This window comes from Leopardus geoffroyi, chromosome B1 (genome assembly GCF_018350155.1).
Source record: "Leopardus geoffroyi isolate Oge1 chromosome B1, O.geoffroyi_Oge1_pat1.0, whole genome shotgun sequence".
NCBI classification, from domain to species: domain Eukaryota; kingdom Metazoa; phylum Chordata; class Mammalia; order Carnivora; family Felidae; genus Leopardus; species Leopardus geoffroyi.
Window position 1 is genome coordinate 24,167,207 of NC_059327.1, and position 1,153,433 is coordinate 25,320,639.

At 38.9% G+C, this 1,153,433-nt stretch overlaps 5 protein-coding genes and 4 long non-coding RNA genes across 32 annotated transcripts in view; 4 read left to right on the forward strand and 5 right to left on the reverse strand.

The window, feature by feature from the left end:
* The window catches only part of SGCZ (sarcoglycan zeta), a 1,098,717-nt gene extending 1,093,763 nt beyond the window's left edge, over positions 1–4,954 (forward strand). For all 4 annotated transcript variants that reach the window (XM_045455204.1, XM_045455211.1, XM_045455230.1 and 1 more), the window contains exon 8: positions 3,424–4,954. In XM_045455204.1, the coding sequence (XP_045311160.1) occupies positions 3,424–3,618 (195 nt within the window). In that variant the 3' untranslated portion in view covers positions 3,619–4,954. The remainder of the gene's footprint in view (positions 1–3,423) is intronic.
* Positions 4,955–460,701: 455,747 nt separating this feature from the next.
* CB1H8orf48 (chromosome B1 C8orf48 homolog) lies at positions 460,702–463,864 on the reverse strand. The gene has a single exon (XM_045455422.1). It carries the CDS (start codon positions 463,051–463,053, stop codon positions 462,154–462,156), a length of 900 nt encoding a protein of 299 aa, XP_045311378.1. The 5' UTR covers positions 463,054–463,864; the 3' UTR covers positions 460,702–462,153.
* On the forward strand, positions 462,324–946,110 carry DLC1 (DLC1 Rho GTPase activating protein). Of its 15 annotated transcripts, none has more exons than XM_045455342.1 (19): positions 517,667–517,751; positions 521,011–521,269; positions 533,980–535,121; positions 626,197–626,346; positions 644,670–644,810; positions 731,440–731,473; positions 915,613–915,684; positions 921,872–921,953; positions 929,095–929,158; positions 931,477–932,900; positions 933,413–933,589; positions 936,057–936,216; positions 936,338–936,536; positions 938,093–938,306; positions 939,902–940,016; positions 940,589–940,807; positions 941,627–941,844; positions 942,577–942,750; positions 943,504–946,110. In XM_045455342.1, exons 3-19 carry the CDS (start codon positions 534,105–534,107, stop codon positions 943,622–943,624), a joined length of 4,581 nt encoding a protein of 1,526 aa, XP_045311298.1. In that variant the 5' UTR covers positions 517,667–517,751; positions 521,011–521,269; positions 533,980–534,104; the 3' UTR covers positions 943,625–946,110. The 15 variants fall into 15 exon arrangements, with proteins under 15 accessions (XP_045311281.1, XP_045311274.1, XP_045311308.1 ...); XM_045455309.1 differs by lacking the exon at positions 517,667–517,751 and adding an exon at positions 518,038–518,517; XM_045455325.1 differs by lacking the exons at positions 517,667–517,751; positions 521,011–521,269 and adding an exon at positions 462,324–462,385.
* On the reverse strand, positions 541,024–550,817 carry LOC123586362. The gene is made up of 3 exons (XR_006706768.1): positions 550,547–550,817; positions 543,074–543,151; positions 541,024–541,643 (listed from the first exon to the last, which is right to left on the reverse strand). It is a non-coding gene; the product is annotated as an uncharacterized LOC123586362 (long non-coding RNA).
* On the reverse strand, positions 663,511–687,229 carry LOC123586336 (aminoacyl tRNA synthase complex-interacting multifunctional protein 1-like). Of its 2 annotated transcripts, XM_045455408.1 has the most exons (2): positions 682,742–687,229; positions 663,511–664,025 (listed from the first exon to the last, which is right to left on the reverse strand). In XM_045455408.1, exons 1-2 carry the CDS (start codon positions 683,682–683,684, stop codon positions 663,907–663,909), a joined length of 1,062 nt encoding a protein of 353 aa, XP_045311364.1. In that variant the 5' UTR covers positions 683,685–687,229; the 3' UTR covers positions 663,511–663,906. The 2 variants fall into 2 exon arrangements, with proteins under 2 accessions (XP_045311364.1, XP_045311370.1); XM_045455414.1 differs by lacking the exon at positions 663,511–664,025 and having other exon boundaries at positions 682,685–687,229.
* A 7,365-nt stretch (positions 946,111–953,475) lies between the features above and the next one.
* LOC123586364 lies at positions 953,476–957,717 on the reverse strand. The gene is made up of 3 exons (XR_006706769.1): positions 957,594–957,717; positions 957,260–957,308; positions 953,476–953,621 (listed from the first exon to the last, which is right to left on the reverse strand). It is a non-coding gene; the product is annotated as an uncharacterized LOC123586364 (long non-coding RNA).
* A 323-nt stretch (positions 957,718–958,040) lies between these two features.
* On the forward strand, positions 958,041–959,119 carry LOC123586365. The gene is made up of 2 exons (XR_006706770.1): positions 958,041–958,135; positions 958,916–959,119. It is a non-coding gene; the product is annotated as an uncharacterized LOC123586365 (long non-coding RNA).
* A 2,995-nt stretch (positions 959,120–962,114) lies between these two features.
* LOC123586366 lies at positions 962,115–974,977 on the forward strand. Its single transcript, XR_006706771.1, has 4 exons — positions 962,115–962,340; positions 964,446–964,538; positions 970,639–970,704; positions 974,271–974,977. It is a non-coding gene; the product is annotated as an uncharacterized LOC123586366 (long non-coding RNA).
* A 24,435-nt stretch (positions 974,978–999,412) lies between these two features.
* On the reverse strand, positions 999,413–1,072,903 carry TRMT9B (tRNA methyltransferase 9B (putative)). 6 transcript variants are annotated; one of them, XM_045455484.1, is made up of 5 exons: positions 1,072,231–1,072,903; positions 1,028,032–1,028,231; positions 1,015,704–1,015,912; positions 1,009,722–1,009,895; positions 999,413–1,003,372 (listed from the first exon to the last, which is right to left on the reverse strand). In XM_045455484.1, exons 3-5 carry the CDS (start codon positions 1,015,855–1,015,857, stop codon positions 1,002,342–1,002,344), a joined length of 1,359 nt encoding a protein of 452 aa, XP_045311440.1. In that variant the 5' UTR covers positions 1,015,858–1,015,912; positions 1,028,032–1,028,231; positions 1,072,231–1,072,903; the 3' UTR covers positions 999,413–1,002,341. The 6 variants fall into 6 exon arrangements, with proteins under 6 accessions (XP_045311440.1, XP_045311466.1, XP_045311457.1 ...); XM_045455510.1 differs by lacking the exon at positions 1,072,231–1,072,903 and adding an exon at positions 1,071,530–1,072,171 and having other exon boundaries at positions 1,028,063–1,028,231; XM_045455501.1 differs by lacking the exon at positions 1,072,231–1,072,903 and adding an exon at positions 1,071,530–1,072,171 and having other exon boundaries at positions 1,015,704–1,015,858.
* Between the last annotated feature and the right edge of the window lie 80,530 nt (positions 1,072,904–1,153,433).

Genomic DNA, 1,153,433 nt, shown 5'->3' on the forward strand with positions numbered 1-1,153,433 from the left:
GGGTACAGTCTGAATCTCAGAAGTTCACGGAATTAAGTGTTGTCCTCTGACGACAAGCTGTCAAGAGTAGAGATTGGAGAACATGGGGGGCGGGGGGGTTGGTTTGCTGCTCTGCTCACATCAGGCCAAATGGTTGAGGCCTCCACAGCTGTGCTTGTGTCCACAGCTGCCACCTGCACGCCCTGCCTGTACAGAAACCGCCACTCTCCACAGCTGTTCCCTCAGGCTGCACGCAGGGGCAGGGGGATGACCAGTTCCGTAGCTGTAGAAACGAGCGGGGCTCCATAGCTGTAGAAACCGTGTCAGCAAAGCTGCGCCAAACTGCCAGGGCTAACCAGCCACGTGGATTTCTGTGCTTACTAATAAATGAACCACTCACAGTATCTTCCGGTCCCATCCCACAGGAGCCTCTTCAGCCCACGTTCGTTAGCTTTCCATTTCCACCCTCCATCGTCTTGTTTATTTGTCCGTGGTTCTCTGGACGAAATACCAGCTGCTGGTGTTTCCTCGGAGCCAACGCCTCTGCAAACATGCAGACCTAAAACCGGCTGTCCCAGAGCTCGCCCGGTAACATGTTTCTGGCAAAGCTGAAATTTCCGCTTTCTGAGAGCATGCTAGTTTCTAAGACGAAGTGAGGAAAGTGCGAGCCCAGTTCCTCTCTTAAACCCATCCAGTAGAGAAGTCATCCCTCGGTACCTGGGGAGAAGCGAGCTAAAGAGCCCAGACTATGTCAATAGTTGGTGGTACAGCCACTCATGTCGCTCAACAAGGGGACACAGAGCCAGGAGAAAGGAGGCCCAGCCTCTCTACCCCAAAATATGCCTTTTCCTTCTGGAAAAGGAGCTTTTAACTTTCCTATCAGGCAAAAAAAAAAAGTCTCCTTAAAGAAATGAGAACGGGAGCACAGCAGTAATTATGTAACCCTTAAAGAAGTAATTATGGGGTGATAAATTTCAGTATTTGACACCTACAAATGAAAGTTTTAATGACACTTTAACTCGAATGTTGTTGGTGAATTCAGTCATCCCTATGCTTTCCGATCTACTCATTTATTCCACCACCATTTATATATTATGTGGAAACTGTATGTTGCAGAGTCAAATACTGCGAAGTTATAAAAAATTTCAGGTATGATTCTATCTTCAAGGAGGATATAATTTAGTATATAAAGGCAGATATAAATAGGACTGTAAAATAACATCAACTAAGGAACAAAATAAAATATAATAATACGTGTCTATGGGAGAACCAATGAGGAGAACCTTTTCTATGGAGGGTGAAGTGAATGCACTGGGCTTTGCTGGAGGGTGACACTTGTACCCTAGAGGGGAGAGACATGCCTACTGGCGAAGGAAGAACACGATTTCATGCACCAAGCAGTGGCACAATTTTATGCACTGTTCTGCAGCTGTGAACCAAAGACAGCTGTAGATGGACCTTGCAAGTAAGAGAAGCAAACAATGAAGGAATGCACACTTAGTATAATGTTAGGAAGGGACTGGTACTATAGAGAAAAGTAAAGCTGTCAAAGAAAGATTAATGGATTAGTGTTATTTTCATGGAGTGGTTAAAAAAATCCTTTTATAGGTGACCTTTTAGCGGAGATCTGACCACATCTAAAGTAATCTATAATATACATGTCTCTGGTATATGAACTCTTTTTCTGTCTTATTTGCAGCATGCGATAGATTCCTGCGTTTCAATGTTTTAATTAAAAAATAAAACATAAAGGAGTTGGCTATTAAAACATAATAAAAACTAAGCAGAACAAGTCAGTCAGAGAAAGACAAATTATGATTTCACTCCTAGGTGGGGTTTAAGAAACAAAACAAATGAACATAGGGGAAGGGAAGGAAAAACAAGACAAAAACAGTGATAAGATAAATAAGAAAAGTAAGATAAAAACCATAAGAGACTCTTAAATGCAGAGAACTAACTGAGGGTTGCTGGAGGGGAGGTGGGAGGGGATGGGCTAAATGGGTGATGGGCATTAAGGAGGGGACTTATTGGGATGAGCACTGGGTGTTATATGTAAGTGATGAATCTCAATTTAGACTCTTGAAACTAATACTACAGTAGTTGTTAATTAACTTGAACTTAAATACATACATACTTAAAAATAGTAATAAATACCCAAAAAAGGCAAAAAGCAGAAATCACCCTCCTACCCGTTTTCTAACCAGCCCGTGAATAGCTAACCCCACTTGTAAATATCTGGAGCAAAAAAGTATTCCAGGCTGAGGAAATAGGGAGTAAACAAGACCTGAGGCCAGAGTTCTTTTGATATGTTGGAGAAAATGCAAATGCTGGAGCAAAGACAGTGACCAGAAATGGTGTTAGAGAGAGGCCAGATCTTGGAGGGCTCCTGAGTCTTGGGGAGGAATCCATATTCATGATAAATGTGGTGGGAGGCCATCAGGGAATTTTGAGCAGGGGCGGGGGACAAGACCTGATCTGTAGTTTTTAGAAGTTCACTAAGCAAGATGATGTAAAATAGGCTCTAAGAGGACAAGAATGGCAGCTGGCAGGCCAGTTAGGGGGCTATCCTAGGATTTCCGGTGAGAAACAAATAGGACTTGGAGGAGAGCAAATATGTGGGAAATGGAGTAATCTCAGACTCTCCTGTCAATTTAGAGACGCCTGTAGGCAGTAATTAGCTACCTAACAATGGAATGAAGAAATAGCTCCAGAAAGTGGTTTCTTTGCTCATTCAAATTCATGACTCAGCTTTTCTTTCTTTGAAACTTTCCCCCTGCATGTCAAAACCACGTGATCACTGTCCCTCAACGTGGCAAGTCCATGTTTGGAATAAGTGAAGTAATTTTGCAACTTAGAAAATACAGCAAAGGAAGTGTGGCATACAAGTAGTACATTTCATGGAAATTTCAAACCTGATTGTATCTAATAATTGTTGTTAATAGTGTGAATTATCTACTTGGTATATTTCCTTCGGACTCTCTGTCAACACGATTTTATGACTTTTGAAACATCAGGCCAGAGAGTATTTTTTTCTTTAATTATTAACTGTCCATCCTTTCAGTAACGCCCTCTCCATGCACATCCTTATTTCTTTGTATATTCTTTAGACCAGGCACGATTGAGAAGTTGAAAGGGAGAGACTCTGTCAAACTCATTAATTTTCTGTGGTGTTTGAATAAGTGGGTTGGCCCCTTAAGCAGATTGTGCAGTATTGCTTTTCAGATCGAGGGCTTTCTGTCAGAAAGCACCACGTCTCAAAGGAGGAGAGAGCTGCCGAGCTTTTGGGCTGTGCCTTCGGAATGTAATTTGTTTGTTCAACAAAGCGTGGCAGCTAAAACCAATAGCATTGTTTGTTGTTTGGTCTTTCTTATTAGACCCTGTTGTAAAGCTCCGAGGAACGTAGAATGCTAAAATGAATTGAAATGCACTTTCATTTCCCCCTAGATCTTTTTGAACGCAGAGAAAATCCGGCTGGGGAATCTACCGACCGGCTCTTTCTCATCGTCTTCACCCAGCTCCTCGAATTCTCGGCAGGCAGTGTACGAACTGTGTGTCTGCCCCAATGGCAAACTTTACCTTTCTCCAGCGGGACTAGGTTCCACTTGTCAGTCCAGTAGCAGCATCTGCTTGTGGAGCTGAAGTGACTGATTTCTCCTCACACCAGAATAGCCTTTTGTTCCCGTCCGTCTGCTTCACAGTTCTGCTCGGTTTCCCTTGTGATCAGTCCAGAGCTTCTTCGAATGGTCCACAGAGCAACTTGTTCCCATGCAAGCAGGGATTCGCTGCCACCTTCTCTTGTGATTTACTGTACTGCTCAACGCAGAGAGTGTGGGTGACAGAACAGTGGAAAAAAATCACCTTCCGCGGGAAAACTGGATCATAACTTTTGCTCAAAAGGGAGAAAAACATAGGTGCCTTTGCTACGTGAAGTGAAGCACACAGTTTTAGATTTTTGCAGGACCTGGATATGAACTGCACACATACACATTACATAGATGAAATTCTCAGTATCCAATGGCAAGATGAGATGGTTGACCCTGTCAGAAAACTAATTCGACAGTCTGAAAGCACAATTTTCCAATCATCTTTTTGGATATAAACTTTTATCCCCGAATTTTAAAATTTTGAAGCATTGTATAATGCTTGCTTTACTAAAAATTAAATTCGATACATGATTTTTAACAAAACGAAACAAAACAAGACAGAACCCCACCTTGAGTTTTATTTGTTTCTTTGAATTCAGTGTGTTGTTACTCTTTGTCTACTAAGTCTAGAATTTTGTACATTAGGTAATTTTGAAAGCACTCAGCAATATAATCTTTACAGAATTAACAAAATGCCATTATACTGTCATTTGTCAGATCTGAATGGCCTTATATAGTATTTACTTGGCTTTTGCATGTGACGTATTTGCTTTTAACGAAACATCTAATTTATTCCGATATAAGATAGGATTAAGAGAGATCTACTGATGGTATGGAATCCATAGATTTTTATTTTTTTTAATTCACCTGCTATCTTTTACACTAGGTTCTCATAGTACAACTCTTTGTTTTCTCCACTCCCTTTAAATTTGACTCTGACTGCTAAAATTCAACCATATCCTCTAAATCAATTAATACTAATGTGATGCATTATGCCGAGAATGGGTTCACTTTCCATTGGAATATAACCTTCAGAATTATATCTATGTATTCTTTTTTATTGGAGATTAAGATTTAAGGATGGTCGAAAGTAAATTATAACTCCCTGCTTAAACAGTAAAAACTATAAATGTTAACAAATATGTTGAAAATGTGTTTACTCCATTACATTCCTATTTTAAGGAATTTGGTTGTGTTTCCTTTCAGCTCTTAACATTTGGTTACCTTTATTAGACTGTTAAGCTACCCTGGCATCAGAAATCCTAGCTCCTTCCATTCTCCACTGCTTATTTTTGTAAAGTAGCACGAATAAATAACTCCAGAATAATGCAGATTTGTTGCTCACAGCACTCCTTAACTGGAATCCTTGAAACTTACAGAATCCAAGAATGTAAAATTGTATTTAAGTCTTTCCTATTATGGGAAGATGAGTTGATTAAGGTAAGTCCTTAATTTTCACATGTCAATCAATTTCCTTTTCCCCCATGCACCCGATGGCAAGCGTGTGCAAGCTTCATTCGGGGCTCTGTGACTGTAGATCCTTTGAAAGTCAGGCCTCCACGGCAGCAAAGTGGGGATGGGACCCTGTTGAATAATTTAGCAAAAGTAGGAAAAATTAGGTGATGTAAGCAACAAACTGAACCATTTGGCCAGAATACATACATACCCTTGTTTGGATAACCTAACCTACTGAATGCTTGAAAAAGCTCCATTTTACTAAAATGCATTCTGTACTCAGCAAAAAGTCAGAAAGCTAGCGCACTTTTATCACTTTTTACAATAGAACTTGACTTGTGCTTAGAAGTTATTAGAGAAAACTCAATTTCCTATTGAAGTAAGCACTATGCAGTTGCTTACAAAGTCCTATCATAACGTAAGAGTTCAACTTATGTAAATTAAAACATTAGAATTTAATATGAGAAATTCTCATGCTGGGTTAGCCAAGTACACGAAGTATATAACACAAGAAGTTTTGAGAAATTATGGGTGCTAATCACTGTGTTACGGACCTTTTAGGAAAACACTGTGCATTAATTGGACATATTCAAGTTCTAAACATCCCTCAATTAAAACAATTAGAAAGTTTTTTTAGTCAAATGGTAACAATTCTTTTGATTAGTAATTAGCACTGTTTCTAATCTCAGCTCTGTCCTCTACTGATCAGTGAGCTGATTTAGGCAGTCTGGGTATATCTCCAGACTCCAGTTTACTCAACTATACGACAAAAGTACTGAGTCAAATGGTCTCTTGAGATTCCTTCCAGCTCTAACATGTTCTAATTCCAAGAGCAAATATTTTAGGAGGTGGAAGGGCCGCTGAAATGTAAAATTATATGTCATAAGAGGAGAAAAAAGGAAAGAGAATGAGGAGACAAACGGTATAAAATCCAATTCCAGTGACGGGCTGTCCAATTGCACATTCAAATAGGTTCTGAAATGGTATAGACACAATTTGAAATATATGTTAAGAGATTTAGACTAGGTCTGAATGATGTAAAAATATCTGTTTGATTTAGTACAAAAAAATAGTGATACAGATGGCTTTTCCTATCCAACACTGAGTGGTTGGTTTAAATTACTCGGCTGGCTGTTTTAGATTCCTGAAAATCTAAGTATAGACTCAGCCTCAGAGTTTGAGTTTCTATTGAAGGCATAGACGATTGCTCCTAAAAGTCCTTCATTTCCTCATAAATGAAGGCTTGGTTCTTTCCTATTACAGAGTTTCTTTAACTGCAGACTAAACAGATTTATCATATTTCTCCAATAGCATTTTTTATATGACAACACATATAAATATAGTGCAGTTTACTTAGATGCAGGTTTTATCTTTCCTAAATTTAACTCGGAAAAAAATAATTCCTTTAAGGTGTCCCACATAGATAATAAACTCTGTTTATCCTGGAGAAGGCGGGAAGAGAAGAAGGGAGGAAGGCAGGCCCACAGGCAGGGAGCATAAAAGGAAAGAAAGGGATTGACAGTATTCCTAGCATTAAAATTTTTAGCTGGGAATGAATGAACAGCAAGTATTTGAGTTCTGATTCTGGGGAGGTTGAAAGGAGAGAAGCAAAGAAGACACACTATTCCTTGTTCTTTTAGAACATTTAAATGAGACACGCTCAAAAAAATATACTCCCAAATTTCCTGTTTCTTTTGCTCAACCTCTCTAAAATTTCTACCCTGTACTTCTTGGTCCTATCCCCCCCCCCCTTATTTTATTAGGAACCACAAGCTTGATAGTTTGGTACATAATTATTTATTGAAGGATTTAAGATCAATCTATACTTCGAATTTTACACTAATCAGGAAATCTTAGATTTCAGTCCCCCAAATCTCTGAAAACGGAGCCTGGAGTTTGAGTTCTAGTTCTGCCCCTATCTACTCAAGAAAGGTACTTAAGGAATGTGCCTCGTTATCTCAGCCACAGTTTACTTACCTGTGAGAGTGGTACAGCCAACTAGAAGTTTCCTTTGGTTACTTTCATCTCTAAATTTCACTGATTCACTCAAGAAGAGACTCAGCAATCTTGAGTTCAGTAGCATCGTCTAAACTAGCGTTAGTGATCTTCTCTACCTTAACATGTTGGTTGTAAATGTTAAAATGCGGATCTTTCCAGCACCCTGCTCCTTATTCCTTTTTCTATATTCTTTCTTGCTCTTACCTTGTGGACACTAATGTCTCTTTTAGAAATAATGCTTCGTTGACAGGCTTCAGTACTATGATTGACATTAAATATATGAAAAAGAATATATTTGGGTCTCATTAACAATGACTGTTTAGGAAATTCATAGAGATATTTACCAAATATTAATACTCTATTGGTCATTCTGTTCCTACTTATCCCCATCAGACTAAAAATCACTGGTCTTCTGAAGAAAAGGTAATTTGATCACCAAAGTCAGTTGCTGAATTTGTATAACCATTCAAATTTGCTGCATATTCTACCCTCTGAGTTACTCAATTGGACTGTGCCTCATTTCATAAAACTGGCATTGGATGCAATAAAAACTCCTCATGGATTGTGTCACTGCAAGCATGGAATGTCTGTGTGAGGCAGCAGTTGGGACAAGGCTGGAGAGTGTTTAATGCACTTAAGTGCTATATTTTATAACAGTGTCAGTATCCTATTAAATTATTAAAAGAGCTGAAGATATTTAATGGCCAAATTTTCTATACAGCCATCAAAGCCAAATTCACATTTGAGTTACTTAAGAGTAAGGCCTTACCTTATTCTTCCAGCAGCTTTGGTCTAATTCGAATTGTTCATGTGACCATATTTAAAAGATACCTGGAGAACGTATTTTCTCTATGTAGTAGTATATGATAGTAATGTGTATTGCATATATTGCATAATATCATTATCACAAAGTAAAATGATATTGTATTTTTATTCTTTTAAAATAATCATAAACTAATGAATGACCTCATTGAACACTGTTATTCATATTGTTTTATACTGCAGTTCATTAGTTATCTAAATATCAAAGACCAAAGACTGGGATTTCTATTGTATTTAGCTCTGCAACCCTGCTGCTTCTACTAATTTATTCAAATGAATAGGAGGGCTTATAATTATAACATGAGGCAGTAAACATCCTCCGTGCAGGATTCTGAGCTGTAGATCATTAATTACCGTTGTGGTTTTGGAAGGAAAATTTTGTTAGTATAGTCCACTTACCTTTTATACATGCATAATAAGCTCCTTGATACTCATAAGACCAGTATATAAAGACTATATCCTAAAATGGGCACCGGATGGTTTTACTCAGCGGAGTTTCAACTTTCATTGCTTGGTAAAAATTCTTTGGAGGATGTAATTAATTTCAAATACTTTCAGAACCAGAGGGCTATTTTTTAAGTGTTGATTGAAGCGGTTCCACTCTTTGAGAAAGTCAATGAAAAACATGAAAGGAAATGAGGTATAATGAACTGTGATCATTTATGTTTTTGCAGTCTTAATACCTCATTTGTCTGAATATTTATAAATAAGAGCCAAACAGGGTTGAAGATGTGCAAGGACATTCGCTAACAATGGAGATACGTAATTTCAAGTTTGAGTGTCTCGTTATTTATACAATTCTTTAAACCAGGTCCACTACTCATTTATTTTGTTTTGTAATTTTCATGTAAATGTTTTCTTGTATATATAGATATATGAAAAATGGAACTATTTTCTTACACATACTATGCAATATGTTTGTAAAATTGCAATATTACCAAAATACAAAAGCTGTGCTTTTGTACTCTATCTTGCTTTATGTAAAATCAATCTTTTTCTATTTAAATGGACTACCTGTCCCATAAACTGTAGATAACCTATCTATTCAAAAATCAGTCTATTGTATCTTTTGTTTAGTTTGGGGTGGATTGGGTTCTATTTCTTTTGGGAGAAAACGCACCAGTTTGGCAGTTGGAAACTTTGTTTTCCTCAAAAAATGAGACCTTTGAAGCATGCAATGAGCTCATATAATTTAAGATCTCTCCTGTAATACTTGTATTTTGTCCTGATTTTGGTGCTACTGTGTAACCATGATTAAACGTGATAGTCAAAACAAAGAGGATCAAAACTTACATGCTATCATTTATTTAACTGAAAAAAAAAAAGTTTGAAGAGGAGGGATGTGGGTATTGTAGTGATTAGAGACCTTTTTCAATTATGTGTTTTAGATATCAATTCTAGTAAGACCAATGCTTTTCAAATTTTACTTTAATCTGTATATTTATATTTGATAAAGATGCTTCCCTTATGAAAAATTGAACATATTGTTCTTCTTAAACATATGCCCAGTGAAACTAGAGGAATCAAATTGATTTAAAATTCTTGGTCACTACATTTTACCAAACGATTAACTAATAGTTCATCCCTTCTGCAATCTCCATGATATGATTCTGGGGCTAAGATTAAACGAATTGCTATTTGCTCAAATATACATCCCTACACAGACCCATATCATTACACATAAATACATACAAGCGCAATGGCACGTGTATATATATATACACACACATACACATATATATGTGTATATATATGTATGTATTTTTTTCTTTGGTTTCAATAAGAAATATTACTTTCTATGAAAGTGAGATATATGGTAATGAAAAATCTTGCTATTATAGTAATCACTAGTGATTTTAAATATGTTCTTCCAGTTAAAAAGTATTCTAACTCAAAAAAGGAATAACTTGAAATTATTGAAAATATAAATTGCCCCTCTGGTGTTTTGTTATTTAAAGAAATAGCATTGATACTAAAAGGAGAAAGATTGTCTCATAAAGATTTAATTGCACCTTACAAATACATACTATGCTTTTTCTCAGAACTAGCCCAGTCCACTCATTTTTTTGTTTCTCGTGGTGGATATAAATTTTGAAGATAAGATAAATACATTGGCTTGGCACAGAAAGCATGTTATGTTACAATTAAATATTAGAACAAATTACATTTGCAGATTATTTTAACTGATCTAATCAGGTTTTCTAGGTAGTGATCACTTAGTTTCCAATATATCACTTGTTACCAGAAAGAATATCAGATTTCTTATAACATAGAGTCAACACTTAAAACAGAATAAAAATGATGGGGCGCCTGGGTGGCGCAGTCGGTTAAGCGTCCGACTTCAGCCAGGTCATGATCTCGCGGTCTGTGAGTTCGAGCCCCGCGTCAGGCTCTGGGCTGATGGCTCAGAGCCTGGAGCCTGTTTCCGATTCTGTGTCTCCCTCTCTCTCTGCCCCTCCCCCGTTCATGCTCTGTCTCTCTCTGTCCCAAAAATAAATAAACGTTGAAAAAAAAAAATTTAAAAAAAAAAAAAAAAAAAAACAATAAAAATGAAATTAAAGCCACAGAGAAGAATGAAGGAACAAAAAGGTTGATCGTTAAAATAAAACTAGTTAATATGTTGAATGTTAAGCTTATATTTAAGTTTCCTGAAAGTCAATATTTAAAAGGAAATGGTATAGAATATGTCATTAGAGAAAAATAAGTATGTCGCTTCACAATGTATAAACATTTCCTATGTTAACTCTAAAGAATCTTCTGGCCTAGGTATTTATTTATCCATGGGCCAATAAAGAAAACACAATGCTTAAAAGAAATCATTTCATTTAAAAATTTGTCCTCTATTCACTATTAATAGTTATACATGATAATATGCTATAGGATCAGAGTGTTACAAAGCATGAGAATTTCAATTGATTCGTAATTATTATTCATTAAGACCTGAATAAATTACCCAAAATGTATACAAATTATACAAAATGTGTAAGATGTCAAATATAAATGGAATAGATCCAAAGCATGTGAGATCTTGCCAGATATTTTTGAAAATACATAGTTTTTCTTATTATGCAATTGTTATGTGTCATATAGCAGTGTCTATAAATGAGTTTGGTTTATAATGCAGGAAAGTGACAGTTTGAAAAGTATTGTAGATGAAAAGTCTTGGTAAAATTTCATACCATTTGAATTTTATGAATATGGTGAACTCAGTATTTTCTTGATGTTTACAACTTGCCAGAAGATTCTGAATTCATTGGCCACCACACCTAAGGGCTTTTGGACATCTGTAGAAAGTTACCTATTGTTCTTACGATTAATTAAGGAAATATAAAGCCAAAGAAAGACATACCCCAAATTCTATAGATATATAATACTTTGTTTCCTTGGGTCAATCTCACTACCCGATTGGATTTTGCAGATCGTCTTGAATTTATAGCTGACTTAATGGCATTTCCGTATATTATGAATGTATAGCACATTATACTGAAGTCGCTGTTTAAAGGTGATCTAAAAGCCCAGAAAAAAAATAAATTTAATAAGTTATGGCTTTAGAACAGAGCACCATAATATAAAAATTTTAAATTCATTAAATAATAACTGAAATTTCAAAGTAAAATATTAAAATATAAGTTTCCTTTTACATATCATCTTTTGACATCTACAAATGACTTATTTTTACTGTGATCCATTATCCATCTTGAAGCAGTGCAGTCCTTACAAGTAAATGGATTTGATTTTTAAAAAAGGAGCATCAGTAAAGTAGAAGTAAAAAAAAAAAATCAGATTCTAATTCCTGTATTGCTCTGTCATTCAATAATCTGCATACATCTAATCTAAGTAAGAGGTTTAAACTTCATTTGTGATTGCGCATGGATTCACCTTGCATGCCAACTCTGACCAACTCTGAAAGGGGCTATCAGTATGGGACACTGTACTGAGAATGATTCCAGAACAAAGTTGAAGCTCTCCAGGAAGAGTGACATGATCATTTATAATGTCAGGGGTTCTGGAGTGATTGATTAATTGCAGTACATCTGCCCTATTTTAGCAGTGAAATGATTTTCAAGTTCTTTCAACTCGACACTAGGCTTCAGTTTCCTAAATTGTAAAATAAAGACGTTAAATACAAACTACTTTTAAATGCATCAATATCACCTTAATATGCTTTATGGTTTTAAAGGGTTTAATTCTGTGCTATATAAGATTTACTTTTACTCTAATGTGGCAGTATAACCTATAAAGCAATGTACTGAAATGAAACGAATAAGGAATAGAGGTGGCAGCTGTCAAGCATTTGATGAATTATAGTCCATTCTGTAATTCAAAGTCCACAATGGAATTGCCTGAGTTATGTAAATTATCTGGGCTCTGGGTAACAATTTTACGTGACAGTCTACTGTTCAAAGATAGAAGTTAACTAACATGGGTTAAGCTATATTGTTAATTGTACACTGAATTAAGACACTTAGTTAATGTTACTTCTTTAATTATAATCTCACCTCTTTTTTGGATTAAATTTAATTACTCCCAGTTTTATAGACAAGAAAGTTGTATTTCAGAGAAGTTAAGTAAATCAACTATTATACTTTTTATGTTTAGTTGATTTTAATGCATTCATTTGCTCATTTATTTAATAAATGATAACAAGTACCTACATATGTCAGGCACTATTTTACTAGTCTAGGAATTGGTAAACAAATAGTAGCCAACCAACCAGAGATAGAAAAGGCCCTGACTCTTGTGGAGCTTCTGGATTGGCAGGGAAATGTGGACCACAAATAGTACAAAAATAAATAAGATTATCTCATAAAATGAAAAGTTCTAGGAAGAAAATAAGCAAAGAGTGACAGGGTGAGTCTCACTCTTTATAATAAGCACTTGAAGAAAAAGAATAACCTTGTAATTTCAAGTCACAAAGGGCTTTCTTTTTTTTAAAAAAATTTTTTTTTCAACGTTTATTTATTTTTGGGACAGAGAGAGACAGAGCATGAACGGGGGAGGGGCAGAGAGAGAGGGAGACACAGGATCAGAAACAGGCTCCAGGCTCTGAGCCATCAGCCCAGAGCCGGACGCGGGGCTCGAACTCACGGACCGTGAGATCGTGACCTGGCTGAAGTCGGACGCTTAACCGACTGCGCCACCCAGGCGCCCCACAAAGGGCTTTCTTTATAACATTATCTGGTGATCTGGGGTAGAATGTGGCCAACCCAACCACCTGAATACAAGGATGTCAATTAGGAAAATTGTCATAACAGAAGTTAATTAGGAAGTTAGTATCAAGATTTCAGTAGACTGGGTGGCTCAATTGGTTGAGCATTGGACTCAAGATGTAGGCTCAGGTCATGATCCTAGGGTCATGGGATTGATCTCCACATAGGGCTCCACACTGAGAGTGAAGCCTGCTTAAGATTCTCTCCCTCTCCGTCCTCACACACTCTCTCTAAAAAATTCAAGAATAAATATTCACAGCAATTTTTCAATCTATAGTAGAATTCAAAGTCATAAACTGATATCATGGCTTAGGTCATAATTGCATATAAGGTTTCATGTTTTAGCGTCAGACATCCTCTCTTTTAACACAGACCATTATTGTTGTTGATTTTATGTCCTGATTACATGTGGAAAATTATGCTTCTTCCTGTGTGAGTGTGATGCTTTACCCAGTATCAACAAAAATTATTTTACTATGAAATATCTCCCCTTCAAAAAATAAATCTCAGAATACTAATGATAAAAAATAAAATCCTCGATGTACTGAAAAAAAAAATATATTAATTCATAATGTAACCACCTTCTACCGGGAGGCCATATTTACTCTGGATTGTAGCCCTTACAAAACGCTTGAAGCTTCAACGTTGCTCATATTACATCAAATGACTTATTAGTTGTTTTTCCTCTTCATGTGTCTATTAGAAGAAGTCAGCTATAAAATCGATCTGAGTATTATCACAAAATATATCCCAAGCTAAAGCAATTTTGTCTCTCTCTCTGGGACTCATCTATTGAGTCAAGTGACAAGATTCTTACTATTCCTGCAGTTTTAATGATTGAGTAATAGATTATCAGCTTTGTGTCTTGAATTGTCCTAAAGGCATTTGACAAATACTTATCATGGAAAACACTGAATTACAAATATACACCTTGGACATTTGCCCCTAAGGAAAAGTAGAATTATATGAAGAGAGGGGTTTGGGTAAGTTATTCTTTTTACTTAGGCATCCTAAGATTTTGTGTTGTTACAATGTCCCCAGAATAGTCCAATAAACCTTTATGCCAACCATAATGACTGGCCTAAAAGCAATGCGGTATTTGAAAGCTCCAACATTCAATTTTCAAAGTTTTAATACATAATATAGAGAGGTTTGAGCCAGATAATTTTCCAATTCAGAACCTTTAGATTTTATAAAGAGTATACAGCTCAAGTCATTTCTTTAAATATGGCTTGTTATTATGCGGTATGGTTCTCTTAGCATAGTTAGCATAAGAAAATGCATGGTGATAAATACTTGCTAATTAGAACACTTAAAACAAAAACAATCAAATCAGAGGACTAGTATCTAATATTAGCAACTTAGAGTAACCATCATTTGCATTACAATAGCTTTTTTTTTTCTAGGATAAATCATTTCAGTTTGGAGCACACTTACTGTCAATGTTGATACTGAAAATAGATCCGGAGGCTCTGACTGATCCATCAACTTCCCCACACTGCTTAAAAAAAGCCAAAATGACCTACCCTGTTTTCACCACCCCCTAAATGGGTAAAGCCAAATAGACACAAATACCTTATAGACTTGTAAAATCCATACATATTTCTAAAGTTGTCCTTAAGTGTTATTTCATAATCTAGTTTAAGTAAAGGGTTTTTTTTTAATAGTGGCCCAAGGTAATCCCTGGTCCATATTTGTGTCGTGATCAGGAAAATTAAATGATCTTTTATCCTACTAAAGATCAGGAAACGGAATATAAATCTAATTGAGTCTCTTCAGCCTCAACTTTATCTTTCTCTGTTTTTGTTCTGTATTATTTAAAATCAGTATCTTAATCCACATTTAGAAAATGCTTCTATATGATTGTACTCTACTTTCTAAATTCCTAAAAGCTGAAATAAGATTGATCTAGTTGAGTTACCATGATAATGTGATAAATGCAAAAACTGTTAAAATCTTTCATAGCATAAAAGTTACTGGAATAAACTCTACAAGACAACATACAAGATAAGCTTGAGCACGATTTGAACATGGCTACCTTGTATAAAACGTATAGTTTTTTACCTAGTTTGGCCATATACTTTCAAATTTAAGATGCTGCACTGAAAATGTCAAAGAAAATTGTCATTTTATCTGCAACAATGTGTTAAATTGTCCTGCTCTGGTGGGGAAGTATATTTAATCCATTCCGTGTAACGGCAACAGCTTGATATGAATTATCAGGAAATGGTTTTAGTTTCTGTCCTACCATGCCTCTAAATTCTATGATGGTGTGTAAATGGATCCTGAAAGGGAATTCAGATGTCTGTTTAGCCTAAGAGCAGTGATCAGTCATTGCCCATAAAACATAATGTGTTCAGAAGTTGAGTGAATGATAAGAAGTATATTTTGAAAATTAAAGCGAAATTGATATCTAAAAAATAATCAAAGATTAAAGGCAATTATTCTCATTAAAATGCATCATTTGTATTAAACTCAAAGCCATTATTTACAAACATGATTCCCTCCATGATGACTTCAACACACTGAATAGTATATTGAGAAAATAAAAGACACATAATATCCTTCAAGTGATGCAATTTCCACAGGCTTAGCTTCTCAGTCCATGGTGTCTGGATTAGTCTGGTTTTTCATAACCTCAGAAAAGAAGAATCATCTCAAAAAATAAACAGAAGGAAAAGTACATGGCTTAAAGTATTAATTATTCACTGTTTGACTAGGTTAGCATTTCTGAATCTGAAGATGTATTTAAGCTAGTAATAATCTGGTACCTACAAGTTTTCATTTAATTCCCTGCACTTTTCCCCAAATACATTTATCAAATAGATTAAGATATAACTGGGGCGCCTGGGTGGCGCAGTCGGTTAGGCGTCCGACTTCGGCCAGGTCACGATCTCGCGGTCCGTGAGTTCGAGCCCCGCGTCGGGCTCTGGGCTGATGGCTCAGAGCCTGGAGCCTGTTTCCGATTCTGTGTCTCCCTCTCTCTCTGCCCCTCCCCCGTTCATGCTCTGTCTCTCTCTGTCCCCAAAATAAAGAAACGTTGAAAAAAAAACAAAATTAAAAAAAAAAAAAAAAGATATAACTGGGACATTTTTCTTTACCCAAGGAATTCAACAAAATGATCTTAACCTAAACACCCAAATTCACTATTTGCAAACAGGAACATCTGCAACAAAAGAAGCTGCTTTTCAAAATAAAAGACTGGATTTTCCTAATATAAAAGTGTTACTGGGCAAAAATTTTAAGCAGAATTCACTTAGTAATTGCTTGACTATGGAAAATTCAATTAGCTGCATCTCATTTTTATCCTACACTAACAAAGACATGCTCTATTTTTATTTGAAAATTGGGCCACTCGAATAAACTCAATTATGAGACTTTTCATAGAAATGACCTTATGATTATTCAATGTATAGGAAACTCTTCATAATGCAATTATGCTTACCCCAAATTTACGTAATCTAACATGCACACCTTTAGTTTCCTTTGGGTAATTTGGGAGTTGTATGTCAACTCTTCACAAAAATGCATGAAAGTCCTTGTATTTTTTTCCACGATTACTAGCCTTGTTTGCAGAAAAACATGTTCTCTACCTTAAGAGTGTGCTGGAATCACATCTTTTTTTTTCTTGGTTTTGAGGTTTTTGGGTTTATTTTTGCCTCCTGTTTTAAGATCTTACCTATTTTTAAGTATTATGAATTTTTAATTTTTACTCCTATATAGTACATTTCATGCTTTTTAAAAGGCTGAAAGTTTTATACCTAAACAAAAAAATAATCGCCATATATTTCGGATAACAAGAGGAAAGAATGAATTTTGACCACATAACTTCACTTTCTGAGACAATATAATATATATCAGTTTAGCTAATATCCCTATATAATTTTAAGATGTATAAGCATATCTTCCAAAAATGTAATCTTGTACATTTTAATTTTAAAATATAACTTTGGTCAAATTATTTTTATAATAAAATATTTACATTCCAATAAAATTTCTAAATAGTGTATTATATCCTTTTATAAATTAGTTTTATTGGCATTATTTAAAAATACATGCAATATATTGTAAAAATTTTAAATGCATATTCATTGGTTTTTTTAAAGTAAATATAAATAAAAGTATTTAGTACAAATTATAGTCAAATGTGATAAGTGTGTGTCATTAGAACAAAGGCTTTGCCATTATAACAACATCATTTATTTTAGGAAGAAGAGAAGTCTCTGGGAAAATAGTGGTAAATAAATATTATTATAAATATCGAGACCTCTAATAAAGTGAATCTTAGATTAAAATAGTTACTCAGAAGATAAACTGATCCTTTATTTCTTCTATGATAATATGCCTTTTATTTTTCATGAGTAGAGGATATTCTACAAATATGCACTTTCTTCAATTAATTTTTCTGTAAAAAATCAGCCTGTGGAAATAGGCGGTATTCACCTAAAACCAGACTAGGATATAAGTCTCTTAATGCAGACATATCACACTGAATTGGTGTCTTCAAATGTATGTTTCATTACACACCAGTTCCACAAAATACAAGCAAGGGCGTAAAACAAAAAAAGTCACATGGACAAAACAGAAGTGAACAAGAAAAACCATGAGAAAGACTGGAGGGGAAAGTCATACAATTTTTTTTACCTAAAGATTAATACATGTTGAATAACTTCAACGTGGAGACACATTTTGCAATGTCTCCCAGTTAGTGAAGCAGAGAACCTTTTTTAACAGAGAGTAGCATACTGAACCATATCTTTGGAAATGCTGCTCTAGGTTTTTTGGCAAGGAGCTATATTGTTACCTGAGATTTCACTTACATAGATTCTCCATGTCATTGTGTAAAGAAATGCTTTCAAATCACCTGTCTATCGAATATTCAGATAGCAGTATTTTTTAAATAAAAATTTTCTAATTTACCCCAAGAATTTCCCTTTTGTTTTATTTATGCTATCACTTTGAATTCGATTCTCTTACCTTACTGGCTATTAATATTCATGAAAGCTTCTATGCCTGCACATAAATATTTGACACACCTGGTTTTGATGACAAGTAAATAAAATTACATACTACATAAAAATTGCTTTAGACCTAGATCATCATTTTTCCTTTTACAAGAGTTCAGATTGCATGTGAGCTAAGGCTGTAGCATTAGAGACTCTGTGGAGAAGTGTGACATTTTTATATTTAGTAATAACATACAGAACGAGCAGTTCTATAATCCAATTGTTATTTCACAATGCTTTCTTATACATTGTATTTTAAAAGCTCATTTGTTCCCAGAGCACCTTTAATCTTACTTGTTTCAAGTTTAGATCTCCAAACATTTTTGTTAAAGATTTATGAGAATAAAACTACATAGCCTTTGATAAAAACATTATTTTGCTAAAAGGTAAATGAGGATGAACCCAGTTTTGAAAAGACAGAAAGTCAGCAGTTAGATAATGTTATTTACTGATTCGAATTTCTGTATTTTCTTTTTTCATTGTTTGAAAGCGTTAATAACATAATCTTATTACCTCTAGATTTTACCTAATGAATTGGAATGCCCGATGGCTTGCAAAACTATAGACATATCAGTTTTATTTTTAAAAAACTTTCCAATATTTTTGAGAGAGAAAGAGAGCATGTGAACACACACTTGTGCAGCATATGAGCAGGGGAGGGGGAGAGAGAGGAAGAGAGAGAATCTTAACCAGGCTCCAAGCCCAGTGCAAACCCCCCAAACCTAGGGGGGCTTGATCTCACAACCCCAAGATTATGACCTGAGCCTAAATCAAAAGTCAGATGCTTAACCAACTGAGCCACCCAGGGGTGACTCCAATATTTTTAAAAGAACTCATCTACATCATTATTATGAGATCCAAGATGCAGTAAGAAAAGGAGATTTACAAAACTAGGAGAAGTCCACCACAATCATAAAGTGTACATATTAAATAATTTACTCATTCCTACTTTTGTAATTGTAAACTGTTATAAACACTCTGAAATTACAATTAAAAAGGAGGAAAAAAATCAATCCAATAATACAATATAGAGCTAAGGCTCTATCAATATATGTGAACATATTAGCATATATATTGGTAGGAAAACAGAACAAAATTTGTGAGAATGAATTTAAAAATCTATATTACAAATAGTACCAAATCAAAAATATATTATGGATTGATTTAAAGACATCAAAGTTCTTCAAAACAGTTAGGGTAGGATTATTTTACTCTTACTACAGGAAATATTTCAATGGACAAAAACCAGACTGAATCTGTTGTTAAAAATGTTTGCACTAGAGTCAAAAATAAAAAAATAGCGTACCTCTGTAAAAACTATATAATCCAGAATCTTTTAGTGCAGCTTAAGATACACAACAGTGCCCCACTGGAGACTTCTTAATCTAAATTCCCAAAAACAAAAAACAAAAACACTTGTTTTTGTACAGATACTAATTCTTTATTCCTCTCTAGCTACTTCCTCTCCCAATCTTTCCTGCCAAATATCTTGCCAATGTTTTGAGGTGGTTTCAATGGTAGCTGAATGCCCTGAAAACCTCTATCTAAAATATTCTTAAAGACCCAACAATCACTGCTAGGCAGAAAATCCATTTATTAAGAGCAAATAGAAGGATTCCTCTTTTGTATTGTCTTATGGCCAGGTAACCACGAGTCACTACATTGATCACGCTGTTCATGTTTGCAATTTCTCGTCCAGCATGTCTTTCTGACTTTGATGTCTGTAACCCTGAGTTCAAACACCGACACCCAGAAACACAACGAAGCGGTTCCTTCTCTTTCACTTTAATACCATGTAGCCCTTCATCAATAACAGAACCTCATGTGTATGGCTCTTCCTCAGCGGTTCAACCCAGTCAATATCATCTATTTTTAACAATGTTTGAGACCAAGAATCCTGAATAATAATTGTATTGTGAGTGTTTCTCCCTTACGTTTACTTAAATTTTCGTAGTTAGAATTCACTTAAAGAGATCTATCTAAAATCTAAAGTATTTTTAAGTGTTCGCGAAAATTGTAAATACTTTTACTGCAGATTATATAAATATAAAATAATATAATTCATGAATGACGGTGAGGCAATTCATAAACACATTGCAAATAATACAATTCAAATAATGTAATATTAATATGAACTAACTATAATAAGTTGTAAACCACCCGCTCATAAAGCAGACGTGGCATTTAGTGATGGAGATAAAGCACCATATTGGATACCGAAAAACTTACCTTCATGGTTTTGTAGGTTTTTGGAAAAATGTATTTAAGCACTAAATCAGTTCTAAGGAGTCAACAGGTAAGTGAAAAAATAAGAATACAAAATAAGACAGCAAGATTTTAAATACAGATAATCCTAATTTGGGGGGAAATAAAGGATATTAGTAAGATATTTGAAAATGTATATCCTTTACTCAGTCCTAACTGCCTCTCGGACTCACTCTTTACTGAACTCTCTCTCACCAACTTAACATACTTGGTGTTAGTCTAACCGCTCACCCATATGTTAGCTTGTGGTTTGATTTGTCCCCCGAGGTACAATTGAGACTTTTTTTCTGTTTTTTTCTTAAAACAGTTGAATGATGATAAGATCTGATAAATGTATTCAAGGATCGCTGAAATTTCAACAAGAAAAAGAAATGTTATCATAAATAAAACACAGACGTTACCCTAAACTCCCTCAAACATATAAGCTTTTAAGCAGTTTGAATGTCTAACAACACATTCCCTTACGTATTTGTCACACATTGCAATGTCTCCACGACTCCACCAAAGCACAAGTTTTTGTGCTTTCTTTACCACAGAGTGTTATTTTCTCAAATTATCAAATTTTCTTGCATCATGTAAAATCAGAACTTGGTTTTGCTTTCTTCCCCCCAAGTTCCAATTCCTTAATGTTAAGCATGCCATTTGCTAGACGTCCTTCAACTGTAAGAAGTCCAGTTTTAGTGTCTCTATATTCATGGGAAGGGATGATGCCTTTCTCCTGGTTGTGACCAATCATAAGGCAAAACTTCATTCAGATGGGCTTAATGAGTGTATTATGGCATGTATCCTGCATTATGTGAATGTACACACGGGATGTCCTACTGGTCAGGTGTATAAACATGTCAACAATCCTCAGAGTAAAAATTTTCATACTGCTACACTTATACATCATATATCAAACATTGTAGATGCTCCTATAATCAACAACCCATATATATGCAGTAGAAATTCTAGAATGCAACCTTGATCAGAGCGCCACCCATTGCATACCAATATCTCAAAATCTTGCCACATAGGGTGGAGGAAATATTGCCTACTATCTGATCCTTTGAGTTAGTTTCTTTTTTGCCCCAGGACACATGGAATTCATGATTTTCACCAAAATGGCACACACCAAAGTCAAACCCAGGTATATGCTCAATTTCATACATACCAGCTGAACTACCCATTTTCTTTCCACTCCATTAAACATAGCAAAAGGAAAATATTTTAGTCTATTGTAGGTATAATGTTGAATTGCCTCCTGCTCATAAAATATAAGTCGTGCTGATCCCGTGAGAATGGCCAATACATTTTTGGGTACAGCAGATCTGTTGTATGCCTTGATTTTGCTCTTTTAGCCAATGAAAGTAAACTGCATGTCTTGATTCTGGACTGCCTGATGTAACCTCCTGGTGGTCTAATTACATAGAAGAAAACTCCAGCCTGGGGACCACAGAGCTAATTTCCCTGTGGAAGTGTCCAGATGTCACTTGCTATCACTGAAAATAATCAAGCGTTCCCAAAGAAATGGGAAGAACTAGGAGGAACATCTATAGAAAACTGTATCTTACCTCTATTTTCCTACCCCTGGTTACCTTCTCGTAACAAACTACAGCTGAGAAAGGATTGTTAAAGTATGAGAATGAAGAAATATTTGACACTGCCTGAAATAATATTTACAGTGATTTCCCATGGGTTTGGAAAGTAGTTCATTTTAAATTCAGGGCAGCCTCTCAAACACTTTTTTAGAGTCAACTCTATAGTCTTAACTGTGCCAGGAGACTGGGAGAAGGCTGCGGGCAGGAGCGACGCCTCTCTTCCTGAAGCATACGGTATAGTGAAGGGAGAACTGTCAACTACCTGGTTTAATACAAGGTGTCATGTTATGAGAGGAGAAAAGCAAGACGTAATTCTTAATTTGTCGAGTCCTTCTTTTGTTGACTTTAGCGGCGGCCAAAATACGATTTCATCAATGAAATACGAAAGATTTCAGGTAAAGATACATCTTAAATATGTCCTCTTTTTAAAATATTTTAATGTTTATTTTATTTTTGAGAGACAGAGAGAGAGATAGAGCACAAGTGGGGGAGAGGCAGAGAGAGAGGGAGACACAGAGTCGGAAGCAGGCTCCAGGCTCTGGGCCGTCAGCACAAAACCCCACGTTAGGGCTCAAATTCATGAACTATGAGATCATGACCTGAGACGAAGGACCCTGAACCGGCTGAGCCACCCAGGTGCCCCTGTTGTTTCTGTAAAGCTACTTGATGAACATGGGCTTCTGTGTGAAACAAAGTGAGGCATCTTTGATGAATATAATCCAGGAATACTCCATCCTACAAAAGACTCCCTAGAATATCTTCACGGGGTATGATCTTTGGACATTTTAGTTCTAAGACTTTAAAAAAAAAATGATATTTAATTAGTTTAGAAATCTTACTCAGGGGCGTTATCTTCTTCTCATTGTAAACTAAGCGCTTCATGATCAAGATGTTTTTGTTCAGGGGAAAGAATGCTGACACTTATTGCAAGGATAACTATGAGGAAATGTTCCATGAACAAAGAACAGAACGGCCAATGACAGGGACAATGTGTAGGTGTGACACATTCTCAAGAAGCTGAAGATCAAAATGCCATATAAGAATAACAATATGTATGCCAAAGATCTGAGGATAGAAAAGCCTACAGGAAAATAGTCAACACTTTTTCTCTGCATTAAACATGCATGTAGATAATAAAATTACCAGAGAGAGAGAGTGTCCGCCCTACTCTTATCAATAGAGCGTTGACAATAAGGATACCTGTAACATTAATGATGCTCAATTACTGTTTAACCAATGACTACTACAAGTCTGTCACTTCATAATCATTTTCTAGGATACAAACAACATTTCATAACAGATATCAGCATTCCTACTTTTCAAATAGGGAAAAACTAGCCTTAGAACATGAAACAGTACTGTAAACACGGGCTGGTTTTACTGGTTAATCATATTTCAAATGTATTTTAAAAATCGCTTTTGAAGCATAAACAAGAGGCTTATAGGAAGGAAGTTAGAAGTCTAGATATGAGTGTCAAAAGTTTTATCTTTCCTAATTAAAGATTACTTTTTTTCTAATTATATTGAAAATATATGGTAATGGTCACTTGTTATGTTTTCTGGTTACTAAGCACCTTTTCGATACTCCTTATTTTGGAAACTTCTGTGCCTGATAAATCCTGCATGCTGAAAATAGAGACATAAAACTAGGGTGTGGACATGTCACATAGACCGTGTGGCTCAAACACACCCATGTAAAATTGTTTTTGCAAACTTGCTTCCGTGTAGAATCAATTTTCAGGCAAGTATGATGGTGGAGGCACCCATTCTACTACAGAAGTCATGGCGTCAGCAATTCAGTTTCTTCTGTCTTTGCCCGGAAGCAGTGGAGGTGATGTCTTCACCTGAAGCCAAGAGTTATTGAATGTATTTTAATGCTTTCTTTCATGAACTAAAGTGGGCTCTGAGTTTATTTTTCTTATTTGTGTGTTTGTCTGCTTGCTTATTTTTTTTTTAATTCATAGCCTCTACATGCTGAGTTTTTACTGACAGAATTCAAGAAATTCAAGAATATGTAAAATGTTAAAAGGAAAAAAAAGAGGGCAAGAAAATTTCACTACCTAGAGACACCCAGTGGTAATATTTTCTTTTCAAATACCTCTATACGCTTTAAAACGTTATATACATACTCACCTATGTATGTATATAACTCATAGTTGCATGCTGAGTGAGGCAGTTCCTGATATCTGATACCTATGGGGTAAAGTCCCAAGGATGCTGTGAACATAGACAAACAAATGCCTCCACATTAATATTAACACACCACAAGGTGTTAAGTATATTGCCCTAGGATTCATGAGCAGATATACACTCTTCCCCACCCCCACGCCCGCCCCTGACCCCGGACCAGATTCCCACTCAAAGACCAAAACACTCACTCCACTTAATTCTGGGGTATGGTAACCTGGGTGACTCTCCACAACTTGTACTTGGCTAAACAAAGTTGATATTTTCTCCTTCCCAGAGGCAACCCATATCCCATCATAGGCTGATGAAGGTTTAAAAAGGACTGGCCTTCTTGCGTCAAATTCAGACAACTCGAAATGGCCTTCGAAGCTTTGGAACCCTCCAAAGAATCTGTGGAGGGCTTTGCTGTGACTGCATCATAGCTAAACCCCTCTCTATCCCAAATCCTTCTCCCTTCACTCCACCCTACGTGTTGAAAGCACTCCCAAAAACTTTGCATACTATTCTTCTTACCAGAGCCTGCTTCCCAGGGAATGCAGTCTGCAACAATTGCAAACTGATCCTGAAAACCAATCAAAAGGAGGACTAAATAACTGGGGAAGGTGGCAGAGGTGGGGTGATTGTAGGAATTTGTAAGCTATAAACAGTTCTGTAGTGTTCTTGCTTCCCTCTCCATGAGATTTAAAAAAAAAAAAGATAACAGATAAAAGAGCTTGAGAAATTATGCATGTCTTTAAGAAAACCATGAGAATAGTTCCCTCTATGGCCCACACCTGTCTGTAGCTCTTCTGAACTGCAGAATGAGGAGAGAGAGAGAGTAGAAGTTAGCATCACTGTACCTCCACCTTTTAATAAGTCATGGGTGTCTGAGTTCCCATAAACCAGGAGGAAGTTGTCGGATGTGGATAAGTAAGCCATCTAGAAAGGACCTCTCCACCAGGCGGTGGAGCAAGCAGATACTAGGAAAGAAAGGTCATAACACTTTGATAAAGAATATTTAAAGAAACAAAGGTAAAACCGTGGCTTTCATGTAAAATAAACAGGTATCAAAGATTTTAGCACATTTGCTAACGAGGGAATTGGTAAGTGGTCACAACGGGTTTAAAAAAGAATCCAAAGAACAGACAAACATAGAAACCCAACAAAAATGTTGAAATGCATTTGCGTAATAGATGCAAAACTGGCAACAATCCAGAGGGCAGTAATCAATAGCACTTAACCGGACACAATCTGCATTTCTATGAACACGAATCATTTGCTTTACTATCAATTTTCTATAACTTACAGTTTTAAAATAGAGGAAAAGATGACTCAGATGAGTGACCTATATAGAAAGCCACCAGTCTTCTGACATCACTAGAGGACAGAAGCTGAGGGACATCTCAAAACAGCAGCAGGACAGTGCATAGTCCATGTAAAAGATCACAGTTCATGATGTGAAGGTCCCCAACCCAATGATCCCACAAATAGCCCATAAATGAATGATCATTTTGGAGGCTTGCCATGACAGAAAGCTTTTATCAGTCAAGTAAGGACAAGAAAAATATTGAGAAAAAAAATCCTGTTTCTTCTATTCATAACCCCCCACAACCTGCCCGATCCCTGGAGAAGCCAGAGGTAACACCATGGGTGGCGGGGGGGGGGGGGGGGGAGAAAAAAAAAAAAGACTGTCAATGTGATGGCCACTGCTGGCCTCTAGGGGTGGAAAGGAAGTGGCCTTAGGCTAAATGTGTGACTCAAGATTTTCTATAGACTAGACTGGACTTTTAAATTTGAAAATGATACTGTTTTATTGTCTGAAATATACCCAAAAGCGATATTATACTGGTTATTCTAGGTTTGCACTTTCTGATCCATTCTGGTTCTTTCCTTCCCTGTTCCTTGCCCAGTATGGTGACACCAGTACATTGCATCTCTTTGGCCCCCCGTATCCTGTGACTTCTGATTGTGTCCGTCCAGCTAGGGCACCACACCAGCCGGACTTCAGAGAGAGAAAGAAAGAGAATTTAAGCCCTTTTACTTCACTTATACCCTCTACTGGGGATGTCTGGGTAATGTCTGTGTTTTTACCCATGGTGACAACTCTGGCAGAGCCCCATAGCTAAAGTTTGGTTTCCTGCTTCAAGGGCTCAAGTCACAGCTCCCAAATCTCGCCTCTGAAGGCATAACTATTGCTGGTATCGGGGTCCACCACTGGCAGTCGCCAAGGGCTTCATCACTTCCTGGCTTCCTTACTCTTGCCGTTATCTCTGTAGTCCCATCTTATCGAACTCCTTTTTATTTCAATGTTCACTATGACACCTGTTTGCTGATGCAAACTAGAATCATGCATACAAACTCTGTCAAAAATGTTATCCAAAGCCACTGAACAGCTGATAGAATGTGACTGAAACAGTGGTCTGAGAAAAACAAAGTAATTTTCTTTTCTTTGTATGTGTGTGTATTTATTTATTTTGAAGGAGAGAGAAAGCAGGTATGGGTCAGAGAGAGAAGGAGAGAGAGAGAATCCCTAGCAGGCTCTGGCACAGAGCCCAGTGCAGGGCTCAAACCCACAAACCGTGAGATCATGATCTGAGCTGAAACCAAGAGTGGGACGCTTATTCGACTGAGCCACCAAGGTGTCCCAAAGTAGTTTTCTTTTTGCAATTTGTCATGTAAAACTAGTTCAGTTAAGAAGATTATATATATATATATATAGATAGATAGATAGATAGATAGATATAATAGATAAGATTTATTATCTTATATTATTATTATATATATGTATGTATATAATAGATAAGATTGTATATGTATACAGATATATAATAGATAAGATTTTATATATATAATAGATTAGATTATATATATAAAGTTATTATATATAATTTTTATATAAATACATTTATATGTTATGCATTTAATATTATATTACACAAAATTTATATGACTCTATATATATTAATTTTAATATATTTAAATATTTTAAGTGTAATAAACTGTTTCATAAATGGAAGATAATATCCTGCACTCTTTGGTAAGCAGTGTTTGTCTCCAACTCAAAAATGTATCAAGGAGATTTTTGATGTACAGTATCATTTATAACAGCTTCTAGTATCCCAGTTCTTAGATATATAACAATTGAACCACATTCTCTAACCACAACAATTTGAGTTCTTTCCAATTCAGAGCTAGCATAAACACTGGCTTCATGAAAGTCCTTAATACACTCAATCTTGCATACAATTCTAACAACCCATTCTACATTGCAGTCAGAGTATACATATACATATATTTTAATGTGTATTTATTTTTGAGACAGAGCATGAGCAGAGGAGGATAGAGAGAGATTGGGAGACACAGAATCCGAAGCAGGCTCCAGGCTCTGAGTGTCAGCACAGCGCCTGACGCGGGGCTCAAACTCATGAGCTGTGAGATCATGACCTGAGCTGAAGTCGGACACCCAACCGACTGAGCCACCCAGGAGCCCCAAGAGTATATTTTTAAAACATAAATTATACCAATTTACATCTCCAACAGTACTGTATATGGGTACTGTTTTATTCATATCCTCATCTGACATTGTCAATAAATAACTACTGTTAAGTGAACATTTACTGTATGATATAAATTGTATTAAGAGCTTAAAAACCACCTTATTAATTGTCATACCTTATATAATCTCATTAATCCTTATTTTTTCCTAGTCTGGTAAGCAAGATGTTAATACCTCAGTTTTTACGTGCAGTTTCCTGAAGACAGGTTAAGTGAATATCAACAGCTTGTATTTCTTCTTTAATAACAGCTTGCTCTATGCATTATTAATATTTCTGTTGACATTTAAGTATATTCTTTCAGTTTGTAAAGAGTTTTATGTAATGAACATATTAATGCTTTGTATGCCATATCTGTCTCAGAAAATTTATCATCTTTTTCCTTAGTTTTGTTTATTTTGATTTTTATGGTGCTCTGTCACATGAAAGTTTTTTTCATGAATTCAAATCTATCATTTATTTATGATCTCCAAGTTACCTCTAAAATTTGATTAAAAATTTCTGAATTGCAAAGATTATGAAAAAGATATTCACCTATAATTTTCTTCATCATCTTCATAATTGACACTTGACATTTAAAATTTGATTCGTCTGTTACTGATCTTTGGTTTACTGTGGTCTGTCTTATGTTTTCACTGGTAGATAGCTAGATATTTCATTATTATTGATGCAATTGTATTGAACTGAAAATGATCACCATATGTACTATCATGACTGTGAGGCCCGAAAGAGCTCATACGATTTGGATGAGAGATGGGCATGGAGATTGTCTAACCTGACATGGCGATTTATGGGTTGATACGGCCCCTTGGCAGAGACCCAGAATTGTCACACGCTCCAGGCAGCAAGTGATTATGGCAGGTAGTCTACATAATAAGGATAAACTATTAAAAAGATCTGATAAACATGTGCATGCTAAAATTTTAAAACTTCTTTATGGGAAGCAAAAAAGCCCCATTACAAAGAGAAAGACCAGGCAAAATCTGGGCGTATCCATGAACAGACTTATCTTTCACAAGTGTCTTGGAAATGATTCGTTATGGCAATAATATACAATTTCACCTCTGTCAAATGGACCAAAAAAAAAAAGCAATTGGCAAGACAGAAGTTTTGAAAGTGGGAAACTGTAAGCTATTAAACCCTACTGAAGACCGTGTAACCGATACAAACATGGTGAAGAGAAATCTGTAGATTTCATTCCCTGTGACCAAGTGATTTTATTTTTAGATTACCAGAGCCACCAAATTGTGTCTGAGATAAGAGGAGTTAGCCAATGGATAACATGGAAGGGTGAATTTGTCTTCTGCTGTGCACAGCAAGTTATGCACCCTGATGTGGGGGTTCCTGCCTCCAGAATACATGCGTATTAATTTCCACATGGGGTTTCTTGCATCAAAAATACATGTGTATTAGTTTCCACAAATGTGCCTCATGAATTAGCCCTAGTCATGACGTGTCTCTGGAGAAACTGTCACATGTATGAACAAGGAGACAGATACAACATGGCTACCATGCTATTTGACTAATAGCAAAAATGTGTAGGCTACACACTGTCCATCACTGAAGAAAAGGATGATTAAGCTCACCCTGACATTTATATATACATAACATATACAAATAAAATATATTCGTCCATAATAATTTTGTAGAATGTTGAGTTAAAGAAACAAATGCAGAAGAATAAAAACAGTATCATACCACTTAAGGCCATAAAACATACATAAACAGTAATAAATTTACTGGGAAAGTAGATAGAGGGATTAAGAATGCACTTATCATGATGAACCCTCAGTAATTTGTGGAATTCTTGAATCATCATATTGTACACCTGAAACTAATATAACACTGTATATTAATTATACTTGAATAAAATATATAGACAAATATATACATAGCAATAATAAACTTATTTGGATATGTTGTACACAGGAGAAGTACATGACAAAAATATGCATCAACTTCAGGGGAGGGAAGAGATGGGCAAGCAAGGGGATGGCCGGGAGTTCAGCATTATTGATAATATTTCATTTCAGTTTGCAAAAGAAATCTACCCCAAAAAGAAAGGGTAAGAAATAAAAGGAAGGGCAGGGCAGGGCAGGGCAGGGAAGGGAGTGCTTTAGAAAAGATGTGTAAAGAAGTCTTACCCCTTCCCTTCACTGTCACTAAATCTCGCCAGTTGAAATTAACACCGTAATTTATGTTGTTTGTATTTATCCCCTTAAAATACCTCTCTGTGGTCTAGCATTAGGACTTTTTTCCTGACTGCTCTTCGAAGCAATATAATACATTCTGTCTAGGGCTGTCTTGAGCAGAGTGTTTTAGAATCAGCTTAATATTTTGTTTCACAAATTATTAACTAAGTACAGACCTAAGCATTTTTGTGTATTAGAATCAATTGAATTGATACCATATCTATTACTTCGATGACATTTCCTTTCTCTGATAGAAAATGCCTGTTGAATTTATACTGGTTAAAAAGGTGTTGCTACAGGGAAGCATCTAGAAGTTACACATTCATAAGGACAGTTCCTAATAGCACAGGCAAACGGGATCGCTAGTACATAGGGCATTTTTATCGCGATTTTCTGCACCCCAGACAGAAAGAGCTGCCACTTCGAGCTGATATATCATCTAATTGATGATCACCTGTAAGGAGTCAACACGCTCTTTCTGAGCAGCTGACACATAGTGTGGGTTTTTTTGGTGTAGACTACATGTTTAACACATTACTATCTAAATTCATCCCAACTGGGACCTGTATATTTTGTAACTGTAAATGGTTTCTTTAAATACCTCATTAAACTATTCACTATTATCCTGGAAAGAGAAAGGTAGTGCAGGAAAATGCCCCATGTTCAATTGCACTGAACATTTATCTAAAAAATGAAAAATTCTGGCATCTAGTGCTTTTAACCACCTGAAATTGTGGTCTGTAGGCTAAGTCACTTAACTCTATGTGTCCAATTGTCCTAATTAAAAAAAAAAAAAAAAAAAAAACGATGCGGGGGAGCTCATACATATTGAATTCTACGAACATATCTAGAATGAATAAAAGAATACCAAGGATGTGAAAATAAAACAAATCTCGCTATGATGCGAAATTAAAACAAATCTATTAGTTATCCCATTGTTGAACTTCAAAATTCTCCTGAATTTCGAGACAAATACAAATTGTCTAGTTTCCAGCCTATACCTTCAGATTCATTGTTTGCTGTTCAACATATGAAGTCCTAAAAATAGTGCTGCTCTCTGGATCTCCACACATGCTCCTGAGGAAATGACATTCCTCTTCTGGGAAACTCCTACTCACCAGCTCAGTTCATATGACACCTCTTCTGAGAAGTCTTCTTTGATCATAAAATCAACGAGCTTCCTCTACGAGCTTCCATACTCCATGTGCATACCTCTACGATAACACATTAGCATTTTTAGTTATTGAATTTATTTCATTTTGGTTCCTGAGGGCTGAGCTGCCCACATTTGTGTGTTTTTGGTGGCCATTCGATAAATGCATTAAATAAATATGTGGAAATCAGCGAAGTCAGTTCCATTCCCTTCATGCAATTTTTAGTAGTCTTATTTTGAATATAAAGAATTATGTTTCATGGAAGTTCACTAATACTTGCTGTTCATCTTCTATCTTTCTAAGTAGGAGTGTGAAACTTCCAGATAGTAGCTGAGACATTTGTGTATCCTGGTTTTTCTCAATTGGGGCATGTTATAGCATAAAAACAAAAGGACACATAAGGCAAAAACACTTATAAGAGAAATCCTTATCCAAGAATACAAATGATTACATGTATAAAAACATTTTATCAACTATCTGAAAATCAAACACTATTTCTTAACATCACATTTCTCCCATATTCACATAAAAAATATAAATAATAATAAAGCTAAAGCCAATGATGATCAATAGATGAAAATGTAAGGACTGAGTCAAGAAAATGAGAGTCCAGGGTACTACGAACATCGTTCAGGTAATATCAATATTGTAATTTATTCTTCTCAAATATCAAAATCTTTAGTATAATTTATGGTTTTCAAACACCAGTACCCAAGTATAAATTCTGGCAGAAAATATATTATTTTTCATTCAGATGATGAAAGGACATGTTTATGGATATATAAAATTAGGAACATGCTCTTGCTAAAAAGGGATCATTAATGAGGTATGCAAATAGATTCCTCATTTGCTTTTGGAATATTCATAAAAAGCAAGTTATTCATCTATGAAAAATACAGACACCATAAAACACATCAACCACATCTTCAATCTTCTTTACATTTAAGAAGATACAGTACCTTGTGATGTTAGGGAATGCTAATGTGAAATATTTCAGGTAATTTGTGCTGTTTGGTTCATTTTATTTTCAATAGACAAAAAAAAAATGCTTCATTGTAAATGGAAACTTTTCTCCAATAGGTGTTATTACTGAGATTAAAATTTCTAGGTGCCGACGAATCATAAGGTTAAAGCATTTATAATTTAACATACTCCATTCTGTTAGTCTTTTATGCTAGAGAATCATTCTGTGACCAAGTAGGCCTTGCTCTGAAACCCTTCCTCAGGGCTGCAGAATACATAATGTGAAACTGCAGTGGGAGAAAGCCACTTATTTATTCTCCCTTTTGCCTTTTTTGAAGACAGAGGAAAGAGACCTATTTCCAGGAGCTACACCTGCTGGGCCGGGTACTGCTAACACCAGGCATCAGTAGGAGATAACCTCCTTCTGATCCTTGAGGTGACCACAGCCCTCCCTGGTGTCCTTTAACACTTGGAAAAGGATCCTAACACAGAAGGTGCTAATGGTGTCAGTGTTCGTTGTTAGCACAGAGTCCATTACTCTCTTGCTGGACGGTTAGCCATGCAGCCCTGGTGTGGGGCACCTTCCCCTTTTCATACAAACTAGAAGGTCAACAGCAGACAAGTCCAGAACACAGGTAGGGGGATTCTCAGTCATGTCACGTGAAAATTAGTGGATTCATGGGCTATCACCCATTCCAACTGAGCAACAGGAACTTAAGGCCTCTTCTGGGAAAACCCATCTGGCACTTCCTGGGTGTGTGGGGGTAAAGGAAGCAAGCTTCTAGAACAAGTGTCCTGAACCAGGTCCAAAACTTCTGTGGGGTCCTTTCCAATAAGCCTCTTGCTTGGTAGGTTCCCAATTATCCATACTTCCAATTGATCACAGAATGTAATTGATAATAATAGACTGTTAAACCTAAGTAAGCCCTAGTCATTAAAAAGGGGAAAACAAGACAAAAACAAACAAACAAAACTCTGAAAACAGAAGCCTCCCTCTTCAAACTCTTCCTTGAAGTATCTGGGAGTCGGTTTGCCTTCTATGATTATGTTTTCGCTTGTATGTTTACAAAGGTCATGGGGGTTGCCAAGGGTTGAATTTCCGTATAAAACCAGGGTGAGCATCTGAACATTTGTTTCCCTATAATATATAATTGTTTACATCTGTCTATGAGGTTGGCAATTTAATCTTTGTAGCAATCCTATGAGGTAGGTATCTTATTATTAACCCCATTATAATATCACAGTGACTCATGTTTATAGATGAATAAACTGAAGTTCAGCGAGTGGAAGCAACTTGTCCAGGTTCATAGTGTAATAAATGTCAGGTCCTGGATCCAATCAAGCCCTATGTGAATATAAAGTTTCTGTTCTTTACTATTTGGCAGAAAACTTCCTTTTCTATCTCTATAGATTTTCATATTGTTCTAAGGCAGAAGTAGGCATACTGCTTCTGTAAAGGCCTAAAAAGCAAATATATTAATCTTGTGATCAACAGGCAAAATTGAGGCTATTATGTAGGTACTTGACTATCAAGAGGTAAAGTAACTGTGACAAATTGGTATTCATGAATTTCAAAATATAGTAATTGGGAACACTCATAATACAGGTCTACTGGTAAAAAAGAATGGAGTTCATTTGTGGCAGGAGGACAAGATTCCTTTTTAAAAATTTTATTAAGTTTTTTTTAAAATTTCAATCCCAGTATAGGTAACATACAGTGTTATATTAGTTTCAGGTAACTGAAGTTTAAAGTTAGTGTTTCTTACCATCAATCTAGTATAAATGTTCATCTGTAAAAAAAACATTCTCAGACATAGAGAAACAAACAGCCTGAGATTTGGCTCATGGACTGTAGTTTGCTCTAAAAACACTTCCATTCAAAGGAGCTGGTTATCTGTTCATATTTTAATTATGACTGCACAAGAAGGTTTTCCTAACAGTTTTACGCAGGGACAGGATATTTCTTAGTGTAGTAAGGGTATTTCTTAGGCAAACACTTTGCCTGAAATTGACTCCGGCCTGTCATCTCCTTAGCACATAGGGAACTATTCTCTGGAGATCAAATCAATTTCATAGCATTTGCCAGATATATTTTAAAACTTCTGCATTATTGATAAATACAATATTTAATCATATAAGCAAAACTAATGCTATACTCAAAGCTAAGTACTTTTTATTCTTGTGAACTATACCAAAAAATTTAAGGAAATACAAGTGGCTCCAATTATATACAATTATATACTAACTGAAGAAAATCCTGTCAAAGCTGAGAATAACTCAAATATTTCTTGCGCTAGGATCACAGAAGTTATCTAACTTAAAATGATTCTTAATTTCAAAGAATCTTCAAAAAATTCTTAATACGTTCTCCATTGTGAAGATCCAGAAGTTTTGATCCCCAAAAGTGATACATGCTAATAATATTATGGTCTTAAGGTTATAAGCATTCAGATTATTGGGTTCAAAATCCAAATATACTTTATGTTCAGCTCGTAGGTGAAACCGAGTATTCTCAATTTGGGATATATCTTTCAGAGAGGCTTTTCCTTTATTTTAAAAATATATTTCTTATTAGGAAAATGTAATGCTCAAGTTTCTGATTCATTATTCTTAATTTTCTCTGATTGTTTTAAAAAAGCAGTATGATGTCAATGATGCAATTAGAGATTCTTAACAAGCCTTTTAACACTATTTTCTTAACCCCAGGACCTGACTTTGATTTGCTTCTCATGTAGCATGCTGATAGGGGTGGGTTTTCTTTTTGTAACGAATGTTTAATAATTTTAGGTTCACATTACAATAACAAGAGACAAATGAACACAATGGAAAACTGAATGAATAAATGCCCTTGTCATGCTGCTTTTTGTTGAATAATAAGGATTTGCCTTTTCTGAGCTTCTAAAATCTCAAGTGCATCGGTAATCTTCCAACAAAGTGCTAGAGCACATGATAGGAAGATAGAATTTAGCAACTCTCTTCCACTCCTCTTGTAGCATCTGGAATATGCTCTAGGTATTAGGTCTGGCTGTCAAACTCTGTAAGACACTGCTTATTGAGAAATCCAAGGCTCGGGCGCTGAGTCAAAGTACCAATTTTGCTTTCAAGTTAAAACACAAACTGATGATATCCCTAACATTATTTTTAAAACAACCATGAAATGAAGTACTTGCCCTTGACTAGACTCAGAAAGGCAGATCTCATGGAAATCAGTGAGCGGCCTAAAAGGGTGTTCATCAACAATTGGTCTACAACAGGCAAGGAACTCACACATAAATAAGTGATGTTAACGAGCTGCAGAGACAGACTGAAGAAAAGCATAGAAGGAGGCAACAGCTAATTTGTCACAGATTTCTTTCTTCTGAAGTTCAAACTGTCAAAAATCTTTTTCCCCTTGGAAAAGCATGTTACCATACATCACTTGAAAACTGTTGGGAGAATTTAGTGGGACAGTTGAAAAGGCCCTTTTGGATGGTGAAATAGATCTTCTGGAAAGACTGCATCAGGATCAATTACCCCAGGTTTCTCTTGAATGGTGGCAAGGAAACTGAAGGGGAGAATGATTTATAGGACAATTTAACAGGTGTCATGCTGGGTGGGTAGTATCTATGGGATGTGTCCATGGAGGAGAAAATAAAATCAATTCTGTAATGAAATATTTGGTTGTAGTTGGCAAAAGATAAATTTCAGAAATGGAGTTCCCTTGAGATTTAGTAAGCAGGGGCTGAGGGGCGGTGTCATGCATTCTAGATAATGAGGAAAAAGTCAGGTTAGCACTAACATCCTAGATAGCCAGCTAAAGAAACAACTATTAGAATTCACTGTCAATTATTTAAAAGCCAAACAAAATAAAACTAGGAAACTCAAAGCATAGCTTTACTAATCAAACCCCATAAGAAATCTGTTAATTCTCCATTCTGTTCATCTCTCCTTCTCTTTCTGTAGATAGAGCTGTAGAGTTCAAGTTTTTATTTTGAAATATTGCTTATATTTGCTGTATCTGTTGTGTCTTTGTTCATAAAGGAGAGACCGTTTTGTGAATACAATAAAAATGATCGTAATGCTCAGCAGACAAATTTATTGGAAAATTTTAGCTTTACTTAGAATTTATTTTAGATACCGCGAAGGGCTTATTCTGTATGTGCCGAAAAGAACGTTGCTGTTAGAAAAAGCACAGGTGATTTGGGGTAATGAAAATAACAGTGAATTTTAAGTTCTGGGTCCAGCTGACTCCTTCAAGACCAACTAGACAGACATGTTTCAGGTACCAGACGCCAAAAGACCCAACAAAGCAGTCATTTGATTGTGTGTGTGTTAGTTCTCAGTTATAAATCTCCTCTTTCATAAAGCATGCCCTCAATACATGCATAGTAGTAATAACAAAGTTATAATCCTATATATAATTATATATATTATAATCCTATTATATATATTATATATTATATTATATTATATATTATTATTATATATTATATATTATATAATATATATTATAATCCTATTATAATACCTATAATCCAAAGGTATTTATGTGATGTATTTGCAGATTCAAAATTTCACTTAACATAAACTATCCTTTATGATTTTTTCCTCAATACTATACTGCCTTCTGTCCTATTCAAATAATGCCCAGACTGTTCTTTTCAAATGTAATTTAATTGTCTGTTAAGATGATTACTTACTTTCTTTACTCTTACCCTGTTCTCAAAATCTATCTATCTATCTATCTATCTATCATCTATCTAATCTATATTGCTTAAATTTTAAGCATAAATTGTCAGCCTATTGTTGTTGATTTCTTCAAAAGCATCTGGTTTCCTCTTTGGATCCTAAAGCAATTTCTGAAAGTGAATGGAAGGGGAAATCTTGATATTGCATTAAAGGGCATCTGGAAACACAAACGTTGTAAGACTAGGTGTGGGGAGCCTGGGTGGCTCAGTCGGTTAAAAGTCCAGATCAGGGCCTGGAGTCTGCTTCAGATTCTGTTTCTCCCTCTCTCTGCCCCTCCCCACCCCCAACATAAATAAACATTAAAAAATTTTAAAAATAAAAGACTGAAGTGTGGTATTCTCCCCCTTGTGACCAGCAGTTAATCTCCTTTGTTTCTTCTGGGGCCCATGCAGCTCTTAAGTAATCCATTTTCCTATTTGTTCTCACTCTTACAAAAGCAATATCCATCTCTAGGGTTCCAAGAGAGAACATGCTTAAATAATCCAAAAAGTTTGGGTCTCTTTTAACTACTGATATGACTCACTGTCAACTGGAGAAATCTGATCATCCATTAAGATGAGAACAGAAGCCAGTTTTAACATCGTTATAGTCAAAACATCTTCATTTGAGTGTGATCACAATTTCCTCTTTAGACTTCTCTGCTAAGTTGTCAAGGCAGTATATTAACCACTAATCATTTCTTGATGTTATTTTAAAGAAAGTTCACTTCCTTAAACAAAATGTGGGATTATTAGGGAAAAATTTACCCAGTTTAAATCCTATTATACATAAACCTGAGTGAACTAGGATATCTATCCTTTCTTATAAAAAAATCTCATTATTAAAAAATATCAAGACTATAGGAATACAGTGTGTCATATACAAGAAGAAAATGAAAAGGACAGATTTCACTCTCAGAAGGGTATGGCGGAAGATTTTGGAATACTTCCTTGCTGTCTATTGATTCTTAAGCATCGTTACATGAAAATGCTTAGTTCTAGATATAAAATGATATTTTTTATAAAAGCTTGATGAGGGACATTCACAGCATTGTATTATCATAACCAAATAAAAAGTAAAGTTCAAAATATGTCATATGTTTTTCCTTTTCTAGGCAAAGTTCCTTTTTCCCTTTGCTCCTCGCATTGTTTACCCAAGTCACTTCTCTGGTTCATTTTTCTCCTCTTTCAAGTGTAGACATTGCAAAAAACTTAATATGTATCATTGCATAGTTTTCTCACGCACATCTGATCACATACAGATATAATAATATGCATTAACTCATTCACATTTATGAATATTATTTTTCTCCGTTTTACAATTACGACATTGTGTGTACATGTCTGCATTTGGTGCTTTTTATTTCACAATATCTTTTCAGAAAGGATTGAACCTTTTTCATTTTTGCCAATAATGCACCTTGACCCCACATGTGTGCCAACAATGGTGCTACTTTTTTTCTGCATTGCTTGCCATTCTGTTCGATGTAAAGTTATCGATGTTAAGTCAACAGTCCTGCCTTGCTGTTATCTGCATTTGGATTTCTCTGACTACCAATGAATGAGTATGTTTTTTATGTCTGTCAGTGGGATTTGCTCTTCTGACAGTTAATTCATCATGTCTTTATTCACTGCTTTGTTTATCCCATTCTTGTCAATTTTCAAGAAGTCTTTATATGTCATAAACATTAGCCCTCTGTCTACTGTCTGCATTAAAAAATGTTTCCAAATCTCATTTGTCTATTGATTTTGTTTTTGACATCTGTTAGCTATTTATATTTATTTTACCCCACAAGTGTCCCTGTTTCTGAATGTTTAAGATGATGTCTCCAAGGTCTTTTTTATTTTTTCCTAAAAGACTTTTCACAAGCTCTGCGTTGATTTTCTTCTGGTTTACTGATGTTTAGATGATGGAAAATCATTCCCTTCCTGCTATTTACCAACGGCATAGCGTATGAATTGTCCTTGACCCCATTCTGGAGCACTTGAGCTCTGATTTGATACTCTTCACAGTGGCAGTTTATAGGCAGAGATTCTAAAACACACATGGCTCGGCTGGACTTAAATATGATTTCTGGCCCACTATCATTTTTATGAATCTGTATTTTTGGACGAGGCTCATCTGGACTCCATCCAGATGCAGTTGACAACGCTTTATTGCTAAGGATTATATTCCCGGGATGAGACTAGGCACCAGCAGCCCTCCCAGCACAGCACACGTCCACACACACCCACTCTTTCTTCCTGGCCTCTCAGTGTCCTTCCCTCTCTTTTGCTTTTTACCTATGCTTTGGCAAACTGGCTTTGGTAACAGGGTTAGAAAAATATCACTCTGGGCGGCACAAGAATCAGTAGTCATACAGTTTTCATTTTTGGAAGAGTTTGTGTTGCTGAAACAACGGTCAAACAGAAAAAGGTAAGAAAGGATGGTCGGCCTTTGTGAATTCGTGTATGTGCAGGTGGCCTGGCTCTGGGGTTTCAGAGAAGAGTGTGGAGTTCATAAGTGACTCAATCCGCTATTCATGTCAGGTCTCTCAGCCCTTCAGAGAGAGTGGACTCTCTCCCTTGGGTTCAGTCCTAGGTCTAGTTATCAACACTGCTGTGAATTTTCATCTTTTTTATTTTTATTTTTTCATCTTCTGCAGCTCTTTCAGTAGGAAGCTCGGAGAGGTCATAGTAGGAGCTGCTAGAGAAATCCCCTTAAAAAAAAACGATAAAAGCACATATATTGCCAGAACTCAAACCTATTACTCCTCTCTGACCATTTAACTTCATTTGTAAAATATATAACTCACATTTTATTCCAAATATTGTTATGCTTGTGTGAAATCTAAGAAGGGATGAGCCACTTCCATTACAGATAAGTGAGAACAAAAGATGTCAAGCCACTGGGGCCATTTATAAGTTGGTTATTCTGAAAACATATTAAATAAGGGAGAACAGGAAAAGAGGAAGGAAGTGCCCGGGAGTAGACAGTGCATTAGACCAATGATCTCCTAAACCCCTGCCAATACTCATATTCCAAAGTTATAAACAAAAAACACATGCTAGGAATCAATAAAGGCTCACTGTTACTGGTGCTGTGGGAGACAGGATTCTGAATTGGTCCCTAAGATTCCCCCCGGGAAGCACTCCTAGAGTGTGGGCAGGACTTACAAATATGATGTGATTTTATCCCCACGATTAGATTACATTCTGTCTGAAAGATGTAATTAAAGTCTCTAATTGGCTGACTTTTTAGCAAGCCTGACCTAATCTCATAAAGCCTTTAAAGCTGGGTCAGAGGCAAATAAAGTCTGAGACTAAGTGAGAGAGATGGAGACCCTCTCCTGCCGGCCTGGAGGAAAACAGACCGCCGTGTCATTGTGAACCACATACAGAGGGGCCAAGTGGCTGGGACCTTTAGTTGCTGAGATTGATGTCAACTGACAGCCAGCACCAAAAAAAACAAAAAAACAAAACAAAACAAAACAAAACAAAACAAAACACCCCGAACTAACAAACAACACAAAGATACCAGTTCTACAACTGCAGAGAACTAAATTCTGCCAACAGCCTGAATGAACTTGAAAGAACAACCAGAACCTCAGATAAGAACAGCACAGACAATGCCCTAATTGCAGCTTTGAGACCCCGAGCAGAGAACCCAGCTAAACCATGTCCATATCCCTGACCCATGGAAACTGTGAGATAATAAATGCGTGCTGTTTCAAGCTGCTGAGCTTATGATAACATGTTATGCAGCAATGGGAAATGGATATGAGTACTAATATGCTTTGTAATTCAATGAGCTTAGTAAAACCCCTTCGCACAGAGATAGATGGGTGCAGGGAAACTGCTTATTAAATAAATGCTCTGAAATCCAAACAATACCATGTTACCTCCTTTCCCTTCCCAGGAAGTATACAACAAACATGATAAAAGTAATACTCTCTGATACTGACATGAAAAAAAATCCAAATTCTGAAGGGCTTGGCATCGAATGTCCCCAACGCTGTATCACATGGTCTTTGTAACATAGACTGTGGTGCTGTTATAAATTATAGAATCCACTTCATTCCATTTCAAGTCCAAGGAAGAAGGGTCACGTTCATCAACTGAGTGAGGAGGCTGCACGGTAATGCCCAATAATGGCCCTAAACAGATGAATTGGGTTTTCTTTGTTTTTCTGTTTCCTTTTCAGATCTTGGGGTTTGATACTTCCTTCTATAATGCATTAGTTTTGTAGTTGTGCTATAACACATTGCCACAGACTGGATGATCTAAAACAGAAGTTTATATTTTCTCACAGTTCAGGGTCTGGACGTTCAAAATCAAGGTGTTAGAAAGTTATTTCCTTCCAGAGTCTGAGGAAGAAACAGTTCCAAGTCTCTCTCTTAAGTCCTGGTAGTTGCTGGCAATCGTCATTCCTTGGCCGGTAGACATGTCCCTCCCATCTCAGTCTGCACTGCCAACCACATTGCCTTCTTCTCCGTGTGCCTTCATGTCCTTTTTTTTTTCCTTCTGTCTCTCATAAGGATACTCTCAATGGATAGAATTGAATTCAGTGTGATCATATCTTTATCCTTTCCTTGGATACATCTGTAAAGATCCGATTTCCACATAAAGTCATAGTCCGAGGTTCTAGGTAGACATGAATCTGGAGGACACACGATTTAGCCCACTACCTACAGTCACCTGCACAGAGCAAACCACTCTGCTACACATGTATAAGCGGCTTACTGAATATGCAAACAAATTCGTAATTGAATAATGTCAGACATTACATAATTGAGTAATAATTTGTTATATAATTGAAGAGGAAGAAAAGAATTAAAGACTTAAAAAATAGACCGTGATAAGTGGGCCGGTGAGCTTTAAGTCCATTAGCAGATTTAAAATCACTGGCAAATTTCCCAACTCTTTGGGTCTCATTTTTATCATTTATAGATTAAATGGATCATACTTGATGATCTCAAAGTTGCTTTTTGGCTCCGACATTCTGTGATTCTGTTAATTATGTCTGTCAATCATTTAATTAATCTGTAATAGTAACATGGCGTGTACTTGGGCTAGGAGACACTCATGTCAGTGTTTTACACTAGCTTTTCTGTTTATATTAACAGGAAGCCAAAGATGGCTGCCTTTCCCCAACAGCTTGTTCCTGTAAGTTCACACAAAGTAAGCCGAAGGAGTCTTTCACTGTTAACACATTCTAAGAAGGAACTGGAATTTGGATCAGAACCTAGAAGCGAATTAGAAGTCACTAGAATTTCATTCATTTGTATAGATTGAGCACCAATAAAAGTTTGGAAACAGTACAATAGGCTTAAATAAGTCTACAGTGCTCATGATTCTTTTGAGACAGTTATGGAATGCTGTCCTAATTTAAGCATAATGTGCTGATTTACCCTGAATTTTTCAATTAGAACAAAGACTTGATTCAGAGGATGAAAAAGGGACAAAACAACCTTAGCCAGAAACACTTTTCTCCTCCCCTCCCTATACCTCTGTCAATAAATAAATAAATAAATAAATAAATAAATAAAAATAAATCTAACTCTGGTAATTATCACAGGTGTGACTGCTTAGTGACTCTACTTCATTTCTAGCATGTTCTCCCTTTCACTCTCCTAGGTCATTAGCTCTTACTTTCCCTCTCTCCTCAGATCTTTAACAGCCCTCCCCCCCCACCCAGCTTCATCCTCAAATGAACTTTGCTGTTTCACTTAAAGAAGAGTCATGATGAAAAGTCAAGTCCAGAGGAAACGAGGTACAAAATAAATAAATCCTGGGATGTGATGTGCAGCATGGTGACTGTGGTTGCCAACTGCATTAGAGATCTGAAAGTTGCTAAGAGGAAAACATCTTAAAGTTTTCATCACGGCAGGTGTGTGTGTGTGTGTGTGTGTGGCTGTGTGTGTGTGTGTGAATTGTAACTATTTGAGTTGATGGAGGTTAACTAAATTTATGGTGACCATTTTGCAACATATACTTTCATCAAATCATTATGTGGTACACCTTAAACTAATACAAAGTTATGTCAATTGTATCCCAATAAAACTGGGAAGAAAGGGAAGGGAAAGAAAGGGAAGGGAAGGGAAGGGTAGGGTAGGGAAAAAGCACCCACAGGCACTCAACACCATCCCTTTCTCCTGCACCCTTGGCTTCACCTGGCTTCCTTGTCAGGGTGACCAGCTGTCTCAGTAACTGCCCACACCAGCCCTCCAAAGGCACTCGGGTTCTCATTTCAGGCCTTCAAAGATAGGACACCAGCAATTCTCCCCTCTCTCTCCTGAATTATTCATGTTTATTTGTCTGTTTGTCTGTTTTTTAGCATTCAAACATACTATTTCTTCCATTTTAAATTTAAAAAAAAAGCTTCTAAATGACAACTATCTTGACCCCACAAACTCCTGAGTTATTGCCTTGTGTCTCTGCTTCCATTTGCAGCAAAATTTCTTGAAAGTATTGTCCAATACCTCTCGTCTCATTAAGTCTTGAACTAGCTTCAATCACCTTTTCAATCCAAACACTTAACAACAATCTTTGTCCAGGTCACCGTGCCCCGCGTGTTGGCAAATCCAGCGATCAGTTTTCAGTCCTTCTGTGACTTCTCAGCAGCATTTGTGACAGTGTAGAACCCACTCCTTACAACGCTTCCTTCTCTTGGGCTTCCTGGATGCCGCCTTCCTTGACTCTCCTGCCATCGCCTCTCACTCACTCTCCCTCTGCTCCCAGATCCGCCTTATGCCCCTGACTTCAGAGGTCATCTCCTCTGTCCTCACCTCTCTCCTTATTATCTGTGTGTCTCCTCCCTATCTCTCTCTCCTCTTGCTCCATAGGTAAACTTATCCAGTCTCTCAGATCTTAAATTTCTTTTTTTTAAGTTTATTTATTTATTTTGAGAGAGAGAGAGAGACAGACAGACAGACAGCAGGAACAGGAAAGGGGCAGAGAGAGAAGGAGAGTGAAAAAATTACAAGGAGGCTCTGCACTGTCAGCACAGAGCCTGATGCTCTAATGTACTGCTGATCTCCTCTACCACCAATGCCACAACCAAGCAAACCAGAAATATCTCTTGCCCAGATTGTTCTGATAACCACCCAACAGTCTCCCGCAGTCTGCCTCCTCCCTGCCCCCATCTCTTGCACGTGGCAGCCCCAACAAGCCTTGTAAAGAGGGAGTCACATTATTCTCTCTGATCACGAGAGGATAAGCAAGGTCCTGGTAAGCCCCATGAAGCCTCACATGGTCTGGCCCTGGCTATGTCTCCTGTTTCATCCCCTGACATCTCCCCCGTTCACCCCCACTGGCCTCCTTGCTGCCGCTGCTTCTTTTTTAATGTTTCATTCTTTCATTCATTCATTCATTTAGAGACAGAGAGTGTGAGCAAGGGAGGGGCAGAGAGAGAGAGAATCCCAAGCAGACTCCACGCTGCCAGCACAGAGCCTGATGTGGGGCTCAAACTCATGAACCGTGAGATCAGGACCTGAGCTGAAATCAAGAGTCCGGCACTTAACCAACCGACTGAGCCACCCAGGTGCCCCCTCCTTGCTGCTTCTTGACCATAGCGTGCTTTCTTCTGCTTCAGGACCTTTACAGTGTCAGTTCATTCTTCGTGAAATGTTCTCCTCACTCAGTTCCTTCATGTTTCTGCTCTCAACTGGTATTTCATTATAGGAGTCTTTCCTGAAACCTCTAAATAAATATCCCTGACTGGGATCAGGCTCCCAATCCTCACTCTCTTGTTTGTTTTCCTTAACTGTGATGTGTTCTTCTCCACAGCACTGTCCCCTTCTCATCACATCGATTTGTTTTCTTACTAATTGATTTCCCCACCTTAGAACATAAGCTTCACGGAGACACTTGTCTGTTTCTTCCTTGTTGGATCATTGATTCCTAGCTGATACTCTGGCATATTGTAGGTATTCAACAAATGTCATCAAATGTACAAATCACACAATAACAAACAAAAATCATATACTCTGCAATATGATTTCGAAATGTATTTCAGTTTATAATTACTAGTTTTCTACATTTCAGATTGCCTGGCTGGTCCTAATACAGTGGAAGAGATGAAACCCTTGAGAATACTGTTGACAAGAGAGGGGATGTCTATATTTTAGAGCTGAATGGAAACAACCTTTTATTCTTCCCAGTGTTTTGAGAGTGAAGTATATAGCACCTATCTAACGTCTGTTCAATTAGTTTTTTTTTAATATAACCTCTAAATTAAACAAGCCAACATACATGGGAGATAAATCCAAAGGCTTTATCCAGTCGTGAGAAAGTCAACTTGGAAATGCGCAAGTAACAGATGAGTTGTCTGTGGCCCGGATAAAGCAGGTTGACCTGCTGGAAGGAGAATTAGCTTTATGGATTGATTGGGATTCACATCTCAGCTCTGCCACCTACTAAGGGTGGACCTTGAACGAATAATCTTTCTAAGCCCCATAGTCCTTAGATGTATGGATTTTCCCTCATATGTGGGAGGGGCTTAAAGCATATTCTTAATAATATGTAGCTTCAGCACTTCACTTAATCACAAGAAAATATATCTGACCTCTACATGCCCTAGGTGGCTCATTTGAATATATGATCAGAATAAAGTGTCCTGGCATAAAATTATTTTCCTTTTCAAGGAGTTTTTGCACAATCTCTATGCTTAAATGTAGATAATATTGTCCTACTGTGTATAATTCATGTAAATGTTATTACACAGATAGTTCAAAAATTATATAAGGAAATCTTTAATTATAAATTATTAAGAATAAGGTAATTTAAAGGACAGCTAGCCAGTTTTTATGGGTAATGAATGTGCATCAATATATGTCCACTAAAAATGGAAATACCAAGACATTTATTATAATGAAATACTTCCCTAGATAACATACAGCAAGATAATAAATACTACAGATTACTACCAGTATGGAATCATATTGAAATTGTTAATCTTCTTTAAATTTTCCCTAAGGCTTACAGACAGTCTTCACTGTGCATGATACTATATTAAAAGAAATATGTACATATCAGAACGGTGTCTCACTTTGTGCGATTTCCACATGCGGGGAAAATCCATGGACACGATGCTACACAAACTGAGGCAGACTGGAGAGTGCGGTGGTTAAAAGTACAGATTCGGTGGCCAGGTTCTCAATTCCAACACAATTTTCATGGCCCAATGAATGCCCTTAGAGAACTCACTCATTCTTGTTTTCTCCTGGTTCACGGTTCACTCATACAAAATGAGGGTAAAAACAATGCCTCCTCATGTGGTGTTGTGAGATTTAAGTGAATTATAAAATGAAGCTTTTGGAAAAGTGCCCGACACTTTGTGACAATCTATGGTTTCTTTCATTTGTGTTATTAATGGCACCAGTGTCTCTGTCTAGAAGCCTGGGTTGAAATAAAGATTCAATACCAAAAAATATTATAATATTGTTTGACTAAAAACCTAAGACCTGTTCTCAAACAGTAGGATCTGACTTCAGCAGAAAGTAAACTTTCTTAATTACAGGGTTTTCAGGTTACCTCTTAATGTCCACCGAAAAAGCAGATGTGAATAGGGGTGCCTGGGTGGGTTAGTCAGTTGAGCGTCAGACTTCGGCTCAGGTCATGATCTCAGGGTTCCTGAGTTTGAGCCCCACAACTGGCTATCTGGGCTCTCTGCTGTCAGCAAGGAACCTGCTTCAGATCCTCTGTCCTCCCCTCTTTGCTCCTCCCCCACTTGAACTCTCTCTCTCTCTCTCTCAAAAATAAACGTTAAAAAAAAAAGGTGGAAAAAATTAAAAAATAAAAATAAAAAAAAGGGGCGCCTGGGTAGCTTGATCGGTTAAGCGTCCGACTTCGGCTCAGGTCATGATCTCACCATCCATGAGTTCGAGACCCGCGTCGGGCTCCAGCTCAGAGCCTGGAGCCTGCTTCAGATTCTGTGTCTCCTTCTCTCTCTGCCCCTCCCCCGTTCATGCTCTGTCTCTCTCTGTCTCAAAAATAAATAAACGTTAAAAAAAATTAAAAAAAAAAGATGGGAATTGGTTTGTTGGGTCTGTCATTTAACTAGCTTTGCAAGTTATAATCTCTCCAACCCTCAGAATCTTCATTCATAAAATGGAGATAATAACAGAACCAAGCTTAATGTGGTTATCGTGAGCACTTAAAGACATTACTAAGTGTTCAATAAATTGTATCTATTACCTACAAAATACAAAATGAGAAATTTTCTTAAGAGTTACCCATTCAAAATGCTAACATAATCAGTGCAGAAATGTGATGACTGAGTTGTTAGATAGTATAATCTCTTTAATCTTTTCCATTGCTGTGAGCTACTGTGTTTCTTAACAGGTAGACAATCATTCCTATAATTAATATTTTTAAATTAATCTGTATTGAGGTAAATATCTGTAAGATGTACCCACTAATTAATATTTTTAAATTAATCTGTTTTGAGGTAAAATATCTGTAAGATGTACCCACTTTCCGTATAAAACTTTCAAGTTGTACAAATATATATAACCATGTAACCATCATGAAAATCAACGTATAGAGTATTTTCATCATCTTCAGAAATACCATCATGCCCCTTAGAAAATATTCACTTTTCCACTGGTGGCATAGCCCCAGGTGACATCTGATCAGCTGTCCTTTATTATAGATTAGTTTTGCTTGTTTTAAGATTTCAAAGAAATTGAATCATACAAGGTGTAGTCTTTTGCATGTGGCCTCTCATTCAGCGTGGTTTTGAGATGCGTCCATGTCGTTATGGTGTCAGTGGTTCATTCCTTTTCATTGCTGCGTAATTTCCCATTGTGCGAATATACCAAAATATGCCACAACATATTTTTCAAGTAACCTGCTTATGTACTTACGGGCTGTCCCCAGTTTTGGCTTTTCCAGAAAAGCCATTAAGGACTTCCATTAACAAGTCCTTGTACATATATTTGCATTTCCCTTGGATTAATACCTAGGAGTGGAATTACTGCCACGTACAAATTCAGTTTTTTAAGAAACTGCCAAACTACTTCTTGTTTTGAGATACTTGTAATTTGGCTCCAAACAATAACTTTTGATTTCATTTATTGATTATTAATTTGATGAAAAGACAAATTAAGACTAAAAAGGTTTTTTTAAGTTTATTTATTTATTTTGAGAGAGATAGAGCATGAGCAGGGGAGGGGCAGCAAGAGGGGGAGAAAGAGAATCCCAAGGAGGCTCCATACTTTCAATACAGAGCCCGTGACAGGGCTCGATCTCATGAACCGTGAGATCATGACCTGAGCTGAAACCAACAGTCGGATGCTAAACTGACTGAGCCATCCAGGTGTCCCAAGAGTTAAAAGTTTTAATTCTTACTATTATTCAAATGGAATCCCTACAAATCCCAAATTTAAATTCCCTGGTTGTAATATAATATTTTATTTTGATAAAATCAACATGATTCTGTTTCATAATTCACTAAATATGAATAGAACATTGTATTTTCACGCCTTTTTATTCTTTGCTGTCTTGCGATGACATTAGAGATTACATTCACTTTTCATAAAATACTTCCTGGTCTGACCCTCGCTTTTCCCATTGACCGACTCAGGTCTCTTTCTCATATCCTGGGAATCTTGACACAATAGGTAACCACATGCTAATGTGAGTTTTGGGTAAAATAATTGGTATTCCACTCTGTCTCCAATGGCTACTTCTGCAGGACAAATATACTGTTGTTTCTTCCAGTGAAGAATTCATTTTATAAAGGTGGATGATATTATGAAGGCAAGAATACGTTTGTTATAGTATTGACATACTCCAGTGTTGAATGGACCACCACCAACCACATAGCAGATAAGAAACCACTTTCAGAATGTCAAAACACATTTAAAAAATTAATAGTGTTGGGGCGCCTGGGTGGCGCAGTCGGTTAAGCGTCCGACTTCAGCCAGGTCACGATCTCGCGGTCCGTGAGTTCGAGCCCCGCATCAGGCTCTGGGCTGATGGCTCAGAGCCTGGAGCCTGTTTCCGATTCTGTGTCTCCCTCTCTCTCTGCCCCTCCCCCGTTCATGCTCTGTCTCTCTCTGTCCCAAAAATAAATAAACGTTGAAAAAAAAAATTAATAGTGTTGTAATGATAAAAACTGAGGCCAATTATTTTTCACAGTAGAATTATGTTTTGCATAAACTTTCGCAGCCAGATGTTTTCTAGTTATACTATTCAATTATCATGTTTGCTCATCAAATTCATCATCATTAGTCTTATAATTACATAGGATATTCTGCCACAGAGTGTATTCTTCTAGAATAGCCCACTAGCATAATAGCACTTAAAGGCAATAATTATACAAATACAGCCATGAGATTGATAATTAATGGAATGACGTAAAAATTGCTAATGCACACATTTTTACACATTGTTATTTAATTCTTGTATTTATTCTTAAAATACGGATATATGGTAAAAACAAATATATAAAGCAATCTCCATTAGTGTGATTGGCAAGCACAACTTCTCAAAGAAATGTAGGAAATTCAAGAACTATTTAGGAAATCTGAGCTACGTAAAACTGTTCTTATTTTAAAAACTCTCCCACCACCTTCAATAATGGATATTTGCATAAAAATTACCTAGAGAGTGAATAAGTACATGTGGTTTAAAAATTCTAAGTTTTGCATACCTTAAAATGCTTTTTCACATTTATAATTCTCCTAGAAGTAAGTACTAAATCATTAATTTGTTCTTGGTCCCCTTATTGCTTTATATAAAGAGGTAAAGTCTCATCATTTCTTATCCAAAACTTTTAGGTTAGATATGATTCAGACTTCAGCCTTTCTTTCCTTCTTTCCTTCATTTTTTTTTCTTTTTCATAGATTATAGAAAGGTACCGCATTGCATATACTGCATAGCCTAATGGGTTTTTGAGGCAATATCTGTGTTAAATCACACTAAAGTTCCTGCTAAAAAATATACTCACACCAAATGGCATAAATAGATACAATATACATTATTTTCTTCTTTGACTGAGTTATTATTGTTTACCACCAATGTATGATTTTTGGAAACAGTTTTGATTTTCAGAGCTTTTAGGGCTTTGGAATTTCAGATAGATAATTATGAACCTGCATTATCTTCTGTGATCAAAGTTTTCTCATTGAAATAGCTATGCTTTGGGGAAAAAAAAAAAACAGATCTAGTGGTATCATTTTTCTTGTCTCCTTAGGCTTCCGTGTGAAACAGATAATCACACTTTCCCCATCACTGCCAGAATACGCTCTTATCATCCGACCTCTCCCTACCTTTGTATATCTGCTCATAGGGATAATAATTGACGTCAGTCCATGGTTTTATTGAACAGCTACTACACACTCAAAGCCAGACTGGTAGAGGTGCAGCTTTGCATTTGACTTTGAGGGCCTCCCTTCTGTCATTGTTTTCATAGTAATGGCAACATGCACAGAAATGCATCAATAACATAAGTCAGAATATTGTATTACTAAATTGTAATACTTTTGGACTATGAAACGGTGTAGTAATTCAGGGAGGAGAAGAGTTCATGTGAAATGAGATTTTCTTGAAGAAAGAAATACTTCTGTAGATTTTTAGTGCCTATTCATAAAGATGGTTAGGAAGTCGAACGCCTGGGTGGCTCAGTCGGTTGAGCCTCCAACTTCAGCTCAGGTCATGATCTCAGGGTTTGCGGGTTCGAGCCCCCCATGGGGCTCTGTGCTGACAGCTCAGAGCCTGGAGCCTGCTTCGGATTCTTTGTCTCCCTCTCTCTGCCCCTCTGCTGCTCTCTCTCTCTTTCTCAAAAATAAATAAATGTTAATTTCTTTTAAAAAAGATGGTCGGGAAGATCACCAAATAAGTTAATGAAAAGAAGCAAAATAAGAGAAACAATATTTATTGAGCAACTACTGTGTGTCAGACAACATATTAGATTATTAAATGCATTATCACTTTAGAAACAATTTGTGTATAATATAAAGACCGAAAATGTGCTGGTGAAAAAAGCATGTATACGGATTTATAGACAATGAAGAGCATGAAATGAACTAACAGTTTGATTTGTTATAACAAAGACAAAACAAGTGATGTGCCCTTATATTTCATATATAAACAAAAACTGTACAAGCAGGCTGTTACCTCTGGTTTTCATGTGACCTATTTAGCAATACTCTGAAATAAAGTTCCTTGGTGGGTAAAATGGAGTGCAGACTGCTTTTGACAAAGTTAGACTAGCAGGAACTCTCCTTAAACAGGTACAAGCCATAAAAAATCCTCCCTCCCCCAAACATGTCCTACTCCCTAGGACCTGTGAATAGGTTATTTTATATGACAAATGTTAAGGTTACGGACCTGAAAATAGATCACACTGGATTATCCCAGTGGACACAATCTAATCACGACAGTTGCTAGGAGTAAAGAACATTCTCCTGCTGAAGTCAGAGAGGATGGCAGAAGGGTAGATGGGAGAGATTCAAAACAGGAGAACAAGTAAATCTGCTGCGCGTGGCTTTGAAGAGTAGGAAGACCATAAACCAGGGAATGCGGGAAGCCTCTAGAAACGGAGAACAATCCTCAGCCTAAAATCAGACAGGACCTAGGACCCTCAATCCTGGAGCTCTGTGGAAATGAATTCTGTAACGACGAGAATGAACGGATTCTCCCCCCAGGCTGACCAAAACCTTGATTTGAGCCTTTTGAGGCCAAGAACAGGAAACCAGCCAAAGCCCAATGGGAAGTCAACAGCAAGCATGGAAGCTAACAGAACTGTGAGATCCTAACTTGGTATTGTTTCACACATCCCAGAGTCTGATAATTTGTTAAGGCAGTAATAGAAAGCTAATGCATTGTAGGATTGAGTGGATGGACACATTGACATATAATTATATGAATGGATTTATTATAATGAGGTTTTTATGTTCTAAGGTGTTTTTTTTTTCTTTAACATTTTTCAAATTGCTTACAAAGGCATTTTTCCCCATAGATGACATAGTGCTTTTTAGTGTAAAGTGGTTTTAAAAGTCTTAGCAAAATAATAAAAAAAAGGAAAAAAAAAGGAAAAAAGAAATTAAAAAAAGAAAAGTTTAAAATTTTGTCCCCAAGTCACTTAATTTTCTGTTTCACGAGTTAAAAATTAAGGGAGACTGACAAAAAGCTTCATTTATTTTCAAAATCATGTTTCCCTCCTTTTCCCTGGGGCAAAACAGCTTTTGCTTTAATTAGGTAAACCTTCCCCAGATTTTGACATTGGATAATAAGTTCATATATCATAAGCTTACCCACTATGTTTAGATATCATTTTTCATTAACGACGTAATAATGCTCACATCTTCATTAACTCTGTTTAGCAGCACTAATTACGATGGATGCTACAGTCTCTCCCTCTTCATTTTTTTCTCAATGCCATCTCATTAAATCATTAGGACTCTTGGCTAAAATATAATAAATACAGAAGCACATATTTATTTAACGCACATTCTTATGACGAGTATCATGGCCATCATATCTACACAGGTTAAATTTTACTAATTATGCTGACAAGGGCAGAAGTCATAGCTAATTTATCAGTGTCCCTAGTTCCTGGTGGTAGGTCCTAAGCATTAACTCTCATGTTGTAGAACTTAACCATTTACCTACAAATGTCTATTAAAATGTATAATCTTTAACCATTCAGAAAAATAAAAAAAACACATTAATTCAGTGTTGGAAGTGTTGGTTTAATATCTTATTAATGGTAATTAATAAATTCTGTATAAATTCTAGCAGAGCAGTCAGATATATGGAAACCTGTCTTTGTCACTTCTCTCAAACAGGACTAAAAAAGACGTGATAGCATTAAGGACATTATAGTAGAAATTAAGAGATCAGAAGTTTAGTCTTGACTAAACTAACAAATGGTTGTTCCGCCTTAGGAAGTCATTTACTGTTTCCAGGCGGCAGTTTCTCCATCTCTGACAATGAGAATTTAGAGTAGGTTCCTCTAAGACTTTACCATATTTATGCCTCTATCTGAATAAAGCATCTTGTTAAAGTAGCTTTGGAAGCTAGCGTTTGCCTGTTAAGCGTCTGGCCTGCATAGATTGCCAACAAACCTTGACAAATGGTACTGTGCAAAAGCAAATCTTATCCTATTATAAATGTTGTCTTGCTAGTCTCCTCATCATTTTACACGATGACCAGGCTTGGAAAACTTTGGAGGTTGTCAACCCTGCAACAAAAATTCTGATAAAGAATACATCATTGAACGTTTGCACTTTTTGGTTTAAGTTGGACAAACAGTCCAAACGTCTTTTTTTCACTTGATTATTGTATCTATAAATTTATTATGAATGGTTTTTAGTTTTCTGTTAACGTTTTCTTTTTTAAAAAAGGCAATTGAGGGGCGCCTGGGTGGCTTAGTCGGTTAAGCGTCCGACTTCAGCTCAGGTCATGATCTCACAGTCCGTGAGTTCGAGACCCGCGTCAGGCTCTGGGCTGACAGCTCAGAGCCTGGAGCCTGTTTCAGATTCTGTGTCTCCCTCTCTCTGACCTTCCCCCGTTCATGCTCTGTCTCTCTCTGTCTCAAAAATAAATAAACCTTAAAAAAATTTTTAAAAAAAGGCAATTGATAAATTATCCATTTCCATTAGATCAACTGGAGCACAAAAAAAAAAAAAAGAGATAAGTTCTTTCTTTAGGATTCTTGGTGTACATTTTAGCAGAACTCTATATTCCCAAATTTTTATTTGTTTTGACTCTTTATCATTTAGCAATCTCATTGATAATCAGTAGTGATTTGTTTTACTATGAACAGTATTTTTTAATTGTAGAATTTATCATTGAGTCAGTTTTTAAATTTCTATTAAAAGGATGATGACTGGTGAAAAGACATATTTAAAATTTTCAAAGACTTCTCTTGAGGTAGAATTCATAAACTAAAATTGCACGTGTTTAAATTGTATAATGTAGTAAGAACTGATGTATGTGTATACCCATGAAACCATCACACAAATCACAATAATAAGCATATCCAGTACACTTCAAACTTTCCTCACATTCCTTTGTAACTTCCCCTTCCATACTCTCTCTGCATCCCACAAACCTCCCTCCTCATCGACATGTAAACATGAATCTTCTTTATGTCACTGTTTACATTAGTTTATACTGTTTAGATTAGTTTACATTTTCTATAATTTTATATATTAAATAATACAGTGTATATATATTTTTTTCTGGCTTTATTCACCCAGCATAATTACTTTGAGGTTTATTTGTAATTTTGCATGTATCAATAGTTTATTAAAGTATTTTATTCCTGAGTAGTATTTCATTGTATAAACTCAGTACAATTGTCCATTCACTTGCTGTTGTATATTTGTGTCATCTACAGTTTTAAGGTATGCTATGGGTGGAATTATGCCCCCCCCCCCCGCCATTCATATGTTGAATTCCCAATCCTCAGTATCTCAGAATATAAACTTATTTGGAAATAGATTAATTGAAGATCTAACTAGTTAGGTTAAATTGAGGTCATATTGGATTAAGGTTGACCCCTAATCCAGTATGAGTGATGTCCTTATAAAAAGATACACAAGTACAGAGGGAAGATGATGTGAAGACACAGGGAAAACACCATCTACTATCTGAGAAACCCAACATTTAATGCTATCTACAAAGAAAGACTGTTTTATATCTTCCTTTCTGATCTGAATTCCATTTATTTGCATGATTATCTATCTATCCATCCATCTATCTAGTATCAATCTATCCATACATCTATCATCCATCTAACCACCAATTTATTTTTAACTTATTGCAGTAGGTAGAATCTCTTTTTCAATGTTTAACAAACGTGGTGAGAATGCACATCCTTTAGTCTTCCTGATCTCAAGGGGGAAATGCTTAATCTTTTACCATGAAGTATGATACTTACTATAAATTCTTTCATAGCTCTTCATCAGGTTGAGAAACGTTAATAATAATCCTTGTTTGCTGAGGGTGTTCTGTTAGAAGTCAATGTTGAACATTGTCAAAGATTTATCTACGGTTATAGAGATGAGCATATGTTTGTTTCCATTTTAATTTTTAAAAATTTGTTAATGTGGTAAATTCCATTGATTGGCTTAAGGATGTTAATGTTAAGAATGTTTAAGGATGAGTTTTGCATTCCTGGGATAAATGTTATTTGGTCATGATTTATTAGCTTGTTATATATGGTTGAGCTCCATTTGCTAAATTTCTTAATGTTCTTATCTATGTTCATGAAGGGCATTAATCTGTAGCTTTGTTTTTTTCTTGTATGCCTTTGTCTCGTTTCAGTATCAGAGAATACATAATGTCTTCATAGAATGAGTTGTGGTGTATTTCCTCCTCTTCTAAAAGAAGTTGTACAGAGTTGGTTATATTTTTGGTGCTTATATTTTTGATGAAGTTCTAGTAGTAAACAGCTAGAGTTGGATTTTTCTTTGGAAGAAAAATTTAGCCAAAGAAGAGATAAGTTCTTTCTTTAGTCAATGGACATGAGGCTACCAGGTTGTTTGCTTCTTCCTAGGTGAGCTTTGGTACTTTATGTCTTTCAAGAAATTTGTTCTTTGCCTCTAAAGGGTCAGCTATATTAGCCTCATGTGCGTAGTGTTACTTCATTATCCTTTAAATATGTTTGATCTCTAGTGATGTCAACTCTATCGTTCCTGATATTGATAGTTTGTGTCTTTGCTCTCTTTTCTTTTTTGATCTCTATAACTAGAGGTTTATAATTTTTAAAAAATCCTCAAAGAAATAACTTTTAGTTTCAAATCTGTTCTATTGGAACCATTGACTCAAAATCCTGTTTCTCTGCATCTGACAAGACCAATATAGATAATTATTTTAAAATGTTTATTAATTAACTTATTTCTTTACTAGTTTCTTCTTCATGCACATTAACTAAAGCTATAACTAACCTAGAATGTCTTTAGTAATATTGATGAGTATTACACTGCTTTATAAGTCTACAATTAATCTAAAAAGTAATATCTTGATTAGGGAAGGCAAGTAAAAGCCTCAGAATTAAAAACATGTTACAGTTCTAAATCTTTGCCCTCTAGGGCTTTTAAATATATTTTCATTAAATAAAATCATAAGAAAAAGTCAATAGATGGATTGATCAAAGAATACATACGTGTATACATCTTTATATGTATAGACATAAACATATACACATATATATTTAATTAATTAATTTATATGTATCTCCATATTCCTTATATACAATTTATGCTTTTTGTTTACTCTGAGAGTGTTCCATATTTCTTTATGAATATGACAAGACTAGGATCTACTTACTTTTAATATAACAAATCAACATTTGTAAAATATGCAGACTTATTAATGGAGTTTGTTTTATTTATAAGTATACTTTCTGTGTCCTAAAAACCAGTTTACCATAAATAATACCTACTAGTAAGATATTCACTGTTATATGCCACTTTTTACACTATTGAAATGTCATCAGATCAAAATACAATCAAATGCACCTAATTATCATATCATTACAAGGTTAACGCTACACTGACTCGTAGCTTTTATACAACAGATTATTTGTGGTCCTTTAGCAAAGCGAGTGTATGAGTTATGGCTCAGAAATCTTTCAGTTGTCTCTTAACGAATTCCAGACACAGAATAACTATAAAGATTATAATAAATATATTTAGTAAGATAGCAAGCTCTGACAAGAATTTAATTGTCTCAAGTCAATCTCAGTTATAAGCCCTACACACGTTCATATTTATGTGGACTTTAGATAGGAAGATGCCGTGCCCCGCTGATCTCCCCTCACCTTTCATGCCACAGTGTGTGTTTTCTATACTTCCAGTTATTATCTCCTCCATTTCTTTGCTTGAGGGCTTTATTTGGTGCTCAACATTCCTGGCAAACCATTTGAGTGAGGGAATGACTATCAGCTCTTAATCAATAGAAACAATCTAGTTTCCTTAAGCCTTGGCTAACATAACTCGGAAGGGAGAGTTACCCATTTTCCAGAGCTCTCAAGTTGGATGAAGTTTCAGTTTTTGTTTTCATTCATTATATATTTTTAGCACGCCATTTTATAGTTTACCTACAATATAGTTCTTTTATATCTGTTGCCATCTCTCTAGATCCGTATGGTGGTGCCACTGTGAACAAAGGAAAGAATAAATGCACAGAGAAATTCACACAGCTCCTGAGTACTTTGTGACTTAAATCCAGTTGCTTCGGAAGGTGCTCCTATAAAATCTAGGCTTCCTGCGCTTTTAAGAATTCTTTCAAGAGTTTTAGTTTTTAACACAAAATATTCATGAAAAGAAAACTCGAAAACATCTCTATTAAAACTATTTGACTGTTTTTCGTAGTCCCCAGAGAAGTGAGTTATTTAATGTGTTAGATTATTGCCCTGAAGCATTAGTCATTTATAATTATGCCTTGCTTATAGAATTAAGGGATGGAAAGTTGTTTTTTTAATAATCCAGTGATGCAGTAATCTTTTCTTTTTTAATTAAAAATTAATTTGCCTCCTAATGAAGACAAATAAAACATCAAATCTAATTAAGATTGTGTGAAAGGTTGTGTTAGCCTCAGTTAAGAGGCCTAACAGACAACAAACTTCATAAATACCAAAGCTCATCTTGTTCCTTTTCCTAGAAGGTCCTAGGGGTAAAAGCAGCTGCAGCACATTATTCCTCCTTTTGTTTTAATTGCCTTTAATAGATGAGCTAGAAAAAGCATTATAAATAATGCATCATAATGCTTTGCATAAAGGTAAACAGAACAAATGTGCCAGGTGACAAGTTTATGACAGTATATTTTAATAACCAGGCTCTTGCTTGAATTATATTTTCCCTCTCTCTTTGTCGCTCAGCTAGGAGAAAGGGAATTATCAAACAGACAAGGAAAAATGAACAGCAGAAGATTTAAATTGGCACTAATGATAATTGGGAACCAATAACAAAGAGAGCTGAGGTATGCCCAACGGAAGGTAATTTAAATGTCTTAACAATTACATACATTTGGGATTTGTAAAAAATAATAATAATAATAATAATAATAATAACTGTGATAGTGATGCAGTCAGAAGACTTTATTTCCATACAGTTTTATTGAAACGTCCCTAAAGTGTAGACACTAGGTTGGGTTCCAGGATTCTGTGGATTATTAATAGAACCAGCTCTTAAGAATTCACAGTTTAGTAAAAGAAAGGAGAAATGGAAAACAACGATCTATAAAATATCAAAATAAAACTTTGCTCAATGTAATGCTGGAAGCCAGAAGAGGACTGAATAATTCTGTTTTGGGGAGTGAGAAATATTGAATAAATGTGTAAATAAAATCTTAAAGTATAACCGTACCAAGCAAAACATCTGAGGCGGCAGGCACTTTATGAAAAGACTGTACAATGTTTTCGTGGCAGTTGGAACAATATTTGTAAGGGGAGAATGGTAGATGGTGAGGCCTGAAGGTCACATCGATCGCAAAGGGAACACAAATGCCACAAAATAGAGGTTGCAACTATATAACAAGGATAGTTCTTAAATTTTTCAAAGCTACATAATATTAGATTAGATTCAATGATTTATGAGATGTTATCAAAACATTAAAATGTATCCAAAGATGTTTGAGAAATACATGTGGTGGGCTTTTATTCTATGAAAGTGTTCTACAATTTTACCTTCTCTAGTTCTGGTGTACGTCCAGGTTTTTATTTCAAAAGGCAACTGTTGGCATGCCTCACTGTGGAAATAGGCGATGCGTGTGGCCACAGCTGGAGTCTTGCACAGAAACGAGGTTCCAATAATCATAAAAGACTTCAGCAAGTTTTATTTGAATCATATTTTAAAAGCAGTATGAATTTTTGAAATAAGCTAACACACCAGAAAAAAAAAGCACTGTTCTGAAATATTAAAAATATAAAATATATTTAAATCATCTGGTTTTCTCTAAACAAAAGTTATTTACATCCATATGATAACTTCACTGGAGTAAAAGTCAACATTTTGGTGAAAAATTAGGATTACCTAAGGTACCTGGATACCTCAGTTGGTTAAGCCCCAGCTTAAGCCCTCAGCTCGGGTCGTGATCTAGAAGTTCAAGAGTTCTAGCCCTGCGTCGGGCTCTGTGCTGACAGCTCAGAGCCCGGAGCCTGCTTCGGATTCTGTGTCTCCCTCTCTCTCTCTGCCCCTTCCCCACGTGCTCTCTGTCACTCTTTCTCTCAAAAATAAATAAACATTTAAAAACATTTTTTAAAAATTAGGATTGTCTTAGAAATAAGTTACAAAAATGAATTTAAATTAAAATGGACATGATTCTTGCACTCTGTTAACAGTCTTACTTGGGCATGACATGAGAGGAAACCATATGATTGACTCTGTTCAAATTTGGAAGACCTTTAGTATTATAAGCATGAAGGAAGAAGTTAACAAGTAGCTCTAGCCTATGCATTTCTGCATGCTGACGTTCAACTAGCGTATGGGTGGCTGCAGCCATTTTAAAATACAGAAATGCTTCTATGCTGGTTGTTAAATGCCCACCCCTCTGAGGCCCACAAGCTCCCATACCCATGCTACCACAACACCCTGGCCAATCTATCAGACCTTTCAGGCATCCTCACATTTCAGCAGCCAAAGAGTCAATGCATTACATTATAGGAGAGCTCCAGGACCCAACTTGTTGGTAAGAGGTATATGCCCTGTACCAGTAGTTATGTGTTCATATCGACTCTTATTCAACAAACATGTTTAAGCAAGTGATATAAGCCATACACCATACTAGGCGCTTGGTAGCCATCAAATTAGGAAAAACAAAGAAACAGAAAAAGCTCTAGTCTTCATAAAACTCCAATGGGAGACCAAATATTAAGTAAATCACCATAAACGGGTACCTAATTTAAAATAATGATAACTACTAAACAATGAAAGAACAGAATACTATATAAACATAAAAGGTTGATCAAGTTTGTATTTAGGGATAAGATCAGTCATCCGTGGCAAATTAGCCAATCCTGAAAATGAGAAGATATTAGCAAAGCTAAACGTGCATAGGCAGGTCCAGCATGGTCCAATGCTTGAACTATTTTTGTGGTTGTTGTGTCAAGAATGAGTAAATACAGAAAAGGCAAAAGGAAAGAAGTATTAAAGCAATGTAGCTTTGAGGTGCCTGGGTGGCTTAAGGAGTCCCTTAAGTGTCTATCTTCCGCTCAGGTCATGATCTTACCATTGGTGGGTTCAAGCCCCACCTCGAGCTCTGTGCTGACAGCTCAGAGCCTAAAGCCTGCTTCGGATTCTATGTCTCCCTCTCTCTCTGCCCCTCCCCCACTCACATTCTGTCTCTCTCTCTCTCAAAAATAAATAAACATTTAAAAAATTTAAAAAATAAATAAAAAAGCCATGTAGCTTTGATTTTCAAGGATGGGAGCTCCTTGGCTTTGATGACTGGATTTCATTTCTTTTTCTCACTGTATGAACTTAATTATTTTTTTTTTATTCTTCTGGACCACAATTACTTTTTCTGCAAATGGTAAATTACCTTCATCAAGGCAACTAGAATTTAGATCCTATTCATTGCACAGGGCAATAGTTGGTGGCTAATAAATGTCTTCTGCAATTAATAAATCTGCAAAATGAGGATAAAAATAATTTAAAGAGTTATAGTGAGGATCTAATTATTTATGTGTGATAAGTATATGTGTATGTGTTTATATATACATATATATTAATAAATTTATAGTTTTTAAAGAAATGATGTGTGTGTATACACACACACACACACACACACACACACATGTCATGTATATATACGTATACACACATATAAAAATGTAGGGGGGGGCGCCTGGGTGGCGCAGTCGGTTGAGCGTCCGACTTCAGCCAGGTCACGATCTCGCAGTCCGTGAGTTCGAGCCCCGCGTTGAGCTCTGGGCTGATGGCTCAGAGCCTGGAGCCTGTTTCTGATTCTGTGTCTCCCTCTCTCTCTGCCCCTCCCCCGTTCATGCTCTGTCTCTCTCTGTCCCAAAAATAAATAAACATTGAAAAAAAAAATTAAAAAAAAAAATGTAGGGGTAAATATTTGACCACAAAATTGATCAGGCATATATATGTCCATAAGAATATACACATAGATTAGTAGACTGACTGATTCAGAGTAGATACTAATAAATATTAGTTCCTTACCTATCTTAAATAAATATACTTTCAAAGAGAGCCCACTGAATAAATTATCAGAATGTAGAGTGAGAATAAGTTGCAGACTTACTTTCTCAACAAAATTTCCAAGAAATGACAAAATATATAAACATGTTTTAAAGCATAAAGGCATTGGATTTCAATTGGGGGAGGCCGATGGCTGAATAACATCACCATGCCACTTAACCAGAAGACAAAAGATGTGACAATAGTGACATCCTCCATGGTAGCCATTGGCTTTACATATTTGTATGCACAGGCACTAAAAAGCGTCTTTAAAAATCCTAAAATATATCTGATCTGACAGACAAGTTGTCAGTTTATCTGATTGACCTTTGAATTCCAATCATTTTGAGAAGTTTTAGCAGGAAATAGGTACTAAATACAGTATTTTCCTCTACCGTACAAAATACATTGACTTTTCAGAGGCCAATTTTGAGGTCTGTGTTGCTAAACTTGAAAACAAATCTTTGGTTTTTGTTTTTGTTCTTTTAAACCCATCAATTATGCTGCAGAAACATCATGAGCTTGTGTGGCTAATGTGCCATTTTGGAGGAGGAAAGTGGAGGAGGCAACTTTGAAGAACTTTCCAGAGCTTCGGAGGGTTGAGAGGCACAAAGCATTACTAACTTGGCTGCAGACAGAAATCTTCTGATACTTGGACACAATACAGAGTACTTTCAAACGTTACTTTATTTCAGACAACCTTAACGTTGAAACATGGATTCATAATCGTTTTCTTGCTGACAAAGCCATCAATGGCAGAGACCTTGCCGAGTCGGACCTCCCTCACTTCAGGACAAAGTAAATGTTAGCACATAAATTTGACTCAAGATGTATTGAGAATCCTGGTTTTCTTTGACACAAGCCTATCACTACAAAGCAGAGTCAGCAATGGAAGCCCAGATTTCATTTTCTGTGACATGCCTTTGTGAGTCAAAGATTTCAATACTGTATTGCCAACGAAGAACCAACATTGATTGGGTTTCAAAAACAACTTGATTAGTGTCATAACAGAGATCTTGTTACAATTTCAAAATTGTATTCATGCCAAACAATAGCCTTGTTATTAAAATTGCCTTTGTTAGAATTAAAATGTGCCTTCCTGTTTTATTTGCCCAATTAAATCTATTTCTTGTTGTCAGGAGGAACAATTAAATTTTACATGAAAAACAATAAGAATCAGAAAAACATGTTTCAAGTACCTTTTTGTAGGAGATATTTTATATTCAAGACTTATATCTTCCCTTCAATCAAGTATGTCTTATACATACAATGATGTGCCTATGTCATCATAGGTCATTTTCTGAAAAGACTCATAATTCCATCAGATTCTCATGAGGGTCCATGACCCCAACCTATTTAGTATGTCTAAGAAATGATTTTTTGTCATGTATCTACACACTGGTATATATATACTTATTGAAAATAAATATATCTATTTAAAAAGTCTCCTCAAATTTTGAGTTTATTAGGCAAAGTACAACTAAGTAAAACCTATGTGTGTTAGACACATGAGCTATTTAAGTCTGCATGTTCCCAATCTTCCTTAAATCCCTTATACCACCCACTGGTCTGTTCAGTCTGTGAGAAAATTCATTTTTTTTTAAATGTTTATTTTTGAGAGAGAGACAGAGCACGAGTGGGGAGAGGCAGAGAGAGGGAGACACAGAATCCAAAACAGGCTGCAGCCTGCGAGCTGTCAGCACAGAGCCCTACGTGGGACTTGAGCCCACAAACCGTGAGATCATGACCTGAGCTGAAGTTGGAGGCTTAACTAACTGAACCACCCAAGCACCCCAAGAATACAGTTCTTAACAGCCCTGTTTGTGTGGTGTGTGTGTGTGTGTGTGTGTGTGTGATATAGAAGGTGGATGATGTTTAAAAGAAAGAATGGGTAGTGATGAAAAACACCCAGAAAAGCTAAGTCAGGCTACATAAAATTTATAATTTGAGAGAGACTTGGGAAAGAACAGGAGAGAGGAGAAAGAAAGAGAGAGGCAGAGGGACAGAGCTAGTCTTTTCTTGGGTTGAGATGCAAATCATTCAACACACGTAAATCACTTAGAACAATCTATGGCACAGAATAAACACCTAATAAATGTTACTTCATAATACTCATTATTTTCATTGTCCTTGTCATCATCATCATCACTGAGAGGTGGGGACTGAAATGTGAGAGGCTTTAGGAAAGATATAAAATGTCAGAGAACAGTAGATGAGACTGGATAGGGGCTCTCAAAAACTATTTTCTGTAACATACATTTTGGATCTCCTTCAACATTCTTTGAGATGTTTAAAATAAATATCCTATTTATTTTAAATCATTGTTAACTGCAGGTCTAGGATTATTTGGATACATCTCTGAGCTGGTATCAGGCCCTGGAACAACTTGAGTTCTTGTGAAGATTATATTTTGAAAGCTGTTGTACTGGGTTTGGGACCTCTGCTTCACTATATAGCTACACCTCACATTAAAATTGTCAACGTTCACTGAAGCCAAAATTGCATATTAAAGCACAGGAGAGTCAAGCTGATAAGAACCATTATGATTTTCAGAAACCAAGAGCCAAGTGAAAGAAACATCCTGCAGACACACTTAAATAGAGAATTAGATTCTCTCAACCTTGTGAAAGTTTACCAAAATTCCCTCATGACCTTATAACTGGAATTCAAGTTTTCTTTTACCCTCCATCGAATCCAGTTTCTTATAAAATTACTATACTTTCTACATGCACACTTTCTATGCTTTGGAGAATATATCTCTCAGGGATAGAGCTGTTACTGTAGGATTTCAATTAAAAGGCTTTCTAAATGTTGCTAAAGTTATTCCTTCTCAGAAACTAAACCACCATGTCAGTGACAGGGGTAGAATATTTTGAATTGTGGTGACTCAAATAAGTCAAGGATAGAGAGCTTCAGAACCTGAAAAATGCTAAGCATTATAGGATACCAAAGCCACTAATATCTGATTTTTCTGGAGGAGTATCTTCTTGTTCTAGAGCCTATATGGGGTTTAGTAGATGATGTTTGGAATATTTATGTCAAATTTATAACCGTGCCAGCCAATTTCATGACTGTGTTGACTCTGAAAAAACTGCCACATTCCATTCCTTGTTAAGATTGGAACAAAAGTGGAATTCTTGGATCATGTGGTATTTCTATTTTTAATTTTTTGAGGAACCGCCCTACTGTTTTTCACAGTGGCTGTAACCAACTCCTACCAACAGTGCATGATGGTTCCTTCTTCCCCTCACCCTCCCTACAACATGGATGGAGCTAGAATGTATTATGCTAAGTGAGACAAGCCAGACGGAGAAAGACAAACACCATGTGTTTACATTTACAAATGGGATCTTAAAAAAACAAACAAACAAAAAAAACCAGAATCAGATCTATATAGAGACAACAAATTGATGGTTGCCAGAGGGGAGGGAAGTGGGAATCCGGTCAAAATGAAATGGTAGAAAGGGAGAGGAGATACAGACCTCCAGTTATGGGATGAGTAAGTCTTGCGAATAAAAAGCAGAGCATCAGGAACCATGATATTGTAATAACAATGTAATGGGACAGATGGTAGCAACACTTGTGAACATAGCATAATGTATAAACTTGTAAAATCACTGAATGTACACCTGAAACTGATGTAACATTGTGTGTCAACTATACTCAAAACAATTGCAACAGAAGTGATGGATGGATCTGTTTTTGTGTAGATGTGGCTTAGAATAAAGTTTTAGTAAATTTTAGAAGGATGATAGAACCCTCATAGAATCCTCAGTGATGATATAACGATTTACCATGAAAATACACTAGGAAAATTATGGGCTCGGGGAGTTGCAAATGAGGCAAATATTCTTTTCCTTTGACAAGTCTGATGTTTCCAATGAGGGCTTTGTGTGTGTGAACAAATAGGTTGCCCACCACTGATCTCTCCTCCCTAAGGAAACCCAGAGCGGGGGTTGGAAACTACAGCAACTGATTTTTCTGTGGTGGGTTGAGTCACAAATGGAGTCAGCAAACACAGGGGCACATTTGCTTCTAGATTTTCATAGACCTCAGCCAGAATGGGATGAACCAAGTTGTCCTCGGTCAGCCCAAAACTTTGGTGTCTATATACATATTTTAGCAAGAGGAACTACTCTCAGGAAGGAAAGAATCTAGGGCATACCCAATGGTCCTTATTCAGCATTTTAAGAAACTATCAGTAAATAATACCTGATTTCTTATACAAGTTCTAAATCAATTCAGAAATAAGACAAAAGCATAAACATATAGAAGTCAGAATATCACTTTACCTTGTGCTAAAGTAGGTATTAGAGAAGAAAGCTTATGTTTGCAGTACCATAAGCCCAGACCTCGGCAGCCAGCCCTGTATCCACCAAGGCTGGCTACTTTATTCTTCATCCCGCCCAAGAAGCTGAGCCCTGGAAGACTTTAGCTTAATGCATACTCTCCTGACAGCTCACCCTCAGAAAGAAGGGAAGTGAAAAGTACTGGTCAAGTGTGGTTGGGTGTTCCTTTCAAGGTCACCGATTGGAATATGCAAATCTTCCTCTCTAAGAAAGTAGTGAATGAGAGTCAAAGAAGCCAGCAGAGTTACACAATAGAAGAAACACTACAATATTGGACACCCCCCCACTACCTGCCCTTCTGATAGTCCTCACCTAGTAGAGACACAAATCCTGGAAAGGCAGTGGACCAAAATCCAGAACGAGCTTTTCTTGCCCAGGAAATACTGATTTACAAGATTCAAAGTATTTTCCAGGAAGGCTCTTGACAGGCGTGACTGAGTTGAGTTTAGCCGCGTTAAATTAATCAAACAAGGAGGCCATTAGACTGAAGTGGCTCTCATGCCCTGGGGGCTTAAGTAATGAAGTCAAAACCGAAGCCCCAAGGTCACAAATAACAAAACCCTACGGACAACCAATCACAAACGACCAACTAGACTTTAAGTTATCAATAATATTAATAAGCTAATCAACAATTTTCTTACTTTGCGTTTTCTCTATAAAAATCTTTCCCTGAACCCCTGTCTGTGGAGAGCTCCCAACCACTTAATGGCTTGGCACTGGCCCATTTCAATCCACTTTTGCTTAAAACTCAACATTTTTAATATGCCTCAGTTTATCTTTTAACAGCTTCAAAGATCGCTGAGTTGTATTTTTGTGGAGGTGCGCATAATTTAACAATGGGAAAAATGTGGTGGGATCTCTACTTTTTCTTCTACGTTTTTCTTTAAATTCCAGCTAATTATGGGACCCCTGCATGGTTCAAGTTCCTTAAGCATTTGACTCGGTTTTCGGCTCAGGTCATGATCTCGCAGTTGGGTTCATGGGTTCGAGCCTCTCTGTGCTGACAGTGCAGGGCCTGCTTGGGATTCTCTCCCCTCTCTCTCCCTCCATCCCCCTCACTCACACATATTCTCTCTCTAAATAAATAAAAACTTAACATAAAATTTCAGCTAGTTAGCATCCAGGGTAATATTAGTTTCAGGTGTAGAATCAGTGTTTCCTCACTTACATACAACACCCACTGCTCACTACATTTTCACTTGGGAGCATCTCCTGCCTTCCAGTGAGGAAGAACATGCTGTCAACCTGTTTCCAAGTCTCAGGACACAGCAAGGCAAACGCGGATTTGAATACATGTGGCTCTCATTTGCTTGTAATTAATTTTTTTTTTGCGTTAAAGTGATAGATTTATCTATTTGGTTTCATTGTTTTCCCAGCTTGCCAAATCATTCCAAGATACCAGTATGGTAGAACAGGCCATCCAGACCCAGGATCACATATTAATGATTTAAGAACTGATTTGGAAATGGGGAACGAGAAGCAAATTAAATAGTTTGCAGTGACTTTTTGCCAGAGAGCAAGGAAAGGGAATTCTTCGTACCGAAATGAGCAGTAGCCCGGGACTCATATTAAATGGGAAATAGAAATAAGTCTGTCAAAACCTGGGGTGCATCGTTAATACCTCTATTGGAGGATACGATAGACTCACTTGGGCCGTGCCCAAAGAGCGTACCATCTGTCAAACGCACATAACAACACCGATTTCTTTTATTAAAAGATAATAATCTTACCTCTGCTCTTTTAATATTCAACATTCACGTAGCAGCGAGGACAATTTTTCATATGTTTATTTGGGAAAACTTTGACAAAGGCCATCCCATTCCTTCCTCCTTTATTACTCTTGAAATTCTAATTTCCCTTGATGAAAATCAGTTTTTCCAATGACAGAAAGAAGTAATTAAATATGTTCAGCTCATAGCTAACTTATCTCATTGCCAACCATCTAAATAGCTGGATAATTGTGTGAGGAGAACAGCAATAACATAGTGATATGAGTTACAGGAAATTAGGGGCATATGATTTGTCCCTCTGGACGCAGCTTGGTATTGACTTTTATAAGACCAGAATGGGTGTAATGACTCACATTTATTGCCCTGTGAGTTGAGGCCGTTGCTGTCACAGACTGACATGAGCATGACTGAAATCATCTGAAGTGAAGTGTGCGAGAGGGCTTTCTCCATCTGTTTGAACAACAAAAACAGAGACTGTGTTTGGCAAATAAGGCTCCAAATGTGGATTTTGCATTTCGTTTTACAGAGCAAGTTTTATTTTATTCCATTTAAAAAAAGTTTTTTTTTTAATGATTCTTTATTTCCGAGAGAGAGAGAGAGACAGAGCATGAGCGGGGGAGGGGACAGAAAGAGAGGGAGACATGGAATCCGAAGCAGGCTCCGGGCCGACAGCACAGAGCCCGACGCGAGGCTCGAACTCATCAACCACGAGATCATGACCTGAGCTGACGTCGGAGGCTCAACCGACTGAGCCACCCGAGCGCTCCAGATCAGGCTTTATTTTAAACAAAGGTTTGCTATAGAAGGTTTCATTTAAAATAAGACCACTGCTTACTTGGCAATGTAATGAAGAGCTAAAGAAGATAAACGAGAGGGGCACCTGGGTGGTTCAGTTGGTTAAGCGTCTGACTTCAACTCAAGTCACAGCTCATGAGTTGGAGCCCCACGTTGGGCTCTGTGCTGACAGCTCAGAGCCTGGGGCCTTCTTCGGATTCCATGTCTCCCTCTCTCTCTGCCCCTCCCCCACTCATGCTCTGTCTCTGTCTCTCTCTCTCTCAAGAATAAATAAACATTTAAAAATTAAAAAAAAAAATTTTTTTTAATGAAAAAATTTTTTAATGAGAATTCTCATAGTTTGTTACTATTGAAAAAAAACCTGGCTAATTTTACTGGGAGACCCATCAATCATCTAGTTTCACAACTGGATGGAGAATACTCCAAATTTGTAAGTGAAAACCTGTTCTGATATAGATCTCCTTTAAAACGGACTCACACAGAGACTTTGGCACTGTCTTTCACTGGCCGCCAGAAGTGACCTTGAGGTCAACGGGTGCACTTACACATACTGGTTTCCTCCTTATATGGGTTATCACCTCTTGAAAGATCAGGTTAAAACTACATTATTTTCTCTCCTCAAATAATCCAAGGCCTGCATGATCATACCGCCTACGTAAAATTGTATGCCTTTTGCCACACTCTAAGTCCAAAATAAATACATGAACCTTAGCTACTGATAGCTAAATACAAATGTGGGTTTCGAATCTGAATCAGTGAGATGTTTTCTTAGGGTAATTATTCACAAATGTTTATTTGCTTCCTTTTTTAAACATCCCTAACAGGCAACCCGTACAGGCTACAGCATTCAGGTATCTTCTTTCCTAGATGCCTTGGTAATGTAGGGTGACCTTCCTTCTCTGGGAAGCATGCCAGGGTACAGGTGAGTAAGGGTAGTATTGTTTTAAGTATAACAATGTATGTGATTTACCTTTAAGCAGGTGCTTTGACGGTATTAGTGTATGAAATATTATCAAAAGCAATTCCTTGCAGCTTTTCTCACATCTCGTAAAACACGATGATGTTTGCGTAAGGCTCTTGAGGGAACAATTTATCTTCTTGTATGGGAAGTTGTTAGGTTATACTCTCTCTCCTGTTAATTTGGCTTTAATAAATGTAAAAACTAAAAGAAGATTTCCGTTCAATTTATATGGATCGCCCCTACTCTCCAGTTGGAAAAGAATAACACTAATGAGAATCCAAAACTTCACACGGCTTAATCCTTCCTCTACGTTTCCTAACAATTTTTCTGACTGTCCTTTACTTCAAGCCCAACCTCAACAGGTGCAGCAAAAGATGTTAATATATTCAATGTGGGTAACGAGAAGACACCGAGCTGTGAGCAGGGAGAAATTATTCCAAACCAGCCCATATGTGGGACTGAATCAGATGCAATTATACGGGACATGTGGAAAGATCTCAGACGGTCTTGGACCCACTGTGTGCCCTATTAATGTTATCAAAATCCCATGTCTTTAGAGTTAATCTTGCATGGATGACTGTATTGTGTTTCTCTCTTTCATTCTCTGTTCTGCTTTTTCAGGGCCAGATTTCTTCTGGGGGCTGCATCTGTGGGCTCACAACATGTATCAGGGCCCTATCTCTAGCACTGATTTCTGCTTGTTGTGGCCTGGCTTTAGTCCTCAGAGAGACGCAGTTGCTACCAATATGTAATCCTCCCAGGATTTAGGAAGAAAGACAACATCTCTTTTCTCAAAGCCTATGTGACAATCCCTGGAAGGACTAATTGGTCCCAAGTTGGTCACATGCACCTCCCTGAACCAATCAGGGAGGAAGGGGGTTGGGTCTCATTACCAGTGTTGGGAGAGGGCGGGTTACATAATTGATTACCACATGAGGACCATGGAGGAGGCAATTCTGGGCAAGTATGAAATCACAACTATTCACTTTTTTAGGATCACAATAGTAAGTTAGGTAGATGGGATCTAAAATCAGTCTCTGACAATAAAATCTTTGATCTTTTTAACATACCACCCTGTCTGTTCTACACGTAAAGATAATAAATGATGACAAGTTTTAGGCAACACATTTTTTAATAGGTTTCAATTTGTTCTGATTCTAGTGGCCTTATTGATATGGTTTTCCATATGCTCTTTGACAGTGATGTATTGGTTTGTTAAGACACCAGTTTTGTCAGTTTCTTTTTGTCTGTGTTAATAATTGGATGGTGGTCAAATCACAGGATATGATAGCTTTGGCTGACAGTGAGTTCTCCAAGTATAGTCTTTTCCAGGTATGGACTATCAATCAAGACTTTTTTCAGTTTGCTCAATATTAAGGGAAAATAAATCCCTAAAAAGGAAACAAAACAAAAACTCTGGTTGTTGTTGTAGTCACTATTATATCTGGTTCTTCCAACACTAAGTAGCAGCAGACAGGGTCATATTAACTGATTAAATGCCAGGTAAGAGAAAAAAAAAGGAATTAGCTGATTAAATGCCAGGTAAGAGAAAAACAGTGATTATGTCTAAAGTTTAGCAGTAATTAAAATTGGATTAATAGACAACTTGTTTTGAGTTTTTAACCTAATTCATGGATCTAATTCATGTGCTAAACTCAAGTCCAATATTATATTTAATTTCACAACCATATATTAGCCACATTTCATAATGAAGAAACAAGAGAAATTAAGAAACTCACCCAATGTTACACATCTGAAAGTGTCAAAGGCAAGATTCAAACCCACAACTTTCTGACCAAAGAGCCAAGGACTTGTATTCCCGTTCCATCAACACCACAGGGTCTACTTGCTCTACCAAAGGTCCAAGCCGTTCAGGGTAAGACAGGTAGACCTTGTCATGGTTATATCCGAATGTTCATCCCTGTTCTCCCATGACCATCTTATGGGGAAGCCTTGTGTGTTTATCTCTACCTGCCTACCTCAAATAAATGATTTACAGAATAACTTAAAAAAAAAAAAAAAAGTGTTCTGCCGGCCTGTATTCTCACATGTATTGCCTGGAATGGATGTTTTTGTAACATAGATTTTAAAAATACCCTAAGATTAACAGTTAAAACCAGAAATAGGAATGACTGCTTAACTCAGCCTCTAACGAAAACCCATCACTCTTATTTCTTTCTGGAGGCACCGATGAAGATGTTTTGCAATGACTAGAACATTCCGATCTCAAGACCAGAAAAACATCGATAAGCAACAGAAGGTCTAGAAGACCATATCCCCTTCCCTGACCATGATCAGGAGATGAACACATACCGACCCCCATCCATGATCATGTGCTCCCTGCTTGCTCTCTCACATATGCCCTGCACTGTCAACCTCTCCTTATAACACTCTAGGTGTCCACCTGATGGGAGAAGAGGTCGGTTGTTCAGGCCTCAGCCTGCCGCCTGCCCTGGCTGCTGGCACCAGAAATAAAATTCTCCCTCACTCTTTTCCAACAACAACAACAACAACAACAACAGATACCCTAACATTAACTTATAAATAGCAGATATCAACTTGAATTTTTATTCTTAATTTTTTTAATGTTAATTTATTTTTGAGAGTGAGATAGAGAGTATGAGTGGGAGAGGGGCAGAGAGAGCGGGGGACAAGATTCAAAGCAGGCTCCACACTGAGAGCTAGAAGCCCGATGCAGGGCTCGAACTCATGAACCGTGAGATCATGATGTGAGCCGAAGTTGACCACTTAACCAACTGAACCACTAAGGTTTCCCTTTATTTTCAAATTTGTAGTTCAAGAGTAAAATTTAGTTATGATTTTCATCAAATTTAAAATAGAAATAGTCCAGCCTATAGATTGTTTCATTATATAATCATTTTTGTTAAAAGCAAGAAACATCATGTACATGCATCACAATATTTCAAACTGATAATCCTTTAAGCATCAGCAATCCTTGGGTCCGCTTGAATAAGCTCAGAAATTAACTATAGAGACTGAGAAAAGACACCACTTCCATTGGAAACATAACTAAGGACTCAGTACAGTATGAGAGAGAAAGATAGATACCTGCCCTCCTTTTTATCTACTTAGCTCTCCATTATTTTTGAAGTAGAATAACCGGACTATGGGTTCATTCTACTGCAAGGTTCAACACACTTTGTCTGCAAAGGAGCAAATACCAACTTACTTTGGTCTTTGTCAGCCATTATGGGCTTGTCACAACTCCCCACTTCTCCCATTTGGAGCCCCAAAGCAGCCACAGACAATACGTCAATGAATTCGTGTGCCTGTGTTTCAATAAAACTTTAATTACAAAAAAAAAAAAAAAAAAAAAAAGTGGTGGGCTGGATTTGGTTTGCAGGACGTGGCTAGCCAAAATAGCAAAATAGGAGATTGATTTGGGGACTTTTGCATTTCCCTTTCTACTCTTTGCTTGTTTTTTCATTTTTCATTTTTTTTTTTTTAATTTATTTCTGAGAGAGAGAAAGAGAGGATGAACAAGGGAGGAGCAGAGAGAGAGGGAGACATATGCGGGGCTTGAAACCGTGAACCTTGAGATCAGGACCTGAGCTGAAGTCGGTCGCTTAGCTTAACAGATTTAGCCACCCGGGCTCCCCTCCCTTCCTAGTGTTAGTGCAGGTCCTTTCTTAGGTGCCAGAATAACTAGACCTTAAGTGGTCCCTTCTACCCCTGTTCGCACCCTGACACCTCACACAGGTGAGGTGCCTTCCTTGCATACTGGTTACCTTTTCCTCAGACTCTCCATACGCTGTATACCCTCTTCTGAAGGTTATTTATATCTTAAAAAAAAAGACTCCTGGAGATATGGTGCCATGCCCAACATAATTCATCTCAGGTAAAAGGAATTTCTAACCCAATGGCCAAAGTACTTTGAGACCTTCTGGCAATGTCCTTTATGAAACACAAGACAGAGTATTTTTTTTTCTGCTGACTTTGGAAAACAATCACTGCCATTCATGTTTCATATGAAATTAAATACGTGTTTAGGCCTCTACTACCTCTTTTACCCATTAAGTGGATCTGGTTGGAGGACTTATTTTGAAAGGCCATTTTATCCATTTGTGCAATACCTTTAGAACTTAATGTTGATGAGCCGCTTCCCGTATGTGTGCTTAGAAATACTCCATAGAATCAGCAAGCAGCACCGTCTGTCCATTCTCTTCCCATGCCTTAGCTCTAAATTAAAGAGCGGTACTGGCCATGTATGTATCTACATTGCCCAGTGAATATTCACACAGCTAGCAACACCTCACTGGGAACACATGCTAGAAAGTTTTACTATCTTTTCCTAAGATAGTTCATTATCAGCAATATGTCATAAGCTCTGCTAATATAAAGGTAGACATCAATTTCAAATATGTTAAAATTCAACACATAACATTTCAAGTCTTGGATGATTATTAATTTATCTGTATGACATATAATATGCTAGACATGTCCTACCTGTTTCTACATTTAATTGCTGTAATTACATCATTTAAGTTACTCAAGCTCTGAACACTATAATAAAAACTTCAGTTTCCACGGTGATTTTAATATTTCCTGCTCCTTTTTAAAATGTAAACTTAAGGGAAGAAATCAACAATTGCTTTTTAGGGAGATTTTGGGTGATGTTACCCATTCCTTTCTTTGAAATGATCACGATGTAATTGAAATATTTGCTAGCAGGAAGCCATCAACTTGAAAGAGGCTTTCAATAGTCAGTTTCTATTTTAGTGGTAGCCGGATTCTAGTTCTGAAATCAGTGAGGACCCTTCTCTAGTGTCTAGATCTTTACTATGTAAGCTGTTTTTGTCTGTTTTGTTTTTGGAGTTTCTTGTTTGTTTTTTAGGTTTGTTTTTTGTTTTTTGTTTTGTTTGTTTGTTTGTTTGTTTCAGAAGTATGAGACCACTGTCTATCCCCTGGAAAGCTTGGTTTGCTTTTTGGTTTTACTCACTGCAAATTTGGAGCAGCAAAGTTTCATTATCAGAATATCTCTCCCATTGAATCAAAAGCATTCCTCGGTTGTTATCAAGTCTAGTTTATGAAAAAAACAAACAGATTTTGAATTACTTAGGTACATGAAAATATTTAATAAACCGTAAAGCCCTTTATAAATGTCATTAATTATTATAATTCTTAAGTTTCTTCTTAACACATTGACACCTAGATGTCATTTATAATTTAAGTGAATACTAAGCTATTATTTCATTTTCTTGTTCAAAATGAGATACTGAGAGGTGCCTGGCTGGGTCAGTTGGAAAAGCATGTGACTCTTGATCTCAGGGTCATGCATTTGAGTCCCATGCTGGGAATGGAGATTACTTAAATAAATAAATAAATAAATAAATAAACGAATAAACAAACTTCAAAATGAGATATTAAATAATATTGAACTTATTTTGTTTAACTGTGTCATATAAAGATGGGAAATAAGAAAAAAATTTAGAAAAATATCTATTATACTTATTCCATTAAATTATAATTATTTCAAATACATACAATTATGGAATATCATAATTATTCCATAATATGTTCATTTTAGCAATGATTTGAAATATAACTGAAGGTATCTAAATAATACTGCAGTGGCTTTCTAGAATGCATCTTGAAGATTATGACTTTGAAATATTCAAAAAACAAACATTTACTTCTCTAAACACCCAGTATTCGTGCCAGGCATTGTAAAAAGGAACACAGACTCGATGACATGCCATGAAAGAACACGCTTCTTAAGAAGACAGGACAAACAAGAAATAGCTTGTAAATGACACATGGGAATATACACCAGATTGTGTTATCTTCATATCAGTTAAGGCTGTGTCAGAAAGCACTTAGCAGACAACCGATGGTTTTGCAAGAGAAGTGAATATTTCCAGATGAAGGATTTTTTTTTTTTTTTTTTTTTTTTTTTTTGAGAGGAGAGAGTGTGAGCAGGAGAGGGGCAGAGATAGGAAGAGAGAGAATCCCAAGCAGGCTTCACCTGTTCATCATAGAGTCCTTCAGGGCTCGAACTCACAAACGGTGAGATCATGACCTGAGCTGAAGTCAACAGTTGGGCGCTTAACTGACTAAGCCACCCAGACACCCCCAGAGGAAGGGTATTTTGATCAGGGAAGGAGGATACATCAGAAGTTTCATCTCTCCTGTTGCAAAGACTACTGCCTAAGGGTAATACTCATTTCAGAATAAACATTTCTTGTGTTTACAGCACAGTGTAAGCCAAAGGGATCCTTTACTGAAGAGAAGATTCTCATTGGATAATTATCTTCATTTACTAGTCCCTGAGATTTTTGCCCTGTAAGCTAATTTAGTGTAGTCATTGTGAAAATGGTTTATAGTTAACACTTTTTTTGTGTTTCTAGTAACTGAATGTCTGTAATAGAAAATGGAAATTATGATCACAGGTATTCTAACTTTATACTATGTATTTTTCAATAAATTTCAAGTTATTTAGTATTGTATTTTAAATATAAAGACAGAGTTAAGAACTTATAGAAATTAGCTGGCAAATTCATAAAGAACCTTTTAATATTAGATCATTTATTTCTGAGGTGAAGACAATTGAATCAATAATGAGTCAATAATGGAAATTTAAGGCAATAAATTTATCTTCCCTGATGTAGCTAAAGAATATACACATAGGTCTGTAGACTATTGAGAGAGAGAGGGATGGAGGGAGCCAGGAATGAAGAAAGGGAGAGAAACAACACAAATAAAAAAGATTTGACTTAAAATAGATTTGATTTATTGTTACAATGAAAGAACTACTGTTTTTATCATAATACTTTGAAATTTTCAAAAAGCCTTTGATATAGATCATAATTATTCTACTATGCATCCGAGTACAAAGATTTCAATTACGTTTATTCCTGACAATGTACCACTTTAATGATTATAAGGAAAGTTCTAGTATTGCTACTTCTGTCATGCATTTCAATTTTCAAGTTCACTATTAATGTGATGGTAAATGATGATAAATATAAACCACAAACTGTAAATTGGTCTACTCACTGACTGGTGTTAGATCCTTCATATTAGTTTAAAGATTTAGTAAGAAACAATCTGACAAACACTGTTAACACCCACTGTCATGTTTTCTGAGGAGATACATTTTAATCAACTGAAATTTAGTAAAAATTTCCTACTATATCACAATCTCTGTAAAAAGAGAGAAGAGTGGTGGCTGTTTCTTGAAGCTCTTAGAACATAGTAACTGCTAGATTCTTATTTTGTGGATTAGTTAGTTGATTGAATGATTAGCCAGAGTTGATATAAGCAACAGCACCTCCAGCCTCTTTCAGATTTTTCACTACATGGGGACTGGAAAAGCATGATGTGGAGATATGTAATCATTGTTAATTTCTTTTCATCGAAAGACACAGATTGGGCTCCTTTTTTGTTTAATCCCATCCTAATCCCATCTGCTGTCGCTCTTCAGGACCAGATTGAACTACCCAATCCCACATCTCTCGCTCCCATTGTTTCTCTTTCTCTACTGAACTCATTCCCTACCCGAAGGACATGTCCCTCCTGTGCCGCAGTCTTCCCTTCCCTGTAACCCCCATCTCTCCTTTTCCATTCAACCTTCTAGAGGTGCCTACTTTGTGGTGGTTTATTTCCTCACTGCCCCTTCCTTATTCAAAAGTTGCAGTCAGGGTTTTAGTTTCACCACCCATCTCAAGATGTTCTTCCCAAATCATCCCTACAATTGCCAAGTTTCAAAATGAATGGATGTCTTCTTGGTCCCTATATCATTGCTACATGCTAACAGTAAAACACTCATTGCATTCTTAAAACTCCTCATTCCCTGTCACTACCACATTCTCTTCCAGTTCTCCTGCCAGTTTTTCTCTACTTATGGGCTTTCACCATTCACGTGTAAATTATTTGAGCACTCTTCCTGCTCCAAGCTACATGATCTGACTCCAGTATCGACATAGAAGGGAAAGGGCAGTATGTAAGTTCTGTTAATATTCTGTGGCTAGAATTACATCACATGGCCACACGTTTTTTCAAAGGAGCTCTGAATGTGTAGTTCTTGGCTGAGAAGCCATTAGTCAGCAAGAACACTACCCAAAGGAAGGCGAGAGTCACGTTGTTGCCCATGGCTGTTTCTGCTGGAATTATATTGTCCTCATTTTAAAGAGTCAATGCTTGGGATGTGCATGCATCCAAATTTCTTAGTCTTTGAGAAAGCCAGGTATGTGAGATTTTACTTTAATAAGGCTTGTTCTTTTTTTAAAACTCAGGTTAGTCCACAGGAAGCTTCAATAAAACATCTTTAGTAAAAATCTCTTGTAATGAATGTAGCCCAGAAACTCTATTTTAAGTATGATTCATCATGCTTTCTTGCCATTCTTTCTTTCCTTTTGCTCTTGAAAATGTAAAAACTGAACGAATTCTATTCTATTTTTCTATTTTTCCAAAATAGAGTTCTATTTTTCCAAAAGTAGTGTGCCTATTCTATAAAATGGATTTGGTCCGTATTTTATATTTGCTCCAACTGTTACACTTTAAGGCCATCTTAAGGAAGTTTGAAAATATCTCCTGTTCCTTTTTGGCTCAATGCTGAGAATAGAGTTGGTTTCCTTGTCAGGTGTCAGCCATTCTCATCACGTTTGACCCAACGAACTTGAAAGATGTTTTTCACAGAAACTTGACAGGAAGGAAGAAATTCAACATCATTTTAAGTGTGCTACTGCAGCCTTAAGGGTTCTGATGAGACAAATATTTGAGAACTGTGACATTAGTGATGAAATTAAGCTTGATATTGGATCCAAAATTACAATTCAGTTGTAACTCCCTTCTGAACACACAGAGCCACAACCTGGGTGACACAAGAGACTTCTAAAACGCTGGAAAACCTATCAATGCTCTCCGTGAACACTTTTTAATGAAGTAAAGGGATGGTCATTCTAAAATTGACTTTCAATTTTAAACAAAAATATTTGTATATATTGTCAGCAATTATCTAAAAAAAATAGGGGTACCTGGGTGGCTCAGTCGGTTAAGTGTCCAACTCTTGATTTGGGCTCAGGTCATGATCTCACGGTTCGTGGGTTCAGGCCCCATGTCAGGAGCCTGCTTGGGATTCCCTCTTTCTCTCCTCTCTCTCTCTGCCCCTCGCCCACTCGTGCTTTGTCTCTCTCCAAATAAATAAACTTGAAAAAGTAACCTTTAGTCTCTCCTTTGAGGCTGCAAATGAGGAAATAATTTCATACACTATAGAACAAGCTCTGCCATCCTTTTGCATCTCCATCCCCACTCTCTTGGTGAATCTAGAAACTCTACACAGCTTTCCTAAAAGTTTACTCCTGGATGTCACCTTTCACCCACAATTGAGCCACAATATAACTTCTAAGAACTGGACATCTCTGCTCATGCTGTCATCATAGGTGATTACCTTTCTGCACCTGCGTGTGCAAATATATTCCCCCAAATCCGATGCTGCTCACCTACTCTTCTTCCCATGGCCCTTCTTCCTTTCAATATCTGGCTTTCATTACTGAGAGCACTTTGCCCCATACATAACCCTAGGACAACTTCCCTTTTTATGACGCAATCATGTTTGGATCTTCTCCAACATTTGGAAGGCAGTATGACCTTTCTAAGCAGTATCTAAATATTCTGTTCTCATGAAAAATGGAAGATGTTGGTATGACAATTTTTATTCCAACTCCTCCCATCATAGGAATTATTAATATGCAATGCCACTCATTTCCATACTCTCAGTTCTGTACTTGGCCGTTTCTCTACAATGAATGTAAAAGCCCAAACTGTTGAATGTTGTGGCTCCTTTCAGTACATATGCGAATGTCCAGTCAGAGACAGAGTAAGCACATCCCTAAATTCCCACCCTCCTTTAATCGTTTGTTTCCTTCTTACACACGAATGTTCTACAATTGGAATGTTCTGCTCTGAGCCAAATTTGTAGCAATTGTACTTACCTTATCTCATAAAGGCACAGATTCCAGTGTGAACAGTCTGACTAGACGTTAGTTCTGATGCAGGTAGGGTAAAATATGACTCATTCCTAGATTAACATTCGATTACACTTAGTATGAGCTGCAGACATTTGACTCTATTGTATGGCTATGTGGGACACAAACTTGGTCATGAAAGACCAAGCTCATTTGTATACAGTGCTTTCTCATCAAGCCAAATAGTACTGTGACTACCAAATGTCTCTAAGAATTCTAAATGCACAAGAAAAAAGTACAATATTTATTGATATATAGATTTCTGAACTATAGCTAAGATTGGATGGACTTCTGGACTAGAGTTAACCATGTAGTTTGCTGATATTAAATAGAAAGGAGAAGATCTGACACACACTTTTCAAGAACAGGTTGGGTAATGGTCACTTTATTAAACATCAAACTGGAATAGAGTTTGAATTTTATATTGTTGTGAAACCAACCTTTCTTTTTCTCCCAAATTATGAACAAAATGATTTTGTCTCACTAATAACTCCGTGCTCAATATTCTCTTTCACACACTTACTGTGATTTTGAATATTTGTCGATGCTTTTGAATTCCTTAAATATAAGTCTATGGGGACAAAAGTATTATAGAGTTTACACTCAGTGTAAAGTTATAAATTGTGTGCTGTTTGTCAAAAAAAAATCGTATGTTTTTTTTTTTTAAAGTAGAGTGTAATGTGGCTTTTTTAGGATAATAACAATACCATGGTGAACAGCCTGATTCAAGTCAAGTTTACCTCCAAAACTGAGGAACCAGAATAACGCATTTAAGATAACACTGTTTACTTTAACACATCTCTAGGGAAAACAACTGTGCAATAAACTTAAATAATGTATTTTTATAAGAGTCAGAAAGAGTGAAAAACTAGACTTGTAATTTTCTTTCCAATTTTCTCCAAAGGGCTAGAGGATATCAATTTCTTCAGGTATTTGGCACAAATAAAGGGAATTCTCTCTTTCTCTCTGAGAAATTAAATTCTTCACTCACATCCTACAAACTATGCTATGCCACTTCATCACTATTCTGACCTTTCACTTTGACAATTTATTTTTTTTTTAGTTTGATATTTTGGTCCACTTATATTGAGGCTTTTTATAAAGCATACCCTGTCAAAATCATTATCTTTCCATTATTAGTTTTTATTATAAACATTCGTAGAATAGTAACTTGCAGTTTTATTTATTTCATTGTTTATAGTTTTTAGATCTGACATTTGATTTGGTCTAGGAGGAAAAATAAAGCTGTCCTAAGGAAGGAAAGCAGACATTATAATCCTCATATTAGATCTGAGGGAAATGCTAAATACTTAGTGAATGCATATTTTCACACAGCTAATTAGAAGTCAAGTCTCCTAATTCTGTACTTAACAGAACTTTTCAAATCAATTTATGTCTTTTCAGAGCTGTGCTTTTTAAGCTTATTTCTAGAGGCATCCTTTTTCATTTTTAATGAAACTCCTCTTTAAAAAAATGTATTCTTCCAAATCCAGAGCAATTCTCAATTTTTAATCATTTTCCTGCTGGATTTGCTAAAAAAAACAATTAATACAGCTGGGCACTCTCTTCCTTACATTTCCATTCTCCTTTGTTTCTGAAACACCTGCTTTCTGGATCATGTGTGACCCAGAATTTACTGTCTGCTCACCCTCTGCTCAGCCCTAAGTGTTCCTACACCTATAAGTTCCTTGGATTTCTCTCGCTCTTTCTTTTTACTTTTTCATTATCAACCTCATTCATCTCTATACCTTACAATGAAGAGGTAATGAAGGGTTTAGATGCAGCCAGAGAGCAGGATGATTTATTTTCATTCAACACCTATTTATTGACAACCTACCATGGAAGGGGCACTATTCTAAAGATGGAAATCTTGCCCCAGTGTGGCTATTCTTGTAGTGGGAAAAGACAAACAATAAACACAGATGAAAATAAAACAGTGAAGGAGGACAGAGTGTGCTAGTGGTGTGTAGAATAAATGAGTATTAAAGTTCTCCAGAGAAGCAGAACCAGTAGGATGTGTATGCATAGGAGCAGAGATTTTAGAGGCTGGCAAGTTAGAAGTTTGCAAGGCAGGCTGGAAATTCCAATAAAAGCTGATGTTGCAGTCTTGGTTCCCAAGACAGTCTAGAGGCAAAATTTCTTCCTCTTCAGGGAACTCCAGTCTTTTCAGGTCTTCAACTGATTAGATGAGACCCACACACATTATGGACGATAGCTTGCTTTCCTTAGAGTTTACAGGTTCTCGGAAGAACCCTTCACGGCAGCATCTAAACTGATGTTTAATCAAGCAACTGGGCATGAGAGCCTAGCTGTGTTGACAATGAAATTAACCATCACAAATTGTAAAGAAGAAAATATGCAAAGACCCTAATGAGATGGGGACAGTGGGTTTCTAGGGGAAGGGCAATCAAGCCAAAGGAAGAAAGACTAAACGTCCTTGGGTGGGAACAGATTAGGGGAGTTGGGTTCAGAAAGGGGCTGCTCCTGCGGGTCTTTGCACCACGGTAAACTTTTGACTTTTCTCTTAGTGAGATAGGAACTCTTGGGCACATGGTCTGACTTAGTTTTAATTTTTTAATTTTACTTTTTAATTTTTTAATTAAAATGTTGATTTTAATTTTTTTAATGTGTATTTATTTTTGAAGGGAGAGAGACGGACACAGAGTGTGAGCAGGGGAGGGGCAGAGAGAGAGAGGGAAACACAGAATCCAAAGTAGGTTCAAGGCTCTGACTTGTCAGCATAGAGTCCAACGCAGGGCTCAAATTCATGAACCCGAGATTTAGACCTGAGCTGAAGTAGGACGCTTAACTGACTGAGCCACCCAGGCACCCCAGTCTTACTTGGTTTTAAAACGATCCCTCTGGCTCCTGTAGTAATTACAGACTGTAGGGAAATGAGGGCAGGCATAGGGAGCAATCTGAGAAAATAATATAATCCAGGCAGGAGTTCTTGGTGCTTGAAACAGGTTGGTAGGTCTGTGAGTGGTGAGAAGAGATAAAGACAAGGGGAAAATGATGGTGGGGTAAGGACGTTGGGCTGCCAGACAAGACCTAGACTGTTGACGCTGGTATTCTTATTACCTGAGGGTTTTTATAGCTTGCAGTCAAATGCCTTCTCGGACGGCAGAGAGTGGAGTGACTCAGCTTATCAATGTACCATTACTGCAGAACCTCTCAAGTGACATGCCACAGCACACTGGCGTTTTGTGATGTACAGATCCCTTCAGCCTCAGAGCATCTAGAAGAGGCTTAGAGTGTCTGGAACCCCTAGCCTGGGGGTTATACAAGCAGTATCATTTGTGTGTGTGTGTGTGTGTGTGTGCACACCTGAAGACACTTTGATGGGAAAATGGTAGGGACTCACTGTACTATTTTATTCTTTTTGTTTTTTTTAAGTTTACTTATTTATTTTGAGAGGGAGAGGGAGAGAGGGGAGAGACAGAGAGAGAGAGAGAGAGAGAGAGAGAGAGAGAGTATGAGTGTGTGCACGAGCAGGGGAGGGATGGACAGAGAGGGAAAGAGAGAATCCCAAGCAGGCTCCACCCTGTCAGAGCAGAGACTAATGTGGGGCTCAGTCTCATGAACTGTTAAGATCATGACCTAAGCTGAAATCAAGAGCCGGATGCTCAACCAGCTGAGCCACCCAGGTGCCCCTCACTGTACTATTTTAGAGTGAGTCTCCCCTCCCGGAACTCTTGAGCCGTATTACCTACCAGTGTTATCTAAAGGTAGCATTTCTGTACTTACTAGTGGGTCACATTTATAGAATGCTTGTCCTATACCATGCACTGTTCCAAGCATCTTACATGTATTATCATGTATAATTAAAAAGATGATCACATTCAGTGTATACAAGAGAAGTGACCTTCCCAAGATGTTCATTAATGGAGTGTTGACATGAAGATAATTCTTTACTTCTCAGAGGCCACAATTGATCTTGAGTCAATCACTCCTTTCTGGCTCTGTTTTGTGGTATGTTTGATCTATTCTCCATGTTGCCACCCTCTTTCTAAATCCTGTTTGTCTCCCAAGTTATTCTCCCGGCGGTGATTCTTATCTAGGATAATGTCTAGGATTCTGCTCAGCTTTTGTGGAAAGCTTGTCTCCTGATAGGCAGGTTAAACAGGCTCCTGCCCAATCAGAGCCCCTTCTGGGTGGTGAGCTGGCCAACCACATTGCACCTGCGATAACATTTGAGCCTCTGCTCCTCTGGGTCATATTAATCCCTGCTGAGTGCTAAGACTCCAGAAGGACAGGCATCATTTAGTAGGGAATTCTCTTTATTCTGTTTGCCTGGAGTCGTCATAACACTCACAGATCCTAAATTCGCATTCTCTTTAGAATTTTCAAAACTATGGGTGGGCTTTTATACTACAAACCATCCATTTGTGCCTGATACTGATCACCTATCACCATCAGGAGTGTGGCCGCTATGCCAGGCACAGGCTGTGCTAATCAAGCAGTCCAGACATAGGAGTTACAGCATTGTGTGTGTGTGTGTATTTTTTTTTTAATTTTTAAAATTTTTTAATGTTTATTTATTTTTGAGAGAGAGAGCGTGTAAGCAGGGGAGAGACAGAAACACAGGGAGACACAGAATCCGAAGCAGGCTCCAGGCTCTGAGCTGTCAGCACAGACCCCAAACGGGGGTTCGAACCTGTGAACCGCGAGATCATGACCTGAGCTGATGTTGGACACTTAACTGACTGAGCTACCCAGGCATCCTGATTTTTTTAATTGTTTAAAGTTTTTATTTCAATCCCTGTTAAAATACAGTTATATTAGTTTTAATGTACAATGTAGTGTACAATGTAGTTATTCAAGAATTGCATACATCACGTGGTGCTCATCACAGCAAGTACATTCCCTAACCCCCATCACCTGTTTCACTCATCCCCCCCTCCCCCCACACACACACCTACCTCCCATCTGGTAACTGTCAGTTTGTTTTCTGTAATTAAGAGTCTTTTTCTTGGTTTGTCTGTCTCTCTTTTTTTCCCCTTTGCTCATTCATTTCGTTTCTTCAGTTCCACATAGAAGTGAAATCATATGGAATTATATCATTTTTATTAGATGAGCATGCCAATCTGTACCATGTGAGCTCTATGTTGTTGTTTGTTCTACATGAATAGGTTTGCAGATTTGTAGAAATAATCAACGAAAGATCACTTAAGAAGTTGGGTCTCAGGCTATAGATAATGTACTTTGAAGTACATATACCAACTATTCAAACAAGTAATTTACCTTATATGTGTGTGATGAACTGCCTATATATATATATATATATATATATGTAGTTAAATAATGAACAAAAGTTGAGAAGCAAATAAGTAACAGAACCGAATAAAGTGAAAAGTGACTGCAAGGAAGCAACAAGGATAAAGATAAAGGTCATTTCATAGTTTTGTCAAAACAGGTAAAAATACAGACTTCAAAGAGTGGACAAATATATGTAGGTTCAGAATAAAGTGACTTTGTACAGAAAAATAAAAAACTTGGTTTGAGCACTGCAACTTCAAAAAAATTTTTTTTTAATCTTTATTTATTTTTGAGAGAGAGAGAGCACGAGCAGGGGAGGGAGACACAGAATTCAAGGCAGGCTTCAGGCTCTGAGCTGTCAGCACAGAGCCGGAGGCGGGGCTCGAACTCATGAACCTTGAGATCATGACCTGAGCCAAAGTCAGAGGCTCAACCGACTCAGCCACCCAGGTGCCCGATGCACTGCGCCTTTTAGATGAGCATATTGTGTTCCATGAGGAATTTGCAGCAGCCACTTCCTTAGGTTCAAGATCCCGCCTCCCCCGTACAATTCTGCGGTGAGGAGCACATCCAGGCACAATGCACCTGGGAGCTATCACAGGTCAAGGGCGTCTTCCTTGGCAGCTTCTAGCCAATGACTGAGCACAGTGGATTGGCTGAAGTCTGGCCACTTCTGCCCAGTCTTTGTGCTGAATCTCACCCGCAGGCAGTCCAAGACCTTCTCAGGGCTACATCTCCCATCCCGGTCTCTTTGATTCAGCCCTCCTCCTTCCCCCTTCTCCTTCCACTTGTGTCAGACCTGCATCAGTGACTTAAAGTTCTTGACGACTCTACTCCCCTTCCCTTTGTCTTTCACAGACATTCTCCGCAGTAAGCATGTACTTCTGACTCCTTGGCATCTTATTCCTGGAGGACCCAAATTAACAGGTTTCAAAGAGGCCTTCTCCACAAAATATCTCCTCTGACAAACCAGAATATTCACCCAAGCCACGGAAGTCCCTAATAATATGCAGGTGTGTTTTGAAGTGAATTAGCAGCCCTTTTCCTCTCAGAAAAAGCCAGTTTAGTAATTAAAGTGGTATATAAGTCAGTTGAGTGGCCCTTAAGGGAAGTTAGTGTGACCGGAAGTTGGTGACCGGTGAGGCGTGGTGTGGATAAGGTACGAGTGAGTCGTAACACTGGCTTGAACTGAGTGGGTTCACTGATCAGAAGTTAACTTAAGGTGACAGTGGACGTGGTTTTGATAGGAGAGGCTTTGTCCCACAGCAGATATCGCAATAGAGAACTTTTGAAGACTACTTTTCCAGCCTCACAGTTTGCCTGAAGTGCTTCTGGGCGGTAATTTAGACAAAACAAACAAAAAAAAATGGTTTGAATTTCTGATAGTAACGACGGTGTGGAGAACCCTTGAAAGAAAGCCACAGTAAAAAGTCAGGTTCTGACCTCAACTGTGATGGACAGTGACTGGTATGTTGAAAACGTTTTCATAAGAGCTAAAGAATTTGATCTGTAGTGGAAAAAAGCTATGTGGAGAATTTTAAGTTGGGAACACTAGCATGAATATCAGTGACTATTTTTCTTGAAACAGTATTCTGTTTTTATTTAATGTTAATCTCTTTGCTCTACTTTAATATGCTAAAAGGAAATTCCATTTGCCTACTAATATCTGTATATTCATGTCATTAGAAATATATTCAATATTTAAGTCATATTCATATCAGTTGATAGTTTTGGAGTGCCCTTAAGAATTAAATGGTATCATGTGCTCTTTCAAAAATTCTATCTTCAAAGAAAAATGTTAAATCAATTTTACTGAGTTGAAATGTTTTTAAAAATGTTTCCTTTTTTATTTTTATTTCTTGTTTATTTTTGAGAGAAAGCGAGCATGAGTTGGGGGAGGGGCAGAGAGGGAAACACAGAATCAGAAGCAGGTGTCAGTCTTTGAAGCCGACATGGGGTTCAAACTCACAACCATGAGATCATGACCTGAGCCGAAGCTGGTAGCTTAAGTAACTGAGCCACCCAGGCACCCCTTAAAAATGTTTCTAATTAACATGAGCTAACATTGTATTAATTCAGCCACTTTTAGGATCTTGTAAAACAAAGTTTATTTCTCAAGTTAAAAACATTTTCTATAAATCTCAAATAACTATGACAAAGCCATGACAGCAGCACCATTTTTAGGTGACTCTGAAGAAGTAGGCTCAGAAAATTATTGACCAAACTTAGAGTAATCATCATAATGATTTTTGCCTTTGCAGGGTTTTTTTTTTTTTTTTGACAGTCACAAGTAGAAGTAAACTGACAGCCCTTAAAGCATCAAATTAAATAAAATGTTGACTTTCATATATTGTAATGAGACATTTATGATAACTTTCCCATGCTGCTAAAGAATGATGGATGCTACGATAATTATAAATGTCAAGATAGTGAAGATAGTATTTGACGCAAGAATTACTATGTCTTTGTTCATGATGAACGTGGTTGTTTGCTTTTGCTCGTATTAACTCCCAAGTTTCTTCTAGTATAGAGGCTATTGAGCATTGCTGCAACTTTCTAGCAGATTCTGTGTTTCCAAGGAAATTCCTGCTAGCTTGCCTCTGATTAACTAGATATTAACATGTGAAAAAGAACCAGAAAAGACAGAAATAGAAATCGGGATATAGTGAAAGAGATACCAATTCAAACATCAAGGAAGAACCTAAATAAATCTAAATGTAATCAAGGGATCTCAGGAAAACTTAACCCTCATGATAAATATACCTGCAAATACCTATATATGTCATATTAGGGTATGCATTAATGTCTCAGAGCCTATGAATTGCCATTTTCTATAGCTTACAGCAAAAGGTGACCATTGTTGAACAGGAGTTTGGCAACAGAGAGCTGTGAGAGTATGACTAGATCTGTTGTGAAATGTAAAAATCAAATTTAAATGTGCTCACATTTAATGAATTTCAATCTAAGAAATTATCTTGAACAAAAGGGCATTTTAATCAATGCCCCTCTTCTGACGTTTGCATGGGTGATAATAACCTATTACATATCTATGCAAAATAAATCTACACAAGAATAAGAAAAATATTTAAAGAGTAAAAATAAACCTATTAAAACAACAAATTTGAATGTAGCCAGAAAAGGCATCCTTCTATTTGGTATGAACTTTTGAATTACATTGGTTTCATAGAATCAGAGCAATGTATAAGAAAAAAGCTAATTCCCGCCCCTGACAGGAAGAACATAGAAAATGCATGTATCACGGGGCACCTGGGTGGCGCAGTCGGTTAAGCGTCCGACCTCGGATCAGGTCATGATCTCATGGTTTGTTGAGTTGGAGCCCCGAATCGGCCTCTGTGCTGCCAGCCCAGAGCCTGGAGCCTGCGTCAGATTCAGATTCTGTGTTTCCGTCTCTCTCTTCCCCTCCCCTGCTCACTCACTTGCGTGTGCTCTCTCTCGCTCGCGCTCTCTCGCTCTCAAAAATAAACATTAAAAAAATTTTTTAAAATATCACATTTAATTTGTTTTTACAGCAAGTCCCAGGCAATCTGAGCATGCGAAAGATAAAACAATGACGTATTTCCTTACTCACATGTGAATTCCATCCTTGTCCATTCTGAAAACTAGTTTCACCTGCTTACTTGTGCCAAGAATATACAAGAAGAGTTAATCACCCTTCTGCCAGATGCAAGCTTTTATGAGAGACTCTAAACTCTGTTCCTATGTTTTCTTCCAAACACCCACATTGCTGGTTGACCCATCCACCACTATGCTCAGTCTGAGCTAGTTCAAAAATAGCTTCAAACCGCTAGAGCCACAAATAATCCTCCTACCTCGATCTCTAGTCATTGGTTCAGTACTGGTTCACAGCACTGGTTTTCTGAGAGAAATATTTAAATTGCATTTCTTGCTTGGCTTTTTATACTTTGAATTCACACATGCTTGTAAGAGAAATTTTGGAATATTCTGAATATCTTGAAGTGTGTATAAGCGAGAAAAAGACCCCTAAACAAATTCTAATGCCCAGAAATTGTCATCCTAATTCTTTTGGATTCTATCTTTCTATTTTTTTTCCTTCTATTACATGTTGCTGAATGTTTTCTAATTCCGTTGAGTTTACGTGGCGAATAAATGGAAATACAAAGGACCAACAAAAGTCACTGTACTTTATTAGAAAACTCCTCCATATGCTTCTGGTTTTAGAAATAAAACTGTATCTAGCCTTTCCATTGTTAGGTCAAACTTTGCTGTATCTTATTTTTGGTTTAGTTTGGTTTAGGTTTTTTTAGCATCTTGGGGAACTAGATATTCATTCTTAAATAGGCATATTTTAAAATATCGTGAGAATTCTTATTACTAATGTAGCCTTCTAGACTACTAGTAGAAAAAATACATATTCAAGACACAGCAGGTAGTTCTGGGACTTAAAAAGAAATCTGCAGAACTTGAGTTCAAAGATGAAAGCAAAGTATTTGTTATGTGGTGCTATTTATCCTGGCAAAAGAAAGGCAAACTATAAATAAAATTTTTGATGGCGTGGTTTTATATATCCTATCAAAAGTTGGTAAAACATGGCCCAGCTTCAAAATTTCATTGCAAAAATTAAAGCAGATTCAGCGTTGTGGCTTTACTTTGAGTGAGGAAGATAGACTCTTATGCCTTCTTTCTGGTATATAAATGTTAAGTCCTTGGGAAAGAAACAATGTTGCCTAATTTGTGTTTTATACGATATAAAATATCGCATAAATAACTTCAGGTGAATAAGTAAAGAAAAAGTGCCCTTTTTATCTATTCCTGCCTCCACCAGTATTATGCGTATAACTTCCTTCTTCATTGTTCACTGGTAGTTTCTACAAACATGGTTGCTGGGGGAACAAAAAGATCACTACTTGGATACCTCAAAAACCAGGTTATACAGGTTGAAGGAATACCTTTCCAATTTTCTGTCCACTTGAGTTCTTGAGGCATGAGATAGATTCAGTACCTGTCTTTTGTGTTCCTTTATTTTTTTCTGGTGGCTTCTCTTTTCACGAAGGACATCTGGATGTCCTGAGGGACAACTACATTGATTTCCTTCAATTGAACATTGTTTGCTAAGTAATTACTTGAGCGCTCTCTCCCAACCCCTCCCCAGATTTTTGTGCCCTAGTTTTGTATTGTGTTAGTTTTCATCTTAGGTAGTTGGGAGACGGTGTGTCAAGTGCTCTTATCCGGATGCCATTCAAAAGCAGATACTAAAAAGATTTTAGCTGCAGAATGTTTAAGCCACGTGGGTTTAGAATTTCAACTGACCTCACGTTAAATGGACAATCATTAGCCAAATAAGGAAACTTAATCACACAATTTTGTTTTTTGCTCTAGAATTACAGTAGACAGAAAATGAAACTGCAGGGTTTAAAAATCTTGTATTAGAAACACAATAAATGGGTAAGGAGTAACTATACAAGAATCAAATATTCAGGGAATAGCCCGAGGTTTCTATAGAAGGGCAGAGGAAACAGATCGGGGGACATTCAAGCTTAATATACAGAATCCTTTGGCACAAGATGAGCCTTAAACTGTTTGATTTTTCTCTGCACAAGGTTTTTCCTACCTGGTAGTAGCAGTTTAATCCGAACGGTAGAAAATTTACTGCGCTTCTATAGACTTGTACAACAATTCTCTTCATCTTCTAGAAAGTAAGGAAAATGCTGCACAGTGGGGAGGGGGCCTGTATTGCACCATGACAGAAAATAACTGAACATTTTTAGGTCTATTACTGTTGTATGTTTTATAATCCCTCAGACCAGTTGGAGTAAGAAATGGTTTGGGGGCTACCTCAGATAATTATGCCCAGTGATCAGTCTGCCCACCATTTCCATGACCATTAAAGGAATGATTCCTTCCATTCAAGGTTCCAGAATTTTTCCAAGTGCCCTTGAGAATCAAAATCAACAAAAAAAAAAAACCCACATTTGTCTTCTTTGTAGGTTTTTAACAGAAATAATTTGAATTTAAATCCTCTGAGACAATAAATAGTCATGAATGTTTAATGCGGATGTATAAATGCAAGAGAAGTAACAGGGTGTAAGTTCTGATCTACATACAGTTTGACAATCTTATTATATATGTTGGCAGTTGAGAGATGTAGGCCAATTATGTATTCTTCAGGTATGATACTTGTGAATTTAACAGAATGAAAAATGTTTACATATATTTATCTGCTGTGTTTAATTTTTAATACAGAATCTTGTTTGAATACACTCTAATCAATGATCGAATATGATCTGTTACTCTTTAAATCAGCTGTCTAAAGTATTACAAACAGTAAATAATGAAATAGTTTTTAGAATTGGCACTAGATTATACAACATTCTATTGATCCATATAAATGGCATAATGGCTAAATGTTCTCACAAAACTTAGACGTACTATTTCTAATAGCAAAGACTACTATACAAGAAAGTCCTCTATTTAGAGTAAATATACTATTCTAAAATTAGATCAACCACTGTCCATAGCATTTCAAAATAATGCTCGAAGGGATTTGCCTACTTAAATACGGAGGAAAAGTTAAACATCAAGCACCAATGCCTTCTAATGTTACTGATCTCTGAGCTCTCCTGGCATTCATAAACCATGATAGAAAATTCATTTCATGCTTGTCTACTCTGATAAAACTCATGACTGAATTGTTTAAAAATGCTGAAAACAGGGAATGATTTCAGGAATGTCCCAAAGTACAGGACACATTAGAATAAAACTAAGGCCTCTGAACAGCTATAATATTGGCCTGCCTTCATAGGTCAACCTAGCTAGGATATTGTTAAACATGAATATAGCAGATAATTTGACCAAGCAAATTAGGGATAAAACATGAAAATTAAACCATTACTAAAATAACATTGTACCTATGTAAAGGACATTTATAAAATCATCAAATGTTAGACTTCACCGATCCTGATTTTCCTGTATGTTCCCAGATAATAGAATTCTTCTCTAGGATTTATATCCTGTCTGTGCATGAATTTAAGGCTGAAAGAGTTTTCTCAGTTTGGTTATTGCACTTCTAGATGTATCTCTCTTTAAGCACTGCTATCTTTCATTTTGGGGCTCTTAAAGGTAAATAAAACTTATAGTGTTGAGAGTAACAGGCTCTCAGAAAGAATTAACTTCCATTTTATTCTTTCCTGATTTTTCTTCAATAAGTCTCTAAATACATGTTAACATTCTCTGGCTTAAGGTCTTCTTCCACTGTGCTTTACATGTGAGTTTTCCTCATTGTTCTATACCTGAACTTGGATTATTCTTATTCAGTACTTATATCCTTTTCGTTTGAGAGCTATACATTGGTAACTCCATATTTTCTGTCTGGGACGTATTTTTCTTAAGCTACATATTGTGAACTCTTGGGCATTCTCACCCTTAACCGCAAAGTATTGAAGTTAAATTCAATTCATTGTTTTTTATTCTACCCTGAGACGTACTTTTTTTCTTTATTTTTAATTATACTAGGTAAAAGCTACCATTGTCCTAGTCATCCAAGCCAAAATATGTAGAAGTTTAAATTAAAAAAATAAATTGTCCCTAATAACTAGGATCAAGTTAGTCATGAAGATTAGTCCTTTCTCAAAATGGATGGTATTATTCAACAATTGTCTTATCACCATTGATAGTGTCACAGTTGATAATTACACCATTTACACCAGAACTTCTGTGGCATACCAATATACTTCTCCACTACTAAGCATTGCCTTCCTGACTCCAATCTTAAAATTGTAACCCAAATGGACTTTGAGTCAAAATTTGATTAAATCATCCCTCTGTTTAAAGGCTTCAATTGTTCTCCAGTTGTTTTGGGAATGAACATCAAACATAGTAAGACCATATCTAATATGCTCTGGAATCTGGTTCTAATTTTTCTTCCAAGAATCACCACCCATTGATCCTCCTTTTTTTCCTTCTTTCCTTGTTACCAATTTTACTACTTTCTTTATTCCCACAGGATAAACATGAAAGGAAAGTTTCTTGCTTATTGAACTTGTATGCTTCGTATACAATATTGAAAGTGTAAATTTTCACAACTGTTATCATTGAAATCAAAATCGTGAGAGTGGGATTGCTGATCTTTGAATCCCTAGCTCTTACTGCAATGCCTGGGGAAGTACACGCTCTCGATAAATGTCTGTTATGTCAATTATTTAGGAAAATAAAGATATCCTATCCAGTAATGTAGGCACTTGAGGAAAAGTCCTTTAATTAGAGGGTTTACTACTGTTTCAGTTTTGGATATCTCATGATACAACAGTTCTGACTTGGAATTGACTGCTTCGTTGTTATTTCTCCCCTTGACTACTTAGTATTTTACTGGCACATCCATGAAAATAGACACCTCTAATCACTCAAAGAATAGATTTGTAATCTCGAAAATTATAGTAGTGAAAAGAACCTAAGATTCTTAGAAAAAATGAGAGATTTTAATTTCATGACAGTAGTTAAATCAAAAGATACAAATAAATTAACATTATGAACTAAAATTTGCTCAGTTATAAGCAGGTACCATGGAAGAACTAAATTTGAAGCATTTTGTGGCCTTCACTTAATTTTCCCCAAACAGGTGAGATAATAAATGCCTTCATTTATCCCCAGTCTTGTGCCAGTAAGCATATTCCTATTTTTCCTGCATGTTATACTCTCTGATCCCTGATTCAGTTGGAGTTAATAATCATCATTGTCTTTTAGTTTCTAGGTCTAGGCTTGTGATAAGGAAACATATTGCCTATAATTAGAATTATTGAAAAAAGTTAAAATACTCAAGAAATCCAATTGACAATTTTGGTCTTTGAGTAGTTTAGGTCCATGACCTTTAAAATATTTGTTACTCATCGTACAAAGTACTTTCATTTGTCACAAGCTGGAATATACAGAAATATTCACATATATAAAATTCACAAGATTAAAAAGCATACTTAATCATTTTCTATGAGAATTTAAGAAAATACCGATAAACAATGACATTTATTTTATGAGCAAATAATGAGTTGTACTTTGCAATGCGTAAAAATAACCTTTTATAAGCCGATTGACAGTGGTAGAGGCCAAAGGTTTATTTTATCACCATTTTCTATAGGGAAAGTCAGTAAAATTATAAAGCTCTACTAAAATACATAGTGTCCTATTGCCAGTTACATATAATGTTTTATTCTAATAACTAAGCTGCCCTGATGCTTTTAAATCTGTCCCTTTGACAGTAGGGTTGGACAAAGCCACCAGATAGATGGTCTCAAAACATTTGCTCATTATGATAAACACACTTACCTGACACTGGTCTAAAGAAAATTGACCATTTCATTTTATGTATATATTCCTGACATCCTCTCTAGTAACTTTTGCCTAGCAAGTATCCTTTCTTTGGAGTTAGGTTTTAGGACGATGGTGGCCTAAAAAAAAAAAAAAAATAGGAATAAGCTTAATTTATCCTGTAATGGTTAGGCGAGAATATGTACTTGGTTATAACATGCATGCTCACATGTGATCTAGTTTAAAATCCTGGTAGTTCATTTCCATTGTAATAATGTTCTGCTTACATTTTCCATCCCTGTGTTTCTCCAAATAGGCAAAAACAGCCACTGTCTTTTAAAATGTTCTAGGTATGGGTTACAACAGAAAGTGAAGCTTCCAAACTTCCAGAGGGACTTATATATACCTTTTGTGTTACCCCTTAAAAACTTTCTGGCTTTGGATAGAGGTGAGGGAGAAGAATTTCCTCCCCACGCTGTTGGAGGATATGTTGAGAAAATGCCACAGCACTCCAACAGCATTCTTCATTACGCTTTATTTCTTAATTTCTGAACTGCATGGCTGACTTCTGAACCTTTAATTCTATTGTGTAAGGATGGCTGATAAGTGTCATAAATTGATTTTTAGAACTTCCACTCTAGCATTTATAATGCTATAGCCCCTCATTTTGAAATTTGGGAGAGTTGACACCTATTGTCTTAAATCCTTTACTGCAAAGGACAACAAGGAGATCCATTATAAGGGTGGTTCGCATTGACCTAAGCCACGTGTTTGATGCTTTTAAGTCTAAGTGAAAGGCCTAAACTCCCCTTTACTTATGGCCAAATATAGCCAGTAAGAGCAAAAGACCATAAGGGGCTGAAGGTGGAGCTCGGTGTTCCCATGGAAGTGGAATAATTTGAGACAAAAGATTGAAAAGTGAAGAACGTTCAATGTTTTGGTATTTGGTCAATGAAATGTTCACTTATTCACATGCTAATAATTTTGTAATATTTTCTATGGAGTTAGAGTATCTGTCTTGCATTCAGTATGGCTGATGTAAATCTGTTGACCCTTGAGATACCTAATGTGTACAATACTGTTTGTAGTACAGCTACAGATTTGTGTCCTACAAATACAAGGATTCTTGGAAATTCCTATTTTTAGGGAATATTTTTAATTGTATATGCTGAATTTTTCTAGTATGTGCTATTGGGAGATAACGTCAGTTTTGATTAGGTGACAATGACAACCAAATTCTCCATGTGTGATTATACCTTGTGATGATTAGAAGAATTTTCCACAGGCTAGTGTTCAGCTCCATATAGTTCAGTCCTTATTTCTCCTTCAATACCCAAATAGTTCTGGTAATTCATACATTATGACACATCTAAGTCACAAAATAAGGTATGATCCTGCCCCTACTTGTCATAATGTTAGATGAGTTATCACGGTGGGAGACCGTGGATTTTCTGGTAGCCATTCCTACAGTGCAAACAGCTAAAAGTAACTTAACAGAGTATCATGGTACTTGTCACGCATATCAATATATCCCCCTGAATCCAAACTAAATCCTTAACTTTTCTCCTATCAGAAAGTATCCATGGCCACTCCAACGGCATCAGAAGGAAAGTGTGTTGCAGGGAGTTGCATGGATGAAAGCAGTGACATTTATTAACTACAATAAATTATCTAATTTTTCAAATTTTCTGGAACATATCACCTTAGGAACACTTGTAGGCCACTACCAATTTGGAAGTGGGTCTGTGAATGTGAGAGCTCCTAAAACTAATGGTTAATTCGTTTTATGGAAAATTTGTCATTAAAATGTAATAAAAACATCAAAACAAGATTTTAGATTTCTTCACTTAGAATATAGTTGATTGATGCCAGCTTATGAGCAGAAGAGTGAGAAAATCACCTGATTCCTCGAGCCCACAGATTCGTATCTGTTTGGGCAAAGCTGGATATGTTGCAAAGAGCACACAGATCCAGGTTATAAATCTTGATCATTTCGTTACCCTTTATTAGTTTTTTGCCAAAATGATTTGTCTATACAAAGCTATTTTAGTGTAATTTTTTTTATGGTTTAAAATTTAAAAGTTAAGGGGTGCCTGGGTGGCTTAGTTGGCTGAGTGTCCAACTTCGGCTCAGGTCATGATCTCGTGGTTCTTGAGTTTGAGCCTCACACTGGGCTCTGTGCTGACAGCTCAGAGCCTGGAGCCTGCTTTAGATTCTGTGTCTCCCTGTCTCTGACCCTCCCCCTCCCTCCCTCCCTCCCTCCCTCTCGCAAAAATAAGCATTAAAATTTAAAAAAATAAAATAAAATTTTAAAAGTTAAAATCCTTTTATAATTTTTGTTCACAAATTATGTATTTGTAGGAAAAAGAACCATATTTTGCTATTACCAAATCACTTATTCAGGATAAGTCTGTTTTGTAAAGGACCTTCTATTCAGGGACCGTTTCTTCTATTTTATATTCTAGGCCCTGTGAAGACATTGAGGAGGAAAGATAGTCAATAAACTCTGGAACACTAGCAAGCCACTCTAGGACAAAGTAAAGGTATGGCCATGTCATCTACAAAACTCTTCTCTCTATCAAGCATAAAGGTTTAACAGCTACCAGCAAATCTAAGGTCTTAGGTGAAATGAAGCACAGTATATTATAGAGTTTATGGGCAACGTCCAGAGTGATTTTATTCTTAAGGAAACCTCCCAGATCTTGGTGAACAACGTTTGAAATTTGAAGTCAAAGCCTAAGCTGTAACAAAAGTCTCAGCACTGGGCTTTCCTAAGTTCTCATGAAATCTATAAAATATATTGCATGATCTATGGAATGCTAAGGGAAATTTCCTCTTTCAATTTTTATGCCATAATTCTGTGGGATCTCCATAATCCTCTCACCTGTATTAAGATGACTCCAAGCAGGTTGCTGTGAGTGTTTAGATAGTGTAATAATTTTTAATAAAATGTGTGTTATAATTTACTATAAAGTTTGAAGTATTCAGCACCTAAGGTATAATTATTTTAGGTTTATTTCCTCCAGGGGAATTAATATCAAGGTTGCAAACATCAACAGTGAAATCATAGAGTCCTTGAAAGAAATCTTGGCCTCACTATTGATGAAATTTTAGCAAACACTTCAGTTCATTGAAAAGGGTAATAGTCATACACACATGAAGGTCTCAGATATTAACAGTAAGAAAGTAGAAATAGGGACACCTAGGTGGCTCAGTCAATTAAGTGTCCCCACCCTTGGTTTTGGCTCAGGTCATGATCTCACAGTTCATGAATTCGAGCTCCACATCGGGCTCTGTGCTGACAGTGTGGAGCCTGCTTAGGATTCTCTTCCTCTTTCTCTGCCTCTCCCCTGCTCTCTCACTCTCTCTCAAAAAAGAGTAAGCTTAAAAAAAAAAAATCATTATAAACAAAATAAAAAATTAAAAAAAAAAAAAAAAGGAAAGAAAATACAGAAATAAGGTCATGCCCTAAAAGAGATTTATGTTTTCCATGAGCCTGGGTGGCTCACTTGGTTCAGTGTCTGACTTCGGCTCAGGTCATGATCTCCCAGCTCCTGAGTTGGAGCCTTTGTCGGGCTCTGTGCTGACTGCTCGGAGCCTGGAGCCTGCTTTGGATTCTGTGTCTCCCTCTCTCTCTGCCCCTTCCCCTCTCATGCTCTGTCTCTCTCTCAAAAAGTAAACAAACGTTTTTAAAAAATTAAAAAAATGTTTTCACATGAATTTCACATGAATAAGTCACATGAATAAGGCAAACATAGTTTTTTTTTTTCTTTTTACGTGTCTAAGTTTTTACATGAGTAAGTTTGAACTATTTCTGAAGCATTTAAACTTGCTCCAAGGGAAGGAAAATGTACTCTCAATACGTTTTGTGTCATCTATAGCTATTCTGACACATAGTCTTCTGGGGAAAAGTTTAATTTTCAATGTTGAAATTTACAAATGTTTGTAAGAAATGGAAATAATTTGGAAGAAGTATACATTTCTGATTCACTGGGGAACCATCTTATTTGGTCTATTTTATATACATTGTTAGCATAGATATGTAATATACATATACATGCACAAGTATATTTACCAAAAGAAAGGATAATATACATACTGTTTTATGCCTTGAGTCTCCCATGAAAATATGTGCTCTACACATATTCATATCAGTATGCACAAATCTACCTCATTTTTAAAAATAGCTATGATTTTTAAAATTAATTTACTTACCTATTTCTTTATTGATACTTATAACTACTGTTAGAAGGGTTCATTGAATATCTTGTACATTTGAAATGTCGTCAAGCATGCTAGTAACTTCTTTGGATCTTTGTGGATATATTCACAGGTAAAGGCAAGCATAGTTTTTTTTTTTTTTTTCTTATGTATCTAGGTTTTTATTATTTATGTTAGCCAAGTGAAATAAATTCAATATCCTCTATTTCTAATCTCTAGAACAGTTTCTAAATATAAATCAGATAATTTTTTTGAGATTTTCTAAAATTCACACCCAAACCATTTTGCACTGGTTACTTATGGAGGGAAGGGGGTTCAGGTGCTGTGGGGGGGCTGGGTAGCTATTTCTAGTTCCTACTGTTTTCATTATATTTAATTTAAATTGTATTAATACATTGTTTTATACTGCCCAGGATTTCCTTTTATATCTTTTGTAGCCCAGAGAAAGGAAAATTTCAGTTTCTTTTTGTAAACCTACCAATGACTGTCTTCAGATTTCTAATTAAAATGAATAATATGTGTGCATACTGAGGTAGTTTGTCTTCCAGTAATCTCTCTCCAAAATAGAACACTCTTATGCTTTAATTTGTTTCAAAAGCTTCCTTCTCAGTTTTTGTATATTAATCCGTAATTCTTTTATCAGATTATTTTATAAGCTTACGCTTTACAATAGTTCCCTCCACTCCTTATCTGTGGTTTTGCTTTCTGTGGTTTCAGTTACCTGTGGTCAACTGCAATGGAGAAGGGGATGATCACCTTTTAACCTATGGTCGGAAGGTCACTAGTAGTCCAACACGAGTCAGAATGCCTAGTCATACACGTCACTGCATCTCATCACGTAGACATTTTATCTTCTCACTTCATTGCAAGATGAGTGAGTGCAGTACAAGAGGGTCAGTAGATCAACAGCCACGATGGGAATCTTGAATATGGTATGCTGGAGGATAAAGACTTAAGCAACACTTAATAAACATTGAAGACATGAAATATGTTCATGTTTTCTACAAGCACTTAGGAAATGATTAAAAGACAAAACTAATTGACTTGTAAATTTCTGCCTTTTTAGATGTCTAAACAGATTTTGCTGTCACACTTGAATATAGATTGGTTGATTTAAAACTAGATTTTAAATTTTTTTTTTTCAACGTTTATTTTTGGGACAGAGAGAGACAGAGCATGAACGGGGGAGGGGCAGAGAGAGAGGGAGACACAGAATCGGAAACAGGCTCCAGGCTCTGAGCCATCAGCCCAGAGCCCGACGCGGGCCTCGAACTCACGGACCGCGAGATCGTGACCTGGCTGAAGTCGGACGCTTAACCGACTGCGCCACCCAGGCGCCCCTAAAACCAGATTTTAAAGGAATTTTTTCTCAGGATTTTTTTTTTTTTTTACTTCCCACTTTACCACCACCATATTAGTCTGGGTCCTCCAGAGAAACAGAACCAATAGGATATAGATAATATAGATATAGATATATCCTACCACACTTGTATGGTGTGTGTGGGGGGGGGGGGTCAGCAAGCTGGGTAACCAGAAGAGCCAATTGTATGATTTTTGTCTGCATTTAATGGCTGAGAATTAAGAGAGCTGGTAGTATAGATTGCATTCTGAATCTGAGTCTAAAGGCAAAATAGCAATGTTCCAATTCAAAGACAGGCAGAAATTGTCTCTTAGCTTTTTTCTTCTATTCATGTTCTACGTGGATTGGATGAGGTCAACGCACATTAGGGACAGCAATCTGCTTTACTTAGTCTAATGATTGAATTGTTAATCTCACTGAGAAATTCCCCCAGAGACATACCCAGAATAGCCCTTTTGGAGACAAAAGCTTAATATGAGTTTGATATCCACTCTTTTTTTTTTTTTTTTTTTTGAGGTATTGTAATTGACATAAAAATAACACAGTATTCTATTTTCAGATGTACAATATGAGTTAACCATTCTATACATTAGAATTATATAAAATACTAATTGTATATTCTATACATTAGTGCTCATCACCATAAATATACTTTTAATCCCTTTATCTATTTACCCATCTCCTTACCTACTTCCTCTCTGGCAATTGCCAGTTTGTTCTCTGTATCTGAGTCTATTTGGGGGAATATAACTCGACATAATAGAGGACATCTATGAAAAACCCACAGCTAACCTTACCCTTAATGGGGGAAAAACTGATACGGCTGCTTCCATATCTTGACTATTATAAATAATGCTACAATAAACATGAGAGTGTATATATTTTTTTAAATTGGTGTTTATTTTTTCTTTGGGTAAATGCCCAGTAGGGGAATTACTGGATTGTATATAACTCTGTTTTTAATTTCTTGAGGAGCCTCCATACTCTTCTCTACAGCAGCTACACCAGTTTGCATTCCCACCAACAGTGCATAAGTTTCTCATTTCTCCACATCCTCGCCAACACCTGTTTTTTCTTGTGTTGTTGATTTTAGCCATTCTGACTGGTGTGAGCGAGGTGACATCTCATTGTAGTTTTGACTTGTCTTTCCCTGATGATGAATCATGTTGAGTGTCTTGTGTGTCTGTTAGACATCTGTATGCATTTTTAAGGAAAATGTCTCTTCAGGCTTTCTACCCATATTTTTATTTCCATTCTCATGAGCTATCTTCTTTTTTATCACTTTTCTCATATTACCAAGCCATGGTCAAGTACAGGCTTATTTAAGTTTTCCTGTAGGGCAACTGGTAGATAATTTTTTGGCTATTGATTCAAATCTTGCTTCAACTCTGGAAAATGTTCTTCCTGGAAGTTTTTCCCTCCTCTCTTTCTCAGTCTCTCTTTGGAAGCTCCAATTAGGCTGTTGGGGTTATTCAGAATATATCTCAACAAACTTTAACTCTGTGCCCATTAACATTGTCTTCTTTTAGTCTAAATCCTAAGAATTTCTTCCAGCTCGTTATTTAGTCTATTTTCATACACCTTCTGTTATTCAGTTTTTCTACTACATTCTGCTATTTTGAAATTATCATTTCTTCATATTACATTGTTTGCTTTTTTTCAAGCAATGAGGTGTTTTTAGTTTGTGGGATCTTTTTATTCCTCTGAGGATTCTGTTTATATTAAAGTTTGCTGCTTTTTCAGTTCTTGGTATTTTTGATTGTCTTTCATGATACTGGATATATTCAAATAAGCAGTGATTTTTTGCTTACTGCATAATTTTCATGAAACAAAACAAATCGCAAAATAGCAGAAGTGTTTCCTAAGCACTGTTTTCTGACAATAAATAGAAATTTTCCATATGAGGTAGAGGCTTTACTGACCAAACTGAATTGGGAAGCCAGTGCTTAGGGGTTGGCATTTGGACATGTGAAAAGATTAGCTTGTCTTTAAATAAATGGGAAACGTGAATGCATATGTCCTGTCCTTTGAAATAGGAAGCTAGGACTCGCTTTGCTTCTTTGCCCAACAATAATACCCATTCTGTAAATCCCTATGGCAGATAGTTAGGGTATTTTATAAATTATCATTGTGCCTTTATGTTGAGGCCAAGTGGGAGATGAACCAGCTATGATACCAAGATAATGGCACCACTTTCCCAAAGTCTGAAATTAATTGATTTGAAGACTGTCCCCTATTATACCCTGCTGTCTCTGATTGTGTGGTTGTTCAAGGTTTTGGGAGGAAGCCTTGCTTTCCAGGAGTGCTATGCTTTGCCTTTCTTGTATTACTGTTCTACAACTGTAGTACTTTTCTCCATCAGTATGATTTCATGTGATTTCTTTCTTCATCAGTTTGATCCTAGATGCTTTGGATGCTACCAAGCATCCTCTAATGCCCATCACCTGATGAATTTGTTACACCATTTCAAGCTTTCTTGACTTCAGTGAGTGATTCTTGTTTTTATATTTCTGTATCCCATCAGTTAGATTTCAAAAAGAAAAAGAAAAAACCTTTTTGTTAATCAAACACCTTAATACATAGAAATTTTTTAAAGTTTATATTTACCTGAGATATAGATAATTGAAGTGCTCATATTCCTCATCTTATGCCACACTATTCTAATAGTCATTGAAAGCACCCTTCTTACTGGTCTCTCCTGAGTTTAATACATATTCCTCCCAAACACATTTGCCTCAGTAGTCTGATGTGCAATGCTAGGGTTTTCAGATCTACTAACTGCTGGAGGATATTTTATATATGCATGAACACTATGATAGGATATTTACTTGTACTTTCTTACCATAAGTGATGCTGACATGAGCATCTTCATAATACCCCGTGCCTTAGAAATATAGTTTCTCCGGAAAATGTACCCAAGAGTGAGGATGTTGGGTGATATTATGCATTGTGAATTTTACCAACTATGGCAGAATGGTTCTTTAAAACATCTGCAATACATTTTACTCAAATGAATAACGTGTAAAAATAGTTTTCCCTTTCAGCCATTGGTAATATCTTCCTTAGTTTTTCCAGATAGTAGATATAAAGTAGTATCGCACCATTGTTTATATTTGATATTTTCTAATTCTTAGTAATATTGAGCATCTTTTTCTACATCTGTGACGCATTTTGTTGTCACCTTGTATAAACTGCCTAGTAATATCATTTATTTACTATTTTTAACCTGGATTTTTTTTCCTTCTAATGCTAATTTGAATTAATTCATTGCATGATTATTCTTACAATAGCTAAAAATCTTTTCATGAAAGCATGTATGGAAAATAGTCTATTGAGATAACATCTTTATTTTATACCTAATTCCCTTATATATTAAGTGTTCTGTCTGGAGTTTCTAATTCAATGTATTAGTCTATTTGACCATGTGTCTTCTCATGCTGCTTTGTTTTCATTAATGAGGTTTTGTGGACTATCTGAATTTAATAGAGCTATCATATATCTTTTTCTTATTTTTCAGAATTTTCCAGGCTCTTTTGCTTCTTCAAATTTATGACTGATTTTAAGAATCAATTGGTGTAGGATTAGGAGGAAAAATTGGTGGATATATTCATATTGGATCGTATTTATTTTATAGTTTACCAGAGAATAACACTAACATTTTTCTTTTGGATCTTCTCTTCCAAGAATATCATAGACTGTCCATTTGTCCAGGTGCATTTTAAGGATTATTTCAGTGTTCCTCATATGATAGAGGTTTTGCAATTTTTTTGTATTAAACTGTTTGGAGATTGTTTTTAAATTACTATAAGTGGAAGCTTTACTTCCATTCTTCTAATGTGGAATGGTTTATACGTATGAATGATACTTATTTTTGTATGTTAATTTTATATCCCATAACTTATTTTCTTATGGTCATTTTTTAGTTCATTTCTTAGGTTTTTCTAAGTATACTTGCTAATTTACAAGTAGAAAAATTTTATATGATCTTTTTCAGCTTCTACACTAATTTCTTTTGCTAAGTGCAAAAGTTAGTATGTGTTTAGAACTGTGTTGCTTAATTTCTAAATATTTGAGGCTTTTCCAGTTATATTTCTGTAACTGACTTCTTACTTCATTATGGCCAGAGAACACTCTTTGCATGATTTCATTTTTAAAAATGTGTGTGAATTGTCATATGGCCTGTTATATGGTCTGCCTTGGTGAATTTTCCAAATAAACATAACATGCATTCTCCATTTGTTAGAAGAATTAATTCTGCATGTTTTTATAATAAAAATGTATTGAGTTCTATCATTTTTTTTCTTTAGCTATTGAAATATTCGTGGGTTTTTTTCATTCTATTAATATGTCAAACTATGCTGTTTCCTGACATTGTTAAATTCATCCAATACTTCTAGGATGAACCGAAATTTCCTTTTTAGCTAGCTAGCCAACTATTTCTCATGCTTAAACTAACACTAAAAAAAGTTTCCTTTGTTCTTAATTGAAAATAAGCAAAGTATTTACCTACATTACAATTTCTAATGGAAAACTGTATTTAGTAGCATAAATATTAGAAAATTTTTCACTTATACTTAAAAGCAGACCTTAATTATAAATTTAAATCCTTGGAATTGGCAAATAGATTTATGTGCAAATAATTCATTGTACACTTCAGATTCAGAAAAACTGATTTCAGTTCATGTTCTAGTTTTTTTTTAAGAATCCTATGACATGTTTTCTAACTCTCAAAACCTATTTGAAATTCATTTTGGATTGTGTTTTAGATGTATGACACTTTCTAATTTGTTTTGTTTTTGTGGCTTGGTGTACGTGTTTTTGCATTAAGCTTGTGGCCATCGAGAGAAACAGAACTTCTGTTAAGTTCTGGGTGTATAGCCACAAAGAGTGTGAAGGGGGGTGGGTACTACTGCATCTGGTTAAAACTTCTTTGTATAGTCCTGCGGGACCCATAAAATCAAGCCCGTTGATGATCAGAACTATGTGATTTGGGGTCATCCCTCAGGTGACATCTGTAAACTTTGGGGTGTTAGATGTGTTGATAAGCTCCTTCTGGGAAGATACTGGTGATTTGGTTTTATTGTTGGAAAGAGCTGGAGGGAGGGGAGAGGGTGGGGGAAGTGCACACTGGCTCCTTCCAGCTCAGGGAGAGATTGCAGTCAGGACCAAGTTGTATTCTAATTAGATGTCCCATCCTCCGGCATCATCTTGGAAAGGCACAAACCCCTTCCAGGGAAGGACTTGAAGATTAGGCATTTTTACCTGTTGCCTCTGCACTAGACTCTGGAGAGACCCATTAGGAACCTCTTCTTTCTTTGCTCTAGTCCCCTGGCACTTTTGCACTCAATTACCATTGGCTTTCAGAGCTAGGTATTTGGGAGCTCATCTTTTACATGGGAGTCTTAAAAGTTGTGGTGCTGCATGTGTGAGCTAAACCCTCAGTTCCCAAGAGAGAGGCTTGGAGTTGGGGGCTATCTCCTGTTTGTATGGAACTTTGCTGGGTTTGGGGTTTATAGTGATAGTGTGTCTCAGCCTTTCCTACTCATTTTGATGTGGGCGATTTTCATTCATCCAGTGTCCAGGAGCCAGCAGCTAGATTCTGAAATTCTCTGCAGCAAATTACTCCATGTGTAGTTGTGCATTTGCTACAGGCTTGGGAGGAGGGAAGTCCAAGAGTTTCCTATGTCACCATCTTGGTCCCTCTCTCCAAATGTCAAGACAGACTTTGATTCTAACAACATGCCTTCGAGTAAAGACACTAATGCTTCCCATAGACACAGCCCATAAAAGGGCATGGTTAATATTAGATGGAACAAAATCTGAATATAACACTGACTTGAGAATTCCTTTTTAGACACTTAAACAAAAAGTACAGTGGATTAATTAGGTCTTCAGGGAACCTCAGGACTTGTGTATGAATTTTTGGTCCTTTGTATTCGTGTTGCCCTGTTGTCTTTTTAAAGTCATCATCCCATTGCAGAACTCTGAGATCAAATCCCAAACCCATATTTCTCAAAAGTGCTTCCTTAGCTTAACAATGGCACTTCTGTTACTTCTTGGCCTTTTGACACATCACTAGATTTTTTTTTTTTTTTTTTTTTTTTGGTAATGGTTCAACATGTTTTTATCTAAAATATTTACATGTCAAAAGGGAATTCTGACTCTTTTAACAGTCAAGTGTGACTGATGAGACGTATCAATGATACTAAACATTAAGGTAAATGGATGGTATGGATATTATGCAGGCAGAATATTCATTCATTCCTTCTAAAGTCAGATTCTGTGAGTACTGGATGGTATCTTAATTCTTTTTTTTTATGTTTTATTACTTTTTTATTTTTTAGTTTTTTAAATATGCAATTTATTGTCAAATTGTTTTCCATACAACACCCAGTGCTCATCCCAACAGGTGCCCTCCTCAATGCCCATCACCCACTTTGCCCTCCCTCCTACCCTCCCCCTGCCCCCATCAACCCTCAGTTTATTCTCAGTTTTTAAGAATCTCTTATGGTTTGGCTCCCTCTCTCTTTTTTTTTTCTTCCCTTCCCCTCCCCCATGGTCTTCTGTTAAGTTTCTCAGGATCCACATAAGAGTGAAAACATATGGTATCTGTCTTTCTCTGTATGATTTATTTCACTTAGGTATCTTAATTCTATCTGAATCCATGTCCTTTATAGACATGAAATAAATATCAAAATAGTACCTGATTATTTCACGTCAAATTAGTTATCTTAAATCATTAAAGTTATAATTTGATTCACTATATCTGTGTTGTCCTAAAAGATCATGATTATGTGACTTTTTATTCTTTCATAGTCACATAGTTAAAAAGTGGCTCATATTAATAGTCATTTACAGTTTCAGGCTCAAATGTGACCCCATTTTTAATCCTTGACCCTATTTACATGAGTATTTGGGTGTGTTAGCAATAGGATTCCTTTATTAAACATGTTTATGGACTATTTTAATTTCAGAGAAATTTTCAGAATTCTCTGCCACGTTAATTTAGTATTTATGATAGGTTTTTTTTTTTTTTTTTAACTTCAAGTATGTAGTAATTAAGCTTCTTCCACCTCTGCATTACAGATAGTATTGCTTTTGGGGCGCCTGGGTGGCTCAGTCACGTAGACGTCCGACTTTGGCTCAGGTCATGATCTCAGGGTTCGTGTGTTAGAGCCCCACATTAGACTCTGCTGAAAGCTCAGAGCCTGGAGCCCGCTTCAGATTCTGTATGTCTCTCTCTTTCCATCTCTCACCCATTCACGTTCTGTCTCTCAAAATAAATGTTTAAAGAAAAAGATAGTATTGCTTTTTAATCCAGACCCTTGAGATGGTCTGATAGTAGAGAATTAATTTGAATTAATAAATCTCAAGATGTTAAATATTTACACAAACATCTTTTGATTTTTCTGACCTAATTCATTTTGAAAGGTTTTTTTTTTTTTTTTAATATTTATTTTTGAGAGAAAGAAAGCACAGGCCTGGGAGGGGCAGAGAGAGAATCCCAAGCAGTCTCCACACTGTCAGCATGGAGACCAAAGTGGGACTCAATCTCAAGAAATGTGAGATCATGACCTGAGCTTCTGAAATCAAGAGTCAGAGGCTTAACCAACTGAGTCACCCAGGCATCCCTGACCTAATGCATTTTAAATGCAGTCTGTTTCCATTTCCTTTCCATCTTCTGTATCCCATTTTTATTTATTGCTCTAGCATTTAACCCATGTGTTCTCACTTAAATATCAGCATCATTACAATTCAAACTTGCTGTTTGACAACTTCTATGGACGTGGTATCACAATTGTCCATAATCGTTACTTTTGAACTTCACTATCCCTGTTACTATTATGATATATGGCATATTTTTGGAATCATGTATTTCTTTGATCAGCATGTTTTGTAATGATCCATCCATCTTAAATATATGCAAATGCAGAAAATAGATTATAAATTATTATATAGTGATAATTTATTTAAAATTTTTTAATGTTTATCTTTGAGAGAAAGAGACAGGGCACAAGTGGGGGGGAGGGCAGAAAGAGAGAGAGACAGACACAGAATCTGAAAACAGATCCAGGCTCTGAGCTGTCAGCACAGAGCCTGAGGTGGGTCTTAAACCCATGAGCCATGAGATCATGACCTAAGCCAAAGTCAGACACTTAACCAACTGACCACCCAAGCTCCCATATGCTGATAGTTTATAATAATTTTGATCAGAATAGATTGTTTACTAAAATAAAAGCAACTGTTTATCTCAATAGTTTACTATCTGACAAGCACAGACTCTAAGGATAGATCATCAAACGATTTTAGAAATCTAAGCAATGTCCTAAATAATTCAGGAGACAGAAGCTAGCATTTTTACTCAGGATCTTAGATATCCTTACAACAGTTTTTCTATGTTTTAGTTGGTATTGTGTGTTTATAGATGTGTATTTGAAATGATGAAATCAGCTGTGAAAACAAGCAATGTGTATCATTGAGAATCTCTCCTGCTTGTTTTTATTTTCCCCCAAAAGAGTTAAACTTCATTTTGCATTAAACTCTTGCAATCCAGGTATCTTAATCATTCATCTTTGGACAAATAAAATTGACTCATAAAATGACAGGACAGTTTGTTTCACAGTGAGCAGATGTGGGCATACATTACATGGTATCCCATCTGTGACCATCGTCTATCTCCGTGTCCCATAAGACATAATTCTCCTAAAGAATTATTCATCATTTAAACATTCTGAATCAGGAATCCAGGTCTGAGCTGTCAGATCACTCTCTTGGAACACAATGCCAGGGCTCCCTTTAAGGCCCTGTGGTGTAGCATGGAAAGAGCAGTGAGTGCTTCTTGCTGGATGTACTGGGTTCAATGGGCCACCATGGACCTCTCACAAGTATGCAGAAATACATTTATATATAATTAAGGTAAACGCTGTCAGATGGAAATTTGAGAAGAACGTCGTAAAATAAAATACAGAGTAAAACTAGAAGAATAAAAGGCTAACGAGAGGGGCGCTTGGGTGGCTCAGTCGGTTGAGCGGTCGACTTCGGCTCAGGTCATGATCTCGCGGTCCGTGAGTTCGAGCCCCGCGTCGGGCTCTGTGCTGACAGCTCAGAGCCTGGAGCCTGTTTCGGATTCTGTGTCTCCCTCTCTCTGACCCTCCCCCATTCATGCTCTGTCTCTCCCTGTGTAAAAAAAAAAAATAAACATTAAAAAAAATTAAAAAATAAAAAAATAAAAAAAGGTTAACAAGAGGGAAATGTAATGTCGCACCAAGAGCAAAGGGGAAAAAATACACGAGTTTACGAGCACCTGCAAAACATTATGTCATGAGTGGGCTAGTCACCTGCTCAGAAAAACGATCTGTGGTGTTCAAAAAGAATAGTGCTGAAGGATAATCAAATGAGTAGTATGAAAAGTATTAAAATATTTTAAAAATCCAATACTTGTGTCATTGATTGTTTTAAGTTTATTTATTTTGGGAGAGGAAGGGAGAGCAAGAATCTGGAGCAGGCTCCCTGCTCAGTGCAGAGCCCGATGCGGGGCTTGATTTCCCAAACCTGAGATTATGACCTGAGTGGATACAAGAGTCAGACGTTTAACCAACCGAGCCACTCAGGTGCCCCTGATACTTGTTTCATTTAAATGAGTCTTCATGGTTACTGAAAACAAACAAACAAACAAAAAACTAGTTTTTAAAAATGTCACTTTTGCTATTGTGCAGACACCTCTACAATGGCCTCACACGATCCCAACCTCCAGGTATCTGCTGAGTATGTAATTCCTTCCCATTGACTAACTTGTTTCTCACCAGCAGAAGAGTGTTGAAAAAAGAATGCAAAGCAGAGTTAGAATTCAACTTATCCTTGGCAGAATAGCTATAAAATGATCTGACCTCTTTAGAAGAGATAAATTCCTATTTGTATAATGTGTATTACTTATCTATTGTTGCATTAAAAATTACCTTAAAATTTAGTGTCTTAAAGCATCACACATTTGTTATGTTAGTTTCTGTGGATCAAAATTCCATGCACAACTTAGGTGGATTTCTCACTATATAGTGAATATTCTCTCATGAGGCCATGACTGAGGCTGAAGGCTCATCTGAGGCCCATCTGAGGAAGGATGTGTCTCCAACCACACAAGATTGGAAATGCAATTTAATTTTTCCAGGTTTATTTCACTGTGTATAACCTCACTTATGCACTGTCTGTATTTGGAGACTGTTTTCAGTTTCTTGACGCCTAGTCTTTTCCAACATGCCAGCTTACTTCACCAAAGCCAAAGAAAAAGAAAGCGAGAAGGAGAACAAGAAAGAAACAGTCTACCAGAAAAGAGTGTAATCTTTTGTGACCTAATCGTAGAAACGACATCTCTTCAACGTTATCATATTCAACTGACCAGAAGCAGGTTACTCAATGGAAAGGAATTATGTAAGGCAGGGAATACAAAGAGTTGGGATCAAGTGAAGCCATCCTGGAGGCTTCCTGCAATAATTCCAAAAGTCCTATTTATAGGTAACCAAGGACTGTTTGTTCAGTGTTGTGTTTCTATATTTCTTGCCTCCTTTGTTTTCCTCCTGACTTTCTTTTGCCCAAGCCTCTGTTCATTGCTAGTTTACCTTAATTTGGGGGGCACTGGAAGATAAAATTCAAATCAGTCCATGGTTAGCCCTGGTAGAATGCCTCAGGATAAAGTTGAGTTTTACTTAGATAAGAGAAAACTTGTTAAGGGCAAGAATTATGACTTCCATATATCTTTCTGTCCTATTCGGTAATTTATAGTAATGTCTGTAGTTAGCATTATGCAGCTCATTGAATGGCCCGAGATTTGGATATTACAAGTTGATTTGATTTTTCCTTTTAATCCTTTTTCCCCCACAAATGCATTAGAAATAATTAGAATCAAATGTAATGTTATATTATGGTGATATGTTTCTATTTTCATTCTTAGAGTGGTAAGAGTAGCAAAGAAGTTGTCATTTTGTATCGGGGAGTTTAATTATAGATTCAGTCTCATTTTATCCTCAAATTTAGAGAACATTGGTACTGAACCATGCAAGGACTTACTGATGCCTGATCTGCCTTCCTCTGCAAGATAACTGTGTTGTTGAATTTTTTGACAATATCATTTCCTCCTAAAGCTATGGTAACTTTTTAAATACAGTGATCTAAATTCTTAATATGCAAACTAAAACACCTTATTATGCTGTAGAGAGGACTCAGGGTTCTGCAGACTTGTATCACAGCTGGCATAAGAGAAGTATCTCAAGAGTAAAATGAATATAAATTATTTCTTTATCCAACACCAGTCCATGAGCTCCCAAGAAAGCTGTTGTATCAGGAGATGTTTTCAGGTCTACCAAATGTCTCATTGTGCCTCCATTTGTGTCCTCTTTCTGTTCAAGTTCTTTTATGCCATATCTTTTTTAATCTTAAAATATTAAAGTTCTGTAAAAGAGTTGACCTATTGATTTAAATATACTAATATTCATTTGTATCAAAAGATTGCTGGAGAACAGTTATAGATAGATATATAGATAGGTAGGTAGATATAGAGATATATAGCTCTATAAGATATATGTCTATAGATATATAGTAAGATATATCTTATATTTTCCACATCTTATCTATATGAGTATATATAGTATGAGTATATATATAGTATGAGTATATATATAGTATGAGTATATATATAGTATGAGTATATATATAGTATGAGTATATATATAGTATGAGTATATATATAGTATGAGTATATATATAGTATGAGTATATATATAGTATGAGTATATATATAGTATGAGTATATATATAGTATGAGTATATATATAGTATGAGTATATATATAGTATGAGTATATATATAGTATGAGTATATATATAGTATGAGTATATATATAGTATGAGTATATATATAGTATGAGTATATATATAGTATGAGTATATATATAGTATGAGTATATATATAGTATGAGTATATATATAGTATGAGTATATATATAGTATGAGTATATATAGATAGATGTGGAAGAAAGAGAAGATTGACCTTATGAATCCTAAGTGATTGAAAAAGATGGGGTGAGGGGAGGGAAGGAAGGAAAGGAGCAGAAAATTCTCCCCAAGTCCAAGTGCAGCTTGCGTGCATCTGATTGGCCAAGTTTGAGCATCTTTGCCAGATGTTTTCCTAAATGTTTGATACAACAGTGGGCAAGATAAACCTAGTTCCTATTAGCTCAGACCTCACATACTAGTTAATAGAGCATTGGCTACAAATACTATAATTTCTATAAATGCTAATTGATATAAAGAATGTAAAACAGGGTGCTGTGATAGAGCATGAGGGTCTGGGGCAGAGGGAATGTGAAGACATTGGGGAGGAGAATTTTCCATGAGCAAACAGCAAAACAAAGTATCTGAAGGACGAATAAACTTGGGTGTGTCCACAGGGCACGATTATCAAAATATCAAGAACTAATGTGAGGAGATCAAGTCTTGAACTATAGGCATTGGGCACATTAAATTGGGCTATTGTAAAGGTTTTGGATTTTATATTACTGCACTGAAAAAACATAGGAGATTTTTAAAATTTTTTTTTTCAACGTTTATTTTTGGGACAGAGAGAGACAGAGCATGAACGGGGGAGGGGCAGAGAGAGAGGGAGACACAGAATCGGAAACAGGCTCCAGGCTCTGAGCCGTCAGCCCAGAGCCTGACGCGGGGCTCGAACTCACGGACCGCGAGATCGTGACCTGGCTGAAGTCGGATGCTTAACCGACTGCGCCACCCAGGTGCCCCAGGAGATTTTTAACCAAAAGAGTTGCCTAATCAAATTTACAACTTGAAAGGACAAGAATCTGGAATTTGGGGACAGGAAAGAGAATGACTTTGGGGATTGCAGGAGGAAACTTTGCAATTAGTCATCATAGGATGTCTATAGCAAAAGCTGATAATGCCAAACTTGTGTTATTGATAAGGGAATTGTTGAAATTGGGGAATATTTTGAAAGTAGAATGACATAACCTGCTGATTGATTAGATATCTATGTGAAAGGGAAAGAAATCTCAGACGGCCCCAATGTCTTTAGCCTCGAGCTAGGGCAACCATATTGATTGAGGCACCGTTTTATCTACTAAGAAATAAAAATGAGGGAGGATCAGTTTTGGTAAATGCGAATCGAATCTATAATTCTGTTCTACGCAGTTAAGTTGGAGAATCTTATGTGGCAACAATTGTAAACTATCACAGAGAAATTGCATCCTACTGAGGAATTAGAAATGAAGTCAGCAAGCTAAAGATCAGATACTATTTTTGAGAATCTCATAGTAATGCAAACCTTGGCACATAAAAGATTTTTCTTCATCAAGTTCAACACCGTTCTTTTCATAATACTGTAAGAATTTATTTTGGTGGGGGGGGGGACTCCGAATAAAATATTTGCCCTTCATTTTTATACTTTGCACATAAAAATGTGTAACTTTTAACCCTGGGATCATAATAGGGTACAACTCTCACATTTGGAACAGCACACAGGAACTAACAACTGGGGACAGTTGTTTGATGTCCTCTATTCATCTGGGTTATGTATTCATTGAGTTCATCCTCAACTCATTCTGGGTTATGTATTCATTGAGTAAAAATATTGGCACAGGTACACCCTGTGCTATTGAAAATCTGTGTGTGTGTCTCATCTATTTCTCTCTATTTCCGTATCTCTCCTCTCTCTTTTTCAAACACATAATTGGATTCATGAGAGTTGAAGGCATTCATGACACATTTGTATTCACTGCATTTAAAAAATAGATACCAGCAGCCCCTTTCTCATTGGATCCTCCTCTGTGCTGGCCACTCAGCTTGATTTTACTGAGGGATAAGAAGAAATTTAAGAAAGATCCTATCAAACATCTTTATGGAGATTAATGATATAAAAGTAGCTACCAATAACAAAAACAAAAAAAAACCACAAACTAGAACATTCACAAATATATTTCTGAACAACAGATGGATTGAAGGAGAAATTTAAAACAAATCTTGAAAAAAATGAAAATGGAAACACAGCATACCAAAACTTAGAGAACATAGGAAAAAGCAGGCCTAAGAAAGATGTTTGTAGTGCTAGATGCTTGCATTAAGAAAAGAGTTCTCAACCTAACTTTACAGCTAAAGGGTCTAAAACCTAAAAAAGTAAGCCCTAAGTTAGAAGAAAATAACAAAGATCAGAGCAGAAATAAACGGAGGCTAAAAGTTAATCAAATAGATAAATACAATTAACACCTAGTTTTGCAAAGATAGACAAAATGGATAAACATTTAAATGAGTTAAAGTAAGACTGAGAGTAGCCCCAAATAATAAAACCAGAAATGAAAGAAGAGACACTATAAGTCATAACAAGAAACACTAAAATCAGAAGAAACAACTCTGAACAATTATATACCAACAAACTAGTGTAGAAGAAATGGATACATTCCTAGAAACGCAATCTACCAAGACTTAACCATGCAGAAATAGAAAACCTGAATAATTACTTAGTAAGGGTGTTGAATCATTAATTAAAAATCCCAGGACCAGTTGGCTTCACTGGTGAATTCTAACAAACATTTAAAAAGAAATACAGTCCTTCTCAAACTCTCCCCAAAAAAACAGAAGACGAAGGAATACTCCTAGTCATTTGACAAGGCCAGTGTTATTTTAACACTAAAGCCAACCAAAGACCCTACAAGAAAATTACCAATATACCTGTTGAACATGCAAAAATCTTCAACAAAATACTAGCAAATATAACTTCATATTACATTAAAAGAATCATGTACAAGGATCAAGTAAGGTTCGATATATGCAAATCTATCAGTGGGATGCATCTCATTAACAAATGAAGGATAAAAATCATATGATCATCTTAATAGATGCCGAGAAAGCATTTGACAAAATTCATTCTTTCCTGATAAAAACTCTCAACTGAGTATAGAAGGAGGGTACTTCAACATAATAAAGGCCATATGTGACCAGTCCATAGCTAACATCATGGTCAACAGTGAAAAACTGAAAGCTTTTCCTTTAAGATCAGCTGTTTTATTCAACATCGTTCTGAAGTCCTAGGCAGAACAACTAGGCAAGAAAAAAGAATAAGAAATTAAAAGAAAAACCTCTAAATCAGCAAACTGTTTATATTTGCAGATAAAATTATATATAGAAAACCCTGAAGACTCCACTGGAAAATTGTTCTCCCCTGGAGAACTAATAAACAAGTTCAGTAAAGTTCCAGATTATAAAATCAATATACAAAAGTCAGTTATGTTTCTGTACACTAATAACAAATCATCAGAATGACAAATTAAGAAAGCAGTCCTCTTTATAATAGCATCCAAAAAAATTATTTTGTTTAAATTTAGTCAAGGAAGTGAAAGATCTATACACCGAAAACAAAATCATTAAAGAAGTTAGAGACGCAACTAAATAAAAAGATATTCCATATTCATGGGTTAGAGGAATTAATATTGTTTAAATATCCATGCTGCCCAATGTCATCTACAGATTGAATGCAATCCCTGTGAAAATTTCCATGGCAATTTTTTTTTTAATTTTTTTTAACGTTTATTTTTGAGACAGAGTATGAACAGGGGAGGGGCAGAGAGAGAGGGAGACACAGAATCTGAAACAGGCTCCAGGCTCTGAGCTGTCAGCACAGAGCCCTACGCGGGGCTCGAACTCACAGACTGTGAGATCATGACCTGAGCCGAAGTCGGCCGCTTAACCGACCGAGCCACCCAGGCGCCCCATCCATGGCAATTTTAAACAGAAACAGAAAGCAATCTCAAAATGTGCATGGAATCACAGAAGACCCCAACCAACAAAAACTATCTTGGGAGGGAAAAACAAAGCTGGAGATAATTGTACTTTTTGATTTCCAACTATGTTACAAAGTTCTTGGGATCAAATAATATGATATTGGCCTTAAAAAAAAGGAGACATACATCAATGGAATAAAACAGAGAATCCAGAAATAAATCCATGCATCAATGGTCAACTAATTCTTTATTTGTTATTAAATTTTTCTTTAAGTTCATTTCTGAGAGAGAGAGAACGCAAGCGACAGAGAGCACACAAGCCGGGGAGGGGTAGAGAGAAGGACAGACAGAATCCCCAGCAGGGTCCATGCCATCAGCACAGAGTCCCATGTGGGACTCAAACTCACAAACTGTGACATCATGAGGTTGTATATCGTGGTATATGTCCATAAGAAATAACATCTTTATCTCGAAGAATTTTTCTACTCATGTTCATTATAGCATTATTCACAACAGCCTTGTTCGGAAAACAAACTGTCTATTGAGGGATGGATGGATAAAGAAAGTGTCGCATATATACACAATGGAATATTATTCAGCCTTAAAATCTTGCCATCTGCAACGATATACCTGAACCTGGACATTAAGCCAGCTAGGGAAAGATAAATGCTGTATGGTTAGCACTTCTATTAAAGGGTACAATTTGTTATAAAATGAATAAGATCTGAAGATCTAATTACAACTTGGTGACTACCATTGATAAATACTGCGTTGATCTGGGTATTCCTGTCGCAGTATGCACATCAAATCACGACATGATACACTCTAAATATTTTACAGTTTGTCAATTATACATCGTTAAGGCTAAAAAGTTATAGAATAAAAAATATTGTTGAATTAAATAACCTATAAGAGCTGGTACAATAAAAGTCCTAGATTAATTTTAAAGAGAGCAAATGCTATAAAAAATTTCAAGAGTAAAAAATATGCTAGAGTCAGTCTTGGGAAGGATAACTTGGGTAAAAAAAAAAAATATCTTCATGAAGCAAAATTTCTTCAACTAAATAAAATCTAGAGCAGAGAATAAACTGGAAATCTGCCAGGACTTTTATTCAGCTGGAGTCAGGATGCATGAAGCAGTATATTGTAGGGAACATTCTGACTTGCTTAACAATGAGACCAGACAGTCCAAGGAGGTTGTATGTAGGAGAACCAGAGAAAGGAAGAAGGCAGCGAGACCCTAGGGAAAACATAGGCCCTGCAGAATCTTGAAAGTAATTAGTTAAAAATATCACAAAAGGTGCCGCTGAAGTTGACACATTTAATCACGGAATAGTTACAGGTGTAACAAAGGGTAAGGCTAGGCAGCGTGTTTGAATGAACTAGAAAAGTCACGAGGAAGGAAGGCTATTTTTCACTGTATTTTTGCTGCTGTACCTGCATATCACTCCTTGAGCGGTGAAGGAAGCATTTAAAAAAGGTTTTTGAAAGTATAAAATTGGGAAAAGATTGTCCTTTTGGCATCATCTTTACACGATGATAAACCTTTTCTAGTCTTATGTAAAATTCTACCTGCAAATTTGAGATGAACTCAGAATGTCTTGAAAAGGCAAATGTCTTGAGCAAAACTACGGAAAGGATATAGTTTCGTAACCTATATCCAGCAGATGACGAGGCTGTCATTTCTGCAGGAGCACGTGTCAGAAGAGATTAGCTTCACATAACCAGAGAAGAAAGGCAGAGCTGTGGCATTAGAAACACTCCAAGTTTCCCAGAGTTTCTGATCTTTAATTCTAATTCTTCAATTCCATTGGAATTGTGGATAATTCCCTCTATATCTCTATGTCTCACTTTCTTTTTCTTGAAAGAAAAGGTAATTTTTAAACTGTATGACTACCAATCTTTGTAAACCCATAGTTTACATCATCCAAGAAAAATAAAGTTTTCTTTTCTTCCTAAATTTTAAGGTTTTCATCTAAATTCAGGTAACATAAAATGAGAGGTGAGTGTTGGATACAGCCCATGATATCTGGTGATCTGTTCCTCAAGCTTGAATGTTTGTAAACCTTAGGGATATACAGAGATGGGCTGGGCGGTCCTGTGAGCCATAGAATAAAGATGGTGCCTATGAAGTATCAATTCACATAAGTATTGTGGAGAAAATATATTAATACTGGAACAAGCAAGGATTTCTTTTTAAATAGAGTCTGAATCCGATAAAACACAACAAAACAAAAACATTAAAAGGCATTGAAATCCTATGGATTTCAAATATCTTGGGATCTACCAGATTTCCAAGGATGTCAGTTCCATGTCCTTCATTGTTAGGGAACATTAGTCTGAAATTATGAGAAATAGTAATATAACACATTATTTTAGGAAAGCAGATATATTGCCCAAAACCCATGTATCAAAATATATAAGAAAAAAAAATAAAGGGATTACAATCTTAGAAGATAGACAATGCTGGCTTAATTACTTTAAATTGACGATTTAGTTAAAGCAAAGGGCTTCAAGATTTAGAAATAATCTGTAGTAAGAACAGATAAAAAATTTTAAATTAGAAATTGAGCTATTGAAATGTAGCACTTTGTGATTAAAGAGTTCTAACCAAACACTAATATATCCTTATTTTCCTTAGACTGCTTGTAGTTAGTAACCACCAAATGCAAATGACCTTAGGAGCTCACTTGGTCTCTGAAACCCACCTACTCGTTTTAAAGTATTCTTTTTTTTTTTTTTTTTAATTTTTTTTTCAACGTTTATTTATTTTTGGGACAGAGAGAGACAGAGCATGAACGGGGGAGGGGCAGAGAGAGAGGGAGACACAGAATCGGAAACAGGCTCCAGGCTCTGAGCCATCAGCCCAGAGCCCGACGCGGGGCTCGAACTCACGGACCGCGAGATCGTGACCTGGCTGAAGTCAGACGCTTAACCGACTGCGCCACCCAGGCGCCCCTAAAGTATTCTTAATATTGGTGTAAGAAAAACACAATCACACAAATTGCACAAATCCATATCTATAGTGAAACTATTTTAACTGAAAGGCGAGGCTTCATTCCTAGGACCGGTTTTTGGTGGGAGGAAAACGTGATATTCCTTAAAATGAATTTAAATTTCATTTTTGCTGGCAGTAAAATATAATTACTTGCACTGTTACACATGTATTTATGGCTGCCCACACAAAGAATAAACTATGAAACTTAATAGCAAATAGAAGTGTATTTTTCAGCTTCAGACATTTGTGTGGACAGGTTTCCATGTAGTCATAGCAAACTCATTGCCATTCTTGAAGAAAACAATAAAATTAGAAATAAATATATATTTAAAATTTTCATTTAAAAGAGTAACCCTAAATTTACTTAGGAGTTAAGGATTTTAGTAGTAATTGTTTTCACCATTTATTTTTCCAAATCAGTGTGTCGAAACTCTCAGTAATTTTTATTTTGGGGGGTTAAACTGTACTTTCTTTTAGATAATGATCCAGGATTTTCTTCTCTTTTGCAGTTCAACTAACTTTTCAAGTTTGTATAGCATGAGATAAATAGCACCACGTAGAAAAGAAAGACAATAGATATTCAATAGATAAATATTAAACAAGAAAAGTTCCCTAAAGTGGAAAACAGGAAAACTTTTAATACTGTGAGGTTTTGAAAGAGCTAATATAGCTTCTCAATATGTTTTGTTTTTTTCTGAGGAAGAGGTAATATGGGTAGTATAAAAATTCTTCTCAGTCTATCATTATCATTAATAGAGTCTGCTTAACAAATTCATTTGTGTGAGTTAGACAATTTTGTTTCATCCTAGAAGTGTTTAAGAAATCTACCCTATCAGTCATAGCAACAGTCAAGACTTCCCTTACATATGGACCTTTTTATGGTACTGGTGTTTCTCATAAGATAGGATATTTTTGACATAATTCCTCAATTAGTTGGGCATAAATGATTATCATTTATAGGGATAAATCTATTGCCAAGTGGTAAAGTAACATATATAAGATTGAATAAGCCTGAGTTTCGAAAAACATACTTCTATCAGATACTTTTCTTTTTGTGGTTAACTAGTGGGGAGCATGATGACTGAAAAAGAGTGCCTGCCAGAGGCTAACCATCATTGTCTAATGGGAGAGAGTATTTTTATTCTTCCTGTTTTGGGAAACCAATTCTAAACCAATGACAGCACATGTACCATGGTTAGCTGGGTGAACAGGGTTCACTGAACTGTGATTCATCTACATTATTGCACAAGCTACCAGATGTCTGATTTTGTAGTGATAGTAACTCTTGGACCGAAAGCTTCCTGGGATTTTTGGGTATACAAGTTATCATATGTGGAATTTAAGGAACAAAAGACAATCAAAGGGAAAGAGAGAGAGAGAGACAAAGTCAAGAAACAGACTCTGAACTATGGAGAACAAACCAATGGTTACAAGAAGGGAGGTGGGTAGGGTGGATCAGTGTAATTGGTGATGGGATTAAGGAGTGCATTTGTTGTGATGAGCACAGGGTATTGTATAGAGGTGTTAAATCACTAAGTTGTACTCCTGAACCTAATATTACGTTGTGAGTTAACTAACTAGAATTTAAATAAAAACTGATAAAAAAAAAATGATAGAGACATTCTCTATATACAAGGCATATGATGCTTAAAGCAAGTGATGTACTAAGTAGGTTTTTCTGTATCTATTTATTTTTTATTTTTTTTATTATTTTTTTTTTCAACGTTTATTTATTTTTGGGACAGAGAGAGACAGAGCATGAACGGGGGAGGGGCAGAGAGAGAGGGAGACACAGAATCGGAAACAGGCTCCAGGCTCTGAGCCATCAGCCCAGAGCCTGACGCGGGGCTCGAACTCGGACCGCGAGATCGTGACCTGGCTGAATTCGGACGCTTAACCGACTGCGCCACCCAGGCGCCCCTTCTGTATCTATTTAATGGTTGTAATACGTTTGCGCTTATAAATTCACTGATGAATTGTTTCTGCTATCACTTTGCAGAGCTTTAAACCCTAAAAGCTAAATACAAAGATAATGAATCACTTTATGCCAATAAATATGAACATTTGGGTAAAGTGAGAAACTTCATAGAAAAATATTACTTATGAAAACTTAGAGACAAACAAACAAAAAACTTAAGAGGTTCAAAAATCATGACAGAAATTGAACCAGTAATCAAAAATACATGCCATTAAAAATTTTTAAAGATGATCGCTTTCCTGGTGAATCTATCAACATTTAGGAAACAAGTCACTTCAGCGTTATTAAAACTCTTATAAAGGAAAGAAAATAATAAAATATTCACCAACTCATTTTATGACCTCACCACCCTCTTCTGTTAAGTTTTTATTTTAGTTCTGGTTTAATCAACAGGCAGTGTTATATTAGTTTCAGATGTACAGTACAGTGATTCAACACTTCCATACGTCACCCGGTGTTTACCACAACAAGTGCCCTCCTGAATCCCCACCATCTATTTCACCCATCCCCCACCCGCTTGTGGTGGCCATCTGTTTGCTCTCTCTAGTTCAGTGTCTCCTTGTTGGTTTGTCTCTCTCTTTTTCACCCTTTGCTCGTTTGTTTTGTTTCTTCTTTTTAAATGTTTGTTTATTTTTGGGAAAGTGCAAGCAGGGGAGGGGCAGAGAGAGAGGGTCAGAGGATCCAAAGTGGGCTCTGTGCTGACAGCAGCGAGCCCGATGTAGGGCTTGAACTCACAAACCGCGAGGTCATGACCTGAACTGAAGTCAGTCGCTCAACTGACTGAGCCACCCAGGTGCCCATTTTGCTTTTTAAAGTCCACTTGGGTAAAATCGTACAGTATTTGCCTTTGTCTGACTGACTTATTTTGCTTACCATTATATTGATTAGCTCACTGCAAATAGATTTCATTTTTTCTGGCTGAATAATATTCCTCTGTGTGTGTGTGTGTGTGTGTGTGTGTGTGTGTGTGTGTGTGTACACAAATGTATATACGTAAATACAACATTTTCTTCATCTATAGATGGACACTTGGGCTGCTTCCATAATTTGCCTATTGTAAATAATGCTATAAATGGGTGTATTTATCACTTTGGATTAGTGTTTTTGTATACGTAAATACAACATTTTCTTCATCTATAGATGGACACTTGGGCTGCTTCCATCATTTGCCTATTGTAAATAATGCTATAAATGGGTGTATTTATCACTTTGGATTAGTATTTTTGTATTTTGGGGGTAAATACCCAGTAGTGTGATGACTGGGTTGTAGGGTAGTTCTGTTTTTAACTTTCTGAGGAACCTCCATGCTGTTTTCCACAGTGGCTGCATTAGTACCACCTTAATACAAAAAACTAAGGACCCTGCAAGAGAGGAAAATTCCAGGCTAACCTCCCTCATGAAAATTGACAGAAATACTTGGCCCTCAGATCTCAGTAAGGGTACTGAAGACTGAAACACTATCAACTATTACTTAATTGGCATACACATTCCAAGTGCAAATGAAATATCTCCTCAGAAGTATAGCTCATGGCCAGAAGCCTACGTGTGATTTTTCAGGACAGCTACAGGCAAGCCCCTGGATTTACCTGGCAGGCATCACGGGAAATGCCATTCTCCTCACAACCAGGCCCCATGCATGGTTAGTGCATTGCAGCCTGAGAGGTAAGCCCTGGCAGGCCGTCCTCTTGAAGCATGTCTGCCTTCCTAGTTCAGAAGCCTTCATTCCGAAGTCTCTCTATCTGGGGCCTTCTGTGGGAGTCTTCTTCAGGTCTTCTTACTGGGGCAGAAGAGAATAGCTTTGAGGAGGACACTTTTTCCCCACTCTCAGGGCTCAGCGTTTTCCCACCCCTAACTCCCTTTCCACCTCCCCTATAACCCCTTAGAGCTATAAAACTACTGGAGTCTTTCATTTGAGCTCCCTTGACAGAGGAACAATTTCCATGTCTGTGCTGGTCAAATTTATCCTGAGAATACGGAATTGACTTAACACTCAAAAATCAATCGATGTAACTCACCGTATTAACACTGTAAGAAAGAAAGAGAAAAAAAAAAAACATATCATCTCAATAGATACAGCAAGAATGTTTGACAAACTGTCACAATTATTCCTAAAGAGGGAAAAATAAACTTAGCAAACTAGGAATAGAAGGAACATTTCTCACCTGGCAAAGGGCATCTATGCTAACATCATACTCAATTGATGAAAGACTCAGTGTCTTTTCCCTAAGCAAGTGGAACAAGACGAAGACATCAACTCTCATCATTTCTACTCCGTATTGTACTGGCAGTATTAGCCAGGGAAATAAACTAACAGTAAGAGATAAAAGGCAACCGGGCTGAAATAAAGTCAGTCTCTCCTTATTCACAGATGATGTTTGTCAATATGGAAAAACCTTCAGAAAATGTAAGAAGCTACTTGAACAAATAATGAAGAATAATTACAGAACACACATGATGAATATAGGAAAGTCAATTCTGTTTCCACACAGTAGCAAAGAAAGATCAGTAACTGACATGGATTGTAAGAAAACATCAACTGATAGGAAATGCAGATAGGTTTCTGAGAAATGACTTGCAAATCATTTGCATGGAAACTATGACACATTGCTGAGAGAAGCTGAAGATCTATGTGAATGGAGAGACACATGGTGTGATTTATCACAAAATCAGTTTCATTAAGATGCCAATTCTCCCCAAATTTATCTATAGCTTTCCTGCAATCCTAATCAAAATTTCTTCAGACTTTTTTGCAAAATTTGATGACATGATTAGAAATATTGTACATTATGAAGGACATGTAAAAGTTAAAACAATTTTAGAAAATACTAATATTTTTGGAAATTGAAATTACCTAACTTCAAGACTGGTTAAAAAAAAAAGGGGGGGAGGATACATCAGTTAAGCATCTGACTCTTTTTTTTCTTAATTTTTTTTCAATGTTTATTTTTGAGAGACAGAGCACGAGCGGGTGAAGGGCAGAGACAGAGACACAGAATTTGAAGCAGGCTTCAGTCTCTGAGCTGTCAGAATAGAGCCTGATGCGAGGCTCAAATGCATGAACCATGAGATCATGACCTGACCTGAAGTTGGATGCTTAACAGACTGAGTCACCCAGGCACCCCAAGCATCGGACTCTTGATTTCAGTTCAGGTCATGACCTCACAATTAGTGGGTTCAAGCCCCTCATCAGGTTCTGCACTGACAGAGCCCCTCTCTTCCTCTTTCTCTGCCTCCCCCCATCTCTCTCTCTCTCAAATAAACTTAAAAAAAAAAGACTTGTTATAATGCAGTAATCAAGGAAATGTGGTATTTTCATAAATATGGACAAATAACTTCTATAAAAGAGATGAAGGATCCCAGAATTAGACTCTCATATATAAGGGTAAGTGATTTTGACAGGGATGGAGAGGAATTTGGTGTAAATAGATACTTTTTCAACAAACTGTGCTAAAATATTTGAGTATCCATATGCAAAGAAATGAACCATATAAAATTTATCTCACCATATGAAAATTTATTAGAATGTATTATTGACCTAAATGTTAACCCTAAAGCTAAATAACTCTTCTAGAAGTAAATATAGAGAAATGTTTTGTTTGGCCATAGATTGTACAAAGATGTAATAGATATTACATTAAAGGCATATTCCATGAAAAATAAAAATTATTTAATTTTATCAAAATTAAGACTATTTGCTCTCTGAAACACATAAGAGAATAAAAAGATAATTCACATACTGGGAAAATATTTTATATATATGCATATGTATACATGTATATATGCATATATTATATATATGCATATGTATATGTATGCATATGTATATATCCACAATATTAAGATAACTCTTAATGCATATGTATATATCCATATATATATGGATATTATATATATGAATTATATAGTTATGTATGCATAAGAGTTAAGATAACTCTTAATGCATATATCCATATATATATCCATATATATGTATATATGTATGCATATGTATATATCCAGAATATTAAGATAACTCTTAAAAGCCAATTTAAAGAAACACTTTACCAAAGAAGATATATAGATGGAAAATAAGCACATAAAATGATGCTCAATACCATTAGTCATTTGAGGAGTGCAAAGTAAAACCACACTCTAAGAGTATTACAAACCTACTGCCATGTGTAAATAAAAGGTATGACATAACAAGTTTTGGCAACCATTTGTAGCAACTAGGCTCTTAGCTTGCTGCTAATGGGAATATAAACTATTGCAACCATTCTGGAAAAGATGTTTGCGTTTTTTTAATGAATTAAACATACAGGTATCATTTGTTCTAGACACTCAATTCTTAGATATTTAACCAAGAGAAATAGAAACGTTATGTCGTACGAAGAATTTTACATAGAAGCTTTCTGTGTCATCGCCAAATACCATAAACAAACCAAACCTTCATCAGGAGGTAAATGGGTAAACAAATTGTGGTATATCTGTATAATGGAACACTACTCAACAGTCAAAAGCAATGAATCTTGATATGCACGACATGGATAGATCCTAAAATAAATATACTAAGTAAAGGAAACCAGAAAAAAATGGAACATATATTGAGATTCCACTACTATAGCATTATAGAAATGCCAACCAATCTACATGACAGAAAGCAGATCAGAGGTTTCCTGCTGATAGGACATGTGTATGTGTGTGTGTGTATGTGTGTGTGTATATGTATATATATACATATACATATACACACACACACGTATATATATATACATGTGTGTGTATATATATATATATATATATATTATGCATAATGTGTAAGTATGTCAAATCTCATTGAATTGTATACTATAAATACATTCAGTTGTTGCATCAGTAACACAATTGATAAAATTTATCAAAGATAGAATGACCAAAACAAATTTTCTTCATAATTGAAGATTTAAAATTCAGGTTTAAAATGCTGCATGCAGTGTAACTTTTGTGATGCTTGGAAATAAGCAAAACTCAACAATATAGGGCTTATATATACTTATAAACTTGACTAATTTTTATGTGTGTGTGTGTGTATATATTTTAAACAAGGGTGTGATAAAATCTGGATTGGTTGTTCCTGGCAAGAGCACAGTGAAGCAGAGAGATGATTCCTGTACTATATACAGGAATATGACTATTCATAATATTTAGTTATTGCATTGAACATTAGGTTATGTATAAAAGTGTAAATAATGGCCACCAAAAAAGTGTCATGGTCCAAGAATTGTAATTAATTCAGTTCTGTACACCTGAGGTATCATCAACATACATTTAAAGTTGTCACATCAACTTGCAACAGAAAATCAGGATGGCACAAAAGAATCATAGTATGCTTCCACTTGTACAGGTTCAATAATAGGCAGTACTAAGCTATATTATTTAGGAGGACATACAACAGTAAAAATACACGGATAAAACAAGTATGCAGTTCTTGCTTGTAACGTTAGGATCTATTTGCTCTACGAGGTGGGGAATGTGTTTGTGGAGGGATAAATGGGAAATGGTGGTATATTTTATTTCTTAGCCTGTGGCCTTTGGGTGATCACTTTGTAATTATTTAAGCTGTACATATGTGATTATATACATTATATATATACATAACGTGTGTATGTATGTGTATAATATGCATGTATATATATATATACATGCACACATATACATACATACACATACACACACGTATATATCACAACACAATTTAAAATGAAAAATGCTATTTGTATTTTTTTCCTTAGATGTCTGATAAATAACATGTCTAAAGTGAGTTCAAAATTTCTGTATGTCTGTCAACCTTTGTTTGCTTGACTTGTTAATAGGACCTTCCATAGAAATATGCCCACCATAATGAAGGACTGGTCAGTTTTCCCCTGTAGTTCTTTCCATTCTTGCTTTTTATAGTCCAAGGTTATAGAACTAGGTGCATACCTTTATGCATCTAATGACCTTCCTGGTGAATCAGACCTTTTGTCACTAGATATACAGTTTATCCCTAATAAAGTCAATTTTTTTTATGGTATATTGGCTCACCAGCTGCCTTTAGGTTAGTATTTCCCTACTAGGTATTTTAACATCCTTTTCCTTTCAAACTTTCTGTAAAGAGAAGGTTTGAGGTGCCTGTATTAGTGTTTTCAAGCTTCCCTAACAAAATACCGCTGGGTGGGTAACTTAAACAATGGAAATTTATTTTCTTACCATGCTGGAAGCTGGAAGTCCAAGATCGAGGTGCCAGCATGGTTGATCTCTGGAAACCTGGCCACTAGATGGCACCTTCTTGCAACCCTCACTGGTCTTTTCTCTGTGCCTCTTCCCACAGAGAGAGATCTCTGGTGTCTCTACCTCTTCTCACAAGGATCCCAGACCTGTCAGATCAGGTCACCACCCTCATCACCTTACTTAATTAACTCCTTAAATCCTTTATCTTCAAATACAGTCACATTGAGGGGCAAGGTTTCATATAAAGCCCTAAAATAAGCATTTTAGAGAGACATAATGATTCCTTCTTATAAATCCCATTAGGAGTGATTTTACTTTGCATAAAATCACATGATCTCAATTTTTAACTGATGAGTATAGTGAATTTACATTTATTGTGATTATATATTTTACCTTGTTTCTGTTAACATTTTTCTACTCATCTGCTTTTAAAATATTTGCATTATGGATTCACTGATTTATTTTTTATTTGTGCATTCTTTTCTTTACTGGATTGCTAGTTATTCACTCTGCTTTTATTCTTTTGGCATTTAGCTTTGAATGTTTACAACGCTTACTTAGCATACAAACATGTAAAATTAAAAATATATCTTTGGTACCCTATAAATAGGATAATATCAAATATATGTTTAAATCGAAACATTTTATTTAAAATGGCAATCACAAAATCTCTACTATGGGGGGTTAACAAAAGAGGTCATGACTGAAGTTAATTTCAAATGCAGTACCAAAACCAGACCACCTCTTGCTGCATTCAAATCCTGGCTTTGCTGCCAATGACTACGTGAGCATGGGCAAAGTACATTAATGGTCTGTGCCTCAGTTTCTCAATTTGTAAAATGGAGACAATTCACTGCCTATCTCATGGCATGGGGGAGTAAATAAATAATGCATGTAAATTGTTTAAGATGGTGCTCAGAACAGAGTCGATTTTTACTTATTATAAATCTGGATTTGCTGCTCCATGAGAGCTTTGCTCTCTTTGGAGGATCAGCAAAGAATGAATGCTGACTTTCAATCTGTTTTTAAAGAATGACTTCCTCCCTGGAATCTGAACTCAAAGTAGGTGCCCTGTTGAGCATACAGAAGCCATAATGACATATCGTGAGCTAGGGCAGGCGCAGCCCAGGATAGCATTTCCTGCTGAAACTAGAAAATGAACATGGTTATTACTTATGAAGAGGTTACCATAGTCAATAAGTTTTCACAATTACACACTTCTTTAATAAAGGAATTCTCAGAGACATTTGATTGTACATCGAACTTGAATATCTAAAATATAATCCTTATATCTTGTGGTTTCCAAACTTCTTTAATCAGAGGATGCCCTTTTCATGAAATATTTATTAACAACTGAAGGAATATTCCAATGTTTCTCTGACATGCTTTGAGAAATGCTTATCCAGGACATCAATCAAGCAGATATTTACTGTGTACTTAATTTGAGCCAGGGCATAAGGTCTACATACTTGGGATGCAATAGTGAACAAAACAGACCAAAAAAAATTACAACTCTAAAGTTTTCAGGGGCGCCTGGGTGGCTCATTCAGTTAAGTGTCTGACTTTGGCTTAGGTCATGATCTCACGGTTCATGAGTTTGAGCCCCACGTGGGGTTCTGTGCAGACAGCTCAGAGCCTGGAGCCTGCTTTGGATTGCGTGTGTCCCTCTCTCTCTGCCCCTCCCCCACTCACACTCTGTCTTTCTCAAATATAAACAAACATTAAAATAAAGTTTTCATGCTTGTAGGGACAATATTGTTTAAATATCGAAGACTTTTAACTACTTGATCCCTAATACTATGTATTGTATCCACTTCTGAAGTTTGGTAATTGAAGTGCAGAATAATGAATTTTACTTTGAGATTTTTTTTTAGTGCCATCATACATTTCTTAAGAAAAATATAACAACACTGGTACCATCATAATTCCAGGTCTGACATTTGAAGGTGTGATCTTTTATTTTTTAAACTGTCAGTCTTAGAAGAAAAAAAAGTTACCTTTTCATGTTTCAATGTATTCAATGTATCCTATATCAAATTATGACTCCAATTAGCCCACACTCAGATCTTCCCCTCATGTTAATATCTAACATAATTTTAAAGTAAAAGTAATGATAAGTAACATAAACTAACAAAATAAATGGACGTCATTCCTGTGCCCTCCTGTGTTTCTTCCCTCATCTCCTCGTTTTAATTTTTTTCTTTTCATTTATAAATTGAAACATTTTCTATTAATATGAGTCCTACTATCTTTGATGATATTTGATACTGTTGAGGACCCTTCTCAGTATTTTAAGCATTTCTTTTAAATACATTTTCTAAGGTTCAACGTTAAACCGAGTAGCTGTTGCCTTTTTAGAGAAAGATACTTGATGTAGGTGAGGGAATTGACGAAATAGATCCACAGCCTTAAAAATCTCAGGTAGCTCTCAAAATGTACAATTTGCTAACAAGCATAAAAATGAAGGATATGCTAAAAGGTCAGTTCCACTCTCCACTTTTATCTGTTCAAAGAACAGCCCTGTGGGAACGTGGGGTATCTTAAAAGACAATAATATTTTGATGATTCCCTGAGTTAGACTGGAAAGGCAAAAAACCCTAGAGAACCCTGCAATGACATTGAATTCACATGAAGTTGCCTTAGAGACAGCTATCTGCCTCAGAACCAATGCAGTGTCCTTAAAATAAGAAGATACAAGTTTATTATGACACTAGAGGCTGGTATTTTCCAGTGTGCGGAAAGAAAGTCAATTTGGAGTCACGTTAAAGTGATAAACCCGTTCCCAACTTACTGTATTTCAAATCTATTTGATCAAAAAATGATTTTGCCCTAGACTCACTGAAGAGGGTGTGTGAGTGCATGCATTCACATGTGCATGCATGTTTAAGCCAGTTTGTTTTTATGTTGGAATGTCTTCAGTTGACACTATTTAAGCCAGGGCATGGAGGAGACATAAAAAGCAGTGGAACTATCCAAAAGCAGTGATACTCGTTCTTTGTATTTTCCTTATAATCTCATTCTCCCAGTAAATGGAAATGAGAATGTAGCCGTGTGGATAGAGAAAACTTAGATGGAAACATACCAAGTTACCTTCCCTTAAGTTGTATGTTGAAGTTATTTGTGTTCGGTTACTGCCCTCTATTCAGAATCAGCCTTTTATCAGATTTCTATTCAGTGATTTATTCAAATCATTGAATTGTCATGCTAAAGCTTTCTTTTTGTATCAGAAATAGCATGGGGGAGGGAGAAGTACTCTCTCCCAGTGCAAAAACACCCACTGTGCAGAAGGAAATTCCACCATGGATTAGTCATGATTTTCCATTTAACATTTCCCTGCACTCTTCTTTTAAAAACCTACATATCCCCTAGATAGAGTTACTCATGCAGACTATAAAATCTTAGAGTGGATGAATTTATGGAATCTAAGTGGGGCAGCATGAGAACACAGAACCAAAGCATGTGGGAACAAGTGACAAAAACAGAAAAAAATGTCAGAGAACTAGAAAAGTAGACGAGGATTTTGTGATTCTTAATTCTCGGTCTCATTTCTATCATTAACCATTGTGCAAATCCATGGAGGTTCACATTTTCTTCACCTCCAAAATGAAAAGGCACTCTTTAAGCCCAAAGATCATTTTCAGCCAATAATGTTATGAAATCAGTTTACTTTCTTATGCCACCTGGTTTTAATTCTGCTCGGCTCTAATTCCCTCTAGATGAATTCAGGATGGATGGTCAGGTATATACTCAGGTGCTGCCCTGAAGACAGAGCCTGGAACAGACAGCCCATCTGAGAAGAAAGGTATAGAAATTGCTCATATGAGCAGTTATCTCTAACACTGGATAACTTCAATTCTGTTATTTTGCCAAGAAAAAAGAAGTGTACCATTTAGAGTCGACTAGTAGCAAGATATACTTTATCCCTCGTGTCCTGAAAAAGTTACTGCACAGTCTAAAGGCAGTTTTGATACAAGGATATAATTTACACACAAGAAGATCTTGACTCAGCGTTTTGCAAAAGGCTGACCAATGTATTTACACAGATTGCACAAGTGCAGACCAGTAAATGATAGCTTTTGTCAGTTTTATTGAAACAATTTCTTCAGATTTTTCCTTATCATCGCCAATTAGCAAAAAAGTTTCTCTTGGGAGGAAACAGAATTAAAAAAAAAAAAAACTTGTTCATCTCTCTGAAAAATATACTTTGATATTATTAGGGCAAGTTATGTTTGAGCAGGGGAGCGAGAGCTTTTGTGTCAAAGCAAAACTTGAACTAGACAAATTTCAACCGGTAAGGAAGATTTTATTCAAGGCTATTATAACAGGGGAGACCAGCCAAAACTCAGTCTGAGCTTAAAGGACTGCAGAGTTTTTAAGACATGAGGTGGGGAAAATTGTAGGCCATCTATGTTTGCTAATTGATCTTACCCAAATGAAAAGCAATCTGCTCATATTTTCATGACAAGAAATAGTTTTGCCACTTACAGCGAGGTGCTCTGTGGGTTAGAATTCTACCTAGACACAGAAGCGGGGAGAAAGGGTTAGGACCTTCCTTGATAATTACATCTCAGAGAGGTGGTTCCTTGAGAAAGACCATCCTGTTTTAAAACTAGCAAGAGACTTTTATGTTTATTTAGTTTTTAATTTGTATTTTAGAAAGAGAGTGGGGGAGAGGGACAGAGGGAGAGAGAGAGAATAACTTTTTAAAATTTTTTTTCATGTTTGTTTATTTTGAGAGAGAAAAAGCGTGAGCAGGGGGAGGGGCAGAGAGAGGGCAAGAGAGAGAATCCTAAGCAGTGTCCACAGTCAGTGCAGAGCCTGATGAAGGGCTCGATCTCACTGAACTTAGTGAACTTTGAGAAATGACCCCAGCTGAAATCAAGAGCCTGATACTCAACCAACTGAGACACCCAGGTGCCCTGGGGCAAGAAGCTTTTAAATAAATTTCCATCTCAAAGGGGTAGAGAAAGAATTTGCAATTATTACTTTTCTAAAATAAATGGTCTGAGGAAACAGATCAGGGTTTAGCCTCAGGAAAAAACATCCTAAAGATGAGTGGAGCTGAGGAGAATGGGAACATACCTCAAACTCTAATTTTTTTTTTCCAAAAATGTCTTTTTTTTTTTTTTTTTTCAAAATCGGAGAGTTCTAATCATCACTACCAATAGAGACAAACCCAGAGAGTTTAGTAAATGCTAGATGCTTCTCTACATGTTGGATTTGAACACGTATAAAATACAGTGGCTGTTCTCCTAGAGGCTATTAGTCTAGAGCAGCAGGGCAAAATTAAGAGATAATGATCAATAAAACGTAAGTTGGTATATTTTAAATACCTAACAAGAACATTGTCAACTTTACTGAAATTAAAAAAGTTTGTTAAAGGAGAAAAGAAGTACGAACAGGAAAGGCTCTGGGAACTCAGCGAGGAAGAGAGGACTCAGGCATGGAAGGAAGCTTGCATATGTGTGGGGTTCTACTGAATTAACCTTTTAAAAATTATTTATGATGTCACAGGCTCTTTGACTACAGGTGTATTCAAACAACAACAACAAAAATGGGTCAGAAGATTCGGGATGTGAGTCTGACTGACTTGATCATGGTTTTCAAACTGAGTTCCTGGAACCCTAGGTTTCCATGGAGTAACCAGGGCATCACAGAGGAATTCAGATGGAAAACACATCATGGAGTTTCAGTGCTCCTCCCTCACAACATAGAGGCTCTATGTTCATGTCTCAGTGAGGTGTAGAGTTATAGGTAAAGGTTTAAAAAAATGGAGTTGGGTTGTTTATCAATTGACATTTATCTTACACTCATATTTTACCGAGATGCCCAGGGCAAGCAAATTTTGAACATGGGAAGAATTTAGGGAAGAAAAAAAAAAGAACAATTTTGATGCACTGAGCATCTCTGATGAGAAACTTTACACTTACTCCGAAACCAGAGGGTTCTCTCAGGGTTCAGGAGAAAAGGGATCAGCCAGTGGCTAGGAAAGAAGTTAACCTACTGGAAACATTTCCTTAGGCAGACATGTGACTAGTGTGGGTTTGAATAATAACCCAAACAAACAAAAAAAATCCATCAGGATAAAATGAACTCAGACTAGTTTTGTTTATTAAGTTCCTTTTTTTCTGTTTTCTTATTTTCTGACTAATACATAGTTTCTCAAAAAAGAGGCAAAAAGTGAAGCCCTGCCTATTGGGAACAAAGAGTTCTGGTTAACCTCCTTTCTCTTCATCTTCTCTCCCTTCTCCCCAAACTCCTCCACATTACCTCCTTTTTGGGGGGGGGAGGTCAAATACTCCTCAAACAAGCTCTGGGCTAGAGTTTCGGCTGTCTTCATTTAAATACTAAGGCTTCTGAAGGAGCAGGCACCCCAGGAAGTTTTGCATTTCGCATCTTTTGCTACCAAATAGAATTCAAAGTAGTGACTGATTTCTAAGGCCTCAGAAGGGCTGAATCTTTTCAAACTTATGTGTGGCATCTTTACTGATGCAGCCTTACAAACTTTGAACTGATTGCTAAAAGAGTTAGCATCTCTTGATTAGAAAACTTGAAACTACTGGGCAAACTACTCTTTATCAACTCAACTGCCCAGAGCCCAGGATCCCCTTCATTCAGAGGAAGCTTTCAGACAAGTCTTTTGTAAACAATCTATTTTATAAGTGATTTCAATACTGTTTGATGTTGCTGGTTTTGTCTCGTGTATCCTTTTTAACCAGTAGTCTTTGGTATTTGGTGCCCTGCATGAATTTCCTAATGAAGGTTGCCATTCAAGAAAAATCCAATGAATAATTAACTGGCTGAAATGCAGTTGAGACCTCATTATCTGTATGTATTTCAATGGTGCCAGAATTTAGCTGCTGTACTGTGTTCGCTCTCAGCAATGCCTTTAAAGGACCCAAGATGCTTTTCATTTTGGAGTAATCGTAAATGAAGGGCAGAGTTTCTCCCCCTCTGGTTTTCTGAAGCCTGGAGTAGATAGTACTTGATGTGAGGAAGTAAAATTCTATCTGTCCAGAAAGCAGGATCTTCTTCAACACAAAAGACATCACGGAAGGAAAAATCACCCTCCACAGCCTTTATTTTGGGGAATGGATCATGTGGTTTGAGCTCTCAATTACTGCCACTATGACTGAAACAATTTAAGGAGCCCCTGTTTGTAGTGAAAAAAGTGCTAAGGGTTGTTTGGGGTAGTCCCAAGAGGTGCCTTTCCTTCTCTGCCCTGTCCTCACCTCATCAGACGTCAGTCTGTGCACAGGTAATGTCCTGCTTAGACTGAATTTGTGGTAGGAGAACTAGAACAAGGAGATGGAGTTCTAATTCTTCCATTTCTAAAAAGAAAGTCTTGGCTAATGCCTGCTGCTATTTTCGGTCCCTCACCATTTCTTCAGCTTTCCCTTACTTCTTAGGTAAGTTTATGTTACCTGAGTTTAAGGTTGTGAGAGTATCCTACACAGCAAAAAGGGACATAGAGGAAATAGATATTAGTAGTGTTTTTATGTTTTATTTTATTTATGTTCTATTTTAAATTATCTGGTGTATACTTCTAACACCCCTGGACCACGTTAACATTACTGAAAGGATGCATACAAATGCAAACTAACAGGCTTACTTCTCCCCTTTTGAAAACAAGGGAAGAGATTTCCTTCCCCTCCTTATTCTTAGAACATTTACTTTAGGAAAATACATAAATCTTTTTGAAAACTAGATAGGGCTTTTGTCAGCTTCATGACCTCAGAAGGTCTTTCTCAAGGGCCTGTGAGTCATCTCTTTGAAATATAAATACCAAAGAGATAGCTGTACTATCTCCCACTTTGAGTGGGAGGGAAGGAGGCTAAACCTCAGTAAACACCTTGCTCCAAGTTATAAAACTACCCACTGTCAAAAGGTATGAGAAGTCTGTTTTTCCTCTGGATGAAGCCAATCAGCCAATACAGACAGTCCCTTCAATGACCAGATGAATTTAGAATAAACCCTGCTTGACAAATGGTGCTGTCAACTTGATTCACTAGAGGACTAGTTACTGTTTATCTTGACAATATGTACATAATAGGTTGTATCTGCTTGGTTGTAGTAAAAGACGAGATACCTTTCTGTCTTTGCAATGTTTTAGTGGATGTCTTATGACATACGTCTCATTCTGATTTAATGTTTATTCTGTATTAGGACTTTCTTTTTCTACTCCCTTCTGGAGAAGTTTTCTGACTTGGGTGAAGATTTTATTTTTAGTTATATTTCCCCAGCAATGTCAACCATAGCTTGTCAGTGTGAAGAGAACTAAAGGAGAAATCATTTGTTTCCCATTGACTAGAGAGGGCAGATACTTGGAATCTACGAGCCTTCTTACCTCTCAGGATATTTTCTCATATTTAATTACTTCCTGACATACTTAGGTTAAAATGTCTCTTTTTATGCATATGTTGAAGTTCATCAAACTATGTGTAGACATTTTCTTGGTCAACTGAAGTTGGGTTGGTAATTTTCTTCTGTGACACATTGACATTTAGGTCCTAGCTGAAACATAAATCTAACACTAGAGATAAACACCATTCTTTTAATCACTACTATTTAACTCTACTCTGTCATTTTCTGCTAAAGATGAATTACTGAATGTATATCTCACATTCCAATTAATTATGTGACTAATTGTCATTGTGACTCTGGATAAATAATGGTTCTACAGTAAATAGTTATGTGTTACCAAATTAAAAGACACCGTTGGAAATGGAGAGGTCAAAAACTAGGCAGAAATTAGAAATTATGAAGTATTTCATGACTATCACAGTACACAGCTGTTTTATTTACCTAAATTGTTAGGGAGTTAATCATAATTAACATTAGTTGGGTGTCCGTGGTATATAGGTTTGCACTGCTTTCTCTTATGTTTTCAGTATATTTGTAATATTAGTGATACTTTAAAAAGTCAGTGTTATTTTTTTTCAAAGTTGTCACTTGGGGTGTATATACATTTGTCCCAAAACATGCTGCCATCACTTGGAAGAGTTTTAGAATTCCATAGAATCGATCACAAATTCTTATCTGGTATTATTTTTTTAACTGCTGATGCTCTGAAATCAAATGTTCATTTGTTGAAGGTAAGTTAGTCTTTGGGAAACACAAACTCAATAAGGAGTTTGTCCCACATCTGACATATCAGGGAAAGCAAGATATGGAATATTACTTTTCATTTAAAACTCTTTCAAGTGTTTCTAAATAATACTTCCTTCTCCTCTGACTCTTTGACTCAGAAACTGGTAATTTCAATTGAAGACACATAATAGCTATAAGTTAGGCTCCCCAGAGTTAAGTTGCAGCTTCTTTTTGTCATTGGAATAAAGAAATGAATAAAAGTAAAATTTTCAAGAGCTATAAAACTGGCAGGGAATTTAGATCTTTATATTCAGACATTTGGAAAACATACACACATTTGTACAAAATCATACTTGAGAATTCTAGTTCTAGATCTAGCATGTAAAGACCTTGCAAGAAGGCATTCCATTCTAACAATAAAAATCTAAATGGAAAAAAAAATCAACAACCAGTCTTAGAACTGTCAGAGAAGTGTCAACCACTGCTTGCGAAATTGGAGAGACAAACAGATTCAGGAAATTATAATTTGGTGGAGCAGAATCCCATAAGCACAAACAACTATGGGAATGAGTACCAGGGTAGGAAAATCCAAACTGTACCAGAGGAATCACTGGAAGCTCAGTATGGACAAGTTGAGAGGTAAACAACTCCAGGGAGGGTCCAGTTATGTCAGGATGCCCAGGTTTGTGAGTACTCCTTCTAGAAAGCTCTACCAAGTTATATTAAATATTGGGGGGAAAATCCCCCTGGGCTTCCAGAAGAAGGAAGGGGAAAAGTAACCATTTTGAAGTATGCTAGAACATTCTTAACAAGGCTCGCCTTCGAGAAAAACTATTGTACCAAAGCCTAACTTTGGGGGGTTTTATCAGAGCCTAACCTTGGAGAAGGGAAATACCTAACTTTATTCCACTTTTACCATCCCATCCCACATGGAAGGTTTAGGGGAAGGCACAGGGGAGTATGTGTGAAGTGCACAGTCCTGAAGAAAATCTTACTGAGCGACTTAGACCTGATCATGGAATTATAAATGTGTCGCCTCCCCCCACACCTTACAATCACATTGCTAAAGACCAATTTACTGGAGTTTGTTTCCCCAGTACATCATGCCTGGCTTTCAATACATATTACAAGGCATACTTAAAGGCAAAGAATACAGTTGCTAGACACGGAGCAAGCATTAAAATCAGACTGATATGTGGCCGCAAAGTTGGAATTATCAGACTGAAAATTTAAAACAATATGAGTGACATGCTAAGGGCTCTAAAACAAAAAGTAGACACTATACCAGAACCGACTGGTAATGTTAGCAAAGAGAGAGAAATTCTAAGAAAGAAAAAGAAATGCTGAAGATCAAAAACATTCTAACCGAAATATGGAAGTATTTTGATGGGCTCATTGGTACAAAATACAACTGAGGAAGGAATCTCTGAACTTGGGGAAATGTCAAAAAACTTCCAAAGCTGAAAATCAAAGAGAAAAAAAAAATGAAAACAACAACTAACTAAAAAGGAACAGAACATCCAAGCACTGTGCAACAACTACAAAAGGGATAACATATGCATAATGGGGATGCTAGAAGGAGTCTGGGTGGCTCAGTCAGTTAAGTGTCTGATTCCACTCAGGTCATGATCTCGTGGTTTGTGAGTTCGAGCCCCACATCGGGCTCTGTGCTGACAGCTCAGAGCCTGGAGCCTGCTTTGGATTCTGTGTCTCCCTCTCTCTCTGTCCCTGCCCTATTCACACTCTGTCTCTTTCTCCCAAAAATAAATAAACTTAAAAAAAATAGAAAAGAAAAAGGAAGAGAAATATTTGAAATAATAACTGAGAATTTTCCAAATTAATGTCAGACACCAACCACGGATCCAAAAATCCTAGAAAAACACCAAGTGTGTGTGTGTGTGTGTGTGTATTCAAATTTGTATAAAAATTCAAATTTGTAGAAAATTACAAAGATAAATCTCAAGTCAAGGAAAAAATACATCATATAGAGGAGCAAAGATGATAATCACATCTGACTTTTCTTTGCAAACTATGCAAGTAAGAAGGGAGTGGGGTGAAGTTTTTAAAGTATTGAGAAAAAAAAAAAAAAACCCACCAACCTAGAATTCTGTATCCTATGAAGTTATCCTTCAAAAAGTAGTGGAGAATAGAGGCTTTCTCAGAAAAACAAAACTTGAGAGAATTTGTTCTTCAAAAAAATATTAGTCCCTTGCAAGAAACATTATGAACTTTAACATTTTAATGAAACCCCCTTGAAAAAATATAAAGTTTTTTTTGAGAGGGGGAAAATGATATAGGTCAGAAACTCAGATATACTTAAAGAAAAACCATTAGAGAAGATGTAAATGAAACTAAAAACTTTTATTTTTCCTATTCTTAATATAACAGATAACACTTTATTTAAAATGAGATCAACAATCTGATGGCTTTCACTTATATATAAATGAAATGAGCTACAGCAATGATACAAAGGGTGGCAGAGAGGATTTCAGAATACTTTGTTTTATGAGCTACGTGTACTACCTGTGAAGTAACATAGTATTATTTGAATTTGGACTGGAATTAGTTATAAATGTATACTGCAATCTCTAGGGCAGCTAATAAAACTTAAGTATAATTTATATGCTAAGAAAGAAAAAATAAGTCTTATAAAATACTCCGTTAAAACCACAAAAGGCAGACAAAGAGTGTGGAAAATGACAATAGGAATAAAAAAGATCAGTGAACAGAAAACAGTAGAAAATGTGATAAAGAGTAATCCAATTATGTCAGTAATTACCTTAAACATCAATAACCAAAGACACCCATTAAAAGACAGAGACTTGGGGCGCCTGGGTGGCGCAGTCGGTTAAGCATCCGACTTCAGCCAGGTCACGATCTCGCGGTCCGTGAGTTCGAGCCCGGCGTCGGGCTCTGGGCTGATGGCTCAGAGCCTGGAGCCTGTTTCCGATTCTGTGTCTCCCTCTCTCTCTGCCCCTCCCCCGTTCATGCTCTGTCTCTCTCTGTCCCAAAAATAAAAAATAAACGTTGAAAAAAAAAATTAAAAAAAAAAAAAGAGACTGTCAGTAAATCAAAAAATAAGTCCCAACTCTGTTGTCCACAAGAAATCTACTTTAAATATAAAAGCACACACAGGTGAAAAGTAAAGGGTTATAGAAATACATACCATGCTGACATTAAACCAAAGAAAGGAAGGGCAGATATATTAATTGCAGACACAGCAGATGTTAGAGCAAGAAAAACTATCAGGAATAAAGAGTGACATTAAATAATAAAGAGGTCAAATCAGAAGATAACAATCTTTAATGTGTATGAGCCCAATAATCGGACATCACAATAGCTGAGACAGCTAACAGAACTGCCAAATGAAATGAATGAGTCCGCTATTATAGCTGAAGACCACTGCTCTGTAAGAAACAGATTCAACAGGCAGAAAATTAGTAAGGGCATAGATGAACGCAACACCACCATCAGTCAGTCAACTGATCAAATTGACATCCATAGACTACTTCATCTAAGGAGAGCAGAATAAATTCTTCTCAAAGTCACATAGAACATTCACTAAGAACACATAAAACACACCTTAACGTATTTAAAAGAATAATCATATGATGTATGTTTCAGACTAAAATGGAATTAAACTAGAAATAACAGAAAGGTCACTAGGAAATCCCCCGATACTTGGAGATTAGATAACACATAGCTCAAATAAAAAAATTCTCAAGGAAATTAAAAACCATTTTCAAGTAAAAAATGAAAATATAATAAAGTTTGGGGGGTGCAGTGAAAGGGCTTGGAGGGAGATTTATAGCATTGAATGCATATCAGAAAAGAAGATTTTGTCAATAGGGGTCCACCTTAAGAAACTAGAAAAAATAAGAAATTAAATCCAAAATAAGAAATTAAATCCAAAATAAGAAATTAAATCCAAAGTAAGAAGAAATTAGTACAGAAATCAATGAAATTGAAAAAAAAAAAAAAAAAGCAAAATTCAGCAAGATGAAAAGCTAGTTCTTTGAAAGGACCAGTAAAATTGATAAGCATGTATCCAGGCTAATTAGAAAAAGAGACAATATCAGAAATTAAAGAGGAGACATCACAGATTCCAGGGACGTTACAAGGGTGATAAAAAAATAAACAACTCTATGCCCACAAATGGGATAACCTAGTTGAAATGAATCAATTCCTTGAAAGGCACTGTCTCTAAAAATTCACATGAAAAGAAATAGATAATTTGGGCACACTGGGTGGCTCAGTAGGCTAAGCGTTAGATTTCGGCTCAGGTCACGATCTCGTGGTTTGTGGGTTTGAGCCCAGCATCAGGTTCTCTGCGGTGAGTATGAGTCGAGTCATCTTTGAATCCTCTGTCCCTTTCTCTCTCTGCCCCTCCCCTACTCGTGTTTTCTCCCTCCCTCTCTCTCTTTCAAAAAAAAAAATTTTTAAAGAAATAATCTGAATAGCCCTTAAATGTATTAAATAAATTGAATTGCTAAATAGTAAGTTTCTAAAACAGAAAGTACCAAGCCCAGCTGGGTTCACTGATGAATTCTACCAAATTTCAGAAGAAAAATGCTGAGGGTATATTTTCTGACTATTTCTATGAGGCCAGCATTACTCTCATACCGAAACCAGGCAAAAAACATTCCAAAAAAAAAAAAAGAAACCTATGGGCCAATACAGCTCATGAAGACCAATGCAAAAATCATCAACAAAATATAAGCAAATTGAGTCCAACAATATATAAAAAGAATTATACACCACAACCAAGTGAAATTTAGCCCAGGCATGCAAAGTTTGTTCAATTTGAAAGTTGGTTAAAACAATTCCTCACATAACAGGCTAAAGAAGACAAAAAATCACATGATCATATCAGGAAATTAGGAGTATTTGACAAATTTTAATGCTTATTCATGATAAAAATTCTTAGTAAAGTAAGAATGGAGAACTTATTAAACCTGATGAACATCTTACAAAAAACCTATAGCTAATGTCATAGTTAATGGTGAGAAACAAGGTTTTCTCATTAAGATCAGGTACAAGGTAAGAGTATTCCCTCTCACTTGTTTTTCTCAACATAATACTAGCGGTCATAGTTAATGCAATAAGACAGGAACTGGAAATAAAAGATAAACGGATTGGGAAGGAATAAAAAAAAAGTTAGTAGATAACATGATCATCTGTATAGAAAGTCTGAAATAAAATATGAAAGAATCAGTAAGGCTCCTGGAGCTAATAAATGATTATAGGAAGGCTGCAGAATACAAAGTTAATATACACAATATCATTTGTATTAGCACCCCCCAAAATGAAATGCTTAGGTAAAAATGTAAAAAAATATGTACAAGGCTTATGAGAAAAACCTCAAACTCTAATAAATGAAATCAAGGAAGAATTAAATGGAGAGTTATTCCACATGCATAAAGAAGACACACTATTGTCAAAATATGGGTTCTTCCCAACTTGACTTATAGATTCAACGCAATCTCAAAATTCTAGACAGTGTGGTATTGATACAAAGAGCAAATGTATCAAAGGAACAGAATAGAAAGCTCAGAAATACACCCACACAAATATAGTCAACTGATTTTTGACAAAGGAACAAAGATAATACAGTGAAGCAAAGGTAGTTTTTTCAACAAATGGTGCTGGAACCACCAGATATCCAAATGCAAATAAACAAAAAGAAAACAATCTAGAACTGGTCTTTCACCCTTCATAAAAATTAGCGGAAAGAGGATAACAGGCCTAAATATAAAATGCAAAACTCTAAAACTCTTAGAAGGTAACATAGGAGAAAACCTAGATGACCTTGAGTATGGGTATGACTTTTTTTAAAAAATTTTTTTAATGTTTCTTTTTGAGACAGAGAGCATGAACGGGGGAGGGTCAGAGAGAGGGAAACACAGAATCTGAAGCAGACTCCGGGCTCTGTGCTGTCAGCACAGAGCCTGACGTGGGGCTCGAACTCACAGACCGTGAGATCACGACCTGAGCCGAAGTCGGACACTTAACCGACTGAACCACCCAGGCGCCCCAACCATGACTTTTTAGATACAACACCGAAGCAGATCTGTATAAGAAGTAATTGTATAATTATTGCATAATCAGCTCAGCTTCATGAAAATTAAACACTTCTGCTTTGAGAAAATGGAGGCAACCGGGATATTCTTCAGTGGGGAATGAATGCACAGACTGTGGTGTGTATAGACAATGGAGGGTTGTTCGACAAAAGGGAGAGGTGGGCTATCAAGTCATGGCGGAACTTTCCGTGCACATTGCTAGGTGGAAAAGACCAGGCTGAGAGAGCAGCACACTATGTGATTCCAACTGTGTGACATCCCGAAGAGGACAAGGCTATGAGGACGGTGAGGATTGGTTGTCAGGGCTCACAGGGAAGGGATGAATAGGCTAAGCACAGAAGATTTGGGAACGGTGAAGCTCTTCTGTACGATTCTCTTAGGGTAGATGCACATCGTTATGTATTTGTACATATATATATATATATATCCCAATGTATAGCATTGAGATTGAACTACAGTGTGAACTAAGGACTCCAGGTGATGATGATGTGTCGTTTCAGTTTAGCAACTGTAATAAATGCACCTCTCTACTGTGGGAATTTGAAGGTAGGCGGCTGCATATTTGTGGAGGTAGAGGTTATAAGGAAAATCTCTGTGCCTTCTGTTCCATTTTGATAAGCCAGAACTGCTCTAAAAATAGTATATTTAATATTAAAAATCATATTTAGATATACATGGCTTTCTGAAAGTTCAACTTTCTCCAGAATAAAAGAAACCATGCTTTACCCAAGGAGTACGTATTGCCATATGCATATATGTGTATATACGTATTTATTTATATATAAAATTTATGTATATATAATTTGTATATAATTTATATATATGTATGTATATATAAAACATTGCTTAAAGTCACTAAGACAATGTTTGAAAATAATAAATTAACTGGAAAAGTAAATATGTGCACCATTGCGTGTGCCTTATTAATTACTATCATTTCAGACCAAAAAAATCACAAGTATTTTTAATATTATGACTTTTTATTGAACCATTAAAATTAGAACCTAAATTTATTGCCAGTATGCAGAGATTATTCTAAATAAGTATACACTTTCTGAAATGTTTCAACAGAAGTTGCTTAAAGGATTTGATTTTCAGTCATGCTGCCGGATAAAATCTCTGACTTTTAAAATGGAATATTAGCAGTCTTTGATCCTCAGAGAATAGACTTTAATCAGATTGAAGCAAGATAACTATGATGGACAGTTATGTATTTAAGAGCAATATGACTTTTCAGTTTTGATAAGCAGAGTTCTCTCTTTTAATATTAAGGCTGACAGCTGAAGTGAACCTACTTTTAAGTTCAGAAGGCAAGATAAGGCATTTTTAGAGAACCCTCAAAAAGTTTTCATGTTTCATACTGGGGGGGGGAAAAAAAGTAGCTAGACCGCTTGGATACCAAGAAGAGCCTATCACAGAGTTGTTTTCCGGGAGTTTTAAAACCACTCATTGAGCACCCTGAGGTCCACCCACCAAGTTGATCCCTCTTTGGGTTTCTCAGTGCCTCACACAATACCTGGTTCACAGGATACAGTCAACAAATAATTGTTAACAGAAAACAAATGGAACAAACAAGCAAAGTTACAGAGGAACTGTAGGACGTGCCATTCCATAGGGATGCACTTTTGTCACTAGAGATGATAATGAAGCCACACTTAGGATTCAAAAAAAGTCTGAAAGCTAATACAAATAATAGGTATATTACCTTTTGAATAAAGCTAGGAAGTAAAAAACTATGGAGAAACAATAAATTATATACTTTTAGGCTTTCTTACGACTGTCACTAAAGACTGCTTCTTGTCAGGTTTCTGTCTCTCAACTAATAAACATAGTTGTGCTGATAGATTCCCCACAAAAGGACCAACTGATAGTTTTTTTCTAGCCTAGCCGTGGTAACAAAGGTAGTCGATGGTGATAGTTTGCAACAGTTTCCTGCCACGTCCCCCAAAAGGGGTGTGTGGAAAGATATGTATAAGCTTGAGATGGAGAGAATATTGTGACCCTAGCTGGAAGTGAAAGGTAAGCATCTCTCTTGTCTTCTTGGGCTTTACTGCCACATGTGTGGTGGAGCTTTTAAAGATGACTTATGAGAGCCGCTTTTGTAAATTCTGTGGTGTGATCACCCCTGAATATTGGCGAAATGTCGGTAAATGAAGGATGAGACCCCAAGCTGAAGAGAGTATTGCGTCCAAACGTGCATACATAAGGCTGCGTGGTCAAGTGGGATTCATTCTAGGCATGTGCTTTTCCATCCTGAAAAATTCTATATCCACTTTGGGAGAGCTGTCACGATTGATTCTACCAATTAGACTTTCGAGTGATACTCCTTCCTCTGAAACTCATATCCCTGCAAAGTGTAGAAATTAGGCCGTTGAAAGTTAAGATTGATAGATTTATAGGCCAGAGTTCTTTTCCACCTCAGATGTATGAGAACTGCACAGAACATGGCATCAGATACCTTCTGATTATGTTCTTTTATATGAGGTAAGTCATTTACTTCCTCCAGTCACATGCCTTCACCAGTGAAAGGCAGCTGGCGGTCTGTATTCGCTCTACGGTTTAGGTGTTCACGTTACATGCTTTTCTCTTAGCTTCTTATTATAACCCCTTTTCAACCACCATCCGCACCTTTCTCCAAAGTGAGTACATGTCAGAGGCAATAGCAACCAGAATCTCTAAGGAAAAAATACACTAGAGTTTCATGTGCTTAGGCTTAACTCCTGCCTCAGTGTTCACACTTACGAAGCTCTTCTGTCTGTAAGAGTCAGAAATGTAATAAATGTAAAGCATAGTTAATTTTGCATAGGATGATAAGGTTCTTTAGCAATTTTAAAGAGAGTATCAAGAGACTTGAAGATTAAATCATCTGAACTATATTAGCAGCATTTGAATATATTTGTCTTCATAAATATATTGAAATGTATTGATTTGGTTTTTCCCCTTTACGATTTCCCTTCAACAAAAATTCAACAGCCCTTAGTCTTATTTCAAAAGCTTTGTACTTCTTAGAAAAGACATATTTATGATTGCTCCCAGATAGTTTTACAGTATTTCATATTGTGGCTAATGTATATGCAATTAGAACATACTACACTATCTTGCTGTCATCTTGCTGAGCAGAGTTTGGATTCAGACAGTTGTCTTATGTCAGCTCTAAAATTTTCACTAACATATTATCGCTAAATATCATAGTTTACTAGAGAGTTAATAGTGACTTCAGAAAGAAGAACATAAGTCTGTTTCATGAGCACTTTCTTTCAAAATTGAAAAAAAATTACACGACCTCTTGCAGCCTCACCTTGGCATCTCTAAACAAAGCCAATGACACCGGGCTGCTTTATTTGCTAGTGACATTCCCAGAAGAATAAGTACTGGCAAGGCAATTGAGTTCTTCAAGTAAATACAGATTCTAGAGATCAATGCATATATTCCCTGCAAAGTAAATCGCTTTTTAAAATGAAGGCGGTTTTAAATTTATGCATATTTAAATATTGTTTATGAATGACATTTGGAGTCAAATAAACTTTGCATGCATTGTTGTAAGACTGCTCGTGTCTCGGGGTGCCTGGGTGGCTCAGTCGGTTAGGCATCTGACTTTGGCTCAGATCACGATCTCGCGGTCTGTGGGTTCGAGCCCCGCATCAGACTCTGTGCTGACAGCTCAGAGCCTGAAGCCTGCTTCCGATTCTGTCTCCCTCTTTCTCTGCCCCTCCCCTGCTCATGCTCTGTCTCTCTCTCCGTCAAAAATAAACATTAAAAAAAAAAAGACTGCTCATGTCTCCTTTGACCCCCCACATACACGTAGTCTCTCCTAATATCAACATCCCCTGCCAGAATGATACTCTGTTACATTGATTATTCCTACCTATGCTAATTCATCATAATCACCCAAAGCCCATAGTTTCTGTTACAGTTTATCTTAATGTTGTGCACTCTGTGTATCTGGACAAATATACAATGGTATGTGTTTATCATAGTGGCATCATACAGTGTATATATACTTCCCTAAAAATCCTGTGCTCAACCATTCATCCCTCCTCTGCTACTCCAACCCCCTCACGACCACTGATCTTTTTACTGTCTTCAAAGTTTTGCCTTTTCCAGAATGTAATATAGTGGGAAACATAGTATGTAACCTTTTCTGATTGGTTTCTTTCACTTTATGCATTTAAGATTCTTCTATGTCTCTTATGGCTTGATCATTTCATTTTAGTGTGCAATAATACCCCATTGTCTGGGTGCACCTCTCTTTACCTACTTGATTGCTTCCAATTTTTGGCAATCGTGAATAAAGCTACTATACCATTTAGGTGCATGTTTGTGTGTGAGCACAAGCTATCACCTCCTTTGGGTAATTCTCAAGGAGCATGGTTGCTAGATCACATGGTAAAAATACATTTACTTTTGTAAGAGATTGCCAAACTATTTTCCAAAGGGGCTGTACCATTTTGCATTCCCACCAGCAAAGAATGAAAGGTTCCTGTTTCTCCATATCCTCACCGTTATTCGGTATTATCAGTGCTCTTGATTTTGGTAATTCCTATAGATGTGTACGCGTATATCACTGTGGTTTTCCTTTGTGTTATGCTGATGACTTATGGTGGAGAGCATTTTGTTATTTGCTTATTAGCCTCTGTATACCTACTTAAGTGAGGCGTGGATAAGGTCTCTGAGCTGTTTTGTAATCTGGCTGTTTGTTTCCGTATTGTTGAGTTTTAAGACTTCTTTGGATATCTTAGCAGTGCTTTATCAAATGTGTCTCTTGAAAATATTTTTTTCCCAGTCTGTCACTTGTCTCTTAATTCTCTTGACATTATCTTTTGCAGAGCAGAAAATTTTAATTTCAATGAGGTCTAGCTAATCAATTATTTCTTATATGGATTGTGCTTTGGTGTTGTATGTAAAAATTCATCACCATACCCAAGATCATCTATTTCTGAACTCACTATTCCATTGATCCATTGTTTATTTTTTCACCAATGCTGCTTTATTGCAGTATTATTATAGCTTTATTGCAAATCTTGAATTTAGTTTGCGTCTGTTCTCTGATTTTATTCTTCTTTAATATTGTTTTGGCTATCCTGGGTCTTTTGGATGTCTATATAAACTTTAGAATGAGTTTTATTGATATCCACAAAATAACTTACTGGGATTTTGATTGTGACTGTATTGAATATATAGATCAAGTTGGGAAGAATAGACATCTTGACGATTTGAGTCCTTTTATCCATTAGCATAGAATATCTCTCTCCATTTGTTTACTTCTTTGATTTCTTTCATTAGACTTTTGTGATTTTCCTTATACATATTTTGTTAGACTTCTACCTAACCATTTTATTTTGGGAGTCATTAATACAAATGGTATTGCGTTTTTAACTTCAATTCCACTGATTCATTGCCAGTATATAGGAAAATCGCTGACTATTTTATATTAGCCTTTTGTCTGGCAACCTTGTCATATTGCTTCTTGGTTCCAGGTGGTTTTTGGTCAGTTCTTTCAGGTTTTCAGTATAGACAATCATGTCATCTATGAACAATGACAGATTTATTTTTCCTTCCCAGTCTGTATGCATGTACCTTAATATCTTTTTGTGATTTTATAGTAAAGAGAACATTTTAATTCACGGGTAAGTTATTTTACGTGGCAATGGGCTTTTAAATAGTTGCCTGAAAATCTCAGTGCTTTATTCTTAGTTCTGTAAAAGGCTAGAATATATAGAATCCCTGAAGTGTTTTGGCTAAATTAAACATTTAATTGGAGGTTACAAATTGTAAAAGGATTCTTATTGAGATACACCAGGTGAATGAAATTGATATTGATATATATATATATATATATATATATATATATATTTTTTTTTTTTTTTTTTTACAAATTCTAGTTCAAGTTTTACTTTGTTAATAAAAATAGCCTTATTAGTATATTTTCTCTAGGGTAGCTACAAAATATTGAGGTAATTGTCTACTGGGTTGAATACTAGATCGATTTTCCCAGGTTTCTCAATGAAGGTTTGAAACTTTTGAAAAAGTATGAGACTTGAAATAAAACCTAATACTTTAAACTTGAAGAAATAAACAGATAACAAAAGTATAAATTACATGTTTATTTGGACTAAATCCTAAAGAGTGAAAAAATACAAAATAAAAACTTTCTGAATGCTTAAAGCTTTCAAGCTTGAGAAATTTGAGAATAACTGAATTGTCTGTGACAGAATTGTTAAAAGATATTTATAAGTTCTAGTGAAGGTGTTTTACAGCTCAAATTTTTACATTTTATAACAAAAATGCTCTAAAGTATCTCTTTGTATAATTTTTAAAGGTATTCTTTTTTTTTTCCTATTGGAGAATTTATTTGTTCTCTTGTGGGCTCTGTGATTCAAATTGTGAAGCAAAAATCGACATGTACACCAATATTGATTGTATTGCATCCTGTGATTCAGACACTACTGTAACTTCTAGAACTTTCTGAGAGGAGCGGAAAACATGAATTTTCTTAGCAAGGAACAATCCATTATAGTCATTTCACATACTTAGTGTCTTCTTACATTTCTCTGCAAAAATCTATTTTTATTCCTTTTTAAATTATTGCTTAATCTAGATAACAAGTTTGTATGGTGTAAGAGGCCAGAGGATATGCGGAAGACAGTAGCATGAAGTCCCATTCCTTCCAATTCTGATTCTTGTCCTCCAATACTCATTTACTTGCATGAGCTAGATAACAGGCTTACTCTGATTTTTTTTTTAATTTTTGGTTTTAGGTATCATTTATTCATTTTCTGATAAAATGAGGATTTAGCTATCTTAAATAACCATAATTCTCCTCTTACAAATTATCTGGATATAATTTTGGTTAAGTCAATAATATGATTTTTACATTGACTATTATTCAGCCAAAATTGATGTCGTATGTGCTATAATTACATTTTATTTCTTTTACTCCCACTCCCACTTATTGTAGACAGTAATTACATTGTGTTCACTTGATTTTTTGTGTACCTATTTCTAGTTCCCCAAATTCTTCATCAGAAATTTAAGTTTACTCCCTATAGAAGTATACTATATCTCTATCAATTCCTTTCTTGTTCTTTAAGTCTGTAGGTCAGCTGTTGCCTTGGGAACTGTCTTCATCTAGAAAAAAAATTCCCTTTTCTTCTCTTCGTACTAGAGTCTATTTCTTAGATACATGTATTAGTCTTCTTTAGTTTATTCTTTGGTGTGGTCGAAGACATAGTCCAGTCTGCGCCTGCGTGGCTCAGTTGGTTAAGCATTCAACTTCAGCTCAGGTCATGATTTCAGGGTTCCTGGGTTCGAACTCCATGTTGGGCTCTGTGCTGAGAGCTTGGAGCCTTCTTCAGATTTTGTGTCTTCTCTTTCTGTCCCTTCCCGATTAACACTCTGTCTCTCTTTGCCTCTCAAAAATGAGTAAATGTTAAAAAAAAAAATAAAAATATTTTTTTAAAAAAAGCAAATATTATTTGGTTGATAAAGAAATGATACTTAACCAAGAGTTACTTACAAGAGATAATCCTTACATTTTTTGGGTATGCTGAAAGACTGTGTCTTAGCAGCTAAGCTGCCATAATAGAATACCATTGACTGGGTGGTCTAAACAACAGAATATTATTTTCTCATAGTTCTAGAGACTAAAAACCTGAAACTTGGGCGCCGCATGGTTGGATTCCAGTGAGGATTCTCTTCCGGGCTTGTAAACAACTAGATCCTCCCATGGCAGAGAGTGTAAGCTCTCTGGCTCCTCTTCTTATTAGGACATCAACCTTCATGACCTCATCTAAACCTAATTATCTCCCAAAGACCCCAGCTCCTAATACCATCACATTGTCAAGTAGGGCTTCAATATATAAATTGAGGGTAGTGGCGTATTATTCAGTCCATAGCAAGTTGGAAGTAAAATGATAAAAAATATACAATATATACCCAGAATAGAGCTTGTATACCTACCATAATAATAAATAAACACTTTAAAAAATATATTTTATAATGATAGGATGTTCATTCTATTGGGAAGATACAATTATTGTAATTTGAACATGGTTAAATACATAATAGCTTCAATATGTAAAAAGTACAAAATGGTGGACCTACAAGTAGACAAATTCACAATTGGAGATAAAGTGGGTATATTGAACAAGTACTTTTTTATGAGGCTAGAATAATCTAAGTGATAAATAATATTATAAAAAGGAAAATTACAAGGTTATTTCTTTCATAAGCACCAAACTTCTAAATATATTAACTGGATCTACCATAATAAAAAATACATATTTATGACCAAGGGTATTGTTTCCTGGTATGTAAGGGTGGTATTTCACTTAGAAAATCAATCAATGTAGGGGCACCTGGGTGACTCAGTTGGTTGAGTGACCAACTTCGTCTCATGTCGTGATCTCACAGTTCGTGGGTTTGGGCCCTGCATCAAACTCTGTGAGGAACACTTGCTCCTAGTCTGGAGCCTGCTTCAGATTCTGTGTCTCCTTATCTCTCTGCCTCTCCCCTGCTTGTGCTGTGTCTCCCTCTGTCTCTAAAAAATAAATGTAAAAAAAATTATTTTAGAAAATCAGTCAATGTAATTCCTTGTAATAACAGGATAAAGGAAGAAATCTTATTATCATATCAAATAGATGTAGAGAAAGGTAAGAGATAAAATTTACCCATCACTCATAAAAAAAATCTCAAAAAACTAGAAATTGAAGAAAACTTCTTCATACTGATTTAAAAAAAAAAACCTTCTATGCTAAATCTATAGAAAATATTATACCTAACAGAAATTTTTTTCCCTGAGATATAGAACAGAAAATAATGTCTGCTATAACCACTATTATAAACACTGCACTACCATAGGTAAGGATAACATGTTAAAGATTGAAATGGAGACGTAAAGCTGTCCTTAGTTGAAGACAATATTATGCATGTAGAAAATCTAAAAGCTAGGGGCGCCTGGGTGACTCAGTCGGTTGAGCGGCCGGCTTCGGCTCAGGTCATGATCTCACAGTCCGTGAGTTCGAGCCCCACGTCGGGCTCTGTGCTGACCGCTCAGAGCCTGGAGCCTGTTTCAGATTCTGTGTCTCCCTCTCTCTGCCCTTCCCCCGTTCATGGTCTGTCTCTCTCTGTCTCAAAAATAAATAAACGTTAAAAAAAAAAGAAAATCTAAAAGCTAAAGATTATATTAGAATGAATAAGAACATTTAGCAATGATCTATAATGTGTGTGTATGCAGATACATCTATATATGTATATAGATAAATATACATATATATGTAAGCAAAATTTAAAAATAAGCATTTTAAATTCCATTTATAACAGGAAAACAACCCTAAAATACTTTGGAATTAATTTAATGATGTGCAAGACTGCTACACAGAAAACTATAAATCATTATGGAGATAAATTATTAAATATCTAAATCTTTTTTTTTTTTCTAAGAAAGAGAAAGAAGAGGAGGAAGCATTAAAATTCATGGATTGAAGAAAATATTGAAACGTTGAGAGTGCTCCCAAAATTTATTTTAAATTTATTGCAATCCTAATCAAATTCTAATTTATTTTGTGGTGATCAAGCCAATTTCAAAATTGCAATACAATAAAGTGCCTAAACAATCTTGAATAAAGAGAACAAAAATGGAGTCAGGATGATACAAGAGGAACAGAACACTGGCTTAAAAAATTTATAGTCCATTACCTTGTTAAATAATAATTTAAAATATCAACCATTGCATAAAATCACAGATGTTCCTGTAATAAGATGATGTGACAGAAATGAACAAAGTCAAAGCATGCTAAGGTGTTTACCTGGTGAAGAAAAGTAGGTTTATGTTTATTTCATATAGACCAGACAGGTTCTACTGGTTATTTATGCCTGGTATCTGTCATTTCTGACTTTTCTATGCCCAGGTATACCAATGTATAAGCATTCAAAGAAGATAGATAGATAAAATATAATTTTAAGTTTAGGTGTTAAAAATACGAAGGTCACCACTAAAACAACTGAAACAGGTTGAATTTCAAGAGGAACAAGAGAAAAAAATGAAACAAACTCAATCCAACCAAAGGCAAGAAAAGTGCAGAAATCAACGCGAAAGCATGGTTTAATTCTAATATGATGGCATGAGTAAATCTATGCATATCAGTTATTATAATAACTGAATGTTACATTAATCCTGAGAGTTGGAGAGAGAAAGAGAGAGATTCAAAATAGAGGCCTGTACAGGCAGAGGAACAAAGGCTTTTTTCTTAACCAGGCTTAGCCCCAAAAGGCAATGAGTATCTCAACACTGACAGACCAATAACACAACATTTTTTTCGGGGTTACCAAAAAGTCATAGTTGACAAAACATTGTTTACAAAAGAATTTTAGTTTGTGAATGTAGAGTTAATGGCAGGATTATAAAGCCATGATTTTTAATCTATGAAATGATTAAGGATGTGTTGAACAAGTGACTCTCTAAAAAGAAAAGCTCTGATTTGTAGGATTTGCTGATTTTTGTGTAAATACTCACATCACGGTCAATTTCAAGCCATCAACATGAAGTCTTTGAACATGGAGTTGCTAAGAAATGTGCATAATTGGCGCTTATGAGATAATGGATGTTAGCTCCAGCACACCACTAGAAATAATTGATTTAGGCAAATTTTTATCAGTGGATGAAACCATCAGAAGACATTAATGGGAATTTTTTGATGAAGGGCTAGGATTTCACCACCTGCAACCACTGATCTGTGTCAACATCACTAAGAATGCTACTGCCAGATATTGAGTACCTTAATATGTACGTATGTCTGTTACATGTATGAAGTACACAGGACCTCCTTCCTATTGAGTATTCTTGCAAAAAATTTTGAATGGAATCTAAAACCTTTAGAAATCATTTGAAGATTATAAGACAGAGAAAAGAGGAATACAAAAAATAGCACTAGGAGGTGAATACATCCAAACTGTGGACCGTCCTATAGGACAGTTGGCCTGGTTTCTTCAACAAATAAAAAAATATGAATTAGAAAAATTAAGTTGTGAGCACTATTCAGAGTAAAGGAAGATAAAGTGACATAATTCTCTCATCCAAAGGATTGATCTTGTTTGGATCTTGATTCACACAACAGATAATAACATTTTTTAAATTACTGAGGAAATCTGAATATTTAGGGAATAAATGATATCAGTTATTTTAGGTGTGGCTAATTTTTTGATGTGATGATAGCATTTTGGTTATATAAAAATGCATATTTTTAGAGATGGCACAATATTTGGAAATTTCTGTAAAACAATTCAGAGAAAGGAAAACAGCCATATGATTTTGACAAATGAGTGGCAGACAGATAGAGGTTAGTTACGTTTTTTTTTTTTTTTTTTTTTTTTTTAAATTTTTTTTTTTTTTTCGACGTTTATTTATTTTTGGGACAGAGAGAGACAGAGCATGAACGGGGGAGGGTCAGAGAGAGAGGGAGACACAGAATCGGAAACAGGCTCCAGGCTCTGAGCCATCAGCCCAGAGCCCGACGCGGGGCTCGAACTCACGGACCGCGAGATCGTGACCTGGCTGAAGTCGGACGCTTAACCGACTGCGCCACCCAGGCGCCCCTAGTTACGTTTTTTCAGTCTTCTTTTGTGCTTGTTTGAAATGTTTCATAATTAAACTTTATTGCAACTGAGCAAAAATAATATAAGCCTCAAATGTAAATAGTTAGGAATAAATCTGAGAAATTTGTAACACTTCTACAATGACGATAGCATTTGTAAATTTTTAAAAATTGTATTTAATTCCATTATAGTAAGGACATGGTGTTAGTTTCAGGGATACACTATAATGATACAACAATTTATTTTTTATTAATTTTTTTTACATTTATTTATTTTTGAGACAGAGACAGAGCATGATCAGGGGAGGGGCAGAGAGAGGGGGGAGACACAGAATGGGAAGCAGGCTCCAGGCTCTGAGCCATCAGCCCAGAGCCTGACGCGGGGCTCGACCTCACGGACCGCGAGATTGTGACCTGAGCTGAAGTCGGACGCTTAACCGACTGAGCCACCCAGGCGCCCCATGATTCAACAATTTAATATATTATTTAGTGCTCATCACCAGTGTACTCTTAATCCCCTTCACTTATTTCACCCATCTCCCACCCACCTCTCCTCTGGTAAGCATCTGTCCTCTTATATAGTTAAGAATCTGTTTTTTGGTTTGTCTCTTTTCTTTGTTCCTTTGTTTTGTTTCTTAAATTCCACTCAAGAGTGAAATAATATAGTATTTGTCTTTCTCTGACTGGCTTATTTTGCTTAGAATTATACTCTGTAGATCCATTCATATTGTTGCAAATCAGAAAATTTCAGTCTTTTTCATGGCCAAATATATATGGATCCAAAATATATATATCACATCTTCTTTAGCCATTCATCTATCAACGGACACTTGGTCTGTTTCTGTTGTTTCTCTATTGTATGTAATGCTGCAATAAACATAGGGATGCATATATCCCTTCAAATTAATGTTTTTATATTCTTAGGATAAATATCCAGTAGTATGATTACTGGATCATAAAGTAGTTCTATTTTTTAATTTTTTGAGGAACCTCCATACTGTCTTCCACAATGGCTACACCAATTTTTGTTTTCATCAACAATACATGAGAGTTCTTTTTTCTTCTCCACATCCTCAATAGCACTTGTCTTGAGTTTTGATTTTAGCCATTCTGACAGGTGTGAGGTGATAACACTAAAAAAAAAAAAAAAAAAAAAAAAAAAAAACAACACTTAAGGTAAAACAAATAGTTAGCAAGAAATACTATGTCTTCTTATGGGCATGGTCAATTGTAGTTTATTCCAGGAAACAGGAGACGGAGTTTAGGGAATATAACACAGAGAAAATAAAATCAAATATATGTGTGCATTACTGAGGTTGCTGCTTTGGGAAATAGAGACATTACTGGGGATTAATGAATCGCATCCTGACAATACCTTGCAACAGGATCCTCACTATTAACTTCCTTAGCCTTCTAAAAAATTATTTCTATGACATACTCTGGAGATGAGTAGTAAGCATGAGGGTCCCATAATTGATTGCTCACTATATATGTCTTAAATAGGTGATCTGGCAGCTATTTTAATACTCTCTGCTCAAACTCCAATAAAGCAAGAAAAGGCACTTATCTTATTCTGTTGTATGTCTAGTAATTCATATCAAAATACTAATAGCAGATTGTTAAGTTGACCTCTATGAAATCTATTTCTTATGGAAAGTTTCAATTGCAACAAATTTTCTCTACTGAGTTTTAACTTGATGGCCCACTGACTTTTCCCATTACTAATTAAAAATTCAGGAAACTGGAAAATATTATGTATGTTAGGCTCAAGTAATCCCAAATCATTATAAAATACAGTAGGACATCCAAACAGTGCTGTAATATCTCAGTCAACTGTGCAATCCTAAAAGAATTTGACACTTATAGTTTTACATAGTAAATTGAAGTTACTTTTAAGTGTCTGCAGCAACGTGTAGGATATGCAAAATATGCAAATAAGCCAATTATTTATAAGTCTCTTCATTCTGTTTATTCCACTATTGAGTTCACCTTCAGTTAAGGAGTCTCTAACTGCACTCCCCAACAATGCTAGGCAAATAGGTGTTTTGTTTTAACTTAGTAATAACTTCTATGCAAGTTCTTTTGTTCCATACTCTTCTGTCCTAAGTGATGGAAATGAAATCTAGAATAAATCTCCCTTTGATATGGCCTGCTTTATAACTATATCAGTATAGGCTAGACTTTATCAGGCTGTAGAGAAAAGAACATCACAATGCGTATACTTTAGATTATTTTATCTACCTCTCTGCAGGCCCATTTAGATTGTGCCTTTTCTACCTTAAATGATTGAGGCATTACTGACTTTTCAATTGCTCCCTAACATGAAACACATAATCCGCTCAAACTGTTTTGGAGTGCTTTTGTCAACTGCCAAACTGCTGAGGAGGCTTGAGTGCAGGTTTTAATTAACGTGCTTTATTGAAGTCATTCAGAGCAATCAACTTTCCTGCGGTTATTTGACATAGGTCCCTTGTTGTTTCAAATATCTTTCTCATTTCAGAGCTCTGTAGTGTGTGAATAGGTCCTGTAATTCAAATTCAGTGATACGTAATGCCAAATTATAATTCATTTTTCATTTTGAGGTAATGGATTTCCCTCCTAAGTTTTCACTTTTAAAGAGATAAAAAGACGTAGCATGAATGTGGGTTAAATAAGATGTTTGAAATAGTTTTTCTTTTACAGAAATATTTAGTACTGTTAGGTACTGAAATTTCAATTAAATATGTTGCTGTAAGGTTTAATTTGAATGATGATGCGATCTCAGGAGGTAAACGAGAAGGAAAATTAAGCTTAATCATACGAGGGATTCTAATGAGAAAACATTGGAGGAAATTAAAAGGAAATGTAGCATAATCATAAACTAAGCTTTGTGAAAGTTAGATGGTTATGTTGCCATTCATGCTCTCCAATGGCATAAGACCCATAATTAGGGACTTTTAAAATGCTAGTTAATGGAAGAACACAATATAAGACAGTACCTGAAAAGTCATGGTGGGGAACTCATTGCTGCTATTACCTCTTAAATTCATGTACAGCCTTTTCCTAGATTTTTGAGGATAAGGCTGAGTGGGGAATAAAGTCAATGAAACTGTACTCTTGTCTGTGGAGTGCAGGTGAACGAGTGGAGTAACAGTAGCTCCTATTTAATGATCACTTATTAAGAGCAAAACACTGTCTTGAATGCTTTGCGTGCCTCATCATTTAATCCTTACAACAAGTTGGTACCTTAGGATCTATCAATTTCCCCCATGGAATGATGAGGGCAATGGAGCGGGGGAAATGGGGATGGTAACCCAGGTAACCTCCGTAGTAGCACAGGACTTAAGTTAACCAGTCTCACGTAGATCAAAGCAGTAGTTAGTAAAACAGTCCAGTATCGCTGTAAAATCTATCCATGTACAACCTCAAACCAACATATAATTCAGAAAATTTCACTTATTCCCCTTGGATGTGATTCAAGAGCTTGCCAAGGAGATTGCAAGTTGGCAGGCAAATGAATGCTTTCCCAGAAGCACACATCAAGACCACCACCCTCACCCTTCTAGCCGTTACTTCTTGATCTCTTTTACAAAGTGAGTCTCTAAAAACAATTCTAATACACATATCTGAGGAAACATGTTTGATGATTGTTAAAGTCACTCTATAGACAGGGATTATCTCAGCAGAAAATAAAAGGCACACTCAGGATCACTAAGAGAATTTAATAAAAGGAGTGGGAAAGTTTAAAGTAACCAAGCAGAGATGTTACTGAACCCAGGAACTGGCAACAGCATGAAGCTATCACCACCACTAGGCTTCTGGGAGTCAGCTGGATAGTGGAAGAGGGGATGCTCAACAGATCCTATAGTTATAAAGGCAGTCACTACCAGGACTGTGACTTCTGTGGCACCCACTACCAGAACTGAGGAAGGATGTGGAGAAGTACACTTAGTTCCATTTTCTACAATCTTTTGCTGCTGACCTCAATTGGTTGAATCCAACATGAAGCCAGCAGGCAAGAAAACCCGGGTAACGCAGTCCACACGATTCTATGCCTTAAAACACAGAATTAGACAAAAGAACAGCAGAAAATAGGTCTGTGGGGAAGGGGGAAGTGACAGATGGAGATGAGCCAATACATCACACATTTTGCAACTTAGCATCCATTTTTGACCACTAGAAAATCACATAACCCCATCTATCACCATAACACCAGAGGCTGATGTCCACTTGATCAAATCTTCCATGGATCCTAAGTTATAGCATTAGCCTTATAAAGTTTTCAAAAGTGAGAAAAAATGAATCATTTGACATAAGAGATAACTGCTGTAGTCCCTATCTTTTTAGCTAGTTATAAGATCAAGGTCAGTAGTCAATTCCCTTCCTCCTCTATTGAATTCCTGATTCCCTTTCCCCACTATCTTGGTCGGTTTGGGTTCTGTACTTGGTTGGCCAATGCCAAAATTTACTTCTATAGAACACATGTCCATATTGGTCCTGACCTTATTTAGTTGCCCTGGTTTCTCACGGACATTATCATTAGACATGGCAATACAAAGAAGTTTCTTAGGAAGCCCCCAGGTCCAAGAATAGTCCTCCTTCTCTGCTTTTTTAAAGATAATCCAGTTTTCCCTTGATATGACAAATTACTACAGCTTAAATATTAATCCTCTCATTTGCTTATCAATTCTGTAGAAGAAGAGTTCAAAATGGCCAAGTGGCAGTCTTAACTTCCAGTTTAATGGAATCATGGTTCTGATCCTTGGCTTAGACATCTCTCTATGGATACTAAGATTGCCAATTCAACTGAATGCAGATTTGTGTGGATAGGAAGAAAAATATTGTGAATGGATTGTTAGGTATTATAGTGAGAGGGCCCTTTTCTCTCCACTGTAGCATGATCTCTGGCACCCTTTGTAAGTGTTAAAATGAATTTCTTAATTAGAATCAATGTTGTATTGACTAAGTGGCAAGGAATAGGCATTCTATAAGTATATGAACTGTAGCACTGGAAGAAATACGGTAGGAAGCAATGGTCAGTCTGTATCTAGAATAATTCTCTATGTGAGAACAAGCTATTCCTTTCACAAAAGACAACATTTTGTGTAATCTGTCTTCAGTTGAGTGGCTGGTTAGTCCACTGGAAAATGGTGCCACACTGGCTCAGCATTATCCTTTTTTTATTGGTCCTATGGGCACAAAATTGGTTAGCTCTGATGAGGAAAAGTCCATGTTATTCAGTTTATGCCTAGTCCCCATCCTTGCCAACATAGCCACTTGGTATGTGGGTTGACTGAGCAAAAGGCAGGCATCTGAAAATAGATTCACAAGTACACAAAGGACAAGACCACAGATAGGTCTTCTGGTCTACCTGATCATTGTGATCCTCGTCTGTAACAGATGCTCTTTAGGGAATTTGCATATGATGAAACTATCTGCACTTTGTTCCTATTTTGATAGGTCAATCCACATAATTCCCACCACCCCCAATTTCCCTGCCAGCAGTCTACCAACTTATGGCTCAAATCACTGCCAACTGGAAAGATTTCTGTCTGACAGGATTATCCCTGCATGAAGCTAAAATGCAACCTTCTACTTCCTATGTGTGATTGCTGCACACCATACAGACCCATTGGCTAACCAGGCCTCCATGAATTCCTCATCTGTTAATTGGTTGATTGTGTCCTCTTCTGTATTTGAAAACAGATCATGATTCCATAGGTAGGAGGTTGGAGGAGTGACAGTTAAGCAGTGGAAGGAAATAGAGTAAATGGACCACATGCTATGCTATTTACCTGTGTCTTCTGCACCTGCTGAGTCCTGATCTTGTACACAGAATTCCCATTAACAATGGAATGCTGCTGCATACAATAGCATTATGATTCGATGGATTGAAAAATTACTGGATTATTTGGCAAGCTGTGGTTGCCAAGTGACTTGGTGTACCATGGTGAGGGGCCCAGTAGCAAGCCAGGAGTGTCTTTTTGAATAGAGAATAGTTGTAGGCAGAAGAGATTATCATAGCTTGTTTCAAACTCTCAAGGGTCTGCATTGCAATTTCCCTATAGGGGTTCCATACTGACCCCCATCTGCCACAGATACTTCAAAAGGCACTTGATGTTCAACCATAAGACCCAGACCTTAAGGCAGCTTACACCACACATGACCTTATGTTAAGTCCCCTCTTCTCCTGTGTCCCACAAAAAACTGGGGGCCTCCTAAGTTCTCCAGTATATGGGTTAGATCAGCACACCCAGATTGTGTATATGTTGTCTTCAAAATCGAAATAGTTACGCAAAGCATATTGCCTCGTTCTTCATGGTAGTTGTTGAAAACTACAGCTAATGTTTCTAACTTTAGAGAATATATACCCACATATATGAGATCACTGATGATAGCAACTTCTTTATAGGACAGCTTTATCTCATAGGGTTTTTCTTCTACCCTCTAGCACACTTATATCTTATTGAATCATCCAGGGTTCCTATTCCATTTCCATCAGCAGATCAGATGAACAAAATATCATTAATGTAATGGACCTGTGGCAACATTCTGTGGGACATATGTTTAAAGACCCTCAGCATTAGAATGTAGGAGAGCACCTTATAGCCATAAAATAAGGTATTGAAGGTCTCTTTTGCCACATGAAGGTGAAACACTTCTGAATATATAGATTCAGAATACACACACACATACACATATACATATATATGTATATATATTTAGAGATATGGATACATAGACATATATATATTTATTACACATTAATTATACTAATATATTCTTATATAATATATATTATATTACACAATAATATATAATATATATATAATATATAATATTATATATATATTTATTTATTTATTTATTTAGTACCAGGGAATATAGCTTATTTACTCCAGCATTTCCAAGAACCACCTGGTTTTTGCACAAGCCAAATAGGTGAGTTAATCAACAATATGATATAAACCACTCATCTTTATCTCTCAAGCCTCTGATGGTGGCTCTAATTTCTGCATGGGATTAAATTCTCCTCTTGGATTATTATTTGAGGATGACAGTTATACAGATTCCCATGTGATGCTTCCTATCAATAGTCTTGGATTCTATATGTCAGGAGACCACTCTGTGGATTCAACCAATTGCTAAGTTCATTTATTACAAGTATGCATTCAGGAACTGGGGAATAACCACAATTTTTAATTCGAGCTGTGAAACAGACTGGACCATATTTCCACTTATCACCAGATTTCCATAGCCTCCTATCCTTCAAATCTAACCTCAAGACAGTGGTGGAGTTGTGGGCCTCCAGGATTTAGTGTCAATCTTTAGCCAGTATCTAATAAGCTCTCGAATGCCTACATATTCTCCTTTCTTCAGGATACCTTCAACTCACTAAATGAAAGCAGGTTTCCTGGGAAAGGTTTAAAGGAAACTGTATAGTATACAATATGGTCAATTTTCAAGTTTCTTCTTCATGAGGATCTTACCCTTCCTCAATAAAGGGGTAACAGGTCTGTGAATGGACTAAGCTGAGAACTAGATAAATAGTCATGAATAACTACTATGTTAACAAGAATCAGTTTTCCGACCTCTGGAAAAATAAGTTCTCTATATTGATGAAGCAGTTATTGCATACACTATCTATTCATTAGGGGTGGAAGCCTATTAATCAACTAGCTGTGACAATAGGTCCCTGTAGATCAAAACATATCATTTTATACAACTCCGCCCCATGCCATTATAGTAATTGCACCCACTCTGTCTCTGAAGATCAAGCACCACTATTCCAGGATCCAATTATTCTATTGAAATCATTAGCTTAATTCCATGGTAATATCTCTTAGAGCTTTTCTATGATGTTAGTGCTCCCTTTACTAACATGTGTCTTCATTCCTTAGTAAAAAGAATGCCCTCAAAGAGGGCCCTCTTGAAGTCTATGATTAGCATATGGCTAATAGGTTGCACATAGTAGCTGAACTTGAACATTCTCATATTTCTGAGACTTTGGACTCCTTCTGCTGTAGTGTGGCATGGAAGTCCCAACATCTCAACTTCATTGAATGAAAAAGAACTGTGAATCTGAGCTTTAATCATCAGCTTTGCAGAATATTAATATTTTTCCAAGGATCTAAACCAATATATTACAACAAATTATGATTAAGTTCATCCAAACTGATGAAATCAGCCAGACCAGCTTTATCTTTAGCCCTTTGGTCTAAAACATTAGAATACATTCGACAGTTGTGGTTTTTTGGTTTTTGGTTTTTTGGTTTTTTTGGGTTTTGTTTTTTTTTTGCCACTTGGTGATCAACTTTGGCAGGATTTTTCAAACTCAGTGGTTATACCCTTTCTTTTCTAAGAAGGAACTTTACAATTCTCTTTCTGATCCATGGAGAATAACTAAAAAAAAAATAGGTAAGAAAATAACTGGTAAAACGACTGGATTCCTTGTAATGATCACATTGAGTTAGGTAACCTCAAGAGATTCAGCAGAGAAATTGACAACCGGTTAATCTAACAGATGACTCATGACTCACATATTTTGCTCTGAGAGGATATCCTCAACTGATCCAATTGATTATAACACTCTATTCCTTCTTTTTTCTGGGAATTGTATGACATAGGCTCATGCCCTAATCACTGTTTGACATATGCCATCCATCAAGCATAACTCATAATTTTTGCCATTGCTATGTACAACGGCAGTAGTATTTAAGAAATGTTTTTCTTTAAATCCACTCTTACTTTTAACAGACACACACATTCCAGCCTCATCCTAAACATTCACATCTTTGAATCATGGCTTTGTTCGCTAACTATATTTTTTCTAACAAATGAAAGTAAAAACAAAGTTAATTCATTTTCAAATTAACCCATTTTGTACTGAAATTTGTATCAGGCATAATTCAGTGAGAATACAGTACGCTTAGATGCCTCATATGGAAAAGTGTCGTAAGTGCTAAAGAAATAAATTATACACAAAAGAGCATTACTATAGATTGTTTATTTTCCTACAAAATTCATATGTTGAAAACCTAATGCCCAGTGTGATAATATTAGCAGGTGAAACCTTTGGGAGGTGATTAGCTCATGAGAGCCCTCATGAAAGGAAAGAGTGCCCTCATAAAAGAGCTCTGAGGGAACTCCCTTGCCCCTTGACCTAAGTTGAGGCCATAGAGAAAAGACAGCTAGCTCGGAAGCAAGCTTCCTCACAGACACCAATCTTCCAATACCATAAGGTTGAACTTTCCAGCCTCCAGAAGCATGAGCAATAAATGTCTGTTGTCTCTAGACTACCCAATTTATGCTATTTTGTTTATAGCAGCCCAAACAGAGTAAAAAAAGCATGTGCTGCAAGACTGCATCTTATGGATTAGCATGTATATAGAAAACAAAAACACACAAAACCAATCTAAGTTTGTAGAAGTTGGGTTATTGTCTATCTTTGGTGGGGAGAGTCTTGTATCAACAAGGGCAATAAAGATTACTTTTTCTTAATCTGGGTGATGGTTTCCCCAAGTGTATTCAGTTTATGAAAAATCGTCAAGTTGTATACTTAAGATCCATGTACTCAATGTTCCCATTGCCTTTTCCTTTGTTTCTAAAGTTGCTGATTTTCTCCCTAATTTTTCTGCATTTCAAATGTACAACGGTCTTATTCCCCTGTGCATTGTCCCTTTATGTTATCTGGTAATATGCTAAGTACTCATCGCCTTCAGTTTTTATAGCATGTTACAAAGGCAACAAAGCAAGGGTGCCTTGTACTTTCAACATAGGGCTTTTAAAGTTTTACAAAGATTTTAGAGAAAAAAAGTCTTTATTTGGACCGTCTAACTTCCACCTATCTCTAAAATTCTCACATACGATCTTGGTTAAGACACAAACACAACTCCATTCTTTTCTCTTTCTTCTTCTGGTCCAGGTTACTTGGACCATAAATACGTGTCTTGACATTGTCTCTGCTTTCTCTCTGAACTCTTTCTCAGGACTCTTGTTCCTTTATCTCATTGATTTCCATACGCATCTAAATACTAAAGCAAAAGAGTTATATTCTCAAATAAGAAATTCCACTCCTTCCACTACACATGTAATTTGGATGAATTTAATGACTACCTAAGCTATATCCCAATTCTAAGAGTCTATGAAGTACCATTAATATAGTTAAGAGATTATTAACTAAGTATTACCTATTTGATCAAAGCTTTGCTGACTCTTAGCTCTTTTGTCAAAAGCAGAGTAAGCTCTCTGCAAGTATTTGATAAATAATTACTCAAGTGACATCACTTGAGTAATTTTAAAGGCTCCTTTGAAGAGTTGCAATGGTGGCAATTTTATACTCATTGCTGACTATTTATTTTTAAGCACCATTTAAGTAAATTGTGCAAATCAAATTGGTCCTGCGTGTGTGTATTAACACAGTTGAGAAATTGAGGAATTAATCATAGTTAATTCAATGATGACAAGGCCACAATGATTATTAGAATAAAATCTACATGCTAATTTGGATCTTATGGACCCCACTGACTTTTGCATTCTGTTTTATTATAAAGAAAATTGTGAAGAAATGAATAAGTTTTGCACATGGAGTTTACATCTACCTTAGAAAGTTTAGGAACCCTTAGGACACAATACAGTGTCCTGAGTTGGCTCAACTATGTGATTAATCTGATAAATATACAGAAGAGAACTTTGAAAACTGAATGAAAAAAAAAATTCAAAGACAGTTATTGATGAGCCTAGGCTTCCAATGGATATAAAATTAATGTTAACAACAGTATACATAATATTTTCACTAGAGATCTTCCAGATACTTTCCTAGTTAAGGTTTTGAGACTAGTGTTGATTCTCAAACAACAGACATAATTGGCTTTTTTTTTTTAATTTTTTTAGCACAGCCATGGTTTTGTCCATTTGAGCCATCTGAGAGAATAGATACATTAATTTTGTGGCATTTTGAACTTTGTTATGTTTCAAGGGATATTTTTGGACACTGGTATGTCAACCACTTGATGACAGGATCTATTTCTCATTCAATTCTGAAAAATAGACCTAGTCAATTATAAATGCACAGTAAGTGTTTAATAGCTGGCCTCTAGTATGTGGGAATTTACATAATGATTATTAAGGTCTGATGAAGTTCTGATGTAATGTGCCGACACGAGTTTTGTGACTTTTTCTAGGATAATTTGCTTGTTAACTTTTACCAAAGTTCTCAAGTTTTCTGCATAACAGGATTCCATGTTTAAGGTTTTTGGCAAAGTGACATAAATAAGAAAGTTAAATTGAAAAAGGCTCAGCCTCTCCCTTTTAAATGAAGGAGCTGACAATTTTGTGATTTATAAGTATTTAAACTGTCACTGGCCACCCAGCGTCTTGCTAATGATTTTTCCCCTTTAGATGACAAATCCAACTGATTAACTATCCTAATTGCTACTGTGCATATCCTTCCTTAGCAGGAGTCTGAGTCATTTGGAAGATATTTTTTGACTAGAAATTTGCTCAAAACTTTAAAATATAAACATCAAATTTCTTTATAAATATAGTCATAATACTTAAATATACTATATGGACAAGTAAACTTAGATGTGTTCATTGATTGAATAGTAAGGCTGTGTTAAACTTTCAGAGGAAATGTCTATAATATGGTAGAATACATTTAAAACAAACATTTTTGAAGAATGATTATAGATATAACCAAAAGAAAAATTAACTTAGACTCATTTCAAAATTAGTCTTAGAGGATTTAAATTCTATGTAGGGTATCCCTAACATATGTTAGTTTATACAACACACTGCAGAAATTACATTGATTACTTAAAGGGTTGTACATAACAAAACAAACAAAAAAAAAGACGACTGAAATGTCTATGCTTTGTACCATCTTTATAACAAAATTAAATATTAGATAATTCTATTCCACTATCATTCCCTATTAAAAAATGTTCCAATATGTAATTGGTTTAGTATAATTTTAGTAAATATGGTAACCTTTACTACTGGATTATTTAAAAGCGGTATTTATGGGACACCTGGGTGGCTCAGTTGGTTAAGTATCCAACTTCAGCTCAGGTCATGATCTCATGGTTCGTGGATTCAAGCCCCATATTGGGCTCTGTGCTGACAGCTCAGAGCCTGGAGCCTGTTTTGGATTCTGTGTCTCTCTCTCCCTCTGCCCCTCCACCACTCGTTCTCTGTCTCTCTCTCTCAAAAAAAAAAAAAAAAAAAAAAAACATAAAAAACAAAAGTGGCACTTAGTGAGTCTACAGATAATAAAATAGATAAATTTGGTTCCAGTAAATAAAGTTTTCTAATCATAAATATATTTTTCCAAGTGTGTGATTCTAATATTATTTGAAGATGGTTGCTGTTTAGAAACAGAGGGCTCTAGGAGGTGAAGAACAAAAACAGAAAGCCCAATGATATGACTATTATTATATGTTATAAGTATCTAGGTACAATGGTGGATGAAGTAGAAGAGTGGGGAGATGTTTTTGAAGTAATTTAGTGCTCCCTTCAATGCCTTACTAGTGAAATAGCTACAATTATATCTGTTCATAAGATTAAGATCACACAGTGTCTTTAAATTAGCACAGTGCTTGAATGAAAATGAAGAAAAAAATTCATGGGGTATAAAGACATCCTGTGATTATTGATTGGAAGAAGTAATGTTAACATGTTCACACTATCCAAAGCAATCTACAGGTTCCATGCAATGTCTTTAAAAATACTGGTGGTATTTTTACAAAAATAGAAAAAACAATAGCAAAATTCATATAGAACCAGAAAAGAATTAGAATAGTCAAAGCAATTTTGAGTAAGAATAACAAAGGTGGAGGCATCATACCTCCTGATTTCAAAATATGTTACAAAGCTACAAGAATCAAAGCAGTATGGTATAGACCAATGAAACACAATACAGAGCCCAAAAATAAGCCCATGCATATACAGTCAACTGATCTTCAACAAGGGTGCCAAGAATACACAAGGGATAAATTATAGTCTTTTTAATAAATGGTTTCAGGAAAAGTGGATATCCACATACAAAAGAATTAAATTGGACCCTTATTTTACACCATATCCAGAAATCAACTCAAAATGAATTAAACTGAATTAAACAACTGAAATGTAAGACCTGAAACTATAAGTCTCCTAGATGAAAGCAGGGGGAATATATGCACTAGCATATATAAGGATTTCCGACATCCCACCAGCAAAAAAGTAATAACTTGATTAAAAAGTGAGCAAAGGAATTGAATAGACGTTTTCCAAAGAAGACATATAAGTTTCCAAGTATATTAAAAGGTTCTCAACATCACTAATCTTCAGCAAAACCCAAATAAAAACCACAACGAGATACCACCTCCCTTCTGTTGGGATGGCTGTTATCCAAGCAAAACAAAACAAAAAAAAGATAACAGTGTTAGCAAAAACGTGGAGAAAAGGGAAGACTTGTGCACTGTTTGTGGGAATGTAAAGTTATCAGCCACTATGGAAAACAGTATAGAGATTTCTCAAAAAATTAAAAAATAACTACCTTACAATCCAGCAAATTTCACATATAGGTATCTTTCTGAAGGAAAAGAAATCTAGAGTTTAAAGAGATACCTGCACTCTCACATTCATTGCAACATTATTCACAATAGCCAAGATATGAAAGCAACCAAGCATCCACTGAGAGGTTAAGGGATAAATAAAATTAGGTATATATTAATTATATATTTGAATATTATTCAGCCTTTAAAAAGAAGGCCATCCTATCATTTGTGACAACATGGATGAGACTGAAGGACATTGTGTTAAATGATATCAGCCAGACAGAGAAAGATGAATACTGCGTGATCTCATTTATATGAGAATCTGAAAAAGTCAACCTTATAGAACCAGAGAGTAGACTGGTGGTTGCCAGGGGCTGGGTGGTGGGAAAATGACAAGGTGTTGGCGAAAGGGTGCAAAGGTTCAGTTCGCAGAATGAAGAAGTTCTAGAGATCTAATATACAGCATGGTAACTGTAGTTGATAATACTGTATGTACTTGAATTTTGCTAAAAGAGTATATCTTAAGTTCTCTCTCTCTCTCTCTCTCTCTCTCTCTCACACACACACACATACACACACACACAATGGTAACTATGTGAGGTGATGGATTTATTAATTAGTTTGATTATCATAATTATTTCACAATGTATACATAAGTCAAAATGTCATGTTGTATACTTTAAATATATATAATTTTTGGTTATCAATTATATTTCAGTAAAGCTGGAAAAAGAATAGAAGGCAAGAAAAGACAGGATGAGACCGGATGGGACAGGAAGGGCATGTAAGGGAAGGAGTTTCCTTCCGTGTGTTAAATGGCAGTGGCCCATCAGTATGTTTTTACTCTGTACTCCTTATCTCTAGCAGTTACATTTTCAAGGTCATGTCCTGGAAGCCTTTTCCTGCCACTATAAATGACTAGGGCAAAAAAAAAAAAAAAAAAAAAAGACTCATAGAGAAAACTAGTTACATGTTTTGTATGCCAGAATTCATGAGTCACTAGAAGGTTTATCTAAATTACTCTAATTTATTCCAATTTATTTATTATATCTAATTTATTACATCTAATTTACTCTAATAAATGTTGTCTCTGTTGATATCCTAAGACCTCACCCAAACTCTGACTTGCACTTCAAAACAGCTTAGTTTATATATCTGTAAGCTGGTGTTACTCCCAGCTTGACTCGCAGTGTTATTTTTATTTTAACATCTCCTCTGCTGAAGACCCAAACTGACTTATTCCATATAAATTCTCTTACAGTAGGTCTTCTCTATCTCTGGAAATAGGTCTAGAAATTTTACCCTTGCCTCAAGGAGCTGTTAAATAATTGTCCATTTTGTCACAGAGAACACAGTTTGTTAAATTGAGAACACGATACAGAAATGATTGCAATAAACATTGGGATACAAGTGTCCCTATGCATCAGCACTCCTGTATCCCTTGGGTAAATTCCTAGCAGTGCTATTGCTGGGTCATAGGGTAGGTCTATTTTTAATTTTTTGAGGAACCTCCACATTGTTTTCCAGAGTGGCTGCACCAGTTTGCATTCCCACCAACAGTGCAAGAGGGTTCCTGTTTCTCCACATCCTCTCCAGCATCTGGTCTCCTGATTTGTTCATTTTAGCCTCTGACTGGCGTGAGGTGGTATCTCAGTGTGGTTTTGATTTTTATTTCCCTGATGTGGAGTGACGTTGAACATCTTTTCATGTGTCTTTCAACAATAGCCAAACTATGGAAGGAACCTAAATGTCCATCAACTGATTAATGGATAAAGAAATCGTGGTTTATGTACACAATGGAATACTACTTGGCAATGGGAAAGAATGAAATATGGCCTTTTGTAGCAACGTGGATGGAACTGGAGAGTGTGATGCTAAGTGAAATAAGTCATACAGAGAAAGACAGATACCATATGTTTTCACTCTTATGTGGATCCCGAGAAACTTAACAGAAGACCATGGGGGAGGGGAAGGAAGAAAAAAAAAAAAAAAAGAGAGGGAGGGAGCCAAACCATAAGAGACTCTTAAATACTAAGAATAAACTGAGGGTTGATGGGGGTGGGGGGAGGGAAAAGTGGGTGATGGGCATTGAGGAGGGCACCTGTTGGGATGAGCACTGGGTGTTGTATGGAAACCAATTTGACAATAAATTTCATATTAAAAAGTTAAAAAAAATGATTGCAGATTACATTGCCTTCAAATTGAAGAAAAATAAATGACTGCATTTTCTCAGATCCAGGAATTTCTTGTATTTATTTGTTTTCTTTTCTTGGTAGGCCTTCAAATTCTCTCCTGGAAAGAAACAAGAGCCTCTTAATGGCAGTGATCCTCATGTTACAGCCTTTTATACTGGTTATAATACGGTATGTCTTCAATAAGTATGAATTTCATTAAATGAAATTCCTCATCTAGGGCTGGCCTATCCTTTTATTTATTTTTTTTTTCAACATTTATTTATTTTTGGGACAGAGAGAGACAGAGCATGAACGGGGGAGGGGCAGAGAGAGAGGGAGACACAGAATCGGAAACAGGCTCCAGGCTCTGAGCCATCAGCCCAGAGCCCGACGCGGGGCTCGAACTCACGGACCGCGAGATAGTGACCTGGCCGAAGTCGGATGCTTAACCGACTGCGCCACCCAGGCGCCCCTGGCCTATCCTTTTAAAATGATATGGCAAAACAATTTTGACAAAAGCAATATTAGACTAGTTAATTGATGAGAATGTAGTATTGTCACTGAGATGTTTAGTGCATGTAATGAACACACACCCCAGTTTTGAATCAACATCATAATAAAATATTTTAACACTTATAAGCACCCCTCTGAGTTATTAGAAGATATTTTAGACAGATAATTTGATAATTTGGACAAATAAATTCTTCCTGAGTCCCAGTGAACCAGTAGGACAATAGGAGATGTGTGCATATGTATTTCTATATATATCTCTATCTCTCTCTATATATATATGTGTGTATATATATGACATATATGTATATATATAATATATATCATATATATTAATAATAAAAATAAAGATATTTAAGAAATTGGATCAAGTAATTATGGGGATTGGCAAGTCCAAAATCCATAGGGTAGGCTAGAAGAGGCTGGAACTTCAGGCAAGAGTTGATATTGCCATCTTGAATCTAAAATCTTTCAGGAAGGCCAGAAGGCTATCTTGGAGTTTTGAGGCAGAATTTCTTCTTTGCCAGGTAATCTCAGTTTTTATTCTTAGAGCCTTCATCTGATTGGATGAGACCTAATGTTATCATTGAAGGTTCTCTCCTTTCCCTATAACCGATTGTAGGTGTTAATGTCATCTACAAAATACCTTCACAATAACATTTAGACTAGCATTTGACCAAAAAACTGGCACCACAGCCTAGCTGAGTTTGCCCATAGCATTAACCATCACAGACATGTATTCCATTTTGCAGACGTTTGACAAATATTAAAGGTGATATAAATGATAGTGTTGTTACACTGTCTTCTGGTCATGGACCACACTACAGTCAATATCAAACCTTAGTCTTCCCTCTGAATGGTTCCAAAGTCAATTTTGGGAACCCCTGACATTTACAACAAATGTACTCACAAACCTGTTTCTTGACTGCAGTCATTATGTAGCATTGACCCTACCGACATTTCTGGATTTCACGTATACTGCCCACAAAGTGAATTATAGAAATGGTAGCAATGCCACTGTCCATGATGTGAATGTAAATATTTATGCAGATATCAAAGCTTAGCTATAAAACAGAAGAACTTTCTTTGTCTACAGGGTACAAGGTCAAGCACTTTGTCATCGTAAGAGGATCATGCTCCACTCACTGAGCTAGCTGGGCACTTCCATCATCTTTAACTTACCCATCAGTCTCAGACTATTCAATCCAGTCAAAACAGTGAGTTAAAAAATTTTTTCCATGTTTCACTTAGTTGACTGTATCTAGATTAGCTCTTAAATCTGTTTTTACATATACAATAGTAAAAACAAGAGAAAAATCAAAATTGAAAAAAGGGACAGTCAAAAAATGTTTCATTTCAGGTTTTGAATAATTATTCAGAGAAAAGGGTGCTTGTGAGCTATAACTTCTGGAAAAGAAGATTATTACCTAGACCACAAGTTTATTTTGACTGTCTATTCCTGAGAAAGTAGGGGAATTTACAATATACAACTTACTTGACTCGAATGGTAAATGTGTTTCTATGAAATAATACTAAAATTGTCATTAATGCAACACTATCATCTATATTTGACGATTGCTCTAATTGTCAAAGATTGAAATTGCATTCTAGCAGTGGATGTGAGTATCCACTAAGAGGAAAGAAGAGGGAGGGGACAATCAGAACTCTGTCCTTTCAGCCTAATTAATTATGGAAAATCTTTCATCACAAGCGCTGTGCGTCCCCATCTTATTTTTTAGTTAACAATTTGCTCATTAATGGCTTTGAAAACACTTGTGGTTGGATAGAAATTGTCTATTTATAAAGTAATGAGAAAAATATATCCAGCATTTTGACAGGTTGTTTTTAGAGACTTTTTTTCAGTGAAAAGAAAGTGAAAGCAGTGATTTCCGACGGGGAAAATTTTTCTGTAGTCTGATTTGCCTGTTGACTCCTTTAAAGTACCATTATCTCAAACGTCAGTAACTACTGTATTTTAAAAAGGTTCCTGGCCGCTTTTTGAGTTTTATTGTTGTTTTGGTGTTTGCCCTCCAAAGAGTTTCAACTGGGAATTTGACAGTGCTTTTTAGTAAATATTTCTGAGCACATACTCACTTTTCAGAGACATCTGTATCTTAGCAATGGGAAGAAAGCAGTTCTAAAGTCACGGAGGATTTAGGCAGAGACAACATTGGTGCTCATGTCTACTTTCATTCAGGGTGCTCCTTGTGGATCAAGTCTCAAAGCACCAGATACTGAACTAAAACTTTGAAGTTCTTTCTTTTCATTCGGAGATTCAATTCGTTAAAAAAAAAAAAAACACTTATATAATAGAACTAAATTGTGATAAATATGGCAACAAAAGCACTCAGATTGATGAGCTTTGTATTTGTCATTGAATTATCTCTACTGTCTGGGTAGCCTGGGTGGCTCAGCCAGTTGAGCGTCCGACTTCAGATCTCACAGTTTGTGGGTTCATTCCCTGCGTCGGGCTCTGTGCGGACAGCTCAGAGCCTGGAGCCGGCTTTAGATTCTGTGTCTCCTTCTCTCTCTCTTCCTCCCCTGCTCACGCTCAGTCTCTCTCTCTCAAAAATAAAGATTAAAAAAAAAAGAAAAGAAATATCTCTACTGCCTAATGAATGATTGCTAGTAAACTAAGGCCAGCCAGTTATCCAGGGGGCATTTTTTAAAAGTATACACGTGTGTGTGTGTGTATATTTGTATATATGTATATTTGTGTGTGTGTGTATATATATATATATATATATATATACACACACACACACATATGTAACTACTGTTATTGTTATGATGGTGAGGGTAATTATTGAGTTAAATCTATTAATGAACAAAATGGAATTTACGTCTGAATACTGGGTTTTGAATCCCAAATTCAAACTTTGCAACTTGAGGCAAATTTAGTTGACGTCTCTGTTCTTCATTTATTCAGTGGTCGAATTGTACGTCCTGCATGGTGTGTTGTCAGTAAGAAAAGTACCCCTTGCTTCCTCACGTTTGTTTCCATGATTGGATCAGGTACAGACTTTACTGGCCAACAGAATGGATTAAAACTGCACATGGTTCTCCATTTATATCGGTCCAATAGCAACTATCATTGAACATGTTTGCTTTACAAACACATTATTTGTAAAATTGCTGCTCTAGCTCTAACTCTCATTTTACCCAAATCCAGCCGTGTTTTTGGTTTTTTAGACACAAATATTAGATAGCTCCATAAAAACCTACTTGTTCCCTGTGAGTTGTTTTATTCACACACAATATTTCTTTTTTTTTTTTATTTTTTTTTTTCAACGTTTATTTATTTTTGGGACAGAGAGAGACAGAGCATGAACGGGGGAGGGACAGAGAGAGAGGGAGACACAGAATCGGAAACAGGCTCCAGGCTCTGAGCCATCAGCCCAGAGCCTGACGCGGGGCTCGAACTCCCGGACCGCGAGATCGTGACCTGGCTGAAGTCGGACGCTTAACCGACTGCGCCACCCAGGCGCCCCCACACACAATATTTCTTGAGGAAAAAAAAAAAATATGTTTCAGTATGAGAGTATTTAAGTAAAAGAGATTTTTTTTTTTACCAATTTATATGGTAAATGGATTGAACTTTGCATCAAACATCTAGATAAGTTCTTCTTCCAAATGCTTAGTGCTTTGATTCAATCATGTTTAATTCTGCATATTTTCAGGCTGAATAAAACGATAAATATTCTTTTGATGATATTAGTCCAATCTAGACGTTGACATCATGGGAACAACAACTCTCCTGTTTAAAGGAAAATATTGATAAGTGGAATTATTTTTTTAACAAAAGAAACTTAATTTCTAATATGTATTTAAATTAATAGCAAGTTAGTTGGTGTGTCAAATGCTGCTATGCACATAATGTTAATTTTTATGAACAAGTTATAAATCAATGAACTGATTGTAACGTGAGTAAGAAGTAAATTTTGTATTTGTGTGTGTGTTAAAGTGCCTTTTTACTGTTTAATGATAAATAATATTGCCAAAATTTTAAATAGTATGAGAAATCTGAATAACCTTTTTTATCCTACCCAAATGAAAAAGTAGGTAAGTTAATTGAAATAATTTTCCAGTTCTGTATACATTTTTATAATATTTAATTATTTTTAACTAACATTATTTTTATTCACATTTTTGCTGAACTCTGTGCCAGTTCTGAGTAAATAGGGAAGCAAAAACACAGTTAAAGTTTTTCAGAAATGTAACTAAAATACATTCATATATCTAAATCAAATCAAGACAATATTCTATGAAAACTTTGAAAGTGGAAAAATTTTGAAGTCTCTGTATATGTAGAAAGCTCTCCAGGATGCTCTGAGCCTTCATAATGGCACATGACAACTGGATGGAAATGTTGTTTAAACAGATACATTTTTTTAAATGTACTAAAATGGATCAATGCTTACATTACTTAGAAGTTTCTCTATTGCAAGCAATGGGCCCAAGTCATAAAATGGTATACATATGTGAGCATTGGAAAGCTGGCAATTTGGGGCACATATACCTAAAACTGGAAAATGTTCAGAAGTTGAGAAGGCTTCAGTCAGGCTTTAGTGTCTTCAAACACTACATTTTTTTTTTCCATTTCTCTTTTCTCTCGTTCATTATGTCCACTTCATGCTAAGGCTAGAAACCCTCATAGTCACAGAACGGCTGCCATAATCTTCCAAAGCTATAGTCTTCCTCATTCAATTCCAGCTAATAAAATATTCTCTCCAAATAACTTTTGTCAAAAATTAGAACCGCTCATTCCCAAGAATGATGCATAGAGAACATATACTCATGTGTCAAATGACTTCAATGGGATCATGAGTTCATCCTTGAACAAAACACCATGAACACCTTGAAGGGATGTACTGACTACCTTGGAAGAAAGATGTGTGAATAGGGTCACCTTCTACCAAGTTACATGGACTGCCCGGGGAAGGGTTGCATATCTGAAAAGCAATTCAGAAACTGTTACTGAAAAGAAAGAAGAAAGCATGGTGGTCAATCCAAACCAATAAATGATTTTTCCTAAAATATCTTTAAAATATTAGTATATCCTATAATTCTTAAAGGAGAAGATGAGGATAGTATTATGAGTCTATATAAAAGTAATAAAAATGCTGTAAATGTATTCATTTCAAATAGGAAAAATATATGTCAGAGCAGAAGGAATGGTTTTTACCCACCAATAGCCCTCCGCCTTAACATTCTAAACACTGATGGAAAAAATTCCACTGGTAGAAAAAAAATGCACTAGAAAATTCTTGGTATAAATTTGAAGGAATAAATCCACCATACAAGATTTTAATGTAACTAGAGATTTTCCTAAGCTAATCTGAATTGAACAAGGGATCCTCATGAAGCCTGAAATATACAGTGTTCAGCAGAACTGTTTACAACCAGACATTAAGCTCATTTTAGTATAAGGAGCTTTGCATATAAGCTGATTTGGGGGACTGCTGAAATTCAAAATGTAAATGCCCTTAATCTAATGGTGTCCCTGCTTTGTAATACCTGCAGTCCAGCTTGGAATCTTTATTTCCCATTAATCATTGATGTTTTCAATTTACTTTGTTAAGTCCCAAACTAGCCAATGTATTGGACCACACACTTTTCTCAACTCTTTGGCTCACAGTTTAATTCCTTTATGGCAAGGAAACCTGTGTGGATTTGGTGATAACTCTAAGTTAAAAAAAAATGAAAAGAACTGTGTCTTAGTTCACAGACATGGCTGATGGTTAGACATCTCCAATCAGATCTCAGGTACACAAGTACATCTGTCTTTTTTTTAGGATTCTAAGAATTATTAAAGATGTTTTAAGAATTAGTTTCTAAATTTCTTCAAGGATCTTCATTCATCTTTTAGACACCTAAATCAATATTTTCTCTTTTACTTCTATCCTTCCCAATTACTTCATGCCTAATATGTTCCAGAAACCATGCCAGGAGCATTAGCTACTTTATCTCTAATAATAACCATTTTTTGTTCAAGTTGGTTATTATAGCCTGTTTTAATGGAGAAACTGAGTCTCAGGAAAATTTTTTTAATGTTTATTTATTTTTATTTACTTATTTTTGAGAGAGGGGGAGGGGCAGAGAGAGAATCCCGGAGTCCCAAGTAGGCTCTGCACTGTCAGCACAGAGCCCCATATGGGGCTCACAAACCACTGTGAGATTATGAGCTGAGCCAAAATCAAAAGTCAGATAGATGCTTAACCAACAGAGACACGCAGATGCCCATGAAACTCAGGGAAAATTTTTGAAAAACCAGGTAATAAAGCTAAAAAGAGGCAAAGCCTGGGCTTGGTCTTGGGAATAAGAAATTATTTTCTGGACAGAAAATGGTACTATAACCCTTCTATCTTATTACACTATTCCCTTTCCTTTGTCGTATATTTAGATAAAAATTGATGGGGCACCTGAGTGGCTCAGTCTGTTAAGTGGCCGACTTCAGCTCAGGTCATGATGTCATAGTTCCTGAGTTCAAACCCCACGTGGGGCTCTGTGCTGACACTTCAGAGCCTGGATTCTGTGTCTCCCTCTCTTTCTGCCCCTCCCCTGCTCATGCTCTATTCCTCTCTGTCTCAAAAATAAATAAACATTACAAAAAATGAATGTTAAGGGAGGAATGCCTTTTGCCTCTCAGTATTGTTTTAGTAGCTATGTATCTTACATGGAAAAATAAGAAAAAGGGGAAAATATTAACAAATTTCATAAAACATCAGCCCTCTGATATGGAAGACTAAAATATTTGGGAATGAAAGAAGAACTGACTTTCTTAGAAAAGAATAGAATCAACAAATAATATTTAATACCATTATATTTATAGAAAGGAACAAACCCATTAGGGACACAGAAGAAAAAGATCAAGATGCTAAAGCTGGCTCTAAGCTTTCTCCTTTTGGGCTCGTACCTGTGCTGGGTACTCTCTGTTCGTCCTCTCAGGTCCCTTCCCTAGACTTTTCCCCCTGTGTCATGGGAAGCTGATCTGTACGGGCTGTATCTCCTTGCTCACATCCTTGGGCTTCTGTTTGGTTTCAGTCAATGGAAAGTCCTGGCAGAAAAGGAAACGTGATAGGAAGCAATTAAAGTTAGCTCTTTATTTTATAGACTCCCTTCCTTCCGGGTCACTGTTGAACACCTGCGTTCCTCTAATATAGCCGTTCTTGTGAGAGAATCATCTCAAAATATCTACCCACCCTGAGTTAGGTAACTGCTGTCCCTTCCTGACATTTGAGATCGAAGTATGAAAAGGCTGCCTACATTTGCTAACTTCAGGGTACTGCAATATCCCCGATGGCATCTTTATACGCTGCCCACACTTGAGTACAACATCCATTTATTCAACTTTCACTGGTTACTCCCTGCAAATGTTCCATGTTTTTTCCAGCTGGGACATCAGCTAAACCAGTAATTGGCTTTTGGAATAGCTTTAGGAGACCGGGCTTTCCACCTTTCAGGATTATAGAATCATATCAAAATGAGATTCTATTATTGAGCTGATCATCTATTTGAGAAAAAAAAATAACCTCTTTGCTGGGAATAATGGGCCAATGGGAATTCTGTGGCATGTGGTGGTATCATGATAACTCAAATTATCCCCACTGGTAGCATGAGATGAAGGATGCTGTTCAGATGGAGGTCAAGTGGCTGGCATAGTTGGTAACTATAGTAATGATCATGATTATAAGACTGTGGAGTCAGCTGCTGGCTTTTTCTCACAAGCCTAGAAAGCCATAAATAGTGAAAAGGACAAATTGAAGTCCTTAAATGCGCAACTAAGAACAAACTGAAGAAAAAAATCAGAAAATCTTTAGGACCATTTTGAAGAGGCTCTCATCTCCTAGAATTGCAATAAATGTATATTAAAAACTGCTAAATTACAGCACCATACAAATATCAAATTTTGAAAGAATTTTATGCTAAATGAGTCACTAATAAGAAAATAAACCCTGAAACATGAGGTGGGGACCTTGTGAGCAGAGGTGGGCAATGCTAAAATCCAAACAGCCAAATACCCCTGAAGCTATTTTGCCTTCAAAAATATCCTCCCTCCACACCCACACTCACCCGATACACACGCACGTACACCCACATACATGCACACACTTGGGCACACACACATTGAAGGGCTAACATCCTTCTGCATGAATGATTTTATGGTTGATCTTTGTATTAGCAACGTCCTTCACTTTCTATATTCTGATGCTTTAATATCTGGAGTCTTGCTGCCCCTGGAGAGACCGGCCTCCCAGTTAGCCAGTTCCTAGAGATAGTAAACAATTCAAATGTGAGTGTACATTTCAAATATAAACCAACTAATCCAGAGCCCACACTGATTCGCCTCCCTTTTTGGGCTCTCACACTCTGGGCCACTATCCACCTGCCCTAATCCCCCCATGCTCTAAGTACCAGATGATGAGTAACAGTCCCTGTGTCCCAGACACTGTTGAAACTACTCAAACTAGCCAATCCTAAACATGCTTACTCTGTCTCACCGATTCCTTCCTATGGAAACCACAACAGAGGTTCTCACTCTGAATTCCCCTTTTCCCTCTGCCTGTGTCACCAACTCTGTTGTTCCCCATGTGATCCCTCATGGCACAGCAAACCCCCTCCTCTTGGGAAGTATGGGTGATAAGCTGTCTTTTTAATGATAATCATTTCTTGATCTTTTGGCCTTACTATGACTCAAAAATTTTCTCTTAATATACTATAATTTAAAACAGTCCTCTGGCTGTTTCCTCAGAAGAGCTTGCTGACTCATTTCAGGGCATACCTTCACCTCACCGTTTTGCCTTCATGCCCATGAAAAGTTAAATATTCATAGGTTAGACTGGAAATATTATGGCATTCCTCAAGAGTAGATAGTCTATATTCCAAATATGGTATAGGATGTCACTAATTTCTATCATTAGGAGTTTGGAGAACATTTTATAAGTGGGATCTACAGATATTAAAGTAGAAAGGATAAAATATAAATATTGATTATGACAGTATATTTATAGGCACACTTATCTGTGAAATAGGGTTTACTGTATTGGATTGGGTATCCGGGAATGGAGCTAGTAGGAAATCTTTAAACTTCCAAACTCTCCTAAACCTCGCCAACCTCCCTTACTATCTTGGATAATTGAACTTGAGCTCAACAATAGCCCACAGTCATTGGGGATCAAATATCAAAACTTCACAGGCTGAGTTTGAGGGCTTGGGTTGCCATGAACGTTAGACCAACTCTGTGATGTTTAAAATGCTCATTTAGAGGGGCGCCTGGGTGGCGCAGTCGGTTAGGCGTCCGACTTCAGCCAGGTCACGATCTCGCGGTCCGTGGGTTCGAGCCCCGCATCAGGCTCTGGGCTGATGGCTCAGAGCCTGGAGCCTGTTTCCGATTCTGCATCTCCCTCTCTCTCTGCCCCTCCCCCGTTCATGCTCTGTCTCTCTCTGTCCCAAAAATGAATAAACGTTGAAAAAAAAATTTAAAATGCTCATTTACTGGGGCACCTGGGTGGTTCAGTTGGTTCTGCATCCAACTCTTGATTTTGGCTCCAGTCATGATCTCACGGTTTGTGGGTTCGTGGGGCTCTGTGCTGACAGCATGGAGCCTGTTGGGATTCTCTCTCTCTCTCTCTCTCTCTCTCTCTCTCTCTCTCTCTCTCTCTCCCTCCCCTCCCCCTCCTCCTCTCCCACTCATGTTCTCCCTCAAAAATAAATAAGGAAACATTTAAAATGCTCATTTACCTATAAAAATTCCCCTCTCTGCAATGACCCAAAGGAGACAACATTCACCAAATTATTTAAAAAATGTATTGGTGAGAGGGACACCAGAATGCAAAGCTCTATAGTGGTCACTTTTAATAAGCCAGATCGAACAATGAGGGATTCTGCAATAAAATTGGGCCCCATCATCTTGGCAGAAATAATAGGAACCTAGAGATATATAGGTCAGGTGGAAACGTAGATCTGTGAGTGCATTTAGAGTAATAAGCCCCTGAGTTAGATGGTAATCTTATTTTTGAAGGACAGAGGCCTTTGGCAATGGTTAATTGACCAAGAAGTTACCAGGAATAAAATAGAATAGCAGCCTAGGAATGTGCAATGTATCCAAGTATAAAATTCTAGAGCTAGTTGCAGTAGGGGATTTATGGCACACACATTTTCCCAATGTCTCATCATATAGTAGGAATAGGTACACTTAATTACTGTCAGAATCCCTTCATGGGTTCTTTGATCTGTATAGTGATGGCTGTTATGGTAGAAAAGACCAGATAGAAGCCAAGAGAGTAAACGAAAAGCCAAACCAATCTGCGACAGATGTGCTGAGATTAGTACCAACTACAAATATTTTAAAAACATAGGGATAGCGATTCCTGCCCAACCTCATTCAATCACCTATTAGCCAGTGTGAAAGAGAAGCAGGTCATGGAGAAAAACTATAGATTATTACAAAATTAATCAGGTGATGATGGTAATCACCGTTAAGTCACTGAAGTTAGTGTCTTTATTAGAGTGAATTAACACATACAGTCTCTTGTGTGCAAGAACTTTTTTTTTCCCTATGCCTATCAATAAACTTGACCTAAAACATTTTAAACTTCATAAGCAGTGATGTCAGTATACACTAACTCTCCTGACTTAGGGCTATGTCAGAGTAAAGTTGAAAGATTTCTGCTCATTACTGTTATTTTATATTGATGACAGAATTCTAACTGGATCTGATTATGAGAAATTAATAAACCTTCAAAATGCTATAGCTAAGATATATCCATTCAAGAGAACGGGTTATAAACATTGCAAAATTTCAGAGACTTCCCATCTCAGGGAAGTTTCCATGGCTCAGTAGTGTAGAGAAAATCTCACAACGTCCTCTTTAAAGTGAAAACAGGTTGCTGCACCTTTCACGGCCCACCATAAAGAAAGAGGGTTGGTGCTTGTTGGGACTCTTTGGATTGTGAGACAACCTATTTCATACATACGTGTATGTCTCTGACCCATTAATGGATAACCCATAAACCTGCCAGTTTTGAATGGTACCTGGCATAAGAAAACACTGAAGGAGGGAAAAGATGCTCTGCGATTTGGATTCATGGAGGAGACCTGATACTATCAAACATTCTTATGGCAGATGGAGATACTCTGCGGAGCTCTTGAAAAGCCTCAACAGGTGAATTAGCACAGACCCCTAAGGTTTGAAAATAAGTCCTGGCCCTTTCAATCACTAACTCCTCTCCACCTGAAAAGCACCTTGTGACTTGGTACGGGTCCACCCTGAACAAAATATCTGATGATGGGATAGCAGGCAATCATGCGTCCCTTCCTGCACACAATCAACTGGATCATAAAATTGGTTGAGAATGGTAGTATGCCATTCTGTAATGGAAAGTGAATTTATGAGACTGGACCTGAGCAAGTCTGGAATGCACAGAGAAACAGCATAAGAGTTAGGCTCAGATACACATGTTTCCACCACCTTGCCACTTCTCTCTCAACCTACATCTATGATTAATGTGACTATATAGTGAACATTCAAACCAACACTCTCTTGAGAGTGAAGTGACGCTGTTAATAATTAAGATGGGACAGTGGGTGTAAATCAGGAGTGTTCTGGGCAAACCAGGATCTATTATCACTCTACTTATGATCATTTCATAGAGAAAGAAAAGAAAGAAAATGTATAGGCTTAGTTTAATAGAATAATGTGCACCGTATGCAAGAAACAAATAGATAGTTCCTATGATACAGCCCCATTCAGGAATGTCATTGGAAGGCTGTAGGGAAATCCCCCTGGTCAGCAGACTTTTGGGAAGAAGGAGTATGTTTTCATACATAAGGAGAGATAGCCTGGAATTTAGATCTGTGTGTATTCATGGACAATGGCTAATGGGTTGGCTGATGAATCAGGGTCTTGGAAAAAAAACAAAATTGGAAGATTAGTGACAAGAAATTTGGGGTGAGGTATGGACCTCTCAAAACAACCAAAGAGTGTAAAAATAGTTGTGACCCCTGTAAAGGCCTACCAGTGGGCTCTCACTATGAACAAAGCTTTCGAAAATGAGCTGGAGCATGTGAACGACCCTCTGACTGTCAGTCATCCAGGTGCTTTCTCAATGGAACTATTTACAAAGTCGGTATTAACAGTGGGAATGGGGGTTTGGACAAGTAGTAATTTGCTCTCCCAGGCTCATTTGGCTCTGGCTACTGTGCTCACTCTGCCAAAAGTAAATGCCAATGTTTCACTCCCAATTTCATTTTATTCCCTGGGGGTACTAACTGGCCACCTGGTGACATGTTGATTAGCTCAGATCCCTTATAACATGGAGGTGTTTATTAGGTAGATTTTGTTACAGTAAAAGTCAATCTCAAACCATCCACTGTTTTAAGTAGCTTAACCCAGTAAAAAACAGAAAAAACTATTTCTTGTTCATGTTACATTTGTTGACCTCAGGTCTGCTCCATTTGGCTCCTCTTCTACTATTCTGATTTGGAACCCATGGTGAAGGAGCACACCAATTTGGTGTATCCTAGTCTGTGACAGAGGGGAAAGTCAGAAGAGGTTGAAAGGGATCAACTCATAAAAAGCCTCTGCTTTCTGTGTGCAAATGGCATAAATAACATCCGCTCATTTTCTTTTGACCAAAACAATCCCTGTGACTAAGCCCCACAATGGGGATAGGGAAAGGATTCTCCATAGGCTGTTTACCAGAAGGATGGGCAAATCGCATAAGTGAAAGGCATTGGCATATAATCCTCTTATAAGGGAAAGACCTGATACCTGAGGCAATAATGCAGTCTTCCACAAAATGAGAGGAAACCACTCCATCCCATCCTGTGCATGCACATAGGAACACATATATTCTAGAAACATATGACTATCTATATCCACAACTCTTCTGTGAGGACTACCATATATGTAATTATAGAATGTCTTATCAACTGTCCTGGTATTCCATACAAAATATCCTTTGAACAAAAGATATGTTCTAGCAATGCAAAGATGGCATATAATTCATGGTTCCTACCATATCTTCCATCAGCACAACATGTTTGATAGCAATATTTAATGGTCTAAAAAATTAAGATGTCACTCAAAAGGTTTATTATATGCCTCAAATAAGTGGCCAATATGTAGCGCAATCTCTGCCATAGATGGGATGAATGTGTTTAACAGCCAGAGTGGAGCTGAGAGAGTGATTTTTCTCAGTATTAAAAACATAACCTATTGGAAGGATTTTAGCTCCCCATCTCCGTTAATATGGGCTCTCTGGGTATTTAGATTTTTGTGCTCAAAAAAAAAAAAAAATAATACTTCCACCATAATGATTTTATTAAATTGTAAGTTGAGATTGCACTCTGATCAGTTTGTGTTTACTCCTGTTGATACCACAGATGGAGAAGGGATTATTGCATTACCTGAGCTGACTTGCCCTGATTTTCAAGGAGAAAATGCCCTGATGTAACACAGTGGGAAAAAGGACGACAATTTCAGGAGCCCAAGTAATTCATGATTCAGTAGCTCTCCTTTGTAGTGCTTTGACCAATAGTTCAGGTCAGCAAGAAAATGTGGGAATATAACCAAAGGCTTAAATACTGTAGGAATAAGGACTTGAGCTATTTCACCAGATAATAATGTCATTCAGATGGGATGTGGATAAAGGTTAGGAAGACATAAACTATAGCAGAAGGCACCTGAAATTACCAACTTGGGTCACATGACTAACCAATGAAGTGAGAACTACAGCAATTACTATGTTTATAGTAATTGTTTATTTTCTTTCCTTCTTCTGGTGGTAGCTAGTATTTCACATTCCATGTTGGTTCAAGAACTTTTTGTGTCTTTTGTATTAGGGAGACCGTTTTCACCTGGAGGAATGATAAGACTGGATGCCAAAGGGAAAAAAAAGGAATGAATTGTGCTCTCTATTTTTCATTTACCATTTCCAATATGCTCTCCATTACTTTCAACCTTCTTCTGTGACCAGATAGAACTGTATAAACTGCATATGATTAGATTTATGAGAGTAAGCACAAGGGGAAGATCTTGTAATTGTATTTTAACACTCACCGGCAAGAATCCACCACAAAGGAGGCATTAAATAATTCAGTAGAAAAATGACTTGGTCAGTTGATATCAGCCAGCCTCTGTCTTCAGTCATGGCCAGCATTGGCCAGTTGCTCTTAAATGGAGTAGCCATGGTGTAATGGTGTGGATGGAGGATAGGCATGGGCTTAACAGCATAGGCTCACTCATCAAGGCTACACCCACTAATACTGCTGCCAGTTATCTAAACTTCTAGCAACTGGAACCAGTCCTGGGACCTCAAAAAGACACCACCCCAAGACCAGTTGAAGCAGTGAGTGTTGTAGTGTTATAGTTTGTCTTTCTTACTGTCCTCTTGTTAGTTTCCCTAAAGAAAGAGACTAAACTCTTCTTAGGTTGATTTCTGAGAATAGTGTGTTATGTTCAATTTGCTTTTATTAAGAATTTTGGCTTCCATGTATGAGTTGCCTGTAACATATTTTTCTTATTTTTTCTCTCTTAAAGGTTTTACTATATTTTCCTTATCCTGATATTGAGGAAACTTTAAAGTTACATGGTTTAATATGGGTTTTTCTTCACTTATGGTACAGATTTAGCAAATCATTACAATCTAAAGATTGATATTTTTTTCCATTCTGGGGAAGTTTCTCATATCACTTCTTTGGTGATTTATAATATCCCCTTTTTCTTTATGGAATTCGTAGTAGTTGGGTAATTCTTACTTTTTATTTTCTGTGTCTTTGTCTTTTTCTCATTTTTCTCACAAAAGGTTGGTAGTTGTAAACTAATGGGTTTAGTTAGTAAAGCCAAATTTAAGAAAATTTAATGTATTGTTAGACTTTAATGTATAGTTAATATTCCCAAATAATACGATTCTGCTTTTTAAGAATTGTTTAGATAGTTTTCAATGCACTGGTTGATGTTTTCATAACATAAATAATGGTGTAGACAAATGAGGATGCCAAACTCTGTAATAAAATCACCAGTTCAGTATTCCATTTATTATTTCCAGGTGATATATTTAAGTTTTATGTCTGTATCTCATTATTTTTATTATAAAATATAGCATACATACAACAAAATATAAGAAATGTGTATGTGCTCTAAAGAATAATAATAAACAGAACATATGTATAAGTAAGACCCTGGGCTGAAATGAAACAGCACCATGCCTGAGAAACCCTTCTACCCAGCACAGCTTGACTGTTTTTTCCCCCCCCTGCAAAAAGCAAGCCTATGATAGCTATGAGTTCAATCTACTAAATATTTTAGATGCTTCTCCCAGCAGATGGTGGGATTTCCTACTCCATCTCCTTGATGTTAGGTATGGCTATGGGATTAGCTTTAGCCAATGAAATGTGTACAGAAGTAATGCATATTCTTACAAGCAGAAACTTGATGTGAGCCAATGCACAATTCAGTACCTCCTCTTTCCTTCTTCTACATCAACCACTGACGTTGAAGATCGTGGTAGGTTTATCGTTTTTCCCAGATTGAGGGCAACGTAACATAGAACTTCCCTGTCAATTTGCAACAGATATAATATAAATGAGAATTAACCTTTGATTCTTTGATGTCCTAGAAACTTGACGGTGTTATATGAGTGCCATCCCAAGACGATCAGGAATAACCATCATTAAATGAAGTTGAGGTTTTGGGTACTTGTTGCAACAAGACAGACCATGCATGATGGAGAAACATGGGGACTGTCAGCACAGGGATTTGGGAGAGATTAACTTATAGGATTTGGATTTATGTCAGGTAATTTGGGGAAGGTTTCAAGTAAGCGAGTCATCCTACTCTGGATTGGGTGTTCTCAGTAAGCAGGGTTAATTCCGTGATGTAGTATCTCAATATCTTTTATTTAGAATTCAATTAAAGGGGAGCTGTAACTGGTAAAGTAGCAAACATTACATAGCTAGCCAAGTTGAGGAGGGTGGGCAATGTTTGGGTATAATCATGGTTTGCACAGAGTTCTTTTTTTTTTTTTTTTTTTTTCCCTGTGCTCAGGCATGATCATTGAGTGGTTTTATTTTCTCGTTGCTTTATCCTGGTTAGAATAACCTTGTCTACTGTTGGTGTTGTGTGAAATCATTTATGTCCAAGGAGAAAACTAAATCCTAACTATTAAAGCCAGGCCAGCTTCCTGTTGAGAGCAGTCATGAGCTATTTTAAACTTTTTCCTTTTCTAGTCCCCTCTTTTGTCCAAGGCCAAAGTCAGGAGGTAGAACATTAATCCAAACTATGTACATCTTTACCATCGCCAAAATTTTTTTGATGAAGAGGTTGCCTAGATGATATGTCTGTTTTTGGCCTGGAGTTTCCCTCCTGGTCATATGTTAGAGGATAAGTTGTCTGATCATATGACTTGCCAAAGTCTGGGTAGTTGCATTTAAGCCTCTAAATAAGATTCACGAGCTAAATGCAACACAGGAAATTACCAGATATAAAATGGTTACATTAGTTCCTGTAAAAAGCCTCAAAGTGAGAACTGTATTAAGGAAAATTTAAAAAGACAATGAAAATATATCTGGAAATCCAGCTGAGTTTCCTCTAAAGGTAGATGTTTCCTGGAGCCTAGTCATGAACTACTCTATTATATGTGTATATGTGTGTGTGTGTGTGTATATATATGTATATATGTATATATATATATACACACACACACACACATATACATATATATATACATATGTGTATATATGTATATATAGATTTATAGATTTATTTATATATATATATATATATATATATATATATATATATATATATATGGTGTTTGATATAGCCCAAACTTTTCCTCCTTGACTAAACTAAGAGGCAATCATGTGATTTTAAGGACTCTTATAATTACAGTGGGTCTACTCAAATAATCCCAAAAGACTTCCCATTTCAAAATCCTCAATCATATATGCAAGTCCCTTTACCACAGAAGGTAACATATTCACAGCTACCATGGATTAGGACTTGGACATTTTTGGGCCACTGGAAAGGCCATTGTTCACCCTGCCACCATCTGCTTTCTGGCCCTCTAGCATTCACATCCATTTCATATAAAGATTACATTTGCCCCATCCTGAAGTCCCGATTAATTGGGGTACATTATAGTATCAGGTCAAGTCCAAAACCTAATGTAAGTATCATTAGCTCAAAAGCTCCAAACCTCATTATCTAAACCACTTAAATTAGGTAGGTGGTTTCTGGGTATATGGCATCCTAGGGAAAATTTTCTCTCCGTCAATGAATCAATGAAGGTGGAAAATAAGTTATTTCCTTCCCAAATAAAAGTGTGAAATAGGCATAGAATAATAGTTACAGATACTCTCTTTCAAAAACGGAGAAGATGCAAGGAACAATGGAATCATCAGTCTCCAGCCGTTTCAGAATCTAACAGGGATAACTCTATTAGGTTTCAAGCCTTGGGAATAATCCTCTGTGGCCCATGGATCCACCCTCTGTGCCCATGATTCTGCCTCAGACTCATCCACCCTTTTCCAGAAAGGTAACATGTGTTTGCAGCTCATTAGCTTTATAAACTCCAAAAGTATTATATGAACATGTTTACACTATGAAAATGCAAACCATCAGAAGTGTGTGATTAAACATCAGATATACTTAGGGCTGCCTGGGTGGCTCAGTCACTTAAGCATCTGATTTCAGCTCAGGTCATGAGCTCACGGGTAGTGAGTTCAAGCCCCATGTCAGGCTCTGTGCTGACAGCTCAGAGCCTGGAGCCTGCTTCGGAATTCTGTGTCTCCCTCTCTCTCTGCCCTCCCCCACTCCTTCCCCCCCCCACTCTCTCTCTCTCAAAAAACATTTAAAAATATTTTTAAAAAGGTCAAATATACTTATTATGTGTACCACTCCAAAAACAGCTGCTTCCATTAAAGAAACATTGGAGTTATGAGTTTGATACTCTCTATATCACTTTATTTATATATATGCAAACTGTGTATAGAGAAAGAAAAGAGAGGAAGAAAAAGACAACTGGCTCTGATATTTTAGATATTCTAGAAAGATAGTATTTGACCAGTTTATCTGCTGATGTGTTCTCTATGATGCATAGGAATGTGAATTTCCATAGAATGTGTCAAGAAAAGTAGTCAAGAATTGTTAAATTTTTAGGGTGTTTTATAGGAAAAGGTTAAGATATCCATATTCATAAAACGTTTCCAAATAATGCAAAGCTTCGTGTTTCTCCAGCTCAGTCTTAATTTTGTAATAATTATACTTTAGCCCTATTTTGTCAACATCTCACTTGCTCATTCAGCTCTACTCCAAGGACAATTTCTAGTATCACTCAGGGGTGGTATATATCACAGATATATCAACTCCTGACAGCGTGGAAGACTGCAGTATTCATGCTACTTTCCATATATTTTTTTAACAGCAGAGACCCAATAATTTAAAATAGAATTGGCAGCTATGGAGTGTGAAATCAGTGTTGGCATAAACACGAGAATTTTTCATACTCCCTTTAGTCACGCTCCCAGCTTCTCCTCTCACTGCTCTGGTGTAAAATACCCTTCTCTCTTTTTCCCTTAACAGGTGTTATTAAGAGTCAGTTTTCATGCTGTATTCTTTGTTGAATTTTTGAAAGACGTTTAACCTGAACAGAGATTTTGAAGAATGGCTTGTCTGTGGAAACAAAATGTGATTTTACATTAGTTACATCAGGGCTCTTATGCTTATTTTCTATTTGGGGCGATCTGTAGAGGTCTTAAGCATTAGAGAGTGGAAGGGCCCTGTAAAATAATGATGCTCGCCATTTAAATGTCCATTTCCACCACATTTATATTCTTCAACAGTGTTAAACATAACTTAGGACAAATAGTCATAAATAGAGTGTACTGTGTTGAAAGAAGTTTAATCAGAAGGAGTAAACATCTCTGCTATTCTTCATGCATTTATTCTGTGGTGTGACAAATAGTGACCTTGAGGGATGGGAGAATTTACTGGAAGCATCTATGTGTCAAATTTAGTGAGTAGAAATACAAGCAGATATATTAGTAAATTCAAAAGAAGTTGCTAGTTCTGTCACAAACTTACAGAAAGAAGGGAAGAATCAAGAAAGAGGAAACAAACAGAACCCTGGATGGTTCTCTTGATCTCTAAAGTAAGAGGAGTCAACAACACTAAAAATTTAGCCAGATGGGATTAGACTCCCTAACGTCTGCACTAATACACGTAAGTGAATTAAATAATACTTAGACCGAGGAGACTCATACATAGTCCAGGAAGCTCCATACCCCCAGAAAATGGCAAATTCAAGCATTACGTAAAATGCATACTTGAGAGAGCTTTGGTATTCTCCAGACCCATAGATTCTCTCACTTACTTGATTAACATCATCATAGGTTATAAATCATATAGGTATATATTCACGTCTTACCTGTTCAAGTTCCCCACATTAAAAATCCACAGAAAGAATCATGGATGAAGTAACTTCACATACCCACTGTCCCGATAAGGTGGTCTGGAAGTGGAACAGCGTGGGAAGCTTGCTGGTTGGATTTCTATTGGTGCCCCAACTAACACCCAGGAAACTAGACACTGAAAAACAGACTCACCTATTTCAATCATTTATTCCTTCATTCAAGAAATATCTACTATGTGACCATGTTAGTAGCACTCCCTAATTATTCATTAAACTGGACATTTGTGTTTTATTGTTGTAAGCTACATCAGTTATGTCCATAATCAAAATTAGAGAAAGGTACATAGTAGAAGCAGAAAACAACATAATGACAGGAACAGAAAACCAAACAGGTGAATTAAAAGAAAAACTTGGAAAAATCCAGAGAATAATCAAAAGGAGCAGAAATTAAAATATGAAGAAAATATCTTTTAAAAGGAGAATAGATACAAGAGTTCCAAAATACATCTGAAAACAACAGATGCAGGAAGATAAAATATGTTTGGGGTTGACAAAAGACAAGTTTTCAAACCAAATGATTCAATTTGCTGGGGAAACTATTGTTCTAGTTTAATCCTAAGAAAAATCAAACTTGAGGTAGACAAAAGCCTTATAAGAATTGTGTCTGGGGAAAAAAATCACACACACACACACACACACACACACACACACACACACACACAGTATATTCATGTAAGAAGTAATCAGCCAGGATGGCTTTATTCTTCTATTGCAACATGCGAACACTGGAAGATTATTTAGCAGCATAAAATGAGTTTTGAGAGGAAAAAGTGTTAAAAAAAAAAAAGATATATACAGCAGAAAATCACTTTCTTGAAGAATTTCATTGCAAAATTCACGTCAAGATAAAATTCATAATGTGGGGTTCCTGGGTGGCTCAGTTGGTTGGTTGATCAATCAACTCTTGATTTCAGCTCAAGTCATGAGCTCATAGTTCATGGTTCAAACCCTGCATTGGGCTCTGTGCTGATAGTGCGGAGCCTGCTGGGGATTCTCTCTCTCCCTCTCTCTCTGCCCCTCCCTGCTCTTGCTCCCTGTCTCTCAAAAAATAAAAAAGATGGAATTCATAACCTATCATAGGTCCAATCACTTCTTACCTACTTGGCTGCAGTATCCACATACCAATTCATCATTATCCTTTACCTGGATTCGTGTAAACACCTCTTAACTGGTTTCTCTGCTTATAGGTTTTCATTTCTATGATCTATTCTCAAGTATTCAGTGATCTTGTTGAAATGTAAGTAAAAATGTGTCACTCAGCTGTTCGAAACCTTGTAATAGTGTTATATCTCATGCAGAGTAAAATCCAAGCTTCTTGTGTTTTCTATGGTCTCCCAGGGCTCGGCTCTGCTTTTGTTCCCTTACCTCACCTACTCCACCTCCTCCCCCTTCTCAGGCTAAGTCCACTAGCCTTCTTGAACATGCCAGATCTAAGACTCCCTCCATGTCCTTCTATTTTCTCTTCCCTCTATTTGAAATATTCTTTGATCAAATTTCCCTTAGTCACCCTTTTTCACCTCAGGTTTTACTATAATATCACCATGTCACTGGTGATTTCATGATTTCAGACTTCCAATTTACCCTTTCAAACATTGTTTTCTTTCCTTGTTGAATTTTTAGCATATACATTTTCTTTTTAACATACTGTATATTGTATTTAAGTCTTGGTTTTTATTCTACCACAGTGTTAGTATTATAGGAACAGGGACTTTTGTGCTTTTTGTTTATTACTGTACACAAATGCTTTGAATTTTAGCTGATAACACACACACACACAGAGTGATTAAATATTCATTAAAATGTGACATTTTAAAAATTAACATCTAATTTGCATACATAAATTGAGAAAAGAAGGATATACCCTTGATGTGATAAAGAATTTCCATCTCGGAGCACCTGGGTGGCTCAGTCAGTTAAGCGTCCAACTTCCACTCAGGTCATGATCTCATGGTTCAAGCCCCGCTGTGAGCTCTGTGCTGACAGCTCAGAGCCTGGAGCCTGCTTCAGATTCTGTGTCTCCCTCTCTCTCTGCCCCTCCCCTGCTCATGCCCTGTCTCTCTCTCTCTCTCTCTCAAAATAAATATTAAAAATATTTTTAAATACAAAAAAGAATTTCTATCTCAAACTAAGAGAAATCATATTTAGTGGAGTGGAAAAAGTGGTAGTTAGACTCCAAACTTAGTGATTATATACTCCAAGCTGGAAGCATTATAGTCCAGATTAGTGGTCTTTTTATCATCAGTATTCAGCATTGTATACTAAGATTTATAGCAGATGCCACTAGATAAATAAAATTTCTATAAGGCAGAAGATAAAATACCTTCTTTTGTGCATATGGTGATCATCTACCATGAAAGTACTAGTGAGATCTGTAACAAGAGAAAATGGTGCCTATTATATGACAGCTAAAAAGACTAGTTCCAGAGCACAAATAAACTCCTTTCATTATAGCAAATACTTGGCATGCAGGAAGAGGTAAGTAACATGCACTCGGAGAATCAGAAAAGACTGTTTATTCTGCACTGGTGCTGGCCCAGCAGAGTCCTCTCCAAAGGCTGAGCATCCAGCTCAGGTTTTACTGATCTTTTGTATATATGTGCTTCTGGGTGGGCAGGACTAGTATAGTTAAATTTCTGGCTCCTGGCTGCTGGCTGATGTAAGAGGCAAGCAAGATTACAGAAGCCAAAAGCATACAAGGGGAGTATCCAGCCTTGGACATCTTGCTGGCCCTCTTTATCTGCTCTTACTGGCTTTCCTTCTCACTTGGGGGCCCCTAGAGCAATTTGGGATGAATTTGAGGTAGGCTAAAGGTCCTGCCGAAAAGGCAGAAATGTATATAGTGAAGTATTTTATTCTGGTTATTTTTTATTGGATTATAATTGACATATTAATTTCAGGTATAAAAGATAGTGACTTTATATTTTTATACATTATGAAATGATCCCCACAATAGGTCTAGTTACCATCTGTCACCATACAAAGTTAGTACAATATTATTCCCTATGCTGTACATTATATCTGCATGACTTACCTGTTTGATAACTAGAAATTTGTTTCTCTTAGTCTCCTTTATCTATTTTACCTGTCCTGTACTCCACTTCCCTCTAGCAGCCACCAGTTTATTCTCTGTATCATGGGTCTGTTTTGTTTTGTTTGTTCACTTTTTTTTGTTTTTTAGATTCCACATATATGTGAAATCACATGGTATATGTCTTTCTCTGACTTATGTCACTTAGCATAAACCCTCTAGGTATATCCATATCATTGCAAATGGCAGAATTTCATTATTTTTTATGGCTGAGTAATATTCCACTGTGTGTATATGTGTATATATATCCATTTATCTATCAATGGATACTTAGGTTTCTTCTGGTTATTATTGATATGCTTTCAAAACATATCTCTTGGTAGAAGAGGCCTGGGCAGTATGGGTTATTCTCTGTGATCTCTTATTGAATACTTTACCTTTCTGATTTCCCTCACACAAAGCCCTCCGCTTCCTTGGTTATTCTGGGTGTTAGTTCTCCTTTGAACAACTCTGTTTTCTTTTCTCCTCTACATCAGTCAGAATTTCTTACAATATCAGAACATTGGTTGCATAGAATATGTAACAATGTGTATACTGAGTCAAAGAAGAATTTCTTGTTAGAATGTCATAACAGTACACATGGCTCAATGTTGGAGGAATAAGAGCCCTTCTTAGTCAATAAATGAATTATTTTCAGAAATTGATGATTAACACATTTAGAGAGGAGTTAAACTGAACTCAGTTAAACTAAATCAAACTTAGCAACTCAAATCAGATTACTCTGCCATCTTTCTGGGTAGTTTGTTTTCAAAAACATGCTTTTATTTTATTTTTCTTTAATCTTGGATCTTATTGATCTTTTAAATTGTTTTCTGTGGAAACTCCCCCTTAGGGGAGTATCTTCTCTACAGGAAAGCTGACTTTAAATATGTTATGCTGGCATATTATATATTGATTTACAAACACATTTTGCATTACTAAGTAGTCACTGCTCATGACCAAATTGCATACATTTCCTTTTGTATGGATTCTAATTTGTTCTAAGAAGTTAATTCGCCAAAGAGTTCATCATGATTCTTTCTCTCAAACCTGTTTCTAATTATTCCTCCTTGATTTATTGTTGGTGCATTGAATGACCTGTATATGCCTCTACTTGCCCTTGTCCTATCAGTTCTATCATCTGAATTGCAATTTTCTTTTCTAAAGTAACCACAATCAGGGGTACCTGGGTGGCTCAGTCATTTGAAGTGTCCAACTTTGGCTCACGTCATGATCTCTCAGTTCATGAGTTCGAGCCCCACATCAGGCTGGCTAATGTTAGTACATAGCCCACTTCAGATCTTCTGTACCTCCCTCTCTCTATCCCTACCCCCGCTTGTGGCATACTGATGAACTGATCATTCTGTTTTGTTGTGTCAGTTTTTATTTTAAACAGAGTTTAAATTTTGACATGTATTTATTGATGCCAACAAAAACCACAATGTAAAAAAAAATAATAAAACAATAAAAACATAATGTAGATTAGAGTAGACTAATATGCTAATTTCTTTCTCTTGCTTAAATGTAAGTTCATTTTCTCACATTCACATGACCACTTTCTTATAGCCTCATGCACACAAACATACACACAAATATGCATAAAGGCATAATGTGTCATATATTCTAGCCAAATTTTAAAAAACCACTATACATCAATATCTATCTTAAGTTAAAATAATGTGATTGGAAAAATATCTCGGAATAAGATTAATTTTTAAATGTTGCAAAAAATATAATTGTTTATCATCACCTAAGGAATTGTCTACAAAAATCTAAGTAACTCATGATGGAGTCTAAAATTTATAGTATTTGTCATCATAAAAATAATATAATAGAAGTAAAGTATCAAGAGTGATGTTAAACATTTAAGTTCCTTAATAGTGAAAATCCACCCAAAGGACTTCAATAACTGTTTCAAAATATTCTTTGAAAATTAGGTATTTTCGGGCGCCTGGGTGGCGCAGTCGGTTAAGCGTCCGACTTCAGCCAGGTCACGATCTCGCGGTCCGTGAGTTCAGCCCCTGTGTCGGGCTCTGGGCTGATGGCTCAGAGCCTGGAGCCTGTTTCCGATTCTGTGTCTCCCTCTCTCTCTGCCCCTCCCCCGTTCATGTTCTGTCTCTCTCTGTCCCAAAAATAAATAAACGTTGAAAAAAAAAATTTAAAAAAAGAAAATTAGGTATTTTCCCTTTCATTGAGATAGATTTTGAACACATTTATTGGTAGGTATATCTAAAAGTAGAGTTGTTAAAGAAGAAGAAAAATCAGTGTACTGCAAAAATTCAATGCACTATATTGAAGAGTACACCATAACACAATAATCTCAGTAACACGGTCATCTCAGCCACAAACACAGATCAACATGCATTTCTCCCTTCTTCCCCCCCCCCCCGCCCCCCGCTTCCCTTAACTACCTTCTTATCTTGCCCTCTCTTCTTTTCTGTTGTAGACCATTAAAAAAAAAAGTAAGAACAGAGGCTTTAGTACCACACTAATATTGATGTAAATTTTGTTTTATCTTCTTAAGTATTTTCTGTTCAATGATCTCAATATAAGCATAATAATTCATATGTGGTAAAATTGTAAAGAAAAATATGCTTATAAAGAAAATATGAAAGTCTAACAAACTTGAGACAAAGAAAATGTTCTGTTGTCATGAATGACTCTTACAAATGCATGCACTGATTATAGAACTGCACTTTTATTTTCTTTTAAGATCAGAGAAAGTATACTTTCTCAAAAATAGCCCAGCTAGTTGAAATCACTGTTTATATATACAGAATTAGGTAGAATTCCTTAATAAATCCTGATGGGATTTTCTTAGCTAATGCAAATTAAATATTAAAATTGAAAAATTAAAAACTAAAATTTCAAGAATGAAATTTGAAGTTATAAATAAATGGAGATCTATGCCAAGTTCCTGGATTAGAATATGAAATATTTTTAAAAATCAATTATTAATTATTAACTGAGACATTTATAAGCTGATTCTAAAAAAATATATGTAAAATAAAAAAATCAGATTCAATGACAAATCAGTCTTGAAAAATAAGGATAAATCAATCTTGAAAAAAAGGATATTCTCCAAACTTAAAGGTATAAGTTATAGTAGACAAAACAGATATGGTGAATAAATTTTTGAGAAAAGTGCCAAGGAAATTCAATAAGAAAAAGCTAGTTTAAAAAAAAAACATAAAAACTGGATATCCATATGGAAAAGAAATTAATTATGACCCTTACCTCACAACACATACACAAATTAATTTGAGATGGATAACATAGAACAAAAGTTAAAACTTTAAATTTTTGAGAAAAAAAAAATCTTTGCTATTTTTTAGATAGACCAAGATCTTTTAGAAATACACAAAAGACACTGGCCATAAAAATATTCGTAAGTTAGAATTCTAAAAATTAAAAATTTTTGTTCATCATATTATATCTTAAAAAACGAAAAAGTAGGACATGGAGTAGAAGAGTAGAAGAAAATATTTGAGATTACAATTATGTATACATATATATATATAATACATGTTATATATGTTATATATATAAAATAGTGTTGTTGTCTTGTACCTAGAATATATAAAGAATTTATACAATTGAATAATAAAAGGGGAAATAATTCAGTTAGTAAGGTGGGCCAAAGACTTTAACATATACTTTACAAAGACACATGAATGGCCATCTAATAAGCATATGAAAAGATGACATCATTAATTAACCAGTAAATAAAAATTTTAAAAATGCAGCAACAAAAAAATTCAAAACCACAAGCATGGTTAAATTTGAACAGATTGATAATACCAAACCTTGTCAATGATGTTGAACAGTCGGTGAAGCACTTGGCACTGTGGTGTTTTGAGTGGGAATGTAAAATTGTAGACCCACTTTAGAAAAAGAGGTCTTATAAATTAAATATAACCCTACTCTACTTCTGCAGAAATATACACCAAAATTGTCATACAACAGTGTTCATTGTAGCTCTATTCATCATAACCACAGACTAGAAACAACCCAAACGTCCCTCAAATGCCACTTGGATGTATAAATACAAATAATGCAGGAGTCATACAACACAATACTACTCAGTAATCAAAACAAATCACTGTCACATGTAACAACATGCATGAATTGACAGAATGCATTTAGTAAAAGAAGCCAGATTCAAAAAAAAGTATAAATGGCATGAGTCCATTCACTCACAGTTAAAGAACAGACAGAAATAATTTATTACAGTAGTAAATATGAGAGTGGTGGCTGCCCCTGGGGCAGAGAAAATTGAATACACAAGGACAAATGGAAACTTGCTCGGGTGACAGAAATGTTCTATATATTAATTGAGGTGACAGTTTCATAGATTATTACATTTGTTCAGACTCTAAACTGGATATTTAAAACATGCGTCTTATCACATATAAGAGATCAATTCATAGAAAATAGGATGTGATGGGAAAGGGAGAATGCAAATGCATATGGGCTTGCATGCAGCATGAGATAATATTGTCTCCAAAAACTATTTAAAATGAAAAAGAGCATAATACCTGCTTTTCATAAAGAAATAGAGCAATGGAATTTCTCAAATACTATTAGTACCAATATAAATTTCTAAAACCACTTAGCAAAACTGGCATTTGAAAACATTCATTTCTCTAACCAAGCAGTTTTACTCCTGGTTATATTTCCAGTAGGAATGTATACACATGTTCACCATGAGTCAATTACTGGAAGATTTATAGCACCAGTATTAGTAAAGGGCAAAAGTTAGAGAATAACCAAATGCAACCCACAGTAGCATGCATAGGTAAATTATGATATATTCATACAATAACATTTTATACAATAATGAAAATGAATGATTTGCAACTATGTAATGGATACATTTCCCAAACGTAATTTTGAGCAAAATAAGTCCAATAGACAGAAGAGTGTATGCCCTATATATAACAAAATATCATTATATACAATGCACAAAAACAGATCAAGCCAATCTATACATTAAAGAGGCAAGTAGTGGGGCGCCTGGATGGCTCAGTGGGTTACGCATCTGACTTAGGCTCAGGTCATGATCTAACAGTTCAGGGGTTTGAGCCCTGCGTCCTGCTCTGCGCTGACAGCTCAGAGCCCAGAGCTTGCTTTGGATTCTGTGTCTCTCTCTGCTCCTCCCCCATTCATGCTCTGTCTCTCAAAAATAAATAAATATTTTTTAAAAATTTAAAAATAATAAAAATAAAGAGGCAAGTAGAGAAGGAGAGAGTTTGACCAATTATATGTAAAGGAGATTCCAAGTGCTGAACCACAAAGAATCTTTCATTGATTTTATGGTAGATCACTCAAGAGTAGTCAGTATATGGAAATTTATCAGCCTATACACATGCACTTAGATCTCAATCTAAGCTTTAAAAAAAAAACTTTTTGTGAAACTGCATATTGAATAATGCAAAGAGGTGTTCAACACCCTAACCTAAAAAAGCAAATGTCTCATTGATGACTTTAACATGTTAATTGTTTAAAACATCCTGCCACAACATTTTGGAGGCAATATGGTTTTTTAAAAGGAATTCTGGAGCCGGGCTCAGGAGCCATTACAGTCTTCTCTCCAGCTCTAGTTAAAATGTAACTATGATTATTTAACATTTGTAAACCTTGGCATCTCCACCCATAATATGAGATAATTATGTTAGCTGGTCTGTATGATTATTTCTACCTCTAAAATTCTTTGAATCTGTTGTACCTGAGAAATATAAGTTTAAAATCTTTTAATTTTTAATGCAATTAAGATACAGAATGGTAATAGAATATTCAATGTTTTATTTAGTTGTACATAATCTCTTAAGTATTTAACAAAAGAGAAAAATAATTTGTTAAACTCTTGATCCCTTCGGGCTTGGCAGTAGCTAACCTTTTGATTAAATTGTAAGTGAAGTCTATAGAAAAGCAAAGGAAACTTTTAGAGTTGGTTACATGTTCGCAGAATATGTTGCATCCACCTTTCTCGAAATTTCAGTGTGGTTTCATTACCTTAGGTTTAAAGTACCCGTGCAAGGCTTCTGTTTAGGTGAACAATTATCCCATCTTTATTTTTATGATTTCTAAATGCCACATTAACTGCACTGGTATCGATTCAGATAATAAAATGGCAATCAGTATTCAATGAATTGGATAATTTTCTTATGAACGTGAGGACATAGTGTCTATCTGCTTTTATATCCATGTTTTTATTTCAGCTCCCAGGACACCTTTCTTTCACAACCCATTAAGTTTCCAATGTGTGGAAGCTTTTGGATTATTTAGCTTATCATAATAAAACAGTCCACTCAATGTAATCCCTAGGAAAGGTAGACCACATCTGAAATGATTTTTATTTATTCCTCCTTTTTATGGTAATAAAATGATGCCTATTGGTTCTACAAATGCACAAATAAACATTTTTAGGAAAAATTTTTAGGCATCATGACTTTTAATTTTTGTTCTCATTCCCAAGCCAATAAATTTATATAGGATTCTTCCCACTGCCAAAAAGACGAAACAAAACAAAAATTTAAGGTCTCCATACCTAAAACTACAAATGTTAGGAAAGCAGTAAACTCCATAGAATAAGAACTATTAAAACTTATAGTAGGCATCCATCATGAATTTGCACTTTCGAAATTGACCTATCCATCCTTTTAAGCAGAGGATTGCTGTTTCCGTTAAACTACTCTCATGGTGGCTATGGGCCTGACTTGGTGGACTGGAAAAGTCAACTTGTGAGAGACTTATTGTTACCCTCTCCTGTCATTTTCTAAGGCAGATTTTAAGAGGGTCACATGGAGCTATAACATTAGAACCATGTACTCATCTTTCTATCAACACCTTCACTGGAGAAGTTTCATGGTCACAAATCCAATGTGCACAAAACAGAACTCATATCCTCTCAGATCTGTTCTTTATGTGTCCATAAAGGACTCTGTTCCCCTGAATTCATGTTTCCACAAGAAAGGACCAAAGTAGGGTTCACATTTCTGCCCCTCTCTTTCTACTTCTTATGTAAATACTTCTTGCGTATTTGCAAGAAGAAATCTGCTTTGCTTGGCTGAGCTCCTTCAGGACTTCTGTTTTATTCAGCCTACCTGTAGGGAAGATGCTCTCAGATTTGATTTCCCACAATGCATCTCTGAGGGAAATGTCCCAGTAACAATTCTGCCTATGACTGCTTGGGTAAATCTGTTTAATTCAGAGGTAAAGATTAGAAGCGTATTGTGCCCACATATGTAATTGGCACACTTCTTTTCAGCTTTATCTATAATTACTATTTTGAACTCCACTTTCTCTCTCTACGTATATGTATATGTATATATATATATGTGTGTGTGTGTTTTTCTGTATATGTATGTGTGTGTGTGTGTGTGTGTGTATTTGGGGGGGGGAGAGAATGTCTTAGGCAAATAACAAATAACAGGTTTACCAAATCTGTGTGTGTATGTCTGTGCCCTTTTTTTGAGATAAATGAAATACCATATGTTTAGTTTAGTGGGCTTTTGTGTATTACAAAGTTGTGCAACAATCACCACTACAGAATTTTAGAACATTTTCATCATCCCAAAAAGGAAATTCTATACCCATTAGCTCTCATCCTCCTCCTTCTGCCTTCTCCTCTACCCCCTGTTAGTTACTAATCTACTGTCTTCCTCTATGGATATGCCTATTTTGGACATTTCATAAAAATAGAATCATACACTATGTGACCTTTTAGGCCCAGCTTCTTTTACTTAACGTAGTGTTTTCAAGGTTCATCCAGGTTGTAGATAAATCTGTACTTCATTCCTTTTTATGTTGAATAATATTTCATTGCAAAATTTTCATTTTGTTAGTCCATTCGTCAGTTGATGGATATTTGTTTCCATTGTTTGGATTTTATGAATAATGCTGTGAATGTCTGTGTACGAGTTTTTTTCATGGACATATTTTTTCAGTTCTCTTGAGCATATATCTAAGTGGAATTTTCAGGCCATACGGTAACTCTGTTTAACTCTTTGAGAAACTACAAAACTTTTCCAAAGTGGCTGTAACATTTTACATTCCCACCAGCAATATTTGAGGGTTCTAATTTTTCCACATCCACACCAATATTGTTGTTATCCATCTTTTGTATTATAGCCATTCTAGGGGGCGTGAAGTGGTATTTCATCATGATTTGACTTCTATTTCCCTAATGATGTTGAGCATCTTTTAATGTGATTATTCACATGAAGATATTTTTGTATCTTCTCCGGAAACAAAGCTGTTCAAATCCTTTGCCCATTTTTAATTTGTGTTATTTGTGTTTTTTAAGCTGTAATAATTTTTATAATTTTAGATATCTGGTGTAGAATTGACCATCATTTTCTCCCATTCTGTGTGCTGTGTTTTCACTTCCTTGATAGTGCACTTTCAGGAACACAAGATTTTATTTTAGATGAAGTCTGATTGACTTATATATTGTTTTGTTCTGTTGCTTGTAGTTTTTATGCCATGTCTAAGAAATCATCATTTAATCCAAGGCCATAAAGATGTACACTTAAGTTTTCTTCTATGGAGTTTATATCCTGATCTCTTACATTTAGGTATTTGGTCCATTTGGAGTCAAATTTTGTTTGTGCTGTGAGGAAGGAGTCCTCTACTGATATTTTAATCACTTCAACTTGAGAGAGAAAGAAAGGGCCATTAATCATTGGTCATCATCTGTAAATTCAACAATTACAATCAAATGCTGATAACTGCAACTTTTTTGTTTTAGTAAATTCAGTCTTCAACTCTCCTCTGAGCTCCAGTTATTTCTACACAACTTCCTACTCACATCCTTAATTGGTAAGTGGATGTTTTCTCTACCTTTCAGGAATCATATGACCAAATTCTAGGAACACCTTCAAACATAATTTGAGTTTAATAATCTTCATAAAAAGCACTATAGTCCATCACACCACCTTCTCCCCTGGAGGACACATGTTGCCTCTGTACTGTGTCTGCTTCCAATCTTCTTCTAGCACATTCTCCAGAAAAAAAAGGCCAGATTGACAACTTTTAAACACACAATTCAATTCCCTCCACTCTTTGCAACCATGGCTTTCCTGGATAGTAATTTTGTCTCTGAAGGGAAATGTGTCAATGTTTGGAGACATGTTTTATTGTCACAGTGAGGGGGAAATGCTATTGTCATCTAGCGTGTAGAAGAGAAGTATGATGTTAAATGTCCTAAAAATCTGTTATGTGGCCTCAAGTTTTAGTAATACCAAGATTGAGATAACCTGTAACTCTTAGAATAAAATCCAAAATCCTTACCGTGGACTAGAGGGCTCTACATAACCCTTCCTACTTCTCAGAACTTACCTCCCATTTACCACCCCACACAGTACACTCTAGCCACACATTATGTTTCTCCAACACACAAAACTATTTTCTGAATCAAAGCCTTTAAACTCTTTGCTTTGCCTAGAGTACTCTCCCTCCAGATTTTTGCCAGGTCGACTCCTTGTTATCATGCAGGCCTCTGTTCAAGCATAACATCCTAAAAGATTCAAGCCCTCAAAGCCATAGAGAAGATAGTATTTTAGAGGAGGAGATTACGAAGGTATCAGGAAGAAAAACCCATGATACAGAAAATGAAGGAATCATAGACCTCTTTATAAACTGCATATTTCGAATAGCTGAAGCATGTAGTGCATGCAGTCTCTTCAAAGGTTGAGTGGACAGAGATGTGCAATGACCTACATAAATAAATGTTAACTCATGGTTGAGAATTGCCTGGTGGACATGATAGAAGGTCAGTAGGAGAGCAGATTGAGATTCCCATTAGGGTTCAAACTGGATTGAAGGATGATGAGGTAAATAAAGAAGGTACTGGGGCGCCTGGGTGGCGCAGTCGGTTGAGCGTCCGACTTCAGCCAGGTCACGATCTCGCGGTCTGTGAGTTCGAGCCCCGCGTCGGGCTCTGGGCTGATGGCTCAGAGCCTGGAGCCTGTTTCCGATTCTGTGTCTCCCTCTCTCTCTGCGCCTCCCCCGTTCATGCTCTGTCTCTCTCTGTCCCAAAAATAAATAAGCGTAGAAAAAAAAAAATTTAAAAAAAAAAGAAGGTACTTATGGAGTGTGGGAAATATGAAAAGGAGGTCATTGAGAGGAATATTGAAGGTAAAGGGTACTGTATGAAAATGTTTCATAAAATTAAGGGATACAGAGTATGGACGGAGAGGCATTTCAGAGGTTAAGATCTTAAAGACAATAATTCCTACTGATGATTAGATACCAAATGTAGCTATCTCAGTGAGGGCAAAAATAGAGTTACATGGAAGTCCATTGGAGCTGAAGAGATAAAACAAGCAAACAAAAATTACGTGCAGGGGTGATTAAAGAGTTAACACATAAATATTTAATGCCCCAATTATGGTGACAGGAGATCAGGGTGAGAATTCAGATTTGAGCTGAAATTAATCAAGAAGGCGTTAAGTGGGACTGAAAGTTCTTGTATGCAAATTCACAGCAATTAATATCAGTTGCCTGGACCACTCACTGTATTGAGAATAAAAGAATAATTCAAAGACTGGGCCAGATTCAGCTGGAAAGAGTAGTCCTGGAGAATGGAGGGAAGAAATGCTGGCATCTCTTCTGGGCGTTCCTTGTTGTTATGATAACATATATCTTAGCAATTGAAAGATTAGAAAAAGTATAATAAAGGGGTATGAAAATCCTAAACTACAAGTAGGGGGGAGCTAATCATCAGGCAACAGTAGGTAAAACAAAGTGTAGCAGAGAGCAAAGAGAATGTTGATTCTCTTTTCCAAAAGCTATGCCGTGGTGAGGTTAGGAGGTGCAGGGCCTCTGTATGAGAGAATTGATGGGACATTGATCAACGTGGGGTTGGAGCATCGGAGGAAGACTGGATTTGGTTGAGGAGAGGAGGTAAAGCTTTTTGAGCACATAAGTTAAATCAAATTAACACACTGAACAATGTATAACTCAGAGGCTTTTATAACACTGAGTTTTAGTGTGAAAATCTAGGTCTCTTTCCTGCCTTAGTCTCATATGACTGTATGTCGGGGAGATTATCTTCCTCCCCATATTCTCCTCAAAGGGTGAAAGAAGGATATTTGTTGTTGTTTAATTGCAATAAAATATCTCCCATAGATATTCTTGCCCTCTGAGTCAAAGTCGGATTTGCCACATAAGTTATCATTAAGTCCCATTACCTTTCTAAAGCTGTTTTTAAGTTGTTTTCTGTTGATTTCCATTACATAAATACCATCAAAGGAAAGACATAGGATTTGATTATCAATTAAAATGTCAGTTGAACTGAAAATCAGTGGGCGGAAAAGCTCAAGAGCCACTTATGGTTTTAAAACTGAGCAGACAAAGCTAGTTGAGTAAATAAATATTGCTTTTAAGCATCACATTAATTTTGCTATCTAGACTAAGGGAAATGATATTATGGATGGTCCTTCCAGTACTGAAATTACAGTTGTTCATAATTTTGACATGTCTTTCTAAAACACATGATGCACTTTAAGGGGAATCTAGCCTGGATCCACTCCCAGTATCTGACATCAGTATAAAAAGGTCATAAAGGACCTCTGCATTTTATTCACAGATATGTGGCTAGTTTCATGTCATGTGAAAGATTAATATTCTACCAGCACCTAGAGGACAATAATAACAAATGTCTTTGGTGAAATCCACTTAGGATACGATTGGCATTATTTTTCCGGACATAAAGCTCTCACTGAATGAGACCACTCTTGATAGTATAGGCTTTCTATTGGTAATATTAGTTGTTTGCAAAGCGTTTCCTAAAGCTGAGTCAGATTCACATATTTTTCTATCATACAGACAATTACTTCCAAGCCCTTGGGAGCATTGTCAGTAAGCACTTTCTCCCATGCCCACACTTCATGGATTCTTAGGGAAGACTCACGCTTATTCAACCATAGAAGAAATATATTTAGCCATAATAGAAGTTATATTTTCAATTCCCAAGAGGTAAAAGAGGCAAGTCGATCATTATTAGCAACTTTTCTCTTTTTTGCATACTACTCAAATACATAGTATTACCAAGTTATATGGTTGTAATTCTCCAAGAAATAAAGCATTCAAGTAACATGTAGAAATAAAACAACATTATTATTATAAGATACAATAAAATATGAACTATGTAAATCAATTTTTGCACAACAATGCTCTTCATTTTTTTATTTAGCATCTCTTCAAAATGGATAGTGTGCTAAGAGCTGTTTGTCTCAATGGAATATTACACGTGCACATCCATTTTCTCTAGGAATTTATATGTAAAATAATCTAAAGAAGGCAATTTTGAAAGTCAAAGCATATTGGATTTAACACACACATATGATAAAAATGTGACTTATAATACTGGAGATTCATTTAAAATTTTAGGACCACATTGAAATGAACTAAGTAAAGACGTTAGCATAAGAGGTCAAAATCACAAGTCACACATATTATGCTTCAGTTAAGAGTGAAACATTAGGGAAGAACTGTGGGTTTACTCAGAGTACTCGGCCTCAAGGACACAAAAGCCTCTTGCTTATATGCAAATGTGTACATTTTTACCATACTTGTTCAGCTAAACCTAAGTTTCAGCTAAACCTGTTTCAGATAGGAAATATAATTATTAGATTCCTGAATCATGCTTTACTTTAAATTTCCATTTCCAAATGTTACTAAAGTACTCTTTTCTGCCTTGTTTATGATCCTATTTAGTGCAGCCTAATAACGAGGTAGTAACAGTTGGCACCAACATTTCAGCAGCTTACAGTGCTGCTTACGCGACACGTTTGTCACTCACACTACATGGCCATGCATGTAGGCTCTGTCTTTGCTCCTGTCGTTCTTTGCTACTGTCATTGTGGGGCTGAGGCTGAAGGAATAGCCCCCACCTAGGCCCATGCAGGTCTCATGGAAGATAGAAGAGAAGATCTGGAAGAAAATGGCTGGAAGAAACCAGACCTCAAAGTGGTGAGGAAATAATTTTTCATGAGGAAGGAGACCTCATGGAGAAGAAGGTAAATCTCTGAATAATAATAAATCAAGCTGGCCCAACATATTAATATAATTTTTACTTGACACTCTATTCCAAGTGAGGAAGCAGAGAATTTGGCCAGGAAAACTAAAATGGACAAATTTTAACTGCTTATTTATTCTTAACCTTCTCTGGACCATCTCCTAGGTTTTTAGGTTTTCTTCTTATTTACTGCCACTGTTTTCAATTAAATCCCTCATGTCCGTGTTTATGCCTTTTCCTGATAAACTGGCTGTTTTCTGCTTATGTCCTCAGGGCAGGGATTTGACTTCACTGTTCCACCTCTGATAAATCTAACCAAAACTTCTCAGCAATAAAAGCCAAACAATTCTCTTATTAGAATATAGGATGTGTTTATAGATGACAATCTTTGTGGTTTTTCTTTCAAGGTCCACTTATAGAGTATAATGGAATAATTTTTCTGAAACAAAGATCTCATCATCTAGAGTGATAAATATCTCTGTTATAATGTCATCTATCATGAGTTTACCCAGATGAGCAGTAAAGCTGACCTATTTTGTTGATCCCAGTGGATAAACGTATACAAGCAAACTTAGAGCTCTCTACCAATATTCTTGATAAGAACCATTCTTTTATTTCAAATTTGAGTACTGATTAATACACCTGGAAAAAATATTTTTTGAGCATATAGTACTGGCAGATATTTTTGCAATAGGATAAATTAAGAAATATAAAAAACGAAAATGGAGTTGTGCTAAAAATGGCTTTTTGTTGTACGTAACTGAATTGTTATGCTTACGTTACTTTTTTAATGAAAATACATGAGATAGGTTAAGCAAAGAATAGTGACCTTGCTCATTACCTACACAGTGTGTCTTTTTATGTGCCGAACATAGTGTTTCTTTAGTCACCGCTGGTGGCCGGCAAGGACTTCTGTAGGGCAGGAATCACCCTTACTCCTCTTGTAGCTTCTCTGTTCTCAGAAGTCAGAAGCTTCATTTGCACCTGTCCTCTGGTGTATGTTGTTCACAGTGTAAACTGACTATTACATACCAAAATTTTTCTCAGCTGGTTAGAAGGAGCACACGCTGTGGATCTCAGGTCGGGGAATTGAGATGGGATGGATATAAGACACTGATGAATTCCTCACTATAAGTGTCAGTGTCATTTTCTCTGAAAATTATCTATACATTTTAGGCACATTGTTCAAACGGGGAAATAGACTTATGGTCTCCTCAGTTCTGTTACACTGTTCATTTTCCCCTCTTTGCATAACTATAATCTATTGGTTTATAAACTGACCCTCCATCCTCAGATGGCAAGGAGAGACCTAAGAAAGTCCACTCCACATAAGAAGGGGCAGGTCTAACAAACAAGGGAGTTTGCATATGAAGCTTGTCTTGGGCAGCCGTGAGATGAGTAGATCTCTGTGCCTCGTGGCCAAAGTCTCTCTCTGTCCTTCTCTGTTTCTGTCTGTCTCTCTTTCAAAGCCATGACCCTAAAAATGGCTCTGATTAGGGAATGGGGGACAGACATACATTCCAAGGGCAGGAAAGCGGGTAAGGAGCCTCTGATTGCCAGGCTCCAGCTCTCAGGTCACCAGGGTCACATTCTTTAGATGACTTCCTCCAACTGAATGTTATTGAGTTAAAGGACCATCTGTTTCCATCACAGTCCTGGGTAATAATGCAAACTAATGATAAGTTCCATTATCTTGAGATTATGTGTCCAATGTTTCCTTCTTCAGTGTTGGGCTCCATTCAATAATTTCCTTTAAAATATATTTAGGATCCTACTGTGCACAGGCACACTTCTGTACACTGGGGACACAAAAGCACTATCATTGATCTTTATTCTCTGTTTGGGAATAGCGGTGGAATATGGAAAGAAGGTCAGGAATGGTCAGAAGTATAATTCTGCTATAGTTCAAGTGGAATTTCTGGAAGATGACTCTGGCTAAGAAAAGAATAAAGGAGAGGAGCATAGGGGAATATAGTTCACCCTTGAATAATGGGGGATGAGAGGTGCCCATCTCCTGCTTAGTCGAAAATCTTCATGTAACTTTATATGTCCCCCAAACTTAATTACTAATAGCCAACAGTTGATCAGAAGCCCTACCAATGACATAAACAGTTATCATATATTTTGTATATGTTATGTACTGTATTCTTACAATAAAGTAAGCTAGAGAAAATATGTTAAGAGAATAAGGAAGAGAACATACATTTACAGTACTGTATTTATTTTTAAAAATCCACATATAAGTGGACCTGAACAGGCCAAAACTCCATTGTTCAAGAGTGAACTATATTTGAAGAGAAAAAGACTGAAGTTATTTTGGCTTATTTATCTCTATCACAGAACTATTTTCACCTCTCCTATTATTTTGAGTCCAATAGCACCCTCCTGGGAATTTCAATGCAAAGTCCACCAAAGCCAATTTGCTCATTAGTCTCACAAAATGCTAGATTTATTTGCAACCTGCCACACTATTTCATACCCACTCTCCACACCCAGTCTTATCTCCACCGGTTACTTCTTTCTCCAGAGATAGGTTCATACCCCCCCCCCCCCCCAGTTCCTTCAGTAACCCTCCCCTGGGCACTCCCAGTCATATTTATCTCTTCTCATTCATTACAATCCATATTATTCCACACTTTTATATAAATACTGGGGTGTCTTCCCTACACGGTTTACATCCCCACTAAGGTAACAGAGTGAACCTCATACTTTAGGGGGTTGTTTCTATCTGGTGACGCCTCTAGAAGATTAAATAACAACTTAGTATCACTGTGCAGGTCAGCTCAGTGCAAAACACTTGCTCAGCACAGTCACCAATAAATTGTCTCCTAAAACCCTGGGACAGGATACTCAATTGCCTATGGCATCTGCTTGTCTCTGGGTGGAGACAAGTTACTTGTGACTGTATGATTTAAAAATGTGGGAATGAACAAATCAATGTATTGAGTCCTATGAGCATGTAGAAAATCAACAAAGGGAAATGGCAAAAATTTTTGAATAAGTCTCAGTCATAAATTTTCTCTATATTATCAATACCAAGGTGACCAAGGTAAATTACTTATATACATTTTAACCAGTTCATCTATTTTTCTTACAGTGTGTAGGAATGATAATAATGGTAAATTTTAATTTTTTTTTAAGTTTACTTATTTTGAGAGAGACAGAGGCAGCATGAGTGGGAGGAGAAGCAGAGAGAGAGGGAGAGAGAATCCAAGCAGGCTCCATGCTGCCAGCACAGAGCCTGACGTGGGGCTCAATCCCACGAACCTGAGATCATGACCTGAGCCAAAACCAAGAGTTAGATACTTAGCCAACTAAACCACCCAAGCACCCCAATAATGTAAGTTTTAACTGTTACTGCTACTGATGATAATAGCAAACGCTAGTATACTACGCACTTTTTTGTAAGTCCTGTACTAAGCGTTTTATGTAGGTTATTACGTTTAATCGTCTCAAAATCCCTACTATTTCCATTTTACAGGGAAGAATATGAAGAATAAAAAGGTTGAATAACTTGGCCAAGGCCACAGAGTAGCCATGAGGTTGGGAGGGGAACCCACATAACCAGGTTCTGGAGCCCACTCTCGAAAAACCAAGAGGTCACATTGCCTGTCTTATTACTTAAGAGTCTCCCAATTGTAAAAATGTGTGTCTGCTCTACTCAATGTCATTTAAAAAGTCAACAGGGGCCATTCTGAGCAGCATCTCTCTGGCCCCCTCGTTATAACTATACTTCTACTTGGTTACACACTTGAGTCATAGAAGATTCAGGTATCTCAGGAAATGTAACCATCCACTGAAAGGAGGAGGAACTTCTTTCACCTCATTTTCATAGTCACCTCACCCGAACATATTTTTATTTCATGCCGTGGAATAAAATATAAAGAGCATCGCTTAGTGGACACTAGCTATAAGTTGACACTTTTTAGCAATGCAGACAAAATGATCACGTTTGGCAGTAAAAGTTGTCTATGTGGTTCTGAGACATTTACAGACTGCTTCTGAGGTGTTCTGGGAAAGCGATAAGTAAAAGGTGTACCTCAGTCAATGGAACGAAACCCAAAACTATGCTTGTGGGCCTCAGAAATTACAAAAGAACTAAACATAATTGAGTTCTTGCTATTTTTTTTTTCCAAATGAAGATGGCTGTTTACTCAGAGAAGTATCCAGTTACTGAACATAAAACTAAAGTTATCGATATACCCCAGATTTCATTACAATAAGCCATGGAAGGGGCGCCTGGGTGGCGCAGTCGGTTAAGCGTCCGACTTCAGCCAGGTCACGATCTCACTGTCCGGGAGTTCGAGCCCCGTGTCAGGCTCTGGGCTGATGGCTCGGAGCCTGGAGCCTGTTTCCGATTCTGTGTCTCCCTCTCTCTCTGCCCCTCCCCCGTTCATGCTCTGTCTCTCTCTGTCCCAAAAATAAATAAACGAAAAAAAAAATTAAAAAAAAAACAAAAAACAATAAGCCATGGAAGAATGATATTGGAACCACAAGTCAATAGAAGAGGTGATTCTGTCCTGTCTCAGATGCCAAGAAAACAGTAATCAGTGTTTTTTGTTTTTTGTTTTTTTTTTTTCTTTAGTAAAGGGGGAAGGGTTTTTTTTTTTGGTCCTTAAAGCAAGTGCAAAGTTCCCCCACCCCTGCTGTTATTTTCTTGAAACTGAATTGAATATCTTGCTACATTTACTTTCTTGGACTTCAGAATCCTTAAAATTTTCTTCAGTCGGGTCTGATTTTCCAAAAGCCTTGATTTCCGTTCTGTTGCTGGTGTTTGAATTCTTGTGATACTTGTCTGCTTTTTCTGGAATTTCTCCTTCTCTCTCTTCCTGTCTTTCTCTCCCTCTCCTCCATTTCTATTCCCCTCTTTCTCTTCCTTCTCTCTTCTGAAAACACTGGATTTCAGAGGACATCTGTCCCTTTATTATCTGTCTCCAATTTTCCTTCATTTTAATAGGTAAGAGAGCAAAGAATATAGTCTCCCGACTTACAGACTACCCCCTAAATGATCACTCTCCATCCTGGAACCATACATCTTTAACAGTTTTTGTACCCTTCCAGATTTTAAAACTTTCACACTTTGAAACTTTTGAAAATATGTAATCCTATATTTTTCTAAAAATATAAATAAATGATAATATTCTGGACCTTGCCCTTTTCACTCAAGAATACCTTAGAGATGTGTGTCAGTCCATTGGCATATTCTCACTCTTTAATCTTTTTTTCCCCCACTGGTACTATTTTCTTTAATTTTTAAAGTTAGATAATATTATACATACTATATATATAATACTAATAACTAAATTCTAATGAACTCTCTATCATACATAGTAATATAATATTACATGTATCATTCCATCTACTGATGGGCTCTTTCTTTGTCTTTTCCCCTGTTTCTCCCCAGAGAGAATTATTCTCTTAACGTTTGTGTTGTAATTACTTTGCTTTTCAAATTTTGTTCTGGGGGCACCTAGGTGGCTCAGCTGGGTAAGTGTCCAACCCTTGATTTCGGTTCAGGTCATGATCTCACAGTTCTGCCTCAGGTTCCATGCTGGGTGTTGACCCTGCTTAAGATTCTCTCTCTTCTTCTCTCTCTCCCTCCCCCATTTGCATTCTCTCTCAAAAAAAAAAAAAACAAAATAAAATAAAACCAAATAAAATGTTGTTCTAATTTATTTTCACTCAGGAACAATATTTTTCATTGTTTTTTAAACTTTACAAAGAATAGTGTTATATTGTATGCACTATTCTGATATTTGCTTTTCCACTCAATACTGCATTGATACTTAGAGTTGTAATATACTCACTCTCATTGATTATGAGAGTCTATCATGTGAATATATCACAGCTGATTTACTGATCTTTCTGTTGGTGGGCATTGAGTTGTTTTTCTCTTGTTTTCCTATAGTGGGTAACTGCTATGAAAATTCTTACATATCTGGAAAATATCTGTTAAGAGGTTATATTAAGTATTTGAGGTGTTTGCCTAGATAAGGAATAATTGCTGATTTGTAGGGCATGAGAATGTTCAACTTCAAAATAGTGCTAATTTTTTTCCAGAACACTTGTACGGGTTTATAATACAACCAGAAGTATAGATGGATTTCCACTGATTCACATCCATTTCAACACTCAGTATTGCCAAAACTCTTATGTTTGCATTCATTTCTCTTAGGTGTATATCTAAGAGTGTATTTACTGGGTCACGGGTGGTTGTACATTTAGCTTTAACAGAAATCACCAAACGATTTTCCAAAGCAGGTGTATATCTTCTTTTACCTGAAAAAGGTAATATTATATAATCTATCTTTAGGTGTTTGCTTCTGTTCCTGTGATTTCTTTGTTTTGTTGAATGGACAGCACTTTTCACTACGTAGATCTAGAGTTGGGAGTCTTATGCCAATCAAAACTAATCTGTCGTTTTCTGTGGGTGTTTCTTTCTTCTGTCCTTATTTTACGGAAGAGAATCGTGTCCTCCCTTCTCTCCACCAGAGGCTTTGAACCCAGATGTCAGCATTCTGTGAGACATGTTGACTACAGTGCACCTTGAGTTGTATATTCACTTAGCCCCCTTGTCTTAAGAACATAATCCTCTTCTTCAGCTGTATCTAATGCCTGCAAATCCAGAGTCTCTCTAGTTACACTTCCTTATAAAGCAAATCTTCCTGTTATTCTAGGTTGAAGGGTAGTTACCTATCTACACAGGATGGAGAAAGGAATCAAGATTCTCTTTGGCAAAAACAGTTAGAATCTGTCTTCTCCTTTATAGATAGCCTCACCTCCAACCTCAAGTTTACAAATACTGACTTCTCCCAATTCGCAAGTCTTCTGGAAAGACAGTGCATTTATTAATTTGCTTGCTTCAGGCCTTCTCCTGGGGTTCCAGAATCGGTTTAAGATTTCTCCTGACAAGTCAGTTAATACTTGTCCTCTACTATCCACTTTTAAGGTTTGTTGCTGTCATATTCTCTCTACCCTCATCCACATGGGCCGATGCAAACTGAGTCTCATTTTCTCCCACTTCAGTTTAGCCTCAAGAAGAAAAGTAGGTAAATCAGTGTATTTTATTGAGCATGCCCTTCTCCCTGATCATACTAATTGAACCTCTAACCCTGGGACTAAGCATTTGTCTGGCTTCTTTTTTCTAGAGACTCTAAATCTACTTTGATCCTTTCTGATCCTTTCTAGCTCTTCAAGATTCCTTCCATTGTGTTATATAGACCAGTGTTTTTAAAAAATTTGTAAGTCCATTGACACATTTGATAAACATAAAAGCTTCTTGGATTTTTTTTTATAGAACAAATTTGGGAACAGAAAGTATACCCCTCATTAGAATCACTATATTAGCTTTACAACACAAAATTCCAATTTTCTTGTTTTCTATGTTTTGCATTACCAAAAATAGTAAAAACTTATTTACAAGAAAAGAAATGATATTATTATAAAGTATTTATGTAAAACTGTATGGATCTCAGGGAGTATGACCCAGTTGTGAATAAACGATTTGATTAATGATTTTGAGATCTCCAGTTGTGTAGGCACAGGGCAGAGCAGCAAATCATGTCACCTAGTTCTAGGCAACTTTATCAAAACTCTAATTCAGCTTTCTTGTCAATAATTCATGAGGGTTTCAATGGTCGGAGAGTTATAATATACCATACTGGGACCTCTGTTCAAGTTGTTTCTCTCAGAATTCATTGTAGCATTGTAATATCACCCCTCCCCTCCTAGCTGGTTTCCATTGAACATGCATTTTCTTTAAAACTTAAAAGTAAATAATTTTACCACGCTTTAAAGAAAAAAAGTCTTACAAGCTATTTGAGATAAATATATATGTTGAACATAGAAATACTAGGAGAAGTTTGGGGAAAAAAACAAAGAAGAGATAGATAAAGAAGTCAGTTAATATAAGGAAATTCAATAGAAACAAAATAATGGGAATATGTAATGATTTTGTGTGTGTATGTTAGGAAATATTTTTTATCTTTAGCCTTTTTTTTCTTTGGAGAGACAGCACGAGCAGGGGAGAGGGGCAGAGGGGGAGAGAGAGAGGATCTCAAACAGGCTCCATGCTCAGCACGGAACCCGACATGAGGCGAGGCTCGATCTCACAACGGTGGGATCATGACATGAGCCCAGATCAAGCATTGGACCCTCAACTGACTGAGCACCCCAGGTGCCCGGCTGTTTAGCCATTTTGATGGAAAGTAAATTAAAATATTTTCCTTCAATGCCAGTGTCTCTGAACCATTCCTCTGTTCTCCTCTACCAAACAGTTGGTAAGCACTAATCTGACCTTAACAGCTTATTCATATTTAATGTTTTAATCTCCTCCTCTGTCTTCTCTGAATTTCTTTCCATTTGTCATTGTCTTTTAGGGCAAACAGCTTCAAGAAATGATTGTACATCGTGTTCCAGACACTGTTTTATCTCAGCTTTGTACACTAGGTCTTTTGCTTTCTACCTGTGTGCAACCTGATTCTTTTTAAGACCCATCACATTGCAAAATGGTGTCTGGATTGTTGTTTTTCCCAAAGATATAGTAGTGTAATTCTAAGAAGTCTTTTTTCAAAATATTGCAACTTACCTTCCCATTAATTCTGTATTAAGATATGGAGAATTAGGCTTATTAAGTGCCAATCCAATTGAACATGGTAATAATATATGAGTATTACACTCTGTACCAACTACATCCAATGCGATTGATCTAGTAAAAAAAAAAAAAAAAAAAAAAGGTGTTCTTCAGGAAACCTATCAGGCTCTACAGATAGCCTTTGCATTGGGTATAGAAAGAATACTCAAAGGATCTCCATCTATCTGACAAGTTGGCAAACCAGCAAACTTTTTAAAACTATGTCAGTGTATGGTATAAGAAAGTGATCATCCTCAGTCCTTGCCCAGTACTGAAATGTGATTTTATTAGTAAATATTTATTTATTTGTCTGATCCACATGCCTACTTCCTTGTTAGATTTTAATTGTAGGAGATCAGGGGTATTATATGCCTCATTGTCATATTCCTAGCACCTAGAACACAGAAGATGTTCAGTAAATATTTGTCAAATTATTAGTAAAGAATAGAATATTCTTATTAGAAAATAATAAGCAAGGAGCAGTAAGCAAAATATTTGTGTCTATCTTAGACTACCAAAATTGTAAATGTGTTGCCTTAAAAAGTAGGAACTATGTTTTATACACCTATAAAACTTCAACATATACTCATCTAGTGGCTTTTACATATAACATGGTTAACCCATGTGGGTTTTAATTAGCTGATGAGTTCATTAAATGTATAGCTATCTTTTGAGAAGGCTACGATTTCTCTAGTTTACAATGGTGTTGATATTTATTTTAATACAAAAGTTAATGAGGGAGAGTAGTATGGGATAAAAAATGCTTAAAGAAGTTTTGAGCATACATCAGCAGTTGAAGTGGAGCGAAGTTAACATAAATGAAAATGTCTAGTGGTAAATTGATAAGATAATGGATTTAACCTTGAGGTATAGAATGTTAAAGTATCAAGGATATAGCCAGAACAACTTCTCATTGTTCTCTGTATCAATGACTAATAACATATATATATATATATATATATATATATATGTGTGTGTGTGTGTGTGTGTGTATATATATATATATATATATATATTTGAGAATCATATGAATTGAAGAATTGCTTTAGAAATTTTGAAATTCGCATAGTCCACACCTGGGCTAAATATCACTGGAAAGTGTGGGGCTTCTGTGGCTGTCCCCACTCCTATTTCTTTTTAGAAATCAGCATCTCAGTAGTTGAGGCGAGGAACTGATAGCATTTTTTAAGAAACACTATCCTTGCTTAGATGTGTACGGTTTCTAACGGTATTCATAATTTTAAGTTCGCCATCCTACCTTTACAGCATCTATAACATATTTTCTCAAAAATTATAAGTATCTAGGGGCGCCTGGGGGGCTCAGTTGGTTGAGCGTTTGACTTCGGCTCAGGTCATGATCTCACTGTCCGTGAGTTCGAGCCCTGCGTCGGGCTCTGTGCTGACAGCTCAGAGCCTGGAGCCTGCTTTGGATTCTGTGCCTCCCTCTCTCTCTGCCCCTCCCCTGCTCATGCTCTGTCTCTCTCTCTCTCTGTCTCTGTCAAAAATAAATAAACATTAAAAAATAATTATAAGTATCTAATTAGCTTTCTAAATTAACTATGATTTTGGCTTTTTCAAAGAAAAAGCATATGTGATTAATTATGCATTCTTTGACAGTTTATCACTATGAATATTTTTTCTATTAAACATTTGACAATAAGCCTATCAACTTGGGATTTTATATACTACAAAAGAGTAATATTTCACAAATATATTCCTATTCTTACTGAACTAAAAATGCTATTCCAGTTTTCAAAGTGAGACATTTTTGTGCACTAAAGTCCAGGAGGATTCATTTTTGACTCTTGATATGTTATCACCGGTGTAAAATATATAAGCTTAGTTGATATCTTGTCATTCGTGTTCCGCATATCATTGTCATGTGTCAAGTTTCCCTCAAAATGTGGCCAGGCCTAACATCATGACTCTTTCAGTCTCACTTGGAATGTAAAAAGCTACTTTATGAGTTGCAAATTGTGCAAACATACATATTTCTTGTAGAGTATTTGGTAAATCAGAGAAATATTTAAGCAAGGTAAACTCTTTGAAAAGGTGTTAAAAATGACAGTGAGAGAGAGACTGGGAATACACACAGTAAGTAAAACATGTGTATGTTGCTGAGAGAGTTGCAGTCAGAAAAACTAAACAGGAGCCTAAATGAATGAAAACCTTTACATCTCATCATTTATTTCCTAATCCGCCGAATCTTCTTATGGACAAGAGAATTTCCCTTTCATTCTATACAAAATTAAGTGAATTAGCAAATGCGGTAACTCCTGCATGTGCGTTTTATTAACTCTGAACTTTGGAATCTGTTTTTGTTGTTTTCACCAGTTTGACAGAGCCTGGGATTCTCTCCCTGGTAATGTATTTTTGACAACAATTAAACCAAAAAGCAGTGACAAAACTAAGCCCTGGTCTCTTTATAATGTCTTTTTATTTATTTATTTTTTAATTTTTTTTTTCAACGTTTATTTATTTTTGGGACAGAGAGAGACAGAGCATGAACGGGGGAGGGGCAGAGAGAGAGGGAGTCACAGAATCGGAAACAGGCTCCAGGCTCTGAGCCATCAGCCCAGAGCCCGACGCGGGGCTCGAACTCACGGACCGCGAGATCGTGACCTGGCTGAAGTCGGACCCTTAACCGACTGCGCCACCCAGGCGCCCCTATAATGTCTTTTTAGAATGTAGCTCTGCATAGATATAGCCATCGCATATTTCCACAACATCGTGATATCCTTTGTGTCCTTTGATCCTTTGAATTGTGTCCCTTAAAAAGGTGTCTGAGTCCTAACCCCCAGTACCTGAGAATGTGATATTATTGGGAAAAAGAAACTTCGCCGTTGTGATTATGTCAAGATGAAATCATCCTTGATTTGTGAGGACCCTCCATCCAGTGACAATTATCCTTATAAGAACAGGGTAAGACACAGAGACACAGAGGTCTGACAGCCATGCCTAGGATGGCCGGCAGTCACCAGAAACTGGGAGAGTCTTCCTTAGAGCCTTCAGAAGAAAATAACCCTACCAACACCTTGATTTTGGACTTGTGGCCTCCAGAACTTAGAATGAATTTCTTTCTGCTGTTTCCATTCTTCCAAGTTTGTGGCAATTTCTTATGGCAGTCCTAAGAAACTAACATACCCTGCTATCATCACTCCCATGATATATCAGTTTTTTTTTTAATTTACTTAAATATTAAATATATGTAAATATATGTATATTATTTAATATTGCAAAAATAGTACAAATATCATTGGGCTTGTATCCAGATTAAATGGAAAATGTACCTAAAGCTGCTCACAGGTGTAAAAGAATTGCACAATAGATATTGTTAAGAGCAATTATTCCCTAGAGTGCCTGATGGTCCTATAACTGCATTATTCATCCTTAATTCAATTTACCTTATCAATTATTGTAATGATTCCCCCATTTGAGAGGCTTCCTGTTGGTCTGGGAAATTTCTCTACTCTTAAGTTTCTAAAGATGTGGTTTTAGGCTACAATAGCAAAGTGTGGATTGGACTTTTCTGAGAAGACTTTAACATGTACTTTAACATGTAGATTAATTCTGTTCTAGAATTTCAATACACTGAAGAAAGGAATCACTCAGCTTTCCAAAAGGAATTATAATTTCCTGAGAATCTCGTATTGTTATCACAACACACCAGCTAGATTTTCAGGACTAAGAGGTCATGTGGTTCTTTCACCATGGAGCCAGATAAGTTAATTTGTCTTCTTTAGGACCCACCAGAAACCTGTCCTCATGTGTCTAGACCATGTCAAACTATTCCTGTGCAAGAGGACTCCTATACCTTTATCTCCTCCCTCATAAAAAAAATATTTTTTTTTAATTTTTTGGTTTGATTGTTGTTATTTTAGAGAAAGCACAAGCAGGGAAGATGGGCAGAGCAAGAGAGAGCATCTTAAACAGACTCCACACTAAGCACAGAGCCCCACCCACAGAGGACTCCATTCCATGACCCTGGGATCACCTGAGCCAAATACAAGAGTGGGGAACTCAACCATCTGAGCCACCCAGGCACCCCTAGTTTTAGTTCGAATGGCAGATTATATTTTTAAGATACTTGGCCTGTCTAGATTTGCACTTTAAAAGATCTAGGAAAAATGAGATATATATATTTTTTTAAGTTCACTGATTTTTCATTTCCTGTTTTAAAATATTTCAGAATATATCATTGGTTTTGTAAGCAGAAAGGTATTTAACCCAATCATGGGGTTTTTATAAAATTGTCAGAAATCTGAAAGGTTCAGGTTCCAGTCTAGGTGTTCCCCAATGATACTGAACACAAAAAGAGACAGTGTCTTCAAAGCCATCACTAGAACTATAAAGAAAACAGGAGACACTGGTGCCTCTCCAAAAAACTTTCACAACCAGAATGCTGGAGAATGGGTACACAAACCTCAGATCACTCCATGGTTTAGAAAATTAGATCTAGAGTTTTGTGGCTGATGTCATTTCTTGACAGCAAGATGTGAGACAATCCACCCTTTTCCAAATCCTGTTGATCAGCAGTGATAGCCACAGGCCACAGGAAACAGTTCTCCACTTCCTCTGTCCTAATCTTCCTTGAGTGCATCCTAGTGGAAAAACCCATTTCACAACCAAAATCATAGCTGCAAGAGAGCTAATTAAATAAAGATTTTTGCTTTCGCATTTTTCCAATTAATAATAAGACATGGAATTTAAGAAAGCCACTCTGAAGAATACATCCAGAAGCCTCAAAAACAGCATGACCTTTCTCCAAGAAAAATACCAATCAAACATATCAATTAAATGTCATCAGTGGTTACAGTAAAAAGAGCTTCTGTGTCACATAGAAAGCAAACAATATTAAGGAGACTTAGGGAAGTATATGGAAGATAAAGAAGTACAAAGAATAAGTGAAGACTATTTGATTAATTTCCATAGAAACGGGAGGGAAAAATACTCAGCTGTTAGTGTAAGTAGCAGAAAGGAGAGAATGTTGTTTTTGTTGATTTGCTTGTTTAATACGAGAATGTTAAAACATACCTATGCATTGATGAAAAGTTGCCTATAAAGATAAAGGAGATTCAAGATAAAATAGTTGAAAGAGGAAACTATTGAGTCAGCAAGTCGCTCGTGGGAGTGAAAGGAAATTAAGGTAATGTGTAAAGGTGTTTACCTCAAACAGAACAAGAAAAACTGATCCTTAAGACTGATGGGGAAAAGAATAATGACTATGGAACGGATATGTTTTCAGATGTATGTAAGAGGAGTGAGATTGTCACTAATGCGTCCAAACATTTTTGTTTGATTGTTTTTTTTTTTTTCTCAAGAGGAAGGGAAATTATCCAGGAAGAATCAGAGAGGAGAAAATTGAGGTAGAATACATGGGAAAGTCATAAAAGTTTAGAATAATGAGAGAGAGCTAACAAAGATCAGTAAAAGCATATACTAGATATGTTGAGGTCCCAAACTTTGACTATCATATTATCACTGACATGATATTCATCTCATCAACACTTACTCAACCAGGAATCTGAGCAAAGAATACAGACCATAGCTTCTATTCAGCATGGTTTTGATGAATGAAAGTGGCACAATAATATGTTTAGAGGAATCTGGATTACTGAAAGAGGTGTTCAGATACTTGACATGGGATTTGGAAAGGTTAGGGAAGGATGAGAGGTGGGAAGGCATCTGATAGTTTATAGAAGTCAGATAGCAAGGTTTGGGAAATTTGATGAGATAAAGTGGAGGGGAAAAAAGTAAATTTGCTGAAAAAAAAAAACAGTAAGTCATGGTCAGAGAAGAAATTATATTTTAAAATTCTGAGCTTGACCAGTTCAGGTTAGGATCTGGCCTTGTAGAGAGGATGCTTTGTGTAATGATGCGAAAGGCCCTCTGAATAATGAAGTGATGTTGTACAAATCTCAAGTGTGTGATCCACATACAAAAGCCTACAGTAAATGTAGAAGATGATCATAATAGCTTTAAATAATACATGAAGAAGAGGGTAGTATGCTCAAAGGAGCAGTAGTTTTAACATGAATTGGAATACTTGTCTGGAAGTATTATTGCAAAGCTAGAGAACAACAACCTATTTTCTGATATTGGTATGTGGAAAATGATATTATTTTTAAAATGTAATAATTTTGATGACAATGCCAATGATAAGAAAGAGCAGCAATTTTAAATATTAGGCGGGATAGATTCTAAACTTGTATAATTTCACAGTAGAGTGTTTTCTGTTTTGTACTAATAGTAAAAAGAATTAAATTTTTAATGAATGTGACATGATAATTGGTTTCGTGTAGTTAATTTTTATCATCTTCTTAGATAATATATTTCTACCATTTTGGGGGATCAAATTTTTTGGTTTTCTGAAAGGTGGCAATAGTAGGAAATAATGATAACTTTGCAGAAATTCTTTTAAAAAAAGTGTTAACCTCAAAATGTTTTGTGAAATTGGACTCATCTGTGGTATCCAACATTTGGAAAGCCACTTCCAGAAGAAAACACTTTTCAACGTTTATTTATTTTTGGGACAGAGAGAGACAGAGCATGAACGGGGGAGGGGCAGAGAGAGAGGGAGACACAGAATCGGAAACAGGCTCCAGGCTCTGAGCCATCAGCCCAGAGCCTGACACGGGGCTCGAACTCACGGACTGCGAGATCGTAACCTGGCTGAAGTAAGACGCTTAACCGACTGCGCCACCCAGGCGCCCCTGGAAGAAAACACTTTTCACAGCGTCTTAGTTCACAACAACCCCTCTGTCTTTCATTGTCTTTCATAGCTAGGGGCTTGTCTCATTATGTAAAATGTGCCCATAGACTCTGTCCACTTGATCAAACTTTGATATCTGCCTCCAGTTGGTTTCCAGGAAGTGGACTCTAAGATGAGGTTAGCATGTAGGGAAGGTAAGGAGAAATGGTGGGACAGAGTGTGACATAAAGCCATGATGTGGTCCCAACAGAAGATGTAGTGCTTTGAGGTTGGAATGGCCTCAGAGTTGTTTTGAGCTAGAGATAAGACCAGGCCTCTGTATCTTCTCATTGATCAGTCATTGGACATAGTCTGTCCTGAAATGAGGCATGATTTTGGGCAAGGCAGTGTTCTTCAATCAAGACTGTCCTGAAAAAGAGCTGAAGCTGGAAACTATCTTTTAAAACCCTTTCAACATGTGGGAAAAAGAGATCCTGCATTTCTGAGAGAAATTCTGGATGGCACATCCATTAGAGTACCTGAAAAACCCGGGTAAATCTAAAACCATTTCTCAGGAATGTAGTGTTAGGACCAGTATTAAGACCAGTTGACGAGATCCTAGTCAACTAGGTAGCTATATCAAATATTCTTAACAAGCATAATTAATCTACCTATTTATTATATTCAGCTGATACGGATTTAGGAAAGTTCTGGCCAAATGTATGAATAGAACTATGTGAAGTACATACAAAAGTTGAGTAAGTTTAAATAATGAGAGTGTAATTTTTTTACAACAAGGAGTTAAAATAACTGCCTAATATATGATACGTACTCAATACATACTTGTGAAGTGAATATATAAGTAATTAAAATGATTAAATCTAACTTGAATTTTTGGCCTGTTTAGGATTATTTTTGGAAGAATCAAATTAAAGATTAATTTACATTATAGCCAATATATAAAATCGAGGTATGACATAACGACTAGGTTTATTTTTACTCTCATTAACAACACATGGCCAAAACTTTTGAGTGACTTCTAATGTATGATAATGGATATCAAATCACATGACTTTTTCTTTGCCCTTCAAAATCATTAAAGCAAAGATGCCAAGGCCTAACTAAATAGGTTTTCAAAATGGCTTCTATTTGTTCTCTTTACAAGGGAACTTTCCTTTTGACATTTAAGTTTTATATACCTTCACACTGATAGACTTCTTCGTAAGGTATATCAACTGTTATTTGCAAAGCTTTTATCCAGGGACTTTATGGGTAATTCTCTACAGATATTTTATACTCCTAATGAGTCAACAAGCAGGCTCTGTAAAAGAAAATGAAAATGTGCACATTAGATTTGGTGTCTCTATAAAAGGCAACATTGCAGGGTGAGGAAATCAGACATTCAGGTTTTAAATAACTAGAGATAGTTGTACATTAAATTGTTAACAACAAGAAGTTTCGCATTTCTAAAGACCTATTTAAAAAGGAACTTCATGTTTCATTACGAGAAACTGTCAGTTGATTCTCTCAAAACACCATATATAAATCAACCATTCTAAATATTGTGAAAATCATAGTCTTGAATAGTCTCCTAAATCGTATATACCATAAAACTGCTTCACATATTGGCAAAAAAAAAAAAATGTTAAAAAAAGCTTCTGGTGTCTGGTGTTTAGCAAGATATTTATTTCAAAGAATACAAATCAAAATGCTTATTTCTATGCCTGCTTATATAAAAACACACATCATGCTGTTCCAGGAAAAGGGTGATTATTCTATATTTCTAATAACTATAATTTTATTTAATAGTGCTACATATTTTTCATGGCTTATTTGTGTCATTTATAGAGGAAGAAGTAATATTAACACTAGGAAGATATCTAGATTCCATGGTAAATAAATTTTAAATGATAGAGAAAAATAATTCTCATATAGTGAAAAGAAAGAAATTACAATATTTCAGAGTAGTATGACTTTTGGAGTGACAGTGTGAAGAGCTCCTTAGACATCCAGCAAATGAAAAAAGTATTTATTCAAGGAAATTTGCTACATCTCTGAAGACTAAGGGCTGTGGAATTCAGCAGCACCTAAACCATGACCCATTCTATCCCTACTTCCCCCTCATTGGCTCAACATTAGATAAGCTCTAATACAGGGTGGGGATGATCAAGAAATGAGGCTCCATTTCCCCATAGCTTCCCCAAGCTATGTGTCGTTCTCCTGGCAATGTGCTGGCAAGTCTAAATTCCAAGCAAGCGCAGCTTCAAGGACAAGGTCTCCCTTCCACCATCTACCTATTCCCTATTCAAAAGACAGAGACTCTACCCTAGTCATGTCATGCCAAGAATGTCAAATGCTTAGATTTTCCCAGATCATTTGCATGGGGAAGGTTCAAAACTGGGACAGGTAAATTGCAAAGATGATAGGATAGTATCCCAACCCATTCCCCTGCTTGTAAAGCAGGAGGGACACTCCCAGAGACATGGGTCCCTGTTACTATCCCAGCTCTGGAGAAAAAACTCAAGGGATTTTTCCGTAGGGGAAAGGCAAGACTTAACAACAGAGAGCTCTGAAGTTCTCTGCAAAGAAAGGAACAGACTTTATATAAAACAGAATGTGGGGAAATTTGAGCCTACAAGTGCTTTAAAAAATAATGGCAATTTTGGTAGTTAGCATTAAAAAAAAATTAAAAAAATTTTTTTTAATGTTTTTTTATTTGTTTTTGAAGGAGAGAGACAGTATGAGCGGGGGAGGAACAGAGAGAGAGGGAGATACAGAATTCGAAGCACGCTCCAGGCTCTATATGCTGTCAGCACAGAGCCCAACGCGGGGCTTGAACTCACAGACCGCGAGATCATGACCTGAGCTGAAGTCGGACGCTCAACTGACTGAGCCACCCAAGCGCCCCCAAAAAATTTTTTTAATGTTTATTTATTTTTGAGAGAGAAGTAGGGGACAGGCAGAGAGAGAGGGAGACAGGATCCCAAGCAGGCATGTGGGGCTGGAGCTCAGAAATCGTGAGTGAGATCATGACCTAAGCTGAAGTCAGACATTTAACTGACCAAGCCACCCAGGTGCCCCTGGTGGTAAGCATTTAAGAGAAGGGAGGCTGGCTGCTCCATTAGATCAACAAGTGAAAATCTCTAAGTGATTCTCTCTAGCTTACTAGAGAGAATCAAGAGCACAGGCAGCTAAGAAGAGTACTCCTGGGATCAGAACTGACCTCAAACACTGACTTTTGCAGAGTGATCTGAATTTAATGTATCATACCTTAGAGAAAGGTACCCTAGGTCATTGTCAAGAACAATAGAGCAATCAGTAGGCAATCAGTGAAAACTAACAGCTGTGTCTGATACCAATAGCGGCAGTTTAACAGAGAGGTAAGAGAAAGACCTAGCAACAGCCCTGCTAAAACCATTATTCTCTCCAGGTGACTGTGAATTCCCAAGGCTGTACCCTCTGAGTAAGGACAGCAGAGACTTCACACTTCAGGGAACATAGATTTCACTACAATAATCCAGGAAGTCACTGAACAAGCAAAGAGCAATAACAATCCCTGGAAAGGTTGGGGTAGGGGGCAGCCCTCAAAGTTGCTATAATGTATCATCTAAAATGTTGTTTTTGTTTTTGTTTTTTAATATGTGGCATACAAAGAAACAGTGAAATGTGACCAATATATAAGAAGAGAAGCAGACCACAGAAAATGCCTATGATTTAACAGAGTGCCAAATTTAACAGAGACTTAAAAGTATCTACTGTAAATATGTTCAGAGAACTAAAGGAAACCATGATTAAGGAATCACGTAAGGCATGATGACAATATTGCATAAAATAAAGAATATTCACAGATGTAAATCATTGTTTAAAGAACCAAATGCAAATTCTAGAGTTAAGCAAAATAACTGAAGTAAAAATGCATTGGAGTGGCTCAATAGTTCATCTGAACTGAAAAAAAAAAATTAGTGAACTTAAAGAGAGATTATGTATTTCAAATAACAGAAGGGGAAAAATGAATAAAAAAAAAATATCAGGGAAATGTGGGATACTATTAAATACAATGACATACACATAATGACATACACTTTACGGGAATGCCAGAATGAGAATGGAGCAGAAAAAAAAATATTTGATGAAAAACATTAGTATACATCCAAGAACCTCAATAAACTTCAAGATAGTCAAATATAAACACACGGAGAAGTCATAGTAAAAATGCTGAAAGCCAAAGATAAGGAGAAAATGTTAAGAAAGAGAAAAATAACTTGTCACTTACAAGGGAATGCTAATAAGATTAACAGCTGATTTATCATCAGAAATAATGGAAGCCAGAAGACAACAGGGCAATATATCTAAAGTACTCAAAGAAAAAAACGTCATCAAGAATACTATATCAGCAAACTTATCTTTCAGAAAAGAAGGTGAGTGAAGACCTTCCAGATAAAAACTGAAAGAATGTGTTGCTAGAAGACCCATCTTACAAGAAATACAAAAGGAAATGTTTCAGGTTGAAAGCACGTGACCACAAACACTTCCAATCCCCAGGGGGGGTAAAAAAAAAAAAAAAAAGAAGAAGAAAAAGAGCTCTGTGAACACTGTTAAAGGTAATTAAGCAATTATTGGGGCCCCTGGGTGGCTCAGTCGGTTAAATGTCCGACTTCAGCTCAGGTCATGATCTCACACTCTGTGAGTTGGAGCCCCGCGTCAGGCTCTGTGCTGACAGCTCAGAGCCTGGAGACTGCTTTGGATTTTGTGTGTCTCTCTCTCTCTCTGCCCCTCCCCCACTCACGCTCTGTCTCTATCAAAAAACAAACGTTAAAAAAAATTAAAAAGAAAAAGTAATTAAGCAATTATGAAAAACAGCATAAATGTATATTTCCCTTCTTTTTAACTGATTTTAAGATCAACTGTGCAAAACAATGTGTATGCAATTGTATATATATTGCATATGACATAAATATAACTATAAATGTCTTATATATACAATTATATATTAATACAACATAAATGTACTTTTGGACTTATATAGAAATGTATTTATCGATAGAGCATGAAGAAAATGGGCAGAAGCAAAGCTATATTAGACTGAATAGGTCAAATTAAGAGAAACAGAAATGATAAATACGATTAATTGAACACTTAGTCTAAACATACTTCCTCTATTTTCCCCTCAGCTTTTTTAAAAGAAAATTGTAGAGTAATAATTACAATGGTTGTTATATACATAGCTATTAAATGTATAAGAATAATAGCAAAAAAAGGGGGACAAATAGAATTAAGTTATTAGGAGCAATATATCCATGTCTCACTGGAATTGGTATAAATCTGAAAAGATTTTGATAATTGAGGATTTGGTAACTGCCAAAGGAATTATTTGAAAATAACTCGAAATAATATAGTGAAACAATATTAAAATTTACGTCTAAACAAAAGTTTGTGGTACACCTGGATGGTTCCGGCGGTTGAGCATCTGATTCTTGACTTTGGCTCAAGTCGTGATCCCAGAGTCGTGGGATCAACCCCCCAGGTTGGGCTCCATGATGAGCAGGAAGACTGCTTCAGATTCTCTCTCTCTCCCCCTCTGCCCCTCTTCCCCACTCATGCACTCTCTCTCTAAAAAATAAGACATAAATAAACAAAAGCTTGTACACAAATGTTCGTAACAGAACTATTCACAGTAACCAAAAAAAATGGAAACAACCTAAATGTCCATCAGCTGATGAATGATAGTTAAATATATTTTAGAATTAGTACATTATTACAGCATGATCCCTTAACTCAGGCTTTATTTAAAACCCGGATAGAAAATCCTGTACAAATTCAGAAATATAATTAGTAAATAATTACCCATTATGACCTGTTCAAAATAGAGGTGCAAATTAAGATAAGGCATTTTAATTTATTATTTGACACCTTTTTTTTTGAAAAATAATAGCATATCTAACTAGGTGTGATAAAATAATCGGGTATTACTGCCAAAAAAATAAATATTTTGGGGTTTTTAATTAAAAGCATTTATAGTTTTGGTCTGGTGTGTACACCTCTGATACTCAAGACCAAAAAAAACTCAAAAGCTACAGAGAAAGATTTACACAAAATATGCTATATATATATATAGACATATGTATATGTCTGCCTATACACATGCACATTTACACAATGGACTGTCGTTCATCCATAAAAAGTAATGAAGAACTGAGTTATGCTATAGTATATATAACCTTGAAAACACTGTGGTAAATAAGAGAAACCAGACACAAAACATCACATGTGGTATGCTATCATTTGTATAACATGTCTAGAATACGAGAATCTATGAATACAGAATACAAATGAATGGTTGCTTCAGGCTGGGGTGAGGGGGTAGGAGACAATAGGAAATGATGTAATGGCTATAGCATTTCCTTTGGGGATAACGAAAATGTTCTAAAATTGATTGTGGTGATGGTTGCCCAACTCTGAATATACTAAGTGCCACTGAATTGTATGCTTAAATGGGTGAATTGTATGGTATATGAATTATATTCCAATAAAGCTGCTATTAGAAAAGTGATTTAAGAAAACTACTCATAAGTTAACTTTGAAAAATTATTTTATTGCTATAATATCCTCTTGTGCTGTAATTTTTCATATTTCAATTATATGGTTGTATAGTTTATCTCTTAATTTAGATCATTTTAAAAAGAGCAGTGAATTATGTGAATGAGCCTAGAGATTATTACTCTCCTAAACAAATAAAAAATTCCACCACAAATTTTCCATCATTGTTATTAGTTTTCACTGTGTATCCTGTTATTAGCATGCTGTGGCACTTAACTTTAATAACTTTGAATACAAAGAGAAAATAAAATAAAAACTGGCCATCTCCTTCTAAGGTCTATGGGACTTCTGGTAGCTTTTACCATTTTAAAGTTCTTACTTTTTAGTTTTGTTTTATATGCCATACAATTCGACCTTTTTATTTAGGTAATTAACTAATGATGTTATGATGTGGGTAATGTTTCAAAATCCCAGTATTAATAGCATAGGAAATATGATTCGTGTCAGTTCTATAGAAATATAGTGATTTATTAAAATAACATTAGAATTTGGTGGGATATTATAAAAATGATGGTAAGGAAATAATCTAAAAGTAAGATTTGAAGGCAAGTAAACTTGTAAAGTTGTCACTTTGCTTTACCTATTATTGGAACTAGAATAACTTTATTCATTTACATTTGGGATTATACCAGTCCTATACTTGAACCTGTTCATCTAGCTCTTGAACCATCTATTTCTTGTCAGAGATCTGGGACTATCCAGTAGTACATTGTCTGTCCTTCCTTCCTTCCTTCCTTTTTAAAGTTTATTTATCTATTTTGAGAGAGAAAGAACACAAGCAGGGGAGGAGCAGAGAAAGGGATGAAGAGAGAATCTCAAGTAGGCTCTGCACTGTCAGCTCAGAACCTGAAGCGGGGCTCAAACCCATGAACCACAAGATCATGAACTGAGCTGAAACTAAGGGACTGAGCCACCCAGGTGTGCCCAAACCACTTTGCTTTCGATTAATGATAACCTGACATATGTTTTTCCATTCTTTTACCTTTAACCTCTCTGTATTTTTTACTTAAAATGTATTTTTTGTAGATATCCTAAGTTGAATGTTGCTTTTTTATTTAGCCTGAGAGTGTCTCCCATTCGTTTGGCGTATAAGGCTTTTCATGTTTAATGAAATTATTGATTTGGTTGGGCTTAAGTCTACTGCTTGGTTCTTTGTGTTCTATTCCCTCTATTTTTTTGTTATTTTTTTCCCAGTTTTCCTTGTGTTTTGGATTAACTTAATATTTTTTCTATTCAATTTTATCTCCACTGTTCTCCATTTTCAAAAAAAATCTTAGTGTTTGCCCTAAAGTTTACTATATGTACTCTTAATTTATCACAAACTTTAAATAATATAATACATCATGAATAATGTAGTGATATCATACTAGCCTACGTATAATAGTATAATCCATATCTCTCCTTTCATCCATTGTTCTGTTGTCATTCATTTTAATTGTATATATGTTATAGAATGCACTTGATGTTTCATTTTTGTATTCAACACTCTGTAATAATTGTTAAAAATTTGAAAATTTTAAAAATTGTTTGTATTTACCCACATATTTGCTATCTGGCACTCTCCATTCTCTGGCGTAGATACTAACATCTTGTATTATTATCTTCCTCCTAAAGAACTAGAAATTCCCCTCAGTTTTGATTTTTATGAAGATGTCTTTTTGTTTTTAATTTTTTTAATGTTTATTTACTTCTGAGAGAGAGAGTGAGAGTGAGTGAGTGAAAGACAGAACATGAGCGGGGAGGGGCAGAGAGAGAGACACACAGAATCCGAAGCAGGGTCCAGGCTCCGAGCTGTCAGCACAGAGCCCTACACCAGGCTTGAACCCACAAACCGCGAGATCATGACCTGAGTCAAAGTCATATGCTCAACCAGCTGAGCCACCCAAGCGCCCCTTATGAAGATGTCTTTATTCCAAACTCTCATTTTTGTTTTTTTTTTCCCCCATTGAATATAGACAGAGGTTTTTGTTTGTTTGTTTTTTGGGATTTTGTTTTGTTTTTGTTTTTTACTTTCAGAATTTTAAAGATATCATCCCATTACTATGTGGCTTGTGTTGAGTGTGGCATTTTTTTCTTTGTTGCCATCAAATGGATACTTTGGGTTCTTTTTAAAACTTGTTATTTTTAAAATATTTTTTTACATTTATTATTTTTTGAGAGACATAGAGAGACAGAGCACAAGTTGAGGAGGGGCAGAGAGAGAGGGAGACCCAGAATCCGAAGAAGGCTCCAGGCTCTGAGCTCTCAGCACAGAGCCCTGCGGCGCTCAAACCCACAAACCGAGTGATCATGACCTGAGCCGAAGTCGGACGCTTAACCGACTGAGCCACCCAGGCGCCCCTAAAACTTGTTATTTTTTATTAGTATTCAAATTTATTATAGTGTGTATTACTGTGACTTCCCGTTTGTGGTTATCTTGCTTGCGATTTTGAATGTCTTGGATCTATGAGTTTATAGTTTTTCCCAAATTTGGTAGAAACTTCTATGTTTATTTCTCAAGTGTTTTTTTGTTCCAATTATGCACATTTTAGAATTCCTAATATTGCCTAGACTTTACTTTTAAATTTTGATTTTATTCTGTAATTTAGTCTCAGTAGTTTTTATTGCTAGTGTTCAACTTCATTGATTTCTTCTGTAATTGATCTCATCCAGCGAATTTTTCATTGCAAAAATTGTGTTTTTCAGCTCTATAAGTTTAATTTGTTTCTACTTTGTATTTTTCTTTTCTCTCTTCTTCATTGTCATGCTTTTTAAAAATTCCTGAATATACTTGTAATGGCATTTCCAAGTCCTTTTCTGCTCTCATAATATAAGCATCTCTGTCATTTCCGCTTCTATCTCTATTGACTATTTTTACTTGTTTATGGCTCACATTCTCCTGCTTCTTCAAATGTGTCATAAATTTTAATTCGATACTGGACTTTTTGAATTTTGCATTGTTGGATGCTACATGTTGTTTTCTTCTTTTAATGGTTTTTGGATGTTGTTCTGGAAAGGTGTTAAATTGCTTGCAGATCAATTTAATTATCTCAAGTTTTTTTTTTTTAATTTAATTACAATATGTCTCCGGTGATTAAAAAATATATATATATTAAGTAATCTTTGTGCCCAACGTAGACCTCAAACTCACTACCCTGAGATCAAGAGTTGCACGTTTTACCATCTGAGTCAGCCGTGTGCCCCATGGTATGTCTACAGCGATCTTTACTTTAGGACCAGTTTGGGTCTTATTTAAGACCTATTTAAGGTGTTACATATCTAGGTGTATCAAATATCTTGTGAATTCAATGACTCTCAGCCAGAGGAGACCTATATGGAACTCAGGCCTATATGAGCTCTGGGAATTGGTCAGTGTATAGCTTCATGGCCATACTTCACCTAATCTTGTGATATTTTACCCAAATAAATACATAGCTTAGTATTCAGCAGTAAACACTAGAATTTCCAGTGAGATTTCTGGATATCTTTATCTACATAGCAACCTCTTCTCCACTTTAGCTCCTGTTATCTCTTATCTCAGTCTCCCCACTTCAGTAAGATTGTCATTTGCATGGGTTTATTGCCCTTGTGGAACGTCCTCCCCTCAGAAATCTGGAATGATTGGAAGATTCACTATAATTGTTTCCTTATTTCAGGGACCACAGTCCCATATGGTAGTCTCCCCTTATCCATGGAGTGGGGGCACTCCAAGATCCCCAGTGAATGCCCCGAACTACGGATATATACCCTATAGTATAGTATCAAACCCTATATATGTATTTTTTTCTCCTATATGTACATATGTATACAGGATGAAGTTTAATTTATGAATTAGGCACAGTAAGAGATTGGCAACAGTAATAATAAAACATAGAACAATTATAACATTATACTGTAATAAAATTATGTGAATATGTTCTCTTTCTCTCAAAATATCTTACTGTATTGTACTCCCCTTTGTTCTTTTTGTGATGATGTGAGGTAATAAGATGCCTACATGAAGAGATGAAGTGCGGTGAATAATGGAGGTATTGTGATCTAATGTTGGGCTACTGCTCACCTTTTGATAATGCATCGGAAGGAGAATCATCTGCTTCCAGGCTGTGGTTGACCATGGGTAACAGACCCTCAGGAAACTGAGATGATGGATAGGGGAAACTGGTGTACATAAAAATATTTGCTTCATGTATTTTTCCCACTTCTGTAATTATTTACAGCAGAAAGGGCAAGTCGGTTTTACTTCATTTCAAAATGTGGATTTTCTGAAATAAGCTTTTCAAAAGGCAGCATGACTATAACACATTCTGAGGTTAGGGTATTGTCTTTCAAGATGCATTTTATACTTAAAAGTTATTAAATGATTCTGTGTTCCGAAAATAGGTAGAACACATGCCTCTTAGAACTGAGAAGTAGAAGCAGAATGGTCTTTTGAAATTTTCTGCTAGTGATCCTCTTCAGAAATTTGTTGTCCATCTTTCTGAACATAAGTCTTTGCTGGAATAGATGTCTGGTTTCGGGGGTGGGGGGTGTTCTGTGCTTCTCCTAAAACAACACACAAAGAGTTCTACTAAATTTCTGTTTTTATGATTTTCGTTAGACTTTTGTTGACTTGATTTAGAACTTTTCTGTGTATACAGATCAAGTAGGAATTCAGTAGACTTCCCGTCAATTTCACTTCTAGGAAAACCATGAGCAACTTGTTTACACCTTAGGTATGCATGAGTCAGAGTATTCTGTTTGCTGCTTTGACTCTGTCATTTATCCATTAGGGCACCTGCAAAACCTGATATATGACATTGTAGAACAGTAGAGAAAGTATAGAACTCTCAGTTATCTATGCTGGGACAGTTAAACATCATTTAAGAGAAAAGGGATCTAATTCTGCAAAAATTCACTTGCAAATGAATGCAAAATTTAACCTTGAATACAAAAATCTTAAAAACTTTAAAAGGAGAATATAGGAGAATATCTTTATTATTTTTACAGGGAGTGGGCAGATAATATTTCATAGACATGATACAAATCTCAAACATCAAAAGGAAAAGATTATTATACTAACACCAGAAGAGGAAATTTGCAGTACAGAATTAGTTATCAGAATATATTAATAATTCCAATAAGTCTATAAGAAAAAGAGAAAAAAATCTGAGAGAAAAAAGTGGGCCAAAAAACATTGTTATCTTGGAAGTTAAGTAAGAAGCACCAACATTTAACATACCCAACCTAAATCCTATCCCAATACAAAATACTGTGTTTCAAATCCAATGTTAACTATGTCTTGAATTGCTTTCTTTTTTGACTATTAGCTGAAAACTTTAGAAGTATATGAGATTCACTAACATAGACTGACTTTGTAGAAATTATTTAGTAGGAATATTAGTAGAATATTCTATTTTGTAAAGTAACATGGATCCCAAAGTTTTTAATGGAAAATTTAACAATTTTCAAATTGTTAAATAAGTAAAGTTACTTCCAAGTGAAAATATAAAAAACGCAGTGCATATTCTGATAGAAAAATAAAATGGTACTTAACTAAAACTGGGTGATAGAAATATCTGTTGCAATAATGTAGAGTAAAATATTCAACTGTCAGAATCTTGTTTTTTTACAGATGTGAATAGCCCTTCATCTTTGGTATGATATCCCTAGAAGTCTATTTTCTGCTTTAATTATCTTGTGTGGCATTTCATATCTTAGCCATTCTTTGATGGTTACTAACTACTTTGAATTGATAGTATAATATCTGATCTTCCAGATAAAGATTATATCTTTCTAGCTCAGATAAATTCTTAGGCAATAATTTAATGACTTGAAATAAAGGCAATGTTACTATGAAGTTTAAGCAAATTTAATAACCTCTTAATTCCTGAAAACAAATCCCTACATTCTTTTTTCCAGCACAATTGACATTTACAATATGCATTATAAAATCATAATCACCCCCTCTCTTTTTAGGGGACAAATTCCAACACATTTTTAATATCTCATTTATCTTCTTATGGGCTGGAGGATGGCATTAATTCCAGCCTCAACAGCAGAACAGTGTAACTAAAACAGAAAGGCCGCTGAGGTCAGGTAGCAAGTCTGTTACAAGCTACAGCTTGCCTCTAATCCTATGGCATTTAGCGGTGGACTCTCGTCAAAGAGCTGTTTGTTAGTTTGTTTTAATTTTGTTTGTTTTTTGGACGGGGGCAGGGGGGGTGGTGTCTTCATCTTTTTATGCTTTGAGAATCCTTGACTTGATGTCTTGCACACACAGTCTCTAATTCAAAATTGTATGTAGCAATGTCATCTGCCCTACTTTGGAGAATACACTAAAGTTATTTTAAGAGACTTTGGGTGGGTTGCGGACGATCTGCAGCAAACGGTTGAATGCCAGGTCAAATTGTTCTGTATGGCTGTTAATTTCAGGTTCTTGATGATGTTCCTCGCTTAGATCACATAAATATTCAACACGTGGTTGTAGAAAACTAAGCCTGGACTTAACAGCTACCACCTGTCCAGGTAATCTGGGCAGCACTGTTGGTGCCAAGATTTTTCAGAGTTTTGAAAAGGCAATTATTTTGCTAGCCAGGAACTCAACAGTAAGTTGTGTTTTTATCTGTGCTTCGAAAGTTTCAAGATGCAGACAGCTTAATATATTTGTTTTGAATCTGCCATATAAAGCATAAAGAGCAAAATTGTAATTATCCATTAATATGTATATGCACCCTCACTTAAAAAATAGAAAACCAAGAAACAGTAGCCTGTACTGTTAATATCAATTAATAAATAGATGGCAAATCCATATAGTGGATTCATTTTTGAAAATAATTTTGTTTTTAATTTGATAGATTTTTGAGTCTTGGAATTTCTAGGATGTGATTTTTTTGAGTTAAAAAGAAAAAAATTACCCAACAATTCAAATATTTCTTTGTGTGCTATGTATATGTTTTTAGACTGAAACCTTATCTGCTAGGGATGACAAGCATCTCACTTTATTGAGTTGTGATCATCACAAAACAGCAGATTCAATCAACCTGTAAGATATATTAGTATTACTAGAGAAATTTCATTCCCCTAAAGAATATATATTTTTAAAATGAGCAAATATTGGTGATAAGAAAGCATAGAATGTTGTAGCAAGAAGGGACCTTTCATTTAAAAACTGAGAACCTTAAGTCCACAGAGGGATTTCATGCTCCTTCCTGACCCTCTTTCCTTATAAATTCTGTCCTTCTATTATATACTTTTCATACATGCAAATCAAAAATATTTATTGAAAATTATCTCTATTACACGATGCTGAACAAAGAGTGGAAAACAAAATAAATAGAGCAGGTTTCCCTAAGAGTTTCATGGGGAAATGGATATAATTTTAAGTATTTGTAATTGCAAACTGTGTTAAGTGCTATAAAGGAAAAGAATGTACTATGATATCTCGGTTGAGATCAGAAGGGTAAGTGAACAAGAGTCAAACAGGGAACGAGAGAGGAGAGAGACAGAAAAACATTCTGCAAAGAGCCTGAAATACAAATGAGAAGAATACACTGAAGGAACTAAAAAGAAGTCATTTAAAAAGAATTGTTAACAGGTAGAAAATACAGACTAATGGCGAGGATAACATGAGATTATGTATAGACTTGTTGTATACCTAAAAGCAAAAAGAAGCCAACAAAGGATGTAAAGCAGTGAGACTGTATCATCAGATTTGCATTTTATTAAGTTGAGAAAAAGAGTTGAGACAGGGAGGACTGGCTTGTACAGGAGATGAGTTACGGGGCCATTGCAACATTCTGGACAAAAGATGTCAGATTGTAGACCCAGGAGAGGGTGAGAGAAATGAAAAAAAAAAATGTAAGAGGAAAGCAGCAGTTCTTTGTGATTGATTAGTGATTAGGAACGAGTAGGAGGAGACATCACAGAAGGATCCTATGATCTTTTATTTTGCAACCACATGGACTGAGCAGCAGAATTTGGAAGACTATAGGACATTATAAAATTCTGTGTAAAAAGTTTCAATTTGAAGTGCATTTGTAACTTCCTAGCAGATATATAAAAAATGCAGTTAAATGTGCCTACTCTATATATTAAAGGAAAAATCTACACAGGAAACAGAAATCTGGGAATTATCAGTACAGAGTTATTTGAAGCCACGGGGACAAATGGGATCACCTATGGAGAAAGTACTGAATAGGAGGAGAATGGAAAATCCCACATTGAATTGTTAGGAAAATAAATACGAATCAGCAAAGAGATTCAACAGAGTGGCCAGGCAAATAGGAAGAAAACGGGAAGCATGTGGTGAAATTTAAGTGGAATTGAGTATTTCAAAAAGGAGGAAGGGATAATTGTGTCAAATTTTGTTAAGAGAAAAAGGGATTGAGTTTGAAAATCATCCGTAGAATTTAAAGAAATCAAAATCTACTTTATTCTTGTGTCTATCCTTATGCTTCCGTTATGTCTGAACAAAGGTAATTTATCATATGTATTGTGTATGATTTTGGAAATCTTCCCTCTCAATGACTGTGAAATGGCAAAGTTGACCTGATACTTTTAATCTGTCTTCCCACTTTGTAAAAATTGCCAAACAAAACTTTTTCATGGAGGAACTCATGATCTAAATAACAAATTCAGTTTTAGAAGCTTATTTTGTTTGTTACGAATAGTAGGGTATCCAACAATTTGACACAAATTTGAATTGTGAAATGATCTAAATGATCTATTTTTACTATCTATATTACCATTTAGCTTTTTAACCTTGGTGAACGTTCACCCAAAAAGGAAATGCTATTTTCCTACAATTCTTTGGCTTATCCAGTCTCTCAATAAACACACACACACACACACACACACACACACACACACACACACACACATTTTCTGTCAATCTATTTTCTAGTTTATTTAACTACTTGAAAGTTTGTAATCATACTTGTACCTAAAATTATCAGTCTGTATAATAGTCATCAATTTTTTTTACCCTTTTCCACTTGCAGCAATAAATAAATATTTGGACTATAACTGAATGATAGAATTTCAAAACCTAAAGCACATAAGAATATTTTCACTCCTAATTATGTCTAAAAGTTGACATAAAATTGAAGGTAAATCATTAGATATTAGCAAAAAAATCTGAATGGCATGCATCACTAGTGTTTGATGAAGCATGATATTAACCTATGTGTTCACTGATGGCCAATAAGACCCAAGTTAAAGGATGCAAAAAATGACACAGGAGTAGTCATTCAAATATTTGGTCTTGCACTAGCCAAGACTGATCCAAAGTTTAATGGCAGACTTCTGTTAGACACAAACTCAAAGCCAAATTTTGGTGCTTGGTAGCTAGACAATTACATAGTAAAGTAGATGCTGTATAAATACATGATAGCAAGCTGGTTAGATAGATAATATTATATGATTAGAAAAACTCTGAATACAACTATAAATATATTTTAGCATGACAACAGTTACCTATGAGGCAGAAATAAGCACGGAGAGGATTACTGTTAGCTTTCTATTCATATCCTTTTATATTGTTTGATTTTTTATAATAAAAATATTTTATATAAGAAAGTTACAGAAATGGGGTACCTGGGTTGTTCAGTTGGCTAAGCCTCCTACTCTTGGTTTTGGCTCAGGTCATGATTTCATGGTTTTGTGAGTCAAGCCCCATATCAGGCTCTGCACCAACTTCAAGGAGCCTGCTTGGGATTCTCTCTCTCTGCCTCTCTCTGCCCCTCTTCCACTTGCACTGTCCCTGTCTCTCTCAAAAATGAATAAATAAACTTAAAAAGTGTTTAAAAAGAAAGATATGGAAAAATGTTAGCCAGTAACAAAATTACCAAAATAAACAAATTACATTTGGTAATTTTCTTTATTCAGGGTGTGTGTTTGTGTGTATATTTGTGTGTGTGTGTGTGTGCGTGTGTGTGTATGTGTATAATACATATATATTGCTCATAGGGGTGTGTGTGTGTGTGTGTGTGTGTGTATACATATATAACTGATATAAGCAATACTGTGGATGAATTTCAGATGCATTATAGCAAATGAAAAAATCCAGAATCAAAATGCTACATATTCTGATTCCATTTATATGACATTTGGAAAAGAAAAAAATATAGGGACAGAAAACAAATCAGTGTTAGCTGGGGGCTATAGATTAAGGGAGGGATTTACTACAAACTGGCCCACGGGCATATTTTGTGTTGATAGATATATATCTTGATTATGGTGGTAGTTATATGACTGTATGAATTTGTTAAAACTCCTAAGTCTTATATACTAAGAACGGTCGATATTTGCATGTGTTACATATTATTATATATGTATATATGATATGTGATATACATTATAATTATACTTGTAAATTATATTTCAATAACCTTTAGTTAAAAAATTCTATGTACGTCAGTACATAAAATTATCACTAAGTATCTTCAAAGAAGGGAAATTTAAAGACTGTAAGGTTCATATGTAAATTAGGTTGAAACCTCAAAATCAACAGAGCTATTTATCTTATAAACGAAGAATATCATTTGTGAAAGGGCAATCAAAACATTCACCTACCTACCTGGGTCTTTTAAACAATATAGATCTTTCTCAGAAAAGAGTTGGAAGACTTCCATAAGTATAGCAAGACCTATAGTAAGTATAGAAAAGGTATAGGAAAAGTGCTGGTGTTATTTCTCTGTTAAGAATTCCAAGGGAAAAGATCGTATTCGGAAATTATCGGTAAATTGTTTTACTATGTCCATTCCAGATACTCTCAAAGAAATAAAAAATCCACAGATAGACATATGACTGTTTGATAAATGATGTGACATTTCATCATTGCTCCTGTTGGAAGTCTCAAGGTGATATTTTCCTAGTTTTATGTGTTAGCCCTCTCAGTACATGAATGTTATTTGAAAGGCAGTTATCGAGAGATTATATTTTATGACTTTACAAAAAGTGGACGTAACCTGAGATTTTGGCATGATATGGTAGTTATATTTCATTCTATTCCTGGATACTGAATTAATCATACTTCTGAACTGGCCCTCCTAGGATTTAGTTTATGTAACATTGTTGATCCTCTCTTGCGCCTCCTCATCAATAAATTGCATTTGTGGGCACAAAGCCTTTCCAAATTTTGGCTCTGCATAGCTCTGCATTTCGCTTCCTTTTGCAAGTGCTGGGTAAGCAAAACACTTTCATTCAAACACGAGGGATAAGCCAAGTAAATGCTACATTCATTCAGATGTTCTGTTCAATAAAATTCCTCTTGGGCCTTTTCACACAATATTGTCACTGCATATTTAAGTGTTTTCAAACATATGCGTTCAACTTGTGACAGAATTTTCCTTTTATCCCACTGACTATTGGTGCTGTTCAATAAAAGCACATGAACTTGTAGGGTACTTTTCTGCTGTCCAGAGTAGCATATTTCATTTTCATCTTTTCACTTTTAAAGACCATTACAGTGTCTACAATTGAGAATTCTCAGTTGTATGAAACAGACATGGGAGTTAGAAGCACCCAAGTCATGGGAAGGTAGCGTAAAGTGCCTACAACTTGTGCTTGACATTGTAGTTTAGGCTTATTACAATAATAGGAGAGCATTAAGGATTTTCCAAAAGCAATTTTAAATTGCCACACCATTGACGCTTATGCCAGATATGTCCTTGAAAAAGCAGGTAACGAAATCATTTGGAACATGTACATTAGGTTATGATTAACCTTTGTTGTAGAGAACACGAGTGCCTTAGATCTGCCTCCAGTTATAGTAACTGGGGCAAATCTAGTCACCTTAGACCGTCTAGAATCTCTTTACCCCTTGTAGCTCTGCAGTGCAACTCTAAATCTTCTAGGCTAATGTTCTCACCAGAAGTCAAGATTGCCTCCTTTCTTCAGCAGATTTATACTACAAGTCTTCCCAATAACTAAAAGATGGAAGGAAGAAAGGGAAGAAGAGAGGGAGGGAGGGAGGAAGGGAGACAGACTTGGGAATGAGACAGAAAACAGATCTACGTTGAAAATCCTGAGATGCCACTTTCCTAGCTGTGTGACCTTCCACCTTTTGTTTCTATGACTAGGACTACTTCCCAGGATGTCCTCCTTTGCAGTCACTATTATGCAATCTCTTCCTTTTCTTGTTTTGGATATGTGCTTCCCTTATTATTGCTTGACTAGCTCTCTAGCACCAGTGAAACTCAGTGTAGATGGGAGAGAACAGGAGAACGACAGATGGACTTTTCTAGTTTCCTAGCCATCTGTCATAGAGTGACAGGGCAGAAACAACAATGGTGAACTTTGGAGCGGAGGGACAGTGTGCTACATATTTGGTTAAACACAAGTTAAAATCTAGCCTGATGAGATGGCCCCATGTGAGGAATATAAAGCTCCCATCTTCCCCTGATCCACAATGGGAGAGTTCGAGAAAGCTTACAGAATTGGGAAAAATGTGGAATGAAAGATAGAGTTTGCTTCCAAAACACAACCACCTTTTGTTTAATTAGCAGAAGAATGTGCTGCGATCCACACAGCTTTCTCCTCTGAAAAGCTATTTGCCAAACAACTGCAATGGTTCTAAATAAGCCACTTACATTTAAGAGATAATTGCCTAAAATTCTTTTTATCTTTTTTTCATTTTGAATAAACACTTGTTTAACTACAGTAATTGAAAAGCTGTTTTTCATCTACACTCTTTAAAGAGTCCTACTGCCAAGATATGAATATAAAAATTTAAATGGGAGTGAATTAAAGGTGATGTTATCCTAGAAAGCTTTGTGTGAGCTCCAACATTAGTCTCTCACCTTCTCCTAACCCATTTGGTGGTAGGTGGAGGGACGTGAAGTCCACAGGTCCACATCTGAGTCAACAGGCCATGGCTGTTTCTTCCCTGCTACTTCCTTCCAGCTGCCATCAAGGCCGCCCTCCCTGCAATGCTAGTCACCCCTTGAATGTTCTGGATGCGATTTCTCCATGTATATCACACATTTGCCAGCAGTGGGGTAAATATAGAAAACAAGTTGTGGTTTTCTTCACTCTCCTACCACTTTATTATAAATGCCATGACATATTGCCTGGATATATCAGACTATACTAAAAAACGAGTCAACTTTCAGGGAATAAAACATAGGAGAAAAAAGGATTTAAAATTCTTGCTTTAAATAAGCATTGGGGTGTTCCAAGGGAAAATTTTTTATGCGGGTCCCATCAAGGGCACACTCCATTTCCTACCTGAGGTTTAAGGTCATAGTAGAACTTCAGAAGGGAAATGTCAAGGAGGACAAGTTTAGTATTTGGGAGTCTGGCTCAAATGGTGAAAGGCAGGTCTTTCAAACATAAGAACTTGGTTGAAATTGGGCCAAGTTTATGACATAGTGGTGCAATTCCTGAAGCAATTCATTGATGGGTAAGCAAGTTAAGCAAGCGTTTTTCCAGGTGAGCAAGACGTTTGCCCGGACATTAGTTTACAACATTTGCCTGCAGTGAACACTTAAGCAATTTATTGATTTACATCTTTATCTTCCTGGAGAAATATTTCCTGGCTCAAGTAGTCAACCCATGTTGACACAGGTTATCTCAGTTCTCAATCCCAGTCAGTAGTTCTGTTTTGTTGATTTAGGTTGTCTTAGTTCTCAGATCTGTTGGCTTCTGAGAAAGTACTTTCTCAAGTTTCTGGAGTACAAATCACCATCCCATCCTCTTTAGGTTTAGCAAACCCTGTTAAACACTGGAATTGTTTGGCCTTAAGATATTTGCAGTACCATTTTCCCAGTCAGAGCTGCTCTACCAAGAGTGATGAGAACTTTGTTGGGAGAGCAAGGGTGGTTGAAGGTAGGTATCAGAAGGGTTCAAAACAGGTGGGTGGAATTCAGTACTCTAAGCCAGAGTCCTCTGACATTTCCCCACAGATATGAGGTACAGAGTAGAGTGTTTTCTCGTAACCCAGTAGATGCATTAGTCAGTACTGTCCTTAGACTTGGGCAAGAGTATTACTGACCTGGACCAGTGCTTCTGTGACTCCACTCTGCCCTCTCCCCTGCACCTCCTCCCATGTAGTAAGGAGTTTGAGAGACCAAGGGGAATTGCCATTGCAGAGCCCACACTCCTCTTTGAGTCTTTGGCTCAAAGACTGAGAATTTCTTGGCCAAATAGTTCTTAAGCCTATTTTGGGATTTGTCTAGCTTTTCTGAATCTGTCCTGCTGAGGTCAGTAATCACACAACCAGTTTATTTAGCCTTAGGTTTAAGGTGTAGGTAGCTACAGGACGGCTTTTTGAGAGGAAAAGGAGGAAGGAAGAAGGACATGAACAAGACAGTTGTGGACAGAATTAAGAATCATGGCTACCGTATCTAAATACAAGGTTCTGAGACTCTTGTGATATACCAGAGCGGGGAAGGAAAGGGGAGTGGGCTGCAGGCTGGGGTTAGGAGTGGCTCTCCCTATACTGCCATGTTTAATCCTGATCTCCAAAGGCTCTGAGAAATCAAAATTGAACCCGGACATCCAGGTGTCAACAAAGTTTTGTCTAGTAAGATATGAAGATATGACGTTTTTTAAACAGCTTATTGACTTCATACATAACTTAGAATATGTAGACATAGGCACTTAGGCTGTGAGCCTCAATTTGGGCTTCGTTCCAATTCCACAAATACTAAAGGTAGCTCTGTCTTAGTTCCAATATATGCATGCACATGTACAAATGTCGGCACACAGATACATACCCTCACAGTGTGGTCTAGACCAGAGCATCCAAAGCACATTCATACACTTTAAATAGACGTACTGGAGTGCCTACATATTGATCCCACAGTTCTATCCTGGCAGATCCCAGTCTCCAAAATCCCCTGACCAGTTACCTGAAACAGCAAGCAGCCTCATCCCATTCTGCCAATCATCACTGTATACATTTCCTGTTTCTAAAAGGGCTAGACTATAAATTTCATAAAGAAAAGGATCTTTGTTTTGTTCACACACGTATCCCAAGGTTCTGGAACAATGGCAACCAGACATTAGGTATTCAATGGTCATTTGTTAAATTAATGAATGATTTGAAAAGGCTAGAAAGCACTGGTCTATATCAACAGCAAGAGGAAATTTCTCTCAATAGAAACTTTTTTCCAATGCTTACACTCGTGGCATAGTGCTTAATATTTCTATGTGAAGCAACGTAAGTGCCCATACCTAACAGGTATTATTGCGCCATAGCCTCTGCCTTCAGGGCTGGCTTAGCTTGCACTAAAACTAGTCCTATAACAGGACAGTCTTCCCATCTGCCTAAAGAAGAAGCCCCAAAATTATGTAAAGAAAGATTATTTTAAAAAGTACTTTGAGTGGCTTAGTCAGTGAAGCTTCTGACTCTTGATTTTGGCTCAGGTCATGATCTCAAGGTTTGTGGAATTGAGCCCTGCATCAGACCCCATGCTGACAGCTGAGAGCCTGCTTGGGATTCTCTCTCCCCCTCTCCCTCTGCCCCTTCACATCTTGTGTATGTACATGCATTCTCTCTCTCTCTCTCTCTCAAAATAAATAAATAAACTGAAAAAATTTTAAGAGTACAAAATACTTTGATATAAAATAAATATAAAAATATTTTGATTTTTACTGTATTTCAGGCCAGACCTTCCTTACCAAGGCACCAGCAGCTACTCTCTATACACAGATTCGAGGAAGCATGGGGGTCCTCAAGTCCTTCTTTTCTTTTGTAAACTAAATTTTTCTCTCTATGCTCAGACTTTCTTCTTTCATAAAGTCCAAAACATATTCCTTCATATGCCTTTGTTTCCTTTTTCTCTGTTAGACTACATATATTTAAACACATGAAATAAATTATTTTAAAAGTCACAATTATACTTCTCTCCTATTCCCAAACATCTTTCTCTCCTGAAATGTGCAGGGTTAATCATGGCCAAGTCTTACCTTCTTACTATATTACAAAACATTTTAAAAGATCATTTCCTGGGGGCACCTGGGTGGCTCAGCCTGTTAAGCATCCAACTCTTGATTTCAGCTCAGGTCATGATTCCAGGGTCAAGGGATCAAGCCCCACATTGGGCTCCATGCTGACAATGAAGAGCCTGCTTTGGATTCTCTCTCTCCCTGTCTATCTTCCCCTCCCCTGCTCATGCTCTCATTCATTCTCTCTCTCTCTCTCTCTCTCTCTCTCTCTCTCTCTCTCTCTCAAAATAAATAAGCTTAAAATATCATTTTCTGTTTTATCATATTGCCCTTGCCATGTCCAGTCCAGAGTAGATGCTTAGTAAACATAAGAAAAGAAAAAGAGAAGTAAAGAAATATGGAAGCCATGGAAGTCGTGCATCTTCTCTTTTATCCTCCTCACATGCCAGGGATCTTTCCTTGTCTGAGTCCATTGTGGGAACTCTCATGTCCTACAATCATCTCTCTAACAAGTATCATTTTGTACTACTGCTTCTATCTTACGTGGTTGTGCACACACGTGCGCCAGAAAGAGGGAGAGGGGGGGACAAGAAGGAGGAAGAGGAAGAGAAATGAGAAAACACAAACATGCTCATGAATAAATATAACCAACCCAGCAGATTCTCCCAGCATCCTCAACAGATGAAAGAAAGGGATAAAAGCATAAGTTGTTGGGGAAGAATATCTTCCTCTTTGGCCCACTCGTGCAGCTTGAGCCAAAACACTGATGTTACTGCATAGAACTGCAAGAAGAGATTCCCTGAGTAGCTGATCTGATCAAGGGATTTACCCATCCCCTATTGCTGGAGCATGACTAGGATACTCAAAGTTAAAAACAGAAGAATTTGGCAGTGATGTCTTGTATCTTTTCTAGCTCTATTTAATTATCTCTAAGCAGCCAAAATTTTCTTTTCCTTTAGAATTGGAAGGTACAGGAAGATCCAGAAACACATTATAAAAAATCAACTTATTATTCTTCCTTTCTTATCCATACCAGTTCCTAACTAGCTCTCTCTGGAAACCAGTGGGTCATATGCAAATTGAGGTCATGTATGTCTCATCGGTAACGACTTTTCTTATCCTAACAAATGACCTAGGAGAGAGAAAACTGAATTGCTAACTGCAACATTTAAAAATCACATGGTTGTCCAATTACATTAAGCTACAACACTTTGCAAGCTCATTGTTTTTCCATTATTCATGACAGGAACTTCAGCAAATATGTTCCTAAAACAATATTGTTCTTGACGAATTCATATTTCCATCAGTCAGAAGGTATTGGTGCTGGTGAATGAATAATGCTACAATGGGTAACTTAGATATTTACTACTTTCATTGATGAAACACATTTTTTAGCTTTTACCTTCTATTCACTATTGCACTGTGCTACATTCCAGTAACAGGAGTGTTCCAGGACTGCTAGGATTTTTTTTAAATTATTGGTAGAAGAATCTATGTATTTCTTCCTCCAATTTTTTTTTCTTGTTATTCAGACAAGAGTGTGGGAATGAGTCACAGCACTATTTCCCCTGCTTTTTCTTCTGACCTTTGGAATTCTCCTTGCAGTGCTAACTAAGCTATCAGCAAGATGCCAGCAGACAGAATAGAACTTAGCACTTGTGTGTCCTTCCTTTCTTCCAGCAGTCAAGTATAGTCCTTTTTGAAATTGCACAAGTCTCTCAAGCATGTAATTTGTGGCTTCCAATGAGTTTGAACTTCATGCTTGAAGTGATGCACAAGTAAGTGATTTAATTCATGCACCTGTATCTGGATTTTTTCCAGACATAATGAAATGGGTAACCACTTCAGGATTTACCTAAGAAGCATTGCAGCAAGATATCAGAAAGGCACTGATTGGCATATTTGGGCAGGAAAATGAACAACAAGCTTCCAGTAGAGCTGTGATAGGCATCTGGGTTCAGCCCTTGGGACAAAAGCTGAGCATTTCTCAGCTCCCAAGGCCAAGCCCTTTGACTTCAATGATGTACAATTTTCTCATTACAAACACTATTGTACCCAAAGGAATTCCTGTCAGGTTTCTAATTATTTTCTCAGTTTGAAATAAGACCTTGTCTTTAATAAGAAAGCGGCTTTGTCATGTGATTGTTTTCAGCATCAACACACAGTACAGAGAGCAGGAGCACAAGGGGAAACAACAACAATGCCTCAAAAAGAGAGAAAGGCATTTTTGAAAATAAATGCAAATCATTTCCCCCAGTAATTATGAAAATATTTGTAATTGTGCTGCAGTCAAGTATGGTAGTCTTTGGAGATTTAAAAAGTAAAAGCAGTTACTATAGATAAGGTCACACAAACCCTAATCAAGATGCTTTGGGTTTTGAACCCATAGTCAGCATATGCTCATAACCTATTTTCCATGGAATCTATAGTCTCCGTATATCCTAATCCGCATGAAACTCATCACAGGCATGGCAGACAACTGCTTCATCTCTGCAGAGATTATAATTATGTTTTCTTGGCTAGTGTTTATGGTCAATGTTTGAACAACAAGCCAAAGCTTGTTAAAAATTGTATTTGCTTATTTTATATTCTGCTGCATCAAAGATTGTATTTTGTTCATTTTCCTCTGTCTCCAACAAAGATTACATCAAAGGTTATATTTTGTTCATGTTCCCCTTCCTCTCCTCCAACAAAAATTATCAGTGGGGTCAAGTATAGCAATCCTTGAAATGGACCCAAGCTGAAAATAAGATGCCAACAAACAGAAGTGAGGGAGGCATGGGTAATTTCATCAGTAATGTTTAGTTTCATACAAGGATTCATTGGGTAAGCCAATCCAAAGGACAGAGGATTGGGAGTTCTGACAACAGAACAAAGAATCCTACTGGCATGTTTATGTTTCTCTCATCACATCTATTCAGAAGTCACAAGACTTCAAGACTTCAATTTCCTCGTTAGGAACAGAGGGAAAAAGTCATGGCTCTGTCACACCATAGTATATTACTACAGGGGAAAGCAGTTGACTAATCTGGAAACTACAGTTAAGGTCCATTCCACTTACGTTTTCATTCACCAAAACAGATTTACCTTCACAGCCAAATGTTGAACGAATTATAAGAAATGTTAAACAACTGATAACACAGATGAATAGAGAATGTGGGGGAGCTTTGAACAAGAAGATATAAACTAACCAGGGATGTGGTCAGGAAAGGTCTCTTGGAGAAACTGTCACGTAAATTGGGACCCAAAGAATGAATCAGATGGGCAGGAGCAAGCTGCTAATATTTTGGGTAAAGTCACAGAATGTTTGAAGATCTTGATTTGTGAGAGAAACTGAAAGGTGAGTGCATGTGTGGACTGTCCTAGAAGGCAGTGTTTAGGTTGGGGGTTTTATTTTAAAAGTAACAGGAATCCATTGAAAGGATTCAAGGAAAAAAGTAATAGAATCAATATGATTTTCGAAAAATATTTTGGATTAAGTGTAGAGAAATATAGGAACAGATCAAAAGTAGAAGCTGACAATTATGAGCCCCTGTAATACCTGAGGTTGACTTGACTTGGAGATTGCTTAGGTGTGGGCACGGTAACAAGGGAAATGACAGTTGTTTGTAATATAACTGAATGGATGATGGCTACTGACTGACTTAGGGAAGGCTGAAAGGTAAGAAGATTGTTTTTATGTTTGGGGGAAGAGGTAAAAAATCCATTTTCAATTTTAGAGATGTTTGTTTCAACCAAGAGAGTCTAGGCAAGCAAAAAAAAAAAAAAAAGATCTGGAACACTGCAGTATATAAATGGAAATTTAATCCAAAGGATTGGAATCTAAGAGTGTATCGAGCGCAGAGAAGGAGAAGTGTCAATGCCAAAGAAGACTGATAAGTTGCTCAGAGGTAGAAAATGTGTGGGGACAGGGAAGCTAAGGAAAGGATGTATTTTGAAAAGCAATGAAGAGTCAAGAGTGCTGAATCCTGCTAACAGAACAATAGGAGAATTGAAAACTGCCCATTGAGTTAAGTAACATGAAGACCGTGGTGATTTTTATCTAGAATAGCTTGATAGCCAAATGTGGCCATTGAGCACTTAAAATGTGAGTAGTGGTTCTGAGGAACTGAATTCTTATTTTTTATAAATCTATTTATTAGCATAAATAGCCACAGGTGATGAGTGGCTACATATTGGACCAGACAAATGGATTGTGGGGGAAATGTCAGATTTTAGCAGACTGAAGAATGAAACTAGTGATCATACGTAACTTGCTCATGAAGTTTGCTTCCAGAGTGGAAGAATGTAGAGAGCAGATTGTGGAAGGGAATATGAGATCGAAAAAAGGTTATTTTAAGTTAGACCAACTTTAGAATTTCAAATGAGAAGGAGCCAGTGGAGAGGGAGAAGTTGAAAGTACCACAGAGTGAGAAGGAATAATCTTATATTACATTATACTCAAACCAAAAAAAAAAAAATACGTATGAATGAAGAAAGGTCAATTTTTAGATTTGGTGGTAGAAATTTAAGGACGTTGTTCTTTGTTGTCTTCTATTTACTGTGGAAAGTAGGAGGAGAGGGTCTTTGGCTGAGAGAGCAGAGGAAAGTTATAAAACTGAGGGACTCTGTGACTCACTTCCAGAGGGTTTTATAGCCTCCGGGCTGGCTCACACATTTCTAGCAGAGATATTTGATTACAAGGTATGATGTGAGGAGCAGTGGAAGACCTGCCTGCCTAAAAATATCTCACTGAAGGAATCTCAACGCATCCTGTATTTCCTACAAGAATCCCTGTGATACTTTAGGGAAAACGTGTCTTTCAATTAGGATAAAACATCAAATAAAGTATAGGCGTTTATATCGTATTGTGATCAGTTAGTTTATCTGATTAACTCTTTAAGAGATAGTGCCAAAAAATGCAAATCAGCGAAGAAGTAAGAAAAGTTTCTTGTCACGGAACCCATTAAATCCTAGGTTACTGGGTGGCCAGGAGGCAGTCCTGACCTTGAGAGAAACAGACAGACAACCCTAAAGCTAAGCTAAAACTTAGCTCATAATTATTCTTAAGGACAACCTTCAGCCCTGAAGGGCGCATTCTTGAGTCCAGGATCTACTCCCAGTAAAGCACCCTCCAAGGTGATTGGCTGGCTTGGAACTAAATTCACGGAGAATAGATGGAGCAGGCTGAGGAGAAAAGGCGTAGATCTTCTTGCAGTGGCTTGTAAGAGCTGCTATGGAAGATGTCGAATGGATGCAATAACTTTTACTAAGGTTAAATGCAAGGGTAAAGACGAGAGCTGCTGTGGGAGGAACGTGAACCATGAGTCCAGTAAACAAGTCAGAGCGAGGCTAAAACAATGGCTTGGACCACAGGTTCTGAGAACCTTGTAAGTAGGAGCAACAATTAAAGTTGCAACGTAACAGGAAGGGCAGAAGAGGGTAACCCTGGAGCCCCAACAGAATACTACCCTGTAATTCAATTCAGTTTCAGATGCCATTTATTTTCACTTTCCCTCAGCATGGCATAATTCTCAGCTTCTTAAGGGAACTATGGAAGCTACTGACACCAACAGGAAAAATAGAAGCAATATCCATGCTGTTCAAGTGGAAGAAGTACACGTTATTTTCCTTGAAGTAATGTTATGTAGCATATTCCAGAGCTCAAAAGAAAATGACCTTTCGACTTAGAATAATTTTAATAATCATAAACCTGAATGTGAGCACATGGCCCCCAAAGCTCATGTGATATAATGTAATGCTATTAAAATGTTACTTCAAATGCTATTTAGTTAATATTTTTTGTAATTATATACAGTTAGAATCTTTCTTATTCGATTAGCCTAGTTCAAGAATATAGGTTAAAATTGTTGAACAGGGCTAACCAAAGCTTAAAATATGCTCCTCCTTCACTTTATCAAGTGTCCTGGTCCTAATTTAAGCTTTCTCTCACTTGTTTTTGCAAGTTAATTCTCGTTTTTATCACAGAAATTTTAGGCAATTGCATTTGAAACTTTGTTTTAAAAATATCATCACTAGACATTAACAACAAGCCCATATACTAGCTATGCTAGCCGCTCAAAGGAAAGACTATGAGAAACTTTTTTTTCATATTCACAGAAGACCAAAAGATTCATGTCCAAAACCAATGGCCATGATGAATGCTTTCAAGCATACTCTTTAATGAATAAGTCATAAAACTCTTTATTGGTCCGTGTGTTTTTAAGTTCTTCCCTATCTTCAACCTGATTAATGATGATGAGCATGCTAATAAAATCAGTAGCCTGTAGAAATATAGTAATAATTTTGTATGATTCAGTGTCAATACATGCATAATTCAATGGTCTTAACATAGATTCTATAAGTCAAAAACCTAGTGGCCCATTACAAAAGTTTTCTCTACTGTAAGGACTTTGCTGAATATGATATTTTGAACTTAGACCATACTTAAGCACTCAGGTTATGTTAATCTACTTCTTACTCACGCAAACTTTATGTGTATAAAGGTTTCACTGGGGGGGCGCCTGGGTGGCGCAGTCGGTTAAGCGTCCGACTTCAGCCAGGTCACGATCTCGCGGTCCGTGAGTTTGAGCCCCGCGTCGGGCTCTGGGCTGATGGCTCGGAGCCTGGAGCCTGTTTCCGATTCTGTGTCTCCCTCTCTCTCTGCCCCTCCCCCGTTCATGCTCTGTCTCTCTCTGTCCCAAAAATGAATAAACGTTGAAAAAAATAAATAAAACAACGTTTAAAAATAAATAAATAAATAAATAAATAAAGGTTTCACTGGGAAGAAATGCATTCACAAATCGTGACCATTTATGGAAACATGGCCACATTTATTATTTCTATTCAATTGTAGACTGATTATTACTAATTGTAGATTTCTTTATAATTATATCTACAGTGTCCTCATTCCATAATATTTCTCATTTGGCTATTTTGGCCAATTATCTCAAAATCTTCCTATGAAAATTTTTGCTGTACTAAGTTAGTGATATTTAATTTGCAAGTGTTTATCTTTTTCAGTGGAAACCTCCCCTTCCATAATGGTGTGCCTGAGAATATAATTGCCTATACATTTATTAATTACCCACTTATAGGGGTGCCAGATTTCGCAAATAAAAAGATTGCCTGGGACATACTTATACTAAAAAAATTACTTATTGTTTATATATGAAATTCAAGTTTAAATGGCCATCCTGCATTTTATCTGTCAGCCCTGTATATTTGATCATTTTTATGAATAATGTGCATGAACTTCCCTTTGAGAGTTCCCAGTGGCTTCCATCCAAAGAATTACCAAAGTATAAATCCCTATGCTTTTGACTTCCTGCAATCTTCCCTGGAAAATTCATGCCAGGGGAATCTTACATATAGAAACTAAAGTAGGAAAATCTCTCCTTTCTTCAAAGTGGAGCAAATCACACTGTTCCCTCAATCTTTTCTCTTGGACAGAGTTCTCTTTTTCCCGGGTGTTAATTGACTGTTCCATTTCCCTCCACAAATATGTATGTTGAAACCCCTGCAGTGTGATGATATTTGGAGGTAGGACTTTGGGGAGGATTTTAGGTTACATGATCTCATGTAGGGCGCCTGTGATAGGATTAGTGGCCTTATCAAAGAGAAGGAGAAACGGGATCTCTCTCCTCTCTCTGCCATGTGAGGATACAAGTAATGGATGGCTGTCTGTAAACCAGGGCGTCACCAAGAAGCAAACCATGCTGACACCTTGATCTCAGAATTTCAGCCTCCAAAACTGTGAGAAATCAATGCTTGTTGTTCAAGTGACCCAGAGTATGGCATTCCGTTACTACAGCTCTAGCTAAGACACCAGGCTTACAAACAGGAAATTCACTTATTTCCTCAATATCTGTGATTTATATCCTTGAAGATTCCTTATCACGATCTCATGCAAATATCCTAAGGACATCAGGTGTATATAATTCTACCACATGCCCATTTTTTGCAGACCTCTTTTGAGAGCATTTGGCTATTTCCTATTCTCCAGGGGAAGGAGTATGGGACAATAAATAATCTAGTAATGTTGCTGCCAGAAAGAGAAAAATTGTAGAGAGGAGCAAGGCAAAATAACTTCTTATAGCCTTGTTTTTCAAGGGCTTATTTGAAAGCGTCCCTATAGACAAGCAAAAGGAAAACCAGGGGAATAGGGGTGGCTGACCAGTAGTGATTTATTTAACTATGCTAAAGCTGTAAACTTTATTGAACATATACACACTGCTATATGATATACGTGCCCATCTTATATACGTCCATAGCTGTGTGTGTTTCTTGTGTTTGTGTGTGTGCACTTACCCGATTCATCAGATCTGCCTGTGGTATATAAATACAGTACTCCTGAAAACGGTGTATAAATGAATAAAGACATATGCGTACACATGCATACACAGCCTCTTCAAATTCCTACAATAAGTGTCACTTGTGCCACGCAACATAACATTATTTACACATTATTTAGACTTTCCAAATTGGTATTTTCAGTCCATTTGAATTCCAGACTCTTCAGTAGTTTGACCTGTCACAGTCACATAGAAGAATGAAGCCACTCAGGCGACGTAAAGATGAGACCAACCAAGTGGCGATCAAGGTCCACCCAGGCACTGGACACCAAGAGACTTGGCAAAATGGGAAAACCAACCTCTTGAGATGGATGGAGCCGGGCATGCAAGATCCACATACAAGAGTAGCAGGAAGGTAGATGCCAGATGCAAATAGAGGCAAATAGGAGGCTGAAAGCTCGTGGACAAACCTGGTATCAACACCAGCCAGAACTACCGAGCGAGAAGGCAGGGCTTAGCGTAGGCCTGTAGCAATAGACACTAACTCGTGTGAATGGTCACCAGTTACCAGGAAGAAAATTGGTCTAGCATCCTGCTTCTGGACACCTTTCCATCAGTTTTAATTTTTTTAAGTTTATTTATTTGTTTTGAGAGAGAGAGGGCACAAGTGGGGGACAAACAGAGATAGGGAAACAGAATCCCAATTCCACTGCCAGTGCAGAGCCCGATGTGGGACTCAATCTCGTGAATGATGAGATCATGACTTGAGCCAAAATCAAGAGTCTGATGCTTAAAGGACTGAGCCACCCAGGCACCCCTCTATCAGTTTTAAAGGCACACTCTTTTGTACAACAATTTACTCTTTAGATTCCACTGTGCCCAGCATAGTGCTAGTACATTAAATATGTTTTCTCTATAGATGGATTCGTGTTAACATTTGGGTTCTCAGTATATACTGTTTCTACACATTATTTTCAGTGACTTTTGTGATTTATAGTGTAACAATTATTCACATAAAAACTTTAATGCATTGTCTCTGTGCTTTTCCTGAAATACAAAGGCTAGTTGAACAATAAGTAGGAAGCAAAAACTCACGTGACCCAAACACATATCTATAACAATAAATTCAAAAGGTCATATGTCTTTGTCTAGTTGGGTTCATTTCCACTTCTTACCCCAGTAACTGTTAACAATACATGAAAGAAAAATTACATATGATGATGTCTTTATGATATATTGAGGGGTCTTATGAAAGCGTCTGTTTTATTATAATAAAGTATAACACACATTGAGTATTTTGGCTATTTCAGAGGCCTGGAAAATATGCATAAATATTCAAAAATAAAATTGAAATAAACATTGATGTGATGCTGTCCAGCCTGGAATATATTCCAGCCGGACAATAATGTTCTTGCTGTTTCTAATTTGATGCTGGTTTTTAATTATTGGTTGAATTTCAAACCATGCAAATCCTGAAATTAGAAGAACTTTGAGGTACTAAGAGTTGATTATTTGACATCCACACAGAACCTGGTTTAATTTGACAACAGAATGTCATCAACAACACATTAAATGATGATGCTCCTCACAAGTCCCATACAACACTTGCCATTTTAAGAGGAAGCATCTGCTCACTTTAGGAGGCAGGGAAGTTTTGGAGCTTTTCCATATATCTATTTATATCTGTTTAGATATGTTGTAAATGTATTTATACTCCTCCATGGGGCAAGTTTAGTGACATGGAAAGAAAGTTTAATAATGGCCAAAAGTTCTTGCGAGATAAGGGATATATCACCTTTTATGAGTGATAAAAGGTGAATAATCTTAGATTCCAGCCCATAGTGATCAAGTCACATTATGATTTGTCATTTACAAGCAGTGCAGTTTCATAGCCTCTGGTAAAAATCAAGTTGGAGCAGGAATGAAGATCAATAATAACATCGTACAGAAAAGCAATCTTAGGATGACTAATACAAGTAATGTTAGAGAGCATTATTTAGGTGTTAGACCTGATGCCGTGTGTCAGGGACTGAGCTCAGCACTTCACAGAAGAGCTTGTTCAAACCTGAAAGCAAGCCTACAAGATGGTTGTTGATATCTCTATCAAGCATGTGGGAAAAGCATGGTTAAAAGAAATTAACCAGTTTGCTTTGCCACATGCTAGTAAGTGGTAAAGCCTAGATCAAACCTAGGTCAGAGACTCCAAAAGCCTGTGTTACTGAGTATTAACTGGATGTTTCATTATCACGTTGGCTACCGACTCTGCACAGGTATTAGGTTTTGCTTCATTTATTTCTTCTTTCCGCCTAACTGTAGTTACCCAGCATGCCAATTTTCATAAGCAACCTAAAAGATGTTTAAAAACTGAGTCATTTCACCCTCTTCTGGATGAGATGGGAAAACTAGCAAGGCCTATTTGTCATTCATACAATTTTTCTCTAAAACTGCTTGTGATGTTGGGTAATAATCCCCAGATGGAAGTCATTAAATTTTAATTTGTATGCATATGTGACATCTTGCTTTTCAAAATCTTTTTGACTTTACTCTTTCCATTACTGAAACTAATTGATACATATATGAGAAATAACTAATTAAAATGAGTGTAAAGCAGTTTTCTCAAATATAAAACATGCTATAAAATGCTAATAAAACCATAAGAAATATATGGAAAAATCTGTCAATTACAAAATTAACTTTGGATAGGAAGGCAAATATCATTTATCCTTTATAATGTCCAAGTAACTGACTTGTTTGGCAGCTGACTGCCTTTTTGTTTAATATTAATAAAACCTCAAGAATGGGAGTTGTTTTTCTTTCAAAATGCTCACGACCACAGAAATTTGAAGACAGGCATTGCAGTTATAAATTAAAGTTGAAGAAAAACTCTAAATGGCTATTTGCTGGGACAAGATCTCGGTTATGTTTCAATCAATGTAAATCACTGGTTGGCAAATCATATCACAATGGAAGAGTTTTCTCTTCATCTTTATAAGTGACTTACATCTGGGTGATGCAGTAGAGACATGCTGCCACGTGGAGGGGAGATCACTTTATCAGTGGAAGCAGACATACTGAGTAAATTGGGCAGGACTGAGGCGGCCAGATGGCCCTGGCTGTAGAGAATCAGAGGAGGCAGTCTCAGGAAGGCCACTGCTCTTAACTGGAAAGGACGCAGTTAACATTCATGTGTAGACACGCATTAACGAAACTGTTTGGCTTGATTTATGTACGTCCCTTGAAAGGAAAGATTAGAAAATGCAGCCCTGGAATGTATCAGTATTTTAAATATAATTCGGTCAAGCCATTTGGTGTATTTCTAAACTTTTTTCATAATTTTTTTTTTAAATTAGTGGGTTTTCTTGAATGGATGACTATCTGTGTATGTTCCTTCATTCATGTTTTATTCACTCATTTATTCATTCTACTACAAATATCCATTGAGTATAGATTATATGCCAAACAATAATATTGTGAGGAGCCCCTCGAGATAAACTGTCCTCTCCCTGGTACCCACTCTCATGTACAAGGCAGAACACAAGTATTTCCCGTATAATTAAGCAATGATTTGAATATCATTTTGATGAGATCAGATCAAGAATAGATGATGCACAACTCTAAGCCAGAAACCCTGATCCAGCTGAAAGTCACCCTGTAGTAAGAGCAAGACTCAGAGCTCGGAAGGTTTGTATCACGCAGAGTGTTTCTGTCACTGAGTGGAGTTTCTGGGTCATGGAGATTGCAATTTAAGGGATGAAATTTTTCAGGTGATCCTAAGGACACAAGTGTGACCACAGTTTCCTCCAGCTTCATTGTTCCCTCGTAAGATTCTTAGCTGGAAGTAAGATTTGCTTAATAAAAAAAAAAAAATGAACTCTGTTCTTTCTGCTAGTAGGAAACTCAATAAAAGTAACATTGCTGGGGAAAGAATCGTATCTTTTAAATTTTTAATTTGGGAACAATTAACATACAGTGTCATATCAATTTCAGGTGTACAATATAGTGATTCAACAATTTTATACATTATTCAGTGCTCATCATGATAAGTGAATTCTTAATCCCCTTTACCTATTTCACCCATCCCCCCCACTCATCTCCCCTCTGGTAACCACCAGTTGGTTCTCTATAGTTAAGAGTCTATTTGGGGGTTCTGTCACTCTTGTCTTTTCTTCATTTCTTTTATTTCTTATGTAAAATCATATGGTATTTGTCTTTCTCTGACTGACTTCACTTAGCATTATATCTTCTGGAGCCATCCATGTTGTTGCAAATGGCAAGATTTCATTCTTTTTTATGACTAATATTCCATTGTAGATATATACTTCCTCTTTATTCATTTGTCTATTGATGGACCCTTGCAATGCTTCCATACTTTGGCTATTGTGAATAATGCTGCAGTAAACATAGGGATGCATGTATTCTGTTCCATTGATCTATGTGTCTGTTTTTGTGCAAGTACCATACGGCTTTGATTACTACAGCTTTGTAGTATAAATTGAAATCTGAGACAGTGATAGTTCCAGTTTTGTTCTTCTTTTACAAGATTGTTATGGCTATTCAGGATCTTTTGTGGTTCCGTACAATTTTAGGATTATTGATTATTTTAGTTCCATGAAAAATGCTATTGGTATTTTGATAGGAATTGCATTAAACCTGTAGATTGCTTTGGGTAGTATGGACATTTTAATAATATTTGTTCTCCCCCTCCATGAACACTGAATATCTATTCATTTGTGTCATCTTCATTTTCTTTCATCAATGTTTGATAGTTTTTAGAATACATGTCTTTCACATCCTTGGTTGAGTATATTCCTAGATATTTTATTATTTTGAGTACGGTTGTGTGACTGTTTTCTTAATTTCTCATTAGGGTTTTCTATACACAGTATCATGTTATCTGTAAATAGTGAACATTTTACATCTTCCTTACCAATTTGGATATTTTTCTATCTCTTTTTGTTGTCTGATTGTTAAATAGAAGCATTAAGAGTGGACATCCTTGTTTTGTTCCTGATCTTAGGGGAAATGCTCTCTGTTTATCCCCACTGAGGATGATATTAGCTGTGGGTTGTTCATATATGGCCTTTATTAAGTTGAGGTACTGACTCATGATTTTGGCTCAGATCTTTATCTGACAGTTTGTGGGTTCAAGCCCCACATTGGGCTCTGTGCTGACAGTGCAGAGCCTGCTTGGGATCCACTCTCTCTCTTCTCTCTTCTGCCCCTCCCCCACTCATGATCTCTCTTTCTCTTTCAAAATAAACAAATAAACTTTAAAAAATAGAACTACTTTGTTGAGGGATTTTATCATGAATGAATATTGTACTTTGTCAAATGTTTTTGCTGCATCTATCAAAATGATCATATGGTGTTTATCCTTACTCTTGTTTGTGTGACATATCACATTGATTGATTTGTGAATATTGAACCACACTTGCATCCTAGGAATAAATCCCACTTAATTGTGGTGAATGAATTTTTTAATGTATTGTTGGATTCAGTTTGCTGATATTGTGTTGAGAATTTTTGCATCTATGTTCATCAGAGAGATTGTCCTGTAGTTCTCTTTTTTGTGGTGTCTTTATCTGGTTTTGGTATCAAGATAATGCTGGCCTTACAAAATGAACTTGGAAGATTTCCTTCTTATTTTATTTTTTGGAATACTTTGAGAAGAATAGGTATTAACTCTTCTTTAAACGCTTGGTAGAATTCACGTATGAAGTCATCTGGTCCTGAACTTTTGTTTGTTGGGAGTGTTTTGATTACTGATCCAACTTAATTGTTGATAATTGGTCCATTCAAATTTTCTGTGTCTTCCTAATTCAGTTTTGGAAAGTTATATATTTCCAGGAATTTTTATATTACTTCTAGGTTGTTCAATTTTTTTGCGTATGATTTTTCATAATTTTCTCTTACAATCCTGTGTATTTCTCTTTTATTACATATTTTGTTATTTGAGCTCTCTCTCTCTCTCTCTCTCTCTCTCTCTCTCTCGATGTGTCAGGCTAAAGGTTCGTCAATTTTGTTGACCTTTCAAAGAGCCAACTTCTTGTTGCATTGATCTGTTCTACTGCTTTTAGTTTCTGGCATTATTCCTGCTCCTATATTTATTATTTTCTTTCAGGTTTGGGTTTTGTTGGTTCTCTTTTTGTTGCTCCTTTAGGTGTAAGGTTAGGTTGTGTGTTTAAGATTTTTCTTGCTTCTTAATGCAGGCCTGTATTGCTGTAAACTTCCCTCTTAGTATAGCTTTTGATGCATCCTAAAGATTTTGGACTGCTGTGCTTTCATTTTCATTTGTCTCCATGTATTTTTTTTTAACTTCTTTGATGTCATGGTTGACATTTGATTGTTCAGTGACATGTTACTTAACCCCTATGAATTTGTGTTCTTTTGAGATTTTTTCTAGTTTCATGGTGTTGAGATCAGAAAAGATACATGGTATGACTTCATGTTTTTGAATTTGTTGAGACTTATTTTTTGGCCGAATATGTGATCTATTATGGTGAATGTTCCATGTGTATTCTACTGTTTTAGGATAGAATGTTTGGATATATCTGTTATATCCTTCTGATCCAGTGTGTCATTCAAAGCCACTATTACCTTGTTGATTTTATGTTGGGATGATCTATCCATTGAAACAAGTGGGGTGTTGAAATCTCCTATTATTATCATGTTACTATCAGTATTACTTCCTTTGTTTGTTACTAGCTGCTTTATGTATTTGGGTGCTTCTAGGTTGGATGCATACTTACAAATGTTCTATCTTCTTGTTGGATTATTCCTTTTATGATTATATAGTATCCTTGCCTCCTTTTATAGTCTTTGTTTTAAAATTTATTTTGTTCAATATCACTATTGCTACTCCAGCTTTCTTTCCACTCCTATTTGCATGATACATGCTTTTCCAATCCCTTCACTTTCAGTATGCATGTGTTTAGGTCTGAAATGAATCAGCATATAGATGGTTCTTACTTTTTATCCATTTTGTCACCCTATGTCTTTTGAGGGTGCATTTAGTCCATTTATATTCAAAGTAATTATTGATAGCTATGTACACATTACCACCTTGTTACTTGTTTTATGGTTTTTTTTATAGTTCTTTTCTGTTCCTTTCTTCTCTTGCTCTCTACTCTGATGGTGTGCTGGCTTTCTTTAGTGATATATTTGGATGACTTTCTCTTTATTTTTGCATATCTGTTACTGTTTTTTGATTTGTTATTACCATTAGGTTTATATATAACATGGTATGCCTATAACAGTCTATATTAAGTTGATGACTACTTAAGTTTGAACCAGTTCTAAAAGCACTGGATTTTTATGCCATTCCTCCTACATTTTAGGATATGGTTTCACAGTTTGCATCTTTTGATTTTGTGGACTCCTTGACTAAATTTTATAGATATACTGATTTTACTGTTTTTGTGCTTCCTAATTTTCTTATCCCTGCTTTCCACTCAATGAGTCCCTTTATATATTTCTTTAAGGCTGGTTTTGTGGTGACAAACTCCTTTAATGTTTGTCTGGGAAATTTTTATCTCTCCTATTCTGAATAATAGGCTTATTGGATAGAGTGGTTGCAGGGTTTGTCGTTCAGCAGTTTGCATATATCCTGCTGGCCTGCTACTCCCTTCTGGCCTGCAAAGTTTCTGCTGAAAAATCAGCTAATAGCCTTATGGGGTTTCCCTTGTATGCAACTGTTTTCTTCTCTCCTGCTGCTTTTTAAAATTCTCTCTTTATCACTACTTTCTGCCATTTTAATTACCATGTGTCTTGGAGTAGGCCTCCTTGAGTTGATTTTGTTAGAGGTTCTTTGTGCCCGGATCTGGATTTCTGTTTCCTTCTCCATATTTCGGACGTTTTCAGCTATTAATTCTTCAAATAAATTTTCTGCCTTATTTCCTCTTTCTTATCCTACTGGGATTCCTATAATGCAAATATTTTTATGCTTGATGGTGTCACTGAGTTCTCTTGATCTATTTTCACTTTTTATTATTCTTTTTTCTCTCTCCTGTCAGCTTGATTGGTTTCCATTATTCTGTCCTCCATATCACTGATCTGTTCTGCTTCCTCTAGTCTATTGTTTATTTTGTGCAGTGTATGTTTAATTTCAGTTATTGAGTTCTTCGTCTCTGATTGGTCCCTTTTTATGTTTTCTATCTCTTTGTTGAAGGTCTCACTGATGTCCCCCACTCTTTTCTCAAGTCCAATGAGTGCCTTGATGACCATTACTTTAAATTCTCTATCAGGGGCAAGGCGTGTGGTGTTAGTAAAGTTTGTCCTAGTCTCCTGTGGGAAGAGATCTGCAGCTTCCTGGGAAAACTCTTGCCCAGGCCCAGATGGAGGGGGTGTGTCTGCAGAAGAGTGTGGGGCAGGGTATGCTGTTATCCAGCTAGATGGAAAGTGTTCTTGCTGGGCTGGTTCCAACAGTTGCTCCTGTATCTAGGTTGGGAGGTGGAGGTGAGAAATGGTGCATACAAATTCCTTTGTTGTTGTTGAAGTCTCCTAAAGATCCCTGTCCCTCCAACACATTCTCCTAGATTAGTAAACAGATCTGCCTCCAGTATACTCCAGGCATTTTTTAAAGTGCTGCTTCTATTCTGTAAACAGTAGGACTATTTGTTGTGCTGTCTCTTTAAGGGCAGAGTCTCAGTTTCCTCTCACCCTCAGGCTCTCCCAGAGCTGAGCTAGCCAATCACAAAGTTAGGTCCCTCTAGTTTTCAAAGCCAAATGTTACGGGAATTTGTCTCCTCCATGCAGATTCCATGTACCTGGGGTATCTGGTCTGGGGTCTGCTCCTCTATTCTCTTTGTGCCAGAAGCATCCCTCCCTCCTCTGGACAGGCCTGCAGGTCAGTTTGGCTCCTGACCACATCTCCGCCCTTTCAGCCCTCTTCAATGACCTCTTCTCTACATTTAGTTACAGAGAGTCTGTTCTGTCTGTCCTCGGGTTGTTTTCTTTATACCAATTTGAGTGTTATTTAGTTGTATCCATGGGAGGAGGTAAGCCTCAGATTCCTCTACTCTACTATCTTCCCTGGAAGTCCAAGAATAATACTCTTGTTTTATCTTTGAGATCTCTATCCTTTCTTTGTGGAGGGCCTCACATTTTTTGTCACTTATTACCACTACTAATAAGTATATTGTGGTGTTTGATGACGATAATATCCAAAAGACAATGAGATAAATTGGGGTACAGGAGAAAAGTAAGATTGCTGAGTAGAACATGGTCAGGAATATCACAATCAGTTATGTGCTTCTCTCTTCCTTGAGAGGCCAGGAAATTGGGAGAAGGACATGGCTGACACAGAGGTATTTTGTAGTAAATATCACAAAGTTTTAAAAAATATGCCTTAAGCATATGCAAACTATCAGTTGGGATCCATCTCTTATGGACAGCGTGCTTGTATCCCCCACAAAATTCATATGTTGAAACCCTAATCCCCAATATGATAGTATTTGGAGATGGAGCTTTCAGATTTTGATGGGGTCATGAAGGTGGGGTCCTCATAATGGGATTAATGTCATTATAAGAAAAATAAGAGATACTAGAGCTCTCTACCATGTAAGCACACAGCAAGAAGGAGGCTGTCTATAAACCAAAAAGTGAGCCATCTCCAGATATTGGATCTGTCAGTACCTGGATCTTGTACTACCCAGCCTCTAGAACTGTAAGAAATAAGTGTTTGTTGTTAAGCCTCCCAGTCTATAGTAATTTGTTACAGCAGCCTGAGCTCCTGATCCTAAGATAACCCCTTAGGAGAATTTTATTAGTATTGGGATCAGTAGGCAACTTTCTGAGATAAAAGTTATTTTATATTGCTTTGCAAAGCCACTTCACTCATTTATTTTTAGGACCAGATCAAATATGAGATAACATTATAATATTTTAAATCCAGAAATTGCTTCACCAAAATGTCTTTTATTTTATGCATAAGCAGACATTATATGTTTAGTAAGGATCCAAACAGTGCTAAATAAGCTACATCAACCTTGTTTGTTGGGAACTAATGAATCAGGACAATTGGGAACCTGGGTTATAGGAATATGTAAATAAATTCAAAGACAGAAGTTCAGTGTCATCTACCTTTCCTTGTCATTCTTTAGCATGATGACTGCTAAGAAATGGTTCAGCAAAATGATTTCCTTCAGGTCAACAGCTAAAGGATAAAACCTATAAATACAGGATTATGAGTAGAATCCATTAGAAGATCAGTATTAATAAAACCTTTAGCTTTTCATTAAGCTTCAAGCTAATGGCCAATTAGGAGAAATGTTAATGACAGAAGAAAATATTGAAACATGGAAACGGCTATTTCTTTACAGATGAGTAAATGGAAAATACAATTTAAATTTATCTGAGCTCCAGACAGAATAAAAAGAGGATGTTGCCGAGACTTTTCTTAATTACTTATAAACCTAGTAAATATTTTCTTAACACCATTTCACCAATTTGGGAGTACCTTTTGCTGAATGACCCTGGTCCCTGTGCCACCATGGCGATAGCAGCTATGCATCTCTCCTTCCTTCCAGCCCTCAGCCACCTCCAAATCCACCTGAACATAGAAGTTCCTTTGACTTCCAACGTTCATTCAAAGATGGTGAACTCTCTACCTGTGAAGAATCCAGTGCTCGCTTTGCTCACATCCCATGTTAACCATCTTCAGAAGAAAGTTTCCATTTGCTTCCTAGTCTTTATAGCTCTCAAAAAATGAATTCAGGAGCATTATTGAAAGACATTTTGCAAATTTAGCTCCATTCCAATTCCTTTCCTCCAGGAACAAGATATCCTGAAGGGGATCTCCCCTGAACACCAAAGGGATATCATCAAATTCATTGCCATATTTTTTTTTATATCCATTGGACTACAAATTCTTATCATGACCCAGAAATAAGTAGGTATCTGGGGTCTTTGAGCACCTTATCGGAGTAGTAAGTGTTGATCCTCATTTTCCCCCTCTGGCTGACAAGTTCTGGATCAGGGGAAATGGACCTTTATAAATAAACCATTTCTCTGTGTTTATAGGTTGTTGTCATTGGGAAAAAAAGTAAATCCTAATTCCTAGGATTAGGAATCCTAATTCCTTTTCAAGAAAATAAATATTTATTATTCATTTTCTATGCGTGAGGCTTTGTAGAAGAAAAAGAAATTTTCTCAAGAAATTTATATTATAAAAATGTTAATATTTCTTGAGTGCATATCACACACCAAGACCTATACTAAGCAATGGAGTACTTATTTCATTCTCATAATACAAGGAGGTGGTACTTTTTTTTCCCCATTCTGAAAAGGGGGCTAAAGAAAAGGTCTCCTACTTCAATAAACTTAAGATGCTATAAATTTTAGTGGCGCCTGGGTTTCTTAAGTAGGCTGAGTGTCTGACTCTTGGTTTCAACTAAGATCATGATCTTAGGGTTCATGAGCTCAAGCACCACATCAGGATCTGTGCTGACAATGCAGAACCTGCTTGGGACTCTTGCTCTCTCTCTCTCTCTTCCCCTTCCCTGCTCACTTGCTCTCTTTCTCTCAAATAAACTTCAAAGAAAGATGCTATAAATTTTAAATTTCATCATTAATTTTATGTATGAATAAGGAAAGTCAATGAACCATGAAAAGCCACTTAATAATTTATACATCTAATTAGAAATGTGGTAAAATGTGAAAAATGTTTATTTTGTAATCAAGGAAATGAAATAGCTTGTTCAAGCTTAAATGTCTAGGGGGACTGAGACTAGAATTCTCAAATGGAAACTTACACAGTGTGAGTCAATGCAAAGAACTGTAACTGGGGAAAGTGGGCCACCTTCCAAAACAGATTCCCAGAACAAGCATTTATCTTCCAGCATTTGCCACAGTTCTGGTTCTAGCATCTGCCATAACAATTCAAAAATTTTATTTTATAGATGTTCCAGAGTTGATTGGCAAGTAAATGCTGATTTATGTAACCAAAGCTCACAAGAGACTTTCTAGAAGGTCAATTTATTAATTTGTCATAAGAAATATATCTGTCAGGTCTCTGCAATTGAATGAATTTGACCAATCTATTTTCCCCCATAAGTAAGTTATATAGGAAGGCAAGTTCTCAAGAAATTGCTTGGTAAGTAAGTGTTATAGGCTGAATTATGTCCCCTTTTCTCTAATTCATATGTTGGAAGTCCTATCTCCCAGGGCCTCTGAATGTAACTGTATTTTGACAGAGGGCCTTTATTTATTTTTTTTAAATTTTTTTTCAACGTTTGTTTATTTTTTGGGGGATAGAGAGAGACAGAGCATGAACGGGGAAGGGGCAGAGAGAGAGGGAGACACAGAATCAGAAACAGGCTCCAGGCTCTGAGCCATCAGCCCAGAGCCTGACGCGGGTCTTGAACTCACGGACCGCGAGATCGTGACCTGGCTGAAGTCGGATGCTTAACCGACTCCGCCACCCAGGCGCCCCTACAGAGGGCCTTTAAAGAGGTAATTAAGCTAAAATGAGGCCTTAGGGTGGACCCTGATCCAGTCTGACTCATGTCCTTCTAAGAAGAGGAATAAACACACAAAAAGACACCAGGGATGTGAGGACACAGAGGAAAGAATATGTGAGGACCCAACGAGAAGGTGACATTCTGTAAGCCAAGGAGAGAGGCCTCAGAAGAAACCAAATCTGCCAACATCTTGATCTTGGACATCTAGCCTCCAGAACTTAAAAAAATAAATTTCTGTTGTTTAAATCATTTAGTCTATGATATTTTGTTATGGCAGTACTAGCAAACTAATACAGAAAGGGAAAAAAATGTAATTAGACATACAAATTAGATTTTAATGGACTCAAATTCTATGAGTTAGACACCATTTATCCAGTGAGGATATAACTGAACCTCAGACCAAAGATAGGGCATATCTCATTAATAAGGCAGAGAACTTATCCTGTAAGAAGATATTTGAATGGATATTGAAATAGAAATCCCTCAAAGAAGAGACATCAGAAAATATTAATGTTTACAGAAGGCTAAACACACCACATGTACATTCAGTCCACTTTGTGAAAGCCTTTGGAAAACTCTAGTTAAAGGGCTTTTGCATGTCTAATAATCCATTATATCTTGGAGTGTAATATGTACTCTCAGACATCATGTTTACTTTATGATTCATCTCTTATATCCATGTACAATCTATAAGACAAGCATGGCTATGAATCAACATAAGTAACAAACAAAGCACTACACATAAAGCCTTCAGGGAGACAAACTCTTCAGAAGATTCAGAGGGGCACCTGGGTGGCTCAGTCAGTTGAGAGTCTGACTTCGGCTCAGGTCATGATCTCACAATTCATGAATTCAAGCCCTATGTGGGGCTCTGTGCTGACAGCTCAGAGCCTGGAACCCGCTTCAGATTCTGTGTCTCCTTCTCTCTCTGCCCCTCCCTGACTCATGCTCACTCTCGTGCATCCTCTCTCTCTCTCTTTTTTCCCCTCTTTCTCTCAAAAATACATAAACATCAATGAGGAAAAAAAAAAGATTCAGAAAAAGATTTCTGGAAATAGGTCTTGATGAATGGGTTAGATTTTAATAGAATAGAGATTAAGGGGCAAGTTATTTTTTAAAGTGGAAGAAACTTTATAAAATAAAAAGGAAAGGGAAGTGTTAATCTAATGGCATTATGGAGCACAGTCTTTCTCATCGAAACTGTACAAGGCAGAGAGTCAAGGCAACAATGCCACCAGGTGGAGATGTATGGCAAGAGTCCTTGGGCAGCAGACTAGAAAAAGTTGATGTATTCTGGAAGATGATAAAGCAAATGGGGGTACATCCATCCAGTGAAATACTACTCAGCACTAAAAAGAAATGAATGATACATGCTACAGCTTGATGGATCTCAAGGGCATTATGCTGAGTGAAAGAAGTCAGTTTCAAAGGATTGCATATTGTAGAATTCCTTTAAATGGCATTCTAAGGAATACAAAACTTTGGATAGAAAACAGATAAGTAGTTCTCAGGGCTTAGAAATGGGGGAAGGGTATGATTTCTAAGAAATTGCATAAAGGATTTTTGGGGGGTGATGTAATTGTTCTGAATCTTGACTATGATGGTGTTTACACAAATCTTTACATGTGCTAGAGTTTGTAGAACTTGCTTGATGGAAAAAATCTATTACTTGATGGAAAAAATCTATTGTATGATTTTCTTAATGACAACAATGTGTGGATTAGGATGGCAACTTGCATAAAGGAAAGAAAAATTGATGTGAATATGATATCTAAGAGTAATACACTGGATTAAGCTAATAGTTCAGCATAAAGGAAGAGGGAGACCGAAATCAAGATTATTCAGAGCTTTCAACATAGGCAGGAAGATAAGTATTTCATGTGATGGTAATATGCAAAAATAGTGAACTCAGAGGATTGCATTGGGTATAAGGAAAAGAATAATTTTGGACTTTGCAGTTTTGCCTGCCAGAAAGGCAGAGATTATCACCACATCGGTTGGAAATGTGAATCTGGAATGTAAGAGAGGATTTTAAAAAGAGAAGTCAAGTTAAAGACATCGATCTGAGAGTCCACCCACGTGGAAGTGCTAATTGCAAATACAGTCATGGACAAGGTCCCTCTGCAAAGACCATACAGGAGCCTATGAAGAGATCTTGGAGATGTCAGTTTTCTGGGAGAGAAGTGTCGCCATTGAATCCTTCCCTGAAATCACCAGCCTAGCACGTGTTCTTTTCAAATATCTTTCCTCATTCATTTGGCATTAAGCATCAGTTTAATGTTTTTTTTAAAAAAACCTGTATGTACTCACTTTAACAAATCATATATGAACTTGAGTATCTACCAAATATGTTTACGTAGGACACTGCAAGGTACAAGACAGTGCCAGATGATCTAAAGTCACTATTTATGACTTGGAGACAGGCCTCGATTTTTATGAAACTCTGGGTGTCTAAACGGAACAAATTATCCAGGTTTTCGAGCTACTAGCTCATTCTTGCACTGAGCAGAGGCGATAAATTGAAGTGCTGAGTGTGGGAGTAAAGATGCAGGGTGTAATGTCTCATCGATTGGCTTTTGGGCAGATGGAACTGTAGACTCCTTACTAGAGTACTATATTTTTCTCAGAAAATGTGCCCTTAACTTCACTAACATTTCATTACTTTTGTTATAAATAATCCCTAAGAGCTCCTCTATTCTCATAATAGGAATCCTTACCAGAAGCGTGCATCTTATTTTCTGGTTTCTCCATTGCTACTGTGAATTTTAATGAGTTATGCTGGCTACAAAGTCAGGTTGAATTACCAGTTGGACCCATGCAGTTTCTAAGAATGTGTACATGCTGTAAATGATCTAAACACTTAAAAACGGATTTAGTTTGCGTGCCGATGCCCTTTTGTGTAGGGATCCTAAGAAAACAACTAGGAAAGCCCTTCTCCTGAGTTGTGATCAAAACCTCCAAAACTGCATGTTGGGGGTAACGTCGGGACAGAGTGAGTTACAGGAAACAATTGTAGAGATACGCCATTGTGTTCCTGCTTATAAAAACACAATAAACTTTATGAAACAGGTCTTGGTTAATGACACGTGCTCCAGAATAGAAGATAAATAAACTGGTGGTTTTTCTTTCTTTTTTTTTCAAAGTCTTTTTTTTTTTAATGTTTATTTTTCAGAGAAAGAGAGAGAGAGCGCTAGCATGAGCAGGGGCAGAGAGAAAAGGAGACAGAGGATCCAAAAGTGCAAAGCCCGATGCGGGGCTTGAACTCACACACCCTGAGATCGTAACCTGAGCAGAAGTCAGATGCTTAACTGACTGAGCCACCTAGGTGCCCCAAACTGGTGGTTTTGGTTAAAGTAACATATCCTAAATTATTTGGAGGATGACAGAAATGAGATGCATAGATTCCCATGGAATTGTTCTTCCCCATTTTCCAAAGAACCACCGGATACCATAGGTTGGTTTATTCCAACTTCATTTCACCATTCTCACTGAGGAGTTTAGAAATCAAAACAGAAAGAACACATTTTCCGGATCCCTTTGAAGGCAAGGTTCTGGAGGCAAATTAGACCTGCCAATCACGTGCATGGCAGGAGATTTGGAAGGCAGCATTGAGGCAGAAGCTATCACCCTGTCACACTTTGTCTGCTTCTGCTTAGAAATACATGGCGAAAACAAAGATTTCTCTGCAGCAGTGAAGCAGCAAGTTCTCCCAGCCCTGCCCTGCTCACTCTGTAGTCTCTGGCCCCATGTGGCTGCTGAGTACTCAAATTGAGGCTAGTCCAAATGACAATGTTCTGTAACAGTAAAATACACAGTGGATTTTGAAGTCTTTGTACAAAAAACAAACAAACAAACAAAAACCCACCAAAAACAAAAAAAAAGAAAAAACCCAAACAAACAAAGGTGAGTGAAAAAGAGAGTGAGAATAAAGTATTCCACACATTTTTATATGGCTTATATTTCGAAGTGCTTCAATTTGGTTAAATAAAACAGGTTAAAATTAACTTAGATGTTTCATTTTACCTTTTCAAAACTGATGCTACGAGAAGATTTGAAATTACAAACATGCCTCTCGTTATGTTTCATAGCACGGCCCCGGCTTCCTGTGTGTAGAGGAAGTTGTGCGGAAATCTTCTCTATCTTGGGTGGCAGACACAGATATCAGTTCTCTAGCTCCTGGGCTGTTCAAAGGCTGTGGGAGTAGGTTCCCAATTCTGGCCTGGCTTCAGTCACAACCCCAGAAGTGATTTTCTCAATGAGTCCATCCTGAATTGTTCTAGAAGTCATCCCTATGCGTCCTGCTTAGAGTCCTCTCCTTTGGTCCTTCTTCCTATTTTGTAAACACCAACCTCTTTGTACTGTATTCCTCTTTATATTGTACCTTCCTGCTTAAAATTCTTAATGTGTTTTCTGTTTCCTGAAGGGAACTTTGATACAAAGGGAGTATCTTAAATAGCAGGGGTAATTTCTGGAATGGAACTCCCTTAGTTTAGCCTTCTTTTTAAGTTTCTGAGAAAAAAAAAATCTATTATAATGGCAAGCCTTCTGAAGCTATGGGAATAACCCTAGTATGTGATATTGGGGAAGGTATGTCCATCTTTTCTGCCTAAATAAAGTACATGTAATATATACCTGTATTGCATATTCCAAACAAGGTACCAGGCTTGAAAACCCTACAAATGATTGAAAGGAGGTGCCTCCACAAGTAACACTGCTTTTTAAAATGAAAGTTCAAAGAGAAGTCTGCAATAAAGGAAGAAGAAATCAGATGGCCTCGGTCTGAGACCATGAACCATTCCCTGGTCAAATCTGATTTCCATGATAAGAGCTTACAAAATTACTTGCCGTTTTTCTCATTTTCAGCATATCTTGAGGGCATCAAAATGCTGACCTCCCTTCCCATGTTCCTGTGTTTCTGTTGTAAAAGCGATTTATTAATCTGCCTGGTTATCGCTGGGATCATTCTATTTTATATAGAGGTTGTTCCCTATTTCACATACAGGCTTCTCCTTGCAGTATTACTGGGCATTCAGTGATGATATCACAGCCTCAGAAAATTGCTGTCCTCCCTCCTGTATCTCTCCAGGCTGCTTTTGCAGGTGGAGGAAATGCATGTGTTATCCCCAGCAGTGCCGGGTTTTAGATGCAAATTAATAAAGCACCTGTCACAGTGGGGAAGTGCAGGAGTAGTTTAGGGCCAAAGACAATACAATACTCATTTGGCCACACACACACACACACACACACACACACACACACACACACACACGGTGTATTCATCTGAGACCAGTTCATTTTTCAGCTATCTTATCATATCTTGTATTTCCCAACGCACTAAGATTTTTCAACCAGTATTTGGGTGAAAAGGATTGGGAATTGCTGGTCAAGAGTTTTCATCTTTTGGTGGTGCTACTCTTGAATCTTGCACTTTAGGTTGAATTAGTCTAGTCTTTATGTTACTTGACATGGTTTCCAGTGTAGTCATATTAGGCTAACAGTTAACAGATGACAGGAGCACAGCTACAGAGCAGAAAGCTATGCTGCGGTTGACAGAAAAGCGGCTGTGGTGACGTTCGTGGCTGGGCTGCAGTGACTCTCAGGACTGGGCTCAGCAGAGTTTTTGGCTGGGAAGTTCTTCTACTATCTGATAGAGTTAGAGGTATATAGACTTTTTTGCGCTGGGTATTTTATAAAAAAAAAAATTACAAGTCTGAAATAAAGGCATAGGTTTTGTAATATGGAAGGAAGGGAAAAAGAGGAAAGAAGATATGGAAAGAGAGAAAGGGAGAGATGATGGGATGTGCAAACATGGTAGGGGAGATAAGAAGAGAGGAAGAAGGATCTAGTGGAACTAGGAAAGGAAGCAAGGAAGGAAGAAGGGGAAAGAACAGGATGCACGTAGCAGGACAGTTGTGAGGAATCCGTTTTTGTTAAATTAATAACTCAGGTGCCGTGTTCTCTTCTTCTGTGACTACCTGTATGGACGAGTAAAGATGGAAACAACCAATTCTTGAAGCCTATCCCTCCTGCAAGAGGCACAGAATAGGAAGCCTGACACAACAGATTCCCTTTTCATTCCATCTCACGCTGTACCCTGGACTCCTGGGAGACCTGGAATGGAGGGGAAGGAGCTTGGGAAATTGAGTGAGCAGTACTCCAGTGCCAGTTACTTATGAACTTGGGACACAGAGGGAATTTCAAGACCACAGAGTAGAGTAGATTTCACTCGATGTGCTACGTAGGAAGGTTCAGGGAAAGCTGAGCCCCTGCTGCCCTGCCTCAGACAACGGGCCATGGAGAGTGACTAAAAATAAAGCAAAACCAAAAGACGTGAAGCAGTTTTATGCACATGGACCCCACAGGGCCAAATCCTCACTTCCTCACATGCGTTTACCACCGCAAACTCGTGGCACAGAGGATATTTGTGAGTCATGAGAGCCCCGATCTGTGAGTCAACAGAATGAGAGGGAAAGGGCGGGCAGGGGACTTAGCGTGTTGATTGCTGCAACGCGAAGCCGTTTGCATCAGAGGGGACTTTCAACTAACTTGCAGAAGATGGATGATGAGGCTGCCTCAAAGTTCTGTAAATTGAGAATAAGGAAAGAAGAATGCTATACATTTGTTTGAACACTTATTGTGTACCTTCACATTTAATTCTCACAACAACCCTGTGATTAGGGTACTATCATCCCAATTTTATATCGAACAAACATAGATTTACCCCGGATTACTCACTTGATGGTCCTTAACACTGGAATGGAAGCACAGGATTACCTGGGTGTCTATTGCATGGGTAATACTCCGTGAGGCCCAGGCTTAATTATTATTTGCTAAATGTTCATTCCAAAACATTTATTGAGTTCCTAGCTTGTGTCAATATTGTGTTAGATACTTGGAGGACAAACATTATTTTTATTTTATTTTATTTTATTTTATTTTATTTTATTTTATTTTATTTTATTTTATATTTCCTTTTTTTTTCAAACATTTTTTTTTAATTTTTTTTTCAACGTTTATTTATTTTTGGGACAGAGAGAGACAGAGCATGAACGGGGGAGGGGCAGAGAGAGAGGGAGACACAGAATCGGAAACAGGCTCCAGGCTCTGAGCCATCAGCCCAGAGCCCGACGCGGGGCTCGAACTCACGGACCGCGAGATCGTGACCTGGCTGAAGTCGGACGCTTAACTGCGCCACCCAGGCGCCCCGAGAAAGACAAATATTAAATAAATATCCATATTGCATATTATGAGAATGTGTAAGAAGTGAAACCTAAGTTAGTCCGAAAAGACTAGGGAGGAAGTAATGTTTAAACTGAGATTTGAAAGGTGAGGAATTGGATAGACTAAGGAATAGGGTTGCCAGATAAAATACAAGCCACCTAGATATTGCATGGGGCATGCTTAGCACTAAAAAATGATTTGCTCTTTGTCTGAAAAGCAAATTCAATTGAACATCCTATACATTTTCCTAAATCTGGTAACCTCACTAAAGAGGAACAGAGAGCATGTTCCAAGAACAGGGAAGAGTGCATATGAAAATCCTGAGTACAAAACGCATGGCAATCTGGGGAAGGGAAGAGAAGGCCAGTGCAGCTGGAGCAGAGACTGAGGAGAGGAAGATGGGTTAAGATGATGGTTCAGGGGTGCCTGGGTGGCTCAGTCAATTAAGCGTCTGACTTTGGTTCATGTCATGATCTCACAGCTCGTGAGTTCCAGCCCCACGTCAGGCTCTGTGCTGACAACACGGAGCCTGGAGCCTGCTTCAGATTCTGTGTCTCCCTCTCCCTCTACCCCTCCCCACTCCCTCAAAAATAAATAAACATTAAAAAAAATTTTTTTTAAAGATGATGATTCTGCAAAATGACCTGACGCCTTGCATCGTAAGCCACGTCAAGATTTTGGATTTTGTCTTAAGGAGCAAGAGAAGCCATTGCATAGTTTTAATTAAGAGAGTAAAATGATCAAAATTTAACTTTTAAAATACCACGTTGGCTACAACGTGAGTAATAATGGATTTATAGAGAGCAAAACCTAACCAAGTATGACCTGGTGGGAGAAAATGATGATTTGAATTAGGTTGCAAGCCATAAGAATACAGAAAATGAAACAAAATTTTGAAATACTTTGGAAGTGGAAAGAGCAAGACTAGATATGTGTTTGAGGAACATCCATTCCGATATGACCCTGGATTCCTGGCTTGAGCAACAGCTTGAGAGATGGCACCCTTCACCAAGATAGGGTACATGGAGGACAAATGGTTGTGCTTGGGGAGGGGCTGGGGGTGGGCCATTAGATCACTTTAGGCCCTATTGAGAACAGAACGTCTCAGAGATGGCTTCCATGTCCCACAAAACTTTCCCTCAGGCCTTCCTGGAAATCCAGCCTCTCTCTGCTATCATCTGTTATCACCTGGACTCAATGCCAGACAGCTGCCTCCAACTCTGACACAATCTCTCACTCCCTCTCCTTCTCCAGAAACTTCTCTCTCTGATTAGCAGACTCTACTCCATCCCTAGTCTTTCCTCAGAAGTGCCCTTTAGGTGTCCTTGCCTTGAGTTGCACTTAACTACTCCTGGAACCCATCTCAAGTGGATTTTTTTTTCCTTAAATTCTGCACAGCTGTCTTTCAGCCACTGCTCCTCTTTTCTTTAGCAGACTGCCCTGGCCCTTTGAATTTAACCTCTTTCAAATATGGTATCAACCCTCCTCCCGGTTACCACCTATTGATTTCCTGATTACTTCTCATTCAGCTCTTGTCAATATTATCAATGCCTTTAACATCCTTGTTGGATAGCTACCCACCAAAGCCTCACACTTTTGATTCATTGACTTCCTCATTTGCAGAGAACTAGTTCTCTACCTCATCTATCTACTCTCAAGATATTGCCCACGTGATATATCCTTCATGGGAAAAATAGATTTTAAAATATTTATTTCAAAGAATACACAATTCTCACAAACATGCCCCCAATGATTTTTTGACGAAGGAGCAACTGCACGTCTACAGGCAAGAAAAGAAAAATTGCAACCTAAGCCTCACACCTTATTTTTAAAAAAATGCACTCAAGCTGCATCACAGATTTAAATGTAAAATGTAAAAGTATAAAACTTTTGAAAAAATATATAGGAAAAATATCTTTGGATGTTGGACTAGGAGTTCTTATTACACCAGAATTCAAAGTCATAAAATTCATAAAATCGATGAATTAAATGTCATAAAAATTAAAAACTTGTGCTTTGCTGAAGATATTGTTAAAAGGATGAAAAGCTACAACGTGGTAGAAAATATTTGGAAACCACACATCTGACAAAGGACTAGTATCTAGGACATATAAAGAACTGTCAACCTCAACAGTAAATAAAAATAAAAACAGTACAATTAGAACATGAGCAAAAGACATGAAAAGATATTTCACTGAAGAAATATATAAATGGCAAATCAGCACATGAAAAGATATCCAACACCATTAGCCCCTGGGGAAATGCCGGTTAAAGCTACAGTATCACTATATACCTATCATAGATAAAATTTAAAAATTGGCAACACCAAATGCCGGTAAGGATGTGGAGAAGCCATATCACTCGTATAATGCTAGTGGGAATGTAAAATGATATAGCCATTCTAAAAAATTTTGGCAGTTTCTTAACTACCCAGCCACCATATGACCCAGAAATTGCACTCCTGGACCTTTACACCAGACAAATGAAGACTTTTGTCAACATAGTAATGTGTACCTAAATGTGAAACATAAACACACACATTCCAAGCATTCCTTCTTGTTCTTCTACTTCACATTATTGGAATATTCCAAGGTCACAATGACTAATTACTGATAGATCATATTTATAAACCCGACTACTTTCTCAATTATGTCTGTACCTTTACCAGTTGTAATTCTATGAAACCTTATTGTCAGTCCTCTGTGAGAAATGACTTCCACTTCCTTGCTCTTCTCTAACCCATCATACTTGCCTTAAAAAGAAGAAAAAATCCAGACTATACCAATGTTTTCTCCAGAAACACTGAATGTTGTGGGAAAACACACACACGCACACAAGCTATTTTTACTTTGAATTTATGATAATAAGCTTCAAGGGCATGATACCACATGGCAATCCCATTATAGATATAGATATCCCATAAATCTCTATTTCATGCCTTCTTTCCTAAAATCTCTCACAACCCTTCTACAACTGTCACAATCACCTGAGAAGTTTACCTCGGGTTCAATGAGATAACAGAACTACCTGGGTTGAACTCCCTCATCCTCTCACCATTGTGGCAAAACCTACTTGCACACTCCACCATCCTCTTTCTCTCCTGGTTTCTGTGAAAGGCCAGACTCTCAGCTTGACCTCTTTATCTGCTCTCACCTCTTCTACATCATCAATATCTTTGACACTGGATTATTCCCATCAGCCTAGGAACATGTCCTAATGCTTTCCACTTTTTAGCCAAAACATATAGAAAACGTTCCTTTGCTTTCACATCCTCTCCCTGTCTTCTCTCTTGCAAAACATCTTGAGAGTTCTCTGCTTTGTCAATCCCAGTTTCTCACCTAGATCCATGCCAATCTGGCCTATAACTGCTATGCAGAAATATTCTTCTCAAAGCCACTCCAGTCCGTCTTGCTAGTTGTTATGTATAGACTCCGTCCCCATCATTCTCTCAGCAGCATTCAGTTGCTTGCTAATTCCTTTTTTTGAAACATTACCCCCCTCCTTTTCTTAGCTTCCATGACACCTTAATTTCAGAGAATTCCACTTTGGGTTTTTTCTTGTTTATTCTTGTTTATTCTTGTTTTCTGTTCCTGTAACAAGTGTCTAAGTGTTGATACTCTTCTAGCCCTTGCCTTGGTCCTCTTTCCTCTTTAATACTAAGTGCTTTCTTGGTGATGCCTTTCATTGCCATGGCTTTCTTTACAATGCTCAGCAGTAGCTCTGAATACTGACTGCACATTACAATTATCTGGGGCTTTAAAAAATACCCATGACTGGGGTTTTTGGGTGGCTCAGTCGGTTTGGCATCTAAGTCTTGAATTCAGTTCAGGTCATCATCTCGTGGTTTGTGGGATCGAGCCTTGTGCCGGGCTCTGCCCTGATGGTGCAGAGCCTGCTTGGGATTCTCCCACTCCCTCTCTCTCAGACTGTCCCCTGCTTGTGCTCTCTCTCAAAATAAATAAACAACAACAACAACAAAATACCCATGGCTGAGCCTCCCCATCTCATGACAATTCAATCAAAAGCTTTGGGGAAGTGTTCTAGGAATCTGTGTGTGCATGTTGAGAGAGAAGACATTACTTTTTAATTTTGTTCTTTGTTTTTCTTGTTTATATGTTTCTCTATTCTTTCTAATGGTGGTCAGGGTTCAGAAACACTATACTATACCTTATGGCAGCTTTCAAATTTGTGTTCTCAGTTCATACTTCTCTTCTGATTTCCAGATGTTTCCTTTCCTTCCCAATATGTATCTAATCCATCTGCAATGGCATTTAGTTCCTCCATGAACATATATTTAAGATATCTCAATGACACTTGTCTCTCAGCTACCACTCCTAAGCGAGCACTAGTATTTCTTGTTTCAACTAGTGTAGCACCCTCCTAACTTCTCGACTCCTACTCTCATCTCCCTTCACCTTCTTCTCAAAATACAGAGTGCTCTTCTTAAAATCTATACCAGACCATATAATTTCCTTTCTCAGAAACTTCCAGTGGATTCTCCTGTTTTGAGAATGAAATCTAAACTTTACATGGCCTATGTGTCCTTACATACGTCTCCCCCTTCCCATGTCTTAAACTCATTCCGTGCCATTCTCTGACCAGCTCATCACATCACAGTTCCTTGAGAATGCCAAATTCCTTCCTGGTAAATTGTTTATATGTTCTAAACGCTGATATAGGAGAAATTAGAAATTTATAAGAGGGGGAATAAATGATAATTCAATGACCTTGAAAAGGTAAGTGACAGAACCCAGGACACACATAAAAGAATTAGATGTGGATAAACAAGAGAACCTCTTCTATTGTAACATGGAGGAAATTTTTCAAAAGTAGGTGTAGCCACAGCTGGTTTTGTCAATATGATAGTTAACAAAATAATAGCATGTATTTTACTTTTTCTGTGTCACAAGGAGCAGGATCATTGAATGAGAATAAAAGGGAAGTTGAGGGTCTTCTAAATGAGAGAACCACCAGTAACCATTTCTAAAGATTTTCCAATCCAAACCATGGAGGTAACTAGAAAGATATGTCAGTTGTGAATGGCAGTACCATATGTCAGTTTGAGGTTAGTAGCATGGTTTACATTGAAACCTGCCATCCATTTCCTCTAGATGTCATCAGCTGCTCAAGTACAAGTACCGAGAATGTAGTTACTAGAGTTCATTAAGGCTTGGAGTTTCGTTGGGTTAAAGACCATTAGAATAATGGCAGGGGAGTAAATTTTTTTAAATGAGCCTTAGAATCCAAACTGAACTGCAAGGGGGTGAAGACAAGAGTGAGCTGTTAGAGGGTAAAAAGAAGTACCTGCTCATGAAGTTCCACAAAGATGGAAGAGGGTATCATGGGCAGGGGGTAGGGGGAGTGTTTTAAAAGGGTATGGTCATAGAATAGAAATTTTAAAATAATTTCAAAAATGGGAACATTCAGATGATGATCATGTAAGAATGTGACTGAAAGATGAGTTGCTTGTGGTGAATTGTAAGTGATGACATTGCTTGAGTTGTCCTAAATTGTTTGGGATTGATGGCGCATGGCCTGACTGGATCTTCCATTTCGAAAGAAAGGATTCAAATTACTCAACTGCAAAGGTAAAGACAAAAAAAAAAAAAAAAAAAAAAAAAAAACACCATATTTTCCAGAAAAAGCCCTGTACCGAACATTTTTACAGACTTTTGGGGACAAATAAATTTCAATTTTCCAAATCCTGTGTCAGGAATTCCCAAAATAAAATTTGCCCTTGAGATTACTTTATAGAAGGGTTATGCCGTATTCACTTGTAGCTACAGCCAGTCCTTCAACATTTGTTGAAACTTCCAAAACTTCTGCATGACAGATTCTCAAACGTTATGTTAAGAAAGAGAAATATTTCCCATTAAACATCAACTTTATGTTATCCATAAAGTGAAAACAAGGATCTTCAAGTCTGGCAATTTTTTATAGTTTCCTGAGGCCTCACAAAGTCCTATTATCTCTCAGCATTCTGTAGAATATATCACTTCAGTTCAGTCATTGAAGGTGAGATATCCCCATGTCAAGACCCAAGTAACCTCTGGAACCATCCTTTGAGGCATGTACAGCTCCTATGGCTTCTGTTTTAGGCAACTCTTTCTACTTATTAATGGCCAACTGGTCCACTGTTACCTTTTGCCTGGCAATTCTTAGTCATGAAAAAGACCTGTAGCTTTTTATAAATAGAACTGGCCCTCTCTGAGGTAGGTAGATTGTCTTTAAAACCAGGAAGACTGAACCCTCTCATTTGGTGCCCTCACTATTCTAATAAAGCCGAGATTCACAACAGGAATTTACACAAAGCATTTCTCTTCTGAAACTCGATTTTATCCTCTGTTAAAATGCAGGCCGTCATTCCCTATGCCAGGTGAAATAACTACTCACAAAAGCATCTAAAAGTTTTGGTTAACAACTTTACCTGCGCATTGGAATCTTACTGGAGTATTTTTAAAACAAAATACTGATGCCTGGGCTCCACACTCAGTATTTTTTAACGCAATTGGTCTGCTATAATACCTAGTCATAGGGAGTTTTAAAAGTATCCCTGGAGATACTTTGTGTAGCCAATATTGAGGACCATTGATCAAAAGAATACATGCCTGGGGCGCCTGGGTGGCGCAGTCGGTTAAGCGTCCGACTTCAGCCAGGTCACGATCTCACGGTCCGTGAGTTCGAGCCCCGCGTCAGGCTCTGGGCTGATGGCTTGGAGCCTGGAGCCTGTTTCCGATTCTGTGTCTCCCTCTCTCTCTGCCCCTCCCCCGTTCATGCTCTGTCTCTCTCTGTCCCAAAAATAAATAAACGTTGAAAAAAAAATAAAAAAAAATAAAAAAAAAAGAATACATGCCTGAAAGAGGAGTGTTGTCTTCAATTCTCTTGAGAAATAATTTCAGATATGCACACTCCCATGCCCCACCTCTGAAGGTTGCAGTCTCGAGGGGACAAAATAGATACGCAAAAAGCTTGTGAAAACTAACTCAGGTTTAGCTCTACTAATTATGAATCCACAGTGTTCATTCCATGTGAAAATGTAGCACATTTAGTCTGAGTCTGTAATTTAATGGAAAAGTGACTTGTATGTCTCAAAACCAAACTGTTACTGGTGAAAGCAATAACATTATAATATGAACACCTTTTGCTGAAGGGGACCTAAAAACCTGCAATAGAATGCATCGAAGTCCAATTAAATGTGAAGTCATTTGTGAGAATGAAAAAATATATATATAAACATTTTATCCAAACATTTTAATTACTCCAGGTTTTTTTCCTGAAGTTTTTTTTCAGCAAAATGAACATTGCAAATGAAATGGAGCAAATATTTTTGTAGCTGCTCTGAAAATAAAAAGCACTATTAAAGCTTTGACAGCTGGAAGTCCAATCTACAGTTCTCCCTAGCTGCAGGAGACATGATTATTAACAGGCTACCTAGACAAATGGAGACAATGGATAAAATCTGGAATACATGCTTATTTATACCCTGCCATATTTCTGTTTACAACCATACGGTGTGATTCACAAAGTCTTGAATTATAATTTTCATTATCAATTTCTGATTCTTTTCTCAGATGACAAAACTATAACTTTTTATACTTTTTTGAGACAGAATCACAATTAAAAGTCATATTAAAAAGTTACAGCAAAGAGTGGAGAAGAATTAAGATGCTAAAGTTTTCGGGGCGCCTGGATGGCTCAGTCGGTTAAGCGTCCGACTTCGGCTCAGGTCACGATCTCATAGCTTGTGAGTTCGAGCCCCGCGTCGGGCTCTGGGCTGACGGCTCAGAGCCTGGAGCCTGCTTCAGATTCTGTGTCTCCCTCTCTCTCTGCCCCTCCCCCGTTCATGCTCTGTCTCTCTCTGTCTCAAAAATAAATAAACATTAAAAAAAAAATTTAAAAAAAAAAGATGCTAAAGTTTTCAATGCTTTCCATATTGAGGAGGAACATTGAGGTTTGAACATTTATTACATTATGTGTGTGTAGTAGTACCTCATTGTATTTAAAAACTTTTTTTCTTTTGTATTTTAAAGAGAGAGAGAGAGAGGGAGAAAGAGAATGTGAGTGGGGGAGAGGGGCAGAGAAAGATAGACAATCTTAAGCAGATTCCATGCTCAGCACAGAGCCTGACACAGGACTTGATCCTATGACCCTGGGATCATGACTTGAGCTGAAATCAAGAGTCAGGCACTCAGAATGACTGAGCCACCCAAGTGCCCTCTCATTGTATTTCTAAGTTACAATTTCCCAATGACTGATACTACAGAAACAATACATTTATCGTCATTTATTTATCCTCTTGTATGAAGATCTATTCAAGTTTTTGTCCAGAGGGTTTCCTTTCTTTCCTTTCCTTTTCTTTCTTTCTTTCTTTCTTTCTTTCTTTCTTTCTTTCTTTCTTTCTTTCTTTTTATTCATTTATTTATTTATTTTGTTTTTGGTAGGAGTTCTTTATTCAACTTATAATACCTTTGTCAGATATATGAATTGTAAACATTTTTCATTCTGTTTCTTACCTTTTCTCTCTCTTGATGTTTTTTTGGTGAACAGAAGTCCATCATTTTATGTGATGTAATTTAGCAATTTCTAACTTTATTGTTAAAACTCTTTCCCTGTTCAAGAAACATTTCCTTCTCCAAAGTCATTTATGTATTCTTATATATTTTGTTCTGGAATTATTATTATCTTAAATTTCACATTTTAGTTCAACGATCTATCTGGAATTACTTTGTTAATGGTGTGGAAAATGGTCTTTTTTTTTTTAATGGGCACCCAGGTGATTGAAACAATTTCCCAATTGACAAGAGAGAACCTTTATTTAAATCAAGCAATGGGCGCCTGGGTGACTCAGTCAGCTAAGTGTCCTACTTTGGCTCGGGTCATAATATCATGGTTTGTGAGTTTGAGCCTCGCATCAAGCTCTATGCTGACCCCGTGGAGCCTGGAGCTTGCTTCAGATTCTGTGTCTCCCTCCCTCTCCGCCCCTCCCCTGCTCATACTCTGTTTCTGTCTCTCTCTCTCTCAAAACTAAATTAACATTAAAAAAAACTTTTAATTAAAAAATAATGATAAATAAACAAATCAAGCAATATGTAGATCCTCTATTCTATCCATTGGTCTATTTTCTATTCTTGCGTTATTAACTTTATAGCTGTATGTCTTAACATATGGTTGTCTAAGTCGTCCAACTTTGTTATTATTCTTCAAGATTGCCTGGTCATTTCTGGTGATTTGTTTAATATGAAATTTTTACAGCAGATTATAAATTTTGAAAAACTGTCCATGAAATTTTTAATTGTAATGCATTGACTCTCTCTAGACTGATGTGGAGAGAACTGACATCAATAAAAGATTGAATCTTCATATTCACCATATATCACACCATTACTTAGGCCTGCCATAATTTCTCTTGATAATTTGTGTGTGTGTGTGTGTGTGTATAAAGATTTTCTCATGTAGGTAATAATATTTTTAGTGAGATTAAAAATTATATATTTTTTAAACTTTCTGAAGAATAACACTTTTCTAAAATGTTTAGTAAGAGTGGTATCAGGCATTGTTTTCTTTATTTCAAAGCAAAAGAGGTGCCTGGATGGCTCAGTTGAACATAAGACTCTTGATTTCAGCTCAGGTCATGATTTCATGGTTCATGAGATCGAGTCTCCAGTCAGGCTCCATGCTAACAAAATGGAGCCTGCTTGGGATTCTCTTTCCTTCTCTCTCTGCTCCTCCCTGACTCTCTCTCACTGTCTCTCAAAATAAATAAATAAACTTTAAAAATAGGGAAAAATAAGTATGACATTTGCTTTAGATTTTTTGTATGAACATTTTATAATAAAGACATCTCCTGATTTAAATAATTTTGAGATATTTGGCATATAATAAAGTCCACATATTTGTTTACATCATAAGTTTTGCCATATATATGCCAGCAACTCATCAACACAATCAAGATAATGAACATATCCATCATCTCCAAAAGGTTCCTAGGACGTATTTGGAATCTTTCCCTTCTGCCCTTCCCTCCTACTCCTCCCCCATTCACAATCCCCATCCTAGTTCCCTTCATTGAGAATTAATATGCACTTTTTCAATTTTATATAAAAGCCACCTGATAATAGATATTCTTATGTCTTCCTTCTTTTATTCAACATAATTAAGATTCATTACATTATAGCATTTAATAAGAGTTCATTCCTTTTTTTTAGTATTCATTATATGAATATATGATTGTTTATCCATTCACCTATTAGTGGACATCTGGGTTGTTTCTAGTTTGTGGTTATTACGACTAAAGCTATTATGAACATTATATGCAAGATTTTATATAGATATATACTTTAATATATATTACTTTTATTATATAATATTCGTATATACATTTATAACATAGAACAATAATTTTTTAATGTTTGTTTTTGCATGAGTGGGAGAGGGGCAGAGAGAGGAAAACAGAGGATCTGATGTGGCTCAGTGCTGACAGCAGAGATTCAGATGTGGGGCTCAAACTCACAAACCTCAAGATCATGACCTGAGCCAAAGTTGGATGCTTAACCAACTGAGCCACCCAGGCACCCCAAAATATAATAATTTTTATCTTAAGTAAATACCTAGGAATGGAATAGATGGACCATATGGTAGATGTATCTAACATTTTTGAAGTACCAAACTATTTTTGAAGGTAGCTATATCAATTAGTTTGTTATTTATGCTTTTTTTTAATGTTTATTTATTTTTGAGAGAAACAGAGAGAGTGGGTGTGAATGGGGTGAGGGGCAGAGTGAGAGGAAGACAGAGAATCCAAAGCAGACTCCAGGCTCTGAGCTGTCAGTACAGACCCCAACAAAGAGTTCGGGCCCATAAGCCATGAGATCATGACCTCAGCCAAAGTCAGGCACTTAACCGACTGAGCCACCAAATCACCCCTGTTGTTGCTATTTTAATGGTTCTTTAAGATAACTTGACTTACTGCAATGTTGTATAAATTAACAAATTTATTCTCTTCTAAGATAATGTAAGATCTTAGAACACTTCACCTCTACACAGTTCCTGGCTTCTTCTTATGTGTGTTTAATTTTACATATATTTTTGAGCCAAACAAGACTTTCCCTACAACTTCTTGATAGAGCCAAAACTCACTTAGATCTGACTATGTTTTGCTCTTTATTTTTCCCTGTGTTTACTTGTTTCCTTTAACAACTATTGTTCCTTTGCCCTAGAAATTCCCATAAATTCTTTTTTTTCTTTTAGTGAAGTTCTCCTAGCAACAAATTCTCTCAAGTTTTCTTTTTTTCTTGGAAATGAGTTTTTATAGCCTTAACTTTAAGGAATGTTTTCTTTTCTATGGAATTCTAGACAGTTATTGTTTGGGGAATTTTTTTCAGCATTGTACAGATATCTTTCCATTTTCTCTTGACTCTTGGAAAATCACTATAATGTTTTTCATTGAATGCATTCTATCTGTTTTCTCTAATCACTTTTAATAATTTCCTGTCTTTTGTTGTTATTGTTTTTTTGTTTGTTACAAATTTTTATGTTAAGGTATCCATTCCACTTTTGGTTTTCAGCATTTACTGTTCTCATAACTAAGTGTTTCTATGGTTTTAGAAACATTTAGTAATTTCTCATTAAATCTAGCTTGTGCCCCATTCTCTCCTTTCTGTCTGGACTCCCGATTTCACACACTTTTGCCTGTAGAATTCTTATCTTCATGCCTCATCCTTATTTGCTCTCTTTGCTTCTTACTGGACATTTTTTACACAACACCATCATCAAGTTCACTAATATTTTTCTTTTTTCACTATGTGGCTGATTTTGTCTAATGATTAAGTGCAGTTAATGTATTTAATTTTAGAATTTCCATTTGATTATTTATTATACACAACTATTCTCTGTGACTCTGTATCTATCTATATCTGTATCTTAAATATCCATTCTCTTAAACATATTAACTAAAAAGTCTGTGTTTCATAACTCCAAAACCTTGGTCACCTGTGGGTCTTTTCTATGATCTGATCTTGCTATTGGCCTTATTTTTTATGTTTAGTGATATTTTTATTGATTGTTGAATGTCATGTATAAAAATTATAGAAGTTCTGTGTGCCATTTTCTTACGCAGAAATTGTTTATCTTAACCTCTGATATGAAGCTAGAATGGTTTCTAACTGTCTTGATCAAATACAGGACTTGACTGACTCCAGGCTGGATTGAAGTTTTCTAGTTCTCACTCTATCTGTGTTTAGCCTTTACTCTGAGAATATTCCTTTCTAGAAGTCCTATCTGAGACTCTGCAGTGTTTATTTTGTCTCTACAAAACTGATATATCCTAACCTCTAAATTTTGGCTTCCTTGGGATGGTGAGGTTGCCAAAACCTCCATTCTCCCTTCCAGAAACTTTGAGTGTCTTGTCTCATTGGTCTGCTTAGTGTAAGTAAACAGTCCATGCCTAGAAGGGTAAAACCCCAAATTTTAGTTTCACATCTCTGCACCATCTATGTTTTCAGGATATTGTTCCTCAAGTATTGTCCAGTTTGACAATCAGGAGCTTGGAATTCTGTTTTCCAGTACACATGATGTTGTCAAAAACGCTACTGGATTTTCTTTTTCTTCTAGGGTTCTCAGCCTCTTCTCCCACTATGAAAATCAACAAATGCTCCAGAAGGTAAAGAAGCTAAAAGAATGTTGCCATAGTTCCTTCTCTCTGGAGTCTGCCCCTCAATGCCTGGCTGCCTTGATAGTCCTTCGATGCCTTCCAACAGATCTGTTTTGTGTTTTTAACTGGCTTCCCCAGCTATTCTTGTCATAAGTACTAATCTCTATCATAGCTACAAAGTGTTGTCCTCCATTGAACTAAAATTATAACTTGAGAAAAAGCCAGATGGCAATTTTTTTTTTAATTTTGAAAAGTCAACTGACCTCTAAGGAATTTCTTTTTCTTTTTTAATTCTTAGATATATGTTCACTTTTACTGATTTCCTCTCTTTATTGAGAAAACTTTCCAATGAAGTGTCATGAAGTAAGCATAACAAACATGATACCAAGTAAAATTTTAAAAATATATAATTTCTGTGGTTAGGTTAATTCCTAGGTCTTATTATATTGGTGTAAATGGAGTTGTTTTCTTAATTTCTCTTTCTACTGATTATTAGTGTATAGAAATGCAACAGATTTCTGTATATTGACCTTGTTTCCTGCAACCTAACTGAATTCATTTATCAGTTCTAGTTTGTTGTTTTTTTTTTTTTTTTTTTGGTGGAGTTTTTAGGGTTTTCTATATATAGTATGTCATGTGCAAATAGTGAAAATTTGACTTCTTCCTTTTTGTTGTCTGACTGTTGTGGCTAGGATTTCCAGTACTTTGTTGAATAAAAGTGGTGAGAGTGGACCTCTCTGTCTTGTTCCTTACCTTAGGGGATAAGCTTTCAGTTTTTCCCCATTGAGGATGTTGTTGGCTGTGCATTTTCATATAAGGCCTTTTTTATGTTGAGGTATGTTCCCTCTATAACTACTTTCTTGAAGTCTTTTGTGATGAATGGATGTTGTACTTTGTCCAATGCATTTTCTGTGTCTGTTGAAATGATCATGGAGTTTTTATCCTTTCTTTATTGATGTGATGTATCACACTGATTGATTTGTGAATATTGAACTACCCTTGCATCCCAGGAATAAATCCCACTTGATTGTGCTGAATGATTTTTTTAAGTTTATTTACTTATTTTGAGAAAGGGAGGGAGGGACGGAGGAAGAGAGAGTGAGAGAGAGAGAGAGAAAGAGAATTCCAAGCAAACTCCACACTGTCAACATGGAGCCCAGCCCAGTGTGAGGCTCAATCTCACAAATTGTGAGATCATGACCTGAGCCAAAATCAAGAGTCCAACACTTAACCGACTGAGTCACCCAGATGCCCCTGGTGAATGATTTTTTTAATGTAGTTTTAGATTCAGTTTGCTAATGTTTTCTTGAGGATTTTCTTATCTATGCTCATCAGACATATTGTCCTATACTTCTCTTTTTTGGTGATGTCTTTATCTGGTTTTGGTATCAGGATATTTCTGGCCTTATAAAATGATCTGGAAGACTTCCTTCCTCTTATTTTTTTTGGAATACTTGCAGAAGAATAGGTATTAACTCCCCTTTAAGTGGTTAGTAGAATTTACCTGTAAAGCAATCTGGTCTAGAATTTTGTTGGGAGTTTTTATTACTGTTTCGATTTCATTACTGGTAATTGGTCTGTTCAAATCTTCTCGTTCTTCTTGATTCAGATGTAGAGGTTATATGTTTCTAGGAATGTATTCATTTTTATCTAGGTTGCCCAGTTTCGTGGCGTATACTTTTTCATAATATTCTCTTAGAATCCTTTGTATTTCTCTGGTGTTGGTTTTTATTTCTCCCGTTTCTTTTCTATATTAGTTATTTGAGTCCTCTGTCTCTCTGTGTCTCTCTGTCTCTCTCTCTTTCTCTCTCTTTGGTGAGTCTGGGTAAGGTTTATTAATTTTGTTCATCTTTTAAAAAAACCAACTCCTGGTTTCCTTGATCTGTTCTATTTTTTATTGTTTTTATTTTATTTTATTTTTTATTCTATTTCATTTATTTCTGCTCTAATATTTATTACTTCCTTCCTTCCACTGGATAGTTTTGTTGGTTCTTCTTTTTCTGGTTCCATTAGATGTAAAGTTAGGTTGTATTTGAGATTTTTCTTGCTTCTTGAGCTAGGCCTGTATTGCTATAAACATCCCTCTTAGAACAACTTTCACTGCATTCCAAAGGTTTTAGAACATTATTTTTTCATTTTCATTTGTCTTCATGTAGTTTTTAATTTCTTCTCTGATTTGTAGGTTTACCCATTCATTGTTTAGTAGCATGTTATTTAAACTCCAGGTATTTGTGTTTTTTTCCAGATTTTTTCCTTCTAGTTCCTTTATAGTTTCATAGTGTTGTAGTTGGAAAAGATGCATGGTATGACTTTGATTTTTTGAATTTTTTGAGATTTGTTTTGTGGCCTGACATGATCTATTCTGGAGAATATTCCATGTGCACATGAAAGAATGTGTATTCTGCTGTTTTAGGATAGAATGTTCTGAATATATCTGTTAAAGCTATCTGATCCAATGTGTCATTCAGAGCCACTATTCCTTATTGATTTTCTGTTTGGGAGATCTATCCATTGATGTAAGCGGGGTGTTAAAGTCCCCTACTATTATTGTATTATTATCAAGTCCTTTCTTTATGTTTGTTAATGGCTGTTTTATGTATTCGAGTGCTTTCATGTTGGGTGCATAAATATTCACAATTGTTATATCTTCTTGTTGGATTATTCCCTTTATGATTTTATAGTGTCCTTTGTCTCTTGCTACAGTCTTTGTTTTAAAGTCTGTTTTGTCTGATACAAGTATTGCTACCCCAGCTTTCTTTTTGCTTCCATTTGCAGGGTAAATGCTTTTTCTCTCCCTTTACTTTCAATCTGCATGTGTTTAGGTCTTAAATGAGTCACATGTAAGCAGCATATGATGGGTCTTGCTTTTTTTTATCCATTCTGTTAGCCTATGTCTTTTTATTGGACCATCTAATCTATTTAAATTCAAAGTAATTATTGAAAGGTATGTACCTATTGCCAGTTTATTACTTGTTTTATGGTTGTTTTTGTAGTTCTTTTCTATTTCCTCTCGTTTTCTTCTCTGTTTCTTTAGTAATAGTCTTGGATTCTTTTCTCTTTAATTTTTTTTTTTTTTTGCATCTCTATTAGTGGTTTTTCATTTGTGGTTACCATAATGTTTATATATACAATATGTTATGCCTATAGCAGATTACATTAAGTGGATTGTCACTTAAATTTGTTGCATTTTTTACTCCTCTCCTTTCCACATTTCAGGTATATGGTGTTACACTTTACATCCTTTTATTTTGTGTATCTCTTGAATGATTTATATAGATATACCTAATTTTACTGCTTTTGTGCTTCCTACTTTTCTTCCTCCTACTTATGGTCTTTCCTTTCTACTCATCAAGTCAGTCCCCTTTAGCATTTCTTTAAGACTGGTTTAGTGGTGATGAATTCATTTAATGCTTGTTTGTCTGGGAAACTATCTCTCCTATTTTGAATGACAACCTTATTGGATAGAGTATTCTTGGTTACAGGTTTTGTTTTGTTTTGTTTTGTTTTCCTTTCAGCAATTTGAATATGTCATGACACTCCCTCTGTCCTCCAAAGTTTCTGCTGAAAAATCAGCTGATAGCCTTATAGGGTTTCCCTTGTATGTAACTGTGTTCTTTTCTCTTGCTGCTTTTAAAATTCTTTATCACTACTTTTTAACATTTTAATTACTATGCATCTTGGTGTGGACCTGCTTGAATTGATTTTTTTGAGGGCTCTCTGTGCATTCTGGATCTGGATTTCTGTTTCCTTCCCCAGATTCAAGAAGTTTTCAGTTATTAGTTCTTCAAATAAATTTTCTGCCCCCTTCCTCTGTCTTCTGGGAACCCTAAAATGCAAATATTATTATGCTTGATGCTGTCACTGAGTTCTCTTAATCTATTTTCATTTTTTTCTCTTTTGTTCAGCTTGATTGCTTTCCATTACTCTGACCAATATGTCCCTAATCTGCTTCTCTACTTCCTCTAATCTACTGTTTATTCCATCGAGTGTATTTTTTATTTCAGTTATTGAGTTCTTCATCTATGATTAGTTTTTATGTTTTCTATCTCTTTGTTGAGGTTCTCATTGAGCTCCTTCACTTTTTTCTCATGTCCACTATCTTCCTGACCCTTACTTAAATTCTCTATCGGCCATATTATTTATCTCCATTTCATTTATTTCTTTTGCTGTGATTTTGTCTTGTTCTTTCATCTGGGACATATTCTTTTGTCTCCCTTTTGTTTAACTCTGTGTCTGTTTCTGTGTGTTACGAAGACAGCTACATCTCCTGCTCATGAAAGTAGTGGCCTTATTAAGAAAAGGTCCTTTAGTACCCTGCAGCACAATATCTCTTGTTCACCAGAAATTGGCACTTTTGAGGTATTTCCTATATGTGTTGCATGCACCCTACTGTTGTGGCAGAGTTGCTTTTTCTTTCAGCCCAGTCATCTGTGATGGTATTCTTTGCTTGTTGTGGGCAAGATTTTGTCCCTGGGTTGTTGGTGGGCCAGTCTCAGGCCACTGTGGGCTTGACTGAGACCAGGTGTTTGCTAGACACTGAGACCAGGTGTTTGCTAAAAATGCAGTATCACTGAACTGCAAGGGGCTTTTCCTACATTGGCCCCTGAGAAGCTTTCGTTGGCGGGTGGGGCCTGCAGTCAGACCATATGTCTGCCCCAAGCTCACTGCTGAGTCCACAGTAGAACTGGTGCGTGTTGTTATCTCCCCCTCTACCAGGGGCAGAGGTCACTTTGGAGTGGTACTGTCCCTATCAGGGCTGCTTGCACACTACCAGTTTTGTGGCACCCTTTTGGATGGGCTCCAGCCAAGGGCATATTGAGGGTGGGCAGATCTGTTGTGGAAGGGAAACTGGAACTTCTTTAGAAAACTCCTACTGCAGGGCTGGAGGGGCATGTCCACAGGAGAATATGGGGTCAGAGTGTGCTGTTAGTGAGTTAGCTGGGGAGTGGTGGTTCTCTGCCGGTTCCCACAGGTGTCCATGTGTTTAGACTGAGAGGTGGGGGAGGAAATTGGCTCCCCTACCAGCCCCTTTGCTCCTAGAGAAGTTTCCCAAAGATCCCCACCCCTCCAGTGCAGGCTGTGAGATTAATAAATAAATCATTTGGTATACCCCAGGCACTTTTCAAACTGCTTCTTTTATGCTGTATTTCAGCAAGGCTGTTTGTTGTGCTGTTTCTTTAAGGGCAAGGACTCAGCTTCCTATTGCCCTCTGACTCTCCCAGAGCCAAGCCCACCAATCTTCAAAGTTCTAGGTGTTGGGGTGCCTGGGTGGCTCAGTCGGTTGAGCCTCCAGCTTCAGCTCAGGTCATGATCTCACAGTTTGTGGGCTCGAGCCCTGCATTGGGCTCTGTGCTGACAGCTCAGAGCCTAGAGCCTGCTTCAAATTCTGTGTCTCCCTCTCTCTCTGTTCCTCCCCCACTCATGCTCTGCCTCTCTCTCTCTCCTTCAAAAATAAATAAAAACATTAAAAAAATTAAAAAAATAAAGTTCCAAGTGTTAAGCTCCATTGTTTATAAGAACTCACAAAGTTAGTCCTCTGGTTTTCAAAGCCAAATGCCATGGGGACTTGTCTTCCCTTGCAGGCTCCCCATGCCCAGAATTCTTGGCATGAGGGTATCGTGTCTCCCTCTTCTTCATGCCCATGCATCCCTCAAGCAATGAGACCTCTTATCTATATTCAACTTTCCGAGTCCGTTCTTCCAGGCTTTGAGTCATTTTCTGGGTTATTTACACTGATGTGGGTGTTATCTAGTTATATCCATGGGACGAGGTGAACTTAGGGTCATCTTACTCTGCCATCTTCCCTGGAAATCTCTTAAAAAGGGGGAATTTTACTATTCTATCATAATTAATTAGTCAATTAAAATAATAATTTTAATTTTTGGCTTCTTTCCAAGTATCTCTATCAGCATTTATAATCTCTTCCACCTTCTTCTTTTCTGTTAGTATACTTTTGGCTTCCTAAGCTCTTTTCCTGGTTACTTCTTTCTCTTTTTTTTTTTTTATTAAAGTTTTTTTTTAATGTTTATTTATTTTTGAGAGAGAGACAGAGCACAAGTCGGGGAGGGGCAGAGACAGAGAGAGAGAGACACAGAATATGAAATAGGCTCCAGGCTCTGAGCTGTCAGCACACAGCCTGATATGGGGCTAGAACTCGGGAACGGTGAGATCATGACCTGAGCTGAAATCACACACTCAACTGACTGAGCCACCCAGGCGCCCCTGATTACTTCTTTCACTTACATTACATTCCAAGGAAGTTCACTTCTCCCTTACTGCTAATATATCCAGCACATTCTCAACATATCCTAGTGATTTTATTACTTGAATCCAGATTTTTCCTTCCTTCTGTTACCTATTTTCAATCCAGGGAACATCATCATTCACATTGAAGGCTTTTCTAACTTTTGAATTCACACTCCTAAAACTTTTTTTCATGGTACTTATTTCCACCTTAATGGGCCACCTATTAGTATGGCGTTATCTTGCAGCAGTGATTACAAAGGACATCCACCTCCTATAACTGGTCAAAACCACCTTATCTTGGCCTTCCTTTTTTGTCATTTATTTTATCTTTATTTCACAGTTTCATTTTCTCTTCCCTTTTAGTCTACTACTTTGCCTCTTTCTGGTTCCTATTAATGTCCATTTCAATATAGACCCATGCTCATTTCAGTTTCATTGTCATCTTGCTAACATGCTCATTTCGTTTCCAAACACATACCTAGTCAATATAAGTAAACCTTTAAGTTTTGTTCTCTTTCTCTGCAATAATTGAGCTTTGGAAAAGCTACACAATTGTGTCAATTTATCCCAACATGTATTTATTCTGTCAGCTGGATCCTTGTCATTGTTTAGTACTTTTATTCCTTTATTGGGTTCTAGGTGCTTCCCACTAAAATTTTTCAATAATACACTTCAGACATTTTTAACCAACTTGCATCAGTCTCTCCTTCCAAGCTAAAAAGTGCACTAGTTATCGAAGAAAGGTAGATTTATTTTAATTTCACAATTGATAGGGATAAAGATTAGTTGTTGTTAGCAAAGTCCAAGATAAAGTCTCTCCCCACATTCCTTTTTTTTTTTAAGATTTTATTTTTAAGTAATCTCTACACACAACATGGGGCTTGAAATCACAACCCTGAGATCAAGAGTCACATGCTGTACTGAACCAGCCAGGTGCCCCTCCTAACCATGCTTTAATTAATAATCCCTTATCATTGCCTCAATAGCACAAGTATTGTTGTTTTTTAAAATGGGTTTATTCATCTAGCTCAGTCTAGTTATCAGATACACTTGTTAATTTATTTTGACATTTTAAACATATGTGGTGATGTGTTATGTAGTTGCCTGTTTTGTTTCAATACACCATTTCCTGTCAAAGAGTTCACTTTTACTACCCTCTACCTAAAACCAACCAAACTTTTTCTCAAAAATACACATTATCTCTTTGATACTTCCTAGATAATTGGAAATTTTATATAGAAATTAAAGGTTTATGTCCTTTCAAACAGATTAGTAGAAGTGGCTTTGGTACAATATAAACTGTGACTTTCTTACCAAAATAAGTTTAGGATTCCTGAATGATCAAGGGTTCTATAATCCTTGACTATGGCACCAACATTCATATTGATGACATGAACATATTAAATGTAAGATGCCTAAAACTTCTCTCCATGGTTGCTATTTAGAACAAAATCAAGAATTTAAACACATGAAGAGAACCAATACATTAGTAACGAATTGGTCACAAAGGAAATGGTCAGGGGGTGCCTGGGTGGCTCAGTAAGTTAAGCGTCCAACTTCAGCTCAGGTCATAATCTCACAGTCCGTGAGTTTGAGCCCCACGTCAGGCTCTGTGCTGACAGCTCAGAGCCTGGAGCCTGCTTTGGATTCTGTGTCTCCCTTTCTCTCTGCCCCTCCCCTAATCATGCTCTGTCTATGTCTCAAAAATAAATAAAAGCATTTAAGAAAAAAACAAAAAACGAAATGGTCAGTATACAACTATACATTCCTTTATTGTGGTAAAAACATATAACATAAAATTTACCATCATAACTATTTTTAGGTGTACAACAAAGTAATGTTAACTACACGTACATTATTGTACAACAAATCTCTAGAACTTCTACATCTTGAAAACTGAAACTACAATTGAGAAACCTCTATGCTATTTTCTTTTTTTTTTTTTTTTTTAGGTGTGGGCTTTTATTTTTATTTTTATTTTTGTTTTTTCAATATATGAAGTTTATTGTCAAATTGGTTTCCATACAACACGCAGTGCTTATCCCAAAAGGTGCCCTCCTCAATACCCATCACCCACCCCCCCTCCCTCCCACCCCCCATCAACCCTTAGTTCTCAGTTTTTAAGAGTCTCTTATGCTTTGGATCTCTCCCACTCTAACCTCCTTTTTGTTTTGTTTTTTTTTTCCTTCCCCTCCCCCATGGATTTCTGTTAAGTTTCTTAGGATCCACATAAGAGTGAAAACATATGGTATCTGGCTTTCTCTGTATGGCTTATTTCACTTAGCATCACACTCTCCAGTTCCATCCACATTGCTACAAAGGGCCAGATTTCATTCTTTCTCATTGCCACGTAGTACTCCATTGTGTATATAAACCAGAATTTCTTTATCCATTCATCAGTTGATGGATATTTAGGCTCTTTCCATAATTTGGCTATGGTTGAGAGTGCTGTTATAAACATTGAGGTACAAGTGCCCCTATGCATCAGTACTCCTGTATCCCTTGGGTAAATTCCTAGCAGTGCTATTGCTGGGTCATAGGGGAGCTCTACTTTTAATTTTTTGAGGAACCTCCACACTGTTTTCCAGAGCGAATGCACCAATTTGCATTCCCACCAATAGTGTAGGAGGATTCCCGTTTCTCCACATCCTCTCCAGCATCTATAGTCTCCTGATTTGTTCATTTTGGCCACTCTGACTGGCATGAGGTGATATCTGAGTGTGGTTTTGATTTGTATGTCCCTGATGAGGAGCGACGTTGAGCATCTTTGCATGTGCCTGTTGGCCATCTGGAAGTCTTCTTTAGAGAAGTGTCTATTCATGTTTTCTGCCCATTTCTTCACTGGGTTATTTGTTTTTCGGGTGTGGAGTTTGGTGAGCTCTTTATAGATTTTGGATACTAGCCCTTTGTCCGATATGTCATTTGCAAATATCTTTTCCCATTCCGTTGGTTGCCTTTTAGTTTTGTTGGTTGTTTCCTTTGCTGTGCAGAAGCTTTTTATCTTCATAAGGTCCCAGTAGTTCATTTTTGCTTTTAATTCCCTTGCTTTTGGGGATGTGTCAAGTAAGAGATTGCTACGGCTGAGGTCAGAGAGGTCTTTTCCTACTTTCTCCTCTAGGGTTTGGATGGTTTCCTGTCTCACATTCAGGTCCTTTATCCATTTTGAGTTTATTTTTGTGAATGGTGAGAAAGTGGTCTAGTTTCAATCTTCTGCATGTTGCTGTCCAGTTCTCCCAGCACCATTTGTTAAAGAGGCTGTCTTTTTTCCATTGGATGTTCTTTCCTGCTTAGTCAAAGATTAGTTGGCCATGCGTTTGTGGGTCTAGTTCTAGGGTTTCTATTCTATTCCTTTGGTCTATGTGTCTGTTTTTGTGTCAATACCATGCTATCTTGATGATCACAGCTTTGTAGTAGAGGCTAAAGTCTGGGATTGTGATGCCTCCTGCTTTGGTCTTCTTCTTCAAAATTACTTTGGCTATTCGGGGCCTTTTGTGGTTCCATAGGAATTTTAGGATTGCTTGTTCTTGTTTCGAGAAGAATGCTGGTGCAATTTTGATTGTGATTGCATTCAATGTGTAGATAGCTTTGGGTAGTATTGACATTTTGACAATATTTATTCTTCCAATCCATGAGCATGGAATGTTTTTCCATTTCTTTATATCTTCTTCAATTTCCCTCATACACTTTCTATAGTTTTAAGCATACAGATCGTTTACATCTTTGGTTAGATTTATTCCTAGGTATTTTATGCTTCTTGGTGCAATTATGAATGGGATCAGTTTCTTTATTTGTCTTTCTGTTGCTTCATTATTAATGTATAAGAATGCAAGTGATTTCTGTACATTGATTTTGTATCCTGCAACTTTGCTGAATTCATGTATCAGTTCTAGCAGACTTTTGGTGGAGTCTATCGGATTTTCCATGTATAATATCATGTCATCTGCAAAAAGCGAAAGCTTAACTTCATCTTTGCCAATTTTGATGCCTTTGATTTCCTTTTGTTGTCTGATTGCTGATGCTAGAACTTCCAGCACTATGTTAAACAACAGCGGTGAGAGTGGGCATCCCTGTCGTGTTCCTGATCTCAGGGAAAAAGCTCTCAGTTTTTCCCCATTGAGGATGATGTTAGCTGTGGGCTTTTCATAGATGGCTTTTATGATCTGTAAGTATGTTCCTTCTATCCCAACTTTCTCGAGGGTTTTTATTAGGAAAGTGTGCTGGATTTTGTCAAATGCCTTTTCCGCATCGATTGACAGGATCATATGGTTCTTATCTTTTCTTTTATTAATGTGATGTATCACATTGATTGATTTGCAAATGTTGAACCAGCCCTGCATCCCAGGAATGAATCCCACTTGATCATGGTGAATAATTCTTTTTATATGCCGTTGAATTCGATTTGCTAGTATCTTATTGAGAATTTTTGCATCCATATTCATCAGGAATATTGGCCTTGAGTTCTCTTTTTTTACTGGGTCTCTGTCTGGTTTAGGAATCAAAGTAATACTGGCTTCATAGAATGAGTCTGGAAGTTTTCCTTCCCTTTCTATTTTTTGGAATAGCTTGAGAAGGATAGGTATTATCTCTGCTTTAAACGTCTGGTAGAACTCCCCTGGGAAGCCATCTGGTCCTGGACTCTTATTTGTAGGGAGATTTTTGATGACTGATTCAATTTCTTCGCTGGTTATGGGTCCGTTTGAGCTTTCTATTTCCTCCTGATTGAGTTTTGGAAGCGTGTGTGTGTTTAGGAATTTGTCCATTTCTTCCAGGTTGTCCAGTTTGTTGGCATATAATTTTTCATAGTATTCCCTGATAATTGCCTGTATCTCTGAGGGATTGGTTGTAATAATTCCATTTTCATTCATGATTTTATCTATTTGGGCCATCTCCCTTTTCTTTTTGAGAAGCCTGGCTAGAGGTTTATCAATTTTGTTTATGTTTTCAAAAAACCAACTCTTTGTTTCATTGATCTGTTCTACTGTTTTGTTTTGTTTTGTTTTGTTTTGTTTTGTTTTGTTTTGTTAGATTCTATATTGTTTATTTCTGCTCTGATATTTATTATTTCTCTTCTTCTGCTGGGTTTAGGCTGCCTTTGCTGTTCTGCTTCTTTTTCCTTTCGGTGTGCTGTTAGGTTTTGTATTTGGGATTTTTCTTGTTTCTTGAGATAGGCCTGGATTGCGATGTATTTTCCTCTCAGAACTGCCTTCGCTGCATCCCAAAGCGTTTGGATTGTTGTATTTTCATTTTCATTTGTTTCCATATATTTTTTAATTTCTTCTCTAATTGCCTGGTTGACCCACTCATTCTTTAGTAGGGTGTTCTTTAACATCCATGCTTTTGGAGGTTTTCCAGACTTTTTCCTGTGGTTGATTTCAAGCCTCATAGCATTCTGTTCTGAAAGTGTTCATGGTATGATTTCAATTCTTGTATACTTATGAAGGGCTGTTTTGTGACCCAGTATGTGATCTATCTTGGAGAATGTCCCATGTGCACTCGAGAAGAAAGTATATTCTGTTGCTTTGGGATGCAAAGTTCTAAATATATCTGTCAAGTCCGTCTGATCCAATGTATCATTCAGGGCCCTTGTTTCTTTATTGACCGTGTGTCTAGATGATCTATCCATTTCTGTAAGTGGAGTGTTAAAGTCCCCTGCAATTACCACATTCTTATCAATAAGTTTGCTTATGTTTCTGAGTAATTGTTTTATATATTTGGGGGCTCCCGTATTTGGCGCATAGACATTTATAATTGTTAGCTCTTCCTGATGGATAGACCCTGTGATTATTATATAATACCCTTCTTCATCTCTTATTACAGCCTTTAATTTAAAGTCTATTTTGTCTGATATAAGTATGGCTACTCCATCTTTCTTTTGACTTCCAGTGGCATGATAAATAGTTCTCCATCCCCTCACTCTCAATCTGAAGGTGTCCTCAGGTCTAAAATGAGTCTCTTGTAGACAGCAAATAGATGGGTCTTGTTTTTTTTATCCATTCTGATACCCTATGTCTTTTGGTTGGCGCATTTAGTCCATTTACATTCAGTGTTATTATAGAAAGATATGGGTTTAGAGTCATTGTGATGTCCGTAGATTTCATGCTTGTAGCGATGTCTCTGGTACTTTGTCTCACAGGATCCCCCTTAGGATCTCTTGTAGGGCTGGTTTAGTGGTGACGAATTCCTTCAGTTTTTGTTTGTTTGGGGAGACCTTTATCTCTCCTTCTATTCTAAATGACAGACTTGCTGGATAAAGGATTCTCAGCTGCATATTTTTTCTGTTCAGCACATTGAAGATCTCCTGCCAATCCTTTCTGGCATGCCAAGTTTCAAAAGAGAGATCAGTCATGAGTCTTGTAAGTCTCCCTTTTTTATATTAGGGCACGTTTATCCCTTGCTGCTTTCAGAATTTTCTCTTTATCCTTGTATTTTGCCAGTTTCACTATGATATGTCATGCAGAAGATCGATTCAAGTTACATCTGAAGGGAGTTCTCTGTGCCTCTTGGATTTCAATGCCTTTTTCCTTCCCCAGTTCAGGGAAGTTCTCAGCTATTATTTCTTCAAGTACACCTTCAGCACCTTTCCTTCTCTCTTCCTCCTCTGGAATACCAATTATGCATATATTATTTCTTTTTAGTGTATCACTTAGTTCTCTAATTTTCCTCTCATACTCCTGGATTTTTTTTATCTCTCTTTTTCTCAGCTTCTTCTTTTTCCATAATTTTATCTTCTAGTTCACCTATTCTCTCCTCTGCCTCTTCAATCCGAGCCGTAGTTGTCTCCATTTTATTTTGCAGTTCATTGATAGCATTTTTTAGCTCCTCCTGGCTGTTCCTTAGTCCCTTGATCTCTGTAGCAGTAGATTCTCTGCTGTCCTTTATACTGTTTTCAAGCCCAGGGATTAATTTTATGACTATTATTCTGAATTCACTTTCTGTTATATTGTTTAAATACTTTTTGATCAGTTCATTAGCTGTTGTTATTTCCTGGACTGTTTTTTTGAGGGGAATTCTTCAGTTTCGTCATTTTGGATAGTCCCTGGAGTGGTGCAGAACTTCGGGGCACTTCCCCTGTACTGTCTTGAATAACTGGAGTTGGTGGGCGGGGCCGCAGTCAGACCTGATGTCTGCCTCCAGCCCATCGCTGGGGCCTCAGTCAGACTGGTGTGTGCCTTCTCTTCCCCTCTCCTAGGGGCGGGATTCACTGTGGGGTGGGGTGGCCCGTCTGGGGTACTTGCACACTGCCAGGCTTGTGGTGCTGGGGATCTGGTGTATTAGCTGGGGTGAATCGGCAAGGTACACCGTGGCAGGAGGGGCAGGCTCAGCTCGCTTTTCCTTTGTGGATCCACTTCAGAAGGGCGGCACCTGGAAGGAGTCAGACCCCCCGGAGGGATGGATCTGCAGAAGCACAGCGTTGGGTGTTTACCGGGTGCAAGCAAGTTCCCTGGCAGGAACTGGTTCCCTTTGGGATTTTGGCTGGGGGATGGACGAGGGAGATGGCGCTGGCGAGCGCCTTTGTTCCCGCCAAGCTGAGCTCTGTTGTCCGGGGCTCAACAACTCTCCCTCCCGTTGTCCTCCAGCCCTCACGTTCTTGGAGCAGAGCTGTTAGCTTATAACCTTCCAGATGTCAAGTCCTGCTTGCTGTACCAACACACTCCATCCGGCCCCTCTGCTTTTGCCAGCCAGACTCGGGGGCTCTGCTTGGCCATTGTGCCGCCCCTCCGCCCCGGCTCCCTCCCACAAGTCCATGGAGCGTGCACCGTCTCTCCACCCTTCCTACCCTCTTCCGTGGGCCTCTCGTCTGTGCTTGGCTCTGGAGACTCCATTCTTCTAGTCTTCTGGTAGTTTTCTGGGTTATTTAGGCAGGTGTAGGTGGAAACTAAGTAATCAGCAGGACACGCGGTGAGCCCAGCGTCCTCCTACGCCGCCATCTTCCCAGGATCCAGGTGTGGGCTCTCTATGCTATTTTCTAAAGCCGCTGCACAACTTTACAATCTCACCAAAAAAAAAAAAAAAAAAAAAAAAAAAAAAAAAAAAAAAAAAGCGCCAAACTTTCCACAGTCCAATGAATACTTGTTACTTTCTGATTTTTTGGTGGTGATCGTTCTAACACATGTGAGCTGATATCTCACTGTGGTTTTGATTTGCATTTCACTTATAATTAGTGACAGTGAGCATCTTTTCATCTGCTTATTGGCCATTTGTACACCTTCTTTGAACAAGTATTTATTTAAGTCCTTTGCTCATTTTGTAGATTTGGGTTATTTGTTTTTCTGTTGTTGAGTTGTCTTTCTTTATAAATTCTGGATATTAACCCCCTGCATGGTTTGTCTTTGAGCTTTTTTGCATATTCTGTAATGTCTCAGGCAATGTGTTTTACTTTTCAGTGTGCAAGCCTTTTGCCTCGTTGGTTAATTTATTTCTAACTACTTTATTCTTTTATTGTATTTTACATAGAACTGTTTTCTTAATTTTATTTCAGCATTGTTTCTTATTATGTATAGAAGTACAACTGATTTTTGCATGTTAGTTTTGTATCTCCCAAGTTTGTTAATTTATTATTTCTAACAGTGTTCTTGCAGAATCTTTAGGATTTTATGCTTATAAGATTATGTCCTCTGTGAATTTTACTTCTTTTTTTTTAATTTTTTTTAACGTTTATTTATTTTTGAGACAGAGACAGAGCATGAACAGGGCAGGGGCAGAGAGAGAGGGAGACACAGAATCTGAGACTGGCTCCAGGCTCTGAGCTGTCAGCACAGAGCCCAACGCGGGGCTTGAACTCACGGACCGTGAGATCATGACCTGAGCCGAAGTCGGACGCTTAACTGACTGAGCCACCCAGGCACCCTTACTTCTTATTTTTCTAATTTGGCTGACTTTTATTTCTTTTTCTTGCCAAATTGCTCTGGCTAGGACATCCTGCACTACATTAACTAGAAGTGGCCTAAGCAGGCTATTGCTAGATAAATGTATCAAATCATCCTGTTCTATACTTGGAAGTTTACATAATGTTGCATGCCAACTATATCTCAATTAAAAAAAAAATTTTTAAGACAATTTGTAGTCAAACAGATTCCCCCTGGTACCCACCAATGGGTCACCCATCAGCACACAATCCCAATACTGTGGAGGGCAGGGCGTGATCCAGGATGGAAAGAATGGGATCCCCAGCTTTCTTGTTGGTTCTGCTAGCCACTACCTCACGAAAATAAGGAACTGATGCCCAAGGGAGATTTCTAGACCCTCCCCACTCTGCCTCCAAACCTGCAACCAGGGAATCAAAGGTGACCCTGGAGGGACCTGGGGGATGGAGAAGCAAAGAAGTGGTACAAGGGAGGTTTCAGCACAGCAGCCTCCAGGGAGAAAAAAAAAAAAAAAAACTTAGTTGATCTTGATCTCAGTTGAAAAACAGGCTTTACATATTATGGGCCTTACCATGTTGAGGTAATTCCCTTCTCTTCCTAGTTTGTTCAGTTTTATGGTTATCATGAAGATTACACGAAGCATTTTAAGGTTATAGAATCTACTTTAAACTGAAAACAACTTAATTTCAATCACAAAAACTCTTCTCCTTTACATCTCCCTCCCCACTTTTGTTATCAACATCACAAATTTACATCTTTTTAATATTTTGTACCATTTTTTTTTATGTAGCTGTTCTTACATTTGCACTTGCCCAGGGTACTGAAAATTCTAAACTGCTTTATGGAGCTCTCATGAAGGTTCTATGGACTATACAGTGTTGTTACATCAGCATCTCTTCGGAGAATGAAGCCTAGGCCTCCTATTCCATCATCTTTCTGATGTCACTCCTCTAAGTTGATAACGTGATAAAAGTTGGGGGATACAATTTTTGTATATTTTCCAGCAAGAACAATATGTGGGACTGCTATGTCAGATTACCTGCAAAATATCACATTTCGGCTGCAAATGTTGATTTCTCATTTTACAACATGTTCATTGTGTGCTGGTTGATAACAGCAGGGAGAGTAAAGAGGTGAGTGGTTTCACCTACTGGTTCAAAATCTAGGCTGAGAGAATTTTGATCAATTGTAATGTTGAAAATAAATCATACAGCCTCTGTGGTCACCAGAATATGACAGAAGAGTACCCAGCAAGCTCAAATATATTTTCAACTGCCCCCAGTTGGAAGTACCACATATTATTTTGCTCAAAGCACAAGGTCCGGAATTAAAAGCCTCAGTGTAGCTCTATATGATTCTAGGAAACTTGTGTCAATATACATTTAAATGCATTTAAGTGTAGAATGCTGCTAATTAGCAAGCTAAGAATTTAACTCAAGAAATTGGTGTGTGGGGTGGGGTAGGGGAGGAATGGCTAACAGACAAAACTACAACTCCCTGCAGAAAAAAAAAAGAAGAAAAAGAGGAAATAAATTAATGAACTATAAAAAAGAATTAATAGAGACTGAAACAAAATTAAAATCTCGCTGCCTGTAGAGGCTAAACAAATAGATATACCTATTTCAAGTTTGAACAAGAAGAATAAAAGAAAAAAGAAACAGATAATATTAGAATGAAAATGTCCATAGTTAAAAACAGAGAAGAAATTGTAAAAGTCATAAGCTTTATTTAAATGGACTTTAATCTCATAATTTAAATGTTTGGATGTGCCAAAGAAACTATGCTTGGTATTCTATAAATCAGAATCAAAATGAAGTATTCTTACTCTAAATAAACTGACAGCTTCTGTGGGAAAATTACTTTGTCTCTATTGAGTCAATATTTTGGACAAGCAAAGAAATGAATCAATAATAAAACGAATGCATTGGTGATGACATTTTCAATGTGTATAAATAATAAATGTGTATATTTTGTTGACACTTTTTAAAAATGATGTATGTTTTCGGATTCCAAAATATTTTCACCAGATTAGATGGAAAAAGATGGTATTGTAATACTTCCACTTACAGGCATGATGAATAAACAGGATCCAGGAAGACCCCTATACTCCCAAACCCATAAAATTTGACAGATGATTTTAAGACATTGGACAACAGACAACACAGGATTGTAATCTGTGAGAAAAGAGAAATAAACAAGGTGAGAACTGTGATTGATGGCCTTCACTTTCTGCCTCGAGGCCATTTCTGGACTATAGTGCAGAGAGATGAAACTCAGGCAGAATCCACTAGTCTCACTGAGTTAAGGAGACAGACATCAGAGTTGTGAAGACTAAGGCAGCTAAGAATATGCAAGAAGTACTACCAGAGAAAAAGGAGTTGATGAAAGAACCCCAGAAATCAGATTTCCATAGCTTTCCATTCATTCTTTGAATACCAGTTTGCACATGCATAGGGTGAACACCCATGACAGAACATAAAACATTCTCTGGGGGAAAGAACACATGTGAGTGAAATATAAATTAAATAACTCCTGGAATTCACACAAGACTCTAAAATATTTAAGTTTCCAATAGATAAAGTGGAAAAAAAAACTTGATAAATACATGAAGTGTTCATTAGCAATGTGTTAGTAGTATGGCTAAGTTAGCCTGAGAATATGGGCTACTCTGGACCTTAAAGAGCTTAACGACAAGCCTTTAAACTAATCAAACTAATATGCGTGTAACTTAAGTTGCTGAAAGGACAAAATCCAATGCTCCTTAGAAGAAAACAACCAAATCAAGCACTCAGTAAGAGTAAAATTGGAATGTCTAACATCTATTCAAAAATCTCAAGACTGGCCAAGAAGCAGAAAATCTGATTCGTAGCCAGGAGGAACATCAGACCATAGAAATGGACCCCAAAATGACAGAGATGATAAAATGACAGAAAAGAACTTCAAAATAGCTATTATAAATATATTAGACACAGACTTTACATTCTTCACAAAAATAAACTCAAAATGGATCACAGAACTAACGTAAAACACAAAAGTAGAAAATCTTTAGAAGATAGCATAAGAAAAAATCCTTTGTGTTTGATGATGACCTTTTATATACAACACCAAAGGCACAATCTATGAAATAAAGAATGGATAATCTGGATGGCAGTAAAGAACCTTTTTTTTCTTCTTTGCAAATAACACTGTCAAAAGAATGAAAAGACAAGCCACAGACTCAGAGAAAATATTTGTAAAAGATACATCTGATAAGGGACTGTTATCTAAAATATACTAAGGACCCTTAAAACTCAAAAGAACCAGCAACCTGACTGAAAATGAGCCAAAGATTCAGACACCTCACCAAAGGAGATATAGAGATGGCAAATAAGCATATTAAAAAATGCTCCTTATCATATGTCATCAGAGAAATGCAAATTATGACAGTAAATACCACTACATACCTATTAGAATGGCTGAAATCTGGAACACTGACAACACCAAATGCTGTGAAGGATGCAGAGCAATAGGAATCCTCCTCCATTGTTGATGGGAATGCAATTCAGTACAGCCACTTTGGAAGACAATTGGTGTCCTACAAAACTAAATATATTCTTACCATATGATCCAGCAATTGCCCTCTTTGGTATTTACCTAAAGGAATTGAACACAAGTCACACAACATCTACACATATGTATTTATAGCAGCTCTATTCATAATGCTAAAACTTAAAAGCAATCAAGATGATAATTAGGTAAACGGATAAACTGTGGCAATCCAGACGATGAGATATTAACCAGCACTAAAAACAACAACAACAACAAAAAGCTATCGAGCCATGAAAATCCATGGAAGAAATTTAAATGCATATTCCTAAGTGAAAGGAGCCAATCTGCAAAGGCCATATGCTGTATGATTCCTGCTGTATGACATCCTGGAAGAGGCAAAACTTTGGAGCATAAAAAGATCAGTGTTTGCCAGGAATTAAGGGAGAGAAAGGGATGATTAGGCAGAGCGTGAGGATCTTTTTAGGGGAGGAAAACTATTAAAATGGCAGATACATATCATTATACATTTGTCGAAACCCATAGAATGTACACCACCAAGGGTAAACCCTAATGTAAACTATGGACTTCAAGTGATAATTACATGTCAACGTGAATTCATGGATTTTAATGAATATGCCATTCTGGCAGGGGATGTTGATAATGGAAGAAACTATGCAGGTGTGGAGGCAGAGAGTGTATGGGGAAATCTCTGTGCCTTTGCTCTCAACTTTGCTGTGAACCCAAAGCTACTCTGAAGAATTGAGATTATTTTAAAAAGTTTATGATTATATATTACAGACCAATTAAGTTGATTTAATTAGAACCACACAAATCAACATGGCTGAGTCTTAAAGCATAATGTCAAATGATGAATGAAAAGAGAGAGGAGTAGAGTATGTCACCACCTCTATACCACTAAACTAAAATGATAATTTTTTATACACAGATACATCCATTTGAAGGAAACCATAATGTTAAAAATGAAATGGATGAATGCAAAATGATGAAGGACACAAAATTTAACTGAAGCGTTACTTCTGGAGGAAAAAGTAGATTGGTTTTGTCAGGGGCTAGAGAGAATATTAGCTGCATAGATAAGGCTCAGTGGAAGTTTTACAAGCGCTAAATTCATTGTTTTGTTTCAATGTGTGTTATACTAATTTGTATAAATGAATATATTATACCCTTCAATTATGCAAAATTATATGATTTCTACTTCATTATGAAATATATTTCAGAAAACCAAAAAACAAAAGAAAAAAGATTAAATTGTAGATGCTTAAGATGTCTACTAAATCAAATGAGTCTTCGTTTCTTTTCTGAAAGAATCACGATAATCCTGGAGTTGTGTAATAAAGTAAAGCATAGTTAAATTTAACCTCACTTTGATACTTATTTCAAACTGATTAATCAACTAAGTAAACTCCTTTATTTAACTACAGATTTCTTAACAGCTTTCAGATATACTAGCTACAAAATATTTAAGTTCTCAGAAAATTTGTTCTTTTTTGTGCAAACCTTTTGTCTACTCTTCACTTTTAATCATAGTTGAGGAGAACTGGGGACCACACTGTATTTAATTTTTATTTTACCCTGTCTTAATAAAAAGTAGACATATCCCTTGTTTCACAATCTTCCTTGGGTGATTTTCAACAGCCCTCTTTTTCCGAATTAGATCTGTAGAGGGTAAATAGTTTCATTCTACTATGACCCACTTTTCAACTCTTTCCAGTTACACGTTATATGATACTTGTCCAGAGTCTTAGTGAGATGAGCTTCTTTGCATTTTATTAACGATTTAGCTTAAATAGCATCTCATCAGTATTACAGACACTTACGTGCTAAGTGTGTTTCTCGGCCATGATTATAGGTTCAGTCCATGATCCTACGTATTTTAGGATTTTTACCCTTAAAATCCTAAATTTTATTTTCAAAATCCACATCGTAGTTGGATTTTAAACTATCTGGAATATAGTGTAGCAGTTTTTCCAATGCACGTGTAGCATTTATCTCCCATGAGACTACACATCCATTTTTTTAACCAGAATAAAATCAAGAATCTATTGTTCTATAAAAGCATAGTTCTGTTATTCAGATTTACTTTATAATTTATAATAAAGCGTTGATTGTGCTTGTATCAACGGGCTCTAAAATGTAAGCCAAGAATCTAATTTCTAAAAGTAATTGGGTCATTTTAGGGAAAGTTATAGTCACAAACTAGTCCAACAACACTATGATAAAGACTTGCCAGTCGTGTTCCATTTCATTATGAACAACCCCTGGAAAATTCTGGTATCTCGAAGATTTTAAATGTAGAGCTTTGAGTATAAGAAAGCAAGTACCATATACAAACTTGTAAGTGTTCTAGATTCTTTTTTGCCAAAACAGTTTCTGAGACAGAGACATCATTCAGGAACTTAATTGAGGAGTGCACTAGGGACACTTGTAGGACAGTGAAGAAAACGAGACTGAACAGAAGTTGAACTCTGCATGGGATACATTGATATGGGGGAGACCTATATTTTCATAGGGCTTATTATTCAGCCTCTGGAATGCATGTATCTTCACAAGACCTCCAATGTACTTTCCATTTCTTGCTGATTCAAAATTAATAGAATGCCATTGATATACTGGGCTAATGTGTTATTGTACAGAAAATCTACCTAGGTGAGTTTCTTTCAGAAAATAATTATGAAAAAAGCGGGAGAATCCACATAGTTCTGAACAAGACTATAAATGGATAATTTCATAGTATGCGAACTCTTCAAATTCTCCTTCCTGAGTGGTATGGGAAAAAACCCTACTAGGTTCTTAATTGCATTACCATACACTTAAGGCTTTGTTATCCATTATAGCACAGATATCTTATCTGTCATCATGAGTACATACAGGGCTACTACTTGCTTCAATTTGCATTATTCCACTGTCATCACCCAGAATCCAGGATCCAGACTGGTGAGTTAAGTGGAGGCATAGTAAAGACCATCAACCTGCATCATTACATCATTAAAGGGAAGAACACTGAAATCTGCCATTCTTCCTGGGATGTAACACTGTTTTTGATTCACTAGTTTGGCCAGACTTATGATACTACAATGGCTCTTACTGCACAGGACAAAAAAAAAAACAGTTGTGATGTTCCACAAAGTCCATGATTTGTCCATTCCACTTATACACTGGGCCAAAGTAATGTCCACTTCATAGGTGCGTGAACCTAATGAACCTTCTGTGGACCAGACTTTTCAGGATTCCATTTATCATCTGGTTCCCATAATTCCTGTGTTTAACAAGAGGGTTATGATAATGCTTTGATTCCTCCAGTTAACACCTCATGCTCTTTATCCAAAAATTTTGGAAATGGTTGGATATTCTTTCCCAGCTATAATGACCCAAACTTCCCTTAGGGGAAGTTCTGGGGGAATCATTTTAGAATACATTTGCTCTGGTGTTGCAGGGTTCTTCCTGCAGGCAATGGTTCTGGGTCTGAAACCTGGTTCAGGTCCAGAAACTAAGCAATAAATCCTGACTTTTTATGGGAGAAGTGGCCTTAAGATTCCTGACATTGATGTATTTTGCATTCTAGATTTTTTTCGATGTGCATTTTCAGCAACTCTTAACATTGTGTGTCCATCTCTCTTGCTCCCGGGTACACTATGATCTGAGACCTCTCTGCAGAGCTTGCTGCAGGCCAATTCTCTTGGATTGTGACATTGACATTAATATGTTTGTGTCCATGTCATTACCTGTGAATAAGTGTCACTGCCTAGACTTTGTTATTTTAAGGTTCTACCATCCACGGTTCTGTAACAGCATCTTCTATCCTCAGGTCCAGTCAAAAAAGGATAGTCACCACTGAGCTTCTTAATCTCGGTAGCACTCTCACCAGCATGTAACTTAAAACGCTGGTAATTGTAGGTTTTTATGGGCCTTCATATGGAGCATAGTTGACTGGTAGATTTTCTAGTCTTATGTAGTACGTCTACTCTAGTCAGCCCATTTCTATGAGATATCGATGTCTTATTCCATCATCTACCATGCTATGTCTTTTTATTTTTTTTACATTTATTTTTGAGAAACAGAGTGAGAAAAAGCATGCGTGGGGGAGGGGCAGAGAGAGAAGGAGACAGAATCTGAAGCAGGCTCCAGGCTCTGAGCAAGCGGTCAGCACAGAGCCTGATGTGGGGCTCAAACCCCCAAACTGTGAGATCATGACCTGAGCCGAAGTCGGAGGTTCAACCAACCGAGCCACCCATGCTATGGCTTATCTTTCTCCTTCATTAAGTGTGCTACTGTTTTTTGCAAGCTTTCAAGGGCCAGCCTAGGAACATGTTATCACATTCTCTTAAGGTCCTTGCCGAGGTATTAAGTGCTATATTCCAGTTGAGTGTCTTCACATCAATCAATTCTTCCTTATCCGAGTTTATATCAAATCCCACTTGTCCCCACGGCCTTATATTCCAGTAGCATACATTAGTCTTCTAATTCCTGCTGACACATGTTAGCTGACACAGTTTAGGTCCTACAACTCTTCTAGGGCATAGTTTCTTTCTTCCCTTAGCCGATCTAATACTTTGTCAATTGGTTTATGCTGTAACTTGACTTTAATTATCATTCTGGTGACCAGGAGGAATTCTCAGGGTAAGTCATAGTGTTTTGGAAAGCAGAGGTTTCTACATTGTTTTACAGTAATGGGGAGTGTTAGCCTTCAGTATAAGAAAGGCCCAGTGGTCTCATCTTTCGAGGTTCTCAAGTGTATTGCCCTAGATATCCCCATTCCAAATTTGTTTCCTACTCCATCCAAATTTAGACCATGACCCTCGCATAACAGACTTGCTAAAGTCAAGAATTAAATCTTTTCGAGAGATCAGCTAACTTTCAAATCAAGCCCAAGGCCTAATTCTCAGCTTTTTCTGTCCTCTTAATGAAAAAGATCAATTTCTTTTTATATACTGCCAAGATGCCCTGTGACTTTCACATTTGGTCTTAAATCGGTGATTAATCATTCTCAGCTTTTCATTGTCTTTTTCCAATGCATTGATTGTACCCAGCAATAGCCATCTGTTTTCTTAATACTTAGAATTATCCCTTCCCCCATACTGCTCACATAAGAGCAAGTACATTTCATTCAGTTAACAACTATTGAGAATTTTAACAATCGCACACTAAAGCATGCCAGAGGAAGATCAAAGTTCGGGTCTATATCGCCATCTAACCGGGGGTAACCCATTTAGCAAATCTCATTTTATGGCTGTTTCCTAGGACAACTTCTGATACCAACTGTCTTATATAAGTTTCTCTGGAGGGTCTAAGGAAGAGATTTCTTTGCTTTGGAAAGTGCATTCAGGAGCAGTGTATATAAGAAAGCAGTGACAGCAGCATTAGGCAAAGGGGAAATTTGAACTATGCTGTAGTCACAATAGAGGCCTCAAAACATGCCATGGGGGAATTAGGAGCTGGTATGGCCCTTCAGATTATGGAAAAGTCTTTGTGCCCACTGTGTCGACCAGTCATTGGCCATAGACCATCCTGGGAAAAGGACATGAACACGGATGAAGCAGCTTTCTTTGGCTGAGGGCAATTCCTGACGGCAGAAGGTATGTCAGCCATTAGCGTTCACTAGAGTGCCTCACATCACAGCATCTACTTGACGTACCACTACAAAAATTAGAGAAACATATTTCCTTTTGTCTTTGGGTATGAACAAACAAAAGACATTAATGGTAACTAGATTTGTACTCACATTCCCTGGGATCAGTCTTAATCAGTTTATATTGACAAATCTTTGCTTTCTTGTGAAAGCCATTGGATGGCACACAAGAGCAGAGGGGAAATTATGGAAATAGTAAAATATGATTAACATTCTTCACTCCATGGTCTAAACCAAATACCTATACCAGAGAGTCATATATTTTCATACACTAAAAACCTCAGTGTATTATTTGGTAGATTTTCTTTTTGGACCGAGCTGATTCCTGGTGTGATTATCCTATATTTATGCTGTAAGGTTATTAACATAATGATAAATGGTTATTAAATCACATAGTGATTACCAGGACAATCACAAAATATTTAAATGGCAGTGTGTCTAGAACAGAGAAAACAAGAGTAAATAGTGAGAAGCGAGGTGAGAAGTAATAGTGGTCTACAAATCGTGAAAGCAAGACAAACACAGATTTTCCTGAATCAGCAAATACCCTTTGGGAAAAGAGGCTTCTTGCCTTATCAGTATTTCCGCATTCTGATTTTCCCTTCAATTTCATATAACCTCCCCATGAACCATGAGATCATGACCTGAGCCGCATTTGGACACTCAACCGCCTGAGCCACCCAGGCACCCCTAAAAATTTGTTTTTGACATTGACCATGTTATGTGCTTCTTTATAAACTAAATGCAATCCTGAAATTTTTCATGTAGTTATGAAAACAGATTAATATGAACGACCTTTCTTCTCTGGATGAAATCCAAATGTATATTTACAAAATGCAATTACGATGGAAATTTATCTGCCTTTCTTTTCTTTACATAATAAACTACATTATGGGCTTAACAAATGGGCTGGATTGGCAATCTATTGAGCCATGTTAGCAGATTGGAAGCATACAAATTACATTTCCTTATTTCTCCCATTTCCTCTTTGTTCCTCTTTGTATGTCATCCGATGGCTTCTATGAGTGAAGAGGAGGAGAATATTCTTAGGTGATCTCACACACTCTTTTAAAGGGTCATAAAAGTGATTTGGTACAAAAATTTTCTTTTAATCCCTGAGAAACTCTCTGGGTATGGGGTCTGATCTTTCCGGAAAAAGAGAATTATTTCTTCTTCTTCTTCTTCTTCTTCTTCTTCTTCTTCTTCTTCTTCTCCTTCTCCTTCTCCTTCTCCTTCTCCTTCTCCTTCTCCTTCTCCTTCTCCTTCTCCACAAGATAGTTGTTTGGCAGTGACAGTTTTAATTATAGTAAAAGAGGCTTAATAAATAAGGCATGTCTCACAATCTGTTCATGACAGTAGCTATCCATGTCCAGAATGGTGGGCAGTTTTTGAATTTATTGTTGGCTTGTGACTTGACTTTGGAAGACCAAAGGCACTTTGGGCCTAAGAAGCAAACTTAGGATTTTTTAAGTGTAGTTTTATTTTAGAACCTCTGTGATCCTTTCAGGATAGAGGAAAAAAGTAAAATAGAGGCACCTTATTTATAAGCCTCTTTGAAAGAAGGTTCATGGAAGATTAACAAATATATAAGGACAGAATAACAAGAAGCATCATAGCATCCACATCTCTTTGAAGATTTGAGAGAATAAAGGGCTTTCCATGTGGCCTTGTAATACATGCATTCTGGAAAATTTTATTTGAAAAATAAAATGAAACAAATAAAAATTTTCTAGCAGGATGAGATGGGACAGAATAAAAGAACATAAATATACAACTGTGAAATCGCAGTAGGTAGTATGCATAAAAAACAGAACAGCTAGATCAGGGACAAATAGAAAAGAAAGCAATATTACTTCATTTATTGCCCAGAGTTGTACAAATAAAACATCTTTTCTAATTGGTGATAGGGGTATTAGAATGGCTCCTCATCATAACTGTCTTTTTTTGCAAGAGAAATTGGATTTACACATTGAATGTTATCCTATTCTCTGGCCACAGAAAATATTGAAGCACCTTGGGAAAGATGTCTGTAATATTTAGTCCGGTGGTCATGGAATGGTCAGCCTCATAATCCAACCATATAAGCACAATGAAACAAATAGGAGGTATAAAAATAGAAATCTCTTGTAAGTCGTCACTGGGACAAACAACTGTGGGTAGGGACTAGGGGCAGCAAGCTCTGAGAATTTTTACTGAAAAATTCAATAGATTTCATCTCACAACGAATAGATGGTTCTCAAACCTGTAAACACAGTTTTACCCTTTGTGTAATGAGTAGGAAGTAATAAAGAAAGGAAAGCATTGGTAAAATGCACATCCATCGGTAAAAGACCTAAAGAAACACTTGTAGGGTGAGGGACAGAATGTGTACGGCATTAAAAGCTTTAGTAAACGAGGAAAGATTAGGGAATCTTGGTTTCTAAAAATGGAGTTGCTTGCACATATGTTGATATGCAATGGGCATGTTAGTGTATGCAAGAATGTAAAAACCTAGCTTGTTCTAACAACGGGTGATAGAGCAGAGATAAAATTGCAGCTCTCCAGGATATGCTAATCAAGAATATGAAGTGGGAGTTCAGTTTGGACATTTGGCCCATCAGAAGTTCAGGCTGATAGTTTTCCTACCCCTGTGTTTGCCTTCCTAACATTTCTGTGGTCTCAAAGTAATTTGGCTTGTACGGCCCTGAGTTTAGTGTTATTTCTTTCTTTTTCTTATCATGGCAGTCCCTGTAATTCAGAGTTGGTTATGGTTTTAACATCAGTTAAAGGGTTTTGTTTTTTGTTTTTTTGTTTTTTGCCAACTAATATAGATAGAGCATAATTATTCTTGAGTCTTAAGTTGTGAACTGTATTCCAAGCAGCTCGTATTCCAAGCCAAATAGTCAAAAACACTTCCCAAAGCATTATCAATGCCATATTATTTTAATGGTAAATTGCTTTATTTTTGTCTTCTAGGAAAACCTTCTTTTCTTATTTTGCTTATCATTACCAATTTCAGTTGAATCAGCCCTTTTAGAGCATTTTCATTCTATAGCATCTCCTAAGCAGCTTTAGCCTCGATGATTCTGTGATAAGGTCAGTGGAGAGAGAATCCTCTCTTTCAAGATTTTGAGATCTCCTCTGTGAGATTATAACAAGCTAAAATGGTCTCTGGTTCTTCATAAAATATCTTACAGCAGTTCAAGGCATTGGGAAATAGGTTTATAAATATCTTCTTTCTCCAGACGTCCATGGCACTTGGAAAAGGCTATTCTGACCCATTCCAGAAAGACCTCCTACAGGAGGTTAAATGATTGCTTTCTATTTAAAGTGTATTTGACCCTTGAAATCATGATTCTCCTGGCCGGGTGGTTAAACTGAAAAAGTGGAGTGACGTGGTTTCACCATTTAAAAATGAGAGAGCTAACTCACGGGTGCTAACACTTATGAAACACTGCAAGGAGAGCTCACAGGACCATCGTTATTGCAAGGCAGATGATTTTCAAATGATGAAATTGAAAAATAGCACTTTACCCTTCCCTCTCCCATTCTGATGGATGAACTGTAGTCACTTTGAGGTATAGATTATAGTTGGGGTAGGGATGGTTGGGAGAAAAAAAATCTCTTGATATTTTAATTTAAGGATTATAACTTTATAGCTTTTCCCTAGAAGTCTTAAAGATTCCTCATTCACTATTTGTGTATACATTACAGAGCTCTCCCTCTGAAGCTGAAGCAAATCATTGAGCCAGACACATTTTAGTTTGTACTTCTGAGGTACTGAATTTTAACTAATACTGCATTCTGTGTAGCTACATATCTCTGATTTGCCAACTTATTTCTCAGGGAACTTAAAAATACTGTGACCATAGTATATTCATATATAATAAGCAGGGGTCCACACAGATGGGATTATATATACTTGCTAGCAGATTGTCTCCATATTTCAATTCAAATTAACACACACACATACACACACACACACACACACACACAAAATACCATCCATAAATGTATACATTTTATACTGAAGTAACTTAGACATGTAAACAATTACATTCATTTAACAGGAGGCCTGGAATTCCTACACAGAATAAACTCATACTGCATTTCTTATTGTTTTAATGGTTATTTTTAAAAAGAAATTTAAGTAATAAGAAAAAAAGTCTCATGCTTTGTCCTTTGTTGAATTGTGCCCTGCAAAATGATACTTTGAAATCTGAATATCTAGTACCTCAGAATGTGACTTTGGAAATCGTGTCATTGTAGATGTAATTTGTTAAGATGAGGTCATACTGGAGCAGAGGGAGCCCTTAAACCAATATGATTGGTGTCCTTATTAGAGAGAAGAAGAGACACAGAGATGTAGAGAGGGAGATACACAGACATACAAGGGAGAACACCACATGAAAGACTGAGCAATGCAGCTACAAACCAAGGAATTCCAAGGATTGTCAGGAAACTACCAGAAGGTAGGAAGGAAGAGGCAAGGAAGAATGCTTCTCTGCAGATTTCAGAGAGCGTATGCCTCTGAGACATGTCAGTTTTGGACTTCCAGACTCCAGAGCTGAGAGACCATCAAGTTGTGTTTTGTTTTGTTTTTAATTTTTTTGTCATGTTTATTTATTTATCTTTGAGGGAGACAGATTACGAGTGGGGGATAAGTCAGAGGGAGGGAAGGAGAGAGAGAGAGAGAGAATATGAATCCCAAGCAAGCTCTGTGCTGATAGCTAAAGTTGGGGTTAAAGTTGTGATGTTTCAAGCCACCCTGTAGTACTTTGTTTCAAGCACCCTGTACTAAGGCAGTCCTAACAAACAAACACATGCGTTTACTCATTGGCCTGCTATTTCCCATGGCCTTCATTCTTTTGTGTAGATCCTTATTTCAATCTGGTATCATTTTCCTTTGGCCTCAAGGCTTTCCTTTAACATTTCTCATAACGTGGGTCTGCTGGTGATGAATCATTTCAGCTTTTGAATTTCTGAAAAACATCTTTATTTTGCCTTCATTTTCATAAGGTGTTTCTCTAAAGATAGATTTCTATGAGCATAGCTTTTTTTTTTCTTCCAGTACTCTGAGATGTTACAGAACTCTCTTCTCACTTACATTGTTCCTGACAGAAAATCTGCCACATTTTTAGGTCTGTTCTGTGTACATAGCGTGTCATTTTTCACTGTTTAAGACTTCTCTTTATCACTGGTTTTGAGTAATTTATTTATACGTATTGGTGCCATTTTCTTCATTTTCTTGTGGTTGGACTTTATTGAGCCTCTTGTAGTTTGTGGGTACACTTTTCCACAAATTCAGAAACATTTCAGTCGTTACTTCTTCAAATATATTTTCTGTATACCCCCTCCCTTTCTTTTGTGGACTCCATTTATACACGTATTATGTTGCCCTGTTCAACTATCTAAGTGTCGTTTCATTTGGGACAGTTTCTATTGCTATGTCCTCATCCAGCATAGGTTTCTGTGTCCTTTGCTTTGCTGAGTCACTTTTAATTGATTGAGTTTTTCCCTCCTCTTTCTGGTTTGTACTTTCCTGCTTCTGTGCATGCCTGGGCGCCTTTTATTGAACGCCAATTATTGTTTGAACTTTAACTTCTTGAGTGGAAGATGTTTTTGAATTCCTATAAATATTCTGTAGTTTGTTCTGAGTTGCAGTTACTTGGAAATTTTTGATCATTTGGGGTTTTATTTTTAAGATTTCTTGGCTGTGACTAGAGCAGCATTCAACTTAGTGTCCATTACTCTTCACTACTGAGCCAACAGCCTTACTGGTTCTCTTCCCAGTGCTCCAGGAGTGGTGAGGTTTCCATCTCAGTCTTCTGGAAATGGACATTACATCTGACCCGATGTGAAAGCTAAGCACGGTTACCTTTAATCTTTTCAGATGCCTCTTCCCCAGGCTTGGGTAGTTTCCTCACCTATATGCACCCACTGGTACTTAGCTGAACTCTTCACAGAGATGTCCAAAGATCTCCAGTTTTCTGTAAGTATACCTCTTTTTTCTCTGGTATTTTGTCCTGTCTAGGCTAGCTGAGTCTCCATAAACTCTCAACCCCATCTGCTCAATTCAGAGAAACTTCTGAGATTTACCTGGGATTTTCCTCCCTGCCCTGTGGCTCGGAAACTCTCTCAGTGCAGTAAGTTGGGCCAGGCATTGGGCTTACTTCATTTGTTTTCTATAACTCAGAGATCACTGTCATTCACTGCCTGATGTTCAGTGTCTTTAAAACCATTGCTATATGTCTTTCTCTGCATTTTTTTTTTTGCTTCAAGTGTGAGATTTACAGAATACTAGCCCCCCCAAAGATGCCCACATCCTAATTCCCAGAATTTGTGAATATGTTAATATCAAAGAAGAACGAAGGCTTCAGATGAAATTATAGTTGTTAATTAGGTGACCTTAAAATAAGACAATTTTCCTGGATTATCTGAGTGTGTCCAAGGTCATCACAAGTATCTTTAAATGAGGAGGAGGGAAGAAGAAAAGTGAAAAAAAAAAGAGAGTATAGTAAGAAAGACTTGGTCAGCCATTACTGGTTTGAAAGATGGAAGGTGGCCATGAGAAAAGGAGTGTGGAGAGCCTCTGGAAGCTGGAAAAGGCAAGGAAAGAATCCTCCCCTAGAGCCCCCAGAGAGGAATGCAGCCCTTACATTTGATTTAAGCCAATGAGACTCATTTCAAAATTTCTGATCCCAAAACTGTAGTAAATTTAATTTCTGAAGTTTTAAGCTACTAAATTTGTGGTAATTTGTTATCTATTGTACCAGCAGAAATTTAGCAAAAGGGAGAAGTGAATTCAACCCCTGAAACTCCACACTGGGTAAATACTGAATTCTAAAGCATGATTTTTAAATTTTAAAAAAACCTATTAAAACTATTAAGAACAAATTATATATAACATATTTAATAAACTATCACCTAAAAATAGAATAGATACAGATAGTATCATATAATCTCTTTCTTAACAGATAATAACTACAGAAATCTAAAATGTGCCTAGGAGGGGCGCCTGGATGACTTAGTGGGTTAAGCATCCAACTCTTGATTTTGGCTCAAGTCACGATCTGATGGTGGTGAGATCATGCCCTGAACTGGGCTCCTTGCTGGCATGGAGCCTGCTTAATATTCTCTCTCTCTGTGTCTCTCTCTGTCTCTCTCTCTCTCTGTCTCTCCCTCTGCTCCTCACCCTAGTTTACGTGTGCACACACGTGCTCTCTCTTTCTCTCTCAAAAATAAAATATAATAAATAAAATAAAAGGGGTGCCAAGGTGGCTCAGTCAGTCGAGCATCCGATTTCAGCTCAGATCATGATCTCATAGTTTGTAAGTTCGAGCCCTGCATCAGGCTCTGTGCTGACAGCTCAGAGCCTGGACCCTGGTTTGGATTCTGTGTCTCCCTCTCTCTCTGCCCCTCCACCTCTTGCGCTCTCTCTCTCTCTCTCTCTCTCTCTCTCTCTCAAAGATAAACATTAAAAAATTATTAAAAAATTAAAAAATGAAATAAAATATGCCTAGGAATAACAAATCTAAAAAAAGATAAGTAAAATATTTATAGTGATCATGATCCAATTTTACTAAAAGATATCTTAGGTTGCATTCACAGAAACAGACCCTGAGATGGAGATACACGTGCTGGACAGTTTCTAGAGGGCACTCATAGAAAAAGAACTTTAAATGTGTGAGGGCAGGAAGATTCCCTTGGGGACATCTTGTGTTGTGGCTACAACAAACAGCTCAAAACTGTGAACAGCTCAAGCTATAATAGTCCTTCAGAGATATCCCAAAGTGTGGCAAGAGGTCCAGTACTGTGTACCCACTGGTCTACCAGTAGGCTATGCACTTTGCCTGAGAACAAAGTATAACATTTCCTGAAGCAGCTCTCCTAAACTGAGGGCATTGTCTTGAGAGGGACATTAGCATGTAATCCCCTAGCTGTATTTCCTTTGCATCCCAAGCTTCTGACAATTTGGGGAATGAGTGCCTTCAGTTCCTAAGTGGGATATGTACTCAGTGTCCCACAGTATCCCCCCAGACCACTCCATTTTGCCTCTCCTATCCACCTTCTCTCGATAGTAAGTTCATCTAACCTGGAAATCGCTCTCCAGGATTCTGGCTAACTCTTTTCCTGGAAAAATTAGAAGAAAAAGTTTGCTTGAATGAATACATTCCTCTCGCTGCATCTGGTCACAGGGATGTGACAGCTCTTCATTGCCTCCCTCCTCTGTTATTCATTCTAGATGTTTTCTAGCCTTGCTGGCCAGGATGGCTTGCTTCTGAGGTATCTGACTCCATGGTCATAATGCCCTTCTCAGTTTGTGACTTCAGCACGTCTCTTACCAGATGCCAAATATGTTTTTCCCTGAACCAATTGAATACCCACATCCCTACATCATCCTCATAGGCAGAGCCAATTACCCTGATAATAGGGTGACTCCATTTCATGACTGTCGTTGGTCTTTGGACATTAAAAAGCTCTAAGTGAACATGTGACAGTCTTAGCTTAAAATTTAATGTTATTTCTGTTCCCACTATGGTAATGTACTAATATCAGACTCACTGTCCTATGGATAAAAATTATAAACTCTGGACAATATATAAAAATCAGCTATCTGAAGACACTGCACAATACCCACAGGGAATTTGAAGTGGGACATGCACTGGGTGAGAAAAACATTATGTTTTTTTAAATGTTTATTTTTTGAGAGAGAGAGCACATGGGAGAGGTGCAGAGAGAGGGAGACAGAGGATCCCAAGTGGGCCCTGCGCTGACAGCAGAGAACCGGACGCCAGCTCGAACTCATGAACCGTGAGATCCTGATCTGAGCCAAAGTCGGTATCTTAACCCACTGAGCCACCCGGACACCCCAAAACATGTATGGTTTTATCTTGAAGTCACGCTGCAATCTTTATCAATCAGGGTGGATAGAATCGAATGAGAAAAACTTTGGTCTTATTGGCTTGATGTGTCAGAGAATGGACTAAGGGGTTACAGGAGAATTGTAAATGGAAGGGAAACACCAGAGAGGATGGAAACCACAAAGGGATAGTCCCCCTCAAATATTTTCCTGAACTCTGAATTGTGCATGGGAGAGACTCCATGTATCCCGAGGAAAACAGCAGCTTAAAGGCTGAAGGAAATGAAGGGCTCCCCAGAGTACAGGAGAGACACAGTTTGGAGTTTGAGTTATGTCACATCATAGGCATTTAGGAAATACTTTTTACAAACTCACATTAACCAAGTGTAAAATCAAACCTATAAATGCAAGGATCTCAGTCCGTAATGTAACTGCTTGCTACAATAGAACACGGTATTATTTAGAGAAAAAAAAGTCTCCATGACTTATAATATCCAGTTTAGAATTTTATAAAATGCTAGACTTGAAAAACTATGGAAATATGATTTTTAAAAAAGCCAATGGAAATAGATCCTATAGGACACAGATGCTCCAAGCGGCAGACCAGAATCTGAAAGCAGGTATTACAAATATATCCAAGGACTTCAAAGAAAATGTGGTCAGATGCGTGATGGCAAATCTCAGCAGAGAAGTGGGAACAATTTATTAATCAAAATTAATCAAAAGTAAAACTTGGGAGATGACCTTCTGAAATAAAAATGATTTTTTTTAAGTTTGACATCAACAGAAGAGCAGTGGACCGAAGGCAATCTGACTCGAACCTGAAGAACAAGGAGAAAACATTACAAAATTAAAAACAAAACAAAGCCTCAATGAGTGGAAAAAGTGTCATGTGGTCTAATTTGAAAACTTTGAGTTTCAGAGGGAGAGGAGAAAAAGAACGGGGTGGAATTCACTATGTAAAAAAATGGCCAGACATCTCCAAAAATTGTTGTAAAGCCATTTGTAAAGAATAAGTAAACATTTTTTTAAAAAATCAATGAAAGCTCTGATTTAAAATTAAATAAATAATAGTGTTGAAAGGAAAAGAAGTAGGGATCAAACAAGGCAATATCCGGTAAAAATACCTTTCAAAACAAGAATGAAAGAAAATGTTTTTAGATAAACACTAGCTGGGATAATTCATTGCTAGCAATCCTGTATTCCATCAAATGCTAAACTCTGCCTTTAGACTGAAGGTAAATGACTCCAGAGGAAACAAAGAACACCAGCTGGAGTGAAGATGTTACGTTTGCAGATAAGTACGAAATGTTCTCCTCTTTTCCATTCTACCTATTTCTCTAAGTTAACATACTGTTTAAAGTAAAAACTATTTTGTGTGAGAAATTTTACATGTATGTAAATCTAAAGTGTATGACACAATAGCCCTGAAGAAGAAGACATGCAAGAGGAATTTTTGGAAACGTCTCGATTTTATATGCAGTGACATAACATTAACGCTAAGTAGACAACGATAAGTTAAGGGCATGATAACTGAGTAAATACAATGGCTAAAGTGCTAAGAGAAAAAATAAAATAAATAAATATGTTTATTTTAATTAAGCACAATTATTAAATGAAATAAATAGTATATTTAATTACATATGTTTAAACAAAAAGAAGGAAAGAAATTTAAAAAAAACAAACATATATGGGATGAAGGAACAACAAATAGCATCACAATAGACTTAAATACGAACATGAAAGAAAAGAAAATACAGTAAAAATTATAATGAAAGGGGATAATTTGAATAAAAATGTGAGATGCAACTAATATGCTATCTCTAGAAAACATGGCTTAAATATACAGGCATATATGTTAATTAAAATTAAAAGAATGGAAAAGAATGTGCCAGGCAAACATCAATCATAAGAAACTAAGAAGGGGTGCCTGGGTGACTCAGTCGGTTAGGTGACTGGCTATGGTTCAGGTCATGATCTCACAGTTCCTGAGTTCAAGCCCCGTGTCGGGTTCTGTGCTGATAGCTTAGAGCCTGGAGCCTGCTTCAGATTCTGTGTCTCCCTCTCTCTCTGCCCCTCCCCTGCTTGTTCTCTCTCTCTCTCTGTCTCTCTAAAATAAATAAAAACGTTAAATAAATTTTAAAAAAGAAAGAAACGAAGCAAAAGAAAATTATAGACCAATATCACACATGAATACAAATATAAAAAATCCTTAACAAAATATTAACTAAGAGAGTGATATTTTAAAAGAATAATACATAATGACAAAGTGGGTTTTATTCAAGGATGCAAGGTCCATTTATCATTTGGAAATCAATCATAATACTGCCATAGTAACAAAATAAAGAGAAAAAAATCACATGGTAATGTCAATATAGAAAAAATTACTCAACAAAATCCAACAGTAATTTATGTTAAACACTTCAATAAACTGAGAAGAGAAAGAAACAGCCTCAGTCTGAAAAAGAACATCTATGATAAATGCATCTGGTATCATAATTAATGATGAAGTAGTCAAAATTTTGCTTCTCAGATTTAGGAAAAAGAAAGAATATCTTGTTTTCACACTTCTTTTAAGAATTATGCTGGGGCGCCTCGGTGGCTCAGTCAGTTAAGTGTCCAACTTCGGCTCAGGTCATGATCTCGCAATTTGTGAGTTCCAGCCCCACATAGGGCTCTGTGCTGATAGCTCAGAGCCTGCTGCCTGATTTGGATTCTGTGTCTCCCTCTCTCTCTCTGTCACTCCCCATTCATGTTCTGTCTCTCAAAACTAAATAAACATAGGGGCGCCTGGGTGGCTCAGTAGGTTAAGTGCAGGACTTCAGCTCAGGTCATGATCTCACGGCTCATGGGTTCCAGCCCTGTATATCGGGCTTTGTGCTGACAGCTCAGAGCCTGGAGCCTGCTTACGATTCTGTCTCCATCTCTCTCTCTCTCTGCCCCTCCCCTGCTTGCCCACTGTCTCTCTCTCTCTCTCTCTCTCTCTCTCTCTCTCTCTCTCTCTCTCTCACATATAAATAAACATTAAACAAAACAAACAAACATTAAAAAAAAAAGCATTATGCTGAAAATCAAGGCAGTCCAACAAGTCAAGAAAAAAAAAGACATACATAAAGATGAAAAAAAAGAAGTTAAAAAAAACCCTAAGGATATTACAAACACTAGCATTAAATGAATACAGGATAATTATGGGACAAAAAATATAAAATAAATTGTATATCTTCATATAGGAAAGAAAATATGGTACATAAAATTAAGAATAAGTTTTAAATAGTATTAACAATTGAAAATATTTAGGAATGCAAAATATTTGCAAGAACTTTGAAAAGCACAAAAAATTACTGAAAATTTAAAGAAATCATAGCAAAGTGAAGAAATGTACAATGCTCATGGATTGGAAGATTAAATAATGTTGAAATGTTAATTCTCTCAATATTACAAAAGGATGTTTCTAATTTTTTAAATGAAAACTCAAAAGACCTAAGAATGGCCAAAACAATTTTGAAGCAGAAGAATCAAGTTAGGGGATATACACTTCTGAATTTCAGTAATAAAGTGCAATAACTATGATCATATGGATCATATCCATAAGGATGGACATATAAGTCAGTGGAACATAATAGAGAGTGCTGAAATATATTGATACACACATACATGGTCAACTGATTTTCAACAAACGTGCTAATATAATCCAGTGGATTAAAGATTGCTTTTCAATATATTTTTCTGGAACAACATATCCACATAGAAACAATAAACTTTCACCCTTAACTCACAATATGAACAAAAATTAATTTGAAATATACTTGTATATAAAAGTTCACAAATTAATGACCAAATATTTAAAAAGATGTTTTGCCAAGAAAGATATTTGAAATAAACTCATAAAAGGTCATTCAATATCAATAGTATTGGTGTTGGTGTCGGTGAGGATAAGAAGCATCGAGAACGCTCATATGTTATTGGTGGGAATGTAAAATAGTACAGTGATTTTCGAATATTCTTTGGCATTTTCTTTAAAGGTTAGACATATGCTTGCCACATGGCACATCTCCTAAGTATTTACCTGATAAAGGTAAAAACATATGGTGAAAGGATTCATATACACAATATCTATATTAGCTTTATTAACATAATCAAAAAGTGAAATTTACCAAAAGGTCAATCAACAAGTGGATAAACAAATGCATTTGAATGTATACATAAGATGGAATTTACCTAGAAGTAAAAGGGAATGAACTCCTTCCTGGATAAATGTCAGAAACATGGTGAGTGAGAAAAGACAGATAGAATTGAGTACTTATTGTATGATTTCCCTTGTTGAAACTCTAAGGGAGAAAATAATTCGTCTGCAATGATGGAAAGCAGATCAGTTTTTGTTAAGCCATTGGTGAGTGGGAGGTGCCGAGTGAGGAAGAGTTACCAGGCACCTTGTTGGGGTGATTTAAATGCTCTTTATCCTCACTGTGATGGTTGTTTCACAGCAATATACCTTTGACAAAACTCATCAAACTGCCTTAAAAATAGTCTGGTTCACTGGTACTTCCCAGAGTCTATAAGATATTCTGGAATGGGTGCCAGTCCTGGATCCCAAGAGCTCAGGGTCACCCAAAGACCTGAATCTGTCCCTTCTTTGGGAGGTAAGGTGAATATGTATGCTAGCCTGGAGCCCAGTGAAGACCTCTCTGGCCCTTGTGGTGTTCTCTGAATTCTTGGGGAGATGTATGTGGGGTCTGGACTTGCCAGGGACTAGAGAAACGGAACTCCCACAGCTGAGTCAGACAGCTGCCCTCCCTTCTCTGCCCAGTGCTCCCAGCATAGAGCACTTGATGCCTCAAGCAGGGAGGGGGCGGTCCCATCCCATGGCCTCCCTTTTCCCTCCCATCATCTAGGGATCCAAGACCCAATCCCAGGAAAGTGTAATTTTTTGTATATAAATTATGTTTCAATGAAACTGACAAAAATAGCATACCATTTCATGCCCATCAAATTTGCAAGCAAACTGGCAAGGATGTGAGGAAATTGGAAACCTTACACACTTCTAGCAAGGTTGTAAAATGGTACAACCAACACAGAAATTTCCCAATACCTAATATATCTAACTTTGTCACATCTTATGACCCAGCAATTCCATTTCTACTAATAGAGTCTTGTGAATATCTCACTCATATTTTACCCAAGGAATAAAAATCAAGTATTTTCATTGAAGCATTCTTAGTACAAATAAATAACTGGGAATTTATCTGGTTTTCAATAGTGAAATGAGTAAATAAGTTATGGTATTTTCATATAAAGGAACACCACACAGTAGTTAAAATGAGTGCTCTAAATCTTTCAAAATGAATAGATCTTGGAAATATAGTATTGAGTATTAAAAAACACAGCATAAGGCACTAGATAAAATGAGGGCAGCAGAAAGAACCAGACAATCAAATAGAGTAAAGGGAATTCTGTTATAAATATAGGGCCGTTATAATTTGTTTATATCAGGGTGATATCAGTCCAAAAGAAAGGGAAAAAATTAATGTGGCAGAAATGAAAGTGAAGGGAGGGGCACTTTCAGGAGCTACATTCTTCAGTAGGGATTCGATGCACAAAAGGAGAGCGAGGATTTCATAAACTTTAATGGTGTTATTTGTTTTATGTTGTGCATATAAAACCTTTAAATTAGAAGAGAAATTAAAATTGAAACAATGTAAAAATTAATGTTCAAGTAAGCAAATATCATTTTGGATGAAGATACATTGAAAATGAGAGACGGGACAAAAATGGGATACCTTATTGAGGGAGGTTTTTACTAGATATGGGTGTTTGGATTTCACCAGTGCAGCAACAAAGAGACACTGTAGATTACTGCCATTCTAAGGGCATTGCTTTTAGATATTCCCCTAGGTTATATCCTTCCAATTAAAATTCTTGCTGACTCGGGTTTATGAAAATACCTGAGGCACAGCTTTTATAAACATAATCCATTTAAGACTAGGTTTTAATTCCTTTCCACATTGGTCTAAACTTGCATGATTTAAAATACAGAAAAATCAAGATCACTAGCTAATAGTTTTAGCTCTATGGGGATATGTGTGGTTAAATTAGGATAATCATTCTACTAGTACATTTAGATACTCAGCCTATTGATATGTGATTAAGGAAGAAAGCTTCACCCTCAATTAGTTCTTGGATACAACCTAATGTAGAGGCAGAAACATTGCTTAAGTAATTAGGAAAATCCAGTTGTACTTCTGGTCTCATATTATTCAATAAGCTTGTAGTAAAATTGGGGCACATACATAGGAACTCCAGATATATTTATCCAAGAAGATAAAATGAAACAGTTATTTTAGACATTTAATAGGCCAGTGATCCACACGTAAATATTTAGTATTTATGTAAAATAAAGTATATTTAAAATTCTTCCTTTAAGCTTGGTGTTTATAATTTTTTACACAATAAATCCCAAAGGTTTGGAGAGGTAAGATTCATAGCTAAATATATGACCTATTTTTTAATTCATTTCAAAACATATCAAAATATGCATTTACGTGGAAAATTATGATAGTGCTGAAGAAACCATTACATGCTACAGAAATGGACTAATGCTTTTCTCAAGGGTTTCCAAAATGGTTATACGTGAAAAGGAAATGACTTTTTTTTGATAATACAGAGACCCCTATGAACCCATGTGAGCACCAAGCTTTGTCCATAAACCGATCCATTGTATCTTGCACACCTCTACATACTACTGTGGTTTTTTTCATTATCTATGATAATACAAAATTAACACAATAACATTTAAAAATATTTTAAATACTGAGTAGGTTTTAATAAGTCATTATCCCCAAAAACATAGCCTTAAGGTACGATTACTATCAAATGGAGGGTTTAAAAAACTTTTTTCAGTTTTATAATGGGGGTTGCAGCCCCTCTAAATCAACCACTGTAAATCATACCATCTCAATTATTGTATCAGAATAAGACTGAGCACTGGTATTGTCTTCTCCCATAGGTGTATGACCACGTTAATGGACCATATTTACTTTTCCATGACCAAATGGTCACTAGTCCCAAATGTCTGTCAAATCCATGTCTCATGTTTCATTTCTCCTGGATCTTCCCTGAAAACCTTCTGTATATCTCACTCATGGATTCCACTTGCTTTGTGTTCCTCTCAGGCAACACACTCGTATCATACTTGGTTTGAATGACCAAACATTCCCAGATGAATCTAACGTAGTGATCCTCTATGGTCAGTAAAAAAAAAAAAAAAAATCAAACACAACGGTATTTAATATTTGGTATGATTTATCTTCTGTTTTGTTAGAATCATATTTTATGCTGTGTCTATAGGGTGTTTTTCAGCAAGCTTGACCTGCTTTATAAATATCTGATGGATTAAAAAAAATAACATCTGTCTTGGTGAGTGAGTGGTCTCTGTTAGTTATAGCCTACATTTATTCATTCATCCAAAACACATCCATTTTTTGATTCATTAACATGTTCCAAGGGTGGTCTGGGTATTAGGAATACAAAGTGAGTAAGATAGTTCCTGTCCTTATAAATAATGAAACACATAGTTTTGATATAGTTTGATAACTTGCATAAGGGAAATTTAAAAAAACACTTAGAGCATAGGGTACTTTCAAGATAAAGAAGAGACAGATTATAGGGTGAAGAAATGTTAGCCTCGTAGTAGAGAATTTGAGGAACAACACTATAAGTAGACAGAAATAGTTTATGCAAAGGCACAGAGGATAAAAAGCAAATTATAGTAGTGCCACCCTATCCACAGGGGGGATGTTCTCAGACCCCCAGAACATGCCTGAAACCACGGATAGAACAGAACCCTGGATATGCTTTGTGTTTTCCTCTGCATAAAGTTTAAATAATAAAGTTTAATATATAAATTAGGCACAGTAAGAGATTAACAACAATAACGAATAATAGAACAATTATAACAATATACTGTAATAAATATCATGTGAATGCAATCTCTCTCAAAATATCTTATTGTCCTGTACTCACCCTTTTCCTCTTTGTGTTACATGAGATGATAAAATGCCTATGTGATGAGGCCAAGTGAGATGAATTACAAAGCATAGGCTACTGTTGACCTTCTGATGATATGTCAGAGGGCAGACCATCTGCTCCCAGACCAAGGTTGACCACGGATAACTGAAACTGTAGAAAACAAAACCATGAATACTGTACAAGTACAGTAAAACCTTGGATCACAAGTAATTTGTTCTGTGAGTGTTCCACAAGACAAGCAAATATTTCCAATAAATTTTAAGTCGGGAAACAAGTGATGTCTTTCAATATGAGGAGTATGTGATGCCAAACATCACACGATCACAACTGAGTCAATGGTCCTTAGTTCTTCTCTCTCTCACTCACTCACTCACTCACTCACTCACTCACTCACTGTGGGATTGTGGGTGATCATCTCCCATGATCAGATGCTTGGTCTCAGACTGTGGTGTTTGACAGAAATCTGATTTTTTCAAAACGTTGGAAGGTGCCCACGAGTGGCATTAGTGTATTTTTTGTCACTTTAAGCATCTATGGACAGCCCTGTGCCTTTCCATACAAGAGTAAGTTTAGGAATACTTTGCTTCATTCTAGGTCATTGGATAGGTTCCTTGTTAAAGCTGTGTGAAAAGAAAAAGATTCCATTGAGCCAATAGATAGCAGTGATCCCGTTATCAATAGTGAAAGTTGTCTGTCACAATAACCCTCCTTTCTCTTGTCTCCCTCACACCGGCCATGAATGTTTTCAAAGGTAAGTGCAGGTTAATTTGTTTATTTTTCTTTATATTTTGTATTTTCTTTATTATTTTGTATTATATTACAGTATTGTAATCATTCTTATATGAATATTTGTGGGTTGTGGAGCAAATCTGAGTTTCTATTATTTCTTATGGGGAAATTCGTTTTGCTATACAAATGCTTTGGATTACAAGCATGTTTTCGGAATGAATTATGCTCCCAAACCAAGGTTTTACTGTACTTTGGTATAGCTAGAATGGGCAAGGGGGAGAACCTTACTGCAGCAGTCAATAACGCTAGAAAACTTGGCCCCGACCAGACACAGAAACCTTTTTATGCCATTATGAAAGTTGGATGTTATACTGATGGCAAGAAGGAACCGTTAAACGATTTTAAGTTGATGACTGACATGGTTAGATTTGTTTTCGTTTTGCCTTTTAAGAATATTCTGGTTGTGTTTTGAAATATGGATTGGAGAAAGAAAAGCTGAAGGCAGAGAGGCTGGTGAGGAAGCTACCGTGGGGAACACATGAAAAATAATAAAACGCTACAATAAAATAGCGTCAGAGAGAACAGTGTTCACTGTTACCCAACTGGATACTCAACTGGAGGCAGGAGTATTTACTGATATGGGAAATATAAATTGGGGAGAAATTTGGTGGTAGACACGTTAATTTGAAGTGCCAGTGATAACCTAAACGGACGGCATGATAAGCCGTTCAATAAGCAGATCTCAAGTCAGAGTAGGGAATACTCACCAGCTCAACCCCATTGTGCACTGGGCCATGTCTAACATAGTGTCACCAAGCTGGGAGGGGGGAATAAATCCAACTAGGCTATTTCTGGCCTCCTCTCCATTCCAAGGGGGTGGTTTGCTGCTGCCAGAAGGGTCCACATTCCACTGACTTCTCAATGTTTCCATTTCTTTGCCAGCATAAATTTCTCTACCATAAATCATCAGTCAGATGAATTAATCACTAAGGCTGCTTCTTCCACTGCAGCATTACTCTTTCAGTTTTGGCAACCAAAGGAGCTGTTCCTGATAATGGCAACAAAGGGTAAGCATTTTAACCTTGTTTTCAAACACACATTTAATTTGAACAAAGGAAGAAACAGGTTTGTGGTTGATAATTTGCTTAGACAGCATTAGAAAATACATCAGAATAAGGGTACTGGATTTTTTAAGTCTGAAATGGGTGGTGACCTGGATGTAAGTTTGAGCTAGAATCTCTTTGTTGGTATTTTAGGAGAGTGATAACCGTTTGATGTAGCTAGGGGATGATTTAATGCATCGCCAATGTATTTAACCCTAATGAAACCAACCTGTATTCGCCCAGTATCCCATTATTAGGACACTTTAGCAAAGATGAAATATTTTTCAGGACGCCTGGGTGGCTCAGTAGGTTAAGTGTCAACTTGGGCTCAGGTCATGATCTCGTGGTTTGTGAGTTCGAGCTTCACGTTGGACTCTGTGCCAACAGCTCAGACCCTGGAGCCTTCTTCAGATTCTGTGTCTTCCTCTCTCTCTGCCCCTCCCCTACTTGTGCTTTCTCTATCCCTCAAAAATAAATAGACATTAAAAATTTTTTTTAAGATGAAACACTTTTCTCTGAGGAGCTTTGATATTATAATAATTTGATGAGTACTGAATTGATCATCTTAACATATGGAAACCTTCTTACGTATCTTTGACTCAACCTGAACTTCTAAACTATCTGGTCATAATATCATCCCTTATATATATTAAATACAGACTGAATCAAACCCAGCTCTCCCTGCCAAGTTTTCAAATCGTTTCCTGATCTGGCCTCACTCAGAGACAGATTTACCATGAAAGTAACGAAGTTTAATAACAAGAGCTCCCGGCTTGCACAGGGGGAAGAGCCCCCTAGCTCTGTGTTCATAGTATCATATATGAAATTGACAAAAATGAAGCAACTTTTTACATAGTTGCTCTGCCCTTTCCTCCCCTCCCTCCCATTTGTCACATTTGCCCTCATTAAAGCAGTGTTGAAGTGACTAGGGATTTGGGGGATCCAGCTAAAGGGAAGGTGAGCCTATAGCAGGATATTTACTTTGTATTTAGTGGGGTGCCTCTGGGCAGTTCACGGTCACTATCATGCATAATTAAGTTATCGCCAGCCAACGAGGAAAGGAATGGTCTCCAGTATTGCTTCTGCCACCCACTGTACCAACACACCCAGTGTCATGAAAAGAAATTCAAGGTCAGGTGATATGTAGATGTCCTACAGTGCCTGCAGTCAAAATATGAGTGTAGTGGGGGAGAAACAAGGTTGAAATGTACCAAGGAACATTTTGTGTAGGATTTTGCAATCCTCCGTAATTTACAACTGTAAGCAGAAGATTTATTTCTCGTGAGCCCCTAATCTAACTCATCAATTATGAAAAAGAAAATAGCCAGGCTAGAAGAAAGGCAAAACTGTATCTTTCTACTCTTCTTACACAGAGTGATACTTCAAAATCAGTATCATGTGAAGAGGTGATTCTGGAGGATTACACCAAATCATGCAGGAGAAAAAGAGGTCATAGAAGCACACCTGGCACTAAGTAACAAAACTATCATATCATTTTTCTGGATTTTCATTAGCTTTTCAGATTTGTGGTTTCTTGTACTTACTTTTCTTAATCCAGGTAAATATTTTTGTATTTCCAAATCAGACTCCTAGAATTCAGATATCATACCTCACAAATAGTTTCAGAGATTGAGCATTTGTGAGGCAGCGACAGAGCAGAGAAACAGCCAAGACCTATAATGCAGCTCCCCAGGGACTTTCTTCTCCCATTTGGGTCCAAGTTAATAAGGATATCAATAGGCAAAGTGTGCAGTGCCCTCACTTACAGAGAGACCCATTTTGATCCTATCACATCTCCATTTTATATATAAATAGTTACACAGTTCAGGAGACATTTTCCAGTAAATTCATAGACTCCAAGTTTATTTACTATCAGGGCTCTATAAAGTCAACGTCCTAGTGCACTTGATTAATATCTGCCCCCTTTCCTGTGACTTGTCACCCTCAGAATGCTTTTACTACATCACTACCACTTTATCATTGATTTTTCTGGCTTCTCCATTCCTATTCAAATTGCTTTGACATCACCCAAGACATAATCGGTATTTCTCACCTGAGACTTCTCTGACGTGGGTAGTATTCACTGCCACCTAGTAACAAGCTGACAACTGTTTTATAAGGGTCTACAATGAGCAGCTGCTTCAGACAGGTTACAAATGCAAAACCCAGGATGTCTTTGCCATGTCTGATTTCTGACAAAGGCCCTGGCCTCTGTATGGTTCATACGTAGTTATGGTTCATATCAACGAAATGGGACTGCCTGCACCATTTTCTCTAATTATTTAATCTGTATTTCTGTTCAGGACCCTCTTCCTTCCTTTTCTTTCTTTCTTTCTTTCTTTCTTTCTTTCTTTCTTTCTTTCTTTCCTTCCTTCCTTCCTTCCTTCCTTCCTTCCTTCCTTCCTTCTTCCTTTCTTTCATAACCTATTCACTTTGTGAATAGGGGCCATTAGGATTCCTAGAAAGGAATATTATTTCATTAAAACCTGAATAGTCCTACTGGGCTTCTAGTGTCTTTCTTACTGGCAGGGTCTGAGAACGTATTTGTCAGTTACAGGAATGTCCTTGGCTGTTCCAGCCTATGTGATTCCCAGGAATTTCACAGACTAAACCAAACCTTGACTTTTAGCTAGCTATGTCAGCCAGCCTCTGTTTGTTCTGCAGAGCCTCTTTATCTGAGACATCAGTGATAATCATGTCATCAAAGCAACGTACTAACTTGCTCTAATGGTTAGCAAGTTCAAGTTCTACCTCATTAAAGTGTGGCCATATGCCTGAGAATTCAAATTTCCCTGTATCAAAACAGCAAATGCATGCTGATTTCCATTCCACAAGACCACAAATTGTACCTGGCTGAACTCCAAAGCTGGGCTGAAAAGAATTCATCAGCCAAGTAGGTAACATCATACCAGTCCCCGCTGGTCTGCTGCCCCTCTTGGGTAGTCCCCACTGTATCAAGTACAGCTAAAGCAATCAAAGGAACCACATTGGCTAATGCTCAGTAGTCTAGTATTAACCTCTAAACACTATCTTCCCTAAGTACTGGCCAGACAGGACTATTAAAAAAGGGAGCTAGAGGAATTAAAACTCCCACCCCAACCATTTCTTGATGAGAGCAGCAATTTAATTTCTCTCTTGGAATTCTCTATAGTTTAATGTTTATTGCTGAGGAAGGCTTGGTTCCAAAAATTCCCATTTACCATGGCCAATTGAAATCACATGAAAGATGGATTTAACAGATTTTTTTTTTGTAAAGACTAAACGTGCCTGATTTGCACATAATACCCATGCTCTGCATGCATTCAGGAAAAGGGAAAGAAATGACCCTTCTCCAGTCACATTTTCCAAATTATAATTCCACCCCACCTTGGTTCTCTCCAGCAACACCTCTCATCCTAACACCTCTAATGCCTTTCAGAGCACAGTTCCTACACTCCCCACTCCCTCCAACATAGGAATTATTTTACGCTGGGCACCCATATCTAACATTCCTAAGAAAGCTTTGCTTACCGGCCCCAGGCCACTTGACCTAATCATTGCATACAGTCTAAAATCCCTTGCCAGAGATTAAGCAAGCAGATCTTGGCCTTTCAGTCAATCTTTTCCAGATTTTATGGTTTAGACTTTAACTAAGGGATTAAATTTGTCCACACAGGACAGCTAGAGGAAATTTACCATAGCCTTTTAAGAGGTAAGAGTGAAGTTGAGGAAGCTCTCTCACCTTCATCCACAAAACAGCTGGTTAGTCACAGACCATCCAGATGACTTTGCTCATAAAAGTCCTATCACTTGAGAATCAGCCATAACCCAAATGGTCACTTAGCAGTATGGCGGGTCGGCAGCATGCCTCCTCATGCCAATAATCATTTTCCAGGCTTTTCTAATATTTTGTTTTTAATTGTCCTAATTCTTGAGCAGCAGGAATCCCCTCAGGATCCTACAGTTACTTGAACCTGGACTTTAGAAGCTTATATCATTTTTTGGTTCATCAACAGTCATAGTTGAGTTACTTCGCAAGTGAAAGTAACATCTCTCCTGATGATAGAAGACACGTGAGAAACTTTCTCGAACTGAAAAATCTAATCTTACTGATTTCATTTTTTCCCACTGCCATTTGCTCTCCTTTTACAAGTCTAGCTTTTATCAAGGCTGCTAACAATGGCCAGGAGTAGAATGCTTAATTAATTTGCCTTTTTTCCTGCTACTCCTTGTCTAGCCATTTAGTCGTCTATGCCAGATCTAGAAGGATTTCCTACAAATTCCACTGATAAGACTTATCCCAGTAATATACTTTGGGTTTTCAGCATTTCATGCAAAGGTCAGTAGTGGCTAACTTGCCCTTAAGTGCTCATCATATTTTCCTCATTTTTCTTGCCAAAATGATACTAAACGGCTATTGTGATTGGTGGATCTAAAACATAACATTGCTTAAAGCACAAATCCAAAATCACATGAGGGATCACGTTGGCAAAGTAGACACACACACACACACACACACACACACACACACACACCAGAGATATTACCCAGTATCAAGCTTTACTAATAGAAAATTCGAGTAATCATGAGGCTCAGGCAAAGCAACGAGGTCCAGAGACTCTGATAAGGTTCTCTACATGTGTCCTGGGCCTATATTTATATATGAGACCTCCAAGCGATGTAGATAGTCACACCCCTTACATAGAAGGAGGCATTCTTGGCATGAAAATGTCTCCATTTTATATTCAGATACCTACATAGTTACTGTGACATTTTCCCCAGAGCCATCTCATAAAACTCGAACTTCCGTGTTTGTTGAGCACAAGTAATCCTAAAACACATCTTTCCTTTAGAAAAGAGTTCCAAACACAATAACTCTCCTGTTAGCAAATACCACTGGTTTGCTTGCTAAGAGGCCTGCCATCAGAAAGTTGCCAGTGAAATCTGATGAAGTCACCATGTTTCTTTCCTGAAAGCAGCCCTTTGCCCTGGAAAAGGGGTAGAAGGCATTATAGACCTGCTGCTTACCATTTACCTGACAGTGCGTAAATTTGTATTTATTATCATGAGGGGTTTTTTTTTCTAAAAAAGGGGGGCTCCCAAATGATATCTTTCAAGACCCCTCAGAATAGGATCCATCCCTGCCTGCTACATGCAAGACAAGAGTTAAAATGCATTCCCATCCTCTGCCCCAACTCTGTTCTAACATACCTTTCCTGCTGTTCCCATGCCCCATCCCCACCACGCGCACTTCACCTTGCGCTCCCACGCACTGACTGCCTACAGTTGTCGATCTCCTTTCCTGGGGCAAGTCATTTGGAACTTAAAAACTTCAGTTTTCCTCCCAGTTTTAGCTACACAGACTGTACTTCTGCTGCCCCTTGCAAATGTATCCTTTCTTTGACATTTCATTGCTTATCCAAACTACTTGGAAATAACATTAATAAAAGCTACATCAATTGAGTGCCTCCTATTTTCCATTAATTTTCTAGGCAGTAACTTATAAGACTGCTCATAACCACACTGACCATACAAAACAACAATATCGTGCATTTTATAGTCACCCCACATCATGCAATTAGCAGGTAGTATAGTCTAAATGCAGATCTTGCTTTTGTTTACCTTCAAAGTACAGGGTCCTTTCACCATTCCAGGGTGTGTTGGCCTTATTCTACTTCCCCGTTTTCTCTAAAGGCTTTATTTTAATGTTTCCTAACTTTCCTATTAAATTATAAGCATGTACTAGGCAGTACCATGCATTGTATTCTTTTTTTTTTTTTAACGTTTATTTATTTTTGAGACAGAGAGAGACAGAGCATGAACGGGGGAGGGTCAGAGAGAGGGAGACACAGAATCTGAAACAGGCTTCAGGCTCTAGGCTCTGAGCTGTCAGCACAGAGCCCGACGCGGGGCTCGAACTCACGGACCGCGAGATCATGACCTGAGCCGAAGTCGTACGCCCAACTGACTGAGCCATCCAGGCGCCCTCCCTGCATTGTATTCTTAATATCACTCTTCACATCAGATAATGTCCTATCCACATTGTAATAATTTAGTAATTTTTATTGAACATATACACGAATAAATGAATTAGATAGTAAAAATAAAGGCCACATTTTTTGCTTATTTTCAATCCCTGAAGAGGAATATGGTATAAATTTATATATATAAATTTTTGCTGACTGATTAGATGTTCAGATTGATATATTTGTTATATAATTTGTATATTTATACATTATACATATTGTATATATTTTATACATTATACTATATATAATATGTGTGTATATATGTGTGTGTGTATATATGTATATATATATAGATAGATAGATATATATATTTTATCATCTACTTCAGTAAACACCCAAAAATGCAGAGACTTGAAAAATATAGAAGTTTTATTTCTCTCTCACATAAAGCACTGATCTAATAGGCTGCATTTTGCTGTTGATCAACTAAGTCACCCATGGACCAAAGATATGGGCTAGGCTCTGCCTTCCTTAACATGACGCTTTCACACTTACCATGGACATCACCATTCCAAACCAGGATTGAAGTAAAACAGTAACCCAGAGAAACAGACAGCTTTCAAACAAGCAGTGTAGAAGTTGAATACATTCATTCTTTTCCCATTCTGTTGGGAAAAACATAGATACTCCTATGACAAGAAGGGCGAACTGGAAAACGTAGCTCCTGCCATCTCTAGGTGACAGTATGCCAGGCTATATAACTTGATCATTATGTATAGCTTAGAGTAGGCCAGATTAAACTCTCAGTGGCTTAAAAGAACACTTTTATTTCTTACCCATTCTCCACGTCCATCATGGGTCAACTGGGAGCTCTGCTCAATATTTTCTCTCTGTCATTACTTTGAGATCCCTAATGCTTGTACAGTTGTTCCCTGGATCTATCCCAGATGCTGCAATAAGGACAAACATCTTAAGAGTCTTTCATTTATATGCTCTGGCCCCCTAGTGCTGAATCTCACTTCCATTGAAATTTCACTGGCAAAGAAAGAAAGAAAGAAAGAAAGAAAGAAAGAAAGAAAGAAAGAACTGTTGGCCAGAACTAGTCTCAAGGTCTTTGCACCCTGAAGTTAGAGAGCTGTCAATATTCAGTAAGCAGCCATGATGTTCACCATGGTCTATAAAAGGTGAAAAATGGATATGGTTTATAAGTAACAATATTCAACACTGGCTGTCCCTGCCTCTGAAAGAGGGTAATCAATATAATCTTTTTAAAAGTCAGATGCAAATAATAGGCTTTCTCATTTTAGGATTCATATGATTTGAGGGGAGAGAATTTTCATATGGGATAGATGATAATTGCTGTTTTTTTTACTCAATGTCATATGAGCCCCAAGATTTTCACTGGGGGGGTGGTAAACTTCCCCCATATTGAACCATATGGGTTTGGATGAATCGAGTTCTTACTCAGATCCAACAGTGGACGTTTATTAGTCTAAATCACTCGGCATAACCTTATCCACTTGATCATAGTGATTTGATTCAGAAGTGGGCATGCAACAACCAAGTGCAATTAGCATAAAATCCAGAATTTTAATCTTAAAGTTGAGGGGCAGACACACTCTTCAAGTGTGTACAAGAAAGACACAGCAAATGGTAGCACCCACCTTTTTGAAGGGGGCCAGCCACACGTGAAAATTATTATTTATTGGCAATGTCCAGCTGCCAAATCAAATCAACGTCAAAGTTTTATTACTTGAAACAGTTCATGCTGACTATTCAGTTACAACATAAAGTCCTAAGCAATCAATTTGGCCTGTAAGGCTTTAGCAACTTGCATTGGTATAATCATAAGAAAATATGGGTTTGTAAGTCAAAACAGAGGAATGTCACTTACAAAGAAGCACCGCCAGAGCTTCTCATAGGAACTGTGTTGAAAAATAATTTAATGAAATAAACCAACCCACAACTTTTAAACTGTATCTCTGTGTTTCGCCAAGTTTTCCTACAGAGAGCTAAGCGACTCTACCCATTACAGAGGGGAGTGTTTGGAATTCTTGAGATAATCTGAGACAGAGATAACCTAAAGAAATAGAACATAGCAATAGAAAAATAAAAGCTGGCAAATATTGCAGATTCTTTACTGTAAACAGCTGACCCCTCCACAAATATTATCCAATAAAGTCCTCTAAGCTGATGAATGTTTCATAGCGGAGATTTATTTTTGTAAAAGAGTTCTCACCTTGGGGTTTAGGTAGTGTAGAAGCAAAGCTCCACAGAGAGAAGCCAGAGCCCAGGAAGCAGGGAAGGCCAAGGGAACATAACTGCACCTCAACCCTAAGAATTAGCAAAAGTTTGCATGAGGACTTTGGACTGAGGCATAATAAAATTTGGAAAGAGAAAAGATTGGGTGCTCCAAGAAATTAAAACCTCAAGAAAACATTGAGATTACTTGGCAAGTTACATGAGTAGAATGATTTTACTTTCCCTGCGTTCTTCGTTCCCAGAATCAACGCAAGGGAGCAAATACGTTTCTCCCACTGAAGAGCATTAAAATTGACAGTGACTGTTAATAAAGCCAAACACATCCACAGTGTGTACATACAGATGAGAAGAAGTGGTCCAAAGTATGCTTTCAGTGAGCAAGGCCAGGAATCAGGAGTCTTAAATCCTCTCCAGATTTGCCACTTATTAGCACAGGGAATCTTCCTGGGCCTTACGTGTGAGGGCATGGCATAAAGTTGCCTTTGGGTCTATGAATCCATGAAAATAAATAACTTGAATATGTGACATTTAATATTTATCTCATGCCCTACTCCCTGTGCCAGTTAGCCTGCTAGCCTGTGACAATGCACTATTAACTTCCTTGTATAGAGCATTCAACTTTAAAATCCCTTTTCCATACACCTGGTATTTTCCTTGCAAAAAATCTTGTGCAATAGGATGCCCAGTTAATATTATGCCCATTTCACTGAGAAGGAAACTGAGCTAGAGAGAGGGCAAGGGATTTGCCCAATGTCGGGTCATCAGTACACGGCTGAGCCAAACCTAGAAGCCAAGGCTTTTTGTTCCGACTTAGGATGTTGGACCAAACAACAAAGTAGCAAAATGCTTTTTATTGCCCCAGAAATAAGAATGGGCGGTAGAGAGAATAAATGCCCTGTGATGCTATGGACCAAAATGGAATTATCCTGGTGAAGCAAAAATGCTTAAAAGGAGAATAATTTTTTCCAGGTAGACAAGTTTGCAATACATATACGCCAGCCTTTTTATGAAGGAATAGTATCTCAGGTCTGACTGAAGTAAACCATAGTCATGAATTACAGTACCTGAACTTCAGTGAATTTTTTAAAATATCACCAACCGCAGATTAATCCCCAAGGTCAACAGGCACCATTTGTAACATAGGAGGACAGCCCAGAGACAGATGACTGAAGACAGCGAGCCCTTCAAGCCTGTGAGTGGTGACAGGTGAGGTGCCGCGGGGATCAGTATGAAGACCACTCTGGCTCGCTTTTTATTTCAAAGACTGGGGAAAAAGTGAGCAGGAAAAACGATGAAGTTTGCAAATGCTCCAAAAGAAAAGGAAAGAAAATCCCAACGAGAGAGATAAGCTAAGAGAGCATAACTGAATTCAGAATAACTTGGGCAGAATTGGAGCCCAGAGAAATAATTTACAGACTAACGTAACTCAGCATGAGTAAATAAATATGAAAGGATAAGGCTAGGGACAAATACAGCATAAGAAACAAGACGCAGCAATTGTGAGCAGAGTCCGTATCCTCTTGAGGTTTACAGGTACCCACCGGCAGAGCACTGTGGTAAATAATGCGGGCGCTGGATCACTGCCTGTGATGCCTGCAGCATTGATGCATCAATCTGGACTGTTTGGGATGCAGAGTAAAGAGGGGGCGTGGTTCTGTAACTGTTGCATATTCCAGAAGTTGCCTGTTTTATTTTTGCCACATTTTCATTTTTGCCTGCTATCACCTTCCACGTGTAAAATATTTTTCATTTTATGAAAGTCACAATTAAAATCTAAGGAAATTAGAATTTATCAAGTGGAGCAGCTTCGCTTTATAGGTGGAGGAGACTAAGGCTCCACGTCAGTTCTCTGTAAATTTCGGAGATGGATTATATAGTTACCTTGGTCCCATCAGTATCTCTGAAACATTCAAGAATACACGAATATCACTCCACATGTCTGTCTAGGTCTATAACCTAGTTGTATAAAGCAGTAACGAGAGAATACCTTCTACGATACAGATGTCTAATCCATGCTACAGGGATTCTTAGATTTATTCCAAGTATCCATAATACAAATGCTATGTCTGCATTCTTAACTATAATGAACATTATTTTTGTACCTATATTCCGTAAATGGAATTAACATTTCAACAGGAATTAGAAATGTCAGATTTAATAGCTTCCTTAAGAATACACTACTTGCTATAATTCCAAAATTCCCTTACAGTTTATCACGGTACTTGTTACAACCATGCTATGTCTAATCCTATTTCTGGGTCAAAGCTAGTTCTGCTAAATAAAAAGAAAATCACATTTTGTCCCTTTAAATAAGGAAGGGGACAGCAATCCTTAGAGGTGATTCCAGCTTTAGCAGAAATGCAAAGGCACTGAGAAAATAGCTCTATTTTATCCATGTGACAGCAGCATCTCCTAAAGAGTCATTTGGGGTAAAAGGACAATGGAAAGTAGAAGCATGGGGGGAGCTTTTGAAAAGGATGTGGACGATGAGATTGGGCATCATTGGAAATCTCCGTAAAGAGCAAGGCTTAGCTAATATTGCTTGCCTTCCACTCTCTCCTCTGCCTTCCAAGTCCATCAAGTCTTACAGCCAGCCACGTGTGGAATATCTGACCACAGTACGAGACCAGTATCAGCAAGCCTGAGCCAGAGACAGTACCCCACTGCCCCCTAAGAGGGCAGCCTCTACTCAGCTCATATGGCAATGGGGACCTCACATGGCCAAGCCTTAACCTTCATTTTTCAAAGAAAAATATGAATTCTTTATGTAACATATATAATTTTGAAGACATCAGCAATCAATTCGGTCTTATTTTTAAGGTACGGTATTGGCCAAACAGCATGTACCCTCAAGCCATTTGTGGCCCACAGGCAGCCATTTGGGAATGTATCTTGGCCCAAATTCTAACTTGTAATATAAAAAATACATCTATTCCAAGCCAGGATGTGTTAAGAGAATCTGTTTATTTTTTTTTTAATAGATCTTATGATGACCTTCAAGGAGCCACACACCCTATGGTGTTTGTAGGATACACTGTTTCCCAAAACTATTATAATGAAAGCAAGTTGAATTTTTGTATGATTCATCATTACAATTTGTTGAAAGAGTGACATAAGGACTATAATCATCCAGATCACCTGACACCTGTTTCAGTTTTTACTTCCACACATAAAAGGAAGGAAATTAGATTTAGATTTTTAAGCCAAATGAACCCTCTTCTAAAAGCAACCGGGGGCGCCTGGGTGGCGCAGTCGGTTGAGCGTCCGACTTCAGCCAGGTCACGATCTCGCGGTCCGTGAGTTCGAGCCCCGCGTCGGGCTCTGGGCTGATGGCTCAGAGCCTGGAGCCTGTTTCCGATTCTGTGTCTCCCTCTCTCTCTGCCCCTCCCCCGTTCATTCTCTGTCTCTCTCTGTCCCAAAAATAAATAAACGTTGAAAAAAAAAAAAAAAAAATCAGTGCTCAAGTCACACCCCATTTAAAAAAAAAAAAGCAACCGAAAGATATCTTAAGTACATTCATTCTCAAAACAAAACATTGGCCAGTATAAATTATCAAATTCAACTTGAGTACCAAATCATCAAATAGAATGAAATCATAATGTATAAAGCCAATGTTCATAATGATGCCATTATTCTCTTTTTAATATCAGATCTTATAGGCTGATGGGCAAGGAAAAGCAAAGCATTGGGGTGAAGTGTTACCAGCCAAGAAGGATGAACCTTAAGTAAACAAAATTTCTGTCGCTAAAATACAAAAGACTTACTTATAAATATTTGAGAGCTTAGTTGGAATAACATTGCTCCATCTGACACTTGGTTTATTAATCAATGCATGAATTAAAATCAACTCTGGAGAGCTAGTTTTCATTTCATTTCATTTCATTTCATTGTATCGTTATTGCTTTTACCCTCTTCCTCCATTTCTTACATGCTCACTAAGTCAAAGGGAAATATTTAGGTGTAGAATGTTTATTTTTTTCCGTTCTTGGAATGTCTCTTTTAAAAAAGGGTGACAGTAAAGCTTAAAGAATAAGAGAGAGAATGACAGTAATTTGTCATTATCTAATTTTTTTAATGTTCATTTATTTTTGAGAGAGAGAGCTCAAGCGGGAGGGAGGCAGAGAGAGAGAGGAAGACACAGAATCTGAAACAGGCTCCGGGCTCTGACCTGGCACAGCATAGAACCCAACACGAGGCTCAAACTCACCAGCCATGAGATCATGACCTGAGCTAAAGTGGGACGCTTAACTGACTGAGCCACCCAGGTGCCCTGATTTGTGCAACTTTTGAGTCAAACCATTAAAATTGAGTGTGCGCTCCTCTCTTATCTTTTCACCATTTCATTCGGTGGATTGCAGACAGGATGATGGGCCATCTTGAACTATGTGATAAAAGGCAATACCCTAGAAATGCTGTAGTAATTACTGATGTGGAATGAACCTGAATCCATGATATGATGTCATTTTTATACCACCCATCATTGCCTACTTATAGCTAGACCACATATGGAAGAGAAGATTCAGTGTAAATTTAGGCCTGTAGTATAGTAACTGAATACCCTAACAAACACAAAATTTAGTTATAAAAAAACCAGTCTGATTTGAATCATCATCTGAAGTCAATTGCAACAATAGAAACTGCAAAAAAGGAAAACTAGTGCCCTTATTATGCCATGGGGAAGCATTTTGGGCAATTATCTGCAATTGTTGGGGAGCAGACCATGTCTCTGAGCTTGGAGAAACTATGTGGGAAAATCACAAAATTGGTATATATTCATTATTTCTTGGTGCCTTCAACAAAGTTGAACAAGAATGACTAAGATTAACTGCTACCGACTGTGTAGGCTGAAAATGAAGGGAATTTGACTCTTTTCTAGAGATTTTCTCAATCTGCAGTCTAAAATTTAAGGTGACTAAGAATCTGGTCATCTGATGTTTTGTAGAATCAATAAATCCCATTGAGATGACTTTAAAAAGTGACTCTGAAAATATGGTTTTAGCAAGAGATAAGTCTGTGGCCCAGAGGATTTCTCCCACGCAGGCAAAAAAGCAATGTGAACCAATCAAACAGCTAAACATCAGATTACGATAACTTCCTTATCTCCTCAGTCTATTTTCAGATAGCTAATTCTCTCTTTATGTTCACTTTGGGTGTGACTTGTGTAGATTAATTGACAAGGAAGAACCTTCCAGTCAACAATATCTGGGATCACAGAGAACAATAGAGGAAAATAGATTCTTCCAGGGAGCAAACCAGGGGATAGCCTAACCAAGGCATTTACTCAACTACTCACTCAGGACTTGTCTATTCCTGTCCAATAGTCCATGATATTTTATATGGATCATTGATTGCTGGTATTTTCCATTCTTGCCTTTTCCAAGTAGTAGCTTACCATGTGGTTTTCCTATTCTATCATCATTATATATTGGGTGTGTTGGGGGGCAGATAAGTGTCATTTAATTTAGAGGGGATACACTTAGAGGACCACGTCTCTCAAATATCCAAGACTTTTAGTTGAAGATGGCAGAAATTTGGATTGTCTTTCTTGGGGAGTAGTGACTGTGTTCTTTGCATGGGAAGAAAAGAATGTATTGTTATTTGTGTGGTCAAAAAGATGCATTATGGTAAAGACTATTTGACTCCAAATACCTATCCTTTCCTTATCTGAGGATAATGGATAATTAGATTTATTACTAGATTATTAATAGACTTTTAGCTGAGCAAGAGTGGCCATAATTTAGACTATATTTCTCAACTTTCTCAGTGTCCCCAATATCATTATGACAAAGCCTTGGTCAAAGATATAGGAGAAAAAAGTAATATGAACTCTTCAAAAAAGCTAAACATGAGTTTACCATATGGCCAAGCAATTCCACTATTCTGTCTGTATCTGAGAGAATTGAAAACATGTCCACACAAAAGCTGCACATGTGTGTTCAAAGCAACATTATTCATAGTAGCCAAAAAGTGAAAGCAATCCAATGCCCATCGGCTGATGAATGGATAAATAAAATGCAGGCACTTCCATATAATGAAATATTATTCTGCAATAAAAAGAAATAAGGTCCTGATACATACTACAACATAGATGAACCTTGAAAATATTAGGCTAAGTGAAAGAAAGAAGTCACAAAAGGCCGTGTACTGTAGAAGTCCATTTATATGAAATGTCCAAGGTAAGCAAACCTATAGAAAAAGAAAGTAAATTTATCAATCTTCGAGCTATTAAAAAAAAAAAAGCAGAAGACAAAGAAATAAAAGCAATAATTTGGTTGCCAGGGGACAGAGTAATCATTTTGGGTGGGCGATGACAGAAATAGTCTGAGTGGTGATGATGCACAACTCTGTACGTATACCGAAAACCACTTTATGATACATTTTACAATTTTTAAATGTAAGTTTTATGTTATGTGAATTGTATCTCAATTAAAAAAAAAAGAGAAATACAGGCAACTTCCAGGTGTTGTAAAGAAGGGGCGTGCCCTCTGTTTCTCTTTCCTTCAGCCTCCTGGCTGGAAGGTAAACATGGCGGCAGGAATTGTCTTTGTTCTGAAAATGAAGACAACTCACTAAGCAGCTTTATGTCTGATACCACAGAGTTGACCAAGCAATCCTAGATAGCTTCTTCCTAGACAGTCAGGTGGAAGATCATTAAAATTCAGTTTGGCATGGTAAGCCTTTGTTATTTAGGGTGTCTGTTACAGGACACAAACCTTTATTGTAATTTAAGAATTAAGAGGAAAATTACATAACCTTCAGAATTGCTGGTAAATTATTGTTATTATCTTTTAAGTTCTGTCCAACCATCCATACAGAGGTTGAGATTCTAAATGGAAAGCACTTCAAGAGAGGCAGAGTAGTGCTGTGTCCAGGTACGTAAGCTTTCATGTCAGACAACGTTACACTTGAGCCCGCCTCAGACACTCACTCCCCATAAGACTAAGTTAGTAAATCCCCCCACCACTTTTTTCTCACCTGGACAATGAAAATAATAATAGTATCAGCTTTATGCCTAACATAGGGCAAGGGTTCCATAAATGGTGGATTTTTACAAACAGCACTCACACGGGGTATTGCTCGAAGCTTTGACTTGTCTTGCTATATGCAAATCTTTCCCCAGGGAAATTGTTACTTTGATTTCTTTATCTTCTGCTTTTCAAATTCTCTATAGCTCTAAAATTGATGGCTGACCATAAAATGAAAAATCGCTCTTTGATTAATGTTCAATAGGCCTGATTAGGAAATGAATAGTGGTCAACAGTTATGATTTGCTATGGCTAATAGTGACTAAATGAGCAGGCAGGATAAATCAGATGTATTTGTAATGAGGTATTTTTAAAATATTTTTTAAATGCTTTTATTTATTCTTGAGAGACAGAGCACAAGTGGAGGAGGGGCAGAGAGAGAGGGAGACACAAAATCCAAAGTAGGCTCCAGGCTCTTAGCAGTCAGCAGAGAGCTGGACGCAGGGCTCAAACTCATGAACCGCCAGATCATGACCTGAGCTGAAATCAGACACTTAACCGACTGAGCCACCCAGGCACCCCACAATGAGCTATTTTTTAAAGCAATTCAAATTAGACGGCCTTTTATTTACACCCTCTGGGAATAACGGTGCTCTTGAAAAGTTGTTATTCGTGCCCATGAGACATGCAGAAACCAATGGCAGTCTCCAAAAACCTGTGTCATTCAGCCTGATGCACAATGCCAAGTAGAAGTTGGCAGTCAAGGGGGGAAAAGTGCTAAATTATGGTACTGTCTGACACTTTTAAATGAACCTTAAATGAACAATTCATCTCTAAGCTCAATATGCTGTAAGCATGTTACAAAATGAAACCTAAGGATATATTTTCTAATGAAGAGATTTTCCTAGCTCAGATAATAAAAATTATTTCAAGTATGCATTATACTAATGTATAAGCTCAACGTCATATGAGGCACTGATTATTCAGACTGAATACTGTCTATCCTAATTCATTACAATATTGTTAAATTTATGTGTCTGAGGGTTCTGACTTCAAGATTTGGATTGCTATAAATTATTTTTTGCATAAATATCGTAAATTGTACTAACTATCCTATTGAGGAAGGAAGACTAGTAGAGTATAACCAGAAAACAAATTCAGGTGGTTTCCCCATTTCCTCACCCTCTGAATGAAGATTAAGGTAGGTACACGGTGCTTTAAGTCACTGTGAGGTAATCAAAGGACTTCCTGTCACTATGGTCGCAAAACACAGAATCAGTTCAGTAATTAGAATGTTCAAGTCAGCGTAATAGCTAATAAATTGCAACTTCATTTAAACACGTCGCGTGTTCATGATGAGGAAAAGAAGAACAGATTCCGTTAATTTGTCCTTCTTACTCCTTTCTCAGCTTGTATGAATGTTGGCTCCTTAACCCTTCAGGAAGGGAAAGTGGGAAGGAAGAGAGAGAAGCCGGAAAAATGGTGAGCATTTCTCGTTTGGTTTATTTGGATGTTAGCATGGTCTACACTGGTGCCCTCTAGACCTCTAGGTTTCAAGACATGCTTCTCCTCTGGGAGATCAGTCATTTGGAATCTTCTTGAGCCGTGCAAGTGTGTATTTGTTCCAGTTGGCCACATGCACATACCTTCTCAGAGCCTAGATATCTGATGGTCCTTTTAATTTTCTTTTCTTTTTTTTTTTTTTTTTTTTCTCAGCTGAGGTCTTTTGCTTCTCAAGGCTCTCCCCTTATAGAGAAAATAAGACAATTCTCCACGTTTTTCACATATATGTCCCTCATCAAGTGCATCGGAAAGACCAAAGAATCCTTTGCACCATCACACTCTAGGTTAACAGGAAACTCTTTCCTTCTGCCATCAGAACAACTAACCAATCATAACTTTTCACCCTTCAGATTTCTGAGACATGAATGAGACATCAGTTTAGTGTGTCCTCCAAGCTCCAGGGACATGCATCAAACTTCCTGAGCGGCCTCATTAAGTCCCTCTCCTTAGTCTGCCGGCGAAGGGGTCTGACACTCAGCACACAGACAGAGTTCTCCAAAGTCTTCTTCAAATTCCTGGGCTTTTTCTCCAAATTATTGCATAGGCCGTACGTCGGTGTTCAGCTGTGATAGCACGACCAGTTAGGAAACCTCTTGGAAAGTTCTGCAGGGGGCTGTGCCCCTCACTTTGAAATGCATCAGCTGTTGCCTGGAGACCTCCACTGAAACTATGACTAAGACACATCCGGTTCAACATTATTCATGTAAACACTTCCCCCCCCCCCACCTTTTCAATGTTATTACTTTTATGTCATCGGTCCAATTTGTTTTCTTGGTTAGACTTTGGGTACTAGGAGACAAACTGGTACTACCCATACTACCTTTATAGGTAGTTAGAAGATAGGATAGTGTTGAGAAGTAGGGCATATGTCAGTGAAATAGAGCCTTGGTATCATTGTTGTTCTTTGTGGAAAATATATTGTACTAGTCATCTTGGGCTGACATAAAAACATACCACTTGGGCACCTGTGTGGCCCAGTCAGTTAAGCATCTGACACTTGATTTTGGCTCAGGTCATGAGCCCAGGGTCCTGGGATCGAGCCCTGCATTGGACTCCATACTCACATTTGCAGATCCTGCTTGGGACTCTCTCCCTCTCTCTCTGACCCTCCTCCATGCTCACTCTCTTTCTCTCTCTCTCTGTCTCTCTCAATAAATAAACAAACTTAAAAAAAAAAAAAAAAAGCACCACAGATTGGATGGCTTAACCAACAGAAATTTATTTTCTCACAATTCTGGAGGCTGGAAGCCTGAGATCAAGCTGTTGGCAGGGCTGGGTTCAGTGGAGGCCTTTCTCCTTGGCTGGTAGACATTTGTTTTCTCCCTGGGTCTTCCTATGGTCTTTCCTCTGGGCCTATTTCCAAACTTCCTCTTCTTATGGTCAGATTGGATTACAGCCTACCCTAATGACTTTGTGTTAACTTAATTACCCTTTTAAAGACCCTAATTCCAAATACGGTTACATTTTGAGGTACTGGGGGTTAAGGCTTCAACATAACAGTTTTTAGGGGACACAACTCAGCCCATAACTAACGGCAGAATAGCCCTCATTTAACTGAGATTGTTTGCTATTTAGAACTTCATAGGAGCGCCTGTGTGACTCAGTCGGTTAAGCGTTGGACTTTGGCTTAGGTCATGATCACACCATTCCTGGGTTCGAGTCCTGTGTTTGGCTATGCGCTGACAGCTCAGCAGCTCCAGAGACTGGAGTCTGCTTCTGATTCTGTCTCCTTTTCTCTCTGCCCCTCTACTGCTTGTGCTCTGTCAATCTCTCTCAAAAATAAATAAACATTAAAAACATTTTAATAAATAAAATTATTGCATAGTATAAAATATTTAAAAACAATTTGAAATACAAGCTATGCAGAAACTACACAATAAAAAAATACTTGAGACAGGACGCCTTAGTTGGTATTACAGGCATATTTACTGCCCTCTGGTGGCTATTGTCCTAACAACAGAACCGTTACTAAAAGAAATGTATGAAAAAATTAAACCATGGTCTTTTAAGCAGATATTATCAATCAGAGGAATCATTAGATATAAGCAAGTATACCCTTCCATTTGATTCTGAGAAACTAAAAAGTTTTACTTTATAAAACCATAGTAATAGAAATGTGTATGTTTATAAACTTCAAGCATACAAAACTTTCAAAATAGAGTCAGGAAACCTTCACAGGACTGTTTTTCTCTTATCTGAACACTTTCCCAACTGAAATTTGGGGGGTGGGGGGCAGAGACTGAATTAGATCAGTGTTTTCATAAGGGTTGTTTTCTGTACACATCTAGCCAAAGTTACATGGTGGCTTTTAAGGATCCATATGACAGTTTTACTTTACGTCATCATTATCATCTTTTCTCAAGTATACATCAAGCCTAGTTTCAGCCCAGTAGTAATTCACAATGTTTCCATAAAGTGTTTATATTAGTTTCAATGTCCCAAACTTGGGGAGATACAAAAAAATACTTAAAACATGACTTTGTGTTTTCAGTTAAGGCAAATCCATCAGTCTTGATAATTTTTAGAAATAGAAAAACTGGGGCGCCTGGGTGGCGCAGTCGGTTAAGCGTCCGACTTCAGCCAGGTCGCGATCTCGCGGTCCGTGAGTTCGAGCCCCGCGTCGGGCTCTGGGCTGATGGCTCAGAGCCTGGAGCCTGTTTCCGATTCTGTGTCTCCCTCTCTCTCTGCCCCTCCCCCGTTCATGCTCTGTCTCTCTCTGTCCCAAAAATAAATAAACGTTGAAAAAAAAAAATTTAAAAAAAAAAAGAAAAAAAAAAAAAAGAAATAGAAAAACTATAGACAGATACATAGAATACTGTATTTAAGAGCTAACTTAGTTTTAACTAATTCTAAAAAGCATCTTTGAAAAATTATTGAAGTTAAATATCAGGAAGAAGCTGAAATATTCTAGGGAACTTTCTTTCATTAATATAAAGAAATCTGTATCTTGCAATTTCTAATCAAGTACTTTCTTTTATGAATTTTAAATATTACTGCATAATGATGTCACTTTGTAGAACTGAAGAGAATATATTTTGGTGGAGATAGTTTTAAAATATTTTATACTGTTGGCATGGTTTAAATGAACACCTCCTAAAAGTTAAGAGACATGTACTAAATAATCTGGCCAGGGTTTCAAAACCTGGTCTTTGTTTTTAAACTAAGAAGATTTTGATTTTTTCCTGTTTCCAATATAAAAGCCAATTCACATATTTTTTTTCCTTTTAAATATTCATTTATTTTTGAGACAGAGAGAGAGACCAAAGGCAGGGGAGGGACAGAGGGAGAGGGAGACAGAATCCCGAGCAGGCTCCAGGCTCCTAGCTGTCAGCACAGAGCTTGACCTGGGGCTTCAACTCAGAAACATGAGATCATGACCTGAGCCGAAGTCAGATGCTTAATGGACTGAGCCACACTGGTGTCCCCACATACTTTTTAAATGACATTTTCACACAGACCATATTGAAAGCAACAATGTTTACCATAATTGTTCAGTTCTCCTGTATGCAGTTTAAATAATTTCTTCAATGTCTTTTTGTAATGTAAATTACTGTTATTATAATGCCAATTTAAAAGGTACCACCACAAACCTGGTAAGTTTTTAAAGTTCTTACGCATTTATAAAACCTTTTAATAATAGAAAAAAAAAATAAATGAGTACAACCTACAAAACTAATTCAAATGAACAAAATTAATTTCACAATGATCACTAAATTGTGGTTGTAAATTAACTCTATTAAGAGGCAGTTTCTTCGAACGGTAGCTGGTTTACTCCACTATGAGTTGGGTAAGGACTCGATTCTCTCACTTTCCCTACCCTATTCGACGAGGAAACTTTGTTTCATGTCAAAAATCTTAACATCCCTTAAAACTTTGTTGACAGATCCTTTGATGTATCCATATTCAGAGTTTCTTATTCTCTTCTCTGAACTATTATCTGACCTATCATATCTCTACCAAGGAGAATCTGATCAAGTAATGAATTAATTGGAATGCCATCTCCATGTGTACCAATCTGTATGTTTATGCTGCTGCCATGGGTGGCTTCTTACTCAAATTATAAATTCGATAGTGCAAATTAATTTAGCCTGCCTCATGACCGTTTGCCGGTATATATTTTGCCTGTAGCCGTTTTAAAACATACCCACAAATCCTTTGACAACTCATTCCTCCGTTCACATGTGGTGTCAACATCCCCTCCCTCTGAATCTAGGCCAGACTTCGTGACTCAGTAGTATAAAATCAGAGCTTAGCAGAAGTAACACTGGAAAACTTCCAAAGCTGGTTCATAAAAGATGCTGCTACTTTTCTTCTCTGCTTCCCGGACCCTTCGTGCTTGGAGCGATGAGCCCCCATCAGAAGAACTTCCCTGATGCCTCCACGCTGCAAAGAAGTCCGATCCACCAGAGACACCGTGGGTTAAGTGCTTTGGTTGAAAGATCCAGCTGCTTGCTGTATGTATTCACATTACCTTTTGTGCATCAGATTTCACTTTGGAGTCACATAGCTTAGTCTTGTGTTGTATCCTTCCCGTGTTGCTCAATGTAATTTCTGAGGTCTTCCCAGGAAAAATAGTTGACAACAGAAGAACAGTATTTCTAGAATTCCAGTACGGCTAATTATTCATAGAATAAGTTCAGGAGTGTTAACAAAACACAATCTGGTAAAAAAACATTGCCCAGGGGCCTTTCACACCCTCCCTAGGACAACTTGAAGAATCCAAACAAAAATCTTTTAAAAGGCTGATACTCTGTTGTGTGTTGTGTTTAATGCTAAATATGTATCTTTATCTAAAAAGGATTAGAGACCAAAGGGACATTTTTTGTTGTTGTTGTTTGATACTTTTGACATGCGTTATTAACTGAGTCATTTGGGTTTCTGTGTGTTTAGTAACTCTGTGTTTAGTTTCTGTGTGTTTAGTAATTGTGGGAATTACTGTATCTGAACAGCTGTAATCTGACTGAATGAAAATGAAGATACAGTAAAACCTTGGATTGCAAGTAACTTGTTCCACAAGTGTTCCGCAAGACAAGCAAACATTTCTAATAAATTTTAACTTGATAAACGAGTGATGTCTCGCAGTATGAGGAGTATGTGATGCCAAGCATCACATGATCCCAACTGAGCCCCTGCATCTTGAAATTGGCTTTGATATACAAATCCTTTGGGTTGTAAGCATGTTTCCAGAACGAATTATGCTCACAAACCAACATTTTACTGTAAATTGAAAGAGGTAACCATTCCACCTTCCCAGACCACTTAAACCCAGGTAGTTAAAAATCATTATGCAGGCTTTAGTTTTAATACTCAATGAGAATAGAACGTTGGAATAAGCAAATCGTTCTCCCCTACAATTATGAGAGAAAGTATTCTGAATCACTTTTGACACTTGGTCCCTCCTTTTTAAACTTCCAAAATTATGATTGTAGGTACTCTGCCTTTCTTCAGGTGGCCGAAATTCCAAAAAGGAAGACGAAAATATGATTACTCTTCTTGAAGTAAGGAGATGCTAGTTGGTTATCATGGAAAACACCTTTCCTCTGTTTTATTCTTTTCATCATCCAGCCGTCCAACCAATCTGTCCTTAAAGTACATGGATTATGTATTACATAGAGAAATATAGTAAAATTATAGAGCCATCTGTAAATAAATCTATTCCTAAAAGCTTTGCTTCTTTGGGATTGCTGTAAACAGTCCTCCAGTGGCACTGGTAACTCCAAGCATGATAGAGACAACCAATATCCTAAACCACAGGTCAGCCCATAGGGTGCCGGTGTGCGGGTTGACCGTTAGGCTTCTGTGTGAGTGTATATGTGTTTAAGCAAGCATCAGTCAATCCCTTGAACTCTCCTTCCAATGTGTTATCTGCTCAGTGTGAACATGATCATGAGAAGAAATATTTCTAATATTTTGTTGTTTTTCATGAGCAAAAATTGAATACAAACCACAAGGACAAGCAAACGTTATTCAACAGTTATTTACCTAGTATCACATATGTGCTTTTCTTATCTTGGCCTAAGTATTTTATTTTTTTTTAATGTTTTTAACCTTTATTTATTTTTGAGACAGAGCATGAACGGGGGAGGGTCAGAGAGAGGGAGACACAGAATCCGAAACAGGCTCGAGGCTCCGAGCTGTCAGCACAGAGCCCGATGCGGGGCTCGAACTCACGGACCGCGAGATCACGACCCGAGCTGCAGTCGGACGCCCAACCGACTGAGCCACCCAGGCGCCCCATTGGCCTAAGTATTTTAGATAGAGGTCAGTCAGTACTGAAAACCCCAATTTTGCAGATGAAGAAAGTGAGCTTCACTGAGATTACGGGATTCGTCTTAACATAAAAACGATGTGGTCCAACCAGACGAAGGGTTTGAACTTTGCTCTTTCTGACCTCAGTGTCAGATTTTACTACAAATTAATTTTAATTTGCAGTAACGAACATAGTGAGATCCTTTTGTTTCAGTCAGCAAAAATGTAACAAAATCTCTGAAGAAACTTCTATCGATACTGTATTTTATTTTTACTGTATTTATATTTACTGTAAATATGAAACAGTTTACCTGTATAAATCCTCCTAGGTCCAGGCACCCTAACTTAATTCTCCTCTGTAAAAAGCCAGCAATGTGCAATTTCTCTGTCAGAGGTGAAGGTGACCTTAAGTAGTTTGGTCTATTTCAGGTGCCAAGGCTCTAAAACTTCATACTTAAAAATACACATATTAGGGGGCGCCTGGGTGGCGCAGTCGGTTGAGCGTCCGACTTCAGCCAGGTCACGATCTCGCGGTCCGTGAGTTCGAGCCCCGCGTCGGGCTCTGGGCTGATGGCTCAGAGCCTGGAGCCTGTTTCCGATTCTGTGTCTCCCTCTCTCTCTGCCCCTCCCCCGTTCATGCTCTGTCTCTCTCTGTCCCAAAAATAAATAAACGTTGAAAAAAAAAATTTAAAAAAAAATACACATATTATTTGTGTACCTATTGTCTCGTGAAAATTTCAAAATTAAAAAAAAAGTTCTCCAATCAAGTATAAGTGACGTTAGACTGACCTGATATACTACTTGCTGAACATGTATATACAAAGAAAATCCATTTCTGTGAAGTCATTGACCAATTTTCCCAGGTTAAAGTTGACAAACAGAAAGTATAATATTATCCACTATTATGAGAAATTAATATATAGAAAATGAATTTTCAATTGTTAAAGAAATGTATTCATGTATTTTTAAAGTATCTATCACTTTTTCCTCTTTATGTAGCAATATATATTTAATTGTTTTTAATGTTTATTTATTTTTTTGAGATAGACAGAGCATGTGCAGGGGACGGGCAGAGTGAGAGGGAGTCACAGAATCTGAAGCAGCTCCAGGCTCTGAGCTGTCAGCACAGAGCCCAATGAGGAGCTCAAACTTGTGAACTGTGAGATCACGTCCTGAACCAAAGTCCGATGCTCAACTGACTGAGCCACCCAGGCACCTCTATTTATTTTTCTAATTGTGATTTAAGAAAAAAAATGTATTGGTATTATTATATATTGAAAAGTCAACAAAAAAAGTTTGTCTGCATTTTTCTCTGGCCATAGTTGTTATTTATCTCATCTCACAATTATTGAAAATAATCATGTCATATAGTAAAAGAAATATCAACTCCTTAAACATGCCACTGTATTAAAAAATGCTTTCAAAACATATTTTCTATTAAAAGTAGTCAGAATGGATTCTGTAATTTACTAAGAACTCCGATGTATACGAAAGAGTAAGGAAAGGGACTTGTTTAAAAGAGATTTCAGGACCCCTGGGTGGCTCAGTTGGTTAAGTGCCCAACTCTTGATTTTGGCTCAGGTCATGATCTCATGGTTGTGAGTGATTCTCTCTCTCCCTCTCTCTCTGCCCAGCTTGCTCTCTCTCTCTCTCTCTCTCTCTCAAAAATAAACAAACATTTAATAAATAAATAAATAAACAAACAAACAAACAATAAAAGAGATTTTAAATGCCTAGAAGACACTCACTCTGCAGAAATGTCCTAAAGGAATGGAAAGAGTCTTGTGATTATTATGTTTTGTCTCTAAGACGCAAATACCATTACAATTTCACCTCACGTTTATTTTTACATGATAGTAAATACTTCAGAGGCTACCCTTTCCAAATTTCCCTTTATCTGGAAGACCTCTATCCAACCAAATAGTGATAGTGATGCAAAATATATGGAGTCTCACTTATGTGCCATGTGTTAAAGCAGATACTGACATCAGAAACAGGAATAAAGCATACGTTATTTTCCTTCCAGGGATTTACCAAGTTATTTGGGCAGGAAGGCAAATACATTAAAAAGTAAATATTAAAGTTGCATAGCTTGAAGGGCAATATGCAAATTTGATAGGATTGCTCTAAGCGCATTAAAATATTGTAAGTTTTTAAAATATATATTCTTATTAACTTTCCCATTATTCAACATTCAGTTATGCCATTAGGCACACAGTTCTACGAATATTTGTTTTGTGTTGTAAATAATCATAATCATAATGACAACAGTAACATTAATCGTTTCTTTCGTGCTAGCTACTCTGAGTGTTGCATATGCTTGGTTTTATGAAATGAGATTATTTTGAAACTCAAGGTGGCTTTCAACTTAAAAAAAATGAAATCAATCCATCATTTAAAAAATACAATCCCAAATCATGGAAGTATAGTTTATTAAGGGTGAGTTAAGTTCTATTTCTTGGGCTTTTTAAGCTTGATAAAAATAATGTGTTTAAAATATAAAGTTCTTTAAATATATGTCTCCTTTTCTTGTGTTCCTGTGTCCTGAACACATTCCACATTTTTCTCTTCGACAGAGCATAAAGGCCTCTCCCTTTCACAGACACAGTATTCTGGATGTGCACCACCACGCATACGACCGTACAAGTCCATGGACGTGCGTGATTCCCCGTATCTCCGGGTTGTCTCCATCAGTCGTGAAATTGGATGGGTTATCATAAAAGGCACAAGACATAAACTACCTGAGGTAGGAAGGAATTAAAGTGTCATCTGAATTCTGAAAATCATTTTCACCAGGTAGAAGGTAAGAGATTCTTTACCTAATTGATTTTACTTAATAGTTCACTTTTTCCCCACTATGCTGTATTAAATTCAGCAGCTCGTAAAATTTAAATAAAGGAAGGAGCGCATTGACAGTCATCTCAAATGCTTCTGAAAAGTAATACCTTTTATAATCGATGTTATTAATTTGCTGACTTTTTTGGATAGCTTTTACACATTATGAATTCATTTGGTATTAATGTAGGTGCCAGTTTTTCTGGAGGACAATGATAAACAGGCAATAACAAAATAGGGAGGTATACTTTTGAACAGACAAACAGAGTATAGCTTTAATAGAAACAACGTGCCCATTTAGTAGCCAACTGAAGTGGAGATATTAAATGTTAAGAGGCGCAGAGGCTACTATTTAGAAATAACTAGGAAAGTCAGTATCTAGTCTTTGAGCATCTCTGCTCATTCTCTCCAACCTAAGGCTTATATAAGAGCTGGAAGTTTAGAAGTAAAATTACATTACTCTTAAATATGTTCTTAGCAATTCCTCTCCTTCGCTAGCATTTTGCCTCCCATCCTTCTCTGCACCGATGCCTTAAATGACTTTGAACTCCTACCTCTCCCCTTTCCCTCAAAGCATCTCATCACAAAGCAACAGATCAATTCATTTATTCAAATGATAAAATAGATAATAGCACAAGTGTATGTATATGTATTATTACCCTGTTCTCATAAGGTGTTCGCATTTTATACGCATTAATCCACTGAGATTGTTCCAAACCTAAAATTACCAGGTAAGTCTTCTGACAAGAAGAACATGCCTAAGAAAATTCTAAGATTTGAATTTCAGAAAACAGCAGTTAGGCTCCTGCTCCAGTGAAAACAGTATATTCATTGTGTAGAGTTAACCAGAATCTGATTCCCATCCTCACTCCCACCCCACAATTATCAATTAAAGCTTTAGCATTCCCCATAAACGATAGAAAGACCAAGCTTCTCTTACCAGCCACTGCTCTTTCCACTCATTCCTCCCCAACCCAAGTCAAATGCTTGCTGCTTTCAGACCCCTGTTACTCATACAACAGCCTTTACCCTCCCCTGCTTAACACTATCATCCACATCATTGAAAGCCAATGGTCTTTGCCTTTAATTTCTGGCATTATTGTCAGTGACTTCAATGTCCACATTAATGGCCAATACATAACCCTGACCTTGCAGTCCTGTGATCTCATCTCCTATTGCCTTTGTTCTCTATACAGTCTTCAATTCACATGGTCTGTGTCTAGTTATGGCTTTCAAGTTAACTCTGTCTCTATAATCTAGACCTATACCTGTCTTACCACAATTTCCATTCTTCCCAGTATTATTTATCAGATATTCTCATTTTATGCTATATTTTTACCTACTTTTCTTACTACCCCTACTTTCTTTGTACTTAGCAGCCCTTACCTATCTTTACTTCTTTTCCTATAGAGCAAAATTCCCACACCTCATCCCTTTACTAGAGTTCCTCTACACAATGTCTTGCCCCACTGGGCCTCTGCCACTCCATCTCACAAAGGCCAATGCTGTTCAAGTATAGTTGCCTGATTTCATATTTACATCTGCATTTCTGGGAGCTTCTGGAGAATATCTCACTGCCAGATAGACTTGTGCCTCTATCAATCCATGGACACTGACCTCAACAAAAGAAACACTTCCCAGAAATGTTTGTTCCCTATTTGGAATCACTTTAAAGTTCCAATCTTCATCACCTTTCCATCAGCGTCACATTTTGTTTGATTCATTACACTGTAAAATATATCAGAGAATAACTACTGTAATTCCAGCACATGAACATATAAACTCAACTTACCCCTTCCTGCTCTCTGCTGTTGTAAGAGAAGAGCTTACCGTCCAAAAGCTTCATCTTATCCGTAAGATCCCATGGGATTTTCCCCCCTCCTCCAAGTCCTCATACACATATTCAGCTCCTTAGAGACCCCACTTTTCTTTTCTTTTTTTTTTTTTTTAACGTTTATTTATTTTTGGGACAGAGAGAGACAGAGCATGAACGGGGGAGGGGCAGAGAGAGAGGGAGACACAGAATCGGAAACAGGCTCCAGGCTCTGAGCCATCAGCCCAGAGCCCGACGCGGGGCTCGAACTCACGGACCGCGAGATCGTGACCTGGCTGAAGTCGGACGCTTAACCGACTGCGCCACCCAGGCGCCCCGAGACCCCATTTTTCAACCACCCATTTCCTGTCCTCTCTACTGGCTACCTATTACTCAAATCTACTCTGTTCTTCCTCTAACCAAAAACAAAACAATGTGTATCCTGCAGTCTCCATCTTTCTCCTCCTATCATAATCAAAGTCTCTAAGGGAATTGCCACATTCACTCCTTGTAGTTTCTCATTACTCCTGCTTCTCAATTCTCTGTTTCTCCTTCCAAGCTTCTCAGTGATATAACGGAATCAGCTCACACTGATTCAAGAGCGCGTATTACGTGTTTCTCTTCCCAACTGCACAGGGATGTAACATTGGTAGCTCACATATAAATTATGGTGGGAATGTTTATCCCAGAGAAACCGGTAAATGCTACACACCCACGAATCAACCTTGTTTTTTTGTGTACCAGCACCTGCTGTCTGTATTCTTCTATTACCTTCCAAATGCCATGTCTTGGTTTCTCACATGTTGGTGTAGGCACAATAACTCTCCATTTTTTTTCATTCTCAGAGAGTCAGCATCATCCATATACGAGGAATTCTCACAGTGTACCAACAGCCCCAAACTCACTCATAAACCTAACCCAAATTCACAATGTTCCTCTCCATTTAAATGGTTCACGCACCTGTCAACTTCGATGTTTCCACGATGGAACTCATACTGTTTCTTTCACAAGATTGGTCCCCTCTCTAGGCCATCTTTCAATAAATGACTTGGTTGTATAAGCAAGAGACCTGGGTTTTATCCTTGATTCTTTGATCTTCCTCCACTTATCAGCCTAATCTACCTCCTAAGCATTTCTCAAACCCACAGACTTCTTTTCGTCCTCGCTACAGTTGTCCTGTAGACATGAGCTATAATCTAAGTTACTTCAACGGGCTTTTGACTTTTTCTTTGCATCCAGAGTTGTTCCAACCCCACCTATTACCTTCCCTAGAAGACTAATACTCTGGTTCCTAATTACCTTCCCAGGTTCATCTCTCTTCTGGTTTAGTGTTTGGCACAGTCATTTCAAGCGCTTTTAGTCCCCAAATGTTGGCATACGTTTGCCTCTTGCACCACTGCTCTGCCTGCTTTATGCCATTGCTCTCCACTTCCCAAAGCCCTCTGCTTCCTTACATTACTATTCACCGCCTCTAACTTTTCAACCACTAATTGGTCTTCTCTCTAAACTGTTCATTTTGAATCCTGTGTTAGATTTCTATTGCTTCTCATTTCCGCAAATTTAGTGGCTCAAAACAACGCAAATATATTCTCTCACAGTTCAGTAGGTCAGAAGTCTGACACAGGTCTCCCTGGGCAAAAAATCAAAGTGTCAGCCAAGCGAGGCTCCTTTCCTTCGACTGCAAGGAGGAACCCATAGCTTTGCCTTTTATAGATTCTAGAAACCACCCCTGGCTTGTGGCCCTCTATAGACCTCCATCTTCAGAGCCAGAAACAAAAGATGGAATCCTTCTCCCGTCACTTCTCCTGACCTTGCGTCTATCATCATGTCTTCTTCCCTGACTGACCTTTCTGTCTCCATCCTCCGCCTTTTCTTTTTCTTTTTTTTTTTTTTTAACGTCTATTTATTTTTGAGACAGAGAGAGACAGAGCATGAACGGGGGAGGGTCAGAGAGAGAGGGAGACACAAAATCTGAAAGAGGCTCCAGGCTCTGAGCGCTCAGCACAGAGCCCGACGCGGGGCTCGAACTCACAGAGTGTGAGATCGTGACCTGAGCCGAAGTCGGCCGCTTAACCGACTGAACCACCCAGGCGCCCCCCTCCGCCTTTTCTTAATGTACTGTTGGATTCAATTTGCTAATATTTTGTTGAGGACTTTCGCTTCTACGTTGGTAAGAGATGTGGTCTGTAGTTTTCCTTTTTTGGAGTGTCTTTGGCTTTGGTATCAAGGTAGTGCTGGCCTCATGGAATGAATTTGGAATTTTCCTTCTTCCTCTATTCTTTGGAATTGTTTGAGAAGAGTAGGTATTAACTCTTCTTTAGCTGTTTGGTAGAATTTAGCTGGGCCACTGTCCGGTCATGGGCCTTTGTTTGTTGTGAGTTTTTTGATTACTGATTCAATTTTATTTTTAGTAATCAGTCCGTTCAAAATTGCTATTTCTTCCTGATTCAGTTTTGGAAGGTTATATGTTTCTAGGAATTTATCCATTTCTTTTTTTTTTTTAATGGTTACTCATTTTTGAGAGAGAGAGGGAGAGAGAGAGAGCAAGGAAGGGACAGAGAGAAAGGGAAACAGAATCCGAAGTATGCTCCAGGCTCTGAGCTGTCAGCATAGAGTCCGGTCATGAACTGTGAAAACATGACCTGAGTTTTCATAATATTTTCTTATAATCTTTTGTATGTCTGTGGTATCGGTTCTATCTTCCACTTCTGAGAACTTTATGATTACATTGGACCCACCCAAATAATCCCAACTGACCTCCCGTTTCAAGGTGCTTAATTAAATCACTTCTGCCAAAGCCTTTGGCATGGTAACATATTTCCAGGTTCTGGGGATTAGATTATGCACACCTTTGGGAACCTACCACAGAGCCTCAACTCTGTTCCTTCCCCAAAGTTCTGCATGTTTAATGTATGTTCATGAATATTCTACAATGACAGCACTTTCCTACCTAACTAAAGATATAACTCCACAAAAAACTCTAAATAGTTTATAAATACCTAGGGCAATAATGATAGACACAAAATACCACAATTCATCATTTTTATTATCTTGGGTAGAGCACACACAGCCATAGAGAACCTGAACGATGTCCAAAGGATGTGGTCTACCCAGGGTTGCCCCACCTATGCTTGTCTGGATTGATCAGAGAAGTGAGAAGAGTCCTCTGAAAATCTTTTCTTTTTTTTATTTTAAAGAAAAAAAATTTTTAATGTTTATTTACTTTTGAGAGAAAGAGACAGAGCACCAGCCGGGGAGGAGCAGAGAGAAAGGGAGACACAGAATCCAAAGTTGGCTCCAGGCTCTGAGCTGTCAGCACAGAGCCCCATGCGGGGCTTGCACTCATGAACCTCATGAACTGCGAGATCATGACCTGAGCTGAAATCAGATGCTTAACCAACTGAGCTGACCAGGTGCCCCTGAAAATCTTTTGAAATGAGTAGTGTTTTTAGTCGTTTTTTTCTTCCAGCTTTGTTGAGCTGTAATTGACATATACATTCTGTGTTTACTTCATGTTTCTTATTGTGAAATTTCAGACTTTATTAAAATGAAAGCGTGAACAGAAGACATAAATTAAAAGTTTAAATTAACAAAACTTGTTTCCTTTAAAAAAAAAAAAAGGATACATTTTAATCTGCCTACTATGACTCAATGAAGGAGCTCCTAGTGCTATAATTCAAATATTTAAATGGTACATATTTGTTTCTAACCAGTATCAAAGCAATTGAACAGGAGATTGGATTTTCGTGATTCTTAATATCGGAAATCAAATGTTGATTCATAATTTTCTGACCATTTGCGTGATGTCTTTTATATTTATTAGAAACTCCTATATTTGATCTAAAATAGTCATGTAGAGCCATAGTTTATTGCAGTAGAAATTTGTATTAAGATGCATTAGTGACTTCAATGTGTATGAAGTTCTCAAAGTGCTTTTATTTGAGAAGGAAGAACTTCCACAGTTATTCTTGAATGCCACTAAAATATGTTTTTAAAATTTACTTCAACTGTTCTCAGTCACAAAAAAAAAAATACTTTCAAAACAACCTGAGGGGGAAAAATAGATAGATAGATAGATAGATAGATAGATAGATAGATAGATAGGGAAATAGTTGTTTGATACTGAAATGAAGGACAGTCACTGAAATGTTTACACATTTGACGCATGCTTTTTCTCAAATTGCCTAAAGGCAAAACGATGGTTGAAACAGAGTCTGTAGATAATCTGAATGAGGTGACCTAGGTTTTGTACTTGTTAAGACAAGTGTATATTTACATCACTGTAAAATATTCGACTTCTTTCAAATGACTCTGTCTTTCACACTCTCTTCTCAATGATATTTTGTCTCTAAACGACTTTGTTGTCTACATTTTTTCCCCCTGGCGATAGAAATTAGAAACAAAGTTGGAATCTAGTTACGCTGATAGTGTGTGTCCTTTTCAGAGAGTGAAATATGACAAACAGACATGACAAGAGTGCTGGTTTTGATATCTCTTGAGCGTGCCTTTATTTCTTGAGGAGAATTTTTTTTCTTTTTGTGTTGAATGGTACAAAGTTTAGAATAAACCATTTAAGGGGTGCTTGGTTGGTTCAGTCAGTTAAGCATCCGACATCAGCTCAGGTGACGATCTCGCGGTTTGTGGGTTTCAAGCCCCGTGTCAGGCTCTGTGCTGACCGCTCAGAGCCTGGATCCTGCTTCAGATTCTGTGTTTCCCTCTCTCTCTCTGCCCTTCCCCCACCTGTGCTCTGTCTCTCTCTGTCTCTCAAAAATAAAAAACATTAATTTTTTTTTTAATTAAACCATTTAGTAATGGTATCACTTCTTCACTTACACCTGACTGCATAAGATTTGTGATAATCATCACGAGGCGGGGAATTCTGTAGAATTGTCAAGGTAACGTTTCAAAATTCAGGAAATGGTAAAGTAATAATCAAGAGCTGAATCAAAAGCAAGGAAGAAAATATTAGGTCAAATGATGTTAACTTTGTCAATTCATTAGACAATCTGCAAAATGGAAACCCTTGGTAAATTCAGTGTTTTGCAGAATATCGCTTATAGAAATGAGATTTCTTTACAATTTTTACCTCCATTAAATGACTATAGCTTGAGGTCTTTAATTATATTTTACTGAATCTTGCAGTTTCTGGTTTGTGATTTCTCCTCAAGTTATAAAACATTAATGATCATTACAAGCACTATTTCACAAACTACAAATTAAAGTTCTTTAGCATTTTTAAAAGGCCTAAGTGCCTACATTTCCAATTACAAAGCAGCTATTTCAAACAGTTACTATATGAGAAGTCTCTAAGTAAAATCACAATGGAAACAAGGTAAAACTTAACCATATGATTCCAGCATGCCTAAAAACATCTTATATATGGTGACAGCCAAATCTTTTCATGGAAAGTGGTCTTTATCTCTCCCAATACTGGATTATGTTCCTTGTTTCTCAAATAATCTTTCAGAATCAATGAGTTACTAAAAGGAGGAACACACCCCCTAGAAACTGGAAAGGTTGCTTTTGGAAACATTCTGTCAAATTATAAGAAGAAATGTTTCTTTTTGCATTCAGCATCCTTTCAGGAAGTACACAGCCATACAAACAATATCTGAAATACCAAGCTATAGTGGGGTATAATTTAGAGTTATGAAACGGTTATTTTTTCTCCATTATCTTCACTCTCCTTTCTGAAAATGCAAACTGGAAATTTAATCGGTAATTTCCTATCTTAAAAAGGGTTATGTCAAGAGAGTAAAACAAAGGTGGCTTCCAAATATTTCCATTTCTGTCACAGTAAAATTGTGAATCTTTATGGTGCTTTAAATTAAATTTTCAGAAGGGGCGCCTGGGTGGCTCAGTGGGTTAAGCGTCTGACTTCAACTCAGGTCATGATATCGTGGTCCGTGAGTTCAAGCCCTGCTTTGGGCTCTGGGCTGATGGCTCGGAGCCTGGAGCCTGCTTCCGATTCTGTGTCTCCCTCTCTCTCTGCCTCTCCCCTGTTCATGCTCTGTCTCTCTCTGTCTCAAAAATGAATAAACATTAAAAAATTTTTTTTTCTTAATTTTCAGAGAAAAATCAGTTTTTTTAAAAATGAGATTACATGATGAGGTGTACCATGAACTAACTATTGAAAAAATTAAATATTTACATAAATGTAGGAAAGATGTTTATGTAAATATGAAGAAGCATTTCATATTGTGATGTAGAAAAAAACTACCCTTACCTTCTTCATTTAGATAAATGTCTGATGAAATGTTATCCAGTGGTGTCTGGGTGGCTCAGTCGGCTGAGCGTCTGACTCTTGATTTCAGCTCAGGTTATGTTCCCAGGTCGTGGGATAGAACCCTCATCATGCTGAGCATGGGGCCTGCTTAATATTTTTTCTCTCTCTCCCTCCGCCTCTCTCCCTCACTCGCTCACTCATACTCTGTCTCTCTCTCTCTCTCAAATTAAAAAAAATGTTATCTGTATCGCTCAGGGTGCAGTTAGGAAATAGCAACAAGACTAGTCGTTTGAACGTGGAAAATTGAATATGAAGAATTATTAATTTATCAGGGGGTATTGGCTAATAAGAAGGGCAGAGAGAATGTAAAGAATAAAGGAATAGCAGATATAGGTGGTAGGCACTACTGAAAGAGAGTATCCATGAAAGAGAATCTCAGAAGAGGACCATCAAGACTGAGGACATTCAGAAACGGTTGGAGAAAATTCACCTGTCACCTCCCTGATGGCGGAGAATTTTGCTGAGCCGTTGTACATCAGGTCTGGAAAGCAGAAACTGCCCACATGAATTCCACCAATGCTCAATGGGAAGTCACCAGCCTGGGAGTGGGGGTGGGGCATTGACACTTGCTGGAAAGCCATCCCTGGAATGAGAACAAACCTTACTAGAAAGCTGCCTCTAGTGTTCTGGCAAAACTTGCTCAGAAGCCCCCCAGCTGGCATGTTCACCCCTGAGTGCTAATGGCGGCTCAGCTGCGTATCACTAGAGCAAAAGGAAAAAACCGCTAGATTCAGGAAGAGAAGACCCTTTCTCCGGTGGTGTGCTTCCAGAGCCTTCTGCTGTAATGCTTAACATTTGCCACCTGTTAAAGGAGAAGTGTTTACAGAATCCACCCCCAGTATCACAAAACAGGATGAAGAACAAAGAAGGATGGTTTGGGGATGGGGAAGAACACATTGATGGACAGGCACACACTAGGCTTCCAAATAATTTCAGTCGTAATTCTGTAGCCCTAAAGGAATACTAGCTATGTTTCTCCAGCATCTCCAGCTACCATTTATACATGAATGTTTTGAAGTCTGTGTGTGTGTGTGTGTGTGTGTGTGTGTGAGAGAGAGAGAGAGAGAGAGAGAGAGAGAGAGAGAGGGAGGGAGGGAGAGATTAACATCAAGGAGTGCATGCTTCTGGCCACCTCATTTCTTAGATGAAACTACATGCCGAGAAATAGCAATAGATAATAAATAGCAGTAGATAATATCACAGATAAACACTGAAAATCAAGTTAAAGCATGACTGCAAGCTTTTTCACGTGATAACAGAACACCACATAACAAAGCCGCCTAAGAGTTTCTGAGCCTCTAGTGGAAACATTCTATGTACTGTTAATCAAGGCCTAAACTATAAGATTAGATATTAAATTGAAAAAAAAAACTGATGAGATTCAAATAATTATTGTCTTATAGAGATGATTTCTGTACGGTAAAGAAGATAAACCCGAACTTTATGTCCTTATCCTGTGTAGGCCATTGCATCAGTTTGAAATCCCAGCAAAAACTTATCCCATATACATACAGGTGCACTTTAAAAAAATAATTTTGGCTCCATCTTTCAGGATGAATTTCTACATAGACTAGATAAGTTTTTCTGAAAACCAACATACAAATAAGACATTTTGAAAATGATTTAAAATAGTTTCCTCCACATTTTCAGAAAAACAGTTTATTTTGTAGACTTAGCCCAAATCCACTGAGTTTTTGTCGGTCAATTCACCTAAATTCTTAATTTTTTCTTATACAGTGAATTGCTGTGTGCACAGCACAGCACAAAGCTCTACACAGGTCTCGATCCCACAAACCATGAGATCATGACTTGAGCCAAAATCAAGAGCCTGATGCTTAACTGACTGAACCACCCAGACACCCCTTTAAATACATTTCAACCTATGAGAATGTACTTTAGATTTATATTGGATTAATTCTTTGGAGGTATAAAAGCATTATTGCTATATAGCTTGATGTCTTTCCCCCCTTTTTTGGCATCATTGTTACATATATTACATCTATATACAATACAAGCCCAATTATATGTTGCTTTAAGTATTATTTTATATAATTTGATTTATTTTAAAGAAACCAAGGGAAGAAAAGAGAGAAAGTCTATATTTATAGCATATGTATTTGTATCTTCCTGTATGCCATTTCTGGTCTGTTTGTCCCTGTGATTTCAGTTTGCCATCTAGGATCATTTCCTTACCTCAATACAGCTTTGCTTTCATTCACCTCTTTTGTGCAAATAACATTTCTGTATGTTATACACTAAATAATGCAATTATATACCTACTGTTTTATACACTTTATTTTTAAATCAGTTAAGAGAAAGTGAAATAACTCTTTACCACTTTTATACTTCCCCAACCTTCAAGAAGGAAATCAGTCTTTGTCTAAGCCTTGAACTGAGTCTGACTGACTTACCAGTTGGGAATTCATACCTAGATCTTAATAAAGCAAGACTAACTGAAAGAGAGGAGGATTCCAAAGAAAATGTGCAACCATCCCCATTTGTCCTCAAAGCATGAAAGAAATTACAATTTGAATGTATTAAGGAGTCATGTCCAGTCAATATGTCTCAGTCTTTAAGAGCAAAAACTTCTGCAAGCTGAAGGTCCAATGACTTAAGTGCAGCTAAGAGTCTAAATTAATAACTTAACAACACTATGTATTGAAAAAGCAGCACTAGATTTTGGTGCCACAGAGCAGCATAAAGATTTCAGACCCATTTCCCTGGCTGATTCAACAGCAAATTTCTTTGACAACGGAGGGGTGAAATAAATGACCTGGAAATGTATCATCCAGTCATGTATTTGTGGGACTTCAATAGCCACAAACATTATTACTCCATCTCCTCAGTTTTATTCTATTTCTTATGAAAATGTTAAAATCAGATATTATGTGTGAACAATAAAGCTTTCATGGAAAGGTAAAAAGAAGTTTTATCTGAAATAAGCAGTACTTCGCATTTTACAACCACAGTATCAAAAAAGATTTACACCCGGACCTTGCATTTGAAAGGATGCTGTCTGTAGTGTGATAAAAAGTCATGGAAGGATTTAGCAGACTTGTAGATTTGGGCACTAACATCCAAGGGTAAAAGATGCAAAAGTAAAAATATTAAAGAGAGAAAGAAAGGAAGACAGAAGAAAGAAAGAAAGAAAGAAAGAAAGAAAGAAAGAAAGAAAGAAAGAAAGAAAGAAAGAAAGAAAGGAGAAAAGAAAAGAGAAAAGAAAAGAAGAGAAAAGAAAAGAGAAACAGCCAAAGTGGAATGACTCCTTCCCTCTGGCAAAATCATTGCTGCCCTGAAATAAAATGTAACATTCCAATTCTTTCAAGGGACACCCTCTGATTTTTCCTCGCCACAGCCCTGGGGCCATACCCAAAGCCATCCTCCTCTTAATAAGGTAGCAGGGTTACAATGAATATAAGAATTTAGAGCAGAAATACAAATGGGAATCTTAGAAAGGATGGGTGAGGAGGTCTGCAAAGGAAAGCCTAAAAGCCAAAGAAATAAATGTGGTGCAACTTAAGACAAAAAAGGGAAATATAAATTCAATACATCAGAAAAAATAAAATGCATTTCCTTGATTTTTGACACTCTCTAACCTAAAGCTGGGAGGAATCTGAGAGCTCATCTGATCCCACTCCTTAGTTTTCCAGATAAAGAAATTCAAGCCTAGAAAGGTAAGTACTTTCTCAAGTACATTCTTGAAGATTCTTCTGAACCTACAGGTTTAGAAAGAGTAATAACTAAGAAAAGAAAGCGAATACAGTTGAAATGGTAGAGGCAGAAGTTTACGGAAACAAAGTGTATTAAAAATAAGAAGCTCAATTTGAATCTATATTACTTTCTAGATATATCCCAATTTACTAAAAGAAAAAAATCATTGAAGTATTAATTTTTTAGATGTTTATGGTGGCTTATAACAGTGCATAGAAAAGATCATATTACTTGAGAAAAGGACCATTTGGTAAATGTAAATACATTGCATTTTTCCTCACCACAGCCATTTTTGATATGGTATACATGGGTACTACCAGAACATTTCCACTAAGGAAGCAGGATTACTTTGCAATATCTTTTTTTTTTTTTTAATTTTTTTTTCAACGTTTATTTATTTTTGGGACAGAGAGAGACAGAGCATGAACGGGGGAGGGGCAGAGAGAGAGGGAGACACAGAATCGGAAACAGGCTCCAGGCTCTGAGCCATCAGCCCAGAGCCCGACGCGGGTCTCGAACTCACGGACCTCAAGATCGTGACCTGGCTGAAGTCGGACGCTTAACCGACTGCGCCACCCAGGCGCCCCGCAATATCTTTTTTTTATTGGACAAATGATAAATGTTTATTTATGACAGCTAATATTGAAGAAGTCGATGAAGAATTTGAAGAAGGTTCAACGATTTAAATAGCATAAAATCATGCGTAGCAAGAGGGATAAACCTAAGGAGATTATTGAGCTTAAACAAAGGAAAATCAGTCTCCGATTTTACAAAGGGATTTTACACAGAGGGTGACTTCGTGTCTCTTTACCATTAAAGAAAACACAACAACAGAATCGCTGTTTGCAAGAGAATGGAAAATACAAGGAGAATAAAAAGAACATGTATTAAAAAGCTCACTTTCTGCACCTCGTATCATCAGCATATTATAGATATTTGAAGTTAAAAAACAAGACATGCGGGTACACATGTAGACAAGGGTATTGCATTACTGAATACATGTAAAAACCCTACAAATTCTGAATTATTATTTTCCCTTGGGGATATACAGAAGTAACACCAGTAATAGGAATCAGATGGCAATTTTCTTTCCCAGAATAGATATTTACTGGTGGACAATAATTAAAATGAGAAATTATTTAAGCACTGAAGGTTAAGTCTCAAAATGGTAACTTATTACACCTCTAGATGGGTTTTCCTATGCTCTCAGCTATCCCTTGAAAGTATCAAATATTCTTCAGAATCAATGGGAATTTATTCACATCTTTAAAATCCAGGCTAGCACACTGTATTCTAGATATGTAATGACTAGCACATATTAGAGATTCAATAAATATTAAATGAAGTCCAGGGCTGAGAGAATTATTCTTTTTCAATTTCGAAGCCATAGAAGGCCCCATTTAGCTGCAAGGAAGGCTGCAAATGTGTTATTACAGTTGCACATTAACACTCCCGCTAAAAATGGAATCCAGTTAGAAAATAACAAGACAACGCACAATTACATAGGCTCCTGACACATTCTCTGACACGCGCTTCATTGTAATAACAATAACACCCACTTCCTCACCAGCAACACCACCTGAAGTGGATATGCCATTGTATTATTATTATTATTATTATTATTATTATTATTATTATTCATACCAAAATAAATCTAGCTCACGCTCCTCTTTTGTGAAATTCTATGACTTTTTTTTTTTCAGTGGCTGCTTCCCAATCCACATCGCTGGGGCAAATAACATTTGCATTTTAAGAATTTTTATCCAAGAACAGAAGCCAACGTAATGTCTCTACTTGGAACAAAGCTGGATTTTTAACTATTAAATTATAATGCCCGATGATTTCAGAAGGTGTCTCAAATGGACCTGAGGAGAGTGGACTAGGGCCAGAAGAGATTAGAGTTAGTCATTTGATCAGGTTTGTTTATATAAAGTCCTTTAGTTCATTTAATTCTACTTCTGCAACCACAGCAGCCAAATCCATTGTTGCACATAAGTACATAGTATTATGTACTCCTCAAATTTCATAGCAAGATAGTAAGAGTAATGTCAGATCAACCTAGATTCTAGCTTTAATGGTTATTTGGAAAATAGGCAGCCCTATTTTCAGAATCTCCAAAAGATATAATAATACCTGAGTGAGCTTAGGCTGGTACACACCCATAGGCCCATGCGTGTTGTTTTTAGCCAGCATCACTTCTGATTGGTCGGTGGTCAGGTTATTTACATTGTTGAAGGTTTTAATTTTTTGAGAAATTAAATAGATTTTGTCTATCTAGTTTCAATAGCTAATTTCCTCCTTTGATCCACCTTTACTATGTAATAGGTAACACGTACCAAGTTATCAATGTACTTTCAAATACAAATTGTATATTCTTTTCTTTAAGATATGAATATTGGAAGAAGATAGTCCTATCATTCTGAGTAACATAAAGCAGTAACTAGCCTCTTATAAACACATAAGGGTGAAAGTTAAGGCAATGCCTCTCTAAAGCAACAAAGTGACTACTTCTGCTTACTGCTATGAAGAGAAAAGACGTATTATTTTTTACATATTCTTTACTTGATAAATATTAAGTAAAATAGATTATTTTTCTACTGTTACTTTAAAAAATTTTTCAACGTTCATTTATTTTTGAGAGAGAGACAAAGCGCGAACAGGGGAGGGGCAGAGAGAGGGGGAGACACAGAATCCGAAACAGGCTCCAGGCTCTGAGCTGTCAGCACAGAACCCAACGCGGGGCTCCAGCCCATGAACCATGAGATCATGACCTGAGCTGAAGTCGGACACTCAACCGACTGAGCCACCCAGGCGCCCCTTGTTACATGACTTTAAATGCCTATAACTCATCAATTAGAATTGTAACAAACATATTTCTAATCCAATTGACTTAGAAGTACTATCCTATTATATGTCATACTTCTCATTTTTAGTTTTCCAAAGTTCTTATACAGTGCCTCTGAAATGACTGTGATTTAATAATTCAGACATATTGCAAAATAATGAGAATTGTAAAGTATGTTGGCTTTTTAAAACTCAGAGTACTTTCCAAGGATAGCAATCACCTGTAATAAGCAGAAAATTTTTAATTCATTATTCAGAGTTTGACTGCCACCTACAGGGCTATTTTAGTCTTGCTTTCTGCCATTTCTGTGATCAATATGTTTAAATATTCCCTGGTTAGATAAAAAATAGTGATGTGGGAGCGGGGGAGACTTATGAATAAAGTCATTTGTCCCACTTAGAGACCATTCTTAAGAAATTTTAAAGGATCACTCCTAAAGCTCTATATGGGACTTACACATTGATTTAGTGTCTTGTTGAGATGTGATCTAATAAATCTCTTTTACATGATAAAATGCTTAAAAAGCTCATTTTAAGACCATGGTATAAAACTACATATAAAGTAATCCTAATGTAATGCAACTTATTCCTGTAAACATTGAAAATCTTAATTTTCTAAATGCTTTAACCAAGGATATTTTTTTAATGTTTATTTTTGAGAGAGAGAGAGAGAACGAGCTCAAGGGCCAGAGAGAGGGAGAGAGAGAATCCCAGGCAGGCTCCGTGCCATCAGCCCAAAGAGGGGCTCAAACCCATGAATTGTAAGATCATGACCTGAGCAGAAGCCAAGAGTAGGAGGCTTAACTTACTGAGCCACCCACGTGCCCCTCACGGAGGGTATCGATAGGCAGTGGATAAAGCAAATATAGTCATGCAAGATAAACAGCAAATAGTTTTAAGGGGAATAATAAGAAACTATTTCCTGGGTCATGTAATAATGCCTTCATGACCTGGAACCTAAAGCTCACTTGTAATAAATCAAGTGTATTATGCATACCGTATTTGTCTAGGCATGAGCTAAAGTCACGGTGCAAACAACAAAAATACCAAACATCCTCCTGTGTTGGCTAACACACGTGACTGCTGTTTCTTCACCTAGATCCCCTACTATCTTTTCTCCACCGCCTTTTCTCTTGCCCGTTTCTTTTTTTTTTTTTAATGTTTATTTATTTTTGAGAGTGAGAGGGGGAGGGGCAGAGAGAGAGGGAGACAGAGTCTGAAACAGGCTCCAGGCTCTGAGCTGTCAGCACAGAGCCCGACGTGGGGCTCGAACCCACAAACAGTGAGATCGTGACCTGAGCCGAAGTCGGACACTTACCGGACTCAGCCACTCAGGCGCCCCTACTTGCCCATTTCTAACCATTACACTGTCACTTCCACTGGATTGATTTGTCACTCTGGTAGAGTTTTACACAATTAATCAACATTAGTCACCTGCCTGAATACAAGCTCCTGTGCAATGACTTTTCAGCGCCTCCTAACAAAAGGTAGAATTTCTTAAATGTCTGCTGGTCTTGTGACTTGCTTTGACCTTTCAACTGTGTCAGAGTGATGTTGCCAGTCACAAGCCTGGCCCTCCAAAGACCTCTTACGCTGTGTTCTTTGTCTTGGAACCTTCCACCACCCTGGGCTCAGCTCTGGCTGGGCGGTGAATCAAAGACCAGGAAGGAACAGAAACAAGCCAGCCAGCCATCACCTACCCAAACTGGCTGCCGACTGTAGCCATGTAGGTAAACGCAGCCAACACACAGGCAGCCAGACCCAGTGAGCTCAACCCCAAATTCCACCCCCCACCCCGGTACCATAAAGACTTGTTTCTCAGCCGCCAAATTTTGTGGTGATATGTCATACAACAAGGGTTATTTGGTATAGTCTCAGGAACCACTTTCTACTTTGCTAAATTTATAGTTCAACTTTTACTAAATTCACAATTTATATATCTACCCATGTGGTAGCGTGTCACCCATTAGTTCAAACAGAGGCATCAGCAAGAAGTGAGAGACTAATGCAATGCGTATCACCTGTAATTATGTTGCCTTGTGTTAAATAGTCAGCATGAAGAGTTAAAATTAGCATACTTCTAGAGAGAAGGATTATCTGGAAACTATTTGAGGAGCACAGGAAATAGACAAATAGTGGAAATAGCCACTTGGAGTAATTTACTCATTTGGTTACTTAGAATAACCTATAGCCAAAGCTTCTTTAAGATGAACTATTGAAGTTTCCTTCATACGTTTTGGTAGTTCATTTCAACTTGCAAACGGAAACATATGGGTTATAAATAGTAATAAGCAAAATGGTGCATTGATAATGTGGTGACACTGCTTTTAACCTCAAAATCTTAGTGTATCTGGAATTACCCAGCTACGCTTCAGAAATGTTTGTACCTTTGAAACACAGCATTTTATGATGCTGAAAATAACTCGCTTCCTACAACCTACTGCGAAACCCAAACACAGCGCAAAGTGTGATGCAGAAAAAGCAAAACAAAACAAAACACAAAGGTTTTCTTTGCTCTAATGCTGAGAAGGCAGAGATAATGCAAAATGGGAAATAAAAAGCCTGTTGAATTTAAATGCTTAAATCCATCTGAAAGAAATAAGACTCGTTAAGTTAAAAACCAGTGACTCACTGAAATCTGTTTCTTTCCGTGTCAGATGAACAAACGTGATGTGGTTGTTTTAGGAACACAAGTTTGTCTACTTGAGGGAATCAACCAGACCCTCCACTGTTTTTACACTTGTACGCTGTCCTCAAAAGTTCCAACATCTCCTTTCCTCTCCTTGCCCTCAGATGATGGTTTGCTCCCTGTTGAAATCAGAATTTCCACAACGTCTCACCACCCCATCTCATCTCTCCTTCTAGCTGTGCCCATACACTTCACCTTTTCTTGTTACTATGAATGAGTGAACTATCCCAAATCACCTCCTCTAATATCCTCTAATATCCCCTATACTTCTGTATTCCTTCTGTGAATTTCCGCCATAGTTTCCTCATTATCTGGAGCTAATTCCTCTGATACTCTGAGGTAACTATGGAAGAAAATCGTGCTAGGCTACGCTTCCAGCACAGTAGTTATAAAATAGTGGCCCTCGTGGGGCGCCTGGGTGGCTCAGTTGGTTGGCCGTCCAACTTCAGCTCAGGTCATGATCTCATGGTTCATGAGTTCAAGCCCCGCGTCGGGCTCTGTGCTGACAGCTGGGAACCTGGAGCCTGCTTTGAATTCTGTGTTTTCCTTTCTCTCTGCCCCTTCCCCGCTAACACTCTGTCTCTCTCTGTCTCAAAAATAAATAAACATTAAAATAAAATTAAATTAAAATAAAAATAAAATAATAAAATTTAAAAAGTGGCCCTCAGACCAGCAGCAACACCAGCAGCCATCTCACTGGCAACTTGTGAAAAATGCAGATTGAATATACTACTCCCCCCAGGCCTATGAATCTGGAACTCCATAATAGAGCCCAGCAATCTGTAAATTAACAAGCCCTCTGGAAGATTCTACTGCGCCCTCAGGCTTGAGAACAATTGCTAGAGCAATGGGCTTCCATCCAGCCTGAACAACGGCCCTGTCTCCACAAGATCATGCTATTAGCAAAGAATCATGTTTTATTCTCTGCCATCTTTATATTAAATAGTATCTTGACCCCATATACTGTACCCGCCATAATTTTTTTCTTCTCTTATAGAAAAATCTTTTTTTATTAAAAAAATATTTTAATGTTCATTTATCTTCAAGAGAGAGGGAGAGACAGAGCGTGAGCAAGGGGAGGGGCAGAGAGAGAAGGAGACACAGAATCTGAAGCAGGCTCCAGGCTCCCAGCTGTCAGCACAGAGCCCGACGCGGGGCTCGAACTCACAGACCATGAGATCACGACCGGAGCCGAAGTCGGACGCTCAACCGACTGAGCCACCCAGGAGCCCCAATACCTAAAATTCTTTATCATACACTTAAATCAGCTCAAAGGACTTCTGAGGTAAGGTAAATATTGGCACTTTAAAATAAAACTGCTATCTCCCTCCTTTAAACTTCATCCACTAGACTCTAAATGCATTTTAATTATACATTGGGCAGAATGAGAACAGCACATCAACAGCTGAAAAAGAAGAACTAATCCCCAACAAATGGAGCCAAGTTTTTAAAGTTCAGGAGCATTACACTTGAGATTGCATTGGGGAACATTCTGCCCCATATCTGCTCACAAGCAACAGCTCAGTTTTTATGAATGCACTTTAATCTACCTTGTAGAAATGAACAGCAAAACACAGGACAGCATCAGTCCGTGAGTAAGTGAGGGGCTGCACAGTGTATTAATAGTTGTTGCTAAGTGCATTATTTAAATATTATTCACAGTGTATTCTCTTAGGTTAATAGAAATCAAATAAGTACACAGAAGGGATTTATCGCTACATAAAGTGTCGATGGTGAACGGCAAGCAGAAAACTTGCACCCACACACAAAATAAACGTGGGTTTAATGTCTGCAGTAACCTCTTAGAAAAGTTAATGGAAAAAATATGTCCTCTTAGAAAAGTTAATGGAAAACATATGTCCAGAGACTAGGTAAATTTTCAAGAATAAAACTGATTCATTTCTAGTCTATGTTGCTTCCATCTGAAGGAATAACACTGATCTGTCAGAATTAACATGGAACGCCTCCTTTTCCTGTCTCTCGAAATCATTGAAGTCTGCAATGGAGATCCAAAGTCTCACCAAGTGCTCCTGACCCTGGGAATGGCAAACATGCAGGGGCGAGCTCGTAACAGGTGGGTGTCTTGCATCATGCTGATTTTTTGCAAATCGTGAAGCCTCTAGGATAAATAAAATAGATAATTCGTGGAACCTTGAAATGAGTTTACTTCCTAGAAGAAATAAGAAACTTCTTCTCTCTTCCTGTTTTTTAATGACGTTTTCCTTACTTTGCTCTGAGATACAGAAAAAGAGAGACAGAGACAGACACAGAGAGAAAACCAGACTGGGCAAAGAGGGACCCTGAGCTGCAATTCAGGTCAGGCAACAGCCGGAGCTAAACACATGGAGAATCTGAAGCTAAACATCTTGTCAACCCTGGGATGGGCATGGTCCCGAGGAGGAAACTTGGCAGCTACAGACACTATGTCAGAAGCCCAGATAGGGCAAGTCTTACCTTATTTGAGATCCGAATAACTTATCACGTTAATCACTCTAGACCTGGAACCCCTTAGAAATTTCTAAGAACACATGTGCTCCATTTGTGAACGCTATTAATACCTCATTTTGTACAGTAAGGGAGTCATTTTATCTGACTATACACACAGGTCCTAAATTTGGAGACGGACAAGATTAAATGTGGTAGAAAATGGACGGCCAATGCAGTGAAGAGGAGAGTCGCCTACTCTGTGAATCCTTTCCCATGTTTCTCTCTTTCTCTTCTCTCATTATCTCCTCCATAAAATAAAGGTTTAAGCAGCAGAAATCCACCCTAAGAACAAGACTTAGACTGGAGTTGAAGAGTACGGTGTGGGACCTTGCAAGTAGGACAAAGTATTCATTTGCAAAGGTGGTGCAAGTGAATTCAAATGTCAAAGACTGTTGAGGAAAAAAAATAGAATGGACTGATGGGATTCTATATGGGGGAGTAGGGGTAGATGTAGCAAAACACCTGAAATCATGTGCACAATCTAACTATTTGAAGATTTTACTCTCAGCACGGTCTTATTCAAACTACATAGTTTTCAAACTAAATTTTGGGGGGCGCCTGAGTGGCTCAGTTGGTTGAGCGTCTGGCTTCGGCTCAGGTCGTGACCTCCAGGTCTGTGAGTTTGAACCCCACGACAGGCTCTGTGCTGACAGCTCAGAGCCTGGAGCCTGCTTGGGATTCTGTGTCTCCCTCTCTCTCTGCCCCTCCCCTGCTCACACTCTGTCAATCTCTCTCTCCCAAAAATACACATTAAAAAATTTTTTTAATCAATAAAGTAAAACTAAATTTTTTGGTAGTGTAAAAGATGGACTGAAAAAGACGGAGTAGGGGCAGAGAAACCATTAGGATATCAGTGTCAGGATTCAGGTGAGTTGATGAAGGCAATGAGGACAGCCAAGAAGACATGATAAGACACAGTGAGACACAGTGATCTTTAGCAAATGAGTGAATGAAAGGGATGAGAAGTCAAAGTAGCTCTAAACTTTCAAATCACACGGAGATAGGAATGGGAAGAAGAGTATCCATCTGGAGGGAAATATCATATGCCTAATTTTAGACACATTGCTGGGGCGCCTGGGTGGCGCAGTCGGTTAAGCGTCCGACTTCAGCCAGGTCACGATCTCGCGGTCCGTGAGTTCGAGCCCCGCGTCGGGCTCTGGGCTGATGGCTCAGAGCCTGGAGCCTGTTTCCGATTCTGTGTCTCCCTCTCTCTCTGCCCCTCCCCCGTTCATGCTCTGTCTCTCTCTGTCCCGAAAATAAATAAACGTTGAAAAAAAAAAAAAAAAAGAACTAATTTTAGACACATTGAAATTTGAGGAAAACAAGTCAACTATCAACTACACATAGAAAAAAAGGACAAGACTGAGGAAAAAGGTTTTAATAAACAGTCATCATGTTGAACAAAAGAAATACAGTAAGTTTTAAAAATATACATTTCAAATTATTTGATTTTTCCAGTTTATACCGAAAAGAAGATAATGGACCCATAAAGATGCCATTAATAATGCTTTTTAATTTTTTTTATATTTATTTTGAGAGACAGAGGGGCGCCTGGGTGGCGCAGTCGGTTAAGCGTCCGACTTCAGCCAGGTCACGATCTCGCCGTCAGTGAGTTCGAGCCCCGCATCAGGCTCTGGGCTGATGGCTCGGAGCCTGGAGCCTGTTTCCGATTCTGTGTCTCCCTCTCTCTCTGCCCCTCCCCCGTTCATGCTCTGTCTCTCTCTGTCCCAAAAATAAATAAACGTTGAAAAAAAAAAAATTTTTTTTTATTTTGAGAGACAGAGAGCGTGGGGGAGGGGGAGGGAGAGAGACTGAGACAGAATTCCAAGCAGGCTCCGTGCTATCAGTGCAGGCACACGCACGTAGCTGGAACTCATGAACTGTGAGATCATGATCTGAGTCAAGATCGAAAGTCGGACACTTAACCCACTGAGCCACCCGGGTGCCCCCATTAATAATGCTTCTTTTAAAAAGCTCTGCCCAAGCTCATTTCACTTTTAGTCTTGCAATCCTTAAATTTCAACTATCATTGTTTTAATTAACTATGACTTAATTATTATTTCACGTTAGAATTAGTCACATTTTGTAATTATACTTTCATATGTAATCAAAATACATATAAATACAATTATTAATTTTCCACTTTGGTTGCATTACAAGGTTGAGACATAAATATCTGAGATTTGATAACTGATGACAGGTTTTAATATTAGTTCCATTGAATGCATTCTTCTTACCTATAGTACCATAAATTTGCTCTCACCCTGACATTTATCAAATTAATAAACAATGAATACAATGAATTTAACTGTTGGAATTAAAGCATTTTGGTTTTTTTTTTTGTTTTTTTAAGTTTATTTGTTTATTTTGAGAAAGAGAGAGAGAGCGTGCACACGAGTAGGGGAGGGGCAGAGAGAGAATCTCAAGCAGTCTTCAGCTGTCAGAGCCCGACAGCCTGATTCGGGGCTGGATCTCGTGAACTGCAAGGTCAGGACCTGAACCGATATCAAGAGTCGGTCGCTTAACCAGTTGAGCCACCCTGGTGCCCAGGTATTTCGGACGTTATATGTGTATCAAATACTGGCTGGAGACACTAACTGAAATTACTATTCAATCCATGTAAAACAAATATTTTTCATTCTTTTTTTAAAAAGGTATAGACAATCCTCTATGTGTAGCCTATGCACTTGATTAGAGCAATGTGATTGACAAGCGATTTTAATCATTTTCAAATATAAAAAATGATTTTAATTATAAAGGGGTAATTTCAGTAATTCATTTATGCTGTAATTAAAGATTGCTATTGATTGAAGTAACATAATTCAAAAATATAAAAAGGTTACTTCTAGAAATGGAAAAATGTCTTTTGAAAAAGAATCTAATTACCCATATAAATCCAATAATAGATTTATTAATGGATTTATCTTACAGCACAAAGCTGATGTTGATTTGCTAATCCATATGCACTTATGTGGCCTTCTCTAAAGAAAATCTAGTTAAGGGGCGCCTGGGTGGCTCAGTCGGTTAAGCATCTGACTTCAGCTCAGGTCATGATCTCACAGTTCATGGGTTTGAGCCCCGCATTGGGCTCTGTGATGACAGCTCGGAGCCTGGAGCCTGCTTCGGATTCTGTGTCTCCCTCTCTATCTCTCTGCCTGTCCCCTGCTCACACTCTGTCTCTGTCTCAAAAATAAATAAACATTAAAAAAAAAAAGAAAAAAAAAAGAAAATCTAGTTAAGCAGAGAGAATTTGTTATTCCTCAGTACTCTTTTCATATCCGTTTCCTCTGTAAAACAAAAGTTTTGCTGAAGTCTGACCAGTTAAATAATAAATGTGCACTAAATGCTAACTTGTAAAATACGAGTGTTGTATTTTAATGCAGAAGAAATAACAGAGGATGGATATGTGGTGTCAATGTCTGAGAATCTTGAGAGGAAACCTGGGGACTTCTGTAATCTGTATATCCATGTGAAAAAAACAAAACTCGCACATCAAATCTTACAAAAAGTAACTCCGGATGAACTGTAGCTCTCAGTAAGAAAAGCAGTACAATAAAACTTCCAGAAGATAATACAGGAAACTATCTCCATTGCCTTGATAGAGGGAGACATTTTCAAATATATATACAAAAAGCATTATCCTTAAAGGAAGAAATCCGAGACATGAACCACATTAAAATTAAGAATATCCGTTCATCAATATATATCGTACAAAATGCATCATGCTACACAAATAACCAAGAAAAGCCTCAAATGAAGTATGTTTAAAAAAAAACTCATGTAAATCGATAAGAAAATGGATAGCCATCACGATACGAAATGGGCAAGAGGGACAAAGAAGAGACTCACAACTGAAAATGTGCTCAAACTTTATACTCATCCGGAAAATTCCAATTCCAGTTTCCATGAGACATCACTACATATGCACCAGCATGGCTAAAACTGGAAAGAACGACATCACCAATCGCTAACAGCATGAAGAAACGGAATCAATGCTCCTTGCAGGAGACTGACTGGGTGCAGCCATTTAAAAAGAGCATTTTAGGGGTGCCTGGGTGGCTCAGTCAGTTAAGCCTCTGACTTTGGCTCAGGTCATGATCTCACGGTTTGTGAGTTTGAGCCCCGCGTCTGCCTCTGTGCTGACAACGCGGAGCCTGGAGCCTGCTTCGGATTCTGTGTCTCCCTCTCCCTCTACCCCTCCCCCAGTCACACTCTGTCTCTCCCTCTCTCAAAAATAAATAAACATTTAAAAAATATTTTAAATAAGTAAATAAAAAGAGCATTTTATTCACTGCAAGTCTGAACAGACATGGAACTCAAAAATCCTACAATCTTCTTCTAGGTATAATACCAACAGAAATATACATATCTATATACACATATATATGCATAATAACTCCAATTAAATATATTTCCAAGGCAGGGGAAACTAAACTGTCATTTTAGAGGTCAAGTTGGTGACTACATTTAGAAAGAAAAGGGGTTTAATATTTGGGAAGTGCTTCTAGACTGTTGTCAACATTCTATTTTGACTCGGGTAGTGGTTTCATAGCTTTTCACTTCATGAGAATTTATTAAACTGTACATGTATATTTTTTGTGTACTTTGCTGTCCGGAGGAAAGGTATTTCCAAACTAGAAAATGTGTTTAAAAGGTAACAACTTTGCTTTTTAAACAAATATGGATCTATTTGCAAATAAAAAGGAACATTTGTTGCCTGTATGGGCAGATATTTCAGGTTTACAAAATATAGAATTCCTTCAGTGTCTTATGTGGAATATAGAAATCTAAGTGAACTCACAAAATAGAGATCTATGAATTGAATTTCACTAATTGAAAGGATAACTGTGACATCAACAAAGCTGAAAAAGAATTTCCTCCATGCCAACTGGAGGGCATCTGAGCCCTTATCCATATTTTATCTTCTCCATAGAAATTTGTTTAATTTGTTAATTCCAAAAATGAAGGACCTTGAGAGCCCTCAACCTCAATGCTGCATTGTTTTTGGAAACTTGTATTAGGAAAGTTATTTTTCCTCTGCATTGTTCGATAGAAATCCTGCTTTGCAAAGAATTCAGGTCTTAGAGTCAAGTGCCTTTGAGAAATACAAATTAGTATTTTTAGAGGCCAAATTCTTTTCATGTCAGAGCCTGATGCTGATAAGCAGCGGATAGGCAGCCTGAAAGATTGTATTTAGTAGATTAACCTGAGTCCCCCAAAGTGCCACATACCTCTGGAACTTCTCATGAGGTTAACTGAGAGCTCTTAGTTTTCCTGGATGCAATTGGATGCATCAGGACCTATACTTGTCTCTGAAGTGAGACCAAAGACTGAAAATTCTGCTCTGAGCAAAGCAAATCAATGTGAAAAGCAGTCTCTTTATTTTCTGTATCCCATGGGTAATGGTAAAATGTTGAGTGAAAGAGATGATGAAAACCTTTCTAGGTTATTAAACTGCTTATATTGCCCTTGAAACAGGGGGCCCAAAGTCAGTTATTTCTGTAGGACAGAAAGTAAAAGTCTGGGCTTTGAATCTGGGGCTTAATAGAGCATTAAGAAATAACGAGGTAAGTGAAGAGCCAGCCAGTTTTTGGGCAGGAGCCAAAACGGTTATTGGAAGAAATCAGACCCTGTCCATAGGAAGCATTCAAGCCAAAATGAAACCAAATTGACTCCCTGGACTGGCCCAGGATTGCAAAGGAACAGAATCCGTTGTACTTTCCAGAGTGCGTCACAACCACAGCAGCAAATAAAAAAGTAGATTCCATGACCTTTTTTTTTTTTTTTTTGTCCATTACATGTAGTCTGCCGTAGTACAGAACTGCATAAAACATAAAGAGAAATCTACTGTAATTAAAGAAAACCCTGAAGTGGTGTAAGGGAATGCTTGGTCTGGCTGGTAATTCCTTCCTTAGTGATTATCAGGCTGGCCATTCCCACATGAACCTTTTCTCCAATTTATAAGTTACCTCACCTTCCAGCTGCCTCTCTGGAAAGAAAGGATGTATAATTGGGAAGAGAAGCTCCTCTGGAGACCCCTCCCAAATAGGGTAAGGTACCTCCTCAGTATCTCGGCCCATTAGGGGCTTGCACTTTCTTGTCTGAAGGCAAGATATGGTTGCAATTTGCTTTCGGGGGCTAAAAGAGGAAAGTCAGCAACATGCCAAGCGCTTCTCTGGATGCAGCAAATTGCCGGAGATTTTTTTTTTTCCCCCTGAATTACTCCCAGGCAATTGCTGTAAATCTCTACTATGGAAATACAAGCTGAGCCTTAGTGTACAAACTCATAACCACCCACGGCAATTCTTACAACAAACAAGTGGAGGTTTACTTGGTATGCCGCAATATATACCCTCCAAATGATACCTCATGCTATTCAAGATTTAAAATCCCTTTTTTCAACTCCACCAATTAGAGGTGTTATTATCGATTTATATAGTTGTTTCTTTAGGCTTACCCACAGGTCTACCATTTTCAGAGCTTGGCATTTTTCTTGCTTCCCAGAACTTCCTTCAGGGGATCATTTGTCTCCTTCCCAGACCACATTTGTTAAAAAAAAAAAAAATCCTTCAGTAGAGTCTCTTGGTCATAAACTTTCTCAGTTTGTATTTGTCTGGAACTGTCTTTATTTTACCCTCATTCATTGAAACATTTTTCCCAAGTCTATAATTCTAGATTGATATTTTCCCTCAATCTTTTAAATCTATTATTCTACAGCCTCTGGCTTCTTTGTTTGCTATTGAAAAGGCATCGGTTTAACTACCACTCATTTACGTGTCACCCACTTTTCATTCTGACAGCTTTCGAGATCTTTAATTCTTTTTCTGCAGTATCTGTTTTCCATAGATGGAATTTATCTTTATTTTATTTGGTGTACATTTTTCTTCCCATATCCAAGGCTTAGTATCTTTCATAAGTACTGGATATTCATCAGATTTTATGTTTGTGTTTTTACGTATTATATATTTTCCATCTCTTTTCTCTCGTCATTGACTCACGGAATTAAGATTATACCCATATCAGCTTGTTTCTATCTTCCAGTTCTCTGTTCCATGGAAAACAAGAAATAAATGGCCCACTCAAATTAGAAAAATTCGAAGAGAATGAGGCTGTATATAAAGTGTCCATTTGAAAGCTGGACAGATGAAGGCAGACCGGTACACGCAGCAACCAAATCTAAGCAGTAGCAAACCTGTTAACATCCTAGGTCCTAAGGAACAAGGAGATGGGGGGAGGTTCCAACCCTTGGAGAGACATCTGTATATTGCAGTCTGCCTTGTGGTAAGCAATGACTTTCTGTGGAAGAATAAAACTGGAATGAGTCACTGTGCAGAGAGAAATCAGATGATTAACTATCTTTCCATCTTTCTTCTTCCCCCCCCTCCACCATCGTCTGTCAAGTCTCCACCCTGACTGGCTCCAGCTAAAAGCAGAGGGCATGGGACATAGTCCTTACAAGTCAGCCTGGCACAGGCAACAAGGGTGGAGTTTCTCCTGACTCTCTCGTGCTTGTGGGTTTGTTTGGTTTTTTTTATCGTGGCTTGTGTTCCTTGAAATATTAACTGTAGGAGTCGTTTGAGCCTGCATTTAAATTCCTTTCTTCCAGATTAAGTTTGCCCTTGCTTTACCTAGGTGACAATCAACCTTTTTGGGGGGGAGGGAGGGAGAACTTCTATGGCCTGAATATTTATATTCCCCCCCAAATTTTTATGCTGAAGTTTTAACCCCCAAAGGTGTTGGGATTAGTAGATGGGGCCTTTGGTTTGGAAGGTGTTTAAGTCCGGAGGGTAGAGCCTTCATAAATGGGATTAGTGCCTTATTAAAGAGGCTCCAAAGAGATACCTTGCCTCCTGGTGCCATGTGAAGATACAATGGTAAGTCTGTGACCTGGAAGATGGCCTTCACCCACTCATGCCAGCGCCCTGATCTCAGACCTCCAGCTTCCAGAACTGTGAGTCATAAATTTCTGCTGTTTATTAGAAGTCCCCCAGTCTGGGGTATTTTGCTATAGCAGCTTGGACAGACTAAGAAAATTGGTGCCAAGAGTGTGGTTGCTGCTATCACAAATACCTAAAAATGTACAAGTGGCTTTGGCGCTCTATTATGGGCAGCGCCTGAAGAGGCATATTTGGAAAAGCCTATGCTGCTTTGAATGAACTCTTAAAGGCAAAGCTGGGGAGGGCTGAGAAAAGGAGAGCTGTAGAGAAAGCCTCAATCTATAAGAGAATATCTAAGTGCTCATGAAAAAGACGTCGGGGGGAAATAGTAATGGTAAGGGCTATTTTGATGAGGTCTCAGATGGCAGGAAGGAACATGTTATTGGCACCTGGAAGAAAGACGATCCTTGTTATCAAGTGACAAGGAGCTTGGCTGAATTGTGCTGTGTCCTCGTGTTTGGGGAAAGGTAGAACTGCGAGTGATGAAATTGGATATCTGGCTGAAACTACTTCCAAGCAAAGTGTTGAAGGAACAGCTTGGCTTCTTTTGAATGTTTACGGTCAAATTTAAGAAGAAAGAAATGATTTGGAGACAGAGTGGTTAATCACAAAGGAAACAGCACTTAAATATTTGGAAAATTCTCTGCCTATCCATATTGGAAGAAGAAACCACGCTCATCAGAGAACACAAGGGTGGTGGCCAAATTGGATAGAGATTGGTGTACATCCACCATCTCAATGGAAACTAGGAGTTATTCATCAAGATGGTGGGGAGATTGATTTAGATGTTGATCTAAACAAGCCAAAACCTACTTTCTAAGGCAATGAAAGCATGACCCTGAAGGCATTTCAGAGATCTTCTGGGCTGGCCCTCACACTACCCATCTGTAGAGAAGAATAGAAGGCACCTGAAGGGGGAAAAAAAAAAAAAAAAGCAAAGGAAGCACCTCTACTGTCCAGGGCCACCTCACATCCTGGGTTCAGCTCCAGAATTTCAATTGTGGCGCAGAAATCCTCAACTGCCCCGGGCTCGACACCCACGATGTGGCTGCACCTCCAGGGGGCGCCTTCTTCACCAGCCTGTGGAGCCCAAGAGCCCTGAAGGTACAACTGCCTCCACCTGGATTTCAAAGTGTCCTTGAGAGCCTCCACCCAGGCAGAGACCTGCTTTGGGGGCAAGACGATTGCAGAGCCCCCCCCGTGGGGGATTGCCCACCGGGGCCATGGGAGCAGGGCACGGTCGCCATGAACCCCACCCACATTGGTAGATCTGTTGGCCTGCGATTCCAGCCAACTGCAATTCTGGGGGCTCAGCTGCAATGTGGGGCACGGAGCCAAGGGGGATTTAGCGTTGTTTGCCTTGTTAGGTTTTGGTCTCCCTTTAGACCTGTTGCTGCCATCCCCCTTCTGAGTGGCTTCGCTGTCTCCGCTTTGCTCCGCCGTTTCGGAGCTGCATGCACCTGGAAACAGTGCTCCTCCTTCTGACAAATAAATGATCAGAAGGTCAAGAGTCTCCTAACGCTACGTCACAATGTGTCATTCACTTCACTTCATCTCTTCATTCTGCATTTCATCATCTCAAGGCATCGCAAGAGGGAGGGTGAGTACAGTACAATAATTTATTGTACAATTTTACTAACATCGTTAATATCTTACTGGGGTTAATTTTTAAACTCAACTTTATCTTGGGTCTCTCTGCCCCTCCCCCACTGGCATTACGTCTCTCTCTCTCTCTCTCTCAAAAATAAAAACATTAAAAAAATTTCAACTTTATCTTAGGCACGTATGTATAGGAAAATACGTGGTATATAAAGGGTTTCAGGCATCCAGGCAATTTGCCTTAAGATGAATAGTATCTTGAGTCTCCCTCATACTTGCTTTCGATGATATGTGGATGAGACTGGATGAAGACTTTTAAGTTGATCCTGGAACGAGTTAAGATTTGGGGCGCTATCCAGATGGAATGAACTTATTTTACATGTGAAAAGGACATGAATTTTGAGAGGCCAGGGGCAGGATGCTGTGGTTTGAATATTTGTGTCCCCATCCCACCCTCCCCCCACCCAAATTCACATGTTGAAATCCTAATGCCAATTTTGACAGTCTTAGTAGGTGAGGCCTTTGTGAGTTGCTTAAGCCGTGAGGGTAGATCCCTAATAAATGGGATTAGTGCCCTATAAGAGAGGCTCTAGAAAGATCCATCCTTCATATGAGGATTTAGCAAGATGACTCTGGCTATGAACCAAATAGACAATCCTCATCAAAAGGTGACCCTGCTGACACCTTGACCTTGGACTGACTTCCTAGCCTCCACAGCTGTGAGAAATACTTAGTCAGTGGTATTTTGTTATAGCAGCCCAAACAGACTAAGCCGGGAACACTAAGCAATCTAGCTTGAGTTTGTTCCGGCCATATAGGGGTTATGAAATTTGACTCCAAATATGCGTATGGTTGGAATTCTCAGGGGTCATTTCCATTTCTGACTACTCCATTACTGAGACATGCAAACACACATACTACCTTCCTCTCTAGAACAGATTTTCTCCTACTTAACAACATGATTACGTGTCCTTCTGGGGACCCCAGCTTTGTTTGCAAATCCCTGATTCCTCATCCTAATCTACTTACACCCCAGCCTTGGTCCTCTGTCTTATTTGTGCAGCCCAATGAAGCCACCAATGTTTGACAGGTCTCTTCAAGGCTAATGCTACTTTCTTCTGTTTTTCTTTTTCAGCTTACTGGGGTGTAATTGATAAATAGAAATTGTATATATTTAAGATATAAAATTTGATGTTTTGATACATGTATACATTATGAAATGACCGCAGAGTCAAGCTAGTTAACATATCCATCACCCTGTCTAGGTACCATGTGTGTGTGTGTGTGTGTGTGTGTGTGTGTGTGTGTGTGTGTGTTGTGAGGACACTTGAGATTTACTCTCAGCACATTTCAAGTCAACACTGCAGTATTGTTAACTGTAGTCACTATGCTGTACTTTAGACCTGTGAACTCAATGTTTAGAAAACTGTTAGAATGTGTACTTTCTTATCATTTCTGTTCTGTAAGGAATTCTCTTGGTTTCCTGCCCTCCTCACCTATGCTTTTGTTTTGGGGGGTTTGTTTGTCTATACCTGTGTTCAGCATTTTTAGGAACACTGTAGTAGAACAGTTTCTCTGAACATCCATTCTGCCATAGTGCTTGAGAGGAAACGCCGCATTCACCTTTTGAAATTTGGTAAATGTATGTGATAAATATGTTCTGAAAAAAAAATAAAAATGACTGAATTCCCACTCTGTTGTGAGAATTATATATTTTACTACACATAATGGCCAAAGGAAAATTATTTTTGAGTCCATAGTTCCTTCTTTGTTTCTCAAACTGATCTTATTTTGCAATGATTGGACTGTCCTGACAAAGAGTTCCAGACGGTCATAGCTAATGCTTATGCCTTCCAATCACAAGGGTGTAGTTCTCATTTTCCCCCATTGGTTGTGGCTTTTCTAATGGTTCCACCTTCTCTGTGGTGGCGACTTTCAAAATGTGAGCAGAAGACTGGTTCAAAATCACCTGACACCCTTATGTAAATAAAGATTTAGGGCCTAAAGGCTAATATGGATCATTACATTTAGGAAAAGATCCAGGAAATCTTCATATTAATTCAGCCTCTATATGACCAAGAGTCACTGAATTATAGGATAAGAATTTTTATGCAAGCACCTTCATTCTCTTTCCTACCAGGTCCCTTGGAAATCGATTCAAATATTGTTAGGAGGTAACAATCATGACTTCCTGTAGAAAGTAGGAACTTCTTTTTTTTTTTTTAAATAGTCATAAGTGTTTTTTTTTAATATATGAACTTTATTCTCAAATTGGTTTCCATACAACACCCAGTGCTCTTCCCAAAAAATGCCCTCATCAGTACCCATCACCCACCCTCCCCTCTCTCCCACCCCCCATCAACCCTCAGTTTGTTCTCAGTTTTTAAGAGTCTCTTATGCTTTGGCTCTCTCCCACTGTAACCTCTTTTTTTTTTTCCTTCCCCTCCCCCATGGATTCCTGTTAAGTTTCTCAGGATCCACATGAGAGTGAACACATATGGTATCTGTCTATCTCTGTATGGCTTATTTCAAAAGTAGGAACTTCCAAGAGTCCTGTGCACTTCCTGTTCCAAATGATGAAATGCTAATTTTCAAATTCATCTCTCTTTTTTTCTATAAATCATACAGATATTATTCACACTCTAAAATTGAGAAGCTATGTAAATATCACTAATTTAATATGATGCCCTACTGGTACATTTTAAAAAGATAAAAATCAGGGGTGCCTGGGTGGCTCAGTGGGTTAAACTTCTGACTTCAGCTCAGGTCATGATGTCATGTTTGTGGGCTGGGCCCCACATTGGGCTCTGTGCTAACAGCTTGGAGCCTGGAGCCTGCTTCAGATTCTGTGTCTCCCCCTCTCTCTGTCCCTCCTCCCCCCCCAGCCATGCTCTGTCCCTCTCTGTCTCTAAAAAATAAATAAAAATTAAAAAATGATAGATAGGAGCACCTGGGGGGGCTCATTCGGTTAAGCATCCGACCTCAGCTCAGGTCATGATCTCGCGGTTCACGAGTTCAAGGCCCGTGTCTGTCTCTGTGCTGACAGCTGCTTAGGGTTCTGTGTATCCCTTTCTCTCTGCCCCTTCCCCGCTCACTCTCTCTCTCCCTCTCTCTCTCTCTTTCAAAAATAAACATTAAAATTTTTTTTTTGAAATGATAGATAGATAGATAGAAAGTTGGATAGATACATATAAATCAGTGTGAGAGAGGCCAGTGGAGATTTCATGTAGCAAGCAGGACTTGAAGAAGCAATGATAAGTGGTGATGCATGAGAAAGGATATCAAGGAGAGGGATCAGACACAGGCTGCAGAAGCAAGGACACTAATGCAGCATCTGAAGAACAGTGAAGCATCCCAACTGGAGTAAGAATCCTGTTAGATAAAATAGAAGATAAGATGAGGCTCGAGCCTCATACACTGGCTTTGGAATTACACTTGGAGAATCTCAGCATCTGGCAGATCCTGTAGTTTAGCTGAACCACACCCAGTCCCACCCCCCTCATTCCTTGTTGACTTCCACGGTAGTGTGTCAGAGATGAATACTCACCTCCCAGAATCACAGTTAGATGTGGTCAAGCGAGACAGTTCTTGGCAATGAGATGTAAGTGGCAATTGCTAGATTTCATGTGCACCCTCTGCTTTCCTAAGAAAGAAGCAAAGGGAGGTGGCCTAGCTGCCTTTTCTGCTTCTTGGTCTGAACGTGGACCTGGTGTCTGTATCTATCACGGCCCACCCTGTGACCATAATTTTTAAAAGATTTACATGGAGATAGTAATTTTGCTGAGTGGACGTTGCAGATCAGCTGAACTGTGCCAGCCATCGACGTCTGAACTTGGTATAGTGTGAGAAAAACACACCCTTAGGTTTAAGTGCCCTTGGATGAGTTTTCTATTATATGTAGCCAGACACATTCCTAAATTATACTTTAGGGAGGCAGAGAGTATGACTTTTTTTTTTTTTAGGTTTATTTATTTATTTATTTTGAGAGAGCACACCTGGAAGGGGAGAGGAGAGAGAGAGAGAGAGAATTCCAAGCAGGCTCCGCACCGTCAGCCCGGAACTTGATGCTGAGCCCGATGCAGAACTCCAGCTTATGGACCATGAGATCAGGACCTGAGTTGAAGCCGGAGGCCTAACCAACTGAGAGACTTTGAAGACTTGGATGTTGGTAGCATTTAACTTGCCCAGCAACTTCATTTTGGCCCCATAACATGAAGTCTCCTAAAGCACATGGCGAAGGCACCTTCTGGAGATAAGGGAATTAGTCATGGGGACAAAAATTATACAGAGCAAAGAGAAGAAAAATACTCTACTCTCTGAAAAAGTTACTGAGTCACACCCGGGTGGTGGGGAGTCATCAAAGATGTCCCAAGCAAGTTAGTAGCATTTTAAGGGTGATTAACCGGGCGGTAGTAGTAACATGAATCAGGAAGGGGTAACTCTTATGTTCACCGTCAAAGATTTGATAAAATTATGTTTCTGTTGGAACCAAAGAAGATTATTAGTTACACATGAAAAGAATACCAATAGATGATCATCTACAGATGCTCTGATACACCATAGTTAAAAATGGGAAACCACCCAGAAGTCAATGTACAGGTGAAGGGATGTGCGAAGTGTGGTATATCCACACAATACCCTATAGCTCTGGAAGATAATAATACCTAGTGACACTAGAACATCTAAAACTGACGCAGACTTTTACATTAAAGTATAAATGCATGCACTACCCTGTTCCATTTATAGGTGGTGAAGTTAATATATACACTGTTGGAAGGATTATAACAATTGTGTAGCAAAAAAAAAAAAAAAAATGCACAAATGAGCAAATAAAACACCTTAGTCAAAAGAGGACTCGGAAAAATATCTGGGGTCCAAAATTCAAATTTTGCAAAGGGTCACCTTCACATCCCAGTTTCTCTTAATACTTAGATCTTATTTTTCTGGCAATTCTCCCCTACACTCTTAGGAAATTAATTGAAACAGAGTTATCATTACTAGCGTATGTTAGTAATGGATGTTAATATTTAGTATATAATAATATAATATGTATTTTTAAATATATATTATTAGGGGCGCCTGGGTGGCGCAGTCGGTTAAGCGTCCGACTTCAGCCAGGTCACGATCTCGCGGTCCGTGAGTTCGAGCCCCGCGTCAGGCTCTGGGCTGATGGCTCAGAGCCTGGAGCCTGTTTCTGATTCTGTGTCTCCCTCTCTCTCTGCCCCTCCCCTGTTCATGCTCTGTCTCTCTCTGTCCCAAAAAAATAAATAAATAAACGTTGAAAAAAAAAATTTATAAATATATATTATTAGTAACATGTATGCATTCTATTTATTATTTATTACATTAATTCCATTGATATAATTATCATGTAACATACTCTGCTAGTCCTGAGGAGCTGAGGATGATAAGACACGTCTGAGCCTTGAAACTTCAAACTAGGGAGGGTGAGAGAAACACGACACTCACACTCACACACGCAATCTTAATAACTATGAATACTGGGTATTTTGTATGTGTTTCATGATCTATAAGCTTCATAAATACCCTTTCAGATCGATAATGTTATCTTCATTATACAAATAAGAAGTTGAAGCACCTAGGCCTTACGTAATATTCCCCAAGGACACAAGCTGGTAGCAAAGCCTGTTGTTATGAGCTACCTACTATAATTGTAAGAAAGAGGCTTCAAAGTCTAAAAACCTACACAGGCAATTGGTGGGGACAAAAGGCCAGAATATTTGAAGTCATGTTTTTTTCTGGAAAAGGTAGGTTATACTGTGAGAGTAACTATGCCGAAACCAAATTATTGTAAGTACTATGAAATAAATATAGACAAAATGTGATAAGGGCATAAAGAAAGGAGTTGATAATACTTTAACAATACATTTACTAACATAATTTTTAAATACGGGCAAATATAAAAGTGAAAGGAATGACTTCAGATCCTATCCATATAGCCCCAATTATTTTATTAAAAATAAAAAAGGGGCGCCTGGGCGGCTCAGTTGGTTGAATGTCCTACTCTTGATGTTGGCTCAGGTCATGAACCCAGGGTCATGGGCCCCATGTGGTGCTGAGTGTGGACCCTGCTCGAGATTCTCTTTATCTCTGCTCTGTCCCTCTCCCCTGCCCATGAACCCTCTCTAGAATAATAAATAAAATAAAATAAAATAAAATAAAATAAGTACAAGATAGAAATTCAAACAATATAGACATTTAAAAAATAATAGACCTTTATCTCCACTAAGCCTTTTGCTCCAAAGCAGACAGTGTTAAGAGTTAAAATGACAACATGTATAATATCTTCTATTAAAATTGTGCAAATACATACACTTGCAGACATATTTTGCATCTGAACTCCAACAGTAATGTAATAATAGTGTTCTGTATCTTGTTTCTTAGATTTTCCAATCTTAAAGCTACTTTCATTTCAGAGTTAGTTCATTGCTTTAAGTACTACGTAGTGGTTCGCTTCATGATATATGAAGAGAACGAATCGTTATTTCAAAAGCTGACGGTTATTTGTAGCTAGCTCGTAAGAGCCTGTCTTTATTGTCTTTATCCAATTTTGATACTCTCCCTTAAGTCTTTTTTTAGCGTTTCTTTTTTTCGTTTTAAATATAATGTATTGTCAAGTTAGCTAGCATACAGCGTGTACAGTGTGCTCTTGGCTTTGGGAGGAGATTCCCATGTCCTTGAAGTCTTCTGTGTCAGCCTCCTGAAGTGCCGGCAGATGGCGATATGACAACATGCTAGGAAATGTGAATTGGCTCAGGGGATGCCAAACTATTTGAAAGTCAAAGGCCCGGCTCCTTTCCGAAGTAAGAACAAAAACAAAACAAAACAAAAACAACGTCACAAATGTGATCTTTCATGATTTAAGGGTGATTTTGAGCAAAACAGCATAACATAATCTAAATTAACACTTGTTAATTTAAAAGCTTTGCAGAAGGGTCGTAACAGTAGGTCATGGATCAACTAAAGGATCTGAGTGCCGGTAGTGAAAGTGGTAGTGGTTTTTACTGGCTCATAATTAGTGACAAATCATTTCCACTTACACTCTCCTCGCAATGACCCTATGAGGTCAGAAAGTCAAAAGATATCTTCATTATACAGGTGAGAAAACTGAAGTTCTGCTTTGCAAAGGCTTAGTCCCAAAATCTGCGACTCTTCTGACTCCAAAATATTGAGCTGTTCCCAAGCCACCAGTTCATCTGCTGGATCTATGATTGTCTTCGTGTTGGTTTTGCTTGCTCATCATAGTGCGTGGGAACTATATACATGATGACATTTTTAAGATGAGAAAATACATTTACTCATTAGTACATGTACTCATTAGTACAACCAAGATTAAATCTCACCTGGTTGAGAGAAGAGGAAAGAAGAAAAAAAGGAGAGATAAAGGGACATCAGAAGGGAGGACAGGTTAGAGGCGCCTTGGTGGCTCAGTCGGTTGAGCGTCCAACTTCGACTCAGGTCATGATCTCACAGTTCTTGGGTTCGAGCCCCACGTCAGGTGCTGTGCTGGCAGCTCAGAGCCTGGAGCCTGCTTCAGATTCTGTGTTCCCCCCTCTCTCTCTCTACCCCTCCCCTGTTCATGTTCTCTCTCTCTCTCTCTCTCTCTCTCTCGAAAATGAATAAACATTAAAATTTTAAGAAGGGAGTACAGGGTAAAGGTAATGAAGGTGGAAGAGGCAAGAAAAATGAAAGGACTGAAGGAATGAGAAAAAGGAGCTGCACGTACAACTGAATAGACTTTCAGATGGTGTAAGAATCGGTCCCAAACACTGATTACGTCTCTACTCTCCCCATGCCAAGCTCGGTATCCACAGCCCGCAGAAATAGTATAAGTGCTTCAATTCTTGAATGTCTTTATGTAGAGAATCTGTGATGTGTGTGTGTGTGGATGTATGTGCGTGTGTAAAATGTTAGACATATATATGGTATTTTAAGTTAAAATCACTTAAAAATGGGCAGGTAGAACTGAATTTTTCAACAGGATTTGCCACGTTTTCCAGTGAAGTGGACCAATTAAAATTTTTTTGAATGTTTATTTGCTTTTTGAGAGAGAGAGAGAGAAACAGAGCTTGAGTGGGGGAGGGGAGAGAGAGAGAGACACAGAATCCAAAGCAGGCTCCAGGCTCTGCACTATCAGCACAGAGCCAGAGGCAGGGCTCAAACCCATGAACAGTGAGATCACGACCTGAGTTGAAGTCACACGCTTAACCAGCTGAGCCACCCGGGTGCCCCATGAGGTGGATCAATTCAATCCTCTTAACTCCTGCATCGCATCTACAAAACTAAGACTTTGCAGACACAGAGTTATCGGGAGGCTTACGTGAGATTGTCACACAGCAGGTGTGCACGTGTGCGTCTCACTCCAGCTAATACACAAGTGCCTGTGTATTTTGGCATTAAAGCACTCAGCCTCTGTGACCTGGCCCTTGTTTGTTGCTCCAGCCTTGTCTTGTCCCAGGTTTCTCTTCAATCACAGGAACAGCAGTGTCCCTCTGGGTTTTTGTTTCCTTTGTTTTGCGGGTGTTTTTACTTCACTTTGCTCTTTTCCTCTTTCAGCCCCTGTTCATCCTTGTTTTTGTTTTGTTTTGTTTTGTTTTGTTTTGTTTTGTTTTGTTTTCATATGCCTACCAGCCTGTAATCAACAAGGGCCACCCACCCCCCTTGTGAGGCATCCAGCTCAAGCCCAGAGCACATATTCTGTTAAACCATGTGAAGGGCATCACTTCAGACAAACTGGCATGGCGGTGTCTCGAATTGCTCATGAAGAAATCAACTCTTCCTTCAACCAAGGACCAACTGAAACTAGGTAGCGCATCTCTCTAGTAGACCGGGATGTTCTTAGCTTGTTTTCTTCACAATGCGTTAGACGTCTCAGGACACCAAGAGGGTGATCAGTTCATCTGTCAGTGCAAATCAGAAGGTGTGCTCATGTCACCTGGGCAGTCACCAGAGCTCTGCCTCCAGTGGGATTCTTCACTGTCTACCACCCCCCAGCCCCCGAGACTCACTTAGTCAAGGGAGCTGATGGGAATAATTAACACTGACACTAGCTAAGTTTTGTGGGGGGGAATAAACTGCTCCAAAGTGAAATGTTTCTTGATTCCTTTTACTACCTCCTTTAGAGCAGAAATTTTAAGTATAGGCTGTCACCCACCCACTTTACTCTCACCTTAATGCAGGTTAAATGGTGCCATCCCATCACCCAGTGGTTTGAGACACTACACACACAGAGTTTAGAAGCCACAACACAAGCCAGAATGATGTGCAGACAAAGAAGCTTGAGGTGGAGATTCTCTGGGTATACCAATGTACCCTCTCTTGATTTACCTACGGTCTTGGAAATAATCTTCACAGACCTGGATGCATTTTACTTAGGAATAATAGGCGACCGTCAGAATTGATTAGATAATTCCAACTTCTCCACAAGAAAGGAAAAACAAAAATCACTAGGTAAATGCCAATGTGTTCGTTTCTATAAGAGGAGATTAGACGGAGCGTCTCATGACTAATTCCAAACTTGAATACTAGTTCTTGGTTGGATTTGAGGAAAATCCTGAAGCTTGCTTCAATGAATAGAAAGTCACTTTGCAATTTGATTCTTATTATTTGTTATGAGGCTGGTGCCATGTTCCGTGATCTGGGAAAGAAAAGAAATGAGCCAACCCTCCATGTCAGTTGTCATTCTCCTTTTCATCCCAGTCCTCTCTTTGAGGTTCCCCTTAGATTCCAACATTTCCAAACAGTACATAAGGCACAGAGCTACAGCGTCCGCCTTATATTCCCATAAGTTAAAGCAGAAAAATAATGACTACAAACTGAGGCACAGGATGAATTTTTCTTGCTCTGAAGTACAAAGGGATTCTAATTATGACCAGCATTCAAAGACTGTATTGCTTTCTCTGTCTTTAATAGAATGTTACTTTATTCTCTGTGTCTGCAAATTTCAAAGATAGGCACGTGGATGAAAAATACAAATGTATTAGCACCCTTTTGTAAAACCTTCCTGTTGTAAAACTTACCACAAGGTGGCACTCTTTCTTAGTGTAAATTTCTTTGAGACTCCAGGTTATTCTGAAGTGTTAGATTTCCAAGCTGGGACTGGAGAATTCCCTATATTATTCCATATCTCCAATAATTACATCAGTTGGGTGTTTTGGTAGATTAGCTGATTCATTTTTAAGTGACAAAAACAATTTACCAGTTTGTGCTTTCCGTGGAAATGATGCTATTGGGAAGAGGTTTTTCTGAATACGGAGGACATTGACTAAGGAAAGGCTTCAGCAGAAAGGTCCTGGAGACTTGGGGTTTGGATTCCAGTTCTGCTGACTTATTCCCTGAACAAAGTGAAAACCCATTAAGCTTAATGAGTCAGAAATACCTTGTCCAGAAAATGATCATCATTATACATCCCTCACATAGTTGCTTTGATTATTAAATTAGATAATTTACATAAACACTGAACATCATAGGCTTTCAAAGAGTTCACCTTCATGCACATACACACACCCTTAATGCTAACACATGCCTAACTTGTTCCCGTTTCGTAATGGCTTTTTTTCTCTAAGATAAAAATACTACAATAATGCGCTTCAGCCTTTTTAACCCAAAACTTTTTCTTTGGATCTTCAAGCCAAGGAAAAAAATCTATACAATATTTAGGATGTTGGTAAAATCTATCTCAGATTTAATCTAATATTTATTGAGTGCCCGCCATAAGCCAGATACGTATATTCTATATGCTTGAGAAATAGCAGTGAACAGAAAACAATACCTGGAATCAGACAATAGGAATCAGACAATAAAGGTATAAATAAAGGAGATAAGGTCATGTGGAAACCAAATAGAGTAGAGTGGCTAAGAAGGCTTCTTGAATAGGTGATATTTGAGTTGAACTGAAATGTTGAGAAAAAGGCTTGCTCAGAACTGAGGGAAAAGAATTAGGAGAACAGAGAGCAGCAGAGGTCCTGACAGAGCAATCCTCTTGAATTGACTGAAAACAGAAAAGAAAGTAGTGTGACCAAAGTGTGATAATCGGTGAGACAAGGGAGGGACAAAAGTTGACAATGTACGTAAGGACTAGATCACGTGGCGTTGAAGATTTTATCTTGAGATGAGTTGTCTCTGGGGTTTTAAACTGAAAAGTAACTTCATCTTATTATTTTACATATATTTCAGATTCATAAATATGAAATAATAATGAGGGCTTTTGTTGCTTAGGTATATTGGTTACTAATTCCTAAACTAATGTTCGTAACCCAAAGCATCAAGCTTCTGAACACTTATGAAAAATAAACATTTGATCCTGTGGGTTTAATGTAATTTAGAGTTGTTTATAAGGGAACAGTTTTCACACCACAATGAAAACACTGAAATTATTTCTCAGTGGCATGAAATCCCTCTCATACTTTATATTTTCTCTATTCACCAGTAGAATGTAAGTAGAAGTGACATTTGCCTCTTCTGAGCATTTAGGAAACTGATGAGTTTCCTCCATTCTGTTTTTCCCCTTCTTCCACCAGAAAACAAAGGTCTACTTAGACCTGAGGGGCTCATTCCCTAAATTGCTGGTTGGAAGAAAGCCCCCCACCAAACTGGCACAGTCTCATTAGGCTGTTTCTTTATTCCCACCCTTCCTTCACCTCTCTGCTATAAAGATATTTTTCTTCCATGAAGTTCTATTCAATCCCTGCAAGATAACCAGCCAATGCTCAATGCTCCAAATCCTTCCACTCTGTCAAGTCTTAGCTTTCTTGTCTGTCCTGCACTTTATCTCATAGAACTCCTTGCCTGTCTGCCCTGCCCTAGAGAGTTGGGGGTGGTGGGGATCTAAGAGTTTAGTAATTTTGCTTTCGAGATTCTTTTTGCCCTCACTGTAGGGATCAAATGCCGTTCTTCCGATGTGTCTTCTGCCTGCTAGTAACGGAGCCACATCTGCCCTTGTCATGGAACAAATAATGAAAACTGACAAGCTGCAGAGGATCCTGGAGCTAAAAGAAATCCCATTAATTTTTGTAGGATACATGGCATCAAACTGCTAAGGCAGCAGATCAGGTAATGAGAATCAAGGAATTATAAAAACTAAGATGGACATTCTCTTGCTTGTTGAAAGAGATACTCATATCAGGAAATCCAGTGTTGAATCAGATATTTAATAAGGACATCGAATGAGTAGCTGAGAATAAGGACATCGAATTAGTAGCTGATGAAGTCATCTCCTGAAGAATCCAAACATTTGACCACAAACTGAGTTGATCACATGAAATCAACCAGACTATTGTAGATTAAGGTAGAGCTGCCATCTTAAGAAGATGCTCCAGGGGCGCCTGGGTGGCTCAGTTGTTTGAGCGTCCGACTTCGGCTCAGGTCGTGATCTCACGGTTTGTGGGTTCGAGCCCCACATCGAGCTCTGTGCTGACAGCTCAGAGCCTGGAGCCTGCTTCGGATTCTGTGTCTCCCTCTCTCTCTGCCCCTAACCCACTCGCATTCTGTCTCTCTCAGAAATAAGTAAACATTAAAAAAAAAAAAAATTTTTAAAAAGATGCCCCAGGTTTCCCACATACTCTTCCTAGTCTTAAAGGGCATAGACTGAATCTTTTGAATAGACTGAAGTTCTCTACTCGTGGTTTAACGTGTTTAAGGAAAAAGAGATTAATTGGGGGAAAGAGCAAGGAAGACATTAGAGAAACATTAGGAGGGGAAGATATTTCACTAGAGATTAGTAATACAGATGATAAGATTTAAGAATCCCTGCTATCATGTTTAATACTCTACTTAGCATAATGTCTGGGACATAATCGATGCAGAATGCATGAGTGTTGTGTGAGTAAATGGACGGATGGATAAGTGGATGAATCAGTGATGATTGAATGAATTAATAAATCAAAATTTATTTTGTTAGCTCCCTGGTTATCAATTTGGCAGGGAGATAGAGATAGAACTACTCAGATTCAACTGATCATTCTCACTTAAAGATTTGGACATGTTCCCTGTCCTCCTGCACCGTCCTACTTCCTTTAAGAATCATTCTTCAGGGGGCGCCTGGCTGGCTCAGTCACTTAAGCGTCTGACTTTTGATTTTGACTCTTGATTCCAACTCTTGATTTGGGCTCAAATCATGATCTCACAGTTGTGAGATCAAGCCCCACGTCGGGCTCCATACGGAGGGTAGAGTCTGCTTAAGATCCTCAATCTCCCTCTCCCCTATGCATTCTCTTTCTCAAAAAAAAAAAAAAAATTAAATCTTCACAATTCACTTTGACAGGTCAGGGAATGCAAGTGGAACACTGACAAGTTTAGGATTAGCAAGGTGAAAGAAAAAGGAAGTGAGAAGCGGGATCTCAAGTTACCTGGATCCAAGGTTCTAGATAAGTAATGAGGACTAAGACATAAAGAAAGAAAAATACAGTCATCTAGCTTCGGAAAGGTGAGAACCAGAAGGAAGTTTTTGGAAACACACAGTTACTGTATTTGATGTTAAATAAAAACCTATTTCCAATTCAATGCCTACCTCACATCCAACTCTTTTTGTGTACCATCTATGCATCAAGATTGTATTCGCATCTCTCCACTAGAAATATTAAATGTTTCAACACAATTATATGGTAAAAAAAAAAAATGGCTTGTGAATTCCTATTAAGAATAGCTGACTTTCAGAAGAAAACTGTGCTCCCACGAACACTTAAATAATTTTTGGAACATAGCCAATAACTGGGTAATTGACAATTGGTCTATGAATACTTATCTTTGCTTAACAAATGCAAAGTTGATTGTCCTAGATATAGGCTAATCTTAGGAGAAAATAGCACAAATGAAATAGTGAATATTTTAAAAAGAAAGAAAACAATAAATTTTAAAATGTATATGTGGCCAGAATATTTTGAAAGTATTTTTTAACCCTTTTTTAACAGTGAATTTAAAGAGTACGTAGCAGTACTTACAGAAAACTTACCTGCTGTGTGTTCAGTACAATAATGTCCTTAAAGCATATATTTTTAAATTTACTTTAATACAATGACTGGCTTCGAAATGCCTACCCTGAATCTAGATCATGGCTTGCCAATGTCGATCAGTTCTCTAGATTACCTCCAGATGGCAATATCTCATTAAAATTATAATAGTAGGCATCTATTTGCAGTAGACCCTCCTCAAAAAAATCCTATTGGATTCAAGTGCCAGGTATGTAAAATCTGTCTATATAATTTGTCTCTTAAAAGACTGACAGAAAGGTCGGTTCTATCTAATCAGCAAGATCAAAATGGAATGCTCACTCTGAGCCCACATTGACCAGCTGTGAGTGGTTTACTTGACTTCAGTGAATTTTCAGTCATTGATTTGACCACTCTTGGACTCACCCAGCTTTTAGTTCAGTTCTATTTTTGGTTTTTTGCATTAAAAGTTAGACGTCTGTTTTAAGATTGTATTTCTCTCTGGCTCCCCAAGACTGATTTTAGGTTTTCTGGTGTAGCCTGAGGATTGCGTAGCTGAACTGCATGAACTCATTGGTCATAGGACACCAGATAAAAGTGGATTGGAATCTTTGTGACATTAAGCTAGTTACTCTCTAAGCTTGGTTTCCTTATTAGTAAAACGGGGATAATAATATCTAACTTGACATGGTGGTGATCAAAATTAATGAGATATTGCATGGAAAGCAGTAAGAGGTATCTCATACATGAGAAGCTAAATACAACCAATTATATTTCTTTCTGATCGTCAGTGTGAATACTGACTGCCAAGATGCCACCCAAGAACTAATCTAATTGAATAACTTGGAGTGTTCCTCTTTTCCCCCATCGTTTTACCTGTCACCTTGTAATCGCCACTCATTCTTCATGAAGCAGCTATAGTTTTTCTATTGAAGATGTTCCAAGTTCCACAATCAAATTGAGCTGTGCATTCCCATTACTCCAACAAGACTCTGTTGATATTTCTGTTGCAAGCTTGCCATGGTGTACCGTTACTTACCTGTTTGCACATCAGTGTCTTTCAATTGACCTTGAATTTTGCAAACTCAGAAACTATATTTTATTTATTTTTGCCTTCCTACTACATAGTACAAAGTACAACACATAGTAGGTTCTCAGTAAAGGTTTGCATGAATGAATGAATGAATGAATGAATGAATGAATGAATGAATTCCCTTTCATAGACTCCATCTTGACCACATTTCAGATCTCAGAATTCCCACAGTCCTTTATGAGTGGATTGCAAAATCAGTCTGCTCTGCACTTTTCCCAGGATAGTGGGAGGAATTGCTTATCTAGTCCCTTTGATTTGGGGCCAGAAGGAATTACTTTTGGGAAGATTGCCCTGCTGGAAACAGTAAACCTTTTACTCTTTTTTTTTTCTTTCTTTCTTTCTTGATTTCCCTTTCAAACCCCCTTTGTCCTATCAGGCTAAAAAGGATTTAAGCCATGTTTCTGTGCCCACTAAATACTCCTGCCAAAGATAAGAAAGGAGTAGACAAAATTGGAATAGTCTTGTTAGATTTCTGGCATTATGAATAATTGAGCTTTTTGTGATGTGATTTAATTTTTACAATTAAAAAACAGAGAAAAGAACTGGCAGTAGTTGAAAACTTCCCGTTGCTCTATTATTAAAACCCATTTTCTACAAAAAAATAATCTGACCAAAAACGTGTTTTAAAAAAATATGGCAGTTACGTGGCATTTTGGAGACTAAAGGGAAGATTGGTTGACTGTTTCATTTGTTCATTTTTTTGTTTTTTTCACTTTTCAACAGGAAGTTCTGCCTTTTACCTGATAAGATTCAGTCGTTTGGCTAAATAGAGAAATACTGTCTATTTTTCTGTGTTCAAATAACATCTTTACTCATAGCTTTTTAACTGGCTGAGATGTTCATTACCTCCTGTACCTCATACCTCTCTGATTGTAATCCAAATCCATTATCTGGTGGAATGGGTCACATCATAGTGCATCTTGGCCAAAATTTTAGAGTGGCTTGGAGATATTGGAATGGTTTCAAACTTCCTATGTCTAAAAGGCTTGAAAAAATAATTTATTAAAGGAATGTCAAAAGTTGGGATTAATTACCAAGTGGGAAATAAGTTTTAAGAGTAGCATCATGAGGCATAATAAGATATTCTTAATACCTAAATTATAAAAAGGGTACAGGGGTTGGTTTCCAGATTCAGGTGCATAGGGAAGGGTACCTGACTACAGATCATCGTGACCTAGACAAAGGCAGGGAGCACACTCTCCTGCAAGTATCAAGTGCCCACAAATGGATGCCCCATAAGGAGCAATCACTTAACCTTTTAAAGATGGAGTGCTCGTTTATTTTTAATTGACTCTAAGTGGTTTGGAGGCACCTTACCACAAACTCACCTTACTTGCCAACCCATCCGAACTCTAAGTTACAATCACACGTGTCATGCAGAGAAAAACCCTTGGGAAGGAAAAACTTCATCTTCAAATAAAGAATTAACTTCTAAGGATTTTGTCTAAGGAGTTCAGAAACTTAGCACAGTATCAGATGGTGTCTTTGGACCATATTTGATAGTCTAAGCAGATTATGTGCATGGCCTTTTTTTTCCCTCCTCCTTCTCTTCCTTCCCCTTTTTAATTCTCAATATATTTTCTACTTCTGTATATCTTACAATTTGTAGGTTACTAGTATGTGGCTCTGTGGGAAAGGCAATATATTCTATGGTAATTGGCTCTAATTGATATTATTCCAAATTATGCTTCTCCCTACCATACAAAAATTAGGGATTTGATGCAACTTAACTGAAAGAGAAACAAGAAGGCAGATAAAAAATGTTAATCTAGGCCAGTTTCCTATAGCAACCATTCCTTTCCCCATACTCCAACCATTTGGTGTTTTTGTGACTTTCACGAACTGTTGGCTCATATACAGTTATCTTCTATATAACGAAAATGGGTTATATTAAAATGCTAAAACAAATTTAAAAACTAACTTACTCAGAAATTACCCTTGAGTAAATACTGGGTGGTATATATTTCATAGTTAATCATTAAGAAAAATTAGTTGAGATTTAAATAGTATATATTTTATAGAGAGAGATCCAAAGCTGTAATTGTGTGACAGGTCAGGGAAAAAAGAAGGATGTCAAAGTAAAGAAAATCAACCTGAGGACTCGGGATTTCATAATGCCATCCCAACACAACTTAACCAAAATTAATGTCAAAGTATAACATCGTGATTCAAGGGCATGTTTTAAATGTTTGGAAATGAGATAAAAGTAAAAATTTAATAAAAATTTACTTGAAAAGTAAATATCTCCGGTCAGAGTTTGCATGTTCCTTTCCTTCGTCCCTCAGAGATGTAAAAGTTCTTGGATTGCTTTCAAGTTCATGCTTCCACAGTCGCATGCCATAGAAGTTATTATTAGCCAAGAAACAAGAACACGCCAATCCATTTTGTGCAAACCATTTTGTGTCTAGAATATAAAGATTGCCAGCCATATGGACATATTGTCATAAATAATTTTGAATAATAAAGATCATATTTTTTTCAACTTTTATACAAGTTATTTCAATTAAAAATCATTCAGAGGTTAATGGATCATCTGACATCAAGAAATGGCAACACATCAAACTTCATTGATTATTACACTTAATTTATATTGCTATGTGATTTATCACTAACAACTATTGAATATCCCTAATATATAGTGAATTGAAACCTCATGCTACTGGATAATTATTTGATGTTAACAAAGAACAGATTATATTCAGATCTTGTGCAATTTATAGTACATGTGATTTTTATTAGTGCTTGGCTCATTGCTTCCAAAATTCTTCCAAATTTTTTTATTAAAATTGTTCTGAATTGAGTTTAGTGAGCAAGATGAGTTCTTATTTTATTATCAAAGTTTCCAGCACATAATAATAAAAATCTGTGATGTAATTGCATAAATATCTCCATTGCCTGGCAATGAGAATGAACATACAAATAAATAAGATAAATAATAATCAACTGAAACACACTCCAGAAAATTATCACAATGTTTTTCTTTTATCATTTCTAAAACCATCATTTTTTTTTCACCAAAGGTAATAGAACATTTCTACCTATTTGGATACAAGTAATACTTTTTATCACATTCATATTTCTAATACTACTGAGAAGTTATTCAATGGACATGTTAGATATTTTAGGAAAAACAATTCATAACAGTCAGAAGTTTTTCAACATATCTAACTTTTCACAAATTAAATTACTAATTAGCAGTAACACACCTTTAATGTAAAAAACTGTTTATCCAAGAAATACATGAAACATATATGTGCTTTAAAAACTCAAACACTTCTGAAAATTTTAGGATGAAAACGATTATCTGACTAATCACTATTTTTCTCCATTTCTGGCTTTCAGAGACAAAAAAAAAACCCTTTGTTTTTCTGAATTCTTCTGGTAGTTATCTCCTCATTTCTGACTCATTAGTTCCTATTGATGCTCTTGATTTATTGACTGTAGACATTGTTGACTTTCTGATAGGAGATAGGAGAATTTCGCTCACTTAAGCCACATTTTTCCTGCTCGTTCCATCCTAATAATGACTTCATTGCTTACAGATGCTTCCTTGATTACTGTAGAAAGTTTAAATAATAAAATTAAACCACCTACTCTTGACCCATTAATCACAGTACCACTTTAGTCCTCGCCTTGTAGAATGACGAACTTGTTACTCCTACCTTTCCCTCCACTCTCTTGCCTCTTCCACATATGATGTCAGATATGTATTTATTTCCTTTATATCATCAGAGTTGATAATATTTATGTTCTTTTGTATCCAGTTAATCTCTGAAATGGATTGATTAGTGGAGCATAACAACAAAACATTTTCCAAATTGCCACTTACCTTATTTACATTCTGAAGTTCTCTAAATTTTCCATCATAATTTAGGTCACACTCTTTGCTCAGAGAGATGACTCTCAGATAATTTCATGAACTTCTCACATTCTGGTTTTCTGGGCCAAACCTAACTGACCATCGAAGAGTCACTTTATTATTACATTGGGCTGGAGCTACTGTTTCCTGAATCCTGTATCTTTCTCTTCCATCTTCTGTTAAGGTCATTCTCAAAAACTCCAAGAAAATGGTATAAAGTATATCTGAGAATGACTTTATTTTACTCTTATGTTTGAAATTTTAAATATATTTATTTATTTTGAGAGAGAGAGACTGCATGAGTGGGGGCAGGGGCAGAGAGAGAGAATCCCAAGCAAGCTAGGCATTGTCAGCATGGAGCCTGATGTGGCCTTGAACTCACATGGGCTCAAACTCATGAACTGTGAGATCATGACCTGAGCCAAAATCAAGAGTGGGATGCTTAACCAACCAGCCACCCCTACTCTCATATTAGATTAGTAGTTTGGCTGGGTATAGAATTCTAGGCTAGAAATAATTTTCTCAGATTTCAAGACCCTGTTGCATTGTCAGTTAACAATCAGTACTACTGTTCAGACTGATATCGTCTGAGTTTTGTTTCTTTCAAAGTTATCTGCATTTTCTCTTACAAAAGCATAAGGAACATGGTTTTATATTACTTGTATTCTTCACTTTAAAAAAAATTTTAACAGTTTGAGATTGCAGTGATGCTGTAGGTCTCTTAACTTTTCTGTCAATATTTCTAGCCTTTGCCCTACACTCTGGATGTTTACCTCAATTTTTTCCCAACTTCATTTTTATCTTGCTAATTGTTTTCTATTATCCAAGAGATTTCTTATTTCTTGATGGTGCTCCCTCAAAAATGTAACTGAGCATACACGTATGTGTCAAAATTCATGAAAACTCAAATGTGTGCATTTCATTGCATGTAACTTATACTTCAGTAAAGATGATTTTATAAGATGGAAACTATCCATCAACTTCGTTTCCACTGTTAACCTCTCTTTCTCATTCTTCTGAAATATTTTTCTTGCTGATCTCTTTGCTTCTACCTTTATCAATCTTGAAAATATTCTCCCCGTTCAGTAATAAACAACTTTTAATACATGACCCAGATCATGTTAGGCTTTCCACTGAACACAGAAGAGTATCTACACAAGTTGGCATAGATCAAGAGGTCTATCTATTGTCTGCCCTTCTCTCCAACTTCATTTCATTTCTCTTATTCACTAGGTTTCTTTTATTGTTTAATTTTTAATGTTTATTTTTGAGAGAGAGAAACAACACGAGTAGGGGTGGGGCAGAGAGAGAGGGAGACCCAGAATCCGAAGCAGGCTCCAGGCTCTGAGCTGTCAGCACAGAGCCTGATGCGGGGCTTGAACTCAGCAGCTGTGAGATCATGACCTGAGCTGAAGTCAGACACTTAACCAACTGAGCCACCCAGGCATGCCAACTAGGTTTCAGTAATAGAGGTTTTTGTCTGTTTTGTTTTATTTTGTTCTGGGGTAGGTTTTGTTTTTGGTTTTGGTTTGCACGTTCTTGAAAATGCTAAGCTCATTCCTGTTACTTCAGCTTGAACTCATTCCTTCTGGCTGTCTGCACAGCTGACTCCGTCTCATCATGTAGGTCTCATTGTATCTCACCTTTTCAAGGAGGCCTTACCTGACCACCTTATGCAAAGGTCTCCTCCATTTACTACTCTACATTTAAATTTTCTTTTTTTTTAAACTTTAAAAAAAAATTTTATTTATTTTTGAGAGAGACAGCATGAGTGGGGGAGGGGCAGAGAGAGAGAGGGAGAAACAGAATCTGAACTAGGCTCCAGGCTCTGAGCTGGCCAGCACACAGCTTGACGTGGGGCTTGAACTCACGAACCACAAGATCGTGACCTGAGCCGAAGTTGGACACTCAACCGACTGAACCACCCAGGTACCCCTACATTTTTCTTTTTTTTTTTAATGTTTATTTATTTTGAAAGAGAATGTGTATGTGCAAGCGGGGGTGGGGACAGAGAGAGAGGGAGAGAGGGAATCCCAAGCAGGTTCCATGCTGTCAGCACAGAGCCAGGTGTGGGGCTCAATCCCATAAACCATGAGACCATGGCCTGAGCTGAAATCAAGAGCTGGACACTTAACTGAGCCACCCAGGTGCCCCCATGTACTTTTTCTTTATAGTGCTTAGCACTTTCTAAAACAATCTTGTTTCCAGTCTCTCCTAGGACAGGGGAGCAAAGCAGAAGAAAGCTTTGTGTTTGGTAGTGTTGTCTTTATTTGCACATATCTAATATTTTGTGTCTTGCTCAGGTAGCTGCATTCTATCAGCATCCACTCCCATTATCTATATTAACCAATGGATCATGCAGTCTTGATGTTACAAAAAAAAAAATCCTAGCAGAGCATGCATGGTTTTAGAGCCAGAAAGATCTTTGGAGGAATTCTGGGTCTCCATTTATTTTGTGATCTTCCATGAGTTAGCTTTAGTCATCTAATCAACAAAATGAAAAATTATATTTGCTCTGGAAAGGATTGTTTGAAGAAATTATATGACTGTTTTCTTAGATATAAAACCAGTAGTTGCTTCATAAATTTAGATCATCTTCCCTATCTGCACTTATCCATTCTCAAAATACTGACAGAATACCTATTATCTGCCCTTAGATTCTCTGTTCTCCATGAGTGTCCCTAGTGCCAGAATCTTACGACCCCCAATAAAAACTTTTCCATTTCCTATCAACATTAATGTTAGGATGTTTTAGTTTATGTTAATAGGAAATTTGTCCTCTATTATCTGTACACATTCTTCCTTATGTCGGTCTTGTGACAATACTTTGTTTCTTCTAAGTCTTCTTGCCCCAACTTAAATATTCCCAGTTGTAATAAATGTTCCTCATATGACGCAGCTGCTATTTTCTGGGTGAATTCCTGTTTGTCATTTTTCCATGTAGTGCTTATTGCCTAGAACTTCACAAAATTCCCCATGTGTTTTCACACTAGGGCATACTGGAACAAGACTGTCATCTCCTGAATTTATTTTACTCGTCATCACATTAACTTTTGTTTTTTCAAGTGGCATCATATGAAGTCTCATGTTGAGAGGCTTCTAAATCTTTCCACATATGTTTCTGTTAAATAATGTCATCATCATGCTGTACTTTTACAGATGACTTTGTGTGTCTTAATTCAAGATTTACAATTTCCTTAGTACATTTCGGGCAAAAAGATTGTAGCGATATCCTATCTTATCTAATTTTCTATGATTTTGAATAGGCAACAAGTGTACTAGTGGAGAACGTTCTCAGCTTTCCCCCCAGAATTTGAATAATGTTGAATGCTAACCATTATGTAATGCATGTTTGCGTTCATCTCTGCTCACTAAAAATGAAGTTTTGAAAATATTGACATCTGGGCTTTATGTATGTGTGCTTGTACCATCTGGTGGATGTTATTTCCTTCTGGAATAAAAGAATTACATAGTCTTCTAGGAAGGCAAGTTTGGCATACATAGCCATAAATATAGAACAAAATGAAAAGAACAAATTGGTCAGTAAATTTCAAATCTGTATTTATTAACAAGCAAGTAATAAATGTAAACATCTGGAATGTGTAACCACTGAACCAAATTTAAATCTAATTCTTAAATACATCCTCATTTTATTTTCATTAAAATTGATATTTTTATGCTATAAATGGTTGTATTTTCTGTTCATATTGCAGATTCAGAGTATTCATTTAGTGGGATAGTTTTATGTTTCAAATAGATTATTTTCATTCAGGTCTTAAAAGCAGCAATTTCTCTAAAGTGCTTGATAAATATGTACTTTCTATGTTTACCAAACTTGTATTTTTTTTCTTCTTTCCAAGGTTTTATTTGTATTCCAGTTAGTTAACATGGAGTGTAATATTAGTTTCAGGTGGAGAATTTAGTGATTCATCACTTATACAACACTTGGTGCTCATCACAAGTGCTCTTCTTAATGCCCATCACCTATTTCACTCACACCCCACCAACCTCCCCTCCAGTAACCAGCAGTTTGTTCTCTATAGTTAAGTCTGTTTCTTGGTTTCCTTCTTTTTTTTCTCACTGTGCCATTTGTTTGGTTTCTTAAATTCCAAATACGAGTGAAATCATTGGGTATTTGTCTTTCTCTGATTGACTTACTTCACTTAGCATAAATACTCTCTGGCTCCACTCATGTTGTTGTAAATGACAAGATTTCATTCATTTTTATGGCTGAGTAATAGAGTAATAATCTACTGAATATTATATATATATATGTATAATATATATGTATAATATATATATATATGTCTTTATTCATCAGTCAATGAAGTTTTGGGCTCTTTCCATAATTTGGCTATTGTTGATAAATGCTGCTATGAACTTTGGGGTGCATGTATCGCTTCAAATTAGTATTTTTATATTCTCTGGGTAAATATCTGGTAATGCAATTGCTGGATCATAGGGTAGTTCTATTTTTAACTTTTTGAGGAACCTTCACACTGTCTGCCAGAGTGGCTGAACCAGTTTGCATTTCTTCCAACAGTGTAAGAGGGTTCCCCTGTTTCTGCATCCTTGCCAACACCTGTGTTTTCCTGTGTTGTTAATTTTAGCCATTCTGACAGGTGTGAGGTGATATCTCATTGTAGTTTTGATTTGTATTTCCCTGATGATGAGTGATGTTGAGCATCTTTTCACGTGTCTGTTGGCCATCTGTATGTTTTCCTTGGAGAAATGTCTGTTCATGCCTTCTGCTCATTTCTGATGGGATTTTTTTTTCTTAGATGTTAGGTGTCATCAGTTCTGTATATTTTGGACCTTACCCTTTTATTGGGTATGCCGGTTTCAAATATCCTCTCCCAGTCCATAGGTTGCCTTTTAGTTTTGTTGATTGTTTCCCTCGCTGTGCAGAAGCTTTTTATTTCGATACAGCCCCAATTGTATATTTTTGCTTTTATTTCCCTTGCCTCAGGAGACATACCTAGTGAGAAGTTGCTATGGCTGCTATCAGAGAGGTTATTGCCTGTGTTCTCCTCTAGGATTGTAATGGTTTCCTGTCTCACATTTAAGCTGATAGACATTTTTTTGAGGATAGGAACATTGTGTCAGTTTCTAACTGAATCAAATTTTGTATTGATAGTATCTCTAGGGATGGAATAGTAAAAATTTCTGTGGTTTTCATTATCACCCCACCCTGAAGCAGTCATATATGAGGATTTAAAAAATAGTCACCCAAGTGTATTGGAAAACTATGAAAAATAAATTCATTAAATTATGGTGTATGCCACCTGCTGGTTTTGGTCACCTATTATGCATTTCATCAGTTTCAGATATAACATCCTGACTTTTCTTTAGTGAACCTCATCTACCTCAGTTTTCAGTCCATATGGTCTCATTGGGACCAAACCCATGCCCTACGCAGAGTGTGGGAAGGTGATGCACACCTGGCCAAATAGTCGGTCCCATCCTCTTAGGCACCAGGTATAAGGAATGAGCCTTCAACAGAAGTTAGAAAAATAAGCATCATTCCTACGACTTTTGCTGAAATAGGAAGAGAAGATCCACGTGTTTACTGAGATTACCAAGCAAGTAGGAAACGAGCGCAGGCATGTTGGAGAGTATTTTTGGAATCACTTGGAAATTACACCTCAATGTGAAAGACCACATATAGGAAAATATAGCTGAGAGATGGAGAGGTATTTCTAAATATATTGTTTCATCATTTGGATCTTTCTGTACCTGAAAATCAATTTCCGGACTCTTCAGTTGTGTCAGCCAATAAAGGTCCTCCCTGCCCCCCCCCACCCCCAACCATTTTTAAATTGAGATTCTGCCCTTTTGCAATGGAAAGGTGCTGATTAAATTGCAGCTCACCCTCACAATTTTCCCCAGGCCCTGGTTCCACACTGGACAAGCCTTTCCAGGATAGACAACTGGATTGCCATGATAGTCATGTGTAGTTTCCAGTACTTCCCCCACCAGCAGCAAAAAATATATAGTCAGGATATATTAAGACACATGCCAATTTAACTGCATTAAATTATTGCAATAACAATTAGAAAAAGCCATAGTCCTCATGAGCAAGAGACAGTAGAAGCAATCTGGAAATGAATCTTTCAGCTAAAACAGTGGTCAGAAGACTATGGTCCATGAACATATCTAACCCACCACCTGTTTTTGCAAATAACATTATTAGAACACAGCCTCTCCCTCCCCTATGGACCGTTTTTTGTGTCACAGTAGCTGATTTGAGTGGTAAAGACCGAGACTCTATTATCTGCAAAACCGGCAATATTTACTCTCAGGCTCTTTACAGAAAAAGTCTGTAGATATCACTACTAGTGGATCACCAAGTGCACTCAAAAGGGCTCAAATGTGTCCTTTTATGAGCTCATAAGTAGCATGTGTCTGATCTCTGGAGCCCAGGGTCCAAAACTATGCTGAAATGGCCAGTGTGAAACTCAATGGCCAGTTATCTGCATTTCTATTTTAATAATCACATCAAAATAAGTGAATCATAAAGCTAAAGGTATGGAAAGGTTTTGCTGTTATTTCAGGATATAAAAAAGTAATGATGTATGTTATTTCAACTATAGAACATTAGACAACCCATAGTCTAAAACGTGAGTTCTTACAGTGTCCATATCTGTCATAGGAACATTTAGTGCCAACCATTTCAAATGGTTTTTATGAATCCCAAAAGAAAAAAAAGAAAAAACAAGTAATTTATGTAAGACTATATTGAGGTTTTACGTAGAGTTATACAATGTAGAGCTTCCTACATTTTTGGTATGCATGGGGAAAAAAGACTGAACATAACTTTCTTATGATCTAAAGGTATCTAGAAATTTACATCACTGAGCCTCTCAGCCCAGGGCTTAATTCATCTGGCTTTTAATTCATCTGTGCTGTTGCCAGTAAATCTGTCTATGGTTGCAAAACTACATCAAGATTTTAGAACACTGTATTTACAGAACATAAAACAGACATGACCATGAAAATCTACATGTGGTTGTTTTCCTCTGTGACTTTTATACTTTCTCTGCTTGTGGAAATCTAACAAAAAGAACAACTTAAGAGGCCTCCAAAAAATATCCCAGGAAAACATCCCTTATGAAAATTTCTGCTGCCACTACTTGGGGAGAAAAAAAGAAACATTTTCTTCAGATTTCCAGTCCATTGGTCAGGAGTCTTCGGCTTTTAATGCCTTTAATAATTACTGGGTTCTATGTCCATTTTCAGGTACCTCCCCACAAAGATTCTGTTTCAGTGGGTACAGGATGGGACATAGCTATCTGTGTTCTAACAAGCATACTAAAACAATTCAGACATAGGCACTGGAAAGCTCTGTTTTGAAAAACTGCATGGGGCACCTGGGTGGCTCAGTCGGTTGAGCGTCCGACTTCGGCTCAGGTCATGATCTCGCAGTCCGTGAGTTCGAGCCCCGCGTCAGGCTCTGTGCTGACAGCTCGGAGCCCGGAGCCTGTTTCAGATTCTGTGTCTCCTCTCTCTGACCCTCCCCCATTCATGCTCTGTCTCTCTCCGTCCCAAAAATAAATAAACTTTAAAAAAAGAAAAAAGAAAAACTACTGCATAACCTTCCCTGCTTCCAAAGTAATGAATTTTCCTATCTAGTTGTACTAGTTGATTTTTGCTGTTTAACAACAAAACACAAAGCTGCAGGGCATGCAATGAGCAGCTGTTGTTTAAATGACCGAAATAAGCTGGGTATCTCTAAGTAGCTCTGTGTATAAAGGCTGGGCTGGCTTGTATGTCAGGGGTGGGCCGACCAATCTGCTCCTCTGGACCGGCTTCAGCTGACATGACCAAGGCAAGTCTCATCCTCCAGCAGACTAGCTCAGACCTGTCCCCATGGTGATGCGGAGACGCTGAAGTAGAAGCCGGGTAGGTCTCTAGAGGCCTAGACTCAGGACAGGCTTGCTGCGGCTTCCACTTAAAGTGTATAGGCAAAGCAAGTGACATAGTCAAACTCAGAATTACAGGCAGGAAAAATCCTTCCTGACACTTTAGTGGGAAGGACTGCAAAGTAACCTGACAAAGGGTAGGGGGACAGAGAGGTGAAAAATTGAGGACATTATTGCAGTCAAGCTCTAAAAAGTACAGAAAAAGCTCTGGACTGAAAGTGAATAGTGAGTCATGAGTTTTATTTGGGGGGACGTGGGTTGGTGGACATGCTGAGTCAAGGGCATTTCTGGAAATGGTACAGTGTCATCCCTTCGTATCAAGGTACTTATCCACAGCCGACGCTGTCTTTTCTTCTGTTATCCAGTGAAGTATGTATACGCTGCTGTGCAAGTTCACGCTGAGTATAAATACAACTTTATACTGTATTAACATAATACAGTGCTATGTGTCAGACAGAGTTGAGTTCATGAAGCCATCCAACGAATCCAAGCAAACAGAGTTTTATATGAAATGTGAAGGCTCTCAAATAATAATTATGAACATTTTTTAAGAATCATGCGTTTGAAAATCACTGATCTCTTACTTATTGTGAAAAAACTTAAGGTTTCCCATTTTAGAATGCATGATGTCCTGGGATGCCATGTGTTCAAGCTCAAAGCTGTGATAAAATATATTTTTGAGTACGAAAGAACATACATTTTCAAAGGAGGGTGTAAAATGCCAACAATACATTATCTTAGAATTTTTCTTGAGGGGCGCCTGGGTGGCGCAGTCGGTTGAGCGTCCGACTTCAGCCAGGTCACGATCTCGCGGTCCGTGAGTTCGAGCCCCGCGTCGGGCTCTGGGCTGACGGCTCAGAGCCTGGAGCCTGTTTCCGATTCTGTGTCTCCCTCTCTCTCTGCCCCTCCCCCGTTCATGCTCTGTCTCTCTCTGTCCCAAAAATAAATAAACGTTGAAAAAAAAAATTTAAAAAAAAAATAGAATTTTTCTTGAATTCCTTTTATATTCAGGATAGATAGTAACTGTGGCTCATACTTGCCTATTAAACTATATTATCTCAAGACCTAATAATTGTATTCCTTCTATATTACATGCATGCTGAAATAATAAGACTGGCTTTCTTTAAACATTTCCTGAAATTGATACATCTAAATTCAGTCCGGTTTTGGTTTTGGTTTTGGTTTTAATTAATGTGGATTAATGGAATTTTGCATTATAAAAATATCAATATATCTTTATTTTAATGAATTACCCCAGTACTCTGAAAATTGAAGCTTTTGTGTACATAACATGTAAATATTTAACAGAAATCATTTTGACGCACACATAAATCAGTGCTGGGAGAGTCACTGTTCTCAAAGTAAATACAGAGAGTGAAAAGATAAATTCCTAGTCTTGTGCCTGGTCCTGTCGTGGGAGAACATAAGGACCTCGTTACAATAAATAGACAACTCTTTCTTGTAAACTCACATCTCAGACATTTATAAAAATAGGAATTACTGGCGATAAATACTCTTGAGTTGGAATGCCACAGGAGATCTCCTGCTTAGGATTTCTTTTTTTTCCAAAGTCCTCACTAAGTCCTGATAACCAAGGAGTTTCGAAGAAAAAAACATGAGAAGGCACAGAAGGCTGATACGCGTGGGGTACTGAAAATCAAAGTTCTCATTTTCAGAACACGTTCATTGTTAATAAGAATACAGTACCCTTATGCCATTTTTGTTTCCTGGCTGGAGTTTCTACCAGACTTTCAAAAATGCCAAGGGCATCCCATCCCCCAAGGATCCAATAAATTTGTTGATTTGATGTTATGGACTCGATACCATCAAAAACGAAGTGAACCATGTAAGAGGGCACCTGCTTATTTGGAGCTGTTTGATAATGAATTAACTAAGGCAGGTTCCTAAACCGAAAATACCAATCACACACTGCCTATCAATTCATCATCTTACTGTATTTCTTATGATTTTGAAAAGCTTCACCTTTTTGTTGTTGTTTTGAAAAGTTACTTGAAAAATGGAATAGATCCTGCAGGATCTGTCCTTGAAGCTTTTTTATGCAATTACAGTTGGTATTTAAATTAATATGGTAGTACAGGATAGATTCCAGATTAGAATGGAGAGACTTCCAAATAGGAATATGAGAACAGCAAAGAAACTTGCATCCAGCTCTAACTAGAAACAAGCTCAGACTCTCCAACAGGAGGCGCTTTGGCTGTTCAGACAATAAAGGACTAACCAGGTTTATGTGCCATTCCTACTGGGCACCCTTAATGTATCCGTTCCCTGAGGAAAACTGGGAGGGTGTGCTTTTCCACTGGTTGGGTTACTAAGCAGTAACCGGGAGGGCAGGGAATTTGCTTGTTCACCTCGGTATCACTCAGACCCCAAACCCTCCTGGCAAATAGTTGGTGCATGATAAATAATGGAATGAAGGAATTATATATTTTAGATAGTTTTAAGTTCCCCGTAGAATTGGTGATTTTATAACAAGTGTAAAGCTCTCATTTATGCGTATGCGTGTGCTATAAGTATGCTGTTACTGGTTTGAGACAAAGATCTAAAGCATCCATAACAGGACCTTTTAGAGATAGGGTTTACATTTCATCTTGACAGCAGTGAACATTTACTCTTCATCCACCCACCATCACCAAGAAAAAATACCTTCAAATTTCTTATATCATTGATTAGAAGTAAAACAAATCAAAGCCATCGGACCAGTTTAATAAGGATGTTGCCTGACTTTCTCTACTGACACAGTGGATACCTTGGTCTGAGTAATGACGCTCAGTGAATATAAACATATCGTGTAATTGACGCTTCGTTAAAGCAATGTGAAGCATACATGGAGGGCTAAGGCCGCCAGAGAAATTTCTCATAAATATGTAGGTTAGGACAGAAGTCAATGCTTCTAAAAATCCTTTATACTGCTAACCCATACCCCATAAAAGCAAATAATAGCCTCAAGAAAGCCATCCCCAGATGGGGCCACTTCAAAATAAAAGCCCTTTGCAGGTCACTTCTGCCTTGTATTCATCAGCCTGTGGTCCAGAATCCATGAGTCCTTACCTGTATTTCCCGAAGGGCTCTTCTGTAATGTTAAGTGAGCCAAGGGCCAATGAAGTCTCTGTAGACTTCCCTGGGGTTCTGTTTCCACACTCCACTCCCCACCTCTCCTTGACCCTATACAATGGAAGCCTTCCTATCTACTTTGCTTCTCTGGGTAAACAAAGGCCAGAAGTGGGGAAAACAGTTAAACTCCTTTAAATACCTCTATTACAAAAAAAAAAAAAAATCGTAATTTTAGTTAAGATTTTTAAAGCTCAAACTTGGGGCGCCTGGGTGGCTCAGTCGGTTAAGCATTCAACTCTTGATTTCAGCTCAGGTCATGATCTCACAGTTCCCAGTTCGTGAGTTCAAGCCCTGTGTCGGGCTCTGTGTTGACACTTGGGATTCTCTCTCTTCTCTCCCTCTGCCCCTCCCCCCCAAATAAATAAATAAACTTAAAAAAGAAAGATTTTTAAATCTCAAATTTAACCTACCTTTGATTTTTATACCACTATATTGAGGTACGATTGACATACAAAAAGTTGTAGATATTTAACGTGTACAACTTGATGAGTTTAGAATTAGTGGACATGGGGAAACCATCACCACCATCTATGTTGTATATTCACCACCTCCAGAAGTTACCGTTTGCCTTCTTTATTATTATTATTATTATTATTATTATTATTATTAGAATCAAAAGGTAGAGTGGTGGTTACCAGGGATTGGGGGCAGGGAATATGTAGGTGCATTTGTCAAAGGATACAGAGTTTCCATTATGTAAGATAAATAAGTCCCGAGATCGTCTGTACAGCGTAATGCCTGTGGTTAATGACACTGTAGTGTATACTTAAAAATTCAATAGAAAGGCAGCTCTTATATTAAACGTTCTGACCGCATAAAAAAGTAACTGCGATTTGTATTACTTCTTTAGTACAGCCCTGTCGGGATTTTTAAGTGAACAAACTGCAATGAATAATACTAGAAATGTTTGCTCAAAAAACACTAAGAAATGTTGGCCTGCGTTTATTCTTTTTTTTAATTCGGTCTTTCCTTCGAGAAAAATGTGTACTAATTTAGACAGGGAATTTGATCCACAGAGGAAATACATAAGGATGTTGAGGGAGAAATGAGCCAGGCACTTGGATTAGCTGAGCAAAATCTAGAAAATCTGTAGTGTGGGAAAACTAACAAGCAAAGAAAAACACATGCTCTAAATATTTTACAAGTTTAAAAGCCAATTGTTGACTGTGAAGGACTCAGTCCTGGTAAATCTCCAGGCTTCTCTGCTTTCCATTTCTTCAGAACAAATTTAAAAACAAAACAAAACAAAAAAACATGAATGTAAAACCTCTGACATTGTTATTTTTTATAATCTAGTCTCATAATCTTAGTATGCATATTAAAAATGCACAGTTTCTATCACATATTTTACTATGTATCGTAGTGTGTATATTCTTTGACTTTTTCTAATATTACAAGTTGAAATGTTTGTATTTTTCATTGTCATGAAAATATTTCTAGTCTTACAGATTTAATTCTTCACTTCTGTGGTCTGGGTAGCAGACTGATCCTTTGGTTTTCCTTGAATGAAGAAAACTCTTTCTTTTTTTTAAATGTTTATTTTTGAGAGAGAGAGAGAGTACAAGTGCAGAAGGGACAGAGAAAGAGGGAGAACAGAGGATCAAAGCAGGGTCTGCGCTGACAGCAGAGAGCCCTGTGCAGGGCTCGAACCCATGAACCAAACCCGTGAGATCATGACCTGAGCCGAAGTCAAGAGCCAGACAGCTGCTTAACTGACGGAGCCACCCGGGCACCCCAAAAGTTCTTGTTACGTGTGAGAAAGGAAAAGAGCGCGTGTCCATCTGGGCGTTAAGCCGTTCTAGATCTTCTATTTACCCCCTGGATCCACTCTCCGTTCTTCTCCCTCAACTCAGTGTGGACTTCACGGAAAGATACTTTACTTTCTGACTTCAGTTTCATTTGAATGGAGAATGCCAGCAAGAGAATAATAAAGGAAGGGAGGAGAATGGGGTCAGGGATTTAACCTCCTTTTTGCCCTCCCTGGAGAGTCACCTTGGAGACGGGCAACTTCGTTCAAGTAAAGAGGTCATAGTTAATGTCAGTACCCCTCTTCAGAGAATCCCTCCCCCCGGCATCTCTGTCTCTCCCTCTCTACCCTCCCTTCTCAATACCATAATCTTAATACCTTAATAGCCCTGGGATCCTCACATGCTCTCTCTTAGGTCCCTTGCTCCTAACTTACATCTTTGAAAGTAAACTAAACGTGCCTCTTCCCTAGTTGTCGACCCTACTCTTCTTCTAGCTATAGCAATCAGTAAGAGCCATGTACTGATGGAGAAGGAACCTGCCTTCTCTGCCTGCAAGCCCTCACAGCCCACTACTGCCCCCCTGAACTTGCTGTCTCTGAAGTCACTGGTGGTGTTCAGCGTCCACAATCCCACTCCTCTCAAAATAGCCTTCCTTACACTCTCTGTGCCCTTCGAAGCCCTGGAGAAGAGCATTCATGCGTTCCTTCTCACACATGTTTTGGGTCACCTTCCGCCATATCACTTTCTTCTTCCATCTCCTTAAAAGCTTTTATCTGCTACTCCTAGCTTAAGCGCTGTTGTTCTCCAAGTCTCTGCAGCCATTTCTCTAATTCTACCGGATTCCAACAGTAACTACGGTTTTAACTACCGCCTACACTCTGAGGCTTCCTAAATCTATAATTCCAGATCTTTTTGCTAATTCAAGGCCCGTATATTCAACAGTTCCATTATCAGTTCTAATGTGATCCCTTGGATACCTCAAAACATAGATGTCGGTTTATTAACCCATCTGTATCTCCAACCTAGCTCTTCTCCTGAACATTCTCACTTCAGTAGATATTAGAACGATCTCCCTGGGCACAGAAGACAAGAATAGTGGATTCTGGGGTGTGCCACCCAGATCCCCTCCTTTAAGACAAAGGCATGCATTTCCCCAGTTGCTACAAGAATGCAGACAGCTTATGGATGAGTCCCTCCCCCAAAAGTGCCCTTAGGCACAAAGAGAGCTCCTTTGCCCAAAGTTATGCCCTTTTCCCCGGGGACAGTCCATATCCAGTGATTGCTAAATATGGAGGAGCAAAGGCCCACCCTCCTGTCTCTATTGGGAACAGCTCTGATGGCTCTCCCAGCCCCAGATCACCAGTACGTACGTCAAAGAAGGCCTCTGCTGCGAGTACATCAGAGTTCAACTTCTCACTCTGCCCAATCCTGCTTTCCTCAGTCTCTTCCAGGTGTTATTCCTGGGAATACTCCCCCCCAAAACTGCCTGCACAAAATCTTACCTCCATGTCTCTCTTCCAGGAGGCCCAATCTAAGAGAGCAGGAAGTCAGTGCCAGTCTTCATGACCCCATCTTCCTTATCTCCTTCCTGCAATGGCCACAGTCTGAATTCTCTCTTCTGAATAATCACCCTTTCTTTGAATCTGCCTTAGTTTAGATCTCCATCATTCATTATCAGCATTACCACAATTAACTGCTAACGGTCTGCCTAACTCCAGCTTTTCTTTCCTCTGTCTTATCTCCACTCTGCTGCCATTAACGACCTTTGCAAATAAAAAATTCCATCACATCACTCTCCTGTTAAATTCCACTGGAGCTTTTATAGTGAATTGAATTCTTGCCTACATCTATAGCATCAAACCCTTTACTTACCTTACTACTATTACTACCATTGCTATTGCTGTGGCCTCTGCCATCACCCCTCACACACATACATACCCACTCACTTACTTGGAATCTCAAAAAATCCGCGTGGCTCTGGTTTTCCCAGTAGCGTATGCTCCTTTGTGCTTTGCTGCCTTTGAAAATGCTTGTCCTTCTACCTGGACTGTCTCCTTTGGTATACTCCATCCTTCACCTATGTTTTCTCTAGCTCTGAAACTTTAACATGTGGCTCCTGTTAAAATGCAGATTTTGACTCAGTAGATCAGAGGCGGCAAAGACGGTGCCTAGTCAGGGCACTATACATAGAGCAGCAAGGTCTGAGTGAACTCTGACTCACTTGTTAGGAAGCAGACATGCAAAGCTATTGTTATTTAGTGGTGACATCTGAGTAGGAGCGTTACTCTGATATAAAGCAACACTGCATACTATTCATATTCTCCTGTAGTCCACTTACAGAGAATTTGTCCAGGGGGGAACATATCAAGGATCTGTGAGGTACCTCTTTGTCAATGGTCTATTCTCCCCAGTGGCAACCCCACTGGCTGTTCATTGTTTTACGATGACAGTGTTTTCTAAAAGATCACCCTATCTACCAGTGTCATCTACAAAGTGTCGCTAGTAACAAATAAAAGCAAATCAGTATGCAAGAGAAAAAAAAAACCTAAAATTAATTTAAAATGTCCCAACCTAGTTAGAGTGATAGAACTACAACCTGTCGAAGTTAAATTAACCTCAAAAGTAAGCGGCCATAGGGGAGACCTTACCACGTCTCTTCCAGAAATGAGTGACCCTTACCTTAAAAATGTTTTGTCTTATTAATATGACATCAGACAGGGTATTAGATTAATGCTGTCATTCTTGGACATTAATGAAGTCTGAATTACAAACTTAAGTTCTTTTAATACAGTTCTAATAGCATTCATGTATTTCATTTTATTAAAACCAGCATATATTTGCTCGTGAGGCTTTTGCAGTGGGTATTCAAGGAAAAGATGGAAAAAGGATAGATCACAAAAAGACTAGCAAAATAATAATCAAATTTATAATAATAATCAAAGACAAATAATAATTAAAATATTATTATTATTGAAAGATTAGGAATAAAAAGTAGCCATGGCAAAAGAAATAATTCACCAGGGATATATGATGATTCTAAATCTGTACGTATTTGAAAACGTATACCCCAAATGCGTAGAGTAAAAACTGATACAGTCACCACGAGAAATGGATAAATTCATTGTCGTACTTGGAGATTTTAGGATACCATTGTCAGAAATATATAAGTCCAGTAAATTAAAAAAAGTCAGGGATATTGAATCGATTTTAGTATCTTTGGGCCATATCTTGCTAATCCTCCCTCTTTTATTATTAACACTGCTACGATGGTGCCAATTGTTTGCTGTAACGGTAGACTCCTCAGAGTCCCCTGGAGTGAGTCTGTCTGTTCGTGGTGGACCTAAAGAGATTGTCGGTGGCTGTTTTGAAATAAAACCATCTGTAACATTAGCTGGGGCCCAGCTGGATGCATTTGGCCTTCAGCCAATTAATATAGCCATTACAATCTTTTCCAGTTCATCTTTGGGGGACTCATTCCTTGAATTTGACTAGACTTTGACATTTTTTTTTTAATGCCAAAGCCTGCTCTTTTGGGGGCAGCCCTGAATAATTGCTTTAAATTTTCAATGGACAGAGGAGATTGATTTCCAAATGAGGGCTTCCTCTGCTTTCTGATGGGGCTTGGGCTCAGAGGCCGCAACAAAGAGAAGAAGCCTTTTTTCCTGAGTCTTTTCTCTGTCAAGTTAGGAAATCCGTGAGAAGCACCCTTCCTCCAGGATACCCCTGGTGCCTGCCCTATCACTCTCATCCACTCTACGAATCCTTGGACACACCCTTGTCAGCTGCACAATGCAGGAGGAGCGTGGAGGGGTATTTCTTTGTATTTACACCACCTGTTACATAGGAATCACCAGTATTCTCCTTAAAAGTTATGGGGCAGGGCACCTGGGTGGGTCAGTACGTTGAATGTCCAACTCTTGATTTCCACCCAGGTCATGATCTCATGGTTCATGAGATCGAGCCCCTCTGGTCAGCACAGAGCCTGCTTGAGATTCTCTGTCCCCCTCACTCTCTGCCCCTGTCCCCCTGCTCACATGTGCACATGCACTGTCTCCTAAAATAAACAAGTAAACATTTTTTTTCAAAAAGTTATGGGGTATTCTCCCTTGAGTAGAGCCCCCCTCATCATTTTACTAGAGATTCCATCACAACAACTGCTTGCATGGTCTTTGGTTATTACCACTCTTCAGTTTCTCTACCAGGCTAAGCCAAGGTAGCTTTTCTCCATAGACTAGTAAGAACCTAAGGGCAAACTGATTTTTTTCCAGATTTATTGAGGCGTAATTGACAAAATTGTATAAATTTAAGGTGTACAATACAATGATTAGATGCACATATATGTTGTGAAATGGTCACCATAATAAGATTATTTAACGCATCCAACATATAGTTACCTTTTTTTTCCCCTTTGTGATGAGAACATTTAAGATTACTCTAGTAGCAAATTTCAGGTATACGATACCATATTATTAACAGCAATCACCATGACATATATTAGGTGCTCAGAAGTTATTCATCTTGTAACTGGAAAATTATACTCTTTGACCAATATCTCCTATTATCCTCACCTGCCCCCAGTCCCTGGCAACCAACATTCTATTCCTTTTCTATGAGTTTGACATTTTTAGATTTCACTTATAAGTGGGATCATACAGTATATCTGATTTAGTTCACTTAGCATTATGGCCTCAAGGTCTCTCCATGTGGTTACAGATGACAATATTTGCTTATTTTTTAATGGCTGAATAATATTCCAGAATAATATTATTCTCATATTGTGTGTGTGTGTGTGTGTGTGTGTGTGTGTGTGCGCATACCACATTTTTTCTATCCTTTCTCCATTGACTGCCACTTAGGCTATTTCCATGTCTCCCTATTGTGAAAAATGCTGCAATGAACATGGGACCCAGATTTCCCTTCAACATAATGATTTTGTTTATTTCTGATATATACCCCAAAGTGACATTTTTCCAAGGAAGACATACACGTGGTCAATAGGTACGTAATAAAGTGCTCAACATCACTCATCATCAGGGAAATGCAAATCAAAACCACAATGAGATAGCACCTCGCACTTGTTAGAATGGCTATTATCAAAAAGACGAGAGAGAGCAAGTGTTGGTGAAGACGTGGAGAGAAGGAAACCCTTGTGCACTGTTGGTAGGAAGGCACTTGGTATATCCACTATCAAACACAGTATGAAGCACCCTCAACAAATTAAAAATGAAACAACCAACTCGATTCTTGTCCTCCCATGTTTGTTCCGTTAATTCTAGAAACCCTGCAAAGTTTATTAATTTGGGGGTGGGGGTGGGCGATAATTTTTGAAAATTCTAAGTTCTGTGTAATTTCTTTTATACCTAGACTTTTGCCTGACAGCTATGTAGAGCCCGAAACAGGTGCATTTATGACCCATCCGTCTCCATCCCTATTACCAAAACAGAAGAAGGTAGACAGGTCACCTGATACAGCAGAAAGAAGACCGCTCAGATGTCAAGACAAGTCTGAGTAGGTTTGCAGGATTTGTAAGAAGATGCAAAAGTAACCATTCCACGTCTCAAGGATTATCAAAGGGAAAGGGATCTCCGTGAAGCTGCTCAACTCCTAAAACTGTCATTATCTCACCTGTACATTGTCTGATGGTTTAAATAGTAGATGAGTGCCTGGACTACTGGAACCATCTATTGTATATCAATCCACAATGGGAGGCCTGTTTTCTCATTTATCTGTGCATCATACTTATACCCTCTTTGGCACTGTGGACTCCTGCCTTGACAGGTAGATTTTACTTAGTATTATAAATTTGCCACCCTCCCCCCCATACTCTTTAAGCCCCCTTAAATTGAATATTTATAACTAATGTCCTTCTCTGCCTCCAACTTAGAAAGCCTCTATGCAGGCAAGCACACAGATACACAGACATGCACACCTTACACAAATATAACTAATCTTTGTGCACAGCGCATAGCACATAACTGAGCACCCTCCTCTGAACTGAGGGTGAAGTTATTGTTCATTCCCATGAGTTGAAATATTTCCCCCTAAGCCCTTCCTCCCATTGGCAGAGGGAAATCATCTATCAGAATCAGCTAGTGGATATTTTTACACCAGGCAAGTTCTGTCTGGAAATTCAGGCGTGTTGTGCTTACCTTTTACCCGATTTAAAAATCAAAGCCGCTTAAGCCACTTTTGTTGATGAATGTGTTTATTGACTGTGTTAGGATGGGAAAAAATACTTCCTATTTTCTGATTCTGTAATCCTAAAGCAGTCAATTAAACTTTTCTCAGAATCAATTCTCTTTGCAAAAAGGAGCTAAACATTTTGTTCTCTAATGTTGCTTAGCAATGGGATTTATAAAGCACTGGTGTTGGAGTCACATACATGGTTTGAAAACTTAATTTTGTCATTAACTAGTTAGATAGCATCGATTAAGTTATTTCCTCCCTCTGACCCTCAGTTACCATTTAATCAATAAAACGCATATGCGCATATGTATGTATATATATATGTATATATATATACACAAAAGCATCAGACTAGACTTTTTTATTGTTCATTTCACAATCTGTATCCTTTTGAGAGGACAGTTATGAAACCATTCTGACGTACCAATGGCATAAATAATGATACCATCAACAACTGTATATTCAATACCCATATTAGAAACACAGTTGGGGCCTCCTGTGAACCTTCCCCAAGTTACATTCCCAGCCTCTGCCATAGTTACCTTTATTATGGATTTACTTTTTATTATTCCCAAGCATTTCTTTACTATATCTGTATGTATTCTAACCCGTCACTTCCTGTGAATCATAGCATACTGGTAAATTCCTTGACAGTTTGCTGTTTCCCTCTTAACATAATATTTGTGAGTCTCATCCAAGAGTATATATTAACTCTCATTGACTCATTTTTCACTGATGTTTGTATTACTTTTGGTGGACATACCACAATTTATGTACTCATTCCCCTCTTGATAACATTTCACTTTTCTGGTTATTTGCTAGAACCCACAGTGAAACTATGACCACTGTTATACAAGTCTCCTTAATTGGTTGTATATATCTCTAGGAAAGGAATTGCTGGGGCGTAAATTATACATATCTCAAATCCATCAGATTATGACCAACTGTTCTCCAGCATGATTAAAACTATTTATATTTCCTCATCAGTGAAAAGAAATCCTGCTGCTCCATATCCTGGCTAAGACATTTGTTATTGTTGGGCTTTTTAGCTTTTTTGAAGTCTGAGGGCTGAGGAATGGCATCTCTTTGTGACTAATTTGCATTTCACTCATTTCTAGTGAGGGTGAGAATTTTTTCCTGTGTTTATTGGCCATCTGTATTTCCACAGGCCTTTTCGGGTCTTTTTCTATTTTTCTACTTCGTTGTTTTCTTTTTGTTACTGACTTATAGTTTCAAAACTCTATTTTGAATACTAATCTTTGGTAATTTTTTGCATTCCAAGTGTCTTCCCCAAACTGCCTTGTTTTTTTTCATTTTTTGTTGTGTCTTTTGCTACCCAGACATTTTCAGTTTTAATCTTTCCTTTATATTTTTACTTCATTTGTCTTGTTTAAGAAATCCTTCATCTCACCTTAAATTTTCATAAATAGTCTACTTTCTTTTATTGTAAATAATTTAAAACTTTTCTTTCTTTCTTTCTTTCTTTCTTTCTTTCTTTCTTTCTTCCTTCCTTCCTTCCTTCCTTCCTTCCTTTCTCTCCTTCCTTCCTTCCTTCCTTCCTTCCTTCCTTCCTTCGTTTATTTTTTCAGGGGCAGGTATTTATAATATCAACCTTGTCATCTATAAATTTTCTATATATGTCAGAGCCAATTCATAAGATTCTTGTTTCTTTGCTATTGGCCTATTTGTCTCTGCTTTTGTCTAATACTGTCTTATTCAATAAAACTTTATAAGCCTTGTTATCATAGGACAAGAGCACCCACTAGGTTTTTCTTTTTAAAAATTTTTTTTTCAACGTTTATTTATTTTTTTTTGGGACAGAGAGAGACAGAGCATGAACGGGGGAGGGGCAGAGAGAGAGGGAGACACAGAATCGGAAACAGGCTCCAGGCTCTGAGCCATCAGCCCAGAGCCTGACGCGGGGCTCGAACTCACGGACCGCGAGATGGTGACCTGGCTGAAGTCGGACGCTTAACCGACTGCGCCACCCAGGCGCCCCAGGTTTTTCTTTTTTAAAAGTATTCTATTTCTTTTGAGCTCTTTGACCTTTTTAAATGTATTTTTAGAGTCATCCTGCTAATCAAACCTCTATCAAGATTTCTATTAGAATTGCATTACCTTTGGGGCGCCTGGGTGGCGCAGTCGGTTAAGCGTCCGACTTCAGCCAGGTCACGATCTCGCGGTCCGGGAGTTCGAGCCCCGCATCAGGCTCTGGGCTGATGGCTCGGAGCCTGGAGCCTGTTTCCGATTCTGTGTCTCCCTCTCTCTCTGCCCCTCCCCCGTTCATGCTCTGTCTCTCTCTGTCCCAAAAATAAATAAACGTTGAAAAAAAAAATTAAAAAAAAAAAAAAAGAATTGCATTACCTTTATGGAGAGAATTAGTAAAGAATTGACATTGATATTAACTTGGTTATTTTTATCCATGAACATAGAATGGCTCAGTTAATTTTTCAGTTCTTTATAAATGTTTATTTTCTTCAATATCTTTTAGTAAAATATTATACTGTTCTCCAGATAGTTTCTCTGATCTTGTGATTGACTTTTTCCTAGGTACTGTATATTTTTTGTTGCTATAGTTAATCATGTATTTTGAACTTTATGTTTTCAAATGTTTTCTTTTCCTTGGATGTGGTAAATTATTTTTGTAGATTGGTTGAATCTAGCAAATTTTATACATGAATAAATATATATCACTAATTTATGTTTAATTTTTAAAATTTCTAATATGGAGGGTGCCTGGCTGGCTCAGTCAGTTAAGCAAGTGTCTGACTCTCAGTTTCAGCTCAGGTCATGATCTCATGGTTCATGAGATCAAGCCCCACATAAGGCTTTGTACTGACAGTGCGGAGCCTGCTTGGGATTCTCTCTCCCACTCTCTCTGTCCCTCCTCTGTTCATGCTTTTTTCTCTCTCTCAAACATTTCAAAAATGTTTCAGTATTATTTGTGCATTCCCCTTCTCTTTTTCTTTGAAAAACTCTTCCAGATTTGACTACTCTATGAGTCTCTTTAAACAGTCAACTTTGGATTAAACAGATTAACTTTGCTAATCCTCTCTTGTAGTTTCGTCTGTTTCATTAAGGTCACATTCATTTGTTATTATTACTTTTTTCTATGATTTCAAGTCTATTTTGTTTCTTCTGTAATTTCTTGACTTGGATATTTATTTCACTAATTTTTAGATAATCTTTATTTCTAATATTTGCATTTGTGGACATGTATTTTTCTTTAAAAATTTTTTTAATGTTTATTTTTTAGAGAGAGAGAGAGAGAGAGAGAGAGAGAGAAAGCATGTGCAGGGAAGAGGCAGAGAGAAAGGGAGACACAGAATCTGAAGCAGGCTCCAGGGTCTGAGCTGTCAGCACAGAGCCCAAAGCGGGGCTCAAACTCATGTGAGATCATGACCTGAGCCGAAGTCTGAGGCTTAAGTGACTAGGCCACCCAGGTACCCTGATAAGCTTTTTAATTATGTTGTTCAAATCTTCTTTATGAATTTTTATCTGCAGAGTTTATTATTATTGAGAGATGGATATTAAAGTTTTCCCCATGAAGAAGAACTTTTCAAGTTTCTCTTACAGCTCTAACAATTTCTGCCTATAAATATTTGTGATATAACTACAATCCAGTGTGCAATCATTATATTTCTTCGTGAGGGTGAACCTTTTATCATTATGTAATAGCCATTTCATTTCATTTCATTTATTTTATTATCTTTTTAGAGCGAGGTGGGGGTAGAGACAGAGGCAGAAGGAGAGAGGGAATCATAAGCAGGCCCCAGGCCCAGCGCGGAGCCCAAAGTGGGACTCGATCCAACGACTCTAGGATCATGACCTGAGCCGAAATCAAGAGGCAGATGCTGGGGTGCCTGGGTGGCTCAGTCAGTTGAGCGTCTGACTTCAGCTCAGATCATGATCTCGCAGCTGGTGAGTTCAACCCTACATAGGGCTTGCTGCTGTTAGCCTGTCAGCGCAGACAAGGCTTCAGATCTTCTGTTCCCCTATCTCTGCCCCTCCCCTGCTTGTTCTCTCTCAAAAATAAATAAAGATTTAAAAAAAGAAAAAAGAGGGGCGCCTGGGGGGCTCAGTCAGTTGAGCATCTGACTTCGCCTCAGGTCATGATCTCGCGGTTTGTGAGTTCGAGCCCCGCGTGGGGCTCTGTGCTGACAGCTGGGAGCCTGGAGCCTTCTTCAGATTCTGTGTCTCTCCATCTCTCAGCCCCTCCCCTGTTCATGCTCTGTGTCTCTCTGTCTCTCAATAATAAATAAACATTAAAAAAAATTTTAAGAAAGGAAGAAAGGAAGAAAAAAGAGTCCGATGTCCCATGCTCAACTGACTAAGCCACCCTGGTGCTCCTGTAACAGCCCTTTTAATACCCATTTTACTTTTTTGCCCAAAAGTCCATTTCCTTACAAGAGTCCAGTTAACCCAGTTTTCCTTTGTTAGTATTCACCTGGCTTATCACTATCCTTTTACTCTCAACTTTTCTCATTCCTTAGTTTTAGATGGACCTTTTAGAGGGACCTTATGTGTTCCATCTAACAATCTCTCTCGTAACTGATAGGTTTAGTCCATTCATATTCTTGGAGATCGTTGATATTTTTGGCTTTATTTCTACTACCATTACATCTAGCTTAGTTTTTTCCTCTGTTATCCTTTATCTTTCCTGATATACTTTTTGTTGATTTTTTTACATTTTTATTTTCTTTATTCATTTAGAAGACATAAGTTCCATCTTTCTCCTGGCTTACTGCTCCTTTAGCCTTAAGAAGCTTTACCTACTTCATTCGTGGCTTCTGCAGATTTATCTTACTCTTTTCTTAATGTGTGGGTGTGTGAACTCAGCTCTGTACTTGACTTTTTAAATGTTTATTTCATAAACAATATTTAGGGTTTTGTTGTTGTTGTTTTCTTTTTCTTTTTTTTTTTTAATTGGGAGGGTTTTTCCTCCATACCAATCCATTCTGTTAGTAGAAAATCTTCACCCTGTTCTCCCTTTCCTGTTAACATCTCTTCAAACTGATCAGTTGGATAATGAGGAAGATAATTTCCACCTCTGGATAATGGAAATTTTTAATAATTCTTAAAGACAGAAGGGAGAAAGTCGCTTTTTCCTGTTTTCTGACTGTCCATACTGATAGCAGTAATCAAAGCTTATGTGGAGGAGTAGTTCTCTAAAACATATTCTGCTCAACTCCTGCCAGAAAAGTTGGCCACAATACTTTCTTGTAGACTCTAATTCTCTAAGGGCAATAAAAAATGTTTTATATGACTTTTAAAAGTTGTTCATCTCTCAATTGTGTTAAGTTGAAAAGAAAAAGATGGAATGACTGTACCTCCTTTTTCTGAAAAATAATTTTTAGTAGCTGTCCTTAGACTCTAGAGCATAAATTGATGATATTTGGTCCACGTTGCAGCTTCCTCCCATATGTTGGCCTCCTTACTGTCTTTTAACAGTTCGAAATCTAGACTTAGAAGGTTGATGATGGTCGCGGAGACACTTAGTTGACTACCAGAGTTTCATGTTCCCCTTCCATAGTATAGAATAAGTTCTTGCAAGTGGCTGAGCGAAGGAGAGCTGTATCCCCAAGTCCCTTCTCCTTTGTAGATAGGTTAGAGCATGTATCTATTTCTTGCCAATAGAATATGAGTGAAAGCGTTACATATCCATTTCTAGGCTGAGGTATTTAAGTATCATACGTGTGAGATTCCTCACTCTTTCTGCCTTCTAGAAGCTTCATGACACCAGGCTTATCTTGAAATTATAAAATGGTAGGATCACGAGAGGGAATTCTGAGTTGTCGCTTGGAGGACAGCCATGTAACTCACTCTTGACTGTGATATGAGCAGAAACCAAACATTTTTAATATTCACCCCCTGAGATTTAAGAGTTGTTTATGGGATCAGTTGCCTAACCTAGCTTGTACAGTGACACTTTTTTTCAACAGGCACCTAATACTTTAAGCCTCCAAAATTCGTGGCCATTGTTAGTTGCTTTTAGGGTAAATATCTCCACCCAGGAGGTGCAATAGTGGAGATGTGTTTTTCAGTGAATTATTTCATATTTTTTACCTTTCAGGGTTTTTTGATGATATTCCTTCAAGGGAAACACACACATATATATTTTTTCATATAATTTTCATATATTTCATATAATATATATATGGGAAAGCTGTGTTTGGAGGTGCAAGCATTTTTTAGTATATGCGGATTTCAAAGAGAGCATATTTGTTATTTACATTAAATTTGCTCTGAGTTATTAATAGAGCAAATTAAATTACTGTTCAACGTGGTGGTAAGTAGAGCCAATTTCATTATGTTAAGTGGTACTTAAAATGCTCCTAAGTCTTCAATCATTTATTATCTTAGACAGCAGATAATAATATGCTAGGTTTTTTTTTTTTTTTTTTCAGTGAATGCTTTTAAAGGTAAGGGACAGCTGTGTAAGAAATCAGCTTTAAAAGATCCACTCCAATAGCTGTAACTTAACTTTTTTAGCAAGTGGATAAAAATTAACTTCACCTTTATATAAATGCATGAAAATTTACTCAGTTATCTAATAATATTCTAATTACTCTATAGTAGAATTTTATGTGAGTGCAAAAAAATAAAAATAAAAATTGAAAAAATGATTTAGCCTATTAAGCTACTGGTGCAAACCTTCCTCTGGGCTCACCTGATATTCTAAAAAGGAATGTGTGAGCTTTTTTCCAGTCCTAAGCTAAGTAAGGGTGTACGTTCTACCACATGTTACTCAAAGTGAAACCATTTACCTTTCCAACAAGGTCATGATTAGAAGCTTTATTTTCCTATCAAATTTGAGCTCTGTTTTACAGTATCAGGATACAATATCCATAGTGCTTAGTTCCATGGTACGTTGTAAGTGAACCTGCAAGGATGGACCATTTGCCTATTGCTTAAAAATCCTGTTTTGGGGGCACCTGGGTAGCTCAGTCGGTTGAGCGGCCAACTTCGGCTTAGGTCATGATCTCGCGGTCCGTGAGTTCAAGCCCCGCGTCGGGCTCTGTGCTGACAGCTCAGAGCCTGGAGCCTGTTTCAGATTCTGTGTCTCCCTCTCTCTGACCCTCCCCCATTCATGCTCTGTCTCTCTCTGTCTCAAAAATAAATAAACGTTAAAAATTTTTTTTTTTAAATATCCTGCTTCGAATAGCAAACAGGGATAAAGTTCATTTACCTTTACTAATGCACCAGACTGTTAACCCCCTGTAAGTAATGGTTTGGCTGTATTAATAAGAGTATTATAATGGAAAGCCGTGCATTTTCCAGATGGAACATGTACACCCTTAGAAACATATAAGATCATGAGATTTTTACGATAAAATGAGTATATTGGAGCGTAAGTTAAATAGTTACTACCATTTAGTAGGCAGCTTGTATGTGTCGAGAGTTGTGGTAAGTGATTTATGGGCATAATCTTACTTAATGTTCACAGCATCCTGCAAGTTGAATTCCTACTTTATGTAAGTAAATTGAGTCTCTAGGAGGATAAATACATTTCTGAAGGTAACAAGGTTAGTTAATGGCGGAACTGAAATTTGAATATTGCTTCCAAAGCCGGTGCATTTTCCACAAAAACACACTGCGTGCCTTCCCAACTACTTGATACAGTTGTATTATGAAGTACGTATTTTATATTTTATTTACACAGAATTTAAGTATTTTTTGTACTGATGTACTGATCCTATCCCAAATCAACGGAAAAGGGAAGGAAATCCCATTATCATTATCATTCCAGAAGCTGGAGACTACAGTTTTCTGGGGGATTAAACTGCTGCAAGACAAAATTACAAATCTGCCTCCCAGTAGAAAGGATCCTAAGCAGGGAATCCCATCTAGTGTGGCAGCCTCTGACACTGGCCATTGCCAACCCAGAGGCAGTCCCCTCCTCTTCCTCTGCTGACAGTTCTCATGGCGGAATTTCCTTAATTTTAGAGATAGAAGTGATCACCACCTGAGCCCCTAGGGATGAATCCTTAGTACTGTAAGCCAGTTTTTGTAACTTCTTTCTCTTTGAGAGGTGTTTGGACAGTCAGGCCTCCTGGATGAGGCTTCTAGAAAGCCTTTGCTTTCCTAACGCAGATGTGATTTCTTAAGATGCTCCAGTCATAGGATGGGCATGTCAACAGATGGCATCTGAGGATGGCTGAACAGAAGGTGCAAAGGACAGCTTCACTCTACTTGATGAAGTTGTGTAATCCTTCTCAGCTCCAGTTTTCAGATACGTAGGTCATTATCCTAAATGTGTAGATACCATGTAGGCAGTTCAGAAGAGGAAATTAGAAAAGCCACTAGCATGTTTGGGTTTAAAGAACTTCAAAATGCACATTTTATGGGTTTAATTTTCATTATTCTTTTAATATTTCAACCAAAAAAATCAGTAAGATATAGTGACATTTTTTTTTTCCTGTGCCTATGTTAAAATACTAGAATTAAAAGCAAATTTTTGAATTCACTCTTCTAGCTTGGGACTTTCTAAATATGTCTCTCTAGGGCCACCATCAATAAAACTAGGCTGTTTTCCCACTTCTTAACAGCTCCTTTCTGCCTGCTGACATTCAAGCCAATGCAAATGTCACTTGTCCCCTCCCCTCTATACCCATCCAGACCCCCTCTACCTAGAGAGGTATTAGGAATGAGAAAGGGAGGAACAAAGAAGAGAGGGAATTTCTAAGACACTGGGTATAGAAATTGGGGTAAAGGAACTCTTTACCATACTTTTAACATCCAGATAACTCTTTAAATCCAATTTAAAAATATATCATTAATCCTGTGGCTTCATCCAGAAGGGGCACAGAAAGAAGATCATTAGGATAATAGGCTTTGTTCCAGCCTTTAGACACAGAGGGCTTCTCACAAACCCAACACCCTGTGGAAAGCATTCTGATGTTCTGTTTCCGTAAAGAAGAACCACAGACATAATCACATGCTTATTTACAATCCTTGAAGTGCTTTAGAGTAAAGATACTGTGACATACAAATTGTCATTTCTAATGTCTCCGCATTCAGAGAGGAGGGTTTGATTTCAGAATTCCAAACAGTGTTCACTTGCCAAGTATAAAATGAGCCTTCTCCCAGGTATAGAAGTGACTGCAGTCTCTTCGGGGCCACTGTCTTGATTATGAAGTACTATGTCTTTTCTCCCATCCTGCACACTGCATCAGAAATTAGAATGGCAGCTGCTAACCATGCAAAAAGATTTTCCATTTTCAAGGGAAAAGCATTATTTTATGAATTTAATTTTCTCTAACGGAAAACATAATCCACCTACGAAAGAGCATGATGATTTAATTAACATCTAGCTGTACCTTGGCCACTAATGGATGCATTGTTCCTTAACCAGTGTCAAATTCAGAAAATGCTGCTGCCAGATTAAACCTCTCTAAGGAGGAATAAGAAAATATACGTATCTAATCCATTTATATCAGGAGAAATGACCTGGGGCAGTAATGTTATTTTCTATTAAGGTAATCTGGAAAGTGGATGGAAACCAGTTAGACAGTAATTTAATATAAGCACAACACAGAACTCAGAAATGAACAAATCTATTCCTTTACTGAAGAATGGTTAAATGGTACCTTAAGCTTGTATGTGATCTGAGAAAATTGTTTTCAAAGCCTGGAACATAGTAATTTTATGAGCACTGCTTCAAAGGTTATTGAGAAAGTATTCCAAAGGAAATATAAAGGACATACTTCCTCTTATAAAAGTCATTAGAGAGGGGCACCTGGGTGGCTCAGTTGGTTAAGCCTCCAACTTCAGCTCAGGTCATGATCTCATGGTTCATGAGTTCGAGCCCCGTGCCAGGCTCTGTGCTGACAGCTCAGAGCCTGGAGCCTCCTTCGGATCCTGTGTCTCCTCCTTTCTTTGTCTCCTCCTCTCTCTGCCCCTCTCCTGCTTATGCTGCATCTCTCTCTCTCTCTCTCTCAAAAATAAATAAACATTTAAAAAAATGATAAAAGTCATTAGAAAGTCATTACCTTAACTTATATGTTTATAGTAAGATTTTTTTTTTAAGTAAGCTTAAGAAATCTTTACTAAGAATAAAATGTCTGTGCAATAGAGTGAGTAACACATTTGATCTAAGCTACCCAGGAGCCCTGAGTGCCCTCGTGTGGCTCAGCACCTACATTGTGACTCTGTGTCTCTGTGATCCATGAAATCGGTGTGATACCTGGAAAATAAGGAGCCTCCAGGACCCTGCTCCAAAGATGATGGCCAAAATTCTTTCCAATTATTTATTACCTCAGCTAAACTTGCTGTCAAATATTCTAAATATTTTTCCTTTATGTAAGTATGGTGCGTAGGTAGATGATAGATAGCTAGATGATAGAGACATAGAGACATAGAGATGTAGATAGATACATTGGTAGATATATAGACACATATATAGACATGTAGAAACATAGATAAATATGCCAAAATCCTAGTAGTGATATGAAGCTTTGTTTTACAAACCAACTTAATAGGGGCGCCAGGGTGGCTCAGTCGGTTAAGCGTCTGACTCTTGATTTCAGCTCTGGTCATGATCTCACGATTGGTGAGTTCGAGCCCCACACTAACAGTGCGGACCCTGCTTGGGATTCTCTCTCTCATTCTCTCTCTCCCAAAATAAATAAATAAACTTAAAAAAATAAAAAAAAAATTTAAAAACCAACTTAATAAAACATCTGTTTGTTCTGACCATTCTACAACTACCCCAATCCTAAACATTCTACATCCCTGACTCCTAACACGATAGCTTTCTAAATATTTTTTAACGTTTATTTATTTTTGAGAGACAGAGTGTGAGCAGGGGAGGGGCAGAGAGAGAGGGAGACAGATTCTGAAGCAGGCTCCAGGCTCCGAGCTGTCAGCACAGAGCCCAACATGGGGCTCGAACCCACCAACTATGAAATCATGATCTGAGCCAAAGCCAGATGCTTAACTGACTGAGCCATCCAGGTGCCCCTAACACAGTAGCTTTCATATCACCTCCTATATCTTGACCTATGATATATCAAACTTCTAAAACTTTTACAAATTGAGAGTTACTTGTTGGTTGTATCACTTTTTCTCTCATTGTCTGGAAGTAACCATTAGGATTAACTCAAGGTACAATTAGGAAGTTACGTCTCACTTCAAACAGAGTCAAAGATAGTTTCACTTGCATGCTGTTTCACAAAACTGACACCTCATATTTTATTCTTTAGCTTTCAAATAAATGTAGAGATTTTGCTGAAATGAATAAAGAGATACTTTTTGAATGTGAAGAAGATATAAATTAAGACCTGTAGTAAACTAGTGCTTCAGAAAAAGCCTTGCATATTTTAAGGAATAAAAAAAGAAAAGCCTATTAAGAGCTTTTCAGAATCTCCTGAGAGATTATTTGCAGAAAGAAACCAAGTTTTATGCAGAGAGTATTTTCTTATAATAACAGTGATTAAAGCCGATTGAATAGGTATAAAGGGAGATCAAGAACAAAATTGTCCATAGATTCAATGCAGTCCTGCCTGGTAACAGAAGATGAACAAAGGGTGAATCTTCAGGTTCTAAGATTTTAATATATGTTTGATGGTTATGCTAGTTTACAAAGTCACATAAGCCATTATTAGCATACAGTAACCCTCCCCTTATCCGCGGGGGATACATTCCAAGACCCCAGTGGATGCTTGAAACTATAGATGCTACCGGACCCTATATATACTATGTTTTTTTTCTATACGTACATACCTATGATAATGTTTAATTTATGAATTGGACAAAGAGATTAGCAACAACAATAATAAAATAGAACAATTATAACAACATGCTGTTATAAAAGTTATGTGAATGTGGTCTCTCTCTCAAAATATTCTGTTGCACAGTACTCACCCTTCTCATGATGAAGTGAGACCATGAAATGCCTACGTTATGAGAGAAAGCGAGATGGGTGACCAGGCACTGTGACGTGGTGTTAGGCTACTATTGACCTTCTGACAGTCCATCAGAAGGAGGATCATCTGCTTCTGGACTGGGTTACTGTGGGTAACTGAAACCTCAGACACCAAAAAACAAAACCATGACTGAGGGGGCACTACAGGAATACTTGGTCTGTCTCATTGTGCCTTGTTTTATTGCCCTTTGCAAATATTGTTTTTTACACATTGAACGTTTGTGGCAACCCTGTGTTGAGCAAGCCTGATGACGCCATTTTCCCCACAGCCTTTGCCCACTTCGTGTCTCTCCGTCATATTGTAGTAATTCTCGCAGTATTGCAGTTTTTCATTATATTTGTTATGGGATCCGTGGTCCGTGGTTATGACTCGTGGAAAGCTGCGATTATGGTTAACGTTTTTTAGCAATATAGTATGTTTAAATTAAGGTATGTAACATAATAGACACAATGCTATTACACACTTAAAGTATGGTGTAAACATAACTTTTATATGCACTGGGAAACTAAAAAAATTGCTTTATTACGCTATTGATCTTATTGCAGTGGTCTAGAATCAAATCTTCAAGATCTCCGAGATAGGCTCATACCATAGATTGATAATTCATTTATTCCATTAGATTCTATTGGTTAGAATATTCTATAAAGTGGAGAAGGAAGCAAAGCTTAATAATACATTCATTTAAGAAATATGTTTTCAATGCCAACTCGTTGCAAAGCCCTGTTCAGGATGCTAAGATATGTCAGTAAATAAAACAAAATCCCCTTTCTCATGGAGTTTTTATTCTATTGGGTGATATGCCTAATAAACAAATAAATGCATAAATAACTGAATGCCATGAAGAAAAAATAAGACAGGATAAGAGGGAGTATGTTGAAGGGTGTATATGCTGTTTCCATGGGTAGTCAAGAAAGATCCCACAGTTAAGCTGACATTTGAACTGACAAGTAAATGCAGAGAAATCCATCTGGGAAGGGGTATTCCAGGACAATAGTCATCAGGTCAAGTTCCCAGGGCAGGAGCACTGCCGACATCTTCGAGGAACAACCAGAAGGCCAATGTACCCAGACAGTGGAGGGAGCAAGTTGGGAAGTAGAAGAGAACGATAAGAGTTAAGTAAGGTCAGAGAGCTGGGGTGAGAGGCCAGGCTATTACAGGCCATCCTAAGGGGGTTTTATTTTATTCTAAATGAGGCTGGAAGTTACTAGAGAATTTTTTCAGATCACTTATTAAAGTAGGACAGTAATGGAGGGTCAAGAGAATAACATGATCTGATTTATCTTTTAATGGATCGGCCAGGCTGCAGTATGGAAAATAGATTGCAGGACAGCAGTGTAGAAAAAGGGAAGCCATTCAGGAATATCGGCTGATGGCCAGCTCTCTAGGGCAGTAGTAGCCCAAGTGGTGAGAAGTTGGATTATGGATATATACTTGAAAGAAATGGACAGAACTGAGTGAAGAATGTGTGACAACAAATTAGAACTACCTAACTGGAAAATGTAACTCTCAGATAAACAAAACGTTCTGATTTGTAATAGGAGACATAGGAGTTTATATACATTTTTGGTGAAAATACTGTTACATACGTTTTGGTGAATATAGAGAAATGTCTAACAGGTAACACTGTCCTGAGCTGAATAAGGTAGATCTAAAAATAGCAAGGCGCTCCCGTCATTAAAATTTTCAAGGCAGAGACCGTGTATATCCATCCACAGTGTTGTTCCAGAGGGCTCTGGTATCATCAGGTGAGGGATTATACTGCTTGGAGTTAAGCCTTTTCATGATTTTCTTTCCAACAGGGGGAAAATTAGAAGCAATGAATAAACCAGTGGAAAAACTTCAGAGAAATGAATGATAAGTTTTATTTTCCTATAATCTGTTTCAAAATATCCTTCATACCATGAACTTCAGTGAAATATATGTCGGTTCCTGTGCTGATGTATGAATACACCCACAGCAGATTGCACATACAAAACCTCGGTCAACAAATAGAGAATGGTTTCATTGTCTGCAGTAGCATTCCCTGATTGGAAACAGTCCCTTGGGTATTCATTACTGAAGATAAATCCCACCCCTTGAAACTGCGGCCACCTCGCTCATGATACCAGACAAGACATTGCTGGTGAATCCATTTGTTCTTCTCAGCTTTAGACCAACACAGGTGATTAACCAGGTAAAGTTCTTACTCTTCCTTTTATATTTAATATCATATACAGCAATATATATGTATATACATATACGTATATATTACATATACGTATATATTGCTGTATATGATACATATATATGTGCATTATTATCTGAGAGGTTTGCATGTTCACATGTTTCTGAAAATATAGTTATAATACTTTACTCTTGAAATGAAGTTCTGTAAGTAGAGAAAAATGTCTAAAATTAAATGTACATTAAAAAACCTTGAGATGCTTAGGGTTGCTTTCTTGTATTGATTGAAGGTGCATTCATCTAAAAACATATAATACTTTCGTGTGGAAGCATAAATTTTGAACAATAATTGATAGTTGCAATGTTCTGTTATGTAACTATTTGGAATTAAGATTTCTGCTGCATAGTTCAAAGTGAAAATACTTGTTCAGTTTAAAGCAGACAATACTGTGTGAGATTTGCATTTGCATTCTTGTTTCCATTCTCTATTATTTTATTGAATAATTTCAGTACATATATCATCAAGTTATTGCATTTTGAAGTAATATTTATGTATGTTTATGGTGATTTGGATTAGAAAAATTAATTTTATAGTGTTCTTTTTATCATAAATTTTTAAATAGAATTTGATCAAAATCTAGTAAAGAAATCATTTATGTCTTCTGACAATTAACTAAGGTACCAAATAGATCTAAGCATTCCCAGAGAAATATGTTAGCAAGGTTATATTGTCTAAAGGCATAGCTTTTACAAAATTCAGAGCTGCTTAATCAGCAATGTTACAAATGAAATGATTGGTTGCCTTGAGGTTGGGGGCTAATTGAATGAACAGACAGCATGTTTCTCCTTATAGCAACCTATAACACTAATGGATAAGCTAATTCTTCCTTCCCTAAAGTAATTGCACAGTCATCCTTGATTTAAAATCATTTGCATTTACTTGGTTGTTTTCAAACAGGGCAAAGGTCCTGAGCAGTTATACTAGGAAGATTTAAATTGTCAATGTGATGTAGAGAGTAGGACCTTTCAGTGTAAGTAATTAAGATTTACCGTGCATCTTTTTTTTTTTTAATGCGATGTTGAATCTGCTATCTACTATGATTAGTAAGAAAGCTGATATTACTATAAATTAACCTTATAAGACCCTAATTATGATCTTATTAGTTCTCTGTTGATTCAATTGCTATTCTATTTCCATATGATGTAGGAAACTCTGAATAAAATGTTGAAGAAAAAACTCAGTGATTCTTGTCAATCAAACTCTGCTTAGATTAGGCTGTGAGTTGTATTTATTAATTACTTTTTTAATATTGCTAAGACTCATAAACCAATGAGATGTCACAAACATTACATAGAAATGTATGACAGTAAAAGTCAGCACCCTGACAGTAAACTGAGCCCATATTTCCATTACTGTCTTCATGTGCAAAAATAAATGATTACAGGTTAGGTATTAGTCACTATGTTTTTACCATTCCGTATTAGAGACAATTTAGAGAGCAAGATAATTTTTTGAGTGCATTTGCATTCTTGTTTCCACTCTCCATTAAACAAGACTTGTTCGTTCTTTGAACAATTTAATTTATTCATCATCTTCAATTTATCTTAAAATTTAGCATGTTTACTTCTTTATGTTATATTAATAGTCAGGCTGTCTAAAGTATTGCCACGTAAAAACTTTAAGAAATCTTAATGTCTAGTGTCTTAAAATAAGTCTTCACCCTAGTAAAAAGACCTGTGCCTTAAAATCATTACAATTATACAATTATACAAATATACAATTATATTGTAATGTTGTATGGCGACAGATGGTGACTACATTTACTGTGGTGAGCATAACTTAATGTGCAAAATTGCCAAATCACTATGTTGTACACCTGAAACTAAAATAGCATTGTATGTCAACTATACTTCAATAAAAAAATTCAATTATATTATCAGTACAGGTGAAAATGGTCTGATGACAGAAAATTATATTTGCTGCAAATGCTTTTATCTAAATAAATTTTTTAAAAATAGAGGAGAATACAAAGGTGTTCCCTTGAAACCTTCACGGAATTGGAAAGTATAAAAAAAAACAAAATTCATGGAAATAGTAGGAACTTGAAAGGCTTATTTTTTGTTTGTTTGCTTATTCGGTCACCTGGAAAAGCCTTTATTTTGCTATAACTTAAAAAAAAAACTCTATGAGAATTTTAACATATACAAAAGCAGACAGAGTAGTGTAGGACCAAGTGGTAGTAATTAGTCACATATGGCCATTCTTGTTTCACACATAACCCTTCAGTCTGTCCTTGTTTCCATGTTATTTTGAAGTAAATTCTAGACATCATATAATTTCATCTGTGGATGTTTCAGCATGCATTGCTAATAAGCTTTTTTCTTTAAAATACAGTTGGCCCTTCAACAACGTGAGTTTGAGCTACATGGGTCCACTTTTACATGGATTTTTAAAAATAAAAACAGTACAGTACTGTATTTTCCTTATGATTTTCTTAACATTTTCTTTTCTCTAGCTTATTTATTGTAAGAATGCAGTGTATAAGACATATAACATTACAAAATATGTGTTAAGCTACTCTTCAGGTTATTGGTAAGGCTTGTGGTCAACAGTAGGATATTAGTAGTTGGGTTTTGGGGGAATCAAAAGTTATACGTAGATTTTCGACCATGAGGGCACCCCTCGCCCTCAGGTTGTTCAAGGGTCAACTGTACCACAATACCATGATCACAGTTTAAAAAATAAGCATCCTTAATTATCACCAAATAAGTAGGAAATGTACAACTATCCTGTAGTCTCCTAAATGTCTTTTTTTTTTTTTACATTTATTTAAATCAGGATTTAAATAAAGTTCACACCTGGAAATTCATTGATTTAAAAAAAAAAAATGTTTTAATCTACAAATTCTCCTTCTCTGTTTTTTGCCCTTGCACTTTGTGGAAAAATCCCTGATTTTAAGTCTCAGGGAATTCCCATCTGGGCTTGCTGAGTATAGTACTATGGTGACCGTACTCCGTATCTCGCTGCCTTCTGTGTCGTTTGTAAGTTGGTATTTGAGTCTAGACAACCACTCAGATTCAGGATCCAGGTTCTGTTTGAGGCCAGGAACTTCAGAGTTAGCCTTGTTCTTCCATCAGGAGGCATTTAGCGTGTGATTGCTTTCCTTTTTGTGAGGCCAGCAACCATTGGTGTTCAACATTGTATATTTTATTTTGAAATGTAAAAAGAGAGTTGATTCTGAAAAATAGTGGACACATTGAAGATACTTACGGAAACATAACCCCGTATGAAGTATGAATATTACTTCTAGGTTACTTGGCTGGCAAAATCACCAAAGAGGGTGTTTTTTTTTTTTCTTATATATGCCTGCAGTTTCTAGAACTTGAAATTATACATAGTAAAAATTAAATGTCTCAAATTTGTTAGAAAATGCACACTCAACTCCTTCCCCTCTTCTCTTTTCTCCGTTTTCTTGTTCTTTGTCCTCTTACTCTGGCTCTTTAGCAGACGCTTAACCAAGTTATTCAAGTTGCCGCCTCACATACCAGCTTTATTGTTACCCTGATTATTCTAACAGTTACTCCCCTGTGAATATTAACTTGGTTGTAACAATGATGTTTCCAGGAATCAAAAAGAGGGCACATAGCCTGAAAAATAATATTTGTCCTGCTTCCAGCTATCTGAGAACTGTGGCTCACGTGGTAAAATGCCAACATTTTTTAAGTTCTGTTTATGAGATCACATGGGCAGAATATTTTAAGTGATAATTTTCGCAGACAGGAACTTCTGCATTGAAGTATAAGATAGCATCTGCTTATTGGAATATGGGAATTGGGGCTCAAGAGCTAATCAGAAACCTGATTCCCGGAACTAAACTATGAGAAACCAGACCTAGAACAAGGCTAACTTATTAGTGGATGGCTAGGCATTACATTCGAGCTGCTTGAAGCTGTCACCTAGAATAACATTAAATGGGACAAGGGGATCCCTCAGGCAGGGTTCCTATGATTATATCTTAAGAGATTGGATGAAAGTGGAGTTCCATTTGATAAGACTGAAAATAAATATGTATTTGTCAAGAAGTACTGAATAAGCAAAATATGAAACACAACTTAAATTGGGAAAATATCCATTATGGTCTTATAAAATGGGTATGACGTATAAAATGAGTAAATTCCATTTAGAGTAGTTAAATGAGTTTATGTTGCAAATAGGCGAATACATAGAGTAAAGGCCCTGATCAGTTGGTGCTTGTAAATGTATGTATGTACACAATATGAAAATGAAACGATGAAAAAGAACTTTATTTTGGATGCTGCTTATACCAATTCCATGATTTTATGCTAAAATATGTTTGCTTTAAATAAAAAAGAACTCTCCAACTACCTAAGGTATTGAAAGGCATAAAAATAAAAGGAAATCTTTATTAGGAATAAAAGTAATCCTATCCAGGGGTACTGTGGTAGAGTTTTATATTGTCACTGTTCCTTCTTTTTAACTATAATGTACTTTCTGATTTGAGTCAAGATTATTTGCTTGAGGGTTGTCTAGTAATTGACAAAAAATGTAAAATTTCGTAATGTTATTTTGAAATTTCTTTGGACACCCCAGTTATAGCTAATTTTCTGTGATTCAGAGAGCATGAGTAACCATACGGGCATAACTTATTTTATTGTGCTTCACAGATATTACATTTTTCTTGGAAATTGAAGGTTTGTGGCGACCCTGCTTTGGGCAAGTCTATCCACACCATTTTTCCAATAGCATTCGCTCACTTTGTGGCTGTCACATTTTGGTAATTCTCTCATATTTCCAACTTTTTAATTATGATTTTATTTACTGTGGTGACCTGTGATCAGTAGTCTTTGGTATGACTATTGTAATTGTTTGGGGCACTAGGGACTGCCCCCCACATGAGACGCCAAACTTCATCGATAAATTTGTCTTCTAATTTCTCTCCAAACCAGCTGTTCCCTCATCTTCCTCCCTTTCCTCTGACTTCCCTATTTCCTGAGATACTACAATATTGAAACTAGGCCAATTAATAACCTCCAATGTCCTGTAAGTGTTCAAGGGAGCCGCAGAAGCTCCTATCTCTGCCTTGAAATCAAAAGCGCAAAGTGACTAAGCTGGTGTGGAAGGCCGGTCAAAAACTGAGAGAGGCTGAAAGCTAAGTCCCTTGCACCAGTTAGTTAAGCTGTGGAGGCAAAGGACAATTTTTTGAAGGAAATTAAAACTGTCACTCCAGTGAACAGATGAATGACAAGTTAAAATGCCTTTGTGCCACTATGAAGGGAGTTTGAGCCGTCTGGATAGAAGAGCACACCAGTCATATTTCCTTAAGTCGAAGCCTAATTCACGGCAAGGCCCTAACTCTCTTCAATTCTACGAAGGCTGGAGATGGAGGAAGCTGTAGAAGGAAGGTATGGAGCTGCAGAGGTTGGGTCCTAAGGTTTAAGGAAAGATGCCATCCCCATAACATACAAGTGCAAGGTGAAGCAGCACCTGGTGACGTAGAAGCTACCGCAAGTCATCCAGAAGACCTAGCTCAGATGATTAATGAAGGTGACTACACTAGACAACAGATTTTCAGTGTAGACAAAGCAGCCATATTTTGGAAGAAGATGCCTTCCAGGACTTAGATGGCCAAAGAGAAGAAGTCAAAAACCTCAGAGGGCAAGCTAACTCTCTTGTCAGGAGCTAATGCAGTGCCGACTTTAAGTTGAAGCCAATGCTTCTTTGTGTTCTGAACATTCTAGATCCCATGAGAACTATGCTGAAGCTACTCTGTCTGTGCTCTGTAAATGGAACAACAAAGCCTGGATGACAGCACACCTGTTACCAACATGGCTTATCGAATGTTTTAAGCCCACTGTTGAGATCTATTGATCAGAAAAATAGATCACTTTCTAAATACCACTGCTTATCGCTAATGCACGTTGTCATGCAAGAGGTCTGATGGAGATGTACAGTGAGCTGAATATTGTTTTCATGCCTCCTGACACAATACCCATTCTGCAGCCCGTGGATCAATGAGGAACTTTGACTTTCTTTCTTTCTTTCTTTCTTTTTTTCAATGTTTTTATTTATTTTTGAGACAGAGAGAGACAGAGCATGAGCAGGGGAGGGGCAGAGAGAGAAGGAGACACAGAATCCAAAGCAGGCTCCAGGCTCTTAGCTGTCAGCACAGAGCCCGACACGGGGCTCGAACTCACGGACTGTGAGATCATGACCTGAGCTAAAGTCAGACGCTTAACCAACTGAGCCACCCAGCCACCTCGGAACTTTGACTTTCAAGTCTTATTATTTAAGAAATATATTTTACTAAGGCTATAGCTGCCATAGCCAGTGATTCCTCTGATGGATTTGAGCAAAGTAAATCAAAAATCTTCTGGAAAGGATTCACCTTTCTTGATATCATTAAGGGCATTCATGATTCAAGGGAAGAAGCTAAAAAATCAATATGAACAGGAGTTTGGAAAAAATTGATTCCAACCCTCATGTATGACTTTGAGGGGTCCAAGATTTCAGTCGAGGAAGTTAACTGCAGATGTGGTAGAAACAAGAGAACTGGGATTAGAAGTGGAGCCTGAAGCTGGGACTGAATTGCTGCAGTCTCATGATCAAACTTGAACGGATGAGGAGTTGCTTCCTATGAAAGAACAAAGAAAGTGGCTTCTTGAGATGAAATCTATTCCTGGTGAAGAGTCTGTGAAGATTGTTGAAATGACAACGAAGGATTGAAAATACTGGGGCACCTGGGTGACTCAGTCGGTTGAGTGTCCGACTTTGGTTCAAGTCATGATCTCGCAGTTCGTGAGTTCGAGTCCCATGTCGGGCTCTGTGCTGACAGCTCAGAGCCTGGAGCCTGCTTCAGATTCTGTCTCCCTCTCTTTATGCTCTTCCCCTGATGCCACCCTGTCTCTCTCTTAAGAATAAATATAAAACGTCTCTTTTTTAATAAAATAAAAAAATAATAAAATAAAATACTACATATATTTAGTTGCTAAGGCAACAGCAGGGTTTGTGAAGATTGACTCCAATCTTCAAAGAAGGTCTACTGTGGGTAAAATGCTATCAAACAGCATCACATGCTATAGAGAAATTGTTCATGAAAGGAAGAGTCAATCAAGGAACAAACTGCTGTCTTATTTCAAAAAATCGCCACAGCCATCCCAAACTTCTGCAACCACCCCTCTGATCAGTCAGCAACCATCAACATCAAGGCAAGACCTTTCACCAACAAAAAGATTATGACTTACTGAAAGCTTAGATGATGTAGACTTTTTAGCAATAAAGTACTGTTAATTAAAATATGTACATTTTTACATATAATCTAGAGCATATTTAATATACTACAGTACAGTGCAAACATAACTTTTTTATGCACTAAGAAATAAAAAAATTCATTTGACTCACTTTATTGCAATATTTGCTTTATTGCAGTGGTCTGGAACTGAACCCACAGTGTCTCTGAGGCATGCTGGTATATTTCTTTAGTAGAAATGTCGAGTCCCATTGAGACATTTTAATTACTTTAGGTTTTAATTTCCCCTAGGAATTCCTTAATTGATTTCCTCTTACTTAAGGTTTCAACCAGTGAATTCTATTCAACCCATGCCTTAAGAGAGTTTGTAAATTAATTGGAAGGTTATCAGAGGAACAGGTATGTCTCCTCATAGTACAGTTACTTAAATATAAATCCATAAAGAAATAATTGAGAATTACATAATTCAGGGCCACTTAGAGTCTGAATTTTTGGCACATGTCCTAAAAGAGGAGAAGCCTATTTTTGTTACTGCCTGCTAATGACAGGGCTTATGGGTTCTTTAGATATGGCCATCTGGGTCAGCATCTCCAACTGATAAAACTGGGTAGTACCTCTGATTCAGGCCGTGTATGAGGATACTCACCCTGAATCAGAATGTCCAATAGGTCCATACCTCATACAAACCAATACATACATAGGAAGTTTGAGATTTGTTTTCCTTTCTCACCTGTATATTTTACTTATTATATAAGGACATTTATAGTGCATTTTCTTTCTAGAATGGTCCAAGCTCTTCAAGGACCTTTACATTTTCCAATTTAGGATCAGACTGTCAATATCTACCAAAAAAGAGAGATTTTTATAGGAGTTAAATTTACATATAAATTGGCTGAAATTGACATTGCAATATGGAGTCTTCTGATCTGTCTACTTAGCATATGCATCCATTTATTTAGATCCTTGTTAATGTCTCTCAATAATGTTTTATAATTTTCTGGGTAAATTACTTCTACAACTTCTGTAGTTTATTCCTAGATACTTATGTTCGTGGTTAACCGTGTTTCCTGCCTTCTTCATCAATATTTGGCAATAAAATTGTAAAAGGAGTTAAGATATTCTCTATCTCTTTGTCATATGGAATATTCTGACTAATATAAAAATGTTAGTAAAAAAACACCTGAGCCCAGCTTCTCTTTTACTGATAAATAATTAACAGAATTTTCCCCGTAGATCTTGAATTATTTTCTTGTATTCAATTTACTTTTAGTAATTTATTATTCTTCTAGGACATTATCCTTTTTATCTGAATGTATAAAATTATTAACATGAGATTGGCATAATGCTCTTTATAATTCTTTAATCTTTCCTGCTCTAGTGAATATATCTGTTTTATTATTTCTCATGTCATATTTTTCTTTTCTTTTTGTTTTGATCACACATGACAGGGAAATTTTTTATTATTGGTATTTTTTATAAAAACAAGCATTTCAATCAGTATGTCTGTTAGTTTTCTTTTTTTAATTTTTTTTATGTTTATTTATTTTGGAAAGAGAGCGAGAGAGACAGAGTGTGAGTGGGGGCAAGGCAGAGAGAGAGAGGGAGACACAGAATCTGAAGTAGGCTCCAGGCTCTGAGCTGTCAGCACAGAACCCGATGTGGGGCTCGAACTCATGGACTGTGAGATCATGACCTGAGCCGAAGTCGGATGCTTAACCAACAGAACCACCCTGGCACCCCTGTTTGTTAGTTTTCTAATTCACAATTATTAAGTGTCATCTGTGTTAATTTATTTCTGCAACTTTTCTCTTGCTTTATTTTTGGTACTTAAGTTACATGTTTGACTTATTTTCAATTCTGTTTTAATGATAGGAACAATTAAACTTTTCTGAATATAACTAAAACATGGACAATTTTCACATTTATATTCTATAAAGAATTTCATATTTTCTTATTCAGAATAATTGACATGTTAGTTTTGCAATTATTCCCGATGGTAAAAAAAAATTATTTCTTAATTATTTTTCAAAATTTCAGCTTGTTCATGGAGTGAGGCAAAGTTGATGTAATAGTATGTATGAGGGAGTTGACTTGGGATTGATATAGCATATTCTAAGGCCACTGCATATACTGATTTATCACATACTGATTATTAAAGCAGGGTAACAAAAGTAGTAATGCAATAATATTACATTTTACTTTGAGTCAGCTGAAGAAAAGTACAAATGTGTCTTTTTGTATGCAAATGTAAATTTGTTAATATCAGCTTATGAATTGAAGTAAAAGAAAGATGATACCTCACTCATATGTTTTGTTTGGCCAAGAAACTCTTTCTTGAAAGAGAACAGGTGTTGAATATGTAAATAATAAAAGTAATCAAAGCAGGACTACCATGAGTGGGCTCAGCAGAGTTGAGGAGGGGTTGGGCTTGTCCAGTTGTCCCCTCGGCCTACTGAGCAGAGGGCAGTGAAAGGGCTCTGACTAGCAGCATGCACAGAACACTCTTACATACTTGAAAAATGACGTGAAGGGAAAAATAGTGGAATTTTGGTCGGATTTCACCTTCGTCGTTACTCCTCTCTGAAGTATCATAATTATTTTCACTTGAAATTGTAATACTTATAATTGTGCATAAAAATCTGAACTAACGCTCCCCAAACTCAGGAAAGTTAGCTTCTCTGTAAAATGAGAAAGTGTGTGGGGGGGGGGGAGGGCGAGCAATTGCCTGGGTGGCTCAGTTGGTTAAGCATCAGACTCTTGATTTCGGCTCAGGTCATGATCTCGTGATTCGTGGGATCAAGCCCCACATTAGGCCCTGTGCTGACAGCATGGAGCCTACTTGGGGTTCTCTTTTGCTCTCTCTCTCTCTCCCCCCCTCCCTGCTCGTGCACTCACACTTTCACTCTCTCTCTCTCTCTCTCTCGAAATAAATAAACTTAAAAAAAATTAGAAAATGGGAGCCTAATGAGGTTTATTTAAAGGCCAGACACTGCTGATGACAGAGTAAAATTAGTAGTCAGACTCTTGACACCTCTTTTCTTTTTCTATATAAACGACTTTAATTCCCGATAAGGCATTCAAGTCTGCATTCCACACAAAGATGGCTAAATTTAGTTGTCTTGTGGCTATCTTATTCTATATATAATGTCATTTCAAATCTTGCATGTAGCAATTTGGATGAAAATAGGTCACGATGTGTCTATATAAGTGTTTGTTTTGCTTTGTTTTGTTTTTTTTACTCAGTCTGTCTGTGTAGTTGCGAAGTGTATTTTGAGTGGGGACCTCCAAGAGAGCAAGATGTTGACTTTGAAGAAAAATATCTTCCTTAAATACATATATCCATGTATAATACGTAATGATATCATTTCTTATAGCCTGGTCAGTGTCTCTTATGTTTGTGCCTACTGCAACTCCATTCAAGATTTTATCTCCATCACAAACACACACACACACACACACACACAATGATCTTTATCCTATCGTAGATGTATAAGAGTTGCTTATTTCAACTTAAGTTAAAGAGAGTAAGATGTATCGATATGCTGAAAAGTATAGTCCAAAAAATAGGATTATGTTTAAGGCAAATTGTTTGTTAGTTTTAACATGGTGTTAAAACTCATTCAAGTGGCCAAAATGAGCAGTCTAACAAAGATTGCATAATTAATTCTCATAAGTAATGGGAGAGGCAAAGCAGATGGCCCAGTCACTTTTTATGTCATTACTTTGGTTTGAAAATTGTCCAATGTCAACCCTAATAAAAAACTTGAGATATAAGCTGGAAATGCATCCATCTTTCATCTGATTTTTTTTCTCCAAATTAAGTGTGGACCATTTGTTTCTGAATGTTAAAAAAAAATAATATCAATAAATTCAGTAAGAATTTGGCTCCAGTAATGCAAGTATAACAGCAATAAATATAAAAAGTCCAGAAGGCATATAATATGAAAAATGTAAATTTTCCTTGTCCTTGCTGGACTTTTTTATGAAGAACAAGATGGCCCAACTCTTCTCTCTTTCAAACAACAGAGCATTGTAGAAAAGAAGAGGGTGTGTTTACATCTGAATTTAGAAGTCAGATGTAAAAGCTTGCTTTCCATCCGTACCCCACCCCCACACTGAGTACACAGGCATTTAACACTGTAGAACAGTTATAATGACTCTAAAACAGTTACCCCCGCAGGTAACAATTGCTAAGACATTGGTTGCCATAAGTGTTTAGCATTTCTTGAGCTTTAACTTCTTAGCACAGCCTTAGTTTGTTTGAATGTTCCATGTGATTATTTTTAGTTTCATGAAGTCAGGGTTTTGGAAGGAACCTGGAGGTCCCTAGGAAAATGTATAAAGGAAGTAAACCTTTAATTTGAAAGACTCCCCTATGTATGCCTGTGTTCTCTTCCTCCTTTCTGAGCTCATCTGCTCTCGTTCAAAGCACAAATGGTCCAGAAAATCCCAGTGCTATTCTGCCAACCTTCTAAGAAGCTAAAGCATTATCTTTTCCATGAAAGTATCAACGAAGTTTAAGGCAGATCTTTAGGAATCTCTTGATGCTTGAGGAGGGTTGGGAACGTTCCGCAAAACTCTGTGGCAGAACCTGAAATTAGAGACCGTCAAGCCTGAAGGCTCTTACTTCAAGGCGTGATGAGCCACAGCAGCTGAGAGGCTCTACCAGAAAAACCCACCCTTCAGTCCTCAAACTGTCTCCAACCTCACCCTCCTACTAGTTCCAGAGGACAAAGTCATAAATAAATAGAAGGCCGTGTGGGACAGTTCTTAATGCTTTCTCACAAAGCTAAAGCAGCCACCCAGTTGTTGACTATAAAATGTGATAGTATTGGAATTAATTTATTCACCATTTTAACTTCCCCCCATATAACCTTTATCATTTTCATCTCAAAAGAGCCTATACAGGGGCGGTTGGGTGGGTCAGTGAGCTTCGGACTCTTGATTTCTGCTCAGGTCATGATCTCACAGTTCGTTAAGATCGGGTCTGCGCTGGGCTCTGTATTGACAGCACAGAGCCTGTTTGGGACTCTCTCTCTCTCTCTCTCTCTCTGCCCCTCCCCAACTCGCATTTTCTCTCTCTCTCTCTCTCTCTCTCTCTCTCTCAAAATAAATAAATAAGCATTTAAAAAGGGAACCTATACAAAGTGGACCATTTGCCATAGGTATATTAAAAATTTCTTAATTCAGAGAATTTTTACACTCGTCAGATATATGTCTAGAAGATTCATACATACATACATGTAAGGGTAGCAAATATAAAAGGAAGACATTTCTTAACGTGGCGTTTTTCTAGATCGTTTTTGAGTGACAGAGTTAGAAACAAAAATTCCAGTGGCATAGTGTGCCATGATCATAGGTTTCCCACAAGATTTATTGAAAGCATTTTATTTAGGTTGATTTAACAGTGGTGGGTCTGTTTAAAAAAAAAAAAAAGGCAGTTCTATTTAAAGATCTTCTTTAAGATATTGGAATACAACAAACCACAGGCAAGGTTTGGCACAGCATTAATGATACATATTTCCATGATTAGTAATCTTTCTCTACTTGGGAGCATCTTGAAATATCTTTGAAGACTTCAAGATTAAAAGTAATTTTTAGGATTTTTTTTTTATATTCATCTCATTCGTGGCCAGGCTATTCACAATGCCAAAAGTAGGACATTTTGATGCATTTCTCTTTATCAAAATTCCAAACACAAAAATAACTTTCGAAGTGACAAAAGATAGGTTGTTTCTGTTTACCTGTTGCTTCCATCATTTCAAGATGCTGTATTCACTGTTGTTGGTTTCATAGTTCATATACTTTCATGAAACGAACACATTTATAATCAGTCAGGAGGATTGTCACCTGACATCTAGAACACTACTCTCTTTCAAAAAGAACATGCTTGTGATTTTTGTTAGCAAAAAAAAAGTAAGTAACTAAATGTGCCTTTGATTGGGGAGGACAGGCAGGAACCATCTCTATCATTTCTTTCTTAGTGATCTTAATGCCTGTGACTGAAAAGTAATAATGACAATTTCACTGGTGACCTTTAGTCACCCCACTCAGATTCGCTACATGTCCGAAGAGAAAAACAGTGTCTGTGATTCATACTACCCCAGTTTTTCACAAGAAATAAAGATATCTACACAGAAATATAGAAAAAGCCACAGTAAAGTAGGAATCCAAGATTGAGTCAATCAAGTATCACATTTGAAGGGAGTGTTCACAGTGTACAAGACTAAAACGTGATAGTGACATCAGGTGTTGACTTATACCTGCTGTGTATGAAATTTTAAAATAAAATATCATAAGAGCAAACTGAAATTAGATCATTTTTCCTAACTTCTGCAGCAATCTCTAGATTGAAAGTATATGTCTGGAAAGGGGTCAGAATATTGTTTTGAAAAGCCAACGATAGGAGAGGTAAAGACTGGGTTTAGAAAAAAAAAACAGCAATGTATAAGGTACAATGAAAATGAGGATTATAGGCCCTCTACAGACCCTTTCCTTCCCTTCAGGAGAATTATGCAGAATATTGAAGAGCTCTGTGCAGCACGGGTTTGTGGAAATTCGCTCAGAACGCAGGCAAAAAGGTGGAAGTAACTTGGAAGAATCTGATACGGTGTTGGGATAGAGAGTAGTTACAGAAGCAAGGAATTCGGCTGACCCCCCAAAACAGATCAAAACAGTTACATAAAATCAATAATTACAGACAACTCTCCGAAACTGAATACAGGCCTGAGGAAGGCAGATTGCCCTAGGCAAAATCAATGAAAGAGGTCTATACCTCAGAAGGTCATGAGGATTTTGTTTAAATTAGGAAGTCTTATATTTGGGCTTCATGCTTATTTATATACACAGACAGAGATAGAGACAGAGACAGAGACAGGGCACAAGCTGGGGAGGGGCAGAGAGAGAGAGAGACAGAATCTGAAGCAGGCTCCAGGCTCCGAGCTGTCAACACACAGCCTGACGCGGGACTCGAACTCATGAGCCTTGAGATCATGAGCTGAAGTCAGACGCTTAACCGACTGAGCCACCCAGGAGCCCCGGCTTCGTGCTTTTTATTCAAGTTTTATTATTATCACGTGGTGAGAGGATTTTTATGTGCGTATTTTCTCTCAACTGTGCTTTGTCACAATAGGACAATTTCACCCTGGGGTACAACAATGTAACCATTATGAGCACACCCCCACGTGGATGAAGTTCTTTGTCCCCAGGACAGCCTTTCCTCAAGGACATGCAGGACTGATTTCCTATTCAATTTTTATTGTATCAGTTCTAAGTGTAACTAATAACAATATGTCTTCTCTTTTAAAATAAACTGTGAAATCAGGTTAGTCCCAAAAAAACCCACCTTAAGAAATCCAATTTTGTGTCAGGCAAGAGGTACTCCATGATGCTCTAATAATGAATAACCCCGTTAGGTAAGTGACTTAAAACGACAAAAGGTTTATTTCTCATTGGAGACACACATCTGCTGATCTCCTTTATGTTGGCCCATCTCCAGCATCCAAGCTAGCAGGGTAGCCTCTATGTAGAACTGACAGGTTGGCAAAGAGTGAATTGACACTTAAAGCTTCCATCCAGAAGTGACACACATCACTTCTACTCAACATTTCACCCATCAGTGCAAATCGAACGGTCACACTCAGTTTCAGGGGAGCAAAGAATTGCAATCCTACCGTGTGCCTAGAAGCAACTAGAAATATTTGATGGACAGAACTAATGGCTCCCACATGTTCCCCACTGGATTTAAGCAGTTAAATTCTCTGGTGTGCTCCGAAAGTGGGTGTGCTGATAAAAACAACTAAGGGATCCAGGCACTTGGAATCAGGGATGCCAGATTCCCCCTCCAAAACACCTTCTCTTGGCCTCTGTTCACAAAATTGATCATGGCTCTTATTAAAAATCAAATCCAACTGGCACACAGATTGGGTGAAGTGCGTTAGGGAATACTGCGGTGCAAATTCAGAAGAAATTTGAACAACTTTGCCACCTCAGACCAGAATATCTTATTCATACACTGAAGCGAAATCGCTTGAACAGAAATAAAAAGAAATAGCACTCAGGCTTGAAATATTTGGGAGGAAAAAAGGAGGGGGCCCGAGGGTGTGACCCTGTTTAACAAGCATGACTCAATAAAATTTCTGGGATTAATTACAAGCAACAAATTCAAATAGAATACTTGGGAAGCTAACTTGACCAAACCTTGTTAACAGAGATTGATCGTGGCATAGCCACTAAACACTAAAAAAAAATCCTAAGGCCCCCAAAACTGCACCATAAGAAGCTTCAGGCTCAGGCAATAGTCTTCTGGATGCTGCTCTCGTTATGAGTAGTATTCAGGATACTGAATGAGAGAAACCTCCTCAGTGTGAAGAACCTTGACTGCAAGGCTGGCTAGCCACGATTCGCATCATAGTTTCAACAAATGTCTTCTCAGTTATAAAAATGCATTCCAGATGAATTAAAGAGCTAAAGTTTTAAGAATTCATAAAAATTGAGAAAAATATACTGGTCACAAATTGAAAAAATATATATTGTGGAAGGATAAGAACACTTAAAAGAAAAAAAAAGCAATGAGTTATGTAGTACTTTAAGAAACCAGTAAGTTTGACTACAAAAAATGAGGGAAATATTAAAATATAAATGAAACAAAAGGCTAATTGGGGGAGGGAATTAAAGCATCACAGCAAATAGTCTGCGTCATTGAACTATAAAAGTCGTAAATCATCCAATAGTAAAAATAGGGGGATGAGGCAAAACACTTGAATTAAAATTTTCTAAAAGTCATTCCAAAAGTCAATAAATATCACACCCATGTAGCTACTTTTTTGCATTCCATGTGCTTGGCCTCCTTGCTCTATTTAGCTTCTAATTGTTGGATTACCCAGGCGCCTTACCCTTGGCCTCTTTCTCTATCAACAGGTGCTCCCTAGGCCACCTCAGCCAATTGTAAGGCTTTAATTCCCATATGTCAATGAACCAATATCTCATCTCTACCTCCAAACTCCGGATATTTATATCAAACTGCTGATTTTAAATCTCCACAAATATATTCCAAAGAAGGATGCATAAGCATCTGGGCTAAGAATGGTTAAGTTTTATAAACTAACACCAGACTGTTGTTTAGACAGATGAAGGATAGCCTAATGAAGAATATGGATCATGTGGTTAAAATACAAAGAAAAACTTGGCAAGGCTAGCTTTGGTATTTGACTTCTCACTGTGCACTAGCAACCCATAATTGTTATCAGATTCTGTTTTATGTTGAGTGGATATGGTCCAGAACTGTGAAAAATATCTTCTCTTATAGGAATGTGAGGGCAATCTGACTCCATCTGTCACCTGGTTGACTGCCCTGGGGTAAACTAGCTTGTTAGGCAGGTGACCTTCTCTTTTCTTATCTCAAAACTATGTGCTTGGTCACAAAACAAAAGAACTTCCCTAATGTGGAGCAAAAGAGTAGCCATGACCCCTCCTGGCCCCCCCATATTTCTCCTAGTCTAATAAATATCACTTAACCATGAAACCCAAGTCAATATCTTTAGTCTGTGAAAACAGCTGCTGAGATGGTCAAGTAGCCATAATCTCTGAAATATTGTATATTGAGCCAAAAGTTCGAGGTAAATGGCACCAAGATTTTTATTTGAACTTTTGTTTAATATTGTTTCTGTCATTTTTATAGAGTATGCTTTAATTTTATTGCTTTATTATCCAGTAAAATTGGGGGTTTTAAATATGCTATACCCCCAGGCTATATGTTTTTGTAGTGTAGTAAATTTATATTTAATAGTCTTACATTGGATGAACATGGCAATTATAATTGTTTACTGCCTGCAAAAGTTTTATCTTTGCTTCTTCTCTCTTTCCTTGGTTCTCAATCAATATATTCACCTAGATGTCATAGACAAAATTCGAAATAATGATTTCTTCCTCATTGTGCCAAACCTCTTTCTTTTTAAATATTTATTCGTTTTTGAAAGAGACAGACATAAGCTGGGGGGTGGGGGGAGGCAGAGAGAGAGGAAGACACAGAATCCTAAGGAGGCTCCAGGCTCTGAGCTGTCAGCACAGGGTCTGTCCTGGGGCTTGAACTCATGATCCTTGAGGTCATGACTTGAGCTGAAGTCAGATGCTTAGCTGACTGAGCCACCCAGGAGCCCCATGCCAAACCTCTATCTTTCCTGGGTTCTTTCTCTCTGGCAATCCACACAGTAGCTTAAGGTAACTATCATACCGGTTAATCTAGGACAATGAGCCTTTGCAGAATGTACTTGGAAAATTGGAAAAACTGGCATTTGAACCAAATCTGGGCTCAAACTAGCACCTACACAATAAAGGTCAAGAATTTTGGAGTTTAGTCCACACACAATGGGAGTGATGTTACCAAAGCATTTTTTAAATGTTAACCTGGAATTGCATAGAGGTATTGACATAAAAGCATAGCGTGGTCAGGGAAAGAATGAAAAAGTTATTGCAGTCATTAAGGCACGACTTGATAAGGGTCTAGTACAGTAGTTTCGGTGGGGCAGTTTAAGGAAAAGGATGAATTAGTAAGTTACCAACAGAGACTTGCAAGATTGCCCTGCACATTATTTTAGTTGTCTAGTTGTTGTATTTAAATATCAACATATAAGAAAAGACTTCATTTTTATTTCCCATTTAAAAGGACCTACTGATTAAAGAACCAGCATTGTAGCTCACAACATTGCCCAATTTCAAATATGAAATCAATGCCACGTCACCCGTCGAAAGCAAACTCTATTTGTGATGTTCAAAGGTTTAGCTTTATGTTTGAAAAACACACCAACGCTTTGAATTCTAGAAAGCTCTTCAAACAAAAAAAGAACATACATGTCTCTTCCACATTTATCATTTTGTTCAGCAGAGTTTTGTTTGGAAAATGTCTGTGATATCCAAAAACAAAGTTCCAGATGGAGGAGGTGAAAATAGACGTATGTTCCAGCTGTTTTTAATCTCTCACTTTTTGGCTGTAGTTAAAAATGAAACACACCCTTTAAAATACACTATTGTCACTTCAAATGTGAGGGGTTCATGGAGTGGCCACTCACAGAATTCTGAATCTTCTAATAAGAATGGTTTCTGTGCTTGCACAGTCTTGTGGTATATATGCGTGTGCATCTGTGAGTGTGCGTGCATTATGTGTGTATAAACAATTTCCCTGAATGGTTCTAGAGGTATGTGTATTTCCAACACCCCACTGCACAAACACACAATCCTAAGTTTACAAATTCCTCTGTTATATTATTACATTGAGGTCCCTGACATAGGTGGATATTACTTTGTTTTGGCAGATTTCTGGTACCTTAGAGTGATCAAAACTAGGTAAGAAAGAGCAAGTCTTACTTGACCACTCTCTGCCAGCATCTCAAACTCAGCGGATCTTGTGGTAATGGAAGTGTTCCTTTTTTTTTTAAAGTTTATTTAATTTGAGAGAGAGAGAGAGTGCACGAGTAGGGGAGGGGCAGAGAGAGAGAGAGAGAGAGAGAGAACCTCAGGCAGGTTCCATGCTGTCAGCAAGGAGCCCGACGCGGGGCTCAAACTCCCAAACCATGCGATGGTGACCTGAACCAAAATCAAGAGTCGATGCTCAACCCACTGAGCCACGTAGGTGCCCCATTTGTTTTTAAATGTTTATTTATTTTGAGAGAGACGATCCCAAGCAGGCTGCACACAGCCAGTGCGGAGCCCAACATGGGGCCCTGAACTCATGAACCATGATCATGACCTGAGCCAAATCAAGAGTCGTATGCTTAACCGACTGAGCCACCCAGGTACCCCTGGAACTGTTTTGTATCTCCACTGTATCAACATCCTGCTATGATATACTATTGTAGTTTTGCAAGATGTTACAGTCGAAAGAAACTGGGTAGATGGTACATCAGATCTCTCTGTACTATTTATTAGAACTGCATGTGACTCTATAATTATCTCAAAATAACAAGTTTGTTAAAAACTCCATCAGTTCAGTTACTTGGCTCTCCCCCAAGAGAACAAACCTCTTTTATCTTTAATGTCTGCTGATGACACCAGCGCGTAGCTGATGGGAACAGAGGCATCAACTTTGTTCTTCCCTACCAACCCCCTCACCCCATTCAGTCTTAAGTCCTGCTGATTTACTTCCTGTTTCTAGAACCCACATCTCTTCCTCTCTTTCTCTTTCCCACTGCTGATACCAGCTTCAGAGCATTATTATCTCTTTCCTTGATTAACAAAACAACCTCAGAGTTGGTCTTCCTGCCTTCAGCCTTATCATTCCAAAAAAGTAGTTCTAAATGCAGCTGTGTATTATACTCCCTTGAGAAGCTTCTGAAAAATACTGTTGCCACGTCTCTGCCCCAGGACAAGTCAGAATGCCTAGAAGGAAAGCCTGGGTAGTGGTTTATTTTGAGAGCTTCTCAGGTAATCCTAATGTGTAGCATGATTGAAAATTATTATCTTGACTACCTGTCTTCAACTTAAGATTCTAGAATGATTTAGCTAAAATGAAATTCTGGAATTTCATTCCAATCCTTTACCTGCCACCCCCTCTGCTTGGGTTTGAATTGTGTTCCACTCCCCTCCTTCCCCACTTACATATCAAAGTCCTAATTTACATATCAAAGTCCTAATCTGAAGAATGTGACTTTAGTTGGAGATAGGATCTTTAAAGATAGTCCAGTTAAAAGGAGATAATTGGGGGCGCCCCGACTGGCATCCTCATAAAAAGGGGAAATTTGCACATGCACACAGGGAGGACTCAACCTGACATGAAGGCAAAGATTGGGACAATGTGTCCATAAGCCAAGGAATATAAAAAATTGTCAGCAAACCACCGAAATTAGGCAAGAGAAAGAGACAGATTGTCTTACACAGCTTTTTCCCCCCTAAAGAATCCGTGTTTTGCTAAGGAATTAGTAAGTTTGTACGGTCTATACTGTAAAATGAAAATATTAAATATCATATTTATGGTATTATCTTGAAGAGAGTGGTTGTGCAAATGTTGTTTTTTTTTTTTTTTTTTTTTCCCTCACACCACTTCATTGTGGAAGAAAATCTCTCCAGGGGTGTGCATTATCACATCCTGACTTTGGAAAAGCTGCCATCCTGGAGCAAAGTGTGATAACCTCCCGAGGCAATAGAAACGTTCTTTCATTTAAGAGATAAGTCAAAATGATGGGGTGTTTTCCTCAAAGCTTTCTCCCCCATGGGGACTAGAATTTTGTCCATGTAGTCTACCTACTTCACACACACACACACACACACACAGGTTGTTGTTATTATTGTCTTTAATGCATTAAAATTTTTTCTAGGTGACTTTGATGTGTGCACTCCACGTTGCATGAAATACAGTAATTTTTTTTTTTTTGATGGAAGGACGAAATTAAAAACAAAGAAGGAAGAAAAGAGGGAGCTCAAAAAGGGGAATGGGCGTCTCAAGGCCCAGCATCCCTGGTCAAATTCCTGAAAATTATTTGTTAAGTGAAGGGCCTCTACATCTTTTATTTTTAACATTTTATTTTATTTTTGAGACAGGGAGAAACAGAGCATGAACAGGGGAGGGTCAGAGAGAGGGAGACACAGAATCCGAAACGGGCTCCAGGCTCTGAGGTGTCAGCACAGAGCCCGACGTGGGGCTCGAACTCACGGACCGCGAGATCATGACCTGAGCCAAAGTCAGCCGCTTAACCGACTGAGCCACCCAGGCACCCCTACTACATCTTTAACACTATCAAGAAGTAGCAGTTGTCACTCTCTGTAGCCACCATATTAAGCCCAGTATCTTTTAGGCCGTTTTGGGATTTGGAGGGAACTTAGTCCTCCCTTACACATTTTACTTAAGTCTGTTTCTGCTATTATTTACAAACAGGCCCATCTTGAATTGGGGTCCCTTGTAACAAAGGGCTGTAGAATTTGTTCAAATTGTAATACACAGGTAGTTCCGTTAGTGTTCCCTCTCCCTGCCCCCAGAGAATCAGTCACTGGAGAGGTTTTAGCATGCTTCTCTCACACTTGTCATCCTTCCTAAAATTTCTGGACCACCCATAGATTTTTGGTGACATCACTGCCCTTCTCGGTTCCATTAGAATGGCAGTTAGGGACTGCAGACTGAGCTCTTCTGGAAACATAGGTTCTCACAGGCCCTGAGTCTTTGAAGCTCCATATCGTTCTGAGGGTCATGGAGGCAGTATTCTACAAGCTCAGCAGAAACACCGGAGCCTCCCCAAGAGAGAAATGTTACCTACGAGATACAGCGAAGTCTGGACCCTTAGGAGTATTCCACCTACAAGAGAGGGGGAGCTGTTGCTTCTCTTTCAAACCCCTGGTTATTTAGGTAGCCCTTCAGGATCCCATGAGTGAACAGCAACGGGGGCATGTACCCTTTATGGACAGCATCAAAACGGCACAGAATGGAATTTACTGGAGAGCTTCTGCTTTTAATTCCTTAATCTGGACATCCTTGGTAGAGAATGGGAGCCAAGGGTCAGCCAAATCAGCTGAACTTTAGGCAGTCATCCTACCCTGGCCAACAATTGATTCCATCTGTGCCTGTTGACAGGCTCGTGGGCCATTGCCAGCAGCTCCACCAATGAGAGCAACAGCAATTACGTATCCAAAGTTTCTATCTCTGGTGAACGTAACTATGGGAATCTCTTGCCTGACAGATCCTCAAAATATAAATCAAGGTTACATATTAAAGCCACAGTACATCCACGTTGGAGCTCGTTGTTCAAAGTGACCATTTCACTTCTAAAAATACACAATGCTGGTCTCTTGAACAAGTGGTAGGCGGGACTTCTATTACCCTCACCAGTTTCAGGCTACAGGATTCACAGAGCATCATTACAGCATACTTTAATGAGTCAAAATTTCATTTAATGCAATAGAGTGTATTTCCGTCATCAGTCAGATATCAGGGGTGAGTTATTCTAAAGAGTCTGATTGCATTTTTGATGTTTGACAGTCAAAACTTGCCAGCCCCACCTTTCTGCCCTACATTTGGGTTAGCTAAGAAGAAAGCCCAGGTGCTCCCTTATTTGTTACTGGGAGGAAATTCAAACCATGCTGGTCCCAGCACACAGGTGGGAATCCTCACCTCAGCTCCAGTCTCTAATGACAAGAAAAGCCAAGGCAGCGTCTTTTCCTCTTTTTGGAGCCGTTTGGAGATCTGCTTGGGAGTTTGCCCTTTGTCCCTCCGAGAAGACTTCATTATGTGAGTAATAAACCTTTCGTAACCTCTCAGGCATTGTGTGGGGTCATCAGTCTTGACATCCAAAGCAAATTTTTGGTGGCATGCACCACAATGTACTTTCTCCTAAACCTCAGTTAATACGTCAACAAACAGTGGGGTCAACAAAACCAGGCGTTAGGATTATTTCTGCCACCCTGATAGAATTTTGCATTTTTCCCTGTAATTTGAGTTTGCTGCAAGTTGGAAATTTTCTGTATTTCCTATTCCAAAGGGTATTAGCAACTGAGAAGGAAGTTCAGCTGACTTTTCCTTTTCTGTATGTTAAATTCACTATGTATGTATGTCATTTTCACCTGTCAATTCCAGAAAAAAAATGAGGGGCTAAGACCACACCTAGGTAGAGCCACAATTCCTATTTCTTTGCAACTTGTTCATGCTGCTGCGGATACAACTAAATTACTATATTAGGTTCCATCATGAAACAAACTAATATGTTTAAAATGGGAGATATTCTGAGCTGGGTGTCCCAAACATTCCTAAACAGCTCTGAGATTGGAATTTGAATGACTCAGACATTCAGAACTGTCTTTTCTCTCCGTCTGACACATCACTTACTTCTGCCTTAAGGATTTCATTATTATATTGTTTATTAAAGGCATAGAGATTTGCAGAGGCAGATATTTTTTATAACAATTCTAGATGACAGAAGGTAAACTAAATAGATGCATATTTGTGTAATTTGTATCTTACAATTACACAAATTGCATATTTGTATATTCCTAAGTTGCTGGATGCGTTTTTAGTGCATTGGGGAAATATGTGGTTTTTCAGCATCTGATCTGTTGGACTTTCTTTTCCAGCTGTACTGGAATCTCTTGAGTGCAGCTATAAAGAGTTTGGAAAAAGGATATTCATTCCTTTTGGATGTACTCAGAGGCAATAAAAAATTTTGTTCAAGTTTAGGAACAAGAAACTTGTTGCTTCAAAACTGCAGAAACCCATGAATTATCTTTATTTTTTTAATTAATTTATTTTAAGAGAGAGAGAGTGAGCAGGGGAAGGGCAGAGAGAGAGGGAGAGAGGGAACCCCCAGATTCTGCACTATAAGCACAGAGCCTGACGCTGGGCTCTATTTCATGAACTGTGAGATCATGATCTGAGCCAAAATCAAGAGTCAGATGCTTTAACTGACTGAGCCAGCCAGGAGCCCCTGAATTATCTTTAAAATGAATAATTCAGATGATTTTTTTTTCTATCTGAAAACGTGGATTCCAAAGAAATATTTTTATATTTTTTTAAATGAAAACTGTATTAATCGGTCACATACTTCTGGAAAGATGTCTTATCAAAAACATTCTATTAATTTGCCACTGAGAAAATGTATGTGTATTCATGATAAAAGGGAAGCATCAATCCATGGAAAGAGAAAGAAAAATGATAGCTGCACAAAAGCAAAATGTTGACAGAAAAGGGTATGCCCGAATTATTTTTCCTATTTTGGTGCAAAAGACATATTAAATTTCATTGCTTTGATGCACTTGTTTTTTCATCCATGAAGCTTTTGTTGGGCCCCATTCATGCTCAACTGTGCTACACGCCATAGATAGGATGTAATGTAAAGTCTCTACACTTGAGATGCTCACAATCAAGTAATAAGGAAAAACATGTTGAGACACAAGTATTCTAATATGAATTTATATTACTCCCATAGGAGCATGATTGATTTTAATTAGTCAATTGTTTTAGGGTTATCAAATGAGTGCAATGAAAACAAGGTTTTAGGTGGGCGAAATGGTACATCAAACCATATGATCATCTCAATTGACGCAGAAAAAAAAAATTTTTGGACAAAATTCAACATTTTTTTGTGATAAAAATTTAACAAGTTTGGAAGGGAACTTCCTCAATATAAGAAGCCCACTTATAAACAACCCACAACTAACATCATATTCAATGGTCCAAGGCTGAAAGCTCTATTCTCAAACCAGGGACAAGACAGAGGAGCCTGGGTTCCTGTGGGTTAAGCATCCAACTTTGGCTCAGGTCATGATCTCAGGGTTTGTGGGTTTGAGCCCCGCATCAGGCTCTGTGCTGACAGCTCGGAATCTGGAGCCTGCTTTGGATTCTATGTCTCCCTCTATCTCTCTGCATCTCCCTGCTCACACTCTATCTCTGTCTCTCAAAAATAAACAAACATTAAAACAATTAAAACAAAAACAAAAACAAAAAACTACCAGGGACAAGATGAGGATGTCTGTTTTCACCACTGGTATTCATTATAGTACTAGAAGTGAGAACCAAATTAAGCAAAAAAGAAAAAGAAAAAAAATTATCCAAATTGGAAGGAAAAAGTAAAATTACCTCTGTTTATTTTCTGTATAAGATGACATAATCTTATAGCTAGGAAACTCTAAATAATCCACTAAAAAAAAAAAAAAAAAAAAAAAAAAAAAAAAAAAAAAAAAAAAAACCTGTTAGAGCCAATAAGTGAATTGAAACAAATTTTCAGGATCCAGAATCAACATGCAAAAAATCAGTTGTGGTTTTATTCACTATCAGTGGACATCCAAGAAGAAATTGGATTGGAAAAAAAATTCATTTACAATAGCAAACAAGGGAATAAAATACAGTGCTTAGGAACAGATTCAACAAAAGAATCCTACAACTGATACACTGAAAACTACAAAACACTGCTGAGAGAAATTAAAAGCCTACATTAATGAAAAAAACATCCCTTGTGCTTGGATTGGAAGGAAGACTTAATATAGTTAAGATGACAATATTATCAAAGCAATTTACAGATTCCATGCAATCCCCATCAAAATTCCAATGATGTTTATTGCAGAAATGGAAGAAACCATCCTAAAATTTATATGGACTCTTAAGAGACACTGAATAGCCAAAACAGTCTTGAAAAAGAATAACAGAGAAGAAGATTTCACATGTACTGATTTCAAAACTAACTACAAAGCACAATAATGAGACATTGTTGTACCAGCATAAGGAGACCTACAGATCAGTGGAATAGCAGTTAGTGTCTAGGAATAAACCCTCAAATTTATGGTGAACTGATTTTTGACAGGAGTGCTGAAACTGTTCAATGGGGAAAGAGCAGTCTCTTCAATAATTGTGCTGGAAAAACTGGATATCCACCTGTAGAAGAATGAAGCCTTACTTCACACCACAAATAAAAAGAAAATTCAAAATGGGTTAAAGACCTAAACACAAGACCTAAGACCACAGAACACTTAGAAGAAAACAGAGGGACAAATACACATGACCTTAGATTTGGCAATGCTTTCTTAAATCTGACAACAAAAGCATAAACAACAAAAGAAAAAACAGACACATTTGACTACATTAAAATCCAAAAGTTTTATGCACCAAAGAACACTATTAAGAGACTGAAAAGGCAACCCACAGAATGGAAGAAAATATTTGCAACTCACATATCTGATAAGATTTTCAGATCCAGAATATATCAATAACTCTCCCAATTCAATAAAATAGTCAACCCAATTAAAAAAAAAAGGTCTTTGAATAGACATTTCTCCAAAGATGATACACATATGGCCAATAAGCACTTGAAAAGATGCTCAACCTCATCAGGCAAATGAAAATCCAAAGTGAAATGAGTCGCTGCTTCACACCTACTTGCATGGTTATCATTTTTAAAAAATAGAACATAACAAGACATAGAAAATTTGGAACCCTCGTACCTTGCTCGTGGAAATGTAAAGTTCTGTAACTGCTGTGGAAACCATCTGGCAGTTCTTCAAAAAGTTAGAATTACCATGTGACCCAGCCATTCTACTTCTAGGTATCGACCCCAAAGAATTGAAAACGGGTGTCCAAACAGATATTTGTATGCCAACACTCATAGTGGCATTATTCACAGTAACCAAAAAGTGGAAACAACCCAAGTGTCCATCAGCAGATGAATGAATAAACATACATCTAATGTATATGCATATAACGGTATAATATTCAGTCTTAAACAGAATGAAATTCTGATACATGCTACCATATAGGTGAATCTTCAAAACGGTGTGTGGCAAAATAAGCCAGACACAGAAGAACAAATATTTTGATTCCATTTATATGAAATGTCTAGAATAAGCAAATTCATTGACACAGTACATTAGAGGCCAGCTACCAGGGACTGGAAGGAGAAAATGGGGTGGGGGAGAGCGGTTATTGCTTAATGGATCTGGAGTTTCTGTTTGGGGTGATGAGAAACTATACAACATTGTAAATGTAAATTATGCCACTGAATGGTACAATTAGCCATGGCTAAAATAGCAAATTTTATGATATATATACGCACACACACGTTATAACGGGGGGGGGGGGAAACAAGGTACAGAAGAGAGTACATAAGTTATCTCTGATGTTTATGTTTGCATAAACACTTGAAAGGCATAAGAAACTAGCGTAAGTGGCTACTTACGGTTAACATGAATATTCAGCTCATACACACTAATTCAGTTCAGACTGTTTAAAATAGAGAAATACTCTGTCCTGATTGGTAAATGGCCACTCCCCAATTCCTGCATTTCTTCTACCTCTGTCCTCATGCTAGGATACCCGGTTGTCTGATCATTCAGCAAGTAAAGAGTTAACCCCTGGCAGGCAAGGGTCTGGCTGGACAGCATAGAATTAAGTGGGATGGGATGGGATCAGGGTGGTAGGAAAACTGCATACTAAAACCTTTTAACATCATTTTGATTTTTTAAACCGTGTAACTGTATTACCTATTTACTATAATGAAATAGAAGAACTAAAACAAAATTAAAGAGTACACCAGCTATAAAAGACAATTAAGAGAATTTGAATAAAACAAATGTTACTTGTAGACCACAGCAGCACAAAGAACAAGAGAGTTCAGAGATGTGAAAGTTGTGTAGAGGATAAAATATGGGGGTTTGGGGGGGGGGCATACAAGATGAGATTAGATAGGTAAATGGGGACCAGATATGAAGGAACCTCTATGTGGCATTGGTTAATTTGAGCTATTTCTACAACACTGATAAATCAGATACTACTTTTTTAATCAAGGAAATAAGTTGAACAGGTCTCTGTGTTAGAAAAATAATTCTGCCAACTGTGCAGACAATGGACTGGAGAGGGGGGAAGCCAGGAGTGAGAGGCTGAGATGACGAGGGTAGTGGTAATGAGATGGAAATGAGAAGTCATGGTCAGAAGATACTAAAGAATGATCCAGTGGTCTTGCTGAAAAGTAGTTAGCTTGGGGGTTGTTAAAAGAGGAGGAACAAATAATGACTCTAACATTTCTAGCTTAGTTGACTAAAGGGGTGGATTATGACCTTTAATGGGGAATTCTAAATGGGAAATTATTCCAAATTTGATTGTGAAATGTGAATATATTGAGATGGCAAAGAAAGAATGACATAATGTGGATTTTAAATAAAAAGTTACTATGAAAATGGTAATGATTTGTTTTCCATTTTATTTAGGAATGACTAAGAGGAAATATGGTAAATTCTACAGGATACAACAGTATCTTTATACACAAATGAAGGTCTAAACTCCAAAGAGTGTTATTGGAACATGATACAAAAACTGTTTTGTGCTGATTTTTACAAATTTCTTTTTGACTGTGACAGCTTAGGTGTTAGACATGTAGAAAAATGACGTCCAGATGCTGTCAGTAATTCTAGGATTTATGTTTTTATAGGGAAATAACAGATAAAATTTCTCAGAATGCATCTAACACTTTTCCAACAAATGTACTTTCAGATTACCATGGTATTCTCCAGGGGGTGATACTGTTTCATCAGAATGGAAATTAGGAGGAACAAGAAAACTTTCATAGACTCTTTATGAACAAAATGGCTTTTTAGAGCATTCTTTCCTCAATTCTGTATCTATCTCCAGCTTACCCCTCCCCCCCCCCCCATCTCCCTGCACTTAACCAGGAATATAGTGTATTCAAAGTCTTCATTTCCTTAACTTACATTTACTCCTCAATCCACTTACTCTGTCTGCCCAATTTCTGTAAGTGAAGTGACTATTGCTAAGGTCAACAGAATCCAACACATAACTAAGTTATCTCACAGGAACTTTCTGTTGAGTTAGCATGCTTAGACAACCCATCCTTTTTGGAATATTCTTTCTTTGATCTCTGTAACATGACACATTCCTGGTTTCCTATGATCATTTCTTCTCAACCTCCTTTGCTGGCTTATTCTCTCCCACCCAGCCGTTAGTTGCTGAATTTCTCAGGAGTTGCTCATAGCCCCTCCTCTCTCTCACTCTGCTTTCTTCTAGAAAAGCTCACCATATCTCTTATTTCAATTCCCAACCAGATGTCAATGATTCCACCACCAGCACCCCTCCAACTTTATTTCAAATCTCTAGGCTCAACCTTTTCTTTAGACTGCACCCACAAATAACCAACTGTTTCTCAACCTCTCAATGTGGATGTCTCAAATATACCTTAAACTTTGTCCAGATAATCACACTCTTAATCACTACCATCAAACAAGATCTTTTCCAATATTCCTATCTTAATGATGTTATCTTTCATCCAAATGCACAAGTCAGAAACTTAGTAACATTCTTAACATTTACCCTTTATTAAACCCCATATCCATTACTTCACCAAAGGCTGTTATTACCTCCTAACCATCTCTTACATTTCTGTACTTCTCTCTGTTGGTATGGTCAAGACCCTAAACTACCAACATCTCTCTCCTGGATTGTGAAAACTTTGCAAGTATACCAACTACAATGTTGCCCTCTATAATGTGAAAAAATGTACTGGATGGAAAGTTTTTAGTCACATCTGTGAAGAAAACATAGTAAAGTCTTAAACTGGTTTCCAAAGTGCCTGTAAAAATGATGATTATTCAAATACACAACAGAAACATTTATCCACATTACACATGATCATTAATAAACACTGTGTCCTGTTTGGATAGCGTAAGTGGTTTGGACAGGTGGTGGAGAAAAGGTAAATGACAAACACTTTTTTCATTCTGCCACACCTGTTCTGTATCTGACCTTTCAAAACCAGAGTTTCTGATCTGACTTTTCTCATTCAGTCTTTTCCAGATTATTTTGGGATCGTCTGAAAGCCTGGGGAGGCCCTGATGTGCATCTCCGATAAGGGTAAGAAAGTCTCTGGTATAAAGATGTTCATCCATTTTCTCTTGGAGTAGAAGTGACTCCAGTAAAGTCTTCTTTTGTCTCAGAAAGGCCGATTGAGCCAGTTCTGCTCTTTTTCTGTTGCAACTGGGGCACTGAGAAGATATGTGTTGATCAGCTGTTGCCACCTGTTTTGGTGCTGTCCTTATGTTTTTTAAGTAGATTCTGTTCAAAAGTTCATCAGGCACAGTACAGTTTAAGGCATCTATCTCTGAAGCCTCTGCAACCAATCTAAGCTGTGGCTTTTTTTGTCTGCTGCTCTTTTTCTCCTTCAAGTTTGCTCTGCGATGGATCAGGCTTATCTTAACGGCGCAAAAAGACTGCCGAGCGTTCAGTTCTTCATCGGATACCCGAGTGCTTTGTGTCTGAAGTTTAGCGTCTGGTTGGTACTGTCCAGAGTTAGTTTCTTTGCCCTTGAGATAGTTGATCCATTTTCTACTGAACTTCTCCTCATTATTTGTGTAGTCTGGAAGCTCAGATTGTTTGTCTCCGTCTTCCAAGGGTGTGGTCGGCTTTCCACTCGCAGGTTTGCTCCCAGAGGCCTGGGGCCAGGGCTGCAGTCCTCCAGAGGAGCTGAAAGAACCGGAACTCTGTACCTCATCAGGAATGGTGTCCTCAGAAAGGTCTGCCATAGCCCTCAAGTCCGTTTGGGCCAGTTCCCCTGGCTCTTGTGAATTCCTCTGTGCAGATGGCTATCCCTTTGCATCATACTTGGGTGTTCATCGGCTTTGTTCCGGTCAAGACTGGCTCAGGAACTAGCGAGCCCCGAGCGCACCGGGGATCAGTCTCAGGGCTGTCGCTCAGCAAGGCTCCCCTTCCGGGCTACGCCTTCCCGCTGCCTTGGCAACGGGGGCGGCAGCGTCATGCGGTCATGCGCAGTGGGTGCGGGCAGGCGCCGAGCTCCTCCTCTTCCCCCGCCCTCCCCAGCTTCGCCTCTGCGCTGCGCCGACAAGCGCAGGTCTCGCTGGGTGTGCAAGGCTCAGACCGAGTTTGCTTTCCAGCGGCTCTTCTGTAGTGCTGTTTTAAATATAAAATCTGACAATCCTTTAGAAAAGCTAACAAACTCCTTTTCCTCAGAGGTCAGATATTTGTCTGAGGCCGACGGGGGACAGGTGGCCTCTGAACTAATTCAAGAATGTTGCCCTGCCCAAATTAAAAAAAAAAAAAAAAAATGCTGTCCGAAAAGCGCAAGCAAAAACACGTCTGCAGATCTTCTAGCCAGGAGATCACCTCTTTGTCAACCATGTCTTAGAGTAAATATGGAACTGCTGAAACCATCCTTACAAGACTGCCTGCACATCTTGCACAACTTTCTGTGCTCCAGTATTGGGACGTCAGTCTGTGCTCCGGCTTTGCGAAACACAGGTTCTCAGGTCTTTGGTTCAAGCAGTTCTCTGGCTGGCATGTCAGCACCCCTTCTTTTTATGTGATTTATTGTTGTTACCCCTTCAAATCCCATTTCCTCAGGAAGGGCTTCATACCCACCCCTGCCCCAGACTCTTTACAGCCTTTCTTTCATGGTTTGCAGCTATTTGATGACGTCCCTCCACATCACCCCACTAAATTAAAACCTCCCTGACGCATTAGAAGGCATTAGATACATCTGTTAAGTAAATGCATTGAATGACTCTGAAAACAGAAGTAAATGCAACGTCACAAAGTAGATTCTGTGAAATAAATACTACCAGGTCAAGGAACTCCCATCTTTATCTTTCTGAACCACCCCCACCCCAACCCATTTACTCTTTTACACGACATATCCTTTTAGGATAGCCTCTTTTAAAACATGGCAGAATTTTATTAATAGCTATTCTCTCGAATCAGAATACGTTGACTCTAAAGATAGACTTTTTCTAGGTCTTGATAAATGTCTGAGTCTAGGTCTTAGTAAGTATGGGAGATAATTTCAAGAGAATGGGCTCCCTGGTCAGTCCCGTGTGTGTTACTCAAGTCTAACCAGGATATACTTAATGTTATTCCAAAAATGTCCACCTTGGGAAAGAGTCAAAAGTCTGAAATGTTCAAAAAGCATCTCTCAAATATGAGCCAGCTTCATATTAATGATAAAGAGATTGCAACTTCATTTATTCAACCCAGATAATATTTTATCATATGTTGGTCTTTATATAATTTGTGGATAGCTCCAAGTGATTTCCAGCATCTCAATACCTCAAGATTTCATTTTTTATGTTTATTTTAAAAACCTTCCTTATCGTCTGAATATTTATACATAATTCATTATAACGCTTTTTAACTGAAAACATTGATCAAAGGAGCTATACTTTAAATAAACTATATTCATGTCTCCTAATGTGCTAAATATTTTTTAATAACCTATCCTAGAAGCAGATACTTTTGGGGAGAATATCCTGTAATTGACTTTTCTTTCTTTCTTTCTTTCTTTCTTTCTTTTTTTTTTTTTTTTTTTGTAATAACCATCATGAGCCAGTAAATTGTTTAGTATTCTAATATGTGTGTTTTCCAAGACCCAGTTAGGTTCCTTCCAGGGTCCTGACAAAATGCAAGTTTAGTGGAACTTGCCGAAACGTCTCCTGGCTATCTTGCCTATGCTTTGACACCCATGGGTATTTGGATCCCTTCTGTAGGTTGGCTCTTTTTCTCTCAAATGTATGCTTCTGAAGTGTCATAATTAATGTGCTCTGGGTGCCTGGGTGGCTCAGTTGCTTGAGCATCTGACTCTTGATTTCAGCTCAGGTCATGATCCCAGGGCCTGGGACTGAGCTTATGCTCAGCATGGATCCTGATTTGGATTCATTCATATTCTCTCTCTCTCTCTCTCTCCCTCTCCCTCTCTCTCTTTCTCTCTCTCAAATTTAAATAAAAATAGAAATAACACATAATTAAAAAATTAAAAAAAAACAATGTGCTCTGGCACACACAGCATAGGCAGGAGCCCTTGCCACTTCAAGGGCTGGGAGGAATAGGAAGTAAGGAGATAAATCAGGTGCTCCTGGCCTAACCACCCCATGGCACTATTTTTGTTGCCCTGCGGACACTGTCTCTTCCTTCAAAGTTCTCAACAGGGAGCAGGGCGAAGCTCTTTGTCCAGCTTTCCCTCAACAATCAAATGTGCCTTACAGCCAGGGGCTTACCCCCAGAGGGAGAAGGTCAAAATTAGTCTTCCTGTCTAATTCCCTTTCTCTCTTATTTCTCTTTTTTTGGAGACAGGACACACTTCCAGTTGCTTCCTGGGGGGGAAAAAAAAAAAAAAAAAAAAAAAAAATATATATATATATATATATATATATATATATATATATATACACACACACACACACACACATATATATATTTATTTATTTATATTTATATATATATATATACTTTTTTTTTCAGCATACACACACAGCCATTGTGGTGTACAGGGTAAAAGGAGGGCATCTAGTTTATGAAAAAGGGAAATTAAGTTAACAGATCTTTCAAAAATATTCTACCCTTTACCTAAACTTCACAGCATTGATCTTGGTTCTGTGGATTAAGCAAAATAAACTATTATTTCTTCTCCTAAGGGTCTAAGATGAATGTGTGAGAAATCTCACGGTGAGGAACGATTTTTGCAGAGTAGAGAATCTTATATCACTCATATTAAAAACATTATTGGGGTGCCTGGGTGGCTCAGTCAAGGTTAGGCATCTGACTTCAGCTCAGGTAATGATCTCATGGTTTGTGGGTTCGGGCCCCATGTCGGGCTCTGTGCTGACAGCTCAGAGCCTGGAGCTTGCTTCCGATTCTGTGTCTCCTTCTCTCTCTGCCCCTCCCCTGCTAATTCTCTCATTCTCTCTCTCTCTCTCTCTCAAAAATATATAAACATTAACAATTTTTTTTAATTATTTCAGCTTACGGGACAGTGGTTGTTATTCATGTCTTTAAAATGTTTTCCCTCTCACAAATATCTGAAACTTTCCATTCGCTTTTCCTATGTATCTTCTGTAATTTTGCTGAAATTGATTACCTTATGCAAAGTCACCTTTTACTTTAATAATTATTGTTTTGCAAAGGAAATACATGTTTATTGTAGGTACTTTAAAAGATAAATAAAAGCCTCCAATGTTGATTTTAAGTAAAAGTTGCCCAAATTCCAATCTCCCAATGATTATACTATAAACATTTATAAAACATTTTCTATTTCTCCTTAAATAATTTTTGTTAACAAAATATTATGTTTTTATGAACTATTTTCTTCAATTAGTAATAATATGACTTTTCCATTCAAATTATTTTGAAAACATTTATACATATTTGATTTATTTAAGTAAATGATTTAGGCACAACGTATTTCCAGTTTTTCACTCCAAAAAATTATTGGAATAAATGTTTCTCTAATTAAATCTTTATGTATATTCATAGCTATACATTTATGATAAATTCCAGAAATTATACCTGATTGGTCAAAATGTATGTACAGTTTTAGGGCTTTTAAGATATCAGTTCCTTCCTTTCACTTTTTACACCCTACTGCATTGTAATAAATCCAAGATAAAATATTATTTTATCCATAATTATTCAGTTTATGTCTCTCAGAAGTAATGCCTGTCTAAAAATCTAACCGCATTATGATGATTATCACACCTAAAACATAATAATTCCTTAATATAATCTAATAATTATTCTGTAGTCAAATTTCTCTGTGTCAAAAATGCCTTTTTGCAAACTGTCGTGCTTGTATCGAGGTCTCCTCACTGCATTTGGCTGATAACACTTCTCAAGTCTCTTTTCCTCCACAATTCTAACAAAGTAAAACCAGTTTTCAAAAAGGAAAGAGAAAAAAAATAAAAGAGCACACAGAAATTTAGCTTTTTCTCTGTAGCTATGATTATGTTCCCCGTTGACAATCATTAAAGTTCTTGATTTGTGCTTCCAAGTTTCTTTGAGAAATTATAAATCAGTACACATTTGTACACTCTTTCTTACAAAAAATATATATATTCAGCATACTCTACGCACTGCTTTACACTTGTTTTTGTTTGTTTTGTTTTGTTTTGTTTTTTTCTTAGAAACCTATCTGGGATATCACTTCAACCTATTCTAGACACCCTCCTTGTCTCTGTTTACAATGGCATTGTCTTCTGTGTGGGAATGTACCACAATAATTCTCACATTTTGGTGGGCATTTTGGTCTTATAAGGAATCGAATTTTTCTGTGTATTTGTGGAGGTATATCTCCAATAAGATTTCTAGGAGTGAGATTAGCAAATCAAAAGACAAAGGCATATGTAGGGTGTTTTGTTTTTTTTGTTTTTTTTTTTTTTTTTTATATTTCCAAATTCCCCTCTATAGGGGATACATATTTTGCATTCCTGTCAGCAGTGTATAAGAACAATGGTTCCCAAGAGCCTGGCCATCGGGATATGTACTCAGAGTTACCAATTTTTGTGAATCTAATGGATGAGAAATGGTATCTCAGTGTAATTTTAAATCGAATTCCTCTTATTATAAGTGAGACTGAACACCATTTTATGTGTATAAGGGCCGTTTATATTTATTTTTTTGTGTACTGTCCATTTATTTTACCCATTTTTCTACAAGATTTTTGATTTATTCTTCTGAATTTTTTTTTTAAATTTTTTTTTTCAACGTTTATTTATTTGTGGGACAGAGAGAGACAGAGCATGAACGGGGGAGGGGCAGAGAGAGAGGGAGACACAGAATCGGAAACAGGCTCCAGGCTCTGAGCCATCAGCCCAGAGCCCGACGCGGGACTCAAACTCACGGACCGCGAGATCGTGACCTGGCTGAAGTCGGACGCTTAACCGACTGCGCCACCCAGGCGCCCCCTATTCTTCTGAATTTTTAAGAAGCACTTATTCTAATATTGGAGGGGCTCCTGGGTGACTCCTTCCGTTAAGCCTCCAGCTCTTGATTTCAGCTCAGGTCATAATCTCACGGTTTGTGGATTCAAGCCCCACATCAGTCCCTGTGCTGGCAGTGCAGAGCCTGCTTGGGATTCTCTCTCTCCCTCTCTCTTTGCCCCTCTCTCTCAAAATAAATAAACTTAGAAAAATCATTTTAATATTGGAAATATTAACCATTTGTCTGTGAGATCATTCCCAAATGATTTTCACACTTTGTCATTTCATTTGCATATGCTCTTTGCCATGCAAAAGTTGGATTTTTTATTTCATGCAGCAAATTTATCAATCTGTTTCCTTATTCTAGGATTCTTAATCACATTAAACATTTTTGTCTAGTCCCATGTTATAAATAAACTGACCCAAGTTTTCTTAGAGTAATTGTGATTCTTTTTATTCTCTGTGTTAACACTCTAATTCTTTTATAGTTTCTTCTCTAATGTGAAGAATAAATCTAATTTTATACTTTTCTCTATGGCTATCCATTGGTTCAACCATATATACCAAAGGTTCTTTGTTACCCCACTGTCTTTAGATGCTGACTTTATCATAAATTCTCATATGCACTAGGTTTTTGTTTGTTTGTGTTGGGTTGTGGTTTGTTTGTTTTGAGTTTCAATTCTAGTACAGTGCTTTTTCTTTCAATTTCTACATACCAATACTATACTGTTTTAACAGACTCTGTAGTATGTTTTAACATCTCATAGGGCCAGACCCCTCTCCTTCGTTTTCAGGTAGTTCTTGTATGTTCTTATATCTTTATCTTTCCAAATGATCTTTATGACCAACCTGTCTTGATTCAGGGTAAAAGTAAAAAACCTACAGTCTTTTATTAGAATCCACTAAATTTATAAACATTGAGGATTTTTTAAATCGGGTCTTCCTATCCAGAAATATGGTGTGTCTTCACAAATATTCCAGTATACTTTGACATCTTTTAGGTAGTTTCCCCATTTAGATTCTGTCCATTTCTTTAAGTGCATGGATTTAACTTCATTTTATTTTATATACTTTTATGTTAGTGATTGTACAATGATCCACTGTATCTTGCAACTGATTATTATTTATATACTGGAACACTATAGATCTCTGTATTTTTAGTTTATAGCCTGCTAGTTTAGTAAATTTTTGTTGTTTCAAGTAGCTGTATCTTTGTCTTAGACATGTGAAACATATATAAAATTTCCTGATAGTTTAGAAATATTTTTGAACTTAGAAAAACAAAAGTCAGAATGAGCTGCATGACACAGAAATGTCCTATAAGATGCTATTGTAGCAAAGCTCTGGTAGATAAATAGATGATAGATAAAATATTAAGGAAATTCATCAATTAATAGAGAACAAACTCTCAACTAAAGATGTAAGTAAATTTACTCTCTGTGCTTTTCTTTTAATATTACAGGAGCATTATTCACATTACCTGGATTTGTGGTTTTCAGACTTAAGTTTAGGGGCACCTGGATGGCTCAGTTGGTTAAGTGTGGACTTTGGCTCAGGTCATGATCTCACAGTTCACAAGTTCGAGCCCCATATTGCCATCAGCACGGAAACAGCTTCTGATCCTCTGACTCTCTCTCTCTCTGTCCCTCCCCCATGCACGTGAGCAAAATCTCTCAAAAATAAATAAACATTTAAAAATGATAAAAGCATTAGCAATTTTAATTTTAAATAAAATGAAATCTTGCAAATGCAACAAGGATACACATTTTTTTAATTTTTAATTTTACGCATTTATTCATTAATTTTTTTTGAGAGAGAGAGAGAGTACATGTGCCCAGGAGTGAGGGAGGGGGAAAGAGAGAGAGAGAGAGAGAGAGAGAGAGAATGAGAATCCCAAGCAGTCTCCATGCTCAGTGCCAAACCCAGTGTGGGACTCAATCCCAGGACCCTGGAATCATCACCTGAGCCAAAATCGAGAGTCAGGTGTTCAACTGACTGAGCCACCCAGGTGCCCCTAACAAGTTTTTATTTCTAAATAATTTCTAAATATCTACTATTTATCTAATTTGAATAGATAATTATAGACAAATTGATTCATACATAACTGTTATAATAAAAACTAGCAACACAGTTTGAGCCAAGGCATTCTAAGTATTGCAATTTTAATTTTTTAGAATAAAGAAAAATGACCATAATTTCAGTTATCTCTTTTTAAAGGAAATTGCCAGAGAGATGGAACATTCTTTTTCATATGTGTGATGGATTACTTTGCTGGGGCTGCTATAATAAAGTACCACAAACTGAGTGGTTTAAACAACAGAAAATGTCTGGAAACTAGTAGTCTGAAATCAAGGCACTGACAGGGTTGTTTCCTTGAGGGCTGTAAGGGAAGGGTCTGCTCCGGGCCTCTCTCCTTCACTAGTAGATGGCTGTCTTCATGTTCATATGGTATTCTCCCTGTATGTGTGTCTGTATTCCAAATTTCACCTTTTCTAAGGACACCAGCCATATTGGTGTCTCACCCGATTGACCCCATTTTAAGTTGCTTACCTCTATGAAGACCTGATCTCTAAAGGGATGCACATTCTGAAGAACTTGGGGTTAGGACTTCAACGTAAGAATTTGGTGGACATGCATTTGAACCCACAGCATGTATTTTTTTATGAAAAATAGATTAAAGGCTAGTCAGATAGTTTGCCTCCAGAATAGCCTTTTAGTGTAAAACTGCTTGTAATGTGCTAAGTGAGAAAATAGAGTAGTTAAATACAGGTACTTAAGACGAACTGCTTTGTTGGGGTATGTAGAGCTACATTGTAGTGAGTGATTTTGACTTTATTTGTTAATTAAGAAGTATCTTTGTTTTGGGGCGCCTGGGTGGCTCAGTTGGTTGGGCATCCAACTCTCAGTTTCGGTTTAGGTCATGATCTCATGGTTTTGTGGGTTCAAGCCCCATGTTGGGCTCTGCTCTGGCAGGGCAGAGCCTGCTTGGGCTTCTCCCTCTCCCTCTCCCTCTCCCTCTCCCTCACCCTCTCCCTCTCCCTCTCCCTCTCCCTCTCCCTCTCCCTCACCCTCACCCTCTCCCTCTCCCTCTCCCTCTCCCTCTCCCTCTCCCTCTTTCCCCCCCCTCTCTCACAGAGAGAGCCCCTCCCCTGCTCACACTGTCTCTGTCTCTCTCAAAATAAATAAATAAACTTAATTTTTTTTAAAGGTATCTTTGTTTTAGATGAAGGTCTTTGGGGGTCTTGTGAATATAATGTATATTCTCTGACACTATTACAAATGTGATTGGCCAGACTTTAGAGTGATTGCTCACATCTAGTGTTTCAAATAAGAAATTTTTGTTTTTGTCTGGAAAATAACTAAAATTTAAAATTTTAATTTTAGGGGTGCCTGGGTGGCGCAGTCGGTTAAGCTTCTGACTTCAGCCAGGTCACGATCTCGCGGTCCGTGAGTTCGAGCCCCGCGTCAGGCTCTGGGCTGATGGCTCAGAGCCTGGAGCCTGTTTCCGATTCTGTGTCTCCCTCTCTCTCTGCCCCTCCCCTGTTCATGCTCTGTCTCTCTCTGTCCCAAAAATAAATAAACGTTGAAAAAAAAATTAAAATTTTAATTTTAAACAGTTATTTTAAAGTATTTTGATTCATATATTTCAGAGATTTTAATGTTTTCAAGTAATGATTTTCCACTGCTCCATTTGAGTATCTGGTAAAATTCCAAACAAGTGTAGGGCAGAAATTACTGTTATTTTAGAAAATAAATATCTCTAATATATTTTAGTGCATCAATGGTGCTATTCTTCACAAAAAATAATGTTAAATATGAATTTGAATTGTATGATTTCTTTGCTATTTTTCTTGAAAATTCTTTGGTAACAACATAATACGTAGATTTTCTAACCTTATTTATTTCCCCTTCACTTTTCAAATTGAGAACCATTCTCAGCATCTTTATTCAATTTTATGAAGTTAGATCCCTGGGTCGTCGGACAATACTATTTAATACTGATGTTGGCATCTAGGAAATTATTGTAAATCAGAACCTAATTATAATACGTTTATCTTCAAAGCACAGAGGATACATGAAATGATTCCAGAAATGTTGCCATTAATTTGAAGTTGAGTTATATAGTTTTCTGTTTTCTTGAGGGATAGTGGTATGTGACTCCGGATGATGGGGAAAGAAATTGGAATTCACAGTAGTTTTCCTGAAAACTACTACATAGGATGATTTTTCTTCTACTCAATATCTTTGCAAAGCATTTTACTGTAATTTTCCTACTTACAAAGTAAGCTTTCACTGTAAAATGAATATTCATATGATTGCATAGGGTTGAATGACATAGAAACTGCAAATAATTTCATTTGAGACCAATATTTCCACAGAACTATTTTACTGAAGCGTTCAAAGCCATCATAAAAATATCACCATGCTCGGGAAAGACATCTAATGTAATAAATTGAGCTCACAGACCCAACGTATTTTATCTCCTTATTTTAGATAGGCATTTTCCAAAAACAAACTCTATCACTGAAGAATGTAAGACTGTTTCTTTAGAACCTTCCATGCTTAACTTGAAAGCTGTCAACCCGGGAGGCTGAAACAGAGCAAGATTATGAAACCTGAGTGAATAGCTCATTCTTTGCGCCCATGCCCTTGCTGCGTGCTGCCCCGTGGTACAAGCCGGAGAGGTATGCACTATGATAGCTAATGAAGCACTTCCTTTATGTCTCGCTGACCAGAACTCTTATTTGAAGCCTGTATATTATGCCACTGAAATCTCACAATATCAGCCTTTGTTCCGGCTAGCAGAGACTGTTTCTTGTCTTTTCTGGGGCTGAATTTCATGCATCAAACTTGTTAGACCCTTTGCTAGTAAGTATGGCTCTATGCTACTAAGCTAATTGCTGCTGTTGTAAAGTTGTAAAGTTTGTTTTGGTTTTGGTTTCGGGTGCCCTTTTTTATTGCCACACCCCCCAAAGCCAAGAATTTATAATTCTGAAATCATGGGGAGACAAAAGCTTGGAGGTGAAAGCCCCTGGGCTTCCTGCAGATCCCTCCTCTTGGTTAAACATAGTGATAATAACGAACATTGTAAGAACAAGAACAAGAATAAGATCGAGAATGGAGGGAACGGATCAAAATTCATTGGACTACCTAATCCTAAATGAGAAGTGTTAAAACCAGTCCCCTTGTTATATTTTAGCATATTATTCTCATACTGTGTTATCTGACTGGCTATCTTCCTTCCCTCAACTACTATTATATAGATGGGCCCCGACACAAGCTTTGATAAAGTGACCTAAAGAACTACAGAGTGGTTTTCATAGCTCTCTATCAAATATGGACTTCAGGTAACATAAATACCAACAAGAAATGTTAAAAGGCTCCTCGGAGCTTATACATTCCAAGAAGAAAAAATTATGAACCTCCTCCCCAAACTTGAGTTGTATCAGCTCCTTCATTTTTGCTTCTCGTGATATAAGAGGGACAGCAGCCCCCATCTTTTGGGTGCTGCTAACTATTAAATAAGGTAACATAGACTAGAACTTGTTACCCAACACATGGTAGTTGCCCTCACCATCAGCGCAATTCCAGAGTAGATGTAATAGGGAACCTGGAGACTGAGGTCCTTCTAATGGGCTCCTACATTATGAGTAATCGAATTGTTTGCAAGCATTCTACTTTTCTGATTCCCCAGTTTTGCATTTGTATTCTACCTACCCAATACGACTTACCAAAGCACTTGTAGAATTAAATGTGTAAAAATACTTCGAACATCAAACAACTGAAAACATGTAAGTTACTTCCTCAAATGAAAAAAAAAAAATAGAAGTGATTAAAACACAGGAATTCCTTGGGCTCTACCATCTCAACATTTCTATCATCTTTATATTTTTTCTGATTGTCTGATCTCTCAATTTTAGTGAGATTATCGAACTTTTCAGGTCAATAGAATGTAAATGTCAGAAAAGTAAATCTCACAATGCCAGCCATTGTTTTAGGTAGTAGAAGCTGAATTCTTTCCTTTGCTAAAGTGCATGCACCAAATTTGTTGGAGTCTTCAAGTGTAAATGTAGGTCACTACCTAGAATTTATCTTATTTTCCTCGTCTCTTCATATTTTTTTTGTATTTTTATTCTCTTCATATTTTTATCTTTTTTCAGTTTATTTGTTTTGAGAGAGAGGAGACAAGTGCACACATGAACAGGGGAGGGGCAGAGAGAGAGAGAGAGAGAGAGAGTTTTCTATCAAATTTTCTAATCTTTGGTAAGGAAAATGCTGTTAGCGATATAAGGCTATCATCTGAATTAGTTTCAGATTTTGATTTCATGTTAGGATACGTGGAATAGCATTATAACATATTCATATGTTATAGTCATAATATTAATAATAGCATGAAAGGCAATTGTGTTGGACCTATAGTTTTCCCAATAATTGCTGAATTGCCTCTCCCCACAGCCTATTAAAACTGTTGAATTCTAACAAAAAATTCTGAAATATAATAACATACTTTTGCCTATTCCTTACCTAATATTTTTATTCCTTGGAAGTATGCTAAAAATCAAAATCAGTTTAGAGTGGCACTTGTTTGGAGTGAGAATTGAAAACTACAATTATGGTTTCTGCCAACTTTTTAAAGATTGGATATAGGTCTTCACTTCTAAGTATTTTGCTATCTCATAGGAAAAGATAACTAGCTATTTATTTAATACTTGACGAGTATATCTGAACAAAGTGATTAACCAAGGTAAAGACAAATTCCATGACATTTCATGGTATTTTGTCAATAGTTTTGACAATTTATGTTTGAGTTTTAAATTCTTACCTTGTTTGGATGTTTCTTTCTTTTAAATTTTTTAAAGATGTATTCATTTTTCAGAGACAGAGAGACACAAAGCATGAGTAGGGGAAGGGCAGAGAGAGAGGGAGACATAGAATCTGAAGCAGGTTCTGAGCTGTCAGTACAGAGCCCGACGTGGGGCTCGAACTCATGGACCACAAGATCATGAACTGAGCCAAAGTCGAATACTTAACCAACTGAGCCACCCAGGCACCCCTTGATTGGACATTTCTAAAAGCAGGTACTACTTTTTCCATCTATTTGGCATGTCCACTCCATCCCCACCTCCCAGCATAAAACTGAATCTTACAGTCAGTTCTGCCATGCCCAGTAACTCAGCAACAATGTGTTATAAGGCACATGGAAAGAAAGAAATGCCTAGCAACATACTTCCATGGACATAGTATTCCATTTCCCATTAAAAGGACAGCAGATCTTTTTAAAAATTAAGTAATTTGATTTTCTATACTTTTTCCTACTATTACAAAGTATTGGGAGATACTTATGCCATCAAGAATCTAGAATTACTAGATATTAAAGTAATTAGGCAATAATAGAGATTGGGGAATTGAAGTATGGTACGAGGTTAGAAACTCATGAAACACAGAAAAGAAACCTATAAGTGAGCCAAGGAGTCTGAATCCTTGAAGTCATCTCTAAGTCCTTCCACTCCCCAACAAGATCCCTCCAGTCAGTTACAAAATCCTGTAATGACACCCCTCATATAGGCTGCTTCTCTTCAGTCAGCTCCCCAGTATAGGACATCAATGTCCTTCACTGGATCCAGAGCACCTGTCTTCAAGTTGACTTCACAATCTCTAGACTCTTCTCACACCCTTCACTTACTTTTTTCTTTCCTTCCACACCAACTCCTTTCAAAATAATTATCCATACTGCAACTACAGTAGAGCACAGCTCCCCCGATTTGTGTTTTTCATCGCTTCTCATCAATTTGTCGGGTCTGGAACCATGGCTGACATGGATTGGATTGTTCATATTGAAAACAAAACAGTAAAACATTTAGGATAATAGTTACTAAAGTCTTTATCTAAAAACGTTTGAAGAAGAAGGAGAAAGGAAATTGCTTAAGCAGCTGAAGATTCTCCTGAGAAAAAACCTAACACTCAGTATTCAATAGCAGATTCCCCCTGCCTCCTACCCATTCTCCTCACTGATTACGACTTCACCCTTCAGGTCTCAGCTTATCCATCACTTGGGACAAAACTTTTCCTCAAACCTCTACCTACTCATGCTTTCAGGAAGCAGAATATGCATACAACAATGAAGTTGCATAGTTAGCATAGTTTTCCCTACTTTTGCATTGCATGCAATATTGATTCAGGTACTCGAAATAATTGACCAGCCAGACCTCATTCAGTAAAAAGCACATGGTTAAATGTACAGCCTATGTCTGCATTTGGGTCCAAATCCTTGTCATCTGGCCTTGCCTGAGCAGCAGCCTCAAGTAGACCTCTGCCCTAAAACCCCTCAGAAGGAGACTGAAGCAAACAGGCATCATGAGGCAGTGCTCAGAAGTGGCAACTTACCAGGAAGTCGCCTGGCCTGGATCCCCTACAGTGATTCTTAAATTCTGCTGCACTTTAAAAGTCACCTTTTAAAACATCGGGTAGTTGGGTACCTGGTTGGCTCAGCGGTGAAGCATCCAACTCTTGATTTGGGCTCAGGTCATGATCTCATGGTCATGAGATTGAGCCTTGTGTCATCGGGTTCTGCCCTGAGCTTGGAGGCTGCTTGAGATCTCTCTTTCCCTCTGTCCCTCTTCCCCACTTGCTCTCTTGCACTCTCTTTCTCACCCTCTCCTTGCTCTCATAAATAAATAAATGAATAAATAATTATAATATTATAAAAATAATTATAATTATTCATTTATTCATCTATTCATTCATTTATATATACATATTGGGTGGTAGCCAGACCACTCCCAATGATAGTTAAATCAGAATCTTTGGAAGTTGGAGCCAGACGTCAGTGTTTCCTGTAAGTCTCTAGGGGATTCTGTCCAATGTGCAGCCATATTAGAGATGCCACACTGCAGGAGCAGCAATGTTGGCATCACCTGGCAGAGTCTTACGAGGGACACAGCCCCTCTCAGACCAACTGAACCGGAATTTGCACATTAAAGCACATCCCTCCATAATTCCTATGCATGTTAAGGCACTGCTCTATGACATCTGTCCCAAATACCCTTTTATAAAATAGCCACTCTTACCATTATTACCTTATGCCCAGCCAGTGCTCCTTCTCATTTCGCTTTCTGCCTTTTGCCCTTCTCTGCAATCTGTGCTCCAGCCATTCAGAGCTACAATTGCCTGATGTGCCACCCTCTTTCATTCTTACTAAATTGTATTTGTTTCACATTATAAAATATTTGAAACATTCAGGAAGTTCAGAGGAAAGTTACTGCTAGAACCGTTGTACCCACCATTAACATGAAAGAAAAAATAAACTCTTACTATGATTCATTAAAAACCAAAAATATGCTACAAATAATAAAATTAAAGCCACTTGGTCATCTCTATCCAGTTTTATTCCTTACCGTTCCTCCCCAAATGTGTTCTCCACCCCAAAACTGGTATATTTTGTATCTTTCCAAACATGCTTTTTTTCCCTCCCATTTGGAATAACCTAGCAAGTCAAGTAGCAAGAAAGCCTCATCTCACGGAGCTTATATTCTACTGTGTGGAGACATATAATAAACATAATAAATAAGTAAATTACATTAGAAGGTCATGTGTGTGACAGGGAGAGAAATAAAGCAGCAAAGAGTGAGAGGAAGCTCTGAGGAGTTTTGTAATTTTAAACCAGGAGGATCTCTCCAAAGAGATGAAATTTGAACAGCCATGAAGGAGACAAGGGAATGAACCGGGAAGTTGTTGGGGAAAAGTGTCACAGACTGAGGGAACAGCAAGAGCAAATGGCCTTCATTGAGAGCAGTCTGGCATGCATAAAGAACAGCCAAAGTGCTTGGGCTGGCTAGAACAGATTAATGGAACCGGAGGTTAGTAGTCGAGCGTTAATGGGAACCCAATCATGTAGGGCCTTGTAGGCTGTTGTAAACTCTTTGGTATTTTCTGTGAGTCAGATAAATAGCCATAAAAATGTTCTGAGCAGACATTTTAACAAGATATTCCTGGCTGCTGTGACAGATTTTAGATGAGGAAGGGGGGAAGTGTTATGGGGTTGGAGTACAAAAATAGAAACAGAAGTCCAAGCAAGAGATAATAGTTTCTTGAACGCGAATGGTAGCAGTGGGAGTGGTAAGAAATGGTCATAGTTTGGGGACATTTTGAAATTCAAGCTTAAAAGGTTTCTCAGTGGTACTGGTCCTGAAATGTGAGAAAGAGAAGAGTCAAGGATGAGGGGCACCTGGGTGGCTCAGTCAGTTAAGTGTCTGACTTCAACTCAGGTCATGATCTCACGGTTTGTGGGTTCGAGCCCTGCATCTGGCTCTGTGCTGACAGCTCAGAGCCTAGAGCCTGCTTCAGATTCTGTTTCCCTCTCTCTCTCTCTCTGCCCCTCCCCTGCTCATGCTCTGTCTCTCTCTGTCTCTCAACAATATATAAATATTTAAAATTTTTTTTGATTATTTTAGAAAAAGAGTCAAGGATGAAAAAGTGAAGGACTGAGTTATCATTAATGCAAATAGGAAAACTAAAAGACAATTTGACGGGAAGACGGGAAGAGCGGTGTTTGGAAATTTTAAATCTGAGATGCCTTTTGGACACCCAAGTAGAGATTACAAGTAGATATTCCAGTATGTAAGTCTGGAAACCAAGAAGAGCAAGCTAGATGGCAATATAGAAGTTTGAAAGTCATGTGTATATACTTGTATATAGATAGTATTTAAAGCCATCAGGCTGCATGAGATCACAAGAAGAATGTTTATAGATGAGAAGATAAACAAGAAAGCCCTGTGTATTCTAATATCAAGCGTTGAGGGATGTGAGGAGGATCCAGCTAAGGACACTGAGAAGGAGTAGCAAGGGAGATACAAAGAACCAGGAGAATGTAGTGTTCTGGAAGCCCAGGGAAGCAGGTAGGTCAAGCAGAAGGAAGTCATCAACCATATCAAATGTCCTCAAGTAAGATAAAGGCTGAGAATCAACCATTAGCTTTATTAATGTGGAGGACTTTGGTGACCTTGACAAGAATAGCTTTGCATTATAGGGATCAAAGATTCATGGGACTTGGTTTTGTAGAGAATCAGAAAAGAGAAAACAGAGACAGTATGTGTAGGGAACTCTTTTGAAATGAGTTTGCTATTTTGAAAATGCTTTGCTATAAAGGGGAACAAAAAATCGAGAAATAGCTGGCAGAGCAAGTGGGCTCAAGAGAGGATTGTTTTTAATATGAGAGACAAGCAGTATGTAAATGTGCTGGTGAGAAATCCAACCAAGTGCAAAAATATTCAGATGCAGGAGACAAGAAGAGAAAGGCAGAAATGATGTCCTATCTATAGCAGGTGTGAGAGGAAGAAATTTAGTACATGTATGGAAAGGTTGGCCTTAGACACACAGTTCATCCAAAATAATAGAAAGAAAGGTGTTGTGTATACATAGATAAAAGCTGCTGGTTTGTAAATTGCAATATAATGATGTATAAAAGTTATTTAATTGATCATAATTCAGGGCACCTAGGTAGCTACTGCTATAAAAATTTAATAAGGTTCTGTAGGTATTGATAGCTATCGCGTTAATGAGACTCACATTGTGTAAGTTGAAGTAACAAGATTGTACTTTGTCATTCCTATTCCTAATTCTGTGGATAGCCAATGACAGCCAGCTAAATTCCTTAAAATCCTATTGCTTTTCCCTCCAACGTCGCGTTGCAGAAGGGTATGTAGGGAAGGAGAGAGTAAGCCTGTCCTCGTGATCAATCCCCAGACTTGTTCTTAGGCAGATCAATCTTAAGAAACAGATATGAAGCTAGAGTCCCTTAAAACTCTCTGTGCCTACATATTTCTGGAAAATCTTTCTGTGCTCTCAGAGATATGCGTATACAAACTGAAGACCCTATTTTGGAAGAACAAGTGTCAACTTGAAAATCTAAAAGCTCTGTTCTTAGTCTTGGCTCATATAGTTGACAGTGTAAATCACTCAACTCACTGAATCTTGATGCTGTCTTGGCAAATGAGCTGGGCTAAGACAATATTTTCCAAAGAGTTTTCAAATTAATATTCCCCGTGAAGTGTTCTTAGTCAAAGAAGTTTGGGAAATGCCATCTTCTTTTTTACAGAAAATACAATACACATTTGTAGAATAAATACACTGAGAATTCTTACAGGAGGAAAACCCGTTTACCTTCATTTAGTCCATTGATTTCTAGGCTATTTGACCATAAAAAGGTGGTTTTTTGTGCTAAAGAACAGACTTCAAGGCTATCTGGTTCAGAGTTTTCTGTGATTCTCTCTAGCTGGATAGTTCCATGATTTAAAAAATATAGTGTAATTAACATACAGTGTTTATTAGTCTCAGGTGTACAATATAATGATTCAACAATTCTGTACATTCATCAGTGCTCATTGTGATGAATGGACTCTTAATCCACTCCGCCTACTCTACCTGTCTCTCCCCTCACCACTACAAACCTCCCCTCTGGCAACCACCAATTTATTCTCTGTATGTAAGAGTCTGTATTTTTTTTTAATTTGTCTCTTTTGTTTCTTTGCTCATTTGTTTTGTTTCTTAAATTCCACATATGAGTAACAGCATATGGTATTTGTCTTTCTCTGAGTGACTTATTTCACTTAGCGTTGTACCCTCTGATCCATCCATGGTGTTGCAAATGGCAAGATTTCTTTATGGCTGTACAGTTCCATGACTGGACATGAAACATGTAGCTAGATTCAAGTCATAACTGTAGTCACCAATCTGATTAAATGACTCATCCATTCAATAGGGTTTAAGGTAATTTTAAAACAGATAAAGTTGCTGTAGAAATAACTAAAAGAACGTACATAATATTTTGCTTTAAGATTCTATTATTTATTTTCTTTCTACATAGTGCTTCTGCAGAAAATCATGGACAGGAATGAAAATTATCCTCATCTTTAGTATTAAAATTCAAATTGCCCTTAAACATCTCAAACAGATCATGCAAAACTTCATTCTGTGTTAGTGTTTCTCTATTGTATGGTTAGGGAAGTTGCCTGGCTTTCAGATTCTGAAGTCTCAGGGATGAAGATACATCACTTGTTTCCTCTAATCTCAGTACCTGCCTGGCACAGAGTAGGCACAATAAATATTTCCCACAGGAATTTAGCTGTTTCTGCCTATCCGTGTGTATTTTTAAAACATGCCAGATAGCCATCTTTGAAAACAATGGAAACGAGAAAGGAAAGGATAATGCATTGCTAGACTGATATTAAGCTCCAGTATTTTCCTGTGATCCTTGAAAATCTGAATGTATTACATCCCTGAATTGCATTTGTCTATTTTGGCAGTAATACTCTCAGAGCTCTTTTGGAGATTAGTTTAATATGACCTTCCGTTCCCGAATCCATGCAGGTCTATTTCAATCAACCTGTTCTTTTCCAGATGTTTTCTCTACTACGTCCTTTAACGTGGTGTAAAAACTTAATCCCTCTGCTGTTTAACGTATCAACGTTTTGTAGACTAGTTGTGGCACATACGCGAATTATGCGTGTTAGCTGCACAGCAATGGTTCTGTGTGATTTCACTGGGTTAGTTCATGGGTGTGTGGAAACACAGATAGTGGAAATGTAATGAGAGGGTTAAAGCAGTTAAATTTGCCTACCTTCCCTAGCTCTTTGGAGTATGTTTTAAAGAATTTTCAACTGAGATGGAAGGACTTTCTCAGACGGTTTGTAATTTTGTTCAGGATAATGAGCTCCCAAAGAAAAGACTTTTTCAAAAGCTATTAATGGTAATACAATTATGTTATCTGACATTCAGTGTTTTCTTCTAATACTCATAGACTTAAAATCTCGCTAAGACTGATTATTGGACAAAACAGACTTTAAAAGATTTGACTTAATTTCTGCTTAACATGTTTATTTCCTTGCTGTGTTTTTACTGCTAATTTTTACCAACCCTAGAGTAAGAAAATCAGTCTTTTTTTTTTTAATAAGTGGAGACCCATTTCTTGATTTTTAATGTAGTAGGTCAGTTATAACTAAATTTAAAGAAAGTGCTAAAGTGCAAAAGATAAAATTAACTTCTCATTTTGTAAATCAGGGACATAAGGTATAAAAGAGAGAACACCTTTTACTGAATGTCAATAATTACAATCGTCATTTCACTCAATACATTCCAATATTTTTCTGGTGTGCACAAAAGTATTTTCTAAAAGCGGATTTCTGTTGTCAGAAACATGTGAGATATTCCCTGTGACTCAGCTAAAAAATTAATGAATTATGATGTCAATCCAAAGAAGCTAGATTGTGTTGGTTACCACCTATCTCATTGTTTACCGATATGTTGACATAGAAATAGACCATATTTCTATGCTATCCAGAAATGGATATGCTATCGACTGAAGCCGCCATATTGCTAAATCCATATAAAAGCTGATCATAGGGAGCCTCGGTGGCTCAGTCAGTTAAGTGTCTGACTATTGATTTTGGCTCAGGTCCTAATCTCATCGTTTGTGAGTTCAAGCCCCACTTCAGGCTCTATGCTGACTGGCTGATAGCACAGAGCTGCTTGGGATTTTCTCTCTCTCCCTTTCTCTCTGCCCCTCCCTCTCTTGTGCTTACTCTGTCTCTTTCAAAATCAATAAATAAACTTAAAAAAAAAAAAAAAGCTGATTAGAGTAAGGATAGGTTCCTAAACCTCTATTGCAATTTCTGTATCAAACTTCTTTTTCCAGAAGTGATAATATTTCTCACTATTTTTATAATTATTGCGCTTAAAGCAAATATTTGACATTTTTAAGTACCAATTATACGCCAGGTGATTACCTCAGGTTTAGAATTACCTCAGGTTTAACCGAGACGATTTTTTCTTGAAGAAGATATAAACAAGGAACATTAACTTTGAAAAAAAAAGTCTTAGCAGTTGATGTCAGGTAGTTGAATATTTCTAATAGAACTGGAGTCAACGGATGGGGGGTGAACTTGTTAATTTAACAATTCTCTACCACTTTCAGATGAATAATAATACTTTGTGACGTCTAAGTAAATACCTCCAATGTCCTTTAGTTTACTTTTCTAAATACTTATTTTATGTTCCTTACATCCTTTAAAGTTGCCTTTAAAAATTGCTTACTGTAATCCATCATCTTCACACCTACTTCTGTATCCCAGACCCTCACATACCTCTCCAAATCTCCCCTCTTATTTTCTGGAAGCTAATTCATTAATTCAGTTTCGTACTGGATGCTTGGCTGACAAGAATGAATGAGATAGACTCAGAAAGACAAATACTAGTCAATTGTGTAATGGCCAATATGGGAGTACAGACTGCTGTGAACTCATATAATAGAGTTAGCTAATCTAGAGTGTGTTGGCGGGGAGGGAAGTAGAGGAAGGATAGGTAAGTCTAACATAAAGACTCATAACAACAACAGTGAACATATTGCGCTCTTACTATGTCCTAGGCACTATATATAGGAAAAACCCATAAACCTTCATGACATTGAAAGAAAGAGGACCTAATCACATTACCTTTCTCTGGAGGACAGAGGACCACACACAGAAAGAAATATTTCCTTGGTGCCTGAAGAGTAGTAGTCACGAGAGTGACATTCACATAAATGTTAACACATTATGCTATATCACTGATGAAGTGCCCATCTTCTTCTTTGTTAAATTTAGTAAGTGTAACTTGTGATATGAGTAGACCTTTAAGTTCTGAGTCCATGGCAAGAGAGCTCCTCTTACCCAGGTCTATATGAAGGCAATTTCATACAGCGCTGAGGGCTTTCACTTCTATCTGTAAAGCCACAGAAAGATCAATATTTGCTCAATAACTCTTAAGAATCTCCAGAAGGTTATAAAAATCTGTGCAGTTGTTTATCATGAGTTCTGAATTAAAAATACTATGATGTCCCAACTAAACAGCTTTTGATACAAGATAATACTTCTATTGTATCATCAGCTTTCTTTCAGATAATGTGAAAGTTTCCTCGTTATTTAATTGAAACAGTCATAGGCAGTAAAAATTGTCAATTCATCAAAGGATTTTAAGAGATTATATGTCATAGATATTTAACATATGATTATTATTAAGCTCAGAGTATGTTTTTTCTACATAACTTCATTCAAGAAGAAAGACCTTCTCCAAAGACTTCTTTACTCTAGGATACATAGAGCATCTATTTCAGGAAATGTATGGTTGTTTTAACAATATACAGCATTCCAGAGACTCTAGCCAAGTTGTGACAGAAACCATGATTGATGAATAAAATGTGGAAGATGGAAAGAAGCCTAAACCTGGGATATAATATTCCAAAGTGATTAGGGCCAATTACTGAGATGTCGACCCCATTGGAAGCATGGCCGATCTTCTAATGCTGGCTTTCATTATCAAAAGGCCGTACAGACTGAGTGGATCCTATAATAAAAGACCCAAGAGAACAGAGGACTTTGGTATTTCCTTAGTTTGCATAAAACTTCAATGCGGAAGCAGAATGACATGTTGGTGATTCCTGGATGAACCAGTCATCTTCTATAAATGAGACATCTGGAAGGTGATTTCAAGTTGCACCTTAAACATAATCTTGTAAAACTTTGCAGCTAAATATGGCTTTAAAAAGTTCCTCTGTTGATTCCAATATAAAAGATGTAATTCAATCCTGTTAGGGCTTTTTAAAGTGTTCCAAAATATTTCATCATATTAAAATAGTTTTTCAAGATTGAGATTCATAAACATTTTACATTGCAACTGATTAAAAGAAAACAAATTCTTGAATTCTTGGTCTATTTTTAATGCTAGAGCATTAAATTGCAGAATAATTTCAGACCATGAAATTCCATGGGTATTTGGAATTTATGGTGCTCTACAATTATTGCTGAAACCAAGATTAATGACCAATATGAGAAAACCATTACATCTGACAAGCTGGCCATAGGTCTATAAATAGCATATGCTTTACAGGATTTTCAAAACTATTTTTGACTTTATAAAAGATATGAATTACAAGATACTATAAAAAATTGTTTTCTTAATCCCTTCCCCTATTCTCTTCAATGTGTCTTTGAAGCCAATGCACACATCTAATGACTATGTACAAACTATTGTGCTTGGCTGGTATCCCAGTGTGCCTTTAAAAAATTAATAAAGTTGTGAAAATGGTTAATTTTTAATACATTTAATAGGGTTTACAGCATTTTATTCATCATAAAGCATGGAAACATTGGATTCCAAATTGCTCCTTTGCTCTCCATAATAGTATAATAATATAAAAGTTGTTTTTTTTTTTTTAATTTTTTTTTCAACGTTTATTTATTTTTGGGACAGAGAGAGACAGAGCATGAACGGGGGAGGGGCAGAGAGAGAGGGAGACACAGAATCGGAAACAGGCTCCAGGCTCTGAGGCATCAGCCCAGAGCCTGACGCGGGGCTCGAACTCACGGACTGCGAGATCGTGACCTGGCTGAAGTCGGACGCTTAACCGACTGCGCCACCCAGGCGCCCCTATAAAAGTTGTTTTTAACCTCATAGACAAAAGATATCAGGCAAATTGAGAGTCTTTTCAACTATGATACCATTTATCTTTGCATAAATGGTTCAGCCAGATAATCTGCAGATTCCAAATTCAGTGCCTTGTCATCATTGGATCATCTGGCTAAGTGCTCGCTATATAAGGTACAAAACTAGAACTGACAAAGCACATTAAACAGAGTCGGACACTACCACAGAATCAATTTACAATAGACTGAGGTTTTAAGAGCAGAGAATAAGAAAGAAGGGTAAACCTTGTACAAACAAGAGGCTGCAGGAAGCCACCCTGGGCCCCATTTTTGGCCGGGAAAGGAACCCCTGGCAAGCAAAGGCAATTTAGAAACAACTCTAAGCCTTCCTCCGTGGCATTCATAAAGTTGAAGCTTTCCTCGTTCCGTTCTTTATAGACACTTCCCTGGTACCTTTGGGTCGAATGTTCTGCTCTGATCTAAACAGAATCCAGAAAATTTGGATCCTGTTATAAATGGGCCTTTAATGAAATATTCGTTCTGAGCACTCAAGTATTTTGTTTCTAAATCTTGCAGCTTAAATGTAGTTACATATACATTCATTCGTAGCTAATAAAAAAAAAATGTTGTGAAGTGCCTAATACGTGCCACCCACTGTCCTAGCACTGGAGATACGATGATGAACAAAACGGAAGCTTTAAATCCCAGCGCCTGTGGACAGCACTGCAGTCCCTCACAACTCCAGGCGGAGTGTTGTTAAACTTTAAATCTATGCGAATAGCGTCCCCTGAAGTTGGCAGTGTGCTGAGTGTGTGGCCTTTATGTGGTGACTGGTCTGCTGTTGGATGCATCAAATTCCTCTTTTAGCCAGCATTACTGAACACAGAGACGTTGAAGCATGCTGTCCAAGTGAATTTCCCCGAAGAAATAAAGCTTACACGAGAAAGTGCCAAAATATTTTTAACTATTTTAATGGACAGCTTTTCCAAATGGATTGTACACTTCCATGCCTTGTTAAAGAGAATAGGCCGATTAGACTTAACTTATTCTTAATGATTCCATTTCATCATCTTGAACATAGGCTATTAGACTGTGCTAAAATTCAGTGATTATTCTCAGGGGCCTGAATCATGCAGAATAGTATGCAGTCGCTGAGCGGCCCCAGCTGCTACACTTTTCAGTTCTTTTGTCTGCTTTCTGTAATCTCTCCCTTTATGCTGTTGGCTCTCAGATCCTCCCATCTCTGCACCTATTACAAGTTTCATTTTCTCATGCTCAAGTACTGTGTTTCATCTGCTCTCAACAGATAAGTCGCAAAATCAAACTTGCTCTAAGCAATGATACCGTATATACACCATACACTTCTTATTAAGACCATGAGGGAAATGACTGCTGAAAATTTTTTCAGTTTGGCTGCTCCATGACCTTAGTAGTTTCTCTGGGTTGCAGGTTGTTGGGTTTGTCAGTTAAGTGACCAGTGTATTAATGCTTCCTGTGTGTGTGTGTGTGTGTGTGTGTGTGTGTGTGTGTGTGTGTTTATGTGTGTGAAAGAGAGTGATAAAGACAGTGATAGAGAAGAGTGAAACTGATTACTTTGTGTGTATATACACAACTTATGTATCTATTATCCATGGGCTGCAAATGATATAAAATAACAAAATAATTATATTTGCCATTCTTAGATTATCTGTTCATGATATTGACGACTGCATCAGCTGTTTGATCTAAATTATCTATTTCTGAAGTTAAGGAAATTTATGAAACAAAATGTCACAGTTGTACAAGGTACTACTTTAGGAAAGAATACAAAGTTATATTTTCTCTGAGTCTAATCTTTCAAAAATGTTTTCCCTGCTTTGTATTTGTTTCTTTCATTGACTATATTTAAAAATAAATGTTCACTAAACATATGAGAGGTATAGTAATCATTACAACAATATTAGCTGCTGCTTCTTTAGTTTAAAACATCATTGCCAAGTAGAGTTTATCCACAGGTAAGGCTAGTTTATGATTAGAAAATTTATCCATGTAATTTATATTAATAGCAAAAAGAAGAGAACATGTAAGAATTATGATAAATTCAGAAATATTTGACAAATATATGTTGAATAAAACTGTTGTTAATAGACAACATAATCATCTATATAGAAAATTTTAAGAAATCTACAAAAAGCTATTAGAACTTGTAATTGATTTAATCATGTCTCAATTACATCAATATACAAAAATCAATTGTGTTCTTATATGTTAGCAACAACCACTTGAAACTGTAAAGAACAACATCGAAAATATAATTATGGATATGTTTAATCAAAAAAAAAAAAAAGGGAAGACTTACAACCTGAAAACTATAGAACATTGCTGAATGTTTAAAAAGACCTAAATATGGGGCGCCTGGGTGGCGCAGTCGGTTAAGCCTCCGACTTCAGCCAGGTCACGATCTCGCGGTCCGTGAGTTCGAGCCCCGCGTCGGGCTCTGGGCTGATGGCTCAGAGCCTGGAGCCTGTTTCCGATTCTGTGTCTTCCTCTCTCTCTGCCCCTCCCCCGTTCATGCTCTGTCTCTCTCTGTCCCAAAAATAAATAAACGTTGAAAAAAAAAAAATAAATAAATAAATAAAATAAAAAGACCTAAATAAATCTAAAGACGTCCCAAGTTTATTGATTGAGAAATCATTAGTGCTACAGAGGTGTATTTTCCTCAAATTGATCTACAGATTTAGCAAAAATCTCAAACGAAAAAGAAAAAAAAGAAAGAACTTCATGATCGAAAGCATTTGCCTCCTCAAAAGACTCTCAAGAAATAAAAGGAAAGCCACAAGCTGAGAGAAAATACTTGCAAAATATATACGGATAAAGGATTTATATTCAAAAAATATTAGAGATATACAACTCAATAATAAGAACACATAAAACCCAAGTAAAAAATAGGCAAAATATTTAAAAATACAATATTTGAGTATATATGATTTATAAAAAAAATCCATAAGTGTCAAATAAGTACATGAAAATATTCTCAGTCACGTGATAATTTAAATCTTTAAAAATATGAACATTCAAATCACAACTAGATACCAATGCACACCAATTAGAATGACTAAAATTTATAAATCTGACCATGCTAAGTGCTTTCAGAATGTAGAGCAACTGGGTCTCTCAGAGATTGCTGGATAAGCAAAATAGTTAGACTAAACAGTGATATAAGCAAAATAGGGTTTTTTTTGTTTTTTTTTTTTTAATTTTTTTTTTTAACGTTTTATTTATTTTTGAGACAGAGAGAGACAGAGCATGAACGGGGGAGGGGCAGAGAGAGAGGGAGACACAGAATCGGAAACAGGCTCCAGGCTCTGAGCCATCAGCCCAGAGCCCGACGCGGGGCTCGAACTCCCGGACCGCGAGATCGTGACCTGGCGGAAGTCGGATGCTTAACCGACTGTGCCACCCAGGCGCCCCCGTTTGGCAGTTTTTAAATATAACTAAATAGACAGTATATGATCCAGAAATTCTATTCTTAAGTACTTATCTAACGGAAGGAAAGCATATTTTCACCCAAAGATTTGAATATAATCTTTGTTTCTGCTTTATTTGCTATAACTAAAAACTGGAAATAATCTGTCAATCAATTTGTGAACATTGTGGTAAATTGTGGTATATCTATATAATGTGATACTACTCGGAAATAAAAAGGTTGAACTCCTGCCATGCGCAGTGATCTAGATGAATGTCAAAACATTATCTTGAATGAAAGAAATCAGACCTAAAACAAAATAAAATGTATGCTTTCATTTCTATGAAATTCTAGAAAAAGTGAAACTCATTTTGACAGAAAGAAAACCAATAACTGCTAGAGCCAGGAATTGAAAGAAAAGAATTACTGTTTACTGAGGGAAATTTCTGGTATGAATAAGACATTCTATAGCATGTTTTTGGTGATGGTTATAGGAATTTATATATTTACTAAAACTCACTGAATTAATACACTTGACATTGGTGACTTTGTATGTAAATTATAACCCCCAAAAGCTAATAATAACAATAAAAAAGAATTAGCCTGTTAAATTGTTCATTTGATAGCACAGTCATGTGGAATATCAGAGAATTGTGATGGTTCTAAATAGTTAATATCCTACATTTATTATATAAAAACCAATAGCACAGAATTTGCTAAATCCTGAGAGGACTTTCTGAACTCCTGTCCTGGTTTTCATCTGTGATCAGTGTCTGTCCGGACATTCAAAACTATGTCTTTAGATTGTTATTTGAACAAATATCCCCAGATGAGTGATTGGCATGTTCAAGGCTTCATTGAGTAACAGGTTCAGGTTTCTTATCTTGTCTTAGCCTCATTGCTAGCCTTCGGGATAATTAGTATAGTACTTCAAGCCTAATAAGCATTTTGGTGATTACAGGAATTGATTGACCTGAATGCATGCTTTTTGAACAATACTTGCAGAGGGTACATGTGACACGTACATCCGAAGCAGATGGTTCGTCCAGACATCATTTTGTGAGGGATGGTGCTTATCTGGCGTATTCAGTTCAAGAATTGGAATGTTGAGTGGGACTTTGTTTAGTAACAAGCTTCGATCACTTCACTTTAGTCATATCTAGAGAGGTTCATTAAACTTGGGATTTCATAAAGACCACAAAAGCCGTTTGCTTACAAGAATTGAAATTTCACCATGGAGTGGAATGTATGGATGGTAAGTTTTAAGTTTAAACCTATTTTTAATCATAGGAGTCCTTTACTGAGGTAGCAGTGAAATGCTTACCTGGGGCCATGGATATGTAAACTGTGTCTCCTGAAAGATTTTAAAAATAGGCCAGTGGCTACTCTTATAAAAACATCTTTCTTCTCTTTTTTGCTGCACTGGAAAATATTTTAAAGTTTTCCCTAGTTTTAATCAAGAAAATAAAAATAATTTTCTAAATCAGCGTTACCTGAAATCATTTTCTATCACCCCATCCTTCCCCAATACTTAGAAATCATTCACTCTGTGGAGTCTTTCAGTATTTAAATTTTAAAATTCCCACGCCTCCTCCACCCTGCCATTCTTCAAAGCCTCATTTCTAGGAACAAAAACAAAGAATAAAACCTATCACTTGCTGACCTACAGAGGTTGTGATGTTATTTAACTGGAAAGGCATTTCCTGGGCACCCACTGCATCAGTCACTGGCTAGGGGAAGAAGTCTCCTACTTCAAGGGGCAGGTTGGAGGGACGTCATTGAAACTGCTCTTCTTTAAAAAAAAAATTCTAATGTTTATTTTTTGAGAGAGAGCACAAGCAGGGGAGGGGCAGAGAGAGAGGGAAACAGGGGATCCAAAGCAGTCTGTGCCCTTATAGCAGAGAGCCTGACACAGGGCTCAGACCCACAAACTATGAGATCATGACCTGAGCGGAAGGAAGACACTTACCCAAGCGGGCGACCCAGGCACCCTGAAACTGCTCTCCTTAGAGTAGCTCTCAGCATGCTGATCTCATCGGGGCTTTCACCAAAATACAACTAAGCTTTTGCTCAATTGAGCAAAAGCAGAATCAAATGTTGCCCAAAAATCTGTATAAATAATGATTATGACCAAGTATGATGGTAGGATGTGAAATGATTCAAAAGAAGAATATTTTACAAAGATTACGGATGAAAAAATGTAAATGACTAAATGCAACACACAACGACAATGTCTAATTGGCTCTATATTTTAAGAGTGAGAAGCAAATGTAAAACCAGGAAAAATTTTGTGAGATGAAATGACCTTTTGAAGGCAAAAGCAAAAAGATACAAGTGATGACACTGTTATCCGCGTAGCAGGCAGCAGAGGAGAGGACTGTTTCTTTCGAACAGTACTTACTTTATTCACACAGGGCAGCGATCTTAAGGGAAGAGCTGGAGTCAGCCAGCCTGAGGTTGAAACCTGTCGTGGCCACTTACTACCTGAAGGATGTCGGGCAGGCTACATAGTGATGCTAAGTCTGTTTCTCCGTCTGTGAAATGGGATACTCATCTGACCCTGCTCCGGTGCTAAAGGAGGAGTACTGACTGAAGAAGGCAAGCAGTGCCACACCCACTGATGGGCCACCCTCCTGTGCTGTCCTCCTTTAACTGGCCAAGGACACACACAAACTTCTGACGCACATTGGCCACAAAGCATAAGAGGAGCTGCAACTTACTATTGTCGCCTAACTCCAGGGCCTTCAAATTCCCTACTCGGGACACAGCGCTACTCCTGACACCCTCTTCAAAGAGTAGGGGGTCTCAACCAGATCTGGAAACACGAATTCTTGACATGCTGCTATCCTTTCATACTTGGTGCTTACATCACCATTCCAGAAGTGTCTTCCCAGAATAGATGTGTTCCCATTTACAGGAATGTTTGTAAACATTGGGTCCTCCAGGCTCCTAAGCCACATTCAGTCTCCGTTCCTTCCCTTCCTCACCTGGAGGGAGAAAGCGGCAACAATGTTGAGTAGCAATATCTCTGCTCAGTAGCAATATCTCTGCTCCCGCTGCTGGGCATTTCAGACTGTAGTTACTAATACTGTAGTGCGTACTTTGAAGGTTGCTAAGTGAGTAGATGCTGAAAGGTCTCATCACAAGAAATGGTTTTGTAATTCTGTAGGGACGAATGGTAACTACACTTATTTCTGCTGGTCATTTCACAGTACAAATTTTGAAACATTATATTATGAACCTGGAACCAATATAATGTTATATGACAATCACACCTCAGTTAAAAAAAAATAAATAAAGGTCAGTTTCCCCCAAGGGAAGCTTGGAGGGTTTTGTGAGGATTAAATGCAATAAGCTTATAAAATTTTAGACACGCAGTAGATATTCCACGTCAGATATTTAATAGTGACGAAATAATTATTTAAATTATATTAATATTAATTATTTTGGTTTTTACTTCATAGAGCCTTTATGAGATTTAAATGAGGTAATTGATGTAATCTGCACAGCCCAGGGCCTGGAACACACTGAACTTGGCTGTTCAGAGCTGGCTGTTACTACCGTTATATTACTACTCTTCTTGTTGCTGTTGTCATTGTCGCCGTCATCAGTAGTTGCCCTCACTCTGCACTCATCCTTTGCCTAAAAGTACTTCAGTCTTATAGCCTGTGTGCCCTTTTTCAGTAAAACCTTGACTCAAGACATGAGATTGTTTCCCAGTATAGACAACTTGTACTGTATTTGATTGAGGAACTGAATGGGACGCTCAGCTTGAATTCCAAACATTTTCAGTGTTGTATTCTGCTCCGGAGAGCAGTCAGTGAGATTCACGGCTGCCGTTCACACTGTTTTATAACAACACGTGTTAGAATGATTGAGTGTAGCCAACTTGTGGCGAATAGAAACGATAGAACCAGAACACAACTACAGAAAGTGATGTTAACAGAAACATTACATGTTAACGGAAAGAGTGTTTATCTTCCTTGATTTTTTTCTCTTGATCTAGTGAGACCTTTTTAGCTGGAATTTGTGCTAATATTCAGCAGACTAGTGTGTTTGCATTTTCTGTTATGATTTTTGACAAATTAAAGATTTAATGTGCTTAAAATAGAAGCTTACAGACTCAGAAATATACTTCCTTATTAATTGTATCACACCTAATTGGTCTAGATCCTGTCAAAGCATATTGGCTGTTTTGTAGGAAAGATGCTAATGATTTAAAATTCTCTTATATCTAGGGGCACTTGAGTGGCTCAGTTGGTTAAGCATCTGACTTTGGCTCAGGTTGTGATATCGTGGTTCACAAGTTTGAGCCCCACATCAGGCTCTGTGCTGACAGCTCAGAGCCTGGAGCCTTCTTTGGATTCTGTATCTCCCTTTCTCTCTGTCCCTCCTGGCTCATTCATTCTCTCTCTCTCTCTCTCTCTCTCTCTCTCTCTCTCAAAAACAAATTTTCAAAAACATTAAAATTCCCTTATATTTAATAATACTCCAAAATGATGTGTTTTCCAAAAATATGGTAACTTTGGTACCAATTCTTAGATGCATGGAAACAATTTTTGACATGCAGATGGTCTAGTACTTCATAGTCACAAAGGATTAAAGAGAAGATTGAAGATACTCTAAACGCAGGACTTGTTTCACCGTGTCCTATGGATATGGAATATCCCTTCTCCAAAAGTTGCCAACGGCTTATGGCTGTAGGTCATTGTGCAAGGCCGCTGGTGATTTTCAAATTCAGAGGCCACCCAGGGCATTGGAAGAAGACTGTGACCATGGACAATGCAACGTGGATTAGTCCTGCCTTGTAAGTCGCTAACTGCCTGTCAGGATGCAAGGCATTTAATCTCCTAGAGCCTCAGTCTGATCATTTGTAAAATAGGAGATGGGTGTAACTGCCTTGCTGCTTTACATAGTTAGTGAGAAGGGCCAATAAAGTAGCTCAAAGAAGCTTGTTTCTTAAGACTTTTATTCCTCCTTTATTGTAGCCTCCCCTAAAAATACATACATCCTTAACCTGTCTCTCTGTACATTAAACAAAAGCCTTGAACTCCTTAATTCTTCTCTGCAGTTATAACCTATAATCCTTAGAATTCTCCACTCCCTCCAGCTTCACCTGTCACTGCTCATGATAGAACCTCCGAACTTCATGTGCCTCTTTGTGCATTCTCCTACCCTCCATGTTATGTAAACCTCTTACTCTTCATTAATCAATATCTACGACTTACTTAGTTGGACATTGTTGGTGTGTAAAGAGGGAGATACTGTTTCTTCTTCTTTGTTGTTAATATTATTAGTGGTAAAACAAATCTCCTTTCCCCCAAAACTAATTTATCAGCTATATGAGAACCAGGCTCCCACTTATAACCTCTGCACAGTGTCCAATGTAAACATAGTATGGTGGTTTTGGTAGGGCCCCAAAAGGTCTCATTAGCAGTGATGTGAATCTGTGCCTCCATCCACGATTAGATGTATAGTTGGTTCTATAAGGCCAAGAAGGAACTAGAGTAAAACTTTGGCTTGGAAGCATATTTCGTTCCAGAAACATGCTTGTAATCCGAAGCACTTGTATATCAAAGCGAATTTCCCTACAAGAAATAATGGAAACTCAGATGATTCATTCTACAACCCAAAAATATTCGTATAAAAATGATTACAATACTGTAATATAATACAAAAATAATAAAGAAAAGACAAAATATAAAGAAGATAAGTTAGGGGCGCCTGGGTGGCTCAGTCGGTTAAGCGTCCGACTTCAGCTCAGGTCATGATCTTGTGGTCCGTGAGTTCGAGCCCCGCGTTGGGCTCTGGGCTGATGGCTCAGAGCCTGGAGCCTGCTTCCGATTCTGTGTCTCCCTCTCTCTCTGCCCTTCCCCCGTTCATGCTCTGTCTCTCTCTGTCTCAATAATAAATAATAAACGTTAAAAAAATTTTTTAAAAAGAAAGAAAGAAAGAAGATAAGTTAACCTGCATTTACCTTTGAAAACCTTCAGGACTGGTGTGAGGGAGACAGGAGAGGAGGGTTATTATGGAGGACAATTTTCACTATCACTAACGGAATCACTGCTATCTATTGGCTTAATGGAATCTTTCTTTTCCTTTTTGTTCAGATTTGACAAGGAACCTATCCAATGACACTTGGTTTTGCCTCCTTTTGAGGATTTTGCAGAAATGTGACATTGTGTTGTCATGAAACAGATTCGTTGCTCGCACTGCTACAGCCTTATTCGGGTGGTGTTTTCTACAAAATTTTGCACTGTTTCCCACATTTTACACATCTCCCTAATCTCATTTGAAGTGAGGGATTCCTCCGCCTTTTCTCCTCCTCCTCTGCAGACAAGATGCAGACATAGACTTCTTACAAAATCGTGCAATTTTGGCCACTTGCAATCTCATCCATACTTCTTAGTGATGTCCTTCTTAACTTCCACCATAATCATCTCCTTACTGCCTTTCTTTTCAACCCTTTTCTGCATGTATATGCTTGCATGAGTGTTGACTACAATACAGTATTAATAAACTCTTGTCATAGACTGTATTGAATGTAACTGGCAATAAGGCAGTGGAGGAAAGAGTCTATATCAGCAGGCAGTCTGACCTAGAATGAAGCAAAGCATTCCCAAGCTTCCTCTTGTGTGGAAAAGCAAAGGGCTGTCCGTAGGTGCTTTGAGGTGACAAAAAATACACTAGTGTCAGTTGTGGGCACCTCACAATGTTCTGAAAACTTCCTAATTTCTACAAACACCATGTCCTGAGACTGAGCATCCGAGCATGGGAGATGATCACCCACAGCCCCACAGCAAGCAAGAGAAAGAGAGAGAGAGAGTGAGAGGAGAACCTTTGGTTCAGTTGTGATCTTGTGACATCGCTGTCATAATAAACATACTAGTCATATTGCAAGGCATTGCTCATTTATCAATTTAAAATTTCTTAGAAATGTTTGCTTGTCTTGTGGAACACTTGCAGAACAAGTTACTTGCAATCCAAGGTTTTACTGTATATAGAATGTTGAGTTCTCAAAATCTAGTAATAAGCAGAATTATACAAACCAATAGACATTTATAAATATTAATATTCTTCAAAATATAGAATACTGTTTTGCATAATAATCCTTAATATTTGTATCACAGTGTGGGGTTCCTGAGTGACTCGGTTAAGCATCTAGTTCAGGTCATGATCTTGCAGTCTGTGAGTTCGAGCCCCATGTCAGGCTCTGTGCTGACAGCTCAGAGTCTGGAGCCTGCTTCAGATTCTGTGTCTTCTCCTCTCTCTACTCCTCCCCCACTCACACTCTGTCTCCGAAAAATGAATAAACCTTAAATTTTTTAAAAAAATATATTTGTATCACAATGTATACCTTTTTGGTTTGTTTGTTTTATGAGCAACCATACCCCCTAACTTATTAAAATCTTGCTACAAGCCAGTGTGATAGTTTCAAAGGACAATTGCCATGTCCCTGGGCTCCCTTTATGAAAAAAATTATCATTTAGATATATACTCTAATTTTTAAATGTTGAAATTTGCCCTTATAAGAATTTTCTTGAGAAAGTCTATTCTATTTCTGTATAATCCAATAAACAACGTATAGTAGGAAACTCAATTTGTGCCTAAGATGTGTCCACCCTGATTTTCAGGGAGATCCAGATGCTTTTGTCTCGTGGCATTTATATTTCCTTCTCCCTTACTGTGAAACTTCTTCCCCAAGCTTTTGTTCAGATGTCACTTTCCCATAAACTTCCTTCCTAATGACCTATCTAAAATAGCGCACATGCAGGCATGCACGCACACGCATAGAAACACACAAGTGCACACATAGGTTTCACTAGTCCATTGCTCTAACTTATTTTCCTTTTAGCAGCTGCCATTACAATTAATATATACACATGTGGTTAATGTCTGCATTCATCTTTAGAATATAAATCCCAAAAGGGAAGGGGCTTTGTCTTCTTATCGATCTAGGACAAAACCCTTGGTCAGTGTCTAGTACCTAATAAATTTTCAATAAATATGTACCGAATAATTGAATGGATGCTTATGAAGAAATAGGGATCTCCTGTCATTTACATGAGTGGGAGTCAGATGGACTAGGTCATGAGAGGAGGGTGGGCAGCATTGCAGGGGTCAGATGGGATGTTTAGTACAAGATCACTCAGATTTTCCTGCATTACACTCCCCAGAGACTCACAAAGGAGTGCAATAACAAAACTGTTTTAACAAATGAAAGTCTGTAGAAGGAACAAAATACTAGAAGAATCAGTCCTGCAGTTTTCACTGCTGAGAGAGAAGGCAGTGGCTTTGGGGCTGACCCCAGCTGGCTCTGGCTATGGCAGTGACTGGTTTTCATCCCCATGAGTGTGTCCCATGCCTGGTCAGCCAGAGTGGTGGTGCCTTTCCTGGAGATCCATACCTCAACTTCCACTTAGGATCTTTAAAGCAGGAAAGGGAAGAAATGGTGCATGCCCTATGGGAGCCAGGAGTTTTCGGGCACACACACACCACTTTCCAGGAACTTCCACAACAGTGTGCCCTAATTGTGTCCCCAAACTGATCTACTCTGCAAAATCCAAGTTACAATGTGCTGAGCCTTCTATTGAATTACAGTTGGTGCAGTGTGTGTGTGTGTGTGTGTGTGTGTGTGTGTGTGTGTGTGTGTTTAAGAAAAAAAGGAGAACATATAATCAAGTGAAGATATGGTCCTTATCATTAATGAAGTAAGAGGGCACAAACATAGGAGGTCTTCACCATGGAATATGGTAAAGAGGTATAGTCAAGTAGGCTCATCAAGGAAAGGATTTTGGAGAAATAGGTGAGATATTTTGGGAGAGCTAGCATAAGTGGGAGTCAGTGGAACAAGACCTAAAAGGTTTGGAAGGAATTTGGACGTAATACTCAAAAGGATGACATTAAAAAAGGGAGTCGTAAATAATCAGAACTGTAGAAACAATATATGAAATATTTGTGATTACAGAGATTTTGAAAAATTGTCCTTGGAAATACATGATTTGGTTCTTGGTCCTCACTATCTACTATTTGTTTCTTAAGGAGTCAGAAATTCACCTCCCTTGTTCACAAAGAGTGGACTAATGTTGTCCTCTTTTCGTGATTATTTGCAAGATTAAGAAATTAATGTAAATGAAAATTACAATGTGATATATGGGGGTTGTAATATTTAGTCGCCGCCATTAATTTTACAAATGAGGAAACTGAGGTCCAAACTTATTTGCCTGAAGCCATACAGATAGTTGTTGACTGAGGCTTCATAAAATGTTAATTCTTTGCAAACATCATTTCCACTACATTTCAAATATATTTTGTCCTTCCATACTGTGTGCTCACCATGGAAAACAGAAACTACTAAAAATTACAGAACATAGAAATATATCTGCCAGGTTCTATTACTTAAAGAGAATCACTGTTGTATTTTTGATGTGTTTTTCCGGTGCTTTTCTCTATGAATAGGTTTTTGTGATTTTTTTTGTTTTTTCTTTATGGTAGTTTTATTGCTTCCTGTTTATAGTAATCACTGGTCTCAAGTAAGCATTATTAATGTTGCAGAGCATTTCAACTAATGCATACTCCAAGTTTTTTTTACAATAAGTAAAAATAGGCTGTTTCCAAATTTCCCATGGAATTATGCTGCCATAAACAACTTTGGATACAATTGGAAAACAATCGGCATTTAAGGTATTTATGGGGCACCTGGGGGGCTCGGTCGGTTGAGTGTCCGACTTTGGCTCAGGTCATGGTCTCTCAGTTCATGGTTTCAAGCCCTGCATCAGGCTCTGTGCTAACAGCTCACAGCCTGGAACCTACTTCACACTCGGTGTCTCCCTCTCTCTCTGCCCCTCACCCACTCATGCTGTCTTTCTCTCTCTCTCTCTCTCTCTCTCTCTGAAAAATAAATAATCATTAAAAACTACAAAAAGGTATTTATTCTTTCTATTCACTTTTATTACTCTCATTTTATGAAACTGAAAGGTTTCAGGTTAATATTGACGTTTTTTATTTATTTTTTTGGGACAGAGAGAGACAGAGCATGAACGGGGGAGGGGCAGAGAGAGAGGGAGACACAGAATCGGAAACAGGCTTCAGGCTCTGAGCCATCAGCCCAGAGCCTGACGCGGGGCTCGAACTCACGGACCACGAGATCGTGACCTGGCTGAAGTCGGACGCTTAACCGACTGCGCCACCCAGGCGCCCCTCAGGTTAATATTGAAAAGAACCTTGGAAATGGTCAAGTACAGTAGTTTAGAGATGGAGAAATGAGGGTCAACAGGGTAAGAAAAGATAATGAGGAGTAGAACACAAATGGATGGAAAGACAGTAGCTAAGAGCTTGCGCCTTGGAGTCTGATGTACTTCTCAGTTTGAGAACATTGACAAGTTCAACCTCAGTGACCTTATCTACACAAGCAGCGTATTAATAGGTCCTAGTTCCTAGGATTGTTGTCAGGTTTAAATAGCAATTCCATACAGCCCTGAGAGTAGGGCCTGACAGTTAATGAGCCCTCAATACATATCTGTTATGATTCCCAATGTTTTAGTAACAAAAAACAGAGTCAGGGAAAAAACAGTTCCAAGTGGAGACAGGACTGAATAATGGCTTCCTCATTTTAGGAGAAGTTGAAGTGTATGTTAAGTACAGAAGGAAAGAAACAGATGAAGAGGGACTCTGAGAGATGAGTTATCCTTAAAGTATTTTTTTAGTTTGGCAGAATCGTGTCCAGAAAAACATTTCCCCCAGTATTCTCTTCCCCTTTCATTTTCTTATCCCCATCCCATCCCATTAAGTGATACTTCAGTATTTCTTGCCTCGAGGGATGTGTGAGGAGAAAGCAGGGAAAGGAGGCTTCTTCTGGCTTTTGCAAGAACTCCCTAACATTTTATTTTATTTTATTTTATTTTATTTTATTTTATTTTATTTTATTTTATATTTTATTTTATTTGGTCCCTTTGGGTGCTAGTCAGACCTTAATGAATTCAGAGCTTAGGCAAAATATTTTGGAGAAAAATATCGTAGGTTAAAACTAGGTGTCTGTCCTGAGACAAGAAGAGCTTTTCTCGGGGTGGGGAAGGGAGCCTTGTAACTAGCCAACTGGGTGACTGGACCAGTCACCTAGACTAATTGAAGTTCCATAAATGGATGTATTTTTAAAGTACCAGAAATATATAGTGTTTTTTCCATATATGATATGTCTTTCTAAAAATAATCAAGCAAAATGTTTTGTTTTACTTAGAGATAGCAGAGCTGAGAATGGTTCTTGTGCTTACTATATATATGGCACCATATTTATTTAGAAGAAAGGATAAAACTTCATCCACATATTAACTGACTTTCTCCCAGGGATTTTAGCAAGAAAGAAGTAGTAATTCACATTAAATTCTAACTATTACTATTATTACCACCACCACCACCACCACTAATAATGATAATAATAATAATAATACTAGATATTGAGTTTCTACTGTCAAGTTTTACTTTACATGCCACAAAATGAACACTCCAAACTTGTAAAAGATTGTGTTAGTCTTCTTGGACTGCTATAACAACATACCTTCGACTGGAAGGCTTAAACAACAGACTTTATTTCTCATAGTTCTAGAGGCTGGGAAGTCCAAGATCAAGGTGTTGGATGATTTGGTTCAGGTTAGAACTCTCTTCCTGGTATACAGATGATCACCTATGTGTCTGTGTTTTCGCAAGGCAGAGAGAGACAGCTCATCTCATAAGGGCACCATGCCATTATTACGTCCATAAAGAGTTCCATCTTTGTGGCCTCATATAAATCTAATCCTCTCCAAAAGGCCCCATCTCCAAATACCATCACATCAGGGGTCAGGGCTCCAACATATGAATTTGAAGTTTGGGGAGGGTGGGGACACAATTGAGTCCATAGCAAGTGCCAAAATATGTACGTATCAAGTTTTTTTTTTTTTTTTTTTTTTTTTAAAGCAAACTACATTTGGTGACTCCAGTTTAATTTCTGCAATAGGTTGGATCTGGAGCTAGATTTTGTTTGTATTCAAAAATCTTGATAGAACACACTCTTCCTTTCCTTATTAAAATATGAGTACTAATGCAAAATTAGAACAATATGTCATCTGATTTACTATATTTTGGGTCAAGTGGTGAAAGAACTATTCAGACAACCTGCCAGGTTCTGTTAGGTTACACCCTGAGCTTCACGGTTTAAGACAAATGCAAGCTGAAATATTGACTCATAGGCATGTGGTCTGGCTGAAGTGTGTGCTACATGTTTCTGGAAACACACACACACACACACACACACACACACACACACACAGCCAAGAAACACAGAAATGTCTTCAGAGAATGAAAGCAAAAACCTGAAATGGAGTATCTTGTCCTACCAATTTCCACCATTTCTTAGAAAAGCAATTAGGTATTTCCTCTGTGGTTTGCATTTCAAGGAATTTTTTTTTTTTAAACTCAGCAGTAAGCAAGTTTCTTTCTGTATCATCACATAATTCCATTTTTCTTAAGGCACAGACGTATTAGCCTTATGACTAAGGCAGCAGGTTGGTAGGTAAGCACAGAGGACTTAGGGAAAGCATATAAACATGACATGGGAAAAGAAAAATAATACATCAGTCAAGTCCAAATAAAGTTGCAAAACAGGCCTCATATTTTGACTTTTGCCTTCATTCCCTTAGATGCCAGCATGTTTCCTTCCAGTTTATATAAGTCCCCAAAGTGTCTTTACAGAACAAATGTTCAGCCCCTCTGTACACAGATGTGCCTGTTGTTTTAAGTTACCCTTGCCTCTCCCCCAACCCTCTTCCTTCACCGTCCACAACAATCAAAATTCCTGTTCTTTCCAATGTATGGGTGGGAGAAAATGATCTAATTAAACTAATGCTCAAATCTGATTTCCTAATAACCTTCCATCCCTTCTTTTCCTGGCTCTTAACTGGGTGGTTTTAGGAACAGAACTGTAATACATGGCCTTGCACTCACAGTAGGAGAGTCTGATAGGATTCAACTTAGTATGCAGAAAAGTAACATATATTTACAATACAGGAAAAAGCAGGACTCTGGCAGTGACATTCCCATTGACCTACAGGATTTAGTTGTTTCATCGTTCCGGCAGGATAGAGGTTCCCTTTATTCTTATCTATTTGCTTTCTTTTGCCCTGAAATTCTTCTCTCCATTGCAGGGAATGACCTTCCTAAATGTGAGTATTCATCTGTAGTTTTTGGTATTCCTATAACAATTTTCTCTTTCAATATCCCCAAACAAAAGGCATGTCTGAATGAAGGCATAAAGTGTGAAGAGAAAACAGAAAAAAGAATAACTAAATACACTTTTGGATCATCTGGCAAGGTGTTTACAGAGAAGCAGATATTAGAGTTAGGCCTTTGGAAAACAAAGATCTGGAGTGAAATTTTAAAACATTGTTTACTTAAAATGGAAAATAAAACAATACCAAAAGTGGGGCACCTGGGTGGCTCAGTTGGTTAAACATCTGACTCTTGATTTCAGCTCAGCTCATGATCTCACGGTTCGTGAGTTTGAACCCCACATGGGGCTCCACGCTGGCAGTGGAGAGACTGCTTGGGATTGTCTCTCTTTCTCTCTCTGCCCCTCTCCTGCTCTCTCTCTCTCCCTCTCTAAATAAGTAAATAAAGCTTAAATAGATATTTGTTATTTGCTAAAACAAACAAACAAACAAACAAAAACAAATGCCATGTAGGGTGCCATGCAGGCCTACATATTTATACAAATATAAGATTAAAAAGGAATTGGTACAATTATCTTTAAAGGGTCACAATCATCTTCAAAATCCTTAATAGTACTGAATCTCGCTGTAGGTGTTCAAAAACATTTGTTGTGTTTAACTGATCTTCTTTATTCTAATTAATATTTGAAAAAAATAGATTCTTGCTAACACAACTACTTGGCCCATTCTAAGAAAAATATTTCTTCTAATTCACTTATTTTACTTGCTTACATATCTTGCGCCATCTGTGGTTTCTGTCTCCTTGGTGTTTAGCAATAATTGTCATTATTGTTGCCTTCCCAACTAGAAGAGAAGCAAATAATTATCTCTTCGTGGCTACTCAGATCTAAGCTAAAACAATTTATCTTATGTGCAAATTGTTGGGCATACATACTAGTAATTGAACAATCTCTCAAAAGCTTCAGTGCCATCGGACCGGCTTCCCTCGCACACAGTCCAAAGGAAACAGAGAGACCAGCCCTCAGGGGATTCGATCTCCAAGGTCTGTGAGTCGGTTGCTCAGAATGACTTTGCATGTGGAGTTGTTTTTGCCCTCAACTTTGAAGTCAAATGTCTGTGTTTTTGATAGTTCACACTTTCTACTCGAAACCCAAAATATTATTTTAACTCATTAAAAATCTTGCAGCTCAGCAAGGCCCCAAATAAAATAGCTACTGTGTTCCTATGATTCATTTGTCTACATAGGAACTTGGCAGCCATAATCAACACTCTGCTTTGGCTCACGAATACCTAATATAAGTAGAGGAAACTCTGCTATATTTTGTTCCACAATAGGATTATTTTAATAGTGAAATTCAACCATCCAGCATAAGGATAAAAGAAACCTATTATGACACATGTTTTATAAACTCTTTCAAACTGTGTTTCTAACATTTGAATATTGGCAAAGTTTTTGCTACGTTCTGCCCAACCTATTTTTTTCCAACTCAAAATGAGATAATGTAATTTCACAAAAACTTTAATTTCAAAGACTTTTTAAAATGTTCATTTTTCATGCTAAATGGAAACTTTGTCATTGACATTCATTTACAAAAAACCACAATACTGTGTGTTGTTTTATCCGAGAAAATAATTAGGACCAGGATATAGAAGTGATATTATATAAATGTGAATATGTCCTATTGGTTATTGAACAGAATATTAAAAATTTCCAAGAGTTTAATAATTGTTTATGTCATTTCATTAAAGGACAGTTCTAATTGTGTTCTTTATTTTTAATGGTTAATATGCCACTTCTATCAAGGCTGATCATTGATAAGTAAAATAATGATTTCTATTGGATGCCCAAATAGGCATATGCATGGATTTGTTTACACTTAAAAACTGGCTGAATTCCATTTTCAAACATTTGACTAATATTTACTTGATATTTATTTCAAATATAAATTATTATCCTACTGATATGAAGAGTTTAAACTGGGTAATATTTAAAAATTCTAGGAGCAGAGTAACCTCTATTCCAGGAAATATTAGGTTGCTCAGTGGGAATCCATTGGAACTAAGGGTTATCTAAAGATATGTCTCCAGTTTATAAATAAATGATGCTATTTCTTCCTTCTTGGATGATAGTGGGGAATATTTTTTCAATTCTCTGGACCTTGATCAGATACTTCATTTATGAAAACATTATAAGAAAAAATAATACACATCCTTTTTGAAGGTATTTACCAAAATGGACCATAGTTTTAGCCACAAAAGAAGTCTCAATACATTAAAAAATTCAAGTTATCCATAGTATGTTTTCCAGCCATAATGGAATTAAATTAGAAATCAATAGCAAAGATACCAAGAAGACAACAAACCATTGTTTCTTTTAGACATAGGATGCAAACATTCTGAATAAAATATTAGCAACTTTAATTCAATAATATATAAAACATAATATATCATATAAAATATACATCATATAAAAGATAATTATACATCATGACAAAGTATCCTAGGAATGCAAGATTCTTTTGACATTGGAACATCAATGAAATGTGCCATTATTAAGAGACTAAAAAAAGAAAAACTTTATACATACTAAAAATGAAAAATCTTATTCAGAAAAAATTGGGGGGAAGGGATCCCAATATCTTTACTGCTTAAAAAATACTCTCAGCATACTAGAAATAGAGCAGGTCAGGATTTTTCAACATCAACATCATCAATATTCTGGGTCCAGGAATTATTTGTTGTGGGAAGCTGTCTTGTGCATTACAGTATGTTTTGCAGTCAAGAGCATCACTTCCCCTGTTGTGGTGACCAGAAATATTTTCAGACATCTCCACATATCCCTGGGGAACAAAATAACTTCCAGTTAAGAACCACTGGAATAGAGGGAACTTCCTCACCCTGATAAAGGCATCTACAAAAATACTTTGCAGCTAATATCATAATTAATGATAAAAAACAAATGCTTTTTCCCTTAGATTCAATAAAAGGCAGGAATGTCCACTTCACCCATGTTATTCAGTATTGCAGTGCAGATTCTAGCCCATGGAATAAAGCAACAAAAACAAAAAAGAAATTAAAAGCATTCAGATTGGAAAAGAACAAGCAAAAGTGTCTTCATTCACATACAACATGATCACTTATTTAGAAAATCTTAAGGATCTTCAAAAAAGCTACCAGGTCTAGTTAATGAGTTTTGCAAGTTTGCAGGATACTAGTCAATATATACAAATGAGTTGTGTTCTCTATAACAGTAAAAAACAATTGGAAATGGAAATTTTTTAAGACATCATTTACAGTAGCATCATATGGATAAATCTGGCAAAAATGTGCAAGACTATTACAGACAAAAGTACAAAACACTGACAAGAGAAATTAAAAATCTAAGGTTTGAGATACATTGTGTTCATGGAAAAGAAGACTCAATATTATCAAGATGTTAATTCTTTCTCATTTGTTTTAAATACTAAATTGATCAAGATCCCAACAGGCTTGCTCTTTGCTTTTGTTTGTTTGTTTGTTTGTTTGTTTGTTTGTTTGTAGAAATGAACAAGGTGCTTCTAAAATTCATGTGGAAATGCAATGGTCTAGCTAATCCAAAACGACTTTTAAAAAGAACAAGTAGCTGGGGCGCCTGGGTGGCGCAGTCGGTTAAGCGTCCGACTTCAGCCAGGTCACGATCTCACGGTCCGTGAGTTCGAGTCCCGCGTCAGGCTCTGGGCTGATGGCTCAGAGTCTGGAGCCTGTTTCTGATTCTGTGTCTCCCTCTCTCTCTGCCCCTCCCCCGTTCATGCTCTGTCTCTCTCTGTCCCAAAAATAAATAAACGTTGATAAAAAGAACAAGTAGCAATATTTACAATAATTGATTTAAAAACTTGCTGGAAAGTTACTATAATCAATGGTATGTGGTATTCTGAAAGATAGACAAATAGATCAATGGGACTTGATAGAGTCTAGATATTGAACCACACATATTTGGTCAATTAATTGCTGTTAAAGTGACAAAGACCTTCTGTGGAAAAGGATTGTCACAAATGGTGCTAGAATAATTGGATATCCATATTATAAAAAGGAAAAAAAACGCTTTGATCAGATTCTCGCCATGTAACTTTATTTTTTTAATTGTTTTTTAAAAGTTTTACTTATTTATTTTGAGAGAGAGAGAGCTTGTGTGTGCACGTGTGGGAGGGGCAGAAAGGGAGGGAGAGAGATAGAGACAAATTAACTTTAAATGTAGCAAAGACCCTAAATCTTAAATCTAAAATCATAAAACTTCTAGCTTAAAGTATAGACGAAAATATTTGCGATATCAAGAAAACTAATTTCCTTGCCGTGAGACCAGAGGCACAATCTATAAAAGAAAAAACCTGATAACTTTTTAATTTATCAAAATTAGGAATTTCTCCTTCCCAAAAGTCACTATTAAAAATGAAAGACAGGGGTGCCTGGGTGGCGCAGTCGGTTGAGCGTCCGACTTCAGCCAGGTCACGATCTCGCAGTCCGTGAGTTCGAGCCCCGCGTGGGGCTCTGGGCTGATGGCTCAGAGCCTGGAGCCTGTTTCCGATTCTGTGTCTCCCTCTCTCTCTGCCCCTCCCCCTTTCATGCTCTGTCTCTCTCTGTCCCAAAAATAAATAAACGTTGAAAAAAAAATTTTTTTTTGAATGAAAGACAATCTAGACTGGGAAAAAATATTTTCAGTTACTTGATAAAGGACTTGTATGCAGAATGCACAGAGATCTCTCACAACTCAGTCATAAGGAAAGCAACAAATCAAAATCTTTTAGTGGACAAAATATTTGAACAAACATTTCACTGAAGACATGCTGGTGATAAATAAGCATCAGTCATTAGGAAAATGCTAAGGAGATACAGCTATACATCTATCAGAGTGGCTAGAATTAATCATCCCATTGTCAGCATGCAATGTGGAACAACAGAAACTTCTGATGGAAATATAAAATGGAGCATCTACCTTAGAAAACAGTTTGTCAGTTCCTAAAATTTAAAAATACGCCTGTCAAATGAATCTACCACTCGCTCCTAGGAAATAAAAGCAGATATGCATACAAAGACTTGCACGTGAATGTTTATAACAGTTTTGTCTGTAATAGTCAAATAATTTTGTCCCAATGATATTGTCCCAAATGTACATTAACAGATGAGTGGATAAACTGTGAATGCTATGTCCTTATAATGTAATGCTACTCATCAATGAAGAGGAATGGACCATTGATACGTGCAACAACATGGATGGATCTCAAATAATTATGCTAAGAATCTAGAAGAAAATATATACAGATGATTTCGTGTAGATAAATATCTAGAAAATTTAAACTAATCTGCAATGTCAGAAAGAGAATCTGTTGTTGCTTGGTGGTCGGGGGGAGAAAGGAGCAAAAGGATTGGGTGACAGACAGGCACAAGGAAAGTTGGAGGTGATGAATATGATGCATTCATTATTTTGATGGTGGCGATGGTATTACAGGAATATGCATTTATCAAAACCAATGAAATTATAGACTTTAAATATGCAGTTTATTGTGTGGCAATTACATCTCAATAAAGGGAAGAAAAAACACAGGAGAAATGCCAAAAGTAACAAGAATCTGAAGAATTGACAGATGAGAAATAAAAATGAAGATAATTGGCAAGACAAGCGGAAAACAACAGCAAAAACATACTATCTAAAGATGAAGCACAAAAGCGGGACCTTTGTAGCTTTAAGGGATGGAATTGGATTGCATGGTGCTGGGGGGAAAGTCCTGTACCTGTAGTACCAGGTTCTATCACAGAAATACAGGAGGTAGGATTAAAAACAATCACACAGACAAGCATATTGGCCAAGTTTTCATGGTTTTTGGTCCTCAACTACTATCTATTAGACAGCTGTCTCTTATGGGTATCATTTTCATGTGACCAAGAACAGCGAAAAAATTTAAATTGAATAATAATGCAAACCATGATAGTGGTTCACTGAGGTGTGCTGAGTGACTAAATCATAGCTCATGACCTTGGCACTAAATACCAACTTTTCACCTGTGTCATCCTCCCATGTAAAATTAGTCTCTGTGCACTAACTCCCAAGTTCTCTTCCTTATTCAAAAGAACACTCCAGCATTTCTCCACTCTTCTCTACATCATCTTTTCCCTCTCTTGGGGAAGACGCCATACTGACGGAAAAACAAAACAAAACAAAACAAAACTATGCAAGCATCTTGTTCATTCTCCCATCCTGATAAAAACTTCTCACACTATTACCGTACCATGTGTTTGCTCCCCTCTGCAGTAATATTTCAAAAACATTGACTCTACTTGTATCTCCAATTCCTTTCCTCAAATTCTCTTTTAAAACATACTAACTAGACTTTTGTCCGCATGATTCTCTGAGCTTATTCCTGACATTATCAATAGTGACTTCTACATTATTAAATCCAATGGCCAATTAGTTCTTTCTCCTCTTTTTTTTTTTAATTCTTAAACATTTTTATTTATTTTTGAGAGAGAGAGAGCATGAGGTGAGGAGGGGCAGAGAGAGAGAGGAAGACACAGAATCTGAAGCAAGCTCCAGGCTCTGAGCTATCAGCACAGAGCCCGATGCAGGGCTCGAACTCACAAACTGCGAGATTATGACCTGAGCTGAAGTTGGACACTTAACTTACTGAGCCACCCAGGTGCCCCTTCTCCTCTTTATTTATATTCACTCAGTGATCTGTCTTTTGCTGTAAATTCCAACTCTGTGTTCAAGACTCGCAAATTTATTTCTCCAGCTAGACCTCTCTTCCAAACTAGAATTCATATATCCAATTGGATCCTTGGCGTTTCTGTTAGAAAAGTTTAATAAGCATCTCAGATGTAATACATCTAAAATTAAAATTCTTCTCCATATGATATAAAATTTACTCCACTGAGAGCCTTCTCTTACTCATATGATGGCAACTTTATCCTTGAATTGCTCAAGAGGTTTTTTCATCTTTTCTTCTCATGCAGCAAGTTTAATTCCTTAGGAAACACTCTTGCCACTAAATACCAAAGAAAAATTTTACACCTGACCTTTCTCACCTTCATTTGAGCCACCTACCATGTCTCTCACCTGGATTACCCCCTGTAGTGACCTCCTAACTGGCCTCCCTGCTTTGGCCCTCTATCCCTTTCAGCCTATTCTTACAACACCAGCCAGAGTGACCATATTATAATGTAAAGCAGACCTTACCACTCCTCTGCTCAAAATCTGACAAGGACTCCACTTTTCAGTCCCTCAAAGCCAAAGTCCTTTGAAGATACTATTTAACCTGTTCCTCCTTACCTCCTTGAGTGCATCTTCTAGCTCTCTACCCCTTTCTCCTTCAACCATATTGATCACCTTGCTATTTTTGGAAATAGCCAGGCACATTCTTCCTTAGGACCTGTTTATTCCTCCTGAAACTCTGTGACCCCGATACCTGTATAGCCGTCTCCTTCATCTTCTAAAAATCTTTACTAGAAAGTCCCTTGGTGAGACCTACCCTGGTATCTCTTATTTATTTCTGGAACGTGATCATCCCTCAACCCTCATTCCCCATAGTCTTTTTTTTTTTTTTAATGTTTATTTTTGAGAGAGAGAGAGAACACACGCACAAGAGCCTGCATGAATGGGGGAGGGGCAGAGAGAGACAGGGACACAGAATCCGAACCAGACTCTAGGCTCTGAGCTGTCAGCCCAGAGACGTGGAGCTCGAACTCACAAGCCATGAGCTCGTGGCCTGAGCCAAAGTCAGATGCCCAACCAACTGAGCCCAGGCATCCCCCACCCCCCGCCCCATATTCTTTCTCATGCTTTACATTTTCTGTTCTCCCCAGTAATTATCCACATACTCCATAATTTAGTTATTATTTTTATTGATTACCAATCCCCTACCTCCCATTTAAACTCCTTGAGGGGAAAGTTCTTTCATTTCTTTTTCTTTATTATGTTTTTTTTTTAATTTAAAACCAACTTAGTTAACATATAGGGTAATAATGATTTCATGAATAGAATTTAATAATTCATCACTTTAGCCCATCCTCTACCAACACGCCTCCAGCAACCCTTAGTTTGTTCTCTGTATTTAAGAGGTTTGCCTCCCTCTCTGTTTTTATAATATTTTTGCTTCACTTGTCCTATGTTCATCTGTTTTGTTTCCTACATTCCACATGAGTGAAATCATATGATATGTTTTTCTTTGACCGACTTATTTCACTTAGCATAATACACTCTAGTTCCATCCACATTGTTGCAAATGACAAGATTTTATTCTTTTTGATCACTTATATTCCATGGTACATATATATACCTCATTTTCTTTATCCATTCATCAGTCGATGGACAGTTTTGCTCTTTCCATAATTTTGCTATTGTTGATAGCACTGCTATAAACATTGGGGTGCATGTGCCCCTTTGAACCAGCACTCCTGTATCCTTTGGATAAATACCTAGTAGTGAAATTGCTGCATCATAGGGTAGTTCTATTTTCAATTTTTTGAGGAGCCTCCATACTGTTTTCCAGAGTGGCTGCACCAGTTGGCATTCCCACCAGCTGTGCAAAAGGGTTCTCCTTTCTCCTCATCCTCACCGACATCTGTTGTTTCTTGAGTTGTTAATTTTAGCCATCCTGACAGGTGTGAAGTGGTATCTCATTGTGGTTTTGATTTATATTTCCCTCCTGATGAGTGATGGTGAGCATCTTTTCATGTGTCTGACATCTGTATGTCTTTTTTTTTTGGAAAAGTGTCTATTCATGTCTTTTGCCCATTTCTGCACTGGATTATTTGCTTTTTAGGTGTTGAGCTTGTTAAGTTCTTTATAGATTTTTGGATACTAACCCTTTATCTGCTATGTCATTTGCAAATATCTTCTCCCATTCCATAGTGTGCCTTTTAGTTTTGCTGATTGTTTCCTTCACTGTGCAGGAGACTTTTATCTTGATGAGGTCCCAATAGTTTATTTTTGCTTTTGTTTCCCTTCCCTCTGGAAACACATCAAGTAAGAAGTTGCTGTGGCTGGGATCAAAGAAGTCGTTGCCTGTTTTCTGCTCTAGGATTTTGATAGTTTCCTGTCTTACATTTATGTCTTTCATCCATTTTGAGTTTACTTTTGTGTATGGTGTAACAAAGTGGTCCAGGTTCATTTTACTCCATGTGGCTGTCCAGTTTTCCCAGCACCACTTGCTGAAGAGACTGTCTTTATTCCATTGGATATTCTTTTCTGCTTTGTCAAAGATTAGTTGGCCATACATCTGTGGGTCTATTTCTGGGTTCTCTATTCTGTTCCATTGGTCTATGTGTCTGTTTTTGTGGTAGTACCATCCTGTCTTGGTGATTACAGCTTTGTAATACAGCTTGAAGTCTGGAATTGTGATGTCTCCAGCTTTGGTTTTCTTTTCCAACACTACTTTGGCTATTTGTGGGGGTTTTTCTGGTTCCATACAAAATTTAGAATTGTTTGTTCTATTTCATTTCTTTTTAATCTGGTTGTTTTTAATGATGCATCCCAGGTACATAACAGTACCGTGAATATAATAAATACAAAGAAATATTAGTTGAATGTGTGGATAGATATTAAGTATATTTACTTGTGTATACGGAGACTCTCAAATGGTTCTACTTTAAAAGTTATTTATTTTGAAAGAGAGAGCATAAGCAGGGGAGGAGCAGAGAAAGGGAGAGAGAGAGAGAGAGAGAGAGAATCCCAAGCAAGCTCCATCCACACTGTCAGCCCAGAGCTTGATGCAGGGCTCAGACACATGAGCCATGAAATCATGACCTGAGATGAAACCAAGAGTCGGACACCCAGCTGACTGAGCCACCCAGGTTCCCCACAAACGGTTCTATTTTAAAGGAGAAAATATAAAAAGTATATTTAATAGAAATGGAAGGCATATTCCTTCAAGGACATAAGCCTTTGTAACAACTTCATGACCCCCCCTCATTCTCACAGTGGTGGGAATGTGGCCTGTACTCTCGAGTATGGGGTACAGTGTAAGGCAGAGTGACTCTCCACGGACAGAGTTTTAAGTGGATCGTAGATTTCATCCCAGAGAAGGCACCTTGACACAGGCACTTTCACCTCTTTCCCAGGTGCACAGAGCAGGTAAGAGACAACGTGTGGCCTCATTTGAAAGAACTGTAAGAGAAGCTAGAAGAGAGTGTGAACTCCAGGCCCAAAGTGGAGAGGAACATTTTTTGAATTGGCTGAAGATATAGAGACATTTTTGGCCATGAAATGAGGATGTTATTATGATGCTTCGCAAGGATGCTGAAGCGTGCTGCATGGTGATGTTAGCTTATGTTTTCACATGGAACAAATTCCTTGTGTGACATAGAAACAACCTTAGCCTCTACTGGCTGGACACACCCAGACCTCTCTAAAACAAGTCATGGGTGGCTTGGGATCTTCATGCTTCTGACAGCATCCTGGCCCTACTGGACAGACAGGGAGAATTGTCAGTTCTAAAACCATATACACTATTGCGTCTGTGCAAACTATAATTTTTTCATACTTGCTCAGATTATTGTGTAAGCTATTTGCAATTTATCAAGATACTTTTTTCTTTATAATTATTCTTGGGTTGTAATCATTTTCAATGAAGGGAAAGAATGAACATAATCATCCAAGAGACAGGTACAATTAGTTTTGGAGAATTTATATGGCAGATCCTTTGGTTAGTTTATCATCAAACTTAATTATGTTCCTTTAATAAATATTTATGGATTAATGCTAAATGTTTAGTGAAAGTGAGTTTGACACAAGGTTGACAAGATTGATTTAAAAAAAAAAAACCCTAATGTACATGTGTATTATTAGATGCAAACCACAAAACTGTATTTATTTTCCTACGTGGGTGTATGTCTATCAAAATGAACTATTGGAAAAAGCACATGTAGAAAAACGCTTTAGGAGTGCCTGAGTGGCTCAGTCAGTTAAGCATCTGACTTTGGCTTAGGTCATGGTCTTACAGCTCATGAGTTTGAGCCCCGTGTCCTGCTCTGTGCTGACAGCTCAGGGCGTGGAGCCTGCTTTGGATTCTGTCTCCCTTTCTCTCTGCCCCTCCCCTGCTCACACTCTGTCTCTCTCTCTCTCAAAAATAAATGAACTTTAAAAAAAATTTTTAAATACTTTAAAACCTAATTAGAAATCTTGAATATATTGTTTTTACTGCCTTGACATACATGTGATAACTCTAATAAGCCGCAGGCAACGTTGTTAAATACAGATTTTAGAGGATTGATTTTCATAGACAGAGTGCTCCTACATTTATCACACTAAGTGCATACGTGTGAATACTTCTGAAGTGCTTTAAAGACAGTCATTCCCTCTATCTATGTATTAATTATGAGTTTGCCATTCTAATGATGCTATTCCTTCCTAAAAATGGAAAGAATCAAACTTTACTTGCACTCACAATGTGACAAATGATAAATGTGGGTGCTGAACTAATGATGCTTGCTACTCAGGTTACAAAGAGTAAAACATTCTTTGCACAGGATAGATCTGCCTTTGCACAGCTGAGGGGTTGTGGGACTACATGAGAGTCCTTGAGCAACCCCATAAAAGAAGTTGAGGTGCAGAGTTCATGAAGACACCTGGGAGTTGGCCAGTCATAGCCAGTGGGTATTATTTCGTCCTAGTACCTGGGAAGAAAGTTGATCTTCACAATCACTTCTATTCCTTATTCTTCCTTTTTTTTTTTTTTTAAGTTTATTTATTTATTTTGAGAAAGAGACACAGAGAGAGAGTAGAGGAGGGGAAGAGAGTAAGGGAGAAACAGATTCCCAGTGTGGGGTTTGAACCCACAAACCTCGAGATCATGACCGGAGCCGAGATCAGGCATTGGACACTTAACTGACTGAGTCACCCAGGCACCCCTGCTATTCTCTTTTCTTAAAAAAAATGTTGGGGTGCCCGAGTGGCTCAGTTAAACATCTGACATTGGCTCCGGTCATAATATCACAGTTTATGAGTTGGGGCCCCGCATCAGGCTCTATGCTGACAGTTCAGAGCCTGGAGCCTGCTTCGGATTCTGTGTCTCCTTCTCTCTCTGCCCTACTCCTCTCTCTCTCTCTCTCTCTCTCTCTCTCTCTCTCTCTCTCTCAAAAATAAACAAACATTAAAAATAAGTACATAATTCCTCCACCAGTAAAAATGTTCCAAATGCATACATTTAATTCAGAGTTCAAAAGACTGATGAGTTGTTTGTTTGTTTGTTTGTTTGTTTGTTTGTTTTAATTATCACAGAGGGCAAAGTAAGGATGAGAGAGGACAATAAAGGGTGAAAATAATTCTAGTTCAAAATGAATACCGCATCAGCCACAATGGATTTACATGGACTATCATCTCTAATTTTGAAAAATCCTTAGATCCAGAGGCTATAAAACTGAGGCTCACATGACTTTCGTAACTTGCACAGGGTCATCATGGTTGTTAGTTCTGGAGCCTGACTCCTATGCTCATACTCTATTTTCAGCTTTCTAACGGCCTCTATACCATATTTTATTAGTGATCTAGCTCAGAGTAATAAGGAAACGTGTAAGGAACTGATGTATTTAGATTTACATGCAGAAAGGAGAAAGGGACAAATACTTTGGACCACTTCTGTGTGCCTGACACTATGTTAAATATTTAGGAAATTATCTCATTATTTATCTTTATACTCATATTTGGTAAAGCCTTCATGAGAATATAAGTTTTGAGATTTGTTTGGAGTCAGGCAACTGAAGGATGAAAAATAAATAAGAGTGATTAAAGATTTGGGAAGTAATCCTTCTAATAATAGAAGAAAGCATGAAGTCTTGTTTGTTTAGAGAAGAGAACGTTAAGGAGAAAATTACTGTTAAGAGTGTCTAGATCTCTAAAAAGGCATTTATAAATGTATGTGAATAGGGTTTTGTTGTTTCCTCAGGCCAGTGGAAACAGGGCAAGACAAAATTGTATGAAGGGGGGGATTATGTCACTCATGAGGAGAAGCTTGCGAAGAATTAGGGTACTAATATTTATTGAGCGCCTACTGTCTACTAGAAAACCAGAAGCCCAGAGGCAGAGATAGAGATAGAGATAAACAAGTTATTTTAGGAAAGAACTTACATCAATTCCCATTCCATTCTGCTCCAGTGTTTTCCTGAGGGAAATAAATATAAATTTATAAATATATGTGTATATAAAGCGAATCCTGTGTTCCAATCTGTGAGTTATGTAGGGCTGTCTCTATTTTTAAAGGGGGATCTGAAACTCAGAAAGTTTCGGTCTTCCTAATTTCATGCAGCAAGTAAGTGTGAGTCAAGACAGGCAGTGGAACTCTCCGAGGATGGAAAAGACACAAAATCTGGAGTCAGAAAATCTGAGTTGTGGTGTGCACTTGGTCACTTTTCATCATGTGATTCTGAGAAAAATAATTGCACAAATTTCCAATGCTTTATATTTAAAATAAAAATAAGAGCACACACGGGGGCGCCTGGGTGGCTCAACTGGTTAAGCTTCCAACTTCGGCTCAGGTCATGATCTCGGGATTTGTGAGTTCGAGCCCCGTATCAGGCTCTGTGCTGACAGTGTGGAGCCCGCTTCAGATTCTATGTCTCCCTCTGTCTCTCTCTGTCCTTCCCCCGCTAGTGCTGTGTGTGTGTGTGTGTGTGTGTGTGTGTGTGTGTCTGTCGCTCAAAAATAAATAAACTTAAATAAGAGCACACAAAAAGATTATTGGGAAGAGTAAATGGGCATAATTTCGGTGGAAGTATTTTTAATATGAATATAGTAAGTCTTCAAAGGATTTATGAAATTATGGACTTCTTGCCATGTAGTTGAAGGTTACATTAAAGGAATCTAAATGCTCATTTTTTTTTCTTTTCTTTTTTTTTTTTTTTTCCAACGTTTATTTATTTTTTTGGGGACAGAGAGAGACAGAGCATGAACGGGGGAGGGGCAGAGAGAGAGGGAGACACAGAATCGGAAACAGGCTCCAGGCTCTGAGCCATCAGCCCAGAGCCTGACGCGGGGCTCGAACTCACGGACCGCGAGATCGTGACCTGGCTGAAGTCGGTAAATGCTCATTTTTTAAATCACTAATGTTTTTCTATAACCTTCTAACACTTGCTTTTCTGCCCACATGTTTTTACTTGAATGCTTCTCATCTTTAAATTCATATGCAGTCTTTTTGTCTTGCTATTTCATATTTCTCTAATAGTCCATGATTTGCATTACTTCTGCGAGATTTTAGTTGTCCAGTAAGAAAAGAAATCGTAGCTATCTCATCATACTTCTTCAGGTTATCAGCTACCCACTATCTCTGGGGATACTAAAAAGATGGCCGTTGTGATACCTAGTTATCTGTCAGTCTTTATAAAAGTTAGAGCCAACTGAAACAGAAGCCAGCAATGAAAACTACTTACAATGTCAGAGACGTACAGGGTGACTCTTAAGGCTAAAAAGTTTAATGTTTCTTGTACCTTTCTATATGTTATTCATTTATCATATTGAAATTGGATTTGTTCGCGTAATTCCCATTATGGGAAATCTCTAGAAATTTGTAAGCTGCACGTAGACCCAATAATCAGATTGATGTAATCACTGGTCACAGAAAAAAAAAAAATGCTTAGGTCATAAATAACAAGAGAATCCACTTATTGTAAATAAAGTAGAAGGGAGACATTACAGAGCAATTTCAACCAAGCAAGATAATTAAACTCAGAGATACTGTTTCCTGTTTCTCTGGTATAAACAACAAAGCGGCTCCACTGGCCTCTGCACAACCTGGTTGTCCTAAGGCCACATCCCTCTCCTTTCCTTCCACTTTCCCTAAAGAGAATTCTGGGTCATAAAGGAATGAGAATTGGTATAACTTCTTTCCTGAAAGGACTTGAGCTTCCTCTGCGTTGATAGTTGTGTCATCTTATTATAAGACGAGCTAACATCTATTATTAATTGATGCACTAATTAAAGCCATATTTGCAGTTTCCATTAGCTGAGTCCCTAAATTCTCCAGAGTTGGCTGTCTGGTTTTAATCAAAACCAAATGGTAGTCCAAGTTCCCAGCCTGAAGCGGCTAGGAGGAAGTCATTCAGTGGAGGCACAAGAAAGCAGAAAAGATAAACAGATGATAGTTCACAAAATTTGTGTCGGACGAAGGGTGCAGATACCGTGAGCTGCTCTGGAGATGTGATTCAGGGACTCTGTCATGCTGGATGGAAGAACTTGCAAGTACTTAATGTCAGCAGGACTGTAATGGGATCAAGATGGAGTCTGTCTCCTGCTCTCCCAGCCCTGCGCTTGTGTAACTGGACGATTCTGACTGGAGGTAAAGCTGCATGTGCCATGACAGAAACGACTTTAATTCTCTGAAGGATTCCTGGGATTGGAGAGGTTTGAAGGCAACGTTCTATCTCCTGGCTTCTCGGGATTATCCTCACAGATCTTGTCAGGTACAGTATGCAGGGCTGTAGCATTTTAACTTGTAAGTAGGGTTAAAAAAAAAAAAAAAAAAAAGAAAAAGAAAAAAAAAAGTTTTGCGTTTAGGGGATTACCGTTTTTAAAACACCTAAATTCATCTTGCTCTCCTAAGAGATCTTTCGAGAGGAGAACGGCAAAGGTATTTGGATTAAGTTGTGCACATGCATTTAATATAGTGGAAATGCTGTAGAGGAAGGAAAAAACTGTTTTCTTTCCTTTATTTTTTTTTTTATTTTTTTTTATTCATCAGCAGTGTGGGATAGAGAAAGCTCTACGACTTTATGACTCTCCAGCTAATCACCTCAAGAGCTTTGACAAACTCACTTCAGTTCTGTGTAAAATCAGAACTCCTCAAACGCCCAGGCGGGCTGTGCTCGGCCCCCCTCCCTCTGCTTCGTGCACTCTTTCTCACATGCACTGCTCAGAGGCAGGAAATGCTTCCCAGGCAATCTGGGCCTGCTTGTGGAGGCCCCTTTCGCAAAACATCAGTCTGAATTTAGTGGACAGAAGTCACTAGGAACGCCTTGACAGACTCCTGCTTTAACTGAGGCTCCCTCCAGCTGCAGAGGGTGTTTTTGTTAGAATCACACACTGCGTAAAACTGCTTAGAATAGAGCCATGATCTCAACCACGAAAACGTGAACTTATATTTTGGAGGAACTAACGGGGACGGACTTCTTGCCTAGCCTGAGCGTTGAACAATGTCATGCCTGGGCGTTTCAGCTCCTCGTTGTCTAGGTAAGACGCTGTGGACTCTCTGTCTTTGTATGTCGAGGCAATCTCTGAAGAGGCAGAAAGTTTGACAGAAAGGCTAGCATCTTGCACTGAGTGGTGATTTCCTAAGTTGTGGAGCTCAGCTGTGAAGTTAGAAGTGGAAAATGTTTAGTGAGGAGGAACTGTGAGTCAAATTGTTTTAGCACAATGTCAGTTCTAAAACAGGCTCCACAGAGATTTTAGTCTTTTCCTCCATGAACGAAGAGTTTATTTTAATCCCTTTTTCTCTTAACTTTTTGATGAATAAGACCAGGTTTCCTGTTAGATGGCACAATGCAAAACAAATACATATTCTCACACTTAAGTGTGAGGGGTAAATGATTTCTTTTTATCTTCCCTTCTTTTGCCAACAGGGAGAGTAGATAGCACCAGAGTGACTTTTCTTGATGTATCTCCAGAGAATATTCTGTGGCATGTAAACATATTAAGATTAGACTCCTCAGTAGTTCCCCAAACCGGTTTCAACCACAGCTCAAGCTGTTAGTGTACAACTTAAATGTTTCATTAAGAAACAGGTAAACACACGAAACTTCAAAAATTATTTCTATCCTAAATAGTATTTAATCTGACTTTCAAACACTTTAAATGTTAGAGTTGGACTTAGTTTATGAGGACTTTCCTAGATTCACTGCCTAGGTCATATTCGTGTGAATATTTGTGAATAATTAAAATAAATCTGAATGACAATGACATTCGCTATTATCATTTTAAGGCAGCTGGAAATCACTACAGTCATATGAAAAACCAAGCATGTATTCATGTATTCATAATTCATATAATCATAAAATTAGATTTCTGTGGGGCTGTAGTCTCTTTAAGGTATCTTAAATGTTTAAGCCTGTACTATGTGAAGTAAGAAATCTAGCAATGACTGAAATAAAAGGATGCATAGCATCCTGTTACATTTATATTTCTGAAGATTGGAAAATGAAAATAATTAGTTTAAAGAAACAATGTGGGATGGCATGTGAAGGGAATAAATATTCAGGCGTATCTCCAAATCAATTAAATGACCACCAAACGTAACAAATGAAAGATGAGAGCCATTTGACAGTTGGATCATAAGAAATCAAGTGTTTTAATTCTCAACTTTCACACAGTACAAGGTGACCATTTGTTGCATTAGCTAACTTATTGAATTCTATGCTAGAATGAATTATCTTGGTGAATTTTAACTATTCATTAACAAATTAAGATGTGTCATGACCTTTAAGTATTAAAAAAATCTATTGTTAAGCATGTTAAAAATAAAATGCTGACTTACCTAAATTATGATTTCATGATCGTAATTGAAAAGAATTCATAACTCTTAATAATTCACAATTTGAATTCCTAATCCAAAAGAATTTCAAGGAAGGAAAGATCTCATAAGAGATCACTTCTTGAAGCACTGTCCTGAGGTTTCCACAAGACAGCTGAGGAATGACATTCAAACATGACCTGTCCAAGGTCATACTGAGAGCTAGTGGAAGAGAGAACAGAGGAACACTGCATCGTAATTCAGATATCTTTACACTACATCACCTTCTCAAGTAATAATAATTATGCAGAGTGAAGGATGAAATATGTCCAGTAGAAGGCTACTTTTAGACAGAATCTTAGAGCACCTCTTTAAAAAATAAAAAAGTCCTAAAACTGCCACCCGGGAGGGGGAAAAAAATCATGGCTTAAAAAAAAAGACTCAAATTCACTAAGTAATGAACTTTTCTCAAATGCAAAAGTTTTTATGCCTTTAACCCTTCAATGGAGTAACTTGTTGGTGACAATTTTGTTATATTTCCTATTTATGCTAAGAAAATCCATATGCTAATAATTATACTAATATTAAACTGATGTTTCTTAAAAGCATAGGGCTAGGAAGGAGTTGTCCGATTCATGTCCTCGTATTCAAATGGTATCATAACAAATCTATCCCAACCAGCAATGATCAGGGCTTTTATTCCCCACATCAGAACCGGTCTAAGGACCTCATGCACCCAGACATTCTTTCTTTTATCTAACCTAAATCTCTATTGCTGTAGCCTATTTCCAGTTTTATGGGTTTTTCCTGTGTGGAAACATGGAAAACCTAAATGGACATATGAAAACATCAGTGTACGTTTGTGGGCCACATAAAGCCCACTTGCTTTCATCTTGCCTTGTATGGCTTATTTTCAATCCTTTAATTGGTTCATACATCTCCTCTGAGCCTTCTACAAGGTCCTTTAGTTGTAGAATGTAGAATTTCTTACAGTATATAAATAAGTGTCTGAGCAGGGCAGTGTGAAATGAGAGAGTTGGCTACTTAAGCTGTATCATACTTCATATGTGACAGTATATGGTGCCATGCAAGCTGAACCCTGCACTCTCCAAGGCAAGAAACTTTCTTATAAAACTGATATGTGTCATTTCTACTACATGCCATTTCTTGGAGGGAATGTGTGTCCTGATCCTTTCTTTTCCATTTTTATGAACCAGATCGAATTTCCTGATGTTATTACACTTAAAAGATATGCCATTCAACACGTTTGGTGTCACCGTACTGCACATCATTGGAATGAGGAATAAATTCAGTAAAGCAGTAGCTTATACAACTGACTGCATGATTAGCAGGGAGCCTAGCAAAAAAGAATGCATCAGTTTATATTTTTCTTAAGGATATTATAATTTAAAAGGACGATTTTCCTGACCCCATTTAAACCTGCCCACAGCATCCACCTCACTACAAAGACCTTAGGTAAGCTTTAATCTCACTCATAGAGGATTGGGTCTTACTGGCTTTAAACAAGTTTAAAAAATTTTTTTTTCAACGTTTATTTATTTTTGGGACAGAGAGAGACAGAGCATGAACGGGGGAGGGGCAGAGAGAGAGGGAGACACAGAATCGGAAACAGGCTCCAGGCTCTGAGCCATCAGCCCAGAGCCCGACGCGGGGCTCGAACTCACGGACCGCGAGATCGTGACCTGGCTGAAGTCGGACGCTTAACCGACTGCGCCACCCAGGCGCCCCTAAACAAGTTTAAATTGGGGACGTTTTAAATTAATCTTTTATTTTTCTCTTACGTGTTTCTTCTTGGAAAATGAATGGTGTATTATCTTACAATGAGAATCTCTCTGTAGAAATCATTACAGTACAACAGGTTTCCGAAGAGATGACCTAGTCCTGGATCGGAGAATTTTATTATCAAAATAGAGAAATGTCAATAATAGTACATGAGAATTTAAAGAGGATGAGGAAAAAGTAAAAACCTCTGGATTTGAAGGAGTTGGCATGACTGTTGTACCTTCCTCCCCCATGTGAACAGTAAGCCCCATATGCCTACAACTTTAACCAAACAAGTTTACGAAGAAGTCCAACTCCAGACTGACTTTGGTGTGGTTATAGGAATGCAACTTTTATTTCCATGGTTCCCTTTTGGCATTAAATTGGTAGTCAGTTCATAGAGTTTTGAGAAATAGATGGACTTAGTTTTTAGTTAAATTAAACGGAATAAAGGTAAAGTGTGGACCTTGAGACCACTTTTAAAAAGAGATTGTTGATTTTGATTCAGTAGATTATAGAGTATATAAGTCAACTTGAATAAATAAGGACTCCTATGCAAAAAAAAAGGGGGGGGGGGGAGACAAACAGCATGCATATGATTGTTCTCATTAATTAAGATAGATGGGCAGAAAAAATTGTATTAGTTATATGTGTAAAAAATGTTTTGTATATGAATGAATTAACATAGTATTTTAGCAATACAATTGAAGGAATTCAAAGGGAAAATAAGTTCTGTAATGGAAATGAGAGAGAAAGGGAGTAGGAAGATCAAAGCAAGTTTAGAAATTCAATTAATGTTTCTTTTTATTCTCAGCAATTAACAAAATACTTAACATATGGTATCCATACCTATTTGTCAATAAGTATTTGTGGAATAAATAGGAAGGAACAAGGAAAGAAAGGAAAGAAACACCAGTGATAAAGAATGGGAATTGTGGGACTTTTTTTTTTTTTTAATTTTCCAGACATCCTGTGATGATAGAATAATTTTTACAGGGGAGGAAAAATAAGAGGTTGTCAAGAATCATCAGAGCCTGAGGCCAAAGGTTAACAACATTCTCATAAGATGACATAACAAATTCATTAGAAACCAGAAGGAAGCTTGAGCATCCAGAAGTAGTTTAAAATGAAAAGTTACATGAAGCCAGTGACAGAGCACTAGTGCATTTTCCACTATTTAAATGGGGTGGAGAACTGAAAAGCTCATGGGCAGAGTCAGAAAACTGGCTCTAATTTGTATCTTTGCCACTTGATGTTCTGCGATTTGTAGCACATCCCATAATTACTTAGAGTTTCTGCTGTTTATTAGTAAAATGTGGCAGAGAATGAAAACACTTATATCACTGGGTCATGTTGAGCATCACATGAGATTTTATATGGGCAAATTGTTTTGCACACAGTGCAAATCTTTGTTTAAAAGATTTAAATAAATCTTTGTTTAAAAAAGCATAGGTCAACTAGTCAAGAAAGAAACACTCATGGTGTTTTACGTTTTGGCCAAGTTGCTCACCTATACTGAAATAGCAAGGGAATGCAAGGGATAGTTCCAGCTCATACTCAGCCATGGATTCTGCAGCTAAGGTCAATCAGAAATTAAGGAGTCGTCATCGTCATCATCATCATTAGTATCATCATTACGTCCCGTAACATCTAGTGAGTTCTTGCAGTATGCAATGGGTTAAGTGTTCTACATATATCATTAGCTTAGTATTATTATTTTAGCTTAATTTTATTATTTAACCCTCAACAATTTTTCATTATTCCCATTACACAAGTGAGAAAACTGAAGAACACATTTAGGTAACTCAATCACCAAGAAAAAGAAATGGTTCTTTAACCATATTGCCTTCACAAAAAAATGGAGATAATAACTTCTGCCCACCGATAGGCATTTGACCTTGAGCTAGTGACTGAGGCCTGCCAAAATTCCTCCCTAGAAAATTAGGGCAATGATAGCAACTACTTCCTAGAGTGTTTTATTGCCAAGCATATTATTGCCAAGGGACACAGTGTAAGGACAGTACCTGACCCATAGTAAATGCTTAGGAAATGGGAGTCTTTTTTTTTTTTTACTGTTACTATTATAGTGACCATCAGAAGTTTTCGATGCACCTGCTATTCTGTATCCAAAAAATATTTGATAATAAAAACAAGTTCAACTGTACATAGGTGACAAAAGAAAATGAGAATTGCACATATTAAATACAGACGGGAAAGTTGACATCAGAGGCAGCAACCCCTGCCAGGATATGACGTAACAGAAGTAGCTAAATTCCCAATGATTTCATGTTCCTGATTTCCATGGAAATCGTACTTATTTGAATGAATGCCATCTCAGTCTCCTGTTGTCACCTAGCAATCTAAGCACCTGTGTCGATGTAGCCATATCTCTTATTTACAGTGAGCGATTACTGTGTCTACCGTTAGAGGGTTCTTAGAAATGATAGCAAAGCTAAAAATAGAAAGTGGCCACTTAAAGCAAAGACACATCTCACCATGCTGATGATAAAGCTTTATAATCCATGTCCCTTGTTGAACAGAAATGCTGTGTTGCCATTCAAAAAAAAAAAAAAAAAAAAAAACATAGCAGCCAAGCTCTTGATATCAAATTTAACTCTAAGCTATTTCCTATTGCATGAAAAATCGCAGCAGAAACAAGTTCAGAGCAAAGGCTCTCTTTTTTGGTTATAAGGGATTAATTATTCATTAATTTATTTGCAGAGACATCTAAGATATGGTATAGTTCTAGATGCTCAAAGGATTCTGCATAGGATGGAACACTATCAATGAGAAAACTGTGTACTTTTGAAAAATAGGCAAATCTAAAGAGAATACATGTATCTAGAAAATACTGCATCCATGATGCAATATTATTCCCCATGATGTATTATTTTTTAAATTTTATTTAAATCTAAGTTAGTTGCCATATAATGTAATAATGGTTTCAGATGCAGAATTTAGTGATTCATCACTTACAAATAACACCCAGTGCTCATCCCAAGAAATGCCCTTCTTAATGCCCATCACCCATTTAGCTCATCCCCCCCCCCCACCCAGCAACTCCTCCAGCAACCCTCAGTTCTCTGTATTTAAGAGTCTCTTACGGTTTGCCTCCCTCTCTGTTTTTATCTTCCTAATTCTGGAATCATTTGGAAACCAGTTATCCTCAAAAAGGTCTTAGTGATATCAGGAAAATATTATGAAGTATTCCACAATTTCCTCAAATTGCCTGTGGGTTACTTAAGAAAACATTAAGAGAATCAGCAGACCTGGCTGACCTGAGCTCTAAAGTGGTAGTAAGTCACACTCTGCCAGTATCTGGGCCCCTCCCTGCAAAAGAAAGAAGGAAAGAAGGAAAGAAAAGGAAGGAAGGAAGGAAGGAAGGAAGGAAGGAAGGAAGGAAGGAAGGAAGGAAGGAAGAAAGAAAGGAAGGGAAGAAAGAAAGAAAGGGAAGAAAGAAAGAAAGAAAGAAAGAAAGAAAGAAAGAAAGAAAGGGGAAGGGGAAGAAAGGAAGGAAGGAAGGAAGGAAGGAAGGAAGGAAGGAAGGAAGGAAGGAAAGGAAAGGAAGGAAAGAAATGACTGAGGCTGCATTACATAGCAGGAACCTGAAGGTAAAAATAGGGCACCACAGGAATAATAATTTATAATTTTAGAAATCTGCTTTTTTTTTTTTTTTTTTTTTTTAATGATGGACTGACTTCTAGTGAATTGACAGAGTTAATTTTCACATTTACTTAACTCCTGGAACCTTTGGCCCCCGAAAGCTAAGAATAAGAAAAAATTTTCCAAGCTCAGGAAAACTGAGATACACATGAAAAATAGGTCAGTATTAAAAGAATGTTTTTTTTTTTTTGTTTTTGTTTTTTTAATTTTTTTTCCACGTTTTTATTTATTTTTGGGACAGAGAGAGACAGAGCATGAACGGGGGAGGGGCAGAGAGAGAGGGAGACACAGAATCGGAAACAGGCTCCAGGCTCTGAGCCCTCAGCCCAGAGCCTGACGCGGGGCTCGAACTCACGGACCGCGAGATCGTGACCTGGCTGAAGTCGGACGCTTAACCGACTGCGCCACCCAGGCGCCCCAAAAGAATGTTTTTAAATTGGGTACCTGCTTCTTCAGTTTTCTTCTAAAGCCCAAAACTGATGGAAGCTTGGATGTGTCTTTCGGAAAAAGTCATGTAGTACTTATTCCGCTGGCGTGGTTCATTATAGGTGGTTTATTTTATAATATACTATTTTTTATGATATCTAGACAGCCTAAATGCATGGTAGCTATCTCATATATAATATTTTAAGCTTCATGAAGCAATTTACCAATAAAGAGTTTCAATACGAGTTTGTTTTCCACAAACAGCTAAGAGGCATAATGAGTAAATTCCAACATCTGACAAAATATGTGGAAGTAGATGGATAATTATTTTGTGAAGAATTGGGACACAGATTGCTACTCAAGAAAGAAAATCTGCATCCAATCATATGGAGATAAATTCACACATCATATTATTAAAGATCTCTCTCTCCCACAGTCTATTACTAGCCCTGTCAGATTTGGATCAGACAGAATGAATATTTTAAAGGAAAAGCGCTAATTATCTTTTACTAAAATCTGGCTACTCCAACCCCTGACTAGAGTCATAGAAATGCTTTTTTAAAACGTGGTATCTTTTTTGGCTTTTTGTTCATGCATTTACATGAAGGAATTAAGAAGAGTCATATCTGCCTACGCTTTCTTACTGCTTCTAAGCATCTTGAATATGAGACATCAGTTTGGCAATGAAAAGCATTCCTCTTCATGTTATCATTGAGTTGGAGAGCAGTAGGAAGATGCCCAAATGCGCACCACTTGGTTTGCTAGATACTTTGTTCCTTGACAGCCTCATCAAGAAAATGAATTTCGTTTTGGCCTCTGCAAATTCTCACTGTAATCAATATTTACTTTGAAATTAATGAGCCTACAAGTGAAAAACTCTATTAAGTTGTGATCATGTCTGTGTTGTTGCTTCTGTTCTAATTGTCTAATTCAGTTTGTAAGTGGTTCGGGGGCATTTACTAGTTGCAAATGTGACTCCCTGAAAGTAGGCTCGGAGACATGAAGATTTGATATCGTGATAGGATCTTCAGATTCCCAGTCACTCCGTTTCACAGACTTGACCCTTATATTAGCAACAAAGTAGGTCAATGTAGCAATGTTCTTTTCTTGGTTCAGATGCGTTCTTTATCTTTAAAGAGTACATTTTAGAGAGTTGAAACTGCTTTTAATTAAAAGGAGAGTATTCCCCTCATTTCTTCTCTTCTTTCCCACAATGGCTGAGAATATGCCGTATGGTAGATATTACTCTTATATATGCTTTAAAAAAAGTTCTAGAAGGACAACATGACCTACAATTTAACATGGGGTAAGTAATTAATATGAAAGACCCTAAGGGAAACCAGAAGCAACTGTGGACATCTAAAGAAAAAGTAGAAAAATAAAGAGAAAGTGGCAGTTGTATTATGTCTTTAGTTTCTAGTAAATACATAAAATCTGTGTGAAGGTATTTAAAAATGACCCAGAAGTCAATCATGTGTGCATGCATATGTGTGTGTGTGTGTATGTATACATACATTTTAAAATTTTTAAATTTTTATTTATATATGTGTATATATTTATGTCTATATACGTCATTTGTTTCTGAAAGGATAAAATGAGATACCCACATTTAAGGGGTTGAATCAGGAAAAGTTGTCATTTTCTAAGTACTATGAATGAGATGTCCAGGAGAAGTTGGAAAATAGTGTAATGAAGAATTCCTCTTTTCATATGCACTTACTCAGTTCAGGTTATGTACAGCTTATTTTCTATATCTTATTTTTTAATTTTTAATTTTAAAGATTTGTTAAATGTTTTTTATTTATTTTGAGAGAGAGAGCGTGCATGCATGCACAAGTGGGCCAGGGGCAGAGAGAGAGAGAGAGAGAGAGAGAGAGAATATCCCAAGCAGGCTCCATGCTGTCGGCACAGAGCTGGATGTGGGGCTAGAACTCGTGAACCGTGAGATCATGCCCTGACCCAAGATCAAGAGTTGAACACTTAACCAACTGAGCCACCCAGGCGCTTCTTGTTTTCTGTATCTTAAAACTTCTGTTCAGATAACATTTTAGAGAGCTATAGCTAAGAGGATTACCAAGAATATTTGTCCTGAATGGCAGAAGTTCCTAAAAGGGTCAAAGGAGGGAGCGCCTGGGTGGCTCAGTCAGTTAAGCATCCGATTTGGGCTCAGGTCATGATCTTATGGTTTGAGTTCGAGCCCCACATCAGGCTCTGTGCTCACATCTCGGAGCCTGGAGCCTGCTTTGGATTCTGTGTCTTCCTTTCTCTCTGCCCTCCCCTGTTGCACTCTGTCTGTCTCTCTCTCTCTCTAAAAAAAAAAAAAAAAAAAAAAAAAAAAAAAATTATAAAGAGTCAAAGGAGGAAGAAGGCCATTAAAAAAATACCACCTAAGAATCTTATAGAAAACTACATGACATTATTGGCCCAAAATAAATACCCAAACTGGCACTTTTATTGTGCTAAAGGAATGAAAAAAGATATATGTGTAATTGTGAGGGAGTAGTATTGTGAGTGGGGAAGGGAATACAGGGAATAGTTTGGCCCTATTGGATGTGTTGTAGAGGAACTGCAATCATATTTACCTATCAACTCAATCTTAAAATCACTGCTCTCGAGGCGCCTAGGTGGCTCAGTTCGTTAAGCGTCTGACTTCACCTCAGGTCATGATCTCATGGTTCATGGGTTTGAGCCCCACATTGGGCTCTGTGCTGACATCTCAGAGCCTGGAGCCTGCTTTGGATTTTGTGTCTACCTCTCTACCCCTCTCCTGCTCCCACTGTATCTGTCTTTCTCTCAAAAATAAACAAATGTTGGGGCACCTGGGTAGCTCAGTTGGTTAAGCGTTCGACTTCTGCTCAGGTCGTGATCTCATGGTTTGTGAGTTCGAGCCCTGCATCAGGCTTTCTGCTGTCAGCAGAAAGCCCACTTAGGATCTTCTGTCCCCCTCTCCCTCTGCCCCTCCCCCATTCACGTTCTCTCTCTCTCTCTCTCTCTCTCTCTCTCTCTCTCTCTAAAATATAAACATTTAAAAATTTTTAAAAAATCACTGCTCTGGGACATATTAAAATTTAGATTAAATTTAGATTATTATTTAACATGCTTTATGAGATTCAGAAATTTTTCTTTATTTCAAGCAAATAACACATCGAATCATAACAATTTAATTGTTTTTAGCTGTTTCTCCTATTACCTCCATATTTCTAAACAACATGATTATACTATTTCTTTTTTCCATTTTAGACATTATCTGTTAACTTCCTATTTTGGGAAATAAAGAGTTAGCTCTCTGAGGCTATTCTTCCCAGCATCTCTAACCCCATCCCCTACAAAAATGCTATGTTCCAAAAAATAGTTGCTTTCATAATTTTTTATTAAGTCAGTATTTACTACTTGCATTATTTTGGCCACACAAAAAATTCACAGCTAAGCCAAGTAGTGTACTATATTTCTTTTCTTTTAAATCTCTTTTTCCTGGAGGTAATAACTGATTTTTCTAGTTTTCTATGTAATTATTACTAATTCTTCCACCTAGATTGGCTGACTTTATTGTAAAACCCTCTCAATGTGGTCACATACCTCATATAATGTATTATATCCATTTTTTTTTTCCTTAGAGTCATCTCTTGTAGAGAACTTTGGGATTTATTTGAAATGATTGCTTGCTAGGCCTGCTACATAAATTTCATCCTGAAAATTCCATTCCCTGATCTTTGTGTTGAATTTCTGACTCCCTTGTTGCCGTGTCTTTTCCACTTTATTTATTCTCTTATTTAGGTGGAACTATCCCTACAGTAGCTTCTTGAGAAGAGGGGGGACATATTTTAAGTCTCCTCATATAATTTTATGGTATAAATAATTTCTCATCAGAATTTTGAAGATATATTTGCCTGTCTTGTTTCCAGTTTTTCTATTAAGAAATCCAACACCACTGAGATTCCCAATACATAGTATATAATCTCTTTTCTCTCTCTGATAACATGTATGTGCATTTGCTTAACTCTAAAGCTCTGAAATTTCACAATAATGTTTTCTGCTGTGGTCTATTTTTATTCCTTGTAGTACTGCATACATTATGAATTCCCTTGTGTCTGAAGACCTGGGTCTGCAAAATTTTCTGAAAACAAATTTGTTAAATCTCTCCCCTCAATTTTCTCTGAATGCACCTGAGAAATGTGGTTCCCCTCCAAGATGACAAATGGGTTTTCAAGTTGTTAGTAATTGTCTGGAATTTATTGTTGCCCCTGCTATCTTTTTGAAGGAGGTGATTCTAGAATAGTGAAACTCTGAACCTCAGCTCCCATTTGATCTGGATGTTGTGGAGGCAGGAAATTTACTACAGAGGGCCTTATTCCTCTAGTTTTCTCCTCTAGAAGCCCTATCCAACATTTACACCATCCCCATACCACTCACTGTTTATAAGGAAGGAAGGGAAGAAGTGAGGGAGGGAGGAAGAGAAGAGAGGAGGAAGGAAGGGGAAAAGGAGGAAGGGAGGAAAGGTGGGAGGGAGGAAGGGACAGGAAAGGGAGGGAGGGAGGGAGAAGGAAGGAAGGAAGGAAGGAAGGAAGGAAGGAAGGCAGGCAGGCAGGCAGGCAGGCACACAGGGAGGGAGAAACTGATGACCTTCTGTTTTATGTTAAACTTTACCTGGTATCTGTGGTCATGAGGGGACTTATTTTTTTTTTTTTCTTTACGTGAGTTTCTTCCATAAAATTGTTAAGTTCCTTTAGGAAAGGTAGAATATATTATTTAGGTTTATATTCTTAATGTTTAGCGAGGTGTCTGTGGCCCCTGGGCACTAAATAAACAGGTATTGAAGACTTGCCCAGGTAGCTTTGCTGTCAGTTCCTCAATGCTGCACCCTTGATTTCAGACACAAGTGCCTTATTTGCATCACCTTCTCTCAGGCTATAGAATGAGCAATGGTGATTATCATCAGGTTCTTCTTTTCTAAGGACAATTGCCAGGCCAAAATACATAGTATGTGTTTATTTCAGAAGCAGGTACAAAGGAGAACATGATCATTTGATATCAGATATAGGTCAGTGATTCTCAAACTAGAAGGTCTCCAATTGTTATTGTTTAGTGTAATAATGTTTAATTTCAGGGCACCTGGATGGCTGAGTTGGTTGAGTGTCTGACTCCCAATTTTTGCTCAGGTCATGATCTCAGGGCCATGGGATCAAGCCCCACATCAGGCTCCACGGTGAGTGTGGAGCCTGCTTGGATTTCTCTCTCTCTCTCTCTCTCTCTCTCTCTCTCTCTCTCTCTCTCTCTCTCTCTCTCTTTCTTTCTCCCCCTCCCTCCCCCCATCTGCCTCCCCAACCTACACGTGCTCTCTCCCTCTCTCTAAAATTATAAAAAAAAATTATATTTAATTTCAATTAACTTTAAAATACTGTATGGCATAAAATGCTTATGTCAAGGAATGGTTAAGTGTTACAAAATTAGCTCAAATAATAAATCTGAAATTAATTGTGTCTAAACACCCTATGCACTAATATCACAAAAAGCAAATTTGGACATTTTACAAACATTTTCCAAAATGGTTACATAATTAGAAGTACATAGAATCTCTTGTAATATTAATGCAGTGGTGTTTGAACACATGCATTTAAGAAGTGAAAAATCCCCATGGAAATTCACTTCGTAAAATCAACACCCTGCAATGACCTATACTTTTCCAGATCCTTCATCCAAATCCTCAGCTGCTGAGCTCATTCTGAATGGAATTGCACAAAAAAGATTACAAAAAATATTAAATAGAAATTTGCAAAATAACTAGTATTTAGAAATATCATATTAAGGAAAGCAGCCTGCTGAGGAGGCTGATGGGGAAAATCAGGTCTTTTACAAAGACTTCTCCATCTATAGGATGGGTTCCAGTCAATTCAGATGATTTAGAAAATGAGGTCAGTATGCTCAGATGCAATTGATAATAATCCAACACTACTTTTTCTTAATACTCTTCAGCCTTTAGATCGTAGAGGCAGATTATAGCTATAAATCTTATAAATAGAATTGAAATAGGAAGTGTGAATAAGAAAGTCTGGAGAGAGAAATTTTTAAAAAATCTATCAGACTGTAGGATATGGAATGAGCACTCAAAATGTAGTGATGATAGTCATAATGATAATTATGAAATTTTATGTCTTAAAAATATATAGACACTGTACATTCACAAGAATGATTTGGAAATGTCCAAAGAACCTAGATTCGCAGGACAGGAGTTAATGTTTTGTGTTCAATCTACCTAATTTACAATCTCTTCTCGCAACTAGATGGCCTCAGAAGTTGTTGAACTATCTTCCTTTGACATTATAAAAACACTTACCTATTTGCCAAGGTTAAGTGAAATAAATTAATATTATGATAAGGTCCTAGGGGCAAAATTTTTATGTAATCTGTCCCCCAAGGAGTTAATAAAACTCAATTTCTTTTAAGTAAAAGAAAGGAATTCAGAATTTAGTCTCAACTTAAATGTAAATGTGGTTTAGGAATGACACAGTAATACCACTTTGCATTTCTTAAGTTAGCCTGCTCTTTCTACACTGGATAAAAATAAAGAAAAGAAAGCATCTAAAACAGAACCGCCCTATTACAACCCAAATTTGCCCATGAAAGCAGAAATTTTCTGGCCTGCATCTATGCGTTTTTTCCACTTTCCGTAGCCTCCCACACTATAATGACTTATGCATGGAATTCAGGGACTTTATATTTTCTTTTGAGTGCAAAATGAATGCCAACATGGAAAATGTGCATGCTGACCATTTCAAATGGTCACAGGCCTTTGAGAGAACCAGATAGTATCCAGAAAGATATTTGGTCAGGCTAGGGTACCAAATTCTAGTACATTCCTTAATAAGTCTGCTGGTCTTCACAGGATGGGAATATTTACCTTTCTGGCAAGTGCTTAGTCAGGATAGCCTGAAGTTTTTGGTAGGGACTCAGAATCCTTTTCAATAGACTGAAGTGACCCACATCCAGCGTAGTAGTTAATCTTGTTTATGGCTGAAATCAATAAGCCAATCCATGTTATGTGCTGACAGTTCTCGTGTGGAGGAAAAACGAGAAGTGTCTACTTTTTGAATGGGATTTTTCTTTTATGGTCCAATAATTTGGTTTCATTTTGGGGCAACATTTGGATTAGTCATTTTTGCAAAGTTCAGTTTACATTGGTATAATCTGTTTCCTTGAACTAAGGGGTTTGAATAGTTCAAGGCAAAAAGGAGATGGAAACCTGGAATGTATTTATATTCTACCCTATCTTATGCCTGGTTTTCTGGTTTACTGAAATTTTTATGGCTAAAGTCTAATAGAAGTATACAAACGAAACTCCTTAGAAGCCAAAAAGAAAGAGACTGAAGTTTCTGAAGAATTGTACCCATTGTTTTATCATGCTCACATCTTCTTTTTGGTTCTCTGAGTTCCTGCCTGAGGAGTTTAGATTTTGTACACACTAAATGTATGTGGAGGGAAGGGGTCCAGGTAGAATCTCATGCCATGGAGACAGTACAGTTTGTTGGCTATCTAAATTTGGGCCTTAGAACCTGGGCCTAGTGTAAATCCTGGCGTGCTTCCTGGATGTATTGCCTTGGGCAAGTTATTTAACGTCTCAACAAAATGAGCTTGCCACCTAGTAGTAGCAGTAATAGCATGACTGTAAATGTATTTGTCCTAAGGCATGGCCAGTGGTCTGTGTTCCATTTTCTTATGAATTATGTGTTAATAGGAGCTAAACCAGATTATTCCATGTTTCTTAGTCTCTCCCTGGAGTAAATACGTCCTGGTAGTTTGGCCTCTGTATTAGCTCTTTCACAGACTAGTCCATTACACATGCTGTCTCTGTAGCTCACGTTTTACACGAGCAGCTCCTGGTGGCCATTGCTGCAATTCAAACCAAGCAACAAATAGATTTCTGTAAGAACTTGGTTTCACAAAAGTAAACAGGAAAGTATGTAAGCTAGAGTAACAAGTTTCTTCTGGTGATTTCTATTAAGTACTGCAAGGCAAATATGTTCTTAATGGAGTGTCACACCCTCAGGACTTACGTCTTCATTCATTAATAGGTCAGTCAATCCACCTGCCTTTCAAATGCTGTCAACGTTTTTTGACCAGAAATATTACAGGTGAAGTTTTCTTCTAATATTAGGCTACTTCTTAAAGAAATAACATCATTAAATCTATGGAAAGAAGCTTTGTAAATTCCCTTACTTAATCTTTCATAGCACAGATTAAGCGCTCTCTTTTCCAAGACACATTTTGACTCTAGAATGATTATCCTAAACTATATATAAATTTTTAAATTTTTTTCATAGGTGGCAAAATGATAAAATTCGCTCTCTTGTTCGGTCCGCGCATATGACGTAATGTCTCCTCAAGTTCCATCTCCTTCAGTGTCACATGGAACGTATCTCTCAGTCTGTTGTCAAACTACGATGACATGTCTGTAGCTATCAGAAAGAGAAGCTGGGAAGAACATGTGACCCAATGGATGGGGCAGCCTTTTAATTCTGATGATTATAACCCAGCATGCCATCATGGACTAGTAGCTGACAGCTCCCAGGCAAGTATGGAAAAAGATGCAACTTTAAATGTGGATCGCAAAGAGAAGTGTGTTTCACTGCCAGACTGCTGCCATGGCTCAGAGCTGAGAGACTTTCCTGGGAGGCCAATGGGTCACATTTCAAAGGAGGTGGATGAAAATGACAGCCCCGAAGGTGAAGATCAGTTTCTTTCTCTGGAGGCCAGCACGGAAACACTAGTGCACATGTCTGACGAGGATACCGATCCCGATCCCTATGTTACAGATGATAAACAAATTTTAACTACGCAAGGACATAAGATATCAGACCAACATACTACCAGAGGAGCAGGCTCCTTAGTAAAGACACTGCCCGTCATGGAAGGTAACCAAAGTAACTCCTGGGGAATGGCTGGCGGAGCTGACTTGGCACTGGTAGAAGAAAAGAGGGGGAAAAAACCTGTTGACACTACAAGTAAAAGCCTGGAGCTTTGTAATGATATAAGCTTAAGTGAAGTAAAAGATGCATCCCAAACAAATGCATGTGACTCTTCACATGTGAAAGATATTGTGCCTGAGAAGCAATTGCTTAATTCGGCTGTAATTGCTCAGCAACGAAGAAAACTTGACTTCCCTAAAGATGAACATGAAAGAAACACCTGCGGTGTAGTACAGGATGAGTTCTTGGCTATTCCTCACAAGGGCAGAGGACTGCCATTATTAAAAGCAGATTCTGGAAGCTGCCTTCTGCAACCTCCTTCCTGCCCTGATGGAATGTCAGCTGAAAATGACCTAGAGAAGAGTGGTTTCTTAGAACATCAAAACAAATGTCTTCCAAAGGTCAACTCAGAAGATGGCATGCAGTGTTTACACTTAAAGGAGACTCTGGCCACCCAGGAACCCACAGATAATCCGGTCAGACTTCGCAAAAGAAAGGTAAGGCACATGCACAGATTATCTGGTTTTTGGAATTTTATAAATATCCTTGTTTCTATCACTTATTATTTTGCTAGGATTAAAGAGATATGTAGATGTTTCTTTTGCTCTATAGTGTAGCTGTATAACTCAAGGATTATCTTCTTGGGGGGAACGTCAGAATATGTAAAAATTAGAATATAATAACCTATTCATTTCACTAATAGTATTTATCATAGTTTGTGAACTATGCTCTTTGGAATTGTGTTGAAGACAGAATTGGTTTCACTTTCCTTAGTTGGAATTAAATAGCCACCAGATAGCTCATAGTTCAAGGCCTAGCTGATGAGTGTTCTCTAATTTTTAGGAAGAAAGTAACAATACTTTATTTAATGTCAGTTATTTGGACTTATTTCTTTTGCCCTTCAAAAAGTATATTTTATCATAATTAAAGTGGTATGAATCACGCATTAAAAATGACCCTTTTACATCTCCAAAGACAACAGTATGCCCTACCCCCAAATATGTTTATAAAAATAATACCCTGGCACATTTGCTATCATTAGGTGTATCAACTTTTCTTTAATTCTGAACTAAAAAGAACCAATAGCTGAAATTACTTTTTATGGTGAGTCTCCTTTACTCCTGTAGATGCCACAATCCCCTTAGAAGTTTCCAAGTGAGAGAAGCAAAGATTGGAGTAGAGTTATTTGAAGCATGGCTTAGCTAGTAGACTCTTGGCCAAAATTTGTCTTATCCTTAGGATTTTCCCCAAGTTCTTCCCACAATGTAGTGGTTTACAATCCTGATGTAAATACAAATATAATTTCTTCCATAAATGCAACGTGGTCATTGGCATTGAAAACTCCCTGTGGACTGGACAACATCTTTCCTCCTCTTTTGATATAATATTAATCTATAATGGCACTTCTCCTCATACAAAACCAATGTTCAACTGGGACTATGTACAATGAGGAAAGAAAACAATCTCTAACTCTTTGTGGGGGGGGGGGGGAAAGAAAAAAGAAAAAACAAAGTCCGGTTTCCACAAACTGTGGTTTTGCTAACAAACTAGATCAGTAACGTGTCATAAGTTAGTTTAAATGAAGTCAAAGACTTGACAGCCAACGATCAGTATGCTCAAACTCTATGACAACAGAGCATTCTGTGTTTCTGGCAAACTCTTCTTTCTTTATACATCGCATTGAAATATTAATGCTGCATAAAGTTGTTATGATTGGCATGCTCAGGTCACTTTTCCAGAAATGTCTTATATCCTATCAAATCTGCTGGGAATGCGATAATGACATAAGAAATTATTAATCGACCTATGACATAGCTCCCCTAAAATAAGACAAACCCTGCCCAACTGCTGACAAACATTAAACATTCCAGAAACATATGCTCACCACTTGGACATTTATATCAATAGTAAGAATGCTGGAAAGAATTTTCTCTTGGACATGTCACTATAGCATGGTTACATTAGGAGAGATGTAATTATAACCTATTTACAAGTTCTAACTTAAATATTCTATTTTAAGCATGTCATTATCCTAAAGTGTTATGGCGTCGTCTGGTGGAATATTTGCTTCGACTCTACAATTCCTTCGGGATGCTTTGTAATGAACAGATTAAATGCAAAATTTCAAGTTTGGACTTTACTCTGGAAAAGCATCATTATGGGAGAAACCTCTATAACCAAAGTCTGTAGGAATTTCTGTTCTGTCCGATAGTGAATGAGTATTAAAATGCCTTTGAATTGGCAATTTACCATTTTAGAGCTTCACCAAGGAAAATGGTAAAGCAAACTCATAAATGTGCAGAAATGTTTATCATTGTATTGTATGTTACTGACAAAAAAAGAATGTAAGTTTCCATCAATAAGGAATGCTTAATTATTGTTTGTCTGTACTTTGGAATGCTATGCAGCCATTAAAAGATAGAGGGAGATCCATGTACACTGAGTGATCTCATGATACAGCACATCTGGCAAAAGGCAGGGGCAGACCTGGATGTGTAGCACATACCGACCTTATATGACAAAATGTGTATATTATAGATAAAAATATAAATACAAATAGGAACAGGGGTATAAACCTCTCTATGTGGTTAAATAAGACTATGCAAAATCCTGGCTATCTAGGCATAAAATTATTAATAGCAGTTATTTTGAAAGAATGGAATTAAAAGTATAGAAGCAGGGGATTTTCACCTTTTCCCCCATATAATTGTTATAAAAGGTGTTAGAAATATGGATGAAATGCATGCAATGAACAGAAGTACAAAAGCAAAATAGTACTAGATATATAAAGTATTTGGAACATGTTCTGCATGGCACAAAATGACCTTTATATAGTTATTATGACTATCATTACTTCTATGAAATAGAAACAAGTATGTATAAAGTTTTTCAAAATGTCAACAAGAATTCTAGTCAACTACTCCATTCATAATACCAGTGCACATCATTTAAAACAGATAAGCCTTTTGGGGAGACACACAAGCCACATTTTCATGTCTAAGGTGTTAGGGACCAGATGCGAAAAGGAATTTGCTTAATTGTATCTTTAAAACTATTTGTCAGCCATGGTGACAGCTTTAAGATTAGTGCATGTAAAGGTGAAGTAGAATATAAGCTAATAAATTTTTAGAGAACTTTAATCAGCTTATTACATGATGGTCATATGAGTGAGCCAAATCCTTCACTGAATTTATGAGCATGATTTTTTTTTTTGGGGGGGAGGGGGGTCAGGATATAATCAAGGTTCTAAGACTTGTAAAAAAAATAAAACTCAAGTAGAGCTTCTAAGAGTAATCCTCAGAAGGTACTGAAATAGCATTATACTAGAGATATAATTGTATGTTACATATACATTATCATTTCTTGAAATCTATAAATCTTGGCGGGCATTCACTGTTTTGCATGCTGTATTTTTTTTGTTGTTGTTGCTTTCCAATGTTATCTCTGGCCATCCATGTATTTATTCAGCGTCCCAAGTGGAGAGGGCTACATTTGTAGTGTATATAAATATCAATCTTTTAAGCTAATAATTCTCCTCAATATGATGAAATATATAACTAAAGTGAAGCCAATGAAATCAAAGGAAAACCAAGTAGATTAGGAGCAGACATTAGCAAATGAGTCAGAAGGTCATGTGGCATATGACCAGCATTTATAGGGTGTGGGTAAGTCTTTGGGGTAAGGCAGCTGGTTCAGGGCAATTCTCAGAGACAAATTCCACAGAAATCTGGAGGAGGGAGACACTCTAAGAAGTGGTCTCTTTAAACCAAATGAGATGTGAAGATGGAAAATATGTAAGGAAAGGCTTGAGGTTAGACTTTTTTAAAGAACTAGTGTATTTGTTCTTGATGGTGGTTAGCTAATTAAAGAGACTCCAACATTTAGTCTTCTCTAGAGACTATTTAAATAGTTCCCAAAGTTTTGCATAGCCGTAATAGTTACGTAAATGTATGAACATAGTTTTATTTGCTCACACAAAATATAATCCATATTACAAAGCGATATAAACTCCAGAATATAATGCAAAAATGATCTGAACCTTGAGAAGACACCTGATTCCACATTCGAACAAAAATCTCACGTCCGAGCCAGTAAACGAAACTGTATCATTTTTGCTGTAGTTTTGACGGCTGTCATAGAAAACCAGCATAAAAGTGGCTTAAATCTAACATCTTTTTCTCACATACACATAATAATTGGGTATAAACAGTACTGGACCAATATGTAGCCTCTATGTTTTCACAGCCCCAGACCCTTTCCATCTAACTGTTCTACCACCCTGAGCCCTTATTGAGAGTCAAGTCGGTGGGAAAAGGAGGGAGTGCAGGGGTGGCCACAGTACCGTGTAAAGGCAGGACCCAGAAGGTGCACACTTCTTTTTCTCCCACATTTCATGTGCTACAGTTTAGTTACATGGGCATACCTAGCAATAAGGGCTGAGAAATGGAGTCTGCATTCTGGGTAAGCAGGCGTCTGCTAAAAATTCTATTATCAAAGAATAAGGAGAAATTTTATATTATCACCCATACCATTAAATATGTTGAGGAACAACACTCTAACAAATTTATTCCAGTACATCATGGCCTGTGGCGAAAGGAATAAACAGACTGCTGTATGTTAGGTGGTGTTTTGTATACATACTTAATTTCACACTACAGAATACCTTTCTGTGTTAGGAAACTTTTCAAAGTGATGTTGATCAAATGCTACACTTTCTTAATGGAAAACTCCCAGGAATGAAACATTATACTGTATATACTGTACTTTATCCCTGGACAAGCGTAATATATTAATTAGAAATGACTGATAAAATCAAGTCTTTTCTCCTTACCCTATCTCTGACATATGTATAAATTCAGTAAAAGCACACTTCTACTTGAAATGACCTTCTCATTCCTTTCTATGACCTTCTTGTTTTTTCCTGTCTCCTGACTGCCAATGTGGGAGCCTTGTAGCATGAGGAGGCTGTCATTGACCAATGGGTGACATAAAGAACAGCGTAAATCATGGAAAAGATAGAATGGGCCAAGATAGGAAGCCAGCTGGAAGAATACAAAAGGGAAGGAAAAAAATTGTCTAAGAAATAAAAAACAAAAGGATGGTTAAGCCAAAACCCCCAGATATGTTGAATGAAAGCAGGGACTAGTGGAAGAATTAGACTTTGTTAAGAAGCCTACTATTATTTGACAAAAAGGAAGGGATACAAAGCAGGGTAAGTATATGTACCTCTGCAGATAGATTCATAATAACAGTATGATTTTATACTGAGTTCCCAGGGTTTTGAAACAGATAATCCAGTTGAGTAGATTATACTGTTTTTAAACTTTGTTTTCCTGGCTCAAGGATTAGGACTGGCAGAGAAAAGTCACCACCAGGGGGAAAGTGGGCATGTAGAGAGATAACTAGGTCTTCCCAGCCATATTTTAACTGGGTTTGTGTCTCAGATAAACCTGGCAATTTTGCGAGCAGCTCGTTTTGTGTTGTTAGGCCACTGAAAACCATCGAATTGTTTTATGCCATTTAAACTAGTGTTTGCCTTATGAACAACTAGAAAGCCAGAAACATATCTGCAGACATTGGGGGCTCAAATATTTTGCCTCATAATATACTATGTTTATTGTATAGTGTATTGTATATCGTATTGTATTGTATAGTATAGTATATAGTCCCCGAAACACTACTGGAGTGTTCTCAAGTAAGACTTCTGTTTGACTCACACTTCAGGCTAGCACGGAAGGGAGGGAACATCAGTGCAGAGAAAGAGAAAAGGGGTGGGGCAGAGGAAGGGGAGGAGAAGGAAAAGGGAAAGAGAGAAAGAGAGAAGAACAGAGGGGAGGATAAGTTATGTTAGGTTACCAAGAGAAGCACCAGTCAACTGCAAGGAGAAACAAAGCTCCAAGCCCTTGAGAAAAGTGGATTTCTAGCAGCTGGAGTCAGATTCTATTTCAGCACAATGCGCTTATGGTGATCACCAGCACGAGTTTAGCAAGGAGACAAGGAACGCGAATTTGATTCCAGTGCTCATAGAGCAGGTGGAGAGGAATTATTATTATGGGTTCACATGAGGAACTCTGCCGAGTAGGGCCAGCGTTCGCCAGCTCACCTCCACCAGGCTGCAGGTGAAGCCCCAGTGAGCCACTATCTCAAGATCCCCAAATGGTTTCACTTTGGGGGGACTTTTCCAAATTTCCTCAGCCAAGTTAGTTGCTTGATTCTCTCCTCATTCACAGAGGACTTCTCTCTTTTGTAACCTTTACTATAAAATCATTTGATCCCACCACTGCTAACTAAAACAGAAACTTGGTGGCACCAGTGTTGTGTCTGTAGAGGTTCAGATTTGTGTCTGTAGCATTCAGCCCAGTGCTTAGAACTCCATTCATCAGTGTTTGAATGAATGAATATTGGTGTTATGGTAAAGAATTTATTTTCAGAAGACGAAATCAGATGTCAAGAGCCTAAGAATAAGGACGCAGAAAAAATGGAATCACACAACCCAAATCAGAAAACAGATAGCTCATGCTTTGTACCATAACCTCCTCTCTGTGCTCCCTGCCATTTCCATGCTAAAACAGAGCGTGAGAGAAGAGGGAGAAAAGAACTATGTAAAATCTGGTTCTCCGAGGCAATCTTTGAGTTTGATTATTATTACCATTGATCTCAAAACAACAAATTAATTGTAACTCATTGGTGCATAGAAATCTGAGGGGTAAATGTTATTTAGAATCTACTCAATTGTTTCCAGAGAGTAATGGGCAAGAGTAAGTGTAGAGAAGGAAATATTAGCTTATCCATTCACTTTTATTTTTAATTTTTATCCTTTAATTTTGTATATAGAAGGTATATATTAATACAAACGTATATATGTTACAGTTTATAAGGAAATACTCACTGAGGAGCATATGATCGAAAATGTTGGGAGGCCACTGGTTCAGAAATCCTCCAGCTTTTCTGGTTCATGTCATTCTGAGGAAGTCAGGAGTGGAGTGGAGGGGAAATGACAGGAAAAATAGAGTAAGAGACTGAAAGATAAATGAGTAGGAGAGATTAAGGGATTTGTTTAGAAAGTGTCACACCACAGTAAATTTCTTTGTAATTTATTATTGTGAAAACCACATAAAGTAGGGAGATCTGTTGCCAGGTGCCTCTAAGGCAGAAAAAAATATACTCTGAATGAGAGCAATTAGATCTGGATGTTTCTCGTTCCAGATTTTTTTTTTTTTTAAAAAAAGCAGTTATGAAGTGCGATGGGCCTCTGATCCAAGCAGTGCCTTGATTCAAAACTTCAAATTTACATTCTTAGTAACAAGATCATTAATAAATTCACATTAATCCAACATCAGCTTTTATTGGAGCAAGAATTAATACATGTTTATGATGTTATTTTAAATAATTAATGGGTATTTCAGAGCCAATTGCACATTAGAGGCAAGCGTAATAGTGAAACTGATTTAGTTTCTTCCTCGTGGATTTCTGTTACTAGAAACCAGGACCAGCTTATTAATCTTTTAATACCAACAAAACCGCCATAGGTTTTGGCTCCCTCCCTCGACGAAATGCCAATATCCACAAAAGTTGGGATAACTAACATAGCCTACAGAACAGGGCCCTGCCTCTGTTATCTGGGCGCTAAACACAGTGCTGCCCATGGAATCTGTTCACTTTCTGGCTCATGTTCTTAGAAATAAAGTACTTCTCCCTGCTGCCAACAAGATCTCTATTCCACAGATAGTTTTCTAACTGTCAAGAAAATTAGAGTGCCACTTTCGAGATAACCTCACAATTTTCAAAGGAAACATAAGCAAATGGGAAAATACACTTTTATTATTTTTTTCTGTCCTGTATCTACATTGGCAGAGGAATAAAACTAGTGACTAACGAAGCTCTTCAATTTTGGGTTCTATCTTTGGAGCCAGTGGAGCTTTAAAAGGATTTTATAGACGTTAAAAGTTTTATATACATTAAAAGTTAACCTAGGCGCTTCAAAACAAGTTGAAATAGCATTATTATTTGGTCTAGAAAATGAATAGCTTGGTCTGAGCTTGATTTTCTAATCAAGAAAATAAGCTATGGTGCGGAGAAAGAGCATAATCTAAATTAAAGTATGTTATTTAATCTTTGTGAAACTTCTATGTCTCTAAAAAAAATGGAGGCAACATTCCCTATATCACAAGGTTGCTAGAACATTAAATGAGATAGAAAATGTGATTAAACAGCTACCTAATAGAACTACTGTAACAATCCATTTTTTACCAAAATTCAAGGTGGGTTGACAGTTGAATACCTGAACACTTGCAGGCAGAATCTATATTCACAGCATAAATAGCATCCAGGGTCAGTAGCTACTTTAACTGGAGATTTCTCAAGTGCTGCATGGTCCATGGTAAGCCTCCACACCTTCTACACTATGGGTATGCCTAGAACCAAGTAAGCATAAACCTGCTTCCCTCACCTGTAGCTTTGTAGTCTTGTATGTTACTGATTTTCTCTGTGCTTTGGTTTTTTCATCTGTATAATGGAATAGTTCACTCTGCTGTCAGGAACATTGGATGTTAATATATACAAGTAATTAAAACAGTGCCTGGCTCATAGACAACACTATGGACTTTAGCTACCAGTAGTAGTTGTTTTGTTGTTTGTTTTACTAAATTGTCCTTGTTATAGATCTGAGAGTAAGCTAAACTTGTCTGGGAATAAGTGTGGGGAAAGATTGATAAAAGTTGAGAGAGGATTTAGTATCATATAGTATATCATATCCTATACTGTATCATATCATCATATAGTAAAGCCTGGAATATGCATTCATTAACTAAATAAATATTAAGTACATTCTCTTTCTCCGCACTTGGTTGTGTGCAGTATAAGATCTGAATAAAACTCATATATACATCCTTATGTAAAGGCACTTCCATATTGAAAGGGCTAAGTCACATAAATAACAAATGACAAAATATTAAGTTAAATTAACTTTAATAACTATTACTTTTAGAACCTCATATAATATTAGGTTTGGAACCACAAGTACAGTAACACCACGGTTCAACCTAATCCAAGGAAGAAAGTATTAAGATCTATGGAACTAAAAGCATTACAGGCTTCCCTGTGAGGAAGTCAAAGAAAGTTTCACCAAGTGATGCCTCAGCTGAGCTTTGAAAGATGCAAAGATGGTGCCCTTGAGAGAATGAAGGAGAGGAATCTCTGTCCTTACTTTAATATTCTTGGAAAATTAAATTTTACTATTTTTTTAATACACAGATTTCAGTCTTAGGGTGAGTGAAATAAACCAATACTTCAAGAAAGTCATTTACAAACAGTCACTTTTAAATGCTAAGGTGTGTTTTCCAAACTATTTCGTGGTGATATAAACATCAAAAGAGGAGAACAGCACTTCATATGCCATACTTTAGCTGAGGCAAAGCAGCTGTTTTCGTACTTAGATTTTTAGCTTCGTCATTTCTGGGCTTACTTTACCTAAAATAAATAAATAAGTAAATACATCATCTGATTTCATCATATGAGTGAATCCTGAAAAAAAAAAAAAATGCTAGATATGTTAATTTCCTCCCAGCTAGTATTTGATTAGTTTGCAGAGAAGTGAAATGAAGATTACGGATGTTTGCTTGATGACTAAAGCATTATCAGGAAATGTACTCACAAAATGGCTCCGCTGTAAGATTGTGGTCAGACAGCAGTACTCAGTAATTTTCTTACCCTCATAGATATGTAAGAATCATCAACGGAGTGCCACTGGTTAATTTATTCATGGTGGACAATCATAACAAGGGGATTTAACAGCATAATTCATCAAAACCATAAGAAGTAAAAAAGCAAGAGCATAATTCCATTTTTTTTTTTTTTATAAAAAAAATTTTTTTTTCAACGTTTATTTATTTTTGGGACAGAGAGAGACAGAGCATGAACGGGGGAGGGGCAGAGAGAGAGGGAGACACAGAATCCGAAACAGGCTCCAGGCTCCGAGCCATCAGCCCAGAGCCTGACGCGGGGCTCGAACTCCCAGACCGCGAGATCGTGACCTGGCTGAAGTCGGACGCTTAACCGACTGCGCCACCCAGGCGCCCCCATAATTCCATTTTTTAAAAAAAATCAGGGGCGCCTGGATGGCTCGGTCGGTTACGAGTCCGACTTCAGCTCAGGTCATGATCTCACGGTCCCTGAGTTCAAGCCCCGCGTCGGGCTCTGGGCTGATGGCTCGGAGCCTGGAGCCTGCTTCAGATTCTGTGTCTCCCTCTCTCTCTCTGCCCCTCCCCCGTTCATGCTCTGTCTCTCTCTGTCTCAAAAATAATAAATAAACGTTAAAAAAAATTAAAAAAAAAATCAATTCTAATTACAATGTTTCACATCCCACCCACATATTGGCCTAGTGCGCAATTGGAGATTTTCTTCAGAGTCGCTTGGAAGAGGAACCCAAAGGTGTTTCAGTCAGAACATAACAGAAGAGAAATGTACTTCATGAATATCTGATAAAAGTTCAAATTTCGATTTTCATCTTGAGTTTCAAGGAAGAAATCCTTTAATAACAAAATCACATAGGGGTGCCTGGGTGGCTCAGTCTGTTAAGCTTTCCCACTCTTGATTTTGGCTCAGGTCATGATCCCACGGTTTGCAAGATGGAGCCATATGTGGGGCTCTGTGCTGACAACGCGGAGCCCGCTTGGGATCCTGCTCATTCTCTCTCTCTCTCTCTCCCTCTCCCCCTCCCCCTCCCCCTCTCCCTCTTTCTCTCAAAGTAAATAAGCTGTAAAAGATAAGAGGGCATAGTCCCTATGAGTGATGTGAATTGTCTGATGGATGACAATGTATTCAGAGGACGGCCCTCGGACCACGCTGTTCATCCCCTGTTGTTACACAAAGAAAGACTGGTGCTCACGCTTGGTGGGCTGATGACAACCTTCATTTTCAGCACCGTTATTTAGATGTTATTTAGATTAAATGTCAACTTGTGCCACAAAATCCATTCTATGAATTTTTGAATGAGTTAAACTTTTTCTTGAGAGAATTGTGAAGTGTATAAAGCCTATATAGCAGGAATATTAAGGATAAAATAAGTTTACTTAACAAAAATATTACATATGTATATACATATGTAAATTAATATATAATACATATATAAAATTATATATGCATATAAATTAACTTTCACTATCTGCAGTAATCAAGCACAATCTGGGATGCAGTATTTGGCTTCCTGCAACAACGCAGTCTTTATTGATACTTGCAGTAGAGGATGTGACAAAACACAGAGGAACTAAGTGGTTACTACCACAGGAACATTAGCAAGCTGGCTGGTGGTATTCTACTCCCACATGTTTCCAAGGGAGATGTAAAAGGAAACCAGATGGAGGCTAGGCCTCTGCAGTAAATATCACCTTCGAAGTCTGTGGACCATTTTCTCACTCCCCCCCACCGCCAGCCTCCCACCAAAGGCACAGGGACGTGGAGTTGGGGCAACACAGCACTGGTCTTCTGAGCTCTCGGGTGCAGTGTGTATTTGCCATTGTGCATTAGGACTGTAATTTCAACCCATTTCTCAATACTATCATCCCTTGCATCTTGTCTACATTTTTTTTTTAACGTTTATTTATTTTTGAGACAGAGAGAGACAGAGCATGAACGGGGGAGGGGCAGAGAGAGGGAGACACAGAATCTGAAACAGGCTCCAGGCTCTGAGCTGTCAGCACAGAGCCCGACGCGGGGCTCGAACTCACGGACCGCGAGATCATGACCTGAGCCGAAGTCGGCCGCTCAACCGACTGAGCCACCCAGGCGCCCCAACATCTTGTCTACACTTTACTGTAAGATGGTAGCATGATGTTTAACGTCCCGTCCTCTGTTGATTTACCCGACAAGGAAGATGTAATTCACTTGCCTAGACTGTTGTAGGCAGCATCCTACAAACAAATATGGGGTGAGAGACAGAATCTGCTTTTCATAGGTTCAGGGAATGTTCCAGCTGGAAGAGACTTTAAATACTCTTGCATTTCACTTTAACTGGAATAATGTGTGTGTATTGACAAGGCCAAGAAGCTATAATTTAGAGTGTTAATAGTGGTATGTCCTGTTACCAACGTGAAGCTGCTGCCCCACAGAGAAGATGCTGAGTTGCATATTATCACGGAGAAGCTATAATTTAAAAGCAATCAGAAAGAATTGGCCAACGTCAAAATGTAACACAAACCTAATATTAAGGTTTTTTTGAACGATGAAAGGAAATGTTTTATCCTTCTATTTCAGACATTTGTCCTCTCGGTGTGCAGAAAAAAAAAACCACACAGCTTTGAGAATTTAACTACCATTTCAGGTATATGCTGACAAGAATATAAATTTTGAAAAACTGAAAATAGAGTCTAAAATGAAGTTTATTTTTCTCAGCTTCTTCCAGTTTCTAGTTTTATAATAAAAAGTCTCTCCTGAGGCATGAATTTTCCTTTAATTCAATTATTCTGTACTCTCTCCCTGCGATCAACAGAGACTTTTATCATAAATATTATCTCTGTCCACTTAGAAGTTACAAAGTGGTTTCTCTCAGATGTCTTCAGTGTTTGGGTTGAGGCATGATAAATTTTAAACAAGCTGAAAAGTATTTCAAACAAGTTCCATACTGTGAGCAATCATTAAAGAGGCAAGGAGAGAAAGGAAATTAGCCAGCAGATTTCAGTATTATCTTCACGCAAAAATTTTTAAACATATTAGTGATTATGTAAAGTGCTACGTTTTTATACTTAAAATTTGACATAGACTAGAAACAAAAAGTATGCTAAGTTGTCCATCAGCCTATTCTAGGCAACTTAAAATGGAAATAAATCTGTTCTTCACATGCAATACATTATAGTTATTATCATCTTAAATTTCCAAACCTGAACACTGAGATGATTTATTTTATTGATAGAAGATAAATAAGCAAGAGTCGTATGGTTTACAGGAAGCCAGTTGATTATGAAATTTAATTTCTAACTTTTCAGATAAATCTCATTTTTTAAAAAAGTTGTAAATGTTTTTTATTTTATTTTTGAGAGAGAAAGACAGAGCACAAGTCGGGGAGGGGCAGAGAGAGAGAGGGAGACACAGATTACAAAGCAGGTGCCAGGCTCCTGGAGCTGGCAGCACAGAGCCCAACACGGGGCTCAAACCCACTAACAGTGAGATCATGACCCGAGCTGAAGTTGGCCGCTTAACCGACTGAGTCACCCAGGCACCCCTAAATCTTTTCTTTTTTTTAATGTTTGTTTATTTTTTGAGAAAGAGAGAGAGACAGCGTGTGAGTGGGGAGGGGCAGAGAGGGAGGGAGACACAGAATCCGAAGCAGGCTCCGGGGTCTGAGCTGTCAGCATAGAGCCTGACGTGGGGCTCAGGAACTGTGAGATCATGACCTGAAGTCGGAGACTTAACTGACTGAGCCACCCAGGTGCCTCATAAATCTTTTCATTTTTAAGACGACCAGATTTACACAGGACATGTCAATAATTAAGTCACTATGCTGATGTAGAGACTTCTACATGTGAGCTTCTGCCCAATATCTGCCTCCAGTATTCCCTTCTAAAGTCAGAGCACTGTACAATACCGGGCTGGAACCCTGGTTATCGCACAGATCATTGTAGCAAAACTCGGTGCACATAAAGTTGTTTGAGGTAAGGGAGGGTGGGTAGGATGATATAGGAGAACAAGGAGAACTGCAGGCTCAAAGAATGAAAATTTGTATGCCAGTAGTTGTTATCAAAATACATTGAAGTCAGGTAAAATCTGTTGTTTATGAGGAGAGACTAAAACAATATAGTGAATAATAAAAATGGCTGCACTGTGGTTTCCTACATAATATGAGGGCTCATGGAAGAAATGCAAGAGTCAGTCTCTACTCAGAAGCAAATACAAGTTCATAGGACCTAGGAACCCTTGCTATTGGAAGGGAATGGAAAGTAGTCACAAAGTCCTGCTTAAAATACCAAAGAGGTGTAGCCAACACACTTAATGGTGAATAATAACCTTTTGGGGGGATTTTCGTTGTTGTTCTGCATTTCAAATACAAGGAGTTATACTTGACACGGCGTTTTCAAGTAGTTATTACCATTTCAACCACTTAACAATAAACCTTGATTCGGAAAGACTTATTAGCAAATTCACAAATATTTCCTCCTGGGCCTGGCCGGTCCACTTGCCGGTGCCTCCTGATCTCACTTCCGTGTGTCAGTCCTTAAGTCCCACTTCCTGTTGTGGGCAGTGGGCACCCAGGTGGGAAGCAGCAGATGGATTTTCCGGAAGCACACCACTGTTTGCTTTTGGGGGCTGCTTATTTTCACAGTCACCTATTTACCTTCTCTTAACTGCTGCCGCCTCCGTTCTTTCTGCACGGAATGCCACTGCCACTTGATAACACCCTTCTGCATTCCTGACCTGCTTCTCGTGTAACTTTTTGAGACCCAAAGAACCAAACAGGTGCATATCATTAAGAGTGAGTCATAAGCAATAGATACCCCCCCAGATGTACAGTCCCACCCTTTCACTTAGGAAGGAGTTGGAAAAGCCAAATTTACTTTGAAGCAATGCAAATTAAAGTGTGCCCACAGCTCTAAGAGCTAAAGGAAGTCAACCCATTTGTCAAAGATGTGTTTCAGAAATTCAAAGTGTTTATTAAAAACTGTTGCCGGATCCCTATTGTTACCCCTCCCTCTCTCTCTTTTTTTCCCTCTTTCTCTACTGGGCTAGTCATAGTTCCAGAAAGAAAGCGCAGATGAAAAGTTGAGACCTTTGGAGTCCCACTTCACTTTGGAAACACTGTAGAAATGCACTCGCGAGTTCAGCTGTGACTAACAATAGTTAAGAAAATAATTCTACATCCTCAATATTTCTCATCCCAATCCCCTTAATCCCCTCACCATCTCTTGCTCAAATTACTGCAACATCATCCTGATTTCTTTGGCTCCAGTCCTAAGCCCCACAAATCCACCCTCCGTACGGCACTCCAAATTATCTTTACCCAACGGAAAACCGTCCCACTGCCCCCCGCCCCCACCGCCGTAGCTTTAAAATCCCAATATTCTAGACAAGGTTTTCAAGGACAGTCACATTCTGGGCCCTGTTTACCTCTGTAGTCTGTTCCGCTTTTCCTCGTCTCACATTGACTAGGCACATTAAACTTCTCTCAGTTATCGAAATTCAGCATACTTTGTTTCACCCATAAAACTCCCCCAGCCCACCTTCCTGCCCGTGGAAGTCTTGAGGTTTCATCTTACATGTCACTTCACTCAAAAAGTCTCCCCCGAACCCCTCAGACTGAATTAGAGCCTCCTTCATCTGTGCCCGCCCCGTAACCCTCTGTACATACCCTAGCCTAGCACTTAATCACACAGTGTTGGAATTGTCTATTCATACCCATATTGTAGTGGCTGAATTGTGGAGCCCCCACCCCAACTAGGAGCATACCCTAACCCAGGAACCTGTGAATGTGACCTCGTTGGGAAAAAGCGTCTTTGCGGATGTGATTAAGAATCTCAAGATGAGATCATCCTGGATTTCCGGGGTGAACCCTACATCCAATGCCAAGGGACCTTATACAGGCCGAAGAGAAGACACAGAGGAGAAGGCCATGAGAAGATGGAGGCAGAGATTATGCAGGCAAGGAACACCTGGAGCTGCCCGAAGCTGGAAAAGGCAAGGAAGGATCCCTTCGCAGAGCCTTGGGAGAGAGAACGCACAGCCCCGCCGCCACACTTGGAGTTCTGGCCCCAGGAACTGTGAGAGAAAAAAAGTTCCGTATTTCTTTTTTTTTTTTTTTTTTAAGTTTATTTATTTATTTTGAGAGAGTGAGAGCATGGCTGAGGAAGGGGGAGAGAGAGGGAGAGAGAAAGAGAGAACCGCAAGCAGGCTCCGCACCAGGTACACAGAGCCGGATGTGGGCGGGGCTCAAACTCACCAACTAAGAGATCACGCACGACCTGAGCTGAAATCGAGAGTCACTTAAGGAACTGAGCCACCCAGGCGCCCCCAAGAGGCAGCCTCAGGAAACTGCAGTAGTCTCCCCTTAACCGTGTCTTCGGTCGGCTACCCGCGGCCAACCGCCTCCGGAAGCACAGGCCCCGCCTTCTGACGCAGCATCTTGACGTCAGTAGTCGCCGGGGTAGGTCACAGCCCCTATGTCATTGCCTCTCTGTCCTTCTGCACGTGCGCGTTTTATCGTCTCCCATCCTCCCGCGGAAGGGTGAGTACACTACAGTGAGATATTTTGAGACAGAGTCCAAATTCACCTAAGTTTGTTTGCAGTATGTTGTGAGACTCGTTCGACGTCCTTATTCGTTGTTAATCTCCTGCTGTGCCTCGTTTATAAATTAAACTTTATCGGAGGTGTGTGGTATGCATGGGGGGAAAAACCACGTCTAGGGGGTTTGGTACTACATGCCGTTTCCGAAATCCTCCGGGGGTCTTGGAACTTTCCCCAGTGGGCCAGCGAGGGGGGGGGGGCTACTTTTCTAGCACACAGACCTAACCTCAAACTAAATTCCTGGAAGGCTGCGACCAGCACGCTTCGAGCATATTCACCGTTCTCCCCCTCGTGCCTACCTTTTGCTGGCACACGGTGTGTGCTTACTACATTTTGTAGAACGAGGGCTTGAAGGATTATTACATTTTGTAGAACGAGGGCCCGAGGGGAGACAAGCACAGCGTGTTGAGCCTTATCTTCGTGGACTGTAATAATTCACGCTTTTTTTTTTTTTTTTTTTTTTTTTTACCGCTTTCTTGTTCCAATTGAATCACTTAATCCATTTTTCCTCATCTTTTATTTCATCTGATAGTTCTTTGGAAATTGTCATAAAAGTAACTGTAAACGATAGCATATACCATGGGGACATTTCTACAGAAAATGTAGCTTATTTTCTTTGAGAGATAACATACCGGCCATAATTATAAGTAATTATATGAAGTAAAAATGCCTGAATCAGTTCCAAGCTTTAAATTGCCTCACTGCTCAACTTGAGAAAAGACACTCCCAGTAAGATAGCACTGGTGTATTTACCAATTCCATATTTTCTTTCTTTTTATAAGTGATACATGCACATGGCCAAAAAAAAGTATAAAATGAAGTTGAATTTCCTCTCCGACTAGTCCCATTTTTCCAAAGACCGACCTTGAATCAGAACTGTCTCCAATTCTGATTCATTACCTAAGTGACGATAAGTAACTATAAGTACATGCTTTTACGTGGGACTTGGGCTCAGGTCATGATCAAACCATGCATGACTTCGGGCCCTGCATCTAGCTGTCTGCTGTGGGCACAGAGCCAGCTTCAGATCCTCTGTCCCCCACTCTCTCTGCCCCTCCCTCACTTGCACTCTGAAAATTAACAAAAAAAATACATGCTTTTATTTATATTTATTAATTAGTGACAGTACATAGAATTTATGCTGTTCACTTGTGAACGATGAGGTATTCCATTCGTGTGCTTAACAGATATCTTTGCTGTATCCGTTTGCTAGGACAGTTGTAACACAGTACCTGAAACTGTGTACTTCAACAGTAGGAATTGCTTGTCATTTTATTGGTTCTGAAGACCAAAAGTCTGAGATCAAGGTGTCAGCAGGATTAGTTCCTTCTGTTGGCTGTGACAGAATCTGCTCTGCGCCTCTCTCCTGGCTTCTGGTCTTCGGCTGGTAATTTTTATTGCTCTTTGGCTTGCAGACATATCACTTGATCTCTGCGTTTATGTCCACATGGTGTTGTGTCTGTGTCCAGATTTCCCCTTTTTGCGAGGACACTAGTCATTTTGGAATGGAAGTCCATCCTGCTCTGGTATGACTTCATAAATTGTCAACATATGAATTTGTGGGGTGGGGGAGATAACATTCAACCCACAGCAGTTGCTTATATTATGCTAAGCATAGTTCGATGTAATGGACTAAATAAAACAACGGCTGACAAATTTTCTATCATCCGAAACTTACTTTCAGTGGAATTTAGTATTCTCATAATAGTTCAGAGCTTCTCCCCTCTACCTACGGATTTTTTATTATTTACGTATTTTTATTTCCTCTGATATTTGCCTTCAGGAATATGCCTACTAAATAAAATGCTCATTTCTCCATTTGTTGATTATTCATTTTAAATAGCATTTCATTCCCATTTCAGAAGTTCAGAAAATGAACACTTATCCCTTGATCTACCTCTCCTCCCCCAGCTGATCAACAGCTGGGTGTTCAAATAGATTCATTTTATTATTCATTGCCCTTTAAAATATTTATTGCTTAAGTCCTATTTTTAACTAGAAATTGTTGCTATTCAGTTACCTAGTTGATAAACAGTTAATTGAGCACTTGCTGTGTACCAAGCACTCCTTTGGATGTGAGAGACACAAAATAATATCTTTGCTTTCAAGGACTTACTCTGTAGTATAGGGAAGCAGAAAAGAGATCCAACAAATGGATAGTAAACCAACTAAGGAGTAGAATGAACAAAGGAAGGAACAGAATCAAAGAGTAGGATCTTAGATACCATATGAAGGAACAGTTTCTAAAGGGAGAATGCAATCAGAATGTTTCAAATGCTGTGAGTAGCTCACCAAGAAACTTGGCATTTAACAGCATAAAGTCCATTGGCTGGCTTGTTCATAGTTTGGCGGGGGCATAGGTTTACTTTCATAGAGTTCTTAAGACCAAAAGGGAGGACAGGAATTGAAGAAAGTAAGCAGAGCCAGCTATTAAACAATGATTTAATATTTGCTGTAAAAGAAAATGAAGGAAGAGGGTGAAAGCCAGAAGATGTGTAGTCAAGAGAGAATTTTGTAAAATGTTAAATGGGAGAGATTTGGACATCAAATTTGGAAGCTCAAAGAAATGACCGAGTACAGAAAATATCATTACTACAACAGAGGAGGCAGAAGTGTTGTCCTTGAACTGATGAAAGAGGAGGGCATCCAGTGACCAATGGAGGGATTGGGATTAGAAGGAGCCAAAACCCTGTATATGCCACAAAAGCGAAGGTGAAGCAAATGAAGTATGTTTTCTGCTCGCTCTTTGATGGTACTGTATTCATATTTTACAGATGGAGCATTCTCTCAAACCTCTCTGAGAACACTAATTATAGGGATAATTTAATGTGAGGTTTAGAGGTTTTTAATGTGTAGTTAGTATTACCTGAATTATTTCTTTTTGTGCAGCAGTCTGTTTCCCTGCAATTGATTTTTCTTAATTATTTAGTGATTTGGGTTCCCTTCCCTTATTATGACCAAGGAGAATTGGATAGCATAGGTGACTGTTGTATGACCCCTCTATGATTTTTGTAGAAATCCATTCTTCTCATAGGAATGATTTATCTCCACTTCTCATGTTTCTATCCTACCTATATGCTCATCTCTGCATGAGGAGGTACTATAATAAATTCCTTACCGTCTCCCTGGATCCAGTCTTTTTCCTCTTATTCTGGTTTATTCTATACAGTATAATCAGATTTAAACTTCCTAAGAAAACATCGTCACCAGGTTATTTCCCTTCATGAAAAAGCTAAATAATGTCTTGCTTTTTGTCAAATGAAGATAATATCCTCAGCCTGTATTTTAAGGTTCTCTATTTAGTCCTTGTTAAAATTTTAAACTTAGTCTCACTACTCTAATAAGTCGTATAGAGACGCACCACAGATCCATGCTGTCTGGCCACCATGGGCTCTTAGAGCCTCTGAGTCACTCTATACACCTGGTTCCTCATTCTAGCATTTACCACTTAACTGTTTCAAACTCATTCTACTTTCTTAAAGTTCCTGAAGCTACCTCTCCCTCCCTCTCTCCCTGAAAATATCTTCACTGAGGAAATAAGTGAATGATAATTAATCTTTTTAAAATTTTGTTTGAAAGTCAACCTAATAAATGCCCTGATTTGGTGATACCAAATGCACTTTGAGGAACTATGTATTTTCCTTGTGTAGTCTCAGTGATCAATATGGTATAGTGAAAAACCGGGAGTTTTCCAGCCGATGGATGGATGGATGGATGGATGGATGGATGCCTGAGATGAGTTGGATGAGCGAGTGTGTACTCCCCAGCTATAGTTGAATTGTCTCCATTTTCAGTATGGCTGGTGAAGGACACAACTTTCCTTGCTATGGGTCTGGAAGAAGGAAAAAAGATTCCCTCATGGTTATGTCTTTTCATATCCTCCAATCTACTGTGTTAGTCTTCTTTGATTTTACAGACAGGAAGGAGTGTATTCCATAATAAAATTATAATTGTTTGCATGAACATATATTTTTGTTAATGTATTCAGTCATCAATTCATTTATTTAGCATTATTTTTAACATATAACATTTAGGCATCATGTTAATTGCCAGATAATCAGAGATGAATATTATTTTCTTTAAGAAATTCAAAAAAAACTTGAAGGATAAAACTTTCCTAACTCTAACACTTAAGGAATATGCTCCATTAGCATGATGACCATTTATCCTTGTTTGTCTGGCCACTCTGCTTTATGCCTGTTGTCGCCACATCGCCTACTTTGCTCCTCCATTCACCTTCTGAAGTGTCCCATTTTATCACCTAAATGGGACCCAGATTACATTGTTGACTTACGCAGTGCCATACTAAAAAGAAGCGGGTTATGGATGTGTATGTAAAAATGAAAATGCACCTTGCCTCTTCTAAATTTGTATTTATTAGTGGCATAAGAAAATCCTGTTGAAATTAGTAGAATATATTTGCTTTTGTTTTTAATTTTTCTAATGTTTTGAATAGACAATCCAATATGTTTTGATAGAGATTAAGCTTTAGGTAACTAATGCTTTTTTTAATGCTTCAAAAATATCATGGAAAATAAGGCTCTTATAGCTGGATGTTCACAGAAATCTGTGGAAGAGCTAATATTCACAAAGCAATAAGTGACACTAATTAGATTTCTGAAGCAATACCAAAATAGCTCATTATATATTCTATTTAAAGTTCAAAATGTATAAAATACTTATTAGTTTTAAATTGATATGTTTCACCCATCACAATTCATCTCTATAGCTTCTTTTAGCTTTAAAAGGCAACCTACTCACTTTTCTTATTCCCTAGGAAATGGTAAACTAAGAACTGATTACCTGTAGAAGTTTCTACACTACCCATTCATAATTCAGTGGAGAACTGGTTATGAAATAATGACCCAACCATGTGGGAACCACAAACAACACAAGATTGAAGGTAATGATGAGTTTAGATCCATTCTCTTTTTATAGAATAATTTCACTCAACACTAATTAGTTTTCTGAGATGACATCCGGGTCTCTTTGACATCACAGCCTCATTTCTTAGTGCCACATACCCAGTACTTGTCAATCACTGACCATAGTTTATTCTTCTAAAAATTTAAGTAGCAGCCTCAGGGTTTATATTTCCCCAAATTTACCTCAGAGCTGAAATATACCAAAGAGTCTCCCAATCTCTGGAAGAGATTCTGTGGTTATGGTTGTATTTTTTTTTTCCTTGTGAAACTACCACTGTTTATAATCTCTATTTTCTATGGTTGCTATTCATAAAAGGGTCTTTTTAAACTTTCTTTCTTTAATTCACTAAGTAAGTCCAAAAATCTCCATGGCTTCTGGGCACATGCTAAGAATAACAGGAAATTCATTATTATAACCAGTGGTATTTAGCCAAAGCCCTGATAGGAAAGATGGCCTTTGCTGAGCCTCAGCATCAGAAAACTAAAATCCTTTTGAACCAAAATTGAATATCAGGGTTTTCTCCAGACTAAAAAGTTTTAGAACTAAACTTTAATTATGAAGATATCTGTACTGTGTTATAGAAAACACCTTTTTTCAAGTCTTTTAAAAACAAATTCAACCCTGACACAACATGTTTAAGTCAAAGAAGGAAAACCAGCTACAAGTATTTAGGAATCTACTACTTTTTTTAGACAAAATTGTAATTTGGTCTTGTCTGTTAAAAAATGCCATTATGTCACTATCAAAATATGTTCTCATTTAATTGTTAATACCTGCACTTTGCGTTGGTATAAACCCACAAGAGACTTAGTGACCAAATAAAACCAAGAAGGAAAATTTAGGCAGTTGCTCTAGAGGTCTTTTATTCTCAGTAAGTCAAATTGACACATCTTTGCATAAATACTACAGAAGAGTAACGTGGAACCTGTTATTGTTCTTATGTTATAATGGGGGAGGGGCACAGGGTTAGTTACCTCCTAGAAGAGTGTTGTTCTGTTTCCAGCTCTGACAGCACCTGTGACCTGGAGCAAGCCTGTCCCCTCCATAGGATTGTTTCCTCATTGTTCTGGGGAGGGTATTGAATTAGGAAATCTTTCTGTTTCCCCCCAGCTCCCCATTTCTCTGATTCCCACATAGTTGTTTGATAGTAAATTGTGTTTGGTTGTCAGCATAGTGAATGTTGTTTATTTATCAGCATTTACTTTCAAATATAAGAATTTGTCACACAAAGTTGTCACTGCAATGGAAAGATGATAACCGTGTCACTAAAAAACAAGTACTTCAAAAATTTCCTTCTAAAAACCGGTCTTCCTGTTCCATGTGGATGGTTTACTGATAGATTTCACCTGAGCATTGAGTGTCTGTCTTAGTCTCATCAGGCTGCTATAACAAAATACCATAGGCTAGGTGGTTTAAACAATACACATTGTTTCCTTATAGTTCTGGAGGCTAGAAGTCTGAGATCAGGGTGCCAACATGTTCGGATTCTGGCGCAGAGTCTCTTCCTGGCTTATGGGTGGCCACCTTACTTTGTTCTTTTGTGGTGGAGAGAGGAAGCTTTGGTTTCTCTCCCTTTTAATAGGATGCTGATTCCATCATGGAGGCTTTATCCTCATGACCTCATCTAAAACTAATTACTTCCCAAAGGCCTCACCTCCTAATACCATCATATTGAGGATTAAGGCTTCAACATCATTTGGGTGGAAGGAAGAGGTCACAAATACTCAATCTACGTGAAGGATCTCTCTTAACATATCAGGTTAGCACGTCACCCTCTGCCTCCACACTCTGATGCTCAGCATCACACAGTCTGCCTCTTGGTGGTTCTCTAATTCCTTCATATTTGTCTTTTCAACTATAACCTCTTTAAGGTAAAGACAGGTTTTCCTTTTTTCCTTACTTTTACAGTGACTAGTATTTAGGCACTTAGTAAATATTTATTGATAGATTGATAAACCCTCTATAGTGCAGAATAAAATATTTTGCCAAGAAAAAGTTAACACATTTGTAAGGGATGTGTACTTCGCACTCTTGCTGTAATACCCTCACTAAAACTATCAGTATATTATAACCGTTTAATTATTTAATAGTCATTGTTTGTGTTTCTGATGAATAAGGAACTTCTGCTACTTAGAGGAAATGTTTACATCACCCTGATTTAGTAAATGGCATAGTTTTGTTTAAGACACTAGCATTTCCTGCCAGATGAAGTCCAGGGATGTTTCTTCCCAATGAAGCATGACCCAGCAAACCGTCAGGGGTTCAACTATATCCTAGGAGACTTGAGCACTGAAGACTTCTGGAGACACAGGCCAAGTCTCATAGTGTGTAAAGAATTCCCAAGGATTGGGGCACCTGGGTGGCTCAGTCCCTTAAGCAGTAGGCTCTTGATTTTGGCTCAGCTCATGATCTCACAGTTCATAAGATTGGGTTGGGCTCTGCACTGACAGCACCACAGCCGGCTTCGGATTCTCTCTGCCCTGCCCCCCCCCCCCCAACTCTGCACATGCGTGCTCTCTCTCTCACTAAATAAATAAATAAATAAATAAATAAATAAATAAATATGAAAAAAAGAATGCCCAAGGATCAATGGTCATTAATTCAAGATATCTAATGAATTCTTAAGCAAGTGTTAGAGTTAATTTTACACTGTTTAGGATAAATTATAGAAAATTAAACATTGAATTAAAACGTAAATATTTCTGCAAGATTTCCAACTTCTTAGCCTCTCTTTCATTCCTTCCTCCAAGAAAATGAACAACCACTCCCTTCATTCAATGTATGTATGCATGTATATATACACGTAAGTCTGTAGCAAGAACCGCATTAGTTTCTTCTGGAAGGAGACTCAGATTCCTAAGGTGAAGGACACTGCTCCCAGTCTCTCAACTATTCCCTGGGAAAGTTAAAAATAAGTCCCACTGAAAAAATAAGTTGGCACTTGTTATTTGAGAAAATTGCTTTATTCCAGGAACTGCCTCATGTAGCAGAAATTTATTTACCATCTGTGTGGACTTTAAAATTTTTCCATCTTAACTGATACACAACTGAAATAGAAACAGACTTTCCGTGCGTAGGTTTTCCACAGGCCTCAATATTTTAAAGGGTGTTAACTAAGAAACTTTTGGGATTTTTGTGGTCCCCAGAGTGGGAGAGCCCCATGAGTGCCCCTCAGGTCTAAAATCTCCTTCTGGAGACAGGCCCCAGGCTGATGTCACTAGTGACTTCAGGTTGGGGTGAAAGGGGTGGGGGGACCTGCCAGGGAGCATTCCAGGGACTTTGCTGAAAGGCATTCTTTATTTTAAATGGCCAGTAGAACAGTTACCTGGCACATTATGTTCAAGTAATAAAATAAAAAAAATAAAAGTCCCTTGGGCAATAAATGTCTTCTTCCTGAATTGCTTTTAAGTTATGTAGTCAGATAAGACAAATGTGCTTTCCTCTTTTTCAACTGTATCAAAGGGTTATTTTATTCAAATGTTTTATTGAATTTTTCCACAAGAGGAAGTAACTTTGTTCACTGAGGGGAAAAATGAGTTTGAATGGGTGGCTGAACACAAGTAGAGTTATTGTTAAGCAGTGCTTTATATAAACTACAGAAAAATCAAGGGAAATCCAAGTGCCACTTTTTATACCAAATAAGCTGCGCTGCCCAGATGTTCTCCTACAATATTAAGCTATTCTACCGTTATTCTCGAGGACGGAAACTGCAGTGGCTGTATCTCTTTACATTGTATGCTTTCCCTTCGAGAAAACTCAAGAGCTTTGGACCATTTGGTGATCTGTAAAGACTTTATCAAAGCAGTATCTCACTTTTCTAGACATGGAATGTTAATTTAACAACTATTAGAAGGTCAAAATCATGTCCAGTTATGTAGGATGTATGTTTTAATAATATGTTTCTTATTGCAAATTTTGATGCTAATCTTAACATTCAAACATAAATTTCAATACAACTTTTAGGATATAGGAAATTACACAACTATCCATAATTTCCCTTTTCCAAATTCCTATAATTCCTTCACTGTTTTAGCATTAACTGTTTGCTGGAACCAGACCTGGACTACATGCATTATCTCATTTAATTGTCACAAAACTTACAAATTTAGTAAAAATTGGTAGATGAAAAATATGAGGCCTTGACAAATAGGTAACATACTCCCAGGTCACAGATCAGTTAAGTGTTGGCTTAATTGAGTCAGACCTCCAAAACCCATTATTCTGGCCATAGTACAGGCTTTAGGATTAGCCATTAATATGGAAAACCCAATTCTGATGCAATACATAGGAATTTTTAAAACAGTATTAATCTCAGCTTTTAAGGCCGCCTTTAAAATATAGAAGACTTCAGAACTTCAAAGACTGTTGTTTATTTACAAAATTGAAGGAGAGGCACTTTTACTCTTTGACCTATACATTGGAAAGTAGGCCTGTGAAAATTTAAAAAGCAGGGCTGTTACTCAGACTTACAATCACTGTCCAGTTCTTTGTCACTCCTAGAAAACTGTGCTGTTGCATAAAATTCATAAAAGAAAGTATAAGAGGGTGGCTTCCGGAAACAAAATTCAGTTTGATTCCTGGATCTCTTCCTGGTAGTGGCACTGAGAAAGTCATTCATTGCGTTGGTCTCAGTCATCTGTAGGATTGGAGTAACAATGATACATAAGTGTGGGAAATAATGTTCATGAAATCTGTCACAGAGGACGCAAGTGAATGGTAGCAAAGCTGATGGTAGTCTAACTCATGGAAACTGAGGGGCAGGGATAGGTAGAACTGTGGAAAATATGAGTAAGTATAGTGTGTAAGTACATGTGTGACTGAATACCACCGTATTCTATGAAAACAACAGTTGCTCTAACTAGAACAAAAATTCTGATCCTGTCCTTATTCTGCCTCCCCTCAGCATTAGTATGTTACTGCTTTGTACAATAATTTGCATCTTTTAATAGCTTTAAGGTAAAAAAGAATATGAAATTGAAGTATAAAACAAAATCAAGAGTCTAATCTCCCACTTAAATTTCTGTTGTATCTTCTGCAAATTAGCCTCTCTATGTCAAAACATAGAAGTAAATGTAGTAATAATAATTCCAACTTTACTGCGATATTAAAATGACTGAAAGGGAGATTTCTGCTGAGAGCAGTATTGTCCCAAAGAAACTTCACAGTAAACTCCAGAAAGAACAGACTCAGATGCCATTAGTCTCACAAGGAGTAGGAAGATCACCAATGAAGCACTCTTCTAAAAACACACCAACATGAGCTAGGAATAAAGGGAAGACCCAGAACCTGAGTAGTGGGCAGACTGGAAGAACAACATGGAAACTGGGAAACTGAGTCTTGAGCCAGCCCCAGCTGAGCTAAGCCCCTCAAGGTTAGTAGTTCTCCTACCTAGTGGCAGAAGCAAAAACACTCTGGCAAAAAAGCGTTCCCAATCCCCAACCTAGGTCCACAGAGCTCCCACCTATTAAGATCAAGCAATGACCTTCAGTTACAGATTACGAAACAGAAGGCTGCTGCTAGAGCTGAAAGTCAGAAGAGGGCTGATCAGAGTCCAGAAGCTCCAAGTTTCTTGTACTTTTGTAGGAAATGGGGTTGCATTAATGTATGTTTTTAACTTTCGATTTTATTATAATGTAAATTTGCCATGCTAAAAATAAATGGCAGACTTTCAAAGATAAAGGAGTAGAACTTGGGTGAATAAATTTTAGGGAACAAAATGTGATACAAACAAAAACATCAGTCAATACCAAATAAATGCAAAATATTAAAAATGGGATAAATAAAAAGGAAAATGTGACAAAATCACAATAAATGGAAATGGATTTAGATAATTATTAAGTTTATTGTATGGAAAACACTCCAGTCACATGCTGTTTACAAAGATCTGTAATGTGTAAAAGTTTAGAAAGGTTGCAAGGTAAAGGAAAAGATAAAAGGTAAATTCAAGTGAAATATAGACATTTAAGACAAATTATTAAAACTACCACGTAAAATTATAAGCCACCAATATTGATAAAAATTCCAGTTCACCATGATAATAAGTATAAACTGTATACAACTAAAATGGACTAAAAACACATAAAGAAAACATTGAACACCTATATATATATGTATATATGTATATAGAACTATATAGAAATTCTGAAAAATCTACAATTTTGGTGGGAGGCTATCAAGAGTAAAAAGTTAGTAAAGCATCAAATGCTTTAAGCAACAAAATAAGCAAGCTTAATCTGATGCACATTTAGAACTCTATTTAATAATTAGAATTAGAATATACATATTGTTCTCAATCACGCATGGAGTATTTTGAAAATTGCTACTGTAGACTGTGAAATATATCTTAACAAATTTCAAAAAATTGCTGTTGCAGAGACTACATATTCAAACCATGATGCAATTAAGTTAGAACTTACAGTAGAAATTCCCATCATTGGGAAATTAAAACATATTCACACTAATAATTCAAGAGATAAGAACTCATATTTGAAATTTTACGAATAATTGGATGATTGGGGCCCCTTGGTGGCTCAGTCAGTTAAGCATCGGATGTTGGCTCAGGTCATGATCTTGCAATTTGTGAGTTTGAGAGCCCTGCGTGGGGCTCTGTGCTAACAGCTCAGAGCCTGGAGCCTGCTTCAGATTCTGTGTCTCCCTCTCTCTCTGCCATTCCCCTGCTGGCACTCTGTCTCTCTCTCTCTGTCTCTAAAAAATAAATATTAAAAAAGTTTTTTTTAAAAATAATTGGATTATAAGATATAGTGTACATCTAAACATATGGGTTGGGGGCACCTGGGTGACTCAGTCAGTTGAGCAGCCGACTTCAGCTCAGGTCATGATCTCACGGTTCATGGGTTCGAGCCCCGCATCAGGCTCTGTGCTGACAGCTCAGAGCCTGGAGCCTGTTTCAGATTCTGTGTCTCCCTCTCTCTCTGCCCCTCCCCCATTTGTGTTCTGTCTCCTTCTGTCTCAAAAATAAATAAACATTAAAAAAAAAAAAAGATTAAACATATGGGTTGTAAGAAAAAGAGGTACTTACAGGGAAATGTAAAAACATTAAATGCCATTATAAAAGAAGAAAAAGTGAATGATAATGAAGCAGGTGTCTTAAGGAGTAAGAAATAGAATGATATATAAACCCAACTCAAGAAAGGAAATACTTAAGATGAAAAGAAAAATGAAGGATAAAAGCAAACATAAAATTAGGAGACAAAAAAAAATTGATTATGTGGAAAACCTAAAAATAAGTATACTGACCTCTATCAAGTCAAGAGAGAGGGAACAAATAATAATACAAATAGTGGAATAATCAGTGATAGAGATTAGGGAATATAATGTACAACTTTAAGTCGATAAACTTGAAAAATTAGATGGCATAGACAAATGATTAAAAAGTATAGACTTTCACTGAAATCAACCAAGAAAAAATAATCTTATAACACTTTTAAAAATAAAAAGCCTTTAAAATTCTCCTACAAAGGAAACGAAAAAGTTTTATAAGCAAATTGTACTTAGCTTTCAAGAAACAATTCATTTCAATCTCTTTATAAACTTGTGCAGAGAATAGAAAAGAATAAATGTCACTCATGAACATAGATGCTAAAACCTGAGCAATTCAGTAGTATAAAACCAGATAAAACACTTTAATCAAATTAGTTTAATTCTAGGAATAGAAAGGGTGGTTTGACATTTAAAAAATCTATATGTGTCATTTTAAATAATCATTTGTGGGTTAAAGGGGGAAAAGTATGGTCATCTTAACAGATTCATAAAAGAACATTTGGCAAAATCCAACACCCTTTTTTTTTTTTTTTAATTGAGAAAGCAGGAACAAGCTAGAACTATTTTAACCTAAAAAAGTAATACCTATTTTAAAAAGGAAAGCCTACAAAAAATACAATCTCTGGGGCACCTGGCTGGCTCAGTCCATTGAGCTTCTGACTCTGTCTCAGGTCATAATCTCTCCATCCCCTCACCCTCAAGTTCAAAACCCCCATTGGGCTCTGTGCTGATAGCTCAGAGCCTGGAGCTTGCTTTGGATTCTGTGTCTCCCTCTCTCTCTGCCCCTTTCCCCCACGCCCACTCTCGAAATAAACATGAAAAAAATTGTTAAAAAAAGAAATGAAAGAAACAGGATCTCTAATGGGGACACACTACCATGGTCTGTCTTCAACTTTATGCTGGAGATTCTCCCAAATGCAGGGAAGGCAATGGCAATAAAAGTCTTAAGAATCATAATTTTTGCAGATGATATGATTTTCTACTAAGAACATGTGACAAAAATAGTCAAATTATTAAAAATAGTAAGGGGTGCCTGGGTGGCTCAGTCGGTTGAGCGGCCGACTTCGGCTCAGGTCATGATCTCACAGTCTGTGGGTTCGAGTCCCGCGTTGGGCTCTGTGCTGACAGCTCAGAGCCTGGAGCCTGTTTCGGATTCTGTGTCTCCCTCTTTCTCTGACCCTCCCTGTTCATGCTCTCTCTCTCTGTCTCAAAAATAAATAAATGTTAAAAATAAAATTTAAAAAAAATAGTAAGTTTAACAAACCCACAAATATTTAGAAAATGTATATTTTAAAATTTACCATTTATGAAAGCAACAAGAACTATGTTACAAAGAAGTCTTTATGTGATGTAACTTTGCACATTATACCATATGCTGGATTATAAAACTTTACTGAGAGATATTAAAGGGGATCTAAATAAGTACAGGGATATATTATACTCACAAAATAGAAAGAGTCAGTATTGTAAAGATACTAATGCTCCCAGAGTTGGTCCATACATTCTCTACAGTTGAAATCAAAGTTCTGTTTTTCAAGAAACTTGACAAATGGATTCTAAAATATCTCTGGAAGAGCCATGGACGGAAGAATATAGCCAAGAGATTATTAATGAAGTCATGCAAGGTGGGAGAACTGGCCTGCTTAAATGTCAAACATTTTTAAACATTGAATTCATATAATATGATACTTATGAAGGAATAGACAAGTTAGCTAATGAAACAGGAGAGAAAGCCAAGAACAACCCCGCAATAGTAGGGGAGGGTGTCCTTGAGGGAAGTGGCGCGGATACCTGGAAAATTGATTATCTGTGTGGAAAAGGATAAAATTAAACCCTCCTCTCCTCTTCCTCTTCCTCTACAGTTCTAGATGGAAGATTAATGATTTAAATATGAAAAGAGAACTTGAAATATTTTCGGTGAAAATATGAGCAGATAAATTTATAACCTTGAAGTCGAATAGTGAGGAATTCATAAACACAAAACACTAATTACATAAGATGTGTACATTTTGTATGTTAAAATTTGGAAATTCTAAATTCATCAAAACACAATCTAAAGGAAGCATTTTAAAAAGTGCTTTCAAGTCAGAGGAATGCCAATTAAAATCACAATGATTCTACACCCTCCAGATTGGCACTAATTGACAAGTCTAACATACCAAATGTCAGAGTTGATTAGGATCCATAGAAACTTGTATACAATCCAGAGATCAATATAGTTGATATAACAATTTTAGAAAACAATTTGGCATTATATCTTAAACATTCACATATCTAAAATTACTCTCACTACTAAGTATATATCCTTGGACACAATCTTGAACTTGCCCCTCAAGAAATGTGTACAATAGTATGCATTGCATTAATGTTCTAATAGCAAAACAACTAGAAACAATCCAAGTACGCAGTTGTGAAGAAATGGATGAATGCGTTGTAGAATATCAACACGATGGCATATTGTACAGATATAAAATAAATTAAGCACTTCAACCCACTACACTAGTTGTTTGTAATATAATGGTGATGGGTGTAAGAGAAGCACATTTCAGAAAACTACATAGAGTTCAATATGTTTGTAGAGCTCAAAAGGAACTAAGTAATATCCCATTTAAGTACACACATATATTCACAGTTTAAAGCCTCTATTTTTAAATTTTTTATTATTTTTTTAAATATTTGAGAGAGAGAGAGAGGGAGAGAGAGCAAGCAGGGATGGGTCAGAAATAAAGGAGAAAGAGAATCCCAAGCAGACTCCACACTCAGCATGCACCCGACATAGGATTCAAACCCACCACAGTGAGATCGTGACCTGAGCTGAAATCAAGAGTCGGCCACCCAGGTGCCCCAGCCCCTGTTTTTTAAAAGCAAGGGAATAAAAAACAAAATAAAAAAACTTAAGAGTGGAGGAAGGCAAAGATGAGATAGGAAGGAGCATATAAATGGGCTCAAATCATACCCCAGTTCCATGGTGAGGTGGTGGATTTACGGGAGAATCACTGTAATAGTTGCTTCATAACTTTTGTACGTGGGGCACATGTTCCATTTCAACATCATTTGATATTATAATAAAATAATGATACTTAAATGTGGTAACAAATGCAAATATGCTTTCACCATAAAGATTTAGAGAAATTTTTATTGCCGTGTTTTAAATTAATTGTGTTTGAGACCTATTTTCCCTAATTAGATTGGAATTGCTCAAAGGCCAAGGTTATGACACAATTCTAAGTAACACTTGGTAAATACGACACACGAATGCATCAACTTGATGAAGAAAAAAAGACTGTCTCCTGTTGCCTTGTGTTTACATGTGTTGCTTTTTCTTTTGTGTGAGTCTAGATTACATCTGACCATGTGCCCTTGGCCACAACACATCTACCCTTCTAAAATAAGAAGTCAAAGATCCCTCTTTCTAAGACTCTCAGGCTTCAGGAAGCTTTTGTTCTCAGTGTCCTCCAGCATCAACTCTACTGATTGCCCAAGGCCTCACCCCACATCCATGACCTTGCAATTTTTACCCCTAATAGCCTTGAACTTGAGTATTGACTCTGGGGAAAAACTTTCCACTGTATTCAAATTTCATCTTTTTTCTCTTCCTTTTCTTTTAGATTATCTCTTTCATTTATTTTATCCCTTGGACAACTGCAGACAAAGGAAGTGAGTTAGCGGCCATTTTCTCCTTCTGGCCACTTCTAAGCTCTTTCATGTCCCCACGAATAGCACTGCAACTCTAGTCCCAGATGGCCCTCTTTCTCTAACAGACAACTCCCTGGGGAAGGTTGATAATCATAGTCTTTAAAGACATAGGTCCTGGGAATCCAGCAAAATGTCAGGTTTCTGTTTCCTCATCAGAGAATAATAAGCCAAAAATAATAACTCTGAACAGCTATTAGAACAATGTTGCTTCCTCATGACCAGAAATGACCAGTCCCAATTTGGAGACAATTGAGCATGAAAAGCTTTTTAATCTACATGAAATCTACCAAGTTCACTGGTTTCAACAGACCTACTCTGAAGCTAAACAAAATTACAGCTTTTTCATAAACAAGTATCTGTAATAAATCAATGGGAAAAACAAAATAGTGAATATCCCTGTAGTATGAATATGTATCAGATTACAATCTTTTGTTCTTTGAATAGATCTGAAGAAACCAATCTATATTTTATCAGGTCATATTTTTAAAACATTCCCCTTCTATAATTACTCTGTTACTTTATAGTAAAGAGGTCAGAATCACTCCAAGCAGATATTCGTCTTTGCGACTAACAGTATGAAATTTTAGTCACAAGGCCCAAATTCCAGTGATCTTGTTCCCACAGTGTAGACAACCTGATACATATTCAGTCACACACCGTTGACATGCTAGATAACGGTCTTTTCTGAAGTTCCTTGAATGCTGGCAACCAGATAAAAGCATTTCCTAAACCCCTTTGCTTGTTTTCCTAATATATAAGAGGCTACCTTGATAGTCAAGATATTTCAATTCAAAATTGCCAGAGGTATGTTGTCTGCGACGACATAGAGGAAGGCCAGTTACTTCTGATTTATTTTTATTCTTTGCACTAATGGTACCTATGCATCCTAGTGACCAACAATAAAATGGTAGACTTATGGGAGCCTAGAAGTAGTAGTGCAACTAATAAAACGTGTTCAGCACTCTTCTCTAAAGACTGTGGGTAGAGTGAGCTCCAGCACCTTGTAGAGTTTCTTTGATTACAACCCTGTTCATTTCTTCTGCTTTCCAAAGGGGATAATACTGAGATGAGAACAGACGCATCTGCAGTAAGAACAAGTTAGCAAAAACAAGAATGCAAAGGTATTTTATTCTTCCTGGTCAAGATAGTGTGCCAGCCAAGTTATGAAAGAAAAGGTCCCAGGTGAATGTGGACTTTTTCATTATTTTTGGTGTGTACGGTATATGTTACTATAGACTACAGGATGAAATGGCAGCTAAAATATTGGTAGATTTTTAATAAAAATTATCTTGAATAGATTTGTATGGAATTTGTATGGACTAAGTTGAAAATACATCTGCTGAATGATAAAACATATATACCCAATGGTTTTGCAGCAAGTAGTTACGTAGCTTCCTGGGAAAAGGCTAGAGTCCCAACAACAATACGAGTCTCATTCTGCCCTATCTGTCCCTATAAAGTGGCTTTCTGCCTTGTAGTACAGTTACAGAGCAGGGTGGCAAAGGAGAAAAGCTCCTAGAACTGAGCTTTCTCTCCGTTACTTCCAAGGTAATTGAGCTAGATGTTAGCAGAGATAAATGCCCCACTGATACTGTTACTGCTAGACATGTAGAGATGTGGCACGGTGTGACTTGGGAAGCACCTTTGCATACCATGTCGATTGACTTATATATAAATAAAGAAGATACAATGGCATGACAGAAGCACGTTGGAATCAGAGAGAAGAGATGAGCCTCATGCCAGCTTAACCACTAACTTGCTCTGTGATCTTGGGTAAGTCGGTGAACACACGCCTTCACTTGTAGAAAAAGGAGACTGAATACAATACTTTGCAGGGGGACTGAGCACAGGCTGGGACAAATGCCTCCTTTAAAGGACCATGCATAGTTTGAAATCAGTAATAAATATAATTTTGTATTTGAGAAAGGGACAAACAGCTACCGTATTTTAAATTTGTAATGATTTAAAACTATGGAAGATTGGGGCGCCTGGGTGGCGCAGTCGGTTAAGCGTCCGACTTCAGCCAGGTCACGATCTCGCGGTCCGTGGGTTCGAGCCCCGCGTCAGGCTCTGGGCTGATGGCTCAGAGCCTGAAGCCTGTTTCCGATTCTGTGTCTCCCTCTCTCTCTGCCCCTCCCCCGTTCATGCTCTGTCTCTCTCTGTCCCAAAAAAAATAAATAAACGTTGCAAAAAAAAAAAAACTATGGAAGATAAGCTCCACCAAAATGTGGCCTGATGGGTAGTGACGGAATACTTAATGTTTATCACTGAAGGCAGGAACATGCCCTGGACAGTGCAGGCGTTGAGAGGAAGGGCAAGAAGAGGCTGAAGGTGTGAATGTTTGTTAAAGGTGTGGAAGAAAATGAATGTGCATGTATTTAAGTGTTGAGAAATCCCTTGTGGACTGATGTGCTGAATTTTCACATAAAGAAATGGTGAATTCATCCCAAGGCACCTTGGTATGAGATGCTGTTTCACTGACGAGATGGCTTCCGTCATTATCACATTCTGTCTACACATTTTTACATCCATAGGACCCTGTTTTCCACTCGCAGTGTGAAACTTGAACAACCTTTTCCACAGAAGAAAGGAATGGAATCTGTCTTCAGAATCAGTGCTCATAGTACTAGTGTTTGTTGTTTTACATTGTGATTCCTAAATATTCCTGGCCTTAGCGGCAGACACCTACTCATATGTGGTGATCCCTTTTATCTTTCAAATAGCAGAAGTGTGCTATCAGGAAACACGGGAGGAAAGTCTCGCTGTGTTCCTTTATTTCAGTCCGTACCATCATCTCCCCACGTATGTCCCTATGCGTTCTTTGGTCCTTTCTCAGAATCCTAGTCATCCCAAGGCTGTGCTCTCATACCTTTAGAGTCACAGTCATTATCTTGAACTGTAAATGTTTTTTTGTTTTGCCCATTCCCTGATAGATCTTCCAAGGTAGAGACTTTTTATTTGCCTTTGCAGCTCCAGTGCGTAATCAGATCCAAATAACTGCGTCATGATGACTGACTGAATAGATGCACAGAAGATTTCCAGTGACTTTGAGCAAAATGGTTATGGAAGTCTTTTAATTAGACAACCAACATTTGCTGAGCTTTTATGAACAAGGAAGGCACTTCACAATGGGCTGTGGGAGATTAAAAAGCTGCTATGAAGAGAAGCAGCACAGCCCTTTAAATACTGTGATATAATTAGGCCAGTCCTTTTCAGATATAAATGAGTACAAGATAGCATATTTTGAAAACCTACAAGAGTCACAAACAGTATATATCAGGGTGAGGCCACCTTCCTGGCTGCTGGCATTCATTTCTTTACATGTTCATCAGTTCTTTATTGAATACTCAATAAATTCCAAGCACAATCCTAGACGCTAATCTGTGGCAGTGAGCAGAATCAGCTGGGCAAGTTTCAGAGGGGCCAGCGTGAATAATTTCCGTTCGCTTGAAGCATGGGTAGGCTCGGGAACAGGCAGACCGGAATCAGGATGGCATTCCAGGCACGTGTACACAGAGCAATACTGGGTGACTGGGGAGGGTGTTCCCCAGGCCATCCTCCTCCTCATAAACTTATAAAAAGAATTGGGCACAAAAATCTTTTTATAGAGTATATTGTGTGGCATTCCAGTTTTAGTATGCTTATTCACAGGAAGCAGTTTTTATGTAATATTTCCCTTTTCTAGAAATCAAAGGGGTTACTATTTAGACCGGATAGGAGTAGGAAATCATAATAGCAACACTGCATTAACTTTGCTGTGCAGGAGAAGTAGGTCCAGGGTATCAGCAGCCCGCGCTCCGATGCCTGTGAGCCGAGGGCACTGTGGGCAGGACATCTTGTTGCTTGCACTCCCAGCCCAACGCCCCTGCCCCCATCAGGAAAGCACAGTACACTTTCAATGAACAAAGAGATAATACTTACTTCTCTAAGAGGCTGCCCAGTAATTAGCCTCAAAGGAGTCACTTGAGTCATTTTAGAGCTATGAGGAGGGAAGGGGGCAAAAACATTTAGAGCTCATTTATTGACACAGTTATCTAAAAAATAAAATCAGGAAGAAATCCACAACTAGGAACCCTTTTTGAAAAGACCACCGTCTGACATTGGGAAGGATCCAGATGAGGTCAACACCCTCAACTTCCTGTCCCAGAGAAAGACAGAAAAGAGACAGAGAATGAAAGACGGGGAGGGAAAGAAAGAAAGATGAAAAACATAGAGCTCCACACAACTTACAAATTCTCCAGAGATAAAGCAAGAAAAAGGGGAACTTTAAAGAGAACTGCTTTTTTAGAGAACTCTTAGAAGTGCTGCATTTAGAAAATCAAGCTATAGTTTGCTGGTTGTTTAAATTCATATTCTATTAGGAAAGAATTTTTATTCATTAGCTGGACACAAGAAATAGATTGATCTGTGGTAATGGAACTTCATTGAAGGCTCACATTTTTAGCTGATTAGTGTGTTAGTTGAATTTTATTCTTCAAAAGAAGACTGTCTACTTTTATATAAGGCTTTGTGTTTAATACGCTATTTTACAAAATTGGATGCCAAATGAATAATAAATACACTTTTTGAGGATTTTTACCAACAGTAATAAGCACACCTTTTTTCCAAGGTGAAGAAAAACTGTGGGTTTGGTTTTTTTGTATTCATTACACATGCCAGAGGTAGGATAATGGTAGAAATGTCACCAAACTTGGTTTGAGGGGGAAAAGGTAATTATAGATTTAGCCCCTGTTTGAGAAGGTCATTCGAAGTATGTTGAACTACTGACATATGAAGTGTCAGCAACATCTGTGATTTCAAAATTGTAGTAGTGACTTAATATCAGATCACTGTTTTCATACATTGTACAGAGTGAACTCTGTGTAACAGGGAACAAATTACTACTTTGGAGTTTTCTCAAATGTCAACTTAGCATTTCAAATAACAAGGGAATTCTTTAGCAGGCTCCCCCATGTTAGAACATTTTATTGACTGTATCTTAACAAGGCTCTAAAAAATAAAAACTTCAATTGGGAGAAATCACAGTGGGCTGGGAAGTAGGAGTTCTGTGTTTTAATTTTTGCCCAGTTTGACCCTGGGAGACTCAATTTGTCTTTCATATAGATACACCCCTTATCTATAATGCAAGGGAGTGAGACTGGATGATCGTTAAGGCTCCCTTCAACTCTAAAATTACGAATCTTGCCAAAATTTCTCCACCGCGGTTGCACACCACACCTAATGGTAATAGACTTCTAATGCTTAAATTTTGGCCAGCATTGAAAGTCTTAACTTTGATGACATTTGATTGTTTGTATACCCATATATGACTTAAACTCTGTGTTCTGTGGTCCCTGAAATCATTCTGCTTTGTTTATTAAAGGGCTTTGGAATAGCCGTCTGCCAACATTGGAGGACTCTTCTAGTGTCAGCTGGTCACCTAGAGACTTGCACTGTGGGTCACAATTTTTATACAGCCGTTACTTTATTGTTCAACCTTGTGGTTTGTGTTGGTTCTCTTTGAGCCTATTCTATACTTTAATAAAGTGTTTTGGAGAAGATGATAAGCGATGATAATTTGGATAAAGGATGAATAGTTTCTCTTTTCAACTATTTTCACGCTATACCATAACACAGAGGCAAAAAGTAAAGGTTGAATTACTTCTTGGTGGGGGAGAAGGGGTGCGTGTGGCTAAAACCACCAGGCTCCCAATGAGGGTTTGTGTGAACTTTGTTTTTACTGCCAGTCTCACTTAGCGTTATTTGTTTATCCATCCGTTCCCTCTGGAAGACTGCTCATATTTTATTCCTCTTAGTATCCTTAGAATTTCCTATAATACCAAAATTCTTTAATTACAGTAATTACACTTGCCTTGCTCACTTAAGAATAAATTAATATTATACTACTCTCTTTTTTCTCTCATGACTGATATATTTTATAAAATAATTTTCTACTTCATTTTATATCGTTTGTAATATACTCCTACCTGTGGCTTCATCCCTCCTGATTTAACATCTAAGAACCTCCTAGTCATTATTATAATAATATAATGTGACAGGAGCATTTTGATTAATATATAATCCTATTTGTTCGACTGGCGCATATTCTAAATAATCCAACAAAATGGACATAGAAATGGTGGCTTTTAAAATAATTTTGTTTTTATTCTTTTACTCAGTAAACATTTATCAAGCAATGTGAGTGGGGCATAGTGCTGGATTTAGATAAGGAGTTCACAATACTCTGAAGAAGGGAGCTACATTTAAAAATGCTCAGTGCAACCAAAGCATCATGCACAGAAATAGAAATGTATCAAGAACAAAGATTTTAAATGCAATTTTTGAGTTTAATATAGTTCATCTAAGCCACAATTAAGGTTGTGTTCTAAAAATGGACAATGTTTTCAATGATGGCAACTGCGGAATGAAATGAGCAGTGCGGCCATTTGAACCTATTAGTAACACTGCAGATTTAATGACGTCTCAAACTGATTTTCCGCAGTCTGTGCAAGTACCTAGAACATACTGTAGTAGGCGCTCAGTCAACATTAGTGGACACTCTGGAGCTGATCCCAGCTTTCTAACCTGAGGGGCCACAGAGACCATCTTATTTGAGGGATCTACCACCTGTCAAGTCCCATATAAAAGAGATGTAGGCACATACATCCTGCTTTCAAGGGCAGTGTAGGCAAGGCTGAAAACTTGTACATGTGAAACTGTTGGCCTGCAAGCACTGCTGGGAGACGCTGGCCATGAAGATGGCCAGCTGGAGCTGAAGAGGCCCCAGTGTTTATAAACTGTGTAGAAGTATCATGCGGTGCTTCTAAAATTTCATTTTGCCTGGGTTTTTTTTTTAATCTACATTGCTCTATATATTTAGTTGATAACATTGAAAAATTCAGTAAATGTCTTATTGAGTGCTCCTGGAAATGCTGTGGCTACTATATTAGGAAGACCCTTTTGAATTCTTTATGGAAGTAGCTCATCTTCAGAAAGGAAACAGGGAGTGCAAAAACCTTGGACTTAACCTACATCAAATCACTCCTCCCCGAACATCAGTCCCCTTGCGAGGGAAACAAGGAGAATAGCTATCTACCTTTGTATACCTCGACACTATGTAATCTTAGAAACAGCCGTGTGAAATGGTTATCACATTTTGGGGATCATGCCTACTGGAGGCAGTGAATTCTGAAATAAAATTTTGATGAAAGTCAACTGGAAAACTCATTTCAAAACATAATGTCTTGGGTCAGCCGTCCAGAGATTCTGGTTTCATTATGTCTGGAGACAGGCCCAGGAATATACAATTTTTGTAAGCACCCCCTCCCACCCTGGTTATAACAACATAGGTGGTAAAGAGACTATACCTTTGTAAACATTGTCTTTGAGTATGTGAAGGAGGCGATAGTCCATCTTACCAGTAAAAGAAGTCCTGAGCATAACACAAAAAAACAGGCTCAGAGACCCCATCTGAAATTGTTAGGGACCCATCAACTCCAGATTAAGAACCCTTAACCTAAAGTTTTTCTGTTACCAAAAACTCGGTTGCATGATACCTGGAAGAGAAGTGATGCTTTTCCTTTTTTGGACACAAAGCTTTTTTTTTTTCTTTTTAATAATTGCTATTTCATTTAATATTTATCATTTCAATCAATTAGCATCTTTTAAAAAACTGGAAATAAAATTCAACCAGAAACCCCCTCCAATTTTTAAAAATTTGGTTAACTAACTCATTGTTCATTCATTAAGTCGACATATGTTGTGTTCCAAACAATATTCGGTTTAAGATACAAACAATAGACTAACCAACTGCAAAACAGACAAAAACTCCTACCCTCATGAAGCTTACATTGTAGAGAGGGAGACAGATAATATAAACAATATATAAATAGAATATGTAGGGAAGTATATAGTGATACATGAAAACAAGGCAGGAAAAATACAGGAAATGCAATCTAAGACAGGGTTGCCAAAGAGTGTCCCCTGGAGAAGGTGACAGAGTAAAGATCTAAAGGACACGAGAGAGTGAGCCAGCCTTGCTGGTGTGGGTGTGGGTGTGGATGTGGGAAATGCAGAGTCCATGGGCACGGATAGGATAGTCGGAAGGACTTGACATAGGAGCTGAGGGAGGGGACAGGTGTGGCTGGAGCAGTGTGAGGTAGATGAAGCCTGCCTGCAGGCGATAAGCTCCAAGAATTGAGGATCTTTGGGACCCATGGCTGTTACCCTGAATGTCATGTGAGCCTTTGGAATGTTTTGAAGAGAAGAGTAACATGATACTCACATTGTAATATGCCAGTCAAGTATATTTCTGTGTGGGCAATTAGTGTGCAGTGTGGATATCTGAACACAAATGATTCTGTTTATACAGCATTCCATCTCCTCCCCTTTCCTTCGCCAAAGGCAAATGTTTTCATGCTTGTGATATTTGTTTGTAAAACTTGGTATTATTAACAAAGGAGTCATTTTGTTGGATTTATAAACACAGGAGTCATTTTGCCTAATCTGTGATGAACTGTCTATAAATTCTGATATCAAATCAATTCATATACCTTTGTCTCACTAGATTGTTTACTGTTTACTCAATCAGTCATTCAACAAGTAATTGTTGAGAGTCTTTTATGTGTCAGGCACTTGGCACATGGGGACTCAGTAGTGAATGAAATCAACAGGGCCCGAGAGTTGGTAGAAGTCACAGTTGTCTATCCTTCATGAGTTTCACCACCTATGTACCCTCAGCTAAGTGTCCCAATACTGCACATTATACAAATATTACACACTTTCACACCCCCGTTTTCAATACGTGCCCCTCAGCAGTTTTGTTCCAAGTCTGACTCCTGCCTTCTCTGTAATATTGCTGGAATTTGATCATTACTCTTTGAATGTATTTGCATGTGAAATGTGGTATTTTAAGAGGATGGTAATTTATTTACTTTTTCTTAATAGATGTTGCAAACAACAGAATCAAATTTTTCCCCCAACCACTTCTTTACTTTCTCACGTTACATGCTAGTTTGCTTTTACAAGATAATTTTTTTTAATGCTCACGAAACTATGACCTTGTATAAGTTTCCCAGGAGATATGATTCTTAGCATTTTGTTGGACAAACATTTGTTTTTTGTAACTGCATGAACAAGCCAAACTGCACGTAGTCCAAAAAATAATTCCGCCTTTTTCACCACGCTCTAATTTTAATTCCGCCATATTCAAGGAACAGTGGCATAATGGCAATTAAAACATTTTAATTTTATCATTTAACGATGAGGAGGATTTTAAACCTTGGCACACATAATGAAATGATTTAACAATCTGAGAAAGGTTTTGCAGTGCGTTTCCAATTTTTGGTTGTCAGCTGAAGGAACATGAAGAAAAAAAATGAAGGCAGTCATATTTTACAACTTCAGAATGTATTTATTTGCTTAAACAATTAGCAGAAATAAATTATCTTTTATATACTAATACATATTTTAGCAGATATTCTAATAATTATTTTAGCATTTAAGGAAGTCATCTTTGTACTTACACATAACTATAAAATAATAGCATTTCTACAATGGTAATGAAGTACTATTGAGTTTCAAATTATAGGAAGTTGAATAAAAAGAAAACCTAGCCAGGCTAGTGGCATCTCTATAAATTCTTCTGAGGATAGTCATGAGATTTCCAATGAGATACGCTTTCTTAAACCAGACAAATGAATTGGTGGTTTAGTTTAGACACAGTAAACATTTCTCTCTGAAAAAAAAGGAAAAAACACCCTGGGCCATCTATTTTATTAATAAGTGTATAAGGAATTTCTCTATTTTCATAGTTATAACAAACAGGAACGGGAATATATGTATTATCTTTTATTGTATACATATATATTATATGTCTTTTAATACATATATTAATTTTTGATTAAATGAATATTTTGGTTATTTTTTACATATATGTAATCATATTTCAATTTTTTTATTTTTACAAATAATTATATATTTTAAAAATATTTCATCAGAATCAATTCTGGTGGAAATACTGAAGAGATTTACTGTGATATGGTCTAGTCACTTACCTATTTCTCAGTTCTTCTGTTCAAGTAAGGATTAAATTGCCGTATAAGTTATTATGAAGAACAAGAAAGGTAATGACTGTGAATCCATTCTGAAAGGAATAAAACTAAGAAACTATAAGCCAATATTGTCATTTCATTATTACTACTCTTATAGCCATTATCATTTGGAAGATGCAGTCAGCTCAGCTGTGGAGTTAGCTGAGCAAATACAGCTGTGATAGATGATCTTGAAGTCAGAATATCCCAGTGAGGTAACCCACCAGAACCACCAAGTATGTATGATTGTGGGCTTAGACTAACCTTGAGACTCAAGATTCAGTCAGGTGAGATCAGCATGGTTTGCATTGATCAAACGTACAGCAAAGTCAATGTTCTCAGGTGTCTCACTGTTGCTAAATGCAGGGTACCAGGGCAAGCATACTTTAATTCTAACATCATTTGGGACCACTATAGTTTATACGGAAGCAGCTCAATTTGGAGAACACAAGAATAATTTAGCCACCTTGTTTTCTTCTGATGACTATATGGTAGTTATTTGTATCTAATACTTCAGCAAATGGTTGAAAAGTAAAAACTGTAGCCATACACTGTCAATTTAATATAAGGATATCTGCATATTTTAATATCAAATAAAAAATGTTTCAGTATCTCCTGCAGCCATACACAGAATAACATGAGTTGAGTGACACTTTTACTCTGGGTGATGTTCAATTTTCAGAACAGATGTAACTACTGGGGTTAGTCAAATTATGGGTAGATGTCGGTATAACTATAATCTGGTACAATTGTCAAAAATAAACTAACTTTTAATGTTTAATGTATTTATAAAGGTGTATGTGTAAAGAAAATCATTTTGTATCCTAAATCCACTTTAACTTTTTTTTCATTAGATAACTCTTAAAATACTGCCGTAGTCTTCTTTCGTCCTTTATATAAGAGTTCTAAAGCCATCTCAAACAAAATTGGATGCTGCATGCAGCTGAAAACAAGTCAGGCTTAATATCAGCAAAATCTGATTAAGAAATAACCAAAAGTGAATTTAATGTGACCTAAATGAGGCAAAAGATAATTTATACATCGTGTTTTTTTCAAATTTATTTAATCTCTGCTTTCCTTTATCTCACATTTATAAGTCTTAAGAAAAGCTGACATAGATATGTATATCTTTTTGTTGTGATGATCATTTATCTGGAAAAATTTGTTCTTGGCCATTAATTTTGCAAGACTTATTAAGGAAAACTTTTTAGTCTGAAAATAAAAAGTAATCAAACATTATTAAACTATATATTAGAAAAAAGAAAAAAGGCTTAGAAAATAAAGTTTACAATTTCAGTTAAAAATAAATTTCTTTTCGAATTCTAATTTATTTTTAAATGAAACCTTCTAAGTTTCATTACCCTTAATCTGAATATGCTTTGTGGTAGTATTCCTCTTTGATTTTTTAAAAAATATGTTTTTAAGTTTGTAAGAAAATGATATCAAAAGAGTTGGGAATTATGATATGGTTTGGGGAATAAAAACTGACAATCCCAAAGCACACGTAATTATTGAGACTTGCACAATGAATGTAGAGTTGGAGAAACCTGTCATCTGGTATTACAAAGTTACATCTGTTGCTACGTTGAAAAGTTTTCTTCAGGTCGATAATACTCGATTGTGTTTTTGATCAACATTTTTATTTTCCTTCATATCGCATCACAACTTACATTAACATGCAAAGGAGCGACACAGGATTCCCATCTCCTGTGTCAGATTCCTGAATTGTCTCCTATGTGTGCATATAATATCCAGTAAATAGTAGATAAAATTTGGAATTTGCATTTTCTGCATTAACTAAAACAAAATATCAACACAATCTCCTCTTTGGAAGAGACCCTGATCCCTTGTTTGACCCTGGAAGCGTCATCTCATGAATTCCAAATGGCTCTTCCTTGTTCTTGCAGAGGCAAAGGTTACATCTATTACTTTCTATTATATCAGTTTCATTGGAGTTGAGCTATGTGCCAATCTCCACATCTTCAAAGACTATTATTTACTCAAGTCCAACTGTATACTTAGCCTTCTACATAAAAAGAGTCTTTGTTAAGGCCAGTGATCTCTGATTCTATGTCATTTCACAATACTGGGATGATTTTTCTTAATTGCTTCATAAGGTTAACCTCTGGAATGATTGTGGCTTGTAAGGTACAAGATGCTCATTAAATGGGCTTCCTCAGTAATCCATGAAATGCTTGCAGACCAGCCTCAGTTGCCTGTGTCCATCCTGGTCTCAAAACAAAATCGCTGAAAGAGCCCATACTAGGAGAGCACAGATGTCTCCAAACCCCCTGTACCTCCCAGGAAACAGTCAAGAAACAATGTTGTTTTCTTTGTTGTCAAGTCTGCTGTTGTACATTTGTGGCAGTATGTTAGAAACTATATCATCTGCGCCAAAAACATTCTAAACCAAGGTAGAATGTTTCTCAGATTAAAAGGAAAAATTAAGCACCGAACATTATGGAGAAAGGGTGGGTGGGATTAATTTTAAGGATGATGTAGATGAACTCCTAAAAAACATTTTAGGAGATATAGGAAAGAAACAATTTGTTCAACCCTGGGAAATCCCATGCATATTACTTAAAAGTATGCTTATATTCCAGGGTTTCATGATTCATTACCAACTTTTTTCCATGTGAGTGTAAGTAGTTACCCACAGTGGCCTACCATGGACTGAGCAATTGCAGAGGGGGTGAGTCACCTGGTAAGAAGCCTGCCCAGCCGTAATCACTCATGTTGACCAAGTTGATTAGAAGTAGTTTCCAAGATGAGTTTTATCTTTATAATTCTGCTCTTCACAGTGAAAACTTTTTTAACATTTACTTATCCATGCTGTCAATATCCTGGACCTATATTTCACTTTACTAGGGGCAAAGTTTAGGAGGATTTACATGTACAGCATTCTAAAATCTCTTAGAAACTGAAGGAATGTGCATATGTTTTCTGAAAAATGTGAAATGAGCAAACAGGACATTTTCACATTGTATTAATTTACAAGGTGTTCTAAAAGAATCAGGAATACCAATTTACGCTCACTGGAAAAAAAAAAACATAAAAATAGAAATAAAAGACAACTATAACATCTTCTACTCCAAAATGGCAGCCAATATTAAAGTGTTCTTATATGATTTTATACTTTAACTCTTAGCCTATTCTCTGCATAAACCAAAATTGACAAAATCTAGGAAAAAGATTTTACACTAAGTGTATTATAGAGAAGAAATAAAGCCCTAATATCTAATAAACAACTTACATTTTTCTTTTCTGAAATAGTACTGAGAAGCAGTAAAGAGCAGAAGCTCTGGTCAATAAGGACAGAATATTTGAAAACGTATTGCAAACCAGTTCTCCACAACCACACAGTCACCTGAACCAAGTCTAGTTTATGCCAAATAGGTATTACTCAATGTCTCAAAACAGTTGGTATCATAAGTCATATACTTATAAGAAAATGTAAGAATGACATGATATTAACAGCAAATGCACAAAAAAAATGTTTAGTAAAAAGATAATACTTTTAATCTCAGTATTGAAGATGAATAGAATTCCAGGGTGATCCTTTTATTTCCATGGAAAATTAACTGTATTCTGATTCCAAAAATCAACATTTGGAGAAAACATTGCTGGCAAGTCAAGACTAAGCATACATCTTAGTTAATGCGGGTGAAGGCTTGAGCCCTGGACACAGTAAAATTTGGGGGAGTGTTTTAAAGTTGCAAGAGACATGAGACCTGAGTCCTAGTTTTTTTGTTTTGTTTTGTTTTTTGTTTTTTTGTTTTTCTGTTTTTTTTTTATCTTTGTCTGTTTTGTTTTTTTTTTTTTTTTTTTCATTTAATTTACGTAGGGCCAGAGGTTTCTGCCTCCAGTGTATGATGACTTAAATCTTAGTCATAACTAAATGAACAGGCCCAGGCCATGGTTTCCAGTAACAGTTTTTTTTCCCATTGGGAAGGGTTTGTGGCAATCAGAAGATGAAAAAAAGTAAAGAATGTTATTTTTTCATTTCTAGCAATTTGAAAGTATCAGAGAAAGAAAACAAATAGACATATTTAAATGCCCCAAAGCAGTATATTATGCATGATACTAAATTCTGTTACAGACTTGCTGAAATATATTATATCATATATTTTACAGCCCTGAGGATTGTTGCTTAAGTGGTACATTGACAATAAGCTGAGTAAGATAGAGATTTCATTGGTATTGAGGGTAAATAGGATTTTCTGCCATCATTTTCCTTGTTTCTTTGTTGCCAGTTATGGAAGACTTGTCCGTGTTATTTTTTATTCTTTCCAGAGGGAATTTTACTATTCTTTCACTAAATGTCATAAAACTATTTTAGGGCTCATCAGCCATTAGAGTCTTTTTTTTCTTAAATTTTTAGAAGACACATCAAAAGTTTTTTGTTTTGGTGTGACTTTTCTGTTTTGTAATTGATACACTACCAAATCTTTTCCTACAGTGATTTTAGCACTGGGTTGATCACTATTTCAATCAATAACCATCCCGTTCCATAATGACTTACCATTCCCCAATTTTTTTTCTTAGGATTCTCTAAATCTTCCTTAGAGATGAAGTATGCTAAATATGGGACAAGGGTTTGAAATGTGCATTTGTTTGTACTTCTCAGTAGCACATTGGTATGCTGAATTAAGTCTGGCTCCTTGGAAAACTCTTGGGTGCTGAGTATGCAGATTCCTCAGGTTTTTAATCTAGAAAAAGAGTGATGTCTGGGTTATTTTTGTTTTGTTTTCTGTTTTCAGCTGTTGCACCTCAGAGTAGGATGATATCACTCAAAAAAGAGGCCTCCCAACAATAATGTCTGGTTTAGTCTGTAGTCACTGGCATGTCATAGATACTAATCCTGTCCCTACTCATTAAGTGGTTTTTGTGGAATTAACCAGATGTTCTACTCTTCTGGGTTGTTTTAGGTGATATAATAATTGGTGTTCCCTACTTGTGCCTCTGTTCAGGGAGGAGAGTCAGCTGCTACAAGCCTTGCGGCTATTGTTCCATTCTCTGGTTGACGAGTTCTGTGAAGATACGGACTGTATATTTGTACTTTTATCTCTGAAGCACAGTCTTGTGTTCATTAGTGCCTAGAGCTTCACATCGCTGATGTACCTTCCCTCCTCTCCTCCAGAACAATTCTGTTTTCTTTTCCTGGTTCAAGATGTAATGAATAGAACAATCTGGGGCCAACTGGCTACTGATTTGGACAGAAGTGGAAAGACCCCAAGAGCTTGCAATAAGATCAAACCATGAAGCCGATAAACAACTGTCTCTTTCTCTCTCCCTCTGCCTCCTTCCCTATCTCCCCCAACAGTCCCCAAATTAAAATCACTCAGTTTATAAATTCCACAAAAGCATGAAAGGATTAGGACATTCATGTACAAAGTCATATATTTTCCAAACTCCATGTTTAAACTAAGTATAAGTCAAGGCCATCTTCGAGACAGGCTTTTACTACTTAAATTTAGTGTAAATACTATAGTTTTTGCACACACACCCTGACACACACTTTTAATGATGTTGCCTCAACTGAATCTCTATAAAAGCCAATACAGAATATAGGTATTGAAGCATTGGGGCCCCTGGGTGGCTTCGTCGGTTAAGCGTCTAACTTCAGCTCAGGTCATGATGTCCCGGTTTGTGGGTTCGAACACCGCATCGGGCTCTGTGCTGACAGCTCAGAGCCTGGAGCCTGCTTTGGATTCTGTGTCTCCTTATCTCTGCCCCTCCCCCATTTGTGCTCTGTCTCTCTCTGTCTTTCAAAAAAAAAAAAAAAGTAAAGAAGGTATTGAAGCATTGCCAATTACTTGAATATTATCTTAGAAAATGTCAAGCAAATAACTTTATTTTCTAATTGTATTTTTATATATTTTTCACATTTTGCTTTTGTCTTCCTTAGGTTCAGATTTTCTGGTAAATCTTTCCTAAAGATATAATTATGTTTTAGGTCTCCCTTTTTGCTACATTTTAGGATGCAGTATATATATGTTCCTTTGAAACGTCAGTTTGATATATCCGTCTCCTATCTAAAATTACTATGAAAGATAAAAATTAACTTCTGGTTGCTATATAATGGTTTGAAAAACTAGAGTTGTTAATATCTAGAGGAACAGCAGAAAACATATTGTATCTGACAGGCTTCTAATACCTTTTCCTAAAGTCTTATAATGTATGCACATGCTGAATGAACTGTACAAGGGTTATTTTATGGTACATGCCTACAAAGACATAATACAATTCATGTCTGCCTTTTTACACAATTAATTTTGCCAGAAACTTCAAATGAAATTAGCAAGAGATTACCATAAAAACAACAAAATCTTCAGTCCATTTAAAAAAAAGTGTATATATACCCAGGCATACTGAGAAACGGGAGGAAAGAAACAAGAAAATAACAGAAATAGAGCCACAAGTGATCTAGATATTAAAGTTATCAGTCCTGAACTTTAAAAAAACTGGTTAAAATATTGAAGATAATAATAAAATAGAAGATTTTAACAGATTTATCCATAAAATTCACCAAAGACATCTATTTAAAAGAATCAAATGGAAATTCTAGGTGTAAAACCTACATGGCTGGAATTAAGATTTTAATAGATAAGTTTTCCAAAATATTTAGCCAGCAGAAGAAACACTTTGTGACCTGGGAAATCAGTAGGAGCCAAACTAATGCACAGATAAAACAATGGAATTTTTTAATGTGATGCTGACATGGAGAAAATAACTAGCAACATGTAATTGGATTTCCAGAGGTGAGTTGATAGAAAAAAAGGACAGAAACAATAGTTGAAGAGAATATGGTCAAGAATTTTCCAAAATGTGTAAACGAAAATTTCAAGGTTGTTACAAATATGACTAAATACAAGGATATTCACTTTTAGGGAAGTTGTAATAAAACTTAAAATTCAAAAGGGTCAGGGCACATGGCTGGCTCATTCGGAAGAGCATCCAACTCTTCATCTGAGGGTTGTAAGCTTGACCCCATGTTGGGTGTAGAGATTACTTAAAAATAAAATCTTTAGGGGCGCCTGGGTGGCGCAGTCGGTTGAGCGTCCGACTTCAGCCAGGTCACGATCTCGCAGTCTGTGAGTTCGAGCCCCACGTCGGGCTCTGGGCTGATGGCTCAGAGCCTGGAGCCTGTTTCCGATTCTGTGTCTCCCTCTCTCTCTGCCCCTCCCCCGTTCATGCTCTGTCTCTCTCTGTCCCAAAAATAAATAAACGTTGAAAAAAAAAAATTTAAAAAAAAAATAAAAAAATAAAATCTTTGGGGCACTGGGTGGCTCAGTCAGTTGAGCGTCCTCTTGATTTCACGTCATATTCCCAGGGTTGCAGGATCAAGCCCCACATCAGGCTCTGTGCTAAGTGTGGTGCCTGCTTAATATTATCCCTCTCTCCCTCTGCCTCTCTCTCTCTCTTTTTCAAATAAATAAATAAATAAATAAACAAAATCTTAAAATCAAAAAGGTAATATTAACAGCAAGTACAGAAAAAAATGGCCTCACACTCAAAAGGTCAACAGTAAGACCTAAAAGAACAGATGACTCAGCAATGAATACATATGTAGTCCCTGCACTGTGTTAGTCAGATACCATGGTGTACTTCTTGGAGTAGAAATCAGGGAAAAGGCTAGAATCATATATGAGTATTATGACTATTGTTTTATTAATGCCACGTCAATGAAGAAAACGGGACTGGATTTTATAGATCCTCCATGTAGAGAAATGAAGAAAATGGAAGTGTAGAAATCAATAAAAAATGTGATTAGAGAAAGCAAAAACTTAACCACTGACATGAGTGTTTTTATTTTTTTTTAGTGTTTATTTATTTTGAGAAAGAGCACAGCAGGGGAGGAGCAGGGAGACAGAGAGAGAGAGAGGGAGGGAGAGAGAGAATCTCAAGGAGGCTCCATGCTTTCAGCACAGAGCCCGATGCAGGGCTTGAACTCATGAACCATGAGATCATGACCTGAGCCAAAATCAAGAGTCAGATGCTTAACTGACTGAGCCACTCAGGTGCCCCAAAATGGGTGTTTTTCAAATTACATTGAAAATTTCCATAAACCATAACCGTCACTAAATACTGCAGACAACTACCCTGAATCTCTTTTAACACAAATGATACTTGCTTGTATTATTGTAATTGTAAAAGAGTGCAGTGGTGTAGTGGAATACTATTTTCTAATAAAAATAATTGGATCGAGACAAATTTGTGAGAAGAAAAAGTCAGTATTATTTTGTTCTTCAAAAATAACACTTTAAAGTTTTTAACCTATAGTAATTTTCTTCATTACTTTGGAAGTGTAGAATGCACCTAAAACTACCACATCAATCACGCAAACTTCTCTTCGTCCCCAGTCACTCGTTTGATTTGATCTACTCGAGATTGGAAATTCTAAACCTATCCTTTGAATTTATGATTCTGAGATATTTTTGCTTTGCTTTTTAGGAAAATTTTCTGCATTATGGATCTACACGAAAGCTTAAAAAATATATTGGTGTATTTATATCATTACCTTGACTAATATAACGCTTTGCAGATTCTGGATAGCTGCAGGAGGATATTGCTGGCCAAGCTTGCGCCTTAAAGGAGAACAGTAAATCCTGAGTAAAAGGGATGGAGAGAAATGCCAAACATTTGACATTAGTTTAAGGATCAGAACCATTTATTAGCAAAGACATGTTATAGAAATGCAAAACAACAGCTGCCTTTTGGAGAGTCATAATGTTCATTATCATAGAAAGGCTAGGAGAAGTATTACATCTTCTCTGAGCTCTTTTTGCCTGTGTTTTTCTAATCAAATAGCCCCTAGAATCCTTAATATTAATTCTTGGTTATTATTAATATTTTTTGAAATTAAAATTTGTTTGGACACTTTGATAAAGCACTAATTAGTCTAGAATTTCAGCTGCCCTTGACACTTCCAACGGCCATGGGGGTGATTTTATGTCAGTTCAGCATAATTTAACAAATGACGGAGGACCAATGTGTGTTGCAGACAAATCCAAGACATTAGATTTATAAAAATTTTATGTATTATTTCTCTAGAGTTTTTTGTTATAGTTGTTTGTATAGTTTTTTCTTTTAGCTCTTTGTTTGTTTGTTTAAATACTAAAAGAACTGTAGATAATAAATGTTAAGGGGAAAGCAAAGCTAGTCTTTGCGCTCCTGGAATTACCCTCATCTTCTCCTTTAGTTTCAACTCAAACTGGGCAATAGGACAAAATGGGGATGAAGGAAATGTATACAGAGTATCCTGTTTTTTCTGGCTTCCAAATCCTGCATATTTGTCCATTTGGTGGCTTTGAACTTACAGAAGATGAATGAAATTTGTCATAATGGTAATTTGGTAGAATTATCCCAGGACAGATTTTAAGTTTGGACTGTTTGTTAATATCACAAATCATAATTAGAATTCACTTTCTGAGGGGGTAGGAACAAGGCTGTGTCCTTACAAGCATATATTATAGATAGTAAAGAGAGAGTAAAAATAGTTCAACACAAAATGCTAAGTCGTAAGGCAAAAAGGAAATTACTGCTGAAGAGAAATAGTTCTCACTTGTCTTTTTAAATTGACTTCCTTCCTACTAGTTGCAGCATTCCTTAGGTATACTTTGTCACCTAAAGTCCTCCAGACACTCTTCTCTTACTGAGCTTTTATCCTTAGGACTCACTACCATGGCTTACTTTGAAGTATTCCTATATTACATGGAAAAGGCACTGGATGTTTCATTTCAGGGGGAAAAAAAAAAAAAAGCAGGACTCCTTTAACTTTCTGCTGAAATTTTAAATATGTAAAAGCAATGTCACTCTTTATAAACATGACATTGATGTATGTATTTAATCAACAAGAGCTGAGACAAGAATGTTGAGATTTTTATAGGAAAACTACTTTACATCTCTCTTTATACTTACTAACATGTTTTCAAATAATAACAATAAACAAAGCAGTTTGTATCAGTAGTATTTGTGAAATTCAGTAGTACCAAGAGAAACCACCAGAGATCATTAAATAACTTTTAATGGGCATAGAATTCAATTGTTTTCCTCAAGATAGTTTCCATGGAGCCCTGTTTCTGCAAGATATACTGTAAGGAAAATAGGTTTCTATGATAAAAACAGAATAAGATGCCTATGCGTACTCTAGCTCCAGCTAGAGTATTTATAAATTTTCTTGAAAATTCATAATGGATAAAAGAAGCCACTGATACTTTTATCTAGGATATTCTGAAAATCCTGTAGTAAAGAAACTAGTGTCTCCCAAATTTATGAGACAAAAGACTTTCTCCGTCCTAATACCTGTGATCATCCCACAGATCCAGTGTTTGCTGGAATACACTTCCAGCAACACTGAACTGGTCATTTTATTCTCCTGCTGGGAAGGATATTCTTAGAGTGAGTTCAAAAAGCTGTTAGTACAGAAAAAAAAATCATTTCTACCAGGTGATTGTTTCTAGAGCTATCATAGGCTTCTTCATCACAAATGAATTAGGAAGGGAAAGACATTCTTTCCTGTACTAAATAGGTTCCAGAAAGACAGAGGCACCAAGTGTGCTTCAACTGATTAGTGGTACTCAGAAGATGGTTTAATGCTTCTTTCTGGGAAATCACAAACAAGTAGTTGTGGGCTTTTGATTTCAGATCTGCTACCAGAAGTTGGGTTTTAGTTTGGCTTTTATCTTTCAAGGGATTTTTGACTCAGAAAAAAATAAAGAAAAGAACACGGGCACCTGGGTGGTTCAGTGGATTGAGCATCGGCTCTTGATTTTAGCTCAGGTCATGATCTCGCGGTTCGTGAGATCTATCTCTGCATTGGGCTCCATGCTGAGCATGCAGCCTGCTTGGGATTTTCTCCCTCTCTCTCTCACACACACTGTCTCAAAATAAATAAGCCTTAAAAAAGAACATACAAGGTGGGACGCCCCGGTGGCTCAGTCGGTTAAGCGTCTGACTTCGGCTCAGGTCATGATCTCATGGCTTTTGAGTTCAAGCACCACATCAGGCTCTGTGCTAATAGCTCAGAGCCTGGAGCCTGCTTCAGGTTCTGTGTCTCTGTCTCTGTCTCTCTGCCTGTCCCCCACTCATGCTCTGTCTCTCTCTCTCTCCTTCAAAAATAAATAAACATTAAAAAAATTAAAAAAAAAAAGAAAAACATACAAGGTATATGTTCCTATTAGAATTTTAAAGAATACCAATATTGGTGCAAATACTAATTACATTTAAAGTTTGCTAATTTAGGGGCGCCTGGGTGGCTCAGTAGGTTGAGCGTCTGATTCGGCTCAGGTCATGATCTCGCGGTCTGTGAGTTCGAGCCCCGCGTTGGGCTCCGTGCCGACAGCTCAGAGCCTGGAGCCTGCTTCGGATTCTGTGCCCCCCCCCCCCCGTCTCTCTCTCTCTGCCCCTTCCCCTCTCATGCTCTGTCTCTCTCTGTCAAAAATAAATAAACATTAAAAAAAAAGTTTGCTAAATTATCCTTGGGTGCATTATTGGATTTTTTTTTCAGATAGAAAGGGTTGTATCGGTAACAGAAAATGTAATACCTAAACCCAAGTATGTGGCAAAACTTCACTTATTCAGCAGAGGTCATCAGACTACTGCCAGTAGGGCAAATCTGACCCCCTGCTTTTTCTTTGCATAAAGTTTTATTGGAATACAGTCATGGTCACTTGTTTACATGTTGTCTGTGGCCGCCTTTTTACTATAACAGCAGAATTGAGTGGTTGTGACAGAGACTGTAAGACACGCAAAACCTAACATATTTACTCTCTTGCCCCTTGTAGAAAAAGTTTGCTGCCTCCTAGTTGGAAAAGGGTATCGTTGTATGTACCGATAAGTATAGTGAATGGGGGTAAGTGGATGGAGAGTAATCAGGGAGAGGAGGTGGCTGGTTTAGACAGGAAATGTCTCTGCACAGAGATGACTTTTGAGCACTGGAGAGACAAGTGAGGAAGCTAGCCTGTGAAAATCTGGGGAATGGTTTCCGTGGCAGAGGCACCATCACAGCTGGAAGTGCGGTGGGCGGAGAGTGATGTGAGGTACACATGGGCGGTAGGAGATGTGATCCTAAGTAGATCACAGATCACAACTTCTTGCTGCCGTATATTCAGATTTTGACTGGTAGGAAGCCGTTGAACTGTTCTGAGTTAGAGAAGTGACATGAACTAACTTATTTTAAAACAGTCATTCTGGCTGTTTTGTTGAAACCTAACTGCAGATAAATAAGTAAGAATGAAGTAGGTAGGGCAACTTTAAATTAACAAAAAACAACAAAAACTGTAATTTTTATCCTACCATCAGACTACAAAGGTACTATTGATGAATCACTTCTCACCATAAATGCCATACATTAGAACAGTAGTTTCAACTCTGGTAGCACAATAAAATCTCCTTGGCAGCTTTTAAAAATACTAGTGCTAAAGTCCACGAAGAGATTGTGATTTAACATGATTGGGGTGGGGTTGGGGACATTGGTGTTTTGTTTGTTTGCCTTTTCGTTTGTTTGTTTAAAGCTCTCCAGATCTCTGTAATGTGCAACCAGGATTGAGAACCATTGTTTTAGAGAAAAATAGCGAAGACCAAACACATGTCGATTTTATATGACACCTAATTATCTGGTACGGTAGAAGAGAGCAGAATGATGTGTAATATAAGTTGTCCAGAAGTTTGCTCTTCCTCAGGACTTTATAAGAACCTCAAAACTTTTCAGTGCCCTGGACAACCTTAAATTCGGATCAGGGACCTGGTTGTCTGAAGCAGGCATAACTCTGCTTAGGTGTGTCAGTATCAAATGGCCTTTAGAGATCCCAGCAGCTTCCCGATTCTGTTATTTGAATCAATTTGTCCTACATTTATGACCTGATGGTGTTTGCTGGCAGGGAATTTCATAGGTTGAGAGTTTTAAACACAGTCATCTGTGACCAGACAGCCCCGTAAGATAGCCTCAGAAGCCCCTGCAGATCTGCCTGTGCAGTGGTCTCTAGGAGCTAGTTACCAGAGTAACACAACAATATTATTTGCTATACGTAAGCATGTGGCCCTTCTCAGCTTCAGGCACAGCCATTACGTGAGGTCATATGTGCTGATGTGATTTGCCGAAAAAAATAAACATAGAATTAATCACTAGAAAGGAGACCTTATTACTCGCTGTGAAAATGATTCCTTTGGCTTAGATCGTGTGTAAGATGGAATTCTGTGTTTTGACTGGAAGAAAATAGAAGTCATATTCTGACATTCAGAGGATGCTCAACCGATTAAAATGTTCACAGGCATGTTCTGAAATATAAGAAAACTGTGTATCTAAAAGAGAGCCAGCAGCATGACTAATGAAAATCAGACAACAGGCTTTAAACAACACTGTCCCTCCTTCATCTCCTCCCCGTTTTTGTTTCACCTTGATTAAGGTTTTCATTCAAGGGTAAATTGAGTCTGTTTGCTGGGCCTTCAATTCTCCGCTTGTCATCCTGAGAAACAGCAGAAGTGGCATTGAGGGCAAAAATAGATGGGAGTAAGTATCGAGGACAAAGTAGGAGTTCAGCAGGCCATCTGAGCTTTGGGGAAATCTATGTGACATGATGAAAACTATTTCAGCGTTTAGGGTACATGCGTCAAGACAATTAACTTGAAACTTACGTGTCTATAAATTACAAAATATTCTCTCAAAGTTTGCATTTTAACACGTATATTTAGAAATGCGGTTTTTTATTGGCCGTTTTATACAAGAAACCCTCAGTCTCCTTTAACACAAGAGCTGGGTCACGTAACCCTGGTCTTCTCCCTAAAAGGTATGAAGACATAGGGAAAGTTCTTTTTCCAAATCTTAAATCCATGAGCATCCAGTGGCCAAATACGTTCTCACATTTCTAGCAATATGTGATTTTTTTAATGTTTTATGCATTTTGGCAACGTGTCAAACAAATAAGCTGTTATAACATCAAGCATTTTTTACGTGGTACTGTATCTTACAAGATAGAGCAAAGGAGCAGAGCTCTGGGAAAACACAATTTCCTCCGCAGCTCGTCTGTTTTCTGCATTGTCCAGTCTCTGTGTGTTAAAAAGCTGCTTAAAAAATAAAAAGTTTTTTAGTTACTCCTAAAGGGACTTTAAAATTTATAAAGCCCCACTTGTCTGGACAATGATTTGAAAAAAAATCTCAGAATCTCTTTTTATGAGAGAGTCTGGAAAAGTGAAACTAATGAAGATTGAAAAAGGGTGAGTCCTTTTGGTGTGCTGACACAGTTTCTCATTTCAAGGATTAGTCTTGATGGGTAATTGAATACTGGACAGTAAAATTTGATATAAAGTTATTTTCAAGAAAAGCACGAAACTTACCTAATACAATAAGCCCGAATCAGGAGTAGTTGTCTCTTTTTCCAATTTATCTCTACAGAACACATGTTTCCTATATACATTTGGACAATATGAAACCAAATAATAATAATAATAATAATGGGAAGCAAGATACCTGGATTCTGGTCCCTGCTTCCCGTGATCAGTTTGGGAAATTGTTATTTCTGTAGTCCTAAATTTCCTCATTTATATTTGAGAAAATTTTACTAAAGCTTTAAAATTCCTTATCTGTATGTCTTTCTTGGTTACCTTTCCCTTTGCACTCCATTAGTGGGTTTATCAGAAAATGTTTGTATTTGTTTCCTAGGGCTGTATAACAAAGTATCACAAACTGAGAGGCTTAAAACAATAGAAATTTATTTTCTTACAGTTCTAGAGGCTAGAGGTCTAAAATCAAGGTGTCTAAAATCTAGAGCCTTCCCTCTAAAGGCTGTAGGGAAGAATCACTCCCTGCTTTTTCCTGTCTTCTGCTTCTTGTCAGCAATCCTAAGTCTTCCTTGTCCTGAAGATGCATCATCCTAATCTCCGCCTCTTCATTACACGGTCTTCCCTCCTGTGTGTCTGTGTCTAGGTCTAAATTTCCGACTTCTTATAAGGATACCAGTCATTGGATTAGGGCCCACCATAATCCAGTGTGACCTCACTTAACTTGATTACATCTGCAGAGACCCTATTTCCAAATAAGGTCATTCAGTTATCGGGGAAGAAGACTAGAACATATCTTCTGGGAAACAAAATTAAACCTAGAACAATGTGTATGAAACCTCTCACTAGTTAAGTGAGAAATAATCAGAGTAATTACTCTCCAGTCTCTATTTCATGCTTGTTTGTCCCCCATGTCCAGTAAAGCAGCCTATAAATTCAAGGAATTGTTAGATTTATTGACAGAGGCAGAGAGAAGGCTCACCTCACTTTTTTTTATTTTTTTATTTTTTTGCTATGAAATTTATTGTCAAATTGGTTTCCATACAACACCCAGTGCTCATCCCAACAGGTGCCCTCCTCAATGCCCATCACCAACTTTCCCCTCCCTCCCACCCCCCCCCCCATCAACCCTCAGTTTATTCTTAGTATTTAAGAGTCTCTTATGGTTTGGCCCCCTCCCTCTCTAACTTTTTTTTTCCTTCCCCTCCCCCATGGTCTTCTGTTAAGATTTTCAGGATCCACATAAGAGTGAAAACACATGGTGTCTCTCTTTCTCTGTATGACTTACTTCACTTAGCATGACACTCTCCAGTTCCATCCACATTGCTACAAAGGGCCATATTTCATTCTTTCTCATTGCTACGTAGTACTCCATTGTGTATATAAACCACAATTTCTTTATCCATTCATCAGTTGATGGACATTTAGGTTCTTTCCATAATTTGACTATTGTTGAAAGCACTGATACAAATATTGGGGTACATGTGCCCCTATGTATCAGCACTCCTGTATTCCTTGGGTAAATTCCTAGCAGTGCTATTGCTGGGTCATAGAGTAGGTCTATTTTAATTTTTTGAGGAACCTCCACACTGTTTTCCAGAGTGGCTGCACCAGTTTGCATTCCCACCAACAGTGCAAGAGGGTTCCCATTTCTCCACATCCTCTCCAGCATCTGTAGTCTCTTGATTTGTTCATTTTAGCCACTCTGAGTGGCGTGAGGTGGTATCTGAGTGTGGTTTTGATTTGTATTTCCCTGATGAGGAGCGACGTTGAGCATCTTTTCATGTGCCTGTTGGCCATCTGGATGTCTTCTGTGGAGAAGTGTCTATTCATGTTTTCTGCTCATTTCTTCACTGGATTATTTGTTTTTCGGGTGTGGAGTTTGGGGAGCTCTTTATAGATTTTGGATACTAGCCCTTTGTCCGATATGTCATTTGCAAATATCTTTTCCCATTCCATTGGTTGCCTTTTAGTTTTGTTGATTGTTTTCTTTGCAGTGCAGACGTTTTTAATCTTCATGAGGTCCCAGTAGTTCATTTTTGCTTTCAATTCCCTTGCCTTTGGAGATGTGTCAAGTAAGAGATTGCTATGGCTCAGGTCACAGAGGTTTTTTCCTCCTTTCTGCTCTAGGGTTTTGATGGTTTCCTGTCTCACATTCAGGTCCTTTATCCATTTTGAGTTTATTTTTGTGAATGGTGTGAGAAAGTGGTCTAGTTTCATTCTTCTGCATGTTGCTGTCCAGTTCTCCCAGCACCATTTGTTAAAGAGACTGTCTTTTTTCCATTGGATATTTTTTCCTGCTTTGTCAAATATTAGTTGGCCATACTTTTGTGGGTCCAATTCTGGAGTCTCTATTCTATTCCATTGGTCTATGTGTCTGTTTTTGTGCCAATACCATGCTGTCTTGATGATGACAGCTTTGTAGTAGAGGCTAAAGTCTGGGATTGTGATGCCTCTTGCTTTGGTCTTCTTCAATATTACTTTGGCTATTCAGGGCCTTTTGTGGTTCCATATGAATTTTAGGATTGCTTGTTCTAACTTCAAGAAGAATGCTGGTGCAATTTTGATTGGGATTGCATTGAATGTGTAGATTGCTTTGGGTAGTATTGACATTTTAACAATATTTATTCTTCCAATCCATGAGCATGGAATGTTTTTCCACTTCTTTGTATCTTCTTCAATTTCCTTCATAAGCTTTCTATGGTTTTCAGCATACAAATCTTTTACATCTTTGGTTAGGTTTATTCCTAGGTATTATGATTCATGGTGCCATTGTGAATGGGATCAGTTTCTTTATTTGTCTTTCTGTTGCTTCATCGTTAGTGTATAAGAATGCAACTGATTTCTGTACTTTGATTTTGTATCCTGCGACTTTGCTGAATTCATGTATCAGTTCTAGCAGACTTTTGATAGAGTCTATCAGGATTTCCATGTATAATATCATGTCATCTGCAAAAAGTGAACGTTTGACTTCATCTTTGCCAATTTTGATGCCTTTGATTTCCTTTTGTTGTCTGATTGCTGATGCTACAACTTCCAACACTATATTAAACAACTTCCAACACTATATTAAACAACAGCCCTGTCGTGTTCCTGATCTCAGGGAAAAAGCTCTCAGTTTTTCCCCATTGAGGATGATGTTAGCTGTGGGCTTTTCATAGATGGCTTTTATGATCTTTAAGTATGTTCCTTCTATCCTGACTTTCTCGAGGGTTTTTATTAAGAAAGAATGCTCAATTTTGTCAAACGCTTTTTCTGCATTGATTGACAGGATCATATGGTTCTTATCTTTTCTTTTAGTAATGTGATGTATCACATTGATTGTTTTGCGAATGTTGAACCAGACCTGCAGCCCTGGAATGAATCCCACTTGATCATGGTGAATAATTCTTTTTATATGCTGTTGAATTCGATTTGCTAGTATCTTATTGAGAATTTTTGCATCCATATTCATCAGGGATATTGGCCTGTAGTTCTCTTTTTTTGCTTGGTATCTGTCTGGTTTAGGAATCAAAGTAATACTGGCTTCATAGAATGAGTCTGGAAGTTTGCCTTCCCTTTCTATTTTCTGGAATAGCTTGAGAAGGATAGGTATTATCTCTGCTTTAAATGTCTGGTAGAATTCCCCAGGGAAGCCATCTGGTCCTAGACTCTTATTTGTTGGGAGATTTTTTTTTTTTTTTTTTTTAATTTTTTTTTTTTTCAACGTTTATTTATTTTTGGGACAGAGAGAGACAGAGCATGAACGGGGGAGGGGCAGAGAGAGAGGGAGACACAGAATGGGAAACAGGCTCCAGGCTCTGAGCCATCAGCCCAGAGCCCGACGCGGGGCTCGAACTCACGGACCGCGAGATCGTGACCTGGCTGAAGTCGGACGCTTAACCGACTGCGCCACCCAGGCGCCCCTTGTTGGGAGATTTTTGATAACTGATTCAATTTCTTTGCTGGTTATAGGTCTGTTCAAGTTTTCTCTTTCTTCCTGTTTGAGTTTTGGAAGTGTGTGGGTGCTTAGGAATTTGTCCATTTCTTCCAGGTTGTCCAGTTTGTTGGCATATCATTTTTCATAGTATTCCCTGATAATTGCTTGTATCTCTGAGAGATTGGTTGTAATAATTCCATTTTCATTCATGATTTTATCTATTTGGGTCATCTCCCTTTTCTTTTTGAGAAGCCTGGCTAGAGGTTTATCAATTTAGTTTATTTTTTCTTTTTTTTTTTTTAATTTTTTTTAACGTTTTATTTATTTTTGAGACAGAGAGAGACAGAGCATAAACAGGGGAGGGGCAGAGAGAGGGGGAGACACAGAATGGAAGCAGGCTCCAGGCTCTGAGCCATCAGCCCAGAGCCCGACGCGGGGCTCGAACTCACTGACAGTGAGATCGCGACCTGAGCCAAAGTCGGATGCTCAACCAACTGAGCCACCCAGGCGCCCCTAGTTTATTTTTTCAAAAAACCAACTCTTGGTTTCATTGATCTGCTCTGCAGTTTTTTTAGATTCTATATTGTTTATTTCTGCTCTGATCTTTATTATTTCTCTTCTTCTGCTGGGTTTGGGGTGTCCTTGCTGTTCTGCTTCTATTTCCTTTAGGTGTGCTGTTAGATTTTGTATTTGGGATTTTTCTTGTTTCTTGAGATAGGCCTGGATTGCTATGTATTTTCCTCTCAGGACTGCCTTTGCTGCATCCCAAAGCATTTGGATTGTTGAATTTTCATTTTCATTTGTTTCCATATATTTTTCAATTTCTTCTCTAATTGCCTGGCTGACCCATTCATTCTTTAGTAGTATGTTCTTTAACCTCCATGCTTTTGGAGGCTTTCCAGAGTTTTTCCTATGGTTGATTTCAAGTTTCATAGCATTGTGGTCTGAAAGTGTGCATGGTATGGTCTCAGTTCTTGTATACTTATGAACGGCTGTTTTGTGACCCAGTATATGATCTGTCTTGGAGAATTTTCCACGTGCACTCGAGAAGAAAGTATATTCTGTTGCTTTAGGATGCAGAGTTCTAAATATATCTGTCAAGTCCATCTGATCCAATGTATCATTCAGGGCCGTTGTTTCTTTATTGATCCTGTGTCTAGATGATCTATCCATTGTTGTAAGTGGAGTATTAAAGTCCCCTGCAGTTACCGCATTCTTATCAATAAGGTTGCTTATGTTTGTGATTAATTGTTTTATATATTTGGGCGCTCCCATATTCGGCACATAGACATTTATAATTGTTAGCTCTTCCTGATGGATAGACCCTGTAATTGTTATATAATGCCCTTCTTCATCTCTTGTTACAGCCTTTAATGTAAAGTCTGGTTTGTCTGATATAAGTATCGTTACTCCAGCTTTCTTTTGACTTCCAGTAGCATGATAGATAGTTCTCCATCTCACTTTCAATCTGAAGGTGTCCTCAGGTCTAAAATGAGTCTCTGGTAGACAGAAGATAGATGGGTCTTGTTTTTTTTTTTATCCATTCTGATACCCTATGTTTTTTGGTTGGAGCATTTAATCCATTTACATTCAGTGTTATTATTGAAAGATATGGATTTAGAGTCATTGTGATGTCTGTAGGTTTCATGCTTGTAGTGATGTCTCTGGTACTTTTTGGTCCTTGCAACATTTCAGTCACAGAATCCCCCTTAGGATCTCTTGTAGGGCTGGTTTAGTGGTGATGAATTCCTTAAGTTTTTGTTTGTTTGGGAAAAACTTTATTTCTGCTTCTGTTCTGAATGTCAGACTTGCTGGATAAAGGATTCTCAGCTGCATATTTTTCTGTTCATTATATTGAAGATTTCCTGCCATTCCTTTCTGGCCTACCAAGTTTCAGTAGATAGGTCTGCTTCTATTCTTATGTGTCTACCTTTGTAAGTTAGAGCCTGTTTATCCCTAGCTGCTTTCAGACTTTTCTCTTTATCCTTGTGTTGTGCCGGTTTCACTATGATATGTCATTCAAAGATACTTCTATCCAGCTCCAGCTCACTGTTACCAACTTTGATAATTTATCGAATATTGCTTTACATTTTTATTAAATGCTTAAGTATTTATATCTTGAATTCCCAAATATTAAAGGGTATTATATTTTTTATCCTCTCCCCACAGCCTAGTCTGGTTTCTTACCACAGATATTCAATAATGACTCAATTGATAGAACATCACAATAGTAATGGGATTCAGTTTCATCCTTCCGGCACTCACCCAGAGTCCTCAGCCACATCATCCTTCTCTCTCCTCTCTCATTCTTTCTTATGCTGACATGTACAAGCACGTATGTATGGATATAGACACTCACATACATACATTCTCAGTACATTCCCATTACTTAACTCCTGTGCCTGCACATTTGCACAGCTCCAAAGTCAATGTTAATAAATTTTGTGGATTGAGAATGGGAAACTGAAATTACTGGTTTCCTGTGTGTGTGTGTGTGTGTGTGTGTGTGTGTGTGTGTGTATAGAGAGAGAGAGAGAGAGAGAGAGAGAGAGAGTGAGCGGGGGGTGGGGGGAGAGAGCATGAGCAGTGACATCTTGGGTTATGGAGTTCTATTTTGTAAAAAGAGCAGTGGCTTAGAAGTCATTATTATTCCCCAGATCTGCTGCTAGCTAGTTACAGGAGCACTCCCTGGAATGTCATATTCATTTGTAATGCTACGGAATTAAATTACAGTTTGTAATGCATGATTCTGTAGGAACATCCATTTTTCTTCCTCCTTCCAGTGAATACAGAGTAATGGGGAAAAATTTTGTCATTTTTTGTGTTTGTTCCCAAAAGAGAGGTTTTTTTTTTTTTGATTCAACAGAGCGTGTCTTGTAAAATTTATAGGACCACAGTACCCTGACATCATACAAATTGAAGATAACAGCCTGCATATAATTGCATAATAATCTCATTTCAGTCTGTCAGTTTTAGAGATAAAACAAAAGTCATTTACTTGCCATTTTGAAGGAAGAAAGCTTAAGAGTCATGCAACGTATAATAGGATTTGCCACTTAGATATTTGACAGTTAATCAGAAAAACAGACTCAGTTGTTAACTCTTCATATTCGGGACAGCCATTTGTGATTGGTTAATGAAGAACAGCTCTTAATTCATGCTTTTTCCTGAGATTCACCTGCCTTAATAGAGATTTCCTTGGTGGAAATATGATACTCCCCATCCCTCCCTCCAGAGTGCCATTTCCAAAGATTTCTTTCACCACTTTCCTCAAGGTTTACTGGGCACCCCTGCCCCAGAACACACTCACGCACTTTCAGCAGTGAAACTTGCCTCTTTGTTCAAAGAGAAAATAGAGTCATGGGTCAAATATTTTCTTAAGGTTCCTGTCTTCTCCCTACAAATGTACATGACTTTTCGTGAATTCCTCCTTTCATCCTTAATGAAATAGGAATCACTCTTCTCTCCCATACAGCCAATACCTTCACCTGTTTTCTGGATCCCATCCCTTCTACCTCCTCAGTGACTTGGCTCCATCAATTTTCCTAAATATCTATGCTATCAACAACTTTTCCTTCTACTGGTTCTTTTTCTTTAACTTGGTAGACTGTTGAACACGTGACTCCCTTCCTTCCACTCTGTACTTCCTTATTCCCACCCATAGATACCTTTCCCAGGCCTTACAGATAGGTAAATATGTCCCCCATTCTGTCCAGACAAACCTTATCCCCCTGGCGGCAGTTATATACTTTTGTTTGTTTGTTTCCTGCGCTTTTATTAAGAAAGATTGTCTTGGGATTATCTTGAGCTCAGGGTAAACTCTTGAGCCCCAGGTGGCCATGCTTGTCATCACATTGAGAAAGCTTACCTAGAGAGGAAGCTGTAACACAGATGAGAGAAGGAGCTATGATAGCTTTGCTTGATTCCCCAATGCATCTATGTCAAAGTCTACCTACTGGACTTCTCAGTTATATTCCCAATGCCTTTTCTTTCCCCTTAAACTTGTTTGAATAGTGGTTGTGTGAGGGGCAACTAAAATAACTCAAACTAACACGATAGCCTAGTAAATCCTCACTGGACTCTTGACTGACATGGAAGAATCAATTGTGGATTTTATAGCTTACCCTCCTTTGTTGTCTATTTATTCTCTCTTATCATTTTTTTTTATTTATCAGTGTTCTTCATGCAACTAGATATGACACCAATTAATTGCATATGCCATGTTATATAATGCTTTTAAATTTCAAATTACATTGTGAATTTTTCCCTATCTCAATAGCTATTTATCCATCATATAACCCATTGTTGGGAATTTAGTGGCAAGAAATACATTTTGAAAAAAAAAACTAGTAGTTTATAAAATTGAGTTTCCTAATATTTAGTTGTAAGATTGAGAATTTCTGAGAAATGTAATACTGATTCTTCTCAGCCTGATTGTATAGGCTTTTTAAATCAATTACCAAGTTTCATAGACCAAAGTATTTCAGGTAATTTTGCCAATTTTTCATTCAGTGGAGAATGCATTTCCAAGTTTAACGTCTACTTTGTCACCTTCCAAACTGTGGTAGAGATTTTTAGACAATACATACTACCTCAAAACCTAAAAGCCATTTTTCAAAATATTAAAGGCAGTGTCTCAGTGGTCTGTCCCTCAAGTGTATCTACTGCTGTACTTTAATGTGTAAGTCAGGAACTTCTGGGATTCTTGGATTCTAATGTATAGTTGTCACTTAGTATCTGTAACAAATTAAAAGTCCAATATTCATATCTACTGATTGAGTAATTAAACATAATTGGAAATATAGATCACATTTTTACTTCTATAGAATATTCTATATTCTATTATAAATTCTATAATTTACTATAAAATTATAAATTTTTATAAATCTAGAGGTTCTATCATCATGATAAGAGGTACCAAAAAGAAATATAAGTGCTTCCAATAAATAAAAGTAGACCCATTGAATATTACTGTTTGCCCTGCACTATGTTGAGCATGGCAGAAAGATACATAAAACTGTCTCTTTTTTTTGAGGTTCACTGATAGGAACCTCAAAACTAAAGTTGCTGCATAAAGACAGAAACGGTGAATCTCTAAACTTTTGGTATTTTTGCTTCTCTTTATGCTACATCAGTGGTCTCAACCAGAGGTACAGAGAGAATCACCACTGAATACTTTTTTTTAAAAGGTACAGATGCCTGGACCTTATCCAAGATGTATTAAAACAGAACTTCTGGGAGTAGGGTCCAGATATTTATATTGTACAAAACTCAGTAGTTGAACCTTAGGTGCACCACTGTTAAAAACCATTAGGTTTCAAACTAATGTTTGTAAGAATCACCTAGGAGACTTGGTAATCTGAAAATGTCCAGCCTCACCCACCATGATTTAGTAGGCCTTGAAGGAGATCTGTGATCTGGAATTTCTGAAAAGCATCGCAGTGTTTCTGCTGCAGGTGTTCCATGAGCCACACCTTATATACCACTGTGGCATGTGGATATTATCTTATAATTTTATTGTATATTATTTGTCATGATGTGTTTTTCCATTTTATCATAAACCAGCAAGATTTCTCTAGTGATTAAAATCAGTCTTTAGAGTAACAAAAGATCTTAAACTTCATTAAATCCAGGGTTTTCTGGATTCCTATGCAACTTCGTGATTAGGCAGAGATTCTACAAAGTGTAGAAGGACAGAAAAGGGGAAATTCTCTGCCTTCCCTCACCCCATCACGTTGCCCTGCATCCCTACCAGAGGCTACTTTGATCATATTGAGTTACTATGTAATATATTCGTTGAATAAATGGTTCTGTGTCTTCAAGAAATATGAAAAACACAAATTAGTCCAATGTTTGTGTTTCACAGATGAGATAATCAAGTCCTTAGTCAAGTTTTCTTTGCTGCCCATAAGCGTAAAAGTGGAAAATGTGAGAGCCTAAGAGAAAGTCTAGATATGATAAAAATTTATATGATGATATGAATAAGATTTCCCCTGTCCTCAAAGAAACTGAAGTATGACTGTGAGACAAGAATGCTGGAAATGAAATAAGAAACAAATAGTACTAGTGCTAATTATATTCTGTAGCAGGTGCTTTGGGATGATGAGGACAGGCCTTATGAAGAAAGCAGAACTTGAGCTAGGCTCCAATTTGGGTAAGAATTCAAAAGAAATGGAACATGGATGTGCCCTTGCATGAAGGAGGAACTTTGCATGGCATGTGAGTAGGCTAAGAAAGAGACTAGACTAAATGGGCCTACGAGCTGTGTGTTGAGGGAAAGGGGAAAATCAATTTGGATTGATGGCTTAGGATCATTGTATGGAGGAACTTTGGAAAACCAATGAGTAGTTTCCTCCTAACCTATTTCCTAATTCCTTAAACTTCTCAATTCTTCCGTGACTCTACTCAAAAAACTATACTAAAAGATGGTCAGATAAATGACCAGGCAGGACACTCATTAGCTTTCTAGAATGGGATATATTAGGGAAAACTCACACAGAAGTGGCATGCATTTCCACCACTGCCCATCATATTCAAGTACAACACATTGGAATCCAGCTGGAACAGACATTAGAATCTGCAAAACACAGAACCGGAGCCAGACTACCATATGAAACTGCAGAACCTTGGCCTTCAGCTCTGTTTTATCATCCCAGCATTCCTTGCTTGGGGAGCACAAGCCCTTTCCCTGGAATGATAATGGGGCTGAGGTCCATGGTAGCCCAACAGTTTCAGATCTTTTCCACCATTTCAACTTTCTACTCTCTTGCATCTCAAAGGGCTTTTGAAAAAATGTATGCATATATGTATGTATGTATGTATTTGGGTGGGGAGGGGCAGAAAGAGAGAGAGAGGGAGAGAGAGAATCTCAAGCAGGCTCCATGCTGAGTGTAGAGCCCAACGCAGGGCTCAGTCCCAAGACCATAAGATCACCTGAGGCAAAATCAAGAGTCTGAAACTTAACTGACTGAGCCACCCAGGCGCCCCTCAAAGGCCTTTTTAAGGATCAACCTCATTAGTATCATATCACCTTTAAGTTTGTTAGAAATTCAGAATCTCAGGCCCTAGTACAGACCTACTAAATCAGATTTTAAGATTTCCAGCTTATTTGTATGTCTCTTAAAGTTCTGGGAAACAGTGCTTTATTAAAATTGACTTATGGGGCACCTGGGTGACTCGGTTGAGCATCTGACTTCCTGCTTCACCTCAGGTCTTGATCTCACAGTGTGTGAGTTTGAGCCAGGCATTGGGCTCTCTGCTGTCATTGCAGAGCCCACTTGGGATCCTCTGACCCCTTTCTTTCTCTGCCCCTCCCCCACTTGTGCAAGTGGTCTCTCTCGCTCGCTCTCTCTCTCTCTCTCAAAAATAAATAAAAACATTAAAAAATTAAGGGTGCCTGGGTGACTGAGTAGGTTAAGCATCCAATTTAGGCTCAGGTCATGATCTAGGGCACCTGGGTGGCCCAGTTGGTTAAGTGTCTGACTTTGGGTCAGGTCATGATCTCATGGTTTGTGGGTTTGAACCCCACATTGGGGTCTGTGCTGACAGCTTGGAGCCTGGAGCCTGCTTCGGATTCTGTGTCTCCCTCTCTCTCTGCCCCTTCCCCACTCACACTCTGTCTCTCCCTCTCAATAATAAATAAACATTAAATTTTTTTTTGAAGAATTAAAAGCAAATTGATTTACTTCAGCATTAGCTATGGCCAGTCTCTAGCTCTTTGGGAGCCATTTCCACCTGGAAGGACACCCTGCAAGAAACCCATCTTTGACAACTTAATTCTTACATCTCAGAGACTAAACAGCTAGAGAAAGGGTGCCCTACAATGTCCCAGGGAGCACCTTTTCTTCTGAACTCAAGTCACCCTCTAGTAAGTAGTTGGGTCAGCATTCCTCAAAGTAGTGTTCTGTGAAAAACAAAAAAATTGGAGACAGAGGTTCTATGCTCGTATATGTTTGAGAAATGCTTAAATAAAGCTAAATAATTTTATTTAGGAATTCTCAAAGCTTCTATACTAATGGACATTATAACGATTCAGCAAAGAATTACAGAATCCAAAAATCATAGAAAACAGGATTTCATAAAGTTATTTGATTATGCAGACATTTTTCGCAAGTCACAATTCTTAACATCTTGAGGAATAAATCCCTGCTAAAATCCTCAAATACCAGTTTGGGGAACAGTAAGCTAGGCCCATGTGTGTGCTTGAAGCAAAGTTATGATTAAAGCACACAGCATCTTTTGTCAGTGACACATTTTCTTATCCCGTGACTTGTATGGACCCAGCAAATGGCATCTGCCATCCCCCTGTTCTCTTTTGCCACTTTATCTTCTTGCACTGGCACGCGCACAGAGACCTAGCAATCACGGAGATTAAAAGACTAATAAGAAAAACAAAAAGCCTTTCCTTCCTGAGCTCCTCATTTTAATCATAGCCTTTCCCTTGTTCTCAAAGAAGCCATTTGTACAGAGGGTTTTGTCCCTCTCAGACCAAACTGGGAACTCTGGCTACCAGATTGCTGACCAGATGGTCCATCAGTGAGTATATCAAGTGACCACCAAGTACTTAGCATTTTATTAGGTACCGTGAGGAGTACAAAAACATAAGAGGACATTATTCCTGCATCCCAGAGCTTCAGTCTAATAAAGGATTAAGAGTTCGTTTCTGACAAGGGCAGAAATTGTAAAAGGCTCTAAAGAAAAACATACAATTGAAAGAGACAAGATTTATTCCTGACCCCAAAGAACTCACCATTTTTTCAAGAAAATAGACAAAAATGACTAACACAGAACGAGGAGCCTATGAGGGCAGTGCAAAAGGGTTGGTCAGTTCTGAGAGAAAAGAGAGTAAGAAAGGGGTCATAGAGAGGATGACTAATAAATTATGCCCTGGAGAATGGATAGGTTATTTCCACACAGAGCAGGAAATAAAGTGGATTCTGAGCTGAAGAATAGCATAGATTTTAGGCTGACAGAGACAAACAGCTCAAGAAAGATTTGTTTAATCTTTATGTATGTTAAGAAAATTGGTTTCTGTGCAATTAGAAATACTTGGCGTGACAGTCTGTGGCCACGATTAGGCTAGATGCACATTCAGGGAAAGGAGAAATGAGTGGGGTGGAGTAATCCTCTGGAGCTGGCCTCTTGTCCCTGGGTGGGAAGTCTCAAGGACGAACAGAACACCCCAGTGTCAGGAGGGGACCCTGAGAGCCAGGAGTTGTCAGAGAGCAGTGGGAAAAGCTTGAAGGGAGGAGGCAGTGCATTGGTAGTTGAGGAAAGTTTGGGAAACCAGCTGGAAACCTGGGATTTTACCTGGAAAGGCATGCTGAACTGGGTAGACAGAGAGTGAAGCTCAGTGCCGCTCACCACTTCTACACAATCACAAAAGAACAGTGCCAGGGTGTGGGCTCAAAGCAAATAGCAGGAAGTCCTAAATACAGATTAAAGTCTGGGCCACATCTGCATCAGACAAAAGCTGGGGGAATTAACACTTCAAAGTGGCAAGTTGTAGGCAAAAACCGGACAAAATTAAGAAAAACCCGTAACATGATAGAAACTTTTCAGTAGGATCTCATTGTAAGTAATCTTGAAGTAAGTTCTAACGACTGCAGGGAGAATTGGAGGAAATCCTAGACTAGGACAAATGTAGGCAACTCTTTAAGAGAAAGAAAAATAGAGGATTAGGCAATGGCACTATAACAACAGGAATCTCGATGAAACATGAAGGGCATAGAGAAATGTTAGGACACAGATCTGAGGGTAGGAATGACTGATTTCGGGATCTACCTTGTCCCTACTAAGGCTTCTCTTGGCTTCAGTTGTCATATCTGCTTAAAGATGAAATCACTGCATGGTCTCAAGTGCTCGCTCCTTCAGCTTTAAATTTGGCAATCCTCAGAACAAAGATGATAAAGTGAAAAAATGAGGCAAAGAGGCCAAGAAAAGGTTCACCTGAATGTAGAGAGTGTGTCAGAAGAATTTTATCTGAGAAATGAGAAGAAGATATTTATTAAAATATACAAGTATTCAGATAACTAAAAAATATCGGTTTGCCATTACCACTGCAATTGTTGATAATACTACTAAACAAAACCTTTCACATCTCTATAGCAATATGCAATTTAGAGAATGCTCTGGAGGCTCAGAAGAGAAGGGAGGCATTTGTGAAGTGTCTACTCCTTGTCAGCTTTATGCTAGATGTTTTTATACATAATAGCCATAATTTCTTTATGAAAGAAATTGACTATTAATAATTACCTGGAATATTAAGCATGGACAGCTGTTCAATTTGAATACAATCAAATCAGTCCATTCAAAAAAGGGGGTAGAAATTGTTTTTAGGTGTTTTTTAAGAGGATAAGTTTGTTTTCGCTGTATATACGTTAAACTACAATCACTTTGACCATGGTAATGTGGCATATTTTTGCTTCAACATGGTATAATAATGAAACTGACCCAATATTGCAGAAATTTCAGGAGCATGCAACAGCTTCATTCACCAGGAGGACTTTGTGATACCCCATGTCACCTTCTGCCCAAACACAGCTCCTGTGCCTCCCAGGAGTTTCATTAAGTGAAAGATTGATTGAGGTAGTGAACCCCTTTCTCGCTACACATGAATCTAAAAATGTCGGACTGTTAGTGTTGCTGGTATCGTTCCCACTGCTGTTTGTTTGTTTTCTGAGTCTTCCTCTTTGGCTGAATAAAAATACTCAGTCCCGTGAACTCTGAGAGCAAGATGTGCCATTCTCTTGACCCACCACACGACTCCATCAATATTGATTTGAAACAAACCCTCTAGGGCTGTCTCTGTTCCTGGCAACGTTTCAATACTAACATGTGGCTAATTTTTTTAGAGGATTTTTCTTCCCTTTCCTGTGCTCAAGAGGAGCTGTGGAGTTTGTGGGAAACAGCAGTTTGATTACTGCATCTGTGGTGCTTACATATTTCCCTTAGAGATAGTGACCCTTTCTTCCTAACCCTCTTCCTTTGCTGCACGTTGTGTTCCAGGAAGTGGAAAGAAGCATATTCTAAGTGCTTAGAAGGCTTTTAAGACAATATTCCTAGAGACGTGGTATGTGAGAAAATTTGTAGAATTCTCACTACTCACTCTCACAAAATTTAGCAGTTAAGGCATATTATCATATTTATAGCCATTTAAAGTCAGTACCCATAGGTGCCTTGTGTTACTAAATACGGAGGTTGTTATACAGACTTGTTCAAAAGCAGGTCCATTCTGCTAAAAACTAATTTCTGACTAAGTACGAGAAATATCTTAAGGCAAATAACAAAGATCTGATGTGGGGTTTTTTTGTTTTTTTTGCCATTACTGTTAATTTTTTTCCAGGTGAGACAATGAGTTTTTGAGTTTTTTCTTTTGTTTTAATTTCCAAAGTTCATGAGAACTATCTGTCAGAAGAGGATTTCTGTGTTTCTATTTTCAATAGCAAAAGGAAATATCCCCTTAATTTCCTATTAAATAAAATATAGACATTTCTTAGGATTATTTAATTTACTTCCCATTTTATAGCTATAGTAAAATTTACATTTGGGTTATATTTTTCTGAGCAAATAACAGAATCTTAAAAATAATGAGATCGTAATTCTTTTTTTTTTTTAATTTTTTTTTTCAACGTTTATTTATTTTTGGGACAGAGAGAGACAGAGCATGAACGGGGGAGGGGCAGAGAGAGAGTGAGACACAGAATCGGAAACAGGCTCCAGGCTCTGAGCCATCAGCCCAGAGCCCGACGCGGGGCTCGAACTCATGGACCGTGAGATCGTGACCTGGCTGAAATCGGACGCTTAACCGACTGCACCACCCAGGCGCCCCAAGAGATCGTTAATTCTTATTTTTGCCTTGGTTGGACTTTCTGAGTCTGTAATGGATGAACACTTTCAATCCACAAGGAGACGTTTAGAGTAAAAACATCCAGTTCTTCCTTTAACTTGCTCTCAGTAGCACATGTACTTTGAATTACTTTGTCAGTACTGGTGACAGGTCGTACTCTTAAGATCTGTGCTTTCTCATGTATTTGACCTTTCAGTCATCAGCAAACATTTGTGGTTGAATACAATTTGAATAGAATTTAATCAACTTGAATAATGCCGCACACCAAAGCAGAAATGGTGTGGAAATGAAATTTTGATTAAGTAGGCACAGAATGTGTAAGAAATGCCCATTCACTTGACACATGTGAAAATATATTATCCTTACTGTTTTATACTAAGACTCAGTAGACTGGCCACAAAGAACAGTGAGGTAAAACTTTACTGACGTAGCAGAGGATCCTCTTCACCAGCTTATAAAATGTGTCTACAGCTGCAGATTGCTTCAGCAGCAAAGTTAGGTTCACCTTGAAACAAATAGAAGAAATATGGTGCCTCCTGAGACCCTATACGGGGGTGACTCTACAGGGGCAGTAGAGATTGCAAAGGGAGCATAAAGGGCTCATTTGTCTTTTTTAATTTTTTTAATGTTTATTTTTGAGAGAGAGACAGAATGTGAGTGGGGGAGGGGCAGAGAGAGAGGGAGGCAAAAAATCCTAAGCAGGCTCTAGGTTCTGAGCTGTCAGCACAGAGCCTGACGCGGGGCTCGAACCCACGAGCTGTGAGATCATGACCTGAGCCGAAGTCAGACGCTCGACCGACTGAGCCACCCAGGCACCCCTCTTTTTTAATTTTCAATATGTTTTTATAAAAATACAGTTATTTTCCTTATAACAGTTTCATAATAAAGGCCTGGAAAGGGGGAGTTGGTGGGTGAAGAGAGAAAAATAGATAGACACATGCATGGTAAGCTCAAGGGACAGGGCAAACCTAGGCAGGTCAATTCAGGTAAACAGCTTTTTATGTGTGTTGGCGTTTATATTCTTTATTGTGCTTTGCACAAGGCTTTAGCCAGCATTAAGCTCATACCACCCTCAATTCAATCAGATCCAAGCCTATTTTATTAACATGTTTCATGTCCTGTTCCCAGCACACCTTGAACTTCATGCCTTCAGTCCTTCCCATTCTTACTCATTTTCAAGACTCAGTTTAATTGTCCTCTGTGACGCTCACCCCATATGATCCAATAACAATCTCCCTCTCTCTCTCTCTCTCTCTTCTGTTTTTTGTTTTTTGTTTTTACTCTAGCACTAAACTCAGTCATTCCTTTTTGTTTTGGTTACTTGTTTGCATGGCATTCTAGTAGATGTAATCTAAACTTCTTAAAAGAAGAGAGGATTTATTTTATCTCTTATACACAACATAGTGTTAATTGACCTAATAGTTGCTCAGTAAATAAGGAAAAAAAACAACAACACACACACAACAATCTTATTCAGACCCCTCTCTGAAACCGGGGACAAAAAAAGAGAGATGGCCCAAATTTGCCCCGAGAGTAAGTTAACTACCCAAAAAGGAAGAGATTTACAGTTGCCAAAATCCCCTTTTGTCAGCTATAATATGCAGGAACCACGTGTTGTTTTCCTTGCTGTCTACCTTCTCCAGCAGTCAAAATCTACTGACATAATTGTCTCTTGATATTACCAGTCTTAGACAGTTTTTTCATTGTTTAAAAAGCTACACAACATCTAAGCACTCTCCAGCTCTAATATTTTTTTGTGGTCTGTTCCATTTCTCCACCATGAAAATAACGGAGATTTAGCACTAAGTACTGTTCCATCTACCTTGGACTTCTGAAAAGAGTGATATTGTATTGTCTTAACCTCACCTTTTGAAAACACAGAAAGTTACTTTTAATCATTTGTGTAACCCTCATTACATGTGTATTCTATGTGTACACTTTAAAATGTTTTTGAAGGAAACCAAATCCCATTTTAAAATGCTATTTAATGTTCCTAAGCTCTCTAGCTCACAATCTTTATCAGTCACATTTTTATTTGTGTTTATTCAAATGATAGCCAAAGAAATCCTACTCATTGTGGAAATAGGTACAAGTGAACGCCGCAGGAGACTCATATATTATGGAATTAAACTATTTGAATTAAAAGCCACAGAAACGTATTGGTCGCTTTTATGGGCACATAGTTTATATGGAGAACAAACAAGATATATAGATAAAGAAAAATTTTTCTTCAGTGTGCTGGAGAGATTCCCCAGGCAGAAATTTGGGTTAAGAATTATTACCATATTGGGAAAAAAAGAAAGCATTGTTTGGTTTCCTTATGCACAAGAGAAAGGCAAACAAACAGGTCTTAATGATCTCAGGGGATTGGAGGATGAGTAACCTCAACATTTTGGAAGCAAAAGGCTATTTTTCAAATGTCCCTTTCCCTCAGAAGCCATATACCACAAAGACGTTTTTGAGTTTCTACTAAGTCTTGTAAGGACACAAATAATGACCTACCAGGCTGCCAACACATTCTCCAATCAGTGCATCCGGAAAGTTCTCTTCAATTAAAAAGAAAAGGGAAAGTTCCATAGCAGCTCTTCATGCTTTCTTTCTGTAGAAACTGGCTCTTATAGATTGCTAATATTGTCTAGATATTCATGACAGACTGGGACTTAGTAGGCAACTGTTAATTAATCTAAAAATACTTTTGAGTTCCACGACATTCATTCTCTGCTAGGTATACCTCAGTGGTTCCAGCGAAGCCAGAGGCCCCATCTCCTCTCATGCAGACTTTCAGAATGGCTGGGGAGACTAACGTGCATGAAATGCTTAATAACGTAAGGGACCTACTCCTGACTACTTACTCCTTTTAAATGAGTAATTTCAAAAAGAGATTAATGAAAGAAATATCCATACTGAAAGAAAATTACATGCATGTTGGAATTGTCATTGATTTGTGTCCATCCTGTTCAGCTTTATTGAGGAATAATTGACAAATCTATCTGTGTATATCTAAAGTGTACGACACAGTGATGTGATATCATCTACACTGTGGAATGATTACCAGGATCAAGATGTCCACATCGGCACCTCACATGGCTAACTTTGTGTGTTTGCAGCCTAGGGAGGGAATGCTTAAGATCTACTCTAGGCAACGTTCAAGTATTCAATACTGTATCCATAACTATAGTCACTGTGCTCTACATTAGATTCTTCTGAACTTATTTTTCTTATAACCTAAAGTTTTTACCCTTTGACCTACATTTCCCCATTTTCCCTGCCCCACAGCCCCTAGCAACCACCATTCTATTCTGTAAAATATACAAGTCTAAAAAATCTTTAAATTTTTTCTAATGTTTATTTATTTTTGAGATAGAGCATGAGCGGGGGAGGGACAGAGAGAGAGGGAGACTCAGAATCCGAAGCAGGCTCCAGGCTCTGAGCTGTCAGTACAGAGCCTGACGCGGGGCTCGAACCCACAGAGGGTGAGATAATGACCTGAGCCGAAGTCGGACGCCCAACTGACTAGCCATTCAGATGCCCCCAAGATCTTTAAAAATCAAGAAAATCAGGTCTTTTTTTTTTTCTTTTTAAGATTTTACATGTAATGATACCATGCAGTATTAGTCTTCCTCTGCCTGGCTTTTTTCACCTAGCATAATGTCCTCCAGCTTTATCCATGTTGTCACAAATAGCAAAATTTCCCTCTTTTTTATGGCTGATTCATATTCCTTTAGGAGTGGTCAATTCTTTAGGGGTGGTCCATTTATCCTTTAATGGATATTTTTTAAATGGACATTTTTTTTCAAATCTGAACTGTTGTGAATATTGCTGCTGTAAACATGGGGGTACAGGTACCTGTGGGATGCTGATTTCATTTTCCTCGGATATATTCCTAAAAGTGGGATTTTTGCTGGATCATATCTGTTTTTAATTTTTTAAGGAGCTACCATATGGTTTTTGGTAGTGGCTGCACCAATTTACATTCCCACCGACAGTGCACACAGGTTTCCATTTTCTCAACATTCTCTCCAACGCTTGTCCTCTCTTGTCTTTTCTAGACTGGCCATTCTAACAAGTGTGAGATGGTATCTCATTGTGGTTTTGATTTGCATTTCCCTGATGATTAGTGATGTTGAGCACCTTTTCATATGCCTCTTGGCTATTTGTATGTCTTCTTGGAACAGTGTCTTTCCAGGTCCTTTGGCATATTTTAATCATATTATTTGCTTTTAGTTACTGAGTGTTATGAGTTCTTTATATGTTTTAGATATTAAACCCTTATCAATTTATGGTTTACCAATAATTTCTCCCATTCTGTAGGTGTCCCTTCATAATAAATTGCCTAATAATATCATAAAAACTCTGACGCATGTTTACTTAAAACACTATTTGAGTTAAGTACTTATCAAGAGTATCAACAATTTTATTAAACCCTGTCAAGTTAGTTGCATGGCACTAGCTGCCATTTGACTTCAAAAACAAAATGTTGTCAAATAAGGATATTTTTCCATGGAGCGCCTGGCTGTGGCTCAGTCAGTCAAGCGTCCGACTTCAGCGCAGGTCATGATCTTTCTGTTTGTTGAGTTCGAGCCCCGTGTCAGTCTCTGTGCTTCCAGCTCAGAGCCTGGAGCCTACTTCAGATTCCATGTCTCCCCCTCTCTCTGCCCCTTCCCCACTTGCACTGTCTCTCTCCTCTCAAAAATAAATAATAAACATTAAAAAAAAAGAGTATTCTTCTTAGTTCATTGCAAGTGTGTAGCGAATCCCCTAAATCTTAAAATCACAAATATAGAATCATCTAGATTGTATTTAATGTGCTCACTTACTGGACCTCTGTAAATCGTAGCTTCTCTGTGTGGAATATAATTATATCACTTCTCACAAAATGTCAGCTTGGCTGTATGGTAGAGAGCCGAGGTCATAAAGGTACTCTTTTCTGTCTTTGGGCTAAAGGAAACGATGTATCCATTCAGGAACTTGTCTAATCTCTAGGATGAGAATTGTAACTCTCATGAGTAAGGAGGAAGACCAGGGTATATACATCAAATTGTTCCAGCCAGGACTCAACATACTGAAAGTGATGGTCACAGAGATGACCACCAGATCTCAACAAATCTGGCTGTGGAGAGTGGCACTCAGGGAGGTGGAACCTCTGGACAAGATAAATCATCTCTTCATGTGTGAAAATTTAGTAACCTTACAATTTAGTAATCTTACTTATTCAGTGAACATCTTTCTGTGTCGATAATGAGGATTTTCTGTTGTTTTTTTAATGTTTATTTATTATTGAGAGACAGAGAGACACAGAGCGTGAGCAGGGAAGGGGCAGAGAGAGGGGGAGACACAGAATCCGAAGGAGGCTCCAGGCTCTGAGCTGTCGGCACAGAGCCCGATGTGGGGCTCGAATTCACAAACCGCAAGATCATGACCCAAGCCGAAGTCGGACGCTCAACTGACTGAGCCACCCGGGTGCCCCGATAATGAGGATTTTCAATCACTATGTTAAAGGCTTCACAGTATGACAATGTATGGATATACCAAAACTCTTTTAAAATCATTCATGATAACAAAAAAGGTAGTAAAAATAATATTAACAAAGTGTGTTACACAGTTCACGAACAACATTTTTTTTTTCTGGGCATTTTCATGTTTGTGATGTTTTCCACCTTTTTTAAATTTGTAGTTTGTCATGCTTTATATTCTCATTTTCAATGAATATTTACTTTTTTACCTGAAAAAAAATAATAACCTATGATTCACAATCACATATTCCCTGTAGGAATTTCAAACAATGTGGAAAAACATATAGGTCTCCTTTGCACCCTGCCAGTTTTACCCGCACTCCCCCCTGGTAGGTATCTTTCCAGATATTTGTGTATCTATGTATATATGCATACAGAAATACAGAATTTGCTTCAGGTGTGTGTTTTTGTGTGTGTGCATATGCATATATGTGTGCTCGTTTGGTACCTAAAAGATTCCCTGCTATAGAATATTGTCCTTCGCCTTTCTTTCTCCACTTAACAAGTCTTCTTGGAGTGCTTTCCCTAGGAGCAGTCGGGCCCTGAGTGCAGTTTTGCAGGTTGTTTCCTGCACAAGGACACCAGACTAAAGTGAGAAGTGACGGGCACCTGTGTTTTACTCGTCAAGCAGTGAACCCTGGCACAGGGCTGTGTCCCTCCAAAGGGCCACAATATCTAACTTGCATTGAAGAACTGACTAGATTATTCATGGCTATGTCAGTGCATATGAATCTACCTCATGTTTGGAACTACTGGGTAATAATCTAAGGAACAATGGTGCTATAATTTATTAAGTTAAACAGTTTTCTACTGATGTCCACACAGGTTATTTCCAGTACTTTGACCATAAGAAAAAAATGTTTCAGTGAATAGTATTGGGCATACTAATTTTTGCATGTATACAAGTAATTCTTTAGGATACACAACTAAAATTAGAATGCCAAGTTGAAGGACATGTCCTATTTTAATTTTAAAAGATACTGCCAAACTGCCTTCCAAAAAAGACAGAAATTAACATTTCCAAAGACATTGTCAATCTTTTTTTAAGCATTTTAAAAAAATGTTTATTTATTTTGAGAGAGAGAGAGTGAGCAGGGGAGGTACAGAGAGAGGGAGGAGAGAGAATCCCAAGCAGCCTCCACTCTGTAAGTGCAGACCCATGAACTGTGATATCATGACCTGAGCCGAAACCAAGAGTTAAATGCTTAACTGACTGAGCCACCCAGCTGTCCCAAGACCTTGTCGATCTTGAGTGTGGTCAAGATGATTTTTTCTTTTTGGACAATCTAATGAAAATAATTTCCATTTTTTAATTTAATTTGCATTGTTTTGATTACCAATGAAGTTTAGAGTTTTAAATAGTAATTCTTATATAATAGCTTTTTAATGCTTTTGCCATTTTTATTTGATTTTTTAATAATTTCTTAATTCTTCATTATATATGCTGCAAATCTTTTCTTTCAGTCTGTCAGTTGCCCTTTAAATTTTATCAGTCTTCATTTGTGGATTTTAATTTTTTTTTTTAATTTTAATCCCACTATGGTTAATATATGGTGTTGTATTAGTTTTGGAGGTATAATATAGTGATTCAAAAATTCTCTACACTAATGGTATGTGTACTCTTAATACCCTTCACCTATTTAACCCATCCTGTTACCCACCTCCCCTCTGGCAGCCATCAGTTTGTTCTCTACACTTAAGAGTCTGGGGTTTTGTGTGTTTGTTTCTTTTTTCTTCATTTGTTTTATTTTTTCAAAATTTCATTTGTAGATTTTTATACAGTGTCATAGAATGTTTGAATTTTTTGTTTTGTTTTTAAGAATTTTACAATTAATATTCCTTTGGTCTTATAAGAGACTTTTAAAATCGGTGTATCATGAGCATCTGTGAGTAAAATATGATGTCAGATATTTACCTAAAACATTGTTTTTTAAAACATAGGGAGGGATACATAAAATGAACAAATATTGACAAATTTTAAGCTTGCAGATATATTAGACATCAGAGTTGATTATAATATTTTTCTGTATTTTCATATATGTTTAAAGATATCCAGGGAAGCCAGGTGGCTCAGTTGGTTAAGAGTCAGACTCTTGATTTTGGCTGGCGCAGTTCATGCTCTCACAGTCTTGAGATGGAGACCTGAGTGGGGCTTGCGCTGGGCATAGGTCCTGCTTTAGATTCCCCCTCTCTCCCCTTCTGCCCCTTCCTCCCCTGCTCACAAGTGCACTCACGCACGTGCCCCCTTTCTCAGTAAATAAATCTTTCTCAGTAAATAAATAAACAAAAGCTATTGGTACTAACAAAGTTTTTTGTTTGTTTTCTTTGGGATTTCTTTTCATTCTTTTTGTTTAAAAAAATTTTTTTTTTACATTTTATTTATTTTTAAGAGAGAGAGAGAGAGAGACAGAGCACACGTCGGGGAGAGGCAGAGAGAGAGGGAGACACAGAATCTGAAGCAGGCTCCAGGCTCTGAGCTGTCAGCACAGAGCCCAACGCAGGGCTCGAACTCACAAACCATGAGATCATGTGACCTGAGCCAAAGTCAGAATCTCAACTGAATGAGCCACCCAGGGACCCCAGTTCTTTTTGTTTTTTTAAAAACCAGCTTTTCAAGTTTCATTTTAAAAAAATCCCATGGGAGTTTTGGGTCAGACTACTTGGGTTAAAAATTTAATTGAAAGACAATTAACATTTCATTCATTCATTCATTCATTCATTCACTCAACAAACATTTATTGTATGATGATTATGTGCTGGCGACCATTCTAGATTCTTGGGTTGTTATCAAACAAAACAGGCAATGATAACTAGATTCTAGAAGGGAAACAGACAATATACATAACAAATTTGCTTTAAAATGTATTAGAAGGAATTTTCCTATCCAGAGCAATTATGTGTCTCTCCATTTGTTTAGTCTTCTTTTAAATCCTTTGGTGACACTTTAAATTTTCTTCATGAAAATCTTCATTATTTCTTGTTCAGTTTCTTCTAGATATTTTAGTCTTTGTTGTCACTGTGATTTGTTTTTTTCTGTTCCATTTTTTAAATGGACAAGAATGTTCCTGTGTTTTTCCTTCTTGAACTGAATTCTTTTATTTGTTTTAACTGATTGTCAGGTTATTCTCTGGGATTTTTAAGGTACAAATTCTCTTCCTTTGTACTATAATCAACTCTGGGTTTTTTGTTGTTGTTGTTGTTGCTGTTTGTTGTTTCGTTTCTTCGGCCAGAACCTTAATCAAAGCATTGAATAAAATGAGTGATAATGAGTATTCTTACTTTTTCTTAGTATTATAGAAGTGTTTCTAATATTCCACCCCTGGACTTAAAACTTAGTCTAATTGCCTGATACTCTTAATCAAGTTAAGAATATTGCCTTTTAAATCCTTGCTATCTGAGAGAGTTTTGTTGTTTTTCTGTTTATTAAACCACTAACAAGTGATTTAAAATAGGTTTTGAGGGGCACCTGTGTGGCTCAGTCAGTTAAGCATCCGACTTTGACTCAGGTCCTGATCTCACGGTTCGTGGGTTCGAGCCCCATGTTGGGCTCTGTGCTAACAGCTGGGAGCCTGGAGCCTGCTTTGGATCCTGTGCCTCCCTCTTGCTCTGCTCCTCCACTACTCACGCTCTGTCTCTCTCTCTCTCTCAAAAATAAACATTAAATTTAAAAAAAAATGGGTTTTGAATGTTATAAATACCTTTTTTGACATTTGTTGTATTTTTTATTCTATCAATATAAAGGTCTAATGGATTTCTTATTGTGGGAGCACTGTAGATAAAAATCTATTCCGATTATGCTATTTTTGGGGGGGTCAGAAACCATGGACTAGCTTTCTCTGTAATCTATTACAATTATAATTTATTTTAATGTTCCTTAACCCTGGCTATGCTTTGAATATATCTGTTGAATTCTTTAAAATCGCACTAGGTTGGCCCAACCCTACGTCTTCGAAATTCGGTGGATGGTGCCTTAGATGTGGAAGTTTTCAAAGCTCTACAAGTATACTTATAATCAGCCACTGCAGAGAACGATTACTCTAACATGTGGTTCAGAGGTTCTTAAAGTCTAGCCCTCCATACAGCAGCAACAGTGTTATTCAGGAACTTGTAAAAAAAAAAAAAATGCAGATGCTAAGAGACTCTTAAAAACTGAGAACGAACTGAGGGTTGATGGGGGGTGGGAGGGAGGGGAGGGTGGGTGATGGGTATTGAGGAGGGCACCTTTTGGGATGAGCACTGGGTGTTGTATGGAAACCAATTTGACAATAAATTTCAAAAAAAAAAAAAAAAAAAAAAAAACGCAGATGCTCCGTCCCATCAAGGACCTACTGAATCAGTCTGTGTTTTGACAAGTTCTTCAGATGGTTCTGATGCACAGTCATATTTGAGAACCACTGATAAACTGTTGACAAATAAAAAGACAGAAAGAGAGACAGAAGGAAGGAAAGAAAGAACAAAGGAAAAAAGGAAGGAAAAGAAAAAGAAAGGGGAGGGAGGGAAGGAGAAGGAAAGGAGCAAATGATCAGTAAGATGATTTAGCTTCTAAATTTGTAGATTAATAACAATAAGAAGATGCCACTCATATGTTACTAAGCTAGTTTTTTAATCTATATGTATTCTTCCCAGGTCTTTCAGATCATTTGTATTAGGTCACCTGTAGAGTAAAACAAAGGATTTACAGGACTTAGGTTAATGGAAGAATTGGAAATTCAGTGTCTCTTGATTTCATCTTTGCTTCTTGTTTCCCAAGTAACCATTGACACTATCAGTTTGTAGCTTGGGAAAGTCTTAAATTTGCTAAAGTAACTTATCAGAAAAAAATGAGAGGATGGAGCTAGATAAGTAGTTCCCATAATTTTTCACTGTAAAGGCTCTTCATTAGTGTCAAAAAAAAGCCGCATCCACACTGCACGTGCGAGTTGTGAAAACATATACAGTGGTAAAAAAATTCAATCTGATTTACTCATTTCTAGAAAATTTCATACAAAATATTAACAATTGAAGTGAATTTGCAGTTCTAAAAAGATCTGCCTCATGCGCTTTTCAGACTTTATTTTGTTGCTGAAGAAAAATCAAAATGAGAAGTCTTAGATTTGCCTAGGATTATAACACTAAATAGAACACTGAGAAAAGGAAATTCCTATTCTTTGAAATTGTATAACTAAACTTAGAAGGCAATTACTGTTCATTCATTCAAGGAAACAACCTTGTATAGAAACCTCTCCATTGGAGTCACATGATACTTGAAACCAAAGATTTCCTCTGATGTACCCAGTCAGGGGAGAAGTATGTTAAGCCTAAGAAACATTATTACATGGGTCCAAATACAGTTGCCAGATAAAATTTAGGATCCCCAGTTCCATTTGAATTTCAGATAAACAACATAAAATGTCTTAGTATAAGTATATCCCGTGCAATATTTGGGATATACTTATACAAAAAAAATTATTTATCTGAAATTCAAATGTAATTGGGTATCCTATATTTTTATTTGCTACATATAGTAATCCTTGTTGCAATGAGAGAGAGAGAGAGAGAGAACATGACATATTTGAGAAACTAAAAGAAGTTCAGGACTTCTGAGCATTTTCTAAAATATAGTACAGTGGTTTATGTAAGATTATATCATAGTATGGTTGATTTTGATAATTGTATAGTTTAATATACTTTATAAAAATAAAATTATTACTTACATATTATATAGCATTCATATATTTAAATTTTTATCTAGCTGTAAAAAAGTGAATCCAATTAAAGAAAAATATTAAGAATAATGTAGCAGTAGTCCTCAAAATGCCTGACATTGGGGAACACTGGGAATTATCAGAAAGAATGTGAGAGGTAAAACTAGAAAATTTAACAGAAGCCAGGTTCAATACAAGACTTTTTTCTAAATTAAGTCATATAAATTTTTATGGAAGAGGAAGAAATTTTTACTTTTGTCTTTCTTTGTTATCCACACCTAAAAAAGACCATCATAATATTCCTGAAAACAGTTGATGGAATTTTAATGTAAATAGATGTTTTTCTCACGTTTTCACATCAGGAAAAGTCCTGCCTCCTTTAACATCTGAGCCCAAGGACAGAGCTACTGAGAATTGTAAAACAAACAAAACAAAACAAAAAAGCCAAAGTAACAAAAACTGCATAGATTTGCAGATATCAGGTAGGAATGATGATACAGAATAAATAACCCACAAAGGTTGACTTTGTGTCTATAAAATGTGTTAAGTGACCATGAAAGTCAGTCTCCAATTTTACCACTTAAAGTAAACACTGGTTCCAGAATGCCTACCAAATTATTTAAGTAGAAATCATATCCCACTCCCCAAAATGGACCTTTAAACCTAGTGGAGGAAGTCATCCTCAGATTTCCCTGGAATAGAGAGGAATTTCTGCCCACACAATTCTGTCCCTGACTCACATCTGCCACTTCTGAGCACTCCTTAGGACCAGCTGCAGAGATATCCTTTGAGTCTATGCAGGAGACTCTGTAAGCAATTTACAGAAGTCCCACTTTAAAAATGCTCTATTTGAAACCTCACTGGAATTTAAAAATCAAGCTAAGGAGGAACCAGTTTTCTTCACCATGCTTTGTAAATGGAAGGAGATAACATAGGAAGTGAAGGTAAACACTAAAAAGCCACAATTTACATACCAGTTCAAAGATTCCTTGTAGTAACTTTGAATGAGGGTATTAGATCACCCTCTATCATCTGATACTAAAATGATATTGGCACATGTTACTATTAAGATAACATGCAAAGATTTTGTGGTTGAACAGACTGTATCTGGCAAATCGGAGATAATTACTGGTTTGTTTTATTACCTAATCCACATAAATTTCATCTTGAAATGCACCAGTATAAAAATTAAGGTTGACTTGTTTAACTTGCCTAGAAATTCTAACATAGGATAGTTATATTATCTTTAGCCCCTGAGTAGCTATTCAGATAAAAATCTTCACTGCTTCTGAAGAAAAAAAAAAAAAAAAGAATAACTTTCTGGTTCTTTAAGCAGGATATTATTTTAAGAAAGGAAAGTCTAGAGTGAGGAATTTATTTTCAGATGAAATGTATAACACTAATATGAGATTTCATACTAATCCAGCTGGCCTCAGATCAAATAATTCAGAATGAAGTCGGGCCAAGTCTTTTGCTAAAAGGTCCCTTTCTATTACGGGTGAACAAGGAGTATTACCAGCCCAGAATGCCAGTAAGATGCGTATGGAATCAAAGACAGTGTAGGGGCCAGAACCTTGGATTATGAATCAGGAAGTCTTAGTTCTATTCCTGGCCTCGCCTTTAATTTATTATGGCTGTCTATGTGATGCCACAACTCATTGACAAGCAGAACATTCAGGCAGTGCTATATTTGCTGAGCCAAATGTCTACTATTTGGAAGCATTCAGGTGGTTTACTGCATTTTTTTGGTTTTCTTCCAAATGCTCGGCATTAGGAAAACAGTGCCCCTGCGTCTCTAGGGGAGGCATCCTTTTCTCTGTACTTCACAATCTGTAGAGTGTCTGGTAATCTTCACCTCCTCCCCACTCCATGTGTGTGTGCTGTGACCTGTGTTGCTCAATAAAGAGCATCTGGGAAAGAGGAAGCTTGGAATTACCTTCCCCAGATAGAAGGAAAGAAGGTAGTGGAGTCTCCTGTTCAAAGAATTCCTTTTCAGAGACCTGGAGAGAATGACCCCCTAAAAACCCTGTGTATCTCCCCCAGATCCCATTGTGACCCAAACGACTTCACTGTTCAGGGGCTAAATAGCTCTTGGGAGTAAATAAGGAACATCTTTAAGATTTTCCAATGAAAACCATGTGGTTGGCCATATTAGGCTTTTGACAACAAATCGAATTGAATAGAAGTTTCTCTCCAAATTTGCCTAAGCATCCACTGAGGTGTTTCTGAAAGAAATACAACTGGAAATTTCTTCCACAACTGTGATATATATTATCTGTACCTTGACAACAGCTGGTTACAGTCTCTCGACAACAGGATGTTTCTGTTCTTAGTGCTACACAGGCAGATACTGGGAAAAGGAGACATATATCACACCATTGACTCAAGGTCAGCTCACAGGCAACTAAATAGTTTTTCCTCATTAAAAAAGCAAATCATGCAATCCTATTAAGAATAGCCTATTCATGTTCTAAACAGGCACTTAATTCTTAGGCTGTGTTAGAGAGGGTATATAGAACATGGGGAAATACTTGCCTACTCTGCTCTGGTCTGAGAACGTGTAGAGTAATATATTTAATTCTCGGCACTGACTATTAATTGGGTCGATGACAGAATTATGTCATATTCAGAGAAGGGTAAATAGAACTAATGAGGATTTGAAAACATGTCGTATGAGAAATCATTAAGGGGACTGAGTATGATTCACCTAGAAAAGGAAGAAAATGGGCACAACGTAGTTCTTCAAATATTTGAAAGGCTCTTTCATGGAATAGACACTACTTTATGCTGTCTAGTTTTGGAGGGAGAAACTGGGAAGTTAAAGGAAGGCAGAATTCTCAACCTTATAACTGTACAAGTATGAAATAGGTAGCTTCCTAGGGAACAGTGCGTAGGACACAGGAGATGGCCAATAAACATCGTGAAGACTGTTAAAAACGTACAAGGACTTGTTTAGATGCAAAAGTTTCTTGCATTTAATTGTGGTTATCGCTACTCTTCCAAAACATAGTTTCTGTATATTAGAAGGAATGAAAAACAGGTTGCAGTAGTTAAGGAGAGAATAAATGATGCCTAATAGGCATTGAATTAGAAATTGCATCCATGAAAGGGAAGCAAAATGGAGTATTGGAAAAAGACCAAGGCAAGGAGTAGGGAGAGATGGGCTCTACTATATTCAGTTTGTAAATGGAAAAGTGATCTGGATTTAAAACTCTACAGCTGCAAAGTCAGAACACCGTGGAACCAATAGCCATGATCCTAGAGCTCTAGATTTCTGAAGTCTTAATTTTGGAGAAAGTACCCAAGTACATAATGAGTTACTCAAGTATGTTTTGACTTATTTTTTAATTATTTTTTAAAATATTTATTTATGAGAGAGAGGAAACAGAGTATGAGTGGGGGAGGGACAGAGAGAGAGGAAGACACAGAATCTGAAGCAGGCTCTTGGCTCTGAGCTGTTAGCACAGAGCCCAATGTGGGCCTCAAACTCATGAACCACGAGATCATGACTGAGCAGAAGTCAGACACTCAACTGACTGAATCACCCAGGCACCCCTGTTTGACCTATTTAAGTGAAAATACACATATGAAGATATGTTAATTATAATGAATTTTAAGGGATTTTACAAACATAACTAATGGATAGTGCAAAGAAGGCAGATACGTGAGCTGCTTCTAGGAAAAAAGAAGTCTCTAGAAGAACACTAAATTTCAGTCAACAATTTATACTGAACTCTACCTGGGCAACAAGAGCAAAAGTTAAGGAAAATAAATGCATTAAATGAATAAAATACATTATTTCAATATGTTATTATGTTGACTAAGCCATAATTACAACTGTCGATTTAACTAGCAATGCTTCTATTTGAATCAAATTCTGAGCATGTCTCTCCATCCTACTGATCCCCACTCCTACTATGTGTTGGCACAAATATGCACCAGCTCGCATAAGCTCACAAGAGCAAACTGGTGGCATCTCTTCCTGTTCTGAGTTCAATAACGTCTAGTGGGTAGCTTGAAACCAGCTATGACAATATTTACATCACAGAAAAAATGGCACATGCTACACATGAGGACTTTTGTTTCATTTGGTATCTAGTTTCTAAACATTTACTAACATACCACTCCCTACTTCCAAGAAACAGCTTCCTCAGACAGTGTCTTCTTTTTCACTTCGATCTCAAAATATCTATGGCCGTGTTATAAAAGCATATCATTTTTTTTAATTCCAGTGTAGTTAACACACAGTGTTATATTAGTTTCAGGTGTACCATATAGGGATTCAACAATGCCATATATTATTCAGAGCTCATCAAGATAGATGTACTCTTAAATTTGTTATTTCCTTATAATTACCATAATGTGGGTCCAATTCAGAATTCAGGGGGAAAAAAAAAGAACTAGGACTAGGACTAGAAAATAATCCTAGGTTAATTTGAACTATTTAGTATGTATTAGCCATTTGACTTTGCTGGGGGTAAAGTAGCGTGAGGTTCCAAAAATGTTTGATTGTCAGTATGTGGTGAGGATCCTAAAAGTAAAATACGCAGGAAATCACTCATGTGCTTACATCCTGCCAGTGGCCCCACTGCAAGGAATAAATTTGACCTTTACAGTGACCTTCATGACAAAATATATTTTGGCTCCTGTTCATATTCACCTGCACATTTTTCTAGTATTCATTCCTTTCACTCTCACTTCCCTTCCTGGTGTCCCCACCTTTTATCTGATCCTCTTATTCATCCAGCTCATTCCAGTCTAGCATCCAAGATGTGTGCAGTACTATTTTCCCAGTTCTCCTCCTTCCTTCTTCCTCTTCTTCTTTCCCTTCCCTTCCCTTCCCTTCCCTTCCCTTCCCTTCCCTTCCCTTCCCTTCCCTTCCCTTCCCCTTTTTTCTTTGCCTTTCATTTTTCTTCCTTTCTTTCTGTCTTCCTTTCTCTCTCTCTCTTTCTCTGTCCCTTTCTCTCTCACTTGCTGTCTCTCTCCATCTCCATCTTCATCTCTGTATCTCTCTTCTACCCCATTCTTTTTCTCCCCATCATGATTTAGCTCTGTTTTCCAACCACAGAAGACTATTTTCCAACCACTCTATACAAAGTGGGACACCCCCTTCAGTGACTGTGTAGATTCTTACCCAATTTATTTGCTTCTTACACTTGTTCCTGTATGAAACCATCCTACTTATGAATTTGTTAACTTTTGTTGTGTCTTCTCATGGTTGACTATAATATTCAAGAAAGCAGGAATTTTTAAATCTCTTATCCACTTGTGACTATTTTGTCCCCTTTAATGGTGCTTGGCCCAGAACAGCTACGACTGCAGGAAAGAAGGAAGGAAAGACGGGAGGGGAGAGAATTTAGCATCCTGGCCTTGATTTGAAGGGGTTAAGGTACTGAAATGTTGAGAACTTCATTAATAGGCAGCTTTACTTATTAAAGAAGGTCCTCTTCGTGGACTATGGAGACAGCATGAAATAAAAGCTTCACTGAAGAAGTCAACCTAGCCAAAACCTGCAAATACGCAGCTCTATTTTCAGGCATGAGCTATTTGCTGGAGTTTAGCCATGGACATATGAAAGGTTAGAACTGTTAAATATTAATATCTGGGGCTTTAAAAACAAAGGCAATAAAATTCATCCAAAGCATCTGATTTGTAGTCCACTCTATTTTGTGAGGTTTTATGGATGTATAACACAGGATACTGGTCTGTGTACTTGACACTTGATGCTGAATGTAATAGATAGTGAATAAGGAAGCATCCTGGAAGGAAGGCGAAATCAATAGGCTTATTTCTCTAAAGGAATATTGTAGACCAAGGCCATTTGGTTTTATTCCTTTTGGCAGAGCATTTGAAATAATTTGATGCTCAGCCTATGGAAGCACAATCTCAGCATCGAGTTAATTCAAAGACAAATTGTTTCTGAGACCACTGCTGGTAGGTCCAGGACAACCCAGGACATACTGCTTTATCCAACATTAACTTAGTAGCTGGAAAAATATCAAGATATACTTTCTAAGGCTTTGGGAGCTGCTATTTCACTGGCTCCTGTTGATTTCATTACTATTATTCCTGAAAACATATTGCATGTGCAATGTATAACTTGTCTCATTTGCCAGATAGAAAAACATAATTTTTGTGCTTGAGGATGTTATAACTGGGAAATTTAAATCACACAGAAAAAAACATATGTGGATGTAGAGATGCAAAGAACATTATCTTGCCAAACACAACTTTGGTTTTAAAAAGAAGGAAATTATACAAGCAAATACATTGGAGAAGTAATTAAGAGGACTTTGAGTCTTCTTTCAGTCAGGTTTTCCATGTTTTGGGTATTTAGAAGAGAATTAAATTTAGAATAATCTCCAATATTTCCAGAACTTCATTTTAAGGTAGAAGCAGGATTCTACTGTAATGCTCTTTTGACTATAACAAAGTTCTGTGGCAGTGAAGGATATGATATATAGTAAGGTTCAAGTCTGTTTGCAAATATCCTGGATACTCTCAAGCATAAAACATAAAACTTTATGATAAGAGCCTGTAATTGTGTCAGAGTCTCATTACATGTTTTAGACAGCAGGGACAATGAAAGGAAATGTAAGTAATAATCACAGCATAGTATTCTGAAGTAAGTAATACAACTCAAAAAAAATTCTTATTCTCAAACTGGATGTCTTTATGGAAATAGGACTAGCTCTTTCAACTTGATGTTAGTCTGTTAAACCAAACACAGGTTCAGCTTACCCAAATAATTTACAAATGTTACCCTAATTAATGATTCTTTGAACACTTTAATAGGCCAACTGTTTGACATCTGGGAAATAATGCTCTAGCTATTGGGGGTACAGAGACTTGTATAGAATTTGATTAATCCATGAAATTTACCCTAGTTAATTCCTGTTCTTTGGGGTTCCCTCCTAATGAAGGCTAGAGAATTTAGGGGATTAAAAATGCCAAAACAAAATAAAATGTCTGATTCACTTCCAATACCATCACCTGCTCCCTTGTACCCACATCCCTCAGGCTTCTGTTGTGATATATTTTCCCTTTGAGGTCCCCACTCGTGTTCCTTTCAAAGCTGATTTCACTGAGGTAAATATCAAAGACAAATGAGAAGATAGCAACATGAGTTACACATGATAGTTTTCTTCCAAAGGGCTAGCCCTGAGTCTATTACATGTCTCAATAGATTTTGCTTCTAAAGAACCTTACTGTGCTTTCCATGGCCTTTTTTTCCCAACCCAATGCCCTATCCAACCTTGATACCTTGCACAGCCCGCAGGGAATCTGGAAAATTCCTAATACTAATTGACATGATTTGAATATGCAAGAATAGTAAACAGTCATGTGAAAATGACTCTCTATGGTCAATGAGAAGGTTTAGTTATTCCTGTAGGCAACAGTATTTCCATAAATATATCTCAATATTATAAAGAATTCAGGATAAGTAACCATGGTCATTTACAAAAATATATACAGTTATGGGGGCTTTTTTTAATGTGAAAAAAAAAGAAGCTTGAAAAGAAATATTGACAGTGATATAGCTTGAAGCAGCAGTAGGTAAATGGCCCCTTGCAAAAACAAAACAAAACACAGCAAAACAAACAAAGCAACTTGCCCACTGTACAAACTGAATCCTGCCGCCTTTGATTATTTTCCAATTTTTTTTCCTATACTCAGAAATATTCTTCCAAAAATATTGTATGGATCCTTAAATGCCTAACCACCAACAGTTATTAGTATGTCATAATTGATTTATACCATGAAAAAAGTAACATCTAATTTTTCCCAAGAATAGTCCACAGAAAAGTAGTAAATATGTATCAGTACTCACTGATGTTATACTTCTTTTTCATTTCACTTTTTGCCAGAAGATGTATATTTAAAATTCAAGTAAAATGCTTCTTTGGCAGTAGGTCAGCATCTTCCCAATGAAGAGCCCATTGATGATACAGAATAGAACTTCCTTTCCCCCTTGAGTAGAAGGCTGCCTATTATTCAGTGTCCTTTTTGTCACATTGAAGAACAGGGAACTTTTTATTCTTTCCAAGAAATGCCCTTTCAGATTTAGTAACAACATGTTCTGTTCCTCAGGAAATAAGAGAAGATCGAGATAGGGCGCGGCTAGACTCCATGGTGCTGCTAATTATGAAACTGGACCAACTTGATCAGGACATTGAGAATGCCCTCAGCACCAGCTCCTCTCCGTCCGGCACACCAACAAACCTGCGGCGGCACGTTCCTGTGAGCTTTCCTCTTTTTCACGTCTTTTCCCATGAGAATGTTACCTCTTTATTTCATACAGTGCCTCTTGCAAATGAAACACCTCTGATGGTAGCACCACCTACCTAAATGTGGCCCTGATACTGTTCCACAAAGATCGCTCAAATAATTCTGGGCTTCGTGCAATATCATTTAAAAGAGAAGTGTGCTTAAAAAGGAAACGGTTATTATGAGCTAGACAAGAAAGAGAGTCACCTGGGGAAATTATGTTTCGTAGAGATCAAATCATCTTTATTGTAGTTGTTTCTCTCATTACCAGTCTTCTCTGGCATCCTATGAGCACCATTAGCAATGCTATGTCTGTCTCGTTTAATATTTTTTTCTAATATTTCACAAATTTACATTGCACGTAGGAGATGCTTAAATATTTGCTGCATGCACACATGCATGCATGGATGTTTGGGTAGATGCGTGAGTGGATGAATGGATGCTGGACTAACCCGGCATACTACAAGAAATACTTTATATGAGATTAACTTGAAAACACTCTAAAATTCACTCCATGAAATACAGCGAATAGGACAGAGGTGAGAGTTTCATTCTACACTGCATTAATTTCTGATAAGACAGACACTCCTCTGAGATTCTGACATTCAAAATAAAATTTGAAAGGCAGATTCCAGGACTGAATATGCACTTTACATATTTACTCTATATTAAATGGCTTAGTTTGTACAGATCTAGCAAATGTGATGGTAGATTTGCTTATAATTAAGCCATAAATCCCTTTTCAATTAATCTGTTACTTTTGCTATGCAATAATCAATACATTAAGTCAAGAGATTATATATTTACCTAAGATCAAAAGGGTGTAAAATTCTATACATAAATTGGAACAGCTACCAAAATAGAACTATTCTGCATCAAATTCTCTAATTAGTATAGCTCTATCATTGATTCTGAAGTGATTCAAGACTTAACTCTGACGATGGGGCAGAATATTTCAAAGTAAATGAACAAATTAAAATGATAACTAACCTTGGTATATGCTAGGTATGATTTTAAATGATTTATGCATATTAGCACATTCATTCCTCACATTTTTCAAATGAGTGAAAGACAGAGAAGTTAGTAATTATATGCGTCAAAGCTGGAGTACGTACCCAGCAAATCTTCATCTCAAGCCATGCCATTTAACCGCTACACCACACTGCGTTCTGTAGCTGACCATATTGGGAATCCTATAGCTTAAGCAAATGATAGATGATAGACTGACGTAGAGAGGGAGAGGAAGGAATGAAGGAATGAAGGAAGGGGAAGGAAGGAGAGAGGGAAATAAATTAGATACTTCAACTTAAAGCCAGTAGAATGAAATTTTCGTTTTTGTCTGTGATCTTCTGGATAATCATTTCTTACCCTTTAGTATTCATCTCAAATTTTCTTTACAGTGAAATATTGCCCTAAGCTTCTTCTGTCTTTCCAGAAAGAATCAATTACCCCTTCTCTGGTGCTGCTATAGTGTCTTGCACATACTTTAGTAGGACAGGATCCCAATGGAAAAACTAATATCAAAGTAACCTGAAGACCAACAAGAAGGGGTGTTTTAATCTTTTTTACATATGAAAAGTGTGTAGAATCTTTACACTCATTTCTATTATTTTTAAAAACAGAAATAACCCAGGGTGCCTGGGTGACTCAGTCAGTTAAGCCTCTGATGTCAGCTCAGGTCATGATCTCATGGTTCATGAGTTTGAGCCCCGCATCGGGATCCATGCTGGCGGTGTGAAACCTGCTAGGGATTCTCTCTCCCTCCTTCTCCCTCTGTCTCCCTTTGCCCCTCCCCCAGTTTCCTCTCTCTTTCTTAAAATAAATTTGAAAAATAAAAATAGAAATAACCATATTTTTCAACAAGAGGCATTTCTTAGTACTTCTTTGCCATAGAATACATTTTCTCTTTAGAAGTTGTCTGATGGGAATTGTTAATATCTACCTGTCTTTTTTAATTTCTCCCCTATACTCTCCATCTATACTGAACTTTCCTCAATCCCCATGTATTTAGGGGAAAAAAACCAACCAATCTCCGTATTATTGTCTCCATCTCAGAAAGAAAGGCAGCTCTTATCTGGTAGACATGTATCTTTGTTCAGTGGTAAAGGCAAAACAGAAACAGGGACAAATTCAGGTGATAATTTTAGGATTTGCCTACATCTACATCTTCAGCCTCCATTTAAAGTATAAACCAGATTTTATATTGCATGCGCTGTCTCCTGGAATACAACCACCATTGCTGAGGATGGTTGATTCTATAAATTGAGATCCATTTCTACGTTTTCAGCTCAATAAATACTTTGAATAGGCAAATTAATACAATAGAAACCTTAGGAACTTTGGGATTTATAGACCTGCATTCAAATACCAGCTCCACAACTGAATATCTAAGAATATAAGAAAACTACGTGATTTCTCAACTTTAGGTTCATGTAAAAAAAAAAAAGGCAATATTATTTTCTATCTAGTGGCTAGTTGGAAGGAGTATATGAGAGAACATATATTAAGATGTATTGCACAGATCTGGCACAGAGCACGTATTTATACTGTGTTATTCTCTTTCCTTCTCCCATGTACTCACACCAGGCACTGGGCTAAAGATGAATAAGACATAGCCTGAAGCCCTCAGAGACAAAAACATCTTTTTGGTCTTTATATTTTTCTAGGTCATCCCTTGTTCTTTATTTCTGTTCCTTGGTATTTAAAGCTAATTTTAAAAGTTTCTCATCATCAAAATTTTTCCACAGGCACTTTCCATTTCTTTTGATAATTGCACCAGGGAATAAGGGGATTATAACAGCATGATTATGACCTTGATCATCCAGCAAGTATCACTGTCCCAGATTCAGAGGAGAGCCTCCCTCTTTCACACCCTTGCACTCCACTGTGTATTTACAGTTTAAGAGGAAAGACAAGACTACAATCAAACCATGACCTCAGTTTGAGATTACTTATGAGAAAATACTAGAGTGAGTTTTCTACCTATGATAAAGGGCGTAAAAAATAATAGACTGGAGTCTTTAAGAATGGATTGAAGATGAAAAATCACTACAATAAGAATACAAATAAAGACTTAAGGTTGCCTTGATAATAGAGACTTGAAAATTGACTATATCTTGGTGGTTCACCGCAGCCCAGGATCTGGTTTTCTCCTCTAGAGTCCAAAAACTTGATTTTGTCCAAGTACTCACTGTGTGCCAGTCTCTTAGAGCTGATAAATGATAGGCCATCTCATGGGATCAGTGTGAGTGGGGGATGGAGAAGGCAGTAGTGTTTACTGACAATTAATCTTTATATATGCTCATTCTTCTGTATTATAACCCTTCCCAAGAGGCATATCGTTCACTCACAATTGTTTACCATTTCCAGAACCAGAACTTCTTGTCTGATAGTCAAGGAATTTTTTTCCCCAGTAACAAGGTATTCTGAATATTAAGTTGCTAATTGTGTTCAAGTTAATGCGTAAACAAGGAACTATTGATAATATCTTGGAGTATTTCTTCTATGCCACAGAGAAGCTTAAAAAACATATAAGTCAGGGTCACTTCACATACCTTTAGCTGAACCTCCAACATGGTTCTATAGCATTTTTTTGGTCTTCCTGGTCCTTTTCCCATAATCCAAGGCAGCTATTCAAAAATTTTACTATGCTCCCCAAACCCTGACCTACCCTTACACCTTTCTCTTAGCAAACATCCTCGTGTTCCTCTTGGCAGAGAAAATGGACCATTGACAGGAACTTTGCAGCCTCACAACTGTAAATATCCGTAGGTACTCCTTTTCTTCTCTCTTTTCCTCCCATGTCCTCCCTTGTGAGCCAAGATTTATTCTCCTTTTCATCTAGTATATATTCCTTGATTTAATTCTTGTCCACTGCTCTACCATTTCTCTGCAACTCATCTCATGTCTGAAAAATCCAGTAGTAATCTCTCAGTCTTTAGCTGTAGCATTTGAAACAATTGAGTATCCTCTCCTCCCTGGATTTCACAGCTCCCGTGGCTTCTGGCTCCTCTCTTTCCTTTTCTTCTATACCCCAGCAGTTACTTTTCATATATTTCAGTGGCTCCTCTCCCTGTATTTGCCCCTTAAATCTTATCTCCAGATTTTAGGCTCAGTTCTTTCTATGTCTGACAGAATATTCTCCCTGGAAGTTACCATGGCTTCCATGACTTCCTTCATAGTGAGGGTCACCAGTGAGTCCCTTTTTGCTGGCTCCAGATCTGTATATCCAATGGATCACTAGCTACTCACTTCTTTATACCACAATTGTACTGTGTATACACCTCTACTATAGCACATCAGACTGTATTCCCACAATGGGAACTATTCCAAGATTTTTATATTCCCGTTGTCTGGCACAGTTGAAGCATGGAGTAACAGTGATGAATGGAGCCTAGTAGGAAGATGATGTGGAAGATGAATTACACAAAGCAGAGTCACAGCACAATTATTAGGTGGCCGTAGTAATGCTAATTCAGGGCTTGAAGCCACTTAGTTTGGGTATGGTAGCAGTGGAAAAAGAAAAGAAGGAATGCACGTGAGAGATTCTGAGAGCCGCTGTGTCATATCTCATAGTGAATAGAGAGGAAACAAAATAATAAGGATTTGTGCTAAACTACGTATTTGTGACCCTCCTTAAATCACTTCTGTAGTTGTATTTTAAGCGACCCCAGCAGAACGTTGCAGTAGCTACTTAAAGGGGTTGAACTCTGGGGTCTGACAAATGTGAGTTTTAATGTCAGCCCTGGTGCATAGTGTGAATTTGCTCAAATTACTTCCCTTAAGACTTAACTACATCATCTGTCAAGTAGGGCTAGTGAATGTTGAAGCAGGTAATGGCTGTACAGTACTGTCTTTAGAAGGTAAAAACACAATAAATGATAGATTTGTAAAATATTTTTCAGTTTACCTCAGAACTGTTGTGTTGTTAGAAAGGCAAGAGGTTACCCTGTTAATCACCTAATCAAATTATAAACAGGAAGGCAAAAGGAGTTCTGCCAACTATAAAGGTCAAACATAAATGGCTTATAAATTACCTGTTACTTATGCCTATGCACTTGATGTTTATAAGTTTCCTGCTATTTATGACTGTCAATTTGATGTTGATTCAGTTTGAAATTTTAGTGTATCATATTTCTCTTCTGGTAAAATATTTGTATTTTTCATGCAAAACAAACAAACAAACAAACAAACAGTCTTTAATTTGAAATCACTCAGGGCATGAGAAATTTGGTTAGAGGTGGGTGTTTTTACACACACACACACACACACACAGGCGCACACACACACACATACACACACACATATTTAAAGTATTACCTTGCAGTTTCCTTATTGTTGTGTATGTCTTTTTTTCATTTTTTCACATCTCATTTTTTAAAATTTATTTATTTTTACATTTACCTCCTAGTTAGTTAGCATATAGCGCAACAATGATTTCAGGAGTAGATTCCTCAATGCCCCTTATCCATTTAACCCATCCCCCCTCCCACAACCCCTCCAGCAACCCTCTGTTTGTTCTCTGTATTTAAGAGTCTCTTACGTTTTGTCCCCCTCCTTGTTTTTATATTGTTTTTGCTTCCCTTCCCTTATGTTCATCTGTTTTGTGTCTTAAATTCCTCATACGAGTGAAGTCATATGACATTTGTCTTTCTCTAATTTCGCTCAGCATAATACCCTCTAGTTGTGTATGTCTTTTATACTGTTTCTCTTTTTTCTCTTATCTCTTTTTCAGCCTTATTGAAATATAAGTGACATACAACACTGTGTAAGTTTAAGGTGTACAATATTATGATTCAGTATACATATATATTGCAAAATGATGGCTACAAGATTAATGAACACACCCATAGCTTCACATATTTACTTTGCGTATGGGTGTATGTGTGCTGAGAACATTTAAAATTTACTCTTGGCAACTTTCAAGTATGTAATACAGTATTCTTAACTATAGTCACCATGCTTTATATTAGATCCCATAACTTATTCACCTTATAACTGAAAGTTTGTGTCTTCTTTTTTTTAGATTTTTTCATGTTTATTAATTTTTAAGAGAGAGAGAGAGACAGAGCATGAGCAGGGGAGGGGCAGAGAGATTGGGAAACAGAATCTGAAGTAGGCCCCAGGCTCCAGGCTGTCAGCACAGAGCTGGACGCGGGGCTTGAACCCTGCAACCATGAGATCACAACCTGAACCAAAGTTGACGCTCAAGTGACTAAGCCACTCAGGTGCCCTGAAAGTTTATCACCACTTAATCACTAATCATGACTGCCTCGTTTCCTCCACCCCCAGCCCAGGTCAACCACCATTCTACTCTGTTTGTAGGCATTTGCATTGTTTTAGATTCTGTAAAAGTAAGAGCATACCATATTTGCTTTTCTCTGTCTGACTTATTTCACTTAGCATAATACCCTCAGAGGCCATCTATGTTATCACAAATGATAGGATTCCCCGCTTTTCTCTCTCTCTTTTTCTCTCTCAATATACATATACGTATATATACATACACACACACACACATACACATACATACACACACATATATGCATATATACATAAATTACATATATATATATATATATATATATATACATACATATACACATATGCCACATTTTATTTATCCATTTATCTGTCAAAGTACACTTAGGTTGTTTCCATGTCTTTCCCATTGTGAATAATGCAGCAGTGAACATTGGAGTACAGGTATCTTTTAAAGACGCTGATTTCAGTTCCTTCAGATATATACCCAGAAGGGGGATTGCTGGATAATATGGTGGTTCTGTTTTTAATTTTTTGAGAAAACTTTATGGACTTATTTCTGGTCCCTGTTCTGTTCCATTGATCTATGTGTCTGTTTTGTGCTAGTGCCATGCTGTTTTGATCACTACACTTTTATTCTTCTTTTTCAAGATTGCTGTGGATCTTTGGGGTCTTTTGTAGTTCCGTGTGAATTTTAAGACTATTTTTTTCTGTTCCTGTAAAAAATGCTGTTGAAATTTTCATTGGAATTACATTGAATCTGTACATCATTTTAGGTAGTATGAACATTTTTGCAATGTATTAATTTTTCTGATCCACATGCACAGGATGGCTCTTCATTTACTTGTGTATTCTTTAGTCACTTTCATCAGTGTCTTTTAGTTTTCACAGTAGAGATATTTCACCTTATTAGTTAAATATGTTACTAAACATTTTATTATGTCTGTGCTATTATAGATGGCATTGTTTTTATTTCTCTTTCAAATAGTTTGTTGTTATTGTATAGAAATGCAATTAATTTTTATATGCTGATACTGATTTTGTATTTTCATTTGTATCCTGTAACTTAACGGATTATTTTTAACTCTTACAGTTTTTTGGTGGGTTGTTAGGGTTTTCTGTATATAGTATACAATATCATGTCATCTGAAACAGAGATAGTTTTGCTTCCAATTAGGATGACATACATTTATTTATTTATTTATTTATTTATTTATTTGCCTTTCTGCTCGCTCGCTCACTCTGGCTAGAACTTCCAGTACTATATTGAAGAGGGGTGATGGGAGTGGACGCCTTTGTCATGGTGCTGATTTTAGAGGAAAAGTTTTCATTTTTTCATCATAGAATGTGATGTTAGTTGTAGGTTTGTCATGCATGGCATTTATTATATTCATATACATTCCTTCATGCACAGTTTGTTGAGTGCTTTTATTATGAGAGACTGTTGATTTTTGTCAAATACTTTTTCTTCATCTATTGCGATGATCATATGATTTTTATCTTTTATTCTGTTATTGTGGTACCTCACACTTGTTGACTTGTGTGTATTGAACATACTTGCATCCCATGGATAAATACCATTTGGGCATGATGTAATGTGCTTTTAATGTGCTCTTGAATTCTGTTTGCTAGAGTTCTGTTGAAAATTTTTGCATCTATATCAAGGATATTGGCCTATAGCTTATTTGTTTCATTTGGTTTTGTAGTGTCTTTATCTGGCTCTGGTAATAGGGTAATTCTGGTTTTGTAAAATGAGTTTGGGAGTAATCCCTTCTCTTCAATTTTTTGGAAGGGTTTTGAAAGGACTGACATTAATTCTTTTTTAAATGTTTGGTAGAATTCATCAGTGAAACTATCTGGTCTTGGCCTTTCCAGTGTTGGAAAATTTTTTATTACTACTTCAGTTTCCTTAGTTATTGCTCTGTTGAGATATTCCATTTATATTTCAGTCTTGTTTCTTCATTTTCTTTTACTTTCAGCTTTATTAAGGTATAATTGATAAATAAAACTGTAAAGTACTTAAAATGTACATTGTGGTGATTTGATATTTGTATGTATGTGAAAAGATTCCCATCATCCAGTTAACTCACACATCTATCACCTCACATATTTATCCTTTGGGTGTTGTTGTTGTTGTTGTGAGAACATTTTAGTTCTATTCTCTTAGCAAATTTCAATTATTATTTTTTAATGTAGTCTTATCATCCATAGTCACCATATTTTATATTAGATCCTCAGACCGTATTCATCTTATACCTGAAAGTTTTTACCCTTTTACCAACTCCTCTGTATTTCCTCATTGGACCCTTTAAGTTCTACTAGTGATTTCTAATTTCATAACAAAAACTACAAAAATTACTTTCATTGTGAGGAATAAGAAAGAGATATTAATATTTTTGAGTCTAGCTATTCTTTCTTAAAACAATATTTAATGAGAATTTTACATGACAGGTACTATTCTAAGATCTGGTGATATATCAGTGAACAAGAGCGGTGAAGTCCCTGCTTTTGTGATACGTAGATTCTCATGGAGGGAAGCAGATATTAGAAAAAGGGATGAGTTGAGAGTGGATGGATGGATGATGGATGGACCGAACGACTGATGGGTAGATAAATAGGATGATAGATGGATACAATTGATTTGTAATAAATAAACAAGGTAATTGATTATGAAATAGAGAATTATATACTGTGGGGGTTGAAGGGAGGAAACTACTTTAGCTTGAAATGTCAATGAATATTCAAGCTGAGACCTGATTTGACAAGAACGGGCCAACAAAAGGAAACTCTCAGTCAAGACACAAGAAGGACATAGTCCCTACTGTAGAAACCAATTTGGTGTTTTAGAAGAACTGGAAAACAACCAGTATGGCTGAAAAATACCAAGAAACAAGAGAATAATAGAACATAAGGCCAGAAAGTATAAATGTAGTATAGATGGTATGCAGCCATGTGGGCCGTGAGAAAGCTGAGTTGTAAAGAGTAGGCACAGAGGTGTTTCACTCATATTCTCTCAGGTTAAAATTGTAGAGTGATATATACCTCTGCTTCTTTCCATTTACATTCCCCTCACCCTCAATTTTCCTTTATGCTCTGAGGCTACCTTATAACGCAAATAGAACATTTGATGGATTAATGTACTGCCTTTGATGAAGTTGCCAAGTAAGTGCATCTACTCAGCAGACATGTCTTATATACATACTGTGTACTAGTTTTAGGAAGATATCATGATACTAATAATAACAGTATTTATAGTAAAGGCAAACATTTAATGAAAATTATTATGTGCCAGTTACATGTACTTTGCATATATCTTGTTTAACCCTTGTGAAACTCTATGAGTGAATGCTATTATTATACCCATTTCCTTTTTTTTTTTAATTTGACTATAGTTGATGCACAGTTATGTTAGTTTCAGGTATACAACTTAGTGATTTGACAAGCTTAGATATTATGTTATGTTCACCACAAGCATAGATACCATCTGTCCTATTACATTGCTATTACAATATTATTGACTGTATTCCTTATATCCTGCTTTTTATTCCCATGACTTAACTCATTCCGTAAGTGGAAGGCCTGTATTTCCCTTTCCTCTTTACCCTTTGTTCAACTCCTCACCCCTGTTCCTTCTAGCAACCATCAGTTTGTTTTCTGTATTTATAATTCTGATTCTATTTTTGTTCACTCGCTTGTATTAGATTCCATTTATGTGTGGAATCATACTGTATTTGTCTTTCCCAGTCTGGCTTATTTCAGTACCCTCTAAATCCATCCATGTTACTCAAATGGTATGATCTCATCCTTTTTCTGACCATGTAGTATTCCATTATGTAAATATAATTATATAAATATATATATGTATATATACATACACACACACACATAGTATTCCATTACATACACACACACACACACACACACACACACACACACACACATAGATATATAGATACACACACACACACACACACACACACACACACACATATACACACACCATTCATCTGTTGATGGACACCTATGTTGCTTCCATGTCTTGGCTATTCTATTGTAAATAGTGTTGCAATAAACATAGGGGTGGATACATGGGTTATTGTTTTCATTTTCCCTGGATTAAATACCCAATAGTAGAGTTACTAGATCATATGATATTTATATTTTAATTTTTTTTTTTTTTTATTTTTAAATTTTTTTTTTCAACGTTTATTTTATTTTTGGGACAGAGAGAGACAGAGCATGAACGGGGGAGGGGCAGAGAGAGAGGGAGACACAGAATCAGAAACAGGCTCCAGGCTCTGAGCCATCAGCCCAGAGCCCGACGCGGGGCTCGAACTCACGGACCGCGAGATCGTGACCTGGCTGAAGTCGGACGCTTAACCGACTGCGCCACCCAGGCGCCCCATATTTTAATTTTTTAAAGAGCCTCCATACTCTTTTCCACAGTGGTTGTACCAGTTTGCATTTTCCCCAACAGTGTACGAGGGGTCCTTTTTCTCCACTTGTTTGCCAACACTCTTTGTTCCTTGTCTTCTTGATTTTAGCCATTTTAACAGGTATGGAGTGATATCTCATTGTGAGTTTGATTTATATTTCCCTGATGATTAGTGATGTTTAACATCTTTTCATGTTTCCATTGACCACATTTACATCTTTTTTTTTTTTTAAGTTTTTTTTTTTCAACGTTTATTTATTTTTGGGAAAGAGAGAGACAGAGCATGAACGGGGGAGGGGCAGAGAGAGAGGGAGACACAGAATCGGAAACAGGCTCCAGGCTCTGAGCCGTCAGCCCAGAGCCTGACGCGGGGCTCGAACTCACGGACCGCGAGATTGTGACCTGGCTGAAGTCGGACACTTAACCGACTGCGCCACCCAGGCGCCCCGACCACATTTACATCTTTAGAAAAATACCTATTTAGGTCCTCTGCCCATTTTTTAATCAAATTGTTTTTTTGGTGTTGAATTGTATAAGCTCTTTGTATATTTTGTATATTATTGGATATGTCATTTGCAAGTATATTATCCCATTCAGTCAGTTGTTTGTTTTGTTGATGATTTCTTTTACTGTGCAAAAGCTTTTTATTTTGATACAGTCTCAGTAGTTTATTTTTTGCTTTGGTTACCTTGCCTTAGGAGACATATCTAGAAAAGTGTTGCTATGGCTGATGTTAGAGAAATTACTGCCTATGTTCTCTTTTTTTGTGGTTTCAGGTTTTACATTTAGGCCTTTAATCCATTTTGAGTTTATTTTTTTGTATGGTGTTAGAACGTGATCTAGTGTCATTCTTTTACATGTAGCTGTCATTTTTCCCAGCACCGTTTATTGAAAGGCTGTCTTCCCCATTGTGTATGTTCTTGCCTCCTTTGTCATAGATTAATTGACCATATAAATGTGACTTTATTTCTGTGCTCTCTATTCTGTTTTATTGATATATGTGTCTATTCTGTGCCAGTACTCTAGTTTTGATTACTACAGATTTGTAGTTGAAATGTGGGGTTGCAATACCTCCAGTTTTGTTTTTCTTTATCAGGATTGCTTTGGCTCTTTGGAGTCTTTTGTGATTCCATACAAATTTTAGTATTACTTGTTCTGGTTTTGTGAAGAATGTTGTTGTTATTTTGATAGAAATTGCATTTAATGTGTAGATTGTTATGGATAATGTGGACATTTTGACAATATTAATTCTTCCAACCAATAAAAACAATATATTTTCATTTATTTGTGTCACATTTAATTTCTTTCATCAGTGTTTTATGTTTTAAGAATACAGATCTTTCACTTCTTTGGTTAAGTTTATTCCTAGCTATTTTATTCTTTTTGGTGCAGTTGTAAACGGTGTTGTTTTTTTTAAATTTCTCTTTCTGCTATTTTGTTGTTAGTTTATAGAAATGCTGCCAATTTTGTGTATTAAATTTTTTTCCTGCCCCTTTATTGCAGTTATTTATACTTCTAGTAGTTATTTGGTGGAGTTTTTAGGGCTATTTCTAGTATCACGTAATCTGTAAATAGTAACAGTTTAACTTCTTTACCAATATGAATGCTGTGCTAGGACTTACAGTACTATTTTAAATAAAAGTGGTGAGAGTGGACATTCTTACCTTGTTCCTGATCTTAGAGGAAAAGCTCTCAGTTTTTCACCATTGAGGATGGTGTAAGCTTTAGGTTTTCATATATGGCCTTTATTATGTTGAAGTCTGTTCCTTCTAACCCCATTTTGTTGGGAGTTTTTATCATGAATGGATGTTGAATCTTGTCAAATGCTTTTTCTGCATCTATTGAGATGATCATATGATTTTTATCTTCGGTTTGATGTGGTGTATGATGTTGTTTGATTTGTGAATATTGAGCCAATCACCTTTGCATCCCAGGAATAAATCCCACCTGATCATGATGAATGATCTTTTTAATGCATTGTTGTATGTGATTTGCTAATATTTTGTTGAAGATTTTTGCATCTGTGTTCATCAGGAATATTGGCCTGTAGTTTTCCTTTTTTGTGGTATCTTTGTCTGGTTTTGGTATCAGAGTAATGCCCACCTTGTAGAATGCATTTGGAAGCTTTTCTTCCTCTTCTATATTTTTGGAATAGTTTGAGAAGAATAGGTATTAAATCTTCTTTAAATGTCTGATAGAATTCCCTTGTGAATCTATCTGAAACTAGACCTTTATTTTTTGGTAGTTTTTTTTTTTTTTTTGATTGTCAGTTCAATTTTATTACTTGTAAAACAATTCATTACTTGTTTTGGAAGATTGTATGTTTCTAGGAATTTATCCATTTCTTCTGTTGCCAGTTTGTTGGCATGTAATTTTTCGTAGTATTTTCTTAATACTCCTATGTATTTCTGAGGTATCAGTTGTTATTTCTCCTCTCTCATTTTTCACTTTATTTATTTGGGTCCTTCTTCTTTTTTATTAATGAGTATGGTTAAGGGTTTAATTTTATGTTTTCAAAGAAACTGGTCTTGTTTTCATTGACTTTTTCTTTCTTTGTCTCTCTCTCTCTCTCTTTTTTTTTTTTTTTTTTTTTTTTTTTTTGGCTCTATGTCATTTATTCCTGCTCTGATCTTTATTTTTCTTCTACTCATCTTGGGCTTTATTTATTCTTATTCTAGTTATTTAGCTGTAAACTAAGATTGTTTATTTGATTTTTTTCTAATTTCTTGAGGTAGACCTGTATTGCTTTATACTTCCTTTTTGGAACTGCTTTTGCTGTGTCCCATAGATTTTGGACCACTGTGCTTTCATAGTCATTTGTCTCCATGTGTTTTTTTTTATTTCTTCTTTGTTTGCTTCATTGATCTATTGGTTGTTTAGTATCATCTTGTTTAGTCTTCATGTGTTCGTGTTTTTTCCAGTATTTTTCTTGTGATTTACTTCTATTTTCATACCATTGTGGTAAGAAAAGATGTGTTGTTTGATTTCAATATTCTTATCCTGTTTTATGGCCTAATATGTGGATTCATTATGGACAATGTTTCATGTGCACTTGAAAATACTATATATTTTGTTGTTTTTGGATGGAATATTCTGTTATGTCCATCTGATCCAGTATGTCATTCAAAGACATTGTTTCTTTATTGATTTTATCTGTATTATCTATCCATTGATATAAGTAGAGTCTTAAGTACCCTAGTATTATTGTATTACCATAAATTTCTCTCTTTATGTCCATTAATATTTGTTTTTTGTATTTAGGTGCTCCAGGTTAGGTGTGTAGATATTCACAAGTTTTATATCTTCTTGTTGAACTGGTCCATTTATCATTATATAATGTCCTCCTTTATCCTGTTACAGTCGCTCAAAGTCTATTTTGTCTGATACAAGTATTGCTACCTGCTTTTTTTTTCCACTTCCATTAGCATAGTGAATGTTTTTCCATCCCTTTTGCCTTCATACTATATATATATATATGTCTTTAGGTGAGGTAATTTCTTGTAGACAGCATATAGATGGGTCTTGGTTTTTGTTGTTGTTGTTTTATCAATTCTGTCATTCTGTATCTTTTGATTAAAGTATTTAGGCCATTTTCATTTAAGGTAATTATTGATAGGTATATGCCTATTGCCATTTTTTTTGACAATTTGGCAATGCCTGTTGGTCATTTTTGTAGTTCTTTTTTGTTCCTTATTTTCTTGCTTTCTTTGTGATTGATGAATATCTATAGTGTTTTGTTTGGCTTTCTTTATTTTTTGTTTATCTATCATAGGTTTTGGGTCTGTGGTTTCCATGAGGTTCATATATAACATTCTGAGTTGATAGCAGTTCATATTCATTTGATCGTCATGTAAGTTCAAACACAAGGAAGGAAGGAAGGAAAATCTTGCTTTTTCTTTTTCCCTTTATCATTCCTTTTTACTCCCTTTTCGACATTTTACATATATGTTGCCATATTTTATTTATTATTTTTTATTCATATTTTCCTGATGTCTAATTATAGCCACTTCTTTTCCACTTAAAGAAGTCCCTTTAGCATTTCTTGTAAGGCTGGTATAGCGGTGTTAAATTCCTTTATCTTTTGTTTGTCTGGAAAACCCTTTCTCTCTCCTTAAGATCTGAATGATAACCTTGTCAAATAGAATATTCTTTTTCATAGGGCTTTTTTTCTGCTTAAACACTTTGAAATATCATGTATGTCACTCCCTTCTGACTTACAAAGTTTCTGCTGAAAAATTAGTTGATAGCCTTACAGGTTTTTCCTTGTAGGTAACTTTCTGTTTGTCTCTGGATAGTTTTAAGATAACTCTCTTTATCTTTAACCTTTGACATTTTATTACTATGTGCCATAGCGTGGAACTCCTTGGGTTCATCTTGTTTGGAACTCTCTGTGCTTCTTGGACTTAGATGTCTATTTCCCTCCAAGTTTAAGGAAGTATTCAGTTATTATTTCTTCAGAAAAGTTTTCTGCACCTTTCTCTCTCTCTTCTTCAGGGATCCCTATAATGAGAATCTTTGTTCACTTGGTGTTGTCCAAGATCTCTTAATCTATCCTCATTGTTTAAAACATTTTTTTCTCTTTTTGCTGTTCCTTCATCAAAGCTTGTTTGCTTTCCATTATCCTTTCTTCTAGATCACTGATACATTTGTCTGCATCCTCTCATGTACTGTTGATTCCCTTTAGTATGTTTTTTTTTTATTTCAGTTATTGTATTCTTCGCCTTTTCTTCTATTTCTTCACCTTTTAATATTTTCTTTCTCTTTTTTGAAGGTCTTACTGAGCTCTTCCATTCTTTTTTTTTTTTTTCTAGTCCAGTGGGCATCTTTATGATCATTACTTTAAATACTTTATCAGGCATGTTGCTTATCTCTGTTTCATTTAGTTATTTTTTGAGGGTTTTTCTTGTTCTTTCTTGTGGAGCATATTCCTCTAGCTCCTCATTTGCTTGACTTCCTGTGTTTGTTTCTACGGATTAGATGACACAGCTACTTCTCAAGTTCAGGGAGTTGTCTTGTGTATGGTGTCCCCTATGCAGACCGTGGGCTTAGTGAATTTTGCTGGCTGGCTGGAGCTATGACTGTATATGGTAGTAATTTTTTTTTAAATCATGGCCTTTACAGAAAGAATAAGAAAAATAATAATGAAAGAAAGTAAGAAAATAGAACAGAAAAGGAAAAAAGAAAAGAAAAAAGAAAAAAAAAAGAACAAAATCAAAAAGAAAAAAATTAAAACAAGACAAGACAATTTTTTTAGTGTTTACTTATTTTTGAGAGAGAGACAGAGCATGAGCCGGGAAGGGGCAGAGAGAGAGGGGGACACAGAAACAGCAGCAGGCTCCAGGCTCTGAACTGTCAGTGCCTGCAAACTGTGAGATCATGACCTGAGCTGAAGTCAGATGCTTAACTGACTGAGCCACCTAGGCGCCCAACAAGACACATTTTAAAAGTAAAAAAACAAACAACATCAACAAAAAAACCATATATACATTTAATTAAAAAGTAAAAACTTAGGGATACCTAGGTGGCTCACTTCATTAAGCATCTGACTTCAGCTCAGGTGATGATCTCATGGTTTGTGAGTTCAAGTCCCTCGTCAGGTTCTGTGCTGACAGCTCAGAGACTAGAGCCTGCTTCGGATTCTGTGTCTCCCTCTCTCTCTGCCCCTCCCCCACTTGCTCTCTCTTTCTCTTCAAAATAAATAAACATTTTAAAAATAAAGAAATAGGGCGCCTGGGTGGCTTAGTCAATTAAGCGTCCGACTTCAGCTCAGGTCATGATCTCAAGGTTCATGAGTTCAAGTCCCGCATTGGGCTCTGTGCTGACAGCTCAGAGCCTGGAGCCTGCTTCAGGTCTGTGTCCCTCTCTGCCCCTCGCCCATTTGTGCTCTGTCTCTCTCTGTCTCTCAAAAGCAAATAAACAGTTAAAAAAAATTAAATAACAAAACCCCTACAAAACCATGGCCTATTTTCTGTGCCCCAACACTACAGGGTAACTGGGCTTGTGGGCTTGTGGACCCTGGGCTCACTGAGGTGGCAAACTCCCTGTGATGACTGGATTCATCAGTTATGGCATCAAGACCTGCCTTCTGAGGCATCAGGACCCTCCATTTATGGTTTCCAAACCTCTTCACAGCAGGCAAATCCTGCTATGGCCTGGGCTTTTAAGGTTGAAGGAGAGAGAGCATTCCCTCAGCGCCTCAGCCCTTTTAAACTTTGACTTCTCTTTTCTGTGTCTACATGACTAGAGCTAGCATGGGCTTGTGGACCCTGAGCTTGCTGAAGTTACAAGCTCCTTGAGATGACTGGGTCTCTCTGTTATGGTGCCTGGACCCTGCTCCTGTCTAGGCTTTTAAGGTGGGGTGGGAATATAAACCAGGCCATTCTCTGGTCCCTCTGACCTGGAGAGGTTTCTCATAATTCCTCTGCAGCTTGGAAGACTTCTGGTGAAGTCCCTTTTCTGTGCCAGTTGCTCTTTTAAACAATGTTTTTTTTTCTGTGCCCAAAGACAGAGGGATCTGTTCCTGGTTCCTCAGTGCTATCCCTCCCCACTGCAGATTGCAGTGTTGCGGTGTGGTCCCCTTGGTTACCATCCATCTCTCTTGCTGTTCTCTTGCCATTCTCTCTGCCTTTGGTTGTTCAGTAGCTGTTCAGTCAATCTGCAGTTCTTCTTCACAAGGAACTGCTCTATTAATAGGTCGAATTTGGTGTGTTCCACGGAGGACACCATGATATCAGAGTCTTCCTATGTCACCATCTTGAACCAGAACTCTATTAACATCCATTTCCAAGTGAGAGAATTGAATCACACACGTCAAAACCTAATTCCTACCCCTCATGTAGCTCATAGTTTATTAGGTAGATAGACACTTGAGCTAAATGATTTCAAGCCATTGTGGTAGGTGTCACCATGGAGGTCTGATGGGCGTGTAGAAGAGGGTGAGGTGAGGAGGAATGAGAACTGTGTTTTCATTTGACGCTCACGGTGATGCTGTCGCATAAGGGATGCGAAGTGAGTTACTCATGATCGTATAGTGAGGAAGGGCTATCTATGGGCTTCTACCTCCTGACTTAAGTGCAGTGCCCCAGCTCGCTCCCACTACCGCCCATTCCAATTTTCAATGAGCTGTTTAATTACCAAAGAATTACCAGTATTTTCTGTCTAAAATCAGACACTCTGAAGAGTACAGTTGTTATTACGAAATAGTGCATGGTTATGGGTGACATGTCAGTGTCAGTTGTCACTAACTTTTTCTAAAATTTCTTTTAATGTTATTTATTTTTGATTGAGACCGAGACAGAGTGAGAGCAGGGGGAGGGACAGAGAAAGAGAGGGAGACACATAATCTGAAGCAGGCTCCACGCTCCGAGCTGTCAGCACAGAGCCCGATGCGGGGCTCGAACTCACAAACCGTGAGATCATGACCTGAGCCGGAGTCGGACACTTAACCGACCGAGCCACCCATGCACCCATATTGTCAACAACTCTTTAGCATCTTCAGTGTGTGTTGGGAAAAGGAGAAGGTGGAAAGATGTGGGTGGCAGGGGAAAAGGCATGCAGAGAGCATGTGCATGCCTTTCATATCAATACGTTTTCCTGATAGGATCTGGAATCAGGATCTGAAAGTGGAGCAGACGCCATTTCAATGAATCAGGCGCCAACAAATTTGTCTTCTAACACCGAATCCAGTGACCTACCATCTTCCACCCCAGTGGCCAGTTTTGCAACCAAACCCAAGTCTACGGTAAGTTGTAAGTGATAGCAGTCAGTTTTAATTGAAATGCTGATGATCATAAGGTAAGAGTTGATATCTTATCCATTCAATATGGAAAAAAATACTCTTAGAGTCTTGGTTGCAGTAACTTGATAGCATTTAATTAAGTACAGTCTCACATATGTTGCTTGCTTTATAATGGTAACACAAGTACTTCACTAAAACGGGTCATGGTTCTAGAATTACGCAACATATGGTACCAAATTTTGTTGCTGGATAATCACATCTTTAAAGAACGAAGAATGAAAAATCTGGAGTTCGTTCTCCCTGAATTATTATCCTGACCACACTGCTTACTAGTCGGAAAGTTACCTAAGACTAGATAGATAGAGAGATAGAGATATATAAAATCACACAAATCATAAATTTTACGTGGGTATTAATTGACATAGCTCAAGCTCATGTAAAGGACTTAAACACTTGGCACAAAATAAATACTGAATAAATGTAAGCTACTATCATTATTATGATAATGCTTCATCAACTTTACAGTGCTACCAAAACAAATAAAAGGAGAATTACTATGTATAATAGTATGGTATGGTGAATTGTAAATAAAAGACATTTTCCGTTAAGTAAAAAGTTGAACTGCTACAGGAAAGCAGTATTTGACTGTAAAAGGTAACATTTGTGGAGGAAGTAATTACTACTTCAAATATCTAAAGTCCCAGCAGCTCCAAAATAACCTTCCCTAGTTTAGTGAAAATCATAGTGGCATATTGTTTTTTTAAATGCCGATGTTAGCTTAACACAGAGAAACAAGTTTGGAGTGCCTGTTTGCCTGATTTTAAAATAAAAGGCAAGTCTGAAATAGGACTCAGAAGAGAATACTCTGAATTTAAAACATGGTAGATATGTTGAATTGCAGGAATATATAGAACATTTTTAAGGGAGTATTTATAGAATACCTACTACATGCCATGCACTATGATAGATTAAAGACTGGGAGAGCGATAAGACATACTTTCTGTCTTTAAAAAGCTCACAATGTAGCAAAGGGGAGTAGGTACATAAACAGTGAAATGCATATGGCAGTGCTGTACATATTGGAAATGGCAGGAACCAATGACCTACCACATAATGCTCTTTTAGGGTACAATGAAAAAACAGGGTCAAAAATAATATGTGTCAACAGGCAGACTGCAGTGAAATGGTGCTCTTCTGTTTCACAGTGTGTAATGAAGGTTAAGATGCAAAATTAAAGTATGAAACCAAATGATCTCATTTCACCATATTCTTACTGAGTACAAAGATAAAAGCCTCTCAACAGTTTTAACTCAACGGTGTAGGAACCGGTGGAGCATTGGCTTTTTGAATATTGGTACAGGTATGTGGCTGACACATAAGAAGTAAAAAAGGAAGGTGAATTCCCTTTTTAAAGGTATTTATTCTTAAATTCGCTTTGAAAGCACCTGCTGATATCCTAAAGAGCTGTTCTTTTCTCTCTGATATTTATTCTGTGTTCATCATTTACTTCAGAAAAATTACCATTGGCGTCTGCTATTTCTCCCTTGAAACATACATATTTTAGTGCGTGGTCACCTTGTCATTTTTAACAATTTATACAACTTTGTGTGAAGTTCCCTAGTTTTTCTTCAATACCCTCGTGTTTGTAAATGTGCTCAATATATTTCCATTGAGATATGTTTATATATTTTTATGGTAACCAACTATTGTGAAGTTTTAGAATGAGAAACATGAAGCCATCGGTTTTATCAGGACCTTGATTCTTTAGAATACTTTGAGATGGGTCTGTTTTCAAATGTTTCATGTTTTGCCACATCACTTGACCGAACTATTCACTCCACAGGCAAAATTAAGAAATGCTGAAGTCAGTTATGGAACAGAAACAGACGTTTTTGTGCACTCCAGATCAAATGTTTACTGAAAAGTTGTCAACTTTGGATAAAATAGTATGTGACTGTCTCCCCAGATGTTCAGGTGTGACTTGTTACCTGGGTGCATGATCACAGCGTCACAGTGATGCCACAGCTCATTAGTCCATAAGCCCTGAGAACCACGAGACAGTGAACTCAGGCTCCAAACACACAAGACGACCAAAAACTTCTGACCCAATCTCGACCAATACCACAGGCAGTTAGACAACTGTACATGGAACTCTGTCCAGCTACTGAACTATAATTTAGTAAAATTCTCCAGCAGGCCATGAGAAGGACCCAGAAATAAACACTCCACTGTCACAGACAGCTGACTTTTAGGAAATTTCTTACTGAAAATGGCCAATAATGAAAATAGCTTGAGAAGCAGGCTTTTTGGGGGGTGTAGGAAGGTTCATTTTTTTGCGGGGGGCGTCGTTTTAATGTGTGTGTGTATATTTTATTTTGTGTTATTATTGGTGCTGACTATTTTGAGTACAGTTCCTTCTTACTACAGTTTGAAAATAATTCTTTGGCTGTGGATCACCTCTCTGTTTTTAGTTTGTTTCTTGGCTGGAATACAGAATTTTACCTTTTTTATGAGAGAGTAAATAGGTTCTTTTCCCTTCAGTTTGGAGCTTGGGAAATAGGTAATGTGTAACGGCAGTCTGGCTATTTTGTGAAAAGAGAGAAAACTCCAGTATCCTACATAGTTATTCTTTTCACAGGGAATTGAAGTTTCAATGTTAATATTAAGTAGAAACATTAAATTCTAAGAACACCTACTTCTGACATCTACCCATCATGAACTAACCTTCTGCTCTATCATGTCATATTTTTACAAAATGTTTACTTTTATTTCACAATTATTTAATGTTACATTTGATTTGCTGCTGTGAAATCTATTTATAATGGTGACTAACTACCACAAATATTTGGCTTTCCTTTTGTACGTAGGACCTCTCTGGGTTTCCAAGTGTCTATTTTTCCAATAAGATTTCTTCTTTTATATGTATTATTAGAACAGGACCAAGGAGTAATCTTCAGGTATTTCATGAATACTATGTATATATCATGCCAAAAAAATGAGCATTAAGGTATATTTCAGGGAAGTATTTCACACAAAAATGAAAAAGTTGAAAGGTAGGATACCCAGTACCAAAAAAACACATTAGATAAAAGAGGTCTAGTGTTTTGTGTCCAAAAAATCACCAGTTTCTCTCCCCAAATCTTTGTTTTGTTCCTTTGAAACAGTGTCATAATGCCTTTCTTGAGAGACACTTTCACAAACAACCCATGATTAGTCATATTGTTTTAAACAAAGTCTCTGACTCACTATAGAAGGATATACTGGCGTCCTTCCAGCTATGGTAATCGGTTGTTTGAGTTGTTCTTATATTCATTAGTATGGGGTTGTAACAGGAAAGATTTTAAAGCTCAGCACTAAAACCTCAGGGGTTTTGTTTTTTTCCTAAACATACTTATAAGTGTAAGTCTTCATTAAATTATTATTAATCATTAAGAGATAAACTGAGCCCTAGATAACAAAAAAAAAAAAACAAAAACAGTGCATTTCATTTGTAGAATCAGTAACTGGAGGAACAGGGCGAGTCTAGTATTCTACAGAATAATCAAGAGCATCATTCAGAGCAGTGCAAGGATATGTTTTCAATTTAGTCTAAATTCCCCTTCCCTCTGTCTCCCAAAAACTTCTTTAGTTGCCCTGTGATAGAATTCTAATAACAGTGATGAAACCCTCAATCACTTGGGCATGTTGGAACCACAGCTAGACAGAGCAGCTTTGAGTATGTCCTAAACTATCTAAAGGAATTCGGGAACATATTGGCATTCATATCAGAATGTATTACACACTGGAAAATAACCCTTTTATTAAAGACATCAAAAACAGAAATTATTAACCTTCATTATTGTAATGGCTACAGGGTAAAAAAGACAAATCCATCTTATTTTAGCTCAAGGTGGCAACAGTGGGTCTAATTCTACAGATTGAATACACCCCTCATCTTTTCATTATTACTACCAAAATAGTAATGAGACAGATGAGGGGAAACATCAGCTCATGGGAGGATGGGAACTTTAGGCAGGCAGAAGCACACCCAGCCGGACAATGCCAGCTCCTCTGGAGAGCAGTTCAGAATAAATCTTGCCTACCGGCTGCCATGACGTGACGCAAATAGAGCTCAGAAGTGGACCCTGACTGAAGTTCATGATCATTTCTCGATGACTAAAAAAGACTCCAATACTGCAATCAACCTGAGAGTCCAAAAATGGACTGTTTTACTGACAGTTCCAAAAATTGTGTGGTCACTCTACTCTGTTGTTGAAGAGAACACTATCTCAGTACAACCCCAACACAACTGTTTATGCTATAGTCAGTTTAGTGGGGCATGTTCATACAATTATTTTTCGACCCTCTGCATGATAGAAGGCAAGTAGTACTATTCTGGTCTGGCATTCACTTGCCAACAGCATTGTCATCCCTTAAAAATATAAATGTTTTGGGGCACCTGGGTGGCCCTATCGGTTAAGCAGCTGACTCTCGATGTCTGCTCAGGTCATAGACTTGCGGTTTGTGAGTTCGAGCCCCGTGTCAGACTCTGCACTGACAGGGCAGAGCCTGCTTGGGGTTCTCTCTGTCTCTCTGCCCCTCCCTACCTTTCTCTCTCAAAATAAATTAACTTTTTAAAAAAAGCATAAATGTTTTGAGGTGCAGAGAAAAGGAGGGTGATGGCACTGTGTAAGAATTTTAACATTATATTTTATTTCTTTTTTCTAAAACTTTTTTGATGTTTATTTATTTTTGGGAGAGAGAGACAGAGCATGAGTAGGGGAGGAGCAGGGAGAGAAGGAGACACAGACTCTGAAACAGGCTCCAGTCTCTGAGCTGTCAGCACAGAGCTTGATATGGGGCTCGAACCCACGAACCGTGAGATCATGACCTGAGCCAAAATCAGACCCTTAACCTATTGAGACACCGAGGTGCCCCAACATTACATTATTTTAAATGAATGTTATTCAAGTTCAGGTCATTAAAAAACAATATCTTCTTTCCCTTTTTTCACCCCATGAGATACTATTCAGTCTACATTTTTCTTGAAACTATCAATTTATATTTTGGCCACTGTACGTACGAGAACCACAAATTGTCACTCATTGTATTTCTGTGAATCTATATCTGTACCTGATAAAAGCAGAGACAAAAAGAATATGAACTTTAAGAAAGAGCCAGAAGTTTTATCCGGGTAATGATGATGGAGAAAAGCATGTTTGCACGTGTAATAATAATATCAAATGTAAGAAGGACAAACATGTATGAAGTACACACTCTGTGGCAGATATATTATGGATTAGTAAGGCGTAGTTCATGAATCCTTACAACAGCCTTTGAGCTAGATGCCATTATTTCCTAGACTTCATGGAAGAGGAGACTGATATGGATAATGGCTAATCTGAGCTGCCTATGGTCTCCCGGTAGGAAGGGATGTGGCCAGGATGGCAGCCAGATACTTCGTGCTCCCCCTAAGACTGATTTATTCAGAGATTCGCCTGCCAACCACCTGGCTTCAGAACCAACATAAATTGGTTTGAGAGATTCTTATGTCGGAGACAAATTGTCGCTGATGTTTGAATTATCGGAGTGCACAAGAACAGTTTACTTGTGCAATAAAGAATAGGGGCTGGTTCATCAGAGCATGGCATAGGTCATATTGTGCTAACATCATTTTCTAAATCATCCATCTACCATGGATTTTATGTGTGTTTATATGTATATGTACAGTATATCAGATTATATATACATATGTTTGTACCTATTCATATCAGAATATATATACATATATTTGTGTATATGTGTATATGTGTATATACAGACATACATTCCCTAGTGTTATTTTCCAAGAACCCGTGTTGAATACTTCTCAATTATATGGTTCAAGTTAGTAAGTATTAAATTTTTATATAGTCATAAAATTATTCAGTATAAGTTTTTATAATATTTTTTTTTATATAAGACAATTTCTCAGGATAAACACAGAAACCACAAAGGCAGACTTATTCATTGTTACCAGGTATGAGATGTGGTAGTATCTTTATCCGGGATAGGACATTTAAGGTTTGAAAAGGTTTGAGGAAGGGTTTCAAAAGAGAAAAGCTCATAAGATAGAAGTTAGAGGTTAATGGACACTTTGACAACCAATAATCAACTTAATTGTTGCATCTTTAAAAGGAGGACTTCCATGTAAGGCTGCTTAAAAATAAAAAAGTATATAAAGCTCAGCCTTTAAATGTGGGAAGACTCAATATCTGTGTGAGATTCTCAAAAGACTGAGTTTTGAAGATTCAGTCAGTTATCCAGTGAAACGATCTGATGAGCATAGACCACCTTTGTTACAAATAATACACTTCAGACACATTGACGGGAATTATTTTTTTCAGGTTTATTTCCTAGTGGAGAATTCCACAGTATCCTTTTTGCAGTAAATTAGGCTATGCTTCATGGATACGTGAAAAACAATTCTGCTAAGGAACTATAAAACACTGTTGGCATTTGTCTCGATTATACAGAATTTCAGTAAAATTACACGTGATCCAAGAAAGAAAAGAAAAACCATCAGGGGCTCCCCATAATACTTTCATTGTAAACTAGATTTTATATCTAAATGCAATCACCTATCTTAGGCATACTATCATTAAGCTAACCTCATTATATGGTTGTGATATATTAAATGGCAGGCATTAAAATTGAAAACAAGTATATGGATTCTGGAGTCCAAATCACATTATTTTAAAATATATTTTAAAACCCAATTCACACACATAATTTTAGTATTATCTGTGTTTTGTCTTACCAAGGTATTATATACTACATTTTTATATCATATACTATATTTTTGTTTAAATGGTTATCAGATGATTATTTTTAACACAGCTGGTAATTTCCCCAAATGCTGCCCACTGTTTAAAATAAAATAGAGGGATAGGGGCTCCTGGATGGCTCAGTTGGTTGAGCCTCAGATTTCAGCTCAGGTCATGATCTCATGGTTTGTGAGTTCAAGCCCCGCATTGGGCTCTGTGCTGACAGCTCAGAGCCTGGAGCCTGCTTCTCTTAATTTATTTATCAAAAGTAAGTAAACATTAAAAAATTTTTTAAACAAAATCGAGGGGTAAAACATTGTCATTTTTACAAAGATGAGCTACAAATACTCCTTTTTATTGAAGTCTTGGGAAAACATACAAGGTAATACATAAAATTAATTAGAATTTAAATAGTATTTCATAATGTCACATATGATAAGAAATAACATAGTAAAGGAAAAAATGACATGTAATTTTTAAAGAAGGTTTTGTCAGCCTCTTCTGAAACATCAAAAAAATTAAATTAGTACAGCTTACCATTAGTAAATGCAAGAATGTAATGGTCTTAGAAAAATGCCTTTGATTATAATGCTTTTGAGTGTGGCAATTTTACTTTGACATAGAAAAGCAATAACATTAAAGTATGTGGATTTTTAAAGAAATATTTGTCTTTGTTCACTAAGATTCTCATTGTTTATGAGAAAGAAAAATAAGGCACAATTTATAGCTTTTTTAAAGAAAAACTGAGCCACCAGAGGATTGGGAAAAAATGTATTTAAAAAGGACATCATTCTGTGATGATTATAATGAAATATTTCTTAGAATTCTATGATTGTAAAGCATAAAGGAATCCATTCACATATTCTGGATTTTGAAATAATAGATAAATATGCAATTCATTAACCTTGGGCTTTGAAAAATAGAAACATTTTTATAGTCATTTGCTTTTATATTTAAAATAAATTCAAAATTCTCTCATTTCTAGTGTTTGAAGATACTGACATCTGTTTCCAATGCATTCACACATTAATTCATGACAGTCTCATTTGGGGTGGGTTATTTGATCTCTACAATGACCTCCTCACATCAGTCTTTTCCCTTTGAATCTAGGAGCTTCATTTTGTCAAAAATAAGCATAATTCGTACCCAGATACACTGATTCTTAATACTAAACACTGAGTGCATGGTATTGGAAGAATTTTTTGATTTGGCAAAATTATTTTTGTCTTATTTGTGTTTAGTTTATAATAATCTAATTAGTTGGAACAGAATTCCTAAAGCCAAAAAAAAAAAAAAAAAAGGAGGGAGAGATGTAGAAATGGATCATATGGGATCATGGGACAGTGAAAATTTAGTAGATTCCTTAAGGGCAAAGTAAGCCATCATCTCCGCAACCTAAGGTTTAGTCATATGAATGGTACTTTTGTATGTTATCATCATTACAATGAGAAAAATTTAGTTTTTCCGTGTGCTGATGTTACTTCTCGAATCCAGCTCATATTTTCATCCAAGAGAAATAACAACTTCCAGTTATTTCTGGGCGATGTAAAATGGCAAGCCGACAGCATGCCACATCACAGCAACCAGGAATATAATTCATAGCACTAAGCAGTAATAGTAACCAGTAAGCTATTTTCGCGGAGTCCTCACTTTCTTCGTTTCAGACCTAGCTGTCCCAAAGCTTTAATTACATATTAAATATATTCCTTGCTTTTTAACTTTTCCCCTTTGATTCTTTGACGGATAATTAATTTTGCCCCTGGCGTCTGGTGGCCTCAACTGGTTCGAGACAGCTGAAGTCCGTCGAAATGCTGAACTGAGGAGTCCGTGTGAATACTCAGTAGCAGCTACACAGAGCTTACAGAGAGGGCCTCCTGAACTATAGTTGTGAGCTGTCCGCCACATAACCAATTTCTAAATGAAAAAATAAAACCATCAGACATGTATTTGAGTATTCTGAATACCACACCTCTAAACCTTTGGAGTCATATAACAAAAATAGGAAAGTAAAGGAATTATTTGCTTTCTATTTATTACGTCCCCAAACACCATCACTTGGGAAATATCAATATCCCTGACTATTCTGGGTATTTACTGAACATCTTATGTGTTAATTTCTGTTTTTAATCAGTTCATATTCTTTACATTATTATCGCCACTGTCATTTTTAGTGATCCTCTTTTCTTTCCACTGTAATGACTTCATATAATCCAGATGAATTCTGGATTCGTAAACGTCAAAGTAAAATCAGTTGATGTTCATGAAAATGACTCTTATTGTTTTCTGTTCACAGTAAATTTCTTTATTTTATTTTGTTGTTTTATTGATTCATTTTGAAGGCCCTATCTGTGTATGTAAACACTATAGTAACTCACCACATAAGCATTTATCAAATTAGCCATAGTGTGAAATACAGAGAATCATCCAAACAGTCAAAAGTAACTGAATAAAATCAGTGCTGTTCAGATTGTGCTCTGGGAACCCCCAGAACTGCCTTCCTCCACCTGCCCCAGCAAGACTTACTTACTTTTATCTCTTTTATATATTGGCCTTATGAATGCTATCTTCTTTGGTCAATCCATAGGAAAAATTTTGTTCAAATCCTAGACTAAACAAACTACAGGAGCAAGAAAATGTTGAAGATGTTTTTTTGCGTGTCTAGGGAGCTTCTGATATATATCTGCTTCGTTTCCAAGATCATCATGGTAAAGCCGCCCCTGGAGCTTTCATGCTGCTAGGGCAAGGTATTCATTCCTAAAGCTTCGTCACACTGAGTCCTGAACTCTGGGAGATAAGAAATAAGAAAGCGTGAGAGAGAGCAGAGTCTGGATCAGAGCAACTTGACTTAGCCTGGGTCTGGGGTTCAGCTCGCCTAGATCATTAAGCTTGTAAATGTGAAACAAATGCAGTACTTTAGAACATTGGGTTGTAGGTAGATAGGTTTGCCTTTTTGTTTGTTTACTTTGTTTCTGTTGGGGAATAAAGTCAGAATTTAGATTATTTTTAATAGATGAACATTTAGAACTCAGAACTAGTAGAATTTCCATTTAGATATATTTCCTAAGCAAATATCAGCTAAGTACTTAATTTTACATTTGGAATTTTGTTGTATCAAAATTGTACAATCATTTCCCTACTTGTAAGTCATTTGTAGTTTTTTGTTCTATTTGTATGTTTACTATACATAACACTACAATGGGCAGTTCTATATATTTTTTATCTGTATTTCTAATATTGTCTTATGTAGTTTCATAGACCAAAAAGTAGTTGCATATTTGTTAAAGAGAATTTTTTTATTACTAGTAATATTGAACTTCTCTTATATTTATCAGACATTTATACACCTTACTTTAATAAAATCATAAAGAACAATGTTCTTAGCCATATGTAATAACTGGCATATTCGTATCTTCATAATATTATTCTACATTTTACTTAAAAAGTATTTCTAATTTATAATGCAGATGAACTGTAATATACTATTAATGTTATGAAATCCTTTTTTTTTTTTTTTTTCCAAGAAGCTATAATAACTTGTGATGGCTATGTGTAAGCTACTCTGCTGGGCACTGGGGTAGAGTTTAAGGAAAGAAAAGGTTGGGGGGAGACGACATGATTGGAATCTCTGGACTCAGACTCTGGGACCAAGAATTGCCTGGAGAAGCTGCATTGGTGAGTGCTTCTGGGAGACAGACATGTATGGAGGTGAGAAAGGCCAAACTGGTCAGTAGGCAGAATTGGTTCAAGCAGTAGCAGCTATGGCCTCAGCTGATTCTGTGGAGGTCTCTGGAGCTGGGTATTTCTTCAGCATTGTCCCAAATTGAGGAAGCGGGTTAGACCTCTGTATCCTTGCATCAGCCGATTATCAGTCTTAGGCTGCCCCTAGAAAATGACGTAACTCTGAGTGAGGCAGCTCCTTGCTGCCAAGGCCCTTTCCCAAAGGGTATTTCCCACACTGACAGCAGCAAAGGAACTGATGTACTTGGCCCTGAGGAAGGAGAAGTAGCCTCGCAGTCTCCTCCACACAGGCCATGACCTTCACCTTCATAGGGTGCATTCTCTGATGCAAGCACAGGTACCCAAGCACATGCTTGTAGAAAGATATAACAAGAACCAAATTATAGTTATTAACACCCAAAGGGAACAACCGTAAGGAACAGGAAAGATGCAGACTCAGATATACCATTGAAGGTAGAACTCATAGGGTTTGAAAATTGACGTTTTGCAAAGGATTAGCAAAAGGAAAAAATTAAAAGTGGATCCAAGATTTACATCTTGAAGAAGTAAGACAATGGTAGGGTCACTAACTAAGGGAGTAGAGAAGCAAAGGTAGAAAAGAGGAGAAAAAGGAAGGTTTTTAAGCCAACTTATTTTAAGGTATATTTTACATACAATAAAATATACCTATTTTGGGGCGCCTGGGTGGCTCAGTCGGTTAAGCGGCCGACTTTGGCTCAGGTCATGATCTCGTGGTCCTTGAGTTCGAGCCCCGCATCGGGCTGTGTGCTGACAGCTCAGAGCCTGGAGTCTGTTTCAGATTCTGTGTTTCCCTCTCTCTGACCCTCCCCCGTTCATGCTCTGTCTCTCTCTGTCTCAAAAATAAATAAACGTTGGGGCGCCTGGGTGGCGCAGTCGGTTAAGCGTCCGACTTCAGCCAGGTCACGATCTCGTGGTCCGTGAGTTCGAGCCCCGCGTCGGGCTCTGGGCTGATGGCTCAGAGCCTGGAGCCTGTTTCTGATTCTGTGTCTCCCTCTCTGTCTGCCCCTCCCCCGTTCATGCTCTGTCTCTCTCTGTCCCAAAAATAAATAAACGTTGAAAAAAAAATTTAAAAAAATGAAATAAAATAAAATAAATAAATATATAAATAATAAATAAAATAATATAAATAAATAAATAAATAATATAAATAAATAAAATAAATATATAAATAAAATAAATAAATAATAAATAATATAAATAAAATAAAATAAATAAAAAAAATAAATAAAATAAAATATATATATATACCTATTATATACCGGGATGTTTTGGTAATAACGAAAAGAAGAAACCTATATATACCAGGATGTTTTTGGTAATAACGAAAAGAAGGAAAAACCAAGGCTAGCAGAGGAAGTTTTATTGAGGGAAGTTATATTATCCTTTTTTTTTTTTTTTTTTTTTTTTTGGTATTGTTTTACTGTTTTTCCAGGAATGTGATCTTAGCTAAACATGCACTACCTGATAGAATGAAATCACAAACAAGCTAATTTTTTATTACATCTTCCACAACAAACACCCATGTCAGTGACTTTTCTTCCTCCTTGATTAGACAAAAACTCAGGGACTCCCATGAGTCTTACTAAACACTCTTAAATAATACAATCGCTTTAAATTCCAAAAGGTAGCAGTCATGAATCAGAAATGAGAAGGTTCAATATGTATAATAATCAGCATTTTAATCTTCCTTTACCTATAAGACTTACTCCCTCTTTCTTTGGTCTGCCTGCAGCCAGGGGAGGTTGGGAGTGGGGCTCAACTTCCTTTTCCTTCCTAGCTCACCCCCATTCATCACTGGCTAGAAGCTGTGTAATGAGAAGTGAGATGGAAAGTAGAATAGAAAAGATCTCACTGGATGAGATGTTCCAGAAACTGTTACCTGCTGTATCAGTTATCTGTTGCTATGTAACAAAGCATATTTAAACTTTGTGTCCTAAAATAGTTATTATTTCTCGTGGTTTCTAATAAGTTCAGAATATAAAAGGAACTCTGGTATGTGGTTCTAGCTTAAAGTATCTCATGAGGCTGCAGTCAGATGTCTACTGGGATGCAGTCCTCTGTCAGCTTTACAGGGGCTGCAAGAATCACTTGTAAATTGGCTCACTTGTGTGGCAGAGATTAGTGCTGGAAGATTTGTTCTCTTCTATGTGGATCTCTCAGGAGGGCTGCTGGAGTGTCCTCATACATGGCACCTGGCTTCCCCCAGCGAGAGCCCAAGAAATTAGGAAGTCAGCCTAGCATGCCGGCCATATTCTGTTGGTCATACAGACCAGCCCTGGTTGAATATGGAAAGAGACCACACGGGAAATGTTTACAAAGGTGAGAATTATTGAAGGCCATCTTGAAGGCTGATCAGCAAATGAGCCATGTCTTTCATACATGCAAAGACATTCACCTCCTCCAAAGGCCTTCAGAAGACTCCTCTCATGACAGCATCTTTGCCGTCTTCAAGATCTTGTTATATTAATGAAATCCAAATTTAGATGAGACTCCCAAGATATAGTTCCTCGAGTAAGGCCTTTGGGCATAGTTCCTCTTCACCTGAAGACCTGTGAACATACCCAGTGATCAGTGCTATGATAGATACAGCATAAACACTATAAATTCTCCCATACAAAAAGGGAGAAAATGGGATGCACACAGGGGTCGGGACCTGCAGAAATTCTGAAAAACAGCATGGCAGATATTTGAATGGTTTTGATTAGAAATCATTCCTACTACTACCTGGGAGTTAACTCTCCGTGGTTCCGGGTTCATCCCTTTGAGATCTTGGTTCTGCCCTTTGAGTCACGCTTCCTTTTTCTTAGGAAATGACCACTGTTTGCAGCTGAGTAGTTTTCTCATCTTGGTTTCTGCCTATAGTGTTTGGGGGTTCCCAAGTCCTCCATTGGTTTTGCACTATGTCTGAATCTTTTGATCTAAGATAAAGGTGTTTCTGCTAATATAATCTCTTTGAAATTTTGTGCATCTCCTGTGTGTCTTTTTTTTTTTTTAAGGTTATGTATTTATTTATTTTGAGAGAGAGAGTGCATGAGCAAGGGAGGGGCAGAGAGTGAGAGGGAGAGAGAGAGAATCCCAAGCAGGCTCCACACTGACGGCATCAGAGCCTGATGCAGGGCTCGATCTCACAAACCAAACCATGAGATCATGACCAGAGCTGAAATCAAGAGTAGGTTGCTTAACCAGCTGAACTACCCAGGCACCCCGGGCATCTCCTGTGTGTCTTATTAGAGCTTACTCCATTAGATGGAGCCAACTTACAAATGTCTTCAAGATAAGTCTTTCCCTGCCTCAGACCCCTGCTGAGTCATCTTAGAGGCGGTGCCCTGATGATTCTTAGAAATCCTTTGTTTAATATAAAGGATCTTTGATGTACACTCTAAACATCCTTAGTGAGCTTTTTGTGTGGACAGTTTTTTTTTTTTAATTTTTGTTAATGTTTATTTATATTTGAAAGAGAGAGGGAGTGCGAGCAGGGGTGGGGCTCAGAGAGACGGAGACAGAATCTGAAGTAGACTCCAGGCTCTGAGCTGTGAGCTGTCAGCACAGAGCCCGATGTGGGGCTTGAACTCAACGAGCCGTGGCATCATGACCTGATGATGAAGTTGGACTTTCAATCTGCCAAGCCACCCAGGCGCCCCTGTGTGGACAGTTTTCTCAGGCATTATCTTAAATATTTTTCAGGACTTGGTGAAGGATTTCATCTTTAGTGATATTGTTTTGGCTGCGACCTAGATTCGATCTTACCTAGAAACATTTTCCTTTTTTAAATTTTTTTAATGTATATTCATTTTTGAGAGAGAGTGTGTGTGTGCAAGTGTGGGGCGGTGGTGGTGGGGGGGCATGGAGAGAAGGAGACACAGAATCTGAAGAGGACTCCAGGCTCTGAGCTGTCAGCACAGAGCCTGAGGTGGGACTTGAACTCACAAACTATGAGATCATGACCTGAGCCCAAGTGGGACGCTTAATTGACTGAGACACCCAGGCGCCCCTGGAAACATTTTCTTAATTTTCGTATTTATTGTCTGAGGAGGCTGGGAAAAAGCTTCTGTCTTCCCTTTTGCATTTTAGTATAAGTAATAAGAAGTCAGGCAATACCTTTAACCCAGCCTGGAAATCTCCTTTGCTAGATCCCTAAATACCTTACATATATTTTTTTTTGCTTCCCACAGTACCACATACAACTGTACTGCGAACTATGCTGTTGCTAAAGAAGAAGGATCCTTTTTTCCTAGTAATACTTTGCTCACTTTTCTTTAAGCTCTCGCTGAAAGCTTCCTCAAAGGCCATCCAGCTGGTGTTAGCAGTATCTTTGGTTTCCTTTAGGCTTTTTTTTTTTTTTTTTTTTTTTTTTTTACAAATCAACCCTAATGTATGGCTCAAAACAATAGCAATCACCATGTCATGGTTTCCATGTACCAGAAACTCAGGAGTGGCCCCATCTTGCAGTTCCAGTACAGGGTCTCTCGTGAGGTTGCAGCCACGTAGGAGTGGAAGGTCCGCCTCCACAGTGGCGTACTCACACAGTTGGCCAATTGGTCTTTCCCCAGTGGGTCTCTTCACAAGACAGCCTTAGTATCCTCCCATCACAGTCGCTGGTATCCCCCAGGGTGAGAATTCTGGGAAACCGAGGCAGGAGTTGCAGTGTTTTTTATGAGCCAGCTTTGAAAGTCATACACCATGATTTCTGTTGTATTCTTTTTGGTCATAAAATACCCGTCAGTGTGGGAGGGGGCTTTCTAGGGCATGTTTAACAGGAAGCAGAAATCATTGGGAGCCACGTTGGAGTTTAGCTACCACATCTCTAATTCCTTTAGTGGACTCTTTACATCTCTGTTTTCACTGGTCACTTATTTTTTCTGCAGCCCCTAGGAATACAGACACTTTTTTTTTTTTTAATGTTTATTCATTTTTGAGAGAGAGAGAAAGAGAGAGACAGAGCATGAACAGGGGAGGGTCAGAGAGAGAGGGAGACACAGAATCGGAAACAGGCTCCAGGTTCTGAGCCATCAGCCCAGAGCCTGACGCGGGGCTCGAACTCACGGACCGCGAGATCGTGACCTGGCTGAAGTCGGACGCTTAACCAACTGCGCCACCCAGGCGCCCCCGGAATGCAGACACTTTTAACTTCTCCTAGCTGGGGCTTGTTTACCCCTCTGGTCAGTCCTTTGAACAGGTCCTTAAATTACGCCACTCATACATCTCTGATCTATAAGAAACACTAACATGCCTTTTCCTGAAAGAGCTAGGAATCCACCTGCTACGAATACAGCCACATCTCCTTTGATTCATCACCAAATAGGCAGGCCACTCAGTCCAGATCAGGTTCCTGTGTGCCCCATGCTACAGCGACACATATCAGCCTCTCCATGTCCAGAAGGTCCGTTTGAAGTCCCTTTAACCAGCCTTGAAATGAGAGCAAACACCCTACTTACTGACACTTCTTTGTAGGGCAGGATGTAGGGGAAAACTCCTAGCACACTAAAATCTCTCCCGAAAGTCACTTCTTCCAAAATCTTCTGATTCCCAATCCTGTTATATCCTTCGAGGATGGGGGTGGGGGATAATTAAGTGTTCTCTCATACGTCTCCTCAAAATACTTTTTGCAACCTCTACGTTTTCGTCTCTATCACCACTCACTTTGATATCAAATCTGTCACCTTAGGGTTTAGGTCCAAACCTCAGTTTTAACGTTGATCACAGGAGATCTGTGTCCTGAGATGTGACGATGAGTGCCAGGACCACATTAGCTCTCTGGGACCCTCTGAGAGATAAGAACGCTTTGAGCAAGGTAAAATCACAGATTCAAAGTTAAGGTGGTGTTTTTTGGTCATTCACTAAAACTGTATTCTGTCAGATAGGCCTGAGTGGAGGGAATTAGGTCAGGCTGACTCCAGGGGAACAAAGATGATACATTCTCATTTAGTTGTTACATGGGCAGCAGGAATAGGCACCAAGGATACCTGCTTATATTTATACTCAGGCTGAAGGACTATTTTTCTTAAATTTTTCACAACAGTAGAATACTAAACGTAATTTTTTTCTTAGAAAATTCCTGAATGGGGCGCCTGGGTGGCGCAGTCGGTTAAGCGTCCGACTTCAGCCAGGTCACGATCTCGTGGTCCGTGAGTTCGAGCCCCGCGTCAGGCTCTGGGCTGATGGCTCAGAGCCTGGAGCCTGTTTCCGATTCTGCGTCTCCCTCTCTCTCTGCCCCTCCCCCGTTCATGCTCTGTCTCTCTCTGTCCCAAAAATAAATAAACGTTGAAAAAAAAAAATTAAAAAAAAAAAAAGAAAATTCCTGAAAACTTTCGTTAAAATATTATCATCAAGCCAGAAAGTAATTACTGTATATATGGCAAAAACTATATAATGCCACTTAAAAGCAGGAGGTACAAAACTCAAATCATTTCAATACTTTTATTACTGTTAACATCATATGTTTATTTTTTCCTAATTATTCCTAGCATATTTCTAAGTTACACAGAGGCATTGTTACTCATGAATTGGTTTAAAGAATAATGTTATAGTAGATTATCCATTTGCTGTATAAATTGAAAGGGCATTACAAGGACATGACTACATGTTCCCTGTGCCTCTTTTCAGTTCAGTTCAATTAAAGTTGTCAGTAAGTTGGCACACGAGGGTAGGGTAGCTCTATTACTCTTGCAGGCGATAAAGAGCTTTTTCAGTATTGGTATAAACAAAAAAATAAATACGTAATCAGATGTCTGAATTTAAAATAGATTTAAGATAAGAGCACATTGTTTTGAAAGGTTTCTAAATAAATAAAATTGTATAGAATATATAAAATATCATATACATTAGATTCTATATTGTATTAAATATATTACATATTTTTTCTCCATGGAGAATCTTTTCATGTTTTTTTTTTTTTAATGTTTATTTTTGAAAGGGAGAGAGAGACAGGGCATGAACAGGGGAGGGGCAGAGAGAGAGGGAGACACAGAATCCAAAGCAGGCTCCAGGCTCTGAGCTGTCAGCACAGAGCCTGATGCAGGGCTTGGAACCCACGAATCCGCGAGATCATGACCTGAGCTGAAGTCGGATGCTTAACTGACTGAGCCACCCAGGTGCCCCCATATTTTTAAAATTGTGTTTCTATATAATGTATTTCACAGTGCACAAGAATGCTTCTCCAGCCCACAAAGATATTTTGGAGAAAAATTCTAACACATTTGATCTCTTCTTGAGTCATAAGTTTGATTATTACATATATTATTTTTAGATATTCTTTACTCCATGAGAAAATTAATATGCCACTAACTTAAAATTCTGTAGCCTTTAGATGCTTGTTCAGTCTTTCAAAGGACTTTCTTCTTTAGTGAGAAAATAGTACATACAGGTAGACACTTAAAACTACTAAGGTTTTTTTCTTGGAATAAGGACATCTTACACCTTGAAAAGGAAAATATACAAGAAAAAAAGATTAACACCAGTTAAAAGACTCATCACTAAAACTTTCAAGAATAAAAAGCAAGGTAGTTACAATATCTTGTTTTTTGTTTTTATGTTTGCTTTTGTTTCTTTTTTCTTTCAGAATGCTGCCATCTTCTGGTGAAATTGTATATTACTTGACACACACAAAAGATCTAAAATATGAGGCAAGTTAGGTTTATATAAATGCATCTTTCATCATTAGGAGGCACTTATTTAAGATTTGTGCCCCTAATGTTCCAGAACCAAAGAGCTTTAAATAATGTTCAGGCATTTTAGGAAGTTAAATTCACAGAAGGTGTTTCAGGACTTACAACGCTATCAAAATGTACATTGCACAGTAAATGCATATGGAAGCACAGATAAGGCAAAGGGTCTCTAGGGAATATTTGACATTGTCTTGTTTCTGTAAGAATCTAAGGCTAAGAGTAATTAATTTTGACAGATATTTGCGATATTCATTTTTGCAAACCTTTTATTTTCTAAGTAAGTCATCTTGAAAGAATATTTTGATTATTTTATAAAAACACTTAATAAATTCTCCCTTTTCAACAAAGAGGATTCTTACGTCTGACACCTCTCTCCTTATCATAGAATTGTTTATATTTGTAAATTCTTTTAGAATTATTTGTTAAAGGATATGTAATTATTTATTAAAGATATATAATTTATTAAGAGATATAACTTACATCCTTTAGAAAATTAAAAAAATAAAGGATATAGATTTGATACACACAAATATATGCCACTCCTTGTCTGTATACCCTACTTACACACTCTAGTTTCTATCCCTTTTTACTGATTCATTGAAAAAAACTGAAGTTCTTACCGTATGCCAGTCTCTATGGTAGGGACTAAAAGTTCAAACAGAAGATGCCATCCTTGAACTTAAAAGCATGAAATTTAGTGGATTCCTTTAGCCAAGTCCTAGAAATCCTCACTGGACTTCAAAGTCCTTAAATAGCTCATCAAAAACATTTTAATCTACCAAAACCAAAAACTAGTAGATCACAGTGCAAGATTGTGAAGCATCTAAAAGACTCATGAGCTACTTGTTTTTGTCACTGATGGTTTCCACCAAATCTTTCCCCCTCATCCTATTAATAGTTTGCTGACACAAAGAACCCCCACCAAACAGCCCTGAAATCAGCACATTTAATAGGTAAAGAATCTTGACCCAGTGAGACCCACTGAGTTGAGTTACTCGACACTATTCTGACTGTACTGCCTTAACGATGTTCAAATTTTGCCTGATTAAAAAGGTTGGTGTGGACAAGGAGAAGGGAAAGGGGTGTTGTGCTCCAGAGCAGAGCATGATCTGGGGTTGACCATGTTCCCTCAGACAGCACCAGGGCACACAGAAGACTGTTCAGTGAAGCGCCAACTTAGAGCTCAGAGCAAGGAGGAAAGCATGCCGTTAGCTTGTTTCACTCCTAGCATTCCGCTGTTTTTCCCATTGTTAAAAGGAAACGGGTAAATGATCACATGCATTGTTGAGTGGTGCTTATGGAATTACGTGAAAGTGCTCTCCGGATTCTCTGTAGGAGAAAATATGAGCCTCTGCACAGAATGTATGCTTAAGATTTCACGTGATCAGTTCCTTACAGTCAAACCATTCTTTCTGGAAGACCCAACTAAGACAACATAGGAATGGCTTTTCTTTTGGATGCTTTCTTGGAGAAGAAGTAGAGTACAATTTAAACTTTTTCAGGCTTCATGCTGGTAAAAATTAGAAAATCTACAAGTCCTTCTTATAAGTATCTCAAATATCAATATTTCCTGCTGATTTTGGAGCTGACACAGTGTGTGTGTGTGTGTGTGTGTGTGTATACGTATATGTGTATACATATATATACATACATACATATATATACATAGTGTGTGTGTGTAGATGATTGATAGATAGATATTCCTGTGTTTTCAAACCCAAATTTAATACATTACACTATAGTTACATGTACTTTGTGCTCTTCTCTGAATTAGAATGGTAGGCAAGCTGTGAACTGTATAATCATTTTTAAAATTCTCATCACATAGCAAGAAAAAAAAAAGAAAGAAAAGAAAAATAGCTGTTAAAATTTCCAACTAAGATAGTGGATGGAAAGAATTTGAGATTGTGTCAGCCTGCCCTTTGTCCTCCTGGTTCAGAGGTTAAGTAGAAGCTTGGATTCAGAGTGCTCACTGTGGAGGATCGTAGTCCATAACAAACTATGCAACCATTAGTATGGCAGTTCTATTCCACTGAAACTATTTAAATAGGTAAATCTTTAAATGTTAAAAATCACAAGTTAAAAGAAGATACACTTCCATTTATATCATTTTCACATATACTCCAGAAAATATCACCTTAAGGTACATATTATTTGTCCTTCATTAATGCTTTTTCTCTTTTCTTTTTTTTTTAATTTTTTAAATGTTTATTTACTTTTGAGACAGAGAGAGCATGAGTAGGGGAGGGGCAAAGAGAGAGGGAGACACAGAATCTGAAGCAGGCTCCAGGCTCTGAGCTGTCAGCACAGAGCCCCACACAGGGCTCGAACCCAGAAACAGTGACACCGTGACCTGAACTGAAGTCAGATGCTTAACTGACCAAGCCACCAGGTGCCCCTCTTTTTTTCTATTTTATCAAATTCTTTTGGAAATTGATTAGATTTAGGTTAGATTTTGTTAAAGTAATCCAAGCCTGGAAATGATAGTAAAGTTTTCATAAAACAAAGCAATAAAGATTTATAAAATTGATTTTAATATTTGATAAAGCTGGACACACTTATGAATGTATACTTATATGTCTTCTTTGTGTTTTTTAATAAATAGTTCTAAAATATTTTCATTTTGATTAAATAATTTAACTGGCTCCTATTAAAGGGTATCCAAGAAGATTCCATAAATTGTGGAAGTAAATCTCTTAGTGGAGTGCTCAATACATAGTAAGCCTTCTACCAATGATAGCCAGTATTATACCTCAGCTCATACCATAGATGTGTTCTTTAGGAACCAACATTACACTATATGTTAACTAAGTAGAATTCAAATTAAAAGATACAAGAGATGTGTTCTTTAAAAGGAATACATAAAATTGTTTTTATGATGAATTGAATAATATTTTTATAGCATACTTGCACTTTGCTTGAATTCTATATCAAATTGTTCTTTGAACTGAACCGAAATCTAGTATTTTCCGTATGAGACTACATTAAGGAGAGAGACCATCTGTAATTGAGAAAGGGCAACCCCGGACAATTGGGTTAACTAAGAGACCAACAGCCCAGAAAGGACATCCTTGTCCTACGTGTCCCAGCATAAGATGAGCAATTTACCGAGTCAAATTCCCAGAAAGATTGGAATACTCAACCATGAAGAAAAGTTGAAAATGAAGGAGGCTTTTTATCATCCAGAAAAACCCCACAGCATACTTTTGTATTCAAAATGACACTAATGAATGTGGTCATTATCTGGAAGACAAGGATTATGAAAAAGATTAATAATTCACTCACCCCTCTTTGCATCCATCTTAATAATTGTCATTTGGGTTTCGGCTATAGCATCTTTGCTATTTCCTATAGTTAACGCTTCTTTGTTGCCATTTTCTAAGCCATCCCACGGGAGATGCCAGGTCTTGGTATTTATGGTATCCTGATCATCTTTCCTCACTGGAAATATTCCAAAGAACTTATATTATAAACTAGAAATACATATATTCCTGGCAAATATGTTTTTCTGGCTTCTTAATAGCTTAACGCACAGACCTCTTTATGAGCAAAAATCTTGGGCTAAACAATATGTTAAGATGTGTTAATAAGACTGTGGTTTTTTTTTTTTTAAATGAAGCCTCTTCTACGCCTTTGTTAATGTTCCTGTTTTTGTCAATGGCATGTTTTCTTTTCATACTTGAGAAGATGAAGAAATACTTCAGCATTTGGTTAAAATATGAAAGAAAGTTCATGAACTTTGTCTTATAATTGTAATAATTCAAATGGCAACAAGTACGCATCAGTTTTCATCAATGATGAATGCAAACACTTAAAGGGATTTCTACACTGTGTTGGCACCTCTGAAGAAATGATGTTCTTCCCACATCACCGTAGAAGAATTTGTTTGGACATTTTCTTGTGACGCCGGTGAACCGATTACCAATCCTAGAACAATGACGCTGTGGGTGTTCAAAATGGTTGCACACAGGCTACCCACAGAAACAGTGATTTACATGAATTATATTTCTCTCTATAAATGTTTAATTTTTATTAGCAATTTTTAAGGAAAGCATGATTTTGGACTTTTCAGTTGGAATTTTCTGGGGCTTTTAAAATGATCCCAGATGAAGGTCCATTCTCTTTTGCCCCATTTTTTTTGACATTTAGTATCCTGTTTCTTGTTACCAAAACATACATGCACTGATTTTTGAAAGAAATAACAAATGCAATATAAATGGTAAGGAGGTGTAACTGTTTCCCAATGAGCAGAATCTCAAATCGCAGGCCAAATGGCTGATCCCCAATCAATTTTAATGTGCTCATTATTAATGAGCCTCCCTTACTCCCCGATGAAATGTATTTTCAAGAGGAATTGACTCTTGGGAATGAATTATCATAGCACCACAGCTTTCATTGGATCCTTTCATAATGTCCTTACTCTAGTCGTGAAGATGCTTTTAAAAACCACATGTTATCTTTTGATTATTTACATTCTATTTATTCAGTAATCATTTATTGAGTGCCTACTATGTGCCCAGCATCGTGCTGGATGCTAGAGCTATGATAGGCTTCCTCACTGAGTTCACAGTTAAACAGGAAGACATACTAATAAACAACTAATCTGAACTCAAGGGAGGTGGGGAAGGACACCTCGGCCAGTTCTGAGGCAATTGAGAAAAGTTGGCAGGCAGTAGGTCCCCTCACATATTTCCTTAATATTGAAGGACAGGCAGCCCTACCCTGGTGAGGGCGTAGAGAGCCAAGGGAAGAAATTTCCAGGCTGAGCAGTTAGTGAAAGCAAAGACATGGAGGTGCGAAAGCCCACAGCGCCTTTGGGCCAGCAGGTGGTTCCGTCTGGCACAGGTGCAGGGGGCTTTGAATTCAGAGTAGAGGCCAGTTAGAGTCACGTTCCAATGTGTCTCCTACAGCATGAAAGGAAGATAAGGGAACTCTAGCAAAGGCCACTGGGGAACAGGGAAACCATACCTGCATTTTAGAAAACTTTCTTCTGAATGGGGAGGAAACACATTGAAATGACTCTCAGGAGAGGCACTATTTTGAAGGGTTTTATAGCAATCCGGGCACAAAACAAAAGACCGAGGCCTTTGTGCTAGGGATGCCGAGGAGGAGACGTGGACAGATTTAAGGTATGTTAAGGAATTGTAATCTGTATGATAAAGTAATATGTTGGGTATAAACAGGAGAGAGGAAGCAAGACCTCTTAAAGACTGAGCAACTGGATGGTAATACCAAGACAGGGAATATCTTTAGCATCGTCATTCCCTTCTTCTGAATTTTCATTTGAGGATCCCTCCACAATACCCAGTTCATGTGGAAAGGCAAGGCTACCTCCAAGAGTACAGCTTGTGATCCAGATCAGAGCCTGTGCTGCAAGCCGTGGCCAAAGTGACGTGGGACGGCAGTATGTGTGTGAATGTGTGCGTCTGTGTTGCCAATGGCTGAGTGAGAAAGCTGGGATCCACATGTCCTAAGCAAGTCCTCTTAGGGTTTGGATACAAGGAATTTCTTGGGACCTTCTCAAAAACAGGCTCTCTCCTTTGTATTGGGATTCAAGTCCTAAGAATAGGCGAATACAGCTGCTGTAGCCATCTTCCCATCCCAGAAGGAGAAACTGAGCATGAAGGCAATAGAGAAGCAGAGTGGAGTGAGGGGAGCAAGAACAAGCAGGTTTTGGTGACACTGTGTGAGCCCTGCTTTCAGCCACCCCTGAAGCCAGTCCCCCAACTGGACTTCTCAGTTATGCACTAGAGAATGCAGAAGTCCAGGGCAATGCCTGGCAGGCAGTTGAAGCACAAGTGTCGGGAGCTCCCAGGAGAAATCTGCCATGGAGTGTTACCTGCAGATAGATGATTTTACACGTGAGACGATCACCTACTGGTGCAAGAGAAGACAAAACCCTGGGAAACACTAACAGTCAGTCACTTAGTCACTCAACAAATGTTTATTGAGCACCTTCCCTATAACAAATGCTGCATCACTGAACACAGGCGACAATAATAATTATAAGTCCCTGCTCTTTTAGAGGTGATAGGACATTAGAGGGAAAAGAAAACAACCACAAAAGCATATTATTATTTTTAATAAGGATATATTTAAGGAAAAGAGAGAGAGGAAGAAGGAGTAGAGGGTAGGTGTTCAGACAGCGATCAGGGGGGCCTCGCTATGAAGTCGGCATCAGTTTTTTGAGTAAAGAATCGGAAGGAAGCGAGGACGCAGACCATATATGTGGCTGAGGCACAGCCCTGCAGGTGCAGGACCAGCGAGGGCAGACGGCTCGGGCCAGGAACCCGCTGCTGGCCGTGCTGGGAAACTCAGCAAGGGAGCAGTGAGCGAGAGCTGAGGGAGCACGGAAGAGGGGCCTGCACAGCGGAAGCCTTGTGAGCCATCGTGACGACTTTGATTTCTATTCTGAGTGAGATGAGAAGCCCAGAGAGGGTTCTCAGGAGACACGTTTCGTGATCTGACTTTGGCTTTAACTGGGTCCCTCTGGCTGCTGTCAGAATAGCCTGTCAGAGCAAGGGGGGAGGCAGAGAGACCCCCGAGGAGGCAGGGGTGACCGTCCTGGCCAGACAGGAAGGTGGCTTGGCCACGGTGGCAGCAGTGGTGGTGGTCAACACTGTCGTATTACAGATACATTTTTGAGGGAGAGCAAACAAATTCTGATGGATTGATGCCGTCTGTCGGAGAGAGAAGTCCAGGATGACTTCGGGGTTTCTGCCTGAGCTGGTGGAAGCATGAGAGCAGTCCTCAGAGGAAAATGAATCGAGGTGTCTATGAAAGCACGGTCACAAAGTACACGAGAACACAGGTTTGAGAAGAAGGACCTGGTTGAGCACTTCTAAGCACTGCGGAAACACCAACGGAATTAGATAAACACCGAAAGTTGCCTATTTAACAACAGAAAAAACAGGTCTTTGACGACTTTGTTGAGAATGACTGTCGTCCTTTTTTTTTTTTTTTTTTTTTTTTTTGCATAAGTCAATTGTACTGCACTTACTAGACTATGAAAGGAGCTCTATAAATAGATTGAATCCAGTGAACCTAGCAAAGCGCGCTGTATGCAAACTGCCCTGGGAGACCGAAAGAGGTCGAAGGTTAAGACACAGGACCTGTTCTCTGGGCTCTGGGAGCATGGAGAAGGTGGTCGTACACAGGATTGTCCTGCACGCCCCCACTCCCTGAACATCGTCAGAGAACAGTTGTGCAGGAAGAGCACTGGCAATATCAATACCACTTCTCCTCAGTCAGGAAAAATCCACTGCTCCCCTCACTTTGAGGGCTGCTTAGCCAAAAAGCTCAGAGCCTGCATGTCCGTACCAGACCATCTAGGTTCATCTCCTCGGACTGACACGTGCCTGCCCAGGACACAAATAAGAACAACTTGGAGGGAACATACCCTCTGCTAGAACACTGGTGGTTTGTAAGAATTGTTTCCACGTTGGGAACCACTGCCTTGCATTTTCAGGTGGGTTAAACCCTACTGTCTCAGCCTCAGGTCCTTTGTGATCTGCCTACTGTGAATAATAACAGTTTGACCTTACTGTTGTGCTGTCACATGAAGAGGACAAAGGCAACACTTCAATCAGCAGGAGATGCCTTTACTGTGAAGGAGAAGGTGGCCGAGGCTCTGTGGAAAGAAAGACGGGGAAGAAAGAAAGACACCACATGACTTTGGGTTCGGTGCAGTGGAAGATATACTGCCCCAGAGATGGAAGACGTGGTGTTTAAGGACACTTTATCACTGTGGGACATTAATCTCTCAGCTCAGAAGTAGAGACCAAAACCTTACCCATTTGAGAATTCCCTATCGTTTCTTCCAACAAAACAACTCTAATCTTTCCCACTCTGAGTTTTATCTTACTGGAATCCATTCAGCTGCTTGGAACACAGTGGTCACTCGAAGCCAGAGTCAAATATCTGGTCCTTGACTAGACTTACTAGCTTTACACACAGAAAACAGCCCTAGAGGCCATAAACAAACACTATTCAAACCCCACACAATTATTGATCGAAACTTGGGCTAGAAGAGAATGTGTGCTTTCTTCTGTAGAATCGTTGTCTAAATTGAAAGCTTTCCTAAGGCACTTGTTCTGGTAATATCACATCATTCTCATTTGTGAATTTAACTCAGAGGATCTCTTGCAACTCTTTCCTGTTCTACCTTCTTCACGATGGTCCTGGCGGGTCGGCCAAGCCAGCTGAATTCATCCCCAAGTAGCCCAGTTCAGACGCAGTAAAACACAAAAGAGAGGACTAAACCAGAGTGTCACTTCTGTAAGCTGTGTCACTAAAACGTACAGAGAACCTGATGTAGGATTTCAAAGGGTAAGGAAAAGGTTCAGCATGCCAGTCCGAAAAAAGAAAGCAAACCCTTTTCAAAAAACAAGCATCATTTTCTTTTGTTGCTATAATAAAGAAACAGTGTGGTACAGAGAAACAGTTCAGGAAAAGGTCTGTGGTAGGTGCCGGCTGCTTTATGCTCTATCAGGCCTCCGATGAGGATTGGTGAGGATTGAGATGCATGAGCTAATTTGTAGGCAGCTCCCCAAAACAGGATGCTGAGTGTGTCACAGGATCTTTAAGGACAGTGTGGGATCATAGCCAGCAATTCTCTGCGTCACGTGTCCTAGCAGGTCAAGGTCTGGACTGGCTGAGTAAGGAACCTTCCACATCCTGAAAGGCAAACGTTGCAGGTGGCCTTTCTTCATGTAAGCTTGATCAGATAGAACTTTGCAAGGAGAAGGGATCGCAGATGCTGTGAAGGGGGGAGGGACACACAGCAGGCAGGACAAGTGACCGGGACTAAAGTCGAACCCCATATTAGAAGAGGGTGGGAGATCTTAAACAGAGAATTGAGAGAACAAGGCAAAAGTGAAGAATCAAAAGAGGAATAAATTGAATTTTCTCCTACCTGTAATGTAGTTATCAGCATTATAAAACACAGTACATAGCCTCAAGGGGAAAATAGAGAGGAAAGGGGACAGATGCAAAGTCCGAGGCTAGGAGAGTGAGCAGGCAGGAATGGGGGTTGAAGGTTGTGCATACAGGAAAGGAAGGAAGGGAGTGACACAATGCAGCAAGAATGCAAGAGAGCCCCGGCAGATTCACAGAGATGACTGTGCAGTAGGGCCACATGAATGGAAAGTGACTGATGGGGGCTCCCCTGGGATAACCTGCAGCCAGATGACCTCCCATCAGTAGGGAAACAGAGACATTGGTCTGGAAGGGACAGGCCATGCATATGATCTTCCTTATGTCCAAGCATGGGTGGGTGTACCGCCCTGACTGCATCTTGAGAGAGAACTCAGAAGGATACAAAGGGAGATAAGACTGAGTCAGGGCAAGTTCAGGAACCAAAATTCACATCCTCTCTGGCTGAGCAGATTTCTTTTTTTTTTTTTTTTTTTTTTTTTTTTAATATTTTCTCTTCCTGTTTGAACTTGGGAGGAATAACACTGGAGTATAAGTCAAGGACTCTGGATTCTATCACCAACTCTTCAGTTAATTAGTGGTGAGACTGTCTCTGAGGCTCAGTTTATTCATCCTTAAAATGAACATGTTGGGACACGAGTCGGGGTTTTAATGATAGAAACTCCCCACTCACACACTTCCCACCAGTCTACAAGGAACCTTGCGTAGACCACAGGCTCCATGAGGCCAAGGCCATGTCTGTCTTGATCGCTGCCACGCCACCATAGTTGGAACAGTGCCAGGCACACCATAGTAGAGACTCAGTGACCTGTGTGTGAAATGAATTCAAGCAGAACCACATCCATGATGCAGATCAGAGCTATCCTGGCTGAAGCAATAGGTAGGGCAACCTACTACCTCAGCTGCCCTCTTGCACCCCTGGATCCCCATGGGAACCCCAGGACAGCGGGACACCCAATTTGAACAGCATTAGCTTCTCTTCTACAGATCATAATTCTTTGGTCTCTGTGCAGCACACAATGCGTTGAAGTGTAGAAATTAATCCGGTTGGGCCTAAATTCACCTTACTTGAGGATCACTTTTCCCACTTCAGCCTCTATTTCAAAGTCTTGGTCTTTAAACCTTCTTGCTATACGTTTCCCCCCTCCCTTTGCAGAAGATGAAAGCATTTTTCCAGACAGGCCTGCTGTGAGTGACTTCATGGAAAGGAATATCTTGCGTCCCTAATGTGCCTCTCACATGGGGAACTCCTTGTATTTATTTATTTTTAAGAATAGGGCTGGGAGGTTGACGTTTCCATTAGCAGTTGAGTGATATTTTTTTTTTTTAATGAAAACCCTACTCCTCTGTGAGACATGCCTCACATTCCGGTCTCCCCACTTCAGGCAGTTATGTGCTACTAAATATGCAGTGGAAATGACACATGTCTGGAAACCCAGAAGCAACACCGTCTCACAAGTGCTTGCTCAGTGGTATACAATGAAGGTGTTGTAAGCGGTTAATTGAGGACGGCAGACTCCAAGGCTCTCAAAAGAGAAATCTGTGGCACCTTAGGCATCTGGCATTAGTCCCTTCGATGTATTCGAAGGTGTCTTATGTTTGTGGGCCAGTCACACCTACAGCAGGGTAAAGACACAGAATCATCTGACCTTCCAGAGGACCCTGGAAATATAGTATCTCGAGGTGAACTGAGGCCAGTGATTCCACCCACAAGGAAGGATAGCAAACCACTTAAGGGGATGGATCAGTTCCTCATACATAACATTAGATATTAGCAAGCCATGCGGGCACTTGACTGATTACATTCTATAGTCTAGCATGCTTCTATTCCAAAGGACAGAGATAATCAGTTTAATTCAGGGCGGTTTTCTCTCCGTTTATGTCAATGAAGGTATCCCTACAGGGCATTCTCTTGACCTACGTAAAGGCTAGTAATAGGATAGAGATTATGAAATGGAAATTAAAAATGCAATTGGATTACTAAGGATGATACTAATGGAATACAGATTGGATTAAGTGTAAATTAAGTATCCGAACAGGAAGGCCTTTGTCCTAGTTAAAGAAAGTGTTGAAAGTCTTTGGGCACAGATTTACCATGCAATCTCAAACATACCAAGAGTTTAGTCCTTGGCAAAATATGAGGCTCATTACATATGAGGAGGAGATTTTGCAAGTACCTTAGACAATGGAGTTTCTTAGACAACAGTTCATATTGTTTTGAATTAAAGATATGAGACAATGTCCCTTAAAATATGCATGTTTTTATGTATACAGGTGTTTACTTTTGGTTCAACTTTGAAAGGTTTGGAAAGAAGTTCTAGCATCTGATAAATTTAAAAATCACCTGTCCCTATTCCAAAAAGGCAACCCATGTGAGCTTAAGAGATTTATGTGCCAGGACTCAGGGCCACCAAACAAAAGGGGATCTACAGTTGGATTACCCAGAGGCCTGGAAACTTAAAAATAATGTGTGCCGGTGAGGAGGAACAAACAGGAGAGCAAATCAGAAGAAAAAGTTGATGGGCTGCTGCTCCATCCAAAGTTCAGTATGTGCTCTGAGATTATGGACCAGAAACCACCTTATTACTTGTTCCCTGGCTTCACTCACTCTCCCACCTTTTCTCTAAAGTTGGACTCTAGCACTGTATTATCCAAGATCTAGAAGGACATATCCCCGGGGGGATGGGGTGGTGCAGGGAGGAGAGATACAAGAGCATACATGTGAGCAAGATACACACCTGTGCATGTGTACACACACACACACACACACACACACACACACACACACACACACACACACATTCCTCCCTGCTGACACTCAAGTCATAAGTAACAAAGAGACCACTGTAGGAATTCTTTTCAAATTTCAGAGAACTTCTTGGAGTACAGAAAGCGTTAAGAGAGCAGGTACCTTTGTACCTGGTTTTCTTCAGCCAAGAAAGGCAAATGCCACACAAGCATACATCTTTGTTCTTGATCTTTCAAGCTCTCATGTTGGTGCCAAATTTAAAGAGATCCAAATGAAATCCAGTTTTGCAATCACCAAACACTGAGAAATACTTGAGCATACTTTACGAGTTTAGATTTGGTTGTTCCTGCAATGCTGCTGGGAAATGAAGTTATAGGATTCTTTTGCATGATAGCGGGGTGGGTTTTGTGTGTGTGTTTTTTTTTTGTTTATTTTGATTGTATGGGGAGAACATGTGAAAATGATTTAACCAGTGAGTTTAGTTCTACAGTTTAGTAAAGCACTTTACAGTAATTTATTCTTTGCCGTTTCTGTGCCCTTTGTGTAATAGAAAGCCTTGGAATAACAACCAGGTTCAATTTCAGTCCTGCCACCAGCTTTATGACCTTGGACCAATTTGTTATCTGAGCTTCAGTGCTGTTAATTCATAAAATAGGGATAACTGTACATAGTTCTCATGGCTGCCGTGAAGTTTACAAGAAAGAGTAAATGTGAGTGCTTAGCATTCATTTATTCGATGACATTTGTTAAGTCTCCACATCATGCTTGGTCTGGTCATGCAGACACAAAGCAAAGCCTCTGCCCTCAGGGAGCAAATATTCAAGTGGAAGATAGAGAACAAACTGGAAAGAAATCCCAAGTGAAATACTTGCAGGTCAGTTCCTCAGGCTCTCATTTGTAGCTATTAACAGACTTAGGATTTTGCAATTAGTTGTGTGACTGTGTGAGTAATGTTTATGTCCCCCACTAAAGTGTGGGCTCCACGATGGTAGAGACCAACTATTGTATGCCCACACCATGCACAGAGGTGACAGATAGGCACAAGTACAGAATAACGAATGAATGAATGGTGGTAAAGGAATAAACAGAAGAGTATATCGTTGAGAAAACAGAGATCTGAGGGAGTAAATCTTTTGATATGATAGGACAGTCTAGAAAGTCCTCTCTAGGAATCTGGAACGTTTAAAATATGGCAAGAAGCCAGCCCTGTGGAGGAAAAGAGCCAGGAGAGGAGAATTCTAGACAGGAACTGTCCGGGGCAAAGGCCCTGAGACAGGAAAGAGTGTGGAATGCTTAAGGAACAGGAAGGGGCCAATGTGGCTGGTGCACCGTGAACCTGCAGGGCCTGCAGACGATGTTAAGTGTGAGTTTTATTCTAAACATAATGTAAGTTCCCTTTCCTTCTTCCACGCCTCCCTTTGTTTATAGTTTTGTTTTGGTAACAAGACTAACATACATTCAAAAATTATGCAACAATACTAGATAATGGATAATTAATCGTGGATTACGGGAAATAGATGCCCGTGTTCAGAAGTGGATGGGATGTGAGCTAATGCATCCAGGAAAGGTTAGCCTACACCAGAATTTACCTCTAACTTCACGTTTATCTTTGAAATTATTACATTATCAGGCACTTGCCTCCCAGCTTTACCAAGTGCCCAGAAACCTGGCTGCACCAAGACAAAGTGTTCTCATTTCATGCTGGCTTGCCTCCGCTCTGGAGGATGTCAAAGACATTTTCACAAGCCAGACTTGACAGTGACCCAAAGCACAGGCTCTTTCTCCAGTTTTACTGGTAGACTTGCAGCAAGTTTAGGCTGCATGTTCTCTAGCACCATCATGTTCACCTTCCCTGCAGATTTTGTCTTCAGTCTAACCCCATAGACTGAATACGTGCTAGCTCATCTCTGCCCTGTAAACAGATTCAACTTTAGCCACCTTTTCATACTTTCCTCTTTGGGGGCAGGAAACTGGAAAGTTCTGCAGATTTCTCAGAGTCAGCAGTGGTTAGCATCTATTGTGTCAGTGGCTCTATGGCTCTGAGCTTAGATTTATTTCCCTGGTTTTAGGACATTTTCTGTTCCTCCTTCCTTCTTGACTATTGGAAATCTATCTTAGCTCAACCTAGTCATCAAATCCTTACCTGACCCAGTGCCCAACATCTGCCATTGCTTCCTTATAGAAGATTATTGATAAATGTGATTGATCAGGAGAATTTGGGTGGCAGTACTATTCTCAGTCCTTTGAGTTCTGCCTTGATCAAGAAGCTTGAGTCTATTCCTTCCTACCCTACCAGGAGAGACATTTGATTTTGGTAGGGGAAGTTTGCCAAAAAGGTTCCTAGATACTTTGTCTGGAACTTTCTTTGAAATATGCAAATCATAAAAATGTGTAAAGGACATTTTTTATGTATATGCCACTTCTTTAACATGACACCTGAAATGTGTATTAAATTTCATTTAAAATACTTATGTTGTAAAGTAAGAAAGAAGAATATAATAACTGTATATAGCATGAGCCCAACCGTGCATACAAGAAGGAAACAAACCAAATTGTTGATGATGTTTATATCTGGGCAGTGAGATTATGGATTTTTTAAATTTTTATTTTTTCATTATTTTTAGCATTTAATAATTTTTAATATGTGGATTTCTTGCATAATCAGAAAAATTAGGCTATTTATAAGAGATAAGAAATCACACTGTGCAACCAGAATGCACAGAGCAAGTGTTATCCTCCTGATTCTATGTGGTCTTCAATCTGGAACACATTAGGATTAACTGAGGAAAAATAAACTAAATAAAAGGGGTGGAAAAACCTTTTGGAGGTGATGGGTATGTTTATGGCCTTGACTGTGGTGGTGGTTTTATGGTGTATACTTATCTCTACACTCATCAAGTTGTATATCTTAAATATGGACAGCTTTTTCTATGTCAGTCAGATCTCAATAAAGTGAGATAAAACAATAAAAAGAATTAACTGGAGAACTGTGAACACTGCCAATTCCCAAACTGAGCCTTTTACCAATTAAATCAGAAGCAGAAACCCAGGCATCAGTATTTTTTTTTAAGTTCCCAGGTGATTTCAATGTACAGCCAAGGTTAAGAATCACTGGTAGACTAATTGGATAGCTTAATGGTTTGCAACTCTCCCTGCAATTAGAATCTCCTGGGGAGTTTTCATAAGACCAGCATGTGGTCCCTAACCCCAGGTTCTAATGTTAATTGGTTTGTGACAGGGCCCTCACACCAGTAGATTTAAATTTTTTCCAGGTGATTCTTATGTACAGACAGGGTTGTAACCCACTGTCAGGTAAACTAACCTGAGTTGAATATTCACCCTTGGCAGTGCTCTGAGCTGAGTGTTTTATGTGCATTTAATTCTCAAAATAATCCAACAAGGTGGATGTTATTATTCCCATCTCACAGGAGAGGAAACTAGTACTCAGAAACATGAAATAAATTCCTCTAGGCACGCCAACTCTTTTGAACCCAGGTTGTCTGTTTCATGTGGAGATAGGCAAAGAAAGCATTCTCCCCAGTTATGGAAGAAATGGGGGAAACTGGGGAGAATGTTTTCTAAATTCCCTAAGGTAGAATCTGGCATACCCACTTTTAATGGTTGATGCAGTAGCTCTTTATATGAAGTTTTTGAATTAGCAGTTGTCCCATTCAATTTCTTTTTTTTTTTTTTCAACATTTTATTTATTTTTGGGACAGAGAGAGACAGAGCATGAACAGGGGAGGGGCAGCGAGAGAGGGAGACACAGAATCGGAAACAGGCTCCAGGCTCTGAGCCATCAGCCCAGAGCCTGACGTGGGGCTCGAACTCACGGACCGCGAGATCGTGACCTGGCTGAAGTCGGACGCTTAACTGACTGCGCCACCCAGGCGCCCCATCCATTCAATTTCTATGTAGAACAACATCAAGTGTAATGGCATCCCCAGTTTCCCAGACATTCTGATTATTCATTCCCTAACAACCTGAATGGCATTAAACTTCACATATGTTCTGATATATATTGTAATGCTTTAGAACTTAAACTTCCAACTTGTTACAAGTTACGATCATATCTCATTGCTTAACTTGTGACACTGTCCATCTTCTCTCCTGAAATCATGGCACGGCTGCTATTTATTTTATATCATTTTTTGGTACTAACTAGTTAATTTATATTTTGAGACTTCTTAAAGAATTTTGCAAAACTCCTTACATAATTGAAGGCACTATTGGATGTCCCAAAGCCGACTTCAGGTTTGCTGTTCCACACAAATTTCAGCATCACTGGATTTGCTGAGATCTCCTCTCCGATGCTTCATTTAGAATGAGTTGTGTTTTGCTGCAGTGGCTGAAAGTATGCTCCACCCCTTCGGAGAGTCGAGATCCCCATCAACTTCAGGCAGATCAGCAGGTGCAGGTCACCAGCAGAACTGGGCTCTTTTCACTTATAATCTGAGTCCCAAGTCTTTGAAGTAAAACTCATTTGCCCAGATTTGTATAGCATTACCTGAGCGTAACATTACCCAATAAAACTAAATTGATGGGTTGAGGATACAAAATAAGCCATTTCAATTACCAGGAATTCCGGATCAGCTTATGGGGCAGGTTTTGTGAGATGGCAGAGAGGCCAGAGAACAAATACTGTTTAAAAAGATCATTTGTAACTGTTTTCCTTTTGCCTGATAAAATAAGCATTATCTTTCAAATAATGTTACGGAGGACTATCATCCACAAACTTGCAGGGGAGCATAGCCTTAACTTGGATAACTTTGGCAATGAGCACATAAAAAAGAGAAAACAAAGAAGATAAAAAAGAAAAAAGAAATGACCATTTTGGGGGCTTGAGTTCAGATAAAAGGGAATACTCACTTTTTTATTTCCCTTGTCTGTGAGCATTGTTATTTGGCTCCTTCCTTGGGAATTGTATGTTGTACTTTTAAAGGTATTAAAATCCTATTTTGTGATTGGGTTATTTGGGAAGGAGAAACTATAATGGATAAAATGGGAAAATATTTTAATGTTTATTCTTTAAAAGGAAAAGGAAACTCTTATTACTTTTCTTTCATCTACTTTAGGCCAGGAGAACACATAGGAGGCAAATTAATAATAGTCCATGCTGCTAAGCAAACAAGAAAAAAATACTTACCAGAGAAATCAAGGGCTTTTGGACTAAATGCAAACCAAAGTTCATCCCTCATCCTTCTACCAAGATGGCACTTAAACTTTGCAATCTCACTGATCTGGGGGAAATAAAACTGATACATTGAGATGAAAATCTGATTAGAGTTTTAATGTTCTTCAGGTTATTTTACTGTTTATAAGTAAAAGCAACTGTGTATTACATGTCTACTTCTACCTATGGGTGTGTATTTTATGCGTGTTTTTTGCATATGTGGCAAAGAGACTTGTTCTGACATCGCTAGTTTCAGTTAACTACTAAGTTAGAATCTTCTGACTTACAGCTGTGAGTTCCAGAAAAACTTAAAGTGGATAGAAGAATGTTTGTTATAAAGCAACATGTTATAATAACATTAGCCTTTCAAGTTTTATCTGGGTTGGAGGGTGCCTGGGTGGCTCAGTCAGTTAAGCCTCTGACTTTGGCTCAGGTCATGATCTCATAGTTCATGGGTTCGAGCCCCATGTCAGGCTCTATGCTGACAGCTCAGAGCCTGGAGCCTGCTTCGGATTCTGTGCCTCCCTCTCTCTAACCCTCCCTTGCTAGCGCTTTGTCTCTCTCTCTCTCTCTCAAAAGTGAATAAACATTAAAAAAATTTAAAGATGTATCTGGGGATTTTCAGAAAGTTCTTATCTCTTTCAAGGTAATACCTAACTTATGAGAAGATACATACAGGTATATTAATAAAATTTATATCCTAAGTGGAATTTACATATTTTTTTAACTATCCAGTGGTCCTCTTCTAATTTCTTCCAAGCATTCTTTACATCTTCAGAGTATTGCAAAATTTGTAGTATGTTTTTAATCCAGGGTAACTCATACAGCATTGGAAAAAATAGGTGTTTTCATTCATCCCAATTTTCGTAAGAATTCAACTCATCTGTCACAAAAATCTCTCAACTGTTACAATTCTCAAGAAAGAAAATCCTGAAGAATTATGATTGGACTCACAAAAGAAGAAACAGCCTGTCTTCTTGTAACTTTATTCAGAATTTCACAATCCATGCTAAACCATAAAGGAAAGGCCAAACACAATAAAATGGCAGAAAACCAGTAAGAATGTGCCAGAGTTCAGAGAACAGTTGCCCTAGGCTTAACTTCATTGACCTTTAATCTCTTTGAGGCATCAGTGACTTTTCTGTAAGGCATCTTACATTGTGACCACACTCAGGCCTTGCATAGTTCCCCTGCAAGCTGGAGTCGTAACAGTCCATGTCAGACTTGACTTTTGGTGCTGAATAGTTGGGTTAAATTTGCCTAAGAAGAAATGTAACAGTTTTCTCTGGAATGGCATATTTGAAACACTTTGGCATCAGACAGTAAGGTAGGATGTAATCTCTGACTCAGGGAAGAACTTTTCTGAGGCTTCTTTGACTTAGGCTTATGAAGTAATTTGACTCAAAAGACCTTCTAGAACTCTAACAGTACTGTCCTAAAAGTGAAATGTAGCCTAGGAGTAAAAAAAGAGCACTGGTCAGGAAGTCAGAATTTCCATTATTGATGTACTACTTATTAGCCACGTGACCTTCAGAAATAAAGTTTGGAAATCATTTATTAAGCCCTGTACTATAGGTTAGAACTGGTGCGTATAGAGCCCAGTTCTGACTTCAAGAAGCTCAAATTGAATAGAGAAAATAAGTTAATACAAGTTACGATGATATAGTTTGATAAATGACATACAAGCATTTGGAAAAATTCTGAAGAGACAGAAATGGATAATCAGTTTTGTTTGGGGAATGTAGGCAGAAGCATCTGGAGAGGTTTCAAGCAGGACCTTGAAAGGTAACTGCCAAGTAATCTGGTATGGTGAAAACATACAGTGCGGGAGAAGGAAGGACAATTTAGATAAAATGTAAATTGAGACAAATCATGAAAAGCTTTGAATAACTTGCTAAAGAATTTGGACAACACAGCCTGTTTGGAACTAGATTTCTTCATCTTTAAGATGAAGAGCTGAATGGGACTATTTCTGAGTTCATGGCCAGGTCTGCAAGTCTAAATGAGACTACATTAAAAGTTCAAGAGGAAATACTTTGTATGAAAATCTGGCCGGATAATAATCAGTTCCTGTAAAGATAATGCCAAGTTAGTGACTATTACTCCAAACTCCAGAATAATCTCCCTTGCATCATCCTATCAGTGCTTTAGTAGAGGGGATGGGGAGACTTTTTGTTTTTTTAATGAATCAATATGACTTTGTGTTATATGTGCAAAAAGGAGTACTTTCCAGGACTTCGAGTTGAATTACTTAAAATGTTATTCTAGGACGATAAAGCTACAGACAGAATTGGATTGCCCCAAATTCATGGATTGAAGTTCTAACCTCTGATGTGACTGTGTTTAGATGAAATGAAGTCAGAATTGTGAGCCCTGATCATATAAGAGACACCAGAGAGTCTGCTCTCTCCCCTCATGTGTACTCAGAGGAAAGGCCGTGTGAGGATCCAGCAAGAACATGGCCATCTGCAAGCCAGAAAGAGTCCTCACTAGAATCAAATCTGCTAGACCCTGATCTTGGACTTCCAACCTCCAGAGCAGTGAGAAACACATTTCTATTGTTTAAGCCACCCAGTCTCTGGTATTTTGTTATTGTTTCCCAAGCCGAGTGAACAGATATCAAACAAATGGTATTTATTATGGGACCTATTTTTTAAGTTTCAGTTAAGGTATCAAAATCTATTTTTAAAATGTGATTGCAAGTTTTAGAACATTTGAAATTTTAGTTCTTTATGGCAATTTCAAACACTAGAAAATAATATTTTTTGACAAATATATTTCTTTTTATTGTTATTAAAGTTTTCTCCAATGTATTTCAGTAAATGAGTATTTTATTTTATTTTATTATATTTTATTTTATTTTATTCCACTGTTGGTCATAGTTTGAGCCCTACACACTCCCTTCCCTTTCACGCCAAAGGGAACTCCTTTGTATGTAGCCACACACTCATCATTAGTGCAGAGATCTGGCTGGATCTGCTCCCAAATCTTCTTCTTAGGATTTAGCTCCTTGTCAGCCTCTCCAGGAAAAGCATCAAAAACAATTCTGTCTCCAGGAACAGATCCAGTAGGAGGTGCCAAGATTTCAACATTCTCAGGTGAACTAGCACACATTACCATTGCCTGAGATATTACTCCCCCCATCTTTGCAGGTTTCAGGTTACAAAGTAAAATCACCATCCTATTTTGCATCTGTTCAAGAGCAACATGATTCACCAGGCCACTGACAACTGTTCTTGGGGCTGTTTCTCCAACATCTACTTCTTCTACATGTAAAGAATCTGCATCAGGATGTTTTCTGGCAGTAATGACACAACCAACTCCAAGATCTAGACGAGAAACGTCTATCGGCTTAGAGTCAGCACTTCCTGCTATTGATTGTTTTTTCTCCTTTTTCTCTTTCCTTTCAATTTTCTCTTTCACCTTTTCTTCCGCTCTTCCTCCTGTTATCTGTTCTTTGGCACCAGAAGATACAGTTCTTATTGGTATAGACTGTATCACTTTTTCGGAAACCGTGGAATTAGCTTGCAGTAGAGTACCAGATGGGAATGGTATTTGTTTCACTCCATTTTGAATTTCTGTCTGAACTAGCTCTTGTTTCAATTCTTCAATTTCTTTCTTTAATTTAGCATTTTCAACTGGAAGTTTCTTCTCTTCTCTCAAAGTTGCCTGCAAAATTGCTTTCTCCTTAAGAAGAGCAACTTGCTGCTTTAAATATTCAATAATTTGATCTGCCTCTGCACCCTTCTGTTCCAGTCTCTTCAGAACAGCACCATTAGTTGCCATTTTTGTAAAGATACGGCAGAAAATCATAAATCGGTGGACAGAGCAACCTGGAGAGCCTCACCGGGTAGCCTCAGTCTTCCAAAAATAATACATTTTTGACTGATCATGCAGCTATGTGATGATTGTAAATGCAACCCTTCTAATGATGTCTTATTTCTTTTGAAATGAGAATAATCATTGATTTTAAACCTCTCATTATCTTTAGTTTTATTTTTATTTTTTAAATTTTAACGTTTGTTTATTTTTTCGAGAGACAGAGGGAGACAGAGCACAAGTGGGGGAGGGGCAGAGAGAGAGGGAATCAGAGAATCCAAACCAGGCTCCAGGCTCTAAGTTGTCAGCACAGAGCTCGATGTGGTACTTGAACTAACAAACTGCGAGATCATGACCTGAGCTGTAGTTGAAGGCTTAACCAACTGAGCCACCCGGGGACCCCAAAACTTCTCATTTTCTACATTTCTGAGCTTTATCAGTGAGCTAAATATTAGTGGCATTCGGCAAACTGAAAGGGGCTAATGGACTTGGTGCGTAAGTGAATTTCAAACCAAACAAGTTTATTTAAATTTTCTTTTTTCTTTTCTTTTTTTTTCTTTTTTTTTTACTTCTAAAGGACTTCTATTTACATGCATGTGTATACTAAAAACTCTGATAATTATTTTGGCATTCACCCAATGTGAATCTTTTATCAGCTGCTTGATGCCAAATACTATGTTGGGCCCCAGGCATAGACATAGGTGGAGATGATTCTCTGCTTCCACTAAAGCTCACAGTCAAGTCTATTAGACAATGGAATTGGCAATGACAGACAATAAAGTATTCTAAGGGCTATGATAGAAGTACAGGTTGCTATGGGAGCATGCGGCAAAAGCATCTAACTAGTTAAAAGGGCCAGGAAACTTCTAGAAAAAGTTTACTTAAGGAAAGCCTGGAAGGAAGTTGGTATGTATAAGGCACCAGTAACTATGTCAAATGAAGGAATTTTAATCAGTAGTAATTAGCCAAGCAAAGACGTAGGGAATGAGTTTTTAGGCAGAGTAAACATATTGTTTGAAGGTCTGGAATAAAAGAGCACAGCCAATTACAGAAACAAAAAGAAATTCAATATGGCTGGAGGGCAGAATCTCAAGAGGCTGAAATGTGGAGAAGCATGTGTCCACAGACAAACCTATTTAGCCTATTTCACTCTCAACCAGTTTTGAGTAAATCAAGAATTGTGCCACTGGCTATGTAGTACAGGACATTAGAGTTAGAAGGGGCTTTAGAAAAATAATCCTTTGTTATTTTAAGTAAATAAGCAATAAAAGGTTGTAAGACTTTTTATAGGTATTAAGTATAAAATCAAACATATTTCCCCGACTCAGAAGAAATACCACATATTTAGTTGGCAACGAAATTTTTTAGATGCTCTGCAACCCCTCACCAGAATGCCCCTTTCCTCTCCTTGTCCCTCCCTGGGAGTTACTCTCCTAAGAACCGAACAGGGCAAGCCTCCCATGGCTTAACTTCTATAACCTGTCTGGGTTGCAGCCTTAAAGAGCAAAGCCGCCTCTAATCACCCTTCAGGAGAAAGTGGTCTATGTTAAGGACAGGTAAGAAGGAAGAGTAGCATCATCTGGGAAATGAAAACTGTATAATATCCTAAATTAAAACTCTAGATGAAAAATATTTATCTTAAGTGGGCTATTGCCCATCTCTACATATCTCTAAATCAATCATGTTTTGAATTAAAGAATAAAATGGATATTTCCAGATATTTTGATTTAATACAAAAATCACTCAGCTTTAACTACAGTTCTAGGCAATTTGTTTAGGTATCAACTTATCTTTACTATTATATACTTATCAGTTTACTTTGAAAAATAAAGGGACTGATACGCTTATCCACAGGAGTGAATGTTCTATTTTTAAAGGAAGGATAAGATAATTCATCTAATATTACCAAGCAAGGTTAATGTTTAGCCAGCAGTAAATATTTATTTGACCTCATTCTTATCTGCTTGGTATCTTACACCACACCAAACAGTGTCTCAATAAAAATGTTAAAAATTGAAACCCGTCATATCTGTTCCTTTTTTCAAACTTATGTGTTCATAAAATCCTTGACACCTTACAGATCCTTTTGTCTAAAACACATGCATCTACAGATGAGGAAACTGAAGCCAGGGAGAGTAAGTGAACCATCCAACTGAGCGCTTCTGCATGTAGCTTGGGCGGGAAGTAAACAGTGTAGCAAGATTTGAAGGCAGACAGTCTGGCTCCATGACCTGCCCTCAACCACAATGCTCCATGAACTCTTTCTAGTTGCATTTAGTGTTTTATTTATTTATTTATTTCATCGGAAAGCTGTCTCTGCATGATTTCCTTTTATCTCTTTATAAGCATATGGAGCCATTCAGCACCTAACGGGAAACACATTCTATGTGTAAAATACCCCAAAATTAATTACTAATAAAGATTTATGGATCTCTTAATGGTATGCAAAGCACTACATAGATGGTTTTGGGGAGCATGAGAACTGACTGTAAAGGATATTAATAAAGGTTTTTATTTTACTCTTTATACTTCCCTGTGTTTTTAAAATTTTCTACAGGCGGTGTCTGGCATATTTGAATTAAACGTTTGTTAAAGAATGACTGGATATGTGCTACTATATGCATGGTTATTAATGTAATTTAAAAGAATTTGAAATAAGAATTTAATTTAATGTAAATTAATTCAAGGGGATTTATTTGCAATCTCTTTTGAGAAATGTGTCAGAACCTAAGCATCCGGAGAATTACAATTTTTCTAAGTCAGGTTTCAGTAAACACTTTCTATAAAGGGTCAGATAGCAAATATTTTGGGCTTTGTGGCCATTGCCAAAGCAGCATGGACAGTACAAAAACCAGTGTACTCAAATGTGTTCTAATAACATTTTATTTGTGGACACTAAACTTTCAATTTCATGTAATTTTCATGTGCCATAATATATGCTCTTTCACTGTTTTTCATATATCAAATAATATAGTTTACAGACTGTATGAAAACTGGAAAGGATGGATTTGGCTCAAAGGTACAAGCATGCAACTCCTTTCTTAGTGATTCTATTGGAAAAATTAACATTACAGCAATAGTGTAGCATATCAGCAATGTGAGCTACATGGATTTGGGACTGAAGCCCAACTCTGTTTCCTAGTTTGTGACATTAATTTCTTAAATTCTTTGTGATTCATGTTCTTCTTCTGTAAAATGGGGCCAACAATAATACTCTCCTCATTAGTTTATTATAGGAATAAATGAATATAAATGAATTTATGTAAAACACAATAAGTGCTACATTTATGTTTAGTAAATACATAACTTCATTGTTTAAAAACATTTGGGAGGCGCCTGGGTGGCTCAGTCGGTTGAGTGGCCCACTTCAGCTCAGGGCATGATCTCGCGGCCCGTGAGTTCGAGCCCTGCGTCGGGCTCTGTGCTGACAGCTCAGAGCCTGGAGCCTGTTTCAGATTCTGTGTCTCCCTCTCTCTGACCCTCCCCCGTTCATGCTCTGTCTCTCTCTGTCTCAAAAATAAATAAACGTTAAAAAAAATTAAAAAATAAATAAAAAATAAATAAAAATAAAAATAAAAACACTTGGGACTCCTTTGGAAAGACTTTTACAGCCAAGTTGCAAATCATGGGAGAAGACATCACCACACACTATGGTTACTTATTTTATTCATGAAAACTGTCCCTAAATTTGTCCATTACAAAAATCTCAATCAAAATCCAATATTTGTATCAAAAATCAACTTTGAAACTTGTTATTGGATTTGACTGTTTCAAAATATAATTATCTTGAACAGGAAAAATATTCCAAAGAATGATACCAAAAGAATGAGTACACAGTTTGAAAACAATTACAAAGAGGATACCAAAAGAATGAGTATGAAGTTTGAAAACAGTTATAAAGAGGGCCTTTTGGGTAAGATGGGAATAGAATCATGGAAGCTTGCATTTTTCCAAGCTTACTATTCTAACATGGATAATTCTTATTTAGAAATAATCCTTCTGGTGCTTTTCTTCATGGTAACACTTCACGCTTTTTAAGAATCTTAAAATCTTGGAGAGGAAATACAATATACACACATAAAAAAATTCAGCTAAGTGCCATACATGATAAAGGACATACAAGTAATAAAGCAATGCATATTAATGAGGAAGGCTAAATGAATGCCAGTTGAAGTAGTTATAACATCTATCATTAGGGTACATTTGGGGGTGGGCCTTGAAAGAAAGGGAATACAAATTTTAAGAAAAGTTCTAGATGTGGTATGGTAGTGCTTTCTCCTCCAGACACCTTTTCCTAATAACAGATCCAGCCTCTGGCCACAGAGGGGAGCACGTGATCTAGCTTGGATCTTCGTAACAATCTCCAGAGTTTTTCGGACCTGCCAGACAAGACTGCTTATATTAGCTTCTGGTCACAAATTAAAATTCCTAATATGCTTACAGCAATATTGCAACCGAATGAAGAAGCTGGTGTCAAAGACTAAAGTCAGCAAACCAAAGACAAGCAAAGGAGAGAGAGAGAGAGAGAGAGAGAGAGAGAGTCCTGATACAGTTAGATCCGGTCATTCTGAGGCTACATCCACCTTCAAATTCAGGATGTGTGAAATGCAGCATATCTTCTTTTTCCTCCCCATATCTCTTGCCATCATGCCTCCTCTTTTCCCATAGTCAGCTTCAGATTACCTGATCATTCATCTAGAAAACTAGTTGTTCAGGTTTCCTCTCCTTCCTCACCCACTTACCCTGTCCACATCAAATCCAGATCCTTGGCCTCTTTTTTCTTTATAGTATTTATTCCTTTTTTGTTTCTGTGTCTAACAAAAATTAGCGAACCCTACTCCCATCTCTTTCATCTCCTGCTTTCTCCTTCTCAGAGCAGTTATTTTCGGGTTTTATTTTGGTTTTGGTTTTATTTGTTTGTTTGCTGCTTCTACCAATATTTACTTCTATATTTCTAAGTAACATATTTAACTGATATTTCTTGTTTTTTCCCATTTTGTTATTCAGCTATCAAAGATAAAGGTTTAAACTCTCCTACACCACACACACACACACATGCACACACACACACATGCACACACACTATATTGTATTATGATATTCTCTTGTTTGAACTTTTTTTTCCTTTTAGTTGCTTCCTTTGAGGGAGAGCTTATTTTCTATAGTCATTTCACTTATTCACTTCCAAACTCTCTGCCAGAACTATAAAACTTTTCTCAATATGTTAATATTACTGATCTTGTGGTCTATCATGTTTGTTTTGTCTTACTTTATGTTATTCTTGAGGATATTTCTCATCGTGCTTTACATTTTTCTGCTTCTCTGTGGACTGTTATCTATCCCTCTTTCCAGCTGTCAACCTGTCACCATGATTCTCTTTGGCTCATCCTGGATTGGTTCCCCTGTTTCCTAGAATTCATTCATCGTTCCCTATTTTGGTTTACTTCTTTGTCATGATGGAGCAGATTTCTCCAATGACTAAGAAACAGTGCGTGGAATATAATTTTTGAAATTAATTTCCACATCTGAAAATGCTTTTAATCTACCTGGATACCAGATTGATAGTTTAGTTAGGTATCAAATTCTAGGTTAGAAATTAGTTTCCCTAAAAATTTGTAGACATTAGTTGATTGCCTTCTAGCTTACAGTTTTGCTCTTAGAAAGGCCAATGTCTCTGAGTCTCAACTTATATATGATGTGTTTTCACCTACTTTATGAAAAATTTAGATTCTTCTACTTATCTCTAATGTAGTGAGAATTTACAATGATATGCCTTAGTGTTAATCTGTTCCCTTTTTTTCTCTATTTTATGTAAATTGTTTATCCCTTTAAATCTGAAAACTCATTTTTTTCATTTCTGGAAATATTCTTGCATTTTTAAAAATAATTTCTTTCTCTTGTTTTTTTGTATGCCCTTTTCATATTTCCTACGAAATAGATATTAGACTTCTTGGACTTATCCTCTATTTTTTATAACCTTTGACTTCCATTTTCTATGTCTTCATTATTTTTAATCTTTTTTCTGAGAAATTTTATACTAACTTCTTTTCGAAAACCTCTATTGAATTTTTGAATTTTTCTTTAAAAAAGAAATACCCGTGACCCTTCATGTCTCTGCATAGTCCTTTTCTGTGGCATCCTGGTCTTATTATGGGATTCTTTACACTTACTTTTATATTGATTCTAATTATGGTTTCCTTTGCATTTTCTTTTCTGCCTTGCGTTTTCTGTTTTCTCCAAATTTTGTGTTTTGCATGTATTCTTTTTCGTTTTGCCTTTCATATTATCAGCCTTCCCTATATGTCTGGTGAGCTTTGGCTCTGTTTATGTATAAAGATAAACCACTAAAAATGATTGGATGTTGTGCATTGGAACAGGGATGGGAGACTGTTACTGGTGGCTAGTAATCTGGTTGAGACCCAAGTCTTTCTGAAAAGTTTTTCAAATATTGACGTCTATTGTTCTCTCTTTAGCTGACAGGTTTCTTGAGAACGAAATTCTCTAGCATTTCCTAGGTAATGTCTGGCTATGGAATGCTGATTTTCCCTTATTCTCTATTTTTATTTCTGCCCCTCATCCTGCCCTCAGCTCTGCCCAGTATTCTTGGGTCCAGAACCTGCCAGGTTAGTTTGTCCAGAGAGCAAACTTCCTGTCTCCTGCTGAAATGGCCAATGGGCAGTTAACTGGCTCTACAACTTAGGCTTTAGGATCTGGGAATCTAACTGCTACATATAAAGTCATTCCTCCTCTTTTTATCCCTATATGCCTGTTCCAGTCTTCCAGAATTACTGGTACCCCCAATTCCTGAGCATTTTTAGGGTTTTTTTTAGCTCAACAAATATGTTTCCCTCTTACTGATTTTCCCCCAAGAAGGCTGAGACCACAGCTTTCTACAGCCTATAACATAGCTACAAACAGTTCATCTTTCTGGAGTAGGAATGTTATTGATACCGCTCACATCTCTGTGTCTTCCTGTCACCTTCCTTTCCCTTTTTCCCCTTGTATATTCTCTTTATTTCTGTTTTTTCAACTATTATAATATGTTTGTGAAGGAAATCTAAGTTAAATGAATGTTTATTTAATCAGAGGTATCTAAATATTTTTTGAATTTGAAATCATGCCCTCCATGCCTACTATTTATATTCTAACAAAAAGTCTTCATAAAGTATTTTTCACCTTTCTTACAGACTCTTCCAACAGCCTCCTAACTAGTATCCTTTCCAGTCTGTCATCTTTAAATCTACTTCCAACACACCTCTCTATTCATCTATCCAAAATGCAAATCTCTCAATGTCACTTCCATTTGAACTCAATAGCTCCCTATGCTCTAGAGAATAATAACCACCTTCCTTAGTATGGCTCACAGCCCCTAAGTATTCCTTCTCTCTAGCTGGGTTTTGCTCCCCTTACCACATAATGTACTTTAAACTCCAACAACATGGAGCTGCTTGTGCCTAACCATCAAACACACACATACCAACCACACAGAGATCATGTTCTCTTACCTCCTTGCCTTAATACCTACCTTTTTTTTCTATTCCTCCCCCATTTATGCCATATTTCTGCAAGTGAGATCATCTCCAGGAAACATTTGGTTTTTAATTCCCTCTTGTTTGAGGCATAGGAGCCCCTACTCTACTCATAGAAATCTCTTTATTCATATATACTTCATATTCAGAAATGATGTTCTCATCTTTGGCACCCACAAGATAGGGACCAAGGTTAGTTATTCATCCTTCCTGTTTTGCTTATGACCCTAACATCCTGGACGTGGCCACAGACATACTCCAGCCACTTTGCTTCTTTCTTCCCTCCCCTGTATGCTTTCTGGTAACTGGGACTAAACTCTAACCCTCAAACTGATTTCACTGAGGGTTAAATCTGCTCACTAGGCACAGTCCCAAATGGGCTATATACTGAGGAAGAGGCTATATATTGCTGCTGCCTCCAACATGGCTACTCCAGTCATGTCCAGCCCTGTTGCTCTCGGTCTCAGAACACTCATACATCTGTAAGCTCCAGTGATGACATGCTTGGGGATCTATTAGATTTTCTTCATAAATGTAGATAAAGCTTTCTTCATCACCATTATTAAAGTGTGATTTTGGCTTTTTTTTTTTTTTTCATAAAGTGAGAGAAAGGGATGCACTAAAAAAAATCAGTCACCTGATTTTTTTTCTCCCTTTATTTTCAGAAATACTCATAAAATACCAAAAGCAGTATATTCTGGTTTTAAGTATGTTCCTCTTGTTCTGAATCCAAGAAGAATTAAAACCTTGTCAGAAATATCTGCTGCACCTGGGAAAGGGGAAGCCAGAAAAACCAATCACGGTGACTACAAAATAAAAAGGAGAGTGTGAACTGGGGTTTACATTGACAAGACCACCCAGCCACTCCATGACTTCCTTTCTGAACACATCCCCAGCCGGGACAATGGGAAAATCAATGATTCCATTACATTAAAGGAACTCTGCACTTTGCCATCAAGTTCTTGTACCTTCAGCTCATGTTACAAAGAACTAGAAAAACAGTTAAACTTTATGTACATGATGGCTTCAAGGGATTTTGTAAGCAGACCTGGTAAGCCAGCCACCACGTCAGTCCTTTTGTCTATGAAAAAATGATTTCAGAGTTCCATACAGCAGACTTGAAAGTGAACATTTAGACCACAACTTGTTTACAAATTCAGACGAGTCTACATTTCATTCCTGCTCTGATTGAAATCTTAGACTATGATTGTGAATTATTTTTCTCCCCTCAAAGCCAAGAGACTCGAAATATGGCTGAAAATTCAAGCTGAATTGAAAGAGACTCTTTTAACTGCTATTGTGAATCTCTTCATGTAAGAAAATATGTACACTCAAAATTTAGCCAAGTTGTAGAGAGTAACATAATATTCTCCAAGGATAACACTATATAATCCCAAAGTACAGAACTCTGGACATATTTTGAAAGAGCTTTTCTCAGTGTCTGGGATTCTCGTGAAGTCATTTCCTAATGTTGTAACAGGTATCTAGCTTATGTAGCATAATAATGGCAAATGCACAGTGCAAAACTTCCAAATAACAGATTTGAATGGTTTTATACTATTTATATGAATAACACCATAACACCACCAAAGGTTTATGAGTCCTTCTTTTGAAGATAACCCTTAGCTTTTTACCCTCATTTCTGAGTTCAAAAGTGTGAATGAAAAACTTACTTCAGCCATGTCTTGATTAACCATAACGTAGATTATCTCTCCCAAGAGCTCCCTCACCCCCCAACCCCCAACCTCTGAACTGTCTCCTGGCTCCTTCCCTCCCTCTCTTTCCCTCCCAAGGTTGCCTTTAACTCCTCCTTCAAGGAGATCCATTTCCTTTACTTCTTCTGCAATGATTACTTTGTCTTTTTACTCTAGGTGAACTGAAATCAAGGCCTTTTTAATTCTCTGTTTGGTTGTTACTACAGCAACTCCTGACATGTTAGACACAGTTTATGACAGTTGGATATTGTTGAGGAGGGATAAACAGGGTGACAAGTTCTGTCCCCAAGGTGTCCTCTCCTCTCAAGTTTTATCTCAGTTTCTTCCAACAATTCTTCTATCACATGTGGACAGATGTGTTTCCCCTCTGAGGATCACTCTCCTCGTGTACCAAATAAGAGAGGAGCGAGGGCTCTAAATTCCTGTTCTGCTTCACTGTTCTGGAATTATATCTATTTGCCTTCTCCGTCTACCAGAGCAACTTAATCATTTCTCATTACCCACCTATGATCCAGTTTGGTAAAATAATTAAATAATTAGAAATTTACTACACCTAGTGGGTTAGATGTGTGCACACCATTAGATTTTTTCCTTTCACACCATATGCAAACTATGTCTAATCACAAAGTGAAACCCACTTCTATGGGTTTTACATTCTCCCCCTTACTTCTGAGCCCCAAGGGAAAAAAATATACCCTAATGATTTTATCCATAGTTGCTTTCCTGACATGTCAACCTGACTTGTATTATTATCATCATTGTCATTGTGATTGCTATAAAGGGGTAATGGCTAACCTCGTGCATTATTTCACTGGTAACCATTTCTGCCACCTTTATGCAAGAACTATTCTGTTGGCTGTGCTTTGTCGAAGACATCAAAAATCACTTGTCACTCTGTACTCTGTCTTCCTACTTACTAGAATTTCCCTCTAGATTGAAAGTACTATAAGGGGAGAACCTATAGCTAATTTATCTTTGTGCTTTACTAAGCATAAAATATAGAATTTTGGTAAAGTAAGTATTCAAAAAATATTGAATGAATAAATGGGTAAATGAATGAATATTTTATACGATAATAACAAATTCAAAAAATATCAAAGCAAAAGAAATCCCAAGATTCTGAGAAACCCTCATCACTCTCCCAAAGGAAATACTACTAACCAAACATTTTGATGGCCTGGACCATTTGTGCTACAATTCTGGACACTTATGCAACTAAGTATAATAAGTATAATACTTATGGGTCCATAAGTATGTCCAAACAATATGAAATATTGACTTTGGATTCACCTACTGTAGATTTATTTTCAGACCAATGTCTAGAAAAGGTACCTCTCTAAGAAAAATCAGGAGGGTATATGTATACATTGAACCAATGGCATTAAAACTATGTTCTCTACTGCCAGAGTCCAACTTTCACCTAAAGGCAATCCAGTATAGGAAAAGAATACAGGTTTTAGAATCAGATGTGAGTTAAAATCATTCCTTTTAATTTACTAACAGCTTGACTTTGGCAGGTCACATTATTTCTAACCCTCTTTTTCTTACCCAGAAGACGGGAATCATTCTCCTCCTCCTTCTTCATCTACCTAACAGACATGTTTAAATTTCAAATAAGATTTGATATCTAAATTACTTGGCATAGTGCCTTGCACAGATTAGACAATAAATCTTTCCCAATCTTGTAACTTTTATTAAAGGATATTTTATCTCTAAATGTACAGAGAGACATGCAGTTTTAACGCTTTTTTCCACTCAGTGAACATACTTGATTGGGGACACCACATTGCATAATCCCAGGAGTTGTGCAAACGGCAGCCTTGTACATGATGTTCTTGTCTCAGGCCTTGAGCCATCACTTTCTGGTCAGAATAGTCACTTGGTGTAGCTGCACTGATAACAACATGAAACTGGAGGAAACACAATAGTGCACTTACCCAATCCCTCAAACTCCTCAAATCACCAAGGAATCGTAAATTCACCTCTCCTTCCATCTTCAAGCAAAGGAAATTATAGAAAGCACACATGAACGTGCTTCACAGAAATATCAGTTACATATGGAAAATAAGTACCTATGCTGTTTTGGTACATTAAGGGTGAGGACAATGGGAATTAAGAGGGAAATGATGGGGTTCCTGGGTGGTTCAGTCGGTTAAGCATCCGACTCTTGATTTGGCTCAGGTCATGATCCCAGGGTCATGGGACAGAGCCCTGCATTCGACTCCCACTAACAGTGCAGAGCCTGCTTGGGATCCTCTTTCTCTTCTTCTGTCTCTGCCCCTCATCTTCCCATATGTGTGCTCTCATCCATTCATTCATTCTCTCTCTCAATAAACAAATCTTAAAAAAAGAGGGAAATGAAATCACTTTCAAGTAGTCAAAGTAAAAATGATTGTTGAGTTCACCATAGTCACATTAAAAATTGAGTTTAATACCTCTACTCCGATTAGTCTGGTCTTGTCTTTGATATACACTGTATTAGTCAGTGTTGTGCAGAGAAACAGAACAGAGAGATAAAGACACAGAGACAGACATAAGATAGAGAGATAGATACAGGTAGAAACAGAGAAAGACTTCTTTTAAAGAATTGACTCATATGATTGTGGGGACTGGTAAGTCTGAAATCTGTAAAGCAGGTTGGCAGGCTGGAAATTCAAGAAAGGGTGGACGTTACAGTCTGAAGTCCAAATTCCACAAGGTAACAGGTTGGAAAATTAGACAAGGTTTCTATGTTGTGGTGTTAAGATAGAATCCCTTCTTCTTTGGTAAACCTCAGTCTTTCCTCTTAAGGTCTTCAAGAGGCCTATTCCCCAGATGAAGTATAATTTGCTTTGCTCAAAGTCAACTGATTTAAATGTCAGTCACATCTGAAAAAAAAAAATACCTTTACAGCAATGTCTAGACTTGAGTTTGACCAAACAACTGGGTACCAAAAACTAGCCAACTTAACACGTAAAACTTACCATCACGTATCTCTTGCTTGACCAAACCAGTCACTTTTCTTGCCATTCTAATCACATAGAATCTTCCAGAGTTTCCTCCATATTTGCCATGTATTTTCAAACATTTTTCCTGAAATATGAAGTAATAGTTTCTTAGCATCTGCATTAAATAGTAAATTTATTATAAATTAAGTTGCAAATCATAGTAAATTAAATTGTAAATAGGGTAGTTCCGATTACTTGTCATGTATTACTTCATATTTAATATGCCCTCAGAGAGGAAGGGTAGGCCTTTACTTGTTTTGTCATAGATCATCCATATTTAGTTTATTAATTTATGATTTTAAATGGTTTTTAGTTTAGAATTCACAGAGTGAAAGCAAATTAACTCCTTCAGTTTACACTCACCAAACGTATCCTCTTGATCTTATATATTTCAATTTAAAGAGTTTGTTTATTGCTAAAGCAAATACTACCTGGCTTATAGAATGACTTAAAGTTTAGGTATTTTATTATTTTACTTATTGAAAGATTGTTTAGCTGACAACTTGGCTGATCTCGTGTACACGTGTGATTAGAGAATTTGATGGATGACTCTTGGTCCTTTACACTTTGGGTACAGATGCAATCAGTCTGTTCTTGGCTGGCCTTGATGGGGCCTGTTCCTCCCTGGGGCACCAACCTAAGAGCTATACAATGTTTGAAAAGCATCTTGCATCTCAGCAGCTGCATACCAGGAGGATGAGCCTGCCTTTTTCACTTATTACGGTCACCATCTTGCCAGCCCTGCTTCAAGGCTGTCTGTCATGATTCTTTACAACATTCCAACTGCCATGACACCCTGTGGTGCTTCAGTCAGGAGCTATCTGGGAATTCTCTAAGCCAGGGATTCTCAAAATGTGGCCTAACAGCATCAACGTCACCTAGGAACCATTAGAAATCAAAACTTCTGAGACCCATGAGACTATGGCTGGAACCCAGCAACCTGTGTCTCAACAAGCCCTTCAGGGACTCCCCATGCATGCTAGAGTTCAAGAACCTTCTCTAAGCTAAAGGCACAGCACGTGCCAACACTCAAGGTACAAGAGACACAGCTGATTACAGGTTCACCAACTTCATTCTGTCTGCAAGCTCATTTAATTTTTTTAAGTATATTTTTAAAGTTTATTTATTTATTTGGGAGAGAGCACAAATAGGGAAAGGGAAGATAGAGAAGGAGAGAGAGAATCCCAATCAGGCTCTTCAGTTTAAGTATTTTTTTAAGTTTATTTACTTATTTTGAGAGAGAGCACAAGTAGGGGAGGGGAAGAGAAAGAAGGAGAGAGAGAATCCCAAACAGGCTCCATGCTGCAAGTGCAGAGCCTAATGTGGGGCTTGAACTCACAAACGGTGAGATCATGACCTGAGCCAAAACCAAGAGTTAGACACTTGCAACTGAGCCACCTGGGCACCCCCAGCGTCATCTCAGTTTTACAGAAGACAATAGAGACAGGACAGTTTCCAGAGGTCCTGCTTTATATGAAGCATGTGTCAAGCTATCCAATTACTTGAGGGCTTTCTTTTCCTTTCCTTTCTTTTTTTCTCCGGTATTTGTTTAATTACTAATTTTGTAGGGTGTTACAATTATAAGCTATAGAAATTGGTTCAACAGGAAAAACAGTCCTTTTGCTGAAATGTGATCCTATACCCATTGTTTTTACTCAGATCCTACTAAACACAATATTTCCTCCAGCATGAGTCTCAAGGAAGTGATATTGATCCTAAATGTCCCTATAGCTTGATGAGAATATGCCTTTGTCATAGGGAAACTGTAAACCTTCAGACAGACCCAGGTGTTGGTAAAACCACCCCCAAAGAACAAGAATAGTTCACCTACAATTGGATACAGCCATAGAGCAGAGTTTAGCATTCCAAGAAGTATATCACTGTATATCACTGGAAGAGATTTCCAGCTCTTCAGAAGCAAAGGCATACATTTTACTTTTTTGTGAATCTTTGATGGATATATTAATGATGGACTTTATGGATTTGGTCAGATTGTTACTGGATTTGGAAGACCTTTGAAACATGTAGTTTACAACAATAATAAGAACACGTACTGCAGTGTGTTTACATTTTAAGCAATCAGCCAGTCAGACCCATTCAGACCCATTCATTTAGCAGGAAAGGAAATAGCAGAAATTCACATCCATTGGGCCTAAGAAATAAAAAACAACCAAAAAAAGGAGTAGCAGAAAGTTAGCAGGACTATATTCAAGAGAAAGGTCAATATATAGCATTGAAGATGAAATCTAGCCTTTTTGAAACCTGGAATGCCTTTAAAGGATATGTGGATGGCTTTTCCTGTCCTTCATTCAGGTGTCTGCTCTGAGGACACCTCACCAGAAAGGTTTCCCTGACCCCCACCTGAGACTCTACCCTATTACACTCTACCGCAAACTCTGCTTTCTTTCATAACACTTGTTACTACCTTACGTTAATTGCTTTTCTGGCTGATCTTACATTTTATCATTGCTTTTTGTCCATCTCCTCCCTCCAGAATATGAGTCCAATGAGAATAGCAGGGATTTTATATGTTTTATTCACTGCTTTATTTCTGTTGCTCCAAGCACATAATAGACATTCAAGCAATATTTGTTAAGTGAATGGAAAAGGAAAGAAGGAAAAATTAATATGAACCCTTGAGCCATGAATGAAACACATCATAAATTATAATTGTTATAGACTTTCTATACCAATAATTCTTAATTTGGAGACAATCACGGTTCCTTTGTGTATTTAATGAAAGCTAGAGATTGTTTTCTTAAGAAATAAACGTGCACATGCACAAATAAACTCGGCATGCAATTATAGGGGTTCAAAAACTGGGGGCCCTAGTTTCTGCTCTATGTGCTTATAGATTTACTTTTGTAGAAATAGGCTTTTAAATTTAAATCAGGAATAATCTGTGATACTTAAGAAAATTTTCTGGATGTGAAAGCAATCCATTCTCTTGATTTCAAAACTGAAACAAGGATAGGGCATCTCTACTCTGCATCGAGCCAGAAACCAAGTGTGATTTAAACACATATGCAAATATTAACAAAACATCTCAAATACTAAACTGTGATCCGTTGTCTGATGTGATCATTCCTAAAGACAGACCCTCTAGAAAGGAAAGATGGTAAACTGAAACTAGCGATTTACAAGGATAATGCTGTTTCTGGAGCACTTGTTATTTGCCTGGCACCCTGCTAACTGCTTCACATGCTTCAACTCTGTCTTATAAATACTGTACCCTAGAAAGGTTGTCCCCAAAGGCCAGAAAAGTCACACACTGATTGTGCCTTGCCCTCTCTGACTTAGAGGCCAATTACTAAATCATTTAAGCTACATTCATCCCTTTGTATAGCTGTTTTAACTCTGAAAATTGTCCTTAAAATTTTTTTAATGTTTTTATTTTTGAGAGAGAGAGAATGAATGGGGAAGGGTGAGAGGGGGAGAGGGAGGCATAGAATCTGAAGCAGGCTCCAGGCTCTAAGCTGTCAGCACAGAGCCTGACGCAGGGCTTGAACTCATGAGCTGTGAGATCATAACCTGAGCCAAAGTCAGACATTCAACCAACTGAGCCACCCAGGCACTCGGGAAAATTGTTCTTATATGCATCATTTAATTGTCTTTTAACCTCAGAACAACTCTATGATAACGACAGTTTAGTCTGTAAAATTCCTATTTGACAAGAAAGTTCATTCATGTATTATTAACCACTCTGCAAATACCTACTCACCTGCTCTTATAGAAATTTCCCTGTCTTGTTACCAGACATATGAACTGTAACCCATGAAGTGCTTCTACTAAAAACAAAAACAAAAACAAAAAACAAATCCAAATCAGTAAATGTGTTTGGTTTAATTGCTTGGTTATCTTACAAATATTTTGTGTGAAAAAATCATCTAAACAAAGTTTACAAAAGTAAAACTGTAGATGTTCATAACAGTTGTTGATTCTGCGGAATTCCTTCATTTCCACAAACCAACAATGAAGGTTATTTATTGTTACAACATTGTTTCAAGAATTGAATAAGCTAATGGTTACCAGTTGCCAGTTAGGCTGGTAAGTCATCCCTGTGATCTGGGTGGAGATCCTTGGCATGTTAGAAGATGAGCCCCTCCTGATCATCTGACTCCTCCTCCTTACACAGCACACATATGTGCATGTGTGGAGTGGATGTCACAGGACTGAACTTCTAGAGTCAGGAACGAGGGCTCATTCATCTTTGTGTCTTCACAAAAAGGAGGCACTGGCAAAGAACAGATGGTCACTAAACATTGATTTTCTCCATTGCCATGCTTACCCGGTTGTTTCTAGAGCATGTGTTATGATGGACACATTAAGAACAATTTCTCTATTTTAGAGCAGCCAATTGCCCTGTGATTTCTCCTTACTTCTGGCAAAATCAATGAGCCCACTCCCATGCCACCGTCCTTGATTTCAGAGTTAGAGTTCAGCTGAACCGGTGGCTGCAGCATCAACCAACGATTATTTCTAGCTGAATGAAAATAATTTTTAAGAACCTGACGTTGTTACTGTGTTTTTAACTGTTTCAAACATATGTTATGTCACTTCAACTTCCAACAAGCCTCCAATTGGATAAGAGAATTATCTCAGTTCCCATGAGGTGGATTCTGAGGGGCAAACAGGCCACGTGACTTGACTAAAGACAAAAAGCAAGTCAGGGCAAAACTGCAGCCAGTTTGTGTTTGAAATTCATCAGGTCAGCCACAAGGGTGGTGTTCGAGCAATCTCACCAAGACAGGAAGTTCCTCTAGCTATGTGGTTAGGCTGGTGACATTGCAGGATACTAGTCAACATATGGTAAGGGATCGGTAAATACTAGCTGGATGAAAGAATACACGAAGAAGCCTAATTGGTCAAAATTGTATATAAGTTAATATTATGGGAAATTATTTCTTTTCATGCAGTTTATATCAATAGCAGTCAGAAGAATGGGACTCTCCACAGTAAGAAACTCTTGCTTAATTCAGCTATTTAGTTAATACTATATTAGGTTTTTGGGGTGCCTGGGTGGCTCGGTTGGTTAAGTATCTCACTTTGGCTCAGGTCATGATCTCATGGTCTGTGAGTTCGAGCCCTGCATTGGGCTCTGTGCTGACAGCTTAGAGCCTGGAGCCTGCTTTGGATTCTGTAACTCCCTCTCTCTCTGATCCTTCCCTGCTCTCTCTCTCTCTCTCACTCTTGCTCTCAAATAAATATTCAAAAATACTATATTTTTCTTTATTGTCCTGAATCTCTGTTAATCATAACTTTATGCTTTCCAGTCTTATTTTACCAAAGTTTATGGGAAAGGTGCTTTGTAGGCATAATTATATGTGTGTGTGTGTGTATATATATATATATATATAGATATATATAGCATATACACTGTGTATGTATATATAAACATGTATATGCATATATACACTGTGTATGTATATATACATACATGTAGTATAATGTATGTAATGTATAATATATACATATATATGTATATACAGTGTATATATATATATGTAAAATAATATATACATTCTCCTAGAAATTCAGTTTTCTTGATTTGCCTTAGCCTCCTAAATTCTGATATATATGCAGTAAATTTGAACAATGTGGTGGGACATCAGAACGTTCCCCCTTAAGTTTCCATCTATTTACCATCCATGATGCTCATATGATTATTAAATCAAGACATTAAAAATAATTAGAAAATACAAATTTCCTAGAATATGTTATTACCCTGCATCATGACCTTTGAAAATATTGGGCCAATTATTTCATGGACCAACTATGAATGAACCCATCCTTAATTACAAATGAGGTAATTCATCATTCTGAAATGAGGCAGATGATGCATTATTTAATTTAAAACGAATCCTTATTGAATCAAAGTATCTTTACTTGAACTCAAAACCCATATTGCCAATATTTAATGTGTGTTGTAGAAATAATGCCCATATAAAATACTCTTTAATAAAGACCTCCTTTTATGTGTTACATAATCAGGATTTTAGCATAGCAGAAATAAAAGGAAATTAAATATTCTCATAATATTCTGGAATTCACTTGTACAATAAAGGTATTGTCAAGCAAGTATTTGAAAAAGTCTTCATTCTATCTCTATTTTTTCCTCCAGGAAGAAGAGTGTACTTTTTCTTTTGGCCTCTGACCAGAAATAATTGATTTTGTTTTTGCATGCTTAGTGTTTATATTTCCAGTTTATCTCTTTTATCTTTAGTGATTAGTTAGCAAATCATTTGCTTCTACTCAATGATTTTTATATCTAAAGTATGTTAGAAAAATGACACATCTGACCCCAGTATTGTTTTGATTTTGTCTTCTTGAGGTGCACTATAAATGTCATAAGCAATACCAGTCTGTATTTTGGTGGCATACCACACAGTGTTGTCAAATTTCCTCATTACTCATCACAGCAACACTGCAAGTGCAAGTGTTGTTGTTATTCTCATAAATAAAAAAGATAAGATCGAAGCCAAGAGCATGTAAGCACACCTCAGATCAAGCTACTCTTCCTGCTTAAACCCTCCCAGCTGCTTCCCATTATAACCAGTATAAAATGTTCACAAGGACTTATAGGTCTGGCCTGTGCCCTTCTCCCTGACTTCATTCCTTCTAACCTCCCCTTTTTCACTGTGCCACAGTGACTCTAGCCTTACCTCTGTCCTCTAAGCACACCAGAACTCCTTTCCATTCTGCGGACTTTGCACCCAGAGTTCATGCTCTCCCCGCTGTCTGTGCAGGGCTCTCTCCTCACTATTCAGGTGGCAACTCAAAAATCACCTCCACGAGAGCTAACTTCCCCCATTCCTTTGGATAAATCCACCTTCTCCCTCTCCAAGCTTCCGTCACTCACCAACACATGGTCTTATTTTATCTTCTTCCTCACCTTTATCTGAATGTGACATCACCTTCCTTTTTTTCATGGTTTTAGTCAATCTACCCAACAGTCAAGTTAGCTTCATGAGAGAAGGGGCTTTTCTGGTTCTGTTCATTACTCTTTTCCCAGTCCTAGAGCAATGCCTGGCACAGAGAAGGCATTTGAAAAATGTTTTGTGTCTGACTCACTCTGGGCTTGCACAGATCTTACATTGAGTTTCTTACTCTAAAGAAAAACATAATAAAATGAATGTGTTTGCAGGTGGCTGACAAATCAATGATAGATAAAGAAGGTGAGTAAGTTGTTCTGGACCATTTAGGGACTCACATTTAGCTTGAGCTGCTCTGCATTTTGTTTTATGTAATCTTAATAAAGTGGTGTTTTAAATGGGGGAAGAGAAGATGTGAAGGACATTTTTGTAACAAATTGGAGACCTATTTTTCTCTGAAGCTTGAAATTCCTCCTTTTGAGCAGTTTTTGAGTCTTAGAAAATTTTTATTCTTCATCGCAAAGAAAATTATTGGTAAGAAAGGATATTGTGTAAGAATTTTTCATGGATTTAATAATAGACAACAAAATACTTTTTTCAATTATAGGTAAAGTAGTAATATGTGCTATGTAAAAAATACTATAATCTTAGAAAATACTTTTAGAAAATAATTTTAGAAAATTAAATTAAGTTAGTTATTTTACTTAACTTTTCCAGAATCCCAGTGCTATAGAAATTCTATAGAGGTGATTTAATCCATTCCTCTCCCTTCGAGAAGATAAACAGAGATCTCATTTTTGTAACCTTCTGGACAGATTGCAGAATCACAGCATCCCCCCATTTCACTAGAGACTTGATATAATTCCAAAAAGATATTTAAATATATTGTTCTAAATAAACTATCTTAATTCCCTGAAATATCAATTGACCTGGGTTAATTGATAGGCTGAATCAAGTAACCCATAATTTACTCCTCCGAGAAAAGGCAAACCCAAGAAGATCACCTTTATTTACTGTTTCGAACAGCTTTCAGGGTATTCTGTGTGTGCCCCGCTGGCCCTGTGGTTTCCACATGTACTTGTTGAAACCAAAGGGGGAGGTGTGCAGCTTAGACCCTTGGAAGCTGGAGGCACTTCATCAACCTAAGTCTTTAGAAAAAGATCGCATTGTGCCCGTTATGCTTTATTTGCTAAGGCGGGAAAATATCCTAGTCCACTTTACAACAATTTTCAACAGTGGTTGAAATTAACGTTTTCTTTTTTGAAATTTAAAGCTACATTAAGGAAAAAGAAAATGCTGCTATGTTCTGTTTCCAAAACTTTCTGGTCAATCAGGGTTTTACTGTCGTGTGACTTAGTGGTCATTAAAAATGCTGAAGCTAACTCGGTTTAAAACAATTTTTGTTGTTTTATGGAGGCTGATGTCAACCTAACATGGTTTGAGCCTTCATCCTCAGAAGTTACACACGCGGTACTGTGGCCACATTCTCCATGCATTATGTCAAGAAACAGATTAACAAAAAAGAATAAGGCACAGGAAGGATAATATTAAAGCCACTTAAAACAAGGAGCAAGTCCTGACTTAATGCCAACATCAATATTTTACTTTTTTTGTCATGTAAAAATATTTGCGCTTCTGAAATATCAGAAATTTCAAAAAAATACATTGTATTTTTAAACAGAAAGTGGAACTTCCTGAGTTTTAGGGTTTATATAACTTTTTGGTTTTGGGGGGGGTTCTTTGAATGTTGATATTTCTGTCTGCATCCTTTCTGAATTAGGACACAGACATTTTAAATTTGAAAACATTCTATGGTAAACAGAATTCAGCCAAGCGACAAAATCAGGCATATAGATCTCTCTCTCCTTGATCTTCCAAAACAATAGGTGTTTTAACAAAACAATATGAATCCTCGTAACAAGTCCTCAGTTTGGACATGCTTTATTCTCAGTCTTCGTTGGAATGTCACCTTTTACTGAGCCAGACTTCTTAAAATACCGTGATGCTTAGAATTTGTTCTTCGTGCATTGAGGCCATGGCTTCATGGCACTGATCAAATTTGAGCAAAAGGGAATCCTACAGATTGGAATTGCCGCCCACAAGAAGGTCATCTTTTCTCTCCTAGCAATTATTTTCCATGTGAAAGCAAAGAAAGTGTCCTTTTAAAAAGGCAGCCACCACTCACAAGATCTCAGCTTAAATTGTTGAGAGAGATGGGACACCTGGATGGCTCAGTAGGTTAAGCATCGCCTTTGGATCAGGTCATGATCTCACCATTCGCGGGCCCTGTGTCAGGCTCTGTACTGACAGTTCAGAGCCTGTGGCCTGCTTCGGATTCTGTGTCTCCCTCTCTCTCTACCCCTCCCCCGCTTTGTACTCTGTCTCTCTGTCTCTCAAAAATAAATAAACATCAAAAAAAATTTTTAAATAAAAAAAAATTGTTGAGAGACTTATTTTTTTTATCACTGTAAAAAATCATTTTTGTTAAAAATTACGCTTCAGAATTAGGGTTGACTCAGAGAAGTAAATGCCACTTGGTTTATCTTCTGTCATTTATTAATATTTTTTAAGCTAAAACTAAACTAGGTACTTGCCGGTAGAAAAACAACAATTTGGTACTTACAAAATAATAAACATTAAAAATTAAATTTAAAAGGTTAATTAAAATTTTAAAAATTAAATTAAAAGTTTAAGCTTATTGACAAGCCATCAATCCATATAATTTCCTAACATAACCAATGTGAGAACCTGTTTGCTGGGAAGCTGGGATAATAGAAGCCAGGAATCCACTGAAATCTCTGTGGCGGCAGGAACCTGGCTCAGAGTGAGTCATAAATGAGTGAGTGAGCTTCTCTTCTACTGGCTCATGTATCCTCGAGGCTTATTTTCAGCCCCTTTGGGTATTGTCTTCACCTTATCTGTACTTTTCATATCTATCTTTTATGTTCATTTTAACCTCAGTTCAGGTGTGTAAACATTCTTCAGAGAGAGGAAAGTCCACCTACAAGGCTGACTTGCGTCCATGCTCATGATGCTGTGCCCGTGAGGAAAGTCGCTGTGAATAGTTTTCAGTTGTTGTGCCACAGAGAGTCTGAAGAAAAGCTAAACAAGCAAACCAAACAAAAATAAAAACATGTGTAGTAAGGAAAGACAGATGTGTGCAATCCTAACCCCTGACTGGACCGTCACCTCTTCCCCTGTCACCGTGCACACCCAGGATCTGGGGCCCATAAACAGGATGCAGAAGCGTCGCGGCCATACAATCGAAAGGTCCCCAATTTATCAAAAGAGACCTGGAGAAAGGTAGCTGGTGACTACTTCGAATGTGTTGGCCTCAAAACTATCACCTATAGTTAATGTTTGCTCAGTGCTCACAGGATATGCAACATTCCACTAAAGGAAGGTGGCACCAAAAAAAAGAGGCACAGAACCAACACCAGTCTTAGTGAGGCAGACCCTTGTGTTCAGTCAAAACTTCACAAGTATTGAGTTAAATATCTAATAATCAATACACAATATATGTACATGGTCTTCTAAAGCTCCACCCTAGCCAGATTTTGCCAGGTTCTTTTAGATTCGGATGAGTCTACTAGCCAAAGGCAAAAATCAGTCTTGATAAAGCAATGTTCCTTTCTCTTGTACTACAAAGCCTGGGCATCATATGTGGACTTGGCATACCTGTGTATCTATTAATTAATAAGCATTACTTGCAACATGAAAGATGGTACATTGGCACAGGAAGAACAAAGAGAAAGAAAATATATTCATAGGTCCCATACTGAAGGATCTTAGAGTTTAGTTAGAGAAGTATGTGACATAAATATACACAAAAATGTGTAAAAAAGACTTGTAAATAATCATATAGATCAGATAGATTTTACATTAGTAATGGTACTATTCCCTAATCATAAAACACTCAAAAATCAGGCCACCCAAAAATTCAGTAGAAAAATCACTATTTCTGCAAGACTTTTCTTTCCCCTGGGTCTCTTTGAACTGTCATTTTGATGGGAAGAAACTAGATATGAATAGAACTGACCACACCTAGGTTGAGGTGATGACAGGTTTAGACCAGTCTGGGGAGGACTGGGATTCTGTTTATCCTGCAGGCTGGACCCACAGACAGGGATGAGTTTTTCCAGGATACAGACCTAGCTTTGATGAACCCTTCTAGTTAACCCAGTGATCTGTACCAATATTATAATTTTTTATTCATGTCTTGATATGAAAAAATTGGGAATCTCTGCAAGACTAGCAGATCGTCACACCTCCAGGAAGTAATACTTGCTTTAGGAAAGTCTAGGAGAGGGAAGAAAGGAGATGTTTACCTGCGTGTCTCCCGATCTAGACTGTAATGAGACACTCCAAGGTGGAACCTTAGTCTTCACCTTTTCCCCAGGGCCAAGGTACCTCTTGCGTAATATCTGTTTAAAATGGAATTGGATGAATCCATGTCTGGACCACTGTTAACAAATGTCTTGGCTTCCTTACCTGCCCTTGCTCTTCAACACGCTCCAGTCCGGCTTCCACATCTACCCTTACTGACTTTTCCAGCAACTTCCTTGACTTCTGTGCTGCTACCCCAAATGATCACGTTTTCATTCTCATCTTACGGTGTCCCTCCCACTTCCAGAATGCACCTCTCAGTTCAGAAATCTCTTCTTTCAGACTGTGTGATGTCAAAGCCTTCTGGTTTCTCTCTGCTCTGACTGGTTCTGGCCAGTGCTCTGCTGGCTTCTTCTTGACTCAGCCCCTAGAGACCAGCATCCAGTCCCAGGCCTAGTCACTTCCCATGACGTACTCTCACATCATGGGGCCTCACCTCCCTAGCTTGAGGCCCCAGAAAATTTATACTAGCTCAGACCTCTCTTCTGATCCAACAGTTTAAAAGTGCCTGGTTGAGGGGCACCTGGGTGGCTCAGTAAACTAAGCATCTGACTCTTGATTTCAGCTCCAGTCATGATCTCACAGTTTGAGAGTTCAAGCTCCACATCGGTCTCTGCGCAGAGCCTGCTTGGAATTCTCTCTCTCCTTCTCTCTCTGCTCCTCCTGTACTCTGTCTTCCCCCCACCCCAACCCCGCCTTTCTCTAAATAAATAAATAAACTTAAAAAAAAAATTTAAGTGTCTGGTTAAGTTTGTCCAAAACCGAAATTGGCTCCTGCTTCCACCTAGCCCTAGCCCCCTTCAGCTTTCTCTTCCTGCAGTATTCCATCCGCTCAGGTTCTTAGGACAGGAGACTATCTTTGGCAGCTCTCTCTCGCTCTCCAACTCCCACAATCAATCTTTTACCAAGTGACCCCTAATGATTTCCCCTCCATAATATAAGTTAGGTCTGACCGCTTCCCCCATCTTCATTCAATCCCATGTTCACTGCAGCTCAAGAGACAGTCATTTGTCTTTCCTGAACTGTTATCCCTTCCCTGTTAATGCCATCGTGGGTCCTCTTCTTTCCCCATGCATTGTCCTCTTAGCAGCCAGGGTGAGCTCTGAAAACTGCAAAGTGGGTCACATCATCACTCATCTACCTACATCCCCACGTTTAGATGCGAGTGCTTACCATAAAGACAAACTGTTATATAACCTGGACACCACCTAGTGCCATCCTTTCTGTCACTCACCAGACTCCAGCCACTGATTCTATTTTCAGAACTAGAACAAAACCAGTATATTCTTCTAGCTCAGCAGTTCTCAAAGTATGGTCCCCAGGGCAGCATAGAGGAAATAGAAACTCTGGAGCCCCACCCTAAACCTCCTGACCTACTGAATCTCAAAACTCTGGGAGCAGGGCCCACCAGGTGATTCTGATGCACAGTCAGGTTTGAGAACCCCTGATCTAACTACTCTGATGTGGGAATGCCTGGAAGTCCCAGTTTTATCTTTTTATTCCTTACACATAGCTGATTTGGTAGGCTCTTTTAGTGGACTTAGTGGAGGAAAGATATTGGGAGCCAATATTACTTGTCCAACTTAATAAGCTGGCCTTGGTGGCTTTTGAATTACGAGTGGCATGATATATACATTTGCGTGTACATTTTTGTGAGCCTTTGGATGTTCTATACCACATCTTGAATGCTTAAGTGGAAGTCAACTGATACTTGTAGACTTATGGTCTAAGTGTAAGCAAGCCTTCCTTAAGTAAAAAGCTGGACCCTCTCAGTTTCTTAAATCATTACTAAAAACATCACCTCTCAGCTTCTTGAATCATTAGTGCAGTTTTTCTCTCTCTTAAATCTCAAGTTCACCAAGACTAGGAATTATACTTCATAATTTTTAGTATCTTCCTCGTTACCTTGCAATATTGAGTCTTAAGTGGTAGAGTCTTAAGTGGTAGACTAGGAATTATACTTCATAATTTTTAATATCTTCCTCATTACCTTGCAATATTGAGTCTTAAGTGGTAGAGCCATTTTTTAACTTTAAATTGGAATAAATATAAACCACTGCGTGTTTTAAAACATGATACAAGAAGACAGTCTTTTCTCTTAGTGTTTGCTTTTCCCAGAGAATATTCATTTCTGACCTTCGTCTGTGATAATGCCAAAAGTTCTTTCTCTATGAATTCTTAAATTTCTATAGCATTTTCCAAAGAGTTCCAGCAGCTGTTTGTCTTCACATGAAAGACCAATTATTTACTGAGAATTGTTCAGTGACAGCCTGCTTCATTTATGTCTCTACCTTATGATCAGGCCTCAGAAACCACCCACTCATCAGCCTTCTGTTATGTAGCAGAGCAGCATTTATGGCCTTCTGAGATTTTCTTTGTGTGTGTATGAAATTATTGTCCCAGAACATGTTTAAGTGTTTGAGAAGTGCTATAAAGTATTGTGCAATTTAGTATGACTATTGGATGCAAGAAAAAAAAATTCCTGTGTATCACATTATCCCTCCCTGCCTTATGTGAAAGGGACGGGCTCTGGTCTGAAAGCCAAGTTCATTAACCTCACTCCTACTTCTCTCCAGGCTTTCAGGGCTCTGAACAAACTCTACAAGCAAAAACCCAAGACTAACCAGCTTCTGAGGTTTCTCTCTTTTTTTTTTTTCCCCAGTTTTGTAAAATAATTGTCAGAAGTTACAGGATCCTAAAAAAAATTTCTGTTATGATCCTCACGCTCAGTACTTCTGTTGTCTGTTTTCTATGTAGTTCATCTGTGTGCTGTGTAATTTCAAGAAATTCAGAACAGTTTTTAGTATATGATGTTTAAATAGATCAGTCACTTGAATCCAAGTGATTTTTTGGTAAATAATCTTTACACAGCACAACCAAATTATTACCAAAAGATTATTTGATACTCTGACAGTTGCCTTACACACACACGCACACGCACACACACACACACATTACACATACAAACATAACACCTCTGAGATTTAGCAAGTAAAACACAACTGTAATTGCATTTTGGTTGGTTTAAATCCCAAATTTTCAAGTTTAGTAAAACAGCTTGATATGCAATAAGATTTAATCTGAAAAAAATCTTCCAATTTTCATTTCATAAGTAAAAGTCCATGGTTTGAATTTGGTTTCGAAGCCAAGAGCTGACTCAGATTAACACAGAAAAGGAAAAGAAAAGGAAAGCTAGATCCTATTGATAAAGTTAGAGCTTATTTTAAAATTATTTTTAAGGAATTTCCCTAGAGACATGTCTACTACATGTTCCTTAATAATATGAGTGACTAAAAAATCTTCAGGTGGCTTTCTCTGGTGTTTCTGGAGAGTCCCCTTGTTAGCACATTTGAGAAAGGCCTGCAACAACACGGTGCTCTAAAAGGCAACACTACAACAGCAAAAACAACAAAACTTTTCAACATGGCCAGCCTCTCTCTAATATGTGATTTAAAAAATTAATCTCACATGCCAGACTCTGTATCCATTGTTCTCGAATAGCAGACGTGGCCCTCTTGTGCTCAGTGGCACCTCCTGGTAGATTCTAATGAAGCCACAGAATTAAATGCATTGAGATACGTGAACCATCTCACATAATTCTTAAGCCAGCTTGCCACATGATTTACACTAACACTGCACGAGAGTATCTTTCTGTATTACCAAAGTCTCTCAGATACATCTATAATCAGAAAAAAATATTTATTTTTAAAAGAAATAATACCACCAACTAGTGAAATGCTTATTTTAGGCCTCAGTATTACTGTGGGATTTAAAAAAGACACTATATGTTATAGTCAATTACGATGAGTTATTCCTTCTGTTGTATTACCTTATCTCTATGTATATCAGTATGATATGAATACCATATGCCTAACTGTATGCTCACATCATTCTTTGTTGAAAATCTTAACTTCCTTAGGAGGAGAAATTAATTTTTATTATGCTATATATGGCTCCTGATTTGACTTAAAATATACAGGGGAGCTAAATAAACACAAATTAAGGCATGATGACCATCAACCCAAGCAGAAAGGTTAACTGCAAAGGATGAAGGCAGAATAATAATGAAGAAGAGAGGCCAGCTTTCTACTCATTTTCATTAGGTCTGCCACCAAAGGAAAGGCTATTTAATTGTAGCAGGAGAATTTTGTGATTTTTTTATATTAAGAGTATATTAATATCTTTAAACATGAAATAGTCTTATTTATTTATTTATTTATTTATTTATTTATTTTTTTTTTTTTGAGAAAGTGAGAGACAGAGCATGAGCAGGGGAGGGTCAGAGAGAGAGGGAAACGCAGAATCCAAAGCAAGGCTCCAGGCTCCGAGCTGTTAGCACAGAGCCTGACATGGGGCCCGAACTCACCAACTGTGAGATCATGACCTGAGCCGAAGTCGGACGCTTAACCGACTCAGCCACCCAGGCACCCCAAACATGAAACAGTCTTTTAAAGGAGACTTTAGGGGCGCCTGGGTGGCTCAGTCGGTTAAGCGGCCGACTTTGGCTCAGGTCATGATCTCGTGGTCCGTGAGTTTGAGCCCCGTGTCGGGCTCTGTGCTGACAGCTCAGAGCCTGGAGCCTGTTTCAGATTCTGTGTCTCCCTCTCTCTGACCCTCCCCCGTTCATGCTCTGTCTCTCTCTGTCTCAAAAATAAATAAACGTTAAAAAAAATTAAAAAAAAAAAAAGGAGACTTTAAAGACCTAGTTCCCTAGGAAATAAGATGAATTTTAGTTTACTTGGAGTTCTGTTGATGTTTACAAAAGTTCCTCATTTAAATGTATTGGTAAGTGTGCCATTTATTGCTGCCTAAAAAATTACCCCCAAACTTGGCAAAGTAAAATAACAATGAACATTTATAATCTCACGCCCATGTGTCAGAAATTCAGGAGCAGCTTAGTTGGTTCTAGCTTAGCATCTCATGAGGTTGCACTTAAGATATCTTAAGGTGTGCCTGGGACTGAAGAATGTGTTTCTGATAAGACTCCCCTGACCGGTGGCAGGAGGCCTCCATTCCTTGCCATGTAAACATGTAGGGCAACTTGAGCGTCCTTATGACATGGGAGCTAGCTTATCCCAGTGCAAACCATCCAAAAGAGAGAGCAAGGAAGAAGCTGCAACACGTTTTATGACACAGTGTCGGAAGTCATACAGTGTTATTTCAGCCATCCTCAGGGAGGGAAATGAGGCTCTACCTTTTAAAGGGAGGAGTGTCAAAGAATTTGTAGACATATATCAAAACCATTACAGTAAACTCTATGGGTAATGCCATCTCTATGCAGTAAAGAAATATTAACTCCTAGAACTCATATGGTTTCAGTCTGGCTAAGTATTTTACTAACAGACATTTCCAAAAGAAACTCAGATACTTCAGCACAAATTAAGAATTATTTAAAATTTGGAACTTTAAAGATAAGCTAAAACTTTAAAAGTAAGAAAACTATGATCTAAAGTGTTTAACGTTTTTTTTAAAGAGCTTATTGGGGTGCTTGCTTGGCTCAGTCGGTTGAGCATTGGACTTCGGCTCAGGTCATGATCTCGCTATTCATGAATTTGAGCCCTGCATCAGGCTCCCTGCTGTCAGCACAGAGCCAGCTTCATATCCTCTGTCTACCTCTCTCTCTGCCCCTCCTCTGCTTGCACAGGGGAGCAAAATAAAAAAAATAAAATCTCTCAAAAATAAAAAAAAATCAGAAAAAATTAAAGTTTGTTTTGAGAGAGAGAGTGTGCTTGCACTAGAGCAGGGGAGGAGAGAGGGGCAGAGACAGAAGTAGGGAGAGAATCCCAAGATGTTCTGTGCTATCAGTGCAGAACCCAGCAGGGGGCTCAGTCCCACAAAAGGTGAGATCATGACCTGAGCTGAAATCAGCATTCCGAAGCTTAACTGACTGAGCCACCCAGGAGCCCCTGAAGTGTTTAACCTTCTTAAGGCTATAGGACAATATCTGAGGTCCCTAGATACCCACTGTAAATTCTTTGGGGTTTAATTATATGTTAAAATGTCCACTTCTATATGAAATTCAAGTTAATAATATCAATTCAATTATAACAGTTCACGAACGTTAGAAAGTTTTAAAGGTGGTATAAATAGACAAAAAAGTAAGAAACATAGTAAAAAGGTTTTATAGGGGGTATACTCTTATACTGTAAAAATACTGTAGTACTTGCCCTCAAGGTGCTTGCCCTTTAAGTAGAGCAAAAAGCTTCCAAACATTAACCACAACAATTAAGACTATTATTTGTTAATTTTAGCAACTAACATTTTGCTTTAAAAACCAGAATGATTGAAGGTATTCAGCAGCTGTGGATATCAGTTAAAATATCCAGTAGATAATATCTTTAATGTTTTGATTAAGCAATTAAGGGATTTAATAAAAGCAGTTTGATTTATATTCAGAATTTTGTTCAGTGTAAAGAAATTTACTATAGTTCTTGAAAAAAAAAGCACATGTTCAAAATCCCAGTGGAAAAAATGCATTTGAATCGAAACATTTGTCAGGCCAGCTCAATAAATCTTTAATGTTCTAGTATTCAAGTCTCCCAAAGTGGAGAATATGTGGGAAAATGCCCTTTGTTAATGGAATTTTGACCCTAATACTAAAGAAAAGGGCTGTGGGAATTAAAACTAGGCTTACCAGAGAATATAGCACATTTACTGAATTCTTATATAAGTCACCTCTTGCATCTGGACCATGTGGATTTGGTGCGAATCCTTATTTGGAGAGCCTACAAATAACAGCCACTTTTTTTTGTAATGCTTGTTTATTTTTGAGAGAGAGAGACAGAGCATGAGTAGGGGAGGGGCAGAGAAAGAGGGAAAAAGAATTCAAGGCAGCCTCCAGGCTCTGAGCCATCAGCACAGAGCCCGATGATGATGTGGAGCTCAAACTCACTAGCTGTGAGATCACGACCTCAGCCAAAGTTGGACGCTAACTGACTGAGCCACCCAGGTGCCCCTACAGCCACTTTTAAAAGCCAATTTTTATGTTTGTTTCTTATCAAAAACAAAGAAGGAAATTTCCTGAAAACTAGGTGAATTATCCCCCTGATGCAGGGCTTATGTAACGGTAACCTCCTACAGAAAAGACAGTGATTAATTGAAAAGAGGAAAGAGCCTCATTACAGATGGAACATTCTATTCGTTGCTAAAATGTATGGAACTGCTTAGGTATCTTACTTGGGAATCTCTTTATAGTGTCTAATTCCTTTATTGACTATTTCTCTGTTAAGCACATAGATGAATAAACCTGACTATTCAAAAAAAATGTATGATTCTTTCCTACTACAAGATTTTGCATTTTAAGTTACTGGATTGATATTACTTCTGTGAGTTTAGGATCCTGCTATATTGTAATCCTTCAATAGGAGATATATGACATGGTTTTCATATATTTTATTTTAAAACATACTACCCAATATTTTCTTTTGTTAACCAAAAAAAAGTAGATCATTGGACAAAGTTGCACCCAATACAAAAGTTAAGAGCTACCCCAAGAGGAGCCTTGTTTCTCAAAGCAAAGATAGGGTACATTTTTGGATAGGTATCCATTCCATGGATAGCAGAAATCACAAGGAGGCCATATATCCCAGATGTGATTAGGACACAGTTTAAGATAATAAAGTAGCATCTTGCTGATACTTAGAACTAGAAATCATTTGATGTAGTGCCAATTTGGTTGTTTAAAACCTAAACCAGCTTTTTGTCAGCCCTAATTATCTAGTCTCAGAATTAAGCAACAGCCTAGAGAAGATGCTGAGAGGAATAAGCTGGGGATGCAGACCGTAACTGGATGGTGTTTGCCAATGGGGGGGAAATGGAACCCCATTTATCATACAAAATTACTCTTTAGGGGCAGGTGTCCATCATATGCTTCCTGCATTGCTTTCACTTTGGAAGAATGTTTTTTATTTTGTCAATGTGCCTGTAACATAAACACTCTTGTAAATGAAACAGCCACTAAACCAATTACTTTTGACCTTGATGAAAGGTAGCACCATTATAAGTATAAATCAGCACTTTAACCATCACTGATGATTGATGGAAAAACCCCAGGTCTGCAAAAGCCAGCTCCATTTAAATTGCTCCTTGCTTTGGACTGAACCTCACTCCATTGTGTTTCTTTGGAAGCATCACATGAGGTTAAACTGCAGAGCATTCAATTTGTCTCATGAAAGTGTATAAACATTTTCGAGTGTGGTCATAAAAAGTAAGTGACTTTTTTTTACTCCAGTGAGTGTACTCTTAGCCAGTAATGTCTGCTTGGGAAAAACGGGGCGGGGGGGGGGCAGGGAAGGGGCAACCAGCCCAGGACTGACATGTAGAAAAGGCAAAAAGTGCCAGGGTTTCGTGTTTCACTTTGTGTTAGTGTCCCCTGCTCCTTTAAAATCCATTGCATCCACCCAGTCGGCATCTCCAATGTGATGAATGTTCAATTACTCCTTTACACTCACATTCCAGTTAAGTTTTTATTTCCCAGTAATTAAAAACAATTCCAATATCTTTGGTTTCTCATCTATTTTATTTCTCTTGCTATCTATGGTAGCAGGTGTTTACAGAAAAAGTAGTATGTCAGTCCAGAGAAGTTACATAGAGTAGGGGTTAAGAACATAGACTTAATCTGTGTTAAAATCCTGCGTTCAATTACTGGCTTGACCATTTGCGAAAGTTGAGACCTTGGGCAGTAAGTTACCTTGTCTCTTATGTGATTGACTCTTATGTAAAATGGAATAATGACAGTAGTCCCTTCATAGGGTAGTTATTAATATTATATTAGTTATTATTTGCTGGTGCTTAGAAAAGTGCCTGGAATAGAGTGAGCACTGAGTAAGTGTTACCTCTCAATAGGCATTGCCTATTCCCTGTGTCATTGGGGCATTTTGCCCTCATTTCATCCAGGTATTCACAAAATGCTGACCCTTCTGATTTCTGTTATAACCTGTTTCTTGACTACAGCTTCTCTCTCTGACTTTTCCTTTTCTCAACCTTCTTTCCATTCTCCTCAACTTCTATCTGCCCACACAATTCTGTGGACACCAGCTGGGTGTCTTACAATGTAACTGAATTCTGACACTATCTACCAGAAGGCAGATCCCACATGTTAAGGATTCAGTCACTCAAGACTGCCCTTTCCCTCCCCAGTTCAGATGCTAGTTGCAAGCCCAGGTTATTGCCTGTGCTTCAGACCGATAGCTATAGATCGGAAGTTCCAATGACCCACCGCCTAGGTTCAATTAGTTTGTTAGAGTAGCTCATAGAACTCTGCCGAACATTTTACTTACTAGACTACTGGTTTATTATATAAGGATGTATCTCAGGGATATCCAGATGAAAGAGATGTGTAAGGCAAGGCATGGGGAAAGAGTGCAGCACTTCCATGCCTTCTCTAGTGCACAACTCTGCCCAAATCTGCACGCGTCCACCAACCTAGAAGCTCTCTGCACCCCATCCATTGGGGCTTTATGGAGACTTCAGCGCATAGGCACAATTGATTAAATCATGGCCATTGGTGATTGAATTCAATCTTCAGCCCTTCTCCCAGCCCAGGAGGTTGGTGGGTGGGGCTGAAAGTGCCAACCCTGTAATTATTTGGCTGGCTCCACTGGCAATCAGCCTCCATTCTTAGGTACCAAAGTCACCTCATTAACATAAAAAAGACACCTTTATCACTCTTATAATTTAGGAAGTTACAGGGGTTGTAGAAGCTCTGTGCCAGGAACAAGGTGGAAGATCAAATATATATTTCTTTTTACAAATCACGATATCACACCCTTACAGTCACTACTGGGTGTCCCCATAGGCCTAACCTACCTGGAAGCTATGAGGCATGAGACCCTATTGATGGAATCCATACAAAATGTTTCCATATAAGTTACCATCCGAACTAGCACACTTTTGAGAGTAAAAGGAGTTGTTGGAATTAATTATAATTACTGCAAAAAATGTTACTCAATAATTACATAACTATTGCAGATGTTTAGACCCTACATGAAATGATGAGACCGCTGTAACAGGAATGCCCCGACTACTATATACACTTTATGGCAGGACTGCTCCAACTCTGTTTCCCCACATATTTCATGTGTGCATATTTCGCATATACCTAACCCATGTTTCCCTCCTCCCCCATCAGGCTCTGTATGTCCCGCAGACCATAGCAGGCACCAGACAACAACTGACTGGTACATCGAGTGACCAATAGGGCAGCAGTCAGACAGTTCCATCATTACCTGAAGTCAGGATTGAGCTGTCCCTAGCCACGTGTGTCCGAGTGCACTTTGTTAAACCAGCAAGCAACCTGCATGCTGTTCTTGAAACAAGCAGGTGCTTGTTCGATTACATCTGGAAAGGGCCAGGAAGAAAGGTTTTTTTATCACTAGTCATCTTTCAGATGTAACCATATATCAAAGTGAAAACTTTGTTCTCTGCACATGCATATCACACATTACTAGAGAACATTATAGAAGTCAGAAAGAAAAACAGGCCCTGACCCATATTAATACACTATTCATAATTTTATATCATTAAAAAATAACACTCCAAAACCAAGTATTATCTTACCATACAATCTAGCAATTACACTCTTTAGTGGTAAAGTTGTAAACTCCAAAGGAGTGGAAACTTGTGTCCACACAAAAACCTGCAACCAAATGCTTATTGGAGCATTTTTCATAGTTAACTGCCAAACCCCGGAAGCATCCAAGATGTCCTTCAGTAGGTAAATGGATACATAAGCTGGTATATTCAGACAATGGAATATTATTCACTAAGAAGAAATGAGCTGTCAAGCTATGAAAAGGCCATGGAGGAAACTTAAATGTAAATTACTAAGTTAAAACAACCAGGAAGGGCTTCGTGCTCTATGGTTCCATCTATGTGATACTCTGGAGACAGTAAAAAGATCAGTGGTCACCAGGGGTTGGGGGGAGGGTGAGATGAATAGTCAGAGCGCAGAGGACTTTGAGAGCAACAAAACCATTCTGTATGATTCTATAATGGTAGATACATGTCATATATTTTTGTCCAAATCCACAGAATTTACAACACCAAGAGGGAACTCTCATGCAAGCTATGGACTTTGAGTGATCAGGATGTGCCAACCAAATAATAAATACAACAAATGTACCACCCTGTGGAGGCTGTCGATAATGGAGGAGGCTGTGCGTGTGTAAGGGCAACGGGTATAGTTGCAATCTTTGTACCTTCCACTCAGTTTTGTTGTGAACATAAAACTGTCCTGAAAAATAAAGTCTAGTTTGTTTGTTTTTTAAAAGGAACATTCTGAGACAAATGTTAAACTGACCAGGATGCCCTTGTAAGCCGGGATTATCCCAGGAAAACCAGAGCATATGGCGCCCCTTCCCATCCAGGTCAGACTTCCTGCACAGACAGAGTAGAAAGGAAATCTGGAAGGCCAAATGGAAACTTTCCAGCAAAGAAGGGGATTCGAGTCCAGCGTGGTAAAAGAAATTGAGTTGGGCTCCAAGACCTTGTGATTTGAGGAGAGAGGTCCTAGAATATCTATCATGTCATCAAAAGCCGGCAATTGAAAGACCTTTACATAATGTTTATCTAAATTAAGCTCTCTTTGTCCCTCATAGGGTAGACCCCTCCTACAATTTATGACTTAATTCAGGCATATAACTCAGAAATGCTAACAAACATCTCTTCTGCCTAAGTATGCATCCTCAAAGAGCAGAACATTTTTAAATATCTCAATGTTCATACAATTTACAGCTTTGAAACATTGAACATTTGGTTATTATTTGATTAGTAGCCTCATTTCAAAAGCCTTTCTTTTTGTTGTTGTTGTTGTTTAATTTTTATTTAAATTCCAGTTAGCATACAGTGTAATATTTTTTTTTCTTTTTTTAAATTTACATCCAAATTAGTTAGCATATAGTGCAATAATGATTTCAGGAGTAGATTCCTTAGTGCCTCTTACCCATTTAGCCCATTCCCCCCTCCCACAACCCCTCCAGTAACCCTCAGTTTGTTCTCCATATTTATGAGTCTCTTCTGTTTTGTCCCCCTCCCTGTTTTTATATTATTTTTGTTTCCCTTCCCTTATGTTCATCTGTTTTGTCTCTTAAAGTCCTTATATGAGTGAAGTCATATGATTTTTATCTTTCTCTAACTAATTTCACTTATATAGTGTAATATTAGTTTCAGGTTTGTGATTTTTTTTCCAGTTTCTATTAGTCCTCTGTCACTCCAAATTTCATCCTTAGGTCCCAGTCACGTTTAGTGGATTCTTGCCCTCGCTCAGGTCTGTGGTTTATCGCACATATAAAATAGATATTTCAAATCAAATTTATTAGTGAATACCACTACAATAAATATCTCCCTATAACAAAAATGTTTCTGGCATCCAGCCAAAGGCCCACTTACATGAAGTAATATTTGATAAGAGCAAATTCCAATTCAGTGAACAAAGTGATAATTTGTCATAAAAAGATTTATGTATATCATTTAAGTAGTTTTAATCTGTATCTTTTGTGCAGTTATGACTTAGGGGTATATGTTTTGAATTTCTATCAAAAGTTTAGTTCTGCCAAAGTTATTTTAAGTTGGAAGTATGAAACTATGAGAATATTAGTAAATTTGGGGTAATACCGGGGAACATGTAGTCATTGAATTATTGAAATGAACATAAACTTATATTGGAATATAACTGGTAGTAATAACTTGGTCAAGATGGGTATGAGTGAAATGCTTCCTTATCTCTCAGCCTTCTAAGACACTAAGTTAAAATAAAACAAACTCATAAATTCATAAATTATTTTGTTTGTAAGCTAGATACTGTACAGAATTCTATGTTGAACCATTAACAAATACTTTGCCGCTATACTTTTTCTTAATTCCAGTATAATTAACAGAGTATAATTAATACAGTGTGATATTACTTTCAAGCGTACAATGTAGTGATTTAACAATTCTATACATTACTTAGTGCTCATCACGATAAGTGTGCTCTTAATCCCCTTCACTGGTTCGCTCATTCCCCACATACCTTCCTTCTCGTAACCATCAGTTTGTTCTCTATAGTTAAGAGTCTGCTTTTTTGTTTGTCTCTGTTTTTTGTTGTTGTCGTTGTTGTTGTTTATTTGTTTTGTTTCTTGAGTTCCACATATGAGTAAAATCATATGGTATTTGTCTTTCTCTGACTGGCTTATTTCACTTAACATTGTACCCTCTAGTTCCATTCATGTTGCTGCCAATGACAAGATTTCACTCATTTTTATGGCTGAGTAATAGTCCTGTGTGTGTGTGTGTGTGTGTGCGTGCGCGCGCGCGTGTGTGTGTGTATGTATACACATACCTCATCTTCTTTATCCATTCATCATTTTATGGATAGTTTGACTCCTTTCATAATTTGGCTATTGTAAATAATGCTACAATAGACATAGAGGTGCATATATCTTTGTTAATTAGTGTTTTCATATTCTTTGGATAAATACCCAGTAGTGGAATTACTGGGTCATATGATAATTCTATTTTTAATTTTTTGATGAACCTCCATGCTGTTTTTCACAGTGGCTCCACCATTTGCATTCCCACCAACACTGCAAGAGGGTTCCTTTTTCTCCGCATCCTCCCCAACACTTGTTCCTTGTATTTTTTATTCTAGCCATTCTGACACGTGTGAGGTGATATCTCTTTATGGTTTTGATTTGTATTTCCCTGATGAGGAGTGATGTGGAACCTCTCTTCATGTGTCTGTTGGCCATCTGTATGCCTTCTTTGCAGAAATGCCTGTTCATGTCTTCTGCCTATTTTTTAATTGGATTACTTGTTTTATTAGTGTTGACTTGTATACATTCTTTATATATTTTGTGTATTAACTCTTTATTAGATATTTCATTTGTAGGGGTGCCTGGATGGCTCAGTCAGTTAAGCATCCGACTTTAGCTCAGGTCATGACCTCATGGTTTGTGAGTTCAAGCCTCACATCAGGCTCTGTGCTGACAGCTCAAAGCCTGGATCCTGCTTTGGATTCTGTCTCCCTCTCTCTGTGTCCCTCCCCTTCTTGCTCTCTCTCTCTCTCTCTCCCCTTCTCAAATATAAATAAACATTAAATTTTTTTAAAATATATCTCACTTGTAAAAATCTTCTCCAATTCAGTGGATTAACTTTTAGTTTTGCTTATTGTTTCCTTTGCTGTGCAGAAGGTTTTTATTTTGATGTAGTCCCAATAGTTTATTTTTGCTTTTGTTTCCCTTGCCTGGGGAAACATATCCAGAAAAATGTTGCTACTGCCGATGTCAGAGAGATTACTGCCTGTGCTCTCTTCTAAAATTTTTATGATATCAGGTCTCATATTTAAGTCCGTCATCCACTTTATTTTTCTATATGGTATAAGAAAGTGGTCTTAATTTTATTCTTTTGGATATGATTGTCCAGCTTTCCCAGCACCATTTATTAAAGCAACTGTCTTTTCCCCATTGCACATTCTTGCCTACCTTGTTGAAGATTAATTGACCATATAATCATGGGTTTATTTCTGGGCGGTCTATTTTGTTCTATTGATCTGTGTCTGTTTTTGTGCCAGTGCCATACTCTTCTGATTACGGCAGCTTTATAGTATATCTTGAAATGTGGGATTGTGATACCTCCAGTTTTCTTCTTTTTCAAGATCGTTTTGGCTCTTCAGAGTCTTCTGTGGTTCCATACAAATTTTAGAACTATTTGTTTTAGTTTTGTGAAAAATACTGTTGTTATTTTGATAGGGATTTCACTGAATCTGTAGATTTCCTTTGGGTAGTATGGACATTTTAACAACATTTATTCTCCCAATCCATGAGCATGGACTATCTTTCCATCTCTTTGTGTCATCTTCAATTTCTTTCTTCAGTGTTTTATAGTTTTCAGAGTACAGGTCTTTCACCTCCTTTTTAAGTTCATGTCTAGGGATTTTGTTCTTTTTGGTGCAAGGTAAATGGGACTATGTTCTTAATTTCTCTTTCTGCTACTTCATCGTTAGTGTATATTTGCCTCTATAATTTTATCCAGTCTATTAACCAAAATTATATTATACTGAATATAGATACAGTATGTATGTATAATATTATATTAATATAAAATATTAATATTACATATATCAAGTAATGTCTGAATCATATATGGAATTCATTTTAGTTCTAGTTCTGAGAAATTCAATAAATGATAAATCCCATTAAGAGTTCTGGTTAAATGATAAAACCCATTAAGAGTGGTAGCCCCAGGTATCTCCTACAGCTCAGAGATCACCCAAAGTTCCCCACAAGTGCAGAAGATAAATCTTCTGCATTTTCTGATACAGGTATGACTTCCACATATGCCCTTAGTCCCTGCTGCTCCAGGTTGCACAGAATAGGGAGCCTGTTCCTCAGTGTAAGGACCCAAAAAGAATAGTATCACTGGTTGGCATCCAAGGGGGCCAAGAATAGACCCACCTAGTAACAGTTGGTGACAGGATCCGAATTAAAGGTGACGGCTGAAGATGTTAGCTTCCAAACTGGGCTTTATAAAACTTAAAACAAGTAGCTGACCAAAAAAGGAGAAATATTTTTTTTTCACAATAACACAAAAAATAATTACAAATAGTTAAAAATAAATAAAGGAGGAATGAACTTGAGAAAATAGGTTAATCTGACATAAGGAAGTGGAGGAAGCAGAGACAGACAACCTATACCTCTTTGCACTATTTCAGAATAAATAAGTACTTTTTTATATCATGATAACAAACCCAAATAATAGGAATACTTTACACTTAGGGAGCTCTTGGGCAAGTACTATGATAATCTTTGTGCAGCATGTTGTTGAATCCTCATAAATAGCTCTGAGATGTAGATATTACTTCTACCCTTTTTCTTAGAGATGAGGAAACTGAGCTAAGTTCTAGAAACTTGCCCAAAGTCACAGAGCCCATTGGTGACAGCAAGGAACCTAGTACTTGTTCATATCCACCTCTATCTTCTATTTCAGTCTTCAGTCTTGAATTCATAATTTGATTACTTATTTTTACAGCATAGCTTTTTATCTCGTTTAGTGCCACTACAGCGCGTAATAAAAGGCTGTGCATATAATGGATACTTAAGGTGTGTCTATTAACTGATTCACTAGAATGAAGCGTAAGAGGATGAGGATCTCAGGGCACGTTACTAATGGCCAGGCATTCCAGAAAGGGGGTGGGGGAAAGGTCATCATTGAAGCATTTTAAGGAGAACAGTGATATAGTAATAAATTTTAGCATGGCTGGCTCCCTTGGAAATGCCCATGAGATACAGAGAGAAGTTTTTTGCGCACCAGCAAAAAAAACTGTGATTCAGGTTAGAAAAATAAGGACATGAACAAAATGAAAAAATCCATTATGAATCTAACATTGTTCACCAAGAAAAATAAACAGCCATTCTGAGTCAATTGTTCCCTGAATAAGTCACCTATCTTGAGTATCATGTTTACTGAAAATAAGTCTACTTGTCTACGGTGCTCCTTAATTGTGAACTTTCATTAACCAGACTTTAAAAAAAACAAGCTACCTTGAATAACTAGTATTTCTAAATGGCTACCATATGCAACTCACCATACTTTTCAGTAAAGTAATAGTTTGGAAAAACTCACAAATTGATTTTTGAAGAAGTTACAAATACACAAAAAGGAAGAAATAATGCAATTTTTCTAGTGAAATTTATGAACATACTCAGCTACTTCAACGATTCTCTTTCCAGAATTACTAAGGTTGAGCATAAAATTAGATGTTTTAAAATATATAACTTAACAAATTCACAAAAATAGAGCAACTTACAGCAAACGTCACAAAGTAGGATTAATAAGATATCACAATTATATAAAGCCATGTAAAAGGTAAAATGATTATGCCAAAATGGTAACTTCAATTAAACATTGTATTTAGCCCTGAACTTTCATAATTACAAAGTTGGGAAGGGAGACATGATTTGTTAAATTTTGAAAGGAATTCACAACATGAAAATATATCTAAAGGATATTGAGTTCTGTCATGAATAATATCTTAATCAGTGGATTTGTTGGAAATGCAGAAGCATTAAAATTAAGAACTTCAATAAATGCTGAGAAGAGTTAAGTCAATGTGACTCATCCATGGGTTTTTCTGTTTATGTAGCTTACAAAAAATAAAACAAAGCAAAAAAAAAAAAAATGACTTCCTTTTCAAATGAGTATAATAATTAGCTTTCTCTTAAGCCATGTTTCCAAATAAAAATGGCCTCAGCAAGAGTTTTGTCAGGAGCTGGACAGACTTAAAATGAATATTTGGCTATCTGAAGTGAGCATGGAATGAGAATCAGATTCTGTACTTTGTTGAAGAGGAACCCACCAACTTTAAATACAGGAAATGTGAGTATGTTGAAAAAGAAAAAAAAAACAATTTAAAGGTTAGAAGCCCAACTTACATTTTTATCCAGACAGACAGGGTTATCCCACCTCTGCTCAAGGGTGTGATCAGCACCAAAATATCCCTGAAGAATCAATTTCATCTTTGCTTTAAACACTTACACAACTATTTTAAGCCAAGACCGCAAATTTCTTTACCACAGAATATAGATAAAGCTATGGTTTCAGTCTGCAAACCTGTAGGGACAGTTGTTAAAGTTTGTGATCTTGGCCAGGAAGAAAAAACTTTCTCAGTATGGCTGACAACTTTTATTAAATAAGACATGTCAAATTCTTTTTGGAAATAAGGATATACAACATAAATTACATTTCTTGGGTAATTTCATGCGTTTATTTCACTCTGGTCACATACATGTGTACCCTGAAAAGAGTTCTCATACTAGCATGTTGTCTCTTCTACTGTACCTGAAATTCCATTATCTTCCATTGAATGATTCAGAAACTAAGTTAAATTGAAATTATGAATGCTAGAGGGTGAAACCTTGGTGAGCTTTGACTTCACCAGTCTTATGAATAATGATATAGCAGACAGTGCTTTAAGACCCAGACTCTACTCTGCTCCCTATTTGGCCAACTGAAGATCTGTAACATCAAGCAAGTCACCGATCTCTCTGGATCTCAACATCCTTATAGGAAAACTGACAGAAAGAACTAGATCAGTATTTCCTGATATATGGTTACATAGACTACTGGTGTACATCAGCTGATCCAGAGATAAATATTTTGAATTTGAATATTTATTTTCATGTGTATTGTGGGTAATATCAAAAACTCAAACCCATAAATTCATACATTTTATTTTTATTATTTGGAACAAGTCAAATAAAAAGGATATTTATTTCAATGTAATATTTAAATTTTAGTAAGGGAATAATTTATAGGCGATACAAATATATAGTTAAAATTCAAAAGGTGGTATTTGAAGTACTTACTTTGGGAAACACAACTAAATGATATCTAAGTCCCCTTCACTATGAAGAGCCTATATTTTTAATAAGAGAATAATGACTGTCAGAGAAATACTTTGTAAACCAAAACAGACGATATCAGATTGCCAATCAGACACAGCTTTTCAATGAACTTCTTTGTTCAAGTGGGAGCAAATAGAAATCATTGACTAGTTAACAATATCACAGACTGGAGTGATTTCAAAAGAGTCTTTAAATAAAGAGATGGAAACAAACCCATTTTTCAATGTACCTTCTTTTCTTTTATGTTGTCTTTCATGTCTTCCCAAAAATGTGAATCTCCAAACTCTTCCTGTTGCCCATTGTGCCCACAATAGGCTCTTGTGCCCTCATCTGAGACAGAGACTGTTCCTTCACTGATGGTGGTTTTCCTGCAATTTCTGAGGACATAATTACCCGTTTTGCAATTTGTCTGCAAAATATTTTTGTGGGAACAAAAGTGAATGTTTTTAAGGAAAAGGAATAAATTATTTTGCCACTGATTCTTGCTATATTTAAACAGGCAAATGAAGAGAATTCCTATAGAACAAAACAGAATATCCTACACATTTCTGAGTGAACATGTCTAAGAAAATATGCAAAACAAGCACAACCTATGAAGAGAGAAAATGCAAAATAAATTGTAGTGCTTTGTTGTTTACCACAAGACAAAAAAACAATTTTTTTTCATAGAATGTAAGATCTTTCAGTCTATCATAGCTGCCCATTGATTGAAGGATTGCCTTTCAAAGGGCCTTCTTAATGGTAGTGTTCTATGGTTCAGATTCCAAAGAACTAAGAGAAAAACTAATTTATGTAAGTGAGGGACATGGCATATTAATAAAAATAGCACATTAAAGAGGAAAAATCATACTCCGTTTCTAACTAAAAGCATCAAGAAGAAATTAGATCAACTAAAATGTTTCAATTGTCATCACACAAAAACGAATTCAGATATGACATCTATTACTTATAGTACTGTTTGTTAGCAGCTTCTGTGTGGTTGGTGTAAGTTTCTAAAAGGTGTCCAGCTGAGGTCCCTCCTGTAAGAAAACCATTCTAGCAGCAGACCAAAGGAATCAACATATGTCTACAACATTTCCGGAAGGCATGTCAAAACCAGCATTTTCCCCAACCATGTTTCACGTCAAAAGCATAAACAGACACACACACAGTCTGAGCTCCCACACACAGCTTTAAAAGACCTCAGTAAGACAAAGAAAATTATTTTCTCCCCTTTTACTAAAAAGTTTTCTCTTTAGTGGCTTTTTAAAGTTGAGTTATAAAACCAGATCAATTTAAATGAAAATCTTTACTTGTGGGGAACTACTAGAGGGTCAGGATAGCCATTAAAAAAAAAAAAAAAAAAAAAAAAGATTGTTAACTTATCATTTGAATATCACAAAGAATAACAAGACCGCGAATGATTTTTTTTCCCTCTCATTTGGAAGTTATTAGTAGACTTCCCTTTGTTCCATTAAGAAATGAGAGAAGAAAATATGAAGTTACAGTGAACCCATATGGGCAGCAGGAAAATCGTATTTAATTGCTTTATTGCCAGAAATGTTAAATCACTTCCTGAGGATATAGTTCAAATGAAACATATGGCAACTATTAACAAAAACCCCTAATGAATTCAAAAATATGCTTTTTATAGGAGCTTTCTCATAAGCAACAGTCATGCATGTTATTTAAACCGTATATATGAATATGTATTTGCTATTTTAATTCCACAAATGTTTGCTGAACACCTACTCTGTATCAGTCTATACAGCCACTTTGCACGGACTGTCTTGTTCCCAGTGCAGGAATAGACATAACACTATAGAGCCCCAAGACATGAAGCCCAAATCTAGCCATGCCTCTTCTCTGAAATGAAAGGCAGAAGACATCTTCTGACCAATGCCTCCTTCCCAAAAGTTCAGTGCCCAAGAAAACCATTGCATTTGCACCCGGGTAGTCCTAATTACCTACTATCTACCCCCTCCTTTTTTTTTTTTAATTTTTTTTTCAACATTTCTTTATTTTTGAGACAGAGAGAGACAGAGCATGAATGGGGGAGGGTCAGAGAGAGGGAGACACAGAATCTGAAACAGGCTCCAGGCTCTGAGCTGTCAGCACAGAGCCCGACGCGGGGCTCGAACTCACGGACCGCGAGATCATGACCTGAGCCGAAGTCGGCCGCTTAACCGACTGAGCCGCCCAGGCGCCCCTACCCCCTCCTTTTAATGTCCCCCCAGCGATGGTGCTAATCATTGCCAGGGAGCATTCACTGCATGGGAACTATTCTCTGTTGTTGTGTATCTCCTTCAGTTGGATTGTGAATTCCACAAAGAAGAAGACTTTGCCAAGGGTTTCTGTACATAGGATGATGTGAGGCATGTAACTTAGGAATCAACAAATAGCTCAAATTAATTGAAAATGAAGTGTCAGCATTTATAAAATTTACTCATAAAGCTTCCCTAGAGAGACAGTTCTCCCTCAAATTCAAAGATAAATCAGCTGAGAGACTTTCAGCTGTTATGGCTGGGTACATTAAACTTTGACTTTCCTTTCTTTAATCACAGTTTGTCATGAAAGGGAGCCTTGGTGGCTTAATTAATCATGCAGAACATGGTGAAATTCTAAAGTAATAGGCATTGGCTACATGGAGACTAAAATATTTTTGCTTTATAGCACAACTCATTGCTTAACATTTTATTAAATATTTACTTATACGTGCTCAGTTATATACTTTGTAAACAAATAGAACAAAATAGGAAGAAGGCCTATCACTGGTCAACCTGTGATTTGGGGCAACACATTCACTTTGTCTTAAATGCCTTGGCTATAAGAAGAGAGAGCTTACTTAGATAATTTCTAAATATCTCACATAGATATTTCTGCACACATATTTCATGATCTTGGCGTTTTATCATGGAATCTCTCCAAATCTTTCTCCTCCTTTGTTTCAGAAAGACTCTGATTAGTATTTTGAAACTCACTGTTAATGACCTCAGAGGCCAGCATGCCAGTGGTTGTATCCTGGCTTCCATCACTGACTGTGACCTTGCATAAGTTACTTTCCTTTCCAGGACTCCATGGGGTTGTTCTAAGGATTCAGTGAGTTTATGCAGGTAAAAGCTTAAAACTGTGCCTTATCCATATTCAGAACCTAGTAAGTGTTAGCTACTTTTTCCCCCTGAGGCACTTTCTCCATGAACGCCTTTTAACTGCTTATCACCAACATTTGCAGTCTTGTCACTGGGAGGGTTTCTGTTCCTTCTCAAAAAAGGTACATAAGAAGTAAATATCACCAAAACTGTACAATAATTTTCCCGTAAAGGGAGGGGAGGGTGAGCAGCTTTCCTATAGTGTAGAATCTCAACAGTTTTCTTAAAGGGAAGGAGAAATAGATGGTCCTGCTATAAATGAAAGGATAATGAGGAAGATAATACCTAAAGCCTATGAAATCCCTTCGATGGGATTTGGTCTCTGGTCATGACCCTGCACTCTGCCATTTACTCACCTGATATTCTCCTCATGGCTGGCTACACCTGCGCCAGGAGGCAGAGTCAGCATTCATGCCCAGAGGACAAGAAGTGAACAACTACATGTAGACAGATATTAGGTCAAAATATACTTTCACTGTAGATTAATTTTGCCAAAATAAAACCTCCATTTTTTACCCATAGAGACATTTTCCCCTTATTTGAAAATTGCATCAGTCTCCAAATTCTGTAAGTTCCAAAGGTGAGGATCACAGCAGTTAATCAGTATCTCACAAAGAAGGTGGTATCTTGATATTTGATATTTTTGGAAATGAAGATTGATGCTATTTCCTCCCTCTCTCTTTCCCTCTCTCTCTCCCTCTCACTTTCTCTCTGTGTCTCTCTCTTTCTCTCTCTCTCTGTCTCTCTCTCTCTGTCTCTCTCTCTATCTCTCTCACACACACACACACACACACACACACACATACACACTTACAACAAAACTAATCACCCATTTAAGCCTACTAGCCTACTTCTCTTACCCCAACTCAGGACTTTGTCCCTGAAGAGAGGGAGAGACGTCAGTTGTAGACATCTTGTTTGGTCAGTGGTTTGGGGTTAAGAGGTATGAAATCCTAGTGGGTCAGATGGATCGAAGTCTTCCAGTACAAGTTAAGACCCTCATGTTTATGATATTATATACATGAATAATTGAGGTGAATGGGAACCAGAAGTTCAACTTCCTTAATTTGTTTTAGAATATCCACAGAGAGTAGAACTAGACGTTTATACTTTAAAGTCTTTTGAAAACATCTCATTTTGAGCTCTGTTTTTTAGACAGTGATAGTGATAGATGATAGTTGCTGGGAATTGAACTTCTAGACCTCTCATATCGGTAAATTGACCCACTGGCCTAATGCCCATAGAAACAAACAGTAACAGCAGCTACCTTTTCCTGAGGACCTTCAATGCTTTATAGAACCTACTACAGTTGGTCCTCTCCGTGACCCTAAGAAGTAGATGTGACTGTCCCTGTCTAATAAAGGAGGAATCTGAGCCTTGAAGAGACAAGGCAGAGATTTGAAATGCCCAGACACCCACCAAACAATTTATCTTTTCTGCCTCCAAAACAGGACAAAGAAATTGAACTGTAAAAATTTTACCTAAATTCAAAAAATGTTTTTGGTTTTATTTATTGCCAACATCTTTTTCAGGGTAATAGGAGTTTTCAGAGAAGAAAAGAATTACATGATGATTGACAATTATTATACCTGGATCTAGTAACTTTACTGACAGTTCCCCAACTCTCATTTTTCTTTTTATTTATTTTCAGCTTTATTAAGGTATAACTGATAAAATTATAAGATATTTAAAGTGTGCACCATGGGATTTAATATACACATACTTTGTGAAAGGATTTCCACCGTCTGTTTGATTAACACATCCATCACTTCTCATGCTTACTTTTTTTTGGGGGGGGGGGTGTGAGAACACTTAAGTTCTACTCTCTTAGCAAATTTCAGTTATCAAAAAAATCAATTATACAATACAGTTTTATCAACTGTAGTCCCCATGTTACACATTAGATCCTCAGACCTTGTTCATCTTATAACCAAAACTTTGTACCCTTTTATCAAATTCTCCATATTTCTCCAGCCCTTGGCAACATCTCTACTCTCTGATTCTAGAAGTTCCCCCCTTTTTTTTTTTAATTCCACATATAAATGATACCATGCAGAGTCTGTCTTGGTCTGGCTTATTTCACTTAGCATAATGTACTCTAGGTCCATGTTATTGCAAATGGTGGGATATCTTTCTCATGCGTGAATAATATTCCATTGTGTATATACCGCATCTCCTTTATCCATTCATTCATTGATGGACACTTAGGTTGTTACCATATTTTGACTGTTGTGAATAATGCTGCAATGAACGTGGAAGTACAGCTATTTCCTTGAGATCCTCTTGTCATTTCCTTTGGATACATACCAGAAGTGTGACTGCTGGGTCATATAGTAGTTCTATTTTTAATTTTTTGAGGAAACTCCATACTGTTTTCCTTAGTGGCTGTGTAATTTACACTTCCACTGACAGTACACAAGGGTTCCCTTTTCTGCATATCATTGCCAACACTTGTTATTTCTTGTCTTTTTCTTAATAACCATTCTAACAGTTGGGAGGTGATACCTCATTGTGGTTTTGATTTGCATTTCCCTGATGATTAGTGATGTTGAGCACCTTTTCATGTACCTGTTGGCCATGCGTATGCTTTCTATGGAAAAATGTCTATTCAGTTCCCCTGCCTGCTCATTTCTCTACTGCCGGGTTCTATTTAATATTTGCTCCATTTATGGTAGTTCATTTTATTCCTAATAACATTTTGATGTTTCTTTCTAGTGATAACATAATTTTTGTGGCTTTTTTTTTTTTTCAGGCTATTCCAGGTATTTCAGAGAAGGAAACGGCTGGTAAGTGGACATTTGGTTATGTTTTCCCTCCTATTTGCCTATTTTAGAATAAAATTCCATCTTCATGTAGACATTTTATTAAATATCAAAAGTGTATAAATCTCATCAATTTCTAGGCAAATGTTATGATTGAATTTCTGAAAAATCTATTTGTTTTGCTCAGAATGTAAGAAAAAAATGTGGTTTTCTAACAGAACGTTACATCACGTTAGAATTAGATGTATGCCTCTTGCAGCCTTACTTGTAACCATAACCACAACTTTTTTTCTTGAGGAAAAGAATTAGATGTTGTTTAGTGTACCAGGGAACAGCCTTTGGAAATCAATTGTCAATAATCATCAAGATTTATTTTTTTGTCTTAAATAGCTTACAATAGTAGTCACAGAACGAAGTGTACTTATTTAAAGCTGATGCTATACCATCAAAAGTATAATTTTGAAGCAATGTGAATGATTGTATGAGAAAATTAGAAAATGTATCTATGCTCTGGGCTATGACTATAAGGCTTAGCAGTACCATGGGAAATGGATAAAGACTAAGGAGAAACATGGAAATGTGAAAAATTAGACTTCAATTGATAGAATCAGGTGCTTTTCAAAAATATCTTTTGATTATCCTCAGTACTGTTTTATGTTTTATGTATAATAATAATAATAATCTTTTTTAAAAATTGAAGATATACTACCAAACTTGAAGCATATCACTTAGAAATTTGGTGTTTGTGACTTTGTAAGAACCATGTTAAAGTTTATGCTATCATCTAAATGATGTCATGACTTAAGTGACCTCACACGAAAGCATTAGTTTGTCTGATAATTTTTATATGGAGGATGTTCTCTTTCTAGTTCAGTGACCTTACTTTTGCCACCGGGTAGTTTTCACAAAAAAGCTTTCATAGTTTTTATCCTTCCATGAGCTTAACTTTTCTCTCCTGTTTAGGCTATATCTGATTTCTTGACTCTAATATGTTGAAAGGTAGCCCTTCAGAACAGAAGGAAAATACTGAACTGGCAGTTTAAGAGAAAAATTGTTCAATTTAACAAGGCAGTGGTATTTAACGGGCTCATAGCATGTACTAAATGAATTCAAATTATAGTTCCGGTGCTCTAATACCTTAAATAGATGTGTTAGTATCTAGCTGGTGGGACAAGAAATAAATGGTTAAGTAACATTTACATCACAAAGAGAAAGAAGGTCAAAGTCATGCTTTATCTTGGGTTGTGACAGTCTCTGTAATTTCCAAGAGTAGCTGCAATTTAAACAAAGTTTATAACAGCAAAGTTGCCATCTTATTCCAGAATGTCAGCAAATTCTTTTACGCCCTAAGGAGAAAATTAGGATGTGAATTCTTGGCTGGGGGATGGGGCAGGGGAAGGAAGAAGGGATAGAAATGCCACTGCTTGAGGGAATGACGAGCCAAAGAGTTACTTTTCCTTCTGCCATTTAAATAATTTTGGTTTGATAGGGAGAAGCCTTCAGTGTTTCAAGCTTCTCAAATATTTTAAAGATAGTTTTATTAGAACAAAGAACTAATTAAACAAGAAGCATAAATATAATGAAACCACCACTTTTTATCATGATCTAACCACAAAAAAACCCCAAAAACATGAAATGGTCACTCTTTAATGATTTGAGTCATTTCTGTAATCCTAGGGCACCAATGAAAAGAGCTGATAAATTCCATTCCAAAAGAGGTTCCACAAGGTGATCTGTGAAAATAAGGTCTACCCATTGATACATATGACCTAGCCAGACCCCCAGAGGTCTGACCTAGAATGGACTAATTTGAACAGAACCTGGCTTCTATATATTAAAACATTAGAATAATTGGAATTTACTCCAGCGTGGATTTTGATGCAGATTTCTTGAGAGTGTACTGATTAGTTTAGAAGGAAATGTGATTTTGTTTGATAATTAGAGGAAAGAAATTATTTTTTAAGAATCGGTGAATTTATGTGTCAAGATAAAGACTTGTGTTTGAATATTTTATTAATAATGGTAACAGATTTGACAATTAAAAGAGAATGACTTATTTCTAGTTTTAAAGGACCATAATGGCCTAAGCAAACTGGTTCTTGTATTACTAAACTTTATTATGCCCCATTTAAAATATTTTCAGTTATATACAAATGTATTCCTCTTTATGAATCTCTGTTTTTAAGCTCTGCTAGACAGAATGGCAGTGAAGGCAGAGGACCTACTCAATCTTCTGAGGGTTAATTGAGCTCTTAAATAGGATTAAGCTTCATTCCCACCCTGAGGCCTGTCATTTTTTTTTTTTTTTCTGTCTTGTTAAATGAATGTAGCCTATTGTTCCATATTAAGAAAGTCTATTTTTAATCTGTGTGACCTCTCATCCAAGCCAACTGGAACCAATCCCACCAGGCCTTGTGAAGCCCTTTAAAAAAAAAAAAATCATTTTGGGTACATTCCATTAATAATTCTTGAGATACAGTTGTGTGGTTGTTTCTGTGTGTGCTTTAAGTAGACATCTTCTATTCTGATCCATGTTGCTATGTCAATACAGCCTGGTGGAATTAATCTTGCTGCTCATCTTCCACCTTGTGATGACAAAAATCTCCAAGGGGAGACACTTTTGAAAGAGCCTCCTGTTGGTTCATTCATTCCAGAAATACATATCGAGCAGCAACATATACTAGGTGTCTTTTTAGGTTCTATCAAGGAAGCAGTTTATGAATAAGGCATGTTCCTTTCCCTGAAGGAACTTAGTCTCAATGTTTTATTGGGCCAGCATCTTCCTTTTCCTCTTCTCAATTGAGAATTTCTTAAACCACCTTATTCAGAAAGCTTACCAGGAAAAGAATCAAAGTATCAAAATGTATGTTCTCAGGATCTGAAAGGGGGTGCAATTAATTTATTTTAAAAAATCATAATTAATCACATAAGTATTCGTGTGTAATTGTATCCAACACATAATATTTTCATATAACTCCCTTATACCACCAGCATCTGTATGCCCCTAAAGAGTGGGCCCAATGCCATTGGTATACTCTCTAGCACATCTGCTTCCTATCTGTGTGGCCTTGAGCAAGTTACTTAACCTCCTCATTTTCCCATTTCTAAAGTATAAATAAAGAAGCTGCCATGTTGTTGTTGTAAGGCAACAATGCTTGGCACAAAATAGGCCCTGAAAAAATGGTAGCTGTTTTTTATGATAATTAGTTGTGCTTATAACTACCATGTGTACAAGCCAAATAGAAGCTAGCTGTGTTACTACTGCCCATGTCTGATCCAAGAGCTCTTAAATGCTTCCTCAGGGCACCAATTAACAGTTAAGCAGCCATCCATGTGGAAAAAAGAGATCACTTTCTCTGTAAGCCTTTGAGTGAGTTACTTCAGACAGAAGTTATCACAGCACACACAGAGTTGGTCATATTTTAACCTCTCGTTAGAAATTCCTGTCTCTATTAGGGTGAAGTTCTCTCTTGTGAACAGATAATCTTCAACTTTCACAGTTTGTCCATGAGAAATGTATACCCTACATCCTATTTTCCTATGACTATATTATCCACTACATCCCTAGTCCCTGGGGTAATTGGATAGTGTCTTCCCAATTCCCACCCTTCCTCCCTCACCCCCTACACACAGTCCTGTCAACACTGCCTTCTAATCAACCCTCGTCCCTTCTCCCTGCCATTGCATTAATGCAGTCCTCCACTTCCCATGGACTTTTGCCACAGCAACCAGAACTGGTTTCCCTGACTCAACCTGTCATTACACCAGTCTACTCTCTACACTGTCACCAGAGTGATGTTTGAAAAGCACCACCTGATTGTATCAATTTCTGCTTTAACTTTTTCCTCCTCCTGGCTGTCTACAGGGTAGGGTCAAATTGCCTGCATCATACCTGGCCATTTGTAATCTGGAAGCAGTCTAATGTATTATGCTAGATAATGTCCATTTTGTCACCCAGATCTACTACTTCTTGTCAACTCTGTGCCCTGGAGGCTGACCAGTGTGGACAGAAAGAACCAGGGGACTGCCCACCTTTTTGTCTTCCCTATTCCTTCAGTTCCCTTCCCTGTTCCTTCCCTATTCCACCAATAAGAGGAGACTGGGAGGAGAGGAAGGCAGGGTGTGACATTGGGGCTGTGGAGTTGGGTAGTTAGCCCCCATCTGTTTCCCAAAGAGTCCCTGCCGGCTTTTCTCAGGTGACTCTTTCCACACAAGTCCCAGGTACTGAAAACCATTCTCTCCTCTGGCCTTTGTGGCTTCCCTAAATTTATATATAATTCTGTTACTAAACTTTCCTCAGTTACCCAATGTAGCATCTGTTTCCTGTGAGGAGTCTCACTAATATACCTACCAATATTTTCTCCCCTTTCTCTTCCCTTGTGTTGGTTTACTGGTTTGTTCATCCAACTTCAGCATTTCATACAGCCACAGAGCCCTTTCTAGCTCTGTGTCTTTCTACTTTTGCCTGCATCATGCAACCACCTTTCAAAAATATAGATGATAGGCAGAGATAGAAAAAGAGATAAATGGCTTATTCAGAGGGAAAAAGATATGGACATTCATCCTAAATGAATATAATTTCATTTAATTGCATGGGAGAGAAAAATGTCTACACTTATGATTTAGAACGTGTCCTCTATTGCATGTCTACACTTATGATTTAGAACGTGTCCTTTATATGCCTGTAAATTAGAGAATTAGCATTGCATTTTAGTCACCCAAGTGTGACTGAGCATATTTGAAAAGTAGCGGTATAAAGTAATATGAAATCTCTCATTCTAAAGTTAAATCACAGAACACCTCGCAAATTTTGTCAGAATGCAAGGCAGCTCTGAAAAATAGACCATTATTATATTAACCAAAAATGGCAAAGTTTTTGCCCTGAGTGTCTTGAAAATTCTGCTTGTTTTATTAGATCCAACAATATTGTCTCCTTAATGAATTACTTCCTAAGCAGAGTTAGTCATTGATTTTTCCGTGCCCCTAGAAAACTCTGTGTTTGTTACTGCAATCTTATTATCTTGCTTTGTGGTATGCCCTCATGTCTAGGCCATGAGCTTTCCTAGATAAGGAATATTGTCTGTGTGCCCTATAATTTAAACAGCTAATAAGCACATAAGTGAGTGTTCTGTAAATACATGTTAACCAATAAATTATAACTACAAAGATGCTTTGACTTCGATCTTAATGATTTAATGTTAATATAGTTCTAAAAATTTATATAACTCACTCTCCCCCCCCCTCCCATTACTCCTACTACCCCCATAACTGCCAAATAGTTCAGCTGGGTAATTAATTAATGGTGTTATTTGTGGACCTATCTCATGCAAATATGTAAAGCGCACCATTGAGAAAGATGACTTAGAATCTGACTTTGTTTGCATTCCTTGGTCATTTTTCTTAGAATGTTTGTACTCCTGCCTTTAGGTTAGTTTGTTGACCAGAAAATGTTAAAACCAAGATAATGAATAATTATAGCCTGAAACACTTGTGAAAGATAGCTTTCAGAAGCATATAACAGATTCACAGTCTCTCCACATTTTGTGTTGTGGCTAGTAAGGCAGAACATAGAAATCAAATACTTCTTTGTGACAAATGTGTGAGGAGAAAAATCAGGGTTTTCATAATTTCATTCCAGGTTCCTTGTAAACACACCTAATAACAAAGCCCAGATTTGGTGCCTTTTGGTATTAATTTTCTTGGCTGCCTTTGATCACTGAGAAGAGAAATACAGATGACAAAAACAAAAACACAAAAAACCCCAAAACTGAAATGCAAAGATATTCCCCCTTTTCCAATCTGATTATCATTGCTTGATTCAGGGAATTATCCATGTGATGTATTCTGCTCTAAATCAGGTTTCAATATCTACAGATATTGGGATTTAATGAAAGAACAAAAATATGACCGCTCTATTTCAGTTTTCCTTTGAAACATTCTGCTCCATATCATGTCTCCGTTTTAGTACAGATCAGACTGGTTTTAGTGCTGTCTCACTTGACCGTAAGCATCTTGAAAGATGGAATTTCGTTTTATTCAACTTATACTCCCAATGTATGACATTACAGTAGTTGCTTGATATTTGATAAATAAATGAATAAACAAGATCTTTTTAAAAAAAATCAACAAATGCTTTACTCCATACATATAATACTCCCAGAGCCAAATGCAGAATCTTATCATTCTATTCTAAGTGAAGTGCTTTCTGTGACTGCAAAGACCCCCAGCTGTTTTACAGGGTTCGGCAGGATCTGAAACTTGTCTTTATCTGGCCAGGCTGGGCTTTGGCCAACATTCCAAACTCTTTATTCCCTTTCACTCTCCAAAAACGAATTTCATTATTTTTATACTAGTAGCTTATAAATACTCACTTGCTCCACTTTTCTTAGTATTATGGTCTCTGTTTGCTTGCTTTTTTATGAGGAAGGAATTTAGGGTATGCCCACACATAACCTCTCAGTTTCTCTGAAACCCAATGTAAACTAATCCATGAAAAGTTGGCTGTGGTTGACTGGGCTGTTGAGAGGAAACACATTAGCTTTCAGGTATCAAGGAGTTCATGAAAAATATAAGTAAGCTATTCTTAAATGCCAAAAATCTTGAATTCATAGGATATTTCTCAGTACAGGTAATTTTCTAAATCTGTTTCTAAATGTTCTGTTGGTATTTCATTTATTACCAAGTAGGAAAAGTAAATCTAGTATGTCACCAGAATCAATCAAACATATTTCCTTTCCTTCCCAATGATATTGCAAGCAGCACAGGTACGTGATAATTTCTCTTTAACACGTTGCAATTTGAATGATTCCCCCTGTACTTGGAGTGGTCTTCTCAGGTCTCCATAGCCAAAGGTGGCTGGATCTTCCTATGACATGTAGTGATACCTGTGATGTATTCCTGTTCATGAATTATCTTCTCTATCAGGCTCTGAGCTCTTGAAGGTATAAACGCCCTCCGTTTTATCTTTGTCACCCTGCACCCAATGTAGGATCCTTGCACAAGCAGATACCCAAACAATAGTTTTGAATCATGCATGCACTACATTAATCTTAAGTCTATCAACCACCATAACTCTTCACATTTGACGAGCTTAAAACTTCTTCCTCCAAAAAGCCTTGTGCACATTCTGTTCCCTGCTTCATCCCTTGAAAGAATGGCTATCAGGACTGGGAAGAGGGAGCGAGGAACTACCAGTCCACGCTAATGAGGCAGTTTTGCATTTCAGTATTTTAATCGACATTAACCTTTTATCACTAGAAAAATTAACGTGTCCTTCCAGTCTTCCCTGAAGAACAATTTATTAAAAGGCCCCTTTCCATCAGTTTTGTTTTACAGAGCAATAGAAGAACTTTCACGTAGTTTGAAAATCTTATCATTTTTAGATGCCCTCAAATATTTACTTTGACAGAATTCACAGTGCACAGTTTGCAGTTCAGTTACTTTTATTAATCATATGAATACATAGACAAATATGTACCCACAAGATAGTTGTACATTGATTCTACTTTCTTAGGGAGGTGCATGTACTTTGGAAAGGTACACATAACAAGTATTACTTTGACCTGAGTGTGAAATGACCTACCACTCTACTGGTATGACTGTGCTTTTCTTCTCTCACTGACCCTCCTTTGGTTTGAAGGACTCTGATTTGTTTTTCTAGAGGCAAAACTTTGAGATCAATCTCTCTCCCAGATGGATGCATAAATATTTCTATTGTAGACTAAAAATCACATTTTGAGATGTGGTTTATCTAAATGAGAAATCCAAGGCAGTTATTAACAACCAAAACAAATTTACTCATGCCCAAGACAAGGCTGGTGCCCATTTTGTTGTGGGAAGGCTGTGCCGAACACCAGTCTGGCTATTTCAGGAGAATGGATCATGAATTCAAAAAGCTATTTTCTCCTGATTACTGTAATCAGATAGAAAAGATTTTATAGGGCGCCTGAGTGGCTCAGTCAGTTGAGCGTCCAACTTCATTTCAGGTCATGATCTCATAGTTCATGAGTTCAAGCCCCACATTGGACTCTGTGCTGACAGCTCAGAACCTGGAGCCTGTTTGGATTCTGTGTCTCCCTCTCTCTCTGCTCCTTCCCCACTAATGCTCTGTCTCTCTCCACCTCTCAAAAATAAAGAAACATAAATAAGGAAATAAATAAATAAATAAATAATAAAGATTTTCTAGAATTCTAGGAGTGATGTTTAAGCAAAATGATCCCCTAAAGCCCCCACTTACCCACCACAATGGGGTTTTGATTTTTGTTTTAAAATTTTGTCTAACCAGAAAACACATTCCAGTGACTCCCAACTGCTAATATTATAAGCTTCTTTTTAATATAAATGTTCAATCAATTCTTTCCTAGGGATTTAAGGAAACTAGTAAATGGAGGATAATAGTACAGTTCTTCACTTCTTTAATTTACCTTTTTAAGTCTCTGGTCTTCTTGGATATATTTATCCAGATATTTTCCCTGCCGTGCTATGATTTCCTGAAAGGCAGACATTTTCTCTTCATCTGCATAATGCCAGCCTCTTAGAAGGTCTTTGACTTAATGTTTGGAGAATGAATGGTTGAATGAATAATAACAGCAAGCATTTACTCTGTGCCTGCACTTTCCTAAGCACTTTATAGATACAAACTCAGTAAATCCTCTAGCAACCCTATAAGGTAAGTGTTACTGTTTTCCATATTATAGAGATGAGGAACCTGAGATTCCGAGGTTGCCTAAAATACCCAAAGTCACACTTTGCCCGGGGCAGGATTCAAAGCAAGCAACACAGACTAGTATGCGTGCTCTTAACTACTATGCTGTATGCTGTATGTAGTGGTTAAATGCCAAGACTCCTCAGGCTGATGAACAAATTTTTCCATAACCTGACCTTGACCTTCCTTCCCAACCTTATCTCCCATCCTCTTCTAACATGTACCTTCCGCTGTAGCCGTGGTAGCAACAACACTTTTCCCCTAAGTTTGCTTCTGCGTAACTTGACCTTTGATCCTCCTATTTCCCTTCCATAAATTAACTCCCTCAGCTCCTAAGGTCTCCTTTGGGTCTCACCTTCACCATGAAGTCTTCTATGACGACTCCTGCTCATATTAATTTTATGCTTTCTGAAATATGGCCATTTTCATACTTAATGATATATATGGATGGTCGTTTTCTGTCAAGTGATTCGTCTCAGCATTGCCTCCAATAGTCTTAAGCATGTTTTTAAAAGTCACTTACCTGGGCGCCTGGGTAGCTCAGTTGGTTAAGCGTTCAACTTCCACTCAGGTCATAATCTCACCATTCACAGGTTCAAGGCCTGCACGGGGCTCTGTGCTGACAGCTTGGAGCCTGGAGCCTGCTTTGGATTCTGTGTCTCCCTCTCTCTCTGCCCCTTCCCCACTTGTGCTCTGTCACTCTCTGTTTCTCAAAAATAAATAAACATTAAAAAAAATTTTAAATCACTTAGCATAACGCTGTACACCTAAAAGGGGTATTCTCAATAAATAAACTTTATTTTTTAGAGCAGTTGTAGATTCACAGAAAAATTTAGTGGCAAGTACAGCTCAAATATATGACATTCGTTTAAAGGCAAAACTATGGATTTAGTAAAAAGATCAGGGGTTGGGGATAGAGAGGCATGAATTGATGAAGCACAGAGGATATGGGGGATAGGGAAGCTTTTCTGTGTGATACTGGAATGGTACAGCATGTAGGAGCACCTGGCTGGCTCAGTTCATTGAGCATCTGACTCCTGACTTCCACTCAGGTCATGATCACAGGGTCCTTGGGATCGAGCCCCACATAGGGCTCCATGCTGAGCCTGGAGCTTGCTTAAGATTCTCTCTCTCTCTCTCCCTCTGCCCCATTACCCCACTCTTTCTCTCTCTGTCTCTAGAAATGAAATGAAATGAAATGAAATGAAATGAAATGAAATGAAATGAAATGAAATGAAACAAAAAACAATGGTACAGTGTGTAGGGTTTTCAGATTGGCTTCTTTCAATTAGTAATATGCATTTAAGGTTCCTCCATGTCTTTTCATAACTTGATAGCTCATTTCTTTGTAGCACTAATATTTCATTATATTGATATACCTTAGTTTAAAGAGCTTATTTAATACATTCTTTTGTTTGTTATGTTTTTAAAGTTTAGTCATTTATTTTGAGAGAGAGCGAGCGAGCAAGTGTGCTCAAGTGGGGGAGGGGTGGGGGGGAGGGTAGAGAGAGAATCCCAAACAGAGCAGACTCCATGCTGTCAGTGCAGAGCCCAGCATGGGGCTTGAACCCACAAACCGTGAGATCATGACCTGAGCTGAAATCAAGAGTCAGACTCTTAACCAACTAAGCCTCCCAGGTGCCTCTTATTTAATACATTTGTAATATAAACACTTAAAAAAAAAACTTCATTGATCATAAAATATATTACACAGTCCACTTATTTCAATCTTTATCCTTTCTTCTTTAGGCAAAAGTAATTCTGTTCTCTTAATCATTGACTTTCATTACTTCATTTCTTTCCTTTGGAATTTCTTCAAGTTTTCAAAATAAAAATATTACTACGAAATATATATATATATATATATATATATATATATATATATATATATATATGACAACAGCTGTTATTTATTGTGTACTACCATATAATCTCTGAAAAGAGAGCTAGATGACTCCTTATACTAAGCTACACAGAACAGCAATCCCTCTGGCTCCAAAGCTTATGTGTTTCCTACTTCTTCATGCTCAACATTGCCATTTCTTCGACCTCCAAGTGTTGTAATAAAAGTGTGGTCAAAATTAGCAAAACTGTAATAATTCATATAATTTATATGATCTATTTATTTCTGTCTTTATGCCTTTGCTCCTGAAATTTACTGTTCCCAAAACATTCTTCTATTATCTTTTTTCTCCAAACCACACTCTTCCTTCAAGGACTCACTTGAGTGCCACTTTTTCTACCAAGCCACCTCTAATTGCCCTACACTTTGATGAACTCTTCCTTTGAATCAGACAGGTTTCACTGCTCCTCTTATCTTCTGCCCCTGAAAGGAGCAGCCTAGTATCTTGCGACCCCTTATTCTAACCCATGGCTGGAGTCTGTTGGACCAGAGGCAGCCAAGTGGGGGTGGGGGTCACACTTGACTCAAGGTCAGAGAATAACTGGCTGACCGGTGGACAACTTCTTTCTTTCTGCCCATCTCTCCTTTCTCTCTTTTTCTCTCCCTCCCTCTCTCTCTTTCTCTCTCTCTCTCTCTCTCTCTCTCTCTCTCTGTGTGTGTGTGTGTGTGTGTATTTCTCAGTTAAATTATGAGCTGAAGAAACAGTCAAACTACAACAGATGCTTTGGCTAAAAATTCATATGCACTGTGAGGTAAAGTAATAGGAAACCATCCTGCAAAGAAGAGCAGAAAAATGGCACAATTGGGCCAAGACAGAGAAGTGAGAGACAATGCAAACTAGAGAAAGAGATAAAAAAGTAGCTGTTTCCATCCCACGTGTCAGCTGCAACTCTCAGGAGGTCTCTGCCCCACGTCTGCACAATATCTCTGTATCCTCATGCCTCAGGCTTTTCATTGGCCCAAACATGAACTAGTTCCTTGCACTCACATAATTAGGCATCCTTCTCCAAATCTTATTGAATGTACAATTAGTATAAAAAATACTCTGTTATTTAATGTTACCTGATATCTTCCATCATTCTCTGCTTCTTCTATATGTACACTATCCGCCAAAATATGTTGTTAAAGAGCCTCCGTGAAGAGCCAGGATGCCCTTTTGTTTGCTATTTAGTTTGTTTTACTCCACAAGACCTACCCAAAACTAATTATTTAGTGAATGTTCAATAAAATTTTATTTTTTCACAGTTATACTGCCTTTAATGCTAAAGAGCTATATTACTGCTTCATAATTACCTGCAACCATAGAACATCTGTCCCAACTCTCTTAGCGACACTCATCTACATCAGGACCATCTTATCTTGTATTTATGAGACCCATGGATTTTCTCTTTTCCCTTGACCAAATAAATTATCTCCGTTTAAAAACCACACTCAACTTCATCCTGAACATGCCATTCAGTTTCTAATTGACATTGTAATTTGTTTGAGCCAAGTGCTGCTGCCCCAGACAATTTAATACTTTCAATAGACTGTATTCACATTCCCTCATTCCACTAAACACAATTAGTAAGATATTAAGTAATAATATCTAACATTGTGAATCCACAAGAAGGAACAAAAAACAAACAAATAAGCAGGGGGTGAGACACTTGACACATTTTTTTTTTAATAAAGTATCTTTAAGAGAAAAAAATCAAAATTCTGCTTGGCATACCTGTATTCTATGACTTAGTATTTTTTAATTAAAAAAAGTCACCCATGTGGGTTCCATTTCAGCGATTTTTTCCCCCTAAGATCTCTAACGGCTGTATTCTAACTGCAATGATGAGGACACTAGCTTTCATCTATGCAAAACAAACATCAGCTAGGTAACCCAAAGCGGGGGGATGAAAGGCTTTTCTCTTTTATAACTTTAGTAAAGTGGGAAGCTGACTTGTTTATCATACACGGGAAGTTGCATTATTTTGTAATACTTTGGAGCACCCGATTTGGGGGCCTTTACCAAAAAAAAGGCATCTCGGTCTAATTTGTGACCCTGACACTGAGATGGCACTCATCCTTCTGCAGCTAATCAAGAGCCATTCTCCCAGATGGTCCATGACAACAGAACATAAACAGAGCAGTGACCTCCTCAGCCTCACATGCAGGGAGCGCCCTGAGCTTTTTGTGATGCAGACAAGAGGACTGTGACACAGAGACCTTAGAAATGTCTTTCCAAATGGAGATAGTCTGACTCACGTACAGATGTCTTCAGGCATTCCAAAAGCATTCCCATCTAGAATGTAAGCCAATTTTGAAAAATGCCTGCAGATCACAGATATTGAGACATTTTCCTAAAGGAAACAAAATATAAAATCTCAGCAAAGTAAATTTAGTTAGATTACAGATAGAAGTTAAAGGAAGCCATAGTTCTTTTCTTTCCTCTCTCTCTTTATTTTTTTTTTTTCTAGTAGGACTTAAGTGAGCCAAGCTAACAGCACTGATCCATAGAAAGAATTCCACATCTGGAAAGTCTTTGCTCCATCTGTCGTAGGTTTCCAGCCTTTTGCTCTCTCTTCCATTTCCCGTGACTTCAGCTTACCTCTCTTTTGTTTTCTTTAGTGAAATTATTCAACCCTTAGGGGTTTTGGGGTTTTATTTTGTTTTGTTTTGTTTTTAGGAGGAAGGAGAGCAAAGGAATACTTCATAATGTTTTTTGATTCTCTAGAATTTAGTCTCATTTATATTTCTTGAAGTTTCTGCATAAGTGATATAGATAGTAAAAACTACAAATATCTGATCAACTCTATGGAATTATATTTTAGAAATACATTAGGTAGACAATGCTTTGATTTTTATGGTTGTACTTACTGGTCTTATTTTAATGGTTTTGATAATTGGTCTTAATGGTTTTAATATTGGTCTTAGACTTCTAATTTGAGAGTCTTATTTTGTTTACCTCAAGTGATAGAAGTTAATATCATAGGATACATAGAAATAAAGTTGCACGTTTGCATCATAGTACTCACTGATATCATATTTAATATAATTAAGAAGCAATGTTTAGTATGGAAGTGCTGTCTCACCACATCCCCTTCTCAGCCTTAAATGCATTAAATGGCACTGATGTTTGGAGTTTCTTTTCTTGTCTGTCCTTACGTATTCTCATGGGAATCTCACCCAACTAAAGCTATATCTCCACAATCTCCAGCCCCGGCCTGTCAGTCAAGCCACCCTCTTCACCTTCAGCTGCCCCTGAGACTGGATCACAGAATGACCCACACCCCACATCCTGCACTTTCTACTGAAGTGTTTTTGCTAATACTGTTACCTTTTCCTGAAGGTTCCTTTCATACTGTTTCCAGATTTCTATATTTACCTCCTCTTTGAAACCTCCCATGACCTCCTATACTCTGAAATCAGCTCTTTTCCCCAGAACTCTCAAATACTAGACTTGAAGTTCTCACAAGGGTTTTATTCCTTTATATTCTTTATCATGATTATTAAGGCTTTTTCTATTATATAATAAAACCCACGTCTAGTTTGTTTTTAAATTCCTGCACATAAAGGACACTCAATTATTTTTTGTTTGAAAGAAAATGGCACTTTTAATTTGAAAATAAAAGCATAGCTTTTTAATGCAATGTTTATTAAAATGTTCATCATAATTTTCTAGAATGCTTGTTTAAGAATTCAGATTCCTAGGTGCCTCCAGGCCTGCTGACTCAGAGTCTCATAGACTCAAGAATCTTAAAGGTAATATACCCTCCAGAGAGTTCTAGTCCAAATAAAGTTTGAGGCATCACTGGTTCATGTCAGTGAACGTTTTCTGGTTATTCTTCCTCCGCATGCATATAATCTTAACACATACTTCAAAGTTTGTACTGCATAAAAAAATCCTAAGGCTTAAGACAAATGATCGTGACACTGAATGGCTAGTAAAAGGTCATATTTTATTATAAATATAACCAGAAATATCTCTGAATGTCTTTTTTTACCAGACAGTGTACTGGGCTTATAAAAATATTTAAGATACTCTCCTCAAAGAGCATACAGTCAAAGTGAGAGAAAAGATACATATGAAAAGTCTATTAAACAAGCAGAGTAATCAGAGATGCCATATTATGTTCATATAGTTTCACATATTTGCCACTAGCCAACTTAATCATTATCCAGTCAGTTAAATATAACAACATTTTAAAGCAGTAAACATATTTGGACGTCCTAGCCAGAGCAATTAGGCAGAAGAAGAAGGAAGAACAGGAAGGTTTTGTGGGGGGAGAAATAAAAGGCATCCATTTTGGAAAGGAAGAAAAAAAATGTCACTATTTGCAGATACCATGATATTATATGTAGAAAACCCTAAAAACTGCATTAGACAATTGTTAGAGCTAATAAAGGTCTAGAGGCTAATAAAGGTCTAGAGCTAATAAAGGTCTAGAGGCTAATAAAGGTTAGAGGTCAGTAAAGTTTCAGGATACAAAATTAATACAGAAAAATCTCTTGCATTTCTATATACTAATAATGAACTATCAGAGAAATTAAGAAAATAATCCCATGGAAATTACATCAAAAAGAATTTTAAAAACCTAGGAATAAATTTAATCAAGAAGGTGAAAGACCTGTATGTTGAAAACTTACAAGACCTTAATGCAAAAAATTGAAGAAGATACAAATAAATAGAAAGATATTCCACGTTCATGGGTTGGAAGAATTAATATTGTTAAAGTGTCCATAACTACCCAAAGCAACAGGCAGACAGTGCAATTCCTATCAAAATTCCAATGGCATTTTTCATAGAAGTAGAACAATTAGTCCCAAAATTTGTGTGGAGCTATAAAAGACCCCAAATAGCCAAAGTAATCTTAAGGAAGAACAAAGCCAGAGACATCACCCTCCCTGATTTTAAACTGTGTTACAAAACTATAGTAATTGAAACAGTATAGTACCAGCATAAAAATAGACAAATAGGTCAATGGAACAGAACAGAGAGCCCAGAAATAAACCTCTAAATATATGGTCAATAAATTTGCCACACATAGGCCAAGAATATACAATGGGGAAAGGATGGTCTCTTCAACAAATAGTTTTGGGAAAACTGGGCAGCGACATGCAAAAGAAGGAAACTGGACCACTTTCTTACACTGTACACAAAAATTAACTTGAAATGAATTAAAAACTTAAATATAAAACTTGAAGCCATAAAACTCCTAGGAGAAAACATAGGTGGTACACTCCTTCACATAAGTCTTGGCGATGATTTTTTTGAATCTGACCCCAAAAGCAAAAATAAACAAGCAGAACCCCATCAAGCTAAAAAGTTTCTGCACAGCAAAGGAAATCGTCAACAGAATGGAAAGGCAACCTACCAAAAGGGATAAAATATTTACAAATCATATATTGATAAAGAGCTAATATCCAAAACATGTAAAGAACTCATACACCTCAATCGCAAATAAATAAATAAATGATTCAATTAAAAAATGAGTAGAAGATCTGAATAGACACTTTTTTTCCCAAAAAAGACATGCAAATGACCAATAGGGATATAAAAAGATGCTCTACTTCATGAAGCATCAGGGAAATGCTAATCAAAACTGCAATGAGATATCACCTCATACCTGTTAGAATGGCTATTCTCAAAAAGAGCAGAAATAACAAATATTGGCAAGGATGTGGAGAAAAGGGAACTTTGTGTGCACTGCTGCTTGGAATATAAATTGGTACAGCCTCTGTGGGAAACAGGTTCCTCAAAAAATTAAAAATAGACCTACCATGTGATCCAGTAATTCCGCTTCAGGGTATTTATATTAAAAATAAAATATTAATTTAAAAAGATATATGCACCTCCATGTTCATTGCAGCATTATTTATAATAGCTAAGATATGTAAATAACCTGTCTATCAATGGACAAATGGATATATGTACAATGGAATACTACTCAGCCATAAAAAAAGAAATCTTGCCATTTGCGACAACATGGATGGACCTCAAGGCATTATGCTATGTGAAGTAAGTCAGACGAAGAAAGACAAATATTGTATGATCTCTTATATGTGGAATATTTTATATATACATGGACACGGAGAATAACAGAGAATAGAACAGACTGGTGTTTGCCAGAGGTGGGGGTTAGGGGTGGGAGAAATGGGCGGATTTTTTTAGTTTAAATAAATTGAGCAAAAAATATATAGCAGTGGAAATAATCCCATCTGCAGACATGATAGGAAGAGAAAAAGAGAACAGAGACTATGCAATGAGAAACTGAATATCAGTAAGTAGGTTCACTCACATTCAATAAATAGATGTTTGCTTGGACCAGGTCCTTGTTTTATGTATAAATTTTTCCACAGCTCTCTATTTCCTCCTCTTCTCCTAGGCTAAACTTCCTCTCGGAATAGCCCAGCAGGTATTATCGAGAGCTTGTATGACAGAATTCTGAACGCTGTGAAATGGAGGGCATTGGGGGTGAAGGGGTAATCCAGCATGCGGCAGTAACTCTGGACAGTCACACGAATGCCTTAGGGAAAAGGAAGAGATGGCAGGTGTGAAGATGTTCAGGGAGGGACATGGGGTAATGACACAAACATTACCTAATTTCCAACTTGGTAATCCTAGAAACAGCGCAAGTGACCCTGAAAACTCATTACCACATATTGCTGAAAACTGATATAAATGTTCTAATTTTTCAGTAAAGTTACAGTCCTCAGCTTGCCCTTCATGGAATGTATTCTCCCTGCTCCAGGTTAGTGCAAGTCCAGCCAAACGTCAGCCTATCCAGTTCTCTTCCCTACCATCTTTCTCCCTCACTTCTTCCCTCCTCCACTCGAAAGCTGAGAGCCCCGGGGCCAAGGGAAAAAGGACTAAGTGATATTGATGAGCGCTGCTCTGCCTGCTCCTCCGGTTGAGTTGTCTAGGAACTTCCTTGGTCTAGACCTTGAGAACACATCCCTTGAGAATGCTTCCAGCCTGCTGAGCAACTCCGTGGTAACAACTAAGTGGCAAGATGCTCAAGACACTTGAAACAGTGAGCTAAAAGAGGTCACCTGGTCTGGAACGGTCCAGAGAAGATAAGGGTGAAATAAAAGCCTTGAAAAACTGGAAAGGGAGATCAAAGGCAATTCTAGGCCTGGAAAACAGTGTTGGCAAAGTTAGAACAGTGGGAATGCACACGGCAGGGTGATGCAATTGTGCAGCCCAGCCAGCTGGAGCACAGGGTGTGTGTTTGGGAGAAGAGAAAACTGGAAAAATGGGATGGGTCCAGACTCATCAGGCCTTGGAGAGTGATTCTAATTTTTACTAAAAATAGTAAAGCCTATTAAATTAATCAGTGGTATTACCCCAGTTGCAAAGATCTAGACATCCTTATTCTTAACTCTGTAGTCAGTAGTAAAGGAAAAAGAAACAAATCATTTTTTAGATGATGTACTACAATACCAGAAACCCATTAGATAATAACTATGATCACTATTTGTAAGGACTTTTAATATGTAGATATGACTTTTAATATGTAGCTATTACAGGGGATTTAGTAAATGAGGTTAGAAAAAAGTCAGAAACTTTTGAGTTAATGCTTTTGCTTTTGGTGATATGCTTTTAAAAAATGAATTCTGCTTTATTATAATTCAACCAAGTGACATCATGGAGATAAAGAAGAGATATGTGAGTTTAGAGAACTAACGAAAATAGCTGCTTCTAAAGATCTCCAGTTTTCTGATTTTAGAGCAAATCATCATCCTAAGAAATGCTAACCATTTCCTAAAAACTAGCTAGATAAAAAGGTTTACTTTAGAATAATCATATTTTACACTTAAATGACAAAATGGCCTGCGCTGTTTCCTGCCACCATCCATCCTTTGTTTTTCTTTGAATGTTTCAGTTTTCAATGTTCTTACATCACTGATGATCTATAGTCTTGGTACCAGATGTGAACCACTCACTGTGCATGAAGCTCCAAAGGCAAAAATGCTTCCATTTCCTTTCAACATTTTTTTCCAATTTCCAACTTGAGATATTAAAACTGCTTACTATGTTGTTCTTCCACATAAATAACAAATAGTAAGAAATGTGCAAATACCAACAATTGTTCATATTTTTTAACGTTTATTTAGTTTTGAGACAGAGAGAGACAGAGCATGAATGGGGGAGGGTCAGAGAGGGAGGGAGACACAGAATCCGAAACAGGCTCCAGGCTCTGAGCTGTCAGCACAGAACCCAGCGCGGGGCTCGAACTCACGGACCGTGAGATCATGACCTGAGCCGAAGTCGGACACTTAACCGACTGAGCCACCCAGGTGCTCCATCAGCAATTGTTTAATTCAGAGGCTGATTAAATAATTCACAAAACAGTGATTTTACCTTTTCTCTCCATCTAGATACACGAGAGCTAAATTAACACCCATTGAAATACTCAAGCAATTATTATCTCTACATATTTTATGCATATATTTAGAGCAAAGTTCCTAACCTGTTTATGGTGACCTTTTTTTTCACTCTTCTGGTGACACATACCATTTTAAAATATAATAAAAATAGAGTCCTAGAAAATAAAACTGAGGGGAAAAAAACAAAAACATAAAAAAGAGAAACCAAAGTGTTTTATCATTAGATTCAATAGACATAAAATTACTCTGTCCAACTACTATAAGAAGTTTCTAAATGCTTCCTCTAGATTTCTGTGCTCATCCCTGACCATTCATCCAGATTCTGGCCAGCCATTGGCCACACATTGAAAAGTCTCAAAGACCATGAAGGCCAAGCCAGTAGTGAGTGTGAGGAAAAATTAGGGTCAGAACCTCCTGAGTCTCCCATTCAACATTAGGGAAGCGGTGCAGGCACCACATTTCTTCTGTCTATTAATGAGGGTGCCCCCCGCCCGCCACAACTGGAAAAAAAGGAGGGAAAGGAAGGGAAAGGATTTTGTCTAAAAGAAGCACTTTCTAGCAATCTCCACTGCCCATTGTCATCTGCTTTTTTTCTTCAGTGGGAGTACGCTCGACTTTCTCTGCAGATTCCTTTTTTCAGGTGAAGTTTGCAGATTGCCACTTCCTGTACAGCATAACCTATGCAAATGAGTAGTGATGTTCCATCTCCCTTAATAGTACTATTTTTTCCCTTTCCCGGCTCTTCTTTTTATTTTCTTCTCCTGACTTGTCTTCCTTTAGCTTTTTGTATGCCAGCCAGAAGAGTAAGAGTTTCATTTTCTTTCCTGTTGTTTTTTCTTGCTTAAAATATTTGCAAAGAGGTTTTTGTCTTACTATTTATCAGAAAGAGACTATGAAAGTTACATGTTCTTTTTCTGCTAATGTTAGCAGGATACCTGTTTACTTAAATAATCACTTTTTAAGATTCCATTAGGTGCCTTGGAAAGGAATATGTATCCATACAAATAACATATCCTAATACAATAGTGCGATCCAATAGTAATCTATCATTGAGTTGAAATATTTGTATTGCTTTGACTAATAATATGCCAATACTAATAACATGGTGTGAAATTATACTAATAATTATTCAATATAGAATGAGTCTTTTTGTGATACCATTCAAATAAACTTTATTATTGGGGCACCAGGTGGCTCAGTTTGTTGAGTGTACAACTTTGGCTCAGGTCATGATCTCACAGTTCGTGGGTTCAAGCCCTATGTTGGGCTGTCACATGGAGCCTGCTTTGGACTCTCTGTCTCCCTCTCTGTCTGTCTCTCCCCTGCTTGTGCTCTCTCTCTCACAAAAATAAATAAATATTAAATAAATAAATAAATAAATAAATAAATAAATAAATAAATAATTTTATTATTGATAATATCTTAAGTGCCTTATTATAAAACTCTCATACAATTTGACCCAGTAACACAGTACTGGGATATCATTTCCATATATACATTCCATACATACTCCAAGCCAGTGATCGTTTTCTAAGCAGCAGATTCCTCCCCACCTCTCTGTGAAGACTTACATCTGATTCTCAAAGATCCAGAGCTCCGATGATTTGCTTTTTATCCCAGAATTTTCAGTGATATCAAAATTTGAACCCTGAGCTTCTGTTTCCCAATTCTGTCAACTCTATGTAAAATAAAATCCATTGATTTTTTTCAGTTGGGTTGTTTCTATTTTGCTTTTTTTTTGATTTGTAGAAGTGATTTATTATGGACATTAACACTTGTTCGGTTATTTATGTTGAAAATATTTCGTACTTATCATTTTGCTCTTTTTCATCACCTTCAAAATAGCTCTCATGTACGTTATAGTGAATCTCACGCTACCCGCCGCCGCCACCCCCCCCCCCCCCCCGCAACCGCAGCCTCTAGCAAGCACTGAGCTCATGTCTGGCACTATAGTTGTGCCTTTTATAGAGTTACCTGTAAGTGGACAAAGGTGCTGTCACTATTATCTTACAAGTGTTTGTGCAAACGTATGTTATCATTTCTTTTGAGTAATACCTGAGTGGATTTAGTTGGTAAGGGTAAGTTTAACCTTATAAGAAACTTCCAGACTTTTAAATTGGTTAAACCATTTTACGTTCCCACCAGCAATATATAAGAATTCCAGTTGTCCCACATCCTATCCAACAGTTGATAGGGTTAGTCTTTTTCATTTCAGTGTGTAGTGGTACCTCAATGTGTCTTTAATTTGCATTTCCCTAATGACTAATGAGATTGTGTATCTTCATGTACTTATTAGTCATCTTATACCTTATTTTGTAAAGTGTTATTTCAAAATTTTTGCCCATTTGTTAAAATCTGATTATTTGTCTTTTTGTTAAGTTGAATTATAGGGATCTTTATATATTCTGGGTATATGTAGGAGAAAATATGTAAATATTTTCTCCTAGCCAGTGGCTTGACTTTTTCTTCCCCTTGCAGTGTTTTTAAAAGAGCAAAGTCTTTTTTGTTCAATTTATCCTTTTTTTTTAATGATTGATGCATATTGGGTCCTAAGAAAGCTTTGTCTCACTTAAGGCCACAAAAGTTCTTGTATAAGTCTTAAAATCCATGAACATGGTATATCTCTCTATTCAGGTAATTAACTGCTGTTAGCAGTGTTTTACAAACCATTCAGTGTATATGTTTTGGCATGCATATTTGTTAAATTTATCTCTATTTCATATTTTTTGATCATGTTGTAAATGAGACTTAGCGATGTTCATTGTTAACATACGGAAATACAATTGATTTTTGTATATTAACCTTGAATCCTATTAAATTCACTTTTTCTTTCTAGTTAATCTGACTAGAGATTAATCAATTTTGTTGGTCTATCCAAAGAACCATCTTTTAATCTCTGTTGTTTGTTTTCAATTTCAATGATTTCTTCTCTTTATTATTTCCTTTCTTCTGCTAGCAGGTCCAGAGCAGAACTAATTTAGTGCCACTACTGAGGCATGACTCTTCTAGGGATTCTATCTAATACTCCTTATTACATGAGGTCTCCTCATGCTGAGTGGTGGAAACAGAAACTAATTGCAGCCCTGTGTGAGCGCCAGGGAGTTATGTGCCTGTTGACTTCCATTACTTCTTTCTCAAGTTTGGGAAAGTTCCTTCTACACCTGTGCAGATCAGCATTCGGTCAAAGGCTTGGGGAGACTCCTCTGCGGATCTACAGAGCTCACTATGTTGCTCTCTTTCCTTTGGTACCCTGACCTGCAAATTCTAACTGCCTCAGTCTCCATAAACTCTGATCTCTGTCACCTCAAGATTCTCAGATTATGTTTGGTTTTCCCCTCTACACTCGGCGGCCAGAAAATACCCTTAAAGCAGTAAGCTGTAGCAATGGTAGAGCTCATCTATTTCCTTTTACCCTCTTTCAGAAGTCACAGTCCTGAATTACCTATGTGCGATTTCTGAAAAACATTATTTTGTATTTGTTGTATGGGGGGGGGGGCGCGTGGGGTATATCATCAGAATCCTTTCATGGACAAAAGTTAAGGCAACCTATAAAATAACTTTTTATGAAAACATTCAAACCAGCTGTTACTAGCAGTGTTTTGGGTCCTCTAAATAAATAACATTTATTAGTAATATGGTTGAAAAGGTATAATTAGGTTACATTAACCTAATTATCAATAGGTTATATTTACATAGAAAATATTTGTGTTCCCAGTTGTCTGACTTTGAAACTATTGCTGAATGTATATGCTTGAGTGCACCATTCAGCCATTATCCCAAATTGCTTTTGATTTTACTATTAGCATAGCATGTTATTAGAGGTTATTGATAATTGTTATAATCCAAAGGATAACCACATCTGACATTCTTTAAGGAAACTTGTGGCCGTGAGTTTACATGAAGGTAAAATAAAGCATTTGAGTATTTATTTTTGTTTCTCAGAAGTCTTATAATTCAGAATCCACAAAAGATTGATTTTTTTGGTTCTAACCCCAATATAAAGATACATACAAAACTAGTATGAATTGAAATATATACAATTTAAAAGCAATTCAGATAGTCATAGTGTAAAGCTTTGGAGAGAAATTACATCACTGTAATTCTGTGTCATAATGTTGGACTCCTTTAATTCATAATGTACTGGAATTTTATATTGTGAAGAATAAATAATAGAAGAATAAAATGACAAAAGGAAGAAGAGAAGAAAATGAAAAATAAGAGCAAGGAAATTATTTCCTCCTAAACTTAACTGTGTCTAAAATTTATTCTACCAGTAGATATCCTATTCTTTGCTAAGGCAACATAAATTTTGGATGAATTATTTCTTTAGTACTAGTATTGGTGATGCATCCTTGTTGATATTTCTATAGAATTAAAAGTATTTTAACGTTCTGAAATCATGACACAGGAGAAAATCTGAAATCATTACATTAAAAAAAATTCTGGGAGCATCACTACTTCCTCTTCCCATTCTCTAGCACCTTTTCTTTCCTGTCTTTCTGCCAAAATTTCCAGTGTAGAAAACCAGAGTCAACTAATCAACAGAAAATGGAAAGGAAATAATTGAGAGACAGGTAAAGCAAAATAAACAAATGAACAACTCCAAAGAAACATATTCAAAGCAACTTGAAAATAGCTTGAGGACAGTATTAAAATGGCCAATTAATTTACTGATAGATTAGATTCTGTGGAGATAGTTTTGAGAAGTGGAATGAGACCACCTACGCCAGTAGAGTTGTAAACTTTCTTGTTCCACTTCAGAAGGACAGGCCCCATCCTGTGTGATTCTGTACCCTTTACTTCTGTCTCCCGCTTTGGACCAGAATCAGGGATCTAGTCAATCCCCTTTCCAGCAATCGTGAAAATACTGTTCCAAGATCACAAGGCTGTCAAGGGGCAGGACTGAAATAAGGTCTGTCTCTGCCTTAGTCTATTTGGTCTGCTTCAACAGAATGCCGGAGACCAGGTGGCTTGTAAACAACAGAAATTTGTTTTCTCACAGTCTAGAGGCAATGAGGTCGAAGATCAAGGTGCCCGCAGATTTGGTGTCTGGTGATAACCTACTTCCTGGTTGCCAGAGACCATCTTCTTGCTGAGCCCTCACATGGAGAAAAGGCAAGGAATACCCCAAATTCTCTTTTATAGGGCACTAATCCCATTTGTGATGGCTCAACTCTCATGACTTAATCACTTCCCAAAGGCTCCACCTTCTAATACTATCACATTGAGGATTAGTTTTCATTATATGAATTTGGAAGAGAACATAAATATTCAGTATATAGCAGTTTCCTTTCTCAGAGGTAAGGTGACTTTTCTCAGCCCAGGTGAAGAACTTTGTTTCAGAAGGTCTAGTTAGTAATGAAATTCAGTAGTTAAAAAGGAAAGAAGGTGTCATTGTGTCAGTCAGGAAGAAAAGAATCTTTTTCTTTCCTTATATTTGCTTCTTATTTTAGTGCACCCGTTCTCCTTATTCAACAGTATTCCCCTAACAAGTTGCTTTTACTCTGACAGATAGTGTGATTTGGGTATATATCAGTACTAGAGAAATAGTCTCTGAATATGTTTGATTGTTAACTCCCATCACTAAAACTTTCTGAGCACAGAACCCCAATATATACATTGATTTATAAACTTTATCCATAAATCACTATACTTGTATGCTCTGTATATTAGAAAAATAGAAATATATAAACAGCTATATAAATAGATGACTATTCCAAGATTTTCTTCTTGCCTTCCAAGGAGACTCTTGTCTCTCCTCAGGTCAGAGATCAGCAATTTGAAGAAAATTGTCATTGTGGTCTATTGGTCTCCCAAGCATCACTACATACCTAATTGATAGTGTAAACAACCTTGCCTTGAACACTTTGGTTGAAAATATTTAACAATTTATCGTAGAGGAGATTCTCAACCAAACTGAGTGTAATCCTTAGAGTTCCATTTATAGAAGCACACTAACAAATACAATTGCCACTTCCACCAGAGCAAATATACTCTATTAATAGAATCACGTTAAATAAACAAAATTCAGAATGAAAGCAGATATCGGCAGCATGTAACCTACACGCTAGGTATTATTCATTGGAAAAACAGAAACCACTTATATATTCCTCAGAGTTACAGAAGCTTCATACTACAAATTCTTGTCATGGGCTTTTGGATACTTAGATACACAATGGAGAACTCCTTTTGTGGCGTTACAGCCCTTTAGGGAGATCTATTATGCCAGGGTAGGCACTGTCATTCACTAAATCTGTTGTCCTGTTGCAGGGGCTGGATCTCTCATGGGGCTTAACCAAATGGGGTTTTAATAATTTCCTTCCTGTTCCAAAGACCCAGATCTAAGCATGGCATTGACTCTTAATAAACATTTCATTTCCCATCATTATTCATACTATTTTGAAAGAACCTACCAGCACTTTGGGTAGCCCTACTGCTCTAATTACTTCAAAAGAGGCTTAAATGAGTTGCATCAGCAAATAAGAGTGGCCATAAGATCAAAGTGGATTTATGCTACACAGGCTTGAAAAATAAGTTTTCTCTAGCATTAGATCAAAGCGTATGGGACCTAGAAAGACCATAAAGTTAAAAATTTTCTCAATAAGAAGACAAAATTTACCAATTACAGAAAATGAGATAAAATCTATAATACATCACCAAAGCGGAATAGTTTTCTTAGATGGAAAATATTAGGGACATATTTGAGCCAGAGTCTGTAGCTTAACATACAAACAAGAGTCTCCCGGGTCAGAAAGCAGCCCCACCAATGGCTGAAACTAGCCCTTTATCACAATAAGGAACTGAGGAGTAATCAAAGCATAATGTTGCTCTTCTCAGTTCTCTTATAAGTCCCAGGAGGATCTTGAAAGAAATCAACAGATTTCTCATATTCCCACTTTCCCCATCTGCCAAGCTGAGATAACATTAACTATGGCATACTGTCTCTATCTCTCAGAAGACACTTGGGTTATTTGGAACTTGTGGGAATAAAACTTGAGGAATTACTCTATAAACAGTAGATTTTGAAAAGCACTTTTTCTGCATATAACATTTCTTCTAATGGCCAATAAATACAGAAAACAAAAAAATAAAAATAATTTAAAATTTACACTGTATCAGTGTTTTTACATCATTCCCATGATATGTGGCTGAGACTCATTTGCAAGGAGTTGAAATATATTCACAATGAAATTTGAATTTAATGAGTTTTCAGAAATAAGGTAACAAGTTGCCAGCCCTACTTTGGAATACAGTAAAATCAATAATTAAAGCCCACCTTGCTCAAAAACATTTGGCTATGCTCCCTTTCTCCAATCATCTGTCAATAAAAGTTACATTTATGTTGGTAAGGCTTCCTTTTTTTTATTTAATATAATAACTTCTTAGGTTAGGTCCATGGACTGTTCTACCTAATGGAACCTGTGCTTAAAATAAGTAGGCTTTTTCAATACCTGCTGAGATGCACTTCTGTGAAATACTAGTATTATTGTCTTTGAAAGAGAGGGTCACAGAGAAGAAGGAGGGTATTCTGGAACACCTTGGGGATCAGACCTGAGCGCCCTATCATTAAGCAATATGTGTTGACCAGGCCTTGGTTCTCTTGATCACTGCCCTTCAATTTTCATAGGTGGGATTTTCTAAAACCCATCTGAGACTCGGGCTTCTTCCACACCATGGACCCTGTGGTGATTTTATTTAGCTAAGATTCAAGAGCTTTGGCCCATAGCTTGGTATCAGCTAACCCTAGATAAACACTAATGGGTCATTGTCATCACTGTCATTAATTTATGAACAATCAAGTTGATTGGGAAGCTAATGAGCTTCGGACGCAGACAGCTCTGGGTGTGAATCCTGGATCTGCCAGTGACTACCTGACCTTTCTCAAATTTCTTTCTCTGCCCTCCAATTTCCTCATCTCTGAGGAGGAGATAACAACACCTATAAGGGTCTGTGTCCATGGAGGTCTATCTATCCACAGTGCTAGAAGAGGTTTTGGTACATCATAGGTATTCAATTAATGCTGTTTCCCTTTGTTGCTCCCTTTTCCCTTTCTGTGTTTAGGTGTAGAAAGACTTCAATTTCATTACACTCTGTCACTTTGCATAACTCATACAATCAGCGGTTGATATTCATGCTAGGAATGGTTGCATGTTGTAAATCCAGCCTGGAAATTTAGGTGAGGTCAGTGCTTACGAGTAATTGGGAATCTAAGCTACCTTTCCTTCTTTTTGCTCCTATATGCTTTGTACATGCGTCTATCATAGAACTTATGACACTATTTTGAAATTATTTGTGGTCAGTGTGATTTCTCCTCAAAGACAGAGTTGACATCTTATTCATCCTCAACTTTCCCATGCCTGGCATAGAGTGTGGCTCACTAGTTGTGCTATGGTTACTTCATAATATTCATATACAAACAGATCTGCCTTGTTCAGCCTGACCAGAAAATGAGTCAACCTGTTTCACAGTGCTCAGACCTCTTTGAAGGAGAAACAAATACGTGCGCGCGCGCACACACACACAGACTTTGGGTACTTTGTTTTATTTATTTATTTTTTAATTTTTTTTAACGTTTATTTCTTTTTGAGACAGAGAGAGACAGAGCATGAACAGGGGAGGTTCAGAGAGAGGGAGACACAGAATCTGAAACAGGCTCCAGGCTCTGAGCTGTTGGCACAGAGCCCGACGCGGGGCTCGAACTCCCGGAACGTGAGATCATGACCTGAGCCGAAGTCGGCCGCTTAACCGACTGAGCCACCCAGGCACCCCCAGGGTACTTTGTTTTAAAATCGAGCCATGTATTAGGCAATCAAATTTTTTGAGATTTTTTTTAATGGAGAATTTTCCCTCAGAATTGACCCCCCGCCCCCAACAGGGACAGAGGTCTACATAACAGCAGTTAGTACTTGTTGCCTCCTCATCTATGTCCAGCCCAATGATAAGGCAAAGAAGACAATATCTGCTGACATGCACATTCGCAGTTGGAGAGACTCATAAGCTTTAACAATTTGGGAACAATATGATTGAAAACTCGTGGGTTGCTAATAAGTAGTGGTACAAGTGTTAGTTATAACTAGTAAGCACAATCACACTATTGTAATTATCGTCCCTTGTATAATTAAGTTGTCAAAGTTGATGAGAAAGAGAATGCATGCTGTAGAAATTTGGAGACTCAGGAGATCAGTGTGGGCTGAAAATGATTTCATATAAAAATAATTATGATAATAATTAGCATTCACATGGTACCTTGCAATTTACAAAGTGCTTTTACAGCATTATCTAATTTTGCAAAGGTTATGAACTGGCCCTTAGATACTATGTGATGCCAATAGTAAGCCTCCATGCCAAACCTTGAAAGTTAAAAGATGGCATTTAGGGGATAGTGAGAAAAGAGAGGATTAATACTGCATTAAAAAGCAGAGAATCGGCCAAACTCATTGGAAAGAAATAGATTTCAGAAACTCAAAAACGTATCTTGTCAAAGAAACATTTGGCCCATATTTTGACTTCATGGTGCTTGGCACTTTTTTTATTCTTTGGGGGAGAGTTTTTGATGTGCAATTATAATTATGAAGTTTGCTCATTTGGAACTAAAAGATTCTCAAAACCAGGGGACAGTTGAACCCTCTTTAGAGGCAAAACCTAGAATGATATGATGAAACCACCTAATGTAAGTAGAAGCATAGTTAGAGGGGAGGTATGAGGAGATGATTAATGTTTCCTTTAAAACTCAGGTATCCATTTCCTAGAGAATCCAGACTGATGTGTAGGATGCCGATGACAGCCATATTTTCCTTCCCAAACCCACAGCTAAAGGTTGACCTTTCTCTGTCATAAACGGCCTCATCGAAAACCTTGACTTAGTAAAACACAGCGAGTCCATCAAATGCAAATGTGAATGAGAATTTACCGTGGAAGTTGAAGAGACCTCCACCTGCCACCCTCCCTCTCCTTCCCTCGCTTTTTTGCCTCCTGCTCTGCCTTCCCCTTCAGAAGTGCAAGGTTACCTGGATTGCCCGGGAAGGAGACGTCTATTCAAGTTATTGAATAGACGAACGGCCGAGCATGTACCAAGTCAAGTTATTGGATTACACAGGAAGCCAGAATCATCTAGATAGCCACGAAGGCAGCCCGGGCGCTGCGCGAGCGTGTCGCTGGCTCATTTGTAAGCCTTTCCAGATGTGGCAGCCGCGCGCGCTTGGCGGCGGTCCAGGAGGCCGCCTGCAGTCGGCGCTTCCCGGGCCGCAGTGCGAGCCGCAATGCCGGGATCCTGAGGGCGCACGGCTCGCCGGCGGCTCGCCCCCGGGCCCGGCGCGCACGCAGCCCGGCCGCCCCGCGCAGCGACGGCCCGCAGCCGCCGGAGGACACCGGCGGGAGGAGAGCGGCATGGTCGCGACGCCAGGGCTGCGCTGAAGTCCCTGGCGGGTGGATGGGGGACCCCGAGGCCCACGTGATGGCTCGGCCCCTGAGAGCCCCTCTCCGGAGGTCCTTTAGCGATCACATCCGAGACTCCACGGCTAGAGCCCTGGATGTCATTTGGAAAAACACCAGAGACAGAAGGCTGGCAGGTGAGGGGCGAATGGGGGAGGGTGGGATGAGAGGTATTAAAAGGAAAACAGTTCCATACACGGACGCAGATATTAACTCGGTTAATTAATGATCTCATCGGCTGGATCAAGTTCCTCCCTGCCGTGGCAATGATTTCCATCTCCCTTCCTCTGGTATTTAGCATTTCTGGGATGTTTTTTTCTCTAATGCCTCTCTGGTTTCTGGTCTGATTATTTCTAGATAAGGTTTTATGAGAGGTGTGTGGAGTTTTTTTGTTTTTGTTTTTGTTTTTTTTTTGTCTTTTAACCTTGGAAAGAGAAGCAAGGTCGTTTTGAGTGTCAGGAAAGCAGTCGTGATGAGCAGCTTCAGGCAGAAGCACGGAGCTCTGCTGTGCTGGTGGGGGTCCGCCGTGGGGCTGGTCTGGCCCGAGGTGGCCTGGTCTCTGCAAGAGAGGGGCCTGGAAGGGCTGTGTGTCAGTGGAGTAATCTGCCCTGCCCTGTGAGAGCCTGCTGGTATTTCCTCTGGCAGCCTGGAGCTGCTCTGAGTTCCAGGCGGGTGTCAGGTATGCTGGAGGCAGGCGTTTGAAATATAATAAAACACAAATACAGTGGTGCAATTCAAACGTACTTGGGCTCATGTGACACCAGCCAAATGGCAGACTGTGTTTTAAGGGGTACACTAAAGAAACAGGAACTTCTGCCTGATCCTGGTATTAAGAATACGAATTGATATAATATAGCATTTTGCAATAAAATAATCTCTCTGAATTCAGGAAAGGTATCCTAGTCCTGTTTCATGGCTCCTCCTTGTTTGCTCTGTAAGTCTGTGTATTTATATCATCTATGTGAATGGGTCAGAAATGATATCTTCTTAACCTTTTTGGTTAATCCAGTTGTTTTTCATATCTGTATGAAGTTCTGAATTGTTAACAATATTATAAGTGGCCTCCAAGTGTCAACAGATTTCTGTGCTGCGTGTTATTGGCAAAAGGTCATTTGGCTTTCACCTAATAGCCCCGACATGACTTGAAGAGGGGAAATTTAAGGTTGGTGATTGTGATAAGACAGATTATGAAGATAACATGCTAGTTATATCCCCTTATAGGCTGTAAGCTTGTCCTAAATGCTCATGAAAATCTTTCTCCTTGTTAAACCAGATAATATTGCCCAGTATAGGACAGAGTAAACAATGTCAAGTCTAATCAGAAAGTAAGAGAGAGAGCAAAAGATTTTAAATGTAGCCATTTTATTATGGCTTTAGGATAAATCTTTAGCAAAAGATTTTAAATGTAACCATTTTATTATGGCTTTAGAAAAATAAAACCTTTAAGAAACCCAACATTCCAATAAGTTTTTTTTAAGCTGTGTTATCTGGTGATAACAGTTTGCAATTGGCTAGAGGAAGTGTAAGAACTAAGATATAGGAGTATAAAGTCTACAACTATAATTGGTTGGCCCTTTCAAAGCAAAAGTGTTTCCTTCATTGTTGTCTTATTTGACAAACCCATTGTCACAAATGGAAAGGTTCCACAAACAATGTCTTATTAAAGGTAACACAAAAATATCTTGTGGTTTGGTGTTTTGAGAGTAAGACTAAATCAAACATTCCTGCTTCCCCTTATATTTTCATAAATAATGATATTTTTGACAGCTATTGGCCTCCTAGAATAAGGATAGTATCCCTGGAAAGTTGCTGCCTCTGTCTTGTCATTCGTCTGTGTGTGTGTGTGTGTGTGTGTGTGTGTGTATTTGCCTATGTGTGTATACACACACACACACACACACACACACACACACACACACACAGAGTCTCTATGTGGCCAAAAATGGAGCATCTTAAAGAAAAATAGCCACTTAAAGAAAAATAGTTACTTTTTATATGTGAGGAAAATTAAGCATTTCCACAGCTGTAACAGCAAATGGGATTTTAGCTGTCTATGTCCACCCAAGAAAGAAATTCTTTACGTTGCGTAGTTTTTCTTTTTCTTTCCTTTTTTTTTTTTTTTTTTTTTTTGATATATATTGACCTCTTACGCAGTTTGCACAGTAGCAAATCCAGGTACTATACTTGAAAAGAAAGAATTTTGGCTACCACAGCTGACTGATTACTGGGGACTTGGCCCTTTTCATGCCTCCCCTGTGCTTGGCGCATGGGTCATGGCTCAATCAATGTTTGTAGATGGAGACTGATTTGGGGTACATCCAAACCTCAAGAGCACTTGCTTCCCTTGTTCCCCTCAAACTTCTCCTCTGCACCCAACCTTCCGACTGACCAAAGGCTAAATAATACTTGTCAGTTGTCCACAAAAAGTCACTTCTCTAAACAGCAGATACAATCTCTACTGTGTATCGTACCACTTTGCCCTCTGTTGCGGAATGGAGGGAAGTAGAAAGTCCAGATCTCCTGCTTCACTTTATGTTGTGAAATTAATGAAGTGTCATGTAAACAAGGTTTCGAAGCCTCTGAAGAAAATGCTTCTTTTAATACTACCTGAAATGTTATTTTCATAATGATCATTACTTTGATTAGGTTCATCAAGTTTCTCAAAAAGTAATCGGAGGTTTCTATTTCTTCCAGAGATTTAAAGTGTTTGGCCGTGGGACAAAGTTTTAAGGTTCCTCGTTGGGTATTTTCTCTCTCAGTCAATCAATCAATCAATCAATCAATCTCTCTGTCTCGTGTGTGTGTGTGTGTGTGTGTGTGTGTGTGTGTATCTCCCTCTGTGTGTGTGTGTGTGTGTGCATGTGTGTATCTCCCCATCTCTGTGTGCATGTATCTCCCTCTGTCTCTCTGTCTCTCTGACACACAAATATACACACTCGATATAACTTAACAGTTCCTAGTTCTACTCTCCCAAATGATGTCCTGTGTATGAAAACCATCATTTACGTTTCCTTGCCTTAAAATCCTTACATATAAAACAGGGATTCTGCCTGTTATTTTTAAGGATCCCTGTCCCTATGTAAACAAAATACAGAATCGTTGCTGGGAAAAGACCTTCAAGCTGTAAGGGGTGATGGAACACACTGTCTTAATCGCATCCTCCTTCACATGGAATTGCCTTTTTCTGCCCAACCACAACCCACAGGGTTTCTCTTACTCCTGTTCTCTCTACTACCAAGCTCACAGGTACACAGTCTCTTTCCTGAAAGCAGAGGATGGCGTCTACTTTTCAGGGGATTACAACTTTGAGGTTAACAGTGGTGATGGCGAGAGTAGACAGCCCTTCTCTGGACGAATTGTGCATCCGTCATAAACTCTTACGTGTCCTCATGGCGCCTGTACTGCCTCCTCCCTCCCATTGGGTACCCAGACTTCGTGCCTTTGTGGTATATTTCATTCCTGAAGATCTGCTGCCCCTTAATCCTTTCAAATAGGGCTTCTTCGTCTTTTTTGTGCCAATGGGTCTTTTTTGCATCCTGGTGAAGACTGCAGATCACATCTCAGAATGGTATTTTTTGGTGTATAAATCAAACACGTAGAATTATGAAGGAAATCATTTAGAGTAAAATATAGTTATCAAGGTATTCCAAACACAAAATTGTTGTGTGGTAACAGAAAATGAATGAATTGTATCATAGATGAAGATGTTTAAAATATAGGGAAGTAAATATAAATTAAATGTTTCTTAAAGATACCAGTGTGCAGATTGTTATCGTTAGTTAGAAACAGAGCATTAAACTGTGTAGTAGTCTCTGATTCATCTCCTTGTCACCAAACATTATAGATAGAATACTGGGGAGCAAAATCCATATCTGGGTCGGCAATGTGCAAACTTTTAACTTTACTGTTTGGTGGCTGAATGGGGCCAGCAACGATGTCATGCGAACATCTGTGGAAGTCGATTGCACAAAACCACAATCGTGTGTGATCTGGGGTGAGTGTGATAACTCCCAAAACTCTAGGGTAGGAATGAGTGTAAATGATATTTTGTGATAGCTGCACCAACTGTAATGTGATATGGAAAAGTCTGGTTTCCATTGGGGACAAAGTCACAGGGACAGCTAATGACACTGTGTGCGAGGCAGGGGGAGGTGACAGTTGGTCAACATTCATAATTGGAAGAAATGCCAAATTCCAGTTACAGTTCTGTGAAAATAAAAATGAAAATTTTCCTCATCCAAGTTAATGGACGTCCTGTTCTACCCTTAGGCCCTGAATTAAGAATCCCTACCATATCCTTACTTCAGCTTCCAAGTACTTCCAGTCAAAAATTCTCCTAGACTGAAATGCTGGGCTCTCATACATGAGATGGCTGGAATTCCTTGATGTATATTCGACAAACTCCGCAAACAAGTTTGGACTGATGTGCCAATAAGACTGCCTCTAAGGAAAAATAAAAGACACTAATATTCAGACTAGAAAGAGATAGGGAAGCTAAAAGAAAGAAAAACCCAGATGACACACATGCACGTAACTTCATCGGTTTGCAAAGTGGAATGGAGAAATAGACCAAAAAGAAATTAAATAAATTAGCCTTTATTTCACGGAATCTAATAAGGTAAGAACAGCTCACATAGCATAAATCACACTGATTGTTTAAAAAGTATTCAATATAGGGCACCTGGGTAGCTCAGTCAGTTGAGCGTCTGACTTTGGCTCAGGTCACGCACGACCTCATGGTTTGTGGGTTCGAGCCTAGCATCGGACTCTGCTGTCAGTGCAGAGCCTGCTTCAGATCCTCTGTCCCCCCCCCCCCTTTTCCCCAGGAAAATTTGGGAAAATCTCAATCCAAGTGAGGTTCAATGGACATAGAATAAATTCAACATGAGGTTGGATCCCCTGGGGAATTCTGTTGACTGTTCAGTATCTTCTATCTTTTGTGAAATAGAGTTTTACATTTCACCTGACTAGGTCTCCAATTCACTAGCAAAATGAATGTGTGACGTGCTCTGTAGTACATTGGCTCCCAATTCAATGGGGCGTCAGGAATTCTGGCCCATTTCCCATGATGGGAAACCACAAACACTGACTCCTGTGAACTGTCTTCTGCTCATTGGTTCACAGAGGAAAGCAAGTAAGGGCATATTTAATGCCTTTTAACCAAGAGTGATGTATGCTTCAAAATATGCAGGTTCCTCTAGTAAACAAAGACTTCCCTGGATGCATGCAACGCTATGTTAACATTTTAAAGGGTTGGAGAGACAACCATTAATGGTGCTTCATGAGACCCTGTCACATTTCTGGAGGGTAGATGCAGCATGTATCTATTAAATTAGATATTACTATTCCAATACAAGAGGAGCATGTTGATGTCAAGGTCGGCTCTGATGAGAGAAAACCTAATATATTGGCTCAGAGAGCTTGCTCTGACATCAGACTTCTGGGTTTGAATCCTGGCTCTTGCACTGGATAGCTTTGGGCAAGTCAGTCTGTTTCTTACCAATATAAAGAGGATGATCATAGTACTTATGTCATAAAATTGTTCCAAAGATTAAATGAGCCACTGTGTAGAGTGCTTAGAAGAGTCATTGGCATATAGCGAAGCCAGAGTGAAACTCTGTCAGTTTGGTTGTTATAACCCGACTTCCCTTTTCCCCATGCCCTATGTCCTTTGAAGTTTCAGCCTGCTAGCGTGACATCGCTATAATTTGTCTAAGCCTTTTGGGCAAAAATAGTTCAACCGGTCCAAAAATGTGAAATAAAAGGTAAAATGTCAATGGCAAATGGACTTTATTTCCTTACCTCTGGAAGAAAAAAACAAAAACAAAAACGAAAAATCTAACGGAGATGACTTCTGCGCAGATCTTGCTGAATTGCAAAACGGAATGACTTGAGAATAATTGTTTTTGCACACTGATGAAGAAATCACTCCTTGCATGGCTTTGTCGGGCAACATATACAATATCTGAAAGTCTTCCCAAGCGAGTTGGAACCTGCTTTGAAAATTGCTATATAGATTGAGCCAAACATGGAATAGAGCACCAGCACGAGCAGGCTGGGGTTTCAAGCCCGTGGCGCAGCTGTGGAATGGGAAAAAGTATGCTAAATGTCAAGGCTGCCACTTGAAAGGGATATTTGGGCCACCTCCCTTCCTGGAGCAAAACTTCTGCAACTTTCTTCATTTAAAATAGTATGCATAAGCTGTCTGAGTATTTTGCCAAAGGTCCTTATAACTATAATAACAAAATATGCCCAAAGTCAAGGCATGGTTGAAGGGATGTATTATTTAGTTATGGGTATGCTTAAGGATCTGAAGCTATATCATAAAACCAAAACTTTATTTAAAAGAACATTCTACTGGAAGCTCTCTCTATTCCAGAGGAATTATTAAGGTATAGTTTGAAGTTAAACTTGTCATTGTGTACGTTTTTCAATCTCTGATTATAGTCACTTGCTTTTAATAGTTATCATTCTTTTTTTTTTTATTGAAGCCTAGTTGCACACAATGTTACATTAGTTGTAGGTGTACAACATAGCGATTCAACAACTCTTTTTGTTAGGTTGTGCTCCCCACAAGTGTAGCTACCCTCTGTCACCATACAACACTATTACAATACCACTGGCTATATTCCCTATGCTGTACCTTTTCTCCCCATGACTTATTCATTCCTTAACTGGAAGCCTGTATCTCCCACTCCCCTTCACACATTCTGCTCATCACCCTGCCTCCAGCCATCTGGCAGCCATCAAATTGGCCTCTGTATTTATGAGTCTATTTCTATTTTTTGTTTATTCATTTGTCCTGGGTTTTGTTTTTTTTTTTTTTTTGATTCTACATATAAGAGAAATCATATGGTATCTGTCTTTCTCTGACTTATTTCACTTAGCATTATACCCTAGATTCATCCATATTGTTGTAAAGGGCAAGATCTTATCCTTTTTTATGACTGAGTAATATTCCATTATATATATATGAATATACACATTTATATATATTATATGTATGTATATATGTATAATATATGTGTATGTGTGTATATATATATATACACACCACATATATATACACACCATATATTGTGTATATATACACACCACATTTTCTTTATCCATTCATGTATGGATGGACACATGGATTGCTTCTATATCTTGGCTTTTGTAAATAATGTTGTAGTAAACCTAAGAGTGCATGTCTTTTCAAATTAGTGTTTTCATTTTCTTTGGGTAAACACCCTGTTGTGGAATTAAGGGATCATATGATATTTCTATTTTTAATTTTTTTTTTTTTATTAAATTTTTTTTTCAACGTTTATTTATTTTTGGGACAGAGAGAGACAGAGCATGAACGGGGGAGGGGCAGAGAGAGAGGGAGACACAGAATCGGAAACAGGCTCTAGGCTCTGAGCCATCAGCCCAGAGCCCGACGCGGGGCTCGAACTCACGGACCGCGAGATCGTGACCTGGCTGAAGTCGGACGCTTAACCGACTGCGCCACCCAGGCGCCCCTCTATTTTTAATTTTTTGAGGAACCTCCATATTGTATTCTACAGTGACTGCACCAATTTACATCCCACCAACAATGCAGGAAGGTTCCCTTTTCTCCACATCCTAACTAACACTTGTTATTTCTTCTCTTTTGAGACCAGCCATTCTAATAGGCGTGAGGTGATGCCTCATTGTGGTTTTGATTTGCATTTCCCTGATGATTAGTGACGCCGAGCATCTTTTCATGTACCTTTTGGCCATCTGTGAGTCTTCTGTAACCTGTCATTCTTGAACAAAGATGATATGCCATCCAGGAAGCACATGCTGGAAATGTTTGTGTGTGATGATGAGAGGAGTTGGCATTGATCCTCCTGTGCTCTTTCCCTGTTGCTTGTGAACAACCACCTAGGCTGAGAGCTCTGAAGGCATGGTCTTACTTAATCTTGAAAATAATCCAGAGAGGTATATACTACTGTTTTTATTCCCATTTAAGTACTTTCTTGGCATTACCTTAAAAATCTGTTAGTGAGTATCCATGCACAGAACTCAGAAACACCCAAATCTATCAGTCATTACCAATTAATCTCACATATATTTATTGAGAGCCCATTGTACGCAAAACACTGTGCGAGGTAATGGTTGACAATAGGACAGATGCACTGTTGCCTGCCAGCCATGAATATGACACCTGAATTCTACCTTTGAACTCGAGAGGGGCCCTACATGGGAAAGTGAACTCCACTGTAGTGAGGAAGAATAAACAGTGTCTCTTAAACACTGAGGGCTGTCTAAAACTCATCACTGATTTGTTCTTTAAACCACTGATTCTCAGGGAGATGAGGGAAGACACAGTGGTAAGGGACAGTATCAGAAAAAGCACATGCAGCTTTTAAAAATCTGCTCGATGGATTTATTGTTTTCAGAGTACAAACTGCGTCTTACAAAATGCCGAAGATAGAGAGGGGAAGCATGAGTGGGAGGGACGGGACATGAGTACAAAGATGGTACTTCCAAAATGTCATGGAGCGATAACTTTAATCATTTTTTGAAGATGATATGCTGATGTTTTCCAAAGTTTAAGTATCCTAAAGTATAAAATATGTCACTGGCTAAAATAGGGTGCTCTTGTGATTCAGAAATCAGAATGAAAATTGGAAGTTGTACTTTAAATATCTCAATTGATGGCGGAGATCACTCTCAGATTTCAAAATACGTGGGCTGTAGAACTGAAATTGACTGTTGCAAGTCTTTTGTGATTCCACAGAATATCTTAGGGAATTGAACTGGAAACCAGGACATCTTCTTTTTTCCATCATAATTTGATGAATTTCCATCATAAGTTGAGATATCCATATTGCATTTTTAAAGGAAAAGACAAATAATGATGGGTGAGTTGTATTAAAAATGTAATATAATTATTATATTATTAAATGTTACCAGTAACCAAAATTATGTTAGCTAAGCAATAAAAATAGTTAAGGAAATAGAATTCAATGATTAAATAGATAATTAGAGCGAAGCTCCATATAGAAGATGATCTTTAAAAATTCTAGTCCATTTTGGATCAGTGACATCCTAGAGTGCTTTTGAGTAGTTTGAAAATTAATGATCACCTATTCAGTGAGTTATTAATGAAAGCCATGAGAAAATTACCAAAGAATATAAGAATTTACATGAATACTGCTTTTATTAGCTTTCACATTTGTAATTAAAGCATATTTTGAATACTGACAACATGTTCATGTATCGTGGCCTCATTTTCTCTTAGGGGTGATTTTACTAGTAATTCCAAAGAATCTAGTTAATTTCAGTTTCTTAGTGTGACCAGGTAGAGAGGCTGAAGGATGAAAGAAAGCAGGAAAGTTTTTAAGAATGAATGTTTCACTTTCAAATAAGAGGCTTAGAGAAAGAGAAAGTATGGGACGTGGCTCAGACACTGAACAGTCAAGAAGGCAGACAAAACATCCATCCACTGATGCAAAGAGTAACAAAGAGGGGTTTTGTACTCGATGGGAATAATCTTTTATTAAACTACAAATTAGCTACTATTGGTTGTGCCCTGACTATGTGATAGACAGAATGCTAGGAGGTAGAAAAGACGCAAAGGTAATAACTGTGTCTGAATTTCAGTAGTCTAGAGTCTATTTGGCAGGAAAAAGTGACCTACAGAGAAAACAAGATTCTAAGGCCTGATTCGACAGGTACCATAAGGTATTTGCTGACCAATCAGTACTGCCCTTCCCTCCCTCTCTCCCTGTCTCCTCTCTGCAGCACCAATTCACCTCTGGTCCAAATGTATTATAACAATAGGATATCCACACTGTTTTATCACCACTTGCTTTTCTGTACGGTGTTAGACTCATGCTCATTTGCACTCGAGTGAACATTATTTTTACACTAAAATTTCCTTGACACAACTACCTTTTAAAGTCATAATTATCAGGACGCCTGGGTGTCTCAGTCGGTTGATCATCCGACTTCAGCTCAGGTCATGATCTCTCGGTTCATGTGCTCGAGCCCCATGTAGGGTTCGTTGCTGTCAGTGCAGAGCCTGCTTGGGATCCTCTGTCCTCCTCTCTGTGGGCCCCTTCACTGCTTGTGCATGCATGCACGTGTGTGTGCGTTCTCTCTCTCAAAAATAAACATGAAAAGAATTAAAAAGTCATGGCTATCACTTTTTCGCTATTGCTCACGGCAATGGAAGCATTTGAATCATTGCAGAAAAGAGTCTCTATGCCACTATGAGGATGTGTTAGCAGTAATGCGTGTGTGCATGCACATGCCAGGAGGGTGGTGTGAAGGTAAATATGGGCATTTCAGGTTGAAGTTGTTTTGCAGAGTAGCATTGGTACTTTCAGCCAGGTAAGTTTTTTGGATGTCCCTCAGTGTTTGAAGAAATTCATACACTAGTAACTGGACTGACTCACCAAGTTGCTCCCTCCGCTGAATAAAACTTTAAAAAACGAAACAAAACATAAAGTACTCCACTATGATTTTACTCCACTTTACCTTAGGAAGCAGTAAGGTTTGCCCTCTTAGAAACAGTCATTGACCTACATCTTGCATTTAGCATTAACTCAAATGTGTTCCAGATCTAAAGTTCCGTAAAGACTCGTGAGTGGCAGCCAAGAAGCAGAGAGTGCAAAGAAGGCATTTTTGTGATTTGCCAGGATTCAGACCCTGACTCCTGATTATTTGACAGTAAAAATATCTTCATGTTGAATTTGATCCTCCATAGCAGGACTTTCTAACCAGTAAATTATTTCAGTCAAAAACTGAAACACTCTCAATAAAAAACAAATTAATGACTTCTAGACAAAACCACCAAGACCTAGTGAAAAAACATGGCATATTACTGCTTGGTAAAATCTTGCTTGGGGATCTCTGAACATTCTGATGCCATATATCACTTTTCTCTCTCTGTCTTTTTTCAGGCATTTATTGACAGGAGCACATGTAGGCAATTTCAAACACATGCAAGTACACACACACACACACACACACACACACACACACACACACACACGCACATGCCTCAGGAAGCCATAACTTCAAGGAACTCCTCCATAAAAGATTGAGGATTCCTGATTTACAGGATGCTGATGTGAAAGTCACGAGGTAGCATGTGGTTGTTGACGACTTGGGGTGGAGGTAGGAGCTCAGCACATTTAATGATGTCTAGACTTTGTTTTATCTTGCAGATTTTTTGTGACATAGTTAGCTTTTGCAGACCACTCTCAAATCACTGACTCAGCATTCAATGTGGTTCTGTTTATCATGATCCATCATCTCTAATCTGGTTTTGAATAGCAGGATGTTGTAGGTCCAGATTGAAGTGTGACCTCTGAGCGTTTTCTATTCATGCTTGATTACTATACGCTAGAGGTCTAGACAGTGTTATTGGTTTCTCACCAACATAAACATCTGGCAGAAAAAAAAAAAAACTAAACTAGATGAGTAAGAGCATTCCTAATCTACCTTACAATATGCTGTATTTAAAATAAAACTTTTTTTTTAAATGAAGCCCATCTCAGGTTGAAAAGGATGTCATCAAACATATTGTTTTTCAACTCTGATAAGACAGTCTTTGGACTATAATTTTTCACTGATGAAAACAAGTTTGAACATGTAATTGCCGAGTGCGGTAGAAACATCTTTCCTTTGTGCTTTAAAAGAAGCTAGAATTTCATTTAGGGAATTCCAGCCAAATGAAATTAGCACATGCATGTTGACTCATGCGTAGCTTGTGGATGGACAGATGAGATGAAAACCAGTGGGGACGGGGAAGAGAGATGATGGGGCCAAACCCACAGCAATGTGGGGATGTGTGTAATATCAGATCTTCTCGAGTTTTATTTTACATGGGTTGATTTTCATGTTCTAAGAGTTATTAGTTGTATTGAATCTATGCAGAGGGCTTTTTTAAGAGCCAGAATGTACCAGAGTAAAGTACCGTGACACTGAATCACGGGGGGAAACTGAGGCCCTTCCTTTATGCTGGGGCTGCAGACCACACCCAACCAAATACCAACAAAACATGCCCGCAGTGAAGACCACCAGGTTGGAGAATATAGACGGATGACAAGACAACCCAAAATGTTTGCCTCACTCTTGCCTCTGTATACAGGTAGAACATACAACAATATTGGGAAAATAAGACTGGGAAGTTTACACTTAGATATTATAAATTTATGAAATGTACATTCAGTAACCCATTGCAATTTATATGCACGAGTTTGCATAATTTTAAGCTTATTTGTTTTCATTCTTTTTTCTTTCTTTTTTTGGTAGGGTACAAAAGGAAGATAGAGAAACATTTCCTCTATTCCTTCAGTTTTGGGTTTTTTGTTTTTTTTTGATGCATTGATTATTTAGAACCCAAGACTGTGTTTCCAACCAAAGCTCTCTGGCGCAGCATAATCATTGCACAACCAAAGATAAACACAGAGGGTAAACTTCAGAAAAATTATTTCAAAATAGTGCCTGAAAATCTATTGTAATAGATGCCCTTTGCACCATTTAAGATAATAACAACAGTCTGTGACCGGGCCCTCTGTACATACCCCAAGGATTAGCCAGCACATCAGAACCAAGCTTAAGAGTCTGGGGAAAGGGGGAAATAAAAGTTTAATTTTTAAAAAAAGAAAGAATGAAAGGAAAAAAGAACACGTGGTCTGGGAAGGGCATTAACAGGGAGGTGAGGGCAAACCACTGCTTGCTGATGCTGCCCTCTTGGAGACAGGACAATTGAATCTAAGCCACACACCCACCTCCTCAGTCACCACCACACACATTCCAAGCTCCCATTCTTGTGAGGCCAGTTCACAGAAAATGTTTTTATTTCTGTGACCCTGAGCACAACTCCTATTTTGCTGTGTAAAGATTCCCCGAGTGAACCCTCATGGCCTTATGTGATTAATCCCTACCACCGGCCCACACATACCCCAACTCTCAAACTTCTTTGTGATTATCTGCTCTTTTTCTTTACTTATCTTGTACTTAAGTGAGATACTGAGTTTAATCAGCTCACACTGCATAATTTCTCCTTGTATGTAAGCTTTCTTTTCCTTGTTCCATATTTTTCTCCCTATTCTGACTTAAAATATTTTAACTGATTACTAAAAGACCATTACTTGAGCTCTCTACATAAAAGTGCATGTTTTCAAATCACAATAATTTATGCAATGTCTCTGTTTTTATATGGAGTCTAAGAAAATGGTGTTTGACAACTTTTATTAGGACAGCAAAAAGCTGACCCCAGTACCATGTACCAATGGAGTTCTAAGGTCAAAAGCCAAGTGCTTTTAATAACTTTTTAAGAGTAGGTAATCATTGCTCACTTTGAAAACTGAAGCATGTACTAATTGCTTTTGTAAAACGAAGGTGATGTTGCTATAGCTAATGGTCCATGCACGCAAACCCTGGGAAATCTGATCCCCGTATCTCATGTGACTTAAGTTGCTGTTTTCATAACATAGTCATTGTTTTTTGATTCGATACAGTTTGGATAACATTTGAAATTGGTATCTTTGCTTTCTAAAAACCTTTTCTCTAAAACTATCTTTAGATATGTTATCAATTAACTGGTAGCAATATTACCTTTATTAAATATTTTAGACATACAAGAAACCCATGTATCAACCACTTAATTTAAGTAAGAAAAAAAATTAAAGTTACTATTTTAAAATAGAAAATATAAAATTACTGTGTGCCCCTCCTGGAACGTATTTCCCTCCTTCATCCTCCCAACTCCCCCTGCAATTCTCCAATCCTGAACTTAGTGTTGAATCATTCTCTTATTGCATGTTCTTATTACATATTTCAGTAACCTAAGGCATTATTAATTATTGTTTTGCACATTTAAAGTCTGAAGTGGTACCATACTGCAGTATCCTTCTGCAATTAACTTTGCTCAAAATGATATTTTTGACATTTATTCATGCTAAAACATAAAGATCATTTATTCTTACTTGCTGGTATGTAAATATGTCATGATCTATATTATTCTCTTGAGAGGCATTTAGATTGTTTCCAGTTATATGCTATTGCAGGCATCTGTTATTAGTAGTACTATTGCTCATACCTCCATGTACATATGTATAGAAGTTTCTGTATGGAAGAGTAATTCATCTAAGGAGAGAACTTCATATTCTAACATATGCACATCTTACATAGCCAAATTGTTCAACACGTTTTACGCACCCACCAATGATACATAATACCCAATACAGAAGAGAATTTATCAAATGCTATAAAAGTCATAGAATATTTACTTCGAAAAACATAAAAATGTAAATGGTATAGGTAATACAGTAAGAGTCAATTTTATATATATGTGAAAAAATATATGCATATATACATACATATATACGTATACATATATTTGTATACAGATAATAAGTTTATGTATGTATATCATATATATAATTGTATCATGAAGAATTTTTAAATTTTAATAGAATTAAGCAAAGACTAGATGAGTAAGGTTTGGAATGAAGGTTATAAATAATGTTTCATTTTAGTGTGTTTTTTTGTGTGTAGGTCAGCTAAAATGCAATTAAGTACCTGTTTAAAGGTGATAATAAAGAACATGTGGAATATATATACACACAATGAAATATTATTCATCCATAAAAATGAATGAAATCTTGCCATTTACAATATGGATAGCACTAGAGTAAGATGCTATGTGAAATAAATCAGAGAAAGACAAATACCACATGATTTCACTCAGATGTGGAATTTAAGAAACCAAACAAGGAAAGAGAGAGAGAGAGAGAGACAAACCAAGGAACAGACTCTTAATTACAGAGGACAAACTTGATGGTGAACACAGGGGAAGTGTGGGTAGGAGGGTGGGTGAAATAGGCCGTGGGGATTAAGGAGTGTATTTTTCATGGTGAGCAAAGGGTGATGTATATGGAAATGCTGAATCACTACATTGCACGCCTGAAACTAATATACCACTGTATGTTAACTATTCTGGAATTTAACGTTTTTTTAAAGGTGATAATAAACTAAGTTCATTTTTGCCATTCTGAGCCTGTATTTGGGTACAAATGCAGCCGAGGTAGGTGATTAGAATAGAAAATGGAAAGAAAGTCTATCTAAGAATTAGAGGAAGTGAAAATAATCTGATTCAGGGATAAACATCCTCCCAATGACCTATATTAAGAAACACTTAGAGGGGCTCCTGGGTGGCTCAGTCGATTGAGTGTCTGACTTTGGCTTAGGTCATGGTCTCGTGGTCTGTGGGTTCAAGCCCCGTGTCGGGCTCTGTGCTGACAGCTCAGAGTCTGGAGCCTGCTTCAGATTCTGTGTCTCCCTCTCTCTCTGCCCTTCCCCTGCTCATGCTTTGTGTCTCTCTCTCTCTCTCTCTGTCAAAAATAAATAAACATTAAAAATTTTTTAAAAATAAACAGAAGAATATCTACAGGATACCTCCTCCCCCCACACACAAATCCCTTGAAGGCTTCCAGGAAGACCAAGGGTTTTCTGGAACTAAGTATGAAAATCTGGCATAGGGGACCAACTATTTGAATGTCATTGAAAAATGACTCTGTCCTCAAACAAATAATTATCTTCAAGTGGAGGAAGTATTAATTTGCAAAAATTAATTAATCTATAAGCGTAGATTGTCTTTTTTTTTTTAATGTTTATTTATTTTTGAGACAGAGAGAGACAGAGCATGAACGGGGGAGGGTCAGAGAGAGAGGGAGACACAGAATCGGAAGCAGGCTCCAGGCTCTGAGCTGTCAGCACAGAGCCTGACGTGGGGCTCGAGCTCACGGACCGTGAGATCATGACCTGAGCCAAAGTCGGACGCTTAACCGACTGAGCCACCCAGGCGCCCCTAGATTGTCTTTTTTTAATTCTGTTCTATCAAAGGAGTAAATAATGACACTTTATTTTTTAAATGTCTTTTATGAGAAAAGCATCATGTTTTAAAATTATGTGCATGTTAAAAACCCATGTCTCCACGTAAACATTTTCCCAGAGAGATATTTAACTAACGATACTTATTCAGTTTTGAATAAACTGTGGAACACGGACATGGAGACCTCTGCACTTGTGTTCATCCATCCACCTAGCAGTCTTTCCTGTCACCATATGGATAAGTTGGGAGCAACACACTAGATTGTGTTGGGAAGGTATCTGTTGTCATCTTAAAACTGGGGATATAATCAGCCCCTTACAGTTGCCTGGCAATTTTGGTGAGTTTAGTTTCTTCAGTTAAATACTCTCTTTTCATTTTACTAAGGTGACCACAAGTCATTTCATGTCCAAAAGGTCATAAGCCATACTTTGTAAAACGTGTGTTGATTTTCATCATCATATGATTATCCTCCTAATTTTAATGCCTTTTATCATTTCTCACGGAATATATTCCCCTCAAGTAATTCTTTAAATTCTTTCTCTTCTTTTCTTCAAAATATAAACCACTTTCCCTTCTCTGTAGTCTCCTAATTTCAGTTTGAACTTCTCTCTGATGACCATCACTTCTGTACCTCATTTACTTATTCAGTCACAATCACTGTCGGCATTATTAATATTTTTAGCACACCTGACGTGATTGACATTTAGAATGAACATTCTCTTCCAAGGAAGTAGCACCCAAGAGGAGACAGAGAAAAACTTGTAGCAAGAGTTTTTAAGCCCCCTTTTTCTTCAGACTCAGAAATAATGTGAGGTTGAAGGGTTTGTTTAATTTAATTAATTAATTAGTTGTATATATAATATAATTCCAGTGTAATTAACATACAGTTATATATTAGTTTCAGGTGTAAAATATAGTGATTTGACAATTCTATGTATTACTCAGTGATCATCATCATAAGTGTACTCTTAATGCCCATCTCCTAATTCACCCATCCCCCCACCCACCTCCCCTCTGATAAACCGCCAGTTTGTTCTCTATAGAGTCTGTTGTTTTGTTTTTTTCTTTGCTCATTTGTTTTTTAAATTCCTCATATGAGTGAGATCATATGGTATTTGTCTTTCGCTGACTTATTTCACTTTGCATTATACTCTCTGGATCCTTCCATGTTGTTACAAATGGCAAGGTTCCATTCTTTTTTATGGCTGAGTAATATTGCAATATATATATATATATATATATATATGTATGTATTTGTATATACACACACACACATATATATGCATACATATATATACATTATATATATATATATATATATATACAAACACACACATAAACATATATATATTTATATGCCACATCTTCATATCCATTCATCTTTGGATGGACACTTAGGTTGCTAACATATTTTAGCTATTGTAAATAATGCTGCAATATACATAGGGGTGCATATGTGCTTTCAAATTAGTGTTTTCATATTCTTTGGGTAGAATTACTATATCATATAGTCATTCTATTTTTATTGAGGAACCCCTATACTGTTTTCCACAATGGCTGCCCCAGTTTGCATTCCCAGGCAGTGCATGAGGGGTTCCTTTTCTCCACATCCTCCCACCACTGGTTTCTTGTGTTTTTTATTTTAGCCATTCTGACAGGTGTGAGTTGGTATCTCATTGTGGTTTTGATTTGTATTTCCCTGATCATGAGTGATGTTGAGCATCTTTTCATGTGTCTGTTAGCCATCTGCATGTATTCTTTGGAGAAATATCTGATCATGTCTTCTGCCCATTTTTTAGTTGGATTGTTTTGGGGTTTTTTTGGTGTTGGGTTGCATAAGTTCTTAATATATTTTGGATACTAACCCCTTATCAAACATATAATTTGCAAATATCTTCTCCCATTCAGTAGATTGTCTTTTTGTTTATTGATTACTATGCAGAAGCTTTTTATTTTGATGTATCCTAATAGTGTATTTTTGCTTTTGTTCACCTAGCCTCAGGAGACATATCTAGAAAAATGTCGCCACAGCCAGTGTCAGAGAAACTATTGTCTCTTCATTCTTCTAGAATTTTTATGGTTTCAGGTCTCACATTTAGGTCCTTAATCCATTTGAGTTTATTTTATTTTATTGTATTTTAGTGTTTTATGTATTTTTGAAGGAGAGAGAGAGACAGAGCATGAACGGGGGAGGAGCAGAGAGAGAGGGAGACACAGAATCGGAAGCAGGCTCCAGGCTCTGAGCTGTCAGCACAGAGCCCGATGCAGGGCTCAAACCCACAAACTGTGAGATCATGACCTGAGCCAAAGTCAGAAACTTAATCAACTGAGCCACCCAGGCACCCCCATTTGAGTTTATTTTTATGTACAGTTTAAGAAAGTGGTCCAGTTTCATTCTTTTGCATGTAGCCATCCAGTTTTCCCAACGCCATTGGCTGAAGAGACTATCTTTTTCCCATGGGATAATCTTGCCTCCTTTGTCATAGATTAAAGGATTGAAGTTTTTTCTCAACTTCTTGATACCTAATTTTAACTGGACTCCTAACATGCAGTGCTAGCCTCTGATCAGTTTTCCTTGCATTGTTGTTTAATGCTTGCCTGATGCGATGAAGTAGATTCTGTTATGAGCCTTGTCTTACAAATGAGGAAACACGTCCAGGGATGTTAAGTAACTTGCCAAAAATCACTTGATATGTCCAAAATTGAGCTTCTTCGCTTTCCCATATGACTTGTCTTCTTCATATCAGTTCATGGCAGTCATGTTTGACTCCTCTCTTCTTTCACACCCCACCTTCCTTCCATCAGCCAATCATGTCAGCTCTCCCTGCAAAATACGTGGAGAATCCAGCCACTTGGCACCACTCTCACTGCTACCACCCTGGACCAGGCTACCATCACCTTGAACCTGTATCCTTAACTGCCTCTTAACTGCCCTCCCTACTCCTACCCTTGCCCCCTCCTATAATTTCTTTCCAATGTGGCAGCCAGAGTGCTATTTTTAGACATAAATCATGTCCTGTCACTCCTCACCCAAAGACCCTCCAGTATCTTTCCCTCACATTCAGAATAAAATCCCTTTGGGGGCGCCTGGGTGGCGCAGTCGGTTAAGCGTCCGACTTCAGCCAGGTCACGATCTCGCGGTCCGTGAGTTCGAGCCCCGCGTCGGGCTCTGGGCTGATGGCTCAGAGCCTGGAGCCTGTTTCCGATTCTGTGTCTCCCTCTCTCTCTGCCCCTCCCCCGTTCATGCTCTGTCTCTCTCTGTCCCAAAAATAAATAAACGTTGGAAAAAAAAAAATTTAAAAAAAAAAAATCCCTTCTATGGTCAGGAAATCCTTGCCTGACCCGGACCTGCCTGCCTCTCCTTCTTTACCTTATACTCCTTCCCCAAGTCACTCCACTCCATGCTCTTTGGCCTCTTTGCTGTTCCATGGCCATTGCTGTTCACTCATTCTGAAAAACTCTTTTCTTAGATAGTCACTTGGCTTTCTCCTTCACTCATGCAGGTATTCACTAAAATATTAACCTCTACTGAAAGGACTTTCTGGATCACTTTATTAAAATCAAATTCTCCTATCAACCAGTTGCCATCCATTTATCCTGGAATGTTATATATGCTTGTTTATTGTCTGTCTCTCCCTCTAGAATCGAAGCTTCTCCTTGAGGCCAGGAACTTAGTATTGTACACCTAGGAATTCCTAGTGCTTCAAGCAGTGCCTGACACACAAACATTTGTGGAGTGATTTAGACCAAATGAACACACACATACTGCCAATGCAGAAATGCATAAGTGAATATCATATATGAAAATGCACAAGTACATTTTGTGGAGGACCAGCTAAAAGGAAAACTAGATTTCGGGGATTAGATGCAACATGTCCACCTCATACTCTTTCTAAATCAATCAAAATACTCAGAAGCTGTTCGAATCAGTAACCTCTGCCTTATACTCACTTGTGTGGCTTTTTCATAAAGTAGTTCTAGATTATATTCTTGCTTCAATGTTGATAGTTCCCAAAGTTCAAATGATATGAGAGTTATACTTGTATTCATCTATGATCAGTCTCCTTTCTCTCTCTATCTCTCTCTCTTTCTGTCTCTCTGTCTCTCCTCCTCCCTCCCTCCCTACCTCCCTCCCTGTCTGTCCTAGCCACACCTTTAAATTCTGATCCTGTATCTTCAGCTGTTTACAGGACATGTCCAATAAATGTTAAATGTTGGAGGTCTTGTAACATCAGATTCAAATCAGTCCCAAGGTTAACCTCATCCTCTATTGTTCAGAGTCTGTTCCCCTTCTACCGGTTGCCTCCCTTCCCCTTCATCCCTTACAAGGAGTCAGTCACCTAATCCTATGGATTCTACTTTCTGTGTGTCCCTGTATCCGCCCCTTCCTTTCTAGTCCCACACGCACCACCATGGCACAGACTGCCTTTATCCTCACCTAGATAAAGCTGACGTCTTCTAAGTTTCTGCCTGTGACTCCAGCGTCACTCAGGCCACCCCATCTTCATTTTGTCACTGTTTTTACTCAAAAACCTTCAATGTCATGTAATTCCAGGCACAGAAAACCCAAACACTTCTACCTGCTTGTGAAGGTGCTGGGTTTACCTAGCTCCACTTACTTCAGTCATTCTTGTTTCTTTACTGTTCCACCAAAGCACCGGCTTCCTTTCTCTAGAGGTTGCTTCTGTTCTCCAACAAATGTAGCATGATCCCCTTAACCCAACTTGTCACTTTCCAATTCCTTTCTCTTCATAACCTTTACAACAATGTCAGCCTTTACTGATGTCCCTTTTATCTGAAGTCTTGTAGCACTTAGCCAATTTTTAAAATGTTTGTAATGAATGATACGCTTCTTTTTATTTATTTCAGCTTGTCGCTGCTGTTTCATATGTTAGCCCTCTCTACCCAATTAGATAGGAATCTACTTGAACAGAAAAAACATCTCTCGTACTTGTATACAGCACTGGTATGCACCCGCATAGCATACCAGCACTTTTTTTTCAGGCAGCATACGCACACACACCCGTTCAAATAAGTCAACATTCCCATTGCTTACTCAGAGAAAACAAGTTTACATGCCAGTTCAAGTAGAGCAGGTAGGAAAGAAATGAGGGAAATGGGATGGGTTTGGAGAAGTTACGAATTCATTTTAAGATTGTAGTGTCTATATAATAACCATCATAGTAGTAGTAGTAGTAGTAGTAGTAGTAGTAGTAGTAATGATAATAATAATAATAAGGCACTGATTCCCCACATCCCATAGTCAGAGGCAGATTTACAACGAAGCTAATGAAACATCAGGATCCCTCAATTGCACATTTCCCTATAAGGTCCCAAGGGAACCCTAGTGCGGTCTTCACATGTTTTTGTTAAACTCGTGAAATTAAGATATTCTAACCACTCAATTCAGATCTGCATGATTCACAGCCCTGGATTGTCTGTGGGCATTCTGCATTTATAATACCTCATGTTGGACGGTACTGAGGGGGTCAGGGCCTTTTGTATCCATAATTTGCATGCCAAGCACCACTGTAGTGACTAGGTGAGCATTTTTAAATCAGGATTTTTATCCTTTTTATTATCTCGTCGTTTCCTTAGGCACAAAATGAAATTGGGTGCTCTCAGACTACCTTTGGACTATCTCCTGCCCAAATGAGAAATGGCAAACCCTAGACAAACAGGAAACCAAGTGTCGAAGAGATACAAACTGATTTTCCTTGAGGACCTACTATGTTCTAACAGTGCGCATAAGTCACTGATCTCCGTGAGTGCTGCAGTGACTAAGGCAGATGATCATTTTCCCCTCTGACAAGTGAGAAAACTCAAGCTCAAAATGTTAAGTGACTTATTGCAAGTCACATGACTAGAAAGAGTTTGAATTTGGGTGTGAGTTCAGTTCTCCTGAATCCAAAGTCCATGGTGTTCCTAAACCTTACAGGACTAAAGCAAAAATCAGAAAGTAAATGTTCCAAATAAATGGGGACATACATGACTAACCATTTTAAGAACCTAAGAAAAATCTGAATACTCTCCCCTCTGCATATTTTTTTCCATAGTATATTTATGTACACAAAATGTAAAAATGTTGTTTCTTTCCTTGTATTTCTCTGTGTTTTCTTGATCTATTACTTCAGGAAATTCGGAGTAAAGCTGCAGTTTCCTTTGTGAAGTCGAGGATTTATAATTCGTCAGTCCCTAAAGAAAAATGTGAAGGGGAGTGGGGGGGAGGGGGCGGCGTGAAAGATCTGAAGAGTTTGGCGTGTGACGCCCAGGCTATTTGTCTTCAGGTGCTGGAACGTTGTGTTTCTGTCACCTGGCACTTGTGACTCGCGGCGTGATCCCAGTTGAGATAGCAGCCACTCTAAAGCAGTAAGAGTGAATTGGAACTTGCTGTGCTTAAGTAATTACTTAATTGTGGCTCCCTGCCATTCAACAGTCTTGGAGAAATCTGTAGTTAGTAGTTCCATGTATTTTATTTCAAGGTGACTTTTGATTATTTCCCTCCTGTATTAGATAGTTTTGTAGCTAGAAAATAGCTGTGTCATTGCCTTGATACAATGCCTACAAGTTAGTCAGTAAACACATCGTGAGAGAGAGAGATGGAGAGACAGAGCGAGTGCTATTAAATTCCCATGCGTTCCAGCAAGGACAGCTGGTTTGGATTAGGAGAATGTTCTACCTTCAGCATGCAGCTTTCCCACAGCTTCGATTCCTCTTTTTATTTATTTATTTATTTTTCCTGTAGCTGACATAAACAGTCGGCATCACATCCTGTATTCGGTTAACATTTTTTGATACAGTCAAGATATTTCACTAAATTATTTTTAATGCTGGATACAGCAGACGTTTCGTTATTCAGGAATCTGCAAACATTCACACGATGACTAAAATATGCAAAGTGGATTATATCACACAAGATCATCACTAACAATAGCTATAGTGCTGTTCACTTGCTCAATAGGCATGTGAGACTTTTTACCTTTTTTCTTTTTCTTTCTTTTTTTTTTCAAGGTAAGCATGTGAAGTCCTGGGAACTGCCTGACAAGATTAGATAGATAATTCTCATGAGACAACTTGGTTTTGTGACACAAGTGACGACCACCAATGAAAACCGTTTTAGGACATCCAGATTGCAGTTCTACAAAAGTTTGGGGTGGAACTTGGTCCCTGATCATATCTTCCAATACAAACAGGACAGTACACAGACCTCAAATAATAGGGGGTCTGATACTGCAAATGTGTTTAAGGAATATCCTTCATTCTACACACTAATCAATACGTTACTGGTAGACATTATTGTTCCAAGTCACCTATAGCCATTCCAGAGAGCCTACCCTTGCCGCTAGCCTAGTGAAACTATTCTAGAAATCTGTGACAAGTAAAGTCACTGTTACTACAGTAATGTAGGCTAGCTAAGACCTTGTTAGAATTCTTAGGAATTTTGAAAGCTTGAGTTACATAGTAATAAAGACGTATGATCACTTACAAACCTGTAAGACTTTTTTTTTTTTTCATCCATTCAATCAGAGGTCATGAGTCAAGAGTTTTGATTTGTATTCCCCACTCTAGAACTAAACCAGTTCTGTGAGATGAGCAAGTCAGTACCTCATGTGATCCTCATATTCTTTATCTGGAGATACGGGGTTTTCCAAATATGCTATATACCTAAATATTCATTCATTGCTATGCTGGATTGTAGTGAAAAGGTTTAAGACACGGGCTCTACTCTCAAGACAGTTACATTAACCATGACACAGTAAAGAGGGCAATATTCTTTCATTTCACAAACGGGAATTGAGTACTTCACTCTGCCACATGCCGCAAAGATGGCTGTGGATGTTAATGCCCCCCAGTGCTGTGAGCATTACAAGGAAGCTGTCCCTGGAATTGTCTGGAAAGTGCTTATGGCAGAAGTAGGAATGGGACTGGGTTAATAAGTTCAGGCAAATGAGACAAGGTGCAAGGAGATAAATAACTAATAATGTCATTGATTAATCTTTTGGATGGCAGATACTGCTACAGGCTTTTCATACATTTATCCCCAAGTCTCACAAAAATACAGTGAGGTAGGTGTTACTTTCCCCCATTATTATAGTAGGCAAAATTTAAACTTACCCCAATAGACTGATCTCTTCCAAGATCATACAGTAAGTGAGGGAGTCAGGATTTGAATCCAGGGTCTGTGCCCTTAACCAGCACTCTTCTGCCTTCTAAATATTTGTTAAATGAACTCCAAATATTTTGTTAATGTGAAGTGATTGTTAGTCATAACACAACCTCAGTATATGAATCACAAAGAAAGAATATATGTTATATTCAGAACTTCCATCTGTGAGTCACAAATCTCCATCCCTTTCCCTTATTGCTAGAGATCCTTTTCTTTTCCTTTTTTTTTTCCTTTTTTTTTTTTTTTTTTTTTTTTTAAACTATGGTGTGGTTTTTCTCCAGTCAGCAGGTTTTCCAATGATATCTGTTCATTGAGGGTGTGGTGAGGTTAGGAGACAGCTAATGAAATTTTATTCCATTTTACTTTGATCATCATCCTAAGACGAGTGCATGTAGCATAGCCCCCCCACCCCCGCCGTTAGCTATTCCGCTGTGAAAAGTAGACCAGCCATCATTTACACATTCATTCAATAAAATGACCAAAACTGGAAAAAAATTTAAGATACGGCATATAGTTTTCTTTTCCATCAGCATTCGGATGTCTTCTCTTGTTCTTCAACTGCCTAGAAAATTTAGAGAAATATACATAACATACAGAAATCTGGATGTTCATCCCAGCAGGCAGCAACTAACTTAGAAGACAGTCTGCCCTTGAATGGATAGGAAGAGTGTCTTGACTTATGTCCACATGTCCATTAAGGCCCAGCACTAGTTACTTCTCATTTCTACATTTACAATTTCCCTTCAGGCATTTTATCCAAGTGTTTTTTTTTTTTCTTTATCTCTTTTTTTGGGGGGGCGGGGAGGGGAGAGTGGGATTTCCCAGTGAGAGACCACAACATTCTGAGGAGATGAATACACCTAGAAATCTGGTGTATTTGTGTAATCTGAAATCTGGGCTCCCAAATATTTAGTAGACTACTTAGATCCCTAAGCTGTTATGTTTTCAAGGATTTTTGCAAAAAGGATTTTGCAAATTAAAGGAAAGACCGCATTCACCCAAACTTTAGATGGTTACTCTAGTTAACATCTGGGCTGTGTCCTGAGATCAACGCTACAGTGATGAAGTCCAGATGTTAAAACTTAGCAATGTTTTTGTTACTTCTAAGCATTTGCTGCCTTTGTTGGTTTTTTTTTTTTTTTTCAGACTCTAACTTCTTAATACATGAAGGTATTAGAGAAGAAGGGGAAATGAAATTAGCATATGGCATGAACCCAGAGTAACTGAATTCCTCCTCTTTCGAAGCACACTTTCAGGCCCTCACAGGATATGCAGCCTGTGGGAAGGCAGGCTCCAGGGCCTGCTCATCAGATAAAGATATTTCCATTCAATTGCTATTTTCAATTAAAATAGGCTGTGTGAGGGGCGCCTGGGTGGCTCAGTTGGTTAAGCTTCTGACTTCGGTTCAGGTCATGATCATGGTTCCAGCCCAGCATCAGGCTATGTGCTGACAGCTCGGAGCCTAGAGCCTGTTTCGAGTCGGTCTGTCTGTCTCTCTCTCTCTCTCTCTCTGCCCCTACCCCTGCTCATGCCCTGTCTCTTTCTCTCTTGTAAGTAAATAAACAAACATTACAAAAATTTTTAAATAGGCTATGTGATTGATTAAATCTTTTCAGATTTAATACTGTGCACTAAAGAAACAGGAAGAGGAATTAAATCAATAATAAATATTCCAAAATTTTTACAGTTGTCTTTTCATCTGATTTTAGTTGTATGTATGCACAGAAATCTGTATCTATACATATATAAACACACGCACACACTGTATATATTGTCCTAGAGGAGAGGAAACCACCACTCATTCAGGAGCAACCACATTGCAGCAGAGACGTGTTACAGTGAGCATCCGAGGACAGGTTGAAAAAGGCATTGTTAGTCCCTGACATCCATGTGAAGAAGTTAAGAAAATCCCCAATAACAATTTCTTCCTTCGGGGCATCTGGTGGCTCAGTCGGTTGAACGACCAACTTCAGCTCAGGTCATGATCTCACGGTTTGTGAGTTCAAGCCCCGCATCGGTCTCTGTGCTGACAGCTCAGAGCCTGGAGCCTGCTTTGGATTCTGTGTCTCCCTCTCTCTCTGCCCCTCCCCTGCTCGTGCTCTGTCTCTCTCTGCCTCAGAAATAATAAACATTAAAAAAAAATTTTTTTTAATATTTCTTCCTTCAAAACCCACTTTAGTTTTGTGTCCCTTAATTTATCTAAAATATTTGCATGGCCATCCCAATGCTTATAGCAGCACTATCAACAATAGCCAAAGTATGGAAAGAGCCCAAATGTCCATCGGTGGATGAATGGAGAAAGAAGAGGTGGTATATATATATAATGGAGTATTACTCGGCAATCAAAAAGAATTAAATCTTGCCATTTGCAATGAAGTGGATGGAACTAGAGGGTATTATGCTAAGCAGAATTAGAGAGACAAATATCATACAACTTCACTTATATGAGGACTTTAAGACACAGAACAAATGAACATAAGGGAAGGGAAGCAAAAATAATATAAAACCAGGACTTATTTACAGAAAATGGAAGTCTGGGGGTACATGGGTGCCTCAGTTAGTTAAGCCTCTGACTACGGCTCAAGTCATGATCTCACAGTTCCTGAGCCCCGCATCCGGTTCTGTGATGACAGCTCAGAGCCTGCAGCCTGCTTTGGATTCTGTATCTTCCTCTCTCTCTGCCCCTCCCCCACTCTCTGTCTGTCTCTCTCTCTCAAAAAAATTAATTAATTTTTTAAAAATGGAAGTCTGTTTAAGAACTGAAACCAGAGGGAAGCCAGGAAAGAGTTCTTTACTCCTTCTCTTGAGCCATTACTGTTTGGTCAGAGTTCTTAACAGGACACTTGTAATGGGATCTTTCTTTGGAGCATCATGTGATATCTTTGCTTACTTTTCTACATGATGAAACTTCAGATATCTGAAAGCAAGCAAAAAAAGATATCCTCTTATCTCCAGGATATATCACCTTAATTATTTTGTCATTTTCGTAACTAGGAAAGATTTCAAGATCTTTAAACAGTTTCTTTTAGATGCTTTCTAGTTTGTTAATAGCCCTCTTTAGTAAACAAGATTCTCTGCATGTGCTCTGAGCAGGTATGGCATGGCAGGAATTCCTCCTAGGCCATATGACATCATTAGTATAATCTATCATTGCAATACATTTACTCTTTGTATTTGTATCACCTACACCTGTTGATGGTTCATTTTAAGCTTATGATCACCTATAAGCAAGAGATCTTTTTAACATGAAACAAAATCCTCAAGCCTTTTCTCTTCTGCATCAGAGTTTTGTTTTGTTTTGTTTTGTTTTGTTTTTAAACCTAAATATAGAGTTGGCGTATGTCCCAGTTAAATCTAATCTTGTTCATTTTACATACACCCTCCCTTACCCATCATGTCAGCCTATTGAGATAATTCTGAGTCTTTATCTCTTCATCTCTTAGCTCTTTATTTCAGCTTTGTGATACCCATAGACTTTATAAGTATCCCATGTGGAACTTTTAATCAAGGACTTTGGGCTTAATTTCATCAAAATACTACTTAGGACATGATCAATGATAAAAATGGTCCATATGCATTTTTAATTGTCAGTACTCTTGGGGCACCTGGGAGACTTGGTTGATTGAGTGCCCAAGCTCAGTGTCGTGAGATTGAGCTCTGGGTCGGGTTCCAACTGCCCCTCTCCCCCAGTTGTGCCCTTTCTGTCTCTCTGTCTCTCTCTCCCTCTCTAAATTAAAATATAATAATAATAATGATTGTCACTACTCTTAAAAACCAGCTCTTCAGCCAAAATATGACTCTAGTTGTTCCAGCACCCATCCAGTCTAAAATAACTTCACTAAAATTTTGCAAAATGCTAGCATGCCATCGCTCTGATCTACTGGTCTCATAACTTTATAAAATGGAATTGGTATTTAGAATTGGTTTTTCATCTAATTCTTGCATGCTTCAGTATTTTTATTCCAGCTATGCTATCTCTAATAATTAACATGTAACTTTAGTATAGTATTTTACACTTAAAAAAAAAAAACTTCAACATAAATCACCCTCATGAAATCCTTTTAAACAGATTAAGGAAATGTATATGATTATCTCCATTTTAAAGATGAAGAAACTGAAGCTCAGAGAGGTGACTAGAATCCAGATCTTGGTATTTTAATTTCAATTTGTTGTTGTTGTTGTTGTTGTTGTTGTTTCCCATGACACCACAGCTAACCAGATTCAGTTGCATTCTGTTTTATATGGTTAGGTACTCGAATATTTTTGAATGATTGGGTAAATTTGTTCAAAAAGTCTTCGTATCCAAGGGCTTTGCCTCAAAAAATTTTGCCATTTAAAAGAACTGGCAAATCTCTGCAAGAACAACAATTAAGTTCCATACTACTAACAAGTACAGCAATAACACCTAAATGTGCAAATAAGTACAATAGATCATTTTTTAAGAGTCTGTATATGTGGGGTTTTTTACAGTAGTTAGAACTGTGTTTTCTAAATCCTTGCCTACAAACTGGTGCCGATCCAAGTTGAAATTCTCAATGATCTGCAGAAAAATGAGAAAATAAGGGGCAGTTGTTATGGATGGAAGCCATAAGGACGGGTGTCCTTGTAAGAAAAGCAAGAGAGGTACGCCTGGGTGGTTCAGTTGGTTAAGTGCCCAACTTCAGCTCAGGTCATGATCTCATGGTTACAAGTTGGAACCCCGCGTCGGGCTCTGCCCTGACAGCTCAGAGCCCGGAGCCTGCTTTGGATTCTGTCTCCCTCTCTCTCTGCCCCTCCCCTGCTCATGCTCTATCTCTCTCTCTCTTAAAAATAAATTAAAAAACATAAATTTTTTTTCAAAAAAAAAAAAAAAAAAAGAATGAAATACTAGGAGTGTGCTCACACAGAGGAAAGGCCACATGAGGACACAGCCAGAGGCAACTCCCTGCAAGCCAGGAAGAGAGCTCTCACCAGAAACCAAATCTGACAGCACCTTAATCTTAGACTCCCAGCCTCCAGAACTGTGAGAAAATACATTTCTGTTGTTTCAACCATTCAGTCTGTGCTACTCTGTTACGGCCGCCCCACGCTGACCGGCAGTAATGTACTGAATTTTTAATAGTATCAAATGTATTCAGCTTAAAGCCCTGTCCTTTATCTGCCCTTCTTACTTTTCTGTTGTTATTAATACATCCTCACTTACAGAAGTTGGTTTTGGGTGATGTGGATTCATAGGTTCGCTTCAGATAGTGAAGGTTAGTGATCCAATCCTGAGCCCATATAGTTTGGAAATTGTGCTGGCCTGTGGCATCCAGATGTGTTGGAGGAGACCACGTGGGTGAAGAAATGACGTTCTGTTGGCCCGCTGACTTCAGCCGGGAGAACTCTGTGATCTACAGAGAAGTAAGATCTTTGCGAAGCTTAGTGAAGCAGATGGGAACAATATTGATCTGGCAGGGAGCAGCAATACTTTGGGTCAAAAATGATCAAGTTGTATTAAAGCAATGCAGAGGCAGTGTGAGTAGAGCAGAATCATTTGGTAGAGCTTTATATGGAAACACTTCTTCCAGACACACTTCTTGATCCTCACTCATGCGCCGGGTATTGTCAGGCAGTGAGGCTACAACAGTGAACGTGGCACATCCCATGCACAGAAGGATCTCACTGTCTGGCGCTCAGACAAGGCGGAGGGGGCGGAGGGCAGGGGTGGAAATGGGGCCAATGTCCCAAAGCAATTCCAGGAGAGGCCCCAACCCAGCCCACTGCTTCCTGGCAGGCAAAGGCATTTCAGGGAGAGTGGATGGCATATAGAAAGGCAGGAAATGGCCAAGCGTGTGAAGGAGCTGATGGCATCAGTGGTCGCTTGTCATGTGGAGACATTTGCCTGAAAAGGAAAAAGAACGATAAGTGGGCACATTTATCTTCTGGGTGGGAGATAATGGGCTTGGGGTGTGCTTTGGTTTTCTGTTTATTGTTATGTTTGCTATTTTGGCTTGGGATGTTTGTTTTTTAATGAGGATGAGAGAGACTTAGCCTGAGAGGAAGTTGCCAGTTACGGTGGGGACGAGGGGTGAAGAAATTAAAGTTGAAACTCTGGGGAAGGGCTAAGGAAATTGTTGAGGTAGTAACTCAGAAGACGGGGTGAAAGGCACAGTGAGGAGAGTATGAGGAGGAGGGCGGCCCTGCCCTGAGGCTGGTGGAAAGGGGATAAAGATTGCTGTGGCAACAGATACCTTGACAAGGAGCGTCTGGGGAGCTGAGATAGATCATAGCCCATGGCCTCAACTTTCTTAATGCAGTCCAGACAGCACCGTCTGCTCAAAATGGATCAGGGCTTGAGGTGAGTGGGGGTGGTTTACGGAATCATGGAGGATGGAAAGGGTCAAGTCCAAAAATGAGTCAAAGAGCCCCACAGAGGTTAGGGCGCTTGAATTGACAATGACTGCTATCTACAAAGCACTGGCATTTTCTCCAATGGCAACTTGCTACCTTTTCAAGGGGAGGGTGGAAAGAAACAGTGAAATGCAGCTTTAATTCTGTGTGGAGGTATTCCTGGTTGAAGGCAATGAAGAAGCAAGAATCTGGGGAACTGAAGGTGCAAGCCAGGAATGAAGGGTGGGTGCAACCAGAAACCCGCTCTGGAGGGGAGATAAGGTGGGAGGTGGAGTCTAGAAGGCGGTGTCACAGTTGAAGGCTTCTGAATGATGCGCTCTAGGGAATAAAATGACACAGACAGATGCCCGGTGATGGTTATGGAGTTGCAAGGTTACAATGCGTGTGTGTGTGTGTGTGTGTGTGTGTGTGTGTGTGTGTGTGTGTGTAGCTGTCTGCAGGGACCTTGCCTCCTCTGGAGAGGCTATTGCCCTTGGGGTGAAAGCAACTGTGTGAACCAAGGTCTAGTCTTCAGTGAAGAAGGAGGAGAAGCAGGATATTAGACCAACACGGACTTGATGGGCTCAACTGCAGAGGAAACTGCAGAATAAGGACTGGGAGGCAGAGAACTTCTAGGAAGCCAGAGACGGCTGTGCAGGGAGAGGAGGAGGGAGCAAGGGCGGTCCAGTTTTCTATTAGGACCAGGAGTTGGAGAAACGGGGCAGGGGGGTTGGGTAAGAGAGCACAGGAGCAATGGCACGAGGAGGCCAGGGGCTCAGGGAAAGGGAGGAGGAGGAGGGGAAGCAAGGAGACAGGAGTGAAGAGTACCGGGCAGCGAGATGGGAGAGGTGCTTAAGGGACCACCTAAGCACCTGCTCTGGGCAAGGCAAAAACTAACCAGGTCCCCACTTCCCTGGAGTTTATACATCAAATCGTTGGCCTTTCACTTCATAACCACAGATTACAGAGAGCAGAGGCGTGGTCTCAAATGACAGCAGAACTACAGCTTAGCATTTACATGTTACTTACCTGATTTGCCCTAAACAATATCCCATCAAAATAAATGCACACCAGAAAGTGCGTTCAGCTTGGAGCAGTCCCAGGTAGTACTATGAAGCTAGTTATGATATTCTTAAAGTATTGCTTAGTTTGATTACAAAATTATTCCAAAGCCATGGTTAGCCTTAAGTGTATGATAATTAACGTTAAATACAAAGCAGGTCTATTACTTTGTACTTGTTTGAGCGTATTTGTAACGTATCTTGGAAGTCAGGCGTTTGTGTTGCTTTGGGGCAGTCAGGCATTGTGATTATGAAAGCAATTAAGAGTGTGGATCTTAGGGGCACCTGGGTGGTTCAGTTGGTTAAGCGTCCGACTCTCAATGTTGGCCCAGTCATGATCGATCGGTTGGTGAGTCCGAGCCCTGCATCAGGCTCCACATTGATGGTGCAGAGCCTGCTTGTGATTCTCCCTCTCTCCCTCTCTCTCTGCACCTTCGGTGCTCTCTCTCTCTCTCAAAATAAATAAACTTAAAAAAAAAAAATATGGGTCTTAGAAATAGACTGGAGGGGTCTCAGTTTCCATTTGGCCACTTAGAATGTGGGTAACGTTGGATAGATTCTTAAACCTCTCTGTGCCTTATTTGTAAAATGGGCATGATATTAACACATCTGCTGCACAAAGGTTGTCGTGAAGATTCAGTGAGTCACAAAAGCAAAGCACTCAGAAAGCTGTCTGGCACATTGTAAGTGCTAAATAACAGTTAACAGTTGCTATAATTGCATATACTGTGACATTCTTCGCGAGGTATCATATCTTCTATAGTCAATCCTGCTGGCAAAGTACTGGCTGTACTGTCTTTGCAATTGTAATCCTGACCTAGTAACAACTGTGCCAAATTGCACAAGCAGATAGTAATGTTTGGCAGTGCCTGGAGGTTTGACTGTTAATGGAACAACTGGAATGACTTTTACTTGGCACCCAGCCAAGTAACGAATCCTTTCCATCATTTCAGCAACATTTTCGCCTCTTGTTTCTCTATTTGCAGTGGCCATGCATTAAATACCTGCAAAAAGCACCTTACTTCTTTCTGGGCAATAGGTGAAACTCCTTGCAACATGATTAAGGACATGGGATGTCTGGATGGTATGCTTGTTAACACGGGAGTCTGTTTCTGCCTGTATTTAAGAGAGACACTCAGTCTGGGTTTTGTTCATTAAAGTTTTGCAATCAAGGGTCCCTTCTAGGCGGGGCACCGTGCTGACAACAAAGCAGGAATGAACAGTATTTATGATGTAAATGGTGAGATGCATTGGCCTTATGCACTGCTTTACTCATTCAACAAATATTATAAATACGTCTCAGGCACTGTGCTAGACCCTGGGACATAGCGCTGCTTGCTAGACTATCTGCAGATATTTGAATATGAACTCAGACAAATGTGATGAAGAGATGAGTGAGACAGTGGTATGCAAGTGAGTGTTGGATGATGGAATGTGGCCGTGTGAAGGAAAAGTCGTTCAACTTACTCTGCTTTCGTAGGTAGAAACTTTTTTATGGACACGGGGAATTTAGACTGGTGTTGACTGCTGTTCTGTGTACTCTTTGGTCAACAAGATTTCTGACTGGTCTTCATTTTGAAGTGCTTTTTTAGCACCGAATTCTTCTATTTCAGATGAGATACACACACACACAAACCCCATGCAGAATGCTGCCCTATGAGTGGGTCTGCCCAATACCAGGATAACTGATATATGTTGAAACCTTGAGAACTCCACTCTATACAAACAGTATCCCTGTCGTCATCTGAATTCCTAATTGTCTCGTGGTCAAATCAATGCCTTCTAAATAATTACCTGGAAATCCTCTAGAAAAAGAAAGTCTAAGATATTTAAAAGGCATGCTTTCACACTTTTGGAAGCAAAGCTTTTTTCTCCAAATGAAAACTATTGCCTACACGAAAATGTCTCTTTAACTTTGGCTTCTTCCTGTAATTTGCCATTGTTGCAGATGGCCTTTAAAAATCTCCCCCGTTCCAGGCAAAATTATTACTGGACTCCTTCAGTCTGCCCAACTGCCCCCTTTAATAATTATGCTTTCTCAGGACCACCATCCCTGGTCCAAGTGTTAGGTCCTTCCACACCATGTTTAAAGTGTTATTTACATCCTTTAAAACTGTTTTCACCTCCACCTGAATAACGTCTCAGGGTGGGATCTGGACAGTATCTTAATTTGGATTTCCCCTTTAAGAAGTCCCTGAAACAAGGATTTGGGTGCAAAAAGCATATTTAGGCTGTGGCCCAGGAAGCGCGCCGAAAGAATGAGGAGGAGAGCTCCCTGAGGGAGGAGGGCCCGTGGAGGACTAGTTAGCAGCCTGCTGGTGGGTGCATGGGTCCTAGCTACCCCTGCTGCAGAACCTCCCCAGAACTCAGCAGCGTAGAACCGCCACTTCTGATGCTCACAGACTGCCTGTGTCGGGAGTGAGGATGGGCACCGGGGCCTCAGCTGGAAAGTTTCAAAGGCTGGGGTGACTGCGCAGCTGGGGCTGGAGTCACCTAGAGGTGCCTCATTAGTGTCTGGTGGTCATGAATGTCGGCTGGGGCTCGTAGAGCACGTGGCCTGGACCTGTTCCCAGTGCTGCAACCTCAGGGTAGTCAGACTCCTCCCAAGGTAGAACAGAGCCCCCAGATGAATGTCCCAGAGAACAAGGCCAAGCAGCGTCAGCTCTTCTAACGTCACCTTACAAGTCACACAGCCATACTGTGTTGTTTACCAGCAAGTGGTGATCCTGCCCTAACTCAAGGGGAAGGAAAAATAGACTTCTATTCTCAACTGAAGTGTGTCAAAGACTCCCCAGCACTTTTTCTAATAATAAATAAATAAATAAATAAATAAATAAATAAATAAATAATTTTGACACAGTATGGGCAACCATCTTTCTTCTTGACTGGAGGTCAAGGGGAGGGAAAAATATGAATTAACAGGTAATTACAATATAATATAACACGTAGGTGATGAAAAGAATAGGTACGTACAAGGTATAATAGGATCACAGAGGAGTGGCACTTAGCTTGGTCATGGGTTCAGACAAGATGGATTAGTGTCAATCAGATGAAGGCAGGGAGGAGATTTCAAGGAGAAGGAATAAAAGCCTCTTGGTGTGTGCAGTTTGGTAAAGTGGAATGTGGAGAGGGCGGGTGAAAGCGGAAGTGGAAGGTCATGAAGAAGTCTTGAATGCCACACTCACAGGCAAGGTCCTTATTTTCAGGCAACGAAGAGTCATTAAGAGTCAGTGTAAACCTCTAGAGTAAAGATTATGAAAGCCTGAATGAGGTATAGCCGAGCTAAATAGTAGGCAATGGATTTCAGAAGTATTTAGAAAGTAAAATAATGAATACTGGGGGGTTCATTGGGTGTGGGAGTGTAGGAAAGAGAGAAGCCTAGGTTTACGACCAGATTCCTACCCTGGATGCTTGGAGGCAGGCTGGTTCCACTGAGATGAGGAATTGAACAGGATAAATAAGTTAGGGAGGAAATGGTGAGGACCAGGTCCCTGTGGCTACCCAGGTGCTCGTGGCCAGTGGTCACCAGGTGTATGTCCCAGTCTAAACTGGGGAGAGAAGACAGGGCAGGAGATACCAATTTGGGAGTCATCAGCAAATACGAGAAGAATGAGGAAGTCTAAGAAGAATACAAGAGCAGCATTTTTGGCTCCAAGAAGGTGGATGTTGCTAATAATTTGGAGTGGTTCATACCTGGTTACCTCCATCTCCTTGATGATGAAGACAGAGTATCTGTTGAGAGAAGGTGGAGCTGGAACACTGAGAACAATTTTTAAAACAAAGACATACGGCAAATATATATCATAACACAGGAGAAAAGTTTGCTCTGTTGGTGCTGTACAAGTTTTTGTAATTGTTCCTGATGTCAGCATGCCCTCTACTTGTCCTCCGAAATTCTGACACCAAGTCCCATTCACTAAATAGGCAAAAACATTGCTAAAAAGGTGTTAGGGTTATATTGTCTATAATCTTCAGCACCCCTCACAGTTGATTTCAATTCCTTCTGATTCACATACATCTTGAATAATCACCAAACAAGAAAATCATTAACCATCTTCAAATTTAAGTCTTCACAAAAAGCTTCTATAATGAAATGGAAAGAAGGTTTTTTTTTCTTTTCCCTTGGTGTTTACCGGTCATTATTCCGAAACATCTGAACAATCTATTTGTGTGTTAGTTTCCGGCAGATGATAGGTACCAGGCTTCCTCTGTAAACCTTCCTTACTTTACTTGAGTCTGAATCACAAAGAATTCAGAGTATTGATGCCCTAGGAAAGATGTTTTTCCAAGAGGGGTTGGAAGGGGTACAGAATGTGTTTGAAGACCGAGAAGACAAGATGAACAAGCCTTTCCTTCCTATGAGCAAGTGCTTGCCTTACTCAGTAGATAGTGTAATTACTGCCCTGTAAGTATGCGCGAGGTTTGTTGTTTTGTTTGGTTTGGGTTTTGTTTTGTTTCGTTTTTTTACCTGTAAAAGGGCTTTTCCTAGTTAAAAGGTTTGGAAACCACTGGTTTAGATAATCCTAATCCATGGATAATCCCCACATCTTCACTTCAATGGCTTCAATTGCCTTCCCCAAGAAAGCTCCCTTCAGAGCTCCTAAGGGTGAGCCAAATGGACAGATCTGAGCTTTGCCCCTTTTAATGAAGCATGGCAAATGACCAAAAGGCAAGCTGCTGAAAGAGAAATGAAAGAAACCCAGGGTCTGGATATTCCAAACTGGCTAATTGGCCCCTGAAAGATAGTGAGTCGTGTGCGAATGCCTCTAACTTCCTAACAGCTCAGCAGGGCCTCCGTGGAAGAATACCACACCAACTGGGGAGTCACTGCAGAAGGGGGATACTCAACCAGGGTCCTTTGTCCCTGTTAGAAGAACTGAAAGCCCCTCTTGGGAGTGTTACTTTGCCATTTAGAGGGCTTGGGGGGTGAAGGGGAAAAAGACGGAAAGGGGAAAACTCTCCTTAAATTTTCTCTACTAAGTTCTCGAGACTCCTACCAAAATATTAATTTTTGAGATCTCTTCCTTGTATGGTCTTACAACTGAACCTGACCTAGAATTTAAAAACAAAACAAAACAAAAAAACCAAAACGTACAACAGGGTATAATGAGTTTGGAAACGGGAAAGCAAGGAAAAAGAAAAATGTGCCCCAAGTCAGGTTGAAAATTTTAGCGTAGGAGAGCTTGTATACTTGTGTGATTTTGCCTCCTGCGAGGTCACACCAAAGGTGTTTACTGTGGATATTTGCATAATAAGACTCTCTTACGTGGCCTTTTCTTACTTAACTCTTAATTAAAAGCACTTCTCACCTCTTTGGATAATTTATAAGCATCTGCTTTTGTGTCAGGTGAAGAGAAGTTCAGAGTGTGCATATAAGCATATTAGAAATCCATAATTTGACCCGCCAAAACCCCCTTTTTATGGAGGTGTAGTATTTGTCAACTAACTGGTGAGTGGTGGGTGCATGAATGACTTACATAAAGAGCCCCACTGCTTTTCTCCTTACCTCCCCAGATGCCTCCCTCTTTCCTCTTACATTTACGTCCCTTTTCTCTTTGGCCTTCCTTGCCCTCTCTTTCTCAGCCTCTGGAGCCTGATTAGAAGCAAGAACCTAATACTATCCAAAATAACCTACAATGTAATACTTTGCATGCTAAATCATACTCACCTGCTGACCATGTGACGGTGTGAAACAAACAGCCCAATCTGTGCTGGTAACATATGTTTCCAGGAAATGTTCAGATTTTGCACATTTAGGGGTTTTCCCCATTCAGAGCAAAGATATTTTCAGATTAAAGAGAATATGTATATTTCCATTTGAATAAAGATTGGTCATTAATAACTTAACTGTCCAAAGTTGTTTAAAAGAAAAACACCAAACTTTGGTTGCATCCTTTTCCTCTACCAAAATTAAAAACATCTTAAGGAAAAGTAGGGGCCCTGGGTGACTCAGTGGGTTAAACATCTGATTTCGGCTCAGGTCACGATCTCACGGTTCCTGAGTTACAGCCCCGAGTCGGGCTCTGACAGCTCAGAGTCTGGAGCCTGCTTCGAATTCTGTGTTTCCGTCTCTCTCTGGCCCTCCCCTCCCCCACCCATGCTCTGTCTCTCTCAAAAATAGAAAATAAAAACATTTAAAAAATTTTTTTAATAAAAAAATCTTAAGGAAAAGTAGATGAACTAGTCCATGTGACCATCACATGACTCAGATGGGTCATTTTTATGTTCCTTTGAACCGCACCTTTGAATCTGGCGAAGCTTCTTACTTGTTCTAAAGCTTCTGAGACTTTGAGAACACTCTTACAGGAAAAGAGCATGTCCAGTCTGGTAAACAGCACCAAAGTACACACTCGCCTCCAGAGACATCTGTTTGAAGTGAAACTTCCATAGTAGGCTGAAGTTTGTTCCTTTGGAAGTTTCCATAACGGGCTCAGAAAAAAAAGTCCCCCTAATCTCATTCCCATGCATCTACTGCTCATTTGAAGATGAAGATTATTTATGTTAAAGAGCACTGCAGCCCCGTAGACAGCTCTCCAGCGGCAGAGGGCTGAAGGGGTCCACTAATGTTTATCGCTGCACCAGAACAAGCATCACAGAAATGCAGGGTCCTTGGCTCACCTCCCAAACTCTGCGTTCTCTCGGACTGACTGCGAGCCACTTTGTAAGTGGTGTTGTTGTTTGAGGAGAACATTTCTCTCTGGGTTACAGTTCCACAGGAGTTGGTATTTTAGCACTCTTCTTCTGGAGAACTTCCCATTTCCCATACTTGCCTTCGTCGGATTCCCCTCTTGAAGTAGGAGAACATGGCACAGACCTGAGATTACACATGAGGATTGTTTCCCTCTTGAGGTTTGTGCCTGCTTGTGAATGTATGTGTCTGAGCTGGTTCATGGTTTCATTGGGGGCTTCGAGGATGGTATAATGTTGGCCAGGATCCTGGAGTCAGTCCCCACACATTTCACGTTAAAGCAGACTCCTCTGCAGTTACAGACCCAACTCAGATCCCCGCATGGTATCCAGTCATTTGGCAATTACATGCCTGTGGCCAGTTGGACAGCATGCAGTGGCAGACCCCAGTCTGGTCTTGCCCTGCCTGTCCTGGCTGTATAACCCAACGTCAACACCCAGCTTCTGTCACCTTGGATTTTTCCCTATTCCACACACATCTGTAGCAATCCCTATCTTTGTGCCTTAGTCTATACAGCATCCCGATATGGGCATGTTCACCCCTGTCTTCACCCCTGATTTGATACTATGTCATGTGATGTTAGGAAGCCTCCTGGACATTTGCACTTAACTCGTAGCTGTTTCTGCACAGTGAGCACTAGATAAAACATTTGCAAGTTGTTCTTGTAGACTAGAGATACAAAACCTATCACCCTAGGTAGATAACATCCAAAATCCTCCTGCCCAGTCTCCTTCTTTATATAAAGCAAGCAAGAAAAAACAAAAACAAGCAGTTGTATGTTCAGAAACTGATTCCCAGATCACACCACATTGCCTGGTTTTGTTTTGACTTTCCGTCTGGATTGTGTGCTCTTAAGGCAGAGACCTGTGTTGGCTTAATTATACAGTCCCCTACCTGCCAGCAAAGTGCAGTCCACACACTATGCTCAGCAAATGCCTTGCTTAGCTTCTGGGTGTTCCAGGGTAAGTACCTGCCCCTCCTGGAAGTCCACCTCAGAAAGCACGTACATCACAAGGGAGGAATGACTTTTATGAGCTTCCTGGAAATCAGGCTGATTCCATTTGCTGACTGTGTAACCCAGGACCACAGTTGGGCAGGATCTGCCTGGCTTAGGGGCTCCCAGCCAAGAAGACACTTGGGAGTTAAGTCCAGCCTCTCCTCGGGTCCCCGAGCCCTGGAGTGACACAGCTCTAGCGGAAGAAGGGAGGCCTTTTTCTAATTTGTTAAAAGGTCCCGATATATCACTAAGCCACACACGTATGGGGGCAGTGCTTTTCCCAGTTTATGGTTTTGTGGAGGTTAGCAAAGTTTCAAGTATAACTGAGGGAGAGGAAAGATGATCAAAATTAGTGAGCTGATAGAGTCCATTTTTAGTTTTCGATAATCACACACACACACACACACACACACACACACACACACAGAACCTGATGTGGGGTAAAAATGAAGATAAATGCAAACCTACATGTTTAAGGACACAGAGCTGCCCAATACTTATTAACATACTCTAAAGGATGTCAGAATGATCCTTTTTCTACCTGTTCATTATTCCTTCACTTACTCAGTTATTTTTTTCAATAGATGTACTGGGTTCATACGATTTGAGAATAATCAATTATAACCCAGAAAGAGATATGCAGCTTTTCATGCTGCACCGTGGAAACACGGCAAGCATTTCTCTGTGTGGTCAGAAAGGCCACTAAAACGCGAGGGAGCCGGACCAGTGAGAAGCTTCATTCTCCCCTTGTGTAATAGATGTGAGTCCAGCTCTGGGTGGTTTGTATGGTTTTGTCCACTGCACTACAGATCCCTGGAAGAGCAAGCAAAACAACTGAAGAGATATAAGGATTTCTACATGAGGATAATTTTTGTATAATCGTAAAAGACTAGGGTTGAAAGGGACCTCATAGCCATCTAAGCAATCATTCTCTTCATTTGACAGAGAAAATTGAAATCCGAAAAGCTACAACGATTTAAATATATTTTATTTTGTATTTTAGAAATGTCCAATTATTTTCAGAAGCATCCATGTCTCCTTTCCCCCCCCCCCCAGACTCTTAGAAACCAGAAGCATCTACCATAGCTTTGTTTTTCCAGTATTTAACATCTCACCCTGGCAAGCAGTAAATCCTTTTAGATAGAGACAATCTCATAATATGGATCTCAGGCCGCATTTATTTCAATAAGCTCACAATAAAAAGCGATAATCGGGGCGCCTGGATGGCTCAGTCGTTAAGCGTCCAACTTCAGCTCATGTCATGATCTCGCGGTCTATGAGTTCGAGCCCCGCGTCGGGCTCTGTGCTGACAGCTCTGAGCCTGGAGCCTGCTTTGGATTCTGTGTCTCCCTCTCTCCCTCCTTCTCTCTCTGCCTCTCTCCTGTTCACACACTCTCTCTCTCCCTCTCTCTCTCAAAAAAATAAACATTAAAAAAGATTTTTTTAAGTGATAAGCATTGCACTGTCCACACTTTATCATAAATATTCCTCATTTATCCTTTTGGTTTCATCCATCACGAAAGCAAGTACAATAAGATTTACTTGTCTCAGACTCGTAACAGGAATATTGTTAGAGTTTAATAATTTTTTAAAGGAATCCAAGAATCTATGATTTAATACACCCCAGTGAATTACTCTTTTTCTTTTGTTCACTGTTAACATTATTGTAGGCGATTTCCTGTGGATATGAGTAAAACAACTGTATGACAAGGTTGACAGGCTAATTAGTGGGTTCAAGATTTTAAGTTTTAATTCTGTCTTTAACATCAGTTTTACAAAGAGGAACAGACAGAATCTTGTTATCCTATCTCCCATTAGTTAAGATAACTCTACAATAATGCCATTCACTGATGTCAGACAATCAGCTTGAGCTAAGAATGTTAAGAATTGAACTAGTAAGTGTAATCCTTGAAATTTACAGAAAATCAAGATTCTGTAACACTAATAGTTGAAAAAGTAGATGAGATTTAAAGAGAGTATACCTAAAGAAAGGTTGATACTCTTTGATCTTGCAACATTTTACGCGGCCTCGAAACTACTGCAGGAGGATTTCTTTTAGTTATTTCTTATATTCTACATGGTTTTCAATGTTTTGTGTTCACTGAATTTATTTTAGATACACCACAAGTAAATTATTCAGAATTTCAAAAATGGGCTCTGTATTAACTTCAGAAAATGGGTAATAGCCTTAATTGCGTTTCTTTGTTTTTGTTTTGTTTTTGTTTTTGTTTTTGTTTTTGTTTTTGTTTTTGTTTTAATTTCGCTGTCCCTTTTACTGCTTATTCCTGCTTCCTACTATTAAGGTCTTGGATAGTAAGTACCAACCGTTCTAGTCTTCAAACAGTCCTTCTGAAGACTACCAGCTATTTATAGTTCTTTCTTCTCCATTTTACTTTCATGGGTGCTTTTAAAGCTGTTGGAAATTAAAGGTCACCAAGGCTGAATGTGTATGTGGCAATTTGTCCAAATTAACTTATTACCGTGGCCTGGTGGGTGATGATGAGACATCTGGTCCATTGCTTAGGAAACATCCTCCACGAGAGTGATTTCTGGGAGTAGGTTTAATTACCTTTTTCATCTCAGCAAAACCTCTAGTTATCCCAGGGATTCAACCCGTGGATTAATTATTTTTAAATTTTAGTTTAGGGGGATCTGTCCTTCAATATCTCATCTAGTTCTACTGCACAAGAAAATTGACACAAATTAGCTCCAGAATAGCTGGGGTTTTGTTTTGTTTTGTTTTGTTTTGTTTTGTTTTGTTTTGTTTTTTATGCAGAGTTAGAATTGCATGTTAAATTTGTCATTCTGTGATGATGAAAAATGGTAAAAATTAGAGACCCTGACAATATGCAGATTTTTTAAGCCTTAAACCTTGAGGGAAATGCTGTGTGGTTTCTCTCCATTTTCCTTATAAATTCCAAATGAAAAACAGTTATTGCTTTATACCCAGCTTTTACCTATCTCGTTTTGCAAATATAAATAAGGCCACCTTTGTCCTTGGCCCATTGAATGACACTTCACAGTCAAAAAGACATTAGATGCTTCATTTTCGTGTGTAAACTTGGAGTAAAAGATAAAATATACCTGCTCCTTTTTTATTGCTTCATTATTATATGGACATACTTATTAAAATGCAACGAACTCAGCATGCGTCCATTAGTAAATTTTTGGGTAAAATGACCAGAAGATAAAAGCCATAGTAAGTGAATTGGCTGTTAATAAAATGTATTATGCACTTAATTTACAATTTATTTACATGCTCTAAACAACTGGTTCTTCTTTGGGGAAACACCTGGCAGATATGATGCAGCAAGTGTTAAAAGTACATACATTACTCCATTTTTAAATTTTTTTTTCAACGTTTATTTATTTTTGGGGACAGAGAGAGACAAAGCATGAACGGGGGAGGGGCAGAGAGAGAGGGAGACACAGAATCAGAAGCAGGCTCCAGGCTCTGAGCCATCAGCCCAGAGCCTGACGCGGGGCTCGAACTCACGGACCGCGAGATCGTGACCTGGCTGAAGTCGGACGCTTAACCGACTGCGCCACCCAGGCACCCCCATTACTCCATTTTTAAAAATGGCTCTTTTTATTGCCATAAATTTGCTCAACTTTACCTTTTAAAATTAATATACCACAGTAAGTGGTGTTTTTAATAAAGCATGTGCAATAATTACAGATTGTCCTATCCATGTAGTATGAATGACTTCTGAAACGCATCTGGCTGTAGGCCATAGAGCATGGACTTTGGAGTACAGAAGAGTTGAGTTCAAATTCTGTCTCTGCATTTTGATAGCTGGATGACCTGGCAAGGTACTTAACTTTCCTGAATGTCAGTTTTGTTCATTTCAAAAAATCATGATAATATCTCATTTATAGAATGGTAATGATGTTTAAAGGAGACAACTCAAGTAAACCACTCACTGCAATGGCTGGGACTCACCTGACGCTCTGGAAATGAACTTTTCCTTCTCTCTCCTTTTTTGAAGAAAGCAGATTAAGAGCAAGACTTAACAGACAAGTCTTTTCAAGGCCCCAGAATTCAGTCCTGCCTAGTCACACCTTTACTAAGGGGCTCAAGATATCTTCTGGTTTGCCTGCTTTTCAAATACATTATTTACAACTCAGTTGTTTCCGTTTGGGTTTTTTAGGACAAATCTCTTTTCCTTGCCTAGATTCTGTGCCAAAGCAATACCTCAATTCAACTTTTCAGCATCTCTGTGCTTTATCTTGTTCAGCGTGGCTTCAAAATGTGATCCATACAACTCTCCAGTGTTCATTTGGCAAACTGGCTTACACCATTGTTTTATTTTAAGTAGAACCTTGGGGGGCCTGGGTGGCTCAGTTCGTTAAGTGTCCAACTCTTGATTTGGGCTCAGGTCATGATCTCATGGTTCCTTTGTGAGGCCAAGCCCCACCTTGGGCTCCAAGCTGACAACCTGCTTGGGATTTCCTCTCTCTCTCTCTCTCTCTCTCTCTCTCTCTCTCTCTGCCCCTCCTTGCTCTTATTTTCTCTCTCTCTTTCTCTCTCTCAAAATAAATAAATAAACATTTAAGGGGAACCTAAGGCAGGTGTTTAGAAAAGAAACCAAGCAAAGTGTTCTGCCACTTAACAGATATTATCCTGGCTAGACTCCTCTCCTCTAAGATGGTAGCACTAAGCTCTTCATTTTTAATATTGTCTTTGGATTTCCATATGTACAGAACTTTTCTTCATAGGCTAATTGTGTTGTCTTAAATTAACTGCATAACTAAAATGTAAGTAGTAATGAAGGCTGATTTCAGGATGCTAATTAGAATTAAGCTCGGATGCTTATGTAAATCAGAAATAGGCTCAAAGAAGACTTGTCCTGCATTACTTACTATTTATTATCCATACTAAATGTTTTCTTGGAACCTGCATTTGTCTCCAACTAATGGATGAGGGATCAGTATCTAGTTTAGAGTTAACTGCATGCTGTTATTGGTTTTTGTTTTGAAGAGAAATTAGTTGCATGAAAAACACATGATCCAAGGTTTTACATGGAATGACTTGAATATATCCCCATTATTTTAAAAATAATAAAGGAAACATTACTTATTATAACTTGTCAGTGGTTGAAACTTTTGAGGCATTCAGTGTTATAAACCAGTAGAGAGACAATAAACCAATAGAATTCATCTCCCTGCAACCCGATCTTCAACTCAAGCCTCTTACTCTAAGGATTTAGGGCATATGAAGATTGTATTTATTTAATAACAAACAGCTGGATAACAATGAACAGGTCAAGCGTATCAAAGTATCAGAATGTTGTGTTGACAAAATATCCAGATGACAGGCCAAACTCTGCCACTTTCATTCATGTGCTTAAATATTTTATCGAAACTGAAACAATGTGATAGAAGATGAGGTACATATCGATTGTAAGATTATGGGACCTTTATTTGAAATTCCAATGGAGTACATTCTTACCCTGTGCAATTTCTCTCTTTGGAATATACTCCACGATCTGAATAAAATATTAAAAAATAATATCCATTCTTTGAAATATCTTAGGCTTTTTGAGGAAAAAAATAACTTTCTTTTTTAAATAAAGAAAACATATTTAAATGCATTGAAATTTCTCTCAGATAAAAATAAGAGTGGGGCTCCTGGGTGGCTCAGGTGGTTGAGGGTCCAACTCTTGATTTCCGCTCAGGTCATGATCCCAGGGTCATGGGATCAAACCCTGCATCAAGTTCCATGCTTAGCATGGAGCATGCTTGGGATTCTCTCTCTCCCTTTCCCTTTGCACCTCTCCTGGCTCACGTGTGCTCTTTCTCTCTCTAAAACAAGCAAAAATAATTTTCTTTAAAAAAAAGTATCTATCTGAGGGGCGCCTGGGTGGCGCAGTCGGTTAAGCGTCCGACTTCAGCCAGGTCACGATCTCACGGTCCGTGAGTTCGAGCCCCGTGTCAGGCTCTGGGCTGACGGCTCAGAGCCTGGAGCCTGTTTCCGATTCTGTGTCTCCCTCTCTCTCTGCCCCTCCCCCGTTCATGCTCTGTCTCTCTCTGTCCCCAAAATAAAAGTAAACGTTGAAAAAAAAAATAAAAGTATCTATCTGAAATGAGGATAAAATGGTCAAGGGCTCTAAACATATATAAACCAGAGCTATAAAGTATCAATTTAGCAGTAGTCAAAAGTGTAAGTAAATACTGCATTTTTAATACTTCATTTTGCTTAGCATTGCACTATTTCTCCCCAAATATTGTTGCTCCTTCAGAGCAACAATAAAAGAACCAGTAAATGGAAGATCTTTGTTTCCTTTATGTTAAAAGAAAAAAGTGTCACCTGTCACAAAAGGGGCACTGAAATGAGAGAAATAGCTGTTTCTAAGAATTTTGTTTAATCCAATATGGTATTTTATGCATGAGCTAATTTGTACTTGAATTTAAAATTCCAAAAATGATGAGGTAGATGTAAGTGTCTTGCAGTTGCTAAGGCAACATTAATGTCACTTGGAACAAATATGGGTAATGGGGGGGGGCAGCTTTTCAGCCATGACTTTCCTCACACACTAAGACTCTCGTTAAATCATCAAGTTGGAATAGCAAAGAAGTAAGAATGACTACATATTTCCTTTGTGTGTGTGGTTGACTGTGAGAGCAGAGAATCCTGAAGTGTCCCCACACATCATACCCCATCCCAGCTTTCGCATGTACCACTCCAGGACTGTCTGTATTCCCCCAACCCTGCATGCTTGGCTCTTTCTCCTCACAATACTCTTGCCCCTAACCCCATCCTATGTCTGCAGTAGATAGATATCAATGGCTGAGTGAAAAATGGCGTCACCTCTTCGGTGAGTAGAATAGCTGTCACCAGACGGACCAAAGAACTAAGGACCCAAGAAGGGCCGTTGTGACAGTCTTAGAGTGAACAAAAGTAAACACAGTGGACTAAATTGGATGTGCCAGATTTGCAAGGATTCGTGGGTTATTTGTTTTCTGGAGACACCAACAACTAGACATAGCAACCTATTAAAAAATCCACAGAGGTTCCTTTGTAAAGAAAAGAGAACTCTGCATATCTGCATCTTAAAAATCACGGTCACAGTTCACGCTTTTGTAGAGAGCTTTCAAGGTGCAGATCAAAAATCCCATTTGCATACAATTAAAGGACAAGACATTTTAAAGTAATTGGAGCACAGTCATGTGGTCAGTAAAGTATGTTGTGTGACCTTGGACAAGTCCTATCTAGTCTCCTCATCTGTTAAGAGATTGGGCCAGATTACTGCTGCCATATCTCCCCACTCCATCAACCTTTGACTGGAAGTGTGCAGGATTATAAGGAATCATGGACCAATAAATCTGAAAGAAATTTCCAACTCTTTCCTTATATGTGTTTTCTAAATTGTCTACAAGGAACACAGATTTCTTTTCTAAATTAGGAATTAATGACTGATCTGTGTCTTTTTTTAATATTTAAAATATACAGGAATAGAAACTTTAGAGATCATCTTCTTTAATAAATGAGGTCACAGAAGAGTAAGAAGGGGGAGAAGTTTGTCCAAATGTACACAGTAGTCAAGGGTCAGTCCAGGATCCTGAGCAAATTCCACTGACCCCCAGCTAGCGTTCGTGATACATGGAAGCATTGAACACGAAATGGCAATTCTCTCTATCAGTTAACAAGGATAAAAGCCCTCCCTTGATTTTTTTTTTCATCTTCCTATCAGGATTTAAAAGACATTGAGGACTAGCAATAAAACCAAGAATTTAAGGAACGTGAAGGCCAGGCACTGATTTGTGAAGTACACAAGTCCTGCAAAGGCCAGGCCCACTTTCTCCTGTACTGAGTCCGCTGGCCCAGATTAGGACGGTCGGTCCCTTTCCTCTCCCTGCCGTGAACCCCCTACCCCATTCTGTTCTCCACACCACAAGCAAAGTGACAAATGCCCAGACCCTGATTCATGGTACTTCTTCAGAAAGTAATCCTGTGAAGGCTGTCTGTCTCTGGATCGAAGCCACCTTGACATACACTCCGTTTAGGCCACCTGTCTCCCCTCAACTTTCCAAGTGCTGAAACCAGAAAGAGGAGTGGCACCAGCTCTCCTAGGTGCTTTGCAACCTACTCTCGCTTTACCATTTACTTTCACAATTGCCGGTATCATAAGACAAACAATGACTTTTAAGTTAAAAAAGAAATGCAATAAACTAATAAAAGCAAATTGCTGCATGAGTCAGATGATGATTTCCAAGGTGTTCTTGACTCTTGGCTGTGACCCTTTCTGGTGCGATCTCTGTTCACACCAGCAAAGACTGAATATCATATTTTTGAAGATATCCTCTAATCACTATTTACTGGCAGGGAGTGCAAGAAATGGTTTATTGGCTCATATTAGTAAAACATCAAAGTCCTTTCTTAGAAAACAGTGCTGGTTCTCGCTTGTGTGGTGTGCATGAAATCAGTGAACCAAATAAAGCAAGGAGGGCTCATTAGGAAGAGCAACAAAGTTTCCAGTGTCCTTTATGACCGTGCAGCCACCACAGAAGAGATCAAAGCCTCCGTCAGTGGTGTCTGTACATCTGTTTTCTTTTTATCCAACGTGTTATTTGGTTAGTTGTTTGACAACATCAAAGCTTTTGGCCATTAGGTTCTTTAGTCCACATGGGACCGAATTTACTTTACTAATCCATCTGGTCTAAGATATAAATGTTCCTAATAAGTGCAGGTCACCAATTTGAGTGAAATGAATACTTTCAGTATTTAGTTTTAGGGACAAATTCTCATCAGTCTGGAAGTAGAGAGCCTCTTAGCTGATGCGTCTTGTGAAGTTAACCGTTTTCATTAAGGAAATGCCATGTAAACTTTTGAATCCAGGAAAAAGAATTCGCTCTCTCTTGCTCTCTCTCGTCCTCAATAGCTTTATTGAGATATAGTTCACATAGTATATAATTCACCCATTTAAAGTTTACAATATGTACACAGAGTTATTTTAGAACATTTCCTTGTTCCAAAAAGAACCCTGCGCAAAATCGACACACTGTACACATTAAATTTGTGCATTATTATAAGTCAATTTTATCTAAATAAAGCTGGGGTGGGGGAAAGATAGAGAAAGAGAGAAAGAGAAGAAAGAAACTGTACTCATCAGTTGTCACTCTCTTTTTCTCCCCAAATTTCCCCCACCCCCAGTCCCAGGCAACCATTAATCAGTTTTATGTTTCTATTGATTTACCTATTCTGAATATTTCAAATGAATGAAATTATCCAATATGTGGGTCCTTCTGACTGGCTTCTTTCACTTATTATAGTATTTTCAAGGTTCATAATGTTGTAGCATGTGTCAGTGCTTTATTTCTTTTTATTGCCAAACAATATTCCATTGTATGTATGTACATGTGTGTGTATGTGTGTGTATGTACATTTATGTACATACACACACATACACACACATACATACATACTGCATTTGATTTATACATTTATCAGTTGGTGGACATTTGGGTAGTTTCTGCTTTTTGCCTATTACTATGATCAGTGCTGCTGTGAACATTCATGCACAAGTTATTGTATATCCTTAATTAGCTCTTCATTTCTCTTGGATATACACATAGGGGTGGAATGGCTGGGTCACACAGTAGCTCTTTTTAATCTTTGGAGGAACTGCCAGGCTGTTTTCCAAAGCAACACCATGTTTTACATTCTTGCCAGCAATGTTATGAGAATCCCAATTCCTTCACATTCTCTCCAACACTTGTTATTGTCTGTCTTTTTTTTTATAGCCATCATAGTAGGTATGAGGTGGTATCTTTTTGGGGATTTAATTTGTATTTCCCGTTCTATAGGCATGGCCACTGCTGTGGAGCTATTGAGCATCTTTTAGTGCTTACTGGTTATTTGTGTGTCTTTCCTGAAGAAATGTCCATTCAGACCCTTAGCACAATTTTAATTGAGTTATTTGTCTTTTTTTTCTTAAGTTTATTTTGAGAGAGAGTGCGCATGAGCGAGCGGGCAGGGGTAGAGAGAGAAGGAGAGAGAGAGAGAATCCCAAGCAGGCTCCCCACTATCAGTGTGGAGCCTGATGTGGGGCTTGAACTTACGAACCCCGAGATCGTGACCTGAACTGAAATCAAGAGTCGATGCTTAACCAACTGAGCCACCCAGGTGCCCTGAGTTACTTGTTGTTCTATTATTGAGTTACGTGTCCTTCATGTATTCTAGATACAAATCTTTATCAAACACATAATTTTCAAAATTTCTTTTTAATTTTATTTAACTATTCTCTGGCGATTGTGCATTTCCTGTTTATTTGAACAGGAGACTCCTTAAAATGGAATCATGTGTCACAATAGAGGAAATAAAGTCTATTTCAGAGTCCTCTTCTTGCCAAATATACAAAATCAAAGAGAAAAATACTAATATTAGAAGAAGAGCTTAGAAGTGTATTGTTTTTTTTAAAAAGAAAGTATATTTGAAAATAAAGTCAGATGGAAAATTCAAAAAAACAAACAAACAGAAAACAAAAAAAGGACTTAGTGAAGCGACCATGGCCATTTTAGTTTTGTGGCAACAATAATTATTCGTGTTTGTATACACAATTAGAGTTTACAATGTACTGTGATAAACATAATCTCTTGTAATCAGCTCTGGGAAATATTACAGTTATTCCTTTTACCAATTAAAAAAGAGGGGAAAGGAAAAGGGATGGAGACATTTTGTAAACTATTTTGTCACATTTAAGACTAAGTTCAGTCTAAACACCAGTTACAAAAATGCTAAAATATTGAGGCCAAAGTTCATTACATGAAGCACAAAAGCCATCCAACCAGTTGTGTAAATGATTGTTTGTTTTCTGTTTTTGATTTTTTTTTCAATTTATCCATTTGTATGTGGTATCTGAATGTGAGATGCGAAGTAAAATGACTGTCTATGTCATGATAAATTAACCATAGTTCTAATCACATGATACGAACATCCACAAACCTAAAATTTTATCATGTCTTGCAACACATAGGTCTTTTCCCCTGGGGGTGTGTGTGCATTGATGTTGGGGAATGCAGTGTAACCATACAGACTACGTCTGGAGTTTTTATCTAACAGTGATGCATATACTCCAGAGAATATTACACACTATTCTGCACTTGATTTACTGTGTGATATCAAGCAGTCCACAAGCTTCTCCCAGCTTCAACTTCATCATCTAGGAGATCCACTAAGGTTCCTATTCCTGACCTGTCTGCCCTGTAGGTTTCTGCTGCATGATCTCTGAGATGGTATGGGTTGGGACCTAAATACAAGTGGGGGAGGGACATAAGAGAAGACGTGGCATCCTGGTATCCAAATAGGAGAGGGGTAGCAATAATGACATGGTGTTACAGGTCTTGTTGACTGATCACCATGATGAGACTCTACGTGAAAGTAGAATGAGTTGTTTTTATTAATATTATTGCTCATGTAAGCTGGCGATAGGGACCAAACTCAGCAGGCAGTCCCTTCTGTGTTCCTCATAGACTACACAGAGTACTAAGGAACTGTTTTTTTCCTTTGTGCCCAGTTTTTTGCTGGAGTTGTAATGGAGGTTAACATCTCGCAGTAGTATTAGTCCATGGAGTCCCAGTTTAGTCTATACCCGAGACTGATTCAAACCACTTGAAAGAGGCTCAGAAGCAATCAAGCCTATACCCAGAACAGTCTACTAAAGTAGACCAGGATCGTTCCTCGGATCAAACCCCAAGCATGTTCCAGGGTTCCCAAGGCTACAGAGTGGAGAGGGACCCAAAGTTATGGTAGTGGCAGAAAATCAAGTAGCTTCCATCTGTATAGAGAGAAAAATATCCTCTGAAATGAGATAGGTCCGATGGTCTGACAATAGAGAATATTATATATATAGACCACCCTGGAAAATCTAGGACCTATGATGGCCATATTTTGTGACTTCCAAGAGGTGCCGTTAGCATCTTCCCCAGAGGACAGACTAGTGGCTGGGGAAGCGAAGTTCACACTTTCAGAATTTATGTTCTGAGCCTGACCATGCAGGCAACTGTGGGAAAGGGTAACTGCTGTCTGAGTCAATCTTAGTCAGTCTATAGGCATTTATTTATATTAAATATTGGGCAGATCTCTATGGATTATAAAGTGCCATATAGATGTATGTGCTATTCATTATCATGTAAGAAGTGCTAATTTCTGTCTCTACCAGCATATAAAAGCGTATGTGAAAGTACCTTTAATTTCCTAGAGAAAACTAAAAATGTAAACTGAAATTAATACTAAACAAAAGCGTTACATTCAAATTCAAAGGGATTAATCAGTTTTTGGAAAAATAATAATTGTCCAAGTGTGGGGAAAAAATCCCCACTGCTTTTTTTGTTTTGTTTTGTTTTGCCAAAAATGGACTCCTGGACATAGAAATATCCCCTTGTATATGCCATGCATTCAATTTAGAGTTTTTAGCTCCCTTTCAACCAGTGGGGAGGTCAGAAATACCTGTGCAGGGGGAAGGGAGTGAATGAAATGTTTGCCCTCTCTGCTTGTAGGTGACAGCTAGATTGTTCTCATTCCTTCTTGAACTGTGTTGGACAAATCTCTTCACTTACCATGTCTGGGAAGTCTTCAAATGTAAAGGTGATGGTGACATTGGTTGGAGTGCCTGGAGAAGGAAGCCTTTGAAAGCATCCTAGGGCTACTCCAGCAATCCAGGGGGAACTTGCTCGTAGTTAAGAGCCACTTTGCAAAAGAGGTCTGATTTTCTTAAAGGCAGAACTCCCAATCAGCTTTCTATTTAAAATCACACAGAGGTATAGAAGAAACAGACATTTCCGCCCCATGCAACAGACTTTAATTCCTTGAGGTTAAGTGGCTGGGCTCTCCAACAATTCTTCAGATTGGCCTTTCATTTCCGGATATAAATAGGAACACTCGTCAAAAATCTCGCAAAGAAAGAATGACAGAGCCCCTAATCCAAAAGCTCTCATCTTCCGTAATTACCTACAGAATTCCTTAAGAAGCTTCCAACTTTCAGTTTTTTGGTTTTGTCTTCAATGGTTAACTTACTAATGTATGATAGTATGATGGGATAAGTAACATGGCCCTTGGCCCTGGGAGGAGTAGCTACAGTAGAGGTAGTAGGAAGAGAGAAAAGCTATAAGCACTCACTCCTGTGGATACTTTCATATCTCACCTTTGCTATACATCCTGTCCTGTGCTAATATTGAGGAGTGAGGAAATATTGTTTGGGAGGAAGTCGCTCCTTGAGGAAGGAAGTGGGCAGTGCAGGAAAAACAAATCAGAACCTTCTCAGAATAGAATTCACCTTTGACTACCACTTAAAGCTCCCCATCCCATGTCCAAGTTTTGTCAGACAGGGATACACATGTCAAAACCTGTCTAAGCCTGCCCTTCCCCATAAAAAATCACGAATATTCTTCTGAAACTAATGTCACTGGCATTCATGGCTCTCAGATACAGTTTAGGCTCTCAAGTCCTTCGTAAATAGATGAGTCTGTGCCATGCGTTCTCATGTTGCAAAGAATGTTACAAACGCCCAACGGCAGCCAAGAAGAAAAACTTAATGAGATTTAGTGGCCATTTATTTCATATATAAGCTGTTTGACCACTAGGACTGAAATCTGCTCAGAAACAATGACATCCTCTGGTTGTCATACACGTCAAAAACGTGTTTAACACGTGTTAAAACTCTGGTTTAAGCATACACGTCTCAAAAACCAAGATACTCAATATTTTTATAGAAGATTCACTATTTTTATAAAAACTGCGTGGCTGCTTTTTAGAGCAAACAAATTTAATTTCCCCCAAAGAATTTCAGCCTCCTTGAAAGAGTAAATGAGTATTTCTTGTGTTTACCTGGCTTTAAGTAACTTCTTGTTTGTTTTTGTTTTTTTGTTTTTTTATGTTTGCTTTTTTGTTTTTTGTTTTGTTTTTTGTTTTTGTTTTTGTTTGTTTGTTTGTTTGTTTTTGCTTAAACAACAAACATTTATTTTTCCTGGTTCTGGAAGCTCAAACATCCAAGATCAAGTTGCAGGAAGCTTCACTGTCTGGTGTGAACCCACTTTTCTTTTCTTTCCCTCTTTCTTTCTTTTCTTTCTTTTCTTTCTTTCTTCCTTCCTTCCTCCCTCCCTCTCCCTTTTTTCTTTCTTTCTTTCTTTCTTTCTTTCTTTCTTTCTTTCTTTCTTCTTCCCTCCCTCCCTCCCTCCCTCCCTCTCTCTCTCCCTTTCTTCCTTCCTTCCTTCCTTCCTTCCTTCCTTCCTTCCTTCCTTCCTCCCTCCCTCCTTCCCTCTCTCTCCCTTTCTTTCTTTCTTTCTTTCTTTCTTTCTTTCTTTCTTTCTTTCTTTCTCTCTTTTCTGTCACCAGAATCACCCTTAACTTAACTTAAGCTTTTTTCTAGCACGCACCTCAGATCTTTCCAGCCTCTCCAGTACCCCAGCTCTGGTCACTTCATTCTTCTGCTCACAAACTGTCCTCCCCTGTTTTTGAAATAAAGTCCAAACACTTCCGCTTGGCACTGACTGTCTCCGTAATCTTGACCACTACTTTTCCAGGTCTCCTCACATTCCTTATGTTCTACATTCCATTCACCCCGTCCTGCACATGTGAGTATGCATCATTTTTTCCTACCATTTTTCCATGGTTAGTTCTTAAAGACTTCTCCTTAGAAATGTCCTATTAGCCACTGCAAGCCACATAGACGTCTCTGTCTTCAAGGAGGTAGTGAAGGACAAACAGGAGGGATGCCCAGTAGAGGAACTGGGGCCCTGGTGAGTAGTCCTAATGGCCACACTCTAAAGTCGACAGGTATTAAATGGAAAGAGTTGACGTGAAATACTAAATAATTTCTTCTAATCAAAAGATCCCAAATGTTTTTACCAAAAGAAAAAGTTGTTTTCATGTGTCAGTTATTTTATACACCTCCAGAGCACATAATCATTCCAAAAATTACATAACCTGATCATGGCAATTCAGGGTAAAATAAATGCAAAAAAGAAACAGCTTCTTAAACATACTTTTGGTACATTTTGCTTTTTATTAGTTGGTTTCAGACATTCTTCGCATTTTTAGGAAATCTTTTGATTTGTTTCTGTTTTACTGTGTAATTTAAAACTCTCCACCTTTTACTGAAATGTACTAACCACTGAAAAATTAAAAGCAATATAAAAATAGGAACAGTTGAAGCCAGTTTTAAAGACTTTAAAGCTAACATAAATTTTTCAAATTATAATACTTGACTTTCATATATATGTATTCCTAGCAGACCAATAAAATGGAGTGCCCGTTGTTTATTGGAAATTGACATTCCAATGGTGTTAGCCAACTAAGTCATTCTTTTTTTAAAGTTTCCTGTGCAAAAATGTGTCCAGAGAAATATATCTATACCAATTAATGTTGATAGTTTGGTTTGGAACATTACGTTAAACTAAAGTTAGTTTTATGTGTTCTCTTTTTACCATATTTAATGAATATCATCGGTGGTCGATTTTTCTTCTAGAATCTTTAATCCTTGTTGCAGTATAGAAAAATAGCAAGGGAATGATCAGAAATAGGCATAAGGCAAAAAGCAAGGTTTCCCAGAGGTAAACAGATTATTGTATTTAAATAAGCATTTACTGGGGCGCCTGGGTGGCGCAGTCGGTTAAGCGTCCGACTTCAGCCAGGTCACCATCTCGCGGTCCGTGAGTTCGAGCCCCGCGTCGGGCTCTGGGCTGACGGCTCAGAGCCTGGAGCCTGTTTCCGATTCTGTGTCTCCCTCTCTCTCTGCCCCTCCCCCGTTCATGCTCTGTCTCTCTCTGTCCCAAAAATAAATAAACGTTGAAAAAAAAAATTTAAATAAGCATTTACTGTTCTTTAAAAAACAAAAAGCATAGCTGCCTTATATGCAGAGATGCTGCACAAAATATTAGGCACCAGCTGAGGGACTTAGCAGGGGACGAGGACATTTCTGGTCTGATGGGCCAGAGGAACAAAATTGGTTGAGCTCCTACTATGCGCACTACTCTGTAGTCTTTCAGATTATCCTTTAACAAACCTATTAGTGTTATTCTCCCCATTCTGCAAACGAAGAAGTCGAGACTCAAATATGTAAGAAGACTGCGGATGGTCACACAGCTAGTAACTAACAGAACTAGGATTTCACCCAGGTCTATTGATTCTAAATCCTGAACTCCTCTCATGACAAAGAAGATGCGGTACATGGAAAACACAATGGCATAAAATAACAGTAACACAGGAAAATTAAGCGGCAGAATCTCAAGGGAAACTATAGTGAGAAGCAAGAGTTCTGGAATCGCCAGGTGATACTCAGATTTCAGAAACGGTTTTGAAATTTTAGCAAGTAAATTTTGGGTACTCCTGATGGTAGCACAATCTGAATGGCAAGGTGTGAGGGGCAAATCAGGATAAATTTTAATATCTTGTGCTTTCAAAGATGTGTCTAACCAACGTAAAATATCAATATACCCAGCAAAATGCTGATGTGGAATGTAATTTTTCTTTCTCAAAACGCTTTTAGTGTAATATCTCAAAATCCGATAGAGGATAATTTACACCAACCACCTTTTCAGGCTTAACCTTCCTCTGTAAACTATTGGGATTTAAGATGTGGGCTTTCCTTTCATCTTTTTCTTACTTTGAATAACCATTATGGGTGATTAAGAGACTTAATAAAAATGTCTTTTTGCGGGTGACCCTGAATTTTTTTGATGTAGTACAGTTCTCTGTGATACATTCTGTTGCATGGTACCATGAATGCTAGAGGTTGCCAAGAGATTTTAATTATTGAAAACAATAAATAAGCCTCCTTAGGTATCAGAATTTCAACCTGCTTCGCTGTCTCTTAGAAGGACAGATGAGTTTAACTTCCGCTTGGCAACGCTTTCCTTGATGTTAAGAAATGGAAAACCTTTGGAAGCAATTTTTCCCAGTGAGTAGAATGGGTCCCTGAGTGAGGATTCTGGTTGACAGCCAGGTTTCTGAGTCCTCTTCCCCGACATCTAGACATCGTCCCGGAACAATCATCTGGGTCAGTGGTGTCGAACATCCCCCACGGAGGTGCCCACGTGGTGGTACAACAGTGTTTGTTTAGTTTGTAGGGAAAACTTGTGAAAGGTGATGACCTTAGGTTAGGGCTGAGAAAACCCAATGAGTTTAAAGTGGCTCAGAAGTGAAGACCCAAAAGATAGTCCCTTCATCTTGCACGTGGGAATAACCTCCAGTACTCCTGTAGCCCAAGTCCCCGCTGTTAAGTTTAAAATGCTTATCACCTGACACCTTCTGTGGGGCTGCCTTTCATCACTCAGCCAGCAGCCAGTCTCACTGACATTCTCCGCTCAGACTACGTGGCTCTCGCTGAGTTTCCCCAACAGGGCACACAGTCACGCCTCCGAGGCCGTTGATCTCCACGTGAACAGTTAGCAATCCCTATTGCAAACTCTGGTAGGTTGTGCTCTAATGCAGTAATAAATCAAAGACAAATTGCCTGCATTTAGTTCCTAAAGCAAGGATGTACAGATTCACTCCAGATATAGAAAAAATAAATAGGCTGCGTGTGGCCCCGCCCCTCCCCTCCACAGCAACACTACATTGTGAAACAAATATTGTAAAAATTGATGAACTGTGAGCGATCCCAAGAATATTTGCCTCTGAAGGATGATAAGAAAGTAATATCTGATTACAAGAGCCAAAGAATATACCATCCTATTTTATGTGTTGACTTAATGATCGTTATATTTAACAACTGGGGAGCATTTGGCCTCTGATGAAAATATGCTTTATGCTTTAAAGTAACTTCTGCTTGGGGGCGCCTGGGTTGTTCAGTCTGCTAAGCGGCCAACTTCGGCTCACATCGTGATTTCGCAGTTCGTGGGTTTGAGCACTACAGGGGCTCTGTGCTGACAGCTCAGAGCCTGGAGCCTGCTTCGGATTCCGTGTCTCCCTCTCTCTCTGCCCTTTCCCCTCTGTCCCTTTCCCTCTCAAAAATAATAAACGGTGAAAAAAATTGAAAGCAATTTCTGCTTGGATCAAAATTATAAATGTAAGGAGACTTTCCTTTAAATGTAAAGAGCATTTCCAAGTGAACCCACTTGTCTCACAAGCCATTCTGCTAAGCTGCCATCTATCTGAGTCACCCTATCCTTCTTTAATGAAAATTCAAATTTTGCATCTTCTTTGGGCTCAGAAGCCTATCTTGTTCAAAAAGTCCCTTGATGACCCCATCACCCCAGAAACCATTATCAGTCATTCAGTTTTGTTTGTTGTGGTAAAATATACCAAACATAAATTTCACCATTTTAATCATTTTAAAATGTATAACTCAGGAGCATTTAGTGTATTCAGTGTTGTGTAACCATCATCACTAGTTCCAAAACATTCGAATTACCCCAAAAGGAAACCAGTATCCCCACTGAGCAATCATTCCCCGTTTCTGTAGCTCCCCAGCACCTAGAAACCCCCCATTCTTCTGTGTCCGTCGATTTCCCTATTTGGGATATTTCATGTAGGTAGAATTACATAATATTTTCCTCTCTGTGTCTCGTTTCTTTCATTTAGCCATAGTGGTTTCAAAGTTTATCCGTGTTGTAGCATGTACCAGTATTTCCTTCCCTTTTTATGACCGAATAATATTTCATCGTGTGATTTTACCACATTTTATTCATGCATCGATCAGTGGACATTTGGATTGTTTACACTTTTCGGCTACTGTGAAAATATCTTTCTCAGGAAATATATTTAGCTATTTAGCTGTTTTTCAGCTGCTATGAACATCCTTCTGCAAGTTTCTATCTGAATACCCATTTTCAATTCTTTTGGCTGTATACCTAGGAGTAAAATTGCTAAGTCGTATAATTGTATTTGTAGCTTAACAAGGAAATGCCAAACTGTTTTTCATAGAGGCTGTACGATGTTACATTTCCACCAACAATGTATGAGAGTTCCAACTTCTCACAGACATTTGTTATTTACTTCCTTTTTTTGTTTTTTTCCATTATTACAGCCATCCTTGTGGGTGTGAAGTGGCATCTCACTGTGGTTTTGATTTGCATTTCCCTGATGGCTAGTGACCTGGAGCATCTTTTCATGTACTTTTGGCCATTTGTTTACCTTCTTTGGAGAAATGGCTATTGATTTGCAAATATCTTCTCCCATTTTATGGATTGTCTTTTTGCTCTCTAACAGGGCACAAAAGTTTTCGTTTTTTAAGTCCGATTTATCTAGCACTTTTTTTGTTTCTTGTGCTTTTGGTATCATACCTGAGCATCCGTTGCCAAATCCAAGATCGTGGGCATTTACAACTGTGTTTACTTTTTGAGAGTTTTATAGTTTTAGCTCTCAAATGTAGCTCTTTGATCCATTTTGAGTTAATTTTTATATATTGCATGAGTTAAGCGCCCAACATCATTCTCTGGCATGTGGATATCTAGTCCCAGCATCATTTTGTTGAAGAGACTATTCTTTCCTTCAACGATTCAATTGTGAAAGCTTCTAGTTGAAAGCAGTTTACTTAATAATTGTATTTTTTTTTTTTAGTTATTCATCCATGTATGCCTTCTCTGTAGAAGTGAACAGGAACCCATTCGAGGGAGGAGACTGACTTCTTTAATGTTTCTTATATTTTATATAAGGTTTAAAATGGTTTCCAAAGTGGGAAAAAAAAGAAGCCAGAGCAGACTCAAGCTTTTGATCCAGGAAAATCAGGGTAATTTATTCAAAAGACAATTTGTAATCTTTTTAAAATATAAAATTAGTAAGACAGTCTCTGCCCTCAAGATGTTCATGGCCTAATGTTCATGTAACGAGCACATCTGATAGCCATCAGACATACGTGGTTATTGAGCACTTGAAATGTGTTTAATTCTAATTGAGATTCACTGAAAGAATAAAATACACAATGGATTTCAAGAGGTTAATACAAAAGAAGAATTTCAAACATCTCATTAATAATTTTCATATTAATTACATTTTGAAATGATAATTTTTGGTATATTGGATTAAATAAAATGTATTATAAATTTAACTTCACTGTTCCTTTTTATTCTTTTAATGTGGCTTGTATCATATTTCCATTGGAATATACTGACATAGATAAACAAAAAATCAAGCAAGTGTCTCACAGGGACACCAATAAGTGATAGAGGTGATGTTTATAGCCAGCTCTTAAAATTTTATAACCTGGGCTTTTCATTACTATACTATACAACTCAAAATCAACCAGGAATATAAAGGTACGATTGGTGGCTCCAGTTTGAAAGCAGAAGGTGAGACAGGGGTCTATAACACATATTGAGTGCAAGACATCTTCAAGGAATACAAACAAAATACAAACATCCTACCCACACTTCAGATCTCATGCGGAGGCGTACCTGACCCACACCATTCAACTGGAGAAAACTACAGGCTAAGCCACTGATTCTCAACCAGGGATGGTTTTGGTGGCATTTGGCAGTGTCTGGAAACATTTTTGATTGTTTACAACCAGACGTACTACTAGCCTCTCATGGGTAGAGGCCAGGTGTGCTGATAAATATCCCTCAACGCACAGGACGGCGCTTGCACAACACAGAGTTGTTTGGTTCAATAGGTCAATAGTGAGTTTGAGAAACCCTGGGTTACACTTACTAGGGTGAATATTTGGAGAAAGAAGAGGCAACTGTGTCCAGGAACTCTCAGGAAGACTACAAGAAGGAAGGGGCCCTTTGGCGAGCCTCAGAGCACAAGCAGGGATGGGACAAAGGAACAAGGGAGCATTAGCCATCAGGAGGAGTGTAGCCAGTGGTAGAAACTGGAAATGAATTTGAGCCCCCAGGAGCAAAGAGTGTGTCATAACAGGAGAAGCAGCTACCAGAAAAGTGGTCTAGAATTCAGAATTGGGCTCTGACCCTTTTCCTACCACTTGGCAGCTGGTGACCCTTTTCCTCCCACTTGGCAGCTGGTCAGCTTTGAGCAAATCACTTGACCTTTCTGAAATTCAGTGTAACCCTCTGCAATGGGAATAATTTTAGTCAAATGAGATCCTTGGTGCACAAACAATTGTGTAACTAAAAATACAAGGTACTGTTAACTTTATCTTTGTGGTTGTTACCAGACTGAGTTGGTTCTAGAGTACGAGCACTTTGAAAGCCCAGCAAGGAGAGGAGGTTGGGTCTATGGGACCATCTGGAGCAGGAAGGCCATTAGAGGGGAGCGATGTTGTGGAAGGATCACTGTGACACCCTGTGGAGGAAAGATGGGAGCGGGGTGGGGGGGGGGGGGGTGTAGTGAAGACGGTCATCCAAGTCAGCTTTCCAGGGAAACAGCATGGATGGATAAGAAGGGCCACAGGGGAGGCAGCTGACAGAAGGCCCTGTGCCCCATGTTCACAGGCAGAGGCCTCCCATGTGGACTCCCATCAGCGACCCTGTAGTAGTAAACTGACTCAAGCAGCTCTATCCTGGTCACGTTGGGGGATAAGTCACGGCTTTTATAGAAGTGGACAGAAAAATAGGCAGGTCACTCCATGACCTTATGCACTAGTCCTATGTGTTGGGTGAAAACTACCTGTGGTTTCTAAGACCGAGTGTTTAATGTTGTCTAATCAACATGGAACTCTAAGAAAATGTGGATTCTGAATTTTCCTTGAACTTTGTCCCACCTTCAACAGCACTACAATGGTGATATTTTTTGAAGCATACGCATAAAGGAATGCATTTTCATAGCTCTTTGAGGTTTAGTTTTCCCACGTTTGATACTTTAATTCAAATTCTCCCGGCCTGGCACCAAGGTGGAAAGTTTCCCATATCAATTATTTTTTAATTTAAAATAATTTATTTTATAAGACATTTGGGCAATGACCCTGCAGTTTCACTGTCATAAAAATGTAGAGAATGTAGAATGTGGGCTCCCTTAGGATGTAAGCGTCTAATGGGCAGGGATTTGGGGCTGTTTTGTTTACTGCCTTAATGCTAACGCTTAGAACAGTGCCTGACCCATGATAGCCATCAATAAATTATTTGCCGAATGAGTGAGAGAATGTACGAATGAGCAAAAAGCCCATGTCGTTTGTGCCCTCTTCCTAGACAGCTGTGTGATTGATCAAGTGCTCTGTGCATCTGTGGTCCTGGGTATGACACTGTCTGACCCCCAGTCATGAACTAAGGCTGTTATCAAAGCTGTCTCACTTGAGACCCATCTATTGTCACTCAGCCATGGCCACAAGCACTCGAATCAAGTGTTTTCTCCTCTCCTTGTTGCCTCCTCTGGAACCCGGCAGAGGTAAATCAGTAAAGTTGGAAGTGGATGAAGATAAGAGTAGAAAGGGATCAAATCCCACCCCCCACCCCCACCCCCACCCCCGGAAGTGGCAATTGGTTTGTCTCCTTACACCTTCCCCCCAAGAGTGGCCTTTCCATGTTCCCAAAGAAGAAAACGTGGCCCGGGAGGGTGGGCGCCTGGCAAGACTTTTGCACTCCAGTCAAGTCGGCTGCCAGGAAATAAGGGCTCTTCAGTAAGACTTGACAGTGGGCTCGTTCCACCAGTGGAAAAAGAGAAGCCTGAAACACGGACAGTCACCACGCACCGCAGGCAGTAGGTCCAAACAAGGTAGAGCTGCAAGGCCAGCAAACAAAACAAATAGGATCGCTCTCCTCAAAGCTCGCCAACATACTTCTGCAAACATAAAAATTGGCTTTCCTCAGGAATTGTTAAAACAACGCAAGAACACGAAATAGATCAAATACGGGCGCCCTCCATAGTTAGAGGGTTCCTCATTTGCGTATTTTCCATTCTGAGTATTTTGAATGTTTCCTGGTCATGAGTAACATTTCCCCAGTTTCCACATCAGCATGCAAGACGTTCCTAATGATACCTGAAATCTTCATTTGGTAGGAGGGAAGCCCCGGGCTATTTTACTCAGAATACGTCTTCTTATAAGGGAAAGCAAACAAACAAAAAAGACGCCTATTCTGAAATGCATTAAGTTATCAAATTCTCATGAAACGTTTGTCAGAGATTTTGTTGCACAGTTGGAGACTTACTGCAGGCATAGTAAGGATCCGAGAAGATGAGAGTTTGTTCTGGAAGAGGAGTTCAGTGGGGGAAGGATTCTGCCATGGGGTCGGCCTTCACTGGAAACAGAAGCCCCTCTAGATTCAGAATTGATTCGTGGGAAAAGCCGACTTTATTAGATTTATTTTGTAATGCCATGTCCTTTAAAATAGTGTATTCTTGTGTTTAAAAACCAGTAGTGTTCCAACATCTTCCCAAGTTGAAACTTAAACTCACTGAAAATCTGAAGAGTCCTGATAAATTCAGCAAGCCCTTCGTTTTCAATCTTTATGTAGATGGGGCACCTGAGTGGCTCAGTCGGTAAGCATCCACCTTCAGCTCAGGTCATGATCCTGCAGTTTGTGAGTTCGAGCCCCGCGTCGGGCTCTGTACGGACAGCTCAGAGCCTGGAGCCTGCTTCGGATTCTGTGTCTCCCTCACTCTCTGCCCCTCTCCCGCTCTCATTCTGTCTCTCAAAACAGTAAGCATTAAAACAGAAGTGTTCATTCAATTATCATATAGAATTATAGAAGTGTATGTTGTTAGGTGTATGTATTTCAGGAATATAAAGTATATCAGAGATTGGAGTCGTGTCCTGGAATCTGTGTAGTTCACGGTTGTGAGCCTGTATGCAGTGGGCATGGGTGTACATGTGCATGGTCACTAGAGCCAATAATAATTCCCGAGGAAAATTGTGTTTTTAAGTTCATTATTAGGGTATTTGTAATGTCGGTAACTGTCATGCAGAGTTTTTATTCAACGTCTTTCACCTTGTCTTGGAGACTAAAGAGAAGGACAATATATTAACAAAATTAATGTAAATAGATAAATGTCACTTGTAACCATGAGATTACAAATAAACTGTAGCTGTTAAACTCCCACTACGTTAAACGTCTCTTCTCGAAACTCAAAGATTTAAAAAGAAAGTAGAAGGCATTAAAAAAAAAAAATCTCTACTATAGCAAATAGAAAGCTACACAAAATAAAAATTAAAACAGTACCCTAGAGTAAAGCAAATGTCGATCAGGTTAAATGGAAAGGAGCCAAGTCCAGAACTAGGAAAAAAAAAACCATTTGGTCAAATGGAAAACATTTCTGGACTTCTGTCTTTCAGACCTGCCTGCCTCCCAAGCTGTTATATGGTGATATTGAAAATATTTCACGTATCACAGAGATAACATGAGGATGAAAGGCATGTTTGAAGTTCTTGAAACTATTCTGAGAAAGCTACTTGAGAAAATACAAGCACTGTCGATAATACCATGTAGTCCATCATTAAAACCAGGCAGTTGCTTTTCATCCATTTCCTCTTTCTCTCATAATATTTAAAAAAAAATTTTTTTTAATATTTATTTACTTTGGAGAGAGAGACAGAGTGCAACTGAGGGCGGGGCAGAGAGAGAGGGAGACACAGAATCCGAAGCAGGCTCCAGGCTCCGAGCTGTCCGCACAGAGCCTGATATGGGTCTCGAACCCACGAACAGTGAGATCATGACCGGAGCCGAAGTCGGACGCTGAACCGACCGAGCCACCCAGGCGCCCCTCTCATAATATTTTCGGACGTTAAAATATCACATAATGAACAGTTTCTAAATCAGCCTTCTCTTGTAAAACGAGTGCCAGAAGCAATACTAAAACCAAATCCTTGTAAACCAATGCAAGCAGAAAATATGGTCTTAGACAACAAACATGGATTCATTCATTCATTGACATCAAGCTGTGGTGGGCACTGGAGACATAACAATAACCCATGTAGGTCTAGGGCAGGATCAGGAATACAGACAGGGGTAGAGGCAACTCTGGAAGCTTGGAAGGTCAGCATGGCTGGTCATCTTATATGAACAAAATAAAAAGAATGCCATTTATTCGGTTGCTCAACAGAGATGGAGGTCTTTGTAATATTAATTTAAATTCTCCATAGAGTGTTTGCATAGTTATACTGCAGTTTAAACTGGAGTCACTGGTTATTTCTTGTGTATCAGGCATGATACCAGCTGTTTGTAGGAATGACTTTTCTGTGATGTGTAAAGTCCTGATTATGATTTATGTAACCTCGCTGTTGATCAGTTTTAGTTTGCCAACATACAATGTGTCTGTTTTTTTTAAGTTTCCATTCTAGAATGCTGACACACACAATACATACGATAATTTCACTTGCCAAGACTTCATGTAGATATCGAGCAAAAAAAAAAAAAAAAAAAAAAAACCCCACACACACTCCTCAGTCTAGGGGTTTCTTTTGTTTTCTTTTCCTTTCTTTTCTTTTTAATGCCAGCCTACTTTGTATTTCTATTTTATAGCTATCATGCTGTAACAATTAGTTTCCTTTTTAAAAAAATTCTTTTAATCTTTATTTTTGAGAGAGAGAGAGAGAGAGACAGAGTATGAGTGGGGAAGGAACAGAGGGAGAGGGAGACACAGAATTCAAAGCAGGCTCCAGGCTCTGAGCTGTCAGCACAGGACCCGACGCGGGGTTCGAACTCACGAACCTTGAGATCATGACCTGAGCCAAAGTTTGATGCTTAACCAACTGAGCCACCCAGGCGCCCCACAAATAGTTTCAGTTACAAGGAATGAGAAAACAGAAATTGATGTTTCCCATAACAATTGTGATGTAGTATTACTATATTATTTCTCTAACAGGCAGAGGAAACAGGACTTGTATTTGTTGATAATTAATATAGTAGCTTACAGTGAGTTTTAGAAAAAAAGATCATTATTTATCTTAAAAGTATCCTGAAGAAGATACTGCTCTTTTTCTCTTACCTTTTATCCCCTTCAGTGTTATTTATTTAGTAGTTAGAAATCTATAGGAATGAGAAAACTAAGACTCTCTTCATTTCAAATTACAATTCTATCCCTATGAATGAAATTACCTAGAATAAATAGATTACTTAAGACTCACATGCAGAACTTCAGAAAAGAGATTTAAAAGCAGTGAGAATGACAAATGTTTGATGTAGTTTCATTCTGAAGGTAATGAAGGCATAAAACATTTATTCAAAAGATGCCAAAATACATGTTTAACTACCAACCCACTCTAAGACGGAAAACTTAATGTGGTTCTCTTGAACCACCAGGTACCAAATAACAAATGAGGACCATTTGCCCTGCAATGCCAAAGTATCGATTTCCTTCTTTCTAAAAGCCAGAGAAAGAGCATTTCCAAAACTGATTTAACATGGCAAATGAATTTGCAGAAATGGTTTTGAAATATGGATCTGTATTAAAGATTTTAAAGAAATGCTGTTCTTTGGGTTCACCTTATGTCCCAATTTGATAATTTATTAGCAGACGTAGTGTATTTTGATTTCTTTATTCTTCTGAAGTTTTTCCTCCATTAAATGTTATAATCCTTGTTGATAGATTTCAGGGCTGTAAACTTTGATCTTCTCCTTTAGCGAATATTTTTGTATTACTAAAACAGTATGTAAAACTAGCCAGAATTGGGGGAAAAAACACATTGACTTAGCACAAAGGAACAGGAGGGAACTGTGGGAATATGCTGTGTTTTGTTAACTGTTCTTAAAAAGAAAAGCAAGAAATTAGCAAGCAATCAGTAACGACAGATGGGCAACAAGTTTGCTGTTCCTTCCTTACCCATGCTGTAGCATTTAACTGTAGAAACTTGAAAGGAAGGAAAAAAACACATTTCCTTCCTACCCTCTGCCCCCCAAAACACGCTAAAATTTATCAACTATAATCTTTGCATTTGAAAGCCCATAATTGGTTTTAGTTCATTGCCTTAGACTTCCCATTCCCATATTTAATATTTACAGGATTTTTTTTTTTGTCTTCTTCTATGGTATTTCTATGAGCAGTACCATATTCTATAATTTCAAATAACCTTTAATTTTATTGTCAGAGAGACCACCAGGCAGAAGCCATCTAGTTCTTGAGTGACTTTAGCCAACTACCCTCATCTGTATCTCACCATGACTTTATTGTTCTCTACTTATAGTCAGTAACTCTCCTGAAGGACTGTGCTTTTTAGGGGGGAAATTATATACAATTGTGGACATTAAGACTGCATGCACTCATAACAAGCTTTAGATTCTCTTTATAGATATATTCACATGTATGCCTAGAAGGAAAAATTGACTATTCACAGATGTACACACATGCATTAATATATATGAAATAGGTCTACTAAAGTTAGAACCTTCCGAAACAGGTAGTTCACCCGACCACAACCTCCCAAAACATTTCTTTCAAGGCAGTATTTTTTTTTTTATTTACAGGCTTTCAAAAAAATCATTAGAGGGGCGCCTGGGTGGCGCAGTCGGTTAAGCGTCCGACTTCAGCCAGGTCACGATCTCGCGGTCCGTGAGTTCGAGCCCCGCGTCGGGCTCTGGGCTGATGGCTCAGAGCCTGGAGCCTGTTTCCGATTCTGTGTCTCCCTCTCTCTCTGCCCCTCCCCCGTTCATACTCTGTCTCTCTCTGTCCCAAAAATAAATAAATGTTGAAAAAAAAAAATTAAAAAAAAAAAAATCATTAGAAAGACAGAAGTCCTCAGTGACCCTTAACATTCTTTTTATTTTCATATTCTTTAATATCAAAATCAAATATTATAGGAAATATAATTAATACAGACAATATAAATTTATAGGTTTTTATGATCTTTCTCCCATCTTCAGCTCCTCCAGGTTTTAAGGAAATACTTGTAAAACTGTCTTACTTCTTTGCATTTATTAGGCATGCTAAAACAGGTGTGTGTGTGTGTGTGTGTATGTGTGTGTGCGTGGTCTGTATTCAAATTCCATTACTGTTTTAATTTTTTAATTCAGTCCTTAAATCTCTGTTCCAAAGTCATGACTCATGATTGATCTGAAACTCTGAACGCTGCAGAAAGGAAGCAAAAGCTTGATAGAATATCAGATAAGAAGAATTTAAAGTTGGAGAGTGATCATTGTGCCTCTGGGTAATTTTTAACCCTAAAACCGTGCACCAAAGACAGGAAAGTGAACCGTACTAGCTTTGAAAATGGAAACTGTGAATCTGAAACTTTTTTATAAGGTTCTATACTCTTTTACTGAAAAAAAAGGTGATTGACAAGTACAAAAAATTGTGTTGATCTTCACAATGTTCTTTTGAAGACCAACTGAAAGAGAGACCAAGAAGGAACCTGATAACAAAAATATTTACCTGTGTTTCCAAATTCAGTTCTTTTCTGCCTAGAAACTCATAGGTGATAAGAGAGGAATAAGTTTTTTGAAATTCATTTTAGTGCCCATATTTGGAGATTACATCTCTTGAAGTCTGCATGCAAATGTGTATATAACCTTTTGTTTTAAACATCTTGGTGCTTTAGAAAAACAACAACAGGACGGCTCAAAAGATATTGTACAAATGTGGCCTTGTTTCCTGAGAAGTTCTTCTCTTGTCAGCCCATGATTTATCATTCACAAGGGTAAAAATGGGGTGAACTTTGAGTAAAAATACCACGGTGAATTGGAAAAAATACCAGATATTTGGTATATTTACCCAAATAGCATATCGACTGGTAATTTAACTTCTCAGAAGTCATAACGTACCGTGGTCTCCAAACTTTTTAAACTGAGTACACGCGAGTCAATTATTTTCAGGCACACACTGTATATTACATGTGTTAGCATTCACGTGTCTCTAAAATAGGGCTTCTCAGCCTCTGCTCTACTGGGGTTTGGGGCCAGATCATTTGTCACAAGGCCTGTCCTGTGCATTGTAGGAGGTTGAACAGCATCCTTGGCCTCTGTTGGCTACATGTCAGCCATGTCTTTCCCAGTTGCCAGCAGCCTGTAAACATCTCTAGACTCTGCCAAATGCCCCCCAGAGACAAAACTGTCCCCGTTTAGAGCCTCTTCTCTAAATCATTTCATATACTGTAAATATACTAAAAAAATGTCTATTTTTAAGGTTGAGTTTATTTTACTTGTTTAGTAGTGCCCCCTAAAAACATTTTGCTGTCCTATAAATGTTGTTAATAATTTTCAGAGAAAGAATAGTGACAGAATATGCTTTAAATTGTCTTTTACACCTTTGTGTAACAAAAGGTGGCACCCTGACTCAAACTTCAGTTTATCTCAACACTTACTTTTAAAGACCATCAGGGTAGAAAATAGTGTGTAACTCGATATGGACAGAATGCAACTTTTTAAATTAATCACGATACAGAATTTCCTATCCAGTGTAACAATCATCCAAAAGGGTTTTGCTGAAATTTTACTCGTAAATCTCTCCTTTGATATCTTGAAAACAAATAAGAAACTGATTTTTATATTTTTAACTATATTATTAAAATTATTTTAATATTATAAAATATTATTAAAAATATTTTACATTTTTAAATATAAAAAATATATTTTTATATTTTTAAAATATTTTTATATTTTTAAATATTTTATATTTATATATGCTCTGAAATCACTATAGCTCTTCATTTAGAAAAAAATTTAGCTGGTGAGAAAACTAATCAAATTTTCTAATGCTACTTATGGGAGTTTTAATAGGTAATATGTACACATCATTTTCAATAATAAATTCACATAACAATGCACACATTTCCAAACTATTTTAAGAATGCTTTGTATATAACACAAGTTGTTGTTTGTTTTATAAAGCAGTTACTTCTTCACTCACTGTTTAAATGTCATTTTTATCTTGGAGAAACACATTGTATAGACTTTTGAAAAATATATGCTCAGTGAACATAATAGTGACAGCTCTTTGTCATCACAGAAATGTCAGCAAATTTGAAATATTTGCTATTTTATTAACAAAAAATGAGTAAACTATTTTTGGATTCGAGTTCTTTGCTATGAGGATCACCAATGAGGATGGTAAATGGTTTTTCTGGTCACTCTCTACCTCATTTCATATACTGTAAAGAAATCATTGTATTTTATTAATTTTTAAATTACAATATTGGAATATCAGTGTCAACCTGTAGTTTTTCTGCACTTTTGGCTTTGGCTTCTTTGCTAAAATAGCTCATCTACAATTTTCCAGTGTTGTCTCTATAAACTTAGCCTAGAATTCTTTCTGTGGTTAAATTCATAGTTTTTTGAAAATATTATTTTTATTAAAAGAGTCATTTATTGAGAAGATCACCTCATTGGTTTTTCTTTCCTTTAGTGACTCATAACAAAAGTGGGAAGGTAATCATTTATATTCCATCATTGAAACAAAATTTAGCAAATCTTATTATAGTCTGAGACCTATTAGAAATGTCAGCACTTTCATTTAACTACATCTACCAAACCTCTTACACTACATAATTTGCTACAAAACTTGTTTCTTCAATTTTTAACAATGTTTACCGTTTAATGCATTTCCTACTAGTGTTTACTATCAAAGGAATGTATTGTAGTTTGACATCATCTTGTTTTTCAAGGATTCTCTTAGCCATTTTTGTCTTGGCATAAAGAACAAGTGTTTCCTTAATGTACCTTTAAGTCATAAGGGATATTTTTCAAGTGTGGCTTCTAAACGTTTATCATTAAACATTAGATTGAGTATCACATAACCATACATCATGGAAGAAATCAAGAGACTATGCTTTGGATGTGTAGGTTTAAAATTTCTTGCTCATCATGATGACCTTGTTCTATCCTTGTCTGATCCCTCAAGGCACATTCTTCCCCTAGGTCACGCGTCACTCTGAAAAATAGTGAACGCATGTTAATATTTTCATAGTCCTTTTGATAATTTCATGGTGGAGGTGGGGGAATGAAGGCAGACATTTTGCCAAATCTGATTAGACTGTCAACACATAAAGAGTTTGTTTTAGGAGTAAAAGAAACACCAACTTCTTGCTCTTCACTTTGTATCAGGTCAACGGCATCATTTTCAGTCAAATTTCTTTTCAAATGCAAGAGATCCCTTATACTTACTTATGTTTATCCGTACGTAAATTGAAACATATATGTATATGCTGAAAGCAAATGAGTACCAGAGACTGCCAACCCATCCAAGCCACGAAATTCCCAATCTTCCTCAGTAGACTTAGAGTTCTGTGAACACAGGACATGTGGAATGAAGGTGGGAATCAATGTCAGTCTACATATTAAATATTAGCAATGCCTGATTTCCTTCTCCGTTAATAAAAAATAAATAAACTACGAATAGAAGTTAATCGTATTTTCTTCCCAGACCCCAAAGCATCCTCTTCCCTACTCTCTGGGACCCCACTTTCGGTGCCTCTACCCTCGAATGAGTGCTAGCTACTCTTAGAGGTGCAAATGATGTATATTAGACCACATTGCAGACTGAAATGATCTCTCTTTTCCTATCTACCATTAAAACTTGCAGGGAAGTTTGTTTTTTCTGGTATGACCACCCAATAATGCCATCTGGTCCATAACAGTTTCATTTTTTACATGTGATCACAAAATGCTCCATTGCAAGACTGGCCAAATTCAGGCAGTATGATCAAGAAGGTGCTAAGAAGCAAGCCAATTAGTGTCATAGTTATAGTTACAGTACAAAATACAAGACAGGTGCTTGTACCATTAACCAATTGAAAAGCATTCTCTCCACTTAGTCATATGTAAAGGCAATGAAGGAATTTGACCACAAACATTCTCATAAAATTTTAAAAACAGTTCCCTGGCTGAGTTAATATAGGAATGGAATGGTTCAGAATTTCCAGCCAAAGTGTGACAAGTAATTGGTGAAATCAGCAAAATATCTAGTGACCATTTAAAAAGACGTTATGTTTTCAGATGATTAAAGTGCAGCATGTTTTTGCCAGTGATTTATTTCGTTTGTAAAGTATCCTACTCATAATGAAATGAAATAGCCATGACTTTAGCTTAATAAAATATTTTATTGCTTTTAAAACCTGTGAGATTGTGTGTGTGTGTGTGTGTGTGTGTGTGTGTGTGTGTAGGAATGGGTAAAAAAAGCTGAACTTAGCCTGAAACTGTCTACATCTACAGTAATTTATTTCTGTGTAGAAGGTTTTTATAAAATCTGGAATTTGAGCTTTACCCTTATCAATAATGGTCTACTGAATACTAAAGCTATCTTTAAAGTGTGAGGGAAATAGTGTGTTTAACCTTAACCTATGCTTGGGGTTCTTGTTACTTTGACCTTCAAACAACTGAAAGTAAGGGGGCTTTGTAAAGACATTCGCTCATGTCAGAGGTTAGCACTACCCACAGGTTTTCTGTTTTCCAGCCCTCTGGCCCACACAGACCCTGTATGTTAGCACACCAAGCAGAATTTATTGGTCCATGGGTCCATGTGTCCTAATCCTTGAAGTTTACTACACCAAATGAAGATTTTGGAAGTATTTCTGGCTTTGTAGCAATATTTTCCTTAAGAAGAATCTCTTCCCCCTGAGCATTTTTGCCCCTCCAAGCCTCAAGACTCTCTTGAAAGCCATTCCCATGATAGGCATACTACAATGATTCTGTTGACTGAAAACACATCAAAGACCCAAGAAGTTAATAATGCTTATGAGTATGTGCAAGACTCGTAATGAAGTCTCGCTTTCGGGTAATAGCAGAGTCAGGGAAATGAGTCAGCACAAACCATTAACAACTCCCCCAGGACAGAAATTGGACTTACAATTCACACAAAACTACAGAGTTGTTTTCTTATCATGTTATTTCCCATCCATTCTGTTTTGTTTCCCAAAAGGTTTGTTTCGTGTAAGGGACAAGAGTCCTATCACAAAGCTATTTAAAAAGGAATTTCCTCTTCTGCCTATAACCCTGAGGAACGCTTGCCTTAAAAAGTAAAATCCTGTGTTTACCACTAGCACAGATGGAGGAGAAAGATATTCTTAGAGTGACACTGGCAAGAGGAGAGGACAGGACCCCCGCCCACTCTGTCACTTTTGTTCACATACAAACAGCTGACTCGTCATTTAGACAGGACTGTCCACCACCTCCAGCTTTGTTCAACTTCTTCCTTTCCAGAGAAAATTCATTCGTCGTCTCCCTTTCAGGAAATAGCCAAAGCTAGAAATACAAATCCCCAATGCAATTCCAAAACCAATAGAAGGAATCTAGATACTTCTTGTCACCTTTATTTCCCTTCCGTTTCTAATTTCCTAATGAATTCCCTATTCCTCTTCTTGACTGAGGAGAGCCCAGATACTATTTGGGAAAAAAAAATCCAAATAAAAATTTTAAAAGCAAGACGATGATTATTGACACTTGATGCTAAGTTACCTCTAGTATCTTACCACTCAACCAACCAATGAAATGAATTGATCCAAATCTCTAGTACCTTCCACACTTCAAATGGAAAAAAAATAGAAACTAGTAACTGAATAATATGTAAGTGAACACAACCTGAATACTATGATGTCAACACTATCTTTGGTTTAAAAAAAGGGCAAAGAGGGATAAAGTGTCTGAGGTGAGTATTCAGGAGATGAAAAGGAGTGTATCCCACTTTCCTACTATTAATTTTTCATGAAAGACTGACTCTAAAACTAACATCTCAAGCTCTCCTTGAAAAAGAGAGGAAATGTAATGTGTTAAAAGAGAGAAGTCTCTGTTTTGATACGTGTAAAGTCATGATGTGAGAAGCAAAATAAATGTTGAATCAATGAATAAGTGGATGGATGGACAGAGGGACGGATGGATGGATGGACAGATGGATGAATGAATGAATAGATGGATTAATTAATCAATAAGGAGTAAAACAGATGAAGAAGCCCAAAGGGAAGCAAAGGTGACAGGCAGGTTAGGAAATATGTAGGGATAAAAGAAGGAAGGTAATTTAAGGTCTAGAGAATGAAGACTCAGGTCATTTGGCTTATGTTCAGGAATACTTTTTATACAACATTCAATATGTATTTTAAGGACACTATTGGAAATGTGTAGGTTAGCACTACAGAAGTATAGACAAGAATGTTCAGAATATATTCTAGAGATTTTAGAGACTCCAAATATCTCAGTGTCATAAATTATTTTTCTTTTTAAATGCTAGTCCACAACAGTATTTAAATAACTATAATAGTGACTAAATTTTATCCTACCATGTTAGGAATTAAAAGTTTCTCTTCTTAGTCACATTCTTGGGTATATTTTAGGGTTCTTATAGTTGTTAAATATCACCTTCTTAAAATTACTTTCTTAATGAAGTAAGTTCTTGATTTATTATTATCATGAGGCATGAAATATTTATGAAGTACTTATTCTTATGCATGATTTTATTTTGTTTTTATTTGTGTTTTATACTCAGGTGGTCTTTACAATGTAAACTGTAATGAATGTTTTTGTTTCAGTTTTTATTCTATTCAGTGGAGGATTCTTAACATAGTAACTTGACATTACATATTTTACAATTTTATTTTTTCATACAGAAGTAATTTCAAAACAGAATGGCTGCTTTGAACACTCTCAAATGCAATTCTGAATGCTTCCTACAACCTTGAATGAAGTCCCAAACAAATCAGAAACAGGTTTTTTGGATTTTTTTTCTTTTTTCTTTTTTTATCCTCTAATTGTCAGTTTGCTTTATTATTTGAAAGGTAGGAGGGGGAAATCTAAAAATTAAAGCCCTACTTGTTTCATAATAACTATCCACGTGAAACTCAATGTATTCAATCAGTTGAATCAACTCCGTCTGTCTTCTGTGCTCTGTAATTACAGTTGAGGCTATAAATGGAAAACTGCAGCCGAACCTTGGTCCCATAGCCTGCATGGTGTCAGAATGGAAACCAATCTTGTAGACGTTGTTCATGTCCAAAGTTCCACAGAGAGAAAACATCAGTGTTTCAGTGTATTTCCTTACGAATATGGGCTCCAAAGCCAGATTACCTGGGTATGATTCACAGTTCTGCCACTCTTTTTCTTTTTTAATTTTTTTTAATGTTTATTTTTTTGAGAGAGAGAGTGTAAATGAGGGGCAGAAAGAAAAGGAGACACAGAATGGGAAGCAGGCTCCAGGCTGAACCGTCAGTACAGAGCCCGACGCTGGGCTGGAACTCAAGGACCAGGAGATAACGACCTGAGCCAAAGTTGGCCACTTAACCAGCTGAGCCACGCAGGTGCCCTGCAGTTCTGCCACTCTTTAGCTGAGTGACTTCAAGCAGATTATAGAACCGTTCAGCACTTCAGTGTCCTGATCTGTAAAATAAAGATAATAGTTTGAAATTATTAACAATCTTGTGGGATTGTTACGAGAATGAAATGAATTGATCTAAATCTCTTAGAACATTGCCTGGTGTATTGTAAACCATAAATGCAGGTTGTTAGAGTCATTGTTACTTTTCTCGAAATGTTTCATTACCACAATTTTCATAAACAAAAACATGGTAATACTTAAAATAGCCAAACTGAGGGGCGCCTGGGTGGCGCAGTCGGTTAAGCGTCCGACTTCAGCCAGGTCACGATCTCGCGGTCCGTGAGTTCGAGCCCCGCGTCGGGCTCTGGGCTGATGGCTCAGAGCCTGGAGCCTGTTTCCGATTCTGTGTCTCCCTCTCTCTCTGCCCCTCCCCCGTTCATGCTCTGTCTCTCTCTGTCCCAAAAATAAATAAACGTTGAAAAAAAAAAAAATTAAAAAAAAAAAATAAAAAAAAAAAATAAAATAGCCAAACTGAGCGTTATAACGTGCTATGAAAAGTGGCGTATAGAAGAAGCAGGAGCCAGAGACAGGAGACCCAGTTTCAAGCTCAGCCATGAAAACCCATCAGCCCCGTGGTCTGTTTTTTTTTTTGTTTTGTTTTGTTTTGTTTTTTACCCATTTCCCTAACTCCTGTAAACACATAGAAATGATATCCTCCCCTCACTGCCCTATGTGGAAGACATACATGAAAATAATTTTAATGTAAGACAAGAATAATTTTTAATATAAAATAAGAGCTGTGTGATAAAAGTGTATACACAATGTGATGAGAACAAAGAGAAGACAGTAAAAAAGTCTGGACTAGTGGAATAGTAAGAAATGATCCCTAAGGGAAGTGATGTTTCAATGGTTGTTCTAAGGAATGAAGAGAAATTTGCCAGTCACTGTATTCGATGGCATAAAAAAAAGTCATGTTTGGGGATCAGTGATTAAGATGAGTTTATATGTGACAGTCCACTCTAAGCTGTAAATCGCTATTAGTTGTAAAATCTGGTTGAAATTCACGATCTATGCCAGGCCAAGGAGTTGCACCTTTGTATGAGTTCTTGATGTATTGGGAGAGAGAACCTCTAGAACCAGAGCAACATCTCCACTTTGCCTTTCTAAACAGTGCAGTTCAAACCAAATGGCTGAGGGGACGCCTGGGTAGCTCAGTTAAGTTTCTGACTTTGGCTCAGGTCATGATCTCGCAGTCCATGAGTTCGGGCCCCACATCGTTGGGGTCTGTGCTGACAATTCAGAGCCTGGAGCCTGCTTCAGATTCTATTTCTCCATCTCTGTCTTCCCCTCTATTCGCACTCTGTCTGTCTCTCAAAAATAAATAAACATTGAAATTTTTTTTTAAATGGCTAAGTTATGAATGCCAGAATTACTGCTGTCAATTTGGAGAATGAACGTTTTTTCCCTTTGTCCCCTGGCCAACAGTACTTTAAAAATTAATTATTAGCTCAGATCATGTTCCTGATTGTAAATCTCTTCTAGGACTAACATTAGCTTCCAGAAGATATTCATTTATTTTCTTAAATTTTTATTGTCTTCGATCTCATTCCCTTTTTAGAAAATAAACCAAGGGCTGGAATACCTAACAATTAGGGACTCTCATCACCTTAGGATAGCTACTGTTAGCAAACTGCGTTGAGATAAACTGCATCCAAAAGCAACTAAGGTGGACACTTTTAGTCACATTTATTGAAGCTTTCTGAAATGTTGCAAATGGCTCAGTGACACATACACTCTTTACTAGATGCCCTTGGAAATCTAGTTTGGAAAGTATTCCCAGAATTCAATAAAAAGTATGAGAAAGACAAGAGGAACTGAAATGTTTTACAGATACTCATCCATCCATCAAAAAAAAATGAGCACTGAGGACGTATCATAGGCCAGGTACTTTGCAAGGAGATGTAAAGAAAGACCAAGTAGAGAAAACATAAACTGGAGAAAATTCTGGGATGGTTTTTACTTTCTCGGAAGTCGTGAAACCAAGTTAAATCCCCACCTGTGCCTCCTGTCCCAAATGTCCCCACCACTAGAAATATTCCCAGCTCATTTCAAGCCATGATTGTAGGGGACTTCACGTAAAGACGTACTTAAGGATATTTTGATATTAGGTATGTGGCGTCACAAAGTAGTATACCATGACTGTGACTTGGAGAGAAGTTCTCTTAGCGCCAAAGGATAACCAGCACCAGAATATCAAAGGTTCACTGGACAAGAGTTTCTTTCTGTTTTCAGAAGAAATATAACATCTGAAAGAAACTGTGAAAGGAGTATCTGCTGAAAATTAAGAATCATAGAACCACAGAATCACAGGATGGGAGGAAGCACAGACATGGTACACAGCCTATTGTCAGCTTGTAGGATACTGTTGATAAAAGAATAGTCATCTGTCCCCCAAATAATGGCCTGGGGAGCGGCAGTCATAGACAATATAGTTTACATTGGTGGACGGTGTAATAAGGACAATGTAGTGAATTGTGGTGTTTTTATTTTTTGAGAGGAAAGAACAATTATTTTAATACAGAAAAATACAAAAGAATAATATAACAAACATCCTTGCATCCTGCATCCAGAATTGACAAATGTGGACATTTTCTCATATTGTGCTATAATTTTTTTACATAAAGTATTGCGGATAAAGGTGAAGTTCTTTTCAATACCACTATAGTCCCTTACTCCTCTCCCCATCTAGAGGCAACCACATTCATGAGTTGGCATTTCTTCTCCTAGCGACGGGTGTGTGGGTGTGCGTCCGTGCGTGTGTGTGTGTGTGTGTGTGTGTGTGTGTATGTATCAGTTGTGTTTTAATTTACATCAATGGCATATCTTTCAGAGAGCTGAATTTTTTCACTGTTCAAGAACTATATATTCTTACAATATGTCTTTTCTATTCTTCTTAGCTTAAAATATCTTTTATATTGTAAATGGTGGGAATTAAGATATCTTTAACTGGCAAAAATTTGAAGCTGCATCCTGTGTTTCTACAATGATCCTTTGTTGTTTTTTTGTTTTTGTTTTTGTTTTGTTTTGTTTTTTGTTTTTTGTTTCTTGTTTTTTTCACTGAACCCTGAAACCTAGAAGTAGGGGAATTAAATCACAGTGTATCTTCTATATAGCGATCAAGCATTCACTTGGATCCCTCCAGGGAAGGGGATTCTACTTAGTACTGTGGTGTCATCTCTAAGGAGTTATTAGAAAGTAGTGCCCTGAGTTGGTCTGAAATCTGTTTCCATGTGGCTTCCTCTCTTCTATACTTTGGACTGTATACTTAGAGGTCACACAAGTAAAACCAAATTTAATTCTTCACAAAGGTCTTACCACTAGAGAGAGAAACTCTGAGGTTTTTCTCAGAATCTTCTTTCCTACAAATTTGAGCATCCTTACTTCTGGCAACTTCATGGAACATGGTTCTAGTAACAACAAGCTATATTCACAGTCGCTTCAGCGTATTGTTCACCAATGACAGGAGCTATTTATTGATATATGAAGGTTCAATGATGCCATTGCAGCTGTTGCTACTTGTAAGAACATGCTTGATGAGATGACTCATATGTTTTTGATCCTTCAAAACAATGGCTGCCATCCCCAGCTGCAGACAAAATACACTAGTCGTCCTCAGTGGGTGTCCCAGGGTGTCCACGTGACTCCAAAGCTAGTCGGCAAATTGGGGATAAGTTTGGGATTAGAAGCCAAAGACTTTGAGGTTCTAGCTGTTCCTTCCATGTTCCATGAAGAATAGTTGCTAGGAATAAGGATGCTCAAATTTGTAGGTAAGAAGATTCAGAGAAAATCTCATGGTTTCTCTCTCTGGTAGAGATATGGTATCAGCTCTGGCCAAACAAATAAGAAATAGCTATATCGAAGGGGAAAACCATGCTCAGTTATTTTTCTCAGTGTATGCGCGCCATGTTTTTTTTTTTTTTTTTAAAGAAAAGTTGATTTTCCAAGGTTTACTTTTCTATCCATAACAAAACAGGATAATTCAAGCTTACAGTGCTCCGTCAAGTTGACTATGAAAGGGATAAAATTCATTGTTTCTGTTTAATCCCCCAAACGGAGTCCTTGTCCTTTTGCCAGCATTGCCGGCCTCTCACTGTGACATCCTTCCAGATCAGGTGTGTTGACTCAGACTCAAAACAGCATTTGCAAACGTTTTTGGAACATATCCAATCCCAGCATACACAACTCACCAGGGCCTGCTTTTACTCCAGTCCTGATGTCTGATGCCATCAGGAAAAGCATTCTTCACAAAAATGCAAGGTATTATTTTCACATAATATTCCAGGAGATCAGTAACGATATGTGCAAAGGGTGAGAGATGATTCATGACTGCCCACTCGGCTCCCGAGGAAGTTTCTGAAGCTGATGAATCATTCCGCACGGCAACTGGCACGAGGGCCTTGGAAGCTGTTTTGATGGCAAAAGCAGTGCTCTCGCTTTCCTGAGGATGGTGATGGATGCCCCCCCAACCCCCAAGGACCTGGGTTCCCTGGAAAAATATGGCATTTGATAAATATTTTGAACCCAGATATGTTTTCTTACTAAGAGAGTAAGGGTACTTCCTTGTGGGTAGCTCTTTGTGAGCTGAAAAGTTTACTCGGATTCTGAGACCAAGTGTTGGCCGCTCTCTGTCACCCACTCTCTGGTGAATTTCTATATTATATTTAGTGCACATTTAAGCCCGTTCATAAGAAGCATGGTTTTATGAAACTGTGTATCAAGCATGTTTGTGGACTTTTTAGGGGCCACAGATATTCCCTATAGATGACCAAAATAGATGCTCATTTCCTTCGATGACTTACTTAAAATGGATTTTTGGTTGAACTCCAGTGAGTCCTGGCAGATCGCCACCTCCCAGGGTGCACCATGGTAATTACAACTTGTTGGCATTCTTTGCAGCAATTTCAGGAGGGATACTAAGAATTAAGCACACAGAGGTTGAATCACCCTTTCATCCCTTGAATGTACTCACTTCCTTTGGTTCTGGCCAGAGCTTTTTGGAAGAAACTCTTGTGAACTTCCGTTGCTGGTGAAAGCAATAGAAAACAGAAGGCAATGACCAGGATTGGGTGGCTACAGCAGAAACAAAGATAAATGCCTCTGACCCACGGGCTGGAGGGAGTAAGGAACTTCAGCCATCACTGTTGTGATGCTCTTTCTGTCTGTTTAGTGCAGTAGGTAGATTATCTTTTAACTTTAGCAGTGTATTTTAAAGCCTATTTTTTTTTACATCCTACAGCTCTAAAAGGGAACCCCCTTCTCTTAATTCAAAAAAGATTATTCAAGAATGTTTCTAATGTTCAAATTTGATAAAAGATACTGTCCTGTTAGTCTTCAAAGGACTTCCCTAGTGAAGGAGAGAAGGTGTCATCTGTTGAAAAATAATACTATGTGATAATATTGTGAGAGCAGTCCCATGGAAACTCATATTCACTTTTCAAATGAATGCCAGTCAGTAAGAGTTAGCGTGTCCTGAGCCCCAGAGGTCTCTCCACTAGGAAGATCTGAAGAAGGAGGGAAGGCTGCAATCAGGTTGGACTGGAACAGAGAGGAAGAGGGTGCTATTGAGCAAGGAGATGAGACAGGAAAGAAGAGAGTCCATCAGCAGAAGAAATTTTATCAAGAAGCTAATTGTAAGGGCACTTGGGTGGCTCAGTCAGTTGAGCATCTGACTCTTGGTATCGGCTCAGGTCACAATCTCATGGTTCGTGAGTTCAAGCCCTGCTCTCTGCTGTCAGAAAGAACCCGCTTTGGATCTGCTGTCCCCCCTCTCTCTGCCCCTCCCCTGTTCATTCTCTCTCTCTCTCTCTCTCTCTCTCTCTCTCTCAAATAAATAAATAAATACTTTTAAAAAAGAAAATAAAAATAAAAGAAGTTAATTGTAGTAGTTGCTCTAGCTATCATAACAAAGGCTGGGTGGCTTGAAAAGTTTATTTTCTCACTGTTCTGGAGGCTGGAGATCCAACATCAGTGTGTTGGCAGTGTTGGTTTCTTCTGAGGTCTCTGTCCTTGGCTTGCAGCCTCCTTCTTATTGCTTTGTCCTCTGTGTACTTGTGCCCCTAGAATCTTTTCCTCCTCTCATAAGAACATCAATCAAATGGATTAGGACCTACCCTAATAACCTGGTTTAGTTAAAAGACCTCTTTAAAGACCTCACTTCCAAATATGGTACCATTCTGATGTAGTAGGGGTTAGGACTTCAAAATATGAATTTGGGGAGACAAAGGTCAGCCTGAGCACTAATGAAACTCACACTTCAGAAACCCTAACTTAGGTGGACCTCTATGAGGGTCAGGAGTTGCGGTGTTCAAGGCGGGGAGGAGAAGCTATGTTAGAATCACTTCTATGTAAGTGTGTCTGCTAAATTGCCAAGAGATACCAAAAGAGAAAGACCTGAATCTTTAAATCTCCAGTAATTCCTTGTTACGTCTTTTCTCTTTATAAATCAGTATTAACTTTCACACCTAACGTTGTGTTAATAGCTGATGTCTTTTTCTTAAAGAGGGCACCATCCAAAATTGCATTCTGTTAGGTTTCACAAAACCTGGGTCTACTCTTTGGGCATAAAATACGTCCCATATGTCAGAGAGTCTCTGTGAGATAAACAATGTAAAATATCTCATTAATGATCTTTTTTTTTCCTTTTTTTTTTTTTCAAGTTCAGCTGTCTTCTCAACATATCCACATTTATCATCCATAGATGTCTACTCAGATTAGGTTTCATCCTGGACCTCTTACTAATCATCTTTCTAGAGATTACCTATTGAGATGATGATATTTGGGATATGTTGGGTGAACTAAGGTACATTATTAAAATGAATTTCACCTTTCTTTTTTAAAGTGGCTACTAGAAAATTTTAAATAAAAAGGTAGCCTACGTCATATTCTTATTGGAGAGCCATGCCTCCAAACTCTCATAACACATCTATTCCCAACCAGATGCTTCTCTTCTGCCCTGCTGAAGCCTAGAGCTTGTAGGAAAGCAAAGGCCAAGAGTCCTGTCTTCTCTGTCTCTCTCTCTCTCTTTTTTCTTTTGTTAACAGAAGTATAGTTGGCACACAGTGTTACATCAGTTTTAGGTGTACAACATAGTTATTCCACAAGTTTGTACTTCATGCTGTACTCACCAGAGTCTGTCTTCTTTTGCCTCTATGCTAATCACCTTCTTAATTTGGATCTGAATGTATTTTTACCTAATTATAGCTGCATTTAGTGGTGAGGGCCAGAGAATCATCCCTAAAGCTTCTTGTGTTAAAGAGGCTTTTTCTTTACTCTGGAATCACCAGAGTGATTCCAGTGATGCTGGTGCTAAGAGAAGAATATTTGGAGTTTAAAACAAAAGACTGAAAAGCAGATAAACAAAATGAATCTGTATGTAACTTCCCAGGAAGAGGCTATTTTAACCTCTGTTGTTGAATAGGCTTTACTTAAGAATCATTCACAGAGAGCTGAAATGCTCACAGTTGTTTTATCATGGAAAATTTTTATGCTATAGAAGTGACTTCGGTGAGTTGAAGTCTAATGTATGTTAAAGATCTTCAAATAATTGTTTGAGAAGAGTCTTGATCCAGAGGAGCAGTTTCTTTTTTTAATATTTCATAAAATACACATTTCACATAAATCTGTAAAAAGTAACAACATGAACATCCTTGTACTCACCGTCCAGCCTAAGGAATTAAACATTTCCAATATCTTAGGAAGTTCCTCCCACCTCCCAGAGTAACCACTGGTCAAAATTTTATGCTTATCATTATTTTCCTTTTAGTAAGAATTTTACTACCAGAGGAGCTGCTTTCAAAGCTGGTTTAGCCATTTAAAACTGCCTCTCTTGTATGGGCCCGCTTAAAATACTTACCCTAGATTTTATATAGCAACTTAAACTCCCAAAGCAACTGTTCTATTTTTATGAATATTTTTCCATTAAGGAGAAAGAGGTGGAGGGAAGGAGGGCAAGAATAAAAAATATTATTAACTTGTATGATTGTGCTTTTATATAAGAAAGTGCCACCACAGAGAGAAATGCAATTATTCAGGCTGGAGCTAGAGGGTTGAAGGGCCAAGAAAACACCAGTGAGCCGCCACTGGAAATTGCATCAAAAAGTCTGGCACATAATAAATATTCCACAAATGTTAGTGGCTCTCCTGAAGAGGTAGCCATGGTGAATGCCTCAAGTATTCCCCAGTGATTATGATTAATTTCCTCACTCCCACTCTCTTGATAGTAGAAGCCCAGAATGTCTCTAGCCTCAATTTATTTCCTAAGTTCTATCTACATTTTTATATAATGTAAAATGTAATATTTGTATACATGTTGGTTAACTGACTTTCTCTGTCTCTCCTCTTTATCATCTATGTGATCCTCTACCATCCTTCTGTGCATCTTGGAATGCATCCTCAAAAACCCAGAGTGTATTTTTCTTCAACATTTCACCCCAACAGATATTAATGACCACCTGCTCTTTGCCAGGTGCTATATTAAACTTGCAAGACAGAATGATGAATATGACATGATCCCGGCCCCAAAGGAACTTATATTCTAGTGAGAAAAGCAGAGAGGTTAAAGAGACTTTTTCACTCAATGGATATTTATTGAGTACCTAGAATGTGCCAAATGCTCTTGGGGCTCCAAGGACAGACACATCCATGACTGAAACAGACAAACTTTCTGCTGTGATGGAGCTTACATACTACTAGTGAGAGGTAAACAATAGAGAAAAGAAGTAAATTATATATTATGTATACATTATTCTGTTGGAAGGCAGTGAGTGCTTAGGGGAAGAAAAGTAAAGTAGGAAAGGGGAACAGTGTGGAAGTGTTGAGCAGAAGAGTAATGTGAGTGACATTTGGAATCAGGTGGTCAAGGAAGGACTCTCTGAGAAGGTGACATTTAAGTAAAGACCTGAAGGATGAGGCAGCAGCCATACAGCTCTCTGGGGGAAGAGCTTTACAAGCAGAGAAAACAGCAAGTACAAAGGCCATGAAGTGACAGCAAGCCACAGGTTTCTTTTCTCCCCCAGGTTCCTTTTAAAGAAACATGAAAGAGGCCAATACAGGAACAGGAGAGAGTAAGGAAAAGGTAGTAGAAGAAAAAGTCAGAGAGGTGACAGAAAGAAGGACCGGGTAGGCTACTGAAAGGACTTTGATTTTTACTCTAAGCAGGAGAGAAAGCCAATGGAGGGTGATCAGAGGAGTGATATTAGTTGACTTATGTTTTAATAGGATCAATCCAGCTGTTCACTGATAATAGACTCCAAAGGGACAAGAGTGGAGGCAAGGAAACTAGGAAGCTGTTGGAATACTCCAGGCAGGAAGTGATATTGGCTTACACTAGGTTGATAGTGATGGAGATGACAAGAACGGGTTCAGTTGTGGATATATTTTGAAGGTTGAGACAAGATTTGCTGATGTGAGTCTGAGGCCTGAGAGAGAGAGAGAGAGAGAGGAGGCAGGAATAACTAGAAGATATTTTCAAAACATGGAGTTGTCAGGAACCAAGACGGACACAACTGAGAGAGAAATAGGTTTTGAGGGGGAGATCTGGAGTTCATTATCAGTTCAGTCATTAAGTTTTAGTACCTATTTGACAGTTGGGTAGAATTCAGAAAAGAAGTTTGAACTAGAGATATAAATTTGGGATAAATTTAGCATATGGATGGTAAAAAGGCCATGGCTGGATGAGCTCACCAAAAAGAGAGTTTAATTAGAAAACATATCAAAGATGTCTGAGCCCTTAGGCACTCCAACATTAAAAGTCTGGGGGATAGTAAAAGCCAGCAAGAGACTGGAAAATTGTGGCCAATGAGATAAGAGGAAAACCAAGAGAGCGTACAGTTGACCCTGAACACACTGGGTTGGTGCACCAACCCCTGCACAGGTGAAAATCCAATTATAACTTTTGACTCCACAAAGACTTAACTACTAATAGCTTACTATTAACTGGAGCCTTACCGATAACGTTAACAGTTGATTAACATCTATTTTGTATATGTATTATATACTATGTTCTTACAATAAAGTAGGCTAGAGAAAAGAAAATGTCATTAAGAAAATCATAAGAAAGAGGAAATATTTTTATAGTACTGTTCTGTGTTTGGATAAAAAAAATTTTACCTATAAGTGGACTCATGCAGTTCAAACCTGTGTTGTTCAAGGGTCAACTGTAGGGCTCTGGAATCCAAAAGAAAAAAGCTTTTCAAGGATGATTGATGGTGATTAACTTGTCGAATAATGCTGATAGGTCAAGAAGATGAAGCCATGGGGCGCCTGGGTGGCTCAGTGGGTTAAGCATCTGACTTCGGCTCAGGTCATGATCTCATGGTTCATGAGTTTGAGCCCCGCGTCGGGCTCTGCACTGATAGTGTGGATCCTGTTTGGGATTTTCTCTCTCTCCCTCTCTCTCTGTCCCTGTCTGTGCGCTCTCTCTCTCTCTGTCTCTCTTCCTTAACAAAGGAGGAAGGAGAAGAAGGAGAAGAAGAAGGGAGGATAGAGGATAGAGAAGGAGAAGAAGATGAAGAAGCCTTGAGAACTCACCATTGGATTTGAGTGACTCCAGATGAGCAGCTCTGGGGGTGTGGTAGAAGGTAGGGTCTAATTGGAATGGGCAAAAAAGAGAAAGGAAAAATGGAATTGAAGACAGTAGAGTGTAAAAGACTCTCACAGAGTTTAGCAGTAAAAGGAAACAGTTAAAGTAGATGAATTGAAATATCTGGAGAGGGAAATGAATTCAAGAGTTTTTATCTGATGGAAGCAACTTAGAAGAAAGAGAAAATTTGGTAATGCAAGAGAAAAGGGGAGAATTTCTGGAGTTCTTGAATGGGCAAGGGAAGGCAGGATCTAGTATGTACTTACCTTGGATGAATGCATAAATGACATTAAGGACAACCTGGCAAATAATCACATGATGAGAGAGATGAAGACAGTAGGAAATTATCAAGCAGAGGTGTTTCCCTCTCTCTGCTCTACTCCAAAAGACAATCTTTACTTATATCTTCCTTTTTCACACTTCTTATTGTTCCCGTTAATCATTTGTGCCACTATGAAGTCCCATACCAGATGTTAATAGATACATATTTTAGTGAAAATAGGACCTTACTGCTGATAAACTTAAAAAATGTATATGTATCTTCAATAGCAAAATAAAAAGGAGCTATCAATGTGTAATAAGCAGAAAATCCGAATGAAACTATAAAAAATCTGATCTATATTTTATGTCTGATGGTAAAGATGTGGATTTGTCCATACACAATAACTCTCCATTTTCAGTGTTTAAATGCAGCAGATGTTCCATTTTCAGAAAATCGATTTCATGTGATTGTTTGGGTTTTAAAATTTTTTTTTCAACTTTTATTTATTTTTGGGACAGAGAGAGACAGAGCATGAACGGGGGAGGGGCAGAGAGAGAGGGAGACACAGAATCGGAAGCAGGCTCCAGGCTCTGAGCCATCAGCCCAGAGCCCGACGCGGGGCTCGAACTCACGGACCGCGAGATCGTGACCTGGCTGAAGTCGGACGCTCAACCGACTGCGCCACCCAGGCGCCCCGTGATTGTTTGGGTTTTAATAAGATTCTTAATATCAGTCAGTATAAGACACTATAGGCCTGTTAAGAACTGAGATGAGTTGTACATGAATAAATATGATATAGCAAGTGCTTATATATGACCGAGTTGATTTGGTGACCAGTCCACTACAACATTCACTTTAGGAATCTCTTAAATTCAACTTGCCACTTCTCAGTGAATGTTATTACCAAGATTGTGTTCTTTCTACTCATGGTCTATTGGACAATGGCTCCCAAAAGTACTTAGTTTGGGGCTCATCATTATAATAGTTAACCTTTACTGAGGCACTTAGCCTCATGGTATGTCTGTAGGAGGAAGATTGTTTTTAACATTTCAAAGTGAGACTTCCTGAGTTTAAATAATGAGCCTAAGATTACACACTTGTGGAAATTCCTGGGACCCTCTACTATAGAACATCTGCTATGGCTACAAAAAGGAAAACTTTGAAAATCAAAGGTGACTTCAATTTAAATTCTGAAAGCCACATAAAACTTTTTCAGGGTAGTCCTGTTGAAGAACAATTTGAAAGGCAGGCGTACTATTGCACTTTTGGAAAACAGCAAAGCACTTAGTTAATCTTCCACGGCCGTTGAAGAATTTTCACACTTACTTTAAATTGTTTCCTCTGTAAAATTAAGCAAAGTGTATAAAGGTTATTTTGCTTTAGATGTTATAGTTTAAACTCTTGCATCTAACAATAATTTATTATTAAAGCATTCTGTAAGGAGAGATTGTGTAAAAGAGAGAGGGAAAAGATAAGAATCATCAAAATCCCCCTTCTGGTTCTTTTTATCCAAAATAATTAAATGAACTTTCTTGGTAACAAGGTCATTATTTAGGAATAAAGCTGGGTACGAGGCGCCTCTCTGGCTCCTGGTTCAGTCAGCTGAGCATATGACTCGTGATCTCAGGGTGATGAGTTCAAGCCTCTTGATGGGTGTGGAGCCTACTCAAAAAAAGAAAAATAAGAGGAATAAAGCTGGGTAGCTGGATGATGGGTGCATGGATGGATGGATGATTAATAGATATTTATATAAATATTTCTTAATGCCATTTGAAGAGTGAGTGAAAAACTTCAAGAAAGTGCTCAGTTTTTGTGTATTTTGCTACAACTCTTTTCAGGCCAATTCCTTATCTTTAATTTACAATTCATCTCTTATCTGTTCTAAAGCTGTTGAAAACTCCAGACTCTTGCCATATGAAAGCACGATCTTCCATGCAAGGTAATAAGGAACTAAAAAAAAAAAAGTTAAGAAGGATTTTCTGTGAAAAAGTAAATGAATTTGTGTTCTGAGCCCTGTTTCTACAGATTTGTTGATCTACTGCCTCCCCTGCTTCCATGGATTCTGACATTCACAAATAAGTAGTAAATTCTCGACATGATAGTGTCCATAACAGGAGTAATCTGGTTATGCCTAAAGCAAATGTCAGAGGTCTTTTATCTGACTTATTTATTGACTCATAACATTGGTCTGTGCATTTCTTTAGTATATTAAAATTAAAAACTTCTTTATATTTATTTTATATTTTAATGTTTATTTTGGAGAGAGATAGGAAGAGAGAGCATGCACACACACACACACACACACACACACGAGTGGGGAGGAGCAGAGAGACAGGGAGAGAGAGAATCCCAAGCAGGGTCTGTGTTGTCAGGGCGGAATGTGACGCGGGGCTGGAACTCACAAACCCTGAGATCATGACTTGTGAGACCATGACCTGAGCCAAAATCAAGAGTCAGCTGCTTACCCGACTGAGCCACCCAGGTGCCCCCGGACTGTGTATTTCTTATACACAGCAGGAACCAGGAACACAATGCAAGCCAAGCAAATTCCCCTCTTTTGTGTCCCTCAAGCACAGAATCTGTAGTACTTTATTTGTTTATATGATACATATTTTGCTAGAGTTTCCTTATAAATCTTAAAAAATACAGAGCAACAAACCTGAAGGTCATCATTAGGTTTGATTTTTAACAGCGTCTGACTTTAAAAGGCCACAGATCCGGAGTACTAAAAGCAATCTAGTTAATGTTCATTTCATCTCATATGTATATCCCACAGCGCTCCGTGACACAGAAAAGGTGCTTGCCCTTAGGGGGCTAACAGTCTAATGGATAAGATAGGTACATAAACAGCTAATTAAAACTTCAGAAGTAACGGAGGTACGAACAAAGCACCGTGGAAGTGCAGAGCGTGACAATGAGCTTGACTGGACTTAAAGACAATCGGTAGGCTTCAGGAAAGCGATATCCTTTCGTGCGAACCTTGACATATGAATTGAGGAAATAAAGAAATGTCTGCAAACACAATCTGCATTTGATAAGTCCTTGGATTGCCAACAACCTATATGAGTTTACCTCTAGGTTTACCTCTAGGGCTGCCACTGATAGTCAGTAACTGATAGCAAATCCAGTATCACACAGTCAGTGACGTGCTCATGTTGTAAAGGGAATCAAACCACATAGGCACACCAAGCATGCATGCTGAGTAATTGCCCTTTTCGCTCTTTAACAAAGAACAATATACATGCAGAAAAGCGCACGTCTCACTGTCCAGCTTGGTGAATCTTAAACACTGAACACACCTTTTTAACCAAGAACCCCCATCCAGAAGCAGAGTATTGCCAGTTTGGGAGAAGACCTCTCCCACCCCCTTGCAGTCACCACCACTACCCGCCCCCAGAGTTCTTGATTTCTATTTTTTCCCTAAAGTTCCTGATGGCTTACAGTAGAGATTTATTCTGCTTTGACATAAACATAGTCACACGGTGTGCACTATTTTGTGTCTGTCTTCCTTCACTCAGAATTATGCTCGTGAGATTCACCCATTGTTGCTATGTGTGGTGTCCCGTGTTTGTTCTCATTGCTCTGTAGCATTCTGTTGAAAGGATATACTACAATTTATTTATCCACTCTACCGTTGATGTGTATTTGGATGGTTTCCAGTTTAGAGCTATTCCAGCCAATGCTGCTATGAGCATTCCAATGCTTGTGTTTGGGTGAACAGTTCTATAGATTTCTATTTTGGTAAATTTTTATTTGGTATATATTTGGTAGAATTGTTGTATCCTACCAGATAGTTTTCCAGCTGCACCAGTATAGTCTCCTGCCGGCAGTTTGTGACATTGCATTTGCTCCACTACCAACACTTGATATTTCCTGTTGGTTTCATTTTAGCTATTCTGTAGATGTATAGAGAATTGTCTGTCTTTTTCTTACGGATTTTTAAGGGTTCTTTATGTATTCTAGATAAAAAAAAATTGTTGGATATGTGTTGTGAAAAACCTTCTCCCACTCTTTTAATGGTATCTTCTGATAAGTGTTTAATTTTAACAAAGAGCATCTGTTATTTTTCTTTTATCATTAGTGCTTTTGGGGGCTGTCTATAAAGTCCTTGTCTACGTTTAGGACAGGAAGAATTTCTCCTTTTTTTCAAAAGCTGTATTTGTTTGCTTTTTACATCTAGAGCTGTAACTCATGGAATTGATTTTTTTTTTAATATGATATAAGGTCAGGGTTGAGATAAGCTTTTCTTTTCCTTTAGGGATATCCAAGTGACCCCGAACCATTTTATTGAAACAGGCAATTATTTCTTTTTTTTTTTTTTTTTAATTTTTTTTTTTCAACGTTTATTCATTTTTGGAACAGAGAGAGACAGAGCATGAACGGGGGAGGGGCAGAGAGAGAGGGAGACACAGAATCGGAAACAGGCTCCAGGCTCTGAGCCATCAGCCCAGAGCCCGACGCGGGGCTCGAACTCACGGATGGTGAGATCGTGACCTGGCTGAAGTCGGACGCTTAACCGACTGCGCCACCCAGGCGCCCCAGAAACAGGCAATTATTTCAATTAAGTTAAGACATACTATACCCACTGAAATAAGTAAGAAGCAAATATATCCCATCTTCTTAAATATTCTCTATCATCTGAAATTTTAGTTTAAGTGTCAGGGGCATTGTGTGTGTGTGTATGTGTGTGTGTGTGTGTGTGTGTGTGTGTGTGTGCGCGTGCCTGGGGGTGCGGGGTGGGGGGGTAACTAACTCAAATTTCCAGCAAATAGTCGGGAGGAAATTAGGGAAGGAATAAGTTAATTTCACTACCATAAATCTATTCTACAGATACTAAATTGGAGTAGTTTTACTGTGATTCTGCATTTTTCATTCCGTCCAGAAATAGCACTGGTTTTTACATGATTCCCAGTCCAACAACCAAAATTTCTCCTGGTTACACTAATGATTCAAACAGTATCTGAAATATAAAATAGCAAAATGGATAGGAATGTTGGCACTTTTGCCCTAGGTTACCACAATTTCATTCGCAGCCTTTGCTCTCATAGCGTGTTGCGTCCTTCAAATTCCATTTGAAAGAGTGATTGCTTAGTGATTTTTATATCAATAATTCCCCAGACCTTGGGTGTGCTACCACATTTCTTATGCAGAAATTTGAGGGAAGTATGGCTGGAGATTATTATACTTACAAAATGTCTATCAACAATACGCTCCATTTGCTGAGAGCTGCTATAACTTAAACGTGGTTTTCAGTTCTTTGTAGTTCTTGTAATTATTAAAACAAGGAAAATTTTCATTTCTCAAATAGATGACATACAGAAGACTAATGTTACATAATCCAGCATCTACTTTTAGTTAAAAGACACTTTCAGGGGCACCAGCTCTTGATTTCAGTTCAGGTCTCACTGTTCCTGAGATGGAGCCCCATGTCGGGCTCCACGATGACAGTGTGGAGCCTGCTTGGGATTATCTCTCTCCCTCTCTCTCTGCCCCTCCCCTACTCATGCACACATGCATGCTTGTTCTCTCTCACACACACACACTCTCTCAAAATAAATAAATAAACTTTAAGAAAAAACACTTTCAGAAAATGATGGAAAAGGTGTGATGTATATAATAAATTTTCATAGAACCCAAGTAAATAACAAAATTTGTGGCTAAAACAAAATTGTAACCTCAAATTTCTCAGAGTGAGCAGACACACTGATATATTATTGTCATGACCTTGCAGTTCACAGGTGCAGGCCTTGCGTCGGGCTCTGTGCTGACAGCTCAGAGCCTGGAGCCTGCTTCAGATTCTATGTCTCCCCCTTGCGCTGCCCCTCTTCTCTCTCCCTCTCCCTCTCTCTCTGCCTCTCTCTCTCTCTCTCTCTCCCTCTCAAAAATAAACATTAAAAAAATAAAAGAAATGTGACCACTTAGTAGATATTACAAGAAACTATCATTCATTTGTTCAGGTGTGATTCTTGTTCAGTTTTTTAAAAATTTAAATTTAGCTTTTGGAGATACATTCTGAAACACCTGTGAATGAAATAATATGATGTCTGGGTTTTCTTCACCGGAAGCCACTGGAGTTGGGATGGAGGGGATGGGATCCGGACAAAGCACAATTGACGACGAATTGATCATTGTTGAAGCTGAGTAACCGGTACCTAGAAATTGATTATATCATCTTTCTCTGTGTTTGCTTAGGTTTGAAATTTTCCACCATAAAAGTTTCAAAAATATTTTACTTCAGATACTCCTCAACATGAGCATAACTAGCAGTGGCTGGTCCTCATTTCTTTTTTTTTCTTGAACCACAATTTAATGCTTTTCCTGAGTTCTGTCAGTGTCTCTCACACATGTATTGTTTTCCTAAAATTGCCTGAGCTGTTTCATTTTGGAAATTTGTCCTTCCATCGAATTTAAAAGTCAAAATAACAACACCCAGACATATGAATGCATACAATACACACACAATCACATACTTATTATATATGCGTGCACCCCCGCAACAAAGGTGTGCTGGACACAACAGAAATGTTAATGATATTCGTGGTTCAAATAGGAATTCATTTTTTTTATTTTGAGGGCATTTTGCATGAATCCTTTTGGTGTATAGGTTCGGTAAGCAAAAAAATACCTACTGCAAACAGTCCCTACTTGACCTACTTATGTTAAGCCTACTTCTACTGAAAGGGAAAAAACAAAAACCAAAAATACCTTGTTCGGTAACGTCTCAGGGTTGCTCCCCATTTACTTGCCCCGGCCCTGCCGTCTTCCTTGCCGGCACGTAACTGGTCCACTTTTGTCACAGGCGCTCGTCCTTCTAACTGGAAATAGTGGTTCAGAGAAAGGCAACTTCACTTATTCAAAGAGAATTCTTTCCAGTTTGAAGATGTAGTCTCAGTGCAACTGTGTCTTTAATGAGGAATAGTCCAAGTAACAAGGTGAGCATGTATTATGGATGATACATAAGCACAGTCTATGTGCATACATAATTACACCCCACAGAGAAACATCTTACTCATTCACTAATTGTAAATATAATCTTATTTTTTTTAATTGTTTTTTTTTTTATTTTTTTTTTCAACGTTTATTTATTTTTGGGACAGAGAGAGACAGAGCATGAACGGGGGAGGGGCAGAGAGAGAGGGAGACACAGAATCGGAAACAGGCTCCAGGCTCCGAGCCATCAGCCCAGAGCCTGACGCGGGGCTCGAACTCACGGACCGCGAGATCGTGACCTGGCTGAAGTCGGACGCTTAACCGACTGCGCCACCCAGGCGCCCCAGGAGCCCCTTTTTTAATTGTTTTTAATGTTTATTTATTTTTGAGAGAGACAGAGACAGAGCTTGAGCCGGGGAGGGGCAGAGAGAGAGGGAGACACAGAATCCGAAGCAGGCTCGGGGTTCCGAGCTGTCAGCACAGAGCCCGACGCGGGGCTCGAACCCACGGGCGGCGGGGGGGGGGGGGGGGGGGGGGTGAGATAATGACCTGAGCCGAAGTCGGACACCCAACCGACTGAGCCACCCAGGCGCCCCTGTAAATATAATTTTAAAAGGCCAGAGCCCAAAGCAAGGCCAGTTGTTACTGGACACATTTTGGACTTCATCACCCTTCTAAGGCTTTCCTCTCCCCGTGACCAATGACCAGTTTAAGTCCAATATTTTTGTTCCTAGGGATCCCCAGCTTTCACCCCTGAATATGATTCATAGTTATTAATATGGATAGGTCTCCTGCACAAGTAAGCTTTCCATCTTATTCTCTTTTCTTGTTGTTGCAACAGCTCTTTAAACTTTTAGCAGAGCTAGCTCACTTTTATTTCTTTCATAAAAACAAACAAAAAAAAAGTCCTTGCCTCTTCCACCACACATTTTTTTTACCTTAAAGAGTCGTATTTCCTCCCAAGAGTATACAGTTTGGAGTTGCTTGAGTCGCCTTTGCAAATGCAGCTTGGTTGCCACTACGGTGTAATTTCTGTTCGCTGTTAGACAGGACTTACGGGATCCTGTGAGGACGCAGCAAACGCACAAAGAGCCCGTGCCAGTCGGAAAGCAAAGGGTCCTCAGTTGAGACCATCTCAGTGTCGTGTAGAACCCGTTGACTTTCTCAATTCCTTTTAACGGTCTTTCAACTCAGCCCCTGAGCCTCTGTTCCCTCAGCTGTAAAATGGGAATCATAATAATACCTACCTCAGAGGGTCATATGAGGATTAAATAATCTAATTATTTAGATTACTTAGAACAGTGCCTGGTATAAAGTAAACACTCAGTAAGTCTCACTGAGGCCGCTGCTCCTGCTCCTTGATACACACCATCTGCATCTGTGTGAGTTCGACTGGTCCCTCCAGCCCAGCTCTTGTCCTTTATCTCCCGGAAGCCCTCCCGGAGCTCCCTGCCTTCACAGGTCACCTGCCGCCGTGGCTGCTGCAGAGTTTAGGTCTAACATAAATTAGAACCCTTATCTATCTTCTGGTGGAATTGTTAATTATGGCTTGTTTTGCATGTGAATCTTATCTTTGGAGATGGAATTGTAAACTCCATGGGAAGCTTTTCTCTATTTCTCAGGGACCTAGCACATTGCTAATTCATCCAGGAAGTATCGGGTACTGAGCAAAAATTTGCTAGCGGATGATAGGCCAGAACTAAGCTTATGATTTAATTTTTAATAAAAATAGCATGGCATGTATTTGATACTGTTATTCTGCATTTAATAGAGATTATTTAAAGCTGAGTTTCCAGTTGCATTCTCATCATTCATTACTTGTTTACAGAAAGGATAATTATGGAAATACTTAAAATTTTGACAATATCATTTGTAATAAAACCTGTTTTCAGAGTAAGCCCCCTTCTTCTGACCTGATCATTTAATTTTAAAATAACAGGTCTACCTCCTATGAGATCTTCCTGCTAACTCACCATCAGTCTAGACAGGCAAAGTTTTATTCTGTTTTTAAAGATCACAGAGAAATATTTCTACAAAACATCTCGTCTCATCCTTTTAAGGTTGCCCGTTGTGTGAGTTTCCTACGAGTTCGTGTGACTTTCCATGTCTGTGGCTTAAAACAATGTGAATTTATTATGTCTGTAAAATTTACCACAAACTTTTAAGAACACAAATTGATCATCTTCTAGTTCTGGAGCTCAGAAGCCCAAAATGGGTCCCTTTGAGCCCAATTCACGGTGTCAGCAGGGCCGCGTTCCTTTGTGCAGGCCCTAGCGGGGAATGGTCCTCTCGCCCTTCTCAGCTTCTAGACACCATGCACCTCAGCTCCAGGACCCTTCCTCTATCTTCAAAGCCAGTAACAGCCATCAAATGCTTTCCACACTGCATCAACTCCAACCTCCCCTTCTCCTCCCTCACCTCCGAGGAAGAACCCTTGTCATGACACTGGCCCACCTGGATAATCCAGGATAATCTCCCTATTGGAAGGCCAGCCGGTTGGCACACAATTCTGCTAGTCTAGTTCTCTGTTGTCATGTAATAGAACATATGCATAGGTTCCTGGGATTAGGATGTGGACATGGGGGTCGAGGAGGCAGTAATCTGCCTACCACAGCCATCTTTTCTGTAAGGAAGACGTTCTTATTTGTAAGCAATTTTCATCCCTCACATTTTTTTCCCTAGAGGAAACAGTACAAAGGAAAAGCATATTAAAATTTTCTTCGGAAGCCATAAAACTGAACCAAGGCCTGAGCTGATTGTAATATATTTATGAGATAAAATAAGAAAGTGCATATGCAGACAAGCAAAGCAGGAAACTAGAAATGTAATTTAACAAAAGAAGATCCTATGGAGTGCGAATTTTATTTTTATTTATTTATTTTTCTAGTATTTATTTTTGTGAGAGACAGAGAGACAGCGTGAGCGGGGAAGGGGCAGAGAGAGAGGGAGACACAGAATCCGAAGCAGGCTCCAGGCTCCAAGCTGTCAGCACAGAGCCCGACACGGGGCCCTCACCCATGAACCTCAAGATCATGACCTGAGCCAAAGTCAGATGCTTAAATGACTGAGCCACCCAGGTGGGTGGTAAGATATCAACTTGATGATATATTTTAGAGCTTCAAGAAAATTACTACAAATACATCCAAACAAAGGAGGGAAAAAAAAAATCTAAACCCAAAGAAACAAAAAGTGGACTGATACCAGATTCTTCTCTACTTCTACTTTTTAAAGCTTTTGTTTATTTATTTTTTTAATGTTTATTTATTTATTTTTTTTTTTTTTTTTGAGACAGAGAGAGACAGAGCATGAGCCAGGGAGGGGCAGAGAGAGAGAGGGAGACACAGCATCCGAAGCAGGCTCCAGGCTCTGAGCGGTCAGCTCAGGCTCTGAGCTGACCCAGGGCTCGAACCCAAGAACTGCAAGATCATGACCTGAGCCCAAGTCGGATGCTTAACTGACTGAGCCACCCAGGCACCTCATGAAGTTTGAATTTTAGAGATTCCCGTCTATAAGTAGATAAGTTTGTTCTTTATTCATAATAAACAAGTGATACATACTTAAGACTCCATTTATGGAACATTCTGTGAAAGACAAGCATAGAAATGGAGAACAGATAAGTGATTTCAGGGGTGAGGAAAGAGGAGGGAGGGTGTGACTTTAAAAGAGCAGCAGGAGTTCCCAGTGGTGGCAGAAGACTTCTGTGTCTTGATTGTGGTGACGGTTATAAGGATCTATACATACGTGATGGGGGTCATAGAATCATCCACGAAGACATTGTTTAAAAATGAGGACGTGCAAGAATTGTGAAATCTGACTAAAGCCTATAGTTAGTGTATTATGCCAATCAATTTCCTGGTTTGGGGGAAAAAGCTGAGTGACGGGTGTAACTAATTTTGCAACTTCTTCTGAGTCTACAGTTATTTCAAGAATATGTTGATCTTTTTAAAATGTTGTGTTTAAAAAATAAGAGGGAAGTGAGAGTGTGGGCAGATGGTTAAAAGCAAAGATGAGCACATAAACATCTGTCTGCAGTGTTTAAGCTAGAAAAAGTAGGCTTTATTTACGGCTTAACATTTGGTAGAGACATGGACCTGTGCAATTAATGAAAGCTCCAAAAATGCATTCTAATTGTCAAATTGTTCAAAATCTCTAGTTTTACAGGCACTTTAAATTCAATAAACTAAATAGCTTTATCCTTAACCTGGTAGCTGAAAACAGAAGCAGAAGAAAGAAAGAAACCAAAGAAATGTTCTTTGGTTTCTTGAGAAGCCCCCCAAATTAAGAAATCAGATTGGTCTGAAAAAGGAGAATATGTGGAAAGCTTAAATTTCCACCCCCGTTTCCAAGAAACCAAACTTCTGATGGGGAACTTTAAAAACAGGGCTCTGGGGCACCTGCATGGCTCAGTCGATTGAGTATCTGACTCTTGATTTCAGCTCAGGTCATGATCCCAGAGTCATGGGATTGACCCCCAAATAGGGCTCTGCGCTGGGTGTCGAGCCTGCTTGAGATTCTGTCTCTCCTTCCCTCTGCTCTTCCCTGGTTCGCCTGCATGCGCATGCATACACGCTCTCTCTCTCTTTCTTAAAAACAACAATGACAACAACAACAACAGGGCTCAAATGTTTATTCACTTCAAGATATTGAAGACAATTCCAGAAAGCACCTTTCAAAAAATATGTTGATTTTGAAAAATGTATTTACTCAAAGTTCAAGACACTTTAAAACACTCCTGTAAATGTGCTGGAAAGAAAAGCAATATCAATTACTGTCAAACATATGGGGAAAAGAAAATATTGTATATAGACTAATGGCTTTTTTGTTACTTAGTGGGGGGTCTGAAGTCAGAGAAGCAGCAACATCAATTTGAAAAAGTTGAAGGAGAAGGAGAAATTAACGAGAGACAAGGAACTCAAGATGAGAGCTTGTTAAACTGAATCTTGAAGGCTCAGAACCATTCAGAAAGCTGATTCCTGTTTCTTTTTTTCTTTTCTTTCTTTTTTTCAACGTTTTTTTTTATTTTATTTTTTTTGGGGGGGGACAGAGAGAGACAGAGCATGAGCGGGGGAGGGGCAGAGAGAGAGGGAGACACAGAATCAGAAACAGGCTCCAGGCTCTGAGCCATCAGCCCAGAGCCCGACGCGGGGCTCGAACTCACGGACCGCGAGATCGTGACCTGGCTGAAGTCGGACGCTTAACCGACTGCACCACCCAGGCGCCCCGATTCCTGTTTCTTTTTGATCCAAAACCTAGTAAACTGCTGTTAGATTAATTAAGCTACTGAAGAATAGAACTTCCATTTTTTGATATTCGAACAACTGTACAAATCTTCTTGAGAAGTTGCCTCAAAGTAGTACATATTCCTGACAAATGGATGTCTGGCAAGTTCAAATCCCTATTTTGTCACTTGCTAACTGTGTGAGTTAGGAAGTCTCTAAAACAGAGTCTAATTTGCATCATTTATAAAGGGGAATTAAAATAATGGCTGACTTTTATTGAGGGATGGCTATTTTCCAAGTCCGATCTAAATTCTTTATATGTACAGCCTCATTTAATCTTACTGTAACAATAACACTTGTTGAAATACTACTACTTATCTTACAGGAAATGATTAAATGTGAGGAATAAATGAGCAACAAAGTGTAAAAACCCCAGGACCCACGTGTTTGGAACATACTAGGTGCTAAGTAATTGTTGATTTCCTTCCTTCAGTTTCTCTTATTCAGATATTTTCCTAGCAGTGATTTTGGTTTGAGGATCCACTGGCCGCACTCTTATCAGGGATCTCTATTAGTGAGGTTGAAAGTATGTTACTGAAGTATTTGCACAAACACCTTACAAGGCTTAACTCTTAAAATAAATAATTGCCTCTTTAACTCCCCAGACTCTATAAATTAGTTATAAAAATAGCACCCCCAAATGATGTCTATAAAAAGAACATTTTTCTCGAAAGAATGGCGCCATATATATGAAGTATAATTATTGTTCCTGTTGGGTTGGTGTTATTATGATCAACGTTTTTATGGGGTTGATCACGTGAAGACTTACTGATCTTTGTAGACTCAGTTCTGAGCCTGTAAACTAATCCTGAGCTCTGTTCTACCATGGATGCAAGCCTGCTCCCAAGGACAGACAGACATTCTTTTACCTACAGGAGTAAGATACTTTAAGCCCAAGCTTCTTCCTCCCTTCCCTCCCCAACAGATCCTGACTTAGAGCAGGGTCTACACTGCTCTAGAAACACTGACTTTCCCCGAGGGATTTGAACCTCATTGTAATCTTTAGCAGTACCCTTTCCAAGTCTTAATTAGATGTTACAGGTTAGACCTTCCATAGAAACCTGCTTTCTCTTGCATATAAACTAAGTTTTCAAAGGAAGTAGAGCCCCTATGGAAGCTCAGTGAAGTCTTTCCGTGCCTACTGAGTCCGTAACTATCCACAATTTTTAAAAATCATATGAATTGAGGGGCGCCTGGGTGGCGCAGTCGGTTAAGCGTCCGACTTCAGCCAGGTCACGATCTCGCGGTCGGTGAGTTCGAGCCCCGCGTCGGGCTCTGGGCTGATGGCTGAGAGCCTGGAGCCTGTTTCCGATTCTGTGTCTCCCTCTCTCTCTGCCCCTCCCCTGTTCATGCTCTGTCTCTCTCTGTCCCAAAAATAAATAAACGATGAAAAAAAAAATCATATGAATTGAGAATAAAAAAAAATTGGAGTCAGTTCAGCCTAAATATCATAAATTGTATCATTCCTGAAAGTCTCCCCCAGTCCTTTGTAAACACCTTGACACTTTATTTGGAGGAGATGATAATTTAGTAGCAGCTCTTTCTAGTTCTTTCCTGCATCCATAGTTGTAACTAGTGGGGGAGGGGAAATCGCTTGTTTCTCCTGCACCATCCAAAGATTTCTAAATCTTTGATAAGCTTAGCAATTCACTTTCTCTTCCTCTTTAGCAGTTTCTGAGATGACTACCCCTCACATCACATGCTCTAAAACCCGGTAAATACAAAAAGTGCAATGAACATTTTACACAATACATGCAAAATGAGTTCTATTTCATAAGTCACGGGAATTTCAGAGCAGTAGGAGGCCTCAGCCACAAAGTGGTCGGTCCCCTGTCCACCTTCATGCTTTTGAGCAGTGTGGAAAAGGCTAGATTCGTAGACTAAAACCCCAGGTTAAAAGCCCATGATTGAGGCCACCTCTCTCATTTTTCTCACCAGACCAGACACCCTATGGGACTCCACCCCTCTAGCATTAGACGTCTGCAAATTAGTGTCAACTCATGCTTCCTGTAGTATATAGAAACTTATTTTCAAAGTGGTCTTCTGGAATCGATCATGTATGCCCATTTACATCTTACTAACTCATAGTTCGTAACACATATTCATTTCTCTTTTTTAAAAATTTTTTTAACGTTTATTCACTTTTGAGAGACAGAGAGAGACAGAGCATGAGCGGGGAAGGGGCAGAGAGAGGGAGACAGAATCTGAAGCAGGCTCCGGGCCCTGAGCTGTCAGCACAGAGCCCGACGCGGGGCTCGAACTCACGAACTGCGAGACCATGACCTGAGCCGAAGTCGGCCGCTCAACCGACTGAGCCACCCAGGCGCCCCTCTCTTTTTTTAAGTGTATTTAATTTTTCAGAGTATTTAATTTTTGAGAGAGACAGAGACAGTGCGAGTGGGGGAGGGGCTGGGAGACAGGGAGAGAAAGAGAATCCTAAGCAGGCTTCATGCTGCCAGTGCAGAGCCCGACGAAGGCCTCAAACTGACGAAACACAAGATCATGACCTGAGCAGAAACCGAGAGTGGACATTTAACCAACTGAGCACCCAGGCACCCCAAGACATACTCATTTTTTTTTTCAAGTTTATTTCTTTATTTTCGATAGAGAAAGAGAGGAGAGAGACAAGAGTGCTGGGGAGGGGCAGAAAGAGAGGGAGAGCAGGTTCCCAAGCAGGTTCTGCACTGCCAGCACAGAGCCCGATGTGGGGCTTGAACTCAGGAACCCTGAAATCATGAGCTAAGCCAAGATGAAGAGTTGGTTGCTTAACCGGCTGAGCCACCCTGGTGCCCCAGGACATATTTTATGCTAATTCCTCTGAAAGACTGTTTAATGAATTTTCTTCTCAGTGACTATGACTGCCTTCATTTGTTTGTTTGTTTTAATATTTATTTATTTATTGAGAGAGAGAGAGAGAGAACACACATCCTGGCATGTGTGCACCAGTGGGGGAAAGGCAGAGAGAGACGGAGAGAGAGAATCTCAAGCAGGCTCCCTGCTGTCAGCTTAGAGCCTGACAGGATTGATGATGCAGGGCTCAATCCCATGAATGGTGAGATCATGACCTGAGCAGAAATCAGGAGTCAGACGCTTAATGGACTGAGTCACCCAGGGGCCCCTTTTAAATAAGACATTCTATGCCTCATCATAAAAGAACCCCTGGGTCGGATACTAATACATAGAACTGTGAGCATCATATCTTTTATCCCTAAAAAATTTTAGTGTATGTTGGTAGCCTTCTTAGCATAGCATGTCCTTATAGCAATTAGCAACAATTAAAATTTGTATCCTAAATAAGCTTCAAATCAACTTTATTTCATAAATCACAGAATTTTAGAGTTTAGGGGACCTAAATCGTGAAATGTTTTTTCACGTTCTTAAACCCTTGGAGAATTTGATGAAAAGCAGTAATACCAACAGTTTTTTTTTTTTTTTATTCTGATTTAGAACCCCTCTTTAACTTTTCAGAAAAAGCAACTGATACTCCACACGTTAAGACTCAGACAAAGCCATAAAGCAGATTCTAAGGCCCAAGTGTGGACTGAAACTCAGGTACCCTGACACCTGACTGGTGGTGGTTTTTATTAGCAATAAAAGCTGTTCTCTCCTAAGTTTCTACTGAAAGCCAGGTGATATTCCGACATATTTTACGCATATTAGTTATAAATTTAAAAGCATTCAAACCCAATAAAGGTAGAGATTATTTCCTGTTTGACAAAAACACTCATGTTTGGGAGTTAAGGATCTTGCCCAAGTTCTCCTAGATAATTCAACAACAGAGCCTAGGTTTAAATTCCTCTGTATCCAAATTCCATAGGCGGGGATGGAGCTACTACATTCCACAGCTTCTTTCTGTTTCTAGTTCTTAGATAATAGAGTATAAACATTCTGGAAATAGCATTTCATTGGATATAGTTGACCTATCTATGAGAAAATAAACAAATCAAAACTTAAAAATGAATAGTGTTGAATTCATTTCTAACCTTGAGCTATCTAGTAGTAAAGCCCCCAAATTTCCAAGCACTACACATCCCATTTCCTTCTGACCCATACCATGGTGAAAATAAAGATATATGCCTGTGTACTATTTCTGGACCAATAATAAACTTCACAGAAAACTCTAAATCTCATTTCCTATACCCATGACCTTTTCTTTACTGCACAGAGGAGTATGTGCTCCCCCTAACATTATGATAATAAATTAAACTCTTCTATCCAACGGTCATAACCACAGGGTCACCATCAGGAAAAACAGAACTCTAATCATCGAGGCCATTTCCTGACTGCTGTCGGGGATTTTGGGGCCTCCTTAGGAAAGCAGATAGATGCAATAACGAGAAGGTCATTGCTGTGGCTCGCTGACCGAAATGATGCCCATCAATAATTGGTTTGGTGTGGACTTCACACTGAATTTTGAAAGCCAATGTAAAACAACTAGTAGTTTATTTCTCCTTTTTGCAAGACGAAGATCAAAAGGAGGCTTATCGGGACTGGAGACAGTTTATTTCCATCTCAGAACAAAAGACAAAGGATTTTGTGTCTTTTCCTTTCTTTTGAGGTTCCTGTGCCTGTTCCTTTCCACTCCCTTTCCTGATTGGCAGTAGTATCCTGACCATTAATCTATGTATTTTAAGCATAAAAATCAATTTCTGGAACTTGTCTCATTTATTTTTATGACAGGAACAATAGAAATAACATCAAGTGGCTGGTGGGGGTCAAAGAGACTTAAAATGCCCTGTTAGATATTCCTGTCTGACACCTGATGTCACGATGGCCTGAAATGCATCTAGGACAAGGTCTGGATACAGACCAGAGACCTGAGAAGAAGAAGTTCATCTGGCAAATCGTGCTGACTCGTCCAAACATTAAAATTGTAGAAAACCCTCTAATATTCAAATTAATAATTTCTTTATAAGCTTTCAAGAGATGCCTTCAGACACATTTTCTTTCTTTTGTCTTAGCCGTGTCCTCGTAAAAACAATAAGGCAAGAAGCAGGGGAGGGTGAGTAGTGTGGCAGCATTCTTAGAAACGCTGTCACTGTGGCATAGAGAGACCTTCTCCGAGACAGCTTCTAGCCCAGTCCTCATTTTCAAAATCTTCATTTTCCTTAGAACACAGACAATGAAGAGAGAATGTAAATTCACTGTTTTTTGGGGTTTTTTTAGGAAACAAAATAACATTCTAGACAGACTAAGGAAATGGGCCTTAATGTATATTGTCAGTCAAAGAGCAAATTTGTTGCTTGAGTGGTCCAAAAATAAGTTTAGTTCTTGCTTTTGTCTCAAATCGTCATGTCATGAAATGACAGATGGAAGGTAGACTGCCCAGTTGGAGATTTTATGGCTAGACTAATCCATGCAGGTGATGCCGTTTGCAGGACTGTATGAATCAAATAAACACAGTTTGCGGGGCCGGGGGGTGGGGGGGGATGGGGGTTCCTTCTGGAGTTATGTCACTGATCCAATGGCAGTTGTTATGAGAAATTCATTTTCATGGGTGCCATGGTGACTTCTCACGTAGTGAGGCTTCCATGAAAAGCTGTGCTCTCCTCAGGAGCTAGACTCTTGATTTCAGGCATCATCAATCAGGCAACAAATAATAGCATCAAGACCCAGTAGATAAAATACCCCACTCTTCCCACTGGGAAGCCATTCAGTTTTAATCCATAATCCTCAGGAAAATGACTGTAAGAACCTCAGGAAAATCCAAAGGGAGCTATGGTCCCGGTCACACACATAATATGTATAATTCTGTGTAATGAGAGTCGCTTACTAAAGAGTCCCCAAATCCCTAATATACAGATTAAATTCCCTTACAGCCTTTCAGAAAAAGTCTCGACCGATTAGACTTAAGAACGTAGGAAATGTTAAGACAAAGGGAGGCTTAGCAAAGTCTACCTCAGTTAGCTTTTGTACCTTTTACCCCCTTAACTCCCTTTTGGAACCATTTGCCAAATTATCCTCTTGCCAAGTGTTTACCCTAGAATGTACATAGATTCCTTCCACTAGAAAAGGTCCTTTGTTCATTTCCTCAAGTTGGGTAGCTCAGCTCCCTTGGAGTCTTATTGTTGTTCACGCAGAGTTCAGTCCATTTTTAGGGACTTGTTACCTTTGAATGGAGATGAACTGGGCAAAATTTCTCTAACTTGTTCTTCATTTTCAGTATCTGAAAGTGGCTTCATAGCTCAGGAAGCCTGCCTGCTTCTGTGCCAGCTCTGACAAATAAGCAATTTGCTCAAGGGCCACAGGGCAGCAAATTCTCAGTGGCCTCTGGACTCACCTGTCAGCTGCCACCTGGTTCTCCGCTTCTGTAGCCTCCCTCTCCCATAACCACACTTGGTATCAGATGTGGAGTCTTTGAGGGATTCTTTAAATAGCCAAGGACATAATCAGAGGTGTGTTTGAGAAAAATTGATCTGAGTACGTTGGTGTATTTAATCAGTTTCAGTAAGATGGCTTAAAGAGCAGAGAAATGCAGTAGATTTGTTAATGGTCCATAGTCTTGATGAAAAGTGGTGATGGCTTGAATGAGGATAATAGCAAGGGCACTGGGAGATGCACTGCAGAAGGAGAATGCGTTGGGCTTAATAACCCATTGGCTGTGGGGGAAGAGGATAACGTTAAGGAGTAGGGAGTCAAAAAAGATGCCGGGGTTCTGAGCCTGTGTGACTTAGATGATATCGTGCCATTGAGGAAATACTGAAAAGAAAGATGGGGAGTTTAGTGGGGAAAATGTTATTTGGCCATATGCTGTAAGGTGCAGAGATACAGCCCCTGCCCAACACCACGGCCCCCTTCCCACCTCTAAGGAAATTAGCCCTGACTCAGTGGCATAATTAGCGATGTAGTATCAGGATGTACCAGTAGGCGATGTAATATCAGTGGGCCTGGATGAAACCCTTTTTCCTCCGTTTACTTTCTAGACTCATGTAGCCATCTGAGGTAAAGCAATAGACCTAAGGAAGCCATTCACCCTATACTAGTCAAGGCCACGTGACTGAGTGGAAGGTGAATCACTGCCACTCGCGTGCGGTCAGCCCATTGCACCAGGGTAGAGGAAGGCACGAAGGAGGCCGATGTTTTAATTGTAGTGTCCACTGCTTTTGCTCTACTCTTCAGGAAAATGTAGCTGAAGTAGCAGCTGTTTAAGTTTCAGGGATCCTGGCCAAATCTTTCCTTCCAGAAGAGCCTTGGCAACCGGAAATCCTGGCCACGTGTCCACCTTCACACTAGACTGTGAACAGTACAGTATCAAGAGGTGCCAAATAGAGACCAGTAGCTGGCTGTGGAAACTCAGTGCTCGGGACTGGGGCACGTTGTGACAAGGTTAGAGTCCCTCTCGAAATACAGAAATACTGCTTCTCAGTCCATGTACCAGCCCCCTAACAGTACATCATGTTCAGACCACTTCACATTCTTTGCCTACTTATTCCCTTTCTAAATCAAGCCACGTATCTTTCTTTCATCTACTTTTTTTTTTAAACTTAACACTGATAATCCATTAAGACCAAGGTATGAAGTAGGCTTGCTAGATCTATCAGTAAAATTTGGATTTCAGATAAACAATGAGGTTTTTTTAGTATAAGTAGGTCCCAAATATCACATGGGACACACCTATACTAAACAATCATTAGCTATTTATCTGAAATTCAAATGACATCAGGCATCCTGCATTGTATCTGGCAACCCAAGTACAAAAAAGAAACCAACAGGACCAATCACAGACCCAGATCTGTATCCATTCTGCAACTTACTTATTCTGATGGTGCTCCCCTTTACAGATTTCCAGGTTTTGCACATGCACATGCTCGCACAAAATACACAAAACCCACCAGAAATGAGAAATTCAGACTCACAGTCTCTGCTGATTTGGATTTAACTTTATAACCATCACAGCTCTCTTTTCACTAATACGGTTTTGCAGGTTATTCCACTGAATCCTCCAGACCAACAAACAAGTTTAGTTAACACGAATCAATAGTTTCTGTGTAGAACGTTTGCAAAGGCTCTGAAGGAGGAGTCCATGAATTAAAACATAATTATGAAAAGAGTTTTCTCCTGATATTTAGGTGTCAGTGTCTACTCTGACTATACCTTGCTAGCTCCAGAGGGGTGAAATCCAAACTAAGTCTCACACTGTGTCCCATACCAATGGTTTCCAGTTAATATTTTCATACAGATAAGATCTGGTTAAAGTCAGTGCCACCGGAAGCCTTCAAAAGGAACACCAGGAGGTGAGATGTGACAGAAAGATGCTAGGAAACCACGGGAAGAGACGGGGTCATATTACCCAGTGACCAGCCCAGCTGGTTTGAATAAATGAATATTGGACCACCACATTGGACCGTGAGAACCATCTTGATCTTGCTAGCGCCTTCTTCCCACACTGGATAGTTTTAGCCACTTTGTTCTAGAAGCAGTAAGCACCTTTCCTCCTGCTTCCTACTATTTCAGTCAACACAATGCACCACTACCCATGACTTCCCACCTCACTCCACACACACGGGGGCACTACCATCCTAAGTAGTGTTGCCACAGCCATCAGGCTGAATTAATCCCTCAAATAAGATTCGGAGTAACCGCTCCTCCTCCACATTAATGTCTGCCAACCCTAGAATAAGGAGCTTTCCATCCATTTTCAAAATTATTTCTTGATCCTGGATACTTTCTCAGATGTCTTACAGCCAGTGCTGAGCACTAAATAAATTATGTTCCTCTCCTCCGACTTCGATCAGCTAATCATGCAACTCACCAGTCCATCTAGTACTAACTAAATGCAGGCAAAATGTGCTGTGAAGGTATGAATGAATATTTATTTGCAATTTTAACTTACATTAAAGAAGTATGGTAATATTATGAGGATGGTCTCCAGCTGACTACTAGCCAGGTAATACAAATTTAGGGTTGAGGCTAAAATCACGGGCTACCTGGCTATCCTCGAGATGGTCATGTACGCATGTTGGGAGTATGCCTGTAATAATAAGATCTAGTTATTACTTAGGGAGGTTCAAAGTCATACTTAAGGAGGCTGCCTGGTATCAACCTCATACACAAATGCAGACAATGACTTGGGGAGAGATGTGCCAATTTGATAAGCATCCATGAATCCTCAAACCGAGTTGGTTAAAACTATAGCTTACCGCCATTTAGTTGCCAAGACAATAATTGCTTTTACTTTGATATGTTTGAGTCTCCAAAATTGTTTTCAGTTCCTCCGCCAGGGCCATACCTTTGTTTATCTTTTCCTGAACTCCTTCTTATGATGTTTCTATTAAGCAGGAAAGCTGTTCCAGTAATAGTAAGTACAGTGTTTGTTTTACCAAAAAGTCTCCGTGTCTAGGTGGGCACTTTTCAGCAGTGGCTCAGTTCTTTATTAAAAGAAGAGGAAAATTTTTGTAATTCCCCTCAGAAGTGTATCTGTACTTTTATTCCCTGTTGATTGGAATATGGTACAAAAAAAGCTGCTATGGATTTGGTACGCTTCCAAATGAATTTGCATTTTATTTATCACCACAGCATCTACTTGCATTTTGGTAACAGTGTGTATATCTGAGTGAAATACTTTGTGCCTTCAGTGTACAAATAATGGTTTTATAAACATCTTCCAAGAAGTGCAAGGCTCCTGCAGTGGGCCCACATTCCATAGGTTCAGCAGCACTGTGTTGTTCAATATGTTCTCTGTGTTCTAGATCTCAGAAGGGATACTGGCCAGAGAGTGTTCTCTCTAAGGGAGGTGATACATTTCCAGAAGCAGTGGAAGCACATGAACCAGTCCATCTCATGCCAGGGTGAGAGGGAGGAGGAAGGCTGTAATTTAGGATCAGAATCAGGGGCAGGAATTTTTCTTCGAAAAAGTGCTCGCTCACATAGTTACGCTAAAAGATCACCACCACTCGTGAACTCTATGGAAACGTTGAAAACTGCTCCTAGGATTTTTAGCTTTGTTATTGTTCCAGCTATTATGCCAGAGTTGTTAATACATGCATTCATCTGGGTTTCAGTTCTGCTTCATGTACATATAGGTGGTATCTTTAGAGTGAAGAAAGAAACTATTAGGTCAGATATGGAATAATCTTGTATAGACACATCTCCCCCACTGCCAACACCCCCAGTCCATCTGATCGCCACCTTCTCCTGCACATCGTATTTCCCAAAAACATTAAAGGACATTGACAATCATTACCTGCTCCACTCCCCTCTCTGATAAAAGTCCTCCCTTTCAAAGAGAGCTAGCATGCATTACGCTTTCTGTGGCTCCAAAGCCAAATCCTTCTACTTTAACCTATGCCAAGTAAGAGAGAGCGGGGGGGAAGGAGAACATAGGGAGGCATGCTCAAGGCCCTCAAGCTTTGGGTGAGGTGGAACAGAGATGGGTCTGCCTAGCCGCCAAATCCAGGAGGGTAGCACCCCCGAAAACCATGTGCAGATGCAAGAACCATGTCAAGCTGGGACAGGTACTGGAATATTCTCTGAGTCAAACAGCACTCGGGCCACTCATCAGAGTCATTCTTTATGACTCAAAGGTTTATGGCGTAAGGCTGGTGCTACGTTGCTTGTGGTCCTCCTCCTCCCCTTTTCTTGCCAGGGTTCCACTCCTGCCCTCCACCCCTCCTATCTATTTCTTTGCCATTTGCCCCTTCAGATTCACACAACAGTTGAAAGAACATTCCAAGGACCATGCATCAGCCAACCCACCAGGGGCTCCAGGAGGGAGGTAAAACATTGCCCTGGCTGCCGTCTGGGGAGACGGTGGACCTGTGTGGGATCTGTTCTGCAGGACCGGTGCCAGCTCACCCAAGGAAAGTTATTAGACGATGGGAATGGGGCTGTGGGGAGGGGAAAGCCCCTGTCTGGATTTATAATTGAGATGATACACCTATAGGTTGCACAATAAATAAACAAAAGAAGGGATGTTGAATGAGATGGTGCCTCAAGCAAGGGAGAGGGTTCTAAAGCTTCATGTCGGGGCACAGAGCAAAGAGAGCCAACTAAGTCCCTTCTCCACCCATAGAGAGACCTCAAAGCAAGAATGTGCAGCTGTCTCCCAATTCCTTGATAAAGACAGAGCCCTGGAGTCATTCTGAGTGACCCGGTCCTGGGCCCGTGGGTGGCTAACACCACTACCTGACAAGGGGAATAGTACGAAGTGCCCAGCTCCGCTTCCCCTGTTTGAATTTCACTCAGGAACTGTGACCCAGAGCTTTGGGGAGTTGGACGCATGAGAGTTTTTCTGCCTCAATCTCGTAGTTTCTTGGGCTCCTGCCACAGTCCTGGTATTTGATTTAGAGGCCTAAGAGGGAAATCAGTCCCACGTGGGTAGATAACAAAACACTCTCCACCTTGGAATCATGAAGTGGAATTTGAATCTGAAGCCAAAAATCCTATCTCTGCCTGCTTCACTAATTACATAAATTTCCTTGCTAGATTCTGCAGCTGTTTGTGTGAATACAGCTCTGGTTCCCAGAAATGGCACCTCTCAACACAGGGGTGCAGGGCACTGATGCCTGGTCTGGAGCTCAGACTCCTAAATTCTAGTCCTATTTCTGTTAACTGTGTTGGGTTACCCTGGGTTTAGTTTCGTCTTTGGTAAAAAGAAACTCAACAACCATGCTATGATGCAGAGGCATCAAAGAACAGTGAGAGAGACAGAAAAAGAGAGATGGGGAGGAAGAAGAGAGGTGTCTGTGTGTGTGTGTGTGTGTGTGTGTGTGTGTGTGTGTGTGTGTGTGTTGGTTGTGAACAGTAACTAGGAATAAATAATCAGTGCAGAAACTTCCAGATGTCACTACAGAAGGGATCATCAGGCTTGACAGGTATCCGCTAAGATACTGTTTCACCAGGGGAAGAACAACCAGGCATTTGGGGGTGCATTTTCTCCCTCTCTTATCTGTCCCAGCACCTCATCACCCATGTCTGACAACTTTCACCTTTGTTCTCAGTGAGAGTAAAGGACTTATGGGGAATGTACAGTTGAATAACCACGAATTTCCCCCCAAATGCACAAATTACTTCAACACAACTGTTTCTACATTAAAATGTAGCCTGGTTATTCTATGGAGAGCAGGTGCATTGTAAAACCTTGCCGCTCTTGTTCATTACGTGCCTTTTAATGGAAAGATGGACCAGTTTGATTAAACGTGGCTCCCATAAAAAGTACTGTGCTTAACAAAATTTAGACTCACAATTAACCCCTCTTGATAATATGAGGCGATTAGGCAGGGAATCTAGAGACCTACTATAGTTAAAAATACTAAGGACTTTTTATATGACACACAGATGAACCAGTAAAAACGTGACCTCTTGGCACCTATAAAAAACGATATCTTGGGTTTCTTTCAGTGAAATATTTGAAGGCTTTAAAATTTTAAACAAAGTCCAGCTGGTTTGTATGCACAAGTTCCAAACCCTGGAATATTCTCATGATATCTAGTTTCAAAGAATTCAACTACTGTAAACTAGTGAGTAAATTAAACTGGTGAGAGATGTTTTCTCTTTAAAAAATTTATTTTTGTTATCAAGCATTACATATGATAAGTAAAAACTGACAGGAAAAATGTAAACTGATCTGGTAGCAAAGGAAAAGGAATATAATTGTAATCCGTATGTAATAAATATTATAAACGCCAAGTTCCCACTCCGAGTGTGAAAAGTATACCCCAAAATCTGTGAGGATTTATATTTAGGTAAAATTTAAATATAGTCACGTAGTTACCCATATAAATTCTAGAGCTCGGGGCACCTGAGTGGCTCAATCGATTGAGCGACCAACTTTGGCTCGGGTCATGATCTCACAGTTTGTGAGTTCGAGCTCCGTGTCAAGCTCTGTGCTGACAGCTCAGAGCGTGGAGCCTGCTTCGAGTTCTTTGTCGCCCTCTCTCTCTGCCCCTCCCCAGCTCACGCTCTGTCTCTCTTTGTCTCTTAAAACTGAAAAACATTAAAATTTTTTTTAATCAATAAATAAATAAGTTCTGGAGCTCAGAGCAGCATCTTTGAAGAATTCTTCCTTTACATCACTGTTCCAGTAATATATTATTTGTGCAAGGCGACAGACTTCTTACAACCCTTTTTGTTCAGACAGTCGAGATTAAACTCAGGTAGCCTTTGATTTGGAAGCCAGTAAACAGCTATGTGGTGATTACCAATGCTTTGTTATGTGTCAAATGCTGCATTACCTTTAATCACTGCCCCCTCTTTTTTTTTTTTTTTTTTAATTGCCCTACTTCTTCCTACCATTCCTGCCAGCAGTAACTGGTGGCAGGGTCTCTCTTGCCAAAACACATGTGCTTCCTCTCTGTGGTGAATTTTTTTCTCTTCCCACACTCTTCCAGGCTCAATGTCACTTCCCACTTCTGCTCCTTCTCCAATCATTTCTCCTCAAATGGCATGTCTAGTGTTGTTGTTGTTGTTGTTGTTTTAATTTTACCGCCAAAGATTTTTAACGTCTGTCTCTGCGTTCTTCACGTCTCAGAGTGTTGCAGTCACTTGATCCTGCCTACCAAAGAGAGGGAAAGTTAGTTGCGTGGGGTGATGGGATTTGATTTGTAAGTGATGGTGTGGACAAGTATCCTGCCTCCTCTGACTAAGGCGGTTGAGTTGGCAAGGTCAGTGCGACATGCATGACGAGTTCCCAAGAACTCTGTGTAAATCAGTGTGAAGGTTCTGTGTGAACACCACTCACACAGTTGTTTATCCTTCCTGTCTAGGAATCAGATTCCAGTCACCGCGGTTAAGCCTGGCCTTTTTAGTCTCACCTTCACACCTGAAAAAAATTAGTCCCTCGCAAGAGCAATTCTTAGAAAGCCGCTATTCTTTCTATCTCTAATGTATTCTCTTAAAATAGACACTGACTTCAGGGAGGTTTTCACTTTCAGAGGGGCAGAGGCGTCAGGTTGCTCCTGAGTACGACTTGTAAGAGTTCTTACCTGCCGCTTCCTACCTAAGAAGGCTCTCAGCCAGCCTTTCGCCTGAACTTGTGAGTTGCAAACATTGCCTTTAGCCAGATCAGATACAGGACCATTTGGACTTTTCATAACCTTTCATTCTAGAATTTATAAATGTAGGAACCCACCCTTTCCTCCTCCTAACAACTATGATTAAGCCCTGAAAGGAAAGGATGGGAAGTATGTGAATACTTAGCCTGCCAATGACTCAAGAGGTAGAATTTCCGAGAGAGAAAATACTCTGAGAGAAGGGTTTCTCTAGGCTTCGATGGGAAGGAAGAGAAGAGTTTTCCTGAAGGCGTCTCACATGGCAGAACAATGTAAGGCAAAGTTCGAGCTAATATATAAAAAGCATCTGGGGCATCCAGCACACCCTAACCTCGTAACCTTGTAATCATTTGGCACAGCGGGAAGAAATCCAGAACAAAACAAAACTATGTACTCAATATCCTTTGTGTGACTATAACTTAGATCCTCTGGGATGGCCTTTTGGCCATCATACTGATGGTAGGAGGTTGCTCTAGGACACAGCTTGAGCTAAGGTTGGAACAGTTGGTTAGCAATGAGCTTAATAATATATTAATTGAAACTAACTTCCCGGTGGAAACAATAGTACTATATTTTAGACATTATTCACCTTGAATGCTGTAGCCACATCTTTGCTGGATTGCTGCATTGATTCTCCTTGCTGATTCAGCAAGCAACCAGAAAATAAGTGATCACATTTCCTCAAATGTTAGAAGTCAGGAAAGAAGGGATACCATATTCAGAATAAATCTAGAGAGCACATTACTTTTAAAAAACATCTTAAAAATTAGGAATCAGAATGAAAAATTAAGCCAGATTAGTTTCCATTTCATCTATTCAAAAATGTTTCAATTTTATAAGGCAAAGAAGCTAGTTAGAAATTTCTCATTCCATTTTATTTATAGGCTTTTGGCTTATAGTTAATATATTCAGATGAAGTTAACACTGACTTATAGCTTTGAGTTCCTTTATTTCTCAGGTGAACTATTAAATAATATCTTTACTGCACTTTCATCAATAAGTATTTATTAGGAGAAATCAAATTTGGGGCTAATCCTAAATTAGCTAGACATTTAGCGTGATGAGGGCCTTACAATTACAAATTAATACAGTAAGCAATATAATTTAAAATATATGGGAACTTACAAAAGAAATATTAGAATATTGAAGTCTTATTTAACTAAAAGCATTTATCTCAATATTTTATTATTGAAGTTTTATTTAACTAAAAGCACGTATCTCGATACTTTATTAGCAGACCTCCTGAGGCATCGAAAATGTCTGATTTGGGTGAACATGCTTTTTCTATATAAGTAAATTAAAAATTTAGACTTAAAAAATTATAAACTAGGACTTTCATTAAAATTATCATATTTAAGATTCTAAGATGAAAAATACTGATGTTTAACCATATGTAGTTTTTCTTTTTGCTGGATTTTTGGAGGAGATAGTTTTGTCCTGTGCTCCTGATGCGAAACCTACCCATACCAGATAGTCACTGAAGCAATTGTAGCGGTAAAAACAGGACACATTGCAGATGTCCATCATTAGAGGGCTAGGTAAACAATTAGGGTATAGCCATATAACAGAGTTCTATACAAAATTTAAAAGCAATTAGGTATGTCGTACCTAATTGTATATTATGTTTTTATTTAATATGTTATTTAATATGTTTTATTTAAATATGTTATATTTAAAAGAGCAAGCTGTAGCACAGTTTAAATAGAAATTTGCAAACAAAAAAGGATATGTGTTTATATACATATACATACATAGAATATACTAGTAATTGCATAGAAAATGATTTGCATAGTCAGACTAGCTACTACAATAGATGTGGGAGTTTCACTTTTGAATTCATTCAATTCTATAATATTTGGTATTTTAGATGTGAGCGATGTGTTATGTGTGTAAGTTTTTTTTAATTGGCAAAAAAATAGTGATTAGTGTAAGAGGTTCTGTTATGTACATAACAAAATAGTAGTACATATTTCTTGGTGGAAGATAAAGTGGTTTCTCTTTTTCTTTCCATCCTTGATCCATCTGTATTATCTATTTTTTCTACACTAAATATGTGTGTGTAATAAAGAATAAAATTGAAACATTTTTAAAGCAGAGGCTGGGACCTGCGCGGGAGAGAGGAAAATGTACAGAGGCAGCATACTGGGAAGGAGTATGCCTGAAAGTGGAATGGTCAAGATAGTTACCAAAGCTTTATTAAGTCGTAAGCTTAAAATGAATCCTCTCACCAGCTAATTCCCCAAGGCACAAATGGCAGCAGCCTTTCAGATAATTGATGGAGTCCCCAGTGGTAGCATGTGGCCATTTCTTAAACATAATGGAAATGCAGCATTCATTTCGTGTTAAAGCTTACAATCAGTCAAATTTCTAAAAGTGGATATTTGACTTGGGATAGTTCAACTTATTTCTAATGGTTGCCCCAGTATTCCATGGAAATTAAAATCAGTGCTTCATTTACCGAGAATAATCTGTCACTTCACTAAATAAAGATGCTTTAATCAACACTTATTTGAGATACAGTTGAAACTAATCAAATATATTGCCATTCCTTTTGCATATATATTTATAAACTCGGAATTATTGTGTTTTATTTAAAAACTTACAGTGAAGCCAAAAGAATGATTTATACTTGTCAAGGAAAGGACACAAAATTCATCATCCATTGGTAACAATGACTGACTACTATCTTCTGGGCCATTTCAGAACTTCTTATGGACCAGGATATGTGAACTGCAGAAAATGTGGCATGATGGCCACTTTCTGGAGGCACTAAACTCCAACAAAAGATCAGCCTCTGCTCCACAAAGAACGCCTCAGATTTTACAACAGTCTCTCACTCAAATAAATCAGACACTATATTTAGTAACCTGGAGAGGAAGTTCATACTGTTAAATTAATAAAAAACTGTAAAAAGCGAACCACCTATAATATCACATAGAAATAGGCACAGGACAGCTACATTTTTCTGGGGTAGAGTAAACCCCCAGAGATGTATTCCTTCAGTAATAGTTCTGAATGCCAGTAGCATTTATCTGTAACACACACACACACACACACACACACACACACACACACACGGTAGGCAGCTCTATCATGTTATTTTCTTTCTCTTTTAAAATAATTAAGTATAACAGACAATAAATGCAAATAGTTAGTATAAAATTCAGTGTCTTTCCCCCAACATCTGTCATTCAGTCACCCTGATTTTCTTTGGTTTCCTTTTTAAACTTTTGATACATTTGAAAAATACTTTGGTGTGAAGAGTGGACAATGGTCCAACTTTGTTTCCAGATGGCTCCCTGGGTGTCTCACCCTCAGATATTGAATAATCATCCAATGGTGTGCGATCCTACATCTAATAAAATCTAAATTCCTCTGTTTGTGTCAATGTCTAGACTCACGATTCAGTTCCATTGATTTGAAAGTACAGATAATGCTTAAGCTCTGGAGTTTGAATCCTCGGGTTGGAATCTCGGTTCTATGGTTTGCCAGCTGTGTGACCTTAGGCAAGTTGCTTAAATTCTTAAATGGGGAAATAAATAATCATAAGATTATTGGGGGATTAAACTGTTTAGGAGACGAAAGCAGTCAGAGAGTGTATAACATAGATAGCACTCAATATATGTTAGCAATCATTGCTCGTACAACATACTGTTGTTGTTGTTGTTGTTGTTGTTGTTGTTGTTGTTTTGATATTTCACTACATTGATGGATTAACTAAGGGAGAAGTGACAGATATAAATATTGAGTCTTCCAAGTAAATATCACATGGTTTTTCATGTCTGTGAGTCGTCTTTTGTGTCTACTGTCTTCAGACATCTGCTACAGATCTTTATCCGTGTTTTATAAAGATTCACATTCCCTTTTCTATAATTCATCTTCCCCAGATATTTCTTCATCATATGGTTCCAATCCCTGTAATTCCTACTTACTGCCTCCCAACTGCCCTGCTCCATTTTTAGACATCTCTTATTCAAGACACTTAACTGAGGACCTTGACTACAACCTGTGCCTAATGGAGTATAGCAGACTGCACCTCTTTAAAGCAGTTGAGATTCAATAGTACATATAAAGACTCATGCATTGGTTTTATTTTATCTTGTTTTATTTTTTTTTAATATACATCCAAATTAGTTAGCATAGAGTCCAACCATGATTTCAGGAGTAGATTCCTTAGTGCCCCTTACCCATTTAGCCCATCCCCCCCTCCCACCACCCCTCCAGTAACCCTCTGTTTTTTTCTCCATATTTATGAGTCTCATCTGTTTTGCCCCCCGCCCCTGTTTTTATATTATTTTTGTTTCCCTTCCCTTCTGTTCATCTGTTTTGTCTCTTAAGACTCATGCATTTTTAAGGCTGGTATTTTCCCTAATGAACGAGTTTTCTGTTGAAATATTTTTCTGTACGTGAAGTCTCAGTTTGTAGAAAGCATCTTGAGAAATCAGACCCTTCAATAAGATTTTATGCTTGAACGCTTTATCTGAGTTTTTGTTTCATGCACATTAAACTGTTGCTAAAAAGCATGGGTCCTTTAAAGTTCAGGGGGAAAGTGTTTATAAAGATCTAAGACTGAGCTGAAGACAAAGCTATAGCCAGAGGCCTGGTTTCCTGAGAAGGAAGGAGTCCCCCACTAATCTGTCATGCTTCTGTCTAACAGGATATTAAAGCCATCCCAGCTCCTTTCTTTTACAGCCCTCTGTCTGTGCTGGTGAGCCACATGACCAGGGTTCCACACCGTGGCTCCTCCAGAGCTCCTTGTTAAGTGCACTCTATGAGGAATTAGAGTATTGGTGACTAAGAAAAAAAGAGAGACAATGAAGCCCTTATTATTGGTTACCATCCTCCCAATCACTGCCTCATGTAATTAGAAGGAAAAAAATAGACCTTTAAGGGAATAATTGAGCCTGCTGGGCAAGCCATTACAATCCTTACTCTCTGTCAGTTCTCCTTGGTTATGACTCCTTGATTACATTGAAGGTGAGATGAATTTTAAAAGAAAAGACTCATAAATTTTTTTTTTTCTAATTAAAGAAAAAGGTTGTTAAAAATAGATGCATGCAATAAAAGAGGTCATGGAGCCTCCCCGAACCCAACCCACATAGTCTTGTCTTAACTACACATTCCTCTTCAGCTACCTGAGAGGGTCAGGAGGGATGTATGTTAACAGACACACACACACACACACACACACACACACACACACACACGTACATGTATACATCCCAGACCACAAATGACATTCAGGTGGTGTTGGTTTTATGGGCAATACTACACCCTTCAGACATGAATAGCTGATTTAATACTGGCCCAGAGCTGACAGATCTTGAAAAATGCCTATGACATCCTTTGGAAGAGTTCTATAAACAAGTGTTGTGGTTACCAGCAGAATGAAATCTCAGTCTGAAACGGAGACTTTGAAAGTAATTCACTTGGACAAGTCTTCCCCAACCAAGTGCAAACAAGAGTCCCGATGACCCGAAAACTATTAATGGAGTCTTTTTTCCCTCACAATCTCCTGTTTTATTGAAGCCCCGGTCAGCGAGGCCTTAAAGTTTGTTTCTACATCATTGCTTCCCATGTACAGATGTTCTTCCAACTGATGGTAAGCCAGGCCAAGTATATAGGATCTCTTTGCCTTTCTGAGGGTGGAATAAAAAGTATTAACTCTCAAAGAGAGCTTGATAAATATTAGTGCCAGCACTGCTTGTCTGGGAAGCATGAAGGAACAGGTCAGCTTCGATAGAGCCAAGAAGTAGAACCCAGATCAGACAGAGTGAATGAGGTGAGGAGTGGGTGAATAAAGGAGAAACATTAAGGTCTAATAACAGACTATGAGCAGGACATGCCTCAGTGAAGGGCTAGGGACAAGAAAAGAACTCCAGCCAGTTTGTCCCTGGAGAAGAAAAAAACTGTTCCAGAGAGAGTTCTGGGAGTAGGAAATGAGGTCATTAATGCCAGGAATATAATGGGGCATCTTAGTTGTGCTTTTTTGGAATTTGGGGGAAATTAAAGGAGAAGAATAGGCTTCATATATGAACAAAAAAAAAAAAAAAAAAGAGCTTCATCCTGGGGTGGTATTGGAACTAGGAAATGAAAATGGAAAGGCTTTGAAATTCTGCTTGAAGTTAAGCTTTATCAGGAATGAGACTGTGCCCTCTGTGTGTATTTTCTGTTGAGATTTCTGATCAGTGAAAACTATTATACAGCCATTACTGACCAGTGGGTGTTTGCTGTCCCGGAAGTGCCTGGAAGAGTGAGGATTGAGAGCATCAAGACTGAAAACTTAAGGTTAGGTCTTTAGGAAAATGTCCCATTTGTGTAGCTCAGGCGTGCACGCACACACACACGCGCGCGTGGGATTTCGCTGTTGGGAGTTTCTCCCTGTAGGCCCTGCTTAGCCGTTAGTGGCCTAGAAACCAAATCTGGATGTGCTGACAGCCCACATTTCGCAATCACAGAAGATACTGGGGAGCACTATTCAAACCTTAGCCTTGTTGCAACAGACCTGCTCCACCATGCATGTCACTTTCAGGTAAGGACTCCTGCCTCTACGTAAGTGTGGAATATCCAGATTCCCTTTTCTGATTTTAAGATTTGAGACTGGTGATGGAGGGAAAAAAAAGACCATTTGGATCACAAGGCTGTTAGTGCAGACAAGTGCTAGATTCATTTTGAAAATTCGAAGAATGAGAAATCCACACGTAGTGATTTAGGGAAGCTGCTGGTCCTACATCTGCCATTCTTCGTCTTGCCCTGAAGATTGATTTAGGCCAGAGTATCTGCTTGGATCTGTCACTTCTCCAGGAGTCTGGGACTATCGGGGACTATTGTTTGGAAGCTCAGTTCTGAGGAGGAGTTCAAATGATAAAACCTGTATGTTCAGTTTCTGTTATAGCCTCATAAGGAAAAAAAATTTTTTTTTGACTAAAACGTAGATCCTAGACACTCAGGCAAATGAGGAAAAAGTACATAAATTGTGAGCTGATTAATTCATATTTAATACTTTTTAGAGGATGCCAGTGGAATCTCTTGCCTTTACCTTGCCTAAAATTAGATAGATCATTGCAGAGAGATTGAAAATTTATACCGTATTAATCAGTGTTCCCTTCATTCTTTCTAAATTTGATGCAGATTTCAAATGATTGTTTAGGAGCAGGCCTACTTGAGGACCAGATCAAATCAAAACTCACCAAGAATGTCCTATGACTTCTAGATTAAATGACCTGGTTTGCTTTTCCTCCTAGTTCTCTGTGCTGGGTTACGATCTTGGATTTTATCTCCCCACTTTTAAACATTCTAGTAGAATGAGTAGTATGATACAATTTTTTTAAGCATAGACCTGAAATAAACATGGAAGGCCCGTGTCTTAGATGCGATGTGATAAGAATGAACTTTAACATTGGAAACGTAGATGTTTCTTTACAGAGTCAAATTACCATTACTACTATTATTATTATTATTAATATTATTTGGCTTTGATAATGTAAACTAATGCAAATAAGCGAAATAAGTGAGATACAGAGAATTACTTTGTAATAACTTATAAATTTAGATTTAATTATTTTCAGAATCACTGATTCACTAGTTCTGGAACTTTTCAGTGATAACAGTAGGAGGATAGCTAGTACAATAATTAAATGAAAAAGAGTCCTTTTAAGACACAGGTAAGGGGCGCCTGGGTGGCTCAATCGGTTGAGCATCCGACTTCAGCTCAAGTCATGATCTCGCGGTTCGTGAGTTCGAGCCCTGCGTCGGGCTCTGTGCTGACAGCTCAGAGCCTGGAGCCTACTTCAGATTCTGTGTCCCCCTCTCTCTGCCCCACCCCTGCTTGTGCTCTGTCTCTCTCTGTCTTTCAAAAATGAATAAACATAAAAAAAAATTTTTTTTAAAAGACACAGGTAAAATAGCAGTGCAATGCAATTACAACTACAAATATTACAGTATATTTAAGAGCCTAAACAAATTGAACACACACACATCAAAAATAGATTTTGAGTTAAGGTTTCAGTTACTGTTGCTTATTAAGTGCATAAATATGTTTTGAGCCCTTTATAAACAATCAGTTTTAATGCTCACAACTACCCAGGGAGGTATTATCTCCATATGATGAATGAGGAAAATAAGATTTGAAGTTGAAGTAACTTTTCCAAGATAATGTAGCAAACAGGTGGCAGTAGCAGGATTCAAGTCTGGATCTGACTCTACAGTAGATTTTTTTTTTTTTTACCAATGTAATAAAATTTCTCCAATGTTACTTCTTTTTTAAAAAAATCTTAATACCGGAGGCGGGGGGGGGGGGGGGGTGCGGGGGGCGCCTGGGTGGCTCAGTCGGTTAAGTGTTCGACGTCAGCTCAGGTCATGATCTTGTATTTTGTGAGTTCAAGTGCCGCGTCGGGCTCTGTGTTGACAGCTCAGAGCCTGGAGCCTCCTTTGGATTCTGTGTCTCCTCCTCTGTCTGTCCCTCCCATGCTCATCCTCTGTCTCTCTGTCTTCCAATAATAAATAAACATTAAAAAAAATTTTTTTTTTTTTAATCTTGATATCAGGGCGCCTGGGTGGCTCATTCGATTGGGCGTCCGATTTCAGCCCAGGTCATGATCTTACGGTTCTTCGGTTTGAGCCCTGCATCAGGCTCTGTGCTGACATCTCAGAGCCTGGAGCCTGCTTCGGATTCTGTGTCTCCCTCTCTCTCTGCACCCTTCCTGCTTGCGCTCTGTCTCTCTCTCTCTCAAAAATAAATAAACGTTAGAAAAAGAAATTTTTTTAAATCTTGTTACCAACAAGAAAATATATGTGAATATCAGTTATAAAACATAATAATACAACAGCTGTTAATCCAAAACCCAGCTGAAGATCTGGAATATTACCTTTCCTGTTAAAGCTGCCCAGCTGAGTTTTTCCCCAGCTTGTCTCCCTGCCTTGCTCCAGAGGCAATCACCATCCTGAATGTTGAATCTAGCATTCCCTTCCCATCTTGTGAATTACTTTTACCACATAAGCATTTTATTTTCAGTCCTGGTATTGCATTCAACATTGTTGCGGAGATTTATCCATGTTGTCGCACAAAGCTATAGCTCACTTCTTTTCACTGCTGTATGTCATTCACTGTGAAAATATGCCGGTGTAAAAGATCTATTCTCAAGGTACCTGGGTGGCTCAGTCGGTTAAGCATCTGGCTGTTGACTTCTGCTCAGGTCATGTTCTCACAGTTTGTGGTTTCAAACCCCACGTTGGGCTCTGTGCTGCCAGTGCGGAACCTGCTTGGGATTCTCTCTCCCTCTCTCTCTGCCCCTCCCCCACTCACCTGCCCTATCTCTCTGTCTCTCTGAAAATAAATAAACTTTAAATAAAAATTTTTTAAATAAATAAAAGATCTATTCTCCACTTGATGGACGTTGGGATTATTTCCAGCCTTTCCTAATATAATGTTACTGCTAACATTTTTGAGTTATACCAGAGTTTCTCTAGGATACATACCTCAGAGCAGAATTGCTCGATCATAGCATAGTTAATGTTCACTTTTAAAATAAATATAAAATTGCTTTTATAAGGAGTTGTGCCAATAGACACGTCCACAGCACCATTCCACATCCTCGGCAACAATTGACATTGCCAGACTTTAAAAATTTTTTGTTGTTTTTTATTCATTTTTGAAAGACAGAGACAGAGCATGAGCAGGGGTGGGGCAGAGAGAGAGGGGGACACAGAATCCGAAGCAGACTCCAGGCTCTGAGCTGTCGGCACAGGCCCGATGTCGGGCTCGAACCCACGAACCATGAGATCGTGACCTGAGCCGAAGTCGGACACTTAAGCGACTGAGCCACCCCAGGCGCCCCAGACATTGCCAGACTTTTTAATTGTAAATCCGGTGTATGTAAAATGTCAGCTAATTATGGTACCAATTTGCATGTCGATTAGTAATTAGTTTAAGCATTTTGCAGTTTGCTTATTCACTGCTGTTTTCCATGCTTGCTCATCCCTTCTAGTTTTATTAATTTCTACTCTTTTATGTATTAATCCCTTTGTTATGTTTTTTTTGAGTTTATTCTTTTGTTATTTTCCTAAGCTGGGCACTCTCATTTCAGCTTTTCTTCTTTGCTTGTATGAACAATTAAGCTTATACATGTCATCAAATACTGGTTGCCATTATATCCCACAAGTTTTCAATATGCAGTACTTTTATGATCATTCAGTATTTTAAATTTTTCAGTATGATTTCTTCTTGGATCATGTGATACTTAGTACCTTTATAAATTGAATTAAAACATTTAAAATGCATACTGCCGTTATGTAATTACATTTCAGTCAAAGAATACCACTGTTCTCTGTATAACAAGACCCAAGACAGTAGCATGATACAATGGCAGTTATTTTGCTCATGGATCTAGAAGTCGACAGACTCAAAAAGACGGTTCTTCCTCAGGGTTTCTAGGGCAGTTGCAGTCAGATGGTAGTGAGGGTTGGGGTCTCTCAAAGGGTTCTCCCATTCACAGGTCTGGTGCCTCGGTTGGGAAATCTCAAACAGCCATGGGCTAAAATGGAGTTCCTCCGACATCGGCCTCTCTCTCTTGCCTTTCCAGTTCTTTCTGCCCATCAGGGACTCAGGATATCCAAATATCTCTCAAGAAAAACTGGCTGAAGCCACATGACCTTTTCTAACCCATTTTGGAAGTAAATCAGAATTACTTGTACCACACTCTCGTTATTGAAGGTCACAGGACCACTTGGGTTCAAGCGGAGGGAACATTGACTCTACTTTTTGAGGAGAAGATTGCAAAAGATTTTCTGCACATGTTTTAAAACCACCACAGTGGTCAGTTTGATAGCACTTTGAAATGTGTTAAGATTTGCTCATTGGCTTAGTTTACGGTCAATGGTTGTTTTGTTTGTGTGGTCTTAGTATTACAGTGTAGGGAGTATATGTGTTCTAATCAATGGATTCAGAAATCTACACATGATTATTAAAATGTTTCTATTTTACTTTTTCTTTCTTTTGTCTGCTGAACCTATCCAAAATTATGAGAAGTCTCTAGAAATCACCCACCATGATATTTGTCAATTTCTCCAATTCTACCAATTTTTGCTTTGTAGATTTTGAGGTTATTTTATTCAGGACACACAGCTTCAGAATCATTTTATTTTAGTCATTAAATGAACTTTTTTAGTGTTGGGTAGCAGCTCTCTTCACCACTTATAGTTCTTTTTGAATTGTAGACTTTTATTTCTGTCTATGTAGCTACCCTAATTTTCTTTTGCTTAATATTTGCCCTGTGTATCTTTTCATATCCTAGTGGTTTTGACGTAGCTCAAGTTAATACATAGCTGGATTTTTATTTTTATCTTCGTTTATATTTTTATTGGAGACCAACATGATCTCTCAGATTTGGCTTTTAAGTGGCAACTTGAGACCATTTATATTTATTATTATTACTCATAAGTGCTGATCTATTTGAACATTTATGTGTATTTTTAATTTGACCTACTCTCTCCTATATCTTTGTCTTCTGCCTTTCTTACTTCAAAAATTTTAAATCTCTTTGTTTTCTTATTCCACATTTTCCCCCTACTAACTATTTCAGTTCTTTTAAAGATGATTCTTCGGGGGCACCTTGGTGGCTCAGTTGGTTGAGCATCCGACTTTGGCTCAGGTCATGATCTCACAGTTCATGAGTTCAAGCCCTACATCGGGCTCTGTGCTGACAGCTAAGAGCCTGGAGCCTGCTTCGGATTCTGTGTCTCCCTCTTTCTCTGCCCCTCCCCTGCTCGTGCTCTGTCTCTCTCTCTCTCTCTCAAAAATAAGTAAACATAAAAAATATTTAAAGATGATTCTTGAAATCTTGCTATGCATATTCAATAAGCAAATACAAGCACCTTAGTATACTTTAATTATTTATTCCTGACTGTTATCCCTATAATTGTCTTTTTTAAGCCCCCCCAAATCAGACATTATTATTATTGTTGTTATTATTATTATTATTATTATTATTATTATTATTATTTCTATTCTCTGCAGTTTTTTTCAGCTTACCTGCATTTTACCAGTTTCTTTGCTCTCCATTCTCTCTTGACTCTCAACCTTTGAGATCATTTTTCCTTTTAAATATATCCTTCAAGATTTCCATTAGTAAAGTTGTATTGATTAGCAACTCCCTCTATTCTTGGTTATCTGAAACTGGCTTTCACATTCATTCTTCAGACTTCTTACACCCACCTTCTTACAGACTTCCTGGACACCCTCCTCCCCACCCCCAACTTGAAGATATTCCCAAGTTCTCTGGCTTGTGTTTTGCTGTTATAAAGTATGCCATCAATTTAACTGTCATTTTCCTCAGGTAATCTTTTCTCACCAGTGCTTTTAAGGTTTCTTTTTTTCTTTCTGAAGTATTCTGTAGGTTCACTAAATGGCGCCTAGGTGTGGATTTCTTTGTATTTATTCTGCCTGGTATACTCTGCTTCCTGTACTTGTGGATTTATATCTTTCTTTGGTTCTGAAAAATCCTCAGCCACTACGAAAGTCTTTATATTAACTTCTTCTAGAACACCAAATTGTTTACACTTGACCTTATCATTCAATAGTCCATGTTCTGCTAAACCCTCTTTCATATATATTTTTTAATAAGCTTTATATTTTCCAGAAGATATAGGTTCACAGCAAAACTGAGAGGAAGGTACAGAGTTTTCTCATTTAACCCCAACCCCTCCAACGTATTTGTTTGTTTGCCTTGTATATCCAAGCTGTTTTATATTCCAGAAAAGGCAAAACTGCATAGACAGTAAAAAGATTAGTGGTTGCCAGGGGTTAGGAGGGAGGGAAGAATGAATATTAGGTGAAGAACAGAGGACTTAAAAAAATTTTTTTTTATGTTTATTTTTGAGAGACAGAAAAAGACAGAGAATGAGAGGGGGAGGGGCAGAGAGAGAGAGAGAGGGAGACACAGAACCTGAAGCAGGCTCCAGGCTCTGAGCCATCAGCACAGAGCCTGATGCAGGGCCCGAACTTGTCAACCATGAGATCATGACCTGAGCCGAAGTCCGACTGAGCCACCCAGACACCCTGAAGAACAGAGGATTTTTAAGGCAGTGAAACTACTCTATATAATACTGTCATGGTAAATATGTGTCATGATACATTTGTCCAAACACATAGAATGTATAAGAAGAGTGAAGCCTCATGTAATCTATGGACACTGAGTGATTATGATGTGTCAGTGTAGGTTCATCCATTGTAGCAAGTGTACCGCTCTGGCGGAAGGTGTTGATAATGCAAGAGGTTATGCTGGTTGGAGGCGACAGAAGGAGGCGACAGAAGGTGAAAGAAGAACATGCAACAAAATATCTTGTTCAATTATTGAATGTTATGGGAAATAAAATGTTTACCTAAGAGAACTGTGCAAATGTAGAATATTATTACATCCCAGACAGACTACATAATGACTTCGATGGAGTGGGGTGTGGTGCAAGAAAACAAGGCAGCCAGCACGTGTGTTTGTCACTTTTTATTAGTTTTGGTAGTTGTTCCAAAAGTGTGTCCCTGCAAGGAAAGGCTTGGATCCAGAGTGTTCTAAGAGTAATGTGTTGGGACGGTGGCTGAGTATTCTTTTCTAAGAATTACGATTGGTTTCTTCGAAGAGAGATTAAGTGCATGGAAGTTGGAAAGCCACTCTTAGTGAAAAGTGTGAAAGAAATCACACAAATGGCGATACCAAGCTTCCATTTTGAAAGTCCGGGGGGGGGGGGGGGGATGATTACAATCCAAATATAAATGGCAAATCAGAGCAGTGACACAGGAGAAAAAGAGTTCATTTTTAAGAGAGTCATTTGAGTGAAGGCCCTTGCTGCATGTCCAAATTTCATAAGCAAGTGTAGACACAACACCACATACCTTTTGAGGCCTCAGTGACAGTAGAGGAGGCTTGTCCAAAAGGAGAAGAGCTTAACTTATGGATTTCTGAAAAGCGTGGTTCTGGCACGCACTTAGGAAACCCGAGAAACTGGCCCTCCAGGGGAAAGGGTTCTACCCTGTGGCAGGTACAGTCTTGGGATTTGCAATAGCACATTCAATGGACCACAGTTTGCTATTCTGAATTGCTGTGAGTCATGGTAACCTACAGAACAGATGCTTTTTCCTTTCCAACATTTTGTGTTTAATTAGTAGCATTTTTAAATGTTGGATGTGTTTAGAACCTCACACAAGGAAGTGAAAATGAACATAAATACAGTGTTAACGCGGTAGTTCAAGACAAACTAGAACCTAAAGCTGGGGGGACCTGAGAGAACATCTGGTGCAATCCCTTCATTTTACAGTTGAGTAAAGGGGAGACCTGAAATAGTGCTCCCCACTCACATAGTTTGACTTTAAAGCCCTGGTCATAATCGTCATTGCAAAGAGAACCAGATTCAAGTTCTTGCTTCCCTAATTATTAGAAGTATGAAATCAAGCAAGCTATGTAACCTCTCTAAGTTGAATTCCTTATCTGTAATAATAATGTTTACCTCCAAATTATATTGTATCTAAAACTTAAAATCCTGAGTTAAATGATCCAGCATCCTTGTTCTGTCATGTAAATTATATCTATTTTTATTTATAGATAATTAATATGTAGTATATTGTATATCATATATTTTGTGATATTTTAAAAATAAACTAAGAATAAAGAGATATTATTATGTGAGCAACTCAAGGCCACGGATAGTATCTATGACCAGGTTAGGAACACGATTTATATCAGATCTCTTCCCTAGTCTACACATGCATAGACCTTAGGATCCTCACGGATTCATTTTTTTAAATTTAGATCTGGAGAACTCAGTCCTGAAATTTAGTAGGCTTTTCTGATTTTTTTTTTTTTTTGCCTTTTATATGTTTTGTCAGCTTACCCCAAAAATGGCAATAATCAGTACAGAAGTAGTTTGTTCAATAATAAAACATTTGTATTAGAGAGATCCAATCTAGTCTATTCTCTCCCAACAAGTCTTCAAACATCAGTCTCCCCCCGTTCATGAGTCTTATTGCCAGGTCTGCTTTAAAAATGTATAATTTGTTGCCTTGCAATTCCCCCAAAATGCATCTTAATTCAACTGAATCCATATCAGATAATTGACTGAATCGGTTATGCATGAAAAGCCAAGCTTGATGACAAACTGCAGCCCCATTCTCCTGTCGGCTATTAAAGTAAGTTAATGATCTGGAGCTGTGTAGGGGGTTCCAGAAATAACACTGTAATGACCAACATGCTGTAGTTAGCAGCTAAGGAAAAGGACCGTTTATTTTTTTCAGGCATTGGTCAAACCCATGCCATAGTATCACTATTGTAGGACCCAGTCTACTGTGAAGAAACAGCAACACATGACAACTCAGATGAACGCAAAGCATCTCCTTAGTGGAAACAAACTCATCAGTGATTTCACTCAACTTTTCAAAACTATGGCTGAGAATCTTCTTTGAATGCATGCTTTAGAATGACATCTGAATATGGATTTAAAAGTCAAAGTAGGAGGAACCACATAAACGTCTCCTTTACTATTTAAAATTTTAATTTTGAGTATACTTGATACAGAATATTACATTGGTTTTAGGTGCACAACATAATGATTCAATTTCTCTCTATCTTACGCTGTGCTCACCACAAGCGTAGCTACGACGTGTCACCATACGATGCTAGTACAATATCATATTGACTGTATTCCCTTGTATTCCCATGACTTACTCATTCTGTAACTGGAAGCCTGTGTCTCCCTTTCCCCTTCACCCGTTTTACCCATTCCCCACCCCCTCCCTCTGACAACCATCCGTTTGTTTTCTGTATTTATAGGTCTGCTTGTTTGTTTGGTTTTTTTAGATTCGACATATGAGTGCAATCATAGGGTATTCTCTTTCTCTGACTTATTTTACTTAGCATAATGCCCTTTAGGTCCATTCATGGCAAGATCTCATCCTTTTTTTTTACGGCTGCTCGATATACTATTACATATTTTATACACACGCATACACACACCTGCCCCATACCTTCTTTATCCATTCATCTATTGATGGACACTTAGGTCGCTTCCATATCTTGGCTATTATAAATAATGCTGCAGTAAACTCTGAGGTGCATATATTGTGTTAAGTTGGTATTTTGTTCTCTTTGGGTAAATACCCAGTAGTGATATTACTGAATTATATGGTATTTCTGGGTTTTTTTTTTTCAAGGAACTTCCATACTGTTTTCCACAGTGGCTGTACCAATTTGCATTCCCACTAACAATTCGTGACAGTTCTTTTTTCGTCACATCCTCGTCAACACTTGTTATTTCTTGTCTTTTTGATTTTAGCCATTCTGACAGGTGTGAGGTGATATCTCATGGTGTTTTTGATTTGCATTTCCCCAGTGATTAGTGATGTGGAGCATCTTTTGATGTGTTTGTTGGCCATCTGTATGTCTTCTTTGGAAAAGTGTCTATTCAGATCCTCTGCCCATTTTTTAATCAGATTGTTTGGAGGTGTTTTGGTGTTGAATTGTATAAGTTCTTTATATATTTTGGATATTAGCTCCTTATTAGATATATCGTTTGTAAATACCTTCTTCCATTCAGTAGGTTGTCTCTTTATCTCATTGATGGTTTCCTTCACTGTGCAAAAGCTTTTTATTTTGATGTCGTCCCATTAGCTTATTTTTGCTTTTGTTTCCCTTGCCTTGGTAGGCTCATGTAGAAAACTGTTGCTAACACTAATGTCAGAAATTACTGCCTGCGTTCTAGGATTATGTGTTCAGGTTTCACATTAGGTCTTTAGTCTATTTTGAGCTTATTTTTGTCTATGGTGTTAGAAAGTGGTCCAGTTTCATCCTCTTGCATGTAGTTGTCCAACTTTCCCACCACCATTTATTGGAAAGACTATCTTTTCCTCGTTGTGTATTCTTGCTCCTTTGTCATAGATTAATTGACCATCTAAGCGTGGGTTTATTTCTGGGTTCTCTCTTCTATACCATTGGTCTGTGTTTATTTTTTTGCTGGTCCCATGCTGTTTTGATCACTACATCTTTGTAGTAGATCTTAAAATCTGGGGTTGTGATACCTTCAGCTTTGTTCTTCTTTCTCAAGATTGCTTTGGTTTTTTGGGGTCTTTTATGGTTCCACACAAATTTTAGTATTATTTGTTCTAGTTTTGTGAAAAGCGCTGTTGGCAGTTTGATAGGGACTGCATTAAATCTGTAGACTGCTTTGGGTAGTATGGACATTTTAACAATATTAATTCTTCCAATCCATAGCCTGGAATATCTTTCCAATAAATGGTTCCTTTGAACAAGATGGTAGAGATCAATACTAAAAATAGTTTTTTGCCCACAAAGCTAAAAGCTAAAATGACCATACTGGTGTTGTACTTAGTTCCAGAAAAGTTCTTGGATGTCCCAAGATTTTTTTATTAGTAGATACATATGTACACACACACACAAACACCCACACACACTGCACTTAGAGAGAAGTTGAAAGTCAAAAAGTTTCTCAAAAATTCAATGCCCCTAGGTCTCCATCTGGTACCCTGACCCTGACCCTGCTACCTTTTTTGCAGAGGCTTTGATGGAGTCTCACTCTATGCAAGACAGCTCTATGTGATGTTAGGGCAGATAGAAAAATCAAATAAGACAGCTAGAATATTTGAGTAAAACATGAAACCTATAATTAAAAATAAAGCAAAATATCTGACATTAAATGACCTTGTTTTGCAAATTGATTTTGTGTCAGCATTTCTGGCTTCAAATTGTATAGAAGAAACTACTTAAGTAAACGCCTAGTTAATAATTGAAAAAAACAAATAAGTAAGACCTTTGAATTCTGTTTGAATCTTGTTAATTTTTCTGGTATCGTAAATAAACAAGCTTAAAAGGCAGATGAGAAACTAGTAAAAATATTTTTATAACAAATTACAAATGGTTAATGTTCCTAATATATAAGTAATATTTTTAAATCAGTAACAAAAGACAAAATGCTTCATCGAACAAGAAAGAACTATAGGACTAAATAGGCAATTTTTAAAAATACAACTAGTTAATAAATATGAAAATATTCAACCAGTGTAACAAAAGAATAGATGCTGTATGATTTCACTTGCGCTTTTTTGTTTGTTTTTTGTTTTGTTTTGTTTTGCTTTGTTTTGTTTTGTTGAGAGACAGAGAGAGCAAGCAGGGAAGGGGCAGAGAGACAGGGAGAGAGAGAATCCCAAACAGCCTCCACACTGTCAGCGCAGAGCCTGATGTGGGGCTCAAGTTGACCAACTGTGAGATAAAGACCTGAGCTGAAACCAAGAGTTAGACGCTTAAACTACTGAGCCACCCAGGTACCCCTGTGTGATTTCACTTACATAAGGTACTTGGAATAGTCCAGTTGCTAGAGACAGCGAGTAGAACCCTGTCCCAAAGGGCTGGGGGTGGGGGAGCAGACCGGGGACTTGTTGTTAAAGAAATACAAAGTTTCAGTTCGGGAAGATGAGAAAATTCTGGAGAGGGATAGTGGTGATAGTTACACAACATTAATGGACGTAATGCTGCTAAACTATACATTTAATAATGGCTAAAGTGGTATATTTTACTACAGTAAAGCAAATTCAGCAAGTTTAGTATGCAAAAAAATGTAGACTTAAACAGTAATGAGATAATACCTTTTTGCTCATTAACATAGCAGTAGGAATGGAAATTATAATGCTGGCAATACTTAAGTGGAGAGAAATGGGAACATTCAAACACTGGTAAAATGTAAGATAGGCACAAAGTTTCTGGATGACAGTTTAGAAATATGTATCAAATGTCCCAATACCCTGCAGCCTCTTAGTTCAAAGTACATAAGTGAATTTTCTTAAAGAAATTATCATTCTTGCTCTTTTGAAATTTCTTATACAAGAATGTGCAGCAAATAAAATGCTGAAACATTTATTTGCTTATTTTATTATTTTATTTTATTTTATTTTATTTTATTATTATTATTTTTTACATTTATTTATTTTTGAGAGACAGAGAGACGGAGCACAAGTTGGGAGGGGCAGAGAGAGAAGGAGACAGAATCCAAAGCAGGCTCCAGGTTCTGAGCTGTCAGCACAGAGCTCAATGCCAGGCTTGAACCCGCAAACTACAAGATCATGGCCTGAGCTGGAGTCGGACACTTAACTGACTGAGCCACCCAGGTGCCCCTATTTTTTTATTTGAGAGAGATAGAAAGAGAGAGAGAGAGAGAGAGCAAGCAGGGGGAGAGGGACAGAGGGAGGGAGGGAGGGAGAGAGAGAGAAAGAGAGACAGAGAGAGAGAGAGAGAGAGAGAGAGAGAGAGAGAGAGAGAATTTTAACCAGGCTACACGCTCAGTGCAGAGCCCAACATGGGGCTCGATCCCACAACCCTGGGATCATGACCTCATGAGTCAGATGCTCAACCAGCTGAGCCACCCAGGCACCCCAACATTGATTAATTGATTTATGGAGAAACCCATAAGATAGAATATGAAGCAACTATAAACAGTCACATTCTTCAGGTATAGTAAATGAAATAAGATATTACAAAACAATATCAACTATGATCCCAATTTTATACAACAAAATATCTGTACTTAAAAACCTGACTGGGAGGATAGACATAAAAATGGAATACAGAGGGGCGCCTGGGTGGCTCAGTCGGTTAAGCATCCGACTACGGCTCAGGTCATGATCTCGCGGTCCATGAGTTCAAGCCCCGCATCAGGCTCTGTGCTGACAGCTCAGAGCCTGGAGCCTGTTTCAAATTCTGTGTCTCCCTCTCTCTCTGACTCTCCCCCGTTCATGCTGTCTCTCCCTGTCTCAAAAATAAATAATCGTTAAAAAAAAATTTTTAAAAAAATGGAATACAGATGTCTGCAATTATCTCTGGTAGTGCAATTATGAGGAGGTTAACTTTTTTCTTTATGCTTTTCCATGTTTTCTAACCTTTCTAGCAATGGATATTTTATAATCGTAAAATTTAAATAATAAGAAAGCAAAGGATTAAATATTATTAGTACTCACAAAATAATGTCCATCCTGAGCTTTCAATGAATTATTTGCCTCCAGCCCCCAAACACTATTAAATGTCCGAATAGACAAAGAATCAAAGGATGCCATTAAAATTGGCTAATTCAGGGGCGCCAGGGTGGCTCAGTCTGTTAAGCATCCAACTCTTGATTTTGGCTCAGGTCCAAATCTCAGGGTTTCCTGAGTTCGAGCCCCTCTCTGGCTCTCTGAAAATAAGTAAACATTAAAAAATTAAAATAAAATTGGCTAATTCGATGGAAAAGTAGCCCAGTTTCTTTCATGGAGGCAATTTCTACCTTATTTTTTTTTAAATTCTTATTTTTTGAGAGAGAGAGAGACAGAGTGTGAGTCGGGGAGGGGCAGAGAGAGAGGGACACACAGAATCCAAAGCAGGCTCCAGGCTCTGAGTTGTCCACGTAGAGCCCCACGTGGGGCTCCAACTCATGAACTGTGAGATCATGACCTGAGCCCAAGTCAGTTACTTAACCAACTGAGCCACCCAGGCACCCTGGCAATTTCTATTTTGTATTAGCTTGATCTTTGTGTCTTCAGAGCACACACGAAAGAATCAGAGCAGTCATTGGTGAAGACCAAATGGAAGTTGGGAGGGGCAAGAGCTCTGACTTGGTGCCAGCACCCTCTGGGCTCCCTCCTTCCCTGCATGCTGAGCCCCGAGGCCTTGGGCTAATCGTGTACCTGAGCTGCTAAATGAAATTGTCTTTAAAAGGAAACTCTAGGGGCGCCTGGGTGGCGCAGTCGGTTAAGCGTCCGACTTCAGCCAGGTCACGATCTTGCGGTCCGTGAGTTCGAGCCCCGCGTCGGGCTCTGGGCTGATGGCTCAGAGCCTGGAGCCTGTTTCCGATTCTGTGTCTCCCTCTCTCTCTGCCCCTCCCCTGTTCATGCTCTGTCTCTCTCTGTCCCAAAAATAAATAAACGTTGAAAAAAAAATTAAAAAAAAAAAAAATAAAATAAAATAAAAGGAAACTCTACTGTAAATATTGTAATTATCTCAGGAAAGAGTGTCCGTTGATTTATCAAATCAGGATTGAGATTTCAGTGTATTCAGACCCTCCACTGAACTATTACAGAACTGTATGTGTACCTACTTTGCACCTAAGAGTTTTCTCCTCCAAGCCCTCTCTGCATGTTCTTTTGTTGTTGTTATTTACTGAACAGCAACATTTAATGAATGAATGAATTTAATGAACAACAACGATTATGGAGACATAATCGACATATAACATTAATTTCAGAGTTGAAATATTATATATACATATATATTATTACAAATTTTTATATATAAGTTATTACATATATTATTCTAAATAAATTATTATCAAAATTATGTTATTATTATAATATAAATTTATATTATTACATATAAATATTATATATACATGTATATATATGTATATATTGCAAAATGATCACCACAGTAAATCTAGTTCGAATTGGTCACCACACATGGTTACAAACTGTTTTTTCTTGTGATGAGAACTTTTCAGATCTACTCTCTTAACAGTTTACAGATACCTAGTACGGTGGCTTCAGTCGTCATGCTGTATACTCCATCCCCAGGATGTATTGATTCATGTTGATTTTTGCTTCACCAGCACACTGCCTTTCCCGGGGTCTAATAAATAATTGTTGGATGATGAAAGCACTATGCCAGGCTGGTTCATATGGGATTTAAGTGATTATCTCAAAAGTAGATTTATCTTACATTTATGCATGAACAAGGGACTCCCCACTCCTCTAAAAATATCACTGGTAGACTAGGTCACCTTCCCCATATTTTAAACTTTTAAGTTGTTCAGAAGACATAATCGAAAAAGATCTGACTGAACAAGAGAGCTACTCTAAATAAAATTTAAAGGGGGTGAATCTATTTCACTGACTAGCCCTCTCTTTTCCTCTTCTTTCCCCATCTGATACCTCCAACATTGGAGTTTTAAACATTTCTTTTTTTTTTTTTAATTAAAAAAATTTTTTTAATCTTGATTTATCTTTGAGAGAGAAGGAGAGACCAAGCACGAGCAGGGGAGAGGCAGAGAGAGGGAGACACCTGAGAGAGAGAGAGAGAGAGAGAGAGAGACAGAATCTGAAGCAGGCTCCAGGCTCTGAGCTGACCCAGGGCTCGAACTCATGAACTGTGAGATCATGACCTGAGCCAAAGTCAGACGCTTAACTGACTGAGCCACCGAGTTGCCCCTTACACACTTCTGAAAAGGTTAAATACCAGGGTGGACAGTGGGGGAAGAACCCAGACTTGGCCATGGAAACTTAAACATAAGTGTGTATTTTTAAGGACAATCATTAAATTTCAAATTTAATTATTTCTCTTTTTTTAAAAAATTTTTTTATTAGTTTTCTTTATTTTTGAGAGGCAGAGAGAGACAGAGCGCATGTGGGGGAGGGGCAGAGAGAGAGGGAGACACAGAATCAGAAGCAGACTCCAGGCTCTGAGCTGTCAGCACACAGCCCGACGCAGGGCTCGAACTCACGAACCATGAGATCAAGACCTGAGCCAAAGTCGGTCGCTCAACCAAATGAGCCACCCAGGCGCCCCTTTAGTTATTTCTCTTAATCGAATACTGTTTAAAAATTATTTCCAAAACTTTCTATTATTTGTCATATTTCCTTTGAACATTACAAATAATTTCTTTCCACACTGATTTCACAATGCCCCATTGAACACAAATTATATTACAACATTTTCCAAACTCAGGCAGCTTTGAGTTCCTGTGGGAGAGAAATACATTTCCAAAGACACTGCTTGCTTCATATCACTAGAGCAGAGGTTTAAACCAGTTGCCCTGGAGCTAAATGAAGCTCAAAGTTGCAATTACTTGGAATTAGTTTAGATTTTTAAGTAGTTGCCAGCATCTAAAAATTGGGAGGCTTGACATAAAATTATAGAAAGCTAGGAGGCTCTTGAAAAATCTTTAAACCCAGAACCATGGGGTAGCTGTGTTAACACAGGCCAACAATCAAGTGAGCCTGAGTGATCCTGCCCCCTTGGGGAGAGCTGGGTTCCCCAGGTCTCCCCACCCCACTGTGGCTTGCTTTCCTCACCAGTGTTATCTGCCTGAGTGTCTGCAGACATTTGAGTTTTTTTTAAAAAAAATGCATTATAGTGGCAGAAAATGCTAGAGGATGTCCTTGGGCAATATCAATGGTATCTAATCTTAATCATTAATATAGAGTAGGAGCCAGAGTCACTTAGCTTTCTGTCATTTAGGATGTGATTTTTCTTGCCTTGATAACACACAGTGGAATGTGAAAATATCCACACGATAGGATATCCCAGTGAACAGCTTCCATGAACCTGATGACCAAACTCAGAACATGGCAGCAAGTCAGCAGCACAGGCCCTTGTCCTTGTGTCGAATTGTGGCAACAAAACCTGGTATAATTTGTGATGTTTTTTTCTTGTCATGGGTTGAAGGGGTTTGGGAGGACGATAGACTGCTGGTGGGGAAATGGGCCACTTAATCCCTGCCTCTCAGAGTCCAGTGTTTCAATACCCAATGTCAGTTAACACAACTTAGCCAACAAGCCTAGTCTACTGTCATCTGCCTACAACAGAAGAAATGAAACGTGGGGTGATGAGTTGAAGGCTAAATGAAGGGGAAGGGGTCGGCACTATGCCGGGGACCCTCTTTCATCTGGTAAAGCACCGCTGTTTGTTGATACTCTTAATGACTTTTCCACTCCTTCCTTCCCCTAGTTTGTAGAGGTGCCTTAGATTCATCAAGGTTAAAGTCAAGATCTCATTTTGTTTTGTTTTAGTCTTCTCCTGGATGACTATTTAAATAGAAACCTCATGTTTCTGTTTGATGTGCCCCCTTAGTAATAGTAATAATAATGGCTAGCATCACCAAGTGCTTATTATGTGCTGAGCACTTATGTGCATTACCCTATTCAATCCTCATTAAAAACCTCAGAAGATAGACACTAGTTCAACCTCCTTTTTTAAAGATGAAGATACTGAAGTTTGAGAGGCCATATAATGTATTCCTCACTTGGCTGTTAAGTGGCCCGACCAGAAAAGTCCCGCTTTCAACCACTGTTGTACAGGTGCAGCAGCCTTCAAAATGTAGCACATCCATTTCTATCAAGAGTAAGAATTAAAACGATGAAAAGTGGGATTTGGCTCAGGACACAGGCTGTGGATAAGCCAAAGAATGGGAGAAGGTGAAGAGATTCAGTGAAGGCCACATGCAAAACAAAACAATATCTCACCAAGGATAATGTTTTTGGAGTTATTAGTATTATTAGATGATGAGAAATCCATGTTACAGGAACCTCTAGATAAATGTGATGAAATTAGAGAAGATCCAGAGAAGGCATCATCAATAATCAGGGAGAAAGGAATGGAGTTTGAGCAAGAAGAGGTGAAAAGATTAGCATGTTTTATTCTCAGATACTTAGTGGGGATGGTTGTATAGGGATTGCACAAACTCCTAGAAACCTAATTAAATTGAATGCAACTTCACCCAACTACTAGTAAACATTAAGAAATTATTCTGAGAGTTAATATGCTTTGGGGGAGATGCTTAGAATATCTGTATTTTTAGAGTTTGGATTTTTAATAAATAAGGGAAGTTAGTATGTTTAGGAGGTGTATTCCTATTTTCTAAGTTTAAAGTACACACTACTGCCTGAGTGGTCTTTTCAAAATTGCAGATCTGGCCAGGGGATGCCTTCATCCATTAAAATGGCTTCTCACTATCAATAACTGGAAAGGATGAAACAATCCTTAACACAGTCACGCAGGGAATTGAAAAGTTCTTGCCCTTACTTTTCCAGCCTCCCCTGGAATCACACTCCACCTTGCTGGCAACTGTGGGCATTTTGACGGTTCCCCCAGCATCCAAACTTCAGAGGGCAGCTCTTCTTGCCTTCTTGGACTCTACTTTCTGGACATTCACAGCACCTCTTTTTCACATGCCCCCTTGTTGCTTCCCCACCAGATGTAAACTCTGAGCAGGCAGAGGTGGGCAGACCCTTGCCTACTTTGGTGTCCCCAGCAGTCGTAAGTAGGTAAAAGCCCTGGAAATATCTGTTGAATGGAAACCCAAACCTGCAAGGCCACTCTCCAGAGCCAGCATTCTGATTTGGGTACATTAGAGAGCCAGTGGTAGAATTAGCATTTTTATTGCTTTTAAAAAACTGGAGTGAAAAAGTGTCTTCTGTCTGTTTTCTGTATTTTAAACCATAATTAAGACAGACTAGTCTCCCATTTGTATTTAACCCTATTTAAAGAGACCTTCCCACAACTCCTCTCTCCCCTCCCCTCCCCTCCTTTATGTATCTCCATCCAAGACACTATTAAATATTTCATTTATTTGCTTCATTTATTGTGCATCTTCCCCACTAGGAAGTAAATTTTAGTAGGGAAGAGAAGTTTCTCTTTTTTGCTCACTGCCATAGTTCCAGAGCCTGGAACAATGTTTGGCACATAATAAATGCTCTTGATGAATTTGTTGAATGAATGAGTTTAATAGTTTTCTTTGACCAGAGGTAATAGACAGAAAGCACCAATTAGCCCCAAAGTAATGCAACCCCAGTCTGAATTTTTAAATATCTTTCAGAGGTTGTATTCACTTGTGATCTTTAAAAATGAGGCTTTCCATTATATCAGGGGCCCTCATATTACAGTGTATCAGAATCACCGAAGGATTTGTAAAAGTGCAGATTATCACCATCGGAAATTATTCTCTGGTGGGGCTCCTGGGTGGCCCAGTTGGTTGAACGCCAACCTCAGCTCAGGTCACGATCTCACGGTTCATGAGTTCGAGCCCTACATCAGGCTCCGTGCTGACAGCTCAGAGGCTGGAGCCTGCTTCAGATTCTGTGTCTTCCTCTCTCTGTGTGCCTCCCCAATCATGCTCTGTCTCTCTCTCTCTCTCAAAAATAAATAAATATTTTTTAAAAATGATTCTCTGGTATATTCGACTGGTCCTACCAGTTAGTTACAGGAGGTGCACTGGGTTGAGGCCCAAGGTCCATGGTTTGGAAAACACCGTGTACACAATAGACTCAACACGTGCTGAGTAAAAACCCAATCCCTCTGTAGAGCAGTGATAATTACTTACACTTGTCCTGTACCCCTGCAAGCTTTCGCAATGAATGACTGTCCAAGGGACAGGTATTCTTCTTCCCATTCTAGATTCATCCCTACCTCCCTGATTCCCCTCCTTTCTGCAAATTTATGCGGTTCCCACCAGGATGTAAGGCAAAATCATAGAGATAATTTTAAGTGTGCAAAGCCATCAAGAAAAAGAGGGAAAGTGCGCGATATCTCAGAGTCCAGCTCACGCTTCCCCCGCAAGTAAATGCCTCGAGGCTACAGCCTTTGCCTTCACCCCGGAGGCCCACAATTGAACAGTTCGGGAAGCTTCCCCCTGCAGACGTGGAGGCGAGAGGAAAACATTCCAGCCCCGGGCCGTGGAGGCGCGGGGGCGGGGCCGAGGGGGCGGGGTTAGGGGACGGCCAGAGGCTGTGGCTGGCTCTCCTGCTGCCTGGAGGAGGTGACGGGCGGAGCAACAAGGGGCGGGGTCTGGGGTGGGGCCTCGGTCCTGAGGACCGTCAGAAGCTGCGGCCCACTACTTAGGAGGCGCGGAGGAGGCTAAGCTGCCCAGCCTAGACCCTCCCCTCGGGGGCGGGCCCTGCGGGAGGGCGCGGCCGGAGAGGCGCGCGGGAGGCAGAGCGCTCCAGCGGCTGGAGCGAAGGCGCTTAGCTCCTGACCCGGCCATGGCCGAAGTTCTCAACAGGAGCAACCGCTCCCGTGCTTCTTGCCCCTCTCCCTGAGCTCTCTCTCCCTTTGACCTCTGGAAAACGCCGAGTTCTTTCTGGGGCCGTGGCGAGGGGTGCGGAGCGGCGAGCAAGGATGCGCTAAGAACCGCCAGCGCGTGTGTCTCGGGTGCCGCCGTGGGTGCAGGCGCGGGAGTTGAGCTGCCTCGACTTCCCCACCGCGCTCCCGCACCCCCCCCCCCCGCCGCTGTTGATGTGCAGGGAGAAGCCGGACATCATGATCCTAACACGTAAGCTAGACTTGTGCCTTGCCGTCGGGCCAGCTGCGGGAGCCAGCTGCGGAGGGGACTCGCCGCGGAGGAAATGTCACCCCGCCTTGTCAAGTCGGTGCCTGTCGTTCTGTGCTTTTAAAAGGCTTTCCGAGGAAGCTCGGGACCGAGTCGCCCAAATTTCTCGGAGTGGAGGAGGTGGAGTGTGGGAAAAACGAGCGTCGTGGTTTGGGGAGGGAGGTCTTAATTTCGGGTAATGACTCCTGGCAACTCACTGCTACGGGGTCACGGGACGGCGCGCCCGGTGGGCTCCTGGAAGGGCTGGGGGCCGGGGGCAACCGCGACTAATGAACTGAAGCCCACGCTAACTTCCCGCTGGGGCTGCGGGTGCACACCCGGCGGGGGCACACGGAGGGCCGGCTGCCAGCCCGGCCGCGCCGGCGGCCCTGCTCTAAGTCCCAGGCGAAGGGCTCTGGTTCCCAGAGGCGCTGCGCGACCGCCTTTCCGGGGACGTTCGGGGCTCCGTGACTACAGCCCTTCACTATACAAGTCCGAAATCGGTGTGGACTCCCTGAGGGTTTATTATTTGGGGATGTTCAGGCCGCAGTGACCCTTGAAAATGGTTGTTGTTTTTTTAACTGCTTGAAAGTAAATTGAGGAAAAATTATTGTTTTAATTTCAAACGGTTTTTGCTCAAATATTTTCAATGCTGGAAAGTAATTCAGACTTAGAAAGGGTTTTGGTGGCTGCTGGCCCCTGGAGAGGGTTGCAAGCCCCTTGGCTTACGTGTGAGGGGTGCCTGCTGGGAAGGTTGACGGGTGCCTTCACGTGCTGGGGCTTTGAATCGGGTTTCCTAAAATGCGGGGTGGAGATGCCCACGCCCTTGTCTCCGGAGGAGGCGCCAGCGCGGGGCGAGTCCCTGGGCCGGCGAGAGGAAGGAAGGAAGCACGCCCGACTTTTTGCGTAGCGAAGTCACGGCCTTTGGGAACGCTGCCCCACGCTGCCTCTGTGTCCCTGTCCCCATCTCCGACGTCACCGGCTGAGACTTTGATATTTCCGAAGGAGTTTCTCCCCTGGCCACAGCAAATTGGCCCTGCCACGTGTAATTTGCAGATTATGCAAATCCGCTCATTTTGCCGGCGTACATCCCCTGTGGCGTGCGAGGGGAATCAAAACAGACCAGGGTGAGCCTGGCGAAGTAGGAACCCTAGGTCCGCAGCCTGCTCTCTGGGCGCATCTGGGAAGTGTTGAGACCTCTCTGCACCTCCTTCGTCTGCAACTCGGGGGTAATAACTGTATTTACCACGCGAGAAGGTTGTGGGGATCAAATGAGCTAATACAAGCGTTTAGTACGGTGCCTGGTATTGATGGTTCACAAATTCCCAATTTGTGCTGATCACTGTGGAAGGAAACGCCTGCATATAGTTATTAATCTGCACCTCGGCGAAGAAAACCTTGCCTCACCCTTGAGTGAGCCTTTTTACACCCAACATAGCAAACGGTTCATTCTCAGGATTCGGAAGCTCTTTCGGCCCTCGTTGGTGCGGTGGAGCAAAGCAGCCTAGGCACAGCCCTCCACTACAGAAAGATTCGTGAGGGTGGCATGTATGACGCATTTGGGTAGAAAAAAATCACAGCTCTGGTGAAGGTAGAATACTGAGTCTCAAATTACATTTTTTTTTTTTTTTCCAAACTCTGTTTGCCGAAGGGATGAGGGAAAATAATAGCCCGGCAGAACTCTGAATGTAAATCTATCAGCAGCTCCAAGAGGTTGACTAATTCGGCATCCATCTGGACTGCAGGCTGGTCCTCCACAGAGATAATTTGCAGACCATAAGTGTGGAATTAATGGAGGCACCCAGTGCCATCTTGGCTTGCAGACTGTAGCAGATGGCCAGAGGGGTGCCCTGAAAGTCAACAGCCCCCCTAATAGAAGAACTGAAGTCCTGTGGAATGAGTGTCAAATAGCTAGCAGATGTGCGTTCAGAAGTTATTTCAAGACATTTTCTGAGAAAATGTTGGCAATTGCATGTATTAACTTTTTATTGTGGCACGCCAGATTTACAGCGTGGCCCGAGCCTGGCTGCATATTTTTTTCATTAGCACTACTGTTCAGTGTTTAAAATGAAGCACAGCAGACTGACTTTCTCTCCCAGCTGCTCTAAAAGTTTGCTTTTGACCAAAAGAATAAAAATAAAAAAAGAGAGAGAGATTTTATTTTACTTCTAGCTGAGTGACACCTTACACACCAAGCTGGCCAGAAACTCAAGAACAGGGACTGACTTTGTTTCCTGACTCCACGGGATCAAAATAAGTAGCTTCCCACTTGAATCTTTCCCTAGAGTGGATGAGAAATATGGTTTCAGTGACTTAATCTGTGACTTTGACTTACCAATTTTAGATCTTATGAGAAACACCACTTACTTCTTCAGAGTGAAAAGGTCGAACAGTTAAGCAATTGACTATGGCCAATTGAAGGCAGCGTTCCAGGTTTTCATCCATTAGGCCAGCCAGAGGATTTTCCTAGAGTTGTGGAGGGAAGGTGAGAGGCCAGTTGCCCTTTAACCTAAAGCCTTTTTTTGTTTCTTATTTTTTTATTGTTCAATACTATAGTTCAAAGAACTAAGCAAAATTTAAGGGTGTTTTTCCATTAAAAAGGAATATTTGGTTGCTTTTGGAAAATATACCAGATTCATAGGAAAACACGTTACGATTAAACGAGTTATGCCTGTAAAGTGAGTGAAAAAATGTACGTAGTACTTAAACTCTTAACCAGCGTGGGGCTTAGAGGGGATATGGGAGGCCCCATGAAGATGCCCTCCAGTCAGAGTCTTGGTGGGATTCCAAGAGGTGGTTCGAAATACAAAAATAAGTACTTGACTTTCCCTTGGTGTCCTTGTGGAGATTTTAAGCCATGATGCAATGTTAACATGAGAGTGGTTATTTTTATGACCGAGGCAGGTAAATATGCTATTTGAAAATATTCAGGAAAGGGCGATTTGGTCCAGAAGAATGGGGGCATCCAAAGTACAGTGGGTGAAGTGAATCGTGCATTTTTGAAGAGAGCCTTGTGCTGGACAGGATGGTCCAGTATTGTAAACACGAGTTTCTCATGCTTAACTCTCCTTCCTAGCAACAGGAAGACGGAAATGAGGCCATGCAAAAAAAAAAAAAAAAAAAAAAAAAAAAAGCCCCTGAAGGGCTCCAGACAATACTTGACCCACCCTAGCATTTTCCCTGTACAGCCAGAAGACTTGCAAAAGTAAAAATAACTTCAGATGTTTCCCCTTCCTCTCTGGATATAGCCAGATCACTAAAGACCGAATTCTTAGAGCTTTAGAACACCCTAGTCAAACCTGGCCCCGAAGTGTAATGGACATCAAGGCTCACATCATGCCAAGCCTGTTCTCAAAATTATAAAGCAGACCTGGGGAGAAAGGTGATCTTGATTTTTTGTTCACATAGTTCAGTGATTAGAAGTCTAAGAGTTGGGATCCAGTAGAGGAGAGAATTTAATTTCTGAACATGGTGATTCCTGAGTTTCATCGAGTGCTCATTTTAACAGGATTTGTCCTTAAACTCTGGAGTTGTGGGGATACCATGCAAAGGAATGATGTGCATGGCATTTAGGACCCCAAAAGTGGTTAGGACCTAGCAAGTGGTCCCTTGCTGTGGTTATCAGGGGGAACTAATGCCCAGCCATAAAGTGTTAACATCCAAACACTGTGTCCTCAAAAAGCGCAGTCCCCAGTTCGTCTTGTGAAATTAAGAGGAAAATGCTTTTCTGGAGCGGTGTTCACAATTGTCCTTCTATCAGGAATTCTGAGACTTGTGGGTCATTCCTCTTTTAAGAAAGTGCCGTAAGATTAAAATTTGCTTTATGGGAGTGGGTTGCTGGTAGGAGTGCAATCAGTGGTGTTTTCTTTCAACCTCAAATTAGTCAGAAATCTAATTAATGGAAAAGGGGGAAGATTCCCAGCCGAGAAGGGCTCTTCCTGTCTGTCTGCCCTTTTCCTTGTGCGATCCTGTGTTGTTGTTAAGGATTATCATGATCAATGATAAGGAGTAGGGAGTGGTCCTGCTGGGGATTCTTTAATTAGGTCTACTCTGTCTTAACTTTTTTTTCACTATACCTTCCTTGCTGTGGTGCACGGGAAGAAAGGCTTGCGTGTATATTAGTGTGTATAGTCTTATCGTCTCTTACAAGGAATGGTCACCCTTCTCTAGTATGAACGCTCCTTTTTAATTTTTGTAAAAAACCCACAGACTTTTGACAGGATGCTAATAATATTATAGAAGCTAAAATGTCTCACGTACTTTGCCCTTATTGCACGTTTAACCTTCACCTCGGCGGCTCCAGAAAGACCCATGTGATTATTCCCCTTTTACAGATGAGGAATCCGAGGCTCCGGAGAGTTCCATTCCTTGCGGAAGGTCGCTGGCTGTACGTGGCCGAGCTAGGATTCCAACCAGGTGTGCATGGCTGTCACGTGCAATTGAGGGAGATATGCTTGGCTTGAGTTGATTCAATTTAGGAAACAGTATTTGGTGGCTGTGTAGAGCCCTGCAGTTACTTTGCAGTGTCCTAAGGGACTCACATAGGGCTGTAATCTTAGGGTCCAAAGTTGACAAATTAGTGGTTTCTGTGTTCCCCCCTCTGGGGCGCAGTGAATGGAGACTTGAGCCTTTGTCTTTAACATTTGGGGAAGGAATCTGGGATTCCATTTTCTAGCTTCCATGGACTATAGTGAATAATGCTCTCTTCAGGGAAAGTATTTTAAAATAATATTTCTAAGGGAAAATTCTCTTCCAGATGTCAGTGAAAACATTTGAGTAGCATCTTGAAAATGACTGCCTATTAAGAGATAATGTTGTTGGAAATGTCCTTGCTAGCGTTAAAGCGGGAATTGAGGGAATTGATTTCTCTTGGGCATTCATCCTTGTTTTGTTTTGTTTTTTTTATTTTGCTGCTGAACTGAGTTTCATAGTAGAAGGTATACTCCTTTTCCATTCATATAAACCTCTGCTTGGTGGCCTTTTCATGTCTTACCCCCCTCCTGTCCCCAGGAGGAAAATCAAAAACTAACTGAAGGCTGAGGTCAGTGAAGCTGGAGTCCTCAGATGCCTTTGACACCTCCCATCCACATTTTGTTCTCTTCCCGCCCCACCTTTGAGTGTCCCGCAGAGAGGATTGCAGGCTGCTTCCTGAAGCTTGTCAGAAAGGCGCCTTCCTTCTTGCAGGAGTCTCTAGAGGATGTCTGAGGGACAGAAGTTTTCCACACCCTGAGGTTGTTGTAGCATTTCCCAGGCTGCAGCGCTGAGGAAGCCATGGAGGAAGGGACCTCGGAGGTGAGATGGCCTGTGGCCCATGACTGAGCTGCACTACAGCCATGCCTTGCCCTTTGTCACACACAGGTGACAGAGTAGATAGAAGACGCTAAAATTCTGAAATCATCTTCACTCCCAAGTCTGGAGAAACTATAAACTCACAAGGGGACAATCTCCGTACAACTCCCATTTTCAAAGATAGCACGAAAAACAGATCTTCCGTGATGCATGCACATTTCTAAAAGTCATTTCATGGGAAATTCCCGAACTTTGCAAAGGCAGCCTGGAAAAACATTGCCTCTTCCCTGGTGAGGGGCAGCCGAGATGCCTGGAAATTCAGTGACTAGTCCAAGGTCATATGTGCTTCAGACCTCTTCCTGCCTGCGTGTGTGAACAAAATGGGTTATAGCAACAAAATGAGGATCTTAATGTGTTTGTAGGAAAATGTATCCATATAAAACCAGAAGCCTTCCTAAACTAAAGAGATGTATTGGAACCAGCTTTGACCATTAGATTGTGTGTGTCTGGGGGACTGGTTGTCACCAGCATTTTTAATGAAAATAATTCTTTAGCTGACCTAGAAGACAGTAGTCCTAATTTTTTCTTACACTTTGTGGCACAAAACTGAGAACATCAAATCCAATAGTGTTTTCTGTTTGAGGTTAGACATAGGAATGCCTAACAGCCGCTCTATTTACCAGTTGCTTCCATGTTTTTTATTTTCATTGGTCTTTGTGTAGGGCAACTTGATGCTTCATTATATTCTTGCTTTTCTTTTTTCTTGCTGTCAGAATGGACTAAAACCTGAGTGGACAGTTTCTTTAGAATTCCTTACTGTTCCCTCTATTTCTAATTTGCTGCCATTTGCACAGTATTTCTATTTCCTGCCCTATGGCACTATAGAACTTGGGACAAAACCAAAGATTGGGGTTGGAGGTTACTTAGTAGAATAAGCTTTGCTAACATGTAATGAGAGAATTGATGTGCCTGCGAACCTTTCATCATGGAGATGGGGGGTTGGCTACTTTAGGTTTATAACTAGGTATTTTGCCTTGAATCATAAGTTACAAAGGAAGTGGATTATATAATCTTAAAACATCTGCTTCGTTTTATGAAAAAATGAGACTCAGAAAAATAAGATCCCTTAAAAGTATGTTATTTAGATTGTTTCCTTTCTTGAAATTGGCTTCTTAATCTATGCAATTATTATCTTTAAAGGGTTTAGTATTTTAAGAGCTATTTCAAATCATTTTTCTTAGCAATGCATGGTTGCAAATGCATAAGTATTTGATACAGAATACTAGAAATGTGGGCGCATGCTTGTATGTAAACCAAAGGGTTTTTAATCCCACCCCACATAGAAAGGAAATAGAAAAATGTGGTGATGCTGTATCCATTTCCTTAATAGTTTATTTTCATTTGTGCTGGGTAGTAAGTGCCAGTTTTTGATTAGCTGAAAGATATTTTCTGTTCCTGGAAATAACTGGGTCAGTTTAAGTCTGGATACCTGAGAGAGCCACGTCAACCATGGGCTCAAATTAATGCAGAGCTGTTTGCCTTTGGGAGGGATGAGCACATATTTTTTGATGTGATAAAACAGTATTTTGTAAACACTTGAACTAAATGATCCCCAAAGGGGATGTCAATTGATTTAATTTCTGCATTGCTGGAGTGTCTCTTCATGTGCATAATACCAGGTATAGGCTTGCAGGGTGCGTTTCTCATGGTTTCCTTTTTTTAAGGCAAAACCTTATATTAAGTTGTCATCACATCACTGGGGGAAAAATGGGTCCTTTTTCCCCGTTTACATTATTTCTAGGAATGTTCTTTATTAGAAAGCAACAGATCTGCCACCAGACCTCAAGCAGGAGAGGAAAAGAAAGAAAGAAAGAAAGAAAGAAAGAAAGAAAGAAAGAAAGAAAGAAAGAAAGAAAGAAAGAAGAAAGGAGGGAGTGAGGGAGGGAGGGAGGGAGGAAGGAAGGAAGGAAGGAAGGAAGGAAGGAAGGAAGGAAGGAAGGAAGGAAGGAAGGAAAAACTTAAAAAGGAAACTTTCCAAAACTTGCAGTTTTTGCTTGTACTGAAAAACAGTCTGATGATTTAAAAGTGAGAGTACTCTTTGCGGGCAAAGTATGCAGAAAGTGCACTAGCCTGGGAGAGCAGGGCAGTTCTGGAACCTTCAGCAAATTACCTAAACTCTGAACCAGCTTCCTCACTGGTGAAGAGAAAAGATGAGAGAAGCTCCAAGAAGCATTTCAGCACCCAACTCACTGATTCTGTAGAAGTCAGGATGCTACTGTTGGCAAAGCATGAACATAAAAGCTCAGTAAACAGAGTAAAACTCAAGGTTTTCTATGGGTTTTCTAAGCATGTTCCTCCTATAAAGATGAATTTTTTAGTTTGAGGGCTGTAGACACACAAATAAGCAAAAATATCTAGGGTTTTGGGTTCCCTATAATATGAACACAGGCATCACGAGGCAAATCAAGGAACTGATCCGTTAAGAACCAAATTACAAATTTTAGCAATAAGCTTCAGTAAATCTGCAAAATTGGGGAATTTACAGCAGTTACTAATGATCCAGTTTTTTGAGGGAAGAAAAATGCCTCCGTGTAATTGGTGATAAATCTGAAAGCTTAACGGTAGCGATGGAACCTATTCTAAAGGTTGTCTTAGAGAGCAGGGGAAATTGGCATAAAAAAGATCTGAGAGTCAGAAACCTGGGGAGTTTACAAAGCCTATGGCAATCCCAGGTTTTACAGATGAGGAAACTGGTCCAGACAGATTATTTTCTCAAGGCTACTTAACAAAGCAATGCATTCTTTCCTGAACCTGTTTTCCTGACCTGTTGCAGGTAATACTTTGCCATCTTGGTGTGATGGATTATTAGAAAGTTTTACATTTTCTAAAACAAAACTGTTTTACATCTGAAGAAATAATGTTGGCTGCTCTTTGGGTAACCAGGCTAAGGAGATGCCGTATGTGCTCTGTGGGAGAACCTGCTTTCCACTTCATGCCTCCCTTCCTTTGTCAGTGTTACGGTACATGGGACCGATGAGCATCCTTTCAGAAACTCCTGTGCTTCACCACCCCTCCACCTTTACTCGGAATCTTCTCTCCCCCATCCACTCTTACATAGGAGATTATGTTAGCCTCCTTGAAGGCTGAGCATAGACCATGTGCCCAAGCAGCCCCCTCCCACCTCTGAATTCATACATGTCTTTCCTGTGCCTCATCACATTCTCCTCCGCTCTACGTGTTAGTTCTTAGTTTACTCTTCCTTCCTTCCTTCTTTCTCTTTTCTTTTCTTTTCCTCTCTCTCCCCCTTCCTTCCTTCTTTCCTTTTCCTTTCTCTCTCTTTTCCTTCCTTCCTTCCTTCCTTCCTTCCTTCCTTCCTTCCTTCCCTCCCTCCTTCCTTCCTCCCTTCCTTCCTTTGTAAGAAAAAACTATGGTGTGAGAATAATACATTTCAAACTGGTGGCTTTGGTGAGTAACATAACTACTTTTTTAAATGGAATTGAAAAATGTAAGACTGCATAACTAATTTTAAGTGTTATTTGGTGAAACTTGTTTCAGTTCTGCGTATGCTGGTACAGACACGTGTGTTTGTATACGTGAATGTGTGTGTGTGTGCACATGTATACATGCATTTGTGTACCAGGTTATAATGTAAAATGTATTTCTTATCATGGATCCTGGTCAGAAAAAATATGAAAACCACTTCCCTAGAACAAAAGTCATATCGTGGCTGTGTAATATTTATTGAGCAACTACCTTGTGCCCCACGCTGCTGTAGGTGCTTAGGATGTATCAGAGAGCAAAGTAGACAAAGAAACTCACCCTTTTGGAGCTTACAGAGGGGAAAGTAAACATAATACATATTTTGGAAGGAGACAAAATAAAGCAGGAAAAGGGGTATGGGGTGGGTGGGAAGAGGCCAGTATAGCTGGATCAGTTAGCTCGAGGGAGATTGGGTGACAGATGGGGTATATGAAGAAGTTAGGGCATGTGGGCTGTAGGTAGTTTCACCTGTGAAATGAGTACTCACTGGTGTTCTGTAGCAGGTCACTTGGGCCTTAACAAACCCAAAGACCTTAGAATAGCCCTTAGGAAACCAGTTCTTTCCCTAGTAGAGGATCATCGGACACTATGTACTCAACTGTGAATTACCTTTCCATTTGGCTTCCTGCTTCTGGGCAGGAACCTCTTTCTGATTGTCCCTGAGCACAGCTGGAGCATACTTAGGAGAGGTTCAGTAAATAATTACTGAGTGAAGGGGGGAAATGAAGGATGATTGGCTTCACTTACATGTATGACTATACCAGAATATTCCTGAAGGTAGATTTGGGTCCACCCCTGTTAGGCCAAACAGACTTAGAAACTGAATTAGTATCGACTGGCCTTCCAGAAGCTTCCTAACTGGTTTCTTTCAGAATATGCACAACAGATGTTTAGAATGCTTTTAGGCACCTGAGGGTAGGAATGTAGTTGCTAGTCAAAATCTTGGCTGTGATTAGATAATATTAAAGTGTAATAAATATTACTATATACATTCTGCAATCTGACTTAGGCCATCCAGAAATTCATTTTACGGAGGTAAATCCTGATAACCAGTCTCTTTGGCAGTTGTGTAGGTTTAACATTTGTTTTTATTAATTGCAAAGAGAAGGGGTTTTGCATTATAGTTCTCAGTCTGTTTCTGAAGGGAAGAAAATATTAATGGATTCTTTTTTTTTTCCTTCAAACAAATCTATTTGTACTTCCAATACGGAAGAAGTACTCTTTCAGGACATAAATGAATTAAGAAGCTTTGGGTAGGTGCACCTCACCCAGCGTGGGAAAGGTAGGAGAGAAAAGTTGACAGGGTGGAGAAGGGAGAATTTAGGAGTAAGGGGGAGAATAGATTAAGAGCTTGCAGTGTGAGAGAGCATGATGCATCCTGGGAACCTCAAGGAATTCAGTAAGATGAGCAAAGCTTGCATTTGGAGGCCTTCCAGGAGACAAATGCATAAGGCAGAGGCCAAATTAAGAAGGTTGTGGGTCTGCCGAGGAGTTTGGACTGTATCTGAAAGGTGGTGGAGAGTCAGTGAAGAATTATAAGCAGGAGAGTAACATCATGAATTATGTATTTCATAAAAGCGAATCCAGGGGCTCAGGGACTCTTGGACTAGGATAGATTTGTTGTGGGCAGGGAGGGGCAAAGCTTATCACAGAATTCAGTTGGGAGATCTTAGGATAATCCAGGGAGAAAGAGTCCAGACACCGGAATACAGAGAAATGTTGTGTGGCTCAGTGGTTCTCAATCCAGGCCAGCCTTCAATTTACCTAAAGAGCTTTTTTTAAAAGATCCTCCCTAGGGGCGCCTGGGTGGCGCAGTCGGTTAAGCGTCCGACTTCAGCCAGGTCACGATCTCGCGGTCCGTGAGTTCGAGCCCCGCGTCAGGCTCTGGGCTGATGGCTCAGAGCCTGGAGCCTGTTTCCCATTCTGTGTCTCCCTCTCTCTCTGCCCCTCCCCCGTTCATGCTGTGTCTCTCTCTGTCCCAAAAATAAATAAAAAAAAAAAAAAAAAAAAAAAAAAGATCCTCCCTAGACTGAGAAAATCCAAATACCTGGGAGTAGGTGGTGGTTCATGGTTTTAGAAAGTTCCTTAAGCTGATGCCTACTGCATCCAGGGCTGACAGCCGTTGAGATCAAGTTTTTGAGGCCATGGTTTGCTTCTCCAGTGGGCTGCCCCATGAAGCCTGTGCAACAGTCCTATAAAATTGGCCACCTCAATGGTAGCTGGAAAATGGGTAAAAAGAATCTTCTTCCATTGGAAGAATCTATGTGACCAGGGTGGGGAAATGAATTTTGTTTTGGATCAGAAAATACCACCTGCCTTCACACAGCTAATATGTTTCTCTGTGGTTGTAAATGCATCAACATTTCCATTGATCTTTGCCCACAGGTCTGTCATATTTGGGGGAATCCAAGGAATCTGGAAAATGCTTGAATTTTCTTGCATTCTTCCAATTCCTTAGACTTTTATTTAAGAGATACATTCCATGTAGTTGTGGCATTTGCCTTGAGTCCTGATTTTGGTAGCCTGTTGTCAAAGAAGGCAGGGAGCCTGACAGTTCCTACTGTGAAGATAGGGCACACAGAAGATGGAAGTAATCACATCTCAACCCAATTACTGTTGCTCAACTGGTTAAGATCAGTGAGTTCAACAGAATGATGACGGGGTTGGGAATTTCTGTTTAACTCACTGTTGAGGGGTAAAGGGAAGACAGGGTCATCCCTTCATGCCGGGAAATGTGCAAATATGGACTAATGGTTCCCAGCCTTACACAAAAGGGTCTCCTGGACCTCATTCATCTTATACAACTAACCACTAAAGCTGTTTCCAATAAATATTTCCTGTTTCCTCAACACATTTGTCTGTTGTTTGCTCAGAGAAAACCCAGGCGTTAAAGCAGCATTGTATTTCCATTGTGCTTTTGGTTTCTGATGGCATTTTTGCCCAGTAGAGAATGTTTTTAAAAAATCATCTTCAGGGGCGCCTGGGTGGCTCAGTCGGTTAAGCGTCTGACTTCGGCTCAGGTCATGATCTCAAGGTTCATGAGTTCGAGCCCCGCGTCGGGCTCTGTGGTGACAGCTCAGAGCCTGGAGCCTGTTTCAGATTCTGTGTCTCCCTCTCTCTCTGACCCTCCCTCATTCATGCTCTGTCTCTCTCTGTCTCAAAAATAAATAAAACTTAAAAAAAATTTTTTTTTTTAAAAATCATCTTCAGGGTGCCTGGGTGGTTCAGTTGGTTAAGCATCCAACTCTTGATTTTGACTCAAGTCATGACCTCACAGTTCATGGGATCGAGCCCCGCAGCAGGTTCCACTCTGAGCATGGAGCCTACTTGGGATTCTCTCTCTCCCTCTCTCTATGCCCCTGTCCCCCCCCCCACCCGTCTCTCTCTCTCTCTCTCTGTCTCAAAATAAATAAAAAACATTAAAAAAAATCATCCTCATAGTTGCATATATTGAAGGAAAAGTCATACCTTTAGAGCCAGTTAGAGACCTCTAAAAATGGGCATGAGAATTTAGTGACTGAAGTAATGCAATGTATACATGGTTTTAATATTTTATTTCTTTTTCTTTAATTTCTTTAACATTTAGTTATTTTTGAGAGACAGAGAGGCAGAGCATGAGCAGGGGAGGGGGAGAGAGAGAGATACAGAATCTGAAGCAGGCTCCAGGCTCTGAGCTGTTTGTTAGCACAGAGCCCGACGCGGGGCTTGAACTCATGAACGGCAAGACCATGACCTGAACTGAAGTCGGATGCTCAACTGACTGAGCCACCCAGGCGCCCCAATGGTTTTAATATTTTAAATGTTGCTCAGTGTTACATATATATTTTTAAGGGAAGAACCTGTCTTGCTCATTTCTGTGAGTCCTAGTTCTGTCTCCACTGTGGCATTTGAATGTAAAGAAAACTCATTTTAAGAACGTATTTCTCTGCTTGTTTCCTCGTCTGTATAGAGATTTTAGTAATCCATGTTTTAGGATCAATGTGAAAAGTAAATGAATTAATATGCCTTTTAAGTGCTTAGACAGGGTCATGCACATATGAAGCACTCAATAAAAGTTAGCCATTGACAGAATTGTCGGGAGGGAGGCATCTGGGAGGCAGCGTTTGGGATAGGCCTTGAAGGATGCATGAAATTTGACACTGAGAACAAGGAAGATCATTTCATGCCGGGAAGTCACAGTGGTGTATGGGGAGACGAGCACTGAGTTTGCTTTCGCTGGGAGATAGAGTGAATAGAGAGAGCTGAAAAATTAGGCTCATGCCTCCCGGAGAGCTGGGGAAACCATGCAGAGGTGTTCAGACTTGATTTTCCAAGCAGCGGAGTTCTAGTGAAGTTAGAGAGAGACAAGATCAACACTATAGATTGGGAAGTGCGATGAGCCAGGATTCTCTCCTCTGAGAGAGGACAGAATTGGAGATGTGGCGCTTTAGCTGGGAGAGAAGAGGGAAAGTTATGGACTGGAACCGGGGGCGAAACCAGAAAGGGTGTTCTCTACTCGACTTGGATGTACATATGTATTCACTTCACGTTAAATAAAATGAAAATACTGATTTTTTTTTTTTTCCAAATCAGCACTTACATCAAACTTACCATTTTCTCTCAGTAATTGGAAAGGGGTGGGAGTGAAGTCCGTAACTATTTCATTTATTAAAAAACCAGTGACAACTTTTTACAGTTTTTATAGTGTTCTAATTCTGATGCCTAGAGGAGCAGTGAGTTTTCAGTTGTTCTTCACCCAAGGGTTCACGAGTGGACATTCTTAAGTGGAAGCTAGATATGATACAGACTTTTCCTATTTCCCATGGTTTCACACCTGAAAGAAAGACACATTTTCGTCTAGTTTAGGGTAAGGGAAAGGAAGGTAAAGTACCCGGATCTCTGCAGTTCTTGAAAATGCTGCTTTTTAGCCATTGTAAACCTTTAACTAGATTATCTGCTGCAGAAGCAGAGCTCTGCCTGTTCACACCATTCCTCTCTAACCAAGTGGCCCTGAGAAGTGTGGCTATTTGGACACAGCTTTTTAGATGAATCTGTGGTCACGTGGGGGCTTTTCATTTCCTTGGTGGTAGGAAGTGAGTTAAGAGAATGACAAGATAGCAATAAGTATTTTGGGTTTCTGAAATCACTGGGGGCCTTAAATGAGCAATATGTTTGAGAACATCTGGTAATTTGTAAAGTACTATATAAATAAATATGAAGGCTTTTTAGAAAAATGCCTTGTATCTTACATGCCTCTTGGCAGGAAGCCATTGTAATAAGAAAATCAGAAACATGCTCTAAATAGGTAGCAATATTGGCCGGTGAAGTGTGTCTAATTCAGGCTTTTGTGCGTGTGCTGACCCAGTGTCATGTCTCAGTGTAAGTCAGAAAAGAATGGATGTTGAGAATTTCTGGTTACTCACCACTTGTTGAGTAAAATATTAAGAGAGCAAGCACAGGGGCGCCTGGGTGGCGCAGTCGGTTAAGCGTCCGACTTCAGCCAGGTCACGATCTCGCGGTCCGTGAGTTTGAGCCCCGCGTCGGGCTCTGGGCTGATGGCTCAGAGCCTGGAGCCTGTTTCCGATTCTGTGTCTCCCTCTCTCTCTGCCCCTCCCCCGTTCGTGCTCTGTCTCTCTCTGTCCCAAAAATAAATAAACGTTGAGAAAAAAAAAAATTTAAAAAAAAAAAAAAAAAAAGAGAGCAAGCACATTTACTTTTTAACAATCTGTTGTTCAGAGTCTAACAATCTGTTCAATGGAAATACCTCTAAATAGTCAGGAAAAGCGAGTTATTTTTTTTAATTTTTTTTAAACAGACACTTAGCTTTTTTTCTTTCCTTGTCTGTCTTTGAACAGGGGTCACAGAGATAGAGGAAAAAAAGTTTCCTTCTTCTTTTAAATAAAACGTCGAGCTTTTGGGGCGCCTGGGTGGCGCAGTCGGTTAAGCGTCCGACTTCAGCCAGGTCACGATCTCTCGGTCCGTGGGTTCGAGCCCCGCGTCGGGCTCTGGGCTGATGGCTCAGAGCCTGGAGCCTGTTTCCGATTCTGTGTCTCCCTCTCTCTCTGCCCCTCCCCCGTTCATGCTCTGTCTCTCTCTGTCCCAAAAATAAATAAACGTTGAAAAAAAAAAAAATTAAAAAAAAAAAAAAACGTCGAGCTTTTATGTTTTTCCAGCAATACAGTTGTCTAGAAAATGTTTATTTTATGATTTTATGTAAAGCTTCTTTAATCCCTTTCTGAGACAAGGTGTGGATATGAATACATGAAAAAAATGTTAACTACAGGTAATTCAAACTGGACAATTCTATATATTCTTCTATTCTGAGCAAACATTGAGGTTCTTATATATGTATGTCACTTTTCCCTCCTGTCCTGAATTCACTCCTGAATCTCATGTTTAATGATGATGCTTTCATCACTACGCTGAAGAGATTCGTGAAAGTAAACTTGGCCATGTCATTTTTTTCCACTCGAGTGCCTTAATTGATTTAGTTTAGGTATTTATTGACTAACTCATCAGGAGATAGCAGGTTGTTTTTTGCTTTGGCGTGCTCTATAAGGACATCCCTACTTGCTTTAAAGAATTTGAGTGTTCTAAATTACCTTTCTTTAAAGGCCAAGGAATTCGTGAAATGATAGGAGAAAAACTGCTGTGAAACCGTAAAGTTACTAGATAAAAGTAAGATATGTATGCTTCTCCTAATATGGATTATCCGCCTCCCTCTGGCTCAGAGGAGAGATGCTTAATGAAGATTTGAATCTGGAATAAATTAATCATTGTTGAGGCATTTATAAATGAGTGAATCGCCTTACATAACTGAGTACTCTAATGGCCTGTGGAAGGTGGGAAGAAGAGTTGAAAGAATATTCTTTGTGCAAGCAGAGAAACTAATGAGTGTGCCCCAGACCTGCTCTGTGAGTCAGTTTTAACTGGATTGTAAGTACGTGCTTGAGTGAGTTTGAACACAGTGTGTCAGGTGCTCTTGGGCTTTCTGGTTATCAATACTATCTACGAGATGTTAACCACAGGGAAGCAGAGCTTTATTAGGCATTTTGGCCTGCCAAGATTGTGGGATTTATGGACTTAATGCCCTCTGGGTCACCTGACAGCCTGGGTCTCTACTGCTGGATGCACCTAAAGGCACATTGCCTCAGCACCTGGACCTTCTCTGCACATCCCATTGTGGGGCAGAAGGTCTGTTCCATTGGGCAGGTTAGTTCTCTTCCAGGGTGTCACGTGTATTTGGTGGCTTTTTGTTGATGTGAAGAGTAAACCAGGTTAGACCATCTGGGCTTAAAATTATTTAATCCCTCTTAAAACTGCTCATTGTGCCCTGTTTTCCTACTCATTTGTAACCAGAACACAGGAGCAGCACAGAATAGTAACCTACTGTTAAGACCCCATTTTTATTTTTGAAGGAAAGTCAGGTTGTTATGTGCATTTTCTAAAGTCTGAAGAGATGCACAATAATTTAAATCATTTGAATTACGTGGCTTTTATGTATGTGTATATGTTTATTTTGCTTATCCGTTGTCAATAGGCCTATTTTGCTTCTATAACAAAATCAGAGTTTGTTAAGGAAGAAAGCATGCTGAGGTCCACATGACTCACACTGCTGTCTTTCTTCTGTTCTATTACAGAAATTGAAGCCAAGGAAGCTTGTGATTGGCTACGGGCAACAGGTTTCCCCCAGTACGCACAGCTTTATGAAGGTGAGCGGGCATTGCCACTTTTTTTTAATTGGCGCAATCATATCCTTGGTTCATGATATTATTGATCTATGATTTAGTTTCAGACATTTTAGTGTTCATTAAAGTAGTTCATTAAGAAAACAGTGAAGCAAGTCATAAGACCCTCATCACTCAAAACAAAAGCTAGGACCATGATGATAATGCAACTAACATCTTCTCCCATTAGGTCCCTCTACTCCCCTTACCCAAAATAACGGTCATCCTGAAACTTCTATTTGTCACTTTCCTTTTGCACTTTCCTAATACATTTTTATAAAGTTGCTTTTACCCTTATAAAATGGATATTATGCTCTATGTAATCTTGTAGGATTTAATTTTTTTCACTTACTAGTATATTGTTAAGATTCTTCTATACTGTGGGTCCCTCTAGGTCACTTGCTTTGACTGCTGTGTAAATAGCCCGTTGTGTGGGTAGACTGCAGTTTATTCACATTCACTCTCCAATTGGTGGGCATTTTTCAACCTTTTCTGTTTTACTTTTATAAACTGTAGTCTTAGGAACATTCTTGTACATTGTAGTACTCTCGTGGTACATCTGCAGTAATCTGTCTTGTCTGTAATACGCAGAAGCAGAATTATTAGGTGATGGGGAATACGTATGTTCAGTTTTACAGTGCAGATTTTTCAAATGTGCTTATACTGATTTTCACCCCTACCAGTAATTCTATAAAGATTCTGTCTGTTCACATGCTCTCAACACTTGATCTTGTCAGACTTTAATTTTGCCAATCACGTGGATGTATTTTGACTTCAGTTTCCCTGAGCGTGAATGGTAATGTTCGTTTCTTCATGTCATCTGGCCATATGCATTTGCTCTTCTGTGAAATGTCTGTTCCCCATTTTTCTCGTGAGTTGATAGCACTTTTCATAATGATTTGTAAGAGCTCTTCATTCATTCTAGCAAGCCTTCATTGGTCATGTGTTGCAGATATATTCCCCCAGGTTGTAATTAGGCTTTTTACTGTTGTTTAAGACTGTCATTTGATGAATATTATTTTTTCTGTGGCATTCACATTTTTCATTAAGAAAAATGGACCTTTAAAAAAAAAGAAGATGATGATCTAGGCTGGATTTTTACTCTTTCATTTTGTCATCAGTGCCCTTAGCGGTTACTGGGATGCTGCAGCCCAGGATGAAGGGCTCCTCAGGTGTGGCTCATCCTGAGCTTCCAGTGCCAGGTGTGGGTGGAGCATACGTGCAGGTGGCGAAAGGAATAGGCCGTTCATTTACATGGGACTCTTATCATACTGTACATGTTATCATTTAAAAAGAATTACAGGGGCACCTGGGTGGCTCAGTCGGTTGAGCGTCTGACTTCGGCTCAGGTCATGATCTCGCGGCCTGTGAGTTCGGGCCCCGTGTCGGGCTCTGCGCTGACAGCTCGGAGCCTGGAGCCTGCTTCGGATTCTGTGTCTCTCTCTCTCTCTGCCCCTCCCCCACTCGTGCTCTCTCTGTCTCTCTCTCTGTCTCTCTCTCTCTCTCTCTCTGTGTCAAAAAATAAACATTAAAAAAATTTTTTAAATAATAATAAAAATAAAAAGAATTACAGGCGCACCTGGGTGGCTCAGTGGGTTAAGCGTCAGACTCTTTTTTTTTTTTTTTTTTCAACGTTTATTTATTTTTGGGACAGAGAGAGACAGAGCATGAACAGGGGAGGGGCAGAGAGAGAGGGAGACACAGAATCGGAAACAGGCTCCAGGCTCTGAGCCATCAGCCCAGAGCCCGACGCGGGGCTCGAACTCACGGACCGCGAGATCGTGACCTGGCTGAAGTCGGACGCTTAACCGACTGCGCCACCCAGGCGCCCCAGTAGCGTCGGACTCTTGATTTCGGCTCAGGTCGTGATCTCACAGTCGTGAGACTGAGCCCCACATCGGGCTTCATGGTGAGCGTGGAGCCTGCTTAAGATTCTCCCTCTCCCTCTGCCCCTCCCCCACTGGTGCATGCGCACACACTCTCTCACCCTCTCTCAAAAAAATAATAGGGGGTGCCTGGGTAGCTCAGTCGGTTAAGCATCCCACTTTGGCTCAGGTCATGATCTCCCAGTTCGTGAGTTCGAGCCCCGCATCAGGCTCCATGTTGACAGTGCAGAGCCAGGAGCCTGCTTCAGATTCTGTATTCCCCTCTCTCTCTCTGCCCCTCTCCCGCTCATACTCTCTCTCTCAAAAATAAATATTTAAAATAAATAAATAAATAAATAAATAATAAAAAATTACAGTTGTGAACTAGTGAACTCCATCTATATGGGTAATTTGCAAGCAAATGTTGGGTGAATAGTGAAGTGATTCTTAAATTGAGAATAAATTAAATGACCAACAGGACTTCTTCCGCCTGAAGCATCTTTGTTTCCTCAACTCTGCTGAGATGATGACACTAAATATCTCTCATTCATTCATCCATCATCCATTCAGCTAATCAACAAACCACTATTAATTCTACACCAACAGGGATGCCCAGCACTGTGGTAAATGCTACATATTCTATAAAAATAAAAGCGTCATTCAGACGTTAAAGAAGACTTTTAAGGGATTGCCAGAATCTCAAAAAGCAAACGTAATTTTGGTTGATTTACATTTAGAAAATACGTCTTTTTCATCACCTAAGAAGGAAGGGGATGCCATCATGTGACAAAATTTCCAAAAGAGTCAATTGAAATGAAATATTTTCACCAAGGATGTCTGGCTCTTCTCACAAGAAATAGTGAGGGTAAAACATGTCTTTTCCTCTAGGGTAATAGGAATCAGACTTCTTACTGGAAAGTGGCATTGGGCTCTCAGGCGGAGCGAGTGGTCACTGGCAACCTTCTTTAACACATGAGCAAAGCCCGTGAGCCCATGCTAAGAGTAGGTATAGTTCGTAAGCTCAGAAGTGCTAGACATGATCAGCAGGTTGCCTTGAAGAGGGATATGGAGTGGGTGGGTGAGAACTCCCCAGAAGGAAATCAGGCAGAGACCACAGAGATCATCTTTATTTCCCTAGCTCACTCAGCTAAAATAATTCATTACCCGATTTACACTACCTGCTCTTGTTCATTGTGGCCCAGGCTCAATGTGTGGTATTTTCCCATGAAGCTGAATTCAGAATTATTTTATTGCTAGACTGTGTAAAATATCTTACTATTCCTCCATTGTAGAGATCTCCCATTCCTTCTCCTTTTTTCTTGTTTCTTTCTTTTTTGAAAGGTACTTGGTTAACGTGCATGCTTATTATGGGGGAGTTGCCTATCTGTCCCTTAGAGAGAATTTCTGACCTATTAACATTTAGAGTATCTCTGTCTTTCGTAAGTGCTTGGAGGTAGGGAGGGCTGGGGAGGGACCTCCCTTGTATCGCATTCAATTCACAGCTCCACTGGAGACAGGGAAAGATAATTGCATTAGCAGTGGCAGTAAGGTGGCTGTCCTTTTGTTCTTCTGTTTAGAAATTAAATTTCCTCCAATTATGTTCATTTTTGGTGTTGATTTGCTGCCAAGCAGCACTTTGTGAAGTGTGTGTTTGCTAAGACTCAGTCCCAGTCTCTGTCTTCCTTCTTAACGCATCCTAAAATTCAGACTGCATTTTCATGGAATATGTTTGGGATCTCTTCACATTTAGAAGTCTTTTGAAGGCTAAGCCTGCTTTCGAGATAGACTGTGTATTGTTCTGGGCTATAATTCCTGCACTACATCCTGCCACTCTGTGCAGCAACCCACACATTCCTTGTCTTCCTGTTTTGCTTTATTTTGGTCTTTGGCGATTTATACTTCCTGCCCTTAAAGCCAAGCTGGACGATTAAATCCTAACATGAAGAACTAAGAGCTTCTTCTATACATTGGTAAATCATATCTTTTAAAAAACAGTCCTTTCAGAAGAGTCTAGGCAAATAAGAGAAAATCGTTTATTTAATTATTTCACTTGTCTTACGTCTAGTCCCTATGTACTTGAGAATTTCTTTTTTAACAGAATCTTCAAGTTAATTTGCATCGGAAAAGAATCTAAAATACAGTTCTGGGTACAGTAAGTTAGAATTGCTGAAATAACACAGTCGTGATCTCCTATACACTTAACAGACATGGGAACTTTTAATTTACATTTATAGATCTGATGTTCCGCTGTGAAAGTATTAAAAATATATTCTTTAATGTCAGCTCTGTCACTTAATACTTGACGCTCTGGGTGTCTGTTCAAAGTGATATAAAACGCCACAACCTCCAAATAGCTTCATAGTCTACTGTGCTTGTATTTACAATAGTTTACATTCACCATGAGCCTATAGTGTTGGTCTATAAGTTAATGAAGAGATAAATTCCTGCAATACTCAATTTCATATATTTCTTCGTAAATCTTGGGCTGCTTCATTGGTCTGCCTGCATTATTCAGGGAATAGTATCAATAATCTAACTCTCACTTTCAGAAAAACGAAGAATAGACTCTATCACTCATTATGTTAGTTTCCAACGTTAAAAAAAAAAAAAAGATACTCTTTATCATTATCTCTAGCAAACAGATTGTTAAGAATACGGAGCTCCATTTTATAAAACCAGCGACTGGAAGTTGGAAACCATAAAAATGTAACAGTCAGCTGAAGAACTAGGACATTCATTACCAATCACCTGTATCCCCAGAACTCCTGAGAGCGGGTCTGTCCCAGTATTGCAGCATTAGCCATTTTAGAGGCCATGGGGTTGGTTTTTGTTTTTTTGTGGTTTCTCTCTCTCTCTCTCTCTCTCTCTGTCTGTTATGGTAATCATGGTTTCCTGCCTTTCTGACTTATTTCACCTATTCCTGGCGCACAGAGGTGCACAGAAGAACTCATACTTAGCATATCATATAAGCATTCTACAGGGAAGACTGAATGTACCTAATAGCTGCAACTCCAAAGAGGATAACTCATTTTTATGTAGTGGCAATTCCAGAACTGTTGTAAATTTCCACAGTGATGCTCCCAGTCATCCTCCCCTCTCCTTGAATGTATTTATCAACAAGGGATAAAAAAGGGAATTCTTCTACTGAGTTGATTTTTCCCCCCTTTTGCCTTTTCAGTTCTGCTGTAACTCCCAGTAGTCTGAGTACTGAACTCTCCTACAGATTAAGGGATTTGGAATTCTATTGTTCTACACAGCTTGTAGCTGGCCTTTTGTTTTAGGGGGCAGTTATATAAACTCCTGAAAAGCCATATGGAAGTGCTAATATTTGTTTAAAAATAGCATATCCTGAATTCTCTTTAGCTTTTGATGTCATGCAAATGGTTAGATTCCATTTACTACCACTTGCCATTGTTCTCTAGACCTTTCCTTGGCCCAGTTTTCCATGACCTCTTCCCCTGATCAAATGTGAGCACACACACATGGAAAAAAAAAAAAAATACAACCACATTAAAAAGGAGTATCCTTCTGGTATTGATTCTGGCTTACATAATAATTTATAGCAGGGGTCTGTTGCCTGCTGATTTGTTTAAAGGTGGAACAGTGTTTTGAACCACTTATCTTTTGACAAGAACGGATCTTTGAGTCCACAGACCACTTTACATCTAAGCTCCTTTAGGACACCGATGGAATTGTCTTAAGTTGCTTTCTTCTCCCATAGCACTTGATAGGAAATGAGGTGTCCTGCACACAGTAGGTGTTCAACAAATTACTTTTTTTTCCTCTGCTAAACTGGGCTAGATTGGCAAGAATTTCAGGTGTTCACCAAGTGTCCATCGATGGATGAATGGATAAAGAAGATGATGGAGTATTAACTCGGCAATCAAAAAGAATGCAATCTTGCCATTTGCAACTACATGGTTGGAACTAGAGGGTATTATGCTAAGCAAAATTAGTCAGAGAGAGACAAATATATGACTTCACTCATATGAGGACTTTAAGATACAGAACAGATAAACACAAGGGAAGGGAAGCAAAAATGATATGAAAACAGGGAGGGAGACAAAACATAAGAGACTCTTAAATATAGAGAACAAACAGAGGGTTGCTGGAGAGGTTGTGGGAGGGGGATGGGCTAAATGGGTAAGGGGCATTAAAGAATCTATTCCTGAAATCATTGTTGCACTATATGCTAACTGACTTGGATATAAATTTAAAAAAATTAAATTAATAAAAAAAACAATTACAAACAAACAAAAGAGAATTTAGGTGCCCAATAAACATATGTGTTTTTATTTTTCTTATAGATCTTCTGTTCCCCATTGATATTTCCTTGGTCAAGAGAGAGCATGATTTTTTGGACAGAGATGCCATTGAGGCTTTATGCAGGTAAATGGAAAATGGAAATGTTTTGAGTGTTTTTCTTTCTTTCTTTCTTCTTTTTTTTTTTTTTTTGTCTGTTTTAAGAATGCAGTATTATCAAGATGGTTTTTGCTCACCTTTGTTGTACTAATAATGTCAGGTGTTTGATTAGTGAATGTTTATGTTAATTTACTTCACTATAAATCATAGGCCTTTCAATTAAAATAAGTAAAATCTTACTGTTTAATATTGCCATGAAATGGTACTATCCTAGGAGGTACTCAAGAGACCATTCTGTATTCAATAGCATATGATTGCTGAAACATATAACATTCAGATGGTTTGGAAACTTGGAACAGTGTTTTTTAAAAGGCAATGTAATTGACTGTAAGGCCCCAGCCAGATACTCTAACAGAATCAAAGCTGTAGTTAAACTGAATGGAAATAACACATTCAGAGGAGTAAAGGAGGGGGTGGGTTACAGCATCGCTGGAGTTAAGAGAACCATTGTTTGAATTCCAGAGAAGCTTCTCTGAACTGTCTTCAGCTTCCCCAGGTACCAAATAGTAACAATAGGATTAAATAAGGTTGTAAAATAACTTGGCACAGCCTTTAACCTACAGTGGACAGGCAGTAAATGAGCACTGATGTGACATGAGAATAAACCTGTCAGAAATCCTTGCTCGTTGTGCTGGTAGATCTTTAGGCTGACGGGCAGCTGGTAGGTTTTAGAAAAGTGGAAGTAATAAAACATGTAACAGACAATGATGGGGCACTGATAATCCTTTCAAACTCCTGATTTTCTATTCATTTTTAAGTTAATTCACCCTTTGCAATTTTCTTCAAAACCTACAAGCTATAAAAGCTGCATTCTGGGGGGAAATTATACGTAGAAAAAATTCACGTATTCATTTTACGTTTAAAATTGAAATAACTTTTCTATTACTCAGTATTTATTTTAACTTGTAAAAGCATCTTTAAGGCAGAATGACACCCAGTATTTAATTTCCCCTTTGCAGGCAAAGAAAGCAGTACCTGAGTGAAAGTACTGTGTTTTGCCTTTCTTATGTAATGTGGTGTTTCCTTTTTTTTTTTTTTTTTTAAGTTTATTTATTTATTTATTTTGAGAGAGAGAGAGAGAGAGAGCAGGAGAGGGGCAGAAAGAGAGAATCCCAAAGCAGGCTCCACAGAGTCAGTGCAGAGGCAGACAAGAGGCTCGATCTCACAAACCATGAGATCATGACCTGAGCTGAAGTCAAGCGGTGGACACTCCACCCACTGAACCACCCAGGCGCCCCTGTAACGCAGTGTTTTCTGAAACCGCTAACTCAAACGGTGGTTTTAAGGAAAGATGGGCAGGATGTTTAGAATGGTGTATGAAATAGACTAGTACTCGTGGTTTAAGAAAGAGAAATGCTATATTAACCACAGAAACACTGTCGCTTTTCAAATCCAATGAAACGGCTGCTTAGAAATGTCCAGGGTATGCACACATTTTCTGAAAGCAGCCGAATCCCAAGTCCTGCACTGTAGTATGTAATACCATAGCTATGTCATTGGCAATGAAAAAATGTCACTAATGCAGTTTGGGAGGGAAGAAGTCAACATCTGGAATATAAACTACTCCAGACATTTTTAAAATGTTTTAATGCTTAGCTATGGGGTAGAATTAATTTATTTTTCAATTCATCATTGGTGATAACGCATATAAATGAGGTCACTCCTAAGATGAATCCTAGGAAATATTTACACACTGAGTCAGATTACCCATTTCACACATTTTACGCCACTTAGTAAGTGGGCTCTCTAAGCAGCAGCGACAGCTTAGGAATTTCTGGGTCATAAAAATTTCACTGCAACATTGCAGCCCAAAGGGGTCATGATTATATTCTTGAATACTTTTTTTTTTTTTTTTTAATATCAGTTTGAAATGTAATTGCCCAGCTCTGAGGGGAAGGTCGTCCTCTGCACTTTGTGATTTCCACTGGCTCTCTCTGTTCTGTTAGAGAAGCCACCACCCTTTGAAGGGAATAAATCTGTGTTGCTGAATCTTTTGTGAAAAAAGCCTCGAAACAGCTGGACCAGCTAGACCTTGATCTGTATTTGGACTCTGCAGTGTATTCTGATTGGTTTCCATTTTCTTAGATGCAGAGAATATTGTCTCAAAGGTTAAGTGTAAGGAGGCAGTGAGGTAATGAGTGTGAACATGCTTTAAAAAATACTAGGCCCAAATCAGAGGCCCACATTTGAGTATGTGGAAGAAGTCTTGAGGTTGAGTTTTCTTTCAAAACAAATGCTTCAGAATTCACATAACAGTCATCACCTTGTTTTAATGGAAAACCCAAGGGCTCTTGTCCACATGTTCACATAGGCTCCTCAAGGCAAATGATTCTCTTTCAGGAGGCCTAAACAAGTGTTCTGAAGAAAACGATGGGGGCATCTTCTTTTGAAGTGCACGACAGGTTGTGAGTTGTCAGCAAAGTAGTTGGGGGTACCTGTTTTACTAATTATGTGACATTTGTCTCATTAACGAGACTAGCCTCTTCCACATAGTTTCTCAGCCCATGGAATTCAAGGGCCAGTGAATCACAAAGCTGTTGCATAGTTTGGAGGTTTGCCTTGTGATTTGCCAAGTTCTCTCCAGACTGACAGACTTCTTATTGTAGACTTCCATCTTTTGCCTTGTTGAAATATTTTTGAGAAGTTGATTTTAAATACGTATGGTAGGGGCGTCTGGGTGGGTTAGTCAGCTGAGTGTCCGACTTTGGCTTAGGTCATGATCTCACTGTTCCTGAGTTCGAGCCTTGCATCAGGCTCTGCTGACAGCTCAGAGCCTGGAGCCTGCTTCGGATTCTGTGTCTCCCTCTCTCTCCCTCCCCTGCTCGTGCTCTCTCTCTCTCTCTTTCTCTCTTTCAAAAATAAAAATAAAATATATATTTAATGTTTTATTTATATATATATAAATATATATATGGTAATATGGTTACAGAAACTCAGTTGAAAAGTTTTACTTCATAAAATATTAAATATTCTAACATTTTTATCTTAAATAAAACCTTTTTAAAAATGTTTACTTTGAGAGAAAGAGAGAGCACGCATGCAAGAGGAGGAGGGGCAGAGAGAGGAGAGAGAGAATGCCCCTGCTGACAGGGCAGAGCCCCACGATGTGGGGCTCGATCTCATGAACCTCAAGATCATGACCTGAGCCGAAATCAAGAGTCACATGCGCAACTGACTGAGCCACCCAGCACCCCTTAAATAAAACCTTTTAAAGTTTGTTTTAAATAAAATAATCCTTACATAGTTTCTCCTTCCTACCACCACCCCAAACACACACACAATACACACACACACACACACACACACGGATGTTACAACTGCTCCCAGGTACACACTGGTGTTCTGCTTTAAGATTTATTATAAACATTCTCATACCTATAACATTGCTGATCTCTTAGCAGAGTCTACTTAAGAGTAGAAGACTTGTACGTTTACTGTTTTCCTGAAAATCATGATAATACTATCTTAATATAAAGTCTGGTAGTGACCAAAAGTTACAATTCAGGAACTACCATGTTTTTTGGATTTGGGTTGCTGACCAACATTCTTGCACTTATATTTGCAAGGGATTTTTGTATTTGTTTCCTTGGAGAGATTGGCTTTTGCCCCAGTCCTGCTAGTTTTGCTGTATAATCCAGTCTCAATGATAAGGCCAAGATCGTGGGAGAGTCACATTCAATATTAATACTGGGGGAGTGGTTTGCTTGCCTTGAAGCATATATAGATAATAATGCAAACTGTGACCTACCATTAGCCTACCTCTTCTGACAGGAGTTTTGTCTCCCTAGCATCTGAAAAATATCCCATATCACTGTTTTCCTTTGGAGTTAACGACTGACTCCTCCTGTAAACACAGCAAAGAATTATGTAAATAAGGTGATAATCGTATAATGATAAGTACATACCCACACCATCATCTTCAGTGTGCACTTTGTTGTAAAACAGCCCTGGAAATGCCTGAACTGTGTAAAGCAGCCTGCCACATAACAGATTTCAACTCTGTTACTGTTTCTGTTCTATTAAAAGGGAAGCACGTAAATCTTTAAAGCAATTGCACTGATTCCCAGAAAGTGTCTTTAAGAATCACAACAGTTTTTATTTGTCACGTCTTATTTGGAAAACTGTTCCTTTTTCTTTCCTCACATGTATCTTCTCTTGTACTCTTCCCTGTTTTCGTTTTGAATACGAGGCCCCAATGCCCGCCTGCTACGCTTTTATCAGGGTGCTTGCGGCTGGCTCCCTGCAGCAAAACTCGTGAAGCTTTGATGGCCCATCTTGTCCCCCCTCCCCCTTCAGAGCAGGGAACAAGTTGCCCAGCAGATAAGACCGACACGTTCCTGTGGAGCTGGGCCCTGTGAGGGCCCTGGGGGGCTGCAGCCACCACGCCTTCTGGATAGATGGTGTGTGATACCAATGTGCTGCCATTCGTTTGAGGAATCATGCTTAGGGCATAAGCTGCTCCTGGATATTAGCATCATTAAGACTAATTTTAGAAAAGAATGCAGGAGATACTGTTTTTTGAACGTTAGAGCCACCATGTTTTATTCTTGTGGCCTTGAACAAGATTCGTGACCTCTCTAAACCCCCTTTCCTTAACTGTAAAAGGAAGGAAATATATATATATATATATTACTATTTTCCTTCTGTAAAACTGTAAAAGGAAGGAAAATAGTAATATATATATTATATATATTATTATATATTATATATATTACTATTATATTATTATAATATATATATTACTATTATTATATATATAATAATATATGATATATATATTACTATTTTCCTTCCTTTTACAGTTTTGAATACTGTATTATATTAGATTGTTGTATTATAAATTTGTATTTATAATAAATAAATTGTATTTATTATTTATATTATAAAGTTGTATTATAATAGATATATATATATACCATAAAGTTGTTGCGGAGACCAAAATGAAATAACACATATGAGGTGCCGGGCATGGAGCCTGACCCAGAGCGAGCCCCAATTCATCTCGCTACAACCTTTTCATGTCAATATTATCTGAGTAGCTACAGTCTCACCAGTGGGCATTCTTTGGAGGTCCTGGGAACAGATGAATTTTACAGAAACCTCAAGGAATAACTTCCAGGCTTCAAAATTGAAATGCCATTAGCTTGGTGCTACCAACATAAAAAAGATAATGTTGACCTTTATAAAAGTTGCCTCCTGGGTCTTTTTTGTTGGACTCAAATCTAGAGTTTGTGAACTAGGCCCCTCCCCCCGCCACAGGCTTCCATGCCTAGTAAACCTGGTTATAAACACCACTCAACCATTAAAGCCCAAATGAACTCAAGTGGGTATTTGATTACAGGTTTGATTAATGAAACCCAGACCTAAGACTAAGTGTAACCATTCCGGATTCTTTAAATCTTGAAAACATTTAAGAACTAAAACACACTGTGGGCATCAGTCACGTAAGTAAGGCTGGCCCCTTGGGGAGGGACCTTATAGCTACTCATTTTAAAGTTTGGGCTTTTTCTTAGTTATTTGTTTTCTTTCCCTCCCCATCGACAGAGAGAATTTTTCTGAACATAGGCAACATAGGCGTCCTGAGTTATCTTTGTTTATTCTATAAACAGGCTACCACATAATCTATGAAATCAAAGGCGGTCTTATCAGCAGGCAAAAATACTTTCTATCCTCCTGCATCAAGTTGTTAGACAAGTTGCAAGAACAGAATCGGGGAGATAAAGCCTTGAAGCAGTCTTATGGTCAGTTTGAATTTGTGTGAATTAAATGCTCTTTTCCTATGAAAACAGAAGAATTGCAATTGTAGGAAAAAACGGGTAGCTGACCGTGGAAGACAGATTCGTTAAAGGCTTATTTGAGGAAGACCAAGTGATGGTCATCTGGAAGCTGTCAGAGAGGGCTGTCATTCACACTTGCACATACCACGTATTCCTGCATATGTAAAAGGTTTCTTTTCTCAGCTATTTCATTATTTCCCGATGAGGAACTTTGTTTTGGGGGACTTTGGTGGGGGGAGGGGTTGTTTGGTTGTTTTGTTTTGTTTTAGTATTTGGTTTTCAGGAAACCTGAATTATTTCCCTAATTATAAATTGACATGTTACTCCTTGACAGTGGTAAAAAAAAAAGTACCCAAAGTAAAAATATGACCCTTGTTCCAAACAAGAATCTGATCAAGTTCTTATTCTTCCTTGAACTCTAAAGACTTTGACCCTCGAGGCTGCTGTATAAAAATTTTTTCAGTAATTGCACTATTGCTACGACTGTACCCAACATTATCCTGTCCTATACAGGACGTTGTAAAAAGAATTGGGTCTTAGAGAGGCACCAATTTCCTTTCTGTCCAAGAACTCATTACATTTTTGAACAGAGTGTCTAAGATTATTATTTATTGCAGATAACTAAAAATTGGTTTATTTCCGTCTTTGGATTTTTATTTGAGATAGAATATACCATTTATTTTACCAAGAACTCTGCTTGGTTCCTTGCTGCTGTTCGCATTTCTAAGGAGACTTCAGTGGCTCTTATTTCTTGGCACTGTGTGGAGCTACCTAATGGCCCAACCTAGGTGCTCTAGGAAGAATAAAATCCCTCACTGAGAGTTGTTTGTTCCATGAAGAATAAGAAATACCGGATAGTGCCATAGCAATGTGTCACTTTACTGTAAAATAGCAATAATCAATTTAAATGAAGAAAGGTAGGGGAGCCTGGGTGGCTCAGTTGGTTAAGTGTCCGACTTCAGCTCAGGTCATGATCTCACAGCTCGTGGGTTCGAGCCCCACATCAGGTTCTGTGCTGACAGGTCAGAGCCTGGAGCCTGCTTCAGATTCTGCGTCTCCCTTTCTCTTTGTCCCGCACCAGCTTGCACTCTGTCTCTCTCTCTTAAAAAATAAATAAACGTTAAAAAAAGTTAAAAAAAAATAAATGAAGAAAGGTGTAAAGGTATTTTTAAACTGTTCACTTCTTGAAGAAGTTTCTAATACTCTTCTGAGTATTAAATTAAAATTTTTTATAGAATAAAGAAGCTCATTAAGCATGTCACCTGTTTGGAAAAAATATTTACCCATCATTGGTTTCCTATCTTTACTAATATTATTTCTTTGCTCTGTAGGCGTCTAAATACTTTAAACAAATGTGCGGTGATGAAGCTGGAAATTAGTCCTCATCGAAAGAGAGTGAGTATATACGATATATAATAGGATGGGAGGAAAGGGGGCAGACCAAAAACTGTGTTTTGTAAGAGGTTTTATCTCTCAAACTCTTATTACTTCCTTATTCCAAAAACATCTGCATTTTTTTTTAATTTTTTTTGTTTTAACGTTTATTTATTTTTGAGACAGAGAGAGACAGAGCATGAACGGGGGAGGGTCAGAGAGAGGGAGACACAGAATCCGAAGCAGGCTCCAGGCTCTGAGCCGTCAGCACAGAGCCTGACGTGGGGCTCGAACTCACGGACCGCGAGATCATGACCTGAGCCGAAGTCGGACACTTAACCGACTGAGCCACCCAGGCGCCCCAAACATCTGCATTTTTAACATAATAATCCCTTCAGGTTTACCAAAGACCAAGTAGCCTTATGTAACTGAAACCAATAGTTGCAGCGAGGCAATGAATTGCGGTTTTTCTACTGTTTGTTTTTTTTTTTTAATTGAGATAAAACTGGCATATAACATAACACTAGTTTCAGGTGTATGACATAGTGGCTCAATATTTGCATATATTACAAAGTGATCATGGCAAGAAGCCTCATAAACATCCATCACCACACATACTTACATTTTTTTTTCTTGTGATGAAAAGATCTACTTTCTCAGCAGTTTTCAAATATACCATAGGGTATTATTAACTATAGTCACCATGCTGTACGTCACATCCCCGAACCTTATTTATTTTATAACTGGATATTTGTACCTTTTGACCCCTGCCTCTGACAACCACCAGTCTGTTCTCTGTATCTATGAGGTTTTTTTTTTTTTTTTTGATTGTTTTTTATCAGAACACATCATCTATTATTTTGCCTTTTTAACTCATTGCCTACTCCAGATTAAAGGAATAAGGCTTAGGGAACCCCAGTGAACCCTCCATTATTCCCTTCAGAAATTAAAGCTAAAGTTCTTTGGGAACTCTGTCTCTTCCCATCTAACAGTAACAGTGTTTCAGAGCTGCAGGGATGGAGGTAGCCTGTGGGGTGCTGAAGAATAATGAGAGATAGGAGGGAGGAAGAGAGGTGGGGGAGTTGGAGGGAAGGGCAGGAAATCCCACACATTCTAGTGGAATGGTGGCACATAACTTCTGTGGATGAAATGTGAGAACCTTTTATGAGATCGTAGGAGAAGAAGTGGGTGTAGTCCTGGGAGTGAGTGTCACAAATTAGAGTAAACAGGAATCAGTTTGGTCAAAGAACATATTTCTGACTGTTCAGAGTACAGATTTTAATTACCCTACGGTCCCTGTCTTGCAACAAGCCGCCTTCTCGGGGGAGTTAAACCTTTTAAACAAATGAACTGGAACCTCAGCACCCACTGGGCTGTGGAGAGGAGTCCACAAGTCAGCGTTTCATGCTCTCTACTCATTGTCCTGTGAAACGTGGGTCATGTGATACTTTCCACACCAGTGGGAAAGACATGCATCACACTGAGCTGGGCCTTTTGATATCCCGCCTAAAAGGCTCAGATGCGGTAGTTTGTGACACGGCATAACCCTGAGTCCTGCCCATAAATCAAGCATAATCAGCAAAGATGTAACATCGTGTTTGTGAGTGTTCCATGCTGTCAGGACTGGGTATTTGTGAGGCCTTGTTAAATTGCCTGGAGCATGTCTGAGGTTGAAACTTCACAGGACATGTGTGGCATTAGCTGTAGACCCTGTGTCTGGTGGGGGAAGGGATGAAAAAGAACAGGTAAGAAGCTGAAAAGTATCAGCCTTAAGAGATGTGGTGACTTACCTTGCTTGGTGTCTCCACCGGTCTGGTAGGAGATCTTGTATGCTTTTAGGGTGGCCACAGACTTCAGTGTCCATTCTTCTTAGTGTTTGAAAACTACCTTTTTAATTGTGAAAGAGAATATAAACACATGCTATCAACAGACAGCAAAATTGGAGGCGGACCAGAGGGAGTCCTACCCGTTGCTGACTCCAGCTCAAAATATTTTGCATGCCTGGAATTTTCACAGATCTTAGAGTTTTCCTCTGTGAGCACTTAAAGAACAGCCTACAGATCCAATGGTTTCTACAAAATAATTCTTATTTAGCTTGAAACACTTGGTCAGGCTTTTTCCTGTCAAAGTCCTGACATCCAGCATACATCTTTGTCATTTAAAAAAAGAATAATAAAGTAATAATCATAATAATAAGTAATAAAATAAAGATACAAAGGGGGAATTGACACTGATGGCGTATCATGAGCCGGGTCCTAGGCGTCCAGCCCCCAGCACACGTCCCCGCTCCCTGCTGTCTGCCGGTCCCAGCGATGAATGCCTCCATTCTGTCTTTGCAGAGTGAGGATTCGGACGAGGACGAGCCCTGTGCAATAAGCGGCAAATGGACTTTCCAGAGGGACAGCAAGAGGTGGTCCCGGCTGGAAGAGTTTGATGTCTTTTCTTCAAAGCAGGACGCAGCCCCCGGGGCCCCCGACGATGCCCACCTGAAGAACGCGGCGAGCCATGAAAGCATGCTGACGGACCTCAGCGAGCGCCAGGAGGTGGCCTCGGTCCGCAGCCTCAGCAGCACCGGCAGCCTCCCGGTGCACGCGCCTCACACCGGGGACGCGGCGACGCCCCGCACGAACTCCGTCATCAGCGTGTGCTCCTCCGGCAACTTCGTGGGCAATGACGACTCTTTCTGCAGCCTGCCCTCCCCCAAGGAACTGTCCAGCTTCAGCTTCAGCATGAAAGGCCACGAGAAGAACGCCAAGTCCAAGACGCGCAGCCTGCTGAAACGCATGGAGAGCCTGAAGCTCAAGGGCTCGCACCACGGCAAGCACAAGGCGCCTTCCAAGCTGGGGCTGATCATCAGCGGGCCTATCCTGCAGGAGGGGATGGACGAGGAGAAGCTGAAGCAGCTGAACTGCGTGGAGATCTCCGCGCTCAACGGCAACCACATCAACGTGCCCGCGGTTCGCAAGCGGAGCGTTTCCAACTCCACGCAGACCAGCAGCAGCAGCAGCCAGTCGGAGACCAGCAGCGCCGTGAGCACGCCCAGTCCGGTCACCAGGACCCGGAGCCTCAGCGCCTGCAACAAGCGGGTGGGCATGTACCTGGAGGGCTTCGATCCGTTCAATCAGTCCACGTTCAACAACGTTATGGAACAGAACTTCAAGAACCGCGAGACCTACCCAGAGGACGCAGTGTTCTACATCCCGGAAGATCACAAGCCCGGCACCTTCCCCAAGGCGCTCTCCAACGGCAGTTTCTCTCCATCAGGGAAGAACAGCTCCGTCAACTGGAGGACTGGAAGCTTCCACGGCCCGGGCCACATCAGCCTGCGGAGGGACAACGGCAGCGACGGCCCCAAGGAGCTTAAGCGACGCAATTCGTCCAGCTCCATGAGCAGCCGCCTGAGTATCTATGACAACGTGCCTGGCTCCATCCTCTACTCCAGTTCGGGTGACCTGGCCGACCTGGAGAACGAGGACATCTTCCCCGAGCTGGACGACATCCTCTACCACGTGAAGGGGATGCAGAGGATAGTCAACCAGTGGTCGGAGAAGTTTTCAGACGAGGGAGACTCCGACTCAGCCCTGGACTCGGTCTCTCCGTGCCCGTCGTCTCCCAAACAGATACACCTGGATGTGGACAACGACCGAGCCACGCCCAGTGACCTGGACAGTACCGGCAACTCACTGAACGAGCCGGAAGAGCCCTCCGACATCCCGGAAAGGAGGGATTCTGGGGTTGGGGCCTCTCTGACAAGGTCCAATAGGTGAGAGCTTGGCTGTCCTCTGGAGGTGGGGGAGGTCAGAAAGGCATTGCTGCCGCTCTCATATAGGGGACATGGGGTTAGGGCATTCCTGGCCCCGTGAGCTCCTAAGGAAAGAGATCAGGAGGCCCTAACATCCAAAAAGGGTGGATGTTGTTTCATAGGTGTGGAGTTTCAGCTTGAGAAGAGGAAGGAAGTCTTGTGGATGCATGGTGGCGATGGTTGTACAAGGGCGTGAAGAGATTTTATGCCCCTGAGCTGTCACTTAGTGGTTAAGATGGCCGTTTATGTAATGTGTATTTTATCGTGGGTGGAGAGGGGAAGAAAAGAATGGACTAGAAGTCAGTTCTCTCGGTTCCTAAGATAAGAGGCCAGCAGGCAGCCCACCGCTGATTTTGTGTGTACCTGTTAAAAAGCCGTTGTACTCGCCCCTCCCCTTGCTCCTCTCCCTCATGCTCACCCCTCCCCTGCTTCTCTCTCTTATACTCACCCCTCCCCTTGCTCCTCTCCCGTAGGCACAGACTGCGATGGCACAGTTTCCAGAGCTCCCATCGGCCGAGCTTAAACTCTGTATCGCTGCAGATTAACTGCCAGTCTGTGGCCCAGATGAACCTGCTGCAGAAGTACTCGCTCCTAAAGTTAACCGCCCTGCTGGAGAAGTACACGCCTTCGAATAAGCATGGTTTTAGCTGGTAAGAGTTTACTGTGCTCGGTCAACTAATTGGAAATGTTTTGGGGCAGCTCCCTGAAGCTGAAGGTATCCATCCTCTATGAATGCCTTTCGACTACCATCCAAATGTAATCCCTGCATTCTTGAGGCCACATCTGATACTGCTCAAGCCAGTGTAACTTTGGGGACTAAGCAGCGGGATTGGTGGAGGGAGATTCAGTGCCCGGAGTGACAAATGGCCAGTTGATGGAGTGAGAATGCGTGGCTGTTCCATCACACTGTACAGGCACCTCCTTCCTGTGTTAGAAAGAGCCCCCCATGGGTAAATAGATGTACTGACCAGATCATGTTATGGAAGGAAGGAAAGAAAAATGTTCAGGTCATAGGATGTTGAAACCAACGGTGAAATGCTTACTGTACAGTTCGGGCCTCCTGACCTTCTCCAGGTATGTTTTTAGAAATCATTTTTGATGGAAATATTTGAAGCATCACTCAAAAATCTCCCTGTGCTAAAAAATTTAGGTTATGTTTCTTTCTAACAAAGACTCTTCAACAGTGAATAATAAACGTAAGGAATTCACTGCTCTAAGATACTACAGACTAAATACACACGAAGGTAAAATCCCTCAGATGAACTGTTCATGATTACTTTTAAAACTGCGGCCCTCCGTGTGTATCACGTGAGATGGACATCGTTAGGCTGGATGGGCCACGGGTGTGACCCACTGTGTGTGTATCTTAATTTTTCTGCTAGCATTGCAAAGCAGAGAACTATCTCTAGATTGACATCCAAGTGCATTTCACAGTGTCAGCTGGGTATCCTTAAGCCTTTTCCCTAATCTGAGTGTTTATCGTCTGGATTCACTGCTTTGTATAAAAACAGAGAAGCAGCCCATGTCCTCAGTAGCGCTCTGGAGCAAACCAGAGGGGCCGAGGTACGTCAGCAAAGCAGCAGAACTGTTGTTTCTCTCTCCAGCCCCCCGTCTCCTCAGGACTCGTAGTGAGTTTAGCTTCAGCATCAAAGCACCTCCCGTTCAAAGGCTGTTATTATGTGAGCCTTGCTAAATACAGAAGTTGTTTGTTCTGAATGACAGAAATAAGTATTGACCGGTTTATCCCCGCATGCTTCAGATTCTCGGTGGAGATCGTAATGTGTTCTTTGCACATTCCGCCGCTGGCTTTTTTCCCCCGACAAAGCAAGTATTATGCACACTTATGGCCATGATACCATAAACTTACTGTATGGAAATACAAATTTGGCTCTACGCTTTAGTTTTACCTTTCGTAGGGCTATAAACAGTAACGTGCCGTGGCTGTTGGCGAGCGCTCAGAAGTCAAAGCAGTCTGTCTTCTGCAGTGTCCCTCTGTGCGTAGAGTCATATTTTCCCTGCTGGCTATTTAAAAGTGCATATTTTACATTCTCGGTTCTGAGTTGCCCACCCCCCCTTCCCACCAAACCCTCAAGAATCTGAAAGTCCGTAATACTTCTTGAGTTCTGGTCAGTTTTTCCAGTGAGTCAAAACCAAATGTAAAAGCCTCGCATTGTGGGATCCATGGAATAGGGAGAAATTCTACACAAAGTTCTTTTCCTGTTCGGCCTTGCCCTTTCTTGTCCCGTTTAGAGAGGTCACTTGTAGAGCTGAAATTTCTGCTTGACAGCATTAAATGCATGACATCGGTTTCCTGTTGCTCCATATACTTCTGGGGCTGGACCTGGTTTCAGGACTCCAGGGAGCCTGGGGTAGGCTCACAAAACCTTCATTGTTCTTTTCCATCTTCCTTTAGAAACCTAAAGATGTTATATTCTCCAGGGTCATCTGCAGGAGAATTTATTTTGACTTCGGGTCATTAGCTTGGCCCCCACTGTTGAGCTCTGGAATTGGTTCTCATTATGTTGGACCAACATCACGTATTTGCTATTTTCTCCTCCGGCATTACATGATCCTTTTTATACCCTAAATACTTTGTATCTCATCAAGAACTTAGAAATGATTCTTGCCCATTTACAGGACAAATGGGAACGTGTTTTTCAAATTCTGTCATGAAGCTCCTAAATTAGGGCCTTGAATGTTCTTTTCTGTTCGTGTGCCTTCCTGTGCCGCCATTTTGTAAGGAAGCCCATCAGCTCCCTTAAGGATATAAACCCAGTTCTCAGAGTTAATAGTGGGAGAAGAATCCCCAGTGGAGAAAATGTTACTGGGCCTCAGAGCCCCAACTCTTAGAAGATCCAGAATAGCACTGTCCCGTGAAACTGTCTGTGATGGTGGAAATGTGCAGTGTTTGCTCAGACGGCAGCCACTAGTTACAGATGGCTAGTGAGCACTTGAACTGCGGCTAATACAACTGAGGAACTAAATTTGTCATTTTATTTAATTTAAACAGCCACCTTAGTAGCACGGATACAAAGCTCACAGGGTTTACCTGCAAAAGATGGATTAAGGGTCTACAGACAAATAAACATAACCTCCCCCCACCTGCTCTTTAAATAGGGCTGTGCCCAAGTTCATGAAAAGGATCAAGGTTCCAGACTATAAGGACCGGAATGTGTTCGGGGTCCCTCTGACGGTCAATGTGCAGCGCACAGGACAGCCCCTGCCCCAGAGCATTCAGCAGGCCATGCGCTACCTCCGCAACCACTGTTTGGATCAGGTGAGAACTGCCTCGTGCAGGCCCCGCTGAATCATGGGACCTCAGATGCATGCTTCTTTTTTATAGTTTTGTAGTGAAAATGCTGCTTCTGTCTTGCCATTTAATGTTTTTCTTCCAACAGGTTGGGCTCTTCAGAAAGTCGGGTGTCAAGTCCCGGATTCAGGCTCTGCGCCAGATGAATGAAAGTGCCATAGATTGTGTCAGCTATGAGGGACAGTCTGCTTATGATGTAGCAGACATGTTGAAGCAGTATTTTCGAGACCTTCCTGAGCCACTAATGACGAACAAACTCTCGGAAACCTTTCTACAGATCTACCAGTGTAAGTGTTCTTTGATCTTAACGCCGTTGGCCTTGGGGAAAAGTGGGACCACCTGAAACCTTGGCTTCCTTTGATGCCATTCTTTTAGAGCCACATGATGACCTTCCTGGAAACACATGTCATCAACTTCTTTCTTCCTTTTCGCCTTGTTTGTGGAATAGGTTTCTGTGTACCTGTTGAATAATGTAAAAATAAATTTCCGTTATCGTCATTCTCTAATTACTGAAGCAATTACACATTTTTACATTGTGATCCAGGAGCTCATTCCTTCATTCGTTTCTAGAACAGTCTTCCCTTAGATGCTTAAAAGAGCAGGTACCAAGATATTTCAGTTGACTCTCATCTCTCCAGCAGGGCCTGCTGTGTTTAAAACGTCACAGGTGTCTGTGTGGTTTATCTTGCTGGAAAGTGAATAAATAATCTTTTTCTGTTATTCATCTCCGCTTCTGCCAGAAATACTTGGGAAAACAATACCCATGCCCTTCTCACTTTTAAGTAAAGCTTAAAGCAAACAGTTGTCTAAATTAATGGTCAAGATCAGGATTATGGCTTTTACGGCCCCGTGTTTTTCTTGGCTCTGTGTGGTGTTACAGCCATGTCATATAGAAGCAGCTTCTCTCCGTGCTCAAATTGTCTCCAGCCTGGCGCGCTGGACCTCATCTTATGAGAAACGGAGCTGGTCTGGATTATTTCATTATTTGTTTCATCCTTTCAGATTTTCTGAAAACACAGGTCACATTTTCCCCACCAAGGTATTTGTTATGTGTTGTAACCATGGAGCCGTTAATCGGTTTGTCCTACGGAGCTGCACTTGACTGACTTGATTTTTCCACCACATGCCTCTGAAAAAAGGCAGATTTGCCGAGTAAAGGAGACCTGAAGGTTGAGCCCCGCATTTTCTACATGTATGTCATTTTCCTGGTTTTATTTCTCAAGCATATATTTTTGTAATAGCCTCTCAGTATGCCTTCTAAAACTTAAAAACATTACTAGTAAAAATATCTGTTTCAGCTGACTCTTTTAGCAGCTTGCTCTCTCCATTTTACGAATGAGCCGATCAGTTCTAGTTATGGAAGGTCCCCAAAGATACTGGACCCTTTGTATAAAGGCCAAGAAAGATTTTATCCCCTTGTACATGTCTTCAATAAGGTTTTTCACTGAAACTACACAAAAGTATAACTGTGTGTTGTGTTTTCAGTAATCGAGAATGGTAAACTGGGGAGTTCCAAAAAAAAAAAATACTTAGAAAAGAAAAGCTATTCCAAAAACCAAAAGAACAGGCATCATATCTGGAGCTGAACTCTGAGGTGGATTTAGGATATTGGCATTGTGGGTGTTGAAAATTTTTTAACTCCTCCACAGGCAGGAAATACTTGAGGGCAGTGACGCTGGTGGCCGTCCCTAATTTCTTCCATATTAACCTCAAGTACACTTTCTGCAAGCGCTTGTTCAGGACTGGGCCGAGGTCGTTGGTGCTGGTGTTTGCTTTGGGACGTTTCCTTGCAATGCGCGTGGAAAAGCACCGAGCTGATGGGGGAAATGCCTGTGTTATACAGGTGTGCCCAAGGACCAGCGCCTCCAGGCGATCAAGGCCGCCATTATGCTCCTGCCTGATGAGAACCGGGAGGTTCTACAGACGCTCCTTTATTTCTTGAGCGATGTCACGGCCGCCGTCAAAGAAAACCAGATGACCCCCACCAACCTGGCTGTGTGCCTAGCGCCCTCCCTTTTCCACCTCAACACCCTGAAGAGAGAGAATTCTTCTCCAAGGTACGGGTCAGACGAGATATGCACGCACATGCTCTGTTCTTCCAACAAACGCAACCTACCTTTCCTTCTCAGTTGTCCCTGGGTTTTCGTTGGTTTCACACTCGAGTCAAGCACAAAGGAGTTTGGCCTCCATCCTTCACGGTCCCCTTACTTCCCTCCTTTCTTCTCAGGCCTGGGGGCGTAACTTTCCAGACAGTCTAGTGACAACCAGGCTTTGAGAGCAATTTGGATGTGTGCTTCGCTATGGCAAGTGTTTTCCCTGACCACCCCCCCCCGCCCAGTGCCCTCTGTGACGTTGCCATCAAACTTTCTGCCAGCAAAGGATCATGAGGATTTGCTGACCTAAAAAACTGGATGAGGATAAGGCCCTTGCTGCCTTGACTTCTGCAGAGTCAGCAAAGCCAAGCCCCCAGCCTGTGCTGCAAGTTGTAAGGTAGTCAGCTGGATCTATCAGAACTAAGGATAGCGTGGAGCCTCAAAGCTAGACCTGGCCTAGGCCAGTTGTGTGCAAAGTTTCTCGTTAGATGTATGCAAGCTGGGAGTGGCCATAGAAGAAGTCAGAGAATCTGGAAAGTAACTAACAAAGGCTGATATTTGCTCAGCACTTACTCTGACCCAACCATAGGACTACACCCTTGACTTTCATTCTTTCATTTAATCCTTGTAAGGATCCTAAGAGGTGAAGATCCTGGCAGGGCCTATTTTAACATGAGGACAGTGAGACTGCAGGGAGGGTCAGTTTAATAGTTTAATAGGTAACTTACCCACATCTGAAGGGGAAATGGCAGAGCCAGTTGAAGCTTCTTACTGGTGTGAGTATTTCACGTACGGGCCTCACAGCAGAGTAGGTGAGAAAGGAGTCCCCGACTGGACACAATCCCAAATGTGAAACCCATCCAGCTGACCCTTCTCCTCAGCTCTAAAGGTGCTTGACACATATTCCTTAGCTACAGGTACGGCCTGGTTCTACTAGTTGAAGTGAGCTTTGCTTCTGAAAGCCATATAGTACAGTATCTTTTTATCTGGTTCTCACGTGGACTGATGCATTCCATCTTCAATAGGATAGGGAACTAGAGATGAGCAGGAGAGAGAGATCAGATAAGATTAAGACAAAATCTCTAGGAAACAATAGATCGTCCCCTTACTTTCAGGAGGGGATTTTATTTATTTAAACCGTAAAGAATGGTGACACCATTTACTGCAACATCCAGCGCCTCCCATCTATGCACCCCTGCAAGCTGCCTTTCTTCTCCCCACCACCACCTAGAGACCTTCTGGGCTGTCCTATTTAAATGGGAACCTGTTTAACGTGATGGTTTTAAATAGCCTGGATCTCACTGAAAACCGCCCCTTTCATGTTTTTGTTTTGTTTTGTTTGCTTTTTGGTTTTGTGTGTATGTGTGTGTGTGTGTGTGTGTGCTCCGCTGATAAAACTGAGGAATTTTTGTGACCAAAGTGAAGCTCTCCCGAACCTCTTAAGAACAGATAGGCTCCAGTAAAATAGTTTTTTTCTCTCCTCTGGGTTTCCTGGAATAACACATTAATTAAAAACATAAATGTTTGAGTCTTCCCCCTCCCTTCTTTCTTCTGCCTAGGGTGATGCAAAGGAAACAAAGCTTGGGTAAACCAGATCAGAAGGATTTGAATGAAAACCTCGCTGCCACGCAGGGGCTGGCCCATATGATTGCCGAGTGCAAGAAGCTCTTCCAGGTGAGGCGTCAGGGGGTTTGGCGCTCGGTTGAGGAAGGAGAACTCCGATAGTTAGGACCAGGTTGTGGGCGCCATGTTTACTCACATCTTTACACAGCTGGAGAGTATATACATGGCTGGAGAAGGTCTTTTTTGTTTCTTTTATAAAAAAATCTTATTTTATAACATATAAGCTCATTAGAGCTAATGTGTTTAATGAAATTCGCCTATCTCCGTACCCCTTTACTTAAGAAGCAAAAGCAACACATTTTTGAATTAAGTTCTGTATCTGAGAGGCAAGCCCTGGGTTAGTCATTTACCCTCTACTGTGACTTCCCAAAGCACGAGAATACCTCACGTGAGAATAGGCTTTTTAGACACCTTCAGGAAGGTGATCTGTTCGTATCCTCACTACTCGTGATAGCACGTGAGGTCGGCAGGGCCACCGTCCGTCTGCTGGAAAGAGAGTAGCGGGGGCGCCTGCACCTCCCTGAGAACCCAGTCCGCGGCTCCCGCACTGCCGCTTCCTCTGCTGGGCAACAGGAACAGTACAGGCAGACTCACCTCCTTTTTGTCCCTTGCACCCCCCACAGGTTCCCGAGGAAATGAGTCGATGTCGGAATTCCTACACAGAACAGGAGCTGAAGCCCCTCACTCTAGAAGCACTGGGACGCCTGCGTCACGACGAGTCGGCTGACTACCAGCACTTCCTCCAGGACTGTGTGGATAGCCTGTTTAAAGAAGTCAAGGAGAAGTTTAAAGGCTGGGTCAGCTACTCCACATCGGAGCAGGCTGAACTGTCCTATAAGAAAGTAAGTCTTGCCCCCACTGTCAGCCAGTTGGGTTCCAGTGGTGAGGATTCAGGTTCATCAGAGATGAGACCCTGTGGCCGTGTTAACACAGCTGGCTGTGGGAATCTGTCACCCACTCCCTCCCTTGTAGATCTGGGCAGCCAGGTGATTCAGTTCCCCAGGTAAGAGTGGAAGAGTCCAGCAAGGAATAATAAATACACTTGTCAGAGGAATGCGACCATCTAATGAAATCTTCTGGGGCCACAGAATCACACTAGAGTCCCCTGGAATGTTTTACTAGTGGTATTGGGCTTTAAGGTGTTTTATGACATGATCAGATTTTTCCATAATTTGCTCAGAATCCCCTTGCACTGTCCTCTGTTCTCAGCCACTTTTCTCTTGGCCCTTTAATGAGTGGAGAGTACTTGGGGGAGAAATTAACTTGTTAGGACTAACAGCCCCTTGAAGACAGGGGCATCTTGTATGGTTCAGCATGACAGGCCCGTGATAGTATTTCTTGGTCCTGTCTCTACCACCTTGAGAAGAAATAGACAGTGGGAGTGTCTGGATGGCCATGGAGGCTTTAGAATGGGTATATACATCATCTGATTTTATTGCACTGACTCTAGTATAGGCCCCAAGAGAACAGATGTTAATAATTTTGACTGGAAAATTAGTCTAAGGCCAGGCTTTCTGGCCTGCTCTTGAATATACTTGGGAACACCAGCATATAGATAGTAACTAGCCCCTAAACACATGACCATAAATAGAGCTGGCAGTTTGCCTTCAAAGTGTAGGTGTGTGTGAGTTGTAGCACTGAAAAACGCATCCTCTTTTCAGGTGAGCGAAGGACCGCCTCTGAGGCTTTGGAGGTCAACCATCGAAATCCCTGCTATGCCTGAGGAGATCTTAAAGCGCCTACTTAAAGAGCAGCACCTCTGGGATGTAGACCTGTTGGATTCAAAAGTGATCGAAATCCTAGACAGCCAAACTGAAATTTACCAGTATGTCCAAAACAGTATGGCGCCCCACCCTGCCCGGGACTACGTTGTTTTGAGGTGAGAGTTTCCAAAATGATTACTGTGGCAAGGATGAGCCTGGTGTCACTGAATATGATAAGATGGTACAATTACGTAAGACGGAAGGTGTGGAACCCTTGCAAATATGGGAAATGTATCTGTGTGTATTCCAACAGTGTGTTCATCGCTGAAAATGGTTGGAACGCTTTTGGAGCTGAACTCAGAATTAGAGGCACATTCGGTTGAATATACTCATTGGTAGCAGATTCTTGCCCCTTTAAGGATGGATTTTCTCACTAGAAACAGCAAGTGAATGCATAAGCCAGGAAATAACATTTAAGTCCCAAGTGCGCTGTGGTTAAAGCTGAATTATATGTAATTCATAAATTCTCTGGAGACATGATTGAAAGAGGAATTCCAGAAATCTTTGAGGAAATGTCCCATCATTAGTCCAGAGCTTTCCAATAGAGCAACCCTGATCTGGATGTCCATGTACAAATCCATTTGTGAAATGTAAAAATGGCTTTCATTCACACTTCAAATTGGTTCTCTTTCAAAGAACTGACCTGTGAATATACACTCACTGTAGTGACGCTGCACAGAGTTACTCATTCAAGAGCCCTTGCACAATAGTTCAAAGGATACCGTCTCCAGGACTGGGTCACACAGCGTAGCCACTGACCCTGCCCCTTAGCTTCTGAGAGTGGGGCCCCATTTTAAACTTGGCTTCCAGAAAATTCCATCTTTCTTACTCTGATGTTGTTTCTGCAGAACATGGAGGACCAATTTACCGAAGGGGGCTTGTGCCCTTTTACTCACCTCTGTGGATCACGACCGGGCACCTGTGGTGGGGGTGAGAGTCAATGTGCTCCTGTCCAGGTATCTGATCGAACCCTGCGGGTCAGGGAAATCCAAACTCACCTACATGTGCAGAGCCGACTTAAGGTACGTTCTGATTCTAATTTCTGACACGGTGAGGGTCACGAAGGAGATGAGACTTTTTGTCTGACACAGAGAATGGCTTAAATGAACACGTCATTGTGTCTTGTCTGTTCCCTAAAGAGCAGTTTTTGTAAAGTAACACCTTCGTGTTTCTTGGTGTTTGGGGGATGGCTTCCTGATTTCAGTCCCTTAGAGAATGTGGTACTAAAGCAACACGAATACTCTGGTTCTGACATGAATTTAAAGCCACGGGAAATGAGAGTTTGACGTAGCAGGCAGATGATTCTCATTTTACATTCAAAGATATTTGAATATATGACATACCCTTTTAGTAATTAATTAGGCCTGTACTCTGTGCCATTGATGAATGTGTGTTCCTATTAGAAAATTTGTGAAATTCAGCAATACAGACAAAAACATGAACCTCTAAAAAACTTTCCAAAGTGGTTAAATTCTCATTTGAAGTCTTCACATCTCAGTACTTTTTCAGCTGTCTGTGTGACTGTAAGCTGTTTTTGTTCTATATGCTAAAACTTTTCCCAAACAATGCCACTCAATGTCTGTACTCAGTATGTTGTTCCTTGAGAAACTTCTGGTTCCAGAGGTGTAACAGACGTGCCAGGAGATTATCTTGGAATACGATCTTTACTTACGAGGTTTCTGGATCAAGAAATGGAAATGTATTCCGAATTCCCTCCAGCTTATTTCAGTGTTTTCCAGTTTGAAGACTCCATGTGCTTTTCCTTCCCATTATAGGGGCCACATGCCAGAGTGGTACACAAAATCTTTCGGACATTTGTGTGCAGCTGAAGTTGTGAAGATCCGAGACTCTTTCAATAATCAGAACACTGAAACCAAAGACCCCAAATCTAGGTGATTACTGAAGCCAAGCGACTGCGTCCGCCGTCTGGATAGTTGTTTCTAGAATTCTTGCCAGTCCTTGGAAGAATGCGTTCTGAGTCTAATCTGAAACAAAGCAAACGACAAGTTGGAGTGTAGGAATTGACTTTTCGTGATTTAAGACATTTTCAAAGCTGCTTCCTGTTCGTTTAAGGTCTAGAGTACAGACCTTGACTGGAATATGTAAGACTGTGCAAAAAAAAAAAAAAAAGTATTCTTATGCAAACTGCTTCTGAGAAGCAAAACTATAAATACATCACGAAAAATAATGAAGATACTTCATTCTCTTGTGATTCTGGCGTATGTGTACCTATGTCATTTTATTCGCGGCGTGCTGAGGGACTGGCGTATCCACTGGAATAGTTGGTACTCTTTGACATGTTTCTCACTGAGATGAGCAAAGAAAGGTTTGCACAGAGGAGTGTGTGTATGTGTGTTTGTTGCTGGTCGAATGGCACAGATGTATACGTTGGAACACAGTGTCTGGCACACTGAGATGCCTCCCCGGAGGATACCGATGCGTCAGGTTCAGTTTAACCTGGAATATCTGACTGCCCGTGGATCCATCCAGAAAGGGAACCCCAAAACCCTCGCCCACTTGTTTTTTTTCCAAGTCATTAAGCACATTCCTTTTTTTACCAACCTCCTCTTTCCTTAAAGTAATTGTAGTAGCTTGATTCCACTGTCCCGTCTCAAACACAGTACGTCTTCAGATCTGATTGCAAATAGTGATACACTTTTTACCCAGAATAGATCAGGTCAGGGAAGAAACTCCGCCCCCCACCCCCTTCCCCACCCTTACTAGCTCCAGAGCACAGTCTTATTGTGTGTTTTTGTGTTTGTTTTTTAAGTCGAGATGTTAACGACTGAACACTCTAACATCTCCTCAGTCGAGCCCCAGAACTTTTTACCTGCTGGAATTTTTTGCATTTTCATGTTTCGAACCCAAACTCTTGAAGACTTACTGAAAACATAGGAAACTACGTCTGTCCCAAGGAAATCCCTGTAAATTTAAACCAAGGTATTAAAATTTAACAACAGGCGTGGATTCTGGTTATTCATAGCGCTTCTGAAAGCTGCACATACTTAGTAATTGGATCTGTCCTTTTCAGCAAATAGGTTTTCTGGTTTTGTGACTTTTTTTTTTTTCCCTCGGCTTTGTTTTCCCTACGTTTCTTTTTCTTCTCCTTTATAATGATGCCCCTGGAATGTATGTTAGTGGTAAATGAAAATAGCTATCATAGAAAGAAAACCCAAAAAAAGTGCCAGCACCGTTTTTTGGAAGGGTGGTCTTTATACAGGTTTTACCGTAACCATGAAGATTGACTCATGAGACAGTATTAGTGACTTTATTTTGTATGGATCAAAAGTGAATAATGTATGAATGAGAGTTGTAAGAAGGAGTTTTATTTTGTTATAACATATTATAGTTACCATTGTCAGTGTTATTTCAAAGGTTCTTTGAAGAATTTGCAGCGGGGGAAGATTAGAGTTTTAAAATTTGAGTATTTTGGATATCAGTGTTCCTCATGAAGATATACTTGTATATGCAATTTTAATAGCTTTCAGATTTGTAAGATTGTATGTTGTATATACCATTCTATTAAGATAAAGAAACATGTCCACATGTCCACTGTGCTTTCAAACCTAGATAAAGCATGACAAAAATTATTATTTAAAATATACTTGTATTTATACCTCAGATATTCTTTTGGGTTTTGTACCTCAATGCTTTTTTTTTTCCTAATGTAAATACACTTTACATGAATACAGTCTAAGTAAAAAAAAAATAAAAGAAGAGGTTTATAACTTGCTCTATATCTGTACAGAATATAATCCATAAGTGCACTATTAAATGTTTAAAGTAAGGGAAAGGTCTGGCCTGCTTTCCTTTGTATCGCATCTCACTCCTACCCTTAGAACCACAGATTGCAAAGCATATCATCCTGGCATCAGCCAAAATGAAAATCAGATTTGCTGAAGGAAAAATGGGACTGCAAATAATTTCAAGGCCAAACTGCAACTGAGCCACTCACTAACAAACAGGAAACCCTAGTGAAGGTTCAGGAAGCATGGAGATGCTGTCCTAACAAAGGTCGTTAGGAAAGGATGCTGAGAAAGTTACAAGAATAAGGAACCAGGAAGAGTAAGATGCTCATATAAGCAAAGCCAAGGTCACCGTTTAATTCCACAAAAGGTCTCTTTCCCACTGTTCAGCTTTCCTGTGGAAAGGATTCCTTAACATATTTGACAACAGGAGAATTCAGAGGATGTGAATGTTCCAAGAACTCTGTGTAAGTCACCTAAAGTGATACTGCCACAACTTACTAATTGTGACTCATCACCTAGATTGTAAGCTCTTTGAGGGCAGGGCTCTCCTACACATCTTTATAACCCCCTACAGCAGCTTTCAGCGTTTTGTACTTGTAGGCACCTAATAAATTTATTATTTGCTAAATGGAACTGGTTGAATTAGCTTCTGTCACTTGAAAAGGAAGAGAATCTAGGATGCCGTCTAAGCCCTCGCTTTGGTTCGTCACTGCCCATTTTGAGATTGTACAGAGTGGACATTCTGGGATCCACCTAATGGGATCTTAAAGTATAAACTGGTGAAGACGTGCGGAGACCCTATATCGGGGCTGTGGACGCTGATGGTAAATTGAAGAGTTCTTTGTGATGCAATTTTAATCAGTCTCGTTTCTTGGAAACTGATATCCCTTTTAGAAGAGGTTTTATTTTGACAAACACGCACTCTGGGCATAGTAAAGGGAAAAAACCAAACCTCGTAATTTTTATTTTTATTTTTTTTTTTTTTTTTTTTACGTTTATTTATTTTTGGGACAGAGAGAGACACAGCATGAACCGGGGAGGGGCAGAGAGAGAGGGAGACACAGAATCAGAAACAGGCTCCAGGCTCCGAGCCATCAGCCCAGAGCCCGACGCGGGGCTCGAACTCACGGACCGCGAGATCGTGACCTGGCTGAAGTCGGACGCTCAACCGACTGCGCCACCCAGGCGCCCCTAAACCTCGTAATTTTTAAAAAGACACAAAGCCTTTTTTTTTTTTAACGTGTGTCCCTGCCTCCAGACCTGGTTTCCTCAGAACTAAATAAAATAAAGATCAAAACATAGCATAGTAAGCCTGAAATACCTACTACTTTGTTTGACAGGCTGCAGAAGGTTACCAGGATGGAGGAGACATCCTTACAGACCCCATTACAGATTCAGTTGAGTCAATTATTCAGCCCCTACTGTTTACCTCACACTGTGCTCAGTCCTGAAGATACAGCGGTGAGCACCTCACCCTGCCCTCCCAGAACTGAAATCTCACAGACACTAACGTAGAAATGATACACCATGTCCTGACTGAGGACAGGTTCCTGTGTACCCAGGGGGGCAGCTTAAGATCTTAATTGAACAAAACTCAAGATAACTATATGCAAAGCAGCTTGCTTACCAATTTGTAGATAGAATAACTTGGAAAATTCTAACAAATAGTTCTTTAAGAGATTTCTTTTTAAGAGCTGATTGAGACAAGTGAGATTTTTTTGGAAAGTAAGTAAAATCTAAAGAAAAATAAAGGAAAATGATCCAGATCAGTACTTTTTTTTTTTTTTTTTTTAACATTTGTTCATTTTTGAGAGGCAGAGACAGAGCACAAGTGGGGGAGGGATAGAGAGAGAGGGAAACATAGAATCTGAAGCAGGCTCCAGGCTCAGAGCTATCAGCACAGAGCCCGACGTGGGGCTCGAACTCACAAACCGTGAGATCATGACCCAAGCCAAAGTCGGACACTTAACCGACTGAGCCACCCAGATGCCCCCAAATCAGTACTTTCTAACATCACTAGTTAGGGTGTGTGTATGTGTGTGTGTGTGTGTGTGTGTGTGTGTGTGTGTACAGGCAAGGACAAAGGCTATAATGGTGTGTAGAATTTTGTAGCACCATTCATGGGTCTTTATTCTACTTCTGTGCACTTTACACACTTAATTTAAACTTCACACATACCCCATGAAGCATAAGTATTATTCTAAAATAAGGATATACCTTAGGTAGTGACAAATTAAGGTCCCCAGAGCCAGAAGAAGGAGCCAAGACTCCAGCCCAGGTCCACTACCCGTCCATCTCCCCTTTGTTGACCTTACCTAATTAGGAGACGAATGTCTCATCGTAACAGCCAATCCATATGGCCCCAGCATCAAAATTGAGAAGAACTCTAGGAAAAATGGAGGTTCATAGCAAAATAATCACATTAATCCACATCTCAAATTCAATTGTCCCTATTCCTGAGATGCTTAAGGTGAAATTACATAGGTAAAAATAAATATGAGGCAAAGTTTTGTTTCAAGTTAAGGCTTGAAAGACCTTACAGTTGTGTTCGCAAATTGAATATATGGTTTGAAATGTACAAAGACTCCACTTAGGCCTCCTTGTGAAACAGGAGAGATTCTCCCCCACCTGCCAGCACAGAATAGGCTTGTGCTCTGACTGCAACCTGCCCAACCCCTCTGATCTTGCATTGCTTCAGGGTTACAAAGGGAACATCTCCCTACAGGTTTCTTAACTTGCATCCCAGGACCAGAACCCCGGTCCTGTGACTTTCTGCAATACCTCATTATGCCGGGATTCCCACCACACAAGCATGCCACGAAATACAACTGAGATTTTTGTGAAGGTGCTTTGAGAAGCAAGGGCTATTGAAAGGTAAAGGAGCTTTCATGAAAGCAAAGTGGGATTTGGCCCAAATGCTTTACCTCACCCGCCTGTTGAAGCATACATTAATGATTATAAAGCAGAAATCCTAAACAATGAGATCATGGCATGTATGCCATCTTGGTGTTCCATCAGGATGAAATTTGCCTAAGGAATTTAAATTCCATTTGCCTAAGGAATGCAAATTACAAAAGACCTCAAAGAGCCTGTGGTGGGGGGGAACTCAGGTGGGTCTGTGCAGTTGCAATGAATTTGGGCCCATTCTCCAGGGGATGATCAGTCCTTTGCAGGCAGGGAGTTTGCTAAATCATGTTGGCAGCGGCAGCCCAAAGTAATTACCCTTGCTGTGTATACACAGTTCCCATTAGGGCCGCGGTTTGGCTGTCTGGGCCCAACGCTGTGTTGACACCTATCGCATAAACACCTCCTTGCAGAGATTTTTCATCTCATTGCACTTAAAAAAAAAAAAAAAAAATTAGTTCAGGGCTAGAAACATGACCCCTCATGGTGAATTTTCATTTCTCTCTCTCTCTCTCTCTCTCTCTCTCTATCAAGATGCAAAGCATTTTGGAAAGCAAAAGCCTCGCTCTCCTTGTGACTCTGAGAATGGCTCTCATCAACCATGGTGAAAGACTTGATGCTCTAAAAATGGTCTAATTCCCAAGGAAATTGTTTCAAAAAGCTTTGTAGGTTACAGGTACTTTTCAAGTACAAGTGTGTTTGGCTCAAGTCTGAATGGACTTGTTAAGCTACCGCATATTAAGCATTATAATGTGTGAGGTACTGGGATGTGTGTATTACGTACGGTAAATGTCACATGTAAATTTCATAGCAGTCCTTTGAAGGAGGCCTCATTAGACTCATTTTATAAATGAAAAAGCTCAAAGAGGTCGGGAGGCTTAAAGAAATAAAGTAGCTATCTAATATTTGCAAAGGGACTCAAATATTTGGGACTCTAATATTTGCAAAGGGGCTCAAGACATTCTAGAGCGGCCTGTACAATAGAACATTCTGCTGTGATGGAAATATTCCCTCTCTGCGCTACTAGAGTAGGTACTAGCACATGTGGCTGTTGAACACTGGAAATGTGGCTAATGCAACCAAGATGCTGAACGCTTGCTTTCATTTCTTTTTTGTTAGCTTTGGGGCTCCAGGTTGGCTCAGTCAGTTGAGCATCCCATTGTGGCTCGGGTCATGATCTCACGGTCAATGAGCTCGAGCCCCGTGTTGGGCTCAGTGCTGACAGCTCAGAGCCTGGAGCCTGCTTCAAATTCTAGGTCTCCTTCTCTCTCTCTGCCCCTCCCCACTCATGCTCTGTCTCTCTCAAAAATAAACATTTCAAATTTTTTTAATTTTTTACTAGTTTAAATTTAAATAGCCACATGTAGCTAGTGGCTACTGTATTGGTGCAAGTTCTATTTCAAAAATCAAAGAATATTTCCAAGGAATCCAATTCCCATCTCTCTTCCACCTATAACAAAATTCTTAAAGAAGAAGAAAGGAAGAAAGGAAGGAAGGGAAGAGGAAGAAAGAAAGAAGAGAAATAAGGAGAAAGAGAAAAGAAAGGAAAGAAAGAAAGAAGAGAGGAGGAGAGGGAAGGGGATGGGTGGGGGGAGAAGAGTGGAAGAGAGGAAAGTAAAGAAAGAAGAAATATGGTAAATTTTTATTAAAATCTCCCTGGCCACATTTCAGCTCAGGTAACTCCACATTCCACCAGCCATGAGACTGTGTCTCCTCTAACCTATGACCAGCTTCTTGTGTTTCTCAAGCTTGAACTGGATGACCTCTTTCCTTTGCTGCTGGAGCATGTGTACTTTTCCAAACCAGAGATAAAGATGTAGCTGATCTGAAAGAATGTTTAATAATTCCAAATATTCTGTTCTGTTGGCTGCAAGCAAAGGAAGCCTCACAGATGTTGCTGCTCTGGACAGAAACAGTTGTCCCTGCGTGGTCTGAGCCTGTCCCCACCCTTTTCCTCATCACTGGTGCCCAAGCTTCCTTTCATGTTGGTGACGCCACTTGGCCTCAGCTGTCCGTACCCAGGGTATCCTCCAATGTAGGGACTCCTGATCTAGGTTTGATAACAATGGGACGTCTGAACGCTGAAGTCGGCGGTAGCAATTCCAAGGCAAGAATATATCTTCCACAAGCATTCCTAGCTTGCTGCCTCAAAGGGATATTTCTTTACCTGCTTTATCCTTTTTCAAAGTTGTCAAAGATCTGTCATATTAAACAGTATAATTTACTAAAGTAACCTATTTCTTTTCTTATTTTCAGTACTAATGCATATTACTTACAACAGCTCACCAAAGCTAGAAAGAAGCCTCTTAGGAAGAAGTGTGAAAGAACTTTCGTGATACATGATCTGAGAGGGCTCTCAGCGAAAAGCAGTTTATGAAGGTTTTTAAAGCTAAAGACCATCCAAGGCTGCCCACTCCTCCCGTGGAAGCTTAGTGAAGGTTCCTCGCCCTGCTCAAGCAAGCACTTAGCACGGGTGATAATTAATCAAAGAAATGGGGGATTTAATGTCACGCTCCAGAGATGTTAGTTGTCCTGGCTTCCAGAGCTGGCTGATAGGATGTATGTTTTCCAATAACAAAGATAAGCCAAGCTCTATTTTTGAAGCTCACACAGTCTGTAAAGATGATTAAAGCAAAAAGAAATTTGAACCCTCGGGACCACGCACAAGGTTGCAATATCTCAAAGAGATAGAGGATATTTTATCCCAAGACCCACAAGGCTGAAAATGGAATGTATCCTCCTGTAACTTTGTGGAAAGAAAAGAAGATGCCAAATTTCCAGAAGCAAAGCGACCTGCCTGGGAAGGCAGGATCAAGGTGTAGCTGTTGGCTTGTTGGTTTGTTTTTAACCAACCTAATGCCACCAACACTCTCATGTCAGACTGATCTCGGCCTCCAGTGCCACCAGTGGGCAACTCCAGTGGGGCCTTCTACCCTGAGTCATCCAACAGGACTATTCATGACTTCAGCAGGTGGTTCAGCCTGACATCAAAGGGGCCAGCGGCCATTTAAACTTCACGATTGTGTTTTCTGTGATTTTTGCCTCTTCGTGACCCAGCAGACCTAACAGAATAAGAAGACTCACTCTGTTTATTTGCTTTCATCCACGTTCTAGTTTTCTCTGATCCTAACTCCGTTGAATCCCAAGAAGAATACAAATGGAGATACGTCAAGGAATATAAGGGACGGTGCCTCCAAATAAGACAAAACCCTCATTTAAGCCACAAAAGAAGAAAGAAGCAGTATGAGAAGGAAGTAAACAAAAGAAGGACTAATGCAGGGTGTCCAGTCACTAAAATACACTCACTAAAATCCTGAAGTCAGGGGTCACCCCTCCTGCATATGCGTCTGGTTTTGGAGACGCCCAAAGAGCCAGACTCTTCTGTTGCCTGATGAAATGCCATTTCTTACTTCACTTGTCACCCTAACTTCTTGGCCTCTTCCTTTTCTTGTCCTCTTGACATGTGGATCTGCTCCCCTCTGGCCATATCTCTTTCTTGTCTCTCCTGTGACTTTTCTCTCTCAATCCTACAAACCAGCCTTACACCCAGGGCCCCCTCTCCTGGCCTCTAAAGTTGGCTGTTCCCTCTTTCCTCATTCCTTTCCTTCTTCGTTTCTGTCACCTCTCACACCTGCATGTGCCTCTCCTCCCCACCCCACATCCCTGAAAAAAAAAAAAAAAAAAACACTTTAAAAACAAAAGAATTTTTAGTTTTCTTAGGATCCCTTTAATTTACAAAGCAGAAAGGTCACTTTGTGTTTCTCTTGCTTCTATTAACATATAGATATTCAGCCTATCTCTGCTAGACAGGCTTCAGGATCTTTATCATTTGCCTGCTTTGGGCAAGGAGAGCTATCTAAAGTTGTTATAGAGGGAATAGAAAAGGAGGTCGTAAGGCATTGGGGACAGAGCTAATAGTCACTCAGTAAGCTGGGCAGGTAAAGGAGACAGCCGCCGTAGGGTGGTGGTCAGAGAAAGTAGATTTGGGGAAATTTTTCCTTTTTTATTTTTTTTATAATTTTTTTTTTTTTTTTTGAGAGAGACTAGAGACAGGGAGAGTGGGGGAAGGGCAGAGAGGGAGGAGAGAGAGAGAATCCCAAGCTTGAACTTGGAATGTGGGGCTCGAACTCACAAACCATGAGATCAGGACTTGAGCCGAAACCAAGAGTGGGTCACTTAACCAAGTCCCCCAGGCGCCCCGCGGGGGGTCGGGGGGTGGGGGGGTGGGGAGGGGGAATGTTGTTAAGTTCAGGGGCAGATACACATGGGTGGAAGTAACTAAGGGGGCATGAATTTATAGGTTTGAAGACAAAGGAAGTGCACCAATGGAGAGGGGAGGGATACACAGGGCTTCCAAGTCCCTCTGCGGGAGGGAAACCATGGGCTCACAGGAGGAAAGGTGGCTTTGAAAGACACGCCTTCCTCTGGGACTGCAAGGAAGGACAGGCTAATAAAGGATCCTGGTGAGTCAGAGCCTAGGGGGCGCCGTGGAGTCAGAGAATGTTGAACAGGACGGGACTTCTGAGATGGCCGAACCCAAAGTCTAATATCCCTGGAGCAAAAGCAGAGCTAGGGAGGCTGCGACCACCCACAGGTTTTCAGCCACAGCAACAAATGGGCCAGGGCCCACATCCGGGGAAGAGTCACCCCCGAGGAGGTAAGTGTTTTCTTCCCAGTAAAACAGCAGATGCCCGATTTTCAGTGTGAGCCCTTTCTCTGTGTTTACCTCCAGCGAGGTGCCCTGGTGTGACCCTCACTCACACCTCTGACTCTCCTGGGACCGGGCCCTCTCACTACCGGCCAGGCTGTCGTTTCTACTCTCCCATCGTTACTCCTGAGAGCCGTGAGGAGCCCTGGGGTTGCGTGATTACCGGTTCCTTTCAGCGGCAGGTCTGCCCGACTCTGGTCTTTGCATGTCCCATCCTATTTAATCCTCGCTGTAAACCTTTGAGATTGGGAGGCACTATTATCCCATTTTGCAGACGAGGAGAACAAAGCGCAGCTGGTTCAGTGGTCCGGGTTCCCCCAGAGAAATCACATAAAGCATTTGGAACAGAACCTGCTTGTGGCACACGGTAAGCCCTCGGGGTCCGTTAGCTGCTGTTCTGTCCATTATCATTCTGGAGCTCTTAAGTCGTCGGTACGAGCACAGACTCTGGACAGATTCTCAGAGGTCAAACCACAACTTAGACCGACTGTGTGATCTCGGGGAAATGGTTGCTTAGGCTCAGTTTTCATGTCTGCAAAGTGAAGACGATCATAATAAAGACATTAGAACCGTGCCCAATGTATCAGAGGCACCATGTAAATATTACTTCTGAATGTCTGTTTCCTATTATTTCCCAGTTTAAACACAAGCTGAAATAAACGATACCTATTCGTAAGATTAATATTAATTAAGACTGATGCTTAAATGATTGCTTAATATTAATTAAGATTGATACTGTCCCAGCTTGGGTGGCCAGGCCCCCTGGTGAAAGCCTGACAGCTTCATATCCCTATGATGTCTCTAGATTCCCGCACCAGTGGCCTAGATTTTTACGTGGTTAATCAGTCACAAACATGTGTTGAGAACAGAGGGAAGGCACAGAAGAGTGCCGCCTCTCTTGACTTGGAGGCGCGTGTCATTTTTTTCAAGGAGACAGACAAGTAATTCCAGTAAAATGTGCTCCAGTGGATTCTCCACCCAGAGGCCCAGAGCAGGAGATGACACATGAGCTGGGTGCTGAAGGATGACAGCGGGGAAGGGGAAGGCATTCTGGGCGGGCAGCCTGGAGGAGTGTGGCTCCTGGATGGAGAACGAGCTTGCATACCATTCTAAGGAATTTGTAGGTCACCCTACTAGCAACAGGACGCTTTGGAAAGCCTTGAAGGAGAGGGACAATACAACTGGATCTCACTATTTAAAAGAGAAGTCTGCAGGTGCCGTGGAGGGTAGGTTCAGCCGGAAGCCATCAGGAGAACAGCAAAGGAGTCCCGTGCAGTAATACCCACAGGAGACCGTGAGCGACAGGGCCAAGAGGGTGGCTTGGGGGTGAAGCAGGAGGAGCCGTTGAACGCGGTTAATCAGGAGGCAGCATGGGCAGGATTTGGTGACAGTCTTTTTAGAGTGAGAGGGCGACTGACCATGAGGCCCGCACTCCAGGAAAGCCCAGCCCCGCAGCCAGGACCAAAGGGGATGCGTGCGGCCTTCTGAGCTAAGCGGTTCAGGCGGGAGCAGAAACAGATCTGAGAAGCGGATGGGAAAGTCTGGAGACGTAAATTGTGGGTGGATTGCGGATTCTGCAGGTGACCTAAGTGCAGCTGTCCCCGTGGGTGATGGAAATCTGGGAGGAGAGTTCCAGAGAGAAGCCTGGGCTAAGGCATGCATTTGGAAGAGTATAAAGGAGGCAGCTGAAACCGTGGATGATGGGAGGTGGCCTGGCTTCAGGAAGAACAGAGCGGCCCCGCCCGTGCCCTGGAGTGCTGACCACGTGCCTACAGGTCACCTCATAAAAGATTCCAGGGCCTGATAAGGAGATGGGCTCCTTGATAATTATCAGGAACCCACGGATTTGTTTTATTTATTTTTTTTTCTTAGCTTGATGTTTTAGGTCCTCGTATACCCTGGCTTATTGAAGACAATGACTTCTGTTCATGAATCCCTTCCGTGATGAGCTGGAAGCTTCACAGTGAAGTAGAATGGGAAAAAGAGTGACTTACGTCAACCAAAAAACTTAATGAAATAAGTGAGCACATTCGCAAAAAAAAAAGTCAGAAATTGCCCTAGACTCTCTGATATTCCAACACAGTCTCTGATTCACAAGGCTAGTGTTTACCAGAATAAAGAACTGGTTACTACTTTAATATCTTTAAAAAACAAAAAACAAGGGGCACCTGGGTGGCTCAATCGGGAAAGCATCTGACTCTTGATTTCGGCTCAAGTCGTGATCTCGGTTCATGGTATCGAGCCCCACATCGGGCCCCGTGCTGACAGTACAGAGCCTGCTTGGGATTCTCCCTCTCCGTGCCCACCCCCACCCCCACCCCCCCCCCCCCCCCCGCCACCTCTCCCCCACTCACGCTGTCTTTCAAAATAAAGTTTAAAAAACAAAATGATGCAAATCACATCTTAGCACAATAAATCTGTACAAATTGGTTAAAACACTTTGCTGATTTATAGGGAATTTCATCCTCCCCAGATGGTGTTCCTTGCTATCCTGTGATAATCAGAAGCTTCAACTGGAGGTAATATGATAACATGTGGTTTTGATAAATTATAATTAGAAAAACTAATTAGTTAGTTTGGCTTCATGCACTTTCATTGCCAGACATCAGGTTTCAAAATGTGAAGTCCCTGACGATTACAAAATAAACAAAACAAAATAGAGCCGGTATCCTGGTTGACGAAGAGGTTGGAAACCCACGGCCAATCTTCCTCCCCTGCTCGCGTCCAGGTTATTCAGTTGGCCGCTGATCAGCCAAGCCACAGGGGGTCCTCCAGGTGACTCAAAGGTCCTGCCTGCTCACATGTCCAAACACTTCTGCGAAACAGCTGAGTGGAAACTTTTAACCCTGCCTAGCTCACTCTAATCCACGCATCAAGAGACTCTACGAAGGCCCCCAGGGCTGGGTGAAGTGTCTTTCCTCCGGGCTCTGTTTTGCTACACGATTTTGTCATCGTCTGGATTTGTGCTTTGTTTTGATTTGTTTGGGTTTTGGCCTGGTGCTGCCCCTACCAGACAGTCACCTCTTCAGGGGCAAACATTACTTCCTTCTCTGTCCGCAACACCTAACCCAGTACCGGTCATATGCCCAGAGCTCCAAAAAAGTGTGAAACAGATCAGAGACAATAGGCTTTACAGCAAGACTTGCCTTCGAAGACAGAGGATGAAGGATATGTAGTTTCTACCAGGAAAAGCTCAGGTTCAGTTCCAGGCTCAGACAAGTGGAGGGGAAGGAGGGCTCCCTCCTGGTCTGCATGTGCTGGAGGAGGAACTTTTTGCTCCAGACCATGCCTACAGCTTCCAGCAAACATTGCCAAACACCTACTATAAGCAAGGGTCCAGGGGACACAATCAACAGTAGATGTGGCTCTTTGCTGACTCGGAGCCTCCACCTAACTGGGGAAACCGAAATCTAACAATTTATAAGAGAGCATCTGGAGGGCTCTGTGAACAGCCCCTTAATGAGAGATGCAGAGGAAACTGGACTGTGGGTATGTATCTTTCTTGTCCCCGTTACCAGTCTGGACTCTGCAACACAATCAATCTAAATAAGCATCTATCCTCAGAGTGAGGGCTAATGGAGCCTGGAAGAAATCTCAATTAGGGTAAGGATGGACAAACACATTGACATTGGATGCTGGGTCTTTTTTTGATTTCTTTCCAGAAAATGGCAAGAGTGAGACTCAACGCCAGATGCTCCCAAGGTATGTTCCTCCTCCTTTGTATTAAGCTCTCAGTGAGCTAGGGCTTTACCACAGCTGTTTGCAATTGCATTCCATCTCTCGGCTTCAAATGACACTGATGATTTTCCTTGGGATTCTGTTTTACATGCATCCTGGCAGGGGTGATTGTACCTTAGCTAACTTTTCGACTCATTTACCTACTCACCTACCCTTTAAAAAAAAAAAAACAAAAAAAAACAAAGAGCACCTCTCCTTTAAAAAATAACAAGCAATCAAATCTGAAGATATTATTTCACTCAGCACTAACAGTCCACAAATAAAATCTAACCTTTAAGAAGCAAAATCTTTGAACTGTCAGACATTAGTCTGTAATGGACAGGAAACGTATGATATGTAATTGAATCACCACCCTCTGTTTTCAATCCTACGTTTCTCATCCCAGATAAAGGGCCTCTTCTCACACTCTCTTATCCTTGCCTCAAGCCTCACCTCTGGGATTCACTGCTGGGAGCAACGGAGTTCGTTTGGTTGCAGCAATCTGGGAAGAAAAATAAAAAGACATAAGTGAGGTTGAAGGGCTGAGGTTTCATGTTCAGGCTCCGAGTTGAGACTCGTAACTTTTTAACGCTTCCCGAGAGAGCTGCATCCTGGTTCAAAGACGCGATTTCGGAAGGGGATTCTCCACCCCAGTACAAGGAGAGTCTGGATTCCACCAGGCCGGGAGAAGACCTCTGCGCTTGACAAATCCCTTCAAATTAATCCTCGCCATGAAAGGGCTTATGGTCTACTCGTCTGATCATATTTTTAGCATTATCTTTAGCACCTGCTTGGTCTCAGGTGTGCAGAGCGGCTTAGAAACCTGTAGAGACTTCTTGCAGAGGGTAGGGGTTGGACAGGGAGAGGGAGGAGTGAATTTCAATACATGGATGCCCAGTTCAAGGACTCGCTGTGTGATCCCGCTCTAGTGAACTCCCCTCCGTAAAAATCTAATGCTCAGGTCGATGGTGAGGTCTTTGGGCAGCTAGGATGAACTCTGACCCCCGTGAGGACTGGCCAGCCCACACTGCGAGGCTTGGGAATGACATCGGTTTGTGTCCAGGCTGAGCTGACAGTGCTGTGGTGCGTGTGCTCCTGCGGTGCAAGTGACTTCTGCTGTCGCCCAGCACACAGCCTGTTACTTCATATTCTACACGGGGCTCCACTATGACATCACTGAGCACGGGTAGCTGGGAGTAATAGCACGTGACTGATGGAAAATTTCAATGGGATCAGAATTCTGGGACTCCAGTCCTTAATCTGTCTGAGCCTCTGTTTCCATGTCAAGAAACAGGAAGAAGAAATATGTCACCTAGACTAAGGGTCAGGGTAAGCATAAAGGGACTTCACATATACTGGTCTCCATGAGGGTCTTAGAAGAAACATGCTTTTTTTTTTTTTTTTTTTTTTTGGCCATGCAAATGTAAGCATTGCTGGAATTTTTTCATGGGGTGGTGGACTTTGAAAATCTTCCAGGATGAAATCACCTCTAGCCCTCCCTGTAGAATAAAGCTGTGGCTTGTTCAAGGCTAGGGTGGACCCCGAAGTGTTTCCTGAGAAAAGTTCCTGGCTTTGCCTGCTGGCCCTTCACACTCCACAGCCGTCTAAAATTTCTAGTCTATACGGACTGCACTCCAGTTAACAACAAACTATGGTCTCTCTCAGCGCTGACCTGATGCCTTCCAACCCTTAGCCAGAGGCTGGACGAGAATGTCCCCCGTGAAGGGCTATTTCAAAATTATTCAGTGTATCCCGCTTCTTGGTACTTTAGGTGTTTTCTTTGGGTACAGCCAGACATGGGAAAAGTAAATACTCAGACATTTAACGTTTAGGTTCCAAAGAAAATACAGAGTTGCATTTTCATGGGGGTAGGAAGCCGTTAAGCATTTGGTTTGGATCTGCTTGGGTTTGTGGAGCTGGGCCCCTGCCCCTCCTGGTCTCACTCTGAGAAACCTCACATCAGGAAAACGGTCTAGTCCTGAGGACTAGCAGCCCCTGTCCGTGGAGTTTGCTCTCAGAACTGACTTTTATCTCCCCCAACCGGAGTTTTTTGAGCTGGGAACCTCAGAATCGAACTTGAAACTCCCGGTAACAATCCCTGGCCCCTAGGGACTGCCTGCTTGTATCGAATCACTTCTCAGACCCCCCTCACCTACCCACCCGCTCCTCTCGCGCCAGCTGACGTGCTTCGGTTGTGAGCTGTCTCAGATCTTTTTCTGCGACCAGAACGCCATACAAGCAAACAAAGTGTTTCACATAATCTGTTGCAGAAGCTGATTATCCAAGTACATAAACAGTCTATTATAAATTGGCCAGGCTTTGTGTCAAGTCCTCTCTCCTCTCCCACCCTTTACTGCTTCCGTCCTCAACACACTGACCAAGGAAGGGGGTTACTAACTAAACTCGACTCTCAGTACAGACCCATGCAAATGAGAGGTACTGGAAAAAACTGGTTTGTTGAATGAAAACCAGAAGATCTGAGGCAAGAAGAAACTGAAGCTTTACTCTACGGTTTCAATTACGTGAACTCCCAGTTTCCTGACCTCGTGAATGATTTCATTTTGCTCTTCCTATGAGTGCTCTCTAGTTTGGATACCACTATGGTGTCCCTTTGTTGTCCTGTTTCACTCTCTTTGGGGGAAAGGCTGAGAAAACACTGTAGAGCAGGGGCTGGCAAACTTTTTCATGAAGGGCCATCCAGTAAAATTGTGTATTTTATAGTCCACACGGTTCTCTGCTGCGAGAAGAGTGGATCTTCGTTATAATTGGATTCCATAGTTAGGAATTTGCCCCCTCACTAAGTTTATTTACTTATTTTGAGAGAGAGAGAGAGAGAGAGAGAGAAGGGGAGAGAGAATCCCAAACAGGCTCTGCACTATCAGCTCAGAGCCCAATGAGGGGCTTGAACTCACGAACCGTGAGATCATGATCTGAACCGAAATCAAGAGTCGGTTGCTTAACCGGCCGAGCTACCCGGGCGCCCCACTGAAATTTATTTATAATCCCCAAAGCAATACTGGTGGTGCCTTTGTAGTTAGTTATTCAGGGACATGTGCAGAGCAGTGAAAAACGTGACTCACCAGACATGTATGTTCCCAGCTGTGACGGTGAACAAGGCAACCTTCTGTCTTCTCATTTCGGCTTTCATACTGCACACAAATGTCCTTTCGGTGGTCTATTTAGTGTCATGGTTTTTGTGTGTGTTTTGTGAGTGATCGCCATGTTTAAAATGGCGCCCAAGCGTAGTGCTGAAGGGCTGTCAATGCTCTACGGGCAAGAAGGCTGTGATGGGCCTTAAGAAGGGAAAACTGTGTAGGCCAGCCAAGTTTTGTCCCAGCACAAGTTGGCCACGTGTGCAATGTCCATGAATAAATAATATAGGAAAACGAAATTTCTTTTAACATAAATACACACAAAATAAGGTTATATATTCATCTGTTGACAAAAATGTTGTGACCAAGGCTTGCAGACCCCTCACCCTGTATTTCCCTCAGGAGCAATGGTTCAGTGTTTGCTAATTCAGTATTCCTGGTAACTTTATAGAACATGATTATGGTGAATAACGGTAAACGATTTTATTCAACGCAGAGTTAGTAACGTGAAAGCAGCCATACACGCTATGAGCATGGATAGGTTCTAACAAAAGTTTATTTGTGGCTATGGAAACTTGAATTTCATAAATTTTTATGTCACAAAATATTCCTTAAAAAAAGCTTTTCCGCCAACCACTAAAAAATATGAAAACCAGTCTTAACTTGCTGGCCTTTTATGGGCTAGGTTTGGCCCACGGGCCACCTTTTGCCAATTCTTATTGTGTGACTTTGTTTTCAATGAATCCCCCCCCCCTTTTTTTTTTTAATGATTTATTTGTTTTATTGTAGAGAGAGAGTGAGAGGGGGAGAGGGGCAGATTGAGAGAGAGAGAGAAAGGAAGAGAGAGAAAATCCAAAGCAGGCACCACACTCGGCACGGATCCCAACTCAGGGCTTAATCCCACAACCCTGGGATCAAGGCCTGTGCTGAAATCAAGGATCAGATGGTCAATTGACTGAGAAACCAGGCGCCACAATCCCACTGCTTTGGAGCCGGGTCACTGGAGATTAGAGAGACCCACACTCTCATTCCCCTGGAAGTCTCTGCCATCCTAGGACTCACTCTGATGGGACCTGAGAACATTTGTGTTCTTTGAAATAGGAGACAGTACTGAAGCTGGAGTTCAGATAGTTGGGTTTGAAAGTCAGTTCTGCGATTTCCCAGTGGTTCCACTTGAGGCAACTTTTCTGAGCTTTTCTAAGGCAGAGAGAGTCATCTCCTCACACTGCAGTACAGGTTAAAATGCACAGTCAATAGAGGCTCTGCAGATCGGACTCATATGCACCCTCACGACTCCCACCCCAGACCAGTTACACAGCTGGACTGCTCCCCTTGGGGTTCTTTGGACGCTATCCAAGCCTCACCAAGGAAGCAAGCAGCTGCAGAGAAATCTTATTCCTTTCTACCCTCCTCGCCATTTTCAGGGGTCAGGGAGATCATAAAATGAGCACGAAGATATTTCCCTAAAAAACTATAGGCCCCCATTTCTGTGACCTCACTACATTCTATTTAAAGCACAAGGGAGGTCCCCCTAGATTGCCCCCTGCCCCTTGTTTAGGCTAATGTCAGTCAGATAATTTTCAGGCATAAGCAAAAACCTGCTGGTGAGAAACCTCTCAAATGTCACTGCTTACAAAAGAGGGAAGAAAACAGAAAACTCTGTTTATTTTCCTGACCTAAAAGATAACATCGCTTTGCCCTTTACCTTTGTTTAAGGTCAGATCTGGAGCATTCTTTGAAAGTGGCTCCAGAAGAAGGAGTTGCATATATGTAAATTCTTTAGCAATTTACCTTTTTAGTAATAATGATTATTATTATAAAAAAAACAACGTTAATTTCCTCATCGGCAAAATGGAAGTAATGATTTGTATCGCAGCCTACCATTTAAAGTGACTGGTAAACTATACAGGGACGATGTGACAGTCACTGCATCTAAGTCAGCACTGATTCTAAAGTGGCATTTTAGTGGATTTCATAAGCAATGGGTGGCAAACTTAAGTCACCACTGTTATCCCAAGGAACTCGCGGCGCTTTGCAGACAGGGGCACAGAAAAGCGACGTTCAGGACAACACAGCCTCAGACCTGAGAGCTGTAAGGGCCCCGGGATGGCGCCAGCCCCTAGCGTAAGAACGAGGAAGCAGGGCTCGGAGCGCGGCGGTGACCTTGCGCGCCCTGGGTGGAGAAAGGAGACGGAATTCCGCACCTGGCTGCGAGCGCGTCTGCTCCCGGAGCTTCCCCGACCCGGGCGCGTGGAGGGCGTGGGAGGCCGGAGGGGAGGCCCCGCCCCGCCTCGCCTAGGAGACCCCGCCCCCCGGGACGCCCGGCGGCCAAGCGCGCGGACAGGGGCGCCGGCGGGGCGGCGAGGGGCGCGGCGAGCGCGCAGTCACGTAGCAGCCCGAGGATCCGTTCGCTCCGCGCCACGTAGCGCGCGACTCCCGAAGGTGAGCGCTTTAAGATGTAAGCGTGTTCCAGAAAAGGAAGGATCCTCCTCTCCTCCCTTGAATTGCACCGTTCTAGAAACTGACAGAAAACGGGAAGCTGGCACATTTGAACTCGTTAGACTTTTTTGAAAACCAGCGTCACGGCATGAGAGACAGCAGGGGGCTCAGAGAGCACGACTTTCTCTTGCTTGGCACAGAAGGAACCAGATTCGGGCAAACCCGACAGGCTGGGATGCCTCTCTTCACTTTACCCGCGCCCCTCCCTGGGCCTCGCTTCCCACGACCCACCCGCCCCCCTCCGCCCTGGTTCGGTGCCCGTGCCTCGAACAGCCCTGCTGTTCCACTGTTTTCATCTGGTGGTTGAAGACTTTAAACAATAGTTTAAAGTCCGAGTCCGAGTCCGGGGAGCTAACCCCGCCTCTGCCGCTGGGTGAGGATGTATGTTTGGTGAGTTGCTTCATCCCCTGGGAAGCAGAGATTGAAACGGGAGCTAATGACAGGTGTGCCACGGAGAAGCGTGACTCGTCAGGAAGGGCCGCACTGCGGGAGTGCCGTCCTTTGCAGGGGCCTTGGTAAGGTTTGAGCCCTCGCCGAAGCCCAAGGTCCCTTTCTATTCCACGTTGCTACTGAAGCTGATCCAGAAAACCTGCACGTTTTTGCAGGTGGCGCTCAGGGCCTTGCCCGCCCTCCCGTGTGGTGAGAGGACGCGATCCCCTCTCCTTGAGCCTGGCGCTTCTCTAAGGCCACGGCTTCCATCGCCAACACGGCTGGTTTTCAGAATTCTGGCCGTGGCATACAGCCTCCGAAGGAAGGACGAATCAGAACCACAATGTGTTTGAAAAGGGAGTGGGGAGGTGGAGGCTAGAACCCACCTCACCATCCCGTCCGCCCTCTGCCATCAAGCAGCCTGGCAGGTGGGAAGCCCTTGGGCTCCTCAGGGGACAGTTCAAAAATCACCCTCTTGCAGGTTAAAGTTGCGGATCTTTCAGGGCGTTTTGGTGGCTCAGTCCATTAAGCGTGGGACTCTTGGTTTCAGCTCAGGTCGTGATCTCAGGGTTTGTGAGTTGGAGCCCCGCACTGTCAGTGCAGAGCCTGCTTGGGATTCTCTCCCCGCCCCCCTCCCCCCGTCAAAATAAACTGAATTTTTTTTAAAGGCTCTTTAGCGTGCTCTCCCTAAAACCTTTTGCCATCCGGCCTCACCATTGCCCACCTCCACTCCCATCCCACGGTCCAGACACACCTGGATGTGAAATCCCTTTCACTTGTCCACTTCCCCCGCTCCTGGAGTCTCTACTCAAATGTGGCTCGTTTTTCCTGCCTTCCGGGGCACTTTCCCTGGCACTTTGTGCACACCTCACTGTAGTCCACGGTGACAATTCCAGTACCCGTTTCTCAGGCCTTGCTTGACTTCTTTGCTGCCTTTGAGAGAGAGAGAGAGGCCACCCCCTCTTTTTTGAAACTCTTCCTTTAACTTTTAGAACTCCATGACACTTCTGTAGTTTTCATCCTCTGCTCACCCTTTGAGGGTTTTCTCTCAGCCGAGGCTTTCCCATCAGCCTGTTGTTTTGTTTTATTTACTTTATTTTATTTTAATTTAATTTAATTTATTTCAGAGACAGAGCACAAGCAGGGCAGGGTGGGGGCGGGGAGAGAGAGACAATCTTAAGAAGGCTCCATGTTCAGTGAGGAACCCGGTGTAAGGCTTGATCACATGACCCTGGGATCGTGACCTGAGCCAAAATCAAGAGTTGGATGCTCAACCAGCTGTCGAGACTGCTGTTTTTCTTAAGAGACACATTCTTCCTGTGTGACCTCATCCAGATATTCCCCTAATACGTGAACAGTATTGGTTCTGTTGGCAAAAATGAGGGAGTATCTGGCCCAGGCATTCCTCTCTGTTTCCAGCTACTTCCATTCCCCCACATGTTACCTTCTCTGAGGTCACTCCAAATATCTCCCATATTTAAAAATTTTCAGCTATGCATTCACCCATGCTTAGATATAGTGTGTTAAATTAACTATTGTTGAGAAACAGATCACCCCAAAACTTTTTAGTGGCTTACAAAAACAGTCATCACTTATTATGTCTCTTGGTTCTGGCTTAGGCTCCCTCATGAGACCTCAGTTAAGGTGTTGGCCGGAGCTATCTCCCCCTGGGTTGAAGGATCCACGTCTCAGGTGCCTTATTCATGTGGTTGGTAAGTTAGCACTGACTCTTGGTGGGAGGCCTCAGTTCCTCTTCATGTGTGTTGCTTGAATATCCTCATAGCCTAGGAACCAGCTTCCTCCAGGACAAGTAATCCAAGAGGGCAAAGTAAAAGCTGCAGTGCTTTCTGTAATCTAGCCTCAGAGTTCAGACAGTGTTATCTCTACCATTCTCTCTTGGTGACTCAGAACAGCCCCAATCCTGTGGGAGAGATTGGCTACACAAGGGTGTGAATACCAAGAGGTAGGGATCGTTGGGGGCCATCTTGGATTGGGCTACCCCATTTAGTTACCCACTTTCTTAAGTGTAACTTAACTCTGACTCCTGTCAAAACTCAGCTCACTGACATATGGCCACTTCCTTTAAGAAGCCTTCCCCGTTGGTGAATTTCCTCTTCTCCCATTAGACCTGAGGCATAGCTCCATTCCCTTCTGCACTAAGCTGCACTGAAATGTTGATTTACTTGCTTCTGTCTTCCCTAGTCTTTGGGTTTCCTGAGGGATAAGAGAGTATCTAAGACAATTCGAAATCAGTGTCCAGAACAATGGTGCATAGCAGAATCTTAGTATAATTTATATAAAGAATAAAGGAATAGGTAAAGAATAAAGAATAGGTAAAGAATAGGTAAAGAATAAAGGAACGTGTAAAGAATAAAGAATAAGAAATAGGTAAATAACATTTCCTTTCTCCAACTAGAAGCATTTTGCATAGCACTTAATTTTTATCACACCTCACTTCAGTTCTCTGCTGATTGGTTTTCATATTTCAGCGTTTGTATTACATTTCCCACCTCTTCACCCCTGAAAAGCTCTGTTCTCCTTTGAACTTATTCTTATTCTTATCTTAATCTTATTCTTAGGAAATAATTATACATTTGGCAGAGATGTAGCTATAGTGACGTCCATTGCAACTTGCTTATGATGTTTAGCTCTATAGAAAACCGAATGTCCAAAAACAGATTTGACTAAGTAAGTGATATAAAAACAAAAACAAAAACAGACCATGGTGTAGCAACTAAAATAATACTATAAAAAATGTTTATTGATATGAAAAGACGTTCACTTGGTATTCTTAAATGAAGTAAAACAAAATTATAAACATTTTAATGTGGAATTTTTAATTGCAGTAAAATACCTGTAATATAAAAGGTAGCATTTTAGCCAGTTTTTAAGCATCTAGTTCAGTAGCATTGAATACATTCACCTTGTTGTACCGCCAATGTCCAGAATTCCTCATCTTGCAAAAGTGAAAGCCCATACCAACGCACCTGGGTGGCGTTAAGCATGCGACTCTTGATTTCAATTCAGATCTTGATCTTGCAGATCATGGGATTGAGCCTCGCATCTAGCTCTGCACTGACAGCCAGGAGCCTGCTTGGGATTCTCTCTCTTCCTTTCTCTCTGCCCCTCCCCCACTCTCTCTCTCTCACCAAATAAATAAATAAATAATAAATAATTTTTAAAAACTCTGTACCAGTAAGCAACATTCCTTCCTCCCCATTTTCTTTCCTTTCCTCAGCCCCTGGCCACAACCATTCTATTTTCTATCTTGATGAATGTGACTGCCCTGGTACTTTAAAAAAAATTTGTTTTCAACGTTTATTTATTTTTGGGACAGAGAGAGACAGAGCATGAACAGGGGAGGGGCAGAGAGAGAGGGAGACACAGAATCGGAAACAGGCTCCAGGCTCTGAGCCATCAGCCCAGAGCCCGACGCGGGGCTCGAACTCACCGACCGCGAGATCGTGACCTGGCTGAAGTCGGACGCTTAACCGACTGCGCCACCCAGGCGCCCCAGCCCTGGTACTTTTTATAAGTGAAATCACACAGTATTTGTATTTTTGTGCCTGCTTGTTTCACTCAGCACAATACCCTCAAGGTTCGTCCGTGTTACAGCATGTGTCAGAATTCCACTCCTTTTCAAGGCTGAACAATATTGCATCGTATGTATATGTCACATTTCGTTTATCCACTCCTCTGTCGGTAGAATGGGCTGCTTTTAACCTTTTGGCTGTTGTGAAGAATATTGTGATGACCATAGGAGTACCAGTATCTGTTCAAGGCCCTGCGTTCAGTTCTTTTAGATATATACCCAGAAATCGAATTGCCAGGTAATATAGTAATTCCGTTTGTAATTTTTTGAGAAACTGCAATACTGTTTTCTGTAGAGGCTGCGCCATTTTCCATTCCCACCAACAGTGCGCAAGAATTCCAATTTCTACACATCCTGCTGACGCTTATTGTTTTCTATACGTGTGTGTCCTTTTTTTTTTTTTTTTTTTTTCCCCCCCATAGTAGCCGTTCTGGTGGATGGGATGGTATCTCAGGGTGGTTTTGATTTACATTTTCCCTAATGATCAGTGATATTGAACATAGTAGGAGATCTTTATATATTCTGGATGTTAACCTTCTATACATACATGATTTGCAAATGTTTTCTCCCATTCTGTGGTTGCCATTTCACTCTGTTGGTTGTGTGGAAAACATTTTTTAAAGAGAAATGTCTAGGCAGCCATACATGCACTCAGGAAAAAACTGAAAAAACATTCTAGAAACTTTGGGGTATGGATTATGCAATTAAGAGTGATTTTAATTTTCTTATATTATTAACAATTCTTTGGCATAAACATATTACTTTCACAGACAATTTTTAAGTAAATAACATCTCGATTCTAATAAAGCATAGGTCATAGGTCTGTCCTTTGAAAGTCTAATCAAAAAGGTCTGAAATCAAGAGAATATTCAGATTGTCAGGATCCTCCCAAAGGGGTACTGATTCAAGGAGTGACAGGTTGTTTTACTTCCCTGAGTTTCACTTTCCTCTTGCTTAAAATGCAAGATTTTCCCGGTATTGGAATTCTTTGTTCCGAAGAATTGCTATACACACCATATACATAACTGATTGTCCTTAGGTAACTTTTCCCCGTACCCTTTCTGCTTCAAAAGGCATTTGTTCCTATTTCTATCAGATCAGTCACCCCACAGAATGCCTGGTCCCATGTCTAGGTTGGGGTGTCCTCAGAATCCAGGGCTCACCCCTCTTTGCAACAGCCACAAGCACGGTGCTTGGCATAGTTGCTGAGCGACGTTGCCAAAGCCAGAGGCGCATTTCTGTTATCAGCTTCCAGGAGTATTTGACGCAGGAGGATGACTGCCTCTTTCTGTTGCACTCATCTCCTGTTGGCCCTTCTGTGACACCACACTATCTTGGTTCTCCTCCTTGGTTTCTGGCTACTTTTTTCCAGTCTCCTTTGCAAAGTCCTCTTTATTCTCCAGCTAAACTCTAATGTTTTTTTTTTTTAATTGATTAATTTAGAGAGAGAGAGCGAGAGCAAGCATAGCAGGGGAGGGGCACAGAGAGAGGGGGACAGAGGATCCGAAGCCAGCTCTGCACTGAGAGGCTGGCAGCAGACTGATTTGGGGCTCGAACTCACGAACCGCAAGATCATGGCCTGAGCTACAGTTGGATGCTCAACCGACTGAGCCACCCAGGTGCCCCAGCTAAGCTCTAATAGCAGAGTTCTTCACTTCTCCTCATTTGCTCTCCTTCCACAATGCTCTCCTTCCATCTATTGCCAAAACTTTAATTCCTGCCTATTTGCCCACTCTTTCTAACCAGCTCACGCGTCTCTGTAGAGCTCCAACTTGTGTATCCAGCTGCCTTGTGGTGTGTGTATTCTGTTTGTCCTTCCAGGCCCACTCTGTACTATTGATGACCCTCCTCTCTGCCCTAGCAGTTTGACTTTTGTGAACGACATCAGAAAGCTCTCTGACTTCCAGCTGGGCTTAGCCAATAGAAGTTTCCAGCAGAAGATTGAAAGGTAGGAGGGTGAGGTCAATAAGTCGATTAGCGCAGCTCCCTCTTTGTGGTTCACCTCAGACCGGCTGTGTCTCTCCACTGAAGGCCGCAGACACTTTCAGAAGGTCCTCTCCATCCACCTCTGGTGCCCCAGCCTCCTCTCCCAACCAGTCACTACCCCTTTCCCTTGCTTCTTCAGGCCCAGGCGTGGGAACGCCTCCCCTCTGTCACTAGCTTCAGGGCACCGCACTGCCTCTTTGCTTTTCCTAAACTCTGCCCACACCTTTGTAAAGAGCCTTTTGATGAAGCTCTCTTCCCCTGGCCCTGGTTTCCTGCCAGGACCCTGACACGCACACGTCTACCCTACATCTCCCCTTGGAATTCTCGCAGTCGTCACAAACAGGACCTGTCTACAACGTAGCTTTTGATTTTCCTCCCCATCTCTCCTCCCCACCGTCTGCCTTCTCTGTGAACGTCAGCACCAGCAGGCCAGGCGCACGGGGCAGACGCCATGGGGGTGGCACGCGGTCCCTGCAGCTCCTCAGCCACGCTGTTGTCCATCTTAACTGTCACTACTTCCGTGAAATCAGCTCCCCACGGCCGGCTGCTCCCGACTCTTCAGTTCTCAGCCTGGACGTTATCTTCTGGAAAAAATCTTCCTCGGCACAACCGGTTAAGGGTCTCCCATCCCTTTATTGTCTCTCTCTGTGCCGGTTTGTTTGCTTCTTAGGAAATAATATCACTTCCTAATATCCCTCAGGGAGTGATTATGTATTTCATTTGAGAGCTATAGCTCTTTGGTAGAAAAGGATGAGCCTGAGATATAAACGGTAATGACTATGGCTCTTAAGGTCACCCGATTTGGAGGCTAGTGTTTTTTGAGCTTGATCCAACACAGCACAATAAATTTTTTAAGTTCCAGACCTATGTCCCTGTTAACCTCTTTACAGTTCAGTATCCCCTCAAAGCCTCGTGGAATACAAACCATTGGCTTTATGCATCTATTCTACATTGGCAGAAATAAACTACATGACGTCCAGGGTTTCATCAGAGCCCAGTTCTACTGGCTCCAAGTCCAAGGACTTATCCTTGACTGTGCATTTGTTTCAAATAAACTCCACATATAAAAACAACTGTCAAGAGATGTAATCTAGATGCCTAAAATGCCAGATTCATGAGTTAGTGACTTGGCTCAGTCAGTGAGCTGCAAATTCAGAAAACAAAACAAACAAACAAAAATCTAAATGAAAGAACACATTTCTAAAGCAAATTGCCTTCCTCATGTCAAAATCCTCATACACATGGAGTCAGACAGAAAACAGAAATAGGTCTATGTGTTATCTGAACTGAACTAAAGTATTTGCTTTTTTTCCTCCTTGTGGAACATTGCCTGAACGAAACGCCCATCCTATTTGATATATGGATTCAAAGCTGAGGCACCACGATGGTGTTTAGGGTCTCCAGTGTATTGGTTTTATCTGCTTGAAGCCTTGGGGTTGAATCGAGCAAAAGGAATCATGACCCTGGATGCTGCCTCTGGGCAGGGGTTCAGGAAAATAGAGATGGAGAAAGGATAAAATGAGAGGATAACTGGTCCATTCCATGATTATTATTATTATTATTATTATTATTATTATTATTGAGAGAGAGCAAGCAAGGGAGGGGCAGAGAGAGAAGGGGAGAGAGAAGGGGAGAGAGAAGAGGAGAGAGAACCCCAAGCAGGCTCCGTGCTCAGCACAGAGCCCAACATGGGGCTCAATCCCAGCACCCTGAGATCATGCCCTGAGCCAAAGTCAAGAGTCGGACTTCAACCAACTGAGCCACCCAGGCGCTCCTATTCCTTGAACATTACTGAGTGTTATGGACAAGGCACTGCTTTAGGGTTGTGTGTTGACTGTGGTTTGACTCTCATTCCTCCTCATGGACTCTTTTCCAGTGTCCAGTGACACTGGACATTATTTCCTTCCTCGGCTGGTTAAAAGAAAAAAACAACAAAGAGACCAGGAGTCAAGGATGGATCTCGGGCCTATTTTTCTAGAAGCTTCTCTGTGAGCCCCCAGTAACTTCAGAAGCATTTCCTTCACCCGTGGGTTCTAAATTCTTAAGCAGCCTATTCACTGTTAGAGGAGGAGCCCTTTTCTTCTGGAGAACTGGTGATTTGGACCCCCTAAGCAGCTTGAGTCCTGCCCCTGGGTGTGGTGAGGCCTGAGAAAAACAGGACACCAAGAAGACAGCTCCTGGGATTATAGAACTTTGTTCCGTAGTCCCCACCATCTGCGGTTTGCTTTTCACAGTTCCAGTTACGTGCCATCAACCATGATCCAGAAGCAGTGACCCTCCTGCTGACATGTCGTCAGAAGGTCAGGTAGTAGCCCAACATTAGTTGCAGCGCCTACGTCATTCACCGCACTTCCTCTCATCACATAGGTATTTTATCATCTCACATCATCACAAAAAGAAGGGTGAGTGCTGGACAATAGGCTATTCTGAGAGAGACACCAGATTCACATAACTTTCATTACAGTGTATTATTATAATTGTTCTATTTTATCGTCTATTAGTTATCATTGTTAATCCTTATTGCACGGAATTTCTAAATTAAATTTTATCATAGGTATGTATGTATAGTATATGTAGGGTTTGGTTCTATCTGTGGTTTCCAGCATCCACTAGGGGGTCTTAGTATCACCTGAGGATAAGGGGGGAACCACCGTATAGGATTTATTCTATTGCTGCCAATACTGGGGGCAGCCACAATGGTGAGGGAAGGTGTTATCATCTCATTTAAAGCTGTTCAATTTGTGTGAAGGGACCAGAGGTCACACCTTGTCTACATTCTCAAGACTTACGTTTGTAACCTTGGCCTAGCAGAATTGGAGGAAGGAAGTCCAACTCCTGTATCATTCAGCTGAAGAAGTAGTGGCTCAGGAGCATGTTTTGTCTGGGACTGCATATCAAATCAGATCATTTCGTTGAGCACTTACTATGTGCAGATGGTTAATTTTATGAGTCATCTTTGCTAGAGTGTGGGGTCCAGTTTGGCCAAATATCAGTCTGTATTTGCCCAGAAAGGTATCTTTTTAGATATGGTTAACATTTAAATTAGCAGACTCTGAGTAAAGCAGATATGTGCCACAATGTGGATGGGCCTCATCGATGGGTTGAGTTGAAGGCCTTAAGAGGAAAGAGTGAGGTCCCCCGACGGGGAGGGAATTAGGCTTCCAGCCTGCAGCATCAGGTCTTGTTGGCCTTTCCAGCCTGCCAGCCTGCCCTACAGATTCTGAACTGGCCACCTCCCCCAAATTGCATAAGCAGATCCCTAAAAATAAATCCCTTTCTCTAGATACATCTTCTTGGTTCCACTTGTCTGCAGAACCCTGACTAAATACATACGAGATGGGAAAGGTGGGGGAGGGCCAGGTGATGAACACCTGGCTTCCAGGCACCTGGGCTCTGCTTCGGGGGCCACCTAACCAGACAAGAAACCGGAGTGGGTGTTCAGTTCATGGCCATGTAATCCGTGATATTTTGGGGGAACAAGCACTTGTCTTCTTCACACATTCAGCTTCTAGAGTGACTTATTTTATTTTATTTTATTTTATTTTTGAAAAATGTTTTACTTTTGAGAAAGAGACAGCATGAGTGGGGGAGGGGCAGAGAGAGAGGGACACAGAGAATCCGAAATAGGCTCCAGGCTGTCCGCAAAATGCCCAATGCGGGGCTCGAACTCACAAACCGCAAGATCACAACCTGAGACAAAGTACGGGACGCTTAGCCAACTGAGCCACTCAGGTGCCCCTGGAGTAGCAATCTTAAAGCACCGTAAGCCAAAACCAAAATTAAATCCACCAAGATGCCTGTGAAGGCACAGTGTTCCTCTTATGGAGGAAATGGCCTCACCAAACCCGGGCCGTGTATTGCTGAAGCCATCCGTCTGCTCTCGGCGCAGTGGCAGGGCCCTGTGTTTCTCAAGTACACACGCCGTGTTCCTGCCACATGCTCGAACTCTACATTCTGGGAATTAAGCTGAGGACAATTTCCTCTTCCCTGACAGCAACCGCCAGAGCCTGCTTGCTTTCGTACACGGTATAAACGCAAAGTGGGTGTTTGCAGGAAAGCTGTCTGAATTCTTTGCCCTTTGGCTGTGCAGAGCCAAACAAAAATAAGCAAAATGTGAAATCTCTGCTTTTAACGAACGTTATCAATGCTTACTACCTTCCATGGGGGCCTTAGGTGGGAGGTGACAAAGCGGGATACATTTCCATCTAAAAATAAATGAGCTGACATTCCACAATGGAAATTACATTAGTTACGACTTCGGCTCCCTTTATTTCTGCTCTCCGTGAGCTTAGTTATACCGAAAAGTAGAACTTGGAGGAAGATATTTGAACGGTTAAGATTTGGAGCACAAAGACAGCTTGCGCTGTGCCCCGGAGTTTCTTTCTGGTGGCAGTCTTCTCCCATGCCTGGTGCTGCTACCGGGTCAGCGAGTGGTGATGGAGTCAGTGGTTCAACAGGTTCCCAGAGGATAAAAGGAGACGCTCAAAGCAAGGGTCGATCGGACTTAATGAGACAGAAGGAACATTTCAACAAGCTAAGAGGTGGCTCCGAGGCTTGCAGAAACCAAAGATCTGGAAGTAAGGAGAGAAGCTGGCTATAAAGCTAAGAATCTGGGATGGGCAGGGATCAAGTGGCCAGTTAGAATGCGCCCCGGTCTTCCTGCCTCACCCTGCAGTGTATAAATTTACCGTAAAGCACGAGGCTGTCAGGAAAACCGGACAGCTCTTCCTCCGCTTCCCTGTCTTCTCTAGGATTTCCTGCTAGTTGGGCCGCCACCCACCCCAACAGCTACCACGTACCCCCATCCTAGTACGGTCAATAGGCACGCAAGGCAGATTACTCATGCGTCACTTAGAGTGCGTGCTGGTGGCCTAGAACTGGGGTGGGCAACTGTGAAAGCCTACTGGTTCCCTGTGACTGACTCCCCCTTTCCTTATTAAAACGTGTTGTTCCCCCTCCAGGGTTCCCCAGGGCCCCAAGGGAAGGCTCACTGTGATTCGTGTGACTTTAAAATGGGAAAAATGGTCCTGTGGTGGAAATGCAGGACCCACTCGGTAAAGTTCATATGGGGGTCTATTTTCAGGAGTTCAAAGGCAGAACAACAATGATGAAGACGTGGTCGTCAGGACATGGCAGCCAGGAAACCTATGTATCTCATTCTTTTTTTTTTTTTTTTTTTTTTAATTTCTTTTTAATGTTTACTGTTTTGAGAGACAGAATGAGAGTGGGCGAGGGGCAGAGAGCAAGGGAGACACGTAATCTGGAGCAGGCTCCAGGCTCTGAGCTGTCAGCACAGAGACCAACTGGGGCTCGAATTCACGAACTGTGAGATCATGACCTGAGCTGAAGTCGGACGCTTACTGACTGAGCCATTCAGGTGCCCCTGTATCTCATTCTTAAGACACTTGTGAGAAGACGCTGCAGAGTTGCTAAATGTGGCATATGTATTTGGCTTTAAACACCTCAGAGCCAACCCCAAAGGGACCGTGTCATAAGTTATGTGGTTGCGGGAGGGTGGGCGCCATGGAAGTACTGTTGCTCTCAGAGTAGAGATTAGAGAAACCCTCGTGGTCCCACTACACGCATGCCCACCCCACCCCCGCCCCCAGCTGCCTCTGAGGAGTAGAGGGAACCACCTTTTCTAACACCCTTACAATCAAAGTGTCAACAGTCTGTAAGGGCTGTGGTTATAGGGGTATGGTGACAGACAATAGTCCCTCCCTCCAGAATTTTACGCTTTACTAAGAAGGGGGAATCTGCTCTGATTTAATGAGTAGAGGAGATTGAATGGATGGTCTTGGATGGGCACTTTGAGAGGAGAGACATTTGTCACATTGTAAGTCGACTTTACACTGTCTTTACACAGTACTCTGCACCGAGACCTGCGACCTGTCCGGTATGTCCCTTCTGAAAACCATGAAGTGGTTGGAAAAAAGGACACACGGAAGAGGTAAATTATACCTGTTTTGGGGTTACAGTAATTCATACTTACAGGAAAAGGTGAAACTCAGGAAACAAAATCGCGGCTCTCCTGTGCAGCGTGGGGGAAGGGGCACTGACCCAGAGGGAAGAGAAGGGAAAGGTGGAGCTCCAGGAGAGAAGAGACGCCTCCCCTGGACTAATGAGAGGAGCTTCAGCAGAAGAAAACACCGGAAACGTGCCCTGGAGAGGCATAGGACACATTCCTTCAGTAGGAACAGCGGGGACACCTTTCTAGGGGAAAGGGGAGAGGAAAACAGGGCAAGAAGTGATTCTTGCCATCTTGTAGAACTGATTCTACAGAGCTCTTTCAAGTGAGTGGCATAGAACTTCCTCCATCGCAAGGTGCTTTTTGCAACAGGACCTACAAGCCCTTCTTTTGAGTTTTGTGAGATTTCTTTGTTTTTATTTTCATTAGTTTGGTTTTGCCCCCAGATAGCTGGCTTAGGTGAATACAGATACGAAAATTGTTAGTGTGCTCTAGTCGTGGATTTAGAATACCCTGAATCAGAAGTGACAGCCGTGGGTGCCTGGGTGACTCTGTTAAGCATCCACTCTTGATTTCCGTTCAGGTCATGATCTCATGGTTCATGGGTTCAAGCCCTGCCTCCGGCTCTGTGCTGACAGAACGGAGTCTCTTGGGATTCTTTCTCTCTCCCTCTCTCTCTGTTCCTCCCCGCCTTGTGCTTGCTCTCTCTCAAAATAAATAAATAAACAACCACAACAAAAAGAGGTGAGAGCCAGCCTCTGGATGTCGATGTCGGCTGGGTATCACAACCAGGACAACCAAAATTTCATGTTACAGATAAATCCAGTTCTCTCCTTGGCCCCTTCTCCCACCAGCCTCTAGAAGGAACAAGCAGCAACCAGTAACCTCAGCAATCCTGTACCAGTTGCTGCCTGGCTATTTCCCCCAGAAGGCTGGTGAGGTACCGTCCTCCCCAGAAAGGATAACATGGCACTCCTTCAAACACAAAGAACCATGCCTTCTTCCCTCTTCCCTGTCCGAGCTTTCCAGGGGAATTCCAGTTTTACCCCAGCGAGTCTACTGGAAACTTCACCCGTCCTCATTTCTTCTCATGAATTACCGTTATTCACACCAGAGCACACACTTGACACCCCTCATTTTGGAGCCATCTCACTACAAGCTCGCCTTTGGTCACGTCAGTCTATTTTTAATCATTATAGGGCTTATGTCTCATGCATTAATTTATTTACAAGTTTATTGTCTATCTTAGAATATAAGGGCCATGAGAGCAATGACTTACTTGTCCTGTTGACTACTGTATTTTTCATGTTTAGAATAGCGTTTGACATGCAATAGATAGGCCAAATCATTTATTATTGTTAAAAATAGAGGGTAGAATCAATTACAAAGCAAGAGCTTGGGGAACAAAAATATTCTAGTATTAATAAGAAAATAGTTTTTACCTCACAGACTCAGAGATACCCCCAATCTATTAAGTGCTGCAATAGAATTTGGAGTAGCCAGAGGACACTGGGGTTGGAGAGCTGAGGAGAGAGGAACACTAAGGGGTGTCTCTGAGACCCTTTCAGAGAGTCTGTAAGGTAAAAACTATTTTCATAGTAATATTAAGATGTTGGCTTTTTCACTGTGGTGACCCTTCTGATGATGCAAAAGCAATAGAGGGCAAAATGGCCACCTTCTTGGCACATGGCACCAACTGTCACCACATACACACAGGAAAACAGATTCCAGTTTCATTTAAGAATGTCCTGGAAGGTTAGTATTCAAAATCTGTAAAGAACTTACCAGACTCAACACCCGAAAGACGAATAACCCACTTAAGAAATGGGCAGAAGACATGAATAGACACTTTTCCAAAGACATCCAGATGGCTAACAGATGTATGAAAAAATGCTCAACATGACTCATCATCAGGGAAATACAAATCAAAACCATGATGAGACTCCACCTCACACCTGTCAGAATGGCTAAAATTAACAACACAAGAAACAACAAATGTTGGTGAGGATGCGGAGAAAGTGAAGCCCTCTTGCTCTGTTGGTGGGAATGCAAAGTGGTGCAGCCACTCTGGAGAACAGGATGGAGGTTTTTCAAAAGACTAAAAACAGAACTACCCTACAATCCAGCAATTTCACTGCTAGGTATTCACCCAAAGGATACAAAAATACGGATTCAAAGGGGTACCTGCACCCCAATGTTTATAGCAGCATTATCAATGATAGCCAAACTATAGAGAGAGCCCAAATGTCCATCGACTGATGAATGGGTAAAGAAGGTGTGGTATACACACACACACACACACACACACACACACACAATGGTATATTACTCAGCCGTCAAAATGAACGAAATCTTGCTGTTTGCAATGACGTGGATGGAGCTAGAATGTATTATGCTAAGCAAAATAAGTCAATCAGAGAAAGACAAATACTGTATGATTTCACGCATATGTGGAATTTAAGAAACAAAACAGATGAACATAAGGGAAGGGGAGGGGGAAGAAGAGAGGGGAACAAACCACAGGAGACTTTTTTTTTTTTTAATTTTTTTTTCAATGTTTGTTTATTTTTGGGGGGACAGAGAGAGACAGAGCATGAACGGGGGAGGGGCAGAGAGAGAGAGGGAGACACAGAATCGGAAACAGGCTCCAGGCTCTGAGCCATCAGCCCAGAGCCCGACGCGGGGCTCGAACTCACGGACCGCGAGATCGTGACCTGGCTGAAGTCGGACGCTTAACCGACTGCGCCACCCAGGCGCCCCCAGGAGACTCTTAATGATAGAGAACAAACTGAGTATTGCTGGAGGGAGGTGGGGGGGGGATGGGCTAGATGGGCGATGGGCATTAAGGAGGGCACTTGTTGGGATGAGCAGTGGGTGTTATAAAGAACTGATGAATCACTGAATTCTACTCCTGAAACCAATATTGCACTGTAGGTTAACTAACTAAAATTTAAATGAAAAAAGAAAAAAAAAGAATGTCCTTAAGGGGCTCCTCCTGGCTCATTTGGTGGAGCATGTGACTCTTCATCTCATGGTTGTAGGTCTAGCCCCCTATTGGGTGTAGAGATTACTTGAAAATAAAATCTTTTTTTAAAAAAAGAATGTCCTTGGGGTGCCTGGGTGGCTCAGTCGGTTGAGTGTCCGACTTCGGTTCATGATCTCACAGTCTGTGAGTTCCAGCCCACGTTGGGCTCTGTGCTGACAGCTCGGAGACTGGAGCCTGTTTCGGATTCTGTGTCTCCCTCTCTGCCCCTCCCCCACTCATGCTCTGTCTCTGTCTCTCTCTCTCTGTCAAAAATAAATAGACATTAAAATTTTTTTTTAAAAGAATGTCCTTGATAAATCAGTAAAAATTATTAATTTTGTTAAATCTTGACCTCTGAGTACATGTGCATTTAATATTCTCTGTGATAAAATGGAAAATACACATAAGGCATTTCTGCTGAATAATGAAGGGTGTTGGTTTTCTTGAGGAAAAACGCTTGGCAATTGAATAGTGAGCCAAACTAGCCTTTCATTCCCCATGGAACATCATTATTCTTTGACACTCTAAAGAATGGAAGACAAACTATAGTTATTTAGACTTGGATATCTGACAGGTATTTTCTCAAAATGAACAAAGTGAGCTTGTCCCCTCCAGTAAAACAACTGACAATGTCAGTTGCCAATGATAAAATTTTAACTTTCAAGAGAGAATTAGAATTATAGAAAGCCCATGTCCATCACAGTGAGCTTGACAGCTTCCTTATAGAAATTATTCTGATGAGATTGGTGGCAGCATATTAATAATGTGATTTTTTTGCATGTGTAATAAACTGTGTTGAAATTGGGAAGATCTACGTAACTCAGTGAGTCTGTATTTTCCAAATGTTACAAAAGCATGAGTGCATAAAAGAACCGCTGAAAGTGCAAAATAGATGAATGGACTTCATGTAAGAGCATTTAAAAAGTTCATTGAAAACGTTCCAGATTCCACATTAAAATTAACTTAAAGATTAGCCCTTAGTGAGTGTGGGTGTACTACCAAAGAATGTGCGCACCTATCTTTAAAAACTGTTAAAATACTCCTCCCTCGTACAGAGGCTGATTTTTCTTCATAGGCTTCTACCAAAACGAGACGTTACAAGAGACAATGTAGAAGCAGAGTAGATAGGAGAACCCAGGTGTTTTCTCTCAAGCCAGACATTAAGGAGATTTGTAAAATGTAAATGACATCACTCTCATTAAATATTTTCTGTTTTGGAAAATAGTTATTTGTCGTCATTTACATTAATATGTAATACATTATTATTGTCACTCTTAAATATTTTTAAAATTTCTCGGTGTTCCTTTATAATATGGTAAATACTGATAGCCCACCTTTTATTTTTTTTAAGAAAAATTCAGAATCCTCAATTTGTAAGGGGGTCAGTGGGTTTTGAGACCAAAATGTTCAGAGAGCCACTGGCCTGGATAAAACTTGAGAGAATTCAGCAGTGGCTCCAAAGAAAATGAGACGTTTTTCTTCTCTTTGCTGAAGGCCAGGTTTACAGTGTAAGTGACGAAGGGAATTCGAAAATTAAACTGAAGGAAAGAGGCTGATATTTACGGAGGCTCCTCTGTGCCATAGGACATCTTCTCTCATGCCCTCCTCAGAACTGTCCTGTGAGGTAACAGTGATTCGGTCCCGTGTTGACAGAAGGAGGCTCAGAAGGGTTGGTTAGGGTACAGCTACTATAAGTGGGGGGCGGAGCCACAGACCTGCCAGCACTTCCCATCACACCAATACATCCGACAATCACCGGAGATGTTTAGGTCCAAAATACCTTCGGCTAAAATATCAGCACAATTGAGGTAAAACATGGCTTTGATGCACCTGAATTATCCCAGTGACCGCCTTGGTGTGCCACCTCCCCGGGGTTGGCGAAGACAATGGCATCACAGAATAGTCACCAGATTTCCTGCAAAACGCTGTAAAGCAGATGGGCCTCTCTTGAAACTTCTTGGAGTCATTCTTCTTCCCAAGTAAAAAGGTTGGGAGTATGTTTTTTGTTGTTTTTTGGGTTTTTTTTTTTTTTTTTTTTTTTTTTTTTGCCTTCGGTTTTTGTTCTGGCATTCTTTTGTGAGCCTGGAACTGATTACTAAATAGGGTCAAACAGCTTGAGTTGGGGCTTCCTGTGTGAATGTGAACAGTGCTGATTTCCAGCTTTTCGTTTGATATGTTATCTGTGTTGGCCGCGGCCGCCGCTGAAGTTTCAGATGGCTTCCTTCAATTTCCTGTATTGTGAGGACGGTGGATGTGTGCACATGTGCATGCAGGGAGGTGGCGGGAGGGCGCTTCTGCGTGGATTTCCTTGGATTTTGTGAAAGGTTTTCAGTGAGCCGTTAAGAGGGCCACGCATTTTAGTGGAAAGAGTACTGGGTCGCACAAACGCAGGTCTGGTGCCTGTGTGCCATTCATGATCTGTGTGGTTTCCAGCAAGTTCTTTATTTCTCAGGCCCAGTCCTGCTTCCTTACAGGGCTCCTTCCAGCCTTGAAATTTTGTTAACTCTGAGCTCCACTCCAAGCCACACTGCCTGACTCTCCACACTTTGTTGGTGTGGAAGCATTTTTCTTCTCTCTGATAGACGTTCCACGTGTTGTCATCTTTCATTTCCCCGTCTTATCCCTGCATCATAGCCTCTTATATTTAAGTTCTTCTAGAAATGGCCCTCCATCACCAGCTCTCATTATTCAGCTCCCATGGTCTCTGAAATACTATTACAATGGTTGGCCTTTTCTTAGAAGATCCAGAATGTGTTTGCTTCCTGTTTCTGTTACTGGGGATGTCTAGAGCTTGGAGATTGCATTCTGTCAGGATCTTCCCTCGGCCTGAAATACAGGCCGGAGATGCTGGGCTGGCAGCCGCTTCTCCAGCTCTGCTCTATTTTTATCAAATCCAATTAGATTTAAGTATGCGGGATAATGGCAAATTTAATTCATCTGCTTTCATGTCTGGGTATGAACAGTTAAAATGGAACCAGGACGTTAAACTCCTCTCTTCCACCAGCTTCCGCCTCCCGCGCACGCCATGGCTTCCCCGGAGTGGGTGTAGCGCCATCTAGTGGTGCGATGGGCTAAGGCTTTGCTGCCCGGTTCCTGCAATGCTTGAAGAAAACCTGTTGAGTGAAAGGCCCGCAAGCAGGGATTGAAACAAAATACTGGGAACGCTTGCAGCAGGTCACTTAGGACGCCGAAAGTTCAGATTTGCTATTCACCATGCAAATGTACATTAAGTTACAAGAATCCCTGGAACCGTACAAAGCGGAGATTTGGGGGTGTGTTCACTTCAGATAGGAGTCCTGTTCGGTTTTTAACTTCTTAGTGAGGTTTTTGTGCTCTTCGTGTGGGATCCAAATACTGAGTGTTGGTAATTTATGCTCCTGTGAAAAACATGGGCAAATTGCTTCATTTTTTCTCGGCCTCCATTTCTCTTTTTGTCATCTGTAAAAGAGAATTTCTAAGAACCTTTACAATCCTTTAAAAAATGTCAACCAGCTACAAATACTACGGTTCCGTGACTTACTCTAGTGACTGCACATGCTTAAGATCCATGACTTTTTCCATCTTCCAAGAGTGTGATGTTAACAGGAAGTGTGGAAATAATACCAATAGCTGGCATTTAGTGAGTACTGCTACATCTCTGGCATTGTTTTCAGCACTTTACACACATTCACTTTTTAATTTGATCATTCCAAAATTCTGGCTGGCAAAATTCTGCAAGATAAATATGATTCTGCTTGCTTTACAGATAAGGCATCTAAGGCTACCACACCCTGCTCTCCATGTTCACAGACTAGTAAAGAAGATGAAAGAGAAGTGAAAACTATGGTACTCTTATTGTAATTCCTCACACCAGTACTCGTGGCATAGAGCACAGTGCAATTTGCCGTGTTCCGACAATCCCAAATGTACTCAGGCCATGTAAGAGGAGCTATTTCTCTGTCTTTCACATACTCATGAAGCTGCTGTCATAAGACGATTGTTAGAGAAGTAGTTAAGATGTGTATTCCAAGGATTCAGGAGAAACTCACATTTGTTAAGCTCTAATATGGTGCCCAGACCTCCTCCCTGTGGGGCAAGCAGTGAGGAGAGGTGGAGAATCCGGTCCTCTAAGGATGGCAGGTGGCAGAGGCCCATCAGGACCGATGCAGGGAGGCCACCGCGGCGGGGGCGGGGGCAGACATGATGCAATACTAGCATTCTGTTGCTTTCATTGATGCACTTGAGTATTCCCTTTGAAAGCTCAAGAGACTTTCCCAACGTGTATTGCGTAGGGTGCTAATACACTTGATGTGGAAAACAGAGCTTCCGGGTCAAATACGACGGCAACCACTGGCCTAAATAAAGTTAAATGGGTTTTAAACATTTTTTTTTTCAACGTTTATTTATTTTTGGGACAGAGAGAGACAGAGCATGAACGGGGGAGGGGCAGAGAGAGAGGGAGACACAGAATCGGAAGCAGGCTCCAGGCTCTGAGCCATCAGCCCAGAGCCCGACGCAGGGCTCGAACTCACCGACCGCAAGATCGTGACCTGGCTGAAGTCGGACGCCCAACCGACTGCGCCACCCAGGCGCCCCATAATGGGTTTTAGGCTCTCGAGGAGGACTTCTTGAAGCGTTTTGTATGTCCGTGTGTACTTTTTATGTAATTTATACGTTAAATGTATTTTAATATGTACAATCAAATAACCTCCAATGGCTAGGAATTTTAGGCAGATAATAATTCTTGTCTCTATACCAGGAACCCTGTTGCCTAACTGCTGTTAATTCCTGTGTGTGTAAATTTCTGTGTGTGCAACGTGGTAGTAGCATCATTTTGCAGCCTGGGCTGCAGTCCCACAGAGCAACCGGAAGCCCAGCAGCTGCTGCCCCCTGGAGGTGGGGTTGCGCTGCCCATCTTGCAAGCTCCTCCCAGCACCCTGCCCTTAGGTGTTTCCTTTCAATGGTTTGGATTAATGATCAACTCCACCCTGGTCTGCTATCCCGATGGACTTTCCTATGTTATAGAAATAGTCATGAAATATTAGGACATAAATTGTATGTTTAAGAAGTCTGTTAGGGGCCCCTGGGTGGCTCATTTGGTTGAGCATCAAACTCTTGATTTCAGCTCAGGTCATGATCCCAGGGTCATGGGATCCAGCCCCACATCGGGTTCTGCACTGGGCACGGAGCCCGCTTAAGATTTCTTCTCTCTCCTTCTACCTCTTTCCCCTGCTCACACGCTCTCTCTCCCTCAAAAAATATTAATTAATTAATTAAAAATAAAAGTCTGTTAAGGGGGTGCCTGGCTGGCTCGGTCGGTTGGAGCATGCAACTCTTTATCTCAGGGTTGTGGGTTCAAGCCCCACATTGGGTGTGCAGATTGCTTAAAGAAGAAGAAGAAGAAGAAGAAGAAGAAGAAGAAGAAGAAGAAGAAGAAGACGACGACGAAGAAGACGAAGAAGACGACGACGTCGTCTGGGGGCGCCTGGGTAGCTCAGTTGGTTAAGTATCTGACTCTTGATTTCAGCTCAGGTCATGATCTCACGGTTTGTGAGTTTGAGCCCCGTGTCGGGCTCTGCACTGGCAGGGTGAAGCTTGCTTGGGAATTCTCTCTCCCTCTATCTCTGCCCCTCCCCCACTAGTGCACACACACTCTCTCTCCCAAAATAAATAAATAAACTTGAAAAAATTAAAAAAAAAAGAAGTCTGTTAGGAATAACTAGGGTGCTGAACACTTTTTTGGAAATCCTATATCCTGACTCATGAAATCTTACCATTTTAATAATATCTTTTCTGTGTGCTGGGCACTTTACATATGCTAATTTGACTAACCTTTCTAGCAGCCCTATAACAGAAGGTGTATGCAACATGTATGATTTATAGAAGAGGAATTGAACTGAAGATTGATTAAGCACCTTTTGTCCCCAGACCACAACTTCCAGAATCTCTTAGCACCTCCTTGCTGTCTCCTTGCATTGGTCTCTGACACCCTGCGGGAACTCTGCTTCTGGGAACTTCAGCTGATCATGACACAGCATTGTTGAGCATTTACTGGCCCACGACTTCCCTCTTTCCACCAGCTCTCCCCTCCCGCCCCCTGCTCGCTGCTCTGAGCATGACACATGAACAAGCTTCTGTGTCAGACTTTGTGAGATGTTTCTGTATCAAGATAACAAGTGGAAGAAACAAAAAGCAGACTTTTATGTAGACTCTGACTTCAATGTGGGAAAAGTGCATAGAAAAGAAGTCTCGAAGGAAAGATGGTGATTAAGTTAGAGCTGCAGGGTAATGGAGGACCTTTTCCTTTTGTGTTAGTTTTCAGAAATATGGTTATATGCATTATTAAATGAGAGAATGACCCTTTTCATACATTTATAAGCATCTCTTCAAAAACTGAAAGACATCTATCAGCTCAGATGGTTACCATAGAATATCATGAAATGTGAAATAATCTTTACAATAGTTACTATTTATGAATTGATTAATAATTGCTATTTACCTTACAAATACAAGGTTGAATTCCCATAAAAACTTATCAACGAATGGGGCACTTGAGTGGCTCAGTCGGTTGAGCATCTGACTCTTGATTTTGGTTCAGATCATGATCCCAGGGGCATGGGAGTCAGCCCCAGGTTGGGCTCTGTGCTGAGTGTGGAGCCTGCTTAAGATTCTCTCTCTCTCTCTCTCTCTCTCTCTCTCTCTCTCTCTGTCCCCCTTTGCCCCTCTCACTTGTTCACGCATGCATTCTCTCTCTCTAAAAACAAAAACAAAAACAAAAAACCTCATCAAAGAAGCTATTATTGTGGTTTTTTTAAAGCTTATTTCTTTATTTGGGGTGGGTAGGGGCAGAGAGAGAGGGAGAGAGACTCCCAAGCAGGCCCCACACTGTCAGCGCAGAGCCCAACATGGGGCTCAAACTCATGAACTGTGAGATCATGACCTGAGCCAAAATCAAGAGGAGGATGCTTAACTGACTCAGCCACCCAGGTGCCCCTATTATTGTGCTTTTTATGAGGTTGAGGAAACCGAGGTATAAAGAAATCCAGTGATTTTTCCAAGCCCACATTGCTGGAAGTAGAATTTACAATTGCCAGGCTCACAAAACTTCAGAGTGCCCTCTCAGATAGACATATGCCTACAATGTCTGAACTTCTATAGGCTGTTTTCACACACAAACTCTCTTGGTCATTTTGCCAGTATATCATCATCATTCATCTGGTTGACATGGTTATTACCTAAGATCCTTATTTTCATGGTACCCAGAAATTTTGCTACTGTAAAAAGATCATATGAAGAGTGGCAAAAACAGACCAGAGTCTTCAGCTTCTGACAGTGAGCCTAAGTCCAGCCTCTGACATTAATTCATTAGCAGGTGGGTTGGCCTGTTTCCAAGATGGCCCCCCGTGAGACCTGCCTCCTGGATTCATGCTCTTGTGTAGTCCCCTCCCATGTCATATTAGAGTTGTCCTGTGAGACCAAATGAATACAGCAGAGGTGATGGGCTGTCACTTCTGAGACTGGGTCATAAAAAACATCATGGCTTCCATCTTGCTCACTCTTGGATCACTTACTGTGGGAGAAGCTAAGTTCTGTGACAATAGGACATTTAAACAGTCTATGGAGAGGTCTACATGGTGAGAAGCTGAGGCCTCCAGCCAACAACTACGTCACTCAGTGATCTTAGGAGCAGTTCCTCCAGCCTCCTCGAGCCTCCAGATGACTCAGACCCAGCTGATACTTTGATTGAAACCTCATGAAAGAAACTGACTCAGAACCACCCAGCAAAACGATTTCTGAATTGCTGACCCACCAAAACTGAGATGATAAATTTTCATTGCTTTAAACCAATAAGTTTTGGAATAACTTTCTACATAGTGATGAATAACTAATGGATATTTTGAGGTGTTGGGAGAGATGGGAGTGTTTTGCATATGGGAGGAATATGATGGTTCAAATTATGTCCACAAATATTTAATATTCCTTCAAAAAGGTGGAGCCTCATTCCCCTGTACTTGAGTGTGGGCTGGACTTAGTGACTCACTTCTAATGAATAGACTAAGGCAGAAGTGACAATGTGTGACTTTAAAGGCCAGATCTTTTTTTTTTTAATTTTTTTTAATGTTTCTTTTTGACAGAGAGAGAGAGACAGAGCTTGAGCGGGGGAGGGGCAGAGTGAGAGGGAAACACAGAATCCGAAGCAGGCTCCAGGCTCTGAGCTGTCAGCACAGAGCCCCACGCGGGGCTCGAACTCACGGACCGCAAGATCGTGACCTGAGCTGAAGTTGGACGCTCAACCGACTGAGCCACCCAGGTGCCCCATAAAGGCCAGATCTTAAAAGTCACTGTGCTCTTCCTCTTGGATGGCCTACTCTGGAAAAGGCGTGAGCAGTTTTATAGAGAGGCCCACATGACACCGAGACCTGCCAACAATGATTTGTGCGAACCTTATGGGAAGTGGCCCCTCCAGCCCCAGTCAGACCTTCAGATGACAGCATCCCCAGCCAGCATCCTGACTGCAACCTCTTGAGAGACCCAGAACCACTCAGCTAAGTCACTCTCAGAAACTAACACTCAGAAAGTGAGTAAGAAAATAAATGTTGCCTTAAGTTACCAAGTTTGCATGTAATTTGTTCACAATAGATAATCAATATATCACTGATAAAAAAAATTACCTGATAATATTTTCATATTTAGATTAGAAAGTTTTGGATAAATCTAACCAAATTTTCTTCATTCTCAGGTCATAGAAACTTGAAATGCTCTGCAGTTATTCTTGCTCCTGTCCTTCCAATATACGCTCAAAAATTCCTTTTGTCCCTATTATCTAATTTTTACAGATTTCCTGTGTCTTTGGTAGCTCTTGCAGAATTAGAGACAGAAAGAGAAACCCGATAAACATTGGAGAGATGGAAGCAATATTACACAAAGGTAGCCCAGCTGGTATGCATATATACTATATTTCATTACATACATATGCAGTTGAGGTCAAGTACAAGTAATCAATCTCTAAGGATATACAGAAGATACAAAATAGTCTTTAACTTTAGGTTCATATTAAATATTGCATCCTTGAAATTCACCCTGGCTGTCTGGATTTGAAAGTGGCTCCTGTAACGTATTCAATTCCATTGTGCTCAGCTTCTCCAGGGAGAAGGGCATGGGGGAGGGCCGAGTAGGAGCCCAGGAAGCCTGGGCAGGGGACTGTTTCTTTTCCTGATGGTGGAAGACCTCTCCTCTCTGCCCTATTCTCTCTTCCAACCCCTGGCCCTTCCTTCCCTTCTCTCTTTTTCCCACCCTTCTTGCCTCTGACTCAGATATTCGGCCCATTAGTTCTATTCCTTGATGCTTTGTGTGCGAGTCTATGGTGTGTGTGTGTGTGTGTGTGTGTGTGCGCACGCGCGTGCCCAGGAAGGAGGCAGGCAAGGTAGTGGCAAGGGTGATATCTGCTGCCCAAATAAATAATTGCAATCTTCTGTGATGAGTGTATTGCCTGTCGACTGTCTAAAAGGCCACCAGAAAAACTTGCTGATTCAACAAAGCCAAGTTTGTTAGATCTCCTGCAAGGAGACGTCACCCTGATTGCCTTAGTCATGTCTCAAAAAAGGAAATTAGAGAAAGGTGTTCCTATGGCTCCAGGGTGTGGGCTGGGTGATTTCAAGGTGAGTCTTGCAAGGTGGAATCTATTGGGATTGGGCAGAGTCCTGCCTTCAAAGCTTTCTCTGGATGGGTGGGCACAGAGAAGTAAGGGGTTTGAGGCCACTCTTCCTGCACAAGCCGTGAGTTTTGTAAGTAAACTCTTCAGTTGGTTCACAGCCTTTTCTTCTGGGAACTTGTATTTCATGAAGCAAGCAGCAAGGTGGTTTTTGTTTGATCCTAATACTGTGTAATGCAGGCGCAAGGAATTATTGGTTTCAGCTCTTGGGTGCAATGAAAGTGGTAGCGTGAGGGAGGGAGGGATTCCTTCCTTCCCGGAGAGGGCTGGGCGCAAAGAGGGCGAGGTTGGGAAAGTCTTGGTGGAAGAGGCGCTCCCTGAGCTAAGGATCTAGGGATCCAAGCGTGAGTGTGGATTCCCCAGGGGTGCAAGCCAGGAAAGAATCTAGAGTGTTGCGCAAACCTGAACGTTTGTACAAGTCAGCTGGAATCTTGCTGAAACGTGCATTCTGCTTCTGTGGCTCTGGGTTCCCAGGTGAGGCTGACGCTGTCCATCTGTGGACACACTTTGAGGAGTTCGGTCCTAGACCCACAGAAGGACGTACAGAACCCTGAGGGCATGAAATGCTGAGGTGCCTTCAGGGAACACCAGCGCTGGGGCATTGGCTTGGGTGTGGGGAGAGTGTGGTGAGGGCTGAGGTGGGACAGAGCACCCCACAGGGGGCTTTGTGTGCTGGAAAAGGAGTCGGGGGCTTTATAAGCCAGGCTTCAACCCCCCTGCACACTAGCCGGGCCTGTGTTAGTGGTTCTGGGTGGGTCTTGTTCACTAGCGTGTTCATTGTTCACTAGTGTGTTCAAAAAGCTGCACAGATGTTTCTCACCTGCAAACAGGCTGGGAAACACTTGTGTAAGCAAAGGAGCATCTTGGGAAGGTCTTTTTTTTTTTTTTTTTTTTTTTTGAAAGAGAGAGAGACAGACAGAGCATGAGCAGGGGAGGAGCAGAGAGGGGGAGACACAGAATCTGAATCAGGCTCCAGGCTCGGAGCTGTCAGCACAGAGCCCGACGCAGGGCTCGAACCTACGAACTTTGAGATCATGACCTGAGCCTGAGTCAGAGGCTTAACCAACTGAGCCACCCAGGTGCCCCCGGGAAGGTCCTTAAAGCCGGTTTGCATCTAAAGTGGCTGATAGCTGTGTGGAGCTGCAGCCAGTGAAACAGCCCAGGAGACCTGAGTTCAACCACAGGGGGGCTTTAGGGATCCCCAAGGACTGTTGAGTCCATGTGGACTGAGAGGCTGTGCCTGGGGAAGCGAGATTGCCTGGTTTGGTAAGGTGAGGGGCCAGTTCTGGAAAATTGCCACTGTGGGCTTGACATGTCTCCCAGGAAGTTGGTCTACAGCCCAGTCCCAGTCTCCAGGCTTGTAGGAACACACAGGACGCAGAGGAACTACGGTGGGCACGGCATGGGGGCGGGGGGCTGAGGAGAGCATGATGAAAATTGGAGACAGTTTCCAGGTTTACCTAAGCCTGGCCCTGACCTGGCCCTGACCTGGCCCTGACCTGGCCCTGACCTGGCCCTGACCATCTGGCAGTTAGTTCCTCGTTGGATGTGTTAGCAGAAAAATGCCTTTGTACAAATTAGAAATTTGGAACTTGACCTGTTGGTGGTATAAGTGCCTGCTTCCTATCTGTTTCTTTCAACCTTAAGTTTTTTTCCTAACCAATAGAGGACTATGTGCTTCATTTTATAGTTAGAAAGAGAAAGGACAAATGTAGTTTCATTACTTGACAGTCTTGTGGTCCTATCTGTCCCTCAAAACAATTTCTGTGTCACACATTTGGTCAACATATTACATTTTGCCCTGTGTAAGTGGCCTTCTTTGATAGCTGTTTCCTTTCCTGACACTTTGAAACTCAGACTCCGTTTATGTCTTATTTGATTTGCCAGGACTGTTATCGTTAACCTGATTTTACAGCTGAAGAAACTGTACAGATGAGAAAATGGATGCTTAGGAGGGGTCAGGCAACTTGATCAAGTCAGTTTTTTTTTTTTTAATGTTTATTTTTGAGAGAGAGAGAGAGATGGAGCGTGAGTGGGGGAGGGGCAGAGAGAGAGAGAGAGAGAGAGAGAGAGAGACAGAATCCGAAGCAGGCTCCAGGCTCCGAGCTGTCAGCACTGAGCCCGACACAGGCCTCGAACGCACGAACCGTGAGATCATGACCTGAGCCGAAGTCAGATGCTTGACTGACTGAGCCACCCAGGCCAGTCAGTCTTAACAGCAGCAAGAGAGCTCCCAGGAGAGGGGAGTAACACCAAAGAAAGGAAGCCATTTGCTTCCATTATCTCTTCCTGGTCCAGGCTCACCATGCTGTCTATAGGGGTTCACTTGGTCCCTGAGGACTTTCTCTCCAGGCAGAACGCCATGGGGAACCACACTCACCTTTGGAGAAAGAGGTCCCTTCAAAACCTAAAATCCAAGGTGGTCAGGTCTTGGTTTTTCAACTCCAAAAACTCCTGTCTAGGTAAAAGGCCAAGTTTTTTTTTTTCTCTCATCCCCACACTAGACTCCTCAGTCTGGGAGGAAAGGCATAGGTCATTAAAGGCTGCAGAGATCCCCCTGGGCCTCGCCCCCCCCCCCCCCAGTCAACTCAAGGCTGACCACATTGTTCCTGTGTGGGAGACACTGGATACTGCAAATCCAAGAACCAACAGTAACCCATCACGTATTTATTGAGTGTTTGCCTTATGCCCAGCACTGTTCTTGGTGTGAGAGACGGAGCAGTGGAGAAAAATGACGGACAAAATGCCTGTTCTCTTGGAGCTCTACATCTTGGGGATAAGGGGAGCCGATAACCTATACAAGTAAAATGTCATATTTAAAGATGATAAGGGCCATGGAGAAAAATGAAACATGCAAGGGGAACAGAGTATGTGGGGGGGGGTGGGGGTTTGTGGGGGAGGAATGTGGTGTGCAATTTCCGATAGGTTCATCAAAGGAGACCACTTTGATAACATGACATCTGAGCCAAGGCTGGGAGAAAGTGAGGGAACATTGTTTATACTTCAGGGAAAAGCACTTGCAGTAGAAGGAACAGTAAGTGCACAGTATCTGAGATACCTGAATCCTGAAATGTTGGACAAACAGGACAGAAGGAGTAAATCTAGAGCTGAGGGAACAAGGGAAGCTAAGTAAGGGAGAAGATGAGAAGGTAATGGGGCCAGTGCTGTAGGTCCTGGAGGGCCATTATCAATTTTATTTTTTAAATTTTATTTATTTTGAGAGAGAGAGAGAGAGGGAGGGAGAAAATGAGTGGGGGGGGCAGAGAGAGAGGGAGAGAGAGAATCCCAAACAGGCTCCGAACTGCCAGTGTGGAGCCTGATGTGGGGCTCAAGCTCACAAACCTTGAGGTCATGACGAGCCAAAATCAAGAGCCAGACGCTTAACCGACTGAGCCACCCAGGTGCCCCGAATTTTCTTCTATGGCTCTCAGAACAAAGCCACCATGCTGTCCACCATTCCGAGACTACTTGACCACCATTTGGTTCTTCCCATGTGGACAGCCACATTTAATGGCCCAGGCCAGGCATATGCCATGGGTGGATGTGGAGGTTGGGGCGGCGCTGGGTGGGGAGGTAGACACCTTGCTGCGTCGTGGGGCATAGGCTGCGAGAAAAGCCCTGGAGCCCTCCCACTGAGTGAGTCCCACCCATTGAGTCCTGTTGTCTTCTGGGGTTGGTCATCTTTGCCAAATTCCAGATGTAACAGTTTTGAGTCGTCTGAACCCTGCACATCTCAACAGTTGGTAGTCTGAAGTATTCCAGGGTAGCTTCAGCAGCTGAAGATCCACCATGAGTTCAGTCCTTTAATTCTTCTAAACGTATTTAGTATTCCCCGAAGAATTCTGCCTTCTCTTTTCCTCCACAAATAAATATTATCTACTTGCAGGCAAGTACAATTCTCTTCTGTTGTCCCTAAACTGCTTCTAAGTCTGGGATAGTATGTGTTGGAAGATGTAACAGTTTGCTTTGACAGCCTTTTGTTTCCGCACAGGCCGATTTGTTGGGGTCCACTCTCCGGTTCACAGCGTGTTAGTTAGCAGGTGTTTGTTTGAAAGACCCGCTAGTGTCCACTGGGCGGCCTCAGCGGGTTCTGCTGACGGCACAGTTCGGCAGCCGGCTCCCTTTTCCAGAAGAGGGCGCCCGAGAGCCACTCTGACTGTGGAGCCTCCGAAGCGCCGTCCTCCGCCGGCCTGGCGGGGTCTGTTTAACCAGGAGGAAACCTAGGAGCCATTTTTTCCTTACCTTCAAGCAGCTCTCTAATCAGATTCTAGTTCATTCCACCTTAGGTCTGCATATCTTCTTCTCATTTCTAAACCTGCTGTCCCAGCTCCTCGCTGTGTCTCCGCTCCCTGCCACAGATCCCAGGCCCCCCTCCCCACCCACACCTCCGCCGGTTTCCAGAGTAATCTTTCCGGAACGCCTGCTCACAAATCTTCAAAGGCTCTGTAGCATTATAGGTTAAAATTTAAAACCCTTTTTAAGGGCATTCAGACCCTTAAAGGGTCTGCAACCTGCTTCTCCAGGCTTCTCTGCCCTTTACCTCCTCTCACAAAAGCCACCTTCCCATGTAGGGAGTACACCAAGGGGGTTTGCACTGACAACCCGAGCTGAGAGCCTTTGCCCGCCAGCTCTGTGACTGACAGGAGCCAGACCTCTTTAGGCCCTAGTTTCGACATCTGTAAAGGGGCTTGGTAATTCCTTCCCCTCAGGCTGTTGTTAGGCACTGTAGGCTTCTGCTCTGAGAGGGGCAGACCACGTCCTGGCCCTTGTGATTTGTGTACTCTGGTAGACAAAGGAGATGCTAAGGAAATAAGTAGGTATGATGAATTCAAAAGAAAGACTACACAAGGCTCTGAGACCATAATTTTTATCTGGTCTGGGTTAGGGCAGGGGCACCAAAGGCCCACTTGAGCAGTATACATTTCAGCTGAGGTGGAACCATGATTAAATCGGACCAAATGGAGAGTGGAAGAATATTCCAGAAAGAGAGAACTGTGCACATTGGTCCTGCTTATTTTTAATTTCACAGGACCAGGAACTGTATCTTATTCTCATAAGATCTCTAACAGTATCTAGAATTCCCCTTGCCCAGAGAAATTGTTCAGAAGTTGTTTAACACAAACTACAGAGAAATGAAGAGATTTTGAATCACTATCTTTATTTTTTTAATTAATTACGAGAGAATCTTAAGCAGACTTCAGGCCCAGAGTGGAGCCTGACACAGGGCTTGATCTGAGCTAAAATCAAGAGTCAAACACTTAACTGGCTGAGTCACCCAGGTGGCCCTAAATCACCATTTTTTAAATGATGGAAAAACAAGAGCTTTCTGTTCCCACGTTTTTAGTACCTTTCTTGGGTGAACAAAGTAGTGAAAAAAGACAAGTTATCCATATATCACCCGGTTTTGAGGACTGAGGCCTCCCAAGATGGCTTGGGTGAGTTTCTTTGGGATGGCTGTGTATCACCCCCCCCCCCCCCCACCCTACAGGAGCCAGAGCTCTGCAGGTGTGGGAATGTGCAAGTCACTTCAGCTCCCCACCCCTCCCCCCCCCGTAATAAAACAGAGGAGTGTGGGATTCGATTAGGACGCCCTAACAATCAGCTTCACACGGAGTCTTCTTATTTCGTCGAAATTTGGGGATCCAACTGCATTTCTTTTGATGAGAATCTTTCAGTTGCCTCTGATGCTGATGACCACCTGCAGCTCACCACCCTCCCTGCGCCCAGGATGGGCACAGGGGTCTCACATACCTCGAGGGAACCAGGCCTACGGAAGAGGCCTGGGCATAGGAATCTTTGCCAAGGTTCCCAAACGTGGGGCTAGTGCTCTGGCTTGTGGGACACAGGGGGCCATCCCCTATCATGTCGGGGTAGTGTCGGGGGCCCAGCTCACTGCCCCATCTGGCTCCCTGGGAGTGGGGCCGCTCCAGCCTCCTCTCAATACAGCGTCCCCATTGATAAACCCTTGGGGGCTCTGCCCTCTCAAAGGTATGGATGGGCTTGACTTCACGGTCTTGTTCTCCTCCGGAGCGAGCGAACTCTGAACACAGAAGGGATTTCCCTCTGAACCTCAAAACGTCACGCCCTTCATTGTACACTTAACCAAATCCGCTGGCCCCTTTCTTTTCAAGGGAAAGAACAAGGTAGTAACTGATGGCTAAATATTGGTCACAGGTGATTTCATTTTAGCCCTTGATCAGTTAACGCTGAGGACCAAGCACACATCATCGATTTCACCTGTACTCAGACACAGCCATCCCCTTATCCGAGGTTTGGCTTTCCGCAGCTTCATTACCACGGTCAACCTCGGGCCGGAGCAGGCGCTCCTCCTTCCTACCCTCGTGCTGTGTCACAAAACTTACATCAGGAACCTCACTTCATCTCATCGTGTTGGCAGTTTTTCATCTCCTGTCGCCACGGGAAGGGTGAGTGCTGGATTTTGATAAATTTTGGGGAGACCACTTTCACATAACTTTGATAAAAGTATATTGTTAGAGTTCTATTTACTATTAGCTATTGTTAATCTTTTACTGTATTTAATGTATGAATTAAACTTTATCCTAGGTGCATATGTGTAGGAGAAAGCATAGTATACGGAGGGTTCGGTACTATCCGTGGTTTCAGGCATCCACTGGGCGTCTCAGAAAATATTCCTTGGGGCGCCTGGGTGGCGCAGTCGGTTGAGCGTCCGACTTCAGCCAGGTCACGATCTCGCGGTCCGGGAGTTCGAGCCCCGCGTTGGGCTCTGGGCTGATGGCTCGGAGCCTGGAGCCTGTTTCCGATTCTGTGTCTCCCTCTCTCTCTGCCCCTCCCCCGTTCATGCTCTGTCTCTCTCTGTCCCCCCAAAAAATAAATAAATGTTGAAAAAAAAATTAAAAAAAAAATATTCCTTGCAGATAAGGGGGGAACATAGTTACAATCTCTCGAGTAAATGCACACCTATTCTTCACACTTGGGAGTTTTAGAGGACGATGAGAGCAGGGACTTAGACCTGCAGGATCTAAAAGGAGAGCTTCTCTTGGTGGAAGACAAAGTGGAGACATGGCCCTCCACAGCCAGCTGATCCCAGGAACTGAATTCCGTCAGCCAGAGCCAGACCCAGATCCTTCCTCCCCAGAAGGCAGGCTGGGGGTCAGCGGTGGGTGGGAGAGCTCCTTTATACCCGTTTGCAGCAGGCCCTTTAAAATGGCAAATGCGAGGGGCGCCTGGGTGGCTCAGTGGGTTGGGCGTCTGACTTCGGCTCAGGTCATGTTCTTGTAGTTTGTGGTTCGTGGTTTGAGCTCCGCGTCGGGCTCTGTGCTGACAGCTCGGAGCCTGGGTCCTGCTTCTGAGTCTCCCTCTCTCCCCTTCCCCCACTCAGTCTCACTCTCTCTCTCTCTCTCTCAAAAAACATTAAAAAAAAATGTTTTTAATGGCAAATGCAGGGGGCTCCTGAGTGACTCAGTTGGTTAGGCATCCAGCTCTTGATTTCAGCTCAGGTCAAGAAATCGTGGTCGTGAGATTGAGCCCAACGTTGGGCTCTGTGCTGAGTGTGGATCCTGCTTGGCATTTTCTTGCTCCTTCTGCCCTCCCCCACTCGTTCTCCCTCCCTCCCTCTTTCTCTCTCTCCCTCTGCTCTTCCCCCACTCGTTCTCTCTCACTCTTTCCCTCTCTGTCTCAAAAAACAACGCGAATGCAAGTTTGTTCCTAGAGGTTGGGGCTGGGGCTGACATGGAAAACAAAGATACCAGCCAGAAAAGTGACTGGAGTTGGAAAGGTCTTGGTCAACTCCCCGGGCCCCCCCCTTTTTTTAATTGGAAAAACATAAGGGAAAAATTGTGGGTGATTCAAGATGGTTTGGGGGCACCTGGGTGGCTCAGTTGGTTAAGCATCCAACTTCGGCTCAGGTCATGATCTCACGGTTCGTGGGTTCAAGTTCCGTGTCGAGCTGTATGCTGACAGCTCAGGGACTGGCACCTGCTTTGGATTCTTTGTCTCCCTCTCTCTCTGCCCCTCCCCTGCTTGTTCTCTGTCTCTCTCAAAAATAAACATTAAGAAAATAAATAGAAGGTTTTTAATTGCTAAAGGTAAATATGGTATGTAATGTTGTAAAATACCCTATGTGGAAAGGGCTATAGGATGGTGAGCAAGAAAATCAACACAGAGCAGGGAGTTCAGGCAGTGCTTCTGAAAGATCTATGGGGACGCAAAGGACCACAAGGAATGCAAACAGTGTGGCGTGGTGGGGGACATGGAGGTGTGGTTCCTGGCTTGGGCAAATCCCTCCTTGGAGTCGGTGGCAACTAAGGTCCCTGGTGGTTCAAACATCTGGCAATTTTCCACTGGCTGAGGCTGCTCAGGGGTGCAGCTTCATAGGGACTGTTCTCCGTGCCCTGTCCCTGGGGACTGAGTAGGGAGTGATGTGTACAGTAAAAGCCAGGTAGTAATCTTTATTTCCTTCAGATCTAACCATGGAAAAAACTAAAATCTGACAAATCTGTTAAGGAGATAGCTCTTCATCTGAATTTATGCTTAAATATTTTTTAAAAATGGAAGATGAGCACAAAGATGGACAAAGCGATGGTTTGTAAGGACAATAACTAGCAATTTTTTTGAGGGGCAGGGGGAAGAGCGAGAGAGGGAGACACAGAATCTAGAGCAGGCTCCAGGCTCTGAGCTGTCAGCACAGAACCCGACGCGGGGCTCAAACTCATGAACCCATGAGATCATGACCTGAGCTAAAGTCGGACGCTTAACCGACTGAGCCACCCAGGCGCCCCATTAGCAGTGTTTTAAAACGGAGATATTTCTGCCAAAGAGTGCAAGACACATGCCCGAGGTTCCACGGATTCTTGCCAAAAGTTTGGCACAGAGTGTATTTTGTTCTCAGGACTTTATAGGTTTGCCTCTGAGCAGCCACCATGAGGGGCAAACTAATGCTCAGGGAAATGTAGCTTCTTCCATCCTGTCCCAGAGAATGGGAGGAATGGGAGGTGGTCAGGCTTGCGCCCCCGCCCAGCCAGGGCACCATATGCTGCTAGAACGCACCCCCACCAAGCTGCGTTAGGGCCACAGCAGTGGCGGGCACAGAGCCCTGTTACTTCACACCTGACTCCGAGAAGGAGCTGACAGCCTGCAGGTGGCGTGGGGCAGTGAAGGTGCCGGCCTTCCGAGAAGGTAAAAAATCAAGTTATTTTGATATCGATACCATGTTTCCACACACGCTTTGGGATAGTCTAACACACTTTTATTCATCTTAAAGGATGTGTTTGTAGTCAATGATATTCTTTTACTGACCCTTTCAAGACCATCTCTTATTAGATGGTTCGTGTCACTTCCTTTGGACAATAATAGAATTCAAATACGAATCTGCCCGATTCTTTTGAAGTATAAGGAGAGGTGGCTGGCTGAGTTGATGGGGGACAAGGCCTGTCTAGTCACACTCAGAGTGGAGATAAAAGGCAAAATTTTGGTCATCTAGTAACAGTTTTTAAAAGTACCCTTACACATAATTTAATGCCTAATATATGTCATAGGCATACAAATTACACCGTTTTAAGTAATATTGATTTCAAAAAAAATTCTAAACATCATTGGTTAATGCAAATAAAAGATCTTCAGATTATTACAACAGTCAAGATATTTTACATCAGTTTGTGCTTGTAAAACTATTGCTAGCTGCTTCTGGGAAAACCTAAATTTTAACTGTAGGAAAAAAAGTTTTTGCACTTTTGATACAAATAGACATGCCAACATCAGAAGAAGCACAGCAATATTTGACAATTATTTTTTCAATTTCCCTGAAACAAAAAAAGTCCATTAATGAAATGCATTTCTACGGTAATTGATAATTTAATGTTTGAACAAGTACAAGGACTACTTTTTCTTGGTCACTATTGACAACTAACACTAAATATGTATACACACACATTTACAGAACACATACTTAGAAGAACATCTAAAGAAAATGGGTCAGTTTTCACATGTGTAGTTTCTCAGAACCTCCACTAGAGTGACGCTAGTGAGCCTTCAGAATGGAGCGAGTCCTTCCCTAATGGAGTCCCTCTACCAATGTTACTAGAAAATCTGATGGAAGTGGTATGGTTAGCTCATTACAGAAATGCTGGTCATTCAACCAAATTCCTTGCAGGGTGAGTGTAAATATAAATGTCACTTCTTCAGTGACCCTGGAGACAGGTTAACCATGGTAACCCACCGTCTTTTCTATGTGGGGGTAGTATCCAGAGAAAAGCAAATGTTTTGCGTGGAGAAAATAGATTGTTTCATATGGATTAATTACGAATTAATTGGGTTGAGGTAAGCTTCATTTTTCCCAGCTGCAGTGGAAGAAGAGACAAAATATGTATTTATTTGCCAAATGAGGGATCCAGTTTGACAATCGGTTCTCACAAGTGATCCATCAGATTGGGCATATGGATGGCATGTTAGTCCTAATCCCACCCAGATAGGCCATCAAGGTGCTTAGTCACCTGAGGAAGACTTGCGTCCAGAGGGGGACAGAATATGAAAGGACTGACGTTCTTACTAATGCATCCCATATTGGGGGACCCAATTTTTGGGGAATCAAAAATAGGACAAATCACAGTTAGTATTTTCTCTTTGATCAACTCTCTTAGGTTTCTGTGTGTGTGTGTGTGTGTGTGTGTGTGTGTGTGTGTGTGTGTTTGTTTCCATGCCATGCCTGAGTGCTTTCTATCAGCATTATAATTTCCGTTCTTGGTTGGTGAGAGGTCTTTTCAAATGTCCCTGCTCCAGTTCTGTGGACAGTTGATAGGGAGTGTGTACAGTGAAACCGGTAATCATAGTTTTGAGTCAAGGCTGGGAAAAGAGGCGGGGAACATTCTGGTTTGGGGTCTGCGGAAGCCGCTGTAACGCCTTTCTGCTCCCATGGTTTTTCCATCTGCTGGATGGGTGTGTGATAACACTTACCTCATATGCCCTTTGAATCGGTGGAGTGAGGCCCATGCCACGCGTTTTTCTTTGGAGAAGGATTACAATGATGGCATGTGAAATCCAAATTTATATCTAGGGGATGCGTTAATTACTTGTCATCATATAATTTCTAATAAAGAGGTTGTTTAAAGCAGCAGATTGCAGAACAGAAAAAAGTGGGTGCGACCGCAGGAGATCAGGCTGAAAAATAGTTGGCAGTTTACGAAGAGTCTGCATCCGAAACCATCCGAAGGAGTCTGCGTTTTTTTTTCTGTCGGACACATTATTTTCCTAAATATGCTTCTCAGAATGCTTGTGTTGGAGGATGTTCATGTGCCAAGGGCAAGCTCCGTTAAGTCCACGATTACTTTAGGGTAGGCCTTACATATGCTAATACGTGTGGTGATTCTTTAAGAGGGGGTATCATATATTAGTTCAACTAAACAGTACAACGTGGTCGTAGGTATACAACAAACACAAACCTGTTCCAGCCTGGCACTTTCAGGTCACTTAATTTTAATGCCCTGAGTATACTCAACACACCTACCTGACCTGCATTGCCTTATATCCCGTGTATCTGGCACAGAGCAGGGTGCAGCCAACAAATAAAAGGAGCCTCCCTGAATAGCCTCCCTTTTCTGACCTATAAATGGAAAAACAGTAATACAGTGATTGAAGGGTGGGGAGAGTTGGAGAGACGTGATCACAGAGCATTTTGTGACCAAAGACTTTTTTTTTTTTTTAATTAAAATCAAATTGAAACAGACTCACAAATGAAAAAAATAGGTGTAAAGGAGGGGGAACTATGTAAGGGATTGCTGTCGAATTATTTTGTAACTGTGAAATCATTGCTTAACTCTGCTGAAGTTCATTTGTAAAGAGGTTAATCCCATTTACCTTGAAAGGCTCTTATAATCTGCCTTGACCATGACTGGGCGTATATGGTGTTGTGCTTGCGAGCTCAGGCTGGGAGTCAGCCTACCTGCTTTTGAATCTCAACCCTGCCGCTTACTAGATGTATGATACTAACTATGCATGTGATATTAGGCACTTAATTTCTTTATGCTTCAGTTTTCCTTATCTGCAAGATGGAGACCATAAGTATATTTATCTCAGAGGGCTGTGGTGAGGATTACAGATAAAATAATTGTTAGATTTTAGGAAAAGTTAGCTGCTCTTATAGTTATCATTTCATATTTTCTACACGATAGCAGAGAAAAGCTCAGTCCTGCCCTGATTTGTATTTCCTAGGATGCATCTGCTTGGCCAGTAGTTAGACCTCCATGCCTCCATCCCTTCCAAACTAAGTGCTCACAGCTCCCGACCAAGTTCAACAACTCAATTAGTCCCTCTGTCCTCCTCCAAACCCATTTATTTTTATTTTGAAAAAAAAAAAAAAAAATCAGTGCTTATTTTTTTGTGTGGCCATTAATAGGCAATGACATTAATGTTCCTGGATGATTTGCATGTGAATTGTTTTCTCTCTGGATTACCTCCAAGTTTTGCCCATTCAATTGATGGTCAGTTAAAATACAGAGGAATTCTTGACTGACATCTAGAATTTGGAAGAAACAGAAGGGAAAACTAGACATAAGAATCATACACCATCCTGCACAGAATAGTGTGATAGGTAAGGAAGACCAGACCAATAAGATAATCTGAGATAGTCATCGCATGGTTTGGTAGTTACATGACACTCTAGTGACAATTTAAAAAATAATTTACATAGGTCACACGCATGATTCCCACGATAATGATATTTTGATTGTATTCTTTCCCTCATGTTAATGCAGTTTACCCCAAATCATTTGCCTGTTTGCATGTAATCCTTAGATAGGTCAGCGAGGCATCAGTAAGCCAGCAGAGGTGTTTAAGGAAGAACCTTCCAGTAATCTCCCAGACATTTCCGGTTACTTCAGATAGTGGGACTCTGTAGGGCCATCAGTGAACAGGAAAGAAACTGATACAGTATTAATAATGGCATCCAAGTTTTCATATTACTTCAGATAGAGCAGCAAAATTTATAATTAAGCAAGTTAAGGCAGACTGAACACTCGTAAGTAAACTGTGTATGCTTACACTCGCTTATGACTTGTATTTCCTTTGGAGGACAATCCTTAATGAAGAGCAAGATTTTTAAATGATTATGATATTTACATTAGCTTGGCTCTTCAACAACATATATGTATATATCTCCAAAGGCAGAAGTTAGAGTTAAGAGTGTTTTTCACATGAATATACCAAAGAGAGGTTATCAGCCACAGAGTTCAGTATTTGCATACAAAATAATGTCTGGATGCATAGAATTCTTGTGCTCAGCAGATGAAGAACAAAAGATTGCTATTATTAAGTGGCTTCTTATTTACATTCCTGTCAAAATTATGTGAAACTCTTTCTCAAGAACCATTCTAGAGAATCCTCTTACGTAAAGAAGGGTGTATGCGTAGGTGGTCGCTCACACAGGTTAGCGCAAAGCTTTTTTGGTGCACTCTGATAAACTGAGTTCTGTATAAGTGGCACACTACCACCAGAAAGAGAGGACTTCAAGCAGATTTCTAGCAGAAGCCTGGGATTAAAGATGCATGTGACAACAAGCTTCAGGGAGAGGAAAAATCCACTCATAATAAAAAGGCCATCAAGCCTTCGTTGTAAGAACTTCTCCAACTCTGAGAAGATTTTCTTTCTACCAAGAAAACCGCTTATACTCATGTTTAATGTCCTAATTTAATGGAAGACACTAAATTAATTTATATCCCACTTCTAGGTCTGTTTTCATTGTCCGTCCAATGCAGACTATGCACTGAACAATACAAATCCCACGTGTCATTTCTACCAGACAACCTCACCAACCCAAAAGGTGATGATGTGGTCTTATTTTAGAGCCAAAAGAGAGTTCTATACATCAGTCATTTTCAGATAAACATGAAAAATAATCCCTTACGCTTCTTTGAAAGTGGTATCGTTATTTCAAGATGAAGCACAATCACTGCAGGAAGAAGAACCCAAGACAGATGAAATGTTATACAAAACAAGAATTGAATTTTTGTCCAGGGTTACAGAGGTCCATAAATTAAAAAGGCTTCTGTCAAATGTCGACTCCTGATTATATCTGTCTCCTGATCCCCCATGGACTTAAACAGACCCAAGGTTAAATCTGAACAGGCGTAGTGACCATACAACATCTAATCTGTTTGTCTACAGTGTCAGAAACCCAGTCTTTCATTCGTAGGACTTAATTCTGCCTAAATCCCTAATATGGCTAATAAAGTGTGGCTTGCAGTAAGATAAGTGCCCAGATTTTTAAAAATCCAACAACAGATCCTCTGTCAAGGACAAAAACTTGCCCCTTAACCATCTATTTATATTGAGAGCCAAAATAAAACAGCACTTCAACCAGATTCTCATTTCCTAAATATTCCTTCAGTTCATAAGAAAAGTATCATTCTAGGTGAAAACTCCTTAGTCAATCTTGGTCTTATCCTAAGTAGACATTCCTGCTTCGAATAAGGTCAGAAAGATACCACTGGGGTACTTGCAACAACTTCTGATACCTACACATAGCACTCCCTACCTGCTGACGGTGCCTTTAAAAACCTTCTGAGCAACACTGAAAGCCTTGTCATTTACATATTTGGAAGCAAGTTTGCTTACCATTTAGAAAAGTCCTCATAACAACTTGTCTCTCTCTACCATCTCTGGCTTTTCTGAAGTATGAGGAAAGCCTTGGCAACAAAATAATTTATCACATCATTCAATTTACATGCATGCCATGGAAAAGGTTTACCTGTTATCTTGCAGACAAATCTAAAGTATAACCAGAGAAGCAGAAATTACCCCCCTTCATTATAAAAATGCTGTTCTAAAAAGGTATACTTAAAAAGAGAATCTTGTACAGAATTGTCAAATCACTATGTTGTACACCTGAAACTAATATGTCGTAAGTTGACATAGTAATTAAAAAAAAAAAAAAGACAACAACCAGAATCTGTTAGAATCTGCGTGTAATACTGAAAAATGATACACATGTATCTTTATCATAACTTTGCCTTTCAGGGAAAAGAAAATCCTCACCATATTGAAGTTCATTTTATACTGCTGCTTCTTTTATATTAATAATTTATGAATACCCTTTGTCAAATGCTTTACATGCCAGGCTCTGTGTTCATCCAAATATTTAAAAGATGATCAAGTCATCATCTCTACAAAGCAAAGTAAAAATGCATTAAAAATAATAAAGTTGGATGCAAATTCAGGTAACCATACCAAACCCTGTGAAAAGACCATGGTCCATCTTTTGGAGGAACTGTCTAACATGATCTGGTCAATCGCAGTTGTCCTTTTTCTCGGCAATGATACACCAGTTGCCATGATCGTTCCCGGAGCTCAGAACATGCAGCTCCGACACGTTCTCCTTCAGCAGGCCGTAGAGCTCGCCCTCTCGAAACACATGGTAATAGCGCATCAAGGCTCTGGGATCCAAAACGTCGGGCTGTTGTTCTTCGACAGAAATTGTGGCATCTGGGTTGGAATCTGTGGAGTCGACTGCAGAAATCCTTCTCAGTATTTTACTAGAAGGGTCGCCTTCTTCTACATCACCTGCATTCACACGATTCGCATTGGTGTTGGTGCTTTCCAGAAAATTCCTATCTCCATTTCTCCTAACTTCTCTTTGCTGGCCTCCACGCAGATGTTTCTTTGTGGCTGGTGCTCTCAGCCACTCCAACTGTTTTTGCGAAGGCTCCACAAACACATCTTCATCTGAAGTTTGCTGTCTTGTTGACAATGGCTCTTGGCGATCTAAGTCTAAACTGGAGTGTCTGGAAGGCTGGATCGATATGGTGCTATTGGCCCAAGCCTCTGTAGTCTTCAGGGGCCTCACTCTCTCAACTTGCTTCCTCAGAGTTGATTCATCCAAAGACCTAGAGAAAAACCAGGAACGAAAAGATTTTCCGAATGTGTTATAGAATCCATTTTCTTCCTCTCCTTCCTCAGAGATATTTGCACAACAGGCTCTGGCCATCAATGGTTCATAGTCCATGCTGTGGGACCGTTTGGAATGACCTTGCTCTTTAAAACAAACAGAGCAGCTACAGACAGAACAAGGAGGATGGTAGGGATGGCTTCTTTCCGGATGTCCACACTGCTGTTTTCTCCCAGGCTGGCTGGAGTCTGAGAAGAGCTGGGAGCATAAAGCCCTGTTCCACGGGACAAGCACATCTTGCTTCTCAAAGTGCCGGTTCTTTTGTTCCATGGCCCAAACATAAATCATCAGCTGGCCTCCAGGAACTAAGACCCTGGCCATTTCTTTTATTGCTCTGATTCTTCTCTGTTTTGTAGAAAAATGATGGATGACTGAAAAAGAAGAAACGAGACTTCAATGTGTATACACATACATAAACTCTCAAATTTATACGCTAGTATTTTACATATAATGCAATTTCATACAATGCAATTTCAACACACAATAAAACCTCTTTATTTCCTACAGGGCAGGCCACGTGGTGGGTATAGCAAAGCCTTGTTTAAGGGGAGATATAGTTCTTATCTTTGGCTCCTATACTTCCTACACAATCTTAGGTAATTATGTAACGTATATGGATTTCAAGTTTGTTCATCTATAATAAGACACTTAAATAATGTGGGGGCGCCTCTGTGGCTCAGTTGGTTAAGCATCCAGCTTCAGCTCAGGTCATGATCTCATGGTTCGTGGGTTCAAGCGCGGCGTCTGACTCTGTGCTGACAGCTCAGAGCCCAGACAGAGCCTACTTCAGATTCTGTGTCTCCCTCTCTCTCTCTGCCCCTCCCCTGCTTGTGCTTTGCTCTTTCTCTCTCTCTCTCAAAAATAAATGAACATTAAAAAAATTTGTCTAAATACATAGATAAATTGTAAGTTCCAAATCCTTCCAGTTCCTGAATCCTATGAATTTGTTAAGTAGAAGGATGACCAATGTGAATTAATGAAATTTTCATGGGAGCACTGTTAGGTAAGTGTTCCCAGTGGAAGACTATGAGATAATTCTTTACTTTAACAAATGATTGGTACTTCTTATGCACCAAAAGATTAACACCACTAATCAATGTTAATAAAATTAATACAGCAAATAGAAGTGGAGAAAAATGCTAAAGATTGTCTTCTTACTTAGATAATGCAAAGATAAGCCAGCCTAGCAAAAGTCCAAATGATTGCTTATTATTTTTTTAAATATTAATATAAAGTGGCTGTGGATGTGTTTTTAAAAATCAACATATAGAGGTCATTGTTTTTCTTCCAATCCCTGCAAAGTTAAAGTGGAATTCAAGTAAGACTGTCTTTACCCAATCTAATGATGAAAATATTAGGCGTGTTTTCATCAAACAGTGTGTGGAAAGTGCCAGTCTATGAGTTCTGAGAGGAGTCCAATCCCAGTACTATGTCAAGAGAAAAAACCAGATTGTTTTTCCACATGGAGGGGTAAGGCCTACCCCGTGTCTCAGGAAGGAAGTTAGTCCCAAGGGAAGTCTGGACACTACGCTCAGGTATGAGTAGTAAGATGAGAGAGAGAGGATAGGAGGGTTCCTGAAACCCTCACCATAGTCCAGCGGGCAGCGGTGGTGTTAGGCAAATAAATCTCTAGTTTACCTGCCACAGAGAGATGGTAAATATCTAAAATGAGATTCTCGTATAGAGAAAGCTGTCAAAGGAAGATCAGTCAACAGGCACACACGGTCTTGTTACCAATCAGGTTTTCGTCCCCACAGTCTCACACAGCACACATGCCCTGGCGTCCGCTGTCCTGCCATGCAGAGGTGGGAGAAGCCAGACATGCGATGACATGAAAATGGGTTGGACGAACAGGACACCAGAGTATTTTATCCTAGATCTGACAGCAACTCACCTTGTGATCTTTGACCAATCACTTGACTTCGCTAGGCCTCAGACTGTTCCTCACTCCAATTCCCAAAGAGCCCCCACTTTTTTTACTGTTTGTTTATTATTGACACACAGAGAGAGAGAGAGAACACGAGTAGGGTAGGGGCAGAGAGAGAGAGCCACAGAATCCAAAGTAGGCTGTAGGTTCTGAGTTGTCAGCATAGAGCCCAACGCAGGGCTTGAACTCAGGAACCGTGAAATCATGACTTGAGTCCAAGTTGGACGCCTGTCTGACTGAGCCACCCAGACGCCCCACCAGAGCGCCCTTTTTAATGGTTAGTTTGAAAGCTTACATTTCTAGAGGCAGAGTCTTGGTCACTGAGCTAAAAGGAGGCACAGAGGTCAGGACAGAGGTAGGATGATCCTAATGTTCATATCTATGACTATTCATGGCTGTGAATATCTCCCATGACTTGCACCTAATCCACTCCAGAATGTCTATGGGTGTATTTTCTACATATGGTTATCCCTTGTTATCTGCAAATTCCATATTTGCAAATTTTGCTACTTGACAAAACGTATTTGTAGCCTCCACAACAGCACTCTCAGTGTTTTCCTGGTCATTTCTTGACATGCGTGTGGTGGCACAGAGCTCCCAATGTGTGTGTTTCCATCTAAGGTTGAGCAAGGCGACCTCTACTTGCCTGTTTTGGCTTTCTCCCTGTCAACAAGTGTCCTTTGGTGGCCTGTTTAGTGCCACGGTCTTTGCATTTGGTGCTTTTTGTTGGTGATTTCGCTGTTTAAAATGATCCCTGAGCATAGTGCTTAAATGCTGTGTGGGGTTCCTGAGTGTGAGAAGGCTAGGGTACGTCTTGTTAGATGAGCTTCGTTCGGGCTGTTGCCAGGAGTTCAAAATTGAATAAATTATCTTTAAACGGAAATACATGTAAAATAAGGTTGTGTACAAATCAGTTGACAAAAAATGCAGCGACAAGAGGCTCACAGGAACTTAGTCCTTTATTTCCCCTGGGAGCAATGGCTCTGTATTCACTAATTAAGTGTTCGAGGAGACTTCATAGAATATAATTACTGTGAATAATGACAGTTGACTGTGTTCCTTTCGGGGGCCAAAAAAGAAAAAAAAAATCATTAAAATAGGACCACTTTAATATAGTAATCTCTTTTTAGCAGATTCCTATGTCTTCAACATTTTAGAATTCTGGGCTTCAAAAGAAGTCTTTTTTTAAAGGAAGAAAGTTTTTATACATAATAGTTCCTTAAACATCTGTTATGTGATGTTTCACTTTAATAGCATAATATCACCCAGGAAATACCTGAATCTTTTATATTGTTTTATATTTATATTTAACATGTAATACTAAGTAACTTTTAGGCCAATTTTTTTTGAAAAACTTTACAAATGAAGATTTCTTCATTATATAAAAAATGTATTATATATGCATCTATATATTCTATGTAAAAACATTATACATGTAACCGAAATGGGATGTGAAGATGCATTTTTATGAATTATAAATGTCAGGAAACTATATTGAGTTTTTTTTCTTTTATTTTAATTTTTTTTTAATTTACATCCAAATTAGTTAGCATATAGTGCAACAATGATTTCAGGAGCAGATTCCTTAGTGCCCCTACCCATTGAGCCCATCCCCCCTCCCACAACCCCTCCAGTAACCCTCAGTTTGTTCTCTGTATTCAAGAGTCTCTTATGTTTTGCCCCCCTCCCTGTTTTTATATTATTTTTGCTTCCCTTCCCTTATGTTCATCTGTTTTGTCTCTTAAAGTCCTCATATGATTGAAGTCATATGACATTTGTCTTTCTCTGACAAATTTCACTTAGCATAATCCCTCCAGTTCCATCCACGTAGTTGTAAATGGCAAGATTTCATTCTTTTTGATTGCTGAGTAATACTCCATTGTGTGTATGTGTGTACACACACACACACACACACACACACACACACACACATCTTCTTTATCCATTCATCCATCGACGGACATTTGGGCTCTTTCCATACTTTGGTTATTGTTGATAGTGCTGCTATAAACATGGGGGTGCATGTGTCCCTTTGAAGCAGCACACCTGTATCCCTTGGGTAAATACCTAGTAGTGCAATTGCTGGGTGGTAGTGCGGTTCTATTTTTAGTTTTTTGAGGAACCTCCCTACTGTTTTCCAGAATGGCTGCACCAGCTTGCATTCCCAGAGACTATATTGAGTTTTTAAAGGCTAAAAAAAAAGAATCCCCTTTTGTTTAAAAAGCATAATCACAACTTAAAGGCAAAAATAGTATTCAATAGGGGCACCTGGGTGGCTCAGTCGGTTAAGTGTCTGACTCTTGATCTCGGCTCAGGTCATGATCTCACAGTTCGTGAGTTCAGGCTTTGTGCTGTGTGCTGACAGCACAGAGACTGTTTAGGATTCTGTCTCTCCCTCTCTGTGCCCCTTCCCTGCTTGCTCTCTCTCTCTCTCTCTCTCTCTCAAAATAAATAAACAAACAAACAAACAAACTTAAAAAAATACTGGTCAATATATGTATACTATAGCCACATGTTCCTGCTGAGACCCCAGAAAATAGGTAGGTTGAATTCAAGTACTGGATTCTAGAATTCGATGGGAAGTTACAGAAGATCATCTTTAAAGTCTTGTTAATTCTTGATATTAATTGTTAATTCTTGATATTGTCATTGTAATTCTTGTTAATTCTTGATATTGTCATTTGACTTTTCCAATGTGCAGGTCTCCTTTAACTGAAAGCGTAAAGCAGAGTTTTGCAACCTCAACACTACTGACATCGTGGGCTAGATAATTCTTTGTTGCAGGGGGCCAGCCACTAGATGACAGGAGGTTGTACACACATCCAGTTGAGCCAGCCAAAAATGTCTCCAGACATTGACAAGTGTCCCCCAAGGGTGAAAGGGGCACCATAACCCCATGCCGAGAATGACTGGCATAAAATAAGTAGTCGATTGGCACTATTGTAATATATTGCTAAATTTTCATAGAATTGTCAAGCTATTCTCAAACTAAGTGGAAAGAGTGTTTCTTTCTCCAAGCTGTCAGAAAAACGTGGAATGTATAATTAGATACCGTGTTGACCTCTCAAATTATTATTAGGAGTCATGGAAAAAGCATGTCTCTTTATATATATATTTCTTCATGCTAAGATTAGCAAAAGTGCCAGCATAAAATTCTAAATAGGGAAGTAAATATGTACGGACCTAAGAGACTATCAAAATTTTTCATAATATAGTTCTAAATGTGAAACCTCGCTGAAAATGACCACGTCACATTAATACAGTTACAGTTCCGAAAAATACATGGTGTGTTTCCACCTAAGGAAGCATTTTTCTTCAGAAGATGGCAACCAGGTATGTTGCATTTCTTCCGCGGACAAAGCAGGAGACCTAAGCTGGAAGCAGAGAAGGACCTAACCACGTACACATGGAGCATTTATTTGCCAGAAGTCGGACAGCTGGGCGCTATCCCCGTGCCCGCCACAGTGGCTCATGGCACATCCTTGAAACTCATGTAAACGAACATTTAGCCTCTGACACTAATGTAAAGGAACACAAAGAACAAAGAACACACTTCTCTGACCTCTCCCCGATTTCTCATTCTTTAGGTGGAATGCCCAACCCAAAAGCTTTCTTTCCACTAAAGATTCAAAACATTTTAATGAGTTTCTTGGTGTAACAAGACTCCCTCCTCATAATGTTTATGCCCAAAATGGACTTGACCGTTTCATCTGCAACTAAGTAGGGCTGGCCTACAGCAGGTTTCCACGGCAACCACCTCCTGCCAGTCCTGACTAGTTTCAAGGCTGTGGCCTCCAGGCCTGCATCCCCTCACTGTGCAAAGATATAGTCCCCATCTATTATTGAATAGATTAAGTCCTCATTTCCTTCAGGAGAGAGCAGTGTCCTCGTGAATTTTTATCTCCCAGTTTTTATCTAGTCAGTCAGCTTTATATAGGATCACCTTGCTTTGTGTGTAATCGATAGTCAAATAGATTAATTTTAAGTGTATTGGAGCAAATCCTTTGCTTTGCAAAAGATTTTCCTCTTTGCAAAAGAACTTGGTGCAAGGTTCCCTAGCACGTTTCAATGGGACTAAAAGTCTAAGTTTCAGGATTACATGTATTGAGTAAAATGAGCCATATCTGTGTATATTTCAGGCACAGGTCTTTGTTGTTTCTTTTCACTTGTGGGCTGTGTGTTTTTATGGGGCACACTTGTTGGGAAAATATGAGGAACATATTCCCTAGAGTATGAACAATCTCTGGGAGTAAGAGAGCCGAGTGATGTAAAACTAATGTAGTCCGGGACCGGGTGGGGCCATCTTCCCTGGTGCCCTCATGCACCAGTGAGTAGCAGATGGGATGAGACATCCTGCCGGGTGACATTCAGTACATGAGTTTTACAGTGTTCTGCTAATAAAGGACACAGTCATGACCTAAAGTAGGTAATAAGACTCCTAAAGTTCTACTTCGCATTGGGAGAGCCTGGCTCCATTTCAGTATAACAGAGTATGAAATATTTCGATGACTAAAATTCCTCTAATACTTTCTCACTCATAAGTAAAAGAAATTGGAATGAGTCATCGGAACACAGTACCAGTTTGAAGGTTTAACTAGTGAAAACAATCCTATGTAGCACCTTAAGTACATTTGGGATTAGTCAAATGATCCAGTTGAAATATTTTTAAAAGATGAAATGAATCACACTGGTGTTTCTACAAAGAATGAATGTTGAGTTGTGAGAATGGCCTCCACCATTCATGCAATGTTATTGTCCTGGTGAAGAGGGAACGTGTGACCAGGCTGCCTTACCTCCTATGGAGATGATGGCATCGAAGCCCTGATCCCTAAAGGGGAGATGAAGGTTGTCACATACCATGACTTCACATCCTCTACTCCGGGCAATCTCTACCAATGGCCCGCAGTAGTCACAGCCCAGGGTGTACACCTGGCTGTTCACTTTAAGATACTTTCCAGTCCCACAGCCTGTAAGAGAAAAACCTGTGTTACATACTGTCCTCCCGGAAAGTGGAACACGGTCAGTTTGTCTTACGACAAGGAATAGAAACAACTTTGTATTAACTAACCGAGACAGACTACAACGTGGTTTGAAGATATTCACAAAAGCCAAAGAAAGATCTTCAGAGGGCACTTACATATGTTCATCCATAACAGAAGATGGAAAAGGATAGGGAAAAAGAAATAACATTTATTGAACATTTAATGAGGTAACGTCCATAGGGATTGGCCCACTAGCACAACCAAAAACTGTTAGCTGGCTCATGACAGTGGCTGAGTTTCCTAGTACCCTAGGAATGGTGCCCAGGCCTTTACAAAACTACCTTCACATACATATTTCATTATGCAGAAGTCCGTACGTGATGGCATTTATTCTCATGTTATCTCTCCAGACATTCTTAACATTTACTGGCTGCATAAAACAAACTACTGCCAACCATTTTCACTGGATATAAACAAAACAATCTATACCATAACACACGTTTTTCAAAAATTTGGAATTTGAATTTGAATGAAAAGGGAATTTCGAGAAATTTTTATCCAATCTATTGTCAGTTCTTGGTTTTAAATGATCTCTGTCGACTCAGCATACAAGCTTTAGAGCTATTTTTTTCTTCTTAAACAGACCACTTAGGACATTCATTTGGCAGAGACCCAAGTAATTCAATATTTACACAACCCAAAGATCTAGATCAATCAGATCTGATACTACAATGAAGAAGGAAGTAACAGGAGTGAGTAACCATCTTGAAACAAGACCTTCTGGGGTCTGATACCTAGTATTATATTGTAACACGGACATAGCAGTGAATTCCTTTTTCAGAAATATTTAAAGATATCATGGGAGCTGATATCCCTGAAAAAATATCTACCACTCTTCAAGCATGATTAGTTTGCTGCTTCCAAAATGGCAGGCCATTCAAAATTATATGAGACACCAAAAGTATAATTAAAGTTCATCGGTGATGCCATCTGAGACAGTGGCAAGTACGTGAATAAAAACAAGATTTCCAATGTCGTCATTTTAATGTGATTGGGGTCTTAGAAATATTTTAGATGTCATAGCCACTGTTCCTAAGAATACTTATGAGGAAAAGTAACCAATATTTGAGAGTAGTTATGAGGAAAATAGGATTCACAAAGTACTTTAAAATTGCAATCCTGAATATTTCCAAAGATGATGGTCCTGGTTGAAGGAAAATAATCTAGCAAATGTGTTTGCTTTTTTATTTTTAATTGGCTCAGAGGATGCATATAGAAAAATGAAAGAGAAAATTACCTTCGACTAATAAGAACAGGTTCATGACAAACTGGTGGTTATCAGATGGGATGGGTGAAACAGGTGAAGGGGATTAAGAGTAACACTTATCGTCACGAACGCTGACGTATAGAACTGTTGAATCGCTGTGTTGTTTTTGTTTTGGGGGTTACTTGGGGGTTATTTTTATTTGTTGAATCACGACATTGTACACATGAAACTAACATAACATTGTACATTAATTCAGGAATTAAAAAGTAAAAACAGAAAGAACAGGTTCATGGACCATTAGAGCTAGGGGGAGGTGTTCAGAGGGCGTCTGGCAATACTGAGGCAACCCAGTCCTTGTCAAATCTCAGCATCACCATCTAGGGCCCATGGCACCCTCGATTTATCCCATTTTCGTTTCTGATAGCATTCATTTTGAAGCATAGTGGTGGATCTCGCAGACATGATGCAATTATTTATTTTCCAACTGCATACACTGAGACGATAGAGAGGGGAAGATTTTATCCTAATGAGGAAATCAGAACTCCTGCCAAGTCTAGTGACCCCATTATCTTAAATGTGCAAGAAGTATATCAAACATTTTTGATACGGCAGCAAGCTCCAGTACACAAGTCACGCGGCTTTACAAAATCTCATTAAATGATAACCTTTCACAGTATTGAAGAGAGCTAACAGAGTGCGTGCTTACATTCCTCTCTATTTTCTATTCCGTACCACACTCAAAGAAGAAAACATAATTGCCTCAATTCAACGAAATGTTTTGGTGCATGGTGGGCGAGTGTTTGCTAGAAATAACTAATTTGAATGTTTCCTCTCGAGTTTGCAGGAACAACTACATTTTTTAAATTAAGAGTTTTTGCTAAGATCTTTATCTGAAACAGAATTCTCTTTTCCCGTAGGAAAGACAAGAGTAAAGCCTACTTATTTCCCATTTTATATACATTTCTTGAAAGCAGAGATGAAGGGATACGTTTTATTCTGTAGGCACGGTGCTTGCCACGGAGCAAGAGTTCTAAATTTTTATTGACTCCGTGAAGGAATGGTAAATAGGGAATGACTTAGTAAATTAAATCTTACTACAGAGATTAGGAATAAACACATAGAGTTAAGAGGCAAAGGGAATCTTAATTATTGAAAAGGAAATTTTTGTTATGTACACAAAAATACCATTTTTAATACTATTAGGACAGATGGTTGTCTCTGATGTCAGGTAGAAAGGTAACCTTGCTCAAAAAGAATCTGGCTCTGGTCTTCTTCCTGTTTTCTAAACTAATCTAAACAAAGATCTCAAACCCCAGAACACCCTCCATGAACCATCTAATGTCCTGAAGCAACTAGCCCATTTGAGGTAGCCATATTGTCATGATTGAAGAGATCATAGTATTTCCTGAGAGTACTTTGGATTTCTGCTGTCTTTGAATCTTCGAAGTTCTTTTCACTTAGGCTGTAATTTCTGCTCACTTGATTCCTGTTACTGGCCCAGGCAACTTAGTTTCCATCAGGAACTCGGTGATGGAATGATGGGGAACTGGGTGATGTGGTGAATAAAATCTAAGTCGACTAAAAGTTGCACCACTTAAATAGTGAAAACAGCCTAGAAAATTGTAGGCAACTGGAACCTGATTATGGCCAGATGTTGATTATTTATGCAAAGTTTTACTAGTAATTAACTATGGATTGCTAATCTAGTAACCAGTCAAGTTAACCAATATAACAAACCATTGATTTTAGCCAAGTGAAAACCTGGAAAGAAAAAAAAATGTCCTTTTGGAGATAGTCGCGTTAGCTTACTTTCTCCTCTTCTACTCTCCTTGGGCTTTTGTCTTTCTTTTTCATTTACTTCTTAACTTCACTCTTATTTTAAAACCTATCCCCTTGTGTAATCAAAACAGTACCATTCATTTATTGAATAGTAAAAATGTAAAAGCACAAAATTTGAAAGATACAAACGGGTAAACAAATAATTACTGGATATGATTATGAATTTGCACAGGGGCACCCAAGGAATATTATTTGTACCATAATTTGTAGTAGCAAAATATGGCAAACACCATATATCTGTCAGTACGGTGCTATTATCAGAGAATGGTGTGCAGCTTTAATACTGGGCAGCTCTGTAAGCACAAACATGGAATGATCGCCACCAGATATTAAAGGAAACACAAGTTAGGTGTCTAACAGTTTGTAGAACATACCACCATTTGCATAATCACAGAAGGAAACTCACCCATATATACACCGGTATGCACAAATATGCTTATACTTAAGTGAACTCTCTCGAGATTATACAAGAAGCCAACTGCTTCTGGCATGGGTTACTTGGTGCCACAGGACTGGGACGGGATGCTCTTTCCACTGTACGCCCCTTTGTACCTTTGTTACGGAGCCATGTAAGTGGGTTACCTATCAAAAAATTTTTCAGCAATTGGGATTCCTCCTTTTTTTCATCGTTTGTTCATATCATTTCCTCACTACTTCTTTTGAATTGTTCACCATATTATTTTGTACTGACTTTGAAGAATGCTCTGTAGGTGAAGCAAATGATCCAGTATTTTTAGATAAGTTACAGATATTTTTACTCAGTTGTCTGTATTTTTTTTTAACTTCAGTTATATATTTGTCTAGATTTTTGCCTTGTAGAACTTTTAAATTTTTATATGGTCAAAGATATCGATGTAGTCCATTTTCATTACTCACAGGTTCTGTATCTGCATGTTCACCTGCTGGATAAAATTTATTTGTTACCCCCAAATCAATACTCAAGCACCTGCACGGTGGTTACCAACAAGCCGGCGTATAGAACAGCAAAAATTTTGGAAAAATTTGAGTCATCTAAGGGGCCCATTACCCATGTCTTATTTTGGTTCTCACCCTACCAACAAGGGTCCTTTATGTGGTCTATTTAGTGGCACTTTTTTTTTTTTTTTTTTTTTTTTGCATTTTTGTGTTTTGCGCAATGATTTCATTGTTTAAAATGGCCTCTGAGCATACGGCTCAAGTGGTGGGTAGGGTTCCTAAGCCCAAGAAGGCTATCACGAGCCTTATGGACAAGATATACATGTTAAATAAACTTTGTTCAGGCTTGAGTTATAGTGCGTTGGCCTTGAGTTCAATGTTAATGAATCTATACTATATAGTAAATAATGTGTCTTCAAATAGACATACACATGAAACAAGGCTAGGTATTGATCAGTTGACAAAAATGTGACCAGAGGCTCACAGGAACCCTAATCCTACATTTATTTTAGGGACCATAATTCAGTATTCACGATTTCAGTGTTCATGGCAATCTTATAAACTTGACATAGGGACTGTGAATAATAACAACTGTATTTTCTTTTATGATTTCTGACTTGGTGTTACAGAGGGGCTTTGTCCTAGGTGGATATTAAAAAAAAAAAAAATCTAATTGTCAGTCATCTAGTCCTTTAATGATTTCATTTTCTTATACCCAAATCTTTGGAATTTTTGGGGTAAGATATGAGAATGTAGCTTGTGATGATACTGTTATCCCAAAGTCACTTATTAAATGGTTCCTTTTCTCGTATTTTAATATTCTGGCATTTTGTTAACATTGTGGTTGGTAAGAGTTCCAGACTTGAGGTATCTTCTGAAACCACATTTAATTACAAAAAAAAAAAGTGACATGCTAGATTTTTCAGAGACTCTCCATTTCTACGTGATATCCACCCTTTCCCCAAATTCCACACTGCTCATACCATCCTTAACATGCTGAAAGTCCTGGGCACTGGGACTAATACTAATATCTCTTGCTAATATTTAGAATAAATATTTACAGTAAATGGCAAATCAGATGGAATTTACAACTACAGAAATTTATGACTTCTGGGCACAGTCTGGATGCAGTTGCTGGAAACAGTTTTAGATGGACATGCCTCAAATAGAAACCCTACCGTGTCTTAAACTTAGTCTTCGATCTACTGGGTTGTGGTTTACCACTGATTCAGAAAGACACTGAGCCAAAATCTTCCAGGCAAATCAGTGATTATGAAGGTATGACCTAATTAAAGATATGCTCCAATAATGAAAGACCTACAGAATAGTTAAGGGAAAGGATCTATGAGATTAATAAGAGGTTATAGGACTTCTTTTGTAATCCCACAATTCTGGCTCTTCTGTAGAAGGCATGAGAGCTGCTCCAGGTGAGCCACCAAAACATTATTTACAAATGTGAGTCGCTCTACATTTCAAATGGTCAGTTTCACCTGCAGTCATTTGTCATGATTTATTCATTCAATGTCAGGTCGTTTCGCGGGAGGATGTATGCAGAGGCTCTTGAAAAGGTCACTATTGTATAAATGTAGATTTCAGGAAGTTTCCTAACTTTCTGACTTGATGAATTTCTGCTATAAAGTGAATACTCTAGGTCCTGGCAGGCCAAAGACACAATTTTCGACTTCTGGGTAGAACAAAAATGTAAAATGAATCTAAAAAGGAAAGGCACAATAGAATATATTTCAGACTATGTGGCACAACCCCGGGGTTACCTATGTCAGCGATGAGGCTGCCCGGCTTCTGCTCCTGGAGGAACTGGCGGACGCGAGGCCAGGCTTTGCTCTGCAGGTCACTGAAGTAAGGTGCGGTGCCCTCATACACATCATGTACGTGCTGCTTTTCCAGCTGGGCAGCTTCATGATCCATCCTGGGAATGGGGCCACCCCCAAGAAATGCCGGTCAGAGTACACAGCAGAAGGAGCTGAAGGAGGATGCAGATTTTCTAAGATTAGGAACCTACAACTGCCAAGGTCATACTGTCCTTATACTTTTTTTTTTAACTGAAAATAACAAAATCTGCACTGTAACCCCACCATAATTGTCCAAAGACTAGCAAATGCATAGTTTTTACTTGCATATATTCAGAAAATAATGGTTTGGAAATGAGCCAGTCAGTGTACGTTCCTGTACAAGATCAATTCTTAATTCTGGAAGCATATACAAAAGGTTCACCAAATGGTTCACCCTGGATAAAATCATTCTATTTAATGCTACAGAAGTTTTTAAAATTTTATAACAGGTAGCTCATCACTCCAATCCAATCACAAAGCCCTATTGATTCAACCTTTTTAACATCTTTGGATGCTAACCATTTCTCAATCTGCCTACTGATCCAGCTTTAGAAAAGGTGCTCGCCTCTTGTCTGAATTACTTTCATAGCCATAAACAGATTTTGGGGGGACAGATTTTGGTTGCCCCTCAATCCCTTTCCTTCACTTATGGAAGGAACTATCCACAACTGTTTTCCTAAAACAGAAATCTAATAATGTTGTTTTCCATCTTAGATTTCTTCAAAGGCATTTTATAGCTTGTCCAGTCAAGTTCAGGTGTCTTAGTAGGGCATACAAGGCCCTTTCTGATCTGGCCTCAACTTATCTCTTAAAGCTATTTCTCACCGCCCTTCCCTAGCATCAGATGAGGCTGTATTGCTCAGTGCCCCATGGTTTCTCAGATGTGACACACTCTCTCTCATCCAGGGGCCTGAACGGATACTTATGCTTTGCCTGGCTAACTTCCGTTCATTCTTGACACGAGCATCACCTCTTGCAGAAAGCCTTCTCTGACCTCTCATGCAGGATCAGGAAATCAGAAAGGAGTGAGAAAATGAAAGAGCAGTCTTTTTTTTTTTTTTTTTTAAGTTTATTTATTTTTGAGACAGAGACAGAGCATGAATGGGGGAGGAGCAGAGAGAGAGGGAGACACAGAATCGGAAGCAGGCTCCAGGCTCTGGGCCATCAGCCCAGAGCCTGACGCGGGGCTCGAACTCACGGACCGCGAGATCGTGACCTGAGCCGAAGTCGGACGCTTAACCGACTGAGCCACCCAGGCGCCCCGAAAGAGCAGTCTTAGAGGCCCCTGCTGGGTTAGGTTTAATCTTTGAATTATTCTCTTGTGGCATGTGAGTGAAGAGTATCCCAGGGAAGTGGCCAGGGGCTCAGCTTGGAGCTTTTTACCAATCAATATGAAAGTATTTTCAATCATTTAAGAACCCATTTGGCCCCACTGGTGCGTATCAGCTAGTTTGCTCCTGCCCCTTTTACTCCCGTGCATCCCGTGCACGCTGCCACCGACATAAAGGGCTATAATCATTGATTGGATATTTGCCTCTAGCACTGGCTGGAAGATGCTAGAGTTCGAGGGCTCGCCTTATTTAATGCCGAATCTGCCAGTTTGCACACGGCAGATGCTCAATAACAAACAAGCACAAGCAGAACTGACTAATCCTGAGTCCAGAGGGTGGCACTGGGTTTGGTAGAAAAGGGAGTGACCCTGGGGAGTGTGGGAAGAGATACACTCACAAGCTTGAAGATGAAAGAGTGACAAGAGAGGGGTACAGTCTCTAGACAGCAGACAGCCTGTGTGTCCCGCTCCCCACCCTACGTCCCCCCTCACCAGTCCCCCTCACCCTGGAAAGTAGAAAGCGCTTGAGCAAGATGGTATCTCATTAGTTATTGCAAAGTACCTCCCTTCTTACTCTCCTTTGCATTTAAGAAAGCTCTTGTGGAGAGGGGTGCCTGGGTGGCTCAGTCGGTTAAGCATCCGACTCTTGATTTCAGCTCAGGTCATTGATCTCACAGTTCGTGAGTTTGAGCCCCACATAGGGCTCTGCACCGAGATAGCAGAGACTGCTTGGGATTCTCTCTCTGCCCCTCCCTACTTGTCTCTCTCTCTTTCTCAAAATAAACATTAAAAAAAGAAAGAAAGAAATATCTTGTGGAGAGATACTTTGAGACAACATAAATATCCTGTTTCTCATACTCTCATCCACCAGTTGTAGCATCCTATCCATTGGTGATGCTTGCCCCAAACAGTTATTACTATAATTATCACCAAATGATGATATTTCAATTCCATCATCCATTCTATGGCAAGGAAGAGCTTTTCAGGATTGACTCCTAAGAAAACAAATGAGCAGTAGACTATCCTTAATTACTACGGGCTGCCCACAGCCCCTGCAGAAAATCTGGCAAACTCCTAACAGAGTACAAATCTCATTTGTGAGGTCTGACAAAACTTCCACCCAAACTGAAACAGCTTATATTGCACCCTCAACTGGAATTTACAAAGTAAACATATGGCCGGCTATAACTGCCTACACACCAGAAAAACCCAAACACTGAGCGCTTTTCTTTTTAATCAACATCTCAGTAGACTTATGTCTGCTTAAATTTTTTTTTCCCCTCAAAGAATCAGATCCGGCAATAGAATTTGGAGGAACCCTAAAACAAATAAATTTTACTTTCTTTTACTTGCACATGGTAATTGGCAGTCAACATAAACACAATTATCTTCAATCTGGCTCTACCTGCAAGATCAGAATTTGTAGTATCTGAACAGTACCCCTTGGAAACCTTTCACTACGTCCTCTCCCAAACTGCCTGGCCTCTACCGTAAACAAGGAGCTCTTTTAAAGTGTGTGAAAAATATAAGTCCACTTTGTTTTTATTGTATTTTACAGTTAAGAGTATATGCTGCAGAATGATTAGCTGTGAAACTGATTTGTGGAGCTGGGGCTATCCAAGGTGACATTTTTAACACTGGATTTAAATTTCCTGCAATATTTTCCATATGAATTTTATGCATATAAGCAAATTCCTTGTGGATTAGATCATGTGATTAAGCTAGTGAGGTTGGTACTATAAAATACGAGTGGGGTTCAGGGTGAAGCTAGGGAGATAGGGTTAGGTTTAGCCAGGCTTTTTGACCTGTGGGCTGTCAAATTCTAGGCCCTTGTAGCTAGCTGATGCCTTGTTGGTGAGTCATGAGAGAAGGAAAAATCATTTGAAAGGTAAGGAGAAGTCAGATGTAGTAATGCACTGAAAATTCAAAGCACTAATTTGGATTTTATTTTAAGTGCAATGGAAAGTAGAAAATAGTTTTAAGTTGGTAGATGGGTTGGGGGAGGTAGGTAACATGTTTGGATTTACAATTTTTAAATTTTTTTAATTTTTAATTTTTTTTTTTCCTAGAGAGTGCACACATGTAAGGGAGGGGCAGAGGGAGGGAGGGAGGGAGGGAGAGAAAGAAAGAAAGAAAGAATCTTAAGCAGGCTCCATGCCCAGTACAGAGACTGACTCTGGGCTTCCTCCAATGACGGTGAGATCATGACCTTAGCCAAAATCAAGAGTCCAAGGCTTAACCAACTGAGCCACCCCGGCACCCCTGGTTTTATAATTTTAAAAGATCCCTCTAGGCATATCTTTTAGAGTAGCTATTATTTTATTTGTCACAACCCCCTTTCTTCCGATAATTGGTATCTTGTCCTCCCTGGATGAGCAGGGGACCCAGGCCTGGCCAATCATGGTATCTCTATCCCGGGACACCATCATTGGTTCAAGGTGATGCAAGGTGAGCCAATCAGAGTCCTTCCTTGAGATAGCTCCGTGTGGAGCTAAAGAACAAGTGGCCCCACCTCTGGCATCACAGAGCTGTAAAGATGTGAAGGTCGGGCCGCCAGTGGCTAACTTTCCCCACATAGCAAAGATCTGTCTTTAGGTAGAAGAGAATGAAGTGAGGCAAAGTGAATAGACGAGAGACCAATGCGGTGGGAAAAAGAATCATGGCAAGCATAAAATTCTGGTTCTGTTCTCGGAAACTTTGGTTCCTGCAGTCCTGGGGGCTACTCCTCCTACCCAACTCAGGGTCAGTCTGTTCCCCTTTGTGCTTACTCTTGTTGGGTTTCTGACCTGGCCAGCACAAGAGTCCTCTCTAGTTCAGCATTCCTTCTACCAAGAGCTTTCTTTTTCTGTTCTACTTCTAGTTTGTAGTCCTTAGAAAATGGAAGAGAGGAGAGCAAGTGATAGGAAACTAACAAAAGAGGTCAGTGCCTTGATGTATTTCCCATGGAGAGAGGTACAAAGAGAAGGACATCAGCAATTCTTCTAGCCACCGGGTCATCATTAAGAAGTCACAAATGTTTAGATGTCCTGTTCTGGGCATGTGATCAGGATAGCACTTCCCCACTCAGCTTCATTCAGGCAAAGCCATGTGTCTTGTTTTGACCATTAAATATCAGAAAAGATGTGGATTACACCTGGGGAGAAGCTTTATGAGCTGGCCTATAGCTCCAGTACCCTTTTCCGTGTCTCTGCAAAATCATGGAAATAGCGATGTCGGACACCCCTCCCCCCCCACCCCCACCCCGAGTGATGTCTCTTCATGGACAGACAGCATGTGTGTTTTAAGCCAAAAAAGGGGGGAATAAACAGCTCATCATAAATGCCGAATAGGTAATGATAAAACAAAGACTATCAATCCTATGCTATTAAAAGGGACCTTGTGACTATGCGAGTCTATCCTACTATTTTCTTCATACACGTTAACATTTTCCTCTTTACTATAGATGTAACAAAATTGGGAGAAAACAGGATATAGCACTATATCCCACTTTTTAAAACTTAATTTAATCTTGTGAGCCAAGAAGTGACTTTTGCCTGTGGTTTTATCCGAACTTCTCAAATAAATGTAATTTCCTTCATCCCTAAATCGATGTGTTTCATAGTCTACCAAGTATTATAATGACTTAAGTAACTCTACCAGATTCTGAACTACTAAAGAAACAACATTAAATATACATCTTTGCTTAGCACTAGATTTAAATTTAACAGGTCTAACCACATTTAATGAGTAAATGGAAAATGAAACTCCAGCCAAATAAACTATATATTTTTTATTTTGTTTTTTTTATTTTTAACAGTTTAGGTACAACTGACATATGACTAACTGCACATATTTAACGTGTGCAATTTGGTAAGTTTTAGATGGACATACCTTGGGCACCATGAGACAATTATGATAATGAATATAGCCATCACCCACACAGTGTCCTTGCGCCCCTCTGTAAGCCATCCCTCCCACCTTTTAGTTTTTCTTAATGCCATGTTTCTGGGTAAAGAAACAGGGATGTATGGGTGCACACTGAGACATATGTCCAATACCCACAATTCCAAGTGCAACCTTGAGATTTGATGTGAGCACCAAAAGATGAAATACTTCTAGCGATTATTGTAAAACTATACACGTACCACACAAATGTATAAACAGTAAAAATATTCAGAGGAGTTGAAAAGGCTTCATGAGAGAAGATTTTCCTAGCATCTCATCAAGGAGATGAGACATTGCACTTGACCTACAGAGAACACAGGGAACTCTGAGAGACCTTGTCTCATCCCCAGGAGTGGCTCCTTGTCCCTAGGGAGGAGTCACTATAGCTGCGTATCGTCAGAACAGTGTCTATAGTAACCATTCCTGGAAAGTCAGCTCAGAGACTGAGGTAATAGCCTCTAAACTCATGGCCCAATCACCAGAAGGGATTTGTCTTTTGTTCGTGACGGGAACTTCTGTTACATTTTATCCTGAGTTTCTTTCTGCACCGTTATTTTCTCTTCAGTCAGTGTTCCATGTTTTGGCTCAATGGAAAACACACTTGGGTTTTTTTTCTTATTTCCATCTCAAAATACCTACTGACTATATTTCTGAATTAAAGCCTCTTGATATGAGGTAAAACAATATAGCTTTTAGAAGAAGAGAGAGAACATCTATAGAATCTTGAGGTAGGTTAAGATTTCTTGAACAGGTCCTTGAAAGCACTAACCATAAAAGGGAAAATAAATAAGTTAGACTGTATTAAAACTAAGACATTAGTAGGAGAGTGAAAATTCAACCCACAAGATGTGAGAAGATAGTCACAGTATGTACATCTGACGAAGGACTTGTATCCAGAATACAAAGAATTCTTCCACATCATTAATCAAGAGACTGATAAATCAATATAAACATGGGCAACCCTCTCCCCACCTCCCCCCCCCGGAACTTCACAGTGGGCAGGAGATGGGCAGGAAACACATGAAAAGGTTCTCATCTTCATTCATAACAGGCAGTTGCAGAATAAAACCACAGTGTGACTCTTACATGAGAGAATGGCTAATATGAAGAAAAATGAGAATATGAAGTGTTGGTGAGAACATGGGGCTGCCAGAATTAGAATATGCTTCTAGTAAAAGTGTAAACTGTGTCAGCCTGTTTGGAAGATTATTTGGCAAGTGACAACCAAAGCCAAACATATGCATATGGCATATATCCTGTGGCTCAGAGATTCTACTCTTTATGTATGTGTATACATATCCAAAAGAAATGCACACACATGTTCACCAAGAGACAGAATTTCCACATAGCACTCTTCAAAACAGCGCAAACATGGAAAAACTATCTGTATGCCTAATATCAGTAGAATGATCAAATAAATTGTAATGGATTCATGAAATGAAATATTGTAGAGCAACAAGAATGAAAAGTCTGTGACTATATGCAATGAGATGGATCAATCTCATAAATGTAATGTTAAAAGAGAAAGACACAAAGAGTATCAAGTGTAGGATTCCATTTATGGAAAGTACAAAACCAGGTAAAACAAATCTTTGCCATTAGAAGTGGGATAATGGTTACCAGGAGGTGTAGTAATTGCAAAGGAGCATGGGAGAACTGTCCTGGGGTGCGGATAATATTCTATTTCTTGATCTGGGTTCTGGTTACACAAGTGTGCTTATTTTGTGTACACTTACATGTACTTTTCTCTATATTTCAATTTAAGAAAACCCTTTCACTTTCAGACAGTTGTCTTACTATGTACTTTAAAGCATTTTAAAACTCAAAGCTGAGCAGAGTATTCTTTCTCAGCTGTGTCCTGCCACTCCCAGGATGAATGAATGCCATTCATTTAGTGCCTTCTTGGGGACACCTAGAAACTGGAGATCACTAGGTTCAAAGATGAGTGGGGATTTTATTTCAAGGCAGTATCCCCATGAAATTAGATTATGTAATAGTATGTACAAAAAACTGCGGAGCGCGTTTTTAGCTCAGAAGAAATTTAACTGAGGATTTCTTTTCTCTTTTTTCTTGGAATAAAATTATAAAACTTTATTGAAGAACATAAAGACCTAAAGAAACACAGATAAACCCAGTGCTTGTGATGTGAACCCAAGCACTATGACCTCAACAACCCACACAATAATTCTGATTCACAAACACCTTGCTGGCAACCCTTATGGAGACAGTATAGGGAAATTAACTGAGGATTTCTTAATAATTTAAGATGATGTCTGATGTCAGATTATCCAGTAACCAGTGGAAAAAAAGTATATTTGCTCTTCGAAAAAATGTGCTATTACGGCAGCAGGTCAGTGACCCCATTGGTCCACTCAAGAAAAGAAACTCATTTTACCAACATTAGATTCGTGTGTTTACTAGATACTGAATAGCTTTCTCTAAACATTCGATGTGAAATTAAGGATGAATTATGTTAGCTACAGCCTCCAAGTCACAACTAATTGATATATGAGGATTAGGGATCTCAATAAATGGATGGGAACAGAAATTATGTAAAGAATCCAGGAAGGATGCTGCCTTATCCTCAGCTTATAACAGTGTGTGGGTCCTATTCTTACTTACCATCTTTCTCTAATTACCTCGTTCTGTTGTGACTGTCAGTCATTAGCATACTTCTCAGCTACTTCAGTACTTTGTTAGAAATGTTTGGACAAACTGAAATTCCCTGATTTATTACTCCTATGTCGATCAGCTGGAATGTTTAGCCAGTTGTTTATGTGGCTGTCTGTGAGTACACTTATTGGAAAAACCTGCTGAGCTTATTGGAGAATAAAATCTTTCTGAATGATTTCACAATATTTATAAGCCTTGGAACCAAGGAAACAGCAATTTGGAGCCTGATACTTGGACAGTTAATCTCCTGAACAACGCATACGTAACAGAAGAAACAGGGTTCTCCCCCAAAACAAAGAAAGGAGCCAGAAATATGTGCCAATACAGTTTTTCTTTTTAAAGGAGAAACGGAATGACAAGGAAAAGGAGAAAGGCACTAGGGGAAGAGAAAAAGAGAAGAAAAAGGAAGACAAATATATATCAAATGATGACCGTGTGCTTCCTATAGGTTAATACAAAAGAATCAAGACATGGAAAGGAGGAAAAGTAGACAAAGATCTAAGAGTTCCAATTTTATAGGGATAAAAATAAGAAAGAAGAGGGATGCCTGGGTGGCTCAGTCGGTTAAGCGTCTGACTTTGGCTCAGGTCACGATCTCTCAGTTGGTGAGTTCGAGCCCCTCATCGGGCTTTGTGCTGACAGCTCAGAGCCTGGAGCCTGCTTCGGATTCTGTGTCTCCTTCTCTCTGCCCCTTTCCTGCTCATGCTCTGTCTCTCTCTGTCTCTCAGAAAATGAATAAACGTTAAAAAAAATTAAAAACAAAAATAGGAAAGAAGAGATAGAATATGGAATTTTATGTTTTTATTAATTTTATATCTATTTCAATTAGGGCTCAGAACCAAGTTAATACATTCTAATATTTATTGTTCATAGAATGTATTACCATTGATCATAGAAGTTAGACTCTGACAACTTGTTACTGAGATTTGCTTAGACCCTCGTTTTAAAAAATTAACGTTCAAAATAATGCCAAAGAAGCTTAAAAACCCTTGCTCTAGAAGTCTGGAATTGTATTACGTTGGCGTTTAATATATTGTGTTCATTTCCAGTGTAATTGGAAATTGTTAAAAAGGAAATCGTGAGCCCTGCTTGTATGTAAAGTAACACTTCCCCAAATGAGTGCACTAGAAGTGGGGATCGCCACCCTGGAACTCAGTTAAAGTGCACTTACAAGAAGCATCAATTCAAAGATCACCCAAAGCTGGGCACGGCACTATGTTTCTTAAGGCCCTGTTTCTAATACCACTAGGGCATAAAAATCAAATCGCTTCAGGCCACTTGATGTGTTTGAAGAATGGACTGCTACCAAAGGAAAAAAAAGGAGAGTGGGAGGGAGAAAGGACACTAATGTGTGGACCCTAAAGCATGAAGGGATTGCTGGAGGTAATTTTCTGGTTAATACTTGTTTATTTGTCTGTCTGTTTTTTAATAGTAAAACTTTAGTTTGGAAGAGCTGAGGGTCTGCCAAAGGTAGTTGTGGAAAAATAATATTGGGAATCTGAGATTCTGCAAAAGAGCTGATTTCTCCCCAAGCCTGAAGCCATGAACTTATGACCATTATTTGAAATCCCAGAACTTTTAGAAGGTTAAATACTTTTTTTTTAATGTTTCATTTATTTTTGAGAGACAGAGTAGTAGCAGGGGAGGGGCAGAGAGAGAGGGAGACACAGAATCTGAAGCAGGCTCCAGGCTCTGAGCTGTCAGCACAGAGCCCCACACAGGGCTGGAACCCGTGAACCGCGAGATGGTGACCTGAGCCGAAGTCAGATGCTCAACTGACTGAGCCACCCAGGCGCCCCTAGAGGTTAAATACTTTTAAAAACTTCTGCTTATCCTTTCTTCCTTTGAGAAACTGCCCCTCTCTGAGATTCCAAGTGATGCTGGGGTCCGCTGGTCACATACACCAGGGGTGGACATGTGATGCGATCTAGGACAGTCATTCTCTCTCCCCTGGGAAACTGATTAAGAGGTAGTCGGAGCCCAATCACTTAGGGCACAAGCCTAAAGGAAAGATCCTTGGGGTTTCTTCCAAGGGCTGCCTTTCCTGAGGTTTGGTTTGCAGCTCTTTCTTCTATCAGCTACTCAGTACACTCCCAACAAATCCGTCCTTTGTGCCTGAGGGAGAGTTTGTTTTGACGTTTGCTGCCAACGGACTTCGTTATGGACTTGAACGTGTCTTTGCGACCACAACATGCACCTCGGGGTGTCACAGTGGAGGAGATGCACCGTGGTCACCGGTGTTCCGACCGGACTTGCCACAAACAGATGCAGAGACCCTTGTCGGAGCCCTGGGGCACTGGGGACACTAGGATGGCAGCGTCCTGTGGGAACCATGCTAGCCTAAGAGAAGATCACGGGTGCAGTAGTCCCGCCATCTTTGCCGTCTCCTGCCTTTCTGTTTTGTTCTGCCACAACCTAGTATATGAGTTGCTGTTACAACCTTCCGGTCTCTCTGTCCCCCTTGCCTTCCCCCGCCTCATCTCAGGTGTCCATAACACTGGGAGTTGCACCCCTCCTCCTCATTAACTTGCTGGCAACACTTTATGCTCTTGTAGTAAGAGGTGACTTCAGGGACCACCCAGCATATGTGTTACTCCTGGCTTCATGGATGCAGCTTGTCGTTTTCCCTCCATGAACCCAAGAAAAGCAGTTTAGAATCTCTGTTTCCTGCCAATGCTGGATGATTTTCTAATAATGGCCATTTAATAATATCCCCTCCCTGTTGAAAACTTTTCAGGGGCCTCTGCTCTCTGTAGGAAAAGTCTTGCACTCCTTAGTCTGGCATTCAAAGCCCTCCATGACCAGGTCCCAGTCTGTGTTCCCAGATCTTATATCTTGGTGCTACCATATCTCAAATTCTCGGATTCTACCCAAAGACCTCTACTCGCCCTTCCCTGAGTGGGTCTTAAAAGAGCTCCTCGTTCAGGTCTTTGCTAAAGCCAACAGACTGTTCTCTGTCATCTGAAATGCTCTATCACCTTCCCCTTCCTGGGGGCCTTCAATGCCTAGCCTTGGGGCCAATACCTGGCCTTCAATGCCTAGCAAGCTTTTTCCGCCTCCATAAAGACTTCATGGAGAGCCATAGGTATAAACCAGCTCCCCAACTCTTTCTGTGTTCTGCATATTTATTATCTCTGTCACTCTTAGGACATTTCTCCTGAGACCATCTTGAACCCTCAGCTTTGTATATGTGCCCAACTAGATTAGAAGCTCTTGGAGGGCAGGAACTAGAACATGACCTCTTGTGTATATCACAGAGTGCTTGGGATAATGCTCAGCACAGAGCAGACACTCAATATTAACCGTAGAATCAATGTATCATTAAGCTCTTTCCTTTGCTCCTTCTGCAAGACAACAATACTTTACTCCAGACAAACAGGTCCTCGAGTCTTTGATCGGAAATCATAAATGCCCTGCAGGGGGCAGGCAACAGGCACTGGGAGGAAACAGGGCTAAGACCGAGCTTTCCCAGTTGTGTTTTGTATTTCAGGATTTCCTGTCCTGGTAGACCCTTGTTTTACAGACCTACCGTAGGCATGCAGAAGGCACATTTTTGTAACTAAAAGTAAGCGTAAGCATTTAAATTGTTCTCCTATTTCTAAATCCCACAGAAGACACAATATTAAAAAAGAGAACACAATGCTGCTTTAAATTTCAAAGACCTACTCAAACTGCAATTCTCTCTTTTTTTTTAATATTTATTTATTTTTGAGACAGAGACAGAGCATGAACGGGGGAGGGTCAGAGAGAGGGAGACACAGAATCGGAAACAGGCTCCAGGCTCTGAGCTGTCAGCACAGAGACCGATGCGGGGCTCGAACTCACGGACCGCGAGATCATGACCTGAGCCGAAGTCGGCCGCTTAACCGACTGAGCCACCCAGGCGCCCCTCAAACTGCAATTCTAACACAACAACACAAGTTGGTCAGGACAGTTCAAAGACTTGATTATAAAAAAATACATGAGTGTTTGTGGTTGGTTTTTTTTAACCTTTTAATCCACAATCCTTAAAACTTAACATCTACATATTACCGCCAAGTACAGCTTGCAAACTTTTCTATGATAAAAATGATCATTTAATAACGCTCTTTATGAGAAAAGCATTTTCCTCTCTAAAAAAATACTAAATATATTCTTGCAATTTTAACTTACCCTGTACAACTATTTTCAAACTGGTTTTTATTGCCTAGTGCAAAAATAAACTCCAGCTTCCTTTATATCACATCATCATAAATTTAAAAGTAGAGACACGGGGCCTAATTAGGTTTGCATAGTGCCCTACACCCTCATGTTATTTGAATTGCAATAACAAAAGCTACTAACCTGAGTCATCTTGTGATGACAGGAAACTTACTTCTTGTCTTTGTGAATCATGGTAGTTTCAACCCTCAGAGAGTGACGATTTTTGCTCATGACTTTCTCGGTGTGTGATGTAAAGGAAAAGCAGTAGGAGGGAAATCAAACAGCGAGGTCCTTCACGCGATGAAGCAATTCTGCATGAGTCGTTCAAGTGAACACAAGCCCTATTAGGAAAAACACAAATACTGAATGTCGTTTTACGTAACAAAAATATTGAACCAGCTACAGCCCAGGGTGACCTCTTGACCTCCACATAAACTACCCAGGGAAGATGGGATTAGAAAGAACTGTTCATACATGGAGTATGCCAGAACTGTAAGAGCAGTTTCTGAATTAATTCCTAAGCTCTCTATAAAATATACAGTACTGTCTCCCCAAATTACATTGAATGATTTCATCTGGTTCCTAGAAAAATTACCAGCCTGGAGAGTCAACTCTGAATCCCATAGCTTAATGAAATGGATACTATTTCAGACAGTATTACTAAACTGCATTAAATCATTCCAGTACTGTTTGCTCAGTATTTGTTCAGAATACCAGCTACTTCCGCATCACTTTAAGAATTACTCCTATTCTTCGTTGTTCCCATTTATTTTTCTTTTTTCATAGTACATAGTACAGTGGGTCTGTCATGAGACCCATCAGAAGACTTAGTTACTTAAAAAAAAAAAAAGGACCTTGTATGCCAAAAAGCATTTTGCAATGTATAAGTCTTGGGGTATAAAATAAGGTCTGGAGAGATGCCTGGTGTGGCAGAAAAGCCAATTCTGTAATACCTCAGGCCGGATTCCTTATCTGTAAATGAAGCAAATGGACCTTAATGTAGCTCACAGTTCTCCACCATTTTCCCTAGTCTTCGTATTCTTTGTGTGAATACCTCACTACCACACACTGCACCTCTTATATACAGTGATTCTCAGGATGGTGGGGGGTGGGGCATGCATGTGGCTTCCCCCAACCTCCCCCTACTCTCCACTCCACCCCAATCTTGGTCCGGATCTAATTATCACTGATCGGGATGTGCTCTGGAAAGCTTCTGGGTCTTCAGAATATGCCTATACATTTAAGCCACAGTCCTCTCTCAGTCATATCAGGTATATGCTCTGTGCCACCGAGAACCACAAAGCCTGACTTTTAGGAAGAACATTTAAGAAGGGTCTTGAAAGAGCTATTAATCAAAGGATCTCATCTTTCCTCATGCGGTTTTAAAGCCTACCTTTATCCTAAAGGAGATGACGTTTGTTTACCGAGCCCTCATGCCGGTCCCCAAAATAAATGCTCTCTGCTAGGATTCACCCTTCCATGTCCTGACCTAAGCACTCCATTGTCATCAGCCAACTTGGCTAGCTATGCCTTTCCTTCAGGCATTAGTGCCTAAATGAATTAACCCTCTCAGATACACCACTGAAGATGGGTCAGTAAAAGTAGCTAACGAAAGGAATTGTAGACAGTGCAGAAGGCATCTGTTAACTACTTGGGTGGGAGCAGGGGTGGGGAAGATTTCTCTATGCCCAAATCATCCTTCCAACACCTATACATATAACTGACTTTCCTCACGTTTACTAAATTATGATCCAAATCTGCTTCTGTTGAAAATGTGTGAATCATTTTATCTTCTCCAAGAAGTTGCTGGGCAAAGACAAAAGAGGTTAGTATATTCCGTTTAAAATGTTGAATTCAGATGAGTCCTTTAACTATATTAGCCATCTATCTCTAGAGTAGTTAGTATTAAAAAATGTATTATCTTCTCCTTTTTTCCTGAATAAATAGGAAACTATCTTCTAGGGCAAAGGTTTGTAACTCAAAACTTCTGAAATTTTGCAGTTAGCCATGTGTGCTCTTCCCTGAGGAAATGGCTCAGCACCTCAAAATTATGGCTTAACGGCCAAGTCAGTTTTGAGATACATAAAAATTCATTCTTTTACACATTCACTCAGCAAATCTTAGTTAAGTTTCTTGTACATATAAGGCACTAGGGATAGAGATAAAACAATCTGTCCATTCAGGAACCCAAAATTTAATATGAGAAACAATACAAAGACATAGAAAACTAAAATATGGTAGAAACTTGACTTTGGGAATGGATACATCCTGAGAGCTTCTGAATCCCCAAACGTATGCTGTACCTTATTTAATCCTAATAGTCTTATGATATATATAATTAACCCCACTACAAATTACTAAACATCATAGCCCTTTAGGTCACTTAAAATTCTTCAAAACCACAAATGCCTTGGTCCCATATCTGGTATAATGAATATTATGATCCAGGTACTATAGGAGCACATAGGACAGGTAACTCGTCCAGCCTGGAGCAGGGGCAGACAGTGAGGGTTCCCTTGAAAGGCTGGCATCAGAGCAGGAGTTCAGAAGAGAGGGGGTAAGTCAGATAAAGGGGGAGTGGGTGATTCTAGGCATAGGAAACAGCATATGCAAAAAAGAAACAAGACCTATTACACTCTCTTTGATGAACTTCAAGTAAATTAATAATAGCAAGACACGCACACACACGCATTCATAATTTACTATCATCCAGGCTGTTTTAAGCATATAACCTACATTAACTTTTAGAATCTACCCAATAAGGAAGATGGCGGTGTAGGAGGACACTGGGCTTACCACGTCCTGCTGGTCACTTAGATTCCACCTACACCTGCCTAAATAACCCAGAAAACCGCCAGAAGACTAGCAGAATGGAGTCTCCGGAGCCAGGCGCAGATGAGAGCCCCACGGAAGAGACTAGGAAGGGCGGAGAGGCGGTGTGCACTCCACGGACTGGCGGGAGGGAGCCGGGGCAGAGGGGCGGACCACCAGCCAAGCAGAGCCACCGAGTCCGGCTGGCAAAAGCGGTGGGGCCGGACGGAGTGTGTTTGGACAGCAAGCGGGACTTAACATCTGGAAGGCTGTAAGTTAACAGCTCTGCTCGGAGAGAGGGAAGGCTGGAAGACGATGGGAAGGAGAGTTGTTGAGCCCTGGACAACAGAGCTCGGCTTGGCGGGGAACAAAGGCGCTCACCAGCGCCATCTCCCTCGCCTATCCCCCAGCCCAAATCCCAAAGGGAACCAGTTCCTGCCAGGGAACTTGCTCGCACCGTGCAAACACCCAACGCTGTGCTTCTGTGGAGCCACCCCTCCGGCGGCGGGTCTGACTCCCTCCCGCGGCCACCAGGCCCCTCCTGAAGTGGATCACCTAAGGAGAAGCGAGCTAAGCCTGCCCCCCCACCCCCCACCATGCACCTTGCCCACCCACCCCAGCTAATACGCCAGATCCCCAGCACCACAAGCCTGGCAGTGTGCAAGGAGCCCAGACGGGCCACGCCACCCCACAGTGAATCCTGCCCCTAGGAGAGGAGAAGAGAAGGTACACACCAGTCTGACTGTGGCCCCAGCGGTGGGTCTGACAGCACATCAGGTCTGACTGCGGCCCTGCCCACCAACACAAGTTATTCAAGACAGCACAGGGGAAGTGCCCCGCAGTCCCGCACCACTCCAGGGACTATCCAAAATGACCAAACGGAAGAATTCCCCTCAAAAGAATCTCCAGAAAATAACAACAGCTAATGAACTCATCAAAAAGGATTTAAACAATATAACAGAAAGTGAATTTAGAATAATAGTCATAAAATTAATCGCTGGGCTTGAAAACAGTATAGAGGACAGCACAGAATCTATTGCTACAGAGATCAAGGGACTAAGGAATAGTCAGGAGGAGCTAAAAAATGCTATAATCGAGCTGCAAAATAAAATGGAAACGACCACAGCTCGGATTGAAGAGGCAGAGGAGAGAATAGGTGAACTAGAACTTAAAATTGTGGAAACAGAGGAAGCTGAGAAAAAGAGAAAAAAATCCATGAGTATGAGGGAAAAATTAGAGAACTAAGAGATGCACTAAAGAGAAAATATCTATGCGTAATTGGTATCCCAGAGGAGGAAGAGAGAGGGAAAGGTGCTGAAGGTGTACTTGAAGAAATCATAGCTGAGAACTTCCCGTATCTGGGGAAGGAAAAAGGCATTGAAATCCAAGAAGCACAGAGAACCCCCTTCAGACGTAACTTGAATCGATCTTCTGCACAACATATCATAGTGAAACTGGCAAAATACAAGGACAAAGAGAAAATTCTGAAAGCAGCGAGGGATAAACGTGCCCTAACATATAAAGGGAGACTTATAAGACTCGTGACTGATCTTTCTTCTGAAACTTGGCAGGCCAGAAAGGAATGGCAGGAGATCTTCCATGTGATGAACAGAAAAAATATGCAGCCGAGAATCCTTTATCCAGCAAGTCTGTCATTTAGAATAGAAGGAGAGATAAAGGTCTTCCCAAACAAACAAAAACTGAAGGAATTCGTCACCACTAAACCAGCCCTACAAGAGATCCTAAGGGGGATCCTGTGAGACAAAGTACCAGAGACATCGCTACAAGCATAAAACATACAGACATCACAATGACTCTAAACCCGTATCTTTCAATAATAATACTGAACGTAAATGGACTAAATGCGCCAACCAAAAGACATAGGGTATCAGAATGGATAAAAGAAAACAAGACCCGTCTATTTGCTGTCTACAAGAGACTCATTTTAGACCTGAGGACACCTTCAGATTGAGAGTGAGGGGATGGAGAACTATTTATCATGCTACTGGAAGTCAAAAGAAAGATGGAGTAGCCATACTTATATCAGACAAACTAGACTTTAAATTAAAGGCTGTAACAAGAGATGAAGAAGGGCATTATATACTAATTACAGGTCTATCCATCAGGAAGAGCTAACAATTATAAATGTCTATGCGCCGAATACGGGAGCCCCCAAATATATAAAACAGTTACTCAAAAACATAAGCAACCTTATTGATAAGAATGTGGGAATTGCAGGGGACTTTAACACTCCACTTACAGAAATGGATAGATCATCTAGACACACGGTCAATAAAGAAACAAGGGCCCTGAATGACACATTGGATCAGATGGACTTGACAGATATATTTAGAACTCTGCATCCCAAAGCAACAGAATATACTTTCTTCTCGAGTGCACATGGGACATTCTCCAAGACAGATCACATACTGGGTCACAAAACAGCCCTTCATAAGTATAAAAGAATTGAAATCATACCATGCATACTTTCAGACCACAATGCTATGAAGCTTGAAATCAACCACAGGAAAAAGTCTGGAAAACCTCCAAAAGCATGGAGGTTAAAGAACACCCTACTAAAGAATGAGTGGGTCAACCAGGCGATTAGAGAAGAAATTAAAAAATAAATGGAAACAAACGAAAATGAAAATACAATCCAAATGCTTTGGGATGCAGCAAAGGCAGTCCTGAGAGGAAAATACATTGCAATCCAGGCCTATCTCAAGAAACAAGAAAAATCCCAAATACAAAATCTAACAGCACACCTAAAGGAAATAGAAGCAGAACAGCAAAGACAGCCTAAACCCAGCAGAAGAAGAGAAATAATAAAGATCAGAGCAGAAATAAACAATACAGAATCTAAAAAAACTGTAGAGCAGATCAACGAAATCAAGAGTTGTTTTTTTGAAAAAATAAACAAAATTGATAAACCTCTAGCCAGGCTTCTCAAAAAGAAAAGGGAGATGACCCAAATAAAATCATGAATGAAAATGGAATTATGACAACCAATCCCTCAGAGATACAAACAATTATCAGGGAATACTATGAAAAATTGTATGCCAACAAACTGGACAACCTGGAAGAAATGGACAAATTCCTAAACACACACACACTTCCAAAACTCAATCAGGAGGAAATAGAAAGTTTGAACAGACCCATAACCAGCGAAGAAATTGAATCGGTTATCAAAAATCTCCCTACAAATAAGAGTCCAGGACCAGATGGCTTCCCAGGGGAGTTCTACCAGACGTTTAAAGCAGAGATAATACCTATCCTTCTCAAGCTATTGCAAGAAATAGAAAGGGAAGGAAAACTTCCAGACTCATTCTATGAAGCCAGTATTTGATTCCTAAACCAGACAGAGACCCAGTGAAAAAAGAACTACAGGCCAATATCCCTGATGAATATGGATGCAAAAATTCTCAACAAGATACTAGCAAATCAAATTCAACAGCATATAAAAAGAATTATTCACCATGATCAAGTGGGATTCATTCCTGGGATGCAGGGCTGGTTCAACATTCGCAAATCAATCAACGTGATACATGACATTAATAAAAGAAAAGATAAGAACCATATGATCCTGTCAATCAATGCAGAAAAGCCATTTGACAAAATTCAGCACCGTTTCTTAATAAAAACCCTTGAGAAAGTCAGGATAGAAGGAACATACTTAAACATCATAAAAGCCATTTATGAAAAGCCCACAGCTAACATCATCCTCAATGGGGAAAAACTGAGAGCTTTCCCCCCGAGGTCATGAACACGACAGGGATGTCCACTCTCACTGCTGTTGTTTAACATAGTGTTGGAAGTGCTAGCATCAGCAATCAGACAACAAAAGGAAATCAAAGGCATCAAAATTGGCAAAGATGAAGTTAAGCTTTCACTTTTTGCAGATGACATGATACTATACATGGAAAATCCGATAAACTCCACCAAAAGTCTGCTAGAACTGATACATGAATTCAGCAAAGTTGCAGGATACAAAATCAATGTACAGAAATCAGTTGCATTCTTATACACTATAATGAAGCAACAGAAAGACAAATAAAGGAACTGATCCCATTCACAATGGCACCAAGAAGCATAAAATACCTAGGGATAAATCTAACCAAAGATGTAACAGATCTGTATGCTGAAAACTATAGAAAGCTTATGAAGGAAATTGAAGAAGGTATATAAACAAATGGAAAAACATTCCGTTCTCATGGGTTGGAAGAATGAATACTGTCAAAATGTCAATACTACCCAAAGCTATCTACACATTCAGTGCAATCCCAATCAAAATTGTACCAGCATTCTTCTCGAAACTAGAACAAGCAATCCTAAAATTCATATGGAACCACAAAAGGCCCCAAATAGCCGAAGTAATTTTGAAGAAGAAGACCAAAGCAGCAGGCATCACAGTCCCAGACTTTAGCCTCTACTACAAAGCTGTAATCATCAAGACAGCATGGTATTTGTACAAAAACAGACATATAGACCAATGGAATAGAATAGAAACCCCAGAACTAGACCCACAAATGTATGGCCAACTAATCTTTGACAAAGCAGGAAAGAACATCCAATGGAAAAAAGACCATCTCTTTAACAAATGGTGCTGGGAGAACTGGACAGCAACATGTAGAAGATTGAAACTAGACCACTTTCTCACACCATTCACAAAAATAAACTCAAAATGGATAAAGGACTTGAATGTAAAACAGGAAACCATCCAAACCCTAGAGGAGAAAGCAGGAAAAGACCACTCTGACCTCAGCCGTAGCAATCTCTTACTTGACACATCCCCAAAGGCAAGGGAATTAAAAGCAAAAATGAACTACTGGGACCTTATGAAGATAAAAAGCTTCTGCACAGCAAAGGAAACAACCAACAAAACTAAAAGGCAACCAACGGAATGGGAAAAGATATTTGCAAATGACATATCGGACAAAGGGCTAGTATCCAAAGTCTGTAAAGAGCTCACCAAACTCCACACCCGAAAAACAAATAATCCAGTGAAGAAATGGGCAGAAAACATGAATAGACACTTCTCTAAGGAAGACATCCGGATGGCCAACAGGCGCATGAAAAGATGCTCAACGTCACTCCTCATCAGGGAAATACAAATCAAAACCACACTCAGATATCACCTCACACCAGTCAGAGTGGCCAAAATGAACAAATCAGGAGACTACAGATGCTGGAGAGGATGTGGAGAAATGGGAACCCTCTTGCACTGTTGGTGGGAATGCAAATTGGTGCAGCCTCTCTGGAAAACAGTGTGGAGGTTCCTCAAAAAATGAAAAGTAGACCTACCCTATGACCCAGCAATAGCACTGCTAGGAATTTACCCAAGGGATACAGGAGTACTGATGCATAGGGGCACTTGTACCCCAATGTTTATAGCAGCACTCTCAACAATAGCCAAATTATGGAAAGAGCCTAAATGTCCATCCACTGATGAATGGATAAAGAAATTCTGGTTTATATACACAATGGAGTACTACGTGGCAATGAGAAAGAATGAAATACAGCCCTTTGTAGCAACGTGGATGGAACTGGAGAGTGTGATGCTAAGTGAAATAAGCCATACAGAGAAAGACAGATACCATATGGTTTCACTCTTATGTGGATCCTGAGAAACTTAACAGAAACCCATGGGAGAGGGGAAGGAAAAAAAAAGAGGTTAGAGTGGGAGAGAGCCAAAGCATAAGAGACTGTTAAAAACTGAGAACAAACTGAGGGTTGATGGGGGGTGGGAGGGAGGAGAGGGTGGGTGATGGGTATTGAGGAGGGCACCTTTTGGGATGAGCACTGGGTGTTGTATGGAAACCAATTTGACAATAAATTTCATATATTGAAAAAAAAATTAAAAAAATTGTAAAGGGGCACCTGGGTGCCTTAGTCAGTTAAAAAAAAAAAAAAGAATCTACCCAATAACTATATGAAACAGGAACTAGTATGTCCCCCATTTTACAATAAGAAAACCAAGGCACAGAGAATATTAGTGACTTTCCAAAGTTACGGTGCCAGTAAGTGGCAGAGCCAGGATATCAACCTAGAAAGTTAGATTCCAGAGTTCACACTCTTAACTCTCCATCTTGGGGAAAGGAGAAAGGACAGGAGGGGCTGGAAGAGTAGGTAGCAGTCAGATCTCATAGGTCTTAGTTTAGCATTCTAAGGAGTCTGGATTTTGTCCTGAACATAATGAGGAACCATTTAAGTATTTCAACAAGAGAAACGACAAAATTTGATTGGAATTTGAAAGTCTCCTTCGGAAATCTAAAGTAATGATCAGAAAGGTACTCAGTGGACTTGAGAAAAGAGTGGAAGACATTGGTGAGACCCTTCACACAGAGATTAAGAATAACACAGCAGAGAACGGGTTCAATAAACAAAACAAGAAACAGGCTTGATGGAATGAATGGCAGGCTGGAAGAAGAAGAGGAACAAATTAATGATCTGGAAGACAGGATAATGGAAAGTAATCAAGCTGAACAAAAGAGAGAAAAAAGAATTATGCAAAACAAGAATAGACTTAGGGAATTCAGTGACTCCATCAAATGTAATAACATTCCTATTATAGGGATCCCAGAAGAAAAAGAGAAAGAGGGAGACAATGTATTTGAAAACATCATAGGTGAAAACTTCCCTCATCTGGGGAAGGAAACACATCCAGATCCAAAGGCACAGAGAACCCCCCCCCTCAAAAAAATCAAGAAAAGCAGATACACACTAAGACACATTGTAATTAAAAAGGTAAAATGTAGTGATAAAGAAAAAAAAAAATAAAAGCAACAATACAAAAGAAGACATTTACAAGGGAAAACTAGCAGTTTTTTCAGCAGAAACCTGGCAGGCCAGAAGGAAGTGGCATGATAGAGTCAAAGTGCAGAATAGTAAAAACCTGCAGCCAAGTATCTATCCAAAAAGGCTATCACTCAGAATAGAAGGAGAGATAAAGAGTTTCCCAGACAAACAAGAACTAAAGGAGTTCATGACTACTAAAGCAACCTTATCAGAAATATTAAAGGGGACTCTCAGTGGAAAGGGAAAACCAAAACTGACATATAAAAGGAGGAAAAGCAAAAGCAATGAAAATGTATATTTCTGTAAAAAATCAGTCAAGGAGCCAGCAAAATAAAAGATGTAAAATATGAAACCATATACCTAAAACCTGGAGAGGAGAGGAGAAAAGAATGGATTCAAACTTAAACACCCATCAACTTGATGCAGACTGCTGCATGCCAAAGAGGTTATATAGAAATTTAATGGTAACCACAAATCAAAAATCAGCAACAGCTATGCAAAGAATAAAGACAAATCTACCACTAAAGAAAACCAGCAAACCATGAAAAAAGGGGAAGAAAGGATCAGAGAAAAACTTCAGAAATAATGACAAAACAAGTAATAAAATAATAACCTTGAATGGAAATGGACTAAATGCTCCAATCCAAAGACACAGGGTGAAAGAATGGATAAAAAATGAGACCTATCTATATGCCTGCTACAGACAACTCATTTTAGACCTAAAGACACCTGCAGATTGAAAGTGAGGGGGTGGAGAAACATTTATCATACAAATGGATGTCCGAAGAAAACCAGAGTAGCAATACCTATATCAGACAAAATCGATTTTAAAACAAAGACTGAAACAAGAGACAAAGGACACTATATAATAATAAAGGGGACAATCCAACAAGAAGATATAACAATTGTAAATATTCATCCAACATGGGACCATGCAGATACATAAAGCAGCTAATAACACACAAGGAAGTAATCAATGGTAATGCAATAATAGTAGGGGACTTTAACACCCCCATTTATATTAATGGATCATCAAAACAGAAAATCAATAAAGAAACAGTGACTTTGAATGATACATTGGACCAGATGAATGTAATAGATATATTCAGAACATTCCATTCTCAAACAGCAGAATACACATTCATTTCAAGGGCACACGAAGATTGAAGTCAATCTTCAGTCTTGAATCTTGAATGCATATTTTACATGCATATTTTACAGCCACAACACTATGAAACTAGAAATCAACCACAAGAGAAAGTCTGGAAAGTACCCAAATACATGGAGGCTACATAATATGCTACTAAACAATGAATTTGAATACACTGATTACCAACAAGGAGATTGAATCAATAATCAAAAAACTTCAAATGAACAGAAGTCCAGGACCAAACAGTTTCACAGGCCAACTCTACCAAACATTTAAAGAAGAGTTAATACCTATTCTTCTTAAACTATTCCAAAAAGAGAAGAGAAAGGAAAACTTCCAAATTCATTCTATGAGGCCAGCATTACCCTAATACCAAAGCCAGATAAAGACACCAGGAAAAAAGAGATTTACAGGCCAATATCTTTGATGAATATAGACAACAAAAGTCCTCAGCAAAATACTGGCAAACCATATCCAACAATACATTTTAAAAAGGCATTCACGACCAAGTGGGATTTATTCGTGGTATGCAAGGGCGGTTCAATATTTGCAAATCAATCAACATGATACATCACATCAATAAGAGAAAAGACAAAAAGCCATATGATCATTTCAATAGATGCGGAAAAAAAAATTTGAAAAAGTACAACATCCATTCATGATAAAAGCGCTCAATAAAGTAGTTTTAGAGGGAACATATCTCAATATAAACAACCTAACCTTACACTTAAAGCATCTGGGAAAAGAACAACAAACAACCCAAAACCAGCAGAAGGAAGGAAATAATAAAGATTAGGGCAGAAATAAATAATATAGAAAAAAAAAAAACAAAACAAAAAAAAAACACAGAGTAGAACAGATAAATGAAACCAGGAGCTGGCTCATTGAAGAGAGAAACTAAATTCGTAAACCTCTAGCCAGACTCATCAAAAAACAGAGAAAAGATTCAAAGAAGTAAAATTACAAATGAAATAGGAGAAATAACAACCAACACCACAAAAATACAACTGTAAGAGGACATAATAAAGGCCGCATATGAAAAACCCACAGCAAACATCATCCTCAAGGGAAAAAACTGATAACTTTCCCCCTAAGGTCAGGAACAAGATGAGGATGTCCATTCTCACTACTGTTATTCAACATCGTACAGGAGAGAGTCCTAGCCACAGCAATCAGACAAGAAAAAGAAATAAAAGGCATCCAAATTGGTAAAGAAGTCAAACCTCCAGTATTTGCAGATGACATGATACTCTATATAGAAAACCCTAAAGACTACACCGAAAAACCTACCAAAGTTGATAAGTGAATTCAGTAAAGTCTCACGATACAAAATCTATGTGCAGAAATCTGTCGAATTTCTATACATTAATAATGAAGCAGCAGAAAGAGAAATTAAGAAAACAGTCCCACTTACAATTGCACCAAAAGCAATAAAATACCTAGGAACAAACAGGTGAAAGACCTGTACTCTGAAAACCATAAAACACTGATGAAAGAAATTGAAGACGACACAAAGAGATGGAAAGACATTCCATGCTCACGGATTGGAAGAACAAATATTGTTAAAATGTCTTTCTACAGATTTAATGCATTCTCTATCAAAATACCAATAGCATTTTGCACAGAGCTAAAACAAACAATCTTAAAATTTGTGTCGAACCACAAAAGACTCTGAACAGCCAAAATAATTTTGAAAAAGAAAAGCACAGCTGGAGGTATCACAACTCCAGACTTCAAGCTCTATTACAGAGCTGTAGCAATCAAAACTGTATAGCACTGGCACAAAATAAATAGTGAAGAGAATATCCAGAAGTAAACCCACAATTCTATGGCCAATTAGTCTTCAACAAAGGTGGAAAGAACATCCAATGGAAAAAGACAGTCTCTTCAACAAATGGTGGTGGGAAAACTGGACAGCTACATGCAAAATAATATAACTGGAGCACTTTCTTACACCATACACAAAATTAAACTTAAAATGATTAAGGACTGAAATGTGAGACCTGAGACCATAAAACTCTGGGAACAGAGCACGGGCAGTAATTTCTCTGACATCAGCCATAGCAAGATTTTTCTAGATATATCCCCTGAGGCAAGGGAAACAAAAGTAAAAATAAACTATTGGGACTTCGTCAAAATCAAACAGCTTCTGCTCAGCAAAGGAAATGATCAGCAAAACTAAAAGGCAGCCTACTGATGGGAGAAGATATTTGCAAATGACATATCGGATAAAGGGTTAGTACCCAAAATATAAAAAGGACTTATGCATTCCCACACCCTAACCCTACTGACTCTAACCCTAACCCCACCTCCAAAAACAAATAATCCAATTTAAAAATGGGCTGAAGACCTGAACAGACACTTCTCCAAAGAAGACATACACATCACCAACAGACACGTGAAAAGATGCTGAACGCCCACTCATCATCAGGAAAATGCAAATCAAAACTATAATGAGCTATCACTTCATACCTGCAGAATGGCTAAAATTGACAAAACAAGAAACAACAGGTGTTGAGGAAAATGTGGAGAAAAAGGAATTACTTTGCACTGTTGGTCGGAATGCAAACCGGTGCAGCCACTGGGGAAGGCAGTGCCGAGGTTTCTCAAAAAGTTGAAAATAGGGGTGCCTGGGTGGCTCAGTTGGGTAAGCGTCTGACTCTTGATTTGGGCTCAGGACATGATCTCAAAGTTTGTGGGATCAGCCCTGTATCAGGCTCTGCATGGACAGCAGGGAGGCTACTTGGGATTCGCCCTTTCCCTCTCTCTCTGTCCCTTTCCAGCTCACACATGCTCTCTCTCTCAAAATAAACATTTTTTAAAAGTTAAAAATAGAATTACCCTACAATCTAGTAATCACATTAGTGGTATTTACCCAAAATGTACAAAAACACTAATTCAAAGGGATACATGCACCCCGATGTTTATAGCAGCATTATTTACAATAGCTATGAAAGCAGCCCGTGTCCAGTGATTGATGAATGGAAAAAGAAGCAGAATATACCCATAATGGAATATTACTCAGCCATAAAAAGAATGAAATCTTGCCATTTGCAACAACATGGATGGAACTAGAGCGAAGTAAGTCAGAGAAAGAGAGATACTGTATGATTTCATTCATATGTGGAACTTAAAAAAACAAAAGACAAAGGAAAAAAAGAGACAAACTGAGATACCAACTCTTGACTATAAAGAACAAACTGATAGTTTGCCAGGGGGGAGGTGGGCTGGAGGGGATGGGTTAAATAAGTGATGGGGATTAAGGAGTGCCCTTGTGATGAGCACCAGGTGATGTATGGAATTCCTAAATTACTATATTGTACAACTGAAACTAATATAACATTGAATGTTAACTATACTGGAATTAAATTTTTAAAAATCTCCTTCGGAAATAGTGTAGGCTCGTGTTGCCTGGCCAGGTTCACCACGAAGACAGAGAAAGTTAAATATTTGGTTAATTATTTGAAGTATTATGTATGTAAGGTCAAATTCAAGAGATATTAAGAAGGAGGGATCAAATTAATAGGACTGGGGGACTGATGAAGAGTTAAGGCAAAGAGCACGGTGAAGAGGAAGCAGTAATAATAATAATGCTTACACAGGAAGATGTACCATCCCCATCCTAAAACAAAGTGGGAGAGAGAGTGAAAGGCAAACAAATTGAAACTTTGGTAATGACCATATATAAACTGATAAACAGTTCCTTTGGAACACATGTGAATATATCAAGGTTATTTAAGATTCACGTGTCTGCAGGAGCTCAGTTGGTTGTGCGTCCAGCTCTTGGTCTCAGCTCAGGTCATGATATCGTGGCTCTGTGAGTTCGAGCCCTGTGTTGGGCTCTGCACCGATGGTATAGAGTCTGCTTGGGATTCTCTCTCTCCCTCTCTCTCTGCATCTCTCTTTCTCTCTCTCAAAAATAAATACACTTAAAAAATTTACCTGTCTGCAAGAAATAGGATAAGAGGGACTAGACATTGGTAACTGACTTTGAAATGCCATGATCAGTAACACGTTGTATTTCTTATATTGGCATGGGCTGTTTGTATATATTCCTTATGTTCTCTTACTGCAGCATTTTCTAGGTAGGGACAGTGGAGCTTATGATGGCTGAATCTTTGCCTGATATTGCAATTTACACAGTGCTCAGTAAATATCTCTTGTATAAATATGTGTAAAAAGGAATAGAAGAATAAAAAAGATGGCCCTTTAGACGGTGCTAAGGTCCACCATCGTAGGGAATAATCAGAGGGAGGGTTCAGACCTGGATCTATTGTTTCTGTGGTGTTTGGAAGACAACAAAGTAAGGTGGATACGAAGCGCCAGACAGAGCACAGGCTGGACTACAGATCATTTAAAAATCATTATCCTAGGTCTTGGCAGTTAGCACCAGGGGAGTGGATTAAATCAGAAGAGATTATGCAGAATTAAGAAATGGAATGAGGTTAGAACACCAAGGAGCCTCAATATTTAATCCCCACACAGGCTGGTATTAGAGGAAAGGCTAGCCATGGGCTGCTGTTAGAGCTCCACCATAATTAAATTTAATTTAAGAAATACTGACTGAGCCTCGACTAGGCAACAGTTGCTTTGGTAGCTATGAGAAGAGCAGAAGACGGGTGGTCCCTCCTCTCAAGGAGCTATAGGCTAACACGAGAGTAACACAGAACAGCTAAATGATAACAGTACGAGGCAGGCACATGCTTTACTGATAGAAAAATATAGACAGCAAGTGGTGTTAGCTTTCATGATTTGGAGTGACACTTTGAGTATTATCCCCTCTCTGTAATAAGGCAAGTGAAACAGGATGCTGTTCTCATGAATATTCCCTACCCTACACAGAACCCCTTAATGATACACCAGAGAGATTACAGTAGAAATGGTAGGAAAGGGAACAACAGGCATTTCTAATTAAAATCTCATGAGCAGAACAAAGTCAGGGCTTCCAAATAACACAATGTGTAGCATTAGGAGAATATGACCCTCTCTGTAAGCCCAACAGGGTCCAAAGGTTACCCCGGAGTAAATGTATGTTGAAAGAATGTGGACATGAGGGGAGTATATCTAAGAAGGGGAAAGAGGGCAAATATTCCCAAAGAATACTTTGTTTTCCTTGAAAATTTTCAAAGATTACATGTCTAAGTTGACTTCATTTAGGAGCAAGATACTATCTCCAGCATCTCAGTGAAGGAAGGGAAGGTGATATCTGGATGAGGAGCATGAGTATGCGAGGGAGAGGGGTGGTCACAGGAGGAGAATACAAAGTAGGAAATAAGAACAGCACAATATTGATGATGAGATCCATTGTCGAAGATTGCTCGTCTACAGGCAATGAACGACTAGGCCAGATTCATTGAACTCCATTACAGTTCATTTTGATTTTGTAGATTAGACTGCCAGGAAATCAAGTGTGAGCTTTAAGAAAAAAGGAAAACACAGCACCCTGCTTCTGCCAGGCATTTGCTGCTGCTGGTGGCTTGACAAAATCAGCTCTAGTCTGTGTTCAGATAAAGGTAATATAGGATCTCCAGAATGGCAGCTTACAAGAGGATTGTTCCAGAGTTACGGAAGGCAACACCAGTGGAGAAGTGGAACATGACCCATCTTCCTTCCTCTAAGGAAAGAAGGTTTCAGCAGGTCAGGCGATGAGAAATCCCACACTCCTCTTGCTGTCAAATGACTGTGCAAGAAGGAGTTTGACATGAGGACCACAGTATCAATATAAAAGAAGACAACATCCGATGACTTTCTAAGAACAGAATTAAGGGGATAAATGTGAGGACAATTATATAGTCTTAAATATGTTTATCATATAATTGATTCAAAAGAGGTATGCATGAGGTTGTTCTGAAAAGAAATCTGATTATTTGAGGTTCAGGAAGAGAGTTACATGCATAGGAAGTATAGTAAGATCTGTAATGTCAAACATCTTATCCTGTAGATTGAACCTGCATCTCTCCTCTCATGTGCCTCCCACCTTCTTCTCCATTGCCTCAGCTTGGAGTTCCCACTCTTGTGGATTTCACAGACAACCTCCCCCCTCAAAAAAAAAACACCACAAAAACTCAGAAGGGCATCTGGAGAACAAGAGGGACCAGTTGGTTCTTTTCTCGAAGACTAGGACACACACACACATACACACACACACACACACACACACATTTTTAAAGCCTATTATCTACTGTCACCATAATTGCACAGAAGAATGGATAATTTACTCCCCCCCCCCCACAAAAGTTGGGAAGCCATAATTTCGAACTAAAGAAGTCCTTTAAAATTGAATAAACTTTAGTTTTGTGAAAAACTGGCTGAACGTCCTTTAATTTTTCATTCTGCTACCACAGATTGATCGCAAACCAACACTGGAATAAAGAACTGAGTTTTGGGGATCAGATTAACACAACGGTTTCCAAACCCACCAGACCCTCAGCCTTCACAGCTCTGTGCTCTGAAATTCATCCTCAACAGCACAGTCATGGTCATGTCTCACTCCTCTTCAGACTGGAAGAGAGAGTCCAAATACCTCAGCATGTCCCAAAGCCTTCTGCGATCTGACCCCAGCCCACTACCCTACTTTTCCCCCCATAATGTTCCACTCAAAGTAGCCAGTCAGCAAACTGTTACCATGAGATAGACTTTGTACCAGAACGTAGATCAATGATTGTTTCTTTCATTGAGAAACTTGCTACGATAAAGCTTAAGGGAATCGGTTCAGTGACTTAGCTTATTTGTAGTCAAGGACAAACTCCTTATCGAGTGCCACTGCTCTACCTTTAGGACCTAAGAGTCTCTGAATGCTTTAGACCTTTGATGTCTTCATGCTTTTTGTGCATCTGTTCCCTCTGCCTGGATAAACCTTGCTCCCATAGACTTCCTGAAAGACACGATTATCTTTGAAGGGTCAGCTTGTGCCATATTCTCTACGAAGCCTTTCCTGTTCCCCAGCTGGATTTACCTCCCCATGCTCCCTTGTACCTCCCCTTATTACATAGATACACATCAGCACTGGCCCCATGGTGGCCGTTGTTTGGTCCATTCTGGGTGCCTCACATGGTGTTAATGAAACAAATACATGGTATTTCACACAAGAATTTTCTGGACCAAGAAATTTACCTTACAGTGAAAGAAGTAAAGTAATAAATGATGCCCCATCACTGATCTTACCATGGACCCAGTCACCTAGAAATCCTTGGCTATTCTAATGGGAGGATGGCCTAAGAAAGACTCATTTAAGGTACAAGTAGAAAACAACATCTTCTGACCTTGAGATGTGGCTTTGTATATATTATTCTGATCTATGTGATATGTGGCACTCTTTCCTCTGGGTCTTCGGTCCAGGAAATGTGAGGTAGGAGTGGAGTGAAAATGGAGAGCAATGCCAGTAATAATTCAATCTAATTAATTTTTAAATTTTTTCTCTCCGTTATGCCTCTGGGTTTGTGGGTTTAGAGGTTTTCACACACAAGGGATTACCATGGCAGAGGAGCCTCATGTGGCAGAACTCTGCATCTGTGGCAGTAGGTCCCGGTCACTGGTCACGCTGACGATTGGACCTCACGGTCTTGAGTTCTGGAGCTGCCCTAAGGTGTACTTACTTTCTAAGTCTGGTCCTCTTTCAAGGACGTTCATATGCTTTCAATAAATTCCTAATCAGTGCCAGAGCCAGCTTCTATTGCTTACAGTTAGGAACCATGGGTCACATGGAACTGGAAAAACCTGGCACTCACTAGTTTATGTGTTTGTTTCCTCCAACTCGACTTTCAGCTCTGTATGACCATACCTGACTTATCTCTTCATCCATAAGATCTCTTAACACATAATACTGTATCCGGCAGATCTGGTGGTGGCAGAAAATTGCCAACTAAAGGAATGAATGAGCTCCCAAAATGGCTAGAAGCATCAGTTAAAAAGTGTTTTGTTTGATTCACAACTTTTTTTTCTAAATTTTTTTTAACATTTATTTATTATTGAAAGACAGAGACAGAGCGTGAGCAGGGGAGGGGCAGAGAGAGAGGAAGACACAGAATCTGCAGCAGGCTCTAGGTCTGAGCTGTCAGCACAGAGCCCGACACGGGGCTTGAACCCACAAACTGCGAGATCATGACCTGAGCCGAAATCAGACGCTTAACCAACTGAGCCACCCAGGAGCCCCTGATTCACAACTTTTAAAAAGAAAGAGGCAAATAGTAAGTTATAAGTTAAAAAAAAAAATCTTGTTATTATTTTTAGTTGTGATGAAATCATATAAAATTTATCATCTTCACCATTTACAAGTGTACAATTCAGTAGTGTTAGTACGTTCACATTGTTCTGCAACAGATCTCCAAAACATTTCATCCTACAAAACTGAAAGTCTCTACCCATTAAATAACTACCCTTTTCCCCTACCCCCAATCCCTAGCAACCACCATTCCTCCTAAGAATTTGACTACTTTAGATACCTAATATAAGTAGGCTCATACGGTATCTGTCTTTTTTTTTTTTTTTTAATGTTTACTTATTTTTGAAGGAGACAGAGAGACAGAGCATGAGTGTGAGAGGGGCAAAGAGAGAGGGAGACACAGAATGCAAAGCAGGCTCCAGGCTCTGAGCTGTCAGCACAGAGCCCGATGCGGGGCTCAAACTCACGAGCTGTGAGATCATGACCTGGGCTGAAGTCAGACGTTTAACCAACTGAGCCACCCAGGCGCCCCTGTCTGGTAACTGGTTTGTTTCACTTGGCATGATGATCTCAAGGTTCATCCATGGGTTTCCTTCCTTTTTAAGGCTGAATAATATTTCATTGCATGTACATGCCACAATGTTCATCCACTCATCCCTTAATGGACATTTGAGTGACTTCCACCTTTTGGCTATTGTGAATAATTCTGCTAGAACATGGGTGTACAAAAAGCTCCTCAAGATTCTGCTTTCCATCCTTTTGGATAAATACCCAGAAATGGGTTGCTGGGTCATAGGGTAGTTCTATTTTTTATTTTTTGAGGATCCTCCATACTATTTTCCATTGTGTCTGCATCATTTTACATTCCTACTGATGGTGTGCATGGGTTCTACATCCTCCCAACAAGTTATTTTCTGTTCTTTTTTAAAAAAAAAAAATAGTATCTAATTGGTGTGGAGTGATACCTCATTTTTATTTGCATCTCTCTTAATTCATGATGTTGACCATCTTTCACATGCACATTGACCATTTTTATATCATCTCTGGAGAAGTGTCTTCAGATCTCTTGCCCATTTTCAAAGTCAGGCAATTGAGGTTTTTTTTTTTTCTTTCTTCCTTGTTGAGTTGTAGGAGTTCTTTATATATTCTGGCTATACATCTCTTAGATACGTGCTTTCCAATAATATCTCCCATCCTACCGGTTGCCTTGTCACTCTGTTGATTGTGTCTTTGGACGCAGAAAGGATTGTGTCTTAAATTTGATGTAGTCCCAAATGAGTTGTAAATTTTAGACTGGGGAATACATATATTCGACAGTGATATGTTCAACAAAATACTTGCTATCCATATGAAGTAACTTGTTTGGGTGTGCATGTGTAACATTCCGATTTCCATGGGCTCACGGAAGTACAGCTGCTAACCTACTTGCATTTGTTCTAATAAACTCCTTCTTCCTGGAAGAGAGATAAGGGATGAGCTGTCCATACTTGCCTATAAAGCTAACCCATCAGCTGTATGCTGACAGCTCAACGCTTCATTCCTGCAGGTCTCTCCCCTCGCTTCCCAACCATCAATTTTCCCTCTGCTATTGTATCTTTCCCATCGGTATAAAAATATGCTTCAATATCTCTTAACTTAAAAAAAAAAAAAACCCTTCCAGGCATGACCACAGATCATTGCCCAGTTTAAGCCCTAATTTCGCTGCTTCCTTTTATGGCAAAGTTCTTCAAAAACACTGTGTCTGTCTGTTGGCTTCCCTCTTATTGCACAATTTTCTGCCATCGTGCTGATCATAAAACAACTGTCAATCCTAGACCACAATACTAGAACCAGCAAGTGGAGTGGTCAGGGGGGCTGCTTTCAGGGAAGAAAAAAAAAGCTTTGCTACTGTTGTCTCCCTTTTATGCAAGAAAGAGGTTAAATGCTTTTGTTTTACCAATAATGCAGTGGCATCGAAGTGCCATTCACTTTCCACTGACCCCAAGTCATTGCTTTGACTACAGAGCAGACAGCACTGCGGACGGCAACACTCTGCTTTGTTATGGCCACAGCCTTCGCCACCACCTGAAACGTTTACTTGCAGAACTGTCAGGTGGGACAAGGGGGATTTGCAGGTGACTTGATGTCCCTGGAGACCCATTCTGTGGCACTCATACTTCCGCTGCTCTCGTTCTCCAAGCCTCTTTGTTCTCAAACAGCCTTACTTCTGAAACGAAGACTCCTCGCCCAGAAGATCAAGGTCCACATTTCATTCCAATCTGAAGCTTCTCATGGCTGGCTCGGACCTGCTGTCGTCATGAGGCCAGTGGCAGGAAAGATGGAGCGTGGTGGCCTCTGCTTTGGAGCTCCTCTGTTGCTCCCAGGTCCAACTGGCTTCACACCTTTAGTGCTGTGGTGGCATCTCCTGGCAAGAAGATGTCAGGGAGCCAGAAAAGTCCCTTTCTGACAGGGACTGGTGTGAGCCGGTGTCTGTGATCTCCTGGCATGGTGGGAACTAACGGCTGCTTCTCTATTTCCTGGAGCATTTGATGGCCTCCATGGAACACTTCCTTGGTTCTTTGCAGACCCTCGTTGCTGCAGACCTCAGACCCGCAGTTTCCTGACACGAGTGCACCGTCCCACTGGCAGCTTACGAGGGCCCCTCGGCAGCTGGTCACCTGCTCTGCGCTTCCTGCATTTTCACCTGCCATCTTGTCGCCCCTCTGGATGAGATCGTGTGCAGCTGGTGGGCCAATGCCATCTGTCTTGTGTGGCCCACATCTGGTCCAAGGAAAACACCTTTTAAAAAAATTTTTTTTGAACTGTTTGTTGAATTAAAATTTTTAATGTTTATTTTTGAGAGAGAGAGAAAGAGAGAGAGAGAGCGTGCACAACCAGGGGAGGAGCAGAGACAGAGAGGGAGACACAGAATCTGAAGTAGGCTCCAGGCTCTGAGCTGTCAGCACAGAGCCTGATGCCGGGCTCCAACTCACAAACCAAGAGATCATGATCGGAGCCGGAGCCGAAGTCCCACCCTTTAGCGAGAGAGCCACTGAGGCACCCCTAAAGCAAACACTTGTGATCCACCCTCAGGGAGAGCGCTGGTACTTCCCAAACAGTCCCCCTTGGCCTGCTGCCACAGGCTGCTTCTACCAACCTTTCTATTGCTCAGGCTTACGCTCGACCCCAGACGCCGTGGCCTCGCCAAGAGATCTGTGTCCCGACTGCTCAGGGGCCTTTGTAGGACCTCTTGAGGTGTCAGCACTAGCTGGCCAGGGCCCCCTTCTCGGAAGTCTTGGCCCCGACTCCGGCCCCCTCTGAGTTCCCACCCAGGTCTGGCCCCAGGTCCAGGGCACTCCTCCAAGCTGCCAGGTTCGGAAAAGCCCATTCCCTTCTCTTTGTTCCCCCAACACTCGGTGGCAACTGCAGGTGCTCTTGCTGTCCTACCTTATTTGTCCCCACTTTGCATGTAAAGCTCTCTAATCTCTATTTAACCAGCTCCCTGTATCAAATTCCCTCTGTTCACGTAAGTAGTGCGGCCTCCATTTTTCCAACCTGACACCAGTACTTCTCTATTCTCGCACTAGTGAAAACAAGAACATTCCATTTCCACACCCTGGTGGAGTTGTTGCTTGCCTGCCTCCCCCAACTAGTTTGTAAACACCATGAAATCCGGTGTTTTTGGTTCACTGATGGATACACACAGCACTCTGCACATGGCCAGGCGTATGGCAGGTGCCCAATCATCTTGGTTGGATAAATGAACAGGAAGTATTTCATTTAAACATAAGACATAAAATAAATCTGATCATGAAAATAGGCTTATAATATATAAATGTTATAACTACCTGCCAATAGATTCAGGGGAAAATAAAGAGTTGAGTTTTATAAAATTCTCCGAAATTCTCCGCAATATCCATTTCCTCCTTCTTTCCCACCCCATTTTCTTGTTTAGTAATTTTGTAAGTGGGGGTTTCTCCAATTTTTTTTTTGTACGTTAGGGCATATAATCCATGAGATAGTCATTCGGTGTGATATTGTGATTTATAATAAGAAACGTGGCTCAGTCGGTTAAGCGTCCGACTTCGGCTCAGGTCATGATCTCACGGCTCCTGAGTTCGAGCTTCCATCAGGCTCTGTGCTGACAACTCAGAGCCTAGTGCCTGCCTCAGATTCTGTGTCCCTCTCTTGCTCTGCCCCTCCCCCGCTCCTGCTCTGTCTCTCTCTCTCTCTCAGAAATAAATGTTAAAAAAATTAAAAAAAAAAAAACATATACTTGGTCTTTGACTACTGTTCCTGACACATAGCTCCTAAAACCATTGTAATTTCCTATATAAGAGCCCTGGGGACATCTTTTGTTGTAATATTTAGTTTTTTTCCCTAGATATTCCTGCAGTGGCTCCAGAGCATGAAGGTGAAATGGGTATCTTTTGTTATTAATAAATGCCAAACCCCTTTCAACCACACCTGAGTTTATGTTAACGAGGTAACCTTTGGAAAGCCCCTAAGGAAGGGCTGCTTGCCAGGGGAGGCGAGGGTTGGAACTACATGCCCATCCCCCAGACCTCCAGAGAAGAGAGAGGGAACGGAGGTTAAGTTCAAACATCAGTGGCCATCCATGTCACTGCAAAGGGCAAGACTGCATTCTTTTTGACGGCTTAGTAATTTGCATTGTACACACGCCACATCTTCTTTATCCATTCATCAGTCACCGAACACTTGGGCTCTTTCCATAATTTGGGTTATTGTTGATAGTGCTACTGTAAACATTGGGGTGCATGTGCCCCTTCAAATCAGTATTTTTGTATCCTTTGGATAAATATCTAGCAGGGTGATTCCTAGGCCATTGGGTAGTTCTATCTTTAACTCTCCGAGGAACCTCCACACTCTTTTACAGAGTGGATGCACCAGTTTGCATTCCCACCAGCAGCATAAGAGGGCTCCCCTTTCTTTGCACCCTTGGCACCATCTGTTGTTTCCTGACTTGTTAATTGTAGCCATTCTGACAGGTGTGAGGTGGTATCTCATTGTTGTTTTGATTTGTATTTCCCTGATGAGTGATGTTGAGTATCTTTTCATGTGTTTGTTGGCCATTTGTACATCTTCTTTGGAGAAGTGTCTGTGTCTTCTGTCCATTTCTTTTTTTTTTTTCAATAATTTTATTTAATGTGTATTTATTTTAGAGAGAGAGACAGAGTGATCAGGGGAAGGACAGAGAGGGAGACACAGAATCCAAAGCAGGCTCCAGGCTCCTAGCTGTCAGCACAAAGTGGGGCTCGAACCCACAAACTGTGAGATCATGACCTGAGCTGAAGTCAGACACTTAACTGACTAAGCCACCCAGATGTCCCTCTTCTGCCCATTTCTTAACTGGATTATTTATTTTTGGGTGTTGTGTTTGGTAAGTGCTTTACAGATTTTGGATACTAGCCCTTTATCCGATATGTCATTTCCAAATATCTTCTCCCAATCTGTAGGTTGCCTTTTAGTTTTGTTGATTGTTTTCTTTCCTGTGTAGAAGCTTTTCATCTGATGAAATCCCAATAGTTCATTTTTGCTTTTGTTTCCCTTGCCTCCAGAGACGTGTCTAGAAAGAAGTTGCTATGGCCGAGGTCAAAGAGGTTGCTGCATGTGTTCTCCTCTATGATTTTGTTGGTTTCCTGTCTAGAGTGTATTTATGCTAAGTGACATAAGTCAGCCAGAGAAAGACAAATATCATAATGATTTCACTCATATATGGAATTTAAGAAACAAAACAGATGAACATAGGGGAAGGGAAGGAAAAATAAGATAAAAACAAAGAGGGAGGCAAACCGTGAGACTCTTAACTATAGAGAATAAACTGAGGGCTGCTGGAGGGGCACTGGGTGGGGGGATGGGCTAGATGCATGATGGGCATTAAGGAGGGCACTTGTTGGGATGAGTACCGGGTGTTGTATGTAAGTGATGAATCACTAAATTCTACTCTGGAAACCAATACTACACTATAGGTTAACTAACTTGAATTTAAGTAAAACCTTAGAAAAAAATACCAATGGCCAATGATTTCATCAATCATGCCTTCAAAAAAACCTGAAGGATACAGTTCAGAGAGCTTCCATGTTGGTAGACAAGTGTCAGGAGGGCATGTGTCAGGAGCATGCACCTCAATCTCCAAGGGGACAGAAGTTTGGCGCCTTAGTGAGGTCTGGGCCATGCCCTCAGTCTCTCTTCTATCTGGCTCTTCCTGAGTTATATCTTTTAAAATAAACCAGTAATCTAGTAGATAAAGTGTCTTCCTGAGTTCTATGAGCTACTCCAGCAAATTAATCTAATCCAAGAAGGGATTGTGGGAACACCTCACGTATAGTCTGTCAGAAGCACAGGTGACAAGCTGGACTTGTAATTGGCACCTGACGTGGGGACAGGGGATCTTGTGGGACTGAACCCTTAACGTGTGGGATCTGAGGCTATCTCCAGGTAGATGTTTTTGCAACTGAGTTAAACTGTAGGGCACCTAGCTGCTGTCACAGAATCCCATCTGGCGGGGAGAAGTGAAACGGTGAAGTCACTGTATTCAGAGTAGAGAAGACTCCCAGGAGCGTGTTTTTCCTTTACATTCATTCAGTCAATAAAATATGCAGCTCAAAAACTGGAACATCAATACATTAAACCTCACAAATAAAACTTCAGAAGTAGAACTCAGGGCATTTTGGTGTGATGGAAAATACTGTACTGCGAAAATACCCAGGGCCCAGGTCTGTCACTTCAGCACGACCTTGGGCAGGTCGCTTAGCTTCTCCAGGAATATGTTATTTTGTCTTAGGTATAAAGTGCCCTTCCTCGTCTAAGACTGACTGCCATAGAGAAACGTACTTTAACATCCCCAAAGTGCAACATAATTTTCAAGCACTGACATTCTATGCCAGACTCGAATTTCTTCTTATGTCCCCAGACCTCAGAGTAGAGAACAGGTAGAGATTTGGGTAGTGAACTAGGAGCTAGAGTAGCTCTCTAGGACAAATCAATCAGAAATTTCTAAAGGATTAATGTTTGCCTGTGAGAGGAAAATTCCACAGAGCAAGCCAGTGGCTTTCTAGATTAAAGGAACCGAAATCAGGAAGGTCTGTCCACTCTGTTCCTCTTCCCAGCCTCATCTTCTGCAGGCCTTTATAGTCTTTTAGTGTGTATGTCTTTTGTGTTTGGGGTGACATCTCATTTAAAATAGAAATTCATTAGGGGTGCCTGAGTGGCTCAGTGGGTTAAGCATCTGACTCTTGGTTTTGGCTCAGGTCATGATCTCACGGTTTGTGGGTTCGTACCCTACATCAAGCCCCGCGTCAGGCTCTGTGCTGGCAGTGGGGAGCCTGCTTGGCATTCTCTCTCTCTCCACCCCTCCCCTCCTCACTGTGTCTCTCTCCCCCTTTCTCTCAAAATAAATAAACTTATAAAATAAAATAGAAACTCATCTTTATCATTGTCTTTTTTGAGAAGCTGTATTACACGCAAGGTCCTTCAGCCTATACAATGACTTGTAACAATGCTTCAAAACAAATTTAAAATTTGTTAGCAGCTTAGTCCCCGTTACTACGTTCATATTGACAATCACTCTATGGAATTAAGACAGTGTTCTGAAAATGTATTTAATACTCTTCTGGCATTCTGAGTGGATTCGTGATTCTAATACTATGAGAGTGACAGCTTCCCACTTAATTAACAAGAAAAGTGGAAAACTCAGGAGGCCTTGTCTTCCCGAGAAATTACCACCGGTAAAGGGCAGCTTTCTGTAGAAAGGAATACACTTAGATGTAGTGTATTAGTGAAGAAAAGTTCAATATAATCAAAATCGGTCAAATGTTAACATTTTAATGTCAGTTCTATCACAAGAAAAACCTCTAGGGCGAGCACATCGTCACTGTCCTTGTCCCTATACCTTCACTGTGGTCTGATGAGCTTCAGGCTGTGTGCACATGGTAGGGGAATGCAGGAGTCGAGCGCAAGACTTTGATGCCTTAGGGTCCTGAGGCGAAGACGGAGCTGTGACAGTGCCTGGTCCCATTATGGAATCCATTTGTTCCTGAGCCTTTGGGTAGTTTTTTACATATGCTTTTGCCCAACATACCAGTATTAAATTTAACTCACCAAAGATTTCCGGGCACCACACATATCTCTTTAGATGACCATTTCAAAGAGAAAACAAATACAGGAAATGATTTACTCAGAACCCTAGAGTGAAGCAGTTTTTTTTTTTTTTAACATGAAACCCATAGAAATTCCTGCTTCTTGATCCGATTTTTCATGTACCTTAAGTTTATTTTCATGCTATCTAGAATTTTATTACGGACACCTCCCATACCTCAGGAGCATTAACCACTGGTGTCTGTACTGATGAGGAATGCTACGTGATCCTAAAATGCGTTTTGTTGTATGAGGATTATGTTCGCATAATGCAAAAATCGAAAGAGACACTGTAAAAGGTAAACAAGGTAATGAACATGTTGTGAACTCAATTTCTCGCTCCTGTGATCTGGAGAAAGGAGGCCTTGAGTCCTCCAGCAGGCACCTTCCCACTGTGCCCAACTCCTGAACAAACAGGCTAAGCCCATCTTGGAGAGGATGATTCATCCCCCTGAAGCCAGAGTGGTGGAAGGGATTAGCATGCGCCATCCATCTCCTGTGTTAGTCTGAGAAGTCCTGTGCTAAATAAATATGGACTGAACTCCAATGTGGATCAATTAAAAGAAAAGGTTGTTTTTAATGTTTATTTACTTTTGAGAGAAAGAGAGAGAAAGACAGAGGCATGAGTGGGGGAGGGACAGAGAGAGAGAGGGAGACACAGAATCCGAAGCAGGCTCCAGGCTCCGAGTTGTCAGCACAGAGCCCGACTCGGGTCCCAAACTCACAGACCACGACCTGAGCTGACAGATCATGACCTGAGCTCACAGGTCACTCACAGATCATGACCTGAGCTGAAGTCGGAGGCTTAACCGACTGAGCCACCCAGGCACCCCCAATGTAGATCAATTTTAATAAAAACCTATTATCACATAATTTAACATTAGAAATAGCTGAGGTTCAGGTGCCCGGGTGGCTCAGTCGGTTGAACATCCGACTCTTGATTTCGGCTCCTGTCATGATTCCAGGGTCACAGGATCGCTGAGCTTGGAACCTGCTTAAGATTCTCTCTCTCCCTCTGCCCCTCTCTCCCTGTAAAATTAAAAAAAATGAAAACTAAAAAAAAAAAAAAAAATTTAAAAATAAAAATAAAAAAATGAAAACTAGCGGAGGTTGACAAAGATGTTATTTATTTTAATCACCTTTATGTAAATCTTACTAACATATACCACCTATTTTTATTGTCTTTCTAAATATCCTATAAATAACATATTTTTTTAATTGGTCACATAAGGGCTGAGTATGAGAACTTTGCTCTCTGGGGCTTAGGAGAGTGTCTGCATCTACATTAAATGGGATTAGGTTTTGAGTACTTCTTGACCGTTTCTGGATAAGCCAATTTGGTGACATCTGTACTGACCGCTCTTCCGCCTTCTTGGTTCTGAGTCGTGACCTGGATGCTGACAGAGGCTGGCAGCACGGGTGACCTCCTGCTGCGTCCCCGGGGCCTGGCCCTCTGAGCCTGGCCTTCTGATCAGCAGGCTTTTGCTTTGTAACCAGAGCTCCCTGACACTCTCCTTGCTGTGCCTTTGCTTCAATGCTAGTTTTGTTTCTTTGACACTGAGCTCCTAATAGCTCTGATCCTGGAGTTCCCTGTATTGTCGGCAGCGACCCACCCCTGCTTCATGCATATGGAAAGTGATGTGGTGGTAGGGTTTGAATGTTTACACCACGCACAGAGGCTCTCCGTTCTAAGTGCCGCAATTATGAAAGATGCACAGAAATAGGAGACATGCCAGCTGAAAGAATGGTCTAATTTGCAGGCAGCTTGCATTGTGTTTTATAAGAATATGTTTGACATTTTAAGCTTTGCTGTGGCAGTAAATTGTACCTCTCCTAGCAGCAGGAGTTATTAAGTCTGTGCCCAGAATAAACCAGACTGTTCTGGAAAGTTTCATTTTTTTCCAATTTTCATCCCCCATTTTATAACTGTGTTTGTCTCTTCGGAGATAACCCTATAAGGATACAGTCTATTATTTCTCATTTAGAATTAGAAATACCACTTATTTAACCTTCACAGGGTTTTATCATAATCTCCTTAAAAAGTCAATTATGAGGGGCGCCTGGGTGGCTCGGTCGGTTAAGCGTCCGACTTCGGCTCAGGTCATGATCTCACGGTCCGTGAGTTCGAGCCCCGCGTCAGGCTCTGGGCTGACGGCTCAGAGCCTGGAGCCCGTTTCCAATTCTGTGTCTCCCTCTCTCTCTGCCCCTCCCCCGTTCATGCTCTGTCTCTCTCTGTCTCAAAAATAAATAAACGTTGAAAAAAAATTTTTTAAGTCAACATGAGTTCTGATTGTAAATTTTAAAAAATTAAAACTAAATATGACAAAAGATTTAACCTGAAAGTCCTGTGGCGGATGGAGTTATCTCCATCTTAGTGCTGGCTATATAGCACCTAATGGAATCTAGGATGCCATCTTCATGGCCTAAATGTTTGTGTCTCTCCCAAAATTCGTAGGTCGAAGCTCTAAGTCCCAATGTGGCTGTGTTTGAAGCTGTGTTGAAGGAGGTAACTAAGATTAAATGAGGTCATAAGGGTGGGGCCCTAATCCAATAGGATTAATGTCCTTATATCTTTATAAGAAAACAGAGCAGAGGGGTACCTGGCTGGCTCAGTCAGTAGAGCATATGACTCTTCATCTTGGGGTCAAGAGTTCAAGCCCTATGTTGGGTGTGGAGCCTACTTAAAAAAGAAAATCCAAGAAAATACACTGAAGAACTCTCCCTTGATGTGCACATAGAGGAAAGGTCATGTGAGGACAAGCAAGAAGGTGGCCATCTACAAGCCAGGAAGAGGGCTCTTACCAGAAACCAGATTGGCTGGGACCTCAATCTGGGACTTCCAGTCTCCAGAACTGTGAGAAATAGGGATCTATTGTTGAGGCCACCCAGTCTGTGGTGTTCTCTTATGGTAGCCCATCCTAAGACACCTTCTATTTTGTAATAGGCACAATTATTTTGCCAAGAAAGCTGATGATACACCATCAGCTGTAACATGCACCCCCAGTTCCCATGATGTTGAAACACGAAAGGTTAAAAAAAGGTGAATTAACAATATTTTACAAAGGTAGTTTTTAAAAAGCACAAACAGTGAAGATGACAGTAATGAGCGGAGGTTTTTGGTTCTCTTTTTGTTTTTAGAGAGTGTGCTGTGCACAAGCAAGGAGCGGGGGAGGGGCAGAGGGAGAGGGAGAATCCCAAGCAGGCCTCATGCTCCGTGCAGAGCCCCATGCAGGGCTTGATCTCAAGACCGGGGGATCCTGACCTGAGCTGAAATCGGGAGTCGGACGCTTAACCGACTGAGCCACTCAGACGCCCGACTGGAGTTTTTTAATGTAGCTTTTCCTCAGAAAAAGGCCAATAGTCTGCTTCAGTCACCAGATCTTTGTTTTATGGCCTCCTAAATTGTTAGAAAATGAGATGGTGCAGAGCTCATGCACAAGAAAGTGAGGGCCCCAAATGGGCAAGTAGATATAAAACCAAAGCTTAAAGTTTTATTGTTTACATTGGGAACCTAACACAGTTTCCCCGGAAAAACCTGAGATATTGACAAAACAGCGCCTTATCAGGCTAACTCTGCTCCTACCTTGCTGAGAAAATGCACATTTCTTCAGTTTCCCTCCTTGCCACCCCAAGTCTTGTCCATCCCGCGCCCCCCAGAATTACCAGCTGCCTCTCAAAGGCCAGCATCTCTCTGTTGAGCTCCTCTTTCCTGGCCGTCAGTCAACCCTCTGTCTCTCTGCAGCCTACCCACCCCCCCCACCCCTCCCCACCCCCCCCACCCCCCCCGCGGCCTCCTGTCCTCGCCCACACAGCCACCATCTCCTCTCCTGAACCCGGAACAGAAAACCACACACCAAGCCAAGCCACGCCCAGCCCTGCACCCGCCCGCCAGCGTTAGACGCCCCTTCTCCTCCTTTCCAAGAGGGGTCCGCGAGCCTTGCCTACTTCCTTGGCCTTCCTTCGCCTGTCAACCCGCCGCGGCCTCCCTGCCCTGGAACACCACTCCATCTCAACAGTCTCTCGGGTTTTCCTGCCACAGGCTTCCATCACCAGGTTTTACAGCAGCATCACAGGTCTCAGAACAGCTGTGGTTGAACTGCACAGGATGATCATTCCGCTGGCACCCCCGGGACTGACCGTTAGCACACGGACCAGAATGTACTCTTTCTGAAGCCGCTGGTCATCCAGCAGGCAGGAAGCCTGGCACAGCTAATGTGCTGCCCCAGTGAAGGGCCCCGATCCTGAGCAAGACCTGGGAGGAGGGCGGGCAGGGTATAAAGGCCAACAGGGAATAGCATCGTGCTGAGGTGGGGTGGAGGAAAACGTCAGCTGCGTGTGAAAAGAGGTTTAGGCTCTATGTCATCGTAGGTGAAAACTAATGCCATTAGGGTCACTTATAAATACTTGAGACCCAACTGTTTAAGGAAAAAAAAAATAACCTATGTGAGTTTTTAAAGGACGCTTAACTGACTGAGCCACCCAGGCGCCCTTGTGTTTCTCAAGGAGGAAGGACTAGAATCCACATGTACTGATTCTCCAAGCCCAGCGGCCCAGCTTACCACACTGTAGTCTAGTTTAAATAAACAGATCCAGGAAAACAGGCTTTGTCCGGAGTAGTTGGTGCACAAAGTATTCAATAACCTGCATAAATGCTTTAGTGATTACTGTTTACCTATGGTCAAAATTTCCACGTCAAAATAGAACAGAGTTTTCCTCCACTGCTTTATTGTTCAAGTATTCTTCGATGTCCTGTTTTAGTGGATGAATCATAACACACAGAGCACTGGGAATCATTCAAAACACCAAACTGTGTGCTTGAAAGTTTACAAGCTCACCGCTGAGTCAAGAGGGCATACCCTGCCTGCAGCACAGAGAGCCAGTATTACGTTGATCTGCCTTCAGCTCTACCAGTGGTGTGATTTCTAGTGGCTTCTGCTTGTCAAAGATTCACTGTCACTGTAAGGTGATATGCGCCCCATAAAACCATCAGTTTTACGCAAGGATATATCATCCTCGTAAGAACAAAAAGCTTTCGTATGCACGCACTGCCAGTACATTTCAAGAGGCCCCAAATGTGCATGAGTAGAACAAATTATCAGACAAAAGGTCACAGATTACTTTGGCTAAAAAAAATATCTTTAAACATATCCAGCTCGACCTTCTGCTCGCTGGTTTCTGTATGCTGCATACATCTGGGTGTGCGTGGGTATCTATATAGCTTTTTTAAGGTGTATGGTCTAGCCCACTTTGCCATAGTTATGTAGGAACTATAGCATGCCTCACTACAAAAGCAAGAAGAGCTCGGTCTGCATTTCTGCCAACTTGATGCAAGGCCTTAAGAGCTTCCTGTGGAAGAGAGCCAGCATGGAGAATCCAGTCAATGTCTGCAGTGGGGAAAATTAATGGCAGACAGTTGGAGGGACTAGGTGATTGGCTGTGCAGCTTCAGGACCAGCATTTCCTCTGGTTTCAGGTCCATCGATGGATTCTGTGAGTGCGGACCCAAGTCTTTTTTAAATTAAAAAAAATTTTTTAATAATTATTTATTTTTGAGAGAGAGAGAGAGCAGAAGAGGGGCGGGGGGGGGGGCGGGTGGTGGTGGAGAGAATCCCGAGCAGGCTCCATGCTGTCAGCACAGAGCCCAATGCAGGGCTTGAAACCACAAACTGTGAGATCATGACTTGAGCCGAAATCAAGAGTCGGATGCTTAACCAGCTGAGCCAGCCAGGCACCGCACCCCCCACCCCGCCTCCACCGACCCAAGTCTTTAACCACTATGGAAAGGAAGTAGTCTGTTCAGAAGTCTCATTGCGTGCATCCTCCTCACCTGCTGAGAGGCTGGGTGAACAGCCTGCACTTCAGGTTCAGTGTAGCTGATTAGCTGTTTCAGCTGGGAACAAATGACAGAACTCTCATTTATTCATTTCAATGACTTGGAGCTACGTTCCCTACACTTGACATGCCATCACCTGGACCCCTGAAGGTAACAGTTTCAGCATCTTCTATTCTAGCAGCAGGCAAAGCGTGCATTACTTTTTTAAGACGTAGTTTATGCAATTTCTAATTTAACATCTTGCATTGCTGGGAAGCATCAGTTAAAACTCAGGAACCAATATTGATACCTTATTATTAACAAATGCCCATAGTTTATATCAGGGTTCACTCTTTGTACTGTTCTGTGCGTTTTGCTGAATACAAAATGTCACGTGTCCATAATTATAGTACCACTCAGAATAGTTTCACTGCCCTAAAAATCCCCTGCGCTCCATTATTGATCTCCTCTCCCCCCTCAAAAAATCCCTGGCAATCACTGGCCTTTTCATTGTCTCAGTCCAGAATCACACACTATTCTTTCCAGAATGTCATACAGTTGGAATTATGTCATATCTAGCCTTTTCAGACTGATTTCTTTTACTTAGCAATATTTATTTAAGGTTCCACCATGTCTTTCCATGGCTTAAAAGATACTTTTATCTTTGGATATCATTCTATCATATGGATATACCACTGTTGATCTATTCACCTGCTGAAGGATGTGTTGGTTATTTGCAGTTTAAAAGTGTTTATAATACAAACGTCTGTGTGCAGGTTTTCGTGTGGACTTGCCTGTTAATATTTCAGTCCCCACTGATACAGCTGCCGTCTGGTGAGAACAGACTTGTGGGCACTGTTCATTCTGGAAAGCTGTAAGATATTCACTTTGGGTCCATTTTTCTCAAAGCTCCTTAATACCTATTGGGCTCTCAGCTACCATTTCTGAGAGATTGGCAGATTAACCTCTGCAGATGTATTTTCTGAAGCTTGGTTATTACTAATGACCAAAAGTTTATCAAGTTCCTTCAAGGTGTTACGAATGAATTCGTTTTTTTATTGACTCCAGAGAGGGCTGACATCTGCCACAGAGACTTAGAGAGGGAGAGGTGGCAATCCCTTATTCGTTCCAGACATGTCAACATTACTTTCCAGGACTATAAATCCCTAGTGGAAATAAAGGTGCTTAAATTTTCAAGTAAAAAGTTATACTTTGGGGGCGCCTGGGTGGCTCAGTCAGTTAAGTGTCTGACTTCGGCTCAGGTCATGATTTCACGGTTCGTGGGTTCGAGCCCTGCGTTGGGCTCTGTGCTGACAGCTCAGAGCCTGGAGCCTGTTTCAGATTCTGTGTCTCCCTCTCTCTCTGCCCCTCTTCTGTTCACACACCATCTCTGTCTCTCTCAAAAATAAACCAACATTAAACAAATTTTTTTAAAGTTATAAAAAGGGATTATCTAAGCTGAGATCAGATGTACCAATGTTCTTGACATTGACTTTCTGATATCTACTTCTACAGCCAAAGGAACATTTTTCTCAGTATCTGGAAGGCCCACAGTCCTGTAGCCTGTCTCCTTTCATCTCAGCTTCCAAATCAACAGATGGCTGTTGGTTGGTTCTGTTGCCTGTTTCCAGGAAGTTCATTCCCCTGTGTTACAAAGATGTTCTTGGTCACATGGAGCCTTCTGTTGTTCAGTCTCCTGCTGCTGATTTCCTGGTTCTTTGTGCCGCTGAAGGCCATTGACTTGACTCAGATTCTGATGTTCTAGATGCCAGCCCTTTTCACTTGCAAAATCCACGATCAATGCATATGGTAGTGAAGACAGAAAAACTAGCTTTCTTCCTTGTGTGGACATGGAATTTGAGCCTGTGCATGCTTTTTTTTCCAGCAGGCAGTTTCTTTAGATTATCTGCAACCGCTGATTTTTCTGCTGAGTTCTATAGAGGCATAGCGGGACTCCAGTCTGACAGAAGGATGAACAGAAAGAGCCTGTCAAGGAAAAGAATGCTCTTTTTCCCTCCATTTTTAATTTCCTCATTTACAACTCAATACTGTGAATGGAAAAGAAGGGAAAGCAAGGGCTCACAGAGATCTTTGCACAGGCTCACAAGAGCCTTATTCACAATCGCCAAACTCAAGTGTTCACCTACGAATGAATGGATCAACAAAATGTGGAAATACGTACCCTTGGAAAAATATTCCTCCTTAAAAAGAAAGGAAACCCTCATACATGCTACAACACGGATAAGACCTGAGGACGTTACGCTAAGTGAAATAAGCTCGCTACACGAGGACAGGTAGTTTATTACTCCACTAATGTCAGGTACCTGGAGTAGCCAAATTCACAGGCAGGAAGTAGAATGGTGGTTGCCAGGAGTGAAGGCGAGAGGTGAGCAGGGACTTACTGCTTAATAGGTACAGTTTCAGCGCTGCACAATGATCACAATGATAAAAATTCTAGAGACGAATGAGGATACTTGCACAACAATATGAATATACCTAATGCCACTGAACTGTACATTTCAAAATGGTTTAAATGGAAAGTATTATGTATATATTTACCACAATCTCTAAGAAATCAATATTGCAGTTAATGCAATAATGTTATACAACGAGCGTCTTAATCTTGGGTGACCATGAATCCTGGTTTGCTGGCCTAAGTCCCCATTTCTGCTTCTTTGCCCAGGGCAATCGTTAATAGTACCCCTTTCACCTTTAACAGTGTCCCAGATTGAACAAGAAGTCATATAGTCCCCCTAGATCTGTTTCATAATCGCATAAATCATCGCATGGCCATTCTCATTTGCAAATGTCTGAACATTCAGAATGCACCTGCATTTTCTCAAATTACTCTATAAATTCAATGGCCTACAGAATGTTAGGGATTCTGATCTTTGTTTTTTTTAACTTAAAACAACACCCATTTATTAGCTGACAGTTCTGTAGATCAGAAGTTTGGAACAACAGGTCTGAGTTTTCTGCTCAGGATATGACAAAGCAGAAATCAAGATATCGGCCAGGGTGAGCTGTCATCCAGAAGTTCTGGGGGAAAATCTACTTCCAAGCCCATTTTTGGAATTGAATTCAAATTCTTGCGGTCGTAGGACAGAAGTCCCTGATAGGACGGAGGTCCCCCTTTCCTTGCTGCCACCCTTAACATTTTTTAAAAATTATATATTACTTTCTTTTTTTATTTATTTTTAATTTTTATTTCTAATAGATTTTGCCCCCCCCCTTTTTTTTTTTCGCGCGCGCGCAAGAGAGAGAGGGCACAAGTGAGCAAGGGGCAAAAAGAGAGACAGAGAATCCCAGGAGGGGCAGAGGGAGAGAAAGAGGGAGAGAGAAAGAGAGAGAAGCAGGGCTCACGAGAAGCAGGGCTCGAGCTCACCCAATGTGGAACTCGAACTCAGGAACTGTGAGATCATGACCTGAGCGGAAGTCAGATGCTTATGACTGAGCCTCCCAGGCGCTATGTAGATGACTTTCTGAACGCTGACTAAAGTACCAAAAGCAGCCCTCTTTCTTTACAAACTCATAATTTCTTTAAACCAAAACCCTCTAACTTTTGACAAGCTCCTTTCAACTTCTGCAGGTTCAAGGGAGCAGACAAAAGGCCCAGTCCGAGACAGTTGCCTCTTTTGGCTGCCGTTTTCTTGTTTTGCTGTTGTTAAAGATAGCAGCAGACAGTCTTTGAAGTCAGAGATATGTCTGTTTCAATTAACTCTGCTTTTCACCTTACGATCAGAAAATACCCCACTTTTTCTTTGAGAAAGCCACAGTTCTCCAACCTCACCATAAGAGCACCATTTTACCTGCCAAAACCCTTTCTGACGGTCTCCCCCAGAGTGAGTGTCAGTCTCTCAAAGGAAGAGTTGCGTATCTTTAGCACCCAGCACCAATCATGGTACAAAGGAGGTTCTGAATAGATACATCTTGAGACAGTGAGTAAACAGATCACTCAATGATGTTCAAATACTCGTCTTGCTTGATTGTCCTCAAATTCTGCTTTAAAAAATACACCAAAAAACCATGCCTTCTCTACCCACTTCCTGCTTCAATTTGGCCCATTGATGATCCAACCAGAGAGTGAGTTCAGGTTTGGATGTTCTACTTTATAATACACTTAGAAAATCAAAAGATCATTTTGATTGTTTTGTTTATTTATTTTTGAGAGAGAGAGAGAGAGCATGAGCACGCGTGAGCAAGCGGGGGAGGGGCAGAGAGGAGACAGAATCTGAAGCAGGTTCCAGGCTCTGAGCTGTCAGCACAAAGCCTGATTCGGGGTTTGAACTCAACAACCGTGAGATCATGACCTGAGCTGAAGTCAGAGGTTCAACCAACTGAGCCACCCAGGTGGTCAGATCATTTTGACTTTAAAAAAAATTTTTTTAAATGTTTATTTGTTTTTGAGACAATGCGAGAGACAGAGTGCAAGCGGCAGAGGGGTAGACAGAGGGAGACACAGAATCGGAAGCAGGTTCCAGGCTCTGAGCTGTCAGCACAGAGACCAACACGGGGCTCAAACTCATGAACCGTGAGATCATGACCTGAGCCCAAGTCAGACACTTAACCAACTGAGCCACTCAGGTGCCCCTGATTTCCAGTCCATAAAAGGAGTTGTGTCCTACAACTTAACCTGCCACTACGCTCCATATAGCTGAAGACAAGAACTCATCCCCCTTATAACCCAGGGGGAGGGAAATCCAGATTTTTCTCTTGAATGTTTGCTCAAATATGAAGGAAAGAGAAAAACTGTGGGAAGCGGGAAGTGGAGATCATAATGTGTTACTCTAACATAGATTAATACTACTTACTTTCCCTTATAATTAATCAAGCAATAGTGTAATATTAGATACAAACACTTCCCTCCTGAGAATACACTGTGTGTGGGGCTTAGGTGGGGGCTCAGGAGGGAGGACAGTGGATTTGTCTTGAAGCTGCATTTACAGAGCAAAAGCCCTGTGTTTATTTTCACAGGTTTAGTTTTGGTGGCTTGGGTGGGATGGCTAAACTCGGTGTCACCACTGGACTTGAAAGAACATATTCACATTATAGTGTGGTTTACCCCAGGCAGCATTTGTAATTCTGCATTTAAATGCTTTCACCACCTACCAGATATCTGAATGGAGTGTTGCCTGTTGAGACATAAAAATCAATTAAAAATAGATGTGATAGACTGACAAATTCACTAAGTTACCCTATTTGTTTTTGCTACTCTGCTTTCATTTTCTAACTCCAAATATCAGAGGCAAATATAAAATGACTGCATTCAGTAATCAAGATTAAGTCTTAGATACGCCAGTGGAATTTCTGACTGCCGATAAATGATCATTTATGACTTAGTAATAGTAGAGAGTCCATCATATTTACTTTAATGGTTTGCAAAAAACAGAATCTGACAAGTAGGGTATGAAATACGTTATTATAGTCAATACTCTTATTTAATTTCCAATTAACAGGTCATTTCTATCTTTATGATCCTTAAAGAAAAAGCACATTAAAATTATAGAGGAAAGAAAGATTTAGTAGAAACATAGAGACACAGATAACTCATCTAATGAAAGAGCCAGCCTGCCAGGAGCTATAATTTCTGTTATCACGCCCTGAATTCTTCCTTTGTATTGCTATGCATTAAACATAGCCTATCTGGGACTTTGGTGGGGAGGACTTTTTTAGAAATCAATTCTCCTGGTATTTGACTTTGATTACTAAATCAGAACAAAGGAATATTATTTCGTATTCAGATAGAACCACATGCAGAGGCAGGCACTTGGTAATTTTTAGTTATTTATTTGCTTGATGCTTTTTCCAGCAATTTCAACTATAATGACTATCATATCCATCTGTTTGAAATGGAAATTGGTTAGCAACCAGATCCTTTTTGGATTCTTACAATATATCATCTACCTGCTTTGAATGAAATATGCTAGCTCAGGCTCTGATGAAATATGTTTTAGATATGTAAGACGTGATGGGGTGTCACTCAGCTTTCATTCCAGTCTCCTTCAAGTGTGCGTTCCTCAATTGTGGAGGCTGGAAAGGTGTAAACTACATTTCCCAGAGTTCCTTGCAGCTAGGGTTCTGGGCACAGATCAGGTTCTGCCCATGGGATGAGCTGGATGAGAAGGAAGGGAGAGGGTATATAAAAAAAAAATATGTTTGCTAGCTTGTTTTTGTCATTAGTAGCTGTGTTCAGTCACTGGCTTCCTGTGTGGAATTGCACTTTGTAAGCAGCTAATCTGATCACTTGTGCCTTGGACTGTCAATAGCTCCAGTGGTGGCTCTGATTCCCAACCTTCATCCCTTGGCAATGACAGCAGCAGGCCTGGGGGGGGGGGGCAGTTCCGCTGTGCTGTCTGGGTGTCACCCCTACAGCTCAGCCTGGATCCTCTTCTCCCCTTTCAGCTGCAACCTCTTCTTCCAACCTTGTCAACACCTAACTACCGTACAAAAACCGTTTTGCTTACAGTAACTAGGATAGTTTCTATTATCTGCAGCCTCCCTCAACAGGGAAGAAGGGAGAGATGAGGGAATTCAGTGCACAAGACATTAGTTCTGATGCCTGGGAAGAACTGCCAAAGGGACAAAGTTTGTGCCCATCTGACACATACAGTTATACATTAAGAACAGGGAGGAGATCAAGGGCCATACCATCCAGATCTACCCAAGTGAGGGCCAACACTGCAGGGCCTGAGGTTAAAGCCAAAGCATAGTTATGAGGGCTGAGAAATAATTCTGGGGACCCCTGGAGAGAGAAGAAAAAAACATTAAGGAAAAAAAAATGACAGGGGAAAGAGGAAGGAAAAAGAAGGGAAATGAGAACAGGGAATAACAGTGAATAAAAGCACGCATATGGTGAAGAGAAGCCTATGCCAGATTGTTCCCTGACCTTGCCTGGATGGTGCTGGAGAGTGGTCCACCAAGGATACATGCTGCTTCCTGCCCCTGCTCTGCAGGCCTAGCTCACAGCTTCTCAGAGCTGGGCTCAGGCTTCTCACATACACACTCAGGAGGCCTTTCCCTGGGTGAAATACACGTGACTCTGTCCCTATAGCTATTGAATAGACATATAAATTCAAACTGGGTAAATACGTATAACCCATAAATTTTTGTGTATATATGCATATAGAGAGAGAATAGCTGGAAATACACAAAATGGAAATACACAAATAAATTTGTATATAGGACACAGATGTGTGTGTAGGATAGCTGGAAATCTACAAAATGTGTATATTAAACAAAAATCTGTTAGATTTTTCAGGAGAAAATTAATCCCAGTGGTTTTCAAGTCAGACAATTAGTAATGCAAAGAGCTGACAAACTAGTCAATCATGGTACATATCGGCTTAGGCTCTGATCAGCTTCAAAAAAATGATTGTAAATATCTTTTGTATAATGCATTAGAGTAGTCTGAGAGCCTAAGATGCTTGCTTACACAAAACAAGAGTTCTGAGACCATAATCCTTAGTATAAAAGACGAGAAAATGTGTGTCAGAGCCCAGGCCTGCTGTTCCAGCCTCATTCACAACATTGTCCCTTCCTCATAGATACCTGGCTCTCCTTGGCCCACCCCTACAGTATACATGCGCATACACAGTCTTCGCAGGCGCTGTTCCTTGCGTATTAAATGCTCTTCCTTCCTCAAGGACCTTCCTTCACAACCCCACCACCACCGCCTTAAGCAAGCACTCCTGACATCCCTCCCTTCACAAGTCAAATTCCCTGTTTCTGCCCTTGACATTTTTCCTGCCTAGCACGAGCACCGGTATAATTACAGGTTTACGTATGTATGCCAGCAGACAGGTGTTTCCTGAAAAGTTAGGTCTGTTTTTCTTGCTATGGTATTCTGAAGGCTCAGCATAGTGCCTTAGGTGCCTAGACAGTGCTGAACAAGTGAAAAGCTAAACGAATGCTATGGCTGTTTCGCCCCCAAAGTCCAAATGCTCCATTGTAAGCTATGTAACTGTCCATGGGAAGACTAGAAACTATTATCATTTTACGAGGGCCATACTTCTTTTTTTTTTTAACGTTTATTTATTTTTGAGACAGAGAGAGACAGAGCATGAACCGGGGAGGGTCAGAGAGGGGGAGACACAGAATCTGAAACAGGCTCCAGGCTCTGAGCGGTCAGCACAGAGCCCAATGCGGGGCTCGAACTCATGGACCGCGAGATCATGACCTGAGCCAAAGTCGGCCGCTTAACCAACTGAGCCACCCAGGTGCCCCAGGAGGGCCATACTTGTAATGGCATTAACAGAAACTAGCCAATTTAATGTTTAAATTCTATTTTAGAATTCCAACTGGTCATCTCTCCCTCCCCATACTGTCTCATCATCATTTCCAAACACCACGGCAGGTAATGTCTTTAACCCTAGATAAGCCAAAGGCCTGCATAAGGTAGAAGATACGCAGGCTTGACAGGGTGAGCCTCTAGCTCCCAAAAGACTAACTACTAGGAGCCTAGCATATACTATAGTGTATACTGTGAGAGCATACAGAATACACCAGGACAGGAGAATGGCCCGTTCGCCTGCACGTTCGGTTCTCCTGTCAGTTACGCAGCAACCCCTCCATAGCCCCCCGGAGATGACATTTAGGGCAATACATTTCTCCTCCTAATACGACTGCTCACAGCGTGCTAACCGCTCGATATTACAAATTACTCCGTGCGCTTCTCCCAACCACATCGGGAAGGCTCATTATCGCCATTTCACAGGTGAGGATATGGCCCCGAGATGGGATTCATTCCAGGTATTCCAGTGCGCGCTCTGAATTCCTTCTCTTGAGTGGTTAGAAGTTTGCCTGATTGGGAAGTGAGTAGCCAGAGAGAAAGCCGTCGACTCCTCTTGGTTGGATACCTCTTAGCTAGGGGTTCTACGCGACGTACTCTCTTACGACATCAAGAGAAGAAAATCACAAAAACCGAAGGACATTCAATTGGCCATGTGGCACCACCACACTTGCAGACCTTCCAGGGACCAAGCTATACCACAAGCAGGCTCCATTTTTATTTCCTTCGGTGTGGTCTTAAATAAATCCCTGGCATCTTAACACTTCCATACCCGTCTTCTCATAGCGCCTTCTCACTTTCCCTACAGGTAGAAACATAAGATTGCACAGACCAGTGCTGACAGCCTCATACCAACAATGCATTATACCCAGGGCTAAATGACAATGAGAGCTTGACTCAATTCCTATCTAAAATACAAATCAGAACATCACCATGCAGTAAAGAAAGATTTAGTTGCATTTTTTTCTCCTGTATATCGCCAAGCTTTACTGGTCCTTTGTAAAGGATAGAGTGATAGAACCTTCATCATGTGTTTCAAATTTTGGATACTAGTTTTCTAAAGGTGCATATGAATTATTTGTAGTGACATGCATATAAGTATTCACATATCTACCCGCCAGAAATACCTTCTTTAGAGTCCTCTTAACCTCCAGCAAGATTTGGCTTTAGAAAATACACATAAACAGAGCCTTAAGATTTATTTGGGAAGCACCTCTGCCCCTCCATTTTAAAACAGGATTAACCATGCAGACATAGTATTTTCAGTTTCACATCCCTCTGGTAAGTAAAATTTTTGTTAAAACCTTGACTACCTTGGTGATTTAGCTACAGCAACACACACACACACACACACACACACACACACACACACACACAGACAAATAATTTCCAGAGAACGTCATACAATAATTGAACCTTTCTAGAAATAGGCTTTCTTTTGAATGACAAGAAGAGCCTATAGGGAGCTCCAGTTTCAAATCTGACCAAATGCATTCACAAAGCAGTTGTCTCTGGAGTGGTCTCGTTAGTGAGGAAACACTTTCCAACTTGTCAAGGTCTCCTTTAAAAGAAGTTATGTGCAATCTGTGGCCATCAGGGAGTCGCTTTCATTCTCTGCAAACAACCCTCTCCTCTGAGGTCCTCTCAAGATCCCTCACCAACACTGGAGAGTCCTTTACACTGCATGTTCAGTCAGGCATCAAGGACAGAAAAATCCACAATCTAAACTTCAAACGGAATTAACCATTCATTAGACAGTAATGCCAAGGATTCCATAGTTAATGAGCCACACGAATAGTATTACATTCAACAGCTGAAAGGAGGAGTTAAATGTCAATCATTTGCCCGTAATATTGCTAATAACCTTAACCTCAAAACGATATAGATATCTTCTAGCTCTCTGCCCACAGGAAACGTTCAATGTACATTTAAATCCATCATACCAACTGATATAAAGCTTTGCACGTAGATATTTACAGGCTTACCCTCTTTCTATATAAAGCGTTTCTATCCTTATGATATTTACCACACAGAACCCAGGTAATACCACGAGATACACCTGGAGCAATATTACACAAATCCTAGCATCCCGTTTTGAAATTCCTTCTTAAACTGTGTTTTTTGTTGTCAGCTTTGACTATGTCCATAAGTTCTTTCACATCACCTAAAAAATATTCTGACCAACTTTCTGGGTTTAAGTTATTAGCTCACTGTCTCCTGCTAGTTAAAAATCAATTCCCAAGTGGTAGCTTCTAAAGGGAGAGATACACGTGTACTCCGTGAAAACAGAAATCTATTTTCACCTTTAAGACGCTAAACATGTCCCCTGCAGCTCTGAGTTCTGACTTATCCGATGTTAACATCTGAAGCACATCCCGCAATCCCCTGCCGCATGGCAGGCTCGCCTGTTTTGATCACGTCTAAGTTTTCAAGGTAAACAGGTCACTCTCGGCGCCCGGAACGACAGAGGAAGAGAGCACGAACTCACCTAGGCGGTCAGACCCGGGACACAGGGGGGCCCGAGCGCGCGAAGCGACCTGTCGCGCCCCCGACTCCCCGCGTGCTGGGGGAGGGCGGGCGCAGGGCGGGCAGAACTAGGGTGGGAAAGAGGCTCGCCACCGCTCCCCTCTGCGGACCATTGTCAGCGCCACGGTCGCCGGCGCTTTCTGCACGGTATGGGGGCGGGAGACTCTACCGAACCGAATAGTTGCAACGCTCTCCCGGAGCCGGGGAGAAAAAGCTGCTTTTGCATCAGAGCCGGGGGCCGTACCAGGTGTAACTTCCACCCCTTGACCTATTTTAGAGTGTGAGAGCGAAAGCGGTAGGGAAAAATAGACGGAGCGCGCGCGGGGGGAGGGGGGCTCCGGGACGCGCGTGCCCGAGTGGGAGCGCGCACCCGCCCTGCCGGGGCTTCCAAAGAGAAGTTACGGCGAGGGCCCCGCGGCCTCCCGGGCCGCGGCTCGGCGGCGGAGCTCGGGGCTGGCCCCCTCCGCGAGCTCCTCCCGCCGCCGCCCGGGTCCAGGCTTCGCGCGCTCTTCTCCGCGCGCGCGCCCTGCGCGGGAAGCTCCGTTCCCGGGGCTCGGGGGCCTTCGGGCGGGATCCGAGACAGTAGCTGGGCGACCGCCCGCGGCCCCGGGCGCGCGGTTCCCCGCCCCCGTCACCGTCTCCGCCTCCCCGACCCGCCCTCACCTCTCCGGAGGCGGTGCTTGGGCTCCGGCGGCGCCTCCAGGCCGGGAGGACTGATGGCCTCGGAGGGGCGGCGGAGCGGAGCCGGGGGAGTGTCGCCTCCCAACCCAGTGCCCTGGGGACGCCCCACCCGAACGTTCCCGGGAAGTGAGGCTCTGCCGCTCCCGCCCGGCCCGGGGATGGGGGTGACCTTCCTGCCTCCTTCCCAGGCTCTGCGCATCAGCCTTTCCCGGCGTGGCCGGTCCTACGTGGGAGAGGACGCCAAGGGGAGTACACCTGGCCGGCCCGGAGCACAGCAACGCGGTACCTGGGGGTGACAACAACGTGACGCTTTAGCGCGTCTTTTCTCCTTTGATTTTTGCAACCACCTACTTCAACGGAGATGTGCCTGTTGGGTTTCTGGGATAACCGAAGTCCGAGGTGCCAATGCTTAGTCTCCAGATCTTGTCATTGAAATGGGATGGTTAACCTGTTCAAAGAGTTTTGCAAAACTAACCCCATCAAAATAGCATCTATCAGAAGGAGGAATGGAATTTAGGTTAGAAGTTTGTGTCTAAAATTGGACACGTCTGCCCCATGCACACCCTCTTGCTTCTGTAACAATAGGGTTTAACTACTTTCTGCCAAGTCCTTGGTGTGCTAATCTTCAACCCCTATTAGTAAGCAACTCACTAGTCGTCAGAAGCCTGTGCATTACAAAAAAAAAAAAAAAAAAAAAAAAAATTCTCGGGGTGGGGGGGGGCGCTACTCTAGGGCTCCCATAGACACTGGTGTATTTAAGGTACTACTAAGAGGGTGGGTGGAGATCAGCATACAGTTTGTGATTCTGAAATAATTTGCCAGTGCAGCACTATATTGGGGTAGGGGAAGGAACCTTTACTTGGGTATTTCCATGCTCAGGAGAATCAAATCGACATTTCCTTTTTCTGTAGAAGTTTCCCTTTCGCATTTAAAAGGGGGAAAAATCATGAGCCTGATTTCACATGTTTTTCTTGAGCTGGATCCCAGCCCACTGAAGTGCCACTGGTGATTTTTATTTCTATTCCATGGAGATGCAACCGCATACGTCCGTGAGTGCAAGATACACATATTTGACACTGTGATGTCCCATGCCATCTTCTAGCGGTGCACCAGGGGACAAGGCACACCTAAATGAGTATAGTGACTTAAACATAGCAGGTACCTAGTAAATACCTGTCCAGTGAATGGGGTCTCAACAGTATGTGATAAATACAAAAGTGGCCTGTTTGCAATTCTGCGGGAAAGCATGAAGGAAATCAGTTAAAAGTGACGCGGTCAGGGAAGACGCCCTGGAGGTGGTGACAGGTGCAGGATTTTGCTATGAAGAATCGGCTAAGGGATGAAAGTAAGAAAGTCTGTTTACTACGTTTCTGAGATATGGCAGGAGAAGAGGTTCTTAACATTTTGTAGGTATTAGGCTCATCTAAGAATCTGAGAGAAGTTTTGGAACGCTCCTATATAAAAAACAAATGTAAAAATGTTTGCCTATATTTTTCTGGGATTTCACAGACTGGCTAAGGCAAATCTACAGAATCCCTAGAGTTCTGTGGACTTGAGTTACCATTTCCTCATTCGGCGGCAGGGAGGAAAATAAGGAGATTATTCTACTTGAGGCCATCATAACAGGCATTTCCATGGCCACCACCAGAATTTGGGTAATGACCAAGGGAATAGAAAGAAAATTGTGCCGTAGAGGAAATGTGTACACTTGACAAGTAGAGTCCTCTTTCTCTTGAAGCTAAAACATAGCATTTGTGTTCTTTTTGTACCTGAGAATTTCACTTTCATCTCTCAGCAAAAAGATAGAATAAAATATGGCTGTCAAACATGGCTGATGCAGGGCCGGTACATGGAATGGAATGGCAGGCAGGGTATTGAATTATCATCTCCTTACTTGTGATGTTTGACATTATTCATGAACAAAGGTAAGTAATCTTTGCTCTCAAGTATACATAACCAATTCTATGATATTTCTTTTTATTTTAATTTTTTAAGTTTATTTATTTATGAGAGAGAGAGGCAGCATGAGTGGGGGAGGGGCAGAGACAGAGAGAGAGACAGACAGAATCTGAAGCAGGCTCCAGGCTCTGAGTTGTCAGCACAGAGCCTGACACGGGACTCGAGCTCACAAACCATGAGATCATGACCTGAGCCAAAGTCAGATGCTTAACTAAGCCACCCAGGCACCCCTATGATATTTCTTAATTTGGCTGGTTAAAATAGAAATTTGATATTAAAATTTCTTTTTCTTCCTTCCTTCCTTCCTTCCTTCCTTCCTTCCTTCCTTCCTTCCTTCCTTCCTCTCTCTCTCTCTTTCTTTCTTTCTTTCTTTCTTTCAATCTTAAGTAGGCTCCACGCTGATTGATGCAGGGCTCTATCTCATGACCTGAGCCAAAATCAAGAGTCAGATGCTGAACTGACCAAGCCACCCAAGTCCCCCTGTATTAAAAAAAATTTTTTTAAAGAAATAATACAAGTCTGGCAGTGATGCCACACAGAAGATTCCAGTAGTCGCGCTTTACCCACGTTTTCACTTTCTGTGGTGTCAGTTACCTGTCAATTGCAGTCTGGAAGCAGACGTTCCTTCTCATATATCAGAACATTAGTCGTCAACAGTCACCTAATGCTACGTCACAACACTGCGGTCACTCACCTCACTTCCTCCCCTCTCCAGGGCATTTTATCATCTCATATCTTCATAAGAAGAAGGGTGAATGCAGAACAATAAAATAGCTTGAGAGAGACAGAGACCACTTTCCCATACCTACTATTACAGTATATTTGTGGAATAATTCCATTTTATTATTAGTTATCGTTGTGAGCCTCTTACTGTGCCTACCTTATAAATTGAACTTTATCAGAGATATGTGTGATAAGAAAAAACATAGTATACCTAGGGTTCTGTCCTGTCCCCGGTTTCAGGCAACCACTGGGAGTCTTGGAAGGTGTCCCTTGTTGACAACTGTTTTATTAAAAAGTAGAGTCTAGGGGCGCCTGGGTGGTTCAGTCGGTTAAGCGTCCGACTTCAGCTCAGGTCACGATCTCGCGGTCCGTGAGTTTGAGCCTTGCGTCGGACTCTGGGCTGACAGCTTAGAGCCTGGAGCCTGCTTCCGATTCTGTGTCTCCCTCTCTCTCTGCCCCTCCCCCGTTCATGCTCTGTCTCTCTCTGTCTCAAAAATAAATAAACATTAAAAAAAATTTAAAAAAAAGTAGAGTCTATATAGAAACAATGGGTCTTCTCTTACAGTTAATTATGAAGTAAGTGTTGGTGATGGCCTCAACAGAAGTTAGATCACTGTGGAACATGTAACAAGTGTTCTCCTGTTTCTTTATAAATTTACACTTCATTTTGTATTGCTTAGTTAACTAAATTCCTTTATTATTATATATATTTGTATATCATATACACTGTATGTAAAATAGATATGTGAATACATTATACATAATACATGTAAATATATAAAATATGTTATATTGAAAACGTAACACGAATATATAACTATATATAATATTGTCTATAGTATATATTATTGTGTAACACGTTATGTTACTTTGTATTATTGTCATGTTGCTTAGTCAACTCAGTTCCTTAGTTCGTGAACTCTGGGTCTGGCACGTGCCTCTTGAGCACATGGGAGGCCACGTTTCTCGGAGTATCTGCTCTGGGCCTTCAGAGAAAGGCAGTGACGGTGGTTCCTCTCACAGAGGTACGATATTTGCCATCACGTGACTCACCCAACAAAGGGTTCGTGTCCGCCAGTCAGAGCTGTCTGGTTTGTCCCGTGGCCCACAAGGCGGTGGCTGGAAGCATGCTGCCAGATAGAGATATGCAGTACGGAGGCTGAGACCTGATGAGATCCTTTCCTAAGTGGCTTAAAGGCGAGGCTTGGATTCGAATCCGGGCTGCGAGTGCTCTAGAGCCTGTGTCTTAACCTGTCTGCTCTCTGCCCCAAGAGAGGCAAAGACCGAGTTAAACTGGGCCACATACACATGGCCAAGTCACAATGTAGGAGTGATGGGTGGCTTGACGGCTGAGAACTCACCCTACTATCCTACCTGGAGCTGCGTTTCCTCGTTAACCTTCCAGGACCTTGGGCTTCCTTACTTTGTCATGTAGCTTCGTGATAAGTCTTATCGACGTAGATAACCGGCTTCTCTTCTTTGTAACCTGAATGAACACAGCATACTGGTGGTCTATAACACCGCCATGGCAGGAAACAGACATAACCATCCCGTCCGTGGCTCCGTTTTTTTAGTGGTCTCCTTTCCTCCTGATAAAATCAGAAGATTGCTTCTTAGAGGTGTTATCCGAAATCAACTGTCTACAAATCGAATCATGTTTTTTACCAGCAAATTTTTTTAGTGAAGTGAATCTTTTCCCACAAAAAATAGCATTTCTTTTCTCTGAACCATCATGAAAATTATATCCAGAATTTAGCAGTTGTTATTTTTAACCATTTATTTAGTGGAAATATGGGGGGAAATACAAATCAATATTTACTAAAACCAAATTATTTCCCATCCCTTCTGCTTGAGATTCAATACCAGCTCTCCTTGGCTTTTTAAATACCACACATCCCATAGAGTAGGCCAGAGTGCCCCTCACGGCCTGGCCCCAAGCTACCTTTCTGGGCTCAAGGAAAATCATGAGATTTCTCCAGCTTATACAGCCCTAAATTCCAGGCCTCTAATTAAAGGTACAGCATTTGTGTAGAAATTCATAGAAGCTGTTTTCCTAGAGCTTGTGACCATTTAATCAGTTTGTCCTCCTTGCCTATCATAGTTCTTAGCATTTGGTTAGAGCTCAGTGCATACATTTGTATTAATTAATTTGCATGTACTGTGATAAGCCTCGGATTGTGCTGAATGATACTTAGAAAACTATTTCATTCGTTTCAACTTTGGCTGTCTACTACATAAAAAGCCCCTGGTCAGTACTGGCTTTAACCACTTGGGTGCTTATTTGTTATTACCACAATAGAGACAGACTTTAAAAAAAAAAAAAAAAAACATTGCTGTGTTTTTCCCTTCGTTTCTCTTCCTTTCAAAGTCATTCTGTATTTTTGAGCGATCCTGACTACTTTAGAAAGGTAACACCTTGGTGCCTAAGAAAATCGGACCTCTCAACAAATGGAATGGTAAACTGAGGTGAAGTTACCTACAGATTATAGGAAGAAACTGATAGGTGCTCCCAGAATGATCTCTGTAGGAGACCAGAGCTAAAATAGTCTGACAAAAGGGATAGAAAAGGCTCAAGCTTTGTCACCTCATTGGTTTCAAAGCCTTCCCCATAATAAACCCGTCAGACTGGCCTGGGGATCAAGGAGCTCACGGCTGTTGATAATATAAATCAGCACATCCTAGGAAGAGAAGCACTAACCAAAAGCTGTCCTTGGCATCTGGGGCGTGCATGGGCTGGGGTCCGGGACGCCATCCACCGAAGTCCTAAACCCTTCTCCAGCCGCCGTGGTGCTAACAGAGGCTAGAACTGCTCTGCCTTTTTCCAAGGAACTGGCATTCTCCAGACCTGTGAAGCCTTCAAGGCCTCTTTGGGGTAAACTGAATTTCCCAGCATGAAGGAATCAATGGTTTCTTATCTGGTAGGGTTTTATGGGCATTCTGTCTTCCTGAATTACAGAAAAAATAGCCTTGCCAAAAATTGCAATACTTCTCAAGCACCCATCCTTGGTTCTCTGCTTTTCTCTCTGGGTAATCTTTCCCTGGACAGCTTCATCCAACTTTATAACTGCAAGCAGAATTTCTGCGTAGATGGATAAAAAAAAAAAAAAAAAATCTGTGTCTCTGAGTTGGTCCTCTCCTAAAATTCTGGATCCACATTGCTAGCATTTTGCTTGCCCTCTCTGACCTCAGTACATTTGAACCGGAGATCCGATGCCCCGTTGAACTAATCCAGCTACTCTCTGCTTTCTTCTGTGAATCCCTAGCACACCTGGCACATCCTTAAACTATTTGCTTCTTATCCCTCCGGCGGCCACCAGCTGCCTGTTGTATCTTTGTAATACTTTTACTTATCTACTCCTCTCCCTGCCTACTGTCTCTACCCTCCATGTTTATGTCCCATTACTTCTCACCTGGATGATTATAATAATTGTTCAATCTGGTCTCCTGACTTCCAAGGCCATCTCTTTCCCCAAACCTTTTAGCTTTTATCTGGAATTCATCTCTCTGTCCTGAGAATTTTTTTTTTAATCTAAATCCTATTTTTCTTCCTCTATATCCTATTTGAGACACATATCACTAACTTTTACAAAAACGATTCGTTCATTTCTTTATTCAACACGTATTTACCGAACCGTTATTATGTGCCAGATAGTGTGCTAGGAAAACACTGGTGAGCAAAATGGATAAAATGAAACAGCTCTCCTCGTGGAACCTGTGGTCTAGTGGGATCTCTGCCATTAATCGAATTATTACAGACAGTACAAATAAAATGTGTCCTTTGCAACTGAAACGTGTATCTGGAAGGAAGATTACAGAATGTCATCAAAACTCACGCGTCCCGCCTTTCCCTAAAGGGAACACAGGGCTAGGATTCATCCTGTGCCCTCAGAGTCTGGCCCCGAGTCATGACTGTGGAGGTGTTTAATAAGTTTTTGTTGAAGGAACGGATACGTCCGCTTCTTTCTGATGTGTGAGTATGTGACGCTTTCTGTATTGCACGGTATTGGATAAAATACACAGCAGGTATGTCCTCAGATGCTGATCTCAGCACACGACCACTTAAGCTGTTTGCTTTCGCTTCCATAACCACAAATCCATGGGTCATCTAGCTCCAGATGCACCTTCTCCTTGCCTGCATAACAACGTGTAGATTCTTGTTATTCTAGCAAGAGCGTTATCAAGAACAGACTTTGCTGTTCTTATTCTCACTAGTAATATGCTGTGCTTACCAGCACAAAGCCCATTGTTCCTTACAGTTCATAATGTTTGCCGAAGATGGAAAGCAACGCTGTGTCTTTTGCCCCAAGGGGCAACAGTGTCATCCTCCACTATCGTTTGTGTCATTTTCCTGCTTCCTCTCCACCTCTGGGGCAATTTGGGTGTCGCTTCTGTGTGCTTCTTCTCCTAACTTCTGCCCTGTTGCTCTTTCATGAGCTTTTATTTGTCATCTTGTGATTTTTGGAGTCAGCTTTTAGCTGGAACAGTGAGTGACACATGTCTCCTGGTATATCCCCCCCCCACCTCTCTCCCCCACCCCCACCATGCTGTTATATAATTCTTTTGCAAGAAGCACTCTCAGACACAGAATCTCAGGTATGATTTTTTGTGCGTCTATGTGTTGTTTGTTTTTGGCTTAGAGTGGGCAGGGAACGGGAGAGAGGAACTTATTAGTCATGGTAGACAAAGAAAGACTGTAAAAAATAAATGCCAATAACAGAGAATGGGCTACGTTAAAAAAAATGGAATATCTATCATGCAGGGAAAATATGGAATTATGATTTTGAAGACAATGTTGTCACCTGGAAATTCAATGTAATGTTAAGTGGAAAGGCATTTTGGTCACTGTTTTGTAAATATTATATTTACATCTTTGTATGGGGAAAATGCCAAAATGTTAATAGTGGTTTCCTCTGGGTGGTGAAACTCTCGTTTTTACACTCTCCTATACATTATTTGAAGAGCAAGGGATTGTATGTAGTTTGGGGGCAAAACATATTCCTATTTGCATCCACGACGGAGCCGATTTGCAGTCCTCATGGATTTTATTGTCACTGCATCCCTGCCATTACCGATCAAGCGTGTGAGAAGCAGGATCGACATGTGGAAAGCTGTCCTGTTCCTTTTCTTTAATATTATTTTAAATTCTCAAGGGCAGTAGTGAGAGAAAGTCCAGTTGTTTTAAATATAGATTTCCCAATTACCACAGCATTCACTTACCAACAAGCTATTCGCAGCTACGTCACAGACACAGCCATATGTGCCCCATATTGTATTGTAGCTAACTTACTTGTCGTGTTCCATCCTGTTTGTGAGGTAAAACGAAATGTCAGCTCTCTGGCTAAGTGTTTTGATTGCATCTACCTATTGGTAACGGTAATCTTGAGTTTATATGAAAGTCAGTTCTGGGAAAAATGGAGTAGATCTGTGTGTACGTGTGCAAACGTGTGCACTTGTGTGTGTGCGTGTGTGTGTGTGTGTGTGTAGTTCCTGGAGATTTAATAGTCTGGGGAAAAGGAAAGGTGAATTTTTATGCGGTTATTTTTATTTTTCTTTGATGATATTTTTGGAACTTTTAGGGGTACAACTTGTTTTTGAGTTTATTTATTGTGAGAGAGAGAGTGAGCAGGAGAGGGAAAGGGAGAAAAGGGGAGAGAGAGAGAATCCCAAGCAGGCTCCACACTGTCAGCAGGGAGCTTGATGTGAGCTCGAACCCATAAACTGTGAGACCGTGACCTGAGCCAAAACCAAGAGTCAGACACTCAACTGACTGAGCCACCCAGGTGCCCCTGAGGGTATAGCTTCTGAAAAAAAAAAAAAAAAGTGTTTAAGATTAGGTACGAGTAGGGGCGCCTGGGTGGCGCAGTCGGTTAAGCGTCCGACTTCAGCCAGGTCACGATCTCGCGGTCCGTGAGTTCGAGCCCCGCCTCAGGCTCTGGGCTGATGGCTCAGAGCCTGGAGCCTGTTTCCGATTCTGTGTCTCCCTCTCTCTCTGCCCCTCCCCCGTTCATGCTCTGTCTCTCTCTGTCCCCAAAAAAAATAAATAAATAAACGTTGAAAAAAAAAATTAAAAAAAAAAAAAGATTAGGTACGAGTATATGTCACCAGAAGTTAACTTGCTGTAAAATCGTTTCTGAAAACTATGCAATAAGAAAATTTTGTTAGAAAACCATTTGTAGTTGTCAAAGTACAATTATTATCTTCTGAGAACAAGACAATACTACTCTACCACAATCCTAGTGAAAACCAGAGTTCTTTGACCCTGATCTGAATAAAGATCTCTAAGTCTTAGATTACTTACCTGCAAAGTGAGAGAGTTCAGTTGTAAGATCCCTGAGGGTCCCACACAGTTCTTAAAACAGAAAGCATTTTTGTTTGTTTCTAGAAAGTTTTAAGTTAAGAAGGGATTTGGTGTCTTCTTTATCTAATTCATTTATGATCAAGTCAGTTCCAGGAAAAATGGGGAAGGAGATTGGGTAGGAGAAGGCTGAGTAGGAGGTTTCTGTTTTCCAAGCTGGATTTCAGAGGTTTGGAAGGGGAGTTAACAGTTGGTCATAGCTTCCATTTAACTTACGTGAAGAATTTAGGAAGAACTTGCAATAGGAAAGAGGAAAGAGACGTGTTCTGAGAGGATCCAGAGGGCAAACTTGGGGCCAGCCAAAGTGAGTCATAGGGGAGAACATTTAGACTCAAGAAGAGGAAGATATTTCTGAAGTTTGAACTGCCGGAAAGCAGGCACCCTTCAAGAGGTACAATTCTTTGTCACTGGACAGGCAGACAAGGAGGCCAGCCCACTTATGGCTGATGTTTGAAGAGGGAATCCATACATCAGATAACACGCCATGCTTCAAAGATACCTCAGAGTCCTTTCCAGAGCTGAGATTCTTTGATGTGCTGTTGACAAAGGGTGTGGAGACATGGCAGAACACGAAGTCTGTTCAGGTGTGCGGACAAAGAGTGAGGCTGGTGCTTACAACACAGCCTTTGCAAATCTTCTTTCTCTTTCCTTCTCTTTCATCTTCTCTATTACAGGAAAGACCCTGGTTATGTGTGGAAACAGCAGTCAAGCCAAGGTACAAAATAACATGGGAAGGGGTTTGCAATGATTGGTTTCAGCCCATTATTAGGAACATGGCTGAGACCAGAGCGGGAGTATGCTTTAGAGACGGTGGGGCACCTGCGCGCAGGTCATCAGGGGAAACCGCGTTCTGGGTTAAGCAGAAGACTGCTCATACCGCTGATCTGGAATTTGTACTTCCTTTTTCTCACTTAACATGAAAGAAGAAAGGAAATAAAATAAGCAAATAAAGATCATCAGTAGGAAGGTGATTAAAAGCATTAAAAAAAAATCCAACTGAACAATTAAAACAACCACAAAAGGCCAAATAAGGATATTTGGGTTGGGGGGGGGGGCTTCATTCTGTTTTGTTTTGTCTAAAAGCGAAAATAAATTGCCATCACCCAACAAGAATCAGAAACCAGGCGAAAATGCCTTTCTGAGGGGGAAGATTGCAGGTGAAATGGACCAGAGGTTACGTCACTGCCAAGGGGCAGACAGGTGTGAAAGTCCTCTGCCCATGCATTTTCTATTATTGCAGGAGAAAACTCATTCATCATTTTGGACAGTGGCTCTTTATCCCCAGGGCAAAAGCTTTTCTGCGCTATTCTGGCCACACATAGACAAATGTAATGTAACATAGGTAGACTTTCCTCATGAGCTCAGTTTTATCTGATCAGAAATCAAATCAGTATAGCCTGAAGAGAGCAACGTAAGAGGAATGTCAAACACAATTTCCTGTATCCAAACTGAATACACGTTAAGAGAATTTTCTTTACACAAGAGTTAAATTGACTGAAGAAACAAATGCTCATTCAAAAGAGAAAGCCATCTTATGTGGAATAAAAATGAACTCTTTTTTTTCAAAATTTCATTTTATACCTGTATTCATAAATTATATGTATAACATTGGTATATCAAAGCTCCAGCTTTGAAGAAAATCTGAAATAGCTTGGAGTTCTAGAGTTCTATATCTCTGATTGTCATGTTCAACTGTTAGTGAAATTTTATGTTAGAATTATTTAGGGGCGCATGGGGGGCTCAGTTGGTGAGTAAGCACCTGACTTCGGCTCAGGTCATGATCTCATGGTTTGTGAGTTCGAGCCCTGCATCAGGCTGTCTGCTGTCGGCACAGAGCCGGCTTTGGATCCTCTGTCCTCCTCTCTCTCTGCTCCTCTCCCTCGTGTGCGTGCTCTCTGTCTCTCAAAAATAAATAAACATAAAAAAAATTATTTGGAATTTTTCCAGCATGTATTGATTCAGGACCCCGATGCATGTAAGAGAAAGAAGGGAAACAACAAGGATTTGAAATGATATTTTAGCTCTTTACTACTGAGCTATTACTAAGAGAGGAAAACAAACTCTAAAAGCAAACGAAACAAGACAAAATTATTTGCTTCTTAGTGAATTAATTTTTAATGTTGCTGGCCAATTATTCTAACACAAGAGTAAAGCAAAGAGTTTCCTTAGGGAGGTCTTCTTGTCTTTATGAGAAAATAACATAAAAGAATCACATCATGTTAATAAAGCAATTATGTGTGCATACAAAGTTTAAAAACTGTAAGGGATTTTTGAGACAATAGAGAGTGTGTGAAGGAAACAAATGTTTATTCTAAAAATATCTGATAATTTAGAATTACATGAAAAACAAAACAAAACAAAAGCCATAACTGCACCAATTAAAGACATCATTGTTAACGTTTTAGGGCATTTCCTTCCTGCGTGTCCCTGTCCGTCCAATATTTTGAAAATCAAAATTAGGTTGATATTATATCTATTTTTGCTTTATATTCTATCTTTGTGCAACATATCCATGCTGTTAAGTAATCTCCAGAAACACTGATTTTTGCATCATCATCATAGATCCTTTTTAAAAGATGTATCATGAGCCAGCTGGTAGACAAAATACGATGATGCATTAACACAGGTAATCCACAGGAGAGCCCAGGGCAACATTATTATACTTACTGATACTGTCCTTCTTTTGTTTGTTTACAAACAAGGAAACTGAGGTAAGGGAGGTTGAGTGACTCACCCAAAGCCAATGAGTGATATGGCTGTGCCTTAAAAAGATTTGGTTCTAACTCTAACGCCAATACTCTTAGTGATTATGATACACCACCTCTACCTGAGAAATGTAAATGATGCAAATAAATTGGCAAAACCTTTTTTTAAACCTTGTCAAGCAATCAAATAACATCCTTCAGAGAAGCCTTGCTGAATAAATCACCGTGACAGCTACATCAACCGCATCTTCCCTCAGAGAACAGATAATTACTCTCTGGACGACATCTTCCATTTGCTTTTTCAAAGCTCTGAGTTTTATTTTTGTTTGTGTGTGTGTGTGTGTGTGTGTGTGTGTGTGTGTGTGTGTGACAGAGAGAGAGAGAGAGAGAGAGAGAGAAGGGGAGAGGGGAGAAGGGGGAGAGAGAGAGAGAGAGAGAGCGCGCAAATATCCCTAGCAGGCTCCCAGCTGAGTGTGGAGCCCAACGCAGGGCTCCAACCCACGACTCACGACCCTGGGATCATGAGCTGAGCCAAAAGAGTCAGATGCTTAGCCCACTGAGTCATCCAGGTGGCCCACAAAGCTCTGAGTTTTAAAAGGGCAATACATTTGTCTCTGTGTTTGGGGAAGACTATAAACCTACCTTAAATTATATATGGAAACCCAGAGAATACAATACAATTTTTTTATAGTAATATTACATGAATTGTAAACTAAAGTGTTCATAAAGTGCTGCTCTGTTTTTTGGTACTTACCATTCCTTACACTGTGTTATTTTTCTTATTATATGTAAGTGCTAATCTCTGCCTGAGTTGTCAACCTCTTCAGTAAATTATATCACTTCTTGCATTTCAGAATCTAACACTTTGTCTTGCAAAATATTCAACATTTATTTGCAATACACGTGATTGTATTCTGTTCAGTGTATCGGTTCTTAAATACTAAATATTTAAATGCTACACAGTAGTCCCCTTATATGAATTAGCCTTTATAGATAATCTTGAGTCTAGCAGAGATAATGCTAAGTGTTCAGTACAGGTCCATTTACCTCCTTGGCACATGGGGAAACTGCAGAGCCCAGCCTCCTTTTCTATTAAGTGGGATGATGTCTGTGTGACTTAATCCTGGCCAAAAGAATGTGGAAAGAAGTGATGTATGCCTTTCTAGTGTTAGTCCTTACCCCCTACGTCCTCCCTAGATATGGTCTCTCTCTCTGTCTTTCTCTCTCTCTCTCTCTCTCTCTCTCTCTCTCTCTCACAGGTGCACACACATACACACATGCAGGATTCATATGGAAAACAACTCCTAGAATCATAGGTCCATGAATCTCCATGTGAATACTAAACTGGACTGTGATGTGAGCTCTTGAAATCTGGAGGTTGTTTGTTACAGCATCTAATATCCCATCGTGTTATCATGTCCCGAGTTTCTGTTATGCACTACGCCAGTATATACTAATGTATTTCTCTTCCCTTTGCTTCTACTCTTTCTTCAACCTGGTGTTCCCTCCTTCCACATCTTTACCTATTAAAATGCTACATATGACTCAGCACCAATATCCCCTGTTTGAAGTTTTGTTTCATATGAGAGGCAGAATAATCTTGCTAAACTGTCACACAGCTTCGTTGCCTTACTGTAGGTTCTTAGCTGAGTGTTGGTCACCACTATATCCCCAGTGCTTTGTCCAATGGTTGGCATTTATTATCACCCAATAATTCTTGTCAACAAATGGATGGATGGATGGATGGATGGATGGATGGATGGACAGATGAGTGCATTTCATTTCTCCCACAGGTTTGATAAATTCTTTGTGTGTAGATCATGGTTCATTTATCTTTATACTTCCCAGTCACAGACAGAGAACTTGGCACATGGGAGGCACTCAAAAAGTTTGTGGAATAGCTAAAGTGCCATTGACAATGATAGAGGTACATTTTTTTTTCTTAGAGTACGCGTTCATCAGAGTTTTATAGTTCTTCAAATATTTAATAACTTTCACAGATGGGAAATTTATCACTACATTTGACCCAGATTCCCCCAATTGCAATTTCAAGTCTTCCACGAGTCTCAGTTACCTTGCACTCACAGCACTTTTGAGCAGGAAGAAGTTCACTTCTCATAAGCTACTTCTGTCTGATTGATGCATTTACAGAAGAGATCGTAATGATTCAATTGCTCTAAATCAATACTGCTGCAAGATTTCAGGAAAGACAGGGTTTCTTTAGAGTCTTCTATCATATATTCCTTTTCCTGTGTGGTTTCTATGATTGATCACAGATTCGTGCTCGTATGGAGGTGGAAAATGGAGATGTAATTGTTGGGGAGAAATTAGGAAGGTGGTAGTAGGCGATGCTGACTCCATTACCAAAGGCTCAGGAATGACTCCTACAAACAGAAAAGAAAATATAAAGCATTTTGCAACTATGAAATCAAGAAATAGGTATCTCATGAGTAAGTAAGGTGGAAATCTGTATTTCTTGCCAAATATTATACAAGGGCAACTAACTGAGCTTTTACATTATAATGGCGCAGCTAATACCCAAGTGTGTTTGGGTAAAACTTCAAATAATAAGTACAGGAACAGAAAGGCCCTTGCCACAGCCTCCTTCTCAGCGTATACACTCTTCTTCCCAGAAGTAACCTTTGGCGAGAGTGTAGGTCATCCCGCTAGGCTTCTGTGCCATCACCAACACGCATTCGTCTATGCAGATGTGGTGTGTGGGATGGGGAGCAGCTCTTCCCTAAATGTCCAACTGGATGGATCAGTCTGCCACTTGCTTTACTTGTTCTCCTACTATGTCTTGAAAACTCCTTGAAATCCATATGCATAGCTTCACCTGTTCTTTTTAACTGCTGCTGTGACATCCACTGTGAGATTTACCACATTTCACTTAACCACGTCTCTGTTGGTAGACTTCTGAATTTATCATTATGCACAGTCATAATGGCAATCATTGCATTTGACCATCTGTGCGCACGTATGAGTTTTCCTGCAGGGTGAAATGTGAGAAGTGGAATATCTGTATCAAAGGATATTTATAGTACATTTACAATTTTGATGAATGTTCTTCAGGGCCCTTCCGCAAAAACCCCACCTATTTATTGTCCCAACAGTGTATGACGGTACCGCCTTGTCAATGCTGGACACTGAAAATCTTTGTTGGGGCACCTGGGTGGCTCAGTCGGTTAAGCATCCCACTTTGGCTCTGGTCATGATCTCGCGGTTTGCGAGTTCGAGCCCCGCGTCCCGCTCTGTGCTGACAGCTTGGAGCCTGGAGCCTGCTTCGGATTCTGTGTCTCCCTCTCTCTCTCTCTCTCTCTGCCCCTCCCCTGCTCGTGCTCTGTCTGTCTCTCTCTCTCTCTCAAAAATAAAATATTAAAAACAATTTTAACAAAAAAAATCTTTGTAATTTTTTCTGCCAACTCTGTAGGTTAAAAAAATACCTCCTTGTTCCTTTATTTCGCATTTCTCTAATTGGTAAGAAGGTTGAACAACTTTTGCCATCTATAGTTCTTTTGTGAGTTACCTATTCTCGGATTTCATACTTGGATTTTTTTTTTCTTATTGATTCGCAAGAGACTTTTATGCATTCTAGATAATCCTTTATTTGCTCTAAATGTTGCAAATATTTTCTCCCAGTCAGTTACAAGTCTTTTTAATCTTGTTTGTGTAATTTTTGTCACACAACTGCTTTACAGTTTTAGGTAGTCAAAACTGTCCATCTTCTGAGCTTCTGGGATTTGTATTTTGCTTATAAAATCTTTCTCCTTCCCAAGATTATAAAAATCCTTGCCTGTGTTTTCTTACAATGCCTTTGTTGTAGTTACCGTTGTCGCTGCTGTTACGGTGTGAGATAAGGATCGGTCGACACAGTGAAATGCCTCACTGAATGACCATCCCACCCTCTTTCAAGCCTTCCATATAACTGGGGTTTGGGGATGTGAGTCTGGTTCTACCAACAGGAGGCACTTACAACTGTATTTGAACTGAGTTGTTTAGAGAGAGAGAAAAAAAGTGCATGGGCGTTCTTGTGCAGGCTCGAATCATGGCAGAGGCAGCGACTTCTGGAATCAGCAGCTATGGTGGCTGCCTCTAATCGGGCAGACGGATGCCTGTTTTGGCAGCTTGTGAGATGGCAAAGGGGTGTGGTTCCGAAGCAACAGCTATGGTACAACTTTCTGGTTTTGCAGCTTCCTCTTGTAGTTCATGCATCAGTTCCTTGGCTGTTTAGTTCCGTGGTGTGGTTTTGGTAGTCATTCCTGGAGATGCAGCCCGCGATCTTTTTCTTCGCTTATTCGCTGCTGCATTTTGTGAACTCCACATCCTCCTTGTTTAAATTCCTTTCATCGTAAGCTAGTTTGAGAAAACTTGATTGCCCAGAACTCAGAGTCTTAACCAAAGCGAGATCTAACTTTCTGCTTTTCTCCCAAATCTGTCCTGACATTTGAGCACACTTTTCTCCTTTTGTTTGAAATGTCTCTGTCTCAATGAGTTTCCATGATTACATTTTAAGGGGTAATTTCTGCAGGTTTCTTTTCTGTTCCATTCATCTTTCTACTCTGTACCAACTACACAGTTAAAATTGCTATAGTGTTATATTAGGTTTTAACAAAATTGGGGTTTCCCTTTTCATTGGTATACTTTTCAAAGGTTTCTTGGTTGTGCATGCACCTTTTCTTTTCCAAATGAACTTCAAAATTAACTGGTTGAGTTGCATAAAATAAATCATTAGTGTTGTGATTTCATTGCCATTAAATTTATATATCAACTTGATAAAATGCTTTAAAACAGTGGTTTTCAAACTTTTTGTTCTCTGGGGTCCCTTTATTCTCTTAAAAATTAAAGGACTTCATGGGGCGCCAGGCTGGCTCAGTCGGTTGAGCGTCTGACTTCGGCTCAGGTCATGATCTCACGGCTTGTGAGTTCGAACCCCACGTTGGGCTCTGTGCTGACAGCTCGGAGCCTGGAGCCTGCTTCAGATTCTGTGCCTCCCTCTCTCCCTGCCCCAACCCACTCGCATTCTGTCTCTGTCTCTCTCAAAAATAAACATTAAAAAATTAAAAAAAAAAATTAAAGGACTTCAGAGAGTTTTTGTTCCTCTGGGATTTGTCTATCAATATTTACTGTGTTAGAAATGAAAAAAATTAGAAATATTCATTAATTCATTAAAAATAACCATAAGACACATTATGTTTTAACATAGATTACAGGTTTATTGTGAAAATAACTAGATTTTTTTGATACGACTCCTGGGGGCTCCCCTCTGCTTGATAGATGGGATGCTGCCTGATTCATAAATTGTTTAATAAAGCCAGTTACATCTCCAAATTTACTCAGCTGAATTTTGTTTTTGTAACAATGCATAAGTATATGTTTTGAGCAATGACAGTTGAAATAAGGAATTAAAATTCTCCTTAATCCACTTGTGATTATATAAAAATAATGCAGGAAGCAAACCTTGTGCTTTCTCACTAGCCTAAAGGAAGGCGTGCTACCACACTGCCTAATCTCCCCCCAGTTGGTGCTGCTGGGCAAGTAAAATGGAGCTTGAGACAGACAACAACAGATTCCCAGCCTAAAAAAAGAGTGAAAAAAGTCCTCTTACATAAAATTTTTAAAAACAAAATAAAACTATATTTTCCAAAACAAACAAAACAAGACAAAAAACAGAAGAGTGGCATTCTTTTACATTTTTAAAATGTAACATTATGTTTTTGAAAAGCTCTTTACCGCCTGGCTTAATAAAAGAGAGTTGGATTCCTGTATCTGCTTCTGCATCCAATCTGTTGCGATAGGCTGTTTTGATTGAAGTATATGAAAAAACCACTTGGCCTTACATGGATATGTAGTTGAGAAAGGAAAGTGTTGAATAACATTTTCAGATAAGTGTGGATATTTTTCCTTTGATACGACACTACAACTTGATATGTAGCAGTTTTATGAGGTTAGGAAAAATGTGGAATCTGAACATTATCAATGAAATTTTTGTCGTCTAATTCATTAAAATCCATTCATCTGCCTTGGACTCTTAGTACGTTTTTACCCATACATTTTGCAACTTGATGTATTGGACATTTGGCAAGTATTATGGAGCGATGGTGACCTTCCAAATATTAACACATTCCATTAAGCAAAATCTTAAAATTCCATTCATTAATATCACCACTGATTTCATCAGAAAAGCCATCAAGTATTGGAGAGCTGACAAGGTCACTATAGTGAATATACATTCTCCAAAATTCTAGTTTTCATGTAAAAGCTTAAATTTTATCATGAGCAATAAACACTGTCAGTTATTTTGTTTGGAGCATTAGATCTTCATTCCATTTCCAAGAAAGTGCTTGCTGAACACCCAAGTCTGAATAACCACAATTTTCCGTAATTTGTTCTTTCAGGTAAAAATGGTTCTCCATGAACAAAGTAGATGAGTTATTTTTTAAAAATCCATCTTTGAGTTAATAGAGCATTTTGGGGTTCAGAATCGAAGATAAGGAATTGTAGATCTGAACTGCATGTACTTCATTACTGATACCCACATGTCTTAGCGCTCACGTTTTGGGGATTATCTCGGACTGAACCATCAGTTTATTCGACAAATATATATTGAGCACCCGCCATGTACCAGGCACTGTTGTTCTTGGTCCCAAGGATAACAAAACAAAGCTGTGAAGCTTACGTTTCAATGAGGTGAGGCAGATTTAAACAGATAAATATAATCCCAAATAGTACAAGAGCTAGGAGAAAAACTGAAGCACAGTGCAGACATAGAAAACAACAGGGGTGTGACAGAGGGGCTAGGGTGAGGTGGGAGACGTGTGGATGGAGGGGGAGGGGCGGTGCTATTCAACAGGGTACTCAGAGGAGGCTGCCTTGGCCTTTGGCCAAGAGATCCGTGTGAAGTAGGGCAATAAGCAAGAGAAGTCTCTAAGAGATACTCTCTGGGCACGGTGAACAGCAGGTGATCTAGAAGCAGGCATGTTCTAGCGTGTTTGAGGAACTGTGAGGCCAGAGTGGCTGCAGGAGAAAAAGCAAGGAAGAGCTTGGAGGGAGAGTCTGCCACCAGATCGAATCGTATAAGGACTTGGGATCCTATCCAAGCATGATGGCAAACCATTTGTGAGGGTATTGAGCAGGGGAGTGGCAAGGTGAGGTTTATGTGTAACAAAATTACTCTGGCTTTTGAGTGGTGCAGTAGGGGAGTGTAATGGGTCCCGGGATCTGGTGCTCAATATCTCTCCCAGCCTCCTTCTAGAGAACCCCACCCTCCCATCCTGCAGAGACTAGAGTGCTAAAAACCACATCCCCTGTGATAGACGTTCTGCTGATCGGGTGCATTTGCATGAGATTTAGTCAGGTAAAGGCCCTGAGTCATTTGGTTTTCCTATTTTCTGCTGGCAGGCATCATTGCCGGGAGAAGCGGCCTCTCCTGATCATGGCAGCGTTTTGTTTGTGGCAAAGCAGCATGGTTTGGGATGCGTGTGCTTGCCTGTTGAGTGATTGGAGGAGTGGCGGCGGCTCCCTTGGTGGCCTGGTTCTACAGTGGATCACCAAAGTTTTTATTGGGAGCTCAAACTGACATTTGTTTCTTCGGTCTTCCCACGGATTCTGCCATTAAAGTGGCTTCTAGTAAGTTTCTTTTCTGCTACACTAACCAGATTCCGGTCTCACCCCAGTAGAGGGAGCCAAGGTAGAGACTGGAAAGGGAATTAGGAGGCCACTTGTTCTTGCCAGTGAGATGACGGTGGGATGTCATAAGTGAGGCTGGTGAGAGGTGTTTGAATTCAGAATATATCTTACAAGTGGAGCTCACAGGATTTTGATGGATCGGATGCTCAGTGAGAGAGATTGAGGATTGTTAAGGGTGACTACAAGGCTTCTGGACCTGGGCAACTGAATTAACTGTGGTACCATATTCTAGGATGGCAAACCTTGGAGGTGGGACAGATTTGAAGGGGAAAAAAATCTAGAGTTAATTCTGGGCAAGTGTGAGATGCCTGTTAGATATTCACATGGATATATAGTATAGACAGGTGAACACAAGAGACCAAAGTTTATGGGAAACTGGAATATATAAATTTGGGAGTCATCAGTATGCAAACACTGTGGATGGGATTCCTATAAAGGAAGTGTGGAGAGGAGAGAAGAGAAGAAAAGCGGAGGGGAGGGGAGTGTGCAGCAAAACTGAGCTCTAGGCAGTCGGAAGAGGAAGGTGATCAACAAAGAGACAGAGCAAAACAGCAGTGAGGCAGGCAGTGTCCGTGCTCTCCAGGAACACTCCTGTAACTGAGCAAAGTTGAGTTTGTTACTTGATGCAGCAAAGGGAAACATACCCTTTAGGGAACCACGGACGTCTCAATAAGAGTGTCAGAATGACTCCGTTGTGAGATCTGGGTTTGTGTCCAGTGATTATGGGGAGCGATGCAGGGCTCTTTGGTTTAGACTAGATGCTGTCAGGAAGGGAGAACAATTCTATGATTGGATTTCTGGACAAGTCTATGGAGAAGAAGAGAAGACTAGAGCCAGGGTCAGGCTGTAATTGATCCCAAAGCAGCGGTCCCTTGAATTAGCCAGGAGAGAGGGATGTCTGTGACTCTGTAGGTTTGGACAGTGTTCACAGGTAGGACCGTGTTAAGATAGCATCAGGAAGCAGTTGTTTGTTTGTTTGTTGTTGTTTGTGGAGGTTTTTTGTTTGCTTTTGTTTGTTTGTTTGTTTTATGCCTAATGATCACAAAGTGGCCTTGTATGAGGTTGATGTTCTGTGAAAGTGTCCATATTTGAGAGAAGAACCAAGGCTCAGCTGTGAATGCAGGGCGAGCTCCTAAACAGCACCAATGCCTGACCATCGTCGGCAACAGTCTGGCTCCTGGTTTCGGAGGGAAACCAGGAGAGCGTGGTATATCAACAAAGCCAAGAGATCAAGCTGATTCAAGAAGGGAGGACTGACCAACTCCTTAAAACACTGCTGAGAGTTCTGGTTAGATGGAACTGAGAAGTTCCTGTTGGACTTGGCAATATTGAGTTTTTTGGAGACTTTGACAAAAATGTGGAAAGTTCATTGGATTAAAACCTAAAAAAAAAAAAAAATCTGAGTCCTAGTTTCAGCTGTTATTTTTAAACTAGCCATTTGACCTTGGACAAATCAATTCACTTTTCTGAATCTCAGCTCTCTGTTCGTAGGATGAAGAGGTCGACCTTGATGGTCCCCAAATCCCTGGGGAAGACAGTGTGGGATAGAGTCTTGACTGTAGAACAGTGGTTCTCAAACCCAGGCATGAATCGGAATCACTTGGGGGGCTTGTTAAGATACAGGTTGCTGGGGCCCACCCCCAGAGTTGTGATTCAATAAGTCTGAGGTGGGGGCCCGAGAGTTTGCGTTTCTAGCAAGTTCCCACATGAAGCTGCTGCTGCTGCTGGGGCTGGCCCAGGGACCACTAGTGAACCACTGGCATTGACAAAAGAGAAAAGGACTCTGTGATCATACAGATCTGATATTAAATCCTGGCTCCACACCCTACATCTGATATCTTGAAGAAGTCACTAAAACTCTTGGAATCTCAATTGCCCCAGCTCTGTGAATTTCCAAAGTCGCTGCTCCCCACCCCTTGGCCTTGGCAGCCTCTGTTCCCACTCCACGCCCTCTTTGAGGCAAGATTTAACATATGTCCACAAAGCAAATTCAATGTCAATTTTATTAAAATAGGTTTTTTTTAAAGGGCAGTGTGTAGAAATGGAGGAAATGATTTACAATGCAGTCATTTAGCAAGTAAGTTACCATCTTAAAATCCTATAAACATTTCCTTTCCATCCTGATATCTCTCCTCAGTGGCCAGCCTCTCGGTTTCCTCCCCTTCCTCCTTGGATGGTCTCCCATGCAGCCTTTTCTTTTCCTTCTCCTTTACTCTTCTTATCCTTTCCATCTTTGTTTGTTTGTTTGTTTTTGAGAGAGGAGGGTGCAAGTGAGCAAGGGGCAGAGAGAGAAGCAGGGCTCACTCACTGCGGGACTCGAACTCAGAAACCGTGAGATCATTACCTGAGCCAAAGGCAGATGCTTAACTGACTGAGCCACCCAGGAGCCTCATCTCTGTTTTTCTTAAGCGGAGCGTTTTTGTTCTAGCATTTTCACTTTATACTATAGTATTTCCGTCTCCTCACAAGATGAGCCAACATTGGACTCTCAGGTGACCAGAATTTATGCTAAGTAACACTTGAGGGGTTTAAAAGGACATACGCATTTGGCTTGCATCCTATAATAAGTAAGCCTATCTACCTTTGTGGGTGTTTGGAGGTGTAAATGAGGTAGGAAATGTCATGTGCCTAGCTTCGTGCCTGACGTATAGTGTAAAAATCACTTGTCGCTCTTCCCTACAGCCAGATCTCAGTTTTTGTGATTTATGGTTTTCTTTTTTTAATGTTTTAAGAACAGTCTTAGCAAATATCTAACTCACAGTTGGGTAGCACTCCCAAATAAGCAGTCTTTCTCATCCTGGCGTCCTTTGCCCTCTCGACACGGTTGATAAGGACTCACAAGTGGGTTCTGATTACTTACACCGGTTGCCTCGGGAGCCAAACATCAGGGAACGTGGGGACGGATCAAAGTACAGTAAAGATGATCTGAAAGGCTCTTTGGGCATATTTTCATTTCCATCTCACTGTCCTTACCACTCAGTTCCTACCCAGTAGCTAAAAGATTGAAAAGCTTAAACTTAATGTTCTAGCTTAAATTCAATGTTCCAAGAGCCTTCCAACCTGACAGCAGTAAAATATTTAAGCCTATTCATCTTTTGGTTCCAGGAATTTCACGAAGATGCTTTTGTCAGATGATTTCCAGCAAGGACATATTAAAATGCATATATCTTATCTGTCTGTGAAGACCTTGAACTTAGAAACAGTTTGTTGGAGGGACTCAGCAGGAGGGGTCAGATGCTTCTTTTAAGCCCTCACCAGCCATCTCTTTGTTTATGACATATTAAGCACTTACTTGCCAACAGAGATGGGAGGTAACTATTGATTCAAGGTATTGACAGTACTTGGCAGGACTCAGTATATGTAACCCGGACACCGAAATGGATTTTTAAATTAACCTTGCTACTCAAGCTTGTATTCAGCCCCCAGATCTGGGAAAATACTCCATTAACAGTCAGATGCTGAGACAGTATTTACACGCTGCACCTACCTATGAGGGTGCCAATATGGAATTTCTGGCTTGCTCAGTTGTATTCGGCCACCATGCTGCATATATCTCTGCCCGCCCTCAATTACCCCAAATTACCCTCCTTGAATTTCAGGTCTTCTTCTCCCACATTCCCTTTGGAGATGAAGGCCTCTGCTTTTTTCATTTTTCTAGCCTCTGGAATGCACAGCATAGTGCCTTACACCTGGTAGAAAGAACTTAGCAAATATTTAAGCATAAAGAAGAAATCAAATACATACGAGATTTAAAATTTGGAGTCCACGGAAGTTGTTTTGAAATAAGATTCTTGCACTTAGGTCTGAATATCTCAGGAAGCAAGCTGAAGCTGTTTGTGGAGGAATACTCAAACCATGCTTTCCACCACCACCCCTCGCCCCCCAGATCTTCTGTCTTCTCACAGGAAACAGAGTATCCTCAGAGACTGCCTTAATAAATTGAAATATGGTCCTACATGCAGGGTTACATAGCCCAGTTCCTAAACATCGCCTTTTCAAATTTAGCACATTCCTCCCTTGAATCCAGGGTCCACAGATTTTGCATCAAGGTACATCATCTGTTGGCATTTGCTTACTAAGGAAACTCGTATTCCAGACAACGTGTCCCTTGGGCCATCAACCAAACTTCGTATGTATAGACAGGCCCACAAGGATGCATCTGTGTGTGATAATAGAATCACACGTGGGATAGTCAAGGGACATAAAACTTCTAGGACATTACACTGCAATCCACTTTCACTAAAGGGCTGGATTGCGTGAGGCATAACTTTAGCTACATCAATCAATAGTTATGATGGCTAAGAAATCCTCTTATCTGAGTTCTTTCTTTTTCTTGATTTCCTCCCTCAGCATAGTGTCTTAAAAGAGGGGAGAAATTTCTTCTTTCCTGACTATATTTCCAAGTTAAATTTTACAGTAAGCATATAATATTTTGTCTTGATTTGGTTTGGGAATTGATTAATTGATTGATTATTCCTTCCTTCCCTCCCTCCCTCCCTCCCTCCCTCCTTCCTTCCTTCCTTCCCCCCTTCTTCCTTCCTTCCCTCCTTCCTTCCTTCCTTCCTTCCTTCCTAAATCTGTAAAAAGGAACAAATAAGACTGTATTACTGTGCTGTGCCAGGAGCTGTATACATTCAGCTGGGTCATATCTCTCATTATTTTGATGCAGTTTTTTTCATTAGCAAATGACATAATAGTCCTGGTTGATTCCTCTGCCCAAGATTTCTATTAAGTTAATAGAAGAGATTAAATCAAGGTAATTGAAAAGATTTGTAATCCCTTTAATGCAATCCTTCATCTCTAAATCTAATTACAGCGACAAGCCTGGGGTCTGACTCATCTTCCTTCTCTGATAGGGAAGCTGTGTCCTGGGCGGGACCCGTGTCTGAAATATCATTAGTGCTTTCAGGCTTTGACTTCGGTGAAATAGACTCAGTGAGAGAAGATCCGCTGCCTACAGGTATGCAGGTACAGTAACCACTGCAGAGATCACAGAGGACGTTTGGGGGAACCTTTCCCTCCCTTCCCCCATATTCTTTGTAAATGGATAGGCAGATATACGTTGGTAGAGAGTCCCAGCTGATGCATGAAAAATTCCCACACAAATGACCAGCCCACCCAAGCAAGAAGGAACATCACAGAACGGATGATGTGAGTTTGAGAGGGATGGGGCTAGATTCCTCAGGGGAAGAATGTGGAAAAGCCTCAGGCAAGGGAGCCTCCCTCCACTGGTTGGCCTCCTGTCCACAACTTTTTAAAATATTTTTTCATTTCTATCCCTTGGAAATCATTTTGTACCGGGAGGCAACTAGATGTGGGAGTCTATAGTCATCACACATCAGTGGGACTTACTCTACTCATTGTAATTTCTCAATATACTGGAGCACTGGAGGCAGGGAGAGGTTGTGGCAGGTCGGATAAATGCATATTTCTCATCTTTCATAGAGATATCAAATTGTTCATCTAGGAAGCAAATCAGTAAGTTATGAAATTATGTGAAATTATGAAGTTAACCCCCCAGAAACACTGTCAATTAGAAGCTGGCAAAGGTGGGTACCACAGGGGAATGGGACTAGGTGGGGGGTTGGGGGGGGTGGGGGGTGCGATCTAACCTCCCATTTTAGAAGCTTCTGAATAATAGCTTGAATAAATTGCAGGACACATGCACCATGAAATAGTATGTGGCCATTGGAAAGGGTGAGGTAAGGAAGACCTGTCTGTTTTGATGAGGAACTATTCCCCGAGGTGGGGCTGATGACAAAAATAGTCCCAGTACGATGTAGAAAATATGATCTTATTTACGCAGGGAAAAAAAAGGCCTATACATATACAGACAACCTTCTTTCTCGGTGGTCTTTGCCTGCCTTTTCTCCGAGTGTAATTATTACTGGTGCTCCTCCCACGTTCGAAAGTGTCCCAGTTTGGGCAATAAATTCTGTGGTGACCTGCCCCGTCGGTTTGTGCAAGCGTAGAGAGCCGTGTGTGAGGGTCCACTCCACGCTGCGCATTGAAGAAGGCAGAGGGGAAAACTTTTCTTCTTTCCTGACTGTACTTCCAAGTTAAATTTTACAGTGAGAATGCAATGTTTTCTCTTGGTTTGGTTTGGGACTTTATTTATTTATTTATGTTTGTTTATTTTTGAGAGAGAGAAACGAAGGGGAGGGAGGGGCGGGGGCTGGGGTGGGGGGGAGAGAATCTTAAGCAGGCTCGCACCGCCAGCACAGAGCCCAACGCGGGGCTCGAACTCACGAACCAGGAGATCGTGACCTGAACCAAAATCAAGAGTCAGATGCTTAACTGAGCCACCCAGGCACCCCTGGTTTGGGGATTTTTTTAGAGTGGGATTTGCAAATAATTCAAAAATGCATTCTCCTCATAAAAATTCAAATAATTCCTATAAAACAAAGTTGATCATCTCTCCTAGGCCAGCTTCTGCTCCTGAGGTGGAATCGATACTCTCAATAAGCAGATGCTGTTTAAGCAAATGGGATCAATCTGCCTTTGAAGCTTGACTTTTACATCTTAAAGAACTATGTCTGTACACATATTCTTTTACTTTTTTTTTTTAAGTTTATTTATTTTGAGAGAGACAGAGAGAGGACATGTGGGGAGAGGAAGAGAGAAAGAGAGGGAGAGAGAGAATCGCAAGCAGGCTCCACACTGCCAGCACAGAGCCTGATGCGGGGCCTGAACCCATGAACCCAGGAGATCATGACCTGAGCCAAAACCAAGAGCCAAGGCTTAACTGACTGAGCCACCCAGGCGCCCCTGTCTTTTGCCTTTTAACTGTTGTATAGCATTCAATAGTGCTGTGAGCTTAAGTTTCTCCCCTACTCCCCCCAAATTGGTATGTGGAATTCCTTAGCTCCGGGGCCTCAGAATATCACTGTATTTGGAGATAGGGCCTTTAAAGAGGTAACTGAATTGAAATGAGGTCATTAGGGTGGGCGTGCCTATAGGCAGAAGAACACAGGGGAGAGACACATGGTGGAGACAGCCATCTGCAGGCCGAGGAAAGAGGTTTGAGAAGTTGCCCAAGCTGACATCTTGATCTTGGACTTTCTGCCTCCAGAACTACGAGAAAAATGTCTGTTGTTTAAGCTGTGCAGCACACAGGGGTATGTACTTACACAGCCTGAGCAAACTATTACACAAACTAACAAAGTACCATCGTTTATCTAACTACTGCCTTGTTGGATATTTAAGAGGTTTTTTTTTTTTTCTTTCCTTTTTTTTTTTTTGGCTATTACAAATAATGCTGCAGTGAGACTTCTCGTACACTGTTTTATGTGCACAGGTGTAAGGCTTTCTCTTTGTGCACATGTGTGAGAATTTCTCTTTGAGACGTACCAGGAGCGGAATTGCTGGGTTGAAAGAATATTCGTCTTTGTACATTTTTTTAAACCCTGCTAAATGGCCCAAGAATGTCTGTAATAATTTTACTACGAGAAATACTAGAAGAGAGAATTTACTTCTTCGCATTCTCAGCCATGTATGATATTACCCATTTTTAAAACTTGTCAAAGTTGGAGGCAAAGAGTTTCAAGTTTGGAATATATTTTATTATATAAATTTTCCCTAAATGTTTGAGGATTATTGTGTGGTTTTTTTTTTTCTTACATAGTTAGTGAGTTTTGTATTTTTTAAAATTCATAGCCTGCCTGCAAGGATTGTCAGGGAGGGTTGGGTGTATCGCAGGGTTCCGAATGCCTGTAGCAGGACTTCTGGACATGGGGACAGATGATACTGTGCATTCCTTGGTGCATGTGGGAGACAGGAAGTGGCTGACCGGCCTGGATGCTCTTCCTGCTGTTCCCCAACCATTACCTTGACATTTGCACCAAGGCCACCCATCATTTGCACCAGCTCTCCCATCAACCACCTCAAGGTGCATTTCAATCCAACTTCTACTGCAGTGCTCTCTTACTCATATTTCACACTGTGATCTTTCAAACATCCCATCTCTTTTTAGGGATTTTTCAAAATTTCTGTTCATTTAGAGCAAACCGACTTGTTTCCTGGGCATGTTAAAAAAAAAACAAAACATGCACACATATACACACTTAATGTCGTCTCTAGGGTCTTAGAGGTGGAAAGACAGGTTCTTCCATCAGCCATCTTACCCTAACCTGCTGGTAAAGTGCAACCCTATTAGGAGTGAATTTGAGATGGATAGAAGATAGATATTGATTTAAATAATTTCAGTCACATTCGCCTCAATGAATATCTGCATAAAAATGAGAGTAAGCTAGAAATTGAAAGCCACGTGGCCTCCAGAATGAACCCCTAGAAGTGCTCAGTGTGGGTTGAATATTTAGGGTGGGTGTCTTTGGGTTTAATAAGGCCACTGAATGTAAGCCAATCACTTCATCTGATGCTTAACTTAAGAAACAACAATCTGTTCCAATGAGGGAGCAATCATTGTGCAGGACTTACCTAATAACCATAGGCTGGTCTTCAATGTGGTATCTTCCTACAGAATTCTCAGGGGGAATTTTGACTACAGGGTATGTTACCTTACGTGTTAACTTTAGTACCCACTGCTAACAGAAAGGTGTAGGTCCATTGTATCAACAATGGTCATTGAAGATTTCTAAAAATAATAAAGTATTTTAGAAGAGCATCTAGTTGAGATGGACTGGAAGAAAATTTTCACTTGAGGGGCAGTCCGTGTAAAGAAATGAGAGAGTAAGTGATTTTGGAGCATGGAAACGATGGGGTGGAAAGCGGTGGCAGGAAGAGAAGCTGGCTGACCTCAGGGAAGCAGGAGGCGGTGTTCCCACCCAGAGCCTCACGGGAGCACGATAGAACATGACCTGGAGTAACCCGTGGCCCAGGAACTGATCAAATAGGACTTTTGGGCTATCACAATCTTTGAAATCGTATTTGTTGAGAAGTATACTCTAGGTTCCGACAACAATATTTAGTCGGAGTATTGGCTAATTATTTGTGTTTTTGTTTCCAGATTCCTGCCAACAATTTAATATTGATTTTTGCCATCTGTTACTTAGTGTGTGTCTCAGATTTGTTTCAATGAAATAATTGCTAAAAATGAACTTATCCAAATCTTAGAGAAAAATGTTGAACAGGGCAGAACAAAGATAAGAACTTCGTGGTGCTTTACAAGAGGGCCCTTCATCCCCTGTAGTTTATAATCCTTAAAGTTGTGGAGATGAAAGGATTTTTCAGAATACCTAATGCAACATTCATATTAATCAGAAACAGAGACCTGAGAAGTGGGTTCAAGGACATACAATTTGTTTTTCATGTATTCAAGATGTATGTGTGTATGCATGCGAGTGGTGTTTAATCTGTTATATGAGCTCACTGTTACTGGAAGAGCCCAGATCCTTCCCTGACTCCGAGATGAGTGCTCTTTTTCACTGTCCTTTTGACAATGAATCATGAATCATCACTGTTTGAGTACAGGTATTTATGCAGCTCTTAGAGCCCCTACGTTACTTTCATCTATCTGCAAGGATATCACGGAATATTCTATAACATACTTTGTTGGTATTAAGATAAATTCAACCATAGTGTTCTCCTAAGAAGGAAATGACTTTATGGGTTTAACTTGGCATTGTTTGTACTTTAATTAACTTGTTTGTTCGTTCCATCCATAGTCCTATCCCATGGTCCTTCTATTCACCCAATTTAGGACCCCTCATCCATTGTGATGACTCCCTAATGGACATCATCAGCCCCTACATCTCTGCAAAGTTTCAACCTTTTTCTTCCCATATATACCACAGAACTCAAACAACATATTGAAAACCACTTTTTATTCTGAACTTCTACTATGTTTGAGGTAAGCACACTTACCTTAATATTCGGGGCTGAAAACCTGAAAGATTCCAATTTCCTACTTCACCTATTTGTTCATCAAGTTATACTGATTTTATCTCTAGCTTAGAGGCTCATTTTATCTTGTTTTGATAACCACAATAGCCTCTTACCCTATTCCATGTGTCCACACCTGTGGTGTTTAGTGTGTTTTTTTCTACACATTCATGTCTCCAATCTCTAGAGTGTTCTTTCAATACACCAATTCAGTTTTTACCAAACTCGGTGGCCATGGAACATTAATTTGCAGTATCCTAAAAGATTTTTGATGAAAAAAGTTGCTTGTTGTAGTAGGCAGAACTCTAAAGCAGATCCTCAAGTTTCCTAAGCCCCTAGTTATTCATAAAATACCAATCTACTTACTGCTGTGAAGAGATTTTGCAGATGTAATCAAAGTCCCACTTTAAGATAGGCAAATTGTCCTGGTGGGTCTGACCTAAGCACATGAACCCATGGTCAGAGAAGAGAAGAGAGAGATGTGCTTTGGCTGGGCTAAAAGAAAGCAAGAATCCATTCTGTGAACTGTCTGAGGGGGAAAGGAATACCATGTGGGATGGACCTGAAACGGACCTCTGGGAGCTCCAAGCAAGTCCCACTCAACAACCAGCAAGGAAATGGAGACCTCAGTTTTTCAAGGGCAAAGAACTGAATTCTTCCAACAATGAGCTTGGGTGGATTTTGCCTCTACCTCTGAGTCTCCAGATGAGAATTTATCTTGGGCAACACCCCGGTTTCAACCCTGTGATAACCTGAGCAGAGAATGGAATCATTATACATCAGACTTCTGATCTGCAGAACTGTGAGCTAGTAAATGGGTTTTGTTTTAAGTTGCTAAGCTTGTGGTCATTTTTACACAACAATAGAAAACTAATGTACGTACTCAATTATATTTTGGAAATACTGAACCCAACGAAGTTAACAATTTCTTCATTTCAAGAATTCTCAAGTGTATATAACACTCATTGGAGTTCTTGTGAATCTCCAAGAAGGAAATGCCTTATGATATGTTTCCTAAACCAGAGACATTGGCGAGGAACAGTGTTCCTCCACTGTTTGGGAGGAACACCAGTTTGGGAAGTTTCTTGTATAATCTTTGTACTTCCTTACTTTACAACCTGTGATTGCTTGCTATCATTCACCAGATAATGTTCAAATATCTTTTTTTTTTTTTTTTTATGAGTGGGGGAGAGGCCGAGGGAAAGGAAGAGAGAGAATATGAAGTCAATGCAGGGCTTGATCCCACAACCCTGGGATCATGACCTGAGCAGAAATCAAGGGCTCGATGCTCAACTGACTGAGTTACCCAGGTGCCCTAATAATGTTCAGACATCTTCATCTGACTTTGGGGAACTGGCACCCTGTGATCCCAGCCTATATTTCCAACATTGTCCTCTGTAATTTTCCTCCATCCAACTTGGCTCATTCTTGTAGACCAAGTGATATTAGTTCAGGCATCTTTGACTTTGCCTGTGTCTCATTTTTTGAAACACACTCAGATATCTCTTCTGTGACGAGACCCTGTACTACAAACAGACATGCTTGCTATGCTCTTTAAACTCTCATTACACTTTGTTTATAGAGCCCTTAGGTCCCACGTCACTTTATGTGATAATCACTGTTCGCCTCCTCCTATGGAATCGTGAGCTACGTGAGCAAAGGGACTATCTTTATTCAGCACATGATCTTTTATGGCAGAAGTGAACCTCAGGCTTAATTTTCGGAGCTCTCTGGCTGTATTACTGTTTTCTTTATAAAAACTGGGGCAACATTAGCCTGTCTCAAAACTTCTACATTTTCCCCCTTGGATTAAAGTTTCCATTTTTTTTTTTTTTAATTTTTTTTATTGTGACCAGTCAGGAGAAGCAGAGAAAGTAGAGAAATGGCAGGTGGAGTACTGAGGCAATCATAAAGCATAAAAATGAGGTCAGGGGCCATGTGCGAAGCCAATTTTCTAAAACTGAAAATCTACCGACTTTTGTTCCTCCCAGAAATCTCTCCTACTTGAATAGTGTTCTCTTTTTCATACACCAACACTGCTGCCTCTTTTCCTTTGGTTTCACTCTTTACAGGGGCCACTCGTGACTTTTATTCATTTTATTTATTTATTTTTTAAAGTTTATTTATCCCAAAAAAGTCAGAGACAGTGCGAGTGGGGGAGGAGCAAAGAGAGAAAGAGCATCCCAAGCACAGTCCGCACTATCAGCGCGGAGCCTGACCTGGGCCGCGAACTTACGAAACCGTGAGATCGTGACCTGAGCCGAGACAAAGAGTCAGACCCTCAACCGACTGAGCCTCCCAGGTGCCCCAACTTTTACTTCATTTTAAACTGAACCTGTCCTCACTGTCTGTTCCACATGTAGCCACCAACTACGATTGTTTCACATATTCTAAGAATCGGTCCCCCCATCTCCTCAGTGGAGTCCAGTAAACAGTGGGGTTTTTTTGTTTGTTTTAAATTTTGTTTTAAGTTTTTCTGCACCAGCAGCACAGAGCCTGATGAGGGGCTCAGACTCAGGCACCAGAAGATCATGCCCTGAGCTGAGATCAAGAGTCAGATGCTTAACTGACTGTGCCACCCAGATGCCCCAGTAAACAGTGTGAAAGCAATGTCAAACAGACTAAAAAGGCACACTGTTAAGATTGTCCTCTTCCAGCCCTGTTTTTCTACTTTGTGGACTTATTTTAAACACTTCTAACTAAAGTAGAAACTGATGGTGCTTCACAAGTGTCCCTCCTCTCTTTGCCCTCCATCCACTGCTTCTTCTTTTGGATTAACCAGTCTCCTACAGGTGCACAGCTTCTCTTACAGTTGGGTTGGGTGTGGGTTTGCCAATTAGAATCTGGAGCAAAGTGAAGCAAATCACTTGACGTCCTGGCCCATGAAAGATCCCACCCGACCCCTTTCATGGCGTTCCTCGTCTACCACATTGACCCTGCACACCCCGTACACCAGATGGCACCATTCCCAAGTGGAAGACAGCCAACTGATTTACCTCACTTTGTGTGAAAGTGCCATTAAAGCCACTAGAGTTTCAGGGTTTAATTGTTCACGTGACACAGCCAAGCCGTTACCTAGCTTAGTCTGTTAAACATTTAAAACTTGAAAATCCATACAGATTCACTGGCTGCAAATATGTAACTGAAAAATAAAAGATGAATTGGGAAGAAGTCATTCAAGAAACTCTGAATTTTTTTCAAGCGAAGCTTTGTTGTTAAAAATCTAAATGTTAACACAAATGCTATAGACGCACAGATTATAATTAAAGGAATCGGAAGGAAATACAGTTCCCACGCACAGATATAATTTTATCCAAGAACTGGGTTGTACCCCTTCCAGTATTCTTTCAGAACTCTTAATTATAGAGATTACTAGCTCAAGGAACAGGAGGTTAAACATCTGCTTCCTAAAATGAAGCCAAAAAGCTCGAAACAAATAGGCTGAATCATACTGAAAGTAAAGAATGAGAGGCTAAAATTAAATATCTCTACCAGAAGCTATACTTCTATTGAAACAGTCCTGTATTAAGGAGTCAATGGAAGGGCCACAGTTAGGTAGTGAGGGCACCAAGACGGAAGTCTTCTCATCTAGCTGCCATTTTAGTTGGGAATTGAGACCCAGAGAGGTGAACTGTGCTAGAGACATCAGAGTTATCTGTAGCTGATGCGTTTACCATCCCCAGCAGAACACAGATTAGTGGGATTTGGGAGGGACTAGGAAACAAGCAGGATGGCTCTGTGCCCATCTCTGGAATGGAGAGGAGATGGATAGATGAGAATCCGTCGGGCCTCTGGTGGTGTCCATTGTTTAGTCCTTTGTCATAAAAACACAAGACTTTAAGATTCATTCATTCTTCGGGGCGAACTGAATCCGCACCTTCCTATTTCTTTTATAGGAAACGTATTTATTAGAGTTGTACTTTAGATCTTATTTTATTTAATTATTGGATATTTTTCAATGACCGAAATTTTACATGGTTGTATGACAGGTCTGTTCTGTGTTTTTTGGTGTGTGATGATCGGTCAGGTGTGGTCGAAAGCGGGGCCACAGGATAAAACAAATAAAAGCAAAGTTTATTATTCTCACAGGTCCTAGAAAGAGGAAGAACAACACCTATAGCAGGGCCACATGGGGAAGCCTCCTGGGAGGCAGGAGACAGAAAGCAGGAACAAAAGGAAAACCAAAGTCAAAGCCTATATTGGGCATTCCTCAGGAAAGGCAAGGCAGGGCAGGGGAAACAAGTTAGGACTGATTCCTTTGAATACTTTTGGAGGGCTCTAATACTATAGGGATGCTCCCTAGATGTCTGGCCTGAGGTAATTAAGGCCAAGGAATATTGCCTCCTGGACAGCCTGGACCAGATACAGGAAGTGTGGCTCTGGGTCAATTAGTTTTCACATCAAAGGCTCACTTCCTGCTGAGCCTCTTACTATCTCAGAGACTGGCTAGCCCAGGGAGGGGCAATCTCTCCCCCACCAGAAAGGTTTTTAGCATATCAAAACCTAAGACACAGAAAATTTTAAAATCTAAACAATACAAGGTCAAACAATACAGAAGTATAAAAATGAAACATTAACAATCTCACCCATCCCCACCCCAAACCCCTGATATGCTCCCACCTTATCTGAAGTAAAGTTAGCCCTTGGGTGTGTATCCTTTCACATTTTTCTCTATACAAGCATATCCAAACAAACATGTTGACTCAAATGTAGGATTTGTTTTTTTTAATAAATGTGGATTCACACCCTATACTTCTCTCTGCCACTTATGCTCTCACTTAACTCTCTATTCCACATTAATACTTGCAGATGTAACTCATTACTTTTAATAGATGCCTAATATTTTATAGGATAGATATTCAAACTTGTTCATCTATTCTTTTCCTCAGGCCTATAGATAATTTTCAGTTGTTTTTCTAAAATAACTGCACAGATGCTTTAATAAATAACCTTGTCCAGGGAAGGGATTAAACATGGAGACCCTGAGCTTGTCTCTTCCCTGAAACGCGGCTAGATCAGTGCCACACCATTTTGAACACTTAGGAAATTGATCTGAAGATTAGCACAACAATCTGCATAACTTGAGTCACAGAATTCAACAGGCTCCTGGTGTGGAGAGAGAAAAGCTGCAGAGGGTAGGGAGTTTTTTGGGGGAGAGAGGACAGAGAAAGAGAAAGGGGGACAGTGCAGTGTATCGGGATTGTGCAAAAAAAGCACTCCCCGAAAGTAGCTGGCGAGAATAAAAGAATGAAAACACTCGCAGAGGACTGAACAAGAAACCTGTTCCCCAAAACCATTGAAGGGAAGACAGGAGAAGGGAGAGGTTTCAATACCACCAGGATTCTTTAAACAGTGGAGCACAGAGTTTGAAGCCCAGGGCCTGGCAGTGCTCTGGTGAGGAAGCAGGACAAATCCCCAGGAACAGGCAGCGGGGTCTGAGGAGTCCCCATGCCACAGAGGGAGAAGCAGTTCCCCTGCTTGGAAGGCATTTGGTACAGGCCATAAGGCCTCCCCACAGGCAAAGTTCCCAGCAGACCCTGGAGAATAGCCATGTTTGCTGGTATGAGTGAAAGACGCCAGAGTGTGGTGAAACCTGGTGCTGGCTGTGTGTTGTGATTTGCCATAATCTCTGAATCATGATCGCACGAATGCTTTCTTGGGCAAGCGGGCACCTGGCCGTTGTTCCTTGAGACCCTCCCCCTGAGAGTCGGGGGTCCAAGCCGTGGGGCTTTCTGAAGTGTGGGGTTTTGAGACACGACCCCATCTGAACAGCTTGGACATGGGCAGGGTAGAGGCAGGGAGCGGGTGGAGGCCTGAGACAAAGGAAGGGTGCTCAATCGAGGGTCAGCAAGAGCCCGAAGTTGCTATGCCAGAGACTAGGGAGCTGGGTGAAGCCATTTCCACCTATCCATAATAGTAGGAGACTTTCAACACACCATTTACAGCAATGGACAGATCACATAAGCAGAAAATCAGCAAAGAAACAGTGGCTTTGAATGACACACTGGGCCAGATGGACTTAACAGATATATTTAGAACATTTCATCCTAAAGCGGCAGAATACACATTCTTCTCAAGTGCACATGGAACATTCTCTAGAATAGATCACATACTGGGTCACAAATCAGCCCTACACAAGTACAAAAAGATCAAGATCATACCGTGCATATTTTCAGACCAAAACGTTATGAAACTCGAAATCAACCACAAGAAAAAAATTGGAAAGATCATGACTGCTTGGAGATTAGAACATCCTACTAAAGAATGAATGGGTTAACCAAGAAATTAAAGAGTAAATTAAAAAGTACACGGGAGCCAATGAAAATGAAAACACAGCAGCCCCAAACCTCTGGGACACAGCAAAGGCAATCATAAGAGGACAGTATATAGCAATCCAGGCCTTCCTAAAGAAGGAAGAAAGGTCTCAAACACACAACCTAACTTTACACCTAAAAGAGCTAGAAAAAGAACAGCAAATAAAACCAAAACCAGCAGAAGAAGTGAAACAATAAAGACTAGAGCAGAAATCAATGCTACTGAAAAACAAAACAAAACAAAACAAAAGTAGAACAGATCAATGACACCAGGAGCAGGTTCTTTGAAAAAATTAACACAATTGACAAACCCCTAGCCAGAGTCATCAAAAAAGAAAAAGGAAAGGACTCAAATAAATACAATCATGAATGAAAGAAGATAGATCACAAACAACACTGAAGAAATACAAACATCAATCAGAGAATATTATGAGCAATTATATGCCCACAAATTGCACAATCTGGAAGAAATGGACAAATTCCTAGAAACATATAAACTACCAAAGCTGAAACAGGAATAAATAGATAATTTGAACAGACCCATAACCAGTAAAGAAATTGAATCAGTAATCAAAAATCTCCCAACAAACAAGAATCCAGTGTCAGATGGCTTTCAAGGGGAATTCTACCAAACATTTATTTGTATTTATTTTTTTAAGTTTATATATTTATTTTGAGAGATGGAGACAGTGCGAGAGGGGGAGGGGTGAGAGAAAGGGAGAGAGAAAGAATCCCAAGCAGGCTCCTCATTTTCAGTGCAGAGCCTGACACGGGGCTCAAACTCACAAAACCATGAGATCATGACCTGAGCTGAAACTGAGAGTCAGACACTTAACTGACTGAGCCACCCAGGCACCCCTCTACCAAACATTTAAAGAACAGTTAACACCTATTCTCTTGAAGCTGTTCCAAAAAAATGGAAATGGAAGGAAAACTTCCAAACTCATTCTACGAGGCCAGCATTACCAGGATTTCAAAACCAAAGACCCCACTAAAAAGGAGAACTACAGACCAGTTTCCCTGATTAACATGGATGTAAAAATTCTCAACAAGATACTAGCAAAGTGGATCCAACAATACATTAAAATAATTATTTACCTTGATCAAGTGGGATTTATTCCTGGGACGCAGGGCTGGTTCAATATTCACAAGTCAACGTGATACATGATATTAGTAAAAGAAAGGATAAGAACCACGTGATCCACTCAATACATGCAGAAAAAGCTTTTGACAAAATACAGCATCTTTCTTGATAAAAACCCTCAAGAAAGTAGGGATAGAAGGATCATACCTCAAGATCATAAAGGCCATATATAAAAGACCCACTGCGAAAATCATCCTCAATGGGGAAAAACAGAGCTTTTTCCCTAGGGTCAGGAACACGACAAGGATGTCCACCTTCACCACTGTTATTCAACATAGTGTTGGAAGTCCTAGCCTCAGCAATCAGATAACACAAAGAAATGAAAAGCATCCAAATCTGTAAGGAGGAAGTCAAACTTTCACTCTTTGCAGATGACATGATACTCTGTGTGGAAAACCCAAAAGACTCCACCAAAAAACTGCTAGAACTTATCCATGAATTCAGCCAAGTTTCAGGATATAAAGTCAATGTATAGAAATTGGTTGCATTTCTCTACACCGATAATGAAGCAGGAATCGATCCCATTTACAATTGCTCCCAAAACCATAAAGTACCTTGGAACAAACCTAACAAAAGAGGTGAAAAATCTTTACACTGAAAATTATAGAAGGCTTATGAAAGAAATTGAAGAAGACACACAAAAACATGGAAAAACAGGGGTGCCTGGGTGGCTCAGTCAGTTAAGTGTCCAACTTCAGCTCAGGTCATGATCGCACAGCTCATGAGTTCGAGCCCTGCATTAGGCTCTGTGCTAACAGCTTGGAGCCTGGAACCTACTTTGGATTCTGTCTCCCTCTGTCTCTAACCATCCTCCGGTTGCACTCTGTCTGTCTCTCTCAAATGTAAATAAACATTTAAAAAAATTTTTAATAAAAAAAATGGCTTGAACTCACGAATGGTGAGATCATGACCTGAGCTGAAGTCAGATGCTCAACCGACTGAGCCACCCGGGTGCCCCCCCATCACCTATTTAAACCATCCTCCGACCCGCCTCTCCTCTGGTAACCATCAGTTTGTTCTCTATAACTAGGAGTCTGTTTCTTGGTTTGTCTCTCTTTGCTCATTTGTTTTGTTTCTTAAATTCCACACAGGAATGAAATCACATGGTATTTGTCTTTCTCTGACTGACATTTCGCCTAACATTATGCTCTCTAGCTCCATCCATGTCATTGCAAATGGCAAGATTTCATTCTTTTTTTTATGACTCAATAATATTCCATTGTTTATATACACCACATCTTCTTTATCCATTCTTCATCCGATGGACATTTGGGCTACTTCCAGAAAGTGGCTATTGTAAATAATGCTGCTATAAACACACGGGTGCATGTATAACTTTGAATTAGTGTTTTTGTACTTTTTGAATAAATACCCAGTCGTGCAATTGCTGGATTGTAGGGTAGTTCTTTTTGTTTCTTTTTGAGGAAACTCCATACTGTTTTCCATAGTACACGCACCAATTTTCATTCCCACGAGCAGTACATCAGGGTTCCTTCTTCCCTACATCTTCCCCAATGCTTATTTCTTGTGTTTTTGATTCTAGCCATTCTGATAGGTGTGAGGTGATATCTCATGGTAGTTTTGATTTGCATTTCTCTGATGATGAGTGTTGTTGAGTGTCTTTTCATGTGTCTGTTGGCCATTCTTCTTTGGAGAAATGTCTGTTCACGTCTTCAGCCCATTTTTAATTGGATTATTTGTTTTTTTAGTGTTGAGCTATAGTTCTTTATATATTTTGGATACTCTTTATCAGATATGTCATTTGCAAATATTTTCTCCCATCCATAGATTGCCTTTTAGTTTTTTTTTTAATTGTTTCTTTCTCTATGCAGAAGCCTTTTATTTTGATATAGTCCCAGTAGTTTATTTTTGCTTTTGTTTCCATTGCCTCCAAGACATATCTAGAAAAATGTTGCTGTGATCAATGTCAGAGACATTACTGCCTGTTCAGTTTTATGGTTTCAGGTCTCACATTTAGGTCTTTAATCCATTTTACGTCTACTTTTATGTATGGTGTGAGAAAGTGATCCAATTTCATTCTTTTGCAAGAGGCTGATCAGTTTTCTCAACACTGTTTGTTGAAGAGACCATCTTTTTCCCATTGGACGTCCTTCCTGATTTGTCAAAAATTAATTGACCATATAATTATGGATTTATTTCTGGGTTTTCATTTCTGTTCTATTGACCTATTTGACTAGTTTTGTGCCAGTAGCATACTGTTTTGATCTCTACAGCTTTGTAATAGAACTTGAAGTCTGGAATTGTGGTCTCCAGCTTTGCTTTTCTTTTTAAAAATTGTTGAGGCATCTGGGTGGCTCAGTCATTTAAGCGTCCAACTATGGCTTGGGTCATGATCTCATGGTCTGTGAGTTTGAGTCCCACATCGGGCTCTGTGCTGACAGTGCAGAGCCTAGAGCTAGTTTCAGATTCTGTGTGTGTGTTTGTGTGTTTGTATGTGTGTCTGCTCTCCCTCCCTTGCTCGTGCTCTCTCTCTGAAAAATAAACATTAAAAAAAATTTTAGGGGCGCCTGGGTGGCTCAGTCAATTAAACCTCTGACTTAGGCTCAGATCATGATCTCACGGTCCATGAGTTCGAGCCCCACGTCGGGCTCTGTGCTGGCAGCTCAGAGCCTGGAGCCTGCTTCAGATTCTGTGTCTCCCTCTCTCTCTGCCCCTCCCCTGCTCATGCTCTGTCTCTCTCTGTATCAAAAATAAATAAAAACATTTTAAAAAATTAAAAAAAAATTTTAATTGCTTTGGCTATTTAGGGTCTTTTGTGGTTTCATATAAATTTTAGGATTTTCTAGTTCTGTGAAAAATGCTGTTGGTATTTTGATAGGGATTATATTAAATCTATAGATTGCTTTGCTTAGTATAGACATTTTAACAATATTTATTCTTCCAATCAATAAGCATGGACTATCTTTCCATTTCTTTCTGTCATCTCTCATTTCTTTCATCAGTGTTTTATAGTTTTCAGAATATAGGTCCTTCACCTCTTTGGCTAGGTTTGCTCCTTGGTATCTTATTCTTTTTGGTGCAGTTGTAAATGGGATTGTTTTCTTAACAATTTTCTTAACAATTGCTTTTTTCTGCTACTTCATTATTAGTGTATAGAAATGAACAAGATTTCTACACATTGATTTTGTATTTTACGCTTTACTGAATTCATTTATCAGTTTTAGTAGGGTTTTGTGTGTGTGTGTGTGTGTGTGTGAGGTCTTTGGAGTTTTCTATATAGAGTAGCATGTCATCTGCAAACAGTGAAAATTTTACTTCTTCTTTACCAATTTGGATGCCTTTTATTTTTTATATTTTTGTTGTTGTTATCCGATTGCTGTGGCTAGGGCATCTAGTACTGTGTTGAATAAAATGGGTGAGAGTGGACATCCTTGCCTTGTTCCTCGTCTTAGGGGAAAAGCCCTCAGTTTTCCCACCAGGAGTATGATGTTCACTGTGGGTCTTTCCATATGTGACCTTTATTGTGTTGAGGTATGTCCCCTCTAAACCTTCTTTGTTGAGGGCTTTTATCATGAATTGTACTTTGTCAAGTGCTTCGTCTGCATCTGTTGAAATTATCATATGGTTTTAGGTTTCATTATTTTTCTAGTTTATATTTCTTTTGACTACCAATAACACTAAGCATCTTAGACAAAAGAGTTGTTGAATTATATAAGAACACTAAAAACCACAGTTTTCTCTTGGTCTCCTAGGAAGGTTTGTTCCCCCTGAGGAAGCTGAATCTGCACACCACACGTAAGTGCAGATCCTTGCTCTTTTTTTTACATCTGTGCATTAAACATCTTCTGTCTCCCTGGAACACGATGAAATAGAACTGTAGCCACTTCCAAATTCATTTGATTCAGGCTATGCATAAGATATTGTTAAAATTCTGTTTGTTATTATCTCATCTTGGAGGATAATGAAAACAGCTGTCAGCTACTTCCTTCTGAATGTTGTAATTCATTTTCTCTAAGGAATTAACATTATGTTGAATATATTTAGCTATTGAATATCCTTTGATTTGCAGTCATTTTATGCTGTCACTGGGACCTGATGACACCACTCTTCTGTGGTTTGGGTGTTGTTAAACCTTGTCTTGCTCAAAGGCGTGAATTAAAGAACAATAATAATTAAGCCCTGGTTTCTCTGAGTCGAAGGTAAATAAACCTATGAGGGCTAAACCCTTACTTTTGATAGAATGGCCTCAGAGGGAGGGATATTGGTGAGGGGGCACAGGCTTTGCTTAAGAGCCAGGAGCAGAGTCTCAGATCAGTGTAAGGGGATGACACTGAAGTGGTTGTATTAGAGTTTTCCAGAGACACAGAATTAGATCAATTGACCCATCTATCTACCATCTATCTATCCCATATTAGTCTTACAGAATTAACTCCTGTGACTGGGGAGCTGACAAGTCTCACATTTGTATAATAGACCAGCAGGCTAGAAACTTATGTAACATTTCAGTCTTGCATCTGAAGGCTGGAAACTCAGGCAAAATTTGTATGTTGCATTCTGGAGGCAGAATTCCTTCTTTTGCAGGAAACATCAGTCTTAGCTCTTAAGGCCTTCAATGGCTTAGATGTGGGCCACCCATATCATAGAGGGTAATTTTTAGAGTCCATTGATTGTAAATGTTAATCATATCTAAATATACCATTACAGGGGCGCCTGGGTGGCTCAGTCGGTTGAGTGTCCAACTTCGACTCAGGTCATGATCTCACAGCTCGTGAGTTCAAGCCCTGCGTCGGGCTCTGTGCTGACAGCTCGGAGCCTGGAGCCTGCTTTGGATTCTGTGTCTCCCTCTCTCTCTGCTCCTAAACCACTCGCATTCTGTCTCTGTCTCTCTCAAAAATAAAAATAAACATTAAAAAAATTAAAATAATAATAATAATAAAATAATAAAAAAAATACCATTACAATAACATCTGGACTAGTGCTTGACCAAACAGCTGGGTACCATATTTTGCCCAGTTGACACACAAAATTAACCATCACGGTGGTATATGTTGTATTTGCTTCAGATGAGTTTAAGTGATATAACCACTATTTGTTTCTCTACGGAGCAAGCAGTTGAAAGTGGAGTGTAGCTATAGTCAAGCTATATATAGTCCAAGAGAGATCTCTAATGTCCCATTCATTTCCAGCAGTATCTAGCTCCATGAAAAAAAACAAATGCAGGGGTACCTGGGTGGCTTATTTGGTTAAGCACCCAACTTTTGATTTCTGCTCAGGTCATGATCTCATGGTTTATGAGACTGAGTCCCACTGGGCTCTCTACTGACAGCGTGGAGCTTGTTTGGGATTCTCTCTCTCCCTCTCTCTGCCCCACCCCCTCTCTCTTTCTCAAATAAAAAATACATACATAAACATTTTAAAAACAAAACAAACAAAAACAAATGCAGACCATGAGCATATCCTCCTTTAAGAAAAGGGTAGGAAAAATAAGTAGAGAATGCATGATTTACCTACTCTCCAACCTCTCTTTTCATCTTTTGTCCACTTACCCCAATAAATTGACCTCTTTTCCCTTTTAAAATATCTCGTATTAAGAGTGCTCAAATGAAATGGAATAAACCTTTTCTTTGGCGCAATTTTGCCAGTTAATGGGAAAAGACATTCTGGAACCCTGGATAAATTTTAAGTAAAATTTACACCTAAGTTGTTGGCCTTGGCATCTATATTGATCAAATACATTGGAGAATTTTATTTTTTATTTTTTTAAGTTTATTTATTTTTGAGACAGAGAGAGAGCATGAACAGGGGAGGGGCAGAGAGAGAGGGAGACACAGACTTCGGAAGCAAGCTCCAGGCTCTGAGCCATCAGCCCAGAGCCCGACGTGGGGCTCAAACTCATGGACCACGAGATGGTGACCTGAGCTGAAGTCGGACACTCAACCGACTGAGCCACCCAGGCGCCCCCATTGGAGACTTTTAAAACAGCCACTCCTACTTCCCTTGTGTCATTAAAAAAAAAAACAACTTATCATGGTAAAATTCACATAACGTAAAATTAATCATTTTAAACTGGACAATGCATGGACATTGAGTACGTTCACGGTGTTGGGCAAGCACCATTTTCCTTCTAGTTCCAAAACATTGCCATCATCCCAAAGTAAAACCCTTACCCATTAGACCATGTTTCCATCCAGCCTCTGGCACCACTAATCTGTGTTCTCTGGCTGTGGATTTATTTATTATGGATTTATTTGTTATTTCTCATAAACGGAATCAAACAATATGTAACATTTTGTGTCTGGCTTCTTTCCCATCACATAATTTTGGAGGCTCATTCACATTGTAGCATATATCAGTATTTCATTCTTCTTAGTAGCCAAATAATGTCCCACTTAATGTAGGTACCACAGTTTATCTCTTTATCTGTTGATGGACATTTGGGTTGTTTCTTCTGCCTTTTGGTTGTTCTAAATAACGCTATGATGAACACATGAGCACATGTTTTTGTTTGAGGTCCTGTTTTCAGCTCTTTGGGGGAATAAACCTAGGAGTGGAATTGCAGGGTCGTGTGGCAACTCTGTGTTTGACTTTTTGAGGACTCGTCAAACTGTTATCCACGATGGCTGCATCATTTTACACTTTCATCAGCCATGTACAAGAGTTCTGGGTTCTGGGGCGCCTGGGTGGCACAGTCGGTTAAGCGTCCGACTTCAGCCAGGTCACGATCTCACGGTCCGTGAGCTCGAGCCCCGCGTCAGGCTCTGGGCTGATGGCTCAGAGCCTGGAGCCTGTTTCCGATTCTGTGTCTCCCTCTCTCTCTGCCCCTCCCCCGTTCATGCTCTGTCTCTCTCTGTCCCAAAAATAAATAAACGTTGGAAAAAAAAATTAAAAAAAAAAAAAAAGAGTTCTGGGTTCTCCACATCTTTGCCAGCATTTACCTTTAAAAAAAAATTTTTTTTGTAGTATTCCAGCCATCTTAATGGGTGCGAAGTGGTACCTTATAGCGATTTTGACTTGTATTTTCTTAATGACTATGTATATCTATTCCTGGGCATTTGCGTAGTCTTAATATTTTAATTTCATCCTGCATCTTAGGTACCTGGCAGAGTTTCTCACCTGGTAGAGCATAGCACAGTCACTGATGTGCGAAAGTATCAACCCCATTCGCCTGGGGGGAGACCTAGGTGGCCAGAATCCTTGAGGTCATTCATCTCAGGCCGGGAGCAGACCCGTCCACTTTCTCCACCGGGCCATGTAATTTAATCATTTTCTATGTGTGCCAGTATCTGAACAATTTGGGGAGTACGAGTTTAAGTGGGTGTGAAAAACCTAATCATCTTGATCTGTCTTAGTTAATGTAATAAAAAACTGACTCAAAGCTGTTTTATAGAAGTAGAATTTAATTTTTTCAGAAATCATAACACAGAACTTTCTATAATGGCTCACTGAGAACAACCATCCTTAGACTACGCTCTTATTTTTTTTAATGTTTATTTATTCCTGAGAGAGAGACAGAGTGCAAGCAGGGGAGAGGTAGAGAGAGAGAGAGAAGGAGAGAGGGAGACACAGAATCTGAAGCAGGATCCAGGCTCTGAGCTGTCAGCACAGAGGCCGACACGGGGCTCGAACTTGGGATCAGCGAGATCATGACCTGAGCCACCCAGGTGCCCCTAGACTACACTCTTAAAAAGGCTATTATATTAATCTAATTAGAAAAGTCTACTGATATATGATAGCAATCATGATAAATCATCTAACTTTGGAAATTTGAATCTTCAAAATGGCATATAATATATGAAATGCTTAAAACACTAAAATGCAAAGCACAGTGTATTTATCTTATATCATGACTTACAGGAGGCAGGTATTTTAGATAAAAATCTCAATTCTAGGTAATGTGAGGTAACCATCTTGGCATGGTTAAAGCCAAATATTTCAATAGCTTAACTTACCAGATATTTCATATAACTGGTGCCTAATTAATAGTGATGTAGATCAGATCAATTATGGCTGGGACCCAAAGATAAGGAAACCCTCAGGGTGGGTTAGGGGATTGGGCAATATCTGATAAGCAGGAAACTCATAGAAGTACCAGAAGATGGACAATTGGTATCAGAGAGGACTAGCAGAAAATAGGAAGAATTAGTTCATGAAAAAGACAGGACACCAGAAAGAAGTCAAAGCAAAAACGTGGGACATCCTAACAGCCATCTTATCATTGTATCTTCACATGGAGAAAGCATAGAGAGAGATCTCATGTCTCCCATTCTTTTTATAAGAGTGTTAATCCCATTGTGAGGGCCTGTCTAACCCTAATCACAACCCAAAGTCTCCACTTCCAAATCCCATCACATTGGGGGTAATGATTTCAACATATGAATTTCAACAACTGAATGCACAAACATTCAGTCCATAATAGGCAGTATCCTCCTAATCACTGGTCACTAAAGTGACCATTGGATAAGCCGAAATGTTGGGTTGATGCTGAGCCAATAAGTTAATGACTTTAAATGGAATGGGAATCATAACTCAAATGAGCTTGCAGCATTATACCCTATTTAGAATTCTGTAGGGGAGCATTTAGTCACATTGTGAAATCCTTGTAAAGCTTCCTCCCATAGAGTCTAGATGTTATTAAGTCTGACTTCTGGGCGGTAAGCAAAAGATGTGATGCTGGACGCTGGTGGTAATGGAGAAAGCGCTGGGACAGTCCACCCCAAATCAGCGTCTCCAGCTTAGTCCAGTTCTGGAGGGTGAACAGAAAGCATTGATAAGTGTTAAATTTTGTGGCTCAGTGGAAACATCATCTAAAACAAGATTCAGACACTCATCATCAAGGGTCGTATTGACCAAGGCAACCCATTATTAATACTCAGAATCCGGGTGTTAATCCAAAGTTCTTTTCCCACCCGGGACATTTCTATGCTCAGAGACAATAGAAAATGTAGCCATTTTTTGCAGTTATATCAGATTAAAATGAACCTCAAAGACAGCCTATGGTCAATGAAACCTAGAACATAAAGATTAGCAAAGAAGACAGCAGGAGGTGTCTCCAGCAGGCATTCAGCAACCTGATTGGTAAGCTGAACAAGCATTCAGTCCTTATGACAGCCTTCTTCTTTCAGCCCTGGTGGAGAGCTCTCCTGCCTTACACCCGCCCACCGCCCCAAATTCAGAGCCCAGGGGAATGGAAATTTTCTAGTTCTGGAACCATTCCCACCCCCCACAAAAGTGTATCTTTTGGGGGAAAAGAGTCTGTGCCAATTGCAACCAGGAAGGAAAATGTATTGGATAAAATACACCTAAGATAAATATTTTCTAATTATCTGCAGGGTGACCAGCACTAAAGAATGTTTACAGGTAATTAGAAAACTACAGGGGCGCCCGGGTGGCTCAGTTGGTTAAGCATCTGACTTGGTCTCAGGTCATGATCTCGCGGTTGTTGAGTTCGAACCTTGAATCAGGCTCTGTGCTGACAGCTCAGAGCCTGGAGCCTGCTTTGGATTCCTGTGTCTCCCTCTCTCTCTGCCCCTTCCCTACTTATACCCCATCTCTCTCTCTCCCCCTCAAGAATAAATATTTAAAAAAAGAAAGAAAGAAAACTACAGCCAATCTGTGGTACCTGGGGTGGCTCAGTGGTTGAGCAACCGACTCTTGATTTCCACTCAGGTCATGATCCCAGGGTCCTGGGATGGGGCCCCAGCATCTGAGTGGGGAGCCTGCTTAAGATTCTCCCTTTGCCCCCTGCCCACCCACCGTGCGCATGCATGCTCGCTTGCTCTCTCTCTTTCTCTCTCTCAAAAAAAGAAAAAAGGAAAAGAAAAAGAAAGAAAAAAGAAAAAAAAACCACTTCAAATAAAAAGCAAACCCCTACAGCCAATCTGCCCTTTCTTATGACAGATTGCAACACACAAAAACGTCCTCAAAGGCTAAATGTGTCGTCATGCCATATCGAACACAACTTCCTTGCATTTCCTAATAATGTCTTACAGAAGAAATTAAGTTATTTGATTTCTTAGCTGCATGAAAGTATGCATGAATGTGACATAAAACCTGGCTTCTGGAGAATATATGCAAATAAATAGTAAATCCTCTCGTGAAACCAATGCTAGTGTATTATTACATACTTTTATGGCCTTTATGCCTAAAATCAAATCTCCTAAGAACCAGTTCCCAGAGGGAAACCTAGCAAAGTAAAGGGGAATAAAACAAAAGCAACAGCATCAACCACAAAAACCTGATTTGTAGCATCATTTTGCAATATCACACGAACAGTTATTTATTTAGAAAATGAATATCAGAACAGCAGGAACAATTTCACAAGTTTGCTATAAACACTTTCTACATTTCTGCAAACAATTGTTCTGTAAGTAATTTCTACAAAATTTACACTCTTCTGTTAATGCAGCTTTCCTAATGAAGTTTTATTTCAGAAACTACTAAAAATATTTTTTTTTTTTTCCACGGCGCCTGGGTGTCTCAGTTGGTTTAGCATCTGACTCTTAATCTCAGCTCAGGTCTTGATCTCAGGTTGTGAGCTCAAGCCCTGTGTTGGGCTCTGCATTGCACATGAAGCCTACTTAAAAAGAAAAATGTATAAAAAAATATTTTTTTGGTTTGAACAGATTCAGGAAGGGTTACATAGGTAGAACCAAATACTTGATAGCATAAATAGAGGGAGCATGAGAGAGGAATCCAGAAGGACTTCCTGATTTCCGTGTTGAGTCCATGAGTCTGTGATGCCATTGACTGAATTGAAGATCAGGGAGTAAAATGAAATCAAAGGTTCAGATTCAGAAGTGTTGAGTCTGAGGGACGCCTGGGTGGCTCAGTCGGTCGAGCGTCCGACTTTGGCTCAGGTCATGATCTCACAGTTTGTAAGTTCGAGCCCCACATCAGGCTCTGTGCTGACAGCTAAGAGCCTGGAACCTGCTTCGGATTCTGTGTCTCCCTCTCTCTCTGCACACCCCCCACCATGCTCACACTCTGTCTCTCTCAAAAATAAATATTAAAGTTCCCACCTTTTTTTAAAAAAAAAGTGTTAAGTTTGAGGTGCTTGCTATTCAATCTCTTGAGAAGAAATAACACATTTACACCTGGATATGTGAAATGTGCGACTCTGAAAAGTGGTCCAGAGCAGAGACTGATTTTGAAATTTATGTTTGTAAGTCTTCAAATGGATGGGATCAGCTCAGAAGAGGGTGTTCAGAGAGGAGAGACCAGCTTTTGAGCTTCGATGGATACCAACATTCACAATTTCTTCCACTTTTCTTTCCGCAGATAGATTAACTTCCATTGCCTCTATCACTAGTTATTTATTTAACCCTATTCTGAATATAAAATTATATGTCCACACCAAATAAACCAAACATCTTTTTCATTTCAAAAGAAAACAAGTTTTTTTTTTTCTTTTTGTATTCATGCCCCTGAGCTAGTTATTATGTAGCTAGTGCGGTAAAGATGGGGTCTTTACCTAAGAAGTTATTTGGGACAATCTAGGCTTCAAAGTTTATTTTTTGTCAGTTTGACTGTTTATATTGATCACCTTAATCATTTCTTTGCCAAACTCCTTCTTCATTTCACACTATTTTTTTTTAAGTGTACATGCATGGTATTTATGTGGTTTGTTTGTGGTCTATGTGTGTTGTATTTGTGTTGGTGTGAGAGGTATGTGTGGTATGTGTGTATTTTACGTGTGGTGTACGTGTGTGTGAAATATATGCCTGATGTAATCATGTGTAATGTATGGGTCTGGAATATGTGCGGTGTGTGTGTGTTTTACATGATACAAGTATGTTGTAGGTGTGGTATATGTGTTGTGTGTGTGTCTTACAAAAGTGGGTGTGGTATATGTGTGTTGTGTGTTTGTGTGGCATACGTGTGTTAAATGTGTGGTGTGTGTGTGGTATGATTGCTGTGTCTGTGGTGTATATGTGTGTATGGTTTATTTGCTGTGAGTGGGTGGTATATGAGTTGTATATGTGTGGAGTGTGTGTGTGGTGTGTGTGTGGTATAGGTATGTTTCCGGTAGATATGTGTTGTGTCTGCGTTTCATACCATTTAGAAGCCACAATAGTTACAAGGGGGAAAATCCAGTTTTGTTATTCATTTAAAGAGCAAGGCAACTGTGATGGGAATATTTTACCTTAAAATACTAACTCCCCAGTAATGCCAGAGCCAGAAGATCACTAAAATTATGGTGCCATTTCTGTACTTTCTACCATTCCTTTGATAGTAAATATTTGCCTTTAGCCTACCCGATCTGGTTTAAAAGGCTTAATTAAAAAGACAACGACAGGTAGGTTTTATTTTTTCTTTTACCTAAATGTCTCTTCTCTATCTAAAAAACGGACGATAATGACATTGCCAAACAGCGAAACTTTTAACTTCATTGTCGAGAAAGCAAGTGGGTTTAGCAACAGAGAAAATAGAAGATATTGGATATTAAAATCAAGGACCATAACAATCTTAGTACTAAATACTGAATGTCCCTAACACAAAGGCTCACGGCACCAATAACACTACTAAAATTCAAATGATTTTATTCAGCTGAGATAGGGTCCTTATAGAACTTGTTTACTGTGTGTGTGTGTGTGTGTGTGTGTGTGTGTGTGTGTACACACAACCCCTGGTTGGGAAGAATGGGTGTTCCCATGATTAAATATGATGGTGAATGCGTACAGGTAAAGGTACATTCTAAAAGAAGAACCCCCCCCCCCAAAAAAAAAGGGGGCGCCTGGGTGGCTCAGTCGGTTGAGCATCCAACTTCGGCTCAGGTCACGATCTCATGGTCCGTGAGTTCGAGCCCCACATCAGGCTCTGTGCTGACAGCTCAGAGCCTGGAGCCTGCTTCGGATTCTGTGTCTCCCTCTCTTTCTGGCCCTCCCCCCGTTCATGCTCTGTCTCTCTCTGTCTCAAAAATAAATAAATGTTAAAAAAAATTTTTTTTAATAAAAAAAAAAAATAAAAGAAGAAAAACCCGTAAATCTCAGCAGTCTAACAGAAGACTTATTTTTACTAATAGAAAGTCCATTTGGGCTTGGGCATTCCTCAGACTTTGTCAGTCGACATCTTTTGTCAGTTTCAGGTTTTACCGTTTGCAGTTGAGAAGCAGTCAGCTTTGTTAACCCTGCAAGGCCTTAAGCTTCTAGACGATCCCCTGTCATTTTCTGCTTGCAACGTGGCCAATTCGTGCTTTGGCTCCTCTCTTCCACAGTAAGCGATCTCAGCCAGTCAACAGCCAACACTCACTGTGAACAGTATTTCCCAGTCTCTTTGCTGCAGTTGGTAACGAGTAGACTAACTTGCAGGTGAAATGTTTCATCCCTGCTCTGCCTGGATCTTCAGGTTGCCGGCCTCTGTTCTCAGCGTCTTCCCCTCCCGCTGACTGAATGCTAAGTCAGACTTCAGGTTTTGGTTAAAGCGGTGCTCCACTTAAACGTACCGTTTTCTGTATTAACCACGGAAGGATAATCACTACAACACGTAAATCCCCCCAAACTTGATCACGCAAGAGAAACCTATTTCTTGCTCACGTGAAATCCACGTGGGGATTTAAGAGGGGAATTACAGCTCAGATTTAGGCGAGAATCAGGGTTTCCTTCAAAAGGAGGTGAGGGAGATTTTGAATCTTACTTTGTTGAATTTCTGAAAAGAGCCTACTTTTACCTTAAGTTCATGATTTCTTTCTTGTGATTCATACTTTATCCAAAAGCCTCAGAAGTTGAATAAAATGCCAGATCTCAAAAACAACTTCTAAATACGTTTTTGCCATACCAGCTCCCTCCTATTCTTTTAGAGCGTTAGGATGGGGCTGTTCACAGATATTAGGAGAAATCACTGATTGTGAAGTGAATAGCAAACACAGCCTTAGCAACATGAACTCATCCATGCTGATTGGAAGCAAGACAGAGACTGCATTTGTCAAAGGTTATCAAGGCTTAGTGGTTAGGAGCCTGGCTGCTGGAGTTAGAGCCTCTCTAAAATTTCAGCTCAGTTATTTACCAGCTCTGTGTCTTAGTTGCATTTTTTTAGCCTCTAGCTTTTAATATATTAGCCTCTGCAGAGCAGAGCAGGGAGGATCATAAATTTTAGGACCTTACTCTGGTATTTAAGGAAAGAAGGATAAGACAGTGGTCTTAAGAAACCACTGATCTGGGGCGCCTGGGCAGCTCAGTTGGTTAAGCATCTGACTTCGGCTCGGGTCATGTTCTCGTGGTTTGTGGGTTTGAGCCCCACATCAGGGTCTGTGCTGACAGCCCAGAGCCTAGAGCCTGCTTCGGATTCTGTGTCTCCCTCTCTCTCTGCCCCTCCCCTGCTCATGCTCTGTCTCTGTCTCAAAAAATAAATAAACATTAAAAAAAATTAAAAAAAACAACCACTGATCTGAGCACTAGATGTAGTTCTTCCAACTGTGGCCTCATTCATTCCAGGCTTTCTCAGAAGACAGAGCTAAGACACAGACGTATGTATACACATTCAAACAGATACACGTGTGTGCGTGCATGTGTACATGTCCATGCACATATGTATCTTGCGCATAATTTCAGTGTTTTCACTTACATGCACCCTTGAATTTGTTGTAGCAGAATTTCTGTTCCGATTTGGTAGACGTTTTTTGCATGACACTACAAAAAATATTCAGATAGCAAAAGTTCAATTAGCAAGGAATTGGGAGATATCTGGTATAAAACAAGCATCAGATAAATATTTTTTCGTATTCATTATAAACGTGGGCCCACCACCAGTGATATAGATTTGTCCTTTGCTCCTAGACAAATAAGTGGAAGGATGAGATTAATGACAAGAAGAGTTACAAGTCACAGTCACAAATGGATTCTGTGGTACCGTGTGTAACCCTCCAGCACACCTTATCATGTATGTGAAAATAAAGAAGTTTATGTCCAGTATGTGTAAACCTCAGATAGTGTCCTTTAAAAAAACAAAACAAGTTGAGATTTCTATCTGGAGGCTGAAATGACATCCACTTGCTGAAGTGCCTGTCATTCCTGGAAGGAACACGAACCTGTCAATAGGCAGATTGCCCCAGGGATTATCCCTAGCTAGAGTATTGTCAGCGCTTTGCTAAATTTCTCTGAATAAGAAATTAGCTACTGCAAGGCAAAATGTCACTTTACTATATTACTTATTAAAGTAACATTTGTTATTACCTAAAGGAGATTCACGTAAAATGAGAATTACTTGCATACTGTAATTTCTCAAACCCAGGCTATTGATGAACCCTGATATTCATCAGTGAGGAAGCAGCTCACAGAAATTAGCTTATTTTTATAATATCTTAAATCAACTTCATAGATTTTTACTTTATAATGAGCAGAATATTGTGCATTTCATGAGCAGTTAAATTAATCATTACCCGAGGGGTCATGAAAAATTAATTTGGAATGAGTTGACAGTTATCATGTGGGCCATTATTTCTTCATTAGAGACAAACTTGCTGATATTTCTGTCATGCTACCCTGAGATAATAGAACATATATATGCTCCCAGTTCTTGGCACAGAGCTCCTAAAACCCTTCTAGTTTCTTAAGTGATAAGAGCACCAAGAACATCATTTGTTCTAATATTTGGTCTTTGATGCTGGATCCTGACACCGAGTTCCTAAATCCCTTGGAATTTCCTGGGTAATGGCGATGTCTTTTGTTCTAATGAGGTGACTCTTGGTGGACTTCTGAATTGGGGGTGGTCACCAGAAAGACCAAACCGCGATTAGAAGCTTGACATTTTCAGCCCCACTCCGAATCTCCAGCAAGGGGAGAGGGGCTGGAAATGGAGTTATTGATGGATCACGCCTACCTCATGAAGCCCTTCATAAAAACTCCCGCAGTGTGGCATTTGGAGAGCAGCCAGGGTGGTGAACATATGGGGTGCTGGGAGAGTGGTCCACCTGGAGAGGGCACGGAATCTCCACTTCCCCCATACCTGCTCTACACATCTCTTCCATCTGGATGATTATCCGTATTCCTTATCCTATCCTTTATAAGAAGCTGGTAAACGACAAGTAAATAATTGTCCTGAGTTTGGTGAGTCATGGTGGCAAATTCATTGAGCCCGAGGAGAGGGTCATGGGAACTTATAATTTATAGCCTAGTGGCCAGAAACATAGGTGACACCTGAACCTATTGGTGTCTGATGGGCGGGGACAGTGTTGCAGGCCGGAGCCCTCAACCTGTGGGCTCTGAAGCTATCTCCAGGTAGATAGTGGCAAATTGGAATTAAGCTGTAGAATACCCAGTGAGAGTTTGCCGATGGTCTTTGGTGGAGGGAAACTGAAACCCATTTGATGTCAGAAGTGAGGTAGCAGTGATAATAAAGGAGAAACACGCAGAAGGGAGAGTTTGGGTTTTACCTACACAACAACCGTATTCTAGTTGTTAATGTCAATGAAAGATACCACCTGCTTTATAGCCAGGGTTGTTATTATCACTTTTTGTACCTAATTACGTTGTGTTTCTGCATCTGAAAATAATTTGTATCATTGACTGAGTGTTGGTATTAGAGTCTCATGGGCACAACTAACTGTATACAGTAGTTACCTTGTGGCCAGAGAGAATTAATGAAACCTCCCTAGTGTCTAACTTATTATAGGGAATTTTGGCATTGTCTCCATTTGAGATGGAATTATGTAATTTTAGAGTGTAAAAGTTACTTAGCGATGCTCTGGTATCACTCTGTAATTTGACAGAGCATATTACAAATGAGAGAATTTGAGCTCAGAAAGGTGACGTTAACTAGTTCAGAATCACAATTTAGTGGAAGAACTAAATCCGGAATACAGGCATTGGATTCTGGTCCCCACATGCCTCCTGTATAGCGGACCTTCCTTGAATGTAGGGAACAAGTGAGTGAACTGTACAGGAATCAGATCTGTATGTCAACTGGTATAAGGCCTGTCCGGAACATCATCAGCTGACGCAAGAGCTCAGCATTCGCAACACTGAGAAGCTGCAGATAGTAATTTTAAGGAGAGTAAGAAAAGTCTATTGACTTGCCTTTAGCAACCCTGACTTTACCTTCTCTAGAATTAGTTGCATTTATAGCCATTACATCCCTAACCATAGTATCAGAAATACGCTTCTATAGGTGGACATCTTATTTTTTAAATAGCTTCCTTTTGTAAGCTGCCGTGCATTAGCTCTAAAAAATCAATTAGAAGTATGTCTTGATCCTTTCTTGTGTTTTTGTTTGGTTGTTTGGTTGGTTGATGTCAGGCTGTGATTTATCTATTTTTGTTTGTGGCCTAATGTCAGTGCTGCCTTGATTAGGGCAAGTTTGCTAATGATGCTAATCAAAGTTATACATTTAGTTTTTCTCTTTCTTTAATCATTGTCCACCTTGATGTTGGACTTCTCATTATATTCCAGAGCCCAGAAATATGCTTCTTTTTGTACATCAAGCACATCCACTTAGCATTTAGAATTCGCATGGGTTTAGTTCCCTTTAGGCATTTTATGTTCGAATGTCCAAAAGGATGACTAAAATACCCAAGATTCAAAAGACTTTTTATAGAGCAGATATGATGAGCCTGATTCTCTGACTCACAGGTCACAGAGGGATCCCACTGTCAGGCTAGCTAGAAGGGAAGAAAGGTAGAAAACAACTTTTTCTTGCCTATTGGTCAGGAACAGGTAGCCTCCTTGTTTCTTCGATTTCCAGAGCCTAATGCACACCTGCGAACTGAGCTGTTCCCTAAGCCCCTTTGACTTCCTAGCTTACTCACTGTTCAAAGAAGATTTTGTGATGCGGCGCAGAGGGCTACAGATGCTCAGGAGCCAAAGTCCTGGGCCAGCCAACATGTAAGGCCTGGCTTCATTCATTCTGCAGATAGGAGGGGCTTCTCTGAGCTCAGGGAATCTGCAGGGTCTCTCTGACGATCATTTCAGATAAAAAAGTGAGTTTGTTTGCCAGTTCCTGTTAGTCTCGTTTAGGGTAGGGATTGGGGTTTTAAATCAAACCAGAAGATTATGAAGAAGCGAAGGACTTTCCCAAGATCTCTAACCAGCTAATGGCAGGATTTGCACTTATTTCTCTTTCTTCCTCTGCACCTCTCCTTTCTTTTCCTCCACAGTTTCTAATCCCTACTAGTTGCTTAATGATTGTTGCTGGTTTAATGTGATGCAGTTAAGTTAATCATCATATCAGTTGACTTGGTCACGAGAGTGCGCATCAATATCTTACTCCTCTTTGTGTTAGTTATTTGCAACAGGCTTCTGCATAACAGCAAGAAAATGTTCTGAAATGTTTTGCCTGGGAATGCCCTAGAAATTTTTAAGTTGTAAACTTCAAAAAGCATTTTTTTATATGGGGCGCCTGGGTGGCGCAGTCGGTTAAGCGTCCGACTTCAGCCAGGTCACGATCTCGCGGTCCGGGAGTTCGAGCCCTGCGTCGGGCTCTGGGCTGATGGCTCAGAGCCTGGAGCCTGTTTCCGATTCTGTGTCACCCTCTCTCTCTGCCCCTCCCCCGTTCATGATCTGTCTCTCTCTGTCCCAAAAATAAATAAACGTTGATTATATAAAAAAAAAAAAAAAAGCATTTTTTTATAGGGAAGGGTAGAATGTCAAGATCTCAATTATAGGCATTGTTTATAGTTTTCCAATAGAAACCAGGATTAGTTTTCATCCAGCTCAATGGAATAAGGGTAGATGGTACTACATTACTAATCCAAAAGTGTTATAACATAGCAAAACCATATTCCAACCTTAGAATATTTGAATGAGTAGGGAATATCAAGTGAGTCAGTTGAAGAATTTTGGAAAGTGTATTATTTAAAGGAAGCAAATGTTTTTTATATGTTTTTATTAATTTTGGAGAGAGGGAGAGATAGAGAGCAAGTGGGAGAGGGGCAGAAAGAGAGAGGGAGACATAGAATCTGAAGCAGGTTCCAGGCTCTGAGCTATCAGCAAGAGCCCAACACGGGGCTCGAACTCATGAACCATGAGATCATGACCTGAGCTGAAGTCTGATGCTTAACTGGCTGAGCCACTCAGGTGCCCCAGGAGAACAAATATTTTTTGCAAAGGGGGATCTACAATCTCTTCTGACATTCATCCCACTTTAAATTATCTTGCATAAATAGTAAATTGAAATGTGATGTGGAGTTTGAAAAAGAGGTATGACTGAGACTCAGAGAGACCCGGCTTCTGACATTGACCATCACTAACCTGCTATGTGACCTTGGGAGAAGCACAGACTCTCTCCTGACCTAGGAAATGAAGTGAAGTTTAGACAAGTGTTTTCTGCCTTTCTGCTTGCACACTGTGGGGTCTTCTACACCAAGAGCACATACACTTATCAATTTTACCAAGAATTAAGGTTTGAAAAAAACTTTTTTAGGTTTATTTATTTTTGACAGACAGAAATAGAGAGACAGAGAAATGGAGAGTGAGCCAGGGGAGGGGCAAAGAGAGAGGGAGAGAAAGAGGATTCCAGGCAGGCTCCACGCTGTCAGCATGGAACCAGATGTGGGTCTTGAACTCACAAACCATGAGATCATGTTCTGAGCCAAAAGCAAGAGTTGGATGCTTAACTGACTGAGCCACCTAAACACCCCTCAAAAATCAAGATTTTTAAGGGCACCTGGGTGGCTTAGTCAGTTAAGCATCTGACTTTGGCTCAGGTCATGATCTCGCAGTCTGTGAGTGTGAGCCCTGCATGGGGCTCTGTGCTGACAGCTCACAGCCTGCTTCACATTCTGTGTCTCCCTTTCTCTCTGCCCCTCCCCCACTGACACACTGTCTCTTTCTCTCTCTCTCTCTCTCCCTCAAAAATAAACATTAAAAAATTTTAAACAAAAAAAAATCAAGATTTTTAAAGTTTAAGTCCCATTTTTTTCCCGGTTTGTGGTCATTACTGTTGTGTTCTCCTAAGAACTGAGTATCTGATTTTAAAATTATAAAGATAGAAGAAATGAAAACCAAGGATGGGGTAATATCAGTGAAAATGGCAAAGAAAGGACATCTGAAAATCCTTTACTCCATAAAAGCAGTGAGAGAACTGATAACAGTGGTCAGAATCAACTTTTTCAGACTTTGGAAATTAGACAAAACCTTTCAGAAATCTGAGTAACTTTTATTCAAGAAAAATATCAGAATCTTGGTAAAAAAAACAGTGAGCTTTGTAGCATCTCAACATACCCTATTTCCATCTCCTCTTTCTCAGCTTTGCAACAGCCTTGAGAACCAGCAGTCTTCAACCACAATGAAAACCAGCTATCTAGTGGTTATGAGAGAGGAAAGAACAGGGTTGTGCTTGCCTCAAGGCCTCATTCCCAGACAAATGCCATTATTTGATCAATCTGGCCCTGGAAGTATCCACTTATAAGGCTTTTTTATTTGACCTGACTCAGAACTCATCTATCTCATAGCTCTGGAAGCCTTTTTTTCTAGGGGTTTTTGTTGAAAACACTCAGAGGTGATTGTTTAACTTCATGACTCCCTGAAATGGTATATAATAGTTGGGACAAATAACAGGCTAACCAAAAAGTTTAAAAGGAAAAGCTGGAGACTGAGATGTCCAGAGGGCCTTTGAAAAGCTTCAACAAATCCTGGGAATTTAGAATCCCATGTACATGTTTTAGGGCTGTGCACATGCTCAAGAAAGACCTGAGCTCTCACCTATGGCTGACCGTGAAGCTCCACACAAATGGGAAGCAAAGATTAAAGCAGATTTGTCAACTGTGTAGCCACTTAACTGTGTTAAGATGTAAGATAAAGCGATCCACACCAAAATACACCGTAATCAAACTCCTGAACAGCAAAGACAAAGAGAGAATCTTGAAAGCAGCACAATAAAAGTAACCTATCATGTAAAAGTGATCTTTAATGAGATTAATTTTGATTTCTCATCAGAAACCATGAAGGCCAGAAGGCAGTGTGATGACCTATTTAAAGTGCTAAAAGGAAATATCATCAACCAAATATTCTGTATCCAGCAAAACTAGTTTTTCAGAAACGAAGGAGAAATTAAGGCATTCCCAGAAAAACAAAAACTGAGAAAATTGTTGCTAGCAAGCCTACCTACAAGAAATATTAAAATAATTCTTTTAGGCTAGAATTAAAGGTCACTTGACAGTAACTTGAATCCACATTAAAAAAAAAGAGAACATTGGTAAAATTAACCACATAGGTCAATATAAAAACAGTATATATTTTTTGTTTGAAAACATTCTTTTCTCCTATCTGACTTAAAATTCAACTGCACAAAGTAGTAATTATAAATTCGTGTTGATGGGCACACAGTACACAACGATGTAATTTGTATAACCAGAATAGCACAAAAGGAAGAAGCAATGGAACTATGTAAGGGCGAAGTTTTTATATATTATTGAAAGTTGACACTAATCCAAACTAGATTGTGATAAACTATGATGTTAATTGTGATTTCCAGACCAACCACTAAGAAAATACATAAAAATATAGTAAAAGAAATTACAAAGGAATTAAAATGGTACCTTGGAAAATATCTATTTATTGCAAAAGGCATTTATGGAGGAATAGAGAAGCAGAAAGACCTAAGACATACAGAAAAAATTATCAAAATGCAGATGTAAATCTTACCTTACCATTAATTACATTAAATGTAAAGGGATTAAACACTCAAAAGGCAGAGATGAGCAGAATGACAAAAACAGAAGGAGACTGAATTGTTTATCTTCACTTGTTATGATAGAAACAAAAGGATGGGAGCTCTACATCTGGCAGCCTCTTCAACTGTTGATAAAAACCAAGGAATTTATTATTTCAACTCTCAGCAACATATTTCACCTCCATGCAAAGGGATCACATAGAAGAGATGATCTAAGGACTACGGTTAGGTCAATAAAGACACCAAATTGCTAGTCTGCCATAAAATATATTCACCACAACTATTCATCTTTAGATTGTTTAATAGAGATCTAATTAAGGAATTTAAGGGATGTTGATAGCTATTAACCTCCCTGTATTTTCTTTTCAACATCATGTCTTTTCTAAGAACTGTTTATCATATTCTCATTAGACTAACTTCCATGTTTAACTGGCTTCAATGTTTAATGCCAGAATATGTACTACAATTCCCCCATTCTTTAGTTTTTTCTTCTGATTTTTCTCTCAGTCTGTTCAGGTGTATCTCTAAATACTTTTTTTAAGGAATGCATGTGGACAGCAAATGTTCTTGTGTCCAGGCACCCAGGACACAAAATTTAAGGAGAGGTCCCTCTTGGATGCCAATGCTACACTTGCAGGCCCTTAAAAGTGAGCATTCCATTAAGAGTGACGTGCCCAGGATGCAAAACATGCCTTATTCTCGTCCTGATTCTGTGTCTTACATTGCCTTTCCTTATGAAGTTGATTTATCATTTTTGGGTTACGGTTTTCCCCTCAAAACTCTATTGCTTTGTTGTATTTAATACTGTACAGAAGACATGTGAGGCTAATCTGACTTTTCACTTTATTTCTTATCTTGTTTTTTCTTCCTGGACATTTGTAGTACTTTAAATTTTATTCCAGAGCCTAAAACTCCCATGTCATTTGTAGGTGTGGCCCTGTCTTCATCAATTTGACCCAGTAATCAGTATTTAGTATCCTTTAAATATGTTAACTTAGGCTTTTTGTTCGTTTGTTTTAGCTTAGGAAAATTATTCCTTTTTAAAAATGTTTTGTTTATTTTTGAGATAGAGAGCACAAGCGGGGGAAGGGCAGAGAGAGAGAGGGAGACAGAGGATCCAAAGTAGGCTCCACACTGACAGCAGTAAGCCTGATGTGGGGCTCGATATCAAGAACTATGAGATCATGACCTGAGCCAAAGTCAGACACTCAACCAACTGAGCCACTCAGGTGCCCCAAAAGTTATTCCTTTTAATGATTGTTTCTACTCTGACCTTCTGTTGTCTGTTTGGATTTACTATACATTATATCCCTTGAACCTAATGTATCATTTTCCATCTCTCCAATCTGTTCCAATTCTCCTGGTCTAGCTGAAAGGACAAATAAAAATTTTGATTTGCTAACAACAGACATTTCAAATTTGGAGATCCGCCAACTTGGAGAGAGATAGTGGGAAGTGCTGTGAGCAATCTCAGCAGTGAACATACATCCTGTACCATTTCTTACATATATTTTATGTGACTGCTAATGTCAATATTAAGTTCAAGTTAGTCTTACCTGGATTTCTGTAGTTCCTCCCTTTCTGCCTGGCTGGTCTATGAGCCCCTTCCATGCCAGTTTTAGTCTGCGTTTGGGTCATCTCTGCTGTTTACCTGGCAGCCCCACTGATCAGTTGCATTGACTCATAGAACAAAGAGTACCTCCCAGTAGTTTATCTCCCAACATCCCCCTAGGCATGCCCTTGCCTCTTACTCTCACCCTCTGAGTTACAGAGTATAAGCGGATTCTACTAGGATCTCTCAATTTAATTCCTAGGCATGTTGCTTTTCTCTACAAGGGAGTTTTAGGCTGTCTCCAGTCTTCCAACGCAATCTGATCCCACCTGTACTGTTTCTAGCTGAATTTCTTGACCTTTTTTGATATGTAGAAGACAACCTTCCTTGGTTTGCACAATAGGCAAGGCAGGCTTTATAGGTGTCTCCCCAGGCGTGGATAAAGTCTTAGGTGTCCTAGTTGATGCTTTCTCCCCCTACATATTACTGCTGATGTAATCTCTTCCGTGAAGTTGGGCATACAAAGTGGAGTCTTCTGATTTCTCTTTGCCATATAAATGGAATGAATAAGCAGATGAATGAATGATAAATAGGTGTTAACCAGGTGAAGAATAGAGGGAGACATTTTAGGTAGAAGAAATAGCATTTACGAAGAATCTGAGGGCAGTGTTATTTTTAGGAAACTGCAAGAAAGTCAGTATGGCTACAGCATGGTGGATAGGTGTGATGGTTAACTTTATGTGTCAATCTAGCCAGGATATGGTACCCAGAGATGCGGTCCAACATTCTGGATGTTTCTCTGAGCATGTTTTGGAATGAGACCAACATTTAAATAGGTAGTCTTTGAGTAAAGTAGATTTTCCTTCAATCAGTTTAAGGCTTGAATAGAGCAAAAAGACTGATCTCACTTGAGTAAGAGGGAATTCTGCAGTGGATGGCCTTCAGAATTGACTGTAACATTGACTCTTTCCTGGGTCTTCAGCCTCTGCGCCGAAAGTTTTGGACTTGCCAGTTTCCATAATGAGCCAACTCCTTTATATGTATTATATATATATTCTTTCTAGAGAAACAATATATTGATATATAATATATGCACATATAATATATAATATATATTATATATAATGTATATAATATAATTATATAATATATAATGTGTATATGTATATATAATATATAATATATATATGTATATTCCTATTCTGTTTCTCTAGAGAGCTATTACAGAGAAGAAAAATGGATACTCAGAGTAGATCATTTATATACTTTATTTAAAGACTAAGGATAAGGGACATGATCTGATTTACATTTTAAAAGGTTATCTGGCTTCGGTGGACAAATCAGATTCAAGATATATTTTGGTAATGGACTTGATGTGCAGGATGAGGGAGACTCCAAGGTTACTGGCTTATGCAACTGGATGGATAACACCATCATTATAGATACATGGAGGCCAGGGGAGAAAGGCCTGGGGTGTTGGGGATCATGAGTTCAGTTTGGGACATGTTACTATTAAAGTGCCCATGAATGTGTTAAGAAGATAGCTGGATATACAGGTATGGGCCTAAGAGGTGAAGTATGGATGGGAGCCCTTGCTAGACCCAAAGTTTTGTATGCTGCTCTGCACTTGAAGCCAATGATGAAAAATATATAGAAAGTTTATAGAAGGTCTTCAAATTCAAGTGAGAGGTTAAAAATAAAATCTATAGGAAAGGTCATAACAGTGGTTTCCAAACTTTCAGATATCACAGACCAGTATAACTAAGATAGATGAACAAACAATTGGGAAATTGGTATAAGCTTGTCAACTTTTGCCAACTGAAGACATTATTAAAAATGATACCCACTGTCATCATAACATCAAAGAAGGAATAGTTCCCACTCTCCTCCCACTCAAAAAAACCTAGGAAATATATATCCCTAGACTAGGTAATTCTCTTAAAAAGGAATAAATTTAGCTTTTGGAAAAGCTTATTTTTATTATTTTTCTGCAAATTTGTGAAAACTTCATCTCCCACCAATACTCTGGATGAATGTTTGACAAGCAGTGGGGTATAGGACTTGGGGTACTTTGGCTTCATGAGAAGAGAAAGATGACAGGTGATGTAGTCACTGAGTCCTTCATGTGACCTACATGGAGCTTCTGCAGCTCCATTCCCCACGTCTTTCCATCCTCATCCTTCCCCTGCCATTTGGCTCTGCTGCAAAGCTCGTCACACCCTGGGAGTAACTCTAGCTCAGGACACAAACCTCCTTCCTCACGTCTCTGAGGCCAGCTGGAGCTGTGGGAAAGCTCAGACTCCTATTCCTACATAATTGAGAACTAGAGACATTAGAGCAAAGGAGAAACCCCCGAGACCAGGTGACCAACCTTTTCAGGGTTTTGTTCACCTCCTCTAGGAGCTATTTATACGCTCTGGGGTGTGAAACTCAAAGCAGAAGAGTCAGCTTATTTGATGAACATTTTCAGGTCCCTCCTATGGGCTTGCTATGGTATTATGCTGGAAATACAGAGACACAAGACATGACTCTCTTTCCTTCAAGAAGCTCAAAGGGTAGAGGGATGTGCATGCTGTGCTGGGCCAAACCTTCTGTAGGCCATTGATCAGAACACAGAATTGCCTGATCTGTAGTAGGTAAAGCCTGGAGTTCCAGGCTACTATTTAAAAGGCAAGTTCATGAACTTCCCGCCAAGCTCATGACTGGTGATTTCCTTTTCCCACCCAAGACTCCTATTGGGGAGCCTCTGTGAAGATTGAATGTGACTGTAGGGAGGTGAGGCCACTCACCTCATTGTCTATACCTCTCTCTGTTACACAGCCTCTTACTTATTTGCAGGAAAACAAAAGTAAAAGCAACTGAAATCCTAATTGTCATTCTTTCCCATCTTTGATCTGGGACCAGCTCTTTTATTGCCTGGGTACAGTTCATTTGCAGTCAGTAGAGTTGGCAAGAATATGTGCACTTTAGCAAGAATCAAAAGAAAGGTGTAAAGGTCAGCTAGCCCAGCCTGCGTTAGCCCAGAGCTACTGGCATTTGGGGAGGAGACCTGTTGCTACAACCAAGCCCCCTTGTGGCCAGCACCAAACAGAAGCAAAATACAGAGGAGTTTGGACAAGGTTTGGGTGGAGGAGAACTTGGTTCAGTTTGTCAGGTTGGGGGGAGAGGCCTATACGTATGTGCTCATGGTGACAGTGACTCTAGCTCCTTCCTGAGCACCATCCCAGCTGCTGTGTTGTCACAGCTGCTCTCTGAAGCCCCAAGGGTCCCTTTCTACCCATCCCCTGGGCGAGGAGTTGCAGCACTGGTGGCTGTTCCCCTCCGAGGACTAGCACCCCGTCTAGAGTTGTAGCAGGTGACTAGTGCAGAACTGTTCCCTGGCACCGCAACCTGGGACGAGCTAGTAGGCTTAGGAGAACCTCTGCTACAGCCGGGGCCCCGCGCGGAGCCCTGCACCCTGTGCTAGTGCGACAGGAGCGAGGGGTGATCATAACAATGTCTTCTAAGCTGCCTTCAAACTAAAGAACTGAAGGGGGTGGTGCTGGGTGGCTCAGTGGTTCAGTAGGTTAAGTGTCTGACTCTGGATTTCAGTTCAGGTCATGAGGATTCGAGACATTGAGCCCAACCTCAGGCTCTGCCCTGATGTTGCAGAGCCTGCTTGGGATTCTCTCTCTTTCCCTCGCTCTCTGTGCCTCCCCCACTCACGCCTGCGCGTGCGTGCGCTCTCTCTCTCTCTCTCTCTCTCTCTCTCTCAAAATAAATAGCCTTAAAAAAATTTAAAGAACTGAAGAGGTTCAAGGTTAAGGAGAGTATGCCCCTCCCTCCTGGGGGCGTGGATGGGAAGCCCTTTGTGTAAATGAGCCCGAGCTAAGGAGCGCAGGGCCTGCAATTGTGCCCCTGGAATTGAGTGGCCGGTGACAGTGTGAGCTGAGTGCCTCAACCCTCGGGTGCCCACAAAAGCTCCCAGATGGAGGAGGCAGTGGCCGTGTGTGTCTTGTCTGGTACAGGGCAGCCCATTGAGCGCTGGCATAGCTCTTCCCCCGTGAGAGAGGAGAGACTGAGCCCGGGGCTCTGAGCTCCCCAACCCACAGGCTTTCTTACCCCAGGGGGACCGTCGTCTCTGCTGCTTAAGATGCCCTTTGCCGTTAATGAGTGAGGCACCAGGGAGCGGCATCACTACTCGATTGTACCTTTACTCTGAATCTCTTTTGCACTTTTGCTGGCCCTCGACCCTCAGCCACAGTTTTGCATTCTGGCCGAGCACGTGGGGGAAACAGATGTATAAAACAGAAAACGTTTCAGGCTGCCCAAAGCTGGGTTTACAGACCCACACCTGCTTTCGTGGAGGCGCCTACCTGTGACACCTGACCCACTCTGAGGTGACCAATCCAAGGCTGTCAACTGCGCTGAATTGTGGGGAGCGAAGAGAAGTCGGGGTGGAGGTGAGGGCGGAGGTGCAGGGGAAGAGCCTCCCAGGCTGAAAGAACAGTGCCAGCAAGACTGGGGAGTACTGGGTACCCCTGACAGCGTTTCTCAGTCTTTATTTTCCAAGTTGGTAAATGCATCTCAAGACTCTCAGCCGGATTTCTAGAGAGAATTGTCTATTAATGCGTTCAGTCATCCAGCAGACATTTATTGAATGCCCAAAGAGTACAAGGCACGATGCATTAAAAGATTAATAAGGCTCGTTTTCTGTCCTCAAAGAACTCAGTTTAGCAAATATTATTTATAAAAAGACAGGTGCTATGATGGAGGTTAGAACAAACTGTTACAGGAACATGAAGAATGGGGTGATTATTTGTGATCACGCAGGTCAGGAAAACTTCGCAGGGGAAGGATTTTGAGATTATGAAATAGGGATGGGAAAGGGCCATTTCTATTGCCAAGATGTTTAAAAACGTCCGTACTTATTTTGGTTTGTCCTGTTTGCAAAAATGCTTCAACTGCTGAGATGCCTATAAATTAGATGTTAATTAATGAAGTGAAAATGATGCAGGGAACAGATCCAGATTTATTTTGGATGGAAATCGAGCTTCTCGCGAAAGTCAGGTTATGCAAATAAACGAACTGCCTTCATAATTGTAAGAGAATTGGGAATGTTATTTAAATATGTTATATATATTCTAACAGTGAATATTTATAATGCCAACTCATTTTCTCTGTAAGATAATATATAACATCATGCATTTCTCGTTCTTTTTAAAAATAATTTTCTCCTCAATATTAATGTTTTTCTTGGGCATAAATATAGTATATATGCTATAGCACAGTTTCTCAAATGTGGTGGATTCTACTTTCTGTCATCCAAAAAAGATATTTTTATTGTGTTTATACATACCTGCATAAATCTGAAGTATGTGGGTTAATTAATTTTTACATATGCATATGTTTGTGTAACTACCATTCTAATTAAAGTATAAAATACTTCTGGAATCTTTGAAGACGCCTTCATTTCCTCTCCCAATTAATACCCACCCCTGCAGAGGTAACCACTGATCTGATTCTATCCCTGTAGATTAGTTCTGCCTGTTTGATTTAAGTGGAATCATCCAGAACACACCCTTTTGGGTCTGGCTGCTTTAGCTCAACATTAGTATATGCCACTAAATTAATTTTCAAAGCCAGACAATTGAAAGTCAGAGCAATAGAATATAAGAGACTTGGTATTCTCAGCCTTTTTAATTTTAGCCATTCTGGAGAGTGCATCACAATGTATCTCACTGTGCTTTTAATTTTCATTTCTCTGATGACTAATTATGTTGAAAACCTTTCATACACTTATTAACCATTTGGACATCCTCTTGTGAAATGTCTATTTCAATATTTTGCTGGTTTTTTTTTTTTTAAGTTGGATTACCCTTCTCCTGTCGAACTGTAGGAACCCTATTCTAAACATAGGTCCTCTGACAGATCAACGTGTTGAGAATATCTTCTCCTGGTCTTCAGCATGCCTTTTCACTCTTTATTTATTTTTATTTTTTTTAATGTTTATTTATTTTTGAGACAGAGAGAGACAGAGCATGAACGGGGGAAGGTCAGAGAGAGGGAGACACAGAATCCGAAACAGGCTCCAGGCTCTGAGCTGTCAGCACAGAGCCCGGCCTGACGCGGAGCTCGAACCCACGGACCGCGAGATCATGACCTGAGCCGAAGTCGGCTGCTTAACCAACTGAGCCACCCAGGCGCCCCATCCTTTTCACTCTTTAATGGTGTCTTGTTTTTGTTGTAAAGAAGTTCTTCACTTTAATGAATTTCAGACTGATCAATTTTCTCTTTTGTGGTTAGTGCATTCCATGTCCTTTTAAAGAAATATTTGCCTCCTCAAGGGAAACATGATAATGAATGGGAAAAAAAAAATGTTTCACCTTTCTCAGAGAATCCTCAAACCTCCATGAATACCAATATAGATTCCCACATTGAGAGCCATACTCAAGACATTGTTATAGAACATCTTGTAGACAGATAGAGCCCCCCAAATCAACACGAAAATACCAACACGGGTAAGGAGTCCTAACTTCAGAGGAGCAGTTACTAGAGAAATTTTGGGGAATATTGGGAAGAAGTATTACATTTTAAATAAATATAACATATAATACATAAGTTACATAAATAAATACTTTTGCTTCACTGTGTTTCAATAATATGAAAAAGTTTGGGGAGGAGAAAAAGAGCGTGAGATAAGAAAATCAATTCACTTGAAAACATTGCAGCAAAATCCCGGTCCTTCCTTCCCCTCTGTGTCCAGTTTGGAATACCAGTCTCTCCCATTGGCCTACTTTTTATCACCACTTCAACACACACACACACACACACACACACACACACACACACACACAGAAGATCCTCGTCCCAAAGGAAGAACATGACAGAGCTATTTATGGCTTCTGAAACTTGCAGAACTTGACAGTTCACAAACATAGCAGATGGTTTATAATGGTGGAACTATTGTTGGATTTGTCTACAATGGCTAATTACACACTCATTTCTTAAAATATAAATTGCATGGAGAGTCATTATTCTCAACAAAGGAATATAGTTGTATTTTCATATTTAGTGAGTCATATTATCGTACAATTTCATAGACAAACAGATTTCAAATAATTAGATGTATTAAAACACAATTACCATTTGCCATATTAAACACACATTTTCTAATTTTCAAGGCTGTGAAAAGCTTATAAACATCAGGGTCTTGAGTAGTAGCATGGCTTCATTAAGCAATATGCCCAAATTTCTCTCTCCAGCAATGTTCCAACTCGAAATTAAAAAAAAAAAAAAAAAGAAACATACTAAGTTTTTATGCCTTACTAAAGTCAGAGCACATCACTCAAATATTTGAAACTGTGTTTTAAAATTTGGCAGAAAGGTCTTCCCTCAATGTCCACACTAAGACAATTCATAGCACTAAGACTCTGTTTTCTTGAGTTTGATCTTTTTCCAATTTGTCATGATTATTTGGGGGGAGGGGGAACCTCTGTGCAAGAATATTAAGACTGAAAGTGAAGACCTCTTTTTCTTTGTTCATTTGAGTTTTAATTCCTCACTTATGAAAATTTTTGTTCATGCATGACCAATGAATACAACAAAAGGTCACATGGCTTTGGTAGAAGGGGGTATGGTGAGCCTCATATGAAGACAGCCAGTTCCACTCTGGGGTGGGAAGGGCTCTAGGAAGTCTTTATAAAGACATAAAATAACATGAAAGAGGAATAGGGTTTTCTCTTCTCCTCCGTGTCTGCTCTTACTCTATTTTTTTTTCAACGGTATTCTTCATAGTTGATCTGTTTTCCAAAAATGTTTTTGTGGATATCTTGTCACCCATGTATCCAGTGGAGGTGGAAGACAATATCTGGAAGATTCCTTAGGTCTCAGTCCTATGGAATTCCTGTCTGCTCCTGAACTGATTGTCAACAGACCACATACGGATAGCAAAGTACTGAAGAGACTGCTCTGGATAGATGCTCGCAAGATTTCAGATCAGAGAGATACCTTGTATTTGTAGGAAAGCTCTGGAAGCCACACTTGGGTGGCAAAGATACAGAGAATGCAGTCATCTTTGATGACCTTGCAGTTTGCAAACTTTGCAAAGATGACATCTTTGCAGTTAGCTTTGAAATCCTAAACAAGGTTGGGTTTGTAGTAATTCATTCTTTCTGAGCTGACTGTTTCTTCATGTTCTTGAGTACATCTCATTCTGTTCTTTGTGGAGCAAGACTGTAGTCCAAACAGCAAGGAGCCTAATAATGCCATTTAAAAAAAAGTGTTTATTTTATTTTGAGGGAGAGAGAGAGAGAGGAGTGTGCGTGTGTGTGTGTGTGTGTGAGCGAGCGAGCAAGGGAGCAGGGGAGGGCCGAGAGAGAATCCTAAGCAGGCCCCACACTCAGCACAGAGCCCCACGTGGGGCTCCATCTCAAGACCGATCGTGAGATCACGACCTGAACCAAAATCACAAGTCAGACACTTAACCAACTGAGCCACCCGGGTGCCCCAATGCCGTTTTTGAACAATCAGATATCCTCAGAAGTTTTTGCTCAATAATTAGGATGGGCATCAAATGGAGTCCAGGTTAATTTTTTTTTTAATGTTTATTTATTTTTGACACAGACAGAGACAGAGAATGAGTGGGGGAGAGGTAGAGAGAGAGGGAGATACAGAATCCGAAGCAGGCTCCAGGCTCTGAGCTGTCGGCACAGAGCCCGACGCGGGACTCGAACTCACAAACTGCGAGATCATGACCCGAGCCAAAGTCAGAGGCTCAACCAACTGAGCCACCCAGGCGCCCCACAACTAATTTTTAACATACACAACAGAATGATTCTTATAACTGATTTATGTCTATTTACAAAAGAAAAATGAAGAAATATGGAGAGAGAAATCTGAGCTGAAGAAACTTTGTATTATTCATCCAGCAACAACAAATTTTCTTTATTATTTCTAGCAAAACGTGCTAGACTCATTAATCCTGCCAAGTTATTTTTATTTTTAATTCTTTCCCACAGGTTTATGCTTTTTTTTTTCCACATTGTATCAGCCACATTTCCTATTTCAGGATGATTTCTCAGTAGTTTAAATTTGGAAGACATTTTTATTAAGTGGGAATGAATTTAGGGTTTTTTAAAGTCTGAGTCTCTCAGTCAGTGGAAAGAAAGGAGGTAGGGAGTGAAAGAGGAAGAGAAAGTATGTTTCTTATCTTGACAGATGCAGGGATCAAATACAGGGGAAGAAGAGGTATTTTCAAGAAAATGACAGTTATGATAGGCTTTTCTCCACTGAGTAGGTATAGTATTGCCTAGATCTGGGGTAGTACACTATTAGAAAGTGATACTTAAGTTCTCTGATCACTTCCCTGTGGGAAGGCATGTAGACTAATGTGGAAGCTTTATAGCCTTGTTACAATTACTTGGTTCAAAATGTGTCTTTACCAACTCTATTTTTACTGTCCCAGCTTTTGGCTTTATCTCTTAAACGCCTCCAATTAAAATCCCAATAGTGTTATTGTTACCAGAAAATACCTTGCTGTATCAACATATAATTATAATCAAGATCCATGTACCCACTGTGAGTAGAAAGGTAAGCCCCACCTTACCTGGCCTAATTCTCATTGTGGTATACAACCTCTGACATTGGCTCTAGTTCACAAGGTCTCTAAGGATATTACAGAAATCACGAGGAAAGGCATCTTTACCTGTACGTACGTAAAGGCAAAAGCCATCTATTCAATTCAAAGTTCAGAACGTTCCCTTCTTTTGAAAATATTTTGCATTGATTTGAGTTTTTTCTTTGCCAGAGCTGACGTTTTTGCCTCGTGGTTAACGTTTTCTCGACAGCCTTTGAGTTGGTCCATTGTTCCATGTCCTCTATCAGATCGGTCTCCACAGTCGTCAGCTCTTCTGGGTGTGGTGCTGTTCTTTCGTGATACTGAGTTTTCAGAAACGTCAGCTGCTTTTTCATTGTTTTTCCTTATTTATATCTGTTTTAAGGTGAAGGGGGTAGGAGCACATTGAAGCAAAAGAATTGTCCCTGGGTGAATGGTTGTTGGTCCTGACCTGTCCATGAGGGATTCATCACACGCTCTACTTTTAAGATTTACCGGGACGTGTTCCAATAGGTCCGTTGTTCTTTACGACCAGTTTGACGTCTGTCTCACAGTGTGTGGAACTTGTCATTCTCAATAAGAAGAAAAATGTTTCACTTGCAGATGAAGCTGGCTTCGATGATACGAGTTTGAGTGAAAGTGACAAAGAGAGAATAAGTGAATGAAACCTAATTGATGGCACAGAGCAGGACTCCTCTTTTAAACAAAAATACTATCAACCTCTCTTTCACTATTTCTTTCTAGCAAGGCGTTTCCCTGCCTAACGCACCATGCGTTCTCTCGGAAAAATTCACAAGCCTCATTATGAAAAGGTCCTAGAAGAATAGCTATAAAACAAATGCCATCGCTGGTTCAAATTGCCATTTTGTATAAGGAAATGGGATGTTGCGGTATGATGCTCAAGGTAATACTGAAGACCCTTGTTTTATGTTAGGCCTATTTACTACAATATCTTTTTGAAATATCTAGTATGTCATCTGGGACATCTAGCATCCAGAGGCCACCCAGGCTAGTTACATCTCCTTTGGCAGAAGAGTACTCCAAACGGTCTTTTGAAAATTGAAGTTGGGTGGGGCGCCTGGGTGGCGCAGTCGGGTAAGCGTCCGACTTCAGCCAGGTCACGATCTCGCGGTCCGGGAGTTCGAGCCCCGCGTCAGGCTCTGGGCTGATGGCTCAGAGCCTGGAGCCTGTTTCCGATTCTGTGTCTCCCTCTCTCTCTGACCCTCCCCCGTTCATGCTCTGTCTCTCTCTGTCCCAAAAATAAATAAACGTTGAAAAAAAAATTTTTTTTGAAGAAAAAGAAAATTGAAGTTGGGAAACTATGGACCTAGGGATTTCTTCCCTGTCTCTGTCGTCAGAGGTCAGTTGACGCTTCAAAGAGGGAGGGGCGCCTGGGTGGCTCAGTCTGTTAAGCGTCCGACTTCCACTCAGGTCATGATCTCGCGGTTTGTGAGTTCGAGCCCCGCGTGGGGCTCAGAGCCGGGAGCCTGCTTCGGATTCTGTGTCTCCCTCTCTCTCTGCCCCTCCCCCACTTGTGCTCTGTCTCTGTCTATCAAAAATGAATAAATGTAAAAAAATTTTTTTTAAATAAATAAAGTAAACCTTAAAAAAAAACAAAGAGGGAAATACACATTTTTATTTAATGTAGAGTTTCAAAAGGGACTTCTACAAGGGACCAAATGATACAGAACCTTCAAGGCTAAAGTAAAAAAAAAAAAAAAAAAAAAAAAAAACGTATCGGATTTTATTCCAAGTATGAAAGGGACTTTTTTATATGTCTGCAGGTAAGAAAGTGGTATGATCTGCTTCAGGCCTCTTTAAGGACTTGCATCTAATTTTCTTTTTCTGAATTTGTGTTCTTTTGGTCAAAGAAGGCCTTCACATTATATATTTTGGACCTGCAAAATCCTGGATCAGCCTGGTGCCGTGGTATGTAAAGGGCTTGGCGAAGTGCCTGGCAAATATGGGGTCCTCATTAAACGGAGAGGTTCCCCATGCATCTGCCTCTGCTTCTTGAAAGTCATGTCTCACGCTGTCCTTTTACGTTGCCCAATTTCTAGCTCAGTGATTGTCACCAAGGGACATATGTAAATATTTGTGGAGTTACCAACAGAAAGCGGGGCAGGGAGAAAGGTGAAGAAACTCATCGGTGTTTTCCTTCTCCTGTCAGTAGGAGGACCACGTAACTGACTTTGTGCTTACTTTAGAACTCTGGCGAATGCAAACAGGATTCTATTCATGGCAGCAGAGCTCCCTCAACATACATGACTGTGGTTCTTAATGGGCAGAATGAGAGGTGGTAGACAGCACTTTTATGGGGGAATATCTTATTTCTGATTTTGTCGAAGTACTGGAAGGAAACAAAAATATATTAATACATGCAGACTATTTTGTTGACTGTGAGGCTAATAAGCCGCCAAACTTCTGAGAAAGCCTTCATATCTTTTCAAAGAAGATACCTGGAAGAAATATGAGAACTCCCATCGCTATTTTTATTCTGGATAACATAGATTGTATCCCGAAATAAATAAGCTTCAGATATCTTGCAAACATCAACCAATATTCCTGGATCCTAAATAAAAACTTTAAAAGTTAACCGCTCTTCACAATGCATTCATCCAGAAACGCTGTGACCTCCATGTGGGTAGAAATACACATTACGTTCTAATTTTTTTTTTAAAGTGTCCTCTTACCTTGACTTCTGAGATCCTCACTTTTTCCTACCATTCTGACTACTCTTTCTTAATCTCCCTGACAGACTCCTATATTTTTCCCCCTTAAACTCTGACATTTTCTAGGCTTATGTCCAAGGATTCTTTTCTTCTTTTGATGTGTTCTCTGGAAAAAGTTCACCCATTTCTCTAGCTTCCTTTGCTTCCAGTGTCTCCAGATCTCTAGCTGGAGTCCCATGCCTGATCTTAATCACATGAGCCTTATATTCAAGAGCTGCTGAGAGGCTAGGATGCAGACCACAGAGGTTCATGAAGCACGGTCAACTCATCTGGCTTAAGATCTTGGAGAAGGAGTGCTACACTCTAGTCACGGGGGCTCTGATGAAGCTGATGGTAAAGAAATGAAAGTCTGCAAAGCAAAAAGGCGCACAAAAAATTGTCTGAATGGGAATGGTGAAAAGGTGGATAATGATTTCTAAGTAGTTTCTGTAACTGACTATGGTAAAATTAAAACAAGATATCTCTGGTTTTGCTAATTCAGTTGACTGCTCCCCATTAATCTGAATGACTGTGGTTTTTATTTCCAGTATTTCCCTCCAAAATGAATTTTTATCATGTGTTTTAACTTATATTGAAAATGTCATACCTACAAGGCCTATGAAAATGAAGCTGAGGACACTGTGTTCCATCATAAAAATGATGTACAAACTTCAAATTAAAAGATAAGTCTTTCAAGCCAAAGCTTTGATAGAATAATGCTCAAAGAGAATTTTGTCTGATTGAATTCAGGTCACTGAAAAAAGTTCAATACAGAACATTTTCTGTCTAGCATTTTCATTAGATTATTAGTTCAGTCGGATTTCATCCATTTTAAGCGTTGGTTCCTGTATCCTCAGACATGTTTAGATATCAGCAATCCTGAGAGCATATTGATAGCAAATTTCAGGTGGATTTATAATTAGTCATAAAGGACCATGTCCTCTACCTCCTTATAAGGTTTGGTGTTATCACATCCTCATATTCCTAACCTTCTCCAGGTCCTTCCGTGGTCAATACCCCAATATCCATAAGGCGAGGGAAAAACTACTCACAAGTCCCTTGTCTTCGTCAGGAAAGAAAATTTTCTGATTTAGTCAGAGACCCTTGTTTGGTTTGCTCTCTGTCTCCCTGTAAATCTCCCTTGGGTGTAATAGAAGTTTGGTTCCAACAGTGCATCGTAATGCTTCAGAGCATAAGGTCTTCAATGGGTGTCTGGATTCAAAATCAACTCCTACTTGTTCTCTGAATGACAAATTATTTAATGCATCTGATCCATTGTTTCCTCACCTTAAAAATGAGAATGAACACATGCTGTTGTGAGAAGCCAATGAAATAATATGTATAAAGTATCAAGTGCAAGACCTGACACATGTAAGTCTGAAATAAATGGTAGCTATTAGGATTATTGCTATTATTCGAGTACACAGGAACCAGTGGTCATTATCATTGGTAACTGCAGCCACAACTCTACCAAGTGCCCTCTCTCCAGCTTGCAACTTTGGAGGTGGTCCACATAATCTGAACCGCCCCTTAGAAGTTCGGCCCACTTCCAAGTTAGCTTAGGTCTGCATATATCACAAGAGGTCCATTAATTCCACAGATATTATTATTGAGTGTGCGTCACATTCCAGGCATTGGGCGGAGGTATGGAGGGTTCAGGAGTCAGCAAGCAGATGGTTCTGCGACTTGATTGAGGACTTTCGCCTTCAACCATGATGGAGTGACTGGTACCAGACAGTGTTAGTACTGTCAACAACTAGAAATCTAGTCAAAATCCATGAGTAACTGGTTTTCAGATACTGAGCAACAGGCAGTGCAGAATGGTAAGAGGAGAGAACGATGAGAGAAACGAAGTGACCATAATGACGTCCCAGCTCTCTGCCTGGAGGGGAGGAACATCGAAGTCGAGCATGGCAGTCTCATTGAGCTGAAGAGAAAGGGCCAGGGTTCAAGGAAGCTGAGGCCATGGGAATTTGCAGACAAAGTGCTGGAGAAGAGGGAGGTACACAGAGAAAGGGCTCCAGGGATTGGCAAGTGGATTCCCTGGAGTCTTTAGCTGAATACACAGTTGTACATGCATATAGGTGAGACTCCAGAAAGGAGGCCACTAGACATCTTGAACAAATAGGGAGTTAGAAGCTAAGAAATACCGGAGCTTACACACGACCAAGAGACATTTGAGTTCCAACCCGCCAGAGTGGAGATACCTCACTGAGTATCTGAGCATTCAGGAGAGACCCCAGAAAAGCCACATCTTAGAGAAGAGCTACCTTTATCCCGAATGAAGACTATTCTAGACCCACCCTAACAAAGTTGAAATATAAGCCTCAAAAAGATTAAGTTGTCCACATAGTAAAGAACTCCTTTGTGATTCATTAAAAAATGAATTGAGGTGAGTTTCCCAAACTGTTTTCAATGGACACAAGAAATACCATCTCCAAATTCAGTTTGTTTTGCTGATGGTTCTAAAAGATAATCGATACACACAATTCCCTGAGATTCGTCCCTCTATCATAGAACTGTCCTTCCAGGAACCGTAATGCAGCTGAGGAACCTGTTCAGCCTTTCTAACCAAAATATGTATGAGGGATCCACCAAATTATCTCTTGGCACATCTCACACACAAACCCTTAAGAAGTATTCAGGTGAGACTCAAGATCTGAGGGCCTGATGGCTATCCTCTAAGAGGAATTGAGGCTTTTCTTCTGTGATGCATAGAGTGTATCATGAGAAAAGATAATTGGGAAAGATATACAACTGGGGAAAAAAAAAAAAGACAGACAAAAGACAAGCGTCTGCCGTTGTATTACAGAACAAAAGCAAAACAGAAGTCAAATGTAGCCTGGAGTCAGATGTTGAAGAAAAATTTGTGGGGGAGAAGAAAGGGTAGTGCTGCAGAAATGATTCATTCGTTCACATCATCTGTAGACTGCTCTCGAGGCTTACTTTCTTTTCTCTTCTCTGCTGTGTAATTAAAGAAGAGGCGAGTGCCTACACAAAGAGAGGTCTGCGAAATGCTGTGTTAACTTGGGCCATTAGCCAAAGTCAGATTAGCACTTGGGAATCGCCGCAAGCCACACATGAAAACCTTTCAGTTCAACCAAACCGGGAAAGGGCTATTCTTCTCCCTTCAGAATATCAGCTACTGAGTAGAGGGTAAAATCTGAAAACAGGCAAGGATGTGCAGGCTCATTTCCTAAAGCCCTCCATTAAAAGCCAGAATGCTAACCAAATTGAAGATGCCCATCTGGAAGAGATTGTTGAGATAGTTTTCAAAAAACCTCATGGCTACAAATGGAATATGTATTAAAGAGTAGGAAAAGGAAATTAGATTACATCGAAAAAAGTACACTTGAAGATAAACCAATCTCATATATGACATTTTTAGGAGACCAAACAGGAACAGCAGCGGAAGGAAAGTAAGTTTTGCGTTATCAGAATAAATGAAATATATGAAAAGTTTTTTTAAAAACCGCTGATGGCTTGGCCACCTTTTTTATTCTAGAGTCTTGAAATGAAACTATGTAAAATTGTATCTGTTTGGCTTCTCCTACTAAAGGCTTTTTTAAGAAATTTCCTCCTCTAAGCTAAAGATCTGAAGGAATTTGCAAAGTGGCTATTAACAATTACTGAAAAGTCATTAATTTTTAAAAAGTCTTCGATGACAAGAGGCATCAAGACCCAGAAGGATTGATTAAGAGAGACTGCTTCTGGGGCGCCTGGGTGGCGCAGTCGGTTAAGCGTCTGACTTCAGCCAGGTCACGATCTCGCAGTCCGTGAGTTCGAGCCCCGCGTCAGGCTCTGGGTTGATGGCTCAGAGCCTAGAGCCTGTTTTCGATTCTGTGTCTCCCTCTCTCTCTGACCCTCCCCTGTTCATGCTCTGTCTCTCTCTGTCCCAAAAATAAATAAACATTGAAAAAAAAAATTTATAAAAAAAAAAAAAGAGAGAGACTGCTTCTCAGGCAGAAGGGAAAAGTTAATGAGAGGGGCAAGAAGGGGCCGCCTGTGCCCTAAATGCCCCACTTACCCCCCTGCATGGTGATGCATTTGGCACCCCTGACATCTTGGTCTATGAAGTCCTATTTTGACTGGCGTGACAAGACTGTCTTGATTTTCTTCTCACCCCCTCAAAAGCCATCTTTCAATCTCTGCCATAGGTTCTTCGACCTTGGTCCATGTGGGGAAATAGGTTCTATTTACATAAATGGGGTAGAAAAAAGGTTAGGGTGAAAGCCGCCACCACAGGGGGAAAGCACCTGAGGTTAGCTAGTGAGATATTGTAATGGGATCATGAGTAACTTATTATATTACCTGCAGGAAATTACTTTCTGTCTGATGCTGATATCCTGTTGTACTCTGATCACAAACTCCACTGGCCCCCTAGACCCTTTGCTTCTTACACACACAAGTTAATGATTACTGATTGTTTTGTTCACATGCATCACGTGTGTAAGATCTTGTTTTCTTCATGTTCACCACGTGGGGAATATCTTGTGCTCTCCATAAATACGGAGACAAAACCCCTGTTCAGGGCTCTTGTCTCCTCCCAGACATTAGCCTCTCTTGTATGCAATTCTGCATCCACTCTCTTGATGGACAAGAGAGAGCTCCAGACTCATAGTCTGTGACAGGTCCAATGTGAAAACTCTTTCCTTCCTGGGAAATACATATTCTTCTCTTTGATCCATGCTCTAAACTCCAATGATAGAAAAAATCAAATTCCACACATATTTTTATGTTCTGGATTTTCCTCTGTAACAGTGGATTCTATAAGGTTTTAACTATGCATATACAGTGTGTAGAAGTATTCTTAATGAGTAAAAGTGGTGGAATTATAGCTTTAACCTTAAGATGCTTTGAATATTTTCATCCTGGTGAACAACTCCATCTAAGATGGCTTAAACGATTGCTCCTTTACATTTCCTTTTAGGGTAGAACTCCACTACTCCCTTTCTAAATGAACGGTATGTAGAAGTGATTGACAGGTGTGACAGAACTTACCATGGCAACTCTTCTTAAGGGAAATTGACGGCTGAGCAAATTGAGGGTTTGTGCTAAGAGCATAATAACCCCCAGGCTGTTCTTTCAGGTTCTGTAAGTTACTCAGAATTTCAGAGAAGGGATAATGAATCAAATATTTTATTAGTTCAGAAAGTCTCACCCACAAAATATGTATTTATCACTTCAATTTGTTCTCTTGCTGCCACACAGTTTAGCATGATCAAATTTTTTTTTCTGTCTGTGGCATTTGGGTCAAGAGCTCTGATCAAAATGACGTCACTCAGGGCTAGCTTCCGGTCAACACACGCCGGGTCAAGCACTGAAAGGGTCACACCCTGTCTTCAGAGTGTCTCTCAAGACTGGCTATGTAATTGGAGGATCTCAGTATAAAATAAAAATGTGGAACCATTTGTTGAAAAAATTATTAAGAATTTCCCGACAGCGAGAGCAGAGCATTAAACCTTCCACCCAGCTACACAGGTTGCACACACGTGAAGGCAGCCAGGCTCCTCCTGGGTCCTTGCCGTGTCCTTTCTCATGGGGGCTGATGTTTTCCTTCTTTCCTGCTCATTAAAATAGGGTGAAAATCAATCCTTCCCCAAGAGGTAGAGTCTGCCTTAACCTAGTCCTCATATCTTCCAAGTCAGAAAAAAGCCTCACTCTGCTTGCAGATTTTATGAAAGCAATCTCCATTTCTGAGTACTGGCTACAGAAAAGTATTAGCCTAAAGAGATTCAGAAAATGGGGCACCTGGGTGGCTCAGTCAGTTCAGTGTTGGACTCTTGATTTCGGCTCAGGGTATGATCTCCCAGTTCATGAAGCCAAGCCCCATGTCGGGCTCCAGCACTGAGTGTGGAGCCTGCTTGGGGATTTTCTCTCTCTTTCCCTCTGCCCCTCTCCCCTGCTTGTGTTCTCTCTCTTTCTCTCTCCCTCTCCCTCTCTCTCTCTCTTTCACGTGTGCACATGGACGTGCAAAATATAAACAAATTTTAAAAGTCAGAAAACATTTTAATGATAGTAACCCTGTCCTAATTGATGGATGAAAATGAATAGCCTTTTGGGTTTATTCCCATTTTTAAGTTTCTAGAACTCTGTAAATATGTGTGAGTGTATTACATACTTATACTAAATCTAGGCTTTCATTATTTTAATAATAGAAACCATATCTATTGTTTACAGCAAGCATTGTCTTTTTTCTTCAAGTATATTACATAAATAAGAAAAAAAAATGAGAAGCACTTAAAAAAAAAAAAAAAAACTGTATGAGAGCCAGTCTTGTCCTAATACTGTGGAAGAGGTAGAAGAAAGGCAGTCACAGTTGAAGGATTTATTTCTCTGATGGAGTATAACTCTGTATTGCCCTAAATGTGCCTGGCAGATTGCCTCATGTTCCATGTTTGAGTTATGACTTCATACTCAAATAAGACTAGGAAATGCTGCATTAGAGATCCACACGAAAGTTTCCTAGATGTCCTGCAGTTTATTTTGTTTTTTGTCCTGCAGTTTAAAAAGGAAGCAATGGGGCGCCTGGGTGGCTCAGTCGGTTAAGCGTCCAACTTCGGCTCAGGTCATGATCTCACAGTCGGTGAGTTCGAGCCCCACGTCGGGCTCTGGGCTGACAGCTCAGAGCCTGGAGCCTGTTTCAGATTCTGTGTCTCCCTCTCTCTCTGGCCCTCCCCCGTTCATGCTCTGTCTCTCTCTGTCTCAAAAATTAAAAATAAATAAATAAATAAATAAATAAATAAACGTTAAAAAGGAAGCAAAAACACAAAGAAAATCCATAACCCACTTATTTCCTCTCTGTATAACCCAGTTTTGCCCAAACACATTTACTTAATCACAGAACCCTTTCTTTGTGTAAGAACTATTCAAATCCTGGCATTGAGAACTGGTGTGGAGCGAGCACACTTTGGGAAATGCCGATTTAATGAATCTCTGGAGATCATAGGATGGGAATTCATTGGCTGAGCAACTTCTAGATTCCAGGCACTAGCTTACACAACCGACATACCTTAACTCAATTAACAGAACAACCAGCCCCCAGAGGTGGTTATCATGATCCCAGTTTCATAGATGAGGTGAATACGTTAAACAATGACCATGGACACACAACCTCCAGTGGTGTGGGATTTTGAGCCAGTGTGTCTGATTACGGAGCACAATGTACCTTCGTCTACAGCATTCAGAATTTACTAACAGCGAAAAGAAAACAACATAAAGTATTTATAGCACCTTATGAATGCCCGCTCTCAGTTCTGAAGGTCGGGTCTTGAATAAGATGCATGGAATTTTCTTAACAGATTTTTTTCACGAATGAAATGATGAAAATGCCTTTTCAAGTGGCCTGCCACCTGTCATGCAGTTAAAGAGATAAATCTTTTCACAACAAAGCGAGGCTGCATAATTGTACCAAATAACTAAGAGGCAGAATGCAGAATCCCTCTGTGGAGAACCAGAGCCGATGAGCTGGTCTGAATGCTGTTAAATTAAACAAATACCAGAAATGTTATAAATCCCACTAGGTTCATTCTAGAGATAAATGTGTTCGGAGCTTAGCCTTTAAAAGACATTTCCAAACTTTTATTAACCAGCTACCAGAGGCAAAGTGGACTTTCAGGTTTACATTAACTTCTCAGATCCTGATTTACTCATTATTCTTAAAATTGAAACAGATTTGCCGTTGAGTTGCTTTTTTCGTTCCAACTGAATAATTCAGTGGTTTATACTTGGTAGCTCCTCCAGATTTTCAGGAAACACTTAATCTTTAATTGGTGAATTACTGCACATATTAATATTAAAGGAAGGATTCCATAAATAAAGGCACTGTGGCATTGAGGCCGTATGGAGTAGACCCTTGTGAAAGCAGACGTAGAAATAGAAACATATGGGAAGATGGGGTAAACTAGAGTCAGCCTGGACCAGAGATTACAGTGAGAGAAGACCCATTCAGAGAAAGCCCACTGGATGCCAGCACTTGAGGGGTCAGCAGGGATTAATGACAGATACCTGGTGGATTGGCTGGACAGCAGTCTGCGCGAAAACAGACGTGTAGCTATTTAGTAAGCAGTAGACCCGGGACCGTAAGAGTGACCACTGCTAGCAGCTCCTGGCCACCATATCAGGGAGCAGCGTCCCTTCCCCCATGTGGGTGTTAGGGAGAAAGTAGCAGTCACCTGTGCAGGACTGTTCCCCAAGGAGCCACACTACCATGGGGCGCCACGTCAGAGGCAGCAGCAAGGGGACGAGATGAGAGGGACAACAGCCAGAGAAGCTCATTCTGGAACACTCGGGAGAAGAACCCCGGAAGATTGTCAGAGGTGAGAGGATTCTTGAGAGTGGCTGATTTCTGGGCAATGTGAAAGTGTTCTGGAAGTATAATTTGGCGTTATAGTTGCAGGCTAAGGAGGCCCAACAGAAAATGAAACACTCTGGGGCACCTGGGTGGCTCAGTCAGTTGAGTGTCTGACTTCAGCTCAGGTCATGGTCTCGCGGTTCGAGGGTTCGAGCCCCGTGTGGGGCTTTGTGCTGACAGCTCAGTTCCTGGAACCTGCTTCGAATACTGGGATACTGTGTCTCCCTCTCTCTCTGCCCCTCCCCCACTCATGTTCTATCTCTGTCTCTCTCTCCAAAATAAATTTAAAAAACTCAAAAAAATGTGGGGTGCCTGGGTGGCTCAGTCTGTTAAGTGTCCGACTTCTGCTCAGGTCATGATCTCACGGTTTGTGGGTTCGAGCCCCGCGTCAGGCTCTGTGCTGACAGCTCAGAGCCTGGAGCCTGCTTTGGATTCTGCGTCTCTTTCTCTCTCTGCCCCTCCCCAACATGTGCTCTGTCTCTCTCTGTCTCTCAAAAATAAATTAAAATGTAAAAACAAAAAAAATTTTTTTAATTCAAAAAAAAATTTTTTAAAAAGAAAATGAAACACTCTTACAAACTAGTTTGGGTTGTATTAGTCAGACTGGCTATTGTTTGTGTCTCTCCATTCCTATTTCTGTAGCAAAATCCTCTCCACCTGACCACAGGTGTGGGCACATGACCTACG

Coding starts and splice junctions, on each gene's coding strand:
- CB1H8orf48 (XM_045455422.1), bottom strand. CDS start 463,053: ATGGCAGACCTTTCTGAGGACACCATTCCTGATGAGGTACAGAGTTCC.
- DLC1 (XM_045455325.1), top strand. CDS start 534,105: ATGTCTGTAGCTATCAGAAAGAGAAGCTGGGAAGAACATGTGACCCAA. Junction 936,217..936,337: donor GCAACCACTGTTTGGATCAG/GTGAGAACTGCC, acceptor TTCTTCCAACAG/GTTGGGCTCTTCAGAAAGTC. Junction 942,751..943,503: donor ATGTGCAGAGCCGACTTAAG/GTACGTTCTGAT, acceptor TTCCCATTATAG/GGGCCACATGCCAGAGTGGT.
- LOC123586336 (XM_045455408.1), bottom strand. CDS start 683,684: ATGATTTTCTGCCGTATCTTTACAAAAATGGCAACTAATGGTGCTGTT. Junction 664,026..682,741: donor GGCTCAAACTATGACCAACA/GTGGAATAAAAT, acceptor AAGGCAGTACAG/TCAGAATAGTGTCGAGTAAC.
- TRMT9B (XM_045455484.1), bottom strand. CDS start 1,015,857: ATGGATCATGAAGCTGCCCAGCTGGAAAAGCAGCACGTACATGATGTG. Junction 1,009,896..1,015,703: donor CAGCCTCATCGCTGACATAG/GTAACCCCGGGG, acceptor TTTCTCTTACAG/GCTGTGGGACTGGAAAGTAT. Junction 1,003,373..1,009,721: donor TGCCATCATCTCCATAGGAG/GTAAGGCAGCCT, acceptor CTTCTTTTTCAG/TCATCCATCATTTTTCTACA.